Source organism: Schistocerca americana, chromosome 5 (assembly GCF_021461395.2).
Source record: "Schistocerca americana isolate TAMUIC-IGC-003095 chromosome 5, iqSchAmer2.1, whole genome shotgun sequence".
In the NCBI taxonomy this organism is placed as follows: Eukaryota; Metazoa; Arthropoda; class Insecta; order Orthoptera; family Acrididae; genus Schistocerca; species Schistocerca americana.
This window is the reverse complement of record NC_060123.1, coordinates 134335735-135489167: the sequence shown is the minus strand read 5'-3', so window position 1 is coordinate 135489167 and position 1153433 is coordinate 134335735. Positions and strand designations below refer to the sequence as shown.

General features: G+C 41.1%; 4 protein-coding genes, 1 non-coding gene and 1 pseudogene across 7 annotated transcripts; 4 read left to right on the top strand and 2 right to left on the bottom strand.

Annotated features, from left to right (window-relative positions):
- The first annotated feature begins 76983 nt into the window (after positions 1 to 76983).
- LOC124615368 (importin subunit beta-1) lies at positions 76984 to 128495 on the top strand. 2 transcript variants are annotated; one of them, XM_047143190.1, is made up of 16 exons: positions 76995 to 77212; positions 77504 to 77562; positions 82385 to 82567; positions 82652 to 82852; positions 82926 to 83078; positions 83237 to 83386; positions 99372 to 99584; positions 99658 to 99829; positions 99915 to 100306; positions 100391 to 100594; positions 105424 to 105654; positions 111791 to 111898; positions 111985 to 112128; positions 122962 to 123182; positions 125282 to 125458; positions 126014 to 128495. In XM_047143190.1, coding segments are annotated over exons 1-16 (2673 nt in total). In that variant the 5' UTR covers positions 76995 to 77148; the 3' UTR covers positions 126015 to 128495. The 2 variants fall into 2 exon arrangements, with proteins under 2 accessions (XP_046999145.1, XP_046999146.1); XM_047143189.1 differs by lacking the exon at positions 126014 to 128495 and having other exon boundaries at positions 76984 to 77212; positions 125282 to 125462.
- A 376966-nt stretch (positions 128496 to 505461) lies between these two features.
- LOC124616079 (carcinine transporter) lies at positions 505462 to 754773 on the top strand. 2 transcript variants are annotated; one of them, XM_047144328.1, is made up of 12 exons: positions 505462 to 505678; positions 540102 to 540275; positions 548785 to 548888; positions 549015 to 549169; positions 581891 to 582059; positions 582135 to 582261; positions 608875 to 608996; positions 657771 to 657985; positions 686611 to 686792; positions 720729 to 720907; positions 729473 to 729585; positions 752350 to 752466. In XM_047144328.1, exons 1-11 carry the CDS (start codon positions 505463 to 505465, stop codon positions 729564 to 729566), a joined length of 1737 nt encoding a protein of 578 aa, XP_047000284.1. In that variant the 5' UTR covers position 505462; the 3' UTR covers positions 729567 to 729585; positions 752350 to 752466. The 2 variants fall into 2 exon arrangements, with proteins under 2 accessions (XP_047000284.1, XP_047000283.1); XM_047144327.1 differs by lacking the exon at positions 729473 to 729585 and having other exon boundaries at positions 752350 to 754773.
- Positions 751565 to 751682, top strand: LOC124616963 (annotated as a pseudogene).
- A 10254-nt stretch (positions 754774 to 765027) lies between the features above and the next one.
- LOC124616240 (myosin-11-like) lies at positions 765028 to 981369 on the bottom strand. Its single transcript, XM_047144544.1, has 8 exons — positions 981240 to 981369; positions 964884 to 964989; positions 910905 to 911156; positions 876184 to 876311; positions 867337 to 867503; positions 824548 to 824630; positions 790287 to 790528; positions 765028 to 765626 (listed from the first exon to the last, which is right to left on the bottom strand). The coding sequence occupies exons 2-8, from the start codon at positions 964980 to 964982 to the stop codon at positions 765386 to 765388; spliced, it is 1212 nt and encodes a 403-aa protein (XP_047000500.1). The 5' UTR covers positions 964983 to 964989; positions 981240 to 981369; the 3' UTR covers positions 765028 to 765385.
- Positions 798143 to 798217, top strand: Trnat-ugu. Its single transcript has one exon. It is a non-coding gene; the product is annotated as a tRNA-Thr (tRNA).
- Positions 981370 to 1027470: 46101 nt separating the features above from the next.
- LOC124616239 (translation initiation factor IF-2-like) lies at positions 1027471 to 1092104 on the bottom strand. Its single transcript, XM_047144543.1, has 5 exons — positions 1092020 to 1092104; positions 1088577 to 1089176; positions 1072553 to 1072956; positions 1067878 to 1068168; positions 1027471 to 1027863 (listed from the first exon to the last, which is right to left on the bottom strand). The coding sequence occupies exons 1-5, from the start codon at positions 1092102 to 1092104 to the stop codon at positions 1027471 to 1027473; spliced, it is 1773 nt and encodes a 590-aa protein (XP_047000499.1).
- Positions 1092105 to 1153433: the final 61329 nt, after the last annotated feature.

Sequence of the window (1153433 nt, the reverse complement as noted above, 5' to 3'; positions counted from 1 at the left end):
CCCCTTCTAACAATCCCCCCATCCGCCACTCCCCGCTGGCCACAGAGAGAGACTTGTGATAAGACTTACAATGAGAAATCATTAATATCTTATAATCAAAAACATAACACCACAAGGTTCCAATATAAACAACAGCTGCCACCGCCTGCCTCCGTACCAGTGTCACTTTGCTCCATAGTTCTGCTTCATACGTATTGGCACAAGTCGGTAGTCTTCGTGACTATGACATCATGTTTTCAAATGCTGCCAGCCACTACGTTCGAACACTTGCTTTGTAGCTGCTCTATGAACGTGTGTTCAGCATTAATCAACAAGGCATTTGGCGGTTAATGACGACGAAGATATTCCTGCTCATTCTGGGTCTCGTACAATTCCGATTTCACACGTCTTCACGAAACGTTAATTCCGTGTGCATTTTGTACCATAGCAACTGATCGTTGCGTCGCGCCTGAGTTGATAACAATGCACATAAAACATTCCCCCCTCCCCCTCCTCACCCTGAGGCTGCCGTAATCTTCTTCCTCTCCTCTCCACCCACATCATGTTACACTGCCATGGGGAAATACTATATGCAATGTTCTTCAGTCAGATTTTGTCATTTGAAACTTTCACGATAGTGAGTGAAAAACTTGTATTTATGTAGGTAATAAATAAATTCGCTTCTAAATGTAAAATGTAACTAATAGAATAAAAAATATCTATGACTTCAGGGTGTATACGGGAACAAGGAAAAAAAATTCCCGGATTATTCCCGGATTTCTCCCGGATATCTCGTTTAAAAAATATGCTTTTTCCCGGGCGAAAATACACTTTTTCTGTGTTAAGTGACAGTAGGTTTTCCGTAGATTTTCCCTCGGAACTGTAAAACTTATCAATCCTTTGAATGGTTAACGTTTTATACAATCGCGCAGAACTTCCCGGAAAAAAAAGAAAAGACGGGACAGAGAAGTTTTGGAAAGACCTTTGATTTGCAGCAACATATACGCTGCATATTTTCGTATTACGAAAGTATAAATTCGAATTGCACCAAACACAGCGCGTTAGTTTTCGGAGCGTTGAAACCGAGATTGCGATGTCCTTTTGTAAGCGAGTCATATCTCAAGCCGCGAGATCTCGCCAGCCGATGACAGCAGCTATTCAGAGCATAGGACACGTGTTATAGTCAGCCAATAGCAAGATCACTGGTTACATAGCGCGAACACGCAAGAGGAAAAGTTAACGGTTTACATTAATGTACACAGTACCGTATATCCACAAGAAAAGCTAACCTTTCACATATAATTTTGGTCTCTAAGATTAACACGCTACAACAGAAGCTAAGTTTTCACATGTAATATTGATTTCTTTTTTTTTTTTTTTTTTTTTTTTTTTTTTTTTTTGCGTGTGTTATACTTTAAGATACATCACACAAATGTGCCAGTAAATTTAAAATTCTGACATAAATGTCTCGGCTCGAAATTCTTGTAAGTGGCTGGTCCTCAAACTGTTCAGTTTCGAATGCTCTGTGACTTAGATATCCATCCCACTTTCTCACACGTAACATAATTCATCTTGCGTAAAAAGAAATTTTCTTTGAAAGTAACGCTTTTCTAACCACCGTTCGCAATACTATCCGGAGACTGTTAGAAATAGGTTCGATTTACCACTTGCCAGAGAGCGCCAGAAAAATAGGCATTATTGTGCGTGTGCAACTGTATTGGTGTAGGAAGCCCGCATGTTCGTGTGTGTTAAGCTTGTCAGTGTGGTTTTTGGGATGTAAATTTTCTTGGAGTACCGGTACTCTGCGATCTCATTTTTGGTTCTTTATTATGGCATAATGCCATATATGGCAGAAGATGATAACGCGCACTTGAAATTAGCTTCGCTTGGAACTAGGCAATACTGTAGAATGAAACACTTCATTTCCAATAAAATGACTGCCTCAGCGGAAAGATTAATAAAGCCAAATTTCTTTAGCAAACTTGCAAAATTAACTTCACTGTTCTGCAAGGCGATTAATGCTTGTCTGCTACAAACTTGGAAATAAAATAAAATCAGGAAACTGAAATTAATAACATATTTTTGCCCTCCGTAATTATGTGAATGTATTTTAATTCACTTGATAACTTCCGGCCACAGAAATCCGTTTTGTTTTCATTTTATGTGGGAGCTGTACACGAAGAGAAGCAGCGAAATCACTTAACGTAAACACGGGTCACGTGGAAAACCCCCTCCCCACTACAACTCTGTGCAAGCGTGAATCTGGCAGCTAGGGCGCTGGAGAAAAATTTTTCTCGTTTGCATCTGGCTGCTTGCTGCTACTACCGATACAGCTAACAGCCAAACTTCAAGTGGCGGGAGAAGGTACTGCTTACACGCGAGTCAAATGCGCATGCGCAACAGGCCGCTAGCAATTGGTCAAACGAACCTTACGTGAACATGTGTGACGTCATGCTCATAGCAAGCCGTTTATTGTTACGAAGAATTACAGTCTGCGCCCTACGGCCTTTGACATATTTTTGCTATTTGCAGACGCTTGTGCGTGCACGGTGTTTTTTTGTTGTAAATTGCACATTTCCTTTGCCACTAAAGTTTTATTTTTTTCCCTCTCGTTTATATTTTCTTTCTGCAGTATCATTCACCAGTAGCAGGATACAATAACATTCTTTGCTAGAGAATCAGTTCTGCAGTCAAAATTACAAAAATTTAACTGAAAGCTAAAACAATGAAAAATTCCCGAAATTCCGAAAAATTCCCGGGTTTTTCCCGGTTTTCTCCAGGATGAAAAAATTCCCGGGTTTTTCCCGGTTGTCCGGGGTCGTAGACACCCTGGACTTACTTTTACACTCGTAAAATAATTAAGTAGTTTCTATGTTACTAGCCAAAGAAAAAGGCCTTTACCATTTAATTAACATGATACTCTACGAGTAAAAATTGAACTGAAAAACCACTATTGTTGTTTGTAATTTTTGGCGGCCTTGACACAACTCTACTCCGTGGGCCCGCTGACCGGGCCAAGCAGCGGGTCCCCGCATATGAACAATCGGCACGCAACTTTAGCATAGTAGTAAGAATGGCGGCCGCATCAAAGCTGGTCGCGGCGGCATTAAAACCGCTCACAGTAACAGCAGCACACGTTGCCAGTGGTGGCATGCTGATCCGTGCCTTTTGAATGCTCGGGCGCGCAGAGAGTCGCTTCTCGGTGGTGTGTGGAGAAGCCTTTTGCACTTACCTCAGGACGTCAGTTCCGTCTCTTTCTTTCTGCATCTACTGATTATTTTCCTATAATCAAACTAAAACATGAAGCGCACTTGAAAATGCCAGTGAAAATTGTTAAGCATTGTAATTTGGAAAGTAATTCTGAATCTATACGGAATGTAGGCCTAACTGCTGTTGTGACGCTGCGCGACGCCAAAACATTATATTCAACTATTGTCAGTACTGTCTACCAAATCGCTCAATAAACTTCACCTTTTGTTCTGCTCCCGCTATTGAATATACATTATTGTAAACACACAACACAGGCTATTATGACCCCAAAGAAATTAGTTTAAATAAAATTACTTTACAACAAAACTGTAATGCAGTTAAGTTACAATATGCCTGACCATAAAATACGCACCAACGGGTATTGTTTCTAAACGAAAACAATGGTTGTGAAAAATGCCATTTAATTTAAATATTTCAATATCTTGCTTCCCACAGTGAGCACAGCCAAAGAAGTGCTTTCTCTGTCTATAGCACAGATACACACAAAAATAATTTACTCAAATATATACAGAAATTAATTGCTGGAAAACAATTATGAAAATTCAAGGATCTTGGGATTTTGTTGTTAGCAACAGCAATCAAAGAGAGATCTGAAAAAAATGGCCGGTTTTATTCAGAACCAACCATTAAACTGGGAAATTCTGTGACGCTATACATTACGTTATAATAATCAGAAAATGATAAACTCGTCATAGAGACTACAGATTTGTTCTTTGCTATAAGTCCATAATGTCTTTCAACTGAGAAAAACATATTTCATGAGTAGTCGCTGCAAACTGAATATTTATTTATTAAACCACAAACAATCAAAAGGGACCTGCTATCATAAATGTTAACACATTTGCTGCAAACCTACCGGAAAACGTTTTACACGTAGAATACATCTTGTAGGAAATGCAATCAACGCATTTCGCATTGGGAGAGAATTATTACAAAAATAAACATGCACTTAAATTAAAATCAGCTTCACAGCGAAGTCGACCATTTCAATCAAGTTCGCACTTATAACAATCATCCATCTTTGGCGAATATTTTACAAAAATATCGAAGCTTCTTGAGCTCTGTTAAAATTACATTTTCATTTCCAATAACATACTGTGTATATAAAAAAATTGGTTTGCACATCAAGCCATTATTTAAACAATTTTACTTCAGTGGGCTGCACGAAGGTGTTACACTGTTTCAAGCACCAGTTCAGAACTTTAAGAATCCCGCAACTCAGTAAATTTTTGGCTCGATTTGCCGTTCAACAATTAAAACGCTAATAGCCAACAAACTGAATCGGTCAGATTGAGTATCGACCTGTTAACTCATTTATGATAAAATTACAAACGACTCCAAATCAAGAATATCACATTAATAATAAATATTATTCAGCGCTAATTATGAGATTGCAATTTTGTAGTCTGAAATATGAATTAATTTCCCTTCACTCATAAAATAACAAGACCTGTCAACATGCAGTATATATCTTTGACCTAAGGGTATACAACTTTGTTTAAAAAATTCCCTTTACATTTTATTGCACTTTCAACATAGCATATTAACTGAAAATGACAAATATCTGTTATTCTGAGTTTCGTATGTGATGTGAGCACTTGCCCACGAAAGGTCTCAGTAAGGAAGCGAGATGTTTAGCTAAATCATATGTAGGAGCTCCAATATTGCTCACTACTGGACGCAGAGGAAGACCCTCTTTATGAACCTTCGGAAGACCATACAGTCTTGTGTACCTCCAAGACTGTATGGCTTCCAAAGGTTCATAAAGAGGGTCTTCCTCTGCGTCCAGTAGTGAGCAATATTGGAGCTCCTACATATGATTTAGCTAAACATCTCGCTTCCTTACTGAGACCTTTCGTGGGCAAGTGCTCACATCACATCTGTTATTGGCCGGCCGCGGTGGTCCAGCGGTTCTGGCGCTGCAGTCCGGAACCGCGGGACTGCTACGGTCGCAGGTTCGAATCCTGCCTCGGGCATGGGTGTGTGTGATGTCCTTAGGTTAGTTAGGTTTAAGTAGTTCTAAGTTCTAGGGGACTTATGACCTAAGATGTTGAGTCCCATAGTGCTCAGAGCCATTTGAACCATTTTTTTGAACATCTGTTATTCTGACAAAAGTCAGTGGCACATGACCAGTCAATTTATACAGAATACACGTTGTATATTTATTGTTAAAAAGTACCTTTTAAGGACGTATTTAATTTTAACTGAGCTCATAGTTTTAACTAAGTTCATACTCCGTGGCTCAAACAAAGGAAGAAAAAGTGAGCACTGCGAATTTATTTCAAACACATTCAATCACAAACAGTTTGAGATGGATTAGGAAAAACATTTCCATAATGCAATATTGTCTTCATTATACACTTTATCACTTCGAGCTTTTGATTGTGTAGCAAGTGCAGAATGGTATCCTTTCGCCAGCCAAGACTTTGCATGACGCCCAGGTTCATATCTAGCTACAGATGGTCCCAGAAGTCTGATGCGTAAGAAACTACAAACAGTGCTGACGTAGAGTGAAGATCTCAATGGTGTCATAATTAAGTTCATTGCAGAAAAGCCACGTTCAGACACAGCACTCGACGCTGCAATGCTGTTTATTACTGATAAGAATTTTTTGAATATTGGTGGCTGTACAAGAATAGTTGGCGTTTCACGGCTTAGTACTGGTTTCAAACCCTGTTTGTGCTCCCTGGAGTTTATTATTTCACGAGGGCTATTAATATTAAATCTTTCACACATTCGAAAAATCTCATTTTCTCTGTAAGCGATCGATATGTATCTAGGCCAGAATTTGGGGTGAATGACCTTCATATCATTCATAACGACATCGTAGCTTTCAGATGCATTCACTGTTGATAACAGCCTGGATGACAAATTATTTGCCAAGCTGCGATTAAACTGTTTATCAGGAATCTAAGAAATATTTGTTCTTTCAGAAAGTTCGACACATTGAAAGTTCATATTTTCCAGTGCAATGTTAGCTACATTTGCATGTTGCCCCATTGCATCAACCCGACTTTCAAACACTTTTATTAAAAGTGTAATGTCGTTGTGAGCTTGAACAAGGACACTTGATCTTTGAAGCTGTAGGGATAGATAGGCCAACTCTTCTAAGGCATCATACATTACAGCTAGCTTGGAGACAAAAGATCTAGATGACAATGTATTACAGAGCCCTTTGTAAATAGACCGTTGTTTTGAGTCCCGTTTCATGTCCTCTGATGCTTCTAAAAAACGATTGTACAGAGCTGTAATCTTTCCATACAGTTTTATTGCCAATAAACTGGAGGCCACCCAACGAGTGTCAAGCACTCGACCGATTTTTAAAATTTCTTGCTCCAAACCTTTAGCAACAACTGCCAGCTCCCTGCTATTTTTCGGAGAGCAGCTGAAGATATTTCTAACTTTATCCATAAATATTTTAAAGTGATTAATTCCCGCCACTTCTTCTATCGTGTCACGTACGGCGAGTTCTAAACGATGATTCAAACAATGCCAGATGAATAAGTTTGGAGACATTTCCATCACCTGCTTTGAGAGGCCAGACTTTCTTCCTCAGTTGACAGAAGCTCCATCGCAAGTCAAAGCGATTAAATGGTCTTTCAAAAAGTCATAGCCTAGACCTAGTGATTCTAACTGCTTTAAAAGTTCTTTCAAGATACCAGATGCTGTTGTGTCATTTAGCTCAAAAAGCGTAAAAAATTGTCATGGGGTTTTCCATTCCTTTTAACAAGGTTCTAAAGTATACAATCAAAGCGTTTTTGTTTGAAGGAGAAGTGGCTTCATCCAAAAGAAGTGAAAATTTGGAGTCACTCTTTATTAAATTATTTATTAGATCTGATGTCATCTGGTCAGAAATATGAAGCACTATAGTAGAGCAAGCAACATTTGAATGTAGTATTCGGCCCATAACCAAAACATTTTTAATTTGGAGACCAATTTCTGTCTGAAACTCATAAAACGGTCTATTTAGCTTTGCTTGCTTATAAGCTGCGCAAAATACACGCTCAGTAACAACTTGTTGTTCCATTACTATGGAAGCAACTGAGTTCTGAATGTGATGTTTGTCTGTGTTGGTGTGGATTTTGGTTGGTTGGTTGGTTTTTTGGGGGAAGAGACCAAACAGCGAGGTCATCGGTCTCATCGGATTAGGGAAGGACAGGGAAGGAAGTCGGCCGTGCCCTTTCAGAGGAACCATCCCAGCATTTGCCTGGAGCGATTTATGGAAATCACGGAAAACCTAAATCAGGATGGCCGGACGCGGGATTGAACCGTCGTCCTCCCGAATGCGAGTCCAGTGTGCTAACCACTGCGCCACCTCGCTCGGTGGTGTGGATTTTGTTCGCTAAACTGTGAGCTTGAGATGTGCGGTGATCAAATAGTTTTTTCCTAAGAGACGTTAGTTGATCTTTTTTATTTGCACTCATGAGCTTACAGTTCCTAAAACCCATCGCTCACTCAGTTTTAACCCTTTCCTTTTTTCAGCACCTAGTGTAGATACACTTCTACAAACTTGGAAACCTAGCTTTTTTAAAATAATTAACCACGGATTTTTAGCTTTATAATCTGTACATTGTCGATAGACCAACAATGTGGCTTTTCATCATCATTACAATTATCATTACTGTCTATAGATGCTTTGTCCGTATCCATATCCACCAACTTGCAGAAATTTTCATTTAGCGACGACGACGTAGGAGAAGGATCGTCTGCTTTGTTGTTTACATCTTCTTCTCTAGCCGCAGTTGAAGTCGTGGATTCTACATCTAAACTTTGATTTTCATTGCTCTCACTGACTTTTTGTCTTTTAGGTTTAAAGAAGTCACTAATTTTTGTAGAGGTACCGGTATACATAACTATTACACTCTCGTGTCCACTCACAGTCACAACGTGTAAATAACCACTACGAACAAACCCAAACAATGCTATCGGTTCTGAGCAGAACAACAACTGAACTGCAAGCGACTGACGTACAATGAGTATGTGAGTAATATTGTCAAACGTGAATTCCGAAAGTGCCTGTTGGATTGTTTGTTGGCATCTCTGTGAGGCAGCGGTGGCTAACAAGGTAAACTGATTCAAATTGAAAAAGCCGTAGACACGACCTGTCTGAATCGTGGACTGCAAAGACTGAATTCACAAACAGACATACAGATATGCAATTATAACTCGAGAACCACTTATGCGATTTACATGTTTCTTTCTTTAACTCACAGATATATTAATTTACTATATATTAGTATATATCTAGCTACTTTAGGTAGCACAAGAAATAAGCTGTGGCTATAATTGTAAGTCAAGTCGCAAGAAAGTGGGCTGCCGTTGTGCTCTCTTGCAGTACGCTGCTTAAACTGTTACAGCAAAATCATTTGATTTAGTAATGAATTGTAGACCTCAAAAAGAACCACAAAAAGTCGGCCAGAGCATATGTTTGTCCTTCACAGTTGGGTCACAATCACACTTTTTCTGCTTTATAGGTGCTAAAACAGGCGACTTCAGGAGACAAAAATCATCATTATCGTTCAACCGTAATCTTTTATTTAGGTACATCTTTTTGAGCTCTACAGTCTGGTACTACACAACGTGATGTAGTTCTTATGGACTACGTAACGTATTTCAAGAGAGCACGCTGGCGGAAAACATTTTTGCTTCATATACACTACTGGCCATTAAAATTGCTACACCAAGAAGAAATGCAGATGATAAACGGGTATTCATTGGACAAATATATTATACTAGAACTGACATGTGATTACATTTTCATGCAATTTGGGCGCCTAGATCCTGAGAAATCAGTACCCAGAACAACCACCTCTAGCTGTAAAAACGGCCTTGATAAGCCTGGGCATTGAGTCAAACAGAGCTTGGATGGCGTGCACAGGTACAGCTGCTCATGCAGCTTCAACACGATACCACAGTTCATCAAGAGTAGAGACTGGCGTATTGTGACGAGCCAGTTGCTCGGCCACCATTGGGCAGACGTTTTCAATTGGTGAGAGATCTCGAGAACGTGCTGGCCAGGGCAGCAGTCGAACATTTTCTGTATCCAGAAAGGCCCGTACAGGACCTACAACATGCGGTCGTGCATTATCCTGCTGAAATGTAGGGTTTCGCAGGGATCGAATGAAGGGTAGAGCCACAGGCCGTAACACATCTGAAACGTAACGTCCACTGTTCAACGTGCCGTCAATGCGAACAAGAGGTGACCGAGACGTGTAACCAATGGCACCCCATACCATCAAGCCGGGTGATACGTCAGTATGGCGATGACGAATACACGCTTCCAATGTGCGTTCACCGCGATGTCGCCAAACACGGATGCGACCATCATGATGCTGTAAACAGAACCTGGATTCAGCCGAAAAAATGACGTTTTGCCATTCGTGCACCCAGGTTCGTCGTTGAGTATACCATCGCAGCCGCTCCTGTCTGTGATGCAGCGTCAAGGGTAACCGCAGCCATGGTCTCCGTGCTGATAGTCCATGCGAACGTCGTCGAACTGTTCGTGCAGATAGTTGTTGTCTCGCAAACGTCCCCATCTGTTGACTAAGGGATCGAGACGTGGCTGCACGATCCGTTACAGCCATGCGGATAAGATGCCTGTCATCTCGACTGCTAGTGATACGAGGCCGTTGGGATCCCACGATAAACCGCAATTGCGATAGGCTACAATCCGACCTTTGTCAAAGTCGGAAACGTGATGTTACGCATTTCTCCTCCTTACACGAGGCATCACGACAACGTTTCACCAGGCAACACAGGTCAAATGATGTTTGTGTATGAGAAATCGGTTGAGACTTTCCTCATGTCATCACGTTTAGGGGTCGCCACTGGCGCCAACCCTGTGTGAATGCTCTGAAAAGCTAATCATTTGCACATCACAGCATCTTCTTCCTGTCAGTTAAATTTCACGTCTGTAGCACATCATCTTCGTGGTGTAGCAATTTTAATGGCCAGTAGTGTAGCTGATGAAATTTAAATGGCTGAACAGACTTTCAGAAATATAGCTAAGAACCGTCCCGATTAAACCAGCTTTCAAATAAAAAAACGGCTTTAAAATTGGAGCTTTCGTTTGAGAACTATGTTGGGGCAGACAGACAGACAGACAGACTTACGGGTCAAATATATACTCCTCCGTCCTGCGTTGGGAGTTCAAATTTGCTCCCTGTGGGAGCTCCCCTCTACTGTTTAGCGTCAACCATGTTCTGACAAGGGTGCGGGCAGATAAAGATTGAAAGGTCAAGAGTGCTGTGGACAAAGGGACGTATGGGCTCGAAATGCTGCCAACTTTTAGTCATGCCTGCTCCATACGGCACATTTGATTAGTAGCTATGACATAAAATGATTTCGTGAAAGCACATTATACAGACGTTCACATTGAAACACGGCTTACATTATTTATTTCTCACTGACACACATAACATATGTCGCCTTGCTACTACATGGCTCAAGTTGTTGGCAGTCGTAAACAAAAGGCGATATGTACTGTTCACAAATTTTGGAATGATACTCAACTTATCTTGAGTATACTATATGTGCGTACACACACGCAAAACACACACAGCCGCAGTACCTCCTGCCGGTCACATCACGCTGGCGACCCATTGTCACGTTCACTTGTGCTGGCGCAGCAGCAAATTATAGTTACGTTGTGATTTAATACTCGTGTACTATTTCAAATCTCCGGTGCTGAACTGTTAAAGAAAAAAAAAAGAAGTTCTCTGGGAGGTGTCGGAACGCCGAAATTAAGCCCTGCGTCACACGCTAATTGAACATGAATGGGTTGGAAGTGTCTGAGATGTAGAGCAAAATTCATTCAATTGGGAGTACATATACAAATGAATTAAGAAAAGTACAGGTATGCAAAACATCTGGCTGTGGGACAACTCACTTCCACGAAACTAAAACCCTTTGACCGATTCTTTATTTTAAGGAAAATTGTTAACGGAAGGGAAAGCTATACAAATCTGGAAAGTTGAATTCTTTATTTAATATTCATTTATTTAATAATCACAGTAGCGCTTCCCATTCAGACATTGATATGATTGAACTTCGAAATGTTGCCACAGTACAGATTCATCTTCAAGAAAGGAGTTTACGAACTATTCTCTCCTTAACGCAGCTTGCTTCGAATAATTATTGGAGCTTTGAGTTTATGGTGTTCCTTGTTCCTGACTGGTAACCTCCATTATCGAAACGCTCCTGGTCCATTAGCTGTGGTTATACATACTGTTGGGGAACGGTTTGTCTCGGGCAAACTCGCACATGTAGCACTGACAATTTTTGTCAACTGTTTCTGGTCTCAATAGCACTGGCCTTTTCATACAAGCGAAATTTGGAAGCCTGAATTCCAACTGCATTTTCACAACGCAGCGAGCTATTGGCCTATTTTTTCTTTGAAACTCAGCCAACTACGTGTTGAAAAAGGCTTAATTAAATATGGTGTTAATGTAAACGTGTGATCACCAACTAAATCTGTATCTTCTAGCAGGACGAGAGTTCTGAATCCTACAGAGCACACAATGTGATTAGTAATTTCAGTTCTGGCGACAATGCTTCATGCTTTACAATTTTTTTCTTCCTTACTGCAGCATTAAGTATTTACAAGAAACGTGAATTGTTCTGATAGCATTCTAAGATAATTAAGATAACTTCTAGGATTTTCTACTACAGTTTCTTCCAGCAAGATCGTTGAGCAACCGAGCTAACGTCTTTTCTTTTATTCAGTTACAAATCCAAACACGTTTCCTATTTCTTTCTTTTGCAGCGATTTCACGCAAACAGGCATCTACTCCGCCACAACCTGTGCAGCTGCCAAAACTTTCATTTTAGACTCAGTTCCGACACTCACAAAACGATGAAACTGAAGTGGACAGTGGTGTCGCAGTGTCTACAGTCATATCTGAAACCGTTTGCATGCGACTCGTTTCATGCAACGAGTGGCGCAATCCGGTATCATCGTGTAATCTAGTTTTGAACCTCTTAACGGGCCTCTTGTCAACATCTCTTGTCGTCGCACCAGGTGTTCGCCAGAAGGAAGGGAAAGTTGTCATATCCTGCCCACTCATCTAATACAGGGTGCCTAGGAAGCTTTTTTCGCGGATAGCTTGACAACAATTCAAACAAATCTTATTAATTGAGTTTATTACAGTAAGTTAAACTGACAAAACATTGCGTTTTCACAAAGAGGTGTCGCAAGCAATTGGCGACATGCAGATAACCATTGTCCTTTGGTATAAACAATTTCAATGCAAGCAAAACACAACAGTTCATAAGTCACGGCTAAAGCGTTTGGATGACGGCTAGTCTTCCTACTACAGCCGCGGCTAGGCGGAACGGTGCTTGTATTCTCTTTGTATAGGGGCCGCTCCTGTCGTGGTGTCGTCCTAGTCAGCGCACTATTGGCTGGCGTCGTCTCATAGCCCTCTCTGCTGTAACGTCCCAGGCCGACGTGCCGGCGCTCGCTGTTATGCAGGAACAAAAGTTATCTCACAAGGGGAGGCCGCCAATTGTGAAATTCAGATTCGATTCATGCTGCGCATAATAAAAGCTCAAGGCCAGAGGTGTAATGTGGCAAAGCACCAAGATGCACTTCTCAGCCGTCGTGGAGAAAATCGACAGTTAAAGGAAACCGTTGCGGTGAAATACTCTAAACGATTAATAATTTTCTACAGCGCCGTGGCGCAGCGGTAAGCGCTGGGGTTTGTAATCCGAAGGTCGCCGGATCGAATCTCGCGCCATGCAATTTTTTTTTTAGTATTTGTTTTTTGTAATTCAAATATATATATATATATATATATATATATATATATATATATATATATATTTGAATTACAAAACACATATATATATATATATATATATATATATATATATATATATATATATATATATATATTTGAATTACAAAAAAAAATACTAAAAAAAAAATTGCATGGCGCGAGATTCGATCCGGCGTTCCCGGCAATCTGTTGCATATATAAACTATTAATGAATTGCTTATGCATGTTGGTGAAGGCGGATCGCTCTCCAGTTGTACCGCCTCCATTTTTCAGTTTTTTTAACAGGGTGTACCAAAGCTCTCCCGTCCGCACTGATTTTCGACGATGTTATAAGCTGCGCTAGGGACCGCATGTACCTTCTTTCGAAGTTAGCAGGCAACTAGTTATGCGGCGGCTCGTTTCGGCCCATTCAACGTCTGTCCTTCGAGTGTAACGACCGAGTAACGGAGTTTATATTTCATACCTGCCATAGCAAATTTGTGTTCGTGGGGTCTCTGTTCTAATTCGAACGTTTGACTTACGCTATACGTATTCGTATTCGTTTCGGAATATTGTTTCTACGTCTTCCGTTAACTATACGTGGTTAAAATTATGAAGACAATTAATAACATTTGTGAAATACAACTTTGTTTGCGGAAAACATAATCATGTTCGAAGTCGCCTGTTTTTCCACGACAAACGACTTTCAACAACTTATTATATGCATAATTGTTGCAACTGATTGCCGGGAATTATATATATATATATATATATATATATAGGGTGTTTCAAAAATGACCGGTATATTTGAAACGGCAATAAAAACTAAACGAGCAGCGATAGAAATACACCGTTTGTTGCAATATGCTTGGGACAACAGTACATTTTCAGGCGGACAAACTTTCGAAATTACAGTAGTTACAATTTTCAACAACAGATGGCGCTGCAAGTGATGTGAAAGATATAGAAGACAACGCAGTCTGTGGGTGCGCCATTCTGTACGTCGTCTTTCTGCTGTAAGCGTGTGCTGTTCACAACGTGCAAGTGTGCTGTAGACAACATGGTTTATTCCTTAGAACAGAGGATTTTTCTGGTGTTGGAATTCCACCGCCTAGAACACAGTGTTGTTGCAACAAGACGAAGTTTTCAACGGAGGTTTAATGTAACCAAAGGACCGAAAAGCGATACAATAAAGGATCTGTTTGAAAAATTTCAACGGACTGGGAACGTGACGGATGAACGTGCTGGAAAGGTAGGGCGACCGCGTACGGCAACCACAGAGGGCAACGCACAGCTAGTGCAGCAGGTGATCCAACAGCGGCCTCGGGTTTCCGTTCGCCGTGTTGCAGCTGCGGTCCAAATGACGCCAACGTCCACGTATCGTCTCATGTGCCAGAGTTTACACCTCTATCCATACAAAATTCAAACGCGGCAACCCCTCAGCGCCGCTACCATTGCTGCACGAGAGACATTCGCTAACGATATAGTGCACAGGATTGATGACGGCGATATGCATGTGGGCAGCATTTGGTTTACTGACGAAGCTTATTTTTACCTGGACGGCTTCGTCAATAAACAGAACTGGCGCATATGGGGAACCGAAACCCCCATGTTGCAGTCCCATCGTCCCTGCATCCTCAAAAAGTACTGGTCTGGGCCGCCATTTCTTCCAAGGAATCATTGGCCCATTTTTCAGATCCGAAACGATTACTGCATCGCGCTATCTGGACATTCTTCGTGAATTTGTGGCGGTACAAACTGCCTTAGACGACACTGCGAACACCTCGTGGTTTATGCAAGATGGTGCCCTGCCACATCGCACAGCCGACGTCTTTAATTTCCTGAATGAATATTTCGATGATCATGTGATTGCTTTGGGCTATCCGAAACATACAGGAGGCGGCGTGGATTGGCCTCCCTATTCGCCAGACATGAACCCCTGTGACTTCTTTCTGTGGGGACACTTGAAAGACCAGGTGTACCGCCAGAATCCAGAAACAATTGAACAGCTGAAGCAGTACATCTCATCTGCATGTGAAGCCATTCCGCCAGACACGTTGTCAAAGGTTTCGGGTAATTTCATTCAGAGACTACGCCATATTATTGCTAAGCATGGTGGATATGTGGAAAATATCGTACTATAGAGTTTCCCAGACCGCAGCGCCATCTGTTGTTGAAAATTGTAACTACTGTAATTTCGAAAGTTTGTCTGCCTGAAAATGTACTGCTGTCCCAAGCGTATTGCAACAAACGATGTATTTCTATCGCTGCTCGTTTAGTTTTTATTGCCGTTTCAAATATACTGGTCATTTTTGAAACACCCTGTATAATATATATATATATATATATATATATATATATATATATATATATATATATATATATATATATTTGAATTACAAAAATCAAATACAAAAAAAAAGGTTGCATGGCGCGAGGTTCGATCCGGCGATCTTCGGATTACGAACCCGAGCGCTTATCGCTGCGCCACGACACTGTAGAAAGCTATTAATCGTAGAGAGTATTTCACCGCAACGGTTTCTTTTAACTGTCGATTTTCTCAACAACGGCTGAGAAGTGCATCTTGGTGCTTTGCCACATTACACCTCTGGCCATGAGCTTTTATTATGCGCAGCATGAATCGAATCTGAATTTCACAATTGGCGGCCTCCCCTTGTCAGAGCCCATTCACCGACTGTGCCCGGTACCTGTTGGGCACTCTGTGGTATCACAGATCGATACCACCCTCACCGGCATGTCACAACTGGCAACGGAAACGCACATTTCCGAGAACGCCTGTAGCGGTCACGTGGACACGCGGCGAACCCAAGGTGCGCGCCCGCTGAGCCACGCCGAGAGCGCTCTCTGCTGCCGTGATATAGCTGCACTGTCTAGTATCAGTCGCAATCTTTGAGAGCTTTCAGTCATAGTCAGCCTTCGACAGTTCGCTCGATGCTTTTACTAATAGCTGGAATATACTGTTGTTTGCTCTTTTGTAAAATTTCCTCGCAATGCTTGGAGAAAGCTATAAGTTAAGCAAAACTATTGTTGACTGTATTGACGTGTTCGCTAATCGTTCCTTCTCCTGTCCAGCTTCCATACAACAACAGCTGCTGCACCACTCTGCAGCCTTCCTCTCCTTTGTGTACGAAGTAGTACGCACCGCACTCAAGAATCTCAATACAATACCAGAAACAAGCCCATCAGTCAACCGTTTATGCCATGTACCACAGACACTGACCATTCCAAGCAGAGCGTCCCGAGATTCAACTTTTCATGCAACTGTGTGTCTCTGCGAATTGACTGAAATAAGTAGGTCTTTATACTATGTGTGGGACTCATCGAGACAGATAACGACTTTTCGTGACTTTCGTCTTCTGGGCAATGCTAAGAGTGTCTCTTTCAACTAGTGTTAATGTACCTTGTGCGCGTGGGATTAGCCGAGTGGTCTAAGGCGCTGCAGTCATGGAGTGTGCGGCTGGTCCCGGAGGAGGTTCGAGTCCTCCCTTGGGCATGGGTGTGTGTGTTTCTCTTTAGGATAATTTATGTTAAGTAGTGTGTAAGCTTAGGGACTCATGACCTTAGCAGTTAAGTCTCATAACATCTGACACACATTTGAACATTTTTTAATGTACCTTGTCACAGCTATTAGGTGATTCTGATTCAAGCTTATGGAAGATGTTCAAGAATGAATAAGTCAGCCTCTGCTCCATTTGCTACATCCTTGTAGAGCAGCAGCCTATTTACCACAGCGATCACTTTGCAGCAGCAGTGGCATCAGTATTCTTATGCTTGCCAGTAAGGCATACTGCAGGAAACGATAGGTTATTTTGATGTTTTCGATTGATACAGATGGGTCACACTGCAGATGGCAGTAAGAACAATGAGAATACATTTATTTATTTACACGTCAAGAACCGTAGGGCCAGTTTGAGGAGCAAATCTCCAAAGTCATGGAACGTGTCAGTACATGAAATTACAACATAAAAGTAATAACAGATAAGAATAAATGTTTATGAACCAGAAAAAGACAGTCCATAAGTTAAAATAAACGCAATCAGTAATACAACAAAAATCAGCTTAATCTCTCAAGGAACTCCTCGACAGAATAGAAGGAGTGACCCATGAGGAAACTCTTCAGTTTCGATTTGAATGCACGTGGATTGCTGCTAGGATTTTTGAATTCGAGTGGTAGCTTATTGAAAATAGATGCAGCAGTATACTGCACACCTTTCTGCACAAGACTTAAGGAAGTCCGATACAAATGCAGGTTTGATTTAGGACGAGTATTAACTGAGTAAAAGTTGTTTATTCTTGGAAATAAGCTAATATTTTTAACAAGAAATGACAGTAAGCACGACCACTACGGTCGCAGGTTCGAATCCTGCCTCAGTGATGTCCTTAGGTTAGTTAGGTTTAAGTAGTTCTAAGTTCTAGGGGACTTATGACCACAGCAGTTGAGTCCCATAGTGCTCAGAGCCATTTGAACCATTTTTGACAGTAAGGAATATGTATATTGAGAGGCCAATGTCAAAATACCCAGATTCATAAACAGGGGTCGGCAAGAGGTTCATGAACTTGCATCACTTATTGCCCGGACTGCCAGTTTCTGATTCAAAAATATTCTTTTAGAATAGGAAGAGTTGCCCCAGAATATAATACCATATGACATAAGGGAATAAAAATAAGCAAAGTACACTAATTTTCGTGTCAAGCGATCACTCGCTTCAGATACCGTTCGAATAGAATATGAATAGTGTAGTATATGAGTAACATCATCTTGCCTGCCCGGTTAGCCGTGCAGTCTAAGACACTGCTTTCCACATGGGAAGGGGTGTTGGTCCCCGGCACGAATCCGCCCAGCGGATTAATGTCGTGGTCCGGTGTGCCGGCCAGTCTGTGGATGGTTTTTAAGGCGGTTTTCCACCTGCCTTGGCGAATGTGGGCTGGTACCCCTTATTCTGCCTCAGTTATACAATATCGGCAATTGCTGCACAAACACTACCTCCACATACGCATACACCATAATTTCTCTACCATGGAAACATTGTCGTCACACTCGTCTGGTGTGAGGCGTTCCCGGTGGGGTCCACTGGGGGCCGAACCGCACAATAACCCTGTGTTCGGTGTGGGGCGGCGGTGGGGTGAGTGGACTGACGTAGCCTGTTGTGGAGTTGTGTACCACTGAGGGATACGGCGGGGACGGAGCCTCTCCGTCGCTTCTAGGTCCCTAGTTCAATGCAATACAACATCATCTTGAGGCAGGGGATACTGTAGATTGTGGACAAAGAACTTGCGAATGGGGCTTGTGGATGTGCTGGTATAGTGTACTCAGGGCGAAGTATATGACCCAGCATCTAAGAAGGAACATTGAGGTTCATGTCCAACTTAAAACAGGGCTGTGCTCCGTGGACCCTGGTTATGTTCGGTCATGAACTTCCCCAGCTGCAAGACATGCTTCAACTGTCCGCATTTATCCTTCTATCGCACCAATAAGTGAATTTGTTGTGCTATGGAACAATTGTGATGAAGTTACATGTGTACTCGCGTATTTAATTTTTGTGTGTTTCTTCTAACGAGCAGCATACCCAGGTCCAGAATTGGTTTAGTTTCTCTGTGCTATATTTATAATGTCAATTTACTGTTATGTAAGTGGTTATCTTAGCTGCTTTATCTATCTGTGGAGATCATCCTTTACAATTTCTGTGTTCAACAGCTATCATGTCAATTTATTTTTGTGTGAACTCTTTATCTTCACACTTACGTGCTCCAACTCTCAGATGATATACATCTACAGAGTGGCAAGTTTTTTTGTGTTTTCCTCGTTGTATATTATTAAATTTCGTGTGACTTTTTCTTTTCAAGAGGTTGACTATCGCGTTTTTGCAAGGTTGAATTCGTTAAGTCTGTGCCGCAATAGTTGCTCACTGAACAGCCAGCAACATAAGTCATTAACGTATCAACGTCTATGGTGACACACCAGAAGGGTAACAAGTTGCATATATAGGAGGCTGTCTGCTTTTACAGCTTGCTTCTTCAGTTAGTCTTGCTAGGATGGTTCATATGGTGTGTACTGTGTGCAGATGCAGGAGGAACTGGTGACAATTCGCAAACAGGTGAGTGAGCTTTTGGCTATGGTCATTCGTCTTCAGGCTGCTGCCTCAGAGAGTAGCGGTGGCAGAGATTCTGGCACATCACATGGGACACCTCAGGTGTCCCTAATTTTGACCATGAGCTCTGCTTCTGAGGCATCTCTTAGTGTACCCAATGTGGTGGATCCACCGTCAAAGCAGGGTGGGTGGCGGGTTGTAACATGTTCACGTTGCTTGAGGTGGCGGGCCAATGTGGAGACTGGCCGCCTGGTCTCGCCCATTAACTCTGAGTGGGGACAGGTGGCCACTCCTTCAGTAGGGTCCAAGCAGGCACAGGGGGGAGTGGAGGAGTTTACTAGTTATCGGGATCTCCGACGTTAGGCGCGTTATGCAGCCCATTAGGCAAATAGTGTTAAGGGCTGGAAAGAAAGCCAATGTTTACCCAATATCTCTGTTGGAGCGTCTCATCTGAGATGTGGAGGCGATCTTGCCTGCGGCTATCGAGCTGCAGGATGCAGTCATCTGTAAGTTGTGGCTCATATCGGCGCCAATGACGTCTGTTCAAGGCCATCCTCAGTTTACGCAGGAGGCTGGCAAAAGTGGTGAAGACTGCTGCCCTCGCACATCGGGTGCAGGCGGATCTCGCAATTTGCAGCATTGTTCCAAGAGCTGATCGGGATCATTTGGTTTGGAGCCGATTGGAGAGTCTCAACCAAAGGCTTCATCGACTCTGTGATGGTTTTGGCTGCAGATTTCTAGACCTGCATTGTCGTGTCGGGATTTGTAGGACTCCCCTGATAGGTCAGGAGTGCACTGCACAAAAGAAGCAGCAACTCGAGTAGCAGAATACTTGTGGAGAGCACTTGAGGGTTTATTAGGCTAGACGGTAGTTTGTGGTTGTCTGATTAACACTTGCCCGTCGATATAAAGCCAGGGAAGTAGATGGCGTTCGCAGAAAAGACACTTCAACTGTCAAGATTTTTATCAGTAAACTGTCGAAGTATTCATAATAAAGTTCCCCAATGCACTGCCGTCGCCGGCCGCGGTGGCCGTGCGGTTCTGGCGCTGCAGTCCGGAACCGCGAGGCTGCTACGGTCGCAGGTTCGAATCCTGCCTCGGACATGGGTGTGTGTGATGTCCTTAGGTTAGTTAGGTTTAAGTAGTTCTAAGTTCTAGGGTACTTATGACCTAAGATGTTGAGTCCCATAGTGCTCAGAGCCATTTGAACCATTTTTTTTGTACTGCCCTCCAGGAAAACTCTCGCACTCAAATTATTCTTGGGACCGAGAGCTGGCTGACATGGAAAGATCTCAGATATTTAGCGAGTCGTGTAATGTATATCAGAAAGACAGATTAGAGGCCATACGAGGTGCAATGTTCATTACAGTTGACAAAAATGTTTTCTCAGTTGAGGCAGAAGTTCAGTGTGACAGTGAAGTTATCTGGTCGCGTATAACAGGTGTAGGTGAAACCAAGATAACTGTTGGCTGTTTTTGCAGGTCACCACACTTTGCTGTGACAGTTCTAGAGTCATTCAAAGAAAGTCTACCTTCAGTAGAGCGGAAATATCCAGATCACGCAATACTAGCTGAAGGCGACTTTAACCTACCTAGTATAGACTGGGATCTCTACGGGCTCATTGCGGCGGCAGGAGGGGCGGGGGGACTCTGCCGTACAGACAGTAATGCGAAATACTTTTGACACGTTTTTTGAAAACAGTCTTGAGCAGCTAGTTCTGCAGCTCACTCGCAATAGAAATATCTTAGATCTTGTAGCAACAAATAGGCCAGACCTTGTCGACAATGTCAGCATAGAAACGGCGATTATCTATCACGATGTCACTATAGCAACTATGGTTAAGAAAGTTAATAAATCAGTCAAGAAGGATAGGAAAGTGTTTCTGCTAGATAGAGCAGAAAAGCAGTTGTCAGCATCTCACTTAGATGGTGAATTGACTTCATTTATTTCGAGTAAGATGGGCGTAGAGGAATTACGAGTAAGGGCAAAGTTTAAGCAGATCATAAAACGTGACCTGGAGAGTTATGTGCCTAGTAAGTGGCTAAAGGATGGAAAATACCCACCATGGTTTAATAACGAAATTCTGAAAATGCTGAGGAAGGAAACGCATAAATGACGACAAGCAAAAGTTAGTGGAGATTCGTGCATCTGTGAAAAGATCTATAAGCGAAGCACATAACAACTACTACCATCACATCTAAGCGAAAGATCTGGGAAAGATTCCGGGAAAATTCTGGTCATATGTAAAATCGCTAAGCAGGTCTAAGTTTTTCGTAATGTTCCTTGTTGACCTGTCAGTTGTGGCAGTTGACGATAGCAAAACGAAAGCCGAAGTGTAAATTTCACTTTCAAGAAAACAGTCACATAGGATAATCGTACATACATATCGCCATTGAACCATTGGACAGATTCCTATATGGACAACACAGTAATAAGCATCCCTGGTGTAGAGAAACAACTGAAAGATTCGAAAGCAGATAAATCACCAGGTCCGAATGGAATACCAAATCGATTTTGCAAAGAGTAGTCTATGGCATTGGATCCTTACCAAGCTTTCATTTATCATCAATCTCCCGCGCAGCACAAAGTCCCAAGCAACTGGAAAAAAGCGCATGTGACTCTAGCATATAAGAAAAATAAACGAACAGACCCACAAAATTACAGACCAATATCCCTCACTTCGTTTTGCTGCAGGATCTCTGAACATATTCTCAGTTCGAATATAATAAACTTCCTTAAGACTGAGAAGCTTATGTCCACGAATGTAGTAGTTTGCGAACAAGGACATCGCACAACTCTAGATTGTTGCCAAATTTATTCAAGATGGCAGATCCAAGGTGGCAGCGATAGATGTGGCAATGTCGCAATGACATTATGGTGGGAATTTCAAATGATGGCGAATGGGCTACCTCCACTAACCTAACCTCCTCCCCTGCCCCCTCCCAACCTCTCCCCCCTCACCAAGAAAATGGCGGGAAGTTAAAATCTTAGCAGGAAAAAGGTCACTTGTGCTGCCTCAAGTAACCTAAGAAAATGGTGGGAAAATAGGTCACTTGGGCTACCTCCAGTAACCTAAGTCATCTGACCACCACCTCTTCCTTGGAATTGGTGTCTTCCTTGGAATTGGTGGGAAAAGGACTCAGCCTGTGCTGGGCTACTAAATAGGATGGATGTAAGTCTTTATTTTCCATGCAGTGTTTATTTAAACAATATGATTTGTCATAGGCAGTAGCTCCATCCAATATCTTTACCATGAGGTCCAGAGGCCAACTGACCTAGTAGACAGTACTGCCACCCCATGGCAGTCTGGGGGAAGGGGGGGGGGGTGAGGAAGGAAATGGCGCAAAAAGGACTCAGTCTGTGACCAGCTGCTGGAGAGAGGGAGTATACTTTTATTTATTTTTTCAGTGGCTAAGTTGGAACAGTTTATTTAGAGATGGATTTCACATAGTATATTTATTATGCTGATACAAAACACTCACTGTGGCGTGCTTGGGATCACAGCAAATAGCTTACAGACCTGCAAACTACTCAGAAGTTGCTGAAATAATGCAGAACACTGATGCGCAGAAATGAAAACAACTCGTAAATTGTCAAAATAATGCATGTAAATGGCTCTGTAAACACGCTCACTAATTGTAAACCGTCGAAATAATGCACAGCCTATAGACCTGTTCACAAAATAATGCATCAGACACGTCCACTACTCGTGAAATTGTCAAAAAATAATGCATGTGTAACGCTATGCAAACACGCTCACAATGCTTAAACAACCGAAAATGATGTAGGGTAGAAACACTCATTGCACATAAAAAACGCTTTCGAACTATTGGTAAGAAATTCGACCAAGACGTATCAGGGAACTGCTCCCTACAGAGTTCCAAAGCACGCACATGCCAGTACGGTATCCCCTGCACAAGGCCGGCCGCGGTGGTCTAGCGGTTCTAGGCACTCAGACCGGAACCGCGCGACTGCTACGTCGCAGGCTCGAATCCTGCCTCGGTCATGGATGTGTGTGATGTCCTTAGGTTAGTTAGGTTTAAATAGTTCTAAGTTCTAGGGGACTGTTGACCACAGATGTTAAGTCCCATAGTGCTCAGAGCCATTTGAACCATTTGAACCCCTGCAAAATGACGACGCGGGCGTCAGATGCTGGGCTGCGGTTTACCTGGTCACTGTGGGTGATGCATAGCTGCGGTCCAGCACTGAGCGAGAGATGTTTGCATAGCGCCTCACCATCGCAAGTGCACATTTGTATGTAAATAATAGCCTAGTCTCCCTCTTGATGTGCTATAGAAATCTGTTACAATGCTTCCCAGAATAACACAGGATGCAAACTTCCTAGTGATAGTAATAGACATCCCGTCCCACATGCGAGACACATTGGCTGCGCCCAAGTGTTTTATTGCCCTGTATGGCTGATGCATAGATGCTCGATGTTTACGAAATGTGGCTGGAATTTTTGGTGTCCTACAGCTACTGGTCTGCAGATGTTCTAATGCCACAATATTGGATGAGGGACAGCATCATCCCAGAGATGGATGGTCTGCTTCAACTTGTCTCTGAACACCTTGGCAGATTAAAACAGTTTTAATCTGCTAGGAAGTTTCAAATCAGCACACACTCCACTGCAGAGAGAAAATTTCATTCTGGAAACATCCCCCAGGCTGTGGCTAAGCCATGTCTCCGCAATAGTGCTAGTCCTGCAAGTTTCGCAGGAGAACTTCTGTGAAGTTTGGAAGGTAGGAGACGACATACTGGCGTAAGTGGAATTGTGAGGACGGGTCAAGAGTCGTGCTCGGGTAGCTCTGTTGGAAGAACACTTGCCTGCGAAAGGTAAAGGTCCTGAGTTCGAGTCTCGGTCCGGCACACAGTTTTAATCTGAAAGGAAGTTTCAGATATGAGACTGCCAGAAATATGATTCACTAGTGGTTGTAATCATTATAAGACTTCTCCATAGGATCCAACACAGATATGTCGTTGAATGTAAAGACTTGATTCCAAATCAAAAACAGCATTTCTACCAGAAAATGTAGCACTAGAGATCTGAAAAGCTAGTGTACATTTCTTACGACGTCAACAGCACACCATCTACTGTTTGTGATACTTCTCAATCAACCATCACCTATATCCCAGTGGATATATCGCAGAACCTTTGACACAGCATCGAGACGGAATGCTTTGCAAATATTGGAGAAATATCTAACGGTGGCATGAGAGAGTTGCAAATACCACCTTCATACGATGTTACTTAGCCAAATCACTTTTTAAATTCGGTGATTTTATTACGAGCTTCAACCCATCGGCAGCTTGTAACCGCACTGTTGGTCTGATTTTATACACTTCGACGATCACCGTTTATATTGAGTGTCGCAGTATTTGTCTGGAAAAACCGCTTCATTCGGAGGTAATGCTGAACCTCGATTTATAAGGCTTGTACAGTTTTTAACACAGATATCATTAGCGATACTTGTGAGCACCTGTAGAACCACGACCAATTGTGATATTAACATGGTCGTCGCGTTGCATCTGACGGTTTTTAAGACGATTACTCCTCTCTTTCTAAGACACAGTGGTACCACTCGCAGGAAAAACTTATAAGAAATGTCCACCCATCGCTGATTTTCGCTCAGTACTGTTTCGTATCGCCACCAAACAGTTATGGCGAAGTATTATACTTAGTAGTAGGGGATGCGTGGTATGTTCGTCTTGAGCATAAGGCTTATAAAATGTGTGTGTGTGTGTGTGTGTGTTCCGACATGTGCAAAGAAAATGACTATGTCCATGTGGAAGGAAGGTATGGATTTGAACCGAGCGAGGTGGCGCAGTGGTTAGCACACTGGACTCGCATTCGGGAGGACGACGGTTCAATCCCGTCTCCGGCCATTCTGATTTAGGTTTTCCGTGATTTCCCTAAATCGTTTCAGGCAAATGCCAGGATGGTTCCTTTGAAAGGGCACGGCCGATTTCCTTCCCCATCCTTCCCTAACCCGAGCTTGCGCTCCGTCTCTAATGACCTCGTTGTCGACGGGACGTTAAACACCACTAACCTAACCTAACCTAACCTATGGATTTGACGTGGAATACTGCTATAGCAAAGGGAATGGAAGATTTCTTTTATTTGGAAAAGTGTGTCAAGTCATATGAATGGTACAGATATTTCTATTTCCAGAGCCACAACCGTCGGCAGGGGTTACTTCTGATACTTCGTTCACTTTCAAATGTCGTCCAATTGAGACCGCAATCGTAATAATTAATTGTAGCGATCAAATATATATATGTAGCCGGTTTCCTAGGACGATGTTGTCTGGGGGTGCGTGGCGCGCGGCAGCGGTGGCCTGTGGCAGGAATGATTCACGTTTCCAGCCAATGGCAGGAGCTGTCCAAATGGATAGGCCTGTTAGGGGACAGGATTTTACCTGTTCTAAGCGTTTCGTCCTCTACATGGCTGAATAGTGAACTAATACTCAGTATGTGTTGGGATGCCTTTGTGATCACGTGTGTTCTGCGCAGAAATTCGTGAAGACTCAATATTGATGTGTGTTTGCGCTGGACCATTATTCCCTACCATGTAAATTGTACGGTTGATTGCTACTGCATATTTCCCATCTTTAATTGGTCGAGAGAACATCGACTGTGGTGTGTGTTGTGTGCATCTAACATGTGAAAGACGGGTGTAAGACACGTTTGCTTGTTCTCTAGACACGAGAAACACCTTAGTAGACTTTGTAAAATATAAGGCTGATTTGGAATCTGGTATATCACCGACATTGGTATTCGTGAGTGGAAAAATCAGTTTCCTCTGGTTTTTTTTTTCGAGTTTTCACGTAAAGGTCTTTGCAGACGAGATATGTTTCTTGTTACTCAGTGGTTTACAGGGCGCTCCACCTCGCTAAAGTTTCGGGTTTCTGGAGAGATAATTTCGTCTATATCTTCGGAACTATAGTGTGCAAGCAATAGGTAGCATACTGCAAAGTGCTCGATATCGAGGAGTATCGGGAAAATGATATGATATTCTGGCAAACCATGTGAAAATACATATGTCCTTGTAATCTCAGAGTCTGGAGATAGGTGTAGAAAGCAGGCAAGCAACAGGTAGAAGCCAGAAACAGTAACGCCTTTGTGCCAAGGGGAACCGATCCCGCCTTTATACAACAGTTTGGAGAGTGACCTCGGTCCACTAAGGGCACTCTGGTCACAAGTCAGTGCAGTATGTGTGCAGGTGAGAATCGCTTGTGAACTGTCGGCTGCGGTGGATGACCACCTGACCTCACAGGAAATATCTAGTGCTGTGAGGAGTATATACGGTGATAGTGCTTATGCTGTCTGTCTTCGCGATAGATCCACAAGTGTCTGGTGGTCGATAGCTATATGCAGGATGCAGAAGTGACGATTCTGTATGGCGTAGGATACGAATTATTTGTTTACTAGATCGATATGGAGCATGAAGATCGGTTTCACGCTGAAATATTCAAGCTACCGTCGTCAGTGGCAGAGCAGGGTAATTGAGAACGCGTCTTTCCGTATTTGACGATCTGTAGAGCACTTTTGCATGGTTTAACTGTCAGTGCAATAAGGCGATCTGTACAAAATAGTTTTGCTGCTGAAAGCCTCATCTGCAGAAAGAAGTGGTGGACAGTGCTCTCACACCAGCAGCAGAAGCAGTTTGGTGGGTAGATTCAGTAACAGCCAATCAGAATGGTCCATTCGTTCACAAGACATCGTTTGTGCTGAGACATAGGAGCCTTGACAGACTGGTTTGAACAAGATGGGTGTAAGGTATCTACGGAAAGTTCTGAGAGTAAGGTGATGTATTCTTTGTTCAGGTGGTCAATGACAAGTTGAAGCAAACCATCCATCTCTGACGTGATGCTGTCCCTCATCCACCATTATGGCATTAGAAGATCTCCAGACCAGTAGTTGTAGGACACCGAAAGTTCCAGCCATGCTACGTAAACATCGCGCATCTATGCATCAGCAGGAAAACACTTGTGCGCGGCCAACACGTCTCACATGTGGTATGGGATGTCTCGTTAGGACTGCTAGGAGGATTGCATCCTGTGTTATTCTGGGAAGCATTGTAACAGATTTCTGTACTGTGTCCAGAGGGAGACTGGGCTGTTATTTACATAGACATGTGACATCAGTATAACAGTGACAACCTTTTAGCAGCACTTGCGATGGTGAGGCACTAGGCAAACACCTCTCGCTCGGCGCTGGACCCGCAGTTATACATTCTCCACGGTGGTCAGGTAATGTGTGTTTCGACAGGAATTTCCCAGGTGTCAAATATGAAAGGGATGCCAGTGCCTCATACTTGCCCGACCCGAACGGACACCTGAGAATGGCCTGGCATCTGACGGCCGCGTCATTGCTTTGCAGGGCAGGCTGCACCGGCGTGTGCTGGCACGTGGGAGCTGTAGGGAGCAGTTCGCTGATACATCGTGGTCGAATTCCTTACCGATAGTTCGAAAGCGTTTTTTACGTGCAATGAGTGTTTGAGCCCTGCATTATTTTCGGCTGTTAAAGCGTTGTGAGTGTGTTTGCATAGTATTACAGATGCATTATTTCTTGACAATTTCATGAGTAGTTGCATTATTTTGTGAAGAGGTCCGTAGGCTGTGCAGTGCATTGTTTTGACAGTTTACAATTAGTAAGATTGTTTGCAGAGCCTTTTACATGCCTTTTTTGACAATCTGAGAGTTGTTTTCGTGTCTGGTCGTCAGTGTACTACATTTTTAAGTGATTTACGAGTAGTTTGCTGATCTGTAGGCTGTGCAAAGTATTGTTTCTACAGTAGCAAGCGTGTCTGCAAATCATTATACATGCATTATTTTGGAAATTTACGAGTTGCTTTCGTGTCGGCACATCAGTGTACTGCATTATTTTGGGTGATTTACGAGTAGTTTGCAGTTCTGTAGGCTATTTAGTGTGATCCCAAACACACCAGGCCGAGTGTTTTGTATCAGTTCAGCATATGTACTACGTGAAATCCCTCCCTAAATAAACTGTTCCCATTTCCCACTGAAAAAATAAATAAAAGTACGCTCCTTCCTCTCTAGCAGTTGGTCACAGACTGAGTCCTTTTCACGCCATCCCCCCCCTGCAGAACTCTGTCGGATGACACTGCCCTCTGATGGCAGTACTGTGTACTATGTCAATTGGACTCTGGACCTCATGGTGAACACACTGGAAGGTGCTACTGCCTATGACAACTCAAATTGTTTAAATAAACACTGCATGCAAAATAAAGACTTACATCCATCCTATATTGTAGCCCAGCACAGGCTGAGTCCTTTTTCCACCAATTCCAAGGAAGAGGTGGTGGTCAGATGACTTAGGTTAGTGGAGGTAACCCAAGTGACCTAGTTTCCCACCATTTTCTTAAGTTAGTGGAGGCACTACAAGTGACCTTTATCCTGCCAAAATTTTAACTTCCCGCTATTTTCCGAGGGAGGGGAGAGAGGGGTGAGGGGGTGGAAGGGTTAGGTTAGTGGAGGTAGCCCAACTGGCCTATTTTTCTGCCAAAATTTGAACTTCTCTGTGTGACATCATTGCAACATTGCCATATCTATCGCCACCACCTTGGATTTATCATCTTGAATAAATTTGACAGCAATGCAGATTAGGATGATATCCTTGTTGCCGCACTACTCACGAATAGGCCTAGTTTAAGAAAGCATCGATCTTGCAGAATTCAGCTTGCCCATTTCTCAGATGATATATTGCTAACTACGAATGAAGGGCAACAGGCAGATTCCATATTTCTAGATTTCGGAAAACGTTTGACAGGGTACCCATTGCACACTTGTAACGAAGGTACAAACACGTAGGACAAGTTCACAGATATGTGAGTGGATCAAAGACTTCTTAAGTAATGGAATCCAGTGTGTTGTCATTGAAGGCGAATGTTCATCAGAGACAAGGGTATCATCAGGAGTGCCCTAGAGAAGTGTGATTGAACCGCTGTTGTTCTCTATATACATAAATGATTTGGTGGACAGTGTAGGCAGCAATCTGCTGCTGTTTGCTGATGACGCATTGGTGTACGCCAAGGTGTCGAACTTGAGTGACTGCAGGAAGATGCAAGACTACATAGACAAGTTCTAGTTGGTGTAATGAATGGCAGCTAGCTCTAAATGTAGAAAAATGTAAGTTAATGCGAATGAGTGGGAAGAACAAACCTGTAATGTTCAGTACCAATATTACTAGTGTCCTACTTGACACAGTGAAGACGTTTAAATATCTGGGTGTAAAGTTGCAATTTGACATGAAATGGAACGAGCATCTGAGGACTGTGGTAGGGAACACGAATGGCCAATTTCCATTTATTGGGAGAATTTTAGGGAAGAGTGGGTCATCTGTAAATGAGATCGCATATAGAACGTTAGTGCAACCTATTCTTGAGTACTGCTCGAGTGTTTTGGATCCGTACCAGGTGAGATTGAAGGAAGACATCAAAGCAAAAGTGATGTACATGATGTACTTTACATGCAACATGCCATCATTGAATTTCTCACTGCAGAGAAAGAAACTGTGGGGAATGTTCACAAACGCTTGTGCGAAGTCTATGGAGGATCTGCTGTCGACAGAGGTACACTTAGTCGCTGGGCGCAGAGGGTGAAGTCATCAGAAGGCGGTTCGGCGGAGCTCCACGATTTGCAGCAGTCAGGGAGACCATCCACGGCTGTCACACATGACATGTTGCAACGAGCTGATGATGTCATTTGCTGGGACAGTTTAAAGTATGCCATTCATGTAAAATATTTTGAAGATGATAAGGAGGTGAATCGCAGAGTGAAGCACTGGCTCTGCCACCAGGACAAGGATTGGTACCGTCAGGGCATACACGCCCTTGTTTTGTGCTGGAGGAAGGCGTTAGAACAGGGTGGAGTTTACGTGGAAAAATAGTGTTTGTAGATAAAACACCATTCTTTCGTGTATGGAATTCTTCTAGCCACCAGCAATGTTGAACCACCTGAAGATGTCGGACAGTTGGTCCGAAGAAATATTGTGGAATTTGCACAACGTGATCCGGCGGGAGACCCGTGAAGACTATTTACAGCATATCTGCCGGGAAAGCTTGAAGAGTCACAATTCTCATCATGTTTAATAAAGAACTTTTGAAGAAAAAAATGTGGTGCGTTACTTTCGAGGCAACCCTCGTAAACCCCACAATGGAAAACAGAGACCTGCCCAACAGCTTTTTTTTTCTCTCTTTACCACACAAATTTTGCATAGTGGACATTTAAAGGTTTCTGTCCTTGCCTCTATAGTAGAGACAAGCACATACTACAATCTTCTGTTTTGAGTCCCAGAGTGATGTAAGAAAGATATAGTAATTCCTTCTTATATACAATTTTTATTGACTTGTATAATATTATAACGTTAACCTTATTTTCTACATTCTGAGGGCTCTGTTACTCTTTGCTCACTCTAGGGCTGATTTTGGGCTTGTTTTTATTTTATTCATCTGATGGTGGACATGCAGTGGAGTTCCATCATAGATGCCTCTTCCCCATTCTTGTCTCAACAGTGGCAACTTCAAACTTCTACTTTCAACCAGAGAGAATCTTTTTCTTGCTCTTCTACGGAGCAGTGTATAGCTTGTTTTCTTTCCTTTTGCTGAGTCTTTACTATCATAAGGTTTCGTGCTCAAACGGAATTAGCCAATCACATGCTGTGATGGGCTACCAGTTCTGGTAAATATTCAGTTTCTGGTCCACTAGTTCGTGTACTGTCATTGATCAGTTCTCAGCGACCCCTCTGAGCAGTGCGGAGGGAAGAACAGTCTCACGCTTTAGGGAGACAGAGAAGTAGCCATTTCAATACATTGTTGTCCCAGGCGGTGGGTGAGTATCATGTGCTGAGAGCACCACTAATTTAGGCCATTAACGATGTGGCTTTAGTTAGGAATCAATCTGTGTTGATGGCATCAGCAACATTAGCAGCCCCTCCTTGGAATGAATCGTGGAATGTTCATTTTGCATATGAAATTTTGATGAGAATTCGAATAATGCAGTTTATAAGTTGAGGGCTTGCTTACTGGGCCATGTCCTCCCTCCCCCTGTCAATGGAAATTTCAGATCTCATCTGTAGCTCCTTCATTGCTTTCTATTTATCAGTTGTTTTATTTCATTTCTGTTCCTTTTTTTAATATAAACCGATTACCCCATATGTGCAATTTGAGTGTCCATCAGGCACTTGACCTTTTTCCCTCTTGCAGCTTATTCATAATTCATTCCATTTACAGTAAGGACAATGTTTATGATGATATTTCGTAACATGAGTACTTTGCTTGAGTCAAAAGGCGCAGTTATTACTTTTTGGCTGTTATGCCCTCTTTCTTTGCTCTTCCACTCACTGATGGTGTGTATCCGTTCTTACAGTTATTTTCTTATCAGTATTACATGTACAGAGCACAAGGCTCCATGATGTTACCGTTTCCCTGGATTTTATTTCTCCCATTATGTCCATCCTTTAACCGAATTCGGTACAGTATGTTGGTTGGTTCTCCGGGGAAGGGGACCAAACAGTGAGGTCATCGGTCCCATCGAATGAGGGAAGGATGGGGAACGAAATCGGCCATGCCCTTTAAAGGAACCATCCCAGCATTTGTGATACAGTATGCACACATGTATTTCGTGTAGTCATGTGTAAAGAAGGATTCCACTTTCCAAGCTTAATTTGGCAGCCTCTCTTTGTACATTTTTTTCTTGTTCCAATATATTGACAATAAATTTATAGTGATGCGAGTGGATCAATCCCCACAAGTAAGAACCTCTAACGCCAGTGAAACGCTAGATGATTTTTCCATACTTGATTGGAGACACATTTCCTTTGCACAAATTTTGTGAATAAGCTGATTCTCCATTGTCCACTGCCTGTGCAAGAAAGTGAATAAAATTTCTCTTTTCTCCCCCATACGTTGAGTGTGGGAATCTCTACCACACATCCGCATATCTAATTCAGATGGTATACGTTAGGTGCACTCCAACATGATTCTGTTGTAGCTCTGTCCAGGATCAATTAGGTTGAGGATAATGGTTATGACAGATGTTACGCACCTCCAATTAAATTTCACAGAGAAGTGCATCTCTCATAAGCTATCCATTTAATCAGTAGCCAGAAGAAATTTAGTTCCTGAAGTTCAATGTATACGACTGCAATGCTGGTTCATGCATCAAGGCTAAAACTACTAAATATATGTGTGACTCCTGACTTTCCTGAAGTATGTGCTACAGGTAATATGGCTATGCCGATTCTGAGCCACTTTGTTTACATTTGTGATTGAGGTTACTGATGTAGTGACATCATCAGTCTTATTGGTGATCTCACTGCTCTTATAACTGAAGTCATCATGCTTATCAGTGGAAAGCATGCCTCTGTAACCTCTCCCCTCCCAAGCCCTCATCTCCAGCCAATTGTAGTGCAATGTTATATATGAAACTGACAATTAAAAATTCAAGATGGTGGAATTAACCGTATTGTGTTAATCGAAAACTGAAAAGTCTCTCCTCCTCATCCTTCCTGTCATCATCAAATCACAACACAGTGTTAAAATATAACAAGTAAGCAAAAAATCTAAGATGGTGAAAATAGCCCTACTCCGTTAGTGAGAAATTTGAAACCACTTCCTTGTCCTCTCTCCCATCAATCAGGCTGTAGTATTAAAATGAGGTGTAAAACATTATTAACCTTCACTTGAAAGTAAAAGTATGTGTTATTTCCATGAAAGTCACACACTCTGGTATAATAATAAAATGATGTGTGAAATGGTGTCAAATTACACTATTTCTGAAAGGCGTTTTATGTACACATCAAGCCATGCCCGTCTCACCTTACACAACAGGTCATGCCCTTCTCACCTCCCTCTCCTCTCCATCTAGTTACACTTAGCCTCAGACCTAAGATTGCATTACAATTGGCTGGAGATGAGGGCTTGGGAGGGGAGAGGTTACAGAGGCATGCTTTCCACTGATAAGCATGATGACTTCAGTTATAAGAGCAATGGGATCACCAATAAGACTGATGATGTCACTACATCAGTAACCTCAATCACATGACATCACAAATGTAAACAAAGTGGCTCAGAACCAGGGCAAAAATTTGATAGTGGCGCCCGCACCCCTTTTCGAGCGTTTGAGAAGGGACGTCAATATTTTAAGAAATCTATGTTACAAAAATATGTCCATTTTGTAGTGCATATCTTTATGAAGAGCTCGATATATAAAACATATATGTTCGAGGAAATGTAAGACATGTTATTTGGTCTTAAGAGTGCCATAGTGCACTGCCACATCTCATCACACAACATTCTTCTATCGTACATCACTCTATTTCGCTCTGTGCAATTAAAACGTACATATTTTGTAATGGAAGCCATGAAGCCTATATTCAGGACAGCAAAAATTAAAATATCCTGTGTTACCTCTCCCACTACCAGTCGACCGGTTTAACATCCTACCCCCTCCTCTCCCGACCCTCTTAATAGTGGGTTGGATTATTTGTGACCAGGGGAATAAGAACTCTTCAGAAAATTGCACTCTTTATTACCTATTAGGTAATGACTTTTTGTTTTGTGTGACATAAAATTAAATATAGGAAACATAAAACCAGTAAAGACAAAAGACAAGCACGACAGTACACATTACTTCAATCCTTAGGTCGCACGTCGAGCATTCTTTGCTGCAGAAGAGTCTATAACATCATCAAAGTTCTTCAATCGTTTTGCAACATGAAAAATGTCGTTGTCTAATAGTGATAAACCTGTTAGTATGAATAGTACCCAAGACTGGTGTGGTTTCTCGGTTTGATTACGTCTATTTTGTCACTGTCTGCTAGATAAAATGAAATAAGTCTTTCTAATGTTGCAGCAGTTGTAGCATGCGCTAAATAAGCGAGACAGTTTTGGCACAAATGGTCATTTTTATCTACCTAATTTACATAAATAACACAACAGAATATAATTCATGAAGTATCAATATCAAACGCCTATTAGGCCTCCTATTAGCATAAAGTCTTATGTTAGGAAATAGTTTTACATTTCATCCATAAGCTACAGTTTCTCAGGCGTGAGATCAAAAGGTAGTATTAGTAATACGAAATTTTAACATAAATTTGGAATCGACATATTCTTTCACATAATTTGTATGACGTCCCCATGTCTTCTCTTTCCTTGTTCTAAAAAAACAATCTTGTCATCACTAATTCTGTAACTGTTCCTGCTATTATCCAAACTTATTCTCTGTTTAATTTCACAAACCCTGCCAGAATCACCGGTTCAGTTACCCCACGTTTACTGTCTGGTTAGGCCTTATGAAGTGCTTGTACAAAGGGTCTTCCACACTCCTCTGAAAATAAAACTCAACTGGATGATAACCGGGGAGTGTACAGTTCTGTCAAAATTTCGCTTTTTTGGTTGGTTGGTTGATTTGGTGAGGGGTGGGGAAACCAAACAACGAGATCATTGGTCCCATCGTATTATGAAAGGATGGGGAAGAAATTCGGCTGTGCCGTTTCAAAGGAACCATCCTGGCATTTACCTGAAACAATTTAGGAAAATCACAGAAAACCTAAATCAGGATGGCTAGACACGGATTTGAACCATCATCCTCCCAAATGGGAGTCCAGTCTGTTAACCACTGCGCCACCTCGCTCGGTTTCATTTTCTTGGATACACCAAGAAGATAATGTGTAACCTTTCTTACCACTTATTCCCGTTAGTCGTTTATTTCCACTCTGGTAATCTGAATCTACGGATTTCGTTAATAATTGTAATAACTCTTATCATTCGTGAGTCCAATCAACCCCACAAAAAAAAAAAAAAAAAGCGATTGGCATTCACCCTTTAGGGTTTAGTCAGCTCAGCTCGTATAGCCCCATCCCGTATTGTCGCGAGAAAGATTTTTATTTCTAGATGCGATGGGGATTCCACTGTGGGAGACATCATGTGCACTACGAATGCATTCAAAAGTCAACTTATGACTCGTTCAGAAATGAGCTTAGACGTGTTCAAAAATGTCCAAAAACCAGCAGGAATGCGTTTCACAATCATACGAATAACCGACAGACCGATGCGCGCTGGATGCTAGGGGCTTTGTGAAACAAGATTTTTTTTCGTCAAGAATATGAATTTGTCGCCCCCTGAAATTGACGCTGGGGCATATATTCCTGTTTGCTCTCCCCCAGATATAGCTCTTGTTATACTGAACCATGTCTTTTTCCCTCCCCTTCGGAGCTGAACAGAGTGTAGCATTGAAATGTTACATAAAAATTGCATAAGAGATACAGTAAAAATTATGTAACCTCCACTTTAAAGTGAAAGAGTGCCCTCAACAACCAATAAAATCAGCCAGTGAGCATTGAACATCACTGTCCACTGACCATCACTGTCCATTGACCATTATTTCCACTGACCATCATTGTCCACTGACCATCACTGTACACAGAATATGTCAAAAACTATACCTGTACACACATAAACTCTCTCTCTTTGTCTCTCACTCCCTTTCTTACTCTATTTTGTATGTAAAATACTATAGTTCTTAAGCACATATGATCTCTCTAGTGCAAAGTAATCATTTCTTGATTCTCTCCCCCCCCCCTCCCTCTCTCTCTCTCTCTTTCTCTCTCTCTCCACACACACACACACACACACACACACCAATTTAAATTATTAAAATATTTTCTAATTAAATCTCATCTCGTATGTGTGTGTGTGTGTGTGTGTGTGTGTGTGTGTGTGTGTGTGTGTGTGTGTGTGTGTGTGTGCACATCTTTTCACCTTCATTGGTGGGAAATTTAGAAAGCCATCTTCTCATTCTCTTATAAACTGATCAGGCTGAAGTATTAAAATTAGACATAAAATATTATGGAACCTCCAATTGAAAGTCACAGACATACATTATTTCCATGAAAATCACAAATTTCTGGCTTAATATCAAAATGATGTGTAAAAATGCTGCCAACTTTCATTATTTCTGAAAGACATGTAACATACTCATCCAGGTCACATCCATCCTCCCTCACCCTCCATTCCAGTTAATAACATCAAAGTGCTCAAAAACCCATCCCTCCCATTTCCCCTCTTCTTCTAAAAAAAGTAGTATTAAATTAATTGTTAAAATGGTGTAAGACACGTAGTATAAATTGCGTAACATCCACTTGAAAGTCAAGGAGTTATGCCATCAATCAACAAAATTAATTACTAATTAATCCAATAAAATAAAATAAATTTCAAAAATCCAGCTATCTCAGCTGAGCTTTATAACCCACCCATCCTCTTTCCAAGCAATCAGAATGTAGTATTAACACAAGGCTTAAAAATAACAACAGAAATGCCATAATACATTGTGTAACCTCCATCTAAAAGTCAAAGAGTGATGTCATCAATCAGTAAAACCAATCAATCAATCCATCAATTCAATAAAGTAAGTTTTTCGAGTTCTCACATAAATGTCTTCGCAGATGGGACAAGTTTCTAGTTGCTCAGTGGTTTACAGCTCACTAAAGTTTTGTGCTTCTAGAGAAATAATTTCGAGTCTATATCTTCAGAATTATACTGTGTGAGCAATAGTACTGCTATGCAAGTGATATTGCTGTGCGCTTGATATCGAGAAGTATTGCGTAAATGGTATGATATTCTGGCAAACCATGTGAAATTACATATGTTCTTGTAATCCCAGAGTCTGGAGATGGGTGTAGAAAGCAAGCAAGCATGCAGGTTGGGCCAGAAACAGTAATGCCCCTGTGCCAAGTGGAAATGAGCCCATCTTTGTACAACAGTTTGGAGAGTGACTTCAGGCAACTGAAGACGCTCTGGTCACATGCCAGGAGCAAATGACTTGCGATCGTCAGCTGCATTGGATGACCACCCGACCTTGCAGGAAAATATCTAGTGCTGCGAGGAGTACACCTAAGCTGCATGTGTTTCTGCTGTCTGTCTTCGCAGTATATGTACGATTGTCTGGCGGTCGATAGCTATATGAATGACGCAAAAGGGGCGATTTTGTATGGCGCAGGATACGAACAGTACGTTTACTACATCGACACGGTATGTGGTGATATATTGTCGGATTGGAGATCGGTTTCACGCTCTAATATTCAAACTTACGTCCTCAGAGGCAGAGCAGTGTAGCTGAGTAAGAGTCTTACATATGTAATAGACATAACTCCTTCTGCAATAAACAAAGTTATTTTACTGCCATTGTTTTTAACATGTCATACTAAAAAATCACATTCATTGCAACAGTAACTCCAACACAAGAGATTCAAGTGTCATCCACTTCAATAAACATTTTATGACAGTGTGTTTTCACAATGGAATGAAAAATCATTTCATTTTCTCAAAGTGTATCTATGCTACAACTATAGACAGTGACATAACATTAATATATTGCGAGACATATTAATTTGGCACAGATGGAAAATATAAAATAATGATCTTGGGTATTCGCGATGGCCTGTCCTTAGTAACCATTCCAGAAAATATGGGGTGGTGGTAGAGAACATTTGGTTGTGCAATCCTGTAGTCATTCTGGTGTGGTACTGGATTTGTGATGTGTTTCTGAAAATAAATCAAAGGTATATTGAATGAATTATTGAATACTTTTTGATAGAACCTGGCACTAATGAAAAGAACAAACATAAATAGAATATCATCACTACATGTCAAATTAGAAAAGTATTAAGTATGTACTGATGTACCGATTAGTAATATCAATTTTGTATGTAGAGTACACCACTCCGTCACCAATGAGATAGTAATCAACCTCAAATGAAGTACCTACGAGTAAAAACTCCTGCATTTGAACAATTATTAAGTTGTCAAATGCTGGAGCACATATCCAGTTAATCTGATCACATATTTCATCACATTGTAAGTGGAAAGCTGGAGATGGTGACACTAGTGTTTAACAACTGTCATTATGTAGGTGCATCTTCAAGGCATTAAGCATTCTCACAGCACCTTCACAATGTATACATTTACTAATATGGTGTGATATAAATAATAAATTTCAAAAGAATAGTGATTTCTTCCACTCACTGGCAATATTGACATCACTGCAACAAAATATTCATCCAAAAATCAAGCATACAAAAACCTCAAAATTTAACAAAAAATTACAAAAATGAAAACTACTGGTGTTGTAAATTTTGCATGACCTATATATCTCAAATAAAGACCTCAATACCAGTAACCCATACAGAACTCAAAAACTAAACAAAATTTTCACATGACCTACATAGTTCCAACAAAGCCCTCAATACATGGAACCAACCACTCTAAAACATGGTGTTGCAAATTGCACTTCACCCACATAGCTCAAGCAAAGCCATAGATAGGACAATTACTCTACCTAAACCAAAGTTCTCAGAACAACAAACCAACTCATGCTCAAATGACTAATGTCAGAAATGTATCCTAATCAATGATGGTACAACAGTGCCCATGATACCTAACAATAACAATCCAACGATTACCAAACACTAACAAGAAAATCTCGAAAATTTATGAAAACTTCCATGACTACCAATTTCAATATACACAAACAACTTTGCCTATTGCAACTATCAATGAGCTACTCATAAATATCTGTATCTTCTTCATAACTGAAGGAAAGATAAAAACATTAAATCTCCAACCACAAGAAACACACAGCACTAATATTTCCAAACATAAAAATGAATCCATCTGCCAAAATATGCAAATTGAAAGTAACTCACCAGAAAGCCAGCACAACTTCTATTCATGTCAAACAACTCACTAACAAACATCGAGCACAAGAGAGCACCACCAAATACAACAACACACAATCTACAAACACAAAGACTCAAAAACACCAAGGCTCACCATGACATTATGGGTAAAAGCAGATGGGTGTAGCATCAGCACCTGACCTTGTACGAATAACCTCACGTTAGCCCCAGGTAGGAAATAGTGATGAGGCAATGACTGCCAATTGACAAGAAAACAGGACTAAATTACCAAGAATGAAACTTAATTACTGTTGGAACATTTGTTCAGAATTTACATCTTTTTGGTACAACCCAAAAAGGCCAGTACTGCCTGCTTTGCACTTAGGATATCTTTCTCACTGTACTGGCCCACAAACAGGACTGACAGCATACTTTTATTCAAACTGTCCTACAACATTTTCTGTCCAAGCAGCATAGCCAAGATCTTTAAAATTGTCCACTCTAACATTGAAATTCTAATACTTACACCCTAAACCATTTACTCCCTAATGGTACTTATGATTAATAATAAAGAGTGAATTTACTAGACACTGTTCTGATTTCCGAATTTTCTGAATGTCATTCATATGAATCGTTACCTGCGATTTCGGCATCTTGCTTTTCAAGTGCAAATTTCCCACAGTATCTCCAGTTTTGCTGCATTTCTATTCCTGTTTTTAGCGAGTTTCATCGCTATATACTTCAGGGACTAAAAACAAAGTTCAACAACTCCATTACTTAACATCTCAACATGTTTAAACGAGAGTTACCTTTGAAGAAGCCGTCCAACAGCCACTACAGCAGTACTAACTTGCATACAACACAGCTATGAAACTAAATCTGCCGTTTATAACGTTCATGAGTACAACACTACACGTGCAGCTTGAGTACATACGCCACAGTATTAAATAAATCCTATACAGTTATATTCCATGGGAAAATACGATACCACAATCATTTTTAAGCGATCGGCTTATGTGCCTCCCAGAATATGAATGTATATTACGTTTCCTGTTTTCTCTCCAACAATTTGCGTTCCGCTTTTCGTCTCTTACAAATCACAATAGCACAAAGCCTAATACTGAGTCACCACAACAGTTCCATGCAGCATGTACCACCTCGACGAAAGCAACAACAAACACAGATCTTTATGCCCGCCAAAAATTTTGTCTACAAAGATAATACTCGCAACGCCTTCAACTGGATGTGGTAACTTCTGTGAACTATGTCACTTCCCGTGTTTCGCTGTCGCTAGAGTGGATACGGTGCCACGTTAGGACCATCAGGAGGAATGCATTCGGCGTTATTCTGGGCTATTTTCGTAAACAGGTCCTGTTAGGACAAGAAGTTCTATGAGGACAAGCTGATACATCATGAAAGCTTCTACCAAAGCGACCGTTAACTGTTTCTGCGACACTTAACAATTTCCGAGAGGTTAACTTGGGTCTTATTTACATAGCCATGTGATGTCAGTGTAACACTCAGAACCTTCTAGATGCGCTTGCGATGGTGAGTCGCTACCGAACATTTTGCAACGATGCGTCACCCACACTGGGCAGGTAAATGTGTGTACGGCTAGACGCAGCTCGCATGTCCTGTTAGGTTCACTGGGAACAATGCACCCTGTACTATTCTGGGAAGCACTGAAACAGATTTCTATAGCGTGACCTGTAACATTAGTATAACATTAAGAACCTTTCCACTGCATCTGCAAGCGTGAGCCACTAAGCAAACAACTTTCTCGGCTCTGGACTGGCAGGTATGCCTCAGCCACGGTGGTTGGGTGAACATGTGCGCTTCCAGAGGGTAACTTGGCTCTTATTTACATAGACATGTGACGTCGGTATAACAATCGAAGAATTCTAACTGTATACCCGAAAATAGACGGGCCTTTCACCTGCTGGCTGTGTGCAGCAGCGGCGTGAGAGCGATGGCTTGCGCCCTGCGTCCAGCTGCCCCTGCAAAGGGGCTATGCGATGTCGGCGGCGTCGGCAGGTGTGCTCATTGGTATCTCTGATACGTTGCAGTTGACAATAGTTCGAAAGCCTTTCTTATGTGCAGTGAGTGTTTGTGCACTGCATTATTTTCGGCTGTCTAAGTGTTGTTCAAATGGTTCAAATGGCTCTGAGCACTATGGGACTTAACATCTGTGGTCATCAGTCCCCTAGAACTTAGAACTACTTAAAGCTAACTAACCTAAGGACAGCACACACATCCATGCCCGAGGCAGGATTCGAACCTGCGACCGTAGCAGTCACGCGGTTCCAGACTGAAGCGCCTATAACCGCACGGCCACACTGACCGGCATAAGTGTTGTGAGTGGGTATGCAGAGCCTTTTACATGCATTATTTTTTGACAATTTACGAGTTGTTTGCATGTCTGTACATTAGCGTACTGCATTATTACGGTGGTTTATAAGTAGTTTGTAGATCTGCAGGCTATGTACTGCATTATTTCGACAGTTTACAATTAGCAAGCGTGTCTGCAGAGTGTTTTACATGCATTATTTTGACAATTTTCGAGTTGGTTCCTTGTCTGCAGACTGTGCAGTGCATTATTTCGACAGTGAGCATGTTAGAGTGTTTTACATTCATTATTCCGTGGATCTACGAGTAGTTTGCAGCTCTGTAGGGTGTGTAATGCATTATTTCGGTAATTTACAAGTTGTTTGCATGTCTGTACATAAGTGTACTGCATTTCCATAATTTACGAGTAGTATGCAGATCTGTAGGTTATGTACCGTGACCCTGAGCACGTCAGGACGAGTATTTTGTATCAGTGTGATGAATGAACTATGTGAAATCCATCCCCAAATAAGCTGTTCCAAAATAAATAAAGTACACTCTTTCCTCTCTCAAGCAGCCCATCACAGGCTGAGTACTTTTCCCTGCCCCCCCCCCCCAACCACCATCTTGGATTATGTCACAGAAGATATGACAGCACACTCTGGTGGAAATACTTTGTATTAGGTCAATCGGACTCCAGACTTCATGGTGAACACACTGGATGGAGCTACTGCCTCAAATTGTTTAAATAAACGCTGTATGCAAAATAAAGACTTAAGTCCATCCTATCCAGCAGCTCAGCACAGGCTGAGTCCTTTCCGTGCTGATTCGTAGGAAGAGATAGGGGGTCAGGTGACTCAGGTTAGTGGAGGTAGCCCAACTGACCTATTTTCCCGCCAAAATTTGAACTTACCGCCATGACGTCATTGGGACGTTGCCATATCTATTGCCACCATCTTGGATGCGCCATCTTGAATAAATTTATCAGCAATGCAAGCTGGGGTGTCGCCAGACTTGCCCTACTACTGCTGTATCCTTAAGTGAATACAATGCCAATAATTCTTCTGTTTTATTAAAATGGGCTATAAAACCTCTGACATAAATCGCCACTTGGGCAATATCAGATAGATGTTTATTCATCCAAATCTAGAGAATAAAATATAAACTAAATGCACGATTTTTTAACTTATCTTCCATTTGTCTTAAAGTGTCTTCCACAGGTCTATAAGAGTTTGATGAGATACATTTATTTTTGATAAATCATTTTTCTTTTCTGGACACACAATGTCAATGAGGTCTCTAAGCATTACTACATCATTTCTCTATCTGAATGTGACTTTGATTTTTTTTGCCGATATCAGAGCTACTGCATAACACGCTTTCACATAGCAAGCTGACTATGAATTCGCCCTCGTAAATATCTGCTGTCGAGCAGAAAGTTTCCTCTTTAAGTCATTTACTTGTCGAAATTGTCCCTGGTGTTTATCAGACATTACAAATGGTTCAAATGGCTCTGAGCACTATGGGACTCAACTGCTGAGGTCATTAGTCCCCTAGAACTTAGAACTAGTTAAACCTAACTAACCTAAGAACATCACAAACATCCATGCCCGAAGCAGGATTCGAACCTGCGACCGTAGCGGTCTTGCAGTTCCAGACTGCAGCGCCTTTAACCGCACGGCCACTTCGGCCGGCATCAGACATTACTGCATGTTTAGTCTCATAGTGCCGTTTGATGCTATATTCTTTTGGAACTGAGACAGATTCATTGCAGATCAGGAACTGCACCAATAGATAATACGGATTTTGTTTCGTATTCCATAAAATGTTCTCAATTCCTCTATAACTTTTCTCTTCTTAGGTCCTATTTTTTTATTAGTTGGTGCCATACCAAGTTTGCATCTTGAACAGAAACAGACATTTTTATTATCATAAGTCTGCAACTGACAAAGAGGCAACACAGTAATCGGAGTGTTGTAATTCTTTATGTAATGATATGTGAAGTTCAGAATCAAATGTGATTTACCTAAAGTAGTTTGATGCAACTGTCAAACATTCCCTACAAAATCTACTTTAACTTTTCCAAAGTTGCTTAACTCCATAAAGCAAGTTGACTGTTTCGATGGCTATATGGCTCTGCGGTAGAATGCCCAACTGTCACATGGGTGGCCTTCGGTTCTCATTTGTGGTAAATTTTTAAACAGAGAAGGTTCATGTTCTATGGGCATTTTCGTGATGCGTCGGGTACATGAAGATGGATAAATTAATTTGAATTTTTTTTTCAAACAACCTAACATGCAAAGGATCGGTCATTACGTATTTATATAAGCAATGAAAACTGGATTTTTGTGTGTGATATGTAATTATAAATAAGAAGACATGCATTTTTCATAAAAATGGCAGTTAAATATGTGCTAATCAGCATATATTTATGACATAGGTATTGGAACTGAATGGAAAAAAAACAGAAAAAGCAATGACCAAAACTAGACTCGAACAAGCAGTCCTGCAATTCTCAGTCTCTAGCACTGGCTTTTTTCATTTTCTTTACAATTTTTAAGTATTTCACGCTTCACAGAAATGCTTACATACAGAGCATGTGATTATGTTTAAAAATTTGTACAACTGTTCACCCACGTTTAAAAATACAGTCCACCTGGAAATCAAGCCCCTGCCCTCCTCCACATGGAAGGCTAGTATTGTACTACAGAACTGCACTGCTCATCTAATTATCAGTCTTTCATTTGAATATTATAGACACTTGGGAAGCTTCATAGCTGTTCTCTCGAGAATTTTTGAGAGTACTATACAACTGCTCTAGGAAATTGATAGTTTAGTTTTGAGCATCATGTATCATAAGTACAAAAAGTTACATATGCTTCACTTAATCTAGCAGACTTACTTTAAAATTTAGACCGAATTTCGATTTCTTTTGTTATGATTGTTTCTCAAAACTATTCTACATTTGAAGTTGATAACATTATTAGCTGCTGTAAATAAGATAAAGACAGGTGGATGAAGACAAGCATCACAGATTATTTGTAAAAAATAAAAGCTGGCATTACTTACATGAAGTGATGATAGGTATATCGCTATCGAATGTGCATCGCATATACACATGAAGGGAAACAAATGTATCCAGTTTCGCAATCCACACTATTGGTAATTGTTGACAGCATATCATCAAGGCGAATTGCATCTTCTTCAAAATGGCACATGGGCTTTTCAAAATAAATCCAAAATATTATTTTTTTCAAACAGGAATGTTGACGAAAATCTAATGATAGTTGAATCAATGAACTGAGATATTCCTATTGTAATTGGATATGATATGAAATACGGTTGATGGAATGCTCTTTTGTGGGTTTTATGTGAAATAAAAGTTAAAATTTTCTTTCATATGAAACAGTGCCTTGGGCCAAAAATTAGTGCCACACATGCTGCAAGTTGGCCACCCCTGGTCTACAAGTAAAATTCCATCGCATTATAGACAATGATGGTAGTTTCTGGGATATGAATGTTTCCGCTCATGTAATCTCTTAGAAGAATGGGGAAAAATGTAGGCAGCGATTTAAGATAAAAATTTGAAGTCCTTGTTAGATTCTAATGATTCTTGAAGTACAAGGTTCATTACATGAGCATAGCACTAATTAAATAGAGCATTGGAATTTGTTTTCTAGAACTTTACTTTGGAGTCCTCTGAAGTGGCTACTCATGATGGCAGCGCCATCATAGGTTTGTGCAGTTAGATGATACCCACAGTTATATTGTTACATTATTTCGTTAATATGATTAAAAGAGCTGTTGCCGTTTTGTTGGCACTCACTTTTTGAAACCTAAGAAATTATTCCACTACTTCTTTCTGTGGAACTGAAAAGTAATGGGATACAGGTGATAACTATGACTTATTGCTTTTATCTAATGTTTCATCAAGCGCAACAGCCACAGAATCTGTATTCTTAATTTCATTATAGATGTCGTCTCTCAAAAACATCATCTATTGCATTTATTAAAGCATTTTAAATGTTTGCCAATGTGCCACAGAAAACTATGAATGTTACTGAATGTTCTTTCAGCGGAGGATCAAACTTGGCATTTACAAGAAGAAATTCTAAGTACTTTCTTCTTTTGCACGTTCTGAATTTTCCCTATGGCCTTGAAAGATAATTCCTGTTTCGCTAAATAGCAAACTGCATTAATTAAGCTTTTCAATATTTCCCTGTCCTTTCTTTCTCATTGGGCAATTCTGTTTCTACCCTTCCTTCAGAAATCAAAAGAACGTTAATTCTAGCATGACATGCAATAAACCTGTTGCATGATAAAAAAGTAGAAAAGTGAAATTGAGATCTGATGATTTTTATAATTTTGTTCGGTGTTCTGGTTTGGAGTACAGTGTTATTGTTCGTGTACGTTGGGTAAGGGAAATTGAGCACTAGTTCGGCCACTGCCAGACTTGCGGTGGTCAGATGCGGCCAGGTTTGCATGGTAAGGTGCTGCGCAACACGCACTGAGCCGACTGCGGCCAGCCGCCCATGTGGCCAGCGTTTTGTCATGCGACCAGCCTTCGGCCAGCACGCCGCTGTGGCCAAAATTACACACAGCTGAATGGAGCAGCATACACGTTGCACTGCCAGTGTGTGGCCAGCCATCAATCCGGTTTCAGCTGTGGCGATATTTTACATTTTATTATTTGTTTGTTGCTGCATGTCTGCAGAAGGATCTTACATAAGGGAGAGACCTGCTTTGTGGGACTTGTCATCCAAAGAATATGCTGACAAAAATGTGAAAAAGAGAATGTGGGAGGAAGTTACTATGATGTTTGGGGGCAGAGACTGTGCAATACTGCAGGAACAAAAGATGCTGTGTAAGTTCTATTACTTTTATCAATATTTATTAACATAACATGTACATATAATTCAGACTTCAGTGAATGTAATCCAGCTGCTATGGCAGAGTGCCTTCATGTGCAAAGTAATAGGCAAAAAACGTTTCTGTAATGTGAACTGGATGCACATCTATGTATTCATTGTGGAATATCCTCATGAACGAAAGGATATCCATACAGTGAATCTAAATAATGAATACCATCACTCTTTCGTATATAGTTATGCAAAACACAACATGCCTTAACAATGTCTATGGCGAAATCGACATCCACATTCATGGGTCTGTGAAAGATCCTCCGCTTATTTACCATGTCCCGAACGTGCACTCTAGGAAACGTCTTGCTCGAGAATGACGATAGTTGAATACTTCTGTTTGTATCAAGTCGCAGACCTACGTATGGACACATAATTCTGTGTCAACAACAAATACATAAGGCACTGGCGTTTTATTTAGTCTGAAATGTGTTTGTCTTTCGGAATGTCTAAGTTATTAGACAGTATTCGCTTATAGAACACTGATTGTTGAAATACCGTTGAGTCAGCACATTTAGCATACAATGCCATATCTACAGCGACAAATTTATAGTTTGCATCACAAGCAGCCATTAATACAATAGAGAAACGTTTCTTATAGTTGAAGAACATTGATGCACTGTTTGCTGGTTTCACTAGTTGCACATGCTTTCCATCAATGACACCGAGACAGTTGGGGAAATTGGACTTAGTTTCAAAATCTTTTGCTATTGGCAGCCAGTCGTTTTTGGTCGGTTCTGACAAACATTCATCTTTTAAGATAATCCAGAATGATGAACGTACTCTTCTTACAATTTCTCTGATTGTTGTTACTGCAAGTCAGAAACCATGATGCAAATCAACGAACGAATTTCAAGTTGCCAGCTATCTGAAAGGGAGAAATTACTAAATTATTTCACACTTTTGCGAGATAGATTAGTTTTAAGGCAACTTTTTTCTGAACAAAATGTCTTGAAATATTTTTCTAAGAGAATCTAATAAGCAGAATTGTTCTAATCATTTTCTTTAAATTAGTGTATGTCCCATCAGTTCCTACCACATATGACATGCGGAAACGCATCTAACATGTCACTACTTGTAGCTTCCCTTTACGAAGAATAGTCATTATTGGTAGCTAAGATAATACTTTTATTGGTATATCGTTACAGAAGAAATGGTGTAACATTAAAGATTCATACAGCTGAGAGAAACAGAGATTAACCGGTAAAAGTGGTTCTGCAGCTGCGAGAAAGACGTCATATCTGTATTTTAATCTGGTATGATTTCTGAATATTACCAATCCACTGTCGCATACACATAGCAGCGTGTCCCCTGGGAATGCCAAGAATCAGGCCACAGCAGAAAGTGAAGTGCCAAGTGGACCATACCAGGCTAGGGTGCTCAGTAAGAAAAGGAAAGCAGAAGACGAAATTGGAAGCCAACTAATCGATGTTCTGCAAAAATCTGCAGAAGCCAGGCAGCAATTGGACACACAAAAGACGACAGATGAGGACAGGCTTTTTTTTTCTTGTCTTTGGTCAGCGATTTCAAAAAAATACCTCAACATCTGAAGTTGTCTCCAAAACGACGAATCTTAAGTATTATTGCAGAAGCTCAACCTCATACTATCTGTCCAAGCACATCTTCCTACGTACTATCCAGCGTACATGTTTCACCATCCTTTTAACCATTTTTCACCATCATCATCCGGATATTCCTCACAATACCAGCCTCTATCTACATCGTTGTTTTCTGATGGAACAGGATATTATTAGAAAACCTATCCCATGCAGTCTAGTTCTCATTTTTCACAAAATAATAATTCACCACAGTCCCCATCAGAAACCACCAATGATGGCAGGATTGATAATCGCGTTACATCACCACTACTTACATGTTTCGATGAATCATCAAGTTAATTTTACTTACTACATAATATAACATTAACAATTTCATTATTGGTAAAAATTTTCTTTAATAAAACTTACCTTAATTGATTAGCAATTTGTCTTGATTTCCTATGCATTGTCGCATTGCTATGTCTGTACCTCTTATGCTGTCTCCAATTTTATTTAATATTTCATCAAAAATTTTTATAAACATTCTAGTGAAATTGAAGAATATATCTTTGTGTTCATGAAGTTCACAAAAAAAGTAACAAACATTCCATTTGTAGAGTGGGATTGCAACATAGGATGTACCCAGTACCTTTTCTTCTTTTGTTTCGCCTGACAGTACCAGAGGTACACAGCCGTTGCTATCTCCGTAATCTCGATTGTGCGACTGAACTGTGACCAACCGACTGCCAGCCGTGCCGGCTAGCTGCAGTCATGATCACAATTGTTTCAGCTATGGCCAGCCATTGGTCATGGCTGTGGCCGCACTAGTGAGATATTGCCCTGAGACTAGATAATAATATGCCTTCTGTGGGAGGCTGAGAGTTTTGTGTTCATGTGTTTTCGGCTACAGAGAGGAAAAATTTATTAAAATCTAAGGCTTCCCTTTCCCGGTGATTGTCATCTGTCCCATTTTCTATTAACTGTGCTACCCCTAATTCTTCTGGTATTTTGTCCCTGTTTTTTCCGATTTTCTGTGCATAATTCATATTCTGGACCTTTTTGATTACAGAGTTTAAGAGTTTACAGTACATCTTATTGTGTGTTGTCACTGTTTTATGTGTACTGTTCTTGTATTCTACGTAAAGTTCCCTTTTTCTGGCAGATGATATTCTAATCCTAGATGTTATCAAATATTTACTATCAAAAAGTCTTGATCACAACTTATTTATTACAGTGACCGGTATCCCAAGTGTTGTGTTGCGAATTTACATAATAACTTAACATCTTAGCTATTGTACGATGAACTGTCTCGGTCCGACCATTAGCGTGCGGGTGTAACGCGCTCATTCTCAATTTCTTTACATGCAATAACTTGCATAACTGTTTCATCAAATCGGACATAAAGATTGACCCTTGATCTGTAATTATAGTTTCAGGTGTTCCGAATTTCAATATCCATTGATGTATCATGGCGTGAGCCACTGTTTCGGCTCGCTGGTCCGGAAAAGCTGTCACAGACACATAGCGCGAAAAATGATATATTATTGTTAAAACATAGCGATTACCCGCTGGTGTTTGCACAAATGGTCCTAAGACGTCTACGCCAAGTAATTGGAGAGGTCATCCACATCCGGTAGTCGTTGCAACACAATTTTCTGATGACTGAATTCTGCCTGTTGAGCACACGGAATGTAATTCTTTACATACTGATCGACATCTTGCGTACGCGTTGACCACCAATAACTCTGTGCTAGCCTTCTTTCCGTTGCTCTTCGACCCGAATGACCAGAAAACATTGAATCATGTGCTTGCCTCTAAATTTCGCTTCGCAATTTTTCTGGTACCACTATGCGTGGACCGTTCCTAGTTTTACGGTACAATATCCCGTCTTTCGCGACGAACTGTTGCTGTGAGATAAATCTTTGACAATCTGTGTTGGCGGTTTGTGCCTCCACCCATTCGTTCTCATTTATTCCTGTGCATTCCATGGCGCATACTTTACGACTCAGACCATCCGCGTTTCCGTGCGATTTACCCGGTCGATTAATCACATCAAAATCGTACTCACTAAGACGCAAAGCCCACTTAGTTAATCTACTCGTTGGATCTTTAAGCCCTAACAACTACTTAAGTGCTGCATGGTCAGTAATCACCTTGAAACGTCGTCCATACAAATAACACCGGAAATAGGTTATTCTGAAAATTAATGCTAATAACTCCTTCTTGGTTGTCAAGTAATTTATTTCTGCATTGTTTAGCTGTCTGGAAGCATATGCTATGGGCTGTTCCTGCCCATCTATTTCCTGAGATAATACAATGCCCAAAGCAAAATTGCTAGAGTCACAAGATAATATTAACTGTTTACTAAAATCTGGAAAAGCCAATGCCGGACTAGATGCTAACAAATTTTTTAACTTTTGAAAAGCCTCTTCGCATTCTGCTGACCAGTGAAATTTTGCTCCCTTCTTCCACAACTGCGTGAGGGGCCTTGTAATTCCCACAAATTTTGGAATATACCTCCTGTAAAAATTGGCGAGACCTAAATAAAACTGCAGCTCTTTTACTTTTGTATGTGTCGGAAAATTCACTACCGCCTCTACAAGTTTTGGATCCGTGTGGACACCCTCCTGTCCTGTAAACGACCTAAATAACGGACTTCTTGCAACAAAAAATGACGTTTCTCCATATGAAGAGTTAACCGCACTGCTTTCAGACGATCGAAAACTGCGTGCAAACGGCGCACATGTTCTTGCATGTCCTTTGAGAAAACAATTATGTCGTCCAAATATAACATAAACTGATTAGGTTTCAGCCCTCGTAACACGCTATCTATTAACCGTTGGAAGGTTGCCGGAGCATTTTTGAGTCCGAAAGGCATTCGCTGATACTGAAAATGACCTGTAGGTGTTGAAAAAGCTGTCTTCGGTCGGTCTTCTGGGGCCACCTCCAACTGGTGGTACCTGCTTCGAAGATCCAAGGTCGTGAAGTACCGACACTGACCCAAATTATTCAGAGTTTCAGTGATATTAGGCATTGGGTATGCATCCGATACAGTTTTTTGATTCAGGAAACAATAATCACAACAAGAGCGATATGCCTCGCCCCAATCAGGTGATTTTTTACCCACTATTACGACAGGAGCGGACCAGGGACTACTACTGGTTTCTGTTACCCCATCCCTAAGCTGTTGATTAATAAATACTTCCATGACAGGCTGTAAACTTTTTGGAACATGATATGGACGTTTATACACCGGTGCTTCATTCCCACTGGGGATGTAATGCTGAACCAACGGTGTGGCGGGCAGTGAACCATGAGAATTAAATAACTCTTTATATTCCGTCAAAAGGTTCTCCATGAATTCTATGTCTTGCCCTTCTAAATTTGCTACTTTACCCCTGAGTGCGGACTAGCTGACAGACTCTCCCGGCATTGTGTAATCTGCTGTGAAATCCTTATCCAGTTCATCTTCCCCTATTATCTCCAGATTCGCTATTATGGTACCCCGTGCTAACTGCATCTCTTCAAGGTCAACATTATCAATACTGACAGGCACAACCTTTTTTTCTTCTATCTCCCGCATGTAGGACACGCTACGGGGTGTAAAACACTTCATTTTATCCAGCGGCTCATTCTCAGACAAAGGTTCAACGACACACAACGAATTTACTGGCTCCAACATCTGCCCAGGTTATTTTCCCTGTACCCTTCGGTATAGTATCCCGCGAGTTAACCCTAAGGGACCTTGTACGCAGCTTAGGTGGCCCACCCGATGTCTGGGCGATTCCTTGCGACAGTAATAGTTTTTCGGCTGCAGAACCTTGGCGAAATTGTATTCCGTCCAGTTCTACTGTACGCCGTTCCAGGTTAACTTTTGTGTGATGCACAACCAGGAAATCCAATCCGAGTATGACATCATAGCTGCTGCCAACAACTGGAAGAACTTCTACCTTCAGATGGAAGTTCCTTATTTCCACTCAGAGGTTTAACACCGCTGATCCGAGTCACTTCACGTGTCCCCCAACCACGCCACTTAACGCCCAGCGTGGTATTTTTAATTCTACTTTACTGAGTACACTCCTACTCGCCACGGATACCTGAGATCCGGTATCCAATAAAAATTTACACGGTCTGCCCCTCACCAAGCTGGTCAGAAAAAAGTCTGCCACTGATTCTGCACTAGCATTAATCCTTACCAGGGGGTGTTGCACAGTGGACACACCACCCCCTGCCCTGTTTAACTGAGGGGGGTGAGGCCCACCTTGCGGTTTCGTATCATGTTTCTGCCAGGACCCATTGCAATTACGCTCCATATGACCCCAACGTCTGCATTTCCTGCACTGCACTTCCTTGCAATCGCATCTAATATGTCCCATCCGACCACATCTGAAACATTTTATTTGTGCATTAAACACTGCTTTCGTGTCTTGCGTCTTCGTTACTGCTTCAACTTCCTCTAACGCCACAGCGATTCCAACTGCCTCATTGAGAGTCTTAGGGAATTCCATCCTGCAGAATGGCTTCATTAACCCTATCAGAATCCGTTAGCTCATTGGTGTTAACATTAATTTTTAGAGTTCGATCTACAAAAGCTTCTATTGATTCCCCATTCCTTTGATACATTCTATTAATTGTTTCTGATAATATCTAGACATATTTTTCCTCCGATATCTTTCAAGCAACCCTTTTTTGAATACTTCAAATGTCCAAGCATCCATTAATTCTTCATGTCATGCAACGTACGCTCTGGCATCCCCACTTACTTTCAACTTAGCAATGTGCAAAAGTGTTTCTGCACCACAATTTCCCAATTTAGCTGCCATGCTAAGGTTCTCAAAAAAAAATCATAACATCCTCCCCAGCTTTTCCCGAGAAAGGGGTGACCAAAGACGCAGTGTTAGTGTCATGAATTACTGCATTAACAGGAAACCATTCCTTGCTCACTTCTTTAGACCAAGCAAGCTCTATCTCTAACTCCGACACTCGCTCAAGTAGCTGCTGAATAACCACCTCACACACAGCTGCTACATCACTACCAGCTATCGAATCAAGACTACAGTAAGCCCAGAAAAAAGATCAGGAAGGGAAGACGGACAATGCTACAGGTTCAGACAAACCACCAAACGAAAAATTGGCACTTACTTGTCATGTTGCAGGAGTAGCTGATCCATTGTTGCCCTTCTCAGGTGCCATATATCCTCGTAGATTACCAGCCACAATTTCCTCCAAATCCAGGGAGAAGACCACTACTGTCACCAATTGTAACAGGAGTGTGTGATGTGCAGGTTGCCCAACTGACGCCACTTGTAATAGGATGACCAGAGCGGGTGACATGGTCGGGATTGTAAGGCGTGGCTGGGTAGAAGAAGGTGGCTGTTTTTAGCAGTCTTCCTGTTTATTTTGGTTCCTCCAATACATTTTCCGGTAGCTCAGCCCCACCGCTCTTGTCATGATGGAGATGAGCTGATACACGCAGTCCGGGGAACGTGACGCCGCGCTCGGTCAGCGGCTGTGCAGGTGGTAGGAGGCTAGCGGCATGAAAAGTCAAGGTACACATGTTTACAAACAAATACAGTCATAGTTGGGTTGGGTTGGTTGGGTTGTTTGGGGAAGGAGACCAGACAGCGAGGTCATCAGTCTCATCGGATTAGGTAAGGATGGGGAAGGAAGTTCACTGTGCCCTTTAAAGGGAACCATCCTGGAATTTGCCTGCAGAGATTTAGGGAAATCATGGAAAACCTAAATCAGGATGGCCAGATGCGGGATTGAACTGTCCTCCTCCCAAATGTGAGTCCAGTGTGCTAACCACTCCGGCACCTCGCTCGGTACAGTCATAGTCCACTTACTTTATAGAATTTATTATACAATTATTAAAGGAATTCCTAGGTTAAAACTATTAAGTTAGTGATATAATTAAGCAATGTGTTGGACTCAGTCATGCTACAAGTGATGTAGGTTCCTTGGGGAAGGATCTTGATAAACAAGACTATATCATCATTATAGATGGTCCTGGGAATAGTTTGGATGATGACAACAGCTACAGAGTTGAGGGAGGTATCTCTAACATTGCTGAGCAAGTAACACATGTCTATGTGATGGTATTTTCCTTCTTCCAGCATTTTGGTAGGCTGTGGATGAAACATATGAAAGATGTGAAGGAGGAGCTCAGTGGAGCTTTGTGGAAATAAGACTGGTCACACACTAAAGTGGTTGATAAAACTGCATCATCACAAACATCATTGTCTGCATTTCAATAGAGCAGGGAAAAAGCTTGTTATAGATATTATCACCAATAGCACTAGAAACAAGCAAGACAGCAGCCATCCAATCCCAATATTTTATAACATTCAATGTATACCTTTTTAGGATAAAAAAGAAAGACACAGTGTAAAAGTAGTAGTAGTAGTAGTAGTAGTAATAGATAATAATCTGACATACCAAAATTAGAAGTCCAGATGCTGACAACCATCATTGTTTAGAAATACTCCATCAGAATATAAGAAGGGTGCTAAACAAAAAGGAAGCAGTTCTGCTTTCAAAAGATACAACAGGTTTAAATGAAACAGATGTTGGTGTGTTTTGCAATACAGAGCATCATCTAGAAGCTGCAGAAACTGTGTAAATGCTACAACTGGAAAAACAGTACATTGTAATTAAAGCTGTCCACTAGGCAACAATGGGAAATATCCCAAAGTTTCTTCCTCAGTTAGAAACTCATGAAATTTTACTTGAGCATTAGCAAAATTATTTATGATGGAATTTTAACATTGACTTTCCATCATCCAATTGTAACCATAGACAACCAAAAACATTTATGTCTTGCTTTAATTTACACCCAATGATCTTATTGCCAACAAGGACAGTGGCTGCAGCAAGACAACGATTGACAGTGTTTGTCCTGGATCCCACAAAATCTTATAATGTAAAAATACAGGCAGTAATTAATGACATATCTGATAATGATGGTCAAACATCAGTTCCAAAACGTAGCAATAGAAAAACAGTTAATGCAAGCACCCAAGTTTGGCATGTCAGAACAATATACAATGAGTCCACCAATAAGTTTAGAATTAGTCTACACCAGGAACTATTACACGATGGTTAAGAAACTTAACTCATTTTTAAACCTTTTTCTCAAACACTTTGAATCCCTCCCAAAGACATATCAAAATTAAATTAAAGGTAAGTAGGCAGAAAAGAAGGATAACATCTAGATTACTTTTGAATACATTATCGGAGTGAACAGTGATAAATATGTTACAAATATTTACTATCAAAAACAGTCTTGATCACAATGTATTTATTATGGTGACCGGTTTTGACCACTACTGTGATCATCTTCAGTGATTCTCTACAGAAGGAGGTTCTTACTCACAGGTCTGTCATCCAGGATACCGAGCAGCATACATAGCACACGCCCGTTGGGCATTTTGATCACAATAGCCATACATCAACACGATATCGACCTTTTCCGCAATTGGTAAACAGTCAATTTTAACACGGGTAATGTATCACAAAGCAAATACCGTCTGCACTGGCAGAATGTTACGTGATACCACGTACTTACACGTTTGTGACTATGACAGCGCCATCTATCACAAAGCGAAAAAAGTGGTCCAACTAAAACATTCATATTTCTATTAAAAAAAAAAAAACACACACACACAGTTGATATGCGCCATCTAGCAGGCCAACCATAGCGCCATCTGGTTTCCCCCTTCAGGCTAGACAAGATTCGTTCTTTGTAGTTTTTTCGTTTGATGCATATTTCGTGAGATATTTGGCCCAGTCACAATCAATGGACCACCCTATACATATACTGATTCATTTCGGAATTCTGATAAGTGTAAAGATAATTATTTTGAAGTAAATGTTAGATGGTTTCATGGATTGAGAGCTACTAGCAAAGGACACACTGCAGCAGAAACAATGTGTGCAGGATTTATTAGAGCTGCTGTGGAATCTGTTGCAAGTGAGTCAATGAAGTGTGTTGCAAACGCAGCTGTTGAAATAAATAATGGTATGACTGAAATACCAGTAGCTTTTGATGGCACTTCGTAGAAGTGTAGCTACAGTTCTAACAATTCTGTTGCTATTGTGACCAGTGTGGATACTGTAAAGATAATAGATTTCCAGATTTTAACCAAACATTGTATTAACGTAAATCAGGGAATAAAGAAGGGCATATCTGTCACAGAAATTATGAAGGTATTGAAATTTTTAGCCAATCTGTGAACGAAAGGGGAGTGTGTTACACTAAGTTCTTAGGTTCAAAAGCATATAACAGTGTAGTAGCCGCTCAGCCTTATGGTGAGAAGATTATCACAAAACTGGAGTGTGTTGGTCATGTCCAGAAGAGGATGGGCACCAGGTTGAGGAAGTTGAAACAAAGTTTGAGATACAAGAAACTTTCTGATGGTAAAACCATAAGAGACAGGCTGACAGACAAAATGATTGATGAACTACAGCAGTATTATGGGATGGCCATTAGAAATAACACTGAGGATTTGTTGAAAATGGAGCAGGTAGTATGGGCTACCTTCTTCCACAGACTGTCAACTGATGAAAAACCGGTACACTGCCTTGGCCCTCTTGGACCTGAATCATGGTTCAATCACTGCAATGCCCACTGCTCAAATAGTTTATACAGCCATAAACATTCCATCCTAGCAGCAGTCCTGGATATCATACAAACTATTTACAGAGACCTGGAAAATTCTGAATTACTGAAGACGTGTCTGCATGGCCAGACTCAAAATCCCCATCAGTCGTTCAATAATCTTATATGGACTCACTTGCCAAAAATTTTTTTTGTTGGAATGAAGACACTGAAGTGTGGGGTCAGTGATGCTGTTACTGCTTTTAATGATGGCAACATTGGTATGGTGAAAGTGCTACAGCATATGGAAATTAATCCTGGAGCAAACTGCATCAGAGAACTTGAACGGATGGACAAGGTTCACATTGATAAAGCAGAGTATGCAGCACAGTTGGCCACTAAGGAGTCCAGAAAGAAGAAAAAACTTAGAAAAGGATCAAGAGGATGATATAGAGTACGGTACTGGATGGTTCTGAGTGACTAAAAGTAAAAAGTTAAGCATATATTAAGTCAGTTCCAGTTTTTGAAAGTTCAGAAGTTGTTCTTGAAAATTTACATTTTCTGTTGCATTTTTCCCTAAATCTCAGAAATAACTTTGAGTAGAGTATTCAAATTTTCTGTGAGTAATAACATACATATCCCTAGTCTACTGAACTAAAATAAGAACATAACTTATGTATAAATTACGTTTCTGAAAGCAGTGGCTGAAATGGAATTATTGTAGTTCAGTAGACTCAGAACATACAGTTTAATGTCCTGTAAAAGTTCCATTTCAATGTCGGGATAGGGCATTCCAATTCCCCTTAAAGCCGCCCCTTCTTCTTATATGATTCCTTTCCCCTATTCTTGTCAGTCGTTCCCTAATGCTCCCTCTGAAACTCTCTATGACTTCTGTTTCTTTCGGTTTATGTGGCTCCCACCTGCTTAAATACCTAATTTTGCAGTTTCTTTAGTTTTAATCTACGGGTCATACATTACAAATTTCATAAGTGGATATATGTATTGCAAAGGTGCTGTGAATAGGGCTCCAGCTATTATTTTAAATACATGCTTTTGTGTAATGAATACTTCTTCTCTTAATGATGAATTACCTCAAAATATGATACCATATGAAAGCGATAAATGAAAACAGGCATAATAGGGTAATTTACTGATATGTTTATTACCAAAATTTGAAATAACTCTAGTAGTAGAAGTAACTGAACCTAAACTTTTCAGCAGATCATCAGTATGTTTCCTCCAATTCAGTTTCTCATCAATGCCTATAAATTCGGAATATTCTGCCTTAGCAACACACTTCTGTTCAAAGTTTGTATCAATGGTGTTATGCCATCTATTGTATAGAACTCTGTATACTTCGTTTCTTTAAAATTTATTGAGAGGCTATTTGCAGAGAACCACTTAATAATTGCATGAAAGACATTATTTACAATTTCCTCAGATAATTCTTGTTTTTGCATATGATTACTATACTTGTATCATCAACAAAAAGAACTAGCTTTGCATCTTCATGAATATAGAGTGGGAAATCATAATATGTGTTAAGAACAGTATGTAGTGAAACAAGTGCTATATAATTGTGAGAGATACAGAGGGAAATGAGTTGGCTGGGACTTACCCCAGTTCATTACTACCACCACCACCACCACATCATTGCTGTGCTCAGCATACAAAGGATTGCATCATAATCTAAAAGACAAATTAAAAATGGAAATAACTTTTCCGCACTTTGTCAGTGTATGCTTCAAATATTAGTGTTAGCATTTTTCAGCCTCAGAATGACTGAATGAGTATATTTCGGTAAATATATTATTTTAGGAAAAAATTATGCTAGGTTGCAAAAAATTGTTCAGAATGTGCAAAGGTATGCCACAATCAAAGGTTACAATGCTCAACTTGGTGGATGCAGTATTTTGGTCAAAATCAGTGTTTTTACGAAAAATTGAAGGCACTAAATATTTGATTCAGGAAGATGAAAATTCATAATAAGCCTCAGTTTCATATAAAACATTAACTATGTGACTCCATAAAGCTACCTCTATTAGTTTTCAAGTTATTTACAAAAATGAAATTTGAAATGAAAACATCCTTATTCATAATAGATTAAGTACTATTCGCATTTGTTATAGAAAGTTGTAAAGACAGCACTCGATTACGGTGATGAAATAATACAGCTGTATCACTTTTCAAGACTTTATCATAAATAACAATCATTACAGGGAATCTTAAAGAGGCAGTTCGGACATCATTTTCTACAGTCGGTTCCAACATTAAAATTCCAGCCAGCAAAGTTTAAATGTGGGGCAGCTAAATCTTTTTCTGTAACTAAAGCAAACTCTAATTTAATAAAAATTGAGAAAATTATAAATTATTAAACGACAGAGATATTGATTATTATGTGCCTGAGAAAGGGGCCACTTATACGCTGCTACCTGGGGCTGCAGCGGTTTATAGCAGATGTTCTGTTTGGCAGTCCGATGCGCCCATCTGTAAATACAGCCAGAGAGGCAGTAAAGAGACAGTCCACAATGAGATATCAATCTGTCAACATCAGTCAAAAACTGTGTATGTTGTGCCTTGGATGGTGTCACAGCCAGGCAGCTATCAAATGTGTTTTTGGTAAAAGTAGGAAATGAACTCGCAAGGACTGTACACCATCCTGGATCACTTACATTTCACGAAAATAACTGTTTGTATACCACCCATAATGTTGACGAAAGCACATGGAAAGTGGTAAGATTATTTTCAACTTTTAAGTCGAGAAATTAACTTTTGGTTATTAGGAGTCAGGCGATAGACTATTTTACCTGAACTTCCCATAGAGATCGCCTCTGAACTTCTAATAGTGCTTTTTCTGACAGGGACATTATTGTTATCAAAAATGTTACTGTATATTGTGTGTTTAACTTTTACTGAATATAGCAACCAGTTAAAACTATAAACTTTTATTTAGATTTATAGTTCCTGCTACTGCTGAGTAAATAGCAAGTAGTAACATTTTCTTTCAGTGAATACAATGAGTAATATGGACTTGCAGACTGAAAATTATGGTCACTAGGTTCTCTATCACATTCTGAGTGATCATAAAATAATTTTCAGGCTCTTGGAAATGGTGAAGAATATTTACCTGCCACCTCACAAGTAATGGACCCAAGACTGAACCCTGTGGGACACCATTCTTGATACCTCCCCAGGTAGAGGACTCTGCTGATTTTTGCAGACTTTGTGTACTGTTAATTTCAACCTTCTGCATTCTTCCAGTTAAATATGAATTAAACTATTTGTGCACTGTACCACTCATACCACAAAACTTTCACGTATCTAGAAGAATTTCATGATTTACACAGTCAAACGGCTTTGAGAGATAAAAAAAATATCCCAATGGCTGACATTCGGTTATTCACAGCAATTAATATTTGATCAGGGTGGTTGGCTTGTTTTGTGGAGGTTGAAGGGACCAGACTACAAAGGCCATCGGTCCCTTATTTGAACAGCAAAAGCGTATGTAGCATTTTCTGTTGAAAAGCCTTTCTAAAAACTAAATTGATATTTTGTTGGTACTTCATTTTTATAAACATGTGAAGTTACTCTTGAATAAATTACTTTTTCAAGAATTCTGGATAAAACAGCCAGAAGTGAGACTGGACAGCAGTTGTTAGCATCAGACCTATCCTCTTTTTTATGCAATGATTTAACAATAGCATATCTCAGTCCAGCCAGAAACATGCTTTGTTTCAGATAGCTACTACATATGTGGCTGAGAATCCGACTTATCAGTTAGGAAACAGCTTTTAGTACCCTTTTGGAAATGCCATCAATTCCATGTAAGCTTTTCGTTTTGAGTGTATTTATTATTTTCGTAATTTCAGTAGGAGAGGTGGGTTGAATTTCAATTTTATCACATTGCATAGCTGTTACCCTTCCATATACAGCCTTGCATTTTCTAATGAACAGTTGTGTCTTATTTTCCACTACAACACTTAAAAAATAATTATTAAAAATGTTTTCTACACCTGACTTTTTGTTGACCGACTTTTTATTACGTCTGATGGAAACGTAGTCTTCTGTGCTGTCAGTTGCCCTGTTTCCCTTTTAACAATATTGAAAACTGCTTTAATTCTATTATCAGAAGTGCTAATCTCAGAAACAGTGCACATACTTCTGGACTTCTCAGTAACTTATCTTAATACAGTGCGGTAGATTTTATAATGTTTGACTGTTTCTGGATCATTACTCCTTCTAGCTAATATACATTTCCCTTCACTGTTTACAAAATATTTCTATCCCTTTATAAGCCATGGTTTTTTAGATGGCTTCTTATACTGTTTTCTTAGGGGAAACTATTTTCAGATATACTAACAAAGGTGTCGTGACATAGGTTCAATTTTACATCACCATCTGGTTTCCTGTACAACTTGTTCCAGTCTAACTGTTGGAAGCTATCCCTAAAATTTGCAATTGTTAAATCATTAATTAAACGCACTATTTTGGAGGAATGTTCGGCGTTACTGTATGGAGCTATGACATATACTGTAACTAGCTGTGCATCATGATCAGAAAGACCATTCTTAACAGGAAATGTTTTTATTGGATTAATTCTTACTTGGTCTATAAAAACATTATCTATCAGTGTGCTGCTTTCCTGTACTACCAGAGTAGTAAAATCAGTAACTGATGTCAAATTGAAAGAACAAATTTATACTTCAAGGTCTTGCTTTCTATCAAATTCTTTCAGAAAATCTACATTGAAACACCTACAAATAATGATTTGCTTCCCTCAGTCTGGCAGACAGCACAACAAAAAAATCCAAGTTATTCAGAAATAGCTGAAAATTTCCCAATGGGGCCCTACACACAATTATAAAAGTACTGTTCTTTAGTTTGAGCTTACAGGCACATACTTCTATATGTTGCTCTACACAAAAATTTTTAGTTTCTAAACTTTGCACACTATGATAAATTTTAACATGTATGGCAACTCCTCCTCTCTCCATAGTGTCTCTAATTACATGTGCTGAATGCTTACATCCACCTACATTTACTGTTTCCATATCTGTTATTATACACTGAAGAGCCAAAGAAACTGGTGCACCTGCCTAATATCGTCTAGGGCCCTGCGAGCATGCAGAAGTGCCACAACACGACACGGCATGAACTCGACTAATGTCTGAAGTAGTGCTGGAGGGAACGGACACCATGAATCACGCAGGGCTGTCCATAAATCCGTAAGAGCATGAGGGTGCGAAGTTCTCTTCTGAACAGCATGTTGCAAGGCATCCCAGATATGCCCAATAATGTTCATGTCTGTGGAGTTTGGTGGCCAGCGGAATTGTTTAAACTCAGAAAAGTGTTCCTGGAGCCACTCTGTAGCAATTCTGGACGTGTGGGGTGTCGCCTACTGGAACTGCCCAAGTACATCGGAATGCACAATGGACATGAATGGATACAGGTGATCAGACTAGATGCTTACGTATGTCACACCTGCCAGAGTCGTATCTAGACATAGCAGGAGTCCCATATCACTCCAACTACACATGCCCCACACCAGCTTGAACAGTCCCCTTCTGACATGCAAGAGCTATGGATTCATGAGGTTGTCTCCATACCCATACACATTCATCTCCTCGATACAATTTGAAGTGAGACTCGTCCGACCTAGCAACATGTTTACAGTCATCAACAGTCAAAGTTAGTGCTGACAGGCCCAGGCGAGGTGTGAAGCTTTTTGTCGTGCATTCATCAAGGGTACGCGAGTGGGCTTTCGCCTCCGAAACCTCATATCGATGATGTTTCGTCGAATGGTTCGCACACTGACACTTGTTGATGGCCCAGCATTGATTTATGCAGCAATTTGCGGAAGGGTTCCACTTCTATCACGCTGAACGATTCTCTTCAGTCATCGTCGGTCCCGTTCTTGCCGGATCTTTTTCCGGTCACAATAATGTGGGAGATTTGATGTTTTACCTGATTCTTGATATTCACAGTGCATTCGCAAAATGGTCGTACGGCAAAATCCCCACTTCATCGCTACCTCGGAGATTCTGTGTCCTGTCGCTCGTCGCCGACTATAACACCACGTTCAAACTCACTTAAATCTTGATAACTTGCCATTGCAGCAGCAGTGACCGATCTAACAATTGTGGCAGACACTTTTTGTGTTACACAGGTGTTGCCGACCGCATCACCATATCGTGCCTGTTTGAAAATTGCGCCTATACCAGCTTTTTTGGCGCTTCAGTGTATGATGTTCAGACAGACATAGTGTATCTACTCTACGTCTACATCTACATCAAACTACGAAAGCCATCTAATGGTGTGTGGGGGAGGGCACTTTTTGTACCACTAATTGAGCCTTCCAACCCTGTTCAACTCACGAATAGTGGATGGAAAGAATGATTGTTGGTAAACCTCGGCATTGGCTCTAATTTATCGAATATTTATCGAATGTTCTCGTCATGATCATTATAGTAAACATCTCCTTGCTGCATGACGCCTCTCTTGTAACGTCTGAAAGTGGAGTTTACTGAGCATCCCACTAACACTCTCGGACTGGCTAAACTATCCTGTGACGAAACACGCCGCTCTTCATCGGATATTCTTTCTTCTATCAGTCCTACCTGGTAGGGAACCCTGATAGACGAACAGTACTCAAGAATCGCGTGAACAAACGCCTTATAAGCCACTTCCTTTGTTGACGAGTTACATTTTCTTAAGATTTTTCCTAGGAATCTGAATCTGGCATCTGCTTTTCCCACTATTTGTTTTATGGGGTCATTCAACTTAAGGTCGCTCTGGATAGTTACTCCTGGATATTTTATGGTAGATACTGTTTCCAACGGTTTGTCATCAATAGTGTAGCTGTACAGTAGTGGATTTCTTTTCCTACGGCTGTGCAATATGTTACGTTTATTTATGTTCAGGTCAACTGCCCGAGCCTGCACCATTCATCAATTCTCTGGAGGTTATTCTGCAAATCGTTACGATCTTCTGGTGTTTCTGTTTTGTTATAGACGACCCAACATCTGCGATCATCGTTAAAGAGCACCTGATGCTTTCTACTAGGTTACTCACATATATTGTAAACAGTAACGGTCCTATCACACTTCCCTCGTGTACTCCAGAAATGACCTTTACATCTGTCGATCTTTTTCCGTTAAGAAGTCATGAATCCAGTCACAAATCTGCTCAGCTACTCGATAGTCTCGTATCTTTTCCACTAAATGGCAGTGTGGGACGGTGTCAAATTACTCCCTAAAGTCAAGGCATCAATCTGAGCACCATTGAGTGTGTGTGTGGTTTGAGGTTTTCGGGCACTAAAGCACCATTGTCTACAGCATTGTCGATCTCATAGAGGAACAAAGCGAGCTGAATTTCGAAGCATGTCTGCATGCGAAATCCGTGTTAATTTTTATAGAGGAGATCTTCATTCTCTAAAAACTTCATGATTCTTGAGCATAAAACATGTTCCATAATCTTGCAGCAGATTGACGTCAACGATATAGTTCTGTAATTGTATGCATCTGTCCTATGGCCCTTCTTAAAAGTGGGAATGACCAGTGCTTTCTTCCAACCGCCAGGTACCCTTCGCTGCTCAAGCGATCTGCGATAAATTACTGTTAGAAGGGGAGCAAGTTCTTTCCCATAATCTTTGTAGAATCTCGCGTAGTCCTGACGCTTTTACACTACTAAGCGATTGTAGTTGTTTTTCTATTCCGCGATTGGTTATCTCAGTATCGACGTTTGTATGACAACAGAAAGGAGGGACTATGCTATGATCTTCCACAGTGAAACAATTTCAGAATATCGAATTCAGTAGTTTGGCCTTCACTCTGTTAGCTTCCGTTTCTGTGCTAGTATAGTCTGTGAGTGAATGAATAGGTGATTTTGACCCACTTACTGATTTTACATACAACCAAAACCTCTTAGGGTTTTTACTCAGATCTTTTAACGAGGTTTTACTTTCAAAGTCATTGAACGCTTCTCTCATTGCTCTCCTTAATCTCATTTTCACTTCGTTCAACTTTTGTTCATCAGCTAGTTTTTACTTCTCGTGAATCTGAGATGAAGTTCTCTTTGTTTACGTAGCAGTTTTCTAACACAGCTTCAGAACATACTTGTCTATGCTAGTTGCATGATGCCTTTGAATTTTTTTTCCATTTGTTCTCTTCATCTTCGTCCTCATCACCGAATATTTGATGCTGATTGCTCAGATTTGAAATTTGTATCCTGTCACTCTTGCTAAGCAAAAATATCTTTCTTAATGTCCTTTGTAAGACCCATTGCCATTGGCGCTATAGCAGCCATATGATCACTGATGCCTTGCTTTGTGTTAACTGATTGGATAAAAATCTTCTCAAAGTAATTTTCGGGCTAGATATCCAGAATAGTGTCACATGAGTCCCTGTCTCTGGGAACTGTTTTAATAGCATGACACTCCCAATCTATACCCAGCAAGTTGAAGTCACCTCCTATTACAGCGGCATTACCAGGAAATTTATAAACGAAGTTTTGCAAGTTCTGTCTGAAGCACTCAACCACTAGAGCTCCTAAACCAGGCGGTGTATAAAAGTATCCGATCACCATTTCTGACAGATCTTTTATGCTTAACTTCACCCAGATTAATTCACAATTGGAATCCTTGATAACCTCGCTAGATTTGATTTAATTCTTTACTGCAGCAAACACGCTGCCACCATTTGCGACTAACCTATCCTTATGATAAATATACCAATCTGCACTTAGGATTTTGTTGTCATTAACGACCGGTTTTAACCAACTTTCTGTTTCTAAAATGGTCTATGCATTATAACCTTCAGTAAGTGATACTAATTCTGGGACCTTTCCACCACACGTACTCTGCTACCCTAGTAGCTGCCTCCTGCTTGTAGTGCACGCTTGACCTGTTAAGGAGAACCCTAAAATTCTGCACCCGATAACAGAGGTCGAGAAATTCTCATCTGATACCGTTGCAAAGTCGTCTGAGCCTCAGAGGACCTTGTTCAGCCCTGAGTACTATACTGTTGAGTGGTACTTAAGTAAATAAATTAGTGAAATCAAAGTGAAGTAGAAATTAGAATATAAATGAAAAAATTGGTTTAGTTTTGAGAGTTACATACTGGCAAACAGCGGGCAGAACAGCAGAACAGAAGAGACAATGACCGTGAAGTCAGCAAGTTCCACATAAGCGGGCACTGTCGATTCAGCCGTCAGGGCATCGCCCGACCGGCTCACGTGTTTCTCAGTTGTCGCATGTGAGCAAAGACCCTTGCCTACATTCCAAGAGCCAATGACCGACGTTAAGAAGATTCTTCGAGAAGCTTCTCAACGTGACAGAAGAGGCAATGACCGTGAAGTCGTTCACCTCCAGTAAACTAAAGTGAATAAATACGCGAGACGCAGTGGGCCCGACGGACGAGAGAGGAAGAAGAAGGAAGAAGAGAAGAGTAGCAGTTGTTTTCAGTCAGGTTCGGTGCTGAAGACCGTCATGCAAGAAGAGACTGCATCATGCACAGAAGCACCAAGTCCGCCGCTGTAATGGAATAGCAAGCAGCAGCCTCGGCGCCAGAAGACAGAAGTTAAAAGGTACTGGAAGTCTGATTTTTACGTACCCGGGTGACTCGTGAGGACGGGAAGGAGACGGCCTCACATCAGCAGTCACTTGTGAGCTGGGATGAAGATCCGACAGCCGAAGACTGGCAAGCGGGAGTCCGTTGTTCGAGTCCGGGACACTGGCCTTCCCCCGCCGCGCCGCTCTGCTGGCCGATGCACAACACACGCGGCCGCTTAGAAAAGAGAAACACTGGGACGCCACATGCAAGGTATCACCATCCGATGCACGACTTCGGTCGCAATAATTAAACGGGCCACCTCGCGCTGCGCGTCTCCAGTCAGCTGGGCGAGACACGAGATACACACCGCTACGCGTAATCAGACGCCGCTTCCGCCGCCGCCGCTGCCGCAGCAGAAGGCTTCGCAAACGACACAGTTGCCGCTCTCCAAGCCAGTACAATCCAGTAAGAAAACCGTTGTACGAAACTTGCAATAAAAGTTGTCTTTTGTAAAAATGCTGTTTCATTCTACCTCATACCCGAGCCGAGGAAGAACCCACCCTGCCCACATTTTGTTAAGAGAGAAAAATTAATTTATTTAGTATTTTCACCCTGACATAATGCTTTAGAATTAAATGCCCATTGCAGTGATGCTCATCCTGACAATTGACTAGCATCAAAAGAGAAAACCCAGTTACATTTAGTATCAGAATTGTTACAATACTACAAATAGACACCTTACCCTTCACCCCACGTGTGATGCTAGTTGCCTTCACCAAATCAGCCATCTGCCGAAACGAGCGGGGAATATTGTAGGAAACCAAGTGGCATGCTTCATTTGTGCCGACATGTGCCACTATATGCAGTGGGTCCTACCCAGTGCACTCCATAGCGCCTGGCACGGTCTTCTCCACATCACAGACAAGACTTCTCTAAGGAGTTCTGTCACCCCCCCCCCCCCACTCCCCTCAACATTGAAAATCCCAATGACAAGGATACCCACCCTCTGCACTTGTCTAGACTGGGCATAAGAATCGACTGCTGGCCCAAAAGGGGAGACATCCCATGCTGGCTCAGATTTACAATCAACACTGGGTAGCACCTCGTACCTGTTGATAAAGCGTAGGGGCCAGCTGCATGACCTGCTCCCTGTTTTGCCCAGTGAAACATGAACCCACCACAATCTGCCACCCACTTTCTAGTGAGGTCGGGCCGGTCAGATGTTGCGTAATGGAAGATGCAGTGACACTCAGGTCACCAGGGGACTCCAACGGCACCAAAGGTGTTACAGGTCTCGTCACCCGTGCCCCGATGTCACTGCAACTTTCAGCATTTGTCAGAAGCATGTTGACGGTAGCCAATGCAGCTTGCAGCTGTTTACAGACGGCAGTCAATTCTCCTTGTGTCCACTCACAACAAGTATAGTCCCTAGCTATATCGTAGTGAATGGAAATGTCGTGTGGCTAGGGCCTCCCGTCGGGTAGAATAAAAAATAGATATAAGATCTCAAATGGCGCTACTGAGTTTGGTCTGTAGCAAAATATAACGATGAGAAAATAAAGAGATATTTGAAAGGGCTCTGCATTTTTCACTACACCCGGAGACTTCAAGCTCTTAAACAGAAATAAATTTCTCTACTGACGTGGCTGTATCTACAATTACCTGTTACTAAAAACTCTGCTTACCCAAAAGCTGCTGCATGAGATAAATATGCAGATTGAATGCACTTATCTAAACTATATGCTGTGTATCAGCACGAGATTTACTCTTAGTGGCATGATATGGGGCTTCTCATGGCGGGAAAATTACATTAGGAAGCTGCCTTACACAAGGATATGCATCAACATTTACACAAAAACAAAAGAGGAGGCCACGACATTTGGATCGTGGATTTACTGCAAACTTTGTACAATCGTAGTACTCCATGAGGACAACAAAATGTGTAAGCAGTAGCGCGTACTTCTCAAGCGTTATTGAGAAAATCGCAAGATAATTTCGGTCGTCGAATATATATCTATGCGTGGCTATTTTAACCATGAAGCGGCTGCAGCCGAGTGGTGCCGGCACGGTGGCTCAGTGTGTTCGGTCAGAGCGTTAGCTTCCCTCTATAATAAAAACACGGATCATCAAACAAACTGAACGGGTGTCACCGGACATCTGCCCTGAACAAATTCAACGAACATTATTGAACAAAATGCTCTTTTTTTAAGTGTTTGGCGTTCAAGCCGCTGGATCGAGTTCCGTTCGTCAGTTTTTTTATTTTCAACACAGTCATTTTCTTTATTATTTATATTGCAATTGATATTATGAGGAAAATACGTGTAATCGGATGAAATTTTATTAAATTTACAATGTTATTTCGCGGTCTGCTAACGTTTATTATCACAAATAATGTAATATTCATAACTATCGACCAGTAAACGACCAAACGCATGCAGTCATACTGAAAATGTATGCTTGTCCGTGATTTGAGAAATCCCTTATACCCGGAAGGAGCCCGAAACGACTTGTTACCTCCAAGTTTTGATCAGCACAGACGGCTTTCGAAAGATGTACAAATAATCGTCACTTTCGACATTACGAGTACAAGTTGCAGGATGGTACTTTTCGTAAAAACATGGAAAACATAAAGTTAAACGGCACCAGCTCCATTGAATAAATGCTATGTTTCCACATACGCAAGGTATTTTGACGTTTTTCTGTGGAAAAACAAACTTTGTTAACATTTTGAAAAACCTCTCTTTCAGACGATAGTTTGGAAGCAAACCATGCATAACGCAGTATTTCCTTAAAAATCGGCGCTGATAACTGGTTATGCAGTATCGAGTGTATTTTAATAGCGTCTTCCAAGAAGCAATTTCTCGTTCTCTTTCGATTAAATACGAACAGTTTTGAAGACACATTTTCAGTATCACTTTATGCGTTTGGTCGTTTACTAGTCGATAGTTATGAATATTATATTATTTGTGATAATAGAAATTAGTAGACTGCCAAATAACATTGTAAATTTAATAAAAGTTCATCCGATTACACGTATTTTTCCCATTATATCAATTGTAATATAAATAGTAAAGAAAATGACTGCATTGAAAATAAAAAAAAAACTGAAGAACGGAACTCGATCCAGCAATCCAGCAGCTTGAACGCCAACCACGTTTAAAAAAAAAAAAAAAAAGAATACATTTTGTCCTATATTGCTCGCTGAATTTGTTCAGGGCGGACGTCGGATGACACCCGTTCACATTGTTCGTTCATCCATTCGCTCAGCTTTTTTAATAGAAAGGGAAGCTAACGCTCTGACCGAACACGCTTTTTTTATTTTTTTTGTTTTTTCTTTTAATTTTTTATTTTTGTGTTATTTTTCTTTTCTTCTTTTTTTTCTTCCTTTTTTTTGGTGGTAGGGGACCAGTGGGTGTTCGGGGGGCAAAGTGGTCAGGGGTCGAAACCCGAGGCCTGGCCACAGTGTCCCCCTCACCACCACCGAGCCTGTGGTGCTTTGGAAGTGGGAGGCACAGGAATCAACAGCAGTGGAAGTCGTTGTTGTTATTTATTTATTTGCATTGTGTTTTTGTAATATTAATTATTACCATGAAATTATGTGAACACATCGGCGAAAGAGAAAAAGAAATATAAATTCTGGGTAAAGAAAAAGGAAAAGCAAAAAGAAATAAAATCCGCCCAATCTGCGACGCGTTCTCCCATCCGCGGAGGTCAGAAGTAGAATCGATCGTTGGCGGCTTAAACTCAGACACCGCCGGGGGAGGAGGGGTAGGTGCCCTCAGCTCCAGGCATCCCCCAACTTAGTGGAGGTCTAAACAAGACCCCTTGAAGATAGTTAACAAATAATGTTCGATAACGTGGCGTGTTTTCGAGAGCTCCATGGGCTGTTCGTAAATAGGTCCAGAAGTCGAGGTGGGATTTAGGTCCCTCATGAAAGAAATAAGCGACCGCCCACCCTTTGACCCACGTAATAGCATAACATTTGGCGGCGGGAAAATATTTGTCCTGTGGGCATAGGAACATTCAAGGTTCGATTGTCTCTGGTGGTATCTGGAGATAGCAGGCAATGATTTGCTGCGTGAAGCGCCATACATCTTGTGAAGAGGCGCATGTCAGACGGTGTTCATCAGTGTCCAGTTGCTGGCAAAGGAGACAAAAAGGGGATTCAGACAAGCCAATGTTGTGCAGTCGCTGCTTCGTGGCAAATTTCCTGTTGACTATGTGATACCACAGTGCCCGGACATTCGTAGGGAGGAAGGGCTGGTGGACGTTAGTCCACACTATGGGCCACTGGATGGAGGGATATTTGGTCTCCATCACATCCCGGGGAACACAGCGCAGCAGCAGGCTGTAAAAATCCTTAGTCCTGGGTGGATGCGTATCTGGGAGACTGCTGTGTCTGTAACTGCAGTCGACGAAAAAGGTCGAAATATGAGACAAATGAGGCACGATATGGCCGACAGACACCGGTTGTGAGGTGGATGCAGGGAGGAGGACCTCAAGCATGCTGCATGTTAGAGATGCAACCTGGCCGGTCCACTGTTTTCTCATGGTACTCATGTACAAGGCTGCAGCTCGTATATGGACATTGACGAGCCGACACCCCCATCCCGTGGGGGCAGGGTATGTGTCTCATAACGGTCTTTCAACATGGAACCAGCCATGAGATAATAGCCAAAAGCCGCCTGAAGGTTGCGCCCAATTGCAGTTGGCAGAGGGAGAACTTGAACAATATGGACCAATTTTGATGCCACATAAAGATTAAGAAACTCAACCCGTTGAAGTGTGTCCTGGCGGCGCAAGAGGTTCTGGCGGACGTCGTTGCATATGACGTGTAACAGGCGACGAAAATTCGTTGCCGCTGTGCGTGTGACCATGGGTGTAAAGGTAATGCTCAGGTACCGGAAAGTATGCACAAGCGGCAGGGATGACACTGCACCCTCCTGGAGGCCTCATCCAATGTACACTGCAGAAGATTTGGCGAGATTCATGGCACTGCCAGCGGCAGCCCCATAACGAGTAATCACTTCGAGGACTGCTCGAATCTCAGAGCCGGAGTGAATGAGGAGGTCATCAGCATATGCCCAACAGCGAAAAGTGTGTTGGTGTAGGGTGAGGCCAGAGAGCTTATTTGTCAAGCCCGCAATGAGGGGCTCAAGGGCAATGGCATACAGGAGGGTAGAGATGGGGCATCCCTGCCGTATCGAACGGCAGATAGGTACCAGCCCTGCTAATCATCCATTGACTTGGACACTTGAACTGGCACTGTTGTAAAGACGACGGATGACGTCGAGAAGCGGAGGGGGGATGCCCATTCGGGTTGCCACCGAAAACAGGAAACGATGGTGCACTTTATCGAAGGCGCTGTCGAAGTCTATAGCGACGACTGCTGCACGGAGTCTGCAGGCTGCCGCCATCGCAATTAAGTCGCGGCATTCCCCTGTGGCAGTCTGTATGTTAACCTGTCCTCCAGGCGTCGTTTGATCTGGCGAGAGGTATGAGGGAGTATTGTTCGGAGCCGCATTGTCAGTAAGCGCGCGAGAATCTTGTAATCGGCATTGAGTAGGGTGAGCGGTCTGTAACTCGTGACCATCGAACCACGGGCTGGTTTGTGTACTGGTATGATGATGACCTCAGCAAAGGTGGGTGGGATTGCTTCGTCAGATGTCATCAGCTCTTGATACATAGTCGTCCACCGCGGTGCCATGAGGTCCCGAAAGTTACGGTAAAACTCAATCGGCAAGCCGTCAATGCTGGGCGATCTGTTGACAGCGCCCTTGGCGATTGCGTTGTTGACTTCGTCTCGCGTGACCGCCACTCTCAAAGCATCCGCCTCCGTGTAGGGGAAGGTGCACGCGACGTAATGCAAAATGGAGTCGTCTGCTGCAGTATCTGCATCTTCTTCACTGTAAGTACGACAGTAGTGCTCGACGAATGCGTGGACGATGTCATTCTGAGTGGTCACCTGCGTGCCACGAGGCGTGGTCAGAGTGCTGATGATTTGCCGACGACGCCGTCGTTCGTCGGACACTATATGATGCGTGAATGGAATTTCTAAACCCGCGTGATCGTGGCGTCGCGTCCGTATCACCACCCCTTGCAATTTCCGGCGTGCCAGCGCAATTATCTTCGCCTTAGTTCTTTGCCGTTCCAACTGGTTGTCTGGGGTTGGCGGTTGAGCGTCCAGATCTCGGAGAATCGCATAATAGAAGTCAACGGTGTTGCGATGCCAGTCGGCCATGTCCTTCCCGTATCTCATTAGTGTCCTCCGGATCGCCGGCTAGGCGCAGTCCAACCACCATGTCAATGTCGAGCGGTAGCGGGGAAGGCGTCGATCACAGGCCGTCCACGTTTCAGTGACTTGTCGGCGACATGCCAGGTCATGCAGGTGAGAAGTATTGAGTTTCCATGGCGCACGGCTGCGCCATACTGATTGCAGCGGAAGGAGGACCATACAGATATAAGTGCAATGGTCGGAAAAGGCTAGCAGCCAGTGTTCGGCGCCCCATATCGCAGATCTAAGAGTTTGTGAGGCATATATCCTGTCTAGTCGGCTTGCGGAATGACTGGTAAGAAAGGTATGGCCAGAACAGTCGCCGTGTTGAACTTCCCAGGTATTGTGAAGCAGGAGGTCTTGCACCACTATACGTAGTTCCTGGGATGTAGTATAGTGGGGAATCTGATCTTTAGGATGCAGAACGCAGTTGAAATCACCTCCTAGCATGCAGTGGTCATAACGCCCTAAAAACAGGTGAGTGATTTCCTCGGAATAAAGCTGGGCTCTTTCCTGCCGTCGGTCAGTGCCTGAGGGAGCGTAGACATTAATGATGCGTGTCCCCATCACAGTGAGTGCCATGCCTGGAGCTGATGGAAGGAAGGCTACGTCGGTCACAGAAACCTTGTGGCGGACGTAGATGGCCACTCTGCGACCCATAGGATCACTCGCGGAGGCGTGGGCGGTATAGCCATTGATATCTGGCAGAGTAGCCAAGTGAACTTCCTGCAGAAGGGCGAAATCAATATCCGATGCCCAGAACATCTCCTGCATAAGGCGGATTTTCACCCTGGAACGGATGTTGTTGGTGTTGATGGTTGCTACCCGGTAGGCCTGGTGGCAGACTGCTGGAGACTGGTCCACTCAGACGTCCGCGCAAGGGCTCGGGCGTCGCAGCGGAATGTTATCCCGCTGGCCCACAGGGGATCCTGGAGAGTATGATTAGTGGTTCGGCCCCGATGGGCAGGGTCCCGTAACGGATCCTGCTCCTTGACCTCCTCCTCGGGCCACGCAATGGAAGTGGGCACTGGTGTATCGTCCATTTTGTTTGCAGAAGACGTTGTAATGGTGTGTGGTGTAGTGTCACCTGTGATACGTTCATGATTTAGTTCAGTGTCAGCACGGGGCGCAGGCACACCGCGCTAATAACGTCTTCGTCAGCAGTAGCGGGTTCTGGGGCCTTGTGCTGGTCGACAGTTGCGGCCTCCTCAACTTGTAAAGTCTCCTCTTGGCCGGAAACTGTGCGACGTCTTCGCTTGCGACGTTTCGGAGAACGTTGTTTCTTTGTGCGACCCTCCGTGTCCGACGACGGAAGGGAGTCGCGTCGCTCTGGCAGGAAGGCCGCTGTAGGCACGATGAGCGAGTCGATCTCCATCGTGTTTCCGAGGTCAGGGTCAGCGTCTGGTTGCGTCGGCATCGTCGGAACGGCGTCGATGGCCGGCCGAGGCGGCGAGCCGTCTGAGGTGCTCTCCGTCGGTGTCTGGTCGGGCTCGTTAGTGGCGTCGTTGTTGGCGCCCGGGCGACGTTGCAAAGCGGTAGGAGAAGCTAGAGCAGTGGCGTAGGTCACCGGTAGCACTGTAGGTTGCGACGTGGGTGGTTCTTCGGGAGCTGGAAGTTGCGTAATACGCAGTTGTAAGCATTCGGATCTAAGGTCGCCTTCTTTGCCGCACCCGGAACAGGTCCGACGCTGGCCGTCGTATATAATTATCGCACGGCATCCGCCGATCTGTAAATAGGGCGGGACGTGGCTTCGGAGAGCAATGGTGACCTGTCGGACCCCGTTTAGGACAGGATACGTCCGAAACTGTGTCCACTTCCCCGCAGTGTGGCCATGGACTGTGCCGTATGGGCGGAGTGCCGCGACGACTTCCTCAGCAGGAAGTTCGAATGGCAATTCGAAAATGCGTATCGTTCGCATACCTAAGCCTGCGTGGTCGACGGTTACCTCTCCCACATTGCCATCAGCATGACTGAAGCGGAGCCCCTGTTTGGTCTCACGTAGGATGCGTTCGCAAGTCGCGTCGTTAACGATTTTAACATAGACCGTGCTGCTCACGATTGACAAACGTATGCCGATAATATCGGTCGCTGGGATCTTCACTTCCTCTCGCAGAAAACGTTCCACCTCGAGTGCTTTGGGTCGAGCATAATCGTTGCAGAAAGTAAATCGGAGTGTAGATTAACGGTAACGGTTCGCCATAGATCTTACACGGATGCCGGCACTTAAGTAACGGCGGTCAGAAAGTAAACAAGGCGAGCTCGCGCTCCGCACGCGGTCAACACGGACGCGTCCGCTTTGTTGCCCTGCCGAAGGCAGACTGTGCTGAGCTAACGTACCGTCACCATTCAGCTGCAGACGTTTCAGGTTACAATGGCCACGCACAGATATATATTCGACGACCGAAATTATTTTGCGATTTTCGCTGTAACGCTTGAGAAGTACGCGCTACTGCTTACACATCTTGTTGTCCTCATGGAGTACTACGAGTGTACGAAGTTTACAGTAAATCCGCGTTCCAAACGTCGTGGCGTCCGCTTGTTAGAGTAATTAGTTAACCACTAGTCTACACAGTTAAACACACAGATGTAGTTCACTTCTCTGCAGAACCACTTGAAAAAAAAAAAAAACAGAAACTAAATTACTGTACATCAGACAACTGCTATAGCTGCTACTGCTGGTGGTGCATCTGTTCGGCTTGGCGTCTGCCGGTATAGTCAGTTTCTGAATATTCTAAACAAACAAGAAGGTCAACTACTTTGTTTTTTAATCCCTTGATATTCTGATGCAATATACTAAAACTATTTTAACTGTACTTTTATGAGAATCTTGTGATATACTAATATTATTTTTCACTGTAATTTTATGAGAGTCTTGTGATATTTTTACATCTTTAGTACCTGCTTTTCTGAGATTCTCATTAAGCTTTATTTCATTCACTACTGAATCATTGGACACTGATCTTAGCCTAAAAAAGAGGTTCTCCCACGAGTTTCAGTGCCCCCCCACACCACGCCACCCCTCTAAAGATTTTGCTATTGCCCTGGGTAGTTTACCTCTCCCTTTTCTATTGAGATGCAAAGCATGCCTTGTGAAGTCCCAGCTACCTATAGCATCAACAGGAGCCAAACCTATGCCTGTCAATGTTTCCACCAAAATCAGCTGATCTAACTCCATATTGACTCTCCTGACAGAACTGTTCAGCTGGGTCTGATCATTCCTCTTCCATGGCGACTACCTAGCAACAGAACTTTCCTCGTTCTTTCTACTTTTTTTGAAACACTTGGTTTCCTGGTGAAAGTGTGTTGAGTATAAACTACAGTTACATCTACCTGAGCCTCTTCGTTGGTTAACTGAGGTATCATGGCAAATTTATTGTTTGTGCCAATGATGAAACTGTCAGATACTGTTCTTTTTCTGTGGCCCCTTTTCCTTACTACCACTTCCCATCTGTAGTCAATATTTCCCCCCCCCCCCCCCCCAACCTCGTCAGCTCCTCCCCACTCCCCAGTACTATCCAATTCAGCCTTAAGTGCTGTAATTTTCACTTCCTGTTCTGCTGCTTTCCTAGCCTTTGAACGTACTTTCCAATACCATGGAAGAGACCCTTTACTTCTGTAACTCCCGTGCCACTACATTCACCCCAGAGTAATTATCTGCTACAATAGCTGCGTAGAACCATTGAACTAACTTTCCTATGGCAACTCAAACACTGTCTTGTCACTTATGGAGGTTTAAAATCTAGTTACAAAATTCATCTAGACAATAACAGTAATATTCTATTAACTACATATCTCAAGAGTCTCTTAAAATTAGGTGTACCACTATTATATATGCATTCTATTAATATAGTACCGTAATGCACTTAAAATAACGTTAAAACTCAAAACTTGTATACCCGAAAAATTAGACCTAAGATAGTGCATGAGCGACAGGGCCTTAACGCGTTTTGAAAAGAAATAGAAGATAGTACTAAAAACCTTTAATTCCCCGACCAGATACGGCACTACTAAATATATGTGTAACGAAAACTACCTAAATTCTTCACTTAATACTTACTCAAACGTCTTAAATTTGTATGAAAACCTACATCTAAAGTACGCGGACACGGGGCCCTTCAGATTTTTGTTGTTGTTGTTGAGAATTACGTTGAAACAAGTGAAACCTTCAATAGATAAGATGAAATTAGTTCTAATTAACTTCCTTGTGGTGTAATACTAACGTAATTGACAGTTATTACACTATCAACTACTCATCGTCACGAGCTCAATATTCAAGCGCGTGCTGCCTTGTCAAGCTTAATTAAGTAGGGTAAGGTAAATGTAAGCCTATTCAACGGAGAAAAACTTTTGTATTGAATAAAATCATGCAATATAAACAGTAAAACAATAAAGTTAAATACAGTTTTCAGAAAAAATAACTGTTTCGTTATTTGTACAAATCTAACGTAAGTAAGTACGTACGGCATGGATGATGTGCTTCCCGATGATGAATCTGCAGCAATATAGTACACCTAAATAGAAGAAACAGCTGTCATGTATTACTGAGTGAAGATGGAAGGAATTTAAGATTGTATAATGTCTTTCCACTGTTATATTTTCCCAACAGAAAGACACGTATCTATTTGTTTCGTACATTTCGTTTTTGCGTTACCAGCAACTTGTCGTACCATTGTCTTGCAACTTTGGAGTGTTTTTTTTTTTCATTTGAATTTCTACCTAAATTTTTCGAAGTGCTAGAATGCATTATAATGTTTAGTACACTAAGGAATTAATTTATTGTATCGATTGTTTGATCAAAGACTTGATGGCGCGAAATTTTTCATATTGCTACTTTCTGTGATTCATAGTTACAAAAATATAGTACCTGTTGTATTTCAAGATTGGATACTTTCTGAATCACGTATTCCGAATTGGAGCGTATGTTAGTAAAATATGACGTAAATATAAGGGTGTAACATCGATTTTATGGGTTTCCAAAATATTTTAGTGATTCTTCAACTGCGTTCGTCGTTGGATTCTTGCGCAGTGGTACAATTTACATGTGGGTGATTGCCGGTTGTGGTGGAAACGGGAGACAATATTCGCGTTAAATTTTGATTAGAAATTGACAATATAGATCGTAATTGAATGAAAATGAATCCCGAAGTTACAATGGAACTAATTCAAGTGTTGGAGAAGACTGTTTCGCCAGGTATGTGTTGGAATAAGCAATTCGTCTTTAAAAGTGTGTAGTGATATTCGTTCAAATTCGTTGATGATGTCTCATGGCAATTCAGCCATGGGGCGAGGGAAGAGATATTTTACAATTCTTTTTTTAAAGTTGATGCTTGGGTGATGAAAGTACCACCAAACTTTCTTCTGCGATGTAATGCATTGCATTTTCATGTATAACTCAGAAGAAATCATTTTTTTTATTTTCGTCAATGTCACCTAATGGACAATATTTGACTGCTTTTGACGTACTTTCTTTTTCTGTTTCTAGATAAAACTGAATTGGAACAGGCACAAAATTATCTGGAACAAGCGGCACAAACAAATTTGGTATGCAAACCATGACGTTTCTCCAGCAATCTCAGTATTTTCTTGTAGACTGGTATACTTCAAAAGTTTTTGAAACTGTTTGTAAACTGCTTTGTACACAAACTAACATTTAGGCGACCCTTATACTATTGTATGTGACCAGATTATGATAATCAATCCACTGCACAACATCTGTCAATATGGATGAGTTTGATAAGTGTAGATGAATCTGCTACACACTAGTTTTGGTTTACAGTAAGTCTACAGACAGATAACAAAACTTAGGTTTCCTAGTACATGTTTTCGTAGCCATTTCATGTCCACCCGACGATTAGAATAATTTCTCGAGTGGAACAGTGGTCAGATTTTAGTTCTGAAGTCTTTATCTTCTGTGCTTGTTCTAATGAGCTCCTGTTATAGGAATCCATATTTCTTTGGATAGATATTGTATTCATGGATGTTATTAATACTCTCATTGTGCAGTATTAGTAGTATGAGATCTCTGTGGAGTGCTTATGCTGTACAAATGGTTGACTTATTTATAGCCCCAGGTAATTATTTGATGTTTAGAGTCATCATTTTTGTGAAGATCTGTTCATAAAGCTTCACGTCTCAATATATTCCTCCACACCAGCAGTGCTGGCTATTTTGTAATTTATTTGTCACTCACAGTTACGTGCTACACTACTTTTGATACACCAGCATTCTCCCCCAGATAAGTGTCATAACATTTCTTAAATGTTGTGCTGTCTGTTTGTTACTTATTGTAAACTGTTTGAATATAATTTTTAATCATTGGATGAAATGTGTTATAAATGAGACAATGTAGATTTTGAGGATGAGGGATAAGAGATTAATGTTCAACATTGCATTGACATTGAGGTCATTAGAGATGGAGCACAAGCTCGGATTAGGGAAGGATGGAGAACAAAAGTGGCCATGCCCTTTTCAAGGTACCATTCCAGCATTTCACTTCAGTGATTTAAGGCAATCTCAGAAAGTCTTGTCAGGATGGGCAGGCATGGGTTTGAACCATTGTCCCCCTGAATGTGAGTCCAGTGTGCTAACCACTGCGCTATGCTGCTTGCTTAGTTTTTGAAATCGGGTGTTAATGAACTTCGGTTTGGTTTCATTTTGCTTTAGGGCGCTAAAAACAACTGGGGTCATATGCGCCCATGTCAAAAGTATAGAACACAAAGACTGTACGTCAGTCCCAGTTGACATAATGGAAGACAGCTAAAAACAGGCATGTGGTGAACGGGCCAATAAAGAAGTCATTCAGAAGAGGAGTTAAAGGAGGACTGTAGGGAGTGCTTTATAGTAAAAGCTTACCATGTGCTATCCATACACTGTCTTGTATGTTAACTACTGCTGCTTTTCCTGAGAGTGATGGTTGGCATTGTGAATGGTAGAGTGGCAACCAACTGGGAACATGCAAGCTTATGAGACAAAGCAGTAGTGGTTTGGGTAAAACATGATTGCATGTGGCAAATGAAACTGCCTCTTTGCAATTTAAATTAAGATTGTGAGATACACTACGTATCATTGTCACTGGCAGTACTTTGTATTTATGTGAAATTTAGTATGTGTGCAGTAATTTAGTGCAAAACTGTAGTTACATATATATGGTAATTCAAATGTGAGGAACTCTTGGGAAATGAAAGGCCATCGACACAATGCAAAAACTTCATGTTTAATAATATGGGAATTATATGGTTAAGAGCTTGTATTTGACTGTCTGTTACTTTCTCATAGGTGTCTCCAATTGGACAAGACAAATTGTCAGCATCTGCACTGGATTGTGCACAAATGCTGTGTGTGGACAGCCTTTCATAAAGTTTAGCTGGATTCGCTCTCAGCTGTTATGAAAAAAGTTGGTGCATACGGAAAAGAAACATTTTTGATGTGGGAACTGTTTAGAAAAATCCGTGCTGTCATGGTCATTATAATACATAAAAACACTAATATTTTAATAACAAACCTGAAATCAGTACTGTCCATCCAAAACAAGCCGTAATATTATACTTGATGAGAATTTAATAACATGTTTACTCCTACCATACCATATGCCTGAAGATATATTTAAAGGAAAAGTTACTGAAAACAGACTGCTGCATAAGAATGATTTTAATCAACATATCTCTGTTTTTGTTTAAAAAAGGAGAAAAGTAGTGCTACACAAAGCGATTGCACTAGAACAAATTCACTCTCATTTTGTAATTTCAGCCATTTATATTCATTGGCCTACATAGAAGGAACATATTTAAGAAAAATAAATTTTATTTGGTTTAAAAAATATGTTTTAACTTCTCATAAAACCAAATGGTAGAACAGAAGAGACCTTTACAGTGGCATCAGTTTCATCGTTGTAACATCAGTAATTTTGAAGTTGTTTACATTTTCTTTCATATCATTCTCAGAATAGTGAGCAGTTACCATTTCTTGAAGTTAAACATCAGTCGAGTATTGAGTATTTGTGTTTACTCCATAGGTACGTCCATACAGTAAACAAACATAATAAATTTTTCCACTCATTATGCTCTAATGTATGATTTAATATGTGCTGATCCTTAAGTATAATTCTAACAGTCACAGCTTAGTGTTAATTAGATAAAACTTGGGCAAATGAATTTTAGGTTATTTTTGGGAGACACTTCAGTGATCGGTAGTTATTAGCTTCCTAAGGTTTCACTGCTTTTTTGGATGTATGATAAGACAAAATTGTTAATTTATGTGGGTTGTGATTAAATTAGATACAGTATTCAGGATGTGGAACATGTCAGAACAATAAAATTATATATTAAATATTTACAAAGCTTTTCACAGTTCCGTGTGTACATACCAAACTGCATAAGATAACTAACAGACCAGTTTAGCCAAGGCTTGGCAGAACAGAAACAGTTGATGTGGAGTTTTTAGACAGTTCATGCTACTGAAGCTGTGTTGAACTCTGGTATTATGTAGCTTTGTGTGACATACTTGTTAACATGTGCATCTTTTGGTTCGTCTAAGAAATCCATCTGTGGAGTACTGTACTAGGAGTAGGTTACAATTAATTTTTTAGGCTCCTATTAAAGTTCACTCTATTAGTATCACAAACTTTTTGTGATTGCAAGCAAACTGTTGAAAATGTGTATTCATGAGCATTGGACAGTTTTGTTTGAATAGCTATCACACATTTTTAGTTATTATTCATAGCAAAAGTTTAATCAAACAAGTGATAAAGGTTTTTTTTTTTTACATCAACTTCACTAAGAGCTGGATAAATAATGTTTAGCAACTGTTGTTATTGTCCACTCTTATTTCACAAAGCCCACCTCTCCCAACTCTTCATAATAGTGAAAACCATCTCAGAGTTAGGCACACATTTGTAACACTTTGAATGAGGAAAGGTGCTTTGAAAGGTATGAAGAGGTATTAGTTAATTAGCTTTAATAACCACTAAATCAATGAAATGCTAATATCATTAGTTCCGGTCTCAGTTTCAAATGGAGACAGTTTATATTGAGATGTTTGGAGTTCACATACAGCAAAGCATCACCACTTTGTTTTTGTTATCAAATACCATGGCATCATTTCACACTGTGTGGTATTCCTCCTGCTAAACAGTCAATAAAATCTCTAGGATCTTGCTGCATCATAATAACTGTAGTGGGTATTACTACTGTCTAAGAAGACAAAAATGTAAGATTTTAAGTTAGTAATATAATTTTATGAGCTTGACAAGTAAAGTTTTTTGTAATTTAAAATAATCTGAAATATCTTACTATCGAAACCTGCAAAGACCGTGATGTGTGAGAGATGTCTGTGACTATACCATTTAAAAGAATCCTTTTTTAATGATGTATTCCATAAGGTGGTAAGGAGAATTTTTATATATGTGGGTCATCATATTTCAAAACACAAAAGAGTGGTTTTTCTCGTGGCATTTGGCAGTGACAACATTAAGCAAGTAGTTCAGAATTGATTAATTGTATGCTGTGAGGAATGGTAAGTTAATTTTGAATCTTAAGAAATATGTGAACCGTTAATTGAAAATTGGTTTGTGAAATTTCTACAAAACGTTTATCAACCGATTGTATTGCATGTTAACCGGGGGCATTGAAATGATGGAGAAGCTCGGTCCCCGTCGCAGCCGCAGTGGACCGTCGTCGTCCACGACGGCTACCGCAGTCCACTTCACCCCTCACTTCTTTCAGGGTTATTGTGCGATTCGGCCCCCCGGTGGACCCCTCACCCACCCCTCAGAGAATGTCTCACACCAGACGAGTGTAACCCCTATGTTTGCGTGGTACAGTAATGGTGGTGTATGCGTACGTGGAGAACTTGTTTTTGCAGCAATCGCCTACATAGTGGAGCTGTGGCGGAATAAGGGGAACCAGCCTGCATTCGCCGAGGCAGATGGAAAACTACATAACAACCGTCCACAGACTGGCCAGCTCACCAGACCTCGTCACAAGTCCACCAGGCGGATTTGTGCTGGGGACCAGGCGCTCCTTCCCAATCCGGGAAGTCATGCGTTAGACCACATGGCTAACTGGGCGGGCTTATCAACAGATTACTATATGCAACTAATGATTGATTTTTGTTTTGGTCAAGTTTGGCACTGTAAATGTAAAAATAAGGATCACTTTCAGGCCAAGTAGTTTGTATGAAGAGGAGCTGATTTTTAAGACAAAATACACATTATTTGAAAGAACATTAAGTACGTATCTTCTTGAAAATTTTCTCAGTATTGCTCAAAAGGATAAAAAAACCTATGTGTCCGTAGTTAACAAGAGCTAACTGCCCTTATAAAGTGCAATAGAGAAAAAGTGCTGTGCAATCTTTTTACTTCTTCTAGGGTGAGTTCCTGAAAACCTTATCAGATATACTGCATCATGGTGGCAATAGTCCGGTGGCGAGAATGGCAGCTGGACTGCAGCTCAAGAATACTCTTACATCCAAGGACACTGCTCTTAAGACACAGTACCAACAGAGGTGGCTTGGTTTTCCAGAGGAGACCAGAAGTTATATTAAGAAGAATGTGAGTGGTGTTGCCTTCTTGATTAGAGACATGATGTTTGAAGTAGTACTGATATATTCGTTATTATTGAATTTACTTTTCTAGATATTAGCTGCTTTAGGAACTGAAAATAACCGTCCAAGTTCAGCTGCTCAGTGTGTGGCCTACGTGGCAGTTGCAGAATTACCTGTTGGGCAGTGGCCAGAATTGATTGGCATTATGGTTAATAATGTTATCAGTGCAACGAGTACAGAAATGATGAAGGAAGCAACACTCGAAGCCATAGGTTACATATGCCAAGATATTGTAAGTATTCAGATTTTGTATTCTTCGTGTATCTGCTGTAAAATTCATAGCTAATAAACCAGTTTACTTTCAGGAACATGAAGTGCTGGTTTCACAATCTAATCACATACTTACTGCAATAATTCATGGAATGAGGCAAAATGAACCAAGTAACAGAGTCAGATTGGCTGCAACGACTGCTCTTCTCAACTCTTTGGAATTCACCCGAGCAAATTTTGACAAGGAGGTTTGTAAAAAAAAGACAGTATTTTATCTTCATTTGGTAATGATTGGATGGTATACCTGATAGGCATAGATACAAAGCTCAAGATTTCTTGCTATTGTGATTTATAAAATGTAATATTTTCTTGTGCACTCAAACCATCCATTCTTCCGTTTTTTTAGTCGGAGAGGAACTTCATCATGGAGGTTGTGTGTGAAGCCACCCAATCACAGGATACTCAAGTGCGAGTTGCAGCTCTTCAGTGTCTGGTGAAGATAATGTCACTTTATTACCAGTATATGGAGCCATACATGGGGCAGGCATTGTTTCCAGTAAGTGCATTCATTTGTCCGAAAGTTAATGAATCCATGGCATTCCCTGAAAAATTGATTTCTTTCTGTTGTATAGTTGAGTTTTTGTTACCTATGTAAATCAGTTTTCCTGTATTTAATTGGAATGTGGTAAGAAGCATAGAAGTTGTACTAGTGACATAATAACAGCTGTCTTCAGAAAGGTTAGTATGTAGAAATTGCTTAAATTGTCTCTTGAAAGGTAGGGAACCATACACACTACATAGCAAGAGTGCTGTCAGACCCTTAATTTCGCACATAGGCTAACACCTATTCCCCGATTAGTGTTACATGTAGTTAGTGGGTACCTGAAAATGTGGCATGCATTTTTTTGGTGAAACTAATATCTGTGTTTGATGAAATTAACATCAGTTTTGTGAAAGTGATTATGCAGATAAATTTAATGCTGTTTTGTCGTGACCCAATATTCTTTTGGATGTTTGAGATTTTGATTACTGCTGGCATGGCTGAAGAAATAACCTTAATGGTTCGAGGAGAGTGTTGCTTTTGCAGAAGTTTTTTCTGAAACTTTTTAAAATTCTTTCAACAAAGTGACATAGTGCTCTGATTTGTTTGTTGGTTTCTTGGTTTACACCCAGTTCAACAACTACAAAATCTGCAGAACACTGATTTCAAATCTGTAGCTTTAAAGTAGTTTGGCATATTGCAGAGTCGTGCCATCTGCATTTGTAGCCATGCAACCCATACGTGACAACACTACAGTTAGAACTGACATGGTACTTGGAGTGGAAGGAGAACAAAACATAATTTTATTCACTCATTACGGGAAGACTTGCGGTGGGGTTGCTGATGTGAGCAGCTGAATTGATAGAAATTGAAAGAAGTTTACCAGTTTTGAATTCAGATTGCTACAAAGTGTAGCCAGCAGACAAGTGTTTGTTTCTTTGGAAGTGGTTTGTATCTGACAGACCATTCAACCACACAAACATAGATATCACAGCTTGCCTCAGTTCTTCAAAATTAGTATTTTCAGCTACACAATCTGTGTAATAACTTGTTTCACCTTGCTCTTAATCTCAAGATGCCTCATACTCTTCTGAATAACTAATGTGTAACATTTTCTGCATGCATTTGACCCTCTGACAATAGTTTTATGACTGCACCTCCACTGCAACTGATCTGCAACATATTGGAATGATCTCACATGTGAAAAATATACTCTTGGGCGAAATACGAGGGTAATCCCAAAAGTAAGGTCTCCTATTTTCTAATAATTACATAGACCTGTTTATTTCTACAATGGTTTACATCAGTTTACAGCTTAAACATTTAGCTATTTATTGACAGAATCGCCATTTCTGTCGATACGTTTTTGTAGATACTGTGGCAGTTTTTGTATGCCCATGTCATACCAGCTTGCCGTCATGCTGTTCAGAAAGTTACGAACCTCTTATTTCACATTGTCATTGGAGCTGAATCGCTTTCTGGCCAAATTTTCTTTTAACTTAGGGAACAGGTGATGGTCACCGAGTGCCAAGTCAGGGTTATAGGGTGGGTGATTATGTTCCACTGAAACTCTTGCAGTAGAGCAACGGTTTGCCGATCGATGTGCGGGCGAGCGTTGTCATGGAGAATGTGTACGCCCTTGCTCGACATTCCTCTTCTCCGGCTCTGAACTGCCCGTTTGAGTTTTTTCAGAGTCTCACAGTACCTGTCAGCGTTAATTAATTGTGGTCCTAGTGCTCAGCCTTCAACACTGTTTCCTCAGAAACTGAAAGTCTCCCGCTCCTTTGTTTGTTGCGAATTTTGGACCGACCAGCTGCAAGCTCTCTACACCAATTACGAACATTTTTGACATCCATGCACGACTCGCCATACACTTCTGTCAATTGGCGATGAATTTCAATCGGCGCAGTGCCCTTTGCGTTCAAAAACCGAATAACTGTGCGCAATTCGCACTTGGCGGTAACATCCAACAGGAGCTCCATTCTCAACAGCTGCCAAGCCAAGACCGAGCGCCTCAGCGCGGCGTGCACATGTTGAAACACAGCGCGTAAAGCACTCTTCATAACAGTGTGACCAACTGCCACACAAACAGAGTTCTGTACTTATATAAAAAATAGGAGACCTTGCTTTTGGGATTACCCTTGTACTCCCTCCAATTTAAAATAAAAGATTAAATAAAAGACTAACTTTTACGATCCAGCTGCAAACCATTTTTCTTCTCACATAACATCTTGTTGCAGTATTAGGTGGGAAATTGGAAATACCCAGACACTGAAAAAGAGTGTGACCTTACCAGTTACTCCCCTGTATAATTTATCAGAATTTTTGTACTTGAGAGAGGAAATTTGGTTATCACTGATGTTTTTATAATACGGGGTTTTATTTTTCCAGTATATTGGCAACTGAAAGTACTCGTTGAAATATTAAAAGTTTCGTGAATTCTGGGTATGGAAGTAAAATCATTCCACATAAAGTGAACCAGGGTCTGTACTCAATTTCAGAATCAAATGAAATTTTATCGAAAGTTTCTCCAGTGTCTTGCTTTTATATGTATATGTACAGTTTCAGCTCAATATTCCTTTGGTTCCATTTCTACAGTCTCTTATAGAGACAAAGTTTGTACCTCCTACAAGCATGCCAAAGAGCTAACTTCGGATAACTTTTATGAAAGGTACTCTTAACTTAAAAGCCCTTGCTGTTGTGCACTTGGAAAAACTGTGTCGAATAAGAAAATATTACTGATCAGGTTTTTAAATACATCAGGTGACAGCTGTGCTTTTTCAGAAATGCAGAAAATTCGCTGTACGACTTGGAGACACCATCTGTAACAAACCATAAATTATGATTTTTTTAGAGAATTGGTAATAGGACATACACCTATGCTGTTGTCTTGTACTTTTTGTAAAGTAGCCTCTGTCCTTCCTTTACTCTCCAAACTGACCTTCTGTATCAAGTTTGATGAAAACATTTTGGGTGGTTTTGGGACCCTTATCTCAACTGTGTATTCTTTTCATCTTTTTATCTTGCTATATCCTGAAAGAGAATTCCTTCAGCTTCAGAAGCAGAAATTTTGTCCCGTGTCTGCTTATAGCTGACAAGAATCGCTGAAAGTTATTACTTTTCGTATTCATTGGATATGTTTGAATATGATAATGAGCAAACAAAGTAAAATCGGTGAAAACTGCTTTTGTGTCAATAAGAACACTAAGTATATTCAAGTACAAATAAACTTCCAGACTATAAGCTGCAATGAAAAAACACCTACCTACTGATGAAATTACCCCCAAAAGTTTTTGCGATTTCATCCTTCAATAAATTTCATACAACGTTGTGTAAGACATCGAAAACATTGAATATGTTGGCAAGACATTGCTTGACCATTGTTTAAATCTTGCTGTGTCTGGAAAGAGTATCTTTTAAGCTTCAGAAGCTGTATAGTTAAATTTTATACCACTGCCTGCTTATGGATGAAATGATCCAAAAAGGTTTTGTAAATTCATTATTGGCTTTATTCCCCCAACAAACATTATTTGAGACATTATTGAAAATATTGTTAAAACTTGATAAACCATTTCTTGAAGGGATGTGTGTATTTATGTAACTGTCAGTTCCTATCTTATGATTAGCTTGAATTTAGAAAACTTAATGGGTGAACCAATCTGGTTTTTTTGGGATATAAATCAAGAACTGCCAGCTGCCATCTTTTCTTGCAGTCAAGATGAGACTGATTTCACAATCCTTCGCCATTTTATTGTGGTAAGGTAGCTTAAGCCACTGAAAGAAATGTCGTATTTGGACAGTGATCTTTTAAAACTTAGATCTGGACTTGCATTTACTGAAGACACCCATACTCGTTCGTATCATTATGCCCTGTGGATGATGAAATTTCAGTTTCTCCAAAATACCTTCGGTAATCCGTTTGGGAAAACAAGAGGATTTACATCCAGTTTTCATTTCTCATGTTGAAAAACTGAAACTGTTGACCAATAAAGTTCTCAAGTTTAACCAGATGCTTTGTCCCAGATGTAGACAAGAATTTGCTCATAAGAAATTAAAGGCTTAGGGTGAACAGGAGTCACTGTTTGATGATTAGATGGATGCACTTGACACTTGTTGCACAATGAAGACTTCCTTAGCAACTTGTGGGAGTGTCACTTTCAGAGCTCGAACAAATTAGCAGTAAGGATTCAATGGGTTACGTATGGCAGAAAGTTAAAGCACAAGATTCCATCATGAAGACTATGCAAGCAGCTGCTTGTGAGAGTTCTACTAATGCGGGAAATACACAGTGAAGCAGTGCCAGAAATGTAAGGATGTTAAAGTGTATTATTCATATCACTCCAACGAAGTTCAAATTTTGACTCTGGCTTTTAGCAGCTGGAATATAAAAAGAGCAGCAAAAGAACTTCGTGTTTCTGTGAGACTGGTGAAGCAGGCAAGGAAACTAAAGATGGAGTCTGGCATTTTGGCAGTACCTGCAAAACAGAAGGGAAAAAGACTCAATGATAAGATCACACATAAAGTAATCAGGTTCTTCAAGGTGAAGTTTCATGGCTGTAATGAAACAAAAATGGGTGTAAGAGTGGATGTTTGAAAAAGTCTGTAAGCAGAAATGCCTCCCACATCGTAACTTAAAAGAAATACTCATAGCTTATTATAAGGAATATGACAGTGATTTGAGGTTCCCAGAACTTTGTGAAATGGGGCCACAGTGGTGAATTACAATTGGTGCTTTTGGTACACAGTTCGTGTATGTGTAACACATCAAAATGTCAAACTAAAGTTGGCAGAGACACCTATTACGGATGAAAATTGGTGAATACAAGGAACTACCAACAAAATGGAGAGATGTGTGGAATGAAGACTGCATGCTACAATGTTGAGGACAGTGTGCTGGAAACATGAGCTGGAGGCTCATCTGGGTAATGTTTTTCAGAGAATATTTTCCAGACAAAATGATAGAATACAAACAGTGAGTACATACTGATAGGGTACACTTAGAGAAGTGATTTTACCCAAAATGGCTAGGAATGTCAGCGACCTTACTCGTGATAATTACTTATGAACAAAGTCACAATTGCAAAAAATAATTTATTTAAATGACCGGTTTTGACACATGCGGTAGGCCATCTTCAGATTGATTGTGCTGTAAATATTATAGAAGTGCACGGTGATTAGGGAAGCCAGTCTTGCATAAAATTTACGAAGATTGAACTAAAAAGGCATGATGTTTTATGCATTTGCTGAGCAGCTGTGTGTTGTCAAGATAACTGTGGCTAGTGGCTGTACTGCCATATGTTAAATAGTGCTTTATAGCGCACCAATTTGCTGCATTACGTCAGCTGCAGCCAGTGGGATCTTGTTGTTGTTGTGGTCTTCAGTCCTGAGACTGGTTTGATGCAGCTCTCCATGCTGCTCTATCCTGTGCAAGCTTCATCATCTCCCAGTACCTACTGCAACCTACATCCTTCTGAATCTGCTTAGTGTATTCATCTCTTGGTCTCCCTCTACGATTTTTACCCTCCATGGTGCCCTCCAATGCTAAATTTTGTGATCCCTTGATGCCTCAAAACATGTCCTACCAACCGATCCCTTCTTCTAGTCAAGTTGTGCCACAAACTTCTCTTCTCCCCAATCCTATTCAATACCTCCTCATTAGTTACGTGATCTACCCATCCAATCTTCAGCATTCTTCTGTAGCACCACATTTTGAAAGCTTCTATTCTCTTCTTGTCCAAACTAGTTATCGTCCATGTTTCACTTCCATACATGGCTACACTCCATACAAATACTTTCAGAAACGACTTCCTGACACTTAAATCTATACTCGATGTTAACATATTTCTCTTCTTGAGAAACGCTTTCCTTGCCATTGCCAGTCTACATTTTATATCCTCTCTAGTTCGACCATCATCAGTTATTTTACTCCCTAAATAGCAAAACTCCTTTACTACTTTAAGTGTCTCATTTCCTAATCTAATTCCCTCAGCATCACCCGATTTAATTTGACTACATTCCATTATCCTCGTTTTGCTTTTGTTGTTGTTCATCTTATATCCTCCTTTCAAGACACTGTCCATTCCGTTCAACTGCTCTTCAAAGTCCTTTGCTGTCTCTGACAGAACTACAATGTCATCGGCGAACCTCAAAGTTTTTACTTCTTGTCCATGAATTTTAATACCTACTCCGAATTTTTCTTTTGTTTCCTTTACTGCTTGCTCAATATACAAATTGAATAACATCGGGGAGAGGCTACAACCCTGTCTCACTCCTTTCCCAACCACTGCTTCCCTTTCATGCCCCTCGACTCTTACTGTAACAAAAAATATTTATGATGTGCAAATGAACTAACAATTCAGTCAAATGTATATCATTATACAAGTACTGTTGTTTCAATAGTGCAAGTCATTAATAAAAATGCTTAAGTTTACATACAAGTGGATCAATATGAAAAGTTGAGTGAACGTTGAACACCAGATGGTGATGCTTGTTGGTACTTCAAGATGACACCATTTCCATGGAAATGGTGATGTTGGCTGTTGCTTGTCGAAGGCCATACAGTGTCGCCTAGGCAACAATGCTGTACAGCGTGGTCTTTGACATCATCTCCACAGGAACAGCGCAGCCTGCATATATATCTTTCGATGCCAGTAGGCACTATACAACGTTGCCTAGGCAACAGTGTGCTACAGCATGGTCTTTGACAAGTAATGGCCAGCACATCACCTTTTCCATGGAAATGGTGCCACCTTGAAGTACGAATGTGTACCACCATTCAACGTTCGCGTAACCTTTTGTATTGGTACACTTCTGTTTAAAGTTTACAACTAAGCAACTATGTTAATGATCTGCACTATTTATGTAAGCAATAGCCCTTGTATAATGACATACATATATCAGATAAATTCTAGTGTCAGATTCCAGTAATCGGCTTGAGAAACTTGCCTATATACATTTGTTTATAGGCCTAATTCTCGTAACGTTTTTGGAGAATCAAAGTTAAAGTATCTCGTTTAATTGTGGATCAGGCTCATCAGTGGTTATGTAGGATTTGCAGCAGAGATAGGAAGATAGTGGAACAGGAGGGGAAAATTGCTGCCCTTCAGGCTGAGCTAGATCAGGCTAGGGAAGATCTGGACAGGTTAAGGAGGGAGAAGGGCAAAGAGAGGTGGGAAGTGGCAACAGGTAGCAGAAGGAACAGGCCTAGAACTAAGTCACACAGTTTTGTGGTGAATGTCAAAAATAAGTTTGACCTGTTGCTTCAGTTAGAAACTGATGAGCCTCAAGCAGAGGTAGGTGTAGACAGGACACAACAAACTTTCAATAGGAAATTGAAAAAGAATGTAGGAGAGTCATCGAAAAGGAAGAAAGTTTTGTTGCTAGGCAGTTCTCATGCCAGAGGTGTAGGCCAACTTCTGCAGGAGGAATTAGGACCAGAATACCAGGTCACAAATTTTTTCAAACCAAGTGCTAGTCTGGATCAGGTGACAGAGGATATAGGTTCACTCTGTAAAGGATTTACCAGGGAAGACACCGTGGTTATTGTGGGAGGGCCAGGGAACAGCATCGACAGAGATCCTGGGTACAGTATAGAGTGTGACCTGGTAAAGATTGCGTCGGCATCGAGACACACCAATGTTGAGTTTGTATCTGTCCTGAGACGCCATGACCGGCCTCATTTGAACTCTTCTGTTGGGAGAGTTAATTTGGAGTTGGAACGGCTGCTTGGGTCGGGTGCGGGGGCTCATATTGGTGTGGTTCCTGTTGATCATCTCAGTAGGTGGGACTATACCAGGCACGGCCTACATCTCAACAGGAAAGGGAAGGGGAAACTGGTTGGGGTAATAGCAGGAAATTTAAGGGGGGGAGGCACTGCCATGAATGGTAAAATACCAGTGGTTACAGGTGTTGGAGCAGTACCTTTTTTAGGATAGGTAAGACAGAAAGATGCCAAGTTCTACGAGAGGTCAGGATTGAAACAAATCTTCAGTTTAGGAAAGAAATTAAACAGCACAATTCTAGCACATTGGATCACCAATCACAGCTATCAATTATAAATTTTCACCAATCACCAGAAATTTTATCTCCACCAAATTGTATCTCAGTCCTAGGTAATTCCATTGATGAATTAAAGTCACCCAACCCAGTTGACATAATCTGCCTCTCTGAACACCATGTGACCACTGGTATAGGAACTAGGCCTAAGCACAATGAGAAACTCAGACAGGAGAGTACTGCAAATGTTAGAATAAGGAAAGGTTCTCATAAAAGTATAATTAAAAATAATGTAAGTATATTTCATCAAAATATTGGGAGTTTAAAGAATAAAGTAGATGAGCTTCTGGTTTGTTTGGAAGATTTAGAAGCTGAGAATGAAATAAGATATACTATGCCTGTCTGAGCATCACATTGTTACTGATATGGATAAGGTAAATGTAAGTGGTTATAAGCTCTCTGCACATGTAATGAGAGAAAATATGGAGAAAGGAGGAGTTGCCATATATGTCAAAAGTTATCATTGTGCAAAAAGTATAGAAACAAAAAAGTTTTGTGTAGAGAAACATGTAGAAGCATGTGCCTGTGAGCTTAAATTAAATAAAGGCACATTTATAATTGTAACTGTATATAGGTCCCCATCAGGAAATTTTCATCTATTTCTGAAAAATTTGGACTCCTTGTTGTGCTATCTGTCAGACAGGGGGAAGCAAATTATTATTTGTGGGGACTTCAATGTAGATTCTCTGAAAGAGGGTAATAGGAAAAATGACCTTGAAGTATTACTCGGTTCTTTCAATTTGACACCCGTTATTGATTTTCCTACTCGGGTGGTAAAGGATAGCAGCTCACTGATAGATATCTTCTTTATAGACCAAGATAAGTTAAACCAGATAAATGCTCAGCCTGTTGAGAATGGTATTTCTGATCATGGTGCACAGCTAGTTACAATATATGACATAGCTCCATTCAGCAATACTAAACAGTCCTCCAAAGTAGTACGTTCAGTCAACGATTTAACAATTGCAAATTTCAGGGAAAGCCTACAGCAGTTAGACTGGGATGAGGTGTACCGTGAACCTGATGCCAATTTAAAATATAATTTATTTCATGACATTTTTGTAAATGCATTTGAAAACTGCTTCCCCAAGAAAATAGTTAAATATACTCGTAAGAAACCTCGTAACAAACCATGGCTTACTAAGGGTATAAAAATATCTTGTAATCGGAAAAGGGAAATGTATCTGACGGCAAGAAAGAGTAGTGACCCAGAAACTATCAAAAATTATAAAAACTACTGTGTTATATTAAGAAAAGTTATTAAAAAATCCAGGAGTATGTGTATCATGTCTGAAATCAGCAACTCTGATAATAAAATTAAAACAATTTGGAATATTATTAAAAGAGAAGCAGGTCAACCAAGAGCAGAGGAAGACAGTATTACCATCAAATTGAATGAAAACTTTACGAACAAAAAGTCAGAAGTTGAAAATATTTTTAATAATCATTTTCTAAATGTTGTGGATATAGTAGGATCCAGGTGTTCATTAGAAGATGCTAGGCTGTTAATGGAAGAGGCCATACCTATGCAATTTGATACAATTGAAATCTCACCCACTTCTCCCTCTGAAATTAGGAAAATAATAAACTTGGTTAAAAGCAAAAACTCACATGGAATTGATGGCATTTCCAGCAAAATACTAAAAGCTTGTTCTCAACAGATAAGTAAGATTCTCAGCCACCTGTGTAATAGCTCTCTGGAACAGGGCATTTTCCCTGATAGACTGAAATATGCTATTGTTATACCTTTGCATAAAAAGGGGGATAGATCTGATGTCAACAATTACCGTCCAATCTCCCGTCTAACAGCTTTATCCAAAATTTTTGAGAAAGTAATGTATTCAAGAGTAGCTTCACATATCTGTAAAAATGAAGTACTAACAAAATGTCAGTTTGGTTTCCAGAAAGGTTTTTCAACAGAAAATGCCATATATGCTTTCACCAGTCAAATTTTGAATGGTCTGAATAACCGAACACCTCCCATTGGGATTTTTTGTGATTTCTCAAAGGCTTTTGATTGTGTAAATCATGAAATTCTGCTAGACAAGCTCAAGTATTGTGGCATGAGTGGGACAGTGCACAAATGGTTTAATTCGTACCTAACTGGAAGAGTGCAGAAAGTTGAAATAAGTAGTTTTCGTAACACGCAAAGATCAGCACATTCCTCAAACTGGGGAACTATCAAGAATGGGGTTCCACAAGGATCAGTCTTGAGTCCTTTGTTGTTCTTATTATATATTAATGACTTGCCATTCTATATTCATGAAGAGGCAAAGTTAGTTCTCTTTGCTGATGATACAAGTATAGTAATCACACCTGAGAAACAAGAATTAACTGATGAAATTGTCAATACTGTCTTTCAGAAAATTACTAAGTGGTTCCTTGTAAACGGACTCTCACTGAATTTTGATAAGACACAGTACATACAGTTCCGTACAGTGAATGGTATGACGCCATTAATAAATATAGACCTTAATCAGAAGCATATAGCTAAGGTAGAATATTCCAAATTTTTAGGTATGTCCATTGATGAGAGATTAAATTGGAAGAAACACATTGATGATCTGCTGAAACGTTTGACTTCAGCTACTTATGCAATAAGGGTCATTGCAAATTTTGGTGATAAACATCTTAGTAAATTAGCTTACTATGCCTATTTTCACTCATTGCTTTCATATGGCATCATATTTTGGGGTAATTCATCACTGAGGAATAAAGTATTTATTGCACAGAAGCGTGTAATCAGAATAATAGCTGGAGTCCACCCAAGATCATCCTGCAGACATTTATTTAAGGATCTAGGGATATTCACAGTAGCTTCTCAGTATATATACTCTCTTATGAAATTTGTTATTAACAACCAAACCCAATTCAAAAGTAATAGCAGTGTGCATAACTACAATACCAGGAGAAAGGACGATCTTCACTATTCAAGATTAAATCTAACTTTGGCACAGAAAGGGGTGAATTATACTGGCACTAAAGTCTTTGGTCACTTACCAAATAGTATCAAAAGTCTGACAGATAACCAACAAGTATTTAAGAAGAAATTAAAAGAATTTCTGAATGACAACTCCTTCTACTCCATAGAGGAACTTTTAGATATAAATTAAGGAAAAAAAATATAAAAAAAATAAAAATAAAAAATAAAGAAAAACAAAAAACACAAAAAATAAAGTTGTTATATTAACTTAAGTATTTTGTTAAATTAACCTAATTATGTCATGTATTGGAAAATTCGACTCGTTCCACATCATTACGAAATATCGTATTCATGATCCATGGAACTAGTATTAATCTAATCTAATCTAATGACCTCATACCTAAGGCAAAGATGCTACGTGTAATCAATCTATGAAAGGTACGGGTCATATTCGTAAACAAACAAATGTAGCATACCATAAATTAGAAGCACATTCATGCAGTTATTTACTTAGTCATGAATTACATTGAAACGAACTGAAGATAACGAAAACCATTAAGAACAAGAATTAAAAACAAATTTTCGTTTCTGGTAAGAAGTATTCTCATAATTTATGCAACTAGAAAAGCAGAGTGAGCCTTTAAATTGCATTACAGTTAAGCACGTGGTGAAGTCATACTGTTATAATATAGTGTTAATTTTATATTAATTATTGAATCTAACGGGAGAAGTGCAGGAAAGGTGGGGTTTTAAGTGGGGAAGAACTAGAATGTATCAGAGAAACAGGAAAATGAAAGGAATCGCAACAAATATGAAAGAGTAGCATAAAATGTGGAGAAGCTGACACACTAAATTCTAAAAGAAAAGCCAGTAAATCACTAACAAATATCTAAAAGAAATAAAGAATATTGGAATCAATAGCTAGAATTAACCTCTGTAGGTAAATTCCAGTTACAGATTCCAGCTGCTTCATGATTCATTTGTAAATTATTTTTGCAGTTATATGCACTGAAATGTAATACCATTTCTACATTTGTAATTGCTCTCTAAAACTACTGCGATCTATAACAAAAACTGGACTATGTAATTAGAACTGACCTTCTATATAGGTCAATTCTAGTTACCGATTCCAATATTAGTAACTTTTTTTTACAGTAGTTGAGAGGGCAATTACAACTGCAGAACTCATATTAGTCTACATTTTAATGCACGCACCTGCTGAAAAAAAACGATCTAATTAATGAATCATACACTGGCTGGAATCGATAATTAGAATTGGCCTGTGTAGGAGGTTAGTTCTTGTTACCGATTCCAGCTTTTCGATGGTTCATAATTTTGGACATATTTTGCAGTAAATCTGTGGACTACATTTTTGTAGGATTTCTAGATTTCTTATTGATCTCAGAACTACTATGAAAACTAATAAATGTTATAGGTACAGCTTCCAAATTTTTCTCATTTTCGTAGTAATGAAAATAGTAATACCGTATGCAGAATTCCTGTAACACTTTAGTGTACACACTTGAAAACAATCTAAATAACAAACCGTGGAATAGTTTTAATCGGTAACTAGAATTAACCTGTATAGGTCAGTTCCAATTACTGATTTCAGTGTTTGTTAGGCCCTACTTTTTGTCAAATTTCGTTACTTCTATAGATTTAACAATTAGTGTTAAAAGTTAACAGTGATGATTCATAATATTATGACTTCACTATGCGCTATACTGTACTGGATCTAAAGGTTCTCTGTGATTTTCGTACTCACATAAATGAAGTTTTTTCTTTTTTTTTTCAGACATTTATACTCCTCTTTGGTATTCTTATTTATTTTTGTTACCTTTAATTCTTGTCGGTACAATTTGTGGCTAAGTAATTAATCACGTGAACTGTGTAACTCTCGTATGCTACATTCGTTTGCGTACGGATATGATCACTCATTTTCAGAGATTACTTCGTATGTAGCTTCTCTGCCTTAGGTGTGTGATCTCACTGCTGAAAGCAGATGTGTGTAATCAGACACCAGAATTGACCCCATATATCTGTACTGTTAGTTTTATATTTGATTTGCATTTCATAAATGTTCTTACATACCGTAAGATCGCATCGGCTGCAGCCGACGTAATGCAGCAATAGGCCTGCTATAAAGCACTGTGTAACACTGGCAGTTCAGTCATTAGCAGCAGTTATCGTCTTGACAACACACAGTTGCTCAGCATGTTACCAGCTCCAGCAAATGGGTAAAACATGCCGTTTTACTTTGGTCTTTGTATATTTTATCAAAGACTGACTTCCCTAATTACCAATCATTTTTATGATTGTTACAGCGCAGTCATCATGAAGAAGGCCTACTGTCTCTGCCAAAATTGGTCATTTAGGTATATGATATTTTGCGATTGTGACTTTCTTCATAACTACGTAGAGAAGTGTCGTGCAACTGCAGAAGAAAAACTTGTACTTTCTTGGAATTAAGAAGCCACTTCAGTTGTACAAAAAGTTTAATACAGGTGAAGTGGCTTCTTAATCTCCAAAACTGTAGAACAGTTTATAGGGAGGGGGGGGGGGGGTTCTAAAAATTAACCATCGGACAGGCCACCATTTTGTTTCAAGACACCAAAGTTCATATTTGGGGCACCGGGAAGAAAATCTTGCAAATCATATTGTTGGATTTTACTGAGAACTATTCATTTGTCATTAAAGATGCGGTTAAAGGGTTTCCTTGGTATAATAACCAAGCCACACCCTTTGTGATTTACTTTGGTGGAACAGAACATCAGTGACTGTATTGTTAGTGACTGCCTCCGTCATGATACCAGTGTAGGTCGTGCATTCGTAATGGGACTGATTAAATATTTGAGGGTAACGATAGGAGAAATGAAGCTCATTTACTACTTTCATGATTAGTCTGCTACTCAACCCAAGTAATTTACCAGTTTGTCTGCACAAAAAGAACTCGGGATCTTTCCTCAGTGGAATTTATTTGGAACCAGCCATGGAAAATCTCCTTGTGGATGGAATTGGAGGAACAGCTAAAGCATTGGCAGCTCGTCCTAGTTTGTAGAGGCATTTAGATAAGCAAATATCTGGATCTGTTAAAGGTCTGCAATGACAGCATTTCAGGTATCTTTTTACACAGAGAGAAACTGAACAAATTCAATTTGAATAGGAAAGATGGTTTGCCGAATGCCACACAATTGCTGGGACAAAAGAAAATCTCTAGTACAAGCCCAGTGGTTTAAGAAAGATGAGAGTAAGCAGAGTTTCCAATGATGTCGCTGCATGTGCAATCAAAACATTTAACACAGATGAAGAAATTTCAGCTGTTTCAACCACAAATTTACAACCCGTGCTGTATGGTGCTTATTATATATGACAAAGCTAGGTTAGTGGGAAGTGTAAAAGTACCTTGGTCAATTATGTCCCCATCATTCTGCCCATTCCTTCCACTGACCATCTACTGAAGATACTTACTGGATACCAGAACAACACGTACTTGAGATCATAAAAGCACCATCAACATTATAAGGAAGGTAATATATTTACTCAGAATGTGAACAAGACGGTATTGGCAATTTATCTGAACCGGAAAAGAATTATTCCAGTCTGTAGTGTGTTAAAAATTCTTTCTTTCTGGGTTTTCCTGTTTTTTATTGCAGTAAATTGCTTGAAATTAATTTACACATAACTATACTTGTATTTTTGTTGACATAAAAGTGGCTTTCAAGGTTTCTGCTTACCCCTCAGCCCTTTGACTGCTGCGGACAAGTTAACTCATTATGACCTGCCGCTTTCCAGGTACTGAGGGTGTGTTTTGAATGCTTTCTCTGGGTTTCCCTTAAGTGTTAATGACGTGTTTATGTATCCTGTTTTGACATGTACCATACAACAGACACACCTCTGTGTGCGCTGACATTTGCAAAAACCCTCTCTTTGATGTGTTGTATTACGATGATTGCTATGATGTACACGGGCAGAATTCTGCATGCTGTGTGCGTTTGTCGGCCAGATATAAAAACTAGTAACCCGAGAATGAAATACCCTTCTGCTCTCAAGTATAAATAAAAACTTCTAAATTTCATACCCAGCAAAGTATGAGCCAAAATAAGCCATATACAAAGATTATCCAATGTCTTTTTACCACTCAAGACTCTTGAAAATTTCATGCAGCACTTCATTTGATTTGTGGAACAGTAACTGCGACAAATAACGAAAAGAAATTCAGTTCTTTCTCGAGCAAAGATATCAAATGTGCGCAAAAATGAAATTCTTTTTGCTGAATAGTTTTCCTAAAATTAAATAAGTTCTTCATAGTGGCCAGAATGCTCGCTCTCAGCAAAGGTAGCATCATTTGACGAGCAGTATAGTAACAACAAAACCTCTCTCAGTACGGAATGTGGAGAGCACTCTTTACTGGTCAAAGGGTTAATGTCTCATTTGAGCACGCACACCATGTATGAAAAGTAAAAATTTTGAACAGTGTTTTTCCAGTCAGTAGCAGCATGCATAAAAAATTAAACTATATAGCTTCTGAAGAACAGTTGTGATACAGGTCCCTGAAATTAAATCTCAGTTTCACAGACAACAGTTGTTCTTGCAGCATATTTAGTATCCTTCCAAACTTCATTTTATTCTTTAATTTTAATTTTCCTTGGGCCCATCTTTCACCAATTTTCTCAGTTGTGTATTCATGTCTGGCCCCTCCTTTCCAGTGCTTGATAAAAATATGACCTTACCCTTCCCTCACTCCTGGGAGCCATCAGTCACTCTGTTGCTCCCCTCACTGCACAGGGTTTGTTCTCTCTCTCTCTCTCTCTCTCTCTCTCTCTCTCTCGCTGGGGATAACTTGAAATTCTTCCCCGCTCTAAAATAGTAGTTTGGTAACTAAGTAGCAACCACTGTTAGTATCTGTGTTATTTGTTTTGTACAGAGTGGTCACACCTGGTCAGTTCTGTGGTTTTATATTTTATTGTTTAATATTGATGAATTAAGAAAACACTAACTTGCCATGTAAAAATTATTTTTCAGATTACATTGGAGGCTATGCGCTCAGACATTGATGAAGTTGCTCTGCAGGGAATTGAATTCTGGTCAAATGTAAGTGATGAGGAAGTAGATTTAGCAATTGAAGATAGTGAGGCTGCTGAAATTGGTAGACCACCTCAGAGAACATCAAGGTTTTATGCCAAGGGCGCTCTTCAATTTCTTGTACCTGTGTTGATGCAGAAGTTGACGAAACAAGTAAGTTGTGCATATGCATTCCTGGTTGTCAGTTTCCGTAAATTTTTGTTAACATTTGAATTACAAATTGCAGGAAGAATTTGATGATGAAGATGATTGGAACCCGAGTAAGGCAGCTGGGGTGTGCCTCATGCTTCTTGCTACATGTTGTGAAGATGACATAGTTCCGTTTGTCCTCCCATTTGTCAAAGACAATATAAAAAGTACTGATTGGAGGTACAGGGATGCAGCGCTAATGGCTTTTGGTGGGTGTTTGTGCCTATTGATTGTAATTGTGACAAACTGTAAACACTTTTAAACCAAGAATGTCAATTCTGATTTCCATTGCAGGTTCTATTTTAGGTGGCTTGGAACCAAAAACCCTGAAGCCACTTGTAGAGCAGGCAATGCCCACATTAATAGAACTTATGTACGATAGCAGTGTTGTTGTGAGAGATACTGCAGCATGGACTTTTGGGAGGGTGTGTGAAATAATACCAGAGGCTGCAATCAATGAAACATATTTGAAACCTTTGTTGGAGGCACTTGTGAATGGACTTAAAGCAGAACCACGTGTCGCTGCAAATGTCTGTTGGGCATTTACAGGATTAGCAGAAGCAAGTTATGAACAAGCAGTAGGGAAAGAGGAACAGTCACAACCAGAAACATATTGTTTGTCACATTATTTTGAGTTTATTGTTCAGAGGCTGTTGGAAACTACTGACAGAGCTGATGGTGCACAAGTTAGTTTTTACAAAATGGTTTGACAATGTGATAATTCAAACATTGACGACAATTTGTTTTGTTACATTTTTATCTTCTTACAGGCAAATCTTCGCTCAGCAGCTTATGAAGCATTAATGGAAATGGTTAAAAATTCTCCAAGGGATTGTTACATTACAGTGCAAAAGACAACAATGGTTATTCTTGAGAGACTGCAACAGGTTTTGCAGATGGAAACGCACATACAGAACCATAGTGACAGAGCACAATATAATGATGTGCAAAGTCTGCTTTGTGCAACACTACAGGTTAGTGTGTGTGTGTGTGTGTGTGTGTGTGTGTGTGTGTGTGTGTGTGTGTGTACAATAAGACAGTTGGTCTTTTATGAATGGGGCAGGTGGTTGGCTGTGGTGTTGGATAAGGAATCATCTCGGCATTTGCCTTAGTAGTTTAGGGAAACCCAAATCAGGATGTGTAGCCAGTGCATCTCCGTCCTACTGCATATTAGGTCAGTATTTCACCAGCTGCATTGCCTCATTTGGTCGGTGCATAATGTATGGTGTTCCTTGATCTTCACTCAAATGGTTTCTAGTGAGTCATAATATGAAACTCAGTTCTGGCCTCCATTGCTGAACACAGGTATTGTGTGATGTGTAATGGCTTTGTACTTTTTTTTCTGCTTAAGAGTATTTGACAAAGTACTTTAACAGACCATTGTGTATTGTTACTGATTAGTTTTAAATATTGTTTTCTCAGTTTTTCTTTTGTTATCTTTGTTTATTCCTGTGTAGTCAAATTTCCAAAAAGTGATTTGCTGCTTGTGTGTTATCTCCTCTGTTCAAATTTTCTCGTTGTAGGCATTGACTGCATATTATGAACGTTCGTTTCCTTCCTCCTCCAACCAGTGAGATAATTTGAGATTTTCAGAGGACAACTCATTATGGAATTTAAATGTTGAACAGATTAGAATACATAGCAGGGTTAGCCATAAAGTGATGAGGTGTTTAAAGACTTGCAGAGAGAGGAGTGTCAAAGTTTTGAAATAACATTTCTACCTCTACGTCATGAATAGTTTGATGGAGCTAGCTTCCTTTCAAACTAAATGCAAGTGTGCAAAACTTTCAGCATTCGTGCTATTTTAGCGAATGCATTTCTTTTTAAAATATCAGATAAACAATTCTTCTTATGGTTAATGCTCTTGTAAACATATTGACAAGTTGTTCTTTGATACAGTAGAGTATTGATTATTTATCCGAATGTCAGTCAGCTGAGTGACTGCTCAACAGAACTGTCACTCACTTTTGTGTGCTGCCTTCGCCCAGCTACAGGCTGCCCACACCCTGTCACCATTGCTGAGTTGCCGACAATAGTAACGGTTTACTGCCTGCTATGATCATGTGTTTCAACTTTTCTGCATGATATAAACTTGAGATTAAAATGTCTAAATGTAAATGTATTGTCCTTTCTAGGAGAAATAAATGAGAGATTAATAAAAGATTAGAGAAAGTTGAATTAGCAGCATAGTTACCTAATGAGTAAAAGTTTGGTAAGTTGACAATTAAGGGTGTAAAAAAAAAAGATGAGCATCACAAATGTTATATGATTCTACTGATGGATCAAAATGTCTTAAAACTACAGTCACTGCAAACATGGAATTAGATGAAGCTGTCTACAAGTTCTTGCACAAAGATCACAAGGAGAACTTCCCTCTGGTCACATTCTGTGTGAAAAGGCAATTCGATTTAATGAAAACCTTGGAGGACCTATGAATTATATAGCAAACATGGGTTGGATAAAATGCTTAATGAAGACACAGCATCCATGAGCTTCGAATACAAGGAGAAAAATTCTTTGCTGATTCTTTCCAAATCAAGCTAATGGGAGTTTGGGGGCAGAAGAGTTTGCTCTTGAAAATGTTTACAATAGTGGTAAAACTGAGCTCATTTGGAAAGCTTCGCCAAGAAAAAGTATCTTTGCATAATGAATTAGCAGCACATTGTCCTGAAATAAGCAAGGATTGTAGTACTGCTTTAGCTTTTGCTAATGCTACTGGTGGCCACTGACTGCCTATGGTGGTCATTGTTAAAAGTGGAAAAACTGTTGTTTCAAACACATTAGTATATCTGTGATGCCTGTTGTTTACATGTCACAAAAAAGCGCATGGATGAATAGTAAAATTTTCATAGTATGGTTTATGGATGTTTTCTGTACACTCTGTAAAAGCTTATCAGTTTGGCAAAAGGGAGAAAATATTGCTGTTCCTTCACAATGCTCCAACTCGTCCATGGTGATATTTTAAATGAAAAGGATGAGCTCATTAAAGTCATGTTTCTTCCATCTTAAGTAACATCTTTATTACAGCCTGTGGATAAAGATGTTACTGAGAGTTTCAAATGGTACTTCAGAATAGAACTGTTATTTAAGTTAGCATTATGAATTGAAGAGGAGGGAGAAGAAAACCTGTTCATAAATCATGAAAATATTGATTTGACAGATGTCCTACATAATTGCAGCAGCATGGAATAGTGTGCAGGAACAAATGTTGAAAGAGCCTGGTATACAATTTTGGGTGTGGCAGAAAGTTCTCGATATGTAATTGAAAATTACAAACAAAATGGCATGACTGAAACACCCATTATCCTAAAAGAACTCGATAAATGTAATGAAGACGGCGTTCAATAATGGATGAGTGTTAAGACAGATCCAGAGCACCAAATCCTGCAGGGTAGCGAAATTGTAAACCTTGTCACTGATAAGGCAATCCTTTGGAGTGCTCATAACACATTACTGCTTCCCAAGGTGCATTATAAAGATGGTTCAGAAACCTATTCACACCATTCATAAGTGATCTGACCACAGTACTGTAAAAAAATAAAACACCTACAGCCATCCTTATGCCCTTTATGTAGCTACTAGCTACAGCACTTCAGTGCGTCATTTTCAGGCCTTAGTTGATGTTGAGGGGTTTATCATGAACCATGTATAAGCTGCATCAGTGGCCAACATAAACAGTTTATGTGAACGGCCGTGGTCTCTAAGACCTCCAGCCAAAAAGATGGCCATACAAAAACTTCACAGTACAGTATTTCGTCAGTTTAAACCACAAACCCCCCTCCCCCAACTTTTTTTTGTGTGTAATAAATTCACAGGAGACTTTGATGGAAGACACGAACCATTTGCATTGTCCATTGTAAAATTTTCTGTTATTTTTCTCATGTACGCGCATGTGTTACCATTTTTTTTACCAGCATGATCTCATCAGATTTCCATTTCCACAATATAATTATTACCTCCAGTTGTCGAAAGAGAAGAGTCTTCTAGTGATGTGACCACTTTACAAATCACTTTCCTTGACTTAGATGTGGTAAGCCATCTACATATAATATTAATTGTACTTCAGTACTGATGGTGCCACAGAATAAGTATGTATCAGTATTGTTTGCTTGAAAATTAAACTATAAAAGAAAATTTAGAAACTTCATGCTACGGTATCAAGGAGCTTGCCTGAGCCTATACAGAGATTTCTCAAGTTTGGAGACCACAAGATTCTTTGTGTCAGTCAACAGCCTCTCATGTACTTTCATATAATTTCCTTGATGTGCATTCATGCACTGTGTGTGTGTGTGTGTGTGTGTGTGTGTGTGTGTTTGTTTCTATGTCAGGGGGGCAGCCTTTTGGCCAAAAGCTCACATTGAGCTGTCTGCAACTGTCTCCTCTGTGTGGCCCTTTACGAGAAATGTCATTACTGCAGATCAGCTCACATATAAAATACATACACTATCTTTGCTTTTGGAACTAATTCTTTCATGACAAGGAGAGGTCGTGGATTGGTAAGAATGGAGGACAGGTCACTCAGATGCCAGGATGATGGGGACCCACCTGTTGTCATTCATCCTGAGTTCAGGGTGATCTGGCCTTCCTTTTCATCAATCCCCAAACCATCACCCTCTCCTACCAAAGGAAGGAATTATTAGTTCCAAAGCTAGAGTGTATGTACCTTCATGTGTGTCCTGACAGTACTGACATTCCTGCTGAGGGTAATTTTTACTCGAAGATGCTGTATTGCCCATCGAGTTGTTAGATGCAGGTTACAATTAACAATACAAGCACATTCAATAAATTGCCACAGATGTGGGTGTCTTATCATCTTTGGAAACAATTCTTGTGTTAATTTCGACATGTTTCTGGAATTCCTGGTGGTTGTCATTTAAGTAAATGTATAGTAATGGTTTAGAAGCCACGTTTTACCATTAAATCATTTTTGTTTCTAGCTCTTACAAAAAATTTTGTATTTGGTTTTGCTTTGAAAGTATAAGGTTTTCAGATGGTGAACATAATCTGCGAAGTTGAAGGTGGTTCAGCATCTTGACCACAGGAAATAAATAATATCACAGTGTGATGTCCATTTCATGTTCAATCATTAAATGATTCCTGGCCGGGTTGGGGATTTTCTCTGCCTGGGGACTGGGTGTTTGTGTTGTCCTCATCATTTCATCATCATCCTCATCATTTGTGACAGTAGTTGGATTGGACTGTGAACAAATTGGGACTTTGTATGGGTGCTGATGACCGCGCAGTTGAGTGCCCCACAAACCAAACATTATCATCATCACTTGTTAAATGATGGTGAATAAACCACTATAGAAAGTACAAAGCTTTTGGTGTGATCTGTGTGTCTAGTATAATAATCCCATCTGACTAAAAGGTTCATGTGCTAGTTCTTAGCATTACGTGGATGGTTTGTATCTGTGCTGTTCAGTCAATTGTGAGATTTCAGATGTTTGCACTAGTACTCGGAATGAAAAGTTATTGGTATCTTTGTGTTAACATAAGATGAAAAAGTCAAGAAGGTATTGATTGCATATGGTTTGTGAAAATTATTGGATTATGATCAGTTGGAAATTGAAGAATATGTATTGTAAATTAATGTTTCCTATTGAGTCCTTATGATATTGCCAAGCACGTCTTGTAATGGCCATTTTAGAGGAATCAACTAAATTTTCCTGGAAATAAGTTTTTTGTTTTTTAGTGGTAAAATTTGCTTAAATCCAAGATAGTTATACTGTATTCTGAATTGGCCAAATTAATTTGTCAATAAGTGATCAAGTTTCTTGATGATGGTGTTATTCTTTTTTAGAGCGTGCTGAGGAAAGTAACTCCAGAGGATGCACCCCAAATTTCTGATGCTATAATGACGGCACTGCTTCAGATGTTCAATTCAAACTCTTGTAAATCTGGTGGTGTACAGGAAGATGCACTGATGGCTGTGTCTACTCTAGTTGAGGTTTTGGGTGAAGGCTTTATGAAATACATGGATGCATTTAAGCCTTTCCTTTGCCTTGGCCTAAAAAATCATGCTGAGTACCAGGTATCATGTGTTTGGTTTATACTATTTTTACCTACTTTCCTTAAGAAACTTTTTAATGCACGTCAACAACGTAGGAAAAGACAGGTTGCCTACTTACCGTAAAGAAGACAAGTCAAGTTGGGTGAAAGGTTATTGGTATCTTTGTGTTCAAAAGTCAAGAATGTATAAATTGCATATGGTTTGTGGAATTTTTGGATTTTGATCAATGGGAAATTCCAGAATATGTGTCATAAATTACTGTTTGCTGCTGAGCCCTTCTGAAGTTGCCAAGCAAGTTTTATGTTGGCAACTGTCTAAAACCTGACATGTCTTCTTTACAGTAAGTAGCAATCTGTCTTCTCTTACATTGTTGATATTCCTACCTGAAATTTCTGTTTTTACTTTATGTGTTATTGTGCAGGCAAATTTATCTGTTTTGATTATTTTGACATAAGATAGGTAAAAAATCTGAATTGTCCTTCTATATGCAGATAGATGCTATTGATGAACTTAATACCATCATTTTACCATTTTCATTAGCACATGCACGGATATACTATGGGACTAAAGCCAAAAATGCAAATCATATATTTTGAGTTTTGTTTTCAGGGTTAGAATGAGTTGGCCAAAATTTATGCACAGTTGAAAGTTGCTCTGTTCAGCAGCTGGCAGCTGTTGCAAACGAGTTTTGGAAGCACTGTCTTTCCCATCCCCCCCTCCTCTCTTAAAGAAATATACCTGAGATAATCAGAGATTGTCTTAGTATTATTTACTCTCACAAATTCTGTTTCATCTCCAACATATCAGTTCACTTGACTGTGTTGTGTACTAAGTACTCTGTACAATCAAAGAAATTGTACATGGAGCACCTGGTGTGAAACACCCACCCACCTGACCAAAAAGTATGCGGTGCTGTCTGAAACGGGCAGTAAAACCTGAGTGAATGTGTGAAATTTCTGTTGTTTGGAAAGCATTCTACACGCCATGTCAGGTCACAGCAAACACATGAAGAAAGGAGTTACTTAACTGTCATTAGTTCAGATGGACGGTGAATAATGGTACCCCATAGGGAAGTGATGGAAAGGGGAACCATGTCACTATTCAGCATTAAGAGAATCATACTAGTAGCAGTTATGGGCAGAGGATGATAACTTCCTCTGGCTTCTGAGATCAGAAAAAATCAGTTTGACCTGCAGAAAAGATGGAGACAAACAGCTGTGCTCAAAGTGTTTAGTTGGAGCTTACAGTTTGTATCATTTGTCCCAGAAATTACTTCTCTTCCAGTTTTGATTTAAATGGGGGGCTGGAACCAGATACATCAGGGTCAATCCAAAGTTAAGTGGTCCAATAAAAATTAAGTTGGTTGCTTGACCATTTGTAAGTATCTTAATTTTTTTGTATGTGATCACCTTATAATTGAGAAGTTCAAAACAGTTTTTAAAAAAATTTTACCTTTCACGTTTACTGAATGGCGACCATTTTCGTTCGTAAGCGCGTGACAATGTTTCAGTTTAGAGACATTAACAAAAATATGATACCTCTGCACTGGGTTCAGTTAAAACATTGCAATTTACATGATTGTTTTCAGAGAAGTGTCCTCTACGGCATTGTCTGTTATGCAAAATACCCTAAATTCAAAAATAACCAGTCAAAATGACCTCCAAAGTTTGGTATCCAAATTTTGAAACATAAACTCTTTAGCCCCAAAAATAAGAAAACAAGGAGTGATTTATGAGAGTATTTTTTTCCTATAGTTAGATATCACACACTGCTAGCTTCATATTGAGCAAGAACACTTACAAATGTTTCCTTAATTTCTTATGAATTTTCGAAATTTGAAAATTTTCATTTTTTGTAAAGTTTGGGGTTAGTTATCGGAGGTGGTACTGAATATAAAAATATGATTTTTGCACAGTTTGTACACCTGTATGATAGCAACATACTGTAAAAATTTCAACTTTGATATCAGACTGTGAACAAAGATATGAATTTTTGAAAATGAGGAGATTCATATTACTCTAAAACTGATCTTATGGCTACTGCCTATTCCTGTGTGATATTGGCGGTATATATTCAATTATTATTGAATTAAGGTACTGAATTTTATACAAAAAGTAACAACATCACTGAAATTGACATTTATATTATTTTGACATACTTAAAATAAATATTTTCAATTAACATCCTTCGAGATGTGAATGTTCCTAAACCTGGAGGTGGATGTTGAGAACATTCATTTCTTCTGACAGCTTCTGTGATATAGAATAAGACCTGCCAGTTGCTGCAGTAAGTTCAAGCACTGAAAGTTTCCTTAAAAAATTTTCATTCGTATCCAAACTTTGCCCGCGAAAGGCAAAGGTCCCGAGTTTGAGTCTCGGTCCGGCACACAGTTTTAATCTGCCGGGAAGTTTCATTATTCTAGCTGTCTGATATATGAAAATATCCCCCTTATCTCACTGAAAACAGTTTTCTTGATCTACATACATCTTTGTGCCCGCTGGTACTAAATTGTCTAGTGATCACTGATACCATCGTCTACGTGAACATCTTCAAAGGGGTTGGGTTGCCAGCAAGACTAGTATATTTTCATCATGAATAGTGTGCTAAACTATTTGTTTTATATGATTTTCAGAAAAAGCTTTTGTAGCTGTTTCACAGGATGTTTTCTCTCATCCAGCACTTGTGAAGTTTTTCTTACCAATTAATTGTGGGCTGATTAAAATCAACTCTAAATGTTACAGGACATGATGAATACATCATAGAACTTAAAATTTGTGTTGGATTCGAATCCTGGTGTAAATTAAGTTAGATTTCCAATCTTATATAAATTTTCAATTTCCACAACCCATTCATTCACTAGATCTCAAGTTCACCACTGACATTTCGCATTGGTATTATTTTGTATCACTGTATATTCATTGATTTCATCATCATCAGTCCATTCATTTTTCTTCAGTACTTTAATACAATTTATATTCAGAAAGTGTATTTTTAACTGGGAAAAATCCGGGAATTTTTTTCCTTGTCTGCGTGTACACCCTGCTTATTTACGCCAATTAGTTACTCTATTTTTCTTATGTTCATGGATATGAAGATGGTTTGATGGACCTAGAAGAGTTGTAAAATTAGAGTTACAGGGTTCAGAAGAAGACCTCATATATTTCAATAGGTGCTTACAAACAAACAAGGATACTTAGGAAAAACGTTCTATTGGGAAAGACAAATACTATTTCATTGTATGTTGGTTGGTTTTAAAAATTACGTCCAGTAAGTGGTGTTTGGCGTTGACATATTGAGGCCTTTCCCATATTTCTTAGCATCATTTCCGGTGGAATGGCAGCCACTTTTTGAGCGATTGCCTCCAAAAGTGCTTGTAGGGTTGTGGCGTGGTGTATGTTCACTGAGCCTTTAAGTGTCCTCAGAGAAAAAAAAATTGAAAGATGATAAATCAGGTGATTGGGGGGGGGGGGGGGGGGGGGAGGGGCTGGTAATGTCTCCTGGTGAAGAGACATGATCTCAATGAAACAAATCTCTCAAAATTTCTAGAGAGCACGGAAAAATGTGAACTGTGGTTCTGTCATGTTGGAACCAGGCTTCTCGCTCTTCATGGTCTCCAACAAACTTGTTCTACATACGTTGAAGAGAGGTCTCTCATCATGTGACAGCAGCAATTTGAAGTAACCGTTACAGTTCTGCCATCTTCCCCAGGAGAAAAAAAATACGGTCCCCACGTGCCAAATTTAGCAACAGTACAGCAAACTCTTAACACCATGGACGTGAAATAGTCGTTGAAGCTCTGAAGGGTTTTCTGCAGCCCAGTAGTGGAAGTTCCATTTACAGTACTAAACAAGTGGAAGTGGACCTCATCAGAAGGAAACAAAATAGTGCTGGGGGGTGTCCTGAAAAATTTCTTCACACAGCACAGAGAGTTTCCAAATTGCTCTTGCTCAAGTCTTAGGTAACCATCCTTCTGTATGGGTGCATGTGAGGCTCTCTGTGCAGGATTCTTGTACACTCCTATCAGCCAATCCCATGCCAGCTTCATGTTTAAGTGTTGAATCCTGTGGAGATTGGTGGATGGACACACGTGTGCCATATTATCTGGCGTTGTTACCGTCCGAAGTTGGCCAGTAGATTCTTTTTCAGCGCGGAGCCTGATGCCCTAAAGTTTGATACCCAAATTCACAGTTTTTTTCCATCATAAACATAATTGTTAGACAAGTTTGTAGCAAATGTGAATTACTCGCTGAGCAGCAATTGTAGAACCACCATTAGTAATATACTCCACAATAAACACACAATGTTCACCTAGTCAAGCCATTGCTCCTATTGAAAGTGGTATGTACACTGGTATTGATAGGTACTCCTCCATGTCAGTATCCTAACAATTCACACAGTGGCCCCTCCAAATGTGGGAGGTGTTTTTGCTGGGTCCTGTTTATGCAGCCGAGACACAGTAAAATCTGTGGTATATTGCTTTCAAACTTAACGACTTACCTGAAACAAAATAACCTTCTCCTTGGAAATCAGTATGAGTATTGTAAATACTGATCATGTGAAACTAAACTTGTGCTCTTCACAATATTTTCAGTGCCATGGCTAGAGGAAACCGGAATGTTTCTGTGTTTCTAGACTTTGGAATAACTATTGATTAGTGCCACAATACCAACTTAGAGAAGATTTGTTCCTACAGGATGTCTAGCCAGGAATGCAACTAGATCAAAAATTTCCTGATGTCAAGATGCAACACGCTATTCTTGATAGTCGTCTACAGTAACTGAAGTAATTTTTGATGAGGCTTAAGGGGTGTATTAAGGCCAGTGCTCTTCGTATTATTAACAAATAGCTCAGTGGATAGTGTTAGTTGCAATCTCAGGCTTTTCGCATTCAATGCCGTTATCTGTGAGAGAATTCTACCCAGTAAAAATTGCTGTAATGTTCACTTAGACTTTGATGAAATGTCAACTCTTAAGGTAGAGAAATGCAAAGTTTTTCATGCAACATACATGTGATGTCCTTCAACTACAGGTTTAATTAGTCATAATTGATAAGTCATCACATAAAAAATTCAGCAACAATAATTTGTAAGTATTTAAAGTGGATTGACCACATAAGTTGTTGTAGGTGAAGCAAATAGTTGGCAATGGTACATTGGTAGGACATTGAGTAACTACAGAAAGTGTGTGAAAGAGAGAGTGTGCAAAACAGTTGCACAGACTATCCTTAAATACTGCTTAAATGTACAGTAGCCATGGGATACAGGGTATACACATCGAATGGCAGTGCAAATGATAACAGGGTTGACTGGCAAGAGTGTATGAGAAAAAGTTGACAAATCTGAATTGGCAAATTATTGAACATGTCATACATGTTGTGAGAATCAGCTTCAAGCTTAATCTGAAATTATGCTTCAGGCCCCTTTGTCGTATTTGCAGTGTCTCTACTGGATATATACAAATAATGAAAAAATTATTCACTGCTTAAATGGGTTGGAGGAATTAGTTGAGATACTTAGTATGTTTTCACTTGAATGTGGGTCAAGTTTAATGTTTTGTTATTTGTCAGTTTGATCTACGAAAATAAGTTTCACATGTCCTTTTAGTGTAATGAGACATGTATAGTTCTACTTCAGTAAGTGGTGTATGTTTGAAGGGATTGTGTATGACACTTAATGTAAATAACTCTTCTACTCGGGTACAAAATTTCAGAAAGATAGAAGTGGAAACTTCTGTATGCAGCTCTTCATCACTTTATCATTGCTGCTAAATTTAGGATGTTGATGAGAAGAAATAATGTGGAAGGAGTCTTCGTGTTATGTCCTGAGGTCAGATAGGACATAGACTTATTCCCTGATCAATATATGAAGATTTCTCTCTATCCTTTGGGACTTAGTTCCCTTCATGTTGCAAAATAAATAGAGGAGTTGGAGGAAATAATACTTGTATTGATTATGCAATTCCTCAATACAAGACAAGGACTTGAGAATATCCTGCAGTGCCAGATATAACCTGAGGTCACTAAGGGAAACTGTAGAAAAGTTGAATTAAGAACATAGTCTGTATCATTACACATTAATGAAAATCGCAAAGATTAAATGTTTCTGTTTATATTGTGCTTAGAATTGATTTAGGAATTTCAGTACCTTATTCTGTCACAGGTTTGTGGTGCTGCAGTTGGATTAACTGGGGACATCTGCAGAGCTTTAAAAATTAAAGTTCTTCCTTACTGTGATGAAATTATGATGTTGCTTCTTGAAAACTTAAGGGTAAGTATAACAGTCTGTCTCTAAATTTCTTATTTGTTGTCTAAAAATTTGTTGTTTAATAAATTCTGTGTTAAATATTTTTAAAGGACACAACTGTTCATCGGTCAGTAAAGCCACAGATATTGTCAGTATTTGGAGACATAGCTTTGAGCATTGGTGCAGAATTCAAGAAGTACCTTGAAGTAATTTTTCCTACATTAGCTCAGGCGTCACAAGCCCAAGTTGATAGAGTGAGTATGGAATAAGTATTAAAAATAGTTTTTATTTGCTTGTGTTCTACTCATCTGATAAGCTTTAGAAATTACATTGTAAAACACTATAAGGTACTGTTAAATTTATTTTTTAATTTGCGACTAGTTTTGGCGAAAGGCATGTAACACCTGTTGTACAAATGTCTTGAATACAGAATAATTTCAGGTGAAGAGGAGTTTCAGAATTGTAGGGAAGATGTAATTAATATTTAAAAGGCAGGGTCAACAGCCAGAGTTAATTTCTGCGAATGGACAATGAAACTTTCAATAACTTGTTTAGAGTTGGAGAATGGGAATCTATAGCATGCATCATCTGTGGAGGAAGCGAGGGGAAATAGTTCTTTTTATTTTATGGCATTCCTGCTTTTATGGTTAGTGTAGAATATTTGTTTTTCTTAACCTAGTCCTGTGTAATTTATTGTTGTGAAAGATGCAACACTGCTACCATTGTGACAATTGCTGGGGCTGCTTTGTTTTCATCCTTGATTGTAGTTTTCATTGTTGTCGAAACTCGGTGATATAAATTGTAGTAAAACTATTTTTCACCGAACACATGCTTTAAAACAACAACACGAACAATGTGTGCCCTCCCATCAAACTTTGTCAAACACAGCAGATGTGGTCTATGTTTGACAAACATGTCAAAACAACTCCATATGCAGTCAGGTATTTGGCTAACATAATCAAATACGACATCCCTTAACACTAATGCATTAAGTAAATGTGTTATTCTGAGGTAGTCTCACTGTATGAACAGAGATTATCTGTGCCTTTGTAGGTTTTTCTAGTAATGAGAGGAGGGAGATCAAGAAGAGATTGTAGTAAATCTTATAAGATTGTTTTGTTATATTATTCCCACCAGTCATGCATGTTAAGGAAAAAGTTTTTGGACGGGTCACTGGTTGAATTGACAAAAACAAATTGTGTGTGATGCTCTAGAGCAGACCAGGCCAAACAGCGCGTTCCCATGTTGCACTAGAAGTGAAAGAGCAGATGGGAAAAGGGAAAGGAAACAAAAGGCTGCAGCCAGATGCCGCTAGAGCAAGACAGTTGCCTTGTCACAAGAAGTTTGCTAGCAGTACTATTTGTATTAAGTTAGATTCACATTCCTTAGGAATACTATGGCATCTGTGCACTTGTGCATCCCCCCCCCCCCCCCCCCCCCCCCACTATCACACTTCATTGTCTGCCACTCCCACCATGCTATCTCTCCCCCCTCCCCGCCCCAGCCTCCTCCTTACCCCTACCCAGTCGCCACTCTCATCATGCACTGGTGCTGCTGCTTGGAGTGTAGTTTCAGCTCTCTGAGACTGCAGACGTGTGTGCAAGTTGCGCTTGCGTGAGTGTGCATGTGTGTATGTGTGTCTACTGCTGACAAAGGCCGAAAACTATGATTGTGTGAATCGTTTTATTCTGCCTATAGTGACTCAGCTTTTCCACTATATGGTGAATTCTCATTGTGAGCACTTCTCTGAACAGCTTTGTCCCCCACCTTCCTTTATTTGCAAACCATTCTTTTGCACAAATTTAATATTTTGGCTACACTGTTTGTCATCTCCTCCATCGGTAAGATCAATCCCTTCTCCTCCTTATCGTGGCTCCTCCTCCCGTTCCCCATGTACAGCCCCCTCCCTTCCTGGTGGTTCGTGTGACTTTTGCGAGTATGTGCTTCCCCCTCACAGGGCCCCAGCCCTTGCAGTGCTACTTCCCTCTCTGTGCTGCAAGCCTATCCTTCTACTGTTCTTTTCATCTCTGCTTTAATGCCGATTGTGCTTAGATCTGGCTTTTGATGTTGAACACTTGGTTTTATCCCTTCCAGCAGTCTATAACTTTAAATTCCTAATTAAATGGTCTCATTTTAGGCTTGACTTGCTACTACTTTCCACATTTTATAGAAGTGCAGTTCATGTAGGGGAGGTTGCCATTGTGATGCATATTCTATCATTTGTAACAATTCCATTGCGTGCGCGTGTGTGTGTGTGTGTGTGTGTGTGTGTGTGTGTGTGTGTGTGTGTGTGTGTGTGGATGGGTTTTATTTTATTATTATTATTTTTTTTTTTTTTGGGGGGGGGGGGGGGGGGCGTTGGTCAAGTACTTGCATAATGGTAGCCTCCTGACCATGCACGGATCACAGTGTTTGTGTCTGAGCTAGAAACTCCATGAAAACCAGAGTATGTTCTTGTCACGGCATGGGAAGTTTGGGCAACAGTTTACTGTCCAGTTAACAGTTGCTGTGGCTGAGTGGCACCTGTGGGAAGAGCCCTGATTCAGAGTAGGTGGCACCATGGCGGACGATTTGTGCATGAAGCAAATTAAACTTTCTTTTGTTGGTGGCCAGAAGACCTGAGCAGTCTGTTCATGTAGAAAAGATAATTATAACGCAGAGAGATAACACCCCACAGCATTTCCTTCCCTGGCCATTTCATGGGATGAAGGATGGGCCAGACCTCTGGGAGCGATACACTTCACCCAGTACTTTGTATGTACCAGGACTGTTGTACCTTTTCTACAGTGAAACCATTATTCTTTTGTCGGAAACTTTCAAGACAAATTTGGGGAAGTTGAGTGTCTGGGGAAAAATGCGAAATGGTTTGTTATTAATTAAAACTTCCTCTGCTGTCCTTTCTACAGCTCTCCAGTTATGTGATCATCTAGGTGATGTGTGACCATTGTCCCAACCTAAACTTAGAAAATGGTCCAAGAAATCGTTTTCCATAGAGGTCTTACAATTGAACCAAATTAGGAGCTCCAGGCTGCTTTCCAGTGGCAAGCACACATTTTATCAGGTGCGTACAAAAAGGGCCCAAGGATAATTGTATGAGTATGGGGGCCTTTGTCTTAAGCTTTGGGGGGGGGGGGGGGGGGAGTGTCCTCCTGGGGAAAGTTAAGGTCATGGTGTACAGATGTGATGATGTGAAACCATATGTCCTGCAGCGTATGAAGTACTTTAGATGTTTCTTTGAACATATGTCATCCCCCTGCATGGCGGATCCAAAATGTGGCAACTGTGGGCAATCACTCTCCAAAGTTGGTCGTAGTGAACATCCACCTTTGTGTGTCAACCATGCAGAACATCACCCTCCATGTTCATCAGTTGTCCAGTTTTCAAGAAAGAATAGAAGATCCATGAATACAAATCTATGGAATGTCTGTTCTTTTATACTGAATGTGTGTAACTTGTGTAGTTATGCTAATACCATAACCATGCCACCCCCGCCCCCCTCCAATCCACTTTTCCCAAACCAGATTTCACAATCTTCCTCTACAGTGGTTCCCATGGTACCTTCTTCAGGATCCACTTCCCGCACCTGGCTGAAGAAACATTCTCCTTTTCGTGTCTACAGGAGACAAGCCCTCCTCGGGATACCTCTCCCAGGAGGCCTGATGCCAAATGATGGCTGAAGGAGCCACAGCCTGTGGGTCGCTGGGCAGTCTGCTCTTCAACTGTCCCTACACTTAATGCAGATATCCCCATGAACAAAGTAGAATCAGGACAAGGTTCCTCCAGAGCCCCTGGAGGCACCAGATCCCTCCACACTGTAAGATTGTGAGCCAACGTTTTGTGGCTGTGGTTCTGTCCCCATTTGTGATGGGCATTGATCCTGTGGCATGACTTGTCCTTCTGGCCCCTTCATGCCTAACCTGGCCACCAGTCATATTAATCATCCAGTGGAAATTGGTGATCCTGGCATATCATTGCCACCACCAAACTGACTGACTGTCTACTACATTGGGTACTTCACAGAGTCAACTGTCCTTTGCTTGACTTCGCTTTTACATTTCCCACCTCTTTGTCAGGTATTATTGGTGAGGTTGTACAAGATGTTTGCGACGTGATCATCCACACCACTGGAGGTGCTATTCCCCTTTCTACAAACACCACCACCACCACCACCACCACCACCACCACCAACAGCTGATGCTGTGGTGGGCCCAAGACCTTGCAATAGCTATTCAGGATTGCCGATGAGACCTGCAGTGATTCAGACGACGTCATTTGCAGACCAACTTTATCACATTTAAGCAACTTCGTGCTAAGGCGTGCTGCTTAATCAAGCAAATTAAGAAGGAATGCTGGGAGTCTTGTCTCCTCCCTGTGGACGTATGCCTCTTCATCTGAGGTGCGGACCTTACGGGCCACCAATGATCAGCAACTGTTTCTGGTCTTCGTGTCTTTCTACTGATCCATCGGTTCTTTTGGAATACCTTGTGATCCCACTTTGTGACCGCATCGGCATCCTCTTCCTGACCAGGTACCTTTCTACGGCAGATGCAACAAGTATAAGATATTCCCTTATCTTTCACTTCCCGCCAAGCTGAATCCTTCAGTGACTGGGAACTGCTTCAGGCTCTTGCCTCGTATCACGACATGGCCCTAGACCCTTATTCAGTTGACTATCAGATGATCCAACATCTGAATGTTCCCCAAGGGCAGCATCTCCTCAGAGACTTCAACCGTATTTGGCTCCAAGGTGTCTTTCTGTTGCAATGGCAAGATAGCATAGTTGTCCAATTCCTTAAGACAGGCAAGAGACCAATGTCTCTTGACAGTTACCAGTTGAATATTGTGACCATCACACTAAGGATTACTCTGAAAAACATGCTCTGTAAGCTACATAAAATGATGGTTGCCTGCAGATTATGCTGGGTTCTCAAATCTCAGGGCCTTTTGGCTCCCTGTCTTCGTGGTTTCCAGGAGGGACAATCCACAACTGTAGATATGCGTAGATTGGAAGCAGCAACCCGACAGGCTTTTTCTAAAAGTCCTTTTTGACCTGCATTGGATGTATGACACCGTATGGTGTCATCCCATTTTACTTACTCTTCATGACTGGGGCTTTCGAGGTCCCCTTCAGATTTAGATTTTTATTTGTCAGTTTTTATCTTACCAGTTGTTTCCAGTTAGAGTTAGCACTTCATGCAGCTGTGTACGGGTCCAAGAGATTGGTGCCCCAGAGGGATGTGTGTTCAGTGTCACACTCTTCCACATCACCATCAATGGGGCTACTGACCCCTGTTGGGCCACTGGTTGTCCCTGTGTTGTACATTGATAATTTTCGCATTTGGTGCAGCTCCCACTGCCAGCTCCAAGGTGCCATCCAATGGGTCCATGCATGGGCTCTTTCCCAAGGTTTCCGTTTCTCTCATACAAAAATTCAGGTCATGCATTTCTCTTGTTGTACCACAATCCATCGTAAACTGTAACTCTGCTTGGGTACATTTGATTTGATTTTAACAGGAGAGCTAAAACAGCTTAGGTCCAACTCGCCACTGCCCACACAGAAACTAGGTTTATTGTGTGGTATCGCTCCCTGTATATCTAGTAAAGCCAACCAGTGCCCTTAAATAGTGCAAGGAGTCCCTCTACCAGTTATTTGTTAGACACAATTTCTTCAGGTCTAGTTGTCCCGAAGATTCTGTATCTTTTACTCTCCAATGCCATGCATTCAGAGATTAGGTGTGATGCAGTTTCTTCACCCTCATCACAGATCCTACATTTAGGGTCCTCTTCCATTATACCCATTGTGTGTAGGTGTTTTTGAAGTTCCCATGGCCGGTCATCAGTCCAGTCATGAGTTTGATCTCTTTCCTGTTCAATCCCAGGATTACAGAGCTTCTTTTAAAACATGTCTTGGGCATCATTACCATACCATGTTTTTGTTTATGGACCTTGGTCCAATATCCTACGTGCTGTTTCCTAAGCCAGTTCCGTAGTTCTAATTTGATCATGGCCTTGATGATTGTCAAGACAGGTTCCGGTCCAATAAATGGAGTTGTTACCCCCATCCTAGCCAATCTATCGGCTTGTTCATTGCCACAGATCCCTGAGTGGCCAGGGACCCACACTAGGTGCACCCTATTGCTTCCCCCTAGCTCCAACAGAGCCCTGTGGCAATCTGCAACAATCTTACATCTTGTTGCAGGAGCTGCCAATGATTTCAGGGCTGCCTGGCTGTCCGAATAGATGTAGATGCTACTATCATTGTAGCACCTACTCATATTCGTCTCCCCACATGCCCTGATTGCAGAAATTTCGGCTTGGAATACAGAGGCCAGCTTTCCTAGAAAGATGCTGCTCTCCAGTCTTGGCTGAACCCTGTACAACCCTGCCCCAACGCCTTGATCTGTTTTTGACCCATCGGTGAACCAAACGATGTCCCCCGTACGGTGTCGAACTGTTTTCTCCCACTGCTCCTTACTTCCAATTATTATATTGTAAGGCTTGTCGAAGCAGTTACGAGTCATTATACAGTCAGCGGGCATTTCCCCAGCCATACCTATATTTACCTCACTCACTATGTTAGTGTGTGATTCTGGATATCCAAATGAGACCCAGTTTTAGCCAGTTTTAAGTCTGTATGGCCCAGCTGCTGCCTCCATCTTAACCCAAAGGTGAAGTGGAGGCACATCCAGCATGGCTTCCATTCCAGCGGTTGGTGTGCTGCTAATTCCACCCGTTATGGCTAAGCAGGCCAATCTCTGCACCTTAGCAAGCTCTTCAGCAGCATCCCGCTGTTCTACCTTCTTCCACAACACTATGGCCCCATAGGAAATCCTAGGTCTAACCACTGTGGTGTATATCCAGTGCACTCCCCTGGGGCTTAGACCCCAGTTTTTGCCACAAGCCCTGCTAGTTCTCACTAAAGTACTTTTTGCCTTGGAGCAGATACTCTTAATATGAGGGGTCAAAGTTAGCTTCTCATCCAAGGTTACCCCTAGATATTTCAGTGTCCGCTTCACAGGTAGAGTTTCATTGAAGAGCTTTAGATTTCAACTTGCATGCTGAATATGTCTCTTCGTAAATGGCACCAGAACAGTCTTGTTACGATTAACTCTCAGATCCTGTTTAATGCACCATTTTTGCACAATGTCCAACCCTCCTTGTGCCATATTCCTAACTGTGTCAGTGAATTTGCCAAGTATTACTATGACAAGGTCATCTGCGTATCCTTGGTGGAAGCATTATCTGGAATTTAGTTCCTCAATGAGTTCGTTCACCACTAGATTCCACAATAGAGGGGACAAAACTCCTCCTTGTGGGCAGCCTCTAGTGGTCTTAATTACCATCTTTTCATTCATCATGGTAGCCTCTACCTTCCTTCCACTAATCATGGCTCTGGCCTACCTACATATAGTGGTCCCCAGATCATGTACCTCTGCTGCCCTTATCATGGAATCGAAGGTCGTGTTGCTAAAGGCCCCCTCGATATCCAGGAAGATGCAAGAGGACTATTTCTTGGAAGTCAAGTGCTTTTTCCACCTTCCCAATGAGTTGGTGGAGAGCTGTTTCACATGATTTACCTGGTTGATATGCATGATGGTTCAGGTGTAGAGGGGCACTACATAGCCTACTCTCCCCAGCATATACATTAACAAGTTTTTGCAGTGTTTTGAGAATGGAGGAGGACAGACTGATTGGTCTCATATCCTTGGCCTTGGTATGATCAATTCTCCCTGGCTTTGGAATGAAGACAACCTTCACTGCCCTCCAAACATTGGGAATGATTCCTACTGCTAAGCTAACCCTAAATAGCCTGCATAGGATTCTTATAAGGTTTCCTCCTGCCTGTTGCAGGAGAGCTGGAAAAATTCCATCTGGGCCAGGTGACTTAAACGGCTGGAATGTTCCCACCACCCACTGGATTTTGTTGAAGTTCACACACTCCTTGGCTGATTCCCAGTCCTTTCTTCGAGTGTCTGAGAACCGTTGTCTCTCTGGGGTCACATACTGGTCTGTGTTAGCCGGCAGAGCGTATTGAGGAAAGTGAGTTTTGAGGAGCAATTCCAGCGTCTCATGTGCTATCTTTGTATATTCCCCATCCTCCTTCCTCAACGTCCCTCCTGAGTGAGTTGGTACTCTAGTGAGAATCTTGGTGAAGTCTGGCTTGTGCGGCCGTGCCTTCCAGTTCTTCACAGAATGCCTTCCAGGATGCCTCCTTTGCTTGTCTTATTGCAAGGTTGTAATTGACAAGGGCCTCACGATATTTAGCCCATTGTCCTTTGTATATTCCCCATCCTCCTTCCTCAACGTCCCTCCTGAGTGAGTTGGTACTCTAGTGAGAATCTTGGTGAAGTCTGGCTTGTGCGGCCGTGCCTTCCAGTTCTTCACAGAATGCCTTCCAGGATGCCTCCTTTGCTTGTCTTATTGCAAGGTTGTAATTGACAAGGGCCTCACGATATTTAGCCCATTGTCCTTTGCGTCTCGCAATATTAAACAGTCTCCGTACCTGTTTTCTTTGCGTTTCCAATTTGTTATTCCACCAAGGAACACTCCTATTTGTGCACTTCATGGTGATTGTGCAGTTATCCTGATATGAGGTCACTATGGCAGAGGTAACAGCCTCTGCTACTTCCTCAAATTCTACTGGCTTCCTTATCGTGGTTTTAATTTCTGATGACCCTAAGTCAAGGTCTCTCCTGTATGTCTCCCAGTCTGTTTTCCTGGGATTTCTATAAGTCATGGTCTGATTCCCATTTAAACCTTGACTTTAATGTACATGTGGTCCGATGAGGATGGCTCCAACATCACATGCCATTGTTTGACATAGCTACCCATCGTCATGGAACCAAATGTTATTTCAATTACTTCTTCCCTTCTGCTATTCCTGAATGTAGGTTCATTGCCCCTATTCAGGACCTCCAAGTTGTTAGCTAAGAGGAATTCAAGAAGGTACTCACCTCTACTGTTAGTGTCCTTGCTGCCCCACACTAGGTTGGGGGCATTGGCATTGCACCCCACCAGCAGTTGGTCACCTTGCCGATGGCAAGTCTCTACCAATCTCCTCACCTCCAAGGGAGGGGGAGAACTGTCTTCGTAAGGAAGGTATGCTGAGGCCAAGACAATTTCCCTCGTGATACCTTCCTCACATTGCTGCATTTTGATAGTCACTAAGTCGCTAGAGCAGAAATCTATCATTGGCATGAAAGAAATGCCGTTTTTAACATAGATGCGTGTTCTGGAGTTTCTTAGATTTCTAGCATAGATCAGCTTACCTCCAGTGCGTCAGAGGCCGGTACACCCCCTTTGTATAAATAGGGTTCTTGTATCAGGGCCACGCCCACTTCCTGTCTCCTCAGGCAGTGGCTCAGGGCAGCAGAGGCCCCTTTACTGTGCTGCAGATTAATCTGCAGCACCTCCAGGCTCCATCTTACTGCAATCTTTGCGGTCTTTGAGAATCCTAATGGTGTCTTGCAAGAACCATAAAAACAGTTTCAGGTCCTGCTCCCGCATCGCCTTCAGTGACTTCCCACCAACCTCCACCACCAGGGTTCGTCCTTCCGGAGCAACCTTCTGGTTAATCACTCTCCAGTCTTCTGTCAGGACTTTTCCGAACAGTCTTGGGGGAGACTTCCTTAAGGATCTTGGGTACCCATAATGATATCTTTGCGGTTTTAAGAAGCTCTGCTGCCGTCTTGACCAGCAGCTTCACATCTTCCCACGAGGATATCATGGGCACCTTGTCCTTAAAGCGATTCTACTGTGTGCACCCCGTCACAGACAAAAATGAGTGCACCACGGTCTAGATAGACCCTCCTGAAGTTGAGACCTGGGCCAGTGTCCCCCCCCCCCCCCCCCCCCCCCCCCCCCAATCTTTTCAGGGGGCCATCTGTACTAGTTCCTCCTGCTGCAAGGTAATGGCCACCAGTGGATAACCTTCCTGGATAACTGCCATCCTAAAAACCGAGACTGCAGTACTATAGGTCTGTTTCCCTATTTCTTGCCTCGGTTTTTTCTGGACTCGCTTACGCAGGGAGGAGGGAGTCTTTGATTCCTCCCTTATCCGCTTACTACCTGTCTTTGACGTTGTGGGGGTCTGGGTGTCCCCTTCAACCTGAGACAGTTTTTTTCTGGGGGTCTTGGGTTCTAGTCCCTTTACTTCCTTCTGTTTGTGTTTAGGAAGCCATTCTTTTCCTTCCTTTTCGCTCTGTTCCCTGAGTAGCTTCCTCCTTTGGGCCCCAGACAAGCCTTTGATCTTAATCTGGTCTAGCTTCTCGGTTACAGTTCCCACTTCTGGCTCAGGTCTAGACCCTGATTCAGTAGTGTAAGTGCCTTCCATCGATTCAGTCCCCGATGTTTGGGTATCTGAGGTCTCAATTTGCCCCTCAGTTTCTTTTTCTGTAATCATGTCAATGTCGGTCCCACGAGATTTGGGGATCTAGAAGGTCCACACCACGAATACCCCACGCTGTGTAAGGCTAATTACTCTGGGAGGTCGCCGGGTATCCCTGAGGCTCCGTTTGAGACACATTTTTCCATGTGCCAAGCACCCCTCGGTATGGATCGCATCACACCTTGGGTTGGGTCAGGGATAGGGAAGAAGGGATGTTGTGGGACACTCTTAGTCTGATCCATCGGTTGAGGTCTTTCCGGCAGTAGGTCCTCTACCTTTGGCATAGCCCTCAGCTTCCAGCGGATACGCAAGCCTCTCCACCCGCACGGACAGCGCTTCGTCAAGGTGGTGTCCCCTGGAGAGGTGCTTGGGTACATAATACACGGAACTGCGATGCATTAAGACTAAATGGCAATGTAAAATATTGCTAACCTGTACTTTTGTTTTTCAGTTAGATTTGTTCATTCAAAAGAGAATTTGAGAATTAGGTATTTTAGTGTAATGTGATGGTTCCCAGCTCTTCCATTAGGTCTGTATATCTGTCTTTCTCTGGAACACTTCTACAGTAAAGAATAGTTTAAAAAGCAATCTTTGGATTATTAATATGTATCTATGTAATGTTACCTACTTACTGTTAAAGAACATAAGATGGATAGTCAGATTTTCCTATGTTCTGCAACAATGTTCGTTGTTTTTTCAGAATGATTTTGACATGATTGATTACCTGAACGATTTACGTGAAGGTGTGTTGGAAGCCTATACTGGTATTGTACAAGGCTTGAAAGGTGACGGCCAGACTCCAAGCCCAGATGTTCAGCTTATGGAACCACATGTGCCATATATTGTACAATTCATAACAGTTATTGCTCAAGATGCTGATAGAAATGACAGCAATGTTGCATGCTGTGCAGGACTCATTGGGTTTGTATCATTTGCCATGGTTTTTGTGAGGGTAGTCGTTACCTTGCTCTAAAACTTTATCTTTCAATGCGTGGAGTATTACGTAATATTTTTTAGTTACTATAGTTGTTGTTGAATTGAAATATTAGTTTGTCTGTTAACTACTACAACTACTACTCAGAGGAACTATTTTAGAGAGAAAAGTGGGCATAACGTTATTATACTGCTTCTGTGAAATAGCTTTTATCTCAAATTTTAGGAAACACTATAGTCTTGACGTGTCACAGTAGAGCACTTTTAACTGTAGGTTATATCAGAATTCCTGCAGTCACAGTTTATTACAGCTCACTTCTTAATGTATTAATATATTGTTACTATTTGCTTTTATTATTTGCACGTCGAATGATAAAATAAGAAGAGTAGAACTTAAAAATGTCATGTAAAAGATAAATTAAAACAGTGAATTGTACCACTCACTTATTTTCTCCCACAGTGTATTTTGAGGCATACATCCTCATCTTCAGGTGGATCAGTAGACTACATTTCAGTTTAGTTTCCTGAATGTGACTTGACCTATTGTTTTAAAATTCATTTAACTAGAAACAAGGTATAATTCATCACTTGTTTTTATAAAACGGAAATGGAATTACAAATTGTAAAAAAAAATATTATAGCTTCTTAAAAGTGTTCTAACAGATAGAAACCTGAGTGTCAGTATAAATATACATTTTTATCATTAAATGGTGCACAAACATGAAGCAGGAACATACACATTCCAGAGATTGTACAGAATGAGAAATAAGTTGCCTTAAGCTGGAAAGCAGAGATACAAACAACGTGTGTATAAATGTTGAAAATCTTTTTGCTTAAACTTATTGTTACAAAAATCTTATGCACCTGTGTTTCAGTGTATTTGTGTGTTAAAGAATCAATGTAGTGGTTTGGGAGTTGTTTACATGATTTAGGTAATTAAGGAATAGATACTAAGAAAAATTACCATGTGTCGTCAAGTATGATTGAGAAGCTTTTAGAAATGTGAATGCCCACTGTTCTATCTTTGTCGTCATGTTCAATTTCTGGCACTTTGTTTAGTGCTTGTTGGTATTTTGCAACATAAGAGGCAAAAGCATTAGTCAGATCATCATTTTACAGAAAGTAGACCAATGGATTACTATTTTCAGCATTAAATAACAACCTGCCCCGCCCCCTTTTTTTTAATATTGACAGAGAATTTGTGTGACGATTTTCATAACACTACTGTATATGAGGTACTATTTATAGTTGGTTTACATTTGTATGCTTTGTTTTGATGTAGACAAGCATGAATTTATTGAAAATGAGATTCATATTAGTAGCATAATGAGTTTCTGATGGCTGGAGTTATTATTTAAATATTGTGTTGTTTATAGTAATTTTACCATGTTATTACTACAGTAAAACATGATCAATTTTGGAAAATTTAAAACTATATTAAATTTTAACCACCAGTTGGATAAGCAAAGAAACTTTATCTAGGTTTTGGCTATAATAATGTAGCCTTCTTCAGAAATGTCATAATATAAGATTAACATTAAAACATGTCATAACTCTGTTAAGACTCTGCACCCACGGCCCACCTGTCTGGCCCGTTTGTGTGGCCTATCGGCAAAACATTGGTAGAAGTGACGCAGTCTTTTGACTATGTACTGTAGTACTAAAATCAACTTTGACAAGGCCAATATCCGGCATGTTTTAATTTTAATCTTATATTATGGCATTTCTGAAGAAGGCTACATTATTATAGCCGAAACCTAGGTAAAGTTCTTTGCTTATGCAACTGGAGGCTGAAATTTAATATAATTACATTTTACAGTTGTTCACTCTGCTGCTCCATGTTAAAAATATTCAAATTTAAAACTAATTTTTTGTCTTCGTTTAGAAGTTGCAGTGTGATTCGAATGATCTCATGTAAAACAAGTCAAGCCAATGAGGTGTTTGTTGGTAACCATTCTTTTTAACTCTGCATTATTTTATTGTGCTAACTGAATAACTGTGATACTCAGGTATCTGAATGTCCTGTTGTCCATTGAATTACCCCTGGTGGTGTTCGGCTTACCTTTTCTCTTTGTAATTGATTGCAGTGACCTGTGTACAGCATTTGGTGCTAAGATGCTACAGCTATTGGATGTGGAGCCCATTACAGAATTATTGACGCAGGGTCGTCGATCCCGTGTCACAAAGACTAAAACTCTTGCTACTTGGGCCACGAGAGAAGTGCGTAAGCTGAAATCTGCTGCAGCCACACCAGCCTCCAGTTGGTGAGTAACACACTTATTCATGTTAGTTCTAACCTGTGAAACACTAATGCAAACAACATTACATGAAAATGTTGACTTAACGTAACACTTCATGAATTGCAGCATTTAAAGGGCAGTTGGTGTAAAGTTTATAATATTTTGATCATTTTGAAGATGATAAACAAATTTTCTTCAAGCTAAAATTTATGAGGTAATGGAAATGAGATGATTTCCTTTTAAAATAAAGACTTTATTCATAAGGATCACAGAAATGGGTAGGATGTTACACTTACAGTAATTTCTGCGGTGGTAATATGTTGCTTAGACTCTACACATAGTAGCTGCTGGTTGATATTTAAAATCCAGAGTAACTTTAACTGGAAAAGTTTGCGAAGTGTTGTTTCATGGCACTGGTGTGCAGAGGAGTTCGTGTTGTATGGATGTTAAAATGAATGGTAGTGAGACTGGAAAGATAATACCAATCTCCACAACAAAAATGTACGATTGTTAAGTCTTTGTAGAAATATTCATGTTTTTCCAGTTTTGGTTCTGAAGCTAAGAATTTTCCCTTTACAGATCCGCCTCTGTATGTATAATCCCACATGAAGAAATTTGGATGAAATACTTTCTCAATATTATTCCTACTTTTGGTTGTCTGCAAATCCCCACTCCACTCTGAAGGCTCGTCCAGGGTGAAAGGCAGTGCAACAGAGTGAGCGATTGATTTATAATGAATAAAAGAAAACAAAATAGTACAGTGATAAATATTCGTGTGCACAGTTACTGGAAACGAAGTATGTGCGAACGAACGAGCGTGTGTCTGGTTGTTTGTTGTGAGAGGGACGCACCTACCAGGGCGAAAGAGTGTGCTTGAAGACTATGGACCGACCGATCGACGCAACTCGACAAGATGTGATGCAGTGTGAGGAAGGATGGAAGAAGATGCGTGTGGATCATTCGAGGCTAATTCTGATTACACAAAATATATAATTTTTTAACGACAAATGTCTTACTGTACGCCTTATCTTCTGATCGACGCATGTAGCATTTCCTCCTCTGCACATTGTGTGTTTTTTCTTGCTCAGGAAATTGTAAACATGAAAAAATTACAGTATTTTCCAGCAGAGGAAGTATGTTTAAATGTTGCAGTGCAACTGACATATCTTACTGGTCAGATTTGTTACCAAGATGTGAAGTGCTTTGGTTAGATACTTGAGACTTTTTTACCATAAAAGGCACATCACTCACTTAACTGCTGATATTTATTTCAGTGATGAAAATTTGTTGATTGAAGTGCCTTTATAAAAGCATAATAAGCTGAGAATAATTGATCTCAGTGGCTTTGATATGAATGAAAAATTATGTTGCGTTTATCGTCTGCCCTATTTTAAAGGACAGGTCAGTATTACTCCTAGTTTATGATCAGGGGTAAGTAAATGTTACAAATTCTGCGCTGTACAATTTAATTGTTCATAAGGAGTCTCTGCTAGACCTTCCTGTAAGTGAGATCCGAAATATTTTTATATATTGCTGAGTTTAATTTGTATAGTGGAGTCAGGTTTCGTTATATTGTTTGATGGCTGTTTTGCTCATTATTGGAGCATGTAAGTAATCATATTATCAGATTACTTCACAAACCCATAAGGATGGTTGTGTAAATTTGTAACTATTTGTAAGTCTTGTTTTTAGGTGACATAGATAATAAAAAGTCCAAGGTAACTCACTGACCTGAACCAAAAAAATTCTGTGATTTGAGGAGGTCCTCATGAGCATTTCCGCACATTGGGTGTTGAATGAATAGAAATGAATTGAGCTTGGTTATGTGGTCACATTTCTCATGTTGTGGGTCATTATTTTTCTACGCTGATTCTGGAGTGTGACCATTGCAACAGATTATGCATTTATCATTTGCTAGTCTGGTTTCCGTTGTGAAAATACTCAGGAATAAGTATGGTATTTCTTATTGAGCTTGGACCTCCTCGTGTATTTCTGACTGATGTGTGATACTTGCGTCCCTGTGTGCCTGTGAATAAATTACATGCCAGCCGAAGTGTGTTCACTACCCTTCCAAAGGCATGGAAGTACGTAAACTGCATTGTATCAATGAGCCTATGTGTAGTGTATGATAGTGTGTGCTAGTTTATGGATGTGTATATGCTTGTTGCTGAGAGTGCTATTTAATATTTGAGAAGTATGAATGCTTGATTTGCCAACGACAAATGGACTGACAAATGTGTTTTATATGTAAACCTTGTTGTGAATGTTTTGGATGCTTCTTGTGTGTTTGTGGAAGTGTGACAGAATTGTGGAAATGTGTGCCATGAAAGTTCAACACCGTGAACAAATTCCTGTACGAGTGTAACTTCATTAACCTTCTATTCCAATGATTGATTTGGAAATCTTCCAAGACATTATTCCTCTGTAATCCCTTCAGTTTTCCACTCCCTGTTGCTGCTGCTACTGCTTGCTTCCATGTGAAACCCAGGAGCTATACGAGGGTTAGGTATTAATGTTACGGCATTAATTTTCGTATGTATTGCTTGAAAATGTTACTTTGGATTGAAGTCGCATAAAGTGATTATACAATGCAGGCAGTTTGTGGCCTCAGTTAAACGTTCTGTAATCATTAGCACTTCAGCATAGGGAATTAAAAGTTATAGCTATTGTAAATTCAAATTAATAAAACAAAAGTGTTCAACGTTCCTAAAACTGTTCTGCATTCCCTAAATCCAATACTACCACCATCATGTTTTCAGTGACCAGATATTATCTGGTTGAGCTCTGATTTTCTGAGATTTGTAGTTGAATTCTACAGATTTATTATGATTAGTAGTTTAGTGACATTTTGTTTGTTAATTTGCTGTACTTCTGATGGAATTTAATAATCTTTATGACTGTTTAATCAGTTACTGTTGATGTAGAGCTGCCATGTAGCTACACAATTCGACAGTATGTTTCCAGATCAGAAATATCATTGTTAATTTCTTTTAATCTACCAGTTATAAAGGCATTTTAAATATGGATTAGTAGAATAAAAGTAAGAAAAAATAATCACAAATTGGGTTAAATAATTTTTATTTTTGGTCTATAACATGTTAATAAAATTGTGCAAAGTGTGCCCAGAAGTAGGCTGGCATGATTATGTAAATGTTCCTTTTTTTTGTTTTTTTTGCTAGCCAAGCTTCTGCAGTGAAAGTAAAATATCTCAAAAGTTTGTGTCTTGTGTGTCTTATACCTATTCTGGACATTCAATTATAGAAAAAAACAGGCAGATGACAGGAGATGTAAGTCCCTGTCCAGCAGAGGCTGTAAGTGGTGGATCATGTCAGTCTTGTGGCAAATGTAATCATATATGTGTAACACCAGGTTTGTAAGTTCCTTATGTAGGTTTGTTTATGTAATAGATTGTCTGGCAATCTTTTGATAAAGCTTTTCAAGTATACCAGAAACAAATAAAAATTTGTAGTGAGCAAATTGGTAATTGGATCTGCAGCCACACTTGATTATTCTTTGCTGCTTGCTTCCAGTTAATCATTTCAGATGAATAAACTGAAGAAATTGAAGTATAATGTTTTTTCCTACCATTATGGATTAACAGTTTGTTAGTAAGCTAAAGGTTTGTCAATTTGGCATTTACAACTGTTTAATAAGGATAAAGGTGTGGGCTTTACAACCTTACAGTGTTTGGAAAAGAAACGAATTCCTAACATTGTAAGCAATCAGTGTACTTCCCTAAGCAACCCAAGTAAGGCTTGGGCCCCCCCCCCCCTTTTTAAAGAGCATAATACAGAACTTTTGATTCTCAGTACTAAAACATAAAATTAAATTTAATTATAAATCAAGACAGAAAGGTTACGAATTGTGAAATAAGTTCCACAAATTATTGAATAAAATGAGATAAATATAACTGTCGATAACCAAAGATTACAGTGCTGTGCATGAGATGTATATAGAAGAGTGTTGATAATTTGTTAGATAAATTGATATTTTCCTTGTTGACGTGACAATTGGTCGCACGGCATTGTATACACACTGGCAAGGGAAATCTGTGTTGAGTAACATTTATACTTCTACATTTAGCTACATGTAATAAGATAGTTTAAAATGCTCTTTTGAGTATATATATGTATATAAAAAAACAAAGATGATGTGACTTACCAAATGAAAGTGCTGGCAGGTCGACAGACACACAAACAAACACGAACATACACACAAAATTCAAGCTTTCGCAACAAACTGTTGCCTCATCAGGAAAGAGGGAAGGAGAGGGAAAGATGAAAGGATGTGGGTTTTAAGGGAGAGGGTAAGGAGTCATTCCAATCCCGGGAGCGGAAAGACTTACCTTAGGGGGAAAAAGGGTGTTTGTTTGTTTGTGTGTCTGTCGACCAGCCAGCACTTTCATTTGGTAAGTCACATCATCTTTGTTTTTAGATATATTTTTCCTATATATATATATATATATATATATATATATATATATATATATATAGTTATAATAGAGGGAAACATTCCACGTAGGAAATATATATCTAAAAACAAAGATGATGTGACTTACCAAATGAAAGTGCTGGCAGGTCGACAGACACACAAACAAACACAAACATACACACAAAATTCAAGCTTTCGCAACAGACTGTTGCCTCATCAGGAAAGAGGGAAGGAGAGGGAAAGACGAAAGGATGTGGGTTTTAAGGGAGAGGGTAAGGAGTCATTCCAATCCCGGGAGCGGAAAGACTTACCTTAGGGGGAAAAAAGGACGGGTATACACTCGCACACACACACATATCCATCCACACATATACAGACACAAGCAGACATATTCTAATATGTCTGCTTGTGTCTGTATATGTGTGGATGGATATGTGTGTGTGTGCGAGTGTATACCCGTCCTTTTTTCCCCCTAAGGTAAGTCTTTCCGCTCCCGGGATTGGAATGACTCCTTACCCTCTCCCTTAAAACCCACATCCTTTCGTCTTTCCCTCTCCTTCCCTCTTTCCTGATGAGGCAACAGTCTGTTGCGAAAGCTTGAATTTTGTGTGTATGTTTGTGTTTGTTTGTGTGTCTGTCGACCTGCCAGCACTTTCATTTGGTAAGTCACATCATCTTTGTTTTTATATATATATATATATATATATATATATATATATATATATATATATATAGAGAGAGAGAGAGGCAGTCCTGTAGATGAAACGAAGTAATCGTTATCTCTTGAATCTAGCTAGCTGTATTGGCACTGAGCCATGAGAAGGCACGTGAGCTTGACTGAGAGTTCTGTTAGCTTTCATACAAATCTGTTTTATGAGTTAGAGAGAGGGCAGGTGCTCCACCCACCCAAATATATAGAGGGAAACATTCCACATGGGAAAAATATATCAAAAAAAACAAAGATGATGTGACTTACCAAACGATAGTGCTGGCAGGTCAATAGACACACAAACATACACACAAAATTCGAGCTTTCGCAACCAACGGTTGCTTCATCGGGAAAGAGGGAAGGAGAGGGAAAGACGAAAGGATGTGGGTTTTAAGGGAGAGGGTAAGGAGTCATTCCAATCCCGGGAACGGAAAGACTTTCCCTAGGGGGAAAAAGGACGGGTATACACTCGCTTGCTCGCTCGCTCGCTCGCTCGCTCGCTCGCGCGCGCACACACACACACACACACACACACACACACACACACACACACACACACACACACATATATCCAACCGCAAACCCCCTTAAAACCCACATCCTTTCGTCTTTCCCTCTTCTTCCCTCTTTCCTGATGAAGCAACCGTTGGTTGCGAAAGCTTGAATTTTGTGTTTATGTTTGTTTTTGTTTGTGTGTCTATCGACCTGCCAGCACTTTCGTTTGGTAAGTCACATCTTTGTTTTTATATATATATACATATATATAGAGGGAAACATAAACATTCCACGTGGGAAAAATATATCTAAAAACAAAGATGATGTAACTTAACCAAACGAAAGCGCTGGCATGTAGACAGACACACAAACATACACATAAAATTCAAGCTTTCGCATCCAACGGCTGCTTCATCAGGAAAGAGGGAAGGAGAGGATGTGGGTTTTAAGGGAGAGGGTAAGGAGTCATTCCAATCTCGGGAGCGGAAAGACTTACCTTAAGGGGAAAAAAGGACAGGTATACACTCGCTTGCGCGCGCGCACGCACACACAACCATCTGCACATACCATATATTTAGTTGAATACTTTGCACATTAGAGAGGACTTTGATGGTTACTGCGAATTTCCTAGTGAAATCTTTAACACCATGCAGAAAAACTTTAAAGATTCAGTTAACAATGAAAAAAGAAAAAAAATTACAGTAATCGAAAGAAAGATTTATATGGGTCTCATCGTTCTATACATCTAGAAGCATTTCGTGTTAAATTTGTAGGCATGGAGCAAATGATGAAATTAGTGATAAGAATAGTAATTTTGCTGAAGTCAAATGTATTACACTGTTAATTGTAACAGTTTTTCATGGTGCTGCACAAAAAGTATGGAGACATTATATATTACTGCAAAGGACATTGATTGTCAACAGGCATGTCTGGAACAATTCTTTGATTTAAGGCAAACTGCTGCTGACTTTCTGAAGGAAAAAGGAAAACGGGAACAAAAATTGCAAGAAACAGTGCATTTCAGACAGCACATCATAAATGAAATTGATTGCAGACTACTCTCACCAAGACATTGCAAGGTGAGAAGCAAATTATTTGTGATTTGACAGGGAAAGTGGTTGTATTTAAAAAGAAAAGCACATTGTGGAAGGGAAACGTCTGACAAGGAACACTGTCTTGATCCTTAAAGCTCACTTGTATTAAAGAAAATGCAAGTGTTTGGAGAATGCTTCGGGCGTTGAAATTGTTGTTGAAAGAATTACAAGAATAGCCTGTTTTGAGACAGTTTCCCACTCCAGGCGCCCCCCCCCCCCTCCCTGTACGCAGGCTTATGGAACCATTTGATCTGCAGTGTAATTCCTTTTTAAGAGACAAATTCTGTTACATTAAGACTGTCCAGAAGTACTACATTTTTTTTTTTTTTTTTTTTTTTTTTTTTTTTTTTTTTTTTTTGAAGAGTTTCCATGTCTCCTAGAGGTTGCAGATGTGATATCAGTCTTCCGATAAACATGTACAAAAGTCTCTTTTTGAGTAATTATGAAACTAAAGTTATGTGGTAACCTGAGTGATGAAACTCTTTGAAACTGTCTGTCTCTGCCAGTGTGCCGATAAATTATATAGGATATGAATTTTATTATGTCTTCAGTGTGCCAAAAAAATTTAGTACTGAGAATTTGTTGTATTTTTAATATATGTTGTTGAGAAGCATAAGTCATGGCTGTGCAGAAGGTGATAGGCAGTGTCGCATGTCCTGAATCCGTATGCTTATGACAAAAACGAAATTAAAAAAAATTAAACTGGCTTAACTGCCAGCTATTTAAAAAAAGAAATAACAATTTCTGAAGTATTTATTTTCAACTGTGTTGTGTACAGTTGCTGTAATTTTAAAGCAACAACTTTTTCTTCTCTCCACAGAATAGAGCACAAAAACATGTCAAAACTGGTAGGTTTTTCCAGTTGATGTTTTAGGTGGTTCAATGAGAACTTGAACATGAAGATATGGCATTGGGCAAATGCCCTATTATTTGGCTCATTAGAATGACAGTGAAGATCTTGTTCTGTTGTATATACATCAGTGATGATTGAAAAGTACCATAGACCAATATTTACAGGCTATGCATTGATATTTGCTCATATGAGGGATATGAATCTGTCCCTTAAATTATATTTTCCAAAGGGTTCTAAGTTGCTACTGATCCTATTTGCTCCCAACTGTAATTGGTGTAAAGGCCTAAATTAATGGAAACTTCTGGTACTATGAAGTGTTTGAAGTTCTCAGAACATTTCAAATGGTCTGAATGTGTCTGATATACAGATTGTCAGAAATGAAATAAATTTTAAGTATGGTTACAAAACTGAAACAGTGCTGACGCTGATAATATTTGACTGTTTAAGAAATGAAATAAATTTTAAGTATGGTTACAAAACTGAAACAGTGCTGACGCTGATAATATTTGACTGTTTAGAAGTTGTCAGATTTTCTTCTCAACCTAAGCTTTATTGTTCTGTTCCTTACTATGGTAACTATGCCATGGATAGTTACAAAGAATGACTACTCAGTCAGCAGTAATTTTAAAATCATTGCAGAAGGTTATAAAATGAATTCTGTTTCTGTATTGGTCTGAAGAACTCTTGCTAAAATAGTGGGATTATTGTAATGTTAATGTCTCTTTGATACAGTACATGAATTTCACAGAGAATAATGGAAAATCCAGGATAGAATATTGAGAATATTATAAAAAGGGTAGATTGCTACTCATATAGCAGAGATGCTGAGTCGCAGATAGGCACAACAAAAAAGATGGTCAGTCAGTAAGCTTTAGGCCAGAAAGGCCTTCATCCAAATTTTCTCTCTCTCTCTTCTCTCTCTCTCTCTCTCTCTCTCTCTCTCTCACACACACACACACACACACACACACACACACACACACACAGGCTGCTGAGATCAGAATGGGAGCATACAGGGACAAAGTGGAGAGAGGGTAGGGCAGCTAGGTGTAATGGGGAGGTTAGAGGGAGGTCAGAATGGGGGAGGGGGGGGGGCAGTGGAAAAGAAGTAAAGGCTGTGGGTGCATTGGTGGAATGGAGAGCTTTGTAGTACTGGAGTGGGAACAGGGAAAGGGATAGGTGGGTGTGGGCAGTGACTAACAAAGGTTGAAGCCAGGACTGTTGAGAAAATTAGGATATATTGCAGGGCAGAGTTTCCACCTGCACAGTTCAGATAAGCTGGTATTCATAGGAAGTATCCAGATGTCACAGGCTGTGGAGCAGACATAAAAGGAATGTAATGTTGGGCAGTGTACTCGACAACTGGGTGCTCCAGCTGTTTCTTGTCTAGTTTTCTGGTGTCTATTCATGCGATCAGACAGCTTGGTTGTCATGCCCACATAGAAAGCAGCACAGTGGTTGTATTTAAGTTTGTAGATCACATGACTGGTTTCACAGGTAGCCCTGCCTTTGATGGGATAGGTGATGCTTGTGACCTGACTGGTGGTGGTGGTGCATGTATAGGGCATGTCTAGGTGTATTACAGAGATAGTAACCATGAGGCAAGGGGTTGAGAGCAGAGGTTGTGTAGGGATGGACAAGGATATTGTTTAGGATCGGTGGGTGGCAGAGGGAGGAGGGGTGGGAAAGAAAGTGTATAGGACATACCTCATTTCAGGGCACAATGAGAGGTAGTCGAAACCCTGGCAGAGAAAGTGATGCTGTTTCTCCGGTACTAAGTCTGAGGGGGAATGCTCTTCTGTGGTTGGACGGTGGGATTATGGGAGGCAGGTGTTGGCTGGAGAGATAAGGCATAGGAAATCTGCTTTTGTGCAAGGTTGGGAGGGTAATTATGGTCTGTGAAGGCCTCAGTATCTTGGTATATTCTGAGAGAGATTGAACGTCACTACAGATGTGACGGCCATGGGCTGTATGGAAGGAACTTGTTGGTACGGAATGGGTGGCACTGTTGAAGTGGAGGTGTTGCTGTTGGCTAGTAGTTTGATAAGGACAGAGATAATGATGTTGCCATCTCTGAGGGGGAGGTCAACATCAAGGAAGGTGGCTTGTTGGGTTGAGGAGGAAGCAGGTGAAGTGAGTGGGGAGAAGGTGTTGAGATTCTGGAGGAATGTGGATGGGTTGGCCTCACCCTTGATCCAAACTGTGAAAATGTCATCAGTGCATCTGAACCAGGTGAGGGATTTGGGATTCTGGGTGGTTAGGAAAAATTCCTCTAGATGGCCCATGAATAGGTTGGGACAGGGTGGTGCCATGCAGGTGCCCATTAGGTTTGTAGGTGATCCTTTCAAAGGAGAAATGATTGTGGGTGAGAATATATGGTCATGGTGACCAGGAAGGAGGTTGTAGGTTTCGAATGCATTGGGAAAGTTAGTGTTCAATCCTGGCAAGGCCCTAATGGGATGTTAGTGTGAAGGGAGATGGCATCAATAATGACGAGCAGGGCACCATGTGGTAAAGGTACAGGAACTGTGGAGAGTTGGTGGAGGAAATGGTTAGTATCTTTTATATAGTAGGGTAGGTTGGGTGCAATAGGCTGAAGGTATTGGTCTAAGAGAGCAGAGATTCTCTGTGGAGGTACAATAACTGGCCACAGTGGGGTGTCCTGAGTGGTTTGGTTTTATACTTAAAGAAGCGTATAGAAATTGGAGAGTGCGGGAGCGGTAGGAGTGAGGGGAGAGGGGAGAGAAATACTCAAAGAATAGAATAGAATATTTTTATTCGCCTTTCAGTATTTTTCATACAATTGGCTTCGTCAAAGTTTACAATGGAGTACAGTTAAGCACAATACACTTACATGCACCGAATTATTTAGCTTATTTAAGAATTGAAAACATTTCTTTATCACATATTAAAAGCTTGTATTGTAATGAGTATTTCCTTGGAATTCCTCAGTTGCATAGAATTCACTGCATTTTAACCAATTTTGCAATACACTCTTGAATTTATTAAATGGGGCTGTACGAGCTGAGTGTGGTAACTTATAGAAAAATTTTTTGCCCAAATGTTTATAGTTATTATGGACAACAGCTAGCCTCGAGAAAGGAAAATCCAACACGAGACTATTTCTGGTATTGTGTGTGTGTGTGTGTGTGTGTGTGTGTGTGTGTGTGTGTGCGCGCACATCACATCTCGTGCTGAATTTGTTCAGATTTTCTTTAGCATACATTAAACAGTAACATATGTACACGCTGGGCACTGTCCATTACACTGAGATATTTAAAGTGGTTTCTGCAGGAATCTCTGGGTGCTAATCCTAGTATACATCTGACGGCCTTCTTTAGCCATCTGAAAATAAATTTAGCCCCTGAGGAATTACCCCACAGCAAAATTCCGTACTCCAGATGGGAATGGAAGAAAGCAAATTAAGAGTGTAATAACAGCTGTTTGCTCACACTGTTCCTCAATTTGTACAGTAAAAAAAAGTACACAGGCTAGTTTGCTGCGCAGGTGATTGGTGTGTTCTTCCCAGGAGAGTTTATGGTCTATGTGCAGTCCAAGGAGTGTCACTGCTTTATTTTTCCTTTTTGTAGCTTTTAGATTAAAAATTATTTCTTCTGTTTTTTGTATTGTTTATGCACAGTTGATTGGCCTGAACCAGTGACTAGTAATTTGCATTATTTCTCTGTTGTTATCCAGCACAGTTTGTAAATTGTCACCTGAGAGTATTAGCGTTATATCATCAGCGTACAGTATATTCTTACATGGTATGTAATTCGAGAAATCGTTAATATAGACAATGAACAGGAAAGGCCCAGGAACTGAGCCTTGAGGTATTCGTCTTTTTATAGGGAGTATTGCTGATCTCTGTTTATTTGCATATACAAGCTGTAATCTATTGCTTAAATAAGATTTGAATAAGGTGAGTGGTATATCTTCAATGCCATAGTATTGTAACTTTTTTTTTTTAGTGATAATGTCATGAGACACTGAATCAAATACTTTGCTTAAATTAATAAGGGTTCCAGATATATGCAGCCTCTTTTCATATGCTTCATATACATTGTTCACCAAAGCTTCAAGTGCTTTTACAGTTGATAGGTGAGGCTTGCATCCGAATTGCTGTTCATTTAATAGTTTGTTGCTTTCAAAATAGCTCCATATGCATGCAATTTTCTATTATTTTGGATATGATTGGTACTATTGATATGGGTGTGTAGTTGTTCGGGAGGTTTTTATAACCTTTTTTATACATAGGTAGTGTAACTGTGAGCTTCAGACATTCTGGAAAAATTCCTTTATCTAGTATTCTGGGGAGGTTCTGGGATGGGCGTAAGAATTTGAGGAGAGACTGGAGATCCTGCGGGATTTCTGGAAAGCATCACTGTGGCAGGGCTTGTAGGAGGATGAATCTGACAGCTGGCAGAGTCCTTCTGCCAGTTAATCCTTGCAGTTCAAAACAGCAGTGGTGGAGCCTTTGTCAACAGGGAGGATTATAAGATTGAGATCGGTTCGCAGTGGTGTATTGCAGTTCTTTTTGTGGTGTAAGGTTAGCTTGCATGTTTTGAGCAATTCGAGGAATGATGATGAGGCAAAGCTCGAAGCTAAGAAATTCTGGAAAGTTAAAAGGGGGTGGGGTGATAGGGTGGCAGTGGCTTTGGATCACAGTTGGAAGGAGGAGTGAGCTGAGTCAGTGTTCGGCATTGGTCTTTGGTTGAGTGTGATTGCTAGAGTTCGTGGTGAAAAAGTGTTTCCACTGTAGGGACCAGGAGTCGGAGAGAGAACGTCTTTAACAAGTCTTGCGTAATTAAATTTGAGAGTGGGGCAGATGATGAGTCCTTTGGGAGAGAGAGAGCCCAGATATTTCCTTGGGGCTAAGGCTTTTTAAGGAGAGTTCACAACTGTGTTTCGGGTCTTTTTTAGGTTCTGGATACCATATGGTGGTGGTGATAGTAGGGAGTTTTTGTGAGAGGGCTCGGAGCAAGATAGTGCTAAGCCACACTTTTGTCTTTCTGAGAAAAATGCGTCTTAAATTTTCAGAAAATCCCATAAATCAGATTTTCGTATTTTACTTCAAACCAGGGTATTTGCTCCAGGCGGCAATTTTGGGGGGGGGGGGGGGGGGGGGGCTTAAAGACTGTTTCACAAAGCTCCTAACACCCAGCACCATGTTGTTGTATCGATTATTCACAAGGTTTTGAAATGCATCCCTGTTGAATAACAGATAAGAACAATTACATATTATCTTCTCGGTGAATCCAAGAAACTAATATTTTGGCAGAAAATTTTTTGCCTGAACGCTACACTGATAAGGCCCAGTTGTACAGTCCCCAGCCAGCGGTCGCTAAAGTTCTATTCTAGGAGTAGCACGGAAAACGCGTTGTATGAACACGTAGTAATGCCTAACTGGAGAATAAATCTGGGATAACTAAAATGGTGATTGTGGCAGGGTTAGTCAAGCTAACCATAGAATAAGTTTTAACCCTGGCAGGAATAGTTACAGAGTTAGTGATGACAAGATAGTTTGTTAGAACGAGGAAGGAGAAGAAACGGGGACATGACACAAATTATGGAAGAATGACAATTCCAAATTTATATAAACATTTCGTACTACTACTTTTTGATCTCGTGCTTCAGAGGTTAGAGTGTATGAATGAAATGTGAAACTATTGCCTAACATGAATATTTTTGCTTGTAGTATGCCTAATAAGCATTTGACATTGCTACTTCATGATTATATTCTGTCGTGTTACAAAAATGACTATTTGTGCCAAAACAATGTCATTTATTCGGTGTGTGTTACAGTTACTGCAATATTAGGCAGACCTATTTCATGTTATCTAGCAGACAGTGACAAAACACACGTAATCAGATTGAGAAACCACATCAGTCTTTGGGTACTACTCGTATTGATAGCTTCTTCAGTATTAGATGACGATATTTGGTTTTTTCATGTGGAAAATGTTTGACGAACTTTGATGAGCTAATAGGTCCTTTCCCAAAAGGAAAGCACGCCATGTAAAGCTCTGCTAAGGTTAGTGAGAAAAGCAATGCAACGACTTAAGGATTGAAGAAACGTTTACTGGTTTTATGTATCCTATATTTAATTTTATGTCTCACACACCAAGTTATTAGCTAACAGGCAATAAAGAGTGCAAATTTTCTGAAGAGTTCCTGTTCTGGTTACAAATAATCCCATCCAGTATATATTATGAGTTTTTCAAACGGGCAGGTTGTCAAACCAGCCAATTGGGAGCAAGAGAGGCACCACAGGACATTTTAATTTCCACTGTCCTGAATATAGTTTGATGGCACCCATTACAAAATGTTAAACACTTGAGTTCCACAGACCGAAATACAGTGACGTGCGATAGAAGAATGTAGTGTGAAGAGGTGTGGCACTGCACTTAGGCACATTTGAGACCAAATATGTCTTACATTTCCTCACATGTTTTATGTATGTGCGCTACAAAATAAACATATTTTTGAAAAGTCGATTTTTAAATTTTTGGCGTCCTACCTCAAATGCTCGAGGGAGGAGGGGCACCACTCTTAGTATTGCCCCAGTTCGGAAATTTCGTAGATCCAGGGCAGATCTACAGAGCAGCCTTAAGTTGTAATGTGGAGGTGGATAGCCTCACATGACCCGTGTTTATATTTAGTGATTTTGCTGTTTCCTTTTCGTTTATTGCTCTCATGTCAAATGAAAAAACAACTGATTTCTGTGACTAGGAGCTATCAAGTGAGTTAAAATATCTTCACATCATTACAGAAGCCTAAAATATGTTACTAGTTTCAGATTTTATTTTATTTCCCCTTTCTGACAGTCAAGCATTAATCACATTGCAGAGCAATGGAGTTATTTTTGTTGATTTTCTAAAGAAATTTGGCTTTTATTAATCTTTTCCGCTTAACCAGCCAATTTATTGCGAATTTATTTGAAACTGAGTGTGTAATTCCACACTGTTGGCTAGTTTCAACTGTTCGCTGCATTTCAGGTGCACGTTTTCATATTCTAGCACGTATGGCATTATGCCATAATAAAGAACCAAACATGAGATAATACAGTACTGGAACTCTAAGAAAATTTACATACGAATGTTCACTTTAAACCGAATTATGCATTTTAGTGTGGTTCACGAAATCCCCGTGCTCTTGGAGTGCTCTGTAATGTGTCTTTTATTGTATGACATTATGTAAGATCTTTTTATGTTTTACATGTACAAACATATGGGCTTCCTGCGTCATCGTAGCTGCGCAAGAGCTGTGACGTTCGTTATCTGGCGCGCTCTGGCAACTGGTGAAACGAACCTATTTCTAACAGGTCGCGGGAAAATATTGCGAATGGTTGACTGAAAAGCGTTACTTTCAGAGTAAATTTCCTTTTACACAAGATGAACTATGTGCGAGAATGCACGATGAATTTATTAAATCATAGCTTTTGACTCTCATTTAAAAATCAACCCTTTGAGTATTATGATTTAGAATAATTTCAAGCCCATATCTGACATTTATGTCGTTCTTACAAATTTTACTGGCACTTTCGCGTGATGTATCGCAAAGTGTAAAACACACAAAAAGGGGCAATACTATAATACTACGTATATTAATTTAAACCGTTAACTTTTCCTATGTGTGAGTTTGCGTTACTTAACTGTGATGTTGCTATTGGCTGGCTACATCACGTGTCCTTTGTTCTGAATATCCACTGTTGTCGGCTGGCAAGATCACGTGATGTGAGCTATGACTGGTTTACAAAAGCGCATCGCAATCTTGATTTCAATCCTTCGGAAAGTAACATGTGGTGTTTGGTGGAAACTGAATTTATACTTTCATAATACGAAAATATGCAGTGTAAATGTTGCTGCACATCAAACATCTTCCCAAAATGTGTTTTGTTCCCTGAGTTTCATTTTCTAAAGTGCTAGGAAAGTCTACACCGGTGTATAAAACCATAACCATTCGAAAGACAGGTAAGTTTTACAGTTCCAAGGAAAAGTATACTCTCACTTAACACAGAAAAAGTGTATTTTCCCCACTTTTTTCCTCGTCCACATATACACCTGGTAAATATTTGGCAATAATTCATAAAAGTATGTTTTAATGTGTGATATGAAACAAATGTCGAGCACAAGAAAATATTCTTTCTCAATGATAAGCACAGATTGTTCAGTCAACATTAAGAGGGCAGTTGTAATCGTCGCCACTTCCTATACCTCCTATCTCTTTGCACTTAATACTATTATAATATGGATGGTACACTGGCTGGTTGAAGTGGAGTAGATCTTGCAAATCCTTGAACTACCTTGAGTCAGCTGGGGTTGGTTCCCTGTACTTCTGAATGAGCTGAACATCTGCTGGCTGTCCTCACTTCAGTTGTGACTGGAGGTGCTTTACCATGCACAGAAAGTTTCACTTATATTGTTCCTGTTGTTTCACTCAGGAATTTTAAACTGTGAATTTTCGCGAACTTAAGAGGCATTTGTAGTCAGCAGTTGTCCTCTTCTGTATTTTTTCAAAAAGCAATCAGTTGATTAAAAATCTCTTCTCTCTCCATAGAGGTGACTGAAACCTTTCTTCTTGCAGCTTTTTGAAATAATCTTTACACTCATTAAGGGTATACACATTTCCGCAATGAGCTTTCTTGAATTTGTCGATTCTAGAAAAATCCTTGTCTGAAGGCAAAAAAAGTATGGTCTGGGATAAGAAAGCAGTGCTCTACAGAATCGCATTGACCACTGATTACTAGATGGAGCCAAAAGCTGTAATGTTCCAATTCGTGTTCTGCCGTACGCAGTTGTCTGAGAACACAAGATTCTTTGCATTATTAGCATTGCTGATTTGTAAGTACTTCATAATACAGCTAAAAATTTTGTCACTGCTTCACTTCCAACTGTCTCATTCTACTGGAACATGTAAAACACCCCCCCCCCCCCCCCCCCCCACCCCTTAGCACAGTCGTGGACAAGTGGACAACGAAGTCCACAATTTGTGTTGGTAGACCACCGGCCCAGGTGTCAATATAGGAGTAGGAAGCACTTGCTGAAGATCCATGGTTATTACATGTAAGTGAGCCATTTTCCTTTGCTGCTTCAGTCTGCTACTGTAGGAGATTCTTCATTCCCTCTACGCTCTGAGTAAATGTGCTCTGCATTCGGCTTCAAGCTTTCAAAGTTCAGGATCATTTAATGCAGTGCTTGGATTTGCTTTTGCTATGGTTTCACATGTATTGCATGTATCTGATTGGGGGACCTTAAATCCAGTGTTGAACATTCTACAAAATATATGTCTGTAGTGTCTGCACTGACAGTTTCAAAACCACTTTCGTTGCACCATGGTACATAATAGTCTGTGTAAAGAGACTATATGGTTAAATCATAGTTCAGATGAACTATAGTTCGGTTTTGGCTTTTTTTAATAATGTGACTGGTATTTCGGAATAAGGCAAATATGGGTCCTAACATCTCCACACGCTGGTCAGAGTACTTGTTTGGCCTATTTGAATGCATTCCTCTACTATCAGTTCGCACAGAACTTGTTATTACCATTTTCTGAATATTTTGATGACGTCTTTTGTTTGTAACCCACGCAAAGACAAAAACTGATTATGACAAATATCTACATGTTTTCCTGAAAAATATACTGAGTAGGAGCATGTAAAGTTCCTAGATTCAGCAGCATTTTTATGCTTTTCTATGTACTTCTGAGTAATTGTGTGCTCCGTAATGCAAGACAAGTATGCATTTTGTGTGTTGAAATCAGTCATATTCCAAAAAGAATTTTTTAAATTTGGATGCTTTACCTTCTGTTAATACCCAGGACTCTCCCCCCCCCCCCCCTCCCCCCCCCTCCCCCTCGTTAGGTCCCAGCTCCTTTGCTGAGTAACTCTTCTTCGCACTGTCATTGGATATAGGGAGAACCTTTGTTTCTTCTTATTTACCTTCTCCTCTTCATCTTCATCCTCCTTTTTTGGGTACTGTTTGAATTTCTGTTCCCCAATGAGCTGTCTTAATCTTCATAGGTGTCGTGATGGTGGTCTAACAGTCGTTTCATCCTCTTCCTGAAAATGGACATCACCACTTTCATTATTTCTATAAAAAGGCCACAAAAATATATGGTAGTATTTCTGCATAGCAATTAAACCTTGACTTTGAGAGATTATAAATACATTGGACAAAATTTCGGTAGTGTAGTGTATGCCCACTGCAGAACACTACGCTACTCATTCAAGAGGTACAAGGTCTATCTTTAATCTAGCATGCTGTATAAAGCTCAATACACAAATATGCACCCCTTAACATACTAAATAAGTTACCTACACATTCCATAAAGGTCAGATCAATTATTTTGGTTATAGCACACTTTGCATCATTAACTGGGCAAATTTTTGAGCAATACAGTGCTTTGCCACAATATCAAAGAAAATGTAATGTGTGCTCCAAATGACCCTTTCTCAAGAGACCAGTCTTCAGATGTGCGAGGAATATATTCATCTTCAGGATCTGAGAGACAGCTTGCGAATCACTAGATGTTCCTGAAATATAAAGCTTTCTCTCTACTGACGTCTTTCCACTGCTACAATCAGTCAATGCCGTCTTGTGAAAGTGTTTGGCTTTGGTTACTCTTGTTGAAATATTCAGTGTGATCTCATTGAGGCAATAAAAAGCTGAAGAGTACCTCTGCTGCTGCTGTGTAGGCCTATCTGGGAACCTAACAGAGTTATTGAATAGTGCTGCACCTAGTGACGACGAAGAAACTACCAACTCATTTAAGAAGAGAAAATGAAGCCCAGCACTATCTTGTGCCAAGCCCTTCATATATATCATCGTCCATATTGTCAACTTTGGTCAGCAGGAAACAGTGTTAGGCATATTGTACAATATTCTGGAATCTCCGTAGGATTTACATCAGACGAATTTGGTCGCTGAGACATCAATGTGGGCTCACTATAATGCTCCTCAAACCACTGTAGCATGGTTCTGGCTCAGAGACATGGACAATTATACTGCTGAAAGATGACATGACTGTTAGGGAAGACATCAAGCCTGAAGGGATGCAGATGGTCTACAGCTGTCGGCTTGTCTTCGATTACTACCACAGGTTTTGTTTGCCTGTGTAGATGAGTGGTAATGTGCTTGCCTACCACGCAGCAGGCACTTCGATCCCAGGTTGGTTTGGAGGTTTTCTCCATCCGTGGACTGGGTGTAGTGTTACCATCATCTCATCACCAATGCACGAGTCGCCCAGTGTGGCGTCACCTGACATGAGATTTACGTCCGACGGCGAACTTTTCCAGATGGGGGTCCCCGTGCCAAAAATGCCATACGATCGTTTCAATTTTTACCACAGGTTCCATGAGAGTGCAGAAGAATGTCTCCCATAGCATAATACTTCTGCCACCAGTCTACATCCATCCAGAGCTGCACGTTTCGCACCACTGTTCACCTCAGTGACAGCATTTGTGGAAATAACCATCAACCTAGTATAGCAAAAATGTGATTCGCCTGAAGAGTCGACATGTTTCCAGTGATCACCAGTCAAATCCCGATAGTCTCATGCCTTCTGCAATCGTAATTGATATGTCTTTGGGTCAACATGTGAACACTTAGGAGTGCTCTGCTGCAGACATCCAAGAATAGCAATGTACAATGAACGGTGCGCCTGAAACCCTTGTGCGTTCGCCACCATTGTGCTCTTTCGGCAGAGGTAACACAGATCACTATCTCTCCTACTTTACAGAGCACACAAGTGTCTGAACCCCACATTCTGTGAAGAGTCACCATTTAGTGCCTGGTGGTCCTTTGACCTCTTTCCTAAAGAGTTGATGCTCATGACAGTAGCATATGAACATTCGAGCAGCCACGTTGCTTTCGAGGTACTTGTTCACAGGCTCTACATGATAATAATCTTCCCTTTTTCAAAGTCGGTTATTTCAGTGTATTTTCCCATGTGCCTCCCATATCTTCGCTAGGGTAATCCCCTGTCTGTGTTGCTCTGCTTACATGTTTTGTTACCGTGTCACATGCCTGCAACACTTCCAGCTGGCAGCCAACATTGCGGGGATGGTCATGAAATGTTTTGGCGTATCAGTGTATACTATCAGTCTTTCATCAACAACTTCATTGATTCAAGAACTATAGGCTTGACATACATTCACACACATGCATTTTATCTGATGTGATACCCTGAATATCTGCTGTCATTGGCTGGTGATTGCGTCATATGAGCTGTGATTGGCTGACAGCACATTGTGCTATCTCGATTTCAGTGCTTTGGAAGCTACAGTGGTGTATTTGGTGGAATTTGTATATATACTTTGGTAATATGAAAATATGCAGTGTACATATTATTGCACATCAAAGATCTTTCCAACACGCATTGCTCTTGCTGGATTTTGTTTCCTAAAGTGCTGGAAAGTTCTATGCTGGTGTATAAAACTTTTAGCGTACATAGGTTTGATAAGTTTGACACCCATGTGGGAAAGTATGTCACACAAAAAGGGAAGAGTGACTTTTCAACCAGGAAATTTGTGGAAAATCCGGGATTTTATTTTCTACTGAAGGGATGAATGAAATAGGTATTTGTGTTAGTGGTATTGAGAAACAGCTGAAATCGCTAAAACTGAACAAAGCTCCAGGCCGTGATGGAATCCCCGTCAGTTATACTGAATTTGTGGCTCTTCTCTCACTAATCTATCGTTGATCCCTTGAACAAAAAACTATGCCCAGTTCTTGGAAAAAAGGCACAGGAAAGTTAGGAGTGATCCACAGAACTGCTGTCTCTTATCCTTGATATCTATTTGTTGTAGAATCTTAGAACTTATTCTGACCTCAAACATAACGACATATCTTGAACAGAATGGCCTCCTCAATGCTAACCAGCAAGGATTTCGAAAACGATCATGTGATACCCAAGATCTCCAAAAAGTGCTTGATTCAGTGCGGCATCTACACTTATTGCCAAAAAGTGCCATCATATGAGGTATCAAGTGAAATTTGTGACTGGATGGAGGACTTTTTGGTAGGAAGGACATAGCGTGTTATCTTAGATAAAGAGTCATCGTTAGATGTAGAAGTAACTGTGGGTGTGCCCCTTGGAAGTGTGTTGGGATCCTTGCTGTCCATGTTGCATGTTGATGACCTTGCAGATAATATTAATAGTAAAATCAGGCTTTCTGCAGATGATGCAGTTATCTATAATGAACTACTATCCTCGAGAAGCTCCACAAATATTTAGATCTTGATAACATTTCAATTTGGTGCAGAGATTGGCTCTCTAATTGCTCAGAAATGTAAAATTGTGCACTTCACAAAATGAAGAACGTAGTATTTTATGGCTATAATATCAGTGAGTCACTGTTGGGATTGGCCAACTCGCACAAATACCTGGATGTAATATTCGGTTAACCAGGAATATGAAACTGGATGATCACATTGGTTCAGTCATGGATAAAGCAGATGGTAGACTTCAGTTTATTAGTAGAATACCAGGGAAGTGCAATCAGTCTACAAAGGAGATTGTTTACAAGTCACTCACATGACTGGTTCTAGAATATTATAGTGTGTGGGACCCTTACCAGACAGGACTAACATTGGATATTGAATGTATTCAGAGAAGGGAAGCACGAACGGTCACAGGTTTGTTTAATCCATGGGAGAGTGGCACAGATACTGAAGCAGCTGAAATGGCAGACTCTTGAAGATGTACATAAACTATCCCAGGAAAGTCTGTTAACGTTTCAGGAACTGGCTTTGAATGATTACTCTAGGAATATGCTACACTCCCCTACGTATTGCTCACACAGGGATCATGAGGATAAAATTACAATAACTACTGCACGCGCAGAGGCATTCAAAGAACCATTCTTCCCCTGTTTCATACATGAATATATAAAAAGTAGATCCTTCACTGTTACAGGAGTACAAGGATTCTTAAAAAGAAAAAAAAAAGTATGGATATTTGTGGCATGTAAGTAAATAATGGGCCAAGTGCCAAAAACTGATTTAGAGATAAACAACCAAATTTGTATAGCATTTCAACAAAAGCAGTATAAAAGTTTTGGATCACTATACAAACACAAAAACTATACAGGTTTCTTGTCACGTGTGTTTTTATTCTATGTTAATGGATTTCAGAACAAAATTATACACAGTTTGAAGAAAATGAACCTTCTGTTTGCAGTAGGTTTAACATAGATAATGATGCAAGTACCATCATGTCCATTTTTACTCATTTCACAAGTTTCTTGTAAAACCACGTATTCTCCTCTTTTACAAATGGTATCAATATAGATAAATCCCTTCTCTTTTCTTCAGACAGCCTACATTCACAGTGTAGTGTTTCCAACTGCACATGTTGAAGATCAGAAGGCTTCACGTTTCTCTTCAAGATGTAATATTCCTTGAACTCTTCAGTTTCACTAAGAGTTAACCGAACTTCCAGTACCCCAGGCTGTTCATCAGTCAGTCTGATCCATGGTGCTTTTGAAATATGTACATTGGTGAAATTCATATATTTTTCAGCAGCTGACTTAGTCGTAAAAATCTGTTTCTTGCATAATAGTCTCTATGAATAGTGTTGTGTGGGTAGCTTCAGTGATGACGCGAACTAAATCTTTTGGAATTTCACACACAGTTAGCCTCATTTGTTTCTCAATGCAAAATCATGATAACTAGACATAAGTGTGTCCTTTCACCAAACACTTGTGCTCCATTTCCGTAAAGTAACCCTTTGCTGTAAGGTAAACCCACAGAAACATCATAATCTTATTTTTGTTCTGCCCACAGCAGTTGTTACTCCACATTGTTAGTTCTTTTTACAAGTAAGTGTCAGAAGTAAAAGCTTTGTGCACACAGGAAGCAATTTCATTCCCACCTCTGCCACATACGGCCTAATGCTAGAGAAACATGTGACTGGTTTGATTATCACTAACATGACTGCAAAAGTTGTAATTTTAGAGCCGTCATAAATAGTACATTTCACTGTGCCTTAACGAAGGAAGAGAAATCACTCTTTGCAAATCCATTGCTGCTGTACATACTTCAGAGTTAGGCCGTTGACTCTTGATTGTGTTAGCTTTCATGGAATCCATAGCTTTCTTTGCTTTTCGGTGATGTCATTATAGCTGCAGTTTATTGTCTTTTTTATTGGAATCACACCTCAATTTGGCTTTGAGAAGGTCACATGTAGAACAAGTGTCACTTGACAAACGATTAAATTTTAGCTTGGGGAATTTGTCTTTAAAGACTTTTGCATAGAAGCAGTATGTGATGCTAGTGTCTTCATGTTGCCTTTGAAATTCCTTAAATAAATGATAAACAGTCAGATCTTCACTTAAGTATTGTTTGTCACCCAATTTTTTCCTTGAATAGTGGCTTTCTTGTCTTGGTATGGCGTTAATATGAGCAACAACCAACCTTTCATCTTGTTCTGTATATTTCCGGTGTTTTGTCTTATTTCCTCGCTTTTCTTCATATACAATCTCGCCACTCTGCTTCAACTGTGTTAATGTCTGAACACTTCTTTTGGTCAAACCGAGAACCTCAATAAATGTTCCTTTACATACTCTATTCCATCTCTCTCACCATCAGGCAATGTGTAACACAGTTACGTTTTTCTTCTTGGGTATGACCAGTTGTCTTGCACCTTGCTCAGTAGACAGCTGAGCAGTTTCGTTACTATCATTATATACTTTTTACCTTTGCCTCTTCACTTTGCAAACATGTATGTGAGACATTGCATAGTTATTTTGCTTTGTTGTTTCGTTTAGCGAGTAGAATTTCTTAAACAATTTAAGTTTTTGGTCATATGAAAGGTGCCTGCATTTAAACTGGCATTTACAGGAGTCCTGAAAGAGTGAAGCAGCACATATATATAACATGTTTAAATCAACATGCCTAGGTATTTGCAGGTAAGTAAATGATTTCATTCAAGTAGTTAACTACAACCTTATAATCAGAACGAAGATTTTTGTTCATACGAAATTAGCCCCCCCCCCTCCCCCCCCCTCCCCCCCTCCCCATTAACAATGGACCTTGCCGTTGGTGGGTAGGCTTGCGTGCCTCAGCGATACAGATGGCCGTACCGTAGGTTCAACCACAACGGAGGGCCTTGTAACCCTAACCAAAATGGCCTTTCTGTGCTGGTACTGCGAACGGCTGAAAGCAAGGGGAAACTACAGCCGTAATTTTTCCTGAGGGCATGCAGCTTTACTGTATGGATAAATGATGATGGCGTCCTCTTGGGTAAAATATTCCGGAGGTAAAATAGTCCCCATTCTGATCTCCGGGCAGGGACTACTCGGGAGGACTTTGTTATCAGGAGAAAGAAAACTGGCGTTCTATGGATCGGAGCGTGGAATGTCAGATCCCTTAATCGGGCAGGTAGGTTAGAAAATTTAAAAAGGGAAATGGATAGGTTGAAGTTCGATATAGTGGGAATTAGTGAAGTTCGGTGGCTGGAGGAACAAGACTTCTGGTCAGGTGAATACAGGATTATAAATACAAAATCAAATAGGGATAATGCAGGAGTAGGTTTAATAATGAGTAGGAAAATAGGAATGCGGGTAAGCTACTATAAACAGCATAGTGAATGCATTATTGTGGCCAACATAGATACGAAACCCACACCTACCACAGTAGTACAAGTTTATATGCCAACTAGCTCCGCAGATGACGAAGAGATTGATGAAATGTATGATGAGATAAAAGAAATTATTCAGATAGTGAAGGGAGATGAAAATTTAATAGTCATGGGTGACTGGAACTCAACAGTAGGAAAAGGAAGAGAAGGAAACGTAGTAGGTGAGTTTGGACTGGGGGTAAGAAATGAAAGAGGAAGCCGCACAGAGCATAACTTAATCATAGCTAACACTTGGTTCAAGAATCATAAACGAAGGTTGTATGCATGGAAGAAGCCTGGAGATACTGGAAGGTCTCAGATTATATAATGGTAAGGCAGAGATTCAGGAACTACGTTTTAAATTGTAAGACATTTCCAGGGGCAGATGTGGACTCTGACCGCAATCTATTGGTTATGAACTGTAGATTAAAACTGAAGAAACTGCAAAAAGGTAGGAATTTAAGGAGATGTGACCTGGATAAACTGAAAGAATCAGAGGTTGTACACAGCTTCAGGGAGAGCATTAGGGAACGATTGATACGAATGGGGGAAAGAAATACAGTAGAAGAAGAATGGGTAGCTTTGAGGGACGAAGTAGTGAAGGTAGCAGAGGATCAAGTAGGTAAAAAGACGTGGGCTAGTACAAATCCTTGGGTAACAGAAGAGATATTGAATTTAATTGATGAAAGGAGAAAATATAAAAATGCAGTAAATGAAGCAGGCAAAAAGGAATACAAACGTTTCAAAAATGAGATCGACATGAAGTGCAAAATGGCTAAGTAGGGATGGCTAGAGGACAAATGTAAGGATGTAGAGGCACATATCACTAGGGGTAAGATAGATACTGCCTACAGGAAAATTGAAGAGACCTTTGGAGAAAAGAGAACCACTTGCATGAATATCAAGAGCTCAGATGGAAACCCAGTTCTAAGCAAAGAAGGGAAAGCAGAAAGGTGGAAGGAGGATGCAGAGGGTCTATACAAGGGCGATGTTCTGTAGGACAATGTTACAGAAATGGAAGAGAATGTAGGTGAAGATGAAATAGGAGATATTACACTGAAGAGTTTGACAGAGCACTGAAAGACCTAAGTTGAATAAACACCCCAGGAGTAGACATCATTCCATTAGAACTACTGACAGCTTTGGGAGGGCCAGATCTAACAAATCTCTACCATCTAGTGAGCAAGAAGTATCAGACAGGTGAAATACTGTCACACTTCAAGAAGAATATAATAATTCGACTCCCAAAGAAAGCAGGTGTTGACAGATGTGAAAATTACCAAACTATCAGTTTAATAAGCCACGGCTGCAAAATACTAACAAGAATTCTTTACAGACAAATGGAAAAATTGGTAGAAGCCGACCTCGGGGAAGATCAGTTTGGATTCCATAGAAATGTTGGAACACGTGAGGCAGTACTGACCCTACGACTTACCTTAGAAAATAGATTAAGGAAAGGCAAACCTAGGTTTCTAGCATTTGTAGACTTAGAAAGCTTTTGACAATGTTGATTGGAATACTCTCTTTCAAATTCTGAAGGTGGCAGGGGTAAAATACAGGGAGTGAAAGGCTATTTACAATTTGTACAGAAACCAGATGGCAGTTATAAGAGTCTTGGGGCATGAAAGGGAAGCAGTGGTTGGGAAGGGAGTGAGACAGGGTTGTAGCCTTTCCCTGATGTTATTCAATCTGTATATTGAGCAAGCAGTAAAGGAAGCAAAAGAAAAACTTGGAGTAGGTATTAAAATCCATGGAGAAGAAATAAAAACTTTGAGGTTCGCTGATGACATTGTAATTCTGTCAGAGACAGCAGAGGTCCTGGAAGAGCAGCTGAATGGAATGGACCGTGTCTTGAAAGGAGGATATAAGATAATCATCAACGAAAGCAAAACGAGGATAATGGAATGTAGTCGAATTAAATCAGGTGATGCTGTGGAAATTAGATTAGGAAATGAGACGCTTAAAGTAGTAAATGAGTTTTGCTATTTGGGGAGCAAAATAACTGATGGTGGTCGAAGTAGAGAGGATATAAAATGTAGACTAGCAATGGCAAGGAAAACGTTTCTGAAGAAGAGAAATTTGTTAACATCGAGTGTAAATTTAAGTGTCAGGCAGTAGTTTCTGAAAGTATTTGTATGGAGTGTAGCCATGTATGAAAGTGAAACGTGGATGATAAATAGTTGAGACAAGAAGAGAATAGAAGCTTTTGAAATATGGTGCTACAGAAGAATGCTGAAGATTAGATGGGTTGATCACATAGGTAACTAACGAGGAGTTATTGAATAGAATTGGAGAGAAGAGAAATTTGTGGCACAACTTGACTAGAAGAAGGGATCGGTTGTTAGGGCATATTCTGAGGTGTCATGGGCTCACCAATTTAGTATTGGAGGGCAGCGTGGAGGGTAAAAATCGTAGAGGGAGACCAAGAGATGAATACACTAAACAGATTCAGATGGATGTAGGTTGCAGTAGGTACTGGGAGATGAAGAAGCTTGCACAGGGTAGAGTAGCATGGAGAGCTGCATCGAACTAGTCTCTGGACTGAAGACCCCCCTCCCTCCCCCCCCCCCCCCCCCACACACACACACGAAATTAATTTGAATAAAAAATTAAATGCATTAAAATACTAGAACGTGACTTAAGCAGATTCCAACCCCTGTAATAAAAATTAAAACGGCAATCGAGGCCTACCTGGTGCTTGGGGATCTCTTTAGCTGGAATCACAGTGCTGTCTTTTCGAGTATATTCCTTTCCTTCTCTCTCTAATTTCTTCCTTTCACTTTGAGAGTGCTCAAAGTTCACCCCTGTTCCTTCGTTTTGGTGCAGTTTTCCATTCCTTTTTTCAATATTGTGTATTATGTACCTGTAATAATCACTTCACTGTGTTTTGAAAGCAATATAGAAGATGAATGGGGGGAAATCCCCAGGGCCTGATGAAGTATCAGTGGACATGATAAGAGCAACAGGTCCAGTGTGAATGCAGTGGTTGTAAAGAGTACTTTGAAGTGTGTGGAGAGATAGTACAATACCTGATGACTGGAGAGGAGGAGACATTGTTCCCATCTTCAAAAAAGGCAATAAAAAGACTGTAAAAACTACAGAGGAATAACCCTTATGAGTCATACAGCCAAGGTTTTTGAAAGAATTTTACGAAATCAGATAATTGAGAAGATAGAAAAGGAGTGAGTGAAGAACAGCATGGGTTTAGGAAAGGAAGAAGCACAATTGACCTAATATTATCTATCTGTCAACTGATGGGAAAAAGTTTGGAGTATAACAAAAGGGTGATAATGGTTTTTATAGGCATAGGAAAGGCTTATGACTTAGTTAAGAGGGAAAGACCCTGGGAAGAAAAGAAGATAGGTATAGAAGATGGATACATTAATGTAATAAAGAGGGGACAGTTCTAGAATTAGAACACCATTTGGGAACTCTGAATACTTCAAAAGAATACTTCCTTGTGTTATATGTCCTGCACTTTTTAATGTTGTGATGGATATAATGAATAGGGCAGTTAAAGATACAGTAAAAGAAAAAATATGATTTTTACAGATGATATGGTAAAAGGGGCAATAAAGAGGTAGATGTACAGTTACAACTGGATGCGTGGAAGGAAATAATGAAAAGGTATGGATTAAAAATAAATAAAGATAAGAATGAAGTAATGTTATTTGGAAGAGACAAAGGGATCAACGGGAATAGTACTTTGATTGGAGAACCCCTCAAAGTGGTAGGCAGTTTCACTTATTTAGGGAGTGAAATATCTAGTGGTGGAAAAATAACCAACGAAATTAATAGGTTACAGAAGAGAGGCAATTTCTAGAGTTATGACTTCCCTATTGTCACCTATGTAGGAGAAACATGGACAATGACAGAAAGGGACTGGAGCAGACTGCAAGCAGGGGAAATGAAATTTATCAGAGCAGTTAAGGGAAAAACAAGAATGGACAGAGTAAGGAATGTAGATATTAGAAAGGACCTTAAACAAGAAAGTTCGAGGGAAGAAATCGAAAAAAAGAGACTAAGATGGTACGGTTATGTTAAGAGGATGCATGGGCAGAAACTACCCAAAATTATGGAAGAACTAAAGAGGGATGGAAAATGACCAAGAGGGCGCCCAAGAACATGGTGGAAAACGGGAGTGAGACTATCTGTGGAAAGGAGAGGTGTGACCTGGCAGCAAGTGGAGGAAGAAAAATGGTGGGAGGACCGAGCCAAATGGAGAAGACTCGTCAGCACTCAGACCCGGTAGAAGCTGGAGCGGGATCCGGATACATAATAATTACTTCAGCAGTGTCCTATTGTTGCAAACAAACCACAGAGCTAGTTCACATGACAACAATTCAGGCAATTACACGCCAAGACAATAACAGAAAACGGAGGGCGCAGGATTCTTTTGAACAACAATGTTGGTGTTAGACGCGAGTGCCATCTTGTGACAGCTGTGAATACTGTTTCGCGCTGTTCAACCTCTTGTTATCAGAATTTATGTTCTTGTCGTTGGCGGATTTCACCTATAACTCAAATTTTCATTTTTTGGCGCTTGGCCCGTTATTTACTTTCATGCCACATTTGTTTCTTGAAAAGAATTCAATTTACTTGTCTAATTGTGAGGTGGGTAAATACGCTAACATGGGCCCCCGCATTGCTTGCTCGCGGGCGCTGTGAGCCAGCAGTTCCCCCTCCACCTCTCTGCATAGGGTGGCTGTCAACGATGCGTCACATGGCAAGATGTGTTTTTCTACTTCGTGTCGTTAGTGTTATTGATATCGAAGTCTCATTGATGTTGTTGGTAGAAAGTGAGAATAAAGTGGCTGAGGAGGAATTAACATCCTCAAAAGAAAATGATGAACCTCAGTGGATATTAGATCTTTCTTTTCTGACTGACCTTAACAGAGCACCTGAATGTGATGAGTAAAACTGCAGCTTAGTCGTCAGCCAATTACCGATGTTTTAAAAGGAAATTGCTGTTGCTGATAAAGCAACATTCAGAAAAGTCATTTGCGTACTTTTCGAATGTTGCACTAATTATAACTGAAACAAATCTCCATAAGAGACATTGAGCGAAAAGTATGATGAGTTTGTTACGGTGGGAAACTTTCATAGTAGATTTAGTGACTGGAGTCGATTGTAAATTGATTTTACGACTTTTTAGTGGGCGTTCGAACACCTGAAATTCATTTGGAGTTCATTGACTGCCAGTGTTGTGTACTGAGGGTGAGGTTTTGGATTGCAGAACACATTGTATGACCTGTCTACGCGCAACCCCACCACACTTCCCCCCCCCCACCCCACCCCTTTCTCCATTGCACTGGAAGACAGAAATAGGAGTGTTTCGTACTGCTTTTAACTGCGATCAACGTGTACACTGTATTACTTTGCGGCGCTGCAGTACTTATTACGGTATTAGGCAGTGAAAAGATGTTCCTTTATTTGTTAGTTTGCCGTCGTGTTGTGACAATACCGAGTTTCAGGCGGTAAACATTTCTGTCATCTACTGAAGTCATGTGAACCTGTCGTTACCTTGCCCCCCCCCCCAAAGTTGGAACGTTACATTCGCGCTCAAAAGAAAAATTCATTTGATTTTCTTCACGACAGAATTGTTATGCTTTTTCATTCGATGACACTTTTGTACAACACAAATTTGGCCCTTTTAGTCTACACTTCCTCGAATACTATGCTCATATTATATTGCGTCGGAAGCATTTATTTAATTGTACTGTAATGACGACATGCGAGCTGTGTGCGCGTCATGTCCACTTGGTGACACACATGGCAACAGTGGCCGCAGGCAGCTCACTTGGCCTGGTATACAGCAAACAGTTCCAACAGAGCTACGCCAGTGCTTTTTCCCAATCTCCGAAACATTTCTGGAACTTGATCTTTAGGTTCTCTCAACAATGCGTTTCTAATCTGCTCTGTGCTTGTAAAACGACAGCTCCTTCAGAATTCTGTTACTTTTTGAGAACGGTTGTGTTACTATTATTATTATTATTATTATTCTTAACCTGCATCTACGCACTAAAAACCACTGCGAGCTGCGTGGCAGAGGGTAGTTCCATTTACCAATTTTTAGGGTTTCTTTCTGTTCCATTCATGTATGGAGTGATTTGAGGTTGCGAGATCGTTTGTGTTTACTGTATGTATAAGGATGAGAACTGAATTGAAAAAGACCAGGTTTAGGTAATAATAGTTATAGGTAAAATTTAATTGGGTTGTGCCTGGATTGGTGTGGTAATTTATGTTAGAGATATTCCGGGGCGCCGGATGGCTGCTCGTGCCACATCCATAGCGAAGTTCTGTGATCGTGGGACTATGCTTTCTCAGGTTAGTTTACACCTGTCTTCCTGAGTCTTCCAGTTCAGACTCTTCAGTATCTCTGTGACACTCTCCCATGGATAAAACAAACCCATGACTGTTCGTGCTGCCGTTCTCTGTATACGTTCAATATCCGGTGTTAGTCCTATCTGGTCTGGGTCCCACTCACTTCAGCAACTTCTAGAACCAGTTGCATAAGTGATTTGTAAGCAATCTCGTTTGTAAACTGCTTACACTTCCCCAGTATTCTGCCAATTAACCAAAGTCTATCACATGCTTTAACGACGACTGAACCTATTAGATCATTCTTCTTCATGTCAACAATGTGTTACATCCAGGTATTTGTATGAGTTGGCCACTTCCAAAAGTGACTCATTGATGTTACAGTCATAGGTTACTAAATTCTTCATTTTGTGAAGTGCACAGTTTTACATTTATGAACATTTAGAGGAAGTTGTCAATCTCTGCATTATGTTAAAATCACTGAATATTTATGCAGCTTCTTCCAGTTAGTACTTTGTTATAGATAACTGCACCATCTGCAAAAAGTGTGATTTTACTATTAATATTGCCTGCGAGGTCACTGTTATGCAACAAGAGCAGCAAGGGTCCCAACACATTTCTCAGGGGCACACCTGAAGTTACTTCTACATCTGATGATTACTGTTTATCCAAGATAACAAGCTGTGTCCTCCCTACCACAGGTCCTCAATCCGGTCACAAATTTCACTTGATACCTCATATGATGGCACTTTTAACAATAAGTGTAGATGTTGTTCTGAATCAAATGCTTTTCGGAGATCAAGAAACACTACATCTACCTGGTTGCATTAATCCAAAGCTTTCAGTATGTCATGTAAGAAAAGTGCGCGTTGGGTTTCACATGATCAATGTTTTCGAAATCCATGCTGGTTGGCATTGAGGAGGTCATTCTGTTCAAGATACATCATTATGTCTGAGGTCAGAATATGTTCTAAGATTCTATAACAAATAAATGTCGTGGATACTGGATATAGTTTTGTGGATCACTTCTGCTACCCTTCTTGTAGAAGGTTGTGACTTGTGCCATTCTCCTAGAACTGGGCACGGTTTTTTGTTAAAGGGGTCATCGCTGCAAATGCAGTATAGAATCTTTTTCACAGGGGCTTCAGCTGTTTCTCAATGCCATCGACACTAATACTCACTTCATTCATCTTTTCAGTGGTACATCGGTTGAATTGGGACAGACCTGGTTTCCTTTGTAAAGGAACATTTGAAAACAGATTTAATCATTTCAGCTTTTGCTTTGCTGCCCTCAATTTCAGCTCCTGTCTCATTCGCTAGGGACTGGACACTAACTTTGGTGCCACTAATAGCCTGAACATATGACCAGAATTTATTTGGGTTCTCTGAAAGATCATTTGACAATATTTTGCTATGGTAGTTATTGAAGGCATCACACATTGCTCTCTTGACATCCATATGTGTTTCACTCAGCATCTCTCTTATCTATAGCCCTACACTTAGTTTTACAATTATTACGCAGTAATCCATGTTTCTTTAGAAGTTTCTTTACAGCGACTGTATACCATAAAGGTTCCCTCCCATTATGAAGTGTTCTACTGGATACGTATCTTTCCAGTGTATGGCTAACTATTCTTTTAAACTTGAGTCATAGTTCCTCTACATGCCGCTGCCCTGTGCTGAAAGTTTTGACACTACTGATTTTTTATCTAGTTTACTGAACATGTATATCTTTCTGCTTATTTTAGTTGTCCGTATTTTGTATTATTGCTTTTCGTGAATGACTTTGAACCTGTAAGTACTTTCCTTTTTAATTGTTCGACATGGTGGTAAGTAGTCATGTACTATGTTGATTTAGCACGATTCATGTTGCAATCCTACTAAAAATATACAGGTGGCATTACATTTTCAGTTTAGAAGTGAGAATCAAATATTTACGTGGAAATCATAGATAAAAATTCTGTTTATCAGGTGGATGTACTGTCACATATCAAGTTAGTCTTTCTTTGTGGCACTTTTGATTGGCAGAAATTTATCAAACAATATATGGAAAACTGAAGTGTTGGATGGTGATAGATTTCTTTTCACCACACCTCTCAGCTTCTTTCACAAACCCATTGTTGTAAGATGACTTTTTCTTCTCCTTAGTGTTGTAGGGTCATCAGATGAAAATCGTAGCTAGACATACTCAGTTATTTTAAATGGGGGTGTATACCAACCTTGGTTTAGTGTAGTAATCCCTTTGGTGCCATCTTGCAGGAATCTGATGTCTTTGATATTGACAAGGATGGAATAAAATTGTCTTAATGATATACTTTAAATGATATGTAGGCACAACCCTGGTAGGAAACTATGCCCTGTAACAGTGTACAAAGTGTGATCGAAAAGTAACAGAAATTTTTGTTGTTCTTAAAGAATCTTTATTTATTCATCATTAACATTAACGTTTCCATCTCAAATGTAATACACTTATGGCAGCGTATTTTCCAACCTTGGAAGCACTTCTTGAACTCACCTCTCATTATGGTTCAGCTCCTTCAACGATTCTGTTTTTGTCTCAGCAGTGGTGGCAAAATGACGTCCTCTTGTGGTTCTCTTCGGTCCTGGGAATAGAAAGAAGTCACAAGGGGCCATGTCCGGTGAATATGGCTGAGACAGCATAACAGTATTTGTTTTTTTGCAAACAAATCATGAGGCATGGGGTTGTGAGCTGGAAAATTATCATGATGCAATTCCCATGAGTAGTTTTATCACAATTCTAGTTGTTCTCTTTGGATTGCTTCATGCAAGCAGCGCATAACTTTCAGGTAGTATTCCTTATTGACAGTACAACCATAAGGCAGGAACTGATGATGCACCATCCGATTTTAATTGAAGAAAACAGAAGAATCTTCAAATGTGATCAAACTTGTGGAATTTTTTCAGTCTTGGCTCTGGGTCTTGGTTTCACAATCATACCCGTATACCTTTATTTCATCATCTGGTATAACCTTCTGTAGAAGTTTTGAACTGTTGTCGACTTCATTCAGCAATTCTTGAATGTTGTCTACACGAAGTCATTTTTGGTAGAAATTCAACAATTTCAGAATAAACTTAGTTGCTACGCGTTTCGTGCCCAAAACGTCCGAAAAATTGCTTAGCATGAGCCGATAGGTATGTCAAAATCATCTGCAACCTCACTGATGGTGATTTGGCGATTTTTCAGAATGATTTTCTTTACTTCTTCCATATTATCCTCCATAACTGATGTGCTAGGGCGTCCAGGGCAGTCGTTGCCTTCACCTTTGCAACCCTCTGTGAAATGTTTATACCACTTGTAAACTCATATCTTACTCATAGTAGATTCTCCAAAAACCACAGTCAACATTTCGAATGTGGTGCTTCCCTTTACTCCATTTTTAAAGTAAAATTTAATGCAGATTCTTTGATCCATCTTACTCAAAAGTAAAAATTCACCGAGCACTCGTAAACACTTGTAACCTTTTCGACTGTCAACAACAAACTAAGTATTTAAAACAGCTGAAAAGCCAACATACATCAGAAGCATGTGTACCAACAAGAAAAAAATAAAAATAAAAATTGGAACTCGTATGTATAAAGCCTGCAAAATTAAAAAATTACCTTTACTTTTTGATCGCACCTCGTATTTCTGGTATACAGTAGTGAAATATTTGTTGTTGATCAGATTTTGGAAAAGCAATGTTATCCGTCAATTGTGCTGCCCAATTCAGTGGTCGGATCAGATCATCAGATTCCAAACCTCACCATCATTGAGCAGATTGAAATTTGCGAGATTGTAATTCGGAGTACTTGAAGATATCTTTGCTGAACCTCTCTTTGGAATGTTTTGTGCCAGAAACACGTGAAAGTGGTTATTACCAGTATTATGTATTGTCTGGATGTAAGAGGGGTACTGTTGATAGAATAGAAGAGAATGATTAAACTATGGACAAAAGATTACCCATTGAAGGTCTATGCACAATATCACCTGTTGCTTTGCATTATCTGGTTCCGTATGCTGTTTCAGCCCTTGCTTGGGGAATTGCGCTTTCTGCTTCAGTTTATTCCTTCAGCACACTGCAAATATTTAACACAGCATTTTATCTACAAAAATTATGAGAAACTTCTTTGCATTACATGTAGCAGGTATACTGTTGTTCCACTCACCCCACCAGGTGGCAATTTTCTGAGAACAGGACCGTTTCTCCTGTTGTATAAAGGCATCTATTATCCCTCAATGTATTGTGTTTTTTATATTACCACTCAAAAATATTATCTTAACATTCCCTACCCTTATTTAAACACGTTTGAGCTCTGCTTGTTACCACAACGCTTGGTGCATCACCCATGAGTTGTTCATGTAAACCATTGGCTGCGACAAAGAATCTTGCAGTTCAGCAGTGATATCAAAAATGTAAAATGGAAACAATTTAACCTGCAGGTGCAGAATGTCACATACAATGCTGTTCCAACTCTTGAGTTGCAAAAAAATCACAACACCAAAAAATAACTAATGTGGAGTAATGAAATTTTGGAAATATGTTTGTCGAGGTAACGTATTTAAGTGATTAACGTTGCAAGATCACAGCTTAATGTAAGTGCGAGATAAGCAATTGCAAATGTGAAATGTTGATGTATTAATAACAGGTGTAACAACCAGAATGTTGAATGCAAACATGTATGCATTTTGTTGTATGGGTGCCAGATGGCAGTTTGTGAAATGGAGTTCCTGTGCCTGTTGCACTTATTGTTAGTTGGTCACTCACTATAGAGGGGATTAATGCTGGTTGTGGATGGCGCTGGAGTAGTCGTCTGATGATGTCCCATATGTACACAATTGGAAACAGATCTGGTGATTTAGAAGACCAAGGTAACATGCCAACAATGTAACTAGTATGTTGGGTTACAACAGTGGTATGTGGGCAAGCACTTTCCAGTTGGAAAAAAAAAAAAAATAACACCTTGCATGCTGTTCATGAATAGTAGCTCAACAGGTCAAATCGCCAGATTGACATACAAATTTCCAGTCAGGATGCATGGGATAACCATGGAGTTCTCCTGCTGTTGTACAAAGTCACAACCGAGACCATAACTCCAGGTGTAGGTCTAGTGTGTCCAACATGCTGATAGGTTGGTCGCAGGTCCTCAACTGGCTTCCTCCTAACCGACACACAGCTGTCACTGGCACCAAAGCAGAAACAGCTTTCATTAGGAAACACAACAAATTTCCACCCTGCCCTCCAATGAGCTCTCACTTGACATCACTGAAGTCGTAAATGGCAGTGGTTTGGCGTCAGTGGAATGCATTCTACAGGGTATCTGGCTCTGAAATAGCCTTGAAGTAAATGATTTGTAATAGCTTGTTGCGTCGCTGTCATGCCAACTGCTGCTCTAATTGCTGCTGCAGATACAGTACGAGGCACCAGAGCCACACACCGAATGCGGCGGTCTGTCCTCTCGGTAGTGCCACATGGCTGTCTTTCTTCTGGTGACCGTACATTCACATGATCACTGCTGCCAGCAATCTTGTACAGTGGGTAAATTTCCTGCCAGGTCTTCCTGGAATATCGCAGAAGGAGCATGCAGCTTCCCATAGCCCTACTACAGGACCTCTTTAAAAATCGATGAAGTATTGATGAAGGCATCTTTGTCGCGTTAAAGGCATTCTTGACTTACATCAACTCACCGTTTCCAATTTCAAAGGTAACTAATGCTTTCAACCATTGCAGTGTGTATTTAAAGCAAACCTGATTTGCATCCTCATAGTGGAACTACTAGTCCAAGTCTTACGTGACTCGTGTGAAATTTGAATAGACATCACCTTTCAGATGTAGAAATGTGCGTACCAACTTTCATTTATATCACACAGCTCCTTCTACTTGCTGGAACCTTTTTCTGTCATTGTGATCACAGTTTTGTGTGGGCGAATGATTCAGTTTTGGAGCAAATTATTGTTTCGCACATTTCATACACGAAACATATGAATTACCATATTTTATAGACTGTATGACCCACTTTCTTGTTTAAAACATTGCCTCCAAAATTCAGGTCCATCCTATACTCGAAATTAATATAAAAAAATCCAGTGTTTGATTTAAAATTACAGCCAGTCTTAAAAATGGCCATATATTCGATGCTGGCAACGTTGGATTCAGATGGCAGCACCAGTACGCCAATGCGATACCACCATTACAAACTCAGAACAATGTCTAGCCTCTGATGCGTGACTGCAGCCTACAATGCCAGTGAGCATGAACTGAAAGTGCTTTGTGTTATTGACAACAGTAAAGTATTTTTGTTAGTTGCTAGTTTCGTAATAGAAGAAAAAATAAAAGCTATTCATATGATACATGCTATAAATTGAAAGTAATGGCATATGCAGAACAACGTGGAAACAAAGCAGCTGAGCGGCATTTCGGCCCTCCACCAACAGAAAAAAAAGATTATAATAATTCATGATTGGTGGGCTAGTAAAGAAGAACTGAAAAAAAAGAGGAATACTAAATGTACAAATACAGGACTGAATGCATAATGGTCAAAACGAGAAGATGACGTACTTAAATGGATTCAAGGACACTGTCAAAATGGCATTGGAATTAATAATAAAAAAAATATAAAAAAAATATTCAAGTATCTACTCATAAGGTGCAGTGGAACTTAACAGATTTTGAGGGTGGAGTTGGTTGGTGCTGTATGTTTGTAGAAGTGTTTTTTGAATTCTCATGGACTTCGCATGTGAAACAAAACCAAAATATGTCAGAAAATGCCACAAGAGTATGAAGACAGAATATAATCTTACCATCAATTTACTATTCAACATAGAAAGAAAACCAGTGTGGAACTAAGCCAAATAGCGAATATGGGTGAAACTCCTCTGCCATTTGATGTGCTGAGTAACAAAACTGTTGCCATGAAAGTTGCTAAAACTGTAACTATAAAAATAAATGGACATAAAAAAATGCATTACATTGTCACCATTTCATGTTGTGCTGACGGGACTAAATTTAATCCAGTGATCTTTTTCAAGCACAAAGCAATGCCAGAGCCTTCTGAAATACTGCCAAGTGTTATTGTTCACTTACATGACGAGGGTTGGATGGACGAAGTTGGTATGAAATTGTGGATTAACAGTGTGCTGGAGAGAAGGAAAGGTGCTTTTTTGAAGAAGCATTCTTTTCTTGTGCTAGATCTGGTTAGTAACCATTTGAAAAACTCTGTGAAAGGGAAACTGAGACAGAGAAATACAGATCTTGCTGTTATTCTGGGAGGATTTATTTCACAATTGCATACTCGAGATGTCTCGATAAATAAACCACTTAAAGTGTGTATGAGAAAGGAATAGAACAAATAGATGATGGACAAAACCCAACATGAATTCATGCCTAAGGGAGCTTTAAAACGACCTACAATCAAACAAGTGTGTCAGTGGATAAAACAGAGAGAAGACTAAATTGTTAAATGTTTCAAGAAGTGCAGTACAAGTAACACTCGTGATGCCTGTGAAGACCATCCTGTATATGAAGAGCACAGCAATGACGAAGAAGAAGAAAGTTCAGATGACTGATTTTCAGAGATTTTATAGGTCAGTTCGCTTTTATAAATGAAGAATTTGTTTTTCTGTTTTTTTTAGTCTTGCTTTTGTAATCTAATAATAAAAATGATACTTTTAAAAAAATTGCTCAAAAATTAAGGTCTGTATTATAATCCATAGTATCTCATAGTGTGTAAAATATGGTAATTTCATAGCATCAGCCAGTTGACAACCAGTTTCATCAGCGATTTGGTTCACTGTGATTCGACAGTTATTTGTAATTTTTATTTCACTTTTTGGTGACTTCATTCATCAGTTGATGGTGTACTGGCACATCCAGGTGCTTTGCCATCTTCAGCACCTTCACGATGATCTTCAAAGCCCTCCTACCACACACAAATGCCAAAAGCGATATTTTAACATGTCTAAAACCTTGCTGTACTTTGCCCTATTCTTATAGCAAAATTTCATGCATATTCTCTGATCCATTTTTATATGAGTGTGAGTCAAATGAAAACCTTAAATTTGTAATAACAAATCGAAATTTTGCCCGACTATCCTGTAAGTTAGTAAGCGTGCTACAAACAGCGTGCAGAATGGCCTGTAGGTGGTAGCATAGTGCACATATAACGTCGCAGTATCAGTATAAAGATGGCCGCCCCACTTGCGACTTGCGCCAGGGAAGAACAGTGTTCTGTTATTCGTTTTTTGCATAGTGAGGGTGTAAAACCTATTGAAATTCATCGACGAATGAAGGTTCAGTACGGTGATGCATGTTTGTCACAGCAGCAAGTCTATGAATGGAGTAGGAAGTTCGCAAATGGTGTGACTTCAGTGGAAGATGCTCCTCGTCCAGGTCAGGTACAACGAGTTGTGACTCCACAGATCATTGCAGCAGTTGAAGCCATAGTCAAGGAAAACTGCCGAGTGACACTGAATGACATTGCAGCATGTTCACAGATTAGTCATAGGTCAGCACACCACATTGTGCATGATGTGCTCCAGTTTCACAAAGTGTCTGCAAGATGGGTGCTATGGCAGCTGACTCCTCAAATGAGAGAACAACGTGTTGATGCTTGTGAAGAACTTTTTCGACGCATTGAACGAGAAGGTGATGGCTTCCTTGCAAGAATCGTTACTGGGGGCGAAACCTGGGTTCACTTCCACCAACCGGTAACGAAGAGAGCGAGCAGGGAATGGTGCCATTCCTCATCACCAAAACCAAAGAAGTTTTGAACAGAACCATCAGCAGGGAAGGTTATGCTGACTCTCTTTTGGGACAAAAAAAGGTGTCATTTTGGAGCATTACATGCCTAGAGGGACCACTGTCACCAGTGCATCATACACAGATCTCCTAAAAAATCAGCTGCGGCCTGCAATCAAATCAAAGCAACGTGGATTGCTGTCAGCAGGTGTCCTTTTGCAACATGACAATGCATGGTCCCACACTGCCCTTACAACAGTTGCAACGATCACAGACCTGCATTTTGAGTGTCTTCCTCATCCTCCATACTCACCAGACCTTGCCCCAAGTGATTTCCATAAGTGTGGACCACTCATAGACGCAGTGGGAGGAAAGATGTTCTGTTCTGATAAAGAGGTACGCCACGCGGTGCATGAGTGGTTGCGTGGACTACCAAAAGAATTTTTTCTAAAGGAATTTATGCACTTTGCAAGTGCTGGAGGACCTGCATTGAGCGTGAGGGAGATTATGTTGAAAAGTGATACAGCTTTGTACCATTTCTGCACAATAAATAATGTTTAAAAAAATACTTAAGACTTTCATTTGACTCACCCTCGTAGATAATCAGCAAGACTACCAAACCACATGTAACTTATTTGATAGCTGACAGTAGACTAACTATTTAATACTGTAGAGAAAATTTTCAGACACATGTGCAGACAGTGGCGAAAGAATTGCATAAGTTAGACTAATGCAACATGTGAAATTACAAAACTTATAATAGTATGAGCCCTCTTACAATGATCTGTCTATAGGCTATGGATGAGTAAGATCAGATTAACAAAAGAATGAAACCATTTTGTAACCCATCTACATGATTACTCTGCAATTCACATTTAAGTGCTTGGCAGAGGGTTCATGGAAACACAAGCATACTATCTCCCTACCATTCCACTCCCGAGCAGCGCGCGGGAAAAACGAACACCTAAACGTTTCTGTTTGAGCTCTGATTTCTCTTATTTTATTTTGATGATCATTCCTATCTATGTAGGTTGGGCTCAACAAAATATTTTCGCATTCGGAAGAGAAAGTTGGTGACTGAAATTTCGTAAATAGATCTCGCCACGACGAAAAACGTCTTTGCTTTAATGACTTCCATCCCAACTCTCGTATCATATCTGCCACACTGTCTCCCCTATTACGTGATAATACAAAACGAGCTGCCCTTTTTTTGCACCCTTTCGATGTCCTCCGTCAATCCCACCTGATAAGGATCCCACACCGCGCAGCAGTATTCTAACAGAGGATGAACGAGTGTAGTGTAAGCTTGGACTTGTTGCATCTTCTAAGTGTCCTGCCAATGAAACGCAACCTTTTGCTCGCCTTCCCCACAATATTATCTATGTGGTCTTTCCAACTGAAGTTGTTCGTAATTTTTACACCCAGGTACATAGTTGAATTGACAGGCTTGAGAATTGTACTGTTTATCGAGTAATTGAATTCCAACGGATTTCTTTTGGAGCTCATGTGGATCACCTCTCACTTTTCGTTATTTAGCGTCAAGTGCCACCTGCCACACCATACAGCAATCTTTTCTAAATCGCTTTGCAACTGATACTGGTCTTCGGATGACCTTACTAGACGGTAAATTACAGCATCATCTGCGAACAACCTAAGAGAACTGCTCAGATTGTCACCCAGGTCATTTATATAGGTCAGGAACAGCAGAGTTCGCAGGATGCTTCCCTGGGGAACACCTGATATCACTTCAGTTTTACTCGATGATCTGCCGTCTATTACTACGAACTGCGACCTTCCTGACAGGAAATCACGAATCCAGTCGCACAACTGAGACGATACCTCATAGGCCCACAGCTTGATTAGAAGTCGTGTGTGAGGAACGGAGTCAAAAGCTTTGCGGAAATCTAGAAATACGGAATCAACTTGAGATCCCCTGTCGATAGCGGCCATTACTTCGTGCGAATAAAGAGCTAGCTGCGTTGCACAAGAACAATGTTTTCTGAAACCATGCTGATTACGTATCAATAGATCGTTCCCTTCGAGGTGATTCATAATGTTTGAATACAGTATATGCTCCAAAACCCTACTGCAAACCGACGTCAATGATATAGGTCTGTAGTTCGATGGATTACTCCTACTACCCTTCTTAAACACTGGTGTGACCTGTGCAATTTTCCAATCTGTAAGTACAGATCTATCGGTGAGCGAGCGGTTGTATATGATTGCTAAGTAGGAGCTATTGTATCAGCGTAATCTAAAAGGAACATAATCGGTATACAATCTGGACCTGAAGACTTGCCTGTATCAAGCGATTTGAGTTGCTTCACAACCCCTAAGGTATCTACTTCTAAGAAACTCATGCTAGCAGCTGTTCGTGTTTCAAATTCTGGAATATTCCATTCGTCTTCCCTGGTGAAGGAATTTCGGAAAACTGCGTTCAATAACTCCGCTTTAGCAGCACAGTCGTCGGTAACAGTACCATCGACACTGCGCAGCGATGGTATTGACTGCGTCTTGCCGCTTGTGTACTTAACATACGACCAGAATTTCTTCGGATTTTCTACCAAATTTCGAGACAATATTTCGTTGTGGAACCTATTAAAGGCATCTCGCATTGAAGTCTGTGCCAAATTTCGCGCGTCTGTAAATTTTAGCCAGTCTTCAGGATTTCGCGTTCTTCTGAACTTCGCATGCTTTTTCCGTTGCCTATGTTGAATGGCACTTGTGTAAGGCTGTAAATTCCTGTTGTTATGCGGTGATAAAAATTATTTTTGTGGTTATCATTTCCACATAGTGATTTCTGATTTCCATGAATCTTAATAAAGAACCTCATTTGTGTACATGTGTAATGACTTAAAGAATGATACTAAATACTTCATTGTTTGATCTTAAATCACCATTATTCATATTTTCAGTAAAATTCCTTAGTGGGTAAAGAGAATTCTCTCTAGGCAGTGATGAGTCTTTTCTTTTCACAGCTTTAATTTTTTAGTAGTCTGAGTATCGAGTTACTGCTGTTCATACAATCTACAAGGAGATAAAAAATAATTAAACTACTACTCTACAATTCTAGTACTAAATACACTGATCAGCCAAAACATTGTGATCACCTGCTCAGTAGTTTGTTTGTTCACCTTTGGCATAGGTATCAGGAATCTGACAGTTTGTTGGTAGGTTTGTGGAGGTATGTGGCATTAGATGTCTGTGTACAGGTCATGTAATTTGCGTAAATAATGGGCCGCTGATTTGCATACATGGTGATGGCGTCCAACAGCAACCCAGATAGATTCCGTAGGATTTACATCAGGCGAATTTGGTTGTTGAGACATCAACATAATTTCACTATAATGTTTCTCAAACCACTGTAGCATGGTTCTGGCTCTGAGACACGGCCACTTATACTGCTGGAAGATGACATTCCCCTTAGGGAAGACATCAAGTATGAAGGGAGGCAGGTAGTTTGCAGCTGTCTTCAATTACTACCACATGTCCCATGCAAGTGCAGGAAAACGTCTCCCATTGCTTAATATTGCTATCACCAGCCTATGCCCATGGCGCACTATGTGTTTCGAGCTGTCATTCACCTCAGTGACGGTGTTTGTGGAGACGATCCTCAACCTAGTGTAGCAAAAATGTGATCCACCTGAAGAGCTGACGCATTTCCGTTGATCTATGCTCGAATCCCAATGTCCTGTGCTCACTGAAATCATATTTGGTAATGTTGTTGGGTCACGTGAACATATTGGGGTGGTTTGCTGCGTAGCTCATATGTTCACCTGTGTACAATGAACTGTGTGCTCCGAAACACTTGTGCATGCACCAGCATTGAGCTCTTTGAATAGAGATGCCACAGATCACCATCTATCCTACTTTACAGAGCAGACAAGCCTCCGAATCCCATGTTCTATGAAGAGTTATGGACGTCCAACCATTTAGCGCTTAGTTGTAGTTCACTGTCCTTTTACCTCTTTCAGTAGATGCACACAGCAATAGCACATGAACATTTTACCAGCTTCACCGTTTTCAAGATACTTGTTCATAGGCTCTGTATTATAATAATCTGCCCCTTGTCAAAGTCTGTTATGTCGATGGAGTTCCCCAAATGGAGGCCATATCTTTGCTAGGGTGATCCCGTGTCTGTGTATGCTCCACTTACATACCTTTGTTACTGCATCATCCGCCCGCAACACCAACAGGCAGCATCCAACGTCGCGGTCGGCAGTGGTCATAATGTTTTGCCTTTTCAGTGTATAGCATGTCATGATGTTGAATGTGTGGACAGTCTGAGCTTATGTCTTCATGTAATTCATATGACATATTGTCACTGAAACCACAATCAAGCCTAAAGCCAAATGCAGGGTTATTTGTGAAGTACATCTATTAGTGCTGACTGTATATTTTATTATTGACATCACTGTAGAGTTAGAACAGAACTGCACTCCTGTATGGGGAGTACTGATATTTATACAAACATTGAATATTCCAGATACACAAATGTAAGAGATTTTGAGAACCTTCTAGAAATGACAAATATTAAATAACAATTTCTAGTGGTTGAGTTTGAATTGACTATCAACAGCACGCTAGTCAGTGGCATACAGCACAGCTTGTGGAATTGCCCCCTCTCCTTTAGGAACAGCAACCTGCTGTTTCAGTAGTTCTCATTACAGCTGACGATGGCTTCCAGACTTTAGATTTTATCAGTGGACCTCCGTAAGGTAGTGCTGGCAGATCCTTGCATTAATGGTCTTGTCACATTCTCTTCACTATGATGAGCGTCAAAGGTAGCCTCTCCTGTTGAAGCTTTGCAATCATCAAGTGGTCTTCAGTGTCCTTTAATGAGAAACACCTATTGTTGATTTGCGCATCAATACTGTCGTAAGGCTTCATATGGGGGATATTTGACAAAAGATGAAGGGTACAATACAGCTCATAGTAGCAATTTAATAACTTTTTCAAATAATCCCACTTTCCGCATAGGCATAAAAATCCATACCAAGTCTCACTGACCAGTGTTTGTTAAAGCAATCTCGGTCCTTCTTCTGGGTGTACAGGGTCTGTATGTGAGCTAGCTATCTTACTTTTTCATTCTTTGTAATGAGATGTTTCATGTAGTCGTCCACAGTATCATCCAGTTGAAATGTGACCAATGTATCCATTGGTGTTTCAGCCTTTTGATCTTGGAAAAGGAAAAATGCTGTGGAACCTGTAGTGTCTTGCTACACTGTTTTCTGCAAATATCATGGTAGTCAGTATTGTGTACCAAGCTCTCAGTTTGAGATGAACACACATCAAAAGCATGTCTGCCTATGTCTTATCAAAGCATTCTGTGAGGCTGTTTGTCTGTTGTTGGTAGGTAGTTGTAATCGTGTAGATGATGTTGCAATGTGAAATTATCTCCGATTCTGGTCTCCACGTGAAAAATTTTTCATCACATGAGATAATTATATGGGATGCTCTGTGCTTAAAAAATGATGTGTTCCACAAGGATGCTTGCAGTTTCCAGAGATTTGGCAGTCAGCCGGCCGCAGTGGTCTTGCGGTTCTAGGCGCGCAGTCCGGAACCGCGCGACTGCTACGGTCGCAGGTTCGAATCCTGCCTCGGGCATGGATGTGTGTGATGTCCTTAGGTTAGTTAAGTTTAAGTAGTTCTAAGTTGTAGGGGACTGATGACCACAGCTGTTAAGTCCCATAGTGCTCAGAGCCATTTGAACCATTTAGATTTGGCAGGCAGGACAGCTTCGGTGAGAGCATAGCAGATGGAGGAGTCAGTTCAGACTATTATCCATTAATTCCCACTTGTCGATTTCAGGATCCACCCCAAGAGATCGATTCTAAATCGGTGGAATGATGCTGTTGCAGGTGCAGTTGGTACCAGATGCCTCAAAGGTAACTGCAGCACGCACTTCCAACATTGGCATTCCTCGCCGCATCTTAACAGATTGGTAGAGACCTAGCCAAAGATATCTGTGTCTGATTCTGCTTAGAGTCTTCACGAATATCTGGTGATCAGATCATGGAAATAATTTAGGATACTCATAGATTAATGGGGATGATGAGCAACCAGTTCCACCCCATTGGATCATAGTTCCTTGTACAATACAGTGGTTTTCAGCATTGCTGGATCTACCATCTATCCATCAGCAGTGTCATTTAGTGCCTTGGAATGCAGTCAGCATTCTTTTGTTTGCACCCACCTTTGTACACCACTATGACATCTTACCAATTTTCCTTAAGCATCATCAGCCAACATGGAGAATGATGGTCCATCATAATAATCAATGGTTTGCCAAATAAATATGGCCAGAATTCATTCATGGGCTAAACAATTGCAGGGCAGTGTTCCTCAGTTGTAGAGTAGTTCATCTCGGACTTGGACAGTACTCTGGAAGGATAAGCTGTCAACTTTTCATCACTTTCTTGAATTTGCACTAGAACTGCGCTTATAACATAACCTCTAGTGTTGGTATGAAGTTCTGTCTTATCATTCTTGTCATCTGACTGGAGGAGATGGTAATGTCTCCTTAAGAATATGGTTCAATATTATGTAAAAACCAACACCTCTTCTTTCAGGTACTGTTTATAACGTGTATGTTTTACAGATTTTTTGTTGATATCAGGGCAATGTAGCACACTTTCTAAACAAATTATAAGTATTTTGAATATTTTTGAACCTGTTTAGGGTTATTAAAAAAATTACGAAGAAATTGATGCAATTTTTTTTTCCAAAATGCTCCCTCAAATTGGGGTACCATTTAACCCAATGTTATACATTTGAAGGAGACCAAATTTTTACCAGATATGCAGGACATGATGGCTGAGGTACTAGACCTATTTAATTCCACCTATTGTGTATATTACAAGGATAAGAAAATATCACATCTTACATTTTAATTTTTATAATTTTTTCCCCAATAAAAATGTTATTTTTTCCATAATTTAGTTGATTCTGCAGCAAAGCTTAGGTCTACTACATAAGTATGGACCACTGCAAGGTACAGAAAAAAATAGAGCAAAGCTTTGTAAACTTTAGGAAGTATTTGTACCTGAATTCTGAAAAATACAAGTTGTGTTAAATTGCAATGAGTTCAATTAAACTGTACCTCAGAACATTCCTGAAGCATAGACTTCATCCTGCAGCATTTCTTCATCTTCAATCTTCCTCTTGGCTTTCCTTTTAGCACTTCTTGCTTTATTGGTAACTTGAAGAGTGAATATTTCAGCTTCATGCACACACTCAAGCAGTTGATCTTCCATATTAGAGCCACATTTTATACCTAAATTTCTCAGTACTTCCAACCTTCCTATCGCTCCATCATTGAAACATATCACTGCATCTAGTACACCAACTTTTAATGTATTGAATCCTACAAAAACATTCTTGGGTAATCTAGCCATATGCAATGGTTGAAACTTTCATTTGTATTCTGAGTGCCCCCATCAAGACCTTTACTACGCAAAACAGAGTCACTCAAGTTATAACACTACTGTGGTATTAAATTTACCAAATATGATCTAAACTTGCAGTAAATGTTGCCCATTGACCGAGTTTACCTAACAGAAATTTGGTATCGAATCTTAATTTTGTAAGAATAGCCGTAGGTAGTCAACAGAAAGAAAATACTTTTGCAAGAAGTAACAGCAACTGATTATTGTTAAATGAAATAGTTATACGGTCGTCAGCCCAATTAGGCCTAATAATGTAAAACTATTATATATAAAGAACCTATTTTTACTAATTCAAAATGAACTTTCATTAAATTTTGTTCTATGAAGTGTAATGAACACACCCTTCTCAGTAATCACTTCAAGATTCATTAACCAGAAACCTACTAATCTGATTTATCCTTTTTATTATGATGGATAAGGAATGTGGTCCCACAAACTATCCCTTTCATTGTTACAACAAAGCTATACACACTTTCAAAATTATGTAGCATTAAGGTAGAATTGGATTACTCTTTGATTTGAGCCCATTAATTTTGTTCTATTTTAACACCCTATATACCCTGACAAAACCTCTACAAAATTAGATATAATCTCCAATAAAATTTTACTTCAAAACAACCTCAAGACAGTCTTATGATACCACTTCTGAAGCAAGTAGTTTTTTGAAAACAACTTTAAAGCAACAAACATTAGAACACTTTTGTTTTCAAAGTAACACTCTTTCCTAAACTGATATTCAAGTTCATTTTCTAGTTAAGTTTCAAAATACTCAAACATGAGTAGTCTCTTTTATATGTATGAAAAAACAAGTAAATTTTACCCTGCACATTAAGAGTACTGGCATAACTTTGCCACACATCAATAAAATGCACGGTAAAACTGTTAATGATTTTTATGCAAAGGACACTCTCGGACTTATAGAAGAGGATCCTACTTGGATGAGTGCATAGGATGGACACATTGTTCAAACACATTTTGAACATTAGGATTATATTTTCACAGAACCAAACACAACATTAAACAATGGAAAATCCAGGATGGAATGTAACAGTACCAGTGAAGTGAAGTTGCTACTCACCATATAGCTAAGATGCTGAGTCGCGATAGGCACATTAAAAAGATTCACACAATCAAAGCTTTTGGCCATTAAGGCCTTGTCAGCAGTACATACACACACACACACACACACACACACACACACACACACACACACACACACTTCTGCTGAGAGCTGAAACTACACTGCGAGCAGTGTTTGTGTGAGTGTGTGTGTGCGTATGTGTATGTGTGTCTACTGCTGACAAAGGCCTTAATGGCCGAAAGCTTTGATTGTGTGAATCTTTTTATTGTGCCTATCGCGACTCAGCACCTCCGCTATATGGTGAGTAGCAACTTTCCTTCTCTGGTATTGTTGCAAACACATTACTGGTTCATACAGTAATACAGTTCTGACCTTTCGTATGTGTGACGAAGTGGTTGCGCAATCGTGGTGGCGAGCATGTGGCAGCTAGGTGGTCTTGCCATAGGCAATTATTAGCTCTATTTACCTCTTCTTGGCTTTGTTAATATCATTTTTAGAGCGTTTCCCAAATTGAGAGCACTATTTTACAGCCACATATTAAATCCGAGGCCATTTCATTCCAATTGCAATACTGTAAGCCTCACTTGCCACCTGCACTGTTTACTCATCGGTTACTTGCTACCGACTGACTACTGTGTTCTCTCACTTGTCGCCCAGGCTGAGCGCCACATCCACCTTTTCCTAGCGCACCAACTCACTTCTGTTGCAGAGGGGAACTACTTTGGGTTTCTCTTTTTTTACGATACAAAGTCCCTATGTATGAACCAGTTATTACATAGTTGCTTGCAAACATATTTTAAAAAAACCTCATCATTTAAACATATTAAGAAGCCAACACAAATACACATAATTAAATATCACTTCCCTCCGAATAATACAAAGAACTTAACTTGCAAAGAGTAAACATGTCACACTACCTTTCCACTTCTTTACAGTAGATCAAAGACATCACATAGTAAAGAATATACACGTGACATTATGCAGAATTAATCAGTACAAATTATTAACAATATTGATTGTAGTGTTACAAAGTCTCTAAAAATTTGTTTTATTTCATTCATAACAGGCTCAGGAAGAAAATGCTTATGATGGTATATTTGACCATTTTCTTTTGCTTTTTGGTATCCAAACCAGGAATCTGCTCCTTTAGGGCAAAGTCCGTGAACAGAGTGGTCATTTGTGGACAACTTATGAAAGTAGGTGAAACATACAGGTTTTCTCATTGCTGTAACATCATTCAGAGGTGCAGTTCGTCTATTGGCCAGTCCATAATAACTCTGAAGAAGGACTATTTCAGTTTCTGTCAGTCTGCCTTGGCCAGACAGAGATTTTCCATCAGATAGCAACTTTCCTTTCATGTCTCTTTGTCGCTTCCTCAATCCAGCACCCATCCTCTTTTTCACATGTCCACAACACTCCAGTTTTGTTACCAAGGTCTCACCTTAAACGTTGAACTCATTAATTTTATTGAAAGCTTTAGAGTCCCCATTGCCTAGGTACTTCATATATCTAACTTTATAAACGGGCACTGACCTCTTGAAATATTTGTAGAGCTCCATCACACTCCATACCTCTACCGTAACCATTATAATTCTTAGAACACTGATGTTCAATATGTCCTTCAGTGTTACCATGGCACAGGTGTGGCAGTACTTAGATAAGCACTCAACATCAACAACTTTTCCATTCTCCAGGGAAGTAACACTTGCAACACCATTCAAGGAGCGATGTCCTCGACGTCCATAAAGTGCAACAGCAGTGTCCCTGGTTCCACTAATATTTACAGTTTCTTCTACTGGATGTTTCATAGATGCTTTAGACACAACCGTTAAGGCACCTAAAAGTATTTTTATATACTTGCTGAACCTACTGGGAGGAGGAGGAGGAAGGTTCATCAAACCACAAAACGTTTGAGTAGCCTTTTTTCCTTTTCCTAATGCGCGCATTGCATACACCAACTTCAAATCCACATCATGTGAATAATGCACAACGTTTGAAGTTATTTTCAAGGTAGATTTATTGCAGGATCTACACAGAACAATTAATTTTGACACTAAACCCTTCTTGTACTTTGTTGTTCAGTTATTTCCAGACAGCCTACACCATCACATTGTTTACGTTTCACCACTTCTTTTATCAAAGAAGATAAGGTGCCCACATCAACAACAACAAATCCACTACAAACAGTGTCATTTTTAACACAAAAATTTGATCACAAGGAGGTGTGCCATGTGGGAGTTTCTTCCCTGAAGAACTGATAAATGGGTTTCTTTCAACAGTGTGGCTTGCTTTTTTTGTGAACTGGTCACCACGGCATTTCCTTTTATTTAATTGTTTGATGCATGGCACAGTTCATATTTATTGCACACTAAAGGATATGTACTTCCACAAATATATGTAGCACTTGGGCAACAAACATTTGGTAATACATGAACAAACTGCTTCAGCAAAACAAAAGCAAATACTAGCAAAGATAATCATTTACAGACACTAGAGACTTGCACTGTTACCAACATATACAATGTATCATACCTATAATTGCTGGAAACAGGAAGTTCACAGTTCTTTTCGAAATAATACTGATTTCTGTAACAGAACTAAAAGGGACGTGGCGACATACATGACCATAACTTTAAAATTTGGTATATATAGGTCTTTTTCATTTGAAACCCCGTTTTTTATATTTATATATGTATAATCAGGAAAGACTGTAGAATTTAATAAAGTCATAAAAATTTTCGATTTTTCCACCACTTATAAGTAGTCTGAATCCTTAAGGACAAGGAAAGATCTTTCTTGCGCCATATTCCAGGAAAATTTGGTGTCTCTCCAGAGTAGTTCTTGAGAGAGATGTGCCTTAGTACAGAAGTCCTTTATGAATAACTAGTAGTGTGAGCACATTCTGAGAAAGCTTCTTGCATCACAAATGTGCCAAAGAGTTGTAAAATCTATTATTACTCTTATTTTCTCTGGTTCGGTGTAGACTCCATGGCCATTTTCCAGGTGCCCCCAGATTGTTATGTCTTCAATGGTGGAGGCCTGCAGCCTGAATGCATTTCATCACAATTGTCAGGTGGCTTAGATGTTCTTAAAATGTCTTGAAAAGATGACAGTGTCCTCTAGATAGCAAAGACATGTCTTCCATTGCAGGTGTTGAAACAGGTTGTCCAATATTCTTTCATATACAGCTGGAGCATTGCACAGTCCAAACAGCATAACTTTGAACTCATGAGGCTGTCAGGAGTTACGAAGGCAGTCATCTACCAGTCATCTTCAATTTTCCAGTAGCACACCAGTTTTTGGTAGTTGAAACCAAAATGTGCCATCCTTTTGTTTCTCAAGAGCCAGAGGACAGGACCAAGGACACTGTGAAACTTCTATGTCATCATATTGCAGCATCTTCTCCATTTTCTCCCATATGATCTGTCGTTCACCTGGCGGATCAAGTCCACATTCAAATGGTGATCTTTTTTCTCGGTCATTAATTAATTCTTTTTGAAAGAATTGTTACAAGGACTATAACAATTATTATGAGAATGCTGCTAGTTGTAGGATGATCCCTAGTGCCGATAGGATGATTTGCCATGGGCCACTCGGTCTGTCTTTTATCCACTCCAGACTTGAAAGCATCTGAAAATTGTTGCAAAAAGACTAACACTCGCCGACATTGTTTCCCAGTCAGGCCACATCCTATTGGCAGTTTGACAGCATGGCAACACAACACTGTTCTTAATCAGATTAGAGATTAGATTAAATTAGATTAGATTAATACTAGTTCCATGGATCATGAATACGATATTTCGTAATGATGTGGAACGAGTCGAATTTTCCAATACATGACATAATTAGGTTAATTTAACAACATACTTAAGTTAATATAACAACTTTATTTTTTTTGTGTTTTTTTTTAATATTTTTTTTTTCTCTTAATATATATCTAAAAATTCCTCTATGGAGTAGAAGGAGTTGTCATTCAGAAATTCTTTTAATTTCTTCTTAAATACTTGTTGGTTATCTGTCAGACTTTTGATACTATTTGGTAAGTGACCAAAGACTTTAGTGCCAGTATAATTCACCCCTTTCTGTGCCAAATTTAGATTTAATCTTGAATAGTGAAGATCGTCCTTTCTCCTAGTATTGTAGTTGGGTTGAATTGGGTTTGGTTGTTAATAACAAATTTCATAAGAGAGTATATATACTGAGAAGCTACTGTGAATATCCCTAGATCCTTAAATAAATGTCTGCAGGATGATCTTGGGTGGACTCCAGCTATTATTCTGATTACACGCTTCTGTGCAATAAATACTTTATTCCTCAGTGATGAATTACCCCAAAATATGATGCCATATGAAAGCAATGAGTGAAAATAGGCGTAGTAAGCTAATTTACTAAGATGTTTATCACCAAAATTTGCAATGACCCTTATTGCATAAGTAGCTGAAGTCAAACGTTTCAGCAGATCATCAATGTGTTTCTTCCAATTTAATCTCTCATCAATGGACATACCTAAAAATTTGGAATATTCTACCTTAGCTATATGCTTCTGATTAAGGTCTATATTTATTAATGGCGTCATACCATTCACTGTACGGAACTGTATGTACTGTGTCTTATCAAAATTCAGTGAGAGTCCGTTTACAAGGAACCACTTAGTAATTTTCTGAAAGACAGTATTGACAATTTCATCAGTTAATTCTTGTTTCTCAGGTGTGATTACTATACTTGTATCATCAGCAAAGAGAACTAACTTTGCCTCTTCATGAATATAGAATGGCAAGTCATTAATATATAATAAGAACAACAAAGGACTCAAGACTGATCCTTGTGGAACCCCATTCTTGATAGTTCCCCAGTTTGAGGAATGTGCTGATCTTTGCATGTTACGAGAACTACTTATTTCAACTTTCTGCACTCTTCCAGTTAGGTACGAATTAAACCATTTGTGCACTGTCCCACTCATGCCACAATACTTGAGCTTGTCTAGCAGAATTTCATGATTTACACAATCAAAAGCCTTTGAGAGATCACAAAAAATCCCAATGGGAGGTGTTCGGTTATTCAGATCATTCAAAATTTGACTGGTGAAAGCATATATGGCATTTTCTGTTGAAAAACCTTTCTGGAAACCAAACTGACATTTTGTTAGTACTTCATTTTTACAGATATGTGAAGCTACTCTTGAATACATTACTTTCTCAAAAATTTTGGATAAAGCTGTTAGAAGGGAGATTGGACGGTAATTGTTGACATCAGATCTATCCCCCTTTTTATGCAAAGGTATAACAACAGCATATTTCAGTCTATCAGGGAAAATGCCCTGTTCCAGAGAGCTATTACACAGGTGGCTGAGAATCTTACTTATCTGTTGAGAACAAGCTTTTAGTATTTTGCTGGAAATGCCATCAATTCCATGTGAGTTTTTGCTTTTAACCAAGTTTATTATTTTCCTAATTTCAGAGGGAGAAGTGGGTGAGATTTCAATTGTATCACATTGCATAGGTATGGCCTCTTCCATTAACAGCCTAGCATCTTCTAATGAACACCTGGATCCTACTATATCCACAACATTTAGAAAATGATTATTAAAAATATTTTCAACTTCTGACTTTTTGTTCGTAAAGTTTTCATTCAATTTGATGGTAATACTGTCTTCCTCTGCTCTTGGTTGACCTGTTTCTCTTTTAATAACATTCCAAATTGTTTTAATTTTATTATCAGAGTTGCTGATTTCAGACATGATACACATACTCCTGGATTTTTTAATAACTTTTCTTAATATAACACAGTAGTTTTTATAAGTTTTGATAGTTTCTGGGTCACTACTCTTTCTTGCTGTCAGATACATTTCCCTTTTCCGGTTACAAGATATTTTTATACCGTTAGTAAGTTTGTTACAAGGTTTCGTACGAGTATATTTAACTATTTTCTTGGGGAAGCAGTTTTCAAATGCATTTACAAAAATGTCATGAAATAAATTATATTTTAAATTGGCATCAGGTTCACGGTACACCTCATCCCAGTCTAACTGCTGTAGGCTTTCCCTGAAATTTGCAATTGTTAAATCGTTGACTGAACGTACTACTTTGGAGGACTGTTTAGTATTGCTGAATGGAGCTATGTCTTATATTGTAACTAGCTGTGCACCATGATCAGAAAGACCATTCTCAACAGGCTGAGCATTTATCTGGTTTAACTTATCTTGGTCTATAAAGAAGTTATCTATCAGTGAGCTGCTATCCTTTACCACCCGAGTAGGAAAATCAATAACGGGTGTCAAATTGAAAGAACCGAGTAATACTTCAAGGTCATTTTTCCTATTACCCTCTTTCAGAGAATCTACATTGAAGTCCCCACAAATAATAATTTGCTTCCCCCTGTCTGACAGATAGCACAACAAGGAGTCCAAATTTTTCAGAAATAGATGAAAATTTCCTGATGGGGACCTATATACAGTTACAATTATAAATGTGCCTTTATTTAATTTAAGCTCACAGGCACATGCTTCTATATGTTTCTCTACACAAAACTTTTTTGTTTCTATACTTTTTGCACAATGATAACTTTTGACATATATGGCAACTCCTCCTTTCTCCATATTTTCTCTCATTACATGTGCAGAGAGCTTATAACCACTTCCATTTACCTTATCCATATCAGTAACAATGTGATGCTCAGACAGGCATAGTATATCTATTTCATTCTCAGCTTCTAAATCTTCTAAACAAACCAGAAGCTCATCTACTTTATTCTTTAAACTCCCAATATTTTGATGAAATATACTTACATTATTTTTAATTATACTTTTATGAGAACCTTTCCTTATTCTAACATTTGCAGTACTCTCCTGTCTGAGTTTCTCATTGTGCTTAGGCCTAGTTCCTATACCAGTGGTCACATGGTGTTCAGAGAGGCAGATTATGTCAACTGGGTTGGGTGACTTTAATTCATCAATGGAATTACCTAGGACTGAGATACAACTTGGTGGAGATAAAATTTCTGGTGATTGGTGAAAATTTATAATTGATAGCTGTGATTGGTGATCCAATGTGCTAGAATTGTGCTGTTTAATTTCTTTTCTAAACTGAAGATTTGTTTCAATCCTGACCTCTCGTAGAACTTGGCATCTTTCTGTCTTACCTATCCTAAAAAAGGTGCTGCTCCAACACCTGTAAGCACTGGTATTTTACCATTCATGGCAGTGCCTCCCCCCCCTTAAATTTCCTGCTATTACCCCAGCCAGTTTCCCCTTCCCTTTCCTGTTGAGATGTAGGCCGTGCCTGGTATAGTCCCACCTACTGAGATAATCAACAGGAACCACACCAATATGAGCCCCCGCACCCGATGCAAGCAGCCGTTCCAGCTCCAAATTAACTCTCCCAACAGAAGAGTTCAAATGAGGCCGGTCATGGCGTCTCAGGACAGATACAAATTCAACATTGGTGGGTCTCGATGCTGACGCAATCTTTTCCAGGTCACACTCTATACTGTACCCAGGATCTCTGTCGATGCTGTTCCCTGGCCCTCCCACAATAACCACGGTGTCTTCCCTGGTAAATCCTTTACAGAGTGAACCTAAATCCTCTGTCACCTGATCCAGACTAGCACTTGGTTTGAAAAAATTTGTGACCTGGTATTCTGATCCTAATTCCTCCTGCAGAAGCTGGCCTACACCTCTGGCATGAGAACTGCCTAACAACAAAACTTTCTTCCTTTTCGATGACTTTCCTACATTCTTTTTCAATTTCCTATTGAAAGTTTGTTGTGTCCTGTCTACACCTACCTCTGCTTGAGGCTCATCAGTTTCTAACTGAAGCAACAGGTCAAACTTATTTTTGACATTCACCACAAAACTGTCAGACTTAGTTCTAGGCCTATTCCTTCTGCTACCTGTTGCCACTTCCCACCTCTCTTTGCCCTTCTCCCTCCTTAACCTGTCCAGATCTTCCCTAGCCTGATCTAGCTCAGCCTGAAGGGCAGCAATTTTCCCCTCCTGTTCCACTATCTTCCTATCTCTGCTGCAAATCCTACATAACCACTGATGAGCCTGATCCACTTTCCCAACACCCACGCCACTGCAGTCCCCGCAGTGAAAAAAACTACTGCATCCATCACACCAAACCCCGGAACTAACAATTCTACGGCAAGTCAGGCACTTCTCACTCATGGCAAAAATAATACTTTAGCTAGAATAAATCAATTAAATTACCGAAAATCAAAAAAGACGTTACAAGAATTAAGCCTTTTCACAAATGTATATAAGCAAGTTTCTGATTTAAAATTCCGCTGTTTTTCTGAGATCTGCATTAAAACAACGAAGGTATACACTATTTATTATATATTTCACTCGATGGAATGAAAAAAAGGACAATTAAACGAGATACTTTAACTTTGATTCTCCAAAAACGTTACGAGAATTAGGCCTATAAACAAATATATAGGCAAGTTTCTGATATAAAGTTACCCTGTTTTTCTGAAATCTGTATTAAAACAATGAAGTTATACGCTATTTACGGTAGTTTACTTATTTGTTACCGAGAAACTAGTTAAATTACCGTGAAACAAGAAACAAACACGTTAACAAAATTTAAGCCTAAGCGCGACTTCGCGAAGTTACGATCTTTTCGTGTTTTCTGAAAAAATACGCAAAGAAAAGTCAAACCTTTAACGGCAAGACTAAACGATACACTAATGCACGTATTTAATTTGTTGTCGGCGTTAAACTAAATTATATTCCTGTCTAAATCACTTAACTTTCTGGAAATGGTTTCTGGCGTCACTTACTCGGCGGCCCTTTCTGGACTGGTTCGATTGCCTCCATGCACATATCTTTAGGGATGTGTTGTGGACCCTTATGAGAGTTAATGATGCAAAGTTCCCCTTGGACACCTACAGTGCTTATGATTGTTACCAGCACGTAGAGCCTGAGTAACGGATTGATGACGGGATAACATCATCTTCAATGGCAAACGTCTAGCCAGAGCAGTCTTTTTTTTTTTTTTTTTTTTGTTGGAATAGCTTTGTCAATCTGGAACTATGATCTTCCACAGTCTGATTGCTTGTGATGCCTGCAAGAAGTCCCATCGGAGAGTAACGTTATGGTTACAGTTCGATAAAACGACAAATTCAAAAGGTTCTATCATGTTGCTGATAGTTATTCTTGCAATTTGTGTTCCTGTGGGCTCGACATATTTCCCATTTGTGACTTTCAGCACAGTCACTTTCGCATCACAGAACATATTCATCTTTAGCTGGTGACAATAAGCATCTGACAGTAACGAAAACAAAGACTCCAGAGTTTATTAGTGGCCAGACCGATTGGCCATTGATGACAACGCCACTGAGATTTCCTGACATCTTGATAACTGTTGTCCATGGTGGGCCTTGCTCAGTTTTTTCAAATTTGGTATCTAGGAAAGCGGCTAATACCTTTGTATGCCAACAGGGGAGGGTTATGCCATGTTGGGGAGCAACCTTGTCCAGGATATGGATGTGGGTTTCATCCCACAGGTTGACCATAAATGTCTCCATTTGACTGATGTGAATAGGGACATTGTGATGGTTGGAATCTTGCAGCATAATAGCTATCACATGTTTGTCTTCTCTCACTGCATTAGAATACAATGTGTTCAGGGCTTCCATAATGTGAAAGCATACCGGCGTATTGTTCTCCATGCTCCAAATATCCTGTGGGGCATTCTACGTGGTGTAAGAGTTGGTTATACCTGCTTGGTTAGCTGTTGAGTTATCATTTGACAGCTATGGCGTAAGTCAAGTTTGCTGAGTCCATTCTTCAAGGGGTGTCCAACTAGTGACAAGAGGTTGGTGCTAAAGATTGAAGCATCTCTTCTTCAGCAGTCTTTGTTACCACCTGACCTATGGGATTCGACATTCATGGCTCCTATATCTTGTGTACTCAGTTTGTCATTTCTGCCTGCATGTTGTTCTTACTATCTGGCACATGAGAGAGGCAATCTCGTGGTTGTCATCCACAACTTCCATTAAGGACAACATTCCGCATTTGGTCATCTCTCTTTCGTCTGACTCTTCTGTTGAATTTCCTCTCTTTTTTGGCATCACATTGAGTTCCTCTGTCATTGTGATTTTCTTTACCAGAAAAGCTTCGCACATATCTTCTGTGACTCCTTTTATCAACTGTGAAATTTCGTCAGATTCTTTCATTTTTGGATTCACAATGTGACATAGGCCTAAAACATTCTGTATGTAAGATTGTGTCATTTCCCCATAGTGCTGGGCTCTGTTCTTCAATTGTTCTTCCACTAAATTGACTTGCTGCTGATTTTAACATATTTTTCAGTTTGGTCTGGAATTCATCCCAGCTATTCTTCATCATTCTTAAACCACTGCTGGGCTGTGCTATCTAAATAAAAGTGTGCATTTGCCAAAAACATCAAGTCATCCCACCTGTTGTATTTCATGATTCAAGAAATAAACTAAGTCTCATTTAGGAACATACACACATTTTGTGGTAACTGCTCCAGACATGTGCTAGTGCTTTGGTTTGGTTAAATAGTGCTTTCTTCTTGACCAAATGGAGCCATGTTTTATTAAGTTTATTGTGAAATGGTCCAATATTGCACTGTAGGATTGTGCAGATCAGTTTTCCTTTCTGTCTAATAAGAAATCTGGATATCATGCTCTTCATTCACCCATAACAATCCATGGTTTGGTTTTCTAGGGTATAATGAAATGTGTAGATATTCTCAGTGCTTTCAACTCTGTGCAAAAAGTCCTTCAAAGCTTTGTTTGGAAAAAACTTAATCTCACTTACGTTGAAACTTAAATTTCAAACTGAAGAGTAAGTTGAAGCTGCATCCCCCTCGTCATCCACAGTCAGCTATCTTGGTACCTATCAGGCTGATTATATTTTATGTGATGAGATGGTGATCGATGAAAGTCAGTCTTCGTTTCTGTTGATATTCGTGTCCTGGACTGTTCCATCGATTTTATTAATAACTCCATCCGCTGGACATACTGGCCAACTCTCATAAAAGTGCCACATTTAAATTTGTACAATCAATATCTAACTTTTGTCTATGGTGAAAATGTCGTATTTTGCTTTTACCCCAATGCACGTTTTCCCCTTCAAAAGCAAATGACTAAAAATAATGTCCTTTTTCCAACTTCGGAATACTACATAGCACAACTTAACTGAAATGGCTGTCAAATCCAAAATAGCATAAAAATCGGTATCATTTCTGGTTTGGTGTTGGCTGAGAGCGGCACAAGGTGGACAGTTGTAACTCCTTTTTGCATTAGTAGTGAAATCTCTGTTCATTCATGGTCACTTATTGAAATGCTGTTGTATGTCTGATGTACTTGGTAGATTTTTCCCTTGGCTAGGAAAATGGATGTGCACCAACCTACTGTAACAGCCGTACAGTATGTGAAAGGAGTTGTTGCATGATACAGGTAGTAGAGTAAGCAACTCACAAAATCCCTGTGAGCCAGGGGCACAGTCTTGTTCTTCTCTCCCTTTTGTTTAGTAGCTGGGGGAAAAAAAGAAAAAAAACAAGCCGTCACTGTTAGTCTGTTGTGTTTAATAAGTGTTCGTTTATGGTCTCCCATTTTATGTTATTTTTTATATACATTACCAGTGCTGGAATGGAAAATTCTGGTGAAATGTGGCTGCAGACATCCCACCCCATTGTAAGCAAGAAACAGGAAGAAACCCTACTCCCATTGGTGTTTAAATTGTGAAAACAGAACATATATCAACAGAGAAATGCTTTTCAGTAGTTGTCACAGTAAATGTAGTAATAAGCTATTTATGCAGAAGTTACTGATACTATGGAAAAACAAATTGAGTCCATCCCTGATATTTTTTCCAATGTATCAATTAAGTGAAGTGGTGAGACAGTTTGATATATTTACATCACTTGATCCACATCAAGTCAGTCACAATTGCAAAGTTGATATAATTGCATTCATAAAAATATTTTGCAAGGGCTTGTGCTATTCTGCTGTAGAATGTGTCACAATACACAACTGACTTGCTCCCATACAATACTTTGGATACATTAATTTCTAGTGGGCCACCTTCAAGTCTGTCATGTTGATATACCCAATTCAACACTAAGTGACAGTTTCCTGCATAGGCTGGAATGTCCTTTGGTTGGAATACATATCATTTATCGAAACAGTCCAACCCTTACCTGTCTCTACACTTTAATGAGATGATGAACCACCTACCTGCCTCTGGTTTGATAAGAACTTCTGGTCAGTTGCCATCATAAATATGCCACTGTATTAATACAGCATGTACTTCTGATTTCAGGATTTAATTTCAGTTTTTTCTCTTCCCCTGTGGACACAGTTGTCCACAGTGATTTCATCTAATGTAAAGTTATTTATGTGTAGCACCACACTTAGTTATGCACAAGAGTTGTTTCCATCTTTAACTGTCCTGTGGTCCTTGGCCCTTAATGATGTCCTTCCTCAATAAAACTGTGCTCACAAATCATGAAGTGTTCGGAATATTTCCATGCAGTTTGAAAAGATACATAATAATTAACACTTAAAAACATAGTAAATCAGCGTATGAAAATGTTCCTATTTCATTGTAGTACACAAGAACTAGATGTTGATTGATTCTCCTATACATCCTAGTTGCCATTAATGCATACATGTTATATGTGGAGCATTTTTCAGTGAAGAGTCATAATGTACAAGCCTACAGACACTACTACTTTCTGTATGATTTTTCATAATTTTAGTCTATTACTTGTACTGGGTGAAAATTACATAAAATGAAATGTTGGAATTGTAACATTTTTGCACATTAATCTGAGAGTAGTTCACTGTAACATTAACCACCACCAAACTTGGTACGGTAGGCTGTGGACTGGAGAAAAGATTTGTCCAATATCTTTCATTGCCTGTAGATAGTGGTGAACCTCATGCTATGTGTATGTGTAAGGAGGAGTTTCGTGTTATACTTCTATTGTTTCAACAGAGTAAAAAACCAGCTTTATTATTTGATGTGACACTGTAATTGGTGGACGCTGTGATTTTTAGTTGCTATGTGGTGATATGGCATTTATGTTTATAGTCAGCATAAATATGAAGCTTCTGGCTTTAAATGTTATGTTTTAGTTTGAAACAGATACGCATAATAGTTTGGCTTTCTTCCTGGATAATTCCAGAACATTGAAATGACTCATTCATTGACCTAAACTTTCTTATTCTATGTGATTTTGGTAGTGTTCACATTTTCATTGCAATGGGTACTAAAACTTTGTTCCTTCTTCTGTTTTTAATGATTTTAACAGACGATGCTGTGACTAACAATAGCTAGCTCTGCTTGACAAGTGCAGACCACCTGTTTCCATCAGCACACACAAATGTATGGAAGTGGAACACTGAATTTACATATCATTTGGAAAGTCTGAAAGTGAAACACAGAAATTGCAATACACCTTTCAATTCTTGGCAGCTTATTGGATTATTCATTGGCGAATAACATAATAAAGTGTGTAGTTTGTTTTACACAGTGGTATTCTAAGGTGTATTAATGTAAGAACTCCATAATAATATATACAAGCAAGCAGTGATGTAGATATGTTGGTATCGTGATAAAAATAATTTCTTAGAGCATAAAATGGATAATTTTATACAATAATAACTATTTCTTGTTGATGATACTAAATTGAAAACTAAATTCCAAGTGTAATTTTTATTCTGGTGAGTGGAATTCACATGGAAAGCAACAATATCTTTCTAGAAGTACTACTGTATTTAAAAAAAATTCTTATTTGCAGTAGCAATATGTTTTAATTGTTTGCCACATTGACATTTGTGTGGCACACTTACTTGGATTAACATGACCAGTATTGCAGGTTGGTGCTTTGAACTTCTACTGTTCTGTCTGCTGGTCAAGACTAGCTTGGAGTGAGTGAATATTAAGACTGTATAGGTTGCAAATAAACAGCATTCAATATTTTACATTTGATAGCTTTTGTAGAAATTTTTCCCCAATTGCAATTGAGCAATTGCAGTTGACTGTTGCCTCTACTATTAAAGTCATTACCATATTATTACATTTGCAATTGAAAGCTTGTGACGAATGACATTAGCCAGTAACAGAGCAAAATTCTGGTCTTCCACAAGACTGGATTTGAACAGATCATTTGAAAGTGTTACTTTTTTTCTATTTTTTGGCAGAGTTACATAACATCTATTGATAACAGAGCCCATGCCTTTAGTTTAGGAAATCAGACTTTGTACAGTACAAAAACCACAAGTTATAACAGCAGTTTTCAGAAATTTAATGGACAGATATTGTCATGTAGAAGAAAGTGTAATTAGATGAATGACGAACACTAACTTCGCGTAACGAATGTTTATTCAGTACTTGCACATTCAAGAGTGCGCAGCGAACTGCCTCCATCCAGAGCACATACAGTATATATACAGCTACAGAACATTTGAGTACAGTGATTCTTGACATTTGTGGATACTTCTAGAATTTACTCGAACCAAATATAGAAATATAGAAAATTGTAGAGTCCAAGTGAGTTTTGAACTCACGACCCTCCATGCAACAGTTTAGTATCATAACCACTACACCACTGTGCTACTTGGGTTCTTCTGCGACATTGCTCCCTCCTTAAGTGAAGAACGTCTCGGTGTTATGTCCTCCTAGTCCAGGAACGAGTCTTCGATCCTGCATACTCCGACTTCCGATGACTGTGTTCGTCCGGGCAGTGATCTTCTTAGAACTTCTTTTGCCGCTACACTCTTCGCTCTTTCATCACCTTTCCGCTTGTTGCCTATCGCTTGAGCTTCGAATTTCCCCTGGGTTGCAGGATCCTTACAGGGCTTCATTCGAAGGACGTGGTCGAAATCTTCAACTTCATAAATAACACCAGACAACTGTCTTGCAACCTTATAAGGTCCAAAGTAGTGCCTGAGGAGCTTTTCAGAAAGACCAACCTACCGAACAGGAGTGAAGATCCAGATGAGGTTACCAGGCTGGTAGACAACAGGACGGTGGCTCACGTCATACTTTCGGTGATCGTTTCCTTGAGCCTGCAGCGTGCAAAGTCGAGCTAACTGCCGAACTTCCTCAGCTCTGGATAACACCTGGCCAGTTTAGTCGTCGTCCACGTCATCAGGATGTAATGGAAACACAGTGTTCATCGTCGTAGTCACCTCATGACCATGCACCAGGAAAAATGGCATAAATCTTGTGGTGTCTTGTTTGTCAGTGTTGTAGGCAAACGTCACTAAAGGTAGCACCTCATCCCAGTTGCTCTGCTCAACATTGACAAACATTGATAGCATGTCAGCCAAGGTCTTATTACGGCGTTCAGTAAGCCCGTTAGTTTGCGAATGGTAGACAGTCGTCATGTGATGAGTAATGTTGCACCGACGGTTATCTCTGTCACAAGATTCGATTAAAAAACTTTCACTCAATCCGTAATTTAGTCACCTTTGGGCACCGTGTTTTTAATACAATGTCTTCCATGATGAATTTGGCTACCCCGGATGCTTCGGCTGCTTTCACGGCTTTTGTAATGGCATAGCGTGCCAGATAATCAGTGCAAACAATAATCCATCTATTGCCACTAGCAGACATTGGAAATCGTCCAAAGAGGTCAAACTCAGTATGCTGGAAAGGCATTGTGGCTGGTGGAATTGGTATGAGTCGGTCAGGTGATTTCTTAGGAACTGCCTTTCTCTGCTGGCACTCTCGACAGTGTGACACATAGTGATGGACACTCCTAAATAAACATGGCCAGAAAAATCTCTCGTGGATCGTATCGTGTCTTAATAAATCCTAAATGTGCGGCCTCAGGTGTGTCATGGAATTTCTGTAGAACATCTAAGGGCATGTGTTTAGCAATCACTGGTAGCCACCTTTTTCCAAATGGATCAAAGTTTTTCTTGCAAAGTAATCCATTAACTACGTTAAAGTGTCCTTTCACATCCTCTGGCGGATCAAAGGCAAGCATAATTTGAGATACCTTGGCATTCTTCTTCTGCTCAGCAGAGAGATCCTGGAGCGCAGCGAGACAGTCACTATCTTCATCAAAGTCTTGATGGTCTTGCGCAGGCAGTCGGCATCTTGGTGTATTTTTCCACTTTTGTACACTATGGTAATGTCATACTCTTGAAGACATAGTGCCCACCTGGCGAGTCGTCCTGTTGTGTCCTTAAGACCTGTCAACCAACAAAGTGAATGATGGTCTGTAACAACTGTGAATGGCCTTCCGTAGAGATACTGTCGAAATTTGCATATGGCCCAGATCACAGCGAGACATTCTCTTTTTGTAGTTGAGTAGTTTCTCTCAGCGTTTGTAAGTGTCTTAGAAGCATAGGCTATAACCTTCTCTTTTCCACCCGAAGTTTGCACCAGAACAGCACCGATCCCATACCCACTGGCTTCTGTGTGTAGTTCTGTAGGTGCTCTCTCAACATACAGACCAAGTACAGGGTCAGTCGTCAGAGCTTTTCGCAGCACATTGAAAGAATCTTGTTGAGCACTACCCCAGATAAATTTAGCGTTGGCTTTTAACAACTCTTGGAGTGGCCTGGCTTTGATGCAAAAGTCCTTCATAAAACGACGGTACTAAGAACATAATCCGAGGAAGCTTCTCACATCTCTAATACTTTTAGGAATAGGAAATTCCTTTATGGACCTCACCTTTTCTGGGTCTGGCCGCACACCTTCGTTTGACACAAGGTGTCCAAGTATTTTGATTTCTTTTGCTCTAAAGAGACACTTTCTTGGATTAAGTTTCAGTCCGCCTAGTTGGAGACACTTAAGAACGGCCCTCAGTTTTTTTATGTGTTCATCAAATGTCTCTGAGAACACTATAATGTCATCTAAATAACAAAGACATATCGTCCACTTCAGATGCCTCAGAAGATTATCCATCATCTGTTCAAAAGTTGCTGGTGCATTACATAATCCAAACAGCATTACCTTAAACTCGTACAGGCCCTCAGGGGTGATGAATGGAGTTTTCTCACAATCAGCCTCGTCTACTTTGATTTGCCAGTATCCCGAGTACATGTCCACGATTGAGAAAAACATTGCCCCCGTCAGACAATCTAGTGTATCGTCAATTCGTGGAAGAGGGTAAACGTCCTTTTTAGTTATCTTATTAAGTTTCCTGTAATCAACACAAAAGCGCCAGCTGCCACCCTTCTTTCTTATGAGGACCATTTGTGATGACCATGGCCTCTGCAAAGGCTGAATGATGTCATTCTTCATCATTTTCTCTACCTCATCACAAATTATTCGACGTTTCGTTGCTGACACACGGTATGCTCTTTGGCTTATTGGTTGATGGTCTACAGTGCTAATCCAGTGCTTTACCATTGATTTGTCTAATTTGCTCTTCACTTGTGGATTGAAGCATTCAGAGAACTCTTGAAGAATGGCAAGTAGCTTCTTCTGTTGTTCCTTAGTGAGATCTGGTGATAGTCGAGCTAGAAGATCTTCTCTCACAGTGGTTGGACTAATTTCGGCCACAGACTCGGCATGGAAGGTTTCTATGATGCTCAGCTGTTCTGCAATTAATGGCTCAACATTTGCTACGTACATGCATCTTGGAAGGATCTGTGGTTCTCTGTGACAGTTAACTATCCACAATTCACTAAATCCGTTCTTAAGCAAGACGACAGAGGCTGGGATGACAAAGTTATTCTTCAGCGGTATGCTTCTCCTACATTCTACTACAAGATCCTTGGGTTGATGCATGGCATGACACACGAAAGCTACTTTTCTAGCGCTGACTGCAAGAATGATCACTTCATCCAGCACACGTAGTCTCCACGCAGTCGGATGTGCATCTTCCTGTTCACAGTATCTCATCTTGTCTAGCATAATCTTTGAGCGACTACAATCTATAATTGCCTGAGAAAAGCTTTCAAAAAGTCCCATCTGAGAATGACGTCATGACTACACTCTTGTAAGATGATAAATTCTAAGGGCTGTATATGGCCACTTATACCCACACAAATAACACATCTTCCTGTAGGTTTTGCATATTTCCCATTAGCCACCTTCAGCAGAGATGTTTTGTTGTCGACGAATATGGTTTTCTGCAACTGGCAATGGTACTTCTCCTAAATGACTGAATATGATGCTCCAGAGTCCACAAAAGCTTGGGCTGGTTGGCCATCCATGAGAATATTGACGTAGTTTCCTATCATTTTTGTAGTTATCGACAGTGGAGGATTTTTCTCTTTAGCGGCCTCACCTCCAAGGTAGGTCACACCCTTTAGTTTTCCAGGTTGCGGCGGCAAGGTGATTTGCTGGACCTTCTAAACGGCGAACAAGACCTTGATTGGCGTGTTGGGAGCATCCTCTCCAGCAGCTGTCTTGCAGCGATGGTGACCTATGTCATCCTGAACCCACATCATCTTGTTCATCTTCGTCATCCCAGAGTTGGCGTCGGCTGAGATCGGTCTGCTGTCTTCTGGCATGGGCGTCATCAAATATCCACTGCCTTTCTCAACAATAGCATACCATGTGTCCCAGTCGTCCACAGTGGAAACATACTGGTTGGTCATCCTGGGTCCTCCAGATGTCAGTCTTCCTTGATGCCCATTGTAGGAACATAACTTCTCCTGGGTCTCGATCTTTTTGCTGTTTTAAAGGGAAATGAAGGACGAGAGATTGGGTTCAGTGTATGTTTCACTTCCTCCCTTATGACCTCTTGAAGCATCTCAGTATTTTGCTCGCTGTGCAATCCAACTGCCTTCTGAATTTCCTCTCTCACTATCTGATAAAGAACACTTGTGAAATCAGTTTCTTCCTCCATCACAGACATCGATACGATGTTTGGAAGTTGTTCAAACTTCTTGCATGTAATTCTTTTTTGATGCATTGTCTCGATATACTGGCACCATTTTATGAAGTCGGCTGCTGTCGAAACCTCCTTCAAGAGTAGGGCTTGATACATGTCCTCAGCAACACCCTTCATCAGATGTGCAACCTCATCTTCCTCCTTCATTCTAGGATCCACTATTTTACACAGCTCCAAGACATCTTGACTGTAGGATGCTGTAGTTTCTCCTGGACGCTGTGCCCTGCACTTTAATTTATCTTCAGCCTTGCACTTCTGTCGTCGTGTGTTGCTGAAATACTTGCGCAATTCTGCTTGGAATACTTCCCAGCTTGTGAACTTCTCTTCGTTGTTCTCATACCATTGCTTGGCAGTGCCCTCCAAAAAGTAGAAAAATATGTTAGCCAAACACACGGTGTCATCCCATTTGTTAAATTTGGCTATACGCTCATATACCTTCAGCCACTTGTTTGGTTCTCGGCCATCGTCACCAGAGAACCCTGAAGGATGTCTCGTGTGGTGGCACACAGTTGCTGTCATTGTAACCTCCTCTTCTTCTTCTGTCCCCGATAGATTGCGATCTGTTGAATATGGCTCGAACTCGGGTTTCTCACCACGTAAACGGCGGCTCTGTCGTGGCCTGACGGGAGCCACTGTGTTGTCGATAATGTGCGCTATCACAAGTTCCAATACCCAGCGTCTCCACCAGCCACATAGAAGAAGGTGTAATTAGATGAATGATGAACAATAACTTCACTTATCAAAGGTTTATTCAGCACTTGCACATACAAGAGCGCGGAGCGAACCGTCTCCAGCCAGAACACATACAGTGTATATACAGCTACAGAACATTAAAGTACAATGATTCTTGACATTTGTGGATACTTCTAGAACGTACTCGAACCGAATATAGAAATTAAAATTATTGAGTCCAGGTGAGTTTTGAACTCAGGACCCTCAATGCAACAGTTTAATATCATAACCACTGCACTACAGAGCTACTCAGGTTCTTCTGTAACAGTATTATTGAGAGGTTCCTTGCTGCTTCCTCTGTTACCGCAATGTAGTTGCAATCTGCAGCTTATCCCAGATGGTATCTCCGTAGTGTTGGCAAAGTAAATAAATGTGATTTGTTAATTGTATTACACCAGTTTGTTTTTTTATTTGAGAGGCAACTCATGTTCATATTAATTGGCAATCTCATATCAGTTTACATTATCATCAAGAGAAATCCAGATGGTGAGGCCATACGGCTGTGTGCAGGAGAAAACGAGTACTTAGCTCAGGAAAAATTGGGGCCAAAGGTGTGTTATCCTGCATACATTTACCAGAAAATATTGCTCTTCATTTGTCTAATGCAAGTAAAATCTATTCTAGTTACTACAACTGCTAAGTATGAAGCTTCATTTAGTAAGAACTTTTCTTAAATATGCCTGCTACAGTCAGCAATCCTTGCATGCCTCTTAAGTACCTGCGTGTATTGGCTACTCATAAGTGTCATAGCGGAGGCATTTGTTCTGTGTTTATGTTTACTTCAAATGCCTCAATCAGTTGAAAATCATGCAGAGAGTCATGTGACATGATTGAGAGAGTGAGTGAGTGAGTGAGTGTGTGTGTGTGTGTGTGTGTGTGTGGGTGTGGGTGCACGCATGCATGCATGAAATGAAATGGTCAGTGCGATGAGCAGTGGAATGATGAGAAAATGGGTCAGAATATTTGAGGATAGTCATATTAACATTTATGATGAAAAATGAAAGGGTACATTGTCACAGAAGCTTGTTGTAGAAAGTTGATGCAGATGTTGTTTAAAAATTATTTTATCCTCATCTAATGATTTCTCTGTAAGTTCAATGTAGTGTTCCTTAGAAGAAGAAGAAGAAGAAGAAGAATAAGAACCCCCCTTAAACTTCCATTTAACAGTGGATGGCAAATTGTGCAGAAAATTTTAGTCGGAATGGAATTTAGAAAATGGTAAAGAATTTGCTTTTATCTTGCTGCATTTCAATTCCTGCCAAGTAATTATTGCTGCACAATACATACCAAAATTTGTATACAGGGTGAATCACCTAAAACTTTCACCAGGCGAGGTGGCGCAGTGGTAAGACACTGGACACTGGATTCGCATTCGGGAGGACGACAGTTCAATCTGCGTCCGGCCATCCTGATTTAGGTTTTCCGTGATTTCCCTAAATCACTCCAGGCAAATGCCGGGATGGTTGCTTTGAAAGGGCACGGCCAACTTCCTTTCCCATCCTTCCCTAATCCGATGAGACCAATGACCTCGCTGTCTGGTCTCCTTCCCCAAACAACCCAACCCCAACCTAAAACTTTCACCGCAAACAATGCTGACATGGAAATTTCTGTTGATATGCGGTTTGCACAGAATGGATTGGTAGTCAAAGTCTTGTATTGATAGCTAATCAACAGATTGTAATAATACTTTTATTTTATGCAGACATATGTTTTTAAGTAGAACAATGCCCGTTGACATTAGGAAATTAAAAGCAGGGTAATTAGAATGTCAGTGGTCTTCGTTGCAGGATTCTAGTCCGAGACGTTTACGAGATATCATATTTTGAATAGTTTCCACACCATCACTTGTTTGTGCCAATCAGCCTATGTACTTGGTAGGTATGATGTTGTTATGTTTGCTTACAGTATGCTTGTGCGTTTCTAGAGTACACTGCAACTTGTTAGTCAGTTTGCGCGCAACAGTCAAAGCAGCAGGCCTTGAGTGAATGTGGGATTTATCAGTGCAGGAAAAGCCTACATGCTCATGGTGTATGGAGGGTGAAGGAAAAATGCAGTTTGTTCCTGTATGGTGTATGCAGCAAGATATCCCAATAGAAGTCGACCATCTCGCAATTATTTATCAACTTCTTCATCCAGTTACGTGAAAGTGGCAGTGTAACACCTAGACAACATGACAGAAGGAAACAAGTAATGACAGAATAGGTGGAAATTAATGTTCTTGCTGCTGTTGTGACTGCACAATTGCTCCTGTACAATTGATCAAGGAAGTGGCATGAGGCAGTGAAGTTTTCTACACATTCTCCATCAATGTAGGTTCCATCCCTATCACATCTCTATCCATCTGGAGCTGCATGGAAATGATTACGAGAATCTTGTTAAATTCTTTACATGGGCATTAAGAGAGGATATTTCAGATATACCATATATCTCGTTTAGTGATGAAGTCACATTTACCCAACATGGGCAAGTAAACCACTGAAACATACACTATTGCTCCATTGACAATTCTCTTTGCCTTCATTGAGTGGAATGTCAGCATCCATGTAAATGTTTGGTTTGGGATAGTGAATCCTTAGCTCATGCCCCATTTTTCATAGGCAGAATACTGAACACGCACAAGTATTGCAGCCTCCTAACAAACCATTTTTGACGGGTGCTAGAAGACATTCCTCTGCAGATTAGGAGGAACCTGTGGTACCAACATGACTGTCCAGCTCATAGTGCATGATTCCTCTGGAGATTAGGAGGAACTTGTGGTACCAACATGACTGTCCAGCTCATAGTGCATGAAGGACTACTGCATGTCTTTATGAATTGTTTCCAAATCATTGGAAGAAGTAACTGTACTCTATGAGGAGGTGTTAGGTGATTAAAACTGTTGATTTGTATTATGCCTCAAACTACACCGCGTTATCAGGGTACGTACTGAGTGAATTTGAGTTTCTCTGAACTTGGAGACCAAGTGTGGTGCAGTAGCAGTGTTATTTGTAAAGTGTTTACAAAAGAAATATGTTACATGTAAGTTGAACATGAATTATTGCTAGAAGCTAAATTAAATCAGTATATGGACACTATACAAGGAGCTTGCCAAGAATTTAGAAGCAAGATTTTATTTGCCAAGTCATTATATTATTACATAAATCAGTCTTCTGACCATGTGCTCATGCATGACAAAAACTCATGTATAGTTGACTGTCTGAAGATTATCAGAATGTACAGCTTGCACTACTGCATTCATCTGACATGTGGAATTAGTAGAACAGAAATGAATGAGTGCTGGATTGAAAACAACTGAAGACACTGTATAAGAAAGGCCACTAGACCTGGTGGATCACCTATTTGTTTCTGTGTCGAGCAAGTGGAATGTCTTGCCCCTCTATTAGCAACAGTTTATCATATATGTCTAATATACAGTATTCCCTGTGATTGGAAAATAATGCAAGGGAAGTCATTTCACTGTTTTAGAAGGTCCATGAAAGCAATGACCTATTTGATTTTTCCCAGTTTGCTGTAGTATTATTGAACATGCTTTGTGGTTGTATAAGTGGACACTTTGTGTGTGTGTGTGTGGGGGGGGGGGGGGGGCAGTAAACTCCTCTGTGGTAATAAACACAGATTCCAAAACTACCCGTTCTGTGAAACTGGAATTGTTCTGCGTATTCATGGGATTCACAAGGCTCTAATTTAGCTGAGCCCAGATTGATGCCACATTTCTTTATTTGTGGACTGCTTTGTCACCTGTTAAATACAGTTCAAGCTTAAAGAGGAACTGAATGACTGCATTCATCTGTGTTTGGTACCCACCACATATTTAAAAAAACTATCATGCGAAACCTACCCTTTTCTTTTCTCACATGATATCCTGAAAGCCCCAGATCAAGGCAGTCAGGTATATTTCTTGACTTCTGAAAAACATGACACAGATCAAGCAAAGTTTGTGACTGGATTGAGGATTCTTGTTAGAGAAGATTTAGCATGTTTTCTTGAATGAACAATCATTGACAGGTCTAGAAGCAACTTCGTGTGCCTTGGGGAATTGTGCAGGGACATTTGCTGTTCATGTTATATGTTAATGACCTTGTAAATGATTCAGTTATCTATAAAATAAAGTGTTGTGTGAATACTGATTAATATCGTGATAAGATTTCGTAGTGTTGCAGAAACTGCTTTAAATGTCCAGAAATGTAAAATTTTGCATAAAAAAAAAAAAAAAAAAAAAAAAAAAAAAAAAAAAACACAATATCTTATTACTACAGTATCTATCAGTCACAGCTGGAGTTAAGGCAACTCATTCAAATGCTTGGGCGTAGCAATTGGTAGGGGTGTATAATGAAAGAGTAACATAGGTTCAGTTGTAGCTAAAGCAGGTGGCAGACTTCAGTTCAGTGGTAGAATGCTAGGGAAATGCAATCTGTCTGCAAAGGAAATTGTTTACAAAACATTCTTGTGGATCATCTTAGAACACTGCTGTACCAAATAGAACTCACAGGGAATATTACATGTGTGCAAAGAAAGGCAGCAGGAATAGCTACAGGTTTGACGTAGGGAGAGCGTCATGGCGATGCTGAAAGAATTGAACTGGAAAATGCTTTAAGATAGACACAAACTATTCGATGAGAACCAACTTTGAAATGATGATTCTAAGAATAAACCACAGCTCCCTACTTATTGCTCCCATGCTGCTTGCAAGGACAACATTAGACTGATTACAGCACACACGGAGGTGTTCAAGCTCTCATTCTTCTTGCACTCCACCCCCTCCCACCCTTCCCCACATGCTGCATTTCCTGGCCCCTCACACCGCCTTTTCTGTGTTCCACCATATTGCCCTTTTTCCTCCCCCTTACAACACCATTTATGTCGTCCTTACAGTGCCCTTTCCATCCTGTGCTCCACAGTCACTGTCCTTTCCATCTCCCACCGTGACACAATTTTCATCACACAATTTTCCTTCCTGCCTTTTCCAACACTCCTCCTCTTCACACATATTTTGCCCTGTGCTACTTTTCTGTCTCCCACACGCATGCTGCCCTTTCCATACTCCTCCAGCTGTCCTTTCCATGTTACTCATGCTGCTGTCCACTTCATGCCACTCTTTTATGCCCTTCAAATCGCCCTTTCCATCACTGGAACACTGCGCTTTCCTTCCTCTTTCCCCAACTGCCCTTTTTGTACCATACTTCCATTTCTGCACCTCTTACACTCCCCCTTCTATCCCCCTAGCTTGCTGTCCTTTTCATCTCTCCCCACACTGCCCCTTAAGTCTGCTCCCACACTGCTCCTTCCAAGGCTTGTCCCCAAGCTGGCCTTTCTGTTTCCCCATGCTCTTTTCTTCTCCCCTACACTTCCTTACCATACCCCTCACATTGTCCTTTCTCTTCTCCTGATGCTGCCCTTTCTGACCTCCTCATGATGTACTTCCTCTCTCCCTCACACCACCCTTCCCATCCCCTTTACATTGCCCATTCTCTCTCCAACCTTCCTGTCCCCTTCATGCTGCTTTGTCCATCCCTCTTATACAGCTCTATCCATTCCATCACAAATCACCCTGTTCGCTCAACTTGTGCTGTCATAATCATACCTTTCACACTGCTATTTCCATCCTCACACTATCCTCTCTGTTCCCCTCACTGCTTCCTTTCCTCTTCTTCTCTATGTCATTCTTTGCTTTTCCTTCATATTGCATTTTCTGGTTCCCCACACTGCTGTTTACATCTCCCACTATATTGCCATTTCTCACCCCCTCCCCCTCACACCACCTTCTTTTGTCCTCTACCTCTGCCCTTTGCATCCCCTTCACCCAGCCATTTCGGCCCCCTTCACACTGTCATATCTGTCCCCTTCACATTGCCACTTCCCTCTTCTCCATCCCACCCTCTCTGACCTTCCCTTCCCCTTCCACACTGCTCTTTCCATCACCTTCTCCATGCTGCCTTTTCCAACTCACCCAGTGCCCCTTTACCATCACCCTCACACCTCCCATTCAATGCCTATCATGCCATCCTTTGTATCCCTTAAAACTGCCTTTGCCATCCCCATAACTCTGGCCTTTCCTACCCTCTACCTGGTTGCCTCTTCCATTGTGCACCCCCTGCCACACAAGCTGGTCTTCTGTGCCCTCACACTGCCCTTTCTGTCACCCTTCAAGCTGGTTTTTCCGCCCACCCCACAACCCCACTGTCCTTTCCTCTGACTCCCTCCCCCACACATTCCTGTACCTTACTCTTCGCTCTGCCTTTTTCGTCCACACTTTCTGTCCCTCTCACACCATCCTTTCTGTCCCCTCAACTCTGCCATTCCAGTTGTATCAGTTCCTTCCACTCCCCACCTACCAACCTAAGTAGGATGAGATATGGAATGCTCCCATTGTGGCACATTACTCCCTTGGGCTTGCTAACAGCATAAGTTATTCTTTGTGAATTGTTCATGTGGAAGACTGTGTTGTGTATTTTATGAGAAACTATCACATTTTCTTCAGATCTTCTCCAAGGGTGACTTGGGAGAGGCATTCTTAACCATGTGTCTTATATAGCTGTCTTGTTGTCCCCATTTGATTTCTTCTCCATTGGTTGCAGAACCTAATATGCATGCATTAAACAGTGAATCTTTGTAGAAATGTTTGGGAATATTTTGACACTACAGTAATCAGACGTCAAATTATTGGGGTGTCACCCAGTTTTTAATTACTTGAATCTGAAAATCAGGAACATGTATATTATAATCAACATTTTCTAAGAGTCAGTCTACTATTAGGATTTGCATAAAAGATAACAGAATATAATAATCACTTATTAAGTGCTATAAGATCAAACAAGTTTACTAACATGTAGAAACCACGCACAAATGTTCCCAGTGCAATTTTAAGTAACAGTTCACTTCTAAATAATATAACATCCACTGTACACACATGTTGCCTCTCAGAAAACTAGTCACAAACTGTGTTTACAAGTGTTTCCCAAGACTGGTTTAAACTTTAACTTAAACTGAAGAAGACACAATATTTATTTGGGTCATGAACATATTGCTGGTGTGAAAGATATTTCTAGTTTGAATTATGAAGTTCCATCAGCCAATGGTAAATAACATTAAATAAAATCTTTAACTAAGCTTTTATGTGAAATTAGAGATATTAATATTGGAATTAGGAAGCCATTAGTCTGGATAATGTCAGCACAGTTGGAACTCTGCACAAATATTTAAATTGCAAATATAAATAATCAATGTTATGCACTTAGTACCAATGCTAACAGGTGATTCACAGCTTTCTGTGCACTCTTCAGCACAACTCTGCTTCCTTCTAACATTCTCCAACCAACTGTCATTTGTGGGGTAGGGTGTTCTACTGACTTTGCATGTTCCCTAACTTGTAAATGTCACACTGTCCCCCTCACACCACATTTCTCGTCCCCATCACACCGCCTGTCCTGTCCACCTCTCACCCTAATTTCTGTCCCTTTCATGCTGCTGCCTGATGCTGCCTTGTCCATACCCCCCCCCCCCCCCCCCCCACACACACACACACTTACCTATTCATACATCTCACGCTGTCATAATTCTTCCCATCACACCGCAGTTTTCATCCCTCTCACATTACTTGATCCATTCTCCCCATGCCACCCGTCCTGAGCCTCTCATGCCATTCTTTGTCTTCTTCACCCCACCTTTTTCGTCCTTTCCATACCCATACTGTGCTTTCCATCTTCCCATGTTGCCTTTTGCCTTTTCCGGCCTTCACACACTGCCTTTTCCCTCTCTCAGTACATTCTGTTTTTTACTCTCTTACATGTCCCTTTCTGTCCTCAAACTGCTTTTTCTGTCTCCCCAAGCCACCCTTACTGACTCCCCCCTCCCATGCTGCTCTTGCGGTACCCCACCACTGTCCTTCCCATCTGCACCACAATACACTGTCTGTGTCCATCTGTGTTATTCCTTCCATCTCCAATCACATTGATCTTTCCATCACACTCATGCCGCTATTTCCAGCCTCCCTACATTGATTTTTCATGCCCCCTCCCCTTCTTGTGCTTTCCTTTCCATCTTTCTGCCTCATTGATCTTTCCACTGTTCCTCCCTACACTGTCTCCTCAGCTACCTCCCTAGCTGGCATTTTTGTCCCTGTCCCCTGCTATCCCTTCCTGCTCTTGCACAGTCCCTTAGTACAGCCCTCACAGTGAATTTACTATTCTCCTCGTGTAGCATTCTGTTACCCCCACGCCACCTTTTGTGCCCCCTAATGCTGCTATTTCCGCCCTCCTCACACTGCCATTCTGTCCACTTCCCATTGCCCTTTCCATGTCCTTCAGTGCTGCCTTTTCATCCCCTTCATGCTGCCTTTTCATACCATTCACACTGCCCTGCCCCTTTTTCCTATGCGGCCATTTCCTTCCCCTCAATCCTGCCTTTTGTGGCTCCCCCACATTGACCTTTCCGCTCCCACACATTGCATGTTTTGCTCCCATTGAAAGGAAACTCAATTAAAACCTTTAGACCACGTGAGCAGGTTGGTCATGAAAGGGGTTCCTTTGGTGAATGCTACTGAACCATCTCTTGAGACGATATGTTTATTAACCCAACCTTTATTACAATACAGCTTTCATTCCCTGGTACTTAAGATACATATTAGTAAAATTTCAACTCAGTAAAAAACATTCATTTAAAGGAAACACAATGGAACTAATCACAGAATATTAACAATGATGTAAAAGGCAATACAATAATCAAAGAAAACTATTACCTGAAGCTACTTTCTCCTCTTTTCGCGACGAAAAAGGACAGTTTTGTTTAACTGCTTGTACATTCAACCACGTAAGACATTGTAATGTTAAACAATTTTCATGGGACCTCTGCCTATAATATGACGTTACTGCCAGAAATTCAAGCTGTTGACCCAATAATTTTATTGTCAACAAAGATCCACAGATCAATTTATAAGAAACTATCAGCCTCGATTGTGGTAATGAAACCAACATTTACCTAGGTTTCAGCCTAGATAATTGAGCCTTCTTCAGAAGGTATACCTGAATCTATAATTTGTATGAGAGGGCATGGTCTAGAAATAAAACTAAAACAGCCTGAATAGGCACAGTCACATTTTAAAAATGCAATACATAAGTACTAAGTCAACACCAAGACTTAAACTCTGGCGTGCGCCTCGTCTCCATGGACGCCATGCGGTGGGCCTCGGGAGCTCACATGAAACTAAGTAGGACTAGATAACGCACTGCAAGTCAACATGGCTGGGAATGTTGTGCATGTCTAACTGAGACCTTGACTGTCGAAGATAAAAGAACAACGCAGTTATATCTTAAAACAAATAACTTATAGAAAGGTTGAAAATCTTAAACATAAAGCCTCTGCACCAGGTTATTACTAAAATGTAACAAACTATGCACAGATTTATGTAAGTTCGAACACACTACCCCGACTTACACTATTAGAATATATCATCCCTTTCACAACGAATGCTGCATAACGCACCCATCGTTATTAATGAAAGATGACATAGGACATAAAAGAGTCAAACTGTAGTATGTAAATGCCATAATGCAATAATATCTGTTAACCTGTACACAGATGGTCGAGTAGGTGTTATTATCAGTTGATGTAGATATACCTCTTATTGCTGACACGCACTGAATGAAGAATATTATCAAGATTAATTTTTTATCTTATTACTAAAAATAATGCGTGAGTGAATGAACAATGCCACATCATCGCCGTGTAATAGCAAATGACCAGCATAGGTCAAATTATGTTTTACATGTAAAAAATTTGGTAATTGTGTGAACGGACGTGCAACGCCCTTTCATCGCCCATATACTCTATCGACCAACAGACGTCAATTTCACTAAGCGCTACAAAAGATAATTATCACCTCTTATATTAAAGGCTATTGTTAAATAAATATGATATGATAAAACGTGCTTGACCCAAAATGACACATAGGAAAATTTTATGGACACTTGACATGGGAAAACGGTATGTTCTTCACAGGGAAGAAATAAAAGATAGCTACTAATACGCCAATGTGCATGCCGTAAATGGACAAGGTTAAAGTCATCTCTGGATTGCAACTAGAAATAAATGTAAAGGGAATTAAATCCCAAAAGGTTGAGATGGACCAGCTAAACTTCATCTTGTCACCTAAGGCTTCATTTCACCGTTCATGTGCTAGTAACCACTTATATGAATATGACTATTGTCTATGGGATGGATACGGGCATCTTAATTATTTAAAAACCATGTGTGCCACATTATGTAAGCACCGTATGTGGGAAGACCCCTGATGGGAATCATATACCAAAATGTCACATGCTCAATGCATGCATGCTAGCCACTACCTTAAGGGATGTCAAAAATGAAGTATTGCTGTTACATGGTGATGAAGTGGCGTTGTTCGTTCACTCACGCGTTATATTTAGTAATAAGATAAAAAATTAATCTTGATAATATTCTTCATTCAGTGTGTGTCAGCATCAACTGATAAAAACACCTACTCAAACATCTGTGAACAGGTTAACAGAGATTATTGCATTATGGCATTTACATACTACAGTTTGACTCTTTTATGTCCTATGTCATCTTTCATTAATAATAATGGGTGCGTTATGCAGCATTCATTGTGAAAGGGCCCATATATTCTAATAGTGTAAGTCGGGGTGGTGTGTTCAAACTTACGTAAATCTGTGCATAATTTGTTACATGTTAGTCATAACCTGGTGCAGAGGCTTTATGTTCAAGATTTTCAACCTTTCTATAAGTTATTTGTTTTAAGATATAACTGTGTTGGTATTTTATCTTCGACAGTCATGGTCTCAGTTAAACATGGGCAATGTTCCCTGCCATGTTGATTTGCAGCGCGTTATCTAGTCCTACTTAGTTTCACGTGAGCTCCTGAGGTCCACAGCACGGCGTCCATGGAGATGAGGTGCACGCCAGAGTTTAAGTTTTGGTGTTGACTTAGTTCTTATGTACCAAATTTTTAAAATGGCACGATGTCTATTCAGGCTATTTTATTTCTAGACCATGCCCTCTTAGACAAATTATAGATTCAGGTATATCTTCTGAAGAAGGCTCAATTATTTGGTCTGAAACCTAGGTAAAGGTTGGTTTCATTACCGCAATCGAGGCTGATAGTTTCTTATATATTAGAGTATCACGATTGCTGACTGTGCTGCAATGTTGAAAGTACAAAAAATCCACAGACCACTTTGTGAAATAGGCATCAATCATCTTTTAAGTAATATCTTATATTAGAGTTTAGAAAACATGTAAATAGTAGTCTAAGAATTATACACTGATGTTAATCAAAACTTTTAATCACTGATAAATAATTCCAATAACATTAGAGAAATACAAAGCAGAAAAAAACTTTCTAGAAATTTTACCACCATTACAGAACTGCAGCCAGATAAAACATCATTCCATCACCTGGACAAGAATGGTCAAACCCACCCCAGGCCATTTGCAGTTGCAAACAATCCTATGGCAGCACAGAAACCAATCCACAGAGTATAACATGCTTTATATTAACAGTCATCCAAAGCTGCTACACAATGCCCCGCACCTCATAAGGATGTCTGCACATTCCACTTCACTGAAACAAGGTGTCTCATCTGCTTAACGGCCATACGTTGCGCTTACTCCACAGAGCCACTGCCAGCACCAGTCTCTTGCGACATCTCGCACCTCATGCACTACCTTCTCCACTCTCTTTGAAGCATGATATTTAGTAAAAACATCCTCCATGGGTCATGTGTCCACAAGTTGCGTACCAGCTATGTTACTGTAATCAATTATGATCAAGCAAGATTGATTGGGACACATCACATCTTTTTTGTGCTATCATTTCGTCCTTTCCATTCTGCCATTCTATTCCTACCTGTGGACTGTTTCTGCGTCCATCCACACTGTTATTTCCATCCCAGTCACCCCACCTTTTCCACATACCCCACACTGCCCTCTCCATACCCTGCACCCCATTTCTCGTTTCATCCACATTCGTACTGGCCTTCCTTTAACAACCCCCCCCCCCCCCCCCCCCACATCCTCCGCCCTCACACTGGCCTATCTCCATTTTGCCACGCATGATGCCATGTCCGTCATACACTACCAATTTTCTCCTCCATTTGCCACTCTTTTTGTGCCCCCAAATCTCCTCTTCCATTCCTCCCATCCTGCCATTTCCTCTTTCCCTACCCTCCAGTGCCTTTCCTGTACCTTCTGTACTTTCCATTCAGTCTCACCCTACTTTGCCCTTTCTATCACCCTTCAAGCTGGTCTTTCTCCCCCCCCCCCCCCCCCCCACGCACCCCCCACCCCTCTCCCTCTCTTTCCCACTGTCCTTCCCATCCCTCTTCATACAACCTTTTGCATCCTCCTCAAATTGCCTTTTCTGTCCCTTTCATGTTGTCCTCTCCATCCCCTTTGCGGATCGCTTTCTGTCCCCCTCTCGCCACCTTTTCATCACCCATTTTAGCATTGCATAGTAGTTATAGTAATATTTTTAAAATGTATAGGAAGATAAAAATCTATAAAAACCTAATGGAAGACACCAGTTCACATTCCCTTTGTATATTTGTGCTTGTTTCTGTCTTTTACCCTTCTTTTCTTTCGCCTTTTTTTCATTTTTTTCTTCTATTGCAAATTAGTTATACAGCCTTGGAAAAGTAAAACTGGTCCCGAGTATATTTCATGCATCTTAATATAGACATCCCAACTTTCATCATCTATCCTTTGTATTACCTCACCCGTGACTTGACTTCAGTTGTAACAGTCTGCACTTGCTGCTATGAATGCTGAATGCGCGCACCAGAAAATGCTTATGCATGTGTGAAGTGTTTGTTGAAGGTTTCCTTTTTAAGACACCAGGTTTAATTCCCTTTTCTTCAGATATTTTTCTGTGGTGGGAAGGTCTGGAATGGGGACCACTCAACCTCATGAGGTCAAATGAGGAGCTGCTTGAATAAAGAAGCAGCAGTATCACTAGCATTAATCCGCTGGCGACAAGGGCTGGAGGGAATGGCGACATACTGATTGCATGTTGCACAATCATAGATCACTCCTCGTACTGCATTGTACACAGCAGTCGGAACAGGCCTAAGGCCAAATCTGTGAATGGTGTTAATAATTATAATATCTTTGAGGATAAGGGTGCATGACAGTTCTTCAAATAGAATGCTTTAAGGCACACCAAAGTATGAGGGAAAATTTTGTTGGAAATTGCTAGTTCATTTTCTGTCCTTGTGTCGAAAGCACCATACTCTAAACTTGAAGTACTTTTGGAAGTTAACTCTAACAAGTCTGCGAAGACAGATGAAGCAGCTAATACTTAACTGGACTCCCAGTGGCCAAATAATGAGAGATTTTATGTTACTTAGAGTTACCATGTCTCACAGTGCTCTTCTTAAAGACAGAACCACTGAAACACTGTAAGACCTGGATGCTGGTGGGGACTGGCATCTTTTTGTCAGAGAATAACAAATACACTTTGAATAGATGATTTCAATCTCCTTGAAATGAAAAAAATACACACACATCAACAGAAACAACAAATACACTTCAACTAGATGGTTTCAATCTCCTTGAAATGAAAAAAATACACACACATCTATGAAAAGCTATTGCTGATTGAAAAGAAGAAATTGAAGCTCTTAAACAGAGGATAATTCTACAATACTATGATGGTGTAACTGCATATCCTAAATTAACAGTATAAAAATATTTACTGTCAGTTCTAGTAGATGAATATAATGCTGTATAATCTCCAGTGCAGGATGATCATCATGCTGATTTGTTTGAAACTGTTTATTCTAGCATGTGACAGAATTCTTGAAAGTAGGAGCCACAGACTTCTAATAGCGTTGTTTCCCATTAATGGTAGAATGATGCTATCCTCATCAATTATGTCTTTAATTTGAATCCACAAAACCCCACTTAGCCGAGAATTTTCCATTTTTAATGGATACTAAAAGAATAAATAATGAATAATAAGGAATAAAGTGTGTATAAGTTTTATTTTCTTAACTCACGATAACCACCAGTTGTTCTTTTCCTGGCATGGTTTTGTGAAATTTTGCATCTGGCCAAGTTGGGTCACCAATATTTGGAACATATTTAAAAGTTATATCCTCTTTTGTAGGGAACTGGGAAATTGCTTCTGTAATTATTAATATCTGCCATTATATAATGTTATTCATCCCTTTTGAAACAGTTTTGTTATCATTGAACCATTCAGTTTTTCATCAGGAAATAATTGTCTAGAAGGTAGAGGTTCACATTGAGGAAATGTGTTACTAACCTAACCTAACCTAACCTAACCTAACCTACTGTCTGCAGTCTGTGTCTTCCACTGGATGGTGATATCCCGCAGCATGTCCTCGCTGCACTTATAGCCCAATTGCCGCCACCTTTCTTGTCACTGGGCAACTTCAACACCCATAACCCTCTGTGGGGTGGGTCAGTGGCAACAGGTCGAGACGCCACCATTGAGCATGTATGGGCACAACTTGACCTTTCCATTTTAAATGATGGTGCCTTCACACATTTCAGTGTGGCGCATGGCACGTACTCCGCCATCGACCTTTCTATCTGCAGCCCCAGCCTCTTACCGTCTGTCCAATGGAGTGTGCTTGACGACCTGTGTGGTAGTGACCACTTTCCGATCTTTCTGCCACTGCCACAGCGTCACTCTTCCGGGTGCCCTTGCAGATGGGCTATGAATAAGACTGACTGGGACTTGTTCTCCTCCATGGCCACTATTGCACCTCTTTCTAATGAAGCCATTGATGTGGTGGTTCACTCGGTCACCACCGGCATCGTTACTGCCGCAGAATCTGCCGTACCCCGTTCTTCTGGGCCCCCTCGGCGGAGGACTGTGCCTTGGTGGTCACCTGAGATCGCTGAGGCGATTAAAGATCGCCGGCAAGCACTCCAGCGTCATAAGTGACATCCCTCAATAGAACACCTCATTGCCTTTAAACGGCTGCATGCGCGGGCCTGCTGCCTTATTCGCCAACGCAAGCAGGAGTGCTGGGAATGGTATGTCTCTACCATTGGGCTCCATATCTCTCCATCGCAGGTTTGGTCCGAGATTAGGTGCCTCTATGGCTATTGGAGCCCTGTCAGTGTCCCTGTGCTCTCACTGAATGGAGCAGTTTGTACTGACTCCGACGTAATTGCAAACCACTTGGCAGAGCATTTTGCTCTGAGTTCCGCCTCTGCGAATTACCCACTGTCCTTCCGCTCCATTAAAGAGTGGGTGGAACGTCGAAGCCTTTCATTTCACACCCGCCATCCTGAATCCTACAATGTTCCATTCAGTGAGTGGGAATTCCACAGTGCCCTAGCCGCTCGCCCTGATACAGCTCCTGGGCCAGTTCGCATCCACTGTCAGATGCTCAAACACCTTTCAGTGGACTGCCAGCGATGCCTCCTCGACCTTTACAACTGTATCTGGGTCGAGGATGAGTTTCTGTTGCAATGGCAGGAAAGCATTGTTATCCCCGTTTTGAACCCTGGCAAGAACCCATTGGAGGTGGACAGCTACCGCCCCATTAGCCTCAACAACGTACTTTGCAAGTTGCTCGAACACATGGTGAGCTGGCGGTTGAGTTGGGTACTCGTGAGTCTTGGGCCTTCCTGCCGCCAACAATCTGGTGAGCCTGGATTCAGCCATCCGTACGGCCTTTGCCCGCCGTCAGCACCTCGTCGCTGTCTTTTTTCGACATGCAGAAGGCGTACAATACGACATGGCGCCATCACATCCTCTCTACGCTTCATGGTCGGGGTTTCTGGGGCTCCAATGCTGACTTTCCTACGAAATTTTCTGTTGCATTATACCCTCCGTGTGCAAGTTGCGGCCTCCCGTAGTTCCTCCCGAGTTCAGGCTAATGGGGTACCACAGGAATCTGTCCTAAGTGTCTGCCTGTTTTTAATTACAATTAACGGGCTCGCTGCGGCGGTGGGAATGTCTGTCTCAGCTTCCTTGTAGGCTGACGACTTCTGCCTCTACTATAGCTCCATTGGCATTGCAGCTGCTGAACGTCAGCTGCAGGGCACTATCCCAACTTGCCACTGGTGCTTTCCGGATCAGCCCTGTGAACAGCTTACTTGTGGAGGCAGGTGTCCCTCCACCGCAGTTATGGCGCCAACGTTTACTGGCTGCTTATGCTGCACATGTTTGTAGCAGGCCCAGGCATCCTAATTATCATCTCCTGTTCCCTCTGTCAGTTGTCCATCTCCCAGAACGTCGGCCCCAGTAAGGTTGTACGATCGCGGTCCGCATCAGAGAGCTTCTCTCAGGGCTTGAGGTTTTCCCTCTTCCACCTCCTTTCCGGGCCCCTCTGCGTACATCCCCGTGATGCGTGCCCCGCCCTTGCCTTCAGCTCAAATTGGCACAGGGCCCAAAGGACTCAGTCCCTCCGGAGGCCTTCCGCCACCACTTTCTTTCCATCCTTGCCATGTATCAGGGCTCTGGCGTTGTTACACTGACGGTTCAATGGTTGCTGGTCGTGTCGGTTATGCTCAGACTCTCGGGGACCATTACGAACAATATTCGTTACCGGCTGGCTGCAGTGTTTTCACTGCTCAGCTGGTCGCCATCCCTCATGCCCTTGAGTATATCTGCTCCTGCTCAGGTGAGTCCTTCATTATCTGTAGCGATTCCCTGAGCTGTTTACAAGCTATCGACCAGTGTTTCCCTCACTCTCGTATGGCTATCCAGGAGTCCCTCCATACTCTTGCCCATTGCGGCCGCTCTGTGGTCTTTGTGTGGACCCCAGGCCATGTTGGGAGACCCGGCAATGAACATGTTGACCACCTGGCCAAACAGGCCACCAGTAAACCATCTCTGGACATTGGCCTCCCGGAGATTGATTTGCGAGCGTCTACGTCTTTCTTGTCTGTGTCGTCTTTCCATTGTCGTTTTTATTCTGTGTGGGTGTTTTTAAGTTTTGGAACAAGGGACCGATGACCGTAGCAGTCTGGTCCCTTTAATCCCACAAACCAACCAACCAGACGGTACTGGACAGCAAAACGTCAGTGACTGCACATGACAATTGTGTATAAAAGGAGCTGTAATGAGAGAGAGAATCAGATGCGCCAGCAGTCGCAGCATGCTGACGTTACCTGAAAAGGCGCTTTTAGTGAAGCTGTATTATCAGAATGGGGAATGTGCTAGTTCAGCATTACGATCCTATCGCCATAGGAAGGGGATTTGAATGGGTAAAGGTCCGTTGACAGATGCAGCTGTGGCGAGAATGATTTCGAAGTTCGAAGTCACTGGTTGTTTAGACAATAGACTCTGTAGTGGCCGACCGAACACAAGACATAATGCTGCTGAGACAGTTCAGGAAATGGAGGCTGTAGCAGGTTCGTCTATGCATGGGGAAGTCAGGACTCGTGCAGTCGCACGTCGCACCGGCATTCCATACACTACTGTTTGGTTGGCACTTAGGCGTACCCTCCAATGCTATCCGTACCCTCCAATGCTATCCGTACAATACCCATCGGCATCATGAACTGTTACCTGGCGATTTAGTGAAGTGGAGGGCATTTGCAGTGTGGGCATTTCAAAAGATGGCAGAAGATGACAATTGGTTGAGTAACGTGTTGTGGACCGACGAAGCTCATTTCACGCTTCGAGGGTCTTTCAACGCCCACAACTGCAGAATTTGGGCTACCGAAAATCCCAGAACTGTCGTGGAAACTCCATAGCACGACAAGAAAGTCTTGGTATGGGTTGGATTTACCAAATCTACCATTATCAGGCCTCTTTTCTTCGAGGAAATGTGTGATTCTGGTTTTGTAACCGCTACCGTGATGGGTAAGAGGTACGCCGATATGTTACAGAATCGCTTCATCCGCAGCTTGGCTGATAAACACCTGCTGGAATGTACAATGTTTATGCAGGATGGCGCTCCACCCCTTATTGCCAGACGAGTGAAAGATCTCTTGCGCGTGTCGTTTGGTGATGATCGTGTGCTCAGCTGCCACTTTCGTCACGTTTGGCCTCCCAGGTCCCCAGACCTCAGTCTGTGCGATTATTGGCTATGGGGTTACCTGAAGTCGCAAGTGTATCGTGATCGACCAACATCTCTAGGGATGCTGAAAGACAACATCCAACACCAATGCCTCACAATAACTTCAGACATGCTTTACAGTGCTGTTCACAACATTATTCCTCGACTACAGCTATTGTTGAGGAATGATGGTGGACATATTGAGCATTTCCTGTAAAGAACATTATCTTTGCTTTTTCTTACTTTGTTACACTAATTATTGCTATTCTGATCAGATGAAGCGCCATCTGTCGGACATTTTTTGAACTTTTGTATTTTTTTGGTTCTAATAAAACCCCATGTCATTCCAAGTATGTTTGTCAATTTGTACCTCTCTATCTACATTATTCCGTGATTTATTCAGTTTTCAAATTTATACTGACTTTTTGATCACCCGGTATTTTATTCTTATCAATGTCAACCATTTCGTGGTTGTTGGGACATGTGTGTGCCACTCATTTGGGATACCATTTAAAACATTGGGAGGTGAGTTGCATACTTCTGCGTAGTGCTGTCATCTGTTGGCAGCCCTTCTGAACTTGGGAAAAACTCAAGACACTGGTATTCTCATCGTATAGAACAGCGGTTCGGTTCTCAAACTGTGGGGCTCGACCCTGAGGTGGGGTGTCAGTGGCATGCAAGGGGGGTGCGTTTTGTTAGAGAAAAAATATATTCATAGTAACAAACAATTAGGTTTATCTTTTATCGAACAAACGAGATGCCGCTGATCTGGTCTGAATTTCGCCCGACGTCGGTGTTAATGCCAGATGTAGTCGACGACAATGAAACCGCTGTCACATTTTCAGCTCTTTTTGAAATCATCGGTCAAGTTGTGTGACTTCCTTCAACGCCATCTAGGGTTAAAGCCTACATGCACGAACTTTGTTCCTAGGTGGTATTTTTTCATTTGATATTCGGTGGAATACCATTTGTTGCCGGCGCCATTACTGTTTCCGTAACTATCCCGTGGAGTGCAAGGTTTGGCTCGTGTATCTCAAGGCATCCTTATGGTGATGACTATAATTATAGACTTTGCGAGGAAGACTTGAGTGCAGTATGAAGCGGTGCCTGATTAATGACAAACATCAAGACAGCAGTGGTCCATCAACTGGCAGAGGGGAGGGAGATACTCCAGAGGTGAAAACGAGCAAGTGTGTTGAGAACTATTTAGTGCTAGGCTTCACAAAAACTACAATCAATGATGATGAGCATCCACAGTGTGTTGTTTGTTTAATGATTTTAGCTGCTGATAGCATAAGTTAAGAGACATCTTGAAACCAAATATCCTGAATTAATGGGCAAATCAAAAGATTTTTTTGTCAGGAAACTAAATGTTTTATTATCTACCCAGAAGAACTTTGCTAGAGCGATGAGTGTGATGTCTAAGGCCCTTTTAGCCTCTTACCAGATTTCTCACAAAATTGCTAAATGCATGAAACCACACATGGTTGCAGAAACTCTGGTTTTACCAGCAGCTATAGTATCAACAATGTTTGGCGACTCGTTTGCTCAACACTTGAAAAGTATTCCTGTCTATAATGACACAGGGTGTAGAAGAATGTTAGACATTTCTGATGATTTACATGAGCAGTTAATTGATAAATTGCACAACAATTTTGCACTTCAAGGTGACGAAGCAACTGACATTTATAAAGATGCTCATTTTATTACTTGTGTTGATTTCACAGATGAATTTAACATTCAAGTGTAATTTCTTTTTTGTGAGTCAATACTGAAAATGGCTACAGCTGAAAACCTTTTTGACACGCTCAATACTTTTTTTTAGTCAAAATGGTATATCACAGAATAAGTGTGTTGGAGTGTGCACAGACCAAGCTTGCTCATTGTCTTGAATTCATGGTGGATTGCAAGTGTAAAAAGCTATAGTTCCTGATGCTGTATGAACTCACTGCGATGCTGTATGGACTCACTGCATGATACATGAGGAGGCTCTGGCCGCTAAAGAACTTAGTCCACCCCTTCATGAAGTTTCACGAATGTTTATACAAACAGTTATATAGGCAATATCTATAAATTCGAGGCTTGTTAATGTGCTATGTGAGGAGATGGGTGTTGAACACAATCAATTGGTCTTTTTTAGTAATGCTCGATGGCTTTCAAGGGATCAAGTATTGAAAAGAATGTTTGAACTGAAGAATGAGGTTGTGGATATTACATTTGTAGATCGGTAATAACACACTTTAGCCGTCAAATGGACATTTATTTAAGCACAGAACAAGGTGAATACAACATGGCTGTACAAACGTAGCTCACTGAAAATACATAGGCAAAGTAAGTCAAAGATCCTCGGGTCCAGAGGCATCACAGAGCCCGCCAACTCCCCCCCCCCCCCCCCCCCCCCCTCGCACCTCCCCCTCTCCCGCCCCCTCCCCCAGCACTGTGGAGGGAAGCTTTCTCACTTGAATACAAACTCTTTGTGCCAGCACGGCCGTTGAAGACGGCATCCAGTGCAAGAGGTGGGCACCTCGGAAGTTGTGCTGACAGGGTCGCGTGCGTCAGACTGCTGCGCTGGCTGTGGAGTGCTCCTGGAGGTCATGTTGGCAGTGTCAGCAGGTGAGGCAGCAGCAATGGCAGGCAGACCACAGAGGCGTTATAGGTACAGAAAGCTGGTTGAAACCAGAGATAAATTCTGCCGAAATTTTTACAAAGGTACAGATGGTGTTAAGAAAGGATAGATTGCATGCAACCGGTGGTGGAGTGTTCGTCGCTGTTAGTAGTAGTTTATCCTGTAGTGAAGTAGAAGTGGATAGTTCCTGTGAATTATTATGGGTGGAGGTTTCACTCAACAACCGAGCTAGGTTAATAATTGGCTCCTTTTACCGACCTCCCGACTCAGCAGCATTAGTGGCAGAACAACTGAGAGAAAATTTGGAATACATTTCACATAAATTTTCTCAGCATGTTATAGTCTTAGGTGGAGATTTCAATTTACCAGATATAGACTGGGACACTCAGATGTTTAGGACGGGTGGTAGGGACAGAGTATCGAGTGACATTATACTGAGTGCACTATCCGAAAATTACCTCGAGCAATTAAACAGAGAACCGACTCGTGGAGATAACATCTTGGACCTACTGATAACAAACAGACCCGAACTTTTCGACTCTGTATATGTAGAACAGGGAATCAGTGATCATAAGGCCGTTGCAGCATCCCTGAATATGGAAGTTAATAGGAATATAAAAAAAGTGAGGAAGGTTTATCTGTTTAGCAAGAGTAATAGAAGGCAGATTTCAGACTACCTAACAGATCAAAACGAAAATTTCTGTTCCGACACCGACAATGTGGAATGTTTATGGAAAAAGTTCAAGGCAATCGTAAAATGCGTTTTAGACAGGTACGTGCCGAGTAAAACTGTGAGGGACGGGAAAAACCCATCGTGGTACAACAACAAAGTTAGGAAACTACTGTGAAAGCAAAGAGAGCTTCACTCCAAGTTTAAACGCAGCCAAAACCTCTCAGACAAACAGAAGCTAAACGATGTCAAAGTCAGCGTAAGGAGGGCTATGCGTGAAGCGTTCAGTGAATTCTAAAGTGAAATTCTATGTACCAACTTGACAGAAAATCCTAGGAAGTTCTGGTCTTACGTTAAATCAGTAAGTGGCTCGAAACAGCATATCCAGACACTCCGGGATGATGATGGCATTGAAACAGAGGATGACACGCGTAAAGCTGAAATACTAAACACCTTTTTCCAAAGCTGTTTCACAGAGGAAGACCGCACTGCAGTTCCTTCTCTAAATCCTCGCACAAACGAAAAAATGGCTGACATCGAAATAAGTGTCCAAGGAATAGAAAAGCAACTGGAATCACTCAACAGAGGAAAGTCCACTGGACCTGACGGGATACCAATTCGATTCTACACAGAGTACGCGAAAGAACTTGCCCCCCTTTTAACAGCCGTGTACCGCAAGTCTCTAGAGGAACGGAAGGTTCCAAATGATTGGAAAAGAGCACAGGTAGTCCCAGTCTTCAAGAAGGGTCGTCGAGCAGATGTGCAAAACTATAGACCTACATCTCTGACGTCGATCTGTTGTAGAATTTTAGAACATGTTTTTTTACTCTGTAGGAATCAACATGGATTCCGGAAACAGCGATCGTGTGAGACCCAACTCGCTTTATTTGTTCATGAGACCCAGAAAATATTAGATACAGGCTCCCAGGTATATGCTATTTTTCTTGACTTCCGGAAGGCGTTCGATACAGTTCCGCACTGTCGCCTGATAAACAAAGTAAGAGCCTACGGAATATCAGACCAGCTGTGTGGCTGGATTGAAGAGTTTTTAGCAAACAGAACACAGCATGTTGTTCTCAATGGAGAGACGTCTACAGACGTTAAAGTAACTTCTGGCGTGCCACAGGGGAGTGTTATGGGACCATTGCTTTTCACAATATATATAAATGACCTAGTAGATAGTGTCGGAAGTTCCATGCGGCTTTTCGCGGATGATGCTGTAGTATACAGAGAAGTTGCAGCATTAGAAAATTGTAGCAAAATGCAGGAAGATCTGCAGCGGATAGGCACTTGGTGCAGGGAGTGGCAACTGACCCTTAACATAGACAAATGTACTGTATTGCGAACACATAGAAAGAAGGATCCTTTATTGTATGATTATATGATAGCGGAACAAACACTGGTAGCAGTTACTTCTGTAAAATATCTGGGAGTATGCGTGCGGAACGATTTGAAGTGGAATGATCATATAAAATTAATTGTTGGTAAGGCGGGTACCAGGTTGAGATTCATTGGGAGAGTAGTTAGAAAATGTAGTCCATCAACAAAGGAGGTGGCTTACAAAACACTCGTTCGACCTATACTTGAGTATTGCTCATCAGTGTGGGATCCGTACCAGATCGGATTGACGGAGGAGATAGAGAAGATCCAAAGAAGAGCGGCGCGTTTCGTCACAGGGTTATTTGGTAACCGTGATAGCATTACAAAGATGTTTAACAAACTCAAGTGGCAGAATCTGCAAGAGAAGCGCTCTGCATCGCGGTGTAGCTTGCTCGCCAGGTTTCGAGAGGGTGCGTTTCTGGATGAGGTATAGAATATATTGCTTCCCCCTACTTATACCTCCCGAGGAGATCACGAATGTAAAATTAGAGAGATTAGAGCGCGCACGGAGGCTTTCAGACAGTCGTTCTTCCCGCGAACCATACGCGACTGGAACAGGAAAGGGAGGTAATGACAGTGGCACGTAAAGTGCCCTCTGCCACACACCATTGGGTGGCTTGCGGAGTATAAACGTAGATGTAGATGTAGATGTAGATGTAGATGTAAATGCGGTTCGGCGAGGGACCATGCCGGTTTTAATCGGTTCACTGAAACTGCATTAGATCGTCCATTGAGAAGTATCATGAAAGTATTTGCTCCGCGGTGTATGATGTGGTGCGAACCAACGTAAGGTGGTTGTGAGGCCTCACGTACAGAGTCATCGTGCAGCATTACAAACTTGCGTGATGCCAGGTCTCTGTGTACAAACACTGGCGGCGAGGAATGAGCTCGGGGCAGGGTTGGTCGAAGGCGGGCAACGTGCGTGCATACTCGTTCTACAAGGTCCAGAAGGCTTATCGCGTCTGTCAGGCGTGCATCCTTGATGAATTCAGCTGGCAGGAGGAGTAGTTCTCCATATAAGACCTCCACCAGCGAAGCATTCAGGTCCTCTGTGTTGGCGGAACGGATGCCGAGTAAGACCCAAGGAAGTGCCTCAGACCAATGCCCACCGTGGGACGTGAGAGCAGCTTTAAGAGTTAGGTGCCATCACTCAACCAGGCCGTTCGCCTGCAGGTGATAGACCGTAGTGTGAAATTTTGCCACTCCACACAGTCGAGAGAAAAGCGTGGACTCGATTTGTCATCCCTGATCCGTAGTAATTGAAAGGGGGCAGTCAAATCTCGTGACCCACGTCGATAGGAAAGTGTGAGCTATTATCTCTGCCATTATGTTGACAAGAGGGATTGCCTCAACCCAACAGGTTGCATGGTCGATCATAGACAATATGTATTTGATCATAGACAATATGTATTTGTACCCTTCGTAATGGGGGAGAGGACTGACCATTTCAATGTGCATGTGCTGAAAATGACACCTGGGGACGTGGGACGTCGAACTGTCCTAAAGGAGGCTACACGTGTCTGCCCACTTTACTACATTGACAAGGGATACACGTGCAGGTCCACGAGCGGCAATCATGCTGCATGCTGGGCCAGATGTAATGTTCAGTTATTAGTCTTGTCGTTCCCTGTGTTCCGGGGTGGGCCAGGTTGTGTAAAGCGTCGATGATCTCATGCCGAAGAGTGGACCGCACCAAAGGGCGGGGGGAGCCTGTAGAAATGTCGCAGAGGACCGGGGTCGTCGACTCATGCAGGACAAACGGTTTGATAGCGAGCGAAGACTTGTCCGAAACCAACTGCTGTGTATCCGCATCTTCAGTCTGCAGTCAGGCAAGGTCATCTAAGTTCAAGAGTGTGGAAAGCACTGATATTCACAAGTGTCCGAGGAATGTTGACAAATAAAAGTCCATGTGCCGGAAGTGTCACAGCAGGAGACCTTTTGCTTGGTTGCATGTTGTATCAACCAGAGGTTTGTGGTCTGAGTAGATAGTAAAAGGATGCCCCTTCAGGTCACTCCGGAATCATTTGACTGCCTCATAAACTGCGAGAAGCTCGTGGTTGAAAGCTGACCACTTACACTGACTCCTGGTTAGTTTTTTTTTAAAGAAACAGAGCGGCTGAGTGGAGTCCGTGGTGTGCTGTTGGAAGACACCACCAACAGCTGACTTGATAGTGTCAGTCGTAATAGAAATATGGGACTTGGGGTCGGAGTGGGTGAGAGTGGCTGCTTTTGTGTCGCAGTTTTCAGATTATTGAATGTGTTGAACATGGGCTTAGTCCTGTTCAACTTTCACTTCCCCGTGGTATTTTTACCACAGAGGTAGTCTGTAAGGGCCGATTGGATAGAGACAGCCCAAGGAATATGGCATCGATAAAAGTTTACCATACCCTGAAAACGACGGAGTTCAGCATAATTCTCAGGAAGAGGCAGTGCGAGAATGGTTTCAACAAGAGAATCCATTGGTCGGAGGCCGTCGGCCAAGACCGTAAGGCCAAGGAATGTAACAAATGTAGAACAGAACTGAGAATTGTCATGGTTGATCACCACACCATTGGACTTGAGAGCAGAACAAACTGCATCAAGGTGAAACAGGTGCTCCTCGGCAGACGAGGGAAAAAATCAGGATGTCATCCAAATAAGCGAAAGAAAAGGTAGAGATAGCAAAATGCAATCAATGAACTATTGCCACATCTACACAGCATTTTTCAAGCCGTAAGACATGTAACAGTATTCAAATAGGCTGAAGGGTGTGATGATGACTATCTCCGGAATACCTAGTGGGTGCATTAGAATTTGGTGATGCACCTTCAAACAATCTAAGACATAGAAGAACTTCAAGCCATGCAGTAATTGTGTGAAATCCTGGATATGTGGAATGAGACAGTTATCGATAATTGTCCGAGCATTAAGGGGCATGTAGTCTCTGCACATGCGTAGTGAGCCGTTCTTCATAGGAACAAGATGGAGAGGTGAAGACTGGTTGCTGTCCAATGGTCGAAGCATGCTGGAAGCCAATAAATCCTGAACAGTTTCTTTCGCTCGCACAAGTTTGGAAGCTTTAAGACGTCTAGCTTTATAATATACAGGTGGGCCATCCGTGGTGCAAATTCTATGACAAGTGTCATTGCTGATGGCCGATACCCGCGAAAGGAGGCAGGCTGAAAGGGGGGGGGGGGGGGGGGGGGGGGAGCGATTCACTGACCTTGCGTGGGTGGGGCGTTGGCAGCAGATGACAACGGAGGATGTGGCGCAGCAGCCGCGCGATGGGAGGGATCTCTCGAAGCGGTTACATGAACGGTTTGTAGATTCACCTGCGACAGCGTGGGACCGGTAGCAGGAGGAGGAAAACTTGACTCATGAGCAATGCAGTGTGAAGGTGCAGTAGAAGCGAATAATGGTTGGAAATGATGCAGCTCTTCAGACAGACTGCGAATCATACTCCGTGCGTAAGCCAGTTCAGCAGAGGCGGTGGCAATGCGGGTGCATAACACTTCGTTATGTGTGTGTGGAGCTTGTCGATCTGTGTACACATGTCCAATAAAGAGAGAGTCATGCAGTAATACCCTCGAGCAGAGATGCACATGCGGAAAGCGTAGCCAAGAGGGTGGAGAGTGGAGTCGTGCCAAACTCGTTCGAGCACAGAACGAAAGAACCAGATGTGTGGTGGAGCGTTGTGGCCTGCAAGTCTACTGCAAGTTCGTAATGGTGTATGAAGTTCAACCCAATCATAGGTTCATCCACACTGGTGACATGGAGAGTCCAAGGAAAGGTGGCGACTGGTGATAGACAAAGTGACATCTTGATGGAGCCAAGTACCATGATAGGAGAGTGATTTACAGCAATCAAAGTGAGGTTAGCAGGAGAAAGCATTTTGCATGCGTGGTTGGTTGGGATAATGCTGACGTCAGTGCCGGTGTCGATGAGAAAGCGAGTGCCTGGTGACAAGTCTGTGACATAGAGGCGTCGCGCCACTGAAGCAAGAGGTGTGGTGACAGGTGGTAGGTGCTGTGGACGATTGTGGTGGGGCGTGGTGCCTAAATGTGCCCGCCGAAATCATTTGGGTATGCACAAGGTGTGCAACAGTTGCAAGTGATGTCCCCGTAAGTCGCATGGTACCAGCATAGTGGGTAAGCTTGAAGGCAAGGCGATCTGGAATGGGCGGGGGACACAGCTGACTGCATCTTTGCCTGAGACTGCTCGGGCTGCTGCTTGGGTGGGGTCGGCCGCTGTCGGAGGTTGCAGGCAGTACCTCCTTTAGGCTGCCTGGTTGCAGCTCCTGTCAGGCTGCTGAGGCATGCATGCTGGCCCCTGCTGGCGTGGATCCGAAGGTGATGGCGATGTCGTCCGTGACAGGCGGTGTCAGTGACAAATGATTGCAGAGGCTTGATCGACCATGCGTAGACGTACCTAGAGAGGGTCAGCTATGGAGATAGCAGGTGAAGTTGTAGGTACGATGGGAGTTTGACCATCCAGAATGCGGGTGGAACGGCCGGTGCTGTTACGAAAGCAGGTGGAAGGCGACCGTGGTGTGACCATGGAGTGATGGTTGCAGAAACTAGGGTGGTACTGTGACATCAGGCATATAAGAATATGTGACCCCGTGCACATGAATGTTCGAATTACAGTTCTCAAATTTGGTCGGCACATCAGATTAAACCGAAGGAGACTGCTTAGCTGAACGATAACGTCCATCACTCAATTATCGTTCACAATGTCACTAAGCGGCGTGCACTGTCCGTGTAGCAGCTGTTGCTGCCTAGTTGCACTTGATGGTTGCCACGTTGGGCCAGTTACAGTTAAGTGACCGCCGGCATGCATGGGCCCAGGTAATTGTTCACTTTTCACCAAATGCACAATAGATACACTATTAAATACGCAAGCACAGTTAATAGGGTTCAAGGCACTAGCACAAAAGGACACTGGCCGATACATTGTTCAAAAGAGAATGTGGACTGGAACACCAAGTCTGTTAGTGATGAAACGAAGCACAAAATAATTTCTGAACACACGACGACATGTCGGTATCACCACCGTGGATATTATGTGTTTTAGATTGGTAATAACACACTTTAGCTGTCGAATGAACATTTATTTAAACACAGAACAAGGCAAATACAACATGGCTGTGCAAATGTAGTGTGCTGAGAAGACCTAGGCAAAGTAAGTCAAAGAACCTCGGGTCAAAAGATATGGCGCTTTACGCCAGAAGCGCCACAAGGTATTCTGTTTTTTAAAAAAGAGAAGTCACTCTTGGGTAGACTATTTCAACAGTGAAGATTTTTTTAAAAATATAAAATGGCTTACCTGACTGATATTTTTGAGAAACTAAATATTCTTAACACTTCACTTCAAGGTAATCAGGCAGCTCTACTATCCTGTAATGAAAAGGTGAAGGCATTGAGAGAGAAATTAGAGCTGTGGCAAAACCGAATGGAGAGTGGCATACTAGATATATTCCCTATTATAGTATCACTGTTAGAGGATACAGATCATCTGACACTTCCAAAGGTGATAAAAGCTTGCTTTCTACATCATCTTGTGACATTAAAAGTTCACTTCAAGAAATATTTCAGCAGCGATTTTCATAAATGCTCCTGGACCATCATTTCTAAATATAGAAGAGCAAGAACAACTTATTGAACTCACTTGTGATACATCACTGTAGAGTAAATTTAATGAAGTGTCTTTGTTGGAGTTTTGGATACATATTAGCAAGGACTTCCCAATGCTAAGCCAAAGTGCGTTGAAGATCCTGATTCCTTTTGCAACAACATACTTGTGTGAGACTGGATTTTCATCTTTGACAGCTATGAAGTTGAACTACCGTTCAAAGCCAAATGCAAACAAAGAACTTCGAGTGGCTCTATCTGCCATTCCTCCACATCTTGAGAAACTCATCCATCACACTGAAATTTTTAATTTAAATTTTTATTGCTCTTGTAATTCTTATTCACTGAATTGTAAGTAATGTTCATTTCATAGTTTTTGAATAAATGAAAATGTGATTAAGATAAAAAATTTGTTCCATATTTTCGTTATAATAAGTCAGGTTATTTTTGGTTTCTGCTGTGTAAAATCCTTTTAAATTGAGTTTTGTAAACACAATACGGAAAAAATATAAATTATGACCATTTATATTAATAACAATAGGCTCGAGGGCCTGATACTATTTTTCCTAGCGAAGGGAGTCCCCAAGAAAAAAAGTTTGAAAACCACTGGTATAGAGGGCTGTGATTTTTTAAATGGGCTGCCACATGAGTTTTCACACCATTGCCATTGTTTTGTATGTCTAAATGGTTTTTGTCATTTACTTGCTACTAAGAATGTCCGAAGTAAGTATTTTTGCTGTTTTATGTTCCTTCCATATTTACAAACAATAACGGCAATTTCTAAAACTCATTTTACTTCTAAAGTTTTCTTTCAATTAGTGGAATGCATGTGTCCCAGTGAACATAACGTGGACTTGTAGTGCGTTTATGTTGCGATATTGTAGTACTCACATTTCAAAGAAATGCAGTGTCTTCTGTAAATTTTTGTGCTAATAAAAGCACAGCATGTGGTTTACAACAGTTAACTATAATTTTCATTACAGAAGCTGCAAGACAGCAAAATCCAAATTTTTTTATTTTTACTGCCAGATCAGCCGGCAGACTCAGAAATTGAAGATTATGACGATGATGTTTACAAAGACATTTCATTTTGTGATCATTTGTGTACTCCAAGCACCTCACTAGAAATGTGGACAGACAGTTCTGAATGATGAAACTGCAGACTCGACAGATTCTGATCGGGATGATATAACAAAGGTTACAGCAATGAAAATTTTGCTAACCTCAGTAAGAAAGATGCTAAATGCTCAAGTAACAGAAACACTAAGCACTACTTGGGATCCAAACAAGAAGAGTTTAAATTGTGGTGCCAGTGACCACAAGTCAAGTGATTGCAACCACAAGAGCAAAGGAAAGAGGCTTCAGCTGCAACGAGTTTGGTTATGTCTTTTGAGAAAGCACAAAGGAGAAGAAGAATAAGAATCAAAAGATGACAATGCATGCAAACTCTCCTAGAGTATTAACAACTGTATTTTTAAAAATGTCCTAATAAGTAACCAGAAAATCAATGCGCCAATTGACTGTGACAGTCAATTTATTTCAACAAACGTTTATGAGATTGTGAATGCTCTCAAGTTTGCAAGATACAGATACAGTCTTGATAGGATTTAGGAAAAACTTTGCATCTCCATAAAGGTACTTGACAGGCATTGTTGATATTGATGATGTAGAAATTAGATGTCTAGTGGTAGAGCACGTGGCTGGAAATGGGATCGAATCCCGGCTGGGCCTTTTTTTTCTCTCTGTCTTTTACTCTAGCACTCTCATCTCGGTGATGTGGGTACACTCATTTCGAAATATGACGACAATTTCAGACTGCCGATTTTTGCTTTGCGTAGATTATCAGATGCAATTCACAGTCTTAATGCACTGCAAATTCTTCAAACAACAGGCTGTGAGTTAATCAACTCTGAAGTATCATAATAAATATGACCAGTGAGACTTCAGTAATTTCCCTGCAATCATTTGAAAAGAACTACATAGAGAAGACATGTGATTCTGAAATATGTGGTATTTTATTGTTTATGCTACAAATGTTTTCCGAAAAACTGCTTCAACAACTTTGCTTTGTGGCAATGATGAAGTAATCTGCCATAAAGAGTCCATGACAAAGAAATATGGGACAGTGCATACTACACTTAAGAAACGGAGAGCTGCAACAGCCATGGCCATTTTGAAACTCTGTGAATGTTGTGAAATGGCAAACACACAAAATGGACTCTGTGTTCAATGTTTGAACTTAAGTAGACTCTCCACTGGAGCTCCAGAGAGGAGAATATCATTGCCAGCAGTGTAAGTATTTGGGTCAGCAAAATGGATTCAAAGCATAAAGTTCTGAAAGCCCAAGGCAGCATTATTAAGGTAATTGCCACAGCTGCTGGTGTGAGACAAGTAGATGTTGCTCAAATGCAAATGGAAGAGTGCCAAAAATGTAAAGATATGGACATCTTAATTGGAGAACTTAAGATTACGCTTCAGACTTCAGGCAATTGCAGAAAAGTTCAAATTTTGACCCTGGCATCAAGTAGCTGGACTATTGAAAAAAAGGCTAAAGAATTTGCTATTTCAACTAAAATGGTGAAGAAGGCTAGGAAACTAAATATGGAAGAAGGGATTTTGGCAACACCTGCAAACCAAATAGGGAAAAAGCTCAATGTTGAAGTAAAACAAAATGCCCTCACCTTTTTAAAGATGAGTTTTCTCGTTTATGACCTCGCAAAAAGGATTGTGTTGCAGTAAGAATAAATGGGGAGAAGATTCACAAGCAGAAATGCCTGTCCATTGCTTATTGTAAGCAGTATGGAAATCTGCTGAGATTCTCTGAATTTTGTGAGCTCAGGCTGGAATGGTGTACTGCAGTTGGTGATTCTGGATCACCTTCAATAAGTATATTTGCAATTCATCAAAATGTCAGATTAATGTTGACCTCAGCAACATCCATCCAAGGTGACTACAAGAATTTGATGAAAAAAACTGTATGCAGTTTGGAATCAAAAGATTGTATGCTGCAACGTTGTGAGGAATGTCCAGGAAAAATGCAACTACAGGTTTTTCTTTTAAAGACGATTACACTGAAGAAACAGTGGAATACAAGTAATGGTCCATACTGACAGACACACATTAGAGACATGTCAGAGAACTGTATTTCATGGAGACACTGATTTTGAAAATTACCTGTTTAAGACACCATCACTTTGTGTCAAAACACCAAAGTTTTTACCTTAAGCAGCTAAAAAGAAATCTTGCAGAAAATGAATTAATTATATTGGCAGAGTTTGCTAAGAAGTATTTATTGTTGTTCAAGATGCAGCGCACGGATTTTGTTGGAAGAATAGTCAGGCCACCATTTGTTTTCTATTTTGGTGGTGAAGAATGTCAGAGTATTAGCATTTGTAGCTTTAGTGATGGTCCGGCTGCTCAGTATAAGAGTTTAAAAAAATTTTATCAATTTATGTCTGCATGAAAAGGATTTTGACATCACAGCCAAACGAAATGGATTTTTTTGGAACAAGACATGGTAAATCGCCTTGTGGTGACATTGAAGGAACAGTAAAAAGACTACCAGACCACACTAGTCTGCAGAGCCCCTTATGTAACCAAATATTGACTCCATACGATTTGTTCAAATTCTCTGATGATAGTAGTCCAGGCATAAAGTTTTTTTTATGTACGAAAGGAAGAGATTGGAAAAGATCAGCCTGATCAAGAAACAAGTTTGCCATGGGACATACAATATCTGGAACAAGAGAAAATCATCAGTTTCAGCAACTTAATTGTAATCAGCTCAGAGTAAGCAGAGTTTCCAGTGATGCTTTTGAAGCAGATGAAGAAATTACAACAATCCCAATTGCAAGTTTACAACCAGGACAATATATTGCATATATGTATGACAATTTTTGGTGGGTTGGAAGCATGTGTGAAGTTTCACATGAACAACAAGAAGTCCTTATCAGCTTTATGCACCCACACAGTTTTGCTTGTTCCTTCCATTGGCCAACTGCTAAAGACACCTGCTGGATTCTGGAGTAACATATTTTTGTGACTTTAGATGCACTATCAATATCATCATCAGAAAGACAATAGAGTTATCCACAATCTGTCCTTGACAAAATTGTAGAACTGTTTAACCAAAAATGGTACTGACTCTTTAGTATTTTTGTTTTGCAAATTTGCTGTTGTGTATTATATTTGTTTTTATCATATGCATCAATTTAATGTTTGAAACCGATTTATATCCTGGAATAAAAAAGTTAATTATGGGACTTAATGAGCAAAATATTTCACTTTTCTATCTTCTCGAAGTGCTAAAATTATAGCTTTGAAAGCTTAAGGAGCTTTTTCCAGCTGTGGCAGGAATAAAGGCTTGAACAAGACACAGTGAGATATTGGCCCCGGCCCCCCCCCCCCCCCCCCCAAAAAAAAAAAAAAAAAAAAAAATTTGCACGTAGAAAATATTGGTCAACTTTGCAGATGCATATCTTTTCATCTAGGCATCCAGTGTTAATTAAATTTGATCCATATGTAGACATCACAGGTAGGAATAACTATCTGAAGTTTTGGAGTGACTGGTTCACATGAAAAGTAGCGGTGGTCAGTCAGACCTCTTTCAAGAATCAAATACAATAGTAGATGCAATTTACTAGCTGAAGTGGGTGTGTACTGAAAAAAGGCTCCCTGTATGTGAACTCAGAATGGAAGTGTCAGTCATGAACTTTCCATATACTGAATGTGGCTTGAATTATTGATGGAAATTTTGTGCCTCTCCATATTAGTGAAAATTCAGTGAGTGAGGGTCTGCCAACAGACGTACTGGGAGTGCAGCCTGAACCAAACAGTTGTGGAAAATTGGTGAATGAGAACATTCAGCTATATTTATCAGTGCTGAACCTGTGAAATAGTTAGGAATTTAAATTTTGAACATGGAGCTGTTTCTTATGGTATTCTGTCTCCTGATAAAATTTCATCTATATTTGAAAGCCACATCCATTTACCGAGAAGTAATTTTGTGGAAAACGTAGGACAAGAGGTATATACCTACATAGACCAATTGCGTTGTGAAACACTCAAAAGGAAGATCTCGGTATGTCGAGGTGTTCATTCTACCATCATTTGGTTTTGCATTTCCATCAATTGCAGTGATAACAAGAGGACTATATATTTGTAAATGAAGTGTGTGAAGTTGCCACAGAAATGTGTTCAGATTTTGTGTCACTTTATCATTGAACAGTTCCATATTACCATTACACCTAACGCAAGAAGTCTAAAATGACTTTGGCAAACTGAAGAACATTTCATGAATTTTAGTTGCAGTAGGTTGCCATATAAGAAGGAAATCTTGTTTATCTGCACTTGCCGTGCTTTCAAGTTTGCTGTTTACTCTGATGCAGGGCAATCCCTGGTCTGACTCGACAACACAGTGTGCACTGTGATTGATTAAAGTAGAGGGATACATTGCTTTCCCTTGATTGCGCACTGACATGTTTGCTGCCATATACTTGAACATAATTTGAATACTGCAAATTTCCTTGACAGGGAAAAGTTTCTGGCTACACAGCAGCACAGTTTTGGAAAGCATCACTCATACGAAACTCAACTTGGCCTTTTCTCACATGAGATCCTGTGAACAATGGATGAAGGGCTCCAACATCTTGGGCTGGGCATTCTGACTTGCTGGAAACTGTTGTCATACGTATGTGAAGTCTGCTTGCTTGTGTGTGTGTGTGAATAACGTGTGTCTCTCTTTTACTGATGAAGGCTGTGGCGAAAGCTTTATGTAAGTGTCTTTAATTGTGCCTGTCTGCAACTTGATGTGTCTTCTTTATGGTAAGTAACAATCTGTCTTTTCCTACATTGTTGACATTATAATTATTTATGACATGTTGGTTAAATACTGATTGGAAGGAGGGGAGGAAGGAAGGAAGGAAGGAAGGAAGGAAGGAAGGAAGATAAGGGCCTAACATCCTGTTGACATCAAGGTCATTAGAGATGGAGCATAGGTTTGGACTGTGTAATGGATGGGTAAGGAATCCTCTCAGTGTTTGTCTGGAACGATTTAGGGAAATCATAGAAAACGTAAACCTGGATGGGTGGACGTGGGGTTCAAAAGTTGTCCTCCTGATTGCTGCTTTTATTATTTTGTGCTTCATTACTTTTACCTGTAGACAAAATAATGTAAGAGCATGGAAGCTGAGAGTGAAACAAAATGTGATGTTATATGGACATTAATTACAATAAACTTCAAACTATTTGTTATAGCATTGCTGTATCTGCTAGCTGATTCAGAGGTGCATGTTGCAGACGACTTCAAACAGAATATGAATGTAACATCATAAAAGTTCCATGCTAGCGAGATCAGAGTTGGAGGCAATTACCATTTAATACAGCAGTAGACTGGAAATGTTATATATCGGTGCAAAGGGTTTTACATCCAACTTTGAGAATATATTCTTTGAAAAATTCAGGACTTTCCATATGATACACATTGCATTAGTGATGTGAGTGATAAGCAATAGAACATTCAATTGACTTTGGAACTGGAGATATTGTATGGATTTGTAAATTACCTATTCATTCAAATTACCATTGTACCAGAACAATGAAAAGTATTTTGCAAAATTAATTGACAAAAAACCAGTTTTCTGTTTTCTGACCTCTGTTGGAAATTTGGATTTTCTTAGTTTTCATTAATACAATTACTCTTTTACTATCGGTAGCTGTTGGTGCTTACTTTGGCCTGCATACATCATCTGCAACCCATGAAAACATTTTTATTTGGTGGTATAATTTGTTTTTTATTGGTGTGCATCTGCATTTTATGGCAGGACTCCTGTATAGTCCAATTATGGTGTGTGCTGTGTGAAACCGTTTTGAAAGAAAAGTTATATGAAAACATGTAGATGATTCATCTTGAGTGCTTTGTAGAAGTGTACTGTTCAAGGACCATGTGATTCACCTTACAAGAACAATGATTATTTGGAATGTTTTTTCACATCAGTGTTACGATAGAGATATGATTTTCATTTTTGTCACTTTTTGCCTAGATGACTGGAAAAACCACCTAAAAACCATAAACAGAGTGGCCTGCAGAACAGTGTTGAAACAACCTGGAATCAAACCCAGACAATCTCTGACTGCTCAGATCTGCCGCACAGTGTGCAGACATAGAAATCCACTGCCACACAAATATGTTGCTGGGGCTAGTTGACATAAGCGAAAGGTACACTCTGGTAAGTGATGAAAACTGATAAGGTAGGTCTTTAAAAACTAGTTACTGGAGTTGTTTCTTAAACCTGGTTTGTTCAGTCCATTTTTATTCTAAGGTCCATCACATGCTCCTAGAACAGTGTGCATTCTACAAAGCACTGTAGATGAATTGTCTGTATGTTTTCATGTAACTTCTCTCTCAAGGCTGCACACACCATGATCTGAACACACGAATCCTGGTGATGTCATATCCCTGTAGTGAAAATGATTTCCATTGGTTGTTTATAATTGTAGTCCTTACTTCTCAGTGAGAACTAATTTATTGGGATTAAAACTAAACTAACTCGGAAATGGTCTGTGGGCCTCCATCTCATGCTGATACCTGTTTTGGTTTTTCTGTTACTGACTTTTATGTCAGATCAAATCCAAAATGGAATACTTCAGTGGCCAGATATTACATATGCTGTTTCTTGTGCCAAATGGTGCATGTGCAGTAGTGCCAAATACATTGTCATGTCAGCTATGCATGGTTTTGACAAAATATAATTTCAAGGACAGGAAGCATGCAGTAACTTAAACATTTCATTTTATGTAATACTAGCAACACACCCTTACTTTGCACAGGTAATGCTAAGTATCTACAGAGGAACACCTTGTCTGGCATTGCAGAAATTTTGTTTCTAGGCCACTGTGTGATTAAAACTCAGTATTAAGTAACTGAATATCATTACTTTCATAGAACTTAAATGATTTAAGCAACATACACAAGGATAACTCGCAGGAGGTGTGAACGTTATTTGTTGCATATTTAATTGGCATCTGGAGTGAGATTTCATGGCAATGTTTGGAGCTGGGGGCTACTGTGCTTCCTCATCCACCTGCAGCAACAGTTCAGTGCAGACTGCTGTCACTTGCTGGCACAAGTTGTGGCAGTACTGTTGCTACTGCAGTAATGATGTGTTTTGCTGTCCCTGGGCACATATAATTCCACTGTAAAAATAATTTTGTTTTGTGATGGGAAACAAATTGATGATATGAGTAGTATTTATTTGGGCTGACACCAGCTATATATAACAAAACCGAAGTTGCGTATGTTTGTCGAAACACCAGACAAAATGCAACTGATGACTCATAAGAGGGACATCCTGTTTATTAAGAACTATGGGTAATTTCAAATCAATGGTTGGGCAGGTGCATTAGAAAAAAAGGAATAGGATGGTAACCTGAGTAAATGGCCTCCTCCTGTTGTAGAAAATGCATAACACTGTGCTGTCTGTATTAATGTTATTTTATTTTGCTACAAGTTTTGGTTCTGAACCATCATCAACGGCAGCTCTACAACATACAAAAGTTGATAACATGACAATGCCACACGAAATAAGAAAAAACAGGAAAAACTATTAAATCGATCGAAGAACTCACAAAAATTATCACAGGTGTATCACATGTCATGCATGCTTTGACATAAGTTACCACAGTAAACCATAATTGCCAAGAAAAATAAAAAACTGTGACAAGATTAAAATATGATGGCACATTGATACAAGGACAACATGTGATGTACAGCCAAAGAACTTCAAAGTCTAAGATGGCAGTCTTGACTGAATCCAAAGAAGTAGCCATTAAATGTTGTTGTTGTTGTTGTTGTTATGGTCTTCAGTCCAGACTGGTTTGATGCAGCTCTCCGTGCTACCTTATTCTGTGCAAGGTTATTCATCTCTGAGTAACTTCTTGCAACCAACATCCTTCTGAATCTGCTTCGTGTATTCATCCCTCAGTCTCCCTTTGCTATTTTTACCCTCCACGCCTCCCTCCAATACTAAATTGGAGATCCCTTGATGTCTCAGAATGTGTCCCACCAACCGATCACTTCTTCTAGTCAAGTTGTGTCACAAATTCCTCTTCTCCCCAATTCTATTCAGTACCTCCTCATTAGTTACATGATCTGCCCATCTAATCTTCAGCATTCTTCTGTAGCACCACATTTCGAAAGCTTCTATTCTCCTCTTGTCTGAGCTATTTATCATCCGTGTTTCACTTCCATACATGGCTACACTCCAGTAAATACTTTCAGAAAGGGCTTCCTGATACTTAAATCTATTCTTGATGTTAACAGATTTCTCTTCTTCAGAAACGCTTTCTGTGCCATTGCCAGTCTACATTTTATATCCTCTCTACTTCGACTATCATCAGTTATTTTGCTCCCCAAATAGCAAAACTCATCTACTACTTTAAGTGTCTCATTTCCTAATCTAATTCCCTCAGCATCACCTGATTTAATGCAACTACATTCCATTATCCTCATTTTGCTCTTGTTGATGTTCGTCTTACATACTCCTTTCAAGACACTGTCCATTCTGTTTAACTGCTCTTCCAGGTCCTTTGCTGACTCTGACAGAATTACGTGTCATCAGCAAACCTCAAAGTTTTTATTTCTTCTCCATGGATTTTAATTCCTACTCCGAATTTTTCTTTTGTTTCTTTCACTGCTTGCTCAATATACAGATTGAATAATATCAAGGATAGGCTACAACGCTGTCTCACTCCCTTCCCAACCGCTTCTTCCTTTTCATGCCCCTTGACTCTTATAACTGCCATCTGGTTTTTGTACAAATTGTAAGTAGCCTTTTGCTCCCTGCATTTGACCCCTGCCACCTTCAGAATTACCGAGCGAGGTGGCGCAGTGGTTAGCACACTGGACTCGCATTCGGGAGGACGACGGTTCAATCCCGTCTCCGGCCGTCCTGATTTAGGTTTTCCATGATTTCCCTAAATCGCTTCAGGCAAATGCCGGGATGGTTCCTTTGAAAGGGCACGGCCGATTTCATTCCCCATCCTTCCCTCACCCGAGCTTGCGCTCCGTCTCTAATGACCTCATTGTCGACGGGACATTAAACACTAATCTCCTCGTCCACCTTCAGAATTTGAAATAGAGTATTCCAGTCAACATGGTCAATATCTTTCTCTAAATCTACAAATGCAAAAAGTAGGTTTGCCTTTCCTTAATCTATTGTCTAAGATAAGTCGTAGGGTCAGTATTGCCTTGTGTGTTCCAACATTTCGATGAAATCCAAATTGATCTTCCCCGAGGTCAGCTTCTACCAGTTTTTCCATTTGTCTGTACAGAATTCGTGTCAGTATTTTGCAGCCGTGGCTTATTAAACGGATAGTTCAGCAATTTTCACACCTGTCAACACCTGCTTTCTTTGGGATTGGAATTATTATATTCTTCTTTACGTCTGAGGATATATTGCCTGTATCATACATCTTGCTTACCAGATGGTAGAGATTTGTCATGATTGGCTCTCCCAAGGCTATCATTAGTTCTAATGGAATGTTGTCTACTCCCGGGGCCTTGTTTTGACTCAGATCTTTCAGTGCTCTGTCAGATTTTTCATGCAGTATCATATCTCCCATTTCATCATCATCTATGTCCTCTACCATTTCCATAATATTACCCTCAAGTACATTGCCCTTGTATACGAGGGTCACTCCAAAATAAATGCACACTATTTTCGTAAAAATGCAGTTTTCATTCTGCATGTGTGAAAGTTTTACAGTTGTAGATACATTCTTCCCGCTTGTTTTCAAACTTAGTTCAACCTGTTCCCGTGAGTGGCGCCGTGACAGCATGTCTTCACGGTGGCTGCTACAGTTGACGTTCGTCAGAAGCAACATGCTGTCATACAATTCCTGTGCTGTGAAAACGAGACAGTGGGAAACATCCACAAGAGGTTGAAAAACATGTATGGAGATGCTGCTGTTGATTGCAGTACAGTTAGTCTGTGGGCAAGCAGGTTACATGATGAAAGCGGGGAGGGCAATACTGAGGATTGTCCTCGCAGCGGCAGGCCTCATACTGCATACACTCCAGGCAATGTGCAGAGAGATAATGAATTGGTGATTGTTGACAGACGTATCACAGTGAACGAATTGCCACGCTATGTTGGGATAGGGGAAGGAAGTGTTTGCAGAATACTGAAAGTGTTGGCGTTATAAAAGGTTTGTGCCAGGTGGGTTCCCAGGATGTTGACAGTGGCTCACAAAGAAACAAGAAAAACGGTATGCAGCAAACTTTTGGAACAGTACGAGAATGGTGGAGATGAATTTCTTGGAAGAATTGTGACAGGTGATGGAACATGACTCCATCATTTTTCACCAGAGACGAAGAGGCAATCAACGGAGTGGCATCATGCAAATTCACCCAAGAAAAAAAATTCAAAACCACACCTTCTGCTGGAAAAGTTATGGCTATGGTGTTTTTTGATTCCAAAGGACTCTTGCTTGTGGACATCATGCCAAGTGGAACCACCATAAATTCTGATGCATATGTGACAACACTGTAGAAACTTCAAGCTCGACTGAGTCATGTTCGACCACATTGGAAAAAGCAGGATGTTTTGCAGTTGCATGACAATGCACAGCCATGGACAACACTGAAACACCCGCCTTACAGTCCTGGCCTGGCTCCATGTGATTACCATCTCTTTGGGAAACTGAAAGACTCTCTTCATGGAACAAGGTTTGAAGATGATGACTCCCATGTGCACGCTGCCAAACAGTGGCTCCAACATGTTGGTCCAGAATTTTACCGTGCGGGTATACAGGCACTGGTTCCAAGATGGCATAAGGCAGTTTAGAGGGATGGAAATTATGTGGAGAAATGAAAATATTGTTCCTAAAGGATGTATCTACACACTGTAAAACTTTCAAACATGTAGAATAAAAGATGGATTTTTTAAAAAAATAGTGAGCATTTCTTTTGGAGTGACCCTCGTAGACCCTCTATGTACTACTTTCACCTTTCTGCTTTTCCTTCTTTGCTTAGAACCAGTTTTCCACATGAGCTCTTGATACTGATACAGGTATTTCTCTTTTCTCCAAAGGTCTCTTTAACTTTCCTGTAGACTGTATCTATCTTACCCCTAGTGATATATGCCTCTAAATCCTTACATTTGTCCTCTAGCCATCCCCGCTTAGCCATTTTGCACTTCCTGTCTATCTCATTTTTGAGACTTTGTATTCCTTTGAGCCTGCTTCGCTTACTACATTTTTATATTTTCTCCTTCCATCAATTAAATTCAGTATCTCTTCTGTTACCCAATGATTTCTACTAGCCCTCATCTTTTGACCTACTTGATCCTCTGCTACCTTCACCATTTTATCTCTCAAAGCTACCCATCTTCTTCTACTGTATTTCTTTTCTCCATTCTAGTCAGTCGTTTCCTAACAATCTCTTTGAAATTCTCTACAACCTCTGGTTCTTTCAGTTTATCCATTCACCCCCCCCCCCCCCCCTCCTTGAAATGCCACCTTTTTGCAGTTTCTTAAGTTTTAATTACAGCCCATAGCCAATAAATTGTGGTCAGAGTCCACATCTGCCCCTGGATATGCCTTACAATTTAGAACTTGGTTTCTAAATCTCTGCCTAATAATTATATAATCTATCTGAAATCTTCCAGTGTTTCAGGCCTCTTCCACGTATACAACCTTATGTCATAGTGTTAGCTATGATTAAGTTATGCTCTGTGCAAAATTCTACCAAGCGGCTTCCTCATTCATTCTTTACCCCATGACTATTAAATTTTCATCTCCCATAACTGCCTGAGTAACTTCTTTTATCACATCATACATTTCATCAATCTCTTCATCATCTGCAGAGCTAGTTGGCATATAAACTTGTACATAGTAGCTTACCTGCACTCCTATTTTTTTTATTCATTATGAAATCTACTCCTGCATTACCCCTATTCGATTTTGTATTAATAACACTGTATTCTCCTGACCAGAAGTCTTGTTCCTCCTGCCACTGAACTTCACTAATTCCCACTATATCTAACTTTAACCTATCCACTTCCATTTTTAAATTTTCTAACATACCTGCCCCATTAAGGAATCTGACATACCACACTCTGATCTGTAGAATGCCAGTTTTCTTTCTCCTGATAACGACGTTCTCCTGAGTAGTCCCCACCCGGAGATCCAAATGGGGGACTATTTTACCTCTGTAATATTTTACTCAAAAGGATGCCATCATCATTTAACCATACAGTAAAGCTGCATGCCCTCGGGAACAATTACGGCTGTAGTTTTCCCTCGCTTTCAGCCATTCGCAGTACCAGCACAGCAAGGCTGTTTTGGTTAATGTTAAAAGGCCAGGTCAGTCAATCATCCAGACTGTTGACCCTGCAACTACTGAAGAGGTTGCTGCCCCTTTACAGGAACCACATGTTTGTCTGGCTTCTCAACAGATACCCCTCCGTTGTGGTTGCACCTACAGTACGGCTATCTGTATCGCTGAGACACGCAAGCCTCCCCACCAATGACAAGGTCCATGGTTCATGGGGTGGGGTGGGGGGGGGGGGATTAAATACTTCTGTGATAATCGGATTACAAAATTGGAGTATAGACAATCCTACACGTGGTGAATATTACATAGAAATATCAATAAAAGAATATATAATGTAACAGATAAACAGGGTTGTTGACTGTGAGAATACACAAAATTTTACAATGCAATCAAAAAATGTAAGCATGTAAATTACAAGCTACAGAGCAATCTATGAAATTCAAATCAGTCAAGCCACATCTGATGAAAATACACATTAAAATAAATTAATATGAAGAAAATACAATTTTTAGGAGTGAAAGAAAATATAAAAGGAAAATAGAATTTGTAGATGCAAAACATCTAAAATTTTATGCATGTGCCACAATCTAACATTTTTTTATGAAGGAACATTGCATACATCTAAAGATTTACACATTAGTTACAGAAATATGTCATCCAAATGTCTATGCAATCACAAAATGAAATTAAAATTCTGTTCATTATACAGATAAAAAATAATGAAGAGATTCGGTGGGAACCTATACTTTAAGAGATTGATTAAAAATATTTCGTCAACATTACTACATTATTATAAGACCAAATAAAAAGAATACCAATCAGCACACTGACAAAAAGAAATAAAAAAAGAAAAAAATACTCAACTGTAAAATCGAAATACAGAGAAGTAATCATATCATACGACAATTTTTTTTTTTTACAATTGACAAAACCGAGAATACAATGGGAAAAAATAAGAGAGGGCTTTTAACTCTGACCATAATTCTGTTGTAAAAATAATATAACAGTGAAAGTAATAAAATATTGTGGGGGCATTTATAGGAAGGGGATAAGGGAAAGGAATTAAATGTATGATAAAACTTATAAAAGTCATCATGTCAAAAATTAAAACAGTCATAAAAAGTTACAAAAGTGCAGAACTAAGGACATAGCCCCCGCAAAGCTATGGAAGTTGTAGAAGTGATAAAAACAGACACCATAATAATTATAGCCAGTCTAACATTAATGGTATTTCATATCAAAAGTAAATAAAAATAGAACACAAATGCTAATGTATAGTATCCAATGAGGGTTAATGAGCAGAAAGCCAAACCCATTGATGACAATATTTACATTCAATCATGATACTAACCATAAGCTGGGAATTTGGTTAAGAAAAGGTCAATTATGAAAAGAACAATATTAATATTACATCAAGTTAGTAATTGGGAGAACAAAAATAAAGAATAAAAAATGAAAATCAAATAAAGGAACACAGAGAAGAGGGAGGTGAGGAAGAGAGGTGAAGGGTTAAAAGGAAGATGCAATATTTGTGCATCAAAGACTGTAGATTAAACAACCATAATGTTTGGTTTGCAGTGATGACAAATAAAATAGATACATGAATTAAGAGTAAACAAATTCAATCGTTATTCATCCCATTAAGTATCATAAATTTAATAAAAGTAAGAATTAAAATATAAGGTATAGCCATTCAGGATGATAATAAATCAAAGTAAAACATATATGTAAAAAAGCCGTCTAGGCTAAACAAGAAAGTGGGTAATGGAAAGGGGGGATGAATGGAGGGCTCAGATGAAATAAAAAAGGGGGGTATAATTGAGGAAAGTTGTGGTTTAAGAAGGTCCACTCAAATATTTAAAACTTTGTAAGTCTTATCATACATCCTATGCCTTTCCCTTACCTCCTTTCTATAAACGCTCTCACAGCCCCACAATATTTTATTATTTTTGCAGTTATATTACTTTTACAATATGTTGAAGTCGGGGTTAAAAGCCCTTCTCTGTATTTTGATTTTACATTTGAATATTGGTTTTTCTTTATTAATTTTGTCTGTATTCTAGTTGGTATTCCTTTTACTTTGTCTTATAACAGTATAGTAATGTTGATGAAATATTTTTAACCAATGTGTTAAAATGTAGGTTTATATCATATCTCTTTGTTAATTTTTATCTGAATGATGAACAGAATTTTAATTTCAGTTTGTGATTGCATAGACATTTGGATGACATATTTTTGTAACTAACATGTAAAAGTTTAGATGTATGCAATGTTTCTTCATATGCATAAAATTTTAGATGTTTTGCATCTACAAATTCTATTTTCCTTTTGTATTTTCCTTCACATGTAAAAACTGTATTTTCTTCATATTAATTTAATTTCATGTGTATTTTCGTCAGATATGATTTAGTGATTTGAATTTCATAGATTGCTCTGTAGCTTGTAATTTACATGCTTACATTTTTTTATTGCATTGTAAAATTTTGTATATTCTCACATTCGACAATGATGTTTATCTGTTACTTTATATTTTATTTACCAGCCAAAAGGTGCTACAAATGAACCAAAATATATTTACAGTTGGTGAACAAGTGGCAGGGAATAGGTAACTGTAGGGGCATAGATATTTGCTGAAGGATGTGAGGCTCCTGTGGGAAGTGGAAATAAAACTTCTGGCGCACAACTACATTGCAAGTGTGGAGAATGTGATGTTGCCTCCTGTCAGAATGAGAGTTGTGATTACGTCATGTTCCAACATGATAGCTCGCCCATTCATATGTTAGATGTGGTTAAGTGGTAGCTCGATGACCACAGAAATGTTACTATATTGAAATTGCAACCCAAAGGAGTTGACATAAACCCAATCAAGAATATTTTGTTTGAAACAGTCAGAATAATAAAGGGAAAGGGACAGTCACTGCCTACTTACCGCATGCATTCTGATGCAATTCATGATGCTTGGAAAGAGTTGCTTAAATGCTCAAGATATGTCACTAGAGTTGTGGACTCAATGACCAACAGAAGGGTCATTGTGGAAGGCAAAGGCGATTCTGAATGCCATTAGCAGAGGTATTTATTTTCCTGAGAGTTTAGCTTGTGATGACTAAGCAGTGCTGATTCATAAGACCCACTGCTTCTCTGCCACAGAAATGTGGAGCTTTTTGAGAGATGATGAAGTTCTTTTGAGTCCCGTGAGTTGCCCACAAGAAAATGTTGTGATTATTACTTTACTTCATTTAATTCATGTGTTCTGACATTCTAATCTACTATTTCATTTTATTATTATGTGTTTTTTTATCAACAAAAGAGACTAATATCAAGCTTCAAGATAAGGAATAAATGGAAAACCTTAATTCAGGAATACACTGTTCAACAGGTAACATTTTGAGCAACATCTGATGTACTCATAGTACAACTGAAGAAGCAAATTGAAAAAGAGATTATGGAATGAACAGGCTACTCTGTAAAGGGCGGTGAAGGTCATAAAAATTTTTTATAAACAGGTAGAACTATTATTGATGGTGAGAAGCCAGAGTAGATACAACACTTTTAATTCTGAGTTATTGTGAAATTTATATATAAATTTTGCAATGCAGAATTTTAGTACCTAGTACACACGTCAGCAATGTATTGGCTCTGTTTAATTTTATTCTCACTGATGACATTGAGACTACATTCATGCTCGGTGTTGATTTCAGCCTGCCTAGCCTGCCTTTCTCGGTCTGGCCCATATGGGCCATGGGCTAACCTAACTCCTAGAGCTGAGCGCAGCCCACAGATTGGGGCCAGCCCACACAATAAGTTGATGCTGCCCGACAGTGGCGGCCTGCGTCTTGTGCTTTCCCAGCACATCAGACTGCGCACTGTGGTTACCTCACTGGTCGAGCTTATCTATGCTGTGTCATGTGTTTGCTCGTCATTATAAGTGAAACTTGTGACCCATGTATGCAACACGGAGCTTTCAGAAACTTGCTGGGCATTAACTACAGTTGTTATCAGCATCATTAGGTGTTACTTACCACTGAAGCAGTGAAGGAAAAGTTGCTTAAAAAAGAATCCTTTCTTCATTCGAGGAAAATTATTTTGCTGTGCTTCATGCACAATCGAATGAATTTGTTGGTTTTGTACTGTGCAAAATTTGTGATGCTTGCCTTCATTGTTAGGCACAAATGTGTTAAAAGTGATTCATGGAGACATCCCACCAATATCTTAAAGATCGAAATAGGCTGTTACTACGAGGGTGGTTTGAAAAGTTCTCTGAAAGGAATAGAAAAAAAGTACTTACATCACTGAAACCTTTTTTTTTATTTTTCAAAGTAGTCTCCTTGTGGATTAATGCACTTGGTCCAGTGATGTTCCATTGTCTTGATCCCACCTCAAAAATGAGTTTCCTCCAGGCTTGCAAAATAGTTGTCAACTCCAGCTATCAATTCTTCGTTTTAAGTGAATCTTCGTCCACCAAGAAAAATTTTGAGTTTTGGGAAGAGATGGAAGTCTGACAGAGCCATATCAGGTAAATAATGTGGGTGTGGCAACAATTCATATCTTATTTCGTGTAATTTGCCATGGCAATGACATATATGTGGGCGTGCGTCAAGGGTCACGGCACCCATCTTGCAGATATTTTTTTCATTTCTAATTCTTCAGTTAAAATGTGATATATCCATTCACATGACATCTGGCAAATATGAGCAATTTCATGCACTTTCAATCGGTGATCCTCCATGACCATTTTGTGCATTTTTGCAATGATTTCTGGAGTAGTGACACATCTTGGGTGACCACTGCACGGATCATCATCTAAGCTCTCCCTACCAAATTTAAATTCATTTGTCCACTTGGCAACAGTTCAGTATGAAGGAGCAGAGTCTCCTCAGTGTATTCTAGAAATCGGCATGAATATCCTTTGCTTTCATACCTTTCTTTACGAAGTACTTAATCACTGCTCGAATCTTGATTCCCCCCCCCATCTTTGCAAATCACTACACAGGACACACAACAACAGAGTCAAATCACCACCACAGCTCTCTTCCAAGAGCACTGATGTGGCACGTGTTTACAGGCAACAGTAAATGAATATCACATGAACATCTTGTGCTAGTGCTGATCTCTCATTGTGATTCCGAGAACTTTTTGAACCACCCTCGTAGTAGTTGCATTCAAGTCTGCAGGCAGGATCTACATTCCTGTGATATTATAAAGGTGAAGAGTTGAGGAACTTACATCAGAACCTTTTAGACATAGGCACACAGTATGCAAAATCAGGCCTCATAACTGTTAATGATGTTACTCATCTGTTAATGATTTCAGGAAATTTTTCGGAGGTACCTGAAAAAAATCAAAGCAGATATACAACAGGGAACCAAATCTTGCTTAGCAACCAGTGCTAGTGCCTCTGAAGAGGATTTGTGGCCTGATAAATAATACACTAAAACTGAATACATTACCTTTTTTGTCAGTATGTAACTCGAGAAATGCATTTGAAATCATGTGTTTTGTAAATACTAAATTTCATGGTGAAGATGTTAAATCTGTCTCAGTATTCAAGAAAAATGTTGTCTGAATTAGAAAGTTATGATATTTCTGTCACAGATTTAGGAGGTGCAACATTCTGATAGTCTGTGGCAAATTCCGTTGATGAAATCAGTGTCATATTTCTGGAACAGAATAAAATGCATTGATTAGAAGGCTGGAATAGGAAGCTTCTTACAGCTTTGATTACTTACTCTCAAAGTTTCAAGTTGTTAGTTACAAGCTTCAAGCAAAGAAGCACCCAAGACTCCATTTTGTTTTGCGTAAGATACAACAATATGTTTGCTCACTCCTCTGTTTCAGAAACTACACATCCAACATCATTGGAACTAGAGTTGTCGATATGTATTACTTCTGCTTCCTGGTTAGCAAGCATTTGTTGCTGCTAAAAAAAGATTGCTTTCAAGGTCTTATTTTATATTGTAGACAGATATCACACCACTCAAGTGGAGGACAGAATCTTTTCTGAACGAGAAGACTGAGATTTAGGAAGCACATCTTGTTACATCATTTTTGTGCCCCAGTATTCTAAATCTCAGAAATGGAACCCAGAAGAAAGACAGGAAATGCATAGTACTGTACACCAATTGTTTGGTACATTGAAGGATGGTAACTCTCAGTTTTGCTGTCAGTTGATGGACTAGCATTAGTTAAAGGAAATAAGTACTTTTCTGTGTCCTTTGCCATTCATTCTCCCATATTTCCTCCCCCCCCCCCCCCCCCCTTTCTCTCTCTCTCTCTCTCTCTCCATTTACGTTATGTCCCTTTGAAGAGTGACTTTTGTATGTTATGGGGTTATGTGCTTTTTTTCCCACTTTCAATGAATGACTGTGGTTTGTTCCCCACAGAACCAAAGAAAACCCAATCTGGCAATTGAGTAGACAACTTAGATAAACCTTTCAAGAGGAGCTGGGATATAAAAGATGAATTTTCTTGTTACTTAACAACAGCTTACTTTGAAAAGGAAGTTTCAGAACACTTTGTGACATTGTGAAGAATATGTTAAATAAGAGTTTCCCAGGCCCTTCAGATTACCTTGATCTGTGCTAATAATCTCCACGACAAGTGTGTCTGCAGACAGAAATTTTAGCTGAGTGCGGCTGATCGACAGTGAGAGAAGATCACTGATCTTTCCAAAAAATGCTGATGACCTACTGATTCTGTATAACTTCTATTTAGTAAGGTTTATTCTGCAGAAACTGTGTAATTATCAGGAGTACTTTATTTAAATGTTGCAATTGTTTCTGCACAAAAACTTGTGGTGTCTGATGTTGTATTACTTTTATTTCTAAGAGTGACTGTAACAGCCAGTTGGCTTCACTTGGCAAACACTGATATTTAGTTTATAGTATTATTTACTTGAATAGATACAAAAATCTACTCAAGCAGCGGCAGTGTGTGTGTGTGTGTGTGTGTGTGTGTGTGTGTGTGTGTGTGTGCATTCTGCCGCCACTTGGTAAGTAGATTTTTTTATCTATCCAATTAAATTATCAATAATTGATTGTTTTTGTTATTTTATGGTATAATGCATTTACTTCAGGAAAAAGAATCCGATTGCCTGAATGTCAAAATAAAGTTATAAATTCTCTGTTCTTGTTACATTACTAAATAACACTGTTGGATTTTCATTTGCCCCCCATTCAGTTGGCTACCATCCTAGATTATAGCATATGATGTACTTAGTTTAATATTGAGAACAATGGTAGTAGGGCTTTGTGTACATGACCCAAATATAATTTAAAAAATGGAAAAAACAAAGGAAACTGCATATTTCTCACTAGAGCCAGCTTTTATTTAGTTCCAGCCTGTTACTGTATCTGTATATTTCATAAGACTGTTTGCGATACTAACAACAATTACAGAATGTATTTACTGTGAAAAGATTCTTGTTATTATATGCCTTAATTTTCAAACAGCACAGTTCAGACATTCGTTGATGGGATTAAAGGTAATGTATTCTCTTAGAGAGGAGTCCCTGACAATCAGAATTGTAGGTTTGTTTATAAATAAATATTCTGGTACCAGTCACAATTTTTCTTTATTTACTTTTCGCACAACGCATTTCGGGAAACGATTCCCATTTTCAAGTGCATTTTTTGTGTGCATTAAGCCATTTCCATTGATGTTGTCAATGTGTGAGAGTCTGCTTCATTTCCTTGACTTTTATTGCAATATATACGAAACACGCAATTTTTTAGTTGGTTATTGATTCCTTTGGTGAAGTTAGTGGTGAAATTTAGAAGAATCTGTACTCACAATTTTCTAAAGGTCCATTTGTGCAGACTCAATCTCTCTCTCTCTCTCTCTCTCTCTCACTCACACACACACACACACACACACACACACACACACACACACACACTAAACATCACACACATCTTGTTGTACACTTTACACATCGAAAAATATCTTATATAAACAAAACAATTACAAAGATCTTCTTACAAGTAGTCCACAGAGATAACATTATAGGTCTTCCACAGATTATGATATTCTTTTGTACAGAGGTTATTTATCTTAACAATTTGGCTCATAAATTACTTGTATATTCTAGAGTCTGAATATGGATCATGGTTACACTTTATATTATGTATTAGTTTTTGTTGTAGTTTATTGGATGTAGAAAACACCATTTTTACTTTGTGGTTTTTGAAAATATTTGCAATCTTCTGTGATACATTGCCTATGTTTGGGATACTAGATATACATTTGTTTTTCCCTTTTTCTTCTGTCGTGCAGTTTGCACCTGGGTCTTTCTTCACTTTGTCTAGGATTGTGTCAACAATGGAAACTTTGTAACAATTGGCAGCTGCTATCTTTTTCACTGTGTTTATTTCTTGTTGCATGTTTTCTTGGTTCAATGGTATTTTTGTTGCCCTATGTAGCATTGACCTGTATGGTGCCTGTTTATAGGTATTTGGATGACATGAGGTTGCAGGGATTGAGGTGTCAGTCATTGTATTTTTCCTATAAATTTTGAATGTGCGTGTGTTGTTGTGTCTTGTAATATTTAGGTCCAGGAAGTCAATGCTTTTATTTTGCTCACATTCTACTGTAAATCTGATTTTCTCATGTAGATTATTGAAATAATTTAGAATGTCTGTGATGTCTTTGGTGTCCCCTTTCAAGAACAGTGTTGTGTCATCCACGTATATCCTATAAAATTCTATTTTCTTTAGGCAAGGTTGTTGGCTATTAAATAATTTTTGTTCTAGGTGATTTATGTGTATGTCAACTATGGTACCATATATACATGATCCCATTGCTAGGCCATCTGTTTGTTTATAAATGTTGCCATTAAAGGTAAAGTAGTTGTAACTTAGGGTTAACTGAAGGAGTTACATAAATTTGACAATATCTGTGTATGAAAGTTTCTTGTGTTGCGTAAGGTTCCTGTTATAGCTTCTTGTATGGGTATATTTGAGTAAAGGTTGATGATGTCAAGTGATATAAACTGCACATCTTGGGGGAGCTTTCTGGTTCTTAGTTCTTTAGATAGTATCATGCTGCTTTTTATGTATACAAGGTAACATGCCCGGAACACTCCATGTTCTACCTAGGACAAACAGGGCGAAATTTCAACAGCAGGTACACACAGCACATTAAAGCCTACACACACAACAAACACACTGCGTCAGCAATAACAGCACCCATACACAATACAGGACACCTGTTTGAAAAAACAGAGCAAAATGTAAACTGACTAAATAAGGGACATCAAATGGATTTGCTAGAAGAACTGGAGATATATTCACATTACAGAAAATATACAAGGTAACATGCCCGGAATACTCCATGTTCTACCTAGGTCAAACAGGGCGAAATTTCAACAGCAGGTACACACAGCACATTAAAGCCTACACACACAACAAACACACTGCGTCAGCAATAACAGCACCCATACACAATACAGGACACCCGTTTGAAAAAACAGAGCAAAATGTAAACTGACTAAATAAGGGACATCAAATGGATTTGCTAGAAGAACTGGAGATATATTCACATTACAGAAAATATGAAGGTAAAATTTTAAATGAAAAACTTGAAAGTGAATCAGTGAATTTCTACAGATGTTTCAATAGTATACTTAAATAAAAATAGTAAAACATAGAAATAAGCACAATTGTAAAATCGGGTCTGTACAAAAGCATACCATAATCTGTGGAAGACCTATAATGTTATCTCTGTGGACTACTTGTAAGAAGATCTTTGTAACTGTTTTCTTTTTTTTTTTTTTTTTTTTTTTTATAAGATATTTTCGATGTGTAAGGTGTACAAGAAGTTGTGTGTGATTTTTAGTGTGTGTGTGTGTGTGTGTGTGTGTGTGTGTGTGAGAGAGAGAGAGAGAGAGAGAGAGACTCTGCACAAATGAACCATTAGAAAACTGTAAATACAAATTCTTCTAAATTTCACCACTAACTTCACCAAAAGAATCGCTAACCAACAAAAAAATTGCGTATTTCTTATATATTGCAATAAAAGTCAAGGAAATGAAGCAATCTCTCACACATTGACAACATCAATGGAAATTCCTTAATTCACACGAAAAACAGGCTTGCAAATGGGGATCTTTTCCCAAAGCACGTCATGCAAAAAGTAAATGAAGAAAAATCGTGACTGGTACCACAAGATTTATTTATAAACAAACCCATTGTTTTCACAGTCACAGGCTTTCAAAAACCATTTAACCATTTATAATGGATCAAATCAGATAATCGGAATTGTAATAATCAATTGATTCATAGTAGGAATTATGTAGCACAAAATGTGAATGAGTTATTCTCTCCCTGTAAGTCTCTGGACATTGCAGGCAGATGAAGGCACACCACAGCACAACCCAAGAGCTGCAAGTTCATTCAATAGCGGAGCACATGGTGCAGTGGACAGCATGCTGGTATAGTGAGCTGGCAGTGCCTTAGTGGGCTGTCTCTGTCCATTATAACAGCTCACTGCCTCTGGCCCAGCTATCAACCCGGTGGGCCAGGCTGCGAGACACTGGCTGTGCGGGCAGAAACCAGCTCTGTGCATGCTCTTATTGAGACTGTTAATAAAAAGAGGAATAACACAACTGCCAGAACCCGAACTAGTGAACACAGGTGCCTAGTGGATACTGTCACTGAGTGAGGCCTAGGTTTATGTGTCAGCCAGTGTTTGAACCTAGCACCAGTCGGGTAAAACATGTTTCCACAATAGGTTGAATTGGCAAATCGAACAGCTGCTTTAACCAAGTTATTTTAGAGGATTGATTACTGTAGGCGGCCAGTGCTTTTATTGTGTGTTATACACACAGTGAATATTTGTGATATCTGCTCAAAAAAAAAAAAAAAAAAGGGGAAACTGCCACTATTTATCTGCCATCAGAATAACACAGGAATCTGAAGGCTAGTAAATTTGGATCACATGCAAATGAAATTTCTTATGCTGATAATAACCATGTAAATGTTAGGCATGGTGATCTAGTGGTGAAGTGCATACCTGTCAGTCCAAAAGTAGCAGGATCGAATCCAGGCCAGACCTTGAAATTTTTTAGTTTGTCTTAACATGGGCTGCCACATCTCAGTGATAAGAATCTATGCCAGGAACGATACATGTTTGGTATTCAACATTGTACTGTAGGTCCCTTTTCCCTGGTAGGATCATTAGGATAGGTAATGGACATGTAACTCGCCAAAGTGGTGTCAAATTGAAAGGCAGGCTGTTGAACACCCTCTTGGAGGGTCCCAGACAATCATGCCCCATGCCTATTATTACTCTGAAAAAATATCTCAAAACATTTAATTTCATTTTCAAAAGGACTACAGTGAATTATTTGTGACATTCCTCTTTTGGCCAAACTCAAGTGAATTTAATGAAATTCTTATAACAGTAGTCTCTTGAAATGGTTTCTTAAATTTTGAATAATTTAATTTTTCAACATTCTGAGTAGCATATGACTCCATATAACTTCAAATATTTCAAAATACTAATTGTAAGTAAGTGAAATTTTGTGCACAGAAAGTACCCGTGAACAATTTCTCAGTGCTTTATGTCGGTGCCTCATTTGGGAATCTAAGTGCTGAATTAGTAAACAAATTGCTTTAATTTAATTAGAAAAGGTTTAAAACACCAATGAAAGTGAAATTAAAATAAGAAATTTCAGTTACTCTGTTGCGCATGTTGAACATAACATGAAAACAAATGGACCAAGTAAAAAAAAAAAAAAAAATGACATCTTTTATGTATATTTATGAATTATCCGTAAAACATGTGTATACTATTAATCAGAAGAACTGTGTTTCATCTCTTCTGAGGCAGTTATGATCTCGTGGAACACCAGTAGCATGGGTAATCACATTATTAAAAACCTAGGGAAATCACAATTTTCAGCAGAAAGCATAAAATAGCTAATTTACAAATCCACACAATATCTCTAGTTCCACAATCAATTGATTGTCCTACTGTTTATCAACCGCAGCATTAATACAGAGCATGTAGTAAGGAAAGTTCTGAGTTTCTCAAAGAATGGTTTCTCAAAATTGGCCATAAAGCCCATTACACTGAATATAAGCATAATGTGTCTGGTCTACCGACATATCAAATGGTAATCACCACCAACTATGCTCTTGTTATCATAGAACTTTTACGAGATTGCATTCATATTCTGTTTGAAGTCGTCTGCAACATTCACCTCTGAACCCACTATCAGATACAGCAACACTATGGCAAATAGTTTGAAGCTTATTATAATTAATGTACATACACTGAAGCTTATTATAATTAATGTACATACAACATTACATTTCATTTTGTTATCAGCTTCCACCCACTTACATTGTTTGTCTATAGGTAAAACTAATGAAGCAAATCATAATAAAAGCAGCAAGTGACCAGGATGTTTAAATCAATATGGCACAGTGGTCCATCTCAAATGTCCTCAATGTCAACAGGACATTAAATCCTAATCTTCCTTCCTTCAAATCAATATGTAACTGACATGCCCTAATTAATATATAATGTTGAATTTAAAACTTGCAACTGGTTGTAACTTTCAAGTTTAACATGCTACACATTTACCAGAATACAGTATTAGTGTGCCAAGCACAACATTTTTAAAAATATAATGTAATTTTATAGATTAAAAATCTACTCACCAATCAGTGGCAGGAGAACATGCATATAAAGGTATTCAAATTTGCAAGCTTTCATGGCTAATGGCTCTTTCTTTTGGCGGAAGAGTTGAAGGGGAAGGAAGAGAGCTGAAGGAAAAGAACTGGTGAGGTTTAGGAAATGAGGACAGTTTGGAAAAGTTGCCCAGGACCCTGGATCTGGGCAGATTGTACCCGATGTAATGAGAAGGAAAGACTGATTGTTGGGGACCGCTGTGGTGAAGAAATGAAAACCTGAGAGCGTAAACGTGGAAAATAGGGTAACACTCAAAGACAGAGACTGCCACCAAAACATCATGCACAAGTTAATAAGAGAGGAAAGCTAAATGCATTGATATGATGTGATTGGGGGGGTGGGGGGGAGGTAGGTCAGAAAATGTAAGATATAGAAAACTGAAATAGAGTGAAGAAAGGAATAGTTACTGTGAAGAAATTAACATAAATTGATGCCTGGTGGGTGGTGAGAACTAAGTACATGTTGTAACATCACTTTTCACATGCAGAGTTCTGAGAAACTGGTGTCTGGGGAAAGAATAAAGATGGCACATGTGGTGAAGCAGATACCCATGTCTGCATGACTGTCATATTTTAGAGCACGCTTTGTAACAGTATAGTGTGTGTTACCAGTACATGCCCTCTGCCTATGACCATTCCACCTAATTGATAATGTGGTGGTAGTTATGTCGATGTAAAGGCTAAACAGTGTTTATATAACAACTGCTGTATGACGTGTCATTTCACAGGATGCTCTCTCGCTCTCTCTTTAATAATATATGTTTTACCAGTTCCAGGGCTGGTATGGGTGGTGGTAGGATGATGCATAGGGCAAGTGTTAACATTGGTAATAGTCACAGAAGTAGGAGCCATAGAGTAGAGAAATGTGTGCAGAAGGAGCAAAGGGGATGACAGTGACATCATGGAGATTGTAAGGGTGACAAAAAGCTATTCTAAGTGTGGTGGGCAAATTGTAAGGCAGAATGTACCTCATTTCAAGGTATGGTTTTAGGAAGACATATCCATGTTGAAGTAGCTGATTAATACATTCAAGACCAAAATGGTAATGAGTGACAAGAGGCGCATCCTAAGTTGTGTTTTGGAGTGATCAGCAGTACCAGGATTGGATGTGATAGGGCATAAAATTTGCTTTTTAGCAAGGCTGGTGGGGTAACTACATCTAGTGAAGGCTTAAGTGAGAATGGAGGTTTTTGCTGTAAAGAGTCTGCATCTGAGCAAATACATTTTCTTCTAATTCCAAGGCTGTATGGCAGGGAATGCTTGACAGGGAAAGGCTTGCAACTGACTAAATGTAAGCACTGTTGTTTGTCAGTAGGTTTGATGAGAACAGATGTTTGTAGTTGACCTTGGGCGGGGTGAGGTCAACATCAAGGATAGTGGCATGGGATTGAGAACAGGACCATGTGAAATTTAATTGGTAAAATGTGTTTAGAGATTCCAAGAATTTAACAGCCAGTATGACACAGATGTGGATAAATAAGCACAAACGTGCAGGCAACAGGTTAGTGTGGCCTTCATGTGGAAAGTTCTTGTTCACCCCTTATATTAAAGTATCTATAGACAAGACTCTCATTAGTGGTAACACAGCTAGTTCAGATTTGTAAAATCTGTGAAAGTGTTGAAATGTACTGGATATGACAATTAAAATGAAATCTTCGCTTTAGAGAAAACTACCAGTGATCAACCACACCAGATAGTTGTCACCATCTAGCACCTTGTCGTACATTTAAAAAATGCAATGCCTGAAAGGCAATAGAATGGCTGCCAGAATGAAGAAGTTTTTTAGAATGTATTCAAAGTACAAAGGAGATGCCACAGGAAGGGCACTGGTTTGGGCATTGGCCTCATATGTTATGTAGACTTAAGAGGTACCATGTGTGCTCATGTGTCAAGCTGCAAGGGCGGCAGTGCGTTGGTGGTGGCCATATATGATCATACTCGAGGCCTGCAGGGCAGTGTCCGGAAGTGCCAACGTGGCCTACCGCACAGTATAAATATGGAAGTGGCGTAGCCTGTGGAGAGTTCAGTACAGACAGTGGTCCAAGAGGGACTTCTGTGTAGGTCAGGACTGAGTCCTGTACTTGTAGTATTCACTCTGGCTCTGCTTGCACTCATACATAGCCTCGTACCTCTCCCCAAGGGATTTTGCGTTCAGGAGTAGTGTAATTTCATTGAAATCATTACCACTTCTGGCTGAGATGAGTAATTTAAGATTGTAGTTATTCAAGTCTTGCCTTTGTTCAGTTATTTCCCAACCAAATTCTATAAGTATTTCCATTTTCCAGTTAGCAATCTCCATGTTAGCTGACTGGACTGACCTCCTTCAGTTTCATTGTGTGTCTAGACAACTCGCTGGATGCGACATAGGGACTGTATTTTCTGGTTGGGGTTGGTCGTGGATTACTGTGCAGTTATCACTACACCAGTTACGGGAATAGTCTTTCAAATATCGAACGTGCTCAGCCCGATGTCAAGCAAAACGGCAGAATGGATTTGTGATCCTTTTGCTTTATTACACAGGCTAGCAGCAGAGTTAGGAGACAGGAGAGTAAAGGAGCTCCCAAGAAGAAGAAGAAGAAGAAGAAGAAGAAGAAGAAGAGGCCAGGACCAGCCTGGCAGACAGATGGCACCTGAGACTGGAGTGGTCATCCCAGGAGGTTGCCAGGGCAGTGCGGCCTCAATAGCAGTAGACAGACAGTGCCAGGAGTCAAGGAAGATGTTCCAGAAAGTGGTCTGGGGCGGCCAATGGCAGCACATGCACACGGACGATGGCTCGAGAGGCAGTCAGCAGCAGCCACAGTGGGTGGCATGGGTTTGCAGATGAAGCAGACAGCAGCGCAGATAGCACACAGTGTGGGGGCAGTCAGCAGCGGCCACAGTGCAGACGGACGCCTGAGGTTGCAGACGGTGGCAAGAGACAGCAGAAGGCAGACATCAGCAGAGGCGACAGCAGTGGCAACGGGCAGTGGCACCAGGGCAACACTTCGTAGCAGACAGAGCACAAAAGCAACAACAACAAAAAGCAACAGCAAAAGCAGCAGTGAGAAGTCGAATGGTGAGTTAAAAGACTAGCAGGCATGCTGTAAGACAGAGATAATATTTCTGGTGCAGGCTTTGATGTACCTGAGTCACAAAGTAGGCAATTTGTTAGTTTGGCAGATGTGCTAAAATTAATACTGCAATTGTTTGGTGCCACTAAGAACACTGAGTGAGTTCCTAGACAGTTGTGATCTTGGGTTTGAACTTATAGATCCAGAGGCAGCATGATACCCTTTGGAAGTTTGTTAAAACTTAAATAGTGGGATCAGCATGTAGCAAGTTATTAGTCAGAGATCTAAGCACCACTTGGCGAGATACGTGTGTTATATTAGCAGAAAACTATGCTAGTAGAAGGACCCGTGACTTCTAAAAAACTGTAAAAAATGAGGACTATTACGGTAGGACCCAGAATCCAAAGGAAATCTGTTGTGGGGATAAGGTACTGTTGTTCGATTAGAACGTGCGACTAGGCAATCGTGCAAGTTAGATACACAATGATACGAACAAAAGGTCCTAATGTTGTAATCTGTCTGAAGCAAAATAAACATGCAAAAAGACTGAATGAATTTACCAAGTTCCAAATATTGGCATCATACTGCTTCATTGGTGTTATACTACTTCTCAAGGTTGAACGCGCCAGACAGGAACCGTACACACTAGTAACAAAGTGCCATTCGTCACTGGGATTGTATTATGACAGTATGGGTCGAGTAAAAATTTACAATGTTATGTGGAAAATTGTGAGTTACTTTTGCTTAATGAAACACAGAGAGAAATTAGAGTGCGGTGAGGTTCTCACCAGGCAAGCAGTTGGATATTGTAAAGACAGGTTGGCATTATTGAATATGAGTGCAAAGTGCCAAACTTATGGCAACTATGAAAAGTAGTGAAGACACTGGGTGTGATTGGGCAGTTGGCATGGCAGGAATCCCATACAAAGAAATGAGGAATCTTAAGCTTTGTGTGGGAGATCAGTAAGATTCTGTTTGGAACCCTAGACAAAGGTGACGCCAGGTGCTTCAAGGCAAAGATAAATGTCTTAGAAGGACAATAGAAACAGCCACTCAAATTTTTGAAAGAGTGAGTGACAATAGTTAAAGCACCCTTGACTAGTTTTAATCATATGGTAAGCTCCATAACGAAAAATGAAGGAATTATCACTCATAGAATGAAGTAATTAAGCCAGCGCATAGTAGAATTTCAGACCAACACTGATCACGGGTTACAGTGAGCCATAATTTTGATCACTATCAACGAACAGCTGATGGACATTTTCAGTGAGCTATAACAGAAATACAATAGGTCAATATCAGCAGTTGTCAACACTCAGAAAGGTATTCTGGAGCCACACCAGATCAATCAAGTCCCGATCATAAAGTATCTAGATATAATAAAAGATGACATCAAAGACAATTGGTTCCCTGTCAACCTTAAGGTAGACAAATGATACCAATTAATCAGAACCATTGATCAGGATGTTTTTGTTGCTGGAAACATCGTAAGTTATGTGTTAAATGTTCCGCTATTAGAGAATGACATGTATAACATCTACAAAATACTACCACTAGTGTCATAATTGGACAGAACGAGACATTTATTTACGTATATTGTCCCAGAGAAAGAGCTCCTGCTAACTGATGATGTGAAACACCAGTTTGCAAAATTAAATAACAAACAGCTACAGTGTAAGACAGTTAATCAGAGCGACTGATGACCTCAGCAGTTAAGTTCCATAGCGCTCAGTTAATCAGAGCCCCAGAATATGCAAATAGACTTTTATGCTTTTGTTCACGTATGATCATGAGAACTTTGAGGCTAAGATACTGCAACCAGAGTGAGAAGTTCCAAAGGATTGTGTGCAGAAGCTAATAGTGTTAACTGAAAGTCTGTGGACACCATTAAGTAATAATGAAGACCTGTTTGTTTTACCAGTAGCCAAAGGCATTACTGTCATCTGCCATGATGCTCTGAGGCACAGGGAAGTTAAAATTTTCAGGTAAATGTCGTGGGTATATGGTTCAGGTGACGATACAGCATGAACATATAATACAAATAAATGATACCAGTAGTGATATTGTGCCAAACTTAAGCATGAAAATATACTGCTGCATAGTGAATAATGAAAGGAAGAATATAAGTGAACTTAAGCAGGAACTGCCAATACAGTCTACAGTTAGGCAGTTAGAGGACCTAACAGCTGCAGGACATAAGTTGGATGAGCTTCAAAGTGATATTGAATACCAGGAGAGAAGTGCCGTCAACAGCTTCTTGTTAAGTCATTTCTCTTTCTGGGTTTCATGGGCTCTGATGTAGTAATTATAGCAATATTATGTTGTCTAAGCAGATACTGTAATGTTGCCAAGGCTGTTTTAAATTTGCATGCAAAACAATGGATAAAGATTGTTGTAGAAAAACATTTGTTAAAAACACTAAATCGGTGCGCATAGAGGAATATAGTCAGGTACTGCCCTACGAAAAGCATGTGCAGAGACAAAGGAGAGAAAATTTTTGACAGATCTCTTGTGCATGATAGAGACTTAAGAAGTAGTGCTTATTGAAGTGTTCAGACTGCAGAATGATAACACTGGTAGAAAGTGGTCCAAAAAAAAAAAAAAACCTAGCTGAAGTGTTTCCTCTTTCACATACTGAAATTGCAATTACGTTTTGAAATGTTCATTGATGAATCAAGTGTAATTTATTGTAAAGTTGAAAAAATGTCTCATACTGTCAAATAAAATGTATCTTATTCTAAGTATTAGAATATGTAACTATGACATTGAGTGTGAAATGTAAAAGTGTGAATGTTTCTCTTACAGTAAAAGATAGATTTATATACATTTCTGTCATGGACAGTTGTAAAGCAATTATGTGTATCTTTTGGACATTATTGTAGAATGAATGTGTATGTTTCCTGATTAATGGAATAAAAATTGCGAAAAACTATGTATAAAAATTTGTAGTCGCTGAGGACAGTGCCTACAAATTTTTCCCTAAGAGGGGTGGGAGGGGGGGGGGGGGGGGGGTGTATCGCATATGCAAAAAAAGAATTGCAGTGCATTGAAGGCGACAGAACAGCAGCCAGAACAAATAAGTTTTCTAGAATGTACACAAGAGTGCAAAGGAGATGCCACAAAAAGGGCATTCGTTTGGGTGTTGACCAGAAATGTTACGTAGACTCATGAGGTATCACATGTCGAGCCCTGAAGGTGGCAGTGACCATATATCGTTATACTTGAGGCCCCGCAAGGCACTGACCAGATGCACCAACGTGGAAGGGGCGTTGTGGCCTGCCACACAGTATAAATGCAAAGGTGTTGTAGCCTGTGGAGAGTTCAGTATAGACAGTGGTCCAAGAGGGAGGTCTCTGTAGGCCAGCCCCGGAACCTGGACTTGTAGTATTCGCTCTGGCTCTGCTCACAGTCATACTTAGCCGTGTACCTCCCTCCACAGGATCTTGCAATCAGGAGTAGTGTATTTTCATTCATGTCATTATCCAATTCTGGCTCAGATGAGCAATTAAAGATTGTAGTTATTCAAGTCTTGCCTTTGTTCCATTATTTCCCAAGTGAGTTCCATAACTCTTTCAAACTTCCCATTAGCCATCTCCAAGTTATGTGATTGGATGGACCTTCTCCAGTCTCCAATGTCATTGAGCATTTAGACTGCTTGCTGGGTGCAACAACCTGATAGATCCAGTGGGCAGAAATTACATGGCTAGTGCAAACATCTCTGTGTACAATGGCTCATAGTGATTCTTAACAAAGAATGTAGAACAGGAGCCCTTTTGTCTGCCCTAAGCACAGGTAAATGTTGTTCAGTAAATGTGCCAGTGTAGCACGCACCAAACATCAGTCCACTCATTCTTGTGTGATCAGAGTTACTTTAAGTACTAGCTACTGTCAATAATTTGTTTCCCATCACCTAGTTCACAGAATTCCATATTATTGCAACATCCACTTCATGTCGCAGGGGAAAAAAAAAAAGTGCAAGTTGTTACTACTGGCTGCAATGCTCATAGATAACTGTTTTCCTCTCAACTGCCGTTTTTTTGTCAGATACACTAAGTATGCATGAGATTGGCGGTATGTTGATAGCATTCTCTCTCCTAGCTTGTTATACTCTGGAACAGACAGTATAACTTTGTAGTTGAGTGTACTGACTGTACATGATGCATGTTTTTTTCTAATTTTTTCTTTTATTTGTGCCACTTCAACCAGTCTCCACTACAAACACCCGTGAATCATATACAGTATGTACATTGGTTGTAAACATATTACTTAAATTATGATGTGCTGTCTTAATTGCTGTGAGATGTCACTTCAGAGTCCAATTCAATATGGAACACACAGCATCTATGCCTCCAGGCAACATTCCTTCCATGCGCTGCTTACATCACATAAGTTACATGAAAGTCATGACGTTCAGTTACTTAACATTGTTCCCTGAAATTTATTCATAACTACACAGTGGCCTGCAAGCAAAATAAGCTACACCACACAAGTCATCAGGCTGTCGATACTCAGTGCTAACTGTGCAAAGCCGGGCCAGGGTGTTAGTGAATTTGAAAATGGTAGTTTGGTACAATTTCCTAGTCCCAAGAAAGTTTTAATAAATGAAGACTGAGTAACTATTAGTAATTCTGAAAGTGAAGCTCATCTTATGTGAATCCAAAAAAAAAAAAAAAAAAAAAAAAATCAGACTTAGATACTGAAAGTTGTGTTAGTCATGAAACAAAGGAATATAGCGGAGAATTCTGAACTGTGCAGATGGGAATTAACCTTACAACATATTCTCCACTCCCAAAATCATCCTGGCCTCAGGTTACAGCAGCCTACTGTCTCCAACACCCTCCAACCAGCAGTTTCCACCTCTGTCCTATCACCTGCTTATTTTTGTCTCCAACCCTCTTTGTCTCCCTCCCTCTGCCAATGCACCAGCCCATCTTTCCACTTCCCTGCTCCTCTTCTTTTCCATTCCCTGTTTCCCCCTCCTTGTCCCACAGCTCTTGATGCTGCACCTTTTGCCAGTCCAGTCTCTGTGTGCTCCTTCAGAGCCAGTCCAGTCCCTGTGGGCTCCTCCAGATAGTGCTTTTCTCTCCCCTCACCCGTACACTGCTATCCGTTTCCCTTCCCACCCCCTTCAGATTTCTGCTTCTGTTCTACACAACAGTTGCATTCCAGTCCAAGCTGCTGGAGATGGCTGTGTGTGTGTGTGTGTGTGTGTGTGTGTGTGTGTGTGTGGCCCGGCCTTTTCTGACGAAGGCTTTGACCAACAGATAATGTGTAAGTGACTTTTTTTGTTGTGTCTGTCTGCAACTTAACGTGTCTTTTTTATGGTAAGTAGCAATCTATCTTTTCCTTTTATAAACATTATACACATTATTTTACTGATTAATACAGTTCATCATTTTTTACGTAGTGTTGTAGATAATGTGTGTGGATATTTTTTATGTAGGATTGTAGGTAATGAGTATAGTTACTTAATGCTGTCAATGTATTGTGTGTACTTGTCTGAACTTGTGGTTCAGGCTGAATTTGCATATTGCTTACTTTTAATTCTTGTGTGGTGTTTGAATTGTTTAATGAATCGCCAAGATATTTTGATCAGATGTATTTGTTGTCAGTGGTTATCATTTGAAGTATTGTATGTCTCTCTAGCTATATTAGTATGATGATAATTAAATATTTATTTATTTATTATGTTGTGTATTAGTGTACAAGCCATAACACTGTCAGGTTTCATCATACAAACTGTCGTGAAGTGTCAATGAGCTCGTTTCATTTGTACAAATATAAATATGTGCGTAGATTTTTCACAAAATTTGATTATCAGTTGATAAAATGGTTGAAGTTACTCCAGGGTTTTTCCAAAAAAAAAAAAAAAAAACAGGCGTAGAGAATTATGCATCCTCCTCCCAGCAAGAAAGGCCCACCTTGACACGAAAATATCAAAACTACACCCCAGGTAAAGACCTCTGTACCACTAAGCCCGACCTTTAGCTTTGTTCTGCAGCTCATTCATGTGCCACACCTCTTAATACCATATGTGCCTTGGCCAGTTATTGACAGCACATGTTGGCAGTTTACCTGATGCTTCTGATTGCCATGTTACAATGTCCATATTGAAACTGGCATTAGCAACCATGAGGCAGTTGTGACAACAGTAACAAAGAGTAATGAAAACAAGTTCTACTCCCCTACTACAAGCTTGCACTTGGTGTGGTGGTTGATGCAGGAGACTGTAAAGGGGAAATACCTTTATGATCATTCCTGCTAGACGCCATACCGATTGTCAGATTGGAGGGCACAAATAATAGAAAACTTTATATAGTTAGTAAACTGTGCTATAATCAAAATAAAATAAAGTGATGGAAAGTTCAGCATGGAGCATATAGTTCATGTATGTCAGCACATACAATATAGTTATTCTGAATCCATTCACTTGCTGCCTGTCAATGAGCAGTATTTGTTTTGTTTAGCAGAGGGGTAACTGTCTTATTTATCATTTTTATGTGCGCTAGTTTAGGACATTCTATCGTGCAGAGAACCATGCAAAGAAAGTCACAGTTGTTGTGTTACCATCACCAACCATCAGCTCCAAATGAATTTGGCAACTGGCACCTGAACTAAGAGAAGAGAGATGTGACAGTGATGGACAGTATAGTAAGCATGACCAGACTCATTCTGTAATTGCTTGCTGCTAAGATAGCTGTCCTGTAAAAAAAACTAGCAGACAATCACTTTGTTATTCTGATCTGGGTGTTATTCTGATCTGGGTATTAATAACGGAGCGGTAGTGTCAAATCTCAATTGGAAACATTGAACTTGAGACAAAAGCATGTATAAGAACTCTTGCTCAGCATGAAAAGAGTGACTGACTGTGCTAACAGAACTGTTTATGATGGTAAGACCCTCTCAAGAGATACAGTCATTATGAAGAAACAGGTATTACTGCATAATGGGTGTAAATCAAAGAATAGAGCTATAAATAGAGAGATGATGAATGAAACTTAGTTAACTATCAGGAGAGCAATGCGTGAAGCCATCAATGATTGCCTTAGCAGAATATTAACCAAGTATTTCTCACAAAATCCAAAGAAATTAGAGTTGTGACTCATGTGTAAAGGCTGTCAGTGGTATCAAATGTAGAGTCTAGACACTTATTGATGAGACACTAACTGAAATTGAGGGAAGCAAAGTAAATCAGAATTGCTGAACTCAGTTTTCAAATGATCCTTTACAAAGGAAAATCCAGGAATATAACCCAAGTTAAATTCTTGCGCCACCACAAATACGAGTGAAATCGATATTAATGTCATTGGTGCTGAGAAATAGCTGAAATCGCTAAAATCAGATGAAGATCCTGAACCTTATAGAATCGCTATCAGTTTATGTAGCAAATTTGCATTTGAATTAGCCCTTCTTTTAACCATAACACATCCTAAATTCCTTGAACAAAAATCTGTCTGCTGGTTAGAAAGAAACACAGATCACACCCATCTACAAGAAATGTAGCAGAAGTGACGCACAAAACTACAGTACTGTCTTGATTTCCTAGACATCCAACTATTGTTAGTATCTTAGAAGATATTCTTAGCTCAATTTTAATGCAGTACCTTGAACAGAATAACCTCCTCCATGCCAACCAGCAAGGTTTCCAAAAAAATTGATTAAGTCGAAACCCAACTCGCACTTTTCTCACATGACATTCTGATAGCCTCAGATCAGGACATTCAGGTAGATGCAGTACTTACTGACTTCTGAAAAGCATTTGACTCTGTATCACACCGTGCTTATCATCGAAGTATGATTGTAAGACAAATCGGGCAAAATTTGTGACTGGGTTGAGGACACCTTGATAGGCAGGAAACTGCATGCCATCTTGGATGAAGAGTCATTGACAGATGAAGAACTAAGTTCAGGTGTACCTCAGGGAAGTGTGCTGGGATCTTTTACGTTGATGTTGTGTATTAATGACCTTTTAGACAATGCTAAGATGTGATCCACACTGAGATGATGTGATATGTGATACAACACGTTGCAATAAAGGTTACAATTATCACTTGAACACTTTGTGCTCCCACTGGGGTAATATGATACATGATAAGATACATAATGTGACTCCCTGTATGACAAGCAACAGGACAGCACATATTTGTTTCAGCTTCACTTTCTGCTGAAATTGTGAGCTCTTCTAATGAGGATGTTATTGTGGCATATTATTTAAAGCTAAAAAAGCTGAAAAAGAAAAGGAAGTACAAGGTTCACCCATACACCTCAGGGTGGCGCCAATGAGGTCGACACCAGCATCAATATGCGCTTGTCTTTATACTCTGAGCATCGTCTTTGGACTCTGAGCATTGTCTTTGGGCTGTTCCGCCATGTTCAGTTCTTTGTGAGCGTTGCATGTGTTTAGGTGAATAAATGAACTACTGCTAAATGGGTGTTGTTTGGTGTAACCAAACCGAACTTCTCCCTCACTATAAATATCAAACAAAGTTTGGCTGTGGTTTCTCATGAGGTCTCTTAACATAAAAAATTCCACAAATTGTACAGAATGAGTCCACACAGTTTCCACTTTTTGGAGCAGCTAGTATCAGCTACTGAGACAAAACAGGACACTCATTTTTTACGGCTGGCCGGTGTGGCCGAGTGGTTCTAGGCGCTTCAGTCTGGAACCGCGCAACCGCTACGGTCGCAGGTTCGAATCCAGCCTCGGGCATGGATGTGTGTGATGTCCTTAGGTTAGTTAGGTTTAAGTAGTTCTAAGTTCTAGGGGACTGATGACCTCAGATGTTAAGTCCCATAGTGCTCAGAGCCATTTGAACCATTTCCATTTTTTACTTGCTGTTTCTCATGCGGAGGAGCTACTCACTACAGTAAGGGAAGCTGGTGAAATTACGTGAATGACACCATGAAAAGTTTATTTTTTGTAAGGCCACATAGTATGGAAGTACAGGATGTCCCACTCAAACCTCCCTGATTTCAAAGACCCAGGGGGAAAAAAAAAAAAAAAAACAACACAGTAGATATGATAATGAAAAATGCACCACATTGTAGAGCAAGTTAAAGAATTTATTTATTTATCGTCAATACACCATTTGTAGCATGACTATTATCAAGTCTATATTCAATTTCTTGCCAAGTTCTTTGTAACATTTCCTCTGTTATTGTTGCAATTGCATTAGTGACACAATGACGCAACGTAGGAATATCGCCCACTTTGTTCGCATACACGCAGCCCTTCACGAATCCCCACGTGAAGAAATCAAGCAGCGTGATAATGGGTGAACGTGGTAGCCAGGTAATGGGTCCTCCACATCCGATCCAACGATTGGGAAATTTCCTATCCAGGAACTTGCAAAAAGCCGTTGACCATTGCGGTGAAGCTCCATCTTGTTGAAAAATGATGTTGGGTTGCAAGTCTTGTATCTGAGGGTACACAAACTGCTGCAGCATGTCCAGATACTGACCCATTCACTGTTTGTTCCAGAAAGAAGAACAGTCCAACAATCCTGTCGTGCATTAGCACTCACCAGATGGTTAGTTTAGGGCTATCACAAACATGTTCAATGACAACATGCGGATTTTGCGAACCGCAAATCTGAACATTATGCCTCTTAACCCTTCCTGATAGATGAAAGATTGCCTCATCTGAGAATAAACATCTTTCCAGGAAGCTTTCATCCATATCAATATGCTGCATCATATCCTAAGCAAATTGTTGTTGGCGTGGTTTGTCGTTCGGCGTCAAATGTTGCAGAATTTGCCCTCTGTAAACACACAAAAGAAGACGCTGGTGAACTACACAATGCAATGTTGATTAGGTACATCAAGTTCCCTAGATGCTTGACGAATTGACTTACGTGGGCTTCTGATGTCCTCCACTGTCTCTTCTGAAACTCCATAACGTGCACCGCCAGAATGTTTCAGAAAACTATCTGTTGCCAGAAACTTCCTATACCATTCCTTAATTGTTTTTACATCAGGTGACTCACATTCATACACATGACGATAATTTCTTTGCACAGTAATCAGCAATTTTGTTTCTGCAAACCACACTACTGCTTGCACGCGCTGCTGTGGAGTCGCCATTTTCACTTCATGTGACGATGCTGCACTCTGGCAACTGACCATGCTGCACTCTGGTGACTATACTTGGTACTTCTGATTGGGAATATAAATTCTTTGGATGCTCTACAATATGGTGCATTTTTTGTTGTAATATCTACTGTGGTTTCTCTCTCCTGGGTCCCTGAAATTAGAGAGGTTTGAGTGGGACACCCTGTATATTCAGCATGATACATATGTAAGTAATGGTTACAAATTGATAAACCCAGGATAGTATTGCCACGACTGTTCAATTTCTCATAGTAGTACCATATTTTATGGACTGTAAGATGCCACAGACTATAAGACACACTTTAATTGCTAAGCAATTTTTTTAAGAAATAACATTTTTACTGTTTTTGTTGTTAGATTGCACAGCCAGACTAAAAAAATTCTTAGTTTGCAAAATCAAACTGACCTTTAAAATCCTCAAAAATTGTCAGCTGAACTTCCTTCTTCTTCTTTTTCCTCTTTGTCATCATTGTTGCCCTCTTCATACTTCCAATTTACAGCCTATATCATATGAATGCCTTTACTTTTTTTCTGTTAAGGAAGTTGCTACTAACAAAAATATTGAACTGTTATGGATTACACAAATCACTTTCAGTTCAAGTTCACTGGTACCATAGACTGCAATGACCCATCATAGGCTAGACATTGTTCTTGGTTTGTGTTTAGGGGAGGGGTGGGAGGGAGACAGTTAGCAAGCTTGTGAATCCCCACAATACATGTTTGTTGCATTGGTGCACTGCTGCTGCCAGATGAATCCAGTGTTGCTAGATAGAAATAGATTTTCCATGACATTGAATATATGGCCTTTTTTAAGACTGGCAGGAATTTTAAATCAAATGCTGGACTATTTACATTAATTTCAAGTATAGTATGCACCTGAATTTTGGGGTTAATTTTTTGAAGAAAAAAGTGTGTCTCAGTAGTCATAAAATACGGTATGTGATTCAGCTTGAGGAGTATTCAGAAAAACATTGCTGGATTTGAAGTGAGATCAGTCAGCATCAATGGTGTAGCAGTGTGAGGTGAACCTGCTTAGGAGAAGACAATGTATTTGAAGCAGTGGCAGAAACCCATAATTATAAGAAAAATCCTGACATCCTTCATGACTTTGTCCAGCTGCTCATTCAGAAGTAACAGAAATTTAGCTTTCAGAGTTTTTTATGCTTGTCACAAAGTTTATTGCTATGAGGGAGCATAGACTGAGAAAACATCCATTTGGAATCACCACCTGATGATTCCCAGTGTCTCTTTCGTTTTAGCAGCTTTTTCAATTACAGCTTTGGCTTGTATTGTCAGCATACAAAAAGGAGAAACAAAAGGCAACTCCGCACAGTTAGTGGCAATAACGTGTGTGGGGTGTAACTGCTGACCTCATCATGGACAACTTCCAATAGATCTCACATATATTCTCAAGAATGGAATGGAACATCACCCTCTTTACACTGTTAAAACTAATTTCAATAATTTAACTATATGTGACCTAAAGCCCAACAAATTTAAACTGGCCAGTGACTACATTCTTCACTGTGAAAGTTTCAAAATTTGTACTGTGGTTTACTTATTTGCAAAGCATCACAATAACTATGGGAAATAACAAATAGAAAACTGGTTCATTAACAAGGTGTGGTGTCAGACTATAAGATGCAAAAAAAAATAAATAAATAAATAAATAAATAAAATCAAATATTTGTACCAATGTCCACAAAATTGAACAGTAAAGACAGTATAGTCGAGAATGCACATGAATCTCAAAATAGTGCTTTTTAGTTTTATTATGTAAAAAGTAAACATTATATTGAAAAACTAACACAGAGGTGGATATAGCTTTGCTTCCTGTATATAAAACAACTTTTTCTTAGGCGCATTGGATGACTCAAAATTTCCCGTACTGTCACTAATTGCCTGGAGTGACAAGAACTCCATATTGTCCCGGGCAATAAAAAAAAAAGTTATGTGTTGGTGTCATATTGCTGCTGCCCCAGTGTGAACCAGTTAAGTTGCTTCATCTATGTTTTTACGTGCTTTGTCGATGCAGGTTGCTTCTGCATTGTATCGTGGTTCGCATCGCATGTCGTATAATCTCTGTGTGAACTGCACCTAAGAGTAACAGATTCATTGCAGATGGTGCAGTTATCTCTATTGAAATATTATCTCAAAAAATCTTCACAATTATCCAGCCATATATGGATAAGACTCCAAAATTGCACAAAAATTGCTAGCTTGCTTTAAATGTCCAGAAAAGTAAAACTGTGCATTTCAGAAAAAAAAGTAATGCCCCATTACTACAGAACCAGTGAGCCACTGTTAGAATCTGTCAACTCATACAAATACCTTGATGTAACAATTTGTGGCCAAGATGATAGAATCTGTAATGAAACACTACTTCGAAGACAATAGTCTCTTTCATGATGCACAGCACTACCTCTATACCTGATGGTGAAGATGAATGAATTTTTCAAAGACAGAAAGAGACAGAGAGAGAGGCTGCAGCATTGGTACTTTGTGGCCTTAATAAGGCCTTTGATTGTATCCCATAAGGCCCTGCTTGCTAATTTGAAGTCCTCCTACAGATTTGGGGTTGTATGTAACTAATAGTTTCAAGTAGTATCTGACCAAAGAGCCATTCCATGTGAAAAATTGCAAAAAGGTTTGCCACGAGGATCTGTACTAGGGCTCTGTTGTTTCTCAGTTCTGTTAATGATGCTAGCTCAAGTGGACACATTCAACAGGTTGCGTGTGACAGCAGTGTTCACTATGGGAAATGTACAACACAGGCTTTACAACAAACAAATGTTATATTCGATGAGGCCAGAGAGATGTTGGAAATAAATGAAGACAAACCACACAGGTTGACATGCTGCCTTGGTGACATTGGAGCACATGAAAATGTTTTAGCTGTTATCATCTTTATTTCTACTATAACAGTAAATTAACTTGAAGGAGAGCAATGAACTACCCTCTGAGGAAACACATTGCAAATTAGATGAGTAATAATTTAGAGAATTTCTTCATTTACTAAATGTCAAGGAATATATTTATTTTTTATTCAAATAATTCACATGTACACCCCTGAATGCAGAGGAGGCACTATCTGTGGAAATAGTTCAATTGTATGATTTTCATTTTTCTGTAGCACCTGTTTCTTACCTGTGTGTTGGGGAAGTAAGATATTCCTTCAGAGTAGAGAATAATTTTGGAAATACATGAATTGTGGTCCAAAAGTAGATTTATTTCAGTGCATTTTCCAATTCTATGAAATGTATACTTCGAGACCAAGTTCGATATAAGAACAGAAAACTGTAATTGAAGGAAATATCTGTTAAGTATGATGACTGTGGGCATTTACCAGTAGTTGGTGGTAAAACATTTATGCAAGAATCATAACACATACAGCAAGAGACACCACAGTGCCCAAAATCAGAGTAGTCCAGACAGTCCAAGATGTTGACTAACACAGCCGGCCGAAGTGGCCGTGCGGTTAAAGACGCTGCAGTCTGGAACCGCAAGACCGCTACGGTCGCAGGTTCGAATCCTGCCTCGGGCATGGATGTTTGAGATGTCCTTAGGTTAGTTAGGTTTAATTAGTTCTAAGTTCTAGGGGACTAATGACTTCAGCAGTTGAGTCCCATAGTGCTCAGAGCCATTTGAACCATTTTGTTGACTAACAAAGATGCAAAGTATCTCCCCAACAGTGGTCAAGAAAATGTTTAGTGCCCTATCAAACAGTGTTCAGTACACATCAATGGAGCTGCTTCAAGCAAAAATATTGAGACACCTAAAAGAACAGTCATTGTACTTAATGGATGAATTCTTTTCTAGTGATGGAACAATGACCACCTAACATTATCTCAGTGCTTTGACACTAGCAACAATTCTAGTATTGCGATTTTAATATTATTATTATGTCTGTGGTATTATTATTGTAGATTAATTTTGATCCTGATGCGGTCCATCCAATCCTGACTGGCCAACAACATAACACTGTTAATAAGCCATAGTAGCAAGAGTGATATCTAATACTACGATCACATAGGCTCAGTTGTAGGTAAATACTGTGACAGACTTTGGTTAATTGAAAGAGTGCTATGAAAATGCAGTCAGTCTACAAAGGAGATTGCATACAAAACACATGTATGACCCATCCTTGAAAGTTGCTCATGTGTGTGGGCCCAGTACCAAATAGTTGTAACAGGGGATATTGAACATATACAAAGAAATCTGCTGACTGATAATAGTTTTAGCATAATATTACACTTTTGTGCCAATTTGTTATGACTGCTCATTATCTGTCTTTGTAATCGGTGACTCGGGGCATACTTCCTAACATATAAATATGCTGTAGTCACACCCATATATAAAACTGCAGATAGACTAATTGTCTGATACTTACATGAAAAAAAGGAAAAATGTTGACAGTTTTGGACAGTTGCAAATGTATATTTTTGAGAATTTTCTAAGTTACAAATGTGCATTTCTTATTCTCTCATTGATTTTCACTTTTAATATTTATCAACATTGTTTGCACTTATCATGAACTAAATGCTATTGTTGAATTCATTTGTGGCGATAATGTCAAAAATGTTCAGAGAAACAGAAAATTTTATACTAAATTTTTCTGTTGTAGATATCTCATGTTGGCTGTTAATCACATGACTTCTAATACTTGTAGCAAACCAGACCCATAAACTAAAAGAATCAGCAAGGTTAGTTTGAAGTTACTTGTTTTTAATCTGTAAAACACTGCACCAGCCACAAAGCAGCCACATTGAGTGTGCTATCCTCGGGCATGGGATGAGTTAGTTGCTGTTAGTAAGCAGCTGGAAATCACTCTGACCACCACAAAGCAATTGTCAGCTGCAATGAATGGGTGTGTTGGGAAGGCTTCCAAGAGTTGTGCACAAGGAATACCGAAGTACCTCAAATACTATCCTCTCTTGTAAACCCTGTCTCCACAGGAAGTATGGGATTTATCAATATTCATCCACTTGATTGTGAATGATATGTCAGGGGTAGGGCTAGGCTCCCTGTACAGGGGAGACAGGGACTAGGGAGAACTCATGGTGTAACACTCATCCCCCTAACCAAGAAGTTCAAAGTGCTGTCTTCCAGTGACACTGAAACAGTGAGGCTCGCTTCACCAGTTGGGAAATGTGGTCTGTCCCATGTCAAGGGGAGGCAAACGCATAAGTGTAGGGGTTATCAATCAGTGGCAGTACAAACATGTGGCAAATAATTGCACCTCTTATGGAAATGGCAGCAAGGTATGGGAAGGAAGTCTGTGTGGACTTAGTGTGTGCGTGGGGGCCTCATTCAGCATGTTGAAGAGACTATTCCAGTAGCTACTGAAGGACCAGTGTGCAACTGACTGCAAATTGTAGCACACATTGGGACAAAAGATGCCTGTTGACTAGGCTCTGAGGCCATACTTCGATCATTCCCAGGACTGGCAGAGAAGGTTGAGAATACCTGCTTCACTCAAGGAGTTTCAGTGAAACTTGCAGTCTGCAGTATTGTACCAAGAACAGATCATGGCCTCCCTGATTCTGAGTCGAGTGGAAGCATTGAACCAGTGGCTGCAAAGGCTCTGTGACAGGCTGTGAATTCCTAGAGTTGTACCAAATGGACTCCCTAAGTGGGTCACGAGTGCACTAAACATCACAGACTGCTACCTAGGTAACTGACTGTGAGTGGGGTGCACACAACAGTTTTTTAGATTACTTGGCTCTCCATCCAGTCTAGATAATGGCAGCCGCAGGAGAACCAGAAGCATCAGTTTAGGAACCCTCTTAGGTGAGGGCATTAAAAGCCTAGTGATTAATTTCCAAACCATTCACAACGAAGTGCCAGAGTTTGAGGCACTCATAAGAAGCAGCGAGGCTCACATAATACTAGGTACAGAAAGCTGGTTAAAAAACCAAGATTGACAGCAGTGATATTTTTGGGGAAAATCCGAGTGTACATTGAAAGCATAGGCTAATGGAAACTGGAGGTGAATTTGTCACAATAAAGAGGGAACTTAATCCTACTGGAGCCAGAATTGAAGGTGCATGTGACATTGATTGGGCAAGACTCAGCATCAGGTGTGAGCATAAAATTATAATTGGATCATTATTGGGTTTACCAGACTCACCTCCTGATGTAACTGATAATTTCAGAGAAAATCTCAGATCACTAGTACAATTGGAGGAGACTTTAATCATCCAAAAATCAATTGGTATGATTACAGTTTTCTTAATCATGAGTATGACAAGATATCCTATGAAGCATTACTGAGTGCTTTTTCAGAAAATTACCTAAAACATACAGTTCAGAATCCCAGCCATGATGGAAATATATTGGATATGATGATGACACAAAGACCTAACATCTTTGATGATATCCACATTGAAGCTAGTATCAGCAATCATGAAGTAGTTGTAGCAACAATAATTACCAAAGTACAAAGGGCAATTAAAACAAATAGAAGTAGACTCTTAAGACAAAAACCAAGCACATCACGAATGAATTATCCAAATGAAACAGAAATCTGTAAGTGTGTTATACATGTGCAGACAAATAAATGATTATTTCAGAAAAATTGGATGATTTATTCAAGAGAAAGAGCTCCACAAGTTGAGCAACTCAGTAATATGTTGGTCCACCTTTGGTCCTTGTGGAAGCAATTATTCGGCTTGGCATTGATAAGTTCTGATATGTCCTCCTGAGGGATACCATCCCGAGTTCTGTCCAAATGGCGCATTAGATCATCAAAATCCTTAGCTGATTGGAGGACGCTGCCCATAATTCATCAAACATTCTCAATTGGTGAGAGATCTGGTGAACTTGCTGACCAAGTTAGGGTTTGTCAAGCATGAAGACGAGCATTAGATACACTTGCCAGATGCGGGCAGGCTTTATCTTGCTGAAATGTAAGCCCAGGGTGGCTTGTCATGAAGGGCAACAAAAGGGGTTTAGAATAATGCTGACATACTATGGCTGTGCTGTAACAGTGCCACAGTTAACAGAGTGGTCCTGCTATGAAAAGTGGGTTTTCTCCATTTGGGGAGTGGGTATTGTGTTGTCTTCACTATCATTTCATCATTATCGATGCACAAGTCGCCGAAGTGGTGTTAAATAGAAAGAAATGCATCAGGCAGCCAAACAACCCTAAATGGGGTCCCATGGCCAAATATACCATGTGATCATTTTTATTTTTAATTTTTTTAAATTGGATTGAGGATTTCTTGGCAGGGAGAATGCAGCATTTTACCTTGCAAGAAGAGTTATCAACAGATATAAAAGTAGCTTCAAGTTTGCTCCAGGGATCCTCGCTGTTCATATTCTGTATTAATGACCTTGCAGACAGTATCTATTAACCTCAGACTTTTTGCAGATGGTGCAGTCTATTCATATTATGAAAATCGAGGTACACTGATTTAGCACATGTCATGGGATAGTGAGGCACATATGGGACAGGTATGTTATATGTGCAGACTTCCCCTGTGCCAGATGCAGTGATACAGGAGATCTTTGGGGAAATGGTTGTGCAAGTGATTTGTGTAACACACAGCGTCGTCGTGAGCTGATGCCATTCGAATGGGGTGTGGCTGTCAGTGCGAGACAGAAGGCACTTTTGGTTTCGGCAGTGGTGCAGGAATTCAGCTTTACACATTCAACTGTGTCCAGGGTGTATCGTGAATGGTTGAAGAAATGTGTCACAGTCCACAACAACTGAATTACTGGCCATCAAGCCGCCCTCGATGACCGTGACTGGTGACATCTGAGACGGATCATCAACACTGACAGAAGAGCAACGGTCCAACAAATTATGACTCTGTTCAACATAGGATGTGCTAGACATATCTCCCAGTGGACAATTCATAGGAACGTGGGATATGGGAGCTGGTGCCAACATGGGTGCCACTGTTAATCCAACATCATCAGGCACAACAGCTTGCTTTTGTCGCCAGTCACCAGGGACATCCACTGGAACAATGACGTAATGTGATATGGTTGGACGAATTACGTTTTCAACTGCACCACTTTGATAGGAGGCACCGTGTGTGGTGCAGACCTCATGAATCAATGGATCCCACCTGTCAAGAAGGTATGACAGAGAGCAGTGATGTCTCTTTTTATGGTTTAGGGCACATTTTCATGGTATGGAAAGGGACCTCTCGTTGCTCTGGAAGGAACTTTGAATGATCCGCGATAGGTTGAGCTGCTCAGGAACCATCTCCACCCATTTTCGGCCTTCCCAACACCCTGATGGTTTGGCGGTGTTTCAAGAGGGTAACGTGATGCCACTTCATGCCCATGTCACACAGGAATGGTTCTAGGAACATGCAGGGAAGTTCCAAAGGTTTAGATGGCCACCCCAGAGCCCAGATTTGAACCCCATCAATCATGCACGGGATGTCCTGGAATGCAAACTATGTGCCATGGATCCAGCACCCACAAACAGAACAGAATTAACTGCTGCTCAGCAAACGATTTGGTGTGAGCTGCTTCCAGAGGAGTAACAGGGAATTATAGACTCACTTCCACAACATCTCATTGCAGTCTGCAGGGCCAGAGGAGGTCACACATGGTCCCCCCCCCCCATCAGTCTACTGACTGGTTTGATGCGGCCCGCCACGAATTCCTTTCCTGTGCTAACCTCTTCATCTCAGAGTAGCACTTGCAACCTACGTCCTCAATTATTTGCTTGACGTATTCCAATCTCTGTCTTCCTCTACAGTTTTTGCCCTCTACAGCTCCCTCTAGTACCATGGAAGTCATTCCCTCATGTCTTAGCAGATGTCCTATCATCCTGTCCCTTCTCCTTATCAGTGTTTTCCACATATTCCTTTCCTCTCCGATTCTGCGTAGAACCTCCTCATTCCTTACCTTATCAGTCCACCTAATTTTCAACATTCGTCTATAGCACCACATCTCAAATGCTTCGATTCTCTTCTGTTCTGGTTTTCCCACAATCCATGTTTCACTACCATACAATGCTGTACTCCAGACGTACATCCTCAGAAATTTCTTCCTCAAATAAAGGCCGGTATTTGATATTAGTAGACTTCTCTTGGCCAGAAATGCCTTTTTTGCCATAGCGAGTCTGCTTTTGATGTCCTCCTTGCTCCGTCCGTCATTGGTTATTTTACTGCCTAGGTAGCAGAATTCCTTAACTTCATTGACTTCGTGACTATCAATCCTGATGTTAAGTTTTTCGCTGTTCTCATTTCTACTACTTCTCATTACCTTCGTCTTTCTCCGATTTACTCTGAAACCATACTGTGTACTCATTAGACTGTTCATTCCGTTCAGCAGATCATTTAATTCTTCTTCACTTTCACTCAGGATAGCAATGTCATCAGCGAATCGTATCATTGATATCCTTTCACTTTGTATTTTAATTCCACTCCTGAACCTTTCTTTTATTTCCATCATTGCTTCCTCGATGTACAGATTGAAGAGTAGGGGCGAAAGGCTACAGCCTTGTCTTACACCCTTCTTAATACGAGCACTTTGTTCTTGATCGTCCACTCTTATTATTCCCTCTTGGTTGTTGTACATATTGTATATGACCCGTCTCTCCTTATAGCTTACCCTTACTTTTTTCAGAATCTCGAACAGCTTGCACCATTTTATATTTTCGAATGCTTTTTCCAGGTCAACAAATCCTATGAAAGTGTCTTGATTTTTCTTTAGCCTTGCTTCCATTATTAGCTGTAACGTCAGAATTTGCCTCTCTCGTCCCTTTACTTTTCCTAAAGCCAAACTGATCGTCACCTAGCGATTCTCAATTTTCTTTTCCATTCTTCTGTATATTATTCTTGTAAGCAGCTTCGATGCATGAGCTGTTAAGCTGTTTGTGCGATAATTCTCGCACTTGTCAGCTCTTGCCGTCTTCGGAATTGTGTGGATGATGCTTTTCCGAAAGTCAGATGGTTTATCGCCAGACTCATGTATTCTACACACGAATGTAAATAGTCGTTTTGTTGCCACTTCCCCCAATGATTTTAGAAATTCTGATAGAATGTTATCCATCCCTTCTGCCTTATTTGACCGTAAGTCCTCCAAAGCTCTTTTAAATTCCGATTCTAATACTGGATCCCCTATCTCTTCTAAATCGACTCCTGTTTCTTCTTCTATCACATCAGACAAATCTTCACCCTCATAGAGGCTTTCAATGTATTCTTTCCACCTATCTGCTCTCTCCTCTGCATTTAACAGTGGAATTCCCTTTGCACTCTTAATGTTACCACCATTGCTTTTAATGTCACTAAAGGTTGTTTTGACTTTCCTGTATGCTGAGTCTGTCCTTCCGACAATCATATCTTTTCTATGTCTTCACATTTTTCCTGCAGCCATTTCGTCTAAGCTTCCCTGCACTTCCTGTTTATTTCATTCCTCAGCGACTTGTATTTCTGTATTCCTGATTTTCCCGGAACATGTTTGTACTTCCTCCTTTCATCAATCAACTGAAGTATTTCTTCTGTTACCCATGGTTTCTTCGCAGCTACCTTCTTTGTACCTATGTTTTCCTTCCCAACTTCTGTGATGGCCCTTTTTTAGAGATGTCCATTCCTCTTCAACCATACTGCCTACTGTGCTATTCCTTATTGCTGTATCTATAGCGTTAGAGAACTTCAAACGTATCTCGTCATTCCATAGTACTTCTGTATCCCACTTCTTTGCATATTGATTCTTCCTGACTAATGTCTTGAACTTCAGCCTACTCTTCATCACTACTATATTGTGATCTGAGTCTATATCTGCTCTTGGGTACGCCTTACAATCCAGTATCTGACCATGATGTAATCTAATTGAAATCTTCCCGTATCTCCCGGCCTTTTCCAAGTATACCTCCTCCTCTTGTGATTCTTGAACAGGGTATTCGCTATTAGTAGCTGAAACTTGTTACAGAACTCAATTAGTCTTTCTCCTCTTTCATTCCTTGTCCCAAGCCCATATTCTCCTGTAACCTTTTCTTCTACTCCTTCCCCTACAACTGCATTCCAGTCGCCCATGACTATTAGATTTTCGTCCCCCTTCACATACTGCATTACCCTTTCAATATCCTCATACACTTTCTCTATCTGTTCATCTTCAGCTCGCGACGTCGGCATGTATACCTGAACTATCATTGTCGGTGTTGGCCTGCTGTCGATTCTGATTAGAACAACCCGGTCACTGAACTGTTCACAGTAACACACCCTCTGCCCTACCTTCCTATTCATAATGAATCCTACACCTGTTATAGCATTTTCTGCTGCTGTTGATCTTCCTTCCACTTCACTTCACTGACCCCTACTATATCTAGATTGAGCCTTTGCATTTCCCTTTTCAGATTTTGTAGTTTCCCTACCACGTTCAAGCTTCTGACATTCCATGCCCCAACTCGTAGAACGTTATCCTTTCGTAGATTATTCAATCTTTTTCTCATGGTAACCTCCCCCTTGGCAGTCCCCTCCCGGAGATCCGAATGGGGGACTATTCCGGAATCTCTTGCCAAAGGAGAGATCATCATGACACTTCTTCAATTACAGGCCACATGTCCTGTGGATACATGTTACGTGTCTTTAATGCAGTGGTTTCCATTGCCTTCTGCATCCTCATGTCGTTGATCATTGCTGATTCTTTCGCCTTTAGGGGCAATTTCGCACCCCTAGGACAAGAGAATGCCCTGAACCTCTATCCGCTCCTCCGCCCTCTTTGACATGATATTAGGTGCCAACCCCATGACATTTGCCAGATCTATGTGTGTGTGTGTGTGTGTGTGTGTGTGTGTATGTGTGTGTGTGTGTGTGTGTGTGATATCTACATCACTGAACCGATTTTTTCAAACTTGGTACACATGGTACCTTACTGTCAGGCAACAATAGCTATGGGGACAAGAACCACTTACCTGTCAAAGGGGTGAGTGTGAAAAAGATGTGTAGCCCATTATGTGTGAATTTCCTGATTTCCTTCATTCAGTGTTTGAGAATGAGACCACTTAGCAACTCGCAACAAACTTCACACATAATTTCAAACTTTTCAAAACCTTTTCTTGCTGATAACACCCGCAAAATGATGAAAGGAAGTAAGTTTATCGCTTACTATTTCCACAGTTCAAGCATTAAAAGAACCGCATGATGCATGATGTTATAATTTATTACTTCTTTATTACTAACTGTATTCACGACGCATTTTGCAGACATATCATATACCACTGAATGTAACAGCAAAATTTCATCATTGTACGACTCACAGGTGGAGATACTATGTCATAAACAGTGAGGTGCGTGAAAAACTGTTGCATGATGTTCAAATTTATTACTTCGTTGATACTGCAAGGGGCGTTTGAAAAGTCCGTGCAAAAATAAAACCTACTTACATGTTTGGGGTAAACCTTTTTTTTTTTTTTTTTCTTTTTTCTTTTTTTCGATATAGTCTCCTTTTGGACCTATACAATTCGTCCAACACTGTTCTAATTTGTTGGTCCCTTCCGAATAATAGGAATTGTAGCTTGCTGTCCAGGTTTCGAGAGGGTGCATTTCTGGATGAGGTATCGAATATAGTGCTTCCCCCTACTTATACCTCCCGAGGAGAACACAAATGTAAAATTAGAGAGATTCGGGCGCGCACTGAGGCTTTCCTGCAGTCGTTCTTCGCGCGAACCATACGCGACTGTAACAGAAAAGGGAGGTAATGACAGTGGCACGTAAAGTGCTCTGCACCACACACTGTTGGGTGGATTGTGGAGTATAAATGTGGATGTAGATGTCTGCAAAATAGGTATTAGTTAATGCAATCAGCTCGTTTGAATAAAATCTTTGTTCTGCCAGCTATTTCTTCAAATTGGGGAACAAATAGTAGTCTGAGAGAGCCAGGTCTGGGGAATAGGGGGATGTGAAACGAGTTGGAATCATATTTCCATTAATTTTGCGACTACAACTGCTGAGGTGTGTGCTTGTGCAATGTCGTGATGGAAAAGGACTTTTTTGCAGCCCAATCACCAGTGCTTTTCTTGCAGCTTGGTTTTCAAATGGTCCAATAATGATGAATAATATGCACCTGTAATAGTTTTACCCTTTTCCAGATAGTCGATGAGGATTATCCCTTGCGAATCTCAAAAGACAGTCACCATAAACTTTCCAGCCGAAGGAATGGTCTTTGCCTTTTTTGATGCAGATTCTCCATTGCTGACCCATTGCTTAGATTGTTGTTTGGTCTCAGGAGTATAGTAATGTATCCATGTTTCATCCATACTGATGAAACAGTGCTTAATGCCCTGCGGATTCTTCCTGTATAACTGCAAACCATCCTTGCAACACTTCAAACAATTCTGTTTTTGGTCAAGTGTGAGCAATCGCAGAACCCATCTTGCGGATAGCTTTCTCATGTCCAAATATTTATGCAAAATATTGTGTACCCGTTCATTCGAGATGCCCACAGCACTAGCAGTTTCACACACCTTAACTCTTCTCTCATCTATCACCATATCATGGATTTCATCAATGATTTCTGGAGTCGTAACCTCCACAGGGCGTCCAGAACATTCAGCATCACTTATACCCATATGGCCACTCCAAAAATTTTGAAACCACTTATAAACTGTTCTAATCAAAGGTGCAGAGTCACTGTAATGTTTATCAAGCTTCTCTCTAGTCTCCACCCCCCAGGGGCTCAGCATTCATTTGCTGAGTACGGGCTTGGCGACCCCGGGGTCCTGAGCTGGGGACTGGTCAGCGCTGCCAGTCTCCTGTCACTGTAAACCCCGGACATGCTTCAGCGACCACCGCATGGCGCAGCGGTGGAATGTTGTATGCTGCGGGGAATGGTAATCTTGGCTTGACCGTCTGGATTGCGAGGAAGGTAAACCTCTATAAAAACCCCTCAATCTTACGGTGTGCTGCGCGCCTATAAGATGCATGGCTGTTGGGGTGGCACAGTCGCAAGCGGGCAACCTCTGGGGCACCTGCCGCACCCCAGTTGTATAAGGCTTACTCAGGCACGCGGGGCCCTGTCTGAGCGGACCTTTAGTTCCCTAGCTGCTCGTGGGACCACAATGGACCCTTCGACCTCTACGTTTCCCCCTACCAGTGGATTGGGTGGGCCACTGGTAGGAAAACACACCCAATCGAAAAAGCGACTTCGTGCTGCGAGTCCTCCAGCGCCTGGTGTTACTAGAGATTTATCAGACTGTCGTAACAGAGCACATGCTGATATCCAGAATGTGTTTTTGATTGTCAAACGGAAGGAAGGTAGCTTTGAGAGAGTTTCTCCCTTTTACATCCACAAGGGTCTTGAGGGAATTGCAGGAACACTGAAATCTGTGAAGTGTCTGCGCAATGGGACTCTGTTAGTTGAAACTTCTATTTCCCGTCAAGTCACTTCTCTTAGGAAAGCAACCTGTCTCGGAGAGTACGCTATCTAGACCGAGCTCCACTCCACTTTGAACTATAGTAAGGGTGTTGTGACATGTAGGGACTTGGTGGATATCCCCAAGGACGAGTTGAAATCTGAGTGGGCTGACGAAGGTATTGTCGACGTGCAGCATATTATGAAACGAGTCGATGGGGATCTAGTCAAATCCGACTTGTTTATTCTCACGTTCAATCGCCCGAGACTCCCAGAGCATGTTAAAGCAGGTTTCTTACGTTTGCCAGTACGGCCATATTTCCCCAATCCAATGCGCTGTTTTAAATGTCAGCGCTTTGGGCATACTACGTTGGGGTGCAATGGAATAGCCACTTGTGGTAAATGTGGTCAGCCTGCCCATGAAGGAGCCGATTGTTCATCGCCTGTGAAGTGCGTGAATTGCTCTGGGAGTCACCCTGTCTGGAGCCGGGTCTGCCCCATCTATCTCGAGGAACTGAAGATACAGGAGATCAAAACATCTAAGCGCATCCCCTATGGTGAGGCCAAGAAGCTCTTTAAGGCCATGCAGCCTCCTGTGTTTACAACATCTTTCGCTTCCACTCTGCAGAAACTGGTACAGTTGGCCACTGTTGCTACACAAACGGAGGTTGCTAGTGTCAGCACTAATACCTGCATTTGCCAGTGCACTTGTGCTGCTGCGGTTGTTTTGCAACCTGCAGCTCTCCCCACAACGTCGGACAAGGCCGTGGTTGCTGACATTGGGGTACTTCCTGCACCTCCCCATATGGCACCTTCTGCCCAGGCGAGTAAAGCTCCAACTGTTGACAAGGTTCTGCATTCTAAGCCCCCCAAGACGAAGACACCGAAGGTGAAGGTTTTGTCACCTGAGGAGACTAGTCAGGGTCAGTCCGATGACGATGCCATCATACTATCTGACATCTCCCTTGGGTCGCCATCGGAGCTGATGGACATTGATGTTGACCGGGGGCGATCTTCTCGCCCCAGGAATAAATCTCGGGCCAGCACGGGCTCTCCTCCAAAGCACAGGGGCAGGGTGAAAATTCAGCCACCCTGATCACTGGCTCCCACATTACAGTGGAACCTGAATGGGTTCAGGACGCATGTGGCCGAATTACAACTCCTTGTACGAGAGCGCCCCTTGTGCTTATGTCTCCAAGAGACACATTTCCGGGCCACTGATGCTCCTTCTTTACGGGGCTATACCGTGTATCGAAAAGATGATCTGATGGGGGAAAGGTCAAAGGGTGGTGTTGCGGTTTTTGTCCATGACATGCACCACTCATCTGAGCTCCCTCTCGTTACGGACTTGCAAGCAGTTGCAGTTGACCTTCTTGTGGGGCAGAGGCTCACAATCTGTTCCGTTTACTTACCGCCTCAGGACGCAATAGACTCTGAGGCTCTCACAGACCTTATTACCCAACTCCCCCGCCCATTTCTCCTGCTGGGGGACTTCAATGCTCATAATGTCTTATGGGGCTCTACGACTACTTGCCCCAGGGGTCGCATTCTGGAAAGCCTCATGGGATCCGAAGAACTGTGCATCCTCAACTCTGGTGCTCCCACTCATTTCTGTACTGCTTCTGGGTCGTCGTCAGCTATTGACCTTTCCTTTTGCTCTCCAGCACTCGCGGATTCTGCTCTGTGGGAGGTTGCCGCTGACCTCCATTCTAGTGACCACTTCCCCCTTTGGATTCGTCTCCTGGATGAGACTGTGGCATTACCAGTGCCGCCCAGGTGGCACCTCTGCAGAGCTGACTGGACACTTTTCAGCCATTTAGCTGTTTTGGAACACCGTGCCAGCGTCCACGAATGGGTCGACCATGTTACAGCCGTGATCTCCCATGCTGCTGAATTGTCGATCCCACGGTCCTCAAGTCATCCCAAGAGGCGCCTTGTCCCTTGGTGGACCACTGAGTGCCGCTCAGCCATCCGAGCCCGCCGTGCAGCTCTGCGCCGCTTCAAGTGCCGTCCCTCAGCTGACAATCTTGCGGCCTTTCGGGTGGCAAGGGCCAAGGCGCGGCGAGTGATTAAAGAGAGCAAACGACGGTCGTGGCAATCGTTCCTGAACTCCATCTCCCACTCCACTAGTTCTACAAAAGTGTGGGAAGCCATCAGGAGGATTTCCGGGAAACGCAGCCAACTACCTGTCACGGCATTGCTGCATCAGGGTAGTCTACTCACAGCGCCGAGAGACATTGCCCAGACACTGGCCATGTATTTTGCCGAATCTACTGCCACTATTAACTGTGATCCAGATTTCTGCCGCTACCGCACTGCCATCGAGAGGGATCACTTGGACTTCCGGTCTCCAAATTCTGAACCCTACAATTGCCCCTTCACAATGTGGGAACTGGATTCGGCGCTGTCTGTGGCTCATGATACTGCGCCAGGTGATGATCAAATCCTGTACAGCATGCTGCAGCACTTGTTGCTGCCATCCAAGGAAGTACTCCTGAATTGTTTTAATATGATATGATCATCCGGCACGTTCCCTGACTCGTGGAGGGAGGCGATTTTGGTTCCCCTCCTCAAACCGGGAAAGGACCGAATGCATCCCAGTAGTTATCGGAGTATTGCTTTGACGAGCTGTGTCGGGAAGACATTGGAACGCATGGTCAACCGTCGCCTGGTTTGGCTGCTCGAGACCAGGCAGCTCCTTAGCCACTCTCAGTGTGGCTTTCGGAGATGTCGTTCAACTATAGACAACTTGACCCTGCTTGAGGCGGCCATCCAGCAGGCCTTCTTACGTAACCAGCATTGTCTAGGTGTATTCTTTGACATTAATAAGGCGTATGACACTACTTGGCGCCGCCTTATCCTCAATCAACTCCATCAGTGGGGCTTTCGTGGCCATCTCCCCATCTTCATTCGGTCCTTTCTTTCCCGCCGCCTCTTTCGATATCGGGTTGGTAATGTGCTATCTGATTTGTATGTGCAGGAGAATGGTGTTCCTCAGGGAAGCGTTTTAAGTGTCACCCTCTTTGCCGTCGCCATTAACAGTATCACGTCCACTATCCGGAGTCCTGCCCAGTGCTCCTTGTTTGTGGACGATTTTGCTGTTTTCTGTTCTTCCTCCAGTCTTGTCACTGCTAGTCGGCAGCTGCAGCTTACGGTAAAGCGATTAGAGGCATGGACTGCGAAGACGGGTTTTACCTTTTCTGCAGACAAATGTGTGTGTGTTCATTTTAATCGTTCTCGACGTGCTTTTACCTCCCCTGAATTGCGTCTGAGGGGCACCATTCTTCCTTTTAGAGACACTGTGAGGTTCTTGGGCCTCACTTTTGATTCCAAGTTGTCGTGGTTGCCGCACCTTAAAGACATCAAGGTGCGGGCCCTGAAGGCGCTGAATATTTTGAAGTGTTTGAGCCATCGGTCGTGGGGAGCAGATCGGGCGCGTCTGCTGCAGTTTTATAGGGCTTTCGTCCGGTCGCGTCTTGACTATGGATGCACTGTGTATGGGTCAGCGAGGCCTTCGTATCTGAAGATTCTTGACGCAGTACGCCATGAGGGTATCAGGCTGGCTACTGGTGCCTTCCGTACCAGTCCCATCCCCAGCCTGTGTGCTGAGGCAGGGGAACCGCCGCTCGCCATCCGGCGGAAACTCCTCATGGTGCGACGAGTGTGTCAATTCCTTGCCTGTCCTACCTCCCCTGCTTACTCTACTGTTGCCCGACCGCCTATGGAACATCTCTTTTCCAGTCGTCCAAGGGCAACGAGACCATTTGGGATTCGTGCCAAGCATTTGCTTGAGTCCCTTGGTGTGGAGCGTGTGGCACCCCAACTCCAGGGTTTTACCCGCCTGCCTCCCTGGTTGCTCCAGAGGCCCAGCGTCCTTTCAGACTTGTCAGAGTACCGGAGGAGCTGCACTCCTGCGTTTGTTTTTACCTCCTTATTTTACGATATTTTAAACCAGCATGCCGACCATGTACCAGTATTTACGGATGGCTCTAAACAGGGGGACTCTGTAGGTTGTGCTGTTGTTTTCCCTGATCGAGTCGTCAAGTTACGGCTTCCTGCAGCATTTACCATCTTTGATGCCGAATTGTTTGCGATCTTGCGGGCATTGGAGCAGATGAGATGTGTTCCCAGTCTTAAGTTTCTCATCTGTTCTGACTCCCTGAGTGCCCTTCAGACCATGCAACACTTGTACCCAGCGGATACGGTCGTCCAGAACATCCATGATGCCCTACTCCACCTGCAACGGCAGGGGAAGGAGGTTTCTTTCTGCTGGGTGCCGAGGCACGTGGGTATTAGGGGAAACAAACTGGCGGATGTGGCTGCCAAAGATGCATGTTCCCTCCCTCACGTTGTTGAATGTGCCGTCCCCCTCCATGCTGTTACCTCCCTTTTGCGTTCTCGTGTTATGCGTCAATGGGAAGAGGAGTGGCTGGCAGTCGGTGAAAATAAGCTGCGTCTGGTCAAGGCCACCACGCGGCCATGGCGTACGTCCTACCAGTCATGCAGGTGGGATGAGGTTCTCCTCACCCACCTCCGCATCGGGCACAGTCCCTTAACGCACGGTTTTTTACTCCGGCGGGAGGACCCACCAATCTGTAGTGCTTGTGGCGTCCAGATAACTGTCCACCACATTTTACTTGACTGTCCTTTATTCTCTGACCAGAGGGCGGTGGTTTCCTTGCCACCGGATTTGCCCTTTATTTTGCAAGACGACGCAACGACTGTGTTTAAGGTCTTACGGTTTTGTGTCCTGTCCAATTTGTTGCCTCGGATTTTAGGGAGAGGATTTTAATGTGCTGCTGGGTGACTGGTTCACCCAGGCTTTACGTAAGAGGTCCGCCAGTCACGATTACCTACTTGTTTCACTTCGATTTCTGTTCTCTTTTCCTTGTGTTTCCTTTCCTTTTTTAGTGCGTTTCTTTTCCTCTTGTTTTGCCTCTGTATGTGAGGATTTGTAACTGCCTCAGGCCTGTACCTTTTAACCGTTCTCCTTGTTCGCTGTCCGTCTTCGTCCCTTCTCCGCATGTGTTCCTGTTTCTATGCGTTTGGCCCGCTGATGACCACGCTGTTTAGCGCCCAAAAACCTCAAACCACACACACACACTCTAGTCTCCTGAGGGGTTTTTCCTTTCATAAAGTAATTTTTAATCACCACACAAAATTCTTTTTCGTCCATTTTTTGACAATCACTCGACTTCCTTGTTTCACATGAATGCCAAACACAAATAAATAGACAACTATGGCTGAAACTTGGTGTGCGTTCTGTCCAGAGATGCTACTAACTAAACATGACCTCGATACGCGACGACCGAGCGGGGTGGCGCAGTGGTTAGACACTGGACTCGCATTCGGGAGGACGACGGTTCAATCCCGCGTCCGGCCATCCTGATTTAGGTTTTCCGTGATTTCCCTAAATCGCTCCAGGCAAATGCCGGGATGGTTCCTCTGAAAGGGCACGGCCGACTTCCTTCCCCATCCTTCCCTAATCCGATGAGACCGATGACCACGCTGTCTGGTCTCCTTCCCCAAACCAACCAACCAACCGATACGCGACGGTGGTGCCATCTCTCGAACTTTGCATGGACTTTTCAAAAGCCCCTCTTAACTCCATTCGCAACACATTTTACAGCCAGTATCCGAATATGCTGTTGAATGTACCTGCAACATTCTATCAATGTATGACACATAGTTCAGGAGACATGACGTCATAAACATTAAGCACAAGGCCAGATTCTGCATGGTACGGGTGTGGATGCAGAGCTGTAAATAAATACTTAGACGCTGTCGGGTTTCTCTGCTAGTTATCTGCGAGGAGCATTCGATAATAAATGCCAAGAATTTTTTTTCTGAATGTAAGTTGGTTTTATTTAGGATTCCAATACACCATATTATTCCCCACTCTTTTGGGTACAAAATCCTATTTTTCAACATAATCTCCATTCAATGTGGCGATGTTACAACAACTTATTACGAGGATCGATATGGCCATATGATATAACTCTTCTGGTTGGCATTCAAGACAACAATTTCAACAGCCCCCTCCCTCCACTCATCCTCATACTGCTTCCCGTGGAGTGCACTCTTCATTGGGCCAAGTAGGTGGAGGTCAGAAAGTGCGAGATCCTGGCTGTAGGTTGGATGAGGAAGAACAGCCCAATAAAGTTTTGTGAGCTCCTCTCAGTGAGCAGAATTTTGTGAGGCCTTGCGCTGTCAGGGAGGAGAAGTTCATTTGCTTTTTTGTGATGATGAACATGAAGTCGTTTCTTCAATTTGCTGACAATAGCACAATGACTTCAGAGTTGATCATTGCACCATGAGGGAGGATGTCAAACAGAATAATCCTTTCAGAGTCACAGAACAACATCGCCATGACTTTACTGGCTGACAGTGCGACTTTGAACATTTTCTTCGGACTCGCATTCGGGAGGACGACGGTTCAATCCCGCATCCGGCCATCCTGATTTAGGTTTTCCGTGATTTCCCTAAATCGCTCCAGGCAAATGCTGGGATGGTTCCTCTGAAAGGGCACGGCCGACTTCCTTCCCTGTCCTTCCCTAATCCGATGAGACCGATGACCTCGCTGTTTGGTCTCTTCCCCCAAAAAAACCAACCAACCAACCAACATTTTCTTCGGAGGAGAGGTAGTGTGGCGCCACTTCATAAACTGCCATTTTGTTTCCAGTTCGAAATGATGAATCCATGCTTCATCGCCTGTGAGGTTGTTCTACAAAAAGTTGTCACGATCAACTTTTAATGCGTAAGAAACTCCGCACAGGTGGTCCTTCGGTGCTCTTTATAGTCTTCTGTTAGGCAGCCAGAAATTCAATGGGCACAGACCTTTCAGTACTGAAAAGTGGGTATACCTTCACCGATTTTTAGATGTGATTATTGCAACTGTTTTTAACTTCTGTGATACTTGTGGTAGTGAACATATGTGCTTGTATGAAAGCATTACATACTAATTAGTACAGTGCATTTTTTAAAATGCAGAGGAAGTACTGGCAAAATTATAGGCGATCAAAGTTAGCATGGATTTAGGGATACACTGATCGTCCTTTACTTTGTACCTTTACGTCCTTTCTGCGTAATTGTTGTGGGGTAGAATTAATTTTGTTTTTCCATATGATTCAGTGCCATTTTCTATGTGTGGTCTGAAATATGCACGTAGTTGTCAGTTGCAGCCTACAGTGATGGTAATGTAACATAGCAGTTCAAATTCTGAATATTGTTTTTGGAACGCCACATATACACTCCTGGAAATGGAAAAAAGAACACATTGACACCGGTGTGTCAGACCCACCATACTTGCTCCGGACACTGCGAGAGGGCTGTACAAGCAATGATCACACGCACGGCACAGCGGACACACCAGGAACCGCGGTGTTGGCCGTCGAATGGCGCTAGCTGCGCAGCATTTGTGCACCGCCGCCGTCAGTGTCAGCCAGTTTGCCGTGGCATACGGAGCTCCATCGCAGTCTTTAACACTGGTAGCATGCCGCGACAGCGTGGACGTGAACCGTATGTGCAGTTGACGGACTTTGAGCGAGGGCGTATAGTGGGCATGCGGGAGGCCGGGTGGACGTACCGCCGAATTGCTCAACACGTGGGGCGTGAGGTCTCCACAGTACATCGATGTTGTCGCCAGTGGTCGGCGGAAGGTGCACGTGCCCGTCGACCTGGGACCGGACCGCAGCGACACACGGATGCACGCCAAGACCGTAGGATCCTACGCAGTGCCGTAGGGGACCGCACCGCCACTTCCCAGCAAATTAGGGACACTGTTGCTCCTGGGGTATCGGCGAGGACCATTCGCAACTGTCTCCATGAAGCTGGGCTACGGTCCCGCACACCGTTAGGCCGTCTTCCGCTCACGCCCCAACATCGTGCAGCCTGCCTCCAGTGGTGTCGCGACAGGCGTGAATGGAGGGACGAATGGAGACGTGTCGTCTTCAGCGATGAGAGTCGCTTCTGCCTTGGTGCCAATGATGGTCGTATGCGTGTTTGGCGCCGTGCAGGTGAGTGCCACAAGCAGGACTGCATACGACCGAGGCACACAGGGCCAACACCCGGCATCATGGTGTGGGGAGCGATCTCCTACACTGGCCGTACACCACTGGTGATCGTCGAGGGGACACTGAATAGTGCACGGTACATCCAAACCGTCATCGAACCCATCGTTCTACCATTCCTAGACCGGCAAGGGAACTTGCTGTTCCAACAGGACAATGCACGTCCGCATGTATCCCGTGCCACCCGACGTGCTCTAGAAGGTGTAAGTCAACTACCCTGGCCAGAAAGATCTCCGGATCTGTCCCCCATTGAGCATGTTTGGGACTGGATGAAGCGTCGTCTCACGCGGTCTGCACGTCCAGCACGAACGCTGGTCCAACTGAGGCGCCAGGTGGAAATGGCATGGCAAGCCGTTCCACAGGACTACATCCAGCATCTCTACGATCGTCTCCATGGGAGAATAGCAGCCTGCATTGCTGCGAAAGGTGGATATACACTGTACTAGTGCCGACATTGTGCATGCTCTGTTGCCTGTGTCTATGTGCCTGTGGTGCTGTCAGTGTGATCATGTGATGTATCTGTCCCCAGGAATGTGTCAATAAAGTTTCCCCTTCCTGGGACAATGAATTCACGGTGTTCTTATTTCAATTTCCAGGAGTGTATTTTGAGCACAAGTAAATGTGTCTTAAATATACGTAGCGTGACTTAATCTCAATACACAGACAAAAAGTTATTTATTATTAATGGAAATGTTATGCTCTCTTTCAATGAATGGCAATGTAACGTAATCTGCAACTAACCCAGCGATAATGTAGAACAGGAAATTATTTCTTTTCCCAGAAAATTAAACTAATATTACACAGAAAGAAAGAAAGAATGGTACAAACACATACACATTATTGAAATAATTGCAAAGAATTTCTTTAACTGTGTCTTTTTAAGAACTGGGTTAACTTTTAATCCTTTGAATTAACTGAAAATATTTTAAACCAGAGGTGAAGCCTCACCTAAGCATTGCAGTGTTAAATCTCTGAATAAGTTTCGCAATCAAAAATATTAACTAACTTTAATATTGAAAACTGACGGTAAAAATTCATAAAACCACTTTGAATTATTTTCCTTTGCGAGTGAAGCTCGCAAACACTGAAATATTCCTTGGTAAACGTAATAGCAGACTCATCACCACCAAAACAGTCGAAGCCAGATGGGCAATCGACAGAATTATTATTGTGAGTACATTCTAAGTATCCATGAATGGCAAGAATCATTGTACTGGAATGTTCTGTAGCTGTATATATACCATATGTGTTCTGGCCAGAGGCAGTTCGCTCCACGCTCTTGTATGTGCAGGTGCTGAATAAACCTTTGTTACGTGAAGTTAGTGTTCGTCATTCATCTAATTACACCTTCCTCTACATGACATTATTCTGCATTGGAGGTGAGGCCGCTGAAGAGAAAAATCCTCTGCCATCGATCGCTACAAAAATGATAGGAAACTATGTCGATATCCTCATGGATGGCCAGCCAGCCCAAGCTCTTGTGGACTCTGGAGCATCATATTAGTCATCTCGGAGAAGTACCATCGCCAGCTGCAGAAAACCGTATTCGTCAACAACAAAACATCTCTGCTGAAGGTGGCTAATGGGAAATATGTAAAACCTACAGGAAGGTGTGCCATTCGTGTGGGTATAAGTGGCCATACACAGCTTTTAGAATTCATCGTCTTCCAGGAGTGTAGTCATGGCGTCAATCTTGGGACTTTTTGAAAGCTTCTCAAGCAATTATAGATTATGCTCCCTCGAAGATTATGCTAGATGAGACAAGATCTTCTAGCTCGACTATCACCAGAGCTCACTAAGGAAAAACAGAAGAAGCTACTTGCCATTCTTCAAGAGTTCTCTGAATCCTTCAATCCACAAGTGAAGAGCAAATTAGACAAATTGATGGTGAAGCACCGGATTGTTATGTTATGTGTTATGTGGTTTATTCATCTCATTACATACAATTTTCAAATCATTTGATTTGATGTACAGGAGACATGTCAAGGTTTACAAAAGAAACTTTTTTCACTTTTTTAAGAGAACTACAAAAGTTTACATTATAGTTTACATTTCTAAGTTACAGCTACACATGTACATAAAATAATAAATGTATTACAATCCCTGTGTTCAGATTGTGAAGCTGTCCTCAATGAATTCATCGACAGAATAATAACACTTTTCCACCAGGAGAGTAAAGAGCAATCTTTTCAGTGAACCAATCTCCATTTTAAATATATTACTGCCTTTTATTTTATTGAAAATTTTTAACCCCATATACTCTGGCGTTTGGGCATAAAGTTTTAAACGATGTGTTGGAAGTTTGAAGTTATCTCTGTGGCGAGTGCTGTAGTTGTGGTCAAAACGGAAATTGTCTAGTGTATGTTGATTTCTATATAGGAACACCACCATCTCATATATGTAAAGTGAGGGGATAGATAGTACTTTTAAATTTTTTAACAGTGGTCGACAGGATTCCCGTTTTTTTGCAACACACATGTTTCTAATTACTTTCTTTTGTAATACTAGGAGCCTAGTGACATTTGCTGAATTTCCCCAGAAGATTATGCCATAACGAATAACTGACTCAAAGTAGCAGTGATAAACTATCTTTCTGGTATCTATGTTTGTGGCACCTGACAAAATACACATTGCAAATGCTAAGTTGTTCAGTTGATTTGCTAAGTAATCTATGTGTACCTTCCAATTTAAATTTTTGTCAAGATTTAGGCCTAAGAACTTCACGTGGTTTGCTTCTGTGATATCCTGATCATTGCAAGTTATCTTTATTTCACTCCTTTCTACTGATTTAGCTTCAAATTGCATCATTTTGGTTTTAGTTACATTTAGTTTTAGTCCATTTTGATAGAACCAAGATTCAAGTTTTTCTAAAGTGTTTTTGGCTTTTTCTGGAATATTTTCAGATACCTCATTTTCAATTAGAACTGATGTATCATCAGCAAATAAGACTGAATGAACATCAATTACAAGTGGTAGGTCATTTACGTAAAAAAGAAACAGATAGGGACCCAATATCGAACCTTGTGGGACTCCTTGGGGAACTGTTTTCCAGTCTGATGAATAATTGGTTCCATTTGAAGTTAAAATTACTCTTTGTTTCCTACCTGACAGGTAAGAGCTAAACCATTTTAAAGCAGTGTCTCTGATTCCATACATCTGTAATTTGTGGAGGAGTAATGCATGGTTCACTGAATCAAAAGCTTTAGTCAGATCACAGAATATACCTGTGACCTTTCTACCTTTATCTAACATGGAGCATATTTTTTGGATAAACTCATTTATAGCATTCGCAGTGCTTTTACCCTGTTGGAATCCGAACTGGTTTTTAAAAATTATATCATTTACAGTAAGAAAGTTATTAATTTGTTTTGCTGCAATCTTTTCAAACACTTTAGAGAAGACCGGCAAGAGAGAGATAGGGCGGTAATTCCCCATATCTTCTGTCGATCCTTTCTTGAATAGAGGTTTGATCTCACCATATTTCAATACCTCTGGAAAGCATCCCTGTTCATAAGATTGATTTATAATAGTTGACAGTGGTTGGGAAATAATATCATACACATACTTGATTACAGATGTTGTTATTTCATCCCAACCATGTGAGGTTTTGTTTTTTAGAGACAATATTTCCTTTTCCACATCCCTTTGGGTTATTTTTTCAAATTGTTTAAAAGATGTGTTCTGGCTGTTTTCCAAATTTGTGATGCCTTGATAGAATGTCATATCCACATCCGATCTTACTACGTTTAGGAAGAATTCATTGAAACAACTTGACATCTGAACAGGGTTTACTATAATTTCATTTTCATGTCTAATTTTCAAAATCTCATGAATTTTTACTTTGGATCCTAGTTCAGACTGAACAACTGACCACACTGCTTTTGTCTTATTTCTGTGTTCTCGTATGAATTTATTATTTGCCATTTTTTTAGCTGCCGCTACAACTTTCCTAAATACAGCTTTATACTGTTTGACATAAATGACAAAATATGGATTTCTGTTTGATTTTAACTCATTGTGGAGCTCTCTCTTTCTGGCACTAGAGATCTTTATTCCTGTTGTAATCCATTTGAGTTTACCATTAACCTTCTTTTGCTTATATCTACGAGGAAATGATTCATTAAATACCTCTAAGAAACAATTTAAGAATTTGTCATAGTTAATCGAGCTTGAACTATTGTAGTCTACAGGCCAGCTTATTATACTTAATTTACTGCGGAATAAATCCATTTTACTTTTACTGAGATCCCTTTTTATACACACTTCTGGAGACTTTAGGTTATTAGCTTTTGGGAGCTCAATAAACAGAGCTGAGTGATCTGAAATACCCAAGTCTAAGCAGTATTTGTGCTTATTTCCACTGTCAAATATGTAGTTAGTAATAATATTATCAATGCAGGTCACTGATCTGCTGTTTTCCCTAGTGCCTTCAGAAAAATTTAGCTTGAAACCAGATTTCTGAATTAAGTCACGAAATTTTGTGGAATCATTGCTTTCAACTAAGACATTTAAGTTGAAGTCTGCTGCTATAACAACTTTTTTCTTACTTTCTTTCTGGAGTTTTTCCAGGAGGCATTCGAATTTGGTTAAAAACACTTTTGTTACCGCACATCCAGGAATTCTGTAGATTGCTATAACCAATGTATTCAGATCACTCAGCTCTACAGAGCAACTTTCAAACACACTCTCTTCATTTAAATAATTAAAACTCTCTCTTACTGTATAACTTATGGAAGAATTGACAAGAATGCAGGAGCCTCCACGAGATTTGCTTATTCTACAAAAGCTAGCAGCTACCTTATAATTATTAATACTATTTAGTACTTTTATACTATCTTCTGTTAACCAGTGTTCATTTAGGCAGATTATTTTAATATTTACGGATTATGAAAGCAGAATTTTTAGTTCGTCGATTTTTGAGAATTTACGATTTGGTAGTTCTGCCCCTAAGCCATTTATATTCAAGTGCATCAATAGATCATTTTTTCTTTTAGTTATTTCGCGTGCATCCTTTGTTTGGTACCTAAACTTTTTATTTTCAGTTTGAATTTTTTCTTTGTCACCCCTATCACAATGAATTAGTTTCCCTTGCTTCTTAGGACTTTACACACGTCTATGAACATTTTACTAAGGTTCACAGAGCCTAATCTATTCAAGTGCAGGCCGTCTTTTCCCAGACACTTGCAGTTTAAGAATTTGTTTGGGTCAATGAATACTGCACCGAGTCTGTTGCACTGTTCCCTAATGCCGGTATTTATCCTGTTGATGTAAGTATCACTTACCGATCTTCGATGAATGATTCCACTAATTACCGGCCTGGCTGTTGGGTATACAGTTTTCGCCGATCTAATCAGATTCCGCGTTTCATTCACGATTTCTTCCTCACTGTTACTGCGGATGGAGTTTGTGCCCACGTGGATTAAGACACCTCTGTAATCGTCGGTACTTAAAGTTTTGTTACCAGTTTCGCCCGTGTTTCTTTTCGTGGACAATACATTCTTAAAGCACTGGAGATCATCAACCAATAAGCCAGAGAGCATTCTGTGTGTCAGCAATGGAACGTTGAATAATTCGCGACGAGGTAGAGAAAATGATGAAGAATGACATCATTCAGCCTTCGCAGAGCACATGGTTGTCACCAGTGGATCTCGTCAGGAAGAAGGATGGCAGTTGGCGCTTTGTATTGATCACAGGAACCTTAATAAGATAACTAAAAAGGACGTTTACCCTTTTTCACGAATTGATGATACACTAGATTGTCTGAAGGGGGCTAAGTTTTTCTCAACCATGGACATGTACTCAGGATACTGGCAAATCGAAGTACACTTATGCTCATAAATTAAGGTTAATTGCAAAATGTGGTGCCACACAACATGGCACTACACAAAACTGGCGCTAATACCATAGCCACATAGGGAACACACGCGACATGGATCTGTAAGTCCACAGTATTGGTGATAAGTTGAGAAAACCGTCCTGAAACACATGTGCTTCAAAACACCATTGTTTCCTGCACATGTAACCCAACATCAATATGGGATATGATCAACACTCATACATCCACAGGCCGCACAACACGTTGGCATACTCTGGATCAGTTGGTCGAGCAGCTGCTGGGGTATAGCCTCCCATTCTTGCACCAGTGCCTGTCAGAGCTCCTGAAGTGTTCTAGGGGTTTGAAGATGTGCAGCAATACGTAGACCGAGAGCATCCCAGACGTGCTTGGTGGGGTTTATGTCTGGAGAACAGGCGGGCCACTCCATTCGCCTGATATCTTCTGTTTCAAGGTACTCCTCCACGCTGGCAGCTAGGTGGGGCCATGCATTATCATCCATCATCATACTGGTGGAAAATGACGTCTTGATACACTTGGCCTGTTAACAGTTCCTCTGTCAAAGGCGTGCAGGGGTGTACATGCACCAATTATAATCCCACCCCACACCATCAAACCACAACCTCCATACAGGTCCCTTTCAAGGACAGTAAGGGGTTGGTATCTGGTTCCTGGCTCATGCCAGATGAAAACTCAGCGAGAATCACTGTTTGGACTATACCTGGACTCATCTGTGAACATAACCTGGGACCATTGTTCCAATGACCATGTACTGTGTTCTTGACACCAGGCTTTACAGGCTCTCCTGTGACCAGGGGTCAGTGAAATGCATCTTTCAGGTCTCCGGGCGAATAAACCATATCTGTTCAGTCACCTGTAGACTGTGTGTCTGGTGACAACTGTTCTAGTGGCTGCGGTAAGGTCCCAAGCAAGGCTACCTGCAGTACCCCCGTGGCTATCTGTGGGCACTGATGGTGAGATATCGGTCTTCTTGTGGTGTTGTATACTGTGGACGTCCCGTACTGTAGTGCCTGGACATGTTTCCTGTCTGCTGGAATCATTGCCATAATCGTGAGATCACACTTTGTGGCACACGCAAGGCCTGTGCTACGACCTGCTGTGTTTGACCAGCCTCCAGTCACCCTAGTATTCTACCCCTCATAACATCATCAATATGTGTTCTTTGAGTCATTTTCAACACACAGTCACCATTAGCACATCTGAAAATGTCTGCACACTTACTCGCTCCGCCGTACTCTGATATGCATCAACACTCCTCTGAGAGCCACCGTGCGACAACTGCGGGTGAAATGCACTGCATGGTCATACTCCAAGATGATTTAAACCCGCAAACCACCCACCAGAGCATTGTTTCACCATGTATCAGCATTATCCTTAATTTATGAGCATGAGTGTAGATGAGGCTGATTGTGAGAAAACTGCATTTATCACCCCTGAGGGCCTGTATGAGTTTAAGGTAATGCCGTTTGGTTTGTGTAATGCACCAGCAACTTTTGAACGAATGAGGGATAACCTTCTAAGGCACCTGTCTTCGTTATTTAGATGACATTATAGTGTTCTCAGAGACATTTGATGAACACACCAAAAGACCGAGGGCCGTTCTTAAGTGTCTCCAACAAGCCAGACTGAAACTTATCCAAGAAAGTCTCTCTCTTTGGAGCAAAAGAAATAAAAATACTTGGGCACCTTGTGTCAAACGAAGGTGTGCGGCCAGACCCAGAAAAGGTGAGAGCCATAACGGAATTTCCTATTCCTAAAAGTATTAGAGATGTGAGAGACTTCCTCTGATTGTGTTATTATTACCATCGTTTTATAAAAGACTTTTGTATCAAAGTCAGGCCACTCCAAGAGTTGTTAAAAGCCGATGCTAAACTTATCTGGGGTGGTGCTCAACAAAATTCTTTTGATGGGCTGCGAAAAGTTCTGACGACTGGCCCTGTACTTGTTCTGTATGATGAGAGAGCACCTACAGAACTACACACAGATGTCAGTGGGTATGGGATCGGTGCTGTTCTGGTGCAAATTTCGGGCGGAAGAGAGAAGGTTATAGCCTATGCTTCTAAGACACTTACAAAAGCCGAGAGAAACTACTGAACTAAAGAAAGAGAATGTCTTGCTGTGATCTGGGCCATGTACAATTTTCAACATGATTTCTATGAAAGGACATTCACAGTTGTTACAGGATGACTCGCTAGGTGGACACTACATCTTCAAGAGTATGACATTACCATTGTGTACAAAAGTGGAAGAAAACACCAAGATGCTGACTGTCTCTCAAGAAACCCTGTGCAAGACCTTCAAGAACTTGATGAAGATAGTGACTGTCTCGCTGCACTCCATGATCTCTCTGCTGAGCAGAAGAAGAATGCCAAGATATCTCAAATTATTCTTGCCTTAAATCGGTCAGAGGATGTGAAAGGACAATTTAAGGTAGTTAATGGATTACTTCGCAAGAAAAACTTTGATCTATTTGGAAATAGTTTGCTGGCAGTGATTCCTAAACACATGCGCTTAGATGTTCTACAGAAATTCCATGACACACACCTGAGGCCAGACATTTAGGATTTGTTGAGACATACGATAGGATCCGCAAGAGATTTTTCTGGCCAGGTTTATTTAGGAGTGTCCATCACTAAGTGTCGCACTGTCGAAAGTGCCAGCAGAGAAACGCAGTTCCTAAGAAACCACCTGGCCCACTCATACCAATTTCACCAGCTGAAACCCTTTCCAGCGTCTTGAGATTGACCTTCCCAGACGATTTCCAACGTCTGCTTGTGGCAATAGATGGATTATTGTTTGCACTGATTATCTGACGTGCTATGCCATTACAAAAGCTGTGGAAACAGCTGAAGCCTTGAGGTAGCCAAATTCATTGTATTAAGACACGGTGCCCCAAGGTCGTTAATTACAGATCGAGGGAAAGTTTTTTCAATCGAATCTTGTGACAGAGATGAACCATCGGTGCAACATTACTTACCACATGACGACTGCCTACCAACCGCAAACTAACGGGCTTACTGAAAGCCTAAATAAAACCTTTGCCGACATGCTATCAATGTTCGACAATATTGAGCAGAGCAACTGGGATGAGGTGCTACCTTTCGTGACATTTGCCTACAACACCGCCAAACAAACATCGCCAAACAAGACACCACAGGATTTACGCCATTTTTCCTGGTGCACGGGCGTGAGGCAACAACGACGACGGACACTGTGTTTCCGTTACAACCTGAAGACATGGATGACAACTACATTGGCCAATAGTTAACCAGAGCTGAGGAAGCTCGGCTGTTAGCTCCACTCTGCACGCTGCAGGCTCAAGAAAATGATCGCCAAAGGTATGACGCAAACCAGCAGCCTGGTGACCTTGTCTGGAAATTCACTCCTGTTCGCAAGGTTAGTCTCTCTGAGAAGCTCCCCAGGCGCTACTTTCGACCTTATAAGGTTGTAAGACAGTTGTGTGATGTTACTTATGAAGGTGAAGATTTCGACCCCGACACAAGACGACGAAAGATTAGAGATACAGTTCACGTCCTTCGAATGAAGCCCTATAAGGATCCATCAACCCAGGGTAAATTCAAAGCTCCAGCGACAAGAACAAGCGAAAAGGTAATGAAGAACGGAGCAGCAAAGGGAAGTTCTAAGAAGATCACCACCAGGGCAAACATCAGTCATCGGGAGTCGGAGTATGCAGGACCGATGACTCGTTCCCAGACTAGGAGGACATAACACTGAGATGCTGTTCTCTTAAGGAGGGATCAACGTCGCAGAAAAAGCCTAGTAGCAGAGTCGCCGTGGTGTAGTCGTTATGATACTAGATTGTTGCATGGAGGGTCGTGAGTTCAAAACTCAGCTGAACTGAAACATTTTAATTTCTGTCTTCAGTTTGAGTACATTCTAGAAGTATCCACAAATGGCAAGAATCATTGTACTGGAATGTTCTGCAGCTGTATGTGTTCTGACCGGAGGCAATTTGCTATGCGCTCTTGTATGTGCAAGTGCTGAATAAACCTTTGTTATGTGAAGTTAGTGTTCGTCATTCATCTACTTACACCTTCCTCTACATGACAATATATTATAACCTTAAAGCTCATACAGATAGCTAGTTATACATACATAGATCCTCAGGAGAGAGAGAACAGACAGGTGAAAAACAGAGAAGAAACGGTGAGGGGGGGGGGGGGGGGGGGGGCAACATGGCTCTTGTGCACATATAATACACCTGAAGTTCCATGCTTTCATAGAATGTACTGAACTGTTGTATTCTTTATCTTTCGATTAATGGAAAATATTTACAATATTTGTCAAAAAATATTATCAGGCTCAACAAAATGACTCATAATAATACAAGCATTATTTTCTTGTTTTGGATTACATTGATATCAGTTGACTAAATCACATCATACATTGGAAAGGTTTCCAGGTGACATCACAACTTCCACCCCAAGGGTCAACTACCATTCTATTTGTGGCCAATGTTTCAAAATTACAATTGAACATCGTCCACCTGCGGTGGAGTGGGGGCGGTCTGTTGTTCTTTCACACAAGTCCGTATTTACTATGGTCATACTACAGCATTCAAAGTTCGCTGCCTACCCAACATATTTCACACGTAAAAGCAGCCAGAATTGCTGCAAGTCCGACCCAGTTAATTTTGCAATCTAACAGTCACTGACCCACCACTATTAGCGAGTTGAACATTCAGTTGTTTCATTGGTCTTCTATGCCAGAAGTGCTCGCCAAAGTATTCTATAAAGAACACGGAATATGCCACATGGAATTGTCTCTATGACTGAAAGATCACACGCTAATAAAACCCCAACTATTAGTTCTGAAACATCACACTGTCCTCAAAATGTTCGTAACTTAAACTTCTTTAGTCACGACACGTTCTATCTGAAATGATCTCACTAGCTCTTCATGTTTTCATACTATTTTTGCGGAGACAACTAGCATAGTGTTACTTGGAAACAGGTTAGCGAGCGACTATGTCGATGCTCCTCTCCTCTCTGCCTATCTAACTCTCTGCATGTGGGAACACTTTATTCTGATTGGCTATTGGTCTGAATGACCAATCAGAATCATCATTCCAGGTCATTCTCGTGGCAAAACTTGCTTTAGCCAACCACTAATCAGATAGTCATTTACAGCATTACACTTTCAATTTCTAATATATTGTTTAATAAAATAGAACGAAATGTGAAATATTCTTTAAATTAATACAGAAATTTTTTCTGCTTCTGACTTTTATTCTGGCTACTCCCTTACAAAAGCAAGCACACATCGACATACGTCATCAGCATTGTGGTTGTAACACAGTTTTCCCACGGTTCAATTTTATAATGTTTTACATAAAATGACATTAAGTTTTAACATATGTCCTGCATACACTATCTCATTCATTCCCATGTATTCACACCAAAAAATAATAATAAGCAAATAATAATTTTGAATGATTTTATTCTACGTAATGTAGAGTAATTAATGTATTGAAAAGAGAATTCCAATTAAGTGATTTTTTTATACTGTGATCTATGTTATGACTTCAGACAATAATAAAAGACATTTGGTTTTCATTCCTAACTGAGTTTTGAAACATAAAACGTTTTTTTAGGATATTTAAGTAATTTTCTCACTCTCTGTAACTATAATAGATAAAAATCTGAAATTTTGACAGGATCCCATCCTTAATAACGAAAGATTGCATACCAAGTTTGAATAAAAATGGGCAATAATTACTGTGGTTTTTTTAGATTCGTAGAGGGCATAAATTTGCATACCGACTGCACTGTGAGTCAGAGCAAAGAAAAAATATAGCCATCCTGAAGCCACCATGCTACACGGCTGCGTACCTTACTGCATCTAATGTTATCTCATTATAACTTGGTACGTTACACACCCAGAACTAAATATATTGCTCTAAAATTTTCTTAAGTGCTTTATTAAGCCCTCATGAAAGGAAAAAAAGCCTAGTATGGTACGTAAATCAAACTATATGATTCATCTACAAAATTATAAATATAATGAAAGGTACTGGGATGAAGTACCACATACATAGTTCCAAATTTAGTTGAGCATAGTACCTTGTTTCAAAACACTTGGTGCAGTTGGGACTAAGGTTCTTCAATAATTGAGTCAACATATGGCACTCATGGCCAAACAAACTTCATTCCTTGTTTTCAGAGATATTAGACATAACATGTTGTTCTTGTATCACTGCCTGAACCACAACATCTGAATCACTGTCTGAACCTTCAACAACTTGCAAACTGAGCTGTATATGACTGACATATGTTTTTCTTAGCTGTAGGCCCATTAACGATTACAAATGAGCCTTCATGTATACGAGGTGCGGCTAGAAAAAAACCGGACTGATGCTGGAAAAAACATTTATTTACAATTATTTACAATTTCATGTTATCTCCTTCAATGTACTCTCCTCCTCGGTCTCTACACCGCTCCATACGAATTTTCCACTGTTCGTAGCAAGGCTGCAGATCATTTTCGGTAAGTCCATACATTACTTCCGTCGCTTTTTCTTTTACTGCTTCAACAGTCTCAAATCTAGTTCCTTTCAAAGCTGACTTGACTTTAGGGAAAAGAAAAAAGTCACAGGGGGCAAATCATGTGAGTAGGGTGGATGATCTAAGATGGGAATGTTGTGTTTTGCCGAAAACGTCTTCACTGACAACGCACTGTGAGCTGGGGCATTGTCTTGGTGAAGGATCCATGACTTTTTTCTCCACAAATCGTTCCGTTTTCTCCGTACTCGCTCACGTAGGTTAGCCAGGACGCTAATGTAGTAATGCTGATTCACTGTTTGTCCCTCTGGTACCCAATCAATGTGCACAATCCCTTTGATGTCAAAAAAAACAATCATCATTGCCTTGAATTTCGATTTTGCCATTCGTGCTTTTTTTTGTCGTGGAGAACCAGGAGTTTTCCAATGCATCGATTGGCGTTTAGTTTCGGGATCGTAAGTAAAAAACCACGATTCATCGCAAGTAATAACATTTTGTAAGAAGGTGGGATCACTTTCAATGTTTTCCAGGATGTCAGAACAAATCATTCTTCGGGGTTCCTTCTGTTCAATTGTGAGACACTTTGGAACCATTTTTGAACACACTTTGTTCATGTTGAAACTTTCATGAAGTATCTGCCTAACACTTTCCTTGTCAACTCCTGTTAACTCAGACACTGCTCTGATTGTTAAACGGCGATCTTGTCGAACAAGTTTACCGATTTTTTCAATGTTTGCATCAGTTTTTGCTGACAATGGTCTGCCAGTGTGAGTGTCATCACTGGTGTCTTCGCGGTCATCTTTAAATCGTTTAAACCACTCAAACACTTGTGTTTGCGATAAACAATCATCGCCGTACACTTGTTGTAACATTACAAACGTTTCACTTGCAGATTTTCCTAGTTTGAAACAAAATTTGATGTTAACACGCTGTTCTTTCTGTACACTCAACTTTTCCGACGCACAGACAAAACGTCAACTACTTAAAACAGACGCCACGGGCAGACTGAGTGCAGGAGGCAGATGAAGCTCGAGCAGTAGGCAGAGCGAGAGTCACGTGACAGGCCACGCGACTTTCAGCCTTATTGCATTCGTTTTATTGTTTCACCAGTACTGGTCCGGTTTTTTTCTAGCCACACCTCATATACCGATGGTTAAGGTTTGTATTCCTTAGTTCCACAGTCATAGTCAGCAACACTATTTAGTAAATTTGTATGTGTAATCCTGGGGTAACAATGACCAGTGATCAGAGTAACCCCAAAACAGAGAAATAATGCACATGACTTGCAGAAATCGTAATATGTTGGTAGATACACATGTGAACAAAAAGCTAATCATTGATATGTTTTGAAAAATAATAGAATAACATGCATAATATATAGTTGAAAACACCTATGTCTTTGCTGTTAAATAATAGTGGATTTTGACAACCAGATTTAATACACTTTCTCGTATACAGTTATAAGTTACAACAGGTTTGCCAACCTTTGCGGAAGGTAATCAGCACTACATGTCACCATCTAGTGTATGCTGATGGAACTTCATGACCAAACAGTATACAATATACTAAACATCCACTGAGAGCCAGAAGAGAGCCGTAAAACTTTTGGTGTATGAGTGGTCAAAGTAACCAAGGTGGTCAAACTAGACTCAGTTTACAGTACCCCAACTGGTGGACGAGTATACTAGCTCTACCAATGGAGATTTCCGGTTTTGCACGAGGTATTTGATTATGACTTGTCGATCACGTCAAATGAGAGTGTCCGCACATTCCAACATTACAGGAGTCACAGCTGTGTGTGGATGACCAGGATGTGGGAGATCAGAGAGATTTGTACGACCTTCTTGTGATGATGACAGACGCCTCACCCAATGACCAACCGTGATTTTGTTCAGTACCATGTCTACATAGTCATTCTGCAAACACCTATGAGTATCTGTGAGTAGTATGGAAATGGGGCTCTCACCCCAATTTTGATATCAAATTGATATGCAAATTAATTAAATCAATCAATTAATTCCCACCAACCATGCCCACCCCTACCCCTGACCACACCGACCAGGTAACATAGTGTTTTTCACAGCCTGCACGTGGGCTCTCCCCTAACCTACCCTATTGGTGGGAATTCGAATTTTGCTGAGAAGTTCGAATTTTGGTGGAGCTTTCTTTGTCCCCGGGCTGCGCTGACATCGCACCCCACCTAGCAATTGGCCGTAAATTAAAAATGATGATACCCTCTGATGGTCTCGAACCCTAGTCCTCCTGGAAGGAAAGCCCAATTGTATTCCCATATCACAATTATACCACCACAGGCACTTGGAATTGGCAGTAGCCAATAGGAATGCAGCAGATGATCACAATCGGAATATAAGTGGGCCCAGCAGCTCTGCAGCCTCAGTTGTGGTCAATCAGTCAGCCAGCCACTCACTCAGCATGAAACGCCAGTTGAGATCATCCAGCGCCATCCAGCCACAGCAGCAACAGAATACGAAAAATTCGTGGAAGGTTCAGTACCCCCTACTTAATGTGTATGTTTACTGCCATGTGAGGCTTTTTGTGCTTCTGTCATCGCTTGTAATGGTTTTTCTTCTTTGCTCATCAATGGATGCGACATCGTCCAGCCTGTTGGGGTCTGCAACAGTGACATGTCCCAGCAGTGTCAGTATCCTGGGATCCTGTTGTGCATCTGATCAGCTTGATGAAGCAGGACAATTAGCTATTATTGTCAGTTGAAGACACCCAGCCAGCCCCTGACTCGCTGCAGTGCACCGGAGGTCCTAATCAGCATGACACAGGTCAGTACTGGCCTCCATAATATGCGCCATCGCACAATATTCCAGTGGTACTGCATAGACAGAGTGAGGATGTAGTTAATGAGAAGATACTCGTACCAATTAAGCCCTGTGCACCTCTACTCTTCTCTCCAGAGTATAATTTAACCACTAGTTGTTCGAGAAATTTACGTATTGGTATAGATGCAACCACAGACAGAGTGAAGCGTGTTCTGATAAAGATCAAGAATGCAGCTAAAAGTGTTAAAGTGTGGTTTATGGAGATGGAGTAGGATGAACTGTGTCATGCAAAAGCATAGATCAAGCAGCAGTTGACCGCCGAGTACCACCTGAACCGTCCGCCTACAGACATGTAGTGCTGCTATAACTCTATCCATTACAACAGTGTACAATAACTCTGCACTCTGTGTGAAATCAGGTGATACATCCATTTATTTACAACACTCCACCATTTAAAACTTTGTCAATCTACAGATGGTGCTACCCATTGTGTCGGAAAGATTGAACAGATGGCTGTCTTAAGTTAAAGCCATGTATAGAGACATCACAGAGTATCTAAGCATGAACAGCGTGCATGTAGATGACCTCGAACAGTGGGTCAGTATGGTACCAGTGAAAACTAATGTGCTTCCAATAAGTGTGAGAGAAATACATGCTGCATTCTGTGCTTACGAGAAGGCTTTATTTTCTATGCTCTGTACTGGCATTAAGATAAAGAAAGAACCAGTTGATGTAGTGTATGATCACTGAGTAAAAATACGTATATTACCATGGATGTGTTTTTTATTTCTTACGTCTTATTATATTGTAAGTACTAAAGCTATTGCCCCAGTATTTTCACTGCAAACATGCAACAGCAGAAAATTATGTCATTTAACTAAATTCTCCATAAAAGCCCATTGCATGCGAGTACCTGACATAGTCGGTATCATGGAAGGGCATAGTGTTCATTATTTTCTATAAAAACCCATTGCACACCATTACCTGATGCAGCAGGTATCATGGCAGGGTTGGTGAAGCATCAAGACTTTGTTGTAAGTAACTGGAGCTGTGACAGTGTGCAAGAAGACTGGGAGAAGAAGAATGGCATCCTCCTTCCCAAGAACGTAAGTACAGTAATTGTAGGTCCTTCCAGCTGCAGCAAGACAAATGTTCTCATGTCGCTGCTAACACATCTGGATGGAGTCTGCTTTGAGTATGTATGTGTATTTTCAAAAACGCTGTTTCAGCCCAAACCCCAACTATTACAGGAGATACAGCAGTATGCAGATGGTGTGACATACATGGCATTCAGTGAGAGCAGTGATATCCCTCCACCAGAAAAAATAAAGCCAAACACAGTGTTCATATTTGATGTTCATATTTGATGATGTTGCTGTGGAAAACCAAGATCAAATTAGGCAATATTTCTGTTTTGGTCACCATATGGCTGTCACTGTATTTTATCAGAGTCAGATATATCTCAAAACAGGTGGTGAGGGATGATGCAAACCTAATTGTAGCATTCAAATGGGACAATCTGAACTTGAAACACATTTACCAGGCTCATGTAGGAATCAACATGCCATTCAGTGATTTTGTAAAGACATGTGCAGATTGCTGGAATCAATCACAATATAGGTTTCTCGTTATTGATAAAACAAGACAACTGAAAGAGGGCAGGTATAGATGGAACTTCCAGGAGTTCGTACACACATAACCATTCAAAGAGGCGAGAACATCAGTATGTGCATCACCATGGATAAATTCGCATGCATGCCAGGAGCTCAGTTTTGATAGGATGGGTGTGCATAGACAAAACATTTGCTTCTACATGAACTCGAAAATTCAAATTCTCGAACATAAAGTCAGAGGCGTACACAAGGAACTAGAGACGTATTGTCAAACCCTTCTGAGACTGACCAATGCACTGAATGATTGGGCTAGTGCAATCGAGAAGAAAATAAACAGTTTAACTGAAGGGGAGATAGCTTTTATTGAGAACGGGACATTGTACGAACAGGTTAACGCAATTGAGAAGAAAATAGGCGACTTAACTGAAGGGAAAATAGCTGTTACTGAGAAGGGGGAGCAGCATAAGAAGAAGAAGAGTGGATATATAAAACCTCATGCTGCACAGAAGTCCATTTAGTATACACTGACATGTTGCCTAAGCATAAAGTCATCGAGGCGTGGAAGGCCATTTGCGAGAAGTTGCAGTTGCTGAAGTAAGGGCATTTGAAGTGGGAGCTGACACTGTGAGAAACCTCTAAACCAGTTACTGAATCTCTCAATGAACTCTCAGCGAAATTTTGCAACGACGACGATGACGCTATTGCTGATTTCATTAACTGCAAGCATAGACAAAACATTCAGTGTCATTTTTGAAAAATTGTACATGTCAGGCACACAGCTTATAACTTTAAATGAAAAAACAATACAGATTGGCGATAAACAGTTTGAGAGAACGCCTGGTCTACTGAACCTTATTTTCCTAAGACCCACAGAAACCGTAAATTATTTGCCTAAATCTCTGGAAATGTGTTGTGATATGTTGTTTTTGACTGATCTGCATAAGAATGCAAAAATCCAAAACAATGTGAAATACAAATCCATTATAAAACCTATACTGGACAGTGAAAAAATAACAGTGGTGAGGGTACTGACATTCAGCATAAAAGAGTGAGCAGTCGACGTCTGTAGTATATATGTTACGAGACCCCCAAAGAGCTGACAAACGGGTTATGACTGCTCATGGCATTAGCTGCCACTGGTAATACAGCTCATTCGAATGAAGTTGTTTCAATAATTTCTGAGGTTAGACAGAGAGGCATCATTGAAGAAGTATGGAGACTGTAGTTTGAGAACTGCACAAGCCAGATGCAAAAATACCTCAAAGAAATGTTATGATTAAAGGTTTGGACCACCTGTGGTAGGCAAAGATTGTCGACATGAGGGAATATTCATTTGGGAATAACGGATTCAAATATATTTTAACAGTCATTGAGTCATATTCTAAATATTCCTGGGCACTACCTGTGAAAGCGAAAACAGGGAAGGAAGTCGCACATGTGTTTGACAGATTGCTGAAGATAGGGAGAAATCTAAGCCCGACAGCCTTCAAACAGATCATGAAGGTGATTTTTACAATAGATATTTCAAGACTGTGATGGAGTGGCACTACTCGACGTTCACCCACCTGAAGGCAAGTATCGTGGAATGTCAGAACAGAACAGTGAAATCCCAAATATGGATGTAATTCAGTCTTCGTGGCTCACACAAAGGGCTCGATAATTGCACAGTATAATCGAACCAAACATCACACAATAAGAATGAGACCAATCGATGTTCATGATAATAGACTTCTACATACAGTATACAAGCGTATTAAAATATTAGATCTGCGCAAACATTTTTTTTAATGTAAGTGATTTAGTATGTGTTGCAAACCACAAGACAGCATATGAGAAGTTGTACATGCCAAACTCGTCAACCAAGATATTCACAGTTTCCAAAGTGCAGAGAACGAATCCTAGTACCTACCTATTCAAAGGACAACAGTAGTAGTGAAATTACAGGATGCTTTTATGGACAGGAGTTATACAAGAGCTCTGAACCAGGTGTGTATCTTGTAGAGAGGATCATAAGACAACGAGGGAATAGAGCGTTAGTTAAATGGTTAGTTTGCCTTCGTCACAAAACAGCTGAATTGGCGCTGACAATGTGTTATATAACAGGGAGCGCAGACCACAAGCAACTCAGTAGCATAACATGCGTGATAGGAGACACAGTAGAGCAGGAGGTGGTATTCAGGACAAACTACCAGTCGAATTACACATTTCTGGATATAACTACTTTGGACCTGGAAGAAAACTTCAAAAACGATTGGCATGCAATGATAAGGTATAGTGTAACTGCTCAAATATTCTTAACCAGTCTACCATTTAATTTCATTATATTAATTTTGTCATCAATATTCAACGTGTATTGAATAATTTTTAATTATTTATTTTTTCAAAATAACAATGTGTATGATGTTGTATATACTGTAAAAACCTGACTTGTCCTACATCGTTTGTGCAAAATATGTACCTAAACACGCTTTACAGGACCAATAAAGAAATACAAATACAAATACAGATAAATGTACTCGATGAAACGTGTATGGAATACAACATTGCTTAAGCAGCAAATAAAGATCGTCACACCACCGAGCAAATTTTAGCTGATAAAGCTAATGCAGTACATGCGGGAAGGGATATTGGTATAGGTCAACGCATTGCAGCATTTGCAGTTGAAAAAACTATGCGTGGTAAAGTTAAGTTGGGCTTGGGTGTGAAGAAGTTCGCCAAAGTTATGAGCGCTGCGTAGGGTGCTAAGGAAGAAGACGAAAGCCAAAGGTTACGTGAAAAACTGTATCCTGACAGCGTTGTATACAGCTAAAAGCGCCCTGAATCAGAAAGGAGGGAGGAAAAAAAGATCGATTAAACCACCCATGGTTCTACCAGTACCTAAGACATCGGGTGGAGTTATTTCCATCCTCATTCCTGCGCTAGCCAGTCTCTCAGCGGTGGGTTCACTGGCTGGGGGTGCTGCAGCTATTGCCAGGACAGTGAAGAATCCACAAAAATCTCAGGAGCAACTGCAGGAGGCATAAAGACACAACCCCACGATGGAGTCAGTAGCCACTGGAAAGGGGCTACACTTTAAACCATACAAGAAAGGACTAGGTCTCTCCATAAACAAAAAAACGCCCCGTAGCAGTCCTGCCAGACAGGGCACTTACAAATAAAGATCTGCTTTAGTTTGTTTCGAAGAAATTCGACATTCGGACATTACCGAAGACTATGTGGAAGTCAGGAGAATGCAGAATTGTGAATCTGGATGTAGTATATGTTAAAAAAAGAAATACAAATAACGTCTACTATTTCGACTCATTCGGCGACCTGCAACCCCAGAAGAGTTACAACGATACTTCACAGGCAGAAGATGTGTTCTACAATTTTTGACACTACCAAGACTTTAATACAGTCCTGTGTGGTAATCTATGCATCATGTTCCTGCTGACATTTACGAATAATATATAAGGACGGGTATTAAGCACCTATTTACCAGTAGATATTTAGATGCAATGTTGTACACTCGGACATTAAAAGAACTATCATCTGTACTACTTGCGTATTACTTCCCATCAGCTGATTTAAGTGTTGGAGATTGGAGCATCGCGCTGATTGGACTGGAGACATACAACACCATCGCAAATATCACAAAGGCTAACAATAAAATGCATCTGCAAATTAATGGTAAAAACGAAACTGTATAAATTGAACCTGGTGCATGCGATATTGACGATTTAAATGGAGCTTTAAAACAGTCTGGAAAAGGGATTGAGCTCCGTGCAAACATCAGTACACAAATAAGGACGGTGAATGCATCGATTGACTTTAAGCAGAAAGGTTCAATAGACCCACTACTGGGTTTCACAAAGGGACAGGTTTGGAAGATGGATCCCAATAAATTTTACAAATCTGATCATACTGTTGATATTCTCCCTGTCAGTACAATCCATGTTGATATCAACGATAGATTGGTTCATTCAATTTATGGATTCTTCCCGTCAGTTGGAACAGGGTATAAGATTGTTGAGACTCCTACCAACGCTATATACCTTCCAGTGATAGTTCAGACATTTCCAGGAATACTTCTCGCATGAACCTTATGCTTCAAAGACATTTAACAAGAACGTCGAAATTAGGATTGTCACCCAGCACCAAGACGCTTTAGCTCTTCCTTGCAAGAGTTTCATTTATTTGCATCGATCCTATAAGAGAAAGGATGGTAGTCATACAATTGGATCAAAGCTTACATGTAATACTTTGACATTCCTGTTCCAGGAAATACGTAATGAACTTAATGGGGTAGAGATTGATCATACACACAATGTTGGCATAGTGTCAATGCTTAAAACATATGTCTCATCATCACCCTCGGATTTGAATGGCTTAGGAAATGCAGGATGGTTTGTAGACAAGCCTGTGGGCAGAACAACAGAAGTGTACCGCCGACTTACTGCATGCAACCTCTAAAAATTCTTTAGGGTACTTTGAGGACATATAGCAAATTATTATGAATACTAAACAGGAACTTATTCTGGTATGAAGTGCAATGGATAGCAACTCATACATTCAATGAGCTCAAGAGGAGAATCAGATCATCATTAACAAAATTATATGGAAAGTGCCGCACATCACTGTAGCAGTCAAGGAGCGTTTGAAGCTATTAGAAGTTCAGAATACTGGTGCGTATCTGCCATTAACTTTCCGTTCATGGGAGGTTTTTGAGTACCCTGTGCTACCAATAACGAGCAGACAAACATGGGCTATTAAAACCTCAGTGCAGCTAAAAACACCAAGATTCATCACATTTGCATCTCAGACCAACAGAAGGGGGAATTTAGCAAATGATTCCACTGTATTTGACAACTGCAATTTAACTAATGTCAGAGTCTACTTGAATTCCAAATTCTATCCGTATGACAGTTTATTGCTACAGTGGGATCAGAATGTATACAGTCTAGCATTTGACATGCATGCAAGGTTCCGTGCTTCTTACTATGAAGGTGTTGAAGAGGAAGGATGCCTACTCAGTCCATGGAAATTCAAGGAGCTGGCGCCAATCATCATAATAGACAGTTCTAAGCAGAATGGGATAATTAAATTAGAACCAATAGATGTATGAATAGAATTTGAATCTTCATCAAATTCCCAGAACACGCTGCAGCCTATGCTCTAGTTCTACATGACCATGTGATTAATTATTGCCCACTTACTGGTGTTGTGCAGCATGCTGTATAAATGACCAAGTGCTGTGGCATGCCCAGAGCATTTCACAATGACAACTTGCAGTGCAAACGTCGTTGCCGACATTCAAGGTTTCTATCAGGATGAGTGTAGGTAGTTCATGTTTAAAGATGTTGCACTCATTGCATACACAGGAGATGCTGGTACAATAGAGATATTCTCAGCAAAAATTGCATCACTGAGGCCTTTTGAGGATGTGAACTGTGCTAAAATATGGAGGAGTGCAAAGTGGCTAACACATTTTTAGGACTCCACTGGGATGATCCTGGTATACCTTATAAAGAAATGATGTCACTTCGAATATTCGATCATAGTGAGACCATCATCTACGTCAAACGTGAGGAGAAAATCACATAGATGCAGCGAATCTTCAAGTCTGCATCTATTCAAAACCTGGAATTCTATGGGTGTCCTGCTATCCACAAAAAGATGTGTGAAAATAGTGTTGTGTCTGCTTATGAAAATGTAAAATTAATTTTAAGTTGGATTAATGAAAATAAATGAATTTTTTTACCCCACATTCTGTGTTTTTCTGTCTTTCTACCTAGTTCCTACTTAGATAGTATGTAGCTTTGCCCAGATCCTATGTCTGTGGCACAGGAGATATAATTTCAGCCATATTTGCTATGTCTTTGGAAGCAGACACGATCACGCACTGCCTCTTCCCAAAAACCTATATGTGCAGCCCGATAGGCGAAATCCCATGCAATCATTGCATATATTTTGTTTTCCTCCTCCTTAAATGTTACCTCCCTCATGCTTTAAACTAATATCTTGTGCATCTTGCAAAGCCTTTATATACATTTGCAAGGGTAGGGATTTGTGAAATAATAACAAAGACACATGGTACCGGTAACGAATACCAATATTTTTATTCAGACATAAATACTGACAGTAGTAAAACAGCTTTACATCCACAAATCTTATTACTTTAACTATACACAAAGTAATACTGCTTTTAAATTCCCAGTTCTTGTTAATGTCCGAATTTTTTTATTTACAGTTCTTGGTTTTAAAAATAATAATGATTGAAAAAATTTTTTACTTCACATTTCAGTACTGTTTACGGTTATTGAAGAGGTATATAGTTTCTCTTACACTAATACTATTACTTGAGATTCCACCCAAACAGAAGACTATATTTATACTTTGAACTGGGTGGCTCTAAACATTTTCCACCTCAAGCAGCTGAAATAATTTAATAATACAACAAAGCGGATGGCCCTAAAATGTTCATCCCAATAAGCTGTACTAAACTGAACAGGGTGGACCTCACACTCAAAACTAGTATGACTTGCACAGCTATAGTTCAATTCTTTTATCTTGGCGGCTCGCGCATGCCCGCCCAGACGTGGGAGATTGCTGCGTTGCCAGTTGCACATGACGCACGCACCAAGAGAAGCAGCGCCCTAGTATAGCATAGTTCGCAGGCTTACGTTTAGGGGGGAGCGCGCCACCACGGCCGCATTAACCCTTTCGCTGCTACAAAGACGAGCTCCCTGCATTCCGCGCTGTGCGCGATTTTGTCACGGCACTGCTCGCCTGTGCAGACACATGGTGTTCCGACTGCTTTGACACTCTTATCATTCGATTCCACAAAAACTATTTGGCCCAAAAATTAGATTTTTACACATCTTCTTGACTGATACCTTCCCCCAATAAATGACTTAATTTTGTTTCGATGCTCAACGCAGTTATTATGCGGCATTAAATATAGTAAACCATTGCACGAGATTTTGAAGAATTTTACAGAGGTAAAAGTCCATAGAGTATACTTTCCGTATGGTCGATTTTAGTTGCCACAATGTTGAGAATGAAATGTGGACAAGATACCTAAATTTCATATAAAATTTACTGTATAACAATATCTCATTTAATTTAAGTACCACATAGGTGTCATATGTAATATTGACAAATATTCCATCTTTCGCGACTGTAACAAAAGTTTTATTTACACAGGGCATGTTTGGCTTTATTTTAAAGCACTTTAATCAAGGAAGTAGACAAAATACATTAAACAAAACTGCGGACGTACAAAAACATTAGGACTTGAATATACCGTCTGTCAGTGAAGTGCTCTGAGCTATGTCAAATACAAATTTTTTGTGTGGCACACACAAACATTTATTTGCTAAAACACTGATCAGCCAACACAAACGTTGAATATTGTGTTACCGCAGCACAAAACTACGAAAGGTGACTTGGCAATGGAGGAGACAAAATACTGTCCACTGAAGATGCTTCAAAAGAGAGAAACGCGTCTGGTCTAAATAAGTCGCTTATTACAGTTGCAGAAGAGGAATATATTTCAATACCATTGGTAAAACTGCGGCTGTGGAACGAAAACAAGAAAGAGAACATGAGTACCATTGTGTATGTGCCATACCTTTCATTGATTGAAGTGCTTTAAAATAAAGCCAAACGCGTCCGGTGTAAATAAAACTTTTATTACAGTCGCGAAAGACGGAATATTTCTCAATATTACATACGACACCTATGTGGTACTTAAATTAAATGAGATATTGTTATACAGTAAATTTTATATGAAATTTAGGTATCTTGTCCACATTTCATTCTCAACATTGTGGCAACTCAAATCGACCATATGGAAAGTATACGCTTTGGACATTTACCTCTGAAAACTCTTCAAAATTTAGTGCAGTGGTTTACTACATTTCATGCTGCATAATAACTGCGTTGAACATCGAAACATAATTAAGTCATTTATGGGGGGAAGGTATCAGTCAAGTAGACATGTAAAAATCAACTTTTGAGCGAAATAGTTTTTGTGAAATCGAATGATAAGTCTGTCAAAACAGTGGGAGCACCATGTGTCTGCACACGTGAGCAGTGCAGTGATGACAAAATTGCGCACAGCGCGGAATGCGGGGAGCACGTGTCTGCAGCAGCGAAAGGGTTAATGAAGAGACAAAGCACTAGAAATTTCAAAAAATTGCATTCAAACGAATATAATTCGTGAAATAAAGCACTTCGATATTATTTTTAGGTAATGAAAATATTAAGCACTGCACAAGGTTTGAACTCATAACCTTTCGCGTAGAAGGCAAAGACCTTAACCATTACGGTAACGCAACACGTGTTACTATAGAACGACATGAGGACTCTAACTCGTCATGCCAAATACTGACAAACATTGTTGGTATGACCATGAATTACTTATGCGTCGTCGAAGTAAAATAGGAAATAAACAATTACTGCTGTTCTTTATTGCGAAATAGCAGTTCGTGAGATTGATACAAACATCTTTCCTTGCTTTCGCCTGAATTAGGAGTCTTATTGCTTGTTTGGTTTAGTTAATAAATAGAATATGAAGCAATTGGTATAAAGAACGCTTTTTCCAAACTTTCTATAAAATAAAGTCTGCTATCAAGACATTGCTTTTGTTCTATTACTTTATTTATGACTAAACATTTCTAAAACTGAAGACACTCGTCCATGCTCTGCACTGCAGTCGAGATCTGGCAACGTCGTTCTCTGTTCATTGGCTGACTGTGTTTTGTGACGTAGGATGCGCAGAACGAACCTAAACTCGGCCGCCAACACAAATGGCGCGCACTTTAGCGGTATGTGAAACTTAAAAATTAATCTATTTACACAGACACTATACAGTCACACATTCACATGAAGTGCAAAAGCGAGAAGTACTGTAAACTATTTTTCCTTCATTTACAATTTTTTAACCTTTTTAATGATTTTAGTTCAGTTTTTACCTTTTTTATATATGTATTGCACATTTTAACTTTTAAATAATTTTTATAATTTTTTTTGTTGACGCATGCTGCTTATACATTCATACTTAGATATTATGCTAATTATTCAGAAAAAAAACAGAATATATTAATGCACAGCCATACATATTTACACAGACATCCACACTCAAACACACTCACAAGCATACACACACAGACACACATATGCACTCACACATGCATGCGAACCATACTTCACACATAAAGTATTTAAACTATGATAAAAGAGCCATACAATTAGGTACAAGCCCTTTCTCAGACAGGCACTCACTCACTCTCTCTCTCTCGTTCACACCGTCGGAGTCTCCCACCCTCTCTTGCACTTCAAGTAAATAGTGTGAGTACAGGAGGGTTTAGATCCCGTCATCACAAATGGCTCTTTTATCGTGAAGAGGTGACAATCTGACTTTATATTGCAGCACAGTGTACACTTCATGACCCCACAATCAAATACTAGTCCGCTGTACCAAATGCGGAGGTTGCAGCAGAGTACCATGAATGCCACCGTACAGGCATTGCAAGTAGTCTTCGGTTGTGAGGACACGTGATGCCACACGTTGTACATCCTTAGCCTGCTTCTATGGCTCCATCTATTGTACAATATGGATACATTTTGGATCTTAGACCCAGAAACTCCACAATCAGCAATTTATCTGCTTCATCTTTCATTAAGCCGATAACCTTTTTGTTCTGAGGAATTTGGCTGCATATTCTAATGTGTCGAATTCATTACCAATACACCTAATTACTTCATGTGGATCGCAGTTCTTCACCCAACAGATGAAGTTATCTGTATCTATATTACGTAACTTTGGTTCCACGAAATGAGTTTTAGCAAACTCACAGTGGAAGTGGCACAAGTGGACCTTGGAGATGTGCAGTATCACATAACCAAATAGATTGGTTTCGTAAACTCTGCTGAAACTTTCGATATCTCCATAGCAACAAAGTTCTCATTGAAAATAGTGACCCGCTTAAAATTTGGTCTGGCAATGCAGTTTCTTACGCCCCAAGGCCCATCCCATTCAGTCCTAATCAAAATATTGCGTTCATTTCTTACATTCTGCATGGTTTTACCGAAAATGGAATTATTCATCAATTAGTAAAATTCTTTTGCGAAATCACTAGTTGCGCCCGCCCTCTTTTCGGTATTTCATTCAATATACTCCTTCAACCAGGGGGACTGATTGAAGGAGATAGATCAGGTGATTCTACCTAGTTCCATCCCTAAGCTGAACCATTGCTGGAGATTATGATAATGAATTACATACCTCTGCTTGTGTCCAAGAGTGGTCATCAGTTTAGGGACAGTGCTTCCTTGTGGAACTTGTTGCTCTGGACATAACAGCAAGTCGCTTGTCATTTCATGCAAACTAACAGGATACATGAGGTATGCCTCCACCACATACTCTACATCAGAATCAGCCACCAGACCCAATATTTTTCCACCTAATCCCTCTAATTCGTTTTCAGGCATCCATTGAAACCCACCAACCGACAGTGGCTGCATCATGGCATGCCTATATAAGTTATTCACATCCAAATATAGATTATAACTTGAATCGAGGGATGCTTTGAACCCTGCACCCATACATGGATTATTTGTCTGGGCGTGTCAATGGACACACTGGCAAAGTCCTCTATGGATACCACACTCAAAGAAAAGAAGCATATTTGTCTCAGTCAAAAGTTTGAGGCTGCACCTCGTTTTCTTGAGCACTGCATCCCAGGACAATCCAGGAGCCTCATAATAAAAGGCGAGGTCCACAGAGTACATGGCATTGCATACTCTCCGGAACTTTTCAAAAACACCCGCAAGTAAGTGCATGTCGGTGTCCATGTATGGTCTTGCGTATTTGCCCAAATTTGGAATGTTGAATTCCCGCCAGACATTCACAGCATGCTCATAATCTGCACTAGTTATGGCATTGCCTGCGAGAGTATTGGTAAATGGAGATACGTCGGGTAGCCTGATTTCGAGCTTCACCTTACTATCCAGATACACATATGGTAAAACTCCTTTCCTAGTCACAAGCTGAAACTTTTCCTCATTAGGATACGCAAATTGGGTGATACACATATCCTCCCGAGGTAAGAGTTTCAACGGGTTTGAGCAGTGGCACCTGCGTAAAACGTAGCGTGTCAAGGAAGTAGAGCGTAATTTTTGGCCTCATTCGTTTGGAGAATGAAATATACAGGGCGTACATAAAGTCTGGCAACACTTTCAATTAATTATTGCACAAGAACTAAACACTGTACAGATATCATACATATTGCATTTTGAAGAGAAACTCTGAAAGTTTTTTGTACAAGCATTCGATATGCAAACCATGAGTGACCTGGCAGATGTCAATACAGTAATCGAATTCTTCCCATACCCATCCCAGCATGGCATTGTCGACTGTGGCAGTTGCTTCCTGTATTCTCTCCCAGAGCTCTGCTATGTTACTTGGTAGAGGTGGTACCTACACCAGATCTTTAATGTGTCCCCCCAGAAAAAAGTCACATCAAGTGAGATATGTTGATCAGTGAGGCAATTTCAAGAAACAGCTGTCCCCTTCTGTAGCACGGATGATCCATCGATGCGGCAGCTCCGTGCTCAGGTACCCACGAACTTCAAGATGAAAATGGGGTGGAACCCCATCCTGCTGAAAGATGAACGAAGAGTCCAATTTCATTTGAGGCATCAGCCATTGCTGCAACATGTCCAAGTACGAAATCCAGTGATAGTGTTCTCGGTGAAAAGGAATGGCCCGTACAGTTTTCGACGTGACAAAGCACAAAAAACATTTACCATTCGGGAATCATGCTCAAATTCAATTCATTAGTGAGGCTGCTTTGAAGCCCAGATTCGACAATTATGCCTGTTCACTCTCCCATTAGTGTGAAAAGTGGCTTTGTCACTAAAACTTAAGTGATCAACAATGCCATCCCCATCCTCGTTCAATTGTTGCAACCGCCAACAAAACTCAAAATGCTTGTCTTTGTCGTCATCACTGAGCTTCTGCACTAGCTCCAATTTGAATGGTGTCATAGACAGCTTCTGTCACACGACTTTCCATACTGTCATTGGAGCCATTTAGAGTTCATGGGATGCACGATGCACCAATTTCTTTGGACTTCTTATGAATGTCACTCATACATGCTCCACATTCATTTCACTCACACTGGGACATCTGCTTCTCTTTGCCGGGCACAAGCAACCCGTCGTAACAAATTTGTTGTGCTGGTGGTAAATGGCCTGCCTTGTTGGTGGCTCCTTACCAAACTTGTTTCTAAACATCCGTTGAACAGCTGAAGCACACTTGTTTTTGTCGAACTCGAACACACAGAAAGCTCGTTCTGCACCTGAGCTCGCCATGTTTGCGACTAGCGCTGACTGTCGGCAAATTACCAAATTACGCTGTGGCGGCATACAAGAAAAAAAACTTTCAGGGTTTCTCTTCAAAATGACAAATTTATGATATCTGTGCAATGTTTGGTTCTTGTGCAACAAATAATTGAAAGTGTTCCCAGACTTTTACACCCTGTACTTCTCAACAGTCTCAGGCAGGACACTGACCTGATTTTTCTCCCAACCAAAATTAACCAACTGCTCAACTACAACGTGGGCGTGATACCCACTTAAATTATGGAAGAAAACTGGTATGTATAGTGGTCACTGATACTTCAAATTGCATGCACTGTGAGCTGCACTGCAGAACTTCCCCTATAAGATGACAAATATCTCTGCGAGGAGTTTCAACTTTTCTATCTAATGGCAGCAACAAATATGACAGTTAACCACATCATTGTATAATTTTTTATCGTCCTCCGATTCGCTCATAGGGATGTTGGTGCTGCAAAGCTTGTCAACATCCCATGAGAGTCTTTCAATCTCAGTGAGCAACCAAACCGCAGGAATATCCTCAACATACGATTCATAGTGGTTAAGACTTGAATCATGTGAACAGGAAACTTGGTTCGCTGCAGCATACGGTACATGTTTTTGCATGAAGGTGGTGTGTGAGGCTAAGGGGGTCCTTTCACAGTGGATGATGGGGGCAAGGAGACATTCAAAGTCTGCGTATACAAGAAACTGACATCATTCCTGATGGTGAGGATTCTTTAATTTAATGAACTTGTTTTCTTCTGTAGGCATAACAACACATACTGGTTCCTTGGATTCATAGTCCTCCAGATGTCTTTTTAAATACTTTTCTTCTGAAAAAGTATTTAGGCACTTGAAGCAAATTTGCTCTTTACACTCGTGTTTATTGAATTGGGAGCTAAGACGGTGGGACATGCCTTTGAGCCATACATAACGCTGATTATCACCTTCAGAGAAGAGCAGCATGTTCACATGAAGATCACACTCACCAGCATATTTCGGAAACTGGAGAAGTCCAACTATAGTATGCTTGTCCTGCTCATCTGGCTTGATTTTCTGCTTCTTCTTCAAGCCATAAACGTGAACCAATATTCCAGGATTTTGTGCTTCAAATTTTGCTATGTCCTGAATCCTTACAGGGAACTTGATACCATCAAAGTTATAAGTTGCGTTGATTTTATTCTTTCATATACTGTATGTTGTTGTGCACTTGGGATGGTGTCTGTAATGGTAATTTCTCTCACAAGCCAGGATTGATTATGCAAAACAAGTGCTATCCTTTTCATTCTGAACATTAATGCAAGCCCGCTTCTTCTTAATATCTTCAGGGAGTTTGATATAACTTCACCCTCCATTTAACGGATCATAGACATGAATATGGATGTTGAAGTGTAGTATTTGGCTGAGTGCTTTAGCTGACCCTCTTACTTCCATAACAGAAAATTGGGCCAGTACAGCATCCAAAGTGGATTGGCAATACCACTCGACGATTGATGTACTCTTGAGATATAGCGCCGTTATCACCCCAGATATAGTGCAAGGTTTTCTTCTCAGCAGTACCCTGCTGTTTGGGTGGGTGACCCAACTCGCTGCAGAGTACTGCATTACATTTAATGCCATTATATCTCGGATCATCTAGGGCTTTGAGGAGCACTGGCTCCAGCACCGGGTGGCATGCTTCTAGAAACCTGACTGGATCACGATCACCACCCCTCAGGTCAGATTCTCAATTCTAGTAAATGAGGTAGGCCCCTCAATGGCCCTGACAACCACCGAGTATTCTAGATGGGTCATGATGCTGCTATCTGATGTCCTTCACTATCAGAATGGGATAGAGCCCTATTGATACCCACAGGTTCATTATCATTAATACTACAGCTAGGAGCTGACTGCATCCACCTGATGGATGAGGGCGCTGGGGAGGAGGTGCTTTAGGAGGAGGGGAGAGGGGTATGCACTGTGGCACACATACCCATAGTTGCCAGTGAGGGCGAGTAGCCGGAACCTGAGTATAAGCAGGTGGCAGCGGTGAGCTCCTGTGGGAGTACCCAGGCTGCGGCGAGGTGCTTGTTGATGCTGCTGCATATTGGAGCCTCCTCCATCGCCAGCCTTGAGGGTTGGAGATCATTGCTCTGACTGAACCACCCATGTACACCAGAGGGTATGCAGTGGTTTGAGCGCTGGCAGTGGAGCAGCTGCAGCTGCCTCTCGTGTGGCAATCAGCGGTACTTTTCAAAGTGGTGCACGCTGCTTGGGTGTGTGTTTGATACCTGCCCCCACAACCACTGCTCTAGGTGCAAGCTGTTGTAGTGACGGTGTTGCTGACACCTCTGTAACATATGAATAATGGCAAAAAATTAAGCACAATGCTTAAGATTTTTTAAAATATACGCTGTAAACAAACAACAACTATTAAGAACATCAGCATTCCTGAATAATAATTGTATGCTATAACGATGATGGTCACATTATAACCACCTTTTAAACTCTAGGTCCCAGGATTGAGCTGTTCAATCGACCTTTCTGGTATGTCTCCCACTCTGTCAAATATTTCCATCTCCTGTTCCAGAAGGGAGGGATCGTACTGCCTTTCATCAGCGACCATCCCACGCTCCCACTCAGGAATTTCACCCTCGCCGGAATTTTTGTTGTTGTGGAGCCACCAATTCTACTCTTGGAAGTTGTCTACAAGAAGATATTGATTATTAGAAACAACAACAAATTTATCCTGAATTTGACTACAGCGAGATATTGATTATGCATAACTACAGAAAAATTAAATAAATAAGTAAAAAGTTCATGGCAGATGGAAGTGATGACACCTGGTCATCATTCTTGATGCATACCCCTACTAGAACCTCATTTTCCTCTCGATCTGTAGCAACATCTACAACAATGAATAATATATACTTTACACAACTGAATACGATGAAAAAAAAGTCTAAAGGCAAAATATTATAACTGTACTTACTTTCTTGCTGAATTTCAGCCTCCAGCAGCAGCTCAGTGTCCATCAGCTGCTGTTCTAATGCTCCAACAGGGAGATCAAAAGTTTTATAAACACTTGTTACAATCTGAATACATCAAGAGCTGTTTTGTGAACATGTAAACTATCATACAGAATTTGTAGTTGTATTTACATGACGATAGCATAAGCTCTTCCGCTAGCTGGCGACTTTCAGCTTCCAGCTGCTGCTGTTCTAATGCTAGAACAACAGTAGAAATGTTATAAGCACTTGTTACCATTTGAATACGTTGAGAGATGCTTTCTGAACATATAAACTATCACACACAGAATTCTGAGATGTACTTACATAATGGTAGCACAACCTCCTCCATTTACTGGAGACTTTCAGCTTCCAGCTGGCGCTCTAATTGTACCAACAATTCGGGAATGAATGCTGTAATAGTAAGAAAAACGAACTTTTATAACCACTTGTTATGAAAATGTATCACAATTTCGAAAAATTTGAATACTTTGCTGCAAAATTTTATAACTGTTGCAATTTGAGCTCATTATTTTTTTATGAACACTTACATGGCAATTGACCCAAGTTTGGCCATTTCTCACCACCACCACCGCTGGCATCACTGCTGGCTGACTGTTTCATTTAGCAGGAATCACACTGATACAACCAAGCACTGTCAAAGGCTGATGATGATTGTGGTGGGGATCGGGATTTATTATGTAGCTTCAGACTCCACCCTCTATTTTGCAGAGGACCAGTAAGAACTCAGAGTGCCATACCAGCAAGTTATTTATAACTTGTCTTCTTTTTTGTTCAAGCAGGCTTCGTGCAGGTGTTTGAGGAAAATATCGCATATGTGGGGTGGTGGGGGGGGGGGGGGGGGGAAGAATTTTGGGACAAACATCCTTTGTTAGCTGGCAAGTGGATGTACCAGCAAGTTATAACTTGCCTTTTTTTCCTTCAAGCTTGGTGCAGGTGTTTGAGGAAAATATCACATCTGTGGGGTAGGGAGGAGGAAAAGAATTCTGAGACAAACATCCTTTGTTTGCTGACAAATGGCTGGAATATTGGACACAGCTGCTAGGTTTACAGAAACACTCTTTGTTCATTCTTAAGGAAACAGATAGCTTGATATTTCCGATATCAGTTGCACCCTTTGAAATACATCTTCTTGTTAGTGAGGGTATAGCTGTGGGGTAAGGACGCTTACCTTGCCTTCTTTTTGTTCTTCAAACAGGCTTAGTGCAGGCATTTGCTGTGGGAGACAAAAGGAAGAGGTAGAGATCCCTTTCTGAAAACAGCCCTTGTTTGCGAGCAAGTGGATGGAAAATTGTAGACATCTCCTATCTTTAGAAAAACACCCTTGTTCATTCTGAGACAGACTGATAATCTGGCACGCCTAATGCCAGCTGCATCTCACGAAATTATGTTGCTGTTTTCCTTACATCAGAGCTGTGGGCGAAGACGATAACCTTCGAAAACCAATCTGTTGTTCGTGGTAGGTGACCAACAAAGCATGCCTTTAGAGCAGCATTGTACATTACAACCTTCTGCCGATTTCCAACTGCTGGGTGCCCCCCCCCCCCCCCACCATGTGGAAATCGAGGGCTTTGGGACTGTTAGGGAGGCAGACAAGTGGTCGTCACCAGACCGCTGGACACCTAGCCAAGCGGCGAATGTGTTGCGGTTATACGAGCTCATTTGGTACGGCGCCTTTCATGTCAAACTGCCCACAGCAGGTCAGGAGGCGTGGTGTAGGCGTGTCCTGCGAGGCTGCCATCGTGAATGCAGCCTGCCCGGCAAGGTTAGGCGATGGCTGCTACCAGATGCGGTGAGGAGGGGTGGGGAGGGCTGGCGGCACGGAGGCAGCTACACCAGTATTGCAGGAGCCCGGCAGTGCACTGCAGAGCGTCTTCATGACTTTGCGATCACACTATAGGAAGCAATGAAGCGGTCGGAAGTTATGCAAGAGTATCCCTGTCCTACGAAATGCAAATTATGTCCTTCTCAGAGCATAATTCTCCGATTTCTACCTCCTATTCCCGTTTTATAAGCAATTTCTATCAACGATTTCCATTAATATTATGTCCTCTAAATTGACAATCGATTTGTACAGCGAAAATTCGGAATTGCAGCCAAAGTTCGAAATTCACACCAAAATTCGAAATTCTCACCAATAGGGTGGGTTGAGGGAGGCGGGGTGGGGGAAGGGGTGGAGGGGGGACGGGGCTGGGGTCCACGTGCAAGCTGAGAAAAACACATGACGTCATCCAGGGTGAGGGTGGGGGTGGTTGCGGTCGGGGGTAATCGTGGTTGTAGTGGAGGGATTAATTGATCAATTTAATTAATTTGATGTCAAAATTAGGGTGAGAGCCCCGTCTCCCTACTACTTCTGCGATGCTCTGATTTTTCGCCAAAAGAAACCCAAAGACAGCTCTGATTGGAACACACCTCCGCTGCAGATGCCATTTTGAAGGCTACATATAGCGGGACATCATGAACATATAGGGTAGGCTGAGAAACAAATTTCTCAGCACCTTATTGCAGAATTTAAATTATCGCAATTTATATTATCAGAACGCATTTCCCATATTTCCCGCGTTGGTTTAAATAATGCCAGTCAACATTTTTGGAACAACTGGTATGTGATACAGATCAATGTTTTTGAGAAAGATGGTAGGTAGTCTTAAGGCTACGCCTTGAAATGCCGCTTAGTTCTATGCAGCAGAAGTTTGGGAAGGCTCTGGTGTTTCAGCCTAAGGGTGTCCTGCCAACCTCACACAATTTCCACGTTCCAATGTTTACATCAAAATGGAATGAAACGAGTTGCTGAAACTTCGCTATCGAATACCTGCGTCTGTATATCTCTACTGTGCTTTGATGCGTCATTAATCGACGTTTAGTGTTACTGTTCTGATGGTTTTTTAGCCTTTTTTGCCATTGGCTGTCCTATCCACTGTTGGAATAAGTTTCCAGGTGTGTCGCCAGAGTGCACTAGAGTACGATAACATACGTATCACCTCCTAGAGAGAGTTTTACGAATGGTTAGTGGAAAAAACGCGGGAAATGTATCCTGTACGCGAAACATATGCCGCTATTTTAGTTTCCATGCTTGCTAACTGCGGTTAACGTGCGCTATTAGCAAGTTTCTTTTTATGAATAAGAGCAGCGTACCATGAGTTCGAAAATAACATAAATGGTTCAAATGGCTCTGTGCACTATGGGACTTAACTTCTGAGGTCATCAGTCCCCTACAACTTAGAACTACTTAAACCCAACTAACCTAAGGACATCACACACATCCATGCCCGAGGCAGGATTCGAACCTGCGACCGTAGCGGTCGCGCGGTTCCAGACTGCAGCGCCTAGAACCGCTCGGCTACTACGGCTGGCGAAAATAACACAATATGAGTTCAGTGTGCAATTTATAAGGCAAAATTTTGGACCGTGCGATTAGGATGAAAGTAAAGGAACTTGGTGCGCCCAGATCTGATGTAAACATGACTCAAGAACAAAAACAGTGTAAATCCAGGAAAGGGCATACGAGATCTAGCCAAAAAATGCAGGATTTTTGTAGAAAAATTTTTTCTATGCTTACCTTTTACTTATTGTGTATGGTCTCTTTCGAAATACTCTCCTCCACAATCGATACACCGCTGCCAACGCCGTTTCCACCTCAGGAAGCATTCTTGGTACGCCTCTTGCTGGGTCGCGCGAAGCGCCGCCTGCGAATTTTCTTTTATCTCGTCTATCTTTGCAGATCTTCGTCCTTTCAGCGGGGTTCCAACTTTGGAAATAAAAAAAGTCCGCAGGGGCCAGGTCTGGAGAGTACGGAGGATGAGAGAACACAGTGGTTTCCTTTTTTTGTGCAATAGTAACCCATCAGCAGGGTTGAATGTACGGGTGCGTTATAGTGATGCAGGATCCATGAACTGTTCACCACATTTCAGGCCATTACCTTCTCACATTTTCTTGCAGCGTCGAAACACGTCCCGATAGTACCATCGATTGGCAGTTTACCCCTGTGGCAGGAATTCATGATGAACTAATCCATCAAAGTCAGAAAACTATCAGTGTAGCTTTGACATTTGACCTGACGAGCTTTTGTTGATCTTGGAGAACCTTTCTCGACCCATTGTGAAGACTGAATCTTGGTCTCAACATCATAACCGTAGACCCACGTCTAAATCCCAGTTATGATTCTCTTAACGAACATTTTGTTCTCATTTTCGCAATCCAAAAGCTCTTCATAGATTGCGAGGCGTAAGTCTTTCTGGTCTTGGCTCATGTGTCATAGGACGAACTCGGCGTGAACACGGTGCATTCCAAGACGCTGTGTCAGGATTTCATGACATGATCCAACTGAAATGTTACATTCTTCTGCAGTCTCTCGGACAGTCAGTCTTCGATTGGCACGCACAATTTCGTTAACGTTCGTGGTATGGGCGTCGCCGGTAGACGTCGAAGAGCCTCCTGAACGAAAGTTATCTTTAACTTCCGACCAGCCATTTTTAAACCACGTGAACCATTCGTGAGACCGAGAATAACTTAAATAAGTACTCATCTCCGTAGACTTCTCGCATCATTTGGCGTGTGTCTGTTAAGGTTTTCATGAGTTTGAGGCGAAATTTAATGCAGACGCGTTGCTCCTATAACTATGCCACCTCGAAAATCGCAAAGTGTGCGACACAACGTTCTACTCAATACAGCACTGGACAATAAAGAACAGAACAATGCAATTTCCAGCAGTTACACATTAAACACAGGCGTGTACGGGGGTGCCAACTGCATTTCGTTCCCACACACCATTGGCGCGAAATTACGAATGTTCTGGAATTTTTTTGAACAGACCTCGTACATATAATTATAACAGAACAAATGCCGCTGAGTTGTTGTGTGCGCTATATCACTTGAAATGCATATTTGTAATACACAAATACGATGTGTAAATTACCATGGCAGTTACTCGAGTTGCACATGTCAGCCAAACACAACACAAAATCCGTAACCTCATAGAAACATCACTGTTTCGTCTCACGTATTCATAAACTCCGCGGTTTGAGCGCGCAAAACGTTAAACATATGAAGTTTAGAAATGAAAATACCAAAGACACTAAGCTTGCAGCGAAGGTAGCATACGCCCGTGTTAAAGATCTCTTCGAAACGTTTCTTTTAGTACGATTTGTTGTGGTAAACTGTCGGAAAATGTGACGTTGGGGGATTACTTACCTATAGATTTTAACCTGGAATTAGTTCCTGGTGTTATTTAGTAACGGAGAGAAGACAGAATACGCAAATGTTTAGCTAGAGTGTAATATTGTCCCCCCCCCCCCCCCCCCCTCTCTCTCTCTCCTGCAATCTTGGTTGTGATGACAGACTGATCTGTAGCAAAGCCTGAGGTCTAGATTAGTTCTGACTGGTAAATGCCACAATCTTCTCCAGTATGGAAGGCACGAGCCGCGCCTGCACTGGGAACTGATGCGGGAATAATTAACGATGTCCCACAACAAATTCCGCATTTTTTCAACCAAAATTGGCCGAGAAAAAGATGTGTTGCATTATACAGGGTGAGTCGGGAGGAAAGGTACATGCTTTGAAGGGTGATAGTATTAGTGAGTCTGAACAAAAAACTTCATATGGACGTATGCACTGTTCCGAATGGTTTCCGAGATAGAACACATTTAATATCACTTTTGTACGTTTTTGTTGAATAACTTGGAAAACGCACCCTCCAGCGAAAAGGTGTCGCAGTACAAAATTAAACTATATTAAATGCTCTACAAATGAAATTAAATGATCGTATGGAATTGTTGGCCGGGAGGCTCCATTCCGGGAGTTCGGCAGGCCGTATTGCAAGTCCTTCTTAGTTGACGCCACTGCGGCGACTTACCAGTCGATGATGATGGACAGACAACACCCCGTCCCCTGCCGGGAACCGAACCCGGGCCCCCTGCGTGAAAGGCGGTAACGCTACCGCTACGCTGCGGAGGCGGACAATGTTCTACAGAAAATGTCCTATTCATTTTTTTTCTCTAGAACTAATGGTTTGCGCGAAGAGAGCGCGAGGATGTTGAAAAACTCGCTCGACGCGCATGCGCTGTAGCTTACGTAGTTTTTGTAGCCCAATTTGAAGTAGCTTTCCGACTTGATAGACCACAAATGTCCCGTATCAAACTGTTCGTCTCAACTTGCTAACTCAATATGCTACCTCAAATTGGCCTACAAAAACTACGTAAGCTACAGCGCATGCGCGTCAAGCGATTTTTTCAACATTCTCGCGCTCTCTTCCCGCAAACCATTGGTTCTAGAGAAAAAAATGAATAGGACCTTTTTTGTAGGAAATTTAATGTAGTTTAATTTTGTACTGCGACACGTTTTCGGTGGAGGGTGCGGTTTTCGACTTATTCAAGAAAAACATACAAACGTGATATTAAATGTGTTCTATCTCCATTCGGAATAGGGCATACGCCCATATTAGGTTTTTTTTTTCAGAATCACTAATACTACCACCCCTCAAAGCATGTACCTTTCGTCCTGACTCACCTTGTATATTGACCGCCCCTCGTATAACGAAGTACTATCTGAAAAACAAGCTGCACAAATATTGATTCAGCTGTTGATAGATTTCAAAGTGATGCTAATTTGGAGCTTTCTTTGAATGGTATTACCCTGATGTAGACGAATAAACGAAATCGTTAAAAATTTCCGTTATTTTTGCACGCCCCTCGTAAGCGCATTTTGACGTAAAACGAATTGTTTCACTACGGAGAAGTTGAAGCGATTTCCGAGTTGAATGGGAATACAGCGTCGCTTGGCGTGCGGGAGGCCACAGGCGGTGCCACGTGACCCTGCCGGCTGGCAGCGCGTGGCGGCCGCGCCGGCAGCGAGCGCCGAGTGAGTGTGGACGCAGCTCCCGCCATGGCCGGCAGCGCAGCAGCAGGGCCGGAGCACACGCCCGCCAGCTCCACGGGCGCGCGGCGGTCGTCAGCGGTAAGCGCCGCCTCCTTCACTCCACAAGCTAGCGTGGCATTTTCTGATTTCGCCTGTTAGATTGCCACCTAATTCGCAGAAAATGTGTTTCCTGTAAGTTACCGAACCTTAAGCAGCCATGCGGTGACTGTTTACACCTGTCACGAATTTCGCAGCACGTCTGTCAACATCTTCAAACTCTTCCATCATTCCGTTTAACACCGGTGCTTCGTAGTCATGTAGCCGGCCCGGTCAGTCACTTTTATTGCTATTTCCATACAGTGCAGACTGTCATCTACTTAAGCGCCTGCGACATCCGTTTTGCTTTCGTTTAACGCAGAGGTAGTAAACCTTTTTTACCTACGATTCACTTTTGTACCTCTGTTAGTAGTAACATTTTTTAATGAATGACCGTCCGGTCCCATAGTAATCATAATTGATAGAGCAAGGAAGTAAATTTACTTCATAAAATTTATAAAGCAGAGTTACAGTAAGTTAATGCGTATAATATACCTTATGTCAAAATTTTACGAAAACTCAACGAAAAAGTTGTTAAAATCCTTACCGCTTACTGCCCACTACGAAAGCTGGAATGCCCACTAGTGAGCGGCGGGGAACAGGTTGACTTCTACTCGTTCAACCCCTCAAAGTACACTACTGGCCATTAAAATTGCTACACCACGAAGATGACGCGCTACAGACGCGAAATTTAACCGACAGGAAGAAGATGTTGTGATATGCAAATGATTAGCTTTTCAGAGCATTCACACAAGGTTGGCGCCGGTGGCGACACCTACATCGTGCTGACATGAGGAAAGTTCCCAACCGATTTCTCATACACAAACAGCAGTTGACCGGCGTTGCCTGGTGAAACGTTGTGATGCCTCATATAAGGAGGAGAAATGCGTACCATCACGCTTCCGATTGCGGTTTATCGTATCGCGACAGTCCGCAGCTCGTGGTCGTGCGGTAGCGTTCTCGCTTTCCGTGCCCGGGTTCCCGGGTTCGATTCCCGGCGGGGTCAGGGATTTTCTCTGCCTCGTGATGACAGGGTGTTGTGTGATTTCCGTAGGTTAGTGAGGTTTAAGTAGTTCTAAGTTCTAGCGGACTGATGACCATAGATGTTAAGTCCCATAGTGCTCAGAGCCATTTGAACCATTTTCGTATCGCGACATTGCTGCTCGCGTTGGTCGAGATCCAATGACTGTTAGCAGAAAATGGAATCAGTGGGTTCAGGAGGGTAATACGGAACACCGTGCTGGATCCCAACGGTCTCGTATCACTAGCAGTCGAGATGACAGGCATCTTATCCACATCGCTGTAACGGATCGTGCAGCCACGTCTCGATCCCTGCGTCAACAGATGGGGGCGTTTGCAAGACAACAACCATCTGCACGAACAGTTCAACGACGTTTGGAGCAGCATGGGCTATCAGCTTGCAGACCATGGCTGCGGTTACCCTTGACGCTGCATCACAGACAGGAGCGCCTGCGATGGTGTACTCAACGGCGAACCTGGATGCACGAATGGCAAAATGTCAATTTTTAGGATGAATCCAGATTCTGTTTACAGCTTCATGATGGTCGCATCCGTGTTTGGCGACATCGCGGTGAACGCACATTGGAAGAGTGTATTCGTCATCGCCATACTAGCGTATCACCGGGCGTGATGGTATAGGGTGCCACTGGTTACACGTCTCGGTCACCTCTTGTTTGCACTGACGGCACTTTGAACAGTGGACGTTACATTTCAGATGTGTTACGACCCGTGGCTCTACCCTTCATTCGATCGCAGCGAAACCCTACATTTCAGCAGGATAACGCACGACCATGTTGCAGGTCCTGTAAGGGCCTTGATGGATACAAAAAATGTTCGACTGCTGCCCTGACCAGCACATTCTCCAGATCTCTCACCAACTGAAAACGTCTGGTCAATGGTGGCCGAGCAACTGGCTTGTCACAATACGCCAGTCACTACTCTTGATGAACTGTGGTATCGTGTTGAAGCTGCATGGGCAGCTGTACCTGTACACACCATCCAAGCTCTGTTTGACTCAATGCCCAGGCGTATCAAGGCCGTTATTACGGCCAGAGGTGGTTGTTCTGGGTACTGATTTCTCAGGATCTATGCACCCAAATTGCGTGAAAATGTAATCACATTTCAGTTCTAATATAATATCTTTGTCCAATGAATACCCGTTTATCATCTGCATTTCTTCTTGGTGTAGCAATTTTAATGGCCAGTTGTGTATAAGTTCGTGGCGTTTTTGTTTTGTATGTCGCTATCCTGCTTGTTACTGGTTTATTTATTGATTGTAATTTTTATTTGTAATTCACTGTTGCTATCTGAGATTACATATTCTCATTTTGTCATCTGGGGGTAGTGAGTGGAGCCGTGGACACTAGAAAATGGAGTCCTATGTGGAGAAATCGGAACATTTTCTGATATATTCTTCTGGTTAAGCTCAATAGACTGCTCACAGCAGGGGAGGCAGCCACAAACACTTGCGCCGTGTGTGGGGACGATACCATTGGGCACAGCAGGCAAGAAAATGGTTCTCTTGTTTTAAGGAGGATCGTTTCGACATCAGCGACTCTCCGCGTTCAGGAAAACCTTAATGGTTTGATTTGATGAATATCGTTTAAACGCATTAATCCACAATGATCCACGTCATTGTACCCGAGAACTGACATATATGATGAACCGTCACCATTCCACAATCGTGCGAGATTTGCACGCAATCGGGAAGGTTCAAAAATGGGGTGTGTGTGGGTACCGCATGCTCTAAGCCAAAATCACAAGAATCAGCAGGTGGCCATACGGACATCTCTGCTTGTTCGTCATCAATTGGCTCGTGAACAATGAATTATCCCGTACCGTTACTGGTGGCGAGAAATGGTGTCCCTGCGCTAACATACAGAAAAGAAAGGTATGGTTGCGCCTAAACAAAGCCGCAACTCCCCCTTCAAAGACATGCGCGCATCCACAAAAGATAATCTCATGCATTTGGTGGCACAGGGACGGTGTGATGTACTACGAATTGCTTCCCCCCGACGTGTAAATCACTGCTGGCATTTATTGTCAACAACTGAGACGTCTTGCAGACGCAATCTAAGGACAACAACGAGGAAGACTGCGTGACATGGTAATAATCCACGATAACACCCTCCTGCATTCTGCTAGACTAGCGAAAAACGCTGTACAGGACGTTGGACTGGGAATTCATTCTGCATCCATCTTATTCACCTGATCTTGCGCCCTCAGATTTTCCCCATTTCCGTTCTCTATCGAACAGCCTTCAAGGAACTCTCTTTCCGAATAAAAATGCGCTCCGAACACGGCTCGACTAGTTCTTCATCTCAAAATGACGTGATTTCTACTGTCGCAAAATCGAAAAGTTACCCCAGCGTTGGTAGCCTGTTGTAAATAGTGAAGGAGAAATATTATTGATGACTACAGTCACTGTTATGTGTAACTTGTTTTCATTAACCTTCTGGCCGGCTGGTGTGGCCGAGCGGTTCTAGGCGCTTCAGTCTGGAACCACGCTACCGCTAAGGTCGCAGGTTCGAATCCTGCCTCGGGCATGGATGTGTGTGATGTCCTTAGGTTAGTTAGGTTTAAGTAGTTCTAAGTTCTAGGGGATGATGACCTCAGATGTTAAGTCCCATAGTGCTCAGAGCCATTCGAACGATTTTTTAAACTTCTGTAAAAACGCTACGAACTCATGCACCAACCTAATATTTCAAGAATATCGACAAAGTTTAATTTCTCAGTGTGACTGACATTCTCAAATTTTGGACGTCCATCTATTTGCGCACATTGCACTAAACTGAAAATTTTACGTATTGTTCTAAAAGTCGAAATGTGGTGCTACGGAAGAATGTTGAAGATTAGATGGGTAGAACACATAACTAATGATGAAGTATTGAATAGAACTGGGGAGAAGAAGAGATTATGGCACAACTTGACAAAAAGAAGGGACCGGTTAGTAGGACATGTTCTGAGGCATCAAGGGATCACAAATTTAGCATTGGAGGGCAGTGTGGAGGGTAAAAATCGTAGAGGGAGATTGGTTCAAATGGCTCTGAGCACTATGGGACTTAACATCTATGGTCATCAGTCCCCTAGAACTTAGAACTACGTAAACCTAACTAACCTAAGGACAGCACACAACACCCAGTCATCACGGTAGAGGGAGAACAAGAGATGAATACACTAAGCAGATTCAGAAGGATGTGGGTTGCAGTAAGTACTGGGAGATGAAGAAGCTTGCACAGGATAGGGTAGCATGGAGAGCTGCATCAAACCAGTCTCAGGACTGAAGACCACAACAACAACAACATTCTACAAGTCATTGATTTTCTTTCTTCTGTGTTTTTTAGGCAAAATGTCCTACTCTTAGGCCTCAAAACACTCTTTTTTTTACTAAGTAATGATGTTCATAACATCATACAAACTGTTTCATGCTATATTTTGAAGACGTGTACTGACTAGTAAGAGTACTGTACGTTGTTTGTGCATCGTGAACTACGTCGTTTTCTTTCTTGTCCAGCAGTGGGCTCTATTCTTTATCTTAAACACAGCGCTTTCTATGAGAAGAGATCACATTATTATGATCTAGATAATGGACGATTCACATGGTTTTTATTTCAACTTTCGTCTGACTCATGCAGAGGACCCGCATTCAGTTCCTGATATTGCCAGGCATTTATTCTTGTTGGGAGAACTGGAACGGAGTGATGCCAATTGAGGAGCTACTTGAATGAGAAGTAGCGTGACGAAGGTCTGAAAAGTCGACAACGGTCCCAATAGCGATGCGCTGGCCCCATACCCCTCCGTACCATCCTTGCATGACTCCAAATGACAAGCCGGCCGTCGACATCGCATGGATTTCAGTGCTGAGCGCAGAGTTTAGTTTTCCTTTCCTGACATTAAGTGCTACGCGGCAATACAACGTATGTTGAATAGCAGAGGGTATGCAGTGTATCATTATCACTTGGCCCCTTGCTGTTCCATTCGCGGGTGCTGAACGCGAAGACCCGCTGTCGGTACGTTTAAGCTCAAGTGTCTCTGATGTCGCCTGTAACGTGCGCTCTCGGAAATTACGAGTAAGCCTCCCCGTTACAAAAGATCTTTCCTGTAGTCAACTACCGCGTTCGATGGTCCTTAGGTCATCAGGGATTGGCCACTTCATTCTGTGGCTACGTGTCATTCTTGAGGCCATCTACGTTAGAGAAGAAATGTCTGGTGAGGCATCTGTTAGTGAGGCTCGTAAGCTGTGTTCTGTGGGTTGCCTTGTTTAGCTCCTGGTGTCTGTGTTTCTGAGGTGGTGACATGAATTCGGCTCGGAGTCTGCCTATGGAAACGCCTGAAACCAGCTTCAGTACGGCCGCTGTGCGCTAACAAACTAGAACCCGGTTCAGCTTCCCTCCTTGTCTCTTAGGCTGTGTCCCAATGGTGAGAGTATTACTTAGTTTGTCTGAAAGTAGTTGAAATCATCACTACATAATACACATCACCAAAGCTGTGCAAGATTTTTCTACACGAAATTCTGCACATGCATTTAACGGATCGGCATAGATTCACCACATTCCCGGTTGCTGTTGTTCGTAAATGTGTCTCCGGTATATGTGCATATTTGCATTCAGAATTTTTTGTGATAGCTATTAAATTTCATGAGATCATTAGGCAAATCAGTTTCAGTAGGAACGTGGTTTTCTTTATTTAGAGGGGCTGTTAACGTCTCCGTGTAAAAGAAACTACAAGATATTTTGAGACCTGTTAAAAATTTGCCGGTATTGACGAACATTAGCTGAATGAGATGTTCCGAAGTATTTTGAGCAAACCCTCGAGGGTATCCATCGCTAGTTAGACAGTTAGTTACTTAGTTATTATTTGCATGTTTCTTGCATCGTAACTGTAACCTATCACTGTGAACTGAAACGACTCAGTTGCAAAATTATAGTACAGCTTTTCAGCAGAAAATTACAGTGACTTGTATTTAACTATGGTCAGCATCTTTCTCTCGCTTTTTTAAACACACACACACACACACACACACACACACACACACACACACACACACACACACACACACACACTTACACAAATCATACTACTACACATTGAGAAATCCTTGGCCGGAGTAGGAGCAGATATGATTTCAGTTCATGTTTGAAGTTAATTTTATTACCCATTAAATTCCTTGCATCGCTGAGTAGATGGTCAAAGATTTTTATGGCTGAATATCTCACCTCTTTCTGCATCCAACTAAGGCTACGTGATGGATACTGTAAATCATTTCTTTTTCTAGTGTTATTTTTATGAATGTTGCCGGTGTTTCCAAATTTTAATTGTTGACAAGAAACTTTATAGTGAAGGAACTGTACTGTGAGGCTGCAGTCAGAGTGTCCAACTGTTTCAAGAGCTGTGTTCAAGATGTTCTAGATCAACATCACACATTACCGTTTTTACAAACTTCTGTGTCACAAACACTTTTTTCTCTTAGACGAGTAGTTGCTCCACAATATGATACCATAATACATTTATGAACAATGATAGAAAAAGCAAGTCAACTTTTTGACATTTTCATCTCCAAAATATGATGTCTACATCTACATACATACTCTGCAATCCACTATACGGTGCGTGGCGGAGGGTACCTCGTACCACAACTAGCATCTTCTCTTCCTGTTCCACTCCCAAACAGAACGAGGGAAAAATGACTGCCTATATGCCTCTTCACGAGCCCTAATCTCTCTTATCTTATCTTTGTGGTCTTTCCGCGAAATATAAGTTGGCGGCAGTAAAATTCTACTGCAGTCAGCCTCAAATGCTGGTTCTCTAAATTTCCTCAGTAGCGATTCACGAAAAGAACGTCTCCTTTCCTCCAGAGACTCCCACCCGAGTTCCTGAAGCATTTCCGTAACACTCGCGTAATGATCAAACGTACCAGTAACAAATCTAGCAGCCCGCCTCTGAATTGCTTCTGTGTCCTCCCTCAACCCGACCTGATAGGGAACCCAAACGCTCGAGCAGTACTCAAGAATAGGTCGTATTTGTATTATAAGCGGTCTCCTTTGCAGATGAACCACATCTTCCCAAAATTCTACCAATGAACCGAAGACGACTATCCGCCTTCCCCACAACTGCCATTACATGCTTGTCCCACTTCATATCGCTCTGCAATGTTACGCCCAAATATTTAATCGACGTGACTGTGTCAAGCGCTACACTGCTAATGGAGTATTCAAACATTACGGGATTCTTTTTCCTATTCATCTGCATTAATTTACATTTATCTATATTTAGAGTTAGCTGCCATTCTTTACACCAATCACAAGTCCTGTCCAAGACATCTTGTATCCTCCTACAGTCACTCAACGACGACATCTTCCCGTACACCACAGTATCATCAGCAAACAGCCGCACATTCTATCCACCCTATTCAAAAGATCATTTACGTAGATAGAAAACAACAGCGGACCTATCACACTTCCCTGAGGCACTCCAGATGATATCCCTCACCTCCGATGAACACTCACCATCGAGGACAACGTACTGGGTTCTATTACTTAAGAAGTCTTCGAGCCACTCACATATTTGGGAACCAATCCCATATGCTCGTACCTTAGTTAGGAGTCTGCAGTGGGGTACCGAGTCAAACGCTTTCCGGAAGTCAAGGAATATGGCATCCGTCTGATACCCTTCATCCATGGTTCGCAAGATATCATGTGAAAAAAAGGGCGAGTTGCGTTTCGCAGGAGCGATGCTTTCTAAAGCCGTGCTGATGCATGGACAGGAACTTTAGCATTTGAGAACTCTTTCACGCAGGAGGATCGTACAAACATACCCCCGTTTGAGCCTCGTACAGATTCCCGTATGGAGGACATAGTGATAGACATCCCTGGGTTTGTGAAGCAGCTGAATGGGTTGAAAATAAATAAATCGCCAGGTCCTGATGGGATTCCAATTCGGTTTTACAGAGAGTACTCTACTGTATTGGCTTCTTACTTAGCTTGCATTTATCGCGAATCTCTTGCCCAACGGACCCGAGCTCAGTCATGGCGCGACCTCTTCCGTCGGCGGTAACGCCCTGAGACGCCGACGGCCGCGACAGGAACTATGGCCAGCGATGTCACGGTCAGGGCGCGCGTGCGCGAGTTGGTTGGTTGGGTCCGTGGATACAACATATTGGTGACGTTATGAGGGGTAGAATATTAGGGCGATTGGAGGCTGGTCAAACACAGAAGGTCGTAGCACGGGCCCTCCGCGTGCCACAAAGTGTGATCTCAAGATTATGGCAACGATTCCAGCAGACAGGAACATCCACAGTGTATAACACGACAAGAAGACCGACATCTCACCATCAGTGCCCGCAGACGGCCAAGGAGTACTGCAGGTAACCTTGATCTGGACCTTACCGCAGCCACTGGAACAGTTGTCTCCAGACATACAGTCTACAGACGACTGAACAGACATGGTTTATTCGCCCGGAGACCTGCAAGGTGCATTCCACTGACCCCTGGTCACAGGAGAGCCCGTAAAGCCTGGTGTCAAGAACACAGTACATGGTCATTGGAACAATCGTCCCAGGTTATGTTCACAGACGAGTTCAGGTATAGTCTCAACAGCGCTTCTCGCCGGGTTTTCATCTGACGTGAAACAGATACCAACCCCTTACTGTCCTTGAAAGGGACCTGTATGGAGATCGTGATTTGATGGTGTGGGGTGGGATTATGATTGGTGCACGTACACCCCTGCACGTCTTTGACAGAGGAACTGTAACAGGTCAGGTGTATCGGGACGTCATTTTGCACCAGTATGCCCGCCTTTTCAGGGGTGCAGTGAGTCCCACCTTCCTCCTGATGGATGATAACGCACGGCCCCACCAAGCTGCCATCGTGGAGGAGTACCTTGAAACAGAAGATATCAGCCGAATGGAGTGGCCTGCCGGTTCTCCAGACATAAACCACATCGAGCACGTCTGGGATACTCGGTCGATGTATCACTGCACGTCTTCAAACCCCTAGAACACTTCAGGAGCTCCGACGGGCACTGGTGCAAGAATGGGAGGCTATACCCCAGCAGTTGTTCGACCACCTGATCCAGAGTATGTCAACCCGTTGTGCGGCCTGTGTACTTGTGCATGTTGATCATATCCCACATAGATGTCGGGGTACATGCGCAGGAAACAGTGGCATTTTGTAGCACATGTGTTTTGGGACGGTTTTCTCAACTTATCACCAATACCGCGGACTTACAGATCTGTGTCGTGTGTGTTCCCTATGTGCCTATGCCATTAGCACCGGATTTGTGTAGTGCCACGTTGTGTGCCACCACATTCTGCAATTATCCTTAATTTATGAGCATGAGTGTAGCAACATTTACGGATAGGTAAGCTAAAGGTGAGAAGTAAATAACAGTGGAGGCCGCAATGGTCATATTTAAAAGCCATTAATGTGATGGCGTTAAAGCGAAGGCGTAATTATTAATAAAACACTTGCTTTACGCGGTTATCGTATATTAAGATTATCTGTAATTACTATGTGCGGAGCGAAGATAGGTTAGCGATCACAGCCACGAATCACAGTGGTAAACAACTACTGCTCCACACAACGTATATGCTGAAGCGAGTGAAGTGCACAGTAGATTGACTTGATAACAGAACTTTGTGAAACCGACGAGTGGCGGCGCTGATTGTAAAAAGGGATTGAAATAACGTAAATGCTGAACTGAGTCAATTAAATTGATGGAATAGAATGAAATACTCTTAAAAATTAAAAAGGGACGGACTGGTGGTGACATGGAAAGTGACTATTTAAATTAACTTTCCAACTATTAAGTGGGGTAATGAGAGGGGAAAGTATAGGAGGTGGTAAACATATGGAGGGAGGGAGGGGGTAAGCAAAAAGTTTGGTAAACAAAAAGACATAAAATATTGGGGTAATGGGATAACCGAGCATAAAGCCACGGTGCTAGGAGACAAAGACAGGAAAAGTGAGGAGCACATCCAACAGTCACCAAGAGAAGAGAGAAAAGACGGCCGTTGTGGCCAAGCGGTTCTAGGCGCTTCAATCTACGGTCGCAGATTCGAATCCTGCCTCGGGCATGGATGTGTGATATGTCATTAGGTTAGTTAGGTTTAAGTAGTTCTAAGTTAGAACTACTAAGTTAGAACTTAGAACTACTTAAACCTAACTAACCTAATGACATATCACACACCGATGACCTCAGATGTTAAGTCCCATAGTGCTCAGAGCCATTGACAGAAGAGAGAAAACTACCTAAATTTTGACAAAGCTGACATCATGGTGCCACAGAAAATTTGTTTTTAATGACACACTGATCACTAAAGCTTAAGTTCTCCGACCGCCAGACAATTTTGGCTTAGAACCAAAGACGGTAAGAAGGCACCAACAAGAAAGGGCATTTACCACTGGCATATATATATTAAAATGTGATGCACAGTGTTAGTATAATAATCATAATAATAATACAGGGTTTATCGATGGCCGATTGTTATTGCGGTGTATAGTAAATCTGAGCGACTATTTCTAAGTGATCTCAGAGGAAATAGAAATAATGTTTACCCAGATATTTGATGTCTTTTTTTTTAAAAAAAAACCTTTCAATTTAGGCACATATTTAAGACTTTTAATATTAATGATTTTTCTTTGTAGTTAACTGCTTTGCTGAAAGATGTAATAAGTGTAATTCATATTAGACGGAATCAGTGAATAGGTCTGTTTGACCGCCCTCTACCCCTACAAAAGAAAGTTCGTACACCGGTTTCCATAAGAACGTGTTATGATTTTTACTTTTTCGCGCTCTCCCTACTTTTCGATTACGAGACGGGCGTGGTTAATTGTTGCTGCTTCGGGTGTTGTTTGGAGACGAATCCATTGACGCATTAGCTGGGCGAAGAGAAACCAAGGAGAGTTGGCTACGAAGCAGATTTTGCACAAGACAAAGCACAGTTTGAAGACATGCGGAGAAACGCACAAGCAACCCTGATGAGAGGAAAGAGAATGTACGTCAAAAGTATGATAGAAGAGGCTCAGTAAGATATCCTGGGGAAAGAGGCTCAAAAGGTGTACCATAAAGTTAGTTTCTTTAAGAAGAGATACCAGAGCTGTCCAAAGTCCGTCAAGGACAATAACGGAACAATACTCAGTAATGATTACAACACTACTGAGGGAACTCCGCAGCTGTGATGAACCTAAAGATCTGTTCGAATTCCACCTGACACTGCAGACGTAGATTATCTGCCACCTACACGGGAGGAAATTAAGAAACAGATTATGAAGCTGGAGAAGAACAACAGTGCAGGAGAAGGTGGAATTCAGGCAAGTCATGCAAGCTGGAGGGGAGAGACACCGCAAGAGAGTTCACCAACTAATCAAGTGCATATGGACTGTGGAGCAGATCCCAAAATATTGGAAGACAGCGGTCATTTGCCATACAAACAAGCATTCTATCAAAATGGACTGCATCAGCTACAGAGGAATTGCACTCCTGAACGTCTACTATGAGGTATAAAAACCATGCCAAAACACGGGAGCCCAGGAACAGACGGTGTCCTTCATGTATTTTATAAAAGTTTCTACATCTACGTCTGTATCTAAATGGATACTCTGAAATCACATTTAAGTGCCTGGCAGAGGGTTCATCGAACCTCCTTCACAATTCTCTATTATTCCGATCTCGTATGGCGCGCGGAAAGAATGAACACCTATATTTTTCCGTACGAACTGTGATGTCCCTTATTTTATCGTGGTGATCGTTCCTCCCTGTGTAGGTCGGTGTCAACAAAATATTTTCGCATTCGGAGGAGAAAGTTGGGGATTGGAATTTTGTGAGAAGATCCCGCTGCAACGAAAAACGCCTTCTTTTAATGATGTCCACCCAAAATCCTGTATCATTTCAATGACACTCTCTCCCCTACTCCACGATAATACAAAACGTGCTGCTCTTCTTTGAACTTTTTCGATGTACTCCGTCAATCCTTTATGGTAAGGATCTCACACCGCGCAGCAGTATTCTAAAAGAGGACGGACAAGCGTAGCGTCGGCAGTCTCATTAGTAGGTCTGTTACATTTTCTAAGTGTTCTGCCAATAAAGCGCAGTCATTGGTTAGCCTTCCCCACGACATTTTCTGTGTGTTCCTTCCAATTTAAGTTGTTCGTAATTGTAATACCTAGGTATTTAGTCGAATTTACGGCTTTTAGATTAGACTGATTTATCGTGTAACCGAAGTTTAACGAGTTCCTTTTAGCACTCATGTGGATGACGTCACACTTTTCGTTATTTAGGGTCAACTGCCACTTTTCGCACCATTCAGATATCTTTTCTAAATCGTTTTTCAGTTTGTTTTGATCTTCTGATGACTTTATTAGTCGATGAACGACAGCGTCATCTGCAAACAACCGAAGAGGGCTACTCAGATTGTTTCCCAAATCTTTTATATAGATAAGGAGCAGCAAAGGGCCTGTAACACTACCTTGGGGAACGCCAGAAATCACTTCTGTTTTACTCGATGACTTTTCGTCAATTACTACGAACTGTGACTTCTCTGACAGGAAGCCACAAATCCAGTACATAACTGAGACTATGTTCCATAAGCATACAATTTCACTACGAGCCGCTTGTGTGGTACAGTGTCCAAAGCCTTCCGGAAATCCAGAAATACCGAAGCGATCTGAAATCCGTAGTCAATAGCACTCAACACTTCATGCGAATAAAGAGCTAGTTGTGTTTCACAGGAACGATGTTTTCTAAACCCATATTGGCTGTGTGTCAATAGACCGTTTTCTTCGAGGTAGTTCATAGTGTTCGAACACAATATATATTCCAAAATCCTGCTGCATATCGACGATAACGATATGGGCCTGTAATTTAGTGGATTACTCCTACTACCTTTCTTGAATATTGGCGTGACCTGTGCAACTTTCCAGTCTTTGGGTACGTATCTTTCGTCGAGCGAACGGTTGTATGTGATTGTTAAGTATGGAGCTAATGCATCAGCATACTCCGAAAGGAACCTAATTGATATACAGTCTGGACCAGAAGACTTGCTTTTATTAAGTGATTTAAGTTTCTGCTGGTTTCTAGACAATAATTGTAAAGGAACTCGTGGACACAACGCTGCGGACACAGCCCGCTGGAAAACCTATTTAAAAGTAATAAGTCGTTGAATTCAATGCAAAAAAAAAAAAAAAAATAAATCAGGCTGCGTTACCTTTTAGCGTTAGAGTCCGTCAAACGAGGATATACATGAAGTAAAGAATTTCCCAGTTAAAGTACATTGCTCGATTTCTGTGAGACCCTACGTCGCATTTACATTCTTGAAGAATCAAATACTATAAACGACACTCAACTATATATAGTTTTAAGTATATGTTCTCATAGCCACACCCTGTGTCCCCTCGAATCACAAATACAATCATGCATTCTTCCTGCTTTACTGTTCACAGGCAATTGCTATCTCTCTTGGTAATGCAGCTAGTCGTTCATGACATTTTTGTATGAAGAACCACTTAAGAATGTAATGCCGGTCCGAACGAAAGATCGCTTTGTGATTATAAGTTAATCATGTTATCCTGACTGCAGAACAATTCTACTAAAAGTAACGTACATCTCACTTAAGGCTGATAAAGCTTTGCGGATTAGGGTTCATATGGACGCAAATGGAGAAGGCTATAATAGCCTTGATAGAGGGCACTCTCAATCATGCATCCCCTATGGCGGCTTGAGGAGTATGCATGTAGATTTCGAATATGCGCCATTCAGATGTAGTGCATGAAGTCGGAAGCTGTATGAGGTTAATGACTGATGCCGGAAAAAATCACTCGCCGTATCTCAACGCAATCAAGCACAACAGGGATGTGACTGAACGTGCTCATCGCCCCCCTCCCCGGAATCTACGGTAATCAGGTGCCTTGTGTGTGCAAATACGGAGGCAGCTCCCTCCGGCGACCTACCAAGGCCTCACTGCTTCCGTGCGACGACGCGTCGCCGTTGTTGTGTGTGCCGAAGTGGACACACCGGCCATTAGATAGGTGGTTGTTCAGTGCATTTCCCATGGCGAATATAGCGGGCCTCTGGAATTGATGCCTTCCACTGTCTTTTCTACTGCTTCTCGGCTTTTTGTGCTCACGAAATGTGTGGGGGAGCGAGAGAAGTAAAAATAATTCCACAAATGTAGTCGAATTGTGCACGGATGAGATGTGCGAATTATGAAATGACGTTGTGCGGAATCTATTAGCTGCAAAGCTTCTACGAAAGTGACTTAAGTTGAAGAGCACTGAGGTAAAACACTGTATATGCAAGAGACATCAACCGCAGGACCCTGTGGTAGAAGTAGGCGTTGTATTTGACGCCGAATGTACTTGGTAGTTACTGTTCATTAATCATTATTTGCATTAAGGAATGCTGAAATGTTGAGTACGTAGTGTAACAAGTGCAGTAAATGACAAACGATCTTTCTTCGGTGCTACGGCGTACATCCCTAGGAAAGACAGAGAGGGAGGGAGGGGGAATGGCACTCGTATGGCATTGTTGTCTGGAATGTGAGACTAATCACATTAAATACAAAAGAACTAGATGTGACCGGACAATAACCGTTCCCTGACCTCGTAGGTGTATTTAGAGGAGAAATGGAAGATAAGACAACTACAGCGAAGTTTAATTGGTAATTTAAAACGGAATCATCAATAGAAATTTGGGATTATAACAAAAAGAGAAGAAAGGGCTCATTGTGAAATAAAGGACCTTACTTGACTAATAATGAACTATCATTTAAACCTGTTTTTTTTTAATTATTAATATCTGTCCTGAATACAAACTTCTGACGTAGAGGTTGCGGACGTTTCACGAAATGATTAACTGAAATTCAGTTCTGAGACTGGAGTGCCGATTGTCTAATTCGTGCCGTAGAAAGAAGCCTATCAGGCTTCTAGTTTTGAAGCTGAATCTTTAGCGAGTGGGTTTTGTCTATTCTGTGTTATATATCGAGTAGTCTGGCGTCTGTGTAGATACGTCTGCATCTGTAGTCAGCAAATGGAGGGCACCCTAACTAGTATCACTTCCTTTTTTCCCGTTCCATCCGTGAATGGTACTTAGGAACGGTGATTGTCAGTGAGCATCCGTATGATCTAGTCAATTATCTGCATGACTCATAGATAATTTGAACGATTCTTTTACCAAAATGATACGAAACGAGTAAGTTTATGGGATATGTATACATGCTTAGTGTTAATATTAATGAACACATTATTATTTTAGTCTTACTCGTGCAACTTCATTTAAAAACAAGTTTTTTCCACTAATGGCCACCTGTTTTTAAACAGAAATTCGTCAATAAAACAGAAGATGATGTCCAGGAGAAATGATTTTAAATTAGATTTAAAACTTGCTTCGATACTTGTTAGACATTTTATGGCATTGGCCAAATGATCAAACTTTTTTTGTTGCTGCATATAGAATTCCTTTCTGAGCCATTGACAGCTTTAACAGTGGGTAAGTTGTAGGTATGGACATCACTGTTCTTCTCAAAGTGTGATGGATTATTTATGACGGGTTTCACTAGTGAATATACGTATCGTGACGGCGCCGTTTAAATTACTATTTCTTTGAAGAGATAGTTACCTAAATGACGTCCTGGGTGAACATCACATTTTATTCTTACTACTCGCTTTTTTGCAATGAATACCTTCTCTCTAAGTGGTGAGTTACCAGAAAAAATTATTCCGTAAGACATTGCTGAGTGGAAATATGCAAATATGTCATGCGGTTAATTCATTTGATTCCAGTGTTAGCAGTTATACGAAGAGCAAAAGTAGCTGAACTTAATTATTTGAAAAGATCGATAATATGCTTCCAGTTCACGTTTTCATTAATGTGTACACCCAGACATTTGAAGCATTTTGTCTTATTTACTAACTTCCGCTCATGTGCTATACCAATTGGTATGACTCCATTTGTTGTACAGAACTGAATTATAGTGTGCTTTTTTTCAAAATTTAGAGTCAATTTTCTTTGAATCACCTAATAATTTTTTGGAAAATATCATTTACAATCGCTTCCGTTGCTTTCTCACTATTTGTATTCATTGTAGCACTAGTATCACCTGCAAAAAGTACCAGTTCTGTTTTGTGAACGTTAAGTGGAAGGTCATTCACATATATAAGGAATAGAAGTGCAACTAAAATTGAAACCTGTGGGACCCCCTTTGTAATTTCTCTCGAGTCATTGATATTTTATGCTCTTCTAATATTATATGAACTATTCATCACAACCTTTTCCATTCAGTTTGTTGAGTATGATTCAAGCCAGCTGTGCATAAACGCATCAACTACACAAAACTTGAACTTTTCTAAGAATGCCTTGGAAAGATCACAAAAAATGTACTCTAATATCTTTGGTTTTTCTGTCGTGGTGTTTTAGCGAGGTGTATTTGCGAGGGAGTAATATGTTGCCCGACTCGTCTTGGACTGTGCAATCTCTGAATTTCATCAGTAAACTTCTCCCCGATGCACTAATATACCACCGTAGTTTGATGCACGTAATACACGTATATTATACATTCCTGTCCCACGCTTACTAAACAGCCTCGTCACAAGTGCGAAAGACGAGTAATACTCAAGTACCGGTTGAGCAATAGATTTTGTGTAAGGCAGTTGTTTCGTGGATGAGTTATATATCCTTAGGATTTTTCCAGTTACTGTCAGTCTGTCTCCCACATTTTCAGCAACTAGCCGTATGCAGTCATTCCACTTTAGATGCATGGTAACAATTATTGAACTATATAAAAAAAAGGAAATTAATTACAAACTATAGCGTGCACACACTTTATTCAACATGTAAACGTCACTACAGGTATCCGGATCTAGGTTATGATGTTCGATATTCCTGCATCTTTGGCGATGGTGTGTCGCAGACGAATAGCGAAATTCTGCAGGATCCGCTGAAGTGTCGGAACATAGATGCTGTCGATGATTTCCTGAATGGTTGTTTTCAGCTAAGCAATGGTTTTGGGCAGTGTTATTGCTGTACACTTTGTCTTTAACACAGCCCCACAAGAAGGAGTCGCATGTGTTCAGATTCAGAGAATATGGCGGCCAATCGAGGCCCATGCCAATGGCCTCTGGGTACACCAGAACCAGAATGCAGTCCTCAAAGTGTTTCTACAGGACATCTCTCTCCTGCTTCGATGGGATCGAGCTCCGTCTTGTATGAACCACATCTTGTCGAAATCAGGATCACTTTGGATAATGGGGATGAAATCATCTTGCAAAACCTTCACGTACCATTCGGTAGTCACCGTGCTATCAAGGAATATCGCACCGATTATTCCGTGACTGGATATTGCACACCACACAGTCACCTGTTGAAGGTGAAGAGCCTTCTCGATCGCGTGATGCGGATTTTCAGTCCCCCAAATGCGACAATTTTGCTTATTGACGAACCCGTCCAAATGAAAGTGGGCTCTGTTGCTATACCAACCCATGTATCGTGTATTAAACCGGAGACCTACAAATGACGGAGAGGCGTTGTCCCACCATAGCCCGCAGTGGTTCACAACCCCACAGCAGTCCAGCCACCCCACCGCCGTTCCACACTGAACCCAGGGTTATTGTACGGTTCGGACCCAGTGAACACCCCCCCCCCTCCCCCCTCTCTGGGAGCGTCTCATACCAGATGAGTGTAACCCCAAATGTTTGCGTGGCATGGTATAGTAATTATGTGTACACGTATGTGGAGACAATGTTTGCGAAGCTATCGCCGACATAGTGTTACTGAGGCGGAGTAAGGGGAACTAGCCCGCATTCGCCGAGGTAGATGGAAAACCACCTTCCCGCTCGGGAAGCAGCGCGTTAGATCGAGCGGGTAGCCGGGCGGGCAAACCAACCCATCTGCGCATGCTAATTCCCAACACGCCCCGCGGCTACCGTGCAGTTTGAACGTCCTAAAGCAAACCGTTCAGAAATTATGACGATTTTATTTCATACAATTCAAAAATTGGTACCCTGTACATCACAATTGTTATTGCTCGCCCGCATCTCGTGGTCGTGCGGTAGCGTTCTCGCTTCCCACGCCCGGGTTCCCGGGTTCGATTCCCGGCGGGGTCAGGGATTTTCTCTGCCTCGTGATGGCTGGGTGTTGTGTGCTGTCCTTAGGTTAGTTAGGTTTAAGTAGTTCTAAGTTCTAGGGGACTGATGACCATAGATGTTAAGTCCCATAGTGCTCAGAGCCATTTGAACCATTTTTGTTATTGCTCGCAGTGATGTGTCGCCGATAGTGTACTCGGATTACAGTGGGTATTTTCGGCAACTTATGCGCCGTACGTTACATTTATTTCCGTTGAATGTCGACTGTCTGTTCCTGCACCAGACGGTGATCCTCTGCAAGTCTTTCTGCGTTTCGCTACAGATAAAAGTCTTACCTGAAACGCCGGTGTGTGGGGTGAAGAACGAACTTTCTCATAAAGATTCTGTTATCATTTTTGGATGATTTTATAGGTAAATGGTCCCTTTAAGACGTCCCAAATGTTTATATCGACGGGCAATTGTCATCTTCGGCTGTTGCGTGCAAAAATTTGTTTAGGACATATTGGAGCCTATGATGCCGCCGCTGCCAAATACTTTGATGGTTGCATCAACCATGCGAGACGGGTCAGTGGATAAGGCAGTGATATACTCTTACATTGTGTAGGGGCAGGATTGAATCCACTTCCTTACCCCACAACTATGTTTTCTGGTCTTTGTTTCTACTGACATATTCTGAACTAAGCATTTCGTTCAACTACATGCTATCCGAGTATTATAGATGAAGCAGCCAACCCGATGCTGAAAGACATCAATTACATTGAAAGAAAGTCATTTAATGCGGGAAAAACTGGCTCTCAACAGCAGCACATTGTGTCACATATGTTTTTTTATGGTACAAAAGTGCCACACTAGCGCAAGTTATCATCACAGAAATAGCGCACAGCAGGAGTCAACACTGTATTGGTTGCTGAAGCATTCGTTCCTGAAATATCTCTCAGCGTAACTATTTATTACAGTGGACGTTCGTCTTTGAGCTGAAATATGGTAATGTTTGCAGTGAGTAACAGTGGACAGTGATTGAAAGTTGTAAATCATTTAGTTACTTCTAGTGGTAACGTACGCTGTGTAACTTCGTTATTTATCGCATGGGATGTTCTTAAGCACTCAACGTTCGCGATTTGTGCAAGCTAATGTAGATATCACAAGCTTGAGCAGTATTCCAGCAGAGGCCGTAAAACTTACCTTTCGGAAACCGACTGCAGGTACGTAGGATCTTACAATAAATCGAATCACGCCGTACGCACTGCCCGCCACCGAGGGTGTGTTACCGTTCATATAGACTTCCCACGCATCGTTATTCCCCTGTATTTACAGATTAGATTAGATTAGTACTTGTTCCATAGATCATGAATACGACACTTCGTAATGGTGTGGAACGTGTCAGGTTAATAAAAGGTGTCTATACAAGATATTACATTACACAAAATATTACATGACACTTAATATTTTTTACTAATTTTTTTGTGGGGGTTGAGGAAATTACCCACTTACTATATCCAAAAATTCATCTAATGAGTAGAAGGAGTTGCCATTAAGAAATTCTGAAATTCTTTTAATTTCGTCTTAAATGCTATACGGCTATCTGTCAGACTTTTGATGCTATTAGGTAAGTGACCAAAGACTTTTGTGGCAGCATAATTTACCCCCTTCCGAACCAAAGTTAGATTTAACCTTGAGTAGTGAAGATCATCCTTTCTCCTAGTGTTGTAGCCATGTACACTGCTATTACTTTTGAATTTGTTCGGACTGTTAATAACAAATTTCATAAGTGAATATATATATTGTGAGGCTACAGTGAAGATCTCTAGCTCTTTAAATAAGTGTCTGCAGGATGATCTTGGATGAGCTCCAGCAATTATTCAGATCACACGCTTTTGTGCAATGAACACTCCTTTACTCAATGATGAGTTACCCCAGAATATGATGCCATACGAAAGCAGAGAATGGAAATAGGCGTGGTAAGCTAATTTACTGAGATGTATATCGCCAAAATTTGCAATGACCCAAATAGCGTAAGTAGCTGAACTCAAATGTTTCAGCAGATCGTCAGTGTGTTTTTTTCCAATTAAACCCCTCATAAATGCACACACCTAGAAATTTTGAATATTCTACCTTAGCTACCGATTTCTGATCGAAGTCTATATTTATTAATGGTGTCATTCCATTTACTGTGTGGAAAAGTATATACTCTGTTTTGTCAAAATTTAAGGAGAACCCATTTGCAGAGAACCACTTAATGATTTTCTGAAAAACATCGTTTACAATTTCACCAGTTAATTCTTGTCTGTTGGGTGTGATAGCTATACTTATATCATCGGCAAAAAGTACCAGCTTTGCATCTTCGTGAATATAGAATGGCAAGTCATTAATATATATTAAGAACAGCAGAGGATCCAAGACCGAACCTTGTGGCACCCCATTCTCGATTGTTCCCCAGTTTGAGAAATCACCAGTTTTTGCATATTACATGAACTGCTCATTTCAACTTTCTGCACTCTTCCAGTTAGGTATGATTTAAACCATTTGAGCACTGTCCCATTCGTACCATAGTAATTGAGCTTATCTAGAAGTATTCCATGATTTAGACAATCAAAAGCCTTTGAGAGATCACAAAAAATCCCAACGGGTGACTTCCCGTTACTCAGAGTATTTAATATTTCATTAGTGAAAGTATATATAGCATTTTCCGTCGAAAAACCCTTCTGGAAACCAAACTGACATTTTGTTAAAACTTTATTTTTACAAAGGTGTGAAGCTACTCTACAATACAATACTTTTTCAAGAATTTTGGATAAGGCAGTCAGAAGAAAGACTGGGTGGTAGTTGTTGACATCAGACGTATCCCCTTTTTTATGCAGTGGTTTAACAATGGCATACTTCAGTCTACCTGGGAAAATACCCTGCTTCAGAGAGCTATTACATATGTGGCTAAGAATCCCACTTATTTCTTGGGAACAAGCTTTTATTATCCTGCTGCAAGTGTCATCAATTCCATGTGAGCTTTTATTCTTGTGAGAGTTTATTATCTTCCTAATTTCAGAAGGAGAGGTGGGTGAAATTTCAATTGTATCAAATGGTGTGAATAAGGCCTGTTCCATTAACTGCCTTGCTTCTTCTAATGAACATTTAGATCCTATTTTCTCTACAACATTTAAAAAATGATTATTCAAAGTGTTTTCGACTTCTGGCTTGCTGTTTATCAAGTTTCCATTCGCTTTGATGGTGATGCCGTCATCCTGTACTCTTGGTTGCTCTGTCTCCCTTGTAATAATATTCCAAATTGTTTTGATTTTGTTATCAGAGGTATTAATCTCAGACATGATGCACATGCTTCTGGACTTTTTAATAACCGTTCTTAATGTAGCACAGTAGTTTTTATAATATTTGGATGTTTCTCGGTTATTACTGTTTCTTGTTGTTAGATATAGTTCCCTTTTGTGGTTACAAGATATTTTTATTCCTTTAATAAGCCAAGGTTTTTTGCATGGTTTTTTATAATTAGATTTAACTACTTCCTTGGGGAAACAGTTTTCAAATTCTCTTACAAGTGTATCATGAAATAAGTTATATTTTAAATTAGCATAGGGTTCGTTGTACACCTGATCCCAGTCTAATTGCTGAAGATTTTCTCTGAAATTTCTAATTGTTGAGTCATTAATTGAACGCACAACTTTGGAGGGTAGTTTTGAATTACTGAATGGAGCTATGTCATATACTGTAACTAGCTCAGCGTCATGATCAGAAAGGCCAATCTCAACAGGACAAGAATTTATGTTTTTAAACTTATCTTGGTCTATAAAAGTGTTATCTATCAATGTGCTGCTGTCCTTTACTACCCATGTAGGAAAATTAATGACAGATGTCAAATTGAAAGAACTGAGCAAGACTTCCAGGTCATTCTTCCTATTACACTCTTTCAGTGAATCAACATTGAAGTTCCCACAAATAATAATTTGCTTTCCCCTCTCTGACAGATAGCACATCAAGGCATCCAAGTTTTCCAGGAATAAAAGAAAGTTTCCTGAAGGGGACCTATATACTGTTACAATTATAAAAGAACCCTCCTTCAGTTTAAGTTGACAGGTACATGCTTCTATATGTTGCTCTAGACAAAACATTTTTGTATCCAAGCTTTCTACACAGTGAAAACTTTTGGCATATATAGCAACTCCTCCTCTCACCTTATTCTCTCTACTCATATGTGCAGCTAGTTTATAATCACCGATATTTACCTTTTCCATATCAGACACGATGTGATGCTCAGACAGGCATAGTATATCTATTACATTATAAGATTCAATGTCATCTAAACAAACCAGGAGCTCATCTACTTTATTCTTCAATCCCGGGATATTTTGGTGAGAAATGGTAACATTATTATTTACTTTCCTGTTGTGAGAATTTTGTGAGTTTTGGACCTCTTTAGCACCTGCTGCCGGAACTTCTCATTGGACACTGATATTAGTCTAAAAAAGAGGTACATCCATGAGTACTAGTGTTCCCCCTTATGGATTTCGCTAACAACCCTGCCAGTTTACGCTTCCCTTTCCCATTGAGGTGTAGACCGTGCCTTGTGAAATCCCCCCTGTCTATAGCCTCGACAGGAACCAATCCAGTGTCTGACAGAGTGGCCACCCTGCGCAATCGATCCAACTCCATATTTACCCTCCTGACAGAGAAGTTCAACTCGGGCTGATCATGCCGCATGAAAGCAGGCACCAGCCCAACACTGGTATGGGTCGTTGCCGAGGCTATGTTCACCAGGTCACACTCAATACTGTAGCCCTGATCCCTATCAATACTGTTTCTCACTCCACCCACTATCATCACACGATCCTGCTTTGTGAAACCCTTGCACAAGGAACCTATATCCTCTACCACCTGGATAAGACATGCACTTGGCTTGAAAAAGTTTGTGACCTGGTACTTGTCACTTAATTTTTCCTGTAAAATCTGGCCCACACCTCTTCCATGGCTGCTACCTAGCAACAGAACTTTCCTCTTACTTTTACTTTTTTTGAAACAGTTGGTTTCCTAGTGAGATTCTGTTGCATCTTAACTACATCTACTTCTACTGGAGCCTCTTCCTTACTTAACTGTGGTAGCAAGGCAAATCTATTGGTAGTGCCAGTTGGGAAACTGTCAGACACTGTCCTCTTTCTGTGGCCCCTGTTCCCAGCTACTACTTCCCACCGCTGTTTACCCTCCTCCCCCCTTAACCTCTTCGGTTCCTCCCTCGCTCTGTTCCAAATCAGCCTGAAGGGCTCTAATTTATTTTCTCCTCCTGTTCAGCTGTGATCCTATCTCTTGAGCAAACCCTGCAAAAGAATGGAAGAGTCTCGTTTGCTTCCCCAATTCCCACGCCGCTACAATTTCCCCAATGAAACCACCTGTCACAACAGCTGCACAAAACCCCTGAACTAACCTTCCTACTGCAGCTCACACACTTAGTATCCATGGTAGTTTAGAAATTAGTTAAGAGATTTACTAAGTGATAACGATAATATATTAAATACAGATGCAAAAGGACACTAAATATGTTTTGGAAACTAATATGTAAGTAAACTATTACCAAATGCACTTAAATTTGTGGTATAACGCTAAACATGCGCGATCAAAAATTAGACCTAAACAGCCCAATGTAACCAAAACGAACTTTTTGCGATAAGTAGAAGAATACGTAAATAAAAGAAAAACCTTTAATGGCAAGCTTGAAGAGCACACTAATTAACGTATTTAATTAGTTAATCTGTACCAAATGCATTTAAGATTGTGGTATAACGCTAAGTACGCACACTTGGAAAGTAAGACAAAGCCGCGAAATATAAACAAAACGAACTTTTCGCGATTACTGGAACAATACGCAAATAAAAGAAAAACTTTTAATGGTGAGCTTGAAGAGTACACTAAAGAACGTATTTCATTAGTTAAAAGTGTTCAACTACAATTAATTACAACCTAGATTACTTATCTTTCACGAGAGTGATTCCAGTATGGGTAGTTGCATACTCAAGTGGTAGTCCATTTTATGTGAAAAGCAGAAGGTAGATTTCGGATGATCGATGTATTCCCGGAAACCAACTAGTTTCTTTCTGTCATTATATTTGAACCCAGAATGAGTTATACACTTCTGACGCAAATTGAGGCGAGGGGGAGAGCACTGCAGTTCTGCGTAACAGCTCCATGGTACATTTTCTTACGGCAGAATGTGACTGGTGCTCTCTTCCAGTCACTTGCGGTAGTTCTCTGGTCAGGGTCTCTGCTGTGTGTTCCTTTTCCCAGAAGCGATACTGGTTCCCCTGGTTCCCTTGTAACATTATATTTGAACCCAGAATGAGTTATAGACATTTGACATAAACTAAGGTGAATGACATAGTACTGTAGTGCTGTATATCAGCACTGTGCTACCATTTTCTTGTAGCAGAATTGTAATTCTCTGGTCAAGATCTCTGCGGTGTATACTTACTAGATAGATATGCTCTTTGTTCCATAGGTCCATAGTGAGAAAGGTTCTCAAAGATGTAGAGAATTTCATAAAAACATACTTTTCGTTAACAGTATGGCGTATTTTATTGTTTTAAGACATAAAGGCTCGGTTAGTTGCATGTCATTTGCCTATGTTTTGCTGCATATTTAAAGATCGAAACCGGCACTCTAAGGATCAAAAGGTTTGTGATCACTGGCGGGAATAAAATAAATTAATATTACAAGGTGTACAACTTTGCTTCCGCTGTTTTCTCCCCAACATTTGAGGCTTTAATGAAACAAACTGGTTACACATTTATCATTCAAAGTATTTTCCATTGCTGGCTACTACTTTCTCCCATCTTTCGGGCAGTGTACGAATCCCGCTTCGAAAAAACTGTTCATCTTTTGAAGCGATCCACGAATCGATCCTATTTGTGACTTCTTAATGAGATCCGAGTGGAGAGAGTGGTTCATGGTGTGGGTTCCTGTAGTCATGTCCTAGTTCATGAACCACGGGCAACGTATGAGTGGCCAAGTAAGTGGTCCCGACAGTCGGGTTACCAGTTACTTTGGAATAAGGCTGGGCATCTCGGACATATTCTGAGTCGTGGTCACCTTTGTGCTCATACGGCAAAGACTACCAAATCCACCGGTTAGTCCCTCAGCCGTTAGGGGTAAAACTCAATGGGACTCGGGGCAAGTAAGGCTAGCAACCTGCTTCCCTGGTACTTTAAATATGATGCTGGCAACAATCAGAGCAAAATGCCTCGGACCTTTGGAGGTGACGGAGTCCCACCTCTAACTGACAAACCAGGGACTCCAAAGATACGACTTGGCAAACAAATGGTAATGAGATGGGGAGCTATTAATATCAATGGGGGCTACTCTGGGAAGAAGGTAGAGCTGGCAGAGGCTGCAAGTAAGATGGGGCTGGACGTTTTAGCTGTTAGTGACATTCGGGTAAGAGGTGAGAAAGAAGAGGAAGTGGGAGAATACAAGGTCTACCTGTCAGGAGTCAAAGCAGGAATAGCACAATGAGGTGTAGGGCTTTACATCAGGAAAGAAATGGAACCCAGCGTAGTTGCAATAAGATATGTAAACGAACGACTGATGTGGATAGATTTGACAGTGTCTAGCAAGAAAATTAGGATTGTGTCAGTATATTCGCATTGTGAAGGGACAGATCAAGATAATATGGATAGTTTTTATGAGGCACTCAGTGATGTAGTTGTTAGAGTAAAGGACAAGGACAGTGTTCGGCTCATGGGTGATTTTAACGCCAGGATTGGAAATCAAACAGAAGGGTATGAAAAGGTTATGGGTAAATTTGGAGAGGATATGGAGGCCAACAGGAACGGGAAACAACTCTTGGAATTCTGTGCCAGTATGGGCTTAGTAATCACAAACTCCTTTTTAAACATAAGAACATTCACCGGTATACTTGGGAAGGCAGGGGAACCAGATCTGTCATTGATTATATAATAACAGATCAGGAATTCAGGAAGGCTGTGAGGGACACACGTGTATTCAGGGGATTCTTTGATGACACTGATCATTATTTAATCTGCAGTGAAATTGGGATTGTGAGGCCGAAAGTGCAGGAGGTCAGGTCCATTTGTAGGAGGATAAGAGTGGAGAAACTTCAGGATAAGGAAATCAGGCACAAGTACATAACAGCGATCTCAGAAAGGTACCAGTTAGTTGAATGTAGTCAATTACAGTCATTGGAAAAGGAATGGACAAGGTACAGGGACACAGTACTAGAAGTGGCTAAAGAATGTCTTGGAACAGTAGTGTGTAAAAGTAGGATGAAGCAAACAGCTTGGTGGAATGATACAGTCAAGGCAGCCTGTCTCGCGTCCGTCGGCCGTCGTAATTTAATATATTATTATTGTTATTATTATTTTTTGATTGTTGCCGACTTACGTGGCGGGCCTTCATAAAAATGATATTTAAGTTGAACAATGTAATAAACTTTTCATATAAATTTCCTCGGCTAGTCAGTTGACGTTAAAGCAAAAGATCTTTAGTTATTAATTACAATTGCGGCCCACACACGCGCGAGAGTATTTTTCTTACCTCCGTTAACCATTGTATTGTAGTCAGAGTCCTGGCTCTGGGTCTCGGCTATGCTACTGAAAATAAGAATCTTAAACCTAAGTATTTCTGCAACTTCGTGCGGCTGTGGAGAAAAATTAATATTATGCTAATAGCGGGCGAGTTTTCCGCTTCCGCTAATTTTTCATAAGTTAATATCGCCACGTAATGGCGTCGTTGGCTGCATCGGCCGCTGCGATTGTTGAGCTGTAAATTACTTGAATGCAGGTTAATTCAAGGAAGGCGGACATGAAATCGGGATCACCTCTTACAAATTAAAAGTGAACAATAATATTAAATCAGTATATTATATGCTTAACTCATACAAATATGCTTACATTCGTCAGCACACACAAGATGTCCCTCTAGACACATTCAAGACAAGCGAAGAAGTAAAGGTCGACTAAAAAATTAACAAAAGAGTGTAACTGGGCGTCTCTTTAGATCATTCTGTCATAAATTATTTCTTTGCAATCTAAACCTACACAGAGAAATTATTATTTTAAGGCTACATGAGAAAAAAAAAATCTCTTACAAATTATGAATGTCTTCTTTATAAATATTGTCTTTTCGTAATATGGCACTGGGGACGCTATATTGCCCCCCGAAATGTTTATGTCATAAAAAAAATGTTCGTGTTTTTTGACATAAATATTTCCACTTTCATGTCCACAATGTCCACACGCAGAGTTTTCCTTCATAGTCTATATATGTCACATCGTATGTTGTAACTACTGAGGTGTGTTGCACACAAAGTGTAATACAGATGAGGTTCAAGGTATACAACCACGAGTTAGTCCGGGATATTTGAAGTCCCAGGGGTGTCAACTGTTCGCTCCCCATTTGGCGCGGCCGTAGGGAAACCTGGGGAAAACCTCGGCGGAGCGACAGACTAACTGCTTTGGTCACTTTCACTTAATTGTTTCTGGAATGTCATTGGAGTACAGGATGTGCATACAAATATTTTTGTTGCACTATGCAAAAAATGAGGTCATTATAACAATTGATTGCGGTGTCGTTGATGATCTACGCCGCGACGTTTGGCTCGCGACGGCGTCGGTTGGTGTGTTCGGTGCTCGGCGTTCGCGGCGACTGCGGAGAGGTCAACGCCCGCTCGACGCCAGCGTGTGTCTCGCCGTCGCGGAACGTCAGAATCAGCTGATCGGCTGCACCGTTGGCGATGCGCTTCTGTCTCGCCCGGGCGTGGCGGAGTGGGATGATATCCGCCCCCCGCTCTTGTTGGCAGGAGTCAGCTCTGCTACGCATCTCCGACGTAGTACATGAAACATACACACAACCAACGTAATATTTGTTTCCCGCTTCAGATGGTTACGCTAGTGGGAAAGGAGCATTTATTAGTGCGGCAGTTGTTGTTAAGTTTTCGCCAGTTTCCGAGTGTCAAGCTAGCACTGTCTTGCAGAAAACATGACATGGACCTTCTCCCGTGAATGCAGTTTTGATGCAATACTGTTTCCATTACACGTCAGTTTTTGTCTTGATAAAATTATTTATGTTTTCGCCGCACTCGCAGGCACTGGTGAGTGTCCCAATACGAGCTTAGCACAAACATTCGCCGTTTCTGCGGTCGCTGTTTTGCAACAGTCCACGCATCGCATTCCAATCTCGCATTATTGTGCTCACTGAAACTACAGTCTGTCCCAAAAATATTGACTGTGGGTTCACTTCACGTTAACAGTTCACATTTATAGGCAAATTCACAGTTTTTCGTGCGTAATATTGGCGTCTGGCGTCCTCACCGCTGTTGAACGTTCAATACTAGCACCTCACTGTCCATATCACAGTTTCACCTTCACAGTTTTTCACACTGCTTAAAGTAACTGTTTCGATTAGTTCACAAACACTAATGTATTTCATTCAGTCTGAACTGGATTTTGGCTAGTGCTGGATTTTACCAGTCTCTCGCACTAATTATCTCTTTTTATTTTCCACTTAGAGTCGTACTTGCCTTCAGATTTTTTTGACTATACAATTGTATTTCCGTCTCATCTGAGGTAAGTCCCCATGTCATGTCTGCCCACTCATTGCGTACTTGCTCTCCAGAGCCAGGCTCGACTTTACAAAACTTTGCCTCTCGCATTATTGTAGACATTTTATAATCTAGGCCTAGCGTGCAAGTTCCTAGATTAATGTTAGATTTGTGACTTTTGTTTGCACTACAAATTCGTGCAAATCTCTGCCTTAGCAGATGGCAATATATTTTAACAGTGCATAGCGGTAGTCGCGTTTACTGATTTGCTTTGTACCTTGTCCATAACACATGAGGTACCTTGGGTGATGTACACCCTGCACTCATGTCGTTTAGTAAATTATGATTGAGCATATTTCAAGATCGGTATAGACATAAATACATAGAACAACATATACACTATAATATTGAATTTCATAAGTTGCATTACTACTACAGTTCAAAAATATTCATGACACACTAATGAAAAATTCTTTCATCATTACATGCTATTGAATTTTTTAAAAATATTTTTAAAGCATTTTTCAACATGAAATTTTTAACATATTCTTAAACCTACGTTCATTTTTTTCTTCAAAATGCAATTGCTTAAAAATACTATTATTCCTTAACATCTACAAAATTGAATCGCACTAATCTCGTGTGCCTCATTGTCTTTAAATATTACACTAAAATCGGAACATTTACACACAGAAAAAATACACTATAAACTTAACCTACTACACACAAATGTAAACGTTGCTCTACTGAGCGAACTTCTTTAAGTCTTTGTAAGTATTTTTTCTTATTTCCTTGGTAACTGCCTCCTTATTTGACCACGGAATGGTGTAGTTTGCGTGACAGAAAGTATCGTGAGGTACCACTTCGATGTTATAGGTGTAGCCCTCGATAACACCGGGTTTTTCCGAAAACACATTCTCATAATCTGTAAGTAGCTGAGTCAATTCGTTTTGTTGTGCTTCAGTCAAATGTTCTGACTCCCTAACTTTCATTGCTATCAGTTTCCTTTTTTCCTCTCTGTCTTCAGTAATAAACTCCTTATAACATGCTTGTCTTGTACTTAAGTCAGAATATAAATTCATTACCTGTATTCCTTCGAATCTCGTTTGAAAGCTCCGGCAATATTTACCGTGCACTTCCCGTGTCCTCAACAACGGCAAAATTACACGTCTATCCTCATTCATAAGGCTTACTTCCCCGCACAAGAGGTCGATTTTTGCGTCCCTCTGGCGTAAAAATTCCATGCCCAGGATGCAAGCAACACCTAATCCCTTAACTACTAGGAACGAGCTTTTCATTGCTTCATTTCCTACCGTAAACTCGACTTGCACCTGGTGCTTTATGATATGAGATTGTGCACCTATTGCACCTGTTACACGACAATTCTTCACTGGCAATACTGGTATTCTATTATTTTGACTCAAGTACTTGTAAAAATTTGCACTCATGACATTGGTTGACGCACCGGTATCGACTATTATCTGTATTGGTGCTCCATACATATCTGCTTGCAATATAGCCTGCACAACACTTTTGTCGGTTCGGTTACACTTCTGCGGTATGTCTACAAGTTCCTTTTCTATTTTTGTTCCTTCATTGTATCTCAGCATACAAAGTTTATGGCTGTCATCCGTGAATGTGCCCTCACTACACCATCCTGCAGCCAACAACGGAGAGCGTATTGTGGCTGTCTTTAGTTTAACGGATGAGCATTAGTGGGTTGACAGTTGTCTGTCACTTCCACTAACCTCACATTGTGGTTCTGGTTGTTGTTGTTGCTACTGTTGGGTTGGCCGCCCTGCCTCCCCGATGGCGTATTTTGATATTGTGTATGGCTCTGGTTTTGCGGTGGTCGGTTGTAACTTCCTGACATGTTCTGTGATGGACCTGGGTTGGCGTTCCATTGTGGCGCTGTGTTTTGTTGCCACTGTGGTGTCGGTTCGTTACGACCACGCCACTGGTTTCGGTTGTTCCGCCATTGCGGATTGCCGTTACCATTATATCCATTACTCATGCGTCCATCATGATGTCTCTTTCGATTTTCACGATTATAGCCGTTGCCGTTATAACCATTGCCATTGTTTGTGCCTTGATTCTGTTGCCGGTGCTCTTGCCTATTCCCGTTACCATTTGGTACTAAGTTACTACCGTTACTGTGGCTGCTATTGTAATCGGCTTTGTGTTGATTATAGCCTGCATGGTTCCACTTGTTTTCGGTTTTCATATCTTCGATCAATAGGTCAACAGAATCCACTATTTCCATGAATTGTTCTATATCGTATTCCGGCACATTGATGAAATATCTTTTAATTTCACTGGGCAACTTCATTTTTATTAATCTGATTATGTCACGATCGGACATTGGCTCGTCCCAGTACCTGGTTTTGTTTATATACTTTTCGAAATATTTGCGTAACGTTCCCATCTTAGGATTGTACATTTCTGGACTGTACAACTCCTTTCGTAGTCTTTCTTGGACGCTATCGGACCAGAATTTTTGCAAGAATGCACCTTCAAACTGTTGCATCGTTAGACATTTTTCGGACACGTCGGTGGCCCACAGTGCCGCGTCACCTTGAATAAAGGAGACCACGAACTGTATTCTTTGTCTTTCCGTCCATGTCCTGGGAAACACATTCCTAAAGCTCTTAATAAATACAACAGGGTGGACATTTCGTTTTTCGCTATTGAAGGGTTGGAATGTCCTGTGTTTTATTACATTGTCCTCTTTTTTGCACGTCTGATTGCTACATTCTGGGACATTCATCACTTCGTGATGTGCGCTGCACGGTATCGCGTGTTGCTCGTGCTCATAATTCGCATTAGGTTGCGGTTGCGCACTCGCACCCTGGCTACCGTCAGCGTTATTATAGTAATCAGTACGCGGAGTCTGATTCATGATCTGTCCGCCACTGTTTACATTGCTTTCCAACGCAGACAGTCTCCGCGCGACCTCCTGTTGCCAATTTGGCAACTCCGCAGTCACACGGGACTTAATCTGTGTTAATTCGGCATGTAGTGCGGCAGCGCTAGCGTCAGTATTTACACTCGCGGCCGCAGTCGCTTGTTCTACAGCTGTTTTTACGTCGCTTTCAATCTTTGCAGATATCTCGCGATCCTTTACTTCTAGCCATTCATTTAATTCTTTTTCTACTTTTTGAGCTTGCACTTCCAAATATGCGTCAATACTTTTCCGTGCATCTATCTCCACATTATCCACGCGGTTGGTTAAAGTCTGGACATTGTCTTCAAGCCTAGCCTGCGATATCTGTAATTTTTGCATCTCTCCGGCTAAGCTTTGCACAAGATCGGGTATTTCTTTGCACGCGTCCCGCATCTCGGCAAGTTCGCTTTGGATCCTATCTAGTTTCGCTTCATTGCGCTGCTCTTGCTCACGTAGCATCTGAGCCAGTTTCTGATCTCTTTCCCTATCTCTTTCTTCTAACCTGCGCAGAAATTCTGCAAATGGGTCTGCAATCGGTGAGCATACTGGTGCCCCGCTTAATCTAGCACTCGATTGGCCCCCCTGCCCAGGCAGTGGAGTTGTTACTCTATTCCCATTCTGCTGTGGAGCGTCATTCACCGTCCACAGATCCTCGCCCCCCGCTCCGGAAATTATGTTATCCGAGGCGGTGGCTTGGGATTCGTTTACGTTTTGCAAATTATCCTCACTTTCCATATTAACCGAATTTTGTTCTTCTGGTACGGATGCTTTAGGTTGTCCTATCTTACCCATACTAAATTCACTTTAAGCCACTGACAAATCTTTAACACTGATACACACACGATTAATTATCCCCTCCAAAAATAAACACATAAATACACAAAACGAATAATTATCCCCTCCAAAAATAAACACATAAATACACAAAACACCGAAGGTATCTCATGTGCACATGGGTTCGATATTCCGCACAGAGCTACACAGGATGCTTGCACAATAGGCCTTACCTTACTTATTTTTCTTTCTCGCAATCCTTTTTCTTTTCTACACTTTTTCCTCTCCAGATCTCCTCAGGGTGTGGTTTTGTTGTTGTACATGTAAAAGAATTCATACAAGCATTAATATTTTACAACAATTAGACCCATACATAATTACATTCATTACAATAAAATCATATTAATCGGGCCCCAAAGTTGCGGCGCCAATCTCGCGTCCGTCGGCCGTCGTAATTTAATATATTATTATTGTTATTATTATTTTTTGATTGTTGCCGACTTACGTGGCGGGCCTTCATAAAAATGATATTTAAGTTGAACAATGTAATAAACTTTTCATATAAATTTCCTCGGCTAGTCAGTTGACGTTAAAGCAAAAGATCTTTAGTTATTAATTACAATTGCGGCCCACACACGCGCGAGAGTATTTTTCTTACCTCCGTTAACCATTGTATTGTAGTCAGAGTCCTGGCTCTGGGTCTCGGCTATGCTACTGAAAATAAGAATCTTAAACCTAAGTATTTCTGCAACTTCGTGCGGCTGTGGAGAAAAATTAATATTATGCTAATAGCGGGCGAGTTTTCCGCTTCCGCTAATTTTTCATAAGTTAATATCGCCACGTAATGGCGTCGTTGGCTGCATCGGCCGCTGCGATTGTTGAGCTGTAAATTACTTGAATGCAGGTTAATTCAAGGAAGGCGGACATGAAATCGGGATCACCTCTTACAAATTAAAAGTGAACAATAATATTAAATCAGTATATTATATGCTTAACTCATACAAATATGCTTACATTCGTCAGCACACACAAGATGTCCCTCTAGACACATTCAAGACAAGCGAAGAAGTAAAGGTCGACTAAAAAATTAACAAAAGAGTGTAACTGGGCGTCTCTTTAGATCATTCTGTCATAAATTATTTCTTTGCAATCTAAACCTACACAGAGAAATTATTATTTTAAGGCTACATGAGAAAAAAAAAATCTCTTACAAATTATGAATGTCTTCTTTATAAATATTGTCTTTTCGTAATATGGCACTGGGGACGCTATACCTGTAAAAGGAAAAAGAAGGCGTATCAAAAATGGCTACAAACCAGAACCCAGGTAGACAGAGAAAGGTACGTTGAAGAAAGAAACAAAGCCAAACAGATAATTGCAGCATCCAAGAAGAAATCATGGGAAGACTTTGGAAACAGGTTGGAGACTATGGGTCAAGCTGCTGGAAAACCATTCTGGAGTGTAATTAGCAGTCTTCGAAAGGGAGGTAAGAAGGAAATGACAAGTATTTTGGACAGGTCAGGAAAACTGCTGGTGAATCCTGTGGATGCCTTGGGCAGATGGAGGGAATATTTTGAAGAGTTGCTCAATGTAGGTGAAAATGCGATCAGTTATGTTTCAGATTTCGAGGTAGAATGGGATAGGAATGATGATGGAAATAGGATCACATTTGAGGAAGTGGAAAAAATGGTCAATAGATTGCAGTGCAATAAAGCGGCTAGGGTGGATGAAATTAAGTCGGAACTCATCAAATACAGTGGAATGTCAGGTCTTAAATGGCTACACAGGATAATTGAAATGGTCTGGGAGTCGGGACAGGTTCCATCAGACTGGACAAAAGCAGTAATCACACCAATCTTTAAACATGGAAACAGAAAAGATTGTAACAACTATAGAGGATCTCTTTAATCAGCGTTGTGGGTAAAATCTTCTCAGGTATTGTTGAAAGGAAAGTGCGAGGTTTAGTTGAGGACCAATTGGATGAAAATCAGTGTGGGTTTAGGCCTCTTAGAGGTTGTCAGGACCAGATCTTTAGCTTACGGCAAATAATGGAGAATTGTTATGAGTGGAACAGGGAATTGTATCTATGCTTTATAGATCTAGAAAAGGCATATGACCGGGTTCCTAGGAGGAAGTTATTGTCTGTTCTACAAGATTATGGAATAGGAGGTAAACTTTTGCTAGCAATTAAAGGTCTTTACATGGATAGTCAGGCAGCAGTTAGAGTTGACGGTAAATTGAGTTCATGGTTCAGAGTAGTTTCAGGGGTAAGACAAGGCTGCAACCTGTCTCCACTGTTGTTCATATTATTTATGGATCATATGTTGAAAACAATAGACTGGCTGGGTGAGATTAAGATATGTGAACACAAAATAAGCAGACTTGCATATGCAGATGACTTAGTTGTGATGGCAGATTCGATTGAAAGTTTGCAAAGTAATATTTCAGAGCTAGATCAGAAATGTAAGGACTATGGTATGAAGATTAGCATCTCCAAAACGAAAGTAATGTCAGTGGGAAAGAAATATAAACGGATTGAGTGCCAAATAGGAGGAACAAAGTTAGAACAGGTGGACAGTTTCAAGTACTTAGGATGCATATTCTCACAGGATGGCAACATAGTGAAAGAACTGGAAGCGAGGTGTAGCAAAGCTAATACAGTGAGTGCTCAGCTACGATTTACTCTCTTCTGCAAGAAGGAATTCAGTACCAAGACCGTTCAATCTTTCGACCAACTTTGTTGTATGGGAGCGAAAGCTCGGTGGATTCAGGTTACCTTATCAACAAGGTTGAGGTTACGGATATGAAAGTAGCTAGGATGATTGCAGTTACTAGTAAATGGGAACAATGGCAGGAGGGTGTCCACAATGAGGAAATCAAAGAAAAACTGGAAATGAACTGTATAGATGTAGCAGTCAGGGCGAACAGGCTTAGATGGTGGGGTCATGTTACACGCATGGGAGAAGCAAGGTTACCCAAGAGACTCATGGATTCAGCAGTAGAGGGTAGGAGGAGTCGGGGCAGACCGAGGAGAAGGTACCTGGATTCGGTTAAGAATGATTTTGAAGTAATAGGTTTAACATCAGAAGAGGCACCAATGTTAGCACTGAATAGGGGATCATGGAGGAACTGTATAAGGGGGGCTATGCTCCAGACTGAACGCTGAAAGGCATAATCAGTCTTAAATGATGATGACGATGATGAATGAGATCGGAAGTGTTGGTCAGCCAGGCCATGCGCCATTGATCTAAACAGGTGATAGACTGAGGGAGCAATGTGTGGAGAATACGGCGGGTGGGGTAGGACTTCCCATTTTAACGTTTCCAAGTACGTTTTGACCTCTTTTGCAACGTGGGGTCGAGCGTTGTCGTGCTGCAAAATCACTTTATCCTGCCTCTCGCTGTATTGTGGCCGTTTGTCTTTTAATGCTCTGCTCAAACCAAACCCATTAATTGCGTTCCATAACGAGCACCTGTGATTGTTTCACTTGCTTTTAACACTTCATAGTACAAGACGCCGAGCTGGTCCCACCAAATGCAGAGCATGATCTTGGAGCCGTGAATATTCGGTTTGGCCGTCGACGTGGAAGCATGGCCGAGATATCCCCATGATTTTTTGCGTTGAGGGTTGTCGAAATGAACCCTTTTCCGTCCCCGGTCACAATGCAATGCAGAAATCTCTTCCATTTTTGCTTCCAAAGCAACTGTTCGCGAACACACAAACGCCGTTCAAGGTCTTTTGGTTTCAGCTCACATGCGACCCAAGTTCCTTCTTTCTGAATCATGTCCGTAGCCTTGAGACGTTTTGAAATGGATTGTTGTGTCACTCCCACTAATCGTACCAATTCTTCTTGAGTTTGACGCGAGTCTTCACTCAGTAATGTCTCCAATTCTACATCTACGGAAACATCCTCTCTTCCACGACTATGCCGGTCTACGACGTTAAAATCATCGTTCTTGAAACGTTGAAACCACTCACGACACGTTCTTTCACTAATTGCGTCCTTACCATAAGTACTTGTGATCATTCGATGAGACTCAGCCGCTGTTTTCTTCATATCGAAACAAACCAGTAACACCTCCATCAAATGACGAGAATTAGACTTGTAAACTGACATTTTCAATCAAGAACAACTTTATGATACAGACACAAATCGACTAATGTTTGGATGAGGTTATGTTGACTGAGGTCCAAACTAACTGCCTGACTTCTGCGATCTGTTTCGACCGCTACTTACCGCTGACGCCACCTGTCGGCAAACGGCAGAAGCAAAGTTGTACACCTTGTACATTTCGTGGATCGCTGTTTTAATCCGCAGCTATGTCGCAGCTTGTGGTGCAAGATAATATTATAGCACTTATTTATTCAGAACGCATTACTGCACTGGTGTTCAGCAGATGTCAGGTTTTATGTAGAACATCGTTTATATATACAAGAATTGGTTCTACTATGAAATTCGTAAGTGGAGCTGGAGGAGCTAGCCATCAGTAGATCTTTTAGGCTTTGTACACTATTAGTAGTTAAACACTTTATGGCCGCTGGTAAGTTAATGAAAATATTGTATCCTCAATAATGGGCACCTATACAGGACAAAGTAAGTGACGACGCATTTCGTATAGATGATTGTTATTCCTAGTCTTGATCAAACGGACTGAGCTGTTAGCTTCAAAAGTAGATATATTACTTGTGGGAAGTTTTATTATGAAATAAATATACTGAGAAACAATAGTTAGTTCTCCGATTCCTTGAATACACCTCTGCAGAATGTTCTCTGTTTCATACCACAAATAATTCGTACTGCGCCCGTTTGGGCTTGGAACACTACGCTGGGGTGACAAAAGTCACGGGCTACCTCCCGATACCGTGTCGGATCTCTTCTGCAGCAACTCTATGTGGCATGGATTCGACCTCTCGATTATGTCCCATAAATGTTCGATGGGATACTAGTCAGGCAATATGGGTGGCCAAATCATTCGCTCCAACTGTCCAGAATGTTCTTCAAACCAATCGTGAACAACTGTGACCCGGTGACATGGCGCATCGTCATCCGTAAAAAGACCGTTGCTATTTGGGAATATGAAGTCCATGAATGGCTGTAAATGTTTCTCGAGTAGCCAAACAGAACCATTTGTGGGCAATGATCGGTTCAGTGGGACCAGAGGACCCAGTCCATTACATGTAAACACAGCCCATACGATTATGGATCTACCAGCAGCTTTCACAGTGCCTTGTTGGTAACTTGGGTCCATAACTTCGTAATGTCTGCGCAACACTCGAACCCTACCATCAGCTCTTACCAACTGAAATCGGAAGAGAATTAGCCTGAGTTATAAAGGTCTAAAATGTGATGACAAGCAGATAGAAGAGACTGACAGTGTTCAATTCCAGGGACAACAAACTGATAATAGTTCCAGGCCACTTTTTTCTAGCAGTCTAGCGTACAAGCGGTATGTTCACCAGCGCAGGACGGCGCTGCAGGCGATGTGCTGTTAACAAAGGAACTCGCGTCGGTCGTCTGCTGCCACAGCCCATTGACGCCAAATTGCGCCGCACTCTCCGAACGGGTACGTTCGTCATACGTTCCACATTAATTTCTGCATTATTTCACGCAGTGTTGCTTGTCTGTTAACACTAACAACTGTACGCAGTCGCCGGTACTCTGGGTCGTTAACTGAAGACCATCATCGGCGACTGAGTTGTCTGTGATGAGACACAACGTCTGTAATTTCGTATCCTCGATACATTCTTAACACTGTGGATCTCGGAATATTGAATTTCCTATCGAGTTCAGAAACTGAATGTCCCATGCGTCTAGCTCCAATTACCATTCTGCGTTCAGGGTCTGATACTTCCCGTTGTGTCCACACTCAGGTCGTAAACTTTTCATATGAATCACCTGAGTACAAATGACAACTCCACCAATGCACTACACTTTTATACTTTGTGTACGCGATTCTACCGCCATCTACACTCCTGGAAATTGAAATAAGAACACCGTGAATTCATTGTCCCAGGAAGGGGAAACTTTATTGACACATTCCTGGGGTCAGATACATCACATGATCACACTGACAGAACCACAGGCACATAGACACAGGCAACAGAGCATGCACAATGTCGGCACTAGTACAGTGTATATCCACCTTTCGCAGCAATGCAGGCTGCTATTCTCCCATGGAGACGATCGTAGAGATGCTGGATGTAATCCTGTGGAACGGCTTGCCATGCCATTTCCACCTGGCGCCTCAGTTGGACCAGCGTTCGTGCTGGACGTGCAGACCGCGTGAGACGACGCTTCATCCAGTCCCAAACATGCTCAATGGGGGACAGATCCGGAGATCTTGCTGGCCAGGGTAGTTGACTTACACCTTCTAGAGCACGTTGGGTGGCACGGGATACATGCGGACGTGAATTGTCCTGTTGGAACAGCAAGTTCCCTTGCCGGTCTAGGAATGGTAGAACGATGGGTTCGATGATGGTTTGGATGTACCGTGCACTGTTCAGTGTCCCCTCGACGATCACCAGTGGTGTACGGCCAGTGTAGGAGATCGCTCCCCACACCATGATGCCGGGTGTTGGCCCGGTGTGCCTCGGTCGTATGCAGTCCTGATTGTGGCGCTCACCTGCACGGCGCCAAACACGCATACGACCATCATTGGCACCAAGGCAGAAGCGACTCTCATCGCTGAAGACGACACGTCTCCATTCGTCCCTCCATTCACGCCTGTCGCGACACCACTGGAGGCGGGCTGCACGATGTTGGGGCGTGAGCGGAAGACGGCCTAACGGTGTGCGGGACCGTAGCCCAGCTTCATGGAGACGGTTGCGAATGGTCCTCGCCGATACCCCAGGAGCAACAGTGTCCCTAATTTGCTGGGAAGTGGCGGTGCGGTCCCCTACGGCACTACGTAGGATCCTACGGTCTTGGCGTGCATCCGTGCGTCGCTGCGGTCCGGCCCCAGGTCGACGGGCACGTGCACCTTCCGCCGACCACTGGCGACAACATCGATGTACTGTGGAGACCTCACGCCCCACGTGTTGAGCAATTCGGCGGTACGTCCACCCGGCCTCCCGCATGCCCACTATACGCCCTCGCTCAAAGTCCGTCAACTGCACATACGGTTCACGTCCACGCTGTCGCGGCATGCTACCAGGGTTAAAGACTGCGATGGAGCTCCGTATGCCACGGCAAACTGGCTGACACTGACGGCGGCGGTGCACAAATGCTGCGCAGCTAGCGCCATTCGACGGCGAACACCGCGGTTCCTGGTGTGTCCGCTGTGCCGTGCGTGTGATCATTGCTTGTACAGCCCTCTCGCAGTGTCCGGAGCAAGTATGGTGGGTCTGACACACCGGTGTCAATGTGTTCTTTTTTCCATTTCCAGGAGTGTATATATGTGCATGTCGCCTGAACATATAACTTAGCTAGATGATTTAATCGTAAAATTTGATCCCGTTTGATGTTATTGTATTAAAATAAGCAAAGTAACCCAGATTTTATGTTTTTATATCACCCATATCAAAATGGCTCTGAGCACTATGGGACTTAACAGCTGTGGTCATCAGTCCTCTAGAACTTAGAACTACTTAAACCTAACTAACCTAAGAACATCACACACATCCATGCCCGAGGCAGGATTCGAACCTGTGACCGTAGCAGTCGCACGGTTCCGGACTGCGCGCCTAGAACCGCGAGACCACCGCGGCCGGCCACCCATATCAGACGACATCCGCACTGCATATAAAGATTCGATCAGGCATTTCAGAAGTTCTGTAGTATGATCCTCCCAAACGAACTATTATCAGTTTGTTGTCCTTAGAATTGAACACTGTCAGTCTCGTCTCTCTGCTTGTCATCACATTTTAGACATTTACAACTCAGGCTAATTCCCTTGTAGACTTCTTATGGCACGTGTCAAGATATCCGCCGCGCCTGTAACCTTGATGAGCTCACCAATTTCAACTGCTTTTCAATACCATCAGTGCTGATAGAAAATCCTTGCGCATCACTTAAGATGTATAGTAATTGATTTATGTTAACATTCTGTAAACTTTCTACAAATTTCCTTTTTGGAAGTCTACACACCTGTGTAGACGAATTTAAACCTCTCGGCTATTGTTCGACTATTTCGATCCCTGTGTCATCGACAAGTGCCTGCAATTTTGTTTTTGTTTTTTGTGCCACTAATAATAAATGGAACTGCTTCTCTAGCTAACCTGTTCAAAAATATCCAATATTATTCTCTCATAAACGAATGCTAAACTGTTTCGCGAATGTCTTTTCTCATGCTCTGAATGCTCGTACGAATTCTCCAGTTGTGCCGTTATTAAACGACGATAGCCCCACATTAATATTTTTATGAGAACTCATAAACCGCTCGGCCACACCGACCGGCTCAATAAGTTACGCAACATATTTTTTCTGAAAGCAAGATGGTTTTATTCAGCAATCCAGTACACCACATCATTCGCCACTCTTTTGGCTGCAAAACCCCAAATTTCAGTGCGACGGCGTTAGGCCGCCTTACTGGGAGAGCCTGCATGCCCCCTATGGTACCACCCTACTGGTCGACGTCGGAGCCGACGTCTTGCTTCATCAGTAACTCCCCGACATCCACATACTGCTTTCCGCCGAGTGCAGCTCTCATTGAGGCACATGAACGCTGAAAGGTACGAGATCCGGGCTTGTAGGGTGGATGAAGAAGAACAGTCCAGAGGAGTACCGTCAGCTCCTCTGTCGTGCGCAGGCTTGTGTGAGGTGTTGCGTTGTCATGGAGAAGGAGAAATTGGTTTGCATTTACATGGCGATGAACACGCTGAAGTCGTTTCTTCATTTTGCTGACGGCAGCATAATACACTTCAGAGTTGATCGTTGCACCACGAGGGAGGATATCAAACAGAATACCGCCTTCAGGGTCCCAGAAGGACGTCGCTATGTCTTTACAGGCAGAGGGTGCAGCTTAGAATTTTTTCCTCAGAGGAGTGGCGATGTGGCGCCACTTCATGGACACCCGTTTTGTTTCCGGTTCGAAGTGATGAACCCATGTTTCACGGCCAGTGACGATGTTCGACAAACATTGTCGCGGACAGCTTCGTGACGCGCAAGCAACTCCGCACAGATGGTCCTTCGTTGTCACTTATGCTCGTCTCTTGGGCGGCGAGGAACACCCTTGAGTAACCCAACTGATGGAGTGAGTCAGCACTATCAACACAGATACCCGGATGAGCATCGTGTTGGTAATCTCGAATGAGAGTGTCCGCACGTTGCAACATTGCTGGAGTCACAGCTGCGTACGACCGGCCGGCACGCAGGCGATCAGACAGGTTTGTGCGACATTGTTGCGATGACAGACGCCTCGTCCAACGACTCGCCTTGCTTTTGTTCACTGACAGGTCTCCGCAGACATTCTGCAAGCATCTATGAATATCTGCGACGCTCTGGTTTTACACCAAAAGACACTCAATGGTAGCTCTCTGCTTGGAACGCACATCCGTTACAGGCGCCAGTTTGAAGGCTACGTACCGCGCCGACACCCAACGGAACTTTATGAAACTATAGAGGCTGAGGCGGGAATATTCCACTATGTCCCCCAACAAATTACATATTTTGTCAGCCGAAACTGGCAGAGGAAAAAATGTGTTGCATTATTTATTTAACGCCCCTCGTATGTTATACGCATGTGAGCCAAACGTATCGTATTTTAACACCGAATACTTGAAACATTTAACAGTTGGTCAGTTATGTATATTCGCTCGCAACTTTAGTAGTCCTCAGCTTGATGCACAAAGTATGGATCACCTTCAATGTGCGACTCTATTTTTCTTTGGTATTGTACATCCCCATCTCACTGCTACCACCAATCACCCACCCCCTCAGAATTCGGACAACTAAGAAGCATATTAGTGGTAATGCCTCGAGGTAGTGGTCAGGGACAATGAAAACTTATTCCAAAACTAGGACAAGTAAAGCGATTATGAATCAAAGTTTTGCTTCAACACCACAATGTATTACCAGGCATTGTTCTGTGGTGGGTTCTTGTTTCATTCGACTTAGAAACATGCGTATTGGCTGACTAATAGGGGAAGATAGTATTTAACAAGGAATTCAAACACAACACAACTTGTGTTTTTCATGCGCAGAAATTTCGTCTTAGATGACAGTAGCAGCAAGTAACAGAAGAAAATCCTAGCACCGACTGGAGTCGGATCCTGGACCTTCCATTCTGAAACCTATCAGTGAGCCAATTAGCCATCACGTCTGGTTCAGTTCAAATACATGCCGGACATCCTCATTAAGAGGAATTTGTTCTAGTTTTTAGCTGAGTGTACGATGCGATGAAAATCTATCAGAAGTTGAAGTTGTGTTCTGGACAGAGATTCTAACACTGATCCTTGCCTTTCATGGACTGTAAAGCTAAAGTAGAGCAAAATGTAATCTTACAATAACGCTGAGAATGTAATTCTGCTCCATCCTTGGTTTCACGAAATGCAGTTTATTCTTTTTTGTGTGAAATACTAGTAGGGACGAACGATAGGTTGAGAACAGTATGGAAATGCTTTGATTTAACTAAAGCAATTGATTTTTTGGATTATTCGATACTTTTGCATAATCTCGAACTTTCTGTATAACCTCGAACTTTCTGAGGTAAGGGAAAGATCAACAGTCGTTCACTTCGTATCTGGAAAGCAGGAAGCAAAAGGTTGTCCTCTAGCGTTAATAAATATGGAAGAGATTTGAATATGGGTGGGAATGTAAAGTAGAGGATGCAGCAGGAATCTGTTCCGGGGCCGTTGGTTTTCTTGATATGCAGTGCATCAACAATCTCCCACTAAAAATGAAAGATTGTAAGATGTCGTGGTCTCCTGACTTTCATAGCTTACTTATTCCAGCCTCACAATCATATTCCGCACATCAAGACGCTTCATTCGAACACAAACTCGATGAATGTAAACGATATGTAATTAACAAGTAAGCGCACTGTGGTTGAAATACTCGAGGCTGGCGTACACTCATACATTCCAGACACAACGGCCACAGAAGCTTTTAGTTCGGGAAAGAAACCGCACAGCGGGACGCCGGTCCCTTCAGAGGATGACCCAGCCTATGTCGGCTGGTGACCGCCCGTTTAGTGGACAGCGTGGGCCCGAGTGAAAGGGGGGAATAAACCGTGTTCGGCTTAAAAGCAAGTTCCGCTACATTGTGTGGGAGCGGCCAGCCAACGCATTCTTTACACATAGCACACAGTTTCAGAGATTTTCACAGGGAGACAGCAAACGCCAAACGCCAATGCTACAGGTTTCCGGATTGGTCGCCTTAAACGAAACGTCATTCTCCCGTTTTAGAAGAGCAATGCTGATTGGCAGACGATATTTCTGACGCCTTGAGCTGAAGGAGTAATGGAAGAGACCGAAAGATACACCCCTTCACGTCTGGCATGGAGAGGCGCCGTTCCGTTGTCGCTCTTGGAGCGAGGATCAAGTCTCTGCTCAGTACTTCACTAGGAGAGCACCTCTGTCGAGAGCGAATCGAAATGCTACTCTATAGTGAGTCCTTGCGATTAAGCGTTGTTCACTGTGTTGGCCGACACACTTATTGTGCGGTGTGAACGGACAGAGTTCCAGTTAAGCGCCTGCGAGCGAATTTTGAGTGGCATCGCGGTGGACTGGTTATCTGGCCGGTGTACCACGCCAATAGTTTGACTAGGGGCGAATAGGAATCCTTGACTTCATCAAGGCATAGGGAGAGTTTGATTGGTGAAGGTCAATCCAGATAGAACGAGAGTTATCTTATTTGTCAGCAGCGAGCGGCGCAGACAGCAGTCATCGCAGCTTATGGTACTGTGTGCTACAGCTATTGCGAGCCCCATATTTCCTCCACAACAGTACGCTTCACTGCATTTCACACGCGGCAGCCTCGACTGTACCTAGCAACATTTTAAAGGATAATTATTCAAGTTGAGTAGGCGTGCCTCTCAGCCATTCTGCCAAGTCAACGACCATCTTAAACTTTGTGTAGAAATTTCATTAGCAAATCCTATCCTTGAGAGGTAACTTCACACTCCGAAAAGAACCAGGATATAACTTGTTCAATTCATAACTAAAAGTGCCATTGTGATTTCTCAGAATTTTTGCAAAATAAATAATAACTTTCGTTAGTTTCATGTTTTTCTTACACTAACTAGCACTACTCCAGTGCCCGAGTATCCCATTAGTTACGTAAGAAATTTTGTGAATTTTTGTGTCATTTCCTTACAGCGGACGACTCCAGAAGATATTTATTGCTGAAAGTTGTTCAGGCATTTCTCTTTAGAACGTTAGGAGCGTCTGTTTGACTTCTGTAGCAGTGTGGGGGTGGAAATTGCATTTTGCAGGAGCCACAGGGTAAAGGGTACATCTCAGATTAATCCATTGCGCAGAATAACAGAATCTCAGATCAACCCCACACTCACAAGATAATTTAAAATTTTTGACATTGTAGATGACAATCGTTCTGAATCGTTTCTGAAGAAGAGAAATTTGTTAACATCGAGTATAGATTTAAGTATCAGGAAGTCGTTTCTGAAAGTATTTGTATGGAGTGTAGCCATGTATGGAAGTGAAATATGGACGATAACCACTTTGGACAAGAAGAGAATAGAAGCTTTCGAAATGTGGTGCTACAGAAGAATGCTGAAGATAAGGTGGGTACATCACGTAACTAATGAGGAGGTATTGAATAGGATTGGGGAGAAGAGAAGTTTGTGGCACAACTTGACTAGAGGAAGGGATCGGTTGGTAGGACATGTTTTGAGGCATGAAGGGATCACAAATTTAGCATTGGAGGGCAGCGTGGAGGGTAAAAATCGTAGAGGGAGACCAAGAGATGAATACACTAAGCAGATTCAGAAGGATGTAGGTTGCAGTAGGTACTGGGAGATGAAGAAGCTTGCACAGGATAGAGTAGCATGGAGAGCTGCATCAAACCAGTCTCAGGACTGAAGACCACAACAACAACAGATGACACGATTGGTATTTTGAAAAACGTGGAATGTACTGTAAATGATCTAGGTAATACGTTAGTTTCTAACATCTGAACGTGGCTTTTAGAGAATACATTAATGCCTAACTGCAACAAAATACAGTGTATGTTGTTTCTGAGACGCTACTGTTGTGAAGGTGTAATTGCGCGGTCCCAATGTGGTCCAAAACGCAGTGACGTAGACCATTTTAAAATTATTAGGACTGAGTTTAGAAGGAAAAGGTTCTATGAAGTACCACCTTGAAGATACTGAATGCTTCTATATTTACCATAAGAATAATCTCCACGGAAACAAGGAGGCTTGTTGACTTTGCTAACTTTCACTACGTACGGTGTTATGTAACTCTATACACTCACCAACAGTATCCCCATTTCAGAAAATGGCGTTCAGGCAGATCTGCGGTGTCAGTTAGCGATTTTCATTTACACCGTTGTCCAGCTGTCTCGGAACTCTTAAGTATGCCATCCGTGTAACTTTATCCTGTGATTTGTCATTGACGATGTTGACTTATTCCAAAGAAACTGCAACATTCGTTCAGTGAAAACTAGACGTAAAGACGATTGGCACTTGGGTAATACGTCCTTAATAATTGCACAGAAAAGTTCGAATTGTTCAGCAGGTTTAATGTTCAGTAAGTTCCCAGCAGAAAAAAAAGCACATGAGTGGTAAACCCCAAAAGTAAGTTGAAAGGTGTCCTTGTGTCACATCCCTTCTGTTCTGTACAGGAGTTCTTCGCAAAGTTGAGAAGGTTTGTCTGTAATGTTTTATTCACTCCTATACTCCTTTACAATCTTTTCACTTTTGATTGTTTGTTTAGTTCCTTCTTTTTTTATAAATTCTGTAATCAACATTCTGTAAACTATGTACTGATTCGCCATGACCCACGGAACCTGATAAGTAAATAAAAATATCGCAGAGCTACCGGTCCCCAAATCCAGCAGGAGAGCCTTGGAGAATCTTTGTACGTGAGAATAAGAGAAGTGACAACTTGCAACTCTGAGTAGGTTAGCGGATGGTGTACAGATAGCAGAGTGCCGCACTGCCAGCGAATGGCAGGGATATAGGTGCAGTTCCCATCCAGTACCTCACTTTCAACTGATATAACAAATGTTCGTCCTGATTCAGATTTCCATCGTTCCATGGGCTATTGCGTCTGTTAGCCAAAGCTGACATATCATACGATCGCATTCAGCCGTCCAGATGGGTGATATCAACAGTCATCACCAGGAATGTAAACACGAGGCATGTTCAGATAGTAAGTGTACTGTGACCATAATGGTCTGTTTTTTGTTTTTGTTTTTTGAGTGCTGGCAAGGCTGATGGCTACTGGGGGATCCCCTGGTCAGAGCGAGCATCGCAGACGCAGGAATGCGACAGTACGTAAACTCAGGGTGTAGTGTGCAGTTGCTTTATTTACATACATAGAATCGCATCCTGATGTTAATCTCTAGTTCGGATTTATCACGTTTATTCAGACGTGGTGGACGCTTATATCTATAAACGTGATATTTTGCTTTCCTTTAGACTATTAAGGGAACTCGCTCTTTTTAATACAGCGGAAAGATTGGCTTAAGAGATAAGGCTTGTTGTTATTACACGTTAGTTGTGTTTCTCGAAAATACCGCGCGGTTTCTTCTTACCTACAGTTCGAAGCGAACTAGTGCATTTGTGCAATGTGATGTCCAACTTGCTTCGCGTGGTTGTACGTAACCATGCTTGCAGCTCGAGACGTTTTCATCAGTTTTGCCGAATTTGTTAATCAGGTAAAATCATGAAGTGGTGCAGCGGAAGAAATCAGCGAGCAGTCCCATTGTAGAATGTTTTTCTGGAGTTGATAGTTTACCAGCACTTGGGGGATATGTACCGCTACTTGGAGAAGCCTGTCCACAACGCTGTGTCATAATTAGATGATTTGGAGAGTTTCACAGGAGTAAGTTAAACCTCAGCGATACTCCCTGATAAGGCTAGACATCTTCACCGGTATATGGAGAGAAATGTGTAGCTTGGTAAGTAGTTGTTATAACTGACTGTATCTCTAATTAGTCTGAATTGGCGATTATTTTGATGTCCCAAGTAGCAAAATAAGGAATGAGTGTTTGCATATAAGGATTCATATCACATAGTTTGAAAGTCCCTGTATCTCACGAACATAACAGTGTCCGGCTAGTTCACATAAATGGGAGAGCTGAGGTGACCGAGCTAAAACCACACTCATTAGTATTTAGTTCATGGAATACTGGCTGCCTTAGGTCGGAGCCTCTTAAGATCATCCGTGCAAGGCAAAAACATGACAATTATGGTATTGCAGTTTTCAGTACGAAGATTGGTCTGACGCACCTGTGCATGCTACTCTATCTTGTGCAAGCCGGTTCATCTCCGAATAAGTAATGTAATCTACATCCTTCTGAATCTAGTTACTGTGTTCATCTCTTGGTCTCTCTCTACGATTTTTACCCCCGACACTTCCCTGCAATATTAAACTGGCGATCCCTTGGTGTCTCATAATGTGTCCTATCAATCGATCCCTTCTTTTAGTCAGGATGCACCACAAATTTCTTTTCTCCTTGATTCCATTTCGTACCACCTCATTAGTTACGTGGCCTACCCATCTATTCTTCAGCACTCTTCTCTAGCACCACATTTCAAAAGCCTCTATTCTCTTCTGTCCATGTTTACCCTCCATATGTGGCTACACTCCGTACAAATACTTCCGGAAAAGATTTACTGTCACTTATATGTACATTCTATGTTACCAGATTTCTCTTCTTCAGAAACGCTTTTCTTTCCATTGCCAGTCTACGTTTTATATCCTCTCTACAGGAGCCGCCATCAGTTATTTTGCCGCCCAAATAACAAAATTCATCTATTACTTTAAGTTTCTCGTTTCCTAATCTAATCCTCCAGCATCACCTGATTTAATTCGACGACATTCCATTATCCTTGTTTTGGTTTTGTTGATTTTCACCGTACATCCTTTTTTTTGGTTTTGTTCATGTTCATCTTACATCCTCCTTTCAAGACACTGTCCATTTCGTTCAACTGCTCCTCCAAATCCTTTGCTATCTCTGACAGAATTGCAATGTCATGGCATTAATTTCTAATCCAAATTTTTCTTGGGTTTTCTTTACTAGTTGTTCAATGTACAGGTTGAATAACATCTGTGACAGGATAAAAACCTGTCTCACTCCCTTCTCAACCACTGCTTCCCATTCATGCCCTTCGACTCTTATAACTGCCGTGTAGTCTCTGTACAAGTTGTAAATGGCCTTTCGGTCCCTGTATTTTACCCCTTCTACTTTCAGGACTTCGAAGAGTGTACTCCAGTCAACTTTGGCATAAAACGTAGATTTACCTTTCCTTAACCTATCTTCTAACATAAGTCGTAGGGTGAATACTGCCTCACATGATTCAGCCTAATAATGAGCTTGTAATCACGATAGGAGGACGAACTGTGGTTTGTTGTTCGGGCAGTTCAGTGATTAAGTTGAATATATTGCATCGTGAATGGACAGACCAGGTGCAGAGATCTAGTGTCACTTCGTATGATCTTTTTGGAATCTTCGCAACAAAACATCAAGCAGCGACTCAGCTAGCATAATGAAGACGGACAGATATATGAAACTCGACATTGAACTGTTCTAGCTGGTCCTGAATATGAACGACACTTAGGTCCAGACAGTGAATCTGCGACAAACAAGCGAAAAGAAACTAATTATAGAGGTTGTGGGAGTGTGTCAGTGATACTGCAAAGTACAAGGCTATTCAAAAAGGAGGAACAGATTTCAAACATTCATCGCTTCCTAACTACAAAAGGTAGGAACACAATTCGAACGTTCCTGGAAAGAGAAAAGTTCAAATTTTTGTGCATTCAATGTGAGCACCATGCTGTACACGACAAATATCAAATCGGTGGCTCATTTTCTGCCACACACGAATCAGCTGGTCTCTCTTTATCGAATTCACAGCTTCCACAGTGCGATGACGTAGACTTTCAAGGGTGTCAGGCATAGTGAAGAGGAAAATGCGTTCTTTTGCGTAACCCCACAGATAAAAGTCACAGGGGGTGTGAGTTCTGGAGACCTAGTAGACCACTGGCAATGAAGTTCATCTTCTGCTCCTCCTCTTCCAATCCAACGTTCTGGAATGGTGTCAATCAGATAACGTCGGACGTGCTTAGAAAAATTATCCAAGCACGTCCGACGTTACCTTAATGAGACCCTTCCAGGACGTTTAATTGGAAGAGGAGCAGCCTCTCAGGTCTCAGACCCTCACACGTTGTGACTTTTATCCTTGGGGTTACATAAAAGACCGCGTTTGTTCCCTTCTATGCCTGACACTCTTGAAAGTTTGTCCCTTTTTTAAACGAATCTTCATAGATGGAGAGAAGGCTTAGCTATACAGAGCAAGCTAAATAACAGTACGAATATGACTGAAAGTTATGGGAAGTTACTGGACGGAAAGTCGGTCGTCGGCAGTTAAAACCTACGCGATGCATTTGTCTCTACACAGTCCTGGTGGAAACGGGTTCCTTACGCTCAACGTACAAATCAGGCGGCGATCTAACGAACAGCAGATCCTTCATCACCCCTTGTGGCCCCCCAGGAGCGACGGGACGTAGATTCCCCTGACAGTTACGGGAGTCCTGTGTGACAGTTTGTGAGTATAGAAGCTTTGTCTCCTTGGTACTGAAGGTCCACACTAGTAGACTCTGTTTACCTCGGGAAAACGAATTCTTGTGTAATCTCGGAACTTCAATGGCCCATTCGTCTTACACCTATCATCCTCTCACGTTCAAAGTAAGTTAACTTGGACGTGCTGCCACGTTCACTACACATCTCTCTGCAACACGTCGCTCAGCTGTCGTGCGAACAGCTGAAAGCAATAACGAACTACAGCCATTATATTGCCCAATGAGCACGCAACACTATTGTATGACTCAATGATAATGGCATCCTCTATGGTAAAATATTCCGGAGGTAAAACAGTCTCTCCCTTCGGAACACCGTGCGGGGACTACTGAGAAGACCTCAAACCTTTCTTCTGTCGGACAGAGAGATAATCATTCGTTTGCTGATGTAATGCCCACGGATCGCGTAGGTTGCTTGATTCTTCTACTACTGACAGGGGGTGTTGCTGTCTAGATTTTGAATGGAATTAATAGAAAGCAGACAGTCTTTGGTCACTTACCTAATAGCATCAAAAGTCTGACAGATAGCCATATAGTATTTAAAAGGAAATCAAAAGAATTTCTGAATGGCAACTCCTTCTACTCATTATATGAATTTTTGGGAATAGTAAGTGGGTAATTTCCCCACTCCCCACCCAAAAAAAATTAAGTGTCATGTAATATTTCATGTAATGTAATATCTTGTATTGACACGTTTTTATTAACCTGACACGTTCCATATCTTTACGAAGTGTCGTATTCACGATTTATGGAACAAGTACTAATCTAATCTAATATAATCTAATCCAAACAGGGAAAACTACTCAGTTCGGGGCCTTTTTAGACGCTAATTTGAAAATACACTGACAGGAAAAAAATTGCAACGCCGAGAACGAGTTGCGCGACATAAGCGAAAGTTGGTAGGCGTGTTTCAATATCTGAAAAATGTCTATTCAGATGTCGCGCGAGTCGCATAAGAGTGGCACTACTAGCGCCACTATGAGGACGCAAATAAGATTTCCTTTAAATACACGCTGCAACGATCGTGAGCGTCAGGCGATCATTGTAGGCAAAACCACCCCTTCCTTCCGTCTCCTCGACTTCTATATCACCACTTATGGCCGTCCTATCGCCCTCACCCCCACCCTCAAGTAACTTGGCGTCATCCTTGACTGTCGCCTCTCCTGGACCCGCCATCTCTGGACAATCCAAGCCAAGGCACGCTCCCGACTCTGTCTCCTCAAGCTCCTATAAATCCCTCAGCTGCCCTATCCCCTGCTACTCCCACCCTGCATGGATCTCCACCCCTCCAACCTTTTACAAATTCCTTCAAATCCTAGAACGCCATGCACTCCGCCTCGCCTATCGCATCCGTCTCCCCTCCCCCACGTGGATCCTGTATGACCTTATTCCATTCCCGCAACTCCTCCTTTTCCTCGTATGGATGCGGATCCTCTACACCTCCCGTAAACTTTATCCCCCTCACCCGCTTGTCTCCCATCCTTTCCCACCCCCATCCACTGCCATGCCTGTATTCCCACATCCCACCTGCTCTCCATCGCTCCACTCTCCATACCCTTGCCCAAGGTGGCTTCTACCAACTCCCCTCCACCCCTCCCCCCATGATGATGCCCTCATCCCCTCCATCTACCCCTCCTACCAACTTTGATCCTCCCCTTCCACACCCTGTGTTTTTTCCTTTGGGCACCCCCTCTCCCTTCTCTCCCTCCTCCCTTCCTGCCCCGGGCTTCCCCTACCCCCTCTACCTTCTTTCCTCCCCCTACCATCTCCTCTGACACTGGCATCTACACCTTCCCCTCTCCCTCCTCCCCCACCTTTTCCCCTTTTGGCAGGTCCCCAGACCCCGGACTCGTACATGTAAAGTGAACATTCGCGCGCCGGAGATCATCGCCAGTGTTTTGTGTGTGCCATCGTGTTAGTGATTCAGTGTTTCATCATTTGTGCTCCTTCGTTCACGTGTTCCGTTTCTGTCGTCTCTGTTAGTGCCCGAGTGCTGAACGTTTTTCTTTGGACGCTGCACTTGTGAACGACTTTATGTATTTTTAAATTTGTGTGTCTACTGTTGTCTATCCACCGTGTTGTTTCGTTTTTCGATGTCTCCACCTGTAATAAATGTATTATCTGTGGCTGAAGAGCGGCGTAGTATTGCCGCTGCCGGCCTCCCTTTGTATAAGGTGTCAAAATAACAATAAGTTAATTAACCTTTTACACTGGGCGTGGTGAGCCGATGTTAGTGAAGAATTCCTTTAAGGCAATAAAGCGCCATTACCAGCACCTCACTGAGTTTGAATGAGGTCGTATAATAGGACTACGAGAAGCTGGATGTTTCTTCTGAGGTATTGCAGAAAGATTTGGCAAGAATGTGGCCACTGTACATGTTTGCTGACAGCGATGGTCACGAGAATGAACAGTCGCAAGAAGCACGGGACGACCACATGGCACTCCCAAGATGGAAGACCATCGTGTTTGGAGCATGGGTCTGTCGCATCGTGCTTCTTCTGCACCACCGATCTGAGCAGCAGTTGGCACCACAGCGACACAACGTACTATTACAAATTTGTTATTTCAAATACAGCTCTGAAACAGACGTCCTGTAGCGTGCGTTCCACTAACCCCAAACCACCGCCATTTGCCTCGTTGGAGCGCAGTATGGATGTCTGTTGTGTTTTCTGATTAAACTGGTTCTGCCTCTGTGCCAGTGATGTGTTCACCAGAAGGAGACTAGATGAGGGCCTGCAACCTACCTATCTGCGTCCCAGATGCACTGGACCTACGCGTGGGGTTATGGTCTGGGATGCGATTTCGTATGACAGCAAGAGCTCTCTGGTGGTTATTTATGCACCCAGAAAGTAAATGTGTACATCATTCCGGTGACTCGTGCTCTTGTGCTGCCATTTATGAACAGCATTCCAGGGTGTGTTTTCCAACAGGACAACGCTCGATGGCATACCGCTGTTGTAACCAAACATGCTCTACAACATGTCGACTTGTTGCCTTGGCTTGCTCGATGAGCAGATCTATTTACAATCGAGCAAATATAGGAGATCATCCAGCGTCATCTTTAAACAACATTAATCATTCCTGTACTGACCGACCAAGTGCAACAGGCATGGAACTCTATCCCACAAACTGACATCCGACCCCTGTACAACACAATGCATGCACGTTTTCAAGCTTGCATTCAACATTCTGTCGGATACACCGATTATTAATGTACCAGCATTTCACATTTTCAATGACTTATCTCGCGCTTACATTAACCTGTGATCTTGTAATGTTAATCACTTAAATGTATTACCTATTCGAATATATATATTCCCGAAATTTCCTTACTCTACGTTAATTACTTTTCGGTATTGCGATTTTTTCCTTCAGTTTATTTATTGTTTAAGAAATTTTGCGTCTTTCTTGTCCAAATGGCTCAAATGGCTTTGAACACTATGGGACTTAATTTCTGAGGTCATCAGACCCCTAGAACTTAGAACTACTGAAACCTAACTAACCTAAGGACATCACACACATCCATGCCCGAGGCAGGATTCGAACCTGCGACCGTAGCGGTCGTGCGGTTCCAGACTGCAGCGCCTAGAACGCTCGGCCACAGCTGCCGGCGCGTCTTTCTTGTCAGTTTATATATTGTAACCAAAGAAAACTCACTTTAAGGTAGCCTTAGTACAAAAATTTGTGTACTGGCGTAAATGGAGAGCCCCCATCCTGCTGCAGGGCAGGAAGTATACAAGATAAATACTTGAGAAGCGGAGGGAAGCAATAAAAGTGAGAACTCATCCCAAAACAGAGCGAGTGAATGATTACGAGAAGTCTGCCTCGATCACTGTAAAAACAAACCACAGAAGTTGAGGTGCGGAGGCAGGATTAGAGGCGGCACGATGTAATTTACATTACTGCTGACGGAGTCGTGGTTCTAGACGCGGGCACTGTACTTCACATAACGGCCATGCGACCAACCACCAGAGCTGCGACAAGAGCCTGGTCGGCAGTCACGTTTCGCGATAGCAGTTGGACGTTAATCGAGACTGCTTTTCAAGTGATGAACGGACAACCTTGACTACGGTGGCAGCCACGCCTACGTTAATGCTATCTACGTAGTGACACGTCTTGCACCTCCAAAAACAGTTTAGGACCGGGCTGAGAGGTGATATTCCAGGATTTTTGTCAACCCGAGCTCCTGTGCACAGTGCACTCTCGTGAAGCGTGGAAAGGTGCCATAGCCGGAGGGAGGAGGAGCTACGGCTCCTGTGTCCCGCGCTGGAGGCACGTCTCGCCATTTGAAGATTAGGTTACCAGGCATGTTTGGGCGCCAGCTCTGAGAAGCGCGGCCGCTTGCCCTCTGGTCCCCTAATGACGACAATGGTTTCACGTCCGTTTCTTTAATTTAGATGCGCCCTGGGATATACAGACTAATTTCAGATGTCCATTGCACTGAAGATGCACCAAAACTTTGACAGATGAATCGTATTTGTAAATTTGAAAGCGCCGAGAACATGCCTAAAATTTTACCATCTTATGAAAAGGACCTTGCATACATTAAAAAAAATGTCGAAAATTTTGAGAGGTGGTAGCAACCAGCAAAACAAGGAAAAAGTCCAGTAAACGTGGACTCTAAAACGCATACTTTAAGAGCTACGCGCACTTGTTCATCTTCACTGCCGTAAAACACAACCCTTGTACTGAACAAGTGCTCACAGCTCGTGAGGTATTCATTTCAGAGCTCATTTTTACTTCACATTTTTTCTTGTATTGGTCCATGCTACCTCCTCCCAATATATGAAAAGCAAAGAGCTTGCAGTAAAAGAGATATCTTTTGCAGTATCGAAGTTTTACAAGTGCTCAAAATTCTTAATGTATTCATTTTGGAGCCAATTTTTATTGGGCATTTTTCGTTGTTTTGGTACTTACTACCACGTCTCAAAATATTCGACATTTGTTATTTCGCAGTATCCTACTGGTAAGATAGATTCGTTCGCAAAGTGCTAGCACTTATCGCTCTAGCCTGCGAGACAGGAATGTGGGTTGGAGCGGGATCGATTCCGCGCGCCATGTTAACAAGAGTCGGTCTGGTACATTGCAAAGTCAAAATTCTTGAGTTACCGATTTTTGATGCTCATTACTCTTGTTCCCATGGTGACAAAACAACGACAGGACGACAACGCCACCTGGCAGTACAACATAATAAATTCTAAATCCAGTATGAATGAGTGATCATCACGTACGTATCCTGAAAACGCGAGCAATTCCAGGAAAGGAAGAGAGAGACTGGTCTACAGCTAAGATATTGGTTCAGTAGTGCTCATCTGCTCTTGAGTATTTTTGCGTTGCGTAATATCGAGCAGTAGTGCTGTGTGAGCATTTTCGCAAAACGGAGAGGTCTCGGAGTCAAGCTTACCGTCGTATAAGGGCAGCACGCGGTCGCACTTGTGTGGCTTGCTTCGCGATGAGCCGCTGCGCGATGATGCTGTTAGACGGCCGGTTTACGGGCTATGGAAGCCCGTCCAGTGGCCTAACAGGTTTGCAGAGGCCCGCACTTTTCGAAACCATACCTGTTCGCCAGTGGCCGCTTATGTCTGTCCTGCTCGTCTATCTACATTTAACACAGGTTGTCTCGAGAATGTCCCATAAAGTTACAGGAGATAGTACTGATCAAAACTTCGAAACAATGACTCGTCACCATATCTCCGGGAACAAATAAGCACACAGAAAAAAAAAAAGTTTTCACCAGGAGACACATCGCTAATGCCCTGTGACACTGCCTCTAGCCATCATAACAGTCTCATTTCTGAGAGCAATAGAGTCCACATCCTGTTGAAGTCACTCATCCATGATTAGCTGCCCTGTAGCAGCGATTCTAATCCTTCTTAGCTCTGCGAACCCTCAAATTGTAAATATAAATAAAATTAGGCCTAATACTTCACCAACACCGACGGCACCCAAAGGAACAATAACAGTAAGCCTTACTATTACTAATTCAATTTTTACTGTAATCCGTAAAAGGGGATGTACGTATATATGTATGTGCACTATGTGATCAAAAGTATCCGGACACCCCCGAAAACATACGTTTTTCATATTAGGTGCATTGTGTTGCCACCCACTGCCAGGAACTCCATATCAGCGACCTCAGTAGTCATTAGACATCGTGAGAGAGCAGAATGGGGAGCTCAGTGGAACTCACGGACTTCGAACGTCGTCAGTTGATTGGGTGTCACTTGTGTCACACGTCTGTACGCGAGATTTCCACATACCTAAACATCACTAGGTCCACTGTTTCCGATGTAATAGTGAAGTGGAAACGTGAAGGGACACGTACAGCACAAAAGCGTACAAGCCGACCTCGTCTGTCGACTGACAGAGACCCCCGACAGTTGAAGAGGGTCGTAATGTGTAATAGGCAGACATCTATCCAGACCATCACACAGGAATTCCAGACTGCATCAGGGTCCACTGCAAGTACTATGACAGTTAGGCGGGAGGTGCGAAAACTTAGATTTCATGGTCGAGCGGCTGCTCATAAACCACACACCACGCCGGTAAATGCCGAACGACGAATCGCTTGCTGTAAGGAGCGTAAACATTGGACGATTGAACAGTGGAAAAACGTTGTGTGGAGTGACGAAACACGGTACACAATGTGGAGATCCGACGGCAAGGTGTGGGTATGGCGAATGACCGATGAAAGTCATCTGCCAGCATGTGTAGTGCCAACAGTAAAATTCGGAGGCGGTGGTGTTAATGTGTAGTCGTGTTTCTCATGAAGGGGGCTTGCACCCCTTATTGTTTTGCGTGGAACTATCACACCACAGGCCTACATTGATGTTTTAAGCACCTTCTTGCTTCCCATTGTTGAAGAGCAATTCGGGGATGGCGATTGCATCTTTCAACACGATCGAGCACCTGTTCATAATGCACGGCCTGTGGCGGAGTGGTTACACGACCATAACATCCCTGTAAAGGAGTGGCCTGCACAGAGTCCTGACCTGAATCCTATAGACCACTTTTGGGATGTTTTGGAACGCCGACTTCGTGCCAGGCCTCACCGACCGACATCGATACCTCTCCTCAGTGCAGCACTCCGTGAAGAATGGGCTGCCATTCCCCAAGAAACCTTCCAGCACCTGATTGAACGTATGCCTGCGAGAGTGGAAGCTGTCATCGAGGCTAAGGGTGGGTCAACACCATATTGAATTCCAGCATTACCGATGGAGGGCGCCACGAACTTTTAAGTCATTTTCGGCCAGGTGTCCGGATACTTTTGATCCTCCTAAAACACTGTAGCGATTTCAACCATTCTTCGTACACATATCACTTACTGTCTAGAAAGAATCGGTGTGGGGGAAAAGAACCACGTACCTATTAAAGGAGGGATGGTGAAAAACAAGTATAGCTCACCATGCGCGAATTTCCAGGCTTCATTCATGCATTATTTTAGACTGAAAGCACTTAGTGACTTGCAACAAGCTTTACACATAGTTTCAAATACTTAAGAAAATTTTTCTCGCTGACAATCCTCACACAATAATGAAAGGGAAAAAGTTGATCGCTTACTACATTTTCGCCGTTCGTGCAGTAAAACTTCTGCATCAGGTTTGACGTTTTAATTCATTAATTCTTTGCCATTAAATTTACTCACGACACATTTTGCATGCAGTATTCATATATACAATTGAATATACCAACAAAATTATATCATTGTACGACACATACTTCAGGAGACATGACGTCATGGAGAACTGCCGCATCATGCAGGGCGTTATGATATTGAGTTTAGTACCAGCTCTGTTCCAACAAATTTTACAGATAGTATCCAAATACACTACTGAATGTACCCGAAAAATTATTTTTCAGGAGAAACAACTTCAATAACATTGAGCTGCATGGAAACGAAACTGCAAGGGGAAATTCGCTACAGATACAGGTGAAATATATGTACAGATATGTGTGACGTATGTTAAATAGATGTGAAGCATACACGGTGTTCGGGAATTGCCTTTTCGAACTTCTAGGGCTTAGAGGGGAGTGAGTACACAATATTTTGGATAGGAACCCATGTCCGGAAACGTACCGTTTCCGTGCTACAGCCGTTTGAAGACATGTTTGCTTGGTAGATTTGCAACAGTGTAGTCATAGTGGTGGGTAGTTGCGTCGCGTTGGCTCATGTCATTTGACGTCAATCATAACTCTCTCAACCGGTTCGAGCCTCAATCACGTGTCTGTGAGCGGTTGAGCAACGTGGTTGACTACACGTTTGCAGAATACACCGACATGACCTTTCTGTATGGCGTAGTTCACGGTAATGGAAGAACTGCCCGTCACCTTCATCAAGATCGTTTTGCACAACGTCCGACTCCATCGCATACCCTTTTCGCCACAATTACGCAACAGCTTCGAGAAAGGGGTATCTTCACCGTTAGCAGGCGGGACTGTGGTGCTCCAAGGAGACACGCTCGCTCGAATGGGAAGAGGCCGTACTGCGTCATGTTGAAGACAATCTGTCAATAAGTACTGGAGCAATTGCGCATGCAACGGACGTTGCTCCCAGCTCCGGTTGGTATGTTGTGATTGACCAACAGCTACAGAAATACCACCTCCAACACTCACAGACATGTGAATACGGCTCGAATCGGGTGAGAGAGGTAGGACAGACGTGAAATAACATCAGCCAATCCGACGTAAGCAACCCCCACCATGATTACTCTAACAACCCTACCACAACAAAGGTCAAAAACTAATTATGCTTGTAGTGTTGCTCACGCTACTAAATATTGCATTTTCGGGTAACAACAAAGTTATATTATGTGGCAGGTGTCATTAGAGCACAGTTAATAAAGTCATTTCTTGAAATAATGGATAAACTAGGCACTCATCTTTTCGTGTTTCCTACGCTGGTCTCGTTGTGAACTGATGGCTCAATCGTCGAAAATCTAGGTAGTGATGATTCCAAGCTCGGATACAAAGAGGCCTAGGTGTTATCCTGCGATATTCAAAAATTTTATAGATGTGTTTCATAAACCATTCTTGAAGATTAAACTTTTGCAAGTTAAGACAATGGTGATGTAAAAAAATAATCAGCACTCCGAATTTAAGTTACACTTCTTTTTTATTACTTTTGATGCATCATCACTTCGCAATATAAAACATACTTGAAAATATCTTCCTCACTGTTAAAGTTTACATTTCATAAACCGACTACAATTTGCGTCTTTTCAACATGCCGACCAAGACCTGACTCTCTAATAACCGCTTACGCGCCCAAAAATCAGAGTTACTAGTACGTCAAAGAGCATAGTGACAAAAGAAAGAATACACATAAGAATAATATCATTGCAATACAAACATATCGATGTATCAAAGTACCTCTATATTAATGAAATCAAATCTGAATGTTGTCACAGAAACACAGTTGAATATTGCTGGTATCGAGAGGTTGAGGTGAGGTGCCGTAATGGTTACGTAATTCAAGAACCATTACACTACCCTGTTCCGATCATACCTAGCAAACATGTTTTCAAACGGCTTTAGCACGGAAGCATTACGTCTCTGGGCATTAGTTCCTACCCAAAATATTATGTACTCACTCCCCTCGACAAGTCCTACGAGTTTATAGCGGGAATTTCCGAACACCCATTTTGTGACATGTGCGTACTTTGTGACAGGTGTGTATTTTGGTAAATTCGAGAGAAAAAGGGTTCTATTAAACCCCAGGATCGATTCCAAACTAACTTGGTACTAACATTACTTCCAATATGGAAAGAAATACTGGTGGTGGGGGAGATAAGAACCATCAAACTGCTTGTCGTGGGGTACAATAATTTGGTAGGTGAGACAAGTGAGGGGGACGAGATGAACAGAGAGGAAGATGGACGAGATGAACACAGATGGGGTTGGGGGGAGGAGGTGGGCAGAGAGAAGGGGAGGACGAAATGGACAGAGAAAGGGAAGAAGTTGAGATGGACAGAGAGAGGGAGTGGAGGAGATGAATAGAGAGAGGGGTGATGAGGAGATTGACTTAGCGGGTTGAGGAGATGAACTTAGAGACGGGAAGAGAATATGAACTTCGAGGGGGGAAGAGAAGAGGGACTTAGAGGCGAGAAGGAGGAGATGGAGAAAGAGAGGGGGAGAAGCAGATGGTCAGAGAGAGGAGGAGGAACAGATGGGAGGGGAGTGGTGGAGGAGGAGACGGACACAGAGGAAAGACTGGAATAAATATATACCCAGGCAACGCCGGGCACTCAGCTAGTTTATCGCAATATAAAAAATTATTTAATATTATATAATCACATTGTAATAATTTTATACGTTAAGAAAATACCGACGGTACCAAAAATTAAATACTACTATTCGTATTATTTTATGTCGCTGCGAATATAGCGATGGATATGGACATGCATCTATGATGTGTAAATAGTACATTAGTAATTTACAAATTCCAGCCTGATGTGTACGTGCTCCTCGTAATTTGGTCTCCTCTAATACTCACTGTGAGAGCGTGCTTGAACATGCATATGGATGCGTTTGAGCAAGTCGTGCTATAAAAGAGCTGCTTGCGACTGCACAAATTCAGTTAAACTTCGATAGCGAAGAGTGCATCTGGTGCTTTTATTTTAGTGTGCGCTCATCCGTGAAACTGAATTTCTTTTTTCAAATACCTCATGCGGAATGGATAAATTTGTGAAGAACGACGTGAGCCATCTATATTCAGTGAATCTTGCTAAAAAAACAAGGTCGTACAATGACAGTTACTTAAACTGTAGTTTTACTTCATAGAATGGAAGGGTACAGTGCGGTGTTAGCTTTCAAGTTCTCTCCGATGAAAGCAAGAAGCCAGCAGAATTACTTCGGCACCTGTAAACTAAAAATCTGGCTCATAAAAACAAAGGATTGGAATTTTTCGGAAGAAAACTACACTCCTGGAAATTGAAATAAGAACACCGTGAATTCATTGTCCCAGGAAGGGGAAACTTTATTGACACATTCCTGGGGTCAGATACATCACATGATCACACTGACAGAACCACAGGCACTTAGACACAGGCAACAGAGCATGCACAATGTCGGCACTAGTACAGTGTATATCCATCTTTCGCAGCAATGCAGGCTGCTATTCTCCCATGGAGACGATCGTAGAGATGCTGGATGCAGTCCTGTGGAACGGCTTGCCATGCCATTTCCACCTGGCGCCTCAGTTGGACCAGCGTTCGTGCTGGACGTGCAGACCGCGTGAGACGACGCTTCATCCAGTCCCAAACATGCTCAATGGGGGACAGATCCGGAGATCTTGCTGGCCAGGGTAGTTGACTTACACCTTCTAGAGCACGTTGGATGGCACGGGATACATGCGGGCGTGCATTGTCCTGTTGGAACAGCAAGTTCCCTTGCCGGTCTAGGAATGGTAGAACGATGGGTTCCATGACGGTTTGGATGTATCGTGCACTATTCAGTGTCCCCTCGACGATCACCAGTGGTGTACGGCCAGTGTAGGAGATCGCTCCCCACACCATGATGCCGGGTGCTGGCCCTGTGTGCCTCGGTCGTATGCAGTCCTGATTGTGGCGCTCACCTGCACGGCGCCAAACACATACGACCATCATTGGCACCAAGGCAGAAGCGACTCTCATCGCTGAAGACGACACGTCTCCATTCGTCCCTCCATTCACGCCTGTCGCGACACCACTGGAGGCGGGCTGCACGATGTTGGGGCGTGAGCGGAAGACGGCCTAACGGTGTGCGGGACCGTAGCCCAGCTTCATGGAGACGGTTGCGAATGGTCCTCGCCGATACCCCAGGAGCAACAGTGTCCCTAATTTGCTGGGAAGTGGCGGTGCGGTCCCCTACGGCACTGCGTAGGATCCTACGGTCTTGGCGTGCATCCGTGCGTCGCTGCGGTCCGGTCCCAGGTCGACGGGCACGTGCACCTTCCGCCGACCACTGGCGACAACATCGATGTACTGTGGAGACCTCACGCCCCACGTGTTGAGCAATTCGGCGGTACGTCCACCCGGCCTCCCGCATGCCCACTATACGCCCTCGCTCAAAGTCCGTCAACTGCACATACGGTTCACGTCCACGCTGTCGCGGCATGCTACCAGTGTTAAAGACTGCGATGGAGCTCCGTATGCCACGGCAAACTGGCTGACACTGACGGCGGCGGTGCACAAATGCTGCGCAGCTAGCGCCATTCGACGGCCAACACCGCGGTTCCTGGTGTGTCCGCTGTGCCGTGCGTGTGATCATTGCTTGTACAGCCCTCTCGCAGTGTCCGGAGCAAGTATGGTGGGTCTGACACACCGGTGTCAATGTGTTCTTTTTTCCATTTCCAGGAGTGTACATACCATATCAGCAAACTTCTACTTGGAAGTCAAGCCACACTGATAAAGTGTAGTTGAGGCACCTTATCTCGTAGCATCAAGAGTAATTAAGATTTCCAAACCCTATATAACCGACGAAAACTTCATATTATTGGCTGCAGTTGATTTGGTCAGTGTTTCAGGAAGCGCGGAAGAAGCAAAAAAAGTCCGCTTCCTAACGACACAATATCAAGGCGAACTGATGTCGTGGGTGACGATGTTCGCGATGAGGTAATTCAACAAGTGAGTTGAAGTGATTGTTTTAGTATTCACTTTGACGAATCAACAGATGTAGCAAACATGTCACATTTCGTCTGTTTTGTGAGGTATGAAGGGAACAGGAACACATAAATCAAAGAAAATGTTGTTTTGCAAGACAATACCGGGTCATGCAACAGGACAATGTTTTCCTGATGTTTTTTATGACGCTACTAGAAACTGTATTGACACAGATTGGGCAAAATGTATTGCTGCACGTAGTGATGGTGCAAAGGGGATAACAGGAAAGAACGGTGGATTAATGCAAATATTAGAAGATCGTCTCTTACCAAGGATGGAATGGACGCACTGCTTCCTTCAGAGAAATGCTTTTGTCACAAGAATAATGCCGGAAAACCTCTTTCAAATTCTATGTGAAGCTGTAAAAATGGTTAGTTTTATTAAAAAATGACCGTTACAGAACAGACTGTTTGCCAAACTATGCGATGTAATGGACGAAAATAAGAACTCTCTTCTTTTTCATACAGAAGTGAGATGGTTATCTTGAGAAAAAGTGTTAACCCGGGTACTGGAACTGCGAGGTGAATTAACAAGATTTCTCAAAGACAAACAAACGCCATTCTCATTGTTTTTACAGATTAATGGGTGTATGTTGTTGGCTTACGTTGCATTTAGACGACTGGAATGTGAATTTACAAGTACGTGATAAAAATATTTTATTAATGACAAAGTTCATACTTTCATTAAGAAGCTGGATATCTGGATTATTCCTTTTCCAAGCAAAAATTTGGATATGCGCCCGCTCACTTCGGATTATACTGAGATAAATTTGAATGAACAAGACTCTTATTATTCACCACAGATTGGTTTGCATGAAGATGCATTTGCGTTAGTTGAAAACACAGTTGACGGAGTATTTCCTGTAAAATAAAACGTATTTCTCGAAGAGATTGGTGCTGCAACCGTTGTTGTCGCGAGCTGAGATTCATGAACAGCTCATTGAAATGTCTACCGACGAAATGCTACAATTGCAATTTGCATCTGAAGATTTAAATACATTTTGGTTTGCTCGTCGAGACGAATACGGAAATTCAGTCACAGAAGCACCGAAAGTATTAATCCCTTTCGCCAAGTCTTATATCTGTGAAAAGAGTTTTTCATTTGTGGTTGCGCTAAAATCTAAATACAGGCGCGTAACCATCGCATTAATTTCTTTTCTTTACCTGTGCACTTATTGTTAGTAAAATGTTTGAGCTGCGCGGAGTGGCCGCGCGGTCTAGGGGGCGCCATGTCACTGACTGCGCGGCCCCTCCTGCAGCAGGTTCGAGTCCTCCCTCGGGCATGGGTGTGTGTGTTGTTCTCAGCATAAGTTAGTTTAAGTAGTGTGTAAGTCTGAGGACCGATGACCACAGCAGTTTGGTCCCTTAGGAATTCACACACATTTGAACACTTGAAAATGTTTGTAATAAACGATTTTTTTTCTCATAAAACAATTCCATTATCGTTTAGTGTGTTTCGGGACCCCCTTCAATATCACCGCGACTCTCAGGTTGAGAAACAATGCCGTAGAGCAGTGGCTGCCAACCTTTTTTTAGACCATTACCCCTGAGTGCAATCAGACATTAGCTAATACTCCCGCCCTCCCTCCCCCCACCCCGCTGCCGACTGTTGCCCCGTTGCCCCCCCCCCCTCCCCCCCAGTCTCGGACATCCAACTTTAGTACTCAACTAAACAGTAGAATGAAATACTTTTCTGGAACACTTTTATTTCTAAAATGATGAAAGAAGAATGATAATTAGTTTGTGTGTTTGGGAGGGTGAGAGGTAGGGGGGGGGGGGGGGAGTGTTGAATGACTGAGGAAGGAATTGGTGGCGCATCGCAAGTGCTACGCAGAAGTCCTTCTCAGATAAAAACGCTAATATCCACTGTGAAGGTAAACTCTTGTTACAAAACATACTACCCCAGCATTACTCCTCTCCACTGCGGCGCTTATTTGACCTACACACTGCAACTCCATTTAAAATCAAATAAGTCCAGATGTGTGCACTGTACTTACTCTTCGTAAATCACTTGATTGCCGCACCCCTTACTTCTGAACTGGCAGAAATTGAAAGACTTGAGGCTGTTAATGCTTTGTTTCTAATTACTCTAATAATAATAATAATAATGATAATAATAATAATAATAAGAATGTGTCCAGCACTATAGTAGTCCTTATGTGGTTACTGCTTTGTTGTGCTGTCAGTTAATTCACTGATCTGTTTAGAAGCGAGTAAAGAAGCACGTACTGTAGGTACTATCTACAACTTGGAGAAGACAATTTCTTGAGATATTTAGCATTTGTTACGTATATGTCTCAGTTTAATCATCAGCGATGTGCGGGGCAAAGAACATCAGTGTGTGTAGTGGGTGGGCTAAGTGAGGAACCTGTAATCTCCATCGCATAATGCTGTTAATTGAGAAAAAGTAATTGTTGATAACTTATATAATCAATGTTAGCCTTACAAAATTGTGACAATGGCCATGATCTTTTGAAAATAAATTAGTTTCGTGACTGAAACAGAATCGAATAGTTTAGTTTGTACCTCTAAAATAATTTCATTTTACCCTTCAGGGGGTAATTACCTCCAGGTTGGGAGCCATAGGCGTCGAGGAACTAAATTTCGGAGATGCTGACTGCTACGTTTCACCCACTGTTCCAAATGGTCCTTCTCCACAATAGCTCCCTTCTGTCATCCCTCCGTGTCCACTCGTCTTACTACACTCATTCCATACAGCCGACACACACACACACACACACACACACACACACACACACACACAGGGTGACCCATTTATCTTGACCACCCTAAATAATTGCTTGTCCAGGTGCAAAGCACAAAATGTTTCAAGCAAATGTTCTTTAGCTGTTAGGGGGACATCAATCAACAAAATTGCCTTCGTTGTAGTTTTGTTTTTTTACAAAGGTATGAACAGCGGTATGACTTTTTTAAATGGCACCCTGTATTTTTTATTCGGTAATTCATTTCCCCTCCTAAAAATCTTTTAAAAATATATCACAGTGTACCATTCACTGAAACATAACGTTCTTAATTACATAACACAACACTGACGATGACACTCCCAGCGCTTAGTACATGTACTGGGGATAATGGAACACATCCAAGTGCTGACGTTGACAGAGGACAAATGTAAACATAAGTTGAATGCACACCCGTCATTACGTCATCCATAGTCACTTGAAAAGTTGTGTGAGTAGAACGTACACCAACGAAGAGAAGGTAGAAATGCTACTCATATATGGGGAATGTAAGTTAACAGAACAGTAATTGCAATACTGTTTTTTTATGTACAGGTACATTTAGTACAGTAGCTTAGTCTTTTTAAATGCTGTTGTGTAGAGTAGGCATACAGTAAAGACTGACCTTCCTACAAACTGCATCGACATAACGTTTCTTTTATTGTTGTTGTTGAAGGTAGGCGAAATGCTACGCAGGCAGCGGTACTGTACATAGAGCGATATCTTGACAAGAAACCACCTTCCCGACGCATGTTTTCTCGTCTTGTTGCGACGCTTCATGAAACGGGAAGTTTCAACCCACGACAACGCAATAGTCGTAGCACTCGCACAGACGAAACTACCGAAGTTACTGTTCTCGCTTCTGATACTATGAATCCACATGTGACCACACGAAACTTGAACATGAGATTGGCATTCCTAAAACCAGTGTATTCTTACGCTTCACCGGTTCCGTCCTTACCATGTACACCTACATCAAGAATTGCATAGGAATGATTTCCAGAATCGCGTACAGTTCTGCTAGTGGGCACAGCAGCAAATCCTCGCCAACCCGAACTTCTTCTGCAATGTTCTATTTACCGATGAATGTTCCTTCTCAAACAAAGGACAGGTAAATACAAGGAACATGCATTATTCGTCCAGCGACAACCCACGATGGCTTAGACAGGTGGAACATCAGCGTCAATGGAGAGTTAACGTCTGGTTCAAATGGCTCTGAGCACTATGGGACTCAACTGCTGAGGTCATTAGTCCCCTAGAACTTAGAACTAGTTAAACCTAACTAACCTAAGGACATCACACACATCCATGCCCGAGGCAGGATTCGAACCTGCGACCGTAGCGGTCTCGCGGTTCCAGACTGCAGCGCCAGAACCGCGCGGCCACTTCGGCCGGCCGGTTAACGTCTGGTGTGGGATGCTTGGTACTATAATTATTGGCCCTTATTTCATCAATGGTTGTCTAAACGACACAAGGTATGCCAACTTCCTCAGACGATTTCTTCCTTCCCTTCTGGATGAAGTACCGCTAAGAACCAGAATGCTTATGTGGTATCAACACGATGGATGTCCAGCACATAATGCCTTGCGTGCACGTCGTGTTCTGAACCGAAAGTATCCTTGATTCGTCAAGGAGGAACAGTCACTTGCCCTGTTAGGTCTCCTGATTTAAATCCTTCGGACTTTTTTCTTTGGGGATGCATTAAAGACGTTGTCTATCGCGATATTCCAACAACTCCAGAGGACATGGCGGAATGTATGGTGCTTGTTGTAATTCTCTTCAGCAGGCAACACTAGAAGCAATAAATAATTCTTACATTCAACGAGTGCACCAGTGTATCGGTTTCCAGGGTCACACTTTCAGCGCGTTCGAATGTTCTACTCCTGGCCAATGGTACAGGAGAGTCAAAGTCAATTTTGTGTCACGTTTTTACTTGGTTTTCATTTGTTTTCTGACAACTCCAGCAAGTGGACGAGCTTGTGATTCCGGGCTCAAAGTTAATGTTTTGTTATGTAATTAATAACGTTGTGTTTCAGTGAATACATTTTTGAATAGGTCTTTAGGAGAGGAAATGAAATACCGAATTAAAAAAAAAAAAAAAACAGAGTGCCATTTAAAAAAGTCATACCGCTGATAATATCTTTGTAAAAAACAAAGCTACAACGAAGGCAGTCATGCTGATTGATGTCCCCCTGACGGCTAAAGAACATTTGCTTGAAACATTTTGTAATTTGTATCTGGACGAACAGTTATTTAGGGTGGTCAAGATAAAGGGGACACCCTGTATATATATATCACTGTTCTAAAGACATTTTGTGTGGGATTAAGATCGGGTCATTCAGTGTGCCAGTAGAGGTGGTAAGACGCCTCAGTATTCTGCACATCAGGAACATATGCGTGCAGTCTTGTGCACACCGGCTGTTGTCGTCTTGGAAGATGGGAGTGCCCACAGTATACTCACCGCAAAGATGTAGAAGAAATGCCAACAATTTGTCGCTGACAAGGTTAAAATACACAGGCTAGTCGTATTCATGGTAACCTGAATGAGTGAGCCCAATTCATCCTACGAAAATTACCCCCAAAACGTCAAAGAATCATCTCTGACCTGAACTACACGCTCCATATGTCGCGGTTTATATGTCTCACTGCGCTGTTTGTGCTCTTGGCGCATTACCTCTTTGAAAAAATAGAGAAAGTCGTGAGTCATCCAGTTTCTGTGTTGCAAGCGAGAGGCACCTGCCGTGTACGCCGGACGACATCCTCAACAACGCATTCAGTCTGTAAAATTTGTCAGTAGGTTCCTCCAGCGACTTGCAAAGAAGTCATAATTCAAAACAAGGACAACCTCGCACAGATCTCACTCCGCATATGAAAGAGCGAATGTTGCCAGTGTAAAATGACCCTGAAATAAATGGAACAAAAATACGGGCTGCTGAAAGAACCTTTACATAAAACTTTCTCTTCTGTGGTCAATTCTGCACGAGCAATTACTTTACAATTACAGGGTGTGCCAGCTCTGAGGCCACAAGACCATCACAGTAAATTACAGTCCTGCCATCGGTTTCTACGACGGAGCGCTAAATGTCAGCAGTTATTTTGCACATTATTTGTGGAGAGGCGAGGAACACACAAACTGGGATAATGAAATACCACCAAAATCGCGTGTGACCAGATGCATTGCCTCGTACGATCAAGGAAGCAAGGCGTCGAGTTCGGTTTGTTAGCGCCATGGCAGCAACTGTCGATGATAGTCTCGTAGGATCATACATTTTAGCTAATCCCTAGTTAAGATGGTCGAAAACTCTGGAACGCCTGTAGTAATTTCAAGAAAGCTCTACGCATGTACAACTTACTATCTAGCAAAAATTGTGTGAGTGTGATACAGCCCCAGGAGTGGATGTGGATGTTCAGAGGGTGACATGTAAAAATAAAGGTAGCTCTGGAAGCAATTTGAACCATACACATATGCCTTACTTTCTGAATAAAAATCATATAGGACTGGGGTTGGGGAGAAGGTTAAATATAAAAATAAGCAAAACTCTGTAACATGTGGATTGTTCAACCAAACTTGGTGTGTTCAAAACAGTGTTGCAGAAGGAAGTAAAAAAGCATCCCAAATTCAAAAGAACACGAAATCTTCAAGATTGGTGCGGATTTACTGAGGCTCGAAACCTAACACGGACGTCAATGTGAGATGCTTTTAATAGCTTCTAGACGAAACTCTGTATCGGAACCTTGCAGAAAATCCAAAGAGATTCTGGTCTTATGTAAGAAAGCCACTGACAAGACGCAGTCAGTACCTTCACTGTGCGATACCAATGGTAATATTACCACTAACGCGGAGATAGTAAACACAATTTTCAAATATTTCTTATCCAAAGAACACGAAATAAATATTCCAGAATTCCATTCAAGAACAGTTGCCAAGAGGAGTAACTTAGAAGCAGTTGTCTCCGGTGTAGCGAAGTTGCTTAAATCACTTAATAAAGGCAACACACCCAGTCCAGATAGTATATCAGCCAAGTCCCTTTCAGAGTATGTTGATGTAATAGCCCTATACTTAGCAATAATATACAAGCGCTCGCTCATCGAACGGTCCATACCTAAACACTGGAAAGTTGCACGGGTTCACATCAAGACTCAAGAAAGGAAATGGGAATACTCCTATTGCTATTTCCTGGAAACAATAAAAATGTACAGTCATACACAATGAAAAACAGGGAAAGGGTTTACTCGTCCGTGCTACATTGATCTTTATTACTGTATTAGACTAGAAATAACGGTAACGGAATATGAATATTACCGGCCAGAGTAAACACAGTTAATTGCTGACCAAGGATCTAACGGGAGCCGGGGGGGGGGGGGGGGGGGGAAATCTAGTCGTACTTACCTGTATATCAATTACATAAGGGTACATAACATGTACAGGTGATGTCACTGAACACTTTTAATGATTACGTTACAATTGAACTTTTGCACATGATGAAACGATTACATAAGTGTACAATAGTGTCCACAAAACAATCATACGTCCTCCGAGAAACACACAAAATGTACGCTGGTATGCAATCACATTTCTCACAGCAGAAACGCTACACCGTATATTCGAAGAGATCGCCGTTTACACGGCAACACCGCTGCGCACACTCAAACGCTGGCAGACTCACTGCTGTCCCTGTCTCTGGTGTTATTGCAGCACATGCAGTGGTAATATGGGCTGTCCTGTTGTTGTCCATTGTTGTTTTAAACTTATGATAAACCACCTTTTTCACATGTCCTCAGCCAAGAAATTTCATGGAGATGAGAGCTGGCGACCGCGCTAGAAGTCACTGAACAGGACTGTCCAGTCCTATTCATCGACTTGGGAACGGTTGGTTTAGTATACCGACCGTACCATTCCGTAATGTGTACGTAGATAAACAGCACACGCAAGAGGGAAACCATTACGTACGTACCAATGTTTGTGGCAGCAAAACCCTATTATTACTTTTGGCCCTCGTGATAACAGTGAAAGTAAGATAATGTACATCAATCACATCACAATTACGAGCAACGTGGGGTTCGTGCTTGCATCTCGGGATCTGCAATAGCGGTGTTTCGCTTTGCGGCTGCTCAGGATGTAACTGACGTATTGCGATGCAACGAATGCCATTCTTTTTTCTGATTTTTCATGTTATTGATTGCGTAGGAAATAATACAGGGTGTCCATTTAAAAAAACACAATAAATCAGAGTTCGTGCGGAAATATTTAAGTGTTCACTTTTACCGCGCACTGTTCGAGAATGGAACGATAGAGAACTAGTCTGAAGGTGGTTCGATAAACCCTCTGCCAAGCTCATAAGTGCAAACTGCAGAACAGTCGTGTAGTTGTGTGAAAGTTGAATAAATAACTTATTATGTGTAAAAAAATTACTGTAGATAAATGGAATCCCTGGCTCCCCTTATGGTGTTGGGTCAACACGTCATAGAAGACAAGGTGGCGTTGGTTGGATGCGACCCAGGAACGACTGGAATGATTTCAAATGAACTATGTACACATTTATGACTTACTAACTAGAAAACAAATCTGGAGCCTGTGAGAAATTTTTGAAACGAATATAACTTTGTAATGCCTTCTAGAAGGAACCGAACCCTCAACGTATAATTTTTCGTTGTATTTATGTTCTAAGAAATCATTTATCTACAACAATGGTACAATGAATGAAGGAGAAGGCATGAAGATTCACCAACCAGATGCAGAAGATATTGGATATGTCTTCGTATTACAATATAAGAACGACAAAGTCAAGTGTTTCATACGTAGGGGCATTTACATATTTACAGATCTAGTTTGATATGAATAGGAATAATAAAATAAGGGAAATCAGAGTTCGTGCAGGAATATTTAAATAGTGGGCTTGTAGTGTAAACCATTTGCATGGAGTAATTTATCGAAACACAGAATGCCTATACGAAGACGTTGTTTGGAGATTGCTTCCCAAAACAAGCCAGTGTGTTTAAAACAGCGCAACCCCATTCGGTTTCAGTCTAGTGTACAATACTGTTTTGCAAAAAAAGTACATGGTGAGTCAAAAAGCACTTTACAACTTTGTAATGATATAGAAATATATTGAGACGACTTACAGAATCGGCAGACGTGTCATTTTGTAGCAAATAACCTCAAATTTGATTTACGTAGTGCATCAGTAATCTATTCCGCCACCAGAATCGCCAGCATAGTGCACAGTTAAAATGGCTGCTTTCACTGGTGCGGACTGTGCTTGCTGTGTGTTTTGGTTTCATGAAACGAACTCTGCAACAACTGGAGTTTCTTTAAAGACCAAGTGTTTGTTCCTGCCAAATCAAAAAATTTATCCGACCTAAAATCGAATCTACCCTGCCGTTGCCCAAGTTACACCTGACTTGCTGCAGCAACTGTGGGAAGAAACTGATTACCGGTGGGGTGTTCGCTGCAGCGCAAATGGTAATCACATCGAATCAAATGACACTTGGCACTTTTATGTGCAACTTGAACTTGTTTGCTACAAAATGACACATCTAACGATTCAATAAGTTATCCCAATAAATTTCTATATCGTTCCAAAGTTGTAAAATCCTTTTTGACACACTCTGTAATTTAATAATTTAAAAAGCTGGTGTTGCGCTGTTCGTTCCTTTCTTTAACACCGATAACCCCACGCTATACACATATTGTATCATAACGTAATGTACACACAGTGTCACCTGGCATCAAGACTGGACGACGATGTTTGTTTTCCATTTTGTTTGCAGCACTTCCCATTTGCTTGCTCCGAAAACGAGTTAGCTTTCCATTTGATTGCTCAGAAAACGAGTAAATGCGTCGTCATTCCTCCATAACGAGTGAGACGTTTTGCTCAGAAAGAGGATAAGACGTTACCACTACTCAAGGAAGTTCTTTGGAGTAAGGTTTCTGAGAAAAGAGGAAAAGCATTTGTGCAGAAGTGTGTGGTCGAATGACTGAAATGTTTTATCACTATTTACATGTATTGTATATTTTACAAAATCCCTATTCTGTGTTGTCTTAGTAATCCTTCGCTGTATGGAATCTATTCCTTAAAATTTAATTTTAACTCCCTTTTTAAATAAGTTAGTTATAGTAATCTCTGTAATCTCATGTGGCAGTTTATTGCTTTAATTTATTCCTTGATTGGAAATGCGGTTTTTAGTTTTATGTTTAATCTTTCTTGATAAATCTAATTACACGCTAGAGCTTGTTCCATAGTCGTGGTAGAGGTGCTTGTGCAGTAAATGTCGCGATTATTCTTGATGTTCATGTCTGACTGATAAATATACTCACATGGTGTACTTGAAATCCCCATTGTTATGAGGTTTTTGCAGTGAGCGCAGTTAGAGGAAGTAGTGGTAATATGACCCCATTTTGTTTTTCAATAAAATATTGTACACTAATACAATAATAGTACCTTAATTGATATAGTTATACTCTATTGACAGTTAACTTAGACATTATATTGAGTAAATTCCTTAAAATGTCAGGATATATTTATTATTATTTTGTTTCCCAAAGATGAGAAATTTTACTGTCGCCCCCATGGTTTTTGTAATATCGACCCCAGTATATTGTAAGGATTTTTTGTTGCAAGAAAAACGAACAATTGCTTTTTGATTAAAATATATATTTATTATAAACATATACCCATAAAAGTACAAAGTAGTACAGCACTAACGACAGTAGTCAGAAACATAGTCCTATTTCTCCGCCCCCGCACATTCGTTGTGATCCCATAAAGAGCACATTAGGCATTGCACACATAATTCGCCACGAACATCATTAGAAAACTTCCCATCACAGAATGGGCAAAGAGCATTGTCTTTATCTGGCTGGAGTTCACCAACTGGATGGTCACATGGAGAATCACCAGAACCAGTTGAGAGCCCCATGACGTCATCGTCAACAAAATCTGAGTCATCACTGATCAAAGTTTTTTTTAACTGTCGACTATTCTTACTAACGCCTCTTCCACAACCAGATGCACCACGCCCTCTACGACGAGTTTGGGTTTGGGTTCCAGAACAAGATGGCTGTGATATATCATAAGTCAAGTTCCTTTTGATAGCTGTTAATTTCCCTTGTCCGCGACCACGGCCACGAAGATCAGCTGCAGCTTTTTTCTCTTCTATGTAAGCTTCTAATTCGTTTTTTTATGGAGATCCTGTCACAAGACTAGCAACACACGGTTTTCTCCCACGAGACGATGTTTTCATCTTCTCAGGTATGGGATGAATATCCCTTGGAGTCACACTAAATGCAATTTTAATAGGCGCATGGACATCAATTTCAATAGCATCAAGGTCCTCTTCAGTTTGAACTCTCTTTTCAGGTTCCTGTTGTTTTGATTGGTCGGCAGGTGCAGGAATCGTGACTTCTTCCCCTATGAAATCATCATCTTGAAATATATTTCTTTCTAAGGGATAAATTCATGTTACCCTAAACCCATTTACTGCATTAATGCCGGCTGTACACCAGAGGTAGGCCTTGCGAAAGAGAGATGCTATATCATAGGGTCCAACAGCTTTGCTTTCATGGAGCATTCACTGACGAATATTCTCGCTGTAGTGAGTCTTAAGTGCACCCATAAAAGTACGAGCCAGGGGTTGCAGTTTGTGTGTTGTGTCTGAAGGCAGTGACAAAATGGGGATGAAGTTTTTCCTTGCCACATCAATCACATCAATATTCCTTACATGGGAGAAGTGACCATCAAGGATGAGTAGAATAGGCGAAGTCTCGGTTGGCTTTGTGTTTTCAACAAAATGTTTCAACCAGTCCGTGAATAGGTTTGCTTGAAACCAACCAGATGGGTGGGCTCTCCCATCTGACCCAGGAGGAGCACCTTTCATAAGAACGTCTGCCATATTCGTTCTCGGGAATATGAACATTGGGGGAACATAAGAACCTCCTGCACTCATCGAACAGATGACCATTACTAGAGACCTAGGTTCTACAGCAGTCAGAGAACAAATTTGGCGTCTACCTCTGCTTGCAAATACTTGTGGTATCTTAGTCTGAACTACACTACAGCCTGTTTCGTCGACGTTCCATACACGATCTTCTGTATATTTATGTGTCTGGTATTCTGCTTGTAGCAAGTTGTGGAATGAGTTAACTCTCTCATGGGTAAAGCCTTTTGCTCAAGCATACGACGTTTCAGTTGGCTTTCTAATTGAAAGCTTATCTTGATGATGTCGAAGAAAATGGTCAAGCAATTTCATTTCTGAAGTTTGTTGCAATTGTATTCCTAACTGCAAGTTGGTAGGCCATTTTTCAAACATCCATACGAGTAAAACCATTGAGTTTGGCCTCCATATACTGTAAGTAATCCACTAGTACACTTTCTAGGGCTGCTGATAGAGCTGGTTTTCTTCCAAGCTTTTAGTTTCAACATCTGCCATCTGTGAGGTATTAGCCTCATACATTGGCGCAGAGTTGTGTTTGCGACAGCAAAATGTTTCGATGCTTTTTTAACTCCCATCTTTTGCCTAGCCCAGCAGACATTGCCTCTCGCATTTTGTTTTTATCCCACACCTGCCTTTTGGAGGTTGGATTAAGTGCCAGATTAGTTCTAGGCATCTGAAAACAAAAATAAAAACATTTTATGGGCTGCTTATAATGTGGACCCCGGGGTCCACATTACAAGCACCAATGGGGGCCATATTACAGTCACCTACACCTTGTAAACTCGTGTAAACAACTTAAAAACGAAATAATACCACACCTTTAACTCTATTTGAAACTGTTGCCAATACTTTCTAGATTGCATGCATGGTGCTTACAACTAAGTATTAACCAATAATGGTACGTTAATAAAGTGTAATTCACATACCTCTCAAAGTTTTGAACAGGAGCTTGAAAAATATAACCTCACTGTCAGCCAACCACTGTACTGACCTGCTTCCAGCGCTCCTACAGGCCAGTGAGGACACTAGTAGACTAGTTCCGGCTGTCACCACTACAGTTCAGCTAAATGTTATTAAGATATTAAGGGGGGGCATATTTGTTGCAGGGGCCATATCATCACCACTTCCTCTGCTATTTGTGGTTATTATTTTTGTGGCCCTCTTCTATACCTGGAAAAGACTGGTCATAAGCTTTGGTTACAATAGGGACAGAAATTGCAGTCAGAAAGGTAGCGTCCCGACATCTACATCTACATGGATACTCTGCAAATCACATTTAAGTGCCTGGCAGAGGGTTCATCGAATCACCTTCTCAATTCTCTATTCCAGTCTCGTATAGCGCGCAGAAAGAACAAACACCTATATCTTTCCGTACGAGCTCTGATTTCCCTTACGTTATCACGGCGATCGTTTCTCCCTATGTAGGTTGGTGTCAGCAAAATATTTTCAGATACGCACGAGAAAGTTGGTGATTGGAATTTCGTGAGAAGATCCCGCCGCAACGAAAAACGCCTTTCATTTAATGATGTCCACCCAAAATCCTGTATCATTTCAATGACACTCTCTCCCCTATTACACAATAGTACAAAACGTGCCACCCTTCTTTGAACTTTTTCGATATACTCCGTCCATCCTATATGGTAAGGATCTCACACCGCGCAGCAGTATTCTAAAAGAGCACGGACAAGCGTGGTGTCGGCAGTCTCCTTAGTGGATCTGTTACGTTTTCTGTGTTCTGCCAATAAAGCTGAGTCTTTGGTTAGACTTCCCCACAACAATTTCTGTGTTCCTTCAAATTTAAGTTGTTCGTAATTGTAGTTCCTAGGTATTTAGTTGAATTGACGGCCTTTAGATTTGACTGATTTATCGTGTAACCGAAGTCTAACGGATTCCTTTTAGGCTGAACTCACACTTTTCGTTATTTAGGGTCAATTGCCAATTTTCGCACTATACAGATATCTTTTCTAAATCGTTTTTGAATTTGTTTTGATCTTCTCGTGACTTTATTAGTCGATAAACGACAGCGTCGTCTGCAAACAACTTACTCAACTGATGGAAACCGATGGAAACGTAACTCCGAATTGGTGGGCGAGGGTTTGAAACCTGCTGCTTCCATATGCTGGACGACGGCACCTCCTTGCTGGCAACAATAAAACTCAAACAGATTTCATTTCTTCTAAACTGATCCTCTTCTCACACACGTGTGCCTAAATTCATCATCTGACGTTATTGTAGAGTAAGGCCAAAGTGTTTTTAGAACACCATTCTAATCATTGTAAATACTGAAAACCATGCCTGACATGAGATGCATTCTACTACCGTGACAGACAGCTAGTCTGTCCATGAAATTATCCTGCACTATCTCAGTCACATGTTCGTCCATTTTGCTGATAGTGTATCAGATCTATTTTTCTAAGTTTATACTAAGAAGGGGATAAGAAACTAAGGGAGAAATCTTCACTTTCGTTAAAGAAGTATTTACTTATTTTGGGATACTGATGGAACGTAATTTCTATTAAGTATACTACACATACACTCCTGGAAATTGAAATAAGAACACCGTGAATTCATTGTCCCAGGAAGGGGAAACTTTATTGACACATTCCTGGGGTCAGATACATCACATGATCACACTGACAGAACCACAGGCACATAGACACAGGCAACAGAGCATGCACAATGTCGGCACTAGTACAGTGTATATCCACCTTTCGCAGCAATGCAGGCTGCTATTCTCCCATGGAGACGATCGTAGAGATGCTGGATGTAGTCCTGTGGAACGGCTTGCCATGCCATTTCCACCTGGCGCCTCAGTTGGACCAGCGTTCGTGCTGGACGCGCAGACCGCGTGAGACGACGCTTCATCCAGTCCCAAACATGCTCAATGGGGGACAGATCCGGAGATCCTGCTGGCCAGGGTAGTTGACTTACACCTTCTAGAGCACGTTGGGTGGCACGGGATACATGCGGACGTGCATTGTCCTGTTGGAACAGCAAGTTCCCTTGCCGGTCTAGGAATGGTAGAACGATGGGTTCGATGACGGTTTGGATGTACCGTGCACTATTCAGTGTCCCCTCGACGATCACCAGTGGTGTACGGCCAGTGTAGGAGATCGCTCCCCACACCATGATGCCGGGTGTTGGCCCTGTGTGCTTCGGTCGTATGCAGTCCTGATTGTGGCGCTCACCTGCACGGCGCCAAACACGCATACGACCATCATTGGCACCAAGGCAGAAGCGACTCTCATCGCTGAAGACGACACGTCTCCATTCGTCCCTCCATTCACGCCTGTCGCGACACCACTGGAGGCGGGCTGCACGATGTTGGGGCGTGAGCGGAAGACGGCCTAACGGTGTGCGGGACCGTAGCCCAGCTTCATGGAGACGGTTGCGAATGGTCCTCGCCGATACCCCAGGAGCAACAGTGTCCCTAATTTGCTGGGAAGTGGCGGTGCGGTCCCCTACGGCACTGCGTAGGATCCTACGGTCTTGGCGTGCATCCGTGCGTCGCTGCGGTCCGGTCCCAGGTCGACGGGCACGTGCACCTTCCGCCGACCACTGGCGACAACATCGATGTACTGTGGAGACCTCACGCCCCACGTGTTGAGCAATTCGGCGGTACGTCCACCCGGCCTCCCGCATGCCCACTATACGCCCTCGCTCAAAGTCCGTCAACTGCACATACGGTTCACGTCCACGCTGTCGCGGCATGCTACCAGTGTTAAAGACTGCGATGGAGCTCCGTATGCCACGGCAAACTGGCTGACACTGACGGCGGCGGTGCAGAAATGCTGCGCAGCTAGCGCCATTCGACGGCCAACACCGCGGTTCCTGGTGTGTCCGCTGTGCCGTGCGTGTGATCATTGCTTGTACAGCCCTCTCGCAGTGTCCGGAGCAAGTATGGTGGGTCTGACACACCGGTGTCAATGTGTTCTTTTTTCCATTTCCAGGAGTGTATAACAGATTTCTTCTAGTCCTGGAAATGTATGGTAGTACGACTACCAACTATCCAGACTATCTTGTTTATATTTGTGACATCATGTGAGCAAGTCAGTGACAAGTCGATGACGTCACGAGCCACGCCGTTTTATGTATGACGTCATTAATGTGATGCCATAAGCCAGACCCCTTTTTCGATGACATAATCAAGAATGCGGATGATGGGAAATTTAAGAATTAAAGATGTCGGTAAATTTAAAAATCGAAAAGGGATGATATCGGAAATTTAAAAATTAGTGATGGTGTGAAATTTAAAAATTAGCACCATGTTCAAGAGTAATGGATTATTTCTTTAAAAAAATTTACTTAAATGTGTGTACAAAAGCACACACGCACACGCGCGTACGCACGCATGCACGCGCACACACGCACGTGTTTATGTCAAATACTGTAATGTCGTGGCAGGAAATTTCATCTCTCACAGTGTTTTTGTATACCACAAACGTTGATGTCGAAATACTTTACTGTGTCGTCGTTAGTAAATTTCATGTATGGCCCCGGTAGCTGAGTGCTCAGCGCGACAGAATGTCAATTCTAAGGGCCCGGGCTCGATTCCCGACGGGGTCGGAGATTTTCTCCGCTCAGGGACTGGGTGTTGTGTTGTCCTAATCATCATCATTTCATCCCTATCGACGCCCAAGTCACCGAAGTGGCGTCAAATCGAAAGACTTGCACCCGGCGAACGGTCTACCTGACGAGAGGCCCCAGTCACACGACATTTACAATATTTAGTAAATTTCATGTCTCTTTGTTTATATCAAATACAGTATCTCTGTCTTTGTAATATATTACAGAGGGAATGAGAAGAATGGTTGGGTTCCTTTTTTGCCTTCTCATTCCTTCTGTAATATATTCCCCCATCTGCATCTTGCCGTCGGTGGGGTGGCTTGCGTGCCTGAGTGATACAGATAGCTGTACCGTAGGTGCAACCACAATGGAATGGTATCTTTCGAGAGGCTAGACAATCGTGTGGTACCGGAGGAGGGGCAACATCTTTTTCAGTAGTTGCAGGGGCAACAGTCTGGATGATTGACTGATCTGGCCTAATAGCGCCAACCTAAACAGCCTTGCTGTGCTGGCACTATGAACGGCTGAGAACGTGGGGAAATGACAGCCGTAATTATTTCTGAGGGCATGCAGTTCTACTGTATGGTTAAATGATGATGGCATCCTCTGGGGTAAAACATATCGCAGCAAAATTGTCCCCCATTCAGATCTACAGACAGGGAGTACTCAGGAGGATGTTGTCATTAGGAGAAACAAAACTGACGTTCTACAGATCGGAGCGTGGAATGTTAAATCCGTTAATCAGGCAGGTAGGTTAGAAAATTTAAAAATGGAAATGGATAGACTGACGTTAGATGTATTGGGAATTGGTTAAGTTCTGTAGCAGCAGGGACAGGAATTTTGGTTAGATGAATAAAGGGTTATAAATACAGTTACACAGGGGTAATGTAGGAGTGGGTTTAATAATGAACAAGAAAATAGGAATGTGGATAAACTACTATAAACAGCATAGAGAACGCATTATCATAGCCAAGATAGACACAAAGCCCACGCCTACCACGAGAGTAAACGTTCATATTCTTGGTAGCTACAGAGATGATGCAGAGATTAAAGAAATGTATAATGAGATAAAAAAAATTATTCAGATAGTTAATGGAAACGAAAATTGAACTGTGATGGGGGACTGGAATTCGACAGTAGGAAAAGAAAGAGAAGGAAAAATAGTAAGTAAAAATGGATTGAGGAAACCACCTGGTAGAATTTATCACAAAGCATAATTTAACTATCGCTAACACTCGGGTAAGACTCATGAAACAAGAAGGCTGTTGTTTGTATACGCTGAAGAGACCAGGAGACACTGGAAGGTTTCAGATTGATTATATAACGGTAAAACAGAGGTTTCTTTTTAAATTGTAAGACATCCCAGGGGCATATGTGGGCTCTGACCACAATTTATTGGTTATGAACTGCAGATTATGACTGAAGAAATTGGAAAAAGGTAGGGAATTAAGGAGATGGGACCTGGACACGTTGAAAGAACTGGAGTTGTTGAGATTTTCAGAGGGAGCATTAGACAACGGTTTACTAGAACAGGGGAAAGGAATACAGTAGAAGACGAATTGGTAGCTTTAAAGTATGAAATAGTGAAGGTAGCAGAGGATCAAATATGTTAAACGACAAGGCCTAGCAGAAATCTTCGCTAACACAGGAGATACTGAATTTAATGAGAAAGGAGAAAATATAAAAATGAAGCAAATGAAGCAGGCGAAAGGGAACACAAACGTTTAGAAAGTCAGATTTACAGGAAGTGCAAAATGGCTAAGCAGGAATGGCTAGAGGACAAATGTAAGAATTTAGAAGCTGAAAAATAGATACCGCCTAAAGGAACATTAAAGAGATTTTTAGTGAAAAGAGAAGCAGCAGTATGAATATCAACAGCTCATATGGAAAACCAGTACTAAGCGAAGAAGGGAAAGCTGAAAGGCTGAGGGTATATATGAGGCAGATGAACTTGAAGGCAGTATTATAGAAATGAAAGAGGACATGGACGAAGATGAGATGAGAGATATGATACTGCGAGAAGAATTTGACAGAGCACTGAAAGAGTTAGGTCGAAACAAGGCCCCTGGGGTAGATAACATTCTGTCGTACTACCGATAGCCTTGGGAGAGCCAGCCATGACAAAATTTTTCCATATGACGTGCAAGATGTATGAGACAGGCGAAATACCCTCAGACTTCAAGAAGAGAGTAATAATTCCAATTTCAAAGAAAGTAGTTGCTGACAGGTGTGAAAATTACCGAACTTTCAGTTTAATACGTCATGGTTTGCACAGTACTAACACAGATTCTTTACAGAAGAACAAAAGAGTGGTAAAACTGGTAGAACCCGAGCTTGGTGCAGGTCAGTTTGGATTTCGCAGAAATGCAGGAAATCGCGAGGCAGTACTTATCCTATGACTTATCTTAAAAGATAGGTTAGGTAAAGGCAAGCCTACGTTTATAGCATTTGTAGACTGAGAGAAAGCGTTTAACAACGTAAACTGGAATACTTTCTTTGAATTTTTGAAGGTAGTGCTGGTAAAATAGTGGTATCAAAAGACTATTTACAACTTATATAGAAACCATATGGCAGTTATAAGAGTCGATGGGCATGAAAGGGAAACAGTGGTTGAGAAGAGAGTGAGACAGGGTTTTAGCGTATTCCAGATGTTATTCAGTCTGTTCATTGAGCGCACAGTAAAGAAGCAAAGAAAAATTTCTAATTAAAGTTCAGGGAGAAGAAATAAAAACCTTGAGATCTGCGTATGACAATGTAATTTTGTCAAAGACAGGAAAAGATTTGGAAGAACAGTTGAACGGAATGGATAGTGTCGTGAGAGGAGGATATAATATGCACATCAACAAAAGGAAGGCAAGTTTAATGAAATGCACTCGAATAAAATCACGTGATGCTGAGGGGATTAGATTAGGGATGATGATGATCAAAGTAGAGACGATATAAAATGTAGACTGGTAATGGTAAGAAAAACGTTTCTGCAGAAGAGAAATTTGTCAACATCGAATATAGACTTACGTCTTAAGAAGCCTTTTATGAGGGTATTTGCCTGGAATGTAGTCATGTATGGATGTGAAGTATGGATGATAAACTGTTTACACAAGAAGGGAATAGAAGCTTTTGAAATGCGATGCTACAGAAGAATGCTGAAGATTAGATGGGTATATCACCTAACTAATGAAGTGGTACTGAATAGAATTGGGGAGACGAGAAATGTGTGACAAAAATTGACGAAAAGAAGGAATCGATTGATAGGACACATTCTGAGACATCAACACATCACCAGTTTGGTATTGGAGGGAAGTGTGAGAGTGGGGAGGGGGACGTAAAAATTGTAGAGGAAGACCAAGAGATGAATACAGTAAGCAGATTCAAAAGGATGTAGGTTGCAGTAATCACTGGAAAATGAAGAGGCTTGCACAGGATAGAGTAGTATCGAGAGCTGCATCAAACCGGTCTCTGTAATGAAAACCAACAACCACAACTACAACATGTGATATATAAAGAGGAAACGTTGTTACTAAAAATTTCGAAATCTTTTGACCGATTTACTTCAGTTTTTACTCTAATAAATGTTTAGCTGAGCATAGGCTACATATGTTTAATGTATGTAATATATAGATGTATATATTGTACCTAATAGCGAGGCATTGTCGGAAAAATATGAAAAATTTCGTGACCAATTTACTTCAGATTTTTACAGAACACTCTAATAAGCATTCACGTGTTTATGGACTGTATATTTTTTTTTAAAAAAAGCAATCCACAGGTCTACTTTTAAAATCGACTGTTCTTTGCTCTGCTGTGAATATGTCCGATTTTGCTTTCTTTGTCGCTGTCAGTAGATAGAAGAGCATTTAAATCATTAGAAACATGGTTTTTCCCGTACATATTCTTTGTGATTATATTTATTTTGTAAAAAATGTTTCAAATTTCTGTAATGAATACCGTAAATTTTCTTGTCACTTAAGGTTTTATTGATTTCTGGAGTTTATCATTCGATGGCGGTGGCATTTTTTTTTTTTTTTTTTCGGACATAAAGGCAAATCGTAATGTAAATTGTGAATACTCTCGGGGTAAGCAAGATTCACTTCTGAAATATACCCTATGTTGGAATCGTCTGGTACTTTTTCTTGTCAAAAGTTTCAACACTCCCTGAAGGGAGCCTTTCTGAACACCAGGAGGTACTGCAACATTGCCCAGCTATAAGGCTAATCAAATTGAGATATATGATTTAACATTCATTAATTTTGCTATCATAATCGACCAAGAACCAGTCGTCAGCAACGGAATATTTGCAAGAATAATCGAATAATTGTCATCTGCCTCTGATGCCACGCTCAACAAACTGGAATTGTTTGATATCGGTTCTAAGCTGCAATTCCTTATTAGAGAATTTCAAGAGATCATCCCATCCCAAGCAAGGTGAAATAATGCACTGCACAGGATCCAGTTCATGAATCTTAAGGCAAGGTCTGAACACATAAGCAACGAGTAGCATGTCAGTTTTTAAACATATATCAGAGTTTTACACTTGAACAGAATATCTTCCATACATTGCAAGCCTCTGTTATTGTATTTTCTGTTAACAAACTTTTAAACCTTTCAATCTGGGGTAAGTGATCGTCTAGTAAAATGATTTGTTGCTCATATATTCATACAGAAAAATGCCCTTCTGGTTAACTAAATTAAATCCTTGGTCATCCGGAAAATATCTTGAGTTCATTGGATTTCACGTAAGATAAACATTTTTCAAGGAAACACGTCAGAAAATTTAGTGACTCGATAAATCTGAAATTTATGTTACATGTCTTCTCTTGATGCATTACTGAAATACTCGTTTACATTTTTCCATATCAGAAGAAATCAGAGAAACTCGACCTGATTTTATCTTAACTTCTTCGTTCCCGTTTTGTGTCATTTGTTCACACATGTTCATGTTCAAGAAATGCCCGTAGTAATTGCTAAGATTGTAGGATACAATGGAGACTGTCTAAATAAGGCTGTAGTTTATTATGCAGCTGTCATGAGCAGAACCCGTGCAAGTGCTGGTGAAACGACAGTGGTCACTGTTTTACTTCACCGTGCAAGTGCTGGTGAAACGACAGTGGTCACTGTTTTACTTCACTTTTCTTAACTGCTCCCCCACAAATTTTGACAGATCTCAGCTGAGTGAACCTAATTCTTCCTCAGGGTTTATTTTCATATTTTTATTTTGTAATAGATAAAAACTTATTCACTGTCAGTGACTACTTTTCAAGGTCACCCACAAGCTGAGTCAGCCGAATAGTCCCGATTACATCCGAGTAGTTCCGAGTTTTCCTACTGAATCAGCAAATGGTAGGAAATGAATTCCCTGGAATTTTCTGCTTCGTCAGGAAAAATTCTGTCTCATTAAAAGAATTGAGTCTATATAGAATGCTTGCTTACCACAACTGACCAGTATTCTGTGGGAGCAGAAAGTGTCCACATGGCTTCCTCCAAAGTGCTAAACAACCCTCAGCTATTAGCGAAGAAGATGAGTTATCTCTTTTTGCTGTTACAAAGTACCGATCAGCTGCGACTATAAAAGATTCTTATATATACAGAATTTTTGCTGACGCAAAATTTTTGTTGACAAGGAAGAATTTTTGCAGATGACATAAGAAATTCCAGAGAACCCAATCCCCTCCCCCGCCAGCACTTTATGATTCAGCAGGAAGACTCAGAGCTACTCGGATATATTCAGTACCATTTGACTGACACATTTTATGGGCGACCTTGAAAAATAAGCAAAACTAGGTAGTCAAAATCACAGTATACTGTAGTTCATACCCTTATGGTTAAATAAAAGCATCCTTGAATTACAGCAAGTAAGCAGTAGGTGAAAAATAAAATTGTTAAGAACAATGTGTTCATGGCAGACTTACATTTTTGGAGAATTGCTCACATGTCCACGGAAAGCATTGAAACGACAGCTGTGATGGTTCAGCATCAATTATTTGCAATGAGTTTCTGCTCCCTATTTGATAACCTCCCATCCATCCAAACAGTTCTGGATACTTCCGAGTTGTTCTGAACATTATCACTAAATCAGTCGCGAAAATGTCTGCACATAGGCATTGATGAAAGGTCATAAATCACTGACTTGATGATTCCACACAAGTTGGGACTTGCAAAATGCATACTCAGGCTTGTCAGTGTATCAGATTCACATTTCACTGACTCGACTCGACAAGTACAGACAACTTGTGGCCTGTCAAAATACATAGTCAGCAAGTCCAGCCTTACCAGTGTCTAATCAACATGTGTGTCGTATTATGCCTATTGGATGTGAGAATTGTCTGAACTAACAAAAGGCTCATTCAGTGAGTTCAGTCTTGCTGCCGCCTAATTGACGTGTGTGTCATATTATGCCAAGCCGAGAGCCAAGTGCAATGGTTTCCATCACCTGTATTTTTTACATTTTCACACTTACGCTAAAATCACAGTCAACCTTGTCTTGTAACACAATCAACCATTCTACTGATCACCCGTTTTAAGTTTGTGAAAATGTAAAAATATTGAATATAAAAGAATATTTTTATTGTACAATTTAGCTCTGAATATCCCCCTTCACATCTAGATTGTAAAATTACATAATCAAACAATAATGCATCTAACTTTATTTAGAATGCAGTATTTTTTCATCTTACGAGGGTGGTTTGGAAAGTTCTCGGAATCACCACGAGAGGTCAGCGCTAGCGCAACGAATTGTTCACGTGATATTCATTGGACTGTTGGCTGCAAACACGTGCCACCAGTGTTGCCAATTTAGCGACTTCGTCGCTAGAAATGGTGACTTTTGCCTTCGTCTTAGTGACAAAAAGAACTTTTTAGCGACAAAAATTATTTAGCGACTTATCTGGCGACTTTTGGAGTACTGACGACTTTTGAAGTACAAATCAAGACTATTTTGGGCCAGTATTTTCATTAACAAAACTAAGATTTTAACTATAGAATGGATACTATACTGACTTTGTTCTAGATTTACTAAGTTAAATTAAGTTCTTAGCAAATCATGTAGCATTGTTCAGCATTTAGCAAACCTGAATGTGAGAATTGCCTACAGAGTAAGAAAACCTTGACTATAGAACAATTCATTATTCATTACCCACTGGCCTGTAATCGTCCATAGCGTATCGATCTATAATTCTTCAATTTATGAACTCCCTTTATTTTTCGAATTGACAAAAAACATACTTAATATTAAGTATAATAAAATACATTTCTGTCCAGCAACCTCTAATTTTTCGCAATGTTATCTCGCAGTCAAATTATTACTACATGCACAGTGGTAACGCAAGAACAATTCGGTGGGGGCATCTCAGACATTATTACGTTTTAAACAATGAACAATAGGACTGATATCGAGTTACCGAGTGAATAGATCGTTTCATGACCTCTAGTGTGTCTGAGTTTTAATGTATTTTCAGTGATTATAAATTGGTGAAATTGTTGTGGTGGCTTACATAATGGATTTACCGCAGAAGAAGAAGCAGTACGCTCAAAAATATCGGGATGCGTGGGAAGCAGAACCTGAATTCAATGGGTGGCTGAAACCAGTCGTTGGAGACTTATCCAAGGCAAAATGTAAAGTATGTGCAACAGAGTTTTATGCTAAATTGTGTGATATTAGAAAGCATTCAAAAACTATTAAGCATAAGCAAAAAATTGATTTAAAAAAAACACAAACCACCTTACCTGTGAAAATTGTTGCGAAAACTACAGTTAGAATAGCAAGCAGAGCGGAAGGCGCCCTTTCTTTATTTATTGCTGAACACTGTTCTATTTTAGCTGTAGATCATTTAAGAATTCTGCGCAAGAAGGTGTTTTCCGGTGATGAGGGCGCTAAAAACACGCAATTACATCGTACAAAGTGCACTAACATTATAACTGAAGTTTTGGCTCCATATTTTACACAATCATTGGTTGAAGATATAGGTAACCAAAAATACAGTGCACTAATAAATGAATCCACAGATGTATCAATATCTAAAATGCTAGGTATCGTTATATGATACTATAGTGTAAACAACCAAACCATTAGATCAGCATTTCTCAAACTCACTGTAGTAGAAACTGCAGATGCAAGAAATCTGGCTGCTGTTCTTGTGAATTCTTTGAAAGATCTCAAACTTCCAGTCGCTAATATGGCAGGTATTGGCACAGATAATGCTTCTGCAATTGTTGGAATAAACAATGGGCTTTTCGAACAACTCAAGAGAGACTATGGTTTGAAGCATTTGGCATTGATCCGTTGCATTTGTCACTCTCTTCAGCTTGCAGTTTCGCACGCTTCAGTGAATACCATACCTAGAAACATAGAATTTCTGTACGAGAAACCTACAAATGGTTCTCCATTTCAGCCCAAAGACAAGAGGAATGTAGAAAGGTTTATGAGACAATAAATTGTGGAAAGCAGCCACTAAAAATTTTGAAGGTCTGTGCAACACGTTGGCTTTCAATTGAACCAGCAATACGCAGAATTCTGGAGCAGTGGGAGGAACTAGAGCTACATTTTTCACTTGCCATGGTTCAAGACAATTGTTACTTTTATTTATTTATTTACACTGCCGATCTTGTGTATAAGATGTATTGTGATGACGCAAATCATCTTTACATGTTTTACCTTAAACATGCTTTAAAAGACGTACAAATAGCAATAAAAGCTTTTGAAGGAGAAGACAATTACCCCACTAAATTACAAGATACACTTGTATTTCTCTTGCAGTCACTCGGATAAAACATAGTTTTTCCAACTGTTGATTTGTTGACAACACCAGTTCCAAGCGAATGTATGTATGCAAATCCGAACCTTGGCTTTATGTTTGAACAGAAATTGTCTGAGTCAAGTTTGTTTGAAGAAAATAAAGTTTATTTGAAGAAGAGATGCATTCAGTTTAGTCTGAAACTCATAAAAGAAATTCAACAAAGACTGCCAAGTAACTTTACGATCCTGAAAAAAATGTCAATGCTGAATGTTGAAGAAACAATTAAAATTAATAAAAATAATGCTGTAGCGGATGTAGCCAAAGAATTGATTTTAGTGGCTGCAAGAATGTCATAATATCATCTTCATTAGGTGGGATAACACTACTAATACTGTTCGATTTTGGAGTGAGGTTTTGCAGTATAAAAATGCAGCAGGAGAGAATCCGTTTTCTTTGATTTCACGGCTAGCAATGACTGTTCTATGCCTACCTCATTCAAATGCAGAAGTGGAAAGAATATTCAGTTCTATGGACATTATAAAAACTAAACAACATAACAGATTATCGTTAAAGACAATTAATGCTTTGATCATATTGAGAGACCAGCTGAAGAAACAAAATAAAGATTTTGCATCTTTTGACATACCGTCAGACGTATTGAAGGTTATTGGAACGAACAAAAGTTACTCTTTTGCGACAAAACCAGTCGAATTGCAACATCATCTTTTGAGCGACGTTCAACCCTCTACATCAACTACAGTTCTGTCAGAGCATGAAACAGAAGAGTTATTCGATCTTCTGAGTGACGGCGATGAATAGCTCACATTCCGGTATGTATATATTTTGTAACCTAATTTGAGTTCTTGCTTTCTTTTGTTACGAATATAGTTGTATATTTCTATTATATTTTACTACTGTGATTGAAACAACAATTTATGTGTTTCGTCAATTATGATAACATGTTTAATTAAACGTTAGCGTATTTTATATGTATGTTGTTGCAAGCAGTGCGTCATTTAATTGAGACAATATATCAATTACGTATGAGACAATTTTTATTAATTTTGATATTGAATCTAGCGACTCGGGTTTTTTAGAGTGGGTAACACTGCGTGCCACGTCAGTGCTCTTGGAAGAGCGCTGTGGCGATGACGTGGTTCTGTTGTTGTTCCAACGTAGTGATTTGCGAAGATGGAAAAAATCGAGATTCGATCAGTGATTAAGTACTTCGTAAAGAAAGGTATGAAAGCAAAGGACATTCACGCTTGTTTACAGAATACACTGGGGGGACTCTGCTCCTACATATTCAACTGCTGCCAAGTGTACAAATGAATTTAAATTTGATAGGGAGAGCTGACATGATGATCCGCGCAGTGGTCGTGCAAGATGTGTCACTACTCCAGAAATCATTGCAAAAGTGCGCAAAATGGTCATCGAGGATCGCCGTTTAAAAGTGCGTGAAATTGCTCATGTTTGCCAAATGAAAGGGTATATCACATTTTAGCTGAAGAATTAGAAATGAAAAAGTTATCTGCAGGATGGGTGCCGCGACCCTTGACGCGCGCCCGCACACACGTGCCGTCGCCATGGCAAAATTACACGAACTAAGGTATGAATTGTTGCCCGACCCATCTTATTCACCTGATATGGCTCCGTCAGACTTCCATCTCTTCCCAAAACTGAAAATTTTTCTTGGTGGGCGAAGATTCACTTCAAACGAAGAATTGATAGCCGGAGTTCACAACTATTTTGGAGGGAACTCATTTTCGAGATGGGATCAAGGCACTGGAACATCGTTGGACCAAGTGCATTAACCTGCAAGGGGACTACAATGAAAAATAAAGGAAGTTTCAGTGATGTAACTACTTTTTTTCTATTGAGTTCCGATAATTTTCAAACCTCGTATATTGAGAGTGTTTTTTGTTTGAGTTTTTATCCTTTCTCATTGTCTGTAATGTATACAGTAGCCTATTTGACATAAACAGGAGACATGGAATATAACGATCATGAGACATTTCACATAAACATTAGTGGAGCATGAAACCAGAGAGAGAGAGATGAAATTCATTGATGAAGCAGATGTGAGATCAATAATCACGGAACACATACGTTTTCAAACAATAAATATCTTTTGTCATATATCTTGTGTGACGAAGCACGGAATTGTGCTCCAACAAGAGATATCTGGAACTACAATATAAATTATTCTCTAGAAATAGCTGGGACAAAATCGGGGTTTCAAGACTTAGTGACTTCATCCAAGTGTTCCTGTGATGAATTCTAGTTTAACATCGATTCCAGACCAAGTGTTCTGAAATTGTTTAAAGTTTGATATAGTCGGATTTGTGCCTCTGCTGCTTATCTTTTCCTCAAATAAGCTTTCATATATCTAATGAATGCAAGAGATCTTTTTCCTAAAAGTTTTCAGTTAAAACTCACACATAATCTCTGTACTGAATGCTTTTGCATAAAAAACTATTACATTAATGCAGGACTGGAAACCTCATTTTGCAATCAACTTTTGCCTGTTCTTTTCATTACTAAGAACAACGTTCGAAATATATGTTAAATTACGAGTTTTGAGTGAGTAGTGAAAGGATAATTTTTGATATGATAATAACGTTGTTCGCCGCTGTCGACGAGATGGCTATTAGTTGCAAGTTAGATGAGAGTATGTGTTTTGCGGTGTGGCATGTGTACCAATTATGCCGATTGGACTTGAGGCCCTGCCTGCCTGCCTGCCTTGTGGCATGTAATATTCATCGTACAACAATTAAGATGAAGAAAATAATTAATTTGAAGCTCGATTCGAACTTTGTATGTACACAAGTGCTGCTTTACGTAATTAAGAACGTTCGGATCCTTTTTAGCACCCGGTGAAGTACTTCAAATACTGCAATTTACACCCTTCACATAATGGTTTGGTTGACTATGGCGCAAATAAGAAATTCGTTGCATTCAGATACCTGTGAGCACCATGTGAAATACTTTGAAATTCTGCTAGTTACATCCTTTACATAATTTTTTGTTTGAATAGCGCGCAAAAATGATTTCAGAGAGTTCGAATACTTTTGAATGTCCTGTAAAGTAGTTTCAAATACTGAAAGCTACACCCTTTACGTAATATTTTGAGTAAGTATGGCGCAAAAAAGAAATTCATTGCGCTCGGATACTTTTGAACAAACAAAGTTCAGAGTGTTGTGATACTATTGAGAATGCTGTTAAGTTTTTTGAGAAACTACAAGGTACGCCTTTTACGTAATTTATTGGATAAATACTTCTGAACCCACAATTAATTCAGGTGAAGAGGCTTGCTTGTCGTGTGTGTGTGTGTTTGTGTGTGTGTGTGTGTGTGTGTGTGTGTGTGTGTGTGTGTGTGTGTACACGTTTGCACAATTTTTTGAGAACCAATAGAATGCTTTTGAACATGGCACTAATGTTTAGATTCACCGCCATTGTTAATTTTTAAATTTCCCGCCATCTGCAATCTTGATGACGTCATCAAAAGGGGGCGTACTTTGTACTGTCTCAATGATGATGCCATAAATAAGGGACGCAGCTTGTGATGTCACGGGTAGGTCACTGACCTACTGACGTGACGTCATTAATGTAAACAGACTGGCCTGGATAGTCGGTAGCCACACTATTTAAGCAATGCGCTATTTGATATAGTTTTTAGCTCACTTTCGCTATTTGATATAGTTTTTAGCTCACTTTCATCTTCTCCTTGCTCGTAAAACACTGGATCTGGTTTCTATGGACACAGAAAAAAATACAAAAAGCTTTATAATAGCCAATAAGGAAACAGCAGCCGGCATCACAAATGAGTTATTTTTTGCCAAACATTCGAGAACTTCAGTGCTAGTACAGATCGTTGCTAAACATCAAACAGCAGTACACAATGCTGATTGTTTTGTTTGTATTAGCTCGCGCAAGCAGAGTGAAACCATGAAGTAGTATCCTTATTGACTTATGGTCTGTCGATCTAAGTTCTTAGAGAACTAGTCCCTGTCCGTCAGTGAACGCGGTAAGGGGAATCTTGATATGCCATCAAACTTTTACGGGTCTAGGTTTTTTTAGGTATCTTACCTTCAGAGTGCACTGCTTTTACCTCATCGAAAGCTCGTTGTTTGTTGTGATTCGTTCCAGAAATATTATGTCTTCAGTGACGCCAACCAGCAATTTTCAGCGATACTTTTGCGAGGTTATTTTTCTTGAAAACATAACGTATCAGGACAAAAGTAGTTTGATGCTAAGAGTCCAGGCCAAAAGTCAATCGAAGTGGCTTTATAGAAACCTTATAAAATACGGATTTCATCAGCAATACTCTTAACAGTAATTCGACCATTAAGAATCTGGGGCCAGACCGACGCGTAATTCGTGAGACGCAATAAACAGAAGTGCTGTTCAAAAATTGGCGAAAAAAAATATTACATTCAAATGGTACTGTATTATCCTTCAATATTTATAAATAAAATACACTGGGAGTTAAATTTACATTCACTATTACAAAACCGAAACAGGTTCTCTTGCGTTGTATAAGGGTTTTTTGTTATCATTCTTAGAGTATTGTTGCTCCCTTGATTTTTGTGTTGGTAAAAAAGAAGTTATATAGAACTCCATCTTATTCGTCTTATTCATGGGTGAAGTAATAGTGCTTTGCACAAGGCGGAATTTCAGCACCGTTATTTTTTTCCCTTTTTTATCTGAAGCCGATGACGATTGATGAGTTTCTGAATACATCGCTAGGAATGCAGCAAGTCTATCTTGCAGTAGTTTTGCCTCGAGACATAGTGAAACCGGTCGGCAGTTGCCGTTCTGCGCAGCATATTTACCCCACTTCTCGCCTCCGCAGGCAGAAGCCATACGGAGGCGCAAATTACAGCCGAGGAACTCTAGCTCAGACACGAGGCGTCTGGGTTGTCGATTTTCTAACTTATGTTTAAGTAGCGGACGTATTACTGTACCAAATACTCCAGAGAAAGAAAGCCTGCGTAAATGCAAATCGTGTTGCACATTTTTCTGACTCCTTGGACTGCTCGTATACTAACAGCGAATGTGCTTTCGACGAGCGATTATCGAAATGTTTTGATTCGAATCGCATCGTGTAAGCCTACATCGTTTACTCTGCTTACGAAGAATTATTTTAGCTGCGCGGTGTGGCCTTGCGGTTTGAGGCGCCATGTCACGAATTGCGCGGCCCCTCCCGCCAGGGGTTCGAGTCCTCCCTCGGACATGAGTGTGTGTGTGTGTGTGTGTGTGTGTGTGTGTGTGTGTGTGCGTTGTTCTTAGTTTAGTTAGTTTAAGTAGTGTGTAAGCCTAGGGACCGATGACCTCAGCAGTTTGGTGCCTTAGGAATTCACACACACACACACACACACACACACACACACACACACACAACACACACACGCTGGGCGCACTGCTACGTTAGGGAATTTAAATAAGCTCCAGAATTCGCAGTTTTGGTCACATTTTAGTTGATATGAATAAATAACCTTTCTCGGCAGTATAGACGTGGAGAGGAGTGACACACGGTTCGTCTAGTCGCTGCTTCTTTTAAAGATCTGATTATGTCTGTGCAGCCGAAACTGGGTATCTTATCAGATAAACAACACAATGACCAAGACTGAGAATTCTATTGGTTATTCAGATAGCAAAGCCTGTGGTCAGCCTCAAAGGTCGAAACGACCTCAATTCATTACGAACTTCAATTGGGACATAGTAATTCCTTCGTGTATCGTCTTGCAGCTTTGTATTTATTAAGTTGACGTCTATTCTTTTTAACTTTAAGGAGCGACATACTAATTGCTGTCTGACAAATTATCTCTATCCAGTTCCGTATATGAGTCCATGTTTACGTGAGTTCATTGTTTAAGATATTATGTTTAGGGAACGTCATCAAAAGCTTTCCGAAATTTAAGTCATGAAATGATGATTTCTGCAGATTGAGTTTAGAATTTTCTGGTTGTATCTTATTCCATCAGTTCCGAAAATGTAAGTAAAATACTTTTAGTCTCACGTGAAATGTGGTTTTTATAAGCAGGACAGTTCATGGTAAATCAAGTCAAGATTCGCTGCCAGCAGTTTTCGAAGGGTGCTATCTGCTAAACATAAGTTCTCATAATTAACAACTAAATAAAATGTCAAACGAATTTCATTGTAAATGTTCATGCTACCAAAACCACTACATTCCATCCGGCAGCTATGCATTCGCTTGCGATGTCTGAAGTGAGCAGCTGCATGTTTGAGAGCTGTTGCTGAGAGTGTGCTAGTAGATAGCAAGGGGTAGACAAGTGGTCTAGAGGTGCCGTATGTGAGACGAGCTGTAATATGAGGCCACTGATAGTTTACACCAATGTGCTTGACAACAGATGGTTGAAAATAAACATATATTCCTAATGAACTGTTTTAAGCTGATTTCAAACTACTGTTAGATCTCTTATATCAGATGCAGTATTTTCATAATGGTGTAAAGTTTATAAGCTGCTGGAATTTTATTAGGGCAACAAGCTGAGTACACCAAAATTTTCTTTTTTTATTTGTGTGGGGCAGTTGGGTAAAGCAAAAGCATTGTAGTGTAAAGATTTGACTAAATCAGAAACATTTTGTGTCTGAGACTAAAAATATCTTGCATGAACCGCCTGTAGAATTAAAAAGATTTTCTTCTACCACTGTACATGAGATCGGGCTTGATCAAGAAGTTTATTAGGGCTGTTTCACAAAATGAATCCTGCCTTAAATATCTTTCTATGGAATTTTGCTTCATTAGTCAAGAAATATTGATAGCTGGAATTTTTGTTGATCTTCAAATTCACAAATTGATGACAAATCACGAACCTCAGAACAAAATGAATGTTAGAGAAAAAGTTGCATGGAATACCTTCATATCTGTTACTGAAAACTTTCTAGGGTATATAGAACTTCCAAATTAGAAGAACATTGTCGAAATCATTTTGGAAAAATTCAATAAGTTGGGTAGTAACATGAGTGCAAAAGTCCACTGACAACTTCCGTGGGACATTATCATGAACAGGAAGGAGCCACCGAGACAGTAAGGGGATGGAGAAGAGGTGTCAGGGAAGATGGAGTGAAAGTCTGATGGCTGACTATTGCTGGATGATCTATAAAAAGTTCATGCAAGATGTTTTAAGTCCCAGGCACAAAGTGTCTCCGATCTGGCCAGGTATTTACATTCCACTGTTTTTGTTTCACGCACCTATCCCAATCACATTGAATGCCAGGATTTTCATGTTCAATAGAGATGAAGGTTTTGCGAGGGAAAGAAAATGATAAATTTTGCAAAACTGAATGTAACACAGTACTCATAATGTTCCTAAAACAACTATTTATTTACAAGCCACGTCATTTCGATAGCTGTCTTTACCATCGTCATCTGGAGTTGAAATACCGATCTGGCTGGGCTCGCTCGCTCCCTCGTCCGCCAACGGGATGCCGAGACCCGAGGTGTGGGCAGTTCCAGCACTGAAGTGCTACTCCTACCTACAGTGGATGGTGTGGTTGTGGATTTCTTGACGTTTTGGTTGCCTTGACGGTTGGACTCCGATGTTTCATCGGACTAACCGTGATTACTGTTTCAGTCAATGTGTCTTGGATGGCGCCATGGTTGCGAACAGATAGAAACATCCATGTGACGCGGGTGTCGCTGTGTGTCAGTTGGACACCATTGGTAGCGGGGACGATCGATTTAGAGGTGGAGGGAATCAGGCCATCGTATGCCGCGCCGCCAGTATAGCTTTTGACCGAGGGCACGGCTGTGTTCGTTTCCGGAAGCAGCACAGAGTTCGTACAACTGCCGCGCAGTTTAATAGTGTCGTTCTGTTGAGAGGAGAAACGCCCGCTGGCATTCTCTGGAACCTTTCAGAGAGGGCAAGAGGTGCGCAAGTTGGGCGGCTCCCAGGGGCTGCGTTCCGCCGAGGGACCGAGTGACGTCACATGGCGCAAGCAGTCGGCGCCGCGTTTGAAACTGCCACTCCCGCCCCCTTTGCTTTCGGTCAGTGTCCAAAGCCCGCCCCCGCGCTCTACTGGCAGCCCTGGCAGTGAGTGATTTCAGCTCCTGATGACGATGGTGGTGACACCTATCGAAAGGTCGAGTGTGTTATTCGAAATGGCACGGCTTGTAAACCGAGAACATTTTATTGAAGCATGCCACCGCGAAAGACTCCGAGTACAAATACAGGCATTTCTGGATGCTTTATTTTAATATTTGGGCTTCAGTTACTTAAATATTCCAAATATGAGATATTATTTTGTGAAGAATTCTAACATGATAGAATAAAATGAAATAAATTTTCAGAAACAGCATTATAAATAGGTCCTGTTACACTTGTTTTTGATAAATCATTTCACTTAAAAAAAGAAAATGCAGCCTCTAGGTTGAACCCAGACAGAGGCGGCCAGGTGGTTAAATGGTGTCGGTAGACTGCAGCGACAACTTTTATCCACAGTTTCGGCATCCAGAAGGCACGGCTGAGGACTGACGCGAAGCAGGGCCGTGGCCAAGCGACGCGGAGCCAGCGTGGCCGGGGCTGGGTGCATTCCAGAACAGTGCCGACTGCAGCTGCAATGCCAAGGGCTCTGATCTTCGCACATGCGTCCTAAACTAGGTTGAACCTCTTCATCATCTCAGTTAAAACCGATTTGATATTAACTGCTGGAAAAGGTACTGCTTTAGATTTTTCCATGTCCTACATTCTTCAGCTCTACGGACGCATATCGCGCCCACATATTTTATGGTATCGTCTACCTACCGTCCATTACGTCGATGTCTACGGATTCTCTTACCTTCTGGGAGCCAATAGAGAACTTCCTTGGATCATCTTCCATCAATTCACATGGTTACAACTCATTTTCACTACATATCTAATTACATCTTCCACTCCGATCTCTTTCCAGATCCATTTGTTTGTTCCTCTCTCCCTCCTCGTAATTCTTCATCATGAATCTTGCTATTGCCCCTTTAATTTCTGAATGATTTACGTGTTAGAGCTCCTGTCTCCTTGACGTAAGTCCATATTGAATATGCATACCATTCTTAAGCTTTCCTTTCCAGTTCCACTGGAAGCCTAGTTTTGAAAACCGTATTTAGCACTCCTGGTCATTTGTATTCTGTTTATTTCTTTTTCCTTTCTTCCAGTCATTGTTTTAAGCTACCCAAAATACAAAATCTCATCAACTTGTATGACTTCTTTGTTGATTAGCAATATTTCCTTCCCCATGTATCCACGGTACATTTTATTATTCATTGATTTTCGGGCCTGCTTTCGAACGTTCGGATGCATCATCAGTCAGATATCCGTGAAAGAGATGCCTCCGAATGAGGCAGTTCAAAATGGTTCAAATGGCTCTGAGCACTATGGGACTCAACATCTGTGGTCATCGGTCCCCTAGAACATAGAACTACTTAAACCTCACTAACCTAAGGACATCACACACATCCATGCCCGAGGCAGGATTCGAACCTGCGAGAATGAGGCAGTCTACGCGTGTGGTGAGCTGTGACGTATCATTAGGAGAACGCGAGATGTCCACGCCTTTGCCCGTGCAAAATTCTGTAAAAGGTACTGCTTTAGATTTTTCCACGTCCTACAGTCTTCAGCTCTACGGACGCATATCGCATAACGCATAAAGTCTCGTCAGTGATGAGACCATTAGAGACGGGATACAAGCTCGGATTATGGAAGGATGACGATCGACCATGTTCGTATCAAAGGAACCAACCTGACATATGCCCTAACCAATTTAGGAAAACCACTGAAAAATTATATGTAGGTAGCTGCACGGGGATTTGAACCGACTCCCCCAGAATACGAGTCCAGTTTTGTAACCACTGCGCTATCCCTGACGCTCCACGTTTCCGAGATGACACCTCTGATGCTTATGTATGTGTGTGATGATTTGATCCAGCGACTTGACAACACTCTACCACAACGGGCTCATCTCTTCAACGAACAGCACTGACAGAAAACTAGTCAGATAGTACTCGCCCTACCACCAATGAATCCCGCAGAACATATCTGGGATTCTTTAGGTAGACTTGTTAACTGCTTGCAGGTCTCTTCCCCAAACTCATAACACACAGACGTCATTATTTGAACACGGATGACAGTCCCTCCCTTTGAAGCCCGTAAATATCAATTTTAAAAGCTTAACTCATCGGTTTATTGCTTACTAGGGTGATTCGTATTGCCTGTTAGGATGACTCGTATTGCTATACCAAACTGAGAAATCCATTTTGTGCATTTCATACTGCTTCTAACTTCCAAATCCTTTGTCTAGACCGCGCGACCGCTACGGTCGCAGGTTCGAATCCTGCCTCGGGCATGGATGTGTCTGTCTGATGTCCTTAGGTTAGTTAGGTTTAAGTAGTTCTAAGTTCTAGGGGACTGATGACCTTAGAAGTTAAGTCCCATAGTGCTCAGAGCCATTTGAACCTTTGTCTAGAATCGTGTTTTCATATTGTACTTACATCATGTCATGTATTCTACTCTTTGACAGAGTTTCACCATACATGCCACACCATGTTTTGAGTTACAGTTGTACTTGTAAATTTCTCTCTAACAATAAATGTCTGAAATTCAGTTTGATTTTTATAAATACATTGTGTTCGAGGGAAGCGATTCTAATCCAAAGATGTGTGATATCTTAGCTTGCTATGAGAAGCCTTTCGACAAGCTACAATATTAAAAATACCTGAACTTCTGGAAAGAAACAGATAACATAGACAAACATTTACATATTATTTAAAACCTCTGTTGAAATGAAACTGCAGCCGCTAGAAGTGAAGGAACAAACTGAGAAAATAATACCGTTTAACGGAGAATGTAGCAAAGTTAGAGATGATATTTTTCTGTCCTTTAGCGGAATACCATTTGTTAGAAGGTAAAATTGCCTGCCAGACCGGCCTTGAAACTGACGAGTGGATCTGTAAGAAGTATTCGAATAGCGCAAGCGGTAGCCCACTGCCCATCAAATGCAGGGATACGGAGTCGAACATACTTGAGCTCTACTTTCGTGGAAACTCTTGTCTCCCATCCTTCTAAGGAGGCCACACCTGATTGTCTGTTCCTTGAGACTCTCTGGATAAAGCGTGCTAGGCCACATCTCTCGATGGTCTTCTCTGGTGTCGATTGGCTCTCTTGAGAACGAGCTGGATTTCTATCAGCTGAGGACTGCCACCTGCTGGCGTTGCGCGCTGGTGCACAGGTTACAGATGCATCGGCTCTCATCGGCTCTGCTCTTCATTTCTCGTAGAAGTCAACAGCTAGCCAAGTTGTCGCACATATTCAAGTTCGGTTTTTGTCTCTCTTGCTTTTCACTCTTTTCTTTGAGGCAACATTCTGAGGAACTCTCAGGATATTAGATCGAGAGAGAGTCTCGTTCACATTGGATGTCTCAAAAACACCAGATATCTCATCCACACTGCTGTGTTGGTGGATTTGTTGAAAGCCTTCAAGAATTATTAAACTGGAGTAACTGACGTTAGGCAATATTGTGACTCAACAACTACCGCAAAAAAGTTGTTATAGCGATCAAGGAAGGTATTATTCACGCAGACAACGTCTGAATGTTGCTGGAGTTGACAGTGGCATGCAGGGTGCGCCAGTAATTCTGTGCGAGAGAGTTTAACGTAAATTAAATTTGAGATTTGTTTAGCTTATGCTCTATTTCTCAAGCTCAACAATTACGTGCCGGAAAGTCAGCACTAGGCAGTCAAACGAAACGATAGCTACATAAATGCATTTCTTCTGCACGCATTAGACACACTGTCACTGAACTAAGTCGAGACGAAAATCAGAACGCCTCGGGTACGTGGACCTACAAAAGCTTTTAAGAGTCTCCTCGACTGACCAAATTCTAAACTGCGAAGTATCGAGGAGGACTGGAAAATGATTAAAAATAGGAAACAGCTGTGAGAAATATGCGCTCTCCTACACCTAAAACTTCAAAGTATAATAACTGACAGACGTGGACGTGTGATATGCAGAATTTCATGTCTCAGAGATTTAAGAAGTTGGTTTCATGGTGATGAATTTATGTTTTCCGAAAAACAATGGGCAAAGACAATAATCACAGAAAACCTAAATGTGGATGGCCGGATGAGTATTTGAACCTTCGTTTTCCCGGATGGTCAGAATCCGGTGAGGAAGAAGAAAAAGGAGAAGAAGAAGAAGAAAGTAATATTCTAATACACAGCTTCTTCTGCACTTCAGATGTCGGGCCTTTGTCTGTTGTAGTGTGCATCTCTTCCTTACTCTTCCCGGACTTCTTTAGCGTACCACATTACATTTTGTTACTTTGTAATGTACTATGGCACTGTTCTTTACGTCGAGATGTTCGTCCCATTTTCTTATGTTGCCTTCAGTTTTGCTTCGTATGTTAAATGTTAAATATTCCTGTTTCTTAATCTGTCTACTCTGAAGCGAACGTTAATAGCGCTAAGAAATCTTATTTCAGCTGCGTAGATCTTACTTTCTTGTCTGTAAATGACCCACGACTCACTTTCGTAAAATAGCGTAGTGAAGGCCATTACTTTATGAAACTTCATTTGTGTTAAGTGTCTTGTTTGTGAGGTATCTATTTGTTGTTCCACGTATGTTTCTAAATTTTGTGACTTTCTCTATATCTTTGTCATGCTCGTATCTGGTATCACATCTCAGATAATTAAAATGGCTGAATTGTTCTTCTACTGTATTGTTGGCAGCTATTTTTGTTCTTATGTGGTCCTGTCCTATAAAAGCTACTTACCTTACTTTCCGTGTCAGGGAGATAGACAGCACACCTTTCTTTCCATAATTCCGCAATCTTTATGCTCTTTCCGTTTAAAACACCTTTCCGCATACAGGATTCGTTCATGTTTTCGCATACTGGTGGGTGATTTCGCTTCTGGACTGCCGCGCAGCTCCAAGTAACGTCCTTTTCAAACCCCCATGAGATCAAATTTATTCTACACCTCAAGACTCCTGTTCTCAATCTATTTGGGTTCTCGAAGTAGTGTAGGGTAGGTGGTAAGCACAGCTAATTTCTTCTCTTGGAGTGAACCCATATTGCTTAAGCGCACTTTCCTCCCACAGGAAAACACGTCTGACATCTGGTTTCACGTCTGACGGTAACTTTCGCTGCAAAAATGTTTCCTGGACCTAAGGTTGAAATGGCTCTGAGCACTATGGGACTTAACTGCTGTGGTCATCAGTCCCCTAGAACTTAGAACTACTTAAACCTAACTAACCTAAGAACATCACACACATCCATGCCCGAGGCAGGATTCGAACCTGCGACCGTAGCAGTCGCGCGGTTCCGGACTGAGCGCCTAGAACCGCTAGACCACCGCGGCCGGCCCTGGACCTGAGGGTACGTGTTGCAGGTGTATAATTGTACATCAAGTGTTCTGGGTCTTCAGTTTGCTTCCTCCGTTCTATTTCTCCTTCCACTCTGAGTTTTAAGGGTGAGGGTGTAATGCTGGCCACTGAGTAGTTCTTTGGGATTGGGGCTGGCCTAACTAAACGGACTGACTCGTTTGAGGCCACGCCCACATGCCTGGTGTGAACCGACGCTCCACAGACTGGTGTTCCGTAGTCTCCCACGGAGAAACATAGAGTCTCAACATGGTTGGCCGGAGAAGCTACACATTTGCTCCCCTAGTAGAGCTTGTCAGATTTCTCAAGATGTTTCTGCTTCAGATTTTTCGTAGAACTTCACTGATTCAACCTTAGCTACACTGCTGCATAATATAACAATAACCAAATGACGCCGGCTGGGGTGGCCGAGCGGTTCTAGGCGCTACAGTCTGGAACCGCGCGACCGCTACGGTCGCAGGTTCGAATCCTGCCTCGGGCATGGATGTGTGTGATGTCCTTAGGTTAGTTAGGTTTAAGTAGTTCTAAGTTCTAGGGGACTGATGACCTTAGAAGTTAAGTCCCATAGTGCTCAGAGCCATTTGAACCATTTTGAACCAAATGACGACAGTCACATTCATACCGATGCCTGATACCATTGTTGGATGAACTGATAACAATCTGCTACTATATAATCCACTAACCGGAGCCATTGATGGTATTCCTTCAGTATAGCGGCCGTCACGAAAGTAGTTACCTCAAGGTCAATTCAAATGTTAGTAAAAATTCCCACAAAATATTATACATAGCTGTTTTTAGAATAGAATATGATGGAGTGCTTTTCAAAGCAAAATTGAACGGTTAAAACAAAATTCTCGCCAGCTGCTACGAAAAAAACTTAAAACTCGCGTTACAAGAAATTTTGAAGAAAAATAATTTTTTTCTTCGGTGTCTTGAAGAAACTGAATCACCGACATATTTGGACTGAAAAAGTATATGAACATTCTGAAAGTTTATAGATGCATTTGATACATATTTTACCGTGAAAACATAAAAGTATTCCGAGATAAAAAATAAAATGCCGTAAGAGGTCTTAAACTGTTCCGCGTGTGTAATGAAAAATGTGAATTTGAGTTCTGTTGCGTCTTTTATAAACTACCAGCGAGAAATTTGTTAAGCAAACTGTTAAATTTGTTTTGATAACATCTGGAACATCATTATTGTAATGTGTCAACTATGAGAGTATTTCATTTTCGTGTACTTGTGTGCCGCCATCAGGATTTTAGTTCCGATCGCTCGCCTTAATACGACCGAGAGTATTCCGTACCTCAGGAAAAATTTTTATTTACTGACCCTTCGTCACTGCACCCATCAGCCAAATCGCCGATATACGCTATACAAAAGTTTCTGGGTACTTTCAGGCAAATATTTCCGTTGAAGTCGAGCAAAATATATTTGTGCGTACGGTTATGTGAACCTCAAGTTTTACCGAAGTATAGTACAACACTATTGTCCTCAGCTCGCAATAAGTACATTGTAGAAAAAACTTCTTTCTTGCTGGTGCAATGTCTCTGCTTTCCATTAAAATTTTTTGTTCACCATTACACTCTCTGAATCAAAAACCAAGTGAGCGGAGAAGACAAAGAACGGAGTCAGAATAATTAATTTCTTCACGGAGATCACTTTACATTTTTTAGCCGTTGGATACTCTCTTCTGTCGCAGTATGGAAGTACAGTTCTACGCCTTAACTTTTTGCCACAACCTTCCAATACCGTAGATTTACGTTTTCATTTATATCCCTTTCTTGGAAGATCGAAACACTTGTTCACATGTAGAGCTTCTGCCGATGTTACTGGACTGTAAATACAAGGATTTGTTGTCAATTAATGAACTTGCACAATATTTATATTATTTCTGGTTTCTTCACATTCGATACGACAATTTTAGATTGTATTCTAATGTCTTTTCGTCCTTTACGCGCACCGACTCGAGTAACAGTAGACGGAGGCTCTTGCTCCTACATTTCGCTCACAACAAAACGCAGGTCAAAGCGCCATTCCACAGGAGACAGAAACCACACGTAAACACTTCCACTATAATAAATACATTTGATTTTCTTGCTCATCTTTCTCCAATTCACTCTTCTGCTCCACCTCTAATTAATATGTCACCCACAGGACGTTAGAGCCTAATTTTCTGGCTGGAAAACGGCGTTAAGAGTTCGTAAGCATAAAGCGCGTACGTAACAGAGTGACGTGAAACGGCGCAATGCAACGCGCTTGACAGGGCACGTGCGCGCTCTTCCCGTTGCGACAGACCCCTGCTGGGGACCGGCTGCCCCTGACTGGCCTAAACACACCGTGCTGCTCGCCGGTCCAGCCTGTACGTGATCCTGCGGTGATCCGAAGGTCGGTCGCAGGCGCGGCGAATGTTCCTGTTCGGTTTATTGGGAGAACTCTAGGAAACTTTAGCTCGCGCATAAAGTACAGAACACTTTTGGGATCCGTTCACGATTACTGCTCGAGTGCTTGAGATCCCCTCCCCCCAGGTTGGATTAAAGGAAGATGGAACAGTTGTAGAGGAATGCAGGAAGACCTGCAGAAGATCGAAACATGGTGCAGGGACTGCCAATTGAACTCCAGTATAATTAAATGTGGCGTATTGCGCATACACTGAGGTGAGGATACACACGTATACAGATGGCGGTATTATCGCGTACACAAGGCGTAGAAGGGCAGTGCACTGGCAAGACTCCCAGTTTGTGCCAGCTGATTTTATCTGCTACGGGATTATGGCTGCATGACGAGAATTAACAGACTTTGAACACGGAATGGTTGTTGGAGCCAGACGCATCAGAGATTCCATTCGGAAGTCGTTAGGGAATTCAATTTTCCGAGATCCACAGTGTGAAGAGAGTGCCGAGAATGCCAAACTTCAGGCATTTTTTGTCACCGCGGACAACGCAGTGGCCGACGGCCTTCACTTAACGACCGAGAGCAGTGGCGATTACCTAGAGTCGTCTCTGCTAACAGACAAACAACAAAAATAATAGCAGAAATCAATGTGGGACGTACGACGAACGTATCCGTTTGGACACTCGGCGAAATTTGGTGTTAACGGGTATGGCAGGCTAGTGCCTTCGCTAATAGCACGACATCACCTGTAATACCTCTCCTGGGCTCGTGGCAATATCGGTAGGACCCCAGACGACTGGAAAACCGTGGCCCTGTCAGATGAGCCCCGATTTCAGTTAGTAAGAGCCAATAATAGGGTTCGAGTGTGCTGCAGACCCCGTGAAGCCATGGACCCAGGTTGTCAACAAGGCCCTGTGCAAGTTAGTGGTGGCTCCATAATGATACGGGCTGTGTTTACAGGGAATGGACTGGGTTCCCTGGTCCAACTAAAGCGATCATTGTCTGGAAAAGGTTATGTTAGGTTAGTTGGAGACCATTTGTAGCCATTCTTAGACTTCATGTTCCCAAACAGCAATAGAATTTTTATGAATGAAATGCGCCATGTCTCCGGGCCACAGCTATTCGCGATTTGTTTGAAGAACATTCTGGACAATTCGAGCGAATAACTTGGCCATTTAGATCGCCCGACGTGAAATCCATAGGACATCAATGGGACATAATCGAGAGATCAGTTCGCACACAAAATCCACTGGCAAGTCTTCCACAATTTATGGCTCAATATTTCTGCAGAGGACTTTGAACAACTTGCTGAGTCCATGCCACATAGAGTTGCTACCCTACGCCGGACAAAAGGAGGTCCGACACGATATTAGGAGGCATACCACGACTTGTGTCGCCTCAGTGGAAATAGCGAAAAAGACCCATCACCGTATGATAACACGAATTGGAGGACAATCGCTGCAAGCTATGACATTTTTAAAATATCTAGGCGTCTACATATGGAGCGATTTAAAGTGGAACGACCACTTTAATAAAATCGCAGGTAAGGTAGACGCGAGACTGAATTTCACTGGAAGAATCCTTAGGAATTGTATAAGGGGCGTCCAAAACGAAACGAGCCGGAGGCATAATTCCAGAAACCAGTACCTGTATGTTAGAAGTATTGACCCTAGTTGTCGAGACACTTTTCCCACTGTGACACAAGGCGGTGAATGGCTGTCTCATAAAATTCCCGGAGCTGAGATGTTAACCACTTCGCACGTACAGCTGGACGTCGTCGTCCGAGGTGAATCGTTTGCCCCTAAGAGCCTTTTAAGGGGACCAAATATGACGTAATCACAGGGAGAGTGGTCCGGACCGTATGGAGGGTGGCCGAGAACCTACCATTTGAATTTCTGCAGGAGTGCCGCGACTCTGTTGGTCGTATGAGACTCTGCATTTTCGTGAAGCAGAATGACCCAACAAGTGGCGAAGGGTGGTCAAGGTTTGCGAGTAACGCTGGGCATTCACTGTTGCCCCGTGCTGCAGGAAGTGAATCAGAAGGGGGCCACCTTGGTCAGAATAACGTGATCATAACCTTTCCTGCACTCGTGTGGACGGCCTTGGCTTTTTTTTTTTTGTTGGTGGTGACTCTGGAAGCTTCCACTGGAGACTTTGTCGTTTTGATTCTGGTTAGAAGTGATGACACTATGACTCATCTCCAGCCACCACTCGTGCCAGGAACGCATTCCCTTTTCGAGTATAGCGCTGCAGATGAACAAGACAGTAGGCCATTCAACGTGGTTCCTGGTGTGGTTGAAGACTGTGGGGCACCCATTGGACACACACTTTGCGCTTGTGCAGTCGTTCTTTCACTATGATGTGAACACTTCCGACGCTCAATCCGACCACGGCGGCTATGGACTTATGGACTTCACTGGCGCTCGGCGGTCCTGGGTAATGACTGTATCCACCAGCTGGACGATGTTATCGGTAATGCAGTGTGGTGCTCCAGACCGTGCATCATAGGCTAACGACACCCGTTCTTCAAAATGGTTCAAATGGCTCTGAGCACTATGGGACTCAACTGCTGAGGTCATTAGTCCCCTAGAACTTAGAACTAGTTAAACCTAACTAACCTAAGGACATCACACACATCCATACCCGAGGCAGGATTCGAACCTGCGACCGTAGCGGCCTCGCGGTTCCAGACTGCAGCGCCAGAACCGCGCGGCCACTTCGGCCGGCACCCGTTCTTCCCTGAAGCGCTTGTGATACGTCTTGACCCTTGCTGACATTCGTCGATGAATGTCCGTTCCTCCTACTGCTTCCACTGTCAGAAATTTCCACGCTCTGGTCGGAACCACATCTCTTTACACAAGCCACTATATTAGCCTCCTGTCACCGGTTTGCGCATTCCAGACTCCGGCTCGTTTCTGTTTGAACGCTCCTTATATTTCATCCACAAAGGGGTTAGCTTACAAAACCCTTCTTCGACTAATACTTGACTATTGATCGTCAGTTTGGGATTCATATCAGACAGGATTGATAGAGGAAATAGAGGAGATCCAAAGAAGAGCAGCGCATTTCGTTACAGGTAAGCGTGAAAGGATCACCGAGGTGCTCAGCCAACTCCAATGTCAGACACTGCATGAGAAGCGTTCTGCGTCACTATGTGGTTTATTGTTGAAGGTCCGTGGAGGATACGTTCGTAGAAGAGTTAACCAGTATATTGCTTCCTCCTACGTATGTCATACGAAAACAATAAGAAGGGATCATGAGAGAGATTCGAGCTCTTCCCGCGAGCCATTCGCGATTGTAAGGGGAAATGGGGGAAGTAACCGTTGTACATAAAGTGCCGGCAGTCACATACCATAAGATGGCTTGCGGACACTAGGTGTAGATATAGAACTGAGAAACGTGCCGCTAGATTTGGTACCGGTAAGGTAAGAGAAATTAAGGCTCGTATGAAAGTATATAAATAGACGTTTTTCCCTCGGTTCATTTGCGAATGGAGCCGGAAATGGAATGACTAGCAGTGGAACAGGGTAGCCTCCATCATGCACCGTAAGGCGTCTTGCATGTAGATGCGGATGTAAGCATTAGGATCTGCACAGAGGTACCCGCTTCTATTTCACGATGTACCACTTCATGTGCTCCTCAGGCAGCAAGAGACGCGCAACATAATCTTCACCCACTTCGCCATAGCCAGTCTGAAGAATAGCCACTTCAAATCCTGAAGGCCTGTCTAGCCTTGCAGCACGCTTCTGTAACTGCGTAATGTCGAACATGTCCGAGTCCTGCAGCCATTATGAATCAGACACAACTGAATTAATGGTCAATAGAACAGACGCCACATGTGAATAATTAAATCGAGGCTGGCCAATAATCTTTTCAGTGCAGAAGCACACAACACTCGAGCTTTTAAGGGAATCGGTGAAACGCCGCGAATATTGGGGATAATGGTCAGGGGCACTACGTCAGTAGTGTGTGGATAAGTTGAGAATTTGAATCTGACGGGAGGCGTGCTAGGATAGTCTGTGCAGTTGCGATGACTGTGTCCGGACGGCATAGCGGTCACAGCAGCTGTCTGGTAAGGAGGAGACCCGGTTTCGAATCCCGGTTTAGCACAAATTTTCAACTTTCCCCATTGCTGTAATTAATACCCACTAGCAACTAAATGTCGTTCATTTGTTTCTGCGCAATTTCAGTCACAAAGACAATGGTTACAACTGTGAAGCACAAGAGTATCTCATACACCCTATCAAGAAAATATCAAGTGCGAGAAAAACGTTCCATAGGACGCAAGTGCGACGTGAGGTCTGTGAGGATGTGAAGCACAGGGCGAGTAGCTGCCTCTCGAGGACCAGGGGCAAACCTTGTCTAGCAGAGTAATAGATGTGGACTAGTGCTGACTTCTGCCAGTTCTTTGTTACCTCTCCGCGTATAGTCTGTTACAACATTATGTCCCCCACTGTCCCGTAGCAGTCTGGGAACAGACGCAGTGGTTAATTCTCTGTGTTCTCACCTCTGTTTCGCCATACATTTTTTGTTCTCTTTGCTTTCCCTAAACATTTCCCTGGATTTCCCGAACAGACCTGAACGTAGAAAGATTGCTTCCAGCAACTTCTTTATTTTTGCCCTCTATGGCTCCGTCTAGATGAAGATGTAGTAACAAATGTCCTACTATCGTAGTCTTTCGTCTAGTCAGTTTTTTCCATATATTCCTTCCGTCGCTGATTCTGCGTAGAACATCCTCATTTCTTATCTTATCAATTCACTTAGTTCTCAGCATCCTTCTGGAACGCCACAGCTCAAACGCCTCGATTCTCTTCCTTCCGGGTTTCCCATAATCTATTATTCACTTCCACACAATCCCATGCTCTCAGAAATTTCTTTCCGAAATTGAGACCTGTGTTTGGTACTGGAAGACTTATTTTCCTGAGGAAAGCTTTCTTTTTCTGCGCTAGTCTCATTCAGATGACTTATAATGCTGATTCTCCTTCTTTCGCTGAACTTTGTTCGTCCAACAGTTGTAGTGCCAAAGGTTTCTTCCCGGTTACTTTCCTTGTACCTAGATTTATATGTCCACCTTTTGTTGTTGCCCTTTGTAGGGATATCCATTCCTCTTCAGCTGAAGTGCCTAGTGTGGAATTCACTACCACCGAACATACAGCATCACATAATGTAATACACATACCATTATTCCTCATACTTCGTTATCCCACTTTTTTATTCGTTGATCTTTAGGGAACATTCTCTTAACCTTCAGTCTCTCTTCATCATCACATTAGAACATGACCTGAGTCTGTGTCTGATCCTAGGTACGCCCTACAGTCCAGTCCCTGATTTCGTAATCTCTCATCACGATGTTATCAAATTGGTTTCTTTTTGTCTCAGTCTTTTGCAGAATATACCTCCTTCTCGTCTTATTCTTGAACAGTATATCTTCTATTACTAACTGTAATTTATTGCAACACTCGAGGAGTCTTTGTCCCCTATAATTTCTACTACCGAGCCCGAATTCTACTTTCTAAACTGTCTTCTATTTCTTCCCCTACAACAGTGTTTCAGTCACCTATGATTATTAGTTTCATCTCCCTGTATGTACTGAGATATCTGCTCAGTGCCCTCATATACCCTATCTATTCCTCTTTTGCTGTGACGTCAGCATGTATAACTGAAATATTGTCGGCGTTGGTTTGCTGTCGATTCTGATGTGAACAATTCTGTCACAGAACTCTTCATAGCAGCTCACTCTTTTCGCTACCTTCCTCTTCATAACAGATCCTGATACAATTTTGCTGGTTTTTCGAACGTTTTTTACAGCCAGCTCTTGCTTGGGGGTCCCCTGCCCGAGATCCGAACGGGGAGGACTAATCCAGTTTTTTTTCCAATGGGGAGATCATTATGACACATATTCAGTTAAGTGATGGGAAGCTGCGATCGACGTGAAGGTTGGTTTGAACACCACAGCGCTTTATGGCGCATGGTCCTTCTGGCGGTGGAATGCCATTGCCTTTCTCCACTCTTTGAACTGCCGTACCAGACCAGTTATAGGGGGAACATTCCCCGAGCTGAATGAAGTGATAAGTGACGGAGAAAATCGTAAAGCTGACCTGGAATGGAGCCACTTATCATTGGCTCTACAGTGTGACATTTAAGAACTGAGATGCCGAGCCAAACCAACTACAGGCCACTGTTTCGCTTAGATACGGTGGTTTCCATTGCCTCTTACATCCTCATGTTGCTGATTATTAGCACTTTTATTTTCACAAGTCCGTCTTGATCACACAGATTTCTTTACACTTTATTACCGGTTTAGGCTTACCGCCATCTTCAGATCGTTAAAATATTCTGGTGAAAAATCATCGTCAAGTTAAATATGTGAGTACATGGTACGTGCTCTCATTTACAGACTTCATGTCTTCAATTGATAACAGCTGGTTATTGCTGATTCTTCCACCTTCAGGTGCAATTTCACACCCCATTCGTGACAGTGTGCCTTTAATTTATATCCACTCCTCCACTCTCTTTGGCTAGGCCGTTGGCGGAATGTAGATGACTCCTTACGCAGAAAATATTAGTGTGCCATTGCTGATTATCTTTTAACTAAAATTTAAACAGTAGTTAGGACCGAGCCCGGGACCCAGAATAATGATTGATAATCAAAGACGTCGGCCGTATACCAATGTGACCCTTTTGCATTAAATCTACCAACAGTGTATTGGAGGATATAATGACAGATGCTCCTCTGCTATGCAACTGCCGAATCTTGGCGGTCTAACAGCTAAATTTGTAAAAATGTTCCTAGGAACTTGCACCCAAGAGATATGTTGGTATCGGCGTTCGATCTGTAGTTCCAGTTTTCAGTATACCATTCACTGTAAGTACTGCATGACGATGAGCATTGTTATTCTTAAATGGGTACGGATTACTAATTTCAAGAGCATGAGGTACAGCAAAGATCTCGCTCCTTTACTTCTGAGCCATGAAAGCGCCGCTTCGCAGAACGTTAAGTCGCCAGGCCCGGTTGGAATCCCAGTTAGGTCTTACGAAGAGTACGCTGCGGCATTGGCCGCTTACTTAGCTTGCATTTATCGCGAATCGCTCGGCCAGCACAAAGCCCCAAGCGACTGGAAAAAAGCACAGGTGACTCTTGTGTATCAGAAGGGTAAAAGAACGGACCCGCAAAATGACAGACCAATATCCTTATCATCGATTTCTGCAGAATTCTTGAACATTTCTGAGTTCGAATATCATAATTTTTTTTGAGAGCGAAAAGCTAATGTCCCCGAATCAGCACGGTTTTATAGAGCCTCGCTCGTGCGAAACGCAGCTTGTCTTTTTTTCATATGATACACTCCTGGAAATTGAAATAAGAACACCGTGAATTCATTGTCCCAGGAAGGGGAAACTTTATTGACACATTCCTGGGGTCAGATACATCACATGATCACACTGACAGAACCACAGGCACATAGACACAGGCAACAGAGCATGCACAATGTCGGCACTAGTACAGTGTATATCCACCTTTCGCAGCAATGCAGGCTGCTATTCTCCCATGGAGACGATCGTAGAGATGCTGGATGTAGTCCTGTGGAACGGCTTGCCATGCCATTTCCACCTGGCGCCTCAGTTGGACCAGCGTTCGTGCTGGACGTGCAGACCGCGTGAGACGACGCTTCATCCAGTCCCAAACATGCTCAATGGCGGACAGATCCGGAGATCTTGCTGGCCAGGGTAGTTGACTTACACCTTCTAGAGCACGTTGGGTGGCACGGGATACATGCGGACGTGCATTGTCCTGTTGGAACAGCAAGTTCCCTTGCCGGTCTAGGAATGGTAGAACGATGGGTTCGATGAGGGTTTGGATGTACCGTGCACTATTCAGTGTCCCCTCGACGATCACCAGTGGTGTACGGCCAGTGTAGGAGATCGCTCCCCACACCATGATGCCGGGTGTTGGCCCTGTGTGCCTCGGTCGTATGCAGTCCTGATTGTGGCGCTCCCTTGCACGGCGCCAAACACGCATACGACCATCATTGGCACCAAGGCAGAAGCGACTCTCATCGCTGAAGACGACACGTCTCCATTCGTCCCTCCATTCACGCCTGTCGCGACACCACTGGAGGCGGGCTGCACGATGTTGGGGCGTGAGCGGAAGACGGCCTAACGGTGTGCGGGACCGTAGCCCAGCTTCATGGAGACGGTTGCGAATGGTCCTCGCCGATACCCCAGGAGCAACAGTGTCCCTAATTTGCTGGGAAGTGGCGGTGCGGTCCCCTACGGCACTGCGTAGGATCCTACGGTCTTGGCGTGCATCCGTGCGTCGCTGCGGTCCGGTCCCAGGTCGACGGGCACGTGCACCTTCCGCCGACCACTGGCGACAACATCGATGTACTGTGGAGACCTCACGCCCCACGTGTTGAGCAATTCGGCGGTACGTCCACCCGGCCTCCCGCATGCCCACTATACGCCCTCGCTCAAAGTCCGTCAACTGCACATACGGTTCACGTCCACGCTGTCGCGGCATGCTACCAGTGTTAAAGACTGCGATGGAGCTCCGTATGCCACGGCAAACTGGCTGACACTGACGGCGGCGGTGCACAAATGCTGCGCAGCTAGCGCCATTCGACGGCCAACACCGCGGATCCTGGTGTGTCTGCTGTGCCGTGCGTGTGATCATTGCTTGTACAGCCGTCTCGCAGTGTCCGGAGCAAGTATGGTGGGTCTGACACACCGGTGTCAATGTGTTCTTTTTTCCATTTCCAGGAGTGTATAATACGAACTATGGATGAACGGCAACAGGCATATTCTACATTTCTAGATTTTTGAAAATCATTTGACACGGTGCCCCACTGCAGAATGTTAACGAAGAAACGAGCACATGGAATAGGTTCCCAGATACTTGAGTGACTCGAAGACTTCTTAAGTAATAGAACCCAGTACATTGCCTTCGATGGCGAGTGTTCATCGGAGACAAGTGGATCATCAGGACTGTCCCAGGGAAGTGTAAGAGGAATGCTGTTGTTTTCTTCTATACACGTAAATGATATGGCGAATAAGGTCTGCAGCAATCTACGGTTGTTTCCTGCTGGAGCTGTGTCGAGGTTGAGTGACTGTAGAAGGATGCATGATGACGTAGACAAAATTTCTAGCTATTGTGGTGGATGGCAGCTGGTTCTAAATGTAGAAAAATGTAACTTACTGCGGATAAATAGGAAAAACAAATCGGTAGTTTAGGTATAAAGCATCAGCAGTGTCCTGTGAAACACAGTCACGTCTTTTAAATATTTGGATGTAATGTTGTAAAGCAGTATGAGATGGAACTAGCATGTGAGAACTATGGTGTGTAAGACGAATGGTTGATTTCGGTTCATTGGAAGAATTTTGGGAAGTGTGGTTTATCTGTAACGGAGATCGTATACAGGTCGCTGGAGCGACCTGTTCTTGAATACAGCTCGAGTGTTGGGGATCCGCGCCAGGTAGGACTGAAGAAAGACATCGAAGCAATTCAGAGGCGGGCTGCTAGATTCTTTAATGCTTCGGAAACTCAAATGAGAATCCCTGGAGGAACTGAGGAACACTATTGAGAAAATTTAGAGAACTGGCATTTGAAGCTGACTGCAGAACGATTCTACTGCCACCAAGATTCACTTCACGTTAAGACCACAAAGGATACGAAAAATTAGGGCTCATACGGAAACGTATAGATAGTCGTTTTTCTCTCGCTCTGTTAGCGAGTGGAATAGGAAAGGAAATAACTATTTTGTTTCTCTTATTTTAAAGAAAATACACTGGAGTCCAAAATGAAAGCAACACATTCACGATATAATCATACAAACTGTCAACTTATGTCCGTACGAGCGTGTTCTGCACGGAAGATGGCATTTCGGTCAACGGGAAACCACACCAGCGATGACGTCAGGGCACCTATCAAACGCAGTAGTGTTTGCCGAGTAGTCCCACATCCACAATTGCTGTATACACAGTGACTTATAGCGTGCAGTATGGCACAGAGAAGACGCCTACCAGACTCTCTGCGGTGGAGGGCAATAGGATGAATGGAAGAAGTGGACTCGCAAACTCATGTGGCCCGATGCCTTAATGTGAATCGTTCTGTTGTTTCTCGGATGTTGCCACAGTTTGTAGAGACCGAAACTGTATCCCGAAGACTTGAGCAGGGCAGACTACGTGTGACATCAGAAAGAAAGGGCCGTTATTTGCCTGTAAAGGCACGACGGTACCGCCTTAGTACTGCATAACAACTGGCATCGAACCTCGCAGCACCCACTGGACGTGTTGTATCGAGGCAAGCTGTGTAGAGAAGGCTTCGACAGACTGGCCTTTACTGTTGGAGACTTGCTGTTTGAGTGCCTGTGACGCGTCTTCACAGAAGGGAACGTCTAGAGTGGACCTGGACAGTCGAAGAGTGGGCCAATGTTCTTCTCACAAATGAGTCGCGGTTTGGTCTGGACGGGGATTGGCATCTGAAGGGAATGTGGAACACTATTTCGAGACCCGAACATTGCAGAAATAGACCGATATCGAGGAGAATCGCTAATGGTGTGGGTAGGGATTTTGTTGACCACTCTAACACCTCTTCATGAAATTGTATGGGTGAATGGGAGAAGTTTAACTGCTGTCAGGTACCGTGACGAGGTCTTGGGACCTCATGTGCGGTTGTTGCGAGGTACTGTGCGCCAAGAGTTCGTACCGATGGACGATAATGCTCGACTTCATAGAGCACGAGTGGTTGATGTTTTCTTGGAAACGGAAGATACTGCAGGCATGGCGTGGCCTGCTCGCGCTCTCGATTTGAATCCCACCGAGTATGTCTGGGATGGGTGGTCACACCCCATAGTGAGCACATTAACCAGTTGTCGGAATGGTGGTGGTAAGTTTCTATGGTACCAAACTGCTGAGGTCATCGGTGCCTGGGCTGACACACTACTCAATCTAACTTAAACTAAGTTACGCTAACGACAACACACACACCCATGCCCGAGGGAAGACTCGAACCTCCGACGGGGAGAGCCGCGCAAACCGTGGCAAGAGGCCCTAGACCGCGCGGCTGTCGGAATGTGTATGCAAATCTGTTAAGTTGGAAAAAACGAAGAACATTGTCGTCTATTGTTCTACTTGTTGCAGTTGTTTACGTACTGTATTCTTTACATTGATTCTACTTTGCTATCACCTGTTTATACTGTCTTGTAGCAAAATAAACGCAACCTTGCAAAATTTCCGTTTGTTGCTTTAAGTTTGGACACCAGTGTAAATGATAATCTGCTGTACTGAGAATAATCGAACATCCAAAAAACATTCAAAGCGGGTAATTGAGCACATTTGTGGCGTCGAAGGAGACGTTCCTGACTGCGTCACTGGACCACGTTCTATACATGGTGTCGGTACTTTCGCCGATAGGGATGAAAACCCAGTGGCAGCCTGTGTAGACACAATCGCAGATACCACTACGTGTATCTCATCCTACAGTACTCTTAAGAGACGTTGCGGCAGGGAGACAAATCGACATGTGGAGCCTCACTAAGTCTGGTGGTCAGTTAGACTAGTAGCCTCGCACATGGTCCGTGGGGTTAACACAGTGTACCGGCAGGAACTGGAAGATCCGTACACTGAGCAGACGATATTCTGGCAGGAGCGACGATCTAACGAACGAAACGGGAAACGTATACGGTGAAAGATAGCAACCAACCCTAGTGTAATCTCTTCACAGAAGCCGATGACTAGGTGACCTCCACTACAAACCGCCGTATCTTGGCGGATTATCCACCAGTATATGAATGAAGACAGCCTTTATCTGCTGTTCACTTTAAATACCACGCGGTAAGTAGTTAGTGCTGTGTCACACCGCTACACTGTGCGCAGGAATGGCACCACATGGTCTGGTCAAACGAATACTTTCCATCCTGCGGGTGCTAACATTTCTGGCTCTGCTTGTACGATCAGAGGACCTGTCGCCGTTTGAGAACCTACGGTGCCATCTGAAACTCTGTTCCCGATAGCACTCTTTTGGCACTAGAAAAAACCTGAAAGGCACTGTAGTGCAAACGAATTTTATAACTTTTAGAATGACTGTCTATTTAGCTCCTAGAGGAGGCAAACTCGTTACTGAAAATTTAATTGAACTGCTTTTTGTGATACGAAATGTGGTATAGTGTTTAGCTTACTAGCATTTAATGCTTCGGTTAAAGTATGTTCGAAGCAGATCTGCAGCTTTCTTCAGGGTGTTCCATTTGCTCTGTGCATCAGTGTATCCTGCGTTTGGACGTTGTGCGCTCGTCAGCTTTTTAGTCTTGCCAGTTGAGCAAGTCTCAAACAAGTTTTGAGCGTTCAAGGCTAGGAGGGAACGCAGAGCGTGCCTCTGTAACTAACCGTGAAACGCCGAGTTACGTAATAATAGGCAGGTGAGAAAAACAGCGGGCTGTTTCCATCACTAAACTTAGTATCTCAGATGGAAAGCTGGTCTGGAAGGACGTATTGTCACCTACAATGATTTTAATAACCAAAACAGAGAAGTGTACTAGCCCCAGGGTGAAATCGCGACTCCTTCAATGGAGTGTGCACTAGTTGAAAGCCTGTTGAGCGATTTAAACCCGGACTTCTGCCTTCCGTAAGTAACGTTCTTCCAAATAAAATGTCCCAATAAGAGTGTTATTAATACGGCAGATTTTAGTAATATCCTACATTGCTGAAACGTGCTACTGGCATAAGTAACAGAAAGCAGGCAATATCCTTCTAATTAGTCACGAATTTGTGTACCCTGTAACACGTTTCGGAGTTTAAAGGCTGATTTCAGGTGACGATTTATCGTTGTTGTGAACCTCTTGACAGATTAAAACTGTGTACCAGACCAGAAATCAGTTTTAATCCACCACGAAGTTTCCCAGAAACTCACATTTTCCTGCAGAGCGAGATATATCCGGGATACTGACGTTGATGGCTGTGTCACGGGTGACACAAGCTGAGGACTCTTGGATGCGGGAGGATTTGGCACTGTCTCTCTTCCCAAGCCACGCGAGTCGTAAGCATCCGAGAGAAGTCAATGAGGCTATTGTATTAGCATAAAGCAGTTGGTCAAAACAATATGAAAAACATTGTGTAAACACATTTTCGGATTCTGTTTTGCGACATGTGTAACACAACGCCCACTGTTGTGTGACATATCTGTAACTTTTGTGAAATAGGACAAAATTGTAATTTTGGAGACAACCGAGATTGGCGCAATACGAGGGTCGTCCACAAAGTAAAGTTCCGTTTCTATTTCTATCTGCGGCAGCGCTACGATCGCAGTTCCGAGCATGCGCGGCAGTTACTCTGACTCAAGGAGAAGACATGTACGCCATTTTCAGATCGCTGCTGCCGACGTGTGCTTTGTAGTGCTTCTTTATAATGTAAGACGTAATTGAAAATGCTGCCGTGTGTGAAATCAGATCCGTGATTCGTTTTCTAAATGCAAAGAAAGTTAAACCAAAGGAAATTCATCGGCAAATCTGCGAGGTTTACGGACAAAATGCTATGAGTGATTCAATGGTTAGAAGATGAGTCAGACTGTTCATTGAAGGACATGATAAAGTGCACGATGAAGAACGAAGTGGAATCCCGCCTGTGGTTACTGATGAACTGGTTCACACAATTGAAGAGAATATCAAGCACAACCGTAAGTCTACACTTAGTGCCTGCCCTTGCTGTGGAAGTTCCTCAAATCTCACGATCACTAATTCATGAAACTGTTACTGAAAAACTGAAATTTAGAAAACTTTGCTCACGTTGGGTACCCAAAATTCTTACTGAACAACACAAAAAACAACAGATGGGCAGTGCACTTCAGTTTTTGACACGCTACAATGAAGAATGCGATGGTTTTCTTTCTCGGATAGTCAGGGGGGATGAAACTTGGGTATCGTACGACACCCCTGAAACAAAACGGCAATCAGTGGAATGCAGGTACACTTCATCACCAACGAAGGTTAAGCCTAAGCAAATCTTGACATCTTGAAAAGTCATATGCATCGTTTTTTACGACAGAAAAGGCATTTTGCTGATTGCTTTCTTACCATGAGGCCAAAAAATCAGTGCACATGGTTACTGCGAGACCATTAAGAAATTGCGCCGCGCAAAACAGAACAAGCGCCGAGGATTTCTGTCAAAAAGTGTTGTTTTTTTACACGATAATGCCCGACCTCACACGGCGAATGTGACCAAACAACTCTTTCGAGAGTTTCACTGGGACGCGTTTGATCATCCTTCGTACAGCCCGGACCTCGCTCCTTGCGACTTTCATCTCTTCTTACACCAAAAATCTTTCCGTGGTGGTCAACACTTCAACGATGATGACGAGCTGAAAGGACACGTTACCACATGGTTGAATACACAGGCGGCAACCTTCTATGAAGAAGGCATAGAAAAACTTGTGCCATGCTATGACAAGTGGCTACACTCTAACATATTATGTAATATTGATCATATTCGTCAAAAAATGACGATTACAAGTGTCTTTGTCCTACATATGTGATGTGTTCAGCTTTTCCATTATGTAATCCAGCAACAATTACAACAATAAATCGCGTTCACTAGTTTGAGAAACGCATTTACTTCCATGAATTGTTCACGACTGTTTTTACGGTAAATATGACTCCTGCAAGTGTAAACCATCAACTGTAAAATAATGAAAGCATCTAATATTATATACGAAGGTCTCCTGGACAGCTTACAATCGCTTCGTGCAAAATTATACGCAATCCCAAATTTTTGTTTGACTTTCCTTTTCATGCCTTTTATCAAAGAATTAATAAATACAATACGTTAAACATTATTTTTGCTTATTTTGCAGCGTGATTAACGTAAAAATTGAAAACAGAAAAGACGAAATAGTTTCCACAGGCGGGCTCAAACCCACTTCTCTTGGCTGACAGTTCCACACTCTTTCCGCTATGCCACGCACTTCTTATAAATTGTGTTACCATAAGTAGCTCATCCCTCGCCCGAACCGTGCCAAAAATCCAATTTTCTTTTAATCTCATGGCCGCGTGGAGCTCTCACCTCTGCCCCTTTTATATCTGGCCAACCCCTGCATATTCAATAGATCTGGACGAAATCGGTGATGAGGAAGGAGTAAGTGCGGTCCCCTTGTGAGTTGCAGGTTACTTGTGCATGGCGCGCTCAAATAAAGTACTTCAACTTCTATTTTCTTGATACTGAGTGAGATTTGTTTTCCTTCTAACTTTAAATACAATTACGATACGTTAGCTGCCTTTACTATACAACAACATGCACCTAAAATTATCTAAACGTAAAGCTGCCAGTGACCACATTTTCACGGCAAACCCTTCAAATTTTGAAACTTCCTGGCAGATTAAAACTATGTGCCCGACCGAGACTCGAACTCGGGACCTTTGCCTTTCGCGGGCAAGTGCTCTACCATCTGAGCTACCGAAGCACGACTCACGCCCGGTACTCACAGCTTTACTTCTGCCAATATATCGTCTCCTACCTTCCAAACTTTGCAGAAGCTCTCCTGCGAACCTTGCAGAACTAGCACTCCTGAAAGAAAGGATACTGCGGAGACATGGCTTAGCCGCAGCCTGGGGGATGTTTCCAGAATAAGATTTCCACTCTGCAGAAGGAGTGTGCGCTGATATGAAACTTCCTGGCAGATTAAAACTGTGTGCCCGACCGAGAATCGAACTCGGGACCTTTGCCTTTCGCAGGCAAGTGCTCTACCATCTGAGCTACCGAAGCACGACTCACGCCCGGTAATCACAGCTTTACTTCTGCCAGTATCCCGTCTCCTACCTTCCAAACTTTGCAGAAGCTCTCCAGCGAACCTTGCAAAATGGTTCAAATGGCTCTGAGCACTATGGGACTTAACAGCTGTGGTCATCAGTCCCCTAGAACTTAGAACTACTTAAACCTAACTAACCTAAGGACATCACACACATCCATGCCCGAGGCAGGATTCGAACCTGCGACCGTAGCAGTCGCGCGGTTCCGGACTGCGCGCCTAGAACCGCGAGACCACCGCGGCCGGCGCGAACCTTGCAGAACTAGCACTCCTGAAGGAAAGGATATTGCGGAGACATGGCTTAGCCAGAGCCTGGGGGATGTTTCCAGAATGAGATTTTCACTCTGCAGTGGAGTGTGCGCTGATATGAAACTTCCTTCAAATTTTGTGCTACAGAGTACTTGGAACTTAAGTACCGCAATAACTGTAATCCATAACGAAAAAGTTCACACTTTGTCATGAAGCAGCGATATGAAACTATAAGACATGAAAAAACTAATCTTACATGCCAGTTATTTTCCTCAGGATCGAAAGAGAGATTATAGATGAATAAAGCAGTGAAGAGTACGCGCAAATGTGAAAGTAATAGTTTTTTTTATTTTTGGAGAAAAAGGAGAACTTTTACCGAAAAACTAATCACAGGGGTTGATGTAGCTTTGCTTCATTTATATACACCATTTTTACAGTTTAATGAACTTTTACTGTTTACAGCAAGAAAATCGGTAAGCTCATTTCTGCCATGCACTTCAGCCGCCTCGAGGAAATCGCGCATTACTTTCCTGTGTGGTCTTTTCCTTTAATACTGCTCATTATAAGTCCCTAACCTCTACAGTACATTAAACAACTTTTTACTTGTCGCTAATCCCAACAGGCAAAATGTACAATTAATAATATAAGCGAAACGTATCCGTTTGCCATTGGCTTCAAACGCAGCTGTTTACTCCGTTTCAATACGGCAGGCTTTTCACATTTGCTCTAAATTTTGGCGCATGGATTTCAGTTGAATTTCCAATCTGTACACACTATTTTATGCCAGTAGCGTGGCGATATATTGAAGAAGCGGTTATTCGATGCCTCGATATTGGAAGGAAAGATCAGCGATCTTTATATTGGTGCCCTTTCCTTCTTATGGACAACAACGCCTGTTGACCTCATGCTAAAGGATGGTTTATCACTCAGTGCCGTAACGAGTTTAATTAGTATTAATCTCGAATACGTCTGGAGTTTGCTTGAAGGACGCATTGTTGGAAAGCCATATCTACAGGAGAAAATAAATGTTCTTTATGAATTCAAAATTAATATTATCGAAACCGTATAGCGTAAATACGAAGTAATATTGGTTTTTTACGGTGACCACACATCATATCAAGCAATAAATATCGTTGTTGCTCCCTCTATTTCTGACGTATTTCTTCTGAGTAACGGTTTACAGCAGGTATGTCCCGCCGTTTTCTTCTATTCCGTTTTTAAGTTTTGTGCAGAACCTGCAACGCTTGTCATCTAAAAAAAATGCGGGTAAGTGCGACTAGGACTCTGGCACCGAAGCTTCTGTACTAACTTAATTTTGCATGTAGGTAGTTCACCTGTCCCTGGACTGGAGAATGTCGACTATTTTGCCCGTTATCGATATCTATACTGGCAAGATATTGGTCTCAGGGATACCACGACTTTTGAGAAAGACAAAAAAATATTTTTTCGTGTGGTATAACTACAACTGAAAAATTTTCGGATTTTTTTTGTTAGTTGTATTGTGAAATCTTGCTTATTGCCTAAATTCATGGTTCTACGTCAACGGGAAGTACCCTATAGGTTTTGAGGAATGAGTTTGCGAGTATCAAAATATGTGACGTAAATGGACGTATCTTTCGATTGGATTGGCTTAGAAGCTTCAATTTTTCATACCGCCAAGGGACCGTAGACTTCAATGTTCCTGAGAAAAAGGGTCTTAGCAGAAGTCTTGATAAGTTGTTCCCTTCGTCGCAATGTAAAACTGTTTCACGTGAAAAGATCTTCATTTTTGTTGAAAGCTGTACAGTGTGTAAACTTTTAGATGGCAGACCTCTCCCTAGTCCTGAATCGGTAGAAGTCGGTAAACGTCGGGAGGCTTCGGTAGGCACGCAGTTTCGACTGCTGCCAACATTACGTAGCTGACTGTGTTGTACAAGGTAGCCATTGTCGTCTGCTTCGTTATTGTTTTCCGCTGTACTGTTCTGCGTGTTTTTATTGTGCAGTTGTGCTAAACATTATCAAAATGAGTGAAGAGGCAGTTGCTGGCCCATCTCGGGAGTCGCCAACAACCCCTACCGGTAGGCCTACGGTTAGAAGGAAACCAGTATTACGTAGCGATGCTCGCAAAATTATATTGCATGTGATTGAATGCTGCGAAAGGGAAAGGGAGCAGAAAAAATGCTTCACCCCATTTACAAATCTTCAGTGAGAGCTGCTACATACACAGGACAAAGCATGCGTAGCGTTGGAAGATTCAAACAGTTTTCCAAGAATCATCCTGGCGTATCACCACAAACGCCTGGCAAGAAAAGGTGAGTTTCCATTTCAGATATTTTGTTCGCGATCACTTTGAAGGAGCCCCCTATTTCGTCCGAATTACCTTATATTTCATTTTTCCTTGCTACCGTATTGCTTTGTATGGAAACACCACTAGTTACTGTATTATTTCGAAACACATTCATTTTACAGTACATTTACAAATTAAAAAAAATACATGCAGTGCAAAAGGCAGTTTCTTATAAATCTTTCTCGCTTTTAACTTTGGAAAAGAAGTGGAGAAATCGAAGTAATGATCGATGATTTCAACCAACGTGTCATTCGCGACACGATAGCGGAATTTTATTCAGTGTGGAAGATTGTGCCGAGCCTGCGAACACTGCGTCCAGTTCGGAGAACAACTCACCAAAGTTTCATTGCAATCGGATGAATGGTTTGTGAGCGCATAGTAGACAAACATATATACATTCATTTATATATATATTTTTAATGTACATGACGATTTCAGTTTCGTTTACGAACAACATTTAAAGCGAGTTTTACTTCCAAGCCTTTCGTCTGCTTTCGTGTAAGCATGACGCGCAATTTGTAGTGCCAGCACTGCAACTTGTAGGCGTGCCTTGTCTCCCCCCCCCCCCCTCCCCCAACGGCTCCGCACCCCTGGCCAGCCACTGCTTGCTTCCTCCTCTCCCCGCACTCCCCTCACACATCAGCCGTCTTACAGTTAACACACTGTATTTTCATTTGTGTTTGTTTGTTGTATGCACAAAATCTTTCAGGGAGCATCTATACGTTTTGACTTCCTTCCGATATATTTTCGATCCACCATACTGCCCAGCTATTCTTTGTCTTTATTAGGCCTAGTGTCATATTTTCTCGCTACAAGTGTCCCACTTTTTACTTCATTCATCTCAAAAAGTTGGACTCATTATTAAAGTCGTCCTCTCTCGGGATGTGTAAACGCACCTGCGAGAAACTGACGATGTTACATCTTGGAGTTCAACATTCTACTATACTGCGGAACGTTTTTAGTGTTTTAACTAGTGTGCTACGAAAGTACACCGTTTCAATGCTGCGGCACAATGACAACCTATCAAAAGCGCGTCTTCTTGGTACAGTTTCCGTATTATATATCAAATAATGACTTTTGTACATGATCAGCCAAAAATTTATGACCACTGCCCATCGCGACGATGGGTGCCGCCTAGTGGCGTTGCGGGCACTTGACGCGGTAACAAAAGAATGTAACGGAGCAGACTTGGACGGCGATCGCCCTAGCGAACATACGGGCTGGAAGTGGGGAAATCCATTGAGATAAGAGACTTTGACAAAGGGCAGATTGTGACGTGCCGAGCCTGTGAACGAGTATCTCGAAAACGGCGAAGCTGGTTGAATGTTCGCGTGCTACTGTCGTGAGCATCAACGGAAAAAGGTAGAAGGACAGAGAAACTATCACTAGGCACTAAATGGTTGGCCGTCCACGACTCTTCACACAACGTGGGGTTCGGCGGCTTGTTTGCTCTGTAAAGTAGTATAGATGGTGTTCTCTGGCATCTCTGCCGAAAGAGCACAATGCTGATGAACGCACAAGTGTTTCGGAGCACACCGTTTATCGTACATTGTTGAACGTGGAGCTCCGCAGCAGACCACTCCTACGTGTTCACATGTTGACCCAACGACCTCATCAATTATGATTGCAGTGGGCACGGGACAATCAGGATTCAACCATTGATCAATGCAAACAAGTCAGCTTTTCGGGTGAATCACATCTTTGCTATACTAGGTCGATGGTCTTCTCCACAGCCGGCCGAAGTGGCCGTGCGGTTAAAGGCGCTGCAGTCTGGAACCGCAAGACCGCTACGGTCGGAGGTTCGAATCCTGCCTCGGGCATGGATGTTTGTGATGTCCTTAGGTTAGTTAGGTTTAACTAGTTCTAAGTTCTAGGGGACTAATGACCTCAGCAGTTGAGTCCCATAGTGCTCAGAGCCATTTGAATTTTTCTTCTCCACAATCGCCGTCATAGAGGTGAACGGCGCTGCAAACGTGCAGTGCGCCACGTCGCAGACTGGTGGGAGCAGAATTATGCTCTGGGAGACATTCTCCTGTGCTTGCTTGGAAACTGTGGTGGTAATCGAGGACACGCTCCTATTGCGAACTTCATCTACATCTACATCTACATTGATACTCCGCAAGCCACCCAACGGTGTGTGGCGGAGGGCACTTTACGTGCCACTGTCATTACCTCCCTTTCCTGTTCCAGTCGCGTATGGTTCGCGGGAAGAACGACTGTCTGAAAGCCTCCGTGCGCGCTCTAATCTCTCTAATTTTACATTCGTGATCTCCTCGGGAAGTATAAGTAGGGGGAAGCAATATATTCGATACCTCATCCAGAAACGCACCCTCTCGAAACCTGGCGAGCAAGCTACACCGCGATGCAGAGCGCCTACTTTGCAGAGTCTGCCACTTGAGTTTATTAAACATCTCCGTAACGCTATCACGGTTACCAAATAACCCAGTGACGAAACGCGCCGCTCTTCTTTGGATCTTCTCTATCTCCTCCGTCAACCCGACCTGGTACGGATCCCACACTGATGAGCAATACTCAAGTATAGGTCGAACGAGTGTTTTGTAAGCCACCTCCTTTGTTGATGGACTACATTTTCTAAGCACTCTCCCAATGAATCTCAACCTGGTACCCGCCTTACCAACAATTAGTTTTATATGATCATTCCACTTCAAATCGTTCCGTACGCATACTCCCAGATATTTTACAGAAGTAACTGCTACCAGTGTTTGTTCCGCTATCATATAATCATACAATAAAGGATCCTTCTTTCTATGTATTCGCAATACATTACATTTGTCTATGTTAAGGGTCAGTTGCCACTCCCTGCACCAAGTGCCTATCCGCTGCAGATCTTCCTGTATTTCGCTACAATTTTCTAATGCAGCAACTTCTCTGTATACTACAGCATCATCCGTGAAAAGCCGCATGGAACTTCCGACACTATCTACTAAGTCATTTATATATATTGTGAAAAGCAATGGTCCCATAACACTCCCCTGTGGCACGCCAGAGGTTACTTTAACGTCTGTAGACGTCTTTCCATTGATAACAACATGCTGTGTTCTGTTTGCTAAAAACTCTTCAATCCAGCCACACAGCTGGTCTGATATTCCGCAGGCTCTTACTTTGTTTATCAGGCGACAGTGCGGAACTGTATCGAACGCCTTCCGGAAGTCAAGAAAAATAGCATCTACCTGGGAGCCTGTATCTAATATTTTCTGGGTCTCATGAACAAATAAGGCGAGTTGGGTCTCACACGATCGCTGTTTCCGGAATCCATGTTGATTCCTACATAGTAGATTCTGGGTTTCCAGAAATGACATGATACGCGAGCAAAAAACATGTTCTAAAATTCTACAAGAGATCGACGTAAGAGATATAGGTCTATAGTTTTGCGCATCTGCTCGACGACCCTTCTTGAAGACTGGGACTATCTGTGCTCTTTTCCAATCATTTGGAACCCTCCGTTCCTCTAGAGACTTGCGGTACACGGCTGTTAGAAGGGGGGCAAGTTCTTTCGCGTACTCTGTGTAGAATCGAATTGGTATCCCGTCAGGTCCAGTGGACTTTCCTCTATTGAGTGATTCCAGTTGCTTTTCTATTCCTTGGACACTTATTTCGATGTCAGCCATTTTTCCGTTTGTGCGAGGATTTAGAGAAGGAACTGCAGTGCGGTCTTCCTCTGTGAAACAGCTTTGGAAAAAGGTGTTTAGTATTTCAGCTTTACGCGTGTCATCCTCTGTTTCAATGCCATCATCATCCCGTAGTGTCTGGATATGCTGTTTCGAGCCACTTACTGATTTAACGTAAGACCAGAACTTCCTAGGATTTTCTGTCAAGTCGGTACATAGAATTTTACTTTCGAATTCAATGAACGCTTCACGCATAGCCCTCCTTACGCCAACTTTGACATCGTTTAGCTTCTGTTTGTCTGAGAGGTTTTGGCTGCGTTTAAACTTGGAGTGGAGCTCCACTTCTTCATGCTTAATCTCTTCCCCGACGGCGATGTCATCTTTCAGCAGTATAATTGTCGGTGTCTCGGAGCTAGAACCGTGCTACAGTGGTTTGAGAAGCATTACAGTGAACTGACGTTGACGTCTCGGCGACTAAATTTGCCTGATGTAAATCCTCTGGAACCTATCTGGGTCGCTATCTGGCGCTATCACAGCTTACGCGAAACAGCGGCCCGTTATGTAGGCGAATTACATGACCTATGCGTAGACATCTAATGCCACGTATCTCCCCAAACCTACCAACAAACTGTCTGATACCTGACCCACGCAAAATCAGTGATGTATTTCTTCCCAAAGACGGACAAGCAAGCTATTAAGCTGGTGGTCACAATGTTTTGGCTCCTCAATGCATGTACAGCAGTCTTTAGACAGTGTATTTTTTATACGGAGGGTTGGCAACTGTGTTGAAACTGTAGCGCAGGTGATAGCGTTGTGGGCAATGAGCTGCGACAAGAAAGGTAGCAGGTTCGCGTCCACTTACTACTGAGGTTTCGGCCACCTTTCGTTTTCTGAAAGATTCTGGCTCTTTCTTATTCATTAATGCAAAATATTATTTCAAAAGGCGATATTATTTATAATAAATAATGAATTTTCTGCAATTCTTGTTGCAAAAGCTAATGACTGGAACGTTTCCCCATTGGCCAGAAATCTTCACGTGATTGCCGGTCTATGTCAGTAGTTAAACACAAGTTACGCACTGGAAATTTCGCTATTGTGAAATGAAACTTCTTGGTTTATGAACTGGCCCATATTTGTATCTTGCCGGCAAATATATTTTTCAATGACGGCGAGCAGCTACGGAAAAGAAAAGAATCTCCTCTTCCATTCCAACGAAATTAGGAAACGAATCTCGATCTAGAAATCTATGTGATAAAGTACATTATTTCAGGGTGTTGGTGGTCAGTGCAACATTGAGAATACGGACATTATGCATGCACATACTGACATTCGACAGTATATCTTAACTGTAGTAGTGAAGAAAATTTCTCCTCTCTGATATAAAATGATATGTAGATAAGCAATGAGATCGCCCCACGCTCGGCGCCAAAATTGTAGTAAAGCGCGAATTACGCCATGAAATGACATGCAGGTGACCAATTACATTGCGCCATATTGGGAGATAATAACTGACATCAGTAATGAAGTGAATTCAAAAAACAAGAGGTTGTGAGATAAGGGACTGATAAGCGAATGGAACAGATTGTTTAGACGAATAAAACATATTTCAGTAACTTTTACACAGAAAGCAAACCAAAAGCCCCTCTCTTCCCGAGGATAAGGTTCCTCTATAATAAAAAAACAGGAAAAGAATTAATACGGGAAAGAAAAGTGAAAAAAAATTAGTAAAATCAGTCAAAAGAAGTCTTTCCCTATCAGAGACTGTTTTGGTAATCATTCTGACAGAAAGGTCCGCAAATTATATACCTCTTTCGCTGAGGTCAAAGATACATCTGTATTAGGATACGAACATGACTGACGAGCGAGATGCAGTGGTTAGCATACTGGACTCGCAGTCGGGAAACGACGGTTCAAGCTCGTGTCCGGCGATCCTGCTTTAAGGTTGTCGGTGATTTCCCTAAATCTCTTCAGGCAAACGTCGGGATGGTTCCTTTGAAAGGCGATTTCCTTCCCTAATCCGAGCTTGTACTCCGTCTCTAATGAGCTCGTTGTTGACAGGATGTTAAACGCTGATCTCCGCCTCCCCCACGAACATCATTAAACAGAATATGTAGCAGGGACCGATGACCTCAGCAGTTTGGTCCTATAGAACCTTATCACAAACAGAATATGTAGAATGAAAGAGACTAGATGTGAGCTAGTATTTTGGCCAAGGCTATGGCGAGCCATCCGTCTTGAGTAATGTATGCAATGGTGTGCAAAAAGAATCAACTCACGATTTAGATTTAAAGGAATTGTAAAGGCTAAGAGGCTAATTAAAAATAGCACTGTATTTCGAAACAGTTGAGATCATCTTCAATTTTTTGGTAACAGCACCCTGCTGTGACAGGATTGAAAAGCTTGTTGCATGAGTACTTCGAAGATAATGCTGAAGATACCAAATTCAAAGCGTGCAGTTGGCGGATAAGAAAGCATCTTTACACTTATTTAGAGATTCGTCGACGTTCTGAAGGCCGTGACAAACATTGTTCGTAATAGTAAAGAATGTAACGAACGAAGTATAGCACCATGTGTTAAAAAACATAATCGTACCCGTTTAAGGTTCTATAAATCCACCAGAAAGAATTAATAGCGTACATCACCGAAAGCCTTGCAGTCTGAGAATATTGAATTTGCAGCTACATATTATGACTTCTAGGGAACGGCATTCTCAGAAACAACAATGGAAAGTTGGGACTTAACGTCCCGTCGACGACGAGGTCATTAGAGATTCATCTCAAACTCGGGTAGGGCAAGCAAGGCTAAGGAAATCGGCTGTATCATTTGCAGAGGAACCACCCCAACTTTTGCCTCATGTGGTTTGGGAGAGATCAGAGAAAATCGCAGTCTAGATGGGCCGACGGGGATTTAAAAAGATAGCTAGCACTGAAGGATCAGGCGATAAACTGCTTGACGAAACTTTCAATATCTGTGAAAGATGGAACATTGAGCGTAAACTGCCCGGCAAACGAACTGAGGCAGTAGAGCAGCACTTCAACGGGCTTTGCGAGGTTGAGATGCCGACCGAGAGCCCGTGACTGTGCTCACATAACAATTCTCTATCCGATGACAAACACTTATTCGTAACTAGATATTTTGTCTCGAGGAATAAAGTTTACTACAGACGCCTACATTCAAATACAACCTTTTCTCTATATATGCTGTCTGTGATGAAGATCTTAATGAGGAAGCATTTGAAATTACAGTATCAGTAACATTGTCTCATGAAATTTTGATCAACTTCTCTTACCGTATAAAAATATGTCTCAAAAATTTCGTATTTCGGGCAGTACTTGGACGTTAAAGATTGGCAATCTGTAATCACACAGATGGTTACTACTCTGTCAGCAGATATAGCAATGCTATGTAGTTGGTGAGTTGCTAGCGTTTTGGGTTAGCATGCAGGAGGTCGAGGGTTCGATTCTGGGTCGAGGCTTTTTTTTTTTATTTGATAAAAGTAGCCTGCGTGGCACGGTATCTGGCGTTGAATTCGTCATACAGAGATTATAGTGGTACTTCTACAAAAGAAGTTACGTACCACAAATACAGAAATAAAAGTAAAGTCGTTTTCATTGGTCAGCTTTTAAGAAGGCCTTTCGTACGTCGTGAATGCGAATTGTTTCCCTCGCTGCATCTACTAGATTCCATATCTATTCTCTGTATTCCCCCCCCCCCTCCCCCCTCCCGAATGGTGTCATCGAAATTATTTGCAAAGCACGTTGCTAGCCTCACTGGTGACGTAAGGCACTAACGGACGTGCCGTCGATAAAATACGGACCACTGAGTTTGGCTCAAAATGGCTCTGAGCACTATGCGACTTAACTTCTGAGGTCATCATTCGCCTAGAACTTAGAACTAATTAAACCTAACTAACCTAAGGACATCACACATATCCATGCCCGAGGCAGGATTCGAACTTGCGACCGTAGCGGTCACCCGGTTCCAGACTGTAGCGCCAAGAACCGCACGGCCTCTGAGTTTGTTCCCATGATGCCATATCATACGTTACCTGACCAAGGACGCTGATGGTCGACTTGCCACAACCAATGGGGGCTATCTGCACTCTGAAGCCGTTTTGGCTCTGAGCACTATGGGACTTAACATCTATGGTCATCAGTCCCCTAGAACTTAGAACTACTTAAACCTAACTAACCTAAGGACAGCACACAACGCCCAGTCATCACGAGGCAGAGAAAATCCCTGACCCCGCCGGGAATCGAACCCGGGAACCCAGGCGCGGGAAGCGAGAACGCTACCGCACGACCACGAGCTGCGGACATCTGCACTCTGAATGCATGCTATGCCGGTTAACGTTACCATAGTTTGTGAATGCAGACTCATCGGAAAATAGTACCTCGGCAAAGATCGTGGGGGTCGTTTACATTTGTTGACGTACCATTTCACAAAACACCAACCCGTTATGGAAATCGGTGCAATGAAGTTCTTGACGCAGTGATACGTGGTGTGGATGATACTTACGACGATGCGGTATTGTGACAGTACTACCTATGGCCATACCGGAATCGCGGTGTAATTGCCTGTCGCTTATCCACGGGTTGTGGTGCACTACCGCTAGTACAGCTATTTCATTAGCTTCTCCTGTAACACGTTTGCTTCGTTTCTTTTTGCCGGTACGTACGCTGCCATCGGTCATTAAAACGTTCACAACCTTGTAAAAGAACGAACGATAGCGAGCTTTCTCTGAAAAACACTCGGCATGCAAGGGAACAGCAGGCTCAGTGTTTCTCCTATATTCTTCGTAAATCAGGATTATTTCAATCCCCTTGCACGTCTGTTCTCCAAATGAGAGGTAGTGTGCAGGCAATAAACATTGCGCAAGTATTGTAATGTTTATAGCCGGATGTGTTCTACGTCTGCCCGATACGTGAGCTCCGGTCGCACTGTACTGCCTGTTATGTGTCGTAGTTCGCTACATGATCATGGTGGCACGTGGAATAGTACCCTGTTCGATGCGTCAGAGGAATACAACATAGCTAACGGGGTTTCCAACTAGAAGTTATGAAATATTGGCCTGTCCTACCCTCGCAACATGGAGGTGAGTTCCCACGTGCCTTTGGATATTCAAGAGCCATTAAGTAGCATGTTGTAAATTACGATTGTGTACTCATTTCTATTCCTCCGATTGCAGAGCCATCTTTGGGGAAACGAGGAAACTTTCAGACAAAAAGTATTTAGATATTGCCGTGGAATCGTAATCTGCAATAAAAAGCGGGGGTTCCCATTGATGATTTCGAAGTTATCCCCCACCCACGCACTGTGTGGGGTGGCAGGTCGAGTGCTTCTCTACTGCCTTCATTCATCTGTTGAGCACTTTATGCTGAATGGCTCGTCTTTCACAGATATTGAAAGTTTCGGCAAGTACTTTACCGCATGATCCTTTGAAGTTAGCAGTCTCTTCAAATACCCGTCAGCCCACCTAGATCGAGGTTTTCTCTGATCTTCCTCAAATCACTTGAGACAAATGCCGCTATAGTTCCTCTGCAAAGGATACAGCCAATTTCCTTAGCCTTGCTTCCCCTACCGAGTCAATCTCTAATGACCTCGTCGTCGACGGGACGTTAAACTCTAATCTTGCATCATTGTTCCTGACAGCGCCGTTCCCTAGAAACCGTAATATGTAGTTGCAACTTAAATATTCTAGGACTACAAGGCCATAGGTGATGTATGCTATTAATTATTTCTGGTGGCTTATATTGAACCTAAAGCGGGTACGATTATGTTTTTAATATTTACTACTACACTTTATTATATTCCTTACCACTAAGACCAATGTTTATCATAGCCTTAAGAACGTCGACGAATCTCTAAATAAGTGTATAGATGGTTTCTTGTCTGCCAACCGAACGTTTTGAATTTGGTATCTTTAGCATTATCTTCGAGGTACTCATGAAACAAGGTTTTAAACTTTGACATCGCAGGATACTGTTACCAAGAAAAAGTTGTAGATGATCTCAACTGTTTCGAAATACAGGACTGTTTCTTAATTAGCCTCTTAGTCTTTACAATGCCTTTAAAGACTAAATCGAAATCGTGACTTGATTCTTTTTTCATGCCATTGCATACGCCATTCATGACGGATGCTTTTTTTTTTTTTTTTTTGGTCTGAAGTGTATTTCACGAGATATTTCAATGTCTTCAGTTAAAATGAATACTCAGTGTGTGCAAATATACTTTTCACAGCTCCTTCTAAGTCAATGGATAGATTTCAACCAAAATTGTACACATACCACTTATTGTTTGGAAAGAAGTACTGTGGGGGTAAGAATCGCCTCCCATCTTTATGAGAGTAGTAGTGAAAACAGGATGACATAGGACGAGATGGACCAAGAGATGGGGTGGACAGACAGGGAGGGGGTAATGGGGTAATGGAGAGGATCAAGTAGAGCGCGTGGAGGAGCAGGTGGGGATAGAAAGGGACAGGAGGAGATGGACAGAGAGAGAGAGAGAGAGAGAGAAGAGGAGGAGGAGGAGGAGATGGACAGAGAGAGGAGGGGCGAGGAAAGATTGGCAGAGAGAGGAATAGGAGTAGATGTACAGAGACAGGAGGAAGAAGCTTGGCAGAGAAAGGGGGATGTGGAAGAGGGAAAGGTTGTGAGGCGACAGGTGGAAAGGAGACAGCACGTGGAGGAGAATGAGAAACGAAAGGTGTTCGGTGACTTAGGAGAGAGATTAAAATTTTTCCGGTTTATTTTGGTGTAACCATTGGTAAAATCTACCATCGTGTAGGCAACTGCCGTGGCTGCTTTCCTGTGAGTGTGTGTGTGTGTGTGTGAGAGAGAGAGAGAGAGAGAGAGAGAGAGAGAGAGAGAGAGAGTTGCGGTGGAGAGGCGGGGGGTGTTGGGCACAAATTGACATATCAGCCCATCTCTGTAACACTTGGCACACACCTCACTTGCAACCTGGAAAACAATTACGATGACCGTTAGACCCACAGAGATCTCCTGGGGCTGAGAATGAGCAATGTAGTGAGCCAGTTTATTGTATCAACATATTCCGGAACCAAAGTTAATGCCACATGACTGAATAACACAGATAAATGTAACATCGGCTCTAGAGTCAAAACAGCAAAGAATCAGATGTACACTTGTGGAAAATATGTAACAGCCAGATACACAGGCAAAGCTGCAGGTAAAATGTTAGTATATTATAAAAATACGTATATCCATGTGTTTTTCACATAGGCTCCTAAACAACTGCATTGATTTCCACCAAACTTGCTACATACAGTCGGACAATAAAGTCTACGTACATCCCCATTTCGTAGCATGTTGCGTACAGTCTGGATGCACAGAGGTAGACGTGTAACTCTGTGCCTGCGTCCACGTCCTCATACATAAATCAAGGTCTTCAGAGCGGTATCGCGCATGGCAAGCGTGATAGATGCAACAGTGTTTGTTTACTGTGGTACGGAAGTCAACACACAATTCCAGTCTGTCTCGTTTGTTGCAAGAGAGACTTTGCAGTGAACACAGTGCAAGTGGTCTGGTTTGTTGATATAATAGACGTGTATTGCAATACGTAATTCGATAACATGGATTCAAAAGAACCGAAATACCACTGGAGGTGAGGAAAAATATTATTGAGCTCAGTAAAAAGGGCTTTTCACTGAGAACTCAGTAAAATGGGATTTTCACTGAGAGCTCAGTAAAAAGGGCTTTTCACTGTAGAACATGGGGGAAATTGTTAGAAGGAGCAATGCAAGTGTCTATATCGTAATAAGAAATTACAGGATTCGAGGAAGTGTAGAAAACAAATCTAGATGTGGACGACCACCAAAATTAGCTAACAGGGAGCGTCGACACATCATTAGAAAAGTGAATGCGGATCCCAGAATTACAACTACGGAGCTTGCATTGGATGTCGCAAATACTAGTGGAAATAATGTTCATCCCATAACAGTACGAAGACTGCTGCACAATCATGGATTTGAAAGTAGAACAGCAAGGAAGAAATCGTTCATAAGCAGGGTAAATGAACCGAAGCGCGTAGAATTTGAAACTCTGCACCGAAATAAAACTTTCACATTTTGGAATACAGTACTTTTCACGGATGAGAGTAGTTTAACATCTTCCAGTGTGATGGACATCAGAAGGTGTGGCGAAAAAGGAATGAAAGTTGGAAGAAGGGAAATCTTGTCCCATCAGTGATGTACGGTGGTGGAAATATTCCTGTGTAGGGTTGCGTATCTGGAGCTGGAGTTGGTAATTTAGTATTTATTGAAGGTATTATGAGTAAATGGAAGCATCTCACCATCTTAAAGGAGAATCTGAAGCAATCTGCGGAGAAACTAGGACTAAGAACAGACTGGGTGATTCAGCAAGACAATATCCCCAAGTATATAATCATTGTCGTAAAATAATGGCTACTTTACAATGTAACAAAACAGTTGCATTCGCTTCCCCAGTCACCAGACGTTAACGTAATGGAATATCTTTGGGGAGAACTAAAATGCGTGGGTAAAAAAATACAACATCAAAAGGAAAGATGATTTAAAAGCAGCCCAGATGGTGGCAATACTAAATATTAAATTGGGCCTGAAAGTGAAGAACATCACAATGTATGTTTACTTTTGTTTCATTTGTATTCTCAAGATGCCAGTAAACGAAATTATTATTAATTATGCAGAGTATATGTTGTTTTTCGTTCCTAACATGTCTGTTTATGTCACAGAAAGTGAATACATAATATTTTCTTCATTGATTTTGACTTCAAGTGTTATTTTTAGGGTGTATGTAGAATTTAGTGTCCAACTGTATATCACCTGTTGCGTGAAAAGAAGCACTGTTGGGGTGAGAAACACCTCACATTGGGGAGGAGGTAGTAGTTATCGTAAATATCTTTAGTTACGGTTTTTGATATCATATTTGTGACATAAGTGTGGGATATGTCTTTTGAATTATCTTTGTTATTTTTAGGTGCGCGTATTATGGTTGGTTACGTGTATCTGCAATGTGCACTTGCGCTATATTATTTAAAGGACTGACTGTTAGTGCCATTATTTATTTTTGATTATGATATAAAAAGACAATTACACGATAATTGCAGGCCAAATGCACACAACAGTCAATCCGCTAAGCATTTTGCTATCCCACCGACTGTGAAATTTTCATATATATGCTTATCAGTAGTTAAGTACGGGCACCTCTAACTGTGTAATGAGGAGAGTAAATTACAAAGATGCTACACTTTTAACTGAAGATCCAAGAACTTTCGTACAATACAATGTCGTGAAATCGAGAAAGTAACGTCTCCTTTCTCCGCTATCGACATGAGATAAGCAAGAGCTCTTTTTTTAAAATTATGTTCCCTTACGAGAAGCTGTGGACAACTGAGCTCTGGCTGTGTAAAAAACAAGACGGCAAGAGCGTATCTGACTGTTACTGATACTAAACTATTAATCTTATCTCCCACGAAACATGGATGTGTGTGATGTCCTTAGGTTAGTTAGGTTTAAGTAGTTCTAAGTTCTAGGGGACTGATGACCTCAGACGTTAAGTCCCATAGTGCTCAGAGCCATTTTCTTTTCTCCCACGAAAAGTGAGCAACAATTCTGTAAATAGACCAATAAGTCCTTTTGGGACAGTATGGGTAACATAGAAAATGGACAAAGAGAAGGGGCTGGACGGGTGGGCAGGCAGAGAGGGAGGAGGAGATTGACTAAGAGAGTGGGAGGAGGAGATGGACAGAAAGGGGGGAGTGAGGGAGATGGGCAAGAGAGGGAGTGGAAGGGGTGAACAGAGAGAGGGAGAGCAGGAGATGGAGAGAGATTGGGGAGGGAAGGAGATGAACACAGAAAGGGGAGGGGGAGATAAAAACATAGGGAGAGGAAGTAGGAGGCAGCCAGAGAGAGGGGGAGGAGGAGAAGACAGACAGTTATATGGGCAGTGGAAGAGATAGACAGTGATATGGAGGGAGACAGAGGTGGACAGAGAGGGGGAAGAAGGAGATGGACAGATGAATGGAAGAGCAGGAGGCGGACTGAGAGAGGGTGGAGCAGGAGATGGCCTGAGGGAAGGAGAGTACGAAATGGAAAGATGGGGAGGGGGATAAAAGGAAATGGGTGGAAACATTGGATAAGAAGACATGAACAGAGAGAGAATGGAGGAGGAGGTGGGCAGAGTGAAGGAGGAGGTGGAGAAGGGCAGAGTGAGGGAGGAGGTGGAGATAGATAGAGAAAGGGACAGAGAGAGGGCGGGACGGAAGAGATGGGCAAAGAGAAAGGGGAAGAGGTGGAGATGTGTGCAGTATATGCGACATTCACATATGCAGGCTACTCTGAGGGTATAAAACTAGTGTTTAAATGAAATACTTACATTATAGAAGGAGTCAGGAGTGGTTATACCGTTTGGAAATACTATCCATCGGAGAATGATGGCACGAACATTCACTGGCGGGAGACAGTAATAGAAAGTTGAAAAATATTGTCCACCGGAACTCTAAGCAACATGCCATTACTTTTCTCTAGAACGTGCTTGAAAACCCCAAGACATGTCTTTCAACGTATAAACCATGAATTCTCTTCAGCCTCTTACCTATCTATCCCACAGAAGTCGTACAGATGGAAATAACAGCTCTCACAGAGGCAAGGTATTCATTCTTCCCTTGCTCCATCCACGAATGGAAGAGGAACCAACTTTAACGAATGGTTCAGTAAAAAGTACCCTCTTCCGTGCTGCTTACTCTGATCCGCAGCGTGTAGATGTATAAGGTGTGCAGAAAATGAAAGAGCCCGAACTATAGATTTTTCTAAAATAACCCCCCCCCCCCCCCCCATGAACCATGGACCTTGCCTCAGCGATACAGATAGCCGTACCGTAGGTGCAACCACAACGGAGGGGTATCTGTTGAGAAGCCAGACAAACGTGTGGTTCCTGAAGAGGGGCAGCAACCTTTTCAATAGTTGCAGGGGCACCAGTCTGGCTGATTGACTGATCTGGCCGTGTAACACTAACCAAAACGGTCTTGCTGTTGTGGTACTGCGAACGGCTGAAAGCAAGGGGAAACTACAGCTGTCATTTTTCCCGAGGGCATGCAGCATTACTGTATCGTTAAATGATGATGGCGTCCTCTTGGGTAAAATATTCCGGAGGTAAAATAGTCCCCCATTCGGATCTCCGGGAGGGGACTACTCAAGAGGACGTCGTTATCAGGAGAAAGGAAACTGGCGTTCTACGGATCGGAGCGTGGAATGTCAGATCCCTTAATCGGGCAGGTATGTTAAAATTTAAAAAGGGAAATGGATAGGTTGAAGTTAGATATATGGGAATTAGTGAAGTTCGGTGGCAGGAGGAACAAGACTTTTGGTCAGGTGAATACAGGGTTATAAATACAAAATCAGATAGGGGTAATGCAGGAGTTACTTTAATAATGAATAGGAAAATAGGAGTGCGGGTAAGCTACTACAAACAGCATAATGAACGCATTATTGTGGCCAAGATAGACACGAAGCCCACGCCTACTACAGTAGTACAAGTTTATATGCCAACTAGCTCTGCAGATGATGAATAAATTGATGAAATGTATGATGAGATAAAAGAAATTATTCAGGTAGTGAAGGGAGACGAAAATTTAATAGTCATGGGTGACTGGAATTTGACAGTAGGAAAAGGAAGAGAAGGAAACGTAGTAGGTGAATATGGATTGGGGCTAAGAAATGAAAGAGGAAGCCGCCTGGTAGAATTTTGCACAGAGCATAACTTAATCATCGCTAACACTTGGTTCAAGAATCATGAAAGATGGTTGTATACATGGAAGAACCCTGGAGATACTAGAAGGTTTCAGATAGATTATATAATGGTAAGACAGAGATGTAGGAACCAGGTTTTAAATTGTAAGACATTTCCACGGGCAGATGTGGACTCTGACCATAATCTATTGGCTATGAAGTCAGATTAAAATGAAGAAACTGCAAAAAGGTGGGAATTTAAGGAGATGGGACCTGGATAAACTGAAAAAACCAGAGGTTGTGCAGAGTTTCAGGGTGAGCATAAGGGAACAATTGACAGGAATGGGGGAATGAAATACAGTAGAAGAAGAATGGGTAGCTTTGAGGGATAAAGTATTGAAGGCAGCAGAGGATCAAGTAGGTAAAGAGACGAGGGCTAGTAGAAATCCATGGGTAACAGAAGACATACTGAATTTAATTGATGAAAGGAGAAAATATAAAAATGCAGTAAATGAAGCCGGCGAAAGGAATACAAACGTCTCAAAAATGAGATCGTCAGGAAGTGCAAAATGTCTAAGCAGGGATGGCTAGAGGACAAATGTAAGGGTGTAGAGGCTTATCTCACTAGGGGTAAGATAGATATTGCCTACAGGAAAATTAAAGAGACCTTTGGAGAAAAGAAAACCACTTGCATAAATATCAAGAGCTCAGATAGAAACCCAGTTCTAAGCAAACAAGGGAAAGCAGAAAGGTGGAAGGAGTATATAGAGGGTCTATACACGGGCGATGGTCTTGAGAACAATATTATGGAAAAGAAAGAGGATGTAGATGAAGATGAAATGGGAGATACGATACTGCGTGAAGAGTACGACAGAGCACTGAAAGACCTAAGTCGAAACAAGGCTCCAGGAGTAGACAACATTCCATTAGAACTACTGATAGCCTTGGGAGAGCCAGTCCTGACAAAACTCTACCATCTGGTGAGCAAGATGTATGAGACAGGCGAAATTCCGTCAGACCTCAAGAAGAATATAATAATTCCAATCCCAAAGAAAGCAGGTGTTGACAGATGTGAAAATTACCGAACAATCGATTTAATAAGTCACAGCTGCAAAATACTAACGCGAATTCTTTAGAGACGAATGGAAAAACTGGTAGAAGCCGACCTCGGGGAAGATCAGTTTGGATTCCGTAGAAATGTTGGAACACGTGAGGCAATACTGACCCTACGACTTATCTTAGAAGAAAGATTAAGGAAAAGCAAGCCTACGTTTCTAACATTTGTAGACTTAGAGAAAGCTTCTGACAATGTTGACTGGAATACTCTATTTCAAACTTTGAAGGTGGCAGGGGTCAAATACAGGGAGCTAAAGGCTATTTACAATTTGTACAGAAACCAGATGGCAGTTATAAGAGTCGACGGACATGAAAGGGAAGCAGTGGTTGGGAAGGGAGTGAGACAGAATTGTAGCCTCTCCCCAATGCTATTCAATCTCTATATTGAGCAAGCAGTAAAGGAAACACAAGAAAAATTCGGAGTAGGTATTAAAATCCATGGAGAAGAAATAAAAATTTTGAGGTTCGCCGATGACATTGTAATTCTGTCAGAGACAGCAAAGGACTTGGAAGAGCAGTTGAACCGAATGGACAGTGTCTTGAAAGGAGGGTATAAGATGAACATCAACAAAAGAAAACGAGGATAATGGAATGTAGTCGAATTAAATTGGGTGATGCTGTGGGAATTAGATTAGGAAATGAGACACTTAAAGTATTAAAGGAGTTTTGCTGTTTGGGGAGCAAAATAACTGATGATGGTCGAAGTAGAGGGGATATAAAATGTAGACTGGCAATGGCAAGGAAAGCGTTTCTGAATAAGAGAAATTTGTTAACATCGAGTATTGATTTAAGTGTCAGGAAGTCGTTTCTGAAAGTATTTGTATGGAGTGTAGCCATGTGTGGAAGTGAAACGTGGACGATAAATAGTTTGGGCAAGAAGAGAATAGAAGCTTTTGAAATGTGGTGCTACAGAAGAATGCTGAAGATTTGATGGGTAGATCACATAACTAATGAGGAGGTATTGAATGGGATTGGGGAGAAGAGAAATTTGTGGCACAACTTGACTAGAAGAAGGTATCGGTTGGTAGGACATGTTCTGAGGCATCAAGGGATCACCAATTTAGTACTGGAGAGCAGGGTGGAGGGCAAAAACCGTAGAGAGAGACCAAGAGATGAATACACTAAGCAGATTCAGAAGGATGTAGGCTGCAGTAGGTACTGGGAGATGAAGAAGCTTGCACAGGATAGAGTAGCATGGAGAGCTGCATCAAACCAGTCTCAGGACTGAAGACCACAACAACAACAACGTAAGGATTCATTTTGTGCATTCGAGAACAAAGAAAATCTCATTCAAGTAAGAGAAGATTTTAGAATTGAAAACAAATACGTCTAAGTAGCTGTTTACATTTTCACGGGGATGTTCGAACTTATGCACTTCTCTTAAAAATACCTGTTCACTTGTATTTTGTCTCGCAGGACAGTATTAGATGTTATTTCGCTTTTTCTGATATCACTCAGCTTTTAAAAAAACTAGTTTTTGTGTTTTTGTTCTGAACGTAAGAAAATTGCCTTACTAGTTAATAAAGGGCTCTTAAGAAACAGTTTGGTTTTGTATTGGATTAAAATGTACCTTGGGTGGAGGACAGTATTTGCATTTTGAAATGATGCAGGGACAATTATATGTTTTATGTATGGACAAATTGAAGAAAAATAGTTAAAATTATATGTCCCTTCACCAAAGTATTTAAAATAAAATACACAATTTTTAAAGTTTTTGTTACATATTTCTATAGTGGTGTTGGTGGTAGGGACACCATTAATGCCTGACTGACTGACTGATGATGGCGTGCGCAGGACAGATTGCGTATTACTGTCTCCCGGCAGTCGTAGAATGAGCGGTCAATTAGCAATCACATTCTTTATTCAGTAAGACACTCGTACGGATGTTGTTGGCGGCGACTCGGTGACGTGCGAAGATCCCCAGACTGATGACGTTTGTTTAGACAGCATGCCCGTGGCAGTGCGACGGCACAGGGCAGAAGTGCTGTCTCAGCGAAGTGGCAGTGGGGACTGAGGTCTTGCACCATTCTACACTCCTGGAAATTCAAATAAGAACACCGTGAATTCATTGTCCCAGGAAGGGGAAACTTTATTGACACATTCCTGGGGTCAGATACATCACATGATCACACTGACAGAACCACAGGCACATAGACACAGGCAACAGAGCATGCACAATGTCGGCACTAGTACAGTGTATATCCACCTTTCGCAGCAATGCAGGCTGCTATTCTCCCATGGAGACGATCGTAGAGATGCTGGATGTAGTCCTGTGGAACGGCTTGCCATGCCATTTCCACCTGGCGCCTCAGTTGGACCAGCGTTCGTGCTGGACGTGCAGACCGCGTGAGACGACGCTTCATCCAGTCCCAAACATGCTCAATGGGGGACAGATCCGGAGATCTTGCTGGCCAGGGTAGTTGACTTACACCTTCTAGAGCACGTTGGGTGGCACGGGATACATGCGGACGCGCATTGTCCTGTTGGAACAGCAAGTTCCCTTGCCGGTCTAGGAATGGTAGAACGATGGGTTCGATGACGGTTTGGATGTACCGTGCACTATTCAGTGTCCCCTCGACGATCACCAGTGGTGTACGGCCAGTGTAGGAGATCGCTCCCCACACCATGATGCCGGGTGTTGGCCCTGTGTGCCTCGGTCGTATGCAGTCCTGATTGTGGCGCCCACCTGCACGGCGCCAAACACGCATACGACCATCATTGGCACCAAGGCAGAAGCGACTCTCATCGCTGAAGACGACACGTCTCCATTCGTCCCTCCATTCACGCCTGTCGCGACACCACTGGAGGCGGGCTGCACGATGTTGGGGCGTGAGCAGAAGACGGCCTAACGGTGTGCGGGACCGTAGCCCAGCTTCATGGAGACGGTTGCGAATGGTCCTCGCCGATACGCCAGGAGCAACAGTGTCCCTAATTTGCTGGGAAGTGGCGGTGCGGTCCCCTACGGCACTGCGTAGGATCCTACGGTCTTGGCGTGCATCCGTGCGTCGCTGCGGTCCGGTCCCAGGTCGACGGGCACGTGCACCTTCCGTCGACCACTGGCGACGACATCGATGTACTGTGGAGACCTCACGCCCCACGTGTTGAGCAATTCGGCGGTACGTCCACCCGGCCTCCCGCATGCCCACTATACGCCCTCGCTCAAAGTCCGTCAACTGCACATACGGTTCACGTCCACGCTGTCGCGGGATGCTACCAGTGTTAAAGACTGCGGTGGAGCTCTGTATGCCACGGCAAACTGGCTGACACTGACGGCGGCGGTGCACAAATGCTGCGCAGCTAGCGCCATTCGACGGCCAACACCGCGGTTCCTGGTGTGTCCGCTGTGCCGTGCGTGTGATCATTGCTTGTACAGCCCTCTCGCAGTGTCCGGAGCAAGTATGGTGGGTCTGACACACCGGTGTCAATGTGTTCTTTTTTCCATTTCCAGGAGTGTATTTCAGCAGTACTCCACTCCTAGTAGCAGGATTTTATAGGCAGCTAACTTTTCCGCCTCGCCATAGGTTGTGCAGTTTGGATGAAGGGATACTGCAGTAACATTTCACTTTTTGCCTCAACTGGGAGCAGAGCTGCCGTGCAGTGGTGTGATGTAATGTGTGTGTATGTGAGGGGAAAGGAGGAGGGCTGGCTATGTAAGAGGCTGTGTCAGCAACGTTTTGTTCACCTGGGAGTGGGGTGGTTTGCAGAGAAGTGTGACTGGAATTGCTGTCTGGCCTTTCTGATTTGTATTTGCTGCCATTTTCCTAAACCACTTCTGACATTTGCTGACGCACTACTCTTAACAATCCTACGTTCAGTCTTACCCGCACTTGTGTACAAAACTTAAGGATTAAAGTAACTTTTTCCTGCTAACTAACATAGTCCGATGAAACTTGGTCCAACATAGAAAGAGCTACTGCAGTATAGTACAAGAGATAACTGAAAGAAATACGTAATGAGACCAACAGAAATGACAATTTTGTTCAGATTCAAAGACAATAAATTACACTGAGGTGACCAAGATTTATGATGGTGCCCTGGACATTAGAAAAGGCAGGGTGTGGTGATTCTTAATAGGGGTGTGATCACCACAGAGGGCAATGCACGTTGTGCAACGTGCTCCCGTGCTGACCACAGAGTTGTAAAGGCGTTCTCGTGGTCAGGCGTTCCATTCCTCCACCAGTACGGTTGACAGCTGCTGGACGGTTGTTGGTATATGTGGACGTGCTGCAGCACATCCCACATGTGCACGTTGGGATTTAAGTCGAGGCAACTAGCAGGCCAGTCCACCTGCCAAATATCCTCTCGTTCCAACACAACTTTCGTCCACTCCTCCCCCGTCCCCCTTCTGGTCGCCATGTCACTGTGGAGCATGAGATTTCGTGCTTTGGGATTCCACTAAATGTGGTTGCAATTGCACCAGCTGTTTGACGTGGTCCCTTCTTGCCCGTTGCACAATGTAGCGGTCGTCTGCTGCTGTAGTTGACCGTGGTCGCCCACCTCCTCTCCTTTGGACAGCAGTGCCTGTGGTTCGGAATGCTACCCGTGCACGTGAAACAGTTCTGTGGATTATAGCAAACTCCTGAGCTATACCAGCCACACTTGGTCTTTCTTCCAGTTTCCCAACTATTCTTTCCCCTGTGAAGTCATCCAAGTGTTGGCTCCTGGCCATGTTGTATTGAAGAACGCCATCCCAGTGCACTGTAACTGCTCGCTGATTGACACACGATGTCTTATCCAGTTGCATCGACTGCCTTTTGTTGCTGGGCCAGCCCCTTTTGGCGCTACAGTCACGCTGACGTCGCGCTATGTGACGTCCAGCTTTCTGTACACGACTGGGAGACCTCTGGCAACATGCTCCCGCACTTTCATTTACTTCCTCCTAGTTGTTAATATGTTTTATTACTTTATCTTTGTCGTTCTTAAGTTTTGCAGAGCAGTGTAGTTTTTTTTTTTGCAGTCTGAGAAGCAGAATTCCACCTTGTAACCTCCCCACAAAAATTTAAATGACAATATTTAATAGAAATGGGAGCCTAGAAGCAATATCGTCCCCACAGAAATATTTAAATAAAAAATATAATAATAAATGGGAGCCAAGCGTAACCTCCCTAGCAATTAAATTTAATGACAATAAAAATGAGAACCGCAATCTGACTCAAATATAAGTTCCTCACAAAAAAATGAAAGTCGATTCAGTGATAAGAAAATCTCAGTGATAATGATAACTCAATTAAGCCGAAATATCGGTCTTTGGCCCTGTGCAAAAATCATAATTAAATTCTTACCTCAGTATAACTGCATGTCAAATTTCTGCTCTTATTGTTGCCCACGGCTTGGAGGAACTGCATTGCAAATAATATTTTTTTTTTTTTAAATTTAACTGAAACTTTTCTTTAAGGGAAATGGAAGGAAATCGTTGGTTCAATTAAATGATTTTTTTGTTAAAAATTGCTTTGAAATCAAAATTATTATTGGGGCACTTGTTCAAAATTAATTACAATAAATAAACTTTACGTTATCTGATGGTTACCTACATTAACAATATACCTCATTCAGCATCTTGACCAGAATGCCATGTCGATGCTCGCCGACTGCATCCCGCTCGCGACCATGACAGGACTAGACCACTACTGCCGACAGACTACATCACACAACTGCACTGGGCTGCTACTACTGACCGACTGCTCTGCATGACGACTACTAGCGTACTGCTCGCAACGACTACTGACAGAGTACTGCTCGCAACACTCGCGCGGTCAAGCGCATACTAACCACGATAAAAGGCTCTCTGGTCAAAGATTTTAACGTGCCTCACCATTGCTGCTACGTTACATACGTGTTTCATAACCCTCCACTGGGGGGGCAAAAATTTGGCAGCGATGGTGAGTCATTTGGACTTGCCATCGCAAGAAATTTTTACACTTTACAGAATATTCAAATACATGAATTAAATGTTGTGCACATGCACCAAGTACAAAATATATCAGACAAAGACAAAATGTGAGTACAAAACATAGTAGCAAATCAGAAAAATGTATATAAAAATTATTTGACAGATAACAAAGTGCACAGGCACTGAAAAAATTCTTTAGCATAAACAGAATGGCAAAAGAAATCATGTTGACAAGTGACATGAGTGCACATGCACTGCAGTTCAGCGAATCGAAAAAAATGTATAAACCATGAACATAAATGATATTAGCAAAAAATGATTTTCACTATGTGACAAGAATTAGGATAGGAAAGGGAAGGATTGCATCATGGTTGTAGCACTTTAGAATGTACACAGCTGTTCTGAAAGTCCATAGCTTTCCACAGAAGTACAACACCAAGTGACACAATTTGAAGTTCTTTTCCCGTCAGAATTTATCAGCGTAGCCAAGACACTGAACTGTCGTAGTAATGTTCCATGTTTTCATTTTGGCAGTACACTAGGTACACCAAACAGTGGGACCCTAATAACGTCTTCATCGCTCACGGTGGTGGGCAGCATGTCGTGTCAACACCACGCTCTTACAAGGCACACCAACGTAGAATTAGTGCAAAAACCAAATATAGTGCTCCATGATCATGAGGATGGACAGGACAAATGGACATTGCAGTAATCCAGGGTAGTTAGGTCAGTAGTGGAAGGACATTAAGTCACATACCAGTCTTCATTAGCCATTACATGAGTAGTTTGCGGCATTCATAGCCCAGTTATTGAACATTTCTGTACCATGTATGTAGTATTACAGAAAAATGTTCATTAATTGTTTTACATAGAATCAGTAGCCTTCTTTTCCTAGTTACTAAGCATTATTAAATAATCGCATTCTTTTCCAGTTACAAAGTATAGCATAGTTAATTAATCATTTGTCATTCCAATATAGTATTAATCATTAGCCTTCTCCTAATTACAAAGCATTATGAAACAATCGCATTCTTTTCCAGTTACAAAGTATGGCATAGTTAATTAATCATTTGTCATTACAATATAGTAATAATCAATAGCCCTCTAATTACAAAGCATTATTAAACAATCACATTCTTTTCCAGTTACAAAGTATGGCATAGTTAATTAATCATTTGTCATTCCAATAGTAATCTCATTCTTTTCCAGTTGCAAAGCATAATTAATCATTTGTCATTTCAATATAGTAATAATCATTAGCTTTTTCCTAATTACAAAGCATTATTAAACAATCGCATTCTTTTCCAGTTACAAAGTATGGCATAGTTAATTAATCATTTGTCATTCCAATACAGTAAGAATCATTAGCCTTCTCCTAATTACAAAGTATTATTAAACAATCGCATTCTTTTCCAGTTACAAAGCGTAATTAATCATTTGTCATTTTAATATAGTAAGAATTATTAGCCTTCTCCTAATTACAAAGCATTATGAAACAATCGCATTCTTTTCCAGTTACAAAGCATAGCATAATTAATTAATCATTTTCCAAGTGACATATTATTCATTGCTGTTCAGCATTACTCAGAACTTTCTCGAACTGGTATCACTATTTGGGACTGTTAATACATTTTTTTGTTAGCAATGCGTTGCGTTGGGATCGATAATTAATTGCTGAGGCATAACACTATTTGCCTTTGACCTATTGCTGCAAATGAGGATAGGTAACGTCATTCGTCGTGAGTCAGCTGTAGCAAGGTTATGTAACAAGGCAGTATATGTGATCACATTTATAAATGATAAACACAAATGGGTAAAAAATAAAAATGCAAGTACTAGAACAGGTATAATAAGTAACAGGTTTAGTAAGTATCATGAAAAGCTTCTCCTGAAAAAAATACAAAACGGATTATTGACCTGAAAGAAGAAACGCACACTATGCTGAAAAGTAGTGAACTTCGAATTAACACGTAGTGTAGTGTGTATAAAAATGTGTTCCATAGCTGTCCTTTCCAAAACTTTCCGTCATCCTACTATGCAATATAACACCTGCTGTCAAAACAAACTGCAACAAATACTTAAATAACTACATAGCATAAATACATAACTTCAACATTATCCTCGTCTGTAAAGAAAAAACTTCATTATCAATCACTTCATTATCCATATTATCATAACTTCATTATTATCATCACCTGTAAAGAAAAACTTCATTATTCATAACAGCATATCCTTCATTCATTAGCATTCATTATCATCTGCAAAAAAAATCACTTCATTACTCATTATACAACTATTCCTTATCTCTAGCATATTTCATCACTAAAACTAAGATGTGTAGTTGTGTCTGACAGCCTGCATCAATCACCTTGTATTCTGAAAGAAAAAATTAGTTAAGACTGCTATTCTACGATGAGTATAGTATATTCTTGTTAATGCTTGTTAATCCTGATCCATTTACTCTTCCTCATAAAGTTATTGCATCTTCTTTCGTTTATTCCGTAGGTGAAATTCCCATTTCTGTTGAATTTATTTCTTACACGCATCATTTCTTTCTGAAATTGATGAACAAAGATTAATGTCTTGCATTTAAATCATATACCCACTAGATAATGACTGGTTTATGGTAACATAATTAACCATACAGCATAACATGACAGAAAACGTAATGTGCCAAAGACATTGACAGTGTTCAGATGCAAAAATGTACACAGAATAATACAATGCAGCAGCAAAAAATGTAAAACAGTCACGATCTTGAGGTGTCATAGGGCAACAAAAATGTCAAAGTCAACTGCTGTGTGTTATATCTTAACTATTTCACAGTGCATACAAACAAAACTGAAAACAATCGTACATAAAAAGACAAAATGTGACGTTCGTTGTGTTCAGCTTGTATAGAGGCGAGAATTAAAGACTTTAATGGAGAAAAATGTAACGAAATTAACATGTCATTAGATAACATTGCATAATTAGTCATAAAATACGTAAGTGTCTCTGAAAAAATATGCACGGTCTGATGTGTAACGACAAGAAAAACGACCTGCTAACCTTACCTTGCCGGGCACTTGCCAAGAAAAAATACGATAATCATCAGTAATTAGTCATGTGAATATAGTTGCATAAGTGGTCATAAAAAAATTAGTAAATGGCATCATAGTGTGTTGAATCATACAGAGTCTTCATTCAATAAAGGGTTTAATATTTGACCAATGGTGGTTGCCTTTCGATTTTCTGGTTCTCAAAGTTTCGACGTGTACAACATTGGGATGAGGGATGCTGCGAATCCGATATGGACCTGCGTATAAAAGTTCAAATTTACTGCACTTACCTTTTAATTTGCTGGATAAATAGTGTGTACGCACTAATATCTTCTGTCCAACGTGAAAGTCGCGGCGTGTACAAACCTGTTTTTGCTGTCTTCTCCGGCGCTCTGCGGCACGTTTGATGTTGTTCAGCGCAATGTCAATTATTTCATGGTGTCGAAGGCGACGACATTTAGGGAAGTTTACTAATTCTTTAATTTTGTTTGGTGGTTCAACGTTTTTCAGTATAACAGACGGAGATAGCATAGTGGATTCATTTGGAATGGAATTAATTACATCTTGGAATGAGAGTATGTGTGTATCCCAATCAATATGTCTTTTGTGGCAGTATATTCGGCACAGCTTACCAATTTCTTTCATTAACCGTTCACAAGGGTTCGAAGAAGCATGGTACTTGGATATATAAATCGGAGAAATGTTTCTAGCTCGTAACATGCGTGTCCATATGCCAGAACGAAATTGAGATCCATTGTCAGAAATTACTCTCATCACATGCCCTACATGAAATAGAAAATGTTTTACAAATGCTTTCGAAACAGTTTTAGCAGTAGCTTTACGTAACGGACTGAAAGTAACAAATTTTGAAGTGAGCTCAACAGCGACAAAGATGTAGCAAAAACCTCTGTTAGTTCTCGGAATCGGACCAAAAATATCTACTGCGGCCATGTGTCTTAATTTAACAGGTACAATGGGATATAAAGGAGGAATATGTGAAGTGGTGTCTGATTTAGCTTTCTGGCAAATTTTACAAGACGCTAAAACTCGTCGTATACGTTTCTCCATGTTGGTAAAATAACAGTTCTGTCTCAGTATAAGAAAACATTTTCTTGCTCCGTAATGTGCGTAACTTAAATGAGTGTACCAGATTAATTTGTTAACCAGTTCGTCAGGAATGCATAATAACCAATTGTTGCTGTCAGGATGAGAGCGGCGAAACAGAATGTCATTGCGTACAGTGTAGTGGTTCCTAATCGTAACATTATTCTTATCTTGCCAAAGGTGTTTAATTTCTTTCCACACATTGTCTTTATTTTGCTCTTGTGCTATGTCCTGTAATGACGATGAAATAAAGTTTTCAAATGCAACTTGCTGAATGTACATGACACTGAAATTTGTTTTGCAGAAGTTGGTTGCTACGTCTTGCTGATTGTTGCCGAGAGAACGCGATAGTGCGTCTGCTATAACATTTTGTGTGTCGGGAATGTGAACTATTGTAAAATTAAATTCCTGTAAATAAAGTTTCCATCTGCTTAATCTATCGTGCGTGAATTTGGCCGAAAGTAAAAATTGTATCGCTCTGTGGTCTGTGTAAACGGTGGTATGTCTGCCATAAAGAAAGTGCCGAAATCTCGTAAAAGCCCATACAACACATAATGTTTCCAGTTCTGTAACGGAATAATTTCGTTCAGCAGGTGACAGAATGCGACTTGCAAATGCGATGTTTTTAATTACTGTAGAACCATCTTCTTCAATTTCCTGGAAAATGTGTACGCCTAAAGCGGTATTGAAACTGTCAGTGGCAATGGAAAAATTTCTGGTAAGATCTGGGTGCGATAAAAGTGGTGCATTCAACAGAGCATGTTTCAGGTTCATGAATTCAGAGTGTGCTTGCTTATCCCAAGACCAGATACTGTTTTTACCTGTTAAGTGGCATAATCTAGGTGTGTCTAAAGCAGAATGATGAATAAATTTACGAAAAAAGTTAATTAAGCCCAAAAAGCTGCGTAATTGCTTCTTCGTCGTAGGAACAGTAATGTCACGTAGAGCTTGAAGTTTTTCCGGATCAGGTGCAATGCCTTCTGCTGAAATTACGTCTCCAAGAAATTTTATAGAAGTTTTGCCAAAGTGCGATTTACTAAGATTAACTGTAAGTCCTTGTGCACGAAAAGTTTGTAACAGTTGTTCAAGAATCAGATTGTGTTCAGACCAGTTAGCTTCTGCGATAAGAATGTCGTCTACGTACGTCGTAATTCTGTCCTTAAGTTCTGTCGGAAGTATTGTGTTCAAACCGCGAATAAAAGCTGCTGAAGAAATAGTTAATCCGAATGGTAATTTGCAAAATTGATAACAGTCGCCGAAACAGAGAAAAGCTGTATATTTTCTGCAATTTGGATGAAGTTGAATTTGCCAAAATCCCGATTTTAAATCTAGTGTAGAATAAATAGCAGTACCGTGAAATTTCTGTAACAGTTCCTCTAGTGTCTGTGGTCGATCTGTTTCATTAATAATAATGTCATTAATGTGACGTGAATCAAGTACGAGGCGAAGTGAGCCATCTTTTTTCTTAAGAATATGTAGCGGGTTTATGTATGGACTAACTGCCGGTTCTATAATTCCTTGGTCAAGCATATCCTGCAATTCCTTTTTAACCTGTTCTCTATGAATATACGGAATGGGATAATGCTTTGCTTTAAATGTGTCGTGCTGTTTGACTTGAAATTCATACATAAATCCGGACATAGTACCAGGAATGTTGTCGAAAACTGGAGCTTGCTGTAAAAGAATTTCGTGTAATTGCGTTCGTTCGTTGTGTGTAGTTGCACTGCTCTCTTTAACCTTATCAGAAATCATCTGTATTACGTCGTAGTCAGCTTCGTCTGGAGTATTATAGTTGTGTACGTACGTATCCGTGAACAATGTGGGATTACAGTCTATGTTATGTGACGCGGAAATGACCTCTGTGCGATTAATTGTTTGCTCTTCCGCAGATAGTGAGTGCTGAAATTCTATAGCAAATTGTATATTTTCATCCTTCACCATTAAATAAGAATTCTGAAAATCAATAACTGCGTCGTGTTTTACCAGAAAATTCGTACCTAAAATTACGTCTGTTGTCAATAAAGGAAAAATCCAAAAATTTGAGTGGAAGGTATGACCTGCAATACAAAATGATAAATGCGTCTGTAATTTAACGTCTACTCCTTTACTCGGTACTGCTCCTTTCACTTTTGTTTTGCCTAATGGTAATGTCGGATACGTATTCTCTTTGTTGCACTCGTTGAAAGTCTCCTCATTTATTACTGATATAGGTGATCCGGAATCGATTACTGCTGAGAATTTCGATGAACCAATTTTAATTTCGATAACAGGATGTGAAATAGTGTTCTGAACAAATGGTCTTTCCTGCAAGAGAGTGTCTCTGATATCGTCAAAAGTAATTACATTTTCGTGAATAACATTCTGTGTGTCTAAAGTAGTACTTGTATTATTGGAAGATGCGACCTGTACAGTATCTAGTCAGATTCTATCTGATGTGTTACTATTTTCAGCTGGATGTTGTGGCATTTCTACTATTTGAACTGTTCTATTACTTCTTCCAGACGTATTACGTTCTGGATGGTACCTACTGTCGGGTTCATTCATGAGAATATGTTCTTGCGTATGATTTTGCTGTTGGTGAGACCGACTGTTATTATACGTACGCTGATAATTGTGCTCATCGTTTTTATGTCTGTCGTGAAAGTCATTCCTATACGGTACATTGCGATAGGAATTGAAATACTGTCTTCTTTGTACGTAGTTGTTTCCTTGCTGCCGTGCGTTACTATTTGTTGGACCAGGGACTATACGTCCACGCGGCGAAACATTAAAGTTAGGTTGACCTTGTGCACTACATTGTTGGTTAGGTATGCTAACCGGCTGACTTTCATGCTGTTGCGGTGGAAAACGTCTATTGTTACCAAAATGTGCTTCCTGTTGCTGAAAATTTTGACGATATTGATACTTAGAATTTTGTCTGTGATTTAAGTTCTGGTAGTTGTCGTTCCTAAAGCGTCTGTTACTTTTCCTATTGAAATTACGTCCCTGATCATAATTACTGTAAGTTTGTTGACCTTGGTTATTATACGAAAAGTTTTTGTTTACAAAAGAATAATCAGATTGCTGCACTTCTAAAAGCTGCAACAGATCCCTGAACGCCGAAATGTTTTCTTTTTGCTGGCCCGTTAGAAGTGACACCCTTAATGACCGTGGTAATTTAGAGATGCATAATTGTATAAGTGCGGATTCACTGTACGGTTCACTCAGGTATTGGTTTTGTTGCACCATGTGCTCAAAAAATTGCGTCACACTGGGGAAATTGGAGTTCTCATAATTCGGTAAGCCAATTAGTTGATCATTAATTCCGCGCTGTGTCGTCTTCGACCAGTACGCTGATAGAAAAGCATTCTGAAATTCCTCTACTGAGTAGCATTGCCTCGCGATCGGTCTCATACGAGTTGCCGGTTCGCCTTCCAAAAAACTGCAAATAAATTCAAGTTTATGCGTTACAGGCCAAGTCGGTGGAAGAGCAAAGCTAAATTGTTGAATCCAATCCAGTGGGTGAATCTGCGTTCTATCGTTTTTAAATACTTTAAACTTTCTCACTGACAGAAAATGTTTGTAATCGAAATTATCATCTCTGTGTGATGGAACAGGTTCAGGATCGTAAGAGAATCTATTGAACTGTGGTTGTTCGGAATCTAAGTCCCGTACTCTCTGTAGATTACTCAAATTATACGCGTTGCGCGAGTCTGACAAATGTTCGCAAAGTGGCGTCTGCTGTGATGTGTTATTAACTGAAATGCTTTTCATTTCTGTTACTTCTTGTTGTAAATTTGACAACTTCCTACGTAACGTGTTGTTAGATGAATCGATCTCATTAATTGTCTGCTGTAAATTTTGAAATTCAGGTGTTTGGTTAAATGAAACCGGTGCAGTATCGTCTGATTTATTGTCATTAGTATTTTCGATAACATCAATACGACTGGCCAATTCATCACATTTTTCAGTCAGTATTTTAACCTGATCATCGGCTTTAGAATCAGACGCATTAATCTGTTTTTGCAACTTACGTGTAGTTTCGTTCAGTTTTTTAACGTCAGCTTTGACGACATCGGAATCCTGTGTTAGTTCTAATTGTTCGAGTCTGTCGGTCACTGTTTGAAAATCGGTTATGTATGTGTCTGTTTTCGATTTAAGATCCGAAATTTCGTCACGTAATTCTGTGTTGGACTGTTTGATGGTATTAATTTCGTCGGACACTGTCGCAATATTATTGTCTACATACGTTTTTGCCTTCGCAAACATTTTACGTTTGTCTTCTTGTCTCTGAGCAGTGATTGTTTCCATTACTTGTCGTTTTACTTTGTTTTGATCCTGAATAAATTTACGGAAACGCGTATCACTGTTTTGTATATGGTGATTAAAGCGTTCGTCAATCTGAGTGTTCTGTTGTTCAAATTTCGCGTCAATCTTTTCATCCATTGTGCGCGAAAGCTCTGCTGTCATTGCTTTAAACTCGTCGCGTAATTGTGTAGCTTTTTCAGAGCATTGTTTAGCGACTCCGTTAATTTCGTCTCTGAGTGTTTCTGTTGCAGCTGTTTGCATTTCCCTTAATTCCTGAGCAACAGACCTAATTTCTTCGCTACTTTTTTTTGAACAAGCCTCAATTTCCACGCGCAACTGTTCCTTAGTGTCATGACACTGCGCGGCAACGGCTCTAATTTGTTCACTAAGCTGTCTGGAATTGTTGTCTAATTTTTCATTCTGTTGTCTGACCTGTTCACTAAGTTGTTTGAGATTTTCGTCATTATTGTCAAGTTTTTCATTCTGTTCGTTCCTAAACTGTAGCATTATTGTCATAAATTGTTCCAAAGTAACATTACCTACTCCATTATCTGTGCTCTTTGATTGTGTACCTGGAATTGTCGCGCTTTGTGTGACCATTTGGTCATTCTGCAATTTACAAAAAGGATTATCAGTCGGACCTACACTGTCACTCACTATTTCGGAATTAAATAAATCCGTCGTACTTTGTGTGTCCTGTTCATTTTCATTAGACAAATTTGTCTGTACGTTACTTGAATTTTCCAAATCGGGTATGTTATGCTGGGCAGCGCTCATTACAATAGGGCGCCCCGCATCATCGATTGTCGTCAAATCAACAGAAGACACAATCGAGTTCGTTTGTTCATCATTAAGGTCTACATCATTATTAATAGTTGGAACGCACTGATTGTCAGTGAACTCAGGATTGTCACAATTACTACCGGTCACGTTGTTTAAGTCGGTAATTTCGTTCATAATACCTCGCGATGCACTATTCATAGTCTTTCGCGGCATTTTTGCTAAAGTCACAAAAGAAATAAGCACAATGCAAAAACAACACACAAATACAACAGAGCAACGAATTGCCGTTGACCTGTAGAAATAAAGTCACAAGATTAGTAAAAGCGTTGCGCCAAGTCCTAATTATATCTAAGCAAATAAGAGCAGATCTCTGACTGGTTTTCAAAAAATTCTCAACGAAATTCGATCCTGGACTGGGTGCCGCCAAGTGTAACCTCCCCACAAAAATTTAAATGACAATATTTAATTGAAATGGGAGCCTAGAAGCAATATCGTCCCCACAGAAATATTTAAATAAAAAATATAATAATAAATGGGAGCCAAGCGTAACTTCCCTAGCAATTAAATTTAATGACAATAAAAATGAGAACCGCAATCTGACTCAAATATAAGTTCCTCACAAAAAAATGAAAGTCGATTCAGTGATAAGAAAATCTCAGTGATAATGATAACTCAATTAAGCCGAAATATCGGTCTTTGGCCCTGTGCAAAAATCATAATTAAATTCTTACCTCAGTATAACTGCATGTCAAATTTCTGCTCTTATTGTTGCCCACGGCTTAGAGGAACTGCATTGCAAATAATATTTTTTTTTTTTAAATTTAACTGAAACTTTTCTTTAAGGGAAATGGAAGGAAATCGTTGGTTCAATTAAATGATTTTTTTGTTAAAAATTGCTTTGAAATCAAAATTATTATTGGGGCACTTGTTCAAAATTAATTACAATAAATAAACTTTACGTTATCTGATGGTTACCTACATTAACAATATACCTCATTCAGCATCTTGACCAGAATGCCATGTCGATGCTCGCCGACTGCGTCCCGCTCGCGACCATGACAGGACTAGACCACTACTGCCGACAGACTACATCACACAACTGCACTGGGCTGCTACTACTGACCGACTGCTCTGCATGACGACTACTAGCGTACTGCTCGCAACGACTACTGACAGAGTACTGCTCGCAACACTCGCGCGGTCAAGCGCATACTAACCACGATAAAAGGCTCTCTGGTCAAAGATTTTAACGTGCCTCACCATCGCTGCTACGTTACATACGTGTTTCAACCTGTGCGGAGTGTCACGGGTCAATTCTGGACGATTCTTGAGGGCCCCGAGTGAGCTAAGACCGACGCGAGGCGTCAACTGCTCAAGTAGCTGCTTCCTGTGCCAATGACACTGAGGCCGGCGTGTGCAGCGGGGCTTCACGCTTCCAAGTGACTCGTGTCGCTGACGATTACCTCGTATAAACGAATGTTCTCACTTAGTCTCCGGGTCTGAGTCGATTTCGCTTACACACTTTTCCAGTCTTTCAGATTGTACATGAACAATGACTAGGCTTGCCAACTTTCTTAGAGACAAATGACATATCTTATTTCAAGGAGAGGTAAATAAAAAGTATAATTCTAAAAACTGAAGCATTTACTTAAAGCGAATGTATCATATATTTGGCATTAAATATGAATTTCTGGTTACGTTTAAGAGTTTAATAACTGGTCCTACATTATAAATTTATCTTCTAATTATGAAAAATACTATTTTTTTAAAAATGCGTTGAAGCTCTGTCTCTCTCTCTCTCTCTCTCTTTCCGCTGATTTGTACCCATCACCATATTTGTCTTTCGATAAATGCTGACGTAACGTGAACGTGAACATTTATTTAATGTCTTTATCCCTTGTTTTTTTGAGCATGTGCTGTCACTTGTCGGTTGTATTTCTTTCGTTAGGTAGACCCGTCATCATTCGTTAATATTCTTCGGACTTCTTTAATTAATATAGTTTAAGAATATGAATTATCCTTGCAGACACTGTATATCACATTGAATTTATCTCGAGGGTCACGTTTCAACCGGTCATATGATTTCTTCCATTCCCACGCCACTGAGCGTTTCGGAATTTTGAACCAGACACAAAGTTCACTATCAGCTACACGCCTATTCATAGATATGGACGAAACACTGAACTAAAAGCTACTTATTGGCACTCAATAAGAGGCAAATAACAGTGACGACAGGTGATAATAGAGTGCAGTCAACGACAATGATTAAATAATGCCAAAAGTGAATTCGACGCGGTTCAGGTGACTCCAGTTGCCGTTCTCAGCTGTCCAGATGGATGCGAACATGGTTACAGAATGTTTACAGTGAAGGCTTGTGATAGGTTTAACTGTGAAACCGAACTACCAATCTGTAAGTGTTATCATGCCCGTAAAATACTATATGTACCTGCAACTCTTCAAAGGCTGTGAAATGTAAACAAGTTTGCATGCATGGGTATGATCTGCACATACCGACAACGTAATTTTCTGTATAATATATTAACCATTCGTACAAATACGCTAAAGAGCCAAAGAAACTGGTACACCTGCCTAATATCGCATAGGTCCCCCGAGAGCAAGCAGAACGGCCGCAACACGACGTGGCATGGGCTAGAGTGACTAGACTAATGTCTGAAGTAGTGCTGGAGGGAACTGACACCATGAATTCTGCAGGGCTGCCCATATCCTTAAGAGTACGAGGGGGTGGGGATCTCTTCTGAACAGCACGTTGCGATGCATCCCAGATATGCTCAATAATGTTCATGCTTGGGGAGTTTCGTGGACAGCGGAAGGGTTTAAACTCTGACGAGTGTTTCTGGAGTCACTCTGTAGCAATTCTGGGCGTGTGGAGTTTCGTATTGTCCTGCTGAAATTGTCCAAGTCTGTCGTAATGCACAATGGACATGAATGGATGCAGGTGATCATACAGGATGCTTACGTACGTGTCACTTTTCAAAGTCGTATCTAGACGTATGAGGTTTCCCATATCACTCCAAATGCACACGCCGCCGCACACAATTACGGTGCCTCCATTACCTTGAACAGTCCCCTGCTGACATACCTGTATGTTACCATACCCGTACACGTCCATCTGCTCGATAGAATTTGAAACGAGACTTGTCCGACCAGGCAACAGCCCAATGTCGATGTTGACGGGCCCAGGCGAGGCGTAAGGCTTTGTGTCGTGCAGTCATCAAGAGTACACGAGTGGGGCTTCGGCTCTGGAAGTCCGTATCGATGATGTTTCGTTGAATGGTTCGCATGCTGACATTCTTGATGGCGCAGCGTTGAAATCTGCAGCAGTCTGCGGAAGGATTGCAGTTCCGTCACACTGAACGATTCTCTTCAGTCGTCGTTGGCCCTGTTCTTGCAGGATCTTTTTTCCGGCTGCAGCGATGTCGGAGATTTGATGTTTTACTGAATTCCTGATATTCACGGTACACTCGTGAAATGGTCGTACAGGAAAACCCCCACTTCATTGATATCTCGAAGATGCTGTGAGCCATCGCTCGTGCACCGGCTATAACACCACGTTCAAACTCACTTAAATCTTAATAACCTGCCATTGTACCAGCATTAACCGATCTAACAACTACGCAAGACACTTGTTGTTTTCTATAGGCGTTGCCTGTTTGCATATCTCTGTATTTAAATAGGCTTGCCTATACCGGTTTCTTTAGTGCCTCAGTGTAAATAGCTGAATAAGTGTTTGTGATTTTTAATTAAGCAGTAAAGTGGAATACAGTCATTAAAATTTGGTAATGTTCTTTTCTTCTTCGTGTACCTCTAAGGGAACCTCTACGCTCAATGTTGTACCCCCAACGATGCTTCAAATTAATTAATTACAAATTAATTGCGTCTGGAACAACTTTATCCACAGAACTGTATTAATAAGTTTTAGCCCAAATGACGAAAAGAAGAACTAGTCCATTCAGAACAAAAGAATATGCATCGTGTTTGTTTGAACTGTGGGGTAGCCACTGAGATGTCTTCACATAGCACCGGTGGCACGGCTACCTCCGGATTCCGGAGGTTCGTGTACTCCGGTTGCATACGACTGCTTGTTCAGCTAATGACAATACTGAAGAATGGGTTCACGCAGAAGAGTGAATGGATAACTCAGCAGCAAAAGCACTAAAGAGTGGTTTCAGTTGAAAAAGCGAATATGTTGTTTAGCAGAAAAAAACTACAGACTAGTTTCACTTTGTCTTCAACGGCGTGTGTCGACTGTTTTCAGTAGGTTGCTCACACGTGCTGGGTCACTCAAAAGATCATTGCTTCACTGATTGATTTGCGGGAAGAGACCAAACAGCGAGGTCATCCGTCCCATTGGACTAGGAAAGAGGAACCATCCCGGCGTTTGCCTGAAGCGATTTAGGGAAAATACGGGAAACCTAAATCAGGACGGCCAGACGCGGGTTTCAATCCTCGTCCTCCCAAAGGCGAGTCCAATGTGCTAACCATTACGCCGTCTCGCTCGGTCAAAAGAATGAGTGAGTAGCCAAACCGACACGTCTAACTATAACAAAAAAAAATGGTTCAAATGGCTCTGAGCACTATGGGACTCAACTGCTGTGGTCATTAGTCCCCTAGAACTTAGAACTACTTAAACCTAACTAACCTAAGGACATCACACACTCCCATGCCCGAGGCAGGATTCGAACCTGCGACTGCAGCAGCAGCGCGGCTCCGGACTGGAGCGCCTAGAACCGCACGGCCACCGCGGCCGGCTTAACTATAACAAACTAAATCGATTGTTTTTATTCTGTTGCTCCCATGACTAGGCGCTTACGAATCAGAAGTGTGACTAGGTTGGGCAACTGGGGCAATGCCTGGGACCTCAACGACAAGGGGCGAACGAAAGAAAGATGGGAAAAAATAGAAATGAAATGGAAAAACTAATTAAATCGATCAGTCAAGTCAGGTATTTCGCAATATTGAAACAATCTAAGGTGGCTCTGAAAATCTTTAAGATGTAAAGATACGTGACGATGTAGATGATATTCAAGAACAACTCTGTATCTCGAAGCAATTGATAACACCTAAAAAAATTTTTGATCGCGGCGGGCTATGACGGTAGGATTTAAAAACGACATCATCTAAGTAGTTAGAGAAAGGGGCATTGAAATTCTTAAGGCTCTGGCAAACATAATTGTTATGAGTAAGAGATACAACGAACGTAAGTGCAGCAATAGGTGTTTAAAATGTAATTTAACCCCACAGCTTTATTGTTCAGTGTAAATTACTAGAAAGAAACAATATAGTACTTAACGCCTTACGATATGAGAATATAGGCGTTGCAGCTGCATTTGATCTTTCAGGAACGGAGTTTTCAGACGGGATCATTCCACAAACTGCTTGACGAAACTTTCAGCATCTGTGAAAGATGAAGCATCGTCCGCACATTCTCTTACAAACGAATAAAAGCAGTAAAATAGCATTTTAAATAGCTGTGTGAGGACGAGAGGCTGACAGAGATCGCAGCTAGAACTTAATGACCCTTAATCTGCTCAATGATTAACAACATTTATTTCTACCTAACAACATGTTGGACTTTACGTCAGAATTTAAAATTATTCAGGGAGAACGAGCCATTCTGAGACGTGTTGTCGAAGGAGGAGCTACCAATGGTTAGATTTTAAGAAGAAACAAAAATATGAAATCATTCATAATCGAAGATTTCGCTGTGAAAAACGTTTTGAAAGCTGTGCTGTAGATGTAGAAATTAGTGGGAAGTAAACTCCAGCAGACACAATATATTGGGCTCTGGCAGGCGATTTTGAGTTACTTAGAAAACAATTACACACATGATTAAACTTTTTAAAAATAGTTCAAATGGCTCTGAGCACTATGGGACTTAAAATCTGAGGTCATCAGTCCCCTAGAACTTAGAACTACTTAAACCTAACTAACCTAAGGACATCACACACATCCATGCCCGAGGCAGGATTCGAACCTGCAACCGTAGCAGTCGCACGGTTCCAGACTGAAGCGCCTAGAACCGCTCGCCTTCTGCATAACTTTTTAACTACTGGTACTAAATAGAATGAGTTAATATTAAGCAAAGACTTCATTAAATTTTTTAAGGATGTGCCCATTCTTAAGTTATATTTAGCCACTTGCCATTTTATATAGTCTATCTACCCTCACACAGTTTACAAATGATGTGGGAACCAGCAGCACTTCTACTTACAAATTCTGTAGAAACACGTTGATATTAAAGAACCATTGTAGAAATACTCATAATTAAACCGCAAGATTAGTTAATGAAAAATGAATTGAAAAAATTCAAAGTGTGTTTGTAAAATACACATCTGAAATATTTACACTATTTTCTGTAGCTTACACAGCCTATCTACTTTGAAAACTGGTGTCCAACATAATGTATTGAACATTCCTAAACCCTGGTCTACAAATAGTCAGAATAAACTGTAGACTATGTATCAAGGTACATTAGAGGACTAAGTCACATTACAAACTGAAATGCAAAAAACATCAGAGAATCCTTTTTCAAAGGAACATCGATTTGGTGAACACAGGAAAAACCTAAATTTGAATGGCCAGATGGGAGTAGGGGGACCAAGACAGCATCAGTGAATTTTGTTAGTCCAGGTTGCCTACATTCAGGAGAAAAACTATTGTTCTCTTGTGATTGGCAGGTCCTTATCTTATTGTCCCACTGAGTGGATTATGACCCCCTGGTGATAGTCTGTCCTTCTGAGAAACAAACCTTCCCCCACTCCTGCCCTTGCCCCTCCTCCCCCCCCCCCCCAACTCCTTAGGAAACCTCCAGCCCTCCCCCCTCCGCCTCACTGCTACAGGTACACTTTCAGGCCTGAGTTATTCGAATAGCCCCTTCTCATTCTATCAGTCTGATTGACACTTAATTAAATTGATCAGTTAATTAACTCCTATCCCTCTGGTAAACCCCAACCCTCCTCTCCCCTGCCCTACATGGAAATTGGTGGCTCTGTGCTGGGGAGGAAGGATCTGACAACAGAAAATTTAATTAGATAGAAGATGGTATACTGTTTATTTACAAAAAAAAAATCGGTTTGCAGGGGGCTTATCATTGTCTGCTGTTTGGGAAGATGCAGGTCTTGTAAAATGCATAGAAAAAAAGTAATTAAATCGCCCGCCTTTTTTAAATTCCGACTGCCCAATGAATACCATCATGAAACAGTTATCACACAGAATTACACTGTTAAAAATCCTTCGCTTGCGAGGCATGCACTGTCCACCATCAGCCGTCCACTGACCCGCACAGAACGCCAGCTCATGCCACCGCACGCGCAGGTCGCTTGGGGTCCTACAAAGTGACGCGTCCGTCAGTGGCCACATCATGTGCCAGAGTCCAAAGCGTCCACTCGGGCCCTGTGACTGACAGACTGGGTGTCACTCTAATCCCCAAACAAAAGCATCAGGGCCGACCGGAGTGGCCGTGCGGTTCTAGGCGCTACAGTCTGGAGTCGAGCGACCGCTCCAGTCGCAGGTTCGAATCCTGCCTCGGGCATGGATGTGTGTGATGTCCTTAGGTTAGTTAGGTTTAATTAGTTCTAAGTTCTAGGCGACTGATGACCTCAGAAGTTAAGTCGCTCTCTCTCTCTTGCTCTCCTCCTGTAGCCTGCCACTGCTGGACCTGCAAGCAGTGGTCGGTTGTGGTCGGACTGAACTGCAAACAATGCAGCATTTACCCTGTAAGCCCCTGCAGAGTACCTACACACACAAGAACTCCTTCCAAGACAAATGCATAATTGGGAATCGATCCAGAAATACTGCTGAAGTTAATGCATGATTAAATCCCGTTCACATGATGGTGTTGTAGGGGATGTGAGGCAGATGCGGTAGCTATCTCTCACACACACAGATTGATGATGTTACAAAACTAGCAGCAAGCTGACTCGAAATACACTTTAAAAAAAGATCATTGCATACAAAGAGAGAAAGAGCCGCAATTTGCTAAGCGGGTGACACAGGAACTAGCACGGGATGTTTCATTCTGCCATGGGCTCTAAGCTGCCCCAGGCTTCCTGGCGCACTTTCTTACACTCCTGGAAATGGAAAAAAGAACACATTGACACCGGTGTGTCAGACCCACCATACTTGCTCCGGACACTGCGAGAGGGCTGTACAAGCAATGATCACACGCACGGCACAGCGGACACACCAGGAACCGCGGTGTTGGCCGTCGAATGGCGCTAGCTGCGCAGCATTTGTGCACCGCCGCCGTCAGTGTCAGCCAGTTTGCCGTGGCATACGGAGCTCCATCGCAGTCTTTAACACTGGTGGCATGCCGCGACAGCGTGGACGTGAACCGTATGTGCAGTTGACGGACTTTGAGCGAGGGCGTATAGTGGGCATGCGGGAGGCCGGGTGGACGTACCGCCGAATTGCTCAACACGTGGGGCGTGAGGTCTCCACAGTACATCGATGTTGTCGCCAGTGGTCGGCGGAAGGTGCACGTGCCCGTCGACCTGGGACCGGACCGCAGCGACGCACGGATGCACGCCAAGACCGTAGGATCCTACGCAGTGCCGTAGGGGACCGCACCGCCACTTCCCAGCAAATTAGGGACACTGTTGCTCCTGGCGTATCGGCGAGGACCATTCGCAACCGTCTCCATGAAGCTGGGCTACGGTCCCGCACACCGTTAGGCCGTCTTCCGCTCACGCCCCAACATCGTGCAGCCCGCCTCCAGTGGTGTCGCGACAGGCGTGAATGGAGGGACGAATGGAGACGTGTCGTCTTCAGCGATGAGAGTCGCTTCTGCCTTGGTGCCAATGATGGTCGTATGCGTGTTTGGCGCCAACACCCGGCATCATGGTGTGGGGAGCGATCTCCTACACTGGCCGTACACCACTGGTGATCGTCGAGGGGACACTGAATAGTGCACGGTACATGCAAACCGTCATCGAACCCATCGTTCTACCATTCCTAGACCGGCAAGGGAACTTGCTGTTCCAACAGGACAATGCACGTCCGCATGTATCCCGTGCCACCCAACGTGCTCTAGAAGGTGTAAGTCAACTACCCTGGCCAGCAGGATCTCCGGATCTGTCCCCCATTGAGCATGTTTGGGACTGGATGAAGCGTCGCCTCACGCGGTCTGCATGCCCAGCACGAACGCTGGTCCAACTGAGGCGCCAGGTGGAAATGGCATGGCAAGCCGTTCCACAGGACTACATCCAGCATCTCTACGATCGTCTCCATGGGAGAATAGCAGCCTGCATTGCTGCGAAAGGTGGATATACACTGTACTAGTGCCGACATTGTGCATGCTCTGTTGCCTGTGTCTATGTGCCTGTGGTTCTGTCAGTGTGATCATGTGATGTATCTGACCCCAGGAATGTGTCAATAAAGTTTCCCCTTCCTGGGACAATGAATTCACGGTGTTCTTATTTCAATTTCCAGGAGTGTATGTGGCATTTCACGGACTCCTTCAGGAGCTGTTAAATCTGATGCAGAATATCATATCTCATAAGCTATCACAAATGGTACTTCATAAGATGTACCACAGGAATGATAGTGGGAATTTCAAATATCAGTTTGAATTTATACCGTCACGGTTATAGAGTTCCCGACCGCTACATGTATGCTAAGTGTATTTTCTTTTTTAAAGCACTATAGATTTCCTAAATTGGTTCTCTCAGAAGAAGGAAAGCCCTACTGCATGATAGGATACAGACGACTGCAAATACCACTGCAAGACAGAGTCCGCTGCGATGTACTGAGATGCATTAAACACGATACCCTTTAACCACGATCCAGTCCATAGCAGTAGTTGCCATGTGTAGATGTCAGAGGTCGCTGAAACACTCGCTCGTCCCGTGCACTCGCCCCCAGACATCCACAAGCAGTACGTCCGTCCCATTGTATACCGCCAGCGCCGACGTTCAGGGACCGCAGAAAACTTCAGCTGTGTCCGCAGCTGCAGCCATGGACACACGTGTATGCGAGAGTGCACCACTCTCGGCCATGGAGGGCATCCGGTGGTGATTCGAATGGTAGAAATTCGGATGTAACCAATAGGTCCAGAGCAAACATCCATCATTTTGAATATTCTCTCACGCAACACATACACGTCTGCCTCTGTTGCACTCACCCAACACACTGGTCACTTCGCCAGCCCTTGCTGGTTTGGGCAAGATCAGACGGGTCAGCGCATTCTCTGTACACAGCCCAGGCTGAGCTAATCCATTACTTCTGGTTGCCGACTCCTCGTGACTATCGCTGCAGCCAGCCGCAGTGCACAGTGAAACAACCAACTGTAGCTTGGATGTATACAGCATTTCTAAACATTTCCACCCGACATAGACACACCAGTCGAATAAATCCACTTTACCAATCCGAGGCAGCAATGTCGTTTATCATACACCTAGAATTTCTCACACGAAATGTAGATTCCTCCCGTTTAAACGAGTTATTTTCCAAGATAGAAGAAATCGGACAATACACGCATTTTCACATCGCTAATGTATCGTTACTTGTTATGAAAATTCTGTACAGGACTATGGCATGGGTTTATTCCCTCTCCCACCGAGCGAGGTGGCGCAGTGGTTAGCACATTGGACTCGCATTCGGGAGGACGACGGTTCAAAAAATGGTTCAAATGGCTCTGAGCACTATGGGACTTAACTTCTGAGGTCATCAGTCCTCTAGAACTTAGAACTACTTAAACCTGACTAACCTAAGGACATCACACACATCCATGCCCGAGGCAGGATTCGAACCTGCGGCCGTAGCGATCGTGCGGTTCCAGACTGTAGCGCCTAGAACCACTCGGCCAACTCGGCCGGCGGACGACGGTTCAATCCCGCGTTGAGCCATCCCGATTTAGGTTTTCCGTTATTTCCCTAAATCGCTTCAGGCCAATGCTGGGACGGTTCCTTTGACAGGGCACGGCCGGCTTCCTTCCCCATCAAGCCCTAATCTGATGAGACCAATGACCTTGCTGCTTCCCCCAAATCAGCCCAACCCAACCAGCTTATTCCCTCTGAGTATTCTTTCATCAGGTAGAAAAATATCGTTTCTGATCTGTCACGTCCTGCATCACAGGACTAGAATATTAAACTCATTTTTGGCTCATGATTGCGTGCTAATATCTACTACTGTCACATGCCGCCTCCTCACTTTCGGAGTCTTTCTTAAGGTAACAGCACAGCATCTGATTTTATTACGATGGCCGTCTCTCCCTGTGTAGGTGAGAGATTCAAATATCGTTAAAAGATATCGCCGCAATGAAAAAAATGCAAAGTCAAGAATATCTTTAGCCATCGCCTGCACCCGCCAGGTAACATGTCACTGATATCAAATTGATAGACTAATTAATTAAATTGATCACGAGAGTCACTTTGCATGGCGAGTAATTTTTATTTTTCAGTAGTCGGATTACACTCACCAGGTAGTTCAAATGGGAATCCCTGAAGGGAAGACGATGTTTTTTTCGAGGAACACTATTGGGAACCGACATTTGAAGCTGGCTCAGAACGACTCTACCACCAGCAACATACATTTCGCTAACGACCACGCTATTAAAAACACGATTACAACGACTACGTTACCGTCACTCTGCATAAAAGCGGTCTTGCTTCTGTAGGCATACATAAGAGTTGCTGACAGCGTTACGATTTCTGGTAGAAATGCTGCCTGCGATTTGGTATCAATACTGTCCAGTCAGCATCATACGTGCGGTGGATCCTATTGGAATGTCTTTCAGTGATTACAGCCACTGATTAATCTTATTCATGCCACTTTCATATCTCGAAACGAGCCACCTTTCTCGCACCTATCTGCTTCAGCAAAACTCCGACATGGCTTTAGACAGTTCCTCTGCATCTTGTAACTGTTCCTCAGCCTCTGCACCGGCCTTACTGCACCTTCATCCATGTGATCATCCCAGTTTAAGTCGGAACGGGACACAAGTCGGAGAGCACGATATCTACCACCTTCTGCACACCAGGGGGGGGACAGGTTGAGCTGAGTTAATGTGATACGACCGTCTTTTTTGAACACTCAGTGGAAATGGAGACATTTTGTTGTAGCTCACCCTAGTGTGTACGATGTGTAAGGGCAGCGCCAAAACGAAGCTTTCTCCTGCAACACGAGGTAGTATAAAAGACAGTACGAGAACTGAAAGGAGGACGAGGATTTTGCTACTGCATTGCTGTGCATCTGCAAACTACTTACAGATATTACAGTCTGAAGGAGATCTGCATCCATCACAATGCATTCACGTCAGTATCTGAAACATTCTCTGTATCATCGTTATTTTTTACCATCCAACAGAGAAAAAGCTCCACTGACTTCATCCAACAGAGAAGTTGATAAGATTTTACCACATCTCTCTCTTCCGATATATCAAAAACAAATACTGTTTATGTGCTGGCAGCAAACATAGGTGGCGATCCTATTAAATATACAGGTATTGATCCATTGGAGCAGGTGGCCAGTGATCGAAGTCACTTGCACAGACGAGCACGGAGTTTCATCCCACAGACTTATCAGTCGCGAGAGAGGGTTCCTGTTTTGCTGTCTGATACATTGTTTTTCTGCTGTGTATTACTAGAGCGTTTACACCATGATACATTTAGTTTTCTCCGCCTCGACTTCGAAGTCTGTGTCTTGTTATAAACTGACGTTAACATGTTTCGCTCCATTGGGTCTCACAGAGAACTGGACATCGTGTCGTTGCTGCTCCCAAAACACACACACTGCATGATTGAAATAAAAGACAGTCACAATATAAGGAAACTGGAAGAGCTTTGCGGCATTGTGGAGCCTTTTGAAACAGCTGTCCGAAGTTGATTGATGACCTCTACTTTTAAACTCATCTTTCGCAGTGACACGCTAACAGATGACTTGGTGTTTCGTTTCAATTGATTCCTCATATTGCAGTCATGTACTCGGTCACTGTTTCAGTGCTGGCCATCCATGGAAGGTGTTGGTCCCGCTGAGACCTCTTTCCACCTCAAGCAAGTGGTGTCAGTCAATCATTATTATTATGATCAAAAGCATGTCAGCAGACGGATGGGATGGAAAAGGCACGGTCAATGTACTGTAATAAGCGCCACAGTTGATAGTGCGATCAATTTTAGCAATGTTCCAGTTTTTCTGTGATTTCAATGCCGACCAACGATATGGCAACATGCTTTCCAAAATCTGTATCTTCGCTATACCACCCCTCCACTACTTTCCAAGTGCCATTGCAAATGTAGATACATGACTGTGCAATTAATTCTCGAATTATATACCAAAGTATACCCAACAGCGATCTACATGTAATTCTGCAGGCTTTCGTGGCTGTTGTCACTGTGGTTAAAATCTTCTGGCTTATTAGGCCGCGTCATATTTCTACTAAAATGATCGACGTTTCGACTCCTCTGCTGGGATCTTCCCCAGGATCTTCTGGTGTCCACTACTGCTGGAACAGAAGATCCTGGGGACACTAGAAGATCCTGGGGAAGATCCCAGCAGAGGGACCGAAACGTCGACCATTTTAGTAGAAATATGACGCGGCCTAATAACCCAGAAGATTTTAACTACAGTGATCTACATATTTCTAGTGCTTTGATCATAGTGCGTAATTTACGATTACTATTGCTTGTCTTTTCCTAGAAGAATGGAAGTCACTGAGCATTCTCGCATTCTTAGAATAAAGTTAGAGGTAGAAAGACCTCCTCGCATTGTGACCAACCCCCCCTTCAACACTGTCACCGATTTAATGAGTAGCTGACAGGAGTTAGACCACTGCATCCCACGTCTCATGAAGGAGCAGAACGAGCTGAGTCCGCAACTGCTGTTCCACACCAATCTTAATCACGGCACCCATCCAAGTGAACGAGATATCTCCAGATGCATGCATTTCGAGGAGGTTAGTACCCCTTATCAGTGCATAGTAGTTATGAAAGTGCTGTGATGATGTAACAGACGGTTGAGAAGAAGAAGAAACGTGTAGTTTTTACGCACGATGGAACTCCAGACAGAAGGAGTTTGAAGCATTTTACGTAAAGCAACTGTGCTCTCAATTCTGGAATATTGTTCTAGGCCGGCCGCGGTGGTCGAGCGGTTCTATGCGCTTCAGTCCAGAACCGCGTGACTGCTACGGTCGCAGGTTCGAATCATGCCTCGGGTATGGATGTGTGTGATGTCCTTAGGTTAGTTAGGTTTAAGTAGTTCTAAGTTCTATGGGACTGATGACCTCAGATGTTAAGTCCCATAGTGCTCAGAGCCATTTGAACCATTTATTGTTCTAAAGTCTGGGGTCAGTAACAAGAAGGTATTGGTAAGAGAGAACATAAACAGGTGCATTTCTAAGGCTACACAGTTCAGCACTTAAAACAAGCTATAACACTAGAATGGTGCGGCTTCCGTCCTATTAGTTGTGTGGAATGCAACGCTGTTAACATTCCAATGTAAGAAATATATCCCCAGCACATGACATACATTATCCATGCAAACTTCTCTACAATAAACTATGGTGAGACACTGTAGAGTGAAAAACCTACTACCTTACACACGAAAAAAAAAATTCGATTCTTTGTAGCACAAAGACTACATAGGTTTCCAGAGGATTGTGACACCTGCTCTTTACGAAGCTCATGCATGGTTATAGTTTGAAAATTATGATATGTTCTCAACAGCCCTATAAAATGATCGTCGACAGCCGAAAATGCATACAAAGAAACAGTGACATATTAGAAGGAAATAAACACTACAATCAGTAGCCAGATGAGATGTAACAGTCTTACTGCAGTTTACCACCGCCCCTGATAACTTTCCTCTTGCACACAGGAGTCATGGGTCGATGTTTGGTCGTATTGCTCATGTGCGTGATAATATTGCTGTTTCGTTTTGATATCATGTCTCTATAGTGCCTTCTCTCTCCACTACTGAGGTGTGTATATGAAGCATCAGTCTACTCTCCTCTTCCATAACACGCAGTTTTATTGATTTTGCTCAGTGCTCTTTTCATCGTATTTGTATTCGCAGTGAGTTTCCGTAATTTTACTAGGTTTTCGCGATTCTACATTTATCATGATATTTCCTTCAATTTTTACGTATCCCATATCAATTTTTCGGGAGTACACCTGGTTTTTCTTCAAATTTTACAGATTTTTTGTCAGCTTCGATATTTTTCTACAGTTTTTCATATGTATACGGTCATGTTGCTAACATACCCATGTGCTGTTTGATTTCCTACGAGAATATCTGCGCTTCTGATACACCAACCAACGAAAAAATCCTAAGACTTGCCCTCTCCCCAACGATCCACTCGCATTCCTTTAGGATAGGACCAACATGAAACAGTCGTTTCGTACCTATATGAAACTGAAGACTCGATTTACGTCCAAGATGAGGCAGGCAAATGGCCTACTTTTCACACATCTTCGTTCGTCTAAAGGAGGGTGCTGAAACAGGTTTTCCACCGATGGACTTGCTTCACACATGAATTTTAAGTCCTCTGATCACTGTGATTTGGAAAGGTTTGCTGTTCACGATCACATGTAGATAGTGCTCTAAGTCGTACACAGAACACAAAGTTGTATACGAGTCGATCGCAAGTTATACCACACAACAGATGCACTCCGTGAGTACAATGGAAAAAATGGTTAAATACATGTTAATTGACCTGAAGGTATGTCTCCCTCTCTCCCTTTCAACTGATCACTCCATCTACTTCCTATCGCCCTTAAACGTAGATCCATGGAAGTTTAGAGGCAGATGGATTTCTTTTTCCCAGGAAAGCATCAAAGACAGCAGTCATCTTGCATGTATCACTATTACTTCAATAGACACACAGTAGAATGTTGCCATACAGCAACTGTTTGTTAGCTGACGCCGCAAGGTTGTGATTGTCGGAGAGTACAGAGAAGCACATTGTAAATACTCTGTGTTACGGTTTAAAACACCTAAACAGTCCTGCACAGGGCTAAAAACGCGATCCATTCTTTAGTTGTATACTGCAGTCGTCTCAGCTGGCAATACAAAGATCTTTAGCTAAAGACTAATGTATGTATGTATGTGTGTATGGACACTTTATAAAAATTTATAAGACGGTTTCCCGATAATATTGGGGTCACATCTAGGCTTGTGATCCCATATATATAAATTTATTCCTCTACATTTGGTGGTCATCCACGTTAAACAACTGCTCCAACTAAATTAGAATTATATGTTAATAGCTTCAGCTGCTGACGGGCGTTGATATATCTCAACGGGGACAGGTGAAAATGTGTGCCACGACCGGGACTCGAACCTGGGATCTCCTGCTTACATGGTAGACGTCATATCCATCTGAGCCACCGAGGGCACAGAGGATAGTGCGACTGCAGGGACCATCTCGCGCACGCCTCCCGCGAGACCCACATTCTCACCTTCATATGTCCACACACTACATTGGCAGTGCACCTACCCAACACACTCATTACTCATGGAAGATATTCTTACCAAGTCCCGTAAGTTTTCGGGTAATGTGTGTGCATCTACACAGAAGAAGAAGGTCATGGCCGGTATTGCCAGAACTATATACTTATATGGATACGGTGTCTGTTCTTTCAGACATGTGCAGCAGGTCGATGAGAGCGACAGTTTGCAAGCGACACTGCTGCCAGCCTTAATAGACCCGTCATTAACGCTGTCAACATAGAGGACAAAACGATGCAAGAGGTCACGTACAAATTATGTTTACTGCTACGAATTAGTGAGCATCGAAATGGAAAGCAGCATTAAGCAATGATGAATATAGTGTCAGGCCTACTGTGTACAATTTCATTTGATCACCAAATTTGGCAGCAAGAAGAAGAAGAAAAAAAAAAAGATTGGGTGCTTTAATTCTACGCATCTCTACCAATTCAGTATTTGGGAAACGTGAAGCCAAAGAACTATGTCTGCATGATATTAGAACTGAAGGTAAGTCGTCATGGACACAAAATTATAACCTTATGTGGTCCGTGTTGGACTGTGGTTTCCCAACTGCAACTCTTTATGACATACAAGGTAAGTCACTTATGTTTGTTGGCAGAACTAAAGTGTTTGTAGACTGCTGTCATTGTTCCAGGCCCTTACTGTATTTCGCGATTTTTTTGAGATACTGAGGACGAGCACATCCATTCTGATCGCTAGCTGCCTATATCAAACTGTTGCTCAGCAATGACATGGTCCGCTGCAGGGATTGTTGAGAACACTGTCACGTCGCAATTTGGTGCTTACTCTTAGAGGACTTAATACGAAAAATAATCTCCACCTAATTAAGGAAGCTATAGAGCAATAACAGCAGGATGCCGAGGCAATGCCCTGGGACTCCCGGGGACAAAGCAAGCATGACACATGAGGAAAGAAAGGAAAAAAAGAATAAGGTAAAATGGAAAAATTAAAATGTACCATGAGTAGTACGCAGTATTTGTTACGTCCAATGATGTAGTGACAAATAACAGTTTCAGTTATCGATAAATGCGAGAAAAATTGTTGCGGCTATAATTTGATTTTCTGAAGTATTAAATATAAAATAAACTGTGTTTTGAAGTCTTTTTTTACTATTATTCGTTAACTCAAGTTGGAGCAGAGAGTGCGACGTTCTATGGTGTTGGCATTGAGATGGAGTTGGCAGCAGGCGTTTAGGTGGGGGAGGGGTCCCGTGACTGTTAAATGTGGATAAGTAATGACAGATCCCATATTTTCTTTAGTGGAGGCAGGATCCGCAGAAGCCTTTGGTACTGGCACCGCAGGTACATAACTCTCGGGAGCTCTTCCAAGACGACAACTCACAGTAGCTGCCAATCATTTGACAACAGACAAGGCGATTTCCAAATGCTTATGAAAGTCAGCCAACTCATTCTCTGTTCGAAAGAGCATTCATAGGAGGGCTGCATTTTAGTTGATGCCATATATTGCAGGACACTGAACAAATAACTTTAAATTAAGCCTACTGATTATCTTTTGATCTGTTGAGCTAAGCAGCCGATGAATCTTCACAAGAACTAAATCAAATACACAAAATGATATTTCTATTAAGGCAGCACAAAAACTTGCGGTAAAAATTACTAGTTTCGTAAAACATTTGAGGGTAATTATAGTTGTTAGCAAACTAGAAAACAGAGTTCATTACGATAAATGTACATAACATATGGGGCTACCCCTCTTTAAGGTAAAACTAGATGTAACACAATATATTTGTTAGATATGTGCTACAGTAACTAAATCACAAACTGATTTGCTACAAATTACTCGTAGATTATATGCAGGACAATGGTGACTTCTGAAAATTCTCCAAAACGCACGTGTATTTACGTTGATATACAATGCAATTCAGGGGTGATGTATTCTTTCGCAGCAACTGTGAACCACAAACGCTGATTAGCTACAAAATATGCTGCATATCCAAAACTTTCGTACCGGTAACGTACGAAAATATGATTTCGATAGCGTCAAAAAATTCTGAAAAATGACCTACTTCTCACGTGATTATACAATAACATTTGAGAACGATTGTTTTGAACGAAGGTAAGCCTACAATCCCCAAATAAGTTTAAACAAACAACTGACAACTGTACGTAATTATCGCAGCACTCGCGAATGTTCGAAATTTCACAATATACCACAAAACAAACAGGTTGATACTGCTTGCATATGGCATCATATTATGGGGCAATTCGTCGTTAAGAGAGAAAGTATTCATTGCACAAAAGCGTGTAATCAGAATAATAGCTGAAGCCCACCCAATATCACCTTGCAGACATTTATTTAAGGAACTCGGGATATTCAATAATGAAATTTGTCATTAATAACCCATCCCAATTCAAAAATAACAGTGAAGTGTATAGCTACAACACTAGAAGAAAGAATCATATTCACTATTCTGAATTAAATCTCCCTTTGGCACAGAAAGGGGTAAGTTATGCTGCCACAAAAATCTTTTGTCATTTGCCAAATACTATGAAAAGTCTGACAGATAGCCAACCAACATTTAAAAGCAAATTAAAAGAGTTTCTGAATGACAACTCCTTCTACTCAATAGATGAATTCTTAGATATGAAGTAGTATATCTGTAAAAAAAAAAATTATTTTGTGTAAAGAAAATTTATGTTAAAGTGACACGTTCCACATCATTACGAAATGTATTCATGATCTGTGGAACAAGGGTTAATGTATGTATGTACCAGTGAAAGATTATCACAGACGCAGCGCGAATAGTAAACTATGTGAACCTAGACTTTCAAATCAGCACACGAATCTTGTAAACGTGTTCTCAGACAAACGAAAATTCCGAAGTCGGCCTTTTACTCATATTACACATGTTTTGTTGTTTTTCTAGTGTGAATGACACACTATACACACAAAAAAGTCGAAATTCTTGTATCTGCATATGATTGTGCTAACTGTTTAAATCAAGTAGTTCTTGGATGAGATCTCACAGAACAGCTGATTTTGCCTACATACTATGCGCGTATACGATCGAACAGGGGTGGGATGGGCAGCTCCATACAGGCTAAATGCACCGGTTAAAGGGTTCAACCATCGTCATGCAGTGTTTCTTCACTCATATGAAACGTAGAGAGGCTAATTAAACATACTCGTAAAACTATTTGCCAAACCTGCAAAAGATTGCTTCTAGTTTTGCCTTAGGAGGGGGGGTCTTTAGCAGTTCTGCTGGAGGCGCAGGATAGCCCGGGTATGGCTCTTGAGTATACACAAAGGCAGTTAAAAGTACAGATTTGATAGGGGGGGGGGGGCAGTTGTTAGTTTAGTAAAAGTGTTTATGTTTACAAATTTCACAGATACACTATGTGATCAAAAGTAACCGGACACCTCCAAAAACATACATTTTTCATATTAGGTGCATTGTGCTGCCACCTACTTCCGGGTACTGTATACTAGCGACCTCCGTAGTCATTAGACGTGAGAGAGCAGAATGGGGCACTCTGCGGAACTCACGGACTTCAAACGTGGTCAGGCGACTGGGTGTCACTTGTGTCATACGTCTGTATGAAAGATTTCCACGCCCCTAAACATCCTTAGGTCCACTGTTTCCAATGTGATAGTGAAGTGGAAACGTGAAGGGACACATACAACACAAAAGCATATTGCCCGACCTTGTCTGTTGACTGACAGAGACCGCTGACTATTGAAGAGAACTGTAATGTGTAATAGGCAGGCTTCTATCCAGACCATCACACAGGAATTCCGAATTGCATCAGGATCCACTGCAAGTACTATGACAGTTAGGCGGGAGGTGAGAAAACTTGGATTTCATGGTCGAGCGGCTGCTCATAAGCCACACATCACACTGGTAAATGCCAAATGATGCCTCACTTGGTATAAGGAGTGTAAACATTAGACAACTGAACAGTGGATAAACGGTGTGTGGAGTGATGAATCACAGTACACAATATGGTGGTCTGATTGCAGGGTGTGGGTATGGCAAATGCCTGGTGAATGTCATCTGCCAGTGTGTGTAGTGTCAAAAGTAAAATTTGGAAGTGGTGGTGTTATGGTGTGGTCATGTTTTTCATGGAGGGGGCTTGCACCCCTTGTTGTTTTGTGTGGCACTATCATAGCACAGGCCTACATTGATGTTTTATGCACATTCTTGCTTCTCACTGTTGAAGAGCAATTCGGGGATGGCGATTGTATCTTTCAGCACAATCGAGCACCTGTTCATAATGCACGGCCTGTGGCAGAGTGGTTACACGAGAATAACATCCCTGTAATTTACTGGTCTGCACAGAGTCCTGACCTGAATCCTATAGAACACCTTTGGAATGTGTTGGAATGCTGATTTCGTGCCAGGCCTCACTGCCCGACATCAATACCTCTCCTCAGTGCTGCACTTTGTGAAGAAAGGCCTGCCATTCCCCAAGAAACCTTCCAGCACCTGACTGGTGGTGGTGGTGATGTGTTGGGGCTTATGGGCGCTCAACATCGAGGTCATCAGCACCCTGACACACATTAAAAGGAACAAATGTGGACAGACCTAAGAAAACTAAAGCACACACTCAAAGAAAGCAGGAAAAGAAGGAAAATGCTACATAAGAAAGTAAAACCTAAGGAAAGGGGAAACATAGCAACAAGAATGTCACAGGAAATTGTTATTGGCTGGCCACTTACATAAAAAATGGGCGAGCTTGTCACACAGTGAGCAAATTAAAATCCTCTCCCTAAAATCTTTGTAAAAACATTTGACAGGGCACAGAACTTTAAAACCTTAACCACATTCGTCCGAGTGTTGCCTAAAAGAGATGGCAGGTCCGCTGGCAAGTCAGCCGCGACCCGCTGGTCAGAAAATAAAACATATGCCTGTGAGAGTGGAAGCTGTCATCAAGGCTAAGGGTAGGCCAACACCATATTGAATTCCAGCATTACTGATGAAGGGTGCCACGAGGTTGTAAGTCATTTTCAGGCAGGTGTCTGGATACTTTTGATCACATAGTATAACTATCAGGGAGTAAAGAATCATGAAAGTAAACTGAAACCTCTCAAACAGCAAGGAATTCCAGAAATTACAAGCTATGTGTAACATAGGATACTTTTCAATTGTTTATGTGAGGGCTTGCTGACATGGATGTGATTGTAGTCTGGCGGGTGACATTCTAATCACATAAAGCTGCCAATTCACAGGCTGACTGTACCGCAATCAACATACACCAAACAGTTCTTGAGCCCACAGGTAGAATAGACAAACCATGGTAAATTTGAGTTAAAGACTATCCTCCACTTTGAAAAAAAAGAGAAAAACTGAAAGAAAGACTTCCTAAACATAGATGAACTGGATTCAAAGAAACAACGTTCTTCTCATTTAGACACTCGTGTAGTCATATTTTGCAGACCTGTGTCCGGAGTCATATTCTGTAGTGAAATACCACACTGATAATAAGGCGCATAGAGTTTGATTTTATATTATGCAAATTATGATGTTACCAAAGTTGTGAGATGTAAGTTATTTTCAGAATAAGTGTGTGAGTTCTACATCTACACGTATGCCCTGCAAACCACCATGAAGTGCACGGCATTGTACCAGGTATTAAGAGTTTCTTCCCGTTCCATTCATGTATGGAGCATGGGATTGTTTGAATGCCTCTGTGCTGTAATTATTCTTACAATCCCTATGTGATTGATATGTAGGGGGTTGTAGTATACTCCTAGAGTAATCCTTTAAAGCTGGTTCTTGTGTCTTTGTTAACAGACTTTCTTAGGATAGTTTATATCTATCTTCAAGACTCTTCCAAGTCAGTTCCTTCAATATCTCTGTGACACTCTCCCTCGGATTAAACAAACCTGTGACCATTTATTCTTCCCTTCTCTGCATGTGTTCTGTATCCCCTGTTAGTATTATCTGGTACGGTCCCACACACTTGACAAATTATTCTAGGACTGGTTGCATAAGTGATTTGCAAGAAGTCTCCTTTGTAAGCTGGTTACACTTCCCCATTATTCTACCAATGAACCAAAGTCTGCCACTTGCTTCACTCACAACTGAACTTACGTGGTCATTCCATTTCATATCCTTACAAAGTGTTATACTCAGGTATTTGTATGAGTTGGCTGATTCCAACAGTGACTCATCAATATTATAGTTATAGAATACAATGTTTTTTTTCCATTTTGTGAAGAGCAAAATTTTACATTTCTAAACATTTAGAGTAAGTTGGTAGTCCCTGTATCATGTTGGAATCTGACTGAATATTTATGCAGCTTCTTTTGGATAGTGCTTCATTACAGATAACTGCATCATCTGCAAAAAATCTGAGTTTACTATTAACATTGTCTGCAAGGTCATCAATATACAACACAAACAGCAAGTATCCCAACACACTTCCCTGGGGCACACCTGAAATTACTTCTACATCTGATGACGACTCTCCATCCAAGATAACCTGCTGTGCCCTCCCTACCAAAAATTCCTCCATCCAGTCACAAATTTCACTTGATGCCCCATATGATGGTACTTTTGACAATAAATCTATGTGTGGTACTGAGTCAAATGCTTTCTGAAAATCAAGAAACACTGCATCTACCTGGTTGCCTTGATTCAAAGCTTTCAGTATGTCATGTGAGAAAAGTGCGAGTTGAGTTTCACATAATCGATGTTTTCGAAATCCATGCTGGTTGACATTGAGGAGGTCATTCTGTTCAAGTTACCTCATTATGTTTGAGCCCAGCATATGTTCTAAGATTTTACAAGAAAACAATGTCAAGGATATTGGACAGTAGTTTTGTGGATTATTTCTACTACCTTTCTTGTATACAGGCGTGCCTTCTTCCAAGAACTGGGAATGGTTTTCTGTTCAAGGGATCTATGATAGATTATAGTCAAAGAGGGGCTAACTCAGCCGCAAATTCAGTATAGAATCTGACAGGGATTCCATTGGAGCCTGGTGCCTAGTTCAGTTTTAATGATTTCAGCTTTTTCTCAACGTCTAATACTTATTTCATTCATCTTTTCAGTGGCATGAGATTTAAATTGGGGAATTTAGCCTGGGTTTTCCTTTGCAAAGGGACATTTGAAAATGGAGTTGAGTATTTAGCTGTTGTTTTGCTACACTCAATTTAGAGTTCCTGTCTCATTCGCTATGGACTGTACACTAACTTTGGGACTACTAACAGCCTTTACATACAACCAGGATTTCTTTGGGTTCTATGATGGATTATGTGACAATATTCTGCTACAGCAGCCATTAAAGGCATTACACATTACTCTCTTGACAGCCAAACATGTTTCATTCAGTATGTTATACCCCTGGCTTTCTTCTATGCTATTATGTAGTAAGGATATGAATATAATAGAGGGAAACATTCCACTTGGGAAATATATATATATATATATATATATAAAACAAAGATGATGTGACTTACCAAATGAAAGTGCTGGCAGGTCGACAGACACACAAACAAACACAAACATACACACAAAATTCAAGCTTTCGCATCAAACTGTTGCCTCATCAGGAAAGAAGGAAGGAGAGGGAAAGACAAAAGGATGTGGGTTTTAAGGGAGAGGGTAAGGATTCATTCCAATCCCGGGAGCGGAAAGACTTACCTTAGGGGGAAAAAACCTGTCCCATGCACCCTCCCACCACCACCTACTCCAGTCCTGTAACCCGGAAGGTGTACACGATCAAAGGCAGAGCCACGTGTGAAAGCACCTACATGATCTACCAACTGACCTGCCTACACTGTGACGCATTCTATGTGGGAATGACCAGCAACAAACTGTCCATTCGCATGAATGGACACAGGCAGACAGTGTTTGTTGGTAATGAGGATCACCCTGTGGCTAAACATGCCTTGGTGCATGGCCAGCACATCTTGGCACAGTGTTACACCATCCGGGTTATCTGGATACTTCCCACTAACACCAACCTATCCAAACTCCGGAGATGGGAACTTGCTCTTCAATATATCCTCTATTCCCGTTATCCACCAGGCCTCAATCTCTGCTAATTTCAAGTTGCCGCCACTCATACCTCACCTGTCATTCAACAACATCTTTGCCTCTGCACTTCTGCCTCGACTGACATCTCTGCCCAAACTCTTTGTCTTTAAATATGTCTGCTTGTGTCTGTATATGTGTGGATGGATATGTGTGTGTGTGCGAGTGTATACCCGTCCTTTTTTCCCCCTAAGGTAAGTCTTTCCGCCCCCGGGATTGGAATGACTCCTTACCCTCTCCCTTAAAACCCACATCCTTTCGTCTTTCCCTCTCCTTCCCTCTTTCCTGATGAGGCAACAGTTTGTTGTGAAAGCTTGAATTTTGTGTGTATGTTTGTGTTCGTTTGTGTGTCTGTCGACCTGCCAGCACTTTCATTTGGTAAGTCACATCATCTTTGTTTTTAGATATATTTTTCCTACGTGGAATGTTTCCCTCTATTATAACCATATATATATACACTCCTGGAAATGGAAAAAAGAACACATTGACACCGGTGTGTCAGACCCACCATACTTGCTCCGGACACTGCGAGAGGGCTGTACAAGCAATGATCACACGCACGGCACAGCGGACACACCAGGAACCGTGGTGTTGGCCGTCGAATGGCGCTAGCTGCGCAGCATTTGTGCACCGCCGCCATCAGTGTCAGCCAGTTTGCCGTGGCATACGGAGCTCCATCGCAGTCTTTAACACTGGTAGCATGCCGCGACAGCGTGGACGTGAACCGTATGTGCAGTTGACGGACTTCGAGCGAGGGCGTATAGTGGGCATGCGGGAGGCCGGGTGGACGTACCGCCGAATTGCTCAACACGTGGGGCGTGAGGTCTCCACAGTACATCGATGTTGTCGCCAGCGGTCGGCGGAAGGTGCACGTGCCCGTCGACCTGGGACCGGACCGCAGCGACGCACGGATGCACGACAAGACCGTAGGATCCTACGCAGTGCCGTAGGGGACCGCACCGCCACTTCCCAGCAAATTAGGGACACTGTTGCTCCTGGGGTATTGGCGAGGACCATTCGCAACCGTCTCCATGAAGCTGGGCTACGGTCCCGCACACCGTTAGGCCGTCTTCCGCTCACGCCCCAACATCGTGCAGCCCGCCTCCAGTGGTGTCGCGACAGGCGTGAATGGAGGGACGAATGGAGACGTGTCGTCTTCAGCGATGAGAGTCGCTTCTGCCTTGGTGCCAATAATGGTCGTATGCGTGTTTGGCGCCGTGCAGGTGAGCGCCACAATCAGGACTGCATACGACCGAGGCACACAGGGCCAACACCCGGCATCATGGTGTGGGGAGCGATCTCCTACACTGGCCGTACACCACTGGTGATCGTCGAGGGGACACTGAATAGTGCACGGTACATGCAAACCGTCATCGAACCCATCGTTCTACCATTCCTAGACCGGCAAGGGAACTTGCTGTTCCAACAGGACACTGCACGTCCGCATGTATCCCGTGCCACCCAACGTGCTCTAGAAGGTGTAAGTCAACTACCCTGGCCAGCAAGATCTCCGGATCTGTCCCCCATTGAGCATGTTTGGGACTGGATGAAGCGTCGTCTCATGCGGTCTGCACGTCCAGCACGAACGCTGGTCCAACTGAGGCGCCAGGTGGAAATGGCATGGCAAGCCGTTCCACAGGACTACATCCAGCATCTCTACGATCGTCTCCATGGGAGAATAGCAGCCTGCATTGCTGCGAAAGGTGGATATACACTGTACTAGTGCCGACATTGTGCATGCTCTGTTACCTGTGTCTATGTGCCTGTGGTTCTGTCAGTGTGATCATGTGATGTATCTGACCCCAGGAATGTGTCAATAAAGTTTCCCCTTCCTGGGACAATGAATTCACGGTGTTCTTATTTCAATTTCCAGGAGTGTATATATATATATATATATATATATATATATATATAATCTGTTTTAATGAACATATGTGTACCTCTCTGCTTGTTTTAGTTTTCCTTTGCACTTTGGTGATAATTGTTGCCACAACCACGTCATGGTCACTGTTACCAGTTTCGATATGGATATTGTCAAATAGGTCAGGTCTGTTTGTTACCATTAGATTCAACATATTTCCATCATGAGTGGGGCTCCTAACTATCTGTTCTAGGTAGTTTTCAGAGTTCATGATACATGTAGGATTTCAAATGTTCTATTTCTTTGCATTGTAATTTCTTTTGCTAAAGCAACATATGAAGCACAGAGGTAAACAAATAATTATATTACAACATTTTATGTATTTTATTATAATTAAATATTTATCGTTATTACATCACAACTTCATATATATTCTGTTACTATTATTAAGATCATAGACATTTGTGATGCAGTAACAGTGCGGCTGATGGCAAGTTGCATTATTTAGGAAAAGGGGGGTGGGGGGAGAGAGAGAGAGAGAGAGAGAGAGAGAGAGAGAGAGAGAGAGAGAGAGAGAGAGAGAGAGAGGGAGAGGGAGAGGGAGAAACTGTGACACACCTTCAAATCAGAAATCTGTCTCAGCACCTGGCAGTTGCAACCATCTACTTAAAACCTGCCACATAGAAGTCACTGAAATCATGCTCTGCATAGTATTCATGCTTAGGAAATTCATTTCCTATATTAATATTTTCCCTTAGGCCTATGTGTTTATTGGCCATGTAGGAGTTTTTCTGGTCAGAGAAATTAGTAGTATATTCCACAGCAGAACATGTTCCCCAAACCTCTGAGAAGTTGACAGACATTTGTCAGTTCCATTTGTCACATTGGTTGGTCCTACTGATCCCTGAAAGCTGTGGGTTTGTACATGCTTCACTGGGAAGTGAATGACACAGCAACACAGAGCAAGAAATATATTTGTTGTTTAGATCCCATGGATGGTACCATTTCTGTGAACAAGGAGTAACAAGCCTAGTTGGAGAGTGAATGAAAAGGAGGAACACTGACTGACATCTAAACTGTAAGGCACCAGAGAATCACAGTTGTATAAGTTTTCCAAGGAACACCAAGATTTTCCAGTCAAAAAGGTACAAATATACACCATGACCAACTACATCCTCACCCATAATTACCTCTCCTTTGAGGGCATCGCCTTAAACAAATCCATAATACAGCATTGGGCTACCACATCGCACCAGCCTATGCCAACCTATTCAGGGGCCATCTAGAGGAAGCCTAACCACACAGAATCACAAACCCCCTCAGTTGGTTCAGATTCATTGATGACACCTCACCTTCATGCTCTGAACTCCACATTCCTCCACGACTGCAACAACCCCCCCCCCCCCCCCCCAATTTGCTTTACCTAGTCTTCCTCAACACAATAAGCCTACTTCCTCATTGTTGACCTCCACCTCAAAAATGGATACATGAGTACCTCTGTCTACATCAAACCTACCAACCATGAGCAATACCTTCACTTTGACAGCTGCCACCCATTACATACTAAGAAGGCACTTCTGTACAGCCTACTCACCTGTGGCTGTCGCATTTGGAACTGCTTCTGATATTAATGTGTCGCCTACATGCTCCAATCAAGTCCAAAGTCACAAAAGACTGAAGCTGCAAAAAGATCTACACTGCTAGAAAAAAATAGTATGTCCTTTTAGAGATTTCCATTTCACTCAAGATGTATTGTTTACAACGATGCATTTGGAGTACATGAAATGATTACATTTGCAGATCAATAGCACAAGTGGTTCTGAGGTACCAGGTATCAAACCATTTTGAAACACCAGTATTATTGCACGGTGTAGCCTCCTTGGGCGGCAATGCAGGTGCTGACTCTGGCATCCAGTTGATTGCACATATGGCAAATACAGTCCTGGGATGCATTATGCCACATTTGCTTAATCTGTTCATGTAGTGCTGTAAGAGTTTTTGATTGACATGCCACTTGAGTCACTTCTCATCCCATCATATCCCATACGTGCTTGATGGGAGACAAGTCTTGAGATTGTGCTGGCCAAGGAAGTTGCTGTACATCTCGAGTTGCTGCACATCTTGCAGAGTATGTTGTGTTTCGTGGGCAGTGTGTGGGCCAGCATTATCCTGTTGAAACAACACATCACCTTTCTATTGCAGGAACAGCAAAGGAAAGTGTCTTACAACATTCTACACACACCAAGCACTGGTTATCATCCCCTCCAGAAACACCAAAGGTGAACAAGATTTGTGGCTTATCATACACCAGACCATAAGGCCTGGGGTGGGGCCAGTGTTTCTTGGACAAATGCACTCTGTAAGATGGCACTCACCAGGCCTATATTGAACGTACAAATGACCATCACTTGCATGCATCCAGAATCTTCTTTCATTGCTGAAGACTACATTGTGCCATTTGATCTTCCGAGTGATCCTTTGAGGGCACCAGTAGAGCTGGGCACGTTGATTCTATGGCATGAGAGGAAGATGGGTTAGAGGTGTGCATCTCTGTAATCCCCCTGCTAATAAGCATTTCACAACAGTTCATGTCGACACCTCTGGGCTTACAAACCGCCTTATCTGTGCTGTGGTAGCTGTACGACTGCCACTGCTGTTCTTAGAATATGACAATCCTGGCAGGAGTCTGTTTTGTGTGAATGTCCAGCACCTTGTCTACATCTTTGAGAATGTTCATATGAGCACAGATACTGGCATCATTGCACAACTGATGCAGCACATCCAACTTGTGTGGCAATTCTCCAGAAGAACATCCGACCACTTGGAAGGCCACAATTTGATCTCTTTCAAACTGGGTCAGATGGCTGTAGGAAGCATGTGTGGTCTCTGTGGCATGGTTGGCTGTTTGCTTCACATGTCTGCACCACACTGGGCCATCTGGTGGTGAGCATTTTTCTATTAAAGGGTAGAAACAGATGACACTTTGGTAGCTACGCCACTACACTGTCTGCTGGTGGACAGTGCTGAAACCTTTATGAGTACATCTATTATCCACCATGTGGCATGTGCCGTCATAGGATCACATTGATGTCATTTCAGGTGTTCTAATCTTTTTCTGGCAGTGTATGTGCTAAAAGCTGCACATTTGTGGTATCTCCAAAATATTTTACCTGATTTGGCAGCTTTGATCCTAATCTAGTCTTCTCATCTTTTAACACTGCTCCAACTGAAATCTTTAGGCCTTAAAAGTTCTCACTCACCCTAGGGTACTGCCAGGTCAGTCTGGAGGCCAAGATTCATTTCTGATTAAATTTATGAATATAAGAATATCATCATTATTTAACCATAAGTATTTACATCATCATTTATATTTTTCTGCAGTTATTAAGGTTTCAGACATTTTAGCACTAGATGTTAATAGTGGAAGAATGAAGAGTTTGGGTTTCCATAATGGACTCTCAGTACTGAAACAATCAGAAATTGTCCTTATTCCCTCTGACATCCTTCCAAGGCCATGCCACTCTTGGAAGGATCTCATCTAGATATTTTCTGTTGGTGAAATAATATTTTAATATGATAATCTGTCGTTGATATTAGATTGGTTGTTTCATCTTAAACCTATGTTGTGTCTCTAACCAAAATATTTCATCTGTGTGTTTCTATGGCATATAATATGATACAAAGTGACTAAAAATTTTAGTCATTTGTTATTTATTGTACTCTCATATGGTTAGACATAATTTCAGTTTTGCACATTTAGAATGGATTACATAATCATTTAAAATTAATAACACCATACTGTGAATAAAGAGTTTATGAGGCATTGGCTTGCTAGCTCTGTACCAGTCCTATCACAAGTTTTTGTTGTTGTTGTGTTACTCTAGACAACTGCATATTGTGAAGTTGGTTTTCACAAGAAGTGTTAACTTTGCATAGTTAGGAATCAAATAATCAAGGATTGTTTATTGGTGTGGCTGTTGGCAGGATGTCATGGACCTGGATGAAGTTCTACCACAAGTGGGCGAGTTTGGACTTTATCAGAAACTTCTCCTATGGCTGGTGTGCCTGCCAGCATGTATTCCCTGTGGCTTCTCTGCTTTCAACCAGCTGTTCATGGCACATGTTCCTGATCACTGGTGTCGTCCACCTGTTGCACTTCAAGAACTTTCGTCACATACTGCCCGTGCACTAAGCTCACCACTTGAGGTAAGTAAGTACTGTTGTTGTTATCATAATTTATTTTGAATCACAATGACAACTGGTTAATATTTTTGAGATGGAAGTGATCAAAGGAAAATACCAAGTGTCACAGAATATAATAGTAAAAGTGTTGGCAAATCTGCGTCTTGCATTCAAGCATATTTCTTACTCCAGTTTGTATAACCAATTAGAACTGTATCATGATCGTCGAAACTGCACAAGAGCCTCCATCTTCCCAAGACCAGACACTGCTTGGAATACCTTCTTGTCATGTGTTTATGCAGGTAGCTGTTCATCATGGATATCAAACAAATTTATGCCTCTTTTTTTAAAGTCTCACTGTATGAAAGACGAGTTTAATTAATAGAAATTGCTGTTTATGGCACTAAGAGTAGCACATACTGAGGAAAGGCAAAACAAAGCACTCAATTATGGAGTGCAGTTTTCATTCCTGTGTGAGTCTTTCTCCATTCCATGGTTTTGAACTCACTATGTGCTGCATAACAAAGAAGAGTGGGAGAAAAATCGATCTTTTGCACCAAGTTGACTTCCATTATTGCCTTCTTCACTACATCGTTTTCAAACTGACTATGAGGTGTAGTCTGACTGTTTGGGTAATCAAATTCACTGTTTTGTTATTCCTGCCAGACTCCTGCTATGTTGCATGAGGAGTGTTTCTGGTCAACAGTTGGAATGTTATGCAACTCCTCCTTAAAGGCTGTGAGTGTTGCATTCATTGGGCAGTGCCTTTGGTATCATAACTTTTCTGATGTAACCACTTTAACTCTGAAGTCGGTCACATGTTAACATTGGGATTCTTGTTTACTTGGTTCATGTGCTTTTGCATTTGTGTTGTGCATTCGTCATGCTGTTGCACTCTTACAGTCCCATTTATCCCTGACCACACTTTTGGACTTTCTGCTTGCTGGTTATGTTGACACTGAGTGTTTATCTTGAGTGCCTTGCATCATGCTATTCTGCTCTTGTCTGTCACAAGCATTTTTTATGGATGCTGTCATCTTTCTCTGTAAGAAGAGTTGATAATGAGAACTTTCTCTTGCTTGTATTGTTCATTTTCATGTTCATGATATTGTTTCATCTTCATGATATTGTGGCCATCATGGATCCACTGTTTTTAGAAGGTTGGAGAGAACAAATGCAGGTACATGAGGAGGAACTGAAGCAACAACACCAACTACAACAGCTGCAACAATAATAGGAGCAAATCGAAGAGCTCATTCATTTGCTAACCAGGAAACTGGTGATGTAAGCACTGGTACTGCAGCCTCCTTCGTCACTGCTGCCACCCCATTTTCAGGTCCTGATGAGACCATAAAAAAGTGGGAAAATTATTTGTGCTTTATTAAGCTGTACTGCCAGGTAAGGCACTCTGTGTTGCTGTCAAGAAGTAGTAGTAGTTTATACGAGGTGGTACAGCAATTGTGGCCCATTGTGGATCCTGAAAAAGTAGTTTTTGCAGTGTTGTATACATTACAAACACACTATTATTGTCAGCAAATGCATGTGGTAGCTGTCAACTTACAATTCAATCGCCATCTTAAACATCTAATCAGTAGTATGTGATTTCATATGTGTCTGCAGGAGGGGTAAGTGTCCCCTCCTGCAAGCTGTAGTAGACCTTTTATTAATTTCGAAATTCTCATGTATGGCTAGAAATGATTGCCTCTGATTCTATTCAGCCATGGATTTAACATATCTGAATGCAAGGGAAACATTGTGGCTGTAACAAAAACTAGTGGTTGGTTATCAGATTGTTCACAAGAAATTGTACATTTTTTTGTGTCATGGCATCAGTATCTATTTTGTTTTGCAATCTTGTGGGATGTGAAACTTTACAGAACATTTTCAAAATAGAGTAGTCCATGTGTTCTCTGACACTTCTTTGTACAGCCCTTAAGGAGCTACAGAAAGGGATAGTTCCAACATGCAGCGCAATACAAACATATATGTATATCTCAAATGATACTGTTAGATTGTTAAATAAGTTTGTAGCATTTTTGTTTTACGTGTTGGTATTCCAGTTGCTGTGGGTTTATTTATTGACTGTAATTTTTTATTTGTAGTTCGTGTTTGCTGTTTGAGTTTACATATTTTCATTCTATCATTTGGAAATAGTGAGTGGAGCTATGTATGCTAGAAAATGGAGTGCCAAGTGGTGAAATCAGAACATTTCTGACATATTGTTCTGTTTAAGTTCAATAGAGGGCTGACATCAGTGGAGGCAGTTAGAAACATTTGCCCCATGCATTGGGACAATGTCATTGGACAGAGCATGACAAGAAAATGATTTTCTCATCTTAAGGAGGATCATTTCAGCCTTAGTGATTCTCCATGTCCAGGAAGACCTTCAGGGTTTGAGGAAGATCATTTGAACACATTAATCCACAATGATTCACATCAGTGTACTCAAGAACTGGGAGATGTGGTGAACTGTGATCATTTCACCATTCTGTGTCATTTGTATGTGATGGGCAAGGTTCTAAAATTCAATGTATGGGTACCACATGCTCTAAGCTACAATAAAAAAATGAATGGGTGGCCATGCGTGCACTTTGCTGATTGTCGTCAAGTGGCTCATGAACAACACCAACAATTCATGTCCTGTATCATTACCGGTGATGAGAAATTGTCTTTATGCTACTATAAGGAAAAGAAAGGTGTGGTTGAATCCAAACAAAGCAGCAATTCCCTGTACTAAGACCTGTGTGCATCCACAGGACATAATGTTATAAATCTGGTTGAATAGCATCAGTGTGGTGTACTACAGATTGTTTCCTTGAGGTGTTACAATCACTGATGATATTTATTTTGAGCAACTGAGTTGTCTTACAGAGGCAATGCAAGAACAATGACCAGAAGACTGTGTGAAGTGATGCTACTCCATGATAATGCCCACCCGCCTTCTGCTAGACTGACAGAATACATTTTACAGGAGTTGGATTGGAAATCATTCTGCACCCAACGTATTCACCTGATCTTGTGCCCTCTGATTTTCGTCTTTTCCACTATTGGTCGCACAAACTTCAAGAGCCTTCCTTTCCAGATGAAACTGTGCTCCAATCGTGGCTTGATGAATTCTTCACCCAAAACCATGTGCTCTCTATTGTCGTGGAAGCAAACAGTTATTCCAACTTTGACAGACAGTTGTAAATAGTCAAGGAGAATATATTATTGGTGACTAAAATCTCTGTTGTGTGTCTCTGTTGTGTTTATCAAACTTACTGAAAAATGCTATGAACTTATGCACTAACCTAGTATATGGCACAACCTTCGATGAATTTCCTTTCCAGATGAAAATGTGCCCTGAACTTGGCTTGATGAGTTTGCACCTCAAAATGACATAATTTCTACAGTTGCAGAATTGAAAAGTTGCCCCAGTGTTGGTAGAGAGTTGCAAATAGTAAAAGAAAATATATTATTGATGACCATTATCTTGTGTGTTTATTAAAGTTACTGAAAAAGGCTACGAACTTATGCACCAACCTAATATATGGTTCCAGAGACTATTTTCAAGTTTCAAACATCTGTGATGAATATATGCAGACTGAAGTGACAAATGAAAGTTTGTACCAAGTAGCCCATGCAGTTGTGCAAAGCCACTGTGGTAGGATGGGGCAGTGGTTAGAGCACCTGCCTAGTGAGCAGGATACTTGGGTTCTCATCCTAGCCTTGGTAGAAATGTTCATTTGTCACTTCAGTCTGCTAATACAGGATGAAGGACAAAAATGCTGTACTTGGTGGTCGGTATGTGATTCCACATCCCAGTTCAAGACAAAAGTGTACCCAGGAAAACCTAGTCCCATCAATGGGTTTAATAGAAATGTAACTTAAAAAATGAGGTTCTGGCAATGCTGTAACTGCCAAGAACAGGTAGCATGAACTCTATGCTGTGTCGGAGCTGTCCCACTAGTCAGTGAGACGAGGCAGTGCCATAAGGAATGGACATGCAGAGTCGCTGATATTCAAGTCAAGTTTGTGCCGAACATTTTTTTTTTTTTTTAATTAGACCACCAAACTGTATCCAATTTATACCTCCACTGTGCAGTAACTTGTGTATTCCTTTCTGTTACTGTTACCTTTATTTAAACATTAAAACATAACATGAGCTTCTTACAGATGTAAATGATCACTTTGTTTCATCCATGCACAAACAAAACCAAAAGAAAATAGTGGATGCAGTAACATTATCTGTACCCAGTGAAGGACAAAAACACAATAGGTAGGCTACACTAGATTGCATATTATGCTATACACAGTAATTCAGTTCTGTAGGTTTGATGTCCCAGCTTATTGTCCAGTGAGCAGAGACATACAAGTGCAAGCAACATTCACTTTAGAGAAGATGTTCGAAATGACCACCTTGCACAAACAGTTTGCCACTCACTGTATCATAGTTTGATGCACCCTATGCAATTCATCAGTATCCACCATTGCTGAAGTGACATGCATGCAAGCTATTAGGTCATGTACATCCACTGGTGGAGTACTACAAACTTGTTCCTTTTAGTGTCCCCACAAATAAAACTCTAGTGGATTAAGGACTGAGGAACTTGGAGACCAGAACATTGGACCTCCATGACCAATCCATTTTTCTGGAAATGCTTCATTTAAATAGTTATGCACATTCATTCCAAATTGTAGTGTTGCACCACCATGCTGAAACCATAACTGTCACTGAACACCAAGTTGAACATCTTTTAATGCATTAAGTAAAGTTATTGCTAAGAATCATACAATACAGGGGTGCATTCAATTTGCCTAGCAATAGGTAAGGAACAAAGAACACTCCTCTCACAATTCCAGCCTACAGGTTTATGCCAAAGCGTCCCTGAAAGCCACACTTGCTGGTGACATGGAGGTTGAAAAGACCTTCATGAGTGAAGCTATATTTAAAAAAAAGTCCATATCACATTATTTATAAAATTTTTGTTATTTTCCACCTGGTGCAAAAGCCATTCACAAGACTGTACTTGTTGTATGCAGTTGTCTGGCCACTGGTGTTGATTTAACGTGTATTGATATGGGTGCAGTTCTTCATTGTGCAACTCTTCAACAGCCAGTCATTAAGATATCTGGAACTGCCTTGCAGTATCACGAGTACTTTACTGAGGTGACTGGTGAATGTTTTCAAGAATTATGTCCTCCATTTGTCGAGAATGTCTAGTCTTTGGATGACCTCCGTCCATTATTGTGGATGAAGACTACTGGTTTCCCAAAAGCATTGCTCCAGCAAACAAAAAACATTCTTATCAGGATGGTATCTTTGAGAGTACCATGCAGCATACACTAGAGCGGTAACAACAGCAGCAGCTAGTTTATTGGACCCACCCAGTACCAAAAATGTAAATGAAGTATTCATCATTAGTCTAGTCCATTGGGAAACCACTCTACATTAACTTGGCAGGACCAATTATGGTTGTGCACTGCATGTTTCGTAGACATGTGCATGCAGTTAAATGGGTCCAACTGTCATTTGATAGGCTATTTGTCATGTGACTATATGACATCTTGCTTATAAATGACAAGAACTGGGGAAAGGGCATCTAAAGAACTTACAAGGAATTTGACGATAATTTGAAAAACATCTCCGTGATGGATGTGGGTTTGATGTTGGAGCAGTCCACTCACTGTGCTACACCGGCTGGTATGGTAACATTGGGTGATACATGTTTATCTGTACATTCAGATATGCTGCATGAAATGACAGTGTTGCCAACTCCTCATTTTCACTGATGTGTTTTTAAAATGCTCCAATCTGATTTTGGTAGATAAACTTGTGTCATGAATCTGGATGAGGAATTGCATACTGACCTTCACCCTGTATACATCATGAATTATATCTCCAAGACACGTTTCCCCAATTCCCATAAGAACAGCCTTGTGGCGCTGATGAGGTCGACACCAGCAACAATATACGTTTGTCCCTGAACTCCGAGCATCGTCTTTGGACACTAAGCATAGTCTTTGGTTTTTTCCGCCATGTCAGTTCTTTGTGAGCCTTTGATGTGTTTAGCCTCTTAGCCTGCAACACATCTCAATCTGAACATTAGGTCTGTGTTTGACCCATCGAGGCTTGCTGAGACTCTTTTTAGTTTTACATGGTAGACCAACTAGAGTACAGTCATCTACACTGTAGGTGTGGACCCAAATGCAGAAGAAATACCAGTTTCTACAATGAAAGAGAGGAATAAATGTTGAAATATCAAGGTTGGAAAGGTGTCTGGGCATTCTTAAACTATATATGTGATTCTTAAACTATACAGGGTGCAATCCTGCGTGACAGCTGGCCATAGGCTGAAAAGTTCTGTAGTCTGGTTGCCATGGCTGCAGAATAACATGCTAAACCAGGGAGATGAGGATCATTCTGGTTCAGTCCTAGACTGTTAAGCATTGGTTTTAGTGATTAATTTGATGGCTGATTTTGAAGGTTTTCAATGTCCATATTCATATTAATAATATAAAAAGACATACTTTGAATATATTTATGAAATACTCTTACCTTTAAGTTATAACAGTAACCTACCTTCAAACAAATATTGACTGTATAACTATCAAATGTTTAAGGTAGTGTAAGCTTTGTGTACTTTGTGTCAGATTTATTTCTTGTGGCGCAACACGATCTCAAACTGAAGTAATATATCAAAATGGCAATTTTCATGGAAGGATTGATTGCTACTCACCATAAAGATGACACATTGATTTCCAGACAGGAATTACAAAAAGACTGTTACACATTAAGCTTTTGGCCAAAGCCTCCATCAGAAAAGAAAAATGTGCACACATTCACTCAAGCGAGCTATCTGTGGCTGCTCAAGCCAGGCCAAAACTGAAACATGTTTAACAGGAGCAACAATTCATAGTAGAGTGGTGAAGGGGGAGGGATAGCAGGGTATGACTGGAGGATGAAGAAATGATGCTGCCTGGTGGAGCGTGCAGGGACTAGAGAGGGCAGACAAGGCTACCTAGTGCAGTGTCGGAAGGCTGTGGGGGAGGGAAGGGGAGAAAAAAAGAGAGGTGAAAGGAGAAGAGCAGAGAAGGGGAAAGCTCAGTGGGTTCATTGGCAGAGAGCAGTGAGTGCACAATGAGGGCAATGGGATATGAGTTAGAAAGACATGACAGGACAGAGGGGCAGAAACAAATGGGCGGAGAGCATGAGGTTCAGTAAGTTGCAGTAGGTTGAGGCCAGGATGATTTATGGAGCAGATAACTTCCATCTGCACAGTTCAAAAAAGCTGGTGGTGCTGAGGAGGTTTCCATTGTTTGAAAATGGAGATTTTGGAATTTTGCCACCTCTTGGATAAATTTCTGTGGATGCCTATGCATGGTGTGGATAACCAACTTACAGGTAGATGTCATTTTGAGTGTAATCCATTTGGCACATTCTATGCAGACACATTGATTTGTGGTGCAATGTTGTGGCTGGCACTAGACATGGCAGCACAGACTAAAGTGTTAGCATATTCAGATCCAATATTAGGTGAGGTAGCACAAATTGTAGAGTCTGAGGAGTTGACTGCTGCAGCACAAATTGTGATTGGCAGGTGGCAAAACTTGATGAGTCACACCAGTAGGATGAGTCCCCATTGGAGGCTATTCAGGTTTTAGTGATCACATTAACAAGTTGGTCAGTCGGCTAAGTGTAGTAAGAGTGGGAGCTGTCCACAGTCCAAGTAGTTATCAGCTATAAAGATGGTGGCTGCATTGGACAGCTCTCAGTTCCTGCCATGTGAATCATAGCAGCCACAAAGTGCTGTCCTTTTGCAGCTTTGGATATGCTTCTGTGGGAATGGCAGTCTTGCCCCGGTTGCTGGTTGTTACACAAGAGGAGACAGTACCCCTATTTCTTTGCAATTTGTTGAGCCTGCCGTACACCAGGACATTTGTGGTAAGTGGGTCATATAGGGGTTTGTAGAACTGAAACCTACCACTTAATTGATTGAATACTTTTATTGTTGCTAGAAATAGATACACGAAGTGGCACATTGAAAATCCACAGTCGCTTGATTCGACAACATGGCGAACACTCCAATAAACAATTTTTCAAGGAAGTTAGTTCAAAGATGAGTCGGTCGATTGCTTGTGATTGATAACCGCCACAGAGCCCCCCGCCAGTAGTGTGGAGCACGGCGTAATTGGTGAGGTATCCAGATCCGCGAGGGGGGGACAGATAGATGAGGAAAAGGTATAGTCCCTATGCCAGAGAGGAGGCTGACAACCTGTTCTGGACGTGGGGAGGGGAGAGGGAGACAGTGATGTTGAGGAAGAGGGACGCATGGGGATGGTGACAGTGAGGGTACTGGCCGTGTCGATGAACGATGTAATGCTCTTGACATCAGCTTCAGGAGGAAGGGAGAGATGCCTGAGCAGTGTAACAAAGGGATGTGAATCGTTTAGAGAGCAGGGCATGGAAGATGAAAATGGAACCCTCACGGACCTGGACTGCTAGATTGTCAGCTGTATACATGGAGACGTCGACTGTGACGTAGATGCTCGATGGAGGAGCTGGCAAAAGGTGAGTTGCTGGTGACGGTGTGGGTGAGACACAATCACTCATTCTAAAGGGGGGCGTAGCTGTGTCACGCTAAGGGGAAGAAATATCACACCAGACACTATGACCTGAGTCGGAACACTTGCTCGGAGTGTGGGCGTCACATGGCACATCACTTAGAACACTGTTATCACTCGGGTGAGTACACTCGACTGGAATGGTGAAGTCACATGGAATAACGGATGCTGCTTCCGAGATGGTCCATGCCAGCTTTAAATGGTTCACGGACACAGTGTGTGGTTGTCCGTTGATGGAGATTTGGAATGTGTTTTGGAAGCGTGACAGTACCTTGTAAGATCCTGTGTAGGGCGGTTGTAAAGTGGCTCGCACAGTGTCGTCCCACAGCATTACATTGAGCCAAGTCTATGTGTACGAAAATGCATGGAACCGTGTGTGCATGCAGAGGGGGTACACGGATGCGTGAAATACTTGTGCGAACACGCTCGAACAAGTTGGGGAACTTGTCCAATGAAAGGGGATGTGAATCCTTGATGAAGTCGCAAGGAAGAACAAGGGGCTCGCCGTAGAGCACTTCTGCTAATAATGCTTGCAGGTCCTCTTTGAAGGCTGATTGCACGCCTAAAAGTACCCAGGGAAGGGCCTCCAAGGGGACCAACGATGTTGAGGTGGACGTGGCAGAAGCGACCCTTAGGAACATCGAACTGTCTGAGTGGAGGCTGGGTGTGACATCTGACTTTACTGCGCTGACAGGGTATGCATGCATGGACCCAGTCATGGCTGTCATGCTTGACATTAGGTCATACAAAACGTTTGGTTACAAGGCATGTTGTAGCCCGAATGCCAGGGTGGGCTAGGTCATGGAGGGTATAAAAAACTGCTCGACAGAGCGAGGTACAATCTTGCGCGGTGTACCGGTGGAAGTGTCACATATGACTGGGGTGTCAGATCCCGGTAGGTGGCTGTTCTCTGAAGTAAGGGATGAATAGCATGTAGTATACAGAGAAGTTGCAGCATTAGAAAATTGTAGCGAAATGCAGGAAGATCTGCAGCGGATAGGCACTTGGTGCAGGGAGTGGCAACTGTCCCTCAACATAGACAAATGTAATGTCTTGCGAATGCATAGAAAGAAGGATCCTTTATTGTATGATTATATGATAGTCGAACAAACACTGGTAGCAGTTACTTCTGTAAAATATCTGGGAGTATGCGTGCGGAACGATTTGAAGTGGAATGATCATATAAAATTAATTGTTGGTAAGGCGGGTACCAGGTTGAGATTCATAGGGAGAGTGCTTAGAAAATGTAGTCCATCAACAAAGGAGGTGGCTTACAAAACACTCGTTCGACCTATACTAGAGTATTGCTCATCAGTGTGGGATCCGTACCAGATCGGTTTGACGGAGGAGATAGAGAAGATCCAAAGAAGAGCGGCGCGTTTCGTCACAGGGTTATTTGGTAACCGTGATAGCATTACGGAGATGTTTAATAAGTGGCAGACTCTGCAAGAGAGGCGCTCTGCATCGCGGTGTAGATTGCTCGCTAGGTTTCGAGAGGGTGCGTTTCTGGATGAGGTATCGAATATATTGCTTCCCCCTACTTATACCTCCCGAGGAGATCACGAATGTAAAATTAGAGAGATTAGAGCGCGCACGGAGGCTTTCAGACAGTCGTTCTTCCCGCGAACCATACGCGACTGGAACAGGAAAGGGAGGTAATGACAGTGGCACGTAAAGTGCCCTCCGCCACACACTGTTGGGTGGCTTGCGGAGTATAAATGTAGATGTAGATGTAGAATTGGTGTCCTGTAATAAGTCCTGTATGCTGGGACCTTGTTGTTGAAGGCGCGCCAGATTAGCCATGTCAAACGGCGAAGTAACGTAATTTATGCGCAACGTATAGTCTGCGACGACGTTGTCTGCGCCTCTTATGTAGCGAATGACCGTTCGTGTACTGACATATTAGATCCATATGTCAGAACCTATGCGGTGGAAGGTCGGTAGCAGGATTACGAATAGCATCTGCGAGCGGACGGTGATCGGTGAAAATAGTGACCTCGCGACCTTCGACATCTTCGCAAAAGTGTCTGCCAGCTTCGTAAACGGCCAGTAACTCTCTATCAAATGTGGACCACTTGCGTTGAGAAGCGGACAGTATTTTAGAGAAGAATCGGAGTGGTTGAGAGGTATCACCGACGTGTTGCTGAAGCACGGCACCGATACAGGCATCGCTTGCATCCGTAGTAATAAGCATGCGTCGGCAAGTGGGTGCGCGAGTGTAACCACATTGGTCAGGGCAGACTTGAGATTGTCGAACGCGCGTGTCATATCCTGGACCAAACTACTTTGCATGTGCCAGATGTGATGCAGGGCGCCAGCAGTGGGAGTGCTAGCCGTGATGGGGGCAGGCAGCGCTAGTAGTTTTCACGTGCAGCTTCCCAGGTGGGGAAGCCATTGATTCACGCGATACATTGGAGTTCGCGCAGCTGCTCCTAGGCGGTGCTGGTGAGGCACTGACACTTGCAGGTGTGCCACCTGTTGGTGCCGTGTGAATATGGCTTGCAGGGCGAGGTGTGTATGCAAATATAGCTGATGCATGCTGTCAGTGATACGTAGGTACTGGTCCAAAGGTGCCATTGAGAGGGCGAGCAGTTACATTTGGATGTCATATGGTAACTTAACTGACCAAATGGCCCACAGGGCGGTGTCCGACAGGGTTTGCTGGTCGACCATTGCGCATAATCGGCGCCACAGCTGAGACGGCGATCTGTCTGGAATTTGCTCGACATGGATGATTTGCTGCAGTGCCTCATCCATAGTGCGTGCTAAACATTCCACAATAATTTTCTTCGCTGCAATATAGCGTGTTGGAGGTGGTGGTGAATTAATTATATCACTCACCAGCTTGAACTCGTCGCGTAGATGAGTAATCAGACTGGAGTAACATGCGTTGTCCGAGATAACGCTCAAACACATCCGAGATAATGTTCAAACACATGCTCGACTAGAGCAAACCAAGTGACAGGATTGTCACGATTGAGTGGTGGCAGTTTTGGGGGCTTTGACAGCTGTGCGACTGGAGACAAGGTGGGGGCTTGGAAACTGGTATCCAGCTCAGAGCGAGATGCGACGTCTGGTGTGGCAGCTGAAGGTGCGAAGCGACGCGACACGGTTGGCACGGAAGATGCGTGGTGTGTTGCCGGCGCGGATGAAACAGCCAGTGCTGTTGAAAACATGGAACGGCCCGAAATACGATCAGCGTGTGTCGCGGTAAGCGCAGCAGAGGCGGCCAGTGCCGCCAGAACAAACGAGCAGCCGATCTGGTCGTATTGCGTGGCCTGTGTGCCGTACGACGTAGGTAACACACAATACTCAGCACGTGATGCATCGTCGATGTCTTGTTTCACGCGAACACTGTCGGGTGGCATTGTCACAAAACAAGTGCCAGTCGTAAGTTGCGACTGTGGAGCGTAATAATTTGTAAGAGGTGCAGTCATATGATGCGGTGTAAATGGTAGTTGTCCTGGAGCAGTTCATGAGAATTCACTTGTACTTACACAGGACAGCGGAATTGTAAGCACACTTGCATTGTTGGTCAGCCACAGTGTTTATACACTGAGTTGTATCAGAAGCACATGAAAAAACAAAAGTTCTGGGTCACCAGTGTGGTTTTTAGAACCGAAACCTACCACTTGATTGATTGAATACTTTTATTGTTGCTAGAAATAGATACACGAATTGACACATTGAAAATCCACAGTCACTTGATTCGACAACATGGCGAACACTCCAATAAACAATTTTTCAAGGAAGTTAGTTCAAAGATGAGTTGGTCGATTGCTTGTGGTCAATAACCACCATACGTTTATCAACTGCATGCAGGGAACAATGGGAAGCAGTGCCTTGGGAAAATGGTCTGGTGTGTTTGCAATTGAGCCCGTGAGCACATCAACTGGCCTTCAGCTGCACTGTATCATGGTAGATTTGGAGATAGCTTAGTGTTGTTTGAAGTTTCAATTAAACCCCAGCCAGTCTGATCATTGTAGATACTTGTGACTGGTTGGGATTGCACTCTCAGCACCAAGTAGTATGTTATATTGGGCAGCACATTCCCTTTTCGTGACAAATGGTAGTCAGAGCCAAGTTCAAAGGCATGTAAAGCCAGAGCATGCTTCTGGTTGTCAGTTCACAGTTGGCCGAAAACATTTTTGGCCTTGATTCTTTCACTATTTTTGAAGTTGAAGTAGTCGAAGAAATTAACATTGTCTTGCAGCTATTACTATTTCAAAACTTGGAGGTATTGCTGTAGTTGTTCAGTCAACTTTCTTTTAAGGTCCTGGGTAGAACCATCACTTTTGAGGTCAACATAACATTGAAATTGTTGGCAGTTCTCAATTTTTGTCAATCTCACCCCATGCCATTTGCTATTTGAGGAAAAGTGAAAGAGGAACTCAGCAGAATCCCAGAGTGGTGTCACCAGTGGACCACTCTCCATGGTCATGATACGGAAAACTGATTGTGATGTTCAACTTTGTGGTGATTTCATTCACATAATCAATCCAAAAAGTGAAATAGAAGTTCATCACATACCCTATCCAAAGGAGTTGCTGGCTAAGTTAGCCAGTGGTCAGTATAGTTCCAAAATTGACCTCAGATATGCATACAGGGCTATTACAAATGATTGAAGCGATTTCATAAATTCACTGTAGCTCCATTCATTGACATATGGTCACGACAAACTACAGATACGTAGAAAAACTCATAAAGTTTTGTTCGGCTGAAGCCGCACTTCAGGTTTCTGCCGCCAGAGCGCTCGAGAGCGCAGTGAGACAAAATGGCGACAGGAGCCGAGAAAGCGTATGTCGTGCTTGAAATGCACTCACATCAGTCAGTCATAACAGTGCAACGACACTTCAGAATGAAGTTCAACAAAGATCCTCCAACTGCTAACTCCATTCAGCGATGGTATGCACAGTTTAAAGCTTCTGGATGCCTCTGTAAGGGGAAATCAACGGGTCGGCCTGCAGTGAGCGAAGAAACGGTTGAACGTGTGCGGGCAAGTTTCATGCGTAGCCCGCGGAAGTTGACGAATAAAGCAAGCAGGGAGCTAAACGTACCACAGCCGACGGTTTGGAAAATCTTACGGAAAAGGCTAAAGCAGAGGCCTTACCATTTACAATTGCTACAACCCCTGACACCTGATGGCAAAGTCAAATGCTTTGAATTTTCGGTGCGGTTGCAACAGCTCATGGAAGAGGATGCGTTCAGTGTGAAACTTGTTTTCAGTGATGAAACAACATTTTTCTTAATGGTGAAGTGAACAGACACAGTGTGCGAATCTGGGTGGTAGAGAATCCTCACGCATTCGTGCAGCAAATTTGCAATTCACCAAAAGTTTACGTGTTTTGTGCAATCTCTCGGTTTAAAGTTTACGGCCCTTTTTTCTTCTGCGAAAAAACGTTACAGGACACGTGTATCTGGACATGCTGGAAAATTGGCTCATGCCACAACTGGAGACCGACAGCGCCGACTTCATCTTTCAACAGGAGATTGGAAAACCGATGGATTGGTCGTGGTGGAGATCATGATCAGCAATTCATGTCATGGCCTCCACGCTCTCCCGACTTAACCCCAAGCAATTTCTTTCTGTGGGGTTATGTGAAAGATTCAGTGTTTAAACCTCCTCTACCAAGAAACGTGCCAGAACTGCGAGCTCGCATCAACGATGCTTTCGAACTCATTGATGGTGACATGCTGCGCTGAGTGTGGGAGGAACTTGATTATCGGCTTGATGTCTGCCGAATCACTAAAGGGGCACATATCGAACATTTGTGAATGCTTAAAAAAACGTTTTGAGTTTTTGTATGTGTGTGCAAAGAATTGTGAAAATATCTCAAATAATAAAGTTATTGTAGAGCTGTGAAATCGCTTCAATCATTTGTAATAACCCTGTACTTGCAGTTGCCATTGGATGCTGAGGCTCAGCAGATTTTAGTATTAAATACTCCTCTCTGGAGGTAACAGTTAAATCATTTGCCATTTGGGGTAGCTTGCACTCTAGGGATATTCCAGAATCTTCTTGTGGAACTTATCAAAGACATTCCATGCTTATCAAACTCTTTGGATGACATTTGTGTTACTGGCACTTTGAGAGAAGAGCATTTGCAAAATTTTCAAACAGTTTTATAGCAACTATTGGGCAATTGGCTATATTTCAAGCCTGAGAATATACCTTTTTGGTTCCTAGGGCATTTGTTAAGTAAGAATAATATCATTTCAGTGGCAGAGCATATTGCAGCAATAGAAAATTTGTCAGTTCCTAAGAGTATTTGGGAGTTACAGTTGTCTTATCCTACAAGGGAAACTTCCCATTGAACCCTCTCAGATTTAGTGGTAAGATGGTCCAGTAGATAGCCCATCAAAAACTGAACACAGATCAAGCATGATAACGGGAAGAAGGTGTACTGAAATGTGAAAAAACAACAAAATAGAAACAGTGAATGGTCCAAGAACAATAAGTGCAATACAGAGTAGCCTAAAACACCAATAGTGTCATGGTTAAATGGTCATGGTATTGGACTGCCATCAGGCAACCTGTGTACAAAACTCCCTTGTGCCATTTATTTTATTTTTTTCCCACAGCATTATGAACTGTCCATTCGGTAATTGAAATGTTTGTTCTTTTTCTGTAGTCTTGGCAGTTGTGTCGTACTATACATTGATTGTAGAATATGAATCATGGTAAAAATATGTTACCATCACAAGTATATGGGATGAACAGTGAGAGCTGGCAAGATACCACATAAACATCTCACAGAAATGAAAACAACAAATAAATGGGTGTGAATTATGTTACAACAAAGGACTTCAAAGGTCAAGACTTCCAAAACAGAATGCAACTTCAAAAATGTTAAAAACACTTGTTTTGACAGAGCACAGAGGAACTATCTGATTGTGAAACTGTTGCATTCATTTGTCGCAGCTTATGTGACAAACTTTTTCTTTCTCAAAAATGAGATCGACAGGAAGTGCAAAATGACTAAGCAGGGATGGCTAGAGGACAAATGTAGGGTGCAGAGGCTTGTCTCACTAGGGGTAAGATAGATACTGCCTACAGGAAAATTAAAGTGACCTTTGGAGAGAAGAGAACCACTTGTATGAATATCAAGAGCTCAGATGGAAACCCAGTTCTAAGCAAAGAAGGGAAAGCAGAAAGGTGGAAGGAGTGTATAGAGGGTTTATACAAGGGCGATGTATTGAGGACAATATTATGGAAATGGAAGAGGATGTAGATGAAGATGAAATGGGAGATAAGATACTGCGTTAAGAGTTTGACAGAGCACTGAAAGACCTGAGTCGAAACAAGGCCCCAGGAGTAGACAACATTCCATTAGAACTACTGATGGCCTTTGGAGAGCCAGTCATGACAAAACTCTACCATCTGGCGAGCAAGATGTATGAGACAGGCGAAATACCCTCAGACTTCAAGAAGAATATAATAATTCCAATCCCAAAGAAAGCAGGTGTTGACAGATGTGAAAATTACCGAACTATCAGTTTAATAAGTCACAGCTGCAAAATACTAACACGAATTCTTTACAGACGAATGGAAAAACTGGTAGAAGCGGACCTCGGGGAAGATCAGTTTGGATTCCATAGAAATGTTGGAACACATGAGGCAATACTAACCTTACGACTTATCTTAGAAGAAAGATTAAGAAAAGGCAAACCTACGTTTCTAGCATTTGTAGACTTAGAGAAAGCTTTTGACAACGTTAACTGGAATACTCTCTTTCAAATTCCGAAGGTGGCAGGGGTAAAATACAGGGAGCGAAAGGCTATTTACAATTTGTACAGAAACCAGATGGCAGTTATAAGAGTCGAGGGGCATGAAAGGGAAGCAGTGGTTGGGAAAGGAGTGAGACAGGGTTGTAGCCTCTCCCCGATGTTATTCAATCTGTATATTGAGCAAGCAGTAAAGGAAACAAAAGAAAATTTCGGAGTAGGTATTAAAATTCATGGAGAAGAAGTAAAAACTTTGAGGTTCGCCGATGACATTGTAATTCTGTCAGAGGACTTGGAAGAGCAGTTGAACGGAATGGACAGTGACTTGAAAGGAGGATATAAGATGAACATCAACAAAAGCAAAACAAGGATAATGGAATGTACTCAAATTAAATCGGGTGATGCTGAGGGGATTAGATTAGGAAATGAGACACCTTAAAGTAGTAAAGGAGTTTTGCTATTTAGGGAGTAAAATAACTGATGATGGTCGAACTAGAGAGGATATAAAATGTAGACTGGCAATGGCATGGAAATCGTTTCTGAAGAAGAGAAATTTGTTAACATCGAGTATAGATTTAAGTGTCAGGAAGTCGTTTCTGAAAGTATTTGTATGGAGTGTAGCCATGTATGGAAGTGAAACATTGACGATAACCAGTTTGGACAAGAAGAGAATAGAAGCTTTCGAAATGTGGTGCTACAGAAGAATGCTGAAGATGAGGTGGGTAGATCACGTAACTAATGAGGAGGTATTGAATAGGATTGGGGAGAAGAGAAGTTTGTGGCACAACTTGACTAGAAGAAGGGATCGGCTGGTAGGACATGTTTTGAGGCATCAAGGGATCACAAATTTAGCATTGGAGGGCAGCGTGGAGGGTAAAAATCGTAGAGGGAGACCAAGAGATGAATACACGAAGCAGATTCAGAAGGATGTAGGTTGCAGTAGGTACTGGGAGATGAAGCAGCTTGCACAGGATAGAGTAGCATGGAGAGCTGCATCAAACCAGTCTCAGGACTGAAGACCACAACAACAACAACGTGTGACAAACTATTATGTTTTCATTATTTCCTTGGGAGATATCACATTCACATTCATATGAACACCTATATTGGTCAAGGAGGCATACCTCTCTCACTTACCAGTTGTACAGATTAGGTGTGTTGATAAGAGATTCCTATCATGTGACAGATGTACTGTCATTAATGACTGGTGGAGGATTTGGTTTACTTGTCATCTTGTCATCAAACATTTTCGGTTCCCATTTGAAAGCTACTTCATGCAGAATCAACTGCCTACATCTACATAGATACTCTGCAAATCACATTTAAGTGCCCGGCAGAAGGTTCATCAAACCACCCTCACAATTCTCTGTTATTCCAATCTCGTATAGCACGTGGAAAGAATGAACACCTATATTTTCCTGTATGAGCTCTGATTTCCCTTATTTTATCATGGTGATCGTTCCTGCCTATGTAGGTCAGTGTCAACAAAATATTTTCACATTTGGAGGAGAAAGTTAGTGATTGGAATTTTGTGAGAAGATTCTGTCGCAACAAAAGATGCCTTTCTTTCAATGATTTCCAGCCCAAATCCTGTATCATTTCTGTGACACTCTCTCCCACATTTCGTGATAATACAAATCGTGCTGCCTTTCTTTGAACTTTTTCGATGTACTCCATCAGTCCTATCGGGTAAGGATCCCACACTGTGCAGCAGTATTCTAAAAGAGACAAGCATAGTGTAGGCAGTCTCCTTAGTAGGTCTGTTACATTTTCTAAGTGTGCTGCCAATAAAATGCAATCTTTGGTTAGCCTTGCCCACAACATTTTCTATGTGTTCCTCCCTATTTAAGTTGTTCGTAATTGTAATACCTAGGTATTTAGTTGAATTTATGGCTTTTAGATTAGACTGATTTATTGTGTAACCAAAGTTTAATGAGTTCCTTTTAGCACTCATGTGGACAACCTCACACTTTTCGTTATTTAGGGTCAACTGGTCAACTGCCACTTTTTGCACCATTCAGGTATGATGGCTGCACTTGAGAGGATATCAAATGTAGACTGGCAATGGCAAGAAAAATATTTCTATTTCTGAAGTGTTAAATGGATTAACATCAAATATAGATTTAAGTGTTAGGAAGTCTTTTCTGGCAATATTAGTCTGGGGTGTAGCCATTTATGGAAGTGAAACATGGGTGATAAACAGTTTAGACAAGAAGAGGATAGAAGCTTTCAAAATGTGGTGCTACAGAAGAATGTTGAAGATTAGATGGGTAGATCATATAAGTGATGAAGTACTGAATAGAATTAGCAAGACAAGAAATTTGTGGCACAACTTGACCAAAAGAAGGGATCAGTTGATAGGACACATTGTGAGACATCAAGGGATCACCAGTTTAGTATTGGAGAGAGAAGGTGGGGGGGATCACAGAGAGAGACCAAGAGATGAATACAATAAGCAGATTCAGAAGGATGTAGGTTGCAGTAGTTACTCGGAAATGAGGCTGCTTGCACAGGATTGAATAGCATGGAGAGCTGGAACAAATGAGTCTTTGGACTGCAGACTACAACAGTAACAACAACAACAGCAATCATTTTCAGGGAAGGTAAATTTCTATGTGAAATTCATTCCATGGGCTGCTCACCTTTGTCATCTATTGCATCACCTTCCCAAGAAAGGCATGAAGTTTGTATGGTCAAGGGCATGTCAGTCGGCATTCCAGTAGTTGAATGAACATCTCTGCTCTGCTCCATGTTTTGTCACTTTCACCACAATTAAGCCGTTGACTTTGGCTACTGATGCATCTCAGTATGGCCACTCTCAGTGGCTCAGAGCAGCCCATTGCGTTTGCCTCAGAGACCCTGTCTGTAGCACAAAGAAATTATTCTCAGATTGAGAAGGACTCACTTGTGATCATATATGGACTAAGGAAGTTCCATATTGCTTTGCGTGGGACTAAGTTCCACCTCCTCACAGACCATAAGGGGGTGAAGCTCTGCTCGTGTACAAAGTAATTCAGGTCGTCCAGCAAGGATGGTTAGAGTCTTTTCCTTTGGATGTATTTCAGACTTCACAATACATTCAGTATTGTAAAAGCAATAGGCTGCTGGCTACAGAAGATCTGAAGTGCCATGTTGTTATTCCACTGTCATTGCGACTCATTTTGCAGATGTTACATGCATCCCTTTAGGGGATGTCATGCATGAAAGTGCTGGCCTGGTGACGTGTCTGTTGTCCAGTAACTGATTTTGCCATTGAACATGCAGTACGTGCATGTTCAGCATTTGCCCACAAACAGGTGTCCCCCCACAGAAATTTGCTCCATGGCCTGTGCCAGAGCACCGATGGGAGCAGGTGCATGTGGACTTCACCAGTTGTTTCTTAGGGGCCACGTAGCTTTTGGTGATAGATACGTTCCCGTGTATTGCTCAGTCGGCCTCTATGATGGTCCACACCACAGTTCAGGCCTTAGCTGCCATTTTCACTGTTGAGGATGAGCTACGCATCCTGGTCTCAGACAATGGTTGTAAGTTCATTTTGAGGGCTTTTAAAGTGTTCTGATGCTAAAATGGAATTCAGCTCCTGACCGCCACACCATTCCATCCAGCATCAGATGCAGAAGTTTAGCAATTTGCAATTTAGCAAAGTGGAATAACTCAGTTTTCTACATACTTCTATTCCTTTGAATAATTTTTTTATGTTCTCTGTTATACTGATAACAACTGTACTACATCAACTTAACATCAAAATTCTTACCAAGGCAGTATTTCATTAAAATTTATTGTTCACCACATTATTTTATCTGTGCCAATTTCAATGGTATATTTTGTTTATTACGAAACATTTTCTTTTCAGAGAAACCCTTAATTTATGATGTTCAAAAACCATGTCACATAAAAATAAACTGAGCTAATTATTGTTTATTTCCAAAAGACATAGCTCACTCATTTGAAAGAACTTCCTTACTCCAAGTAAATGTTTTACTTCTGCTGAAAAGTTATTAACAAAAAAAATATTCGTAATTAAAATTTCCACTTTTTAGAAGATGCTTTTGTTATTTTGACCTTGAATCAAGTTTAATTCCAAGAAACAGCCAATGGCTTTGCCACATTGGTAACACTGGTTCCCACCCAGTCACTGAAGCTAAGCAACATTGGGCCTCGCTAGTACTTGCACCAGGCCGTGGTGCCACAAAACATTTATTTTATTTTTATTCCAAGGAATAAAGTCAGACTCTAAATGGTGAGCTTAGTAATAATTTTGATAGATTCTGTAACTACGCTGTCACAGAAACTTGATGTTTGCACCACAAAACTAGTATCATTGTATTTCATTTTATGATTGTATTCAAGGCAGTGCTCGGTGACAGCTGATTTGCTTTGTCATTTTAGTCAAGTGATCCACTGGTGTTTCTTGCATCTCTCCTCAACTGTTCTAATAGTCTGCCCAGCATAAGACATGTCACATTCAGATGGAATGCCATACAAACCCAAATTTTGAAGACGTAGATCATCTTTAACGTTTCAACAAATACTTTCTATCTTAACTGAAGGGAGGGAAATACACTGGATGTCATGTTTCCATAGGAGTGTACTGATCTTTCCAGATACTGGACCAGCATGAGGTAGATAAGCAATTTTTGGCTTCTCTCTCTCAATCTCAGCACAGGACTCTTTCTCAGGTATTCTTGCATTTGACTGCATGACACATTCACTTTGATACCGTTTCTTTGAAACATGAGTTGTAGGTATCGTAATTCTCTGGTGAGGCTCTCCTTGTCTCAAAGTGTTTGAGATCTATATACCAGAAGTTTTAGCACAGAATTTCTTTGTGATGAACGGTGATGGCTTGATGCATGAAGCTAGAGGTGAGTGTGTGTAGGCTATATACACTGTGACCCAGGGATCCGTTTAGTCTTCTCTTAACTAAAACATTGAGGAAAGGTAGTTGTCCTTTTTCAGTTTTCATCATGGTTTTTATATTATGATGGATACAATTTAAATGTTCACACTCTTGAAGTATTTCCACTCTATGTGGCCACCCCACAAACATGACACCTGCATACCAATAGAACTTGGTGGATTCGAGTGCCTTTGCTTCAAAGTGTTCCATGTATAGGTACATCATGACAGGCAATAACGGACTACCCATTACAACCCCAGTTCGTTCATAATATGTTGTGTCAACCAGAAAATAAGCTGACATCAGAATGTGCCTAAAAAATTCTATGAAACAATCATCAAACTTTTCCATTATGATTTCCAAGGAATCATAAAGTAGAATTCCCATATAGAGGGACACTACATTGAAAATGACAATAATATCCTGGAGCTGTAAGTGACTGAGGTGATGTATGAAGTCAGGGGACTTTTGAATGTGGTGTTTGCACTTCCACACATATTCTCTGAGAATGCATTTCAGGTATTTTTCCAGCTGGTATGTAGGTGCGCCAGTATTATTAGATATGGGTCTTAGAGTTAATTCTTTCCTATTGAACATTAGGAAGGTGATATAGTCACAGTGGCACTGACACTTGTGCTTCAAGACTCGTAGTGATTTTATGTGGCAAGCCTGACTCTTTTATTTGTAGTCCCAACATCTGTCTGCTTGTATGCAGTATCATTCAAAAGAGTGAGTATCTTCTTATTGTAGCCCACACTTGAAATTAGGGCCATAAAATTGCCTTTGTCAGCTGGAAGAACTACAGTCTCCTTGTCCTCCCACAGATTTTTCAATGCTACTCCTCCCATGGAGATGTTGGATCTTAGCATTGGCATCTTGATAAGTGCTCTACAGGTTTCACAGTGAACCTCCTCTGCTGCTTCGGAGGAAGTGAAACCACAACATACTCCACAGAACTGATTTAATCTGCTTTTAGTAACATATTTGGAGTGGGTGCAAAATTTAGCCATTTACCAAGGATCTTCACTGTATTCTTGTCCAGGTGTTTGTCACTGAGATTAATGACAGTACTGATCTCTGTGTCTTGTCTTGGCTTAATGTGCAAGCTATCAAATTTTGCATTCTGGCATGCAGATGTTTTCAACCCCCAAGTTGTATTGATAAGCCATTCCCAAGATTCTGCAGATAGTGTAGCTGACACACAAAGATGGAGATGAAAAAGCTCTTTTTAAGTGACATCCATCAACCATTGAGTGTCACGAATTCTCTCTCTTACTAGAGCCAGGCTTGCATTGTGCAGAATCCAACTTGCCCCTGGTGTGTTAATGTGATGCTTGATTTTAGTGAACATACAAGTTGTTCATTTCAACATCTCATTAGGAAAGTTACTGTATTGAGAACTGTACTGAGAACTCGCCCTTTATTTTGGCAGGGCTCATCCAACTTGTGTATGTTGTAGAACACCTCGGGCCATCAACATCCATCACAAAGAAATTTGGTGCTAAAGACTCTAGTCCATAGAGCTCAAACATTTTCAGGCAAGGAGAGCCTTGCTGGAGAATTACAATGCCTACAACTGGTGTTCCAAAGGAATAGGTACTCAGAGCACCATACTGAACAGGTAGCAGCACAGTCAAAATCAAGAACTCCTGAGAAAGGGGTTGAGAATGAGAGCGAGGAAGAGAAGCCAAATGTTGCTTATCTGCCTTATGCTGGCCTAATCAGTAGACTCCCACAGAAACATGGTATTCAGTGTGTTTCCTTCCCTTCAACTAAGATACAAAGTATTCTTTGTAACATTGAAGATGATGTAGGTCTCTAAAAATCTGTTGTGTATTGCATTTCATTTGAATGCGGTATGTTTTACATTGAGTAGACAATTAACACAGTCAAGGAGCGATGCAAGGAACATCGGTAATGCACCTGACCAATACGACCAGGCAAATCAGCTATTGCCAGATGCTTCCTAGAATATAATCATGAAATAAAACACAATGAGACCAGTATCGTGGTACGAACCTAAAGTGCCTGGGACATCATAATTAAGGAGTCTACCAAAATAAAGATGTTAGAAAATGTAATAAACAGGGATAGAAATTTCAATTGAAATGCTTTGAGTCCAGTACTCAGTTTATTAAAATCTCACTGACCGTCACATCCATTAGAGTTGGGAAATGTTGAGGAAATTTGAATTTCATAGAGTATCAGTATGTGCTGTGTAAAACAAGTGCAGTGGCCATCAGGAATTGATCTTGGCTATAGAGACCAACAATAGCCCACAGTCTGGCTGGAGTCCAGGCAGTGAATACATTTAATAGGAAAACTCACAGCACCTAGAGAAGACATCTGGGTCGGTCATCAAAGTATTGTGCAGAAAATGGCAACAAAAACTTGGGTGAACACCCAGAAGCTTATCATTTATCAATCACTCCAAGAAAACCTGAAAAATAATGTCAGAGTCTAAGTTTTATTTCTTCATCTTCATGGAGCTATGTGTGTGTATGAAGCAGTCTGCATTTGGTATTTATGTTATAAATATCTCCATGTTAAATTTTTTGTGACTTGCTCTGAGAACTGTTAATAATTGACAGTTTTCCTTTGTTTAAACAATGAGATCTAATGTGCGTGGAGGCAAGGGAACTGAGATTGTTATGCAAATATTCCTTAAGTATTTTGACACTATCAAAGTTCATTGAGTGTAGTTGCCAGCCTGTGGTGTGAACTATTTACAAAGCTTACAGAAGAAGCTGATCATTGGAATGTCTGTTGGAATTATTCTGGCCCAAGCTGCTGGAATTGGTGGCCATGTATGCGTGAGGTGTGCTTGCTTCTGTGTATGAATTGTGTGTGTTTCTCTTTTGCTGATGAAGGCTGTGGCCAAAAGCTTTGTGTAAATGTCTTTTAATTGTGCCTGTCTGCACATTAATGTGTCTTCTTTACACTAAGTAGCATCTACCTTTTCCTACATTGTTTGTATCAGTGGTGTTGTGTCAATCGGTGAACTGTCAGATTACAAATCTAACCAGTTTCAGAGAGAGAGGGATGTTAAGATTTTAGTGCTACAAATGAACTGCTGTTAATCACTGGTTAGTTAATTTACAAATTGGTCAAAACATTCCAATCAGAACTAAAGAAAGCAATATTGGCAGTACCTAGAGAGACTGCCCTGGCCAGTTTTTTTGGCGTTTTACTGATCCTGAGAAGAGGGTGAAAGGGGTGAACCAGAGATTGTGAAAGTTTTGTGACAAGCTACAAGGGAATGCTGGAAAGTATTCTCTCCTCAATATCGGTTGAGGTATTACATGTTATACATACTACACGATTAATTTTCTCGCTTTGATGATGCAAGCTGCAACCTTGTGCCACAAGAGGGGCTCCATGCTGTAGCATGTAACATGGTGGTGTGTAACGTAACTATGTTGGTGCACAAGAAACAGTATGCTGCAATGTTGTTTCAAATTCAAAGAGTTCCCTCTAAATGGGTCAGCTGTGCACTACACATCAGAGGCTGATAGTCAGGTATCTGATGGTGTGTGGGGTGCGCACAAGGGTTTTTGAAATTGGATGATCCTTCATACAGTCCGGGGGACTCAAAAGTATTGGTGCAAGATCCAAGAAATATCAGTCCCCACAGACAAGAGCATTAAAACCCTAGTGGTTGACTGCTGATGCATTCACAACATAATGTTAAAGATTGAAGTGCTCCTAAAAAGGAATGAAGCTAGCATAACAGTAGGTACAGAAAGCTGGTTAAAACCCAAAGTTGACAGCAGTGACATTTCTGGGGAAAATTTAACGGTATATTGAAAGAACAGGCTAATGGAAAGTGGAGCTGGTGTATTTATAGCAATAGATAAGAACCTGAAATCCATTGAGATACAAATTAAAACTGCATAATTGAATCCTTCTATTAACCACCTCATGAAGTAACCAAAAACTTTAGAGAGAACCATAGTTTACTAGTACTTAAGTTCTCCAGTCACACTATAATAATTGGAGGAGACTTAAATCATCTCACAATCAGATGGGATAAATACAGTTTCATTAGTGGTGGGCATGACAAGACATTTTGTGAAGTATTACTGAATACCTTCTTTGAAAACTACCAAGAAGGGATGGTTCTGAACTCCACACATGATGAGAATATATTAGATTTCAGACTAAGTCCTCAGTTGCACAAAATTTTTATTTCACTTTTCTGGTTTCGAAAAATTAATTTGCACAGGTATTTTTGTTTTGCATTACTGGTTTTGACAAGTGATTGTGTGGAAACCAGTTAAGCAAAATAAAAATACCTGTGCAACTAGTGACTGAATTTTGTTCTGAAGTGTATACTACAGTTGCTGAGACATAACAACTATGAATAAAATTATAAAAATATATTATATGTAATGTCAACAAACAGACATAACCTCCCTTGGGATATCAACGCTGAAACAGGTATCAATAACCATGAGACTCTTGCAGTAACCTTGATTTCCAATATACAAAGGACAACTAAAACAAGTAGAATGATCTATAAGTTCAGTCAACTAAATAAAGAAGCGAGGAACTTGTAGCATTTAGTTCAGAACAGGGGCATGTAGAGAAATGAGGGATAAAGTTTAAAAGGGTAGTTAATCATGCACTGGATAGTTATATTCACAACAGAACAGTTAATGATTGGAGGGACTGTCAATGATATACAATCACTGTAAAGGAATTTCTAAAGAAACAGTAACTATGGAGTAAATGTAAGATAAAGCAAAGGGCTTTAGATAGAGACATACTGAATGAAACACATTTGGCTGTCAAGACAGCAATGTATGACTACTGTAGCAGAATAGTCTCAAAAAAATCTTTCACAAAACACAAATAAATTTTGGTTGTATGTGAAGGCTGCTGTGGCAACAAAGTTAGACACCAGTCATTCACCACTGAGGCAGGATCTGAAATTGAGGACAGAAAAGTAAAAGTAGAAATTCTGAACTCTGTTTTCATGTGTTCCTTTTCTAAGGAAAACCCAGGAGTACTGCCCCAGTTTAATTCTCGTATCTCTGAAAAGATGAGAGAAATAGATATTAGGTCAGTAGCATTGTGGAATGAAATTCTTAAAATTGAACAAATCTCCAGTGCATGATGGAATCCCTAACAGATTCTATACTGAATCAGTCATGTTAAACCCAACCTGCACTTTTCCCACATAACAATGAAAGCCATAGAAAAAGGAAGTAGTGTAGGTACAGTATTTCCCAATTTCTGAAAAGCATTTGACATCTTTGCTTACCATCTTAAGGAGTATCAAGTGAAATTTGTGACTGGATTGAGGATTTTTTGGTAGGGAGGTCACAGCAAATTATTTTTGATGGAGAGTCATTGACATACGTAGAATTAACTTCGGGTGTGCCCCCTGGAAGTGTGTTGGGGTGCTTGCTGTTCATGTTGTATATTAAGGATCATGCAGACAATGTTAATAGTAACCTCAGAATTTTTGCAGGTGATGCAGTTATCTATAATGAAGAATGTCTGAAAGAAGATGCAAAAAATTCAGCCAAATTGCGACAAGATTCAAGAGCCATGGAAAGATTGACAACATACTTTATATTTTCAGAAATGTAAAATAGTGCACTTTGCAAAACAAAAAAAGTAGTAGCCTTTGATTATGATATCAAGTTTGCAGGGATATGAAATAAAGCAATCACATGGGCTCAGTTGTAGCTAAAACATGTGGCAGACTGTGGCCAACTGGCAGAATACTAGGGAAATGCCATCTACAGAGAAGTGCAGTCTGCAAAACTGCATACAGAATGCTCATGTGGTCTAGCCTAGAATATTGAAGAAGTGTTTGGGAACCATACTAACTAGGACTAACACTGGATGTTGAATGGTTACAGAGAAGGGCAGCATGATCACAGGTTTGTTTGACATGTGGTAGGGTGTCACGAAGATCCTGAAAGAACTGAACTGGCAGACATTTGAAGATAGGCACACACTATCCTGTGAGAATCTACTCAGAAATTTTCAAGAACCAACTTTAAGTGATGAATCTAAGAATATATTGCAACCCCATGGCTATCTCTTCCATAGGAATCACAAAGACGAGATTAGACTGATTACAGTGTGCATAGAGGCATTTAAGCAATTATTCTTCCCACACTCCATATGTGATTGAAATGGACAGAAGGTTGAATAACTGGTACAAAGGGACATACCCTCTCTCTCACTCTCCACAGTGGTCTGCAAAGTATAGACATAGATGCAGATGCAGAGCAACTCCATAAGTGCGTGCAGTCGGCTGATGTGCTGCACGGCCAATAGCCACACAATCTCTTCGTCCTGCTGTGCCTGATGCCAAATGTATGTGGCCTGTTGGCCTTGCCATGGTGTCAGCAAGGTTCTGACATCTGGGCAAGCACATTTGGGTGGACATTTGGATGGAAACAAGGCATCATGGGGTGGCAAGAAGGGAAAACAACATTATGTAATTGTGGTAGGTGAGGAGTGTGTGGCATTCCATGCAAACCAGTGATGCCCCCACCAAAATGAGCAGCAGTGCCAACAAATTAGTCACACAGGAGCCCTTAACACAGGTGGAAGGGACCAATCAACCATTGCTACAAGCACCAAGCATCTCCTGCAGGCATTTCCACCGCTTGCTGTGTTATTTATGCCTTCGCTTGAAGAAAAGCCCGCCAATGAGACACATTTGCTACCCTCACAGCAGTGAGCAGAAAGGGTCCCAGTCCTCATTGACTACATGTCTGATGGAGCATTGTCTCATCACTACCCCTGAGCGTTGCCCCCGACGTGCTAGTAGAGAGTGTCCACATGGCATCACCACCCTTCATCCCTCGACTCAATTAATGACACAGGCCAGGGAATTTTTGGGCCTATATTCTTTAAAAGGGGTTTGGATTTGGTATCCTTGCCAAACTTGTGTATCATACAAGAAGTTGTTCTCAGTCGACAGACTAAGTGATCCACAACTTCACTGTAAGTGGTGTGAGTGTTGCATATATTGAGCAGGACCTTTGGAGAAATAGCTGTGTGTGTGTGTGTGTGTGTGTGTGTGTGTGTGTGTGTCTATTGTTCACGAAGGCCTTAACAACTGAAAGCTATAATTATGAGAATCTAATTGAGTTGCCCATCTACGACTCAGCATCTCCACTATATGGTGAGTAGCAACTTTCCTTTGCATAATATAATTAATTTCACATGTGAGACAACATCTTCACCAGTTGCCACCACCTAATTGACCCCCCACTCTTGCAATACTGCACAGTGTAATGACCAAACAAACCTAAGTTATGCAGCAAATGATAAATCCATAGTATTTCTCATTGTGGTTGTATATAATTGCCTTAACCTATGGTTTAGCGGAATCATTGATCATTTCAAAAAGTGTATTAGAATTAATAAAATGCTGTGTTCCAGATTCCAGGGAATAGGGTTGAGGCAGTTAAGGGCCCCATTTTGCCCCCCCCCCCCCCCCCTCATGTTTACCATGTTCACAACCCACAGAATAAAAGAAATGCTGAACTAAATAGCACACACACACACACACACACACACACACACACACACGCACACACACACACACACACACACACACACACACACACACACACTCCTATGCATCTACTTAACGAACACAAAATGCCCATCTACTAGATGAACACAAAATGCCAGGACTGCATTTCAGCTGAGATGAGAGGTTGTATGGGAGGGGTTGGTGGAGGGAGAAAGAAACTGGGAGTGGGAGGAGGAGAAGCTGGGGAGGGTTAATTGGTGGCTCAGAGGGAGGCAGCAGGTGTGCAGGATAGGAGTATGAAAGGGAGAAGCTGCAGGTCCACAGGTATAAGGCAGACGGGCACCAGAGCTGGTGAGTTCATGGTATAAAAGCTGACAGTGATGTGGAGGGTTGGGTTGGGAGTGGGTTAGAGAGTTTTGAGTAGAGAGTGTGGGTGCACTGGGTTAGTTATTTAAAAAATTTTAGTAGCTATATTTATCCAAATAATTTAGTCTTTAAACATATGTCTATTGTAGAAAAAAATCAGGAAGTAGGTACAATATCAATTGGGAGAGTTATTAGAAATTTAATGTGGCAAGAGAGTCTCTCCAAGCACAGGGTAAAGTGCTCTGATGGTCAAGAATTAATTGTTCCTTTTGCCATCAGCACCAACACCAAATAAGAAATCTTGTTAGAGCATTTAGTGTCAGTGTCAGTCTGCTGTTGGTATTCAATCAGTCTGTTACAGCCTTGGAATGTATTCTTTTGTGACAGTAGCTGCAACTGTGAGACATATGTCTGCTTGTGCCTTTATGTGCAGATGGATATGTACGTGTGTGTGTGTGTGTGTGTGTGTGTGTGTGTGTGTGTGTGTGTGCGCGAGTGTATACCTGTCCCTTTTTCCCCCCAAGGTAAGTCTTTCTCTTCCTGGGATTGGAATGACTCCTTGCCCTCTCCCTTAAAACCCACATCCTTTTGTCTTTCCCTCTCCTTCCCTCTTTCCTGATGAAGCAACCATGGGTTGCAAAAGCTTGAAATTTGTGTTTGTATTTGTTATTGTCTCTATCAACGTACCAATGCTTTCGTTTGGTAAGTTACAGAATCTTTGTTTGTATAAAGCACCCACGTGATTTACCAACTAACCTGCCTACACTGTGAAGCTTTCTATGTGGGAATGACCATCTCCGGAGTTCTGACAGGTTGGTATTAGTGGGATGTATCCAGATAACCCGGACGGTGTAACACCGTGCCAAGATGTGCTGGCCGTGCACCAAGGCATGTTTAGCCACAGGGTGATCCTCATTACCAACAAACACTGTCTGCCTGTGTCCATTCATGTGAATGGACAGTTTGTTGCTGGTCATTCCCACATAGAAAGCTTCACAGTGTAGGCAGGTCAGTTGGTAAATCACGTGGGTGCTTTCACACGTGGCTCTGCCTTTGATCGTGTACACCTTCCGGGTTACAGGACTAGAGTAGGTGGTGGTGGGAGGGTGCATGGGACAGGTTTTACACCGGGGGCGGTTAGAAGGGTAGGAGCCAGAGGGTAGGGAAGGTGGTTTGGGGATTTCATAGGGATGAACTAAGAGGTTACGAGGGTTAGGTGGACGGCGGAAAGACACTCTTGGTGGAGTGGGGAGGATTTCATGAAGGATGGATCTCATTTCAGGGCAGGATTTGAGGAAGTTGTATCCCTGCTGGAGAGCCACATTCAGAGTCTGATCCAGTCCCGGAAAGTATCCTGTCACAAGTGGGGCACTTTTATGGTTCTTCTGTTGGAGGTTCTGGGCTTGAGGGGATGAAGAAGTGGCTCTGGTTATTTGCTTCTGTACCAGGTCGGGAGGGTAGTTGCGGGATGCAAAAGCTGTTTTCAGATTGTTGGTGTAATGGTTCAGGGATTCCGGACTGGAGCAGATTCATTTGCCATGAAGACATAGGCTGTAGGGAAGGGACCGTTTCATGTGGAATGGGTGGCAGCTGTCATAATGGAGGTACTGTTGCTTGTTGGTGGGTTTGATGTGGACGGACATGTGAAGCTGGCCATTGGACAGATGGAGGTCAACGTCAAGGAAAGTGGCATGGGATTTGGAGTAGGACCAGGTGAATCTGATGGAACCAAAGGAGTTGAGGTTGGAGAGGAAATTCTAGAGTTCTTCTTCACTGTGAGTCCAGATCATGAAGATGTCATCAATAAATCTGTACCAAACTTTGGGTTGGCAGGCCTGGGTAACCAAGAAGGCTTCCTCTAAGCGACCCATGAATAGGTTGGCGTACAAGGGGGGCCATCCTGGTACCCATGGCTGTTCGCTTTAATTGTTGGTATGTCTGGCCTTCAAAAGTGAAGAAGTTGTGGGTCAGGATGAAGCTGGCTAAGGAAATGAGGAAAGAGGTTTTAGGTAGGGTGGCAGGTGATCGGCGTGAAAGGAAGTGCTCCATCGCAGCGAGGCCCTGGACGTGCGGAGTATTTATTTATAAGGAAGTGGCATCGATTGTTACATGGATGGTTTCCGGGGGTAACAGATTGGGTAAGTATTCCAGGCGTTCGAGAAAGTGGTTGGTGTCTTTGATGAAGGATGGGAGACTGCATGTAATTGGTTGAAGGTGTTGATCTATGTAGGCAGAGATACGATCTGTGGGGGCTTGGTAACCAGCTACAATGGGGCAGCCGGGATGATTGGGTTTGTGAATGTTAGGAAGAAGGTAGAAGGTAGGGCTGCGGGGTGTCGATGGGGTCAGGAGGTTGATGGAGTCAGGCGAAAGGTTTTGTAGGGGGCCTACGGTTCTGAGGATTCCTTGAAGCTCCGCCTGCACATCAGGAATGGGATTACCTTGGCAAACTTTGTATGTGGTGTTGTCTGAAAGCTGACGCAGTCCCTCAGCCACATACTCCTGACGATCAAGTACCACAGTTGTGGAACCCTTGTCCGCCGGAAGAATGATGATGGATCGGTCAGCCTTCAGATCACAGATAGCCTGGGCTTCAGCAGTGGTGATGTTGGGAGTAGGATTAAGGTTTTTTAAGAAGGATTGAGAGGCAAGGCTGGAAGTCAGAAATTCCTGGAAGGTTTGGAGAGGGTGATTTTGAGGAAGAGGATGTGGATCCCGCTGTGACGGAGGACAGAACTGTTCCAGGCAGAGTTCAATTTGGATAGTGTCTTGGGGATTTGGATCATTAGGAGTAGGATAGGGATCATTTTTCTTCATGGCAAAGTGATATATATATATATATATATATATATATATATATATATATATATATATATAGAGAGAGAGAGAGAGAGAGAGAGAGAGAGAAACATTCCACATGGGAAAAATATATCTAAAAACAAAGATGATGTGACTTACCATAAGAAAGCGCTGGCAGGTCGATAGATACACAAACAAACACATACATACACACAAAATTAAAGCTTTCGCAACCCAAGGTTGCTTCATCAGGAAAGAGGGAAGGAGAGGGAAAGACAAAAGGACGTGGGTTTTAAGGGAGAGGGTAAGGAGTCATTTCAATCCTGGGAGCGGAAAGACTTACCTTAGGGGGAAAAAAGGACAGGTATACACTCGCACACACACACACACACACACACACACACACACACACACACACACATACCCATCCGCACATATACAGACACAAGCAGACATATGTAAAGGCCTTGATGTTGACCTCCATCTGTCTGATGGCCAGCTTCACACATCTGTCCACATCAAACCCACCAACAAGCAACAGTACCTCCATTTTGACAGCTGCCACCCATTCCATATCAAACAGTTGCTTCCCTACAGCTTAGGTCTTCGTTGCAAACGAATCTGCTCCAGTCCGGAATCCCTGAACCATTACACCAATAACCTGAAAACAGCTTTCGCATCCCGCAACTACCCTCCCGGCCTGTTACAGAAGCAAATAGCTAGAGCCACTTCCTCATCCCCTCAAACCCAGAACCATCCACAGAAGAACCACTAAAGTGCCCCACTTGTGACAGGATACTTTCCGGGACTGGATCAGACTCTGAATGTGGCTCTCCAGCAGGGATACAACTTCCTCAAATCCTGTCCTGAAATGAGATCCATCCTTCATGAAATCCTCCCCACTCCACCAAGAGTGTCTTTCCACCATACACCTAACCTTCGTAACCTCATGGTTCATCCCTATGAAATCCCCAAACCACCTTCCCTACCATCTGGCTCCTACCCTTGTAACCACCCCCGGTGTAAAACCTTTCCCATGCACCCTCCCACCACCACCTACTTCAGTCCTGTAACGCGGAAGGTGTACACGATCAAAGGCAGAGCCACATGTGAAAGTACCCACGTGATTTACCAACTAACATGCCTACACTGTGAAGCCTTATATGTGGGAATGACCAGCAACAAACTGTCCATTCGCATGAACGGACACAGGCAGTTAGTGTTTGTTGGTAATGAGGATCACCCTGTGGCTAAACATGCCTTAGTGCACGACTAGCACATCTTGACACAGTGTTACACCGTCCAGGTTATCTGTATACTTCCCACTGACAACAACCTATCAGAACTCCGGATATGGGAACTTTCCCTCCAATATGTCCTCTCTTCCCGTTACCTACCAGGCTTCAACCTCCACTAATTTCAAGTTGCCGCCCCTCGTACATCACTTGTCACTCAACAACATCTTTGCGTCTGTACTTCTGCCTCAACTGACATCTCTGCCAAACCCTTTGCCTTTACGTATGTCTGCTTGTGTCTGTACATGTGCCGATGGATATGTGTGTGTGTGTGTGTGTGTGTGTGTGTGTGTGTGTGTGTGTGTCTGTGTGTGCGCGAGTGTATACCTGTCCCTTTTCCCCCCTAAGGTAAGTCTTTCCGCTCCCGGGATTGGAATGATTCCTTACCCTCTCCCTTAAAACCCACATCCACTTGTCTTTCCCTCTCCTTCCCTCTTTCCTGATGAAGCAATCGTTGGTTGCGAAAGCTTGATATTTGTGTGTGTGTTTGTGTGTTTTTTATTGTCTCCCATCAATATACTAACACTTTCATTTGGTAAGTTACAGCCTCTTTGTTTTTTTATATATAACTTCTGCACAATTTCAGTGCAATAATGTGTTCATTGTAAATAAGTATTTAGTAGTTGTATTACACATTTATGACCTTATAAATAAATTTAAACGAAATTATTTTAAGTTCAGTGCATTAGTATTTGTAAAATGATTCTTTCATAGAGCGTTCATTAAAAAATGACGACCATGCCACTTGGGACCTGTGGAATGGTACATTAGCTTATTTGTTTGAGTTGTAAATATTTGTCATGTATTGTTGTTTTTCTGACATGTTCTACATCCTGGAGGACCTGCTCACTGCAGATCAATTGGAATGAAAGTAAATCTAATCTAATCTAATCTAATAGAAGCCAGATGGCTTTTTTCGATTTATTCAATTCCTGAATTCTTATTCAATTACCTTTCCAGATCTGATTGCAACACATTCAGTAGTTGCCATCACAATGTTTGGTGGTGCTAGTTATGTATGAATAATACAAATTTTATTATTCCTAATCACAAATTATAATCCAGATTATCATTTTTGATTGCTTAGAAGATTATCTTCAGTTGTTAAAAGGATTGAAGAGAAAAATCCTACGTGTAATATGTTATTAATAAGAATAATAAAAATTGTTAAGTCTTGTTTTCAATTATGTTATTCCAAAACTTGTGTCACTATTGTTATGTTCATTTCCATTAACTCTAATGTTACAGGGCAATTCAAACAACACATTTGAAAAATGTATTCGCTTTGCTGTTAATTGGACAGAGCTGCTTACGCAGTATTCTCCAGATGAAATCATGCCAAATTTGAGCTGGCCAGTGGAAGAGTGTAAAGATGGCTGGGAGTATAATACAACAGAGATCTCCTCCTCTGTCGTAATTGATGTTAGTATTCACTTAATTCTTATCAAGTTAAAGTCACATAAATGAAAGGTGCAAATTTAAGCAAGTGGTGGTAGGGGCTAACTTGAAATATATAGTTAGACTAGCTTAGTGCCCACTCCTCGCATGCATAGACTGTATAACATGTGGAGATGTTTTTTGTTTATTTAATAAAATCTTTATGTTGTTCATAAATTGTCTTCAAAGCATTTCACACTAATTAAAGCAATATAAGCACAAACCTTAATGAATGTGCTTTTGACAAAAAAGCAATTCTGATAGCTGGAGTCCAGAGTTTATGTTAATCATGCCTTTTGCATGCTTATGTAGATATTTCTGTAGCAATTTTAAACACCTAAGAAATATTTCTTTATATCTAACTGAGAAGTGAAATACCAATTTTCATAAATTTAGATTTAAATTTTTTTAATGTAACAAAATATTTTCTTATAAATTTTCATGTCCTATTGTACTCCCTTGGGGGATGCACTGAAGCACAAAGAAGCATATATATGTATATAATAGGGAAACAGTCCACGTGGGAAAAATATATTTAAAAACAAAGATGATATGACTTACCATACAAAAGCGCTGGCAGGTCGATAGAAACACAAACAGACACATACATACACACAAAATTCTAGCTTTCCCAACCAATGGTTGCTTCGTCAGGAAAGAGGGAAGGAGAGGGAAAGGCGAAAGGATGTGGGTTTTAAGGGAGAGGGTAAGGAGTCATTCCAATCCCGGGAGCAGAAAGACTTACCTTAGGGGGGAAAAAGGACAGGTATACACTCGCACACACACACATATCCATCTGCACATACACAAACACAAGCAGACATTTGTAAAGGCAATAAAACCCACATCCTTTCGTCTTTCCCTCTCCTTCCCTCTTTCCTGATGAGGCAACAGTTTGTTGCGAAAGCTTGATTTTCATGTGCATGTTTGTGTTTGTTTGTGTGTCTATCGACCTGCCAACACTTTCGTATGGTAAGTCACATTATCTTTGTTTTTAAATATATTTTTCCCGCGTGGAATGTTTCCCTGATTATACATAAAACAAAGATGATGTGACTTACCATACGAAAGCGCTGGCAGGTTGATAGAAACACAAACAGACACATACATACACACAAAATTCAAGCTTTCACAACAAACTGTTGCCTCATCAGGAAAGAGGGAAGGAGAGGGAAAGACGAAAGGAAGTGGGTTTTAAGGGAGAGGGTAAGGAGTCATTCCAATCCCGGGAGCGGAAAGACTTACCTTAGGATATATGTATATCCCACGTGGAATGTTTCCCTCTATATATATATAAACTCTTTGCCTTTACAAATGTCTGCTTGTGTCTGTGTATGTGCGGATGGATATGAGTGTGTGTGCGAGTGTATACCTGTCCTTTTTTCCCCCTAAGGTAAGTCTTTCCACTCCCGGGATTGGAATGACTCCTTACCCTCTCCCTTAAAACCCACATCCTTTTGTCTTTCCCTCTCCTTCCCTCTTTCCTGATGAGGCAACAGTTTGTTGTGAAAGCTTGAATTTTGTGTGTATGTTTGTGTTTGTTTCTGTGTCTATCGACGTGCCAGCGCTTTCGTTTGGTAAGCCACATCATCTCTGTTTTTAGGTATATTTTTCCCATGTGGAATGTTTCCCTCTATTAATTCAATATACCTGTCCTTTTTTCCCCCTAAGGTAAGTCTTTCCACTCCCGGGATTGGAATGACTCCTTACCCTCTCCCTTAAAACCCACATCCTTTCGTCTTATCCTCTCCTTCCTTCTTTCCTGATGAGGCAACAGTTTGTTGCGAAAACTTGAATTTTGTGTGTATGTTTGTGTTTGTTTGTGTGTCTGTCGACCTGCCAGCACTTTCATTTGGTAAGTCACATCATCTTTGTTTTTTTTAATATATATATATATATATATATATATATATATATATATATATATATATATATATATATATATATATATATATATATATATATATATATATATATATATATATATATATATATATATATATATATATATATATATATATATAATAGAGGGAAACATTCCACGTGGGAAAAATATATCTAAAAAGAAAGATGATGAAACTTACCAAACAAAAGCGCTGGCAGGTCGATAGACACACAAACAAACACAAACATACACACAAAATTCAAGCTTTCGCAACAAACTGTTGCCTCATCAGGAAAGAGGGAAGGAGAGGGGATGATGAAAGGAAGTGGGTTTTAAGGGGGAGGGTAAGGAGTCATTCCAATCCCGGGAGCGGAAAGACTTACCTTAGGGGGAAAAAAGGACAGGTATAACTCGCACACACACACATATCCATCCACACATACACAGACTGTGTATGTGTGGATGGATATGTGTGTGTGTGTGCGAGTGATACCTGTCCTTTTTTCCCCCTAAGGTAAGTCTTTCCGCTCCCGGGATTGGAATGACTCCTTACCCTCCCCCTTAAAACCCACTTCCTTTCATCATCCCCTCTCCTTCCCTCTTTCCTGATGAGGCAACAGTTTGTTGCGAAAGCTTGAATTTTGTGTGTATGTTTGTGTTTGTTTGTGTGTCTATCGACCTGCCAGCGCTTTTGTTTGGTAAGTTTCATCATCTTTCTTTTTATATATATATATATATATATATATATATATATATAGAGGGAAACATTCCACGTGGGAAAATATATTTAAAAACAAAGATGATGTGACTTACCATACGAAAGCCCTGGCAGGTCGATAGAAACACAAACAAACACATACATACACACAAAATTCTGCTTTCGCAACCAATGGTTGCTTCGTCAGGAAAGAGGGAAGGAGAGGGAAAGACGAAAGGATGTGGGTTTTAAGGGAGAGGGTAAGGAGTCATTCCAATCCCGGGAGCAGAAAGACTTACCTTAGGGGGAAAAAAGGACAGGTATACACTCTCACACACACACACACACATATCCATCCGCACAAACACAGACACAAGCAGACATATAATTTCTAACCTAGAAGTCAAATACCAATGTTCATAGATGCAGCTTTAAAAATGCCCTAGTAGCTCTTTAATAATGATGTCGTTTTAAAGAAACCTTTCACCCACTATTTCAACCCCATATGGTTAAATTTCCAAAAATGATGAAACACACAGTTCTTTATTTCTGACCAAGAAATCAAAGGCTAATTTTCTTAGGTCTATATTCTAAATTGCCTTGATAGGAACATTCTTTCAAAAAACCTTTACCCGCTATTCCACCCTATTAAGAGTGGAATTTTGGACAATCCCTTCTTAAGCAATGCCTATAGTATAAGATCCACAAGCTCTCCTAACTTCCAAGTTTCTATCCTGAGCAGTTTGGGTTGGGTGATTATGAGTCAGTGAATCAGTCTGATCCTGTTTCACCCCCATAGGGGTTGAATTTCAAAAAACAGTGAAACATATATTTTTTCATCTCTAGCCAAACATCAGTTTTCAAATGCTTTCACAATGAAATATTTTCATGAAATATTTCACCCCTTATTTCACCTCCTTGTGGGTTGAAAGTCCAAAAACAGTGACATTCATATATTTTGTTTCTAACAGAGAAGCCCAATACAAATTTTCACAGATCCAGCTTTAAAAAATGCTTACACAGTGAAAAATTTTCAAAAAACCTTCACTCCTGTTTCATCCCGAAGGGGTTAAATTTCCAAAAACAGTGAAATGTGTATTTTTTTATTTCGAACTGAGAAGCCAAATTTAAATTTTCATTGATTTAGTTTTATTAATGCTGTTATAATGAAATATTTTCATAAAAAATCTCATCCCCTATTTTTCCTCCTTAGGGGTTCAATTTCCAAAAACACTGAAACTAGGAATTTTTTTATTTGTAACTGTAAAGTCAAATACCAGTGTTCACAAATGTAGCTTTAAAAATACTTCAGTAGTTCTTCAGTAATGATATATGTTCAAAAAAGTCTTTCACCCACTATTTCACCCGCATAGTGTTAAATTTCCAAAAATGTTGAAACATGCATTTCTTTATTTCTGGCCAATAAACCAAACGCCAATTTTCATAGGTCTAGCTTCAATATTGCCTTAATAGTGCAATTTTTCAAAATAAACCTTCATCCTCTATTTCACCCTCTTGCGGTTGGAATTTGAAAAAACATCATCACAAACAATGCCAGTAGTATATGATCCATACCTTCTTCAAATTTCGATATTCTGTCCTTATTGGTTTGGGTTGGGCAATGATGAGTTTGTCAGTCAGTCAGACAGTCAGTCAGTCAGGACATTGCTGTTTATATATAGAGACAACGCAGTTTCTCATAGGATTCGTATAAGAATTTGGCAGATGGAATAGCTCTATGAAGGAGATACTATGGCTCTGTTGAAATTTTAGCGTCGGGTAAGTGCAAATGGTTGATGAATTCCAGTTGTGTTTTTTCATCAATTAAATTTATTTCTTTCAAAAAAAGAATGTCAACAACATCAATAACATAGATCAACATTGAACATGCCTAAAGGTGTTTTTGTTGACACCTGTTGTAGCAAAACTCCAGCAAAAATACATCACTTAATTTTCTATAAAAACAAAGATGAGGTGACTTACCGAACAAAAGCGCTGGCAGGTCGATAGACACACAAACAAACACAAACATACACACAAAATTCAAGCTTTCGCAACAAACTGTTGCCTCATCAGGAAAGAGTGAAGGAGAGGGGAAGACAAAAGGAAGTGGGTTTTAAGGGAGAGGGTAAGGAGTCATTCCAATCCCGGGAGCGGAAAGACTTACCTTAGGGGGAAAAAAGGACAGGTATACACTCGCACACACGCACATATCCATCCACACATACAGTAACAAGCAGACATATTTGGTCTTTAAATATGTCTGCTTGTTACTGTATGTGTGGATGGATATGTGCGTGTGTGCGAGTGTATACCTGTCCTTTTTTCCCCCTAAGGTAAGTCTTTCCGCTCCCGGGATTGGAATGACTCCTTACCCTCTTCCTTAAAACCCACTTCCTTTCGTCTTCCCCTCTCCTTCCCTCTTTCCTGATGAGGCAACAGTTTGTTGCGAAAGCTTGAATTTTGTGTGTATGTTTGTGTTTGTTTGTGTGTCTATCGACCTGCCAGCGCTTTTGTTCGGTAAGTCACCTCATCTTTGTTTTTATATATAATTTTTCCCATATGGAATGTTTCCTTCCATTATATTGATATCACTTAATTTTCTATTACAAACTGCCATATTAGGGCCTAATACTCAAATTTGGTATATTGGTTTTGAGTTTCTTGAATGCCATTAATTATTCTAGTAATATTGGGCACTAACACAAATCCACTTAAACTTATCAATTGAGAGAGAGCTAAACTTGTAATCAATTTTAATTTTTTATAAAATTTGAAGGTTTACTTTACATAAAGAATGAAGTGCCCCATACTCGTGTACTTTTATCTGACATTATTATCTTTGTAAACTATGAACTCTATTTCAGTAAGGAAGAAAATTATCTAATTAGCAACCAAAATGTCAACTGTCTACTTAAAATCATGTGACAATGCCAAATTTCACAAAAGACGGCTACAAATAAAGAGAGACATGTATTGGGTGCTACACTAGTTCAAAATACTGTACTCAACATTAATACATGGCTGAGACAGTTATATTTCACTTAGTTATATTTCACTTGACTGCTGAGTTATTAATGCCATATTGCAAATAGGAACGTCTTGGACTGGACGTTTAGTTAGTCCTTGGATGTCTTCTGTCACTCATCATGTCTTTCATCCCTCATCATGTCTTTCATCCCTGCAGAAATTTCAAAGGTGCTTGGTGGTTTGGAGTCCACAGTGAACTGTGGGTGTAGGCTGGCTAAGTCAGTTCAAAGGACAGAGGAGGCACGGATGTACCACCTCCAATGAGACCATTCCTAACAAAGCACTGTTGTGTTTAAAGCATTGACAGCTTTACTGTTTTATATTGAAGTGAGTGCAAAGAAAATTATACAAGTAAATTTAGATCCCAGAGATTTATTGGTCACTTGCCATTATTTAAAAAGAATAAATGAAATTTAAAATAAATTCTAATGTACACTAAAAATGCTATTTTGTTACAGTGAAGAGCATTTAAAAGTGGAGTGATGGAATTTTTGTAAATTTAAGATAAACTCTAAAGATTATGCAGTTTTTTGTGAATCAGTAATACAAATGTCAAAAAAAGTTTTGCATCACCTCAGTTCCGAGAGTTCCAGAACCTACAGAAAATTGGAATAGAGATCAACATAAACATCATTTTTGCCCTTATTGCTCTTGAAAACCACACATTGCATGTTGTACCACCATACATTGCGACCTTCAAAGGTGGTGGTCCAGATTGCTGTACACATGAGTACCTCTAATACCCAGTAGCATGTCCTCTTGCATTGATGCATGCCTGTATTATTTGTGGCATACAACATGCTGGCCATGTTAGTCAACTGATGTCATTATCCTGAAGGAAGTCATTCACAAAATGTGCACAATGGGAGCACAAATTGTCCATGAAGATGAATGCCTCACCAATATGCTTCCAATACGGTTGCACTATCGGTTGTAGGATGGCATTCACATATCACACAGCTGTTATTGTGCCTTCTATGACAACCAGCACTGTACGTCACCCCCATATAATGCCACCCCAAAACAGCAAGGAACCTCCACCTTGCTGAAATTGCTGGACATTGTGTCTAGGCATTCAGTCAGACCGGGTTGCCTCCAAACACGTCTTCAACGATTGTATGATTTAGGGCATATGCGACAATCATCAATGAAGAGAACATGATGCCAATCCTGAGCAGTCCATTCAACACATTGTTGGGTCCTTCTGTACTGCACTGCATGGTGTCATGGTTGCAAAGATGGACCTCGCCATGGACATTGGGAGTGAAGTTGCGCATCATGCAGCCTATTGTGCACAGTTTGAGTCATAACACGTCATGCTGTGGCTGCATGAAGAGCATTGTTCAACTTGGTGGCATTGCTGTCAGGGTTTCTCCGAGCCATAATCCGTAGGTAGTGGTCATCCACTGAATCCATAGGTAGTGGTCATCCACTGCAGTGGTAGCCCTTGGGCGGTCTGAGTGAGGCATGTCGTCGACAGTTCCTGTCTCACTGTATCTCCCCCATGTCCAAACAACATTGCTCCGAGATGTCTGGACACTTCCCATGTTGAGAGCCCTTCCTGGCACAAAGTAACAATGCAGACATGATCGAACCGGTATTGACTGTCTGGGCATGGTTGAACTACAGACAACACGAGCCCTGTACATCCTTCCTCATAGAATGACTGGAACTGATTGGCTGTCGGACCCCCTCTGTCTAATAGGCGGTGCTCATGCATGGTTGTTTACATCTCTGGGTGGGTTTAGTGACATCTCTGAAAAGTCAAAGGGACTGTGTCTGTGATACGATATCCATAGTCACGTCTATCTTCAGGAGTTCTGGGAACTGGGTTGATGCAAAACTTTTTTTGATGTGTGTATTGTTAAATAAGTCAGGCGCTGATGACTGCGCAGTTGAGTGCCCCACAAACCAAACATCATCATCATTAAATAAGTCATTTGTGTGCTTTTGATCATTTTGTAAGGTTTCTTTTGTTCACATTTTTGTGATGTACAACATGCAGATAATTGGACATATTTTTCTAAAATTGTCTATTTTGTCATATCCTCTGACACTTGCTATTCCTGCCAAAACAGTACATAGAGATGAATCTTTGCTGAGGAATCATCACAACTTTCTCTTTTATTTCTTTTGTAATGGAGATTTATGCACGAGCTAGGATGGACTTACCCTGGTTTACTTACAGCAAGATATAGAAGATGCCCCATGGATGCAGTGTAAGCTAACTTAAGCCCGTATTCCAAAGCAGAGTCCCCTCTATGCTGTGTTAAAGTTCTGCCTATGACCAATAGAGTCTATGGTATTAGAATGTGAGCCAGACTGGTAGCAGACTTGCTATGCACAGCACAGTTCACTTAATAAGTGACTCAGATCAGTCCTGAGCCAGCTTACTCGTATTTGCTTGATATGGCACAATCTTGGCACAGGGCATTCCTGATTACCAGTGCCCTCTGGGTAATAGCACCACTGTGGTTGATAGATTAAGCCAGCTATTCAGTTTCCATAGTGACATCAGATGGTACCATTACAATTTCAGTATGTAACACCTACTTTGATGTGTACTATTCCGTTTGTCTTTTTCCTTTCTTTTTCTTCTACTTGCAAGGATGGAGAAATGAGTTTATTTTCAGAACTGCTATGTGGTCACCATGTTTAAGAAAGAAAAAAAAGATGTTATAGTTTTGCCACAGATTTTGTATTATGAAATATCCACAATTTGTCTCTCATGTGGGAAATATGACTTTGTGCTACATGTGTATGACAGATATTTTCATCAATGTAAGATTACTGAATTTAGTTGTTTGCCGCTTTTATGCAATAGTGAACTACTTGTGTGTCTTAGTGCTACACAGACTGTATCTTTTGTTTCTGTTTTACAGTTTAATCTGGTGTGTCATCATGCAATATATCCCACTATTGCTTTATCTGCATTGAATATGGGTGCACCAATAGGTGTGTACATGTTTGGCATGATTAATGACAGGTAGGTTATAATGTTTGAGATAAAATTTTATTCACACACATAGTGAAATTTCAATACTGCATCACTTTCAGTCACTTTGAACACTGAAATGCACTATTGTGGTGTTAAGCCACTGTTTGTGTTTAGAGTGGGCAGACGGATATCCTTCTTCTGTTGTTTGACAACAATGCTGATTGGAGGCTTCATGACAGCAGCAGCTAAAGACTTTTGGACATGGATGACAAGCAGAATCATAGTGGGACTAGCAGTGCCAGCCATTTACCAGATACCATTCATAATATGTAAGGTTTGGTGCAGCTCATGTGCTGTGTATATCTATACTGTATTTTGAAATTCTGCTCTTGTCAGACTGAGACTAAACATAGCCTAGATTTAGAGGACTGATTTGAAACTGTGTATCCCATCTGTTTGTATGTAGTGTTATCCATGTGAAAGTACAAGAATATTTTTTGAAATATTTGTGAATTGTGTAACTGATGCGAGGCATGAGTGTCAACCTGGTGTTCACCTAACTGGATGTGGGAAATGACTAAAAACTACATCTAGGTTGGCCGTCACACCAGCTCTCACCAATAATCCATTGGGCAGATTCAATCAGGGGCCAGCATACCTCCTGAATCCCAGAAGCAGCTTGCTAGTGCACATAACTCTCAGGATCAGTATTGTAACACGCATGTTATTTGATATTATTAATTATATATACATCAGTGAGTTCTAACAAGAAATTTGTCAGCTGAGTAGAAGAAGATGGTCACAAATAAATCCTTTAAGCTTCTCTTACATTCAACTTTATTAGTGGTTAAATTTTTTATGGTTGCTGGCAAGTTCTTGTAAATGTGTTTCCCTGAATAATGTGCACCATTTTGGATGAAAATTTTGTGATATTAAATCTTGTTGGAAATTATTATTGTTTGTAGTATTGATTCCATGTAATGAGCTGTTGGTGTGAAGAAGGGATATTATTATTTATAACAAATTTCATTAACGAGTAAATGTATTAGATAGAAGTAGTTAGTATTTGAAGCTCTTTGAACAGGCCTTAGTAGGACATTGTACAAATGATTTATTACACATGCTTTTTGACTCAGAAGACCTTATTTTGGCTTGATAAGTAACGCCAGAAAATGATCCTGTATGACATTATGGAATGAAAAGTAAGTAAAATATACAAATATACTCTTTTTTTTTTTTTTTTTTTTTTTTTTTTTAAATGTGAACATGTGACATCTGCATTGCAAGTAAATATCTATTTAGGTACTTCAACAGATCTGTGGTATGCACCTTGCAAATGATTTTATTATGAAGTTGTCAGCCCAAGAATTTAACAATGTCAACCTTATCGACCTGCTTATCATCATATTTTATACATGTATGGGAAGGAAACCACTCTCAATTTCTGAGCTGCATATAGTGTGTCTTTTTTTACAGTGTGCATGAAAATTTTGTGAATATATATCTCTAAAACTACACTTGATTTGCTATTTATTGCAATTTTGCATCATCTGCAAACAGAGCAAATTTGGCATTGGGTAATATTACTGATGGGAAGTCATTTATGTACACAAGAAAAAGTAAGGGCCCTAAGACGAGACGTTCTGGAACATCTCGTGCAATTAGGTCACAGTTGGATGATGACTGATAGCTCCTCCCTCCACAGAAACAAATGTGTGGATGCCTTCCTCTAGTTGTAACTCATCTGACCTGGACTTTGCCTTCAGTAATCTCATAACCTGTTGTCTTGAATCTTCATGCTTTGAAGCCTAGCCATGTAGAAGCATTTTGGGCCCAGAAAACCAGCCATACATACCATTATTTCAAATGTTACTGGCACATCTTTGTCAGAGATATCTTAAAGGGCAATACACACTAAAAATATCACGTATCAAGTTTCATTTTTCATCTTTGTTGTAGTTCAGTGATAGATTACAAATTTTCCATTAATGACGACATAATGTATGACTGTCCATAAGAAAAGTGTGAAGATAGTTCTTAAGCAGTTTCACATGTTATTTACTTTTATGTGGAAAAGTCTGAAACATTATGGTGGCAGAGAAATATATTTCAATCAGGACAGTACCAGCATGTTTCTTTCTTGATTGCTTTGTCGCTAGATTATTCTGTCTTCTCCAAACAAATCTTGCGAACTTGAGTGGGATGCTCTTCTTCTTAGTTCAGTTTCAGGAATTTTATCAGGAAAATGTTTTCCTACAAGCCTATTATTCATAGTTGCACTAGGAACAATTTCTTGTGCCTTTCTGGAGTTCTTCATCAATTTCTTCAGACTGTTCCAACTCAATATTTCTCCATCCATTTGAGAATCTATCAAATATTCCTTTAGAGTTTCCAAAATTTCTTGCCTGTCAATAAACTTAGCATATTTGTAGGAGAATGAAGAATTACAGAAGACATGAAAACCTAATGAGTACAAGCATGAATCTGATGACAATGTAAGCATACAGTGGCTCAGTCACTTGCAACAGCAGCTCTTGCATTCGCTACTGCTTCCATCAAAGTTATTTTATGAACTGATAACAGAAGGCAGTAGGTTGTGAGGCATCCATACATCATTCCCATATATGAATGCATGGTTTCGTGGCGATATGAATTAATAAAATTTTCTTGGGCTTCCAGCCACGTCAGGTGGTTAAAATCCCACGAGCTTTTGACCGAGCTCTTCTCAGTCATTGTCAAGTGGTAAGAACGACTGCTGTGTCTATGCTATGCATTCATACATGACGTACCTCTACGGGGAGGAAACGTGGCGCACCATTATGATGTGGCCACAGTGACAGTCATTCTTACCAATTGACAATGACTGAGGAGAGCTCAGTCGAAAGCTTGTGGGATTTTACCCACATGATGCGGCTGGAAGCCCGAGGAAATTGTATTAAATCATTCCCATACAAAACCAGTCCAGTTTTGGTAGCAACAGGTAACTCCATGAAACAACACCCAAGATGTACTCAGGCATTGTTCTTTGAATGCAGTGTTGTGGCCTAAGTGGCACTTGGGCTTGCTCACTGAAGCGTTAATGGGCTTGACTGACATTTGTTAAGGAATGTACACAACACTGCAGTAAATGGTTTTCAATGCTTCTTATTTATTATCACACAAGGTTTCCTGTCTGATTATCAACTTTGTAACATGCTGGAGTCTTCAATATTTGTACCAGATAAGTAAGTTATACTCATTAATAATAATCGCAGAGTTCACTAGTGCCAGATTAATATATTACTCTACACAACTGTGAACTCATTAATAATAGTCGCAGAGTTCACTGGTGGCAGATTAATATATTACTTTACACAACTGTGATAGATCTGGTGGTTTCATAATTAACATTTTTGTGCTAACTGATGTAGACTGACATGACAATGACATAATGTTGACCTTTTGATTACAGACTGGAAATAACTTACTTAGTGGCTGCACATTCTGATAGCTTAGTGCAAATTGACTCACACATGTAGGACAATTTGACTGTGGCCACCAACTGACTCAGGCTTCGTGCATTAAGTGTATTTATAGATGCAAGTAATACAGAAATAACAAAAATGGTAAAATACACACTTATTACCTAAATGTTGAATAATAATGTACAAACAGGAACATTAAAAGAGATAGACACTATAGACAGAGATGTAAATTTACTTCACTAACAGCTGCATAAGTAGGAAATTGCCAATGTATAGATACTATTTTGTGGGAGAGTAATATTAACAAAAAGGAAATTTCTAAAATTTTCTAGTAAAATCTCAAGAAAGTGAAATTTTCTAACGTGATTAATTAACAAACTGTAAATTATGTTAATGAAATTAGGCATTTTTGTAATCATCAAAAATAGATCTGTGAAGCTAGAGCAGAATTTTGGAAACCTTCTGGAACACGAAAATTTTAAATGTGAATAACTTTGAAATATGAGGATTTTTGGAAAACATAAATGTTTGTTGAAAAGAGGTAAATGAGGGCATTCAATGAGCTATATCAGTTTAGAAATAAACTATTTGCTCATAAAAATTTCAACTTCTACTGATCTGCATGTATAGTTAATCAGTAATATTTATTCAAAGAAAATGTTTCCATAAGAACCAAATATGCTATTATCATCAGTAGTCTGAAAAGTATCCTGTGAATAATAACTTTTAATGAAATTCAGCGTGAATAACAAATTAAATATTTAATGTAACTCTTGTATATTCACTACTAATAAAATTTTTAGTGAAATACAGAATGAATGACAAATTAAGTATTTTGTGTAACTCTTGTATATTCACTACTAATGAAAATATGTCAGAAAAAAAGAGAAAATCATTTTAACATTGGAAGTGATGAAGAAGAAGTAGGATCGTTTCACCTTCTCTGTTACATGGGACTTTAAATACAATATCTGCATTTATACTACATATATTGTCAGTGAGTTCTTCTGCTTTCAACAACCCATCATTAACTACCACTGTTGTCATTAACTGTGCATGCCTGGCCAATGTGCCTGCTGCTTCATGCTGCCAATTATTCGTGTGTGGAAAAGATGACAAAGAAATGAAATAAACATGTTTTGACATTAACATAAAAATTACACTCCTGGAAATTGAAATAAGAACACCGTGAATTCATTGTCCCAGGAAGGGGAAACTTTATTGACACATTCCTGGGGTCAGATACATCACATGATCACACTGACAGAACCACAGGCACATAGACACAGGCAACAGAGCATGCACAATGTCGGCACTAGTACAGTGTATATCCACCTTTCGCAGCAATGCAGGCTGCTATTCTCCCATGGAGACGATCGTAGAGATGCTGGATGTAGTCCTGTGGAACGGCTTGCCATGCCATTTCCACCTGGCGCCTCAGTTGGACCAGCGTTCGTGCTGGACGTGCAGACCGCGTGAGACTACGCTTCATCCAGTCCCAAACATGCTCAATGGGGGACAGATCCGGAGATCTTGCTGGCCAGGGTAGTTGACTTACACCTTCTAGAGCACGTTGGGTGGCACGGGATACATGCGGACGTGCATTGTCCTGTTGGAACAGCAAGTTCCCTTGCCGGTCTAGGAATGGTAGAACGATGGGTTCGATGACGGTTTGGATGTACCGTGCACTATTCAGTGTCCCCTCAACGATCACCAGTGGTGTACGGCCAGTGTAGGAGATCGCTCCCCACACCATGATGCCGGGTGTTGGCCCTGTGTGCCTTGGTCGTATGCAGTCCTGATTGTGGCGCTCACCTGCACGGCGCCAAACACGCATACGACCATCATTGGCACCAAGGCAGAAGCGACTCTCATCGCTGAAGACGACACGTCTCCATTCGTCCCTCCATTCGTCCCTCCATTCACGCCTGTCGCGACACCACTGGAGGCGGGCTGCACGATGTTGGGGCGCGAGCGGAAGACGGCCTAACGGTGTGCGGGACCGTAGCCCAGCTTCATGGAGACGGTTGCGAATGGTCCTCGCCGATACCCCAGGAGCAACAGTGTCCCTAATTTGCTGGGAAGTGGCGGTGCGGTCCCCTACAGCACTGCGTAGGATCCTACGGTCTTGGCGTGCATCCGTGCGTCGCTGCGGTCCGGTCCCAGGTCGACGGGCACGTGCACCTTCCGCCGACCACTGGCGACAACATCGATGTACTGTGGAGACCTCACGCCCCACGTGTTGAGCAATTCGGCGGTACGTCCACCCAGCCTCCCGCATGCCCACTATACGCCCTCGCTCAAAGTCCGTCAACTGCACATATGGTTCACGTCCACGCTGTCGCGGCACGCTACCAGTGTTAAAGACTGCGATGGAGCTCCGTATGCCACGGCAAACTGGCTGACACTGACGGCGGTGGTGCACAAATGCTGCGCAGCTAGCGCCATTCGACGGCCAACACCGCGGTTCCTGGTGTGTCCGCTGTGCCGTGCGTGTGATCATTGCTTGTACAGCCCTCTCGCAGTGTCCGGAGCAAGTATGGTGGGTCTGACACACCGGTGTCAATGTGTTCTTTTTTCCATTTCCAGGAGTGTATAATTAATCAAAAGATTTGAGAAAGGGGAAAACTGCTGCAAAACTAACTGCTGTTTATGGTATTGAAATGCAGATTGTTCAGGACATCAAAAGAATAAGCAGAAACTACAGGATATTGTCAGGAAATACAATCCTAGATCTGCAGTTGATGACAACACTCCTTTGCAATGGTTTACACAAAAAGAAGCAGAGGGTGTTGTTGTTTCAGGTGTGGTGTCTGCTGAAAAAGCTAATATTTTTTCATGGAGCTCTAGGGTTAAAGAGAAAATTTGATACGTCACCTGGATGGCTAACTAGATTTAAACAATGTCACAGCACTCACAAACTTACAGTGCAAGGAGAGTGGCTTAATGCAAATGTAGCAGCAGCTGATTTCTTCCAGGAAGAGTTCTAGAAATTTGTGGAAGAAGAGAATTTCAAACCATACCAGATTTATAATGCAGATGAAAGTGGTACATATTGAAAATGTCTGCTAGCCAGAACCCTTACTTTTAAAATTATTTTTGTGCTCCTGGATATAATTTGTATAAAGAACGCTTTACAATTTTGTGCACCACTGAGGCGTCTGGCAACCACAAAGCAAAACTACTAGTGACTAGAAAATATAAAGAAACCCTGAGCATTCAAGGATATAGCAGCTAAGGATCTTCCTGTGCATCATTACAACTGAAAAGGAGAATGGATGGATAGTGAAATTTTCAAATGCTGGTTCTGCACACATTTTGTACCACAAGTTCAGTGATTCCTAAAAGAGAAAGAGTTGCCACAGAAGATGTTCTGTTGGTTGATGACACCCCTTCATATCCTGATAAGAGGATTCTCATGTCTGATGATGGCCTCATTGTAATTAAGTTTTACTCCTAACATGATGACCATTAGACAGCCAATGGACCAAGGTGTAATTGCATCAGTTAATTGATGTTACGGGGCTTGTTTACTGAGAATGCTGGTTGATGAGGATGGTTTGGTGGAGTTCTGGAAGCTGACAATTCTGGATACCATACATGAGATTTGTGATGCCTGACAAGGATTCAAGCTACGTATACTAGTTTGATCGTGGAGGAAAATTCTTCCAGTTATAGAAGGTGATTTTCAAGATTTCAGTTATGAAGAAATGATAATTGCACAAATAATGAATCTGGCAATGGGTTTGAATGGTTTTGAAGATTTTGATGAAGAAAACTTGAATGAGTGGCTGAAGACTGACGCTTGTGAACTCGGTTTCCAGTACCCAAGTAATGCCAAAATTGTGACCACTGCTTCACAACAAAACAAAGAAGAGGACAGTGAATGTGAAAGTGGGGTTGAAGACAGTGACCTTGTCAGTTGTTTTACCAAATTGCAATGTGTTGATACTCTTCTAGATTATATAAGCCAGCGGGGAGGGGGAGGGGGGGTTTCCACACTGACATTATTGCTGCAATTAAAATTTGAAATACCATGCGAAAAAATGTCAACTCCCCTCAGAAGCAGACCAGCATCACAGACAGTTTTAAGCAATAAACAAGCCTACAGTACCTATGCATAGAACTTCAATAAACTTTTGAATAAAGAATCCATGTTTGCAAATATTTTGGTTATTTGTGTTTTTCTATTTTTCATCCATCTTCTGCCCACATTATTCTGAATAATCGAGAGTATACTGTATATCAACCATATTAAAATTACTATCACTGTTGCACCCCATCTCTTTCTCTTTCTCCACACATGCACTCTTCATCTGATTAGTTTTACCTCCTTCTCTGATTCATGAATACAAAATTCTGCTCTACCTACCTCTATATTAATCTCAGTAAAATCTTCCAATTTATTAAACAGTAAATCAGTCTGAAAAACTTCTTCAAAATTACACCCATTTTCATTGACTTTTTCACACTATAACAACCTTAATGAGAATGTGAATAAATATACAGGATATCTCTCCTAAGAGTCATCAGGCTCATTTCCTCTGGTGCTCCAGCAGACATTTGCAATTTTGCTTTTTCAAAGTATAGGTGGAGTCAGCCCAAACACGTACTGCTCATCACATCTTGCATGTGACATCCAGTGTGAATGGAAAGCATCAGATTGTTTCCTGTTACAAACAAAATTATTTTAAAGCAGAATTTTGTGTGTCCATTCAATAGAATGGTCCCAAATTAGTCTCGTACTGTATTTGTATCATCAGTATGTATTAACAGTGGCAGTAAAAAATGAAGAATAACCAGTACTCCTGCAGTGACTAAGAAGTGCTGCTACTGCATAGTGATAGCAGTCAGTGAAGGCCAGGGCAGTGGCGTTGCTGCTGGAGTACTGGTTGTTCTTCACGTTTTACTGTCCCTGTGAATTCATACCAATAATATAACACTAGACTAATTTGGAACTGCTTTGGGCACATAAAATTCTGCTTTAAAAGTCATTTTGTTTATATTGGGAACCAAACTGATGCTTTCCATCAACAGCAGGAGTCGCATGAAGGACATTCCAGCAGCATTTGTTAGGGATGATTCCAGCTACACATAGCAGAAATGAAACTGCAAACATCTGCCGAAACACCAGTGAAAAAGCACCTGACGACATTTAGGAGAGAGACCATCTGTGTGTGTGTGTGTGTGTGTGTGTGTGTGTGTGTGTGTGTCATGCATGCACGTTTAATGTTAAACACTATTTTTGCATGTGAAAAAGTGACTTTCTCAAAAGGAATTGGTATAAATTCTAATGGAAAAAGTACTTATCTTTAGAACTGTCTGCAGTGTCCAATTTTTGTATAATTAGTGATTATATAAATAACATGTAATATCTGGGTTCCTTATGACTGACAGACAGAGTACTCAGTTGAATCTTCTTTCCCATCATTTGTTGGGCCAATTTCTTTTTTAAGCAACTGTTAGTGCACTCTTCAGTCTTAAATAATCTAACTTTTACCACTCAAACTTTATGCATATGAAACTTCCAGAAAGTTAGTCCAAATACAGATAAGTTATCCAAACAGAATAAACTTATATTAAGAGCACATTTTGTCCAAAATGCTAGTTTAAATGCAACTAAAATATATTTTTCTTCTTTGTAGTTTTCAATGGAACATTCAAGAGTTTCATGTTGTGTTTATCTTATTAATTTTAAGGATAGCTTTATGAAGAAGTTATTTCTAGTGAATCTGCCCACTTTATGTTGATCAGTAAGGCAAATGTGAGTTCATGAACAATTAAATTATAACTGGCAACATTCTAAATACATAGTTGATATTTGTGCACTTTCCAGAGTATGTTTAGTGGACAGTAAAAGAAAGGTTGTAATTTATCAATACAGTAGTGACTGATTACTGTTTGTCATATTTTCTTAAGACTGTGAAAGAATAAGATGACAAGCTTTGAGAAGTATTATAGTAGCTTCTTGTAACTAACAAAAGTGATTACATCAGTTATAAACAGGCATGAAAGATATTACTGTCACAAAGGCTCATCTATATCATATACTACATTAGAAAATACATATCAAGAATTTCAAAACTAAAACTGTATCAAAGGCATCGAAAGTAAAAGTGGTACCTGAAGACAGATGCAGTGTTGGCGGGCACTGATGAAACGTGCAGGCAGAGATCACCAGCAGGGACACAACAGGGCATGGTAGGAGCACAACAAGGCACGTGAAGAGCATAAAAGGATACAATAGGAGTGTGACAGGCCATGGCAAGGGTGCTGAAGGGTGGCCTGGGTTATAGGAAAACATCACTGCAGTGTACTGTGGAGCAGAGAAGGCATGGGCTGAAGATGTGCCGGGGATGGTGGGAAAAGTACCATTGCAGCATGCATTGGAGCATGGAAGGCACAGGCTGAAGGAGGACTCAGTGTGACACGAAACATATTACTACGAAGTGGGTGGAAGCATGGGGAGGACCTAAACCACAGAGAGGATGTAGAATAAGAGGCAAATGGGCTGTGCCTTCCCCAAGAAAGAAGAGTTTCCAGTAGCTGTGATGTCCTGAAGCGTTGGGCTGGGTTGAGCTTGACTGAGAAAGGCAGCAGTTGAAGCCACCAGGAGACCACGGGAGCATGACTCGACCAATGGTGGTTGCTGGAGGGAGGATATGGGTTCTGAGACAGCAGGTGTCTGCAGCTGATACGAATGTGGCTTGAACAACAGCAGCTGCAGAAACTTCAGACATCAGCGGCCAATGAGAGCAAGTCTTGGCCAACAGTGGCTGCCACTGGGATGACTGCATCTTTCAAACATCGGGCATCAGGAACCAACGAGAATGGAGCTCAATCAATGGCAGTCTCCAGTGAGTTGTTTGATGTGGCTTGGTGAAGTGTGGCACCTGGGGAACAGCGAAGACAACAGCTGCTCACTACAAGAATGAAGATGACTCCATGTGCCCATGCTACAAACCAAAGTGCCCTGACAGAAGACAAGGGCACAGGATGGAAGTGGTAGATGAGGGGATGTGTGTGGTGACATCAGGCATGCTGCCGACAGGTAGGTGTGGCTGCGGAAGGGCTCGACAAGCTTGTCAACAACTTTTAATGCAGTAGGGGAGATAAGGTGTGTGTATTTGTAAACAGCCTCATCACCAACTGTTAATGAATGAGAGGAGAAGTGTAGGTGCATCAGCAGCCTCATTTTTTATGTCCTCACAGGGTGGCAAGGACACGTTACAGTTATGTACACCATTATTAACAGTGCATATGGGTCTGTACAACTGTTCTGGATAATAACTCAAAGATCATCCATGATCACTAAGAATAACATAAACAAGTTCGCTGAGGAGATAACCATCCCAGGTGGATATTGGAACATTGTCTGCAGTGCAGTGTGATGTCTTGAGCTTGCAATGTGATGTGGTGAGTTGCATTATGACATCATGGTACAGAGATGGTGAAACAGTGTGGAGATGGAGGGAAGGAAAGCAGCATCCGCAGGGCATTGCAGGGTGGCATGTGATCCATCACATTGTGACACCATGGTGTGATGACAGCATGGTGCTGAGATAGCTTGAGGCAGATGGCTCAACACAGAAATGGTGTGGCACGGAGACAGCGCTGCACAAAGACGGCACGGTGCGGAGATAGCTCATTGTGAGATGGCTTGACATGGAGGTAGTGTGGTACAGAGGCAGTGCTATGCAGTGGTGGCTTGCAACTGAACTCGGGCTCGCTTACTACCTATTTTTCACGTGGCTCATCTGTAAAGGGGGTTGGTAGTAAACGGTTGCATTTGCGCCCCTATTATTGAGTCTGATATTGGCTGGCTTTTGAAGAGCAGTGAATTGAACTATACATGTTCAGATTGAAACTTATTTATTCAAAAGAAACACTTTAACGTTGTGGCCATGCATTTTTAAGTTCACAAATAATAATCGGTGCAATTCATACACTGTTTGTCTCACACCTACACACTTTCACTTTGTTCCTTTGCATACCCTGGCGTCCATGCTTGCACTCGTGGCACTTTGCCGCTCCAAACTCACTACCACCACGGCCAACGACAAAAGACCCCGATTTTCCCGCTCATATCCACAGTCCTGAGTCGGGTCACATGACACCACAGTAGTCAAAATAATCGCTAAACATGGCCACAATTCGTTTACAATATTTTATAATATATAAATACTTAAATCTAAATACATTATATAATTTTACAAATTATCACCACACTCATATAATTCGTTGCAATTAAAAGAAAACCAAAACACTATGCAACAGAACTACAATGCCCATCAAAACACACAACAAGTATTTTCCGGTCTATTTTGCCCAGCATATTATCTCTGCTGCTGTGCTTTAAAATTTAAATTACTTGAAAGAGTTCCATATTATTCCCTGTTACCTTACATACCCCCACTTCATGGAGACATTACCTTAGTAGTGGCAACATGAAGTAGCACCAAATGGAGTGAACCTATATTACTTTATATATTAAACGTTTTAATTAGAACTATAATGGCACCAAAACATGTAGAACAGTGTTATAGTGGTGAGTTAATCAGTGTAAGTACTGTCATCAGAAAACATACATACATAATCCAACAATGCATCCAACTCAAATATACAATTAGATAGTCTCCTATTGAGTCTGATTGGGCAGGGAAAATAAATGCCCATGTTAGTCTATATGTAGGTTGCACACTCACTGCACATTAACACTTCCACTTTTTATACAGTTGTTTCTGTAAGTTGAACGAAGTTGTTGTAACCAGATCCTTGTGTTCACAGGTTTATGCATTGGAATACAGTCTTTCCAAACTTGTCAGTCAGCAGCACTGTGCTTCCTCTCGTTAGCCAAGCCATCCTATCAAAATTTAACCAAATCCTCATGAATCTTGCCTAGACATGCAGACCCACATTTCCCAGGAATCAGGCTATCCAAATCCTCCCCATAACATCCCGTTTTCACTGATCAGTTCTTATTGAGGTTTGTACAAATGACGAACATGCACAAAAACCAAACACAAACATGACATAGTTAAATATATTCTATTTCACCCTTCAAATGTTCCCAGATCAGGAGCTCCGACACTTCTACCCCCAACACCAAGAGAATTTATTCCCAGATGCAGATTCTTATTTTTTTTTTTAAGCATCCATACAGCTATATCACTGTACATAAATACACTCAATTTTTTTTATGAATTCCTATATAAATTTTCACATAATATTTGGCAATATCTTGAAACCCATTCTTTTATGACATTTCCATGGCTACCTAGATTCAATCATAAATGGCAAACAAACTCACCAAGGTCATAAACTTTTACTAGCATCCACTTAGCCATTAGTGTTCTTTCCCTCACTTTCCTCATGAACATCTTATAATAAGCAAGTTAATTATTTGCCATCTGCCTCTACAATTTGCATATTTAGTGAGTGCCCTACATGACTGTCATTGCCCTATATGACTGTCCCAGCAACAATCCTACCCCCACGCACCAGTATCAACTCCAGGTGCCACAGATACATTAGAAATTTTAATAAAATCTCAACTATTTTTTTTTAACAAACTATTTGCAGATTTCCTCCCTACTATATTCTCCACACATTTATACAGAAGTAGACTATATGTACAGTAGGTTTCAGTTCCCGTATGACTCAACAAGGCTTCTATCACACCCACACCAGTTGTGCAAATCCATTGGACAAAAGATTCCCTTGTTGCAAATACATACAGTATAATGAAGTTTGTTGACCACCAACAATGGCATTGCAACATACACAGTAACACAAATAATACTCCAATTATAAATACACGTATACATAGCCCCCAATAATTTTTTTTTTTTTTAGCTCGACAATAGTGTACATGGGAATCTCACTTCCTTAACCTTTATTCTTTTACCACATATTTTTTGAACTCCGTTACATTTCTCAGTCCAAATGGCTTTTTGGACACTGGATATACCAACCTATATGCATTAGGGTGTGGACAACCCGTTATCTCAAAGGGTCCGTGGTATAATTCAAATAACTTTTTGATTTTGCCATCAATGTCACTGGATTTTTTCTTGTACCTCACCAGCACCTTATCTCCCTCCTTGAACTTTGTTGTCTTATACCTTTCTCCATGCCTCCTCTGTCTCTCATGTCCTTTCTTTAACATTTGCTGTCTGGCCATCTGCATCTTCTCTTGACTTGTCAAGTCTTGAGATGGAGGAAAATCTATGTGTTCTGCTATTAGATTGTCTGGCTTGATATCTTTCATGAGCTCATAGGGTGAGAATCCTGTTGCACAACTTTTCACTGTGTTCATAAGATCCTCAAACACAGTTATATATTCTGCCCAAGTACTATGCTTTTTACTGCAATATGTCCTACATAGCCTACCCAGCTCCCTCATATACCTCTCAGCAGGGTTTCCCGCAGGGTGATACACTGAAATCCTTATATGCTTCATCCCAGACCTTTGCATAAACTTCCCCCACACACTAGATACAAATTGTGCTCCATTATCAGACAGAACATTCTCTGGTTTTATAACATTCACAAAGTAGTCTTTCTCTAGCTTGTTAATTATATTCTGGCTAGTGGCCTTTTTCAGTGGATACAGCCTTACAAACTTTGAGAATACATCAACAGCTAAAAGAACATACTTCACACCCCCTCGACCTGTTGGCAGTCTCCCAAATAAATCGATAGCCAGCACTTCACCATTTCTTTTAGGAACAATATTCTGCATCTCTCCTTGTACTGCAATAGTATTATACTTCACTTTTTGACATTTGTCACAAGAAGCCAACTGTCTCTTTACTCTCCTGGCCATGTTGTTAAAACTAACATAGTCCTGCATTATTTCCAAACATTTTTGAGCCCCATAATGCCCATGGCTAAGGTGGATGTAATTTATTAATTTTTCCACATGCTCATCTGGAAAACATACCTTCCACTCCTCTTTGTCCAAATTTCTTCGTCTAAATAAAATACCCTTATAAATTCTATAATATTTAGCTATTTTTTCATGTTCCTTACTTCCAAAGTTTGTTTTGATAAACTTCAAGGTTTGGTCCCCATTCTGAAGTCTCCTCATGTCCTTACAGATGGATCTGATTTCCTTGTCTCCACCCACTCCTTTCATATACAATATCTGTAGTTCTTTCTCGTCTCCGTTCACTTCATGTTCTTCTCCAATGAAAGGTAATCTTGATAAGGCATCAGCCACATTGTTGTCTGTGCCCTTAATATATCTTATCTCATAGTTAAACTGCTGCAAAAACATGGCCCATCTCATGAGTCTATTATTTAACAGCTTACATTCTTGCAAATAGCTCAGAGCCTTATGGTCTGTGTAAACAATCACTTTCCTACCTTCCACATATATCCTGAACTTCTGAAATCCAAAAACTATGGCTAAAAGTTCCTTCTCTGAGATATCATACATTAATTCATGTTTGGACAGCATTCTGCTTGCAAAAGCGATTGCCCTGTGCTCGGTCTTCCCATCTACTACCATCTCCTGAAATAGCACTGCCCCTATCCCATAATCTGAGCTGTCTGCCCCAATACAGAAAGGCAAAGACAAATCTGGATGGAACAAAATTTTGCTGTTTTTTTAAGCTATTCTTGATGGCTTTAAATTCCCGGTCACACTCAGATGTCCAGCACCAGGTTACACTTTTCTTTAATAGTCTACATAAGTTAGGTGAATTCAGGCTATAATCACTTATGTACTTCCTATAGAATGAACATAGTCCTATAAATGATTTCAATTGTTTCCTGTTCGTTGGCACCTTGCAGTCAACAATAGTCTTGATTTTCTCTTTATTGGGCAGAATGCCATCAGGAGTTAACCGATGACCGAGAAATAGTAATGTTGCTTGAATAAATTCACACTTACTTAACTTAAGGGTCATCCCCCCCATAGATATAGCCTTGAATACATCCTCCAACAGCTGACAGTGCTCTTGCCAATTGCTACTCGTAATCAAAATGTCATCTACGTACACTGTCAATTTTCTCATTAGTTCATCACCCAACACATGACTTAAAGCCCTTACAAAAACTGCTACAGATATTGATAAACCAAATGGCACAACTGTAGACATATAAGTCCTGCCCTCAAATAAGAAAACAGTGTACTTTCTGCTCTCTTCAGCCAATTGCACCTGCCAGAACCCTGAAGTCAAATCAACACTTGACAGAATTTTAACATTATAAAATTTTTGCAACAGCTCATCCATGTTCTCTGGCTGATCATTTTCTTTGACTATTATTTTATTTAGCTTTCTTGCATCCAATACTATTCTTATAGAACCATCCCTCTTTTTCACCACTACTATTGGATTACAATACTCACTCCTCCCCATTTCCAGTATGCCCCACTTCAACATCATCTGTATCCTTGCCCTTACAGCCTCTCTATTAGCTATTGCTATAGGATAAGGTTTGGCCCTTATCACTTCATGTGGCAATACCCTCAAAACATAACTGAAATCTACGACTTTTCCAGGTCTGTCAGAGAACACATGCTTATGCTTACACAATAAACCTGTAAGCTGCACCTTTTGTTCCTCATTTAAATGTCCCATTTCATTTACTTTGTCATGTATCTGCTGTTCAGTGCACATCTCATCACCTACCTCTTCTATCCTTTGTAAATGAGTAATTGTCTCACCTCCTTTTAATTCCCCTTTAAATTTTATTCTTCGTCTATTTCCACCAGCATCAAATTCTACCACTCTGTCCTTTACAAAAATGCTACAGTCATACTTGTACAAGAAGTCCATACCCAAAATTACATTCAATGCCAAACCCTTCACCACAAAGCAACTAATATCAAAACAATACTCATTACTATTAAATTCCAGTAATACTTCCCTGCTGATGGGCTTGCTACATGTCCCAGTTGCTGTCTTAATTTTGACTCCTGTAACTGGTAATTCTATTAATCCTAAACCTTTAATTTGCTGCCAGAAAGATTCAGAGATTACAGATAAACTTGAGCCAGAGTCTAATAATGCTATATCTGCAACTCCTCCCACACTGATATCAATTATTGGCTGTATCACCTCTATTTCTACTCTGTTCAGCCCTAATTCCTGTAAAAAATCTCTTTCTACTTCACTCCTGCTTTTCTCTTGCATAATGCAAATATCTTTAGGTCTTTCTCCAAAACATACATCAGTATCCCCTTCAAACAGATCCTTAATAGCAAAGTCAACATTCTCTTCTTCACTTAATTCTTCCAATTTTCTGGCAATTTTAAATTTTATTTTACCCCATTCTTCAGGCATCAAAGCTTTATGTAATTTTGCATAGGACACCCAATCACTCAAATCATAATCAGCCTCCTCCTTTCCTAACCATCCACAATTAACATCTTTGAGGCTTGCATCATCAGTTAAGAAAACATAGGTTTCAATTTTATCTTCTGGGCAACCTACAGCAACATTCTCCATATCATTACGCATTTCCATATCCACACTGAAGTCATTATCACTACCACAGTTAACACCTGCACCCACAAGCACAGTAACCTTATCAGTAGGTAATTTACCAGCATTTTCCACATTGTCAAATACACCACTCATATTAGCCTTTACATCACACTGAATAACCCTCTCCTCACCTTTTCCACAATTCTCCATACTATTTCCAATAGACATCTCTACCCATTCATCACACCCATTATTACTGTGAACATTGCCCCTTGATTCCATATCCACTTCTGTTGCCCCTTCTGATGAAACTACCTCCGTCTCTGATCTTTCAATGAATTTTGCTGCACACAAACCAATATTGTCCTCCTCTGCTTGTAATTTCTCTTCCCTTTTAAACATGTCATCAATGTAAAACTCACACTGTTCATTGCTGATATTAGCCTTGTTCCCTTTTTTCCTCTTATACCTTTTATCTGTATTTCTATAATTGTTAACCCCCCCCCCCCCCCATAGATTTTCATTTCCTAAGACAGCATCCATATGACATATCCCAATTTCCCTATTTTCCTTGCTGACTTTATTACTCATCCCATCATGTCCTTGTCTGGCCCTGTTCACATAATTACCAGCCCCCCTGCGGACCTTATGTGAGGCATCAATTAGTTTTTTGATTGCCTACCCTGTCCATTTGCATCCGGCATTCCTACTCTCATACCTTCTCTATCACTCCTCATCTGATCAAAATTGTCTCTTCTCCCTCCAAAATTTCTGTTGTACCTTTGTGGCTTGCTTCTCCAATCTCTATCCTGATTATTCTGATCACTTCTATCTTCTCTCCACCTGTTATGGTTATTACTGTATTCATAATTAATACTGTTTCCCCTTTCATGATACCTTCCACTCTCCCTATGTTCCATGTATTTAGGTCTGTAACACAATGCCCTGTCCATATTATCCACAAAATTAAGAAATTCTTCCACTGAATCTGTTGCAATGTGAATCAAATCCCATTGCAAATGCTCTGGTAATCTTCTCTTTAGTGTAGATATTTCTGTTAATACGCCCAGTGGCCTATCCAGATGATTTAATTTATTCAGTTCTCTAACACAGAACTCTCTCATACTTTCCTTTCCACTCTTGTAACTGGATCCATTCAAAAAATCGTTTTGCAATCTTAATTGTTTTGCTTGGCCCCAGTATTTGTTCAAGAACAGGTTTTCGAAGGTTTTAAAATCACAAAATTTATCATCATTTTGGTTTGCCCATGTTTGAGCTCCCCCTTCCAACTGCCTCTTAACATATTTAATTTTTACCTGCTCACTCATCCCTGTCACAAAGTTATCCTTACATGCAGCTAGAAAGTCAACTGCATGGTATTTATTCTCCCCATTAAAAGGTTTTGACTGAAATCCATGCCCCAGAGGATATTCCAACAATAAATTTCCATTCCCTGCTGCCACAGTATTAACTGTTTCCCTCAAGACATTTATTTCCCCTTCTAATTCCTTCTTATTGTCAGTAATTCCCTTATGGCAATCCAGCACTCCTATCTTAATGGATTCAATGTCTGCCTCTGTTTGTCTTTGAAATAATGTGCATTTCTGTTCCTGTACCTGAATCTGCCCCACAAGATTACTTTGCACAGTGTCCACCTTGGCTACTAGGCCTCTTTCAACCTCATCAACTCTCTCGATAATTCCCTCAACAATTTTAACTGTGTTTTCAACTTTATCTGTAATTTGAGTGAATTTGAGATCTAGCTGATCAAATTTTTCACTCACTGTCTTTATTTTATCACTAAGCCTTAATTCCATATCCCCTATTTTCGAATCCATTTCTCCAACTATTGCAGTTTTTATATTCCCTATTTTCGAGTCTGTTTCTCCTAATTTACTAGTAAGTTTTACAAAAAATGTGCTGAGGTCACTTCCTGGTATCCAGCCTATTTCTTTTGGCATGCTAGGGCTACTACAGGTACTCCTAACATCCACTGATTCGCCTTCACTTTGAGATTCACGCGTCTCATCGGCCATGGCTAATGAAAGGACACAATTTTGCAATGTAACTGCTGGCTGTACTTATCTTTTATATCCTCGTGTGACGCGACGTCTGCAGTGAGCTCCGCAGCACAGCTATGCAATGAATCATAATCAGCGGCGTGGACACACAGCAAACTCAACCAGGAGCGAGAACACGTTGCGTAGGCCCCTGGCAGCATGTAGTCGTGTTGGTCGGTGGCACGGATGACGGCGTTGATCGTCGGCAGCACGTGGATACAGCTTCGACTGCTTTACCCGTAGCAACACATGGACGTGGCACGGACGACGGTTTCTTCTCGCAGCAGCACGTATCGCGGCACGGACGACTGTTTTACCTGCGGCAACACGTGGACACGGCAAGCACGGCGGTTTTACCCATGGCAACACGTGGTTGACTCATCAGACTGTGTAACTGACTGCTTCACAATCGTGGTGGCCTTATATCGGCGTAACCACGGGGCAGCGCGTATCTTGTTCAGCACAAACACTCCGGTACTGCTAATGCACCGATTTAGCTCAGAGCCCCCACACTGACTGTTCAAAAGCCTAACATCAGACGGACATTCGATTCCGAAATACTATGGAATATGGAAGAAAGTCCTATCCCGGACGAGCCCCCAATTGCAACTGAACTCGGGCTCGCTTACTACCTATTTTTCACGTGGCTCATCTGCAAAGGAGGTTGGTAGTAAATGGTTGCATTTGCACCCCTATTATTGAGTCTGATATTGGTTGGCTTTTGAAGAGCAGTGAATTGAACTATACACGTTCAGATTGAAACTTATTTATTCAAAAGAAACACTTTAACGTTGTGGCCATGCATTTTTAAGTTCACAAATAATAATCGGTGCAATTCGTACACTGTTTGTCTCACACCCACACACTTTCACTTTGTTCCTTCACATACCCTGGCGTCCATGCTTGCACTCGCGGCACTTTGCCGCTCCAAACTCACTACCACCACGGCCAACGACAAAAGACCCCGATTTTCCCGCTCATATCCACAGTCCTGAGTCGGGTCACATGACACCACAGTAGTCAAAATAATCACTAAACATGGCCACAATTCGTTTACAATATTTTATAATATATAAATACTTAAATCTAAATACATTATATAATTTTACAAATTATCACCTCACTCATATAATTCGTTGCAATTAAAAGAAAACCAAAACACTATGCAACAGAACTACAACGACCATCAAAACACACAACAAGTATTTTCCGGTCTATTTTGCCCAGCATATTATCTCTGCTGCTGTGCTTTAAAATTTAAATTACTTGAAAGAGTTCCATATTATCCCCTGTTACCTTACAGGCTCTGTGGGGTGCAGCATGGCTGTGTAGGTGGGAACCTCTGGGCTGGTCTCAATGAAGCTCCGATTGATGGGCTGTAAGGCGCAACCAGCTGCAGGCTGAGAAATGAGCAAGTGGTGGACTGCTGCTTGATGAAGGTTGAGTCTCACCTTAAATATACAGCTGGCAGGTGGATATCCAAGGGAGTTTGATAAGTATGTGACCCACAGGTGGAAACTGGTCCCACAATAGCAGCTCCACTGTTTGCTTATGAATGCGCTGTTTGGGATTGTGGCTTGTGGCTGGTGCTCTCTGGTGTCTCCTGGAACAACCGGTGCTTAAACATGTACAATATATCAGGCCTGTGTGGTCTTTGTAAATAGTCTTCTGCAGGGGAACACCTGTGGGCCAAGGGTAGGCAAACACACAGGGTGTCAGCATTGTGCCAGAAGTAGCTGGTGAATGGCCAAATATATGTTATCTTCATTTTATAAAAAGTCAGTAAGACCTATTGACAGTTTCCCTGTAACATCAGTCCCCACACCCACACCTTTCCATTATTCTTCCAACTTCAGTGACCCTTGACTCCCCCCCCCCCCCCCTTTCCAAAAAAAAGTTCCTTTTTGTACTTAATTTTGCTTTGGTTATACGGTAGAAATTGTTTGAAAATTGTAAACAGATGGTACTTATCTATAGTCAGCTACAACTTATTTCAATTTCCTTTCCACAACATTCCAACATTGCAAAGCTATTAACTGAAATTCAAATACTTAGTCATGGCTGACGCATAGCAAGCGCATCATAAGGTAAAATATTAAAGACAAAAATACCACAGTAGGTAGCACAGAAATCAAATTACCCTGTATTCAAAACATCTGGCACGTAACATGATGAATATGAAATACCCCAGTTCAGAACAGAAGTAGGTCCTTAACATACATAGACCCTAAACAACTCATCACAATACACGAAGAAAATTAATTAAACCATCATATTATCCAAAGAAAACCTCAACAATACTTCACAAACCATAACATGAAACTTAATTATAAAAAACTGTTGTGATTATAGCAAATTCATACTCAAAGCATGGAAGGACTAGTGATCTCTTACATCATTACCATTCTAAGTTTTATTCAAATTGCTAATGAAAGTACTCACGTATCTCCTCGCTAATGTAGTGACTATTAGATTCTTTCCTCTAATGAACATTTGTCTGAAATTGACAAAGGGATTTTTTTAAAGAAAAGAAGAAGAAAAAGAAGAACCAGAGTTGACACACTTTGCAAAATAATAGACCAAAGGTCTTCATTTTCCACAAGACTGCTTCCTACTGCTTTAGATATTTTCAGAATACTCAACAGCTGACCAAACTCATAGTATTATAATAAAAGTTCCAACAAGTCGTGACTTACCACCTATCATAAAATCAGTTCTCTTGGAAATGCACAGTAGTTCCCCCAAAATATTTAAAATTAATATCCATTTACTCTATGTGGTGCAACAGAACTAAATGCAAAATACTGCCTTGTGGCTTCAGTAAACCAGAACAGACACAAATTCTGTTTGAAAGGAGCATAATACATGGTCAAGTCACATTAATGTGATCATTACTTATGTTCGACTTAATGTGCAATAACCGCTTGCAGATGGCAGGTTGTGGCACTAGCAGTGGAGGTTGTATAAAGTGTGTAGCGCCGATGCAGAAAATAGTGCATTCATTGTCATAATGTGGAAACAGAGTAATTTATCTGATGTCCTAAAGGGCACGATCACTGACTTTTGGGCCAAGTGTTGCAACATTTCTGAAATGGCTAAGTTTATAAACATTTCACATGCTGTCGTGGTTAAACTATACTGTGCATGGCAAAATAGTACTATCCAAAATTGGTACCAAGGCAAGTTTGGTGCTCCACAGGCCACAGATGATGGGGGTGAATAATGGCTGCAGAGTTGTGCATGGGCAAACAGACATGCAGCTGTTGAGCAATTGACACCTGGATGAACCAAGGGGCTGCCAACAGTGTCTCCTCAATGACTGTTCAATGAACATTGCTGGTATGGGTCTCTGCAGAAGATGCCTAGTTCATGCATCCATACTGACTGCTGTTTGTTGGTGATAATGGCTGGAATTTGCATGCCAACACTGCAACTGGGCATGCCCTGAGTGGCAATAGGTGACCTTACTGTCTTCGTCATTACTGTCTTTTTTCTCTACAGAATTCACTACTTTAATTCTTAAATTACTGAATCAGCTACCATCTCAACTAAAGATCTGCTGCCGTTTTAAATTTAACTTCAGAATGACCTTCCACCCATGGGAGAATTTTACTGTATTTTTTTTCACTAACTACCCTAAGGTCATGTAACATTTATTAGTTTTTTCATATATTGATCATAACTCATCACTGGGAGGCCAAAACATCACTGCATCTGACAAAGTTAAAGTTCCTTTTTTGTTTTACTATTCAGTTTCAAGTGTGATTTACGTCTTCCATTGCTTCATTGCTCTTATTTTTACTCCTAGGTGTTGTAAAAGTATTAATTGAAAGCAAACAATATTAGTAAAACTTTATGATAGTAAGAAATAAGTATTTCATTTACTTTCTTTTCCTGTCTGAAGTGCAGTTCACCAGATGTTCCCATCGCAAGGTACTGTTATTCATCAATTTTCAGGATTTTCCACATTTCACACTCACCATTTTTCCTGCAGCTGCTCTCAGCAGTTCTTCAATGCTCTATACACTGACAAAAACTTTTTTTGAGATGATTACTGCTGAAAAATACAGCGATCATTAGCACTCTAGTCTGTAATCTTTCGTGTCACAGCTGTAGCTCCCATATATAATAACCTTAATCATAACTGGAATAGACGAAATAATATATTTAAAAAATCATGTCCATGCACTTTTGTGATAAACGTATGGCTTTTCTAAATAGAATAAATTTATAATGACAGTAAATATGTTTTGCAATGTCAGTTTAAATGTAATTAAAATGTAGTTTTTGTTCTTTGAATTGATTCGTAATTTATGATGGAACATTCAAGAGTTGCATGTTGTGTTTATCTAACTAATTTTGAGGATATCTTTTTAAAGAAGTTATGTATAGTAAGTCTCCCCACTTTAAGTTGATCAATAAGGCAAACATGAGTCAACGAACAATAAATTATAATTGGTAACACTCTAAATGAATTTTTGATGTTTGGGAACTTTCTAGATAATATGTAGAGGACAGGAAAAGAAAGATTATCATTTATTAATGCAGTAGTGACCTGTCATTGTTTGTCACATGTTCTTAAAACTGTAAACGAATAGGATGACAAACTTTGAGAAATATTATAGTTACACATTGTAACTGACAAATTGATTATGTCTGTTATAAACACGTAAGATAGATATGAATGTCATAAAAGTTCTGTAACTGACAAAAATGATTATGTCTGTTATGAACAGGTAAGAAAGATATGATTGTCACAAAAGTTCAGATGTGTCATATATTACAATAAAAAACATATATCTGCTATTTCAAATCTAAAACTGCATCAAATGTATTGAAATTAAAAGTGGTACAAAACACTAAATATGAAAAAAATTAGCCTACCTCATGGTACATTTTAACACTCACGCTTCTGTGAATTCCTCAGCCCCCAATTTTGACCTCCTTGTCACTCAACATTATGTCCATTGAATATGTTTGCTGTGGCTACACACTTCTTTCCTTGCATTTGTTTTTTTTTTCTATAGCTGTTTTATTAAATCATCCCAGAACTAAGACTCAGTGCATGTTAGTTTTTCAGGTGCAGTTGCCTCTGGTTATATTTATTTGGTCTTTTCTCCCTGTCCCCATGATTCTTAATCCTTCTACCATTAAAATACTGGTAGATATTCTCCCTCCTCTGTGAAAAATTGTGTGGCTTTTTCCCAGGTCTATCTGCAATGGATCAGACTGATTATTCTCATGCCCACATCTGTCATCCTCAGTACACCCTTTAATGCTACCGTTACCTGGGCCTTGTGGTTTAAATCTTAGTGCATTATTCAATCTCTCAATGAAATCTATGAAGTCCTCTATTGAGTCAGTCATATTGTTCTCAAGATCCCACTGCAGATTCTTCAGTAGTTGTCATTTTGGAGTTGATACTTCTGGTAGTATGCCTAGCAACCTGCTCATATGCATAAGCCGTTTTAACTCTTTCACACAAAATTCTTTCATAGTACCCCTAACCACACCTACACAAAGGGCTACTAAAGAACTCATTTTATAAGGAAATCTGCCTTACAAAACCCCAAAATAATTTTAAACCGCTCCACAAATGCCTTAAATCTGCTAATTTGTTGGCATTTTGGTTTGCCCAGGGCAAAGCAATGCTGTACAGATGCCATTTCACGTATTTTATTTCTGTTGCATTGAACATACCTGCTATAAAGTTCTGCCTTCACTTCAGAAGTGTGCAACTTGTGCTGTGCAGTCTCATTGATTTCTGCTTTGAAATCACTTTTGCAAATTTTGATCTCATCATGACATTTTCCCACATCTTTAGCAACTGCATCAATGACTTATTTTGTCCCTTGCTCCAATGAAGAAGTCTGTCTCTGCTCAGCTGTCTCATTCCTACCACACAGATCATTCTGCAGTTTATCCATACAATCCACCAATTCTTGCTGTATGTGATTGGCTATTAGTTTTACCTCCTTGGTTTCAGAAGCAAGTCCACTCACTTCTGATTTTGACGAACTCAACTTTTTGTCAATTACTCCCCTAATTTTCCCTTATACATTTTTAATGTCTCATATTTTTCATGAAATATCCAAGTGACCTTCCACACCATTGATCTGTAAAGATAATGCTCCTGTTAACTGCATTATGGTTGCTAGTGTATCAGTTGCATTGCTCTGTGTCCTGGCTTAAGCTGCTCAGCTCCTCTGACCCACAGATGCTTGGTAGTTATTTAAACAGTATCTCGCAATCCATGCCTGTAGGCAACTCTGAAAAACAAGTTACATTAATGCTATCAGTTACAGTATTTATACATTCCATCATCTTGGAATTGCTGCTGGCTGGATGTCAGCAGTTGCTGTTGGCTGCTGCATGCAGTCTACTGTCATAGTCTATAAATTCTTTCTATCACTATACTACATGATACCTGACTTCTGTTGTATGCTATACAACTGCTAATAGTATGTCACTTCTCACTATCTGTCTAATCTGATTTCAACTCAGGGGTCTGTGCTGCACTGTGGGATAACCCAATCCTGAACCTTATACCTCCAAATGCAAGCTGACCTCTCCTATTCAGCAAATATCTCATAATGTGGGGGAGGGGGGAGGGGAGGCTGAGAACTTCACAAGCACAAGCAGCCCCTGCATACAGAATGTGTGACTGTTTGGTGTGCACTCTCTAAAGTTGGCATTATTGGCCCATGGTTTTTTTGAAGAGAACAATAAGGCAGTGATGATCACTTCTGAGCATTATGTTCAAACGACTGAACAGTTTTTTCTTCCAGAACTTGAAGAAGTGGACATGGGTGATGTCTGGTACCAACAAGAAGATGCCACAGCTAACACGGCACGAACATCGATGACGATGTTGTGTGGGCACTTCCCCGTTTATCTCATCTCTTTAAGGGGCAATCTCCAGTGGCCAGGACGCTTGCCAGATTTAGTGCCATGTGACTTTTTCTCATGGGGCTACCTAAAATTCTTGATGTATACCAATCATCTGCAGACCCTGGCTGAGCTACAGAACAATATTTGTGTTGCTATTGTCAACATTGACATGTTGGAAAAAGTCGATGAAACTTCAGATTTCGATTCTCCAAACGCATTAAGCAAAATGGAGGCCACCTTCAAGATATCATTTTCAAAACTGAACGCAACAAAACTTTAGATGTCACTGTTTGTAAAGAAAGAAGAATTAAATTGATATGTCTCATACTTTGATTTTTGATTTTTTTAAATAAGGAAGTTCGTGCACTTCGCCCTGTACATCTCAAGAAGTATGGCCAAAATTGCATAAATTATTTGACGGTGTTTCTGAAAATAAAGTTTGTGAACTTTGTTTACAATTTTTCGTCTGTGTGAAAGATTCTAGTGATTCATATATCAACACTGAAAAATGTATGGGATAATTTGAAGCAAGATGTAGAAAATAATCCAGAATTACCTGATTTATTTTTAATCTGTAAAATTTTAGGCATACTACCAGATGAGTATTTTTCATTTAAATCAAGTTGGATGCTTATGTCAAAAAGTGATAGCACTGTTGATAACTTGACAACTCAACTTTGTGCATATGAGAGAGCTTTGTTGCGTAAACCAGGAGATTCTACTTCTCAAAAGGTGCTTATAAGTAACTCATTGAATCAAGCGTATAAACAATTGCAGTGGAAAAATAAAGTTGTTTGACACTACTGTAAGAAGCCAAATTATGTGATCAAGAAATGCCAAAAGTGGGTTGTGGATGGTCAATTACAAAAGCCTCAGAAAAGTGATGTGTGAGAAGCTGCTGAAATTTCAAATACGAACATGTTGCTCTTTGCTGAAACATCTATTGTTATTTCATCTGAGTGTGATGCTAGCAACTGGTTTGTAGATAATGGTGCAACAAGTTGTATCACCAACACTGCCAATTTTTTCAAGACATTTGAACCATTTTCTGTGACACACATATTTATATCAGCAGATGGTGATACTGTTGAGGCTGTTGGCAAGGGCACAATAGAAATGGAAGCATCAGTGAATGGAAAGTGGTACAAAATCACTTTGAGTGATGTATGGTATGTACCAAGCAACAGTTGCTCAAAAGTAACATGCTCCTAAAATAGCCTGAACATTTTGAATTTATTTTATGAGCATAACACGTCATAGGAGCAATGACATGCACGACATAATTTACTACAAAAAAATCATCCATACAACACTTGAAAAAGGCCTAAGGCTGAAACTGTACAATCATATATGAAATAAAGAGAAAGGCAGCTGAAGGCATCAAGAAATCTTTTAAAAAATACATCACAGCTGCGGACCATATTGCATTGAAAATTATAAAGAGAATCAGTTTTCAGTCTTAGCAGCACAAGACAAAAATCCAAAAACTATGTTTTTATTCACAACAGAAAGGTTATTTTAAAATTGGTGGAGTCACGGAACTAGTTGGATATCATGATTATGGAGGACTGTTTAAATTAATGATGAGAAGCATTCCTGCTGAAGTAAATGAAATCAGTCAAGAAATTTACTACAGTTGTATCATGAAAGATCTGGACATCAAAATAAGCGATATGTCAAGATGTTAACCTCCAAGATCTTAGGCATAAATGTGTGAATGGACTCAGAGCTCTGTGAAGGATGTATTTATGGTAACGCACATCGGCTTCCATTTGGCACCTGTAAGAAAGCTTCTGAACTGGGAGAGCTGATCCACATGGATGTTTGTGGTCCTTTTGAAAAGTCCAATTCTGGGTATCACTACTTTGTGTTATTCAAAGATGATTGCAGTAAATTTCAAGCTGTTTACTTTGTCAAGGAAAAAATCAGAAGTTCCTTGTAACCTAAGACAGATTATAACAGAAACAAAGGCTGCTGGCCATACAATAAAAAACCTCTTAAGCAATAATGGAGGAGAGTTAAGCAATAAACAGACATGGGAGATTTTACAGAAGGAGAGCAAAATAAAGTATTTTATTATGCCATACACTCCACAGCAAAATGGATGCAGTGAAAGAGAAAATAGTACTTTTGTTGAAACAGCCAGAGCTATGATGCATGCTCATGGAAACATTCCTCAGTCATTTTGGGCTTAAATGATAAATTCTGCAGCATACTCCTGAAATGAATGGGACCTTCCAGTATTTTAGAGATGCCTCCATATGAAATATAGTATCAAAAGAAGCCTGGCGTGAAACACTTAAGTATGATAGGGTCTAAATGTTATGTTCACATTCCAAAACGATTAAGGGTGAAAATGGATTGAAAGACAGTAGAAGCAATTCTGATTGGTTATGACCACGACAAAGGTTATCGGATATGATGTGAAGAAAATTGTCATTTAATGAGATCATGCGATGTTATTTTTGAAGAGAAAATCATGCAAAAGCAAAGTCCAGTAGTTACTGTGAATCTTGATCTCCCTCATCAGAAGTCTCAAGATTCATCAGACAAAACTAAGAGCAAACTGAAATTTAGTTTTCCAAGTGAAAATGAGTTCAATAAGTATGATGATTTACAGGATTAAACAGAAGAGAAGTTATGACAAAATGAGTTTGATAATAATGATGATTTACAGGGTGAAACCGAAAAGAGATTACAGCAATCTGATGATGGAAGAAGTAGGCCACAACTGCATAAACATTTAATCCCAAAATTTCCAAAAAGACTTCAAGACTATGTGAAGCAGTTAATGACCTTTGAGGAACTAGAATCTTATTGTGTCACTATAAATTCAAGTCAACGAGACAATAGGAAAGGAGCAGTGGATCAAGAAATGGTGGCACATCAAGAAAATGATACTTGGACTTTGAAAGATTTACATCCTGGAAAGAGGGCAATTCTATGTAAGTGGATCTATAAACTGCATACGAATGCTAGTGGATCGGTTGACAGATTCAAAGCAAGACTGATTATCAAAGAATTTTCTCAAAAGCAAGGGATTGATTATGAACAAACTTTCAGCCCTGTGGTGAAGATATCAACTATTCGAACATTACACAGCATTGCAGCCAAAGAGAAGGTGAACATTGCACAAATGGATCTGACTACTGCCTTTCTTTATAGTGACCTGAAGCAAACAATGCTTATAACGCAACCTGAAGGTTACGATGATGGTCCTAGAAAAGTATGTCAATTAATGAAAAGCTTATATGGCCTGAAACAGGCACCCCGCTGCTGGAATGAGAGGTTCACTAATTAAGTGATGGAATTAGGATTTAAGAGACAGAAAATTTCTTACAAGATTGTCTTTGTAACTTATGTTGATGATGGGTTGATTGTGGCAAACAATGACAGTGAACTTAAAGAATTTATTGAAGAAAAGTGTGAGGTCATCCACATGAGTGCTAAAAGGAATTAATCAAACTTCGGTTACACAATAAATCAGTATAATCTAAAAGCCATAAATTCAAGTAAATACCTAGGTATTACAATTATGAACAACTTAAATTGGAAGGAACACATAGAAAACATTGTGGGGAAGGCTAACCAAAGAGTGTGTTTTATTGGCAGCACACTTATAAAATGTAACAGATCTACTAAGGAGACTGCCTACACTACACTTGTCTGCCTGCTTTTACAACACTGCTGCACAGTGTGGCATCTTTACCAGATAGGACTGACGGAGTACATCGAAAAAGTTCAAAGAAGGGCAGCACATTTTGTATTATTGGGAAATATGGGAGAGAGTGTCACAGAAATGATACAGGATTTGGGCTGGACATCATTAAGAGAAAGGCGTTTTTCGTTGCGGCGGAATCTTCTCACGAAATTCCAATCACCAACTTTCTCCTCCAAATGCGAAAATATTTTGTTGGCACTGACCTGCTTAGGGAGAAACTATCACCACAATAAAATAAGGGAAATTAGAGCTCGTACGGAAAGATATAGGTGTTCATTCTTTCCGCGCACTATACAAGAATGGAATAATAGAGACTTGTGAAGGTGGTTCAATAAACCCTCTGCCAGGCACTTAAATGTGATTTGCAGAGTATCCATGTAGATACAGAAGATCTTGAAAGAAAATTCAAAATAAAATCAAAGACAGCATCATATTTCTTAGGCTTGGAAATTGATAGAAAAGAACATGGAGTCAGACTCACTACACCAAGAAGTTTTTGGAGTACTTTGGCAGGGGTGATTGTACTGTAACAACTCCAATTATCAAGGTCAACGGCACAGAAGAGAACCCTGTCAACACTGAATATCCTTATAGACAAACAATTGGATCCTTGATGTATCTGATGTGTGGGACAAGAACAGACATAGCATATGCATTTGGAGTAGTATGTAGATGTCTTGGAAATCCAACAGATCATGATGTAATAAGGCTAAAAGAATTTTTTGCTATTTGAGAGTCACATATGACCTTGGACTTATTTACAAAAGTGGTGAAGAGAAAGGCATTCTTGAATGTTACAGTAATACCGATCACGGAGGAGGTTTAGGGACTGGACGATCTATCTTAGGTGTTTTCTGCCTGTACTTCAGTGCACCTGTCCGTTGGATGAGTCAGTGACAAACTGCTGTTGCAGTCTCTACTACAGATGCTGAAGTTGTAGCGACTAGTGAAGTAGCACAAGAAATGGTCTGGATGAAGAGACTTTTAACTGAACTTTGCCAGCTAAAGGATTTGAATCCTTGCCTACGAGTGGACAATGAAGCTGCTGGTCAATTTGCACAGAATCCTGTAATTCACCAATCGATGAAACATATTTGTTTCAAACACTTCTTTGTTTGAAAATTAGTTACAGCTAGTGAAATTACCATTTCAAGAGTAGGTACAGAAAATCAGCTAGCGAATTTATTAACAAAACCAATATTTGGTGCCTGACTGACGGTTGTGAAAAAATATGAGAGTGCGTAAGTTCTTAAATAAGTGAGAATGTTAAAGTTTTGCATTGTGAACAGTTTTATTCAATAACTTCATTGACATTTAAATATCTCTGTCTTACCACACAGGGATTGTTTTGTGTTCTTTGTGACAATGGAAATTTATTATCATTGTTAAGTGTTATTCTGTAGACTTGTAACAAACCAGTGTGTTTTTTTATCGACAAAAAACTTGTGCCATTCCTAAATAACCAGACACATACACCAAGTAGTTAGAAGAGTACTGTTTTCCACATTAACATTAAAGAAATATGATCAGAGCTAGTACAGTTAAGTTTGCATGAATATCAAATAAACTTTGGCATAGACTCCAATTAAATAAGGTACCGTGAAAGAATAACCAGAATCGAAGTTCCAACTATGTGTTAAAGTTGAAGCACACCAGTGACACTGTTTCACCATCCACAAATGTTCATCACATAATATAACTGTGACACATGCAAAGTTAAAGTCTTTCAGTTGGTAAAACTCTTGTAAGCATCATCAAACCATTTGTCACTCATGAAATTTTAAAGTACTGTAACAGTGCAGCTACTTGCCTCTCAGAAACTAAGTTCAACTCCTATTGAAAGCTACTCTGATTCACCAGCAACTGCTCTGAATAACTGCACTAAGACAATACCAGACAAAAAGACCACAATTCACAAGAGCATCGCATATTTAACACTTTGAGAAACTGTACCACACTAGTCATTTTCAAAACTTCTTACAAATTTATGTTAAAATGAATGTCATTTAAATTATATTGTTTTTCTTAATACTAAATGTGATGGGAAACACCATCTGATTAGTGGCACCATGGTGGTCAATAGTAATGTTGTGCCAGCTGCTTGGTTTCCTTTGTAATATGGTGCCACTGCAATCCACAAAGAGATTACCAAAATCATTAGGCCACTGGAAATAATAATTCAGCTGATAATAAAGATTATCAAGCAAAGTATTGAGATTTGTGGTAACAAACATTGGAACCTGTGGAAAATAAAAAATCTGAATCTGGAGACTGCAGTCATGTGTGCGAGTTGCGTTTGTGTGAGTGAGTGAGTGAGAGTGTGTGTGTGTGTGTGTGTGTGTGTGTGTGTGTGTGTGTGTGTGTGTGTGTGTGGTCTATTGTTGATGAAGGCCAATGGCCAAAACTTTAATTGTGAGAGTCTTTTTGTTCTGAACTTTCCTTTTCATAATACTGCTGCATATACATCAACATTCATCAAAATACAGCACACTGTGTGTCACTCGCAGAGGGACTGCAGAGACAAAATTACACTAATTACAGCTCTCATGGAGGCATTTAAACATTCTTCCTGCTCTTCAATTGCAAACAGACGGATGTCATAAATGTGATAACAATGAGGAGTATCCTCTTCCACAAATCCACCCTTGCAGAATTCCTGAAGTCATGAGGTGTCAAATCAGCACACACTTCACTGCAAAGTAAAAATTCATTCTGCAAACAATCCCCCAATCTGTGTCTAAGCCACGTCTCAACACTATCCTTTCTCCCATGAGTGCTAGTCCTGCAAGGAGAACTTCTGTAAAGTGTGGAAGGCAGAAGATGAGGTACTGGAGGAAGTAAATTTTTGACGGGCAAAGGGGGGGGGGGGGGGGGGGAGGGTTTGACTCATGCTTGGATAGCTCATTTGATAGAGCACTTGCCCTCAAAAGGCAAAGGTCCCAAGTTTGAGTTTCGGTCTGACTCACAGTTTTAATCCACCATGGAGGTTTCAGGTCAGTGCACAATTTGCTCCAGAGTAAAAATTAATTGTGGAAAAAGTCCCCCAGGCTGTGGCTAAGCTGTGTCTCTGCAGTATCCTTTCTTCCAGGAGTGCTAGTCTGGGAGTAGTAAAGCTGTGAGGGTGGCTCATGAATCATGCTTGGATAGCTCATTTGGTAGAGCACTTTTTGATGAAAGATTCGGATTCTGGTCGGCATTGCACTTTTAATCTGCCAGGAAAATTCAGAAATATAGGTAATTTGGCTTGATTTGTTTAATTATCCAAGCTGTAAACCAAAATACCAGGAGAACTATTTTTTAATGTAAGTTGCACTGTCTTATTTCTGTTTGGAACGTACATTTTCTTGCTGATATTTTTCTATCTTTACCAATTCCAGTGACTTCTTATATTTAAATATATTTATTAGAAAAGTGATAAAACCTTTTTCTGATTTTGTGTATCTACTTACTAATACAAATAAAATTATAATTTCAGCACTCGAGCTGGTTGGACCAAATTACCGATCATTTGTAACTGTGATGACATGTATGTTCTACACACTTGGACTTGTAATGCTTGCTGGAGTGACATATTTAGTGAGGGATTGGGTTCATTTGGCTCTTGCTACAACTGTGCCATTCCTCTTATATTATGTGTACTGGTTGTAAGTTAAAGCATGATATATATTTTGAATATTTTGTGTATACATAAGTTAGCTTGTTAATTAATGTGTGCTCAGTTTTCTTCCAGAAAGCCCTAGATGGCTTCTTGCAAAAGGACAATTTGAGGAAGGATCAAAAATTCTTCATACACTGGCAAGAATCAATAAAAAAGAACTACCCTCTACATTTACAGAGAAACTAAAGGTGAGAATAAAAAAGAATACGTAACAGTTCATTTAAACAAGCCTCTATTCTTCCAGCATGTAGATGACAATTATTCTTTAATAACTACATAGCAGCAGTAGGTAAATAGCACCTATTTAGTACAGCTGAAGAGTTAGCATTTATTGCTTTCAAATTAGTGATCTTCCTGCTAATTCTATTATATAAATTTCAGTCTGTGTAAGCACAATACAGAATGTAGGCGAGACTCAATTACTACTCACCAAATAGAAGAGATGCTGGCTGCTTGTATTTGAGCACCAAAGGCCAGTGTCCTCATGCACTGTATTGAGAAATTATTACTAGCCATCTAGAAACCTAAACCTCTCAGCCAATTCAGATTCATTGATGAGATCTTTGATATGAACTGTCAATACCTGTCCTTTCATTTCACACAGTTCTCAGTTCTTTACATTACATGAGTTGTATACCATGGATCCTGTGGATAGAGGTCTCTGGTATAAGAAAAGAGATCAAAGGTGTACAGGATGCATTACCAAAATTTGGACAAATTAAAATTTCTTTCATCACAAGTCATTATTGGCATTATGCACTGCCAGTTGCTTCTATTTAGCAAATAACCATTACCTTAAATGACCAAGATGTTGAAACGAAGTGTCATGTGTGATAAAAGAGATCCTTTTGTTGAAGGCATACATGATGGGCTCAGCAGCAGATATAACTCAATTCTTCAAATACCTTAAATCTACAGTTAATGTTGTTATGGCAAAATATTCGGCTTTTGAACAGTCAACTGAAGATTCCACCATTTAGGCAACATCACCTAAAAGACCACATCATGAGGACCCTTGAAGTTGCAAAAGAGATTAAAGACTGATTGCAGGGCTTCCAAGGCAATCATTGCAATCACTGATGAAGATTATTTGGTGAAGATTATTGGTGTAAGTATAAATTATTGGTGTTAGTGAAGATTACTGATGTAAGTGAACCAGCAATGTGTAGAATTGCTAAGGAGGAGTTTTGATACAAATCCTTCACATTCAATATAAGGCAAAAGCTCTAGGAGGCTGCGAGGGGGAAGCAAGTCAGTCTTAGCAATTTGCTTCTGTGTGCAATGAAAAATGATCTCACAGAACAGATCAAATTCTTTCCTGATCGTAAGATTTTCATGATAGGAGCAAAAATCAAATGGACTAATGACAATTGGCTTGCTCATGTTCCAGAGGATGAACCCATGGTTGCCAGAATAAAATTTCCCCTTGTTCATGATCCAGAGGATGACACCATTGTTGCCAGAGTAAAATTTCCCGTCAGTCTTCACATGAATAGAAACAGTGGGGTCTATAACTCCATGAACCATTTGCTACAAAACAGGATATCAGACAATTTTAGTATGTTTTGGTGTAAGGAATTTTGGCCTCCCAACAACCCTGATTTTAATCCTCTGGATTACTACAGACAAATAAAAATGAAATTTATGAAATGGAGTAGTTGCATTCAACTGAGACTGCTAGAGAGAAAAATGAAACATTTCAGTAATCCCATAGAATCTCTAAATTTGTGAATAACAATATGGTTGCAAGTCCAGTAGGACAACATTTGTGATTAACCAGCTGGTTATTCATGTAACTGCATTCATGTAATCAGCAGAAAACATTTACAGTGGACAGTGAGCAGAGTTTATGTAATAATCTAGAAAATGTTTGCCTTTATACTAAAAATATTTAAATAGCAACTGACTAATGCTGAAATAGTGCAAATATTATATCATAGTAATATTTACTTACAAAACTTAGTTCATTGACCCTTTCAGATCTGAATTTTTTTCTGGTGGAAGGAAGTTGTTTCTTTATGTGTGTGGTAATGCTTGTAGGTGATGTTTTTAATGATTTGGATGCAAGATTTATACAAAATTATGTACCCCTTGTCAACACTTGTCTTCATTTTATAGACTAAAAGAACTAATTATGACATATTCTCTATTGTGGTAAATAGTAAAATGATCATTCAATAATTACCATGCAAAATAACAAAAATAATATTCAATTATACAATAGAATAAAGCAAACCAACCATATCAGTGTATTCTGGCAGTCACAAGCTGCTGCCCACTGCTACAATGACTTTCTAATATTTTCATAGTAATGCTCAAAGCTGGCAGCACTTGCACATGAAAATGCTGAACATTCACAAATGTGTACCTCAGGTTTCTATTGGGAAAAAATACTTCTGTTGCAGCCCAGACACACTAAAAGTGAAAGAGTAATACAATTGTAGCCAGAGGGTCTGCTAACGATGTGTTTGACTTACAAACTGTGAGCAGTATATGATTGGCTTCTTCAGTGACCTGACAACAGTTGTATATTTGTTCTACTGCACCAGATCTTTTGTGTTTTTTTTTAATGTAGCATATTTGTTCATAAACAGAATGTCTGAAACTGGCAGCAAAACTGCAAAGAAATATATTACAAAATTACAAGACACAGTTGCTTCCTATACTCACCTTCAGGAGGCTAAATATATTTACTCAGGCTTGTCTGACATTTGGCATTACCCCCAAAGGCCTCACACTTAAAGTTCCCATCTCTGGCTGTAACCCTTCTTTCCATCAGTCCCTATACCAGTTCCAAACTGAACAATCCATAGCTCTCACCCACCTAATCCTTCACCTACACATCAACTCAGCCAATGAACACACCCGTCAACTCCTATCATAATAAAAGTCCTCAATCTTTCCTCTCCCACATACACACTGGCTGTTCAGAGCATCCTCCTACAGGCCAACCGCAAATTAGAACAGCATGCCACCCTCCACCTCAAAAAACTATCCAATCTCCTGGTTCCCCACCTCCGGAAAGGCAACTCACTCACCCTCCACAACCTTTCCAGCAAACCTCAACCTCCTCTCATTGCACACAGACCCATTCTCTCCCATCAACTCAGTCTCCCACTTCCAGCTCCACTCCCCCCAAAACCTCAAAATTCTAAACAACACAATCTGGAACCACAACACCCTAATTCAGTAGTTAACCTTTCCTCCAAACCTCTCTCCCAATCCGAAACCTCTGTCCTATCCAAAGGCCTCACTTTCAGCTCTACTCCCAGATTCAACCAAACAACCCTCATCAAAGATTTACTGTCCTACTCTCGTACTCTCTGCTGGAAATATCACTTTGCCCCAAAGAAAAATGATCCTAATCCTACTCTTAATGATCCAGCCCCCCAAGACACTATCCAAATTGAACCCTACCTGGAACAGTTCTGTCCTCCGTCACAGCGGGACCCACCTCCCCTTCCTCAAAATCACTCTCTCCAAACCTTCCAGGAATTTCTGACTTCCAGCCTTGCCTCTCAATCCTTCTTGAAAATCCTTAATCCTACTCCCAACATCACCACTGCTGAAGCCCAGGCTATCCGTGAACTGAAGGCTGACCGATCCATTGTCAAGCTTCCTACGTAAATGAACACCTTCAACCCATTACGTGCAGTCTCCCATTCTTCATCAAAGACACCAACCACTTTCTCGAACGCCTGGAATCCTTACCCAATCTGTTGCCCCTGGAAACCATCCTTGTAACCATTGATGCGACTTCCTTATACACAAATATTCCGCACGTCCAGGGCCTCGCTGCAATGGAGCGCTTCCTTTCACGCTGATCACCTGTCACCCTACCTAAAACCTCTTTCCTCATTAGCGTATTTACTCGAATTTAGGCCACACTCGAATCTAAGCCGCACCTGAAAAATGAGACTCGAAATCGAGGAAAAAAAAATTTCCCGAATCTAAGCCGCACCTGAAATCTGAGACTCGAAATTCAAGGGAAGAGAAAAGTTTTATGCCACACTTCCAAATCGAAACATACTTGGTCCATTGTAATATGAGACACAATTTAGGTTGAATGAATAACGATACAGCTGTAGTAGTTTGGTTTGAGTCGTAAGCTTAGCAGTTAAGCTTTACCATGTAGCCGTTGTTATGCGTCAGGCGCTCCGTCCGTATTTATACGGGTACCCTTCCTTTTTCACGTGCTTCGTCTGGTTTGAATTGATTGCTTATTTTTCTTTGATCTGACAAGTGCAGTTCTCTTTGTTATAGGTGAAAATGCATTACTGTACTGTGTCATGCATTGTTTGTCGCATTCTGAAAATGAGGGTTTACGGCCTGTCGCCGCTCGCGGCATGGCTTGCTTTTGTGCACGCTACCGCCGCTTACAATTAAAAAAAAAAAAAAAAAAAACAAAGAGAGGAATCGTCTCATTAGCGAAACAATGGCATGAGACTGCTATTCGTTGCTACTTACACTGCTGCTTTCTTTGATAATGATCAACAAGAATCAGATAATAGACTGCGTATGATAGAAGATGTTCTGAATGAGAATTTAGCGAAAATTTTTTCCGTTTGAAAATCTTTGCAGACGCCTCTTTAGTACATTACATTGTGCACAGAAATTAGAGTCATCTTAGATTTAAAAATCTAGTCAATTGCCGTGCTTCATTTTTGACTGTATCACTATTAGGCATAAGAATAATACGAATATAAACATGATATGGTATGTATATTCTTCCGCGTCTGCTGTTGTCTCACTCTAGTTTCGTAGTTTTTTAGGCGGACAGGATTTAAATGAGATAGCAGCAAACACGAAAGAATACATGGCAAAATGTTTATATTCGTATTATTCTTATGGTGAAGAGAATACTGCATGTGATTCACAATTCATAAAAGTTCCTATTAGCAACCATTTCTTCTCACAGTTGGGAAAAAATTCAGAAAGCAGAGTTGGCCTTATTGACAAATATCCCAAACAGTCTTGCCAGTCGGATTTTTGTAGTACATTGAAATGCTGCTACGTTCGAAGAGGAACGATACGGAATTTGTATTTACTTTGTTGAATAATGTATGAAAATGCAGTGGTCGAAACTCAGGGCGGAGAAAAAAAAGCTCGTCTTCCTCCTTTTTTTTATTTATTTACTGACGCAGAGGTTTTGGTGCCAGTATTCGTCTTTGTGCCTGCGAAGCATGCCTGCGTAGCGCTACATATATTCGACGACAGAAGTTAGTTGTGGCGGCACCTACCAACATTTTTCAGAACTTCCGCTTACTTTGCACTCGATTCTAAGCCGCAGGCGGTTTTTTGGACTACAAAAACCGGAAAAAAAGTGCGGCTTAGATTCGAGTAAATACGGTACCTTAACCAGCTTCATCCTGACTCACAACTTCTTCACTTTCAAAGGCCAGACATACCAACAATTAAAGGGAGCAGCCATGGGTACCAAGATGGCCCCCTCGTACGCCAACCTATTTATGGGTCGCTTAGAGGAAGCCTTCTTGATTACCCAGGCCTGCCAACCCAAATTTTGGTACAGATTTATTGATGATATCTTCATGATCTGGACTCACAGTGAAGAAGAACTCCAGAATTTCCTCTCCAGCCTCAACTCCTTTGGTTCCATCAGATTCACCTGGTCCTGCTCCAAATCCCATGCCACTTTCCTTGACATTGGCCTGCATCTGTCCAATGGTCAGCTTCACACATCCGTCCACATCAAACCCACCAACAAGCAACAGTACCTCCATTATGAGAGCTGCCACCCATTCCATATCAAATGGTCCCTTCCCTACAGCCTAGGTCTTCGTGGCAAACGAATCTGCTCCAGTCCGAAAACCCTGAACCATTACACCAACAACCTGAAACCAGCTTTTGCATCCCGCAAATACCCCCCCCCCCCCCCCCCCCCCCAGACCTGGTACAGAAGCAAATAACCAGAGCCACTTCCTCATCCCCTCAAACCCAGAACCTCCCACAGAAGAACCCCAAAAGTGCCCCACTTGTGACAGGATACTTTCCGGGACTGGATCAGACTCTGAATGTGGCTCTCCAGCAGGGATACGACTACCTCAAATCCTGCCCTGAAATGAGATCCATCCTTCATGAAATCCTCCCCATTCCACCAAGAGTGTCTTTTCGCCATCCACCTAACCTTCGTAACCTCATAGTTCATCCCTATGAAATCCCCAAACCACCTTCCCTACCCTCTGGCTCCTACCCTTGTAACTGCCCCCGGTGTAAAACCTGTCCCATGCACCCTCCCACCACCACCTACTCCAGTCCTGTAATGCGGAAGGTGTACACGATCAAAGGCAGAGCCACGTGTGAAAGCACCCACGTGATTTACCAACTGACCTGCCTACACTGTGAAGCTTTCTATGTGGGAATGATCAGCAACAAACTGTCCATTCGCATGAATAGACACAGGCAGATAGTGTTTGTTGGTAATGAGGATCACCCTGTGGCTAAACATGCCATGGTTCATGGCCAGCACATCTTGGCACAGTGTTACACTGTCTGGGTTATCTGGATACTTCCCACTAGCACCAACCTGTCAGAACTCCAGAGATGGGAACTTGCCCATCAGTATATCCTCTCTTCTCATTACCCGCCAGGCCTCAACCTCCACTAATTTCAAGTTGCCGCCACTCATACCTCACCTGTCATTCAACAACATCTTTGCCTCTGTACTTCCGCCTCAACTGACATCTCTGCCCAAACTCATTGCCTTTACAAATGTCTGCTTGTGTCTGTATATGTTGTTGTTTTTGTTGTGGTCTTCAGTCCTGAGACTGGTTTGATGCAGCTCTCCATGCTACTCTATCCTGTGCAAGCTTTTTCATCTCCCAGTACCTACTGCAACCTACATCCTTCTGAATCTGCTTAGTGTATTCATCTCTTGGTCTCCCTCTACGATTTTTACCCTCCATGCTGCCCTCCAATACTAAATTGGTAATCCCTTGATGCCTCAGAACATGTCCTACCAACCGATCCCTTCTTCTGGTCAAATTGTGCCACAAACTTCTCTTCTCCCCAATCCTATTCAATACTTCCTCATTAGTTATGTAATCTACCCATCTAATCTTCAGCATTCTTCTGTAGCACCACATTTCGAAAGCTTCTATTCTCTTCTTGTCCAAACTATTTATCGTCCATGTTTCACTTCCATACATGGCTACACTCCGTACGAATACTTTCAGAAATGACTTCCTGACACTTAAATCAATACTGGATGTTAACAAATTCCTCTTCTTCAGAAACGCTTTCCTTGCCATTGCCAGCCTACATTTTATATCCTCTCTACTTCGACCATCATCAGTTATTTTGCTCCCCAAATAGCAAAACTCCTTTACTACTTTAAGTGCCTCATTTCCTAATCTAATTCCCTCAGCATCACCCGACTTAATTAGACTACATTCCATTATCCTTGTTTTGCTTTTGTTGATGTTCATCTTATATCCTCCTTTCAAGACACTGTCCATTCCATTCAACTGCTCTTGCAAGTCCTTTGCTATCTCTGACAGAATTACAATGTCATCGGCGAACCTCAAAATTTTCATTTCTTCTCCATGAATTTTAATTCCTACTCCGAATTTTTCTTTTGTTTCCTTTACTGCTTGCTCAATATACAGATTGAACAACATCGGGGAGAGGCTACAACCCTGTCTTACTCCCTTCCCAACCACTGCTTCCCTTTCATGTCCCTCGATTCTTATAACTGCCATCTGGTTTCTGTACAAATTGTAAATAGCCTTTCGCTCCCTGTATTTTACCCCTGCCACCTTTAGAATGTGAAAGAGAGTATTCCAGTCAACATTGTCAAAAGCTTTCTCTAAGTCTACAAATGCTAGAAACGTAGGTTTGCCTTTCCTTAATCTTTCTTCTAAGATAAGTCGTAAGGTCAGTATTGCCTCACGTGTTCCAGTGTTTCTACGGAATCCAAACTGATCTTCCCCGAGGTTGGCTTCTTCTAGTTTTTCCATTCGTCTGTAAAGAATTCGTGTTAGTATTTTGCAGCTGTGACTTTTTCTCATCTGTCAGCACCTGCTTTCTTTGGGATTGGAATTATTATATTCTTCTTGAAGTCTGAGGGTATTTCGCCTGTTTCATACATCTTGCTCACCAGATGGTAGAGTTTTGTCAGGACTGGCTCTCCCACGGCCGTCAGTAGTTCCAATGGAATATTGTCTACTCCGGGGGCCTTGTTTCGACTCAGGTCTTTCAGTGCTCTGTCAAACTCTTCACGCAGTATCATATCTCCCATTTCATCTTCATCTACATCCTCTTCCATTTCCATAATATTGTCCTCAAGTACATCGCCCTTGTATAGACCCTCTATATACTCCTTCCACCTTTCTGCTTTCCCTTCTTTGCTTAGAACTGGGTTTCCATCTGAGCTCTTGATATTCATACAAGTTGTTCTCTTATCTCCAAAGGTCTCTTTAATTTTCCTGTAGGCGGTATCTATCTTACCCCTAGTGAGATAGGCCTCTACATCCTTACATTTGTCCTCTAGCCATCCCTGCTTAGCCATTTTGCACTTCCTGTCAATCTCATTTTTGAGACGTTTGTATTCCTTTTTGCCTGTTTCACTTACTGCATTTTTATATTTTCTCCTTTCATCAATTAAATTCAATATTTCTTCTGTTACCCAAGGATTTCTACTAGCCCTCGTCTTTTTACCTACTTGATCCTCTGCTGCCTTCACTACTTCATCCCTCAAAGCTACCCATTCTTCTTCTACTGTATTTATTTCCCCCATTCCTGTCAATTGCTCCCTTATGCTCTCCCTGAATCTCTGTACAACCTCTGGTTCTTTTAGTTTATCCAGGTCCCATCTCCTTAAATTCCCACCTTTTTGCAGTTTCTTCAGTTTTAATCTACAGGTCATAACCAATAGATTGTGGTCAGAGTCCACATCTGCCCCTGTATATGTGCGGATGGATATGTGTGTGTGTGTGTGTTTGTGTGTGAGAGTGTATACCTGTCCTTTTTTCCCCCTAAGGTAAGTCTTTCCGCTTCCAGGATTGGAATGACTCCTTACCCTCTCCCTTAAAACCCACATCATTTCGTCTTTCCCTCTCCTTCCCTCTTTCCTGATGAAGCAACCGTGGGTTGCGAAAGCTTGAATTTTGTGTGTGTGTGTTTGTGTTTGTTTGTGTGTCTATCAACATACCAACACTTTTGTTTGGTAAGTTACATCATCTTTGTTTTTAGGTATAAATATATAGTTCTGTTGATAGACACATAAAAGTAAATGCCATACACTACCTAACTTTTAGAGGTAACAGTTGCTTCATTGGGGAGTGGAGAGGGATAAGTGGGAAGTTAAAAAAAAAGTGCAGGTCATTCAGACCCCACTTTGAGAGAGACCTGCCTATAGCGAGGACAAGGATAGATAAAACAGAAAGATGAAAGGGAGGAGGGAGGCAAGCATTAGATCTTGTAGAACAAAGAGGATGTTATACAGCTCTCTCAGGACTTGTAATGATCCAAAGAAACGACAACACTACAAACTTTACTGTAGCATTCTCAAGAAGGTTATAAATAAATCTAAAAGTATGTGCATAAAATCAGAAATTGAAAGCTCAGAAAAAAAATTAAAACTATATGGAATGTAATAAAGAGGGAAACTGGCAGGACAACAGGGAACATGTCTCAGGTAGAGATTAAAACAGGGGACAGTATCATAAAGAAACCTGAGTTGGTTGCAGAAATATTTAATAACCACTTTTTGAGAGCAGCAGAGAAGACAGGCTGTAATGGTTCCATGGAAGAATCATTGTCCCTCCTACAGAAAGCTATTAGCAACAGAATCCCACAGTTATCCTTATCTCCAGTTACTGTAAGCGAAGTCATAAGAGTAATTAGATCATTAAAAAATAAAAATTCTGCTGGTGTGGACAATATTTCTAGTAAAATACTGAAACACTGTTATAAATTTGTTAGTCCCATCTTATGCAACATATACAATGCATTCCTACAAGATGGGATTGTCCCTGACAGACTTAAGTTGGCTGTAGTGATTCCTCTCTTTAAAAAAGGGGATAAAAGCATTGTTACAAACTATCGCCCAATATCCCTATTAACTACCTTCTCAAAAATTCTAGAAAAACTCATGCACAGGAGGATTGTAGACCATCTCAACTTCCACAGTATCTTCAGCAAAAATCAGTTTGGTTTTCGTGCCGGTCTTTGTACTGAACAGGCAATATTCTCTTTCAGCAACCAAGTTTTGGAAGCCATTAACAAAAAAATGTCTCCAGTGGGTATTTTTTGTGATCTTACGAAAGCCTTTGACTGTGTAAACCACCAAATTCTTTGGAAAAAGGCAGAATACTATGGTTTAGGTGGTACTGTTGGCTTGTGGCTACAATCATATCTACAGGATCGGAAGCAGACTGTAATGCTAAATGGCTCTTCTGGAGAACTTGCCTCGTCTGAATGGGGCACGATAACGTGTGGTGTGCCTCAAGGCTCCGTTTTGGGCCCACTGCTTTTCCTCATCTTTATTAATGATCTTCCTCTTTGTTCTGAGACAAACAGCAAATTTACCCTGTTTGCCGATGATACCACAATTCTAATTGACGATTTGATTGATCATGATCTTGAAAAAACTACAAATACTGTTTTTAATGACATCTTAAATTGGTTCTCCTCAAATGGTCTCTCACTCAATGCAGATAAAACTCATTATATGAGGTTCCATACATCACAAAGTAATCCCGATGAAATTGACATAAAATGTAGAGATCAACCAATACAGAAAGTTGAAGACACAAAATTCCTGGGTGCTTACATAGACAGTAAATGTAATTGGTCAGTTCACATTCTTCATCTATGTAAAAAACTTAGCTCGGCAACATTTGCATTACGGGTAATTTCTTCAGTGGCTGAAGTTGACACTATTAAGGTTGCCCACTTTGGCTACTTCCACTCATTGATGTCATATGCTATCATATTCTGGGGGAACCAACCACTTGCAAAAAAAGTTTTCACCATCCAAAAAAAAGCAATCAGAATAATGTGTGGGGTCCATCAAAGACACTCTTGCAGGCACTTGTTTCGGAAGATAGGTGTCCTAACAACTGCCTCACAGTATATTTTTTCCTTGCTGACCTTTGTGTGCAAAAATTATTCCATCTACCAAGACAACAGTAAATTCCATGGTTATAACACCAGAAACAAAAACAATCTACATTTAGAAATTAAACGTCTCACTCTGGTACAAAAAGGAGTTTACTACTCCAGCTTTAAGCTGTTCAATGCTCTACCACTACATATCAAATGTGTTCATACAGAACTGCCAAAATTTAAACAAGTTCTCAAAGATTACCTGACAGAGAAATCTTATTTTACTGTGGATGAATACCTGAAAGAAAATGTATACCATCACTAAACTTATTGTGTCTAGAAGTAGTTCAATTGATTTTATTGTGCATTTGGGCATTAGCACACTTTTTGTAACAACAGATTGGCTGTACATGTATTTACCCTTGTAGGCCTAATATCTGATTTAACTTTGTGCTCTTATCTTTAACCTTTATTTGAAACTCCTTTTTCTGTCAAATGGTTGTTATGTTATCTAGCTGACATTGTATCTGTTACTGTATTTATAGTATGTCTTACTTAAACTATGTACAATTTGCCATTGAATTGCCCTTGTATTTATTGTAAGTTTAAATTGAAACCTGTACAATTTGACACGTTCCATATCCTTGTGATAGACTCACTAACTGGATCTACGGAACAAGAAATAAATAAATAAATAAATAAAATAAATAAATTCAGTCTCATAATTTAATATTTTTCTCGACAGAAAAGTAATAACACTATTACGATTTGAAACAACCCCAATAATGAATGTTAATCAGGTGCATGTACACAGTACAGAACCGCATAGCTGTTAGGGCACAGGTGAAGAGCACTAGGAATGTCAAATAAACAATTGCCATTTACAAATGAATTGTCAAATACTATGGTATTATGATAAGGTTATCATAATTATCTTGAAAACACAGTGATTTGGTCATGATTTGTAATGTCATTGCAAAGACAAATGCTACACAACATCAAATTGAAAACTGATACTTTATATTGTAAATTAATGATCATACTATTGAGATTACAAAGTAATGAAGAACTTAAAACTACAAAAATTGATGGAATAGAAAATATGTTTGTGAAAATACGTCTGTGAAAATCTTAAAATTCAATAAAATCCTCCCAGAGATCCTGTGGACAAACTATCTGGCTTTATTTAGTTTCAGATGTTAATCTCAGATTTCTTATGTTCCATGTAATGAATAAATTATTGTTTATTAGTTCAGTAAATTGTATTAAAATTTTAAATTCATTACAGTGTAGCACTTAATGAAGTAATTACATAAACTATGATCTTAACATCTGATTTGCCTTGTCAACACATATGTATATATATGAGCAGACTACATACTAAACAACTGAATATATGTTTTTACTCTCTCTGTTGTCATGGTGTGGAAGTGCTGTAACAAATATGTATTAAAGTGTCATGCACCTAATCTCATTTTGTGGGGATCTTGGCACATGGTTCATGTTTGAGCTAGGAACATGGGTTAAAAATACTTTGGTTTAACCCAGACTATTAGCCACTTGAATAGCCATTCGAACATCTCTCACCATAGCTTGTTACAGTACATTAAGCAAGGTTTGAACAACAAACCGGAGGTGGCACCCAAGAAAACTGTTCAAATTGATAATTCCTTTTGCAAAAGATTTTAACTGGACAGAAATTAATGCTCAGCTCATTGCACCATCTGTACATACAAAGTTCGGATTTTATGTGCAAAAACAGTCACCCTTAAACAACTTCAGACTCGAGTGAGACTTATGGTTCAACTGTGGTCCACTGTATCAGACCTTGGTCTAAGATAAGTTTTAACTGTTTGCATTTTGTGTGCCAAAAACACCTTTTCCTGGAACGTTTCTGAAGCGCGCCACTTCTGTGTCTCAGACTTGAACAAATTGGTTTGAATTTTGTAACTAAGTAGATAAATACATTTAATTAACGGTTGTCCTGTTGCTCTGTAAAAGCTTTATCCATTGCCATGATATAGTGGTGTAAAGTTGCACGTAAAGTGCACAGAAAGTTCAGTTTTACATGAATCGCATATGCTGAGAGTTTTAAAGTGATGCAGATGATAATAAAAAATATACTCTTATGGTAATTATAAGAAGTAGTTGTAAAAAGTCTTTCAATGTTTGGGTTCTATGTGGAGAAAACCACACACTTGCACATGAAACTGTGTTTCATAGAAATGTGTTAGTAGTTTAAGTGCTGCATCTGGATATAATTTAAAAATGGTTGACGATTGTTTCATTATTTATATATTAAATATGCTATTCACCAGTGGCTTGAAACCACTCAAAAATGTTTGGATGTGCATGAATGAAATCAGAATTATGACCAGCCTGCACAAAATGTCATACTGTTTGATGAAACATTTCAAACTTGATTGATGATGACATAAAAAATTTAAAAAATCCAAAAATTACTACAAAAATAATTGTAAAGAAAAAGGTCACCTTATTTCTAACCAACAGAACATGTCTTACTGCATTTTCTTAAAAAACTGCTACGCTATCTTGCAGAAAATTTATTCTCAGACAAAACAAGCTTAAGTTTGTCAATTTTCATACAGGACTGAAAAGGTGACAGTATTTCATCATTATACATTGTTTCACAATTTTTTGCTTATTTCAGCCAATTGTACATGTACTTAATTATGATTGGTTGCTCAAAATTTTGCACCAAAATTATTCACGAGTTTTTCTTGCAGAAGTATCTTAATTGTCAATTTCTATTATTGCATACTTTAAATAATTAATGGCAGGAAGTTTAAGATAAGAGATAATAACAAGAGGTATGCTTTTTATTATTTGTTATGCAAATCATTCAGCTTGTGATGTACTAAGCTTTTAAGTAAGTTTTTCTATGTAATAAGGTCATTTTGAAGGTTTACCTATGTAGTATAAACTAATTACATACATTATTATCATAAAATTCACACAATATTTAATATTTTGTTTGGTATTGTGGTTTTGTTTGCTGTTATTTTTTGCACTGTGTTATGTATTTATGATTTTTCATGTGTTTAGGTTTACAGTCCCAGTATGTGAACAAAATATGTGCAACTACGAAAGAAAAAATTATAAAACAGAAACAATAAAAAAGTTAAACACAATTTTTAAAAATTAAAAAATATAAAAGAAAATAACAAAATAATTAAAATTAATTGGTAAAACATAAAAAATTTGAAAAATAAAACAAAAAACCTCATGCATGCATGTGACATTGACGTGGTGGTGAGACTTCCGTGCTCCGAGGATACAGTAGACTATACTGGACAGATTCTATCATACTATGCGGGTAACTGTAGAGACGCCAGAATAATGAAACCCAACTCAAGCAACATGGTTCAAAAGACAATAAAAAACCCTGTACTGGATCATTCACTGCCCGAGTCAACAAAAATCTACATCAGTTGCCAAACTGTGGCAGTCTGGTGTCAAAATTATGGTAGAGTAAAAGTTGGGAACCAGAATGAAAAATGTTCCTATCATAGCAAAAAAAAAGATGAGTATTCCTGGGCAGAGTTAGGGATGTAAAAGAAGGTAAACTAGCTTACTGATTTATCTGACAACTTCAAAGGTATTTAAATCAAAACATTTTGACATAATCATGCTTTTTTATGAATGAACCCAGCTCTCTTAGCTGCAAGGTGTTGGCACACCTGCAGCTTGCAATGCGTACACAAAAGTCCATGAGACTGTGTCCAAAATCCAGAGGATGCACCAGTCATATCAAACAATTATGATATCATATTCTTGAAGAGCATACATGTAATAGCTAAAAAAGTTTTTCTGGTGGGGATAAAATTTCTGGGTTTTGGATTTGTTCCTGGGTGGATGCTAAAACAATTTTTTGATTTCTGGGTGGGGGAGGGGGTTGATTTTTTTCCCCTAGGGACTATTTCTCCTCCAAACCCACCCCCTGTTACATATATGGTGAGGGGTGTAGGAAAAAACAGACAAAAATTTACGTGCTTCTATAGAGTGGGATACATCTACAACAGGAAATATCTGAGAGTGGAAATGCATCTATAATGGGAAGCATCCCAGAGTGGGCATGCATGCATCCTAAACTTTAATGTTATGTTGCATGACATGACAAATGTCATGCTGGATGTCATGATGGCGTGTGTCATGTTATACGACATGACATTATCTATCATGTTACTTTACTTGACATGACGCATTATATTATGTAACATGGGTAGTAATACTAACAAGTAAAAATACGCGAACAATGTCAAGATGTTTTGATTTAAATGTCTTTGGAGCTGCCAAATTCATTGAAAAGCTAGTTTCCTTCTTTTACATCCTGAACTCAGCACTTTTTGTGTTACTCTAGGAGGATTTTTCATTCTGGTTTACTATAATATATGAAAATAACTAAATACATATTACTTTGACTGAAGTAGCATAAAAATAAATAGATACTATATGATGTATACAGATTGAAAGTGGCATGTTAATGTAAATTGGTCTTCTTATAGTCATTCATAGAGTCAGAACTATGTTGAAGGGGTAATTTTGTGACATTCTTCCCAAAGAAGCCATTTTTATTTTTTATAGAAGTTGGTAATTTATAATAAAGCAATCTCCTCACATATACTGATTGGCAAAAGGAAGTGAAGCACACAGGTGGATGAAATGAAATGAAGCTTCAGGCTTTGAGAGGCTACATGATGTTATTTCAGTGGTTACAATATCAAACCAAATTTACAAAGAACTTGTCTGTACAAGCTCACATATCAGTATGACATTGCACCCTGCCTGACCTGGACACATGCAGTGATTCGGTTGAGAAGGGTCTCATAATGCAGTTGTAGCCTCTATGGAGGCAAGCTGGCCTACAACAGTTGTAACTGTTCCTCAGTTTCTTGAATATTGGCTCTGGGATGCAGTTGATGTACAAGTTGCTCTCATACATGTTCTATCAGGAACAGATGTGGGAATCTTATTGGCTACAGGATTACCTCAGCTTCATGCAAAAAGTTCATACAGATGTATGCTACATTTGGACAAGCATTGCCCTGTTGAAAAATGACACCGAGATACTATCTCATGAGAGGTAACACATGAGGGCACAGGATGTCCCTGATGTACCAATCTACTGTCACAGTTGTCTCAGTCACTACTAGCCATGACCAGAAGTCATATACAATGGCTCCCCAAACTGTGACTTACCAGAACATTGGAAGACCAAGACCTCTTCATCTACATCTACATCTACATTTATACTCTGCAAACCACCCAACGTTGTGTGGCACAGGGCACTTTACGTGCCACTGTCATTACCTCCCTTTCCTGTTCCAGTCGCGTATGGTTCGCAGGAAGAATGACTGCTGGAAAGCCTCCGTGCATGCTCGAATGTCTCTAATTTTACATTCGTGATCTCCTCGGGAGGTATAAGTAGGGGGAAGCAATATATTCTATACCTCATCCAGAAACACATCCTCTAGAAACCTGGACAGCAAACTACACCGCGATGCAGTGCCTCTCTTGCACAGTCTGCCACTTGAGTTTGCTAAACATCTCCGTAACGCTATCACGCTTACCAAATAACCCTGTGACGAAACACGCCGCTCTTCTTTGGATCTTCTCTATATCCTCTGTCAACCCGACCTGGTACGGATCCCACACTGATGAGCAATACTCAAGTATAGGTTGAACGAGTGTTTTGTAAGCCACCTCCTTTGTCGATGGACTACATTTTCTAAGGACTCTCCCAATGAATCTCAACCTGGCACCCGGCTTACCAACAATTAATTTTATATGATCACTCCACTTCAGATCATTCCATACGCATACTCCCACATATTTTACAGAAGTAATTGCTATCAGTGTTTGTTCCACTATCATATAATCATACAATAAAGAATCCTTCTTCCTATGTACTCACAATACATTACATTTGTCTATGTTAAGGGTCAGTTGCCACTCCCTGCACCAAGTGCCTATCCGCTGCAGATCTTCCTGCATTTTGCTGCAATTTTCTAATGCTGGAACTTCTCTGTATACTACAGCATCATCCGTGAAAAGCCGCATGGAAATTCCGACACTATCTACCAGGTCATTTATATATATTGTGAAAAGCAGTGGTCCCGTAACACTCCCCTGTGGCATGCCAGAGGTTACTTTAATGTCTGTAGATGTCTCTCCATTGAGAACAACATGCTGTGTTCTGTTTGCTAAAAACTCGTCAATAAAGCCACACAGCTGGTCTGATATTCCGTAAGCTCTTACTTTGTTTATCAGGCGACAGTGTGGAACTGTATCGAACACCTTCCGGAAGTCAAGGAAAATGGCATCTACCTGGGAGCCTGTATCTAATATTTCTGGATCTCATGAACAAATAAAGCTAGTTGGGTCTCACACGATCACTGTTTCCGGAATCCATGTTGATTCCTACAGAGTAGATTCTGGGTTTCCAGAAATGACTTTATACGCAAGCAAAAAACATGTTCTAAAATTCTACAACAGATTGATGTCAGAGATATAGGCCTATAGTTTTGCACATCTGCTCGATGACCCTTCTTGAAAACTGGAACTACCTGTGCTCTTTTCGAATCATTTGGAACCTTCCGTACCTCTAGAGACTTGCGGTACACGGCTGTTAAAAGGGGGACAAGTTCTTTCGCGTACTCTGTGTAGAATTGAATTGGTATCCCGTCAGGTCCAGTGGACTTCCCTCCGTTCAGTTGCTTTTCTATTCCTTGGACACTTATTTCGATGTCAGCCATTTTTCCATTCGTGGAGGATTTAGAGAAGGAACTGCAGTGCGGTCTTCCTCTGTGAAACAGCTTTGGAAAAAGGTGCTTAGTATTTCAGCTTTATGCATGTCATCCTCTGTTTCAATGCCATTATCATCCCAGAGCATCTGGATATGCTCTTTCGATTCACTTGCTGATTTAATGTAAGACCAGAACTTCCTAGGATTTTCTGTCAAGTCGGTACATAGATTTTACATTAATTTACTGAACACTTCATGCATAGCCATCCTTATGTTAACTTTGACATCGTTTAGCTTCTGTTTGTCTGAGAGGTTTTGGCTGCATTTAAATTTGCAATGAAGCTCACTTTGCTTTCACAGTACTTCCCTAACTTTGTTGTTGAACCACGGTGGGTTTTTCCCATCCCTCACAGTTTTATTGATTGGCGACTCCATGTTGACTTGTGCACTACGACCAGGTAACAGGTATACTTGAAAAAAGAGACAGCATTGGTCGTATATTTTTTACTATTGCAAAATCGATTTTCTGTCACTGAGTGACCATCTTCAGTGCTATATTGTATAACTTAAATTGGGATGCACTGTTGTCACTAAGCTTACGGCAATCACATAGTCTATGTGATTGCCGTATGCTTAGTGACAACAGTGCATCCCAATTTAAGTTATACAATATAGCACTGAAGATGGTCACTCAGTGACAGAAAATCGATTTTGCAATAGTAAAAAATATACGACCAATGCTGTCTCTTTTTTCAAGTATACCTCACAGTTTTACTCAGCACGTACCTGTCTAAAATGCACTTTACAATTGCCTTGAACTTTTTCCATAAACATTCAACATTGTCAGTGTTGGAACAGAAATTTTCGTTTTGATCTGTTAGGTAGTCTGAAATCTGCCTTCTATTACTCTTGCTAAACAGATAAACCTTCCTCCCTTTTTTTATATTCCTATTAACTTCCATATTCAGGGATGCTGCAACGGCCTTATGATCACTGATTCCCTGTTCTGTACATACAGAGTCGAAATGTTCGGGTCTGTTTGTTATCAGTAGGTCCAAGATGTTATCTCCACGAGTCAGTTCTCTGTTTAATTGCTCGAGGTAATTTTCGGATAGTGCACTCAGTATAATTCACTCGATGCTCTGTCCCTACCACCCGCCCTAAACATCTGAGTGTCCCAGTCTATATCTGGTAAATTGAAATCTCCACCTAAGACTATAACATGCTGAGAAAATTTATGTGAAATGTATTCCAAATTTTCTCTCAGTTGTTCTGCCACTAATGCTGCTGAGTCGGGAGGTCGGTAAAAGGAGCCAATTATTAACCTAGCTCGGTTGTTGAGTAGAACCTCCACCCATAATAATTCACAGGAACTATCCACTTCTATTTCACTACAGGATAAACTAATACTAACAGCGACAAACACGCCACCACTGGTTGCATGCAATCTATCCTTTCTAAACACCGCCTGTGCCTTTGTAAGAATTTAGGCAGAATTTATCTCTGCCTTCAGCCAGCTTTCCGTACCTATAAAGATTTCAGCTTTGGTGCTTTCTATCAGTGCTTGAAGTTCTGGTACTTTACCAGCGCAGCTTCGGCAGTTTACAATTACAATACCGACTGCTGCTTGGTCCCTGCATGTCCTGACTTTTCCCCGCACCCTTTGAGACTGTTTCCCTTTCTGTACTTGCCCGAGGCCACCTAACCTAAAAAAACCGCCCAGTCCAGCACGCAACCCCTGCTACCCATGTAGCCGCCTGCTGTGTGTAGTGGACTCCTGACCTATCCAGCAGAACCCAAAACCCCACCACCCTATTGCGCAAGTCGAGGAATCTGCAGCCTACACAGACGCAGAACCATCTCAGCCTCTGATTCAGACTCTCCACTCAGCTCTGTACCAAAGGTCTGCAGTCAGTCCTGTCGACGATGCTGCAGATGGTGAGCTTTGCTTTCATCCTGCTAGTGAGATTGGCAGTCTTCACCAAATCAGATAGCCGCCAGAAGCCAGAGAGGATTTCCTCCAATCCATAGCGACATACATTATTGGTGCCAACATGAGCGACCACCTGCAGGTGGGTGCACCCTGTACCCTTCATGGCATCCGGAAGGACCCTTTCCACATCTGTAATTACTCCCCCCAGTATGCACACGGAGTGCACATTGATTTTCTTCCCCTCCCTTCCTCTTCCTAGGTTGCTGCCTTACTCACCATCAATGGACATCTAGGGTAGTGTGGAACCACAATTTATTGCTGAATACAATCCAAAGCTGTCAGTCAGCAGTGATTGTTGCTTTCTGGTCATGGCAGCACTCCAAACACTGCTGTTTCTCTTGTGGTGTTAGTGGCAGCCTATGCATGGGATTGTAATTCCCAAGTCTGGCAATGGCTAGTCCTTGGCCAATGGCACGGAATGACATGGAATGTTAAAGGTAGTCCATTACTAGTTTTGGGATGGCAGACACAGATGCAGAGAGTTACAATGTGCTTGGTGCATGAATCAGTGATACTCCCTTGTAGTCAGACATAGTCAACAGAAACCTTGATGACGTGTGTGCTCAACATCAGGCTGCTTTCACTTCTGAATCCCCCACAAATGGCAGGCATGATTTAACCAGCTGGCCAAATGGAGATCCACAGTGAGGCCCCTTTCAAACTATGTTGTACACTATTAACACTGCCACATGAGTACATGCCATCTCATGTCCTTCACAGTGATCACTCAACATCTGATGCTGTTCATATCCCTTATACCCTACTAAGCCTGGTAACAACACTAAACAGAAACAACACACATGCACCCTGGTGGCCACTCAATCTGTCACAGAGACTTTCAAATCTAATTATTTACATACCCACTGATGGTATGTACATGTATGAAATTCCATTAACATCAGACCATGTCTTCTGTATGCCTCACTTTTATTGTCAGGCAGTGTGTCTCAAACTAGTGTGAACTTTATTAAGCCTATGAATTGTTAGAAGGGTGTTGTTGTGGCTTCTAGTGTGATGGTAATGAACATCATTTTCAGTTGGAAGAAAAGCAGATTATTTTTTTATGAAAGTGTCTGTCTCAAGAATTAAATAAATGGAACAAGTAAAATAATTAGTGCCTTGGGACATGTAGACCACCTCCAAGATGGTGCACTCTGGGCAACGGACTGCGATAGCAGGACGGCAGAAAGTCTACACAAATGGTGGCCGAACTAGATCATAGACCTCTCATGGCCACACACAGCGACAAAACAAGAAAAAGAAGAATGCTATCATTGAGAAAGGCTCTTCTGAGAGCCAACAGACTAAAGATGTTGGACCCATCATCCATGTTCTGCAAATTAATGTAGAAGGCTTGACAAGGGATAAATGTGACTACATAAGCAAGCTGGCTAACGATCATAAAACTGACATCATAGCACTCCAAGAAACTCATCAAGTGCAGGAGCGCATAACAGCATGCACCATCCCAGGCTACAGGATGGTCGCAGCACTGCCATTGCACATTCATGGATCCGCTCTGTATCTTGGTAACAACATTGCTGGATACAAAGAAGTGATATGCCAGGAAATTAATGACATAGAAATAATTGCTATTGAACTTAATGGAATGGCCATAGCAGCTGTTTATAAGCCCCCACAAAGTAAATGGCCAACACCAGCTTTACCAGTACTGCCCAACCCCTGCGTGTATGTGGGGGATTTTAATAGCCGCCACACTCTCTGGGGCCTTGGCAACGTCGACGAAAATGGAGAAACTCTATCTGAGTGGATTGAAGCACAAGACATGTTCGTGATATATGATGCCAAGGACCCTAAGACATTCCAGTTGGCCAGATGGCAAACAGATACCAATCTTGATCTCTGCATTGTGTCCACTGATCAGAATAGAGTCCAACCATACCATACAAAAAGAGTCCTGAAACACTTTCCAAAGAACCAACATTGTCCCACCATACTTAACATAGGCCTCCAAATCACAGTAGTAAAATCTATCAATAAACCGCGATGGAACTTTAAGAAAGCCAATTGGGCAAATGCTCAGGAAGTTGATCAAAATTTGGCACTTGATTACTCCAAAGCAAGAAAACTATAAACGATTCACTGGAGTCATCATCGCTGCAGCCAAAAGGAATATACCACGCGGAGTTAGACAACAGTATATTCCTAGCTCAGACAATAATATTAACAAACTTTATGATAAATACCAAGAAACAGGAAACCCTGAAATCGGTGGACAAATATTAGAGGGACTAAACACACACAGTAAACACAAGTGGCAGGAATTCACGTCCCAGGTGAATTTTACACATTCCAGCAGAAAAGCCTGGTCATTATTGAGGAAACTTGGTAACTCCTCTTCAGCACGCCACCAGGAACCTAAAATAAAACCATCGGAGATGGCATTGCACATAAAGGTGCGTTCTGAGAAAACCCCTCTTGATCCAACAACTGAAGCAGAAACTAAAGAAGAACTACAAGAACTTGATAAAACTCTGAATGACAATACATCGCTTTCGTCACCATTTAGCGAAGAGGAAATCAAGGGTGTGATAAAGACCTTAAAAATACACAAAGCAGCGGGATTGGATGGTATATTCCCAGAATTTATAAAACACCTCTGACCTAATGGAAAAGCGTGGCTAAGAAACTTTTACACCAACATTTTAAACACTGGAACAGCCCCACCACAATTTAAAATAACCCACACCCCAGCAATCCTTAAACCTGGAAAGCTACCCAAAGATCCAACCAGCTACCGTCCCATCACCCTCTTGAGTGTATGCTTTAAGTTGTTGGAATGCTTAATACTTAATAGAACACAGGACATCGTGGATGGAATAACCCCTCCATATCAGGCAGGTTTCAGAAACAAGCGCAGCTGTGGCGAACAAGTTTTAGCCCTAACATCATATATAGAAAGTGGATTCCAGAACAGGATGAAGTCAAGTGTAGCTTTTGTTGATCTGTCGTCGGCATACAACAATGTGTGGCTCCAGGGTCTTATGCTTAAGTTTCTTGAGACACATAACTAATTTAAAACTGGCAACCTTAATGAACAACATGCTGACAAACAGGTCTTTCAAAGTGAGCATCGGCCACAACACCAGCAGATCGTATTAAAAAAAAAAAAAAAAAAAAAAAAAAAAAAAAAAAAAAAAAAAAAAAAAAAAAAAAAAAAAAAAAAAAAAAAAAAAAAAGAGGCCTCTCTCAAGGATCTGCGTTGGCTCCAACCCTTTTTAATTTGTATATTAGTGACTTGCCAAATACAGTCAGCAGGAAATTTTTCTACGCCAATGATTTGGCACTAGTTGTACAAACTAAAACACTTGGGGAAGGAGCGAACGTACTCACAGAAGATCTGGAGTTCTTGAATTCCTATTATAAAAAATGGTGACTCGGCCCTAATCCAACCAAGACTGAGGTGTGTGCTTTCCACTTGAACAATAAATTGGACCACCAGGAACTGAATGTGAACTTCTGTGAACAAAGAGTCAAACACAACTTCAACCCCAAATACCTTGGCGTAACACTAGACCGCTCGCTGACTTACAAAAAACATCTAGAAAACGTAAGACAAAAGCTAAAGAGTCGCAACAACATGCTGAGAAAATTGGCTGGCTCGACTTGGGGAGCTCAAGCATCCACCTTACGTACTGCCACAATAGCCCTGGTATATCCTGTTGCCGAATATTGCTCCACTGTCTGGCATTCGAGCACTCATACTAAGAAAATCGACGTCCAGTTGAATGAGTGTATGAGGATAATAACGGGTACTATTAAATCCACCCCAGTCCCTTAGCTGCATACTCTAAGCAATATCCGACCTCCATAATTGTGAAGGCAAGAAGCAGCAGCAAGAGAGTGGTCAAAAATTCATGACTCAGATTACCTGCAGAATCTACCAATCCACGATATTTTGAACCAAATACCACTGACCTGCTTGAAGTCATGGAAGCCTATATGGGTTAATACACAAGAACATGAACCTGACATCAAGGAGCAATGGTGGCACTTTTGGAATGATTCTGTAATTAATAAACAAGGTATCCAAGATCCTACTCTGAAATTACCAGGCTTTGACCTGAAGAGATGTACCTGGACTAAATTAAACTGTATCAGAATGGGCCATGCAAGATGCAATGCATGTAAGTACAAGTGGGGTCTATGCGACTCACCAGCCTGTGACTGTGGAGCACCAGAACAGAACATCTGCCATATTATTGAGGAATGCCCCTTAAGAAGATACGCCGGACCTGTCTCTGAGGTCATATATGTGAAACCCTCTGCTTTGGATTGGCTGTGCAATCTAGATATTGAGCTTTAAATATATGACTGAGTTTCTAGACAGGCTTGCCAAGCTTTTAACGTGTAGTTATTTTGTCTTGAGTGTTTGTACTTTATCCTTTTGTGCTATTGCTTGTTTTTTTACACATGTACTATTTACACATTGTTTTGTTTTATACATTTCGTTTACATATTGTTGTACTTATATAAAATATTGTCGCTGTATTTCCATATGCAAAATAAATAAAATAAATAAATTAGTGCCTTGAATATTGCTCTTGTAGTAGTATGACATGGTTCTTTCCTGTTATCTTTAAGATTCTTTTCTGCACCATAGAAATTCTTGGGTATACATTTAATCTAATATGCCCCATAAGGTATATTGTAAGATACAACTGAATGCACTAGAACAAAATAAAATGATCTATACATTACGAAGTCACAGCTTTATTGGAATACCCTTGCAACATATCAAAAGCTGCACACTCTTTTAAGTAGTGCATTTTTGTGCAGATTACACTGTAGAGAATTGTCTATCCATAGTCCAAGAAAATCTATTTCATTTATTTGTTCTGTTACTTGATTATGAAAAGACAAGAGCTCTGCGTGGATTCCACTGTTCTGTGATGGCCTAGAAGGCCGTGGAGGCCGTTTGCTCTTATTTAGCAGTAGTTTGTTGTTAAATAGCCAGTAATGAAGTAACTGATATCAATTATTGCAGTCCTCACACATTCCAGTGAGGCATTCCAGAAGATCTGGTTTATGTTGTCAGAAAAATGGTAGGAACTGCAAATGGCAAATTTTTCTAAGTCATTCATGTATAGCATATGAGGAAAGGCCCTAGGCTGAAGCCTTGAATGGACTTTCTTCTTTGTTAAGTTGTAAGCTCAACCAGCTGTTTCTTGTTTGAAAGATACAAGTGGAACCACTCATTCCAGACACCTCTAATTTCATAAGTTTCCAGCTTATCTAACAGCTGGGAGTGGTTTAAAAGATCAACTACTTCTGTGATGTCTGTAAAGGGTGCAGGAGATAGTATTTCTCATTAAACACACTTGTATAATGTAGTCTGTGACGATGAAAATTGCATCATTCATTGATCTGTTTTTCCAAAAGCCAAACTGGTGTTCCGATAATAAGTTTGTTTCAAGAAAAATCATTAGATGCATGTTGGTGAACTTTTCAAATATTCTAAGGAAGTTTAATAGGTTGCAGTTAAAGTAATTAATGTGGTGCCTATTGCCTTTCCTGAATAGTGGAACCGTCTAAGTCCATTTGAGAGCTGCAGGAAAAATTCCAATACACATAGAACAGTTGATAATGTCACATAGTGTTTTAATACTTTGAATGTCAACTTTTATTGTAATCTATCAGTGCTAGAAGCATGTCTGCTTCATCAATCTCATAATTTTCGGAACTTAATGTTTGAATGCAAGTGTTAAAATAGTGATGTTACCATTGTTGTACTTTTCATTATGAAAGCTTTAGAAGGGAATGTACACACAGATGATAGGCTATTAGCACTGCTGGTGAAGTGTAGAATAAATGTATCACATATTTCTCTTGTGCCTGTAACTAGATTACTACTGTAGCATATATACAATGGGCTTTCAGTAAGTAATGCAACAATTTTTTCCTGGAAGCAAGTCGATTTTATTCAGGATTCCAATACACTGTATTACTCCTCACTCTTCTGGCTACAAAACCCTGTTTTTCAACATAATCTCCATTTAACGCAATGCAACGACAGCCTTTCGCCAGCATACTGGGAGAGTCTGTATGACTGTGTGGTGCCACTCTACTGGTCAATGTAGGAGCCAACGTTTTGTTGCATCAGTAACCTCCCCATCATTTACATACTGCTTCCCACAGAGTGCATCGTTCATTGGGCCCAACTGATGGAAGTCAGAAGGAGCGAGATCCAGGCTGTATCGGGATGAGGAAGGACAGTCCAATTAACTGTTGTGATCTCTGCTCAGGTGCACAGACTAGTGTGAGGCCTCGCATTGTCATGTAGAAACAGAAGTTCATTTGCATTTTTGTGTCAACAGACATGCTGAAGTCATTTCTGTGTGTGTGGCCAGGCGGCACACGGGACATTGGACACATTTGCGAGACCTTATCATCATGGCAGATGCCCCCAGGAACCTTCTGTGATTTTGTTCACTGCAATGTCTCTGCCCCAGTCTTCAAGCAGCTATGAATATCCATGATGCTCTGATATTCTGCAAAAGAAATTCAGTGACAGCTCTCTGCTTGGAACACACCTCTGTTACAGTTATAGGTGCTGAAGCAGGAATATTCCATGATGTCCCACAACAAATTTCACCTTTTATCAACTGAAATTTTCCAAGTAAAAAATGTGTTACATTACTTATTGAACACCCCTCATATACATTCCTTGCTTCAGGTTATTACTGGTTTTCGGTGTTCCCTTGACAGTGTCCTGCATTGGCATAAATTTATTGTTGCATTCACTTATATATCTGTTATTGTGAAGTTGCTGAGTTTTACAAATCAATTTCCTTAGGATCTTCTTGTACAACCTAAAGTAGCTGTGAAAATTTGAACCATGCATTATAGTGATGTGCTCATATAGACTCCTCATAGTCTTACATCATATTCTAGTGCCTTAAAATAAATCAGTTAATGTAAAGAAATGTTAATAAAGTTTTCTTTGTTCACTAGCAACGCATGACTTTAAAACGTTCACTTAGTGAAGAGAAGCGTTTACATGAGACTCCAGGTGTTATGGCTCTGTGCAGGACGCCAAACATGCGACTCAAGACTGCATTAATTACACTGAATTGGTAAGAATGCTCTTGTATTATTTATCATTTTTGCAATTTGCTTTAAAACTATAATATGCTGAAACACAAATTTTTTATATTCTGAAACTGTACTACATGCTTTATCCAAAAATTATGTTGAGTAGTTAGTTCAGGAGCCCACTCAAAGTGTAAATGGTTGTGAAAACACACTTGATTAGCAACAAATAACCCTGAGCAACAAGGAAACATTATGATGGATACCGGGATTAGTGACCACAAAGTCACTGTAATGAAACTAAGTACTACAACATCCAAACTCATTCCTATATATGAAAGGCAATGTCCTGACTGACTGACTAATTCATTATCGCCCAGCCCAAACCAGTAAGGATAGAATCTTGTTATTTGGAGGTGTGGGTTTTATACAGTAGGCACTGTTTAAGAAGCAGTTTTTCGAAATTCCATTCCTAAGAGGGTGAAATAGGGTATGAAAGGTTTTCTTGAAAAATGTTGCTATTACGGTAATTTTGAAGCTAGATATAGTAAAACTGGTATTTGGTTTCATAGTCAGAAATAAAGAAATGCATGTTTCAGCATTTTTGGAACTTTGACCCTGTGGGGGTGAAATAGTGGGTGAAAGCTTCTTTTGAAAATATATATTTATTAAAGAAGCACTAAAGCTACATGTACAAACAGTGGTATTTGACTTCTCGGTTACAAATAAAGAAGTATGTGTTTCAGTGTTTTTGGAAACTGAACCCCTAAGGGGGTGAAATAAGGCCTCAGATTTTTTATAACAATATTTTATTATGAAAGTATTTTAAAGCTAAATCTGTGAAAATTTAAATTTTGCTCCTCATAAATAAAAAAAAATGTGTGTCACTGTTTTTTGGAAATTCAACCCCTTTGATGGTGAAATGGGAGAAGAAAGTTTTTATGGGAATATCTCATTGTGCAAATATTTTTGAAGCAAAACTATAAAAATCTGTCTGTGGCTTCTCTGTTAGAAATAAAACGGATGCATGTCACTGTTTTTGGAAATTCAACCTCAAAGGGGGTAAAATAGGGAATGAAATGTTTTAGGAGACTATTTCATTACGAAAGCCTTTTTCAAGCTAAATCTTTGAAAATTAGTGCTTGGTTTCTCGGTTAGAGATGAAAAAATACATCTTTCATTGTTTTTGAAAATTCAACTCCTAAGGGGGCAGAATAGGGTCAGACTGATTCACTGACTCATCATTTCCCAGCCCAGACTGCTAAGGATAGAAAATTGAGGTTAGGAGAGAGTGTGGTTCACATATTGTTTAAGAAGGGATTGTACGAAATTCCACTCCTAAGGGGGTGAAATAAGAGATGAAGTTTTTTTTTATTTTTATTTATTTATTTATTTGAAAAATGTCACTAGTAAGGCAATTTTGAAATTAGACCTATGAAAACTGGTATTTGGTTTCTCAGTCAGAAATAAATAAAAAAATACATGTTTCAGCATCACTAAGGGGGTAAAATAGTAGGCGAAAGTTTTTTTGAAAATAATTACGAAAGAACTACTAAAGGATTTTTAAAGCTACATCTATGCCAGATGGTATTTAACTTCTTTGTTAGAAATAAAGAAATATGTGTTTTGGTGTTTCTGGAAATTCAATCCTAAGGTGGTGCAATATGGGATGCAAATTCTTAAGAAAATATTTCATTGTATTAAAAAAAACTTTAAAGCTAAATTTATGAAATTTGGTATTTCAGTTCTTAGTTATACCGGTATATAAAGAAATATTTGTTACAAGATGGAAGTTTCTATGGAAATATCTCCTCAAGAATGCGAAAGGCATGATTAAAAAAAATGTCGGACTCCAGCTAACAGAACTACTTTTTGATCACAAGTACATTAAGAAAAGACCATCTTATATGGATTTAATTTGCGCGAAATGCTTAGGTGTTGCAATTTGTGAACATCATAAAAATTAGATGAAATAAAAATAAAAAAAAATCTTTGCAGGCTCTACAGTCTATGTGAGCAAAGCAGCAGGTGCTAAGCCAGTCAAAAATAAATGTAAAATATATCTACTTAAAAAAGCAGGTGAAAATGTGATGGTACCTTTCTATGAGAGAATTTCCATTCATTCCAAACTAACTATGTCAGCGTAGACTAAATGTGTGTTGATTGAAAGGAAACAGTATCAATGGTAATTGAGAGATTTATAGCAAGTAAATTAGTAAGAGACAGTACTGATACCCCATAGTATATAAAAAAAGTCAGATCACTCTTGCAAAATCAACAAAAAAGCACAGCAAACTGAACACGTTGGAGACCAGCGACATTGAAAAATATTGGGCCTAGGAAACCAGCCATTTGTCATTATCTGTCATTACTGGCACATAAGTGATTGATGCATCTGTTGTGACCCACCGATCATTCAAAGCGCCGCCGCGCAATTACGCACATCCTCTACATGCGGCGGTGTGTGCCAGCCATGCAGCAGCTGCACCACCTAAGTGGCCAGCCGGGCAGCGGCCGCTAGAGTGGGACTCAGTGCTCATTCGAATGCTAACGTGTGCACATGTCTTGCTTGTCAACTTACTCTGTGACTTGTATGTGTTGTGTCATTCTGAAATATATGTGTTAAACTTGACCTTATAACAATTGGCGATGAGGTAGTGGATTTTTCCTTTTCACCGTTGAGCCACAGGTTTCCATGGCTACTTTCGAGCAACTATTGCAAAATCTCCTTGAACAGCAAATGCTTCTAACAGCGGCGATTCCCGATTTCATCACGGCGTCAAATGTGGAGCGTTTCTCGTCATTGGCTATACCTCCTTTTCCTCCTTTTGACAAGACGGCGGAAAACTGGTCTGATTATGAAAAACGTCTTCGACAGCACTTCTTGGCATTTCATGTCACGGACGAACAACCATGTAAGTCTCTGTTCCTTTCCTGGATTTCACCTCAAATGTATCGGTTGTTGTCACAATTGGCTCCTTTGAAGGATCCTGCATCTTTGTCCTTTGCTGAAATGTGCTCACTTCTGTCTGTCTATTTTCAAAAGCAAAAACATGTGGTAGCCTCTCGTGTTGCCTTTTATCGTTGTCACAAACAGCCACATCACTCCTGTCGCGCTTGGGCTGCTGAACTTCACGGCCTCAGTCGAAAGTGTCAATTTGTTACTGACGTTCACAAAGAATCCGATGCCGATTCCATGGTACGGGATGCTATTATCCGGTCGGCGCCTGACAAAGACGTTTGGCAATGGGCCCTTCAGTTGGCAAATCCGACTCTATATGAAATTCTCTCCATTGCGCAGTCTTTTGAAATTTCTCGCGCTGCTGGGGCGCAAATAGAAGCGTGGGATGATGTCAGGGAAATACAATGTCTGTGCGCTGTTGATGACGTGTGCGGCGCGTCCCCGCCGGCCGACGTGGCCGCAGTGTGCTCCCATGCGCAGCCTCAGCCTAACCGTAAACAACACGCTAAGGAACTGCAGCAAAACCCCCTGCAACTTCCTTCATGTCCACAGTGTTTTACGAAACATTCACGCGAGGATTGTCCACAACGTTGGGCTGTGTGTCACAATTGCAAAAAGAAAGGTCATGTGTCTTCCGTTTGCAAATCCGACCACATACATGATGTTCATGAACATGACGCTGATTCTGATTCTGTGTTGTCTGTCAATTGCACTTTTTCCCTTTCAGGGAAGTTATTCCTCACTGTCCAAATCCTTGGTCGAGATGTTCACATGCAGGGGGATACCAGTTCTGCTGCCACTATAATTAATTCTCAGACGTATCTTCAGTTGGGTTCTCCACTCCTGTCACCTGTCACTCGGCAATTACAGATGTACAATAACAGAAGATTTCTCTCTTGGGACAGCTCCATGCTGAGGTATCTTACAAATCCGTCGTTTGCACTGTTCCCATATTTGTGGTCAACCAGAGCAATGCAGGAAATCTTTTAGGTTTCGATGCCTTTCGGGTTTTTGGGTTCTCCATACATGACTCTGTCAATATTGTCTCTGATGCTATTCCTTAAGCTCAACTGGATTCCTTGTCGATGACATTTTTGTCCCTTTTTTCTCCTGGGTTAGGCTGTGCAAACGACTTTGAAGCTCATATCACGCTCAAACCCACTGTTCGGCCTAAGTTTTTTCGGGGTCGGCCCATTCCTGTGGCCCTTCGTGATCGGGTGAAACAGGAGTTGGATTGTCTCACTACTTCAGGGGTTTTGCTTCCTGTCACTTCCAGTGAGTGGTCCTCTCCTGTTGTTGTCATTGCTAAGCCAAATGGTGATATTCGTCTCTGTGGTGATTTCAAAGCCACTGTAAATGCTCAATGCCTCATCGACACTTACCCTATGCCCCGTCCTGAAGAACTGTTCACTAAACTTGCTGGAGGCCAGTATTTTTCTAAAGTTGACCTGTCAGAAGCTTATCATCAACTTCCTCTCGACGCTGCTTCCCGGCAGTTTCTGCTCCTTAACACGCCTTTCGGCCTCTATCAATACCAATGCTTGCCATTCGGGGTTGCTAGCGCCCCTGCTCTCTTTCAGCGATTTTTGGAACAATTATTGCTCCCTGTCCCTGGGTGTATCAATTACATGGACGACATTGTTGTCACTGGCTCCACCACTAAGGAACATCTTGAAAATCTTCACACACTTTTTCAGACTGCCGGTCTTAAGTGTAATCTTCAGAATTCACAATTTTTTCAGGCATCTATCATGTACTTGGGGTTTCAACTCTCTCGGTATGGTATTCGTCCGCTTCAGCAAACTGTCGCTGCGATCGATGCCCTTCCTCGCCCTACATCTGTTAAGGAACTGCAGGCCTTCTTGGGGAAAATAGCATACTATCACAAGTTTTTACCACCTGCAGCTTCGGTGGCTCAGCCATTGCATCGCCTGTTGCATAAAAACGTGCCTTTTCACTAGTCCGCGTCATGTAATGCGGCTTTCCAGAAATTGAAGACTATGCTGAAACAGGCCCCGTGCCTGGCTACTTATCGACCTGGCCAACATCTTGTTCTTGCCACAGACGCCTCTCAATACGGGTCCTTGCGCATCGTTTTTTTGACGGTTCAGAACAACCCATTGCTTATGCCTCCAAAACGCTCACGGATGCCCAACAAAAGTATTCTCAAATTGAGAAAGAAGCTTTGGCCATTATTTATGCTCTTCATAAGTTTGGTGTTTTTCTCTGTGGCTCAAAATTTCATCTTGTTACGGATCACAAACCACTTGTTTCCTTGTTTCATCCATCAATGTCACTTCCCGACAAGGCTGCACACCGCCTACAGCGTTGGGCTCTTTACTTGTCTCATTTCCATTATGAGATTCATTTCCGGCCAACGGCTCAGCATGCAAATGCTGATGCTCTGTCTTGCCTCCCCATGGGTCCTGATCAGGCATTCGACAGGGACGAACTTTTGTGTTTCCACCTGGATGTTGCCGAGCAGTGGGTTGTGGACGGGTTCCCCATCACTGGGGACAGGCTGGCGGCTGCTACGGGTTCTGACCCTACCCTCTTCCGGGTTTTACGCTGTATTCAGAAGGGTTGGCCAGATCGCCCGTCCGCTAAGACTTCTGATCTGTTGTGGAACTACTACGCTTTGTGCTACCACCTCACAGCTAGGGATGGTGATATCATCCTTTCCACTGACAATGTTTTGCCGCGTGTTGTGGTACCTGCGTCTTTGCATGCTTCGGTCTTGCGCCTCCTTCACCAAGGGCACTGGGGTGTGTCTCGCACAAAATCTCTGGCGTGCCCTCATGTCTACTGGCCTGGCATTGACTCTGAAATAGCACACATGGTCGCTGCCTGCAGCCCTTGTGCGTCACAGGCCGCTGCCCCGAAGTCATCTTTGTCACCCTGGCCTTCGCCTGAGAAGACCTGGGAGCGCATTCATGCTGACTCTGTGGGACCCTTTTTAGGTACTTATTGGCTCCTTGTAATTGACGCCTACTCTAACTTTCCTTTCATTGTCCGTTGCACGTCACCTACCACCGCAGCAACCACCAGTGCTCTCGCCCGCATTTTTTCTTTGGAAGGCCTCCCCTCTACTCTTGTTACTGATAATGGTCCGCAATTTGCCTCTTCCGAATTTGCGGATTTTTGTGCTCGTCACGGCGTTATGCATGTCACGGCCCCGCCGTTCCATCCACAATCCAACGGTGAGGCTGAACGACTGGTCCGCACATTTAAGGCTCAGATGCGGAAACTTCTGACTTCTTCTGCTGCTGATGATGCGCTTCTCCAGTTTCTGGCGTCTTACCGTTTCACCCCCATGGGCGACCACAGCCTGGCTGAGCTCTTACATGGCCAACAGCCCCGCACGCTACTTCCTCTTCTGCGGCCTTCCACCTCACGGCCGCGGGTGCCTTCACTTGGCCGGTTCACCGCCGACGACCTCGTCTGGGTACGGGGGTATGACAGGCTGCCAAAATGGAGCCCGGGCTGCATCTTACGACACCGTGGCAGACGCCTGTATGAAATCCAGACGGACACGGGTGTTGCAGTGCGTCATTCAGACCAGCTTCGGCCTCATGTGCCGGCAACGCCTGTTCCAAATGCTGCTACACCACCTTCGGCTCTACCTGCAGCTCGGGATCTTGGCATGTCTCAATACTCACAATGCAGCCCTCTCACCGTCATTGCGATGCCAGCACAAGAACAGACGCCACGAGGAGACGTGCCCATGCAGGAACCGGATGACCATCCTCTGTCAGAGCAAATCTACTCGCCTCCTCCTCCAACGGACGCCGACACATCGCCCCTGTCTCCTGTCATATCAACTGGACTTGCTGCAACGGGCAGATTGGTGCATGGGGCCCCAGCAGATTCGACCCCTACGTCTCCTGTCATCTCGACCCTTTATCATCGGGGACACTTCCGTCCGTAAGGGAAGCCTCCTCCTCGAGACTTTACGGCGAGTCAAACAATGCCTATGAACGTTAGCCATCTCCAGGACACCTCCATCAAGACCAGTGCAACAATTTCAATGGGGGGAAAAGTGTTGTGACTCACTGATCATTCAAAGCGCCGCCGCGCAGTTACGTGCGTCCTCTACGTGCGGTGCTGTCTACCAGCCATGCAGCAGCTATGCCACCTAAGCGGCCAGCCGGGCAGCGGCCGCTAGACTGGGACTCAGTGCTCATTCGAATGCAAACATGTACACATGTCTTGCTTGTCAACTTACTCTGTGACTTATATGTCTTGTGTCATTCTGAAATATACGTGTTAAACTTGACGTTATATCAGTATCTTCAAGAGTAATTCATACTAAAAAAAGACCAAGCTTCAAGATTTATTTTTCATATTTACTGCCGTTCTCTGATAGATTACAAGTATTAAAATAATTATGACAGAAAGTATAATTATCCTCCCAGGAAAAACAGTATGAAGTGAGTATTGAGCAATGTCTTCCCCTTGAGCTTCCAAAATTTGTTGCTCACTCAACGAACATGACATATTTTAGGCAGAATTACAGCAAACTGCAAAACTTAATGAGTATGTGTATGAAATTAGATCAGTACCATCATATTGGCTCAGCCATTCCCAACAACAGCTGCTACATTCGCTAATGTTTCTTTTGAAATAATTCTAGAAATTGGCAACAGAAGGCAGCACCAGTCAAGGGACAGGTAGCAAGATGTCCTTACATTGTTCTCATATGCAAAGAGTCAAGTTTTTGAGCGACAGATGGCTTGTGCATCATGAAAATCATGCCCCAACATATACTCAATGTCATTTTTTTAACACAAATTTGTGGCCTGAACTATGCTCGGGCTTGGTCTTGAAAGTGTTAAAAGAACACAAAATCACTAAGTTGATGAAGTTTTACAGAATCTCAAAATTTTATGCACACTTCAATGTGAGATGCGTTTAATAATTGCACAATGAAACTCTGTCGTGAAATCTGGCAGAAAATCCAAAGAGATTCTGGTTGTGTGTTAAGTACACCAATGGGATGACACTTAATACCTTCACTGCATGTTAGCAATATATAACATTCTACATACCATCTGCACTGATAATTCTTCGCATTCAGTATGAATCTAAGGCGATTTGATGTTATTTCTGTCTACTATTATGCTTAAATTTGTTGAGCAATTATTTTAATGGTGATGAATCAGGTTCTCTACCTATGGAAAGCAATAATTTCATGAAGGTGAAAAACAGTTTGTTCCTTGCAAGACAAAAGCAGAGCTCACCATTTGCAGCATAGTTGACAGGACCAATTGTGAACTTCTGGTACAGAGCTGAGTGGAGGGTCTGAATCAGAGGCTGACATGGTTCTGCAGCCATGTAGGCTGCAGATTTCTTGACTTGCACCATAGGTTGGTGGGCTTTTTGGGTTGTGCTAAATAGGTTACACACAGGGGGTGGCTACACAGGTGGTGGGGGCTGAGTGGCATAGTCTGGGAAGTTTTTTGGGTTAAGAGAATCTCAGGGGAAACATAAAAATGGCTTCAGTCTCAAAGGGTGCAGGTAAGAAAGTAGATCTAGGAACCATTGATGAAACAGTTGTAAATTGTCACAGCTGTGTTGAGAAAGTACCAGAACTCCAAGCACTAATAGAAAGCACTGATGTTAAAATTCTTACAAGCACTGAAAGCTAGCTGGCTAAAGCTGGAGATAAATTCAGCCGAAATTTTTGTGAAGAACCTGACAGTGTTCAGAAAGGATAGGCTAAACACAGTTGGCGGTGGTGTGTTTGTTGCTGTTAGAAGTAGTTTATCTTGTAGCAAAATTGAAGTAGATAGTTTCTGTGAGTTAGTATGGGTAGAAGTCTTTTTTGTGAATGAGAATAAAATAAACAATTATAGTTGGTGGTACCTTTGACGTGTTGGCAAAAATACATGTTTAAATCATGAAGTACGAATAAAACATCATACAATACTCTGAAAATTATTTCAAGCAATTTGTTCATGAGCCCTCTCAAACAGTAAACAGTTGTGAAAACATACTTGACCTCCTAGTAACAAATAATTCTGAGCTAATAACGAGCATCAAAACAGATAGAGGGATTAGTGAACACAGGATTATCATAGTGACACTGAATACCGTAATTTTCTAATCCACCAAAAATAAATGTGAAATATATCTATTCAAAACAGCACATAAAATTCACACAATGACTTCCTGAGAGGCAATCTCCACTCCTTCCAGATTAACAATGTAAGTGTAGACGAGATGGGCGTGAATACAGAGAAATGGTATTGACAGCAATTGAGAGATTTATACCAAACAAATTAGTAAATGACAGAGATGATCCCCCATGGTACTCACAACAGGTCAGAACACTCTTGCAGAAACAATGGAAAAAGCATCCAAAATTTTAACAAATGCAACATTCCCTAAGTTGGCAACTTTTTTTAGAGAAACTCTAAATCTAGTGTGGACTTCAGTGTGAGATGCTTGCAATAGTTTCCACAACAAAACCTGGCAGAAAATCCAAAGAAATTATAGTTGTATGGAAAGTATGCTGTGGCAAGTCACAATATTTGCCTTCGTCTCACCATAGCAATGGAAATACTATTGATTAAGGAAACTAGTAATTTTTACTGCAGGTTCTTGTGTTGACATAGTAGAAATCTCATTTTGTGTATTATCTTCAATTCTTACAAGGAATTCGTAATTTTTTAGCTCAAGAGATTAAAAGATAATTAAAGTTTTTTTTTTCATTGCCCTGTAATACACTGCACTAGCCAAAATGCAGCCCCACTGTGAATGCTGTTTTCAAAAATGGGATGAATTGGTTGATATTTGTACATGGCTGGAAATTGCCCTGATTATTGTCAAATGATTGGCAGCTTCTGCAAATAAATGTGTTGGAAGAGCTCATGAGAGAGAGTACCTGTGATACCAGTACCAGAGATACCTTGAGTACTATTCTCTCCTGTGGATCCTATCTGCTCTGCAGAAAGTACAGAATCTGTCATTACTCATCCGCTTGCCTGCAAATGGCATGGCAATGATAGATATAGGCATCCTATACAGGGTAGATGGGTAGCAGGGAGGACGCAGGGTGTTTTGCTGATTCCCCTAACCAACAAGTTTGAGATGCTGTCTTTCACTGAAAGTGAAACTGAGCCAAAGGGACTCATTTCACCTGTTTTGGGGAAACCTATTTTGTCCTTTGTCAAGAGGAAGCAAACACATAAGGGTAGGTATCTATTAATCATCGGCAGTTCAAAGATACAGTGAATGATGGTACCCATTAATGAAATGGCAGCAAGGGACAGAGAAGGACATCAGGTGTACTCAGTGTGTATGCCTTGAGGCCTCATTCACCATGTTGAAGAGGCTATTCCAGCAGCCATTGAGGGAATAGGATGCAACCAACTGCAGATTGTGGTGTATGTTTGAACAAATGATGCCTCTTGTTTGGGCTCCAAGGTCATACTTGTGTCATTCCAGCGACTGGCAGAGAGGGTTGAGAAGACCAGCCCTAAGTATGCAGTTGTAACAAAACTCACAATATGCAGCATTATCATCAGAACTGATTGTGGCCCTTTGGTTATGTGTGAAGTGGGGGGAATGGTTCTGTGACAAGTCGGCCTGCAACTTCCTGGACTTGCACCATAGGGTTGAGAACTTTAGGGTCTCCCTACATGGATCAAGTGTGCACTACACATCAGAGGCTGCTACTCAGGTAACTGACTTGTGCGTGTGATGCACACAAGGGTTTATTAGATTAGGTGGCTCTCCATCCAGTCCAGATAATGATAGCTGTAAGATACTCAGAAGTTTGAGAGTAAGATTTTGAGAAATGCTTCACACAGATGAGAGTATTGAAACCCTAATGGTAAACTGCTGAAGCATTCACAACAAAGTGCCAGAGTTTGAAATGCTCCTGAAAAAGCAATGAAACTCGCATAATACATGGTACATAAAGCTGATTGAAATGTGAATTACATTTGCTTCGAATGCCGAAGCTATATGGAAGAAATTAACTTGAATTATGGCCAGGTGGGAGGCAAGAACCAAGGTCATGTTGTAGCACTAGTTCCATACTTGTTCAGATGCAGGCTCTTTACAGTAGTACACCACCATTCTCACCTCGGATTTCACTGGACGTACACCAGCCTAGTTCAAAAGCAGATTTCCTGGGCCATCACATGCAATCCTGGCACTGCTGATCCCTCCAAAAAACAACTTCATAGCACACCACTTGTCTCTCAGTATTATCCTGATCTTTAATGTATTAATCAGCTACTTCGACAAGGCCATGACTTCCAAAAATGTGCGCTGAAATGGGATCCATTCTGTCTCAGATTTTGCCCACCACATCTACAATAGCTTTTTGTTGCCCTCCAAATCTCCGCAGTACCCTTGTCAGACCTTATGCTCCTTCTGCGCTTATCTTCCTACCATATGGCTCCTACTTCTGTGACCAGCCCCACTGCAAGACTTGCTCTATGCACCCTCTTACACCACATGTACCAGCTCTGTGATTGGCAAAACATATACTATCAAAGGGAGAGTACATAAACACTGTTTGGCCTTTTACATTGGCATGACTACCACCAAATTATCAATTAGGATGTATGGGCATAGGCAGAGGGTGTATACTGGCAACACACAGTATCCTGTTGCAGAGTATACTCTACAACATGCCAGGCATGACTTTGGTGCCTGTTTCACCACACACAGCATCTTGATTCCTCCTCAAAACTCCAGTTTCTTAGAACTCTGCAGCACTACAACATATGCTTGGTTCTTGCCATCCACATGGCCTTAATTTATGTTAATTTCTTCCATCTCAGCATTTCTTCACAGTAACTACTCCTTTCTTCACTCCATTTTAGTTTTCAACACCTATCATTTTCTTAACTGTCTGTTTTTCGCTGTCCCTCTCCCACCTCTGTTACATACAATGCACTTAGCTTTTTACTTTTATTAACTCATGCATGATGTTTTAGCAGTAGTCTCTGTCTTGCATCTTACCCTGTCTTCCACCTTGAAGCCCCCAGGTTTTCAAATCTCTTCCATCTCGTCCGGCACAGTCCCCAACAATCAGTCTTTCCTTCTAATCCCATCTGGTAAATCTCCCCTGACCTGCAGTCCTGGGTGACTTTTCCTAAACCTACCCCTTTTCCTAGTTTCTCCAGTTCTTTTCCTTCAACCCTCTTCCTTCCCTTTCAACCTTTCTGCCAGGAGGAGGAGCCACTGGCTCCGAAAGACTGCATAATTATAACCTCCTTTTATGCGCATGTTCTGCCACCACTTGATGAGTAGATTTTTTTTATCTATCCAATTACATTATATTTTCAAAAATTGATTGTTTTTGTTGTTATAACATTTATGACTTGTTATATATGTAATTTTCAGTAGGACAATGCGCCCTGTAGCATTCTTTGTTCCTAAGTGTTTCTTTCGCTTTATTCCAGCTTTAGGTTATTTAACAAGTTCTTTTCTCGCAATTTTAAATATTACATATAATTTGTCACTCACTAGTGAGGCAATTTTTATCATAAACACATGTTTTCCTCTTATAACCATACCTTTACATTTTGTGTTTGTGTTTTAACATATCTGGAATTTACAAGGTATATTTTAGATACACGCAAAGCCAATAATTTTATGTATACACAGCAATATAAACTTTGAATATTTTAAATATTTGTTTCCTACTTTTCTTCATTAATATTACATGTTAGTTTGTTTATTTTTCAATTATTCTGAATATTCTTTCAAGTCTGGTTACTATCAGTCACAATTCTTGGTTCACATTTTCTTTGATCTGTAATATTCTGTACTCCTAACAGTTTCCTGGGTATAGGAAACACTAAGTAATATGTATTGCTATTGGGATAGTTCATAGTTACAGATGGACTATTATACATGAACTTGAACTTACTCATCTTGTGGTTGATCTCACTCGATTTTTCATGGGTCTTAACCAAAACTAAGTCAGCAATATTAAATTAAGTACTGTTTAACTTTGCATCATGCCTACAAATCCTGGCTTCTGCTTGCTTATTCATATTAGTTTCTAGTATCTCTTTCTTTTCATCAATAGCACTTTCTGTACGTAGAGGAAACTCTATTAAATTCCCAATTAAACAATTGGAATTCCTTGCTCGCAAGATCTCTTCAGGAGAGAATCCTGTGCGGTCAGTTTGAAAGTATTTATAATATTTTCAAATTCCAGTACAAATTTTTCCCATGACTGGTGATTGTGGTGACAATATGTACGACATAGCTTTCCTATTTCACGCATATACCTCACAGCTGGATTGCTGGTTGGCCGATATGCTGACATGTGGATTTCTTGTACTTGATTTTCAGTCACTCCTTCCCTCCATAATTTTGAACAAAATTGGGACTCCTTATTGTATAGAATCCGTTGAGATTTTCCCACTTTAACATAACACTCTCTAGTCATTTTATTATAAGGTGCTTTGGCTCTTGGTTCACACGAAGGGTACAATTTGATAAATTTGGGAACCACATCTACTACTACTAAAATATGGGTAAAACTATCAGATGTTTTTTGGCAAAGGACCAAACAAATCCATCCTGACTATTTCCATCACATCATTTAGCTCTGATAGCCTGCATCATACTTCTGCTGGTAATGTTAGCTACTTTAGCCTTTCGGTAAAAACTGCAAGATCTAATCCTCTCAGCTATTCTCCTTACCAAATTGTTAAATGTGATACATTCCCATATATCATCAGTGCATTTTCTAGCACTGCAATGGTCACAAGGTAAATGGGAATAATTGATGACTTCTCGTATATATTGGGAAGGCCAACATACTCTTCAAGTTTCAGATCCTTTTCTTTACTCATGCATAAAACACTTTTATACATTTTGTTGAAGGTTTGATTTTAATACTGTCGACCGCACTAAACTTAATTTTGAGCAATTTCAGACAATTGTCTGCATTTTGATATCACCTCATGTTCTTGCAGATGTCTTTAATTTTGTCCTTCCCTTCTACTGCTTTGAAATAATTAAATCTGAATGTGTCATCATCTTCCCCCTTCTGTTCATCGTGTCATCATTCTCGGGCAGTCTAGACAAAGATTTCAGAATCCTTTTTCTTCCTCATACATAAAACACTTTTATAAATTTTGTTGAAGGTTTGATTTTAATACTGTCGACAGCAAGAAACTTAATTTTTACCAATTTCAGACAATTGTCTGCATTTTGATATTGCCTCATGTTCTTGCAGATGTCTTTAATTTTGTCTTTCCCTTCTACTTCTAAATATTTCAATCTGAATGTGCCATCATCTTCCCCCTTTCTGTTTATGTTGTCATCATTCTCACACAGTCTAGACAAAGCATCAGGAACCCAGTTACGTATCTCTTTTACTTTTCTGATTTCCAGATCAGATTGCTGAAGAAGTAGGGGCCATCTAGCCAACCTGTTATGTAATTGCCTGCAATCATTTAGGAAAATTAGCTCTTTGTGTACAGTGTGGACAATAATTTTATACCCTACAAATAATATTTAAATTTTATGCATTCCCAGACTGTAGCTAATGCCTCCTTTTCTGATGTCATATAGGGTTTGTCAAATTTCATCAAAACTCGACTAGTGGAACCAGTTGATTTGCAAATGATGTGATCTCTTACCTGTTGTTCCTGAAAAATCTGATATCTTACACCAAAATCAGAACTATCTGTAGCCAAGAGTAATGGCTTATACATATCTGGATGAAACAATTCAATATTTTTGGACAGACACACTTTCAAATTATCAAAAGCCAGATCGCATTCAGGACACAGCACAAAACTGCTATAATTTTACAGTAAATTGTTTACGTTTAGGTCATTGAAAGCTTGTTCCTCAACATACTACTGGTAAAATGAATATATATGTAGAAATACTTTCGAATGTGTTAGGTACCAGACAGTTCCTTATAGCTTCCATTTTCTTTGACTTGTGTATAATATCACTGGTTGGTTCTGTATGCTCCAAGAACCTAATTTCTTTTTGTCCATCAGTTCTAAATGTACTTCCCAGGATTTTGTACCTATCATCAGATCATCTACTCAATTAGCAACTTGAGATCTTATCTCATTTCCCGAAATTTTGCTTAATGCTCTTATTAATAGTGACACTGAAGTGTTTAACCTGAAGGGCACTTCTGTATAGCAATAGCACTTTCTTGCAAAAAGAGAAAGCAGAGAAATTTCTTGATTCAGATGCTAATTCCACCTGCCTGTATACAGCACTCAGATCACAATAACTAATGGATTATTGTATGAACTATTGCCCCATTCAATTAACCCCTTATTTAACCATCCTGTCTATTTCCATTTGAACAGCAGCTCTTTTTGCCAGAGGGACTATATATGGCTGTTTGAAAAATGGTTCGTGTTAATAACATCCAGATGATGTTCATTATTTAGCACTCACCTGGGCGTATCAGGACACACCCCTTTTTCTTCTTTCATTCCTGGTAAAATTCACCCTTTTGTTCTGTTGCTGAACTGTCAATTTTATCCACAATTAGTGTAAAGTCAAGTCCTTCTTCTTGTGATTCCATAACATCCTAAACATGGTAATCCTCTTAACCATTTCCAAAACTGTCATTTTCATATGTCCTAATAAATTCTACAGATTCCATTGTACCTCATTCAATTTCATTTAATGATACATATGGCACTCATGACCTTATATTTCCTGCTTGGCACATTATCATTCTTGTATGAAAATCAATGATGGCTCATTGTTTTACCAACCAGTCAATGCCAAATAGACTTCTATGCTCAATTCTGGCACAGCCAAAAACTCATGGGTAAATAATTGTCCTTGAACTTAAAATCAAAGGTGATCTGATTCTTAATGGCCTTGCTCACCTTAACTTTCGTCCCTACTACTTTCATGTCATATACTGGCATAATTTCTACATCATATTTTTTTTATTATTGCAAAAAATGCATTTGATATGACACTTATTTAGCTCCTGTATCCAGTAAAACAATAAATGATTCCCACATATATCTATGGGAATATAGTCCATGTCCAGGTATATGACTTTCTGTTCTGATTATCTTTCCAAAATAAATCCTTTTCTCCAGCAACATCTTTCCATGAAATCTGTTCAACTTTTACTTCTTGATCCATGTCTAGATGTTTCTTCCTCCTCCTATACTCTACATCTTTAATGTCTTTTTCTCTCTGTCATACATAATCATTTTCTTGGTTTTTTGGGTTCAGCACCTTCTACTCTCTTGGCGGGTGCTAATGAGCAGCAGTAAATTCTGTACATACACATTGTAGTAAGAATATTTCCCCTTCATTCCTACTAGTGTCTGTCTCACTCTCATTATAGCTGGCATCCTTATTTGTATTCAGAAATGATAACAGAAGATCTTCTTTGAACCTATATACCTCTTTCTCAAACTCATTCTCTTATATCATAAAACAGTCAGAATTGGAAACTACATTATCACCATCTACTCACATGGTTGCTATATGTTCTTGCATTACATCAACATCTACGTATGTATTTTGGGGCATAGTTGTTACATCATCATCAGATACATGATCTTTTTTGCTCCTATGAATTGCTTGCCTGTTGTCTATTTCATTATACCTCTCTTGTCCAGGGAATACAAATACATCATAACTGCTGCTAACTGAATCATTCTCATTAAGATAACATTCTACATTTGCTTCTTAAACACAGACTCAACTTAGCTTTCCACTAATCTCATGTTTGGATTGTGTTCATCTCTTTCAAAAGTTACTGTTTTAATTGGATTGAGTCCTTCTGCATAACTTGTGAATGAGATTATTTCATCTACATCATCTTGGCAAGCATCTTTGTGCTATCCCCCTGTCCTCCTTATGTCCCTTTAATGTTGGTAGTGCCTCTGTCATGTCACTACCTTCTTCATTTTCCCATTCTTGAAACATATCATACATTACACTGACTGTTTTCCGCAATTGCCGACTTTTCCGGTTGGCAAAGGCATGTATGTCGCTGATGTTCATCATGGCTTTCTTGTACTGTGCGGCATGTCTGGTCTATACATGCTGCCTCACATTGACAAGGAATCTTGTACACACCACATTTCCTCACACCAAGGTCATCCTTAACCAAGCCGAACAGGTTTCTCAGTTTTTCAGATGGTTGAAAAACACACTTAATTCCATATCTTCCGAGGGCTCTTCCGATTCTTGACGACATGGCACCAAAATACAGCAAAGTGGTGGATGTCTTCGTATCTTCATTCTAGTCCATAGATTGAACTCGCCTGGGCCTGAATGCATTACATATCTGTCTCTCAGAATAACTGGTTTGTCGGAACACTGTCTTCAAATGTTGTATTTCACTTGTCAGGCTTTCAGGATCAGGTACCACATGTGCTCTATGAACTAATGTACATAACGGTTAAAGACATTTGAGCCAAATGACAAGCCAAAATGGACAGAGTTTGTACTCAACGTGCTGGAACGTCTTTTGGAGGATGAAGCATACCTGAGACAAGTTTGTTTCAGTAATGAGGCAAGTTTTCATGTTTCTGGGACATTAAACAGACATGATGTGAGAATCTGGGAATCTGAAAACCCCCAAGTGATGAGGGGGCTTCACTGGGATAGTCCAAAAGTGAATGTGTGGTGTGGAATCATGTGCAACCGAATAATTGGTCCATTTTTCTTCAACGAGTCAACAATTACTGCTGATGTTTACCTCAACCTTCTGACCACATATGTAGCACCACAACTGATTGATTTACAATCAACTATCATTTTTCAGCAAGATGTTGCACCACCACGTTGGGGTGAAACAGGTGGCAGGAGCAGCCACTTTCCTGTGCAGTGGCTGGTGACATGGAACAATAGCTTTCAGTACTCAGTATAAAAGTTTGCCGGCCGAAGTGGCCGTGCGGTTAAAGGCGCTGCAGTCTGGAACCGCAAGACCGCTACGGTCGCAGGTTCGAATCCTGCCTCGGGCATGGATGTTTGTGATGTCCTTAGGTTAGTTAGGTTTAACTAGTTCTAAGTTCTAGGGGACTAATGACCTCGGCAGTTGAGTCCCATAGTGCTCAGAGCCATTTGAACCATATAAAAGTTTTGACTGTACTTGGTGCATTTCAACAACATTAACATATGCAACAAATAATTGTAAGACCAATTGCTTACAAAATAACAGTTTTGTAATGACTGTTACATAATAAACATGAAGCAATTGTCCACAATTTGTCATCACTTAAAAGCACAGATTGAGTTTACATAAAATCAGGAGGGTTTTGGTCACATGTGCATTTGTCATCACAAGACCTTTCAGTAATCGATTGTATAGGCCTGTCTTATGTGTAGCCTTTGGTAACACATAGCTTGAAGGAACAGGAATTTTCACTGAAAATCAACTGTGCAAATATGGGTGCATTTACCTAACTTAAAGTGTTTGTGCCAGATTTTGGTAAAGTCTAAAGACATGAACTTACAAAACAGCAACAGAAATTTATTCAAAACTTTCCAAATAAATTTACTGGATTGCTTTTGTGTGGTGGCAGCAAGGCAGGAATGAGAGTGCCAATACTGGAATTTAAACCATGATAAAGACCTGGAAACAAAATCCAAGATGGAGCTGAATAGTGATGCACCAGAGGGGAACAATGAACATACAAATTTGGAAGGTTCACCTGATTAACAACAGGTGACACCTGTAGTGAAATGTACAGCTGCCAGGGAGTAGAGGACTCATAATTTGAAGAAATTACTCTCTCTCTCTCTCTCTCTCTCTCTCTCTCTCTCTCTCAATCTCTCTCTCCCCCTTTTTTTCCTTCCCTTTTTTTTCAGAAATAAAACCAGAATGTGTTATTCCATGTCCACTGGATGTGAAAATGGAACATGAAACACATGAACCAGAAAATAGGGTATTAGATCAGAGCATAGTAGAGGGGCACCAACCATTCAAGATCAGAATAGTGCACATGTTAAGAAACATGAATGGTCACATGGGCTCTGTAACTGCCAATATGAATACACTGCATAGTAATATGGTATTCGACATACTCATTTCACAACTCAGAACAACAAGAGAATAGAAGAAACACTTATAGAAATCAGAAGAGAATTTGGAAATGAAATGATCTATTTTGACTCATGAAACTGATAGTAAATCTATGAATCTATTAAAAAAGAGATAGCATAAGTTCAAATGCAGACTACTGATATCATTCTAGATTTGTTTCTGTAATACAGCAAGTTGAAGAGAGTGCTGAACCATTGGCAGATGGGAAGATATAGGCACTAGTTTCTGTAATATAAACCAAAATTTCCACAAAAACAAATGCACATATTTCACCATTAAGAAATACAGCTTCGACTGTCTAGAATTCTTGCATGTTGCAAGAAATGTTGGGTAACACTGCTGAGCAAAAAAGAGAAATGTGATCTGCTGAAGAAACAGGGGGCTGGCACCCTTCAGATTTTAGTAGCGTGGAGAAAATCAATGTAGTGATTGATGTCCTAGCAAGTACTGCAAAAAGGTAAGGTTTGAATCTACTCACCACTAACATGACATCAGCAGATTTTAAGAACAAGTTTTTTTAAAGAATACTTGTGTATTCAGAAACAACACAATTTGTGATATGAATTTATCATCACACAAATGCCAAATAATCATTGAATCAATTCCGTGAAAGACTTTTGTGAATCATGGTTTCAAAAACTAGGATACGTGAAAGACTGGAAGTCTAACACTGAGATAATATGGGGACTTTGGAGAAAGCTTCCAGAGGACTCAAAATGCTATGCTGGGAGTAAGCATAAAATAGACAATGAGTTTTTGGAAAAGGTTGAGAATGAAGATTATTGGTGCAAAACTCATGAACAATGAAATTTCAAACAAAAAACTGTATCTGATATGGGTGGCCAGAATGGGCCACAAATTAATATGATGGGTACAGTAACTTCCACAATAATACAACACAATGATGAGGAAAACTAGGTTCTACACAGGTCTAGGGCCTGGTAGGCACAGATAAAAGTAGTTGGCCCGAAGATGAATGTATTTTCAAGATGAGGTTAAGGGTAGGAGAACAAAGCACCATCTGAATGGAAAATAGTTTTGAAAGAGGAACTGTAACTGGAATACAAGAAGTAGGCAAACAGTAGCTGTAAGCACAGAATTGGTTGAACAAAACCAATTCAAAGAAAAAACTACCAATCAGAATTCGAGGCAAATGGAAATAAGCAGACTGAAGTAAGGGATCTATGTGAGGGTAGGTCAGAAGTACTGATCAAAAGGGAAGTTATCATTTCATATGACACTGGCTGACAAATGGACAAGGAAGAAGATGAGAAAGTATTAGTGAAGAAACTCAGTGTAATGTATGATATGTTTCAAGAATGGGAAAATGAAGAAGGTAGTGACATGACAGAGGCACTACCAACATTAAAGGGACATAAGGAGGACAGGGGGATAGCACAAAGATGCTTGCCAAGATGATGTAGATGAAATAATCTCATTCACAAGTTATGCAGAAGGACTCAATCCAATTAAAACAGTAACTTTTGAAAGAGATGAACACAATCCAAACATGAGATTAGTGGAAAGCTAAGTTGAGTCTGTGTTTAAGAAGCAAATGTAGAATGTTATCTTAATGAGAATGATTCAGTTAGCAGCAGTTATGATGTATTTGTATTCCCTGGACAAGAGAGGTATAATGAAATAGACAACAGGCAAGCAATTCATAGGAGCAAAAAAGATCATGTATCTGATGATGATGTAACAACTATGCCCCAAAATACATACGTAGATGTTGATGTAATGCAAGAACATATAGCAACCATGTGAGTAGATGGTGATAATGTAGTTTCCAATTCTGACTGTTTTATGATATAAGAGAATGAGTTTGAGAAAGAGGTATATAGGTTCAAAGAAGATCTTCTGTTATCATTTCTGAATACAAATAAGGATGCCAGCTATAATGAGAGTGAGACAGACACTAGTAGGAATGAAGGGGAAATATTCTTACTACAATGTGTATGTACAGAATTTACTGCTGCTCATTAGCACCCGCCAAGAGAGTAGAAGGTGCTGAACCCAAAAAACCAAGAAAATGATTATGTATGACAGAGAGAAAAAGACATTAAAGATGTAGAGTATAGGAGGAGGAAGAAACATCTAGACATGGATCAAGAAGTAAAAGTTGAACAGATTTCATGGAAAGATGTTGCTGGAGAAAAGGATTTATTTTGGAAAGATAATCAGAACAGAAAGTCATATACCTGGACATGGACTATATTCCCATAGATATATGTGGGAATCATTTATTGTTTTACTGGATACAGGAGCTAAATAAGTGTCATATCAAATGCATTTTTTGCAATAATAAAAAAAATATGATGTAGAAATTATGCCAGTATATGACATGAAAGTAGTAGGGACGAAAGTTAAGGTGAGCAAGGCCATTAAGAATCAGATCACCTTTGATTTTAAGTTCAAGGACAATTATTTACCCATGAGTTTTTGGCTGTGCCAGAATTGAGCATAGAAGTCTATTTGGCATTGACTGGTTGGTAAAACAATGAGCCATCATTGATTTTCATACAAGAATGATAATGTGCCAAGCAGGAAATATAAGGTCATGAGTGCCATATGTATCATTAAATGAAATTGAATGAGGTACAATGGAATCTGTAGAATTTATTAGGACATATGAAAATGACAGTTTTGGAAATGGTTAAGAGGATTACCATGTTTAGGATGTTATGGAATCACAAGAAGAAGGACTTGACTTTACACTAATTGTGGATAAAATTGACAGTTCAGCAACAGAACAAAAGGGTGAATTTTACCAGGAATGAAAGAAGAAAAAGGGGTGTGTCCTGATACGCCCAGGTGAGTGCTAAATAATGAACATCATCTGGATGTTATTAACACGAACCATTTTTCAAACAGCCATATATAGTCCCTCTGGCAAAAAGAGCTGCTGTTCAAATGGAAATAGACAGGATGGTTAAATAAGGGGTTAATTGAATGGGGCAATAGTTCATACAATAATCCATTAGTTATTGTGATCTGAGTGCTGTATACAGGCAGGTGGAATTAGCATCTGAATCAAGAAATTTCTCTGCTTTCTCTTTTTGCAAGAAAGTGCTATTGCTATACAGAAGTGCCCTTCAGGTTAAACACTTCAGTGTCACTATTAATAAGAGCATTAAGCAAAATTTCGGGAAATGAGATAAGATCTCAAGTTGCTAATTGAGTAGATGATCTGATGATAGGTACAAAATCCTGGGAAGTACATTTAGAACTGATGGACAAAAAGAAATTAGGTTCTTGGAGCATACAGAACCAACCAGTGATATTATACACAAGTCAAAGAAAATGGAAGCTATAAGGAACTGTCTGGTACCTAACACATTCGAAAGTATTTCTACATATATATTCATTTTACCAGTAGTATGTTGAGGAACAAGCTTTCAATGACCTAAACGTAAACAATTTACTGTAAAATTATAGCAGTTTTGTGCTGTGTCCTGAATGCGATCTGGCTTTTGATAATTTGAAAGTGTGTCTGTCCAAAAATATTGAATTGTTTCATCCAGATATGTATAAGCCATTACTCTTGGCTACAGATAGTTCTGATTTTGGTGTAAGATATCAGATTTTTCAGGAACAACAGGTAAGAGATCACATCATTTGCAAATCAACTGGTTCCACTAGTCGAGTTTTGATGAAATTTGACAAACCCTATATGACATCAGAAAAGGAGGCATTAGCTACAGTCTGGGAATGCATAAAATTTAAATATTATTTGTAGGGTATAAAATTATTGTCCACACTGTACACAAAGAGCTAATTTTCCTAAATGATTGCAGGCAATTACATAACAGGTTGGCTAGATGGCCCCTACTTCTTCAGCAATCTGATCTGGAAATCAGAAAAGTAAAAGAGATACGTAACTGGGTTCCTGATGCTTTGTCTAGACTGTGTGAGAATGATGACAACATAAACAGAAAGGGGGAAGATGATGGCACATTCAGATTGAAATATTTAGAAGTAGAAGGGAAAGACAAAATTAAAGACATCTGCAAGAACATGAGGCAATATCAAAATGCAGACAATTGTCTGAAATTGGTAAAAATTAAGTTTCTTGCTGTCGACAGTATTAAAATCAAACCTTCAACAAAATTTATAAAAGTGTTTTATGTATGAGGAAGAAAAAGGATTCTGAAATCTTTGTCTAGACTGCCCGAGAATGATGACACGATGAACAGAAGGGGGAAGATGATGACACATTCAGATTTAATTATTTCAAAGCAGTAGAAGGGAAGGACAAAATTAAAGACATCTGCAAGAACATGAGGTGATATCAAAATGCAGACAATTGTCTGAAATTGCTCAAAATTAAGTTTAGTGCGGTCGACAGTATTAAAATCAAACCTTCAACAAAATGTATAAAAGTGTTTTATGCATGAGTAAAGAAAAGGATCTGAAACTTGAAGAGTATGTTGGCCTTCCCAATATATACGAGAAGTCATCAATTATTCCCATTTACCTTGTGACCATTGCAGTGCTAGAAAATGCACTGATGATATATGGGAATGTATCACATTTAACAATTTGGTAAGGAGAATAGCTGAGAGGATTAGATCTTGCAGTTTTTACCGAAAGGCTAAAGTAGCTAACATTACCAGCAGAAGTATGATGCAGGCTATCAGAGCTAAATGATGTGATGGAAATAGTCAGGATGGATTTGTTTGGTCCTTTGCCAAAAAACATCTGATAGTTTTACCCATATTTTAGTAGTAGTAGATGTGGTTCCCAAATTTATCAAATTGTACCCTTCGTGTGAACCAAGAGCCAAAGCACCTTATAATAAAATGACTAGAGAGTGTTATGTTAAAGTGGGAAAATCTCAACGGATTCTATACAATAAGGAGTCCCAATTTTGTTCAAAATTATGGAGGGAAGGAGTGACTGAAAATCAAGTACAAGAAATCCACATGTCAGCATATCGGCCAACCAGCAATCCAGCTGTGAGGTATATGCGTGAAATAGGAAAGCTATGTCGTACATATTGTCACCACAATCACCAGTCATGGGAAAAATTTGTACTGGAATTTGAAAATATTATAAATACTTTCAAACTGACCGCACAGGATTCTCTCCTGAAGAGATCTTGCGAGCAAGGAATTCCAATTGTTTAATTGGGAATTTAATAGAGTTTCCTCTACGTACAGAAAGTGCTATTGATGAAAAGAAAGAGATACTAGAAACTAATATGAATAAGCAAGCAGAAGCCAGGATTTGTAGGCATGATGCAAAGTTAAACAGTACTTAATTTAATATTGCTGACTTAGTTTTGGTTAAGACCCATGAAAAATCGAGTGAGATCAACCACAAGATGAGTAAGTTCAAGTTCATGTATAATAGTCCATCTGTAACTATGAACTATCCCAATAGCAATACATATTACTTAGTGTTTCCTATACCCAGGAAACTGTTAGGAGTACAGAATATTACAGATCAAAGAAAATGTGAACCAAGAATTGTGACTGATAGTAACCAGACTTGAAAGAATATTCAGAATAATTGAAAAATAAACAAACTAACATGTAATATTAATGAAGAAAAGTAGGAAACAAATATTTAAAATATTCAAAGTTTATATTGCTGTGTATACATAAAATTATTGGCTTTGCGTGTATCTAAAATATACCTTGTAAATTCCAGATATGTTAAAACACAAACACAAAATGTAAAGGTATGGTTATAAGAGGAAAACATGTGTTTATGATAAAAATTGCCTCACTAGTGAGTGACAAATTATATGTAATATTTAAAATTGCGAGAAAAGAACTTGTTAAATAACCTAAAGCTGGAATAAAGCGAAAGAAACACTTAGGAACAAAGAATGCTACAGGGCGCATTGTCCTACTGAAAATTACATATATAACAAGTCATAAATGTTATAACAACAAAAACAATCAATTTTTGAAAATATAATGTAATTGGATAGATAAAAAAAATCTACTCATCAAGTGGTGGCAGAACATGCGCATAAAAGGAGGTTATAATTATGCAGTCTTTCGGAGCCAGTGGCTCCTCCTCCTGGCAGAAAGGTTGAAAGGGAAGGAAGAGGGTTGAAGGAAAAGAACTGGAGAAACTAGGAAAAGGGGTAGGTTTAGGAAAAGTCACCCAGGACTGCAGGTCAGGGGAGATTTACCAGATGGGATTAGAAGGAAAGACTGATTGTTGGGGACTGTGCCGGACGAGATGGAAGAGATTTGAAAACCTGGGGGCTTCAAGGTGGAAGACAGGGTAAGATGCAAGACAGAGACTACTGCTAAAACATCATGCATGAGTTAATAAAAGTAAAAAGCTAAGTGCATTGTATGTAACAGAGGTGGGAGAGGGACAGCGAAAAACAGACAGTTAAGAAAATGATAGGTGTTGAAAACTAAAATGGAGTGAAGAAAGGAGTAGTTACTGTGAAGAAATGCTGAGATGGAAGAAATTAACATAAATTAAGGCCATGTGGATGGCAAGAACCAAGCATATGTTGTAGTGCTGCAGAGTTCTAAGAAACTGGAGTTTTGAGGAGGAATCAAGATGCTGTGTGTGGTGAAACAGGCACCAAAGTCATGCCTGGCATGTTGTAGAGTATACTCTGCAACAGGATACTGTGTGTTGCCAGTATACACCCTCTGCCTATGCCCATACATCCTAATTGATAATTTGGTGGTAGTCATGCCAATGTAAAAGGCCAAACAGTGTTTATGTACTCTCCCTTTGATAGTATATGTTTTGCCAATCACAGAGCTGGTACATGTGGTGTAAGAGGGTGCATAGAGCAAGTCTTGCAGTGGGGCTGGTCACAGAAGTAGGAGCCATATGGTAGGAAGATAAGCGCAGAAGGAGCATAAGGTCTGACAAGGGTACTGCGGAGATTTGGAGGGCAACAAAAAGCTATTGTAGATGTGGTGGGCAAAATCTGAGACAGAATGGATCCCATTTCAGCGCACATTTTTGGAAGTCATGGCCTTGTCGAAGTAGCTGATTAATACATTAAAGATCAGGATAATACTGAGAGACAAGTGGTGTGCTATGAAGTTGTTTTTTGGAGGGATCAGCAGTGCCAGGATTGCATGTGATGGCCCAGGAAATCTGCTTTTGAACTAGGCTGGTGTACGTCCAGTGAAATCCGAGGTGAGAATGGTGGTGTACTACTGTAAAGAGCCTGCATCTGAACAAGTATGGAACTAGTGCTACAACATGACCTTGGTTCTTGCCTCCCACCTGGCCATAATTCAAGTTAATTTCTTCCATATAGCTTCGGCATTCGAAGCAAATGTAATTCACATTTCAATCAGCTTTATGTACCATGTATTATGCGAGTTTCATTGCTTTTTCAGGAGCATTTCAAACTCTGGCACTTTGTTGTGAATGCTTCAGCAGTTTACCATTAGGGTTTCAATACTCTCATCTGTGTGAAGCATTTCTCAAAATCTTACTCTCAAACTTCTGAGTATCTTACAGCTATCATTATCTGGACTGGATGGAGAGCCACCTAATCTAATAAACCCTTGTGTGCATCACACGCACAAGTCAGTTACCTGAGTAGCAGCCTCTGATGTGTAGTGCACACTTGATCCATGTAGGGAGACCCTAAAGTTCTCAACCCTATGGTGCAAGTCCAGGAAGTTGCAGGCCGACTTGTCACAGAACCATTCCCCCCACTTCACACATAACCAAAGGGCCACAATCAGTTCTGATGATAATGCTGCATATTGTGAGTTTTGTTACAACTGCATACTTAGGGCTGGTCTTCTCAACCCTCTCTGCCAGTCGCTGGAATGACACAAGTATGACCTTGGAGCCCAAACAAGAGGCATCATTTGTTCAAACATACACCACAATCTGCAGTTGGTTGCATCCTATTCCCTCAATGGCTGCTGGAATAGCCTCTTCAACATGGTGAATGAGGCCTCAAGGCATACACACTGAGTACACCTGATGTCCTTCTCTGTCCCTTGCTGCCATTTCATTAATGGGTACCATCATTCACTGTATCTTTGAACTGCCGATGATTAATAGATACCTACCCTTATGTGTTTGCTTCCTCTTGACAAAGGACAAAATAGGTTTCCCCAAAACAGGTGAAATGAGTCCCTTTGGCTCAGTTTCACTTTCAGTGAAAGACAGCATCTCAAACTTGTTGGTTAGGGGAATCAGCAAAACACCCTGCGTCCTCCCTGCTACCCATCTACCCTGTATAGGATGCCTATATCTATCATTGCCATGCCATTTGCAGGCAAGCGGATGAGTAATGACAGATTCTGTACTTTCTGCAGAGCAGATAGGATCCACAGGAGAGAATAGTACTCAAGGTATCTCTGGTACTGGTATCACAGGTACTCTCTCTCATGAGCTCTTCCAACACATTTATTTGCAGAAGCTGCCAATCATTTGACAATAATCAGGGCAATTTCCAGCCATGTACAAATATCAACCAATTCATCCCGTTTTTGAAAACAGCATTCACAGTGGGGCTGCATTTTGGCTGGTGCAGTGTATTACAGGGCAATGAAAAAAAAACTTTAATTATCTTTTAATCTCTTGAGCTAAAAAAATACGAATTCCTTGTAAGAATTGAAGATAATACACAAAATGAGATTTCTACTATGTCAACACAAGAACCTGCAGTAAAAATTACTAGTTTCCTTAATCAATAGTATTTCCATTGCTATGGTGAGACGAAGGCAAATATTGTGACTTGCCACAGCATACTTTCCATACAACTATAATTTCTTTGGATTTTCTGCCAGGTTTTGTTGTGGAAACTATTGCAAGCATCTCACACTGAAGTCCACACTAGATTTAGAGTTTCTCTAAAAAAAGTTGCCAACTTAGGGAATGTTGCATTTGTTAAAATTTTGGATGCTTTTTCCATTGTTTCTGCAAGAGTGTTCTGACCTGTTGTGAGTACCATGGGGGATCATCTCTGTCATTTATTAATTTGTTTGGTATAAATCTCTCAATTGCTGTCAATACCATTTCTCTGTATTCACGCCACATCTCGTCTACACTTACATTGTTAATCTGGAAGGAGTGGAGATTGCCTCTCAGGAAGTCATTGTGTGAATTTTTATGTGCTGTTTTGAATAGATATATTTCACATTTATTTTTGGTGGATTAGAAAATTACGGTATTCAGTGTCACTATGATAATCCTGTGTTCACTAATCCCTCTATCTGTTTTGATGCTCGTTATTAGCTCAGAATTATTTGTTGCTAGGAGGTCAAGTATGTTTTCACAACTGTTTACTGTTTGAGAGGGCTCATGAACAAATTGCTTGAAATAATTTTCAGAGTATTGTATGATGTTTTATTCGTACTTCATGATTTAAACATGTATTTTTGCCAACACGTCAAAGGTACCACCAACTATAATTGTTTATTTTATTCTCATTCACAAAAAAGACTTCTACCCATACTAACTCACAGAAACTATCTACTTCAATTTTGCTACAAGATAAACTACTTCTAACAGCAACAAACACACCACCGCCAACTGTGTTTAGCCTATCCTTTCTGAACACTGTCAGGTTCTTCACAAAAATTTCGGCTGAATTTATCTCCAGCTTTAGCCAGCTAGCTTTCAGTGCTTGTAAGAATTTTAACATCAGTGCTTTCTATTAGTGCTTGGAGTTCTGGTACTTTCTCAACACAGCTGTGACAATTTACAACTGTTTCATCAATGGTTCCTAGATCTACTTTCTTACCTGCACCCTTTGAGACTGAAGCCATTTTTATGTTTCCCCTGAGATTCTCTTAACCCAAAAAACTTCCCAGACTATGCCACTCAGCCCCCACCACCTGTGTAGCCACCCCCTGTGTGTAACCTATTTAGCACAACCCAAAAAGCCCACCAACCTATGGTGCAAGTCAAGAAATCTGCAGCCTACATGGCTGCAGAACCATGTCAGCCTCTGATTCAGACCCTCCACTCAGCTCTGTACCAGAAGTTCACAATTGGTCCTGTCAACTATGCTGCAAATGGTGAGCTCTGCTTTTGTCTTGCAAGGAACAAACTGTTTTTCACCTTCATGAAATTATTGCTTTCCATAGGTAGAGAACCTGATTCATCACCATTAAAATAATTGCTCAACAAATTTAAGCATTATAGTAGACAGAAATAACATCAAATTGCCTTAGATTCATACTGAATGTGAAGAATTATCAGTGCAGATGGTATGTAGAATGTTATATATTGCTAACATGCAGTGAAGGTATTAAGTGTCTTCCCATTGGTGTACTTAACACACAACCAGAATCTCTTTGGATTTTCTGCCAGATTTCATGACAGAGTTTCATTGTGCAATTATTAAACGCATCTCACATTGAAGTGTGCATAAAATTTTGAGATTCTGTAAAACTTCATCAACTTAGTGATTTTGTGTTCTTTTAACACTTTCAAGACCAAGCCCGAGCATAGTTCAGGCCACAAATTTGTGTTAAAAAAATGACACTGAGTATATGTTGGGGCATGATTTTCATGATGCACAAGCCATCTGTCGCTCAAAAACTTGACTCTTTGCATATGAGAACAATGTAAGGACATCTTGCTACCTGTCCCTTGACTGGTGCTGCCTTCTGTTGCCAATTTCTAGAATTATTTCAAAAGAAACATTAGCGAATGTAGCAGCTGTTGTTGGGAATGGCTGAGCCAATATGATGGTACTGATCTAATTTCATACACATACTCATTAAGTTTTGCAGTTTGCTGTAATTCTGCCTAAAATATGTCATGTTCGTTGAGTGAGCAACAAATTTTGGAAGCTCAAGGGGAAGACATTGCTCAATACTCACTTCATACTGTTTTTCCTGGGAGGATAATTATACTTTCTGTCATAATTATTTTAAAACTTGTAATCTATCAGAGAACGGCAGTAAATATGAAAAATAAATCTTGAAGCTTGGTCTTTTTTTAGTATGAATTACTCTTGAAGATACTGTTATAACGTCAAGTTTAACACGTACATTTCAGAATGACACAAGACATATAAGTCACAGAGTAAGTTGACAAGCAAGACATGTGTACATGTTTGCATTCGAATGAGCACTGAGTCCCACTCTAGCGGCCGCTGCCCGGCTGGCCGCTTAGGTGGCGCAGCTGCTGCATGGCTGGTAGACAGCACCGCACGTAGAGGACGCGCGTAACTGCGCGGCGGCGCTTTGAATGATCAGTGAGTCACAACACTTTTCCCCCCATTGAAATTGTTGCACTGGTCTTGATGGAGGTGTCCTGGAGATGGCTAACGTTCATAGGCGTTGTTTGACTCGCCGTAAAGTCTCGGGAAGGAGGCTTCTCTTACGGGCGGAAGTGTCCCAGATGATAACGGGTCGAGATGACAGGAGACGTAGGGGTCGAATCTGCTGGGGCCCCATGCACCAATCTGCCCGTTGCAGCAAGTCCAGTTGATATGACAGGAGACAGGGGCGATGTGTCGGCGTCCGTTGGAGGAGGAGGCGAGTAGATTTGCTCTGACAGAGGATGGTCATCCGGTTCCTGCATGGGCACGTATCCTCGTGGCGTCTGTTCTTGTGCTGGCATCGCAATGACGGTGAGAGGGCTGCATTGTGAGTATTGAGACATGCCAAGATCCCGAACGGCAGGTAGAGCCGAAGGTGGTGTAGCAGCATTTGGAACAGGCGTTGCCGGCACATGAGGCCGAAGCTGGTCTGAATGACGCATTGCAACACCCGTGTCCGTCTGGATTTCATACAGGCGTCTGCCACGGTGTCGTACGATGCGACCCGGGCTCCATTTTGGCAGCCTGCCATACCCCCGTACCCAGACGAGGTCGTCGGCGGTGAACCGGCCAAGTGAAGTCACCCGCGGCCGTGAGGTGGAAGGCCGCAGAAGAGGAAGTAGCGTGCGGGGCTGTTGGCCATGTAAGAGCTCAACCGGGCTGTGGTCGCCCATGGGGGTGAAACGGTAAGAAGCCAGAAACTGGAGAAGCGCATCATCAGCAGCAGAAGAAGTCAGAAGTTTCCGCATCTGAGCCTTAAATGTGCGGACCAGTCGTTCAGCCTCACCGTTGGATTGTGGATGGAACGGCGGGGCCGTGACATGCATAACGCCGTGACGAGCACAAAAATCCGCAAATTCGGAAGAGGCAAATTGCGGACCATTATCAGTAACAAGAGTAGAGGGGAGGCCTTCCAAAGAAAAAATGCGGGCGAGAGCACTGGTGGTTGCTGCGGTGGTAGGTGACGTGCAACGGACAATGAAAGGAAAGTTAGAGTAGGCGTCAATTACAAGGAGCCAATAAGTACCTAAAAAGGGTCCCACAGAGTCAGCATGAATGCGCTCCCAGGTCTTCTCAGGCGAAGGCCAGGGTGACAAAGATGACTTCGGGGCAGCGGCCTGTGACGCACAAGGGCTGCAGGCAGCGACCATGTGTGCTATTTCAGAGTCAATGCCAGGCCAGTAGACATGAGGGCACGCCAGAGATTTTGTGCGAGACACACCCCAGTGCCCTTGGTGAAGGAGGCGCAAGACCGAAGCATGCAAAGACACAGGTACCACAACATGCGGCAAAACATTGTCAGTGGAAAGGATGATATCACCATCCCTAGCTGTGAGGTGGTAGCACAAAGCGTAGTAGTTCCACAACAGATCAGAAGTCTTAGCGGACGGGCGATCTGGCCAACCCTTCTGAATACAGCGTAAAACCCGGAAGAGGGTAGGGTCAGAACCCGTAGCAGCCGCCAGCCTGTCCCCAGTGATGGGGAACCCGTCCACAACCCACTGCTCAGCAACATCCAGGTGGAAACACAAAAGTTCGTCCCTGTCGAATGCCTGATCAGGACCCATGGGAAGGCAAGACAGAGCATCAGCATTTGCATGCTGAGCCGTTGGCCGGAAATGAATCTCATAATGGAAATGAGACAAGTAAAGAGCCCAACGCTGTAGGCGGTGTGCAGCCTTGTCGGGAAGTGACATTGATGGATGAAACAAGGAAACAAGTGGTTTGTGATCCGTAACAAGATGAAATTTTGAGCCACAGAGAAAAACACCAAACTTATGAAGAGCATAAATAATGGCCAAAGCTTCTTTCTCAATTTGAGAATACTTTTGTTGGGCATCCGTGAGTGTTTTGGAGGCATAAGCCCCGGGAAATTCTACACCCGTGTATAAAACAATAACCATTCAAAGGACTGATAACTTATACAGTTCTGAGAGAAAATATACTGTCAGTTAACAGAGAAAAATTATGTTTTCACCCGGGTGAAAGTGTATTTTTAACTGGGAAATCCGGGAGAAATCTGGGATTTTTTTTCCATCTCCACGTATTCATCCTGTGTCCATTCTGTTCAACTGCTCTTCCAAGTCCTTTGCTGTCTCTGACAGAATTACGATGTAATCGGCAAACCTCAAAGTTTTTATTTCTTCTCCATGGATTTTAATACCTGCTTTAACATCGGAGAGTGGCTACAACCCTGTCTCACTCCCTTCCCAACTGCTGCTTCCCTTTCATGCCCCTTGACTCTTATAACTGCCACCTGGATTCTGTACAAATTGTAAATAGCTTTTTGCTCCCTGTATTTTACCCCTGCCACCTTCAGAATTTGAAAGAGAGTATTCCAGTCAACATTGTCCAAAGCTTTCTCTAAGTCTACAAATATTAGAAATGTAGGTTTGCCTTTCCTTAACCTATCTTGTAAGATAAGTTGTAGGGTCAGTATTGCCCCACGCATTCCAATATTTCTATTGAATCCAAACTGATCTTCCCTGAGGTCAGCTTCTACCAGTTTTTCCATTCATCTGTAAAGAATTCGTGTTAGTATTTTGCAGCCATGACTTGTTAAGCTGATAGTTCGGTAATTTTCACATCTGTCAACACCCGCTTTCTTTGGGATTGGAATTATTATATTCTTCTTGAAGTCTGAGGGTATTTTGCCTGTCTCTTACATCTTGCTCACCAGATGGTAGAGTTTTGTCAGGACTGGCTCTTCCAAGGCTGTCAGTAGTTCTAATGGAATGTTGTCTACTCCCAGGGCCTTGTTTCGACTCAGGTCTTTCAGTGCTCTGTCAAATTCTTCACACAGTATCCTGTCACCCATTTCATCTTCACCTACATCCTCTTCCATTTCCATAATATTGTCCTCAAGTACATCGCCCTTGTATAGACCCTCTATATACTCCTTCCACCTTTGTGCTTTCCATTTTTTGCTTAGAACCGGGTTTCCATCTGAGCTCTTGGTATTCATGCAAGTGGTTCTCCTTTCTCCAAAGGTCTCTTTAATTTTCCTGTAGGCAGTATCTATCTTACCCCTAGTGAGATAAGCCTCTACATCCTTACATTTGTCCTCTAGCCATCCCTGCTTAGCCATTTTGCACTTCCTGTTGATCTCATTTTTGAGACTTTTGTATTCCTTTTTGCCGGCTTCATTTACTGCATTTTTATATTTTCTCCTTTCGTCACATAAGTTCTATATTTCTTCTGTTACCCAAGGATTTCTACTAGCCCTCGTCTTTTTACCTGCTTGGTCCTCTGCTGCCTTCACTACTTCATCCCTCAGAGCTACCCATTCTTCTTCTACTGTATTTCTTTCCCCCATTCCTGTCAGTTGTTCCCTTATGCTCCCCTGAAACTCTGTACAATCTCTGGTTCTTTCAGTTTATCCAGGTCCCATCTCCTTAAATTCCCACCTTTTTGCAGTTTCTTCAGTTTTAATCTACAGTTCATAACCAATAGATTGTGGTCAGAGTCCACATCTGCCCCTGGAATTGTCTTACAATTTAAAACCTGGTTCCTAAATCTCTGTCTTACCATTATATAATCTATCTGAAACCTTGTAGTATCTCCAGGATTCATCCATGTATACAACCATCTTTAATGATTCTTGAACCAAGTGTTAGCTATGATTAAGTTATGCTCTCTGCAAAATTCTACCAGTCGGCTTCCTCTTTCATTTCTTACCCCCAGTCCATATTCACTACTATGTTTCCTTCTCTCCCTTTTCCTACTCTTAAATTCCAGTCACCCATGACTATTAAATTTTCATCTCCCTTCACTACCTGAATAATTTCTTTTATCTCATCATACATTTCGTCAATTTCTTCATCATCTGCAGAGCTAGTTGGCATATAAACTTGTACTACTGTAGTAGGCATGGGCTTCATGTCTATCTTGGCCACAATAATGTGTTCACTATGCTGTTTGTGGTAGCTTACCTGCATTCCTATTTTTTATTCATTATTAAACCTACTCCTGCATTACCCATATTTGATTTTGTATTTATAACCCTGTATTCACCTGACCAAAAGTCTTGTTCCTCCTGCCACCGAACTTCACTAATTCCCACTATATCTAACTTTAATCTATCCATTTCCCTTTTTAAATTTTCTAACCTACCTGCCCGATTAGGGGATCTGACTTTCCACACTCCGATCCGTAGAACGTCAGTTTTCTTTCTCCTGATAACGACGTCCTCTTGAGTAGTCCCTGCCCGGAGATCCAAATGGGGGACTATTTTACCTCCAGAATATTTTACCCACGAGGACGCCATCATCATTTAACCATACAGTAAAGCTGCATGCCCTCGGGAAAAATTACAGCTGTAGTTTCCCCTTGCTTTCAGCTGTTCACAGTACCAGCACAGCAAGGCTGTTTTGGTTAGTGTTGCAAGGCCAGATCAGTCAATCAGCCAGACTGTTGCCCCTGCAACTACTGAAAAGGCCGCTGCCCCTCTTCAGGAACCACATGTTTGTCTGACCTCTCAACAGATACTCTTCCGTTGTGGTTGCACCTATGGTACGGCCATCTGTATCGTTGAGGCACATAAGCCTCCCCACCAACGGCAAGGTCCATGGTTCATACTTTCATAACCTGATCAAATATCTGGTAGATATCACTGACTCCAGATGAACTACCTCTTGACTGAAGGGCTACTGACATTGCCATTTAGATCCACCAACCAACGAAACAACCAACCAACCATCCTAACAATGCAGCCACTGGAATGAATTTCTGTACAGTTACATAATGTTTGAGGTACTGATAGGATTTGGAATGGTGTGGGTGCTCCAAGGCTGATGAACGTTTAATAATAATTATTATTATTATGAATCTACCGCAGTTACTGTTTGTAGCCCTGAACTTCCCCGTACAACATGAAAATTCAGTAAAATTACTTTGTGAAGTGAAACATACTGTCACTTTGACCTGCCTACAACTACTTTCAATAAAAGAGTCTAATACAGCTTTGATAGTGATGTATAAATAGCCATTCTTCCCAAAAAACCAATTATCATAAATTCTACTCAAATGGAATGGGTACAAATTGTAATACATGTCACAATAAAAAACACCTTATGCCATGCACCTCACTGTGATCTGCAAATTACAGTGGAAAGATGAAAATTCAAAGGTAAATTTGCCATTTCTTTATCTGGATTCATGCATGTGTTTGTATGTGACTTACTCTTTCTTTTATTCACTCCACTGAGCAACTTAATTAGGCTACAGCCACATGTGCATGTTATTCATGTGTATTTTTTTGATATTTCATAATAATATCATAGACAACTGTTTGTTGAATGGGGCATGGTGTGAATAAGCTGGGGTGCATTTGATCTGCATTTCTTTCTCTGCATTTTTATGATCTGTCTACGGGAAGTGGCCTTCCAGGAAGAACAGCGGTAAAGGATGACAACTAATCGTTACATATACAGCAGTGCTGTGCAGCAACCATTGATTTACCTAAATTCTGTTCATATGTGTTTGTTATGTTAATTACATTTGTGCTAATTACTGTATTTCATATAGTGTAACACATTTACTGAAATTAACACTCTCCAGACATGCCTGCACTATGTGTCTCCACGGATATGACAAGCCCTCTGTAGAAGTGTCAGTATAACTGTGGAACAGTCTGTGTGCATATATTACTTATGACGTAGCTGCGTAGAGGGACTGGGAACTTGGGTGCTTGCTGTTCAGTTTGCAGACAGACTATACCACCCTTGCATTATTGTCATTGTATCATCTTGTTGTACCATACAAAGCAACAAAATGGAGCATCTGGATAGTAAAGTAATGATTATGATAATGCAGGGACACCAATGCCTGTACAACACTCAGGGCAAGAGTACTAAAACAGATAAAAAGAATCATGGCAAGCAATTTCAGCAGCCATTTGGGGAAGAAAGTGGGATGGAATGGATGACAAGCAGACACAGGTCTTGGTGGGCACTGACAGTAAATATTTTGTTAGTATTTATAAATAGTGTACACTGAAATATGCTCATGAATAAAATGTCAACAATCCAATTTTTAGACTAAAAACTACTTGTCATTTGAGGATATTAACATAATGAACTTACCATGGTGCAGGTCCTTGAGGGAACAGAAGTAAGCAGCATAATGATCTCTGATAGTTTTGCCACAGTTAGTTTCTTTTGTCTCATGCGCAGGAATACTTCCCATTATACATGTAAGTGTGTCATCAATATTAAAGCTGTCATGTTGTCTCACAAAATTATGAAGTGTATTACATGCCTGTATAATAGCATCCACCACGTCAACATTAACATCAACTGGACAGTGTAAAAATTATCCATTTATTAGATGAAATGCCAAATACAAATTCTACATTATGCCATGCTTGTGACAGCCTGTATTTAAAGACTTTTTGTTTATTAGTCAGGTTTTTTGCAGTATATGGTCTCATTAAGTTGTCACTCATTGCAAAATCCTCATCGACCACAAACATATAAGGGCTTTTCAGTCCACATGGATCATTTGGAAGTGATGTTACACCTGGCACATTCAAAGTCTGATTGTAAACTTTTTTACCTAATTCAGTTGCTTTAAATACAAAAGATAATTCTTGATGAACAAACGCCCCTATGTCTATGAATCTGAAACAGTAATTGCTGTCTGCATGGTCATTAGTACAACATAAAAATACTTTTTGTAATTATAATATTTACTGTCTGAACTTCATGGTTTTACATTTCCTATGTGTTTTCCATCTATGGAGCCCATACAGTGAGGAAAGTTTGCTGTCTTCTCATACTAGTCACTGGTATTCTTCCACTCTTCTGTGGCCAGTGGTTTCATATATTACTCTTTTAGCTTCTGCCTTATGAATGCCTAATAATGCCAGAAATTGTAGATCTGCTGAGAAGAAACTCAAAATGTAAAGAACATGTTGAATTCCCCATCCCAAGACATCTGTAAAATTTTATTTGATCTATCAGGAATAGTTTATGAAAGTCCACGGATTTTCTTTTTATTTATATATTGCACATAATGCTTTTGAGGAGATTCTTCCCATTTTGAAGTGTGTTTCCTGTGCACTATGGCATTTATTCATGATGTTTTCCATGTGTGAGGTGTTGCATTGTTCTGTTGTCTTTACTGTAATGTATAAAACCACATGCAAATTTTAATTAATTATTGACATTTATGTAGAGTTATTGGCAGAACTCTATATAATGATCAATCATTAATTAAACATTTCTGAGAGGTGGAGAGAGAGAGAGAGAGAGAGAGAGAGAGAGAGAGAGAGAGAGAGAGCGTGCTCTTGTCAATATGGTATCAATATGGTACTTGGCATGTCAGTGTCAGTCATTGTACTGACCATAAGTGTTATAGCCTAGTGAAGGATGGAAAATGTGGAGCTCACTGCATTTGATCACCACCAGATCATGTGTACCCAAATCATGAGGCACTTTATGTTCAAAGTTGTGCAAACATGAGGCTTTTCATATGCCACAGTGTCAAAAACTGAACTGTTCAACACTTTAAATGTGGGGAAAACAGCTACTGCCATATCAACTACCAATTTCAACAATGTCAGTGCCAATTAACACTTCCCATGACTACTGCAAACCCAGCTGACCTTGGCTGCATCACCTCACTGCCTACCTGGACCTACCTGACTGGTTTCCACCTCCAGTATCCTTCCTGCCCCAACCCAGTGCATTCCACACGCTTTTTCACCAAGAGATAGCTGTCTATCCATCAGCAATATCCTTGCACATGCGTGACATCTGAATGCACCACGCACCATGTCACACACCCATGTCCAATCTATGCCAGATCATTTCAGTGAGTTTCACCATACATTTAAAGATATGTACATCCATGTAACCCTTCTATTTGAGGCCTGGCTCTAGCAAGTATTGAGTAATGAGGGAAACTTTAGAGCTCTTCTAAGATTTAGAACTGATGCTGGAGACTTGCAACTAAAACATCACCCTGATGCCACTAGAGTGAACGCCACTTACATAAGTAAAACAACGTGTAACGAACTTAGTTCATGCTGTGAAACAGTGATGTTATCGAGAATACTAGAGGAAATCAAAGATTCTCGTTATTACAGCATAATCTTCAATGAGACTAGAGACATAGCGCACATCGCCCAACTGAGTTTAGCTGCAAGATACGTTGATGGTGACTGCAAATTACACGAAATATTTTTGGGTTTCGTTGACATCCATAAAGACAATGATTGTAGTGGAAACATTGATGATGGACCTCAGGAGAGTCAAGATGAGGAGCGTAGCATTACTGGTGAAATATTATGTTCTATGATTTTAAGGAGAATGGAAAGCCTTTCTATGTCACTGGAAAACTGTGTGAGTATAGGCTGTGATGGTTGCTCAGTTTTGAAGAGTCACCTAAAACACTCGCTGCAGTCACATTGTCAAATGAGATGGGTTGAGCAACGTGATGCTGTTATTCAATTTGCAGCCAATCTCAGAACAGTTTGCAAAGTTCTTAAAGAAATACAGTGTTGGAGGGATAGAACACCGGCTACCAAAGCCGATTTTCTCCTTTGAGCTCTCTCTAACTGCGAATTTTTCTCTCTCTAACTGCGAGTTTTTTATCACTCTGTTTACACTGAGTGATATTATGAACATAACACATCCAGTAAGCAAAATCTTACAAGACCCTAGATTGTATGTCGCGATGGTAAAAGCAAAATTAGATTCGACGCTCAAGGTGTATGACAGCATGAGAGCTAATATTGATAGCCACTTTGCTTGTATTGTTGAAGAGGTGAAGGCAGTTACGGACGAGTTACACGTGGAGATGAGTGTTCCTGGTCTTATAGGCAGACAAAGACACAGTGAAAACAGCGATCATAATGATGATGCTATGACATATTGGAAAAGAATTACCTTTATTCCAACTGGACCATATTACGACTGACATGAGAGAATGTTTTGCTGAATAAAATATTTGTCCTTTAAAATTCAGCATTCTTTTGCCCTCACAGCTACTGAAACATGATGGTAATGACCTGGTACATAAACTGAATCAGTGCTTAACTGAACTACCATTCTTTGAAGAAGAATCACTCTTTGAGATTAAAAAGAGACTAATACAAGCAAATGAGTATAAACACCCTTAATGATCATGATTCTGTATGCAATCGTTGTCTGTTTGTCGTAGATCTGACTAACCTACTTTGCAGACACTGCACAAAATATTTGCTTGTCTACCTGCATCTACTGTTGCAGTTGAAAGAAGTTTTTCAACATTGTGTCATACAAAGACATGGCTGAGGTCAACAATGAAGGAGGATTGACTTAATGACTTAGCTCTGTTGAACACTCACCCTGACATTGATTGTCCTATTGACAATGGAATTAACCAATTTTCCAGGAGGAATAGGTGCATAGAATTCATCATTTAAGGAAGAGAACCACAATTGTAACTTTTTATGTCATAAGATGGTCTTGTCTTCTATATGTGTATAATCAGTTTAAATTAAACTTAAATTAAACTTTCTACCCCCATGAACCATTGACCTTGCTGTTGGTGAGGAGGCTTGCATGCCTCAGTGGTACAGATGGCCGTACTGCAGGTGCAACCACAACAGAGGGGTATCTGTTGAGAGGCCAGACAAACATGTGGTTCCTGAAGAGGGGAAGCAGCCTTTTCAGTAGTTGCAGGGGCAACAGTCTAGATGATTGACTGATCTGGCCTTGCAACACTAACCAAAACGGCCTTGCTGTGCTGGTACTGCGAATGGCTGAAAGCAAGGGGAAATTACAGCCGTAATTTTTCCCGAGGGCATGCAGCTTTACTGTATGGTTAAATGATGATGGCGTCATCTTGGGTAAAATATTCCGGAGGTAAAATAGTCCCCCATTCGGATCTCCGGGTGGGGACTACTCAAGAGGACGTCGTTATCAGGAGAAAGAAAACTGGCGTTCTATGGAATGTCAGATCCCTTAATCGGGCAGGTAGGTTAGAAAATTTAAAAAGGGAAATGGATAGGTTGAAGTTAGATGTATGGGAATTAGTGAAGTTTGGTGGCAGAAGGAACAAGACTTGGTCAGGTGAATACATGGTTATAAATACAAAATCAAATACGGGTAATGCAGGAGTAGGTTTAATAATGAATAAAAAAATAGGAGTGCGGGTAAGCTACTACCAACAGCATAGTAATATTGTGGCCAAGATAGACACGAAGCCCATGCCTACTACAGTAGTACAAGTTTATATGCCAACTAGCTCTGCAGATGATGAAGAAATTGATGAAATGTATGATGAGATAAAAGAAATTATTCAGGTAGTGAAGGGAGATGAAAATTTACTAGTCATGGGTGACTGGAATTTAAGAGTAGGAAAAGGGAGAGAAAAACATAGTAGGTGAATATGGATTGGGGGTAAGAAATGAAAGAGGAAGCCGACTGGTAGAATTTTGCAGAGAGCATAACTTAATCATAGCTAACACTTGGTTCAAGAATCATGAATGAAGGTTGTATACATGGATGAATCCTGGAGATACTACAGGGTTTCAGATAGATTATATAATACAAAATTGTTAAGGCTTTTGTGGCCACTTGTTGACAAACTGCCTTTTGGCTTCTGTCTCGGGTTCTTCGGCCGACGTTTATCTAATGACTCTTCTGATGTTTCACCAGCACAAGTGGCTGGCATTGTCAAAGCTTCACCCTCCATTGCCGGTGGTGAACTGGAGCCGAGCTCGCGCCCGCAGACTATATGTACCTGGCGCGCCAACATCCGATGGCTTCGCCGCGGTCATGTCAGGTGCGGTTCTCCTCTTGCTACATGCGACGGTCCTTCGCTGCAGTACGGGAAGCCAGGATCCGTTTGTCTTAAGGCTTTCCTCTTTCTTGTTCAAACTATTCGCGTGTTTTTGTATTTCTACAGCTTCTCTGAACAAGCGCGTGTGATAGTGCTTGTCTACAGACAGAGCTTCCATGTCGGCGAATTTTATTACGTGGTTGGTCTCATTCAGTGCGTGCTGTGCCATGGCCAATTTCTCCACCTGCCCCAACCTGCAATGTCGCTTATGCTCTTTGATCCTGTGTTAATGGATTTCCCAGTCATTCCGATATAAACGTTTCTGCATGTGCTTGGTATACGGTATATTCCTGACATTGCAAGTGGGTCTCTTTTCTCCTTCACCGATCTAAGACACTCTTTGATCTTCCTTGTCGGTTTGAAAATCATCTTTACGCCATGTTTGCATAATGTACGGCCGATTCTGTTCGTCACTCTGGGAATGTATGGCAGAAAGGCCTTACCCGACATTTCTTTTTCTGGTTCCTTACTTCGCCGAGTGTTTGGCTCTGTTACACTTCTAATATAATTTGTGGAGTACCCATTGCTCCTCAGGACAGTTTCCAGGTGTTGCATTTCTCGTTTGAGGTGTTGTGGCTCACATATTCGTCCTGCACAAACTATCAAACCACCATCCGAGGCAGAAAAGAGGCATGATTAGTACGCTCGCAACGAGAGCAGGACGAATATGTGAGCCGCAACACCTCAAACGAGAAATGCAACACCTGGAAACTGTCCTGAGGAGCAATGGGTACTCCACAAATTATATTAGAAGTGTAACAGAGCCAAACACTCGGCGAAGTAAGGAACCAGAAAAAGAAATGTTGGGTATGGCCTTTCTGCCATACATTCCCAGAGTGACGGACAGAATCGGCCGTACATTGTGCAAACATGGCGTAAAGACGATTTTCAAACCGACAAGGAAGATCAAAGAGTGTCTTAGATCGGCGAAGGAGAAAAGAGACCCACTTGCAATGTCAGGAATATACCGTATACCATACACATGCGGAAAAGTTTATGTCGGAATGACTGGACGATCCATTAACACCAAGATCAAAGAGCATAAGCGACATTGCAGGTTGGGGCAGGTGGAAAAATCGGCCATGGCAGAGCATGCACTGAATGAGACCGACCACGTAATAAAATTCGCCGACACGGAAGTTCTGGCTGTAGACAAGCACTATCACACGCGCTTGTTCAGAGAAGCTGTAGAAATACAAAAACACGCGAATAGTTTGAACAAGATAGAGGAAAGCCTTAAGGTAAACGGATCCTGGCTTCCCTTACTGCAGCGAACGACTGTCGCAGGTAGCAAGAGGAGAACCGCACCGGAAATGACCGCAGAGAAGCCCTCGGACGTTGGCGCGCCAGGTACATATAGTCTGCGGCCGCGAGCTCGGCTCCAGTTCACCACCGGCAATGGAGGGTGAAGCTTTGACAATGCCAGCCACTCGTGCTGGCGAAACCTCAGAAAAATCATTAGATGAACGTCGGCCGAAGAACCCGAGACAGAAGCCAAAAGGCAGTTTGTCAACAAGTGGCCACAAAAGCCTTAACAATTTTGTATTACACCTCTATGGGGTGGAGATTTGCAGGTTGTACCGATGCCTTGACCAACGACAGAAGAAGAAAGCGCGACTGATGTCCTCTCTTGCCTTTCTGTCACGGTGCCGAGATGAATGTGCTACACCAAAGTTCTTGAGATGTAAGCGCCTATTCACCACCGCCCAAGCACATCATATCTACGACAGAATGGAACGAGCTTTTCTTCGTGAATGAATACATACAACACGGAGAGACTTGGCAAGAACGGATCAGGAACTTCTGGACATTTTCTATCAACTAAGTAGTAGAATGCATCGAGATGACTGGGACAAGATCGACAGCATCACTCACAGGAGCATGCAGAACGAACTCGAACGCTGCACTGAGCGGCAGAAGAAAAAGTTTGAAAGATGCCGGAAGCAGACCGACAAGACGATTCCCGACATGTCACACACAGTGGTCAACCTCACTGAATGACAATTGACCGAAGAGGAAGTGTCTGTTCTTCAAAAAGGAGGGAATTTCGCTATCATCCCGAGAACTATACCTATGGAGGACATCATTGCCAACACCGAAGCAGCCATTCGGACCCTTCCTTGTGAAAAGGCAGAGGAAATATGCACTGAAACAGCCAGGATACTGCGCCGAGCAAAACTACCAGCTTGCAACCTGAAGAAAGAAGAGGTACAAGCCATTAAGAATCTCAACGCCGACAAGAGTATATTGGTACTGCCTGCCGATAAGGGGAATGCGACCGTCGTAATGAAGACCGAAGATTATGAGCAAAAGATCCGAGTCCTATTAGATCCGATGACGTACCGAAAACTAATCACAGATCCGACGCAGCGTATCACATGGAATACGAATCGATTAATCAAGGCGTCTTCTCTGCTGGCGGATATACAGAGAAACCTGCACAACACAGAAGCCCTACCACCTCGGCTGTATGGATTACCCAAGATTCATAAGATCAACGTTCCACTGAGATCGATCGTTTAGCGCTCCTGGCTCACCGACATATAAACTGGCAAAACACTTGGCCTCTCTGCTCCAGCCACACGTGGGGAAGACCGACACTTACATTACGGACTCAGGACATTTCATTGAGAGGTTGAAGAAACTGAAACTTGCACCAAACGACATCCTGGTCAGCTTTGATGTTCTTTCGTTATTTACGAAAGTGCCACTCAGAGACGCTCTGGAGCACATCGGTTCCATTTTCCCGCAAGACATCAGAAAGCTCTTCCATGCATGTCTCACCATGAGCTATTTCACGTGGAATGGCGATTTCTACGAGCAGCTGGAAGGCGTCGCCATGGGTAGTCCTCTCAGTCCAGTGGTGGCCAACTTCCTTCATGGAACAATTCGAAGCACAGGCACTGGTCTCGGCGACTTGCAAACCTAAGGTGTGGTACAGGTATGTCGATGATACTTTCGTGGTGTGGAGCCATGGTGAAGAACAGCTCGGTGACTTCCTAAGACACTTGAACAGCCTCCATGCCAACATAACATTTACCATGGAAGTAGAAAAGGACAAAAAACTGCCATTTCTAGATGTGCTGGTCACAAGGGACGGCGAAGACCTGGGACACAGCATGTATCGAAAACCAACACACACGGACCGATACCTGCACAAACTATCAAACCACCACCCGAGCCAGAAAAGAGGCATGATTAGTACGCTCGTAACAAGAGCAGGACAAATATGTGAGCCACAACACCTCAAACGAGAAATGCAACACCTGGAAACTGTCCTGAGGAGCAATGGGTACTCCACAAATTATATTAGAAGTGTAACAGAGCCAAACACTCAGCGAAGTAAGGAACCAGAAAAACAAATGGCGGGTAAGGCCTTTCTTCCATACATTCCCAGAGTAACGGACAGAATCGGCCGTATATTGCGCAAACATGGCGTAAAGACGATTTTCAAACCGACAAGGAAGATCAAAGAATGTCTTAGATCGGCGAAGGAGAAAAGAGACCCACTTGCAATGTCGGGAATATACCGTATACCATACACATGCGGAAAAGTTTATGCCGGAATGACTGGACGATCCATTAACACCAGGATCAAAGAGCATAAACGACATTGCAGGTTGGGGCAGGTGGAGAAATCGGCCGTGGCAGAGCACGCACTGAATGAGACCGACCACGTAGTAAAATTCGCCGACGCGGAAGTTCTGGCTGTAGACAAGCACTATCACACATGGTTGTTCAGAGAAGCTGTAGAAATACAAAAACACGCGAATAGTTTGAGCAAGAAAGAGGAAAGCCTTAAGGTAAATGGATCCTGGCTTCCCGCACTGCAGCGAACGACCGTCGCAGGTAGCAAGAGGAGAACCGCACCGGAAATGGCCGCGGAGGAGCCCTCGGATGTTGGCATGCCAGGTACATATAGTCTGCGGCCGCGAGCTCGGCTCCAGTTCACCACCGGCAATGGAGGGTGAAGCTTTGACAATGCCAGCCACTCATGCTGGCGAAACCTCAGAAAAATCATTAGATGAACGTCGGCTGAAGAACCCAAGACAGAAGCCAAAAAGTCAGTTTGTCAGATTATATAATGGTAAGACAGAGATTTAGGAACCAGGTTTTAAATTGTACGACACTTCCAGGGGCAGATGTGGACTCTGACCACAATCTATTGGTTATGAACTGTAGATTAAAACTGAAGAAACTGCAAAAAGGTGGGAATGTAAGGAGATGGGACCTGGTTAAACTGACCAAACCAGAGGTTGTAAAGAGTTTCAGCAAGAGCATAAGGGAACAACTGACACGAATGGGGGAAAGAAATACAGTAGAAGAAGAATGGGTAGCTCTGAGCGATGAAGTAGTGAAGGCAGCAGAGGATAAAGTAGGTAAAAAGATGAGGGCTAGTAGAAATCCTTGGGTAACAGAAGAAATATTGAATTTAATTGATGAAAGGAGAAAATATAAAAATGCAGTAAATGAAGCAGGCAAAAAGGAATACAAACGTCTCAAAAATGAGATCGACAGGTAGTGCAAAATGGCTAAGCAGGGATGGCTAGAGGACAAATGTAAGGATGTAGAGGCTTATCTCACTAAGGGTAAGATAGATACTGCCTACAGGAAAATTAAAGAGACCTTCGGAGAAATGAGAGCCACTTGTATGAATATCAAGAGCTCAGATGGAAACCCACTTCTAAGCAAAGAAGGGAAGGCAGAAAGGTAGAAGGAGTATATAGAGGGTCTATACAAGGCCGATGTACTTGAGGACGATATTATGGAAATGGAAGAGGATGTAGATGAAGATGAAATGGGAGATATGATACTGCGTGAAGAGTTTGACAGAGCACTGAAAGACCTCAGTCGAAACAAGGCCCCGGGAGTAGACAACATTCCATTGGAACTACTGACGGCCTTGGGAGAGCCACTCCTGACAAAACTCTACCATCTGGTGAGCAAGATGTATGAGACAGGTGAAATACCCTCAGACTTCAAGAAGAATATAATAATTCCAATCCCAAAGAAAGCAGATGTTGACAGATGTGAAAATTACCGAACTATCAGTTTAATAAGTCACAGCTGCAAAATACTAACACGAATTATTTACAGACAAATGGAAAAACTGGTAGAAGCCGACCTCGGGGGAGATCAGTTTGAATTCCGCAGAAATGTTGGAACACGTGAGGCAATACTGACCCTACGACTTTTCTTAGAAAATAGATTAAGGAAAGGCAAACCTACATTACTAGCATTTGTAGACTTAGAGAAAGATTTTGACAATGTTGACTGGAATACTTGCTTTCAAATTCTAAAGGTGGCAGGGGGTAAAATACAGGGAACGAAAGGCTATTTACAATTTGTACAGAAACCAGATGGCAGTTATAAGAACCGAGAGGCATGAAAGGGAAGCAGTGGTTGGGAAGGGTGTGAGACAGGGCTGTAGCCTATCCCCAATGTTATTCAATCTGTATATTGAGCAAGCAGTAAAGGAAACAAAAGAAAAATTCGGAGTAGGTATTAAAATCCATGGAGAAGTAATAAAAACTTTGAGGTTCGCCGATGACATTGCAATTCTGTCAGAGACAGCAAAGGACTTGGAAGAGCAGTTGAACGGAATGGATAGTGTCTTGAAAGGAGGATATAAGATGAGCATCAACAAAAGCAAAATGAGGATAATGGAATGTAGTCAAATTAAGTCAGGTGATGCTGAGGGAATTAGATTAGGAAATGAGACACTTAAAGTAGTAAAGGAGTTTTTCTATTCAGGGAGCAAAATAACTGATGATGGTGGTAGTAGGGAGGATATAAAATGTAGACTGGCAATGCGAAGGAAAGCGTTTCTGAAGAAGAGAAGTTTGTTAACATTGAGTATAGATTTAAGTGTCAGGAAGTCATTTCTGAAAGTATTTGTATGGTGTGGAGCCATGTATGGAAGTGAAACATGGACGATAAATAGTTTAGACAAGAAAATAATAGAAGCTTTCGAAATGTGGTGCTACAGAAGAATGCTGAAGATTAGATGGGTAGATCACATAACTAATGAGGAGGTGTGGAATAGGACTGGGGAGAAGAGAAGTTTGTGGCACAACTTGACTTGAAGAAGGGATCGGTTGGTAGGACATGTCCTGAGGCATCAAGGGATCACCAATTTAGTATTGGAGGGCAGCGCGGAGGGTAAAAATCGTAGAGGGAGACCAAGAGATGAATACACTAAGCAGATTCAGAAGGATGTAGGTTGCAGTAGGTACTGGGAGATGAAGAAGCTTGCACAGGATAGAGTAGCATGGAGAGCTGCATCAAACCAGTCTCAGTTCTGAAGACCACAACAACAACAACAACATGTTTTCTGTTACCACCATTCTTATGCTGCTAAGCATGAGTATTGCACTACTGTTCTAATGCACACTAGTCCAATATTTTTCCAATGTATGAGTGCCATCTCAACTGTTCAGTCCCTGTGGACTTCTGCAAATAACCTGATCCCACACTAGACCACCCAGATATGAAAATCCTACCATTCAGGAGTTAGAACAGATCATTACATAAACCTTCATGTTCTCATTTGTTACCTCCTGCTGTCTGCAATAGAATATAGGTGAAACAGTTACAGGGAGGTATAGTTAATAAATTACACAGACAATATGAGCTTCTAGGTTAAACACACACTCCAAAATCAGTACTTACCAATGACTGAAACATTGATAAAAGTGCTTAAACTTATGCAGCCATTATACAGTAGCAACACCAATAGCTGAGTGGTCAGCATGACAGAATGTCAATCCTAAGGAGCATGACAGAATGTCAATCCTAAGGGCCCGGATTTGGAGATTTTCTCTGCTCAGGGACTGAGTGTTGTGTTGTCCTAATCATCACCATTTCATCCCCATCAACGTGCAAGTTGCTGAAGTGGCATCAAATTGAAAGACTTGCACCCACTGATCTGTCTACCCGATGGGAGGCCCTAGTCACATGACAACAACTCCAAACTGGCATGTAAGAATTTAAATTACACCTTCCACTCATACTGAAGGATTTTAAAAATCCTTCGACTAAGTGCCACTCATCTGACAAAGGCACCTCCCTAAGGCCTTCCAGTTACAAAATGCCCACATCGTGCTTGCAGGTACCTGTGAAACCTTCTCTCCTCTCTCCAGAAATGTCACACATTCCAACTGCCAACTACATTTCAAACATTCACCAGAGGACTGCATTCCACACATTTACTTAAGGTAGGGCTTAGAGGCTGTAGCACCACAAGTGCATTCTCACTATTGAGCCCATATGTTTACTCCCTTATAAAACCTGATGTAATTACTTTTGCTGTTTATTACTCTGGCACAGAAAAGAGCTAATTAGACAGCCATAAAAATAGCTTTATCATCTCCCCAGATATTTAAAGCCACTGAGAAGCAACAACACATTAGAAATGCAAACTGAAACACTTTCTGAATTAAAATTCTTTCAGTGTATGGTACAAAACATTTTTTAACCATTTTTGTAGGATGTAACTAATAAATTAAACTTAGATTAAGTTAATTTAGCTATAAATAGATGTTTCTGATATAAATGTTCAGCATGTAGCCATTTGTTCACTCAGTAAGTTAAGTAATTTATATTAGTCATGTAGGAAACGTGACTCTACTCTTTGATTTTTAGAAAGAAGCTCTCAACAACTGATCTAAACTTTCTGATTATGTGATCAGATTCCTTTAAGAAATAGATCAATTTTTGGATCTGTTTTTATGATTGACTTTTGTTTCCAGGTTTTCAAATGAGCTAGTTTATGTGGGACTGAGTTATTATGGTCCATCTCTTGGAAGTAATGAGTACACAAGCTTCCTCTTGTCATCGCTGGTTGAGATACCCAGCTATTTGGCGTGCTGGGTTGTTATGGATCATTGGGGCCGCAGGTGGCCATTGTGCATCAGCATGATTGTTAGTGGAGTGAGTTGCATTGTTACAGTGCTCCTGCCCACAGGTTAGCATTTATCTAATAAACAAATTATTTATAATTAATTATCTTCAACAATTTTTTATGTTTTAGAGACTAAATGGATATATTGTTGAGTTTCACAGTCATTTGAAGAACTGCAAAATCCAAGCACAAGGGGCTAAGTGCAGCTGATGAAACTGCCTACTTTTAAAATTTTTTCTTTGTTTTACCATTTTAAAATATATTTCTCGGTGCCCACATGATTACCTTTTTGTATTCTTCTGTAGAATATCCACAGGTCTGAGCTAGCAGTTTCCATTGGTAATGAGAGTCATGGTCAAAGGTACATGAACTGCCTTCAGCCTGGGATGTTCATTGCTGTATCTGACAGATCAGAAATTATTGACTTGCTTATCTGGAGTATATCTCTCCTCTCGATATCTTCTTTCTTCATTTAGTGGATTTTGACTCCTGTGCAACCTGATCTTTGCTTGAGATGAAATTGTGCTTGTCTATTTCCTATACACTACCAAATAACAGGAGTCACTCTTTGAAGATGTACATATATTCTTACAACTCATACCATCTCAGAACATGCCATCTAACAATTTTTGCTTTATAGATTTGTCAATCACATCAAGTATCACAAATTAACAATGTTATGAAAAGGGTAGACTACTCACCATAAAGAAGACACTCTGAGTTGCAGATAGACACAACAAAAAGGCTTACACACTGAGCTTTCGGCCAAAACCTTTTTCAGGTAAGAAAGGAAAACACACACATTCACACAAGCAGGCACAACTCATGCACACATGACCACTATCTCCAGCCACCTTCCCTACTTCAATCTTTGCATGCTCATTCCATTTTGTATTGTTTTGCAGTGTGATGCCTGAGTATTTAAATGACGGACTGTGTCAAGCAGCACTACTAATGCTGTATTTGAATATTTTTCCTACTCATTTGAATTACATAAACTGTTGAATGGAATGAACAGAATAGGGACTGAGGGGAGAGATGGCATTATTTGAATAAATTTGTATCTAGATAATTATTTGAATAATTAGATCATTCAAAAAAAAAAATTTGTGGATAAAAGGACTATTCCTTTCTGTGAACACAAATAATTATTTGATATTTATTTTTCGTAACTTAAGTAAAGAATGCCGTAGAATACAACTCATCTTCTTTGGTTACTGCAGGAATAGAACTTTGCCTATATAACCAACATTTGTTTGTGTGGCTCAGTACAGTTTCTGTTTGATAAAGTCTTTATTAATGCACTTTACAGGAGAGTGCCTTGGTGCTTCAGTGGGTTAAATAGAAAAGGAAAAAGTGTGTAGATTCCAGAGTATGAAGCCAAAGGTTTGGAGTTTGAGCCCTGTTGATCCTAGGAATTTTCCTATCATTTCATGCTTCTTTTACCTCAGACAATGAAAAAATGACAATTTGAACCATGTTTCAGATTACATATTAAACTATAGATCTCTCTATGGGCTGTGGTAGACAACCTCCAAGAAGCCAATGCACTGCATACCCACCTCTAACAACATGAGGAAGCATTCTTTGTAATTAGGCAGAGATGAGAGTGCTGCCTGTAGAGATGTGAATGAGCAATACCTTCCTCAGTTGTGTCAAGATTGCTAATGCTGTTGGGTATGGGTGTCTTCATGATATAATAGTACAGTTCTCTTGTTTTTGTACTGCTAAAAAATTAGTGAACAAAGTAAGGGCTCTGTGGTTGGTAATGACCAACATGAATAGATATTAAATCTAAAGTCTCTTAAAATGGCATAAGCGAAAGGGCACCGCAAAATTACACAAAAATATAATGATTTGTGGAATGATGTATGTCCGAAATGATCAGAAATAATGGAAAGTGTTCTAGGACTAACTCTTGAGTGAGCTTCATGTTACAAGATGGAGTAGTTTTCTGATCCGACATACATCAATACAGTCAACAGTTTTTGGATTGAAAAATTTCTTAAGTGTCACTGAGTTTGAGTACATAAACGAGCTCATAATAATGCAGTGCACTGGCCAACTTTTTATCAAATCAACGTCAACAGACAATTTGAAGACTTTGTTCACCTTTATACACCAAATACAGAAAATAGAGCTACTGTAGCACTGTTTTTCCCATGATTTAAATACACATAGTTCACCTGTACTGCTGCTCATGATGAATGGTGGACTCAGGTTCATAATGAAATACAGATTTATGATAGCCAAAGAAGTGCTGAAGACATCAGATGGTGAGTTTGGAATGAAGTTGTGGGAGGATAAGAGAATTTATTTTTTAATTTTGAATGGGCTTTGGAGGTGAAGCTGATGTGAAATCACTACGAAATCATTTGTCAAAAGCTATGGTGGAATTGATTACTTCTGAATTTTTTGCTTAAGTACACTACTGACCATTAAAATTGCTACACCACACCACGAAGATGACGTGCTACAGACACGAAATTTAACCACCAGGAAGAAGAAGCTGTGATATGCAAATGATTAGCTTTTCAGAGCATTCACACAAAGTTGGCACTGGTAGTGACACCTACAACATGCTGACATACACAAACAGCAGTTGACCGGCGTTGCCTAGTGAAATGTTGTTGTGATACCTCGTGTAAGGAGGAGATATGCGTACCATCACGTTTCAGACTTTGATAAAGGTCAGATTGTAGCCTATCGCAATTGCGGTTTATCGTATCGCGACATTGCTACTCGCGTTGGTCGAGATCCAATGACTGTTAGCAGAATATGGTATCGGTGGGTTCAGGAGGATAATACGGAATGCCGTGCTGGATCCCAATGGCCTTGTATCACTAGCAGTCGAGATGACAGGCATCTTATCCACATGGCTGTAACGGATCGTGCAGCCACGTCTCGATCCCTGAGTCAACAGATGCGGACGTTTGCAAGACAACAACCATCTGCACGAACAGTTCAATGACGTTTGCAGCAGCATGGACTATCAGCTCAGAGACCATGGCTGAAGTTATCCTTGACACTGCACCACAGACAGGAGCCCCTGAGATGGCGTACTCAACGACAAACCTGGGTGCACGAATGGCAAAACATCATTTTTTCGGATGAATCCAGGTTCTGTTTACAGCATCATAATGGTCACATCTGTGGTTGGCGACATTGCAGTGAACGCACATTGGAAGCATGTATTCGTCATCACCATATTGGCGTATCACCCGGCATGATGGTATGGGGTGCCATTGGTTACACGTCTCGGTCACCTCTTGTTCGCATTGAGGGCACTTTGAACAGTGGACTTTACATTTCAGATGTGTTACGACCCGTGGCTCTACCCTTTACTCGATCCCTGCAAAACCCTACATTTCAGCAGGATAATGCACAACTGCATGTTGCAGGTCCTGTACGGGCCTTTCTGGATACAGAAAATGTTTGACTGCTGCCCTGGCCAACACATTCTCCAGATCTCTCACCAATTGAAAACGTCTGGTCAATGGTGGCCAAGCAACTGGCTTGTCACAATATGCCAGTCACTACTCTTGATGAACTGTGGTATCGTGTTGAAGCTGCATGGGCAGCTGTACCTGTACAAGCCATCCAAGCTCTGTTTGACTCAATGCCCAGGCGTATCAAGGCTGTTATTACGGCCAGAGGTGGTTGTTCCGGGTACTGATTTCTCAGGATCTATGCACCCAAATTGCGTGAAAATGTAATCACATGTCATTTCTAGTATAATATATTTGCCCAATGAATACCCGTTTATCATCTGCATTTCTTCTTGATGTAGCAATTTTGATGGCCAGTAGCGTAGATCATGATTTGAAAGTCTTACATCATTATTCTGAAATAAGCGCAATTTTCAGAACATGTAACACACTGCTAAGTTCTGATGTGTAGAACATATTTTTTTAGTAAACTGTACTGGAAAATCTTTCAATATCAAATAAATTTTCTGCTGAGACAGTCAGAAAAAAATGGAAATATTTTGAACACAAAGCAACAGAAAGTACATTTGTTTTATAAATGACAAAGAACTTGAGCTATCAATGTGTTTGGATTTTAAAGTTAATTATTGTTCACAACACCTTTTACTCACACTTATAAATAAATTAATTTGAATAAATAACTTGATTTGTTATTTATGAATAACAAATAATAATTTTTGTCTTTATTCATTGTTTGCCATTCTAATAAATTCTGCCCAAGTCTGATTGAGGGTGAACTGAAGAAAGATGAAAGTAATGAGGAGTAACGGAAATGAGATTAGTCAGAAATTGAAGGAAATGAGATAAGTCAAAAACTGAACATCAAAATTGGCGAGCAAGATGTAGATGAAGTGAAGGAATTCTGCTACCTTGGAAGCAAAATGATGCATGACAGATGAAATAAGGAGGACATAAAAAGCAAACTAGAAAAGATGAAGAGGGAATTCTTGGCCAAAAGAAGTCTACTAGTATCAAATATTGGCCTTAATTTGAAGAAGAAAATTTTGAGACTGTATGTTTAGAGCACAGCATTGTAGGGAAGTGAATCATGGGCCATGAGAAAATCAGAAAAGAAGAGAATTGAAGGGATGAAATGTGGTGCTATAGAAGGATGTTGAAAATTAAATGAACTGAGAAGATAAAAAATGAGGATGTTCTGTGCAGAATCAGCAAGGAAAGGAACAAATGGAGAACACTGACAAGATGAAGGGACAGGGTGATAGGGCATACGTTAAGACATCATATAATAACTTCCATGGTTCTAATGGCTGGCTCTGAGCACTATGGGACTCAACTCCTGAGCTCATTAGTCCCCTAGAACTTAGAACTAGTTAAACCTAACTAACCTAAGGACATCACAAACATCCATGCCCGAGGCAGGATTCGAACCTGCGACCGTAGCGGTCTTGCGGTTCCAGACTGCAGCGCCTTTAACCGCACGGCCACTTCGGCCGGCTCATGGTTCTAAAGCAGGGTGTATACGTGGCCAAGGAAAAAAAATTCCCTGATTTTTCCTGGTTAAAAACACACTTTCTCCCAGATGAAAATACACCTTTTCCATGATAAGTGACAGTATACTTTTCCTCGTAACTGTAAAACTTATCAATCCATTGAATTGTCATGGTTTTATACTTCAGTGTAGATTTTACCGGCACTTTAGAAATCAAAACTCAGGGAAAAAAACATGTTTGGACAGATGTCTGATGTGCAGCAACATGTACACTGCATGTTTTTGCATTACAAAAGTATAAATTTGAATTTCACTAAACACCGCATGTTAGTCTCCGAGGCATTGAAATCGAAATTGTGATGCACTTTTGTCATCCTGTCACAGCTCATGTCACGTGATCTTGCCATCTGACAACAATGGATAGTCAGAGCGTAGGACATGTGATTTAGTCAGCCAATAGCAACATCACTGTTAAATAGTGTGAACACACATATAGGAAAAGTTAATGGTTTAAATTAATATACACAGTGTTGCCACAAGAAAAGAAAAAAAGCTTTCACATATAATACTGGTCTCAAAGATTAATAAGCTGCAAGAGAAGCTAAGCTTTCAAATGTAATGTTTATGTTTTTTGCACATATTACACTTTAAGACACATCACACACATGTGCCAGTAAAATTTTTAATGACGACATAAATGACTGATCTTCTGGGTTTGAAATTATTCTAAATGGTCATCCTCAAAGAGTTGATTTTTAAATGAGAGTCAAATGCTCTGTGATTTAAGAAATTCATCATACATTCTCGCACGTAGTTCATCTTGAGTAAAAGGAAATTTACTTTGAAAGTAACACTTTTCAAACAACCATTATTTTCCGACTTGTTAGAAATAGGTTCATTTCAGTAGTTGCCAGAGAGTGTCTGATAACAGGCGTCACCGCACTTGCACAGCTACGATGAAGCAGAAAGCCTGTATGTCCATACATGCAAAACATTAAAAGATCTTACATTATGTTATAAAAGAAACAAGACATTACAGAATACTCCAAGAGCATCATAATTTCATGAACCATATTAAATGCATAATTTGGCTTAAGTACGTACTCGAATGTCCAGATTTTGATGCACATTTTCTTGGAGTACCAGTACTGTATTATCTCATGTTTGTGGCATAATGCCATATGTGCTAGAAGATGAAAATGTGCACTTGAAATGCAGCAAACAGATGAAACTAGCCAATAGTGTGGAATTAAACACTTTGTTAAAAATAAATTGACTGCCTCAGTGGAAAAGATTAATAAAAGCCAAATTTCTCTAGCAAACCAACAAAAATACCTTCATTGTTCTGCAAGGCAATTAATGCTTGACTGTCAGAAAGTTGGAAATAAAATAAAATCTGAAATTAATAACATATTTTAGCCTTCTGTAATTATGTGAATGTATTTTAATTCACTTGATGGCTCCCAGCCACAGAAATCCGTTTTGTTTTCATTTGACATGGGAGCAATAAACGAAGGGAAACAGCAAATTCATTAAATGCAGACTATTCAGGAAGATGTGTGCTACAAAATAAACATATTTTTGAAAAGTAAATTTTTAAAATTTTTGGCGTCATACCTCAAACGCTCGAAGGAGGGGGAGCGGGAGGGCACCACTACCTAGTATTGGCCCAGTTCAGAAATATCATAGATCTGGGGCTGATATTTCTGAACTGGGCCAATACTAGGTAGTGGTGCCCTCCCGCTCCCCTCCTTCGAGCATATGAGGTACAACGTCAAAAATTTTAAAAATTTACTTTTCAAAAATATGTTTATTTTGTAGCACACATCTTTCTGAAGAGTCTGATACATTGTCATATGTGTTCAATGTGGTTTGGTCTTAAGTGCTTCTTCACGCAGCATTCTTCTATCGCATCTTATTATATTTTGCTCTGTGGAATTCAAACATGTAATATTTTGTAATGGGTGCCATAAACTATATTCAGGACAGTGGAAATTAAAATGTCCCATTTCCTGCTCCCAGTTGGCCAGTTTGACATCCTGCCCGTTATAAAAAGAATGTCGCAGTTAATATTGGACAGGATTATTTGTAACGGGGAGACCAAGAACTCTTCAGAAATTTTGCACTCTTTATTGCCTATTAGCTAATAACTTGCTGTTTTGTATGACATAAAATTAAATATAGGATACATTAAACCAGTAGAGACAAGCAAGACAGCACACATTTCGTCAATCCTAAAGTCCTAGCATTTTTCTGTCTCTAATCTTGCTACAGCTTTACATGGCATGCTTTCCTTTCTGGGAAAGAATCTATTACCTCATAAAAGTCTGTCAAACGTTTTGCTACATGAAGAAACGATATGTATTATGTCACTGTCTGCTAGATAAAATGAAATAGGCCTGCCTAATATTGCATTAGTTGTAACACACACCAAATAAATAAGACTGTTTTGGCACAAATGGTCATTTTTGTACCACAACAGAATATAATTAACGAAGTACCAATATCAAGTGGTTATTTGGCCTATAACAAGCAAAAAGTTGTATGTTAGGAAATAGCTTCACATTTCATTCATATGCTCCAGCTTCTGAAGCATGAAATTGAAAAGTAGTAGTGCGAAATTATCATATAAATTTGGAATCATCCTATTCTTCCATAATTTGTGTGATGTCCCTGTTTCTTTTCCTTCCTCATTCTAACAAACAATGTTGTCACCTCTAATACTGTAACTATTCCTGCCAGTACCAAAACTTTTTCTCCTCCCACAATCACCAGTTTAGTTATCCTGCATTTTTTCTCTGGTGAGGGGTTATTACATGTTCATACAACATGTTTTCCACACTACTCCCAGAAAAGAACTTAGCAGCTGCTAGCCAGCGACTGTACAACTGGTCCTTAATAGTGTAGCGGTCTGGCCAAAAATTTCGTCAAAATTTCATTTTCTTGGGTACACCGAGAAGATAATACGTAATCTTTGTTACCTGTTATTCCTGGTAGTCATTTATTTCCACTCTGGTAGTATGAATGTATGGATTTTGCTAATATTATAACAACACAGATCATTTGCAAACCCAGTCAACCACATAAACAGCGACTGGCATTGACCCGTTCAGATTTATTCTGCTCAGTTGGTATAACCCCATCCCCTTTTGTCTGCAGGAAAGTTTATTTATAGATGTGACAAGGATTCCCCTGATAGAGGTATCACATACACTATGCACGCATTCAAAAATCAACTGATGATTCATTCAGAAATCAACTTCGAATTCATTCAAAAACCAATAGGGATGCATTTCAAAATCATATGAGTAATCGATATACCAACATGTGCTGGATGCTAGGCGCTTTGTGAAACAAGGTCTTTTTCATCAAGAATATGAATTTAGCACCCCCCTTCCCCCGAGAAATGCCACCCGGGACAGATACACTGATTTGCTCCGCACTCCTAGATCCGGGCCTGTTGCACATGCACGTGAATCTGGCAGCTTAGGCGTGCCAGCAAAACTTTTCTGGGTAGCATCTGGCTTGCTTGCTGCTATTGGTTATAAAGCTAATTGCCACACTTCTGTAGCCAGAAACAGGAGAAGGTACTACTCATATGTGACTCAACTGGGCATGCCCATGAGCTGGCTTGCAACAGCTCAAATGAATCTAATGTAAGCCATTGTTATGTCACACTCATCGGAGGCAATTTTTTCTTACAAAGCATTGCATAGTCTTCCTAAAGCCTTTGTCACATTTTGCTGTTGCCTGATGCTTGTATGAGCATTGTGTTTTGTCGTTGTATGTAGCACATTTCCTTTGCATCTTACGTTTTACTTTTGTTTTCTTTTTTTCTCTCGTTCGTGTTTTATTGCTGCAGTATTATTCTGCAGTACTGAGATACAGTAGTATCATTTGTTAGAGTATTGGTTCTTAACAGTCAAAGTTACAAAAATTTAACTGAAAACTAAAACAATGAAAAATTCCTGGAATTATAAAAAATTCCCTTGATATTCCTGGTTTTCTCCCTGATGAAAAAATTCCCAGGTTTTTCATGGATCTCCCAGTTGTCCCGGGTTGTATACAGCCTGTAAAGAGGACAGTAGAGGGTAAAAACTGTAGGGGAAGATAGAGGTTGGAATGTAGGTCAAGTGCTTCTCTGAAATGAAGATGTTGTTCCAGGATAAGGAGTCATGGCGAGCCATATCAAACCTGTCAGAAGAAGACTAATGGCATCGCCCCCCCCTCCCCCCCCCCCCCCCCCACCTCATCCTTGAACACCTGCCTTTTTATTAATAATAAAAAAAAAAGAAAAAAAAGAAACAATGGCAGGTAATTTTGCAGATCACTTTTACTACCTTTTTGTAAACAGGTGTGGCCTGTGCTTCCCTCTAATATGTAACCTTGTTCAGTTCTAATGATTTTTATGTGTTTCTCAAGGCCATCAACACCAGTATTTATATCATTTATTTTTACAGTGGTGCAAGAAAGAGACTAGGGCATTATTTCTGTAAAAGCTGAAACTGACAACAGGAACCATTAAGGAATAAATGTACTGGGGAGGAAGTGTAAGAATTCCATGATACATGAAGAGTTATCTGTAACATGCACAGCAATCCACTTTACACAGTGTTTATTTATTTACACGTCAAGTTCCATAGGATCAAATTGAGGAGCAAATCTCCAAGGTCATGGAACATGTCAGTACATGAAATTACAACATAAAAGTAATAACAGATAAAAATAAATGTTCATGAACCTGAAAAAAGTCAGTCCATAAGTTTAAGTAAACGCTATCAGCAATACACTAAGAATCAGCTTAATTTCTCAAGGAACTCCTTGACAGAATAGAAGGAGTGACCCATGAGGAAACTCTTCAGTTTCAATTTGAAAGCACATGGATTACTGCTAAGATTTTTGAATTTGAGTGGCAGCTTATTGAAAATGGATGCAGCAGTATTCTGCACAACTTTTTGCACAAGAGTTAAGGAAGTCTGATCCATATACAGGTTTGATTTCTGCCGAGTATTAACCGAGTGAAAGCTGCTTATTCTTGGAAATAAACTAATATTGGTAACAAGAAATGACAATAAGGTATATACATACTGAGAGGCCAATGTCAAAATACCCAGACTCATGAACAGAGGTCGACAAGAGGTTCATGAACGCACACCACTTGTTGCCCGAATCGCCCGTTTCTGAGCCAAAAATATCCTTGTAGAATGGGAAGAGTTACACCAAAATATAATACCATATGATATAAGTGAATGAAAATAAACAAAGTAGACTAATTTTCGTATCAAAGTACTGCTCACCTTTGATACCGTTCGAATAGTAAAAATGGCAGCATTAACTCTTTGAACAAGATCCTAAATGTGGGCTTTCCACAACAGCTTACTATCTATCTGAACACCTAGAAATTTGAACTGTTCAGTTTCACTAATCATATGCCCGTTCTGTGAAATTAAAATGTCAGGTTTTGTTGAATTGTGTGTTAGAAACTGTAAAAACTGAGTCTTACTGTGATTTAACATTAGTTTATTTTCTACAAGCCATGAACTGAGGTCATGTACTGCACTATTTGAAACCGAGCCAATGTTGCACACTGCATCCTTTACTATCAAGCTAGTGTCAGCAGCAAACAGAAATATTTTAGCGTTACCCATAATACTAGAGGGCATATCATTTATATAAATAAGGAACAGGAGCAGCCCCAGCACTAATCCCTGGGGCACGCCCCACTTCACAGTACCCCACTCAGATCCCACATCACAGCCATTATCAACACTGTGAATAATGACCTTTTTGCTGCCTGTTGCTAAAGTAAGAGGCTAAGCAATTGTGAGCTACTCCCCGTATTCCGTAATGGTCCAACTTCTAGAGCAATATTTTGTGATCAACACAATCAAATGACTTAGTTAAATCAAAAAATATGCCAAGTGTTCGAAACTTTTTGTTTAGCCCATCCAGTACCTCACAGAGAAAAGAGAATATAGCATTTTCAGTTGTTAAACGACTTCTAAAGCTGAACTGTACATTTGATAGCAGATCGTATGATATAAAATGATCAATTATCTTTACATACACAGCCTTTTCAATAACTTTTGCATATACTGATGGCATAGAAATTGGTCTAAAATTATCTACATTATCCCTTTCTCCCTTCTTATAAAGTGGCTTTACTACTGAGTACTTTAATCGCACAGGGAACTACCATTCCTAAAGGAAATATTACAAATATGGCTAAATACAGGGTTAACATGTGCAGCACAGTACTTTAATATTCTGCTTGACACTCCATCATAACCATGAGAGTCCGTAGTCTTCAGTGATTTAATTATTGACTCAATCTTCCTCTTGTCTGTATCACAGAGGAGTATTTCAGACATCAATCTCGGAAAGGCATTTGCCAAGAAAGTTGAATGATTTCCTGTAGAAACTAAATTTTTATTTAATTCACCAGCAATGCTCAGTAAATGATTGTTAAATACTGGAGATATATGTGATTTATCAGTAACAGAAATATTTTTACTGCGAACTGACTTTATATCATCGACCTTGTGCTGCTGACCAGACATTTCCTTCGCAACTGACCATGTGGTTTTAATTTTATCCTGTGAATTAGCTATTTGATTTGCATACCACATACTCTTTGCCTTCCTAATAACATTTTAAGCACCTTCCAATACTGTTTTTAATGGGCTACTGTAGCTTGATTGTGACTACTTCTAACATTTTGATATAATTCCCACTTTGTTCTACATGATATCATTATCCCACTAGTCAGCCACCCAGGCTGCCCATTACTACTAGTACCCTTTTTAGAATGTTCTAATGGAAATCAGCTCTCAAAGAGCTTGAGAAATGTGTTATGGAAAGCATTGTATTTATCATCTATGGTATTGGCACTATAAACATCCTGCCACTCTTGTTCCTTAACAAGTTTTAAAAAACTCTCAATTGCTGTTGGATTAACTTTCCTACATAGTTTGTAATTAAATATGACATTGGTTTGAGTACAAAAGCCTTTTAGTGTTAAAATTTGTGCATCATGGTCTGAAAGGCCATTCATGCTCTTACTAACAGAATGCCCATCTAGTAATGAAGAATGAATAAAAATATTGTCTATGACAGTGCTACTGCTCCCCTGCACCCTAGTCGGAAAAAACACAGTTTGCATGAGATCATATGAATTTAGAAGATCTACCAACATCCTTTTTCTTGCACAATCATATACAAAATTAATATTGAAGTCACCACATATAACTACTTTCTGGTACTTCCTTCAAAGTGAATCAAGAACCCTCTCTAGCTTGAGCAGAAATGCTCTGAAGTCATAGTTAGGGGACCTATAAATAACAACAATTAGAAGTTTAGTTTCACTAAATTCAATTAACACTGCACAACTTTCAAATATCTGTTCAGTGCAGTGTCGTGATACGTCTATGTACTCGAATGTACTGTTTTTTAAGTACAGAGCCACTCTCCCACCCCGCAAGGAACTCCTTGAGAAACAGCCAGCTAATCTGTAGCCTGGTAAAGGAAGCCTCTGAATTATCATATTATTTTAAGGGGTGCTCTGGTATACCAATAATTTCAGAGTCAACATCTATTAGCAGTTCACTAACTTTATCTCTAATACCTCTTATATTTTGATGAAATATGCTAATTTCTTCTCTAGTTGGAAACATTCCATTGTTAGAGGGACTTCGTTTAAGCAGGCGTACCTATCAGCTGACTTCAATCTAAAATAGGTGCAGCTCTTACACCAACTACTACTGTTTTATTTGCTGAATACATACTTTACTAATTTAAGTGCATTGTCCCAGATGCTAATTCTGTAAGACATCAAGAAGTGAAAAGTAGCCAACACCCTTGTCTTTGAGTCAACACAGTGCACAATTATTTTAAGTGCCAAACAAACACGTTTGTCTTTCAAGAAGTAAATTGTGAAGCCTTCAACAACTGATGTAGCAACATATTATCAAAAGATCTTTCACGTAAGCCATAGTTATTCTGATGATATTTAAATGTGATTAGTGGCACCAAAGTTAGTGTTGATACACATATGGATGAGACAGGAACTGTAGTTGAGGTTAGCAAAGTAAAAGCATAAATGATGAAGTTCTTTCTCAGATGTTCCTTTGCATAGAAAAATCTATAAGTATTACACAATTTAATTCTAACTTCACTGAAAATATGAATGAAATAGGTCTTAGTGTCTGTGGTGTTCAGAAACAACTGAAATTGTAAAAACTGCACAAAGCTCCAGGTGCCAGTGGAAACCCTGTAAGATTCTATACCAGCAGTCCTCCGATTCTTTAAAGAACCAAACTCCCATGTATAAAACAGCTTCAGACACCTGATTGAAAATGAATTAATGTCGCACCACTGCTTAAATTTTGATTAATAATCAAAATTGGTGGCCGAAGGCTTCCGGCATAAGAAGTCACCTTCATTCTGACAACTGCCCTGTCACAGAGGGTGAAGGAGTAGGCAGAGGCTCAGGGCACTCTCTTGTCCTTGGGGTGGGAAACTGCTCCTAAAGATGGAAGAATCTGCAGTGATCAATGGCATGAGGATACAGAAGGCAATAGAAACCACTGCATTAAAGACACATTATGTGAATCCACAGGACAAGATGCCTGTCACTGAAAAAGTGTCATGATGATCTCTCCACTGGCAAATGATTCCAGAATGTTCCCCCTTCAGATCTCCAGAAGGGTACTGCCAAGGTGGAGGTGACCATGAGAAAAAGATTGAATAACCAACTAAAGGACAATGTTCTACAAGTGGGGCGAGGAATGTCAAAAGCTTGAATGTGGTAGGTAAGCTAGAAAATCTGAAAAGAGAAATGCAAAGGCTCAATCTAGATATAGTAGGGGTCAGTGAAGTGAAACGGACAGAAGATAAGGATTTCTGGTCAGATGAATATAGTGTAATATCAACGGCAGCAGAAAATGGTATAACGGTAGTAGGATTTGTTATGAATAAGAAGGCAGGGCAGAGAATGTGTTACTGTGAACAGTTCAGTGATAGGGTTTTTTATCAGAATCAACAGCAAACCGACAATGGCATTGATAGTTCAGGTATACATGCCAATGTCCCAAGCTGAAGATGAGATAGAGAAAGTATATGAAGATATCGAAAGGGCAATACAGTATCTGAAGGGAGACAAAAATCTAATAGTCATGAGGGAATGGAATGCAGTTGTAGGGGAAGGAGTAGAAGAAAAGGTTACAGGAGAATAAGGGCTTGGGACAAAGAATGAGAGAGGAAAAAAACTGAGTTCTGTAATAAATTTCAGCTAGTAATAGTGAATACTCTGTTCAAGAACAACAAAAGGAGGAGCTATACTTGGAAAAGGCCAGGTGATATGGAAAGATTTCAGTTATGTTACACCACGGTGAGACAGAGATTCTGAAATCAGATACTGGATTGTAAGACATACTCAGGAGCACATATAGACTCAGAGCACAATGTAATAGTGATGAAGAGTAGGCTGAAGTTTAAGAGATTAGTCAGGAAGGATCAGTATGCAAAGAAGTAGAATACAGAAGTACTAAGGAATGATGAGATACTCTTGAATTTCTCTAAGGCTATAGATGCAACAATAAAGAACGGTTCAGTAGGCAGTACAGTTGAAGAGAAATGGACATCTCTAAAATGGGGAATGACAGAAGTTGGGAAGAAAAACATAGGTACAAGGAAGGTAACTGTGAAGAAACTATGGGAAACAGAAGAAACACCTCACTTAATCAATGAAAGAAGAAAGAGGAACAGCAAATTCAGGAATACAGAAATACAAGTCAATGCAGAATTAAATAAACAGGAAGTGCAGGGGAGCTAAGACGAAATGGCTGTATGAGAACTGTGAAGAAATAAGTGACTGTTGGAAGGATTGACTCAGCATATAGGAAAGTCAAAACAGCCTCCAGTGAATTTAAAAGTGAGGTTGTTAACATTAAAGGTGCAATGGGAATTCCACTGTTAATTGCAGAGGACAGTGGATAGGTGGAAAAGTACACTGAAGGCCTCTATGAGGGAGAAGACTTGTCTGATGTCATAGAAGAAGAAACGGGAGTTGATTTAGAAGATATGGGGGATCCAATAATAGAATCAGAATTTATAAGAGCTTTGGAGGACTTAAAATCAAATAAGGCAGAAGGGATAGATAACATTCCATCAGAATTCCTAAAATCATTGGAAGAATTAGCAATAAAATGACTACTCATGTTGGTGTGTAAAATGTATGAGTGTGGCGACATACCATTTGACTTTCAGAATAATATGATCCATGTAATTCTGAAGCCTACAAGAACTGACAAGTGTGAGAATCATCACAAAATTAGCTGAACAGTTCATGCATCCAAGTTGCTGACAAGAATAATATACAGAAGAATGGAAAAGAAAATGGAGATGTGTTAGGTGACAATCAGTTTAGCCTCAGGAAAAGCAAAAGCATCAGAGAAGCAATTCTGATATTGCAGTTGATAGTGGAAGCAAGACTACAGAAAGATCGAGACACATTTATAGGATCCGTCAACCTGGGAAAACCCTTCAACAATTTAAAATGGTTCAGGATGTACAAAATTCTAAGAAAAATAGGGGTAAGCTATAGGCAGAGGCAGATAATATACAATACGTACCAAAGCCAAGAGGGAATAATAAGAGTGGATGACCAAGCATGAAGTGCTCAGGTTATAAAGGGTGTAAGACAGGGATGTAGTCTTTCACCCCTACTGTTCAATCTGTATATTTATGAAACAATGATGGAAATAAAAGCGAGGTTCAGGAGTGGGGCTAAAATTCAAGGTGAAAGGATATCAATGAAATGATTCACTGATGACATTGTTATCCTGAGTGAAACTGAAGAAGAAGTACAGGATCTGCTGAATGGGAACAGTCTAATGAGTACAGAATATGGACTGAGAGCAAATCAGAGAAAGATGAAAGTAATGAGAAGTACCAGAAATGAGAACAGGGAGAAACTTAACATCAGGATTGATGGTCATGAAGTAGAAGTTAAGGAATTCTACTACCTAGGCACCAAAATAACCAACACTGGCAAAAAGGGCATTCCTGGTGAGGAGAAGTCTACTAGTATCAAACATAGGCTTTAATTTGAGGAAGAAATTTCTGAGAATGTATGTTTGGAACACAGCACTGTATGGTAGTAAAACATGGACTTTGGGAAAAATGGAACAGAAGAGATTGTATGGCAGTAAAACATGGACTTTGGGAAAAAAAGGAACAGAAGAGAATCAAAGCATTTGAGATGTAATGCTACAGGCGAATGTTGAAAATTAGGTGGACTGATAAGATAAGGAATGAGAAGGTTCTGCGCAGAATCAGAAAGGAAAGGAATATGTGGAAAACACTGACAACAAAAAAGGACAGGATGACAGGACATCTGTTAAGGCATCTGGGAATGGCTTCCATGGTAATAAAGGGAGTGTTGAGGGGCAAAAACTGTAGAGGAAGACAGTATATACTCAGTATATATTTGAGGACATAGGTTGCAAGTACTACTCTGAGATGAAGAGGTTAGCACAGAAGAGGAATTCATGGCAGACCACATCAAACCAGTCAGAAAACTGATGACTCAAAAAAAAGAAGAAGTGCCAAATCTTAGCTGTTATGCACATAAGTGACACAAAAGTTTGGACAAGGTTTGGAAGTCGCTAAATGTTCTCAGTGGATGAATATAGCATAAGTAATTTGTGCTCATTTTAACTAAAAGCTAGTTTTTCATGCATCTTAATGTTTATGATGTTATATCCCCTGAACTACGTACCATACAATGATATAATTTTGTAGGTACATTCAGTGATATATGTAGATACCATCTTCAAAGTACATTGCAAGTAGAGTTAGTAGTTGTGTTGTTGTGGTCTTCAGTCCTGAGACTGGTTTGATGCAGCTCTCCATGCTACTCTATCCTGTGCAAGCTCCTTCATCTCCCAGTACCTACTGCAACCTACATCCTTCTGAATCTGCTTAGTGTATTCATCTCTTGGTCTCCCTCTACGATTTTTACCCTCCACGGTGCCCTCCAATACTAAATTTGTGATCCCTTGATGCCTCAGAACATGTCCTACCAACCATTCCCTTCTTCTAGTCAAGTTGTGCCACAAACTTCTCTTCTCCCCAATTCTATTCAATACCTCCTCATTAGTTATGTCATCTACCCATCTAATCTTCAGCATTCTTCTGTAGCACCACATTTCGAAAGCTTTTATTCTCTTCTTGTCCAAACTATTTATCATCCTTGTTTCACTTCCATACATGGCTACACTCCATACAAATACTTAAAGAGCAGATAAAGTAAAATGTCATGCCCAATGTTGAAGTTTCACTGTCCTCCATTTTAGGCAGACTCTAGTTTTTCACGCATCTAAATGTCTGTGACAATGTATCTCCTGAAATTTTGTGTCACACAATCATACTGTAGGGAAGCAGCCTACTCACGCTGTAGTAAATTCACATCAGTTTTCATTGTGTGCCAGCCAGTCTGCTGTAACTAGCTCTGACGTCATAAATGTTGCGCAATACCTTAAAAATCAAGCAAATGACCTAAAACTTTTCTAGCATGTCAGGAATAATACTAAATTAATGTGTGTTAAATATCAGTTCGATAACTTCAGCCATTTTCGAAATTTGGACGTTTTTCTGAAAAAATCATTGGCGCAACAGAAAAGAGCTAGAGACTTCAAAATTTATATTTAGATTCATCTTTCATAATGATTTAATAAAAACAGTACTTTGGATTTCACAAATTAAGATTTTAGTGGAAATTCATGATTTTCTGGTTTTCATCTCAAAACTGAAGGAAGCAAGATAGATTAAGTAGGCTAATAAATAAGGCTAGGATGTTTAGATTTAAATAGGTTGGAGGTCCGCTATGACTATGAAGTTTCTTTTGAATACCTATAAAATTATAGCGATAACGGATCTCAAAAAGGACAGTTCAGAGCTCATCTACTGCGTGCAGTGTAATTTAATTAATTCTCTCGCCCAAAATATTTAACTTAGCCACGTCAAAATTTTATTATCAATACTTACCTGCGTGCTGAATGCACGTTTAAATTAACAGCCATCAGCAAAAGAAGCTATAAATTATTATGTAACTTGAAGTGGTGCGTTACTAGCCCAGCGGCTAGTCGGGAGAGCCGATTTGATCAGGCGTTCCCTTAGCCGTCCGCACCGCGGCTTTATATATAAGAACGCTGCGCGAGGAAGAAAGGCCCTAGTTCTCTCCAGATGCTGAATGACACGCCATCTGTGTCGGGAGTCGCGTCGCATCGGTATCACTGCTACAAACAGCCTCGGGTGCCGTATTAAGTTACTAGAGATACGCGGAACCATGAAAACATTTCAAGTGAAGTGTTAATTCTGGGATGATTTTCATTATCTAGCTTCAGTTTGCGTATTGTCGTATTTTCACGTGCCGTCGCGGGACAGACATTCTACCAAATATTTAGCGTGGCGTTTGATGAAATATCTCATCAAATTATGGCGAGCATTCTTTTCAACATTTAATTCGGACATTTATAGTTGCATCAGCGCATTAGACTCTGAACTGCTCTGTTAGTTAGGTTGTAGGGATACTTGTGTTTTTTATCAGTGAATTTCAGAATATACTCAACTATTTTGGAAAACCGTTTTTCATTAGAAATCCCAGACAATCTCCTAATTCCTCAGAGCTATAAGCTGCAGCTATAATGGTATTCTCAGATGAAGTGGGCACTAGGATCTCTAAGTACTGGCTTCACGTTTTGTTAAATCACTCTCTGGGTGCTAAAAAGTAAATAGAGAGCCAGTGTTGAGAATGGCGAAAGACAGCGTTAACAACATTCTAAAAGCCAGAAACTGATTCAACATGCAAGCATTTATACAGCAATTCATTTATTTTTACAAACTTAACCGCCGCCCCACAATACGATTTTGCAGGAACATTCAGTGGTGCATTTCGGATATTGTATGCATACTGTGTTGCAAATAGAGTGCTAGCAAAGAAGTAATAAGTTAAAACATAATGTCTGATAATGCTATAGTTTTACTGAATGAGCAGTGAAAATGTAGTTAGCAATAAACTTTTTTTATTTCGTCATTTGTTGTGGGGGTTGTTGGTGAGAGACTGATTCATAAAGGTTTGAATTATGTGCAAACTTTGGTGGAAGTCACTAAGTGCTCTCATTATCAGATACTAAATGAAAGTCCAGGTATTTGTGGACTATAAGTCAATGCTGCCCCAAGACAAACACATGGTTTCTAACTATAATATTTGTCTTATTGTGTTAAACTTTTAATATAAGGTTATACCTATTAATGAGTAGATTATTAAAGCATTTCAGATTTTAAATTTGGTCAATAATTATGTAGAACATTGAAAATCAGCTTTTTGTTGCCCCTGGAAGCCATTAGATAGACATTAGATAGCCTATGCTGTGACTGGTTCATGCTTCAGGATAGTCACTTAGTAATATTTGTGGCTGTGTTAATCTCTCCTTTAGCCACAATATACCATAGAATGCATGAACAAAACCCCATGCCTAAGGATGGTAGAAAGCACAGGTCACGCTCATCTACAAGACAGGTAGCAGAAATCATGTAAAAAATCTGTTGTCCAATATCTGTGACATACATTTGTTGTAGAGTCTTAAAACATTTTCTGAGCTCAAATGTAATGAGGTATCTGAGACAAATTAACCACCTCAGTGCCAACCATAATGGGTTTAGAGAATGATGTTGTTGTTGTTGTTGTTGTGGTCTTCAGTCCTGAGACTGGTTTGATGCAGCTCTCCATGCTACTCTATCCTGTGCAAGCTCCTTCATCTCCCAGTACCTACTGCAACCTACATCCTTCTGAATCTGCTTAGTGTATTCATCTCTTGGTCTCCCTCTACGATTTTTACCCTCCACGGTGCCCTCCAATACTAAATTTGTGATCCCTTGATGCCTCAAAACATGTCCTATCAACCGATCCCTTCTTCTAGTCAAGTTGTGCCACAAACTTCTCTTCTCCCCAATTCTACTCAATACCTTCTCATTAGTTATGTGATCTACCCACCTTATCTTCAGCATTCTTCTGTAGCACTACATTTCGAAAGCTTCTATTCTCTTCTTGTCCAAATTAGTTATCGTCCATGTTTCACTTCCATACATGGCTACACTCCATACAAATACTTTCAGAAACGACTTCCTGACGCTTAAATCTATACTCGATGTTAACAAATTTCTCTTCTTCAGAAACGCTTTCCTTCCCATTGCCAGTCTACATTTTATATCCTCTCTACTTCGACCATCATCAGTTATTTTGCTCCCTAAATAGCAAAACTCCTTTACTGCTTTAAGTGTCTCATTTCCTAATCTAATTCCCTCAGCATCACCTGATTTAGTTTGACTACATTCCATTATCCTCGTTTTGCTTTTGTTGATGTTCATCTTATATCCTCCTTTCAAGACACTATCCATTCCGTTCAACTGCTCTTCCAAGTCCTTTGCTGTCTCTGACAGAATTACAATGTCATCGGCGAACCTCAAAGTTTTTACTTCTTCTCCATGAATTTTAATACCTACTCCAAATTTTTCTTTTGTTTCCTTTACTGCTTGCTCAATATACAGATTGAATAACATTGGGGATAGGCTACAGCCCTGTCTCACACCCTTCCCAACCACTGCTTCCCTTTCATGCCTCTCGGTTCTTATAACTGCCATCTGGTTTCTGTACAAATTGTAAATAGCCTTTCGTTCCCTGTATTTTACCCCTGCCACCTTCAGAATTTGAAAGAGATTATTCCAGTTAACATTGTCAAAAGCTTTCTCTAAGTCTACAAATGCTAGAAACGTAGGTTTGCCTTTTCTTAATCTTTCTTCTAAGATAAGTCTTAAGGTTAGTATTGCCTCACGTGTTCCAACATTTCTACGGAATCCAAACTGATCTTCCCCGAGGTCGGCTTCTACCAGTTTTTCCATTCGTCTGTAAATAATTCGTGTTAGTATTTTGCAGCTGTGACTTATTAAACTGATAGTTCGGTAATTTTCACATCCGTCAACACCTGCTTTCTTTGGGATTGGAATTATTATATTCTTCTTGAAGTCTGAGGGTATTTCGCCTGTCTCATACATCTTCCTCACCAGATGGTAGAGTTTTGTCATGAATGGCTCTCCCAAGGCCATCAGTAGTTCTAATGGAATGTTGTCTACTCCCGGGGCCTTGTTTCGACTCAGGTCTTTCAGTGCTCTGTCAAACTCTTCACGCAGTATCTTATCTCCCATTTCGTCTTCATCTACATCCTCTTCCATTTCCATAATATTGTCCTCAAGTACATCGCCCTTGTATAAACCCTCTATATACTCCTTCCTCCTTTCTGCCTTCCCTTCTTTGCTTAGAACGGGGTTGCCAACTGAGCTCTTGATATTCATACAAGTGGTTCTCTTCTCTCCAAAGGTCTCTTTAATTTTCCTGTAGGCAGTATCTATCTTACCCCTAGTGAGACAAGGCTCTACATCCTTACATTTGTCTTCTAGCCATCCCTGCTTAGCCATTTTGCACTTCCTGTCGATATCATTTTTGAGACGTTTGTATTCCTTTTTGCCTGCCTCATTTACTGCATTTTTATATTTTCTCCTTTCATCAATTAAATTCAATATTTCTTCTGTTACCCAAGGATTTCTATTAGCCCTCGTCTTTTTACCTACTTGATCATCTGCTGCCTTCACTACTTCATCCCTCAGAGCTGCCCATTCTTCTTCTACTGTATTTCTTTCCCCCATTCCTGTCAATTGTTCCCTTATGCTCTCCCTGAAACACTCTACAACCTCTGGTTTAGTCAGTTTATCCAGATCCCATCTCCTTAAATTCCCACCTTTTTGCAGTTTCTTCAGTTTTAATCTACAATTCATAACCAATAGATTGTGGTCAGAGTCCACGTCTGCCCCTGGAAATGTCTTACAATTTAAAACCTGGTTCCTAAATCTCTGTCTTACCATTATGTAATCTGTCTGATACCTTCTAGTATCTCCAGGATTCTTCCATGTATACAACCTTCTTTTATGATTCTTGAACCAAGTGTTAGCTATGATTAAGTTATGCTCTGTGCAAAATTCTACAAGGCGGCTTCCTCTTTCATTCCTTCCCCCCAATCCATATTCACCTACTATGTTTCCTTCTCTCCCTTTTCCTACTGACGAATTCCAGTCACCCACGACTATTAAATTTTCGTCTCCCTTCACTACCTGAATAATTTCTTTTATCTCATCATACATTTCATCTATTTCTTCATCATCTGCAGAGCTAGTTGGCATATAAACTTGTACTACTGTAGTAGGCATGGGCTTTGTGTCTATCTTGGCCACAATAATGCGTTCACTATGCTGTTTGTAGTAGCTAACCCGCACTCCTATTTTTTTTATTCATTATTAAACCTACTCCTGCATTACACCTATTTGATTTTGTATTTATAACCCTGTAATCACCTGACCGAAAGTCTTGTTCCTCCTGCCACCGAACTTCACTAATTCCCACTATATCCATTTCCCTTTTTAAATTTTCTAATCTACCTGCCTGATTAAGGGATCTGACATTCCACGCTCCGATCTGTAGAACGCCAGTTTTCTTTCTCCTGATAATGACGTCCTCTTGAGTAGTCCCTGCCCGGAGATCTGAATGGGGGACTATTTTACCTCCAGAATATTTTACCCAAGAGGACGCCATCATCATTTAACCATACAGTAAAGCTGCATGCCCTCGGGAAAAATTACGGCTGTAGTTTCCCCTTGCTTTCAGCCGTTCGCAGTACCAGAACAGCAAGGCCGTTTTGGTTATTGTTACAAGGCCAGATCAGTCAATCATCCAGACTGTTGCCCCTGCAACTACTGAAAAGGATGCTGCCCCTCTTCAGGAACCACATGTTTGTCTGGCCTCTCAACAGATATCCCTCCGTTGTGGTTGCACCTACGGTACGGCCATGTGTATCACTGAGGCACGCAAGCCTCCCCACCAACGGCAAGGTCCATGGCTCATGGGGGGGTAGAGAATGATGAGCATGTGAAATGCAACTTGCACTGTTCTCACATGACATGCTGAAAGTCATGGATCAAGGGAGTGAGGTAGGTGCAGTATTTCTTGATTTCCAAAAAGAATTTGGCTTGGTACCATACCTACACATATTATCAAAAGTATGATCATAAGGGGTATCAAGTGAAATTTGTGACTGAATTGATTATTACTTGGTAGATAGGGCACAGCATGTTATCTGGATGAAAGTCATCAACAGATGTGAAAGTAACTTCAGGTGTGCCCCAGGAAAGGGTGTTTGAATCCTTGCTGTTCATGTTGTTGGTGGCATTTTGCAGAGGCTGCAGTTATGTGCAAAGAACATTGGCAACTTACCTTAGTATTAAGAAGTGTAAAATTGTGCAATTTACACAACAAAACAAAATAGTTGTCTTTGGCTACAATATCAATTAATCACATTTGAAGTAGGCCAACACATACCTGGGTGGATAATTTGTGGGGATATGAAATGGAAGGATTACATAGTCTGGTCGTGGGTAAAGTGGATGACACATTTCAGTTCATTGGAAGAATGCTAGGGACATTCATTTAGTCTACAAATCAAGATGGTTATGGAACACTTCAGCAACTCATCATAGGATCTTAGTTAAGTGTGTGCGACCTGAGCCAGGTAGAATCAACCATGGATATTGAATATACACAAAGATGACAGCTCGAATGGTCACATATTTGTTTGACCCATGTGAGAGCATCAAGGTGATGCTGAAAAAACTGAAATTGCAAGTGCTTGAATACAGATGTACACTCATGCTCATAAATTTATTATAATGCTGATATATGGTGAAACAACACTCTGGTGGGCAGTTTCTAGGTTTCAATCAACTCGATGTATGACACTCATGCCCATAAATTAAGGATAATGCTGATATATGGTGAAACAACACTCTGGTGGGCAGTTTCTAGGTTTCAATCAACTCGATGTATGACCATGTAGAGCATTTGACCTGCGGTCGTCGCACGGTGGCACTGGCAGCAATCCACATACACAGAGGTGCATTGGTGCATGTCAGAGTATGGTGCAGCGAGTAAGTGTGCAGACGTTTTCAGATGTGCTAACAGTGATTGTGTGTTGAAAATAGTTCAAAGAAAACATATTGATGATGTTATGAGGGGTAGAATACTAGGGCGACTGGAGTCTGGTCAAACACAGCAGGTCATAGTGTTCGTGTGCCACAAAGGGTGATCTCAAAATTATGACAATGATTCCAGCAGGCAGGAAATGTGTCCAGGTGCTCCAGTACGGGACGTCCACAGTGTACAACACCACAAGAAGACGATATCTCACCATCAGATCACGCAGCCGGCCACGGAGTACTGCAGATAGTCTTGCTCGGGACCTTACCCCAGCAACTGGAACAGTTGTCTCCAGACACATAGTCTACAGATGACTGAACAGACATGGTTTATTCACCCGGAGACCTGCAAGGTGCATTCCACTGACCCCTGTCACAGGAGAGCCTGTAAAGCCTGGTGTCAAGAACACAGTACATGGTCATTGGAACAGTGGTCCCAGGTTATGTTCACGGACGAGTCCAGGTATAGTCTGAACAGTGATTCTCACCGAGTTTTCATATGGCGTGAACCAGGAACCAGATACCAAACACTTAATCTCCTTGAAGGGGATCTGTATGGAGGTCATAGTTTGATGGTGTGGAGTGGGATTATGATTGGTGCACGTACGCCCCTGCATGGCTTTGACAGAGAAACTGTAACAGGTCAGGTGTTTTGGGATGTCATTTTGCACCAATATGTCCACCTTTTCAGGGGCGAGTGGGTTCCACCTTCCTCCTGATGGATGACAATGCACAGCCCCACCGAGCTGCCATCATGGAGGAGTGCCTTGAAACAGAAGATATCAGGCAAATGGAGTGGCCTGCCTGTTCTCCAGACCTAAACCCCATCTAGCACATCAGGTTTGCTATCAGTCGACATATCGCTGCACGTCTTCACACCTCTAGGACACTTCAGGAGCTCCAACAGGCACTGGTGCAAGAATGGGAGGCTGTACCCCAGCAGCTGCTCGACCACCTGATCCAGAGTATGCCAACCTGTTGTGCGGCCTGTGTACATGTGCATGGTATCGTATCCAATATTGATGTCAGGGTACTTGCACAGGAAACAGTGGCGTTTTGTAGTACATGTGGTTTTCTCAACTTATCACCAATACCGCGGACTTACAGGTCTGTGTGGTGTGTGTTCCCTGTGTGCCTATGCTATTAGCACCAGTTTTATGTAGTGCCACGTTGTGTGGCACCACATTCTGCAATTATACTTAATTTATGAGCACGAGTGTAGATTATCCCATTGAAAGCCTGCTTACAACATTTCAGGATGAAACTTTAAGTGATGAATTTAGGAGTTTACTACATCTTCGTACATATCCCTCCCTTAGGGGTTACAAAGAAAATATTAATTTAACTCTCTCAGAGCTGTTCAAGCAATCATTCTTCCTACACACGATATGTGAATGGAATGGGAGAACCCCTAATAACTGGTAGAATGGGAGGCACAATCTGCAATGTACTCCATGCTGGAATGGCTGTAGATGTTCATGCTGAAATGAGTGAGCTTCTTAATTAGTTTATTTATTTGTTAACTCCATTTTAACTAGTGATGCAATCAGACTCATAGGAGTTTAACGTATGGCATCCCATTAATTTTGTGTCCGTTAATGTGTAGCGCTAGTACTGAGAAGTCATTTTTGTTAGTTCTAAACTCCAAAGTATAAATTTTTGTAAGATTAAGACTGAAAACGAAGATATAATAAAAGAAAAGAAATTCAAGCAAAATGAGGGACAGAAAGAATGAGTGCAATATTATGGACAAAAATGTAGGGACTTAAAATAAAAGAAATTAAATTGAAGACACAACATAAAAACCTCTAAAATCACAAGAAAAAAGGTTCCAAGCAGAAAAAGAATGACAGAAAGACAACTGAGAACAAATGAAAAAATGAATATGATGGTTAAAATGATGTAACAGAGCAATATAAGTAAAAATTACATTTAAACCAATTAACTGAATAAAAATAATGAGCAAAATTATTTCAATAAAGATTTAAAAAGTAAAAGTTCCAAAGCACCTCATGAGATTTGAATCCACATCCTTTAACATGGGAGGACTGTATCTTAACCATTATGCTGTGCAAGCAGTCTGTTAAATATTCCTCTTTTAAATTCTAAACAGTCTTGTAAAATTCCAAAATTTTCCAGTCTGTTAAATATTCCTCTTTCAAAGCTGTAAAGAATCATGCAAAATTCCAAATTTTTTTTTCATTGATTACTCACAGTCAAGAGCCCATCAGAGCCAATGGCTGCAGCATGTGATACCTTGGACCTTAACCTACATCACTGTATAGATGATTTTAAAAAGTCAACACCACAGCTGGGGCCTCTCCTTATAACTGTGGGTGTGGCCACTGTCATAATTGATCAGTGGTTTGCTTAGTCAAATCTTGGTATGTTCTTTAATGACACAATTCCAGAAGTTAGACATCGGTGTAGAACCTTAGCAAGATCATAATATATTCTGTATAATTCCGATGGGCAATGTCATGAGACTGCCAACTTTTTAAGCTGCTGCAATCTGGCAGTAGGTTTCCACTGAGCTGATTCCAGTATATGGATGACACTTTGTCAAATGGACATATGGAAGAGACAAGCTGAATGTCTTACTCATATGTTTCAATACTATACACCAGAACATCAGTTTTACCAAGGAACTTGAGGTGGATGGACTGCTTCCCTTTCTGGATGTCCTGGTAAAAAGGATTAACAAAGATAGAACATTGGACCACAGTGTTTACCGGAAGAAGACCTTCTTCAACTTAACCTACTCAGTACCACCAATTGGTGCAGAGGAACTGTGTGCTTAAAACATTGGTATATAGGGCTCACACCCTCTCCAGTCATGAAAGGCTATCAAGAACTTGAATATCTCAGTATGTTGTTCTGGAAGAAAGGCTACACAGAGTGGCAAATTCAGAGAGTCCCAGGCTCTACACTCACTGTACAGCCTGTGGAACCACAATACAAACCTCAGGAACTGCTAGTCAATCGTGATAGTGGATACTTCCTTAGAAAGACCTCAGAACCTGTACTTAGTCTAATTAAGAAGAGAAAGAGAGATGGACATTGAGTATAGTAAGGCATTAGAAAACAGTAACAAAGGAAAACAGCTCTGGGTTAAGGGATGGAAGAAAAGTTGTCAGGCAGAATCGAACAATGGAAAGTCCAGAGTGGGATGTAACAATATTATGAAAGGACAGTTGCTACTCACCATATAGCAGAGTTGCTGGGTCACAGGTAAATACAACATAAAGACTGTCAGGAAGTGAGCTTTCAGTCAAGAAGGCCTTCATCAAAAATAGACAATGTACACAGATGCAGTTGTGTTGTTGGCCGAAAGCTCACTCTCTAACAGTCTTTTTGTAGTGCCTATCTGTGACTCAGTATCTCCCCTATTTGGTGAGTAGCAACATCCTTTCCATAATATTGTCACATTCCATCTTGGATTTTCCATTTTTTAAGAAGAGTAAGGAGATATCCTACAAAAAATGACTTTGGGTGGCAGATGGAGCAACAGCAGGGATGCCAACACAAACAATCTGGGATGCAAACCAAGGATGGAGCAATGTGTCAGCAGGAGGAGGGGGTAGGAAATGCCGGGCATTGATGGCAGACAAAGCAGCAGGTTGGAGGGAGGCAGGGAAGAGATAAAGGGTCTTGCTGACCCCCAAGTAGTCAGTTCATCTGCGCACCTGATGATGACAGTGAGGTCACTTGTCAAAATATTGTGCCCATCGGACGCTGACATATAAGCAGTGTATCAGTACTAATCAATCAGGGACAGTTTTATTCTCTGAAGATAACACTCCATGATTTAAACTAAAAGAAATTATTGTGATTTTCCAGAATGATTAGAAATTACTGGTGGGAGTATGCATTGGTACACACACAATAAAAAAAGTCTAACAAATTCACCAATTTGTAAATTATAAATAAAATATTGTATCAATACATAAAATAATAAACACATGGAATTTGTCCAAATAACTTAATTTTTAAATTAACAAATGGGTATATTTCAGCTCGATTTATGTAAATCAAATGCCACATAGATTAAATTGTGTGATTGAAATTTGTTGTAAAGTTAAGAATGTGAATTATTCAAATTGAGATGTAATAATATTTATGTATTAAATCTACAACTGCACATATTGCAACTCATCCATGGGCTGTGAAATTGCAGTTCATATGTAATGTGTTCTCTGCTCTTCAACTAGTTGAGAAATTGGCAGTTGAGGATGTTAAGCATCTTTACACAATTGCACATGGAACATGTTTGAGTTCAGAGATTGTATACCCATTCACAGATTGATTTTAGTGTCATGAATCTGGTTTAGAGCACATTATTTTGCAGTAGTTGTACTTGTAGTTTTGACCATACAGTTCTGTGACAGAGCACACTGAACAGCTTTTATGTATTTGTTGCATTCTTGTGCAGAACAGCATAATTTTTATTTGCCTGGAGCAATGTGTCATGATTAGTTTCAAACTCCAGAGTTAGAGTAGTTATCATGTCATTACTGATTTTAATAAAGATAGCTGTTCCATTCGAGTACAACAAAACAGACAGCTCAGCACATTTTGAAATATTGTTAGTATGATTTTCTGCTATTTTGCAGATGCTGTAAATACTACTTTGGCACTCTACTTAATTTCAAAATTTGCCATTTCCGCCTCATTTTTAATAATATATCCGTTTGCTGGTGAGCTTTATCCAACACAGCTAAGAGGCATAGGGATTGGTACATCAGCATACATTGGTGGACTTGGGCTAATCATTATCCCTTTCATCACTTATCTGGTGAGTAGTAGTCTATAATTAGAAAAAAATTGTGTGCAATGTAGGCTTTAAATTTATGCTCAACATGCATGTTTTTAAACAGCTGAGATGTGAATGAGGTGATTCTTCTTTTTTTTTCACTTGTACCCTACATTGTGCTGGCTGGACAAACAATTATTTAGATTCTACCAGAACGTTCCTACCATACATAATATGACTGTTACATTACTTAAATTTCTAGATTTTCAAAAAGATCTATCATCTTCTATAGCCTATAAATCTATTTCAACTTTTTAAGGCATTCCTACTCTGCCTGTTATACTGATGCCTCTTCTTTACTCTTCTTCTTGTTTCTTGTTTATCCCAGCTTCTTGAGATTTCTTGTGAAGAGACACAATACAACACGTTCAGTAGTGGCATGTGACAATCAATGAAGTCACACAACAGTTAGTAATTTAAGTTTTGAAACTGCTGGTTTATTGGCATTTTTGGAAATAAAATCACTCTCATACTCTCATGTGGTCAGCAAATTTCGTATAACAATTTGTATGTTTAATGGGACTTATTATGTCACAAATTGTTCTAATGAATTAATTAATCTGCATTACAGTGTTGCTAAGCAATGTGATCAACAAGGTGATATGTGTCTCAATTAAAACAGAACCTCGATATTTTGAATAAACTTTCTGTTCTTTTTTGTCAAAATCAGCACTTGTATAAAAATTAATTTCCAACTTCATGCATTAAGTCCAAGCATTTGCAACTATTGTATGCAGTTCACCGGAGAGCTCAATCACGCACTAGCATGTAACGTATTTCAAATCAAGTGCACAGGTTTCAGTTTTCCCTAATGGGCTAAACGACTCTATTGTAATAATGTGATGTGTCTATCTCATGTAAAGTCTAAATGAAACTGGATTTGTCTCCATTCAGGTCAAAATCACAAAAAACAAAATTCACCATGCAGGTTAGCGAACTGTACATGTGCACTTTTAGCACTCTAAGTGATAACTTGTCTCAGAGTAAAAGCTGCACATAAATTCACACTTTTTCATGCACACAAAATTCAAAACACCTTTGTATTAAACTGATAAATTATGGCCTGCAATTAACATTTCTTATTCTGAATAAACTTCAAGAACTTGTATTTCATAATCAATAAAATTTTATCACCTGAAAGAAACTATTAGTTTGATAAAATGGATTCAGATAACAGTCAACTCTTGTCTAGATGATGACATCACTAATCGATACTTGCTTGGAATGAATGAAATACCTGTACTGAAAAATACTGTGCATTTAGTAATTTACTGACTTTTATAACAAATTTGATACCCCTTGCATTGCTACACTGTTACTGGTGTTTCAGTTTAACTACATTTATATATCACTATTATGTTGACAGTATTATGAAAAGGATAGACCGCTACTCACCATGTAGAGGAGGCTCTGAGTTTCAGGCAGGCACAATAAAGAGACTGTTAAACATGTAAGCTTTCAGACAAAAACTGCTTCTTCTGAAATATAAAACACACACACACTCTCATGGCTTGTCTCCAGCCACCAGAGCCCAACTGAGTTGGGCCCCCGCACCTGGAGATAGTAGCCATTTGTGTATGAGTTGTGCTTGTGTGTAAGAGTGTGTTCTATTAGGGAAGAAGGATTTTTTGTCCAAAAGCTTAAATGTTTAGCAGTCTTTTTATTGTACCCATCAGCAACCCAGAGCCTCCTGTATGAAATGAATATCAGTCTAACACTTTCATAGAGTGGTTGTTATTCCATCCTGCACTCTTCACTATTATGTCACATAGATTACAGAGTCTGATACTGAAACTTTTGAGTGGGAAGAATGTGCATTACCACTTCTATAAGACTCTCAATATCTTCTCTTCATTTCTTCCACAGGTAATGTATAAGATGTGTACTGTGTTGAAAATGGAACAAAATTTTTTAGAGGAGTTGTTTGTGCACAATTTATACATAAATACTTATGATTAAAGTCAATTATATTTCATTTGTTATTTATTTTCATTCAGCTGGATCTCATTGTCAATCAAGCAAGGTCATAAAACATATCACAATCCATCAAGAACTTCTAAATGAAAATTGTAATAATAAAAAATTGAAACTCCAGTATAAAAATAACAATGAAAATGGTGATAGTGGCAGTTGCGATTGATGACAACATTAAACTCGCAGCGCAATAATTTGATTTATTTATGGAACTATTAATTATGGGCAAAGAAACAGGACAGTTGTTGGCCATGGTTTGTTAATGGCATCCTACCCAGCACTGACATGTAATTATTTGACAAACATATGGGAATGCCAAATCTGTATACCTGAATCATGTAAATAAATATGAATAATTTTCTGTACAATTAAATCCATTTTAGTGAATTACAATTATCTAATGCAATCAAGTAGAGATGAAATACTCATACGCTGATGAGTCAAAACATGATGACCATTGCCCACCATTATATTGAATGCCACCTGATGATCTTGCTGGCAGATGATATGGTAAAGAAGGTATATTAGTGAAGCAGAGGTGAGTGGGGAATCACTGTGGTGCCAATATGGGCTGCAAATGGATAAATCCACTGACATACACAACATTGACAAAGGACAGATTCTAATGGCCTGGTGCCAAGGAGTGAGCACCACAGAAATGGTGAAGCTAGTCAGATTTTTGTGTGCTATGTTGTGAACATCTATGGCAAGTGACTGAAGAACACTGAAACCAAAGATAGGTGACAAGGTGTTGGCCGTCCACACCTCATTGCACAACATCTAGGTCAGAGGCTTGTAGACTCTGTAAAGCAGGGCAAGTGGTGGTGATCTGTGGCAAACTTTAAGACGGAACACATTGCTGGTGCAGGCACAAGTGTTTTGGGGAAAGCTGTTCAGTGCACATTGTTGAACATGGAGCAGCACAGCAGACAACCACTACAGAGGCAAACAAAAGTATTCAGACACAGGTCACATGTGTATCTAACAGTCAATTGTGACTGATGCATACACAGAATGCATACCTGAGTATGTGTCAGAATGCAGGGAATATTTTGAAAGACATCGACTATGCAAATGTCACCGTATCCTCTACCTGAAACGATTAGTTCTGTGTTACCATCACAGGCGTGTGTATCACTTGGGACAAAAGTAATCAGACACTGCCCCACTTGACAAGTTAACTGCAGTCTGAAGGCACAACTTGTGGGCAGCAAGCAGTCAGTGTACACAAGGCAGCTGTCTCATACTACAGGAAAGCACAGGCCTTGCCAAAAAAGACCAATGTAGCACCAAGCTCCGTAGAGGTAGGGAAATGACAGTGGAAGAGTGAAGGCTTATTGTGGAGCTGCATAGTGAGAGAAAATCAAATGCAGAAATAGGTAAGGTCATCAACCAAAGCCAAAAAACTATATTTTGTATTGTCCAGAAATGGAAAGAAGAAAAAACTCCTGTAAGTCGCCCACAATAGTGGTGTCCTCAGAAACTCACAAAGAGAGACCAGAGGAAGGTAGTTTGAATGGTGAAAAGTGACCTGTGGACAACGGCCCCTGCTGTGGCTGTAGAACTGGCAGAAGGCATTGGTACCGAAGTTAGTGTTAGAACAGTGCACAGATGCCTGAACAGTGCTGGGTATAAGGCCAGAGTGTCAAGGTGCAAACTGTTCATCAGTAAGTGTAATGCAAAAAAGGAGATGGTTTTTGTAGAAGAATTTGTCAGCAAGGATGTGACCTTCTGGGACAAGATCCCGTGGAGTGATGAATGTAAATTTACTTTGAGCCACGTGGATGGCCACAGTTTAGTGTGGCATCAAGAAAACAAAAAGTGGGAGCCCAAAAACATGCAAGAAACCATCAAACATGGAGGTGGCAGTTTGATGGTGTGGGGATGCATGTCTTCCAGAGATGTTGGTGAGCTTGTCTTTATTGAAGGCACCGTGGACAAATTTGCCTATCTCGATATACTCCAACAAAATCTGACGGAAAGTGCTGCGAAGTTGGATCTTTATTTCCAACAAGACAATGATCCTAAACACACAGCAGAAATTGTCAAACTGTGGGTACTATACAACGTGCCTCTTTGCCTCCTTATCCCACCAAAGTCTCTGGACCTCAATCCCATCGAAAACGTCTGGAATGAACTGAAAATGACACTACAGAAATGACATGTGAGCAGTTTGACACATTTGTGTGCATTGGTAGAAGAAGAATGAGTGAATATCAGTTCAGATATAACAAAAAAGGTTGTTTACTCCATGTCACAAAGACTGAGGGCTGTAATACAGAGAAAGGGACACATTACCAAATACTGACTGCTGAGGGTCTGAATCTTTTTGAACATTCAATATTTTGGTTTTCTTTCTTTTTTTTTTACATAAGGTGTGTTTTGTTGCTTATTGTTCTGCATATGTTCTCATTGACATATGTATTACACATTTGTAAAGAATAAAATATATGTTTTGAGTTAAAAACACATTTAAGGTTTACTTATCTGATTACTCCCAGTGTCTGAATACTTTTGTCCGCCTCTGTATATGTTCCCATGTTGGCCCAACAACATCATCATCAGTTACTACTACAGTGGGCACAAGATCATCAAGACTGGACTGTGGATCAATCAAAGCACATGGGATGAATCATGTTTCATATTACATCAGGTCCATGGTTGTCTGGATATTGCCTCATCCAAGTGAACAGCTGCTCAAAACATGCACCATACCATGGACGCAGGATAGCCTGGGCAGTAATATGCTGTAGGGAACATTCACCTAGGATTCCATGGAACCTGTGGTAGTAACCGACAGCACCATCCCAACTGTGGACTATGTGGACATTATTGTGGAGTGCCTGCATTTTTTCCTGCTTGTTGTCTTTTGTGATGTTATCCAGTAGGAAAATGCTCCATGTCACAAGGCCAGCATTGTGCTACAGTGGTTTTATGAATATAATAGTGTACTCATTTTTATGTCTTGGCCACCAAATATTCTTTATCTAAACACGGAGAAATAATTTGGGATGTTATCAGGTGCCAGCTCTGCCCACCGAAAGCACAGTCCACAATTTATGAGAAATGAATGACCTGTGTGTAGGTATATAGTGCCATGTACCTCCAGAAACCTACCAAGGATTGTCAAAATCATGCCAAGCAGAATCACTGCTGTGTTGCATTCCAAATATGGACCAATATGCCATTAAGCAATGGTTATAAAGCATTATTTCATTAGTTTAGGGTACAAGGATAATGGGAGGGGTAGAATGGAGAGAATGGGAGACCACTGTGGATAATTATTCATAGTCTCATAGATTTATAAACTGAATTCATGTGAGGAGGACAGAGGAAAGTTGTGATAAGCAAGAAACTGATTAGGCGTAGTGAATTAGGGATGTTCCAAAAATAAGCTTTGTCATCATTTTTGAAAGAGAAGATTGTGCACCAGTTAACACAAACAAATGCCATATGAATCCATACCCATTGCTGAACCAGCAATGGAAAGGGCATCAGGGGGTGGAGGAATGACATATGCACAGAGTGCCAAAAAAGAGAGAGTAGCAGCAGACCAGTGTGCCTGAGATTATTTGAGTACACACCTCGATGGCAGATGGACATGTACTGACAACATGGTGCCAATGAAAGTGTGTGCTGTTATATCCAATATGAATGGGCATGTGTCTGTTGTCCACGAATGACTACAGACCATAGATAGTGAAAAGGATATATCTCATTAAATGGTTGGTAGCTGGTGGTGCATATTCAGAGAAGGAAGGCAGATTGTGAAGGATGAAGGTCAAAGTGCATGTCCCTCCACATCCACACCCAATACTGAGATGTTTGACAATTCCTTGCATTGGAGGGCACCAAATTTTACCAGAGTTTTTTCTTCAAACTGATTGTGCGCTACAACAAATGTCTCAATGTTAGCGGTGACTATGCCGAAAAACAGTGCAAGGTGTATAGTTCATAATGTCATGGTGTATTTATTTCTGGCAATAAAGTTTCCACATGAACAACAATGACAAAACTTACTTTCAGAACTTGCCTTATATATTGAGGGCTGGGAGATTGCAGGACCAAGTTCTGTGCTGTGAAATTCATGGAAACTGGTGTCAGATTGGCATGGGCATGGGTTTTGAAGCAGCCATTGAAGTCAAGGATATTCAGCTCAATTCATTGAGTAGTTAACATCATGCTTGGCTGCAGTTTCTTGGTACCCATCTTTGAGGATGGCCAGGTAGTTGTGTTTATGTCCACATAAAAATGCCATGGAGTAGCTGCAGCATAGGTGGTATATCACATACCTGCTACTACTGCTGCCTGTCGAAAAAAGTGAGGCACCTAGGTGAGCAGGAAACTAAATGAAACTTCATGGGTTAAGAGAGTGCATGATGTTGTTTCAGTGTTTGCAAAACTGAGTTTAGTTTACAAAGAACTTAGGAAATCGAGGATGGAATAATGACAATATGATGAAAAGGATAGATTGCTACTCACCATATAGTGGAGATGTTGAGTCACAGACAGGCATAACAAAAACACTGCTAAACAATCTTTCAGCCAACATACCTACTTCTGAATTAGACAACATACGCACACATTCATGCAAACTCATACACACAAGACCACTGTCTCTGGCTGCCAAGGCTAGTCTGCATTGAAAAATGTGGAATTTGTTATGGAACATTGTAGAATATTCCTACTTCAACCCCTAAAGTTTATCAAGTTCCAGTAGGTGGTGGTGCTATGTATAATCTTCAAAAATGAATCTGTAACGGAAGGGCTTTCGAAGCAGAGAGCTGTCATTGAGTTTCTCTCAGTGGAGAACGAGAGCATTACAGATATTCATAGATGCTTGCAGAATGCCTACAGATATGTGGCAGTGAACAAAAGCTTAACGATGAGTCTGTCATCATTGCAACAAGATAGCATTGACCGGTCCAGTCTCCCGGATGCTGTCTGGGCGGGCGCATACAGCTGTGACTCCTACAATGTTGGAATGTGTAGTGTAGGAACTCCCATTTGAGGTGACTGACAATTACAACCACACAACCACACCCATCACTGCTTGGCTGGATGTCTCTGTTGGTAGTGCTGACTCATTCATCCACCAGCTGGCGTACTCAAAGGTGAGTGCCTTCTGAGTTTCTTGTTGCCTAGCAGAAAACAATAAAGAGCAATGAAGGGCCATATGTGTATAATTGCTTGTGATTTACAAGGCTGAGCATGACAATTATTTTTTGAACATCGTCACAGCTGACAAAACATGTGATCATCACTTCGAACTGCAAACAAAATGGCGATCCAAGGAGTGGTGCTGTACCACCTCTCCTTCAAAGAAAACATTCAGAGCCGCACCCATCAGTTGTGTAAGTCATGGTGCTGATCTTCTGAGACTTTGAAAGGGTTATTCTGTTTGATATCCTGCCTCATGATGCAATGAACAGCTTGAAAATATATTGTGCTACCTTCACGAAATTGAAGAATCAATGTCAGCATGTTGATACCATAAAAATGTAAATGAATTTCTCCTTCTCCATGACAGCACAAAGTCTCACAAAATCTGGGCACCTGAGATGATCTGACACAACTTTTTTGGACTATTCTTCCTCACCCACCCTACAGACATGATCTTGCTGCTTCTGATTTCCAAATGTTTCATCCAATGAAGGATGCACTCTACAGGAAGCAGTACATGGAAGATGGGGAGGTTATTGATATAGCAAGACGTTGACTCTGACATTGACTAGTAGAGTGGTACCCTGCGGGCACACAGGCCCACATAGTAACGTAGTGAAAGGCCTTCACATGGATTGGAGGTTATGCTGAAATATAGTGTTTTATAGCCAAAAGATTGATTTGATTTGATTTGATTTTGGCAGGGAAGCTTTGGTCTAACCCACCACTGCCCGCACTGAAACCGAGTTTATTGTGCAGTATCGCTCCCTGTATATCTATTAAAGCCAACCAATGCCCTTAAATAGTAAAAGGAGTCCCTTTACCAGTTCTTTGTTAGACACAATTTCTTCAGGTCTAGTTGTTCTTAAAATTCTCCGTCTCTTGCATTCCAGTGCCGAGCATTCGAAGATTAGGTGCGATGCAGTTTCTTCACTCTCATCACAGATCCTACATTGAGGGTCTTATTCCATTATACCCATTGTGTTTTTTGAAATTCCCATGGCCAGTCATCAGTCCAACCATGAGTTTTAAGCCCAGGATTACAGAGCTTCTTTCAAAACACGGATTTGGCATAATTATCTCACCCTGTTTTTGTTTATAGACCTTGATCCAGTATTCTACGTGCCGTCTTCTGAGCCAGTTCTGTAGTTCTAGTTTGATCATAGCCTTGGTGATTGTCAGGACACAGTCCGGTCCAATGAATGGAATCTTTGCCCCAATCCTGGCCAATCTGTCAGCTTGTTCATTGCCACTGATCCCTGAGTGGCCAGGAACCCACACTAGGTTTACCCTATTGCTTCCCCCTAGCTCCACCAGAGCCCTGAGACATTCTGCAACAATCTTAGATCTTATCGCAGGAGCCACCAATGATTTCAGGGCTGTCTCACTGTCTGAACAGATGTAGATGCTATGGTCCTTGTAGCACCTATGCATATTCTCCTCCACACATGCCCTGATTTCAGTAATTTCAGCTGGAATACCGAGTCCAGTTTTCCTAGAGAGATGATGCCCTCCAGTCTTGGCTGAACCCCGTACACACTGGTTCCAGTGCCTTGGTCTGATTTTGACTCATCAGTGAACCAGACAATGTCCCCCATACAGTGTCCAACTGTTCTTACCCACTGCTCCCTCCTTCCAATTATTACATTGTAAGGCTTGTTGAAGTAGTTGGGAGTTATTATATAGTGGCTGGCTCTTCTCCAGCCACTCCTATATTTACCTCTCTCACTGTTTTAGTATGTGATTTTGGACATCCCAATGAGATCCAGTTTTTACCAGTTTTGAGTCTGTATGCACCAGATGCTGCCTTCATTTTGACCCAAAGATGTAGTGGAAGCATGTCCAGCATGGCTTCCACCCCAGCCATTGGTGTGCTGCTTATTCCAACTGTTGTGGATAAGCAGGCCAGTCTCTGCACCTTAGCAATCCCCTTAGCTCCGGCCTGCTGTTCTACCTTCTTCCACCACACTAAGGCCTCATAGGAGATCCTAGGTCTAACCAGCATGGTGTATATTCAGTGCATAACTCTGGGGCTTAGGCCCCAGTTTTTGCCACAAGCTCTTCTGGTACTCACTAGAATACCTTTCGCCTTGGAGCAGATGTTCTTAATGTGAGGAGTCCATGTTAGTTTCTAAACTAGGGTTACCCCTAGATATTTCACTATCCCCTTCACAGGTAGAGTTTCATTGAAAAGCTTTAGATTCCAACTTGAATGTTGGATATACTTCTTCATGAATGGTACCGCAACAGTCTTCGTAGGCTTAACACTTAGACCCTGTTTAGTACACCAGTCTTGCAGAATGTTCAGTGCACCTTGTGCCATATTCCTCACTGTGTCAGTAAATTTGCCAAGTATTACTATGACAAGGCCATCTGCATATCCTTGGCAAAAGCATTGTCTGAAATTTAGTTTCTCAATGAGTTCATTCACCACTAGATTCCATAATAAAGGGGACAAAGCTCCTCCTTGTGGACAACCTCTAGTGGTGTTAATTACCATCTTTTCATTCATCATGGTGGCCTCTACCTTCCTTCTACAAAGCATGACCCTAGTCCACCCACATGTAGTGGTTGCTAGGTCATGCACCTCTGCTGCCCTAACCATGGAATAGAAGGTTGTGTTACTAAACGCTCCCTTGATGTCCAGGAAGATGCAGAGGGCTATTTCTTGAAAGTGAAGTGCTTTCGCTACCCTCCCATCGAGTTGATGGAGAGCTGTCTCACATGATTTGCCTGGATGATATGCATGTTGGTTTTAATGTAGAGGAGCCCTAGTTAGCATCCTCTCCCCAACGTGTACATTAACCAGTTTTTCCAATATTTTAAGATTGAAGGAGGACAGACTGATTGGTCTCATATCCTTGGCTTTAGTATGATCAATTCTCCCTGGCTTTGGAATAAAGACAACCTTCACTGCCCTCCAGGCATTGGTAGTGATTCCTACTGCTAGGCTAACCCTGAATAACCTGCATAGGACTCCTATAAGATTTTCTCCTGCTTGTTGCAGGAGAGCTGGAAAGTTACCATCTGGGCCAGGCAACTTGAACGATTGGAATGTTCTCACAGCCCATTGTATTTTACTGAAGTCGACACACTCCTTGGCTGGTTCCCAGTCCTCTCTTCGAGTGCCTGAGAACCATTGTCTCTTAGGGATCGCATTCTGGCCTATGTTATCTGCCAGAGCATATTGAGGAAAGTGAGTTTTGAGGAGCAGTTCCAGTGTCTCATGTGCTGTGTTTGTATATCCCACATATTCTTTCATCAACATACCTTCTGGATTAGGTGGTAATCTAGTGAGGATTTTGTGAAGTCTGGCTTGAGCAGCCATGCCCTTTGCATGTCTAATTGCAAGGTTGTAGTTGACAAGGGCCTCATGATATTTTGCAGATTGTCCTTTACATCTCACAAGGTTAAACAGTCTTCGTACCTGTTTTCTTTGCATTTCCAAGTTATTGTTCTACCAAGGCACACTCCTATTTGTGCACTTCTTGGTGATTGAGCAGTTGTCCTGGTATGTCACTTTGGCAGAGGTTACAGCCTCAGCTATTAATCAAACTGTACTGGATTCCTTATCGAGGTTTTAATTTCCGGTAAGCTTAAGTCAAGGTACCTCCTACATGTACAAGGTACCTCCTACATGTCTCCCAGTCTGTTGTCCTGGAATTCCTATAGTCCATGGCCTGTCTGATCCCCATTTCAAGCTTGAATTTAATATACATGTGGTCCGATGAGGATGGCTCTAATTCCACGTGCCATTGTTTGACATAGCTGCCCATCATAACAAGAACCAAAGGTTATGTCAATTACTTCTTCCCTTCTGCTATTCCTGAATGTAGGTTCGTCACCCCTACTCAGGACCTCCAAGTTGTTAGACGAGAGAAATTGAAGAAGGTACTCACCTCTACTGTTGGTGTCCTTGCTGCACCACACTAGGTTGTAGGCAATGGCATCACATCCAACCAACAATTGGTAATCTTGCCAACAGCAAGCTTCTGTCATTCTCCTCACCTCCAAAGGAGGAGGAGAGCTGTCTTTGTAAGGAAGGTATGCTGAGGCTAAAACAGTTTCCTTGTGATACCTTCCTCATGTTGCTGCATCCTGATGGTCACAATGTGCCTGGAACAGAAATCCATCATTGGCATGAAAGAAATTCCATTTCTCATGTAGATGCATGTTCTGGACTTTTTAGATTTCTAGCATAAATCAGCTGATCTCCAGTCCCTTTATATAAGTAGTGTTCTTGTATCAGGGCCATGTCCACTTCCTGTCTCCCCAGGCGATGGCTCAGGCAGCAGTGGCCCCTTTACTGTGCTGCAGATAAATCTGCAAAACCTCAAGTCACCATCAAGCTGCCATCATTACCTTTGAGGTCTTCGAATACCCTGACAGTGACCTGCAAGAATCCTAAAAACAATTTCAGGTCTTGCTCTTGCATCGCCTTCAGGGACTTCTCTCCGACCTCCACCACCAGGGTTTGTCCTTCCGGTACAGCCTTCTGGTTGATTACTTTCAATCCTATGTCGAGACGTTTGGGTTCTGGACAATTATTTTATGAAACAGAGTCTTTTCAGAGACATCCTTAAGGATCTTTGGTATCCACATTGATACATTTGCAGTTTTAAGAAGCTCAGCTGTCATCATGACCAGCAGCTTCGCATCATCCCACTAGGATATCATGGACACCTTGTCCCTGAGGCAATCCACTGTATGCACTCCCTTGCAGACAAAAATGAGGGCACTGTGATCTAGATAGACCCTCCTGAAATTGGGTCCTGGACTAGCGTCCCCCTTCCCCACCCAATCTTTTCAAAGAGGGCCATATGTATGAGCTCCTCCTGCTGGGAGGTGATGCCTACCAGTGGATAGCCTTCTTGGATTACTGCCATCTTAAAAACTGCAGTACTATTGGTCTGTTTCCCTATTTCTTGCATCAGATTTTTCTGGGCTCATTTATCCTGAGAGCAGGGAGTCTTAGATTCCTCCCTTATCCTCTTGTCACCTGCCTTCGATGTAGTGGGGGTCTGCATATCCCCTTCAACCTGAGACTATTATTATTATTATTATTATTATTATTACTTTTTTTTTTTTTGGGTGGGGGGGGGGGGGGGGGGTCTTGGCCTCAAGCCCTTTTAATTCCCTCCACTTCTGTTTGGGAAGCCGTTCTTTTCCTTTCTTTTGTTTCTGTTCCCTGAGAAGTTTCCTCCTCTGGGCCCCAGACAAGGCTTTAATCTTGATCCAGTCCAATTTCTTGGTTACAGTTCCCACTTCTTGCTCAGGTCTAAACCATTATTCAGTAGTGGGAGTGCATTCCATTGGTCCTGACCCCAATGTTTGAGTGTCTGAGGTCTCAGTTTGCCCCTCAGTTTGTTTTAAACTATTTTCATCAGTTGTGTCCATCTGGGTCCCATGAGATTTGGAGATCTACACGGTCTACAACATGAAAACCCCGTGCAGTGTAAGGCTACTTACTCAGGGAGGTCGCCCGGTATCCCTGAGGCTCCATTTGCAACACATGTTCCCATGTGCCATGCACCCCTCGGCACAGATCGCATCACACCTTGGTTGAGTTGGGGAAGGGAATTGGGTAAGCACTAGGAGTGGATAAGGAAGACAGGACATTGTGGAACACTTTTAGTGCAACCCATCAGCTAAGGCCTTTCTGGCAGTAGGTCCTCTACCTTCGGCACAGCCCTCAGCTTCATACGGATATGCAAGCCTCTCCACCCACACGGACATTGCTTTGCCAAGGTGGTGTCCCCCAGAGAGGAAGCCAAAAGAGTGGGTAATAATGTGGTGTATTTGAATCTTGAATAAAACCAACCTGATTTCAGAAAAAAATATATTGCATTATTTATTGAATGCCCCTCATAGTTAGAATGGCATAATTAAAATAGTTATGTGTACTTCAATGCAAGAACTACATTCAGATAGAAATGTAATATGAGTAATATTACTTTCATTAATTTTTCCAAAACTGAATTATTTTTCATGTATTGGATTTATTTAAAAGAAACAAACAATGGATTTCCATGTTGGTGTATCAAAAATTTCAGGAAAAGATAGATTGCTACTCACTATAAAGATAACACGTTGAGTTGCGGACGGGCACAGTGAAAAGACAGTTACAAATTTAGTTCAGAAAAGGAAACAATAGTGAGCAGGGCGTGCTTGCTTATGCGAATGAAAGTGTGTGTTTCCTACTCTGAAGAAGGCTTTGGCTTAAAGCTAAATGTGTAAATGTCTTTTCGTTGTGCCTGTCAGCAATTCAACATGTTATCTTTATGATGAGTAGTTATTTAAAGGAAAAAAAATTGGTTTACCTGGTGTCCTTAGTATACAAGTTATTGGCATTTAAATTGTTAATTAAAACTCACAAACTAACTTCATAAAATATTATTGAGAAGTAACTTTTTTGTTATGTAAAAGTCTTTCTTTAACGTATGCTTTATCTTTGTTTTTGTTGGCTGGTTGAAAGTGTGTGGTGGAAGTCAGTTCTTTTGTGTTGTACTGTGACTTACTGTGATGTGTTATTACTGTGGATATTTTTGGCATGATACCACGTAGATTTCAGAAATGAAAGTATTGAAAAATCAATATAAACATTTAATGTAATTGGACAGATAAAAAATCTACCCACCAAGTGGCAGCAGGGGAAAACATATATAAAGGTGAAGTAAAGGTGCAAGCTTTCAGAACCAATGGCTCCTTTTTGAAGGGTTGAAGAGGAAAATGAATGAAGAAGAAGGACTAGGAAGATTGGGGAGAGTTTGGAAAAGTTGCCCAGAACCCCAGGTCAGGTTAGATTTACTGGATGGTATGAGAAGAAAAGACTGAGTGTTTGGGACTGCACCAGATGAGATTTGAAGACCTAAGACCATAAAGGTGGGAGATAGAGTAATAAGCAAGATAGGGATTACTGACAAATCATCATGCAAATGTTAACAGGAGTGAAAAGCTAAGTGCATTGTATCTGGTAGAGTTGAAGGGCAGGAAAAAATAGACAGGAAAGAAAATAAAAGATAAAGATAACTAAAAATGGTTAAGAGAGGAATAGTTACTGAGAATAAAATCTGAGACTGAAGAAATTGATGTAAATTAAGGCCAGGTAGGTGCCAGGAAGTAAGGAGATGTAGTCTGCGGGAAGAATCAGGCACCGAAGTCACAACTGTCATATTGCAGAATATGCTCTGCAACATGATATTGTTACCAGTATATAACCTCTGTCTATGTCCATTCATCCACTCGGATATCTTGGTGGTAGTCATACCAATGTAAAAGGTCAAACATTGTTTATGTAACAGCTGGTACATGAAATATGAAGCTGGCACAGTACTTACAGTAGAATATCTTTGGCTTCCCTCTGACAACCATGCCTCCATCCTTGCTACCCTCCCTGTTTACCTTTCCCTGTTGCTTCATAACCTGGGTTGTGAGTAACTGAATCCACTTTCCCTTCTTCCCTTTTTTCCCCTCTCTCCTCCCTGATGAAGGAACAAAGTTCCGAAAGCTAGGAATGTAAATTTTCAGTTCTGTTTTATGTGCATCTATCGGCTGTACTGAGCTGAGGTAAGTACTGGCCAGCCCCTCTATCTCTTTGTTAGTATTTGTTTCATATCTTATATGAGATTTTCCATTAATCATTTAGGTACATGAAATATATCATTTCACATGTGGCTCTCTCTTTGATAGTATATGTTTTGCCAGTTCAGGGCTGGTATAGGAGGTGGTAGGAGTGTGCAAAGGGCAAGTCTTACAGCAGGAAGGGTGACAGGGGTAGGACGCATACAGTAGGGAAATGGGTGCAGGAGGAGCATAGAGGGCTTGACCAGGATATTGCTGAAAGTGTGTGTGTGTTTCAGGGGGGTGAAGCTAGGTATTATAGGTATGGTGAGCACAGTGTTGAACGGAATGGAACTCATTTCAGTGCATTATTTTAGGAAGTCATATCCTTGGCAAAGTAGTTGTTAAATACATTCAAGACCAGGATAATATTGAGCAACAAGAGGTTGACTCTTAAGTTGTTTTTTCGGGGGTATCAGCAGTACCAAGATTGAATTGATCTGGTGGGATAATAACATCCAGTGAAAGCTGAGGAGAGAATGGTGATTTATTGTGATGTATTGCTGTAAAGAGTCTGCATGTGAACATATGTGTTTGCCTCAAATACCCGGGGTGTATGGGAGGTAGGATTTGACAAAAAAGGATGGTAACTGTCAAAATGTAAGTATGTTGTGTGTTAGTAGGTTTAATGTGAACAGCTTAATGTAGCTGACCTTCATCCTCACTGAGGATCAGCTACATGTGTTCACATTTAATCTACTAACTAAAGTACTTATTTATTCACAGTTGTCATTTTTTTGATGCCGAATATTTCCTTCCATACACAGACTCTTTACAGCAATACGCCACCATTCTCACCTCACCATTCACTGGACATAGTTACCACACCAGCCTAGTTGAAAAACAGATTTCTTGGGCCATCACACCAATCCTGGTACTGCTGAGCCCTCCAGAAAGCAACTTAGGAGTACACCTCTTTTTACTCAGTATTATCCTTGTGTTGAATGTATTAATCAGCTACTTCTACAACGCTATGACTTGCTAAAATTGTGCCCTGAAATGAGGTCCTTTCTGTACATTTTGTACACCACACCTAGAATAGCTTTTTGCCTCCACCCTACCCTCACCCCCTGATCGCCACCCCTCTCCCACACCTGCGAGCCAGTCTCTGCAGACACTATGCTCCCTCTGTACCTATTTCCCCACCTTATGGCTCTACCCCTGTGAGTGTACCACTGAAGATTTGCCCTATGCACCCTCCTACCATCACCTATACCTATCAAAGGGAGATCCACCTGTGAAAGAACATGTCATGCATCAGCTGTTATGTAAATACCTGTTTGGCCTTGCACATTGGGATGACCACCACAAAGTTGTCAGTTAGCAACAGACAAACAATATCCTTTTGCAAAGCATGATACAATATTACAGTCACGACATTGAAGCCTGTTTCATCACATGTTCCATCTCAATTCTTCCCTCGGACACCAGTTCCTGAGAACTCCGCAGGTGGGAACTGGGGTTACAACATATCCTTGGTTCTCACCACCCACTTGGCTTTAATTTACGTTAATTTCTTCAGTTTCAGCATTTCTTCTCAATAAATATTCCTTTCTTTAGTTTTTCATATCTTTTATTTTCTGACCTGTCTATTTTTTCCTGCCCTCCACCTCTACCACATACAATGCACTTAGCTTTCCACTCTTATTACTCTTATTAAATCTTGCATGATGTTTTGTCGGCCATCTCTGTCTTGGTTATTTCCCTATCTTCTGCCTCTTAGCCAGGTTTTCAAATTTCATCTGGTGCTGTCCCCAATAATCAGTCTCTCCTCATCTCATCCGGTAAGTCTCCCCTGACTCAGGATTCTGGGCAACTTTTCCAAACCATCACCATTGTATAACCAAATCTTCCCAGTCCTTTTCCTTCATCCCTCTTCCTGCTCATTCAACCCTTCTGTCAGAAGAAGGAGCCACTGGCTCCAAAATCTTGCACATTTACTTAACCTTAATATATATTATCTCCTGCTGCCACTTGGTGAGTAGATTTTTTTTTGTATCCAATTACGTTATATTTTCAAAAATTGATTCTTTTCGTCATTATAAACATATGATACTTATCATTTGAACTAACACATTCAATAGAATGAATTCAATATCTTTCTGCACTGTGCAGGAATAATCTACATCTAGATTCTATGCCGTGTCTAATAAGATGTAATGCACAGTATCAAACTACACATATCAGTAATAATTATTTACATTCTCACTCAAAAATCCAAGTTCTAATTGTCACTTCTTTTCTTCAGCTATTAAAGCAGCTGAAGAATGTTGAGTCAAATCAATTCACTGATGGGGAAGTGAGATTTGAAAGAAACCTTATAATCTCCAATGTTGATATTTGAACAGAGAGAAACATAATGGAGGTCAGAACCCATAGGTTGAACGTTTGTAGGGATGGAGTTTGGACAACACTGTTCTTGAACTGGTAGTAAACAATACCTCTTATGGCTAAAATTGTGCAGAGAGCTGAAGTTGTGGTTTCTATGGTTACAAGTTGGCAATGATCATCTGTATGATACCATGTCATATGGTCTACAGGTTGTTCCACTGATATGCAGCCATGTTGTTGTTGTGGTCTTCAGTCCTGAGACTGGTTTAATGCAGCTCTCCATGCTACTCTATCCTGTGCAAGCTTCTTCATCTCCCAGTACTTACTGCAACCTACATCCTTCTTAATCCGCTTAGTGTATTAAGTTTGTTTAACTTAAGTCCTTAGTATAATGAGATTAAGGTTGATGTTGAGATTAATCCTATTGTTGAAATTATTACTGTTATAGGAAGAATAATTCTTGATTTTTGAGACTTTATTTTTATAGATCATGAATTTTCTGTGTATGACATAATCTTGGTCTCCCTCTACGATTTTTACCCTCCACACTGCCCTCCAATGCTAAATTTGTGATCCCCTGATGCCTCAGAACATGTCCTACCAGCCTGTACCGTCTTCTTGTCAAGCTGTGCCACAAACTCCTCTTCTCCCCAATTCTATTCAATACCTCTTCTTTAGTTATGTGATCTACCCATCTAATCTTCAGCATTCTTCTGTAGCACCACATTTCAAAAGCTTCTATTCTCTTCTTGTCCAAACTATTTATTGTCCATGTTTCACTTCCATACATGGTACACTCCATACAAATACTTTCAGAAACGACTTCCTGGCGCTTAAATCTATACTCGATGTTAACAAATTTCTCTTCTTCAGAAACGCTTTCCTTGCCATTGCCAGTCTACATTTTATATCGTCTCTACTTCGACCATCATCAGTTATTTTGCTCCCCAAATAGCAAAACTCCTTTACTACTTTAAGTGTCTCATTTCCTAATCTAATTCCCTCAGCATCACCCGACTTAATTCGACAACATTCCATTAGCCTCGTTTTGCTTTTGTTGATGTTCACCTTATATCCTCCTTTCAAGACACTGTCCATTCCATTCAACTGCTCTTCCAGGTCCTTTGCTGCCTCTGACAGAATTACGATGTCATCGGCGAACCTCAAAGTTTTTATTTCTTCTCCATGGATTTTAATACCTACTCTGAATTTTTCTTTTATTTTCTTTACTGCTTGCTCAATATACAGATTGAATGACATTGGGGATAGGCTACAACCCTGTCTCACTCCCTTCCCAACCACTGCTTCCATTTCATGCCCCTCTGCCATCTGGTTTCTGTACAAATTGTAAATAGCCTTTCACTCCCTGTATTTTATCCCTGCCACCTTTAGAATTTGAAAGAGACTATTCCAGTCAACATTGTCAAAAGCTTGCTCTAAGTCTACAAATGCTAGAAACGTAGGTTTGCCTTTCCTTAATCTTTCTTCTAAGATAAGTCGTAAGGTCAGTATTGCCTCACGTGTTCCAACATTTCTACAGAATCCAAACTGATCTTCCCAGAGGTCGGCTTCCACCAGTTTTTCCATTCACCTGTAAAGAATCCGCATTAGTATTTTGCAGCTGTGACTTATTAAACTGATTGTTCGGTAATTTTCACATCCGTCAACACCTGCTTTCTTTGGGCTTGGAATTATTATATTCTTCTTGAAGTCTGAGGGTATTTCGCCTGTCTCATACATCTTGCTCACCAGATGGTAGAGTTTTGTCAGGACTGGCTCTCCCAAGGCCGTCAGTAGTTCTAATGGAATGTTGTCTACTCCCGGGGCCTTGTTTCAACTCAGATCTTTCAGTACTCTGTCAAACTCTTCACGCAGTATCATATCTCCCATTTCATCTTCGTCTAAATCCTCTTCCATTTCCATAATATTGTTCTCAAGTACATCACTCTTATATAGACCCTCTATGTACTCCTTCCACCTTTCTGCTTTCCCTTCTTTGCTTAGAATTAGGTTTCCATCTGAGCTCTTGAAATTCGTACAAGTGGTTCTCTTCTCTCCAAAGGTCTCTTTAATTTTCCTGTAGGCAGTATCTATCTTACCCCTAGTGAGATAAGTCTCTACATCCTTACATTTGTCCTTTAGCCATCCCTGCTTAGCCATTTTGCACTTCCTGTCGATCTCATTTTTGAGACATTTGTATTCCTTTTTGCCTGCTTCATTTACTGCATTTTTATATTTTCTCCTTTCATCAATTAAATTCTATATTTCTTCTGTTACCCAAGGATTTCTACTAGCCCTCGTCTTTTTACCTACTTGGTCCTCTGCTGCCTTCACTACTTCATCCCCAAAGCTACCCATTCTTCTTCTACTGTATTTATTTCCCCCATTCCTGTCAATTGTTCCCTTATGCTCCCCTGAAACTCTGTACAACCTTAAATTCCCACCTTTTTGCAGTTTCTTCAATTTTAATCTACAGTTCATAACCAATAGATTGTGGTCAGAGTCCACATCTGCCCCTGGAAATATCTTACAATTTAAAACCTGGTTCCTAAATCTCTATCTTACCATAATGTAGTCTATCTGAAACCTTCCAGTATTTCCAGGATTCTTCTATGTATACAACTTTCTTTCATGATTCCTGAACCAAGTGTTAGCTATGATTAAGTTGTGCTCTGTGCAAAATTCTACCAGTCGGCTTCCTCTTTCATTTCTTACCCCCAATCCATATTCACCTACTATGTTTCCTTCTCTCCCTTTTCCTACTCTCGAATTCCAGTCACCCATGACTATTAAATTTTCGTCTCCTTTCATTACCTGAATAATTTCTTTTATCTCATCATACATTTCATTATCTCATCATACATTTCATCAATTTCTTCATCATCTGCAGAGCTAGTTGGCATATAAACATGTACTACTGTAGTAGGCATGGGCTTTGTGTCTATCTTGGCCACAATAATGCGTTCACTATGCTATTTGTAGTAGCTTACCTGCACTCCTAATTTTTTTTTCATTATTAAACCTACTCCTGCATTACCCTTATTTGATTTTGTATTTATAACCCTGTATTCACCTGACCAAAAGTCTTGTTCCTCCTGCCACTGAACTTCACAAATTCCCACTATATCTAACTTTAACCTATCCAATTTTCTAACCTACCTGCCCGATTAAGGGATCTGACATTCCATGCTCCGATCCATAGAACGCCAGTTTTCTTTCTCCTGCTAACGACATCCTCTTGAGTAGTCCCCACCCGAAGATCTGAATGGGGGACTATTTTACCTCCGGAATACTTTACCCAAGCAAACGCCATCATCATTTAACCATACAGTAAAGCTGCATGCCCTCGGGAAAAATTACGGCTGTAGTTTCTCCTTGCTTTCAGCCGTTCACAGTACCAGCACAGCAAGGCCGTTTTGGTTAGTGTTGCAAGGCCAGATCAGTCAATCATCCAGACTGTTGCCCTTGCAACTACTGAAAAGGCTGCTGCCCCTCTTCAGGAACCACACGTTTGTCTGGCCTCTCAACAGATACCCCTCCGTTGTGGTTGCACCTACGGTATGGCCATCTGTACCGCTGAGGTACGCAAGCCTCCCCACCAATGGCAAGGTCCATGGTTCATGGGGGGGGGGGGGGGGGGGGGGGGGATGCAGCCATTGGTGCAGCTAATGTCGTATCTAAAGTGGTGAGCAAAGTTGGGGGTAAATTTTTATTGAAATACGGCAGGTTTTCAATGGGTAAGATCTCAAAGGGTAGATCCATTTAGTCAGTTAATGTATCAGTGATATTGGAGGCTGTGGTTCCAGTCATGGTGGTGGGTAAATGGAAGATTGGTCCAAAAATTTTCTATCCTACTCTGCATAAGCAGAAACACAGCTTATGATTACTTGCACTTATGGTAACAAGGAGACTGGTGGAATGAAATGAGTGGTTCTGGTGTTAAAAGCGAATATCATGAGGTAAATTAATAACCAGCACAAGTTCAAAGTGTAGCCAAATTGTCCAAGCATATACCACAATCCAGAAAAAAGTCCAAATTACAGAACGTTAATCAGGCAATGTCAAAATATCAAAATACTCTGGTATCCAGTGGCACATTTGTAAGGCTTCACTGACTTATGATAGAGTGGCTGGAATCACCGGGCTGCAGTATATTGGTAAAGAGTCATCAGAGGATGGCGCCCTCTCATTTGCTTGCCTCCTGGACCACGCCTTGTGCAGGCATGAGCAGCAGACTGGCTGGAATTGCCAGGCTGCAGTATATCGGTAAAGAGTCATCAAAGGATGGCACCCTCTCATTTGCTTGCTGGAGCGACCATGCCTTGTGCAGGCACGAGCAACAGCTGTCACCTGGAGCCCCAAGTATTTCTGATGAGTTCTATTTGTTGATAGTTGAGCAAGGCAGGGAATCCAAATCACTCTCAGACATTAAAGAAAATATCACACTGAGTGCCATTGATCAATATCCCTCATGTCTGTAGCTTCATCTGCTGTGTGCCACTGTAACAGCCTTGCTCATACCAAGTAAAAATGATGACCACTAGGTTTATCACTGAATGTGACCAATGCAATGCTATGCTGTGGAAGAATTCCATTTTGTCCTTAATCACCTCCTTGTGACATTCTGTCCCATATTTCAGGGAGCAGAACAGGGTGAACTCACTCAACTGGGGGAAGGTGTGTACCCAATGTGTAGGACAGATGGTGATTGGCCCATCTGGCAGTGCAGTAACTCATGCATGGAGAGCAGTGTGTTGGACTTCCTATCTAATGCTACCTTTCATCTTATAACCTCAAAGCTAAATGACCATGACTAATACCATGCACACATATTCATACTCGCACTCAGTGACAACCTTGTTACTGTTACAAGCCTATACAGAATTGACAATTACTTCCACATCAACCAAAAGTGCCCTCTTCACAAAATAATTTACATATCATACCATGCAGCATCATTGTTTTTTTCTACCAAGGTATAAATATGGTTCCACAACTATTAACAGTGTTGGGAACAAAAATTTCACCAAAAATTTCTTCAACCTAGTACATAAAGAAAATGTTTCCCTTACACTTAGTTGAGACCCTCTTTCATAAAAACAATACCCTCTACAGTTTGGTACTTCTTAAAACTTAAATATAAACATTCGTATGTGAACACATATCTATAATTTCTAAGAAAACACATAAAATTCGTATATGTACTGCATTCTCAGTTATTTTGCAATCCAGCTTGACCTTAAGGTGCATGGGTAGGTCAGAATAACTGTAGGTGCATCCTGTTTACCTAGGTGTATCTTACTCTTCTTTTCCTTTTCCCCCTGGTACCTCCTCACCTCTTCTGAACGCGCTGCCAGAAATGGAGGCAGCAGGTCTGGCATTGATTTAAATAGGCAAATATGGCCTATGTGCATTACCATGATCCACACTGGGAGTTGTAATTTAACATTCATGTCATTTCTATTACTTGGTAACATGCAAAAATCTTAGGTCTTTCCCTTTGGCACATAAGAATTGGTTAGCATCACCCACTGTCTGACAGACACTTTGGTTGCCTTTTTACTCTGGGTAACTTTCTGTCATTCCAAGGCCTTATTGTTCATCTTTTTAACTTGTTGCCAAATATTTTAACCTTTTTGAAACATTTCAAACTGATGATATGATGGTGGCTTTACAAGTCTGGTAAATTTCCATGAAAGAATGCAATGTTTTTGTTGCACCTTCATGGTTGGTAAGCTTGAATATTCCAATGATTGGAACATTAATCAGGCAAGATCAAAATACTCTGCTATCCAATGGCACACATGTAAGACGTCAGTGACTAGTGAGAGACTGGCTGGAATCACCGGGATGAAGTTTGCTTGGACACTGCACCATCATTGGAGGCCATTTACATTTGGATTAATGAATTCAAACATGATCAGACAACCAACAAAGAAAAGGCACTCTCCAGTCATCCAACTGAGATTACCACCTAGCAAACCATTGACAAAATTCATGAGATGGTAATGCAAGATCACTGAATAAAAATTCATGAGATTGCTGAGACTGTATGCATCTCAACTGAGTGACTGCATAATATCCTACATGGAGAATTAACTATTCAAAAACTGTATACCAGGTGGGTGCTGCAATTGCTCACAGTCAACCATAAGCACATCTGGCACAACATTTCAACACAATGTCTGGTGATGTTTAATCAGAGAGTGCAAGATTTTTTGCGCCAATTAGTGACTGTTGATGAAACCTGGATCCATCATTACACACTAGAGCCAAAACGGCAGTCAAAACAATCGACAAAAGATAATGAAAGAGCACCGAAGAAGGCAAAGACCATTTTGTCAGCTGGTAAGATGAAGGCCATCGTTTTTTTTATTACCAAGGAATAATCGTCATAGGGACCGATGACCGTAGCAGTCTGGTCCCTTTAATCCCCCAAACCAACCAACCAATAATCGTCATAGATAACTGTAACTGGACCCTATTATGCTTCACTGTTGAATTGTTTGAAACTTGCTTTAGCTGAAAAAAGACGAAGATTGGCAAGCAAAAAAGTGATCTTTTACCAGGACAATGCACCATCCCACACTTTATCAACAACACTGAAGAAATTGCATGAATTGGGATCTGAATTTGTTCTCCATCCAGAGTATTCACCAAATGTAGCCCAAAGTGACTTCTTCCTGTTCCCTAACTTGAAATTTTGACTTGCTGTGAAGAAATTTTCATCAAATGAGGAAGTGATAGTTGCAGTCAATGAGTATTTTGGAGTTTGGCAGAATCTATTTTTCTGATGGGATGAAAATGCTGGAGGATCGCTAAACCAAGTGTGTGTGTCCATCAAAGGTGACTATATCGAGAAGTAAGATGAGTTGTTTATGAAATAAACATTTTTTCTTGCTTTTTTACCAGACTTACTAAACCAAGTTTTCCAGGAAAGAGTTTACATAGCTGAAAAAGAGATGGCTTCTTTTGACTGAAAACAACCTCATATAGGGCAGCCTGTACTCTTGTGGTGTTTTGAGTTATACGGTGCTACTATATGAGGGATAGGGAATCCCTGTTGTTGTGGTGACTTAACATATCAAATCAACATTTTTCCTATTCTTGGATGGGCTCTCTCAGTTTATCTGTTTGCATGCGGCTGTAATGTGCTAGTCTTGAATTTTTTAAGGCACAGTTATCAACACAACTGCTTTATTAAACCTGACATAAAATTTATTTCTTGGTCCATTATCACTGTCTCTGGCATCCCGAACTTTAGCATCCACTGATTAAACACCACTTGTGCTGCTACCTGCCTGCTGCTTGGGTATGGCTATTGTGGAAATGAAATATGAGAAGTGATAAATTATTTTTAGTATATAACAGTTCCCTGTTGGTGTTTGAGCAGATAGTCTGAGTATATCATTGTCAGTCCTGTGAAATAGTTTCCCTCCCTCTGGCAATTTTTTGATGGCTGAGTTTCACTCAGCATGCATGCAACACAATTTTTGAAGTAATGTTTGACATTTTGCTTGCATGTCTTCCACCATTAGTTTTGTGCAACTCTGCATCCTGTCACTCAGCAGCCACTGTATCCAGCTAAAATCAAATCATGAGTCTGACTGAATACATCATTCTGCAATTTTGCAGGTAGCACTATGCACAGACCACTGTCTTTCTATACAGCACCAAGTCTTCAGTGCTGAATTGTGTTTGCTTAATGAACTGCTGACATTCCGGGTAAGCACCTTGTTCTTCTTGCCATTTTCCTGTGTCTACCCTGGCACATTCCAAGGCATACATTTTTTGACCAAGTCCATCTGCATTTCCATATGATTTGTCTGGTCAATGTACTACTTGAAAGTCGAATTCACTCAGTCATAATGCCCGTCTATTTAAACAACTTGTCAAATCTTTGAGTCCCATTAGCCATTTCAGTGCGGTATGAATACAACGTCTGTTCAAAAAATTCCGGAGCAGTCATAATTTCACTCAATGGTGTTTTGGAGCAAAATGCTGTTGGCATCCCTGCACACACCTGTGTTAAATGAGTAACTGCTGGAAGTTTCATTGTTGTATATCTGTTAGTTGTTGGCCAGTACTGTATTCAGTAGAACATTGTGTTGCACAGTTTGGGAATTTCGGGATGGCAGAGTTAGAGGGGCAGAGAATCTGAATTAAATTTTGCATGAAACTGAAGAATACCTTGACAGAGACACACCAAATGCTGCAGGAAGCCGACAAGTGGTTCACACAGTATGAGAATGGCCAAATGGATGTTAAAGATGACCATTGTTCAGGATGCCCTTTGACGTCTACTGATGATGCTCACGTCAGTAACATCAATGAAATAGGTGTGCTAATCTAAGACTGACTGACTGAGAAGTTTGCAGAAGAATGTGACATTTCAGTTGGATCATGTCATCAAATTCTGACACAGCATCTTGGAATGCATCGCGTTGCTGCCAAGTTTGTCCCACAGCTTATGAGTCAAGATGAAAAGACCTTCGCCTCACAATCTGTGAAGAGCTTTTGAATTGCACAAATGAGAACGAGATGTTCCTTAAGAGAATCATAACTGGTGATGAGACACAGGTCTATGGTTATGATGTTGAGACTAAGGTTCAGTCTTCACAACGGGTCAGGAAAAGTTCTCCAAGACCAAAAAAAGCTCATCATGTCAGGTCAAATGTCAAAACCATCGTGATAGTTTTCTTTCACTTTGGAGGATTAGTTCATCATGAATTTGTGCCACAGAGACAAACTGTTAATCAGTAGTACCATTGGGATGTATTGCAACATGATAAAATGTGAGAGTGGCCTGAAATGTGGTGAGACAATTCATGGCTTTAGCATCATGATAATGCACCCACACATTCATCCCTGTTGGTGCATAGCTGTTGCACAAAAATTGAAATTGCCTTGCTACCACATCCTCCTTATTCTCCAGACCTTGCCCCTGCAGACTTTTTTTTTATTTCCAAAGTTGAAAACCCCATTGAAAGGACGAAGATTTGCAAACAATAGATGAGATAAAAGAAAATTTGCAGATGTCACTTTATGCGAGCCACCAAGAGACATACCAAGACTGCTTCTAGAAGTAGAAACGGCACTGGGAGCAGTGTATCAATTGTGGAAGAGAGTATTTCGAAGGAGACTGTGCACAATAAGTAAAAGGTAAGTGTAGGAAAATTTTGTGGACAAAGTTCGGAATTTTTTGAACAGAACTCGTAGTTATTACCCTGAGGTGTCATCTGTACAAATAACAGTGAAATAAGTATGCCGTAAATTAATGCTGTCATTCCCTTTGCCACAGTGAAATAATTTTTCTCTGCCTTATTAAGATGTTTTGACGCATATGCTATTGGATGTACTTCTCTGACTACCTCCTGGCGTAAAATTCACCACATGCTAAAATTGCTGGTGTCACATGATAGAATAAATTGCTTTTGTTAGCTCGGGAAAACCAGTACTGGGACAATGGTCAATAAATATTTCTGTCTTACAAATGCTTCATTGAAATTTGACTCCCATTTTTAATAACTGTTTGAAGGGCCTTGCAATTTGAGCAAATTTCAGAATAAATTTTCTGTAGAAATTAGCCAAGTCTTAATATGACAGCAATTCCTTTTCTCTGGTGGTTTTGGGAAGCTTCTCACATCATCAACAGTTGCAGATCAGTGCATACACCACCCAGGCCAATAATGTGGCCCAAGTAACAGAACTCCTGTAAGACGAAATGACACTTTTCTAAGCTGTGTGTTCATCGTGCTGCACATAACCGTTCAAAGACTTCATGTAAGTGTACCATATGAAGCTGGATATCCCTCAAGAATGCAGTGAATTCATGTAAGTAGACCATGCATTTCTTTGGTTTTAGTCCCCATATGTCGCTGTCTTACAGGTGCTGAGAATTTGCTGCCATGTTTTTCAGTCCAAATGGCATTGAACAATACTAATAATGACCAGACTCAACTACGAATATGGTTTTTGAGTGATCTTCCAGTGCTACTTATAACTGATTGTACCCACTTCATAGGTACAAAGTTGGAAAATGACATTGGCCTATATTATTTAAGGTCTCTGTTATATTAGGCACAGGGCAAATGTCAGTGACTGTCCTTTGGTTTAAATAATGCTAATTGCAGTAAAACCTATATGCTTCACTGCCATCAGATGATATTTTAGGCACAAATAGGACTGGTGCGCTCCGAGGGCTATTAATTTCTTCTACAGTCCAATCAACGAGTTGTTGATTTACACAGTTTTCAATTACAGGCTGTAAATGGTGCAGATCTCGGTGAGATTTCTTATACACAGGCGATTCATCTGAAGGGGAAATATGTCATTGAATTAGTGGTGTGGCAGGCAATGGTCCAGGAGGGTCCAGTAACTCCGCATATTGTTCCAACAGTCCTTCCATGCCCTCCTTATTATTTCCCTCTAGATGTGATGCTTTCCTCCTCACTACGATTAAACTGACAGATGTTTCAGCATCGCATAGACTGATGTGACATCCCTATTTAACTCCTCATGCAGTGCTTCTATGTTGGCTATCAGAGTACCACATGACAGCTTCACTTCTTCACAATCAAAGTTATCAGTGCTAACCGGCCAACTCGACTTTGTCAATTTCCCATACGTATGATAAACTATATAAAGTAAAATATTGTGCTTTATCTAACTCTTCATTCTCTACCAAAGGCTCAACCACTCACAAAAAGGTAACTGTCAGATCACCTCCTGTTTACCCAGAGTAATTTTCTGTGCCTTTGGGTATGATATCCATGAGTTGATATTAACGGACCTTGTACACAGTTTAGGTTGCCACCCCTGGTCCCTTGGGTGGTAAAACTGAGATGAAATAGTGCTCCATCCTGCTCTTCTATATGCCACTCCAAGTCAACTTTAGCATGAAGCACAACCAGGAAATCTAAACACAGTGTAACTATGCAGCTAATCCCTCACAATCCCAGCATTGCCAAAACGAGTGAAATTAACATTACATTCTGTATCTTATAAAAATTTTCACAATTTCCTTCTCACATAGCTGATCGTAAAAAAGTCTGTCATTGAGTCTGCACAGAGGTATTCTGTGCTATCCCTTACTGGGAGCATTGTGCAGTGGCCACAATGTCACCTGGTCTGGTTAACAGAGGGGTGCAGACTGTGACAGACTTCCCTGTTTCTGTGAACCTATGCTCATACACTTCTGTGCCCAAATTGTTTACATTTTTGACATTGTTCTTCCTTACAATTACACTTAATATTACCTGAATATTGACATTTCTAACTCTTGATATCTGTGTTAAATTTTGCTTTCTTTTTCCATGGTTTAGTGGAACACCAGTTTCAGCTAGTGCTGCTGTAGTGTCTGCCACTTTATTCAATGTCTTTGGGAATTCCGTGTGTACCCTTAATGATATTTATGGACATAAATCCTACAAAAATGGACCAGGTGCTCACTGTTCAGCTTCCTTATTAGTGTTATCATGTTCAGTCAGCTCATATGGGTTAATATCAGCTTTTGGAATGTGATCTACAAAACTCTGTACTGGTTCTTCTTGTTTCTGAAATATCCCATTAAACTGCTCACAACAGTATCTTGATATAGTTTTTCTCTTTTATCTTTCAACTAACCCTTCTCTTAAGTTGCCTAATGATTATGCATCCCTTAATTTCTCATAGCAATTACATAAGCCTGGGTGTACCCTGATATATTCAGTCTAGCTACAATTAATAACTGCTCATTATTCCAATTTCTCATCAACCTGGCATCTGTATCCAAATTATCAAAAAACACAGAGATCTTTTCCTCTGATTCTCTAAAAAATGGGCTTGCCAACAAAGCAGTTTTGTAAGTACAGGTACACAAGGATGTGACCATTCCCTCCTTCAATCCCGTAGGTTTTTGTATATATGCCTGTAACTGAGCTGTTAGTACTTGATCCAGCACACACTGAACAACATCCTGAGCCATAACTTCTTTAGGCAGCTTGCTCACTTACCATCACCCCAAGTATATAGCATACCCAAAATAACAAGGAAGAAGAAAGGATAGGAAATCCAACACTCATACCTGCCCCAGGATAACTCTGAAGTTGACAATGATTTATATTGCTGCATAGGATGCCTCTTCTGCAGAACATGGCACTGGTAGCTGTCTTCTGTTGGTTGTTCCTCTTCATCTTCAGTAGCCTTCTGGCACCAAATATAGTGGGGTGTCTAGGATGTCTTGGTGTGGGTGGTGATTCTCTACTGGAGACAGATGTGGGTAGAGTAAAAGATGGCAACTCATAGACGCAAGAAGCCCTTTATTGCTGTTTATATACATTTTTTCAGTTTTCGATGCTGCTAGTGGTGATCCCTTGTGAGTGCGGCAAATACACCGACATGGCATCTCCCTGTGTATTGGTCTCGCAGCCCAGTCCTGTCATTGGTGATGCAGACTGTGTGCTGCTGCTGCTGTGTTAATGGATGTCTCACATTATCAACCTTTAGATTTCCAGCCAGGCATCAATTGCTCTCACAAAGGATATGGCACACTGCACCTCACTGCAATGGCATAGGGCAAAGAAGTCCTTGGTTTGAACATCAGCAGATGCCAAGATGGCTGGGCCCTGCCACCGTAGACCTGTGAAGGTAATAGAGTGTGGAATGTCTGGATGGTCAGGTATTGTCAAAGGTTCAGGTCCAGTGAAAATGGTTATTGCCATGTCATTGGTAAGGCATTGTCTGGTGCAGCTTGGACACTATAGTATAGCTCAGGCTGGACCTCCAGGGGCAGGGGGGGGGGGGGGGGGGGTAGGGACTAAATGGAGCTGTCCAGGGCTGACTATGCAGAAGAAGTCGAGATGTAGCATTTCTTTTTTACATGGAATATCTCGAACAGAGGCCAAGCGACCTAGGCCACGCTGTTGCTACACATTGCTAAGTGAAATGGTAGAATTGTCTCACTCCTGCTGAATGCTGTGTTGCCAGGTCAATGACTGCAGCTGATTGTGATGGGTGCTAATGTCCTAAATACGATTCCTGGCTCTGGTTATGGCCCTTGCCATTACACTGGGAGCAGAATGCACACTGTTAAACTTTTGCTAATTTAAGGACAATATTTTCTGGATTTATAACCATAATCATTGAAAATTGGCTGTTCAATGGTTGTGATTGTGATTGGTGAAAGTGTTCACTGTGCATTATAGGCTGAAGAGTAGGGCATGTGTGGCATCTCATTTGTGTTCTTGTTTGCTGGTAGTGTCCTTGTTGCTCAGAGGAGAGGCAGACATACCACCAGGAGACTAAAGCCATCATCACAAATTAAAATTGTTTGGTTGTTTAACAATCACAACTGTCTATCTGACTTAACATTTATATATATAAAAACAAATATATATATTTAAATATGTCTGCTTGTGCCTGTATATGTGTGGATGGATATGTGTGTGTGTGTGTGCGAGTGAATACCCGTCCTTTTTTCCCCCTAAGGTAAGTCTTTCCGCTCCCGGGATTGGAATGACTCCTTACCCTCTCCCTTAAAACCCACGTCTTTCCCTCTCCTTCCCTCTTTCCTGATGAGGCAACAGTTTGTTGCGAAAGCTTGAATTTTGTGTGTCTGTCGACCTGCGAGCACTTTCATTTGGTAAGTCACATCATCTTTGTTTTTAGATATATATTTCCTACGTGGAATGTTTCCCTCTGTTATAACCATATACACTCCTGGAAATGGAAAAAAGAACACATTGACACCGGTGTGTCAGACCCACCATACTTGCTCCGGACACTGTGAGAGGGCTGTACAAGCAATGATCACACGCACGGCACAGCGGACACACCAGGAACCGCAGTGTTGGCCGTCGAATGGCGCTAGCTGCGCCGCCGCCGTCAGTGTCAGCCAGTTTGCCATGGCATACGGAGCTCCATCGCAGTCTTTAACACTGGTAGCATGCCGCGACAGCGTGGACGTGAACCGTATGTGCAGTTGACGGACTTTGAGCGAGGGCGTACAGTGGGCATGCGGGAGGCCGGGTGGACGTACCGCCGAATTGCTCAACACGTGGGGCGTGAGGTCTCCACAGTACATCGATGTTGTCGCCAGTGGTCGGCGGAAGGTGCACGTGCCCGTCGACCTGGGACCGGACCGCAGCGACGCACGGATGCACCGTAGGATCCTACGCAGTGCCGTAGGGGACCGCACCGCCACTTCCCAGCAAATTAGGGACACTGTTGCTCCTGGGGTATCGGCGAGGACGATTCGCAACCATCTCCATGAAGCTGGGCTACGGTCCCGCATACCGTTAGGCCGTCTTCCGCTCACGCCTCAACATCGTGCAGCCCGCCTCCAGTGGTGTCGCGACAGGCGTGAATGGAGGGACGAATGGAGACGTGTCGTCTTCAGCGATGAGAGTCGCTTCTGCCTTGGTGCCAATGATGGTCGTATGCGTGTTTGGCGCCGTGCAGGTGAGCGCCACAATCAGGACTGCATACGACCGAGGCACACAGGGCCAACACCCGGCATCATGGTGTGGGGAGCGATCTCCTACACTGGCCGTACATCACTGGTGATCGTCGAGGGGACACTGAATAGTGCACGGTACATCCAAACCGTCATCCAACCCATCGTTCTACCATTCCTAGACCGGCAAGGGAACTTGCTGTTCCAACAGGACAATGCACGTCCGCATGTATCCCGTGCCACCCAACGTGCTCTAGAAGGTGTAAGTCAACTACCCTGGCCAGCAAGATCTCCGGATCTGTCCCCCATTGAGCATGTTTGGGACTGGATGAAGCGTTGTCTCACGCGGTCTGCACGTCCAGCACGAACGCTGGTCCAACTGAGGCGCCAGGTGGAAATGGCATGGCAAGCCGTTCCACAGGACTACATCCAGCATCTCTACGATCGTCTCCATGGGAGAATAGCAGCCTGCATTGCTGCGAAAGGTGGATATACACTGTACTAGTGCCGACATTGTGCATGCTCTGTTGCCTGTGTCTATGTGCCTGTGGTTCTGTCAGTGTGATCATGTGATGTATCTGACCCCAGGAATGTGTCAATAAAGTTTCCCCTTCCTGGGACAATGAATTCACGGTGTTCTTATTTCAATTTCCAGGAGTGTATATATCTAAAAACAAAGATGTAGTGACTTACCAAATGAAAGTGCTGGCAGGTCGACAGACACACAAACAAACACAAACATACACACAAAATTCAAGCTTTCGCAACAAACGGTTGCCTCATCAGGAAAGAGGGAAGGAGAGGGAAAGACGAAAGGATGTGGGTTTTAAGGGAGAGGGTAAGGAGTCAACTGGATTACCATTTGGATGTGTGCCAGATAATCAAGGGTAAATGCATTGAACGTTTGCAGAATGTACCAGAAAGTTGGAGAGTGTATCTATCTTTTCTTGCATCACCCTTCTTTGTACATAATATACTTGTCAATAAATAGTGATTTGAAACCTGATGAGTCATTTAGGCTAGTAGTGCATTGTTTTCTTCATTGATACTGTCAATAATTTTTGTGGCTCATGCTACTTTAGATATCCTATAACTGCACCATTTGTCTCCTCTACATCTACATTATCACACTAACACATTATTTTGTCCACTCCAGCAGTGTGTGGCAATTCTGGTCAGTTGGTCAAAAAAAATTCCCTCTCAAGATTGTTTAAAAAATTGGCTTTAATCCTTAATGGTGGAGAACCACTGACAATTTGCAACAATGTGCAGCTAGTTCCCAAAAGAAGGCCAAAACATCGAATTGGAAGGTTGCACAAGAATGACACAGTACCAATACCAAAGAAGATTTTTTTAAAGTGATTATTTACTCATACTGACTTTTGCATTCATTCAAGTGGTTTACCTTCTCATGCCATGATGAAGTGGTCCTAAAATACTGCTACTGAGTTATAGGGGAACAGTAAGTTGGGTTTCTAACTTAGTTTTTCACCAATAGCCTTCTTCTCTTGTGGAATCCCACTGAAAATGTATTTGGAGTGTGCCACATGCCTTTCTGTACAGTGTTTAAGGATTTTTTTTTATTTGGAGCACTTCTTTCTCTTACATTCATTGAACTTACGTTCAAAAACTTATGTAAACAAATTTATGTTACCAGCAACAAATCTCCTAAATAAGTAAATATATTTCAATGTTAGTATGAGACTCCACTGCTTGTTCAGTAAAGGCTTACAAGGCATTTAATTTTTAGGAATAAAGTTTCAGTGAACTTTAAGTTTGAAGGCAGTTGTAAATAGAGACTTTCTTTTGCTACAAGCACTGCATGTATCTGACTTGGAAAAATATATATTCATTAGGAGGAAACACCAATGAGAAATTATATATATTGAATGGTCAGTCCAGCAATTGTCTTAAAATGTAACATATATCTATCTTGTAATGAGGCTGGAGGTAATGTCATAACTTGTCATTACAGTGTTTGTGCCAAGTATAATTATGTAGATGCTATGTAACATTTCTTTGCTGTAATATTTCTAAAAGTCTCTATCACATAAGTCATAAACTGTGAAAAAAGTTGGGTGCATACCAGATCACAGAGTAAAACTGGTATGCCTCAAAAAATAAATACTTGTCCTCAAATACCTTACCAGAGACTGTGACATCCAAGGAAAAACTTATGTGTGGGACAAAACACAAAAGTGTAAGTATTAATGCACAAAATAAGGGTTTTTGCTTAAGAGCACACTTCATAAATATATATGCATAGAGCTTTATCTGGCAGTGTAAGCAAGAAGTATTGTAAGATATTTTGAAAAGCCATCAGCAATGCCTTTCTTTTGATTTGTAGAGAGAATGATTTATTTGTGTGGATATTATTATTTTGTTGTTTGTGTCAGGGTTCAGAAAACTTAGTACTACCACTTGTAATTATGGGAGCTATATCAGTAATCGGAGGACTGTCTGGACTGCGACTTCCAGAGACATTACATCACCGACTGCCACAGACTGTTGAAGAAGGTGAAGAATTTGGGAAAGACTGGTCTTTCAAGGATTGTATTCGTTGCATACCTGAGAGGTGAGGTACAATATTTGCATGAAAAATGAATTAATATACTGCAAGCATATTGTATGAATTGATTCCATGTAATGTTAAAATATTTTAAGCTTCTTTATATGCTTAGAAGAATTAGTTGTAAATTTCATTGGTGTTTATTCAGAGTAAATGTGGATGTGGTAGTTTGCATATCACAATTTCTGTTCCTGCTGACAGTTGTGGCGGTGCTTATTTTTGTCCTTTCTGCTGTTTTGTAAATAACATTTCATCAGTCTCCCACTGATTTAACACTTTGAAGATCAGTCACTTGGAAGATTATTGGGCCTAGAAAACTGGCTATTTATACTGTTGTTTAATGCATTATGTAATTGATGTATCTTCAAGAGTAATACATACTGAAAAGAGACAAAGCTTTCAAATTTATTTTCATATTTACTTTACCTATATGATAGATTACAAATCTTAAAATAATGATGATAGAGTAAAAGCGTGAGGTGAGGTGTGGAATAGTTTTCCTCTTCAGCTTCTAAAATTTCTTGCTCACTCAATAAAAATGAAGTATTTGTAGTAGAATTCCAGCAAAATGTCAAACCTAATGAGTACATGCACAAAATTATGTCAGTGTGATCATATTGGCTTACCCATTCACAAAAGCAGCTGTTACATTCAGTGATATTTCTTTTGAAATAATTATATAAATTGACAACAGAAGGCAGAACCAGTCTAGGAAAAGGTAGCACAATGTCCATACATTGTTCTCATATACAATGAGTCCAGTTTTTGAGAGATATATAGCTCGCATGTCGAGAAAATCATGGCCCAATCTATACTCTCTCACAGTCTTTTTAACACAAGGTTATGGCCTGAGCTACAAAGTGTTAAGTCATTTTCTTAAAAGTATGAGATCCATTATCTTCTCTGCCAGCAGATCAACACCTCCTTTTATTTTCTTTATGTAATACCTTGTAATTTATTGTAATTATTATTGTACATATAATTCTCAACTGAACATTATTTTATTCACTCCAAATGTACGAAGAGAGAAAATTTTTGGGGGCAAAATTCCAAATCTGCCGAATAAACATTTAAAAACATACACTGCAAAGACACTAGCCTCCTCTTATCCTCACTACAGGTGAATCCTTCTCAACCTGGTGTGTGGGTGACCTCCCTCTCCTTTCCAACCTTTCCCAATCAGTCATTTCCATCCCTGCGAAAGGAACAGTAAATACCCCCAGCTAGGAATATCTTTTTCTACTTTTAAGTGTTTCTATCAACAGTGTTACTATCTACCTGGAATTTTATCCCAGCCATTTCATATTCTTGCAATTTAATAGTTTCCTCAATCGAAAGTTTCATTATTATTTCATGATTTTGTTAATAAAGTCCTTACCTTATGTAAAAGTCATTTCCCCCATAAACTAAACCAGATTAAACTACAGTTTGCAAAGAAGCCATGGATTACTCAAGGAATAAAATTACCTTGTAAGACATAAAGAGATATGTATATCTGTCAGGAAAAACAGCTCTGATGTTGACACTATAGCTCATTACAAGACATTGTGCAAAATATTGAAGATAGTAATACAGACTCCAAAGCAATGCATTATGAGAAAAAGTTACAGCAGTCATATCAGGTAATGAGGTAAAGATGATATGGTATATACTGAGGGGGATACAGGTAGAACCAGAGATGAAGAGCAGAAAGCATTAAGAGTAAATGATACATCAGAAACAGTTGTGAGCAGTGTTGCAAAACATTTTGACAAGCATTTTATAACTCTTCTTGAAAAGACATGGTCATCAACTTCAGTTGATGCTACCATGGAATATCTCAGATCAGCCATTTATGGCAGATAACCTAAGTAGTATGAATGTGACCCTCACTACACCAGTAGAAGTAATGTCCACCATAAAATACTTTAAAAATGGTCATGATGAAACCCTAACAAAGCTCATTTAAAAGTGTTCTTCTGAGTTTAAACCAAATAACAAAAAGTCCTGTATGAAAAACAACAATATGGAAAGGATAGGTAGCTCACCACACAGAGTATGCATTGAGTCACAGATAGGACAGTGAAAACGAATGCTATAACTGCAGTTAGGCCTTAGTGCCTAGAGACAGTGCCCATGTGTGTGTGAGTTGTTATTGTTTGAGTGTGCATGAGTTTTCTAGTGCTGAAGAAAGACTTTGTCCAAAAGCTGAAATATTTCCTGCATTAATTTTCATTTTGCCTGTCTGTGACTTAGCACCTCCTGTATGTAGTAAGTCAATTTGTTGTTGTCTTCCGAGTTTGGTAACATATTAAATTATTTCTGAATAAGAAAAGAGATACAGAAATACTGTCAAATTTTGGTTCAGTATCAATCTCTGTCTCATTTGTTTCTTTGTGATTTTCACTGAAACTTAGTTTTGCATTAGGGCAGTTGGATAGTTTGCTGAAATATTCTTGCCATCGCTTTAAGACTGGTTCAGTATCCATAGTCATGTTTCCATTTTTGTCACAGATGTACTGACTTCTTGCAGTGAACTCTTCCATTTTCACATGTTGGAAAGATTGCCTACTATCTGGGTTTTGGCTATCCAGTTCTACATTTTCAAGAATTTTTATTATGGATTTTCTGCTTTCAGTTTTCTGTATTCTTGATGTCTGGGGGGAGAGTAGAGAAGAGGAAAGGATTGCTGCTACAGAAGATCGGTGTAGTACTAGAGTGGGATCAGTGGATAGGTTAGATAGGTGGGAGACAGGGACCAGCAAAGGTTTAGGCCAGTGGTGTTACAGGAACAAAACATACGTTGGAGGGAGACTGTGCAGTTCAGAAAAGCTGGGGTTGGTAGGAAGTGGTAGGAACAGGTTGTTAAGCAGTCATTTAAGTGAAGCACATTATGTTGGATGGCATGTTCAGCAACTGTATGGTCCAGCTGTCTCCTGGTTACAGTTTGATTCTGGCCATTCATGTGGACAGACAGCTTGTTAGTTGTCATGCCAACATAGAAAGCTGCGCAGCAGTTGAAATTTAGTTGGTTGATCAAATGACTGCTTTTACAGTTGGCCCTGCCTTTGATTGGGTAGGAGGTGCCTGTGATTGGACTGGAGAAGATGTAGTGGGAGGATTTAAGGGACAGGCCTTGCATCTAGGTCTATTGCAGTGATATGAGACATGAAGTAAAGTGTTGAGAGCAGGGGTGGAGGGGACTGTGGGAGGGGTGGGGAAGATATTCCTCATTTCAGGGCATGATGACAGGTGCTTGAATCCCTGGTAGGAAATGTGATTCAGCTGCTCCAATCCTGGGTTTATGAACTGTAGGTAGCATGTAGAAGTTAGGAGTGTGGGGAGTGCTGGGGCTCAGGACACAGACAGGTTCTGGGGATCAGTTCTAGGATGGACCTGAGGATTTGCGGATGCACTGGAGATCCTATTGGATTTCTGCAGTTGGGTCATTATGGCAAGGTTTCTAGGTAGACACTTATCTGACAACTGGCCGAGTCCCTCTGCCAGCTAATCTCTGTAGTTCATAACCACAGTGGTTATAAAATGCCTGAAAACCTATCCCCACTTGCCAAAAAGGGGAACTGCAAGGATTACCTGGTGGAGGAACTCCACCAGCTGTCGGATACGTCCAACTACAAACCTTTAAATTGGCCTACATTGCATTCCTGAGTTATTTTGTTATGTTTGGACCAAATCCCAAGGAAGCTGGTCCACTTTATTAGTTTTCCTGTGGAAAAGTGTCCAGCACAATAACAGATTTACTTTAGAAGTTGACAGCCTTGCAGCAGGCAAGAAATGTGAGTTTCTGTGTTCTGGTAAAGACATGGGCAGTTAGCTTAGTACAGATTACTCAGTAAATTCTTAAACATACAATAGACATACATATTGTACTATCACCTTGAAAATTTGTTTATGAAAAGGATAGATTGCTACTCACCATATAGTGGATATGTTGAATTGCAAACAGGCACAAGAAGAAGACTGCCGATCAAATAAGCTTTCAGCCAAAAAGCTCTCTCAAACACATGACCACTGTCTCTGGCTACTGAGACCAGACTCAGTGTGGCATCAGCAGCCAGAGACAGTGGTCATGTGTGTGAGAGCTGCATTTGCATTGAATGAGCATGTGGTTGTTGTCTTTTAATTCAGAAGAAGGCATTTTGGCTAAAGCTTACTTGTTTAACAATCTTTTTGTTGTGCCTGTCTGTGATTCAACATTTCCACTATATGGTGAGTATCAATCTATCCTTTTCATAATATTGTCATTATTCCATCCTGGATTTTTGATTGTTACTTAATTGTTTGTCCTTGTTCACATTGAAATCCCCATGTTACAGTACTGTAGCATATCGCTCGAGCAGACTGGTGCAAAACAAACTGGTGCAACCGGTTTCCATTTTATCAGTGTGTTGTTCAATTTGTTTTGGCACCTCTTGCAGAATGCTGTGATACTGTGACACTTGGATTTTAATGTGTACCAGGACTGCAGACATTCTTATGCAAACAAACAACAAATAACTATGAACTTTATTTTTTGGGACTATAATTAAAACTCTGATTACTCTTTGTACTTTAAGATGGGTTAATAATGGCTGCAGAAGAATGCCATTTCATTTGGAGAAAATGGTGGCTGCGATGGTCCATATCAGCAGTGCTTTGTGCTTGTAATATGGTGCCATTAGGAAAGTAAACAATGAATAAAGAAATCAAACAATGGAAAATCCAGGATGGAATCTAACAATACAAGAGAAGGAAAGTTGCTACTCACCATATAGCGGAGATGCTGCACTGCAGTGTAGTTTCAGCTCTCTGAGACCACAGACGCGTGTGCAAGTTGTGCTTGCGTGAGTGTGTGTGTGTGTGTGTGTGTGTGTGTGAGTGTGTGTGTGTCTTCTGCTGACAAAGTGTGGCATCGCAACTAGTGCGCGATCGCCCATTTGTCTATTAAAAGCTTTACTTCAGAATGTATGTGGGCTGCAATGTAAGCCGGTAGAGTATTATACGGTCAGTAACGGACAAGTTGTGTCTTGCAGACTGACGTCACAACCATCTGTTGTAGCTGCGCGTGTGAAAGCAGTGGAGTAGCGCTGGCAGGCCACTTATATTATACGAAACTAAAATCTTAATAACTAATAAAGGAATAACCTGAGGAACGTCATATTTGATGTACAACCTTCTGTTTTGAAAACAAACAATATGTCAAAGTCTGAGATCAAAAATAGTTGTATTTTGGAAGTTAGGAAAATTCCATAAAAAAAACGTAATTTTCTGACAGTCAAGAATTTAAATAAATACAGTGATGTAATAGTTCACCTTCAGTGACTATGTACGATGATCTGATAACACTTTCAGTGTTCATATATAAATTTGGAAAGTTTTTAGTTTCAGAAAACCTCTGTGACTTTTCTATAATAATTTCAAGAATTCTAAGTAAATATGTGTATTGTGTGTTAGGGTGCGTGTGAATGAGAATGCGTACGTGAGAGTATGTGGGACGTTAGGCATTATTAAAAATCATTCATATAATTCTCTACAGGAACTGGCAGGTGTTCCAACTCTGTAACGTAGGAACGAATCCACTAGTGGTTCCCCTACTAGTGAATGTCGGATGTCCAAGTATGTATGCTTATGTATAAGACAGCCAGAACATTCGCGACTACATAGTAAATTTCCAGATGTAGAGAAAAGCTTATAGTTCGTTTTGTTTTGTTTATTTAATTAGAGAGTTTTGTGTTACTTAATTTGATGACGTCAATGAGCCTAGAGAAGTGGTTGGTGCTTGCTTGATTTTGGCATGAGCCGTGCCCTAGAAGTGAGTTCTCATTGGTCGTAAGTACTGACAGCCAATGAGAAGCGAGACGGTTGGCTGCCTAGCGAGGAGATATAGTTTTGAATAGTGGGAGAGTGAGGGGAGAGTCACGAGCTAGCTTTGATTGGAGGCGGTTATGCTGGATGTGACTTTTCGCATTATGTGTAAGATGAAGTCTTGGGATGACTTCCACGTTATGGTCCAGTGTTAATGGTATCTGGTAGTGACCAGAAACTGTTTATGAAAACTTCAGAGTGTTATGATAATTCGTTCTGACAAAAATCGCAAGTGAACTTTGAATTATATAGTGTGGCGGTACTGAGTATATTCTTACTGAGTATTTTACGGCGAGCATAAACTTTTACTAAAGACAACCACTGAATATCGTGTGCAGAAGGAATTGGTCAATCATTGACTGTGTTACAAGTAACTGGTTTTGGAATTTGGGAAGGTAAAAGTTCTGGCTGTTTTAGGTATGGTGATAACTGTGAGCAGAAACTTTAGTAATTTTCGTCAATGTGGGCTGATGATCTTGCTTCACGGCAATAAAAATCTATTGAAGGTTTGAATTTGAACTTCACGTTTAAAGTACGAGTGACATCCCCTTTCCGAATCTCATTTCTTTAAAGTACATAGAAAATTTTCAGCAAATTTTACTTATAGCGGCCTCCGGCGTGTAGCTATGAGGTTACAGTTTCCTCAACACTGTTTTTCTGTGATCTCGTAAGTAACTGCATTCAGGAGTTTACGTGCGAAGATCTACCGCTGTAAAGAGGTAGGTGAACAAAAATTATAAAAGAAATTGCATTGCAGCAGCAACGTATAATCTGTCGGAATTGGTGCATCGCATCACGCGCGCATAAAAAATCCGTCGCAAAAGGCCTTAATGGCCGAAAGCTATGATTGTGAATCTTTTTATTGTGCCTATCGCGACTCAGCACCTCCGCTATATGATGAGTAGCAAATTTCCTTCTCTCGTGTTGTTACAATGAATAAAGAAAATTACTTATAGAAATGCTTTACAAAAAAATACTGAAACTGTTAAGAGGAATTGGGCAGTGTGCAGAGGTGTTATCTCAAAACACGAAATATGAGCTCTAATACAAATGAGGTGATATACTTTCAGAAAATAATTTTAAAATTAAAATGGAAAGGAAGATATCAAAAGAAAGTCATCAAAGAGGTAGGAAATGTCGAAGACTGTGTCTTCATGCTTTATTTTTCAAGAGAAATATTTCTTATTACATTTCCTCTTCGACGACTACAAAAATAAATAGCAAGAACAGAAGCGAATGCTTTGTTTGTATCAATGTTAGTATGGATTTCAATAAATCTGGCGACCTGTTGACTGTATTCTACGCCACTGTTATTCCGTTTGAACCTTCCAGAGAAGGGTTTCTGTTTTCAGTATCACTGAACTATCACAAAATATTAAAGACTGTGTCTACATGCTTTATTTTTCAAGAGAAGTGTTTCTTATCTCATTTCCTCTTCAACAGCTACAAAATAAACAGCAAGAACAGAAGTGAATGCTTCTTTTGTATCAATGTTAGTATGGATTTTAAAAATTTTTGGTGACCTGTTGACTGTGTTCTATGCAAATGTTATTCTGTTTGAACTTTCCAGAGAAGGGTTTCTGTTTTCAGTAACACTGAACTATCACAGTGCTTCCAGGTATTCATCAGTTTGCACTTTCTTACTGACATCTTATGGCATATTTAATGAATACTTGCAGTTGGGTAATTTGTATGAATCTGTTTTTTGTTGCTGCTGCTTACAATAATACTACTACTATTACTAATAATAATAATAACAGCTGCTGCTGCTGCTTCTAATAATAATAATAATAATAATAATAACAGCTGGACTGTAATGAACACATTCACAATACAAGACAAAAATAATCTTCATGTAAATTTTACCTTCTTTTCTGGGGCTGAAAGTGAAATTATGTACTCGGGTGTAAAGGTATTCAACAAACACATATCTAACATAAAGAAATATATTTAGCATAAACAAAGATATTGATAACCCCCACTAGCTCAAAACAAAATTAAAAACATGCATTGTTAGCCACTATTTCTGCAAATTATCTGAATATCTAGATGGAAGGATTGAGAAGTTCTGTTAGTTACATAGCAAACAGTAGTATTCATTGTAATGCTGCTTGCCAAGTGGTATTGATCTGTAATCAGCACTCAGCATTTAAAAAATTATTTTCTTTGAAAAATACCAGGTTAATCAAGTAAAAACTGAGCTACCAAAAGGAGAGAAATAACAGCTATTTAATATAACTCAGGAGGCAGCAATTTTTTTTCCAGTATAGCACCTTTATTTCTAATGGAGTTGATTAAATTTACCTGGCATTAGCATGAATAGCTTTAAGTAGTAGAATGCTAGTTTATTGAATACAGTATACAGATTAACTTTATATCATTTGCCTGCCTTTTGTTAATGTATACCTTGACTCGTTCCACATCTCTGAAACTTTTCCTTCTCGACAGTGTCTACAGAACACAATAAATGAATGCATGAATTTAATTTTTTTTTTTTTTTTCAAATAATTTTACCTCATGGCTTTGATAATATTTTACTATCAGCTAGCTCCCTGGTAATCATCATATATTGTAAATACATTTTTATTCCTATGGATGAGCACAAAAGTAAACTAAAGTAAACTAGGAGATCCATAAAAACATTATGATATTGCTTCTTATTTTTAGTTCTTAAATTTGTTTATGTATATTAGAATTTGCTTTTAAAATATATAGTGTGTGTTTTAGAGTCCTGCAAATAGTTGTACCTAGTATATCCAAGCATAGCCAAAAGCAAGAAGTCACAGTGGAGACACAAGAAGTGGTGACCAGTCATCTATAAATCTGTGGAAAAGTGCTTGGTAAGTAAACAGAATTTTATGTGATATTTTAAGAATTTTCTGGCAATATTTCTGTGGTCAGTAAGGTGGAAATTTTGAAAATGATACAGCTTTATTTAATAGGCTTTTATTTATAAAGTTAGAATATTGATAGTCTTATTGACTGAGTTGGTTGGTTGGTTGGTTGGTTTGGGGAAGGAGACCAGACAGCGAGGTCATCGGTCTCATCGGATTAGGGAAGGACGGGGAAGGAAGTCGGCCGTGCCCTTTGAAAGGAACCATCCCGGCATTTGCCTGGAGCGATTTAGGGAAATCACGGAAAACCTAAATCAGGATGGCCGGACGCGGGATTGAACCGTCGTCCTCCCGAATGCGAGTCCAGTGTCTAACCACTGCGCCACCTCGCTCGGTAGTTGGTTGGTGTTGTGCTAGAGGCATTGAACTCTTATTTGGAATGAACAGAAGATAAATACTTATATGAATATGCTGTTTTAGGTTCCCCATGATTCCGCTAAATCACTTCATATGGAACCTGAGGCAGATCTCTCAAAAGAGCCACTGACAGTTTTCTTCCTGGCCTTGTCCAACTGAGATAGTGCTCCACCTCATAACAATGGAAATATTTTTCACTTGAGTACTTGGATTGAAGCACTCAACAAGGAATCGCTAACGGAACAGACATATCAGGCCTACTTCAGTCCTGTGAAACAACTTCTGTAGGCAGTTACCAATGGCATATAATCTATTGTAATTGTCCCAATAAGACTTTTACTTGGCATTTTCATACTAACAAAACAAAGTTGAAAGTAAAGCATCACGGCATTGCTGTTGAATTGGCTCCAACTGAAATCAAGTATGTCAATAAGGAGGGGAACACATTGAGGTGATACAATACACAATGTGACTCATGATACAACACAGAAGCAAGCCGCATCAGCAGAGTGCTTAGAAACATAGTGGAAGTGACCTAAAGGTTCACACCAGGATAACAGTGACATGACACCAACACGTATCTCTGTCATATTGGCTGGCACAACATGGGGTCCTGATTGCTCCACACAACTTGTCCTACAATACACAGTGAGGGGAATTACAAGTCATGTCTCAAAAACAATTGTTTTATGTAGACAAGGCAAAGCTACATCCACCACTATAGGCAGTTTTCCTGTAAAGCTTTTACTATTCATATAAAAAAAAATCATAAACCACTGTTTGCGATTCCTGCTTGTTCTTCACTATGCGCTCTTCCTTATTCAATTTTGAGGAAACTTTTTGGTAAAAAAATTGATTTTTGTGTGTCTTACAGTCTGACGTCACAGCTTTGGTAATGAACTGGTTTTATTTTTGTTATTGCTAATAGTTATTGGAATTACCTCACAAATAATTAAGCCACCAGGCATTTTTGAAAAGTTTCCAGTGAAGGATTTAGTCACTGACCAGTTTACATTTGATGGATTTTAGATCATAGATTGCTGCATACAAAATACAAGTAACATATCAAAATTGTTTTCAATGGTGGTAGGAGTGTGATACCTCTTTCCATTCTCAAAGAAAATACATGATATGTATTTGAAGTTTTCTGTGAAAAGATTGGGAGCTATACACCACATGCGTCACAACTGCTGTCTCATGTGTGCAGTGTGGAGCTGCCTCATGTTTGTCATTTTCGTATGTTCCAGTACAAGCCAAAGTTGTAAATGAAAAAATAATTGACACTGGGAGCTATCAGCTGATGATGCTGAGTGGATGTTTTTTTCAGTTTGTGCACCCTGATTTCAGGAAACTTTGTGAAAGGTGCAAAAAAGATCTGAAAGCTAAACTCCTGCTACTTCTGAATTAGTAGCTGGACGAAACTGAGAAGAACATATTGGGATTTTTCTTATCATCATAGGCTTCTTCTGTTTCTTCAAACACATTGTCTACCACTACAGAGAGTTCATTCTGACACCATCAATAGTGACTCATCTCACTTCAAATCCAGCAATGCCTTTTCTGAATACTAAATTGTATACTACTGTGTGAAACTGAACAGTTGTAGGAACGATACCCTAGGTTCATTAATTGGTGACCATTATTTCATTATTTACACACACACACACACACACACACACACACACACACACACACACACACACCATATTGGATGAAACCATGCTAGGTGGTCTTACAAAAAATAAACTTTTTCATAGTTGCATTTTTTATGTAATTCCCACAGTTTCACCTACTTACCTTATTGTAATGAGTAGCTTCCCAGCAGAAGAAAAACATAGCAAGTGTCCTGCTTTGTCTTAGTAGCTGATACTAGTTGCTCCATAAAGTGGAAACTGTGTAGACTCATTCTGTAGAATTTGTGGAATTCTGGTGCTGAGAGACCTCAACGAGAAACCACAGCCAAACTGCATTGTACAGGTGCACCCAGTACTTCTCTTTCTTTTTAAGTTTTTGACCTTTAAATAACGATAAAGCCACAAAAATGTCCACTTCATAAGAGCTCATGACTGCAATTGAAGATGAAACAGAAACATGGTTCGAATTGTCTCGTTACTTGTTGGATGGTGAGTCGCACTGCTTATCATATCATCCTAGTGGTAACATGGATGTCACACTAATAAGGATCACATTGCATGATCCTTATTGCAACATGTCTTATTTGGTATCATAACGAGGGGCCCAGAAAAATGTAGACAGTCTTTGATAGTTAATATCTTTGGGAAAAAATGACATATTATTGCAGCTTTGCATGGTATTGTAGTCCATTGTTTTCTCAATAGATCTCGGTGAGTGTTTTCCAGCAGATGATAGAGCAGCAATGAATGAAGTAAGATTGTTGTTTGAGCAATGCAGGCCCATATTGAGGTGGCATTGGAAGTACAAAAATATGATGGAGGTACAGCGACAATGGTGCAATGTGTATGGAACTCAGCCACCAACATGTACAGCAGTTTATCATCTTAGGAATAATATTGAAGTATGGTACTGTTCAGGATGTGCATAAGGAAAGGTCTGGCTGACCAAAAACATCAAGTCCAGCTTTCAGTGCAGTTGTGTCGCAACATTTTACTAGGTCACCTTAAAAATCTGTGACGCAGCCTGCATGTGAAAGCAGTGGAAACTGATCAAGCTTACAGCGAATTCTGAAAGCTGCAAAGTGGAAAGTGTAAATTCCAAGATTGCCGCACACTATGAATGAGGACATCCTGGATCAGAGGATGGAGTACTATGATGGTTTGAAGGCATGCTTCATGAGGATTAATGGTTTGCATGGATGGTTATCTGGTCTGACGAGAGGCAATTCAAATTGAACTTTACTATAAACCACCACAATTGCATGTTCTGTGCTCCTGAAAATTCTCACATTCAGGTGTACACAAACATGTTAATCTACAGGGTGTTAATGAGTGGTGTGGTCTGTCATTGCGCTGCTTGATTGGTCCATTCTTCTTTGAAGGTACCATATGTGGTGAGGTGTATCATAATATGCTGCAAACATCAATTTTACCTGCCGTCCAAGAGGTACTTGGAACTGAAAGATTTTATCTATAACAAGATGGCTCTCTGCTTCACTACCACAGAGATGTCAGAGCCTACATGCATCAAAATCTACCTGGATGATGGATAGGTTGAAGAGCAGCTGTTGAGTACCCACCATGGTCTCAAGTCATTACACCTCTTGACTTCTACCTGTGGGGGTCCTTGATAAATAAAGTTTATCTACAGAAGCCAGCTACACTGAACGAGCTACAAGAAACCATTGAGGCATCCTGTGTGGCTGTGATGCCAGCAACACTGATGCTGTGGTTCAATCAACTGTTTAGCAGCATGACTTGTTTGGCTGCTAATGGGGTGAACTTGAATACATAAATAGGCATGGGGCATTTAGGAGACGGAGGAGGCGGGATAGCAGCATATGGGTAAGGTGGGGGAAGATGTTGTAATGCTACCTGTAGGAGATACAGGGATGTGGCTGGGACAGGAAGGTTGGGCTGTTAGGTGTAGCATCTAGACACGTGTGCTGGGGAGGGAGGGGGTGGAGAGAGAGCAGAGTAAAGTAAAGCTGAGAGGTGGGAGCAGCTATGGATAAAGGGGCAGGTGGGAACAAGAGCTAATGCACATTAAGGCCAGAGGGGAGGGGAGGGGGAGTAACAGGAATGAAAGATACGTTGCAGGGACAGTTACTGCCTGTGCAGTTCAGAAAATCTATTGTCAGTGGTAAGAATCTAGATGGCACAGCCTGTGAAGCAGTCACTGAATACAAGCACACTGTGTTGCACAGCATGCTGAGCATCTGGGTGGTTCAGTGATCTTTTGGCCAGTATGGCAGTGGGCATTCATGCAGTCAGACAGTTTCTTAGTGGACATGTCCTCAGAGAATGCCACACAGTGGTTGCAACTAAGTTAGTAGACCACATAACTAGATTCACACATGGTCCTGCCTTTGATGGGGTAGGAAATGTGTGTGAAAGGACTGGAGTAGACAGCAGTGAAAGGACATATGGGACACATCTTGCATTCAGGTCTATTGCAAGGGAATATGAGGCAAGGGGTTTGGGGTCAGAGGTGGAGTAGGGACCAACAAGGATATTGCATAGGTTGGGTAGATGACAGAATACCAGTGTGGAAGGGTTAGTGAACATGGTGGGGAGGATGTTTCTCATTTCAAGGCACAATGAGAAGAAACTGAAACCCTGCCGGAGAGTGTGATTCAGTTGCTCCAATCGTGGGTGGTACTGAGTCACGAGGGGGCACTCTTTGTGGCCTGTCAGTGGGTATGTGGGTTATTGACATGTGACTGAGGTGACAAAACGCAAAAGATCTGTTCCTGGAGTAGATAGGGAGGGTAATTTTTGTCTGCAAATGCCTCAGTGAGACCCTCAGTGTATTGGGAGAGGTACTGCTTGTTATTGCATATGTGTCAATCACAGGTGGCTAGGCTGTACAGACAAGACTTTTTGGTGTTGAACGGGTAGCAGCTGTGAAACAGAGGTACAGTTGGTGGTTGTTGCATCTGGGCATCTGGGGAGATTACATGAGGTAGGTAACAACATGTAAAGAGACTTGGAACTGAATTCTGGCTAGCTCATAGAATCTCGCAATTTGACTGCCCACCAAATTACCCATCTCTGGCTGCAAACCATCCTTTCACAATGACAATTCAAATTCCATCAGTCCATAGCCTCCATCAACTTAGTCCTGCAAAAGCATGTAACTCAGGCCCAAGTATCCTTGCACGACACAGTGACAACCTGGTCACCAAGGGATTCCTGTGTCACCAAAGGTGTCATAGGTCACATCACTGGTGCCCTGAAGGTGCTGCAGCTTTGAGCAGAAACCAGAAGCCTGTCGACCGTGTCCAATGCAGTCTCCAGGTGTTTACAGACAGCAACCAATTCAGGTTGTGTCTGCTCACATCATACTGTGTATAAATACTGAATAATACCCAAAAAATACAAGCAAATCAGTGACTTGAAGTACAAGCAGACCCCTCGTAAAACAGAAAAATACCCGACTGGCACTACTGATGTTGGAATGTACACAAAATGTAAACAAGGAGAAGAAACACTAAAATCTGCTCTGCAGAGTTCATACTACAGCCTAAGATCACAAGATCCACTAGCTCTTAAAACAGAAATAAATTTCTCTACTGAAAATGGGTGTATAAACAGTTTCTTTTTACTAGAAACTCTGCTTACACAAAAGATACTGCAGGAAATAAATACTCTAACTCTGAAGCACTGATTTAAACTATATGCTGTGAACTAATGCAAGATTTAAAAGGAGTGTGGCTCTTCAGGTGGCCATTGCCTCACACAGCTATATACAAATATTTACACTTCTACTTCAGAAGAAGGCCTTTTGAACAAAAGCTAATATGTATAGCAGTCTTGTCATTGTGCCTGTCTGCAACTCAATGTCTCTCCTGTGTGATTAGCAATCTATCCTTTTCATAATATTGTTGTTATTTCATCCTGGACTTTTCATTATAAGAAAATACGACTTAACTCAACTGAGCTGTTACAAGTCCTTGGAAAAATTTCTGCATTTAAAGGAGTTATCTTGTACCCATGGCGGCTGCAGTGTAACACGTGTTAAGTTCGGCTCGCGAAATTTAGTTGAATTTGAAGGTGTTCTCGCAGGTGGTGTTGTCTAGTACAAGTGGAAATCATGTAAACAACAGTGTTCTGTGCAGTAGTGCTATTTTTTTTTCTGTGCTCCGCCAATATCTTCGAGAAAATGGTAAACAGAAGAGTCAACAGCAGCGCGTCCAGCAGCGGGGAAGCAGCAGGTGCGGCGGGTCTGCTCTTGGCGGAAGGTGCGGCCGCGGCTCCCGGTATAGCGGAGCTGGTCCGCTCTGAGGTAAACGCTGCACTTCGCGATAAAAACAATCTTGATCTGATAGCAGGCACTATATCAGATACTGTAACGGCAGCAGTATTGGCCAAAATGCGTGAAACTGTTGAGGCCAATACTGCTGAAATTACAGCACTAAAAAAGTCTGTGTCTGAATACAAGAAAAAGGCACGAGAGTTGGAAGTGAAACCATCTGCCGCAACTGACGAGCTAGAACAGTACCAAAGGCGAAATAGTCTACGACTGTTTAGAGTAGTAGAAAATAAGGAAGAAGACATAGACAACCTGCTTATACAGGTTGCGTGTGAAAAATTAGGCGTTGAAGTGACCAAGGCAGACATTGACAGGAGCCATCGGGCGGGACGAAAACTACCAGGTGCTACCAAACCTCGTCCAATAATAATTAAATTTGTCTCGTACCGAAAAAGGGCAGAGATCTTTACCCAGAAGAAGAAGTTAGCAAGGACAGGGCTTACAATAAGGGAAGATCTGACACACGAACAGCTAACGATTTTAAACAGTGCCATATCCCATTTCGGTCTTCAGAATGTGTGGACTCAGGATGGCAGAGTAATCATTAAGACAGCAGCTGGAAAGAAGACAGTCACAAACATGACAGAACTGAATAGTATTAAGTGAAGCTACTCGAGCCAAAAGTGCAAACTTAACACCATTTGCAAATTGTAACAGCCCTATACTCAGATATAGTCTTGTAATTGTATTAATTTTTTAATTATACCCATATTTGTACCTTCAACTAATTGTTTTTGTAACTGTATTAACTTTTCACTATTTTTTTTGTGTCTGTAGCTCTAACCATTACTTAATTTTAGTTACTGCTAATACTTTTTTCATTTTCTCAGTTTATTCTCTTCCATTCTGAAATAGTTCTATTGCAATTATTAGTCTCTCCTTTAGTTCATTAAGCACCCATCTCTTTGGTTTAAATTGTTCGTAACAAAAATCACTATCAGTATCACTTTAGAAAATTTCAATCTAATTGTAGCTTCCTACGGTAATCACTACCAGTATCACTTTAGTAAATTTCAATTTAATTCTAGCTTCCTACGATAATCTATTAATTATTAAGCTTACTTCTCTCTGCTGGCAGCATCGGCCTCTTAAATCACTCCCCTTTCCCTTATTTCCACCCTAAGCTGTTTCAAATACGCTAATTACATTTCTCCTCTTACGACAGAGGATACACAGTGACACACAGCCGTCACTATTTTGGTCATATTCTCCTTGCACTGAATACCACTAATCCATTTTCTATACTCCCGCAACCTCAGGAAATCTCTTGCAGTCGCCTTTCTTTCGGCACTCGCGGTGTCACAAACAGGGCGCGCAAAATCTCGGACACCCCTGTGTTATGTCACATGGCGGAAGCAGCGGCCAGTGCCCCTCGTGGCAGGTAGTGCCTAACAAAGAGACAAACCAGTCTGCCACCCTACTCCAGGCTGCTCAGCGGAACGCATCAGAGCTTTTAGCAGCTCACTGCAACATCCAGTCTTTACTTGCACATTACGAAGAACTTAGCCTCCTCTTCAACCAACTAAACTACCACGTAATCCTCTTATCCAAAACGTGGTTGAAACCACACATATCCTCTGCATCTTTTCATCTCCCAGGGTACACATTTCTTAGGGCAGACAGATCAAAAAAGCGAGGTGGCGGGGTTGGCGCTTATATATGAACAGATCTCAAAGCGAAAGTCTTATGTACGTCAAATCCTGCTGAAGAAAAAGAGGCTGAATTCATGTTCATTGAAATAAATATACAAAGTCGGAAATTCTTGACTGGCGTCGTGTACAAGCCGCCAAAAATAAGCTCAATGAGTTCCTTCCAGTCGGAATTACATTCACTTCAGTGTCAATACGAACATGTCATCGTAATGGGTGACTTGAACATAGACCTGCTAAGAGACACTCCCTCCGCAATAAACCTAAGAATACTGTTTAGTTGCAATAGCATGAACATTCTTCCATTACAACCTACACACCATACGGCGCACAGTCATACTCTTATAGACGTAATCGCAACGAAACAGACTGACAAAGTAAGAGATGTTGGTCAAACATCGGCCCCTGGCCTCTCAGCAAATGATGTAATATTCCTGGCCTACTCTGTGCAGCCCCCAAGGATCAAATCGCATTACATAACTTGTAGGAACATGAAACGTATTGACCTTGATGCTCTAACAGCCGATTGCTCAGAAATCTCATGGCATCAAATAATCAGAAAACCTACAATCGATGGCAAAATTAATGAACTTGGTGATAAACTCACTGCCCTCTATGACAAACATGTACCTGTGCGCACAATCCATGTAAGAAAATCTCCTGCTGACAGCTGAATTACGTCAAATGATGACTAATAGGGCGTTTCAAGGCAGATCTGAAACCCGAGCATTTCGAAGAATATAGAAAGCTACGGAACAGAGTGAAACAATGCATTCGCAATGCTAAAATCAGGCACGCTCGCTCCCTTGTATGCAGCGATCTGACGCCCATGACTCTATGGAAGAATCTCCGTAGCTTGGGGGTCGGAAAGGCAAAATCAGAAACTACTTTTCATGTGTCAGCTAACGAATTAAATGAATTCTTCTCTGCACCTCTGAATACCAGCACGGCTGATAATTACCGTCCACAAGAATCCCCAAACAGGATAACTAACAACGATACCTTCCATCTAAAACATGTAACAACAAATACGGCAAGAAAAGCAATAATGAGAATCTCTTCTGATGCAATAGGCAACGACAGTATCGGTATAACCATGATTAAGAATGTTGCCGATATCTTAGTACCTGTCTTAACTGACATATTTAATTTTTCCCTCGTGAACGGAATATACCCCACTGCATGGAAAAGAAGCATGATTCGACCCATCCCTAAGATCGAAAACCCGCAACTGCCTAGTGATTACCGACCAATTAGCATACTGCCTGCTGTTTCCAAAGCATTTGAATATATTGTTCATGACCAAATCACTGAACACTTGCATGAATTCAGCCTATATGACAAATTTCAATCCAGTTTCCGTAAACATCACAGCACAAACACTGCTCTAATTAAAGTAACTGATGACCTGAAATATGCCATTGACAATCGAAAGGCAACAATATTGACGCTACTGGACTTCAGCAAAACTTTTGACACTGTTAACTTGCTCAGAGAAATGAAACAGCTTAATTTCTCTGATAGTGCAATGAGATGGTTTGAAAGCTACTTAAAAGACAGACAGCAATGTGTTGTCTGCGTAAATGAAAAATCTTCCTGGAAACATGTTTCCTCGGGAGTGCCACAAGGATCAGTCTTAGGACCACTTTTGTTTTCTTTATATGTCAATGATATTTCGTCGGTTCTGTCCTCTTGTAAATATCATTTCTATGCCGACGACCTCCAGCTCTACCTAAGCGTCAGACCTGAAGATGTAAACACTGCAATCACTGAGATGAATGATGATCTGTCTTCAGTAGTGACATGGGCGAAAAACCTGGGCCTTAAACTAAATGCAAAAAAGACGCAAGTAATCTTAATAGCCCATCAGAAATTAATAAGTTCAGATTTCCGCGAACGGCTACCTCCTATTCTGCTCGACGGTACTCCAATACCATATCAGAAAACAGTGAAGAACTTGGGTGTAACTTTGGATGAGCATCTCAACTGGGCAGAGAATACAGTCGCAGTGTGCCGAAAGACGTCTGCTTGTCTTTATGCTCTCAAAAAGTTTCGGAACATATTTCCACAGGACTTGAAACGCCAGCTAGTGCAAGTACTCGTTCTACCGAACCTCCACTATTGTGATGTGATTCAAAAAGGCATGAGTAGTGAAAACAAAAGACGGCTAGAGCTAACCATGAATGCCTGTGTGCGTTACACCTGCAACATTCGCCGATATGATCGTGTTAGTGCTTCATACTCCGAGCTAGGGTGGCTGCGGCCGGACAAATTGCGTGACTACCACACTCTATGTCTACTTCACCGACTCCTCGTCGCGCAAGTACCCCAGTACCTTGCTTCAGAGATTAAAACCCTGTCATGCCATCATAATCGAAACACGAGGTCACTCTTATTTGGTATCCTAACTGTGCCCACTCACAAAACAAAAACTTTTGCAAACTCTTTCTCAGTTGCCACTGTCCGCCTCTGGAACAAACTGCCCCTTACCTTGCACAAAATTCAATCTCCTGCTGCTTTTAAGAAGGAGTTGAAGCATTTCCTACTATCATCCTCATAAAGTTCTCCACAAAATTAATGTACAAGGGCAATCCTCTCATCTGTCAAATAGCAAAGCTAGTGTCTCCTATCTTGCTCCTGAGATGCCTTCCTCTTCATCTATCTCTATTAGCCACGCAATCTTCTTTTCCTTTATATTTCCTTAATTATGTTTCATCATGTCTCTCTATTCTTCTCCTCCCTTCACCATGAGTCTCCCTCATACTCCCTGCTGGCAGCACTCCTATCTAAAATCTGTCTCTTCAGTAATGTCTAATTACACTCCTGGAAATTGAAATAAGAACACCGTGAATTCATTGTCCCATGAAGGGGAAACTTTATTGACACATTCCTGGGGTCAGATACATCACATGATCACACTGACAGAACCACAGGCACATAGACACAGGCAACAGAGCATGCACAATGTCGGCACTAGTACAGTGTATAGCCACCTTTCGCAGCAATGCAGGCTGCTATTCTCCCATGGAGACGATCGTAGAGATGCTGGATGTAGTCCTGTGGAACGGCTTGCCATGCCATTTCCACCTCAGTTGGACCAGCGTTCGTGCTGGACATGCAGACCGCGTGAGACGACGCTTCATCCAGTCTCAAACATGCTCAATGGGGGACAGATCCGGAGATCTTGCTGGCCAGGGTAGTTGACGTACACCTTCTAGAGCACGTTGGGTGGCACGGGATACATGCGGACGTGCATTGTCCTGTTGGAACAGCAAGTTCCCTTGCCGGTCTAGGAATGGTAGAACGATGGGTTGGATGACGGTTTGGATGTACCGTGCACTATTCAGTGTCCCCTCGACGATCACCAGTGGTGTACGGCCAGTGTAGGAGATCGCTCCCCACACCATGATGCCGGGTGTTGGCACTGTGTGCTTCGGTCGTATGCAGTCCTGATTGTGGCGCTCACCTGCACGGCGCCAAACACGCATACGACCATCATTGGCACCAAGGCAGAAGCGACTCTCATCGCTGAAGACGACACGTCTCCATTCGTCCCTCCATTCACGCCTGTCGCGACACCACTGGAGGCGGGCTGCACGATGTTGGGGCGTGAGCGGAAGACGGCCTAACGGTGTGCGGGACCGTAGCCCAGCTTCATGGAGACGGTTGCGAATGGTCCTCGCCGATACCCCAGGAGCAACAGTGTCCCTAATTTGCTGGGAAGTGGCGGTGCGGTCCCCTACGGCACTGCGTAGGATCCTACGGTCTTGGCGTGCATCCGTGCGTCGCTGCGGTCCGGTCCCAGGTCGACGGGCGCGTGCACCTTCCGCCGACCACTGGCGACAACATCGATGTACTGTGGAGACCTCACGCCCCACGTGTTGAGCAATTCGGCGGTTCGTCCACCCGGCCTCCCGCATGCCCACTATACGCCCTCGCTCAAAGTCCGTCAACTGCACATACCGTTCACGTCCACGCTGTCGCGGCACGCTACCAGTGTTAAAGACTGCGATGGAGCTCCGTATGCCACGGCAAACTGGCTGACACTGACGGCGGCGGTGGTGTAGAAATGCTGCGCAGCTAGCGCCATTCGACGGCCAACACCGCGGTTCCTGGTGTGTCCGCTGTGCCGTGCGTGTGATCATTGCTTGTACAGCCCTCTCGCAGTGTCCGGAGCAAGTATGGTTGGTCTGACACACCAGTGTCAATGTGTTCTTTTTTCCATTTCCAGGAGTGTATAACAGTACTAATGATCTAAGAATATAAACTCTATATGAATGTATTTTTCCAGGTGTACCTTTCTAATTGTTTATTTCACTTTTTGTACTAGATGTAGTTTAACATGCCTACTAAAACATATGAATGTAAAATAAGTAGAATGCCTGGTTAGATGTAAGAGAGGGCCTGATGGCCCTAATCTTGCCAGGTTAAATAAATAAATAAATAATTTATCTTAAAATATATGCAGTTTGTCTTCTTCAAAATGTTTCATCATTAGTTGTTTCATACGCCTGGTAAGAAAGCACATCACTGTTCACGTTCTCTCAGAATAAAACACGAACACCTCAAGTGAGACTAATCCCTAAGATGGTTGGAGGAAGGGGGGAGGGGGGGGGGGGGACATTTAATAACAAATGCTTTTGAGATACGGCAAGTTCCAATGTATTTGTAGTTTTACAAATACAGATTTATATTTACAGATTTTACAAATACAAATATTACATATATTCATTACAGAGCATCATACAACACTTCTTTAACAAATTTCTTGGCACACTTTAACTTCGTAGCAAACCGTACTGTGATAGGTCTGACTATTTCATACATTAAACATGTCACATTTCCAGCATATAAACTGTTGCACCACATTTACCATATGTAACACATTTACCAGTTGCTCATAAGAATTAAGACTGTCACTTTCCATTCACTCGTTCAGACTACAACAGAGTAAACCATTCACAATTCGTTCGACGTAGCTTGGTGTCAGGGCCGGTTCAAGGACATTGTTCTACAGAAGTGACTTTTCCCTCATATACTTACACCCATGTCAGTTTTTGCTACTAATTGTGAAACTCACTGTATAAAGATATTGCACTTGGGTGCCCCTCCTGGCTCCGCCCCCCATGCAGCAGCTTGTGTTGCTTGGAACTTAAACCCACCCTGCTTGGCACACTTAATCATTCTGTGCCTGTATCGTAACTCTGACATCAACCCCACCCCGGCATGCTCACCCTCATACAAAATTCAGATAATAATTTCACATTTCGGTTTTTAGAACTGATCATAAGAAATTTAAATACATTTAAGCAGTGATACTATCCTAATTCATGTATCACATGCTATACATGATCTTTTTTGTTTTTGTTTTAATGAACTGGTGCTCCTTAATTACTGTATCAAAGTTACTTTCATTTACAAAATCCACTCCAGGTGACACTAGCTCCCATCTACTTCTCAGCAACGCTCCCCTAGTATCTGATTCTGTAAGTTGGTGGCATATGCTGTCAATTAGTGCTCCCATCAGCAATGAGAGTCCCAAACATTTACCCACTGGATACATGATACTGTATCAAAGGTGCATTTCCATTATAAGTTGGCAACATCACTGTTTCCTTAAGTTTATTCAAGTATATTTGCTATAATGAGTAAGTAAAGCCACAATATTTGTGCAAACAACACCAACTTGTCTGCTAGATGGCATATGCAATCAGATGTTAATGTTGAAACTTCAACCTTCCTTTTTTAGGTGTTAAGACTAATTATGTGTAGGCTTATGGAGTTATCCAATAGTTGTTAATCACCAAAACAAATGATGGAGGCCAAGTTTGAGAGTAGTAGGGAGACTAGAGTAAGAGGGATTGACTTGATCAAGACCAGTAGACAAAGAAGAAATTTGGAATGGAACTAAACATTTACAGAGGAAGAATGATGGAAAGACAGGTGGAAATGGAGAAGCACCATTAATGTCCCAACCCACTTGGATGCTAGATAAAAGGAAATGAAAACAAACAAACAAATTGTTAGTTATCTGTACTACTAACTTAGAAATTACCAAATGAGCTAATACATAGAAGGCTTTTTATTTTGAAATGATCATTAAATCGAAACCCTTAGCTGCCGACAGGTGTTGTTGATATACATCAATGGGGACAGCTGAAAATGTGTGCCCCGCCCAGGACTCGAACCCGGGATCTCCCACTTACATGGCAGACGCTCTATCCATCTGAGCCACCAAGGGCACAGAGAATGGTGCGACTGCTGGGACTTATCCCTAGCACGCCCCTCGTGAGATCCACATTCCCAACTGTCCACAACCTGCATTTTTTAGTGTTCCTAATAGATATTTGCCCATTCACTCATTACTCACACCAGACTCAGCTGACGAGTCCCACAAGAGTTTGGGCAAAGCGTGTGCATTTGCACAGAAGGAGGTCAATGGCCGGGTAGCCTTTAACTATATGAAGATGGTATCGGTTCCTGAAAGAACAGATACCATTTTTATTTTGTTTATTACTATCAATTTTGTGGGCCCCCTTTTTTCCCAGTTTTAAGGAACTTTTCTCTACATTACAGATGAAGAGTCAATAATAGTCACAAATGGAACTAGAATCACAAGACCTCTTATTAGATTACATTGTCAGTATCACCATACTCTTGTTCAATACTATACTAATGTGCAAACAAAGAGAGAGAGAGAGAGAGAGAGAGAGAGAGAGACAAAGTTTTTTCAGGCACATGTGCCTTAAGAAGCTTGCACCTGTCTGCTTGTGTTAAGTTTTATATTATTAATGTTCATCTTGAACAGAGTTGACCCTTGTAAAAAGTCCTGGAAGTTAGTGAATTTTTTTGTGTTGTAACACATAGCTATTCCAACCGGATGATCAGCTGCAGGTGAGTTGTTGCCTTTCCTAATTTTATTTATGGAGTTGTCTCCTTCTAATCGATACCATTCCCCTCATGTTTATTTATGCGCCATCTTCAGTATTATGCTTGAAACGAATTGCTGTTTCCTACTCTGTAGTATGATGTAATCTCTGTCTATAGTCACAGTGTTACTTTATCTTCAATCACTTGAAATGCTAGCCACTATGCAGATTACAGGTCACCATGCTTAATACTGTACAAACACTTTTTATAACTGCTTACTCTTAACTTATAGGTTTTTAGAACTGGAAGACATTGATTTTAAATAGTTTTACACATACTATTAAGCTTTACTGACAGCCATGTAACTCTATCAAATTGTACACATTAATTTTCACGAATTCAAGTTTCACACTTCAAGAGCCATTTTCCAATACTGTTATCACCATCCCCATTTTTAACAAACTTCTTGTTAAAAATTATTTATTTCTCATGGTAAATGTTCCTTCTGTCACTGTTTAGTACAACTACTTCATAATTACAGATGAGAAGCAACAAGTTGTGGTTGTTCTGCAGTAACAATTTGCTTAGTTCACCAGTTTTTGCAGCTTATAAGGTCATCACATACCATAACTGACTATATTTCTCAAAGGGGAAACAGTTCTGGTGCTTGAAAAAGATATTACACATAGAGAGTATTGTGCAGACATAGATGGGACATTTACTCTAAATTTGTACTGGAAGAAACCTTTTCACATGCTACAATTGGAAGTAATCTATGTCCTGCATTTCACAGATGTTTGACCCCTTCCATGCCAATCAGAATGAATTCAAAAAGACTGGTCATGCAAAACCCAGCTTGTGCTTCTCTCATATGACATCTTGAAAGCAATGGATCAATGTAGTCAGGTAGATGCAGTATTTCTTTGACTCCTAAAAAGAATTTGTCTGAGTACCATGGCTATGCTTATTATTGAAAGTATAGTTCTCTCAACTTAGGATTTTGTGGTAGGGAGGATGCTGTATGTTATCTTTGGTGGAGCTCATCGACATATGTAGAAATTATTTCAAGGTGTACCACAGGGAAATGCATAGGGACCCTTTCTTTTCTTGTTGCATATTAATGACCCTGTGATTAATATTAAAAGAAGCCTCAGACTTTGCTTTGCTTTAAGCGTTCACAATTGTGCAGTTCACAAAACAAACAAAAAATGTATTATCCTATGTATGATGAGGACCCATTGCCCAGTATGTTTCTCATTACATTTTACTTTATTTAATAAGTAACACAAACTGAGTGAAAACAACCTGATTATAAGAGTGTTGTCTGTTGAAATGTGTACTTGAATTGTATAAAGTATTATTAACATGACTGAAAGGAAATAATTATTAGTGATGTAGTATCTTATGACTACAATATCAAGTAGACATTGCTGGAATTAGTCAACTCATATAAATACCAGGATGCACAATTTATAGGTATATTAGCTGGAATACTCACAGGCTCAGTCATATGTGAAGCAGGCTCAGTCATATGTGAAGCACGTGGCAGACTTCAGTTCATTTGATAGAAAACTGGGGAAATGCAATCAGCCTACAAAGTAGATCACTTACAAAACCCTCATGCAACCCATCCTACACTATTGCTCAAGTGTGCGTCTCCCATACCAAATAGGACTAATGTATATAAAGAAGGGCAGCACACGTGGTCATAGCTTTATTTTGTGCATGGAAGAGAAATGGAGGCACTGAAATAACTAAATTGGCTAATGCTTGAAGGCAGATGCAAACTACTCCAAAAAAATGTATTTATAGCTCCAAGAAACAGTTTTGACTGAGAAACCTAGGAATATACTACAGCTCCCTACACATCATTCCCATAGGGAATAGACTAGTTGCAGTGAGTACAGAGGTGTTTAAGCAGTCATTCTTCACAACCTTCATACATGAATTGAATGAGAAGTAGTTCTAATAACTGATACAATGGGAATACCCTCTGCCATGTACTTCTCAGAGGTGTGTGGACTATACACACTATTGTCTCCCATGAACCATGCACTTTGACGAGGTGGGGTAGCCTGTGTGTGCCTCAGTGGTACAGATACCAGGGTATTTGTGGAGGGGCCAGACTAACCCAACCTATGGTTCCTGAAGAAGGGCAGCAGCCTTCCCAGTAGTTGTAGGAGCAACAGTCTGCGTGACTGACTGATATTGTCCTGCAACATTAGCCAACATGTTGTTGTTATGGCTGGCACTGTGAATGACTGGAAGCAAGGGGGAACTACAGCCATTATTTTTCCCAAGGGCATGCAGCTCTACTGTATGGTTAAATGAAATGCCATCCTCTTGCATAAAATATTCTGGTAATAAATAGTCCCCTATTTGGGTCCCCTTGTGGGGACTACACAGGAGGATGTCATCATCAGAAAACGAAAGCTGGTTTTTTATGGGTCGGAGCTTGGAATATTAGATCCCTTAATCAGATAGGCAGGTTAGACAATTTAGAAAGGGAAACTCATAAGTCTAAGTTCAATAGCATGGGATTAATGAAATGTGGTGGCCCGAAGAACAGGGCTTCTTCTGGTCAGGTGACTACAGGGATATACTTAAAGAATCAAATAGGGGTAATGGAGGAGTAGATCTAATAGTGAATAAGAAAACAGGAAGTTAGGTTACCTTCTGTGAAGAACATAGTGTACACATTATCACAAACAGTGAAGACATGAAGTCAACACATAGGTGCATGTCATATCAGTGCAAGTTTATATACCAGCTAGCTCAGCAGATATGAATAGTTTCAAAGAGAAAAATGAAGAGATAAAACAATTTATTCAGATAGTTAAGGGAGATGAAAATTTAATTGTGGTGTGTGACTGGAATTCGATAGCAGGAAAAGGAAGACAAGGAAAAATAATAGGAAAACAAGCAATTTGGGAAAGCCATGAAGAGCGAAGTTGCCTAGAAGAATTTTGAAAAAGTGTGAGTAAATTTTTGCCAACATTTGATTTAAGAATCATGGAAGAAGATTGTACACCTGGAAGAGACTTGGGGACATGAGAAACTTTCAAATAGGTTTCATAATAAGATGGAGATTCCAAAACCAGATATTGAACTGGAAATCATTTCCAGAAGCAGATGTGGGCTCTGAAATACACATAAAAACTGAAGAAACTGCAGAAAGGTTAGAAATTATGGAGATGGGACCTGGATAAAAGAATGGTTTTTATGAGTTTCGGACAGAGCATTAGGCAACAATTGATTGAAACAGGGGTACAGAACACTATAGAAGATCAGTGGGTAGCCTTAAGAGATGAAACAGTGAAGGCACCAGAGGATCAAATAGAAAAAGGACAAAGATCACTAGAAGTCCTTTGATAATGCATGAGGTATTGAATCTAATTTATGACAGAAGGAAATATAAAATGCAGGTAATGAAGCAGGCAATATGGAATACAGACATCTAAAAAATGAGTTGAAGGAAGGGGAAACTGGCAAAGGAGGAATGGCTAGACAAGACAGACCAGGTTGTAGAGAATGCATAAATAGGGGAAGCATGTTGGAAAATTATTAAAGAGACCTTTGCGGAAGAGAACAAGAATTGTGTGAGTATCAAGAGCACAGATAGAAAATCTGTGATAAACAAAGATGGAAAAGCTGAATGGTGGAAGGAACAGATGGAGGGGCTATACAAGGGAAATGAACTTGAAGACAATGTTGTAGAAAGGGAGGAGGAAGTAGATGAAGTTTAAATGGCAGATTTGATACTAGGGAAGAATTTGACAGGGCACTGGAAAACCTAAGTTGAATGAAGGCGTCTGGAGTGGACGACATTTCTGCAGAATTATTGTGATCCTTGGGAGAGCCAGCCATAACTAAACTATTCCATCTCGTGTGGAAGAAGTACAAGGCAGGTAAAATACTCTCCGACTTCAGGAAGAATTTAGTAATTCCAGTTCTGTGAAATACAAGTGCTGACAGATGTGAATATTATTAAACTATTAGTTTAAAATGAATGCTCACAAAATACTGACAAAAATTATTTACAGAAAGAAAAAGGGAAACATTGGCAGAAGCTGACATGATGGCAGATCAGTTTGGGTTCTGGAAAAATGTAGAAACATATGAGACAATACTGGCCCTGCAACTTATTTTAAATATAGATTAAAAAAAGGATATGAGACAATACTAGCCCTGCAACTTATTTTAAAGATAGAGTAAAGAAAGGCAAACCTATGTTCATTGTATTTGCAGACTTAGAGAAAGCTTTTGACAATCTTCTCTGGAATACATTCCTTGAAATTCAGAAGCCAGTTGGGATAAAGTACAGTGAGCGAAAGGTTATTTACAACTGGCACAGATGCTAAAAGTCAAAGATGTGAAAGAGAAGCAGGTTAAGAAGGGAGTGAGGCAGGTTTGCAGCCTATCCCCAATGTTATCAAATCTGTACATTGCCTAAGCAGTAAAGAAAGCAAGGAGAAATTTGGAATGGTCATTAAAGTTCTGGAAGAAGAAAATAAAAACTGAGGTTTTCCGGTGACACTGAGTTCTGTCAGAGACAGCAAAGGACTTGAAAAAGCACTTAATAGGAATGGATAGTGTATTGTTATAAGATGAACATCAACAAAAGTTAAACAAAGCTAATTGAATGTACTCAAATAAAATAAGTGATGCTCAGACAATAATAGTATTAATGAGTTTAAATATTTTGGCAGCAAATTAATCCATGATGGCCACAGCAAAGAGAAATTAAATTGCAGATTGGCTATAAAACAAAAAGCTGTTTTGGAAAAGTGGAAGTTGTTAACATTAAATATATATTTAAGTCTTAGGAAGCCTCTTCAGAAGGTATTTGTCTAGAGTTGGGTTGGGTTGTTTGGGGGTTGAGACCAAATAGTGAGGTCATCAGTCTCATCGGATTAGGAAGGACAGGGAAGGAAGACAGCTGTGCCCTTTTGAAGGAACCATCCCGGCATTTGCCTGGAGTGATTTAGGGAAATCACAGGAAACCTAAACCAGGATGGCCGGATAAATCACAGAAAACCTAAATCAGGGTGGCCAGATGCTGGATTGAACCATCGTCCTCCCGAATATGAGTGCAGTGTGCTAACCACTGCGCCACCTCACTTGGTCATATTTGTCTAGAGTGTATCCTTTTGCTGAAGTGAGAAATGAACAATAAGCAGTTCAAACAAGAGGAGAATAGAAGCTTTTGAAATATAGTGCTATGGAAGAGCATCCAACATTCGATGGGTAGATTGAGTAACTAATGAGGAGGTACTGAAGTGAATAGGAGGGGAAAAGATATCTAATCTAATCTACAGTTTGACTAAAAGAAGGGATCACGAGGCATCAAAGAATTGTCAGTTTGGTAATGTGGGAAGGGAGGGCCTGGGAGTTGAACTGTAGTGGGAGATGAAGGGATGTATGTTTCTGTAGTTATTCAGAGTTGAGGAGACTTGCACAATGTAGACTATCATGGAGAGTTTCATCAAACTAGTCTTCAGACTGAATATCAATAACAACAAGAGCCGCAGTAACAAAATACACTACTGAGCCAAACCACTATGACCGCTGCCCACAATGAGACTGAATGCCACCTGATAATGTTGCGGGTAGTCATGTGGAGAAGAGATGTAACGGGTATCATTCTAGTGATTATACTGGCTACAATTGGAGAAATCTACAACATAAGCAATTTTAAGAAAGGGCATATTGTTTTGGCCAGCATCTGAGAACACGTATCTCAGAAATGGCAAAACTAGTCAGACGTTCACAAGTTACTGTCAACCACATCTATGGGAAGTGGTTTTTGGGCAGTGAAACCCCACATAAACACCAAGGTGTTGGATGTCCAAGCCTTATTGCAAAACATGGAGGTAGGTGGCTTGCTTGCTCTGTAAAGCACGTAAATTCTGATGAGAACAGTGCTGGTCCAGGCAAAAATTTATCAGAGTACAACATTCAGCACACATAGTTGAAAGTGGACTCTGCAGCAGATGACCTGTAAGTGTTCCCATGATGATCCAATGTTCCCATGATGATCCAATGACATTGTCAGATAATATTGCAGTGAGCATGGGATCATTGACATTGAATGACGGATCAATGGAACTGTCTTACCTGGTCATATGAATCATGTTTCTAGTTGCACTACGTTGATGGTCACATCTGGATATAAAGTCATCAAGGCGAACAGCAGATCAAAATGTGCACTGTATCTCAGATGCAGGCCAGTGGCGACAGTTTCATGCTATGGAAGATATTCACCTGAGCTTCCATGGAACAAGTGATAGTACTATAATAACCCATTGACTATATGAACATTTTGAGGGACCACCTGCATCCCTTCATGCTCGATGTCTTCTGTGGCAGCAGAAGCATTTCCCAGAATCATAACTGTTCATATCATAAACTCAAGGTCAGGATTGTGACACAGTGGTTTGAGGAGCACAATAAGTGAACTGATGTTGATGTTTTGGCCACCAAATTTGTCTGATCTGAACCTGATGGAACACATCTGGAACACTATTGGGCACCATCTCATTGCCCAAAAACCACCGACCCGTAAGGTACAAGAATTGTGTGACTTGTGTATAGGCACCTGGTGCCACACACATTTACAGACATACCAATGATCTATCAAATTCGTATCTCTAAAAATCACTGCTGCGTGGTTTTCCTGCTTTTAAGCAGGTGTGATAGTGTGTATAGCTGGAGATGTAGAGTATGGATTTAGATGTATGTAGATGTAAATATTGCTTATAGTTTTCAATAGTGACTACAGAATATTAAAAAGTAACAAATTTATAAAAGAATAATTACTAAACATTTGGACACCCTAAATTCTTTACTGCAATTTTGTTACATTTGCATTTAATTATGCTGGTGAATAATTTCAAACTATGAAGTTCATTTTCAACCCAGGCCTATTAAAGCTGCACTAACACTGCTTGATTAGGCGACAGTCAATTTACACATAGGTAATACACACACAATGCGTAATCACAGGAATGTCAGACCCCAGATGTGTTCACAAAGTGCACATTGTGAATCTGATCTGACATTCCATGTCACTTAGTATTATGTGTATATTACCCGTATGTGCCAACGGCCTTGCCGCAGTGGTAACACTGGTTCCCGTCAGATCACCAAAGTTAAGCACTGTCGGGCTGGGCTAGCACTTGAATGGGTGACCATCCAGTCTGCCGAGCGCTGTTGGCAAGCCTTTGTGAGGCAAACTGAGGAGCTACTTGATTGAGAAGTAGTGGCTCCTGTCTCATAAACTGACATACAGCCAGGTGAGCGGTGTGCCGACCACATGCCCCTCCATATCCGCATCCAGTGATGCCTGTGGGCTGAGGATGACAGAGTTTAGTTTAGTTTACTTTATTTCCTGTATCTGAATTGACTTACACCTTACCAAGCATTGTTATTTCAGCTTTAATACACCAGGCTTGAAAATGAACTATTTAGCTTGAAATTAGTCACCAGCATAATTAAACATGACAGTGATGGAATTAAATAAAGAATTTATGAAGTTGCTGGTCCTGTCCCAAATTCATGTTGGAAATTATAAATTTGGATACTCTTATCCATCTGTCACATATGTATTACATTTTTGGATAACTGTTCAACACACACAAATTGTTAGCACTACTGCACCATCGTTGTCACAAGTCAAACATTATATTCTCTTGATACTTTAATTGTGCTTGTTTATTATTAGAGGTTTTGGGATTATATATGTTTATCTGATATAGTATACACATTAGTATTCACTGTTTAATGAAAGCATTTTTTTCACACCACTATTCCAAGACAAAAAAATAAAAGATCTTTAAAATTGGTTAAATTCTGAAACTTAATGTTTTTTTCTGCACAATTTCAGGCCATCATCTATAGCAACATCATATGAAGATCTCGAACCACATGAAACTGTGGAACTACCCGTTATGCCACAAGAATTAGTGCAGCCTCCAAGTGAAGCAACACCACTGGAGCGAAGAGAAACTAGACGCTTCTCTAATAGGACTCCAAGACTAGTTCGTCAGTCAAGTGTTATGGAAACTCCAGTGGATTCATCAGGTGTTATGCAAATGACTTACTGGTTCTAGAATGTTATGACACGTGAACCCACCCTTATGTGTGTTCAGATTGACAGTTCCGTTTTGCATAACATTGTAAAAAAGTTGGGAAATTTGTTGTATAGGTTGACATTTCTTCTCTGATAAAGAAACTGCTGCCCTGGATTTTTATATATGAAAATAATTTTTTTATATTTCTTTGACATGTATTTCTCCCACAAACATTGCTATTTGGTAAATAATGCTGACACAAAATAACTCAGCAAATATTCAAAATGTTTCTGTCTTTTTATGTATTCTGGAAAGAAAAATGATTATATATTGCTGCTAAATTAGTTCATTTGCGTGAGAATTGTTGCTATGTGAAAAACAATTCATAAATTCAGGTTTTTATTTAGAATTGTGAATACTGTACTAATAATACAAAGAACATGGAAATATTATATAAGGGCAGGCATAATGCCAATGGAGGGGTGTAGCAACTGTTGGAAAATTGCAGCAACTTTTGGAAAATTATAGCTAATTATTTACTTCAATCACAGTTGCTGTTTAATGAAGGTCATTACTGATGGCTGAAGTATGTTATCAACTACAATATGGAAAAACATGGCTGACTGTAAATGACAAGCTTTCTAGCAGCATCACAAAATTCCATCTAGTTATGAAGAAAATCACAATCCATTTACTAGGTTAATAGGTGGGAAGAGGCTTGCTGGGTTTTCATAGATAGCATAATTTTCCAATAGAATAAGGACAATCTTTTTTATTATTATATTTTAGATGCAATTGGCAATCATTTTGTATACAAAAAACTTACAGTAAGCAGTGTATATTTTAAAAGAATACTTGTTCAAATGAAATAGGTAAATGTTTGAATGTATGCATGTGGAAGTATACAATTTGTGTTACGGGCTACAGTAAGAATGTTCTGGATTATAAACAAGTGAATGAAATAGTGATGGGTAACTTCAATCAAACATATTATATGTCTTTGGTTCTTGCAGCTTTATACATTGACGTCAGACGTGAAAAAATAAAAACGAGTGTATATTCCATAAGCATACTTCTTCTCCTTTGCAATTATCAGGACAGACATGTGTAACTTTAAAAAAATGTAACATATGTATTGAAATAATACAGAAAGAACAGCGGTCCCAGCAACATGAAGATTTCTAGAGGTAAAATACTGCTTAAAACATGGAAAAAGCAATGAAGTTTAAAGGTATCATTCTGGTAATAACATTGCACTTCCTTTCATATCTGTGGCAAATATTTTTGTGTGTGTCATACTGTGAGCAGCTGTTGGAACACAATCCACATTATTACGTAATGAATGATCTATGTTGATTGAAAAGTATTAATTTATGATTTTATGTGCACATTTTTAAAGATGTAGTCTTCTACGCTCAGAAGGATATATCCATGTTAAGTGTTGATACTGACATTGTTAATGTTTATGCACCAACATGGGTTGCCTTTTTTGATTTTCAGACAAGTAACACACAATAGGCATTACACATTTTTGTTTTATGTGTATTTTTATTATTAGATTACACATAATGATATTTTAAACCTGGCAACTATATAGCATAATGGTCAAAATTTTTCATTAACAGTGATTAGTAATAGAACAAAATAACAGAACACTTTCTTCACATCTCATTACTCAATTTAAATGCTGAATTTATCAAATTTTACATCTTATGTATAATGCAGTGTGCTCACTTCATGAACTCTCAACCACAGATGATACAAATTGCTGGCCTGTTATATGTGTGCACCCAAAGATACACACACCACAAAGTCATTGCATTGATACCATTAGATTTTAAATATGAATTTGTAGTACTCCCTTTCTACTTCAAGGAATGCTTAAAATTGTTTCCTCCCTGCTGTAAGATATGTGTCACAGCCATTGTTCAGTGTAATGACCCTTTCTTCAACTTATTATAAGCAATTAAATTAATTCTGTGTCTTAGTACAGCCTTCAGTAGAATGAGGATTAGTTTGGTATAGTTTTGTAAACCTTACCATTTAGATTTACCCAAATGCATAAGTCACAATAACTAAGATCAAAGGACTTGAGGGCCATAAATATCACATACCTATCTAATCATAAAAAGAAATCTATTAGCGAACAGGAAAGATACAGTAGTATAAACTGTAATATTGTCTTCATGAAAATATTTTTTCTCATCTGTTTGTTAAATAATGGAATGAATATTGTTGTCACATGAAAGTCAGAAGTTACATGTCTATTAATAAAGATATGGGCAGCTATTTGGCATGTTCTTATTGCAGTCAACCATCTCATTTTAAGACTTTGTTGAATGCCTACATTATATCCAGCAACTCATCATTACAGTACCACACATCTTTTGGGGATAACATCGTCTGGAATTTTGAAATCACATCTCATCAGTCATAAATGTTGTTCGTATAGTCACATAACCATTATACATGTTTTCAGGTAACCAATTACAAAAAACAGTTCACCTTGTGAAATGTGCCTCCTTAAGTTATACCACAAAAACTATTGTATTGTGTGTCCAAAACATGCGAATTACACTGCTTCCATGGCTAATCCTACAGATGCGATGGTTGATTGTGACAGATGATGCAGAGATTTTTTCGGATTAACCTCTGATCATAAGCTAATATCACTTCTTCACTCAAAATATGCCTTTTACATTCTCTCTAATCATCACAAAGTGAGGCCATTAGGGTACACTATTTCTTTAATTTTCAAATACAAACCTCTGTAGGAACTATTGGATCAGGAAAATGAAAGAAGAAATCCTCAAACACTTTTTGTTTTACATAATGCTCCTCCACCAAATGAATTTGCTCTTCCACACACTTCATTTTCCAACAGCAGCTTACTGCACTAAAAATAACAAAACAGCAAGCTTAAAAGTCTACAACCTACAGAGTTGTAATATGTGACCATCAGGAGAAACACTTGGCAGAAGGGCTCATTCTGTCTGAAGAACACTCTCACTTCTAATACCTTTCAAAATACCAGGTGTTTCATTTATCTGATGACTGCTTGTGTGGCGCAGTAGATGCCAGGCAGTGACTGCTCCATTTCCTGGTGATTAGATGCTGTGTTGCCCATCTATTGCTGTGGTACGACATGACTACATTTAAAATGTAAGCAAATAAACTTTGTACTCACACATGTCATGCAAGGAGATACTGGAATTGCCTACCATTATTTTCCATGACTTTCTGACATCTACTCAAGGAATTATTAATCACATGATGTAATTATCTCTGATATATTGAATTAATTGATTCACGGATATTATCCTTGCATTCCTGCATTGTGTGAAGATTTGTTGTGTACACTTTGACCTTCAGTGCACCCTACAAATAAAAATCACACGGAGTTAAATCAGGACTTCAATCAAGCCAGATATTAGGGGAATTTTCCAGGCAGTATGCAGTGCCACTGAAACGAGCTTCTGTGAGCACTGTACGTTGTCATTTACGCTTCTTGTCTTGAGCACTTCCCGTTTCATGAAATTTATTCACTAATTTGTGAAATGCATCATGACTCGGAACTCGAACACCTAGAAACTTCTGTTCAAAGAGTACGAGCGGCATTGTATGCACATATGAATCCTAACTAAACACTTGTTGTGGAATTCAGTAATTCACTTTTGCCATTGTTGCGTTCTGAATAGTAGCAAGAATAGGGGATGAGGACAAAATCTCATATATAATGGAAACTGATTAATAATTGTTGCTTGAATAATTAAAAAAACTGGAAGGGATAACTGAAAGAAATTGGAAGTTACACATAACCTGAGTGAACTTTAACTGGCAATAATATCAACAGTCCTGTAAAGTCTATGCATTTTTTGATTATTTTTCATCATTTATATGTACATACATCTTTTTTCTGTTACCACTATTGTGTGCAGAGAGCTTGGTATTACAATACTGGTTCTGGATCGCCCCTCCTCTGCTCACACAAATTTTTCTTGTCTGCTTCGATCCTCTTGATGCAGGATTCTTGGCTCGGGTGAAATGATGAACATATGTGGTTATTAATAAACTTCATCTCGCTAGTAACTTTTATAACACTTCTTTAATCTACAGTTAGAATACACATTTTTGAACAATATTAATGCAGCGAAACTCTTCATTCATTCACCCACTAACACTTATAGAGACAAACAGGTGAAGATACAGAAATTAATCAATTCAAGAGCATATGTCTACTCTTTGAAAATATTATATTTGTCACAAAATATCTTATGCGTATAAGAAAAGAAAAGAACAAGAGAAATAAAATAAGAAGAAGAAAACAGGAGAAAAAATTGAAAAATACATCCAACTGGCTGAGGAAGTCAAGGACATGTGGCCTTCAGGCTAAAACCCACAAAAAAAGGGGTTCATAGTGTGGTCCTGTGTGACACATTTGACCAGCAGGTGCTGCTTACACAGCAGGCCTGCAATACTGTGGGCAGGTGGTCATCAGATTAATGGAACACCCTGTATTGTGAAATCATTTCTCAAATTCATTATCTTTTCTTTCTTTAAACCTCGGTTGCCTTCTATATATTCAAAACCTGAATTCTATGCCTATAATACTTAAACCTCTAAGATAATTCTAGTAATGCACAATGGACTTGCTTAGCGTATCAGAAGAGACCTGTGACCAACTTACTAGACACACAGCAGTGCGACACAAAAACCCTAATTGATAGATGTTCTTGTGAAAAAAAGTTGTATTCAGACTATGCTTACATTGTGGAAGCCACAAGGAGGGTCTCCTGAAAAGTGAAGTTGCCACATCATCATGGCACACCAGGGCTGCAGTATCACTGACACAGTGGAAGGTGCAGTATCACTGACATAGTGGAAGGACCAAAGCAGTGATGTCATGATTGCTCAACAACTATACCTCACATCCCAGCTCTGCTGAAGGGAAAGTGCTGCCATTTCAGATATAGTGGCAGACTAAGCTCGCATAAATACTGCTAATTTTAGACAAGCATCATCAATCACTGCCTTCCACCAGCTATGAGAGGAAGTTTACACCAATCAGTGCCCCAAAACAGCTTATCAAGTTGCTGCTGCTAGACAGTCTTAATGAGCTGAAAGGCTGCCATCTACAGCTAAGTCCTAATGTTGCTGACTTGATGTCTTCCAGCTGGTGGCCCACCTGCTGGCTATCTTCCATTCATTGCAGGCCACCTACCTTTGGGGTCCACAGTTTGTACCTGGACCTCTTAGCCACCCAGCCGCCATCATCTGTGCAGACAAACTTTGCTGCTGTTCACTGTCCTGTGCAGGCAAACTTTGCTGCTGTTCGTTACCCATTGTGAGCAAACTCTGTTGCCTGTTCACAGCCCTGTGTCGGCACACTCCTTGGCTGCCAGCACTACCATCTGCACTGGGGTCCATGGTTCGACTCTGTGCACCTTGACTCATCCTGTACTGAGTTGCGCATCTGCACAGATAATGACACTGACTTCGCAAAGACTGTATGAGTGACACAGTGGAAGGTGATGCAGCAATATACTGTGAGACTGCTGACCACATAACCCCGCCACCTGCTGGCAGAGTTGACACTGCACATGGGCTGTGATGGAGGCTGCTTGCTGATCTATGCAAGTTTCACAGACTGAAACGAGCCTGCACCTTGGGGTTGCTGACAACTCCTTAGCACCATCTCAACTGAAGTATTCTGGCATGAGATAAATGAATAACTGACTTTGCCACTGTTGTGACTGGACGTTGGACATCCCCCTGGTACCTATCCACCACACTGCTAAAACCACACCCAAAATGGAGAGTTGACAGCCTTCCTGACCACTAACAGCCCAGGTCCACCACCCACTGTAGAGGTCATTCACCTCTGACCTCTACAATGTGAAATTCTTTTAGGGCTCTGACTCTTATGTCTAATATACCTCACATAATTTGTTAACGCTTTCTATGTTCCTTCCAACTATCTCATTAGAGGACATGCTCATGGTTTCCTCAGCTCTCTTTTTTACATTGAGTGGAGAAAACATTGATTGGTTTTTCTTTAACCTCTTCACTTTATCTTCATGGTTCATACTGGCACAAAAAATTATTTCATTCATTTTTAAAGGAACTGTTAGTCTTGTAAAGTAATAATACCATTGTTTGTGACTCTTGCAATGTACTTGAAACTAATACTTGGGATAGAGAAAAGCATTGCCATGGATATCATGATTTTATCATTTGTGGACATAAAAATTGTTCAATATAAATTGATTAGAGATTTATCTACTTTTGTGACTGATGACCATAATACTAAAACCGTTCTTTCACATCTGTTATATATATAAAGCAGAGTGTATGTGTGTACATCTTGGATCTCCTCCCAAACACCTGGATCAATTTCAATCAAATTGGACATAGAAACAGCAGGTCTCATGAGTATCAGCACTGTGTGGTTTATAACCACCTAACTCCTATAGGAGTGACAATATGGGCAAAAGCATTTTTTTCATTTTTCCCCCGGCCTAGCATATAGGCTGCCCTGCACAACAGACATTGTCTGGGAATAGTATCAGCTGCCAAATCATTTCCTCTTTGCAGGACAGCATACATGTCAGGGGCCACAAATGGTCTTCTGGGCCTCTGTATGTCTGGGTCAAATAAATGATTTTAAAGCTCCTGTTGTAGCCTGCCCTGCATGGCAGGCGTGTTATGAGTGTAGTATTGACCTGCTTTATTAAACGGAGTTGCATGGGGCTACACATGCCAATGAGGATGGCTGGGAAAGTTTGAGATGAATAGAGGAGGGGATGGAAAAAGCAAGGGGGAGGAGAGAGGGAGGGGAGGGGGGATGCTGCATGATGTAGGTGGAAAGTGTAGAAGGGTAGTGAGCAGGTCAAAAAGGAAGGAGGGAGGGGGAGGTGGTGGTGGAAGAAAGGAGGGGAAGGAGGATATTGTCAGAGGAAGCCAGGAGGAAGATATGGTGAGAGGGGGAGGAGAAGACGTGTCCAATATATGTGTCAAATGCTTACACAGGTGAGGCTGCAGGGAAAAGGCTAGTTTTTTGTGTACAGAACAGACATTTCATGAAGTAATATACACTATCATAAGCACAGTATTTTCCAACTAACCAAATGAAGCCAAAGTTGAGTGACTGATTGAAAAAAGAAGAAAAACTACCGTGCGTATCTACTACCAGTAAAAGAAAGATATTGATTAATCCACAATATGGACGAAGACTTTTGTAAGTTCCTCATAATCACAAAAAGCAGGCTAGCATGAATGGGAGTGGGGAATAACCCAAGGAAACTGGAAAGAAATTTATCAAGGAGAGGAGGGAAACACACTAACAACATAGAAAAGTTGCAAGGAAACACAAAGAGCTCTCACTATGCATAATATAAACAAACAATCCATGGATGTTAGTATCATAAAAATCAAATGTGAAGGAGTAGAGGAAAGTAAATAAAGGCTCTCTTTCCAGCCAATTACATAAGAAATGCTGAGAATGAAAATTAATGTGTGGGTACAACTGATGCAACAAATGAAGCAGATGAAGCGCTATTCATTTAATAAATAAATAAATAATATATCCAATTTTGAGGTAAGCAAATTGCCAGAGAAAAAGCAATGATATTTTTTGTTTGAAAAAAAAGGCAGTTTTATGGACAATGGAGAAAATATGGGTACACAAAGAGGACAAAAGTGACAATTGAAGACAATGAGAAGGAAACAGAAAAGAATTATAAGTTAAGAATAATAGAAGGTGAACAAAAGAGGGAGATACATCATCTGATCAATTTTGCTCAAGGCTGAAAAAGTGACTATAACTGTGCTGTTTAAAATTATGTATTACTACTCAGTATAAACGAAATTGTGACTGGTTTGTATCTCCTCTGTGTTCCTGGTTTCATTAAAATTAATTTGCACATAAGCTGCCTCTTCCTGTTATCAGCTTCACCATGCTTAATTATTGTTAAGATGTGGCACTTTTGAATTGATCTGTTTGTATGCTCTTGTATCACTTTAAGTGGTACACTCTACAGACAATTATTTCTAAGATAAATTGATGTATATATGTATGATAAATTGCTAAAAGTTAATGGAAATTTTATAAATTTCTTGTTGAGGACTCAATTTCTGCACTTAAAACAACAAATACGGGACTATTTACTTTTTGACATCAGGTCAATTATAAAATGTGATTTCATGTTGCTCACTAAAACATATCTTCATTTTTAATAAGTTATGTTGTTCTATTTCAAAATGTAGTAGAGAGAAACCATTTTATCAGCATTTTCTATCAGTCATTTCTCTAAATTACAGTACATGAAACTACAGTAATAAATTTTACTAAGTTTTATATTTGGTCATTTCCGTAGAAATGCATTTATGTACTTTGTTACTTAAGGATATAATTATGTATGAGTTTGATCATCAAGAGAAAACCAGCACCATGTAAATTTATTAATATTAAAATAAATGAATTGATTATGAACCCCATTGTCAAATAGTGAACAAGCAAACCTATTAAGATTAGGTCTTTCCACAAGAATCTTTTAGGTAAAAGTTGAAGGTGCTCATAGTGGCTTTCTTGTGAAATGTAAAATGTCCAAGTAGCCTGTGCTCTGAAACTCTTTCCTTTGATATTTATTTGCAGTTTTTAGTGTGAGCTGCAACAACTACAATATCACCTGTATTACATTTTTTGTAAAGTGGAATAATTGCTTGAAACATGTCATACAGTTGGTTTAGAAAGAGGAACAGCCAGTACACTTTTATGCGTTTATTTCTGGTTGTGTTTAAAATGTCAAATGACAGATAAACATAAATTCACTTTGCACATCACTAGATGAGTCATATTTTTCATGTATTCATTCACATCATGTTCTATAAATGCCATCTGAAGGAGAGCCATTAGAGATGTGGAACAAGTCCAGCTAGAATGTACCACTGCTAGTTACTTCTGTAAAGTGTACTACCGAGAAACTGTAACTAGCACTAATCTATTCAGACAATTACGGCAATTACTTCTAGAGAAAAACAGCTACCTTCAAAAAGGCACTGCTCCTCTGCCTATACTACTCAGCTGCTATTTCCAACAAAGTATTTATGTGACTTTTTAGAGATCACTATTAGCTTTTCTATACTGGCAGAGTAAGAACTGACCTAATAAAAATGTCATGAGTTATACAGAATTTACGTCCTTGAGTCCAAGTATTCTGATACACTGTGGGAGTGGCTGATGAGGTATTATTTTACTTTATCCTTAAATATTTGGGGATTTTCAGTTTGCAGCCTGATGAACCAATAGCAATCTGTTATAGACTTTTACACCATAATATAAAAAACTATTCTGAATGCTAGAGAGCGATGCGTAGTCTCTATTGAAATTATTTCTGCTTCTAGTATTGTAGTTGTGAATAGCTGAGTTTGCTCTAAATTCACTCTTGTTATTAATCACACATACCATTAGGGAGTATATGTATAGGCAATCAAGTGTAAGAATCCTTAGGTCCCTGAAGAGGTTCCTGCAAGATCTTCAGTATCAACTTCCAAATCTCAATGTCAAGAACAAGACAGGGATTAGAAACATTATTTAAAAAAATAAATGATAAAGTCATTACATTGTCATCACAGTGAACACCAAACTCATTAGAACATTTGCAGTAAATTGGTGAATATTCACAAATTCAGTTCTTCTGGTATCAATTGGAGTGACATAACTGGTATTTTTTACCATACAATACCTAACTGGTGCTACCTATTTGTGTTGCTCAGACATTCCCCCACAAAAGTAAATAGTAAAAATGTCACAGCAATGCTGAACCCATTGCTTCATCTTCATGAGCAGTGGAAATCTGCACTTCGGTACTTCAAGACACCAATTAAGTCAACCCAACAGTGTTTGCTGTCTTTAAACTCTGCAAAGAAAGCATTGTTGTTAGACACAAAAAGCATCTCATCCATTTTCTCAACCCACCGCCTATAATACGAGGGCAGTTCAATAAGTAATGCAACACATTTTTTTTCTGAAACAGGGGTTGTTTTATTCAGCATTGAAATACACCAGGTTTTTCCCCAATCTTTTAGCTACACAACACTATTTTTCAACGTGATCTCCATTCAATGCTACGGCCTTACGCCACCTTGAAATGAGGGCCTGTATGCCTGCACGGTACCATTCCACTGGTCAATGTCGGAGCCAACGCCGTACTGCATCAATAACTTCTTCATCATCCGCGTAGTGCCTCCCATGGATTGCGTCCTTCATTGGGCCAAACATATGGAAATCCGACGGTGCGAGATCGGGGCTGTAGGGTGCATGAGGAAGAACAGTCCACCGAAGTTTTGTGAGCTCCTCTCAGGTGCGAAGACTTGTGTGAGGTCTTGCGTTGTCATGAAGAAGGAGAAGTTCGTTCAGATTTTTGTGCCTACGAACATGCTGAAGTCGTTTCTTCAATTTCTGAAGAGTAGCACAATACACTTCAGAGTTGATCGTTTGACCATGGGGAAGGACATCGAACAGAATAACCCTTCAGCGTCCCAGAAGACTGTAACCATGACTTTACCGGCTGAGGGTATGGCTTTAAACTTTTTCTTGGTAGGGGAGTGGGTGTGGCACAACTCCATTGATTGCTGTTTTGTTTCAGGTTCGAAGTGATGAACCCATGTTTCATCGCCTGTAACAATCTTTGACAAGAAATTGTCACCCTCAGCCACATGACGAGCAAGCAATTCCGCACAGATGGTTCTCCTTTGCTCTTTATGGTGTTCGGTTAGACAACGAGGGACCCAGCGGGAACAAACCTTTGAATATCCCAACTGGTGAACAATTGTGACAGCACTACCAACAGAGATGTCAAGTTGAGCACTGAGTTGTTTGATGGTGATCCGTCGATCATCTCGAACGAGTGTGTTAGCACGCTCCGCCATTGCAGGAGTCACAGCTGTGCACGGCCGGCCCATACGCAGGAGATCAGACAGTCTTGCTTGACCTTGCGGCTATGATGACACACGCTTTGCCCAACGACTCACCGTGCTTTTGTCCACTGCCAGATCACCGTAGACATTCTGCAAGCGCCTATGAATATCTGAGATGCCCTGGTTTTCCACCAAAAGAAACTCGATCACTGCCCGTTGTTTGCAACGCACATCCGTTACAGACGCCATTTTAACAGCTCCGTACAGCGCTGCCACCTGTCGGAAGTCAATGAAACTATACGAGACGAAGCGGGAATGTTTGAAAATATTCCACAAGAAATTTCCGGTTTTTTCAACCAAAATTGGCCGAGAAAAAAAATGTGTTGCATTACTTATTGAACTGCCCTCGTATATCATTATGTTATTGAGCTCAATAAAATCAACACCCATGCAGAATTAATGACTAATTGTGACTGTTTTTAAAATCAGATGTCTTTCAGGTAACAATACTGCTAACAGAAATATGCTAGAAATTTTCTGTGCTTTTCAGGTTGATATACTGCATAACACACTTCAAATAGGACACTTAATTGGGGGGGGGGGGGGGGGTCTGCAATGTTCCAAAATAATGTATCATAAGATACTACTTGCTTGACAATAATTAATATAATTTGTGTAAGAGCAGTATCTCTCACTCGACAAATCATGGCTGCATTAAGTTACCTTACAACTTTCCTTCTTCTTAAACCTGGTGTTCCCTAAGGCTATCCATTCCTTTTACAAAAGTCTCAACAATTTTCATCCTTCTTCATTTCTACTTCTCCATCCTTCCACTCTTAATATTTCTTCATATCCTTCTCTTTCCTGGTCAAAGTGTGCATATAAGCCTCCCATTATCATGGTCTTTTGTCAGGATAGTTGTCTCAGCATTTCCTCTTCAAAGTTCTACTCATTAGCAGAACATACAACTTGTGGTGCATGATTTACTTGCAGTGAACCACTGGATGCTCTCCACTTACATGATTGCAAGGTATTCTAAATAATTTTATGTGCAGAGTCAGTATTTTTTTATGCTATTTGATTCAAGCTATTGGTAAATAGCATTAGACAGCTTGACTAAAATTATATTTCCGTTATAATAAGAACTGCACAGTTTGGTGTTTTGACCTAGGGAAGCTTACTGTACACCTTTTTTACTTCTTTTCTTTCATCATTTTTTTATTCCTCCTTTTTGTCAACAATGACTGGAGAGAGTAATATTTTGTTATGTCTGTGATAATTAGAAATTAAGTTTGTCAGTACTTATTTGTGAAGTTGCTTCCTGTTGTCTGCACAATGTAATTGATAGTAGGTTTGATGAAAGAATCTTACTGAATTTTGTGATCACTGAAAACCAGCAAGTTGAGTAGAATGTATTTACTAAATAATTTGTTAATATTATTATGTTTTACACCAATAAGGAAATAAAATCTTCCAAGCTGAGTTCTCTATATACTTATGTAAAATAAGTACAGTTACATCCATTTACCAAAATTTTTTATCCTATAAACAACATTAAGAAAAAATGGGTCTAAACACTAACACTGTACATTATGTTTTATAATCAGTTATCTCTGCAGCTCCAACCTGGAATTTTCATCCATTCTCTCTGGCTACACATAATGAAGTAAAATAGTTCCAACCTCCAGAGATTATAGTTATAGAATCTTCTGATCAGTTTATGACACTGATGTAATTTTGGCTTCACACACACTGTCCAGCAGTCTCATAGATACTGAGAAGATTTTTTTCTAGTTTTATAGTGTATGCAATATGTGTTTAACAACTCAATGTTTGTGTTTTATGCAGTGTTCCCTGTAAAGTCTGTAACACACATAACACTACTCTGTTCAGTCTGCTGAAGATCAAAATTACATAAACAAAAACTTTGTTTCAGTCATTAGAAGTGGAAAGATTACTTTTCTCATTTGTCTCACCAGGATGTTGACCATCTGTTTGTACTGACTGCTCTTCAGGAATTGTCAAAGCCATTTTATTACTGTAAGATTCATCTGCCCCTTGAAACATAACACCTTTCTCACTTTCTATGACTATATCTGTCTGAGTTTCTGAGTTCTTGGCATCTGTTTTCTTATTAGATGCATCCTTGTCCATTAGAGCTTCTTCCATTAGTCTGTAAAAATGGTATATGAGAACATCAGTATACCTTAAAATACACATAACAAGAAACAGGAGTATTTTGCACTTACAAATTCCTGTACAAAGAACTTAAAGCCTTGATTCTGTATAGTATTAGTTCTCATATAACAATTAGTATTCAGAATTGAGTATAGAGGAAGGCTGACATTTTAGCAGATTAGTGTTGCGTCAGTGCAAATGAAAATATTTTAAATCCTTACAAATGTCCTTAATCAAGCTTTTCACAAATCAGGATTTAAGCAATGATTGTGTACTATTTTAAACTCATACATCGTCATTTGGAAGTACTGAAAAGATGATAAGATGATAATAGAAATGATGAGCCACATCTTGCCATAGAGATATAATTCCAAACAATTTGTATGCCAACGTATTACACCAAGATACTTCTTTGGTTCACACACCTGTGAGCATTGGATTATGGTGAAGCAATTGTTTGACTGATTGATCCATCCATCCATCACGCTAAACAATGGAAAATCCAGGATGGAATGTAACAATATTATGAAAAGGAAAGTTGCCACTCACCATACAGCGGAGATGCTGAGTCACAGATAGGCACAACAAAAAGCTGCTGAGTCACAGATAGGCACAACAAAAAGGCTATCACAAATAAAGCTTTCGGCCAGTAAGGATTTTGTCAGAAATAGATCACACACACACACACACACACACACACACAATCACGCACACACACATACACTCACGCAAATGCAACTCACACACAATCACTACATGAATGTGGCCAGCCTTTTCGTTGTGCCTATCTGCAACTCAGCATCTCCACTATATGGTGAGTGGCAACTTTTCTTTTCATAATATCATCCATCATGTTACATACATCCTATCATGAACGGAGTCTTCAGATATATGATATGAGTAAAGATGTATGTTAACAATAGAGGAGACACTCTTAGAAGTTTAAACAGTATTGTAGTTGATCAGTATACAATTTAACACTATTATATCTTCGACAGCTAAGCCTAACCTATTAAATTAGCAGGTAACTTGCAGTATTTCCTGTGTCTTTTCAATTATTTTGAAATTTTGATTGCAGCCTAGCTCTCTGATGTAGCCTTAACATTACTACCCCAAAGTGTGGACCACAATTGTGCTAACTCCATGTGATACAGCCAAATTACCTCACAGTTGCAAAATTTAGCTGCTTTTACACAATAATCTGTGGCAATAGGGACAATTGCTGTATCTTGAGGAATGGTAAACATCATTCCTCATGTAGTTTTGGTAAAATATACAACATTAAGCTGAAACTTTTTACATCAAACTCCACTCCAGATGGATCCACAGCATGTCAAATCAATGCACGCACTGCTTCAGAGTGAACTTCATTCAAGAATCTGCAGCAGTCTGCACACTTGTCCATTTTGTGGGTCATATTCCATGTATTGGGAGCATGGAGAGAAGACAGTGAGGAGTGAAAGAAAAGCATACCACATAACACAGTTAAGTAACAGACAGTGTCTGATCAAGGAACCAGAGCGGTGAGATGGAGCAGAAACTATATGCTATCTACTAAAAAAAATGGTGTGCAGGAGGGTGAGGTGGCACGTGAAGTACAATGGGATGAAAGGAAATGACTGCTACAATAAAGGTAATTAGTGGAAAGACCATGAAAAAAGGGGGTGAGAGAGCAAATTTGACAGTGAAAATCAAACGTGAAAAAATGAATGAGACTGCGACTGAAGTGTAGGGCATTGTGGGATGAATGATACAGAAGGCAGAAAGAAAACAGCAACATGAACCAGCTCAGGGAGTCAAGTGTTGAAGGCTTACCCCTGCTGTCTATGCACTATCCAACTTGAATCTTGTAGCTGCCCCTCCCACATAATCCTCTCTGATGGATCCTCTATGCTTTGTCTGTAGGCCACAACTTTTCTTGTCACTTAATCCATCGTTTAGTAATATTGTGTCACAAAACCCATTTCTTTCTGATTTTGATTCAACATATCAGCACTAGTTTCAAAGGAGCCTTAACTCTAGAGACTATATTCCTTTGTGGTACATTAGGGAATGCTCATCAGCAGCTCGTGCCTGTTGATACGTAGAGGAGAAATAAAATGCCGTCCGTGAACTAAACAGGCCAGAGAAACATTAGCAAATACCACTAGGGCAGTGTATAAAATACATGCTTTCAAGCAAGGGAAAAAATCTCAAAAAGACTGGAAATAATGGAAGATGACGAAGCTATTCCTGTGGTCGCCATTGAATCATATGCATACTAATTTTCCATGCTCTCCCACATTGTGAAGAAAAATAATAAAAATTAAAGAGCAAAAAAGAGACCTTGGCATATGAAATATGCATAACAATCTTTCATGATATCATCTATAACAATGGTAATCTAATTTCCATGGATGGTACATACATTATTTTACTCTCCTTGCTAAATGAACGGCACATCTCTTGGAATCCACATTACAGGGAAACTTTTCCTTTTCTGTTGCATTTTACAGGGCTCTTCTTTTTCATCATTCCCCACATCACTTAATAAAGATTAGTTAAAAAACAGTAAATTAGTTCCTTCATTTATGTTTCACAGATCCCATTGTGCACGGGAACATTCACAGATGTGAAACAATTCAATGTGTACGTAAGCATTGAAAAGGAGCTGCTAGAAATTAATCATTTTACTGTGTTAATGAAACAAAAATTACAGTGCTGTATATTATTTGTGCTTAAATATGCAAATTTGACAAAGTGAAATCAGCATGAAAACCTTTACTTCGGAAAAAAATATTGCCTCCTCAAATATATCTTCCTATTTACAGCTAAATATGTGGCTGCAACAGTGCCATTAATTTGAGGTAATCATATTAAGTATGTAATGTTAAGACAGAATAAGTTTATAGAACTTATTCAATATTACGCAGTTGAAGTTGGCATGTTGTCAAGAGGTCCAGGTTTTAACTATGGAGCAAAATACAGTTTTTCATGCCTTGTAAACTCGTGCTTTGTAATGATTAAAACAGTTTTAAAAAACTGCTTGACAAAAGATACATTTTTAATTCAAAATCTACTACAAAATTGTGATTAAAATTTAGTTGGATAGCTAAAAAAATCTGAACACCAAGTGGAAGGAGTAAAACACACACACACACACACACACACACACACACACACACACACAAAGGTTTAACTTATGCAAGCTTTCAGAGCCAGTGGCTCCTTCTTCCAGCAGAAGAGTTGAAGGGGAAGAAAGAGGAGAGAAGGAAAAGGGCTGGAGAGGTTTAGGAAAAGGGGTACAGTTGGAAAAAGTCACCCAGAACCTTGGGTCAGGGGAGCCTTACCGGACACGATGAGAAGGAAACACTGTCATTAAGACTGTTATATAACAGCAACTACTTATTCCAGATGCTACAAACAACAACAACAACTACTACTACTACTACTACTAGTAGCACAGGTCCATACACATAGACGAGTAACAATCATTGTATTCATTATCACTATTTTTATATATACTTATTTACAATTAAAAACTCAATATACACGGACTTTAGTATGACAGTACATTCTGCATGAACTAATAAAATATTGAATACAATATTTTTTGTGAAACAGAAAGCTACCTGTACAAAATTTCATGTTGTTTGTTGTTGTGGTCTTCAGTCCTGAGACTGGTTTGATGCAGCTCTCCATGCTACTCTGTCCTGTGCAAGCTTCTTCATCTCCCAGTACCTACTGCAGCCTACATCCTTCTGAATCTGCTTAGTGTATTCATCTCTTGGTCTCTCTTTACGATTTTTACCCTCCACCCTGCTCTCCAGTACTAAATTGGTGATCCCTTGATGCCTCAGAACATGACCTACCAACCGATCCCTTCTTCTAGTCAAGTTGTGCCACAAACTCCTCTTCTCCCCAATTCTATTCAATACCTCTTCTTTAGTTATGTGATCTACCCATCTAATCTTCAGCATTCTTCTGTAGCACCACATTTCAAAAGCTTCTATTCTCTTCTTGTCCAAACTATTTATTGTCCATGTTTCACTTCCATACATGGCTACACTCCATACAAAAACTTTCAGAAACGACTTCCTGACACTTAAATCTATACTCGATGTTAACAAATTTCTCTTCTTCAGAAACGCTTTCCTTGCCATTGCCAGTCTACATTTTATATCCTCTCTACTTCAACCGTAATCAGTTATTTTGCTCCCCAAATACCAAAACTCCTTTACTACTTTGAGTGTCTCATTTCCTAATCTAATTCGCTCAGCGTCACCCGACTTAATTCGACTACATTCCATTATCCTCGTTTTGCTGTTGTTGATGTTCATCTTATATCCTCCTTTCAAGACACTATCCATTCTGTTCAACTGCTCTTCCAAGTCCCTTGCTGTCTCTGACAGAATTACAATGTCATCGGCGACCCTCAAAGTTTTTATTTCTCCTCCATGGATTTTAATACGTACTCCGAATTTTTCTTTTGTTTCCTTCACTGCTTGCTCAACATACAGATTGAATAACATTGGGGAGAAACTACAACCCTGTCTCACTCCCTTCCCAATCACTGCTTCCTTTTCATGTCCCTCGACTCTTATAACTGCCATCTGGTTTCTGTACAAATTGTAAATAGCCTTTCGCTCCCTGTATTTTATCCCTGCCACCATTAGAATTTGAAAGAGAGTATTCCAGTCAACATTGTCAAAAGCTTTCTCCAAGTCTACAAATGCTAGAAATGTAGGTTTGTCTTTCCTTAATCTTTCTTCTAAGATGAGTCGTAGGGTCAGTATTGCCTCACGTGTTCCAACATTTCTACGGAATCCAAACTGATCTTCCCCGAGGTCGGCTTCTGCTAGTTTTTCCATTCGTCTGTAAAGAATTCGCATTAGTATTTTGCAGCTGTGACTTATTAAACTGATAGTACGGTAATTTTCACATCTTTCAACACCTGCTTTCTTTGGGGTTGGAATTATTATATTCTTCTTGAAGTCTTGAGGGTATTTCGCCTGTTTCATACATCTTGCTCACCAGATGGTAGAGTTTTGTCATGACTGGCTCTCCAAGGCCGTCAGTAGTTCTAATGGAATGTTGTCTTCTCCGGGGGCCTTGTTTCAACATAAGTCTTTCAGTGCTCTGTCAAACTCTTCATTCAGTGTCATATCTCCCATTTCATCTTCATCTATGTCCTCTTCCATTTCCATAATATTGTTCTCAAGTACATCACCCTTGTATAGACCCTCTATATACTCCTTCCACCTTTCTGCTTTCCCTTCTTTGCTTAGAACTGGGTTTCCATCTGAGCTCTTGATATTCATGCAAGTTGTTCTTCTTTCTCCAAAGGTCTCTTTAATTTTCCTGTAGGCAGTATCTATCTTACCCCTAGTGAGATAAGCTTCTACAACCTTACATTTGTCCTCTAGCCATCCCTGCTTAGCCATTTTGCACTTCCTGTCGATCTTGTTTTTGAGACGTTCATAAAATGTCATTAAGTTTCATATTTAAATGCTGGGAAAAGAAATACACAAATTATGAAAAAATAGTAATGACTAGGATTGTTACAAGGTACTCCCCATCATGCATCATATTGTGGCTTATGGAGTAAGTACGTAGATATAGACAAATGTCCTAACAAACTAGTTACATCTTTCCACACTAACACTAAATAACTGCTATTTATCTACAAGAACAAGCTCCATTTTTATATGACCACACTGACTTATATCAAAGAATATCTGTTACCTACATTGTGCAGTATATAGAAGTAAAGAATAGATGCGTTTGAAATGTAGTGTAGCAGAAGAATGCTGAAGTATAGATGCGTAGACACGATAACTAATGGGGTCATCATAATCTACTGTGTCTAGCCTCTGGCTGAGTCCATTTAAAACATAAGCCTCTCCATCTATTTCAGTCCTCCTCCCATGCTTCTCTCTCCCATAATTCTCTCTCCATCATGCACTCCTCCAGTCCAAAGATCCATGTCTCGCAATCTTCTTCCAAGTCTCTTGTCTCCTATCTTCATTTCTTGGGCCTGTTGTGGTATCCTGCCAATTCCCATTCTTTTAACACGCCTGTACTATCTTAATCTTACCTTTTTTGTGATCTCTTGCATGTACTTCTCTTTCATTATTTTTCCCCAACCATTTTCCTAATAAGTCCTGTTCTGCTTCTTTAAAAATTCAAATCCCAAGACTGTATCCTGCTCACCTGCCTTTTCTTCAGTACTTACATTTCTGATGCATGTTGAGTAGTGGAGCATAATTGCATTTTGGTGATACCTCCTTGCTCCAGACCAGGCTTCTCACACTCTTGAGGAAACCATGGGGTCGCCTTAATCTTTCACTGATTTCCTTTTGATTACTTTCTCTGTCTTCTATTATGCCCCACAGGTATTTCAAACTTTTCACTTTCTTTATTACTCGCCATCTAGTACTTATTTCCATTCCGTTTGACTCATTATTTCCCTCTCAGTCCTCCTCCTACTATGTCCCATATTCACTTTTTCAGAATATTCTCAAAAACCTTTACAGTATGGCACATCAAAGTGACTCCCCTATGATTCTGATATAGTTTCCCACAACCCTTCTCAAAAACTGGCACTATGATTCCTTTTTTCCAGTTTTCAGATGTTCTCCTTTCTTTCCATATTGTTCTCATAACCCAACAGACCCACTGTGCCCCAAACTGCTCTAATAATCTCCACAATTACTTCATCTAGTTCAGGTGCTTTTCCTCCTTCCATAGTCTTTATTGCTTCTGGACTTCTGTCCATGTTAAGTCCATCTCAACATTCTCATTGTCCTCTTTCATACTTCCACTGGGGTTTAGTAACTCTTTGAAATAGTCTTTCCACATCTTCTTGATTTTCTGTGTATTCTCAACTTTCTTTCCTTTTTCATTAATCATCCTGACATTTTCCATCATACCTCTCTCCTTAGCCTTTACCGTTTCATAAACGACCTTCTTACTCCCCTCACTGTCCTCACCCATCAATTTCCTCCTCTCTCTTTCTACCATGCTCTTAGCCACTTTATCTTTCTCAATGTATTCCTTTCTTGCTTCCTTACTCTACCATTCCACAAGGATGTTTCTAACTATAACTGCTAAAACATGGAGGTCACTTTCTATGGCTTCAGTAGGTATTACTTTGACATCTATCACTGTTCCCCTTGTGTTGTGGTCACATACACATCTGATCAAAAGCATCCAGACAACTGTTAGCGGACATTAATAAGGGTACATCCACCCTTCATCTTTATGGCAGCTTGAACCATGCTGAGGTCTCTTTCAACGAGGTGCTCGAATGTGTTCTGGCATAATGCCAAGCACTGGCACGTCAGCCTGGAATGTTACAGCAGAGAAGGCTGTGAGACAACATCAGCCAATAGTATGCTGACAGACCCCTCTCTAGGGTGACACCAAGATAGGAGCAGCTTCTACACGAAGAGAATATGGAGTGCCACACCGCCTAGCTGCAGCCTGAGTTGTAGATGAGCCGTCCTCCGAAAGCTACAGCAGTGACTTATGAACTGTATTGTTTTGCTTGCACTGGAATGTATATACCGAAGGACATTGATTATTTGCATGTCACCATTTGCTTGTGACACACCTATGTGAATACACCAAGTTAAGTATTGTCAATTATCTTTTGTAATAAACTCCATTAATACGATTTGCTTCAATTGTTGTCTAGCAATCCAAGAAAGCAGCTTTCCTAGGCACCTTATATAGACAAGTGGGCAGAACACAACAGAATGTCTGTAGAAGAATGGCAGCCCATTCTTCCTCAAGAGCTGTAACCAGATAAGGAACTGATGCTGGACACTGGGATCTGGAGCAGAGTCAATGTTCCAACTCATCCCAAAGCTTTTCCATTGGGTTCAGGTCAGTATGCTCAGCAGGCCTAGCTACTTCAAGAATGATATTTTTTGTCTACAAACCATTGCCTTACAGAGGCTTCTTTATGGCACTTCTCCGAACTCTTCCTCTAGTATATGCAGTACACAATGCTGTAAAATGTGTTCACACCCTTCTCCATTTAGTGGTTTCTTAAGAACAATAAGTGCACCACACCATTCTCATGTAAAATGCCCTGGTTTTATGGTACCATAAAACCACCTCCCCTGCATTTCACTATTTGCACCACACATGACAGTATTCACTAAATGGAAACCCTTCCATCGGATTTTCACAGGATACGGTATCTTTCGTTTCTCTGAATCACTTGTTTTCAACAATTATCCATTGCCCAATGGCATCAATCTACTCTTTACACCACCTCAAGAGTATGTGTGGCTTATGGGGAGCTGCTTGCCCACTGCATCCCATTCTTTCTTACACAATAAACACAGTCACATTTCTAGCTGTACTGCTGGCAGCACTCTGGTACTCATGAGTGATTCCTTCCACTGATTTCATGTGATGTTTTACAACCACTGTTTGCAGTGCTTGATGGTTCCTATCTGGCCTTGGTTTAGCTGTGTTTGTTCTGTCACAATTCCAGATCACAATCACACCACCAACAGTTGACTAGGACAGCTTTCAAAGGGTTGAAATGTCCCTGACGGAATTTTACTGTGATAACATATAGCAACTAGCCACATTCAACGTCAATGAGCTCTCCTAACTGACCCATTCTGCTGTTACAGCCTCTCTAATGATAACACAATACTCCCTGCCTACTTTTATACTGATGGGTCTGCCTATCATGACATCTAATGGTCAATTCTGCATTACGCAGGTATGTCCAGATGCTTTTGGTCAGATTGTATTATGTAATTTACCACAGATTTACTTCCCTGATGACTTTCCTTCTTCTTAAATCAATGTTGCCTACTTCTAGTCAATTTCTTTCACAGAAGTATAAAAATTTCCTTCCTTCCCCATTTCTCCTTCCCCACTCTTCCATTCCCATTATTTCCTCAATACCCTTCTCTTTTCTTGCCTACAAATGCATTTAGATCTCCTGTTATCATTATCTTTAGAGGTGCAGAAGAAGTTTCACCAAGGCCACTTAAGTATTTCAAACAGCAGCAACTAAAGCAAGGAAACTACTGTGGATTTCTCATCTTGAGAATAACTCGATACATGTTCTCGGAGTCTTTCGCGACGACATACATGAATAAAACATTCTCGGTTTTCCAGCCACGCCAATTCAAATAAAATGCTCGAGCTTTCGATGGCCATCTCTGCCATCGTCGTCAGGAGTTCACTGACTGCCGGGGCTGTTACGGTCTCTCGCTTATATAGGCATGATGACATCATCAGCAGCCAATCAGATCGATCCAATGTGGCGCGCGCGCATAAGTCGACCGGGGCAGCTCGTGGCAGCACCGGTGACGTCAGGTGGCGCCAAGGGGTGGCGCCACATTTGAAACTGCCACTCCCGCGTCGCGCATCTGTCTCTGCTTTCTTTCGATGTCCAACGCCCGTCCCCATGCCCTGCTGAGTGTATATCGCTGGTCTCTGTTGAAATTGTTTCTGTTTAGGCGAATCTCGGTCGCTTCCTTTATAACGGAGTCCCAATATGTAGAGGCATGAGCCAGCACTTTCGTATTTTCAAACTATATCTTATGTCCATTTTCTAGGCAATGCTCCGCTATGGCCGACATGTCAAGCTCCCTTTGTTTTATATGGCGCTTGAGCTCAGTACAACGCTCCGCAACCGTGCGAATTGTCTGTCCAATGTACATGCTGCCACATTCACAAGGTGCACCATACACACCGGACACTCGGAGAGCAATGTCATCCTTAACAGGGCACAACATATCTCGTATCTTGGGGGCGGGCCGGAACACTGGTTTTAGCCCATGTTTCTGCAGCAGACGTCCTAACTTACTGCTAGTTGCTGCACTGTATTCCTGCCATATCGAAAGCTCAAGCATTTTATTTGAATTGACGCGGCTGGAAAACTGAGACCGTTTTATTCAATAACTTGATACGGCCACTCCCTTCAGAGTCCCTCCCACCTGGGCATTAACAGAATTGCACTGTGTGGAGGTCACTCAACTGCCTTTGATATGGAGTTGGATGATCCAAGAATAACCCTGTGGATACAGCCAACTGTGACTGCAGAAAACAATGCACAAGGAAAAACTTACTGATCTGTCAACTACACCCCTGCATCTTGCACTGAAGATCTTCTCCTTGTGACTCTGATAATAGCTGATGCTGCAAGATTTCGGGCAACAATAATGTAGCTTAATAATTTTTATCTCTTTTGTTTTTAATGGTAATTACTATTCTCTGTATTTGGTTCCGACTCAAATTAATAATGATCTTTTGTCGGTTAGTTGTCTCTGCATTTCCTCTTCTAAGTTCTCCTTCTCTTAGGCAGAACACACAACTTGTGGTGCATATACTTGCTCAATTTCCATATTCTTTCTTCATACTTTTAGTCTGACCTTCATCATCCTGTCTTATTCTCTTCATCTGTTGCTGTAATCCTGCTCTCTCATAATGTTTTAATGATTTCAAATTTGAATAAAGTGCACTAAAATCAAGATACAGTGATGGCAACACTGGCTATTAGCAGTGCAGAGTGTCAAGTTTCATCCCATACATATGTTAGTATACATGTTGTACTGGTCGAAGCAAAATCGTGTGTTTGTCGAGGAGCACTATTTTTATCACAGTGAACCTGTTACGTGTGTGTCCAACGTGTCTTTTGTAAGTAATTCAAGATTCAGTTGTGATATCCAATTCCTGCTAGTCGAACAATATTGAATTGGGTAATAAATTTCTGTGCAAATAACAGTGTATTGAACTGAAGGTCAACCAGCCCTCATCGTTCATTCGAAAATGTTCCAACAAGATGGCATGACATGCCACACATACAACAAGACACTTGAAGTTCTCTGTGAAGCATTTGGTAACTGCATAATTCCCAAACGCACATGTGTTAAATGGGCACCTCACTCACCTGATTTAACCATGTCAGACTTTTACTTATGGGGTTATTTGAAGGCGAGAGTGTACTCAAACCAGCCAAGAAGCTTGGAAACAGTTACAGGATAAAATTCATGATGAAAGTTTCAGAACTGCTTCATAAGTTACTAAACATATATTTAAAAACTGGGTGAAGTGTCTTTGAGTATTATGTAGCTGCAAGTGGCTGTCATTTGTCCGATATAGTATTTCATAAGTAAACTTGAATAAATCTTATACCCTGTGCATCATATTCAACTTTGTTTTGCAATTAGTTTGTGTTATTCAAATCTGAAATCACCAAAACATTGTAAAACACCTTGTAAATACTGCCTCTTCATGTCTTCCTTCTTCCTCATTCTCACTCCAGTGCAGGCTATACAGCATCTACTTCTAAATGCCCTAGTGGCCATTGCAATTGAGGATACTGTACTCAGCTGCATGTTGTGCCACAAGTGGTCAACGTTGTTCTTGTCAACAGTCTTTCATTGGCCATTCATCTTGGTGGAGAGCTGGTTGGTAGTCAAATCAACATAAAAAGTTGTACAGTGTTTGCAGTAGAGTTAGTACATGACATGGCTGCTTTCACTTGTGGCACAGCCTCCAATGGTGTCGGTTAACACTGTGACATGATTGGCGTAGGAAGTGCTGGGTGGGTGGATTGGCCACGTCTTGCAACTTGTCCCTCATTTCAGAGCATGATGAGAGATAGTCAAAGCCCTGGCAAAGGATTTATGAGGATTGTACCAACCGGCCCATGAAGAGGTTGGCATAGGACGGAGCCATCCTGGTTTCCATGGCCGTTCCCCTGATTTGTTTGTAGGTCTGGCCTTCAAAAGTGAAGTAATTATGGGTGAGGATGAAGTTGGTAAGTGTGATAAGGAACGAGGTTTTTGGAAGATCTTCGGGTGGGCGTTGGGAGAGGTAGTGCTCAAGGGCAGAGAGACCATGGGTATGTGGGATGTTTGTGTAAAGGGATGTAGCATCTATGGTGACAAGAAAGGTTTCCGGTGGGAGAGGAGTGGGAATGGATTTGAGGCGTTCTAGGAAGTGGTTTGTGTCTTTGATGTAGGATGGGAGTCTGCGGGTGATAGGTTGGAGGTGTTGGCCTACCAGAGCTGAAATATGTTCTGTAGGGGCTTTTAAGCCTGCCACAGTGGGATGGCCAGGATGGTTCTCTTTCTGGATTTTAGGTAATAGGTAGAAGGTAGGGGTACGTGGCTCAGGTGGAGTGAGTAAGTCTATGGAAGCCGTTGTGGGGCCTTTTGAGGGACCTTGGATTTTTAGGATTTTCTGCAACTCAGTCTGGATGTAGGGAATGGGATCCTGGGTAACAGCTTTGTAGGTTGAGGTGTCGGAGAGTTGACGCAGTCCTTCTGCCACATACTCCACACGGTCAAGTACGACAGTTGTGGAGCCTTTATCCGTCGGGAGGATGACAATAGAGCGGTCTATTTTCAGCTCCTTAATGGTACGGGATTCAGCTGGGGTGATGTTGGGGGTTGTCGGGATGTTCTTCAAGAAGGACTGGGAGGCAACACTGGATGTGAGGAATTCCTGAAATGTCTGCAAGGGATGGTTTTGGGGGAGGGGAGGAGGATCCCTTTGAGAAGGCGGTTGGAACTGTTCTAGACAGGGTTCAACACTGGGTCCAGTATTTGGGGGCTGTGTTTGGGTAGTGAAGTGATATTTCCAGTTGAGGTTCTGGGTGAATGAGAGGAGATCTTTAACCAGGGCAGTGTGGTTGAATTTAGGCGTGGGGCTAAAGGTTAAGCCTTTTGATAGAACAGATGTCTCTGGAGGAGAGAGGGGTCTGGATGAGAGGTTTAGAACTGAATTGGGACTGGTGATATGTGGCATTTGACTGTGGTTATAGTTGAGATTTGGTCTGTGTGGGGTATGTGCTGGGATGGGGAGACTGAGTAGGGTGGCTAGGCTAGGGTTGTTGGCTATGAGGGGGGTTTGTTGAAGGTTCTGTTGTGGTTGGTGTTTGTGAGGGATAGGGAGATGGACCCCACTTCTTAGGTGTTGCACTAGCACTGTGGATAGTTTTTTCAGGTGATGTGTGGCATGGAACTCAAGTTTGCAGCTGGCTTCTAGGATGATGTTCCTGAGTGTGTTCTCCAAGCAAGGGTTTGAGAGGTGGAGGACTTTGAAGAGAGATAAGAGCTGTTGGGAGTGGTGGTTACATGAAGTAGTGTAGAGATTCAGGACAAGTTGGGTAAGGGCTAAGGATTGAAGGTTCTGGAAGTCCAGGAGAGACTGGTGGAAGGAGGAATTGCACTCAGAGATGGGAACTTTTAAGGTAAGTCCTTTAGGGGTAATTCTAAAGGTTAAGCAGGGCCAGAGGAAAAGTATGTGGGATTGCAGTTTGGCTACGGTGAATGCATGTTTCCGGAATGAATGTAAATAATGTGGTATAGGATTAGGGTACATAGTGGGTAACTGGTGGGTAGGGAAATTAAATAACTTAAGTTAAAATAGTAATCATAAGAAGGAATAAAACACGGAGGGAAGGACGAGAAAGAAAGAAATTGTGTTGGTAATGTTCAATAACAAAGGAAGACCACTAAATAAGAAAAATACGGAAAAAGTTGACCAGACCAAGCAAGTATGTCCAGATCAGGGGAAAAGAACACACGTTGTTCAAAAACAGAGATAGCGAGTGGCGAAAAAAAGATCGCGCATGCCGCAAAAAAGATCGCACGTGCCGTAAAAAAGTTCGCGGCTGGTGCAGAAATGTCCCAAAAAAATTTTCCTGTGGCAGAGAAAGATAGCCAATGGCACAAAAATATCGCCAGCAACACAAAATCGACGGAAATGGATGATACTGGTAGGTGTGGAAGAGATTGTTGGCAGTGATTGTTGGCTGAAAAACAGCGAATAACGAACGTTACAACTATGGAATGTTAAATAAATAAATCAATAATCAGAAAAAGAGAAGTGGACTATAAACGGAACCCGGGATTGGAATGACTTCTTACCCTCTCCCTTATAACCCACATCCTTTCGTCTTTCCCTCTCCTTCCCTCTTTTCTGATGAGGCAACCGTTGGTTGTGAAAGCTTGAATTTTGTGTGTATGTTTGTGTTTGTTTGTGTGTCTATCAACATGCCAGCGCTTTCGCTTGGTAAGTCACATCATCTTTGTTATCATTCTGTACTATTTGATAAAAAACTTGATATTCATTGTGAAGGCATATGGAATGTTCTAGAAGATCGTGCATTGTCATCATTATCAAGAGAGTGTTGTCATTAACAAAATTACGTACAAATGCTGGATTGAATGTATAATAAAGAAATTGAAGGGATAAATATTTGGCGGAAAATATTAAAATGCTGTAGAAGTGTTGGCATAGGGGGCTGGCACCTCTATTTACCATAATTACACAAAGAACCTCATTATCTTGAGAAACAGCTTGAAAGTTATTAGCAAACAATATACTTTCATTTGTAATTTATTTTTATGTCTTCCTCTGCAATTAACAGTCCTTGTAATTACATTTCTAATTAACTCTCCAATTGTTTACATCTCACAGTTTTGCAATTTCAGAATTTGAGGCTTTATTTGTAACTTTCTCGTATGAAGTCGGATAAAGCACATGATTTGTAATACCATTACATGTTAATAACCAAATCCAAACTGTAATTAATTAAATAACTAAAATAAGACACTATTGTAATTAAAGTTCAGAATGATTTTCTTATGGAAAATTAAAGATATTACAAGAAAAGATTGTTATTCAAATATTGTATTTTATACCTTATTTGGCTGTAACATCAGTTTCTTTACCTTCTGTAAATTTTAATTCTAACATTGAAATTATAAAAAATTAACAATGGAATATTGTGTGATCAATTGTTAAAATTCTATATAAGGGAAAGCAGCAAGGCTGTGAGTCAGTTGTAGTTGTTGAGTCTGCTTGAGAGTATGTTTGTAAAACAGATCAGTGATGTCTGTGAAGTGCTTTGTTTAAATCTGTCGAGAATGCAGTTCTGTTGTCAATAAATAATGAGAAGTTGAAAACTTATTTTCTTTCATCAAAATGAACTCCAGGAAAAAGTTAAGTAATTTTAAGTAACAATTAAGAAGAATGTAGCATCGTTACAATAAGACCAGGATTTTCTTGTGTTCTCTGCCAGATCTTTAGCTAAGGTGTGACTGTGGTAGTTGTTGTATGCTTTACACACAGATCTTCTCACAGATGCATGAAACTCTACTAACCTTCGTTTGTTGTCATTTGTGTGCAACAGCCTCTGCTTACTCAGCATCCGTTGAATTTTGTTGTTAAACCATGGTGGGTCTTTCACATGCTTTACCCATTTACTAAGCACATAATCCTCCAGGGCACAATTTACAATATCCTTAAGCTTTGCCCATAATTCCTCTATATCCATCTTACTGGAACTGTCTAGCAGAAACTCTCTCCTAACCTTCTTGACTGATTTAACAACTTTCTTAATCATCATGATTGCTAGTCCCCTTTTCCATACTGACATTGTCGATAAGGTCTGGCCTATTTGTAGCTACAAGGTCTAAGACATTTCCATTGTGTGTGGACTGCCGAGCTAGCTCCTCAAGACAATTTTCAGAAAACATGTTCAAAAGTATTTTGGATGATTGCCTGTCTGTACTCCCCGCAATGAATCCATAGACATCTCAGTCTATACTCGGCAGGTTGAAGTCGCCTCCAACTAGTACTGTTGTTGTTGTTGTGGTCTTCAGTCCTGAGACTGGTTTGATGCAGCTCTCCATGCTACTCTATCCTGTGCAATCTTCTTCATCTCCCAGTACCTACTGCAGCCTACATCCTTCTGAATCTGCTGAGTGTATTCGTCTCTTGGTCTCCCTCTACAATTTTTACCCTTCACGCTGCCCTCCAATGCTAAATTTGTGATCCCTTGATGCATCAAAACATGTCCTATCAACCGATCCCTTCTTCTAGTCAAGTTGTGCCACAAACTTCTCTTCTCCCCAATCCTATTCAATACCTCTTCATTAGTTACGTGATCTACCCACCTGATCTTCAGCATTCTTCTGTAGCACCACATTTCAAAAGCTTCTATTCTCTTCTTGTCCAAACTAGTTATCGTTCACGTTTCACTTCCATACATGGCTACACTCCATACAAATACTTTCAGAAATGACTTCCTGACACTTTTATCCTCGTTTTGCTTTTGTTGATGTTCATCTTATATCCTCCTTTCAAGACACTGTCCATTCCGTTCAACTGCTCTTCCACATCCTTTGCTGTCTCTGACAGAATTACAATGGCATCGGCAAACCTCAAAGTTTTTACTTCTTCTCCATGAATTTTAATACCTACTCCGAATTTTTCTTTTGTTTCCTTTACTGCTTGCTCAATATACAGATTGAATAACATCGGGGAGAGGCTACAACCCTGTCTCACTCCTTTCCCAACCACTGCTTCCCTTTCATGCCCCTCGACTCTTATAACTGCCATCTGGTTTCTGTACAAATTGTAAATAGCCTTTCGCTCCCTGTATTTTACCCCTGCCACCTTCAGAATTTGAAAGAGAGTATTCCAGTTAACATTGTCAAAAGCTTTCTCTAAGTCTACAAATGCTAGAAACGTAGGTTTGCCTTTTCTTAATCTGGCTTCTAAGATAAGTCGTAAGGTTAGTATTGCCTCACGTGTTCCAACATGTCTACGGAATCCAAACTGATCTTCCCCGAGGTCCGCTTCTGCCAGTTTTTCCATTCGTCTGTAAAGAATTCGCGTTAGTATTTTGCAGCTGTGACTTATTAAACTGATTGTTCGGTAATTTTCACATCTGTCAACACCTGCTTTCTTTGGGATTGGAATTATTATATTCTTCTTGAAGTCTGAGGGTATTTTGCCTGACTCATACATCTTGCTCACCAGATGGTAGAGTTTTGTCATGACTGGCTCTCCCAAGGCCGTCAGTAGTTCTAATGGAATGTTGTCTACTCCCGGGGCCTTGTTTCGACTCAGGTCTTTCAGTGCTCTGTCAAACTCTTCACGCAGTATCTTATCTCCCATTTCATCTTCCTCTACATCCTCTTCCATTTCCATAATATTGTCCTCAAGTACATCGCCCTTGTATAAACCCTCTATATACTCCTTCCACCTTTCTGCCTTCCCTTCTTTGCTTAGAACTGGGTTGCCATCTGAGCTCTTGATATTCATACAAGTGGTTCTCCTTGCTCCAAAGGGCTCTTTAATTTTCCTGTAGGCAGTATCTATCTTACCCATAGTGAGACAATCCTCTATATCCTTACATTTGTCCTCTAGCCATCCCTGCTTAGCCATTTTCCACTTCCTGTCGATATTATTTTTGAGACGTTTGTATTCCTTTTTGCCTGCTTCATTCACTACATTTTTATATTTTCTCCTTTCATCAATTAAATTCAATATTTCTTCTGTTACCCAAGGATTTCTATTAGCCCTCGCCTTTTTGCCTACTTGATCGTCTGCTGCCTTCACTACTTCATCCCTCAGAGCTACCCATTCTTCTTCTACTGTATTTCTTTCCCCCATTCCTATCAATTGTTCCCTTATGCTCTCCCTGAAACTCTCTACAACCTCTGGTTCTTTCAGTTTATCCAGGTCCCATCTCCTTAAATTGCCACATTTTGCAGCTTCTTCAGTTTCAATCTGCAGTTCACAACCAATAGATTGTTGTCAGACTCTACATCTGCCCCTGGAAATGTCTTACAATTTAAAACCTGGTTCCTAAATCTCTGTCTTACCATTACCAGGTGCATTCAAGTTCTAAGGCCTCCGATTTTTTTCCTCCAGACTGGAAAGAGATAGAAACATGCGTATTGTTTTAAAATGAGGCTGCGTTCATTGTCAATACGTCCCAGAGATGGCAGCACCATACGGCAGATGGAATTTTACCGCCAGTGGCGAGAATGAGAACTGTTTTAAATACTTAAAATGGCGACGTTTTCCTTACTTGAACAGCGTGCAATCATTAGTTTTCTGAATTTGAGTGGTGTGAAACCAATTGAAATTCGTCGACAGTTGAAGGAGACATGTGGTGATGGAGTTATGGAAGCGTCGAAAGTCCGTTCGTGGGTGCGACAGTTTAATGAAGGCAGAACATCGTGTGACAACAAACCGAAACAACCTTGGGCTCGCACAAGCCGGTCTGACGACATGAACGAGAAAGTGGAGAGAATTGTTTTGGGGGATCGCCGAATGACTGTTGAACAGATCGCCTCCAGAGTTGGCATTTCTGTGGGTTCTGTGCACATAATCCTGCATGATGACCTGAAAATGCAAAAAGTGTCATCCAGGTGGGTGCCACGAATGCTGACGGACGACCACATGGCTGCCCGTGTGGCATGTTGCCAAGCAATGTTGACGTGCAACGACAGCATGAATGGGACTTTCTTTTCGTCGGTTGTGACAATGGATGAGACGTGGATGCCATTTTTCAATCCAGAAATAAAGCGCCAGTCAGCTCAATGGAAGCACGCAGATTCACCGCCACCAAAAAAATTTCGGGTAACCGCCAGTGCTGAAAAAATGATGGCGTCCATGTTCTGGGACAGTGAGGGCGTAATCCTTATGCATAGAGTTCCAAAGGGCACTACGGTAACACGTGCATCCTACGAAAATGTTTTGAAGAACAAATTCCTTCCTGCACCGCAACAAAAACGTCCGGGAAGGGCTGTGCGTGTGCTGTTTCACCAAGACAACGCACCCGCACATCGAGCTGACGTTACACAACAGTTTCTTCGTGATAACAACTTTGAAGTGATTCCTCATGCTCCCTACTCACCTGACCTGGCTCCTAGTGATTTTTGGCTTTTTCCAACAATGAAAGACACTCTCCGTGGCCGCACATTCACCAGCCGTGCTGCTATTGGCTCAGCGATTTTCCAGTGGTCAAAAAAGACTCCTAAAGAAGCCTTCGCCACTGCCATGGAATCATGGCGTCAGCGTTGTGAAAAATGTGTACATCTGCAGGGCGATTACGTCGAGAAGTAATGCCAGTTTCATCGATTTCGGGTGAGTAGTTAATAAGAAAAAAAATCGGAGGCCTTAGAACTTGAATGCACCTCGTATATAATCTATCTGACACCTTTTAGTATCTCCAGGATTCTTCCAGGTATACAACCTTCTTTTATGGTTCTTGAACCAAGTGTTAGCTATGATTAAGTTATGCTCTGTGCAAAATTCTACAAGGTGGCTTCCTCTTTCATTTCTTCCCCCCAATCCATCTTCACCTATATGTTTCCTTCTCTCCCTTTTCCTACTGACGAATTCCAGTCACCCATGACTATTAAATTTTCGTCTCCCTTCACTACCTGAATAATTTCTTTTATCTCGTCATACATTTCTTCAATTTCTTCATCATCTGCAGAGCTAGTTGGCATATAAACTTGTACTACTGTAGTAGGCATAAGCTTTGAGTCTATCGTGGCCACAATAATGCGTTCACTATGCTGTTTGTAGTAGCTAACCCGCACTCCTATTTTTTTATTCATTATTAAACCTACTCCTGCATTACTCCTATTTGATTTTGTATTTATAACCCTGTAATCACCTGACCAAAAGTCTTGTTCCTCCTGCCGCCGAACTTCACTAATCCCCACTCTATCTAACTTTAACCTATCCATTTCCATTTTTAAATTTTCTAACCTACCTGCCCGATTAAGGGATCTGACATTCCACGCCCCGATCCGTAGAATGCCAGTTTTCTTTCTCCTGATAATGACGTCCCCTTGAGTAGTCCCCGCCCGGAGATCCGAATGGGGGACTATTTTACCTCCGGAAAATTTTACCCAAGAGGACACCATCATCACTTCTCTCCCTTTTCCTACTGACGAATTCCAGTCACCCATGACTATTAAATTTTCGTCTCTCTTCACTACCTGAATAATTTCTTTTATCTCATCATATATTTCTTCAATTTCTTCATCACCTGCAGTACTGTATGACCTGGGTATTTACAGACTTTCTTTGAATGTCTCTAGAACTGACAGCAGAATCGGGTGCCTGGTAGAAACATCCAACAATTAACTTGGTTTCACTTACTATACATAACCAGATGACTTCACTGTCACACTCAACTTTGATCTCAATGGAGACAATATTTTTGTCAACTGCAGTGAACTCTCCCTTCTATGGCCTCTAATCTGTCTTTCGAATATAAGTTCCATGAATCACTAAATATCACAGAGCTTTCCACTTCGGGTATCAGCCAGCTCTCAGTCACAAGAATAATCTGAGTGCGAGAACTTTCCTGGAGAGCGCTAAGTTCTGGAACTTTACTATGATTACTTTTGACAGTTTACTGGTAAAACTGTGACAATTGAAGTGTCTTTATTCTGAATGCCGTTTGACTTCCCTGGCCGCATATCAACTGGTGACTGTTCATAAGATCACCTTGAGTTCCATGGGCTGCAGGTCATCAGATAGAAGCCTGGTCTGAAGTTTCAGAAATCAGTTCCTCCCAAACCCTCCCGGCCTTCAGTCAGTTCACAAGGGAACATAGACGCTATTCCAGCAGTCCAACAAATATCTCAGCATCATACAGGTGATCATCATTCACAAATGCAACAGTCCATGTCACAACTTCAACAGGTGCCATGAAAAGGACATATTGCTTCTGTGTGTAACTCTCCTCCAAACCGTGTAACTCTCTTCCAAAACTCAATGAGGATGAAAAAAACATGGATGTGACACAGTGTGTCAGCAGTGATGATGTCTCCAAGCAATTTATACATTGAAGTGCATGTGTTTAACAGACCATTGAGAATGCAGGTGGACATGAGTGCAGCACCAGCATTGGTGAATTCTCAAACTTATGTGAGGTTGAGTTCTCCCTCTCTGGCTCCTTGTCACAGAGGCTGCTGAGTTATAACAAACAGATTTCCATTCCTGGATAGCTTTCTGCAATTGTAACTTACAAAACTGTGGTTTGTTCTTTAACATTCATAGTTGTTGCAATGCTTATAATGAAAATCTGTTTGGACCGGATGCTTTTAAACTTTTTTGATTCTCCCTCGATGACAACGTGCATTTGGTTTCTGATCAAGTTCCATACCAACAGTTAGACACTATCTGCGAATTTTCCTATTATTTTCAGCAGGACTGGGCTGTGCAACAGAATTTCAGGCTCATTTTATGACGAAACAGATACCTGCCCAGTTTTTTCTAGGGTGCCCAGTACCAGTAACTGTACATGATCAAGTAAAAGCACAATCATATTCAATTCCTTCATGTTATTTGACCTATTTCTCCCATTGAATGGTCAACACCACTGCTGATAGTTAAGAAACCTATGGGCAAATTACACCTCTCCAGTGATTTTTAAAAAATCAATTAATGTACAGTTAATCACTGATACCTATCCTTCACCACGCACTGACAAGCTGTTACCAAATTATCAGATGGCAATTATTTTTCAAAGATTGACTTAGCATTTGCACATTTACAGCTGCTGCTAGATGAGGAATCAAACGCCTTCTATTTATTAATACATCATTTGGGTTTTAGCAAAATGAGCGTTTGCCTCTTTTGGGGTGGCAAGTGCACCAGTTATTTTTCAACACTTTTCAGAGCAACTTGTTGCAACAGTTCCAGGCTGCATCAACTATTTAGATGACATGCTAGTGTCTGGTGCCCCTACAGAGGAACATTTGAGAAATCTTCATGCTCTATTTTCTGTTTTACAGTCTCGAGGGTTAAAGTGCAATTTGGACAAGACACAGTTTTTTCAGCCACCCATTATTTATTTAGGTTTTGAAGTGTCACATGCTGGCATTAAACCACTTGCCACCATATTAATTCTATTGCTGCATTGCCACACCCTACATGCATCAAGGAATTATAGGCATTTTCAGGCAAAACTGTGTACTACCAAAAATTCATACTGGACGCTGCTACTGTGGCACAACCACTCCAAGTATTATTACATAAAGATGTTCCTTTCCAATGGTCCCAGGCTTGTGACTGGGCATTCAAGTTGTTGAAATCCAAGCTGCAGCCAGCCTCTTGTTTGGTTACTTTTCAGCCAGGCCTGCAACTTCTGTTAGCCATGGATGCATCTTAGTTCGACCTTGGCACCATCCATCCTCATAAGGATGCAGACGGATCAGAACGCCCTACTACATATGCCTCTAAAACCTTAAACTCATCATAAGATAATTATTCTCAGATAGAGAAAGAAGCTTTAGCAGTTGTGTGTGCTTTAAAAAAATCATGTTTTTGTATACAGATCTAAGTTAAACCTGATCACAGAATACAAACCACTGGTCTCTCTTTAACCCTTCGATACCCTTGCTGGACAAAGCCGCACATCATTTACAGTGGTGGGCTCTTTTCTTGACACTATACAATTATGAGTAACATTTTCAACCTACAGCACAACATGCAAATGCTGATGCCTTATCGCGTTTTCCGATTGGTCCAGATCCAGAGTTTGATAAAGAGGAATTGTTCTGTTTTCATTTGGACATGGAAGGTAAAAATGTTGTTGATGGTTTTCTTGTTACTAGCTCTAAAATCGCAGCCACAGTAGTCTCGGATCCTGTTTTAAGTAAAGTTTTTTCTTTTGTGTAACACAGCCGGACAAATCTACAGGCTGTGCTTCTGATCCTTTAAGAAATTATTTTGCATTACAAAACTGTCTTTCTGTTTGAGATGGAGCTCAGCTATTAGCTACAGAGGACGCCGCTCCCCCAGTTGTAGCCCCATCTGCCCTTTGGGTGAGGTTAAGTGTTTATTACATGTGGACCACTGAGGTGTGTCATGTACAAAAGTGTTAACATGCAGAGATGTTTTTTGGAGAGGCATTGATGGGGTTGCAGCCTGCCCACAGTGTGCCACCCATCAGGTGGCCCCTGCATGCATCTGGCCAGCTCTACAGCAGCCTTGGAAATTAATTCATGTAGATTTCGTGGGACCTATCCTGAATTTCTATTGGCTTGTTGTAACTGATGCTTATTCTAAATTTCTGTATGTGGTGCATTGTCTGTCCACTTCTGTGGCAACAACAACTTCAGCTTAGTCAAAAATTTTTCGAATGGACTTTCTTTCGTATATATTAGTTACAGGCAATGACCCCCAGTTCATATCTCATGAATTTGAAGATTTGTAAAGAAAAGTGGTGTCTGCCATTTCACTGCTGCTCCTTTCCACCCTCAATCAAACAGGGGAGCAGAACAAGTAGTACAAACATTTAGGACTCAGATGAAAAAAAATATGTTTCATGTGTGGAGGAGGAGGTGGAGATTTCTGTTTAACATCCCGTCGACAACAAGGTCATTAGAGACGGAGTAAAAGCTCGAGTTAGGGAAGGATGGGGAAGGAAAGCAGTTCCCTTTTGAAGGAACCATTCTGGCATTTGCCTTGTGCAATTTAGAGAAATCATGGAAAACCTAAATAAAGATGGCTGGATATGGGGTTGCACCATCATCCTCCCGAATGTGGTTTCGGATGTGACACTGAAAGTGGCTCTTGACTGATTCCTCAGTTCTTATAGGTTTACCCCTGTTGGAGATAAGTCTGGAAGAGTTATTGCACAGCCATCAGCCCCAGACCCCACTACATCTGCTTCAACCGACGCTTGTGCCACAAGACTTCCAATCTGGCATAGCTGTCTGGGCTGGCAGTTTTGGTTGCTGACCAAAATGGTTACTGGTGGTCATCGAGAGCCACTGTGAACAACGCCTCTGTATCATCGTCACTGCTGAGGAGAGGGCGTTGTGACACTTTGACCAGCTATGACCCTGCATGGGCGGCTGTGTACTGTGAGTGGCTCCATTGTCTTTGAATCCTCCATTTTCCCACCTGTCTCCTACATTTCAGCTGGGACCCTCGATTTCTCCGCCACTCCTGCCAACACCTTCACAACTGTCTCCTCTGCTGTGGGTGCCCCCTTCAGCTGATGGGTGTCAAGACAGGACCCCCCTGGCTCCCGCACTATTGCAGCTGATGCCTCCACTGTTGCCCCTCCATTGTAGTTGGCACCATCTGTTCAGCTGCCTTCACCACAGCCTCCTTCACTGATGTTAGACTCCAGCATGGAAATGGAAGCTACGCCACTGTTGCCTACCCTACCACATAGTCTCTCACAGGGGTATGGGTGCCACACTTGTCCACGATTGCACCACTTCATACCCTATGGACTGCTGGTAGTGTCTGCATGACTCAGCAACCAACATCAATGACAGAAGAAATGGACAAGAGTGCAGTACTAACTTCTTCACAAAGAAAGATGAGTGCTGTAACAACTAAATTTCTTGTGCACTGCTTTATTACTTGTATATGAAGTTTGCGCTTGACTAGAGGCCACCTGGACTGCTAGTACGACAGCAATTAGAACTAATGACGATATAGGCAGGAGCTTAAGGCTCCACTGGTGATCTATGTGTATTCTGTTATATGTACTTTGTCTCTCATGTGTTTACGCTTTTTCATGTTAAAGTTACAGTCTCACTCAGTTATAAAAACTCTATTCATCTGTCTGAATTTTCCACATCAAATGAATATTTATATACATTATTTAAATACAGAAGATTATAACAACTGTCAAAAAAGAGTAAATTTTCCTACACAGCACAGGTGGCCTGATCTCATAAATGCTCTCATACTACTTACTGTGTCATAACATGACAGCTCTTCACATTGAAAAGCAACATTTCAATACCACAATATTTTGTAACTATACTAATGTGTTTGATTATAATCTATCTTGTATATTTCACACAGCAGTAAAGAATCTTAAAAAAAAGATACATACTTGAGTTCTTTCTTTATAGCTGCCACTTCATTACAGAGACAAGATTTATCAGATTCAAGTTGTGATATATATTTTTCCTTCATGCTTAATTCTGATGAAACACAGCTTAGTTGCTGAGACACATTTTCCTCCAGCTGTTGGAAATGAACTTGTGCTCTGAGTGCATCTTCTAAGGCAGCTTGCAATTGTGCATTTCCATCACGCTCAGCTGATAGTTGTGACTGCAGCTCGTGGGCTGATACCTGGGTTGAAATTATTTTTGGCTCCATGAGTTTTTTTATAATGGAATCAGTACTTACAGTTAATTTTATAAACTTTTTCTTTGCTGCATATTTATTCACATGTCACCTCTGTTCTGTCATCCACAAAGGAACTGCACTATATTCCTTGCCAATACTGAATGGAAAATTGTAATTGTTTAATTATGTAATTTTGTGATAATTTACTGAGTTTGTTTTGAATTTTATAAGTTGCAAATTCTCTTTACTTGTTTAGGCAATGCAGAGTATATGTATAGTAGAAAGTTATGTGAAATGGTTGATCCCCTCTGAAGATGGGCAAACTTATAAAATGTTTACAGATATTCATAGCATACATTTTGCCTCACACACTGAAGCTGGAAGAGGGAGGAAAAAGAAAAGTGTTAAAACCACTGAATGTGAGCATACATTATTGAGGATCTAAAGCACAGAGAAAGAAGAAAGTACATGTCAAAAGGGTAGTGTAAGTGTCCAAAAAAGACATTAAAATAACATTGAAAAGTAATGCCACTTCACACTACAATGAAACTATGCAGTGTACTCTCTGTCAAAGAGAGCAAAGAATCTGCTTGAAGAAAGAGTTTGTTAGTAAGTTTCCCACTTTAGGTTCCCAATTTGGAATGCATGCCAGCATCACTCTAGTACTGGTGGGAATTGTTATCTACACAGCCAACATCAGCAAAAGTGGGCTGGACGCAGTGACCAGAAAAACTTCATCCTTATGTAGAAAGGATAAATTACTCAGACATGAAAGTGCTCAATACTCAACCTATAAACAACAAAAATCTTGTTCCTGAAAGACAAAAATTTAAGAGCAACTTGAAAGAATATCTGTTACAAAATTCATTCTACTTAGCGAAATTTAAGAGCAACTTGAAAGAATATCTGTTACAAAATTCATTCTACTTAACGAATTTTTTAGCATAAGTGAGTGCATGCATGTAGTTCTATTGTACAACTGGGATGCCTGATTATTGTATGCACAAATATAAATTATTTGGTGTCGTATAAGGTATCATTCATTTTCAAGTATTAAGATATTAATAACATGATTGTCTCATAGTGTATGCACAAATATTAATTCTGATGTCTTTTTGTATTATGTACCTTACTTATTTTCATGTATTATGATGTTCAAGTAGTTTATGTGGGTATTATAATGAACCTACTATACTTTACCCTACTGTACCTACTATTGTAAATTTTATAAATAATTCATGATAGTAAATGTTTTAGAAACATTGACTCATTCCAAATCCTAGCAGCTCTAATGCTATTGGGATCAATGGAATCTTAATAAAGGAAAATAAAACGTAAAGTGAAACCCCTATTTTACATTTTCATGTGGTCCAAACTTAAAAATGCAAAATTGAGGAAAATGTTAACCCCCCACCCACAAATATGAGCAAAAACATGTAATTAGCATACAGAATTAAAAATCGCAATCCTCTCCAATGCTCTGTACAAAATCTGTCTAAGTGAGGAAAATTAAAAGTACAACACAATTTTTACACGGTAATTTGTGGTAATGAATTTCATCAGTTCTTCAAAAATCACTGGTGCATAACAGCACATAAAAACTTACCAAAAAAACTGAAACTGGTATCTGGGTACAATGTAATCGAGATATTTTCTGACATGCTACAACCACAAATTACACATTCAAAACCTGTGTTTTTGAGATATCATCCTATGTGCTCACGCAGAAAAAAAGCAAAAATTGATCAACATGTTGAATTAAACCAAAAAAATCACAGCAGCTAGGTGGTTAAACCATAAGCATAGATGCAGACATCTGCTTCATGACAAACTTTGTCACCATTGCTGTTATTGTTCAATGCTTTTCTTACAAGCTGCACTTCATATGGTCACCACTGTTAAAACTGTTAAAATGTTATTTTAGGGTAGATGAGAGAGACGTGAAAAATAGAATTTACTTCCCCAACTGACATTAAAAGCTTATTAGAAGTCAGCCCAGCGAATTCCTGTACACTGTGTAAAATGTAAATTTGAAAGAAAGCTCAGGTGCTCCAGTTTCGCTTCCATGCCCTCTATCACTGCTGCCAATCTTTACAATCCTCAGTGTGTGGTGTGTGTGTGTGTGTGTGTGTGTGTGTGTGTGTGTGTGTTGAACACGAAAGTCTTTAAAATGTGCTATCGCAAAACCCTTGTTTTATTTCTGTGTGTCATCTCTGTCGTAGCACATCATCTGCACAAAAAGTATATTCTCAGCACTTCACAAAATTCTTTCATCCCTACCTGCACCCCCGTTGTTCAAGGGCCACTCCCCCTCTCCATACATCCAGTATCTGAGATCATTTTATGTATGATAGTGTGGTGTGGCTGCGCTCGCTGTTGGGTGACTTAACAAGTCACCAGCTAATAAGAGTTCAATAGCTGGAAATGGATGACATTTCCTTGATTATTATCGAGCATATTCTTCGAGACTCAGTGTTTGAATTTAAAAGATGGATGATTGATATTGTTGCAGAGTACAGTACATAGGAAATACACGCAAAAAGATGACACTGAGTTATAAGTGGCACAGAAAAGGTGGTGGGTGGGTCCCTTCATCACATACTGGCTCAGTCCAGAACACTTTGCGACGACTGTCTTGTTTTTCCATTACCGCTGCAACCTAGCAGTAGTTGTATCATAATTGTGCTGTAAAGCTAAACGTTGCAAGTTGTGTTGGCAACACCAATTGTGGATTACATCAGCATTTCCTCTCTCATGTCTCCCCTCTCCACAACGGCCTAAAATATTCCCTTAACTCCACCACTACCCATGGTGTTAACCATCTGTCTTTTCTGTCAGTCATTCAGTCACATCAAATGTCAATAGGCAGAAAACAGGATGAGTCGAGTAAGAGCTCAGAATCAAGGTGGACCATACCAGGAAGAGATGTATAATCAGGGAATTTTTCGCATTAATCTTATGGGTTTTTTGCAGGGGCTACGAATTTATGGTGTAGAATCATGGAAAACATAAAACTGCAGAACATAAATCGAAGTTCCACTGTAGTTGGGATGTAGCATGCAGGCCAGACAGTTTCAATTGCTCATTGCTGATATTAACTCGGGTTAAGCGGGTTTAAACCATATACATGGCATGTATTATTCATGGTGAAATTCCTTACACTGAGAAAGGCACAATTTTGCAATCAGTGATTTTATGTCTGCTAATATGTGCTGTATTCATTTACTACACCACGTACTTTACATACTGAGAAATCAAACAGTGGAGTAATGATAATATTATGTAAAACACCGTGGAGTGGAGATGTAGAGTCACATATAGGCACAACAAGAAGACTTGTAGCCAAAAGGCCTTCTTCCGAATTAGACAAAACACACACACACATTCATGCAAACATAATTCACACACACACTTGACCATTGTCTCTGGCCAAGGAAGTGGCACTAACCTCTGTGCCCTACTACATTAAGCACAGCTCACAGGATTGCTCCTTCTCTTTAATAAAAAGCAAAGTACTGTTTCAGAAGGTCTCACTGGACTAGTATCAGAGGTAATTTCACATTACATCACTCACAAGACAACAACTTCCTACAATGTAAAAACAACTGTTCTCACAGAACACTTTAATAACGCATTGGCAGACATTCCATCAATGTATGTCGATGCCAAACAGAAAAACTGAGAAACATTACTATCCATCATGACATTTGCATAAACACAGTGAAGTAATACACTATACGTTTCACACCATTCTTTCAGCTCCATTGTTGAAAACCTAAAATGACGATGGATACACTGTCCCTGTTTCAACCCAACAATACTCAGGCTGACTATGTGAAACACCTCGTCACCAGACAGAAGAAGCAAAACAACTTGCTTACATATGGATCCTGACTACTTGGAGAAAGACAAAGTGCTATAACACTGAGCATGAGCCAGTGAGATACAGTCCGACGGACATGTTGTGAATTTTTACCCCTGTACAGAAAGAGGGGCTATCAGGAAAATTACTAAAGCATTAGTTCGGACTGTATCAAATCCTTCTTTGCTTGTCGCACATCATATATGAAGTTGAGGATTATAACTCTTCATCAAGAAGACAAAAGCTCAAGAGTCATCGTTAGGACATCACATATGAAGTTGAGGATTATGACTCTTCATCAAGAAGACAAAAGCTCAGAATCATCATTAATGTCATAAGTATGATAGGGGTTTTTCATTTAAGGAAACTGAAAATTGGTTCCACGTTCATGAAGCTTCAATGGGAGGGGCTGCCTTCAATGCTCGTCACAGTGAAGAGTATGTGACAATAAGACCAAAATTCAATGATCTGTAAGCATTGCCATACAGACGACTGCCAACAAGATCTAATTCCAGTGTACTGTAATTGGCTCTAATGAGAATTTTGGAAAAAGCAGGGCCTATTCCTCCAGGAGAGGGAACAATGCTGTGAGCCATGCTGCATGCAGTTGGGCATAGTGGTTAGCGTCACTGGTTGGCATACTGCAAGTTGACTGCTCAACAGTATTAGTCATCCATATTTATCATTTGTGGAAGGTTCTCAGAACTTCTCATGTTTGTATATTCTGGAATATTCAAAACCTGTATAAATAACAGCAGTCTCCATCCAGGACTTCAGTTCTGTTCTGTTCTGGTGTTCGTAATTAATGTGCTTTCAGTACTACGTCTTGTACTGGGTGGTTACAATTAAACTTTCACTACTTGAGCCAGTGTAGACAGAAAACATTTAAACCAGGATGTATATGACCTGGGACAACCGTGAGATTGGGGAAAAACTTGACATTTTTTTCATCTGGGAGAAAACCAGGAAAATCCCAGGAATTTTTTAAAATTCCAGGAATTTTTTATTGTTTTAGTTTTCAGTTAAACTTTTGTAATGTTGACTGCTAAGAATCAATACTCTAACAAAGGATGTTACTGTATCCCGCTACTGTAGAATAACACTGCAGCAATAAAACATGAATGAGAGAAAAAACAAAAATAAAGCTTAAATTGCAAAGGAAATGTGCCATATACAACAACAAATCACAGTGCTCATACAAGCGACTGCCAACAGCAAAATCTGTCAAAGGTTTGAGTGAAATTATGCAATGCTTCATAACAACAAATTGCCTCTGATGAGTGAGCATGACATCACAAATGTTTACATTAGATTCATTTTAGCCATTACGAGCCGGCTCAAGCGACAGCGCAGTTGAGCCGTGTGTGAGTAGTACCTTCTCCCACTTCTGGCTACAGAAATGTGGCTGCTGGTTGTGTAAGCAGTCACAGCATGCAGCTAGATGAAACTGGGAAAATTTTTATTTATTTATTTAGTTTTGGTCCTGTAACATCTTGTATATATATATAACAAATAAGATCAGTACAATGCTGTGGACTACAAATATCTACAATGTTACATGTACAACTAGTACACTTTAATACACAAATAATTGCCATAAATTGTTTATTAATTTAACATTATAAAATTAAATTCTGTTTCATTATGAGAGGTATTCATTTACAGAGTAGAAACTGTGATCCATCATAAATGACTTCAGCTTTTTTTTGAACAAGCTGTCTTGCTTTACCAACTTGATGTTGTTAGGAATGTGGTTATACAATTGCGTGCCTCTAAGAAGGACACTCTTCTGGTAGGCTGATGTTCTGGCATATGAGACATGAATGTTATTGCCATTTCTTGTTGTGTAATTGTGCACAGAGCTTTCAGCTGATATGCATTGGAGGTTGTTAAATATTCTCTTACAAATACTATTGCTTCAAATATATATAGGCATGGAAGGTTCAGTATCTTTAGAGTAGGAAAAAGAGAGCGACATGAACCTTGCCTCTTTATGTTGCAGATGATTCTGATAGCTTGTTTCTGAGTTTTGACTACAGGGTGCATTCCCCCCAAAATATTATTCCATATCCGGATTGCTGACTGGAAATGTGCCTGTATTACTATTTCTCTATTACAGCTTGTGCTTAGTATCTGTACCATGTAACAGATTGATGATAGCTTGGTTGTAAGAGCTTTAATGTATGTATTCCACTTGAGATCACTCTGCAGATATATTCCTAGGAACTTAACATCATCAACTAATTTTACAATTTTGTTGTTTATTTTCAATGTGTGTTCATTTTTTTGTGGGATATATGAAATTTCATGGCCACTGTTTTCCCAGTGTTAATTATAAGCTTATTTTTTTCAAACCAGTTTGTTAGCTCCAGCAATGATGCATCTGTAGTTAATTGAAGCTCTTTTTGGTCTGACCCTGTAATCAAAATACTGATATCATCTGCAAATAAAATTTTCTGTTTGCAATGAACAGTGTCATTCAGGTCATCAATATACAAAAGAAAGAGGATAGGACCTAATGTTGATTCTTATGGCACATCATATTTTATGGTAGTTTTTTCTGATTTGTAAGTTGTTTTTCTTGAAATGTTTTCAGTTATTGTGTCTTGTTTGAGAACAACTTTTTGTTGCCAGCTAGTAAGATATGATCTAATCCATTCATTTGGGATACCTCTAATTCCCTTTCTTTCCAACTTACGTAGTACGATATCATGATCTAAAATGTCAAATGCTTTGGATAGGTCCAAGAATATTCCAGTAGTCATTTCCTTTTCATCTACAGCTTTTAGAATGGAGTGCAAATATTCATAAACTGCTGTGGTTGTGGATCTAGTTTGCCTGAATCCATGCTGATGATTTGACAGCAATGAGTTTTTGTCAACAAACTCTAGCAACCTATTATAAAAGAGCTTCTCAGAGATTTTTGAGAAGACACTAAGGTGTGCTATAGGTCTGTAATTGTTAACATTGTGTGTGTGTGTGTGTGTGTGTGTGTGTGTGTGTGTGTGTGAATGGAATTAGCTTATACCCTGAATTAAAACATAGGCCACTTTCAAAAGCACGTAGTATAAGATATTTATTGATTTGAAGAATATAATGTGGACCAATAATTACTCTTAGAAAAAGCTATTTCTCAAGCTGCCTTCCATTAGGAATGTGTGTGCACTCAGTGACTGTGATATGACTTTCAAATAATAGAGTTTTATTAGGCAAAACTAGACTTTCGCTAGTGCCTATCAATTATCAATGCACTATTTCGTAGTATCAATACATGTCCTAGTATGTTAGTCCCCTGTTGTTCGGGCTTCTGTCACAGCTCATTCAAGACTACTGTATATCCAGTGTATATACAGTAGTCTTGAACGAACTGTGACAGAACCTCAAACAACAGGGGCTGATGTTCTAGGACATGTATTGATACTTGAAATAGTGCATTGATAATGGCTAGGCACTAGCCAAAATCTAGATCTGTCTAATATAACCTGAAAGAAAAGGACAATGGAGTGGTCTGTTCTATCATTTTAAAGAAGCTACTTACTCTTTGATTTTGCTCTATCATTTTAAAGAAGCTACTTACTCTTTGATTTTCTAACTGTTTCATTTTTGTGAAAATGCTTTTATTGTTTAATATGTCCCACACAATACATTTCAATGTGACGAATACAATGCTTCTACAATCCTCAAAGTGTTTAATCCATGTGGATCTCACAGGGAGCGTGCAAGGGATAAGTCCCTGCAGACGCACTATCCTCTGTGCCCGCGGTGGCTCAGATGGATAGAGCGTCTGCCATGTAAGCAGGAGATCCCGGGTTCGAGTCCCGGTCAGGGCACACATTTTCAACATGTCCCCAATGAAGTACATAAATGCCTGTTTGCAGCTAGGGTGTCCATTTAATTATCATTTCATTTCTAGCAAAGCTGCATGGTCATCCACAGTAACTGTTCTTTCAGGAACAGATACTACCGTCATATATAGTTAATCCATACTTCCATACAAGTTCATTGCATTTCAGCTGCTGAGCATCAGGCATATCTTTTAGCTTCCTAGACACCTGAAGACTCATAATGATGGTGTTATTAGAATGCTGTATGGTGGAGAATCAAGCCTTTACATTGAGAACATGGCAGACTTTTAGCGAGCCTGGATTTGATTACAATATGCAAGCATATCCACTGCTAACAGGCACACATGTATGGATAGATGATGTTGTTGCACATACAAATATTATAAAACCTGCACTGCACCAAACTGCACATTCCTTATTTTCTTTCTTTTTTGAGTTGTATGTTTGTTACTCCTTTCCCAAAGAGACTGGGTGGATTTGAATGAAGCTTTATTCCAAAAAAAAGTCATTGTTCCCGTGGGGTGGTCAGCATGACTACTGTTCCTGTGGAATGGGTAATGTGACTAAAAAGTCATTCATAGAAGTTAAATATATACATCAAAGAGATAACTTTTATAATGGTGCAGAAACATGGATAGTGCATTTCAGAATTAACATTTATTTATAAATAACTGGTAAACAGTGAGTAATTCTGTGGGGAATGGCTAGTGACATTATAAGTTATGCAGGGACAATGAAGTTTTCCCCTTCTGATTATTTTATTTCATGGGCCTGTAAGTGAGAAAAAGTTTACGAAAGTTTTGAAATTAAATTTGAAGATTTTTGGAAGTTGATAATTGCTCTCATCAAACACTGGATGAACACAGTCTGGGTAATCTTTATACTGTGAGTTACCCTGACTCTAGACCTACACACAGTTCCTAACTTTACTACCTGATTTATTGTGTTAAAGCTTTAACAGAAGATTATATCTCTTGGTATGTAGATTATGACAGAATTTTAAATTTTTAAATTTGGCCCATGATCTGGAATGCATGGGTTGTGCAATGACCACTATTGGGTGGTGGGAGCCATTTTCATGTTTGTCAGGAGGTGTTCAACACTCACCTGCAATGGCTGGGCTGGGTTTGGAAAATGGCGAAGAAGACTGGATGATGTTTTGGAAGGCTACAGCAAAACCACTGGTCAAAATAACAATTCTTTAATATTCCATTAGACTTGGCTAATTATACCTGCATGTCCTCATCCAGCACAAGGCCTAGTGTCATCCTGTGTTGTCTTTGTGTCAAAGTGGCATGCATAACATATGACCTGACAGAGTATAACCCATCTCATTGTATCCGCTCTACCAAATACTTAAACTTATCAACTCTTTTGATGCTTCTGTGTTGCATTTGCAAATATTTTTCTCTATTGTGTTTATGTTCAATGTATTGAATTTTTTCATGTGATATTAGTAATCTGGTTTTAGCTGCAGTTTTATGAAGTGTTTCTATCATTATCTTTGCATCTGTTTTGTCCTTAGAAATTACTGCAGTATTGTCAGCAAAAGCGAGACATTTCACCTCAGATCTTCCTCTTCCTTGTCATAGATGGATTACTTCAATGTTTCTCTCTTGTAGTTCGTTATCCCACTCTCTCATGACCTTGTCTAAGACCAGATTGAAGAGGATCAGTGAGAGCCCTTTTCCCTGCCGAACACCTGTGTTAATTGTGAAGGGTTCAGAAACTTCTCCTAGAAATTTAATTTGTGAAGTTGTGTTGTGAGTGTCTTTTTGACTAATTGTCTCGTGGTTCTGTTGACACCTGCTTCTTCCAGTGTTAGGAATACTGTCTGTCTACATAATCATATGTTTTTTTTTTAAATCAATGAATGTAATGAACTGTGTTAAGGTTCCACATTGTTCTGATTCTGAGGATAGTTTTCAAGATAAAAATTTGCTTTGGCCATGATCTATTTTTTCTGAACCTTGCTTGGTACTCACCAATTGTGTGCTCTGTTTGATTTTGACATTACTTTGTAGGTGATTAGAAGTAGAGATATGCCTCGGTAACTGTTGGTGTCTGTCCTGTCACCCTTCTTATGTAGCATAGATAGATTACAGCTTATTTCCAGTCATCCGGTATTCTTTTTCTCTCCCAGCAATCTTCAATAACCTCATAAATGGTTTCAGCTGCCCGCTTCCCTTGCAGTTTTCACATCTCAGCTAATACGCTGTCTTCACCTGGTTCTTTGTTGTTTTTCAGCTGGCCATATAGTATAGTTCAATTTGATGCAGTGCTGGTGGTCCTGAAGGTGGGTTTTTCTTTTCGAGGCTGTCTGAAAATTAGTCATCACGTTGGTTCTTCACAGTTTAGAGGCTTTTTGAAGTATTTTGCTAGTAACTCACAATTGTCTATGTCATTGGTAATCAGTTTGCCTATTGAATCTTTGAAGTGTAGGCTCATCGGCTTGAAATCTGTTATTTCTTCTTTGAAAAATTTTGTAAAAGTCCCTAGTGTTGTTCTGTTTGAAATTTGTATCTCTTTCCTCTAATCATTTTTTATCATATTTACGTTTCTCTGTTTGAATAATTTTTGATGTCTCTTTTCTGATCTCTGTGAATTTGTTCCACTTTGTTTCCTTCTTGCAGGAGTTCCAATTTTTCCAAGCAGTTACTCTATCCTTTATTGCTTCATCACATACCTTATTCCACCACCTATGTTTCCTTCTTCTTTGTAGTTGTTCTAGTTCTTTCACCGTTTTGATCACTGCTTCTCTGATTTAGTTTCCAGTTTATCATCTTTGTGTAAAGCTTTTTTAATGAATTTGCTCCTGTTCTCTGACAGGTTGGAGTTTGGTCTTTTAGGTTGAAATTTGGCTTTGATTTCTGTTACATGATTTCCCTATGGTTTTGTTTAGCTATTGCCACATGATCCAGTTGATATGAGCCTAAATGTGTATTAGGAGAAGACCAGGTCTTCATTCTCCTTGGTAATTTCCTGAAAAAGGTTGACATCAGTTTTAAGGCAGAAGTTGATGACTCTTTCTCCATTCCTATTGTTGCATGAACCATGGACCTTGCCATTGGTGGGGAGGCTTGCGTGCCTCAGTGATACAGATGGCCGTACCGTAGGGGCAACCACAGCGGAGGGGTATCTGTTGAGAGGCCAGACAAACGTGTGGTTCCTGAAGAGGGGCAGCAGCCTTTTCAGTAGTTGCAGGGGCAACAGTCTGGATGATTGACTGACTTGGCCTTACAACATTAACCAAAACGGCCTTGCTGTGCTGGTACTGCGAATGGCTGAAAGCAAGGGGATACTACAGCCATAATTTTTCCCGAGGGCATGCAGCTTTACTGTATGGATAAATGATGATGGCGTCCTCTTGGGTAAAATATTCCGGAGGTAAAATAGTCCCCCATTTGGATCTCCGAGCAGGGACTACTCAGGAGGACGTTGTTATCAGGAAAAAGAAAACTGGCGTTCTACGGATCGGAGCGCGGAATGTCAGATCCCTTAACCGGGCAGGTAGATCTGAAAATTTAAAAAGGGAAATGGATAGGTTAAAGTTAGATATAGTGGGAATTAGTGAAGTTCGGTGGCAGGAGAAACAAGACTTTTGGTCAGGTGAATACTGGGTTATAAACACAAAATTAAAGAGGGGTAATGTAGGAATAGGTTTAATAATGAATAAAAAAAATAGGAGTGCAGGTAAGCTACTACAAACAGAACAGTGAACGCATTATTGTGACCAAGATAGACACGAAGCCCATGCCTACTACAACAGTACAAGTTTATATGCCAATTAGATCTACAGATGATGAAGAAATTGAAGAAATGTATGATGAAATAAAAGAAATTATTCAGGTAGTGGAGGGAGACGAAAATTTAATAGTCATGGGTGACTGGAATTCGAGAGTAGGAAAAGGGAGAGAAGGAAACATATAAATGAGTATGGTGAATATGGATTGGGGCTAAGAAATGAAAGAGGAAGCCGCCTGGTAGAATTCTGCGCAGAGCATAACTTAAGCATAGCTAATACTTGGTTCAAGAATCATGAAAGAAGGCTGTATACATGGAAGAATCCTGGAGATACTAGAAGGTATCAGATAGATTACATAATGGTAAGACACAGATTTAGGAACTAGGTTTTAAATTGTAAGACACTTCCAGGGGCAGATGTGGACTCTGACCACAATCTATTGGTTATGAACTGTAGATTAAAACTGAAGAAACTGCAGTAAGGTGGGAATTTAAGGAGATGAGACCTGGATAAACTGAAAGAACCAGAGGTTTTACAGAGTTTCAAGCAGAGCATAAGGGAACAATTGACAGGAATGGGGGAAAAAGTACAGTAGAAGAAGAATGCATAGCTCTGAGGGATGAAGTAGTGAGATCAAGTAGGTAAAAAGTCGAGGGCTAGTAGGACTCCTTGGGTTATAGAAGAAATATTGAATTTAATTGATGAAAGCAGAAAATATAAAAATGCAGTAAATGAAGCAGGCAAAAAGGAATACAAACGTCTCAAAAATGAGATCAACAGGAAGTGCAAAATGGCTAAGCAGGGATGGCTAGAGGACAAATGTAAGGATGTAGAGGCTTGTCTCACTAGGGGTAAGATAGATACTGCCTACAGGAAAATTAAAGAGTGCTTTGGAGGAAGGAGAACCACTTGCATGAATATCAAGAGCTCAGATGGAAACCCAGTTCTAAGGAAAGAAGGGGAGGCAGAAAGGTGGAAGGAGTATATAGAGGGTCTATACAAGGGCGATGTACTTGAGGACAATATTATGGAAATGGAAGAGGATGTAGATGAAGATGAAATGGGAGATATGATACTGCGTGAAGAGTTTGACAGAGCACTGAAAGACCTGAGTCGAAACAAGGCCCCCGGAGTAGACAACGTTCCATTAGAACTACCGATGGCCTTGGGAGAGCCAGTCCTGACAAAACTCTACCATCTGGTGAGCAAGATGTATGCGACAGGCGAAATACCCTCAGACTTCAAGAAGAATATAATAATTCCAATCCCAAAGAAAGCAGGTGTTGACAGATGTGAAAATTACTGAACTATCAGTTTAATAAGTCACAGCTGCAAAATACTAACGCGAATTCTATACAGACGAATGGAAAAACTGGTAGAAGCCGACCTCGGGGAAGATCAGTTTGGATTCCGTAGAAATATTGGAACATGTGAGGCAATACTGATCTTACGACTTATCTTAGAAGAAAGATTAAGGAAAGGCAAACCTACGTTTCTAGCATTTGTAGACTTACAGAAAGCTTTTGACAATGTTGACTGGAATACTCTCTTTCAAATTCGAAAGGTAACAGGGGTAAAATATAGGGAGCGAAAGGCTATTTACAATTTTTACAGAAACCAGATGGGTGGTTCATGGTGTGGGTTCCTGTAGTCATGTCCTAGTTCATGAACCACGGGCAACGTATGAGTGGCCAAGTAAGTGGTCCCGACAGTCGGGATACCAGTTACTTTGGAATAAGGCTGGGCATCTCGGACTTATTCTGAGTCGTGGTCACCTTTGTGCTCATACGGCAAAGACTACCAAATCCACTGGTTAGTCCCTCAGCCGTTAGGGGTAAAACTCAATGGGACTCGGGGCAAGTAAGGCTAGCAACCTGCTTACCTGGTACTTTAAATATGATGCTGCCAACAATCAGAGCAAAATGCCTCGGACCTTTGGAGGTGACGGAGTCCCACCTCTAACTGACAAACCAGGGACTCCTAAGATATGACTTGGCAAACAAATGGTAATGGGATGGGGAGCTATTAATATCAATGGGGGCTACTCTGGGAAGAAGGTAGAGCTGGCAGAGGCTGCAAGCAAGATGGGGCTGGACGTTTTAGCTGTTAGTGACATTCGGGTAAGGGGTGAGAAAGAAGAGGAAGTGGGAGAATACAAGGTCTACCTGTCAGGAGTCAAAGCAGGAATAGCACAATGGGGTGTAGGGCTTTACATCAGGAAAGAAATGGAGCCCAGTGTAGTTGCAATAAGGTATGTAATCAAACGACTGATGTGAATAGATTTGACAATGTCTAGCAAGAAAATTAGGATTGTGTCAGTATATTCGCATTGTGAAGGGACAGATCAAGATAAGATGGATAGTTTTTATGAGGCACTCGGTGATGTAGTTGTTAGAGTAAAGGACAAGGACAGTGTTCGGCTCATGGGTGATTTTAACGCCAGGATTGGAAATCAAACAGAAGGGTATGAAAAGATTATGGGTAAATTTGGAGAGGATATGGAGGCCAACAGGAACGGGAAACAACTCTTGGATTTCTGTGCCAGTATGGGATTAGTAATCACAAACTCCTTTTTTAAACATAAAAACATTCACCGGTATACTTGGGAAGGCAGGGGAACCAGATCTGTCATTGACTACATAATAACAGATCAGGAATTCAGGAAGGCTGTGAGGGACACACGTGTATTCAGGGGATTCTTTTATGACACTGATCATTACTTAATCTGCAGTGAAATTGGGATTGTGAGGCCGAAAGTGCAGGAGGTCAGGTCCATATGTAGGAGGATAAGAGTGGAGAAACTTCAGGATAAGGAAATCAGGCACAAGTACATAATAGCGATTTCAGAAAGGTACCAGTTAGTTGAATGTAGTCAATTACAGTCATTGGAAAAGGAATGGACAAGGTACAGGGACGCAGTTCTAGAAGTGGCTAAAGAATGTCTTGGAACAGTAGTGTGTAAAAGTAGGATGAAGCAAACAGCTTGGTGGAATGACACAGTCAAGGCAGCCTGTAAAAGGAAAAAGAAGGCGTATCAAAAATGGCTACATACTAGAACTCAGGTAGACAGAGAAAGTTATGTTGAAGAAAGAAACAAAGCCAAACAGATAATTGCAGCATCCAAGAAGAACTCTTGGGAAGACTTTGGAAACAGGTTGGAGACCATGGGTCAAGCTGCTGGAAAACCATTCTGGAGTGTAATTAGCACTCTTCGAAAGGGAGGTAAGAAGGAAATGACAAGTATTTTGGGCAGGTCAGAAAAACTGCTGGTGAATCCTGTGGATGCCTTGGGCAGATGGAGGGAATATTTTGAAAAGTTGCTCAATGTAGGTGAAAATATGATCAGTAATGTTTCAGATTTCGAGGTAGAATGGGATAGGAATGATGATAGAAACAGGATCACATTTGAGGAAGTGGAGAAAATGGTCAATAGAGTGCAGTGCAATAAAGCAGCTGGGGTGGATGAAATTAAGTCGGAACTCATCAAATAAAGTGGAATGTCAGGTCTTAAATGGCTACACAGGATAATTGAATTGGCCTGGGAGTTGGGACAAGTTCCATCAGACTGGACAAAAGCAGTAATCACACCAATCTTTAAACATGGAAACAGAAAAGATTGTAACAACTACAGAGGTATCTCTTTAATCAGTGTTGTGGGTAAAATCTTCTCAGGTATTGTTGAAAGGAAAGTGCGAGTATTAGTTGAGGACCAATTGGATGAAAATCAATGTGGGTTTAGGCCTTTTAGAGGTTGTCAGGACCAGATCTTTAGCTTACGGCAAATAATGGAGAAGTGTTATGAGTGGAACAGGGAATTGTATCTATGCTTTGTAGATCTAGAAAAGGCATATGACCGGGTTCCTAGGAGGAAGTTATTGTCTGTTCTACGAGATTATGGAATAGGAGGCAAACTTTTGCAAGCAATTAAAGGTCTTTATATGGATAGTCAGGCAGCAGTTAGAGTTGACGGTAAATTGAGTTCATGGTTCAGAATAGTTTCAGGGGTAAGACAAGGCTGCAACCTGTCTCCACTGTTGTTCATATTATTTATGGATCATATGTTAAAAACAACAGACTGGCTGGGTGAGATTAAGATATGTGAACACAAAATAAGCAGTCTTGCATATGCGGATGACTTAGTTGTGATGGCAGATTCGATTGAAAGTTTGCAAAGTAATATTTCAGAGCTAGATCAGAAATGTAAGGACTATGGTATGAAGATTAGCATCTCCAAAACGAAAGTAATGTCAGTGGGAAAGAAATATAAACGGATTGAGTGCCAAATAGGAGGAACAAAGTTAGAACAGGTTGACGGTTTCAAGTGCTTAGGATGCATATTCTCACAGGATGGCAACATAGTGAAAGAACTGGAAGCAAGGTGTAGCAAAGCTAATGCAGTGAGCGCTCAGCTACGATCTACTCTCTTCTGCAAGAAGGAAGTCAGTACCAAGACTAAGTTATCTGTGCACTGTTCAATCTTTCGACCAACTTTGTTGTATGGGGGCAAAAGCTGGGTGGATTCAAGTTACCTTATCAACAAGGTTGAGGTTACGGATATGAAAGTAGCTAGGATGATTGCAGGTACTAGTAGATGGGAACAATGGCAGGAGGGTGTCCACAATGAGGAAATCAAAGAAAAACTGGGAATGAACTCTATAGATGTAGCAGTCAGAGCGAACAGGGTTAGATGGTGGGGTCATGTTTCACGCATGGGAGAAGCAAGGTTACCCAAGAGACTCATGGGTTCAGCAGTAGATGGTAGGAGGAGTCGGGGCAGACCAAGGAGAAGGTACCTGGATTCGGTTAAGAATGATTTTAAAGTAATAGGTTTAACATCAGAAGAGGCACCAGTGTTAGCACTGAATAGGGGATCATGGAGGAATTTTATAAGGGGGGCTATGCTCCAGACCGAACGTTGAAAGGCATAATCAGTCTTAAATGATGATGATGATGATGATGATGATGATGATGATGATGATGATGACCAGATGGAAGTTATAAGAGTCGAGGGGTATGAAAGGGAAGCAGTGGTTGGGAAGGGAGTGAGACAGGGTTGTAGCCTCTCCCCGATGTTATTCAATCTGTATATTGAGCAAGCAGTAAAGGAAACAAAAGAAAAATTCGGAGTAGGTATTAAAATCCATGGAGAAGAAATAAAAACTTTGAGGTTCGCCGATGACATTGTAATTCTATCAGAGACAGCAAAGGACTTGGAAGAGCAGTTGAACGGAATGGACAGTGTCTTGAAAGGAGGATATAAGATGAACATCAACAAAAGCAAAACGAGGATAATGGAAAGTAGTCAAATTAAGTCGGGTGATGCTGAGGGAATTAGATTAGGAAATGAGACACTTAAAGTAGTAAGAGAGTTTTGCTAGTTGGGGAGCAAAATAACTAGTGATGGTCGAAGTAGAGAGGATATAAAATGTAGACTGGCAATGGCAAGAAAGCGTTTCTGAAGAAGAGAAATTTGTTAACATCGAGTATAGATTTAAGTGTCAGGAAGTCGTTTCTGAAAGTATTTGTATGGAGTGTAGCCATGTATGGAAGTGAAACATGGACAATAAATAGATTAGACAAGAAAAGAATAGTAGCTTTCGAAATGTGGTGCTGCAGAAGAATGCTGAAGATTAGATGGGTAGATCACATAACTAATGATGAAGTACTGAATAGAATTGGGGAGAAGAGGAGTATGTGGCACAACTTGACAAAAAGAAGATAACAGTTAGTAGGACATGTTCTGAGGCATCAAGGGATCACAAATTTAGCAGTGGAGGGCAGCTTGGAGGTAAAAATTGTCACAAATGTCTGCTTGTGTCTGTGTATGTGCGGATGGATATGTGTGTGTGTGCGACTGTATACTCGTCCTTTTTTCCCCCCTAAGGTAAGTCTTTCCGCTCCCGGAATTGGAATGACTCCTTACCCTCTCCCTTAAAACCCACACCCTTTCGTCTTTCCCTCTCCTTCCCTCTTTCCTGACAAAGCAACCATTGGTTGCGAAAGCTAGAATTTCGTGTGTATGTTTGTGTTTGTTTGTGTTTCTATCGACCTGCCAGCACTTTCGTTCGGTAAGTCACTTCCTATGTTAACCTACACAAACAAAATCATGCACTCTACAGCCCTCCAAATCAAAAACCAGGCACTTCTTGACATGTGTGAACTTGATTACATTAATCTATTCTGCTGCCTCATCGCTATAACATAGTGCATAAGGAAAGGTATTTGCAGAAGAGAGGAGTCAGCTGTCAGCTGTAGCATTGGCATGGTCACATTCTCAGCCACATTGACAGGTGAAAACATCTTTGTTCTTTGGCTAAATGAATACATTACATCTTCATGACAAAGAACCCCTAACACAAATTTCATCCTTACTATTCTTCAATGATGCATATAATATTTCATCATCTTCCATAACACAGCACAGTCATAACCTTAACTCACCATCACAATAGGATTGGATTGGATTGTTTTGGGGAGGAGACCAGACTGCGAGGTCATCGATCTCATCGGATTAGGGAAGGACGGGGAAGGAAGTCGACCATGCCCTTTCAAAGGAACCATCCTGGCATTTACCTGGAGCGATTTAGGGAAATCACGGAAAACCTAAATCAGGATGGTCAGACGCGGAATTGAACCATCGTCCCGAGTCCAGTGTGCTAGCCACTACGCCACCTCACTCAGTTCACCATCACAATAGCATCACCTCATAAGAAAGTACAGTTCATCATAAGAAACCTTAATACCTCAATTCACAGTAACCTCTCATCCCGAGAGACTAGTCCATTGGCTCCAATTCATAGAGTTCTCCGATATCGTGGACTGTAAGCCTGGGTCACTATTTTGTTTCTGCTACTCTCTGTGCCCTTAGTACACCTCTGATACTTCATAGAACTTTCCCCAATACATTCTCCCATAATGTCAAATCTCTAACCTGGACAGATATTATCATTGGACTTTCCGTTATACTGGTCACTGTCTCTCTAGGAGCCCAGGGCAGTTTAATGATGCTGTTGTGTCTAATGATCATCTCACATCCATATGGTATCTCAGCATATTGCTGCTTTAAATCAGCATCACATGATCAAAGATAAGAAATCCTAACCATTCAGTATTGTTGTTATGTCATGTTTTAGTTTGTCAGAGTTGTACCACTGTTTATATCTACCTTAAATCTGGAAACTAAATGTGAAAGGGAGTCAAATGAAAACCTTAAAAGTGCAATTAAAAATCGCCATTTCATGCCATTGTTCTGTACGTTGGCAGTAATGTTACCAATGATGCAAGGAACGCCCTACAGGCAGCACCATACTACAGATAAGCAGAACACGGCCGCAATACCAGTTCAAAATGACTGCCCCATTTGTGACATGCACCAGGAAGAACAGCATTCTCTCTTATATTTTCTGACCAGTGAAGGTACAAAACATATTGAAATTCGTCAGCAAATTAAGGTCCAGTATGGTGAAGCATGCCTACCACTGCAGCAAGTGTATGAGTGGAGTAGGAAGTTCAGAAATGGCATGACTTCTGTAACAGACACTCAGCACTCGAGTCAGGCACACCACCTTGTGGCACCAGAGTCCACTGCAGCAGCTGAAGCTGTTGTGATGGAAAACTGTCATGTGATGGTTGATGAAATAGCTGCAGATATGAACATTACTCACAGCTCAGCACAACACATCATTCATGAAGTGCTTAAGTTTCTCAAAGTGTCGGCAAGATGGATGCCACAAAAGCTCACTCTGAACTAAAAGAGCAGCACATTTATATCTCTGAAGAACTGCAGAAGATGATGGCTTCTTCATGAGAATCGTTACAAGGCATGAAGCCTGGGTACAGTACCAGCACCCCAAATAACAAGAGCAAGTAAGGAATGGCACCATTTCTCATTACCAAAACCCATGCAGTTGTAGATGCAGCTATCTGCATGGAAGTTTTTGCTGACTCTCCTTTGGGATGAATAAGGCATCATCTTGGAACACTACATGACTAGGAGAAACATCATCACAAGCTCATCATATAATAATATTTTAAAAAATCAGCTTCAGCCTGTTATGAGATCAAAGCAACGTGGACTTCTGACTGCAGGTGTCCTTTTGCAACATGAGAAAGCTCAAACTTATACTGCTTGTGCAACACTTTCAACCATTGATGACCCACAGTTCGATACTCTGTCATGTCTGCCATAGTCACCAGACCTCTGCCAAATGATTACCACATGTTTGGATAACTTAGAGAGACGATGGGAGGAATGATATTTCATTCTGATGAAGAGGTGCAGTAGGTCATGCACAAACAGCTGCGCACACGGCCAAATGAATACTTTTTCAGAGGAAACTGTGCATGTCCTAGGCACTGAAGGAAGTGTGTTAAACACCAGGGAGATATGTTGAAAAATAATACAACTGTGTTCCACTTCAGTTTCATATCAAAAAATTTAAAAAAATACATAAGGATCCCCCCCCCCCCCCATGTGGTATTCCCTAACTACTGCCCTTGTGATTGTCATACTCCAGACTGTCCTATTTTCTAGTACACACTTTACTAAATAATCAAAATATTGCACTAAAAGATATCACGGTTTCCTATTAAATTAAACACACTAAGTTTCTACTATTACAGTGGTACAGCATATGTTCAATGTATTGTAAGTCTCACCTAAAAGTTCATTCACTATATAACAAAAACATATAATTTACCTATTCCCAGTTTTCAATCTACTTCACAAAAGACATATCAGATACAGTAGTACAGACTACTAAATTCATACTTCACTATTTCAAAAAATCCAGGCTTGTATTTACCTATTACTTACACTATCTTAAGCTTCCTTGGTACCCATGGCTCTCCTTGGCTTAAGTACATGCTGTCTCTGCACTTTGTGGAGTAATTCTCTTTCTGATGGCATACCCAGAAAACTAAATCATGCAATCCAATGGATGAAGCTGGATGTACTTGTAAACTACACTGTGTGCATATCACAGATGCTGACAATTCAGCCCTTAGGTCTTTACCTAATATTACAACTGAGTCTATACCTAATATGGTGCAAAACAGGACAGTAAGAATGCAAGGATACAAAGATACAAGGATTCCTTGAGTGAAAATCCAGAATTGGAGCAGCTACTTAACTATAATGCTGCTGCTCAAATGAAGCCACAATTACAGTCACCATTTGCTTCTCTCACTGGAATGAAGTGGATCTACTTCTTCTCCATTGATCAACTAGTAGCCAAAAAATTCCTCTTCTGATTCCAGAATGTAGACAGAAGGTTGGGCAATAAGCATTACAGGATGGAGGGAGCTGTTTTTGTGTTCGTCAGGTGGCGTATGACTGCCACCTGGAGTGTCCTGGGTTTATAATACAGCAAAGCAGACTGGAGGACATTATGGGTGGCTGCAGAAAAACCGTCAGTGAACATAACAGTTCTTTGTTATTCCATTAGAGTGGAACAATTATATGTGTGTATTCTGACACCATCCCATGTTGTCCCTGCATCAGAGCTGAATGCATAGCATACATCCCAGATGTGTATGTGGACAGCTGGAAGGCAGGCTGCTTACTTGGAGAATGCCAGCTCAGCAGATGGTGATGGGGCAGCAGGTGAGTGAAGCACTCGAGACAGCTCTTCTATTAACAACTGGCAACCAGAGGTGTCTTCTACCATTGGGATAGATAACAGCATAACTCAGAGTCAAACTGTCTACCATTGCATTGAGAGCAGCAGCTGGGAGGCAGCATGGAACCAGTTGTCCATTTGTGCCTCAGACCATGAGGCAGTGGCTGGTTGCTCAGTGGGTGGTCAGATAGACGTCAAATTTTTGCAGCCCGGCAGCAGTTATGCCATAAGCTCAGCATGATGTGGCACAGCATAGTCTAGCTGTACCAATGACTGTCACAGTAGAATGTTGGCACATGACACAGCACTGCCGTATCGATAATCTGCTCTACTGGCCCAGGGGTTTAAATACAGCTGTCTGAAGCTGAGCACATGGAAAATTTGCCACTGCTGCATTCCTAGGTCATACAAAAGTTTCTTGAACAGGGGCTAGTGCTTGAGGCTCGGCTGTCATCATATAGGTAGCGGCTGAACTCAAGCTCCAGCAAAAACTACTGAAAAACATCTAGACTCGTTGGAGCAGAAACTATTTACTGTTACTAAGGAGCTTTCATCTAGTTCAGAATGTTGATAGATGCCAGAGGATTAGAACTGGCAACATTATCCTTCTTCAAGAACATGTCTTGCCTCAACATAAGTGGAAAAGGGTGAGAGTAAATGACTCTGCTAGGATGGAGTTCATTGAACTCTGTAGCAAAGAGATATTACTAAGCCAATTGTGCGTGGTTGTAAATTCCTAAGGGACAAAACTGCTGAGGTCATTGGTCCCTAGACTTACACATTACTTAAACTAACTTAATCTAACTTACGCTAAGAAAAACACACACACCCATGCCCAAGGGAGGACTTGAACCTCTGGTGGGAGGGGTCCACGCAATCCATGACATGGCGCTTCTAAGCACGCAGCCACTCTGCATGGCTCCTGGATGAGGAAGATTTCATGGCACAGTAGAATTATTTATTATAACATCTTTGTATGACTCTATTTCTCTTTAGTTGAAATAAATGTTCTTGTACTTGTAATGGCAAGCAGTGATTATTATGTATTCAACTCAGAGCTATAACAAATAATGATGGCTGGTTAGCCAGCCAGCCGGGATAAAGTTTATATGTAGTTTCCCAAATTCCACTAGGCACATATTGAGGTGGTACCTACATCCCACCTCAGATACATGCTATTTAGAAAACATTCTTACACTTTCAAAAGGGATCTACTCTAGAAACAGACAAGTGGGGTATACAGATTCTGTCCTGGGTGATGAACCTGACACTGATGACCACAGTATAGTTTCTCTGAATGCATAATCATCATCACCATCACTTATTTACCCTGTGGCCGTGGCCTTGTAGATTAAGTGCTGCATCAACAATTGGTCATTGCTGCATTCTCTCCAGAGCTGCTTCCTTCCAACTGACTACACTAAAAGTTTCCATATCTTTCTTTATATTGTCTTCCCATGTGTTTCTTGGGCTACCCACAGATCACTTTGTTGTTGTGTGGGCAATGAATGTTTACTTAGGAAGCTGGGTTTCTAGCATACAGATAACAGCATACATGACCTGCCCAGTCTAGTAGTCTATTCTTTTGATATTATAAAACATTGAGCTCGTTCATGATCTTATAAATTTCATGAGTCCTTTTTGTTCTTCAAGTATCTCCATCTCTCATTGGGCCCCACATTCTTCTCTTAAGATAGTGTAAGTAATAGGTAAATACAAGCCTGGATTGTTGTACATAATACAATCCGGGCTTTTATTTACATATTACTTACATTATCTTAAGCTTTCTCAGTACCCATGGCTTTCCTTGCCTTAACTACATGCTCTTTCTGGGCTGTCTGGCATAATTCTCTTTCTGATGGCATAACCAGTAAACTACATCATGCAATTCAGTGGACAGAGCTGGATGTACTGGTAAATTACACTGTGTGCATATCACAGATGCTAATGGTTCAGCCCTTGGGTCTTTACCTAATATTACAACTGAGCCTATACCGAACATAGTGAAAAACAGGACATTGGAGTCCACCCCTGTTAGCTGAGTGGTCACTGCGGTGGAATGCCATGCCAAGGGGCCCGGGTTTGATTCCCAGCTGAGGCTGGAGATTTTCTCCACTCTGGGACTGGGTGTTGTGTTGTCCTCATCATCATTTCATCCCCATCTCCGATGCGCAAGTCACCCAATGTGGCATCGAGTGCAATAAGTACTTGCCCTCGGCGGCCAACTTCCCCAAATGGGGGACTCCCGGTCCACAATGCTGTAAGCTCATTTCATTTCACAGGACACTAGAACGCAAGGATACAAAGATACAAGGATTGTTGTTGTTGTTGTTGTAGTCTTCAGTCCTGAGACTGGTTTGATGCAGCTCTCCATGCTACTCTATCCTGTGCAAGCTTCTTCATCTCCCAGTACCTACTGCAGCCTACATCCTTCTGAATCTGCTTAGTGTATTCATCTCTTGGGTACCTGAGGCTGAATGAGTTCACCTGGTAGGACGGAGTTCTCCCTGAAAGCGAATTCTGAGATAGTTCCCTATAAGTCGGGCTTGAAAGCTGAGCGGAGGCCCAGGAGCACCCATGGAAGGGCTTCGGACCAGAGGTAGTCGTGGCCCTGAGGGCTGTTTTCAGTGTGTGGTGCCACCGTTCTACCAACCCATTGCTTTGTTGGTGGTAGCCTGTGGTATGAATTTTCTTTATGCCAGTAGATGTTACATAAAATGGTGAAGAGGGTCGACTCAAACTGCCGAACCTGATTGGTGGTGGTGGTGGTGGTCGGACAACCGAAACTAGTAATCAATGCGAATATGAAACCCTTGGCCACGGTCTCGACCGTGATTTTATGTAAACGAACTGCCTCTACTCAGAAGGACATGCAGTCGATTGTGGATAGAATGTATCTGTGGCCCCCCAACGGTGGAAGAGGACCAATAAGATCGATAAGTACATGGCGAAATCGTCCTGGGGGAATGTCGAACCTGCCCATTGGTGGGGTGGCAGCCGATTTTGTTGTGTTGACAGGGGACGCAGCTATGTGCCCAGGTCTGACAGTCCCATTTTATATTTTTCCAAACGAAACGCTTGGAGACGAGCCATGTAGTGGCGTGGACACCAGGGTGAGCGAAGTTATGCAGTGCATCGAAGGCCTGCCGGCACAAGGGGGGGCGGGAGCGACAGACATAAGGTACCGGTAGAAGAGTAGCATCACACCTCATCCACAACACCAGGGAATTTAGCTTTGGTAAACACAAGGGATGTTTGAGGGTCCACAAGGAGAGCTTGAGATTCCTCGTCGGAGGCTTGTAGGGTGGCCAGGTTGGATAAGTCTATGATGCGTGAAATAGTATTGATCCACGAGAAAAAATCTAGGATGATGTTGTCCATGCCTTTGATGTAGCAAATGTCGGTTGTGAATTGGGAGACTAGATCAAAGTGGTGGAATCGCCGAGGGGGTGGGTCCTTGGGGGGGTTGCAGAATGCATCTGCGAGTGGTTTGTGATCATTGAGGATGATGAACGAGCGACCCTCCACGTGAGGCAGAAGTGTTTGACAGCCTGGTAGACCACAAGGAGTTCTCTATTGAAAGCGGAGTATTTCTTCTGAGCTGTTGATAGTTTTTTAGAGAAGAAATGAAGAGGGGAAACCGTGTCTGCCTTGCGTTGCTGTGGTACCGCTCCCGCCGCGGTGTCAATGGCGTCCGCAGTTATGAACAACCTGGCCGAGGGGTTGAGGTGGACAAGTGTCAGTGCATGAGCTAAAGAAGTCTTTAGTGCATTGAAGGCCTCCAGAATAGGTGCAGTCCAGCGAACGGGTTTGAGTCCTGAATTCTGTTTACCCGACAGTGAGTCTGTCAGTGGGGCCTGCACGGCGGCAAAAGAGGGCAGGTGACGACGTTAGTAATTTATTGTGCCCAGGAAATATCAGAGTTCTTTGCAAGTACCAGGGGACAGCACTGACATGATGGCCTGCACATGAGATTTGGGAGGCTGCATTCCATCGGTGGAGACAGTGTAACCAAGAAAGTGACAGAAGGCTGGTGCAATTGGAATTTGTCTTTGTTGACCTCTATGCCATTGGATTTTGAGGTCTGGAGGACCACAGATAAATGATTTTTATGTTCCTCAGCCGACTTGCTGAAAATGAGTATTTCCTCCAGATATGCAAAGCAAAAACTTGAACTGTCATAAGATGGAGTCAACGAATCACTGCCACGTTTGCGCTGCATTTTTCAGGCCGAATGGCATGAAGTTGTAATGGAACAAACCAAGCGGCATGGTAATAGCTGTTTTAGGGATGTCTTCCGGTGCTATGGGAATCTGGTGGTAGGCACGTTTACAGTCAGTAACACTGAAGATTGCAGCGCCCGATGACATATGAGTGAAATCATGTATGTTAGGCACGGGGTAATATCCATGAGGGTACGAGCATTTAGACATCTGTAATCACTGCACATTCGGAAAGAACCATTGTGTTTGAGGGTGAGGTGAATCAGTGAAGACAAGTTGCTGTCTGGTGGTTGCAGGATACCTGCCGCCAAAAGTTGGTTAATTTGCTGCCTGGCCGCATGCAACTTAATAGGGTTGAGGCGTCTAACCTTGTGCCTAATAGGAGGGCCAGCGGGGGTAACTATCTTGTGCGTCGTTCCGTCAGTGATGGAAGAAACTGAGAACTGCACACGAGACTGATCATTGCCCTGACGTGAAGTTTTTGGACAAGTAGGGCACGATGAGGTGAAGCCGTTAGCGCAAGTGGGAAAGGGCAACCCGAAAGTCACATGCCTAGTACGTGAGCATGGCTTGTGTGGAGAGGGCGGCTGCACATGCAACAAGGAGCAGGTCAGAACACGCGGTGAGTGTCTGCTGTCAACCTTGCACTTGATAACCGGTGCGGGTGAGAGTGGCGTTGGCGTCGCGCATGGAACAGTGATGGCTGCCAAGTCACGTAACTGGCGTGTGAGAGAGGGGGAATGTTTATCAACACGCAGAGTGGCTGCTTGAGCAGTGTGCGTGGTTGCGTTGTGCGCACGACTGTCATTAGAAGCACTGTTTGAAACACAGGGCACTGAACGTGGCGAGGGCATCGGTAGTGCTGAGTCTACCGGAAGCGAATCGTCACACACAATTAATGTGTTTGGACGAACCTGATGAGTGTCTGAGCTGGTGTAGGCATTAGAAGCTCGATTAGGTGGCAGAACTGTGGACTGTAGTTTTAGCAGCAAGTTACGAGCCGTGACAAGCTCGTTGTAGGTGTGTGCGATGTGTTTTTCAGCTCAGCGTTGTCCCAGTGGAGCTGTTCCACTGAGTTGTATTCTAACAGTAGATTAGTTACACAGGTCGCAATGTCACCCACAAGGGCGGAACACTCGCGTACTAACTCACATGTCACGAGAGAAGCAGAGTGGAGAACATAAGTGCAGGAGCACAGTATCTGAGTGTTAGTGGACTGGTGTTGCACTGAACCCTGAAATTCATTCAGAGAGAGTTTGTAATGGGACAAAATATCCATACAGAGAATTGATTCATCAATGTTGGCAATGTAGAAAGTCCACTGAAAACACACAAAATGAGATAGGTGCACCGTAACTTTGACAGAGCCTGAGGTTTGTAATGTTGATGCGTTGACAGCTCGTAGAAGTGACCTCTTCAGTGAAAAGATGGGGAGAGCCATCGATGTAGGTATGATAGACACGTCAGCACCAGTGTCAACTAGGAAACTGAGCCGTGACAAAATGTCAGTCACGTACAAACGACTGCTCAGCAAGGTAGACGAGTGGATGGAGTGCAATGTATGAGGACGCCCGTGGGGTTCCCCACAAGGCTCAGTGTCTTTTAGATCCTGTGGTCGGTGTTTGCAAGGTAACCGGCACTTCTTAGCATCCTCGCTGAAAACCTTCTGGTACCAGCAGTACGGATGAGCCGGATATTGTGGTGGTGGTGGTGACTGCGGAAACGGAGGAGGCTTGTCCTCGTCAATTTGTTCTGGCATGAATACCGGTACATATGGCGTGTGGGTGATCCTGGAGTGCTCGGATGGTGGAGAGAGTGAGCGGATGCTGCCAGGTGATGTAGAAGGTGTGGAGGTAGAGCGAGCCCTGCCCCTGCCAGCAGAAGGCCGGTAGGCGGGAGCAGTTGTGCCAACTAGCGGTGAGTGGTGAGCTGGCTGGCATTGTCGTAGCAATGAACACAGTTGGTCTACGATGTGGAGATGAGAGCCAATTGGCTCGAAGGAGTGTGTTGGAAAGCAAGTGGATCTGTAGGTCAGTAGGCAGCTTGGCAGACCACACCATCCACAAGGTGATGCCTGGCATGGTATGCTCACTCACAAGTAACCAAAGGCGGTGCCAGAGTTGTGATGGGGTTCGGTCCCCCAGGTGTTCCTCGTACAAGATCTTGATGATTAATTCTTGTGGTGAGAAGGCGAGTCGTTCAATGATCGTCTTCTTCACAAACTCGTATTTCAGTGGAGGCAGTGGCAAGAGGAGTAGATCACAAGTTAAGTCTGAATGATTACGAAGATGCGTGACGAGACACAGGAATTTAGAGTTGTCATTTGACACATGATGAAACTCGAAAAGATGATCAACAAGTGCAAATCATGACACTGGGTTGTCCTCGTATAAGGTGGCAGCTTCGGCAGACGACTTGGAGGTGGGGACGAAGGCGGCTTTGGTTTCTGTTGGAAAACCATCAGGTCCATGATGGGAGAGGCTACACAGCAGGCTGGCGTGGTAGGCACAGGTATGTTACTGGCAAAAATGTCCATAGCAACTGTGGACATTGTCCTTGATGTGTCACGAAAACACCACGCGGTTGACACGGTCGGTACCGTGGGAACGGGCAGTTGCACGGTAGGCATTGAGGTTCCTTAAACTGGGTTGTAGGCTACAGCCACTGATTTGGATTGAGCCACCTCAGAAATAACACGGAAGGCTGGTGTGGCAGACATAGGCGGTGCGGTGGGAGAGGCGAGCAGCTGAGCGGCCGGAACCGGGGGCCCCTGCGAATGTGGGGGGGTGGCAGGAGGGAGTATGACAAAAGTTTGAGTTCTCTGCACATGCTGAAGACATGCCCCATGAGGTCAGACTATAAATGACCGGTGGAACCAGCAGAAAGTCACTTCGGTGTGGTAAGATGCCACTGGAAGGCGAAACACCGAATGATGCACTCGAACCATTGTGGTCAAAAACTTGAGCAATCGGTCTGGGGGGTGAGAATGGAGAATTGTGCCCATTAAAATGTCCTATATTAGTTTGCAAATGAGGCAAAATCAGACCAGGTTACAGTTGATTGTGTCCGGGTGTGTTTTGCGGTAATGGCAGCACTGCACACGGCACTACAATAACTGTCGTTGCGGCCCGTTGAGAGTCAAAGTACGTGTGCGAAAGTAGATCGCTTTGAGCACCATACAATCGATCAGTAGGTACACAGTTCTGAATATTGTTCACTTCAAACTTCACACGTTGGCGAGCACAGTCCAGCGACACGAAACCAGAGTCCATTGTTTGTGTTAGCAGTGTAGCACTCGACCATTGTAGAGTGACAAAGTTTGAGGTTAATGTGGCTGGAGATCACGAATTGCTGTGAATTAATGTAGAAACGGTCATTGGTGAAGGAATGAAAAGGTCCGGCGATCATTGTGGAGCTTTCAAATCTTCGAACAAAGAGTTGGGTGAGGCAGCCATGGTGGCGTGCATATAACCTGTTGATGCTACAACACTCGGCGCGGTAGTTGCGGAAGACGTGCAAACTTCAGGGTCACCAGTATGGAAATGGGATGCGTGTACAGGTATACTGAACAAAGTGTCCCACAAATATCTGCACATAAATATATATTTCCACAGCAGTCATAAACATGTACACAGCAAGAGACATAAATGCAGACTGCTAGAATAACATGGCGGCTTGACTGTCCGATCTCAGTCAGAGATCATGTTGTTCATGGTCGATATGACCTATTGACACCACAGACCCATTGCAATACTGTGACAACTGAAATTTTTCAATATTTAAATCAAAGCCACCTAAATGAAAACATCAGTAGTACACATCTCATGAAGTTCAACAACAACAGACTCAATGAAAATAAACTGTACTTTGATAGTGAAATGGAAAAAAAATTTGTGTAAATTCCTTGGTTTAACCATTCAAAGCAGTCTGAAATGGGATGTGGATGAAGGCTCTTTAGCATATAATTTATCTAAGCATATATTTGCAGTTAATGATAGCAAGTTTTCCAAAAATACTGTAGTTCTAAAGACAGCACACCACACTTTATTTTCCTCACACCTGAACTGTGGAATAGAAATTTGGGGGCAACAACCAAAGCAAATCTCTATAAGCTAGGAATTCTTCAAAAAAGTGCTATATGAATCTGTGGAGCTAAATACAAGGAATAATGCTGTGGGCTGTTTCCAGAACCTTGTACCAAGCAAGGTGATGGAGTTGTTAACGCACTGGACTTGTACTCTGGAGCGTGATGGTTCAAATCCATGTTCACCCATGCAGAGTTATATTTTCCATGATTTCCCTAAATCTCTCAAGGCAAATGCTGGGATGGTCCCTTTGAAAGGACATGGCATGGTATGTAAGCAGAATGGCACCAGGAAGATTATGCAGTGATACAATGATCCACAGTTAGTTGAAATGAAATGGTTCCTCATGCAGGAAATGTGAAAAATATGTAGTCAAAGGAATTCAGTGCATCAAGTTCAACTTTTGGTTATATTTTAAGTATGCAAAAATGTGTCTGAAATTTATAAATGACAATATTCAGTGGACATGCCTCAACTGTATAAGTGGCATAATATGCGATTAACATGCACGTTAAGTTCTAAAGGTGAAATTATTTGTGTTCTTCAAGGTAACACTGATGCTCTGAAGAAAGAAGTGATGCTGATAAAGCAGGAAAATATTGCATTAGAATGTGAAAACTTCTTTGTGAAAAAACTCTGATGGTAAATAGATGTACATCAGCAAATGGGTAGAGTGATATAATTGATCAATCACAAAACAACCCAGTTACCATTACGGAAGAAAAAGAAACTGAAGATATGGAAGAACTAAACAAATATAAGTGGACCAGTATAATGTACACGAAAGACAAAAAGAAGCATCACAGTAAGACAGAAAATCAATTTTTTATCATAGATTACTCATTGTTAAAAAACATGTCACCAAAATCGACATTTGATGTCTGACCAGGCATCAGGATGCATCAGTTGCATGAACATTTAAACAACATCTTAAATTCAAGAGGGAGTGTAACAGATAAGCATAACAGGAACCCAAAAGATGTTTTTATCCAAGTGCAAATAAATTCCCTTCAAAGCAACAGTGAAGAAGAAATTGTAAAATACACAAGGAACCTTATCCAAATGTCCAGAAGCCTCTACATAAGTCCCAGAATAATAATCAGTGGCACTGTGTAAAGGATATTGGTGAGTGATAGCTATGTGCAGTGAATAAATGGCAATATTAAAGAACAATGCAATAAACTAGGAGTCATTTTCATTGATCCCAATAAATATCTAAGTGCAAAGTGTCTTTCCAAAGATGGTCAACATCTTAATAGGTTAGGCTTAAAAAATTAAGCAATATGTCCACTGATCTCGCCAAGCCATAGAAAATAAGGGGTGGTAAGCAGTGATGGGGTGGAAAAACTTCTGTAGAAATAAGAAAGACAGAACCAAACCATTATCTGACAATAAATGTGCTGCAGCGTATAAGTAATAGTCAAAGTAGAAATGTTATGTACTGGAACATAATTGGTTTAAACACTGACACTTCAAACAAGCTCCAAAATAGACAAATTGGAAATCATTCTGTCAGAATGTGCAAATATTAGAGCTGTTTGTTTAAATGAGCATTGTTTTACTGAGAACACAACTAAAATTTTAAACAAAATTGGGAATTTCGGGTTAGGAAGCAGCTTTTGCAGAGAAAACAAGTTAGGTGGAGGTTGGTGTATGTTTCTGCATAGTGATAAAAATTATGAAACCAGAAATTGTTTTAATTATTTAAATGAATAATGTCTGTTTTACAGCTGTTGTGTAGAAATAGTGGACTTACCAGTAAATGTTATAGTAGTTTCAATATACAGAATCCCAGGGATGTTAACAACAGAATTGTTGTTATCTAAGTTTATGCTAGAAGACCTCTGTAGAGAAAAAAATCTAATATCTGCTGATATCAATCACATGTGATAGTACTTATACTTCAAGATTCACTGACTTGGTAAAGAAATATTCATTCAAACTGATTTTCTTTGAAACTACCAAGGAATAAAGATGTGTGTAAATTTTGTCTACATTTAGGTATTTCATATAATTATGCATTGTTCATTGAGCTGCCACAGGCAGAAATGCGAAAACCTTTAGCAAAGAAAACTCATTAATATTTAGTAATAAGCTAAAAGAGAAAAAATAGTCTTCTGATCATTGTAAGTCAAGTGAAGAAAAATTTTAAAAAATTCTAAATAGTTTTCTTGGTGTCTTTATGAAACATTTTCACCTAGACTCTGCAGCAGCAAACTTACAAATAGATTACAGTGGATCCCTCAAAGAATAAAAATTCCAGTGAAAGGAAAAGACAACTTTGCAGAGAATTAAAATATAATAAAGACGTTGATTTCATTCAACATGTTATATCCTGTAAATTATATTTAAAAGAATTGTTAAGGCAGCAAAACAATTGGCAAATAAGTGGCAAATTTTAAACCATAAAAATAAGACAAAGGTAGTGTGGCCAGTCATTCCATCTGAGTTAAGGCGTTAAAGCCTGTAACCAAGAAATTTCAAAAATTAATATTGAAGGAAACATTATTGTAAGTCTGACTCAAATATGAGTGTGCTTTAATGAATTCTTTATAAATGTAGCAAAGTCTGCTGTAAATGTAACAGATTATCACAACAAAGTAAATCCTTTTGGCCAAACACCTTACAAAAGTTTCTATGAAGGTTGTAGAAAATGAAATCCTAGCATTAAAAAACAAAAACTCTGCACATTGGGATGGCATACCCACCAAAGTTAATAAAGCAACACAACACAATGGAAAAATACCACAAATGCCGTGAACAGTTTCATTGAGAAAATAAGTACATCATTAGACAAGAGCAATAATGTGGCACCATTATTTTCTGTAAAACATGCACTGCTTATTTACAAACTTGAAAAGTACAGAATTAGAGGCAGTGGCTCAAATCCCACTTATCAAATAGAAATCAAAGAGTTAGCATCTATTTAAATGTGACTGAAAAAAAAATCTCAGTGACTTCCACAAGACTCCATAATAGGCCCAGTCCTATTTCTCTTCTATGTAACTGGCATACAATTATATATCAGCTCCCCATCAGTTCTGTTCGCAAATGATAGTTCTGCCTTAGTTGAAAATCAGGACTTGGAAAAAAATTCCTAAGTCTGTGATTGGTATCCTCAGTACCTTGCATGATGCAATTCAAAACCAGACACTCAAACTGTGAGCAATTAAGACTATTTACAACAACCAAGATATAGAAGAAGTTGCCTCAGTCAAATCCTTAGGATTAACTCTGGTTAAAAATTTGAGCTAGCAGGCACAAGTTGTGTACCTAGCAAACAACTTGAGTAGCTTTGCACTTGCAGTGCAAATATTATCTACTGCAACTGACATGGACACATGAAAATTAGTATATAAATCTACTTTGAATCCATTATTATGTAAGGTGGTGTTTCTTGAGGGTATCTCGATAAATATAGTGCAGATTTTAAAAGTACTAAAAAAAAAAAAAATTCAAAAATATGTGCACTGTAAATCATAAAGAACCATGTCACCCATTATTTAGCAAAATTAAAAACATTATTGCAGAACAAAATCAGTCTCAAGTTTTTCTTCTGAAACACTTTTAAACCAGTTGCTGTAACAGCCCGCCACAATGAAATGGGAAAATTTTTAAAAACATGAACTCTGCCATCCTTTTTTGTTCATTCACATGATACAAGAAACAAAGAAAATTTTATGTTTACCACCAACGGCCTCAAACTGTATGCCCAGGGGCAACAATACATTGGGATGAAAATTTATAATAAATTAAAAGAGAACAAGTTAATGCAGATGAATTTAAATCCACTTAAAGAAAGCTATATCAGGCACTGAAATGTTATTACTCAGTGGATGAATTCAAGCAGGTCACTGGAAATTTGAGAGGGATAAATTGTTTTACATATCCCAAAAAATATCATTATAGTGTTATGCATTATGTAACTTATATTCACCTAATGTGTAAAAGTGCTTTTGTAGAAGGAATTTCTTAAGCTGATATATAAGCTTCCCTGTGGTGATAGTCATAAGTACAGTGGGCATTTATTTTAGTCCTATTATTTATTAGTATAAAAACCATTATAATTGTATTATAAATTTTTAACATGTCTCCTGTACACAAACCAAATGGATTGCAAATGTACGTCATGAGATGAATAAAATCAAAATTCCACACAATGTCACAAAGAAAAATTTTACTTTAGCAGCCACATAATAGTATTCTACAAAAAAGGTTCACAACATGCAGGATTAAAATCAGCCATAAGTTACATGCACAATGAGAAGTGTTTTAAAAACTTATGTAAATAACCGCAAAATGTTTATGAGTAATCTTACCAGATATTAATCAATTACATATTCAGCAGAATTTGTTGTGTATCAGGAACTGATGTTTTGTACATATGGAGTGAATCATTTGGTCGTGAATAAAATATTTTTACTGTTGTTATTATCACCATCAACATCTTGTGTGACAGCAAAAGTGTATTAGTTCATATCAAAATATATTTACATTCATTTGTATATGGACTTTTGTTTCATAGTCTACGTTCTAGAGTACTATCTTTTGGCACAGTCTAAACTGAATTTTTGAGATCAAAATATTGTTTAACTCATTTTATCCTTTTACTCCCGTTTTGCTTCTTAATATAAATACTTACCTGTTCAATTTCAGTTTTTTGGAAATCAGTATATGGCAGCCCATTATTTATGTTCTTCTCACTTTGGAGCTTCTGGATCTCAGCTAGTAAATAAGAACAGAAAGTCTTTATTAGACAAATAAATAATGCTAAATGCAAGCAAGAAATCACAACATTAATTCATTCTCTGTGTTTTGTGGATCTCAACATGGAGAAGAGGTTTCAAGGATGTGAAACAAGTCAATACATATATGAACAAAGTGAAGAAGCTGTTACAAACCATTGATAACTAGCATTAGACTGTTATAAACTAATTTTCCTTTGTTGGGAAATCCAAGATGAGGTATAATATGTTACAGAAGTTAAATCACTACTTAGCAAATAGAAGAAGCAAAGAGAGAAAAATAAATAAAACAACTTCATTTTTGCACAAAGCCATCCTTCAGAGCTAAACAAACACACACACTTAACTACTGGGATTTCCAAATCATGCCAGCTGATAGGGTTAAAAAGTGATCTTGACTTGGAGGGGTAATGGGAAGATGATACAAGCATAGAATGGGTATAGTAAGCCGTGGCCAAGTGGTGTGTCAAGTGTGTGATTTAAACACATGCATTGAAGTAACAACTGTCTGTTTATTCACAATTAACTCAGTACAGTTTTGGAGGACAAAGTTCTGCACATGAGTATAACTGAAATGGCCTTCTGTAATGATGCATAGCAGATGCCATTATGACGAAGCCCACGATCGTCAGTAGTGGTGATGAGCTATGGAAGCTGGGCCTTCTGGAGTGGCTGATACATGGACAGTGGCTGTGATTCTAGTGAAAGTTCACGATGACACTGTCTGAAGGGTAGCAGCCACAGAAACTGGCAATTTGGGGACTGAGTGGTGACCTAAGTACCCATCACCAGAGGAATACAGGCACGGTGTCACGCAGAGGTGAAGAGGTGATTGTGACTACAGTACTAATGTTGTGATAAAAGGGAAAATGTTTTAGCATTTACTGTATTGAAGATCATTCAAGTAATGATTTAAAGCTCTTTTCTGAAAAAATATACCATCTGTAACTAAAACTGTGTTGCAGACTTTATAATTTACAACAGGTTATGAACACAGAACAATGTGAAAAGAACAAAATACAGCTTTCTTGGCATAAAAATTGATTCAATCAATGTGTGCTGGCACAAGATTATGGAGATTATAGCATGAATATAGATAAATCTGGAGGGCCTGATGATTGGGCAAAATGGAAATGGCACGTCTATGGCGCTCTGTTCAGAGGAACTTGAAGACATTGTTATCTGATGTGCGAACCTGTTGTGTTGCCTCAGGATCCTACTACTGAACAGAAGGCAGCATATGCAGAATGGCAAAAGAATAACTTGAAAGTAGCAAGTCTAATAGCAAGTGTGCTAAGCAAACCAGTTGCTGAACTTATGTTGATGTGGAAAAATGATAAAGAAATATGGGTAAACTATGTGCCCAATTTGAATGAAGCAGCATACAACTTTTGAACTTGTTAACCGAAAACTTTTTTCGGGTCAAACACAACAAAGCAGAAGATATTAGCACACATGTGGCTAACCTGAGAAGTTATTTGCAGGTCTAAATGATGACTTAATGAAACGCGAAGAAAACATGTCATCTAGAAGAATATTAAATGGGTGAATACCAGTGGAAAGTCAGAGTTTGGACTTACAAATTGAAAAACTTTGTACCACTGAATTGTGTGAACAAAATGCAATGGACATTACTGCATTTATCATTTCTAACAAACAGAAGAAGAAGATGTCTAAAGAGCAAATAAAACAAAAATTTCTGTGCAATAAATGTAAACAACTAAGTCATTGGGCAACAGAGTGTCCACTGGACATACTGACTACAATAGCATACTGCAAGAAGAGAAGGCGAGTGGTAACTCTGTATTTACTTCATGCGCCATGGATTCATCTAGTAGAAATTGTATTGACGTAAATAAATGGTATTGTGATAGCAGTGCTTTGAAGCATATCACTCTGACTAAACAATACTTCGTTTTGTACAGTGAATTTGATATTCCTGGATGGTTTCATTAGGAAAGCAAGTTACTAATATGCATGCTCTTGGTCAAGGAATAGTCTGCATCAAAATAAGATGAAATAATAGATGGTACAGTGCTAGAATGGAAAATGTTTTACATGTCCCCCATGAAAATGCTCATTTGTTCTCAGCCAGAGCAGCTGCATGTGACAGGAAAAGTGTTAGGACTGGGGAAAAGCCAGCAGCAACATCGTCATGACAGGCTAAGTGGAAAATGGTCTGTATGTGTTGAATAAGCATGCTGTTAGGCCAGAAAAAGGTAATCAAGTGAACTTAGTGGCATCTTCTGAAACATTACAAATGTACCATGAAAGATTCAGTCACCAGAATAAACAAGAAGTCAATAAAATCTTCAAGAAACTTAACATCAGTGTAGAAGGCTGTAAGGATGAACTTTGTGATGGTTGTCCATTAGGAAAGGTCCAATGACTACCATTAAGACAATGAGCAAATCACTCCACAGTTACTGGAAAATTAATCCATGCATGTGTCAATGGACCAATGAGTACAGAGTAATTTAGAGGTGCTGGATATTATGTACGTTTTGCAGGTGATTTAAGTAAATTTCGTTGAACTTTCTTTTTGAAGCACAAAAATGAAGTGTATGAAGTGCTTAAACAATTTTTTTAATGAAGCTCCATCCAAAGGTCATGCTGTTAAGCTGGGGGACTGATGACCTTCGCTGTTTAGTCCCCCTTAAACATCCCAACAACCACCACCACCATGCTGTTAAACAGTTCAGATGTGAGATGGAGTAAGGAATTTAATAACAACAGAGGTAAGGAATTGCTCATAGATAAGGGAAGAGACTTACTGATTCCTGCACCCTATACTCCTAAACAAAATGATTTGGCCGAACGTGAAAAGAGAACAACTGTTGAAGCTGCAAGTTCAATGCTGAATGTGAGCAAACTATCAGGACGATTGTGGCCAGAAGGTTGCAATACAGCAGTTTATATTTTAAATTGTATTGGAAGGTATCCAGTTGCAGACTAATTTCCTTATGAGGTGTGGTACAATTGACTAGTAGGTAAACTTCAACACCTCAGAATTTTTTGTACAGGTTTCTAGGTTCACGTAAACCAACATTTTCATTCAAATTTTGATGATAAAACTGCTTTAGGTCAACGTGTTGGGTATGTTAATGACAAAGATGGATTTAGGGTCTGGATGCCTTCAAAAAAGAAAGTGGTCTTGAGTCATAATGTAAAATTTTTAATTTAAGTACCATATCAAATTTGATATTCCTTGGCATTCTGCTTCCATAGGAAGTCAAAGTGAAGAAAAATTTAATGCACTTGATTCTGGAGGAAGTCAAGTATCAGACGACAATAATATAGAATCAACAGAATTCCAGAAAGCCGAAACACCTGAAGAAAAATTTAATGCACTTGGTTCTGGAAGAAGTCAAGTATCAGATGACAATAATATAGAATCAACAGAATTCCAGAAAGCCAAAACACCTGAAGAAAAATTTAATGCACTTGGTTCTGGAAGAAGTCAAGTATCAGATGACAATAATATAGAATCAACAGAATTCCAGAAAGCCAAAGCACCTTAATTTTCTGGTGAAGGTAAATTGGAGAGTAGAAAACAACAAAGAAAACCAGCTTCTATAGAAAGTGGCAAGTTCTTTCTTGATGCTAACAAAAGTTAGTGTTGTGGACATAAAGATCCAAACTGTTTTACTGAAATATTGCAGTCAAATGAAAAGGAAAAACGAATGCAGGCTATTAATGAAGAAATGGAAGCACCAAAGAGAAACAAAATATGGGTATTAGTTGGACATCTCACGAATACCAAACTATTGCCATATCACTGGGTTCTACATAAAAGAGTACAACAGCTGATGGAAGCACTCATTTCAAAGCCCAATTAGTTGCTAAAGGGTATATTTAGCAAGAAGGAATTGATTATGAAGATGCATTTAGTCCTGTTGCACATTATGACACAATTCAAGTTTTGCTAGTGGTAGTTGCTTCAATGAATATGGTGTTGATACAATTTGATTTGAAGACAGCCTTTTTGAATGGAATACTTCAAGATGAAGCGTATTTGGAACAACCGAAAGGCTTCAAAAATATACACATCAAGTGTGTCTCTTGAAACGGAGTCTCTATGGACTCAGACAAGCACCATGTTGCTGGAACAAACATTTTATGGGAGTCATGAATAAAGCAGGTTTTAAAAACAGTGCTGCAGATCCTTGTTTGCTTTATCGTAAATGCAACAGAAATACAGTTTATGTAGCAATTTATGTTGATAAGGGTCTAATTGTAGGCAATGAGAAAAATGAAATTACAGCTTTTCTGTACACTTTACAACGTGAATTTGATATAACAATGGTGACCTTTGACAATTTTCTCAGCATAAAAATAAAGCAAAATGAAGATTGAGTGATTACGCTAAGTCAAGAAAAATACATGAAACAAATGTTGCAAAGATTTTGAATGCCAGAATCCAACATGACTTCAACTCCCACTGGATATGAAGAAAATGATCAAAATGAATCAATGTTGTCCTTTATTCCCTATCGCGAGGCAACTGGATATCTTATGCATTTCTCAATAGCATCTCATCCAGATGTAACTTATGCAGTGAATAAAGTTGCTTGAGCTATGTAAAAACCAACCACTGAGGGCTGGAATCAAGTGAAAGGCAAATTCCAGTGTCTGAAAGGCACATTTAATTATGGCACTATCTATGATAGGGAAGAAAATTTGTGAATTTGCAGTGATGCTGATTTCACTGGCAACAAGCAGACAAGATGTTGAACAATCAGCATTGTAGCAAAGTACCCTGGTGGGGTAATATCATGGACAAGTCAGCTGCAGAAGGTTGTGGCTACATCTACAACTGAAGCAGAAATTATTTCAGCAAGTGAAGGAGCCAAAGAATTAATTTGGTTATTTCATTTATTAAATGAATTGGTTGAAATGCTGGGACAACCTCCAACACTTCATATTAACAACGCAAGTGCATTAAAATTAGCAAAAAACCGTGAATATCTTCATCAATCAAAACATATTGAGGTCTGACTCTTTTATGCTCACGAAAGATTCCTGAATGGTGAAATTATGTAGGAACATTTAATGGAAAGACTCAGTTGGCTGATCTCCTGACAAAGCCAATTGAGCAAGTTCACTTTAATTTGCTGTGTGCAGAGACTGGTGTGCACGAAGTCAAGTAGTAACTTGTTGGTTGTTTATTTGACTGATTTTTTATTTTCCTTTTTGAAGAAGTGTTGTGATAAAAGGAAAAATGTTTTAGCATTCACTGTAAAGTATTCTTCCTTGATATTTTCCAAAATATTCTTGTTTCTATATAATGTCTTTGAAGTTCATTCAAGTTATGAAGCAAAGTGAAAAAATATATATATATATCGTTCACAACTAAAACTGTGTTGTTCAGATTTTATAATTTATAACAACTGTGACCTGCAGGCCATGTATTGGCACAGCTTGTGCCCCCAGATACTGTGGGGCTGCAGGAGGCTTGGCACTAAATAACTCAGCTACTTTTCTGTTGACGACAACTTGCAGGGCTATAAGTTGCCCATGAACCATATCCATGAGTGTGGTGTCTGGATATGTAAGAACTCAGGCATGTACATGCTACACCCCTTACCCCTTGCGTGAGATGGTGTAAATATCGCAGAGAAGTGCAGTATCCAGGGGAGGAGGCACCAGGCAGTCATGAGAGTAAACTGGAACAAGACAACAAGAAAATCAGTCAGTCTACACAACATTGGATCCCAATTAAAGTAGCATGCAGTGTCCACACAGGGGAATAACGTGGCAGTGAAGAGTCAAGGAAGGCACAACCCAGGGCCAGAAGAACACACTACGGGATTGGAGGTGCCAGCAGGAATGGATGGTTGGGCGCACAGCTACGGAGAAGGTGGTGGTGGATTAGGAGGTGATATCTGCTGGAAACTGTGTCGCTAGGATCAGCATCAACAGAACCAGCAATTAGTGAACCGGCCACAAGAGGCAAGAGGGTGAGCAAGTGAGCAAGCATCAGCATCAACAGGGCTGGCGAATACTGGGGCGCCAGCTGCAACAGGCTACAAGAGGATTAGCCACAACAGGGCCAATGATGAAAGGATTGGTCTCTGATGGCGTCATGAGCAAGATATGGGACAGTATCATAGAAGTGTCTGGTGTAGAGTACTGTGAACCAGTATGGAGTGCCACACAGCATGAGAATGTAGCAACAAGCATGACGAGACATGGTCTAGGTTGCCACACACAGAAACTTCTGGATGTCCTGTCTAAATGCTGCAGAAAAAACTGGGGAGACTGAGTGAGCCGAATAAAGCACTGCAGGAGGCCCTGAGGTGCCTGATCCCTGAACTGATGGGCAAGAGACAACAGGAGCTCCAGTGATTGAGAACACACTGCCAGGGAAACAGAAAAACACAAGGAAGTCACTGGCCAAGAACAGTATGTAAGATAATGCACATTGAAACAATTCATGAAAGGACCATTTGATTATGCAGCAAAGAGAGTATTAAACTTCCTGGCAGATTAAAACTGTGTGCCCGACCGAGACTCGAACTCGGGACCTTTGCCTTTCGCGGGCAAGTGCTCTATCAACTGAGCTACCGAAGCACGACTTACACCCGGTACTCACAGCTTTACTTCTGCCAGTACCTCATCTCCTACCTTCCAAACTTTACAGAAGCACTCCTGCGAACCTTGCAGAACTAGCACTCCTGAAAGAAAGGATATTGCGGAGACATGGCTTAGCCACAGCCTGGGAGATGTTTCCAGAATGAGATTTTCACTCCGCAGCGGAGTGTGCGCTGATATGAAACTTCCTGGCAGATTAAAACTGTGTGCCCGACCGAGACTCGAACTCGGGACCTTTGCCTTTCGTGGGCAAGTGCTCTACCAACTGAGCTACCGAAGCACGACTCACGCCCGGTACTCACAGCTTTACTTCTACCAGTACCTCGTCTCCTACCTTCCAAACTTTACAGAAGCTCTCGAACTCGGGACCTTTGCCTTTTGCAGGCAAGTGCTCTACCAACTGAGCTACCGAAGCACGACTCATGCCCGGTACTCTCAGCTTTACTTCTACCAGTACCTCATCTCCTACCTTCCAAACTTTGCAGAAGCTCTCCTGCGTTCGCAGGAAAGGCAAAGGTCCCAAGTTCGAGAGCTTCTGTAAAGTTTGGAAGGTAGGAGACAAGGTACTGGTAGAAGTAAAGCTGTGAGTACCGGGCGTGAGTCGTGCTTCGGTAGCTCAGTTGGTAGAGCACTTGCCCACGAAAGGCAAAGGTCCCGAGTTCGAGTCTCGGTCGGGCACACAGTTTTAATCTGCCAGGAAGTTTCATATCAGCGCACACTCCGCTGCAGAGTGAAAATCTCATTCTGGAAAAGAGAGTATTGTCAAGAAGCTGCATCTGCTGAGAAACACAAACATGAATTTGCAAAGGAATCCCTACCAGAATTGAGAGAGCAACTGAACACAGGTACAGAATCCAAGAATTCAACAGTCCCTGTCTGATACACAGACGACACACACATTCTATAGGAAGGCATTAATAGTCCTGGTCTGGTACACGGCTGGACACACCTGTAGGCTTCGAATGTAGACTGGCACAATGCAAAGACATGAGTGTGCTACCCCATCACTATCACTAGTATTTAAACAAGAAAGATGTGGTTGAAAAAACGTACAAACAATTGAGAACAAAATGAGGATCCAGCAAAATAAATGAAGACACATCAAGAAATGCTGAAACACGTGTGAAGATGTGGCATCACCAATCTTGTCCTGTCTGGGCACTGCCATCAACAGGAAGGAAGCCAGTCATGACTGCATTGCCCAGGCCGAATGTGACGTGCCATGGTGGCATCAGACTCAATATGGTGAAGGAGAGGCGGCTGGATGATGGGCGAGACCAGGAATTGGTACAGCAGCTAGCAAACCATGAATACACACTGGAGTGAGTGAATCATTAGCAGCACTACACTGAGAATCCACATAAACTGAATCCACACGAACTACAAGTGTCACTTGTATCAAGAAAACCATTATCTTTGTCTCCAACTGTAGTATATAGGGGATGAAGAATGAGGAATCTACACGAAACCATTATCCTCATCACCAGCTACAGTATAGTAACCATGGCCGAGTGGTGTACCTAGGTAGTGATTGTTTTGCATGCATTGGAGTAACACTGTTTGTTTATTCATCATGAACAAACTCAGTACAGATTTGGTGGAAAAATGTGCATACAAGTACAACAGAAATGTCCTTGTGTAATAGCGAATAGTGGAGGCTACTATAATGAAGTCCAAAATCATCGGTAGTGGCAAAGAGCTGTGGAAGAAGGCCCTTCCGGAGAGGCTGATTGTAGGCCAGCAGCTGCAACACTGGTGATGGCATGAGATGGCACTGTATGACGGATACCAGCTGCAGCAGGAGTTGTGCTCCAAACCGCAGGCTCAACGGCAGCTGGTGGTTGGTCTGGACCTGGAGCTAACCTGTCTATTGAAGGTCTGAGCAGCCAGTGACCTAAGTACCCATTAGCGGTGGAATAAAGGTGCAGTGTCACGTGTACTTGTGACGCAAATGGGAATAGGTGCCAGTGACTGGAGCACTGTTTACCTCAATCTGCATGCCATGTATTGGTGCAGCTTGCACCCCTAGATGCTGTGGTAGCTGCAGGAGGCTTGGTAGTAAACATCTCAGCAACTCTTCTGCTAACAACAACTTGCAGGGGCTGTACATGGCCTGTGAAGCATATCCAAGAGTGTGGTGGCCGAATACTCAAGGGCCAGCCCTGCATATTCTCCAGTAGGTAAGTAGGTAGTGAATAGGAGAGAAAGCAGAGAGATGGTGATTGGTGGGAGATAGTGTCTGGGCAGGAACATACAGATGAGTGTTTATGGAAAATGAGAGAAAAAAGAGGAGTATAGGGAAATGGTGTTAATATGCTTTACTAAGAGACATACAGATACAAGTAAAGGTTTCATGGCTGAGATGCGTGGAGTGACAAGTAATAAAATATGAGGGTGAATGAGATACTAGTGTGGGGTCAGGCCAGTAAAACAGTTTGGGAACAGGAGGAAGGCGGAGGGAGGCAGAGAGAAGACCGATGGATAAGGTCTACCAAAAATGGATGCCACAGACATTGAGGGAATAAGTGTTGAGGAGGAGAAGCCAAATGGCATAGGTAGTGAGACAGTCCGTTAAGATGTGCCATATGGTCACTGACTGGATGTCCCAGTTAACTTTTAGCCACAGGTTGGGAGTGGCCATTCAACTGGGAAAATACTTTGTTTATAGTTATACCTTTACAGAGTGCTGTAAATGTTGCAGAAAAGTTTAGGAGAGACTCTTTTAGCTGGACATCAGGTTTGTGTGGAGTGTTAGCTGTGCATAGAATGTTAGTGTATATAGGGACAGGCTAAATGACCTCTGTTTCTCGACAAGATTGAGAGATAAGAGTTGGTCTATCAAAGCATCAGCAATACCTTCACCATACCGAAACAGTGACTGTAGAGACTGCTTGTCAACTACAAATGAAGCAACCATGGGTGTTACACTTTGGTAGGAAATGACTGACAGCTGTTCAAAAACAACTATGTTAAACACTAAGAACCACCAGCAATACCTCCACTTCAACATCTCGCAACCAAAGAGTCCTCACATACAGCCTAGCCACCATGAATTAGATAGTTTCAGTAACAAGCAAACATCTTGCAGATGTCTTCTAAACCTCATCCTGGTATACTCTAATGACCTACCTTAACCTACACCTAGCATTCCTTACACATCTGCTTAAAAACCACAACAGGCGTGCACCCTCCACCACTCAGCACCATCCAGAATTTAGGGAAAACTATGCCACATTCTCTTTTCATGCCCTAAAAATGAGGAATGTCCTCCCCACAATCAAACTATTAAGTAGAAAAACATTATTCTGTCACTAACTCAATCTACACACTACTGCTGTCAATCCTTGGGCCCCTCCTCCTCACACCTTCCAACACCATGAGTTAAATCCCTGTCGAAGACCCAGGTGTAAGATCAGTCCATGCAGCCATCCACCTCTCCTACTCCAAACAAGTCACTGACACTTCTTATTCTGTCAAAGGGCCATCCTGGAAGTAAGCACACCATACAACAATGGAAAGGAAACCTTGTTTGAAAAGAAGGCAACAGACTTCTAACTTCCATGCTGTTTCTGTCATAGAGCTGTTCCTGTAGCAAAGTTTGATGCATTGACAAACAATAAAAAATCATACACCAGACTTGATAAAATTAGTAGTGTAGCATATGCTAGATTTTCCTTACATTTTTCAAACTATTCTGTTGCTTCTGGAGGCCAGTTGATTTTCTTTTTGTAATTTTCCTTGCATTTCATATTGTTCTGTTGCTCCTGGAGTTCAGTTGATTTTCCTTTTGTCATTCATCTTACTTTCATTCAGACAGACATTTAAAAGAGCTTGTTGTAGATGTCAATGTTTGTTAAGAAATGCTTGCAATTGTTTCACAGTTTCCGAATTAGGTGTCCTGATAACAGCTGTTATTCCTCTAAGTCTGGTTTGGTGCCTTCTAGCACAGTAATGTATTGCAAAAAAACATATTTTCTAAGTACGAGACATAGCTCTTCTCAGATTTATCCTCATGCAGTACTTATCAGGAAGTGTGGCTAGAAATGATTTTCTTCCAAATTAGATGCAATCAGTATGCCATCTACATAGGCAAAACAGAAAACTAAACCTTTAAGTATTTCGTTAATAAAACTCTGAAAAGTACAGGAGTGCTAGGTGTGTTCCTTAATCCAAATGACGTAAAAGTAGATCCATATCTACATCTTCATACTTACTCTGCAATCACAGTATGGCATAGGGTAGTTAACACTGTACCACATGTGAGGGTTTCCTCCCCTTCAAACAGCGTGGGTAGTGGGGGAAGAATGACCACTAAAACACCTCTGTGCATGCTGTAATAGATCTGGCCTTCTCTTCATGGTCCCCATGGGAGCAATACATATGGAGCTGAAGAACATGTCTAGAGCCTTCAATTAATACTTGTTTCTGAAACACTGTAAATAGGCTGTCACAGAATAATTGTTATCTTTGTTCAAGTGCCTAGCAATTCAACCTCAGAAGTTAAGTCCCATAGTGCTCAGAGCCATTTGAACCATTTGAACCTAGCAATTCAGGTTTTTCAGCATTTCTGTGACAGTCTCCCATGAATCAAACAAAACTATGACAATTCATAAAGAGAAAGGTACTGAAGTCACTACAGATGCTGTGGTCATTTGTGCTGTCCTTCTTCGTATGCAATGACAGGAAGAAATTGCAAACCCAAAAAAAATCATGTAGAGCAATGAAATTTTGGGAATACAATTGTCTAGGTAACATATTTAAGTGGTGACAATATTTTGAACAGGACAGATTGCTACTCACCATATAGCAGAAATGCTAAGGTGTAGATAGGCACAATAAAGAAACTGTCAAACAAGTAAGCTTTCAACCAAATAGGCCTTCATTGGAATTAGACACACACACACACACACACACACACACACACACACACACACACACACATGCAAATGCAACTTACACACGCATGACCACAGTCTCTGGCTGCCTAAGCCAGACTCAAAAACACAATGAGATCAAAGAAAAATAAATAAAAAGATTGCAATGTGGGTTGCAGGTAAGTAGGTGGATACCTATGAATAAGGGGGCTGGCAGATGTGACTAAATTGGGTGAAGTTAGTATTTGTAAACTGGAATAAGAGAGTAGAAGGAGTGGGGGATGGGGAGGGGTTGATAAGATGAGGTTCAAGTTCATGTGGCAAAGGAAGGTATGGACAAACGCACGAGGGAGACACAGGAAGAGTGCTCAATTTGAAGGTCTGGCAGGTAGGTGTACTGTGGGACATGTGATGCTGCACCAACAATTAGAACTGTCTTGCAGCCATCTGTTGTGTGCAGATGAGACAGTTGACAAATGTGGCTTGTAGGTAGAGCTTGTGCTGTGGTTTGGAAGGCAACATGTGGAAAACAGGAAAGAAGAGAAAAAAAGGATGGACACTGAGTATAGTAATGTGGCAGAAAATAGTAACAAAGGAAAACTGCACTAGGTTATGGGACGGAAGAGAAGCCGTTAGGAAACATCAATCAATGGAAAATCCAGGATGGAATAATGACAATATTATGAAAAGGATAAATAGCTACTCACTGTATAGCAAAGATGGCGAGTCTTAGCTAGGCGCAACAAAAAGCCTGTCAAACAAGTAAGCTTTCAGCCAAAAAGACCTTTATCAGAATTGGACACACACACTCATGCAAACCCAACTCACCTAGGCAGCCAGTGACTATGGTCGTGTGTGCGTATATGTGTTGCATTTGCATGAGTGCTTGTGTCTACTGCCAACGAAGACCTTCTTGGCCAAAAGCTTACTTGTTTGACAATCCTTTTGTTGTGCCTACCTGTGACTCAGCATCTCCACTATACAGTGAGTAGCAAATATATATTTTTCATAATATTGTCATTATTCCATCCTGGAATTTCTACTGTTTAACATATTTAAGTCATTAAAGTTGCAAGATCAGAGGTTAAATTAAGAGCAAAATAAACCATTGATAATGCGAAATGCTGGAACATTAACAATCGGTGTCACTGCCAGAATGCTGAATGCAAGCATGCAAACGTGCATGCATTGTGTTGGACATGTGTCACATGTCAGTTTGTGGGATAGTGTTCCATGCCTGTTGCACTTGGTCGGTCAATACAGAGATAATTAGTCACACCATAAATAAGTAAATTAATACCTATTGTAAGCTATCAATTGAAGCTTTCACACTGTTTTGCATGTTTTCTGGACAAAGAAAACATTTCATTGGCGTGAATTTTGGACTAGGATTTGTTTACGTTGTCGTATACTGTAAGTTACATGATTATATTGTCACAGAGGAAACCGAGTAGTGCTGTCGCTGTAGTGTAGTGGCTATGATACTAGATGGAGGGTTGTGAGTTCAAAACTCACCTCAACTGAAACATTTTAATTTCTATCTTTGCTTCGAGTACATTCTAAAAGTATCCACAAATGGCAACAATCATTGTACTGGAATCTTCTATACCTGTATGTATACCGTATGTGTTCTGGCCAGAGGCAGTTCGCTCTACGCTCTTGAATGTGCAAGTGCTGAATAAACCTTTGTTAAGTGAAGTTAGTGTTCATCATTCATCTGCTTACACCTTCCTCTATGTGACATTATTCTGGTGGAGGTGCCGGGTATTGGAACTTATGATACCCCACATTATCGATGACATGGCGAGAAATCCGAGTTTGAGCCATATTCAGCAGACCACAATCTATCGGAGACAGAAGAAGAAGAGGACGTCACGATGACAGCAACTGTGTGCCACCACATGAGACATCCTTCCGGGTTCTCTGGTGACGAAGGCCAAGATCCAAACAAGTGGCTGAAGGTATATGAGCGTATAGCCAAATTTAACAAATGGGATGACACCGTGTGTTTGGCTAACATATTTTTCTATCTGGAGGGTACTGCAAAGTAATGGTGTGAGAACAAAGAGGAGAAGTTCACAAGCTGGGAAATATTAAACATTCCAGGCAGAACTGCACAAGTATTTCAGCAGCACACAATGACAGAAGTGCAAGGTTGACGATAAATTAAAGTGCAGGGCACAGCATCCAGGAGAAACGACAGCATCCTATATTCAAGACGTCTTGGAGCTGTGTAAAATAGTGGATCCTTGAATGAAGGAGGAAGATAAGGTTCACATCTTATGAAGGGTGTTGCTGTGGACATGTATCAAGCCCTACTCCTGAAGGAGGTTTCGACAGCAGACGACTTCATAAAATGGTGCCAGTATATCGAGACAATGCATCAAAAAAGAATTACATGCAAGAAGTTTGAACGGCTTCCAAATTTCGTATTGGTGTCTGTGATGGAGGAAGGAACTGATTTCACAAGTGTTCTTCATCAGATAGTGAGAGAGAAAGTTCAGAAGGCACTTGGATTGCACGACGAGCGAAAAACTGAGACGCTTCAAGAGGTTATAATGGAGGAAGTGGAACACACATTGAACCCAATCTCTCGTCCTTCATTTCCCTTTAAAACGGTAAAAAAGTCGAGACCCAGGTGAAGTTACATTCCTAGTAGAATGCCGCACGAGCAACCTGTTTGGGCACCAAGGAAGACTGATGTCTGGAGGACCCAGGATAACCAACCAGTATGTTTCCACTGCAGATGACCGGGAATTGTGGTGTGCTATTGTTGAGAAAGGTGGTGGATATTTGATGACACCCATGCCAGAAGACAGCAGACCAATCTTAGCTGACGCCAACTCTGGGACAACGATGATGAACATGAAGATATGGGTGCAGGACGATGTAGGTCACCACTGCCGCAAGCTAGCCACTGGAGAGGACGCTCCCCAACATGCTAATCAAGGTCTCCATCGCCGTTTAGAAGCTCCAGCCGATCACCTGGCCACAGCAACCTGGAAAACTAAAGGGTGCGACCTTCCTTGGAGGTGAGTCCGCCGAAGAGAAAAATCCTCCGTTGTAGATCACTACAAAAATGATAGGAAACTACATCGATATCCTCATGGATGGCCAACCAGCCCAAGCTCTTGTGGACTCTGGAGCATCATATTCAGTCATTTCGGAGAAGTACCATCGCCAGTTGCAGAAAACCGTATTCGTTGACGACAAAACATCCCTGCTGATGGTGGCTACTGGGAAATACGTAAAACCTACAGGAAGATGTGTCATTTGTGAGGGTATAAGTGGCCATACACAGCCCTTAGAATTCATCACTTACAAGAATGTAGTCATGATGTCATTCAAGGATGGGACTTTTTGGAAGCTTTTCAAGCAATTATAGATTGTGGTCACTCGAAGATTATGCTAGACAAAATGAGATACTGTGATCAGGAAGATGCGCATCCGAGTGCGTGGCGACTACGTGTGCTGGATGAAGTGATCATTCCTGCAGTCAGCGCTAGAAAGGTAACTTTCGTGTGTCATGCCATGCATCAACCCAAGGATCTTGTAGTGGAATGTAGGAGAAGCATACCACTGAAGAATAACTTGGTCATCCCAGCCTCTGTCGTCTTGTTTAAGAACGGATTCGGTGAATTGTGGATAGTTAACTGTCGCAGAGAACCGCAGATCCTTCCAAGACACATGTGCATAGCAAACACTGAGCCATGAATTGCAGAACAGCTGAGCATCATAGAAACCTTCCATGCAGAGTCTGTGGGAAAAATTAGCACTACCACTACAAGAGAAGAAGACCTTCTAGCTCGACTACCACCAGATCTCACTAAGGAAACAGAAGAAGCTACTTGCCATTCTTCAAGAGTTCTCTGAATGCTTCAATCCACAGGTGAAGAGCAAATCAGACAAATCAATGGTGAAGCACCGGATTAGCACTGGAGACCATCAACCAATAAGCCAGAGAGCATACCGTGTGTCAGCAATGGAATGTCAAATAATTCGTGACAAGGTAGAGAAAATGATGAAGATTGACATAATTCAGCCTTCGCAGAGCCCTTGGTCGTCACCAGTGGTTTTCGTCAGGAAGAAGAGTGGCAGTTGGCGCTATTGTGTTGATTACCGGAAGCTTAAAAAGACAACTAAAAAGGACATTTACCCTCTTCCACGAATTGATGATACATTAGATTGTCTGAAGGGGGCTAAGTTTTTCTCAACCGTGGACATGTACTCGGGATACTGGCAAATCAAAGTAGATGAGGCTGTTCATGAGAAAACTGCATTCATCACCCCTGAGGGCCTGTATGAGTTTAAGGTAATGCTGTTTGGTTTGTGTAGTGCACTAGCAACATTTGAATGAATGATGGATAATTTTCTAAAGCACCTGAAGTGGACGATATGTCTTTGTTATTTACATGACATTATAGTGTCCTCAGAGACATTTGATGAACACATAAAAAGACTGAGGGCCGTTCTTAAGTGTCTCCAACAAGGCGGACTGAAACTTAATCCAAGAAAGTGTCTTTCTGGAGCAAAAGAGAACAAAATATTTGGACACCTTGTGTCAAACGAAGGAGTGCGGCCAGGCCCAGAAAAGGTGAGATCTATAACAGAATGTCCTATTCCTAGAAGTATTAGAGATGTGAGAAGCTTCCTCGGATTATGTTCTTATTACCGCCGTTTTATCAAAGACTTTTGTATCAAAGCCAAGCCACTCCAAGAGTTGTTAAAAGCTGATGCTAATTTTATCTGGGGTGGTGCTCAACAAGATTCTTTCGATGTGCTGCGGAAAGCTCTGACGACTGACTCTGTACTTGGTCTGTATGATTGATGAAAGAGCACCTACACAACGACACACAGATGCCAGGGGGTATGGGATCAGTGCTGTTCTGGTGCAAATTTCAGATGGAAAAGAGAAGGCTATAGCCTATGCTTCTAGGACACTTACAAAAGCTGAGACAAACTACTCAACTACAGAAAGAGAATGTCTTTCTGTGATCTGGGCCTTGTACAAATTTCGACAGTATCTCTATAGAAGGCCATTTACAGTTGTTACAGACCATCATTCACTTTGTTGGTTGACACATCTTAAGGATCCAACAGTCTGACTCACCAGGTGGGCACTGCGTCTTCAAGAGTATGACATTACCATAGTGTACATAAGTGGAAGGAAACACCAAGATGCCAGCTGTCTCTCAAGAAACCCTGTGCAGGACCATCAAGACTTTGATGAAGATAGTGACTGTCTAGCTGCACTCCAGGATCTCTCTGCTGAGCAGAATAAGGACTCCAAGATATCTCAAATTATGCTTGCCTTAAATCAGTCAGAGGATGTGAAAGTACAATTTCAGGTAGTTAATGGATTACTTTGCAAGAAAAACTTTGATCCATTTGGAAAGAGGTGGCTACCAGTGATTCCTAAACACATGAGCTTAGATGTTCTACAGAAATTCCATGACACATCTGAGGCTGGACATTTAGGATTTATTAAGACATATGATAGGATCTGCAAGAGATTTTTCTGACCAGGTTTATTTAGGAGTGTCAGTCACTATGTGTTGCACTGTCGAGAGTGCCAGAGGAAAAAGGCAGTTCCTCAGAAACCATCCGGCCGACTCATACCAAGTCCACCAGCCAAAACGCCTTTCCAGCATGTTGGGATTGACCTCCTTGGATGATTTTAAACGTCTGCTAGTGGCAATAGATGGATTATTGTTTGCACTGATTATCTGACACACTATGCCATTACAAAAGCCATGAAAACAGCCAAAGCATTTGAGGTAGCCAAATTCATTGTAGAAGACATTGTATTAAAACATGGTGTCCCAAGGTCGTTAATTACAGATCGAGGGAAAGTTTTTCAATCGAATCTTGTGACAGAGGTAAACCATCGGTGCAACATTACTCATCACATGATGACTGCCTACCATCTGCAAACTAATGGGCTTACTGAACGCCTTAATAAGACCTTGGCCGACATGCTATCAATGTTCGTCAATGTTGAGCAGAGCAACTGGGATAAAGTGCTACCTTTCGTGACCATTGCCTACAACACCGCCAAATAAGACACCACAGGATTTACACCATTTTTCCTGGTGCATGGGCATGAGGTGACAACAACGATGGATACTGTAGTTCCGTTACATCCTGATGACGTGGACGACATTGGCCATGTGTTAACCAGAGCTGAGGAAACTCAGCAGTTAGCTCGACTCCACACACTACAGGCTCAAGAAAACAATCGCTGAAGGTATGACGCGAGCCACCACCCTGTTGTCTACCAGCCTGGTGACCTCGTCTGGATCTTCACTCCTGTTCGGAAGGCTGGTCTTTCTCAGAAGCTCCTGAGGTGCTACTTTGGACTGTATAAGGTTGTAAGACAGTTGTCTGATGTTACTTATGAAGTTGAAGATTTCCACCCCGATCACAAGACGACGAAAGATTATAGATACAGTTCACATCCTTCGAATGAAGCCCTATAAGGATCCTGCAACCAAGGGGAAATTCAAAGCTCCAGCGACAGGCAATAAGCGGAAAGGTAATGAAGAACATAGTGGCAAGGGAAGTTCTAGGAAGATCCCGCCAGGGCGAACATCAGTCGTCAGGAGTCGGAGTATGCAGGACCAATGACTTGTTCCTGGACTAGGAGGACGTAACACCAAGACGCTGTTCTCTTAAGGAGGGAGCAATATCACAGAAGAAACCAAGTAGCTCAATCGCCGTAGTGTAGTGGTTATGATACCAGATTGTTGCATGGAGGATTGTGAGTTCAAAACTCATCTCAACTGAAACATTTTAATTTCTATCTTTGGTTTGAGTACATTCTATAAGTATCAACAAATGGCAAGAATCATTGTACTGGAATGTTCTGTAGCTGTATATATACCGTATGTGTTCTGACCAGAGGCAGTTCAATCCGCGCTCTTGTATGTGCAAGTGCTGAATAAACTTTCGTTAAGTGAAGTTAGTGTTAGCCATTCATCTGCTTACACCTTCCTCTATGTGACAATATCAATAAAGCAAAGTTTGTGTTGTTAGTGTATTCTTGTACACTATCCATTTGATTCTATAGTTGTTGTTGTTGTGGTCTTCAGTCCTGAGACTGGTTTGATGCAGCTCTCCATGCTACTCTATCCTGTGCAAGCTTCTTCATCTCCCAGTACCTACTGCAACCTACATCCTTCTGAATCTGCTTAGTGTATTCATCTCTTGGTCTCCCTCTACGATTTTTTCCCTCCACGCTGCCCTCCAATACTAAATTGGTGATCCCTTGATGCCTCAGAACATGTCCTACCAACCGATCCCTTTTTCTGTTCAAGTTGTCCCACAAACTTCTCTTCTCCCCAATCCTATTCAATACTTCCTCATTAGTTATGTGATCTACCCATCTAATCTTCAGCATTCTTCTGTAGCACCACATTTTGAAAGCTTCTATTCTCTTCTTGTCCAAACTATTTATCGTCCATGTTTCACTTCCATACATGGCTACACTCCATACAAATACTTTCAGAAAGGACTTCCTGACACTTAAATCTACACTCGATGTTAACAAATTTTTCTTCTTCAGAAACGCTTTCCTTGCCATTGCCAGTCTACATTTTATATCCTCTCTACTTTGACCATCATCAGTTATTTTGCTCCCCAAATAGCAAAACTCCTTTACTGCTTTAAGTGTCTCATTTCCTAATCTAATTCCCTCAGCATCACCCGACTTAATTAGATTACATTCCATTATCCTTGTTTTGCTTTTGTTGATGTTCATCTTATATCCTCCTTTGAAGACACTGTCCATTCCATTCAACTGCTCTTCCAAGTCCTTTGCTGTCTCTGACAGAATTACAATGTCATCGGCGAACCTCAAAGTTTTTATTTATTCTCCGGGAATTTTAATACCTACTACAAATTTTTCTTTTGTTTCCTTTACTGCTTGCTCAAAACGTTGCGGCCAGTGAGACTGGAACTGCGAACCATAACAGACGCTTTTTCACAGGTCAGCACGTTACCACAGAGCTGGCGAAGAGGTATTCTCTAGTAAGTAGCCAAAATGAGAAGTTCCAAAATAAGATAAAAGTTTATATAGTGCAGGCTCAGTTCCATGTTTACTTTTTGTTTTGTCACATAACAATACATGTTAAGTCATTTTTGTTTCTCCAGAAATTTTGAATTACTATCCAAACTTTAGGCCTAAACTTTCTAAGAAATTAAGTGTATTAATTCCTTATTAAGTTATTCTTGTTTTAACTTAGACTAAAGCTAAAATTTGTTTGCCATGAGTGAAGAGCATATGACTTGCCATAGGATTCTTAGTTCCGGGGTGTGGTGTGATGGTTGTTGCAGTTTCTTTCATGTGGGTAACTATAATGACGTGGCAATTGGGGAAATAAAAAAGGCTCATTGGTTGTGTAGGATTTGCTGTAGAGATAGGAAGATAGTGGAACAGGAGGGGAAGATTGTTGCCCTTCAGGCAGAACTGGAGAAAGTGAAACTAGATCTGGAAAGGTTAACGGGGGAGAAGGGAAAAGACCAGTGGGAAGTGACAACAGGTTACAGAAGAAATAGGAATAGGACATTCTCAGACAGTGTGGTTGTGAATGTGGAAAACAGATTTGATCTGTTGTCACAGCTGGAAACTGATGAGCCACAATTAGATCAAGGAGTAGACAGGACACAACAAACTTTCAAAAAGTGTTTTAAAAGTAAGAAGTCAGAAAAAGTTGTGAAGAAGAAGAAGAAGAAGAAGAAGAAAGTTTTGTTGTTAGGTAGTTCGTATGAGAGAGGTGTTCACCAACTGTTGCAGGATGAACTAGGGTCAGGTTACCAGGTCACAAGTTTTTTTAAACCTGGTGCAAGTCTAGGTCAGGTGACAGAGGATGTAGGTTCACTTTGCAAGGACTTCACAAAGGAAGACACAATGGTAGTAGTGGGTGGGGCGGGCAATAGTATAGATAGGAACCTTGATCATTCAGTTGAGAGTGGCCTGGTAAAGATAGCTTTAGCAACGGGACATACTGGTGTTTGGCTTGTATCTATTCCGAGGCACCATGACCAGCCTCATTTAAACTCTTCTGTTAGGAGAGTTAATTTAGAGGTGGAATGGCTGCTTGGACTAGGTATGGAGTCTCATATCAGTGTGGTTCCTGTTGACTCTATCAGCAGGTGGGGCTATACCAGGCATGGCCTTCACCTCAGCAGGAAATGGAAGGGAAAACTGACTAGGCTACTAGCAAATAATTTAAAGGGGGGTACTGTCACAAGTGGTAAAGTACCAGTGGTTACAGGTGACTGCTCAGCAGTTTTTTTAGGGTAGGGAGGGCACAAACAAAAGATCTCCAGAGACAGGCTTAAAATGACATTCACATTGATAAAACAGACAGCCAGAAAGCAAATTTTAATGTACACAATTCATGCAGACAGCTTCTGATAGAAACTAGAGATACTCAAAAATTGACAGGAAAATTAGGTTCATCCAGATGTAATTCAGCCAGTGCACAAAATCGGTTATCCTTATTGCATCAGAATATCCTAGGACTAAGGGGTAAGCTTAATGAGTTGCTTATTTGTCTTTAAGAATTAGAGTTGAGCTAACCAGTTGATATAATCTACCTCTCTGAACATCATGTGGCCACTGGTATAGATATGTTAAATGGTACAGGATTCAAATTAGCTTCTTACTTCTGTAGAGAAAATATGGAGAAAGGAGGGGCTGCAATAAATTTTGCTCAGAGCAGCACTTTATGCTTGTGCAACAGAAGTAGTATTTCATAATAAGTCATTTTAATAGTAGGTATACACAGATCACCTTCAGGAAATTTTAAGCTCTTCATAAAAAATCTGGAAGCTCTGTTACCCCATCTCATGGTAAAAAAACAAGGAAATTGTGGTTACTGGCGATTTTAACGTGGATTGATTGAAAAGCTCTGCCGGTGAACAATTATTGTAGTTGGCAACACTATCATTCAATTTAGTTCCTACCGTGAACTTTGCAACCAGGATACATAAATGCTCTGAGACTACTATTGATAATACTTTGTAGACAAATCTAGGGAAAAAAGCCATACCACAAAACCAAAAGTAAATGGGCTATCTGATCATGACATGCAGCATCTTGTGTTAAATGTTGAAACTTGTCAGGATAAAAGAATCCATTAAATCTGAGTACAGGAGGGTAGTAAACAAGTCAAAAATTGAGAAATTCAGGAAATTGCTCAAAGACATGAACTGGATAGATGTTTACAATACTTCTGACTCAAATGAAAAATAAAAAGCATTCATTAATAAAGTTACCTCCACTTTTGAAAGTTGTTTTTCCCTAAAGGTAACTCAAATCACACACAAGTCAAAAACTAAACTGTGGGTTATACAAGAAATAAAGATATCATGTGGGACAAAAAGGAGACTCTATCTATTATCTAGGAAAAGCTCTGAAGTTAGAATTGTAATGCATTAAAAAGAATACTGCCAAATATTGAAGCAAGTAATCCAGGAATCGAAGCAGCTTTATTATGAGAAACAGGTAATTACATCCGGCAACAAAATAAAAACTGTATGGGATATAATGAAGACAGAGACTGTTGGTGACAAAAAGGAAGAGGAACAGATAGCTCTAAAAATAAATGAGACTTTGGTAACAAGTGCATGTAGTGTTCCAAACCTCTTAAACAAGTACTTCATTTCTGTTACTGACAGCTTGGGGTTATCAGATTCGGTGAACAGTGCAGTGGAGTATCAGACACCAGTTTTTAAAAATAACTTCAGTAAAATGTAAATGACACTCACGTCCCCTAGATAAGTAGTATCCATCATAAAATCCTTAAAATCTAAGTATTCCAGTGGGTATGATAACATATCAATGAAATTACTCAAAAAGTGTTCATGTGAGTTGAGTTCTGTCTTCAGTTATTTGTGCAACCAATCTCTTATCAGCGGAACATTTTCAGACTGGCTAAAATATGCTGAAGTTAAGCCTCTTTACAAAATCTGGGATAAAGAGATACCATCAAACTATTGACCAATTTCATTTTTGCCGACTTTCTCAAAAATATTTGAAAAGGTTGCTTCAAGTGTCTCTTTAAGCATCTGACTGCAAATAATATATTGTCCAAGTCACAGTTTGGATTTCTTAAGGTTGGTTGGTTGGTTGTTTGGGGAAGGAGACCAGACAGCGTGGTCATCGGTCTCATCGAATTAGGGAAGGATGGGGAAGGAAGTCGGCCGTGCCCTTTCAGAGGAACCATCCCGGCATTTGCCTGGAGTGATTTAGATTTCTTAAGGGTTCTGATGCAGAGAAAGCTATTTACACTTACAGTGAGAATGTACTTAATTCATTAGATGATAAATTAGAGACAAATGGCATTTTTTGTGACCTGTCAAAAGCCTCTGACTGTGTGAACCACAGCATTCTCTTAAGTAAATTAGAATATTATGGTGTCACCGGCAATGCTGCAAAATGGTTTCAGTCTTATCTATCTAACAGGAAACAAAAGGTGTCATTGCAAAATACCTGCGTACTAAGCAGTCAGTCTTCATCTGATGGGGAATTAATTACATGTTGTGTTCCTCAAGGTTCCACCCTGGGTCCATTGCTTTTTCTTGTGTACATTAATGACTTCTTGTCTGATACTTTGCCTGATGCAAGTTTGTTTTGTTTGTAGATTATACAAACCTTGCAATAAGTAGCAAGTCAAGTATAAATTTAGAAATAGTTGATAATCAAATTTTTACTGACATTAATAAATGGTTTAAAGCTAATTCACTGTCATTAAATTTTGAGGAGACCCACTATATGCCTGTAAGAGATTTGCTTCCAGCATGTGCATAACATATGAAGACATGCAGATCGAAGAGGTTGACAGTGTTAAATTTCTGGGATTACAACTCGATAATAAATTCAGTTGGGAAGGGCATACCACAGAATTTCGTAAGTGCCTAAACAAGTCTGTATTTGCAGTAAGAATGATGTCAGATGTAAGAGATGAATAAAAATACATACTTTGCTTACTTTCATTCTATTATATCATACAGGATGATATTCTGGGGTAACTTATCAAACCGAGCAACAGTCTTTATGGTGCAAAAGCATGTGATAAGAATCATTTGTGGTGTAAATTCAAGAACATCATGTTGAAACATGTTCAAGGTACTCTGTGTTCTAACCATTCCTTCTCAGTATATTTATTCCTTAATGAAATTTATTTCAAGTAATATATCTCTATTTCCAACCAATATCTTAATACATAGAATCAATACTAGGAATAATAACAATCTACATAAGGACCTAAAATCACCTACCTTGGTCAAAAAAGGGGTCCAATATTCAAGAACACACATTTTCAATAAATTGCCAGCAACCATTGAAAACTCAGTTTCAGATAAAGCATGGACTTTTTGATAGCCAACTCCTTCTAATCTATAGATGAATATCTTAACAGAGACTGTCAAGCCAGCTTAAGTAAAAATGTCTGTTATATTTGAGTTCTGACAGCACTTGGTCACAACAGTCAATATTGGGTATTTTGTGTATGATAAATTTATTAATAGTGCATAACAATGTTTCATTCTGACAGCATGTTAATTCTGTAAATAGTAGGTGTTTCAGTTTACTGCATTGTATTTAATTCACCTATTTTGACGATCTCCAGACAAATTATCAGGGTAGTAAGTACTATATTCAAATGTTTTATGTTATACTTCCATGTTCCACACCCACGACAATCATCTCATTTTTTGGGTCTATGGAATGAAAACTGAATCTAATCTAATACGGTTGTGGATGATGCTCAAGTTGTTGTCTGATGATGTCCCCTGTGTACTTGGCTGGAGACAAATCTGGTGATGAGCAGGCCAAGCCAACATATCAACACTCAGTAGACCATGTTGGGGTACAAAAACAGTATTGTATGAGCATCTTCATGTTGGAAAAGACCCCCTGAAATGCTGTTCATGAATGGCAGCACAACAGGTCGATTTACCAGATTGACGTACAAATTTCCAGTTGAGGTGTGTGGGATAACCACAAGAGTGCTCCTGGTGTCGTACAAAATCACACCCCAGACCGTAACTTCAGGTGCAGGTCCAGTGTGTCAAGCATGCAGACAGGTCAGTTCAGGGCCCTCAGCTGGCCTCCTCCTAACCAACACATGGCCATCAATGGCACTGAGACAGAACCAGCTTTCATCAGAAAACACAAAAATACTCCACCCTGTCCTCCAACTAGCTCTTACTTAACACCACTGAAGTCAGAAATGGCGGCAGTTTGGGGTCTGTGGAATGCATGCAACAGGCTATCTGGCTCTTGAAGTAACTGATATCCTTAAAGTAACTGATATGTAACAGTTCATTGTGTCACTGTTGTGCCAACTGCTGCTCAAATTGCTGCTGCAGATGTTGTATGATGCACCAGATCCACACGCCAAACATAATGGTCTTCCCTCTCGGTAGAACCCTGTGGCCATCCTGATCCTGGTCTCCTTGCGACTGTACATTCTCGTGACCATTGCTGCCAGTAATTATGTACAGTGACTTCATTCCCGCCAAGTCTTTCTGCAGTATTACAGAAGGAACATCCAGCTTCTCATAGCTCCCTTACATGACCTCATTCAAACTCAGTGAGTTGTTGTTAGTGTTACCTTAAGGGCATTCTTGACTAATATCAACTCACCACACACAATCTCAAAGGTAACTAACCCTCATGATCGTTACAGCATGTATTTGATTTGCATCCTTATAGTGGTGTTACTAGTGCTACTCTTATGAAACTGGCGCAAAATTTGAATAAACATCATCTTTCAGATGTAGAAACATACCTATCAACTTTTGATAATGTTGAACAACTTCTTCTTGGTGACGCAATTTTTGTTTTCAATCAGTGTCATAAAAGCAAAATCACATACCCTACTTTTTTCAGAATCCAAGGTACATACACTGAAGAGCCAAAGAAATTGGTACACCTGCCTAATATTGTGTAGGGGCCCCCCGTGAGCATGCAGAAATGCCACAACATTATGTGGCATGGACTCAACTAATGTCTGAAGTAGTGCTGGCAGAAACTGACACCATGAATACTGCAGGGCTGTCCATAAACGTGCAAAAGTATGAGGGGGTGGAGATCTCTTCTGAGCAGCATGTTGCAAGGAATCCCAGATATGCTATGGTCGCCAGCGGAAGTGTTTAAACTCAGATGAGTGTTCCTGCAGCCACTCTGTAGCTATTCTGGATGGGTAGGTTGTTGCATTGTCCTGCTGGAGTTGCCCAAGTCTGTTGGACTGCACAATGGACATAATTGGATGCAGGAGATCAGACAGGATGCTTACACACATCATCTGTCAAAGAGTCGCATCTAGACATATCAGGGGTCCCACATCACTCCAACTGCACATGACTCACACCATTACAGAGCCTCCACCAGCTTGAACAGTCCCCTGCTGACATGCAGGGTCCATGGATTCATGAGGTTGTCTCCATACCCGTACATGTTCATCCGCTCGATACAATTTGAAACAAGACTCATCCGACCAGGCAACATGTTTCCCAGTCATCAATAGTCCAAATGACAGTGTTGACAGGCCCAGGTGAGGTGTAAAGCTTTGTGTCGTGCAGTCATCATGCAGCCTTTGGCTCCAAAAGCCCATCTCAATGGTGTTTCATTGAATGGTTCGCATGCTGATATTTTTGATGGCCCATCGTTGAAATCTGCAGAAATTTGCAGTAGGATTACACTTCTATCACATTAAATGATTCTCTTCAGTCGTCGTTGGTCCTGTACTTGTAGGACCTTTTTCTGGCCGCAGCAATGTCGGAGATTTGATGTTTTACCAGAAACTGATTCAGGATAATCAACCAGAGAACTCGTTTAATGTCTTCATTTGTAGTGAATAGTGCCTGCATTTCACACAGTTATTGTGTTCAGAATTGTTCTGCTTGATTTTAAACATGTACCTTGGACCTTTAAAATGTATGATATGTAATGTTGGTTTCATAACTGCATACTTGACTTCCATGAACATGGTCCTGCACTGAAATCAGTCATTAAATAAATAGTGTTAAAGTCAGCATTTGACTGCATTTTTCCAATAAACTGAAGTTTACCATTTGTCTTACCTATGACCTGAATGGCCAACTATTTTACCTTCACAATATTTTACCGAAGCAGGTGCAGTCATTATTAAGCCATACAGTACAGCTACAGGTCTTTGAAAAATATAATGTCTGTAGTTTCCCCTTGCTTTCAGCTGTTCACAGTACTAACATAGCAAGACCATACTGATTAATGCTGCAAGGCCAGATCAGTCGATATCCAGAATATTGCCCTGCAAAAAAGGCTGCTGCTTCTCTTCAAGAACCATATATTAGTCTTGCCTCTTCTTAGAAACCTCTTCAGTGGGGTTGAGCATAAGGTACTGTATTCTTGAGGCTACTCCACCTTGCCAAGATCCACAGTTCATGAGGGTTAGGAGATATGAAAGGTATTAATTATATCACTTGCTTCAATACACAATATATTCCCTTCATTTTCTATAGACTATTGTTATTAATTTCTCTTTTGTTCTTGAGATCAACTAGAAGGTGGATTCTTTGACAAAAAAGTGGTACTGGAGACCTATAACACCACCTGCAACAGATTTCCCCAATTTCTTCATTCACAAGGCTGAACACATTTTTCTGGCCTAAGATATGCCCCCAAATGAAAATGGTAGTAGCAGTACTTCTCCTTTCAGTTATATCTCAAAGAGCTTCTACTCCTACTATGAGAACATTGTCATATCTGATTCCCATTCTATCTCAGCTGACATTCTTTTTTGTTGATTTGAAAACACATCTCATACAACTGGAAATAAAGATCTGTACCCAATGACAAATTCTCTATTAGAGCTGACTGAACTTCATTAACTAATTGCTCTTCCATCAATCAATCAGACACGTGAGTCATTTTATAAACATCTTCAGAAAGAGACAAAATACAGGGTGATTCAAAAAGAATACCACAACTTTAAAAATGTGTATTTAATGAAAGAAACATAATATAACCTTCTGTTATACATCATTACAAAGAGTATTTAAAAAGGTTTTTTTTTTCACTCAAAAACAAGTTCAGAGATGTTCAATATGGCCCCCTCCAGACACACGAGCAATATCAACCCGATACTCCAACTCGTTCCACACTCTCTGTAGCACATCAGGCGTAACAGTTTGGATAGCTGCTGTTATTTCTCGTTTCAAATCATCAATGGTGGCTGGGAGAGGTGGCTGAAACACCATATCCTTAACATACCCCCATAAGAAAAAATTGCAGGGGGTAAGATCAGGGCTTCTTGGAGGCCAGTGATGAAGTGCTCTGCCACGGGCTGCCTGGCGGCCGATCCATCGCCTCGGGTAGTTGACGTTCAGGTAGTTACGGACAGATAAGTGCCAATGTGGTGGCACTCCATCCTGCTGAAATATGAATTGTTGTGCTTCTTGTTCAAGCTGAGGGAGCAGCCAATTCTCTAACATCTCCAGATACTGTAGTCCAGTTACAGTAGCACCTTCGAAGAAAAAAGGACCAAAAACTTTATTGGCTGAAATGGCACAGAAAACGTTCACCTTAGGCGAGTCACGTTCATACTGAGTTGTTTCCCGCGGATTCTCAGTGCCCCATATACAGACATTGTGACGGTTGACTTTCCCGTTAGTGTGGAAAGTTGCTTCATCACTAAACACAATCTTTGAAACGAAAGATTCATCTGTTTCCATTTGAGCAAGGATAAAATCACAGAAATCGATTCTTTTAATCTTATCGGCTGCAGACAGTGCTTGAACCAATTTCAGACCATAAGGTTTCATAACTAACCTTTTTCGTAGGACTCTCCATACAGTTGATTGTGGAATTTGCAGCTCTCTGCTAGCTCTGCGAGTCGATTTTCCTGGGCTGCGAACAAATGCTTGCTGGATGCGTGCTACATTTTCATCTCTCGTTCTCGGCCATCCAGAACTTTTCCCTTTGCACAAACACCCATTCTCTTTAAACTGTTTATACCAACGTTTAATACACCACCTATCAGGAGGTTTACCACCATACTTCGTTCGAAATGCACGCTGAACAACTGTCGTCGATTCACTTCTGCCGTACTCAATAACACAAAAAGCTTTCTGTTGAGCGGTCGCCATCTTAGCATCAACTGACGCTGACGCCTAGTCAACAGCGCCTCAAGCGAACAAATGTACAACTAAATGAAACTTTATAGCTCCCTTAATTCGCCGACAGATAGTGCTTAGCTCTGCCTTTTGTCGTTGCAGAGTTTTAAATTCCTAAAGTTGTGGTATTCTTTTTGAATCACCCTGTATTTTAAATAAGGGTGGGAGGTTATGTAACCACATCATTTTGAGGATCTTTTAGCCTGTAATGCTCATTCATAACCTTTAATTTTTAACAATTGACTTGCTTTAGATTAGATTAGATTAGTACTTGTTCCACAGATCATGAATACGACACTTCGTAATGATGTGGAACGTGTCAGGTCAATAAAAGGTGTCTATACAAGATATTACATTAGACAAAATATTACATGACACTTTTTCTTTTTTTTTTTTTTTTTTTGAGGGGGGGGGGGGGGGGGGGGAGGGCCGTTGGGAAATTACCCACTTACTACATCCAAAAATTCATCTACTGAGTTGAAGGAGTTGCCATAAGAAATTCTTTTAATTTCCTTTTAAATACTATATGGCTATCTGTTACACTTTTGATGCTATTAGGTAAGTGACCAAAGACTTTTGTGGCAGCATAATTTACGCCCTTCTGAGCCAAAGTTAGATTTAACCTTGAGTAGTGAAGATCATCCTTTCTCTTAGTGTTGTAGCCATGTACACTGCTATTACTTTTGAATTCGTTTGGATTGTTAATAACAAATTTCATAAGTGAATATATATTGTGAGGCTACAGTGAAGATTCCTAGCTCCTTGAATAAGTGTCTGCAGGATGATCTTGGATGAGCTCCAGAAATTATTCTGATTACACGTTTTTGTGCAATGAACACTCTTTTACTCAATGGTGAGTTACCTCAGAATATGATGCCATATGAAAGCAGAGAATGAAAATAGGCGTGGTAAGCTAATTTACTCAGATGTATATTGCCAAAATTTGCAATGATCCTAATAGCATAAGTGGCTGAACTCAAATGTTTCAGCAGATCCTCAGTGTCTTTTTTCCAGTTCAACCCCTCATCAATGCATATACCTAGAAATTTTGAATATTCTACCTTAGCTACCGATGTCTGACCAAAGTCTATATTTATTAGTGGTGTCATTCCATTTACTGTGTGGAACTGAATATACTGTGTTTTGTCAAAGTTTAATGAGAGCCCATTTGCAGAGAACCACTTAATGATTTTCTGAAAAACATCGTTTACAATTTCACCAGTTAATTCTTGTCTGTCGGGTGTGATAGCTATACTTGTATCATCAGCAAAAAGTACCAGGTTTACATCATCGTGAATATAGAATGGCAAGTCATTAATATATATTAAGAACAGCAGAGGGCCCAAGACCAAACCTTGCGGCACCCCATTCTTGATTGTTCCCCAGTTTGAGAAATCACCAGTTTTTTGCATATTATGTGAACTGTTTACTTCAACTTTCTGCACTCTTCCAGTTAGGTATGATTTAAACTATTTGAGCACTGTTACATTCATACCACAGTACTTGAGCTTATTTAGAAGTATTTCACGATTTACACAATCAAAAGCCTTTGATAGATCACAAAAAATCCCAACGGGTGACTTCCGGTTAATCAGAGCATTTAATATTTCATTAGTGAAAGTATATATAGCATTTTCCGTTGAAAAACCCCTCTGGAAACCAAACTGACATTTTGTTAAAACCTTATTTTTACAAAGGTGTGAAACTACTCTACAATACATTACTTTTTCAAGAATTTTGGATAAGGCAGTCAGAAGAGATTGGGCGGTAGTTGTTGACATCAGACGTATCCCCTTTTTTATGCTGTGGTTTAACAATGGCATACTTCAGTCTATCTGGGAAAATACCCTGCTTCAGAGAGCTATTACATATGTGGCTAAGAATCCCACTTATTTCTTGGGAACAAGCTTTTATTATCCTGCTGGAAATGCCATCAATTCCATGTGAGCTTTTATTCTTGGGAGAGTTAATTATCTTCCTAATTTCAGAAGTAGAGGTGGGTGGAATTTCAATTGTATCAAATGGTGTGGGTAAGGCCTCTTCCATTAACTGCCTTGGTTCTTCTAATGAGCATTTAGATCCTATTTTCTCTACAACATTTAAAAAATGATTATTCAAAATATTTTCGACTTCCGGCTTGTTGTTTATCAAGTTTCCATTCGCTTTGATGGTGATGCCGTCATCCAGTACTCTTGGTTGTCCTGTCTCCCTCATAATAATATTCCAAATTGTTTTGATTTTGTTATCAGAGGTATTAATCTCAGACATGATGCACATGTTTCTAGACTTTTTAATAAGCTTTCTTAATGTAGCACTGTAGTTTTTATAATATTTGGCTGTTTCTGGGTCATTACGCTTTCTTGTTGTTAGATACAGTTCCCTTTTGTGGTTATAAGATATTTTTATTCCTTTAGTAACCCAAGATTTTTTGCATGGTTTCTTATAATTAGATTTAACTACTTTCTTGGGGAAACAGTTTTCAAATTCTCTTACAAGTGTATCATGAAATAAGTTATATTTTAAATTAGCATCGGGTTCCTTGTACACCTCATCCCAGTCTAGCTGCTGAAGATTTTCTCTGAAATTTCTAATTGTTGAGTTATTAATTGAACACACAACTTTGGAGGGTAGTTTTGAATTACTGAATGGAGCTATGTCATATACTGTAACTAGCTGAGCATCATGATCAGAAGGCCCATTCTCAACAGAACAAGAATTAATGTTTTTAAACCTACCTTGGTCTATATAAGTGTTATCTATCAATGTGCTGCTGTCCTTTACTACCCGAGTAGGAAAATTAATGACAGATGTCAAATTGAAAGAACCGAGCAAGACTTCCAGGTCATTCTTCCTATTACACTCTTTCAGTGAATCAACATTAAAGTCCCCTAACTCCTGTTCATCAACTAATCATTTTATTTGGTACTCTTCACTCTTCTGTAACATTGTTAAGAGCCCTTCTCCAACCAATAATCATTTTGAGATTCAGATACGGCAACAAATTCCAAAAATGTTTTCAACAAATAATGGCTCTAGTTGTGAAGTAAATAATTAAATTTTGTAGTTTCGGTTGCAATGCTGGTGATGTGAATCTGTGCTTCAGCTTGGCAAAACCAAATATCGTTGCTTTCTACCCAAAATTACTAATCTTGTCAACTTCAGCTTTACCTAGAGCTGCAGCATTTACAATGACAGTATTGAACTGATCCCCGATGACCTGTGAAGACATGTCTGGAGATGACCTTAACAGCAGTAGAATAACAATCTGACTATTATCCGCTATACTACCTGACAACCAGGGGTCATGGCCTGAGGTGGATCCCTTTTGTCGTCATCTGTGACATCCTTACAGCACAGTAGCATATCAATGATATTCCATGACCTGTTTTGTTTCCCTTCATGACAAGCCATCCAGGGCTTATATTTATCAAGATAATGTCAGCCCACACATGGCGAGAGTTTCTATTGCTTGTCTTCATGCTTGCCAAACCCTAACTGGCAGTTTTGAGCATTATGGGCACAGCCCTCCAACAAGCTCGGGATTTTGATGACCTGACATGCCAATTGAACAGAATTTGGCACAATATCCTTCAGGAGGACATCCAATAATTCTACCAATTACTGACGAACTGAATAACTGCTTGCATAAGTGCCCAAAGTGGGCCACCACATTATTGACTTTCTAAATTGGTGAAGCTTGTCCTCTTGAAGAAATCATCCAATCTTTCTGAAATTGTAATCATTTGCTTGTCCATACATGTACATCACATCTACTGATTTCCATCCCATTCAGATAATCCACTTGACAGGTATTGCAAGTCTAATCAGTCTTTGTTAAATTACTATCATCAGAGACAGAGTTGTGTGCATGTGAATTCCTCGAAAAAAGTTCTACTGTCCAAATATAAAATTGGCATTAAGATGAGTCAAATGCCTTTCTGAAAAAACACAAGTTATATGATTTAAGAATGCTTCGCCATGGATCCACAGCTTTTATAGTGTTTCAAGAAAGCAGTGTTACCAGCAGAAAACTATTCTCATCCAAAACAAAAAACACCAGGAGGAACCTACATTATTACTGGCATTCCTGCAACAGCACCAGGCAGCACAAGGGGTTCTGACAAGCTCGCCTGACCACTCAACAATGCCACCATTATTCATTTCCTTTTTGGATGATAAGAAGAACTGGGCCAGTTAAGAGAAATGTCTACATTGACACACCCATATCATGTACTAAGAGCACAAACTCAAAAATCTCTTTCTCTTGCATTATCAGTTCCCAAAATCTATCAGCTCTTATGGAAGCTCACTCTGCTTACTAATCTTGTAGCTCTAACTTCTGACAGAATTTGACACATTTTATGTAGTCATTTCTGTGGTGAAACTCATGTTGTGGTTTCCTGCTTGCAGTTTCATTTTTGTTACAACAAACCAAATCTGTGCTATCACGCATCGCTCAGAATTGTCTGAAAGATGACATTGTGATCCACATGTGATGGATGTCAAAAACATTATGCAATTGCTCTTATTCTAGACATGGTTGTCAAATTCACTCCTGACCTCAGAGGATTGGCACAACACTCTTAAGCTTTCTAACCCCTCAGCTGCAGAAGTCCTCCATATTGCTTCCACTTTTTAAATAGCGCACTTGACGGACATGAAACTACAAGAATGTCCTGATGTATGTGAAGTTGCTGTCATTCAACCACCATCACATGACCCTCCACAGTCCTAGTCATGTTTCTTCAGCTCGACAGTTTTCTGCCTTTACAACCAGAGAGCTTGATCCACTGTTTAGGGGACACCCTCCAAAGCTAACTGTGCAATTTGCTAACTGGTCTCATAGGTCCCAGCGTTGAATTGCCTATCTACTTCATAGAGATAGTTTCTGATACCACTGAAAAGCCTAGTGCCCTTACTGAACTGAAGTGTGTACATAAAGTGGAGAAAAGGGTCACATGGAGATAATTTGCAAATGCAAACCACGAGACCATGACTTCAATATGCTGGTGTCCAATATCAAATGTTTGCATGCATCTTTTTCTTTAAGTTGAAATTATCAGGCAACAGGTGCATTTGATAGGCACAGCCTGCTTCCTCATTAATCTTGAAAAATACACAGTAATTAATTCAGTTGTCCACCAAACAAAAACTGTATGGAGCCAAATTTAGCATCAGGAGTGCCATACATGAAGGTTCAATGAATTTGAAAGTAAAATTGTATCTACCTACTTGATGAAAATCTAAGAAGATTTACTCTTACGTTAAATCAGTGAATAGATCAAAGCCAGCTATTCAAACTCTCTGTGACTACAATGACATTAAATGGAGGATGACACAGAGAAGGTTAAAATATTTAAGATTTTTTCCAAAATTGTTTCACTGAGGAAGATCACTTTGTAGCTCCTCCTTTAAATCATCACACAAATGTCAAGTTTATGATTATGGGATAAGTGAGCAACAATTAAAGTCGTTCAACAGAGGAAGGGCCACTGAACCTCAGGAGATACCAATATGAGATACCAATATTATAGAGTACATGAAAAAAACTCACGTAGGTTGCTGAAGGACTGAAGCATTTCTAATGATTGAAAAAAAGAGCAGGTCATTCCCATTTTCAAGAAGGGTCATTGAACAGACACACAATACTATAGGACTATATCTCTGACATCAGTTTGTTGTAGAATTTTGGAACATGTTTTACGCTCTCATATTACAGCATTTCTAGAGAACGAAAATCTCCTCTGTAGGATTCAACATGAGCACTGAAAATGAGAGCGTGAAACCCGACTCACTTTATTCATCCACCAGACCCAGAAAGCAGTAGATACTGGCAGCCAGTTTGATGGCATGTTCCTTGACTTCTTGAAGGCATCATTCAATAGTTCCACACTGCCACCTAGTGAACAAAATATGAGCATATGAAATATCAGACCATCTGTGTGACTGTATGAAGAGTTTCTAGAAAATAGAACACAGCATGTCATTCTCAATGGAGAGAAATCATCAGAGATACAAGTAACTTTGAGCATACTCCAAGGGAGTGTTATAGGACCATTCCTTTTCACAATACTTATAAATGGCTTATTGTGCAACACTGGAAGTTCTGTGGGGCTTTTTGTGGATGATACTACTGTATACAGAAAAGTCATAATGTAATAAAACTGTAGCAAATTGCAGGAAGAGCCACAGAGGACAAACACTTGGTACAGGGACTGGCAACTGATTCTCAAGATATGTAATCGCATAAATAGAGAAAAAGATACATTATTGTATGTTTACAAGATTGCAGAACAATTACTAGAAGCAGTCATATACATAGAATATTGAGGATAATGTGCACAGAGTGATTTAAATTGGAATGGCCACATAAAACTAATCACAGGCAATAGAAATGTCAGACTGAGATTCATTGGAAGACTCTCAGGAAATGTAGCCCACTCACAAAGGAGGTAACTTATAAAATCCTCATTTGACCAATACTTGAATACTGCACCAGATAGGATTGGTAGAGAAAACAGAGAAGATCCAAAGAAGAACAGCACATTTCATTATGGATTCATTTAGTAAATATGAAAACATCATGAACATTCGAGAGCATATGTTCCTACAAGAGTCAACCAATATATTGCTTCTTTCTATGTAAATCTCTTGTAAAGACCATAATAGTAAAATCAGAGAGATTCGAGCTCACATGGAGGCTTACCAGCAATCTTTCTTTCTCCACAACATTCACAACTGGAACAGGAAAAGGGGTTAACAGTGGTATCCAAAGTACACTTTTCCAAACACTGTAAGGTAGCTTGTGGGGTATAAGTGTAGATGTAGATGTAGATGTATACTGCAGACATCAACTCATAAGATTGTTACATATAACAAACATGCCATTCATGTATGCAGCATGGTCACAACACAAGTGACGTACCATCAAGTCCAACACTCCCTGAACTGAACAGGCTTCAAGACACCATAGCTGCAAACACATGTCGGCTGCACATCTTTCCACTCTATGTTTTCTCAATCTTGAATCCTGTCAGTTTCATGTATAACTCCATTCCCTTTAAAAATATTCAGGTCTGTCAAAAATATGCACCCGTTTTTGAATCCAGGTTGGGATACATCAATGACATCCTAACCTAAGTGTGTATTTAAATTGATTTTAAGGCTACAATCAATACTTAAGTCACTATCAATTCACATCCCATCCTACAGCATTACAAGCTGCATTCTAGTTTGGTAACTGGGCAATACTTTTCTAAATTGATCTGGAAGATGCATACTTGCAAGTTCCGTAGGGTCTATAGTGTCAACATATTGTTGTTCTGATTACATCTTTTGGATTATATCCCCTTAAGTACATTCCTTTCATATATCAACTTCAGCCATTTTTCAACACCATCTGAAATAACTAACAGCTGATATCCCATGCTGTGACAACTACTGAGATAACATTATTGTCTCAGGCAAAACTCATCGATCTAACCAATCCTCACATCTCATTTTCTCATCACCAAGCTGCTACCTTCCACTGTAACCTACAAATACATGTTATTTTTAAAGACCATATTGAACAGATGCACCATGTTCTCAGCAAAGATGACAATACATTGACATAATGTCATCTCAGTGACACTGTTCGCATTAACTAACCTACCAAACTTTTTAAGCTACAATACTTTTTGGGGAAGTTTCCAGCACACACATCTCAGTTCAGCATCAGTGCTGTCCTATCTCACTGCACCACCGATGGCACAGACCACAGAACTTCACCAAGCTCTGTACGGGCACTTATTGATTGGGTGAAATTGAGTCATGTGACACTTTCTGCCATATCAGGCCTTTATATTGCTTGTGTAACGTAGGGAGTATTGTATATTTTCTAAGTTTCATGTTGAATCATGAGACAATATTCTGCACTTAAGACGGTACTTTTCAAGCCCAAAAGTGAGGGAAACTATAAACTTCCTTCTGAAGGAAACTGGAAAATATAAATGTAATTTTTGGTAAATAGTACTGAACTATTGCCAAATTATTGCTGTTTCTATTTTTGTTTATGATCTATCACTTTGTGTAAAAGATTTAGAATTATTAGATACACCCTGAATGCAAGCAGCGGTAATGTCATCTTGTTTTAATATGCAATGTGTGTACCGTTGTGCCGCAATTAATTTACTTGGCACAGCTAGGTAAAATTGGGACACTATCCATAGCTAATGCAAGATTTATTGGGAGAATGCAAGATTTATTGGAAGCAGGTCAGCTTGGGATGGCCAGGTGAAGTTATACAGCTGATACAACAAGTACTGTCTTCAAAGTGGTTACCACATGCAACAGCAAACCAGAGGAACCAGGGGCTTAACAGTATTTATGCAGCAGAAAGTCAGAGCTGCTGTGGCATGGGTGACATGATTGCCTTACGTCTAAGTCGTGGCTTTGTTGTGGCTTATGGGTTAGGAACTGATGCTTCATCAAAACAGGGATGGGTCAAGCCCATATAAACAATCTTCACTTTTAGACACAGGTATTGGAGCCAGCCTCCAGCTCTGATGAGCAATCCTACAATGTTCTATGAGTCTACATAGATCAACTAGTCACCACCTCCAGAACCTGTCACTGCTAGCTGCGGCCCTGCTGTTCGCATTGAGGCAACTGCCGCCAACTAAGTGCCCACCAACCGGTGGGTCACTTGTGGGCCTACCTCAGCTGCTGCCAGCATCACCACTCCACTGCTAACCCACCTGTGGTGATGATTTACTGGCCTCCTGAGCTCTGTCAACCTGCTTCCACCAACCACCACAGGAAGCTTGCCACCCTGAGCTCTATAAGTGGTATCAGAAATGGTTATTGACACCTGCAGCCGGATCCAGGGTCCAGCCATAATGTGCAGTTCAGCAATACAGCTTTGGTAAGTGAGGTTTTTTTTATTTGTGTGACCTTTTTCTTCTGTTTTGTACACAGTCAAGGATAGATTGATGTGCATAGGAACTTGAAGGTACAATTTGTGAAACCTGAGTGACCTACAGATTTGTTGCAGTACTATTTATTCATAGCCTGTGAGAGGCCAGCATTATAATTTTGTGGGTCATGAACTGCTGTGTATGCCGGCAGTACCAGCTACGTGCAATACTTTCCGACATTATGGGAAAGAGGCACATCAATGCTCAGAGTCTCAATGGGCTATGTTCCATCACAAGGATTACTCTAATTTTTTTTCACTTATGCCTAAATGTTTGTGGTAGCTGTCCTCGCTTTGTTGATGTGCAGTGTACTTTATGTGTATTGTATTTTTGGTTTATAGAGGTTACACAAATGCTACAAACACAAGCAATGATGATGCAGGAACCAGCTGAATCTTTCGTGAAGCACATCACCAAACTGTTGGAGAGGGACAACACATTACAAAGGCAGGTGGACACTTCAACAGCAGGTAATGCACGTGGACACAGTGAACTAAATAGGATGCTACATGCACAAGCTTCATAAAGTGGACCTGTTCCTTCTGTGGATCCCATTGCAGCTAGTCTAGTGGCTCCTTTTTCTAGTAAAGTGAATGAGGATGTGTCTGCATTTACCAACAATCTGGAAGCTGTTGCTAGTCTGGATAATTGTTTGGACAAGGTACATCTGCACACGAGCAAGCTACGAGTGGTGAGTGAGGCAAAGATGTGTGTCATGGATCATGAGGGGTTGAATAAAGCACAAAAATTTGAACAACTCAAGAAGAGACTATTAGCGCTACCACAAGCAAAATAGTGCTATATTTTTTTTAAGGAGTAACTTAATGAGATGTCCCGGAAATGAAAAGAGTTGCTGGAAACATTCTTTGATATAATTAGGAAAATCAGTGTGCAAATGTATGAGTTAACACAGTCCCATGAGGCAGATAAATTATTCTGCAAGAGGCAGAACACAGAGTGCTAGATATGTTTTTGAGAGGACTTCCACCCAATACACCGAGGAGGGTATTGATGGAAAATCAATAGGATCTGACTGCTGCCATTAAGGTTGCTATGCAACTGGAGGATGTAGACGTGGTAACTTGGGTGCAGGGTAATCAGAGTATTTTTTTCTCAGATGTAAAGTTCTGTAAGTGTGAATCACATTCAGGAACTATGCCATCAACTGATATGCTACAAGTGCAGGATGGTGGTGCATCATGCGAGGGATTGTCAGAGTAAAAAGCAAAGAGAGTGACAGGGTGGTGGGGCATCGTGTAGAGGACTGTCAGAGTAAAAAGCAAAGAGGGTGATAGGATGATGGGGAATCGTGCGTGGAACTGTTAGAGTAAAAAGCAAGGAGAGTGATATCATGATAAATCACTGGAATCAACACTGCTCAGTTTGCATATTGGACGAAAGTAATACGCAATCCTTGGGCTGTATTTTCTGAAACAGCATCACAAAGAAGTTGATCTTTCACAGTGCACCACTGAACCCAGTGGGACACTGTTGCCTCTGGGGACAACCACTGCAAATAAAACATTGTCGCAAGGTTCACGGATTGTGAAAGTGGAAGCAAAATAAATGGCATACGTGTTCATTTAGGCTCAATTTGCATGACAGAGCACCGATAGGTATGGGAAAATTGCTCTGGGCGAGTGTGGGTACTGACATACTGAATGATATATTGTTTGTTATAGAGCCATTTGAACACAGTGACAAATTTAATACATCACACTGTTTTGTCTCTTGAGTGTGGATAATTTTGGCTCTGATGAAGTGGCTCGGCCAAAAGGATTATTAATTGTCAATCTGCACATCCCAGATGTGGAAGATTTAGAAAGCATGCGTGGAGACCTTTGTCGCAAGCAAATCTTCAATACATCTGCATTACATGAAAAAGAACAGCATTTAAAATGGAAATATAGGATAGATATGTAAACACTGTCAATATGATTTGCAGATTTGTTCAGTCCTTGTGGTCCATTCTCTGTGATGCCCATGATGGCATAAAATCCTGTCGAGGGATAAATCCTGTTTACAAGAAGCCATACCATACACTTTGGTACTTGCAAATGGTAATGGAGGAATTCATAAATCAAGGATGGCATATGGAGGATAGAGATAGTCGACAGGAAGCACACATTGTCACTGTGCCTAAAAATCATCAGACAGGACGAACAAACACAGGTTTTGTTGCAATTCCCAATATCTGAACACAAGAACCGTGATGGAAGCATATTGTATTACAAATATAATTGAAAGATTTGGCAACCTGGGTCAATGTAAATACTTCTCCACAACAAATTTAAAGAGGGGTATCACCAGTTGGAAGTGGTTTCAAGAAGATCAGACAATGATCTAATTTACCATTCCATAGGGACACTACCAAACTCAGCAGATGGCATTTGAGCTTGAGAATACACCAGATACAATCCAATGGCAATTAAATGGAGTGTTAAGGGGATTAAAACCACATCAGTGTATGGTCTGTTAAGATGATATTATTGTGTTTTCTAAAGGTCTTGAGCAGCATACACAACAGATGGAGGAAGCTGATTTTAGTACGCTGAATGTTATATATTGAAAAGTGACACTGTGTGTCCACAAAGGTGAACTATTAAGGTCATGTGATTAGTTGAGATGGTGTGAACCTTGCCCCAAGTTTGATATGTGTTGTCCCTGATTTCTTACCACCACAAACTGTGAAAAAACTCCAATCATTATTAGATTTATGTAATTACCATAGAAAATTTGTCAAAGAGTTTGGTGAAATCACTGAACCATTAACTCTTTTGTTAAAAAAATGATATAAAATACCAGTGGACAACTGACTGTCAAACTGCATTTGAGCAACTGAAAGAGATGCTAACAACTAGCCTGGTACCCAAATTATGAGAAAGAATGTCTCCTGTTCTGTGTTGCATGCAACCAGGTGACAGGATGCATTCTAAGTCAAGATTTGAATGGCGTGGAACAACCAGTAATATATTCATTGAGGCTGTTAAATAAAGCTGAATGGAATTACTTAAAGCTAGTTTCACTGTTACCTATATGTTAGGAAAGTCAAAGTCATAACAGAGCATGCTGCATTAAAATAGTTATTACAGTTGAAGGATCCTTCATGCAGATTAACTTGTTGGGCATTAAAATTAAGTGAATTTAATTAAGCACAATAAGCTATTGTATAGGATGATAAAGTTCATGCCATGTATTTTGGTACCCACAGCACTGACAGTTGAAGTGTTGAAGGAAGCTCATGATCATGTATTATCAGATCATGGATGACGAAGAACAACTTATCACTGAATAGTTGAACAATAGTGGTAGAGGAAGGGGAGACATGAAGTTGACCTGGGTGTGAGGAACTGCATACCATGGGCACAATGTGCCAATCTCAGTCATCAACAAATACTGCAGCAAAGATTACCCGAGGCAGCCGAGCCATTTTAAACAGTGGGAATCAACATTTTGGGTTCATTCAACCTAACACTGGTGAGCAACTGCTACATTTTAACCATCACGGACCACTTTTCACATTATTTTGAAACAATTGTAATCCCAAATAAACAAGTACTTACCGTGGCACAGGCAGTGGTAAACAACTGGTTATTCAAGTTTGGCATTCCCAACACAAAATTACAGATCAGAACACTAACTTCAAGGCCAAGCTGATTAAGCAGCTGTGTCATCTATTGTGAATCTGGAAACTAATAACTAGTCCCTTCCACCCTCATTCAAATAGAAGAACAGAATGTGTTCATTGTGCTATCAGCAAAATGTTAGGTTATTATGTGAACAGCAATTACAATGACTGGGATGTTTATCTGCCCTATGTCATAGCTGCATACAATCCTAAAGAGCACGAAAGCACTGGATTCTCACTATACGAAGTGGTATATGGTAGAAAGATTTCATTGGCTTTCAAAGTGTTTACAGCTAAAGTTGGGAAAAATGGGGACTTGATGAAGAAGCCTGGGAAGATATTGTGTGGGATGTGTGGAAACAAGTAAAGAAATTGAATATGAAAGTGCTTGATCAGCAAGAAAAAATGGGATAATGTGTTGTTAAACTACCCAAGTATAAACTCAGTCAGTGGGTTGTGCTGGTGAACCCCTAGACACCAAAGGGCAAAATGAGAAAAATTCTTACATGGTATCAAGGATTATATCTAGTCATAGAAATGACATCACCTGTGAATATGAAGTTGCAGTCACTGACAAGAACCTCCACTGTTCAATCTTTTACGAGCACTTTAGAAATTTCACTGTAAATGCCATGCCATGCACCCTGCATGGGGAGCTAAAACTAAGTGCAAACTTGCATGACCTTGACTAATGAAAAACATCTATTCTTTGAATGTAGCATTTTTGGGCAGCCAAAATCTGACTGAAACAACTTTCACAGCAGGTAAAATGATCCCCACTTATCGCCTCAGTCATAGTCTTTCAAATAAAACATTAGGCTGCTACAACATTCGATCACCAACATAAAACATTAATCACTGTTGTTTCAAATTGTTTCACAGATTAATGGACAAATGAATGAATCAATCAATAATGCAACAAATAAACTATTATTTCTAAAAAGAAAGATGATGAAACTTACCAAACAAAAGCGCTGGCAGGTCGATAGACACACAAACAAACACAAACATACACACAAAATTCTAGCTTTCGCAACCAATGGTTGCCTCGTCAGGAAAGAGGGAAGGAGAAGGAAAGACAAAAGGATATGGGTTTTAAGGGAGAGGGTAAGGAGTCATTCCAATCCCGGGAGCGGAAAGACTTACCTTAGGGGGAAAAAAGGACAGGTATACACTCGCACACACACACATATCCATCCACACATACTCAGACACAAGCAGACATTTGTAAAGGCAAAGAGTTTCTGGATTACGGTAAAAAAGGAGAAGGTGAATAGAAAGTGATGGCAAAAACAGAAGGAGGAAATAAGACGACAGAAAAGACTTCGAAATGTAACAGTGACAATAAAATTCAAACTATTATTTCTCTGTGAAATGACAATATATGCAATTGGATCTTAGTAATTAACTTATATTTCACTAACTCTAAAAATGCGTGTATCCATAGATTCTTCTCTACTGACTTACCTTCAAGGGCTACAATCTTTTTTTCAAGGGATGCAGTCTTGCTCTTCTCCTTTTCATGCAAGAAGGTAATGTGTTCTGCAGAAAGCTGTACTTGTGAGCTAAGTTTCTTTGTAGCCTCAACAGAACTTTGAAGTCTGTGGTAGTCTTCTTCTAATTTCTGCATTTGACTACAAATGGCAATTACAAACACATACAATGAGCCAATATAGTTTAAGCAACATTTATTTAAAACAGTGCACAACAGACAATAATTTTTGTGATGATTAATTTGGATTTGAATTAAGAACATATGACTGGTTTCAAAATGCTTAAATTTTGTTGTCACTGTTGTATGACAGACTAGCCAATTATTATTATTGTGACCCAGAATCCTTCTGATATATATGACAACAGAATATCATTTGTTTAATGTGGCAATCTGCAGCATTGTATGTTCTTTAAAAGTATGGTCTTTTGGAAAAGTTGGGTAGTAACATAATAAAAGGAAAGGCAAGAATTCACTAACATCTGATAGCTAGGTTGCACATAAACATAACAGACTAAATGTTCAGAAGGTTGTTCTAGCTGCTGCACCCAGAAAACATGGTCAGCTGCCAATGTAACTTTCTACATGTGTACACCATCAGTGGGTACATTAATAATTAAGCTGCCAATTCTCTATGACAGATAGAATGGCCAGCAGAGTATTAGGACTGTTCATGTTTAGTTTTTTAACAGCCCTAGTAGGGCATACATGGGGTGTGAACAGCATTAGATGTTGAGCAACACTGATTGAAACATGCATTATCTAGATATGAGGACATTCAGATATGACTATGGCCTGATGTTGAACTGCACAGGAATACTCACAGTCAAGCTACCAGATGATGACAAGTGAGGATTGCACCAACTGCATCATTAACACCTTCAAATCAGTGCCTACCATCCAAGAACAAGTAAGAGATCCACTGCAACATTCTGTGTCATCCCACACCATTGGCCAGAGACTAGCAGCAGTTAGTCAAGAGAATTACCGTTTCATGCATAGGCTGTCATTAACACCAAAACACAAATTACTGCATTTGGAGTGGTACTGTGACCGTGACTGCTGATGAATAGCATTGTCAGCACCCAGATATCAACGGCCAGTTACAACGGTTGTTGGCCAGCTTGTCCCAGAAGAGGATGTAACAGCTTTACGCCACACTTCTTAACCGAATTAGGGCATGCATCCGCACCAGATGGGATGTTACATCTTAATAACAAGTGGGCTCATACCGCTAAGTTCATTGTAAATTTCTTTCAGTTTTGTAATCACTGGGAAAACATCACATGCCCTCTCAACCTGTGAAGTTTCTTTTCATTTTCTCTTTCCCTTTTGAGTGTTTCATTTGTTTTGTCTATATATGAATTCATCTCCCCTGCCACATCAGAAAAAACCGTAACTTGTACATTCAAACTTTATCTGCTTCCAATGCTCATCAAACCAAGCTCCACCCATCTTCCTAATGGTGAGTGATTATAATACCCTCACAGAAAGATCCTCGAAGAAAGATCATCTACCTTGCTTGATCAGTATCTTCAATCTATAGTCAACACTCTCCTTTCCTACAACCCAGGCATGAATCACTTCCTCCACTGCCTTTTCACAGTTCCTGTCTCATTAATGCCGGACTTCTGTGGATGCTGTGTCCCTGAACAGAAGCATTCCTCGGGCTTATGGTTTTCCCAGTGTCTTTGTGGCACTAAACAAAATGCCTTCTACATCTACATGGATACTCTGAAAATGACATTTAAGTGCCTGTCAGAGGGTTCATCGAACCACATTCATGATTCTCTATTATTCCAATCTCACATGGCACGCAGAAAGAACAAACACCTATATCTTTCCGTACGAGCTCTGATTTCCGTTATTTTATCGTGGTGATTGTTTCTCCCTATGTAGATCAGCATCAACAAACTATTTTTGCATTCAGAGGAGAAAGTTGGTGATTAAGATTCCGTTGTAATGAAAAACGCCTTTCTTTTAATAATGTCCAGCCCAAGTCCTGTATCATTTCAGTGACACTCTCTCCCACATTTTGCGATAATACAAAACGTGCTGCCCTTCTTTGAACTTTATTGATGTACTCCGTCAGTCCTATCTGGTAAGGATCCCACACTGTGCAACAGTATTCTTAAAGAGGATGGACAAGAGTCGTGTAGGCAGTCTCCTTAGTAGATCTGTTACATTCTCTAAGTGTCCTGCCAATAAAACGCAGTCTTTGGTTTGACTTCCCCACAACGTTTTCTATGTGTTCCTTCCAATTTAAGTTGTTCATAATTGTAATTCCTAGATATTCAGTTGAATTTACGGCTTTTAGATTTGACTGATTTATTGTGTAACCGAAGTGTAACAGATTCCTTTTAGCACTCATGTGGATGACCACACACTTTTCGTTACTTAGGGTGAACTGCCAATTTTCCCCCATTCAGATATCTTTTCTAAATCGTTTTGTAATTTGTTTTGATCTTATGATGACTTTATTAGTCAATAAAAGACAGCGTCATCTGCAAACAATCTAAGACGGCTGCTCACATTGTCTCCCAAATCGTTTATATAGATAAGGAACAGCAAAGGGCCTATAACACTACCTTGGGGCACACCAGAAATCACTTCTGTTTTACTTGATGACTTTCCATCAGTTACTATGAACTGTGACCTCTCTGACAGGAAATCATAAGTCCAGTCACATAACTGAGACGATATTCTGTAAGCACGCAATTTCACTACAAGCCGCTTATGTGGTACAATGTCAAAAGCCTTCTGGAAATTCAGAAATACGGAAACAATCTGAAATTGACTGTCAATAGCACTCAATACTTCATCCGAATAAAGAGTGAGTTGTGTTTCACAAGAACAATGTTTTCTAAACCCATGATGACTGTGTGTCAATAGACTGTTTTCTTCGAGGTAATTCATAATGTTTGAACACAATATATGTTCCAAAATCCTGCTGCATATTGATGTTAACAATATTGGCCTGTAATTAAGTGGATTACTCCTACTACCTTTCTTGAATATTGGCGTGACTTTTGCAACTTTCCAGTCTTTGGGTATGGATCTTTCATCAAGCGAACTGTTGTATATGATTATTAAGTATGTAGCTAATACATCAGCATACTCTGAAAGGGACTTAATTGGTATACAGTCTGGACCAGAAGACTTACTTTTATTAGGTGATTTGAGTTTCTTCCCTATTCTGAGGATATTTACTTCTACGTTACTCATGTTGTCAGCCGTTCTTGATTCGAATTCTGAAATATTTACTTCATCTTCTTTTGTGAAGACATTTCAGAAGGCTGTGTTTAGTAACTCAGCTTTGGCAGCACTTTCTTCGACAGTAACTCTTTTGCTATTGCGCAGAGAAGGCATTGGTTGTTTCTTGCCACTAACATACTTCACATACGACTAGAATCTCTTTGGATTTTCTGCCAGGTTTCAAGACAAAGTTTCATTGTGGAAGCTGTTATAAGCATCTCACATTGAAGTCCACGCTAAATTTTGAGCTTCTGTAAAAAATATCCACTCTTGGGGATTTTGCGTCTGTTTAAATTTGGTATGTTTTTTTTTTTTTTTTGTTGTTTCTGCAAGAGTGTTCTGTCCCATTTTGTGGACCAAGGAGCATCAGCTCCATTGTTTGTTAATTTATTTGGTATAAATCCCTCAATTGCTGTTGATACTATTTCTTTGAATTCAAGCCACATCTGGTTTACACTTATATTATTAATTTGGAAGGAGTGGAGATTGTCTCTCAGGAAGGTGTCAAGTGAATTTATATCTGCTTTTCTGAATAGGTATATTTTTAATTTGTTTTTGGAGGATTTGGGGGTTACAATATTCAATCTCACTGTGACAACCATGTGTTCACTAATCCCCATATCCGTTTTGATGCTCATTATTAACTCAGGATTATTTGTTGCTAAAAGGTAAGTGTGCTTTCACAAACATTTACTATTCGTGTGGGCTCATGAAATAACTACTCGAAATAATTTTCAGAGAATGCGTTTAGCACAATTTCGGATGATGTTTTATGTGTACCTCCAGCATTAAACATGTATTTTCACCAACATATCGAGGGTAAATTAAAGTCACCACCAACTATAATCAGCAACTGTATCATCTGAATTGGAAGATCGGTAAAAGTATCCAATTATTATTTTATTCTGGTTGCCAACAATGACCTCTGCCCATACTAACTCACAGGAACTATCTACTTCAATTTCACGGCAAGATAAACTACTTCTAACGTGCCACCACCAACCATGTTTATCCTACCCTTTCAGAACACCATTAGGTTCTTCGCAAAAATTTTGGCTGAGCTTATATCTGGCGTTAGCCAGATTTCAGTGCCTATAACGATTTGAGCATCAGTGCTGTCTATAAGCACTTGGAGCTCTGGTACTTTCGCAACACAGCTATGACAATTAACAACTGTTATACCGATGGTTCCTGTATCTACGTTCTTCCTGTGTTCGGCTGCACCCTCTGTGACTGAAGCCCTTTTGTGTTTTCACAAGACCCTCTAACCTAAAACACCGCCCAGTCCACGCCACACAGCCCCTGCTACCCGTGTAGCGGCCTCCTGTGTACAGTAGACAGCTGACCTATTCAGCGGAAGTAGTGGCTCACCGACCCTTTTAACTACCTACATACGATCCACAATTACTTCTACTTTGCAGTTATATTTACAAATATACCTCCAGAAATGCTCAAGTACTCATAACACACCATCATATGCCAAAGTTTTCTGGAGCACCTAAAGGTTACATCTTTATGATCTGGATCGACAGCAAGAACATCATCTATTCCTCCCTTCAGAATATTAACATATATCCCCAAATCACCTTCACTTGCATCTTCTCAAAACAATAAGCTGTCTTCCTGGCTGTCCATCTCCACTTCTCTGATGGATCCGTAAAAACCTCTCTTCATATCAAATAAACCACATATCAACAGTGCAACCAATCTCATGACTGTCACCTACCTTGTGTCACAAAGTCCTTTCCCTACAGTCTCAGAAACAATAGGCATTTATCTGCAATAAGTTAGAAACAGGAGCTTTCCACATAGTTGCTAGAGCCTTTGCAGACAGATAGTTCCCTTCTGGTCCAGAAATGTATTTCTTGATCTGACAGTAACAAACTCATCAACACTATGAACTAGCAACTGGTCAGTACTACCCTTACTACCCAATTATGAACCAAGTTTTAATTCAACCACATTTTGCCAGGGCTTTGTCTCCTTTCATTTAGCTCTGAAAATAGGGCTGTATCAAACCCAAAATCCTACCCTCATCTCCATGGTGGAGTTCTATTGTCACCTAACCAACATGATGTCCATCCTCAGTAGCTGAGTGGTCAGTGCAACAGAATGACAATCCTAAGGGCCCGAGTTTGATTCCCGGCTGAGTCAGAGATTTTCTCCACTCAGGGACTGGGTGTTGTGTTGTCCTAACAATCATCCAGGCTGGAATGATGAAAGTGAAACACTGTACCAACACTTTCAGCAAAGTGGTGATCCACAAATAGCTATGGAACTATTGTCCAGCTTGGACATGTCTCGGAGGCAGAAATGGGCACAAGCAGTCAAAAATATGGACTTTACCCACTCGAGCAGGAAAGCATGGAGTCTTCTGAGAAAACTGGGAGGAAGTGCACCAGCATGCAGAAAAAATTCCAAAGTAACTCCAGACCAAATTGCTTTCCACATCATTACTACCTCAAGAGTGCCTGCTGACAAGAAACACACAAGACATATCAGACGACAGCTTCGTGACCTGAAAAAGATGGCATCTCCCTCATCTGAGTATACCCATCCCTTCACAGTTTCATACATTGACTCTGGACTAAAGGACCTCAAAGCTCTTAAGGCGGCTGGATTCGATGGTATCCATCCAGAATTCCTGATCCATATGGGAGGAAAAGCTAAGAAATGGCTGGCAGAATTCTTCACTGACATCCTGCTGACTGATCAACTTCCATTGGAGTTTAAAAAGGCGAAGATAATATCTGTTCTGAAACCTGGCAAACCCACCGACATGGTAGAAAGCTACAAGCTTTTTGAAAGGCTAGTATATAACACAATAATCCTAGAGAACATTCGAGTTGATCAGCCAGGCTTCAGACCAGAGCGTAGCTGCTGCGACCAAGTACTGTCTCTCACATCCTTCATAGAGTCAGGATACCAAATGAAGCAGAAAACATCTGTGGCATTTGTTGATCTAACTGCTGCCTTCAACACTGTGTGAAGGGAAGGCCTTATCTACAAATTTCTCCGCATCATACGCTGCAGAACAATGGCTCGATTGATTAACAACATGCTAAGTGATTGAAAGTTCCAGGTAATCACCGGAAGCAACATAAGTAAGGAAAGGAAGGTGAACAATGGATTGCATCAAGGATCAGTTCTCTCACCATTACTGTTCAACCTATATCTATCTGATCTACCTAACACTTCGTCTAGAAAATACTGCTATGCCAATGACCTGCCTCTAGCCGTATGACACCAGGAAATGAAGACAACAGAAGCAATTCTAACCAATGACCTATCTGCATTAGATAATTAGTCCAAAATCTGGAGACTCCAACCCAGTCTGAGTAAAACAGAAGTGTGTTGCTTCCATTTAAAAAATCAGTTGGTGAATGTAAAATTGGTTTCAGAGACAGAATTCTTCGTCATAACTGGAACCCAAAATATCTTGGTGTCATCCTGAACTGTACACTGTGCTTCAAACAACACCTTAACTTAGCTCAAAAGTTGAAGACTCGAAACAACATCCTCCATAAGCTATGCGGAACTACCTGGGGATCTTCAGCAATCTCCCTGTGATCTTCAGCTCTGGGCTTGGTGTACTCAAGTGCTGAGTATTGTGCACCTGTTTGGATGATCAGTGATCATACAAGGCTTGTTGACACCCAGCTGAATATGACAATGTGCATAATATCTGGCACAGTCACATCTACTCGAGTTTATTGGCTTCCACTGTTAACCAGTATAATGCCTCCTCATCTAAGCAGATGTACTGCCCTTATGAGAGAATTCCACAAGATCTCCAGGAATTCTAACCTACCCATGCATAGCGACCTGCCACTTTTAAATCGTAAGAGACTGAAATCATGTCATCCAACTCTGTGCGATGCTGCTGACATGGTTACCAAGGATTTGAAACCTTCTGAAGAATGGAAAGGTTGGTGGGAAGCAGTGACAGATGTGCACCTGCATAACATCTTCTCAGGATTCGACCTACCACGCAAGATCTGGACTACTCTCAACAGAATCCGTACCGTCCATGGCCGATGCAGGGATGCTCTCTCTAAGTGGAAGAAGCTGCCTAATCCAGCCTGTGACAGCAGGGCTCCATACCAGACTGTTCACCACATTGTCAGTGAATGCAGGATTCAAGCCTATCACGGTGCTGAAGAGGACTTCCTGCTAGCAAATCCAGATGCAGTGTGCTGGATTGAAGGACTGGATATTCAGTTGTAAAGACAAACTTAAGTTTCTTGTATGTCAATATGCACATATATGTAATTTAATTTTATGATTTGTCTTTATTAGCCATATGCTAAAAAAATAAATAATAAAATCATCATCTCATCCCCATCGACGCACAAGTTTCCGAAGTGGCATCAAATCGAAAGACTTGCACCCAGCGAACGATCTGCTGACGTGAGGCCCTAGTAATACATTTATTTACCAACATGATATCTGTTGCCACTACTGTTTCTACTCTGCAGCTCATGAGCCATTCTCCTGTGAATGACCCAGATATAATTCCTGTTCCATGCAACCACCCACCACTCCTATAGCAATTCAGTCACAGGTTTTTCCTATCCCATCAAGGTTATTACCATGTGCAAAAGCTGTAACTTCATATACCAGCAGGGCAGCATTCTATGTGAGAATAACAACTCATCAGCTGTCCACCTGCACGAATAGCCATTGCCAAGTGTTGGCTAACAATAAACTTGCCCATACAAAGGCTAAACATGCTGCACATCACAATACAGATGTTTCTGCCAGTGACTTCAGTTACCATGGCATTTGGATCCACCACTACAGCATCAGCTCCTTCCAACCACATAGGTGGGAACCACCTCTTCAGCATATCCTCTGCTCTTGTAACCACCTTTGTTTCAACTTCTGCTAGTCCTCATCCTCAGATACTCCTAAACAGTCAACCATGGGGGTGTACATATTGATATCTGTGTCTGTGAGAGAGTGTGTAGTTAGGCTAGGCAAAAAGAGGTAGTTCTCTTGAAAGCTGTGTTCTTAACATATTTTAAGGTGGTCCCTCAGATTTCCTATCTAAAGGCCTGGTGTCCATCAAATAGGTTTAAATGTCCTACATCATATCAATATGCTGAAATTATGGACTATGCAAATGAATGAACTAAATTTAATTGTGGACTGAAGTACTTCTTCCTGCATGACATTTACCCATTTTTTAATCTGCACAACTTCACACTACAAGCTTCAAATCATGTAGGATTTTAAGAGTGCAAAGTATACTAGTGTTAGATATGGACTACCAGGTTTTTACTTTGTTTCAAAACTGAATACAACTCTAATTACTCTTTGGAGATTAGTCTAAGTGTACACATATTTTTAAGTCACTGTTTAGCAAGAATTTGATGAATTTAACTGAACCTTATTTTGTGATCGACTTGTAAAATTAATGATTCCTCAGATGCCTAAATGTTATCGACAATATAAACATGTGAAATGTTTCAGTATGACTTATCATTAGAGTAAATGAAGGTTTTTTTATGAAAAACAAAAAAAAATCAATTATTATTAAAATCAGATACAAAACAATACTTTACCTTCTTAATTCTCGTACTGAGTCAGTTAGCTTATTCTGACGAGTAACACAATTTTCTTGATATGCCAGCTGACACTTCAGTTGTCGATCTTGTTCATCTATAGTATGTTGGAGCTTCACATTCTCTAACTGAGAAAACATTCAAATGAACATAGTGAAAGGCCTAAAAGTATGTTCTGTACAAATGTTGTACAGTAATTATAATGATACAAACTAAAACTGGAATGAGGAAGAAGTTTGCTAAACAGAGTACAGATAAATATATAAGCTTTTCCCTTCTTTTAATCTTTCCTTGTAGCCTGTTGCTTGTATTAACTGCATATGGATAAATGTCTCAACATATGGTGACTATACTAAGAGCTGGGAAGAAAACCTTCAGTTACATCTAAGATAGGATAAAGGGAATCACCTAGGGAAAAATCGCAAAGTCTTGTTCACATATTCACGCTGTCTAACTATTGGTATCCATACTGTTATCATCTTGACAGATCACATTATGGGGAATAAATAAGAATGGGCATCCCACAAACTTGACATGGTAGACAGAATGGTGAGACTACCTCTGCAGTCCTCTAGACTAAATATATTACTAGTAACACAAATACTAACTACTAAATGACAATACTGACTTAATGGGATTGCTAGAACATTGTCAGTAAGACAAGGGTGATGATCTTGATCCAAAGCTGATTTAGAAGAACTCAGGACTGGGATGAGACTGCTAAGGGCATGGCTCTGTTGAGGTTTAGTACTATGCAACATCTTGCCAAATGATTCAGACCATGACAGACCTGTGTATCACGGTTAGTCTTGTCGAAGGCCCTATTGCCATGTATGAGTTCTTGGAATGTTTGTATTCCAAGTTGAATGAAAGAATATTAAGAGCTGTGGACTGAAAAATCTAAACTATCATTTCAGGCCATGGAACACATCCAGTTACTTCTGCATTGGCACATTGGTACAGGAACTTGGACAATATAAACCACTAAATGTATCATAGAAACCGAGTTTTTTCTTTTATAATAAACTGCAAATGTTTGGGTTCCAAAAATGGATTAGTGAACATAAAATAACATCAAATAGGTTGTACTTGGGATAACAGACATGCAGTGAATAATCAAAGCCCAAATAGAACTGAATTCAGGTGTGGGTAGTACATTTGAAACAATATTGCAAATATTCCAAGAATCTTAAATAGAACAGCAAGGCTTATTTAATCATAATAATTATGACAATAGTAATACCAGTTTAATAATAATAATAATAATAATAAGCATAAGCATATTCCATGGTAACTGTTTTTGAGTCATTGATGAAGATGTAGAATACATCTACAACATGACCAGAAGATTCTGAATGACAGCAAATCCAACTAAAAGATGATAACTGAAGAGTTTAACACAGGTAGAATGTGATGCTTCTTGGGAAGTTTTGGAAATAATATCAGGAATTACATGGGACATTTATCAGCAGAAATTCCCAAGAGGAACAACATGTTTGTCTATAACACACACATGGACAAAAACATCTAAAATGAAATTGATCAAATTTTATCAAATAACAGAGAAATTGTACAGGAAGTGACAGTTCTTATGTTTCTTACTATTGTATGTGATCATGCATGTGTATGATGCAGAGAGAAAATAGGTACAAAGCTATAATGAAACAGATTCATCAGGCAGGAAAGTAGAACTGCAGACTACAATAATCTGTTAAAAATGCCGAGATATACCAGATTAAAGTATGCAGCACAGTCATATTCTTAGAGAATGATGATTATTTAGAGATATGCAAAAATGGTATTTCTTTAACTATGCTACTGATACAGACAGTAAAATATGTTGCTGGTAGAGTAAAAAGGCCAAAGAAAACAGTCTCAAACAAGAAAAGTCAACTGCTAAAGACGAAGTTAGACTTTCTAATAAGCACGGCATAATATATAAACAATACTATTTGGAAATGTCTCCCAGCGAAAGTACAACAAGAATTTGATAAGAGAAATAACTGAAAACAATAGGTGTGTGAAGAAAGCAAAACAGAAAGTTAAACAATGGAAAGTCCATTAAGAATAAACTTTGCAAATTGTGATTTGGCTTCACAGTAGCTGTAGAATATTTCAGAACAAATGAAAATTTGTTCTGGTCAGGCACTTGAACTTGGATTTGGATTTCCCGCTTATTGCAAGTGATCACTTTAACCACTGTGGCAATCTGATCGTATCTCCAGGAGTGGCCCAAATCTCCATTTGTCCCAGTGTCGACTCTCGCTTGTGCTTGCGCTATATTACCATGATGAGACACTTTTTTCTCTCGTCGTTGCCTTGCTATGGCTTGAAATACTGTGGTGCAGTGTCTGAGACACTGCACTGTTGATCAACAGCCGCATTCACTTATGGATGAGCTGGATGAGCTTCGCAACTTGCATTTATGGTTCCACATCAGCTGTCCAATACTTCAGAACAAATGAAAATTTGTGCCAGACTGGGCTTCAAACCCAGATTTCCTGCCTTTCCCATGCAGCTGCCTTAACCACATTGGGTATCTGAGCATGTCTCCTGGATTGGCCCAAATCTCCAACTGTCCTGGTGTCTATTCTCCCTTGTACTGGCATTATATTATTGTAGGGTTGGCCAAGGCCATCTAGATCCTCCTCTACACCAGCAGATTTTGTGAACTGCACACATGGAAGTTATCTTTGCAACACATTTTTTGCTCCCAAATTATCCTGGACTCAACCTACGGTAACCTACTGTCCCCACACCCTCCATCCAATAGTTTCCAGCTCCTCTGTCCTATTACTTCTTACCAATTCACATACCTTCACCCTCACTGTTTGCCACTCTCTGCTAATGTACCCGCAAGTCTTTTCCCTCCCTCTGCTCCTCTCCTTTTCCGCCCCTCCCCCTCCCCTCCTTCCCCAACAGCATCCGAACCCTGTGCTTGGCAGCCAGATCTGCTGTCATCTAATCCCTGCATGCTCTGCCAGACAGTGCTGTCTTCTTTTTCCCCATCTGTATCCTGCTATCCCTACCCCTTCCCCTTTTCTTTTCTGAAGAAGACTTTGGCCGAAAGCTCAATGTGTATCAATCTTTTCATTGTGCCTGTCTGCAACTCACTATGTCACCTTCATAGTGAGTAGCAACCTACCCTTTTCGTAATGTTTTTAAAATAGAAAGTTATATGGCAACGGAATGGAAAATTGTGGTGGAATGTAAACAATTTAAGGAGTAAAAGTAACAACTCAATGAATAGTAGATGTGCATGCACACAAATGCGTGCACCCACGTGTATGGCTATATTGTGCTTGCTGAGTACACTATGCCTGCACTGCAACTCATCTGGGGTAAGAGGTTGTGTCCTGTGGAGTGAGTGAGCAGGGAAATGAGGTGGGGAGCAGGAAGGAGGGTTGGGGAAGGGTGGTTGAAGGCTGAGATGGAATGACTGCATGAGCATGGGATAGGAATGTAGCAATGGTACCAACTAGGTGACCTGGTTCTGACAGCGAGGAGGCACGAGGTATGCATGGATTGATATCAGGAGGATTACAGGATCGAGGATGTATTACAAGTTTAGTATCCAGTGGTTATATTGATTCCCCACCCACCCTGAGTATCAATAGAGATAACACAGAGAATCCACATAAGGCACCAATGTGCACTTTTGCTGTGTTTCCATATGTTTCTGTCAGATCCAGGAACTAGATAAGTTACATTACCTCAGGTACCTTCACTGCATGCTAGCACAGGAGAGTCAAAGTCAATTCTGCAGTACAGTTTTAATAACTTGGAGATATTGCTTTACAGACAGGCACAATAAAAAGACTGATAAACAAGTAAGTTTTAGGCCATAAGTCCTTATTCTGAAGTAGACAACACAAACGCGTGCGCACACATGCGTGCGCATGCACGCATGCGTGCATACATATGCACACACACACACACACACACACACACACACACACACAAAACATTCACAAATTTATACAAACAGAACTCATACATACACGACCACTGTCACTGGTGCGAACAACTGCACATGATGTGAGATACAATATGGGTGGTGGAGATAAGGTGGGGGCTGGGACAGAGAGGGAGTAGCATCATAAGGATGGTGGACAGTAAATTGCTGTTGTACAAGCACACAGATATGTGGTGGTGAGAGGGTAGCAAAGCTAGGTGCAGTTGGGAGATTAGACGGAGGGTGCAGGGGAGGGGGGGAGAAGTGGAGAAGGAGAGAGGTAAAAAGAGTGTGGGTGTGTTTGTGGAACGGAAATTGTGTAATGCTGGAGTGGGAACAGGAAAGGGGATACATGGATGAAGGACAGTGACTAATGAAGGTTAAGGCCAGGGGGTTATGCGAATGTAAGATATATTGCAGGGAGAGTTCACATCTGTGTAATTCAGAAAAGCTGGAGTTGGTAGGAATAATTCAAATGACACAGGCTGTGAAGCAGTCACTGAGGAGAAGAACACTGTGTTGGGCAGCATGCTCAGCAACAAGATAGTCCAGCTGTTTCTTGACCACAGCTTGTCAGTGGCCATTCATGCAGACAGACTGTTTGCTGTTTGTAATTCCCACGTAAAATGCAGCACAGTGGTTGCAGCTTAGCTTGTTGATCACATAACTGGTTCCACAGGTAGCCTTGCCTTTGATGGGATAGGTGATGCTTGAGACCAGACTGGAGTAGGTGGTGGTGGGAGGATGTATGGGATAGGTCTTGCATCTAGGTCTATTACAGAGATATGAGCCATGTGCCAAGAAGTTGAGAGTAGGGGTTGTGTAGGATGGACGAGGATATTGCGTAGGTTCGGTGGGTGGTGGGAAACAATTGTGGGAGGGGTGGGAAGGATAGTGGGTCAGACACTCCTAATTTCAGAGCATGGCAGTAGCTACTCAAAACCCTTGTGGAGGGTGTGATTCAGTTCCTCCAGTCCTGGGTGGTACTGAGGCACGAGGGGAAAGTTCCTCTGTGGCTGGACAGTGGGACTTTGGGAGTTGGTGGGCGACTGGAGAGACAAGGCATGAGAGATCTGTTCCTGTACAAGGGTGGGAGGGTAATTACCATCTGTCAGGGCCTCAGCGACACCCTCTGCATATTTTGAGAGGGACTGTTCATCACTACAGATGCGACGAGCTCAGGTGGCTAGGCTGTATGGAAGGGAGTTCTTAGTATGGAATGTGTCACAGCTGTCGATGTGGGGGTATTGTTGATGGTTGGTAGATTTGATATGGATGGAGGTACTGATGTACCCATCTTTGAGGTGGAGGTTAACATCAAGGACGGTGGTTTCTTGCGTAGAGGACGACCACGTGAAGCGAATGGGGGAAAAGGTGCTGAGGCTTTGGAGGAATGTGGACAGGGTGTTCTCACCCTCAATCCAGATCACGATGTCATCAATGAACCTGAACCAGGTATGAGGTTTAGGATTCCTGGTGTTTGGGAAGGATTTCTCTAGATGGCCCATGAACAATTTGGCATAGGATGGTGCCATGCAGGTGCCATTGTCGTACCCCAGATTTGTTTGTAGGTGATGCCTTCAAAGGAGTACTAACTGTGGGTGAGAATATATTTGGTCATGGTGACCAGATAGGTCATAGTTTTGGAATCCATCAGGTGTTGGGAAAGGGAGTGTTCAGTAGTGGCAAGGCCATGGGCATTAGGGGTGTTAGTGTAAAGGAAGATGGCATCATTAGTGATGAGCGGGGCACCACTGTATTTGATATTGTACTCACCAGAATACTGAAACTTATCCCTATTATTACAGACTTTATGGTGGAGATTGTATTTTAAAATGTTTTTGGATGATAACCAGTTTTAATGTTTGATTTACAAAAACATTTCTCAATTTTGTTGGAAGTCTTTTCATTGTAACTTAAAGCCATGTACATTTTGTTGTTGCAGCTGCAAAGTGACTTCCACTTATTTGTTTTATTTGTTTCTTCTTTATCTTCTTATAAAATTTCACCATGTCATTGCTTCTGTACCCATTCACCATGGCAACATGCTTTAAAACACTCAGTTCTTTTTCTAATTCCTGATGGCTTAGCCACAATCTTCATAACCTGTAAACCACTGCATTAAAATATGACCACTGATATTGTGGTGGGTGGCATGACTGCTCATCAACAACATCTTTATAGCAAGAGCAGCAATCGAATGAAAACAAGACAGATGCGGAAAAATATACGTAAACTTTTCATTATTTCAAAAGTAATCACCGTAACTGTTGGTACATTTATCCCATAGTGAGACAAGATGATCATTGCTTTCATGGAAAAATGTTTAAGGTTGCCTACAGAAGTATGTCGTACTCAGACATGCACCTCTTTGTCAAAGCAAATCGATGGCCATGAAAGTCTCTCTTCAGGGCTATAAAAACACGGAAATTGCATGAGGAGAGATCAGAGCTGCAAGGAGGGCGTGTATGGGTTTCCCAGTGAAACTTCTGCAGTATAGTCAAAACAACCATAGCACCATGCGAGCATATGGAAACATTTTGTCTTTCATACAGTATTTGCTAATTAGTTATTCTACTGTTGTCTATACAGCTTTGGTTCACAATAATAAATGTCTTCCACTTTGCTCCTATGCACAGATTGAAGTAGCTGTGGGCATCACCAATAACAAAGTGAAATGTCACATAAATAAAACGCTTTTGCAATGTTATGAGTTTAGCCCTGCTACAGGAAGAAATACTTTTATCACTCTATCATCTACAGTGCATTGTGAACAATTGGATAGTGATGTGTGCATGCCAAGTGATCTGTTTGTACACACTGCTGTCAACAATAAATTCATGTTTACCTCACTCACTAGCATCCCCCTTCATTCCACAAGCCAACTGGGTTGGAATCCCTACAGTGGTGATCCTGTAATGAAAAGCAGAATCTATTTTGTCAGAGTTAGTTTTGGAAATGGTGTCATTCCATGATCACCATCTTCTCAAACAGTTTGAACATAATGATGACTTTAAAACTACCACATATAACATTCTCTTCCATCCTGATCAGCCTACAATTTATGTGAAACACGAAAGTGATATTCTACCACATCTCACCATCTACAGCAACAATTATAAACTTGTGCAGGAAGAATGTTTTGTTTATTTTGACCTTTTTTGTGACTGTCTCAAAAAAACAAGACAGTATTCCAGCAACTAATTCAGGTCTCCACAACAACATCTTGTGTGCTTTTAGCAGTCCATCTGCATTGTGAATGATCCAGATGAATCCATTCATAATCCAATGAGGGGCCCAGTCAGCTGGGTCATGTGAGAAGACTCTCAGTTTTCCATCCACACCAAGCATGGTCAACGGGATCTTGTCCACTGTTGCTCATGGACCAAATGTTCCAGCATATCCCCAACTTCTGTGGGGCACATACATGACCAGGTTCTCAACCCAAACTAGTCACCTTCCAACCCGAACATCCAGCAATGTGATTCAGGATCACCAGATTCATACATTCTGGAATCATCGATGATACCTCCAAGCCGGTGGCCCTACTACGCTACAATAAAGGATCATGCCTACATTTTTAATGACATTATAGAAGCACATCTGGCCAAAGGCACATTTGACATTGCAAAGGCAGTGTTGCTCCACCAACTTTGCAAGACACCAGAGAAACAGCTACAACAAGTAATTAACAAGAAAAATTGGGCTGCAGGATACCATCTCAGCTGTGGAGACATCTCTGTGAATCAATCAACCCAATTCTCATGCCAGACCACAAGCTCTGGTTAATTAAATTACTGTCTCAGATAAAGTCAGTGATGGTTTCGGATGAATACCATGCTAGGGTGAACAAATTATTCTTGGCTTACAGACTTTCCATAATCCCACAACAACGTCAATACCTGGATATGAAGTAAAACAATGAATACCACAGCACATTTTTGGCACGACACATTGGCTGCAGCCACAAGGAGACACAGAGACCCAAGCATTTAGGTACACTCATGAGAGTGACGTCATGAGTGACCCTCACTGGGAATGGTGACCTTTTGTTGGCCATAGCTGCCAACCCACCACCAACAATTATACATCTTGTGGCAGCGAGGGGGCACAGCCACAGCTGTGTTGGTTTCACTCATGTTTTGGTGACCAGGCACACAACTACTGCAGCCATGGAACCACTCAAATGAATAATAATGCAGCCACACGAGTTCTGACTCATCCACCAATGACAGCAGTAGATTGTATGTGTTAGGCAATGCAACAAATCAACATTCCTTTATAGACTTTGAACAGGACTACTCCACTACAACCTCCTTCGAATCTTACATACATCTTCCTACAACTACTTAACAATCATTGAGCTTTGGAGTCGAGACTACAAGCTGTGATGTAGAATTGTGAAGAAAAAAAAAGATAGGTTCAAGCTACATGTCAAGGGAGGGTGTGGTGAAGCAAGCTGGGATAATTTTACTTCCCCCTCTTGTTTTGGAATCTGCCTCCTTAAAATTCTCCTTTTCACTTTTAACTAATTACCATTAACATATGTGATTATAATCTGCATTTTCATAAAAGAGAAAGATTGGCCCTCAGTTGTAAAGAATATAACACCAGGTCTAATTTTGTGCTTAGTTTCATTTATGTAATTGATTTTCTAATTTGTTATGACTATTACTAGTTAGTATCTTTCGTTATAGGGTGAAATTAGTAATTGTTTTGTAACCTGATAATAAACATTTGGAAGAAGTAGTGCTAGAATTCTTAAAATATTTATTTCGTTCTATTCGGTTAACAAAGCCAGCCCTTAATTAATTCCAAAGTAATTAACAGTTTTGTCAAAAGTATTGTTTGCATAATGATATCTGTTAATTTCATCATTTAAACAAATAATTTGGCTTAACCCTTGTAGTAGAAGAAACCATTAAAAAGAACCCTTTTTTTAGGTATTCAGTTAATTTAATGAGTTAAGATTTAATTGAAATTTCTGTAAATTTAACTTCAAACAATGTGTAGTTTCAGTAGCTATTATTGTGAGGATATATAAGGGCCCGAATTTTGGTCCTGTGACAGTCAGTCCACGGCCGAGTTTCCAACAAGGAACCCTTACTGGTAGATCAACAACAATGGATCAACTTAACTGTGAAATAAGTGTAACACAATTAGGCCGTGTGTTAAAACAATGACAGTGTCTGTTCCACATGTACCTTTTTATTTTTCAAGAACTGTGAACTATGTGGTTAGCTTTTTACTGCTGTGTATTATTGGGGGATTGTGAACAATGAAAGTAAAGAACTGTGAAACGCAACTGTGCACCTGTTGGCTACATCATTTCAAGTAGTCAGTGTTGAACTTCATCCCCCATTTTTCAGTCAGTATCACAACACAGTACGTCGACACGGAGGACAATCAACAAAGAAAAAAAAAAGAAGGCGAATGTCACAAGGGTTGTGGATGCTATGCAATCTTTTCTAAGGCAGTTAAAGTGGGAACAGCACCACCACCTGCAAATTCCTGGCATGAATGAGACAGCAGTAACATTAATGTCGACAGACTGCACATGCAGACAGAGGTTGCATACTGCACTGCATGACTCACTGAAATACAGGTCAATACAGTGAACTTTTCTAACAGTGTGCATTCACCCACTGTGGATGCCCTTGTTCCCCATGCATCAGATGCAATATAGTGCACACTGTGTGAAATTAACACCACATGAGGTTCACTATCCCCTTGCATTGCCTCAAACCCACCTAGATTATTTTAGGTACACCCAGTAGAGATGACACAAGCGCCACTTGGACAGAAGGCAACATAGAAGAGAGAGATGACAACGCACAACCTCATTCGTCACTACCACAAGCAACCCCTCCGTCACTGTAGCTCAAGAACTTTGACACTGAGCAACAATCTTGCAATGGTCATATCCAAGTGCAGTATTGGCTACCATCCATTTGGCCACACTTTAAAATATGTGTGCCGCCAATCATGCTGCAATGTTTCTTAACTTGTCACTGCAGCATGAGTGCATTGCCAAGAATGCTTATGCTGGTGCCAATGGTACAAAAGCACCCCTCTCTAGAGTTTCAAATCTACTGAAGTTCAAACATCAATGCATGGAGCCCATTTTGTGTGTTTGCCATTTCATAACATTTACAGACTATCATAGCAGTGAGGGCTCATCCTCTTTGGGATAGTCATTGCATTGAAGACTGACTGAATTTTAAACCTTTGTATATGAATTAATTTCAACATTCAAGTCTACTGTTAGCAATTGATGCTGCAACTACAGCAAACAAAGTTTTGTATTATATTTGCTGTTTGATATTAGATGTAGACTAAACTAACATGTGAATTCTCTGATCACAAACGGCGTCTGTTCCTTGCTCCTGTAACCACTAAAGTCCCACAAAGTGTGCAAAGGAAGTTACAACATATTGGTGATGAGAGTGGGTTAGTGGAACAAGGACTCTGGATACCAGGGCAGGACTTTGTGTGTGTGTGTGTGTGTGTGTGTGTGTGTGTGTGTGTGTGTGTGAGTGAGCGTGTATTAAATTGAAATATGTAAGTTGTAATACTTAAGATGAGATAGTTAAGGAATTGTGGCATACCAAGGAGAGCAACATATAAGTGCTGAGCAGCGTCTAACAGCTCTTGTTCAGTTTCACTGTCAGCAAATAACAGAACTGCTGTTGGCAGTTTCTTGCCTTATACAAGTGCAAGCAGCCCAGCAGCAAAGGCATCAGAAGCTAAAGACAGAGTTCAGTTGATGCCTCTTCTCTTCCGATAGTTCGGTGAAAAGAATGAAACATGGAACAGCTGCACCAACACACTGACACCTACAAAATCACAGGTGATTCACATCATACGTTTTTCTTTTTGTGTGTAGGAGTTACACATACCGGGGGATTAGTGAAATTATTTCTCCTCAGTGAGCCTCAAACCTAGCGCTACGGAGCACAATTCCATACGGATCAGTCCTATCAAGAATGGATTGTGGAATTGCAGGGCATGATTAGGGACTGTAAATTCAGTTGTGTCTGTGGTACAATTTATCAGGATGGAATGCTCTGTGATGCTATTATTCTGAATCTATCAGCTCAGAGACTGAGGGCCGAAATTCTAAACAGTTGCAACCTGAGCCTCAATGAAGTGCTTAAAGTTATAGATGCATGACAAGTTCAAGATTAAGCTGAGCAAGATTTCTGGCAATGAGTTTGAAGCAGAACAAGTGCTGTATCATTTGTGAGATACCGAGCCAAGCGAGTGTGCCGGGACTTACCCCAGTTCACTGTTAGTAGCGCCACATTACTTTAACGCAATTGCACGTAGTGCACAAGTATTGCACCATAATTAAGTATAAAATTAAAAGTAAAACTTTTATATTCAAACTTCGTCAATGTATACTTAAAGTAATTAAACCAATAGTTTTCAATAAAATACAGTTTCAAGAAAAAAATAAGTGGAGCTAAATAATAAAGCTAGAAAGCCAGAATTTGGTCAGAATGTGCCTATGGAGGTCATAAATAAGTAGTGCAAGTTCCAAATAATAGAATTAAAATTACACCCACAATCCAAGTTATTAAGAAAAATTGAAGGCATTACATATTAGAAATGTAAAAATTTCTATTGTGCCTCATGCCAACCTAAAAATAATAACTAAGAGACCACGTTAAGCTACCACTTATAGTTTTTGAGTAATTTAATGAAAACCAAATTTGTAACTAAAATATACCCATTTGTAGTACATTTAGTACCTGTAATTTTAATGATAGAAAATTTTGGTTACAGCACATGATAAAACCTACTAAATAATAGAGCTATAACAAATTTTAGAATTGTGGTATTAATAACAGCCAATGCAACTTCTAATTAAGTTATAGTTCAGAGGTAACAATCTACCATTAGTTCCACTATAGAAATTCTAGAAGGCAAAGTTTTTATTCAAGCGAACTAAAACTTTTTCTGTGATTTCAAACAAATTACACGAATGCATGTAAAAATTAAGAAGAATTAATTCATAACTTTGTTATTAAAGATTTTGTGTCCGAGAAAATGGTCGTTCAGAGGCTGATGCCATGTGCTTACGGCAGATGATGGCATAAGTACCCTCGGCCATCTGCTGTGGCACATATATACAGCCCGAGAGGCAGGGAAAAGTTTCACTTCACACTCAGTCACTGTAAGATCCACGTCTGTTAAACGTCAGATTGCGCTCTGCCTCGGATGACATCAGAGATGGTCTGTGACAAAACGCATATTTTCTGCAATAACTGATAATGAACTCGCGAGGACTGTACACTGCCTTGGATTGTTTAGATTTTGCTAAAGTAACTGTTAGTGTGCTGTCTGTGATAATTAAAAATCCACATGGCAAGTGGTGACTATTATTTCCACTTTTGTGGTGAGCATTTATTAAGAACATTTATTTGAGTATTAGAAGTGAGGGCGAAAGACAATTTGTTAGGAATGTACCATAGAGGTCAGTTGAACATACTAGAACTTTATACCTTCATTTATAATCATAGTCCTGATCCCGTTAAGTAGAAAGAGAATAGAAACATTTCTTTCAGTGGGCTGGACCAGAACGTGGCCATGAAAACTGGAAACTATGGTCAGTATGTTCTCCATTGGTTTCTGGCTAACCACAAATATAGTTGCCAGCTGTGCATGAGAAAGACAGCAAACTTCAACAACAAAAACAACCACCAACATAATTTTATCTGCCACTCCACAAGTTATAACTTTACTTGAGACAAACATCCCAAGCCGCAGCCACAGCCATAGCCCTAGCAGTCGCAAATCAGCACTGTGGAAACAAGGCTGGATACACAACAACAAACATATGCCACACCAGCACAGCATTAATTTCACAGCTTCAGCTCTGCACAAAGCGAAGTTATGTGTGAAATGCTATGTCACCCATGAATGGAAGAATTGCTTCTTCAGACAAGCTAAAGGCAATTTCTGTCATTGTATGGGACATATGAAACCAGTCTGCTGAAAAAGATTAGAAAGCCCTCCTCTGTTTCCAGCAGGTGCAAAGCAGGAACAGTTGGAAATAAACATCATTTCATGTTCAGAATCTGTGCCTCCTCCTGCTCACAATTTAGACAAGCAAAGATGCAGCAAAGACACGTGGGCGCATGCGCGCTCACGCCCACCCACCCAGCCACCCACACACACACGCGCACACACACACACACACACACACACACACACACACACACACACACACACACATTCAAAGTGAATACCCCACACTTCAAACAGGCTCTCCCAATCTTGAAATTCACAAAAGTGCTCTAGTGCGCATGTGGAAACAGAACAATTTTTCACAACATGAAATGGACAATTGAATCATAAATTGTTGAAATCAAATAAGTCAAAATTTTCAGTTTTCGTTTTTTCACTGAATAGCACTTTTAAGAGTATAGCCTATTCTTTGGTGTTGAAATCAAACACATCATGCTCCCACAAATGGTAGAAAAGGTGGTGCACTTTACACTGTTTGTTGTTGAAACCAAATAAGTCACTGACTTATTCCTTTTTAACAGATGCTGCTCGTTCCCGTGCAGAATCTGTTTCTATCCAATACTACACATTGTTGATGAAATTATCCATGTCCTTTGTTGTGGCACTAACAGCCACAGTTAATGTGCACTGAGCAGCAGTTGGTTGTATTACTACGGCTCCAAAAATGAAGAATATTTGTGCAGATAGAAATAAGGTAAAGATAGCTTGTACCATACGACTGCCTTATCAAAATTACAGAGGAGATTATGTTCCAGTAAAAGCAATTAAAGAATCTTGCAGGTAAATATCATTCTTTCTTGGAACAACCGTAGGAAACTGTATAGATGTAAATAGTATCAGTATTACCAGCAATAACAATCTCATGTTATTAATTTCCTTTCAGCTGCCGAATGAAACATTATGACTCCACTGATGTAATTCAATGTAATAATATTTTGGCAAGATTTCTTTATCTTCCTGCCAATTATGCCCAGGATTTACATCTGCAGCGCCTTATTGAAACAAAGGAAGTAAAGCTGAGGTGTCCTCAGAAATCTGATCCAGAATGTAGTGAAAACTGTAGGGATGCAACGTTTCTTTACCATATAATGCTTGGAAGTGAAAGGAAACTAGTTTGCAAGAATGCTTTTCTGAATAAACACGAAGTGACGAATTCATGCGTGTTTCGAATCTGTATATCGATGTATTAGTAACACATATTTTTCACTTAAGAAAAAGACGGAGCCCATCATTTCAGGATTAATGGACAGCTTTCGAATGGCCTACTCAACATACCAAGTACCTATCTCCAGAATGAAGATGTAAGATATGAAGAAAGTCATTGAATATGTGCCTGCTGCAAAGAGATCATTCTATGAAGAAGTGCTTTCTTGGCCAGTGATTGACTAAAATTATAGTTAATGTACAGTTAATCATTACTGCTGTTAAAATAATTCAGTTTGTTCTATTTTGTCAGACCATGCTGATGTATTATAAAGTGTTGATACAATTAAGTCTTAAAAAAACAAAAGAATATTTTTGTAAATTGTTGAAACCAAATTAGTCAAAAAACTTTGAAATCATTAAATATCAAAATGATATACTCTAAGTTAATTATTTCTCTCTGAAAAAAAAAAGCAGAGTGAAGTCACTTTCAGTTCTGAAAAATTCCAGTAACATAGCAGAATTACACACGGCAGTATTCAATTTTTTGTTTCTCCTGAAAAGTGTAAAAAAAAATGACTTGTTTGTTTCCAACAACTGACAAATCAATTGTACTCAGAGAAAACACCACAAACCGTGGATTACACAGCAAATTTGTAACCAGTCAGCACCTCTGGAGCTTGTGTCACATTACTTAACCTAGATACATATGGAAAACTTGGCCGACCATCTTTGAAACATCAAGTCTGCATCTCATCACCTACAACAATGACAACATTTCATTTCAGTCCTTGGAACGAGCCACTTGACTGCAAAATACAAAAACATGACTAAGGAAGTACCTTTCACTGTAGTTTGCTAATGCAAGGGTCCAAATATTTTCAGCATGGATGCGTTTGACTGCTCTGGATTAGTCATAAGGACACTGTGCATGCCATCAACACAAAAGCTCCCCAACACCTCTGTGACAAGTACCAACGTATGTTCGACAGTACTCTGGGATGTGCAAAAGATTTTCAAGGCCACATTATGCCAAAAGCTAATGCATAACCCAGCTTTTGCCACATACACCTTGTGCAACATGCATTACGGGACAACAACAGTACAGAAATTCAGAGACTAGAACCAAAACTGGATCTTGCAGACACTTATCCTCAATTACCATTGAACGAAGAGACAAAGAAAACAAGGTGCTACCTTGTTTTAATTACCTTGACAACATAACCATCGCTGGACAAACACCAGAACACCACCCTAAAAATTTGGACTGTCTTCTTCAAGTTCTCATTGAGGTGGGCCTCAAATATAATACGCTGCATAATCCCCCCACCCAACACAGCGACTGAATGCTTAGGACATATCATCAACACCGGTGGCACACCAGAACTTGCCATCTCCTAAGACTTTACATGAGCTGTGAGCTGTTCTTGGAAAATTGATTTATTACATAAACCTCATTCCTAATGTGGTGCAAACTGACATGCCTCTGAACTGTCTCAGACATAACTGTTAACAGCTGATGTCTATTGTCAATGTGCAAGTGTCCTTGTCATCATCAGAACGGGACTTAGAATTGCCTCATTTATACACAGTATTTTCATTGTTGTTACAACTTTTAAACTTCAAACTATTGTTTACTAATATCTGGACCATATTATCAAAGTTACTTTGACAACTGACTTGCGCTATGGTTTAATAATAAATAAGTGAAGTGATGTACAATTTTGCAGTTGTGTTAAATGTTTTATAAGACAAATTCGTACCTCAATATGTTCATCAGTGACATACAGGCCTAACTTTAGTGTAATTTCAACAAACGAGTTACATGAATAAGAGAAAAAAGCAAAAAATATTATATCCGGGATTTTAGCATCCCATAAAAAGTCCATGAGAGCAAATTTTTTTTTACCTTCAAATATGTAACACTGCTTACAACATGGTATGATTGGCAACCATGGTCAGGAGAGAGATGGATTTGGGGGGGATTCTAGGATGGGTCTAAGAATGTGAATTGGGAATGCTGGAGCTCTGGAATGGAATCGCTCTGGCAGGGCTTGCACTAAGGCAGAAAGGTATTGAAAAATCTCCCGTATCATATGAAGCATGAGGCTTGGAATCCCAATCAGGTCAACAGATGCCTATAAAAATAGCCACCTATGAAATGACACACCAGCTGTTATGTAAACACTGTTCAGCCTTTCACATCAACATGACTACCACCAAATTATCAGTTAGGATGAACGGACATAGGCAGAGGATGTATACTGGCAACACACACTGTCCTGTTGCAGAGCATGCTCTACAGAATGACAGTTGTGATTTCTGTTCCTGTTTCACCACATCTACCATCTGGATTCTTCCCTCAGACACAAGTTTCTCAGAACTCCACAGGTGGGAGCTAGTGCTACAACTAGATAGGTTGAGGAGGGTGAAGGGTGCAGAGTAATGGCAACTGGGAGGTGGCAATAAGGCAGCTAAGAGGAGGAGGTATTCATGCAGCTGTACTTTGCGTATATGCAATAGATTTGACCAACTGTCAGAGTTAAGTGGAGAGGAGCCTCTTGTAGCTGCAGGTGTTGGAAACATGCAGCAGTCCTCAGCTGTTAGGAAGCCTAAGTCAGTTGCAAAGTCTACGAGAAAGAAGAAGGTGCTGCTGCTAGGTAGTTCGCACGGTAGAGGTGTGGGCCAGTAGTTGCAGGAAATGTTGGGGGGTGAGTACCAGATCACTAGCATTGTGAAGCCTAGTGCAGGATTGGCTCAGGTGACTGAAAGCATAGGGGAGTTATGCAGGAATTTTACAAAAGAGGATCTGGTAGTGACTGTGGGTGGAACAGGGAATAATCTTGATAGGGATGGGAAATATGATGTAGGTGGTGACCTGGTAAAGATACCTACTCCAACTGGTGGCACTAATGTGCACTTCGTGCAACTGTTTCAGCGTCCTGATCAGCCTAATCTTACTGCTGCTGTTAGGCATGTTAACATAGCGATTGAGAAGGCACTGATAGCAGAAGGCATGGCTCACATTGCAGTGGTGCCTACTGAGTCTATCAATAGATCAGGTTTCAATAGGCATGGCCTGCACCTCAATAGGTATGGGAAGAGAAGGCTGGCAAAGCTTATAGGTGCCAGTGTAGTGGGTGGCAATGGAATCACTCATGGAAAAATTCCTGTTGTAGTTGGTGTTAGAGCTGCACCTTTTTTTAGATTGAAGTCAGCTGATAGGTATACCTGCTTGAAGGTAGTCCCTCTAAGAAAGGAGTCACCTTCAGAGGAGGTCAGGTATCGAAGTAGAGAAGGAATTAGTGGATTTCATCAAAATATACAAGTTATTATCTGAGATAACGTTAGTGACCTGCTTATAGATGTTGACTCTGATGTTATTGGTTTATCAGAGCACCACTCAAAGAGGCTTCCTTTACCAGGATACAGATTAGCTGGCTGTTTTTCAAGGAGTTTCTTGCGGAGTGAGAGAGTGGCCATGTATGTAAAAAACAGTATTCCATTTGAGTCCGAAGATGTATCACAGCACTGCACTGGTTTATAGGTCTCCTAACTCTGACTTCATGGCATTTCTGCTCAAGTTAGAGAGGGTTCTTGGTTCACTTTATAAGAAGTACAAAAAATTAGTTATATGTGGTGACTTCAATATTAATTTTGTATATGGCTGTGCAAGAAAAAGGATGTTGGTAGATCTCCTAAACTCATATGATCTGATGCAGACTGTGTTAGTTCCAACCAGGGTGCAGGGGAACAGTAGCATAGCCATAGACAATAAATGTCACATATAATTACGAACTATGTAGAAAAACTAATCCAATGGCAATAGAGAGTTTTTTAAACCTCATTAAGGAGCAAGAGTGTCAGGATGTTTATAGTGCCAATAACATAGATGACAAATATAATGCTTTCTTTAACTCATTTCTCATGCTCTTTAAGAGTTGCTTTCCATTAGAATGTTCTAAATGGGGTACTAGCAGTAAAAGGCAGCCTGGGTGGTTGACTAGTGGGATAAGGATATCATGTAGAACAAGTGTGAATTATATCAAAATGTTAGAAGTAGTCACAATCAAGCTACAGCAACCAATTACAAATAGTATTGTAAGTGCTTAAAAATGTTATTAGGAAGGCAAAGAGTATGTGGTATGCAAACAGAATACCTAATTCACACGATAAAATCAAAACCATATGGTCAGTTGTGAAGGAAGTATCTGGTCAGCAGCACAAGGTTGATGATACAAAATCAGTTCTTAGTACAAATATTTCTGTTACTGATAAGTCAGACATGTGTACATTAGTTAACAATCATTTTCTGGGCATTGCAGGTGAATTAAATAAAAACTTCAGTTTCTACAGGGAATCATATAACTCTCTTGGAAAATGCCTTTCCAAGATTGGTGTCTGAAACACTCCTCTGTGATACTGACAAGGGCGAAATTGAGTCAATAATGGAATCATTGAAGACTAAGAACTCTCATGGTTATGATGGAGTACCTAGCAGAATATTAAAGTACTGAACTGCACATGTTAGCCCTGTACTTAGTCATATTTGTAATTTTTCCTTTAAGAATGGTCAGTTTCCTGAATGATGAAAGTATTCAGTAATAAAGCCGCTTTGTAAAAAGGGAGAAAGGGAAGATGTAGACAATTTTAGACCTATTTCTATGCCACCAGTGTTTGGTAAAGTTATTGGAAAGTCTGTGCATGTAAGGATAATTGGTCATTTTATATGACATAATTTGCTATCATATGTTTTAGAAGGAACGTAACAACTGAAAAAGCTATATTCTCTTTTGTCTGTGAGGTACTGGATGGATTAAACAAAAGGTTTTGAATGCTAGGCATATTTTTTTGATTTAATTAAGGTGTTTGATTGTGTTGATCACAAAATATTGCTCCAGAAGTTTCACCATTATAGAATACGGGGAACAGATCACAATTGGTTCACCTCTTACTTTAACAACAGTCAGCAAAAGGTCATTATTCACAGTGTTGAGAATGGCTATGATGTGGGGTCTGAGTGGGGTACAGTCAAATAGGGGTTGCCCCAGGGATCAGTGTTGGAGCCACTCCTGTTCCTTATTTATATCAATGACATGCCCTATAGTGTTACAGGTAATCCTAAAATATCTCTGTTCGCTGATGACACTAACTTCGCTGTACAGGAAGTTGTGTGCAACACTGGCTCAGTTTCACATAGTGCAATTCATGACATAAGATCATGGCTTGCGGGCAATAAACTAACACTAACCCACATAAGACTCAGTTTTAATAGTTTCTAACACACAACTGAACAAAACCCGACATTTTAATTTCACAGAATGGGCACATGATAAGTGAAACTTAACAGTTCAAATTTCTAGGTGTCCAGATAGATAGTAAACAGTCATGGAAAGCCCATGTTCAGGATCTTGTTCAAAGACTTAATGCTGCCATTTTTACTATTCAAATGATATCTGAAGTAAGTTATCGTTTGACACAAAAATAAGCCTACTTTGCTTATTTTCATTTTCTTATGTTGTAACTTTTCCCATTCTCAAAGGATATTTTTGGCTCAGAAATGGGCAGTTCAGGAAGTAAGTGGTGTCATCACTTCGCAAAACTTTTGTCAATCCCTCTTCACTAGTCTGGGTATTCTGACATTGGCCTCTCAAAATATATATATGTATATATATATTCTTTACTGTTAATTCTTGTTAACAATATCAGTTTAGTCCCAAGAGTTAGCTGCTTTCACTCAGTTAATACTAAGCAGAAATCCAACCTGCATTTGGATTGCACTTCCGTAACTATTGTGCAGAAAGGTGTGCAGTATACTGCTGCATCCATTTTCAATAAACTACCACAAGAATTCAAAAATCTTTGCAGTAATCCACATGCTTTCAAATCATGGGTCACTCCTTCTATTCTGTTGAGGAGTTCCTTGAAAAATTAAGCTGATTCCTATGTTATACTGTTGATTGCGTTTACTTAAACTTATGGCTTGACTTTTTTTTTTGTTCATAAACATTTCATTTTACTTGTTATTGCTTTTATGTTGTAATTTCATGTACTGACATGTTCCATGACCTTGGAGATTTGCCGTGCAAATGAAAAATAAATAAATAAAATAAAATAAAAGTTTCCCGGGTTCTCACCACACACCTGGACTTAGTTTACATTAATTTCTTCAGTCTTTCAGCATTTGTTCACAGTAACTGTTACTTTCTCCACTCCCTTTTAGTTTTCTACATCTTTCATTTTCTTATGTCTATTTTTCACTGACCCCCTCCACCTCCATCACATACAATGGACTTAGCTTTTCACTCTTATTAACTTGTTCACAACATTTTGGCAGTAATCTCTGTCTTTCATAATACACTATCTTCCACTTTTAAGCTCTCAGGTTTTCAAATCTCATTCGGTGCAGTTCCCAAAAATCAGTCTCCTTTTCATCCCATCCATTAAGTCTCCCCTGGCCTGGGGTTCTGGGTGACTTTTCCAGACTCTATACCTTTTCTAAACCTCACCAGTCCTTTCCCTTCACCTCTCTTCTGTCCCTTACAATCCTTCTGCCAGAAGAAGGAGCCACTGGCTCCAAAAGCTGGCTAACTGTAACGCCTTCCACATGTGTATTCTTCTGCTGCCACTTAGCGATTAGATTTTTTATCTATCCAATTACTTATATTTTCAAAATTTGATTATTTTCTTTCTAATTTGTTTGATTAAATTTAAGGCTTAATAGCGTTAAGCAGTATGCTGGTATTTGACTGTTAATGCTGTGTCTCACAATACTAATATCAGAGAAATTTGGGACTTTAAATTGTGAAGAACATTGTATTCTGTCTAGTGACACGCACATAGGAAATATTGACAACAATAATACTGAACCAAATTTATTTGAACACCAGTATGGATTTACATAGAACAGAGGCACATGGGCAGCTGTCTTAATGTACTGACAGGTTATGACGAAAATGCTGGATATAAGGAAACCATTATTTACTCATTATTTCTTGCATTAATATAACCAGATAAATCCTTCAATAATATGAAATGGGGTATTTTAATGAAGATTATATCCAGTGTTGGTCTGGATTTCAGAGACAGAAGAACAGTATATGAATTTAAAACAATTCTCATTTATTATTCAGTCTCAGTTGCACACATTTTTAAATATATGACACATTTATATCTCTTTGGGCATCTTCAGATCTAAAACAATGTAAAAGCTAATTATGTGCTGTTGTAATTCACATTACATGCAGTCTGGGCAGAGAAGGAAATATGATAAATTTTCCAGATTACTTTTCATTTGACAGGGCCCACAGTGTAGTACATGCCACAATATGACACTTTGAATAGGAAATGTCCAGACTAGCTGGAATAAGTTTAATATGCTTTATAACGACAGATGTTTTGGATTTATTGCCATTCTCACATGACATCTAGTTTGATTTGATGTCCACATTGCATCTATAGGAAACAGTCATTGTTTGACTGGAAGAGATTATGTAACATGTAGTAATAATAAACATTTGAAACACAGTTTTCACTTATTTGATAGTTCACTTAATACAAAGCAAGATTTGGCATTTATTTGACTGGGGGGGAGGGGGGGGGGGGTGGAAGAAAAAAAAGGAGAAGAAGAAAAAAAAACACTGCCAAATAAATGTCAAACCATACTTTATAGTAAATTAACTATCAAATAAGTGACAAAATGTGTTCCACACATTTATAATTACTACATGTCAAATAATCTCTATTAATTAGACAGCAAAAGTTTATTATGGATATAATATGGACATCAAATCAAATGACGTTACTTGATAGTGGCAATAAAGCCAAAACAGTGGTCATAATAAAGAATGTTAAACTTACTACAGCTAGCCTGAACGTTTCCTTTTCTTTCACATTACATAATGTCCAAAGTTGGTCCAGTTCATTAGCATTGCACACACATCAGTTCAATGAGAAAGAAAACTATATTGAAGTTGCTCATAACAAATGTTTTTACAATAAAATATCTTTCTTTCACACTTTAACTAAGTATTGTGAACATGAATCAGAACCTTTGGAATTAAATGGCTTGGCTAAAAATTCTATGACTGTGAAATTTAAAATTATAAGTGTGCCAATTTCTGCTCACACTGGCAAATCATTCATCAAGATAAAACAAGCAAGTTCTGTATAGCAAATACAGGGTGATTTTTTTTCCACTGTGTAAAAACTCTAGGGATTGATCGATGAGAGAATATGGGACAAAAGAGGTCTACTGAACTTATATTTGGAAATCCATGGTTTCCATGCTAGAGACCATTTATTCAATCATAAATTATTACAGAGACTGTGGTCCAATATGTGCAGCACCATGCAGCCACAGTTACAGTATGTGTTGCAAATGGTATCCATGTGTCTCAACGAGGCATGTATGCACTGTAGCATGTTCTGTCCCACACATTCATGTCAGCCAGGCTGCATCCAAACAGAGTCATAGGCAGCATTAATACGGTGCTCCAGTGTCTCCACATCTGGAATGGGCCTAGCATACACAGTACTTTTGAGATGGCCCCTTAACCATAAATCGCATGGGGTGAGATCCAGTGAACGAGCATGCCATGCAACTGGACCGCCTTGCCCGATCCAATGACCAGAGAAGACACAACTGAGATGTGAATGGACGTTCATGGCGAAGTGGGCTGGAGCACAATCATATAACAGCCACATAACCCTCCAAATCATCAATGGAACTTCTTCCAGCAGGGAGCCAAAGTCACCCGCAAGAAACATCGATAGTTCTGGCCTGTTAGGCGACGTGGAAGGAAGACTGGTCCCAAAATATGGTCACCAATTATCCAGGACCACACATTCTGGCTGCACCGATGCTGATGATTCACTGTCACCATACTGTGGGGGTTCTGCATTCTACCCCACAGATTACTGTAATGAAAGTTGAAGATACCACTCCGTGCAAAAGTGGCCTTATCTGTGAATACGATGGATCACACAAATCCTGGAATTGTGGTTGTCTTGTGAAGAAACCAGTGACAAAATTGCTCCTGATTTGGAAAGTCTGTCACTAGTAAGACCTGCACATGTTGCAAGTGATAAGGGCAGAAACAACTGCCATGGAGAATGTTCCACACAGCCATCTGGTGTACCCTGCACAGGCAGGCCAACTGCCTGGTACTGATGTGGCAGCAGCCTTCCACAGTGTTCATCACATTTTCCTCCAAGTCAGGTATCCCAACATTTCGGGTGCATTCTTCATGATTTCTTGCTCCCTGAAATGACCCTGTCTCAGACAAACAGCAAAACACTGTTGCAAACATTGAGTGCTGTGGTTGTTGTCAGCAGGGATAGATCTCCTGATACAACCTTGCTGCCCACTGCCCATTGCCATTTGCCTTTCCGTAAGTAAACACTGTGACAACAAGCTCTCAATTTGAATATGGAACCATTATGTACATCACTGTATCACATTCACTACAAGGTGAGTCAGCAAGAGAAGTGAATTGGTCACAACATTACCAACTGCTATGGCAGGAGAGGGTGCTAGGGCATGACGTAAGAGGAAACCATGCATGCTGTATCTGGGGCTGCATGGTACAATGTGTATTAGACTGCAGTCTTTGTAATGAAGTACAGTGGAATAAATGGTCTCTAGCATGAAAACCATGCAGTTCCAGACATAAAATCATCAGACCTTTTTTGTTCCGTATCCTCTTATCATTCAGTCCCTTGAATTTGTAAACGGTGGAAAAATCACACTGTATAAATAGCACTTATCTCACAATGGCGGCCGAATGGAACACAATCAAGCCAGCTAGTTTTGATCACAGATCTCACTATTAAGATGTAATGTTGACATTAAAATGAAGAAGAACAATACAATGAATTTCAATTATCATTACTTATTATACAAGAAGAGTTAGTTAGACAATATGTCCGTACAGACACAAGGAAGAAAGAGACCCTAAAATCAGCTAACAAGAGAAGAGTGCAACAAGTGACAAAAATGACAGACCATTCTCCCTTTTACTCATGGAGATAAAAATTAAATCAGTGTTGTTACAATTCAAGTCCAAACATTATGTGAGGTCTTTGCTCATCATAAATGCAGGGTGTCCATAAATATTTACCCTGATTTAAAAGATTAAATATTAATTACATTTATGATGGTAACGTTTGTTTTTTGTTACAGGCCTATCTGTGAAGTTTCTGTACAGCTGTGTCTCATTCACCACTTTTGGCACAAGGAGCACTGTGTGAGCTATATCGTAAAAATGGCTTCCCCCCCCCCCCCCCCCCCCTCCCTCGAAGAGAAAGCTCAGTGTGTTGTGTGGCTAGCAGAAACCAAATCTTTCCTTTATGGAAAGAAAGCACCAGATGTTAAGTTAATCAGAACATGGCTGGAAACCTTTCTAGCAAAGGTCACTTCAAAAACAGACAAGCAGCAGCAGAACATCAGTTTTGGAGGAGAATGTGCAGGCAGTTAAACTGCATTCATAAGGTTGCCACAGAAATCAATTAGACAAGCTTTGTGGAAGCTTTAAGTGCCAAAGAGTACAGTGCATAAAGTAGTTCACAAATGTCTTAAATTGTACGTATACAAGGTCCAAATTGTTGAGGCATTACAACCAAATGATCATCCAAAATGTGTATAATTTGCAATGGACATGTATTCCCATGAGACTATAGTTTATGTTTTTGGCTCAGTTAACCACCATAATGTCCAAATCTATGCATCGGAAAATCCTCATGTCATACAAGAACACATTCGGGACAGTTCAAAGGTTAATGTGTGGTATGGGTTAAGGCATGATCAAGTGATGCCCCATTTTTCTTCTTTGAAAGCAGTGTAAGTGGATATGTTTGCCTAGAATGGGTGCTGGTAAATTATGCCATTGCCCAGCTACAGGATATGCAAGACACTGTCATCTTTCAGCACAACAGCACTCTCCCTCATTGGGCTCTAGAAATCTGCATGAAACCTTCCCCAAAGGTAGATTGGCAGAGATGGCCCAATTATGGCCCCTGAGATCACTTGACACTATCCCCTAGATTTCTTTCTTTGGGGGTATGTGAAAAATGTGTGCAAAACAGTTCCTGGTATTGTGACACTGCCACAAAATATCAGAGATGCCTTTGGCATAATTACATCAGATATGTTGCAGAATGTGTTGCAAGAGGTTGAAGACGTCTTGATCTTCTGTGTGTTACCAGGGGTGCCCTTTTTGAAGTGATGTATTACCTGTATTAAATGTTTATGTAAGGTTCAAAATTTAATGAGTAGAGGTATACATGGTATAAGGCATGTTTCATTTACTGTATTCAATCAAGAACTACAATGTTTTCTTATCAGGCTAAACATTTATGAACAACCTGTATATAGTTTTTCTGTTCAATAAAATGTCATTGTCTATTAAAGATAGGTTTATACAGGCCAAGAAAGAAGGAGATCATTATGACGTTACACTGTCTGTTATTTTACAATAAGTAGAAAAGAACTGCACATTTGTAGAATGTATCTATGCAGTTGCATCAGCAACCTGTCACGCATGTGTCAGAACCTCTGATCAGAGTACTCATTCCCGAGTGTGATCAGTGTTTTACATTGGTTTCTGGTGGAGGTAGAGGGGGTGGGGGGTGAGAGAGGAGTGAAGTATGAGAGGGAGAATGGAGCAAGGGTGACTGTAAGTGATGAGAGAAAGCAGTGAGGGAGAGATGTACGATTGTGATGAGTTTAACAACAGAGGATGAATGCTAAAATTATAAAAAGTACAATCATGTAAAAAGTTCCATTAAAGTATTGAAAGTGTAAAACAATGGATGCACACACTGTAAAAGGCATAAAATAATAAAAGTATGAGGTGAAGGGGATTGGGAGAGGGGAAAGAAGGCAAGGAGGTGAGGGAAGGTGGGGAGGTAGTCATGTGTTTAACAAGAGAGGGTCTTCCACTATAATTGTTAAAAGAACCATTACATAAAATTAAAAGTGTAGACCAAAAGGTGTGTAAAATTGCAAAAGACATAAAACAGTAAATTATAAAACTGGAATAAAAAGTAACTAGAACTGAATTAATGTCTTAAAATATTAAAAGTGTGAAACATTGAAAGTATAAAACCATAAGGGTCTTACACTAATAAAGTAAAACCATATAAAATATTAAAAGTGTAGAACAACGATGTACAAATTGTAATAGATATAAACAGTAATTTATAAAAGTGGAATTATATATAGTGACTAGAACTGAATTAAGTGTAATTAAATATTTAAAATGTACAACCCTGAGAGTATATAACAATGAAGAGTATAAAAAATTAAATTACAAAAGTGAAACTATCTGCAGCACTTAAAGTTAAGAGGAACAGGATATGACAGTTATGGTTAACTCCATTTGCTTCTGTTTGGTGGCCTCGTATGGTTTTACAGTATGTATAGAAACCAGTCCACATGACAGTCTCATGGTGTGTGGGCCAATGCCCCACTGCTGTCTCTTCTCGGTGAGCAGGGGCTGATGCCCAAACATGTGCTGCATCAAGCTGGATGATCGGAAGAGACCTCCAATTTCTCAAATGAAAACTGATAAATTCATTCTGCAGATTTGATGTGCTGCTGGGCTTTTGTGAACAGTGTGTCACCTCAATTTCTGCCAACTTTTTTAGGTGGTGTCCCTTAGGTTTGCTATGCAGCCCTTCCAAAAGCAGATCATTGATTCAAACAGCTTGGAATCAAATTTATTCGATGTCAGAAGTTGTTCACCAAACGCTGTTTTATCACTGTGGATTGAAATGTGCTCTTTGAAATGTACTTCAAACATCTTGTATGTCTGACCTGTGAAAGCTTTCGGACAGTTTCAACAGTTAATTTTATATATACTGCTGCCATGAATTCCAAGGTTTTAAATTCACTCGGTGCCTCAGTGTCAAGCAAATAAGGTCACTAGTCTTAAACCCTATAAGCAAATTGGTGCTGCAGAAATATCTAGCAATTACTTTTGCAACACTCCTTTATAACTCATTGGCATGTACTTGATTTTCTTACTTTCTGTTCATCTGTTTAATTTTCTGTAAGAACTTGCTTACTGTTGTAACTAGATAATCATTGCTTACAGCTACTTGTTTTATAGCAGTAGTTTCTTTATTCCTCTCTTGCTCCCTTAATGGCAGTTTTAATAACCTATTAATCATAGACTGAAAATATGCCATCCTAACTCTATCAGGGTGCCAAGACTTCAATATCAATGTCTGCACAGGTAGGTTTTCTGTACACACTAAAACAGTATTTACTCATCTTATCTTGTAACTGTAATATTGAACTAACTATTCAACTTCAAACTTATTTTTTCTACTTATTGTAAAATAATAGACAGTACATAATTAACTTTTTCTTGTTTTGGATCTGAAAATGATTCATAGGGATCAAAATCTGTCATTTACTAAGCAGTGTGCAACTGAGACTGAAGAATAAGTGAGAATTGTTTTAAATGTCAGTATAGTTTCTGTTCTCTTGTGACAAATACTATATGTGGACTATGGTGAGTAAATCAATCGTATATACCTTGTGACATTGCCACACTGTAACAGACACGTACAGTGGGTAGATGCAGCCCAGGCCCACTAGTAACATTACCCCAGGTTATCGGACATCAAAACAACTTGCCGCGCCCTTTTTAATCAAGCTCATACACCCTTCACAGCATCAGGTGGCACCAGCTTTGACTAATCAAGCTGGGATATTTTTACTTTCCCTCTTGTTTTGCCATCTGCCTCAGGGTGGGAGCGAAGGGGGGGGGGGGGGGGGGGGGGCGGGGGGGGGGGTTGTGAATGAACAGTGAAAGTAAAAAACCAATGAAACACAGCTGTGCAATTGTCGGCTATCATTTAAAGTAGTCGGCATTGAACTTCCACCCCCCCCCCCTCCCCCTCCTGTTTTTCAGCCAGTATAACAACACAGAACATCTTCACTGAGGACCATCACTGAAGAAATAAAGCAGGTGAATGTCACACAGCCTTTCCAATACATGGCACAAAGATCGCAGTACACACTGCTGCAGTTGCATGCACCATGTTCTTAAGTGGAATCAAGTGCCAACTAAATACCATACCAGTCTTCATCATCTGGCATGTATTCAGGCCACTGCCTGACAACTCTGCAGCTAGTGCACACTCAGGACTCAATGTTAACCGCATCTGCAGTCCATCAGAATCACTGACACTGACCCTCTCATCATCTCAGTCAATGCCAGTCCAGTCGACACAGACACTGGCGTGGCAACCTCCATCACCAATGCTGGTGCTACTGACCCTTTGCCCCAGCAGCAGGCTCAGCCATGTGGCCGGATTTGTCTCTGCTGCCATCAATTCCTTCTCCTCTTGCCTTGTCTTCTATGCTTCCAGTGCCAGTTGGACACACCCCCTCCAGGAACTCCTCCCCTTCATTCAGTACTGACAGTGCCACTCTCTCCATTGACTGCACTGATTGCCCGATGTTTCTCTGTGTCCCAGACCACCCAGACTTTTCACCTGCCACTTTTTTTTTACCTGGATTGCACCTTTTTTCCCTTCATTTTCAGTATATTTGCCCCAATGCTGCCCCCCCCCCCCCCCTTCCCACGAGTCCCCTGGCCTTTCCGTCTCCAGATTGTGACACTCCATCAGTTCTCTTTGTTGGCTGCTTTTGTGAGTTCTTTGGCTGCTGCTAGTGTGGATGCCCATTCTTTGACTGTGTTTGCACACAGCATGCACACACACACACAGTGGCTCCTCACAGCCATTGGGTTTTGCTTCTGTTGCTCATCGTGGTACCTCTAGGCCCTGGAAATTTCCTACAAACTCCAGGTTAGGCGGGGTTTGCTCTGTGAGCTGCCTATGGTGGCAATAAGCCTTTCCCATATCCCAACACTGCACATTTCCTTTTTATTCAGAATTGTTTCCTTGCCTCTAGAGCACTTCCTCTCTTTGGATACCATGTCCTCCCTAAGATGACTCCACCAGCTCTTCCTTAAGGGGAAGGGCATATTGTATACATTGGGCTGCTGCCTTGCAATGCGACCAGCTCTCTTACAGATGTGTCATATCATATCAGACATCAAGACAACTCAAAGGCTGTTTTGACTAAGCCACACACAGCCTCCACAGCATCAGTTGGTGCCAGCCTCGATGATAAGCAGTGCACAGATTGGAGTAAACAACACTGCAGTTGCAGGCACAATTATCCTAAGTGAAATCACATGCTCACTAAATGCTACATCAGAATTCATCCGCTGGCAAGTACTTAGGCTCCCGTCTGACCATTCTGCAGCCAGTGCATATTCCGGGCTCAATGCCGGCCACATCTGCTGCCCATCAAACAGAGTCATCTCTACCCTCACCGTGAGAACCTTCCAATTGACATTTGCTGGACTTCTGTCAACTGCTCTTTTATGTGACATTGTGCTGTACCTGTGTCTTAGCTGCATTCGAGGTCAAAGCTTTGTGTGTCTTTCATCTCAACCATCCACAATCCCACAGCCTCGTGGAACCCTTTCACTAATCCTCCTCGCCATCACCACCAACTACAGCTTTCATGGTCCTCATCATGGTCAGCAACTTCCAGGCAAATCTGGCAGTGACTTTTCAGTTTGTAATCAAGTGGTATAGACACTCATCCCCAGAAACTGTGTACTGAGTTCTGTTTCTTAGCTAATAAACAAATAATTGTTATTGCTACTTGTGCATTTCAATTCCCTTGGCCACACACACTAAAATATGAATTTTCCAAAGAGTCATTATACACACATATGGTGAAGTACAAGTGGTTTACATAAAGAAGAAGTACAACTGAGATGTAACTTGTCACCAGTTTCGAACAACCTATATGTTGAGGAATACACTGAGGAATGTAAATAGTATATGGAAAGCATAAAAATTGATGAACTGCATATCAAATTAAAAAATATGCAGACGACATACCTCTCTTTGATGAAAACAAATAGAAACACTAAAAAAACCATCAGCAAGAATGATCAATCTCTTGAGAGAGAAGTATAATAGGAAAATTGATACAAAGAATCCAACAGCCAACATATCACAACAGACATTAGAATTAATGACATACCATTCAGGCAAGTAAGTAGCTTTAGCTAATTAGGAATTATAACTTCAGATGACAAACATTCAGCCAACATAAAGGGCTAAACTGCATAGACAAAAAGGCAGCCTATTACAAGAAAAATGTGCTACTTACATCAAGAAACCTAAATGCAAGACTACAAATAGACTTACCAAGAGATTAATCAGGAACATGGCCTTTTATGCCTACAAAATGTGGACTATTGATGCATGTGATAAGAGATATCCTGAAGCATTTGAAACGTGATGCTGGAGGAGGACAGAAAAGATCTCATACACAACAAAGATTACAAATTGAGAAATTTTTAGAAAAAAAGGTGTCTGCTACCAACAGTATGGAAAAGAAGAGATCAATTAATTGCCCAACTCTACCAACACAACAGTTTTGTAATTAATGTAATAAAAGGAATGATTCAAGGCAACAGAGAAAGGCTTAAATACTCCAGGCAGTCCAGGCAGATCAGATATGATCTCATATGAACCATGGACCTAGCCGTTGGTGGGGAGGCTTGCGTGCCTCAGCGATACAGATGGCCGTACTGTAGGTGCAATCACAACGGAGGGGTATCTGTTGAGAGGCCAGACAAACTTGTGGTTCCTGAAGAGGGGCAGCAGCCTTTTCAGTAGTTGCCGGGGCAACAATCTGGATGATTGACTGATCTGGCCTTGTAACTCTAACCAAAATGGCCTTGCTGTGCTGGTAATGCGAACGGCTGAAACCAAGGGGAAACTACAGCCGTAATTTTTCCCAAGGGCATGCAGCTTTACTGTATGGTTAAATGATGATGGCGTCCTCTTGGGTAAAATATTTCGGAGGTAAAATAGTCCCCCATTCGGATCTCTGGGCGTGGACTACTCAAGAGGACGTCGTTTTCAGGAGAAAGAAAACTGGCGTTCTACGGATCACAGCGTGGAATGTCAGATCCCTTAATCAGGCAGGTAGTTTAGAAAATTTAAAAAGGGAAATGTATAGGTTAAAGTTAGATATAGTGAGAATTAGTGAAGTTTGGTGGCAGGTGGAACAAGACTGTTGGTAAGGCGAATACAGAGTTATAAATACAAAATCAAATAGGGGTAATGCAGGAGTAGTTTTAATAATGAATAAAAATATAGGAGTGTGGGTAAGCTACTACAAACAGCATAGTGAACGCATTATTGTGGCCAAGATAGACACAAAGCCCATGCCTACTACAGTAGTACAAGTTTATATGCCAACTAGCTCTGCAGATGACGAAGATATTGAAGAAATGTATGATGAAATAAAAGAAATTATTCAGATAGTGAAGGGAGACGAAAATTTAATAGTCATGGGTGACTGGAATTCGGTAGTATGAAAAGGGAGAGAAGGAAACATAGTAGGTGGATATGGATTGGGGGCAAGAAATGAAAGAGGAAGCCGCCTGGTAGAATTTTGCACAGTGCACAACTTAATCATAGCTAACACTTGGTTCAAGAATCACAAGAGAAGTAGTCATGGGGGAGTGGAATTCGATAGTAGGAAAAGGAAGGGAAGAAAAAGAAATAGATGAATATGGACTGGGGATAAGGAATAAAAGAGGAAGCCGCCTGGTAGGATTTTGCACAGAATCATAGCTAACAATTGGTTTAAGAATCATGAAAGAAGGTTATATATGTGCAAGGGGCCTGGAGATACTGCAATGTTTCAGATAGATTATATAATGGTAAGACAGAGATTTAGGAACCAGGTTTTAAATTGTAAGACATTTCCAGGGGCAGATGTGGACTCTGACCACAATCTATTGGTCATGAGCTGTAGATTAAAACTGAAGAAACTGCAAAAAGGTGGGATTTTAAGGAGATGGGACCTGGATAAACTGGCTAAACCAGAGGTTGTACAGAGTTTCAGGGAGAGCATAAGGGAATAATTGACAGGAATGTGGGAAAGAAATACAGTAGAAGAAGGATGGGTAGCTTTGAGGGATGAAGTAGTGAAGGCAGCAGAGGATCAAGTAGGTAAAAAGACGAGGGCTAGTAGAAATCCTTGGGTAACAGAAGAAATATTGAATTTAATTGATGAAAGGAGAAAATATAAAAATGCAGTAAATGAAGCAGGCAAAAAGGAATACAAACGTCTCAAAAATGATATTGATAGGAAGTGCAAAATGGCTAAGCAGGGTTGGCTAGAGAACAAATGTAAGTATGTAGAGGCTTATCTCACTAGGGGTAAGATAGATACAGCCTACAGGAAAATTAAAGAGACCTTTGGAGAAAAGAGAACCACTTGTATGGATATCAAGAGCTCAGATGGAAACCCAGTTCTAAGCAAAGAAGGGAAAGCAGAAAGGTGGAAGGAGTATATAGAGGGTCTATACAAGGGCGAGGTACTTGAGGGCAATATTATGGAAATGGAAGAGGATGTAGATGAAGATGAAATGGGAGATATGATACTGCATGAAGAATTTGACAGAGCACTGAAAGACCTGAGTCGAAACAAGGCCCCGGGAGTAGACAACATTCCATTAGAACTACTGACGGCCTTGGGAGAGCCAGTCCTGACAAAACTCTACCATCTGGTGAGCAAGATGTATGAGACAGATGAAATACCCTCAGACTTCAAGAGGAATATAATAATTCCAATCCCAAAGAAAGCAGGTGTTGACAGATGTGAAAATTACTGAACTATCAGTTTGATAAGTCACGGCTGCAAAATACTAAAGTAAATTCTTTACAGATTAATGGAAAAACTAGCAGAACCCGACCTCGGGGAAGATCAGTTTGGATTCCGTGGAAATATTGGAAGATGTGAGGCAATACGACTTATCTTAGAAGCTAGATTAAGGAAAGGCAATCCTATGTTTCTAGCATTTGTAGACTTAAAGAAAGCTTTTGACAATGTTGACCAGAATACTCTCGTTCAAATTCTGAAGGTGGCAGGGATAAAATACAGGGAGTGAAGGGCTATTTACAATTTGTACAGAAACCAGATGGCAGTTATGAGAGTCGAAGGACATGAAAGGGAAGCAGTCGTTGGGAAGGGAGTGAGACAGGGTTGTAGCCTCTCCCCGATGTTATTCAATCTGTATATTGAGTAAGCAGTAAAGGAAACAAAAGAAAAATTTGGAGTAGGTATTAAAATCCATGGAGAAGAAATAAAAACTTTGAGGTTCGCCGGTGACATTGTAATTCTGTCAGAGGCAGCAAAGGACTTGGAAGAGCAGTTGAACGGAATGGACAGTGTCTTGAAAAGAGGATATAAGATGAATATCAACAAAAGCAAAATGAGGATAATGGAATGTAGTCGAATGATATCGGGTCATGCCGTAGTCAAATTAAGTCGGTGATGCTGAGGGAATTAGATTAGGAAATGAGACACTTAAATTAGTCAAGGAGTTTTGCTAATTGGGGAGCAAAATAACTCATGATGGTTGAAGTAGAAAGGATATAAAATGTAGACTGGCAATGGCAAGGAAAGCGTTTCTGAAGAAGAGAAATTTGTTAACATCGAGTATAGATTTAAGTGTCAGGAAGTCGTTCCTGAAAGTATTTGTATGGAGTGTAGCCATGTATGGAAGTGAAACATGGACGATAAATAGTTTAGAAAAGAAGTGAATAGAAACTTTCGAAATGTGGCGCTATAAAAGAATGCTGAAGATTAGATGGTTAGGTCACATAACTAATGAGGAGGTATTGAACAGAATTGGGGAGAAGAGAAATTTGTGGCACAACTTGACTAGAAGAAGGGATTGGTTGGTAGGACATGTTCTGAGGCATCAAGGGATCACCAATTTAGTACGGGAGGGCAGCGTGGAGGGTAAAAATCGTAGAGGGAGACCAAAAGAAGAATACACTAAGCAATTCAGAAGGATGTAGATTGCAGTAGGTACTGGGAGATGAAGAAGCTTGCAAAGGATAGAATAGCATGGAGAGCTGCATCAAACCAGTCTCAAGACTGAAGACCACACAACAACAAGAGGAAAGTAAGAGAGTAACAGGAAACAGAGAGGAATGTGATATGATGATTGCCCCTGACCAGTTTTCAGATTGACGTTTAAGAAGAAGACAGTATACAGATTAAATTTCTATGTTTTCATCATCTGGGTAAGCTGTCTTTTGTTAAGGAATATGCCCCTGGAAGTTCATTTTCTTCATAGGATCTATAGAACACAATGAATGAATGAGAGGTTGTCAGTTAGTCTTGTTGGATTACGGGACTACAAGACTTAGTGCACAAGAAACACCCACTTGTAAAATTTTATGTTCTTACATCAGCTAAAATGCTCAAAATGATTCTAATGGTGAAAAAATCCAGTTGTTGTGAGAACAGGACGGTGAGTGTTCAGAGGGGTCAAGTCTCACATAAGAGATTATCGGTCATTACAATTTATTATTATTAATGTTAGACCTCTCTTTTTTACGCAACTCAATTGTAAACTTTGTCATTTTCTTGTTTAATTTCTTCCAACTATTTCCTCCTATATTAGATCAACTGTGATACATATGGAGAAGATTTATGGTATAAAAAAGCCAGAGTCACCTGTACTGCCCTGGCCTGGTCACGCAACGCATCTCTTTCTTGCAATGTAGTCTCCAGCTGTAGGCGGTGACGAGATGCTGCCTGCTGGAGGCTGCTGCGTTCTTCTTCCCACCTGTGTGCGGCAGCCATAGCTATTTCAAGTTGTGCCTGCATCTCCTCATTATTACGCTTCTCTGAATCCAGTGCCCTCTCTAACTCATGCTGAATTAAAACTGCTTGGTGCAATGCTTCACGACCTTCTTCTACTTGCCCCTAAAAGAGAGAATGAGCTGTTTTGGTGGAGAAACTAGAAAAAATTGCATAAAAGTGTATTGGTGTGACTCATATTTTTGCTTGTAACTAATGTCAATAAAGAAAATCACTGAGCCAAGTACCACTGGCTATAAGAAATTGTATTTGCATATTTAAGAGAACATGATAATCTACATCTACATCCATACTCTGCAAACCACTGTAATGTGCATGGCATAGAGTACTGCTCATTGCATCAAATATTAGTGTTTCATCCACTTACTGAATGCATGAAGAATGATCGTTTAAATGCATGTGTGCACACTGTAATTAGTCTAAAGTTGTGTCTTGTGAGGTAACGGGCGAGTTGTGGCATCCTAGAATATTCTACGTTCAGAATTGGCGAGGCCGCACAGGCCGCTCGGCAAGCCAGGGCCTGGCAGCAAACACGTGGTGCCGAACGTTAGCTGGGGCCCAGGAACCACGTGGCTGGGAATTCCATGGTGAGGTGTGTGATGAAAGAGACTTGTATGCCCAGAGTGCCAAAGATGGTGGAGTTTGTGAAACCATCACGGCACACATTTCACTGTTCTTATAGAAATTAATAGTAGGCAGATGAATCATGATACCTCAAAAAGAAACATATACATTCCCATTATATGCACAACGATTCTGATGGTGTAATCAGATTTTCAATATCTTTATCAGTTTAAAGTTTAGTATCTGATGATAAATTATACAAGTAACACCAAGCAACGAATTTCGAAAATTTAAACGGTTCATCCGATTTTGTCGCTTGACATATCTTTAGAAACCTATTAGTGTAAACCTAAATTGGTATAAATTACAGACATGTAGCTTAAATAGTAAATGAGTTATTGGAGGTTAAAGTGTCCAATTACTATCAATCACATCAGGCCATAAGTACTCCACAGTTACACGAAAAAATGGCAGCAGCATGCTTATAAATATGTTTATTCATCTATGTCTTTGTTTATATCTGATATATACTATTCATGAAAAAATTGGTTAAATATTTACTGTGTTCCAGAAAGCACAGAGACACTAGGCTACTGGCCTACCTTTGTTGATATTCCTTTGATATATGTTTATTTAATTTGTTTATGTATTTAATAATGTGTGGTAGAGCATGTTTACGGTCCAGCCATAGGAACATTTAATTCATTTCAAGTTATTTAAATGTAAATCCAGTATTTCAAATGTGTTTCATTATGTCTGTGAGTGTGCATTGGCTTGAAGACAGGGTGGGAGCGCTCTAGCCAGTCACAGCACTCCGGAATGGGAAGACTGGATGGAAGTGGGAGAACAGTACAGGACAGGACACGGAGGGTCTGGGACAGTCGCACAGGACGCGATGGATGCATGATCGCAGCAGAGACTTGGAGAGTGTGGAGCAGTTTGCGCATTGTTGCAGCAGACAGAAATACTTCGTAGTGCCGACTTGTGCACTTGTGAGATTTCCGTGGCTTCTACAGTGAAGATGTAGTGTGCATTTAACAGTGAATATGCGAGCCATGTTGTTGTTCATAACTAATTACGTGCAGTAGGAATCTATTGTTTCCCTGTTATTTAACTTATATTTTATTTAATTGCTGGACCATCGACACCAATAAGTGTTTTGCAGAAATATACCACATTCTCAAAAGTACTTCTACTATGGTACTCGTCATTTAAAGTCATTAAGATAGTACCTGCAGATTTTATTTAATTGCAATCTTTCATTTATAAATTTCTATGTTACATTCACAATTGCTGAGTGATAGGAACCTTTGACCATTCGATTCATGGGTATATTCATATTGTATGCTGTAGACTCAGCAGTATTTGGCTTGTAATGCGGCAACTATGTATCCCAGCCCCTAGACAACGGAACCAGCCAAAACTTTTAATATTTCAACACTGAGTCAGAGGGAAAGTAGTTGAGGGTCACCATCACACCATTGCATTTTAATGTTTTTGAAAGCCCACAGTCTGCAGTCCCTTCTGTAGTGTTACTTAGTGGGTTGTAATATATTCCCAGATTTTTCACTTATTACTTACTGGTTCTTGATACTTTGTAAGCAGGCTTTTGTGGGCTAGTTGGAGGTGTACAAGCAGCTGAGGAGTAAGGACTTGGGAGTGGGCATCCAGGGCTGATGTTAAATGAGAACAGAAAATAAAGAGCATATATTGCAGTATATGTAATACTTGGGGTGCATCTACAATATAAAGTTACCAAGTGCAGGTCGTCTAGGAGACCAAACAAATTAAAGATGTAGGCAGTAGGAGTAGGGTCGGTTCATGTTAAGTTCTGCTGGTGGCTGGTCATGCAGTGCAGAGACAGAGGCCATCTCCAAAGAAAGACATCTGTTCTCATTGAGGTCTGGATCACAAGAAAGTCAGGCAACTGTGTTCTGCTTTCCAGAACCCTCCAGTGTTCACACATGTGACCCATCTGCTACGCTTGATATTGGCTAAACCAGTGGCATGGATCTACCACCAACTTCAGCAGAGGGCTGAAGTCATCTCTTGTCAGCAGCTTCAATGTGTTAGTTCTGAAAGGCAGGCAGCTTGAATAATGTAGGCACAGCTTAAGTTACTCTGGGAGAAAACTTGTAAAGACTTCTACTTCTACATCCATATCTACATCCACACTTATTCTGCAATAATTGTACAGTGCATGGTGTAGCTACTAGTCATTTTCTTTCCTGTTCCACTCACAAACTGAGTGAGGGGAAAAACAACTATCTATATGCCTCCAACAGAGCACTAATTTCTCATATCTTCTCTTCATGGCCTGTCTGTGAGCTGTTCATTGGTGGCCGGCCGTTGTGGCTGAGCGCTTCTAGGCACTTCAGTCTGGAAACGCGCAACCGCTATGGTCGCAGGTTCGAATCCTGCCTCGGGCATGGATGTGTGTGATGTCCTTAGGTTAGTTAGGTTTAAGTAGTTCTAAGTTCTAGGGGACTGATGACCTCAGATGTTAAGTCCCATAGCACTCAGAGCCATTTGAACCATAGTTGCCGCATTACAAGCCAAATACTGCTGAGTCTACAGCATACAATATGAATATACCCATGAATCGAATGGTCAAAGGTTCCTATCACTCAGCAATTGTGAATGTAACATAGAAATTTATAAATGAAAGATTGCAATTAAATAAAATCTGCAGGTACTATCTTAATGACTTTAAATGACGAGTACCATAGTAGAAGTACTTTTGAGAATGTGGTATATTTCTGCAAAACACTTATTGGTGTCGATGGTCCAGCAATTAAATAAAATATAAGTTAAATAACAGGGAAACAATAGATTCCTACTGCACGTAATTAGTTATGAACAACAACATGGCTCGCATATTCACTGTTAAATGCACACTACATCTTCACTGTAGAAGCCACGGAAATCTCACAAGTGCACAAGTCGGCACTACGAAGTATTTCTGTCTGCTGCAACAATGCGCAAACTGCTCCACACTCTCCAAGTCTCTGCTGCGATCATGCATCCATCGCGTCCTGTGCGACTGTCCCAGACCCTCCGTGTCCTGTCCTGTACTGTTCTCCCACTTCCATCCAGTCTTCCCATTCCGGAGTGCTGTGACTGGCTAGAGCGCTCCCACCCTGTCTTCAAGCCAATGCACACTCACAGACATAATGAAACACATTTGAAATACTGGATTTACATTTAAATAACTTGAAATGAATTAAATGTTCCTATGGCTGGACCGTAAACATGCTCTACCACACATTATTAAATACATAAACAAATTAAATAACCATTTGTTCATTGGTGGCAACAGGGTCATTCTGCAATCAGCTTCAAAGGGCAGTTCTCTAAATTTCCTCAATAGTGTTCCTTGAAAAGTACATCACCTTCCCTCCAGGCACTTCCATTTGAGTTCCCAAAGCATCTTCACAATACTTGTGTGTTGCTGAAATCTACCGGCAGCAAATATAGCAGTCTGCCTCTGAATTGATTCAATGCCTTCCTTTAATCTAACCTGGTGCCTTTGAAATAAATTTTTTAAACTAATTTGCTAAAATATTCCTTGACTGGCTGCCAGCCTGTACAGTGGCCTTCTTCAGGTGTCTGCAGATTCACAGTTTTCAGCATTTCAGTGATGCTCTATTGTGAGGCGAACAAATCTATAACCATTCATGCCGTCTTTCTTTTTATACATTCAACATCCTTGTTTAGATGTATTTACGAGGGAGGATCAGAAAATAACTCACTATAATTTTTTTCTCCCCTGGTACTGCATCTAAATGTTGAATTTCACAATGATATAGTTTGAAGTTTGCACTACCGAGGGTAATATTGTTCTCATGTGCAGCTGTAGCAAGAGTAACCTGAACTACATTACTAATATGGTGTGAATATTACTGTCAACTCATGAAGAGCAGTGAAGTGTAGTTCGATATTTGTGGGCCAAAGGGCATAAACTGAATGAAAGTCACAGGTATATGTGTGGCATGTATGGGGAAAACTGCATGGGCTGTAGCAACGTCTCCAGAGAATGTGCATTCTTCTAAGGGAGGCATGTGAGCCTTAGCAACTCACCAACCTCTGGGCAACTGGTTTACAGCTGCACCCATGCAGAATGTTGGAGCCATTGAAGCAGCAATTCTGAGCGACCGGCACATGCAGCTGTGAACCTTATTGCAGCAGTCCAGTATTTCCTATGGTGCAGTGCATGATACTGTTCATGAGACAGTGAAATTCTGTAAAGTTTGTGCTAGCTGGGTGCCTACGAAACTGACAGGTAACCATAAGGAACATCGAATGATGACAAGCTTGGATCACTTAAAGCATTATGCTGCAGAAGGGCACAAATTTCTGAAAGGAATTGTCACTGGTGATGAGTTGTGGGGATAACATTACATGTCTGTATCCAAGCAGGCCTCTATGGAGTGGAAACAAGCTGGTTTCCTAACAGGAAACCAATTCAAAATGACTCAGTCTGCTAGGAAAGTGCTTCTGACAGTGTTCTAGGATATGTTTGGAGTTTTATTGGTGGACTTTGCTTAACAAGGAACTGCTGTGAATGCTGCAGCCTACATTAAAACTATGGTTAAGTAGCGCCATGCCCATCATGAAAAACGTCACAACATTAAAGCTGATGGTGTCAGAATTCTTCATGACAATGCTCACCTCCATGTTGCTGCCCCTATTTATGAGAAAATTGCCACATTTTGGTGGGAGGTGCTCCAGTATCCACCATACAGTCTTTCATCTGTTTGGTCCTATGAATAAATTCTTGGCTGGCCAACGCATTGCGACAGCTGTGGAAGTGAAATCAGCAGTCTGCATATGGCTATGCTCCAACCAAATGGACTTCTATAAACAGGGCATACGAAATTCGTACTACAATTGCAGAAATGTGTTGAGAATGTTGTTGGCTATGTAGAAACGTAGTTAAAAGATGTCAATTCATTTCTACTAAACTTTTTGGTAGTAAAATTGTTGTGCATTACTTTCCATCTTTCCTCATATATGGATCACGTACACTTCAGCAATATTCTAGGATGGGACACCTGTGAGTTTTGTAAGCAATCTCCTCTCATTTTACTTTCCCAGTACCTTAACAATGAACTGAAGTCTGCCTCTTGCTTTGCCTATGACAGAGTCTATGTATGTGTTCCATTTCATATGTCTAAAAATTCTTATACGGAGATATACACTATGTGATCAAAAGTATCCGGACACCTCCAAAAACGTACATTTTTCATATTAGGTGCACTGTGCTGCCACCTACCTGCCAGGTACTCCATATCAGCGACCTCAGTAGTCATTAGACATCATCAGAGAGCAGAATGGGACACTCCAAGGAACTCACGGACTTCAAAAGTGGTCAGGTGATAGGGTGTTACTTGTGTCATATGTCTGTATGTGAGATTTCCACACTCCTAAACACCCCTAGGTCCACTGTTTCTGATGTGATAGTGAAGTGGAAATGTGAAGGGACATGTACAGCTCAAAAGCATACAGGCTGACCTCGTCTGTTGACTGACAAACACCATGGACAGTTGAAGAGGGTCATAATGTGTAATAGGCAGACACCTATCCAGACCATAACACAGGAATTCCAAACTGCATCAGGATCCACTGCAAGTATTATCAGGGGAGGAAACTTGGATTTCATGGTCAAGCCGATGCTCATAAGCCACACATCACGCTGGTAAATGCCAAATGACACCTCGCTTTGTGTAAGGAGTGTAAACATTGGACAACTGAGCAGTGAAAAAATGTTGTGTGGAGTGATGAATCATGGTACACAATGTGGCAGTCCGATGGCAGGGTATGGGTATGGCAAATGCCCAGTGAACGTCATCTGCCAATGTTTGTAGTGCCAACAGTAAATTATGGAGGCAGTAGTGTTATGGTGTGGTCATGTTTTTCATGGAGGCGGCTTGCACCCCTTGTTTGTTTTGCATGGCACTATCACAGCACAGGCCTACATTGATGTTTCAAGCACCTTTTTGCTTCCCACTGTTAAAGAGCAATTCGGGGATGGCGACTGCATCTTTCAACACAATCGAGCACCTGTTCATAATGCACAGCCTGTGACGGAGTGGTTACACGACAATAACATCCCTGCAATGGCCTGGCCTGCACAGAGTCCTGACCTGAACCCTACAGAACACCTTTGGGATGTGTTGGAACACTATCTTTGTGCCAGGTCTCACTGACTGACATCGATACCTCTCCTCAGTGCAGCACTCTGTGAAGAATGGGCTGCCATTCCCAAGAAATCTTTCAGTACCTGAGTGAACGTATGCCTGCAAGAGTGGAAGCTGTCATCAAGGCTAAGGGTGGGCCAACACCATACTGAATTCCAGCATTACCGGTGCAGGGCACCACAAACTTGTAAGTCATTTTCAGCCAGGTGTCCGGACACTTTTGATCACATAGTGTATGTATGAGTTGACTGATTCCAGTTCTGACTCGTGGATACTGTAGAAATACGATACTATGTTTTTGTATTTCATAAACTGCACAATTTTACATTTATGAACATTTAAAACAAGTTGTCAATCTCTGCACTACTTTGAAATTTTCTCAAGATTTGACTGAATAACAGTGCAGTATTTTACAGACAGTACCTTATTATAGGTAACTTTATCGTATGTAAAATGTCTGAGGTTATTACTAAAAGATCATTAACATACAAAATAAATAGCAAGGCTCCCAATACACATCAACGAGGCACAACTAAAGTAACTTTTAGATTTGTTGATGACACTTCATCCAAGATATGCTACACAAAATCCTTAGTGCAGTCACAAACTTCATTTGAGCTCAGGTTTTCTCTAAAGTTTATGGTTACATTTCGGAATGAGTCTGGTGGTTCACAAAAGAATTTGAAAACGAGATTGTTCCCACCATGGATGCTGAGTCTTAACCATACAATCTTGCAAGTAGCTTCAAAGTATGTCTCAGCAGAAACTGATTTTCATATCTACCATGGCAAATACACCACCCCCATTTCTCCTTAGCCTATCTTTTCCAAAAAAATAATAATATTTATGCCTACAACGATACTGCTGTCAATTTCAGGTTTTAGTCAGCTTTCTGTACATGAGCTCCTTTGGTTGTTGAGACTGCTTCAGATTCTGACACTTATATTCAAATGCTTCATCAGTTGATCACTAGGACTTCACCAGTATCATTGTTGGGGGTAGGGAGCATTTCTTTTAATGAACTAATACTACAGGGTCTCCCACAGCTGTCATTATCTGGACTTTATGAAGAGTCAACCAATCTAAAATCCCAGACTAAAATCTCACACACAGTCAACCACTTGTTGGCACGCTCTGGTGTACAATAAACCCCTGAGCCATTCATGTGGATCCTACAGTACTCAACCCAATCACACAAACCTAAGAAGTTACAACATAGCCTATTGTAAAACCCTGAAAGTCTCTGGGTTTAACCTTCAACTCCACTCACAATCAGGAGCCCACAATCGGTGCTACAGATTGTGAGTGTCATTGAAATTATTTAAAACAGATAAGTATTAACTCAAAATTGCAGTAAACTATGTAATAATGATATGTTTGCTCCCAACTATGCATGTGGTGTAACTCATTTTTACAACCACAATGAAATAAAAGCAGGAAGCAAAATAATATGGAAATTATTTTCATTTATGTTGTAACCAATTTGTACATGAAACTGATCCAAGTAACAAAAACATGGCTTTATTCATAAACATCTGAACAACAACATAACTCAGCCTCTCATGGATCCCCTTGTAACAAGACACAGAACAAATGATGAGAACGGTACAACTGGAAGAACTTAAAAGAGGGTCAGTCATCACTGCTCCGCGAGTTGCCAGCAGAAAGTGTGGTGAAGACAGTGCTGTGTGCACATGTCCCACAGGTGGCCTACAGCAGCCAGCCCACGCTGATACAGTTGAACACCAGTTCAAGCACGCACGCATGGCGAAACCACTTTTGGCGCACTCACACTTACATGTACTAGTAGCAGGCTACAGAACACCTCTCCTTTGTGTCAAGTGTGTGTCAACTAGGTACCAGAACATAGAGCCTGAACACATGGAGATGAGGCCACATCCGAGGGCGAAGGGCCTGCATGGCACCCAATGACAGCACCAGAGAGGAGGATGCCATCGTCATATCTGCATCACAATCAATAGGTAGATCCCACTGTGGAGGAGTCAGGACTGGAACCACCAGCGATGGTGGCTGAAGCAATGGTGCCGCAGGGGCCAGTGGAGGCAGCCTGACCGGAACAGCAGGCTGTGGCAATAGATCCAAGGCTGGAGACGGACCAGCACCCGGCACCACAAAGCTGGAACCCCATGGCACTGCACATGGAGGAGGCACCCAATGGAACATGGATGCTTCCACAGCTGGTGACAATGGGCTCGAGGCAGTGGGTGGCAGAGCAGGCTGCAGTGACAGGATCTGCAACCAAGAACCTGTAGCTTCCAGCGGCAAGCTGGGGTCCAACTGACAAAAGTGGTGTGCCACTTGGCCATACAGACATCACAAAGACAGCATCTCTGATGGCAGACAACAGTAGCCAGTGTCCACTTGGCACAGTGCTCAAACCCTCGCACCCATACCAGTGATCCCAGCACGAAGTGGCCAGTAAAACCCAACTGTGGCAGTTGCAGCACAGGCAGCAGAAGATGGGGGGAGGGTGTGTGGCTACCAGCAGTGGAGCATCTCAGCTGGGCTCTGCTTTCCCACAAGCATGATGTGATAGGTACCCAGAAAACAGAATCCACAACAAACGTTTTCATTTGGGACTTGAATGTATGCACTAGTCATTGCACCTCATCATTCGATTGAGGGTGGAAGGGCAGAGCTGTAACATGATGAATGCAATGACTGGAACAAAACAAATGGAAGGTGTGAAACATGTACTGGGGCCCATTACCAAAAGCATATGAGCTGTGACTGCAGCTGATGTCGAAGCACACCGAATAATGTAAGGAAAATGCATCCACAACCAAGAGCCAATAGGAATTCGATAAGGGACCTGTAAAGTCTACATGAATGCATTCCCATGGGGCAGGGGGGAGGGGGTTGGTAGCAGGCCAGGCGGACAAGGATACCCTGGGAGCTGCCTGCTGTCAGACAAACTGCTCACAAGCTTCAACAAAATGGTCAATTTCATCATTAATACCCAGCCAAAAAACATGTCTCCTAGCTAGCAGGTTAGTGTGCAAAACTGCCCAATGGCCCTGGTGGAGAAGGAGCAGAACCTTGTGCCATAATGTGGTGGGAACGGCTACTCCAGAAGGAAGTTCTTACATAGACAACAGCAGAACACTGTCAAAAACAGAGAAGTGATATCATAAGGAAAAATAGTTGTACATCGGTATGAAGCCTGACCCAGCATTTTATCTGGACAGCCCTGTTGAACAAACTGAACTATCTGGCAGAGAACCAGATTGGTAGCAACGGCATCTACATCTACATCTACATCCATACCCTGCAAGCCACCTGAGGGTGCGTGGCAGAGGGTACATTGAGTACCTCTATCTGTTCTCCCTTCTATTCCAGTCTCGTATTGTTCGTGGAAAGAAGGATTGTCGGTATGCATCTGTGTGGGGTCTAATCTCTCTGATTTTATCCTCATGGTGAGTCTTCCACTGGAGTTTATCTATCATCTCCATAACGTTTTCGCGATTACTAAATGATCCTGTAACGAAGCGTGCTGCTCTCTGTTGGATCTTCTCTATCTCTTCCATCAACCCTATCTGGTACGGATCCCACACTGGTGAACAATATTCAAGCAGTGGGCAAACAAGAGTGCTGTAACCTACTTCTTTTGTTTTCAGATTGCATTACCTTAGGATTCTTCCAATGAATCTCAGTCTGGCATCTGCTTTACCGACAATCAACTTTATATGATCATTCCATTTTAAATCACTCCTAATGCCTACTCCAAAATAATTTATGGAATTAATTGCTTCCAGTTGCTGACCTGCTGTATTGTAGCTAAATGATAAAGGATCTCTCTTTCTATGTATTCGCAGCACATTACACTTGTCTACATTGAGATTCAATTGCCATTCCCTGCACAATGCATCAATTCGTTGCAGATCCTCCTGCATTTCAGTACAATTTCCCATTGTTACAACCTCTCGATATACTACAGCATCATCCACAAAAAGCCTCAGTGAACTTCGGATGTTATCCACAAGGTCATTTATGTATATTGTGAATAGCAACGGTCCCACAACACTCCCCTGCGGCACACCTGAAATCACTCTCACTTCGGAAGACCTCTCCATTGAGAATGACATGATGCACTCTGTTATCTAGGAACTCTTCAATCCAGTCACACATTGCTGTTATGTGCAATCATTTCAGTATCCAGAGGGAAGCAAAACAATTCTTCATGATCAAAGTAAGGACCAAGACCCACAGGAAGGTGGGACAAGGTGTCCGCATTGAAATGTTTAGACATAGGTCAAAAATAGATTTCATAATTGTAGCAAGACAAGAACAGCACCCAGCATTGTAGGCAGTGTGCTACCTTGTCAGGCAAGGAAGTGTGAGCATAAAGCAAGGAGACCAAGGGATTATGGTCAGTACAAATGTGAAACTCAGAGCCATACAAAAAAATATGAAATGAGCCTCTTTTTCCACCTGAGAGTAGCACTGCTGGGCCAGAGTAGGAGACTTACGGGTAAAAGCAATGGATCATTCAAGCCACAGGCATACTAGTGCACTACGACTGTGCCAAGGTTGTACTGTGAGGCATCAGTCACCAAACTATGTGCTGGTCCAGAGAGAACATAGCTAAACAAGTGGGCATGAGTAGTTTGGATTTCAACACCTGATGTTTGCAATCCAGGCTCAAGCAAAAAGGTACATTCTTGTGTAACAAAGCATACAATGGGTGGGCCAATGTGGCCACCTCCAACAGGAATTTATGGTAATAGGGCCTTCTAGTGCACTTCCTTGTCCAGAGCTAAATAGATATTGCATTGTGCACCACAGAGTTTGCATAAGAGTGATTATGGGCATCACTAATGAATTGACACTTATGGCTAAGGCTGTGAAGTTCGGCTGCCCAGGTACTGTATGACTGGTTTGGTTTCTTGCGGCACCAGTAGAATTCAACTCCCACCACTATGACTTGCATTCGTTTGTGATTGTAGTTGGACACTGAACTGCACATGTGATCAAAAGTAAGAGGTGCTGGTTATTGTAAAGGGCATCCTGACACAGTAATTGATACATTTTAGATGGAATCCATGAGAGGTTGAAGACTTCGCACAAATTTGAGCCTGTCACACTGAAAGCCAAAAAATGCTGCACAAGTCTTTTTTTGTATGCTTCCCCATCATCAGCTGAATAATCATGTGGAAGAAAAGTGGGCAGATGGACCAGTGGAATGGTACCCTGTTGACTGACTCTCTTTTATGTTATTCGTGTTGTACTGTTCATGTCAGTTGTTCAGTGTCTTGTTATGTGGGGCTCTATGAGTGGCTGAAGTATCGCAAAGACCAAACCTTCAGAAATGAAAGTAAGCTATTAACAAACAAACAGCTTAACACATAAACAAGAAATAAATTACTAAAACATTTATTTGGAACATTTTAAGTTATGGTTGTGAATAGTGGACACAGTAGAAACAGGAAAAGAAAGAAACAGAGGCAGCAGCGATATGGAAATAGAGTAGAACCAAAAAACCATCATTGACTGATAGAAATATAATACCAAAATACTAAAAGAAATTAAAGAGAAATGACCATTGATTAACGTGATACAGAGCAGAAATACTAAATTAACTGGACATCTATTTTCACATAACAGCTTCAGAAAAAAAATACAAAAAATTAAAAGGAAAATCCTAGAGAAAAATCAAGAGGCTGACCCAGAACATCCACATTACATAGCATTATCAGTGAAATGAAATGAATGAAGCAACTACAACCAAATGGTAAAGATGGTGAGCGACCGAGTATGATGGCTACATTAACAAGGCACTGCCTTTGGTGTCTGATACTAATGAATTCTTACAAATATCTGGTTGCCATAACTTGTAGAGGTATGAAGTTGAACAATTTCATAGATTCAATAGCAGATAAGGCAGGTGGCAGACTTTAAATATCATTTACCCCCTACCAAAACACTTCTCAAGTTTTTGGAAGTCATACCAAGTGTACTACCAGAGGACATTGATCATACAGTGTCTACAAGGAGAAATGGTCAGTATTCACAGGTATGACAGGAATAATCATTCAGAGCAAAAACGTGTGGTAAACATGGGCTCTAGAATGTATACTCTAAGAGCTATGAGCATGACTTCATCCTTCATACTATGAAACAAATCTCTTCTACTGCAAGCTCTTTGCTTTTCATATCTCGAGAGATGCTTGTATGGATCAAAACAAACAAAAAAGTCCACTAAAGGAGGCTCTAAAGTGCATACCTTAAGAACTATGAGCATTTGTTCATCTTTACTACTGTGAGACACATCTCTTCTATTGAACAATATTATAAAGGGATGGTTGCTACTCAACATATAGTGGAGATGCTGAGTCACAGATATGCAAAACAAAAAGACTGTCACACAGTAAGCTTTCAGCTAACAAGGCCTTTGTCAAAAATAGACAACACATACACAGACACTCGGTAAACGCAACTCACACACATATGACCACAGTCTCTGGCAGCTGAAGCCAGACTATGAACAGCAGCGCATGATGGGAGAGCAACCAGGAGGCGGTAAGGAAGAGGCAGGGGCAGGGAGGGATAGCCATACCCCAGATTTAATTTATGTAACGCCCTCAAAGGGGGACAGTAAAGTAGATAGTAGGTAAGACTGGGGGACAGTAAGGTGCTGCTGTAAGAGTGTCCAGGGACAAGGTGGAAAGAGGGTAGGGCATCTAGGAGCAGTTGGGAGGTTAGACGGAGAGCAGTGGAGAGAGGGGGGAGGTAACAGAAAAGGAGATAAGTAAAAAGACCGGATGCGTTGATGGAATAGAGGGCTGTATAGTGCTGGAATGGCAACAGGGGAGGGGTTAGATGGGTAAGGACAATGATTAACAAAGGCTGAGGCCACAAGGGTTATGGGAACATAGCATATATTGCAGGGAGAGTTCTCACCTGCACAATTCAGAAAACCTGGTGTTGGTGGGAAGGATCTAGATGGCACAGGTTGTGAAGAAGTCACTGAAATGAAGAATGTTGCTTTGGGCAGTGTGCTCAACAACAGAGTGGTCCAGCTGTTTTTTGGCCACAGTTTGTTGGTGGCCATTCGTGTGGAAAGATAGCCTGTTGGTTGTCATGCCCATGTAGAATTCAGCACAGTGGTTGCAGCTTAACTTGTTGATCGCATGACTGGTTCACAGATAACCATGCCTTTAATGGGACAGGTGATGTTTGTGACCGGATTGGAGTAGTTGGTAGTGGAAGATGTATGGCACTGGTCTTGCATGTAGGGATACAATCCGTGAGGCAAAGAGTTGTGTAGGGATGGATGAGAATATTGCATAGGTTTGGTGGGCAGTGGAATACCTCTGTGTGTGTGCATGGGGGTGGAGGTGGGGGGCTTGGAATGGCACAATGAGAGGTAGTCAAAACCCTGGCAGAGAATGTAATTTAGTTGCTCCAGTTCTGAGTGGTACTGAGTCACGAGGGGAAAGCTCCTTTATGACTGGACAGTATGACTTTGAGAGTTGGTGGGTTACTGGAGAGATAAGGCACAGGAGATCTGTTTCTGTGCAAGGTTGTGAGGATAATCACCACCTGTGAAGGCCTCAGTATATTTCGAGCGGTTCTGCTCATCACTACAAATGCGATGACCACTGGTGGCTAGATTGTATGGAAGGGGCTTCTCGGTACGGAATGGGTCGCAGCTGTCGATGTGGGAGTATTGTTGATAGTTGGTAGGTTTGAAATGGACAGAGGTACTTATGTACCTACCTTTGAGGTGGAGGTTAACATCAAGGAAGGTGGATTGTTGAGTTGAGGATGACCAAGAGAAGCAAATGGGGGAGGAGGTGTTGAGGTTTTAGAGGAATGTGGACAGGGTGTCCTCACTCTCAGTCCAGATCACAAAGATGTCATCAATGAACTGAACCAGGTGAAGGGTTTCGGATTCTGGGTGTTTAGGAAGGGTTCCTCTAGAATAGAGCGACAGAACGGTGCCATGTGGATGCCCATAGCCATACCCCAGATTTGTTTGTAGGTAATGCCTTCAAAGGAGAACTAATTTTGGGTAAGGATGTAATTGGTCATGGCAACTAGGGAGGAAGTTCTTGGTTTGTCAACCATCGGATGTTGGAAAAGTTAAGTGTTCAGTAGCGGTAGGGCCATGGGCATTAGGGATGTTAGTGTAAAGGGAGATGGGATCACTAGTGATGAGCAGGGCACTGTGTGGTAAAGGAACAGGAACTGTGGAGAGTCGATAGAGGTAATGGATGGTATCTTTTATAGACTGCAGATGTGTTGGTCTATGAGAGCAGAGATTCTCTCAGTGGGGGCTCAGTAACCGGCCACAATGGGACATCCTGAGTGGTTAGGGTCATGGACTTTAGGAAGCATGTAGAAGGTAGGAGTGTGGGGAGTGGGTGGGGTGAGGAGAGAGATGGGCTCTGGGGAGAGGTTCTGGGATACGTCTAAGGACTTGAGGAGAGACTGTAGATCCTGCTGGATTTCTGGAACAGGTGGATGAATCTGACAGCTGACAGAGTTCTTCTGCCAGGTGAAGCCTTTGTCAGCAGGTAGGATTATAAAGTTGGAACCATTTTTTAGATGGTGGACTGCGGTTCTTTCTTTGGATGTGAGGTTAGTTTACACGTTGAGGGATTTGGGAAATGACGGGGAGGTGAGGTTCGATGTTAAGAAATTCTGGAAAGTTAATAGGGGGTGATTTGGGGGCAGTGGGGGTGGATCACGGTTGGATGGCATAGTAAGCTGAGTCAGGTAGGATTCAACATTGGTCTTTGGTTGAGCCTGATTGGTAGGTTTGTTGGCGAAAAAGTGTTTCCACTGTAGGGACCAGGAGAAGGAGAGAAGGTCTTTAACAAGTCCTGCATGCCTGAATTTGGGAATGGGGCAAAAGGTGAGACCTTTGGAAAGGACTGATATTTCTGTGGGGCTTAGGCTTTTGGAGGAAAGGTTAATGACTGCATTCCACGTCTGCTTAGGTTCTGGATTCTGTGTGTTGGTGGGAGGGAGTTTTGGTGGGTAGGGCAAATGTGGTAGATCTGCAAGACAGGGTTTATCAGCTATGAAGGGACGTGGGAGAGGTTTCAAGGTTGTTGTAGAGGTGGTGGACATTGATAGTCTAAGGCAGGAGTAGGAAGTGAGTGGGATGTAGGGTATTTTGAGGTGGCGATAAGCATGTTCCTCTATTTCCTGGAGAGCAAGTGTTTCCATGTGTTTTATGGGATCTATAAGCCAAGCAACAACAAAGGAACAGTATGTGGGACTGGGTTCTGGCTAGAGATAAGGGAACTTTTCTGTATTGATGCAGATGGAAGGAGCAGGGATCCATGGTGGTGGAAAATCGTGAAAAAAATACGTAAATAAAGTAGAATTACAGCCGAAAAAATTTCAAAAAGTCTCCCAAATACGTGAAAAAAATCATGAAATGGATTAAATACAGGGAAAAAAAGAGTAATTCAGAGGAAGTATGTCAATAGTAAAAGAGGAAAACCAACTGAAATTGGCACGAGGCCACAAAGAGATCAAAGAAAAAATATTAAAAAGAAGTTTCACAGTGGGTTGCAGATCTGTGAGTAGATAAGTGTGAAGAAGAGGGATGGCAGATGCAACTGGATTAGGTGAAATTGCCTCGCAAAAAGACTGTCACACAAAAAGCTTTCAGTCAACAAGGCCTTTGTCAAAAATAGACAACAGACAGCAAAGTAACAGACAACAACTATTGAACAGGTGCTCATAGCTCTTTAGGTATGCATTTTAGAGCCCATGCTTACTAGACAATTTTTTTCTTGTTCTGGTATATAATACCTCCTCCCACAATATGGAAAAAAAGAGCTAGCAGTAGAAGAGATTTAAAGTTAAAATCTTCAGGGTTGTTAGGCCAGGTCATATTTCCTTCTAAAATAATCAATGTTTTGACCCATCTGCTGGGATCACCTTCAGAATGTTCTGGGTGTCCACTATTGCTGAAACATTTATCAATAGTGGATAACGAAACACCCTGAAGAAGATTCCAGCAGAGTGGTCGAAATGTCAATTATTTTAGAAGGAAATATGACACGGCCTAACAGCCCAGAAGATTTTAACTTTAGTGACAACAACCATGAAAGCCTGCAGACTTACACAGAAGAGATTTGTTTCACAGTACCACAGATGAAGATGAGCTCATAGTTCTTAAGGTATGTAGATGCAAACCGCAATAGAGAGTTGGAATAGGGGGGGGGGGGGGGGGGGGGTTGATAAGGTGAGATACAATATGGTGCGGCACAGGAAAGGTGCGCGAAAATACAGGAGAGTGATTCAGGGAGGTGATCAATTTGGAGGTATAGGATTAACAGTATTGGTGGAAGTAATTTGGAACATAAGATGCTGCACTAACAATCAGCATGATCTTCTAGCTTTCTGTTGTGCTCGGCCAAGACAGTTGATACAGTGTGGCTTGTAAGTAGAGAGTGCAGTGTGGTTTGTAAGGCAACAAATGAAACACAGGAAAGGAGAGAAAGAAGGGCAGACATTGAATATAGTAATGCATTACAAAATAGTAACAAAGGAACACAGCAGTGGGTAAGGATGGAAGAAAAGCAGTCACGCAAAATGGAACAATGGAAAATCCAGGATGGAATGTAACAATATCATGAAAAGGATAGTTGCTACTCACCATATAGTGGAGATGCTGAGTCTCAGACAGGCACAATGAAAAGGTGTCACATAATAAGCTTTCAGTCAACAAGGCCTTTTGTCAAAAATAGACAACAGAAACAAGATAATAGGCAACAACTATTGAACAGGTGCTCATAGCTCTTAAGGTGTGCATTTCAATCCCAATGTTTACTAGACAATTTTTTTCTTGTTCTGGTCCATACGACCTCCTCCCACAATATGGAAAACAAAGAGCTTGCAGAAGAAGAGATTTAAAGTTAAAATCTTCTGAGTCATTAGACCGTTTCATATTTCCTTCTAAAATAATCAATGTTTCAACCCCTCTGCTGGGATCTTCTTTGAGATGTTTCAGATCCACTATTGCTGGGACAGTTAGCAATAGTGGACACCAAAACACCCTGAAGAAGATCCCAGCAGAGGGATCAAAACATCGATGTTTTTTAGAAGCAAATATGACGTGGCCTAATGGCCCAGAAGATTTTAACTTTAGTGACAATGGCCACAAAAGCCTGCAGACTCACATAGAAGAGATTTGTTTCTCAATACCAAAGATGAAAATTTGCTCATAGCTCTCAAGGTATGTATTTTAGAATCCATATTTACTAGATATTTTTGCTTTGATAGATCATACCTGTCATATATCTGAATACAGAGCATTCATCATGAGAATCCCTGTATAAATAGAAGGGCAACATTAATAGTCCCAGGTTTGTTTGATCCATGGAACAGCATCACACAAATGTTTAGAAACCTGAATTAACACATGCCTGAAGGCTGGTGCCACTTATCCAGCTAAAACCTACTTACAAATTTTCAGTAACCAGCAGTAAGTGAAGGATCTAGAGATATTCCTACGCACCCCTACATATCACTCCCATATAGACTGTGAAGGCAAGATTAGACTAGTTTAAACAGTCATTCCCATGTGTCATACACAAAATGGAAAGAAACCCTAACATGTGGTGCAATACTAATTATCCTCTGCCATACACTTCACAGTGCTTTGCAGAATATGTATGTAGATATAAATACAGAAACTGTGTAAGTTATGAGCCCATCCTGTAGATGGTCCATGTCTGCAATACTATATGTTACATGCAACAGAGTTCTAAGAACAGAAATGGTGCAGACAACTACTCGCTTGTAGATATAAACATGTATGGGTCAGCTTGTGATACACTGCATGACACGAGGTGCCACCAATAATACAATCAACCATATTGTTGATTGGTTGGTTTGTGAGACTGAAGGGACCAGAGTACTAGGGCCATCGGTCCCTAACAACATTGTTCAAGAACGGAATATGCTGGTGTCAGCACACTATGCAGCATAAAGGTTACGAGAGTATTGATAGAGGCCAATGACAAGACACACTGGAAACATGCTGCCAACGCCCTTTCATCTTCGAGTATTTAGGATCGCTGCCAGGGACTGGAGGACCAGTTTAGCCAGTTAGTTCAAGCCTGTTACGCCAGTTAGTTCAAGTCTGTACGCCGTGGAGATTGTGTCACCAAGACGGAGCCACAGACTTAGCCTCTAGCACAGAGACAGGCAGCTTGTAGCAACAGTACAGTGAACATAGTGACTTCTACTTCAACAGCATTGAGGCTATGTGGACTATACAGAAGAGAGCTTGTACCACAGCACATGGAAACATGAGTTAAGTAGCTCTTTCTTTATGAATAAAGAACAAAGTTAATAATTACGTGCAGTTTGTGTTATAGAACGAGGATACTGGCCACTAACCAACATCCTCTACTTGCTTCCCATGGTAGAACTCTACAGAGATAACGAGATGACATAAAAGCAGCTAACAAGGATACAACACGAAGGTAGCCCTAGTTTTCAATTTTCATGGTAAATTGAATATCATTATGGATGTTACTGAGATAGTTTGAAAAATTATGTAATTTATGTGCACCATGAGATCCCACTACAAAGGTGTCATCAGTGTATCTCTAGAATACTGCAGTTTCAAAATTTAAGACCTAGTAAATTTTCTTCAAATTTCTCCATGAACAAATTGCATCAGTCATTGTATTGATTGTATGAATAGACCTGTAACCCCTTTCATAGTTGGCTTGTTTGGTATTGTAAAATAGAAAATTAGATTTTGCTTTAAAATGGCTGTACCCAAAGATATGCGGAATTACCTTCAAGTCTTGAACTGGATAGACAGCACAAAAAAAGATACATGTGATTGGGCTCATGAGGAGGCTACAGTCCGATATGACTGGAAACCTTAATGACATGTGACATCATCACAAGAGGAAGCTGTTATTTGATGGTACATCCATCAATTAAAATGATGAGAACAGATCCAGATGACACTATGCTGATTGTTTTAGGTAAAGAATTGAACTTTGCACCTACCAATACCAGCACTCAATGGTACTATTTTAATTGCTGGCTGTCTCACTTTCTATGGATTCAGAAATAATGTAATAAATTGATCAGCTGTTATAAAAACTTGTCTTCAAAGGACTAATTGATCTAGAATGAATCATTCGCTCAGCCACAGAATGTGTGCTGATTTTACACTAAGAGTAAAACTATCTGACAGGCCATTTTTTTTTTTTTTTTTTTTTTTTTTTTTTTTTTTTTTTTTTTTTTTTTTGGGACCTACTATCAGGTTTATTATTATGGAGACTCAAGTTTAGGCTTGTATTACAAGTGAACCAATAGGCCTTTTGCAAAATGAGTTCCACCAATATTTCTTTTTTTTCTGTGTTAGGCTATATGCAGCAATTTAGTTTTAATGCTGAATATACATTTTTTTTATTTTAGATTGCAGTAAGAATCATCCTGTTCTTGGTGTCTTGAACTGTTCACTTTAAAACAAGGCACATATATCGGTAGTGGAAAACTCAAGTTACAGAATGTTTGAGTCACACAAAATAATCTTCTTATGTTTTTTTTTTTTTGTTTTTTTTTGTTTTTTTTTTTTTAGTAACTTTTAGTAACTTTTAGTAACTTTCTCTCCACTCAGGATATGCATATAAAAGAAATTGTGGGTTGGCTTTGAAGGCCTCTTTCATAGTTGTAAGAAGCTGCTAGCCTTGGACATTTGGGAAATGGAATTCCCGTGACTGCTTTGTTTGTATACTACTGTTACCATCTGATTGTCTCCATTGTGTTAGTTACATTGTATCAAGATCTCTCTGAGACCATCTGTCAGTGGGTGAACTTCCAATGTTTTTTAAGTGCTATTTATTTCTTCCAAAGTTGGAGGGGGGGAGGGGGGAGGAGAGAGAGAGAGGAGTAGAGGACAGTAGGTTTCCTGTGTATCAGCAAGTGACACACTGCCTTGGCTTATTGTTGTTGTCAGTGAAGGGAGTTGAGCTGCTTCAAAGGAGAATGATGAAAATATGTCAGTAAGTTCAAGAAAAAAACAGTGTATCTGTCTGGGGCAACTGAATGATTTAAATTTGTGCACAGTATACAGAAATATTCACAATATTTACATGAATATGGTATTCCTCACAATTAAAAACCTTCACCTGAAACTGATAGAAAAAATGGCAGATTTTCCCAGTATTGCAATCTCTACTCTTTTTAAAATAGTTTAAGCTTCAGATTCGGTTCCAAAAAACTTAATAGAAAACGAGTATTAATGGGGTCTGTGACCAGCTGCTGCAGCCTGACGTACCTTCCCTAGAAGAATGAGATAGTTACAACACAGGGCAACAAGATCTTCATTATAAACATGACCTGGTGCAGACAGAATCACACAATGAAGTACGGGTGGCAAGAAAACATGGTTGATTCTTTAGAAAATAGCTTTGACAACTATAATCAACACCAACGATACATTCAGCAAGTTTATGGATAGCATGGAGGCTTCAAAACACTTCCTGGAGCTGTGACGTGCAACATAATTTTACACGTCACAAATGAAGAAAGATATCTTGACAGCACACACTGTTATTCACACAGAAAGAAAGGAACCACAATGAAATGAGCTCTGCTCATTATAAAGAATGGTTCAAGGAAGTTCTCAGTTATTGCCCCAAAGATAAGCTATTGTTATAGATCAAGTACCAAATTATACGATGGTGAACTCTTAAACCAAAAATCCTAGTATGTCATGGCTGAAAGGTGAAATCATATCTTGGATAGCATCAAAGAATATTTCACTACCATCTATGTTGACAAATTTAGCAAACTGACTTAGCCAGATATTATTTTCAAACATCAGTAAGGAAACTGTAACAAGAAACTAAACAACTTATACCAGATGTAAAACTTGGTTGGTTGCCAATGGTTCATTGCAAGCTTAATCAAGTTGAGCTCATATGGGCTTATGTAACGGTAAAAGTAGCAAAAATGAATACAGCTAACAGATTAGGAAATGGTAGAAGTATGGAAGCTTTTAACATTTTATGCTGGGTAGCCTTACATGCTGTAGCTCCAGATCTCTGGAAAAAAGTGTATTAAACGTGCCAGGAAAACTGAAGATAAGTACTAGGAGAAAGACGAACTGCCTGAAAATATCCCTCATATCGAGTCAGTCATAATCAACATAAATGACAGCAGTTCTGATTCATTGGAACATTGTATCTTTCAGGTGAAGAATATTGGTAGATATTATTACTTAAAAATATGTAAATAATGTAAACAGCTCTTGTAAACATTGTATAGTATGACATTTTTAAATGGAAGCAAACCATTTTTAAATCTGCCATTGGAGGCCCAAAGCCCTCATTAGAAGAGGGGATGGAAAACAGATTTTTTATATGACAAAACAAAATCAAGGTCTAAAAGTAAAAATAATGCTGCATTCCATCCGAGCCACAACTCTTGTACCTGATCTGGGCATAACCAGTGGTTTAAGGCCTAAATGGCACAAGCGGGTGCTTGGAATGCCAGACTGAGAGGGGTACCAAAGCAAATGCAAAATTTATATGGGCGAAAAGTAATTAGTATCAAGACTTCTGTAATGTGTGAAAGTAACAAAACTCCATGAAGCAAAAGCTTTCCAGTGAATAGAGGGGCTGTGAATGAATTGTTTTCCAATGACTTCAGTACGATACATTGAACTAGTTATAGTTAGTACAAATGGTTTAGAAATGCAAAGTTTTCAATTATGCCCCATCTAATTGGGCTCAGTTTCACTCAAAGTGTACCTTAAAATAAAATAAAATACTGCTTACCAAATTATCTGTTATAAATTACTATACACTCATACCTGTTTAAGGAACTGTTCAACAAGGCATAGTTTAACAAGAAATAAAATAATAACAATTTTTTCACTAATATTTTTAAACATCTCTAGAATTACATCAAATACAAATGTAATAAAAATGTCAAAGCATTATTTATATTACAGAGAAATGTCTATATAGTACTTAATTTACAAAGAAAAAAAACAAATGGCTTGGAAATGGTCCAGGTGTTGTTTCCAGAACGAATCTCTCACTCTGAATTGGATGTGCATTATTTTGAAACTTCTTGAAAGATTAAAATTATTTGTCAGATTAAATTTTGAATCTGGAAATGCACACAGTTTTAATACGCAGAAAATTGTGAAACAGTGCACACTTCAGTTGCAAAATGAAATATTCATTCTGGAAACAACAGCTAGGCTATGGCTAGCCTTTTCTCCACCATATGCAGACTTTAATGAGTGCTAGTCCAGCAAGGTATGCAGGAGAGTTTCCATGAAGTTTAGAAAGTATGAAGAGGCATTTGCAGAATTGAAGCTGTGTGCGTAGGTAGTGAGGGATGCCTGGGTAGCTAACTTTGTAAGAGCACTGTATACAAAAGTCATTCTGAATTTGAATCCAGTTTCAGCACACAATTGTTATCTACCAGGAATATTTGAGAAATTAATCTGTTGCAGAGAGAGCTGCACTACATAATTATCACCAGGATATTCAGTCAGTTGTACTCCCTGCTGACAAAGGAAGTCTACTCTTTTAATGTCATGTAATATTTACAACGATAAGATTTATAGTGACTGAGTTAATGTCACATACTAGAAGATCAGACAAGATAGTACTGACAAGGTGATAAAGAATACTGCTGCACTGCTGAATGCCTCTCATTTCCATAAAGAGCCTGTGAGAAAATATAAATCACAGGTTGTAGTGACACAAACCTGTACTGACACTCAAACATTTATGAGAAGAATCGAATGAAACAACAAGTTTAATGTTACTAGTCACTGTTTATTTCCACAATGTGTTTTGAAGGCTTAAATTGCCATCATCAGGTGCATTTATTTGTATTAATATGGCATACATGTGTTGTGTTATAACTTTAGGGTAGCCTGTTGCACTGTCTCCATTGGTCACAGGAGGCTCCTTTCTCTGTTTGACACGTCACATATCATGCATTGTAAAAACTGGGTGAACAGTGAAGCTGTTGTTTCATTTGATACCAATAACAGCCATCATGAAGCTTAACCTAAAACATTCACATGAGTAGAATGTTTCTGCCTGACTTATAGGGAGGAATATTGTATTTCTGACTTAGTATATTGCCAAACACTTAGCCTCAGTGTTAAGATATTTTGTAGAAAAGTGTTATCATATACACAACTGTACATACTTTATTAGCAAGACAGATTTCACTCAGACTGAATGTCATAACTGTTAACAAACTACAGTATGGTATCATTATTCATCAATTTTCCATTTTCATAAAGAGGTTATAGCTTTGTTGAATTATGTACTTATCTCTAATTACTTTTTATTTAATAGCGCATTTTATGAACAGACTGATGCTGTCTTCATGGGCAGTCTCTTATTGCCCTTGATGGACAATTTGTTTACAGAGGAATTTAAGGAAAATGTCATGGTATCTGCAATATTCTGAACATATGTTGAAGACACATTTGCAGTGTGGCAAATGGCAAGGACAAATTAAATCAATGTTTAAACTATTTAACTTCAGTTGATAAAAACATTCAGTTTACCATGGAAATCAAATGGTGGGCTACCCTCCATTCTGGGATGTTTTGATTTACCATCATATTGATGGCACCTTGGATGTTACATTGCATCATAAGTAAACCCACATGAATTTACATCTACAAATACACTCCTGGAAATTGAAATAAGAACACCGTGAATTCATTGTCCCAGGAAGGGGAAACTTTATTGACACATTCCTGGGGTCAGATACATCACATGATCACACTGACAGAACCACAGGCACATAGACACAGGGAACAGAGCATGCACAATGTCGGCACTAGTACAGTGTATATCCACCTTTCACAGCAATGCAGGCTGCTATTCTCCCATGGAGACGATCGTAGAGATGCTGGATGTAGTCCTGTGGAACGGCTTGCCATGCCATTTCCACCTGGCGCCTCAGTTGGACCAGCGTTCGTGCTGGACGTGCAGACCGCGTGAGACGATGCTTCATCCAGTCCCAAACATGCTCAATGGGGGACAGATCCGGAGATCTTGCTGGCCAGGGTAGTTGACTTACACCTTCTAGAGCACGTTGGGTGGCACGGGATACATGCGGACGTGCATTGTCCTGTTGGAACAGCAAGTTCCCTTGCCGGTCTAGGAATGGTAGAACGATGGGTTCGATGACGGTTTGGATGTACCGTACACTATTCAGTGTTCCCTCGACGATCACCAGTGGTGTACGGCCAGTGTAGGAGATCGCTCCCCACACCATGATACCGGGTGTTGGCCCTGTGTGCCTCGGTCATATGCAGTCCTGATTGTGGCGCTCACCTGCACGGCGCCAAACACGCATACGACCATCATTGGCACCAAGGCAGAAGCGACTCTCATCGCTGAAGACGACACGTCTCCATTCGTCCCTCCATTCACGCCTGTCGCGACACCACTGGAGGCGGGCTGCACGATGTTGGGGCATGAGCGGAAGACGGCCTAACGGTGTGCGGGACCGTAGCCCAGCTTCATGGAGACGGTTGCGAATGGTCCTCGCCGATACCCCAGGAGCAACAGTGTCCCTAATTTGCTGGGAAGTGGCGGTGCGGTCCCCTACGGCACTGCGTAGGATCCTACGGTCTTGGATTGCATCCGTGCGTCGCTGCGGTCCGGTCCCAGGTCGACGGGCACGTCCACCTTCCGCCGACCACTGGCGACAACATCGATGTACTGTGGAGACCTCACGCCCCACGTGTTGAGCAATTCGGCGGTACGTCCACCCGGCCTCCCGCATGCCCACTATACGCCCTCGCTCAAAGTCCGTCAACTGCACATACGGTTCACGTCCACGCTGTCGCGGCATGCTACCAGTGTTAAAGACTGCGATGGAGCTCCGTATGCCACGGCAAACTGGCTGACACTGACGGCGGCGGTGCACAAATGCTGCGCAGCTAGCGCCATTAGACGGCCAACACCGCGGTTCCTGGTGTGTCCGCTGTGCCGTGCGTGTGATCATTGCTTGTACAGCCCTCTCGCAGTGTCCGGAGCAAGTATGGTGGGTCTGACACACCGGTGTCAATGTGTTCTTTTTTCCATTTCCAGGAGTGTAGTTACTTTATACTTCCTGTTCTTAGAACTCTGATACATAGGGCGTAATGCTGACAAGGACAGTCTGGGGGATAAGCTCGCAATTAAAAAAAAAAAAAAAAAAGAGATGTTGAAGCAAATGGACTCTCTCCACAACAGATAAAAAGTAAGACGGACCTACAGAATAATGAAGTGGAAATTTGTAACTCTCTTGTTTTCCTGCCGTCCACAGGAAGTCCTGCCCCCAAGAGAGGCCAAATACTCACCAAGTACAAAATCCAAGTGATTGTTTCTCCTCCATTATGGATGGCACTGCTTCTTGTTTTAATTATTGATTTTACATTTTGAAAGGCTGGGGCTTACAACATCCGGTGCAAGTGTGGTCAGTCATGCAATGGCAGATGATGCAGGCAATTCATGAGGGATGCACAGAACATTGACAATACATACGGATCATACAGCCCCATACATTAACAGTCGGGGGAGTACCAAAAAGCTGGGGTTTACAACATCCTCTGCAAGTGTGGTCAGTCATACAATGGCAGATGATGCAAGCAATTCATGAGGGATGAACAGAACATTGACAATACATGCGGATCATACGGCCCCATACATTAACAGTTGGGGGAGTTCTGTGTTGACACCACCCTTTCCATGGTATATGAAAACATCAAAATTCTGTTGTTGATTTCATCCTTTTGGGGCTTGACTGTGAAAAAATTTGTAGAGAAAAACCTAGCAACAGATTACATTAATCATGACCAGACAAGCCATCGAATATGGCCTTTGCATTGTATAGTTCTCAAAGTCATCTCTACAGTGATGCTTTCACTGACACAACAATATTTTATACTTGTAAAGTGTTTGACGATAGTTTCTGTTTTCGGTACAGATATAGGAAGGTCATACAAAATCTCAGCTGCTCAGCAAATTAGGTCTGGTGCACAAGATTTTTGGCCACACATATTGTAGTGCAGCACTCAGGTTTACATGGGCAGACACTCAAGCTGTAGTTTCAGACATTGCCTCACTACGAAGGTGAACAAAAGGTAATAAGAACAAAATGTCAGTGAAAGAAGTGGAGTTTCTATGACTGCATAGTCATAATCTAAAAGATCAATATTCATAAGGCTGCAAACAAACATGACGTGATAATATGCCGTGATAATTTAGCTGCCGGCCGGTGTGGCCAAGCGGTTCTAGGTGCTTCACTCTGGAACCACGCGACCGCTACGGTCACAGGTTCGAATCCTGCCTCAGGCATGGATGTGTGTGATGTCCTTAGGTTAGTTAGGTTTAAGTAGTTCTAAGTTCTAGGGGACTGATGACCTCAGATGTTAAGTCGCATAGTGGTCAGAGCCAATAATTTAGCTCAATAAATTACTTTTAATAAAATTATTTAAACAAATTATTTGGCCTAATCTTTGTGTTAGAAGAAACTGTTAAAAAGAAGGAATTTTTTGATGTATTCAGTCAATTGAATGAGTTATGTTTTAATTGTAATTCCTATAACTTAAACACTGAACAAAGTATAGTTTCAGTTCTCATTATTATGAGGATATATAAAGGACTAATTTTTGGTCTCTACACAGTCAGTCCATGGCCGCTTTTCAGAGGGAAATTATGTACTGTTTCAAGTAACAACAATGCATCAATTAACAGTGGAATTAGTGTAACGCAAATAGGCCGTTAATACAATAACAGTGTCTGTTCAATTTATTTGAGAAATAGTGTCACACTTACCATATTATTCTGCAAGAATTGTGAACTGTGTGGTTAGGTTTTTACTGCTCATAGGTATTCAAAAGCAAACTATTATAGCAGTATGCTGATGTTTGCCTGCAACCTATTAATGAGGCTTATCAAAATTTACCAATAGTGAACTGGCCATATAACTGTGTAATACTGGGAGGGTTGTAAACAGTGAAAGTAAAGAACTGTGAAATGCAACAGTGGAACTGTTGGCTGCTACATCATTTACAGTAGTCAGTATTGAAATTCCACCCCCACCCCACCCCCCACTTTTCAGCCAGTAACAATGCAGTACAGCAACACCAAGGATTATCAACGAAGAACCAAAGTAGGCGAATGTCACAATGTCTGCTAGTATTGTGAACAACATTTTTATTAAAAATAATATCTGATGTCTATCACTTGCAGTTTTTAGTTACATTTTTTTTATTTTACCTTTCGTTATAGCATTTCACAAATACTCTGATTTAGAGAGGTCTATAAAATTTTAACAAATCATCAGAAAATCAAAATACAGGATGTACATAAAGTCCGGGAACACTTTCAATTATTGCACAAGAACCAAACGTTATGCAGATATCATACATATGTTATTCTGAAGAGAAACCCAGAAAGTTTTTTTCCTGTATACCACCACAGCGTAGTTTGGTAATTTGCTGATAGTCAGCACTAGTTGCAAACATGGCGAGTTCAGGTGCAGAGCAAGCTTTCTGTGTGTTGGAGTTCGACAAAAGAAGTGTGCTACAGCTGTTCAATGGATGTTTAGAACCAAGTACAGTAAGAAGCCACAACAAGGGCACATTAAAGATCTGGTGCATGTAACATCTCTACCACGTGATGTAGCAGAGCTCTGGGAGAGAGTACAGGCCACAGTCGATGATACCATGCTCGGATGGGTATGGCAAGAATTTGATTACCATATTGACGTCTGCCGGGTCACTCGGGGTTCGCATATCGAACGTTTGTAAAAAACTTTCACAGTTTCTCTTGAAAATGTGATATGTATGACATCTGTACAATGTTTAGTTCTTGTGCAATAAATAATTGAAAGTGTTCCCAGACTTTATGTACACCCTGTATTTTAGTTTTTAAGAGGTGTCTTGTGGAACTTCAACATATATTTTTTTCTGAAACCTTTGAAATAATTATGTGACACATTCACTCTTCACCTGTATGATTTGACATGAAATCATCCAGGTAGCAGACTTCAGCTTATTGGTAGAATACTAGGGAAATACAATCAGTCTATGGAGAAGATTGCTTACAAATCACTTGTGTAATGCATCCTACAATATTGCTTGAGTGTGTGGGACCTGTATCAGATACCAAGGCCTACTGCAGAGAAGGCAGCACATACAGTCACAGGTTTGTTTGAATCAGAGGAGCTTGTGACAGAGACGCTGAAGAAACTGAACTGACAGGTACCTGATCATAGACACAAACTATCTTGAGAAAAGTTATTTACAAAGTTTTAAGAACTGGCTTTGAATGGTCATTCTAGTAATGCACTAAAACCCCCTACCCTCCTATTTACATCTTTCCTGTATGGATCATGAAGACTAGATTAGATTAATTATGGCACACACAGAGGCATTTAAACATTATTCCTGCACTCCACACAGGAATGGAAATGGCAGAATCCTTAATAACAGACACACCCACACACACACATGCAAATACAACTCACCCACACATGACTGCACTGTGGCTTCAGCTGCCAGAGACTGCAGTCGGGTGTGAACCGTGTGCACGCGTGCGTGCAGGTGTTAGTGTGAGTGTGTGTGTGTGTGTGTGTGTGTGTGTGTTTGTGTGTGTGTTGGTGGGTGGGTCGGTGGGTGTGTGTGTCTGTATGTCGTCTATTTTTGACAAAGGCCTTGTTGGTTGAAAGCTTATTTGTGACTATCTTTTTGCTGTGCCTATATGCGTCTCAGCTTCTCCACTATATAGTGAGTAACAACTTTCCTTTTCATAATATTGTCACATTTTGCTGAAAATAGATTATGCATATCACAGCATACAGTTCCCTATCTTTGGTGGGAGTCTAGTGGACTATTTGATAACCTCAGTTATAAATGTGATTATCCTGTTTGTGAAACATACATATATTTAATGGTGTTTTGCTAAAAATTTCTAACGAAGACATCAGAAGGAAAAAATACAGGCTTGAATTTGAAGAACAACAGACACACAGTTAATCTGGAAGTCCACTTCAAAAGATGTTGATGCCAATCTTAATAATTACTATTTAAATAAAAATGAATTTTTAATACACCATATTTCTAAAACAGACTAAAAAGTATAAAATAATTTCTCCTATCCCCTAACAGATTCCTAATCCCATACAGACAACACTGAAAATTTTTGACTGTGATTTTTATTGGCTATATACACAGGGTGGGGCAAATAAAAGTGGCCTGGAGAACAGAGTTCCAGGATACAAAGAAACACAGCAGAGTAAAGGAAATACAGTACTAACCTGGCTACAGCAGATGTTGAAAGTGACTACCATTCATCTCTTGGCACTTTTGGCCCTCGTCAGCAAGTTGCTGAAGGTGGATCGAAGCTGGATTGCTGGGATTGCTGCAATCTCATCTGAAATGTTTTGCTGCAGTTCTTGAAGATTGTGAGGATTGTTCCAATACACCTTACATTTGAGGGCTCCCCACACAAAGTAATTACATACTGATAGATCGAAAGACCCAGATGGCCACTTGGGGCCATGACTAGATTGACCTCTGCTAAAAACTCCGTCAGGCGTGAAGATTATGTAAATGTGCTCCGAGATTTGACCATTTGTATGAGGAGTTGCTCTTTCCTGTAACTGTCTTTTCCTCCTCTGTTAATGCTACCACAAATGGTTTCAAAATGTTGGCAATGTAATGTGCCAAATTAAGCATCAGATGAAAGAAGATGAGACCAATAATGTGGCATGCGACACTGCACACCAAAGTTATGCGGATTCTCCGCTGCCCAGAATCTATGAGTCTGTGGGTTGACATAATCACTCAGGTGAAACCAGGCTTCATCTGACATAAATACGAGATTCATGTCCAAGTCATTCATTGTTATCTCAGTGAACAACCATTCACAAAACTGGAGGCACCGCGGAGCGTCTCCATGATCAATGTGATATGCCAGTCTCTTGCATCATGCGTTGGGTTGATTTGATAGGACTCTGAAGGATTTTCTGGTGAACTGCATTCACATTTTCTGGTGTATGGGCACATTTGAGAAAAATTTTTGACTTGTTTAAAACAGATCCTGTCTGATGCCATTTTCAGACAGTCACTTATCTTTCCACAAGAAACATCTACTGCTCCACTGTGAGTACCATTGTCCAATTTGCACTGCTCCACTCAGACCGCTACAACTCGCACCACACTCTGAACCAGTGTGGATCACGGGGTGGACGTACATAGTATGCGCATCACAGGGTGTGGTTACATGCATATATTCATGACCAGTTGTATCCACTTCTCCGGGCACTTTTATTTGCCCCACCCTGTACTTGTATGATTTAAAATTAAAAACGTGGGTGCATGCAATGGTTAGCAGTAAGGAAGAATCAATTGTGTATTGCACGCACCCCATATTTTTCATTTTAAATCTTACAAGTATTTTATAGCTATTAAAAATTCACAATCACAAACTTCAGGACTATCTATTTCTGATCAGGAATCTGTATGGGATTAGGAGAAATTATTTTATACTTCTTAGTCCAGTTTAAAAACATGGTACACTAAAAATTCATTTTTATTTAAATAATTATTTTATGCTTTTTGGTCTTGTATTTGTGAAATTTTTCAGTCAATTTCAGACACTTTGATAAGATTACAACAGAGATATGTGGTAAATTTAAAGTTTATTTCTGTTTCTCTTCACCTGGCTCTATCAGTATACCACTTTCTCCAATGTATAAGTTGCCACAAGACCATGAAGGCAAAAATCCGAGAGATTTAAGCTCACACAGAGGCTTACCAGTGATCATTCCTCCTGAGGCCATTCAGGACTGGAACAGGGAAGGGAGGCAATGGGATAGTACAAAAGGTATCCTGCATCATACACCAGGCATTACTATCGTCCAGTTCTGAGCAATATTGATATTTTCAAGTTTCTAGCTCACCAGGATATGGCAGTGGCAAAAAACGTACCCTCCACCACATATTAGTCAAGAAAGTGAGTTAGTACTACTTACTCAGCCAGTTATTAGCTGTATTTAAAATTTTGAGTCTCTAGCTCACCGGGAAGTTATTTTGAAATCAACTGCAAAATTTGTACTGAACAGACAGACAAAACAGCAACCTAATAAAAATATTGTAAAAATATGACACAAATATTCGTATGAGTTGGTTGTTAGAACCTCTGAATATGCAACAAAATCACTAAAGTACAGAGTTAACATGTCATCTTCAACTCGAACTTTCCACAGTATTTCAAAAACATTTAAAGTACCTACTCTCTTCAAAAAATTAGACACTGACAATGAAAACAACTACCACTCAGTATCCAAATTCAGAGTTTTGTCAGAAATAATTGATACAGTTTTCTATATTAGGCTACAAAGCTAGATTTCAAAACACTCATTACAATTACAAAATCAGCATGGACTTAGAAAATCCAAGTCTGCATCCACTGCTATGAATTACGAAGTTCTCTTTAAAACACTGGATGACAGAGAATATGCTACTCGTATTTTCCTAGATCTGTCAAAACCACATGACATAACTGACCATGACATTCTTATTCAAAAGCTATACCAAAAGGTGTCAAAAAGACGTTTCAACACAGTGTGTAAGATCCCACTTAGAAGTCAGTCAGCAAATGATGATATTATGGCAAGATAACATCAAAGAAGTGTTATTAAACTAACAACATATTTATCCAATAAATCACTAAATAAATATGTTGTACCACAGGGCTCTGTCTTATGACTCCTATCACATCTCCTTTACATTTTTAGTATCTGCACTGGTGTGACAATGCCGCTACACTATACTGTCAGTGTGAGCACTTCACGAGCTGGTAGTGGCTCGATAATGACTGGGGAACAGAACCCCATGAGAGGAAACGAAAACTCACCATGCAAGTCAATCTATGGGAAGCAGGAAATCTGAACCCTCATAGAGATGTGCATGAGGATAACTCAGCATGTGGCTGGTATGGAGAGTTGTTGACTGAGCACTAGACAACAACACTCGACACAATGCAAAAGGGAAGGTCCGCAGCAGTTGAATACAACATAAGCAGTGGTCTGCTCAGCTCACAACTGCCCACAGATAAACATCTCCATGAGTGGGTCAGCCCATACTATGCACCATGTGCGCTCTCCATGGCAGGTGTCTGCCCTATTTCATGGCACTACCCAGCCAGCCCCTGAGATCATATAGTGCTGAAAATGACCCGGCTTGGGCTGTGACCTCTGGTTCGGAAACCAGAGAGGCCATTGGAGAACATAGTAACAGATCAACCCCTGAAGAAGGCAATTCAGGAAGGGCGGAAGGGCACAGAGCCTAAGACAAGATGGTGTTCTTCAGCAGCAGTGGAGGCATGGCAACCTCCATCATTGAGGGGGGGGGGAGGAGGAGGGGGAGCAGGAGGGGGCCGGGGAGTGGGAGGGGGAGGGGAGGAGAAAGAGGGAGGGGCAAGGACCTAAATCCATGGGCTGCAAATCAACAGGTGCTAGAATCAGCCTCACTGGAGGGCCTAGGCTGCAGGCAACGGGGAAGCACACCACTTCAAGTGGGAGTCCACACCTGGAATAATGTCATGACCAACCCTGTCACCTGGCGGACCAGTAGACCACAGTGATGATGTCCACCAGAGCACAGGCACAAGCGGTCTGCATGATGGGTTGGCTGCTCCCTACCAAAGTCCACTATAAACAATTGCCGACATTTGTGGCCTACAGTGACATTTGGCAGCCAACCCTGCCACCGCCTGAAGGAGCGAGGCAAAACAACAACCACGGGAGGAAAACATGGCATGCCATGGTGGTCTGTGGCATGTAACTCAGGGTGCAACAAATCACAGAGACCTCACAGCTGGCGCCCATGCAAATGTTCCACTGGACTGCACCCAATGACCGGCAGTGCCCAGTATGTAGCCATAAAACTTGACAATGCATCAGCATGGGAAGAGGCAGACACTGACTACTTCATTTGGGTCTTGAATACATACATGAAGTGCTCCACCTCCAAGTTATAAGCCAGATGAAAGTTGGAAATCAGATGCCACATACCATTATGAATGCAAAAATCTTTAATCTCCCATGCCTTAAACTACCTACCATTACCAGACACAACAATCCTGGGGGATCCCACAATGACAAAAATAACTGACAACACATGACCAGTGGCAGCTGACAATGTGGAGGACAGCTTGGGTACATACAGGAAGGTGGACATTGGATCGACCATGAACTATGACATGTTACATAAAAACGGACCCACGAAATTGACCTGCACCACATCCCAAGGGTGCTCCAGGGTCAGCCAAGGAGAAAACTGGCATGGTGGTGCAATCTGGTTCTGTGCACAAGCCCCACAAGCCCACACCAGACATCTGATGTCATACACGATCGCTGGCCAGTAGACAAATGCCTTCATATGAGTCATACCTCAGTACGATTCATATAACGACTGGGGCGAGCAAGAGCACAACACAAGAGAGATGACCACTCTACAAACATTGCTCCTATGTGAGAACTGTGAGGACCCCATAGACAACACTGAGTCAATCATGTAGGAGACAAAACATACAACAGGCTGGATCTATGCCCAAAGAGATGCCAACCTATCTGAACCGACAAAATTATTTCCCAGAAAAGTGGCATCAGCAGCTATGGGGACTGCAACCTCTCATGCTGTCAATGGAAAATCCGATAGGGTTTGCTGCAAGGCATCATCCAATGTGAACACAAGAGCCTCCTGCTGATCGAATTTTGGATTGGATCCCACTGAAAGCCAAGAGAGCACATCAGGAAGTTGTAGCAATAATTACTTAAAAAGAGGGCCCACCATTGCAGTTGGTTGTCAGTCCTACTGGTCCACTTGGAATGCAGACCAAAAATGGATACCAGTGGCTTGTAGTCAGCGATGAGGAGGAATCACCCCCCCCCCCCCCCCCCCCAAACAAGAAAAAAAGAAACTTTTTAACTCCAAAAATAACAGATAGGCCTCCTGTTCCACTTGTGAGTAATTGTGCTATGTGGTAGAAAGTGTCTTCAGTGTGTAGGCAATGGGCTGTTAGGTGCCATCCAGATTCCAATGGGACAGAATGGCATCAATGCCATACTGGGACTTGTCACAGGTCAGGGTATGACACCTCCCTTACTTTATGAATGCATAAGATTTATTTACCGGTGCATTAATATAATTACTTATATATTTGCACCTGGAGTGGACATAAGTAAGGACGATGCATAACAAAGTATTTTTGTTGTACTTATCTTGTAATTTGCCTGAGTCGGGTAGCTGGTGATTCCTTCTAATTGAAACTCCAGGTCATACTATTTGCACAGGTTTATTTGTCGATGATAACATTTTTTCAAAGTCATTGCAGAATGCATCAAACTTCTTTGACAATCTAACAGCTGTCAGACTTACTTACTGACTGAAAAGACATGACTAAAAAGTGAACCCCTAGGCGAACTGATGCTGCACTGCCGTGTTTGCTTATATATATTCCAAACAATGACTGTTCATTACTTCGATTATTACACCACTGTGAAATTAATAGTTACAATTAAAAGTTACAAATATACAAAGGTTGACAATCAGATTACTTACAGCATAAAATATTAGTTCATTACAGATGAGTTTTAGGTTAGAAATTGTACAATTTAAGATTGAAAATTAAATATGACTTTTTTACAATAATGCGTTTCATTAATTTAATAAATACAAATCACTTATCGATCGGAAAATATTGCTAACATTTACATAATATATACACAAGTTGTTTAACCTCTTTAATGGCTCATAACTTTGAAATATACATCCAAAGGTAAGTAATGGAGTTCATTAATTATTTTAGTAATGGTATTAATTCTGGTGTACAAATTTGGATTTGAAATTATATATCACTTGAAATTACATGCATTTAAATTTGGTTCTTGCTTTTTGATCGATTTACAATAACATTTTCCAAACTGAACTTTCGAGATCTAATTGCAGTTAATTAATGAAAGTAATAACGATGCTAACATTTATAACTACTTCTAATCAAATGAATTACATACTGGTTATTATAGTTCTGAGTAAATGTTGATGGTTCATGGTGATTATTATTTAATTATTCATAAATTTTGTTTAAATATCATTCATAGTATTATATAGTACAATTACATAACAGGAAAAGATGCCATAGTCACATGATTTTTATTCTTTGTGTAACAGAAAGTACCGATACCCGGCTACAAATTCCGTGTATCGAATATTATAGTAATGCTGGGGAGGGGGGGGGGGGGGGGGGGAGTATGTTACAAGGGTTAAAAGTTTACCCAGTTTAAAAGAAGCCAAACAGAAAGCAGAGCACAAACACTGCTTGAGGGACTGGATAGCCCCTTGAAAGTCCACAGACCTGACAAATTTAATGCCATTCTGCTGAAACTGGTTAAGAGGATAGGAGTTGTGCGGAGCCTGGGGAATGAACTGATAAGGGAATCGTCCAATGCGACACGTCGAAACCTACCCTAAAATTTTTCTCACAGGAAGAATACGTCAAAAAAATGAAATGTCAAAATTTTAGCTGCTAAAAAAATGTTAAAGCTACTCCTTTTTGCTGCACAAGAACCGCTTATAAAAGTGCCCTTCCTGCCTAGTGCATGAATCAGCATATAGGCAAACACAGCCATGACAAGAGAGCATGACACCACATATTGCAAAGTCGAAAGTGAACAGACGCAAATTTTAAGCACTTAACCCACATGAAAAATTTCTCAAATCATTCATTTTTTGAATAAGTGGCTTTCAATCAACAGCTAAACTGTTGTTACACAAGTGACTGGCAGAAGAAAGAAAATCAAAATTGTGTATGATAACAAATAACTTCCATCCACCAGGACTTTAATTTGTTGAAACAAAATATTTTATAACAATTCCTGTAGCACAGTTTTGACGGTAATTTTAGAAGAATGTATATTTTATCAACAATGAGACCATTGCTTGTTTATTTACTGTAGTCATTACATAAATGCTAAATGTCTACTGGAAGACAGATACAAACATTTTCCTTATACCAGGCACACATGATAAAAGAAAAATTAACGCACTCAGGCACTTCACAGTAATTATTAGATTTATTTAGACAGAATTGGAATGGAGTAGGAAATAGTCATGGCAGTTGTTCTGAATATTATGTTGCATACTAGGCACACTTGACGTAATTAGTAAAATGTGGTATGCAAACTGATAATGCAAAAATGACTGAAGTTTAACACTCTTGTTCTGCTGATAAACATGAAATGACAAAGAGCTATTGGAAATTATATTGTCCAACACTCTTCTGAAAAAATATTGACACTGTTGAAATGGCAAAATTTGGTTTATCGAGGCACTGAATCACACTATTAGTTCTGGGTGGAATCCTAATTATATTAAGTACGAAACTTCCTGGCAGATTAAAACTGTGTGCCCGACCGAGACTCGAACTCGGGACCTTTGCCTTTCTCAGGCAAGTGCTCTACCATCTGAGCTACCGAAGAACGACTCACGCCCGGTACTCACAGCTTTACTTCTGCCAGTACCTCGTCTCCTACCGGGCGTGAGTCGTGCTTCGGTAGCTCAGATGGTAGAGCACTTGCCTGCGAAAGGCAAATGTCCCAAGTTCAAGTCTCGGTCAGGCACACAGTTTTAATCTGCCAGGAAGTTTCATATCAGTGCACACTCTGCTGCAGAGTGAAAATCTCATTCTATATTAAGTACCTTTTCGTTGTCATCCTAAAAACAGAGATATCATTATGTCCAGGACAAGAGCCCAACAATAGCAACTATTTTTTTCTGAAACTGGTAAGAATACATTTTGTATGTAATACTAAAAATTATTCTCTCCAATTTTTCCAGATTTTACTTCATATGTTACAAAATTTTTGCAACTAAACACATCCTTTATTTAATTTTTGATACTAATTTTGCCTTGAGGTTCCTGAAGACAGATATGAAGCTATAGAAACAGTAATCCACTGATACTTACCATTGGCATTGTGTACAAGAATGTGTCACAGCATTCATCAACAGCACACTTGAAATGATAAAGTGCGGTTTGCATGGTGTTCTTGCATGAAACCTAAATGATTGGCTTTATGCACAATATTTTAGGGGATGATAAAAAGCTTCGTCTTCATGTCAGCTACAAATTTCTCTACAACATTACCTTTTAATGACAACTCCTCTCCGAGTTTACTTGAAGTAAACTGTAATTTTGCGACTTCTTTACCCGTATAATTTCGTGCCTCTGTTTAACCAGGTTGGAGAAGGCTGTAGATCAGTAATGTTCATCTCACTTGCAAGTTCAGAGAGCCCAGCTCCCTAATTCTCCCTCAGCAAAGGCGCATTGAGTCTTATGAGAAGTTCTGTTTTTTTTCGAATAGTTTTAATTTTGCACTTTTGTGAGTTTCATTTTGGTGCATATTTTGTACTTTGTATCAATGTTACGTCCATTTATACAATAAAGGTTAGTGTTTACTACACAATATCAGCTCTGCACATTGCTTAAATCTAAGCATTTTCTCCTTTCTTCATTTAACCAAAAATATTACTTTCTTCTTTGTCACTGGAAGCTATTACTGTACATGTTTTCTTTGGGCTAGAAAGGAACTGCATTTTTATTCTAGACTTTTAATTGACATAACAGTCATCACATGAATGTAGTTCATGGAATCATCAGAGTTATTTCAAATTTCTTCTTCTGTTTCCACAACTTATAACGAAAAACTGACATTCGAATGAATGTCCAGTAAATTAGCTAATAAATAACACATATGTAAGTCTTCAGGAGAAATAGGTGATTTCGACTGCATACCACATTCTTCATATTTTATCTTTGCATTGTTGGAAACATTAACTGGATTCCACATTACTGTGTAACTCTGGAACCTGCACAAAGATAGATGCTATTAGCAAGTATATATGAAGAAAACACAAAGAAAATTATTGCCGTTTTATCCCCATTGTTAACACCTAGCGATACCAGAAAGGCAACTGCCAATTGTTATGGGCACTGAGTGAGTTCCAAATAAAAGCAAATAACTACTGTGAACAATTTTATCATAGGAACTACCAATGGAAACTGAAATTCACTTTATAAATTATAATCATGTTTTACCATATTATCTGTTTATCTATGTGCCATCAACCGAGGATATGTGCTTGCCATGTAGTGCATGCAGTGTCTGCTATAGCTACAGTAGACACGCACATTTCTCCAGATGCCTGGCAAGCTACAAATTTGGCAATTTTCACTATGAATTTGGAAATTTTCAATGTTTTTTAAATAAATACTTGCAGTGTATCTTAGCAACTAAAATTTTGACATTGTGTTTCTTTCAGTGTACTCCTCTCGCATAAGAAATTTTAGGGCAGGTTTCGACATGTCGGATTGGACTGTTTGCTTGTGAGCACAAACCAAAATCATCTTTCAGGTTCTTGGGCACTGGCATGTTGATGACAGCTTTGATGTGGTCTTCTGTCAGGACAAGGCCACTTTTCCTAAGCAAGTCCCAAAAAAAGCACCTTAGGTGAAAAAAAAACTACACTTTTCCAGCTTTAAATGAAGGCCATTCTCCAGAAGGCTTTGGAAATTCAACTGAATGTTTGATAAATTCTCTCTTGGTAGGGCACATTACCCAGACATCATCATGGTAATTGATGCAACAGGGAATGCCCTGAACTACCTGTTACAAATACTGTTGATAAATTATTGGGGCAGGCAAGCGATTAAACTGGCAAAGCCCAAATGGAGTGTTGAGGACCAAGAAAGTCCAAAAGACTGCATCCAACAGCAACTGCAGGTTGGAATTGTCCAAGTCGATGTGGGAAAAATGCTGACCTCCTGACAACTTTACCAACCATGGTGGAATTGGATACAAATCCATGACACATTGCATGTTGACCATCTGTTTAAAATTGCCACAAAGGCACAATGCACTGTCGAGCTTTGGATTTACCACCAAAGGGGTGGGCCACTGACTCAAGAGAATAGAAGAAATGGTGCCTTGGTCCTGCCACTGCTGCTACTCAGCCTTTACCTTGCAAGGGAATAGGGTGGTAGCGACGAAATTTAAGTACCTCTGATGGCATAAGAGAAACATGTGCCTCGAAATTTACAGCCAGGCCCAAAGTGTTCTCAAACAGTGGGCCGTAGGCCACAGTACGGAGCCCAAACTATGAAAGTCAATGGAAAGAGACGCTATAGTCCATTTAAAATTACCTGACAGCTGGCATTTGTCACTTGGTGCTACAGTGCTGCCACATCGGCTATCGCTCAGTTAAACATGACACGAAACCACAGTGGGTCACTTCACAAGTGCTGAAATGCTGTCCACATAACACAGAGCAATATTAGAAGCTGCTGCCATTAGGTATTGCGGGAATGCAAGATGCTCTGTTCACAGCTGATTTTAAATGACCAATGACTGAATTGCGGCTGACGACGCATTTTGTAGGCCTGAATTTATACTCATGTACTAAACTAAGCAGCAATGGCCTTGCCGCAGTGGATTCACCGGTTCCCGTCAGATCACCGAAGTTAAGTGCTGTCAGGCGTGATCAAAACTTGGATGGGTGACCATCCAGGCCGCCATGCACTGTTGCCATTTTTCGGGATGCACTCAGCCTCATGATGCCAACTGAGGAGCTACTTGACGGAATAGTAGCGGCTCCGGTCAAAGAAAACCATCTAAACGACCAGGAGAGCGGTGTGCTGACCACACGCCCTTCCTATCCGCATCCTCAGCTGAGGATGACACGGCGGTCAGATGGTCCCGATGGGCCACTTGTGGCCTGAATATGGAGTGCTTACTTAATAACCTAAGCACAACCTCTTGAAGTGCAATGTTTCTGAGAAAACAGCAGTCGGTAACCTGTGGCAAAACTATTGATCATCCTCACTTTGCTAATGGCAGTTAAAGCTGACCTGTATCAGCTAACTCAAAACAGAAAAAATTCAGTTTCAGTGCTAAAACTGAACTGCAGCTTCTCACTTCGTCTACGCGAGCTGATGCAATACTGACCAATGAGCAGTCTTAGTTGGAACTCATTTACAGGATATAGGCATCAACGGCAGGTTACAAAAGAAAGTAGGGCGATAGGAAGAAAAGTATGAGCAAATAAAAACGTCAATATGATGTTGAAAATGAGTGAACAAAAGATTAAAAATAAAAAAAAATAGATTGAAACCAACTAATTGAAAAGAATAATAATCAGAGCCATTTTGATAAAGATTTAAAAAAGAAAAAACAATGTCTCACAGCGATATTTGAACCCACATACTTTTGCACTATACACTTGACATTACCACTGCACTACAGTAGACCTTCTCAGGTCATTGATGCAAAGATCATTTTGCACCTTCAAAAAGTCTGATTTTACACCATATTGTATGAAGTTTACAAACTGTACACCAATCTCTGTGATGATAACTGAATATGTGAAGCCAAATTGTGTCTTGTGCAAAAGAATCCAATAGTCTTTGGCTAAAATATGAAAAAAATCTGCATATTTCATTACCATGGTTTTGGGTGTGTTTGTGTTGTTTTGGGTGTGTTTATCACGTGTAATGAAACACTAAATAAATGGGCTGAATCCAGCCCAGACTCCAAACACGACAAGAAAAAAAAAAAAACAGACAAGGAATTGGAAGTTAACTGATCATTTGCTGTGGTAGTTCAGCAACAGCGAGCAGTTCAAGCATGAAGCTGAGTGCTCAGATTGGAGGAAGACACCTCCAACACATGAAGTGTCAACTACCAAGTAATCTTAATCAGACTATAAATGCAGTTTGTCAACAATATGGAAGTCAACAACACAAAGAACGTCTAGCCCAAAACTTTTTTGAGCCAAAGGTGAAATGACCACTAACAATTTAAGTTACCCTTCCACATTCTTATAACGTATACAGATGGAGAATTGCCCCCTCAAAGGACTGCAACAACCTTATGCAGTGGCCATTGCAACTCCGGGCATCCCAAGAGCCTATACATATCTCAATTAATGAGGTCAACCATCACTCCGGTGTTGACTTGAAATGTAACCAGCCATGCCTCCACAAACAACGTCAGAAAAATACACAGGGGCAACCCTCAAGGGGCATCAGGGATGGCTCACAATCAAGAAAAAAAACAGGAGCTTCCAACAACTGACTCATGGCACCCCAACTGTCACAAACAGTTGTCAAATGGCCTTTCTGATGGAATACCACACACACGGCTTCCAAATGCTGGCAGTCACAACAAATGGGCAACACATAAGAATTGGGATAGAACTACTATCTCACCCAATGAGTGGAAAGAGAATGACACACAAGAGCCCAAAAACTACCGGATACAGAAATTACAATGCTGCAACCAAAGTGAACCTGATGTCCTTTGCACAGGCAAATGACAGGCAGCACCATGACGCCACTGTGCCAGAACCATCAGTGGCCTCCACACATGGTGACTCGGTGGAAGACATGGTTGGGTCAGGCAAGGTCAATTCTCTAGTCTGAAACTCAGGATCAGGCATTAAACGGACAACCACATCTTGAATTGGTGAATGTGCATAAGAGGTAACATACTGAGACACTCAAAATAACACTTCCGTGACGGAGCCTGCAAATCAGTGATACAACTTGTAGGGAAGCAGCCTACTCACGCTGTAGTAAATTCACATCAGTTTCCATTGTGTGCCAGCCAGTCTGCTGTAACTCTGTAACTAGCTCTGACGTCATAAATGTTGCGCAATACCTTAAAAATCAAGCAAATGACCTAAAACTTTTCTAGCATGTCAGGAATAATACTAAATTAATGTGTGTTAAATATCAGTTCGATAACTTCAGCCATTTTCGAAATTTGGACGTTTTTCTGGAAAAATCATTGGCGCAACAGAAAAGAGCTAGAGACTTCAAAATTTATATTTAGATTCATCTTTCATAATGATTTAATAAAAATAGTACTTTGGATTTCACAAATTAAGACTTTAGTGGAAATTCATGATTTTGTGGTTTTCGTCTCAAAACTGAAGGAAGCAAGATAGATTAAGTAGGCTAATAAATAAGGCTAGGATGTTTAGATTTAAATAGGTTGGAGGTCCGCTATGACTATGAAGATGTGTAAAGTTTCTTTTGAATACCTATAAAATTATAGCGATAGCGGATCTCAGAAGGGCCAGTTCAGAGCTCATCTACTGCGTACAGTGTAATTTAATTAATTCTCTCGCCCAGAATATTTAACTTAGCCACGTCAAAATTTTATTATCAATACTTACCTGCGTGCTGAATGCACGTTTAAATTAAGAGCTTCTTCGGCCATCAGCAAAAGAAGCTATAAATTATTATGTAACTTGAAGTGGTGCGTTACTAGCCCAGCGGCTAGTCGGGAGAGCCGAAAAGATCAGGCGTTCCCTTAGCCGTCCGCACCGCGGCTTTATATATAAGAACGCTGCGCGAGGAAGAAAGGCCCCAGTTCTCTCCAGACGCTGAATGACACGCCATCTGTGTCGGGAGCCGCGTCGCATCAGTGTCACTGCTACAAACAGCCTCGGGTGCCGTATTAAGTTACTAGAGATACGCGGAACCATGAAAACATTTCATGTGAAGTGTTAATTCTGGAATGATTTTCATTATCTAGCTTCAGTTTGCGTATTGTCGTATTTTCAAGTGCCGTCACGGGACAGACATTCTACCAAATATTTAGCGTGGCGTTTGATGAAATATTATCATCAAATTATGGCGAGCATTCTTTTTAACATTTAATTCGGACATTTATAGTTGCATCAGCGCATTAGACTCTGAACTGCTCTGTTAGTTAGGTTGTAGGGATACTTGTGTTTTTTTATCAGTGAATTTCAGAATATACTCAACTATTTTGGAAAACCGTTTTTGATTAGAAATCCCGGACAATCTCCTAATTCCTCAGAGCTATAAGCTGCAGCTATAATAACATTCTCAGATAAAGTGGGCACTAGGATCTCTAATTACTGGTTCCATGTTTTATTAAATCACTTTCTGGGTGCTAAAAAGTAAATAGAGAGCCAGTGTTGAGAACGGCGAAAGACAGCATTAACAACATTCTAAAAGCCAGAAACTGATTCAACATGCAAGCATTTATCCAGCAATCAGCAATTAGATTTATTTTTACAAACTTATCCGCCGCCCCACAAACTGCCCCATGCACTTGTGGTGCTGGTAAAAAGCTGCAACCATGTCACTCCATATGGGTTTGGTGTCCAAAATACTGCATTATCAATTGGCAAAGATCATCAGAGGGGAGATTCTCAGATCAGTAGAGGGCTTCAAATTTTAGACAACTTTGTATAAAGCCATACTGCAGGGCAGCAGGATTGGTGATGTGCCATACCTGTCAGTGCAGGGCGAGTAGTTCTCCCATTTTTCTGTAGACTCATTGAAACCAGCAAACAGTATCGGGGGCAGAGAAGAAAACTGCACAATGAGTGCCTGACCCATTGCCAAAGCGGCAAGGGTGTGAAGCAACTCTGCATTCTGATTCATCAGCACTTACATCTCCTCCTGATGCTGCTGTTCCATTTGCAGGTGCAATTGCTCTTGCCGGCAATGCAGATGTACTAGGTCCATGCTGTTCCAAATTAATACCAGGAAAAGGGAATCAAAAAATAGGGGCATTGCATGTGTAAGAGCATCCTTTGTTGACCCACTAGTACCTGCCATGGCATGACAATTCCACTACAATACACTGTCAGGACGTGCACTTTACCGGTTAGCAGTGGTTTGATGATGACAGGGAACAGAACACAGTAAGAGGAAATGAAAACTCACATGTAAGCCAATCTATGGGAAGCAAAAAAGTTCAAACCCTCAAACACACAAGACACACACACACTCACGCACACATGTACACTGTATAGCTACATTGTGATTCACTGATTTGTAGTTGCAGGATACTATGTTTCTGTACATACATGAAAAAAAATTTGCATCACATCAGTTCGGAAAGTTTCGGAACTTGTACAGAAAATTGGAATAGGGATCAACATAAATATCATTTCCGCCCTTTTTATTGCTCATGAAAACCGCACATTGCATGTTGTACCACCACACAGCAAGACCTTCAGAGGTTGTGGTCCAAATTGCTGTACACACTGATACCTCTAATACCCAGTAGCACATCTCTTGCATTGCTACATGCCTGTATTCATTGTGGCATACTATCCACAAGTTCATCAAGGCACTGTTGGTCCACATCGTCCCACTCCTCAATGGCAATTCAGCGTAGATCCCTCAGAGTGGTTGGTGGGTCATGTCGTCCATAAGAGCCCTTTTCAATCTATACCAGGCATGTTTGATAGGGTTCATGTCTGGAGAACATGCTGGCCACTCTAGTCAAGCACTGTCATTATCCTGAAGGAAGTCATTCACAAATGTGCACGATGGGGCGTGAACTGTCAACCATGAAGACGAATGCCTTGCCAATATGCTGCTGATATGGTTGCACTGTCAGTCAGAGGATGGCATTCATGTATCGTATAGCCATTATGGTGCCTTCCATGACCCTTCCTGGCACAAAGTAAAAATGCAGACGCGACTGGACCTCGGTATGGACCGTCTACGCATGGTTGAACTACAGACAACACGAACCGTGTACCTCATTCCTCATGGAATGATTGGAAAATCAATTACAAATCTACTGAAACCAGTAGTTTGTACTTACTTCAACAACTAGAAACCCATGCTGAATTGCTGCTGGTGGACAAGGTGTTTATAATTACAATGAAATCCCTATTTTACATTTTCATGCAGTCCAGACTTAAAAAACACAAAACTAAGGAAAATGCAGAATTGAGGAAAATGTGAATACCCCCCCCCCCCCCAAAAAAAAAAAAACAAAAAAAAAAAAAAACTAGCAAAAACACATGTAATTGGCATATATGATTAAAAATCGCAATCCTCTCCAATACTTTGTACAAAATCTGTCTATGTGAAGGAAATTAAATGTACAATACAATGTTTATACACTAATTTGGGATCATGAATTTAATTAATTCTTTAAAAAATCACAGACACGTAACAGCAAGTAAAAACTCATTAAAAAAATGAAACTGGTATCTGAGACGAGATAATCGAGCTATTTTCCAACAAGCTACGATCACAAATTATACACTCAAAACATGCATTTTTGAGACATCATCCTTTATGTTCACCCCAAAAAAAAACTTATGAACATGATGAGTTAAACCAAAAATATCACAGCAGTTAAGTGGTTAAACCATAAGCATAAATGAAGACATCTGCTTAATGACAAACTTTGTCATCTTCACTGTTAATGTTTTAAAGTTTTCTTACAAATTGCACTTCATGTGCTCATGTGCTCACCACCATTAAAGTGTCATTTTAGGCTTGATAAGCAGATTCAGAAGGATGTAGGTTGCAGTAGGTACTGGGAGACGAAAAAGCTTGCACAGGATAGAGTAGCATGGAGAGCTGCATCAAACCAGTCTCAGGACTGAAGACCACAACAATAACAACAAGAGAAACAGAGACCCAAAAAAATGAGTTTACTTTTCCAGTTGACATTACTAGCTTCTTAGAAGCCAGTTTAGTGAATTTCTGTACACTGTGTAAAACCTAAATTTGACAGAAAGCTCAGGTACTACAGTTTTCCTTCATGCTCTTTATGACTGCTGCCAGTCTTTACAATCTACAGTGTATGGTGCAAAGTGTATACATGAGTAGTGTATGTAGTTGTTGCAACTGCATTGTGTCAGATTTGAACACAAAAGTCTTTAAAACGTATTCTCACAAAACCCTTCTTCTATTTCCAGGTGACATCTCTGTCATAGCACTTCATTTGCATGAGAAGCATATTTTCAGGACTTCACAAAATGCTCTCACCCCTACCTGCACTCCCGTCATTGAAGGGACACTCCCCCTCTCCATACATCCAGTATGAGAGCTCATTTTACATGTGTTAGTGTGGTGTGGTGGCTGTATTGGCTCTTGGGTGACTTAACAGGTCACCAGCCAATAAGAGTTCACTATCCAGAAATGGGTGACTTTTCCTCGATTACGACTGAGCATATTCTTCAAGACTCAGTGTTTTAATTTAAGAGGTTGATGACTGATATTGTTGCTCAATACAGTGCAATGGAAATTCACGCAAAAAGATGAGACTGAGTTTTAAGCGGCACAAGAAAAGGTGGTGGCTGGGGCCCTTTACCACGTATTGACTCAACTGTCTTGTTTTTCCATTACCGCTGGAATCTAGCAGTAGTTGTATCATAATTGCATGGTGAAGCTAAATGTTGCAAGTTTGTTGGCAACACTGATCATGTATTATGTCAGCATTTCCTCTCTCACATGTCCACAACAGCCCAAAACATTCCCTTAACTCTGCCACCACCCATGATGTGAACCATCTGTCATTTGTGCCACTTATAACTTGTTCAGTCACATCAAATGTCAATAGGAAGAAAACAGGATGAAGTCAAGCAAGACATCGAGTAAGAACTTAGAATTGAGGTAAAGCATACAAGGAAGAAATGTAAAATCAGGAATTTTTAGCACTGATCTTATGGGTTTTGCACAGGGACTATGAATTTATGGTGTAGAATCATGAAAAATATAAAATCAGGGGACCTAAAATTAAAGTTTTACTGTAATACATTTTATATAGTCCCACTGAGAAACTTATTGAGGTATTCTTAGAGAAATCTAAATCATTACTGCACCATTTGGCAGACAGAGGAACACAGATGATAACCAGTGAAGTCAGGGCTGGTGATCTAGGGGAAAAGTGTGGGCCTGGAAACTGAAAGGTTGTCGGATCAAATCCTGGTCAGACAATAGGTTTTTCACTCGGTCTTTTAACTTACGAGATTAGCCAGGCATGGTGCATGGTTCAGATTACGTATTAAAATGTAGGACATCTTTCCCCAGTTGGATAACTGGGGTAGGTTAGGGAAACACAAGTCGACAAAGTGGCATCCAACTGAAAGACCTGCACCAGATCATTGAGCCATGTGTAATTGTCTTCATTATTATAGTCAAGATTTTAATATTAATTTTCTGAAAGACTAAGATGAAAGAAATGATTTGAAATGTTATTTAACAATTATAACATGAGTACTTTAGCCAATTTTCCCACCAGAATAACACAGGAAAGGTGTATCTGAGTACAGTGACATGGTATCATGGAAAACACAAGCTGCGACATTGTCGCGAATAAAACAGTGACCCATATATACAATAAGTTCCCTTTAATTTACGTCTATGGTCACAAAACTTTTCTTTAACAGATTACCGGTTTCAGTCTATAATGGCCGTCATCAGATCTGCAGCAAAAAATGGGAAAAACATAAATATACTCGCAGATTGTCTACAGCTTAAAAACAATACATAGACCATAATGAAAAGTACTACTGACAAATACATGCATTTGTGCACTTTAAGTATGAAGAGGCATACCTTTTTTATAAAAACAAAGTCCTAATGTACTGCAGCCATAGTGGCATCATCAAATGTTAAATGCAGAATCAGCACCAGCATCATCAAATATATATAAATAACATCATATGCACGAGTCATGTTGTCAGTAGCACTACTGTTCAAAACAAGCTGCCATACAGTAGCCACAAGATGTTTGTGTTGTAAGTTCACCAGATGGCACTAATATTGGCATATACATGTTTTTAATAATTAATTGAACAGTGAAAATAAAGGGGAATTCAATAGTTGAAGTCTGTAATGAGCTTATAACATATAACAGGCATTACAGTAACAATCTTACTTTTGTTGTGTTCTTTTTCATTGCTTTTTATTACTGCACTAATAAGACACCAAAGCAACCCTGGATCACAAAAGGAATCAAAATATCATGTGTAAGGAAAAGGAAGCTATTTGAAATGTTAAGTTAAAAAGAGGAGGACGGCTGATTACATATTACAAGAAATACCGTGCTGTCTTAAGGAAAATAATTAAAAATAAATGGTGCAATGTGTGATGTTAGTAATTCATTTTAGACTATAAATCTATTTGGACAACAGCCAAAAGAGTATCTAGAAAATGAGCAAGGAATGTGAAGACCTTGTAATTAAAGAAAATAACCGACAATAAATGACAGCAGTTGGGTAGAAAATGTAGTTAACAAAAACTTCCTTTAAGAAGCTCAGGAGACTGGCAAGGACAGTTCGGGTGATAAAGCATCAGAAGACATGCAAGCATCAACACCAGTCACATACAGACTAATCAGAATTACTCCATACTCTATCAAAGAACTTAAGAATGTAATTAGAGAGGAAATAAGACATTACAAGCACTCACTGCATAGAAATCACTGAATTAAAACGAAAAATAAAATCTCCCAAAAATTATACCAGGGAGCTTGAGGGAAACATTACCAGAATGAAACACAGCAAAAAGTCTAACTTTGTTTACAATCTTATATGCATCAGCAAACATCTGGCAAAAAAGGATAACACAGATACAAACCACAAAACTGAAATGATACCAAAAATGCATAAAGTGACAATTTCTAAGAGTCTGCCTATTACAAATACATTTGCGCATAGGGATATGATCACACAAAAAAAACTATAAGAAAAACATGGAACTTATTTTAGCTGACATCCATAAAATAAAGTGTAAATCACTTCTATACAGGATATTAGATTCTTATTAGCAGCTAGAAACAACAGTTAAACCAAATGCACCTTTAAAGAAGATCATAAAAAGGGTGGTAAACCTTAAAAAAAGGTATGTAAGTGGTAGTAAGACATACATATGATATTGCTAGACCCCTCCAAATCACAAAAAATCATGTAAGTGAAACATTCAAAATAAAATTAAAAACATACCTAACTGGTCACTCTTCCTACAAATTATCTGAATATCCAGATTCAGGGATTAAAAAGTTCTGTAAGCTACATGGTAAGTAGCAGTGTTAATTATAAAGCTGTATGAAAAGTAGTAATGTATTGTAAATAGGATTCAGTATTTACAGATATAAGAAAACATTATCTTTAAAAATACCACTGTAATCTAGTAAATATTAAGCTACCATACCAATAGCAGATAAATAGCAGCTATTTAATAAACTGAGAAGGCAGCAGCTTTTTTCAAAGTAGCAGCTTTTCTCAAAGTAGCAGCTTTCTTTCTAATTTACTTGATTAAATTTAGACACTATAAATGTGAAGGATATTGAATGAGTCAGTATTTTTACAATGTTAACAATACAGCTGCACACAATATGGTTAATTCATGAAAAAACTCACTGTAACAACATGGGACACTAGAAGAAATAAAAACATATTACATACATCAGAATTAACACTTATGTGTACACATTCAGACTAACAATATCAAAGTAATTGAGCAACAATATAACATTACAGCAACAAATAGTTTCATTTATGCTTACATTGCATGGATAACTCAGTTGTATAATAAAAGCTTGCTCCTATGAACTAAAAAATTCACTAACTGAATAGAACGACTTTTGTATTAGATATTCCTTCAGTTTGCTCTTGAACTTTGGTGTTTTAGGAGCAAGACGTTTGATGACACTGGGTAGAGCATTGTAAATTTTGATGCCTGTATAATTTACTCCTTTCTGTACAAGGGTATAGTTTGATTGGTTACTATGAAAGTCCTCTTTTGGCATTGTGTTGTGACCATGATATTAACTATTGGTTTTGAAAGAGAGTGGTTTTTGTTAATGAAACATAAAAGGGAGTATAAGAACTGAGATATCACTGTAAATACCTGTAATTTCCTAAACAGATTCCTGCATGAGTGCCTTGGTTGCATACCACTCATGATACATATAGCTCTCTTCTGAGCAATAAAAAACTTTTTTTGCCAAGGGCTGGTTGCCCCAAAAGATGATTCCATACACCAAAAGTGCATGGAAATACCCGAAAGAAGCAGCTCTCCTTATGTGTGGTTGATGCAATTATGCATAAGGCAAATGTTGCAGAATGTAGCCTTTTTTCAAGATCTAGGGTATGGTTGGACCAATTTAGCTTGCAGTCTATGTACACACCCAGGAACTTAGACAAGTCAACTTGCTTTATTTGTTGTCCATTACATTCTATATTTATATCCCCCGGTTCTTTATGTGCTGTGTGAAACTGTACATAATGAGGTTTTTTTTATATTTAGAGAGAGTCCATTACAGTTAAACCATTTCAGAATGCATCAAATGCATTGTTTGCAGATGTTTCCCAGTTGTTCCCTGTTGCTTTGTCAACTAGAAGAGAAGCATTGTCAGCGAATAGTGATAGTTTTTTGTTAATACAGTATACAAATTAAGTTTTCTATGATTTCTTTGTCTTTTGTTAATGTTCCACATCCCTGAAGATTTTCCTTCTTGATGAGATCTACTGAATATGATGAATGAATATAATTATTCACCCTATGCTTAAACAGCATTATACACAACACCTTAATATAAAAATTGATGGCTCAAATCATAATACGACACAGACAACCAATGAATTAAAAATGAAAACAAAAGAACTGCTGTAAATTTTGAAATGGGAGGGAAGAAACAGGTACGTGAAAAATAAGTTTTTTTTCTCATTGGGATGAACAAATTAAAAATATCAAGTGTGACCAGCCAGCCACAGGGGACTACTAATAAGCAGATAAGAAAGGAGTAAGCAGAAATCACAGGAAAGAAAATAATCAAGGCAGTACACACTACAATAGATCAGTGGATGTCAAAGGAAAAGGCATAAGACACAGGATAGAAAATGATCAGAGCAGTGCCAACTACAATTGAGCTGCTGTTCGGAATAATACAAAGAAAGAAAGAAGGAATTTGTGAGAATAAAGGTGTTTTGGCGGAAAAAATTATTTGTGAAAGGGAAAATATCAAGATGGCTATCAGTGGACCTGTGAACCTGTCACATCTATCAATAATGTTGTCTCAGTTACTGCACAATCACATGGCAGACAAGATCAACCCACTGATTTGATAGAAATAACAGTTTCAGAGGAGCAACATTTAAACTGAAAGTGAGTGGTACTGTAGATGCTCCTCATATACAGAAAACAATTCAAAACTCTGTAATGAAGATCTTTAACAAACATCTTCAGTCCAAATATAACAAAACAGAATATTTGACAACATAAGAAAATCAGGGATTGTTTGAAAACTGAGGATTTAAATATAATAATAATGCAAGACTTAGAAGGTTTTTCTGTAATTTGCCTTTCTCTGGCTTGATGAGACCTTAATAAAATCTGTCTTCCTAGAAAATTTATATTGGTTGACTACTGAAGGTCAGTATGAGGAATGCCCATATTCCCAAAGCATAACACAGAAGTTACAAGTATTCCTAATATGATCACACAAAGTAGAAAAAAAAGCAGAAATGGCAGCAATGAAAATTGCAAAATTAAATTTTACAACAGCCACAGTTCACACACCATAAACAAATCTTGCACAACATCAACAACTAAAACTACAGCAGGAGCAGCAGCATCAACACCATCAGGAACTACTCTAGCACATTACTACTTCACTACAGCTGCACTCCATTAGAAAATTCTGGGCTATTTCTGGAGAAAATGGAATGGATCCTAAATAAAGAAGGATGTGAGGTTATAGTTTGTCATACCTTTAACAGTGGCTTTTTTAGTAATCCCACCAGACACACAGGTCAATGATTCAGGCATATCAATATGTGTAACATTACATACATTGAGCAAGGATGCCTGTGGCAGGATCAAGGCCAATATCAAAACATCAGTCGCACGAATAGAGATGATTCAAGAACATTTTTCCACACAAGTCGAATTATCATTTGGTGCCACTTCTCCCCCCTTTTCACTTGCTCACTTTCATCCAAGCCAGTTTCCACTACTACTTGATACACACCGTAAACAAATCTTGCACAACATCAACAACAAAAACCACTAAAACTGCAGCAGGAGCAGCAGAATCAACACCGTCAGGAACTACTCTAACACATTACTACTTCACTGCAGCTGCACTCACAGGCTCTGTTGCCCATACTGACATTGCAATCATTAAGTGAAGCTCATGAATTTAAATTTTAAATGGTTTAATTTTCATTCACTAGTCAATCTGATTGCTCTTCCCCGTACTTCTGAGGATTGTCTATGTTGTTATGCACAGACAGCTGACACCACAGTCCTTCATGATCAGACATATCTAGTACAGCATGTCCAAGATAAAAGCAACCCTGCCCTATAAGCAACGCAGTGTAATTTTACTGTTTTCCAATCTTCTAATCATGTGATGAGTGTGGTTAATTGTCAAAGCTTCAGCTTTTGCTTGAAAGTGCAGTGAACATCTCTTCTTTGTTCTCTGAATTATTTATATGAAATATTCCATATTCATGAAACAAAAGGGGTGTTTTCATTTAGAGCTTACATCTGTACTGGTTTTTTTTAAAAAGAGTTGCAAAATTTTTCTTGAACTAGTCCAAAACTCCAGTATTCCAGCAAAAAGTAGTATTCAGAAATTGATATCAAAATAGTTTAGCCATAAGCTTTCAGTTCAAGTTCCTGAAATTACTGTTAGCCCAAACAAATATGTAAGGCAGATTTCACAACAGACAGGTGGTAAACATACATCTTGTCATTCTGTACTTAAGTGCTTAGACCAGAAACCTTACCAAGTTTAATGGGCTCAGGTATTACTTCTAGCTGATAAAGAAAAGGGGATTTAGTATTCTGACTGATTCCTTAAGAAGACTGATTCCTATATGTGGAGTTTGGTTAGCAAAATTCCACATATTAAAATGAATTGTATCTCCAACCTTCCCATTCAGCTTGTATGTGAAGCACTCAAACTATAATGACAAATGCCATTAAGATGAACAAACCCTTGCAATAATATTTTTATATGGTATTCAATAGGGAGAACGGTAAAAGCTTGAAAAAATGTAAGAGAGAAGTAACAATTATGAAATGAAACTGCAAATGGAAACTTAAACATTAGCCTCAAAAAATTTAAATTTAATACACTATAAAATCCAAAGTTCATCATTAAAACACTCAGAAAGATGCTGTATAAAAATAGTATTTACACGTTTAAGCTGGAGTTCATGTAATATCTCACGCAACTGTCTCTCCAGATTAAGAGCATCAGGTTCTTCAAGCATTTCAACCTCGCCTGTTAACTGCATTCTCCTCCTGCAGTGCAAATTGAGAAGAGTACTTGTTAAATTATTTCAACAATACTCAGATAGTTTGTATCTATTTACTTACTTTATTTTTTTAAATCTAGACACATATGAGATACAGATTAATTTACAACTGTATCCAATCTCTCCCAGTCCCACTTTGCCAATGACAGTCACTGAATCAGTATCTGTTCTAAAAAATGTGGACAGTTTACGAGAGTGAAAGTAACCAGAAATTGCATTAAACTGTCCTATCTAATAATTTAAGGAGAAATACTGGATATATAAAATTCTGACCAAATTCTATGTAAATATTAAACTAAGGTATAGGCATAGTCCATTTCAATTCAGGCAGACTAGGACAAAATCTTACCTTCGTAGTCTCGGATGTTATTGAATTTAGCATATGTTGAAACTAAGGACTAAGTAAGGAACACGTATTTCTTTGTTTTCTCCAAAACAAATTCTGCTCCGAGATATGGCCCTTCAAAGATGACACTGCGCATACCATTTTGAAGATGCAAATTTTGCAAAAAAATTTTAAAATATTGTACACATTTTGTTGGTTTTTTTATTTGAAAGATAATTGCTTTATGATATACAGGACATAAAAACCCCTCTGAGGCCTGTGATCATTTTTATGTTAATAATTGGCAACCAATGCTGTACAATCGTAATAAAGTCATGAGATGTTCAATTGACTCTTTTTATTACAACATGTTACGTGTTTCGGGATTACACCCATCTTCAGACATCTGTTACAAAAAAGTACAAAACATAAGTGAACAGCACATTCAACACGTCTCAATGTTACAGAAAATGAAATCGGGTCATATGAGTTACATACCACACACTTCAACTCCTTCCTAACCAACCGGGCATGCAGCCTTGACAACTCAAAGAAAGTGTCCAATAGCATATGATTATAACTGCAACACAAGCAGTCTTGAAGCAGAGCGTATACTGACGCTAAACAAGTCAACTAGCAGCGAAGCATCCTCGGTAGGGGGCACTGCATGGTCATGTGCTCCAAGCGTTCACATGTAATTTAATAATAATATACTCAGAATGTAGCACCTAACAGGGTGTAATTATGACTAGCAACTGGAATGGTACTTCTGTACACGTTAACACTAAGGCATTTTTTTTTTAAATTTATGAACTCCAAATTTTTACATTGCCATACTATACCTAAAGCCAGTAGTGGCACTAAGCACAACTCAAACCATATGTCAATATAATATAAATAATTTGGGGGGAGAGGGTGGGTAGGGGGCGGGGAGGGGTGGGGGGAGGAGTTCCTTCATGAACAAACATTTCAACTTCCCAAATCTCTAAAAGAATACCACCAAATTAAGTATAACCAACAGTATCCATCATAAACTAAATCCCAGTGATCAGCTCACATATGCAAGTGTCTTAGGTGCCATCTATTAAAGCCAACAGCAACCACGTCAGCGGCAGCCATCCGCCTATCGAATTACAGCCAAGTAATATTCATGGGCCATGATTGCCCAAATAGAAGCCTTCAAACAACAACTTACACCCCTCTACCACATGGAGAAAAGTTTAATGGTGAGAGGAAGAAAATTTTCATAAAATCCCAAAACACACACGTGGGTTGTACCTCATACATTCCTTATATAAACGAGTGGCACGACAGTTGCCCGAGTCCTACCTATGCTATCCGGATACTGGAGAGCTCTGGATCTAAAAAAGAAACATGAAAAGTGTTAAAACTTTGAAGTCCAAAATCAATAAAATAAACCATTGTGTCAGCAAGGGCCACCCAAAGGGTACGGTGGTGAACAAATGCGTATATGCCAACCTATCTACCCATCTAACTTTCCCCATATGACATTGAACTAGCCAACCACTCAGCAAAAATCCTAGCCTATCATAACGGTACATACACAGAACACCACCAGCTCCTATAAAATACACTATCATAACTTCTTATCAAGGCTCACAGCTCCAAACTTAAAATAGTAACTGTTCAAACAATCCAAAAAACCAGTTGTTCCCATCGGAAGCCTGTTCATTAAAAACTGGGTGGGCAGTGTGCTGTATCCGCGCATAGATCTCCAGATCTTCGAAATTATCTAAAATCTTCCCTTTTGGTTCTAAATGCAGAATCCTTAGACTATCTTCTATTGGGGCCAGCTTATGGCCAGTCTCCCTCATATGGCACCCCATCCCACTATTATTACTATAGTTATGTTCTCTAAGCCTTGTGGCAAAATCCCTACCCATCTGGCCAATGTATGTCCCAGCACATACTCCACATTTAATTTCATACACACCGGATCGCTGAAATTTATCTGATTTCCCGTCTTCCTGATGTCGGATTATTTCCCCCAACTTCTTCCTTGTATGGAAGCCTACATGAATGTCAGCTTTCCTGAAGGTTCTAGTTATGTTTTGGCAACATGGTCCAACATACTCCATTGACACAAACTTACTATATAATTTTTGGTGGCCCAGCTGCTGTGTCTTGCTAAGAATTTTAGCTCCAAACTCTCGTATAAATTTTTCTGAGTACCTGTTAGCCTGTCCTATCCTTACTTATCATTTCAATCTCCCTATCAGTGGCTTCTTTGCTCAAATTAACCCTTCTTCTATTTCCAGGTGACATCTCTGTCACAGCACTTCATTTGCATGAAAAGCATATTTTCAGCACTTCACAAAATGCTTTCATCTCTACTTGCACTCCTGTCATTGAAGAGACACTCCCCCACTCCATACATCCAGTATGCGAGCTCATTTTACACGTGTTAGTGTGGTGTGGTGGCTGTACTGGCTCTTGGGTGACTTAACAAGTCGCCAGCCAATAAGAGTTCACTATCCAGAAATGGGTGACTTTTCCTCGATTATGACTGAGCATGTTCTTCGAGACTCAGTGTTTTAATTTAAGAGGTTGACAACTGATACTGTTGCTCAATACAGTACAATGGAAATTCATGCAAAAAGATGGGACTGAGTTATAAGCGGCACAAGAAAAGGTGGTGGCTGGGGCCCTTTACCATGTATTGACTCAACTGTCTTGTTTTTCCATTACCGCTGGAATCTAGCAGTAGTTGTACCATAATTGCGTGGTGAAGCTAAATGTTGCATGTTTGTTGACAACACTGATCGTGTATTATGTCAGTATTTCCTCTCTCACGTGTCCATAATAGCCCAAAATATTCCCTTAACTCTGCCATTAAATGGAAAACAATTAAATGACACCGTCAGTCGTAACAACTCCATAAACTCAACGACTTCATTATAAATCATCTTACCATTCCTTGGCAAATTTTTGTGAAGAATCTCCAGTGTCTCATTGACTGGGATGTCCGTATACAAATTAACTACATCAAATGAGACTAACACAGCCTCTCGGGCACCCTAATATTTTGTAGAAGGCCAACAATCTCAAAACTATTACAAACACTAAAGGTCTCCTTAAAAGTATAATATTCTTTCAGTTTATCGTGTCAAAATCTATTCATATAGTAATCTGGGCTTGAACAAGCACTAATAATTGGACGGAGGGGTTTCTCAATTTTATGGAGCTTAATTTGAGCCCTCAACTGTGGCATTTTGGGGTTCATCATGAAAAGTCTCTTTCTCTTTACAGCTGAGTCAAACAGGAAATGCGAGTCATTAATACATTTTTTAATATCTCGGCTAAACTGAGTTAGGGGCTTTTCACTGAAAAATCTTAGGGTCTTAGCAATGTAGTCACTATCCTTAATCAACACAACGGCGTTTCCTTTATCAGTTTTGACTACTAAGATCTTATTGTCCTCTAATTTTAAATTTAATTTCTTCACAGTATAAGAAAATGTACCTGGAAAATGTGGCATATGTCTAGCTCGCATTAGTGCATTACAAGTTGCCACAGCTATATCGGCCTACAAAATTTTGGGAACTTTTGCTAAATCACATCCATTCTTAACCTCGGTAATCACCCTCTTGATGATTATGCCATTAGTCTGTGAAGATATGTTATTGGACACTTTCTTTGAGTTGTCAAGGCTGTACATCTGGTTGGTTAGGAAGGAGCTGAAGCTTGTGGTACGTAACTCATATGACTCGATCTCATTTTCTGTAAAGTTGAGATGTGTTGAATGTGCTGTTCACTTATTTTTTGTACTTTTTTGTTACAGATGTCTGAAGATGGGTGTAATCCCGAAACGCGTAACATGTTCTAATAAAAGAGTCAATTGAACATCTCATGACTTTATTGCGATTGTACAGCATTGGCTGCCGATTATTAATTGCTTTATGATTACAAATAATCCTTAATTTGGACTTATCTGTCCAAGTTCTTGTACTATAGCGGTCTGAACTATTTTTATAATTTATGGAAAAAAAATCTTGTTTCAAAAATGCCAGTCCATAAACTTTTTGTTTTTTTCTGTTGATTAGTACCATATAGTTCTACATTCCCTGAAAAGGAGAGCTTCCACTTTTAGGTTTTATAAACAATTGAAGTTTTTATTACCACATTATCACATAACAGGCTCATAAAAATCAAAACCTAACACAATTTTAGTTTTGAAAGATGAGTAAGAGACTCATTTATCAAGCATTTCAAATGGTGCCAAAATGTATGTGAAAAGTCCAAATACTTAAAGGTTTCAATTTATACAACTTCTTTGCATTGCCTTTTGTACTGAAATTACCCAGTCAATGAACTAAAAATGTGTTCCACTGCTTCAGGATCTTCCTTTGATATAGAGTGATGCCTTCCTGTTGAACCAATAGGAACTGGAACACTTACAATCTTCAAAACATTGTGAACAGGAAGTGAGCACTGATGGCATTGTTGCTGTCCTTCAGCTGGGAGTTCTTAGCTTACGTAAAAACTCATGTTTTGATGCGGAAAAGTGTAAAAAATGCGGAAAAATACTGAAAACCAGAATCACGTGCAAGGAATGTAATAACTCGTATCATTTTCGATGTGCAAAAGTGGACTCATCTGCGAAAGAAAATAATGAATTTATAATATGCTGGAACTGTAGTCAGTGCTGCGTTCAGAACTCAGATAATTATCATAAAGCAAAAATTTGTGACTGTAGATGTGAATTATCTGTTCTAGTCGGCGATATGGTAAGTGAAATCCAGAGCCTAAAGGCTGAAGTTACTCTCTTAAATAAGAACGTGTGTGAATTTGAACAACAGCGCCTGATGAATGACTGCAGGCCTAAACTAAAAACCAAGGAAAGCTTTCCTGCCGTCAATACTCAAAACAGGTTTCAAATTCTCGAAGGAATAGTGGAACAAGAACAAGTTCAGTCCGTGCAAACTAAAAGTAATCCTTCAAGCAGCAAAAAAACTGTCAGTGATAAGTTCAGAAAACACGAAGTCCCAAACTCGTGTACAAAACGTGAAACTGAATGTAAACAAACCGTCCAAGGAAGTGGAATCTGTGAAATTACATGCAAGAAATCGTCCCTAGGGAAAAACAGAAGAAACGACAACAATCAGAAACACAAGCAGGGCTGGATTCTATTATATGGAGACAGCCATGGACGTGAAATAGCGCAAAACATCGCAAACATGCAAGACAACTTTGCAGCTGTAGGCCACATCCAGCCTGGAGCCCCTCTTTCTGCTGTGGTGAAGCCGTGCATGCAGTAGTGTGACTCCTTCTCATCCAATGACTGTGTCGTTATTATGGGAGGTTCATTTGATGTAGCAAGAAATCAAGCAAATGATGCAATTAGACATATGAAAATGGTACTGGGTAAGTTAAATGACACTAAAACAGTTGTCAACATTACACAGAGGCATGATCTTATGAAACAGTCTGTTGTGAACCGGGAAGTTCATAAAACAAATGACAGGATTAAAGATCTATGTAGTAAATTTCAGAATGTGTCTCTAGTAGATGTCAGCTATCTAGAAAGGGAGCTGCACACATCTCATGGTCTGCACATGAGCAAAAGAGGCAAAAAGATCATTAGTAGCAAAATTATTGAGGAAGTCAGGTGACTTTGTTCACAAAGTGATCAAAAGAAGTCCATTGCCACGGGGTGGTACAACCCACCTCAACAAAATCTGCCACAACACCAGCCACCGCTGGCAAGCCAGGGAAACTTGTGAAGCCTGCTTGCCTCATTGCTAGTCCAAAATTATCCTCTAAGGTCCAGCAGGTAAAACTCAGCCTTAAAATCATACACCAGAATCTTGTTAGTCTTAGAAATAAGCATAATGATCTAGATGTAATTTCACGGATTGACAAACCCGATATATTAGTTGTAACTACATCTACATCTACATCTACATTGATACTCCGCAAGCCACCCAACGGTGTGTGGCGGAGGGCACTTTACGTGCCACTGTCATTACCTCCCATTCCTGTTCCAGTCGCGTATGGTTCGCGGGAAGAACGACTGTCTGAAAGCCTCCGTGCGCGCTCTAATCTCTCTAATTTTACATTCGTGATCTCCTCGGGAGGTATAAGTAGGGGGAAGCAATATATTCGATACCTCATCCAGAAACGCACCCTCTCGAAACCTGGCGAGCAATCTACACCGCGATGCAGAGCGCCTCTCTTGCAGAGTCTGCCACTTGAGTTTATTAAACATCTCCGTAACGCTAGCACGGTTACCAAATAACCCTGTGACGAAACGCGCCGCTCTTCTATGGATCTTCTCTATCTCCTCCGTCAGACCGATCTGGTACGGATCCCACACTGATGAGCAATACTCAAGTATAGGTCGAACGAGTGTTTTGTAAGCCACCTCCTTTGTTGATGGACTACATTTTCTAAGCACTCTCCCAATGAATCTCAACCTGGTACCCGCCTTACCAACAATTAATTTTATATGATCATTCCACTTCAAATCGTTCCGCACGCATACTCCCAGATATTTTACAGAAGTAACTGCTACCAGTGTTTGTTCCGCTATCATATAATCATACAATAAAGGATCCTTCTTTCTATGTATTCGCAATACATTACATTTGTCTATGTTAAGGGTCAGTTGCCACTCCCTGCACCAAGTGCCTATCCGCTGCAGATCTTCCTGCATTTCGCTACAATTTTCTAATGCTGCAACTTCTCTGTATACTACAGCATCATCCGCGAAAAGCCGCATGGAACTTCCGACACTATCTACTAAGTCATTTATATATATTGTGAAAAGCAATGGTCCCATAACACTCCCCTGTGGCACGCCAGAGGTTACTTTAACGTCTGTAGACGTCTCTCCATTGATAACAACATGCTGTGTTCTGTTTGCTAAAAACTCTTCAATCCAGCCACACAGCTGGTCTGATATTCCGTAGGCTCTTACTTTACTTATCAGGCGACAGTGCGGAACTGTATCGAACGCCTTCCGGAAGTCAAGAAAAATAGCATCTACCTGGGAGCCTGTATCTAATATTTTCTGGGTCTCATGAACAAATAAGGCGAGTTGGGTCTCACACGATCGCTGTTTCCGGAATCCATGTTGATTCCTACATAGTAGATTCTGAGTTTCCAGAAATGACATGATACGCGAGCAAAAAACATGTTCTAAAATTCTACAAGAGATCGACGTAAGAGATATAGGTCTATAGTTTTGCGCATCTGCTCGACGACCCTTCTTGAAGACTGGGACTATCTGTGCTCTTTTCCAATCATTTGGAACTCTCCGTTCCTCTAGAGACTTGCGGTACACGGCTGTTAGAAGGGGGGCAAGTTCTTTCGCGTACTCTGTGTAGAATCGAATTGGTATCCCGTCAGGTCCAGTGGACTTTCCTCTATTGAGTGATTCCAGTTGCTTTTCTATCCCTTGGACACTTATTTCGATGTCAGCCATTTTTTCGTTTGTGCGAGGATTTAGAGAAGGAACTGCAGTGCGGTCTTCCTCTGTGAAACAGCTTTGGAAAAAGATGTTTAGTATTTCAGCTTTACGCGTGTCATCCTCTGTTTCAATGCCATCATCATCCCGTAGTGTCTGGATATGCTGTTTCGGGCCACTTACTGATTTAACGTAAGACCAGAACTTCCTAGGATTTTCTGTCAAGTCGGTACATAGAATTTTACTTTCGAATTCAATGAACGCTTCACGCATAGCCCTCCTTACGCTAACTTTGACATCGTTTAGCTTCTGTTTGTCTGAGAGGTTTCGGCTGCGTTTAAACTTGGAGTGGAGCTCTCTTTGCTTTCGCAGTAGTTTCCTAACATTGTTGTTGTACCACGGTGGGTTTTTCCCGTCCCTCACAGTTTTACTCGGCACGTACCTGTCTAAAACGCATTTTACGATTGCCTTGAACTTTTTCCATAAACACTCAACATTGTCAGTGTCGGAACAGAAATTTTCGTTTTGATCTGTTAGGTAGTCTGAAATCTGCTTTCTATTACTCTTGCTAAACAGATAAACCTTCCTCCCTTTTTTTATATTCCTATTAACTTCCATATTCAGGGATGCTGCAACGGCCTTATGATCACTGAACATTGGTACAATGAAGCTCTGATTTGCATTAGTCAACCACTGTGTATGAAATTCTGCACAGCCTTCAGTAGAAAAGACAAGACTGGGGGAGGTGTAGCAATTTTCACTGTAAATGAAAGTAATTTTAATGTTATTGATGTGAGTGCCTTCTGCTTGGAAGGAGTCTCAGAATTTGCTGCAATAAACCTGAAATGGGGTAGAGATAACATAACAGTTATCGGTGTTTACAGGCCACCTGCAGCAAATACAGATACCTTTTTTGTAAATCTTTCTGACTTGCTTGTATATATAGACACAACATTTTCTGGGCCAAATGGTCATGTAAATATTATAGTTACAGGGCATATAAATATAGATTTATTAACAAATGATGTCAGCACCAAAAGGTTACATCATCTGTGTGATGAATTTAACCTGACCCCACTCATTCGGGAACCCACTAGAGAAATTGGCAATAGTAAAACATGTCTTGACAACATAATAACAAACATGAGCCACCTATCCCACAGTGCATCGGTTTTGAAACTAGCCATCTCAGATCACCATGCAGTACAGCTTAAATTGGAACGCCATGAGGCCCCCACTGTCACCACAAAGCAACAGTTTGTAACTAAAAGAATAATGTATAATGACAACATAAATAGACTAAACTGCATGCTAGCACAAATAAAATGGTTTGAAAATAATAGCTTTTCATATGATAACTTTGCTGCTAACTTTTATTACTGCTTTGATACCACATGTCCAGTTGTAATCACAAACATGAAACAAACAAAAAATATTAACAAAAATATTTGGGTAAATAGTAATGTCACTGAAGCGAGGGAAAAATTAAGACTACTCCACAGTGCAATGCTGAATAATAGAGAGATTCCTGAGCTAAAGGAAGCCTTCAAAATATATCAAGCACACTATAAGGACTTACTCACACAGACCAGGAGCAACTATGTTGCAAATAAGCTTCAAAACTCACACAATGTAACTACTGGCATCTGGGCAGTCATAAACAGTTTTAGAACTGGCAATGACAAATCCTGTATGGACTTCACTATTAACCACAATGGCATGCTCATAAAAGACTAACTGGAAATTGCAAATATTTTTAATGAATATTTTTCTTCCGTAGGAGAAGCCATAAATGACAAACATAAAAACATGCACTACAGTTTTAAAAGTAATACATGTGACCATAGTATATATCTAGCCCCCACAAACTGTGCAGAAATAATGGGCATCATTAGTTCTCTAAAACCCTCTAATTCAGCTGGACATGATGGCCTAAATACTAATGTTTTAAAAGGCTGTAGCCACAATGTCTCTGTACCTCTGTCTGCAGCAGTCAACAACATAATAGAATCAGGCACCTTTCCAGACAGACTAAAAATAGCTCAGGTAGCACCCATTTTTAAGAAAGGTGACAACAACAAAATAGAAAACTACAGACCAGTCTCAATCCTTCCTGTCTTTTCCAAAATAGTTGAGAAAGTTATATACAACAGGATTATAAACTTTCTTAACAAACACAACCTGATGTTCAAAAATCAAAATGGATTCATAAAAGGTAAATCAACTAGCACTGCAGTTGCTCAACTAATTGAAGAGGTGTTAGGGGGTATCGAAAGCAAGGAACATGTGGCAGGTGTATACCTAGACCTGGAAAAAGCCTTTGATTGTGTGAACGTTGACATCCTATTAGACAAGCTATGGAACATGGGCATTAGAGGCGCTGCTTATGACCTAATAAAGTGTTATATGAGCAATAGAAAGCAGTTTGTTCTACTTAAAACGGAAAGTGGTGTCTACGAATCAGAGATCACTTGCATAAAATATGGCGTGCCCCAGGGCTCGGTGTTGGGTCCCCTTCTGTTCTTGATCTATGTAAATAATATTAAATACTGTACTATAAATTCCAAAATTGTTCTGTATGCCGATGACACGTCCATTGTATGTAAAAAGGAATCATGTAATGAACTAGAGGCCGAGTGTAATAATGTGACAAAAGAAATTGTTCAGTTTTTTAATGAAAGCCACTTAAATGTAAGCACCAGTAAAACATGTTTGATGGAGTTTAACAAAAGTAGTTTGAATAATGAAATTAAATTATACATGGGCAACGAATTGGTAAAGAAAGAGTCTAGTGTAAAATTCCTTGGCGTAACAATCCAAAGCAACCTGAAATGGGACACACATATTGACTCTCTAGCAACTAAGTTGTCAAAAAATATATTTGCAATCAGTACTATTAGCAAGTTCTGTAGAGACACCGTAGTCCTAAAGACTGCATACCATGCTCTTTTCTCCTCTCACTTGAACTACGGTATTGAAATTTGGGGAGCAACAACCAAAGCTAATCTAGATAAGCTACTCATTCTTCAAAAAAAGGGGTGTGAGAATAATCTGTGGAACAAAATATAGGGAATCTTGTCGCAACTTGTTTCCAAAAACAGAGGTGTTAACTGTTATAAACACATACATTCTAAAAGCCATATTGCCTGTGAAAAGACTGCTCCCAAACACTTATTCAGATTTCCACCAGTACAATACTAGAAATAAAGAAAGATTTTACATTGGCAGCCACAGAACAGCACTTTATGAAAAGGGGCCTCAGTATGCAGGTATAAAATTAGCTAATGCACTGCCTAGAGCAGTCATGGCTCTTCCTACAATTAAACTGAAACATCAGCTTAAGAAATTTTTAGTAAAACACCCTTTCTACACATTAGAAGAGTACCATACTTATATGAAGAACAACAAATGCTTTGTGAAATTATGTGAATAGATAAGTAAACACGTTATTGTAATTTTGTTGTAAATTAATGACTTATTCAGAAGAATGTGTCTTGTGTATTGTACAAATAACTGTAATCATTACGGTTTCTTTGTACATTTGCAGTGTACCATTTGATGTTGAATAAAGCTATTATTATTATTATTATTATTATTATTACCCTATATCCAGCAGCTGGTCCATGTGGTAGCATAAAGTTCACTGCAATTTCATTTAACTCATAACTGGTGTCTTTTATGTCTGCAATCCACCAGTCACAATCATACACACACCACAAACATCCCCCTTCTCAGGTTGTGTATCTGAATATTATCCTGCTGTTTCTGAGGTGTTGGCTGAACGAACGAAATTTCTTCCTTCTTGGTCTTTAAAGGGCGTGCAATATAAGTTCACCCATCACTTTGAGTCCAAAAATGTGTCTTCTGAATTCCTTTCATCAGAGTTGTTTGTTTGGACCATTCTTCCTTTTTCTGCTCACAGAATTCTTTGATTTCCTCTTTGGACAAAAGAATGAAAGCTGTGGCTGTGTAAGATTTCATGACTCTTGTAAAATCTTCAGCATTCTGAATCACAGCTGTATTTGGTCGGGAAAGATTATGCTTTGTAGCATGGTGCTTCAGCAGGCGTCCTACACCATCACAAGGCCCTTTCCCGTGACCAGTAGCACTGTATACCCAGTCAGTTGGCACAAGCAACTTACTCAGTTCAAACAGCTGGTAACAATTTTTAAAATGACTAGGAGCACCATCAGAAATAATTATGATATTCTCTGCCCCTGTTTGCAGTTGAAGAATATTGCGCATTGCTAGCAAAGCATCTGCTGAGTCACATCCTGTGTCATCACTTATAACTGCAACACTTGTGGTCTTGTTTTGAAAATCAGTGTGCGATTTGCAGGGGAGGATGGGGGGGGGGGGGGGGGGGGGGATTTCCCCCCCTCTGCATCAGAATATCCCCTCCTCTGGTTTTAGTTTATGCATCCCAACCTGGGATGTTTATTTCCCACGCACTGGAGTAAACCTTTACACATAATTTAAATTTGTGGAGCCGAACACTGAAACTTTTTAATAAGTCTTACTATTAATATGTTTCAATATAATGGAAGGAAACATTCCACGTGGGAAAAATTATATATAAAAACAAAGATGAGGTGACTTACCGAACAAAAGCGCTGGCAGGTCGATAGACACACAAACAAACACAAACATACACACAAAACTCAAGCTTTCGCAACAAACTGTTGCCTCATCAGGAAAGAGGGAAGGAGAGGGGAAGACGAAAGGAAGTGGGTTTTAAGGGAGAGGGTAAGGAGTCATTCCAATCCCGGGAGCGGAAAGACTTACCTTAGGGGGAAAAAAGGACAGGTATACACTCGCACACACGCACATATCCATCCACACATACAGACACAAGTAGACATATTTAAAGACAAAGAGTTTGGGCAGAGATGTCAGTCGGGGCAGAAGTGTAGAGGCAAAGAAGTTGTTGAAAGACAGGTGAGGTATGAGTGGCGGCAACTTGAAATTAGCGGAGATTGAGGCCTGGCGGATGACGAGAAGAGAGGATATACTGAAGGGCAAGTTCCCATCTCCGGAGTTCGGATAGGTTGGTGTTGGTGGGAAGTATCCAGATAACCTGGACGGTGTAACACTGTGCCAAGATGTGCTGGCTGTGCACCAAGGCATGTTTAGCCACAGGGTGATCCTCATTACCAACAAACACTGTCTGCCTGTGTCCATTCATGCGAATGGACAGTTTGTTGCTTTCCACATTCGCATGAATGGACACAGGCAGACAGTGTTTGTTGGTAATGAGGATCACCCTGTGGCTAAACATGCCTTGGTGCACAGCCAGCACATCTTGGCACAGTGTTACACCGTCCGGGTTATCTGGATACTTCCCACCAACACCAACCTATCCGAACTCCGGAGATGGGAACTTGCCCTTCAGTATATCCTCTCTTCTCGTCATCCGCCAGGCCTCAATCTCCGCTAATTTCAAGTTGCCGCCACTCATACCTCACCTGTCTTTCAACAACTTCTTTGCCTCTACACTTCTGCCCCGACTGACATCTCTGCCCAAACTCTTTGTCTTTAAATATGTCTGCTTGTGTCTGTATGTGTGGATGGATATGTGCGTGTGTGCGAGTGTATACCTGTCCTTTTTTCCCCCTAAGGTAAGTCTTTCCGCTCCCGGGATTGGAATGACTCCTTACCCTCTCCCTTAAAACCCACTTCCTTTCGTCTTCCCCTCTCCTTCCCTCTTTCCTGATGAGGCAACAGTTTGTTGCGAAAGCTTGAGTTTTGTGTGTATGTTTGTGTTTGTTTGTGTGTCTATCGACCTGCCAGCGCTTTTGTTCGGTAAGTCACCTCATCTTTGTTTTTATATATATTAATATGTTTCAGTTTTCTACCATCAGAATAAGTACAGCTTTCCACAAATGTGCCTCTACTTTTTGAATTCCCCTCGTATATCTGTACCCGTATGAAGATGTTTTTGCAAATGAGCTTTACCTATAATGTACTTTTAAAGATACAACAAGGGATGGCTTTTTTGATAGTGCATACGCGTCAATGGTGAGTTTCAGCACTAACATCTATTTATAAATAGCTGTTTAACCATGTGTAACGCCATGGTCCAAGCTAGTAACATATGTAATTCTACTAACCCCCTAAGACATCCCCCCCACTGGTAAAAGCACAAATCGCACCCTGTTGAAAATATGTCACTTCTGTAAAACTTGAAACCTGGTCATTACTCCAATGATACCCTTGTACTTCTTATGGGAGATTTATAGACCAATTCTCAGCAAAATCACAGTGAAGCACAAAACATAGTTCTTCAGCCTGTACACACCTTTTCACCTCTGCAGTATGTTGTTGTTACAATTTCTTCAGATGCTGGTGTGTTACTGCTTTCGCTAACCATTTACCAAGTCCATCAATGAAACTGTCAAAGGTAACAGTTTTCTTAATTACTTTATTTTCCTCCCATGTTGCATATGTAATTTCTGCAGAGTTTTCTGCTACGTCTTCCAGGCCAAGTGTCTGCAAAGACAGTCCTCCCTTTCCAGGGCAGTCACCACATTCTTGAAACAAACAAGCCTCTCGCTTTATGTCACAAACTACTAATGACTTCACGTGCCCAACCAAAGTGTCATATGTAAGTTCTTCAAAATTATCACACAAAGTTCAAAATTCACTCAGTATACACACAAACATACCTCTCTAGGTGGGTGTGTAACTGCCCACTTAAGTCGTAGTGCATAAAATTTTGATCTTCCGATATGTGAAGTTGTATAGTTACTCTTATAAATTGTAAAAGTTTCTGTAATATTGCAAGTCATGTACCTCTTCACTTCCACAACTTTTTGACTTTCAACTGTTACAGTTATGGTGTCTTTTTTGAAGGCACTCTGTCAAGAACAGTCCCATTTATCTTCCAGATAAAATGACTGCACTATTTGAACTTGATCTGCTTCAACAGGATGACCATAATAGGGATCTGGTCTTCCAAACATTCCTTTTACAGACCTCACATTTCTTGATTTGTCTATCATGTACTTTGATACTGATGGAATATGGTTCAAAACAGTTTTCTTTGAAAATGTCTCTGGAATAATAGTTAAAACTTGCACCTTTTCACTGTAGGATTCATAATATTCAACAGCTCAATTGATATTTGTGAAAAATTCCTGGCAAGAGGAGCAAGAGTGCTTTGGTTCATTTTCTCCTGAAGATAGAATTCCTATTTTGAAGAGTGTGGTCAGTTTTGCTGTAGTGTATTCATCCACAGCTTTAGTAATTTCCCTGCACTTTCTTGATGCATAGAGCTTATGACTCGATTTCACTGACCACAGTTTCTTAACAGGACTAACACCTATCTCTATAGTTGGCCGATTCAGGGTATTTAATTCTTCCTCTATTGATGCAAAATCTGCATCATCTGCACCATGGGAGGCTTCACCTTGTTCAGATATTATCATTGTTGTTATTCTGTCAAACTTTGAAACAGAGTCTCACAATGAGGTCACTTATTCCCAACCTGAACAAAGTCCGTTTTTTTGTCTTATATATCACTCTTTTATTGATATGCAAATAGTGAGCACACTTCACTCTCCTGTGGCCTCAGTCAGAAGACATTTCAAACAGTCCTTTTCGCAAAGCACACTGCAATTGTGTCAACTGGCAAATTCCTCATGAAAACACAGAATCCACTCAATGGCCTCAGGTTTCTTAGAAGCCTCTTCAGTAAACAAATTAGCACTGAACAATTACAATACAGAAACCTGCAATGAACAACCATGGCAAAGAAACTGACAAGACACCACAACGAAGTGTAAGAAATATCTGTAACAATGAAAGTGAAAAGAAATAATTGAAACAAACAAAGTGATAAGAAACTGCAACAAAGACAATAGAAATAACCCTTGGAAGTTTAAAAAAAATGATTTTTTAAAATAAAACCTGTCCAACTTAAAAGTGGAAGCTCTCCTTTACAGAGAATATAGTACTACATGGTACTAATCGACAGAAAAAATATAACTTTTCTGCACTGGCATTTTTGAAAAAAAAAAATTCTATATATTATAAAAAAAAATTCAAATGGCGACAATAAAAGAACTTTGGCAGATATGTCCAAATGGAGGATACCACTGTAATGACAAAGCAATTATCTTTCAAATAAAAAAACTCTAACAAAAATCTAGAACTGTTAAAGAGATACAGCATTTTAAAAAAATTTCCGAAATTTGCATCTTTGAAATGGTGTTCGCAGTGTCATCTTTGGAGGCCTGTATCTTAGGACAGGAATTTTTTTGGAGAAAACAAAAAAATATGTGTTTCTTACCTACTACGGTGAATTTTAACAATGCTAAATTCAATAAAATCCAAGACTATGAAGGTAACCCCCTGCTTGGAGTGATACGGATTGTGCTTATACAGAAATCTGTATGCCGTAGCACCAAAACTTATTAATTCCCATGTTATAGCAGATAGCCACGTTTCAGCAAACAGTAATTCTGAAAGGTCTTCATCTCACTTGTGGCAGAAAGAAATATGTCATGGTCCACAGCAGCTGAGTCAGGTCACTTGCAGTAGAGGTTACATCATCTACAGCAGAAACCAGGTCATCTACAGTAGAAGCCAGGACATTTGCAGATGAAAGCAGGTCTCCTCCAGCAGAAGACCTTACACCAGCAGCAGAGGACCCAACATTGGCAACAGAGGATACTACACCAGCAGCCAGAGGCACGACATTAGCCGTAATAGAAAAAAGACCCTTCACTGGCAACAAAAGATCCATCCTCACCAATAGCAGCTGCAGTGAGCATTACAATGAAGCAAAAAAATGCTTACAAGGTACTCAAGAATTTTTGGTTATCAGCCTCAAAACAGGGTCAGATATCCCACAGCAAAGTGTAAGCACAACTGTAACTAGTCTCTAATTTAGAAGTTTTCATATTTTAATCTATAATATTCATAGTTTGAGAAGCATATCTTTTGAACCTGAAGTTGCAGTTAATAATTCCAATATTGACTGTATGTGTATTATGGCCACAGGTGTAAGGATTGTGAATTAGGTACTGTTAATAATATTAATCATGATAATTTGTCTAGTCAGTTCTGTACAAAGTATGCTAAAAGTGGGGAAGTTTGTATTTTTCTTAAACCTAATGTTGAATATAAACAGAGGTGTAAGGCAGAAGCACTGATTATTGAAAAGAATCTTTAAGCTGCTGCTGTTCAGTTTCATGGGCAGCTGGGTAACGTAATAACTGTAGCTGTATATAGATCAGCTAGTGGGGCCATAATCATTTTCATTAACAAATTAGTCTCTGGTAGACATTTTGTTTATTGAAAAAGCAATTACAGTCATCTGTGGTGACTTCAATAAAACCCTAGTAAAGTTTACTCTTATATAAAGAGCCCCACAAGAATAAAAAATAAAATGGAAATGTCTTGTAGACAAAATATTTTAAATTGTTGACTCCACACTGATAAAAATTATTAACACCGATCTAGGACTATCTGACCATAATAACCCTCATCCTTACAATTTCAGCTCTATCTGTGAAAGAAATTGATGAACTTCTTTCTTATATAAGTAATTTCTCATTGGAAAACTGTGGTACTAAGTAATGAATCTGGTTAGAAGTACTTTCACACTCAGGTAGTAACAATGCTTTCTGTTCAATATTTCTGACTAATTCTGAGATGCGTTCTCCAGAGAAATTGACCAGAGTCCATTCATGTGGGATCAGTAAATCTAGTACCTTAATCATGTCAGGCATTAAAATTTCCTATACGACTCTAAAAAAGTTCAGGTCTCAAATGGAAAGACCGACAGTTTATAGAATACATGAAGACCTGTAAGAAAATACACTGACAGGTAATTGCAAATGCAAAACTACTTAAAAATGATAGCATAATAAGATTGTTGGGTAATAAATAAAAACCTGTATGGGAAATTGTACAAAAGAAACAGGGAAGAGAGATGAAGAACAGGTAATTACAGTTACAATTACTGATAATATTAATATTGGCAAAAAAATTCCAACAATTTACATAAATGATTACTTTATAAATGTTTCCCAAACGCAAAGCTTAAATTTCATGAATCATAATAAACTTATGTATCATACACCTGCATGCAGCATGACATATAGTTCCTCCTAGTGAACATGAATTAGGAAACATGATTAAAAGGCCTATGATAAGGTAAGCAGGACGAGATTATGGGCTATACCCACTGACCATAGTGTACCACTAAATTTGTTGAATGCCATTAAAGCATTGTATGCTAACACTGAAATTAGTATAAAAGAAGAGTTATTGACTATAAATCTGGGACTAAAACAAGGGTGTGGGCTCTCACCAATGTTTTTTATATACATAAACAAAATTACAGAAAAATGGAATCCTAAGAACCTCAGGAAGATAGACCTGGGAAAGAACAAATTTCTTAACATTATTTTATTTGCAGACAACCAAGTTCTCCTAGCAGACAGTGAAAGTGTTTTACAAGAAAAGTGTTTAAATGGAATAACATTTTACAAGCTTACCATATGGTTATAACTGTAAATAAAGCAAAATTAATGGAAGTGGAAGGGAAACATATAAGAAGAATCAAAATAGTGATAAACAATAAAATAACAGAACAGGTAAATTTATTCAAATACCTTGGAGGCAGATACATCAATACACAAATCTACTTCACTTGTTGATTAGATTAGATTAGATTAGATTAATACTTGTTCCATAGATCGTGAATACGGCACTTCGTAATGATGTGGAACGTGTCAGGTTAATAAAAGATGTCTGTACAAGATATTACATTACACAAAATATTGCATGACACTAATGTTTAAGTTGGTTTTTTTCCCCTCCATTAATTTATATCTAAAAATTCAGCCAATGAGTAGAAGGAGTTGTCATCTAGAAATTCTTTTAATATATTTTTAAATGTTGGTTGGCTATGTGTCAGGCTTTTGGTGCTATTTGGTAGGTGACCAAAGACTTTTGTGGCAGCATAATTTACCCCTTTCTGTGCCAAAGTCAGATTTAACCCTGCATAGTGAAGATCATCCTTTCTCCTGGTGTTATAGCTATGCACACTGCTATTACTTTTGAACTGGGTTGGATTATTAACAACAAATTTCATAAGTGAATATATATACTGTGAGGTTACTGTGAGGATCCCTAGATCCTTAAATAGATGTCTGCAGGCTGACCGTGGGTGGGCTCCAGCAACTATGCCGATTACACGTTTTTGAGCAATGAATACTTTTCTACTCAACAATGAATTACCCCAGAATATGATGCCATACGAAAGCAGTGAATGAAAGTAGGCATAGTAAGTTAATTTACTGAGATTCTTATCACCAAAATTCGCAATAACCCTAATAGCATACGTAGCTGAACTCAGACGTTTCAGCAGACCATCAATGTGTTGGTTCCAGTTTAACCTCTCATCAGTGGACACAGATACACAGAAATATACTGCTATAAATGGTTGTATATGGAGATATATTGGTAGAATTATGAGAAAACAGATAACACAAAGACTGCACAACATGGTAGCTAAGCCAGCTCTTATATATGGTAGTAAAAACAGAATCCTAAGAATAAGAGGTGAATGAAGAATTGAAGCAACTGAGATGAGGTTTCTGAGGTCACTTCTTGGACTGACACTAAGAGAGAGAGACTGCAGAGTGAAGATACAAGACAAAAACTAGATGTAAAAACAACGGCAGAAGAGATGAGACACTTACAAAAAAAAAAAAAAAGAAAAGAAAATAGTATGACCGCAACAAAAGGATGCCACCTGAGCACCTGCCATGGGAAGCGCTACATTTCAACCAATCTGGAAAAAGGGATACAGTATAGCCAATGAAGAGATGGAAACAATGTAATTTATCATTCACTGAGGGAATGTTCACCCACGGATTAAAAAATTCAATTTATTCAAGAGTGCTGACAGGCATAAAGCTGAAAATGATCGACCCAAATCACTCCACTCAGCATGTTCTGAGGTATTTGTGACATTAATGAAACCATAAATCACCAAATTCTTAAATGACTGCAAAGTACTGAATATAATCAATATGGCTTTTACAAAGGCCAAAGCACAGAAACAGCAATCATGGTTTATACAAATCAAATAACTAGAAACCTACATAACAACTTCAGTGTTGTAAGGGTTAATTTACATCTTTCTGAAGCTTTTAATATTGTTAAGTCAAGCAATCTTTTTCGAAAAGCTGGACGCAATGGCGATAAAATAGATAGTAAACAAGTGTTTTCAAGTATACTTGCAATATACACACATCAAAAAAAGTTTTGCACCACCCCAGTTCCCAGAACTTCTGAAGATAGACGACTGTGGATATAGTATCACAGACACAATCCCTTTGACTGTTCAGAGATGTCACTAAACCCACCCAAAGATGAAATCAACCACACATGAGCAGTGCCTAATATGACATAGGGGGTCCGGCAGCCGATCAGTTCCAGTCATTCCACTAGGAAGGAGGTACATGGCTCGTGTTGTCTGTAGTTCAACCACACATAGACAGTCAATACCACGGTTCAATTGTGCCCGCATTGTTACTTTGTACCAGGAAGGGCTCTCAACAAGAGAAGTATCCAGGTGTCTCAGAGTGAATCAAAGAGATGTTGTTCGGACATGGAGGAGATACAGAGGGACAGGAACTGTCAATGACATGCTTCGCTCAGGCTGCCCAAGGACTACTACTGCAGAGGATTTCCGCTACCTACAAATCATGGCTTGGAGGAACCCTAACAGCAATGCCACCATGTTGGATAATGCTATTCGTGCAGCCACAGTTTGTCATGTTATGACTCAGATTGTGTGCAATAGGCTGCACGATGAGCAACTTCACTCCCGATGTCCATGGCAAGTTCCATCTTTGCCACGACACCATGCAGCGCAGTACAGATGGGCCCAACAACATGCCGAATGGACTGCTCAAGCTTGGCATCAGGTTCTCTTCGCCGATGAGTGTCACATATGCCTTCAACCAGACACTCGTCGTAGACGAGTTTGGAGGCAACCCGGTCAGGCTGAACGCCTTAGACACATTGTTCACCGAGTGCAGTGAGGTGGAGGTTCTCTGCTGTTTTGGGGTGACATTATGTGGTGCCGACATACGCCGCAGGTGGCCGTGGAAGATGCCATAATGGCTGTACAATATGTGAATGCCATCCTCCGACCGATAGTGCAACCATATCGGTAGCATATTGGCGAGGCATTCGTCTTCCCAGATCACAATCAGCACCACCATTGTGCACATCTTGTGAATGACTTCCTTCAAGATAATGACAGTGCTCGACTAGAGTGGCCAGCATGTTCTTCAGAAATGAAACCTATCAAACATGCCTGGGATAGATTGAAAAGGGATGTCTATGGACTATGTGACCCACCAACTACTCTGAGGGATCTACACTGAATTGCCATTGAGGAGTGGCACAATCTGGACCAACAGTGCCTTGATGAACTTGTGGATAGTATGCCATGACGAATATAGGCATGCATCAATGCAAGAGGACATGCTACTGGGTATTAGAGGTACCGGTGTGAACAGCAATTTGGACCACCACCTCTGAAGGGTGAAAATGTTGTTTATGTTGATCTCTATTCCAATTTTTTGTACGGGTTCCAGAACTCTTAGAACTGAGGTGATGCAAAACTTTTTTTTGTGTGTGCAGATCACAGGCTGTGAAACTCACATCAGCTTATTCTAATCATAAAATCAGATTAGTATATGACCCAAAGAATGTTGAACTAGGTGTGCCAAGAGGTAGTTTGTCACACCTCCTTCTGTTCTTTACTTATATAATTGATGTGCAAACCTTAGAAACTGCAGCTAAGATCATGTTGTTTCCAAATGACACTTGCGTAATAGTGAATGTTGTTAGACGATCTCTATCTGCATCTGGTCAAGTCATTGCATACATAATTCAGTACCAAGAGCCTGACCTGTTGCAAAAAAAATTACATTCAATTTGGGAAAATGAATCAAACCCAAGATCTACAACTCATATTGGGTGGAAGAGGGTTACAAAGAGCATGATCTACAAATGTTTTAGAAATGTATGTTGATCAAAGCTTAAACTGGAAAGTCCATGTAACAGGAACTCTCCCAGAGACTCAGCTTGGCATGTTTTGCTTCAAGAATCATTTCTAAACTGTGCTCCTCAGAAGGTGCTAGAATGGCTTACCTTGGTTACCTCCTGTCCCTTATAGGTTTATGAAATAGCTTTTTTGTGATAAAACTGATAGTCAATTAAATAAATTTTTTACGTTACAGAGAAGGGCTGCTCGAATCTTGTCACACTACTCTACAAGGGCTTGCTGCAAGCCCCTATTTAAAAATTGTACATGCTTACAGTAGCCTCCCTATACATATACAAACGTGTTGATGACAAGATCTAGTCTTGGAGACTTGCAAACTAATAGCAATTGCTATAGTTATTACGCATGTTACTGTTGGACCCTCCATGTGTAGTGAGCAAAAATAACTCATACTCAAAGACGTTGGAGAAGAAAACATCTTTTAGAGAAGAGGTAAAAACATTTCTTCTTGAGAAGAGTTTCAACCATGTAAGTGAATATGTCAGTTTACAGAGGTACTTGGCCCCTATATATTGTTGAATACCATGTAATCTGTTAACACATGTACGACCTATCCTGTGTGTGTCTTTGCACAAGAATGTTGCTGCTGTTGGTCATCTGTTTTCTCTGCTTCAGATTCAGTGCACTACACCTCCTCAGAGAAAGGATGTGTTGCAAGAATAGTTGTGATGAATATAATTTTAGCAGGTGTTCATGTGTGGTTGGCAGTATTTTTTTCCAGTAACATTAAATAATAGATTCACACATTTCTTTCAGAAGTGTAATATAACAAAGTTTCCTGTTTGGTTTATCTAACTGATCATACTTCTTGTGCATGTTGTAAGCTCCTTCTAGATTAGGTACAGGTGGTTCTCTTTCCAAATCATACATGGAGCACAGTGACTAAACCAGTGTTAATGCACTGATATGGGAATTGCCGGGTTCATTTCCCAACTGGGCTTCCTGACTTGGTCTTTCGCATGTTGCTGTAGGTGAATGCTGATATGGTTTCATTGATAAGTCATGACCATCTTCCTGCCCTGTTCTTGTCTAATCTTACCCTGCTTTGTATAGGCTTCATATATGCCTACACTAGCCTACTTCTGTAATGTAACTGACAGGTCCCATACTGTTGTGGCAAATGGATAAATAAATAATAAAAGTAGCTGACTGATGGGCTGTCAGATAACTGGAATGTATGATGAACTCCACAGCACTAACATGTCGCGCTTGCTCCAGTGCCCTCATGGTGACAAGATGATGTGAGTGGTTTCTGATTTACCTGTGATGATACAAAAGAAACAAATTGCTCTTTATTTCTGTGTGTGATCTCTAATGGTGTGTCTCTGATTAAGACATATGAAATATGACATAATGGACTCTAGTTTTCAGTGGGAATAGCGCTCAGAAACCGAACCACCCAAGTACACCATTGGCCCAATTCAGGAGTTATATATAACACACACCCCACTGGGGAATGAAACATTACTGCTCCAAACAAACCCTAAACAGTAGTTATCCATTGGGGCCTTTTTGTCAAAGATGATAGTCCAGCAATGTATGCAGGGTAGCGTTTGTGGGGTTTGGAAAGTAGGAGTGGGTTAGTGACTGAATGAATGTTTCCACATGCCTGAAGAGCCTCCTTCTTGATTGGATGCATGGAACATGATGATAAACGAAGGTATCGCAGATGTTTGCTGAGTACATATGTAGGTCTCATAATGGGGTGTCATTGACTTATAGGTATTCACGACATGGCAACTAGAATTTTAACTTTGGACAAAATTCATGAGAAGCTACTGGGCAGCCAGTTCACAGATATGTGGACAGTGAACGGAACAGTTTCAACTATTCAAAATAACGAGAAATCGTGTAACACTCGGGAAAGATTTTTTGTTTCAATAACGAAATACCAGCAAACCGTCTGTCTGTTTAACTGATTGTGGGAGACTAGAAGTGTAAATCACGCAGTGTCAGCTTGTTTTTCATTGGGGATTAGAGGATAGTTTGGATTTGTTTTTACAGTGGCACTGTGATGTCAATTGTAAATAAAATCAAAAAATGTGATTACGATAGCAAAAATTTGCTCTCTAATGTTCAAAAATTAATGGATATGAAACACGATGGTAGTTAATGAAAACCTCGTAACTCTATTTAGTTAAATTTTGCCGGTGAAGCAAAACTGTCTCTTAAAAAAATAATATTTCGTGGTATAGAAAGTTGCAGCCTGTCCGAACTGTATAGTACAAGCCTTTTCATTGACAGATATGAGAAACCCATGCACTTTCAAATCTCTTTCGTTGCGGAGTTACTGGAATTACGAGTTTTCGCGCGGTGTTACACGAGTTTAACAACTATCGTACATTACTCCTATATAAATAACGCTAGTCGATATAGCGCTACCGATACCATTACTCACTGTAAGAACTTAACTTTCCGTTTTCAATAGATCTACCTCGGAACATAGATTAAACAGCAACTCAACACGGCACAAAGTTCCACTCAATTCACCCTCTCCCTTTCCTTTGTTTTCACCAGTGGGGGCCTCAATATCCTGTTGCAGGCGGATTTACTGCCTTACAAAAAAGGTGACATGGCAAACAAGAAAAACATAATAATAACTTTCTTGTATGCGTCTATCAAGTTGCTAAACACGAGGTTTCTTTATACAGTTGTTTATATCTTTTAGTTTTGTAAGAAAATCATTTTGGCAAAGGGGAGCAGTTGGTACTCCCACGACGTGAAATATACAACTATCCAATCAGAGACAAGTCGAATTGTTGCAGCCAAAAAAAAAAAAAAAAAAAAAAAAAAAAAAAAAAAAAAAAAAAAAAAAAAAAAAAAAAAAGCTCCATTGCCAACAATACGTGTGCGCTGTAGGAGACAGTACTCATAACGAAGTCGGTTAAGAGGTTTCAGTCATCGCCCACTATTTCTTGCATAATTACATATTTGATTTCTGGGTGGGTACAGCTTACAGTTTCGTACTTCACCCTCCTCCAATAAAATTTGCAATCGCTCCCACTTTTAACGTGCTGCAGCGTCTATGTTTTTACAGTGATAATAACAACAACGTCAGCTAATAGTATGTGTAGGTTTACGTTATGCATTAATGTGTGTAGGTGCCCGGACAGCTGTGCGCGTTAGCTTGCGACGTCCATGCGGGTAAATACCTACGTCCTTTCTCAGATACACGTACACCAACATTTAGTGACTATTATCATACCTGAACATAAAACTACCCCGTATAACAATGCCGACCCCGTGGAGAAACGAGAACAGGCAAACAATAAGAAGAAAGAGTTGTGTGTGCAGTGACTGGGAGTGAGAAATGAATGAACATTGTATTATTAAATAAGTTGTTTACAAAGCTATACGTTAGGGATAAATCGAATGAAGTAGCGCCTGTTTTTGAGACTGGTCGTATGTCCGGGAAGCACTGTTTCAAACAGACGCCTTGCATTCGGGTGGGTGAAGGCTACAATCTTCGTCTAGCCATCCCGATTTACTTTTTCCGTGGTCTCTCTAAATTACGACTACTTTGGCCAAATGCCGTAATGATTCCTAATTTAAGGCTACAGCCGCTTCCTTCCTAACCTTGTCACACAAGACATTTTTAATTATTCAAATGCCTGTATCTATGAATTACGTTATTTTTGTTGTTCTTAAAATGCCATACCACTGATCTACAAATGAATAAAATTATTGCTACTAAAAATAAAATGTATTAAAATGTTCTAATAAATTTTATAATAATTTGTTTACATTATTGCTTAGTACATCATTTCAGCATAACTTGCAATAAATTGCAACTCAGAAAAGTACATCACTTTGTCCGAAAATTTGAGATCACATGTCATGTAGTTTACGACGTAAGATAACAACAAACTCTCGTAACTTTGACGTCATAATTTACACAATATAAAATCGATGTGTGTACTCGTCGTTGTCAATATTGCCTACAGCCAGTCCTTTTTTTCTAAAAAAAAGTTTGAGGGCACTCCGACATTGGATATAATGCAGCGAAAATTACTTATACCTGGAGCATGGGATACCACCCGTCTGCATTTAGCCATGACGTCATCAACATGTCATCAACTGGCTGCCAGCGATTCAGTTGTCGAGAACGGTTGGCGCAGCTTCGAAATGCTTGAAACAGTCAATGACATCGCTTTTCCCACCAAAAACTGCACTGGTGTCATTCGTATTGCAATTACCAACACGAAAAAGTGAAATAAAAGATTTATGTCCGTGAAATAAATCCCTGGCACTCTTCCAAATTCTCAACATCGTAAAAAAAAATTAATTTGTCAACGAAAAAGTTTAGGCCAGGGGTACGCATCCCCCAGCGTTCCCCCAGAAAAGCAGCACTGCCCGTAGCACTAAGATTTTGAATACAGAAATATACCTGGGATGTAAATAGAAAGGGTAGTCTTTCTATTCTCTTTTTTTAAGGTCCCACATTTGGACATAAAAACGTGTCAGATTTATTGTTAGCAGCAGATATGGCCAGCCTGTGAACGCGCTTCTTTGTCTGTCTTTAACTGCACGTTATCTTGAGAGAAACATAGCTTCTAGAAGTCCTTGTTATTTTCTTGATTAGTAGTATTTTACTTTGTGAAAGTGAAGTGAGATATCTGGAAGCTGGTGTACCTAAAAATGTAACGCTTTTATTTTGGGTTAAAACTAGCAAGTAGTTGGTTTAATGAAATCTTTACATTACATAAATGGACTATTTGTGGCACGTCACCTAGAGGTGCACTGCATTTAAAACTCTGCCTGTACCTGCGGGACCCTCCTATGTATATACAAAAGTGTCAAGTTGATCAGAGCTAACACAGAACTCTACAAGCCAAAAGCGTGGATCGCAACTACAATACATGCAACTGTGGGTCTCCCCACACAAAATGAGGAAGAACAACTCATATTCAGAGACATGTGAGTCACATGGTTATCAGATGATACTTCATAAAGCATTGCCAGTATGCAACAAGAGGTTAGAGGAGGAAACGGATTTTAGCGTATAATTAAAAACGTTTCTTGTGAAGAAGTTTCCTACAATTAAAGTGAATATCTGGGCACACAGAAACTTTATCCGGTTACGAAATTGCTAACTATAGTTTTAAACTGATAACAGGTATATTATCTTTATTCTCCACCCCCTCTACCCGCTCCCCCCCCCCCTCTCCCTCCTATGTGAGTGTGGAAAAACTCAAATTCTTGTGGCACAACTTTTCTCCTCCCAAACACCGATTAGTGTCAAAGGGGTCGCCATATTTGATGCTAACTTGTTGTATTTGAAGTTTTTCGTATTTGTGCTTGCGTGTTATGAAAATGTGTAGTGTTAGTTATATATCACATTAATGATCTCTGCAAACCCCCTTCGTTCTGTGTACAGTGGTGGGATGTGCAACTTTGGTGTTTAAAGGTTTTGCAATGCGGCTATGAAAACATAAACCTTAAATTACGTGGTAAATATTTATGATGTTTACATTATATGATGCATGGATAAAATTTATGTATGAGTAAGCAAGTATTATTTAATTAGTGAAAGCTAAGATATGATTTCACTGCTGCTCATCTCATCCTAAAAATCGAGAAAAATAATGGAATACTGGCAGTATACTCGAATAATCAGATTCTAGTACTGGAAACTTTTAGTGCTCTTTTAAACACTTGCCCAGCGGATTTGAAAAAGAAAGTAACAGGGCCTCTGGTGGCATTACTTCAGGATGACTGTAGCTTTTAAAAAAGAAAATGAACTACACTCCTGGAAATGGAAAAAAAGAACACATTGACACCAGTGTGCCAGACCCTCCATACTTGCTCCGGACACTGCGAGAGGGCTGTACAAGCAATGATCACACGCACGGCACAGCGGACACACCAGGAACCGCCGTGTTGGCCGTCGAATGGCGCTAGCTGCGCAGCATTTGTGCACCGCCGCCGTCAGTGTCAGCCAGTTTGCCGTGGCATACGGAGCTCCATCGCAGTCTTTAACACTGGTAGCATGCCGCGACAGCGTGGACGTGAACCTTATGTGCAGTTGACGGACTTTGAGCGAGGGCGTATAGTGGGCATGCGGGAGGCCGGGTGGACGTACCGCCGAATTGCTCAACACGTGGGGCGTGAGGTCTCCACAGTACATCGATGTTGTCGCCAGTGGTCGGCGGAAGGTGCACGTGCCCGTCGACCTGGGACCGGACCGCAGCGACGCACGGATGCACGCCAAGACCGTAGGATCCTACGCAGTGCCGTAGGGGACCGCACCGCCACTTCCCAGCAAATTAGGGACACTGTTGCTCCTGGGGTATCGGCGAGGACCATTCGCAACCGTCTCCATGAAGCTGGGCTACGGTCCCGCACACCGTTAGGCCGTCTTCCGCTCACGCCCAAACATCGTGCAGCCCGCCTCCAGTGGTGTCGCGACAGGCGTGAATGGAGGGACGAATGGAGACGTGTCGTCTTCAGCGATGAGAGTCACTTCTGCCTTGGTGCCAATGATGGTCGTATGCGCGTTTGGCGCCGTGCAGGTGAGCGCCACAATCAGGACTGCATACGACCGAGGCACAAGGGCCAACACCCGGCATCATGGTGTGGGGAGCGATCTGCTACACTGGCCGTACACCACTGGTGATCGTCGAGGGGACACTGAATAGTGCACGGTACATCCAAACCGTCATCGAACCCATCGTTCTACCATTCCTAGACCGGCAAGGGAACTTGCTGTTCCAACAGGACAATGCACGTCCGCGTGTATCCCGTGCCACCCTACGTGCTCTAGAAGGTGTAAGTCAACTACCCTGGCCAGCAAGATCTCCGGATCTGTCCCCCATTGAGCATGTTTGGGACTGGATGAAGCGTCGTCTCACGCAGTCTGCACGTCCAGCACGAACGCTGGTCCAAATGAGGCGCCAGGTGGAAATGACATGGCAAGCCGTTCCACAGGACTACATCCAGCATCTCTACGATCGTCTCCATGGGAGAATAGCAGCCTGCATTGCTGCGAAAGGTGGATATACACTGTACTAGTGCCGACATTGTGCATGCTCTGTGGCCTGTGTCTATGTGTCTGTGGTTCTGTCAGTGTGATCATGTGATGTATCTGACCCCAGGAATGTGTCAATAAAGTTTCCCCTTCCTGGGACAATGAATTCACGGTGTTCTTATTTCAATTTCCAGGAGTGTATATTATAGTGTCTTCTAATGCACTTGCATGAAGTGTAGCTCCAAAATTCAGTAAAGGATAAATTTAATATGTCGTTGTTTTTAACTGATGTGGGGTACAAGTTTGAGAAAGATTAGCTTGTAAATGAGTCTTCAGGGCATCGTAAATAGCATCAAACATAAAACTTGGAAATTGTTCTTTTGAGACCGTGGCACAATCCTAAATATTGGAAAGATGTAACTGCCAGATGCCAAATATCGACGTGTCTCTTATAGTTTTATCTGAGTCAGGACTGCATCTCTAATGTATCACACTTCTGCAAGTATTCAAAATTAGCTTTCATTCTTTGAATGTGTTTCACGTATGCGTCGTCATTTACATGTGCAACATCCATTACTTTGTTTGATACCACTGTGTTATTTGTGTGTAAATTCCACTTCCAAATACAATATTTGTACTGAGCGCCGGATCTACGATATTTCCGAACCGGGGCAAATGCTTGGTAGTGGCGGCCGCTCCCTCCCAATCGAGCGTTTGCGATAGGACGTGAAAAATTTAAAAAATCGATTTTTCAAAAGTATCTTCATGCTGTAGGGCGCTTCTTCCTGAAGAGGTTGATATATACAACACATATGATCGAGGAAATGTAAGACATGTTACTTGGTCTTAAATGCCAAAGTGCAATGCCACGCTTCACACAGCATTCGTCTATCGCACGATCCTTTATTACGCTCAGTGGAATTCAAATGTCTACATTTTGTAATGGAAGCAATCAAACCTATATTCAGGAAGTGGAAATTAAAATGTCCTGTGGTACCTGTGGTTTTACATCCTACCACCCTTAAAAAAATCTCTCAACTAATACTGGATGGAGTTATTTATGACCGGAGAATAAGTACTCTTAAGAAAATTTGCAGTCTTTATTGCCTATTAGCTAATAACTTCCTCTTTTCTGTGACATAAAATTAAATATAGGAAACATGAAACTAGTGAAGACAAGAGACAAGCAAGGCAGTACACATTTCTTCAATCCTTAGGCCCCAGCATTTTTTTTTTTTTTCCTCTTTAATCTCGTTGAGCTTTACACAGCGTGCCTTCATTTCTGCCAAAGAATCTATTACCTCATCAAAGTTCATTTAACGTTTTGCTACATGAAAAATCAGAATGTCATTGTCTGGTACTGAAAAAGCTGTTAATGCGAACAGTACCCAAGACTGGTATGGTTTCTCGATTTGATTACGTCTGTTTTGTCACTGTCTGCTAAATAAAACGAAATAGGTCCTTCTAATATTGCAGCAGTTGTAACATACACCAAGTAAGCGAGACTCTTTTGGCACAAATGGACATTTTTATCCACTCGTTTACGTAAATAACACGACAGAACATAATTCACGAAGTACCAATATCAAATGCCTATTAGGCCTACTACAAGTAAAAAGTTTTAAGGTGGGAAATAGTTTCACAGTTCATTCATACACACCAGTTTCTTAAGCATGTGATCGAAAATTAGTAGCAGAACGAAATTTTTATACAAATTTAGAATCATCATATTCCTCCATATAATTTGTGTGATGTCCCCGTTTCTTCTCCTTCCTCCTTCTAACAAACAATCTTGTCCATCACTAATTCTGTAACTGTTCCTGCCATTGTCAAAACTTTTTCTCCGGTTAACTTCACTAACCCTGCCAGAATCACGCGTTTAGTTATCCTGCGTTTATTCCCGGTTAGGCGTTATTACGCGTTTTCCGCGCTATTCCAAGGATAGAACAAAAGCTGCTGCTAACCCGGGATCGTGCAACCGGCCGTTAGTAGTGTGGCGATCTGGCAAAAATTTAGCATCAAAATTTCATTTTCTTGAATACGCTGAGAAGATAGTGCGAAATCTTTGTTACCTGTTATTCCTGTTAGTCGTTTATTTCCACTCTGGTAGTTCGAATCTATGGATTTCGCTTATAATTATAACAACGCATATCATTCGCACCCCCTTAGATTCGGGTCTGTTTGTACTTAATCTTCTTCTTACTGTGTTCCCGGCTAAGTTCTGATACAATAACCTGGATTACAACGCCAGTGTCCCACAAATAATCTCTGCTGACGCCATATTGAAAACTGTGCCACAACAATTTTAAGAGAAGCGTATGGAACCAGCAGCTCATGGTGCCACTGTCGTATCGGCTGTCATGTCACTTGCTGCGGCGACACTTCTGTTGGATGTGGAAACATGTCCAAAAGAACAGGCGCCACACACAGCACGCCCCCCCCCCCCACCTCCCCACACATGCACTCATACAAGGTGGTGCGACTACCAAAGATCCATTCTTTCAGTGCAGGTGAACACGAAGCTCGATCCCTTGTCTAATCCGAAGTGGCGAGTGAGGGGTTCATGTGTAGTTGCTGCTGTGCTATTAGTGTGCAAGAGGGTGGGAATTTGGGTCGGATAACTGAGGTGGTTAAGGCGATCTCTCATGTTAAGTGGCAGGAGACCCGGGTTCGCTTTCCAGTCTGGTACAAATTTTCACCTGTTCTCATTGATTCATTTTAATGCCCAAATGCGACTAATGTCGTTGAAAACTTTTGAATAGTTTTTGTGGGGCCCCTGGATCACATTAACCATGAATATATAGAGTGGATTTGGGCAGTCGCTACAGATTCCCCTTAAGTGCACAGCTGCGTGACATGGCACTAAAATGAAGCGTTCCGTCAGGTACTTAACACATATAAATTATAATTCAGTTTTAGATCTTGCCGACTTCAGGGCTACTAATGCTGACTTTCTAATGATAAGTTCCAGATTTATTTATCCAGGATCCGCAAAACAATATCCGCACTCAGTGCTGATTAGCACATCCACCGACAACCAGAAACCACTCTTACTCACTACAGGACCACTAGTACCAGTTGTTGTCGTTGTGATCTTCAGTCCAGAGCTTGGTTTGATGCAGTTCTCGATGCTACTCTATCCTGTGCAAGCTTCTTCATCTCCCAGTACCTACTGCAACCTACATCCTTCTGAATCTGTTTAGTGTGTTCACGTCTTGGTCTCCCTCTACGATTTTTACCCTCCTCACTGACCTCAAGTACTAAATTGGCGATCCCTTGATGCCGCAGAACATGTCCTCCCAACCGATCCCTTCTTCTAGTCAAGGTGTGCCACAAATTTCTCTTCTCCCTAATTCTATTCAATACCTACTCATTAGTTATGTGATACACCCATCTAATCTTCAGCATTCTTCTGTAGCACCACATTTCGAAAGCTTCTATTCTCTTCTTGTTCAAACTATTTATGTCCACGTTTCACTTCCATACATGGCCACACTCCATACAAACACTTTCAGAAACGACTTCCTGACACTTAAATCTATACTCGATGTTAACAAATGTCTCTTCTTCAGAAACGCTTTCCTTGCCATTGCCAGTCTACATTTTATATCCTCTCTACTTCGACCGCCGAGCGGTTCTAGGCGCTTCAGTCTGGAACCGCGCGACCGCTACTGTCGTAGGTTCGAATCCTGCCTCGGGCATGGATGTGTGTTATGTCCTTAGGTTAGTCAGGTGTTAGTAGTACTACGTTCTAGGGGACTGATGACCTCAGGTGTTAAGTCCCATAGTGATCAGAGCCACTTGAACCAATCTACTTGGACGATCATCAGTTATTTTGCTCCCCAAATAGCACAACTCATTTACTACTTTAAACGTCTCATTTCCTAATCTAATTCCCGCAGCATCAGCCGATTTAATTCGACTACATTCGATTACCCTCGTTTTACTTTTGTTGATGTTCATCTTATAACCTCCTTTCAAGACACTGTCCATTCCGTTCAGCTGCTCTTCCTGGTGCGTTGCTGTCTCTGACACAATTACAATGTCATCGGTGAACCTCGAAGTTTTCATTTCTTCCCCATGGATTTTAATTCCTACTCCGAATTTTTCTTTTGTTTCCTTTACTACTTGCTCAATATACAGATTGAATAACATCGGGGAGAGGCTACAACCCTGTCTCACTCGTTTCCCAACCACTGCTTCCCTTTCATACCCCTCGACTCTTATAACTGCCATCTGGTTTCTGCACAAATTGTAAATAGCCTTTCGCTCCCTGTATTTACCCCTGCCACCTTCGGAATTTGAAAGAGAGTATTCCAGTCAACATTGTCAAAAGCTTTCCCTAAATCTACAAATGCTAGAAACGTAGGTTTGCCACTAGCACCAGTAACTGGAATAAAATCGGGGCCACTCCCGATTCTCAATACCCTACACACCAACTACCCTACCTCCTAATATCGCGACGGACCTTTAACTGAACACTTCTCTTCCCTGCTCTTCCTTCCCACGGAAGCCACCCGTCTAGCCCTCCCTTTTTTTCTCTTAACACGTCGCCGTGCCGTGAACGTTGTGGGAATTTCAGCCCGGTGACAGCTCCAAAGGCACAGGAATTGTGTTAGCCTGGCGGCGGCAGTGTGCGGCAACTCGTCCAGCCTCGTCCTCCTCATTAGGCACGGTCGGTCACGTGCATCACACGTCGTAACAGACTGCGCGGGCTGCGCTGTCCGCTATAAATTCACAAAAAAATTAAAATCTGGAGGTACATTCAATGGACTTCAAAATTGCGCATGAGGTAAGGAAATAATGAAATTTTACATATTGTGCGCATGCACTAAAGTACGAAGAATATATTATTAATACAAAAGGGATAATTTGTGCAATTGCGTGTTACATGTTTGGCTAAATTCAAACACAACAATATAAATACAATAAGAAAGCAATTTTTGTACCTGACAGCATTTTCTAACATTGCATGTGGAATTGGAGGGGTGCTGGGGTAGTCCGTACGGCTGTGGTGAGCACAGCGGGATGAAAGCAGACCTCACCATCTGCAGCATCGTCGACAGGATTGACTGCGGACCTTTGGTACAGAGCCGAGTGGAGGGTCTGAATCAGAGGCTGAGACGGTTCTGCGACCGCGTGGGCTGCAGATTTCTCGACTTGCGCTATAGGGCGATGGGGTTTCGGGTTCCGCTGGATAGGTCAGGAATCAACTACGCACAGCAGGCGGCTACACGGGTAGCAGGGGTTGTGTGGCGTGGACTGGGCGGTTTTTTAGGTTAGATGGACTCGGGCAAGTACAGAAAGGGCAACAGCCTCAAAGGGTGCGGGGCAAAGTCAGGACATGCGGGGACCAAGCAGCAATCGGTATTGTAATTGCAAACTGTCGAAGCTGCGCTGATAAAGTACCGGAACTTCAAGCGCTGATAGAAAGCACCGAAGCTGAAATCGTTATAGGTACGGAAAGCTGGCTGAAGCCAGAGATAAATTCTGCCGAAATTTTTACAAAGGCACAGACGGTGTTCAGAAAGGATATATTGCATGCAACCGGTGGTGGCGTGTTTGTCGCTGTTAGCAGTAGTTTATCCTGTAGTGAAATAGAAGTGGATAGTTCCTGTGAATTATTATGGGTGGAGGTTCTACTCAACAACCGAGCTAGGTTAATAATTGGCTCCTTTTACCGACCTCCCGACTCAGCAGCATTAGCGGCAGAACAACTCAGAGAAAATTTGGAATACATTTCACATAAATTTCCTCTTCTTAGGTGGAGATTTCAATTTACCAGATACAGACTGGGACACTCAGATGTTTAGGACGGGTGGTAGGGACAGAGCATCGAGTGACATTATACTGAGTGCACTATCCGAAAATTAGCTCGAGCAATTAAACAGAGAACCGACTCGTGGAGATAACATCTTGGACATACTGATAACAAACAGACCCGAACTTTTCGACTCTGTAAGCGCAGAACAGGGAATCAGTGATCATAAGACCGTTGCAGCATCCCTGAATATGGAAGTAAATAAGAATATAAAAAAAGGGAGGAAGGTTTATCTGTTTAGCAAGAGTAATAGGAGGCAGATTTCAGACTACCTAACAGACCAAAACGAAAATTTCTGTTCCGACACCGGCAATGTTGAGTGTTTATGGAAAAAGTTCAAGACAATCGTAAAATGCGTTTTAGACCGGTACGTGCCAAGTAAAACTTTGAGGGACGGGAAAAACCCACAGTGGTTCAACAACAAAGTTAGGAAACTACTGCGAAAGCAAAGAGAGCTTCACTGCAAATTTAAACGTAGCCAAAACCTCTCAGACAAACAGAAGCTAAACGATGTCAGAGTTAGCTAAGGAGGGCTATGCGTGAAGCATTCAGTGAATTCGAAAGTAAAATTCTATGTACCGACTTGACAGAAAATCCTAGGAAGTTCTGGTCTTACGTTACATCAGTAAGTGGATCGAAACAGTATATCCAGACACTCTGGGATGATAATGGCATTGAAACAGAGGATGACAGGCGTAAAACTGAAATACTAAGCACCTTTTTCCAAAGCTGTTTCACAGAGGAAGACCGCACTGCAGTTCCTTCTCTAAATACTCGCACGAACGAAAAAATGGCTGACATCGAAATAAGTGTCCAAGGAATAGAAAAGCAACTGAAATCACTCAACAGAGGAAAGTCCACTGGACCTGACGGGATACCAATTCGATTCTACACAGAGCAAAAGAACTTGCCCCCCTTCTAACAGCCGTGTACCGCAAGTCTCTAGAGGAACGGAACGTTCCAAATAATTGGAAAAGAGCACAGGTAGTTCCAGTTTTCAAGAGGGGTCGTCAAGCAGATACGCAAAACTATAGGCCTATATCTCTGACATCGATCTGTTGTAGAATTTTTGAACATGTTTTTTGCTCGCGTATCATGTCATTTCTGGAAACCCAGAATCTACTCTGTAGGAATCAACATGGATTCCGGAAACAGCGATCGTGTGAGACCCAACTCGCTTTATTTGTTCATGAGACCCAGAAAATATTAGATACAGGCTCCCCGGTAGATGACATTTTCCTTGACTTCCGGAAGGCGTTCGAAACAGTTCCGCACTGTTGTCTGATAAACAAAGTAAGAGCCTACGGAATATCAGACCAGCTGTGTGGCTGGATTGAAGAGTTTTTAGCAAACAGAACACAGCATGTTGTTATCAATGGAGAGACGTCTACAGACGTTAAAGTAACCACTGGCGTGCCACAGGGGAATGTTATGGGACCATTACTTTTCACAATATATATAAATGACCTAGTAGATAGCGTCGGAAGTTCCATGCGGCTTTTCGCGGAAGATGCTGCAGCATTAGAAAATTGCAGCGAAATGCAGGAAGATCTGCAGCGGATAGGCACTTGGTGCAGGGAGTGGCAACCGACCCTTAACATAGACAAATGTAATGTATTGCGAATACATAGAAAGAAGGATCCTTTATTGACGGTACGATTTGAAGTGGAATGATCTTGTAAAATTAATTGTTGGTAAGGCAAGTGCCAGGTTGAGATCCATTGGGAGAGTCCATCAACAAAGGAGGTGGCTAACAAAACACTCGTTCGACCTATACTTGAGTATTGCTCATCAGTGTGGGATCCGTACCAGGTCGGGTTGACGGAGGAGATAGAGAAGATCCAAAGAAGAGCGGCGCGTTTCGTCACAGGGTTATTTGGTAAGCGTGATAGCGTTACGGAGATGTTTAGCAAACTCAAGTGGCAGACTCTGCAAGAGAGGCGCTCTGCATCGCGGTGTAGCTTGCTGTCCAGGTTAGAGAGAGTGCGTTCCTGGTTGAGGTATCGAATGTATTGCTTCCCCCTACTTATACCTCCCGAGGAGATCACGAATGTAAAATTAGAGAGATTCGAGCGCGCACGGAGGCTTTCCGGCAGTCGTTCTTCCCGCAAACCATACGCGACTGGAACAGGAAAGGGAGGTAATGACAGTGGCACGTAAAGAGCCCTCCGCCACACACCGTTGGGTGGCTTGCGGAATATAAATGTAGATGTAGATGTAGATGGCCTAGTGGTCAGTGCACTGCCTTTCAAGCAGGCTATCCAGATTCGAACCCTGGCTCGGCACAAATTTTCAACTTGTCCCACTGATATAAATCAGTGCCCACTGGCAACTCTTCAATTCCCTTGTGTATTGGCATTTGGCACTACTGGTTACCAATATGCGTTGTATTCGAAAACAGTACAAATAATTCGACCAAAGTAATCATGACTAAATTGAGGGTTAGCACTTTCTTCCAGCCACCCCCTTAATTGACCCTTGTTAAGGGAGATGCCGGCTGCTCCCGGCGGAGGTTCGAGTCCTTCCTCGGGCATGGGTGTGTGTGTTTGTCCTTAGGATAATTTAGGTTAAGTAGTGTGTAAGCTTAGGGACTGATGACCTTAGCAGTTAAGTCCCATAAGATTTTACACAGATTTTTTAATGGAGAGGAGAACTGTCCATGGCAGAAAGGAAAACGTTAGGGAATTCAGTATTCCGAAACCCGCAGTGTCAAGAGTGTGCTGAGAATACCAAATTTCAGGCATTACCTCCCACCACAGCCAACGCAGTGGCCAACGGCCTTCACTTAGCGACCGAGAGCAGCGGCGTTTGTGTAGATTTGTCAGTGCTAACAGACAAGCAACATCGCATGAAATTACCGCAGAAATGTCCGTCCCGGTAGGTGAGTGGTCAGCGCGACAGAATGTCGATCCTAAGGGCTCGTGTTCGATTCCCGGCTGGATCGGAGATTTTCTCCGCTCCGGGACTGGATGATGTGTTGTCCTAATAATCATCATTTCATCCCCATCGACGCGAAAGAAGCCGAAGTGGCGTCAAATCGAAAGACTCGCACCCGGCGAACGGTCTACCCGACGGGAGGCCCCAGTCACACGACATTTACCACAGAAATCAATGTGGGACATACGATGAATATATTCGTTAGGGCAGTACGGCGAAATTTGGCGTTATTAGGCAATGGCAGCAGAAGACCGACTCGAGTGTCTTTGCTAACAGCACGAAATTGCCTGCGGCGCCCCTCCTGGGCTCGTGACCATATCTGTTGAACCCTAGACGACTGGAAAAAGCTTGGCCTGGTAAGATGAGTCCCGATTTCTGTTGGTAAGAGCTGACTGCTCGAGTATGGCGCAGACCCTGCGAAACCATGGTCCCAAGTTGTCAGCAAGGTACTGTGCAAACCGATCGAGGTGGTGCAGTGGTTAGCACACTGGATTCGCATTCGGGAGGACGACGGCTCAATCCCGCGTCCGGCAATCCTGATTTAGGTTTTCCATGATTTCGCTAGATCGCTTCAGGCAAATGTAGGGATGGTTCCCTTGAAAGGTCACGGCCGACTTCCTTCCCCGTCCACCCCTAATCCGATGAGACCGATGACTTCGCTGTTTGGCCTCTTCCCCCAAACAACCCAACCCACAAGGTCCTGTGCAAGCTGTTGGTGGCTCCATAATGGTGTGGTCTGTGTTTACATGGAATAGACTGGACCATCAGATCCAATTGTACCGATCACTGATTTTAAATGGTTATATTCGGCTGCTTGGAGACCATCTGCAGCCATTCATGGACTTCATGCTCCAAGGCAACGATGAAATTTTTGTGGATGATAATGCACCATATCACTGGGCCCCAACAATTTGCGATTGATTTGAAGAACATTCTTTCTATCATCAGCATGACACGTGTCATAATATTCGTGTGCCCTGCGTCGAATAGATTAGCACAGGCAATCTGTTACCAGTTGTGCGTTTAACGAAATGAATGGGGCTAACTTTCATTATCAGTTATTTGTCTAATGATAATGTTGGTACCCACGCAGAGAAAATTTCGCCTTCTAGAGTTCTGGAATCATTTCAGCCAGATTAGCTCGAATACTTGTTAGGTCATGCGCTGAGTACTCAAACTGGACTGTAGCGAAGGTTGGTTATGATTAATTCAGTCCACAACTCCTTGACCTAGGATATGATTTCCTTTCAGTAACGCCCCCTGCAGTTCTAGTCATTCTACTCCCCCCCCCCCCCCCCAAAAAAAAACAAAAAAAAAAAAACGCTAAGTGCAAGTAGGACTCGCGCGCACTGAGGGTTCCGTACAAACTTAATATTATTTATATTGATAGTTCATCCATCCCGAGAATCGAGAATCTGGGCGATTTCTGCCTGTTATCGGTATCTCGGTATCTACACTCGCACGATATCCGTCCCGGGAATTCCAAGGCGGTTGAGAATGTTTTAAGTTTAAATCTTTGTGTACTTTTGCATTCTCTATTGTAATTTTTCATCATTTGATTAATTTTGAATCTATGTTAACGTGCTATGCCAACTGACAATTGCAGATGCGCTGCGTCTAGTCTCATCCCTGTTGGCGATTCCTAGCAAGACCTGACGCTAGTCTTCGGAGAAGAAAACGGTATAGCCGACAAGTAAGGCTATTGTTGTCACGTAGATGACGAATTATTCTGTGGAACGCTTTTATAGGAAAATGGAACCTCATGTCAAACTATGGAAGTGCAATCCTGCAGTATTACTTTCGCTTGAAATATCAAAGATGCTGCACATGTTGCTTGCATAGACTGCCAGCGTAGTTAAGTCAGGTCGCCTTAACGCTTATCACTGCTAGCTGGCAAAGGCATCGTTTTCACAGCGGAAGTGGAATTCATTTCATCGTAACTCAGCCAGTTAGCAAGAAATATTTGTAAATTTTGTGTATAAACCTTCCTCGTGAATCACTCTACCTACTACTGAAAACCGGATCAAAATAACTGCAGCAGTTCCTCAGAATTTTGAAAGATTGCGAATACAACGTAAGGTTGTAATGGAAAAAATTTTTTTTTATATTTGATATAATCACAATTTAACAATTTTCGGAATTTTCCCTAAATTCCTTGATTGTAGGTCAACGTATTGGTGTGATGAGCGAACCTGCGAGTATCAAAATATTTGACATACATGGCTCTATCTTTTGTTCTACACTGACGCAGGAGCTGAAACCTTTTACATCGCCAAGGGACTTTAGACTTTAGTATGTGATGCACATTTGAACTTGATACGTGTGTCTGATTCTGAGAAATGGGGTACTAGCAAGCGAACAGAGAGTGTTGGACGACAAATGACCAAAAAATTTTTTTGTCTTGTGATATAATTACAAATTAACGATTTTAGGATTTTTTTTCCTTCAGGTGTACTGTGAAATCTTGATTCTTGCGAACTTTCATGATTGTAGCTCGAAACTATAGGTTTTGATGAATGTGCTTGCGAGTATAGAAATATGTGATGTAAATGGCCGTATATTTTGATGCATTGACTTAGAAGCTTAAGTGTTTTTCACTGCTAAGGTACCATAGACGTTAGTAAGTGACATAAATTTCAGCTTGATGCGCCAAAATGTCCCTGAGAAATAGTGGTTTTAATAGACAAACTCGAATAACAAATGACAAAAAATTTTTTTTCGTGTGATATAATTAAAAATTAACAGTTTTCGGATTTTTTCCTTTACCTGCACTGTGAAATCCTCCTTTTTACTAAATTTTATGGTTTTAGGTCAACGGGGAGTACCCGATATGTTTTGACGAGTGAGTTTGGTTGGTTCAAATGGCTCTGAGCACTATGGGACTTAACATCTATGGTCATCAGTCCCCCAGAACTTAGAACTACTTAAACCTAACTAACCTAAGGACATCACACAACACCCAGTCATCACGAGGCAGAGGAGTGAGTTTGGGAGTATCGAAAAAAGTGACACGAAGGTTGCATTTACTTAGAAGCTTAAGTGTTTTTCCCTGCTAAGGGACCATAGTCGTTAGTAAATGACAAAAATTTCAACTTAACATGCCAAACCGTTCCTGAGAAAAAGGGGCCTGAACGGTGGGACAGATAGACAGACAGACGACAAAGTGATTCTATGAGGGTCCCGTTTCTCCCGATTGGGTACGAAACCCTAGAAGTAGCAGTATTTTATCTACTTCATAGGAAGCGATATGAACGCTGTAAATTACATGATCATTATTCCTGTAAAATCGTTAATTATAATTATCCAGGTCTTAAAGATACGAAATTGTATTTAGTCATCGATTGTTGTGGTGCTGTGATTCGCACACTTGCCTCACATTCTGAAGGAGAGAGGCGCCTCCATGATAAGGCATCAGACTCATCACTGGAAACAGTGGGCTTTAAATCCTCTCTGACCATCCTGTTTCCCTAAATCGAATAAGGCGAATGTCTGGGTGGTTCCTGTGAAGAGGATAAGGAAAATTTCCTTCCCCAACATTGCTCTGAACTAGCCTGTGATCCGTGTTTAATAATCTTGCTGTCAGTGGAACTTTAAACCCTCATCTTCAGACTCTATTTACCTTCCGAATCCTCGCATGCGCAGGATGTGTAAGTGGGCTGTTTAGGTTTTTATGTTGGTAACGCCACGAAGCGCTGTGTATGAAAATCACTGACTGTGCTGTGTTCAATCTGTGGCTGGTTGGACTCATTGTTGGAGTGTAGAGTTGGGCAGTTGGATGTGGTAGCAACCTTGGGATGTGAACAGCGCGTAGCGTTGGGCAGTTGGAGGTGAGCCGCCAGCAGTGGTGGATGTGGGGAGAGAGATGCCAGAGTTTTGAGCAGACGATCAGGACGCGTGTCCGTCAGAAAAAAATGAAATTTGTTTAATTGTACGTCACAAAATTATTTATATATTATGACTCTGGAACGCTATTAAGGTAAATACATTGTTTGTTCTCTATCAAAATCTTTCATTTGCTAACTATTCCTACCAGTAGTTAGTGCCTTCAGTAATTAGAATCTTTTATTTAGCTGGCAGTATTGGCGCTCGCTGTAATGCAGTAGTTCGAGTAACGGAGATTTTGTGAGGTAAGTGATTCATGAAAGTTATAGTTTATTGTTAGTCAGGGCCATTCTTTTGTAGGGATTATTGAAAGTCAGATTGCGTTGCGCTAAAAAAATATTGTGTGTCAGTTTAGTGATGAACAGAATATGTAAAGAGAGAACTGCCCGAGTACGTTCAGTTTTACTGAGCTGTCTTTGTATCAAATAACGTAGAAGTTTACCAGCACAGTAATTCATAATTTTTCTAAGGGGATGTTTCAGATGGCGAGTGGGTCAGCGAACGGCGTGTTTTGTAGACCCCAGCGCCTCGTGACCTCACGCTTCACGTGGGGCCGGAGTGACCTTCTACATCTACCCATATGTCTGCACTCCGCAGCCTACCTCACAGAGTTGCCACCTCTTCCCCCTCCCTCACCCTCCCCCCCCCCCCCCAAAAAAAAAAAAATCTTGTTCCATTCTCGAATGCCGCGCTGGAACAATAATTGTTGGTAAAGCTCCGCATGAGCTCAGATTCCTCTGACTTTCTAATCGTGATCATTTCGCGAGACGTGCGTGGGAGAAAGTAGTACGTCATCCGAATCTTCGCGGAACGTGCTCTCTGGAAATGTCAACAGTAATCTCCTCCATGAGCCACAACGCCTCTCTTGTAACGCCTGCCACTGGACTTTGTTGAGCAGCTTTGTGACACTCTCACCCTTACTTAACCATCCAATGACGAAACAAGCCGCCCTTCGTAGGATCATCTCTGTCTGTCCCATTAATCCTACTCGGTAAGGGCCCCAGACTGACGAACAGTACTCAAGAATATGTCGAACGAGTGTTTTGTGAACTACTTCTTTTGCTAAAGATTCTCTCAATCGATCTCATTTTGGCATCTGCTTTCCCTACAGTTTGTTTTATGTGGTCATTCCACTTTAGTTCGTTCCCCTTGGTTACTCCTAGGTATTTTACGAAAGTTACAGTTTCCTCTGATTTAACGGCAATAGTATAAACGAACTTCGTCGTCTAATTACAAGAAATATGTTAGATTTATTTACGTTCAGGGTCAGTTTCCAATCCCTGCGCGAATCATCGATCCTCCGCAGGTCTTCCTGCATTTCGCTACAGTTTTCTGGCCTTCCAACCTTCCTATAGACAACAGCATCGCCCGCAAATAGCCTTACGGAACCTCCTCCAGCGTTATCCGCTAGACCATTAATATAAACTGTACGAAGTAGCGGTGCATTAACACTCCATTGGGAACTCTCAAAATATCCTCACATTTGTCGAATTTGTATAGTTAAGAACGACGTGTTGAGTTCTGTCTGTGAGGGAGTCTTGTATCCAGTTACAAATCTGGTATAACACTCTGTAAGCTCGTAATTTGTGCACTGAATACCAGTAGGGATCTGTGTAGAATGCTTTCCGGAAATCAGGGTGAACGCTCTGGATCTCATGGACAAATGGAGCGAGCTGATTTTCACAAGATCGCTGTTTCCGGGATCCATGTCGATTCTTATAGAGGGGATTTTGGTTCTCCATAAACGTCACAATGCGTGAGCGGAAAACATGGTCCATAAGTCTACAACAGACTGACGTCAACTATACAGGGTGGTCCATTGATCGCGACCGGGCCAAATATCTCACGAAATAAGCGTCAAACGAAAAAACTCCAAAGAACGAAACTTGAAGGGGGAAACCAGATGGCGCTATGGTTGGCCCGCTAGATGGCGCTGTCATAGGTCAAACGGATATCAACTGCGTTTTTTTTAAATAGGAACCCCCATTTTTTATTACACATTCGTGTAGTACGTAAAAATTATGAATATTTTAGTTGGACCACTTTTTTCGCTTTGTGATAGATGGCGCTGTAATGGTCACAAACATATGGCTCACAATTTTAGACGAACAGTTGGTAACAGGTAGGTTTTTAAATTAAAATACAGAACGTAGGTACGTTTGAACATTTTATTTCGGTTGTTCCAATGTGATACATGTACCTTTGTGAACTTATCGTTTCTGAGAACGCATGCTGTTAGAGCGTGATTACCTGTAAATACCACATTAATGCAATAAATGCTCAAAATTATGTGCGTCAACCTCAATGCATTTGGTAATACGTGTAACGACATTCCTCTCAACAGCGAGTAGTTCGCCTTCCGTAATGTTCGCACATGCATTGGCAATGCGCTGACGCGTGTTGTCAGGCGTTGTCGGTGAATCACGATAGCAAATATCCTTCAACTTTCCCCACAGAAAGAAATCCGGGGACGTCAGATCCGGTGAACGTGCGGCCATGGTATGGGTGCTTCGACGACCAATGCACCTGTCGTGAAATATGCTGTTCAATATCGCTTCAACGGCACGCGAGCTATGTGCCGAACATCCATCATGTTGGAAGTACATCGCCATTCTGTCATGCAGTGAAACATCTTGTAGTAACATCGGTAGAACATAACGTAGGAGCCGGCCGAAGTGGCCGTGCGGTTAAAGGCGCTGCAGTCTGGAACCGCAAGACCGCTACGGTCGTAGGTTCGAATCCTGCCTCGGGCATGGATGTTTGTGATGTCCTTAGGTTAGTTAGGTTTAACTAGTTCTAAGTTCTAGGGGACTAATGACCTCAGCAGTTGAGTCCCATAGTGCTCAGAGCCATAACGTAGGAAATCAGCATACATTGCACCATTTAGATTGCCATCGGTAAAATGGGGGCCAATTATCCTTCCTCCCATAATGCCGCACCATACATTAACTCGCCAAGGTCGCTGATGTTCCACTTGTCGCAGCCATCGTGGATTTTTCGTTGCCCTATAGTGCATATTATGCCGGTTTACGGTACCGCTGTTGGTGAATGACGCTTCGTCGCTAAATAGAACGCGAGCAAAAAATCTGTCATCGTCCCGTTATTTCTCTTGTGCCCAGTGGCAGAACTGTACACGACGTTCAAAGTCGTCACCATGCAATTCCTGGTGCAAAGAAATATGGTACGTGTGCAATCGATGTTGATGTAGCATTCTCAACATCGACGTTTTTGACATTCCCGATTCTCGCGTAATTTGTCTGCTACTGATGTGCGGATTAGCCGCGACAGCAGTTAAAACACCTACTCGGGCATCATCATTTGTTGCAGGTCGTGGTTGACGTTTCACGTGTGGCTGAACACTTACTGTTTCCTTAAATAACGTAACTATCCGGCGAACGGTCCGGACACTTGGATGATGTCGTCCAGGATACCGAGCAGCATACATAGCACACGCCCGTTGGGCATTTTGATCACAATAGCCATACATCAACACGATATCGACCTTTTCCGCCATTGGTAAACGGTCCATTTTAACACGGGTAATGTATCACGAAGCAAATACCGTCCGCACTGGCAGAATGTTACGTGATACTACGTACTTATAAGCTTGTAACTATTACAGCGCCATCTGTCACAAAGCGAAAAAAGTGGTCCAACTAAAACATTCATATTTCTTTACGTACTACACGAATATGTAATAAAAAATGGGGGTTCCTATTTAAAAACACGCAGTTGATATCCGTTTGACCTATGGCAGCGCCGTCTAGCGGGCCAACCATAGCGCCATCTGGTTTCCGCCTTCAAACTAGACGAGTTTCGTTCTTTGGAGTTTTTTCGTTTGACGCTTATTTCGTGAGATATTTGGCCCGGTCACTAGCAAAGGATCATCCTGTATAGGCATATAATTATGTGCGTCGGTCCGACGACCTATCTTGGAAACGGGAATAACCTGCGATTTTTTTAATTTTCTATTCTGCGATCGCTTATCTTATCTGCCATTTCCACACTTGTGAGATGTCTGAAAGGAGGAGCTGTATTATGATCTTTCCTATAAATGTAGCGAATTTTGTTTTGTTTTTGCTCTATGTCCAAAGTCTGCCCACATGCCCCACTAAGTTAGTCCTTTTGGAACACGATTCAGCTCCTTGGCACGATGGTTACCCGTAAGGTCTTTTGTAACTATCCACTCTCTGTTTTCCAGTGTAAGGTGTGTTTACAGGCAGTACTAGAAATGCGCACACATCCTCGGCGGTTACTCGTCAAATGTAGTGAGAAAAGTCACAGTAGCGGGAGAAGTAACTTGGTCATGGGTGTGATGGCCAAGAACTCGAGGGAACTGTGTTATAGCTGGGCTGAAAACCTAGTGAACCCAATGGAATTTGGGCTCGACCAGCCGTCTGGCGTGGCCACTTGCGTTCTGCATTCCTCTTCAGGGTACAGTTGGACGTGGTGCTCACTGTATGGATACCGAAGCTGATTTACATCGATGGATTGGCGTAGTGTGACATGACTGAGGTAGCACCACCTCCACATTGGTTCCCCCAGGGCGCTGGTCGTAAGTGAAAGTTTGCCGGTCAGTAGCTAGTTGCGCTCCTCCAATTGGAGGGTCCATCCCCTTTTTATGGGTAGTTTTCGCCTACATTAGTGACATCTGGGGGCGAGTAGCGATGGTGATGGACTGACTGCACGATGTACTATACAAAGATTGAAGCAACCTTCAGTCGAATTGATAAAGCATGCCTATACACAGGGTCGTATAGTAAATTACTCAGCCCTTTAATATCAAGAGTGCTGAATCAAAAAATACCCTACTTAGTGTGTATTTCTGATCTCTAGTGAAACGACTCCGTCATAGTTCGAACATTGACTCGCTTTTATAACTGAACCTCAGCAGGGAGTCTATGGGGCAAGATTCTCGTCCTTTCCAACAATTGTCTCGCTACTGTCTCAGCATCGCCTCAAATTGAGTGTAACTCCCGCGGCAGATCAATGGCTTCGCTCCTATCAGCATACAAAGCAAACGACGTTGAAATTTGGTTTGGGCGAGATGCAGGAGTTGGACAAAAATGTGGAAACACAGAGAGCATTGCAGATGCTAGCCAAGCCTGCTAGTTTCACTGTTTGATTTGACCACGAAGAGCATCCATGCAATGTCCTCAATTGTTTCAAGTGTTAGTTATGGTCAGAACAATCTTCTGTGTAGTCGTGAGTGCTTTATGTCGGGCCTAAGTGAATTCTAACCTAGGCAAATTGTTGGTCCTCGTGTGGTGAGTGCTCCGTTAACCAAGGTAGTCGAAATGTTTGGTGTTTGAAGAGGCACCGCATCGAAGATTTGTAACGTATACAGGGTGAGCGGGAAAAAAAATGATGCCGCGCTGGGTAGTACCCTGGGTAGCTAGTTGCGCTCCTCCAATTGGAGGGTCCATCCCCTTTTTATGGGTAGTTTTCGCCTACATTAGTGACATCTGGGGGCGAGTAGCGATGGTGATGGACTGACTGCACGATGTACTATACAAAGATTGAAGCAACCTTCAGTCGAATTGCTAAAGCATGCCTATACACAGGGTCGTATAGTAAATTACTCAGCCCTTTAATATCAAGAGTGCTGAATCAAAAAATACCCTACTTAGTGTGTATTTCTGATCTCTATTGAAGCGACTCCGTCATAGTTCGAACATTGACTCGCTTTTATAACTGAACCTCAGCAGGGAGTCTATGGGGCAAGATTCTCGTCCTTTCCAACAATTGTCTCGCTACTGTCTCAGCATCGCGTCAAATTGAGTGTAACTCCCGCGGCAGATCAATGGCTTCGCTCCTATCAGCATACAAAGCAAACGATGTTGAAATTTGGTTTGGGCGAGATGCAGGAGTTGGACAAAAATGTGGAAACACAGAGAGCATTGCAGATGCTAGCCAAGCCTGCAAGTTTCGCTGTTTGATTTGACCACGAAGAGCATCCATGCAATGTCCTCAATTGTTTCAAGTGTTAATTATGGTCAGAACAATCTTATGTGTAGTCGTGAGTGCTTTATGTCGGGCCTAAGTGAATTCCAACCTAGGCAAATTGTTGGTTCTCGTGTGGTGAGTGCTCCGTTAACCAAGGTAGTCGAAGTGTTTGGTGTTTGAAGAGGCATCGTATCGAAGATTTGTACCGTATACAGGGTGAGCGGAAAAAAAAAAAATGATGCCGCGCTGGGTAGTCGCTCGCTCGTTCTGAGGCGTCCTGCCACGGCTCGTGCGGCTTCCCCCCGTCGGAGGTTCGAGTGCTCCCTCGGGCAAGGGTGTGTGTGTTGTCCTTAGCGTAAGTTAGATTAAGTATTGTGTAAGCTTACGACGGATGACCTCAGCAGTTTGTCCCATAGGAACTTGCCACCACCACCACCAAGAAACATCATCTGGTAAGTCAACAACGCGGACGGAAGTCATCGTGGCAGACGGTCGTTGAAGAGCACTGTCACGAAAAATGCGAGTAAGATAGAACTATAGAACTGAATGGTGCACTCGCGAACCCTGTAATTGTTGTGGTCTTCAGACCAAAGACAGTTTAATGCAACTCTCCATGCTATTCTATCCTGTGCAAGCCTTTTCATCTCCAAATAACTACTGCAACCCACATCCTTCTGAATCTGCTTAGTGTATTCATATTTTGGCCTCCCTCTACATTTTTACCCTCCACGCTTCCCTCCAATATTAAATTGGTTATCCCTTGATGCTTCAGAACGTATCCTACCAACCGATCCCTTCTTCTAGTCAAGTTGTGCCACAAATTCCTCTTCTCCCCAATTCTGTCCAGTACCTACTCATTAGTTACGTGATCTACTCATCTAGTCTTCAGCATTCTTCTGTACCACCACACCTGGAAAGCTTCTAATCTCTTCTTGTCTACACTGTTTATCGCAAGCACTATCAGCATAGAAACAACATCAAGGGAGATTTATACGTTGCAGGGCCAGCTGCAATTCCATAGCCAGTCGTCAGTGATGCAAATGACTGTAGCCGGAAAACGAGGTGTCGAAGCCATAAAACCTGGACTGTGGAACACTTGAACAAAGTCATTTGGCTGGATAGTCTTGTTTCACACAGTTTCCAACTTCTACATCTACATTTATACTCCGCAAGCCACCCAACGGTGTGTGGCGGAGGGCTCTTTACGTGCCACTGTCATTACCTCCCTTTCCTGTTCCAGTCGCGTATGGTTCGCGGGAAGAACGACTGCCGGAAAGCCTCCGTGCGCGCTCGAATCTCTCTAATTTTACATTCGTGATCTCCTCCGGAGGTATATGTAGGGGGCAGCAATATATTCTATACCTCATCCAGAAACGCACCCTCTCGAAACCTGGGCAGCAAGGTACACCGCGATGCAGAGCGCCTCTCTTGCAGAGTCTGCCACTTGAGTTTGCTAAACATCTCCGTAACGCTATCACGCTTACCAAATAACCCTCTGTCAACCCGACCTGGTACTGATCCCACACTGATGAGCAGTACTCAAGTATAGGTCGAAGGAGTGTTTTGTAAGCCACCTCCTTTGTTGATGGACTACATTTTTTAAGGACTCTCCCAATGAATCTCAACCTGGCACCCGCCTTACCAACAATTAATTTTATATGATCATTCCATTTCAAATCGTTCCGTACGCATACTCCCAGATATTTTACAGAAGTAACTGCTACCAGTGTTTGTTCCGTTATCATATAACCATACAATAAAGGATCCTTCTTTCTATGTATTCGCAATACATTACATTTGTCTATGTTAAGGGTCAGTTACCACTCCCTGCACCAAGTGCCTAAGCGTTGCAGATCTTCCTGCATTTCGCTGTAATTTTCTAATGCTACAACTTCTCTGCGTACTACAGCATCATCCGGGAAAAGCCGCATGGAACTTCCGACACTATCTATTAGGTCATTTATATTTATTGTGAAAAGCAATGGTCCCATAACACTCCCCTGTGGCACGCCAGAGGTTACCTTAACTTCTGTAGATGTCTCTGCATTGAGAACAACATGCTGTGTTCTGTTTGCTATAAACTTTTCAATCCAGCCGCACAGCTGGTCTGATATTCCGTAGGCTCTTACTTTGTTTATCAGGCGAAAGTGCGGAACTTTATCGAACGCCTTCCGGAAGCCAAGGAAAATGGCATCTGCCGGGGAGCCTGTATCTAATATTTTCTGGGTCTCATGAACAAATAAAGCGAGTTGGGTCTCATTTCCAATCATTTGGAACCTTCCGTTCCTCTAGAGACTTGCGGTACACGGCTGTTAGAAGTTGGGCAAGTTCTTTCGCGTACTCTGTGTAGAATCGAATTGGTATCCCGTCAGGTCCAATGGACTTTCCTCTGTTGAGTGATTCCAGTTGCTTTTCTATTCCTTGGACACTTATTTCGATGTCAGTCATTTTTTCGTTTGTGCGATGATTTGGAGAAGGAACTGCAGTGTGGTCTTCCTCTGTGAAACAGCTTTGGAAAAAGGTGCTTAGTATTTCAGCTTTACGCCTGTCATCCTCTGTTTCAATGCCATTATCATCCCAGAGTGTCTGGATATGCTGTTTCGATCCACTTACTGATTTAACGTAAGACCAGAACTTCCAAGGATTTTCTGTCAAGTCGGTACATAGAACTTTACTTTCGAATTCACTGAACGCTTCACGCATAGCCCTCCTTACGCTAACTTTGACATCGTTTAGCTTCTGTTTGTCTGAGAGGTTCTGGCTGCGACTTCCGGTCGAGTTTACTTGCCAGGAGTGAAACATTGCCGGAATTCGGTGATGATTTGATTGCCTTATCGTGGTATCCCATGATCACCATTGGTACTCTGCGATGTCGCATTACTGCCACAGATTATGTGACAATTTCGGCTGGTCAGGTCCACTCCATGGCACAATGTTTGCTCACGAATGGTGGTACTGTCTTCCAAAGTGACTGAGCCCTTGTTCATACGCCACGCATCGTCCAAGACTGTTTTGTAAGCACGATGATGGATTGTCGTATCTTCCCTGGCCACCTTAGTCAACAGATGCGATATTATTAAGTCTTTGTGGTCTACTTTGGAGAGAAGAGTGCGTGATAGCGATTCACCTTCATTATCGTCACCTAAGCTTGAACAGTTTTGCAGGAAGAGGGGTGTAAGATTTCCTTAAAAAGCTTGCAGGACCTTCATTTACACAATCCGAGACAGCTGGAAGATGTTTTGAATGCTAACACTTTTCCTACACCGTATTAGGCATGAAGTGTGGTGTGTTTTTAGTGTTTTCATGTTTTTGTTATCCACTGCCCCTAATTGGCGTGAAAAGTGGCAGTATACACCGAGCGGTAAAACGTGTAAGGTCCTCCACATGACTGTTTTTAAAAAGAACCGCTGAATTTCGGTTACACGACAAGTAGTACAAATTTAAAAGTTGTCGGTAACAGTGCGTATGATTTGTCTACATTAACTAGGAATATTGTACACTCAAGGTACTCTAAGACCTACATCGTCGTAATAGGACGTAACACTGTTTTTCGAAATTGACTGGAAAACTGGGCCGGCCGGGGTGGCCGAGGGGTTCTAGGCGCTACAGTCTGGAACCGCGCGACCGCTACTGTCGCAGGTTCGAATCCTGCCTCGGGCATGGATGTGTGTGATGTCCTTACGTTAGTTAGGTTTAAGTAGTTCTAAGTTCTAGGGGACTGATGACCTCAAAAGTCCCACAGTGCTCAGAGCCATTTCAACCATTTTTTGGAAAACTGGCCTCGACCCTTATATCTGAAGGACGCGTCGTACCTTACTAGTAGTTTTGCCTCAATGTAGGAGAAATGCTGCTGTTTGCAATCTGTGGCGGTTGGTTTCTTATACACAAAGGACCGAGCCGATAATGCCGTCCGCTTGTCCGGCACATCCACACAACGTGCACGTGAGGACATGGTTTGTCTGCGACGACAATGCAAATCAAGATCTTTGAGCGCTGTCAGAATAGCACTACAAATGCTGCAGCGGCAATCTCCCTCTTGTCCCTGTAGAAGGTCAACAATCTTAGGCACCCACCCAACAAGAAACCTTTCGACACTCCACAGAGTCCCGTCTCTGATGACCTCGTCATCGAGGGGACGTTGAATCATCGTATTTTTTTCAATACTGTTCTATAACATGTCGTGCTCCTGGCTACCAGCCATCATAGCAGGGCAACGTTAATCAAAAAATTAACTTCGCTAATCGTTAATCCGTTACTAAAATAGTTAACTTCGTTAAGTGTTACTTACCAGGAGATTGATCGGAAGTTAAAGTTGCTCGTAAATCGTTTACTCGTAATAGTAAACTTGCTTTTGTGAGTGTAGTGAAATGAACAAGGGAATCGAACATATTGTCGTTGCTTAAATTAAAATATTTTGGTTGGGGACGTATAGGTAAGACTTCGACGATAAAGAAACAGTTTAGTTTTATAATTATTTACTTATCAGTATTAAATCACGGTAGACTCAAAATACGGGTGAATCATGTAGTATCTGACATAAGGTGCATATTTCCCTTCACGAACTTCAACATGTTCAAAGTTCTCAACGAAGGGCGAGGTTCATTTATGGGACAACATGTTTTTGCCCACAGCAAAAAGCCGTTCCACTGCAGCACTCGAAGATATAGGGGTATTATATTTAATAAACAATTTTACTAAAACCTTTTCCGCAAGAAACAGCGCATCGTTAAGGCTCGAATTGTTAGCTACAATTGTTGATGTTTTAGGCAAGCATAGACTTCAAACGAAAACTATTTGTTCCCTCGACCTGCCCGCATCTCGTGGTCGTGCGGTAGCGTTCTCGCTTCCCACGCCCGGGTTCCCGGGTTCGATTCCCGGCGGGGTCAGGGATTTTCTCTGCCTCGTGATGGCTGGGTGTTGTGTGCTGTCCTTAGGTTAGTTAGGTTTAAGTAGTTCTAAGTTCTAGGGGACTTATGACCACAGCAGTTGAGTCCCATAGTGCTCAGAGCCATTTGAACCATTTGAACCCTCGACCTGGATATAAAGTTAACGTAATTACTTAAATGCGCCCAAGGATTTCCATCAGTTGTAGAGCTGCAGTCTGATTCCACGATTTAGTTTCCACAGTCAATCCGCTAACAGAAAGTAGTACTTAACGCTAACTCAGAAAAAAAAAACAATTACAGCTATAACACCTAGTTATTCTCGCTCTCGGTCGATTGTTAACATCAATCGTTCGCTGCTCGGTGTTGCTACACACTTACACGACCCACACTTGTCAGTAAATGATTTCCGTGTGCGACGCTGCGTCATTTTTGTCGCAAATAGTAGGTACCCAATTATCGATTATCGGACGCAAAGGAAGTTGACTGGAAAGGAGAAAGGAAGCCAGGAGCAAGTGGCTGAAGGGGACAAATCCGGCACAGGGCAAAGCACAATTTGAGGAGGTCCGAAAGACTACACAAGCAATTCTGAGAAGAGCAAAGAGGAAATACATAAGGGATATCATCATTGAAGCAGAAACAGACTTCAGAGGACAAAAGACTAGGGAAATGTTTCGGAAGGTGAAGTACCTCTTCAAAGGTCACCAGGCCAAGCAGACATTTGTCAAAGATTCCTATGATAAGATCCTGACGAACGATAGGGACATAGCTGAGAGATAGAAAGAGTACTTTCGACAGCTGCTAAATTGTGATGAACCCGAACTGCAGTTTGATTTCCAGTACCCAATTACAGCAGACATCCCCCACATACCCTGGATGAGATAAAGACCAGAATCAGACACCTTAAACAGAATAAGAGTCCAGGTGAAGATGGAATACAGGTTGAAATGATCCTGGCAGGAGGAGAGAAACTTGCAGAAAAAATACACCGACTGATACCGGCAATATGGACCAAGAAGAACTGCCAGAAGAATGGAAAACAGCTCTGATCTGTCCAATACATAAGAAGGGTGACAAACTGAAATGTGACAACTATCGACGAATCGCCCTGCTTAACGTCTGCTGTAAGATCCTGTCCAATTGCCTCATACATAGAATTCAGCCAGTGGCAGAATCGGTGATGGGGAGTACCAGGGAGGTTTCCGGCCAGGACGGTCAACAGTAGATCATATCTTGTCTCCGGCAGCTCACTGAGAAACTGGGTGAATATGGTAAAGATTTGCATATTTTGTTCGTTGATTTTAAGAAGGCCTATGATTGCATACATCGCAAGAGCCTGCTCAACTGTTTAAGGGAGTTTGGCATTGCAGAGAAACTCATCAATCTGATTAAGATCTGTCTGAACGAAACACGTGCAAAGGTGAAGATGGGAAATCGCGTAACTGAGGAGTTTAAAATTGTGACAGGACTCAGGCAAGGAGTGGGCTGTCCCCTATCCTGTTCAACTTCGCCCTCGAGAAGATCGTACGCGAGACCTTCCAAGAGAACGAATGGATTGAAATCGAAGGAAAGAGACTGGCATACTTAGCCTATGCAGACGACATCTGTTTACTCTCTAGGTCGGAAGAGGAGCTGGAGCAAATGACAAAAGCACTAAAGGAGGCTGCCAGCAAATTTGGGCTAAACATAAACGAAGCCAAGACAGAGTACCTCGTTATGACGCGTGGTCATTGTCAGACTGCTGATCATTTACAATCACTGCAGGTTGGGGACCAGTCCTACAAGAGAGTGCAAGAATTCAAATACCTATGGGCACTTTTCACTGAGTTGTTGTTGTTGTTGTTGTGGTCTTCAGTCCTGAGACTGGTTTGATGCAGCTCTCCATGCTACTCTATCCTGTGCAAGCTTTTTCATCTCCCCGTACCTACTGCAACCTACATCCTTCTGAATCTGTTTAGTGTATTCATCTCTTGGTCTCCCTCTACGATTTTTACCCTCCATGCTGCCCTCCAATACTAAATTGGTGATCCCTTGATGCCTCGGAACATATCCTACCAACCGATCCCTTCTTCTGGTCAAGTTGTGCCACAAACTTCTCTTCTCCCCAATCCTATTCAATACTTCCTCATTAGTTATGTGATCTACCCATCTAATCTTCAGCATTCTTCTGTAGCACCACATTTCGAAAGCTTCTATTCTCTTCTTGTCCAAACTATTTATCGTCCATGATTCACTTCCATACATGGCTACACTCCATACGAATACTTTCAGAAATGACTTCCTGACACTTAAATCAATACTGGATGTTAGCAAATTTCTCTTCTTCAGAAACGCTTTCCTTGCCATTGCCAGCCTACATTTTATATCCTCTCTACTTCGACCATCATCAGTTATTTTGCTCCCCAAATAGCAAAACTCCTTTACTACTTTAAGTGCCTCATTTCCTAATCTAATTCCCTCAGCATCACCCGATTTAATTCGACTACATTCCATTATCCTCATTTTGCTTTTGTTGATGTTCATCTTATATCCTCCTTTCAAGACACTGTCCATTCCATTCAACTGCTCTTCCAAGTCCTTTGCTGTCTCTGACAGAATTACAATGTCATCGGCGAACCTCAAAGTTTTTATTTCTTCTCCATGAATTTTAATACCTACTCCGAACTTTTCTTTTGTTTCCTTTACTGCTGGCTCAATATACAGATTGAACAACATCGGGGAGAGGCTACAACCCTGTCTTACTCCCTTCCCAACCACTGCTTCCCTTTCATGCCCCTCGTCTCTTATAACTGCCATCTGGTTTCTGTACAAATTGTAAATAGCCTTTAGTTTCCTGTATTTTACCCCTGCCACCATCAGAATCTGAAAGAGAGTATTCCAGTCAACATTGTCAAAAGCTTTCTCTAAGTCTACAAATGCTAGAAACGTAGGTTTGCCTTTCCTTAATCTTTCTTCTAAGATAAGTCGTAAGGTCAGTATTGCCTCACGTGTTCCAGTGTTTCTACGGAATCCAAACTGATCTTCGCCAAGGTTGGCTTCTACTAGTTTTTCCATTCGTCTGTAAAGAATTCGTGTTAGTATTTTGCAGCTGTGACTTATTAAACTGATAGTTCGGTAATTTTCACATCTGTCAATACCTGCTTTCTTTGGGATTGGAATTATTATATTCTTCTTGAAGTCTGAGGGTATTTCGCCTGTTTCATACATCTTGCTCACCAGATGGTAGAGTTTTGTCAGGACTGGCTCTCCCAAGGCCGTCAGTAGTTCCAATGGAATGTTGTCTACTCCGGGGGCCTTGTTTCGACTCAGGTCTTTCAGTGCTCTGTCAAACTCTTCACGCAGTATCATATCTCCCATTTCATCTTCATCTACATCCTCTTCCATTTCCATAATATTGTCCTCAAGTACATCGCCCTTGTATAGACCCTCTATATACTCCTTCCACCTTTCTGCTTTCCCTTCTTTGCTTAGAACTGGGTTTCCATCTGAGCTCTTGATATTCATACAAGTCGTTCTCTTATCTCCAAAGGTCTCTTTAATTTTCCTGTAGGCAGTATCTATCTTACCCCTAGTGAGATAGGCCTCTACATCCTTACATTTGTCCTCTAGCCATCCCTGCTTAGCCATTTTGCACTTCCTGTCGATCTCATTTTTGAGACGTTTGTATTCCTTTTTGCCTGCTACATTTACTGCATTTTTATATTTTCTCCTTTCATCAATTAAATTCAATATTTCTTCTGTTACCCAAGGATTTCTACTAGCCCTCGTCTTTTTACCTACTTGATCCTCTGCTGCCTTCGCTACTTCATCCCTCAAAGTTACCCATTCTTCTTCTACTGTATTTCTTTCCCCCATTCCTGTCAATTGTTCCCTTATGCTCTCCCTGAAACTCTGTACAACCTCTGGTTCTTTCAGTTTATCCAGGTCCCATCTCTTTAAATTCCCACCTTTTTGCAGTTTCTTCAGTTTTAATCTACAGGTCATAACCAATAGATTGTGGTCAGAGTCCACATCTGCCCCTGGAAATGTCTTACAATTTAAAACCTGGTTCCTAAATCTTTGTCTTACCATTATATAATCTATCTGATACCTTTTAGTATCTCCAGGGTTCTTCCATGTATACAACCTTCTTTCATGATTCTTAAACCAAGTGTTAGTTATGATTATGTTGTGCTCTGTGCAAAATTCTACCAGGCGGCTTCCTCTTTCATTTCTTAGCCCCAATCCATATTCACCTACTATGTTTCCTTCTCTCCCTTTTCCTACACTCGAATTCCAGTCACCCATGACTATTAAATTTTCGTCTCCCTTCACAATCTGAATAATTTCTTTTATTTCATCATACATTTCTTCAATTTCTTCGTCATCTGCAGAGCCAGTTGGCATATAAACTTGTACTACTGTAGTAGGTGTGAGCGTCGTATCTATCTTGGCCACAATAATGCGTTCACTATGCTGTTTGTAGTAGCTTACCCGCATTCCTATTTTCCTATTCATTATTAAACCTACTCCTGCATTACCCCTATTTGATTTTGTGTTTATAACCCTGTAGTCACCTGACCAGAAGTCTTGTTCCTCCTGCCACCGAACTTCACTAATTCCCACTATATCTAACTTCAACCTATCCATTTCACTGAGAACTGTACAAAACCCTGATCCAGCCTGTTGTTCTATAAGGCTGTGAGACATGGAGTGTCCGGAAACAGGACTTCCATAAGCTCCTTGTTTTTGAGAGAAAAGTGCTTCGGAAGATCTTCGGTCCAGTTCTGGATGCAGGTACAAGGGAATGGAGGATCAGATACAACCAAGAGCTTGAGGAACTATACCAGCAGCCCAACATAGCAGGAACTGTCAAAGCCAAACGAATGCAGTGGGCCGGCCATGTGGCCCGGATGGAGGAGCTCAGATGGCCTCGGAAGCTCCTGGACTTCACACCTACAGGAAAGAGACCGCCAGGGAGACCCAAGAAGCGCTGGAGGGATGGACTCCATGAAGATTTAAACCAAGTGTCAATAGATGTGAACGGATGGCGGATAGCAGCAATGGACAGAATACAGTGGAGGAGGAAACTTGTAGATGCGTGCGGTCCACTGGGCCTGATCACGTAGTAGTACAGGGTGATTCAAAAAGAATACCACAACTTTAGGAATTTAAAACTCTGCAACGACAAAAGGCAGAGCTAAGCACTATCTGTCGGCGAATTAAGGGAGCTATAAAGTTTCATTTAGTTGTACATTTGTTCGCTTGAGGCGCTGTTGACTAGGCGTCAGCGTCAGTTGATGCTAAGATGGCGACCGCTCAACAGAAAGCTTTTTGTGTTATTGAGTACAGCAGAAGTGAATTGACGACAGTTGTTCAGCGTGCATTTCGAACGAAGTATGATGTTAAACCTCCTGATAGGTGGTGTATTAAACGTTGGTATAAACAGTTTACAGAGAATGGGTGTTTGTGCAAAGGGAAAAGTTCTGGACGGCCGAGAACGAGTGATGAAAATGTAGCACGCATCCAGCAAGCATTTGTTCGCAGCCCAGGAAAATCGACTCGCAGAGCTAGCAGAGAGCTGCAAATTCCACAATCAACTGTATGGAGAGTTCTACGAAAAAGGTTAGTTATGAAACCTTATCCCGAGGCGATAGATCGGCCGCCAGGCAGCCCGTGACAGAGCACTTCATCACTGGCCTCCAAGAAGCCCTGATCTTACCCCCTGCGATTTTTTCTTATGGGGGTATGTTTTACGGATATGGTGTTTCGGCCACCTCTCCCAGCCACCATTGATGATTTGAAACGAGAAATAACAGCAGCTATCCAAACTGTTACGCCTGATAGCTACAGAGAGTGTGGAACGAGTTGGAGTATCGGGTTGATATTGCTCGTGTGTCTGGAGGGGGCCATATTGAACATCTCTGAACTTGTTTTTGAGTGAATAAAAACCTTTTTAAATACTCTTTGTAATGATGTATAACAGAAGGTTATATTATGTTTCTTTCATTAAATACACATTTTTAAAGTTGTGGTATTCTTTTTGAATCACCCTGTAGTAGTAGTAAAGGAAGTTGACGGAGCTTAAACGAGTCCGTTAACGTCTGTTACAATTAACTTAAAAATTAATCCGTTGCTCGAAAAATTAACTTTGTTAACTAACGATTAACGGGTTAAGGGTCATGTGCGTAACTATGGCAACCACACGCGCACAAGCCGAACGCCTCTCATCGTTGCAAGCACGCTGGCGATGGTGTCTGTTGCGAACAGGCGCCGTCTAGTTCTCGTCAACAGTTAATGAGCCACCATACGCCACACAAACTGAAATACTTACCTCGGTACAAAGACTGCATATCCTCTTGTATTTTAATGGGTGTTCCTCGTCCGCTGCAAAGGAAACGAATAAAGCACCTCCTCTCGTTTGACAGGCACGTATTGAGTACAACAGCCATCTTTCCGGATTTGCATTGGCGTATTTCAGAATGACTATCCCAGACGACTTGGTCTCAGCAAAATCGGTGATGGTCTCCAGTAGGTGAAGTCGAGGCCCTAATGCGAGAATCCTGGCAGTACTATACACTACGCAAGATAGCTGGAACAGTGGTAGATCAGGAAACATTTATTGTGAACTGAGAAATCATTATTTCAACATAAACTGTAACCACTGTTTATTTTTGTTACATGTATTTGGATATGGCAAAATTTAATATACAGTGTTCATATTTAATAATAACAACAATAACAACAGCAGTCTTATCTTTATTGTTGCATGGAACGTACCGTGGAATACCTGGTCCAATGGAGTTACGCTCCCTATGTACATATTTACATTGTCTACGTCCACCTAAGTAATTAATTTCCTAAAGTAAGGCTGGACAATTGATAGATTATAATTACTTGCCCCTCAGTCATTTTGCTATCAAAAGGACGCTAAAATAACAAACGAAGAAAGTTACAAAAGACGCTCTCTGTGTTGATATTATTTTAGATGTTGGCAAAACTACGTAGACGGTTGAAAGAGTTTATATCAATAGGGTTGCTTTCGTTATTTTCAGAAAGTAAGAAATTAAAGTCTGGGTTTCAATATTTCAGCGATACTCAGAAGGCCGTTCGAAAATACATACACTGAAAGCAAATGGGAAATTATGCAAAACAGACGCGACTATGTGAAAATTGTGTGGTCGTATTCCTGTAAAGTAAAAATAATCTCTAATACCTATTATAATGCGTCATTTCTTTTCTGAATGTGATGTGATTCTTAAGAGTCTTCCTCACTCGCTTGATTTTTTAAAATGTTGGTAATGCGAAGGACCGCATAGTTTTTATTTCAAGTTATGCACTGTTTCCACGCGCTGATTCTCCTGTTATTTCTCCATATCTGTGTGACATTATTGTCATATAATGCTGTGCGACATCAATTCAGTTTTCGCCCACTATTTTGCCGCCACATCTGTGGGCACTGGAAATGAGTACACGGAGAGGAAGCTTCGCACCCTCCTAGCGGTGCAAGTGGGCCCCGATCTCGGGTCTCGTTTGTCGGCAGAGGGTAGTCTGTGATTCTCTTTAGGTCAAGCATGTTTCCCTGGGGTATTCAGAAACTTACGCAGAAGCCAGTCTGCGGCCCGCCTTTATGAGAATATCGACAGCATCGCACTGCGTGCTGGACAGTGAACCACGTTACCACCTGCTGAAGATAGAAGCAAGACGTTTTATTTTTGCTCTTCTGCGTTACTTCAAAGGCTGAGACATCTTGGTGCCTAGCATGGGAGTGTCGGTTGCATTTAATTCAAAATGTCTGATTCATCCAATGAGATTGTGTCGCCTGACCTAGCACATGGGCCAACCAATTAAAGTATCACTGCTTCAGCCCAGTGCCAATCTCATGATGGTAAAATATACGTGTTGTACACAAAGAAGTGGGAAATTTGCTTTTCTTTCTCCCATATTCGGTAAATTTTGCCACATTTCTCGTTCTATACACTGGCAATAGCTTGGAGTCACCCCATTAGTCGTTGAATTTTTGAAAGGTTGGAAGTTGAGAAAGAGAAAGTAAGTTCTGGGGCATTCGAGGACAAACAGCGGATGAGTCAAGAGACCTGCAGATACGGACAGCTGGAGGAGATTTGAGCTGACTACCAGCTGGGGCTGCTGAGCATACATTGCTGATCACCAGGAGATGTAAGTTCTCATACCCCGCCGTCGTGCAATCTGCAATCTGAGCAGCTCGTTTCTCGTATATTTATGGCAGGTAACTTGCGTTTCTGATTTAATTTCAACTTATATTATGTTTCAATAATATCGTCTCTGTGACCTGCTCGGATAAGGATATCTGGGTCTTCATTCTTCATGCCGTCTTCCTTTCGATTTGTTACCTCCCACAGTGTTAGCATCACTTCGTAATTCAGTTAATATTCAATCAATATTGTTTCTGTGACCACTTTTGATTAATCTTTGTGGATCTTAAAAAAGTAAATAAAATTCTGTTAAAGACAGACTTAACTTCTATTTCAAGATCCTAAAATTGTCATACAACTTTCCTGGTTAAGTGACCCATTAAAAAATTAATATAATCAGGTACACTACCAAGTTGTGCTTTGCTCTGTAACTGCTGTCCTTGCTTACAGTGGCCAAGTACAAGGATAATTTATTTATTACTTTGAAGAAGGAATGAGCATTGCATACATTCGGGTTACGTAGCACGACGCTGCTCAACAGCACTTAAAAGACTTCGAAGTATCAGTTATACTGTGGTTACTTCCACGTAATGACATTCCGTACTCTGCGCTCACTACATTTTAGTATCTCCTTCCAAACAATCTGAACGAATGGGCTCCCGAAGACATTGTGTGCTAGTTAATATGGGTACGATTTTTATTTCTACAAAGTCTAATAAACAATGCAAGTTTCTCGGATATTCGATCATTATTGAAAAACTATTTTCAGTAGTGCAACGAAGTTAATATGGAGACAACCTCTGGTCAATTAGTTTGTATACCTAAGTCTCAATGTTGCTATTGTTAATGGGTTTCTTCGATTAATACTGTAACTTTACTTCTAGCGATTTCCTCTAGTCTAGAGGTCACAGTGCCGTAGTGTTTACCAGTTGAGTGAACCCATTCGTGGTTTTGTCCCTCACTTGGGCACAGGTCGTTTAGTGTTGTTTCATTTATCACTTTGTCAGTATAAGAGATGTGTGAGAAAAGTAATGAGACCAAAGTTTTTGTATTTTTCAAATAAGAATATTGTCATCCTGAAAGGAGTTGTCTTCGACAGCTTCACACCGGCAGAGTCGTTGTTCCCAGTTTTGGTAGCAGCGCTGAAAGGCTTCAACTGGTAAGGCTTTTAACATGTCCGTCACGTTCTTTTGAATGTTTTCCAGAGTCCCAAACTGACGTCGTTTTAGGGCATTTTTTAATTTCAGGGAAGGAAAAAAGTCACAAGGACTCAGATCTTGCGAATAGGGAGGCTGTGGAACAACTTGAATGCCTTTTGAGAAAAAAATTCCGTAATGGAAGTGATCGGGGCTGTGGAACAACAAGAATACCTTTTGAGGAAAAAAAAAATCCGTAATGGAAGTGATCGGGGCTGTGGAACAACAAGGATACCTTTTGAGAAAAAAAAAATCCGTAATGGAAGTGATCGGGGCTGTGGAACAACAAGAATACCTTTTGAGAAAAAAAAAAATCCGTAATGGAAGTGATCGGGGCTGTGGAACAAGAAGAATACCTTTTGATAAAAAAAAATCAGTAATGGAAGTGATTGGGGCTGTGGAACAACAGGAATACCTTTTGAGAAAAAAAATTCCGTAATGGAAGTGATCGGGGCTGTGGAACAACAAGAATACCTTTTGAGAAAAAAAATTCGGTAATGGAAGTGGTTGTGTGACGTGGAGCGTTGTCACGATGCAGCATCCACTTGTCTGCGATGCCCGATCTCAATAGATTCACCCTCGTCTCGAGTCTTTTACGGATATCTTTGCAAAATACTTGTTGGCAGTTTGTATTGGAGGAGCAAATTCTGTATGCACGATACCTTTCTGCAATATTTACTTTTGTGATAAACTTGCACTGAAGAGAGTTCAGTACATTTTTGAAACGGTTCATTCGAATAATATGGACCCAAGCAAGCACCGGAGGAGCCACAAAATGTGACCGCGTAATGTGATACGAGAGAGAGAGTAGTAGTAGTTGATGTGTTTGGTCAGACGGCGGCGACCTCGAGGCGCGCCTTCCTGGCGGCGAGCAGCGCGTGCGGCGACGGCGGCCCGCAGCCGGGCTCCGGCGAGACGCCGCGCTCGAACGTGAGCAGCACGGCCGGCCACTGGCGGCGGTCGCGCGCGTCCGCCGCGGCCACGACGCGTCTGCGCGCCAGCTGCAGCTGCTGCTGCTGCGCGAGGCGGCGCGCGCGCCGGAAGCTGAGCAGGCCGCGCAGCTCGCCGCTGAGGCCGCCGCCCGCGCCAGCGGGCGACGCGGTGCGCTTCGGCGTCGGCGCCGGAGAGGCCGGCGGCGCCGCGGACACCCACCACAACTCGCGGCGGCCGCGCGGGTCCACGCGCGTCACCAAGCGCCCGCCTGCCCCCAGCTCTCGGCCGATCTGCGGGAAGAGAGAGGGCCACTCAAAGATACGGAATCCTATGAGCTGGCGTTAGACGATTCGGAAGCCCACTCATGATACGCTACTGGCCACTAAAATTGCTACACCAAGAAGAAATGCAGATGATAAATGGGTATTCATTGGACAAATATATTATACTAGAACTGACATGTGATTACATTTTCACGCAATTTGGGTGTATAAATCCAGAGAAATCAGTACCCAGAACAACCACCGCTGGCCGTAATAACGGCCTTGATACGCCTGGGCATTGAGTCAAACAGAGCTTGGATGGCGTGTACAGGTACAGCTGCACATGCAGCTTCAACACGCTACGTCAGTTCGTCAAGAGTAGTGACTGGCGTATTGTGACGAGCCAGTTGCTCGGCCACCATTCACCAGGCGTTTTCAATTGGTGAGAGATCTGGAGAATGTGCTGGCCAGGGCAGCAGTCGAACATTTTCTGTATCCAGGAAGGCCCGTACAGGACCTGCAACATGCGGTCATGCGTTATCCTGCTGAAATGTAGGGTTTCGCAGGGAGCGAATGAAGGGTAGAGCCACGGGTCGTAACACATATGAAATGTAACGTCCACTGTTCAAAGTGCAGTCAATGCGAACAAGAGGTGACCGAGGCGTGTAACCCCATACTATCATGCTGGGTGATACGCCAGTATGGCGATGACGAATACGCGCTTCCAATGTGCGTTCACCAAACACGGATGCGACCATCGTGATGCTGTAAACAGAACCTGGATTCATCCGAAAAATTGACGTTTTGCCATTCGCGCACGCAGGTTCGTCGTTGAGAACACCATCGCAGGTGCTCCTGTCTGTGATGCAGCGTCAGGGGTAACCTCAGCCATGGTCTCCGAGCTCATAGTCCATGCTGCTGCAAACGTCGTGGAACTGTTCGTGCAGATGGTTGTTGTCTTGCAAACGTCCCCATCTGTTGACTCAGGGATCGAGACGTGGCTGCACGATCCGTTACAGCCATGCGGATAAGATGCCTGTCATCTCGACTGTTCGTGATACGAGGCAGTTCGGATCCAGCACGGCGTTCTGTATTACCCTCCTGAACCCATAGATTCCATATTCTGCTAACAGTCATTGGATCTCGACCAACGCGAGCAGCAATGTCACGATACGATAAACCGCAATCGCGATAGACTACAATCCGCCCTTTATCAAAGTCTTAAAAGTGATGGTACGCATTTCTCCTCCTTACACGAGGCATCACAACAACGTTTCACCAGGCAATGCCGGTCAACTGCTGTTTCTGTTTGAGAAATCGGTTGGAAACTTTCCTCATGTCAGCAGGTTGTAGGTGTCGCCACCGGCGCCAACTTTGTGTGAATGCTCTGAAAAGCTAATCATTTGCATATCAAAGCATCTTCTTCCTGTCGGTTAAATTTCGCGTCTGTAGCGCGTCATCTCCGTGGTGTAGCAATTTTAATGGCCAGTAGTGTACATCGAGGTGACAAAAGTCGTGGGACACCTCCAAATAGCGTGTCGAATCTCCTTTTCCGAGGCGTAGTGCAGCAGCTCGACATGGCATGGACCCAACAACTCGTTGGAAGTCCCCTGCACAAATATTGAGTGGTGCTGCCTCAACAGCCGTCCATAATTGCGAAAATCTTGCCCGTGCAGGGTTTTGTTCGCGAACTGACCTCCCGATTGTGTTCTGTAAATGTCCGACAGGATTCATGTTGGGCATTCTCGGGGGTCAATTGTCCAGAACGTTCTTCAAACCAATTGCGAACAATTCTGGCCCGGCGACATGGCGCATTGCCATCCATAAAAATTCCGTTGTTATTCGGGAATATGAAGTCCACGAATGGCTGCAGATGGTCTCCAAGTAGCCGAACACAAACAACCATCGGTTCAGTTGGACCAGAGGACTCAATCCGTTCCATGTAAACACAAACCACACCGTTATGGAGCCACAAGCTCGGACACATTTTCACATTCAATCACCTGAGTACAAATGACAGCTCCGCCAATGCACTGCCCTTCTATACCTTGTGCACACGATACTACCCCCATCTGTATACGTACCCATTGCTATTCCACGACTTTTGTCATTGTATTACAAGGTATTACAACTGTCACCCTGAAAGTAAGTCACTACTTTTTTTCTCAGTTCACAACAATGTTGCAAATGTGAAATACTAGATACGAATCCAAAAAGTTGTCAGTGAACATGCCGTGTCAAATTCTGATAAAGTCCCAAGCTTTCTATGGCCGCCTTCATCCTCGTTGTCAGAGATTAAGCCTGACCGTCGTGAAATTGCCGAAGCACCAACATTTATGCCCAAAGAACGGCACACGATTGACTGAATTACATCATGATGGCATCACAGAAATAGCGCCTACTGAGGTGGCACCCTCTTTGTCCATATATTATGTTTACACTGATTTCAGTGTTGGCTTTTCTTTTCTTCATTGTTATTTCATCCCTGACGTCCGACAAGGAAGAGACTTGGGCTGTCAATGGTAGAATATTCCGTTCTTAAGCCAAGAGCTGGTTCAAATGGCTCTGAGCACTATGGGACTTAACATCCGAGGTCATCAGTCCCCTAGAACTTAGAACTACATCAACCTAACGTAAGGACATCACACACATCCATGCCCGAGGTAGGATTCGAACCTGCGACCGTAGCGGTCGCGCGGTTCCAGACTGTAGCGCCTAGAACCGCTCGACCACCCCGGCCTGCAAGCCAAGAGCTTTTGAGAAATATAACAAAGATAGAAATGTTATTAAAGGAGCAACGTTACACAAGGTTTTAAAAACATTAAGTACAATGAATTTTGTAGGTGTCTACATAAAAAATACTTAGACTGTTTTCTTTTTTACATTAAAAATCAAAGGACTAACAGCTAAAAAAAGGAAATATATGCATTTTAAAAACATATTCCAGCAGGGTGAAATTCTTCTAGGAAAAACAATTGCGCTTTCACTTAAAATCTGAAGGACTTGCAAATGGAGAGAAGGACTTCAAGAGGAGAAAATATGTGCCATAGGGTCGATAGATGTGGACAGAAAAATGTAGGGGTCCTTTAGGCAGGGAAAGTATGGAGGTGAAGGTAGTTCAAAAATGGTTCAAATGGCTCTGAGCACTATGGGACTTAACAGCTGTGGTCATCAGTCCCCTAGAACTTAGAACTACTTAAACCTAACTAACCTAAGGACATCACACAACACCCAGCCATCACGAGGCAGAGAAAATCCCTGACCCCGCCGGGAATCGAACCCGGGAACCCGGGCGTGGGAAGCGAGAACGCTACCGCACGACCACGAGATGCGGGCAGTGAAGGTAGTTGTTAGGATGGAGATTGAGCAGACAATAGGTGGTAAAGACCGTGGGTGAGAGGACAATGGTGTGTGGATAGGATAGTGGTATCAAGAGGAAAGGTATGAGGATACTTGGAGAAGAAAAAAGAGGGAAGAGCCCCCAAGTGGAGTGGGATAGGTGTGAAGAAAAGGCATAGCAGCATACCAGGGCTGGTGATAAGAGGAGAGACATTGGTCTATTTTTGGTATCTAGTTTGCAGATAGCATAGAAAATGTGGAGGTGTCCGATGTGGGTGGAGAGGGTTGGGAATTTGGTAAGATATAGAGGATCCATATGGGGGAAGATAAATGGATGTGGAAAGCGAAACGAAATTGATGGCGTTTGAGAAATTGAAGGGACTTATAGAACGTTGGTGAGGTGAAGATCCATGCAACGTTTGAATATCAGAGGATGGGCCAGATCAGAGGTGAATTTAGAGAGAGTGTTGGGATTTCTGGAGTGTAGGGTAGAGGGCGAGGAAAGCGGTGTCATCGGCATACCGAAGGATGTGGAGTGACGGAGGTGATTTGGGTACATCAGCATTATAGATGAGGTGAAGGTGAGGAGAGTGGATGAAGCCTTGGGGCACTTGTCCAATGTGATAGAAGGTACAGGAATTGGTATTGTTAACCGTGACAAAGGATGGCGATTAGACAGAAAGGATGCAATAAGATGGACAAAGTTAATTGGAAGTACATATGTCTGGAGTTTAAAAAGAAGACCAGAATGCCAGCCACAGTCGTACACTTCCTCGAGGTCGAGGCAGACAAAGACAGCAGATTTGCGGGAGCTGAGCTGTTAAGGTAGCAGATGGGTGAGGCGCAGCAGCTGGATATCAGAGGAAAAACTGGGATGGAAGCCACAGTTGTTAATGGGAAAGAGGTAGTATTGGTTCAGGTGTTGATGGATGCGCTGGGAGAGGATAGATTTGAATATGCTGCTAAACGCTGAGGTGAGGCAGATGGGGCAGTAGGAGGACATGTCAGTAATGGGGTTTATGCAGTTTGAGGAAAAGTAGGATTTTAGAAGTTTTCTTATTTAAGGATAGTGGAGGGGTTACAAGCGTGACTAGAAACGAGAGGGGGCATTCTTTGAGGTGTCGACAGGTAACACAGCAGTAAGTAGGAAAAGTGTTGCACTTTTTGTGTTTTTGTGGAGTACTTGTTTTATGCCATGTGCTGTGATTGGTGTATTTAATTTTGTTTGTGGTAAGTTTTCAAAGAATTGGAAGCTGTGAGCCATTGCCAGCACAGCGAAGTTTGTGTGAGACGACACAACAACATCCAGTCATCTAGAGGCAGGGAAAATCCCTGACGACGGGTCAGGGAATCGAACCCGGGACCCCGTGCGCGGGAAGCGAGAACGCTACCGCAAGACCACGAGCTTAGGAGAGACATCCGTCAAAATTACAACAGCACAACTCCAGCAATTCGTCACACTATTGTGCATAAAGTGGTAACTACAACTCTGCTGAACACCCGAAGCATACCGGTAAGGAGCATGAATTGTCGAATGAGATTTTCGCTCTGCAGCTGAGTGTGCGCTGATATGAAAGTTGCTGGCAGAATAAAACAGTGTGGCGGACCAAGCCTCGAACTTGGGACCTTCGCGTTTTGCGGGCAAGAGCTCTACCATTTAAGCTACTCAAGCATGACTGACGACCCGGCCTCACAGTTTCAGTTTTGCCAGTACCTCGTCGAGAAGAACTTCTGTGAAGTTTGGAAGGTAGGAGACGAGGTACTGGCGCAATCTGCCAGGAAGTTTCAGAATGAATTGTTGATTTCGGAATAATGACAAGTTCAAACCTGTCTCCTGGGGCAAGAAGTTGGTGGCGAAAATTATTAAGCTAGTTTTATGAAATGTAGTACTGCTGATAATAACACTTCTGGCCATTAAAATTGCTACACCACGAAAACGTGCTACAGACGCGAAATTTAACGAACAGGAAGAAGATGCTGTGATATGCAAATGATTAACTTTTCAGAGCATTCACACAAGGATGGCGCCGGTGGCGACACCTACAACGTGCTGACACGAGGAAAGTTTCCAACAGATTTCTCATACACAAACAGCAGTTGACCGGCGTTGCCTGGTGAAACGTTGTTGTGATGCCTCGTCTAAGGAGGAAAAATGCGTACCATCACGTTTCCGACTTTGATAAAGGTCGGATTCTAGCCTATCGCGATTGCGGTTTATCGTATCGCGACATTGCTGCTCGTGTTGGTCGAGACCCAATGACTGTTAGCAGAATATGGAAACTATGGGTTCAGGAGGTTAATACGGAACGCCGTGCTAGATCCCAATGGGCTCGTATCACTAGCAGTCGAGATGACAGGCATCTTGTCCGCATGGCAGTAACGGATCGTGCAGCCACGTCTCGATTCCTGAGTCAACAGATGGGGACGTTTGCAAGACAACAACCATCTGCACGAACAGTTCCACGACGTTTGCAGCAGCATGGACTATGAGCTCGGAGACCATGGCTGAGGTTACCCTTGACGCTGCATCACAGACAGGAGCACCTGCGATGGTATTCTCAACGACGAACCTGTGTGCACGAATGGCAAAACGTCTATTTTTCGGATGTATCCAGGTTCTGTTTACAGCATCATGATGGTCGCATCCGTGTTTGCCGACATCGCAGTGAACGCACATTGGAAGCGTGTATTCGTCGTCGCCATACTAGCGTATCACCTGGCGTGATGGTATGGGGTGCCATTGGTTACACGTCTCGGTCACCTCTTGTTCGCATTGACTGCACTTTGGACAGTGGACGTTACATTTCATATGTGTTACGACCCGTGGCTCTACCCTTCATTCGATCCCTGCGAAACCCAACATTTTAGCAGGATAATGCACGACCGGATGTTGCAGGTCCTGTACGGGCCTTTCTGGATACAGAAAATGTTCGACTGCTGCCCTGGCCAGCACATTCTCCAGATCTCTCACCAATTGAAAACGTCTGGTCAGTGGTGGCCGAGCAACTGGCTCGTCACAATACGCCAGACAGTACTCTTGATGAACTGTGGTATCGTATTGAAGCCGCATGGGCTACTGTACCTGTACACGCCATCCAAGCTCTGTTTGACTCAATGCCCAGGCGTATCAAGGCCGTTATTACGGCCAGCGGTGGTTGTTCTGGGTACTGATTTCTCAGGATCTATACACCCAAATTGCGTGAAAATGTAATCACATGTCAGTTCTAGTATAATATATTTGTCCAATGACTACCCGTTTATCATCCGCATTTCTTCTTGGTGTAGCAATTTTAATGGCCAGTAGTGTAGTTCTGGTTCGGCGGTTAACGTTTCCCTAGTTACCCTTCGGAGCACCGTGTCGCGTAATTTGTCGCTAAGAGCCGGGGCCGTGAGTGATTCTTTCCCGGATGCCACTGCGGCGCCAAGGACGAGACAGGAGGAGCCCTCCAGGCTGTGGCCGCTGTCGACTGAGATCGTCGGCCGGTGGCGAGGGAGCGGCGACCGCTGTCTGTCGGCTCCGGATGTCATCCTCTCGCTCAGCTTTCATCGAGACACAGAACGTGTCGTTATACTCTACACGCACGCGGCAAGGTCAAACACGAGTAGGCTGCGTAACATGACATATGCAAGCCGTTGTAAGGGCCTCAACTACACTGAAGCGCCAAAGAAACTGGTATAGGCATGCGTATTCAAATACAGAGATATGTAAACAGGCAGAATACGACGCTGCGGTATGAAACGACTATATAAAACGACAAGTGTCTGGCGCAGTTGTTAGATCGGTTACTGCTGCTACAATGGCAGCCTATCAAGATTTAAGTGAGTCTGAACGTGGTGTTACAGTCAGCGCACGAGCGATGGGACACATCATCTCCGATGTAGCGATGAAGTGGGGATTTTCCCGTAAGACCTTTTAATAAGCGTACCGTGAATATCAGGAATCCGGTAAAACATCAAATCTCCAACATCGCTTCAGCTGAAAAATGATCCTGCAAGAACGGGACCAACGACGACTGAAGAGAACCGTTGAACGTGATAGAAGTGCAAGCCTTCCGCAAAATGCTGCAGATTTCAATGTGGGGCCATCAGTAAGTGTCAGCACGCGAACCATTCAACGAAACATCATCGATATGGGCTTTCGGAACCGAGAACCCCACTCGTGTACCCCTGATGACTGCGCGACACAAAGCCTTACGCCTCGCCTGGGCCCGTCAACACCGACTAGAAACTTGTTGCCTAGTCGGACGAGTCTCGTTTCAAATTGTATCGAGCGGGTGGACATGTATGGGTATAGAGACATCGTCAATATAAACTAAAGACTACGCCTTGTCGATTTAGTCACGTCCCTCTCTCCATTGTCATCCTGTTCAATTCTTCATACGGTTTTATCCCCATATCTTCTTTGATGTTATTAAAATACGTTGCTCTTTGCCTGCCTCTTGGTTTTTTCCCTAAAAGTTTTCCTTCAAATACATTCTTTAGGAACTGGTTGTGTCTCGTTATGTGCCCTATCATTTTTCATTTTCTTTTATGGAGACAACCTTATGAATCCATGGACCCCGCATGTCAGCAGAGGACTGTTCAAGCAGGTGGAGGCTCTGTAATGGTGTGGGGCGTGTGCAGTTGGAGTGATATGGGACCCCTGATACGTCTAGACACGACTCTGATTGGTGACACGTACGTAAGCATCCTGTCTGATCACCTGCATCCATTCATGACGGACTTGGGCAATTCCAGCAGGACAATGCGACACCCCACACGTCCAGAATTGCTACAGAGTGATTCCAGGAACACTCTTCTGAGTTTAAACACTTCCGCTGGCCACCAAACGCCGGAGACATGAACATTATTGAGCATATCTGGGACACCTTGCAACGTGCTGTTCAGAAGAGATTTCCATCCCCTTGTACTCTTACGGATTTATGGACAGCCCTGCAGTATTCATAGTGTCAATTCCCAGCGGCACTATATCAGACATTAGTGGAGTCCATGCCACGTCGTGTTGCGGCACTTCCGCGTGCTCGCGTGGGCCCTACACGATATTAGGGAGGTGTACCAAAACTCATTGAGCCACACAAAATACAGTAAAATTGTGTGTAAAACCGGAGCTCGAAGCCAGACATTTGCCTATAGCGGGCAGGATTCTACCTAAGCACCCCTCAGGGACGTCTGCGGGGACTTCGTCTAAAAGCGCAATCAGCGACGGACAAACGTCCACCGTCGAATCTCGGTCTGTCGCAAGTCTGTGGGAAAGTTTCGGTGTTGAGGTTGCGTTCGCACTGCAACAAATGTCTTTGTACACACCTATTTCCGATGTCAAGAAAATGGTTCAAATGGCTCTGAGCATTACGGAACTTAACTTCTGAGGTCATCAGTCCCCTAGAACTTAGAACTACTTAAGCCTAACTAACCTAAGGACATCACACACATCCATGCCCGAGGCAGGATTCGAACCTGCGACGGCAGCGGTTCCTGACTGTAGCGCCTAGAACCGCTCAGCCACTCCGGCCGGCCTTTCCGATGTCAGTTGCGGAGTATTCTACGCACTCAATTCTTCCCTGTCGTTGCACATTTCACGTTTACAGTCTTTTTCCCTCACTTTCTTATTTAACTGCCTAACTTGGCTGCCTGTATTGTGCCACACATCCTGCTAGTGTTGATACCGTACGGTTTCCGACATAAGCCCGTGACGAGGACAGCGATGATCGATCGCCGAGCAGCGGTAAAGCTGCGCTACTTGCCGTTGGTTACCTGCAGTGCCTACCTAGGTGGACAGGCTGTCAGGCGAGCTTACACAAGGCGCCTGGGGCTTCCTCCGCCTCTCTATCCTGTTAGTGCAAACACGTAACTGAGTGCATGTTGCTGAAATAAGGTCGTTTCACACTTGTAACGGACCGTCGAAACATTCCACAATGCATTTGAAAAGGCGGCATTCCACACACCGTCAACGAAACGGAGCGCGATATCAGAGCCAAGATTTCCACGGAGAATGTTTTGATGTTAACGATGCTGGGGGCAACTGTGTCGTCGCCTGCAAACATCGGAAGATAACCTATTTTCGCCGCGCTCACTCCTGTTGTAACACCGCATTTCGTGGCTTTTTTTTCCTCAGTCTTTGTTTTATTAATTTGCCTTGTTTTCAAGACACAATGCAAATGCTCTATCACGACTTGGATCTTTTTTCCATTGAGCTTTCTCCCACAAAAGAGGCCGGCTATCTGTAAGCTGACGGTTATTTAGGTTTTACAATATGCCGAACGGAGAACGAGCCTACACTATGTAGGAATAAGACCATACATCGATGAAACAATTTTCATTAAATAACCTTTCCTTTAAAAAAGACACCTCTTTTGCAGGGGAGAAATACAGTTGTCTTTGACGTAAGCAAAACAGGCTCTTTGTATTGCTTATTGTTTGATGCGTTTGTATGTATACGGGGTGTAACAAAATGTACGGCACAAATTGCAGGACACACACGTCACACGTAGATGAAGAGATTATGTTATACGAACATGGGTGTGGAAACGCTTTGTTTCCGTGTTACAACTCACTTTCTACAACTCAAATCATGGGAAGCACACACGAACAGAACGCACCAGCCTACTGCATGAAGCTCTTTCTCACAGATGTTCAATATGCCATCTGTGGGCACTGATACATTCATTAGCCCGCCGTCGTAGCGAATCTTGGTTGCGCTGATGTATTCCTGGAGTACTGCGTATGATTTCGCAGCCTTCCATAATACAGGCACAAAGACTCTTGTACTGGGGTCCCATACACAAGAGCTTTCAAATTCCCCCACAAATAAAAGTCCAGAGGATTTGGGTCCGAGGAGCGTAGACGCCAGACAATTGGTTCTATCTCTACCTATCCGTCATCGGATCTGTTATTTAGAAGCCGACGGACATTAACACAATATTGAGAAGGTGCTCCATCGTGCATGAAGTACATCTTTCGTCTCACAGCTAAAGGCACATCTGCTTAGACATCAGGTAGAACATTCTTTACGAAATGATGCAAAGTTTGTCCGTTGAGCCTGGGTGAAAGAAAGTACGACCCTCCTAAAGTCACCAACAATGCCGCCCAAACACTGACAGAAAATCTTTGTTGATGACTGGCGTCACCAAGAGCGCATGTTCCCCGTGACTCTAACGTTCTGGTCTTGCGTGTTTGCCATGGTTTATGAGTTGGAGAAAATGAGTTGTAACATGAAAACAAAGTGTTTCCAGACACATGTTCATATAATATAATTTCTTCATCTACGTGTGATAAATGTGTCCTGCAATTTGTGTCGTACATATTTTTACACCCTGTACGGTTCCTTAATAGATAAATGTCAGCGTTTTTGAAATGTTTGAAGGACACTTTTCCTCTTATTCCATTTTTCAGCAGTTTACGATACAAAATTTACGAAGAAAAGCAGTTGCGAAGTTAACTTTTCGCATTAACAAGGTTTATCGTTGCCAATTCCTTAATTCTAACTCTATATGTCGACTTTGTATCACGGATTGTGTCTCGTAAAGACACTTCCGCCGTTCGATACTGGACTAAGCGAAATTACATTTGCCATTACGTCTAGCGTGAATAAACCATCATTCGACGGCCACTTTGTCTGCCGTTCCGTTCCGAGCGTTCAGGATAATGCAGCAGGTAAACATACAACAGAACAATGTCGACATTAACGTTTATTTGGGTAAAACGCTACTGCGGCTTTCGGGCTTACGAACTGGCGGACAGGCTAGCAGAGGAAGCGATTAGTAAATGCAGTCACGAGTATGATAAGGTCCAGATCTTAGACTTTATTGAGAAACTGTAAACAAAGTTACCTGCTATCGTGTATTGTGACAACAATGGAGTACGAAGGAGGTGGTATTACGGTATTTTTTTTTTTTTTTTTTTTCGTGAGGTAGTGGCCCTCTTATTGCGCCTAATAAAACTCTATATCCAGAAGGATAAGAACACATTTTACAACATTATGTACTGCGTATTAATGTCCACAAAATAGCTGTCCGGATACTTTTGACCAGATAATATATGTCGATTGACGCTTTCCGCTGTCTTCTCAATGCAATTGTGCAGGAAATTTAAAAGCATGCCACTAATTACCGACGGGCAGTATAAAATGAAATAAGGCGTGCAATTGCCTTCTGGTTTTACGCAAATGTAGACTGTTACGTTAGTTGTTGAATCACATTTCATTAACTGCTATGTATTAGATTGTTCCTGATGTCTGCATGTCATATGTGAAGCATTAAAGGAACTTTTGTTTATCAAAGCACACATAAGGAAAATAAGATCGATAAAGTACGATTAATAGAGTGTAAAATACACATATTACCTATCACACAGGCTACTGGATAAAATTTTATGTATAGATTGTTGGAGGGGAGATAGTTTAATCGAGGGAATCAACGGTTTTCATTTATTGGATTACTGCATCAAAGGCTCATATAATAACAGTGATACATCAGCGATGTAATTACAGCTACCTTCAACGTAAGCCACGAAGAATTATCATGTCTTTCGAAAATACTCAATTCTGCCTTATTCAGCACAATAGATATATAATTTTTGTTTACTTTCATTGATGTTTATTGTGCTGTTCCTTTTTAATGAAAATAAATGCAAGAATTTGTACCTCTGCACTCTGTTTCCTCGTGACAGAAACCAGTAACGAGTTTATCGTAATGCGGGAGCTTCGAGTGCTTCAGCAGTTTTTAACCAAGAATAGCTGCCATTTTGCACTGTGGATCTCTTGGATCCCACAAACACGTATGATACCTATATCCTTCTGTTTGCAACATTACGTTCTCTTTTGAGAAATCCATCGCTCATGCCGTTCGCGTTCAATAACAAAAGTAATCAACGAAACTGTAAAAACCGTCAAACTTGCGCTTAAGTTTGTCTTTATTAAACCGTCAAACTTGCACTTAAGTTTGTCTTTATGAACTGATGACTAGTTTCGGGCCTTTTCAGTCCACTTTCAAATCACCCACATGTGTCATACATCAATATCCATTACGTGTGAATGCTGGCCACATAGCATGTGTGTGTGGCTGATTGAAACATATTATTTACAAAACGATCGTGATGTGGTGCATGCAGTACATTTCCACTGCTATGAACCCCATTTTACTTTTCATAAATAAATCGAATGGCACATTAAATGGAATGTGATTCGTCTGAAATATCAACTTTTCTGTCTTATGTCATCAGTCTTCAAACTGGTTTGATGTGATCCTCTACGACCTCCACCCGTGTGCAAATATCTTCATCTCAGAGTAGCTTTTACACCCAATGTCCTCAAATCTTTGTTGGATACATTGCAATCTCTGTCTTGCCCTACTGTTTTTAGGCTTCCGTGCCTCAGTCGGTAAAAAGGCAGCTCTTACAGGATCCCTCCGTTGTCCAGCCGCCCGTCTATCTGTCTGTCCTACTGTTGAGATGCCTTTATCTGAGGAACGGGCAGACGTGTCAAGTTGAAATTTATGTAATACACTAAGTTCAATGTTCTCCTGGCGGTGTAAAACAGTTACACTTCTAAGTCAATTTAATCAAAAGACACGGTCGTTTATGTCACATATTTTGAGACTCACAAACTCACTCATCAAAACCTATAGCTTACTTCCCGTTGAGCTAAAAATCATGAACTTTGGCGAGAATCAAGGTTTCACAGTACAAGTTTGTTGTTCGACTTCAAACTTAAAATTAAAACATTCTCGAAAGGCATGGAATTCCCGTGACCGACACCTCGTCTATATCAATGTCGATAACAGACAAAAATCATCGAGATTCTCGGTTCCCCGAATGGATGAATTGTCTATATGCATAATTAAGTTTGTATGGAACCCTCAGAGCGTTCTAGTTAATCCCAGATGACTGAGTGCATATCCTATCATCTCGTCCCTTCTGTCTTTCCTCACCGAGTCTGCAGAGAAACTCCTCTCCTTATCGGCATCCTCAGGTAGCACCACATCTCAAACGCTTCGAGCCTCTTACGATTTTCCTACAGTCTGTACTTCACTTTCATACTCTGCTGTGCTCTGAGCGTCAATTCTCACAAATATCTTCCTCAAATTTAAGCCTGCACATTATAGAAGTTAACATATTTGAACGATTAATGGCAGTAAAGGTAACAAAAGAAAAATTCGGAGTAGGAATTAAAAGCCATGGAGAAGAAATAAAAACTCTGAGGTTCGCCGATAACATTGTAATTCTGTCAGAGACAGCAAAGGACCTGGAAGAGCAGCTGAACGGAATGGACAGTGTCTTGGAAGGAGGATATAAGATGAACATCAACAAAAGTAAAACGAGGATAATGGAATGTAGTCGAATTAAATCGGGTGATGCTGCGGGAATTAGATTAAGAAATGAGACGCTTAAAGTAGTAAATGAGTTTTGCTATTTGGGGAGCAAAATAACTCATGATGGTCGAAGTAGAGAGGATATAAAATGTAGACTGGCAATGGCAAGGAAAGCGTTTCTGAAGAAGAGAAATTTGTTAACATCGAGTATAGATTTAAGTGTCAGGGAGTCGTTTCTCAAAGTATTTGTATGGAGTGTAGCCATGTATGGAAGTGAAACGTGGACGATAAATAGTTTAGACAAGAAGAGAATAGAAGCTTTCGAAATGTGGTGCAACAGAAGAATGCTGAAGATTAGATGGGTAGATCATATAACTAATGAGGAGGTATTGAATAGAAACCGAGCGAGGTGGCTAGCACACTGGAGGACGACGGTTCAATCCCGCGTCCGGCCATCCTGATTTAGGTTTTCCGTGATTTCCCTAAATCACTCCAGGCAAATGCCGGGATGGTTCCTTTGAAAGGGCACGGCCGACTTCCTTCTCCGTCCGTCCCTAATCCGATGAGACCGATGACCTCGCTGTTTGGTCTCTTCCCCCAAACCAACTAACCTATTGAATAGAATTGGGAAGAAGAGAAATTTGTGGCACAACTTGACTAGAAGAATGGATGGGTTGGTAGGACATATTCTGAGGCACCAAGGGATCACCAATTTAGTATTGGAGGGCAGCGTGGAGGGTAAAAATCGTAGAGGGAGACCAAGAGATGAATACACTAAACAGATTCAGAAGGATGTAGGTTGCAGTAGGTACTGGGAGATGAAGAAGCTTGCACAGGATAGAGTAGCATGGAAAGCTGCATCAAACCAGTCTCTGGACTGAAGACCACAATAACAACAACAACAACAACGATTAATGCATTCTTTGCCTGTGATAGTCTCACATCTATATCCCCATCTTGCGTTATTTTGCTTTCAAGGTAACACAATTTCTTCATTTCGTCTACTTCGTGGTCTCCAATTTTGATGCCAAATATGTCAATAAACTCATTTGTACTACTTATCACTGACATCCTTTAACCCCCCCCCCCCCCCCAATTTTAATCCCACTCCTGAGCCTTTCTTTTACTTTCGTCATTGCTTCTTCGGCGTAGTTGAACATTAGTGGGGAGAGACTGCATTCTACTTCGCGCCCTTCGCAGTCCAAGCACTTCTTTCGTGATCTTCCATTCTCATACCCACCTAGCTGCCTCTATCTTTGAAATGTTGCAGTCTGGAGACACTGCTTTATAATATATATATATATTATATACCTTCTTAGTCGAAAAGAAAGTAACTGTACGAGAGATATTTTTGGAATATGAATCAATGCTTGTAATACTGAGATCCGACTGTATTCCATTTTGCTGCAATTATACACTATTTAATAAGCTACAGTAATTACGTCTCTTACATTATGGGTCGTTATAACGTGATTTTGCCTCACATATACTGTGTATGTAAAGGCTAAATAGTGTTAACGGAAAGCAATATAAAATAAAGGAAGGGATATTGTCCCACAACATCTGCACAGCAGAAATGTGTGGGAAGAAATTACGAAGCGCAAAGATTACCTCATTAAGGCAGATCTAATCCACGGTTTTACATGATGGGTTTGAGTAGGAGAAAAGCTGATGACAATAACCAGTTAATCTGTAAAAAGTTCAGTAACTGAGAATGTTAGTAAGTACTGAAGAACTGCGGATCTCATAATTGAATGAGATAAATGTCTGGCGCTGGGTCTTGTGACGCATTTGATCATAACCGTTAGTAACTTGGCAACGTTGTCGCAATACTAGTTTAAAACACAGCTAAATTGCAGCCAAATATATGAAGGAGGAACGTAAAATATTTCTAGTAATTCTAAGGTGAAATGACAACGTAATGACAGTATCACCAGTGATAGCAAAGGAAACAGAGAGCGAACCACGTTCTGAGAAATGAAGAAGCCACGTGAAAGCTGGCATTACGTCTATTTGTGGCCCAGAAATGCTCTACGGCTTACTGGAAACAAGTACATTCGCATCAAGCAGGACTCATTGCTGACTCTGTTATCTCTTCCCCTCCCATCTCTCCCTCCACTCTGCCTTCGCATCGCGGCCGACGAGATAGTCGGCCTCGCTTTCGACCCACCTACGTCACTGGAATTTACAGTGGCTCCTGACGTCATCTGGCCGGTCACATGAGCGACTGAAACGTAGCGGCAGCCGTAATGGCCGTGCCGTGTTGTCTCCGTATGTTGCCAAGGTTTCATCGACTGAGGATAAAGAGTGCTTTTGCGTGATAGTGTGCACTGCGGGTGCGCGTGGAATACAGGGAAACGTAAAAAGGCCGAGAACAGCGTCGGGTCTCCATTACTCAACGCCAGACGTGAATCTTGCGCAGTAAAAATGGTCACGCGGTCATGCACCGGAAGTCCAGCTGGTCACATACAATGAGAGAGGTGTGCTAGAGGACACGCAAGTTACTAAATATCAATACCGAGCAAAGTGGTGCAATGGAAGGTATTGATTTAAAAAACGCATCCGGTTATACCAATTTAGGTTTTTCACGAGTTTACAGAATCATAATCAGACGAATGTCCTTACCACGACCTTCACCCATTACCTCTCCCAACTTTGCTCAGATAAATTGGTGACCCAGCGCTAATGATACACAGCGTCGGACAAAAATATGAAAAAAAAACACAACTTATTATCATGAAACTTCCTGGCAGATTAAAACTGTGTGTCAGACCGATACTCGAAATCGGGACCTTTGCCTTTCGCGGGCAAGTGCTCTACCAACTGAGCTACCCAAGCACGACTCACGACCCGTACTCATAGCTTAAATCCGCCAGTATCTCGTCTCCTACCTTCCAAACTTCACATAATCTCTCCTGCACACCTTGCAGAACTAGCACTCCTGGAAGAAAGGATATTGCGGAGACATGGCTTAGCCACAGCCTGGGGGATGTTTCCAGAATGAGATTTTCACTCTGCAGCGGAGTGTGCGCTGATATAAAAGCTGTGAGGACGGGTGGTGAGTCGTGCTTGGGTAGCCCAGTTGGTAGAGCACTTGCTCGCGAAAGGCAAAGGTCCCGAGTTCGAGTCTCGGTCCGGCACAGAGTTTTGATCTGCCAGGAAGTTTCTTAGTTCAATACAATCACCGGTGTCTTGCTGCAGCTCAGATGCATCTGCTGAAGTAATATTACTAAAATACTCGTATAAATCATAATATTAATCCCCATAATTTCGGAAATATTACAGACCCACAAACTCTAAAACTAGTTTTAGAATCATCAACAAAATTCCTTTAAGACGAAATATTTAACATACAAATATGCAATAATTTTAAATTTATTAAAAATTTCAGTTATTTATTTTTCCGAAGATGGCAAACAGGTTTGTACAAATAATAGTGTACTCAAGTATGATTGCTACCACATTGATATACATTCAAATAAATTTAATATCCTACAGTTAAACTCTTTAACTTAATACTGACATAAATTAAAAGAGTGATAGTCTTCAGGCAACTTATTTCTATTTAAAAAAAATTACATGTTTATACTTCATTTTGTGACCTCACATCCCTGAAACTGGTGGGAAGGGGGATGTTTTTAGGTAGATTTTAGACAGACAGTTATCATCACTGCGGAGTGAATTTGTGTTGAGGTGGTTTCTCCAAATTCTTTGATTTCTGAGACTGACATCGAAATATAGGTTGGCAGCAGTGTTTACACATGAAAATGTCAATTTCTACTGTGGTCTTCTTTTGTCAGTTGCTTACGAAATAAATATTGGCTATGAAGACATTTTTTATTTGTCAATATTTGTGACACGTACTTAGAAAAACCTAATGGTACACGTGATCTTTGGCACGAGAAACCTGGAATTGACTGCAGCTATTAAAAATCATCATATGACATTGACGAAATCCACAAGCTGGATTTGTGGAATGATTGAGCAGGGACTCAGACTTTATTTTTATCGAACCTAAGATAGGCAACGTCAGATGATGGAGATCTTCGCGCAAGAAGGAGCAGTTTTTACGTCAGACTCCACTGTTTTCCGTTCCACGTTTACATAGCACACATTTCACTGCACAAATACGATCTCACAGCATTTAGCGCTCCATCATTCATTACGACTGAAACAGGTATCAGCACACCTACAACAGAGGGGAACAGAAGTCTGTTACTTCACATAAGCTTTCCTGCACACCTTGCAGAACTAGCACTCCTGCAAGAAAGGATATTGCGGAGACATGGCTTAGCCACAGCCTGGGGGATGTTTCCAGAATGAGATTTTCATTCTGCAGCGGAGTGTGCGCTGATATGAAATCTGTGAGGACGGGTGGTGAGTCGTGCTTGGCTAACTCAGTTGGTAGAGCACTTGCCCGCGAAAGGCAAAGGTCCCGAGTTCGAGTCTCGGTCCGGCAGGAAGTTTCATATCCGCGCACACTCCACTGTAGAGTGAAAATCTCATTCTGGAACACATTATCATGTCTAATACGGTGTAGGAAACCTGTTGCCATTCAAAACAGCTTCCAGTCATCTCGTAACGGATACATTCAGGGCATGTACGGTGTTCAAGGGAATCTTATACCGTTCTTCCTACGAAATAGTAGTGAATTCAGATAATGGCAATGGAGGTCGATAGCAGTCACGCACCCGTCTTCCCAAAGTAGACCACAAAGGCTTAATAATACTGAGACCTAGTGAGTGGTGGCGAGGAGAGATGCGACGATACTTCGTGGTCACAAAAGCAGTCCTGGTCGATGCGAGCTGTGTGAACAGACAGGGGCCCTGTCGTCTTAGAGAACACCATGACAAGTGAGGAAGAAACGCTGTACCACGGGATGGACCTGATCAGCCAAAATGTTCACTTAATCTTTCGCGGTAACGTGGCCTTGCAGAGTTGCCATGGGGCCCATGGGTTACTTCGATGTGGCTGCCCATACCATCATCGAATCGCTGCCATATTTCACTCTTGGGACGTAGACTCGACCACATGTTGGAAAGAGTGCGAAACAAGACTCGCTCTGCCAAATGACTTTCTTCCATTGCTCCATAGTTGAGGTTTTATGGCTTTGGCACCGCGCTTTCATGTTACGGGCGTTTGCATCAGTGAGGAGTGGTTTTCAAATTCCAGCTCGCCCAGCAATTCGAAGCTTGTAGAGCTCCTTTAGTGTTGTTTTGGTACTAATGAGGCTCGCGAGTGCGATGTCCAATTCTGCAGTGACTTTTTCAGCTGTCATCCTCTCATTTTTCGCCACAATGGTCTTCAGTAACCGTCCATCACGATCACTCAACACACCCTTCCGTCCGTGTTGTGACTTAGTGACAGATTTTTTTCCCCACATTTCCCTGCACACGGTATAAATATTCGACGCGGTACCTCTTGAAACACCAAACACTTTAGCTCCCTTGGTTACGGAAGCCCTCACTATACGACCACCAACAATATTGGCTTGCGTTCGAATTCACTAAGCTCCGACAGAACGCTCTCACGATTGCACAGAGCACTGTTCTGAACACGACTGGCACTTGCAACGTATTGAGGACGCTGCACAGGTACCGTTCATATTCAAATATAGGTATGACTAGAATTTGCATCTATGTTCAACCATGCATTTTTTGCAGTGTTTCCATAGTTTTCTCGAGCTCCTGCAGGTGCCTGCGTGGCGTTAAGATTTAGACCTCCAGTTTCCGAAATAACTGTTGGAACTTTGATTACTCGAATATGCAACCATCGCTTAAGAAAGACCAATACAACAACCCATACCTTCAATTTACCTGCTTCTATAAAAGTCCAGGATGAGCACGATTGGGGATTTGCGCTAACTTGTTCCTGATCAGCAGTTGAGGACGGCATAACGCGACGTGTTGATCCACTGTTAAAGACCTCCCGTCGACGAACCGGCCCTTGGAGATGGAATGCAGGTTCGGATAGGTCCAGGATAGAGAATGAAGCCGCCCGTGACTTTTCAGAGGAACTTTTCCGGCACTGGCCCTACGGGATGAATGAATCCGGATGACTGAAGTAGGATTCCGCTCGGCGGAGGTAATCTAATCAAAATATCTCGTTCCATTTTGCTAACGATGTTATTACACTCAATTTTGTTTATAACTGTGGGACATCAAAAACACAAATTCTTACATTAGAAAAAAAACAATTCATATACAAAAATGCGAATTATGCTATGAATTGCAGTTATCACTGGTACCAAGTATTAAAACAATTAAAGCATCTAATAAAAATTTCCGTAATGGAGCTTTTGAGATGCGTTTATATTTTGTAAGAAAATAACGGCGCGGCAACATTGAAAACTGATGCAATTTATCATCTATTTTAAAAAATTTTATATACTAAACTGTCTAAAAATTCCGGAATGAATTTTCAGTCTGCAACGGATTGTGCGCTGATTTGAAACTGCCTGGCAGATTAAAACCGTTATATCAGCGCATAGCTCTAACGAGGGACCGTTTGCCTTTTGCGGCCAAGTGCTCTACCGTCTGAGCTATCCAAGCATGACCCGCCGTCACAGCTTTACTTCCAACATAACCTCGACTCCTAGCTTCCAAGCTCTAGGGAAGTCCTCCTGCGTGACTTGCGGGGATAGCACTCTCTGGAATAGAGGATATTGCGGATACAGGTTAAACATAGCATAGGAGATAGTTTCCAGAATGAATTCTCGCACTGTAACGGAGTGTATGCCGATTTGAATATTTCTGGCAGACTAAAAGTGTATGAGAGACGGGGCCTGGAACCTAGGACCTTTTACCTATCGCGGGCAAGCGTTTCGCCGACTGAGCTATCCAAGCGCGATCCGCAACCTGGCATCACAGTACACTCCGCCACAGAGCGAAAATTCATTCTGGAAACAGTCACGTAGGCTATGGCTAACCCGTGGCTCCGTAATACCCTTTCTTCCAGAAGCGTAGACCCGCAAGGTATACAGGCGATTTTGTGAAGTTTGGAAGGTAGGAGATGAGGTACTGCTGGAAGTAAAGCTATAAGGGCGGATCGTATGCAGTGCTTGAATAGCTGGGTCAGTAGAGCACCTGATTGCAAAAGCGAAAGGGTCCCAGGTTCGAACTCTGGTGCGGCACTCAGTTTCAATGTGTCAGGTACTTTCATGTTTAAAAATGTTTCGCACCAACCTTATGACTTGCACAGTTTGTGAAATTTTCTTTCATTGCAAACTCCTTTCTCATTTTGAATACAGAAAATTGATAATGGTTCAAATGGTTCAAATGGCTTTGAGCACTATGGGACTCAACTGCTGTGGTCATAAGTCCCCTAGAACTTAGAACTACTTAAACCTAACTAACCTAAGGACATCACACACATCCATGCCCGAGGCAGGATTCGAACCTGCGACCGTAGCGGTCGTGCGATTCCAGACTGTAGCGCCTTTAACCGCTCGGCCACTCCGGCCGGCAATTGCTAATGTGTGATGCATTCTCAGTGCAGTTGAGCAGAGAGCATTTTGTCTCCAAACGTGAACTGGGTAGCTCGGCCTGTGTTCAGTGGCCATTCCGTCAACGTGACTCAAACGCCGTTCCAGTCAAAGACCGCGTGTAGTTTGTGAGCGCGGGTTATCGCTCTCCCAATTGGTGTGAACGGTAGCGACTTCATTACAACACTCGACCACTGGGCCATGGTGGGACAAAAAACATTGAAGATCTGCCTCGTATTGGCTGCACGAGATCGAGACAGCACCTCATAACATGTACGTATCCCGAAAAGCATTTAACAGAATCGCGCGCTGCCTATTTGGAGGCGACTGCAAGGCCCGTGTCGACACAGACAATACGCAACTGAGTTCGCACGATTACTTTGCCCTCTACTCGTCCATAGGGAACAAAATAGTACAACCCTCCTAGCATCGTGACGCGCGAAGAAGGTGGACAAGGAAACACCAGGCATAGAACCCGGATCAGTGACACTGAGTTGTCTTCGCCGACGAATACAGGACGTGTCTGTTGCCTGAGGATCGTCATGTAATACTGTGGAGGTGGCCAGATGCCAGTGCCCGTCCCATGCTTTCAGTCCCACAGGTTCAGCAGGGAGATGGATCCCTCATATTTTTGGCCGGCGTTCTGCGTGGTGTCCGCCTCCGTAGCTCAGGTTGTGGCGAGACCCCGGCTGATTGGAGGTTTGGGCCTCCCTGATATTTGGGCATCCCTGATGTTCGGACCGAGGCTTCCGCTTTTAAGGTGTCTTCGCGTCCCCCAGTAACTTACAGCTTCCTTTTTGCCTGTCTCCGACCTACGAGCTCAACTCCTCCAGTAGATGTTGGTAGGATAAATATCAAATTAAGGCACAGCCGAAAATTTTTGATTGGTGTTACTTATTTAGGGGTTGATATTCTTTCCCAGTCGCATCTCTCTGTAATAATGCTGTTATGTTGCTGGACGTTTCCAAATCGAAATCATGTTCCCGCCAATGTTCGACTTTTTCGCATTAGCCTTAGCGAAACAGACCGATGCAGTCGTTGCCGTGAAATGGATATGTTACATCATAGGTTGGTCGCCTGCGGACACAGACATTGCAGTTGGCTCTACCGTTAATTGGCTTTTCTTGCCACGACGACAGAAGCGGTAGTCTCCGATGAGATACTCCTGCATCCCGATTCAGCCTTCTTTCCTAGTACGAAGAACAATACAGTTATGGAGCTTGTAGGGCATTATGTTCATTACGTGATGGAGGGCGGGTATGACCCAGACCATTGTGCGTTTTGCCAGTATGTGGTTAGAACTCATTGGGTGTGGCAAAGGAATATGCTGTTTCTGCTATTTAATCCTCAGGGAGTTGGATGATGCGCAGAATTCATTTCTGTTCGTATTTTTCATTCCTGTTATCTAGCTTCTGTTCAACTGGCGCGTTAGATCGTCAAAATCCGGAGATTTTTGGAGGGTCCTGCCCATAATGCTCCAAACGTTCTCAATTGGTGAGAGATCCAGTGAGCTTGCTGATCAAGGGATACTTTGGCAACCACGAAGACCATCAGCAGAAAGTCTCGCCATGTGCAGGCGGGCATTTATTGCTGAAATGCAAGGCCAGGATGGCTCGCCATGAAGGACAACAAAACGGGGCGTAGAATGTCGTCGCCGTGCCTCTGTGCTGTAAGGGGGCCGTAGATGACAACCAAAGAGGCCCTGCTATGAAATGAAACGACACCCCAGACCCTGGCTGTCGAGCTGTGTGGTAGACGACGATCTGCTTGGTAACCCACTGCTGTCCGGGACGTTTCGAGACACGTCTTCGCCAGTCATCCGGGCTCAGTTCGAAGCAGGACTCGTCAATGAAGACAGTTCTACTCCAGTCAATGAGATTCCAGGCCGAAGACGTGTCTGGAGACGCCCCATATAGCGGCGGGATACCATCCTTAGTTTCACCCGCCATACGGCCCGACAACCAGGAGTGGTGATGTAGGGTGCCATTTCATTTCAAAGCAGGACCTCTTTGGTTGTCATCCGCAGCACCCTTACGGCACAGCGCTACTGTTGTTGTCACGAAAACTTGCCATACAGGACCATGTATTGGGTTCTATTGCTTAAGAAGTCTTTGAGCAATTCATGTATCTAAGTACATGCTTCGTTTGCTCGTACCTTCGTTAACAGTCTGCAGTGGAGCACCGTATCAAACGATTTCCCGAAATCTCGCAATATCGAATCTACTTGTTGCCGTTGATCCATTGTTATCAGGATATTGCGTGGGAAATGGATAAGGTGAGTTTCGCACGAGCGATGCTTTCTAACTACATCTACATCTACATCTACTTGGATACTCTGCAAATCACATTTAAGTACCTCGCACGCGGTTCATTGAACCACGTTCACAATTCTCTGTTATTCCAATCTCGCATAGCGCGCGGGAAGAACGAACATCTGATCTGTCGACAGAAGTTTATCTGTCCAAAGGAAATTTATAATGTTCGACGTCAGAATATGCTCAACAACTCTGCAGCAAACCAACGTTAGCGATATTGGTCAGTAATTTTGCGGGTCCTTTCTTTCTCCCTTCTTCTATACGCCTGTCACCTGCGCTGTTTTCTAGTTGCTGAAGTACACTACTGGCCATTAAAATTGCTACACCAAGGAGAAACGCAGATGATAAACGGGTATTTATTGGACAAATATATTATACTAGAACTGACATGTGATTACATTTTCACGCAATTTGGGTGCATACATCCTGAGAAATCGTACCCAGAACAACCACCTCTGGCCGTAATAACGGCCTTGATACGCCTAGGCATTGAGTCAAACAGAGCTTGGATGGCGTGTACGGGTACAGCTGCCCATGCAGCTTCAACACGATACCACAGTTCATCAAGAGTAGTGACTGGAGTATTGCGACGAGCCAGTTGCTCGGCCACCATTGACCAGACGTTTTCAATTGGTAAGAGATCGGGAGAATGTGCTGGCTAGGGCAGCAGTCGAACATTTTCTGTATCCAGAAGGGCCCGTACAGGACCTGCAAAATGCGGTCGTGCATTATCCTGCTGAAATGAAGGGTTTCACAGGGATCGAATGAAGGGTAGAGCCACGGGTCGTAACACATCTGAAACGTAACGTCCACTGTTCAAAGTGCAGTCAATGAACATGAGGTGACCGACACGTGTAACCAATTGCACCCCATACCATCACGCCGAGTGATACGCCAGTATGGCGATGACGAATACACGCTTACAATGTGCGTTCACCGCGATGTCGGTAAACACGGATGCGACGATCATGATGCTGTAAACAGAACCTGGATTCATCCGAAAAAATGACGTTTTGCCATTCGTGCACCCAGGTTCGTCGTCGAGAACACCATCGCAGGCGCTCCTGTCTGTGTTGCAGCGTCAAGGGTAACCGCAGCCACGGTCTCCGAGGTGATAGTCCATGCTGCTGCAAACATCGTCGAACTGTTCGTACAGATGGTTGTTGTCTTGCAAACGTCCCCATCTGTTGACTCAGGCATCGAGACGTGGCTGCACGATCCGTTACAGCCATGCGGATAAGATGCTTGTCATCTCGACTGCTAGTGATACGAGGCCGTTGGGATCCACCACGGCGTTCCGTATTACCCTCCCGAACCCACCGATTCCCTATTCTGCTAACAGTCATTGGATCTCGACCAACGCGAGCAGCAATGTCGCGATACGATAAACCGCAATCGCGATAGGCTATAATCCGACCTTTATCAAAGCCGGAAACGTGATGGTACGCATTTCTCCTCCTTACACGACGCATCAGAACAACGTTTCACCAGGCAACGCCGGTCAACTGCTGTTTGTGTATGTCAGCACGTTGTAGGTGTCGCCACCGGCGCCAACCTTGTGTGAATGCTCTGAAAAGCTAATCATTTACATATCACAGCATCTTCTTCTTGTCGGTTAAATTTCGCGTCTGTAGCACGTCACTTTCGTGGTGTAGCAATTTTAATGGTCAGTAGTGTATGTTCAATAACGAAGCTTATGTTTACTGTTGGTGTCTCAGGGTGCAGCTGGGTCAAATTACGACTTGGTTGCGGTACATTGGAGAAGCAGGTACGTTAAGGAGTAGCTGCTCGCGACGCCTCGGTCGTGGCGCAGAGACGTGACCCGGCGGCGCCGTGGACTCCGGAGGCGCCGCCCCCGCGCTGCTGATCCCTCCGACCCCGAGGAGTGGTCGCGGCGGGGACGTGCTGGCCGCGGCCCGCCACGGGCTTATCTCGGGCCCTCTCGCCTTACCGGCCGCCGCCCACCGCCCGCCGAACCCGCAGGCCGCCACAAACAGCTTCCGGTGACGGCCTGAGCCGTGCGGCCCGTGGTCTACACGGCGCACTAATGGCCTGTTTTCGCTAGAGTTACACTCGGGCTTGTAAAAGTAACGCCGACATTTTAAACCGTATTTCGACACAACTGTTCGTACGTAAAAACTACATCGTTGCACAGTTGAAACCAATATACAAGAATGTAAACAGAAACAGTGAAAATGTTTCATATGGCTCTGAGCACTATGGGACTTAACATCTGAGGTCATGTCCCCTAGAACTTAGAACTACTTAAACCTAAGTAACCTAAGGACATCACACACATCCGTGCTCGAGGCAGTATTCGAACCTGCGACCGTAGCGGTCGCGTGGTTCCAGATTGAAGTGCCTAGAACTGCTCGGCCACACCGACCGGCTAGAAACAGTGAACTGAATCTAGGATTCGATTTGTACAGGGTGTCCTACATAAAACCGGTATGCCTCACATACTGGTTAATCATCTCTAGTCAAATTGCTTGTGAAGTGGCAACACTGTCTCGAAAGGTGGCTACACTGCATTTTATCGCAGTTTTGAGTGCAGCCGTGTGTTCGTGCGTCAGATGTTGTGAGAAGCTCGTATTGTTGTTACAGTAAAGGGGCAGTTTGTGTTAGAACAGCGAATTGATATTGCGTAGTGTTAAATAAAGACAGGCTCCATCAAGGAATGAAAGGAAATATTTCAAGCGACGTATCCTGGTAGGAAACTCCCTACGGCCAGCACTATTCAAGATCTGTACAAGAAATGGAGGGCTGTAGGATCTGTTCAGAATGTGCAGAGGAATAGGCGACCGACAAAGAGCACCGCTTAAACTAAGAATTCGCATGGACATTACGAGAGGTCCCCACATGTCGGTTAGAAGGCTACTGCAGCATGTTGGTATATCTCGTATACAAAAATATATTAAACTAAAAGCCTATCGTGTGAGTGTGGTGTGAGAGTTGAAATTTGAGGATCCGGAAAAAGATTTCACTATTGTAACCTACTGTTAACATCAATTGCTAATGGTCGCTTGGACCTCTTTCTGTACTTCATGTCAGATGACGTCTTGTTTCCTTTGTCAGGTTACGTAAACTCCCAGAATTGCAGATACTGGTCGCAGGACAACTCTTATATTCTGCATGAAGAACCCCTCCACTGAGAGAAGATAGGCGTTTGGTGTCCATCGTCCGGCATCCCTATTATTGGTCCTATATTTTTCAATTACATCTTAAATAATGACACATCTAGAGATCTTTGATTATTTCTACGCACAATTAACGGATGGAGAGATGCTTTGTGTAGTATTCAAACAAAATGGAGCAACCGCTCATGCGTCTAACCAAAGGATGGCCCACATCACCAACGTGTTCCCTGAAGACAGACTCAACCACTAGAGGCCCCTGGTACCCGAGGTCCCCAGACTTAACATTGGGTGCTTTTTATGTACGGGGCACACTAAAAGGCAAAGTGTATGCTGACAATCCTCGCACACTAGACGATGTTACGCGGAACGTTACTAGAGAAATTAACTATATCACGCCTTCAGGATTACAGCGTGTTGCTGGTAACGCCACCACATGACGTCAGCGATGCCCGGATGCCCATGACCACCACTTACAGCATCTATTATAATTAGGTAACTACATGTTTTTAACATTACTATTACCTGTTATTTTTTAGTTAGTTCATTGATACTTGAACCTCAGGCGTCAAACGTCCCAGTTTTATGTGGGAAAGTCTGTAGTAGGATTTTGGAACACATACTGTTTTCGAACACTACCTCGAAGAAAACGATCTGTTGACACATAACCTACACGGATTCAGAAAATTTCTTCCATGTGAAACAAAACTTGCTCTTTATCCAACGCAAAGCTATGAGAGCTAGCGACAGAGGGATTTTATGTTGATTACATATTTCTGTATCTCCAGAAGGCGTTTGACACAATTTCTCACAAGCAACTGCTAATTAATTCGTGTGCTTATGCAGTATCGTCCCAGTTGTGCGACAGGATTCGTCAGGGTCACAGTTTGTAGTAAGTGACCTGAAATCATCAAGTGAAATCGAAGTATTATCTGGGGTACCCAAAGGATAGGCTCTCTGCTGTTCTTAATTTACAGTATACACTGAGATAAGAGAAGTGATGGGACAGCAATATGGACATACACAGATGGCGATGGTATCGCGTATACACTGTGTGAAAGGACAGTGCATTGGCGGAGCTGTCATTTGGACTCAGGTGATTCATGTCAAAAGGTTTCCGAAGTAATTATTGCCGCACGACGGGAATTAAAAGACTCTGAACGCGGAATGGTAGTTGGAGCTAGGCACATGGAGTAAGTAGGCTGTTCAGGTCTTTATGTTGGTAACGCCACGTAGCGCTGTGTATGAAAATCACTGACTTTGCTGTGTGCAGTCTCTGGCTGGTTGGACTCATTGTTGGAATATTCTCTTGTGTAGTGTTGGGCAGTGTGGTGTGAACAGCGGATAGCGTTGGGCAGTCGGAGGTGAGCCGCCAGCAATGGTGGATGTGGGGAGAGAGATGTCAGAGTTTTGAGAGGTTACTATAAGTGGACGATCTGGACGTGTGTCCGCCAGAAAAAGGAAATTTTAAAGATGGTTGTCATGAATTGATAGATATATATGATGACTTTTGAACATTATTAAGGTAAATACATTGTTTGTTCTCTATCAAAATCTTTCATTTGCTAACTATGCCTATCAGTAGTTAGTGCCTTCAGTAGTTAGAATCTTTTATTTAGCTGGCAGTATTGGCGCTCGCTGTATTTCAGTAGTTCGAGTAACGAAGATTTTTGTGAGGTAAGTGATTTATGAAAGGTATAGGTTATTGTTAGTCAGGGCCATTCTTTTGTAGGGACTATTGAAAGTCAGGTTGCGTTGCGCTAAAAATATTGTGTGTCAGTTTAGTGATGATCGGAATAAGTAAAGAGAGAAATGTCTGAGTACGTACAGTTTTACTCGGCTGTCTCTATCAAATAACGTAGAAGTTTACCAGGACGGTAATTCATAATTTTCCAAAGGGGACGTTCCAGTGGGAGATTCTGTATCGGAAATCGCTAGGAAATTCAATATTCCGAGATCTGCAGTGTCAAGAGTGTGCCGAGAATACCAAATTTCTGCATTACCTCTCACCACAGACAACGCAGTGGCCATCGGCATTCACTTAACGACTGAGAGCAGCGGCGTTTGCGTACAGTTGTCACTGACAACAGACAAACAACACTGCGTCAAATAACCGCAGAAATCGATGCGGGACGTACGACGAACATATCCGTTAGGACAGTGCGGCGAAATTTGGAATTAATGGGCTATGGCAGCAGACGAACTATGCGAGTGCCTTCGCTAACAGCGCGAGGTCGCCTGCAGCGCCTCTCCTGGGCTCGTGACCATGTCGGATGGATCCTGGACGACTGGAAAACCGTGTCCTGATCATATGAATCCCGAATGCAATTGGTAAGAGCTGATGGTAGGGTTCGAGTGTGGCGCAAACCTCACGAAGCCATGGGCCCAAATCGTGAAGCTGGTGGTGGCTCCATAATTGTGTGGGCTGTGTTTACACGGAATGGACTGGGTTCTTTGGTCCAACTGAACCGATCATCGACTGTAAATTATTGTGTTCGCCTACTTGGAGACCAGTTGCAGCCATTCATGGACTTCTTTTTCCCAAACAGTGATGTCATGCCACCTAGTCACAGCTGTTCGCGATTGGTTTGAAAAACATTCTGCACAATTCGAGTGAATGATTTGAGCACACAGATCGCCCGAAATGAATACCATCGAACGATATTAGGACATAATCGAGACGTCAGTTCGTACACAACATTCTGCACCGGCGACACTATCGCAATTATTGACGGCTATAGGAGCAGCGTGGCTCAATATTTCGTCAGCGGACTTCCAACGACGTGTTGACTCCATGACACTTTGGGTTGCTGCGCTACGCCGGGCAAAATAATGTCCGACGTGATATTAGGAGGTAACCCATGACCTTTGGCATTTCAGTGTGTATTGTCCGCAGCTCGTGGTCGTGCGGTAGCGTTCTCGCTTCCCGCGCCCGGGTTCCCGGGTTCGATTCCCGGCGGGACAGGGATTTTCTCTGCCTCGTGATGGCTGGCTGTTGTGTGATGTCCTTAGGTTAGTTAGTTTTAAGTAGTTCTAAGTCCTAGGGGACTGATGACCACAGATGTTAAGTCCCATAGTGCTCAGAGCCATTTCAGTGTATATACGATTAAGGAGACATCAGATTGTCTGCATGCGACCCTGTCGTGTGTAGTCTAGTAATGTCATTAGACAATCAAAATGGTTTAGAGACGTTATTTGCATGGTGCGATTAGTAACCACTGATGCTAAACAATCCGTTACTTTCGGTTACGCAAGAAATAACACGATTCAGCTAAATACCTAAGGATTGAAAATGAAAACAATTTAAATTGCAACCATCACAAAGAAAATGTTGTGCGAAAGGCGAACCGGAGACTGTGTTTTATTCGAAGATAACTTACAAGATGCTACAAACCTACAAATTGACTACACTACACTTGTATGCTGGAGTATTGCTGCGCGGTTTCGGATCTTTAGCACATAGGATTGACAGAGGACATCGAAAAAATTCACACAGGAGCAGTTCGTTTTGCATTATCATGAAATAAGGGAGAAAATGGTTCTGAGCACTATGGTACTTAACATCTGAGGTCGTCAGTCCCCTAGAACTTAGAACTACTTAAAGCTGACTAACTAACCACACACATCCATGCCCAAGGCAGGATTCGAACCTGCGACCGTAGCGGTCGCACGGTTTCTGACTGAAGCGCCTAGAATCGCTCGGTCACACCGACCGGCTAAGGGGGAAAGTATCATGGATGTGATAAGCGAATTTTACTTATGCTTCTACACACCGAAGCTATATTGTGTCGTCGTAAATGAGTCTACATGACTAGCAATAACGCACTGATGATGGCTGCGATGTTAGCTGAAATACAGATAATGTTACGACCGACGCTGACATGCTGTCTGTTTAGTATTTAATGTGTTTTATTAGACTATCATCGGCTGTAGTTGGCATGTCCTTGTAGACAACGTTTTTCAGTTTTACCCACAGAAAAAAGTCTACAGGCGTCAAATCCGGGGAACATGCCGGCTAAGATACAGGTTCTCCGCGTCCAGTCCAACGATTTGTAAACAATTCATGAGGACATGCTGTAGTACTTCGTGCACTGTGGGCTGGACAGCCATCATGATTGTACCACAGGTTCCTCCTAGTCTGTAGAGGAACGTCTTGTAGCATCCGTGGAAGACGGTCTGTCAGGGGGCTGCGATACCTCCACGCGTTCATCGTTCCGTCTATGGAAAACGGGCTTATGAGCTGATGGTTCACGATCGCACACCACACTTTACACTTCGTGGACTCTGATGTTCTTTCTGATGAAGACAACGGGGACTGCCTACAGACCAATAGCGCATGTTTCGTTGGTTTACTTGGCCATTATTAGTAAAAGTGGCTTCATCACTAAACGAGATACGGGATACAGCCTGTCGCAACGCCCGTGTAGCAGTTAACACGATTCTCATAATCGTTTCCATGCAGCTCTTGATGGAGAGGGATGTGATATGGATGGATCCTATGTCAGTGGAGAATGTGTAGGACAGTTGCCTGACTCATATCACGATTCCAGAATGAAATTTTCACTCTGCAGCGGAGCGTGCGCTGATATGAAACTTCCTGGCAGATTAAAACTGTGTGCCGGACCGAGATTCGAACTTGGTAGAGCAATTACCCGCGAAAGGCAAAGGTCCCGAGTTCGAGTCTCGGTCCGGGACACAGTTTTAAACTGCCAGGAAGTTTCATATCCCGATTGTGCAGGAGCAAACGTGCGGATCAACTGCAACAGCAGTAAGTACATTAATCTCTCCCTCTTCTGTCGTCCCTTGTTTTCTTCTGCTACGTTGCCTAGGTGTTACACTACCACTTTCACGTAACTGGTTGAAGAAGTTGATAAATAATTACCAAGATGGTTGAGGCCTGTTGGGATATCTTGCCGCGTACACCGTATAAGAACGAACTGCATCCTTCCTACACTCTCCACACACCATGAGGATGTCGACTTTTCTGCACTGGTAAATCCCATCGTCCGCTCACGACCTACTGCTTGGACGGTCACACGCTAACTGATCAGCAAGTCGCAATGCACTCAAGGAACACACAAGCACACTGTAAGCAAACATAACAACATCGTACATAGTAACTACGCAGCTTGAATGACACAAACAAGAATCGGTACGGAGACTTTTCAAAATACGATACTCGTAATCGACTCGCACTAAAATCCTGCAGCTACACCACTGACATTCTAATTTACCCTACTTTTAGTTTGTTAATGCGACAGGCATTGCTTCGTTTAAAAAAGTGTATGTTAGCAAAAAAAAACCCACTTTCTAAGTGTAACTACCATTTGTTGATTGGCTTGCGGTACGAGCCCCTGACTACCAATCCATTCTGTGAAAGCCGCGCATCACTAGCACCTTCCATTTACGCAATATTTACAAGTTTTAGGTGATTCGCCCTGTATACTCAGCATTACTTTATTTGCTTAAAAAATTACAAAAGTATTGACACGAGTAGGTGTCGATACTTTTGGAGTACTCATATGAGCAGTACTGCGGGACGACTTGAGTACTATTCATCTGAGTAAGTATTGATACTTTGATGGTATCGGAACTCCTTACGAATGATGGCGAAGCAGCGTGGAATGACTTGTCCATATCTCGTTCGGGCCCAGCTCGACTCGATGGCCTGCCGGGTTGGAGCCACTGCTGCTGCTGCAGTAACAAATTCCGCACTATGTATACGCCAACTCGGCTACAAATTTAATTGTGTATTCTTACTACGGTGCTTGTGATGCCCCACTGTCCGAGGCTACTACGGGCACATCAAAATTACGATAATTAGAGATTAACAACCTTTTCAGGCTAGCAAATGTGGTCCTACATGTGATAATTAATTCTGACTTTAATTTGATTATCGATTTTCTGAATGTTGCGAGAACGGTTATTAGATGCTAAACAGACAGTATTGGTGCCACAATAAAGAGGAATTGTTCATAATTTTTACTGGTCGTAACTGAAACTAATTAAAAAGTTAGTAATTTTCGCCAGGATGGCGTTTTTCGTTTGTAAGGGAGCCGTTAGTGCTACGTTTGAATGCTCCTTCGCACTTGGATACACCAGAGATGCGCCAGTTGAAGCGCTCCTGGTAATTAGAAGAAGTGAACGTCTGGCACCTTAGAACTAAGTACCCCGTCCAAAACTGTGCAAATGAGCGCAATCAACTTGGCAGTGAAAAGCAGAGCCTTCTGTGAAGTCGGATAATCCCCACAGCAAGATCTATGCCCCACTGGGCACAAGTTCTTATGCCACTAAGATGCCTTACCATGGTTGGTAAAGTCTCCAACCACATGGTCCTAGCATTTAGGAGCAATGCTGAGACAGTTTAACTGAGTGCTATAAGCACCAGAAGGTCGTCAGAAGATCGACAGTTAGAAAAACTAGCCGGCCGTTGCGGCCGAGCGGTACTAGGCGCTTCAGTCAGGAACCGCGCTGCTGCTGCGGTCGAAGGTTCGAATCCTGCCTCGGGCATGGATGTGTGTGATGCCCTTAGGTTAGGTAGGTTTAAGTAGTTCTAAGTCTAGGGGACTGATGACCTCAGATGTTAAGTCCCAAAGTGCTCAGAGCCATTTGAACCATTTTTTCAGAGAAACAACTAATGATCTTCGATAATAATAGAAGCTGAAGAAATTTTTTAAAACGTGCTACAGCCAGAACTTAAACGCGGGTCTCTTGCTTACTAGCTGATGTGCTAACCATTACACTACTGTCGGAGTATGGCTAACACAGCTTAACGGATTGGCCTTCATAACACAAACTTCAGTTCATGCTTTCAGCCCATTTTCCCCTTCTCAAATCGTTTGTATCGCCGAGGCTCTCCGGTACTGGAATAGTAACAATAATATTGACAATTTAAGAAGGGGAAAATTGGCTCGAGGCGTAAAGTGAAGTTTGTGTTAGGGAGGTCACTGGACTAGGGCAGTCCTTGTAGCTGTGTCAGCCATACTGTGACAGTGGTATAATGGTTAGCACATCAGCCTAGTAAGGGAGAGACCCGCGTTCAAGTCTGGGCTGTAGCACAAATTCTAATTCATTTCTTCAGTTTCTATCATTATCGAAGATAAAGTTGAGAGTCATGTCTCAAGGACAATGTAATTCCTAGATCAATTAATGCTCTTGTTGCGACAATCAGATGATCCAGAATTAAGTGGGCAACTCATAATTGCGACCACATACCGACCAGCGACTCCATCAAGCTGCCGGGTTTACTTCTTCATTTTATGTCCTCTGATTACTTACGTGTGTACTTTTTCTCGGTTGACCAAGTATTGTCTCTCAGTTCAGCAATAATCTTACGTCCTGACACTTTTTCACCCTTTTATTTACCATGTTCAATCGCGTGAGCTTTATTATTAGTATATTTGTGCATCTTTATCAGAATATAAACATTTTATTGAGTCCATCGTCTACTCTTGTTTAACCAGTGTTGGGCTGCCCTCTTCCGTCTTTAACATCACGCTTGATGAACACCACTGTGATTGTGCAGTAGGGGATGAATTCGATGTTTTAGTCACTGTTAGGGAAGGAGTAAGGTCGTGGGTGCTCGTTCCCAATGCCTGCAGCTGGGAACGTAGATTAATCTTCACATGCACTGTATACATACGTAGGTCACTCCAAAAGAAACGCACAACATTGTTTCAACATCAAACTTTTTCTGCTAATCGAAAAAGTTCGGCGCCGGAAATATAAATTTTTAAAACTTTTCTCCAGCCACGGCCAGGCAGTAGAGGCCAGCTCACAGCCAGTGCGCTAATCAAGTAAGCCACTGGGCAGTATCGTGCTGGCAGGGTTTGAGCCACTGGCTGTGGCCAAGTCGCACAAAACCGTTAATGCCATGACACAGTGTGATCGGGAGTGAACTTGCATTTTCTAACTCAGAGCTATTGCGTGCTACTGAGCAACTCACACGCTGTAAATTCTACCAGGCCTAGCAACCATTGCTCGGGGCAAAGCGAGTCAGGGAAAGCTGAAGGACAAATATATGACAAACCTACTCGTCTGCCCCCTCCCCCAGCAGTAGGACTACGTCAGAAGCATGGCTATGAAGGTATAAATAATCGAGCTTAGCAGGTCAAGGCATTCAATGTGCCACTATTTTCTCTGAGACTTGAACTGGAGAGAATGATGCGCTTTTTGTTTCAGAGAAACCATGGCTAACCCTTGGTGATGAAATCTGCTGGCTGCCAGCCACTGATTAACTCGTCAACTTGCCTCTGAGGTCTCTGGCTGATGGACTGCAAGCTGTGATCTGGCTGGAGGAGTCGTGCCCTTACGGCCTCCTAGCCATCTAGACGCCATCGGGCATCATTCAAGTCCACCGCTGGGGGGAGTAGTGGAAAGCATTGCTGCTCGTCATCGGACATGGCTACCGCATCCAAGTGCACGACATGGGACAACGAGTACATGCGGGGGTGCATAGCTGGCAAAACTCCGGAGGGCCTGGGTGGACTGGACTTGTTCCCGCCCACTGACAACTCGTATGGCGAGGAGTCAGGGGCCGCTCGCGTCCCACGACAGTGGACATCACCAGTGTCATGGGGGCGTCAGCACACCTTGTTCTATTTCTTTGCTATTTATGAATGCCATACGTAGATTCTTCCCACTTACGTAGGTTGGAGCTTAAATAGTGGCAACACTGCTGTGTAGACACTATGCAATGGAATCTACTAGTGTCGCTGATAGCACACGTTGTTGACATACCTACCTTACCTCCAAGCAAATGGACTCGCCCATCCCACATCACTGGCGTGCGCACAGTCAAGGGAAACACAGTCACTTGTGAGCGAGCGGTCTAACGTCACGGTGTCACTATGGTTTCGAAACAGGAACAAGGGAGTTGGTTCAAGATTGAATTTGCCAGAGGTCGTACAGCACGACAGTGTCTTCATCGTCTTCAAGAGGCGTTTGGAGAATCGGCATTGCCGTACAGAACAGTGGTACGTTGGGTAAAAGCCTTCAACGAAGGTCGGCAAACTGTGGCAGACACACATTGGGCAGGTCGTCCTAGCATCTCTGAAGAAGAAGTGCATGCTGTTACCGCGTTAGTGGACAGTGATCGAAGCCATACGATTCGTGAGCTCGCTCATGAAACCGGATTAGCGCATACGACTGTGCTTCGCTTCCCCAAGGAACGTCCGGGCATGCGAAAAATTGCATCACTATGGGTGACATTGGGCACACAACCACACTGATCTCCCAAGCAGCGGCAGTCCGAACACTTCACTAACTACTGAAAAGTACAGCATATTCATAGTATTATTTTGGCTGACAAACGCTTAACAATTAATGAACTGTCAATCCGAGTGGGAGTAAGAGAAGCAAGTGCGTGGGGAATATTGAGAAAGTCAAAGTTGGAAAAGCTTTTCGCCAGGTAGATTCTTAGAATGTTGAATAGATCACAAATTTTGAGTGGAAAACACTGAAACACTCACGCTACGGCCCTGACCTGGCACCGTGTGGTTATGGCTACTTCAGTAAACTGAAGGAATCTCTTCAGCGAACAAGATTTGGAGATGATTACGAGATTGTAAAAGCGGCTAAATAATAGCTCAAACGTGTTGGTCCTGACTTTTATGATGCAGGCACGAGGGTGAGTCAAATGAAAACCTTAAATATTTTTTTTTAAATATTATTTACTGTGCAGAAGTGGTACAAAACTTTTCAACATAATCTCCCCCACGCTCAATGAAAGTCCTCCAGCGCTTACAAAGTGCATAAATTTCTTTAGAAAAAAATCTTTTGCTAGTCCATGCAACCACTCATACACCGCGTGGCGTACCTCTTCATCAGAACGGAACTTCTTTCCTTCCATTGCGTCTTTGAGTAATCCAGACATATGGAAATCACTTGGGGAAGGTCTGGTGAGTATGATGGATGAGGAAGACACTCAAAATGCAGGTCTGTGATTGTCGCAACTGTTGTACTGGCAGTGTGGGGCCTTGCATTGTCATGTTGCAAAAGGACACCTGCTGACAGCAATACATGTCGCTTTGATTTGATCACAGGCCGCAGATGATTTTTTTAGGAGATCTGTGTAAGATGCACTGGTGACAGTGGTCCCTCTAGGCATGCAGTGCTCGGAAATGACGCCTTTTTCGTCCCAAAAGAGAGTCAGCATAACCTTCCCTGCTGATGGCTCTGTTCGAAACTTCTTTGGTTTTGGTGATGGGGAATGGCGACATTCCTTGCTCGCTCTCTTCGTTTCCGGTTGGTGGAAGTGATCCCACGTTTCTTCCTCAGTAACGATTCTTGCAAGAAAGTCATCACCTTCTCTTTCAAAGCGCCGAAGAAGTTCTTGACAAGCATCAACACGTCGTTCTCTCATTTGAGGAGTCAGCTGCCGTGGCACCCATCTTGCAGACACTCTGTGAAACTGGAGCACATAATGCACAATGTGGTATGCTGACCCATGACTAATCTGTAAACATGCTGCAATGTCATTCAGTGTCACCCGGCGGTTTCCCTTCACTATGGCTTCAACTGCACAATGTTCTGTGGAGTCACAACTTGTTGTGTCTAACATGGACGAGGAGCATCTTCCACTGAAGTCACACCATTTACGAACTTCCTACTCCATTCGTAGAATTGCTGCTGTGACAAACATGCATCAACTGAACTTTCATTCGCCGATGAATTTCAATGGGTTTCACATATTCACTACGCAAAAACCGAATAAAAGAACGCTGTTCTTCCCTGGTGCGAGCCGCAAGTGGGGCGGCCATCTTTATACTGATACTGCGACGGTATGTGTGCATCTGCACTATGCTGCCACCTACAGGCCATTCTGCACGCTGTTTGTAGCACGCTTACCAACTTACAGGATAACGGAGCGAAATTACGATTCGTTATTACAATTTAAGGTTTTCATTTGACTCACCCTCGTATACAGGTGTTAGTTCCACGACGGCGTAAGGCAGTTCGAAGATATGGAGGCTTTGTGGAAAAATGACATTTTGTTTTTCAAGAAGGAATCAACATACCGTACAAATGTCAAAGTACGGAAAATAAATCGGGTTTTTATAGAAACTTTGATCTTTTGGAGCGACCTGCTTACAATAAGTAAAATTTTATATATATACTAAGATGATATCTGCTCTTTCGGATGTGTCTGATAGAACAGATACCATCGGTGACCATGCAGCTCGTTAGAATGAAATTACAATGAAATGAACACACTTAGCTGCTTACAGGCGTTGACATACGTCAGCGGGGACAGATGAAAATGTGAGCCCCGACCGGGACACGAACCCGGGATCTCTTGCTTACATGGCAGACGCTCTACCCATCTTTCTTTTCTTTTTTTAATCTCATATTGTTCGCTTTCGTTCGTTACATCTGCTCGGGACGGACGTCGTAAGACATCCGTTTAAGTTCGTTGTTGATCAATTAACTTAGTTTTTTTTTTTTTTTATTACAGAGGGCAGCTAACCTTCTCACCGAACACGCTGAGCTACCGTGCCGGCGTCCACCTGAGCCACGGAGGACACATCCGAAAGAACAGATATCATCTTGGTATATATATATACACTCCTGGAAATGGAAAAAAGAACACATTGACACCGGTGTGTCAGACCCACCATACTTGCTCCGGACACTGCGAGAGGGCTGTACAAGCAATGATCACACGCACGGCACAGCGGACACACCAGGAACCGCGGTGTTGGCCGTCGAATGGCGCTAGCTGTGCAGCATTTGTGCACCGCCGCCGTCAGTGTCAGCCAGTTTGCCGTGGCATACGGAGCTTCATCGCAGTCTTTAACACTGGTAGCATGCCGCGACAGCGTGGACGTGAACCGTATGTGCAGTTGACGGATTTTGAGCGAGGGCGTATAGTGGGCATGCGGGAGGCCGGGTGGACGTACCGCCGAATTGCTCAACACGTGGGGCGTGAGGTCTCCACAGTACATCGATGTTGTCGCCAGTGGTCGGCGGAAGGTGCACGTGCCCGTCGACCTGGGACCGGACCGCAGCGACGCACGGATGCACGCCAAGACCGTAGGATCCTATGCAGTGCCGTAGGGGACCGCACCGCGACTTCCCAGCAAATTAGGGGCACTGTTGCTCCTGGGGTATCGGCGAGGACCATTCGCAACCGTCTCCATGAAGCTGGGCTACGGTCCCGCACACCGTTAAGCCGTCTTCCGCTCACGCCCCAACATCGTGCAGCCCGTCTCCAGTGGTGTCGCGACAGGCGTGAATGGAGGGACGAATGGAGACGTGTCGTCTTCAGCGATGAGAGTCGCTTCTGCCTTGGTGCCAATGATGGTCGTATGCGTGTTTGGCGCCGTGCAGGTGAGCGCCACAATCAGAACTGCATACGACCGAGGCACACAGGGCCAACACCCGGCATCATGGTGTGGGGAGCGATCTCCTACACTGGCCGTACACCACTAGTGATCGTCGAGGGGACACTGAATAGTGCACGGTACATCCAAACCGTCATCGAACCCATCGTTCTACCATTCCTAGACCGGCAAGGGAACTTGCTGTTCCAACAGGACAATGCACGTCCGCATGTATCCCGTGCCACCCAACGTGCTCTAGAAGGTGTAAGTCAACTACCCTGGCCAGCAAGATCTCCGGATCTGTCCCCCATTGAGCATGTTTGGGACTGATTGAAGCGTCGTCTCACGCGGTCTGCACATCCAGCACGAACGCTGGTCCAACTGAGGCGCCAGGTGGAAATGGCATGGCAAGCCGTTCCACAGGACTACATCCAGCATCTCTACGATCGTCTCCATGGGAGAATAGCAGCCTGCATTGCTGCGAAAGGTGGATATACACTGTACTAGTGCCGACATTGTGCATGCTCTGTTGCCTGTGTCTATGTGCCTGTGGTTCTGTCAGTGTGATCATGTGATGTATCTGACCCCAGGAATGTGTCAATAAAGTTTCCCCTTCCTGGGACAATGAATTCACGGTGTTCTTATTTCAATTTCCAGGAGTATATATATATATATATATATATATATATATATATATATATATATAGTTAAGGCTCACCGGCCACTTGACCATCTTCTTCTTCTGTGCGAATGCACAAATAGTGCTCGAACTCCTACGGGAATCGACAACACGCCGCGAGTAATGAGTATAATGGGCAGGGGCACTACGAATGTAGTGCGGGACAATACGTTGAGAATGTGGGTTTCGCGGGAGGCGTGTCAGAGATAAATCACCGCAGTCGCGCTATCCTCTGTGTCCTCGGTGGCTCAGATGGATTGAGCGTCTGCCATGTAAGCAGTAGATCCCGGGTTCGACTCCCGCACACATTTTCATCTATCCCCGTTGATGTATGTCAACGCCTGTAAGCCGCTAAGGGTGTTTATTTCATTGTAAGTACAATTTTGTTATTTGCTATCCTTCCTGGTGTCTGGCCAGTAGCGTAGCTGTGAAGCTGCAGGCGTCAGGCGCTGCGAAAAGCTCACCGCGGGGTCCCCGGCCGTCGCCTTGTCTGCAGGGGGCGGCGGCCTGCGGACGGAGGCGGGCGGCGCCGTCTTGCGGAGCCCGCAGCCGCGCACCATGGCCGGCTCCTCCGCCTCCACCGACACGCTGAGGATGTCCTCGCGCTGGCTGCCGCCGGAGTAGAGCGACACCTCGATCCTGCCGCCGTGCCTCTTGCCGGCGGCCGCAGGCTCCACCTCTGCCTCCTCCTCGGGCTCGCTAGCTGAGCTCTCCCTGGACGGCGCCACGCCACACCACTCTTCCGCGTCCTCCACCTGCAGATTTCGCTTCATTTAATTTATTGCATATCTAAAGACCTACAAGTCTCGTAGTTTAAAAACAGTGCGTACATTTTACACTACTGTCCATCAAAATTGCTACACCAAGAAGAAATGCAGATGATTAACGGATATTCATTGGACAAATATATTATACTAGAACTGACATGTGATTACATTTTCACGCAATTTGGGTGCATACATCCTGAGAAATCAGTACCCAGAACAACCACCGCTGGCCGTAATAACGGCCTTGATACGCCTGGCGTGTACAGGTACAGCTGCCCATGCAGCTTCAACACGATACCACAGTTCATCAAGAGTAGTGACTGGCGTATTGTGACGAGCCAGTTGCTCGGCCACCATTGACCAGACGTTTTCAGTTGGTGAGAGATCTGGAGAATGTGCTGGCCAGGGCAGCAGTCGAACATTCCCTGTATCCACAAAGGACCGTACAGGAGATGCAACATGCGGTCGTGCATTATCCTGCTGCAATATTGGGTTTCACAGGGATCGAATGAAGGGCAGAGCCACGGGTCGTAACACATCTGACATCTAACGTCCACTGTTCAAAGCGCCGTCAATGCGAACAAGAGGTGACCGAGACGTGTAACTAATGGCACCCCATACCATCACGCCGGGTGATATGCCAGTCCGGCGATGACGAATACACGCTTCCAATGTGCGTTCACTGCTATGTCGCCAAACACGGATGCGACCATCACGATGCTCTAAACAGAACCTGGATTCGTCCGAAAAAATAACGTTTTGCCATTCGTGCACCCAGGTTCGTCGTCGAGTACACCATCGCAGGCGCTCCTGTCTGTGATGCAGCGTCAAGGGTAACCGCAGCTATGGTCTCCGAGCTGTTAGTCCATGCTGCTGCAAACGTCGTGGAACTGTTCGTGCAGATGTTTGTTGTCTTGCAAACGTTCCCAGCTGTTCACTCAGGGATCGAGCCGTGGCTGCACGATCCGATACAGTCATGCGGATAAAATGACTGTCATCTCGACTGCTAGTGATACGAGCTCGTTGGGATCCAGCACGGCGTTCCGTATTACCCCCTTGAACCCACCAATTCCGTATTCTGCTAACAGTCAGTGGATCTCGACCAACGCGAACAGCAATGTCGCGATACGATAAACCGTAATTGCGATGGGCTACAATCCGACCTTTATCAAAGTCGGAAACGTGATGGTACACATTTCTCCTCCTTACACGAGGAATCACAACATTTCACTAGGCAACACCGGTCAACTGCTGTTTGTGTATGAGAAATCGGTTGGAAACTTTCCTCGTGTCAGCACGTTGTAGTTGTCGCCACCGGCGCCAACCTTGTGTGAATGCTCTGAAAAGCTAATCATTTGCATATCACAGCATCTTCTTCCTGTCGGTTAAATTTCGCGTCTGTAGTACGTCATCTTCGTGGTGTAGCAATTTTAATGGCCAGTAGTGTATAACTGCACATTTGATGAGACGTTGTTCCACATTATTAGCAAAAACGTTTTGAGCTATACAATCAAGACTAATTACAATGAATTACAAAAAGAATTAAATCAGATGAGGAGACGGAGGGGTAAAATAATAAATGTTTGTAATTTAGAGTAAAATTGTGAAAAGATAGGAAAGGGACGATCTACAGATTTTCATTCACTGTTAAAACGAAATTTAACATACAGATTATGGTTCATGTTGTTGCTGTTCCTGGTGGGAGGGCCTTGGCAGAAACATTAAGCCTGTTTTGTTATATTACTAAATGAAATACATCATGAATAATGCTCTATGTATCTGTTTCTACTGTCTAAGGACTAGTAGTACTTAGTACACATTTCATGTGCTTGTGTAGGGTGTACCCACTGCTCTATTTGTGTTGCTATATTTAGATATAGTTCTACATTTTGTACGTGTGCTATTCTGTTGTTTGTTTGTGTGTGTGATGCTGCTTTCCTTAATGCCGTAGGCGGCAGGGGAGCTTCGGAGCTTGAACTTCGAAACTCGCCTCCCCATGTGGCATATTCTTTAGATGTAATCACTGTCTCATTGTTTGTGTTAGTCATTAACCTTTATATTATCTAGTTATCACATTTAAAGTGCAGGTCCGCGTGGTAAATGGGGTGATTGCTACGCACAGGGCTCCAGATTCGTTTCCCGGCGGGGCTGGTGATTTTCTCTACTTGGGGACTGGATGTTGTATTGTCCTCACTTTCTTAACGTCAAAATTGACATTACTATCGAGATGGCTGCATCGACATGGCCCAAAAGCCAACAAATTTTAAAAAAAAACCTAAGTGCAGTTTAGATGTGTGAACCAGTCAACTGACATCTGTTTTAGGTGTTACACTCCTTATGTTATGAATCTACTTGTGTCTGATGTTGTCGATCTGTATCGTTTTCTGCCGGCCGGTGTGGCCGAGCGGTTCTAGGCGCTACAGTCTGGAACCGCTACGGTCGCAGGTTCGAATCCTGCCTCAGGCATGGATGTGTGTGATGTCCTTAGGTTAGTTAGGTTTAAGCAGTTCTGAGTTCTAGGGGACTGATGACCTCAGATGTTAAGTCCCATAGTTCAAATGTTCAAATGTGTGTGAAATCCTATAGGACTTAACTGCTAAGGTTATCAGTCCCTAAGCTTACACACTACTTAACCTAAATTATCCTAAGGACAAACACATACACCCATGCCCGCGGGAGGACTCGAACCTCCGCCGGGGTAGTCCCATAGTGCTCAGAGCCATTTGAACCATTTTTTGTATCGTTTTCTGTATTTGCTTCTACACTGGTGTTTGTGTCTGTGTCTGAGTTTTGTCCTCCCAACGACCATGGTGTGTTTGTCGTGTACCTGTTCGATATCTCCTGTACGGATTTTCTTTTCTGTAGATGTCGTGCAGTCGTCTTGAAGCCTTGTCAGTGGTATTACCAAGAACACATTCATTTGTCTGGGTCTCATAACATTTATTTGATGTCATCATATTCTGTTACAGGTCTTACGTATGTGACGGTGTTGCAGTGTAATGTTGTGTCTTCAGGGGACCCACAAGTCTCACATGTGTATGTAGCACTCTGGCTGTGGCCCCCTTGAATCAGATGTGCTGGGTACAGGCCGTGGCTGGTCACACAATGAACTGTGCCACAGTTCTGATCTGCATGCTTCAGCTTCAGTCGTTCCCATACTTTGGGGAAGAAGGAGAAAATGCGACAGCCTCCGCCAGTCGTCTCCCGCTACCATTGTCAACGTGTCAAGGCATCAGCAGTTTTGTTGATGCATTTCTACAATGTTGTCCACATTAATTTCACGAATATTGTTATCTCTGCCCGCCTTTGGCCAGTCTGGCACTCCTCTGTGACGGATAGTGACATCCAGTGCTGTTTTTCTGGGGGAACGCTGTGGGACGCGTACCCATAAACTTTTTCGTCGACAAAGAAATTTCTTTACGATGTTGAGAACTTGGAAGAGTGGAAAAATCGATGTCATTGAGTGTTGCAAGCATTTCGAAGCTGCGACAACCGTTCTCAACAACTCAATCGCTGGCAGCCAGATCGACAACTATGCAGTGCCCTCGCCCGCTAATAGTGGTCGATGGTAGTGCTAAACGGATATGCGTACGCTCAAAGCGCATGCTTCATTTGAGGTGATGTAAACTGAAGTGTTCGATACCACATTCTCTTGTATGTGTTTTTCGGTATCGCCTGACTTTTGGAGCAAGCTCGCCTGAAGAGTCCGATACCATTTTTTTTAGTTTTTTTAGTATTTTTTTTGTTCGTCATGTTGATGACGTCATGGCTGAAAGCAGACGGGTGGTATCCCGTGCTTCAGTTATAACTAATTTTCGCTGCATTATATCCCATGTCGGAGTACCCTCAAACTTTTTTTTAGAAAAAAAGCATTGGTGATATCAATGCACCAAGTCTCCAAAACTACACGAAATGACTTCTACTGATGATATCAGTAGAATAAGTCCCCAGAACCACAGACAGAGCTTCTACTGAACTGGTACCGAAAGCATCCAACATTCTGAGTAGTATGCTCCTCTTTCCTCACTTCATATGGTGAGCCCATGCACTTGCTGGAAAGCATACTATAGCTTCAAAGAGAGCAGTGTGATACACTTGTAGCGTTCAAATGTGTGTGAAATCTTATGGGACTTAACTGCTAAGGTCATCAGTCCCTAAGCTTACAAGCTACTTAACCTAAATTATCCTAAGGACAAACACACACACTCATGCCCGAGGGAGGACTGGAACCTCCGCCGGGACCAGCCGCACAGTCCACGACTGCGGCGCCTCAGACCGCTCGGCTAATTCCGCGCGACACTTGTAGCGTCCTCAGAAGTAGTCTGTGTCGTGTGATGTTTAGACTTGCAAGCTTGTGTGTTAATTCGTTCACCTGTAGAGTTGGAGGGGCCGGCCCGACGCCGCAGCTGTGGCCGCCCCCGCCGGGCGCGCTCTCCTCCAGGCTGGCGCTGCGCGGGGTCGCGGCCGCGGCCGCGGGGAGTTCCCCTGCTGGCTGCGGGGGCGGCTCGCGAGACAGGCCGGAGGGCGGCAGCAGCGGCTCCGTGTGGTGGCGTGGCCTGCGCGGGCAGGCGGGCCGCGGCCGCGCGATGCTCGGGCAGGGCGCCCGCGGGCACCCGCCCCCACCGCCGCCCCCGCCGCCGCCCGCGGCCGCCGCTTGACCCACGGCAGGCCGCTGGATCAGCAGCACGCGGTTCGGCTGCCTGCCGCACGCCTCCCTAGTCTCGACTCGCTGCTCCGCCAGCAGCACCACGCCGGCCGCAGCGCCCGACGTGTTCCCTGCGAGCACACAAAGCATCGCAGCTACTCTACCTGGCAGTGCAACTTAGGCCACAACTTCCCTTACCGTGAAAATTTTTTGGAAATATACGGTAAAATACGGTATTGTAGTGCCTGTTGCATTCCGAATTACAATCCAGTGTTCCTTTGGACGTGCATAAACGTCCGATGTAACATTACACCGTAATTCGGAATAACACAGACACTGCAATATCGTATTTACACTAAGTGATCAAAAGTATCCAGACAACCCCAAAAACATACATTCTTCATAGTAGGTGCACTGTGCTGCCACCTACTGCCAGGTACTCCACATCAGCTACCCCAGTAGTCATTACACATCGGGAGAGAGCAGAATGGGGCGCTCCGCCGAACTCACGGACTGCGAAGGTGGTCAAGTGACTGGGTGTCACTTGTGTCATACGTCATACGTCTGTACGCGAGATTTCCACACTCCTAAACATCCCTAGGTCTCCTGTTTCCGATGTGATTGTGAAGTGGAAACGTGAAGGGCACGTACAGCACAAAAGTGCACTGGCTGACATCGTCTGTTGACTGACAGAGACCGCGCGACTGCTACGGTCGCAGGTTCGAATCCTGCCTCGGGCATGGATGTGTGTGATGTCCTTAGGTTTAAGTAGTTCTAAGTTCTAGGGGACTGATGACCTCAGATGTTAAGTCCCATAGTGCTCAGAGCCATTTGAAGCATTTGATTTGACTGACAGAGACTACCGACAGTTGAAGAGGGTCGTAAGGTGTAATAGGCAGACGGCTATCCAGACCATCACACAGGAATTCCAGACTGCATCAGGATCCACTGCAACTACTATGACAGTTAGGCGGGAGGTGACAAAACTTGGATTTCATGGTCGAGCGACTGCTCATAAGCCACACATCACACTGGTAAATGCCAAATGATGCCTCACTTGGTATAAGGAGTGTAAACATTGGACGATTGAACAGTGGAAAAACGTTGTGTGGGACGAATCACAGTACACAATCTGGCGATCTGATGGCAGGGTGTCGGTATGGCGAATGCCCGGTGAACGGCATCTTCCAACGTGTGTAGTGCTAACAGTAAAGTTTGGGGCAGTGGTGTTATAGTGTCGTCGTCTTTTTCATGGACGGTGCTCGCACCCCTTGTTGTTTTGCGTGGCACTACCACAGCACAGGCCTACATTTATGTTTTAAGCACCTTCTTGCTTCCTACTGTTGAAGAGCACTTCGGGAATGGCGACTGCATCTTTCAGCACGATGGAGCACCTGTTCATAACGCACGGCCTGTGGCGGAGTGGTTACACGACAATAACACCCCTGTAATGGACAGGCTTGAATGGAGTCCTGACCTGAATCCTGTAGGACACCTTTGGGATGTTTTGGAACGCCGACCTCGTGCCAAGCCTCACCAACCGACATCGATACCTCTCCTCAGTGCAGCACTCCGTGAAGAATGGGCTGCCATTCCCCAAAAAACCTTTCAGCACCTTAGTGAACGTATGGCTGAGAGAGCGGAAGCTGTCATCCAGGCTAAGGGTGGGCCAACATCATATTGAATTCCAGCATTACCGATGGAGGGCGCCGCGAACTTGTAGGTCATTTTCAGCCAGGTGTCCGGATACTTTTGATCAGATAGTGTATCTGTCGACACCGGGCAAGCGACTTTCACTTAAGGGGCTCCGGAACGCCCTATACTTGCAATGTTAAAATAACGCTTATAAATTACATCTTTCCTCACAAAGTATTTGAGGTAGGAAGTTGAACTTTTTACAGATTATTTATTGGAATATGAGCTACAACTTAACACATGGATTTTACAAAATTTTAGTTCAGTTATTAAAGATGATTTTTTTTCAATTGTAATGAAAATTCACAACATTTTTTTGCAATTTTTTATTTATATATCCAAAAATATACAGTTTTTTGGAAAAAGGCTGTGTTAAATTATGCAGAAGGTACTGTGTAACATTTACTGAAAGTTTGAAACAAATATGTTTGGAAGATCCTTAGAAAACATGTAATTAGTATGAGAAAATAAAAGTTTTGGGAATCGAGCGACAAAGATTGGATTAACTTTTTAGCGCATTCCAGGTCCATAGGATGGATTATCTTCATCCTCTGCAAACTCCTCCTCCAGCTTCCTCTTGTTCCTCCTCCTGTTTACTCTTGCTTGTATTTCTAGACTCTTTACAGCCCTGTCTGCAGCCCGAAGGCATTCCTTGTCTAAAGCAAGCATCGCTCGTTGTTGTGTTCGTAGATTTTGCTACCATTTTCTTCAGTTGCAGTTATTGAAACACTGTTCCAAAAGGTGGTCATGTATGAACACTTATCACATTTCAGTTGTATTTCACTAGCAAGTCCTACGTGCTTTATTATGGAGAGTTCCAGACCAACTTCACTACAATGAATACATCTTACACAGTTTGAAAAAATTCCTTTGAGAACCGACATATCAAATATTTCATTCACATTCGATTCGCCCATAAAACATTCATAGTTTTCACTCATTGAACCAAGCTTCTTCTGTGAAGTATTTTCTTTCCCACTTTGACTGCTATGGGCAGGTGTACTTGAGAGGTTAGGTTCACTCACTTGGTTATCGTCTTTATTGTTTAAAGTAATAACACATACCTTTGGCTTTCCAACATTTCTCCTTTTCTTAAAAGCCTTCAGAGGATTTCTAATAACTTTACTTTTACTCATTATTATACTTCAACAAAACAGAGAATCAAGAAACAGAATTAATTACGAATATTTTCGAGATAACGACAGAGTAAATAAACATGAAACAATCGACAATCACACCAGCGATATATATTGAACCATCACAGGTTAGCCACAACACATACTTTATCTCACATCACTAAAATGTACCCGATGAACACGGACGTTAATAATAACACCATTTGACAGCAGTTTAACAGCGCCACAGTGGGTCACGCCCATGTAGAACACATTTCAAAAAAAATTTAAAAATAGTTGTAGTCTTCGGAATTGAATAAATTATATATCTATTAAAAGGTAATAGTCTGCAGATTCAGAAAACGCAAAAAAGTAAAAATTGAACTTTTCATGATTTTGAGCCTTTCCGGAGCCCCTTAAAATGTCTCCCCTGTACAGGAATATCCATAATGGATGTACGAGCACAGGTTGCTGACATATGGAAGTTTGAGTCTGGCTGGGATTCGTGCACGGACAGCCTAATGGTAACGCGGGAGATCCGGGTTCGAGACCCGGTCTGGCACAAATTCTCATCGTCGACATGCCATTATACAGCTGATGCTTGTCCCTCTCCGAAATTGCGAATACATTTCACACACACGGAAAAATATTTTCCGAAGTAATTTGTCTAAAAGTAAGAAGAAAAGTAGGTTGGAGAAATACTTGACGCACTTTTGAATAGTGTGAGACGTCATGTACGGAAAATGAAGCGTGACAAAAGTTTCTGTAATCTATTTTATTTCTTATTTTTAGACATATCATTTCACGAACTATTTTAATGTTTTTTTCAGTTTTTAAATTTTCTAGTTTTGCTCAGAAAACATGAAATGTGATATACTTAAATATCGATCGGTATTCTATTATTACTAACAAGGGAACCTCCCCATCGCACCCCCCTCAGATTTAGTTATAAGTTGGCACAGTGGATAGGCCTTGATAAACTGAACACTGATCAATTGAGAAAACAGGAAGAAGTTGTGTGGAACTGTGAAAAAATAAGCAAAATATACAAACTGAGTAGTCCATGGGCGACATAGGCAACATCATGGACATTCTGAGCTCAGGAGCGCCGTGGTCCCGTAGTAGCGTGAGCAGCTGCAGAACGATAGGTCCTTGGTTCAAGTCTTCCCTCGAGTGAAAATTTTACATTCTTTATTTATGCATAGTTATTATCTGTCCGTTCGTTCATTGATGTCTCTGTTCATTGTAATAAGTTTAATGTTTAGCGACCGCATCGCAAAACCGTGCGATTCGTAGACGAAAGGACGTGCCTCTCCAATGGGAACCGAAAACATTTGATCGCAAGGTCATAGGGCAACCGATTCCTCCACAGGAAAACACATCTGATATATTCTATACGACACTGGTGACGGCATGTGCGTCACATGACAGGAATATGTTGTCGACCCACCTAACTTGTACACTTGGTGAATGGGTAAAAAGATTCTTCTACCTTGCCCGATTTAGGTTTTCTTGTGGATGTGATAATCACTCCCAAAAATGTGATGAAAACATAAGAGTTTGTCACATAAACTGAAAATAAAAAATTAAACTTTTCACTCGATGGAAGATTTGAACCAAGGACCTTTCGTTCCGCAGCTACTCACGTTACCACGTCCGGCGATCCCAGTGTCCGGTGCGATGGGGAGGTTCCCTTTAAGAGATACAGATAAAGAGAAAGCAGAAAAGTTTCATTTCATGCTGTAAATTGATAGTTACTTAATTTTTCCAACATTTTTCCAACATTTCACAATTTCTACACCAATGTAACTGTTTATGTGCAAAATAGCCAGGCCCGGAGAAAACTTTTTCACATTTCATATACATAGCTAGTAGCTATATTAAATAACTAGCTGGAGTACCCCGCTTTGCTCATGAAGTTGATATGAGATTGTGTGGTAGTTGAAATAAAGGCATACACTTTAAAACATGAGAAATAAAAAAATTATTGAAAGTATATTAAACTATTTACAATACTTGTTAAAGTACAAGACGTAAAAATATTTATTCAAGGCATATTCTAACTACTTACAATACTTGTTTATAAAGAACATTTTTCATTTTGTTATACGTGATGTATATGCACAAATTTTTCGAATTTCGTACTCGAGAGCAAGCTACGTATAGCTGTCCGCGAGAGAAGCAGAAGTCTTTGAGGTTGATGCCGCAATAATTTAAAGCTTGTCCTTGCGCTTTTTTAATTGCAAAACTGTAGGCTAATTTGACTGGAAATTGCAGTCTTTTAAATTTGAATGCCAGTTCAGTAAAGGTCAATGGTATTCTCGGAGTAAATAGCGTGGGTACTTTGAACTTTCCAGTCATAAGTTGAGCTTCGATGATGTTATTCGATTGTTGTTTGACGATCACCCTTGTTCCATTACATAGTTTTGGCGAGTTGAGATCTATGAGTAGTATGATCAGACATCCAATTTTAAGTCAAAGGCAGTGTAATAGCATACCTGGTAATTGCAAAGAGTTTAGAAATTGTGTAGGGAAATTCACACTTTCTTCAGCGTTTACCACTGTTTCGATTGATTTGTATATTTTCTCTTCACCGAGAATTTTCTTTTGAAAATGTTGATATCGTCGACAATATTATTTTTAGTTGCCAAAAGTGTCGTTTCAAATAGCGAGTCCGAATTGGTATAGTTGTGCACAATGTCTGGATAAATTTGGTCGATGAGTTCTTTTTCAGCAGTGGCTATGTTGCAGACATCACTGTTGAGTTTAATGAAGCCAGTCATCTGGTCAGTAGGATATGTGCCTTCGCCTATTTGTAAAAGTCAAAAATGGTTCAAATGGCTCTGAGCACTATGGGACTTAACTTCTAAGGTCATCAGTCCCCTAGAACTTAGAACTACTTAAACCTAACTAACCTAAGGACATCACACACATCCATGCCCGAAGCAGGATTCGAATCTACGACCGTAGCGGTCGCGCAGTTCCTGACTATAGCGCCTAGAACTGCTCGGCCACCCCGGCCGGCTGTAAAAGTCGTTGAGTAAAATGTACTGTTGTGCGTCTTTCGATAGCTCAACTCTCATATTTTTTATCTGTCACAGTACTTGTATGTGTGGCCAGAAATATGATGTTTTTAAGCATGCATTGATCTCGTCTGCTTGTGATGACTTGGGGATAACAGGAAGTGTTTGTCGAAAATCTTGTGAGAGAACGAGTGGAGCTCCTCCCATCGCTTCAGAGTTTCCTCGCAAGCCTTGTAATGCTCTGTCCTTGGCTTCGAATGATTTTTTATGTGCCATTGTGCATCCCCCCCCCCCCCCCCAGACGATAATTTGAACTTGTTTTGGAAGTTCACCACGTCCAGATGTTCTGGAAATTTAACATCCCAGGAGTTATATTCTTCGCCTATATTCAAAGGTAGTCGTAGGGCGGAATGGGCACTTCGTCCTCCTTCCGTAAGTGTGGCTGTAACGCTGGATGATGCCAGCGTAAGTGCGATGTGTCGTTTAGCACGTACTTCCGCCAGCAGTAGATTGTTAGAAACGTTTTCCCCGGTCCCGCCTGGTGAGTCCCAGTAAATAATTCCTCAAGTTTTGTTGTTGGTACGGTCCATGATAACGTTGTAATTTCCTTATGATTGTCATTCACTGAGGAGTCGTTTGTTGTGAGTAATGTATTGAAATAATTCGTTGATGTTGTAGCTTTTTTCCTTTGCAATTTCGAAGATTAGCACGCTGATAGCATCTCTTCGTGTTGCTTGCATCTGAAGTTGTACCAAGGTCTGGTTGTTTACTGCTAAACATTTATCTTCGAGGTGAATGAGTTTTTCATTGAAGGTGTCGTCGCTGAATTCGATTGTCAGTTCAGGATGAGCTTGTCGGATTTAGTGCAGTATGTCAACACTCATACTCCCTTTGAAGGAGTCCCATAGCTGTTTTGGATTCGATGGATTACATGTTGTTAGAATTAAGGCGAGTAAGTCTCTCATTTGTTCAGCTGAGGCTGTGAGCGAAGCTTTGTGTAGTGTTAATTTCCAGTGGTTTCCCTTTTTCAGTAGTCCTAAGCGGTGGCATGCTTCTCTGTACGTCTGGCATAGGTAGCCCTCAACAGTCTTGAGGTCTGTGAAACTTGTTGGTCCCGTATTTCGTGTACCAACATCCGGAAACAGAAACTTTCGCCACATTTCGGATGTGCGCTGTGTACTTGGCGTAGTGCGCCATTTTGCATGATTTTTGGATGATCTACTGGAATTCCTTGTTTTTATCGCTGAAAGATTTCTCTTGTTGTGTTCCACTTATAATAGGTAGGGACGTCGATATTAAGTAATGTTTTTTGCGAATGGATCCGTTTGGCACAGTTGGTAAAAAGCTGTTAATGCTGTGATCTGAGGTGGTTCGCTTGCAGTTTTTCTGGCGGTGTCTTTTGTGAAGTAAACTCTCTGTCCATTCTCCAAATGTACTGAATTGCAGTATTCTACGTTTATATGCGCTTGGAACATTTTGGAAAGTAGTGTGCTATATGGTACCACCCTCTGATTATCTATTTCCAGTTCGTCGCTGCCTCGCATTATTATTTTTTCTGGGAAACAACCGATTTTGGGTGATTGTCTTCTGTATTTGGGATGGCAACCAACTCCGGTTTGTGTGTCGTCCAAGTGTGGTTTTCGGTATTTTTGCTGTACTTTTTCCATCACTCACAAACGGTGAATTGGGGTTTAATCGCCCGCATGGTCCGTGAATCATGTTTCTCTCTACTATGTCGTACAGTTCCGGATCTTCTTGTGGATTGGGAAATTCAGTTTGGATGATTTTGTCGATATCCGTGCAGCGAATTCTGTCGTGTAGCCATATGAGATTGTGTGAGTGACGTAGTCCTCGTTTTTGCTATTTGATTGCGTATATCCAGCATATAACGGTTCCAAAGATGTGGTACTTTGTGATGACTTCAATAAATCTCATTTGTTTTTGTCGGAAAACTCGTGCTACTATGACGTGTCGATGCATGGAGGCTTGTCCGTATCTTAGTGTTCTTTGATTTCTGGCCACGGTGAGTTGCATGTGAAAGTTATGAACAGGTCAGGTCATCCATATTTTCTTATGTAGGTCATGTCATCTCGAGTGCATTCGTCACTTGTGTCTCGGACTTCCTATGTATGATGAGGGTAAGATTACCATTGTTCCAACGCCGGCAATGTTTCCGTCATTTATGACTGCGTCTTGAAGATGGATGTATTCTTCCGTGTGTAGCTTCTTATGATTCAGTCTTATGTAAAGCATCCATTCCGTTTCTATTTTTGCATACGTATCTATCAGGAATTGTTGGAATAAACGGCGAGTGTTGAAAATATGATTGTATGTTTCATTGTCTCGGACCATCTTGGAAGTGACTAACTATTTGTTTGATTCAGCGCCTGTTTCAAGTTGGATTCGTTTCACATTAATATGATATCCGTCCTCTTCGTGCAGAAACGTTAACGAATATTGGAGGGCATCACATGAACAGCGTGTCTCTGCAATGCGTTGTAGTGCTTCTCTTCGTTGTACATTTATGTCACGGCTTGCATTTTCATTGTCCACAATTACGATAGCGACTTCGTTTATCTGGGATGCATAAATCGACGTTCGTGTTCTCCAGGTGATGTTTCGTCGGCTCGAATTATAACTTTATGTCATCAGAAATCATTGGGTCTTGTGCTGTTTTGAAAATGTGAATCAGTTGATTGTATTTGTGTGAGATCCTCTCTACACCTCGGACTACTTCCCGTCTCTGTCGACCGATATCTGTGCATCGTTGATTAATTTCCGTTTCTTCATTTCCGATTAAATGTACATGCAGAAATTTATTGTCTTCGTCGGGTAGTAGTAGTAATGATCCCATGTTGTCACAGATTTATCCTTGGATGGTAAAAACACAATCGATTTCATCTCAGTGTTGATCGAAGGGACACCGAAAGAAGTCATTTGGAAGCAGGCGTTGTACGCTTTTATGTTTTGAAGAGTGTCTTGATTCTTGGGTTTCCCAGGTTATGTAGTGTAAAAATTCCTGCGGAGTTAGTTCCAGTGGTAGTAATCGAATTCTTCCATTCATGCAAGAGAATCCTGGAGTTTCTCTACTGATTTTTTCACATTGCAAAATTAGCAGGTATTATCCATTTTTCCGGTTACGACGTGTTTGTTGTATTCTTTTGTGGGGCCGCAGTGGAATGCTTCATTTGTTAGTTTGTGCTATTTACTTGTCCTCGCTTGCGCTTCTCATAGACTGATATTTCTATCATGGTTGCCTTAAATTCGCAGTCTTTCATTATAAGATTGCGTCGCAATTCTTGATTCTTCAATCAGTTCGTTTCGTTATTCTTTGGTTTCCTCGTGGTACTCATTGTTGTTCGCTGGGAACTCAAACACGATTCGCGTATCGCCTTTTTGCTTCAGAACTGGCAACATCTCCTCCTCTTTTACGTTTGGTCATTGTGTTAAATATAAATCAAAAGCTACCAAAAGCTTACAGACTTACATGTAACCATTACAACAAAAGAAGTATTTCCGTTAATGCCAAATTAAGATATTACAAAACAGTAGTCCTACCCGAAGCCTTCTATGCCTCAGAAATGACAGTAATCAGGGGAAGAACGAAAATCAAGGAAATGGAAAAGCAATGAGGAAAATTCCGAGAAAGATCTATGGGCTAGTGCAGAGACAGGGGATCTGGATAAAAAGACCGACAAAAGGACTGTACAAACAGACAGAGACAATTACAAACAACATTAGAAACAGAAGTGCTAAATTCTATGTGCACATTTATAGGATGAACGAAAATAGGCTAATCAAGAAGATTTTTAACATAATAATGAGTAATACGATGAAAACTAACTGGTTAAAGGAAACCATGGAAGACCTCAAGAAACTAAATAACTTCACAGCAGAAATAACGAACAAAGAAAAATACAGAGAAAAAATCAGGAAACAGAAATTCGAGGAAACACCAAAAGAGAAGAAACCAGGAAAGAAGTGGACAGAAGAGAGGAAGAAGAAACACAGTGAATATATGAGAGGTTTTTGGGAAGAGAAAAGAAAGAGACCAAAAAAATGCCATAAAAATTGATTGGGTTTTAACGCTCTCCTAAATGGAGATTTAACGATAATAATAATAATAAATCAAAACAACTTTTACTAACAAATACACTAAATACACTTTACACATTTTTCAAACTTTATTTTCGGTTTATAATCAGTCACTGTATCACTGACTACTCACACTTCACTGTTTGTTTTTAATCACTCACTACACTACTTTTTCGGTTCTTCCCTTCGTCACTGATAAGGAACTAAAGTTCGAACACGCGACAGATCTTGTTTCATATACCCTTACCAATGGGCAGGGCGAATTCCAGAACATACCAAAACGGCTTCGAATGGTCCACAATGTTCCAGAACATTTCACAACACTCGATAGTGTTCTGGAAGGCTCCACAATGATATGGGCTGTTTCGACATGTTCCAGAGCATTCTGGAATCTTCCCAAATGTTCCAGACTGTTCCAGAACATTACATAACATCCTGGATCTTTGTGGAACATCCCAGAACATTCTGGAATGTTGTGGAATGCTCTCAAATGTTCTAGAATATTCTAGAAATTTCTAGAGGGCGAAACTTCCCAGCCCTTTTATCTTCAAAAACACGTCCTTCAGGTAAAAACGCGAACCTTCTTCATGGGTGGAGGATGGAGGGCTACCACACCATACAACTCCCTTGATCGTACCCGGACTTATTTCTGAGTTTTAGTGGCATGCACATTGAGAGGTGGCATGCCACTCTCTCACTTTAACAACAGTCAGTCAGATTAATATTCATATTTTTTGTAATGATCTCGGTTTTCCCCAGTAATACATTTGGCATGTGTGCTTTATGAGTTTTTACATGAGGAAATTGTGGGCAGAATGTTCATATAACAATGCATGTGTAGCCTGTAGAGAACTTGAACGCGAGCGGCTGTAATGCAGGTGAGGGAGATCAGGGAGAAAGATGGATTGTGGGCCATAAATGCCATGTCCATCAATCTGGCTGTGCGAGTGATTCTGGGAGCAGCGCTCTGTGAATTGTACCTGCAGAGGGACTTTGGGCCATGTTACTCCCCTCTTCCCACTTAGGGTCAGAGCAGGAGGGCGCCAGTCCGCAAAACATTGTTGACACCCACATACGTAGGGAGAAATGATCATCACAATAAAATAAGAGAAATCAGAGCTCGAACGAAAAGAGTTAGGTGTCCCTTTTTTCCACGTGCCATTCGAGAGTGGAATGGGAGAGAAGTAGTATGAAAATGGTTCTATGAACCCTGTGCCAGGCACTTAAGTGTGAATTCCAGAGAAACCATGTAGATGTAGATGTAGATGTACCTGGGTCAGGCGACACACTGTCGCAAAGGCAACCAATTTGCGGAAAGTGGGTGAAGAGAGCCATTTAAGAGAGAGTTCTGTAATCTGAGCTTTTGTGTAAATGGCGAGATGGTCATAAAACTCCAAGCATTCTCATGTTAGAAGCTGGGACGATAAGGGCACAGCGGCTGGTGCACGTGTTTAGTTGAGACAAGACTGTTACTTCCCCAATGCCAGGAAGTCGCCAGATTCTTTTAGCAAGCGGCAAAAACATATATCTCATGGGAATGTCTGTCTGGGAAGCTTAACAGCCTTCTTTCAGAAATTGGAAATGGTCCTCCTGGAAAGCTTAGATCTCTCCATAAATAAGGGACTGTGGTCCCGACTATGTAGAAGTTTTTTGCCCAGACATGGACTTGCTTACCGTGAGAATGACACCTCCATAGTCTAAAATCTTCTTTTTTCAGACAAGAGAGATGAGTTGCTGATTGGCAACTCGCAGAATTTTTTATTTTCTTTTATTTATTTATTTTTGCTAATTCGGCTCCCATGCCAAGGCTTGGTGGAAAATGATTTTGCTTCTTTATCTTCTGATCCTTCACTGGTGGAGGAAGAGCCAGTGGCAGTTTCCAGCTGTACCGACAGTGGAACTGCATATCAGCTCGGACACATCGTGTGTCACGAGGGTGAACACATCACATACGTGCTGAGTCGGGCATCTGATGTTTGACCCTCCCGGCGGAGGTTCGAGTCCTCCCTCGGAATGGGTGTGTGTGTTGTTCTTAGCATAATTTAGTTTAAGTAGTGCGTAAGTCTGGGGACCGATGATCTCAGCAGTTTGGTCCCTCAGGAATTCACACGCATTTGGACATTTTCTGACGTTTGACAATTCCGGCATGCACAGTCGTGCCTGTGAGTCAAATTGGTTTGGCCAGACCAGCGAATGGGTGCACCTCACACAGAAACCTGCTGGGATTTCAAGGCTCCGATAGGAAAGTTTCCCACGTTCTAATAATGAGCACGCCAGTCTGTGTAGTTTACAAATTTTCGCGGACGCGTCAGAACATTACAGCTGTTGCAGCAAGCCGGTCGTCGCCCACAGCGTGCAGTTTTCTGCTGCCGCCTGAGTCAAGGTGAAACGGTAAAGTACTCTGCACTGGCACAGGGTTGTTGAACGATATTCACAGCTCCCTGTTCTCCGGTGAGCCATAGTTTGTGGTGTGCTTGGTAGTAGTTGACGCTGCTTGAATAGAATTGGGCCTCACAGTGGATTTATGTAAACAAGGTCAGATTGCGATGTAAGAGCGATTAATTCAGGGCAGAAATTGCGTAGTTCCCACCAAAATGAATGCGTTGCCAATCAAGCACCATCCCTTTTCTGATTTATGTTTGCTCTTTATCAGCTCATTGTAATTATAAAAGAATTAATAAAAACTTGTAATTATTTTTGTAAACTTAAATACGCCACTGTTCTCATTCATACTCCCTCAACTATTTACAATTTTTATTTTATTGTGGTGATGCGTCGATACACCAGCAATTCAAAATTCAATCAAATTATATTAGTTAATTTGATTATTAATTGGGGTTTTGAAAGTGACCGCAGACATAGGCAACAAAAGTGGCGTGAGTAAATCCATTAATTTCATATATAAAAATTAAAGTTGTAGCTCAGGATTTGAAGGTTATTGAGAAGATAATACTTTATTTTAAGATAATAACGTTTAGCATCATTTGGACATATATTTATGACTAAAGCAAGTGACGACTTACAACATTGTACACTTGCTTTTATGATATACATTATCTTTAATTACAGTTTTCTTAATTACCCAGAGAGTTTCAACGAATTACATCTTGTCCTGTAAAGGCAGATCTAACGCTGGGATATTTGATACCGCATTTTTCCATTTACAACTCTTCACTTGGCTACGAAAATTCGGACAGTAGTCCATGCTTTAATGTCTAGGCTCTCTTGCTTTCGCTCCACTCAAACATTTGACGAAAAATACGAGATCCTCATTGAGCCGTGGCAGGCTCATGCTATGCTCTGGATTAAACCTTCGTTGCGATTCCGTGTTTAGTCTCTCGCGGTTATCACCATTATGCTGTTGTCCTCTCCTTCCACGGGTGGCAGCAGCGGTGTGTATCGATATTCGCGCCTTGGACTATCTTTGACCTGGCTTATAGTTTCCGGCTGGGCGGTGTACAAGTCGGTCGGTTGGCGTGGAGCAGCGAGGAATTCTCCGTGGGACGTAGTTTGGCCGTTCGCTGGCCGTCTCTACTCGTTGTCGGAGTGTGTGGGGCTGTTCCCAAATTCTAGCCACCCTTTGGTGGAATTTCACTGTATTTGGTTATTTGAATTGAAGTGCACCAGCGGAATCTTCTGCCTTGTGGCAGTTAACGTTCCGGTTACCTGCCCTGGCCGTTGATGTAAATTCAGGCAGTGTAGTTTCCTCATCGTGTTGTTGCTGTCCAGCACGGTGTGTAGTTTGACAGCTCCGTGTATGATTGGTTGTGGGCGCCAATATCTTCTACGCTGTTCCGTTGAACTCCCTGTCGTGCCCTGGTCGGGTGAAGTGGAAGTTATCTTGTCGGTGGGTTCGTTGCCTGTCGGTCGGTTGGATTGTCGTCGGATCGTGAATGGTTGGCCCAACTGCCTGTCTCACCTAAGCGAGCGTTAGCGTTGAATTCCAGGCTGAACCTCGAACATCTGAGCAGCCTTGGGTGTACTGCCTTTTTTTATTTGTTCTTGTTGTTTGTACTTGTATGGCTTCTAGCCGATTTTTTTAAAATTGAGGTTGTTTTGCCCTTAAGGCGTAAGATTCTTTAGGCCTTCAGCCTAATTTAAACAACTGTTTCACGTAGGAACTTTGGCATTTTAGAGGTTTTAATGTTGTTGAATTTTAAGTGTTGAGCCTTCAGCCGATTTTGAGTTTGAGTTGTTTCGCTCTTAAGGCCTTCAGCCTTTCACGTAAGGCCTTTGGCATTAAAAAAAATTAATGTTATGGAGGTTTTTGTGTTAGGCCTTGAGCCGATTTGAATTTAACTTGTTTGGTCTTGAAGTGTCTCATTCTTTGGGCCTTCAGCCTAACTAAGGAACTGTTTTAAGATAAGGCTTTGCCTTTTAAATTTCTATTTTGGTTGAGTTTTGCCTAATTAAGAACTGTTTTACCGAAGGCTTTTTTTTAATGTTGTTTAGCCTTAAGTGTTGGACTTTCAGCCGATTTTGAATTCAAATTGCTTGCTCTGAAAATCTCAGATTCTTTGGGCCGTTAGCCTAAATAAAGAACTGTTGTAAGATGAGGATTGCCTTTTAATTTTCTGATTATGCTTGCATTTTAAGTTATTGGCCTTCAGCCGTTTTTACATTAAACTGGCTTTCAGCCAGTAATTAAGTCGAAAAGATTAAAGCTGTGTGTAAAAAAAAAAAAGAAAAATATTGTGCTCTTGTAATGTTTGATCAAATAATGAAGTTGTATGTCCGAGTGTAACTGACAGCCCCTTATTTTGGCCCCTTTCCGCAATTTAAACTACCTGTCCTGTACTGCGGGTTAAGACGGGGCATGTCACTCATCCGATCGGTTTCGTGGAAGTTGCAGATCAAACGCGAAAGATATTCTGCTATAAGCTGTGACTGATAGAGCCCAGTATGTTATAGTGGACTGCGATTGTTCCACATGCACAGAAGTAACATCGAATATGTCCCAGGAAAGCGCAATAGAATCCCTAATGTTTTCAATATGCAGGGCGATCAGAAATAGTCTGAAAAGCTTATGAGGGTGTTGCAGAATAGGCTGTGCTGACAAATAATTGTTTTAAATAATTGTATACATTGCGCCGCTACCGACTTAAGTAGCAGTGAAGTCAGGCAATCAGGCAGTTCCGCGCGAGTTGAAGCGAATCGGCAGAGACGTATCGCCAAACGTTTGCTTCGTTTGGTTTCCTAAAACGGAACAAGACAGGGATACTAAATTTGGGCGTGGAACGTTAGTAAGGATCGAACGTGAGCCAAAGGCTAAGCAGTTCGAGCGCTGTTGTCTGCGATATGGGCGCAACTGGCACTGTATCTGCTGTATCTGGCGGGCCGCTTGAATTTGAGTGCGCAACGGCCTCATCGGCTAATTTCAATGCTGATTAACTTTTAACATAAGATTACAGCTCTTAATGAGTATATTGTGATAGCATTATATTTTTTTTAATTCGGCCAATAATTACGCGAAATACTGAAAATCGAGTTTTATTGCCCCTATGCCGTACTGGTGCCGGATTCCGGGTATCGACTTCCGGGATAGTGATGAAGGTTTCTCGGGTCTTCAGCCGGGTGGTAGCGTTGATATCTCGCGACGTTTCGGGAAGTGTCATACTACCCATCTTCGCCAGAAGACCCGAGAAACCTTCATCAATAGTTTACGCCGGGAAAGCTTACAGTCACATATTCCGGGATAGTGTTCCAATAATACAGATAGCATTTATGCCCCACAGCAAGATTCCTTTTGGCCTCGAAGTTGACTTTTTCGAGCCGCGCATTTAACGGTGTTCGCAGCACGGCCGGTGCGGCGCGCCGACTGACCTGTGACGTGGGCCACGGTGTGCTTGGGACGGGCGCTCTTGGCGTCCGCGATGGCGGCCTGCTCGTCGGCCGTGAGGAACATCTTGATGCCGACGGGCCGCGACCTCCTGGGCGGGCGCGCGCCCTGCAGGCAGCGGGAGGCGGCGGCCGCCTCTGTGGCCGTCCCCGGAGCCGCCCCCGCGCCCGCCCCCACGCCCACGCCCACGGAGACGGCGGCGTCCTCGTCGCTGTCGGCGCCCTGCGCCATGGTCTGGCGGCCGCGCGAGATGCGGCAGGAGCGCAGCTTGCGGTAGCCGGAGCAGGCCGCCGCCCACCGCTGCAGGCGTGCCGCCAGCCGCTCCGCCTCGCTGGGCCAACCCTCGGACAGACCCATACCTGGGGCCGGCGCCGCCCGCCCCCGCCTATATACGCCGCGAGCTCTTAATCCGTCCGCAGCCCCCCGCGCGGGTCTGCCCGCCGTGGAGCCCCCGCCGCTCCGGGAGGTACCAGAGACGGCGATGTCCGGCTTCCCGCGTTGCGTCAGCCAGGATCGGCCGCGCTTGTATAACGCCCGGAGAAGCCGCACAACCAGCCGCCCCCCACACTCTGCCGTCGCCTCACCTCGTTACCGCCACCTACATCGCACGCTGGAGCTACTCCCCCCACTTGCACCTTATTTTCGAGTCGTCGGGCTTCACACTGGTTTGACGCGACTCGACACGGATTCTCCTCCTACGTCAACCTCTTCATCTCAGTGTAACACTTACACCTCACATCCACAATTACTCGTTTGATACACGATGATTCCGTTGTTGTTGTTGCTCTTGTTGTGGTCTTCAGTCCTGAGACTGGTTTGATGCAGCTCTCCATGCTACTCTGTCCTATGCAAGCTTCTTCATCTCCCAGTACCTACTGCCACCTACATCCTCCTGAATCTGCTTAGTGTATTCACCTCTAGGTCTCCCTCTACGATTTTTACCCTCCACGCTGCCCTCCAGTATTAAATTGGTGATCCCTTGATGCCTCAGAACATGTCCTACCAACCGATACCTTCGTCTAGTCAAGTTGTGCCACAAACTTCTCTTCTCCCCAGTCCTATTCAATACCTCCTCATTAGTTATCTGATCTACCCATCTAATCTTCAGCATTCTTCTGTAGCGCCACATTTCGAAAGCTTCTATTCTCTTCTTGTCCAAACTAGTTATCGTCCATGTTTCACTTCCATACATGGCTACGCTCCATACAAATACTTTCAGAAACGACTCCCTGACACTTAAATCTATACTCGATGTTAACAAATTTCTCTTCTTCAGAAACGCTTTCCTTGCCATTGCCAGTCTACATTTTATATCCTCTCTACTTCGACCATCATCAGTTATTTTACTCCCCAAATAGCAAAACTCCTTTACTACTTTAAGTGTCTCATTTCCTAATCTAATTCCCTCAGCATCACCCGACTTAATTCGACTACATTCCATTATCCTCGCTTTGCTTTTGTTGGTGTTCATCTTATATCCTCCTTTCAAGACACTGTCCATTCCTTTCAACTGCTCTTCCAAATCATTTGCTGTCTCTGACAGAATTACAATGTCATTGGCGAACCTCAAAGTTTTTATTTCTACTCCGTGGATTTTAATTCTATTCCGAATTTTTCTTTTGTTTCCTTGCGAGATGCCGGGGCTAGTAGTGTATTTAACACTAAATTCTTCTAGAATCTTCATATATAAATGATGCTCTAAGCCCCCCCTATTCTAACGCCGACTTTTGCTGTTGCACGTGGATTAAAAAGAAACGCGAACTGATTGTAATCGACCCTGCAAGTGGAGTAGAAAAGAGTTTGGCACCTGCAATAATTTAATTTGATACATAAGTTAAATAAAGGAAAGTTTCAATAACGCAGTGAGAAATGAAAGGGTTGCTCTACCGATTAACAGAATGAAAGTTCTGTCCAAAATAACAATATGATTTATTATGACTAAACTCAAAATAATAAACAGAACACATGAAACATTTAGAATACATCAAATTGGCTCAAATTGGATACTCAAATAAATGCTGTGAAGGTGAAGTTGTCCCTAAACTAGATTGTGACATTTATGACGAAATGGTATGTGGAGCCAATTCCTTGCAACTCAAATCTTAAGAGAAACACACAGCCAATGCGACATTAATTGCTCCTACAGTAGTGAGAACTCAGACAATGAACACCCAAGACAGAACAAAATTAGAAAAAAGACGAACAGGCGCCCTCTGCTGAGCTCTGATTATCACCTAGGAAAATCCCTAATCTGCCGGTGCTGCGGACATACATTACCAAGCTGTCTTCTTAACTGCAAGAACACGATCTGTCGTACCGGAGGCGATGGCTGGTTGCTTCGACGTCCCGTCGTGGTGATAATAATGTCGCGAGTATAGCCTGAAACAAATTATCCTGGACTGGTTGTTCCAGACTAAAGACTTCCTAGCAATACAAATGCGCCTCTGAGGGAGACGAAGAAGGCTCACGACACAATCACTAACGGTACAGTGATTGATTTTAACAAGCGAAGTCACACAGTAACTCCGATACAGTCAACTTTAGCCAAAACTGCTCAAGACAGACAACATAGGCCGCTTGTATGCAGAACGCTCAATTGCCAACTGTACTCGGAAAGTTACGTTGAAGTCGAAACTTCAGCAACTTCGTCAAACAGTTACAATTAAATAAAAGTGTGTTAGACAGCCAACGGAAGGCAAGCTGTCCAGAGCAGCGAGAGCTCAGTCTTGTAACCTACTCCGACCGATAGGCGAGAGCCGACTCGCTCAAGAGCACCCATACAAGCCGAACACAGAACATTCACGCCCCCACGACAGTGGCCGTGGTTAAACGTTCCAATCAGCAGCTCGAAAAACGACGGAAAATTCCACTCTATTGCCGAAGCACTACCATTCCACCAATGGAGATTCTTGGCGCCAATTTCTGCGCCGATTTTGCTACGTCACGGAGCTATGCCCTGAGCAAGCCAATCAGAGTTACGATTTTGCAGAAAACGCGGGAATTTGCCCGCCAAGAAACTGCCGCCGTCAGGTGAGGCACTAACTGCTTACATCCCCCTACAACTCACCCCAGCTGCAAGGGTGGCTTTGAAGCAGCCACTGAATTACGAGGTAGTTCCAGTAGTTAGCACTCTTTGTCTGTGTTCGTTGATGTTTATAGGAGGACCTTTGAAGCTCCCGTCTCTTCAGAGTGGGGTGATTCCAAAGGCCTGCACCATAAAGGCTTTGGCTATTCACTCAGAACCATTTAACTTCCTCAGCATTTTGCAACGATCAAAGGAAGCCATCTCGTTGTCCCACAAAGCACTGGTGGAACAGTGGGGCCTCCCAGCTCAGTGAATACAGCCAGTGAATAAACACAGCCCATGCTGCCGGTACTTTGCATCACCACTAGGTGGCATCTCTCGCCTGTAGCAGTGCATAGTTACCTGACTTGTTGCGTGACTGCACCACCGCCGCCCTGGCACAGCACCCCGCCAGCCAGCCATGAGTCATTCCACAGTCAGCTACCATGATGTGTAGAATGGGATGGGCTACATGCCGTAGCACTCCATAGACACAAAACATGATTATGAAGGTGGTGTCAAGTCAGAGAACTATAGTGCTGCAGTAACTGAGTTTTTTCTAGCGCCGCACATCTGCTCGGAGTTGGTATGGGAGAATGCATGTATTAATTGATTTACAGTATGTGTTACATGATCTTTGCTCTTTGTTTTTAACAACAGTTTTTAACAACAGTCAGCAATGTTTTTGAATCATATAATGATATGTAATTAAGATATGTAGTTGCCAATACATGCACCTCCCACACCAACAGCTGAGCTTTTCCCTTAAAATAAATAAAATAAAGAGTACACCTTCTTCTGCAGCAAGTCAGCGCAGACTGTGACTATTTCCCACCATTTCACAAGTTGGGAAATGGGGGAAGGGAGAGGGGAAGTGGGAGAGAAGGGGAGTCTTACAACACCCTCTGGTTGTGGTATTTTGAACTACAGCACCAAAATTTGAAATTCCTACCATTTTCAGTTTCCCACTATTTTTTGCAATTACCACCATTTTTGTAATTTCCATCAGTTTTTTTTAATTTTTCGCCATTTTGAATATCATTAGTTTGCCAAACTCAATTATTTTGCATGTAAATTTAATTAAATTTAATTTCAATTCAATTGTGATGTTGTTACGCCTACCACCACTGGGAGGGGCAGGGGAATGGATAAATTTGGCAACAATGCAGAGTGCACCAGAATGCAGTTTGTTCCCCTACTTGGATGAGCCTCGCTGCCTGAACCTGGCTGTGGCTCGAGAGCTACAGGGCTGCCGGGCTAGTAGTGCCAGCCCAATGCCCACAGGGACCATGGGCTAATGTCGCAAGACGCTGAGGCTGAAGTGGGATGGTGGGGCAGCGAGCAACCAGTCAGCCTGAGGATGACCGATAGACTGCGCCGAGGTAGCAGTCCACAGACCGTCTCTTTGGCTGCTACCTCGACTCTGTGTGGTCCAAGGTTCGACACCAAACCGCGCTCGTAGGGTGTAGGCACCAGTTAGGCTCTGGCAATACTACGAATGTAATGCCCTGTTGTTAATAACATAGTTGGATACAGCCGCCGGTGTCTTGCTGCAACTCAGGTGCATCAGCTGAAGTGATGCTACTAAAATATAAATCATAATATTAATCCCCATAATTTCGGAAATATTACAGACTCATAAACTCTAAGAGCAGTTTTAGAGTCATCAAGAAAATTCCTTTAAGATGAAATACTTAGCTTACAAACTCTCAATCATTTTAAATTTCTTAAAAATTTCAGTTGTTTAAATTTGCCAAGATTGCAAACACATTTGTACAAATAATAGTGCACACAAATACAGTTGCTACCACATTGATATACACTTAAACAAATTTAATATCCAACAGAAAAACTCTTTTAACTTAATACTGTCATTAATTAAAAGAGTGCTAATCTTCAGGCAACTTAATTCTATTTTTAAAAAAATACATTTTATACTTCATTTTGTGACCTCACATCCCTTAAACTGGTGGGGAGGAGTATGTTTTTAAGTAGATTCTAGACAGACAGTCATTGTCACTGCAGAGTGAATTCGTGTTGATGTGGTTTCTGCAAAATCTTTAATTTCTGAGACTGACATCGAAATGCAGGTTGGCAGCAGTATTACACATGTCCCATGTCAGTTTCTGCTGTGGCCTTCTTTTGTCAGTTGCTTATGAAATAAATATTGGCTTTGAAGACGTATTTTGATTTATCAATATTTACGTTACACATACATAGAAAAGCCTGATGGTACGAGTAAACTTTGGTACGAGATACCTGGAATTGACTGCAGCCATTAAAATTCATCGTATGACATTGATGAAATCCACAAACTGGATTTGTGGAATGATTGAGCAGGGACTTCGACTTTATTTTTATCGAACCTAAGATAGACAACGTCAGATATTGGAGATCTTTGTGCAATAAGAAGAATTTTTTTATGTCGGACTGCGCAGTTTTCCGTTCCGTGTTTACATAGCACACAACATTTCACTGCACAGACACGATCTCACAGCGTTTAGCGCTCCATCATCCGTTACGACTGAAACAGATACTGGGTGTTGTCTGTCTTTCATCATCATTTCATCATCATTGACTCGCAAGTCGCCGAAGTGGCGTCAGCTAAAAAGGACTTGCAATTCCGGCGGCCGAACACCCTGTATGGGGTCTCCCAGCCGACAATGCCGTACGACCATTTCATTTCATTGAAAAGGTGGCCAGGAATGGGAATACGATGTCAGATAGAGTGGAGTAAATGAGCAGGTGCAACTGGATCGTTAAAACAAGTATCTTAGAACTCAATGCTGAGATTTTGCCGATGATCTCGCAATACTGTGTGGAGAAAAAGCAATGATAACTAGAAAAAAACCAACGTTTTATAAAGAATTACGGAAAAAACAACTTCAAATATCTTACACAAAACGGAATTTGCGGCCAATACAAAAGATGCTCCACGTTTCATAAAGGCAGATTACGAAAAATTAAGTTCAAATAAATTTAAATAACTTGGCGAGGAAACGTAGAAGAGCAATCGTGATGGGGAGTCTAATGAACTCGGAGTAAGGAAAGTGGAAATGACCTTTTAGTTGACTAAAAATGAGTGCAATAAGGGAATTATGTGCTCTCAAGCAAAGTTATAGCGCTATGTGACAATAATAAAACCAGATTGTTTATACACAGCCAAATGCCTGAATCTGGCTGAGACAAGAGACGTAGAAAACATATAAAAAAGAGAGGAATATCTTAAAAAATATTGGGTCCAGTAAAGCACAACAATGAATATAGGAACAGCAGTAATAAAGACCTGTAAAAAAAACTGAACAACTAAATGTAACGATGAGGAAACGTAGAAAGATATTTTATGCCCATCTGGTTCAGATAAATGAAAACGGAATACACAAGAGAAGTTTTGAACATATCAACCGATGAAATTCTGGAGAGCGATACGTTTCGAAAGAACGCTTTAGATTCCCATCTCAAGGGAACCCCCACCTTTCTCCTCCCCCCTCTCCCTGTCTTGCCCTTCCCCACCCTTCCCTCGGAAAAAAAAACTGGAGCAAAGTGGTCAGAAGTTCGGAAACAACAAGACCCTAATCGAATAAAAAATTACTGGAGAAACCGAAAGTTAAATCAGAATTAGTTATTTATGTGGGTCACAGAAGGCTCATATTGAGTGAAGAAGAAGCGATTTAACTGGACTGAGCGTATATTTTTTTTTTTCAAAATAGAATTCAGAAAATGGTTCGAATGGCTCTAAGCACTATGGCTATGGGACTTAACATCTGAGGTCATCAGTCCCCTAGACTTAGAACTACTTAAACCTAACTAACCTAAGGACATCACACACACCCATGCCCGAGGCAGGATTCGAACCTGCTACCGTAGCAGCAGCGCGGTTCCGGACTGAAGCGCCTAGAACCACTAGGCCACAGCGGCCGGCCTCCAAAATAGAATTATTTCCTATCATATTACGACGCCAAAATATTATTAAAACCTGATATGCTCGAATACATTCAAATTCAGTCCACCAGCTCGCGAGTCATCGAAAAGGCCACATCTGGATCGAATCCTTGCCCTGGATTGAACGATAGTCAGCCGGGTTTAGAGTGAGGTTTAAAAGTTACGCCACGTTCGACAAGATAAATATCGCACTGACAGTCTGAGATACAGAATTCACAAACAGTTAAAACAGAAAAGACGCAGAACAAAGTTCATACACTTCACAGACAAATGGCGCCCACAACATTCCTCCTCTACGATAACTAACGATTTATGGCGACGGAAAAAGTGATCTGGTCACAGAAGTAAAATAAATGATAAATCATGGTTAACCAGTTGTTCATCATTACCAGAAACCTGTTACAGGGAAGAGAAAGAGCTGCCAGTCCTTACTAGAGGCATTCGCTGAAACGATTCAGGGAAATTACGGAAGATCTACATCAAGATGGCCGGGATCTGTATGCTTTCCGCATCCGTGAATGGGAATCCGCAGTAGCACACCTTTCGAATGTCACACTCATAATCAAAGAAACGACGCTAATATGGCCATTTTGATGGTATCATTTAATAACCCTTAAAACTTTAGATAAGATTGTAATCATTTTTATGGACAAAGAAAAAGAATAGAAGAACTGGGTTATGCCCTAACACAATGCTAATTAATTATGGAAATGCATAAAATAGCAACCTTCCGATTATGTGTCTTTCGAATTAGTCGCGCGAAGTTCGGCGATTTAAAGAGACCTATGCCTGATGAGTTATGTCATAATTAGAACGAATATTTTGGTTTAGATTACAGATTTATGGTTGTAAAGACGTAGATAAGCAAAACATACGCTAGTGTCTGTAAAACGATGGCTATGGACGGGGATTAGAGCAGCTGAGTGAACAAAGTGTGCTCGATAGAGAAGAGCGCGAAGACGAGGAACCCTTATTACGCACACCGACGCACAAAAATGCGTTGATCTATTATTAGAGTATGTGGGGGAAAATTCGTTTGACCATACGAATATTTTGACTCTCCGGAAAATGAGAACCGACTTTAAGGAAAAAAGAGGATGAAAAACAGAAAAATTAACGTTTATTTCCGGAAAGTGAACTAAAAGCAAGTGATAGGAAATATAGTGTATGTTGAGTGTAATTTTGTAAATAAGTTTTCAATTTACGGCGTGGCCTTGGTTTCACTGAGTACCCCGATTCTATCATAAGCAGTTCATCCATTCGATGCAATGGTCATCTAAATCCTGCCTGCTTTCAAATATAGAGAAACAAACACCTGCTCTTGCTTCACTGCTTCTCGGTCACTGCTCTGCAGTTCACACTTAAGTGCCTGGCAGTCGGCTCTTCGAACCACCTTCAGAATATTTCTGTAGCATTCCACTGTCTGACAGCGCATGGGAAAAATGAACACTTAAATCTTTCTGTATGAGCTCTGATTTCTCCGATATTATTATTATGATCACTTCTTCCTACCTAGTTTCACATTCAGAGGAGAAAGTTGGTGACTGAAATTTTGTGAAAATTACACGTTAGAGCTGATATTCTGGGACCTCCATCTTATATCATTCCTGATGCTAGTTGGCCCCACGTGACTTCCTTTCTTTACTAAAGCTTCCACCTTTGTAGCCGATATCACTAACACGAGCAAGTCCTCTGTAGGACGATCCGCATTTTGTCAGTTCTAATCCACGTGGAGGGAGAAAATTTCATCGTCATTATTCGGGGGAGAAGAGAAGGAAGGGGGAAAATTTCTTTATCATAGGACTATAAATCAATGTCTTGGGGTTAAAGCATAAAACTCTCGGCAATGTCTGATGATACGACAGTAGATCAGCTCCCTGGCTTAAATGCAAAACTCTCGGCAGTGTCTGACTGAAAGATGGAACGTAACACTTTTGATGATGACGTATCCATCAAACAGGGAAGGCACGATCGTCGGCGTCTAGCTGCTGTTCAGAAGCAGTAGGCATAGAGTTTTACCATCTCCTTTCTCTCCCAACGCCACCAACAACAACACAAACACAAACCACGCTTAACACGCTTCCTCCCCAACAGTTACCAGTGTGACATACCGAATGCAAGGCTCCCCAAATGGTATCCCTTTAAGAGCGATGCAACAACCACTGATCCGCGCAAAAAGTAACTTTATTAACTCCATCTTCTCAGGTTCTTTTTTTTCTGCAATTCATTCCTAATCGCCTTTAAATTCATTAAGGTTCTTCCGTTTAAAATTTCGATGACTTTCTTTGGATCCTCGGACATCGTGAATAAATTCTCTTACTTCTTAGTTCTCTCTTTCATTACCAAATACGAAGTCAGAATTGCTTCTCTGGCGCCTTTACGTAATGTGAAACCGAATGACTGTCAGTTTCGTTAATCTGTATTATTATTCTGTTTACAAGTAAATTAAAGAACTTTTAAGTGTGGTCTGCTAAATGTATCAGCGTTATTTCTCACATTTATCTGCTCGTCCCTCCTGTGGCCTCCCCGGTTGCAACGTGCAAATTATGCCTTCACCAGGAATCGAATCCCACCCCATGAACCATGGACCTTGCCGTTGGTGGGGAGGCTTGCGTGCCTCAGCGATACAGATAGCCGTACCGTAGGTGCAACCACAACGGAGGGGTATCTGTTGAGAGGCCAGACAAACGTGTGGTTCCTGAAGAGGGGCAGCAGCCTTTTCAGTAGTTGCAGGGGCGACAGTCTCGATGATTGACTGATCTGGCCTTGTAACATAACCAAACCGGCCTTGCTGTGCTGGTACTGCGAACGGCTGAAAGCAAGGGGAAACTACTGCCGTAATTTTTCCCGAGGGCATGCAGCTTTACTGTATAGTTAAATGATGATGGCGTCCTCTTGGGTAAAATATTCCGGAGGTAAAATAGTCCCCCATTCGGATCTCCGGGCGGGGACTACTCAAGAGGACGTCGTTATCAGGAGAAAGAAAACTGGCGTTCTACGGATCGGTGCATGGAATGTCAGATCCCTTAATCGGGAAGGTAGGTTAGAAAATTTAAAAAGGGAAATGGATAGTTTAATGTTAGATATAGTGGTAATTACTGAAGTTCGGTGGCAGGAGGAACAAGACTTTCGGTCAGGCGAATACAGGGTTATAAATACAAAATCAAATAGGGGTAATGCAGGAGTAGGTTTAATAATGAATAAAAAATAGGAGTGTGGGTAAGCTACTAAAAACAGCATCGTGAACGCATTGTTGTGGCCAAGATAGACACGAAGCCCACGCCTACTACAGTAGTACAAGTTTATATGCCAACTAGCTCAGCAGATGACGAAGAAATTGAAGAAATGTGTGATGAAATAAACGAAATTATTCAAATAGTGAAGCGAGACGAAAATTTAATAATCATGGGTGACTGGAATTCGGTAGTAGGAAAAGGGAGAGAAGGAAACGTAGTACGTGAATATGGATTGTGGGTAAGAAATGAAAGAGGAAGCCGTCTGGTAGAATTTTGCACGGAGCACAACTTAATCATAGCTAACACTTGGTTCAAGAATCATAAAAGAAGGTTGTATACATGGAAGAAGCTTGGAGATACTGACAGGTTTCAGATAGATTATATAATGGTAAGACAGAGATTTAGGAACCAGTTTTTAAATTGTAAGACACTTCCAGAGGCAGATGTGGACTCTGACCACAATCTATTGGTTATGAACTGTAGATTAAAACTGAAGAAACTGCAAAAAGGTGGGAATTTAAGGAGATGGGACATGGATAAACTGAAAGAACCAGAGGTTGTACAGAGTTTCAAGCAGAGCATAAGGGAACAATTGACAGGAATGGGGAGAAGAAATACAGTAAAAGAAGAATGGGTAGCTTTGAGGGATGAAGTAGTGAAGACAGCAGAGGATGAAGTAGGTAAAAAGACGAGGGCTGCTAGAAATCCTTGGGTAACAGAACAAATATTGAACTTAATTGATGAAAGGAGAAAATATAAAAATGCAGTAAATGAAGTAGGCAAAAAGGAATAGAAACGTCTCAAAAATAAGATCGACAGGAAGTGCAAATTGGCTAAGCAGGGAGGGCTAGAGGACAAATGTAAGGATGTAGAGGCTTGTCTCACCAGGGGTAAGATAGATACTGCCTACAGCAAAATTAAAGAGACCTTCAGAGAAAAGAGAACCACTTGCATGAATATCAAGAGCTCAGATGGAAATCCAGTTCTAAGCAAAGAAGGGAAAGCAGAAAGGTGGAAGGAGTATATAGAGGGTCTATAAAAGATAGATATACTTGAGGACAATATTATGGAAACGGAAGAGGATGTAGATGAAGATGAAATGGGAGATATGATACTGCGTGAAGAGTTTGACAGAGCACTGAAAGACCTGAGTCGAAACAAGGCCCCAGGAGTAGACAACATTCCATTAGAACTACTGACAGCCTTGGGAGAGCCAGTCCTAACAAAACTCTACCAGCTGGTGAGCAAGATATATGAGACAGGCGAAATACGCTCAGACTTCAAGAAGAATATAATAATTCCAATCCCAAAGAAAGCAGGTGTTGACAGATGTGAAAAATACCGAACTATCAGTTTAATAAGTCACGGCTGCAAAATACTAACACGAATTCTTTACAGACGAATGGAAAAACTAGGAGAAGCCAACCTCGGGGAAGATCAGTTTGGATTCCGTATAAATATTGGAATATGTGAGGCAATACTGGCCCTACGACTTATCTTAGAAGATAGATTAAGGAAAGGCAAACCTATGTTTCTAGCATTTGTAGACTTATAGAAAGCTTTTGACAATGTTGACTGGAATACTCTCTTTCAAATTCTGAAGGTGGCAGGGGTAAAATACAGGAAGCGAATAGCTATTTAAAATTTGTACAGAAACCAGATGGCAGTTATAAGAGTCGAGGGGCATGGAAGGGAAGCAGTGGTTGGGAAGGGAGTGAGACAGGGTTGTAGCGTCTCCCCGATGTTATTCAATCTGTATATTGAGCAAGCAGTAAAGGAAACAAAACAAAAATTCGTAGTAGGTCTTAAAATCCATGGAGAAGAAATAAAAACTTTGAGGTTTGCCGATGACATTGTAATTCTGTCAGTGACAGCAGAGGACTTGGAAGAGCTGTTGAACGGAATGGATAGTGTCTTTAAAGGAGGATATAAGATGAACATCAACAAAAGCAAAACGAGGATAATGGAATGTAGTCGAATTAAGTCGGGTGATGCTGAGGGAATTAGATTAGGAAATGAGACACTTCAAGTAGTAAAGGAGTTTTGCTATTAGGGGAGAAAAATAACTGATGATGGTCGAAGTAGAGAGGATATAAAATGTAGACTGGCAATGGCAAGGAAAGTGTTTCTGAAGAAGAGAAATTTGTTAACATCGAGTATAGATTTAAGTGTCAGGAAGTCGTTTCTGAAAGTATTTGTATGGAGTGTAGTCATGTATGGAAGTGAAACATGGACGATAAATAGTTTGGACAAGAAGGGAATAGAGGCTTTTGAAATGTGGTGCTACAGAAGAATGCTGAAGATCAGATGGGTAGATCACATAACTAATGAGGAGGTATTGAATAGGACTGGGGAAAAGAGAAATTTGTGGCACAACTTGATTAGAAGAAGGGATCGGTTGGTAGGACCTGTTCTGAGGCATCAAGGGATCACCAATTTAGTATTGGAGGGCAGCGTGGAGGGTAAAAATCGTAGAGGGAGACCAAGAGATGAATACACTAAGCAGATTCAGAAGGATGTAGGTTGCAGTAGTTACTAGGAGATGAAGAAGCTTGCACAGGATAGAGTAGCATGGAGAGCTGCATCAAACCAGTCTCAGGACTGAAGACCACAACAACAGGAATCGAATCGGCGACCTCCGGGTCGAGCGCCACCGCATCACTGCGATTAGCCATCCGTGCCTCCGGGACAGTTGTGGGTGCTGTACTGCTTCACACAAGAACATTCTCGGACTTTCTCTTGGCTTATTCAGCTTACTGCTGCCATACATTAGCAGCGAAGAATATCAGATAGGTGCCTACATGAGTAAATAGACCACAGATACTAAATGCTATCAGCTCATACCAGGAAATCTTATCTCTCCGATAACGCTGACAACATTCCAAATCGATAAAGTGACCGTTTTATATCTCGCGAGTAAATTCCATTTACGTCGCAGCGTTTTCTTTTTTCTTACTGTTCTGGAAGATGAGTTACTGTTTCCGTGTTTTTAGGTACGTTCCGCTAAGTGCATCACACTCCCGAATCAACTTGTATAGCCAGAGAGCACGTAACTAGCAGAAACAGTAGGAAGAGTTGTAGGTTTGTAGCAGTAACCGTAAGCTAGCAGTCAAATTGGCCGTGGTAAGAAAATGGAAGCGTTCCCTTACTTGCAAACTGAAACTGTCCGGCTTTTAGAGGATAGTGAAACGAACTAGGGGAGATGGAAGTGGTAGTTAAAACCACTTTTATGTTTGATATTACCAAATTTTTTGCCTACTAATTTATGGGGCAACCTAGTAAATCGCAGCATTGAGAATCGAAGTAATGAGGTCTTGTGTTTAATGTCCCATTGACGAAGAAGTCTATAGAGACGGAAAGAACATGGGCGGGAAGGCAACCGGACGAGTCCTCTTCAAAGGAAGCAACCTGGCATTCACCTTAGGCGATTTAATGGGAGCACATGAAATAAAATTTGTCTATTCGGGCTGGAATTGAATGGATTACAACTTATAAGGGGAAAGTATCAAGCAAGACCACAGCTGCGATTCTACATTATATATCACATGACTTTGAGAGCTGGATATCGGTTTGGAGGAAGGCGAAGACGAAAGGCTTCCAGTAGGATCAAGGCCGGCTGATGGGTTCTTCACGTATTGGAATCTATGCCTGCATCCACATCTACACCCTGAAAACCACTGTGAAGTGCGTGGCAGAGGGTAGTTCCCGTTATACCAGTTATTATGGTTTCTTCTTGCACCTGGAGCGTGGGAAGAATGATTGCTTAAACGCCCTTGTCCATGCTGTAATTAGTATAATCCTTTCTTGACGATACCTACACGATGGATCCGTAAGGGGCTGTAGCATATTTCTAGATTCACCACCTAAAGTTGGTTGTCGAAACATTCTATGTAGGCTTTCGCGGAATACCTTCAAGCGGTTGCTAGTTCCGTTCTATCAGTATCTCAGTGACTCTCTCTCACGGGTCACACGAACCTGTGACCACCAATGCAGCCCTTCTCTGTATACGATCAGTATCTCCTATTAGTCGTACTTCGTATGGGTCCCATGCAATTGACCGATATTCTGACATTAGTCGTACGAGTGTTTTGGAAGTAGTCCCCTTTGCAGACTGGCTGGATTTCTCTAGCGTTCTGCTAATGAACCGAGGATTTCCACTTGCTCTATCAATGACTAAGCTAATGTGACCGTTCCATTTCATATCCGTACAGACTTTTACACGCAGATATTTACACGAGTTGACTGATTCCAGTTGTGCTCTGTTGATACTGTAGTCATGGAATAACACCTTTTTCCGCTTTGTGAGGTGAACAGCTTTTCATCTCTGAATATTTACAGCAAGTTGCCAATGTTCGCACCATTTTGAAAAATGGTTCGAATGGCTCTGAGCACTATGGGACTTAACATCTATGGTCATCAGTCCCCTAGAACTTAGAACTACTTAAACCTAACTAACACAGCACACAACACCCAGTCATCACGAGGCAGGGAAAATCCCTGACTCCGCCGGGAATCGAACCGGGGAACCCGGGCGTGGGAAGCGAGAACGCTACCGCACGACCACGAGCTGCGGACACATCATTTTGAAATATTATCAAGATGTGACTGAATAACTGTGCGGCATTTTTCAGACAGTAATTCATTATAGATAACTGCGCCATCTGCGAAAACTCTGACATTATTATTAATAAGTCGTTAATATATAACATGAACAACAAGGGTTCCATAATCATCCCTGGGGCACGCCAGAAGTTGCTTCTACATCTGCTGATGATTCTCTATCCAAGACAACACGTCGTATCCTCCATACCAGGAAATCCAACTAAAAATTTCGCTTAGTACCTCACAGGACCGTATTTTCAAGTTGGAAGTGCAATGTGAACAGCAACTTGTATCTGAACTGATTGAAGACTTGCTGATGACACATAAAAAGCTGACTGCCAGAGGAAAAGAGACTGTAATTCACTTTGCCATCGACTATGATGTCGTTTGAGTCGGACCACAAGTGCATACTGAACAAGGATGGTAAATGAATTGGACGTGTATTTTTCCAAGGATCTATGCTGGCATTCGAAACTGTCTCTGAAGAATGACTTGACTGACCACTTGGGTACTATACGAGATGACAATGATTTCTAACAGAACGTTTCAGTTACTTTTAAAGTAACGTCCTGTTTTTATGGCGATTTAAGAATAGTTATAATCCATTTTGCAGAAGAATTTTGTAGGTCTTTTATTGCTGGCGCTAATGAAATACAACAAATTGAGTACCAGAAATTAACAGATCACTTTTTTCTTTCGTGTGATCGAGTTAAGGAAACAATCAACAAGGCGAGTGTTGGTCAAAACATCACAGAGCTCCGCTAAGGGTGGTTCAACTGAAACTGATTCGTCTTACGTTGGCCGAATATTTTTTCTTTGTTCATTAGGGAACCGTATCTCAATCGTAAAAAAACAAAACACTTACAGGATCGTTTTACTGTCTGTCTGTCCTTCTGTTAAGACCCTTTTTTCTCTGGTACAGGTAGATTTATCATGTTGAAATTCACGGTGGTAAAAAAAAAAAAAAAATAATTAAGCTTGTAAGTCAATACAACCAAAAGATGCGGCCATTTATATCACATATTTCGACACTCGCAAAATCACTCATCAAAGCTTTTGGGGCACTTTCCGATGACGTAGAATCATCAGATTTGGCAAGAAACAAGGTTTCACATTACAAGTAAGGGGAAAAAATCCTAAAATTGTCAGTTTGTAATTGTATCAGAAGAAAAAAGTTTTTTTGGCGTTTGTTAGGCGGCTGCCAGTATGTCCGTCTGTTAAGACCCCTTCTTTTCACGAATTACAACAACAAATGCGAAATTACTCAAAAAAAATTAATCTTAAAGATCCTCGAAAGTCTTGGAATTCCCGTGATCGATATCTTGCGTCTCGATATCGATAACATAAAAAGCGCCGAGATTCTTGATCCCTGGGACGGATGAAGTATGTATACACATAATTACGTTGTTAGGAAACTCTCAGAGCGTGAGCCCTACTCGTATTTGGCAGTTTATTTATTTATTTATTTTTCTAGTGTCACTTGGGTGTCATCTGAGCCAAATCTTCTACTTCGTGGAACCAGACTCTGCATCCAAAATACATAGATAACGATGCAAAAATCTCTCACGTTTGTTGTTACTGCTAGAAGCTCGCTGAAAAAGAAACCTGCAGAACAGTGTACATCTTCTGTACAAAGGTTATAAGAGTGTGATCCAAACACAAGTAGTTTTTATCTATAGTTAATTCAGTGAGTGCTCCGGTCCACTAGTACGAGCCCCTTTTATTATCCATAACACAAGACAACTGCCCCACTCTCTTACTGTGAGACCTGAATTTAACTTGGAATTCTAATAACAGAGCAAACCGACTTCTTAATGCGCATAAGTTACTACCAAACCCGACTGCCGTCTTAAGAGGACTGTAATGTGTCAACAGTGTCATAATCTTTCTTTCAGTGTCAGAATCAGTTTTCTGGAGGATAACTTCATTTAACTCAGGATTTTCGTAGCGAGCACTGAGTGCATTCCACACAGAGTCGTATGCCACGTATATTGAGACGGACTCCTCGATTTGGTGCCTTGACTGCTCCACATTGAATTAGAACAATCTACATGAAGATGTAAAATCACTTACTTTGGTCCAGAAAGGTGTCCAGTATTGAGGAACATACATTTTCAGTGACTTACTGATCATCTGAAACGTTTAGCTACTAATAAAGTAAGATTTAAGAGGAACGTTAAACATTTATTGGTGATCAACTTAATTTACTCTATTGATGAATTACTCAACAGAACAAATTAATGCAGACATTATTTAAAGCATCTCACACTGTGATTTATATGTAATTTCTGCTTCTGCAGCTCTTTAGTGCAGTAATGACATGTATTCAGAGTGTAGAAAAATTGTGTCACGAAATTTGAACCCTGGATAGCAGATGCCAATAGTAACCAGAATTACTAATGTTGAGTAGGTCGATAACGCACAATTTTTAAGCTACGGAAACTTGGCGCCATGCGCTCCGATTGGCTGCAGGACTGCCCTGTTGCCGGTTGCTCTGGACAACGCATAACCGCAAATGCTTTGCCTGCCGGAGATCGCGATGTATCCATGATGGCCCGCACGCTCGGTGGTAGCGCGCCAGACTTCCACTCTGGGGGCGAATCCGCCGGGGTCCCGACTCATCCATTGTAGTTTCATGATAAGGCGTACCGGGAACAAACCCGTCAACAGTTGTCAGCTCGGGCAGAGAAAGTCTTTTACAAATTTTTAGTAGCTAGGACATCGTTTACTTAGAGCAGGTGCTCGAACTGGCGACACTGGTGTGATACAAGCTTGGTAATGTCGAACTGTGTTTTGTCGAACTCCTGGTAATGCCCTGGCAGGATGTTGAATGCGATCCATTAACTTCTCTTCGTTTCTAGGTGGTTCACGTCCTTGCAGAATACCCACAAGAAAAAGTCCGATGGCGTGAGGTCTGGTGATCGTGGGGGCCGTGTCCTACAAGCACCTTTGCCAATTACCCGGCCGTTGAAGAGTTCATTTAAATATCCGCGCACAGCACGACTGTTATGTGCGAGCGCCCTATCGTGCCGTAACCACTTATGTCGCCATATGTCCAGGGGAACATGTTCCAGCAGGCTAGGTAGAGTTTCTTGCAAAAACTGAAGGTAATTTGCCCCGATAAGTCTAGAAGGTAGATGGACAGGCCCAGTCATGTAGTCACCGACAATGCCTGCCTAAATGTTGAGCGAAAATCGTTCCTGGTGTCCGTGGACGTACGTGACGTGAGGATTTCGCCTTGCCTAGTATTGAACGTTTCGAGTGTCGTAAAGGCCATCCCGATGGAAGGTGCAGTCGTCGGTAAACAACGCAATGGCGGGGAAGTCGGGATCTCCTGCAACACGTTGCAGAAACCACCGGTAAAATCCTATCCTGTGTTCATAGATCGCCACAGGATGTAGGTCTTGGACAGGGTGGAAACTAAATGGATGCTCGCCGTCATCCCTCAAAACCTCTCAGACTAACTGATGAGTGACCCCCAGTGCCCAACCTCTCGAGTACTTGTCGCAGGTGCTTCCTCGAAGCGCTCGAGAATAGTCACTTTAAATGCAGCATCCCGTCGTGTTCGAGGTTTTCCAGCATCGCCATGACATCCCGCTAACGAGCTTGTTTCGCCAAGTCGCCGGAGAACTGCTATAAACATTTTCGGGTGTGGGTGGCGTCTTGCTGGGTACCATTTCTCATACAACTACGAGGTTCATGCGCATTACCATCGGCTATTCCATAAACAAAAACCACATCTCGTTATTCTACAAACGAATACTGTGCTGCCACGCTTACTCCATGACTAAATCTCTGGTGACGTGTGTGTGCTCCGAAGCGAAGCCTACGTGTGAATGCTTCTGAAGTGAGGTGGAGACAAACAGCAAGACCTAATCGACACGTGTGCGTATCTCGTTATGGCAGTGACGGGGTGAGGAACGTTTGTATGTGTGAACCGACAACCATAGCGCTGCCCTTCAACCGACGAACGGCAACAGGGCAATCCCACGGCGAATCGGACATCGTGGCGCCGATGCGTTGTCGACCTATACAACTTTAGTAATTTTAGTTCCTACTGGCATTAGCTATCCAGGATTAAAATTTTGTGACACAATTTTTCTCCACCCTGTATAAACAAGTATTGCATTTTTTTTACTAGCTACTTAAAAAGTGTAGCAATTATCTTATGCATACATATGTACTCATCTGTGATATTTTTTATATTAATTCGCAAATTAAAATATGTTTAAAAATGTCAACATACACGCAGTGTCTCCAAACAAACCGAAAATAGTTGTGGCCGAGCGGTTCTAGGCGCTTCAGTCTGAAACCGTGCGACCGCTACGGTCGCAGGTTCCAATCCTACCTCGGGCATGGATGTGTGTGATGTCCTTAGATTAGTTAGGTTTAAGTAGTTCTAAGTTCTAGGGGACTGATGACCTCAGATGTTAAGTCCCATGGTGCTCAGAGCCATTTGAACAATTTGAACCGAAAATACGATGACTCGTCCCAAATTGTGTTTATTTTGATCTGTACCGACGATGCTGCACACGTTAAGTTTTTACCCATTTGCCACTAGTTATAAACATGCCACTGCTTCAGTAGCTGCAGCCACTATTACCAAAATTCTTTAACATTCAATGTGGTTGCTGTTCTTTGTACTGCTAGTACCCGAGGCAAATAATCGGATTGTACGTGGCAATTTTATCGTTGTTACTAAGACAGTTCTCATTGCTTATTTAATGAATGTAAGCCGTTTCTAAAGTGTAGAAATTCCAAAAGCAGATGTGAAATGTGAAAGGGAGTTTCTTATGAAAGTCATGGCCAGTAACATTTTCCGTCAAGTGCTGTCGCTATTGTGTTACCCACGTCGGAAATTAGAGACAAACCGACGGTGGCAACAAAACTGGTCGCGTGTTACGAGAACACCTCCAAGTGCCGAAAGCTATATAGAGCCTGTGTAGCAATAATTTCCTGCGGCTTAAATGTGTTCACAGCACAGTATGCAACACACGTCCACAAGTCTGTTTAATGTTCGTGATAAACAACAGGCAATGACACAGATTATGTGGTCTCCGCAAATATAGCGGTGTCTTATCACGCCTGTACCGAAGTCGTCTGGAAAGAACCTAAAATGAGTGTGCACGAGATTGCACGAAGTGGGAGGCAAAAGAGGAAAACTAGAAAACGATAATATGAACGTTTGTGGGAAGATAGTTACTGGCACTGGATAACTGTGAAACTTCCGTTTAAGTTTTGTTATCGTATAACTCCAATTAGTATTAAACCATCAGTGATACAAATATCGAAGTGATGTTACCTGCTTAACGAAATTGAGCAACACTGTAAGACTGTCTGTTCATCATTTTTATGCGGTATAAGCAGGTGCGAGAGTAACTGTTTTCTCCACTAATTGTTAATTCTATGTAAATAGTTCAACAGCTTTTTCAGAAACGCTCGATATAGTTATAGGGTCGTGATCACTCATTAAAAAGCAACAAAAAATAAAACAAAAATAAGTTTGCTGCGCCCTTACAAACATGTCGCTTAATAAATTAAAAAATTCTCCATCGTTATTAACTTCCTTCCTCTGTCACAGGTCACGCAGTAGCAGCTCGATGTTCAGAAATCGATACCATGATCTCAATAAATTTTCACCACTTGGAAACACACAGTGTCTATTGTACGTCGTTTAGAACGACATTTTAATAAAATAAATTCCATTACTGCCACCGTGGAAGACATTCTCTCGCCAACCCTTCCTACAACTGACCTGCTCCCTTGATTTCTCACTTCCTTCGATTTTACATTAATATATACGTATCTCTGGACACGATGTTTAATAATAAATATTTCATATAGAACTTTACATATATAGAAATATTATAAACTTTTGTATCACACGTGTCTACTTTAACAAAGGAAATAAAGACGCGACTTACGCTAACGAAACATTCGTCACAGAATCCATTTTATGCGCATTTTTATGCTTTTTGATTGTATTACTGAGAAGTAAATGGAGGAAGACCACGGAATTTGCCTTGACGAGTGAGAAAAATCACCTCGCTGGCATGTCAGACCAAGGGTCGACAGTCGAGGCCGGGGTCATTTCCTTAACTCGCTAGCCCGCGCGATAAGCGACACGGATAAGATAGCATTCAAGATCATTTACAAGCGAATAAGTGAATTTCAATTCACCGAACATCAGACAAGGATAGAACACCCTCTGAACACGCACTACAGATTTCTGAAAAATTCCACGTTATAGCTGTGGGAGGGCGACAGACGCACGATGGCGACATGGCAGTCGATACCGCGACGAAGGATATTCAGCGTGGCGTCCCTTTGGGAAGCTGTGTGCACGACGGCTGTGCTCTTCGTTCACTTACGACCGGAAACGCTCGAGGACAGATATATTGGAGGACAAGTTTGTCATTGCTAAGTCGTACGTGAAACAAGTATCCACCACTGTTTCTGACTGATCATCAAACAGTCCAAGCAGTTACTGACACCCAAAACAAAGACTTAATGAAATTACATCGGAACGAGAGAAGAACTACCGGGAAGGCAATAGTGATTGTTCAGCAATTCGCTAGAGATTATATTTATATGTTTTTGTTGGTTTTTTAAAATTTAAAAACAGAGAGACAATTTTATGAAACCGTTGGGGTTTTCGTGGGCAGCGCGTTCTAGGCTCCGGGCTTTTTAAGAGAGGTCGCAGCACTGGTCAGAAGCACAGGCAATGTCAGGGCCGGGGTATTTGTAGAGCTAGGTTAGTTTCCGCCCCACTCCCCCCCCCCCCCCCCCCCCGCCCCTGCCCACCCTCCATGAACCATGGACCTTGCCGTTGGTGGGGAGGCTTGTGTGCCTCAGTGATACAGATCTACATCTACATCTACATTTATACTCCGCAAGCCACCCAACGGTGTGTGGCGGAGGGTACTTTACGTGCCACTGTCATTACCTCCCTTTCCTGTTCCAGTCGCGTATGGTTCGCGGGAAGAACGACTGTCTGAAAGCCTCCGTGCGCGCTCTAGGTGCAACCACAACGGAGGGGTATCTGTTGAGAGGCCAGACAAACGTGTGGTTCCTCAAGAGGGGCAGCAGCCTTTTCAGTAGTTGCAGGGGCAACAGTCTGAATGATTGACTGATCTGGCCTTGTAACACTAACCAAAACGGCCTTGCTCTGATGGTACTTCGAACGGTTGAAAGCAAGGGGAAACTACAGCCGTAATTTTTCCCGAGGGCTTGCAGCTTTACTGTATGGTTAAATGATGATGGCATCCTCTTGGGTAAAATATTCCGGAGGTAAAATAGTCCCCCCTTCGGATCTCCGGGCGGGGACTGCTCAAGAGGACGTCATTATCAGGAAAAAGAAAACTGGCGCTCTACGGATCGGAGCGTGGAATGTCAAATCCCTTAATCGGGCAGGTAGGTTAGAAAATTAAAAAGGGAAATGGATAGGTTAAAGTTAGATATAGTGGGAATTAGTGAAGCTCGGTGGCAGGAGGAACAAGACTTTAGGTCAGGTGAATACAGGGTTATAAATACAAAATCAAATAGGGATAATGCAGGAGTAGGTTTAATAATGAATAAAAAAATAGGAGTGTGGGTAAGCTACTACAAATAGCATAGTGAACGCATTATTGTGGCTAAGATAGACACGAAGCCATGCCTCCTACAGTAGTACAAGTTTATATGCCAACTAGCTCTGCAGATGTGAAGAAATTGATGAAATGTATGATAAGATAAATAAAAATTATTCAGATAGTGAAGGGAGACGAAGATCTAATAGTCATGGGCGACTGGAATTCGAGAGTAGGAAAAGGGAGAGAAGGAAACATAGTAGGTGAATATGGATTTGGGTTAAGAAATGAAAGAGGAAGCCGCCTGGTAGAGTTTTGCACAGAGCATAACTTAATCATAGCTAACACTTGGTTCAAGAATCATGAAAGAAGGTTGTATACATGGAAGAATCCTGGAGATACTAGAAGGTATCAGACGGATTATATAATGGTAAGACAGAGATTTAGGAACCAGGTTTTAAATTGTAAGACACTTCCAGGGGCAGATGTGGACTCTGACCACAATCTATTGGTTATGAACTGTAGATTAAAACTGAAGAAACTGCAAAAAGGTGGGAATTTAAGGAGATGGGACCTGGATAAACTGAAAGAACCAGAGATTGTACAGAGTTTCAGGGAGAGCGTAAGGGAACAATTGACAGGAATGGGGGGAAAGAAGTACAGTAGAAGAAGAATGGGTAGCTCTGAGGGATGAAGTAGTGAATGCACTAGAGGATCAAGTAGGTAAAAAGACGAGGGCTAGTAGAAATCCTTGGGTAACAGAAGAAATATTGAATTTAATTGATGAAAGGAGAAAATATAAAAATGAAGTAAATGAAGCAGGCAAAAAGAAATACAAACGTCTCGAAAATGAGATCGACAGGAAGTGCAAAATGGCTAAGCAGGGATGGTTAGAGGACAAATGTAAGGATGTAGAGGCTTGTCTCACTAGGGGTAAGATAGATACTGCCTACAGGAAAATTAAAAAGACCTTTGGAGAAAAGAGAACCACTTGCATGAATATCAAGAGCTCAGATGGAAACCCAGTTCTAAGCAAAGAAGGGAAAGCAGAAAGGTTGAAGGAGTATATAGAGGGTCTATACAAGGGCGATGTACTTGAGGACAATATTATAGAAATGGAAGAGCATGTAGATGAAGATGAAGTGGGAGATATGATACTGCGTGAAGAGTTTGACAGAGCACTGAAAGACCTGAGTCGAAACAAGGCCCCGGGAGTAGACAACATTCCATTGGAACTACTGACGTCCTTGGGAGAGCCAGTCCTGACAAAACTCTACCATCTGGAGAGCAAGATGTATGAGAGAGGCGAAATACTCTCACAATTCCTAACAAAGTGGATGGTGACAGGTGTGAATATTACTGAATTATAAGTTTAAGAAGTCGCGGTTGCAAAATACTAACACGAATTCTTTACAGACGAATGGAAAAACTGGTAGAAGTCGACCTCGGGGAAGATCAGTTTGGATTCCGTAGAAATATTGGAACACGTGAGGCAATACTGACCTTACGACTTATCTTAGAAGAAAGATTAGGGAAAGGCAAACCTACGTTTCTAGCATTTGTAGACTTAGAGAAAGCTTTTGACAATGTTGACTGGAATACTCTCTTTCAAATTCTGAAGGTGGCAGGGGTAAAATATAGGGAGCGAAAGGCTATTTACAATTTGTACAGAAACCAGATGGCAGTTATAAGAGTCGAGGGGGATGGAAGGGAAGCAGTGGTTGGGAAGGGAGTGAGACAGGGTTGTAGCCTCTCCCCGATGTTATTCAATCTGTATATTGAGCAAGCAGTAAAAGAAACAAAACAAAAATTCGGAGTAGGTCTTAAAATCCAGGGAGAAGAAATAAAAATTTTAAGGTTCGCCGATGACATTGTAATTCTGTCAGAGACAGCAAAGGACTTGGAAGAGCAGTTGAAAGGAATGGATAGTGTCTTGAAAGGAAGATATAAAATGAACATCAACAAAAGCAAAACGAGGGTAATGGAATGTTGTTGAATTAAGTCGGGTGATGGTGAGGGAATTAGATTAGGAAATGAGACACTTAAAGGAGTAAAGGAGTTTTGCTATTTGGGGAGCAAAATAACTGATGATGGTAGAAGTAGAGAAGATATAAAATATAGACTGGCAATGGCAAGGAAAGCGTTTCTGAAGAAGAGGAATTTGTTAACATCGAGTATAGATTTAAGTGTCAGGAAGTCGTTTCTTAAAGTATTTGTATGGAGTGTAGCCATGAATGGAAGTGAAATATGGACGATAAATAGTTTGGACAAGAAGAGAATAGAAGCTTTCGAAATGTGGTGCTACAGAAGAATGCTGAAGATTAGATGGGTAGATCATATAACTAATGATGAAGTATTGAATAGACAAAAAGTATTGAATTGACAAAAAGAGGGACCGGTTAGTAGGACATGTTCTGAGGCACCAAGGGATCACAAATTTAGTATTGGACGGCAGCGTGGAGGGTGAAAATCGTAGAAGGAGACCAAGAGATGAATACACTAAGCAGATTCAGAAGGATGTAGGTTGCAGTAAGTACTGGGAGATGAAGAAGCTTGCACAGGATAGGGTAGCATGGAGAGCTGCATCAAACCAGTCTCAGGACTGAAGACCCCAAAAACAACAACAGGTTAGTTTCAGCCAGTCCCTAGCGAGTAGCAGAAGGGTTGAAATGTTCCCAGTTAGGACATTTTGGGGGGGAGGTTTCCAATTCAGGTTCTCACCGGATAAGGAAGGAACCCTTCCGAACTTTGTTGGGAACTGCTCGATTGGAAACTATATTTAAGTGGTGGTAAAAACTCCTGATCCTTTTATGTAATAAAATGAAACACCTACAGTCGTCCTTATGATGTCATTTATTGTATGGCAACCAGTTTCGGTGATTCAGTGCACCATCTGGAGGCCTTAGCAGATGTTGTGGAGAGAGGGGGGAGGGGACGCCATCCGTATACATGATGCATCAATGGCCAACATCTATAACTGGTTTTCGCAGACTACCTGTAACCGTGACGTTGTTTCTTCAATCATCAACGTCGCGGTTACAGGTAGTCTGCGAAAACCAGTTATAGATGTTGGCCATTGATGTATCGTGCATGCGGATGGTGTTAACACTCTAAGCATCTGTTAAGGCCTGAAGTGTAGCACCGAAATTGGTTGCCATACAATAAATGGCATCATAAGGACGGTTGTAAGTGTTCCATTTTATTACACAAGTGAACGGCCGAAGTCCCCCAGACCTCCAATCACAAGGATGGAAATATAAAAACCTGATCCGTTTTCGCCGTGTCACATTCCTTTTCAAAATTCTTCAGTGTTCGACGTTTCGATCCCCCTGATGGGATCTTCTTCACGGTTCCAATGGTGTCCCTGGACGGCTGAACGTTGTCGAAAGACAGTGTGGCGTTGACTCATAAAAGGCTATTTTACTGCTCTTTTCTGGCGAAGAGGAGTTATTGTGTAAAAATCTTCAGGCTGCCATTACTGAGTCGTCGCCATGGGTACATTCTGAAAGCAGACGTTGAAAGGCGGAGGGGGGAGAATCCAAAATATCATACGGAGAACCTGGCAGAAGGTGGCAGCAATATGAAAAACGTATGTTTTTGGAGGTGTCCGGATACTTTTGATCACATAGTGGATGTATTAGGAAACATCCGAGGCAGCACAACAATAATATTTTGGATTTACCCCCCTTTCAATATTTGCTGTCAGTATCTGTCCAAAGATTACGGCCCACCACTACAGCCTGAAGGTTTTTACTAGATAATTCCTCTTCTCTATAAAAGCGCAGAAAAATTGCCTTTGATAAGTGAACGCGTCACTGTCTTTCGACAGTTTTCAAGCATCCAGGGGCGCCTTTGGTATCCTGATGAATATCCCAGTTGAGGGACTGAAACAATGAGCATTTTGTGATTTTTTACGTATGTCATTCATTACTGAGCACAGACAACGGTTTTAACAGTAATTTGTAGTTATTTCCGAAAGTAGGGTTTTCTCATTGGGTCGACAATGTCCCCAGGAGCACATAAAGTGGTACATTATTGTGGAAGAGTCATAATCAAAATAATACATATTTTGCGAGAGTTAATACTTATAAGTAGGAATTTAGAATCAGTTTTTATTATTACAAGATAGTGTTAAGTAATGATATTTGTTAGGCAAAGAACGTCAAATGTAACATCATTATGTATGAAGCTTTGCAAAGAATTTATCTTGCAAATTTACTTTATATCTGGGACACGTTTTGACAATTTTATTTTCACAAAGCACGCGTCTTCTGCTGACATGACGAATGAGAATAATATGTTGACCATGTCGGGTGGCAGTAGGTTCGTTATCAACCCTCTGGGAGTATATGGATTAAACTATCTATATTACTAACCAACTAACTCGGTTCATGGGCCGGCCGCTGTAGTCGAGCGGTTCTAGGCCCTTCAGTCTGGAACTACGCGGCTGCTACGGTCGCAGGTTCCAATCCTACCTCGGGCATGGATGTGTGTCATGCCCTTAGGTTAGCTAGGTTTAAGTAGTTCTAAGTCTAGGGGACTGATGACCCAAGATATTAACTCCCTTAGTGCTTCGAGCCATTTGAACTATTTTTTAACCGGTCCATGGTTTATGGTTCATATTTACAGTTGAGCGTTGGCTATGTAACGGCTTCCACGGCAACAAAACTTCGATTTTCAATATTCCATATAACTTGTGATAGAATTCAAAAATTTTAAGTGCTGCCGTAATCTACTCATTAAGAGGTATAACCTTTTCAACAAACTTTATGAATAATTTCAGACCTTTACGAAAATTTTCTTACTGACACGCCTCACAAAATGATGAAAGGAAGAAAGTTAATACCTTACTACATTTTCGCTGTCCAAGCGGTAACATTTCACCGCCAGACATGACGTTTTATTACTTCTTTACTACAGGTTCTATTCGCAACACAGTTTGCAGACAGTATCCGCGTAAGTCACTTAATGTATCTGCATAATTATATCATTGTCGGACTCACAGTTCAGGAAATATGACGTCAAAAATATTTGCATGTGCGAAAAGTTAATTTGTGCCTAAATAGGCGCACAGTAAAACTTCATCAGGCATGACGTTTCAGTTTAATAGTTGTTTACTACTCTCTCTATACACAACACATTTTACAAAAAAATGGTTCAAATGGCTCTGAGCACTATGGGACTCAACTGCTGAGGTCATTAGTCCCCTAGAACTTAGAACTAGTTAAACCTAACTAACCTAAGGACATCACAAACATCCATGCCCGAGGCAGGATTCGAACCTGCGACCGTAGCGGTCTTGCGGTTCCAGACTGCAGCGCCTTTAACCGCACGGCCACTTCGGCCGGCCACATTTTACAGACAATATCCGCACGTATTCCTGAATGTACCTACAAAATTACATCACTGCATGACACATAGTTCAGGAAATATGACATCATAAAGATTGAGATGCATGAATAACTAGCTTTTGCTTAAAAATGGATCGCAAATTACTATATGCATCCAGTGTTTCGTAATGCTACTTTAAGCATAATTTCAAAAGTTTTCCAAACTTTTTCTCGCTTCCACGCTTAGACTTACGAACACATAACTCATTTGCAAAGTAATCAGGCTTTTGAAGTTGTGTTACTCATGGGAGTTCAATTCTTCAAAGAATCGGAGGTTTGATGGTATAAAAATAATCGCAGGAAAAGTAGATGCCTGACAGATTCAGTGAAAGTATCTTCAGGAAGTGTAGTCCACCCACTACATAGTTTGCGGCGCTACCACTCGTGTTGGTAATAATGTATTATACTGTCGCCTGAAATATGACTGATTCGGAGTGCGGTTGTCGAGGCGGTTGGTTACAACCAACACTTTCAGTTCAATTAACAAATCAACTACACTCAATCTTCTGCAAGCAGGGAAATAAATAACAGTGAAGTGGCAACCTTGCAACAAGACAAGTCATATTGTCGGATGATTTGTGTTGGTCGAGCGCCGCGTTTGGATCGCACGCACACGGCTAGCGCGGGAAGACGGTTGTGCGGGGACTGCGTCGCCGGCCGCTCAGCGGGTCGCTTCCGTTCGAGATTAGATTAGATTAGATGTACTGTCCGTTCCAGTTCATACATAGTGAGGAGATCCTCTGGGATGTGAAACATTTCAGAAAGCAAGAATACACGATAAATATTTACAGAACAAGAACAGATAATGCTAATGGACCTTCCACAGATCCCAAATGAAACTGCCCTTGTGGGTGTTGAATCGGTCAAAAAAAAATCGTAAGCCTATTTACATTTAAAAGGATATAAAACTTGTCAGCAAGTACTTAGGTGCATATGATAATTCTTAGGCTATTGTAACCACTCATCATCAAATAAAAAAATAAAAAAATAAACATTTTACAGCACTTATTTGCAGTGATCGCATTACTGCACAAAATTTGTACAGAAATCAGATTGTACACAACATTAACATTATCTGATATTATTAATAACATACACACATGGATCGGTTCTGCTAAGAAATTCATCGATGGAGTAGAAGGAGTTGGCTGCCTACAAATCCTTTACACTCTCCTCAAACTGAACTTTATTATTAGTTTAATTTTGTATGGCTGCTGGTATGTTGTTGAAAATGTGCATTGCTGAATAGCCGACACCTTTCTCAACGAAAGTAAGTGACTTTAAATCATTGTCAAAGTTATTCTTGTTTCCTGTATTGATTCCATAAACTGAAGTGTTGGTTTCAAAACACATGTATTTTTAATGACAAACTTTATTAAGGAATAAATACATTGAGAAGCAGTAGTCAGTATCCCCAGACCCTTAAACACGACGTTCTTGAGTTCACACTGCAAACAATTTGTGCTGCACCTATCTGGGCTCAGAAAACTTTAGCTTGGCTTGATGAGTTACCCCAGAAAATAATCCCACAAGACATTATGGAATGAAAGTAAGCATATTACGCTAGATTTTTTATTTCTATATCACCTATGTCTGACAACCTTCGCATAGCAAATAGAGATTTGTTTAGGTGCTTCAGCAGTTCTGTGGTATACTTCTCCCATTTAAATTTATTATAAAGCTCTAATTCCAATAATTTAACAATGTCAACTTCTTATCTTTGGTAGTGTTCATATTTTAGGAATATACTGGCACAAAAACTTTTACAAATTTTTAACTGCTTGTACTATGTTCTTTCAGGGTTTACTGACAGAGAATTGGCTAGGAGCCATTTATTAACTTCTATGAAAATTTCATTAACCCACCTTTCTATGAACATACTTGATTTACTAGACTGAAGCGCCAAAGAAACTGGTCTAGGAATTCATATTCAAATACAGAGATTTGTAAATGGGTAGAACACGGCGCTGCGATCGGCAACGCCTATGTAAGACAAAAAGTGTCTTTCGCGGTTTACAGATCGCTTACTGCTGCTACAATGGCAGGTTATCAAGATTTAAGTCAGTTTCAATGTGGTGTTATAGTCGGCGCACGAGCGATGGGACACATCATCTCCGAGGTAGCAATGAAGTGGGGATTTTCCCGTAAGACCTTTTCATAAGTGTACCATAAATATCAGGAACCTGGTAAAACATCAAATCTCCGATGTAGCTGCAGCCGGAGAATGATCCTGCAAGAACGGGACCAACGACGACTGAAGAGAATCGTTCAACGAGACATAAGTGCAGCCCTACTGCAAATTGCTGCACATTTCAAAGCTGGGCCATCAATAAGTGTCAGCGTGCGAATCATTCAACGAAACATCATCAATATAGGATTTCGGGGCCGAAGGCGCACTCGTGTACTCGTGTACCGTGAATATCAGGAATCCGGTAAAACATCAAATTCCGATATCGATGCTGCCGAAAAATAATCCTGCAAGAACGGGACCAAAGACGACTGAAGAGAATCGTTCAACGTGAAAAGTGCAACCGTTCCGCAAATCGCTGCAGATTTCACTGCTGAGCCGTCAACAAGTGTCAGCGTGCGAACCATTCAGCATCATCGATATGGACTTTCGGAGCCGAAGACCCACTCGTGTACCCTTGATGACTGCACGACACAAAGCTTTACGCCTCGCCTGGGACCGTCAACACCGACACTGGACTGTTGAGGACTGGAAACATGTTGCCTGATGATCGAACGAGTCTCGTTTAAAATTGTTTGGAGCGGATGGACGTGTACTGGTACGGAGATAACCTCATGAATCCATGGACCCTGCGTGTCAGCAGGGGATTGTTCAAGCTGGTGGAGGCTCTGTAATGGTGTGGGGCGCGTGCATCAGGAGTGATATGGGACCCGTGATACGTCTAAATACGACTCTGGAAGGTGACACGTACAATTGCATCCAATCTGATCACCTGCATCCATTCACGTCATTTGTGCATTGCGACGGACTTGGGCAATTCCAGCAGGATAATGCGACACCCCACACGTCCAGAATTGCTAGAATGGCTCTGGGAACACTCTTCTGAGTTTAAACTCTTCCGTTGGCCACCAGACTCCCCAGACATGAACACTATTGAGCATATCTGGAATGCCTTGCAACGTGGTGGTCGGGAGAGATCTCCACCCCCTCTTACTCTTACGGATTTATGGACAGCCCTGCAGGATTCACAGTGTCAGTTCCCTCCAACACTACTTCAGATAGTCGAGTCCATGCCATGTTGTGTTGCGGCGCTTCTGCGAGATCGCGGGGACCCTACTCGATTTTAGGCAGGTGTACCAGTTTCTTTGGCTCTTCATTGTATTTATTGCAATGTTTGTATCATCTGCAAACAAAACAAACTTGGCATCTGGTAATGCTACCGATGAATGGCCATTGACATACACAAGAAAAAGTAAGGGCTGTATGATGGAAACTTGGAGGACGCCACATGTTATTGATTCCCAGTCGGATGATGCCTGATAGCTTAATACACGTCTGTTTCCTATTGACAATCTTTGTCTTCTGTCAGAGATATAAAATTTGAATTAATTTGTAGCATTTATTGTTACACCGTAATATCCTAATTTACTTAAAAGGGTATTGTGATTTATTCAGTCAATTGCTTTTGACACATCACAAAATATACCAGTAGCCTGTAATTTATTGTCCAATGAATTAAGTACATTCTCACTGAATGTGTAGCTAGCCTTCTGAATGTCCGTAGCTCGTGGTCTAGTGGCTAGCGTTGCTGTCTCTGTATCACGGGGTCCCACGTTCGATTCCCGGCCTGTTTGGGGATTTTCTCTGCCCGGGGACTGGGTGTTTGTGTTGTCTTCATCATTTCATCATCATCATTCCTGACAGTGGCTAGATTGGACTGTGTAAGAAATTAGATGTTTAGAATCTATGCCTCCCTGGTGTGTGAATATCTTTTGTGTTGCTCTGGTCAACTACGGACGCTATGATTTATTGTATTCCGTGTATTGAGCTTTATGTGTGTAATTCATGTACCTTGTTTAATGTATTAATAAATTGTTCCAATCAGAAACCGCCCGTAAATTACTCTGCTAACAGGTTAAGGACCCAGAATTACAAACCGGCGTAATATAGTAAAAAAAATTACGAGATCACCGGCTCGGGAAAATTGGCAACAACGCGCCGTAGTGTAGAACGACGTAATAGCTAAAATCATGGTGCCAGTAAATACCAGTTCGTTGCCTACGATCGAAAAACTGATGGGAAGAGAAAACTACAGTACCTGGCAGTTCGCTATGCGAACATATTTAGAACACGAACAATTGTGGGGATGCGTCAGTGGCGAAGTACAAGATGCAACTAAAGCTTGTACAGCAAGAGCCAAAATTATACTCTCCGTCCATCCGTCGATATATGTTCACTTGCAAGATTCATCTACAGCAAAAGAAGCGTGTGACAAGCTAAAGCAAGTCTACGAAGATACTGGTCTCTTCAGAAGGATAGGGTTATTAAAAGCGTTACTAGACTGGAGAATTGTTCGTCAGTAGAAGTTAAAGAAGAATGGATTGGGTGCATTCTGCTTGCAGGATTACCATACGAATATAAGCCTATGGTTATGAGCTTGGAAAATTCAAACTTGCCGATCACAGGAGACTCAATAAAAAATAAATTACTGCAAGAAATAAACGATGAAGCTTGTAATAAACAATCGATTAGCGATGCTGCTCTGCGAGTCAACAAGAAAAAGAGCGATGTAATATTCAAAAAGGGTCCCAGGTGTTATAACTGCAACAAATACGGGCATCCGGCTAAAAACTGTCGCAGCAAGAAGAAAAACGACGAAAAAACTTCGTCCAAGACAGCCAACTACCAGACGTTTCTCATAGCAGCAGCTGCAGGTAAAGATACATGGACAGAATGGTACGTAGACTCAGGCTCAAATAACGTTCCTTTGATTTACAGATGGGTAATAGTCCACATTTTTATAGCTGCTCATTGCCTTTCGTGTTTGATGTGCTCTTTTTGCAACGTTATGCCACTTGTGTGAAAAACGAATGTTATTAACTATCTTGCTCCAATTTCTTTTAATGCTGTCACAATCAAATTCCTTGGGGAGGAGGTAATTGATGAACAAAGCGTTGGATATCGAAGAGTTAATTAGCATTGATTTTGCTGAGGTGGTCTCATGCATCTCATGAAAAGCGGAATTGAAAGTAAAATTAAGCCAACTGATAGATTTATCTCAGTTATTCTTAACTGGCTATGATAAATAATAAGTGCTGATTTAAGGTCAGTTTAACATGTCCAGAAAATGACGTTGCGGATAGTATAGAATGGCGGTGATATGCGATGTGATACTATCAAAACATAATTTCCTAAATTCTCTAAAACTGAAGGCAGACGCATAATCACTGACTAATATCTTGGAGGAGGGGGGAGGGGCGGACAAAGTAAGACAATATTTTATCAAGACGCTGAACTATTGAACCTGTAGTCATGCCTCTACTTTGGACAAGCCACACACACTGGGTAAAAGTATCCATCACAACAAAAATATACTCACTGCCAATCTTAGTACATGGAAGCAGCCCTAAGTAATCCCAAAACAACCGGCTTCTCTTCCCGATCACAGTGCAACGAACCATGGCGAGAACTGGAATTGGCTTAGCAGACTGACATCCCTGGGCTAACTGTGTGATTTGGGGAAAGAATCTTTAATTCCCCATTGCAGCGGGCACAAAGACGTAGGAGACCTTTGTTAAGATGGTACACAGCTACTTGCTTTCCAGTAAGGAACTGACCCTCAATACACCCGAGCATTTTTGATCCTAATGCTGGTATTCACTCAAATTCCCAAAACATAATGGCGTCTCGGTTAATACGGCTGCACTACATTGAAGATTATCATCTGACTGCGTTACCTCAAAGGACCCCTGATCCCCACTAAACGTACAACTTAACACATCAGCGCCGCGCGGGGTAGCCGCGAGGTCTGCGGTGCCATGCCACCGTCCGCGCGTCTTTCCCCCGTCGGAGGTTCGAGTCCTCCCTCGGGCGTGGGTGTGTGTGTTGTCCCTAGCGTAAGTTAGTTTAAGCTAGATTACGTAGTGTGTAAGTCTAGGGACCGATGACCTCAGCAGTTTGGTTCCATAGGAACTTACCACAGAATTACCAACACATCAGCTACCTGGTTGGCAGAACCCTTCACGTGCTTTATGGCAAATCAGAAAGCTGAAATTCGAACTACTCTACGTGCTATCCTGCCAGTCTTACAGGGCCTAGCCAGTACCCAACTTGGCACATGATAGTGTGTTTCTAATAAGAACTGCCTATACTCCAAATAGAACTGCCGCCGACAGAGCCCTTGAGCATACACGACCAGCTAACGATCTCCATCAAATTCTTTTAACAGGATGGCAGCGACTTCAGAAGTGGAGGCATAGGTCTGGAGAACAAACTGACGCTGAAAATCTGGAATGTCTAACATAGTGGCATTACTGAGAGCCTGCTTCATTGCATCAAAAGCTGATTGGTTTAAGAGGATGACTAGAATGAGCATCCCGAAAGAGTTAACCATTCCAAGTAACAGTGCAACTTCCTGCTTATCCTGCGGGGGGGGGTGGAAATTTATAAATGGCTTTGGTACACTCGTTATCGATTTTAACGCTATTGACTTAAGCTAAATGACCCAGAAAAGACATCTTGTCAGCGCTAAAATAACCTTAGTAGGCTTCATTGTTACTCTTGGTTCCCAAAAGCGGGACAACACCTGCCTAAGATCTCAAAGATGTTCACCAAAGGTCTTGCTGTAAAGAATCACATCATAAAAGTAATTATATATACAATGAAGCTCCAGTTTTCCATTGATGGAATCTAGCAGACATGATAGGGCTGCTGCACATGTAGTCAATCTGAAGGGAACTCTGTTCGCCGGCCGGAGTGGCCAACCGGTTCTAGGCGCTTCAGTCTGGAACCGCGCGACTGCTACGGTCGCAGGTTCGAATCCTGCCTCGGGCATGGATGTGTGTGATGTCCTTAGGTTATTTAGTTTTAAGTAGTTCTAAGTTCGAGGGGACTGATGACCTCAGATGTTAAGTCCCATAGTGCTCAGAGCCATTTGAACCATTTTGAACTCTGTTCAATTCAAACAAGTTCCAATATGCGCAGAAAACAGTCAGATGTTTAGGTTCTTCAGCAAGAGGTCTCTGGTGGTAGACTTGATTCAGGTCCAAAACCGCGACATACCGTGCTGCAACAAACCAAATAAAGCATGTGTGAAGGTCAGACAGGGGCACCGTTGCCTTTGGGAACCATAAACAATGACGAGGAATATGGAGAGGTAAGTAGGCCTAATGACACGCTCCGTGATCAATTTATCAATAAATTATCTTACCTAATGCATTTTTGGGGGCGATAATCGTTAAGGAGAGTGACGCACGAGAACGTGGTGCGTGAATTGGACCTGACACTTGACTTCGTTAGTTACAGCTAAGTGTTTGGTCAAAACATCCAGAAATTCGCTTAAGAAACTTGCTAACTGTTGAGCATTATCTTCCCCCAAATATCGGACAACACAATGGATATCATTCGAGTGAATACTAGCAACGGAAAGAAGTTGACCATGACTAGATAACTGATAGTCATTATCTGCATGAAATTTGAAAGCAAATTTGTTTTCGGACTTTTCTAAGACACAACCCACTTTGCCTATGAAATTGTGCCCTAATAGTAGAAAGTCAGAATACAAAAATTTGGCGATAAACATTTTAATAGGCCATGAGAATTGCAGAATTTTAAATGAACTTGTGTCTCCCTCAACAAAGGAAATGACTGGCCATTAGTAATCCTAACCCGTTTATCCAGTGGTGTTACAGTGGGAAATTTCCAAATCTTACCGTCCTTCAGATATCATGCATAATTTAATAAGGAAACAGTGCTGACAGAATCCAAGGGTCTGCATGCCACTTTCTGGTTAAGGACAGCACAGATAAAAGGCAGGGACGACTGAATGATTCCACTTTACTGCGCTCCTTGGGTGGCCAACCTGTTCGCCTTCATCAATATGCTTCCGGAAACTTCATCTGCGATTACCTGTTTCGCACCTAATCTGATAATCCCAAGCGGAGTGACCCGATTTATTCCACCTAAAATAGTTTCCATGATCTAGACCACGTTGGCTACTATCGTGATATTGAGGGGAAGAGATTCCATGGTAGTTACTGTTTTGCTCAGTGATCTCCCTTTTCTGACCAGCAAAAGTAATGCTGTCTACATTCCGTGCAACTTGATCGAAGTCAAGGAAACTGCCGCGTTTTTAAGCAAAAACCATTGCATCCTTTCAAGCAGATTACCAATGACCTGATATTCTCTGACGAAGATGGTGACGATGTTTGGCTTGTGCGGCGCTCAACTGCGCGGACATCAGCGCCCGTACAAAGTCCCAATTTTTTCACAGTAGAATTTTTTGTTTCACAATCCAGTCTAGCCACTGCCACGAACGATGAGTATGAAATGATGAGGACAACACAAACGCCCAGTCCCCGGACAGAGAAAAATCCCTAACCCGGTCGGGAATCGAACCCAGGACCCTGTGATCCAGAGGTAGCAACGCTAGCCACTAGACCACGAGCTGCGGGCGTTTTTTCTCTGAGCTCAACAAATGAAGCTAATTGAGCCCATTAAATATTGTCAATATAATTCACAAATCTTGTGTTAATATTGTACCCAAAAAAGCGTTTGTTAATTAATTCATTTTTCAGCCTTTCTGTTAACCCTTGATGAACAATCCTACCATGCAACTAGCCAACGTACCCCTTCTCGAATAACTCGATAAATAATACTACCCAACAGACCATTAGTTGAAGGATGCAAGATCTGAAGAACTACAAGATCGGGAATTTGCGGAGCGTTTGCCTTCTGTTGTAATTTAATTGACAAATACAAAAATTCTACATTTGTTCACAAGTCTCCATTGATAATTTAGTAATCCTTTGTATAATAGCCATAACAGGGTTAGGTATGCGATCAAAATGCTCCCCTATTTCCATAGCACCATCATTCCGCTAAATACACTTAGACTCGCGATCATCCTCTACCCTTATCTGATCATCAGAGTATTCCTTCCAACTGCAATAGATCAGTGCGATGTTGGAGTTCCCTAAACTCCTGCTGCAACTTTCAGTTTAAATGCCGTGCTTTACATCAGTATTCAGTTCATGTAAATCCTGTACCTGATAACTAAGTGATCGAGGTAGCTTGCACTCAAAATAACTGGGATCCTAAAGCGGATCGATTGTGTGTTGCTCGCTGGCCAGGGACTCGAGACCAACAATGATGGCTTGACATACCTCGCCGAGGATAGCGGGGCTCAGCTGCAGCGGGCAGTCCAACGTGCCACGGAGATGCAGCGCCAACTCACGAACTCTGCCTTCAAACACCTCGTTCCGCATTTGAAATTCATATTCTAACTTGTCTTCCTTCAGATGCCCAATCCTAACCAAGAGTCTTACGATCATGATAGAGAACAGGATTAACTGAAAAAAAAGAAACAAGTTAACAGTACGCAGCATGCAAGAAAAGCATTTTATGGTATGACGACTCATCACCACAATACACTCTGCTACCACTGAAAATGATAACAAGAGGGGAGCTGGGAGTGGTGAGATGCCAGGTCCAAAAAACATAACATGTCACCGGGAAGAGATACACATTAGAACTACAATTATCCGATCTCTAACTATGCGGATCACCAGTTATCCGGATCGCTTTGAGGATATACTAAATTTGTAATGCGTGACCGAAATGACTGGTTTTGTCCGATAGTTGTTACAGTATACAGTACACTGTACGTTTCTTTATAATTCTAAACTCAATCCACAGCGAATGTATTAAAAAGCAAAATCGTCCAGTGAACGATGAATACAATATGCAAATCGTTGTACACGCCATACACGCATTGTTGTGCTAATGGTGCCCGTCATTCAGTGCAGCCTACATCTGTCTGTCTTGTGACCTTAACCTGTTCACTGATTTGACTTCTGTGTCTTTTGTTTTGTGTGTGTGTTTTAATTTATTGTGCTGCCTATGTCTTCTAGAAGGAAAAGTGTTATCTCATCGTTGGCAGACAAAAGTTCTTGAACTGTTATTAGACAAAGGCGTGAGTGGTAAGCAGTTAGTCGAGATGTTTAGCGTGGGAACATCAAGAATTTCAGCCATAAAAAAACAAGACCTCGGTTTTAAACTTCGAATCTGTCCTTGAGAATGAAGATGGGAGTTCGTAGAGAAAAGCAATGAAAACAGCAAGAAACAAAGAAATTCAAGAGGCTGTATTTAAGCGGTTTTTGCAGCAACAAGCAAAGGGAAACCCTCTTTCAGGGCCGATGGTTTGCGAAGAAGTAAAACTTTCAGCCGAGAAAATCGACAAGCGAGCAGCAGTATGGCTGGCTATGGAATTTTAAGGCAAGGCATAGTAGTCGTGAGTTGGATCTGGGTAGTGAAGAACTATCAGCAGACCCAAAAGCAGCAGAAAATTTTATTGAAAGAGTCAAAAGTGAAGTAGAACCTTATAACACTGAATTTTTATACAATGCAGATGAGAAAAACCATATTTGCAGTCTTGCCTGAAACAACTTCGGCTTGTCAAATGGAAATTAGTGCACCTGCTCGTAAAGCCAGTGTTAACCATGCTGAAAAATGTTAACTTCATGGGAAACCACAAAATACCCCTTCTGTTGATAGGAAAATCGAAAAACCCCCAGTCTTTCAAAAATGTTAAAAAGCTTCCCATCTTTTTTAAGAATCAACCAAAGGCCTAGATGACCGCTACTTTGTTTTGCGAATGGTACGATTCAGTTTTCATATCTGAAGTAAAAAAACACCAATAGGCCATAGGGAAAACAAGGCAGTAAGATGATGTTAATTTTGGACAATACACCAACTCACCCTACAGGAAGTCTTCTTGTCAGATAAGATGGACATTTCAAAACACTCTTCCTGCTACCAAACGTAACGAGTTTGCTGCAGCCAGTGAACCATTCAGTTAACGAAACAATAAAGCGACATTACAGCAGACAACTGTTGAGGAAGCTTTTGATAGAAGATGGAAATGAAGAAGGCGTTGTCGGTCTTCACCAAATATTGAATTTGAAAGACTACTCTTATATGGTGGCGGAATCATGGAATGCCGTGAAGACAACTACAATAAAAACACTTCGGAATAAATTCAAAACCATTTCACCGAAGATAAGGTACAGAAGGACGAAGATGGAAAGAAGAAGCGTAAATAGAAGAGGTAGAAAGAGAAGCGGCACTGGACGAAATACCACTTGTAAGTAGGCTGTTTAGGTTTTCTTATTGGTAACGCCACGTAGCGCTCTGTATGAAAATCACTGGCTGTGCTGTGTGCAGTCTGTGGCTAGTTTGCATTGTTGTCTGCCATTGTAGTGTTGGGCAGCTGGATGTGAACAGCGCGTAGCGTTGCGCAGTTGGAGGTGAGCCGCCAGCAGTGGTGGATGTGGGGAGAGAGATGGCGGGGTTTTGAAATTTGTAAGACTGAATGTCATGAACTGCTATATATATTATGACTATTAAGGTAAATACATTGTTTGTTCCAATGAGTCTAACTTTTGAAGCTGTTGCTGTGTTTGTCTCTGGTGTTGTTCCATTGTGTCTAACTTTTGAAGATTTTGTTCCATTGTGTCTAACTGTTGCTGTGTTTGTCTCTGATTTTGTTTCATTTGCTGCATTAATTGCAATAATAATGTATTAGTGTCTCGAATGTGTTTCTCTATGCTTTTTGGCAGTGCATTTTCACCGGCAACATTCACGTTTTGACAAGCAGAAAATGCGTCTTAACTCATTTGAGAAAACGGTGAGGACCCAAAACCTGAGTCTACAGTATTTGCAATATTGTGTTCTGTCATTTCGGATTCCTGAGGCGAGCTGTTGCCGACCGATCGATCGATAATGCTTCCCTGTTCACTAATTGTTTCACTGCCTACACCATTATTTGCAGCCCGCTCCATTTCCCTATGCACAATTACCAAGTTACTACTTTGAACATTAGTTAATTCATTACTCTGCGGCGCTAACACACTGCTTTCGTCTTCACTGTCATTTCTCAGTTTACTTTGAAGCCTAGTATTACGTTTTTCACACGCCATTATTGTCACAATATTTCACACGACAACACAGAAAAGCACAATTTGAAGAGCAAAATAACAAAACACATTAACATAGCATTGAAAAAAATATCTAGTTAATTGCAAGCGCAGCTGCGAAATACTTGGTGCAAATCTACATGCATGCCACAACTGTGTACAACAATGAAAAACTACAATTACAAAGGAAATTCTCTCTATAATTACGCGCTAGCGATAAACAAAAGCTACACTATTTACACAAGCTACAAGAAAAATCAGAAGATTCCAGTGAGGTATCCTCGGCTAAGGGTCGACATATGAAACGTCCCCTTAGAAAAATTATACAAGACTGTGCTTAAACTGACACACAATATTTTTTTTTTTAGCGCAACGCAATCTGACTTTCAAAAGTCTCTACAAAAGAATGGCCCTGACTAACATTAACCTATACCTTTCACAAATCACTTACCTCACAAAAATCTTCGTTACTCGAACTACTGCAATACAGCGAGCGCCACTACTGCCAGCTAAATAAAAGATTCTAACTACTGAAGGCACTAACTACTGATAGGCATAGTTAGCAAATGAAAGATTTTGATAGAGAACAAACAATGTATTTACCTTAATAGTCATAATATATATAGCAGTTCATGACATTCAGTCTTACAAATTTCAAAACTCCGCCATCTCTCTCCCCACATCCACCACTGCTGGCGGCTCACCTCCAACTGCGCAACGCTACGCGCTGTTGACATCCAGCTGCCCAACACTACAATGGCAGACAACAATGCAAACTAGCCACAGACTGCACACAGCACAGCCAGTGATTTTCATACAGAGCGCTACGTGGCGTTACCAATAAGAAAACCTAAACAGCCTACTTACACACTTAGCAAATAAGAAAGATTGTCTTGAACATTCCTGGACGTTCCGATTACAGCGCAGAGAATATAGGCCAGCGGCTTGCCCGTGGGTCTTCGGGTCCTGGATACCAAATTCTCATGACGATGAAATCGTTCGAAGTGTGAGAGAAGAAACTGAAGGCCAGGAGGATAGTGTTGTCACTGAACCAGATGCGGAACTACCACCCGGTGAGCCGTTGGCGTGTCTCGACGCTGTGCTACCATTGATGGAGCGGCAGCCTAAAAGTGTGACCATATGCAACTGATCACCGTCAAGCGGATGCGAGACTTGGCTGTACGAAAACGATTCAAGACAGCAAAAAACTGACTCTGGCCGATATGTTCAAGACCTGACATTGTATGTAATGCAGAAACTGTGTAAGCTTCGCCACACTCAGATCGTTTCTTCTCAAAATAAATTCAGTAGAGCACACTATGAATTCAGTTATTATTAGAATGGACAGAAAAAATTTCAGTTAACAAATGTTCCCAAATAATACATTGGACATCAATAAACATTTAGTTAACACACCAGTTAAAACCTGTAAGAACACACGATCACAGCAGATAATGAGCAACTATGAATTGTGTGAAATGTAACCTTTACATAAGTGACAGGAACATTATTTGAACTCTCATAAATACATAGTGGTTGTCTCATTAAAGAGCCCGAGATTAGGAACAAATAGCCAAACATAAAATCAGGTAGAAAGCAAATCTCCGCCAAGAGAGAATGTTTCAATGCCTGTGCGGTTCGATTTTAAGTTGCGATAGCTTAGGCTAATTTTATAAAAGATTATATAGACAAAATTTAAGCGACAGTACCCACATTGCTCAAACTAAAATAACAGGTAGTAAACTAAATTAACAGGTAGTAATGATAATGTGTGTGAAAGCTTATGGGACTTAACTGCTAAGGTCATCAGTCCCTAAGCTTACACACTACTTAACCTAAATTATCCTAAGGACGAACACACACACCCATGCCCGAGGGAGGACTCGAACCTCCGCCGGGATCAGCCGCACAGTCCATGACTGCAGCGCCTTTGATCGCTCGGCTAATCCCGCGCGGCATCAGGTAGTAAAACTGAACGTATTTTAATTCTGGGTATAGTATGAATTACACATAATCAGCTCATATAATAATTATAAATTACCAACATGCCTCAATCCTGACAGGCAAGAACTAGACAACTTGTATTGAATACCTGTGGCTTAAACAATTTTAGCAAAGTTAGCCAATTTTAAACGCTTTAAATAAAGTCTTCTTAACACAAGCCTAGAACAAAGTAACATTGTAACTGTAACATGGATGGAAAATTAAAAATTTTATGTGAAGTTGAGAAAGTAGACACTTAGAAATTTTGTGAGAACTGGAAATTTATATTACGAGACAGAAGGAACCAAACAGCCTCCTCAAAGAGCAGAATGAGTTTGCAACAGATGCATGTTTTAATATTCACGACGATCTATTCAGCTGAGGTAGTAGCTGTGCCCTACATAGCACATGCGCCAACTGTTGATGGGGCCTGCCTACAGCCTAGTGCTGCACTGAGCCACACGGGCTGTGTCCTATTTTCCTAGCACCTGGCCGGCAAATGTAAATACCTCGCAGCCGGAAGCAGAGTGACAGCGAGTTGCAGCAGAAAGCCATTCTTGTCCGTGTCGTCGCTTATGGGCGGTAATGTAAACATCTAGCAGCCAAAAGTACAGAGCCATCAGCTGTCGGAAATTCGCAGCATAAGGACTGCTACTTTGTTACTTTTGTTATTAAGGCCTTATTCTGTTTTAAATATGGGCTTACTGATTTAATGACCTTCTAACGTTACGTGTATGTAGGCCAGTTAATCGGCCTCCGAGAATTGGTATGATGTGAACTGGTTCGAATGGCTAAACTTTCACTTTTCCAAAAAATGGCTCTGAGCACTATGGGACTTAACTTCTGAGGTCATCAGTCCCCTAGGACTTAGAACTACTTAAACCTAACTAACCTAAGGACATCTTACACATCCATGCCCGAGGCAGGATTCGAACCTGCGACCGTATCGGTCGCCCGGTTCCAGACTGAAGCGCCTAGAACCGCTCGGCCACAGCAGCCGGCCTTTAACTTGTTGAGGGCACTTTTACGTTAGACTTCGAAGAAGGAGGACACTTTATGTTGAGATCTGGTGAAAGGTAGACCCGTCTGTGATGACGTGAGTTATTCGGTCGTACAGGTGATTGATTCTGGGAGGTGAACGGCCGCTACAATATTCTTTTTCCCTACTCGTTATCTAACGCGTGTTAATTTGTAAATCATCGTTTTGAACGCTGAACTGTCTTAAGCCGGTTTATATTTCGTGTATTACGAAATGGACTTAGTTTTCCCGCGTCTGGGATTGCTGTTTAGCTTGGGGATTCTGCTACCACTCTCGTAACGGTCTCAAGCCAACCTTACTGCGTTTGATAAGCTTATTTTCTGTCTGTATCATACCTAATTATCATAGGACCATTTTCCGATTATTTGAGATATAATTTATGAATGAACATCATTCATTATAATTCTCTGGGGTGATCTATATCAATTACAGGCCTTACAATAAACCCTCTTTATTAATTATTCATTCACCTTTATTTAATATGTCCATTTATTTTATTAACTCGCAATTGTAGCCAGTGCATAGACTATTTGACTGCAGGATCACTGCTACAGATTATTGTTTGCAGTGAGTTAGCTGCTGAGCACGAAAGCAGATGTGCGGGGCTCGACCTTATGATTACATCGAACTATTCCTTTTAAACAGAGCTGTGCATAGACCAAGTAAGTGCCTAATGTGCAAGCAACATCTGGTAAAGACGCAGCCCATTTGCTCGTGTGGGATGCTGATTGGATACCAACTAATTAGCAGCAGAAAGTCGTTAGCTAACGTCGCAGCCGGTAATGTATTTTTATACGTATCTTATGTATAACTGGTTGAAATATTGTTTTAATAATTGTCATACTTTATGGTTTTCGAAAGTTAAAATTGTCTTATAGATGATGAGCTCATTTAGTGCGAAGGGTAAAGAAAGAAAGGTACACTTTGTTGTATCTAAGTAATTCCCTAACTTTTCGTAACATGTTTAGTTTGACACCGCATGAAAATTATTTTACTGATCCACATGCATTTTAATAGCACTTTAATTAGTTCACAAGTAGGCGTAGTTTAAGTCTTTTTACCTGCTTAAAGGCCGCAATTGTTATTATTTGCCGGTCGTAGTGGCCGAGCGGTTCTAGGCGCTACAGTCTGGAACCGCGCATCCGCTACGGTCGCAGGTTCGAATCCTGCCTCGGGCATGGATGTGTGTGATGTCCTTAGGTTAGTTAGGTTTAAGTAGTTCTAAGTTCTAGGGGACTGATGACCTCAGAAGTTAAGTCCCATAGTGCTCAGAGCCATTTGTTATTATTTGTGTAGCATCTGAATATGGCAAAAGTGGCTGGAATGTAACACACACAGTTTAAAGAACACAGCGACACAGTAGATGGCACCGAATAACTGTTCGTACAGTCTACACATTACGGTCCTGACGAAACAAGCCCAACAACCACCGTGAGTACGGTGTACTAATCCCGCTCTTGCCCGTGAATTCTTTAGACACAAACAGCAAAGTTCCAGGACTGTCTTCCACCGAATCCGAACGATGTGCTTCTCGGGCATGTAAGTTGCTAGGATAGAGAGCCAAGCATCTGCTGAAACTTCGGCAAATGCTCGTAACATCCACGTCCCTCGTGCCTAACAGTACTCGTCCTTGAAGGCCATCCTGCAGTTAACGGTAGTAAACGACTGGGAGCGGGCTTAACGCGCAGCAACATTAAAATACTAGGGCCCGTGTTGCCCGGCAGCCTCGTCCAGCGGCCAAGTCCCGTTCAAGGTCACCCGCCTAGCGTGCAACAAAGAGCGGCACGGTCACCAAAACAAAACGTGAATAGATTTTTTTAATAAAAAAAAGGGAAGGAGATAAGGATAACAGATAAGGAAAGGACAGAACACACTTTATTGTCTATAATAAATCATACAATCACCGTCGATCTTTATTTTACAATTGCCATTGCCGACTTTCGCCCATATAAAGAGGTACTCATCAGCATTTAACTTCTTCTTCCTTCTCGTAGTCAAAACAAATGGCATGCTTGGAACAAGAGTACCAAAAGGCTGTTTAGCCAAGAGTCCTGTAGTCTCAGCTATACTCCATGTTTTCCAAGCCAAAATGTTAGCATCTGTAAATGCTTCAAGGCCACCATAATCTGCGTGATTGCCCCATACAACAGCAAGTGTCAACCAGGTACTACCTCCAAACACTGCTTGTACATCACAGGTAAAGTTCAGATGGAGTCCACGAAAAACATTTGGACCTCCAATCAATTGCTGTTTATTAAACTGCCCAGCCAAGTCAATATCAGTCGCCTTCGAACTGCGATACGCAGGTACACTGCGCCGCCAGCGACGACGGTAACCACGTCGCAGCGGCATTGCTGTGGCACGTTAACACAAGTTGGCTTGCTACGTTCACTTGTGTTAACGTGCCACAGCAATACCTCTGCGACCCGTCGCTGGCGGAGAAGGAGGTCTGTCCCGTGGTGCTGCTGATGGAGTTAACTGTGGACCAATGGCAGATGGTGCCAACCAATCCGCATCCCGACGTTTGTCTTACGAACCACAGAAAAACTGGAGGTAGGACGTCCATCCAATGGCACAGATGGGTGCAGCACTGGCGCTACAGATGATGCAGAACGCTGTACAACTGATGCAGATGAGATGTCCGTGACTGCCTTCACTGCAAGCGGAAAATTCCACGGTAGAGTCATAGGAAGATCCAGGATATGGCAAGGGTTACTCAGTGGCTACAGACTGGGTTCCAGGCAGGGTGTCCGAAAAATTAAAATCTAGAGCAGGATCATTATAATTACGGGCACGAAGTTTGTTTTGGTGCCGTCACTGGGTGCCCAATACGCCATGAATGGTAGAAGGAGCACGAACATATGTCGGAGTGGTGACGACAAATTGCCATTTGTGATTCTTGTTATAGACACGGTAAAAAACTTTGTCCTTCGTGCTGAACTTCGCTCCGAAATTAGTGCCGGAAACAGAGCAGCGAGGGTGAACTTCACGCAGCAGAATGTGGCGGCGCCAACTGTGTAAGACTGAAGTGTCGTGAGCAGGCGTAATGCGAGAGATAATCAGAAACAACAACAGAGCACCTTCTCTCCAGTTTTAAGCATAAAGTTTGGACATCTGAGCCCTAAAACTGTAAGCGAAATATTTCGCTTTATCATTCGATTGAGGAGAAAATAGTGCCATTCAGATATGTTCAGTTCCACATTGTTGGCAAAAAATTTGAAATTCCGATGAAGATAGCGGCGGGGCATTGTCCATACCAACTGTTGTGAAAAACCTTCCAGCGCTAGTAGTTGAATGCATTGGAATTGCAAAATATTTGTTGTACGCATCGACGATAATGAGCCAGCTTGTATTCCAGAAAGGACAAACAAAATCAATATGAATGCGTTGACAAGGACCATCAGGTCAAAGACAACTGAAAAATTCCTGGCGCGCGCTGCCTGGTTATCCGACGCATGCGCAGCACCGGGTTGTCACACTTTCAATCTGTTTATGAAGCCCGAGCCAGGAACAATGCTGACGTACCGTCTGCTTAGTTATAACAAACAGTTCACCAGTGTCCTCTATATAATAATGTCAAAACAATTGTTGCAAAGATGTGGGAATCAATACTCGTATTTGTTTATTAGGTACAAATGGTTCAAATGCACTTTTGGAGCATAGCATTGTGCGATAGTGAATCGTGGACAGTGAGAAAACCAAAACAGAGAAGAATAGAAGTGTTTGAGATATGGTGATATAGAAGAGCGTCACAAATCAGGTGAACTGATAAGATAAGGAATGAGGAGGTTCTCCGCAGAATCGGCGAAGGAAGGAACATAGCCGGCCGGGGTGGCCGAGCGGTTCTAGGCGTTTCAGTCTGGAACCGCGCGACCGCTACGGTCGCAGGTTCGAATCCTGCCTCGGGCATGGATGTGTGTGATGTCCTTAGGTTAGTTAGGTTTAAGTAGTTCTAAGTTCTAGGGGACTGATGACCTCAGATGTTAAGTCCCATAGTGCTCAGAGCCATTTGAACCATTTTTGAAGGAACATATCGAAAACACTGAGAAGAAGAAGGGACACGATTATAGGAAATGTGATAAGGCATAAGGGGTTAATCTCCATGGCCCTAGAGGGAACTGTAGATAATGGTTCAAATGGCTCTGAGCACTATGGGACTTAACTGCTGTGGTCATCAGTCCCCTAGAACTTAGAACTACTTAAACCTAACCAACCCAAGGACATCACACACATCCATGCCCGAGGCAGGATTCGAACCTGCGACCGTAGTGGTCACGCGGTTCCAGACTGTAGCGCCCAGAACCGCACGGCCACTCCGACCGGCAACTGTAGAGAATAAAAAGTGTGGGGGAAGGCAGACATTAGAATGCATCCAGCAAATAATTGAGGAAGTAGGGTGCAAATGCTACTCCAAAGTGAAGAGGTAGGCGCAAGAGAGGAATTTGTGAATTCGTGGCCGGTCGCATCAAACCAGTCAAAAGGCGAATGGCTGAAAAAAAAATAAATAAATAAATAAAAGCGAGACAGATTTTCTGCCTTTGGTTTGCACGCTGTGCCGTAGGGAGAAAAAGAATTTTACATTAATTCTTATTGATAACTGGATACAAGCTGTGACCAATGTTGCAGCTTCTGTGGTGTACGATCAGATACATCTTTTGCTGGATGAAAGAGAGCAGTCAGAAGCTTATGATAAGTCACAAGAAAAAACTTTCGACCACAGATATACTGATGAAATTTTGTGACACGGTAAGTTATAGCTGCAGCTTGCTTTTCTAGCTGACCGAAGTTGACTTGGGCCTTGTTCAGCGTTTTGAACACTAATGCTTGGGGGCTTTCTGTGTTGTCAACCTTGTCTACATATACGTTGTTGCCGTTCTCAGTATAGGCTCTCTAACTACAATGTTGGCAACCAGAAAGTGATTAGCAAAAATGTGATGCCTGTAATTAAAGTTCACTGTGCCCACTGTGATGGAGAAATAAAGTGATCGATCACTGAAGTTCATTACGCTGAGGATTTAGGATGATGACTGGGATTCATAGAAAATGCAGTTTACTATAATAATTTTCACTATATTCTGAAAACGATAAAGCGTAAAGTTTCAGGCAAATGTTTACCCATGCATTGCTACTACCAGCTATTGTACTATCGGAGCCGTTCAGAGTCTATTGCGCGGATCCTATTATCCCTAGATAACGAAACTGTTCAATAATCGTTATCGATGTAAATGTTCAAAGTGAATGTTCGCCAAAATTTGATGTTAATACTCATCAAATATTAATTTTATTAAATTAAGACACCCAATATCAATAATACTTTTCATTATCCTTCAAACTTTCTTAGTTGGATTAATAACAGGCACAATAATGGAAAGCTATTGACTATCACATATTTTATTCTTAACATTTATTGGTGGGATATTAGTTCTATTTATTTATATTACAAGAATTGCATCAAACGAAATATTTCAACCTAAATGAATTACCATAATTATCACCTTAACAATATGGGTCTTTATTATATCAACATTAATTACCCTACACATAACAATATTTATAGTGTTAGATATGTATATTTCTATTGTCTATTGTCAAACCACAATTTATGAAAGATGTTTATATTTTATCAATAGGATTAAGTAGGAATTATTAATATTTGTCATGTTGGAAATAATTGTGGTAGCAGGGAATGTCTGCACCCAAGTATTGTTGGCAAGAGAGACCGCAAACTGATATAATTTTAAAAAGGGCGGGAGAGACCGCGTATGGATACATTTTAAGAAAAGAGCGGGAAAGACCGCGCATTGATACATTTTGTAATGGTAGCAGGGATTGTCTGCACCAGAAAGCATTGTTGGCAGGAGAGACCGCACTTTAGCGTTCGTAGTCATTAATAAGCAAGACGTGAAGCGAGTTGGTAGCAGGTCTGAAGCGAGAGGTTGAGAGGAGTAGTGTGCCTGGCAGCCACCAGCTATGATTTACAAGAGATTATAAACGGATGTACAGAGACATCAGCTAACTATTATCATAAGAGGAACTAATATTATTGAATTAATCTTTTGAGAAACTCAGGACTACTGAAGGTATGTTTGCGCATTGCTAGTTGTAAGATTATTGTAAAAAGTAAGTCCCATTTGAACATTTGTAAAATTATTTCATTCAGAATATAATTAATTTTTGCCGGCAAAATTGCATTACTGATTATAATCCATCTCAAAGACCATCAACGTAAAACTTTGCAAAATTTTATTGTAGTCAAGAAACAGTTTAACTATGAATTACGTAACTTCAGTCAAATTAATTAAAGAATAACGTCAGCTTTGGTAATAAGTACAGCCACTTATTATGACAGCCCACCAGCAGCTAATAGAGTGTAGTAAAACCTAGTAAATATATTCATGTCGCAGTTCGATGTAGCAGTCAGATGGCGATTCAGTAACTGTAAAAATGGTAAGGAACAGTTTTGGGTTATTGCAGGTAACGACTGAGGGCCATGACGACGACACATTCTATGTTTCGTCGAAATAATCAGAAAATAACTTTTAATAAGCAGCATTTAAATTTGTATGCAAAGATTGAGAAAGAGAATTAATTTCGAAGGGAAGATTTCATTTGTTATTATTAAGCAAGAGGTAGAAATCCAAAGGGAAGTTTCATAGGTTATTGTAAGATGGGAAAGTTGCATAACAAAAAAAAAAAAAAAAAAAAAAAGATATAGAGGAGACGAGAAGGTTTCAATAGACTACTCCAAAAATACCGAAACTATAAATATTGATAATTCAATCAATTACCAAGAAATAACAATATCCTTAGAAAAATTATATAATAGACCAACATTCATTATTACAATAATAATAATAATTTATTTATTTTGGTTTATGGTGTGGGTTCCTGTTGTCATGTCCTAGTTCATGAACCACGGGCAACGATGAGTGGCCAAGTAAGTGGTCCTGACAGTCGGGATACCAGTTGCTTTGGAATAAGGCTGGGCATCTCGGACATATTCTGAGTCGTGGGCACCTTTGTGCTCAGACGGCAAAAACTACCAAATCCATCAGTTAGTCCCTCAACCTTAAGGGGTAAAACTCAATGGGACCCGGGGCAAGTAAGGCTAGCAACCTGCTTCCCTGGTACTTTAAATATGATGCTGGCAACAATCAGAGCAAAATGCCTCGGACCTTTGGAGGTGACGGAGTCCCACCTCTAATTGACAAACCAGGGACTTCTAAGATACGATTCGGCAAACGGATGGTAACGAGATGGGGAGCTATTAATATCAATGAGGGCTACTCTGGGAAGAAGGTAGAGCTGGCAGAGGCTGCAAATAAGATGGGGTTGGACGTTTTAGCTGTTAGTGACATTTGGGTAAGGGGTGAGAAAGAAGAGGAAGTGGGAGAATACAAGGTCTACCTGTTAGGAGTCAAAGCAGGAATAGCACAATGGGGTGTATGGCTTTACATCAGGAAAGAAATGGAACCCAGCGTAGTTGCAATAAGGTATGTAAACGAACTATTGATGTGGTTAGATTTGACAGTGTCTAGCAAGAAAATTAGGATTGTGTCAGTATATTCGCAATGTGAAGGGACAGATCAAGATAAGATGGATAGTTTTTATGATGCACTCAGTGATGTAGTTGTTAGAGTAAAGGACAAGGACAGTGTTCTGGTCATGGGTGATTTTAGTGCCAAGATTGTAAATCGAACAGAAGGGTACGACAAGGTTATGGGTAAATTTGGAGAGGATATGGAGGCCAACAGGAATGGGAAACAACTCTTGGATTTCTGTGGGCTTAGTAATCACAAACTCCTTTTTTAAACATAAGAACATTCACCGGTATACTTGGGAAGGCAGAGGAACCAGATCTGTCATTGACTATATAATAACAGATCAGGAATTCAGGAAGGCTGTGAGGGACACACGTGTATTCAGCGGATTTTTTGATGACACTGATCACTATTTAATCTGCAGTGAAACTGGTATTGTGAGGTCGAAAGTGCAGGAGGTCAGGTCCATATGTAGGAGGATAAGAGTGGAGAAACTTCAGGATAAGGAAATCAGGCACAAGTACATAACAGTGATCTCAGAAAGGTACCAGTTAGTTGAATGTAGTCAATTACAGTCATTGGAAAAGGAATGGACAAGGTACTGGGACACAGTACTAGAAGTGGCTAAAGAATGTCTTGGAATAGTAGTGTGTAAAGGTAGGATGAAGCAAACAGCTTGGTAGAATGACACAGTCAAGGCAGCCTGTAAAAGCAAAAGAAAGCGTATCAAAAATGGCTATGTATTAGAACTCAGGTAGACAGAGAAAGTTATGTTGAAGAAAGAAATAAAGCCAAACAGATAACTGCAGCATCCAAGAATAAATCTTGGGAAGCCTTTGGAAACAGGTTGGAGACTTTGGGTCAAGCTGCTGGAAGACAATTCTGGAGTGTAATTAGCAGTCTTCGAAATGGAGGTAAGAAGGAAATGACAAGTATTTTGGACAGGTCAGGAAAACTGCTGGTGAATACTGTTGATGCCTTGCGCAGATGGAGGGAATATTTTGAAGAGTTGCTCAATGTAGGTGGAAATACGATCAGTAATGTTTCAGATTTCGGTGTACAATGGGACAGGAATAATGATGGAAATAGGATCACATTTGAGGAAGTGGAGAAAATGGTCAATAGATTGCAGTGCAATAAAGCGGCTGGGGTGGATGAAATTAAGTCGGAACTCATCAAATACAGTGGAATGTCAGGTCTTAAATGGCTACACAGGATAATTGAAATGGCGTGGGAGTCGGGACAGGTTCCATCAGACTGGACGAAATCAGTAATCACACAAATCTTTAAACATGGAAACAGAGAAGATTGTAATAACTACAGAGGTTTTGAGAAGAATTGTCCACCTGTTAGACGATCCATAAGCTCATCAACTGGTGGAAGCAGGAAGGAATCAATCATTGTTTGAGCGTTAACTGTAGCTTCGAAGTCGGCACAAAATATAACCTTCCCTTTAGCTTTTCTTGTGGTCACAACGGGAGGTGTCCATCGGCTTGCAGGAACTGGCTTCAAAACTCCAGATCGTTCTAATCTGCTGAGTTCAGAAGCAGAGTCATTGCGAATGATGCTGGGTACTAAACGATCGCTGTAAAACTTTGGTTTTGGGTTGTTCTTGAGCGTAATATGTGCGTGAATATTCTTCGCCATGTCTCAGCGTGCTGTCCAACAAATGTCCATGATTTCAAGTTGCGTATCAAATGTTCAAATGTGTGTGAAATCTTATGGGACTTAACTGCTAAGGTCATCAGTCCCTAAGCTTACACACTACTTAACCTAAAATATCCACAACCATGCCCGAGGGAGGACTCGAACCTCCTCCGGGATCAGCCACACAGTCCAAAGTTGCGTATCGATAGTATTCAAATTATGCTTAGTATCTAAAGCAAATAAATGAAAAGCATCCGTGCCAAAAGTATTGTAACTAGAATGCAACAGAACCGCTGTGATCGGCAGTGATGCAGTCGTATTTCTATATTTTGTTTGCAAAGTGCACTTTCCAAGAAGAGAGATACTTTCGCCATTGTAGACTATGTGGTGCAGACTTGATTTTTGTAGTTGTGGGTGTCCCACTTGCTCATAAGTGTTTTGATTAAAGACTTTGACTGAAGCACCAGTGTCTGACTGAAATGGTACAGATTGATTGTAAATCTGCAGGGAGATGAACAGTTTGTTGTTTGTCCTTTGAATGTGGCTATGTGTTCTGCATTGTGGAAGACTGATGTCTTTGTCTGAGTTGGTAATGACGAAGCGTTTAGATGTGCACCTACTAGAGGAGAGCAGGTTAGAATGAACCAAGTTTTGCAAAGTGCATTTCGCCGTGCGATTCCATCGGTTTCGTCTACAGTTCCTGTGTGGATAGTTAAGAGGAGCCAGTACAGATTCGGAATGAAAGATCACATTTATTTCCATTTCTCAAGTCGAGATTTTTGTGGAACAGAATTTACTTTCAGTTTATTTTGAATCTACATTTGCTGTGAGTGTCCTGATTTATGGAGGTGTCGGTATTCCGCGTGGCGGAGAAAGCAGATTTTGCGGTCATGCGTTACATGAAAATATCTTCACAGAATGGGGTTTGGGGCTCTAACTGAGGGAACAACTTCCTACACAATCTAAAAATATACACTCCTGCCAATGAAAAGAAAAAAAAGAGTGCTGTGTTTACCCTATATGTCATATGCTGCAAAATGCTGCTCGAGTGTTATGTATCAACTAAAAAGGACTTGCAATACGGCGAACGAACTCCCCCGAATGGGGCTTTCCGTCCAACAATGCCATACGATCATTTCCATTTCCATAAGAGCGGAAGTTGGAAGCAGCATCTAGCCGCAGGTATTCTGCGCTTCTGCCGTTGTGCATTGTTGGGTTTACTGCGCATTCGGCAGTCTCCTAATAGTGGGCAGCAAAGAGATAATTTGTTGGCCCTGAACCTGAATAAATGCAGTGACTAAGTGCTCTCCAGAAGTTGCCGCTACCTGTTGCTGTTGTGGTCTTCAGTCCCGAGACTGGTTTGATGCAGCCCTCCATGCTACTCCATCCTGTGCCAAGTTTCTTCATCTCCTAGTACCTACTGCAACCTACATCCTGCTGAATCTGCTTAGCGTAATCATCTCTTGGTCTCCCTCTACGATTTTTACCCTCCACGCTGCCCTCCAATACTAAATTGGTGATCCCTTGATGCCTCAGAACATGTCATACCAACCGATCCCTTCTTCTTGTCAAGTTGTGCCACAAACTCCTCTTCTCCCCAATTCTGTTCAATAACTCCTCATTAGTTATGTGATCTACCCATCTAATCTTCAGCATTCTTCTGTAGCACCACATTTCGAAAGCTTCTATTCTCTTCTTGTCCAAACTATTTATCCTCTATGTTTCACTTCCGTACATGGCTACACTCCATACAAATACTTTCAGAAACGACTTCCTGACACTTAAATCTATACTCGATGTTAAAAAATTTCTCTTCTTCAGAAACACTTTCCTTGCGATTGCCAGTCTACATTTTACATCCTCTCTACTTCGAGCATCATCAGTTAATTTGCTCCCCAAATAGCAAAACTCCTTTACTACTTTAAGTGTCTCATTTCCTGATCTAATTCCCGCAGCATCAACCGATTTAATTCAACTAAATTCCATTATCCTCGTTTTGCTTTTGTTGATGTTCGTCTTATATCCTCCTTTCAAGACACTGTCCATTCCGTTCAGCTGCTCTTCCAGGTCCTTTGCTGTCTCTGACAGAATTGCAGTGTCATCGGCGAATCTCAGAGTTTTTATTTCTTCTCCATGGATTTTAATACCTACTCCGAATTTTTCTTTTGTTTCCTTTACTACTTGCTCAATATACTGATTGAATAACATCGGGGATAGGCCAAAACCCTGTCTCACTCCCTTCCCAACTACCTGGTTTCTGTGCAAATTGTACAGAAACACAAGTTAAAAACCCTATCAAATATATTCTACACAAAAATAACGAAAAGTTTTTCGGATTTTCGACAGCTACCACACTTAAAGCACCAGATCCGTCGCCAATAGATGTCTAATGTGTTGGTAATTGAGGTTGCCAAGAAACATAATCAGATATGTACGAAAAGGTAAACAACTTTATGTACAGTTTGTACACTTAATAGTTGGGCATCTTCTATCCTACTCTGCGTAGTTAGAGCACAGTTTATGAAAACTCACACTGGTTGTAACGTAGTGACCAGTGGAACGAACAGGTATTTCTAAGATAGTGAAGATCACCAATGAACCAACAGCAAAAAAGAAGAAGAAGAGCGAGAAGCTGCTTAGCTACTACGTCGTCTTCAGCGTAAACAACAATGTACGGGGCAAATCACAAACAAGGTCAAAACTCTACTTTTAAGTGGCATCACTGACTAGCGAGAGTGTGGCTAGCAAGAGCCGGGCTGCGGTAATTAGTGAAAAACACTCTTCATCATCCGTCGCCGCCTCACGTGTTGGCCGGGACTGTCACCTGGAGCTTGAGTACCTCCGACGTGTTCTCCCTACTGATACTCAGGCTATGTGGGGCGTCCGAATCGCCGTCGGATACTAAATCTACATCAACATCTACATCCATACTCCGCAAGCGAACGAACGGTGTGTGGCGGAGGGTACCTTGAGAACCTCTATCGGTTCTCCCTTCTATTCCAGTCTCGTATTGTTCGTGAAAAGAAAGATTGTCGGTATGCCTCTGTGTGGACTCTAATCTCTCTGGTTTTATCCTCATGATCTCTTCTCGAGATATACGTAGGAGGGAGCAATATACTGCTTGACTCCTCGGTGAAGGTATGTTCTCGAAACTTCAACAAAAGCCCATATCGAACTACTGAGCGTCTCTCTTGCAGAGTCTTCCACTGGAGTTTATCTATCATCTTCGTAACGCTTTCGCGATTACTAAATGATCCTGTAACGAAGCGCGCTGCTCTCCGTTGGATCTTCTCTATCTCCTCCATCAACCCCATCTGGTATGGATCCCACACCGGTGAGCAATATTCAAGCAGTGGGCGAACAAGTGTACTGTAACCCACTTCCTTTGTTTTCAGACTGCATTTCTTTAGGATTCTCCCAATGAATCTCAGTCTAGCATTTGCCTTACCGACGATTAATTTTGTATGGTCATTCCATTTTAAATCACCCCTAATGCTTACTCCCAGGTAATTAATGGAATTAACTGCTTCCAGTTGCTGACCTGCTATATTGTAGCTACATGATAAAGGATCTTTCTTTCTATGTATTCGTGCGACCATAATGACGTCGGAAACCTTTTCACACGAATCGCCTGAGTACAAATGACAGCACCGCCAATTCACTGCCCTACAAACCTTGTGTACGCGATACTACCGCCATCTATATAGGCGCATTCCGCTATCTGATGACTTCTGTCACATCAGTGTGGTCCTGAATGCTAATATAAGCAGATAAGTCACTGTCAAGCAAAAATGCTTCGTAGCATTGTGCTACGTCGATGTATTTTATCACTGCAGTCTTCCACACTAAGGTTGCTGCAAGTCTGGAGATAATCTGGGGAGAACCTCTGAGTGCCCCTGCTTAAAAAGAACGCTAGCCAATCAAGAGTCGCTGGCAGTGAGGTGATGTGGGTCCGTCGTCCTCTGGTGGTGTGAATTCGTGGTGCGCGCTATCGTAGAAAGCGAGCGAGGACGAGAGAGCTCGCCGGCTGCGCGCTGTGTTATTAAGAACGCAACAGGAGTACACTAGATACCATTGCATTTTATTTTTGTGGGACAGTAGGAATAGGAAATGAAATTGTATTTAAGCAGACGGGTCAGCAAGAAATCGTAACTCTAGAGACAGAAATGTTGTAGTCACCTCTCATGGACCCGAAAGATGTTCCTTCTTGCACCCCTTCATGTAAATATAGCCTTGAAGAAAAATGTTGTCGAATGTATGCACTGAGAAGGACATGTCTTAAAGTACTTCAGAGACAAATTTCCTACAGCTTACTCATTTTCAAAAGCAAGGGGCATTCTGTGATAATACACTAGTGAAATAAACTTTTTTGCCAAGACCGCCGCCGGCCGCTGTGGCCGAGCTGTTCTAGGCGGTTCAGTCCGGAACCGCGCTGCTGCTACGGTCGCAGGTTCGAATCCTGCTTCGGGCATGGATGTGTGTGATGTCCTTAGGTTAATTAGGTTTAAATAGTTCTAAGTCTAGGGGACTGACGACCTCAGATGTTATCCCACAGTGCTTAGAGCCATTTGAACCAATTTGAGAGCCAAGATCGCCAATGATAACCTTTATTTTCGATAATCAGTTTCAGTATTCAAAATTACTATCTTCAGATCTCGATAATAAGCTATCTGTCGTCGAGATATGAGGATGGTAAGTTCGATTACTGAAACTGCTTATCGAGAATAAAGGTTATGTTATTAGGGATCTTGCCAGAAAATGTTTATCTTCACTAATGTACAAATTTCCTACATTAAGTGATGCACAAGTTAATGTGATTTTGTTGTACCATCAATCAAACAACTTATAAAGGATCCTCTTTTGGAGGAAAAAGATAAGGAAGGTTGGGAAGCTTTAAAGGGAGTCATTCATGGACTCTTAGAAAATGAAAGGGATAAAAGCTACAGTCACTTGGCCACAGTACTTCTGCAACAATATCATCATCATCAGCCATTTTCTCCACTGACACCTAGACTTTTCGCTCCTAATGCTTGAACTGGCAGTGATGAACACGGAGAAAGATGCTACCAGGATATTTCTTTAAGGCAACGAAGGTTTCAGTGCCGTCGAAGTGAAGCATTGCCTGCAGATTACTGGTGGTCTGTGTGTAGGGATGCCCCAGAACGCAATTGCAAGAAGCAAGCAAATGAAAACGCTCTCGTAAAGCCAACAAATGATCCCTTCCAGACTTAACCAGCTGCCTGGTATTCTTCCGTCAGTTTAGAACTCTTACAATGTAACCATCATTAAAATAATCCCAAACGGTCTTCCAATGTTCTTGGCATATGTAACCAAAATGTATCATTTGCTCTTAATCCATTAAAATAAGATTCTCCCCTTCACTGTATATCACAGATTGTAAAGCCAAAAAGTTTTTTTGGTCAAATTCATTTCTCTCAACCCAAAATTAGTAAAGACTCACAAAGTGAAGTACACACTGAAAAAAAAATTTAAGCCTTGTTGAGGAGACTGGGGCAGGTTGGCCCACTTTCTTTGCTTGATTTTTTTTTCAGCTTGTACTTTAAATGTTTCCATTGACGTTTTCATCTAGAAACATTAGTACATTGCTTCAGTACCTTCAAAGCTAAGTAATTTAGGCTCCTGACTTCTTGTCTCTTCATGAAAAATATTTTGTTCAGTAATACCAACTGAGCCAACCTCCCCCCACACATGCGCAGGTTGATCCGGAAGATGGGAGCATGGTAAGCTGGCCCATATTATTTTATAATTTAATTTAGTTATGACATTGGTTGTTGTTGTTGTGGTGGTTCTTCAGTCCAAAGGCTGGTTTGATGCAGCTCTCCATTGCTACTCTATCCTGTGCAAGCCTCTTCTTCTCCGAATAGCTAGTGCAACCTACGTCCTTCTGAATCTGCTTACTGTATTCATCTCTTGGTCTCGCTCTCTGATTTTACCCCCCCCCCCCCCCCAAGCGCTAAATTGATCATCCCCTGATGACTCAGAATGTGTCCTACCTATAGTCAGGTTGTACCACAAATTTCTCTTCTCCCCAATTCTATTCAGTACCTCCTTCTTAGTTACGTACTCTACCCATCTAATCTTCAGCATTTTTCTGTAGCATCACATTTGAAAAGCTTCTACTCTCTTCTTGTCTAAACTGTTTACCGTCCATGCTTTACTTCCATACATGGATACAATCCATGCAAATACTTCCAGAAAGGACTTCCTGACACTTATATCTATACTCGATATTAACAAATTTCTCTTCTTCAGAAACGCTTTCCTTGCCATTGCCAACCTACATTTTATATCCTCTCTACTTCGACCATCATCAGTTATTTTGCTCCCCAAATAGCAAAACTCATCTATTATTTTAAGTGACTCATTTCCTAATCTAATTACCTCAGCAACGCCTGACTTAATTTGACCACATTCCATTATTCTCGTTTAGCTCTTTTCTCTTCTTCTGAAACACTTATCTCGCCATTGCCAGTCTACATTTCATTTCCTCCCCACTTCGACCATCTTCAGTTATTTTGCTCCCCAAATAGCAAAACTCATCTATTACTTTAAGTGACTCATTTCCTAATCTAATTACCTCAGCAACGCCTGACTTAATTTGACCACATTCCGTTATCCTCGTTTAGCTTTTTTTCACCTAACACCCTCTTTTCAAGACACTGTCCATTCCGTTCAACTGCTTTACTAAGTCCTTTGCTATCTCTGACAGAATTACAATGTCATCGGCAAACCTCAATTTCTTTTATTTTTTTCTCCCTGAACTTTAATTCCTACTCCAGATTTTTCTTCTGTTTCCTTTACTGCTTGCTCAATATACAGATTGAATAACACTGGGGACAGGCTACAACCCTGTCTGACTCCCTTCTCAACCACCGCTTCCCTTTCTGCCCCTCGACTCTTGTAACTGCCATCTGGCTTCTGTATATATTGCAAATAGCCTTTCGCTCCCTGTATTTTACCATTGCCACCTTCGGAACTTGAAAGAGAGTATTCCAGTCAACATTGTCAAAAGCTTTCTCTAAGACTACAAGTGCTATAAACGTAGGTTTGCCTTTACTTAACCTATCTTCTATGAGAAGTCGTAGGGTCAGTATTGCTTCGCGTGTTCCTACAGTTTTCCGGAATCCAAACTGATCTTTCCTGTGGTCTGCTTCTACCAGTTTTTCCATTCGTCTGTAAAGAATTCGTGTTAGTATCTTGCAACTGCGTCCTCTTAAACTTATAATTCAGTAATATTCACACATGTCACCACCTGCTTTGTTAGGAATTGGAATTATTGTATTCTTCTAGAAGTCTGAGCGTATTTCGCCTGTCCTGTACATCTTGCACACCAGACGGAAGAGTTTTGTCACGGCTAGCTCTCCTAAGGATACCAGTAATTCTGACGGAGTGGCGTCTACTCCCAGGGGCCTTGTTTTGACATAAAGCTTTCAGTGCTCTGTCAAATTCTTCATGCAATATCATATCTTCTATCTCCTCTTCATCTACGTCCTCTTCCATTTCCATAGTATTGCCCTCAAGTACATCTGCTATATATAGACCCTCTATGTACTCCTTCCACCTTTCTGCTTTCCCTTCTTTGCTTAGGACTGGTTTTCCATCTGAGCTCTTGATATTCATACAGGTGGTTCTCTTTTCTCCAAAGACCTCTTTAATTTTCCTGTCGGCAGCATCTGACTTACCCCTAGTGATAAATTCTTCTACATTCTTGCATTTGTCCTCTGACCATTCCTACTTAGCCATTGTGTTCTTCCTGTCGATCTCATTTTTTAGACGTTTGTGTTGCCTTTTGCCTGCTTCATTTATTGCATTTTTATATTTTCTCCTTCCATCCATTAAATTCAATTTCTCTTATGTTACCCAACGATTTCTATAGCCCTCCTCTTTTTAAATACTTGATCCTCGGTTGTTTAACTGAAAATACATCGACTTTAATACTCACAGTTTATTTTAATACAATTTCCTACAGCTTTATGACAAAAGATACACTCATAAATTGTGTTATCGTTGTTATAATAACAGTTTGACAAAAACATATGTCCAAAATTTCTATCATCTGATTGCCCGATAGTTCGTATCTTCAATTTAAAAAAAACTTTTACTTCTTTTTTAACGAATGACACATGTGCCCAACGCTTACAACTTCTGCATTGAACCCATTATGAAACGTCCCCTTAGAACATTTATACACGACTGTGCTTAAACTGACACACAATATTTTTGCAGCACAACGCAATCTGACTTTCAATAATCCCTACAAAAGAATGGCCCTGACTAACATTAACCTATACCTTTCCCAAATCACTTACCTCACAAAAATCTTCGTTACTCGAACTACTGCAATACAGCGAACGCCACTACTGCCAGCTAAATAAAAGATTCAAACTACGGAAGGCACTAACTACTGATAGGCATAGATAGCAAATGAAAGATTTTAATAGAGAACTAACAATGTATTTACCGTAATAGCCATAATATATATACAGCAGTTCATGACATCCAGTCTTACAAATTTCAAAACTCCGCCAACTCTCTCCCCACATCCACCAGTGCTGGCGGCTCACCTCCAACTGTGCAACGCTACACGCTGTTAACATCCAGCTGCCCAACACTACAATGGCAGATATTCCAACAACAATGCGAACTAGCCACAGACTGCACACAGCACAGCCAGTGATTTTCATACAGAGCGCTACGTGGCGTTACCAATAAGAAAACCTAAACAGCCTACTTACATAGCCCCCATGCTCCCCACAAAAAATTTTACAAATTGTTGTGGGCAGTGGCCAATAATGATTTGATAAAATTTTTCATAATTACAATAACAAAGAAATCAAATGCACACACTTATTGATACAATGTCGGTCAAATGCTAAAATTTTCTCACAGTCCATAAAGACAGTCCTGATCATTCATCACAGTAAAATTGCAGTGTTTTTCTCAAAGTCTGAGCAGTAAAAGAAAATGCACACGGAAGTAGTGGATTTCCATGCAGTCTTGAAGAAGTAGCGTTGTCCTTCCATTGGAAAGACAGTGCTGACTCTCGACATGCAGACAGGTAATGGGCCACCACAGAGGAACGCCACAGCAGAGTCATTCGACGTTTTGAAGAATATTGGTAGGTAGGTCATCACAGAATAGACCCACTATAGTCCTGGTAGAGATTACAGTATTGGTGGGCCATCAAAGATGCAGACCCACTATAGTCCTTGTAGAAATAATGGTATTGGTGGGCCATCAAAGATGCAGACACACTGTAATCCTTGTAGAAATAATAGTATTAGTGGGTCATCAAAGATGCAGACCCACTGTAATCCTTGTAAAGATGGCCAACAGCCATCTGTTGTGACTGTGCAGGTGCACAATCACCATTGAAGAGTCTTGCGGTTAATATAGCAAGTCCATAACCACCACTTGTGCACTCACAAAGTTTTTGGAATTGTCCTTAGAACCAGCGATGCTGTTATCCAGTCCCTTGCTGAATTATTAACACATGTGCAAACACTAACAGTCCCTACTTCTCACATATTGTCCATATACTATGACCGACAGAAACGGGTGCAGTGAAATGTAACTTACAAGTTAATAATATGATGAACTGGTGTCAATTATAATTTTATAACATCAGAATACAATTACAAAGGTACAAAATACATCATTAAAGAACATAACAATACAGATAACATTTGTAGTACAGGCTTTACAAAAGAATCGAAATAACATATACGTCAGTGTTACAGGAATTATGACATGAGTACATACATAACAAATCAGAATAACTTTCGAAACATCAACTTCACACACGAGCAACAAAACAGAACAGATAAATAATGTCTAAACATCTTTACAAAGTAAATAATATAGTATTAGATTAATTCTACAACGTAACTCATATCAGCTAAACACATAAAGACAGGAAAAACACAAATATACAAGAGTACACAAACACATAGCAGAATAACACAAGAGGAAAGGGCAGGGTTTGTTTTCAGTGTAACATTTGGTACTGCAGTCCAACCTTAAACTTCATTCCATAGATCTTTCGTCTTATTTCAACATTTGTTTCCACCAATAAAATCCTATCCAAGCATGCTTTCTGTATTTATATGTTCACACATTTCTTACCTCATTATTTATTTTCCATTATCTTACCTCATCATTTATTTCCAAGAAAATCCTACGTAAACCTGTTGTCCCTAAACCCTGCTTTTTTGCTCATATCCTCTTTCAAAATACTTTTTTGGCCAAACCATTTTCTTATAGCTTCTCAATGCATTTCTTCCAGTTCATCACAACTCGTTCTCTCATATAGCCTACCCCATCTTAAGCTAACTTAAATCTACTGAGCTCAGATGCTAAACTAAGGGACGAGGCAATGCAGCAACACAAAACAATTAACACAAACAGCAATGACAAAAAAATGGAAATTGTCAAAGTAAGCTACGGTAAATCTAAATTACCAAGCAATGCAACACAACTAATACGAGCCAATGTGCAGCAACAAGAAAAAGTAGTAATCAGTAGTAAAACTAGCTTAACAGAGTAATACAAAGTGAAATTTAGTAGCACTATGCCTGGCAAACAGCAGCAGCAAATGCAATAACTTATACCTAAATATGACAAAGCTCAATGAGAAAAAATATTACACTAAAGACGGCCATGTCTAATACCTATGTCACATCTTAATACTAGAGTGATGCATCACGATAAGTTACTGTAGCAGACAAGTTACCAAATCGTTTAAAAAATTATTTATGCAGTTCCTGTGAAGGGAAATGTCTATTTATGTGCCCTAGTTTTCTTGGAAGTAGATCATAAATTTATAATTGACTGGATCTGTAGGCATAAAATAACTGTATTAGTACATCTATTAAATTTTATTTTAACCAATGCTGCAGTGCAGCTAGAAACTAGATATTAAAGAAAATGAGCAAATATGTACAAAGGAAGACATGAAACATCATTCATTAGCCATATGGCATTTCATAAGGTAGTAAAAAAAATCTCTCAACTAGAAAGACAGTAGACATAATCAGGTGTATAGACATAAAATATTTCTCATCATTTCATTAGACATTTCAGTAAATATCATAAATTAAGAGCTCCACAGTGTTATCATATGTTTTCAAGTTTGAGCGTGTCGTATTTGCGATGCTTTCTACAAAGGAATGTCAATAGCGAGGATAATGGCCTCCCTTTTTTTTCTACCTGTGCCTCTGAAAAGGCACATACTAATGGCTTTTTCTCCAGGCGTCTGACACAGCTGGGTGCCCACGACGCATTACGTGCAGGTGGTCACTTAACTTTCCTACGGAAATATTTACGACAGCAGTTTCCGCTACAGTGATAGTCTCATACAAAAATATTTCACAGGTCAAGAATTTGCGTTACAAATCTGTAGAAACAAACTCCTATTGATATAACAGAGTCCAAAAAATTTTCGTCGGCATGGTAATACATTCACGCATTTACATACATTTCATAACTCTTAAAGTACGATTCTTGGTTTCCAACAACCTTTTTCACAAACCAGAGTCCCTAACCACTACTCATTATTCCTTACCTTATTCGTCGACACTTCTTCAATATTTCATCATGACAGATACGTAGCATACTCAAATAACTCATATAGCATCAGCTTATTGATCATAAACATACCGCAACAGCATAATACACGTAGTCATCGTAATAATAACACATAACACCTCAGCAACTCTCAAAATCGTCGTAGCTTCCTCCAATAATTTCAAAACCTAAAAGAATTCTCTGCTCATATCAAAAGTGTCATCTGCCTCAAACGTATTTTAAAAATCGTGGTCCCATACCAAATATATCATTCAAAGCTCTCATAATATCACAATGGGTCCAAAAAAATATGAACAGTTCACAAAGTACAGACAAAATACAATTTCATAAGTGTGAAGTTACCCAACTGTGTAATTGCGTAAACATGTGTCACTGATGTAGTAAAAAAAATGTTTATCTCTCAGTTAAATGATCAGATAGCTGTGTAATTTGTGTGTTAGAGAAATATGGTACCGATCTGTAAAGTTGTATAAGCAAATACCATATTAGCTAGGGCTCCTTGTGTTTGCCAAACACATGGTACACAAAGTAAACGTGTACCCCCCTGAGGATTAATGTAATTACACCCTCAGGTGTTACAGATTACAGCAATGGAATGAAATGCATCACAGAAAACTTTCTTCGTAATTCAAAAATTTTAAAAATAAATGTTTTAAGTACAAAATTAATCACTGAAATGCATGTCGTGTAACGCTAAATATGCGTCTTGCTGTAAGATTCTGTTGAAGTGTCGTAGTTATCGTCCTCTGTAAGCAAAGTTCTGCTGAAGTCAATGTACTTACCTCGTAATAAACAAAGTGAATTGCTTTGTGTATAGATATCTTAGTTATTACGCTTATTGCCATGATGAAGGAAATACTGTGCTGTAACGTATTGTTGTGCTACGGAAAAGGCTGTCTCATTGTAGCTATACCACAAAAGTTACTACTAAAACATATTTTACTTTCCAGAATAATTCAGAAAAACTGTGCAGATATAAAACAGATACACCGCAAAAGCAACATTGTAAATTGTCACTCATTAGTAGTGTCGTGATAAAATCGTCTAGTTGTCACATAAA

Excerpts from the sequence above, each read along its gene's own strand:
- LOC124615368 (XM_047143189.1), top strand. The coding sequence starts at position 77,149 with ATGAAAATGAATCCCGAAGTTACAATGGAACTAATTCAAGTGTTGGAG. Across the intron at positions 77,563-82,384 it reads AAGCGGCACAAACAAATTTG|GGTGAGTTCCTGAAAACCTT; the intron begins GTATGCAAACCA and ends TACTTCTTCTAG. Across the intron at positions 100,307-100,390 it reads ACAGAGCTGATGGTGCACAA|GCAAATCTTCGCTCAGCAGC; the intron begins GTTAGTTTTTAC and ends ATCTTCTTACAG.
- LOC124616079 (XM_047144327.1), top strand. The coding sequence starts at position 505,463 with ATGGACCTGGATGAAGTTCTACCACAAGTGGGCGAGTTTGGACTTTAT. Across the intron at positions 608,997-657,770 it reads GCATTAATTACACTGAATTG|GTTTTCAAATGAGCTAGTTT; the intron begins GTAAGAATGCTC and ends TTTTGTTTCCAG. Across the intron at positions 686,793-720,728 it reads TCCCTTTCATCACTTATCTG|GGTTCAGAAAACTTAGTACT; the intron begins GTGAGTAGTAGT and ends TGTTTGTGTCAG.
- LOC124616240 (XM_047144544.1), bottom strand. The coding sequence starts at position 964,982 with ATGCAGTTAACAGGCGAGGTTGAAATGCTTGAAGAACCTGATGCTCTT. Across the intron at positions 824,631-867,336 it reads AAAGATTGTAGCCCTTGAAG|CTGAGATCCAGAAGCTCCAA; the intron begins GTAAGTCAGTAG and ends CTTATTTACTAG. Across the intron at positions 790,529-824,547 it reads AAAAAACTGAAATTGAACAG|GTATCAGCCCACGAGCTGCA; the intron begins GTAAGTATTTAT and ends ATTTCAACCCAG.
- LOC124616239 (XM_047144543.1), bottom strand. The coding sequence starts at position 1,092,104 with ATGGTAGCTGACTGTGGAATGACTCATGGCTGGCTGGCGGGGTGCTGT. Across the intron at positions 1,089,177-1,092,019 it reads GCAGTCACGCAACAAGTCAG|GTGAGGCGACGGCAGAGTGT; the intron begins GTAACTATGCAC and ends GGCGGTAACGAG. Across the intron at positions 1,027,864-1,067,877 it reads CGACGGCCGGGGACCCCGCG|ATCGGCCGAGAGCTGGGGGC; the intron begins GTGAGCTTTTCG and ends CTCTTCCCGCAG.